Source organism: Podarcis muralis, chromosome 6 (genome assembly GCF_964188315.1).
Source record: "Podarcis muralis chromosome 6, rPodMur119.hap1.1, whole genome shotgun sequence".
NCBI lineage: Eukaryota > Metazoa > Chordata > Lepidosauria > Squamata > Lacertidae > Podarcis > Podarcis muralis.
In genome coordinates this window covers 34,404,857-35,346,081 of record NC_135660.1, presented here as the reverse complement: position 1 = coordinate 35,346,081, position 941,225 = coordinate 34,404,857, and the positions used below count along the sequence as shown (strand labels likewise).

The following is a 941,225-nucleotide window of genomic DNA, read 5'->3' as shown; positions in this document are numbered from 1 at the left end:
TCCTCCCATTTTGGTTTTATTTAAATTTGCCCAAAAATATTCAACTCCCCATTCCAATCTCCTCCTTCTGTGCTGCAGGATAGGCTGGTATTGATTTTAAAAATAAGCTTGATAAGAGGGAATGAAAATTATTTAAAATTTTCTGCTTCAGTGAATGGCCCTTTCTAAACCCACACAGCTCTGCCACACCCACTATTGTGGACAAAACACAGTGGTGTAGACACAGAAATAAAAGTTAACAACAACAACAATTTATTACTTATACCCGTCCTTGTGGCCGGGCCTCCTCAGCCACTTGGGGTGGCTTCCAACAGAATATTGAAAACACGATAAAACATCAAACATTAAAAAATTCCCTAATCAGGGCTGCCTTCAGATGTCTTCTAAAAGCCAGGTAGTTGTTTATTTCCTTGAAATCTGATGGGAGGGTGTTCCACAGGGCAGGTGCCACTACCGAGAAAGCCCTCTGCCTGGTTCCCTGTAACATAATTCCTGTTACTGTAGACTGTCAATTGCTGCTCTGCTTATAGCTTACAGTGGAAGAGCTGTGACTTAGGAGAGCTAGGAGCCCTTTGTCTGGAAACAACTTAAATTTCGAGGCTGTATGGATTTTGTTTAAGAGTAAGATACACCAGTTAAATAACTCAACATAATTTAAGTTCTGATCTCCAGGACTATTATTACATCTTGAAACACAACTGTGGGTAGAGAGAATTAATGCAGTCCTTGCTAATTAGCAATCCCAATAAATAATTCTGTGCTACATTAAGACTGAGTTTATTGCAACATAAACATTTGTCATCTGGAGTCCACCTTGTTAGATGCATGCAGTGATCTAGAATGTTGTCATCACTATATATCAGCTTTTACATTCCCAGCAAACAACATGTTTTGATTTCTCATCACATTAAGTGCTACTGCATTTGGATAAATTAAGGAACATTTAGTGTATTTCCATCCTCTCTTCCTATGCAAAACATATGACACATTATGAAGCCAGTGCAGCTGTAGCAAAGCGTATCATTTGCTTTTGGTGTTTTAGGATCTGACCAGCACATGAGACACACATAAAAATGGACAGGAAGCAAGGTTGAATCCATAAATGCAGGAGAGTCATCCACAGGTCAGCAACTCAGTGCAAGTAAAGCTCAGTTTTATACGATTCCCTGTGTTTGATGAGCAGGACACAAAATATTGTCCAATAAATTTGCCACAAAACATTTGTCAGACTTTAAGGTACCATAGGATAGTCTTACAACAAGCTATCCTGTTTCCCCTGGAATTCAAAACTAAGGCTATGTGCACACTCTCGTTTACTCTACATCCAGCACACTCCCACCACTGGTTTGTGAAACCATGTGCACATTATGTTAGCCATGACCCACATCTATCCTGTACTTCATTGAGAAATGCTGCATTTTGACATGTTTCCCCCCAAATCAGCTTTAATATGATTTGGAAACCAAAGCTATATGAAGACATCTACACACCCTTTCTTCCCACTGGTGTGGACAGACGAAGGGTGACTTGGAATCATAGAATCATAGACTTGGAAGGATCTAAGAGGGTCATCTAGTCGAACACCCAATCTTTTGCCCAATGTGGGGCTCAGACCCATGAACCTGATATTAAGAGTATCATGCTCTACCGACTGAGCTATTTGGAAACACATCCAGCTGTCCTGATATGTACAACCACAGGAGCCAACTCCTAGGGGCCAATGTCCCTTTAGCCTCCGTCTCCATAAAATATTTGAGGAGGCCAATCCCCCCCAAAAAGGTTGATGGGCATTGCCATTCAAATGGTGTGTGTTTGCCGTGCCTTGTGATCCATTGTGCAAGAGGGGCTTACCTGCCCCCTCCGATATTGTATTCAAGTGGGCACCCCTGCGTACAACGATGGGCAAGTGCAATTTGAAACACAGCAGGGGGAGACATCATTGCTGCATTTTAAACTGGTAATGTATACATAGCCTCAGGCTAGAGCTCCAGCTCAGCTATTAGTAATTAAGGCTGCAGTCCTAGACACATTCACTAAAGCTTCACTGGACTCAGTCAGATTTTATGCATGAGCTGCATATTTCTTAACAATGTTACTAATAAGCAATTAATCAAGTTCCTGATTGCACCCTTCTTACTTGTCAAATGTTCACATTCTTCCTCTGCTATGAGCTCATCCTGCCTAGCAACATTTTTCACTTTAGTGCATACATATAGTATAATTAAAGAATACCTTTTCTGGCCAGGTCTCTATCTTCTATTTACATTTGTTTGGTGTAATCCATAAATATGTTTTCGTTGGGTGGGTGGGTGGAATCTTAGATTACATACACAGACGTGTACATCATGATGAATCTTTAAGATATTTTACACCCTTCACTGGAATGCACATCAGTTTTACTGGAAAGGTTTACAAATCTTGTGTCTAATGGAAAAATGAGAGCAAAGCAAAATACCTTCAGCATTTTTGGAACATTCCCTTCCTAGTATCTGTGGATGATGCGCCTTGCTACCCATACCCGCTCCAGTAATTTGTGTTTGTGCAACTTTCAAGGCAGGGTAAGGAGAAACTGTTGCCAACGAGAGAGCTAAAAGAGAGTGGCTACTGGTGTCAAGGAAAGATAGGATTTTCTTTCTGTATGCTACAACAGCAGCAAGAGTTCTTTTAGCAAAGTATTGGAAGATGCAAGATTTACCCACGCTGGAAGAATGGCAGACGAAGGTGATTGACTACATGGGACTAGCTGAGATGACTGGCAGAATCCGAGACCAGGGGAGAGAGACGGTGGAAGAAGAGTGGAAGAAGTTTAAAGAGTATCTTAAGAATTGTTATAAAATTAATGAGTGTTAAAATGTCAAGGGTAATAACAAAAACAGAATTACAGCTGTAAACGATTGGGTAAGAGAAGAAGGATAAGAGAAGTAAATAACATGATAATTGAAGTGAGAGGTTGCTGAGAAAATTTTAACATTTGGGATGCAGAAAAGGGAGGTATGGGGAAGTCGCTGAAACGAGGTTTAAGAAAAAGAGGTTATGAAATTATACGTGTTTATATGTGTTTGTTTGTTTGTGTATTGTTAATTGTTTTGTTTTTATTCTATGTTGGAAAATCAATAAAAATTATTATATAAAAAAAGAGAGAGTGGCTACTCTGGCTTAGTAGCTTGTGCTGGCCTACACAAACATAGCTTTTCATACCACTAGATGAAAATAAAAAAAATAAGCTAAACATTTGAAGTTAACAGTTGGCCCAAGCCATTCCTTCTCAGTCTGATCTAGCTACTTCCTAGGGTCTGCCCAGGTTCCTTGGAAGTAAGACACAATTGTAGAAAATAATTGTAGCAGCGCCAACACTTTGGAACCCCCTGTCTAGTGATACCAGTCAGGCACCTTCACTGTATTCTTTTTGGCACTTGCTGAAGATATTCCTATTTAGATATGTCCAGTGGTTTTTTCTGGGGGTATGCAGGGGTACACATAAGGTAAAGGGACCCCTGACCATTAGGTCCAGTCGTGGCTGACTCTGGGGTTGCGGTGCTCATCTCACTCTATAGGCCAAGGGAGCCAGTGTACAGCTTCCAGGTCCTGTGGCCAGCATGACCAAGCTGCTTCTGGAGAATCAGAGCAGCGCACAGAAATGCCATTTACCTTCCCACGAGAGTGGAACCTATTTATCTACTTGCACTTTGACGTGCTTTCGAACTGCTAGGTTGGCAGGAGCTGGGACTGAGCAACGGGAGCTCACCCCGTCGCGGGGATTTGAACCGCCGACCTTCTGATCAGCAAGTCCTAGGCTCTGTGGTTTAACCCACAGCGCCACCTGCGTCCCCTAGGAGTACACATACTACCCCTAAACATTTTGTTAATCTTTGTACTTTTGTCCATTTACGGTGGCACCTCTGGTTACGTACTTAATCATTCTGGAGTTCCGTTCTTAACCTAAACTCTTCTTAAACTGAAGCACCTCTTTAGCTAATGGGGCCTCCAGCTGGCACCGCCCCGCCAGAGCACGATTTCTGTTCTCATCATGAAGCAAAGTTCTTAACCCGAGGTACTATTTCTGGATTAGTGGAGTCTGCAACCTGAAGCATATTTAACCTGAAGCGTATGTAACCCGAGGTACCAACGTAATGTATTTATTTTCCCCTGATTTGAACTATAAAATGGTGGTTTTCTTGAGTCAAAATGAGAATACTCCTAAACATTTTTTTCAGAAAAAAAGCACTGGATACACTTACCCAGATGTTTAGACAATTTTAATTTGCTTTAATATATTTTATTGTGGTATTAACTTTCTGCATATCAGGAATTATGGTTGTAAAGTTTTTTAGTTATAATTTTGCTGTTTAATCTTTTGTAAACCGCTTTGAGGTTTTTCCTACAATCAAGCTGCATATAATTTTTATCCTGCTCCAGGTTTTACAGTATTTAATTGATTTTAGTAGTTTTGATTTGCCTTCGGGGCTCTACCATTAGGCAGAGGCAGGCACTCGCCTCAGGTGACAGATGCTGGTTAAGGTAGTGGTATCTGGTACATGGTTGTTCACTTTGAGACCCTCTTCCTTCCCCTTTCAGATCTGTGTGTGCCCCTACCGTGTACCCCCTAAACAAGTCTGTTCTTGTCCTCAGGTGCAGCGGAGGAGGCTAACTCATTGCCAGCGCTGAAGTTAAATTCAGCTTGTCAGCTTCAGAACGTGAAGGCACCATCTTGTCCTTTGCCTGAGAGGGGAAAATGACTTTGACTGGTCTCGTTGTTGTTTGGTTTACATTTGATGTGTTTTCATATGAATTTCTATGTTGTAAGCTGGTTTGAGTTTATTTTATAAAGAAAAGGAGGATTTAAAATTCTAAATAAAAAAGCAAATTAAAAAATGCTAGTAAGTGCATTCCCTTTAAATCTGAGGGGGATGCAGGAAACGAATTTATATAGGCCATCAGCATCATTAGCTATCAGAGTCCCTTTTTGCGTATGTCACCCTCTTCCAATTGGATTTAAGTGTATGGTTCATGACAGGGATGTGGGAGAAATTTAATTCAGTTTGCATTTATGTGAACCAAGATTGAGCAATCCTTCAAAATTTGTGCTTCTTTTAATTTCGCAATGTAGTTCTCCAGCCAAGTAATGTGAACAAACATCCATATAAAGTATACACAAAAGCCACATACTTGTGAAAAGAATATACAGAAATGCATTATGTTAGGGAAAATATTAGGGAAACATTCTTTGAAAAACCGTATATTGGGCACAATTGCATACAAAAATGTTCCAGTTACAGATGGGTAGCCGTGTTGGTCTGCCATAGTCAAAACAAAAAAAATTCCTTCCAGTCGCACCTTAAAGACCAACTAAGTTAGTTCTTGGTATGAGCTTTCGTGTGCATGCACACTTCTTCAGATACACATATCAGATACACATATCTGAAGAAGTGTGCATGCACACGAAAGCTCATACCAAGAACTAACTTAGTTGGTCTTTAAGGTGCTACTGGAAGGAATTTTTTTTGTTTTATACAAAAATGTGTAATAGTCGTTCAGAAATATGAATTTTCATAATCTATATTTTTAAAATTGCAATCTGATGTGGCGATGCGGAGAGCTGATCTTAAGACTGGACTAACGAGCAACTGAGATGGAAACTTACACATTCTCCCATGCTTTTTAATCTACTGTATTAGAAGCGAATTTCATTTCACATTCATTCGAAATGTTGGTGAGGGTTTGTTAATGGTTGCAAGCTGCAAATTGTACCGAGTTTAAATCACACGAATTCATAGAGTCACTTCTCCAGCTGGCGTGGGTTAGGTCTCCTTTAATATCAATGAGCCATGTGGACTTATACCAGTTAGCCCAGTTTTTCAGGCTTGCTGGGTGGGATGATTCTGCGGTATTAGACTAGGTAGCCAGACAACCGGATGTCTCAGTTGGCTCACCTGAACGTACCAGTTTCACAATGACTATTTTAAAATAGCTTGGCACTCTATCAACTATGTAACAGGAAAACAGAAGGTTTATTCACACTTCAGTGGAATTCCTCTTGATATGCTACTCCTCCCTGCTCCAGCCCACTTTGCCTTGCCTATCTCCTCCCACCTGCAGGCATATCTTTGTGTGTGCAGCTGCATCAATGTTTGTGTCTGCTTCAGAAACAGCAGAGGAGCTTTCGGGAGGGGTTTCTTCTGTGCCACGCTTCAGCCATGGCCGCAAAGGTTGTTCACTGGAATAGCTATCTCCAGGTGATTCTGTCCCGTGAAAGCCGGAGAGTTGAGTGTTTCCAGAAAGCAGAGAACATTCTGCTTATTGTACTGGAGAGAGTCAATGCGATGGACCCCAGGTTTATAGTGGATTATTCAAGAAACCTGGAAGCCTTGGAATTTGCCCTCTCTGCTGCCGAGGATGAAGTAAGCATGGAGGTTCCCTTGTGTATCGATGCGGATGCCCTCTTGATGCAGGAGTGTTCAGGTGAACAGAGCGACTCCGAGAAGGTTACCCGTGGGAACTACCAGATGCCAGGATCTTGCTATGTAGGAGTACCTAAGGAAGGTGCTCACCCTGAAAACTGGAGCAAAGAAGATGTATTCAGTGCGGTGGGTGGTACTGAATCCAGTGGCCACGTTGTGCCGGGCAAGGTCCTTCATCTCCTGAAAGAATTGATCATTGCTGCAATTGTACATTGCAAGCACCAGTCCCTTATCAAACCAGGTATTTGTCTGAAACGGAAACAAACAAGGTGTGTCTGTGGGTGGGTGTGTAAGAGAGAGAGAAAGAGACAGGCAGAAAGAAAAAGACAGACAAGTAGGGGCTGGGAATTAATTCTTTGGAACTTCTGAGTCAACATGCATAGTATAAGACTTAACGAGAGGGAAAGGAGAGAAGATCGGAGGAATAATACAGCAGGAGACCAGATATAGGTGGTCACTCTCAGATGAGCATGTTCTTAAGCTAGAACACATACATAATATCACCCCAGTGTGACTGGGATCGAGGTGCCAGGATATGTTTATACTTGAAGGGTATTTTCACACACCTTGAATTGTACAGTATATAAGGTGGCATATAAATGTTTAAATATACTGCACACTCTCACACCCCTATGTGCAATGATGGCAATGGAAAGGAGGGAAAGCTGTAGGCATGAGAATTTCTTTCTGTACAGAGTGCATGCTGAACCCCTGTTTCAGTTCCAGTTAAGTGCACTTCTGCCCTGATGGTTTTCCCTGTTGCCTATGGCACAGCTGTTTAGTGATGGCTTTATTTGTCACTAAACATGGTAGAAGGAAGCTGATCCAGTTACAGTAAGCTAACTGTGCATCTGATTCCCAGGGAGAAACTTGTGTGCTTCTCCTCTTCCTGCTGACAGTCTGCACACTGGTTCCAGTTAGAAACTCTCCGCTCTCTCTTTTCCAAAATTCAAACTGCAGACTGCACCTCTGCCCCTTTCTCTAACTCCAAGGGTTGTCATGTGTTGAAGGCTGGTTCCCAGGCCATCAGGAAAATCCCACGCTGTCATTATCAGGACCATTATGATTCTTTGATTAATATCCCTAGCCACTCATTCACAGCCATAATGACAGTGAAGCTCACAATATATTATTCTGCAGTACCCTTTGCCCTGTCTCCGCTGCATGACAAACACCCAGCTAGCCCTGGCCTGTTTCATGTTCCAGGAAAGCCCTGCACTTGGTTTCTGTTTGCTTTTTGACAAGCGCATTTTTCTGTTGATCTGTTTGTTGATTTTTCAGTCTGTTTTGTGCATGCCGTTACACCCCATGACAGTTGTGCTTCACCGCATCGTTGCAGGTGCCTTATGTCAAACTAGGAAAGAATCCATTCTGAAAAATGAATCAGGGTTTCATGGGGTTGCCGGGTCTCAGGGCCTGACTCAGAGCCTCAGGGATCTCCGAACCTCCTACCTCTGGTTTCATGGTCCTTTCAGTAAGGTTTGGCAAGGAGGGAAGACTTGCTGGCCTGGAGCAAGAGAACTTCTTGCAAGAGGAGAATTTTCACAGAACACCCAGTAGAGGTAGCTTGACGTTGTAAATGTTATTTAGGCTGCAATTCTGTCCATGCATTCTTAGGAATGAGAATAAGTACTATTGAACTCTGTGGGACTTCTGAGTCCCACAATGCATAGGATTGCACAGTAAACTATGCTTATTGGGGAGCTGGGTAGAATAATACTCACAGCACATATTTTTTTCTGTATAAAACTGGGTATTCATGAATGGAGCCTGAAATATACTGGATTGGGGCTAAGACCCCACAGGCTGCCTGGCAATTCCATCCCCGGAGCGTTAGATCTTATTTATTATTTTTCTGTACCATACTTCAGTAAAAAAAAAATATCCATGAAATTTTCAAAAATAAATAAATAATAGAAGTGTACTAAAAAAAATCTACAAAACAGCTACTCAATCAGCAAAATACGGGCATCAATAAAAGCAGAAACATGCTAGGAAAAGGCTAAGAAAGCAATCTTCACCTGTGGCCAAAAAGACATGAAAACAGGTTCGAAGTAAACTTCCCTGGGAAGAGTTCCATACTATAGGGGGTCCAGATCATGTCCCCGCACTTCAAGCTGTGAGACTACCGCTAACCGCACACACTTTTAAAGAGATGTCTGCTTACAGATTAGCCTGCCCATGTACTGCAGTTATTTTCAGCGTCCTTTCTCTAGGTGCTACCTACAATCTGGGGTAAGGTGGGTGATGACCAGAATGAGCCTCCTCTCTCGTATCAGGGCTGTGGCTAACTCTATATTGGCTCAAGGGCCCTATTCACCCTACCCCAATCCTCAATGTAGAGGCTGCACACCCAATGTAGTGGCTGTACACCAACAATCGGGGTGGTAGCCAGAGGGTAGGTATGGTCATTCTACGCATCTGCACATGTGTGTGTGTGTGTGTGTGTGTGTGTGCGCGCACACACACACACACACACACACAAACAAACACCCATGACTATCAGCTGGGAGGGAGGTCATCACCCTTTCCTGCTCAATAAATTATTGATCTGGTAACTAGGAAGGTGTGATTCACATTCTCATCAGGATGCTGCACTGCTCTGTTTTGTTGCCACTGACAGATTTGGTGAGACCTTGAAGGACTAGAAAAATGTGCTTTTTAACCAAGCCTTTGGTTGATATGCCCTTTTAATATTTTTTATTTTATTTTTTTGGAGGGGAGTTATTGAGTTGTTGTTTTTATTTTGAAAATGCATTTCGTGGTTTATATTTTGTGTTTATTCTGTGAACCGCCCTGAGACCTGCGGGTATAGGGCGGTATATAAATTAAATAAATAAATAAGCAAGCAAGCTGCACCAGGCTTCCATACATGGCATTATCTACCTCTGGCGTATATATATACTTATATGTTGTTTTCAAGTCATTTACTTGGTTCTTCTAATCTTATCTTTAAAGTGGTGTTTTGCTTCACAGAAAGGAGCTTAGAGGTATTGTTTCTTTATTTATATTTTTTTGTTTAAGACATTTATATGCCATTTAATCATTAGCTTTTCTAAGCAGCATACATAAAAACAAACCATGCAGAAAATGAAACAATAACAAAATGATCACAAAACCGAACGTGACCTTAAAATGCCTGCTGGAATTTACCACAAGCCAGATGAGCAGAAATCCAAATTTAGGCCATATCCATTATCCCTGCTACAGAGAGACAGATGAAGGTCATTTCTTTACTGCAGAACTAAGGCGAGGAAGAGCAGAACTGGCACAGAGGCCTGATGGCTTTGAATCCATCTTTCCACTTTCCAGAATTCCTATACATAGAGAGGCTTTCTCAGCAGTTTAGATTCGGATGTGCCGGACTATTTCTGGAACCTGGTTCATTGGTATAAATGGTGGGAAGTTTTGGCATCCTAACGTTTTGGAAAATGTGACTCTTTTTATGCTTCTAACAGCAGTATCTGGAAATTCTGGCTCTTAGGGATTCCGCATGCCAGAGATTCAGAATGCTATGTTCTGTATGTAGCATACATTCAGCTTGTGCCTACAATTTATTCCACAAATAGCTTGTAGGAGGACAGCTTTGCAGTTGTCACAATAATGCTAAATGAATAGGTCAGTCAAACTTTCCTAGCAACCTGCAATAATGAGAGACAAGTGGTAACAAGAACCAATCCTAAACTCTTAATCTTACATCATACAAATTTATTTTCTCCCCTCTAATTGCATTTGTTTGATTATGATATAAGGAACTCTTTGAGGTGCAGTTTTTTTGGGGGAAAATTAAAAGAAGGGAATTCAGAAGACAACAAATATATAGAAACAGTCTTTTTTGTCTAGGAATCTAAACTGGCTACAAAAAAACGAGGTAGGATGTAACTTCTTCAGAAGTGCGTGTGCAAAATGCAGTTCGGTAGATCACTGAATGAATGTTAAATGTGTAGAGAAGTTGGACACGCACTATTTGTTAGAAATTAACTATCATGACTTCAGTCCTGGGGTTTGGCCCTAACTCATACTGAAAGCCAGTGTGGTATAATGGTTCAGAGTGTTTGAGGACTGGGACATTCTCAGGGAAATGTTTGTTTACAAAGCTATTGTACTACCAACCTTACTATATGGTGTGAAACATGGACCACTTATAAATGCCATCTCCAACTCCTCGAAAGATTCCATCAATGGTGTCTCTGAAAAATTTTACACATCACTTGGGAAGAGAGGCGAACTAATGCCAGTGTACTGGAAGAAGCAAATATCACCAGTGTCGAAGCAATGATTCTTCAATATCAACTTTGTTCGACTGGTCATGTGGTTCGGATGCCTGATTATCGTCTTCCAAAGCAACTACTCTATTCCAAACTTAAAAATGGAAAGTGTAATGCTGGTGGTCAACAAAAGAGGTTTAAAGACTCTCTCAAGGCAAATCTTTAAAAATGTAGTATAAATACTGACATTTGGGAAACACTGACCTGCGAGCGCTGCAATTGGAGAACAGCCTTTACCAAAGGTGTCATGAACTTTGGGCGCTCGAACTCAGGACAAAAGGGAGAAACGTGCTAAGAGGAAGGCACATTTGGCAAACCCTCACTATGATCAACTTCTGCTCGGAAATCTATGTCCCCACTGTGGAAGGACGTGTGGATCCAGAATTGGCCTCCACAGTCAGTTATTGTCAGGATGTTGTCAGTGGCCCCCAGGTGGTTGCCCATGAAATTATAAAGACAAGGAAAACTTTCTTATAGTCCTTTTTTATTTCAATCTTTACAGAGAGAGGCTATAGAAACCAGCCTCTTGGATAATGACGTTATCCTGAGTGAATCTCCACTTCTCCATCTCTCCCACTTCCTCATTTATCACCCTCATCATCTCCTCTATAGGTGCTGCTATGTGCCGTCTGTCTTCGAGCCCTTTGCTCTCCTACTTTTAAGGCCTGCCAGGTTCTGGGAGATGGAGGGTATGGAATGCTTTCTAACGACAATGTCTGGCTCTCCCATGATTTCACAACTTTCCCCCTCATCTGTCTCTGAGCTACGACCTCCCTTAAACCCCTGTTGTAAATCTATACTTTATTCTTCCTCCCTGGAAGGGCCAGGATGGGGAGGCAGTCTCCACCATTCCTTCTCTGCCCAGTCCCTGACACTTACAGACTCACAGTTAAGACCATGTTCATGAAAGACAATCCTACTTGGCTACGAGTGATCGCCAAAGAAGAAGAAGGTGTAGTTATTAGAGTGTTGAATTATGACCTTGGGCGAGTCACTGTATCTCAGTCTAATTTACCTTCACAGAGTTGTTGTGGAGACAGAATGGGGAGGGCAGAACCATGTATACCACCTTGAGCTCTTTGGAGGGAAAAGTGGTATATAAATGTAGTAAATTAATTTTTTAAAAGACTGAGTGAGAATATTGCCACTGATTTAATGAAGGGGGTGAGGAGTAACCTTGTAGCTAGGAACATATAGGGATTATATATGCATACTCCTTTGGCTATATATTTATACAGTGGTACCTCGGGTTAAGTACTTAATTCGTTCCGGAGGTCCATTCTTAACCTGAAACTGTTCTTAATCTGAAGCACCACTTTAGCTAATGGGGCCTCCTGCTGCAGCCGCGCCATCAGAGCACGATTTCTGTTCTCCTCCTGAAGCAAAGTTCTTAACCTGAGGTACTATTTCTGGGTTAGCGGAGTCTGTAACCTGAAGCGCCTGTGACCTGAAGCGTATGTAACCCGAGGTACCACTGTATATGCATACAGTGGGGCACAATCTAGTAATAGTTTAGTTCTAGGTTGTTCTGCTGATTTCAGTGTGGCTTACCTTAAATTTACTTTTGCTAAACCATCTCCCAAGCAAATTATTCTTTTCCACAATAGGCCTTAAAATGCTTTGCTGGTTTTTTTTTGGGGGGGGGCGGTTTAGATGAGGGTTGCTAATTGTGCCACTTCCCAGTTATACAAAGGATCTACATTGGTTCCTTTTCTGTTATTTCTGATGGGAGTATTGTTTCCAAAATAAACAAGACCACGGTGGGAGCCTGGAAAAGAGGCACTGGCGTGCATATCTCTAATTGCATTTATTCCCTTGACCCTCTCCAGGTGAACTCAGTGCTGAGAGGCTGAAGGATGATGACATGCAGCTGCCTTTGCTAGTGTCCAGTGGATGGAAAATGATCTGCTTCAATGTTGTCCCTGTAATAAGGAGAAAGCAGGATGTTCTGAAACTCAGCAACAATTGGCGAGAAAAGGGTTTCCCACAAAGCAGCATGAGCAAAGTCACTCAGGAAGCTGACTACATCCCTGCCAGTTACTATCACTGGAGGTAAAGTGCAATCCTGTATTGTTGCTATGAATGCTACCTTAGGGGAAAGGAGCATGTTTTAGAGTGTCTCAGCTGTCATGTCTTCTCTAGGATATGCATTTGGTGTAACTAGATTTCTCTTGAGTTGCGTGGAGGAGAGTGAAGGGTCAAAATCCTACACGCTTCAGAAATCATATACAATGACCAATGAACTCCATACACCTCCTTTGTCACAAAACGGTTGTGTGCCTCTCTCCAGTCATGAGGTATACAAACATCATCATCATCATTATGGTAGGAGTTAAATGAACGCCGCCAATCATTTTCCTCTCTTTTTGTGAATCTGAAGAGTTCTAAGACAAGGTAGGGCAACAAACACAAAAGTTATTTTGTCAGTACTGCCAATTAACATTATAATCAGTTCTATCTAGAGTGAAACCTTTTTTCCAGTCCAGGCTCCAGCTTAGCCTAACAAAATATTCAGGCATATTCATTCTGAAATGTGGATTTTGCTTTGGAATGGATTCATTCTTTATTTTATTATAAATATTTACATCCCATCTTTGTGTGTGAGTGTGGGTGGGTGGGTGTGTATTGCCCCTTTTTGTATCTAGCATTGTTTTTAGCTGCCTTGGGCATGATTCAAGCTAAAAGCAATGACAGATGCAACAACAAAAAGTAAAATAGCAAAAGGATGAAAACTACTAAACAAGTGACTTTAAACAGCCATTTAGGTAATATATTGGCCAATTCAGCATTGGGCCATTTTCACCAATGGAGCAAAATCCGTTTTTGCATTTCCGGTGTTTACAAAACTGAATTAAAAAGCTGTATTGGTGTACATTTAATTGGAGAACTGTGTGTGTACGCACTATGACACCCACAACCAATGCATTACAGACTAATGAACATTCTTAGCAACTTGTAATTTTTTAAAATACTGCAGCATGGAGTTTTGGCAAAATGCAAGATTTTTTCTATTTGTAGGGAAATGCCTATCCCTTCTGGGTCTGCTTCATCATGAAATGCAAGCTACATCCTATCTCCTAATTATATACATTGGATACATGTATGCCAGGATGCTTTCAGTGTAGCTTATCCTGTCTTAGAATAGAGTATGAGAGCGATAACTAATTGGCTCCATATTTCTGCAAGAACATTTTATGTCAGATGATGACTCAAGGAATATTGGACCAAACAATGTCACAGAGTCAGTGCACTATGTTTGATAGCCTCTACTTTAAAGTTGTCAGAGATTATGGCTCTGCAGCTTTCCTAGGTAACTTGTTCAGGCATGAGATTCACCAGCATTATCACCTCCTAAAATCTTTGAAGGGTGGGAAGCGAGGAGGAGGCCAGCCTGGGTAGATCATGAGTATTTTAAGAAAGGAAGCAGATGTTATTTTAAATTTTTAATTGCTGTGCTTTTCACACGGGACTGTGAAGCTAATAATTTCTGTGTGGAAAGGTATAAAACATAGTATGGGTATAAAATATAGATTTCTCTGTGGGCCACAGGTTCCCCACCCCTGGACTACAAGAAAATCCTGTATATTTCATTATAAATTATAAATGGATCCCTTTCATGCGTATTTATTTGCCTTCATCTATGCTCTAGGGCAGGGGTAGGCAACCTAGGGCCCGTGGGCTGGAGGCGGCCTAATCGCCTTCTCAATCCGGTCCGCAGACGGTCCGGGAATCAGCGTGTTTTTACATGAGTAGAATGTGCCCTTTTATTTAAAATGCATCTCTGGGTTATTTGTGGGGCATAGGAATTCGTTCATTTCCCCCAAAAAAATATAGTCCGGCCCACCACATGGTCTGAGGGACGGTGGACCAGCCCACGGCTGAAAAAGGTTGCTGACCCCTGCTCTAGGGACAGAGCATTTGAAAAATGGTTCTAGGTGCATTTATGCAGCTAAAATTGGATTTATGCTGCTGAGTACCATAAACCAGCAGTGAGATGAGCTAATGAGTCTTCAGTGGATGCACAGGCAATCCTCGTTGTTTGGGTCCTCTGATAATCTATGTGGTCCAGAGGGCAGTTGGCCCTGACTAACTGCGGGTAATTGCCCTAGGTTTCTAGAATGTTTTCGTATGTCTTCCCATATTCCCTAAGTCATGAACTCATAAACAAGCTATTTCCACCCTGGGATGACCTGTAACCAGTTTTGTCCCTGTGAAGATAAGGGCTTATTCACAATTATGTTTTGCCCTACTCTTTCCAGACACAGGTCCACACTTAGAAGCTCCATGTCCAAGCAGTTTATCTGGGTTTTTTTTGCCCTGAGTTTTCACCATGAAAACCCTCTCTTTAGCAGTCAGTTGGAGCAAACATCAATTTGGATTTTCCACGGATTACTGTTTGCTCCGATTGAGCTTTAAAGAGTGAGTTTTGCAAGGAAAGCTCAGGTTTTGCAGGGAGAGCTTTTACACACTCAGACATGGAGCTTTTCAGCATGAACTATGCTGGAAAGAGTGGAGGAAAGGTAAGTGTGAATAACCCCCAAGTCAGTTCAACTAATATGAGAATGAGACAGATCAGTGTAATCTGCCTTTGTCAGGGTCATTCTCTCTTCTAGCCTGCTCTCACTGCCTGTTTTCTTAGAATACAAAATAGCTGTTCCTTAATGATAAAGTCCCCTATTGACCAATATGGAAGGAGTAGATGGAGGAAGAAGAAGAGTTGTCTTGGCTGAAGTCAACAACTGACCCAGGAGACGTGTTGAGAATAGTTAACTACAGTATAAAGATCTAGCCGGAAGCAATTCAATGGGAAGGTTACACAGTAGGAAGGGGTCAGTTTGAAAGCATCTTTCTCCATCTTTTAGATCTGTCATGGTGGTAAACCAAATCCCAAATTAATTTTGCATACATTCACTTAATCAATGTGTGCAAATATGAGAACTGAACATTTTGCCCCTCATCGACCCTTGAGCAGCAAGTTTTGAAGCCTTTGCTTTTTTTTTGGCAGTTTAATTTAAGATGAATTATGCTGTCAGTGTTGGGCACCTTCAAACTTTACCTCACAAATCAGTATTTCTCCACAGTTCATGAAAGAGATGCATCTCCCACAGAGGTTAGAGGCAAAGCAGAAGAGCTATTTTGCCTGAACAAACTTGAAAGACTGTGGGCGGGATAGCCATGCCCAAAATCCAGACCACACATCTGTGAGGAACATGATTGCAGTATGAAGGAGAGTTATGGGTTTGGCCATCACACTTGCGACTGATTTACATGTTACATCTTTGAAGGAATTTGCAGATAAAGGAGTGGCTCAAACATCTGCATACCTAAAACCAAAATAGCATACAGGGTTGTAACACTGGGAAAAGTCAACATGTGATGGGGAAATGGTATTGAATTGTTCTGACCCAACCCCTGCTTACTATGTCTATATAGCATATACATTCACAGAATCATATGTATATTTCCTTAATAATGCACAAATGCTATCCCTCATAATTGAGGGATATTGTGCCTGCATTACTGTGCATATACGTACATATAGGACTCGTGAGTATGTTGTATGCCACAGAGACATTAGCAAATGCATGATAGCCCTGTCTATCATGACTTGACTGCCAAAGGTGATAGATAATCTTGCCTTTCGACAAATCTGTGTACTCAAGAATATGGGGATTTGGGGGGACTTGTATATGTCTGTGTAGCTGAGCTCTCTTCTGATGCTTTGCACGTTATGCTTATTTGCTGTGCTTGGAATCGATGTGTCCTTCCTTAGGGGAAAAAATGAAAGTTGGCAGTGACCAGATCACCACCTCTATTGGCCTAATAGCTTCAGTGTAGTCCTCCCCTCAAAGGGGGCTCAGCTTGGGATATTAATGTATTGACACAATCTACATCATGGATGCCAATGTGAGTTTCATGCATTCCCCTCTGGTGTATTGGTTCCCCTCTGTAGTCAATTCTACCCTGAAATCCTCAAATATTTCAACTTCTAACCATATGTTTCTCTTGTTAGATATTCCACCAACCGTCCCATCCTGAAACTCATTCAGATTGTGAGCACCCTAAAGGGGTATCGTTTGGACAGCCTCCGCCTCCTTGATCAAGTCGCCCATGAGAACTGGAGAGAGGAAGGCAAGAAATGTGGGCTTGCATTTCACCACTTGAAGGTAGGTTTTTCTGGACTGTTAATCTCAGTCCTTTTGATGTGGCTTATTTGCCTTGCAGCAAGCTGTTGCTTGTGCAATGGTAGGCAGAACAGCAGCGTATGCTCCCTGGCAAGTATGCGGGGAAAACAAGCAGCTCTGCCTCATTTGTTATTTTAAAATCCCCACACCCAGTACTAAGAAGTACCAGGGCAGGGTTCTGCTGCTGTTTTTAACACCCGAATCTGTAAACAGCCTATAATATATTATATAATGATTGCTGCCCCCTCTCTGACGCTGTTTCCTGCAGAGGTGGAAAAGCCCATAGGGCAGCATATGTGTGCCATCTAAGAAGGTGAAGGTGGGGAAGCACTGGTCCAGAGCCACAGTGAGAAGGATGCTATGACCTTTTATGTGCAAACCTGTTGGTTGCTCTCTCTGCACAGTGGCTCATATGAATGAGCTGCAGCAAAGTAGAGATTTGTCAATTACCCGCATGTATTAAAATACATTTGATTTTGGCCTCTCAGCCCTATACCCGGTTTGCAAATTGGGAATAAGGGAGATCTACATCACTTTCAGAATATCTGCTATTGAGTATTCAGTTTGCGAGGAGGTTATGCAATATTGGCTATTTATTAAGCATTAATTCTGATTTGTTTGTGGAAGTGTTACATGACGTTGGGTCAAGTAATTGTTACCCTATACATTCCAGTGCGTTTTTCAATAATTCAATAAAAGTCACATTTAGGAGGGGAGCAGGTTTTGTTGCACAAGAGATCCAAATTCACTTTAGTTAATCAACCTGAATTTTCTGGGATGTGATTGAATCCCAACCTGCAAATAGTGACCCTAATGTGAAGGCAAACAGGTTAAGTATTTAAAACTGGGAAAGTGTTATGAAACTTGACGTGGTAATAATAATAATAATAATAATAATAATAAATTTTATTTATATCCTGCCCTCCCCAGCCGAAGCCAGGCTCAAGGCGGCTAACAACACTAAAACAGTGCAACATTATAAAAACATTATAAAAATTAATTAAAATACAAATTGATGGCAACTATAAACTAAAGTTTTGTAAAGATTGCCAAAGGAGGGAGTCAGGCTGCACCCTGACCAAAGGCCTGGTGGAACAGCTCTGTCTTACAGGCCCTGCGAAAAGATGTCAAGTCCTGCAGGGCCCTTGTCTCTTGCGACAGAGCGTTCCACCAGGTTGGAGCCGCAGCCGAAAAAGCTCCGGCTCTAGTTGAGGCCAGCCTAACCTCTCTGTGGCCTGGGACCTTCAAGATGTTTTTATTTGAAGACCGTAAGTTCCTCTGTGGGGCATACCAGGAGAGGCGGTCCCGTAGGTACGAGGGTAGTCATTCTCAGATGTTTTCCTAATGAATCTAGGATCTCTCTTCCCTTCTCCTTTGTTTTACTTAATCCCAAATGCCATGGTAACATTTTGTTATTCTTGTTGTTACAATGAAGGCCAAAGTAGACATGATGTGGGAGTTTCAACTAAGCAACCGTGGTTGGGGTCAGGTGGTGTGGATTTTGTGTTTTTTTTAAAGCTCCTCTGATGGTTCTTCAGTGCAGATCCCAAGCCTCCCCCCTCCAAGCTGCTGTTAGTCATGGAGCACAAAACTTAAGTCTATATTTTCCTTTCCATTGTGAATACCTGCTTTGGTGGAAAGGCATGGAGCTAAGGGTTAAATCTCCTTTCCCCATCTACCATAGCTCTGCTCCAAATTGTGCCCCTTCTCCCCATAGCTCCTTTTTGAGAAAGAAGAAGGTTGAGGTTGAATCCTGACAAGACAGAAGTACTGTTTTGGGGGGACAGGGGGTGGGTGGGTGTGGAGGACTCCCAGCTCCTGAATGGGGTAACTGTGTCCTTGAAGGACCAGGTGTGCAGCCTGGGAGTCATTTTGTTCTCACAGCTGTCCATGGAGGTGCAAGTTAATTCTGTGTCCAGGGCAGCTGTCTACCAGCTTCTCCTGGTACGCAGGCTGAGACCCTACCTGCCCGCGGACTGTCTCGCCAGACTGGTGCATGCTCTAGTTATATCCTGCTTGGACTACTGCAATGTGCTCTACGTGGGGCTACCTTTGAAGGTGACCTGGAAACTGCAATTAATCCAGAATGTGGCAGCTAGACTGGTGACTGGGGGTGGCTGCCGGGACCACATAATACCAGTCCTGAGAGATCTGCATTGGCTCCCGGTACGTTTCCGAGCACAGTTCAAAGTGTTGGTGCTGACCTTTAAAGCCCTAAATCGCCTCAGTCCTGTATACCTGAAGGAGCGTCTCCACCCCCATCGTTCAGCCCAGACACTGAGATCCAGCGCTGAGGGTCTTCTGGCGGTTCCCTCAGTGTAAGAGGTGAAGTTACAGGGAACCAGGCAGAGGGCCTTCTCGGTAGTGGCGCCAACCCTGTGGAATGCCCTCCCACCAGATGTCAAGGAAATAAGCAGCTATCTTATTTTTAAAAGACATCTGAAGGCATTGTTTTTAACACTTGATTGGGAGCCGCCCAGAGTGGCTGGGGAAACTCAGCCAGATAGGCAGGGTATAAATATATTATTATTATTATTATTATTATTATTATTATTATTATTATTATTATTATATAAAATAATGGTGGGAGCAACATCTTTCTGCTTCACATGATTTGACTGGGAGATTATATGATGGGTGAACTGGGGTACTGCTTATGTCATTATTAGCCAACTTCACACTTTGAGAACTTTAGTTTTATAGTTCTGAAGCGCCAGTGTTAGGTTCCACATGCTGAGTTTAGGCTGTGCAGCACATTTTCTATATCATTGCAAGCAACTTCAGACTTGATGCTTTTACAGCACTGCAACATGGCGATAGCAGGACACCTACGTTGCTGTTTAGTTTGCATTTCATTTTGTGGGACGTGCTTCATCTCTCACCACTTCAGGATAGAGAACACAAAGCGGCAGAACATGTTTTACAAAATCCTGGATACATGCCATGTGGCTTACGGGCATCTTCTCAGAGTTGTTGCACTTTTTATTGTAGCTAGATGCAAGATTGTTCTAGGAACCAGGCCAATTTGAGAACAAACACATTTTAGCTTGTTTTCATTTGCTTTGTTTGCAAATTGTGTATTTAATTGTCTTGAGTTTACAAAGCTTACCTGATTGGCGTTAACTTCATGAGTTGCTTTGGTTTGATAAAAAGCTGTTTGTGCGTCTCTTAATCATTAGAATAAGTGCCTAGGAAACATTAATGCAGTAACACACTTCCCAAGCAACAAGGATAAAGTTCCAGCTCAGCTAGGCCACCAATTTGAGTGTAATTTAGGGCTGACTAAATTGGGATAAAATTTGTACTGAATAAGCAAACCCTAACCCTGCCAGCTTATTCTAGGGGTGAAGAAAGGGCCAAGATGGCAGCTACTTAGAGCACATACACATGGTGCCTCCTGCATGACGCTCTTGCCATAGGTTGAGGGCAATAAGGAAGCAGAGGCAGAACTGTCACTCAGAGGACAATGACAAAAATGTTAAGGGCACCTGAACAGGGAATTCCTGAACTTACTTGATAGATTTGGGCAATCCATGTTCTGTACTTAAGGCAATATTTTATTCTCTTGTTAATTATGCTATTTTAAATGTGCAGTTCACATTTGACTTCCTTTAGTAATGTTTTCTTTTGAAATGGCTAAGATAATGTTTTTTAGTTAGCTTTGCTAAGTTAAATGTGCATTCTGTAGTTGACCTCCTTTGTAATGTTTTATTTTGAAATCTTAAAGGTAATATTTTGATTTCTTGTTGCTTTCAATGTATACTTTATATTTGACTTTCTTCAGTCATGCTTTGTTCTGGGTTGTTTTAGTTGATGTTTTAATGTGTTGTAAAATGCTTTGAGATTTTTTAAAATTAAAAATATAAAGCGGTATAGAAATGAAATGAGTAAATACAGTGGTACCTCTGGTTACGTACTTAATTCGTTCCAGTGGTCCGTTCTTAACCTGAAACTGTTCTTAACCTGAGGTACCACTTTAGCTAATGGAGCCTCCCGCTGCCACCGCATGATTTCTGTTCTCATCCTGAGGTAAAGTTCTTAACCCGAGGTACTACTTCCGGGTTAGCGGAGTCTGTAACCCGAAGTGTTTGTAACCTGAGGTGTTTGTAACCCGAGGTACCACTGTATAATCATAAACCTTTTCCATGAGAAACAAATTTGGGAGGCCAGAAATATAGTTTACTTGGTTCTTAGATATTATTCTATTTAATTTGGCACATCTTACCTGAGAATCTTCTGCTACTCTATTCTATTTAATGCAACAAATAATTTTAGTAGCCGTGACCGTGGTTTTATTGTATGTGTGTGCCCGATGATTTTTATGGTTATTGTTTTTTTCTTGTTGTTCTCCTTCTGAATGCCATGGCCTATGGCTAATGTAATAAAAAGTTTAATTGGAATTGGAATAGATATTATTCAAGCCATTATAGTTAGCAGCACTTTAAATGATGCACAGAAGTCAAAGGCTGTGGCTTAAACAATCCATCCAGCCTCCCGTCATCTCTTATATGTGACAACACCTATTTATTGAAGCACCTATAATAAAAGTATATCTAGGCAATACACAATTTATGGTTAAAAAGAAAAAGAAAGCACAGGTCCATCCTCTAAGACTGCCACCTTTCCTTCTGGTAAATGACTTTATATGTTGTTGTTATTATTATTTTATACTATTCTAATGATTGTTGAATGTTACTTTTTTGTTGTAGGTTGCTTATTTTAAAGTTTTGTTTTATTATCACATTTTTGTATTGCTTTTTCAGCTTGTAAACCGCCTTGAGTTTTGTAAGATAGAAAGACGGTATACAAATTAAAAATGATGAAATGATGGTGATGACCCAAAGGCTGATTTTCATTCCACCCCCCCCCTCCCGCATTGCCTTTGCCTTTGACCTTTTGCTAACTGTTAATACTTCCTCCTAGATGGTGTTGCTCTGGGCCACTCACTTTTTCCCTTCCCCTGAAGACTGGATGGATCTGGAAGGGTCCGTGTATCGTCTTCTGGTGATCTTGCTTTGTTGCTTAGTGACCAAACACCTCCCCCATTTCCTGTATCCAGAGCAAAATATGTTCCAGGGTGATGATGTCCTGGAATTGAGCTCTTTGTATCCCAAAGTGGAGAGTTTTGCTATCGAACCTGAGCATTTCCTGAAGTTCAATTTTGTAAGGGAAGGCAAAACACACCAGCAGATGGACAATGGTCTCAAAGCATTACTTCACCTCCCAGCTGAGGATAAAGCCTACTGGAGCACTGCCTTCTTTGATATGCTGCTTAATAAGGTAATATACTCACAAACACAGGCTCATAGTTGAGAACCAGAGAACCAGAGAACCAGAGTCTTCTGGTCTATGAAACCTTCATGCTTACTCTTACACTCCAAATACCAACCACTAACAAAGGGATGGGGAACCTATGGCCTCCAAGATGTCGCTAGACTACAATTCCCAGATCCCTGGCCAGTGGCTATGTTGGCTGCCAGCAACATTCCTGCGTTGTAGGGGGTTGGACTAGATGGCCCTTGGGGTCTCTTCCAGCTCTATAATTCTACGATTCTATGAACATCTGGAGGGCCGCAGGTTCTTCATCCCGCTGCACTGAAGGGTGATTCAGATTTTTTAGTTTATTTGTTTTAAAAGGTTTATATGGTTCTCATCAGTGTTTTACAAGATAAAACACACAAATAAAAAAGAGTAAAAGCCTGGGAAAATCAAAAACATTTATGGCGCTAGTTCAAATGGCTGGTTATAAGTCACACAAGTAAGGGCATGATTCATTTCAAATATGATGACATGCTCATGTTGAGATACTCTACTCCAGCGCTTACTACCACCCGAAGTTACAACAAACCCCGTGATAATGACTGAGCCTTGAATCAATACTGTTTGATTCTGATAATTTTCACAATCTCAATTTTGCAAGCTTTGACTAGCATTGTGGTTAAAGTTTTTTTTTAATACATTAAAAATATTATGAAAAACAAACCCATGTCAAAACTTGGAAGCTAAAGGCGCACAACGCCTTGATAACACTTTTCGATTCAAATTATTAAAATATATCTCTGACTTAATCAACTTGGTTTAGCTTCGTCCTGGGACCTGTAATTCAAGCTTGCTCCTGAGGCTTCAGGGAAGAGCTAAGAGGGTGTCTCTTATTGATATATGGGACTGAAGAGAAAACATACACAATTAAAAGTCAGATTTAAACTAATAGCCCTTTCATGCCTCAGCAGGCAGCCTTTCCTCAAGGCTATTGCATGAAGGCTGTTTCGCTCTCTTTAGTTTGTAAAAGCAGAAGGAAACCATTTTTTTAAAAGCTATCATGACTTAAATTTATACCATAATAAATTTGTTAGCCTTTAAGCCACCACAAGGTTCTTTGATATTTTTAATAGGTATCTGTTTTATACTCTCCACTCACAGGTCTGACACGGGTAAATTACATGTTACAGTGAGCTGACTATACACAATGAACACAACACCCCCTTTACATTGGCAAAGCACCTTCAGAAGGGAATAACTCTGTACTGGAGAACGGATGAGCGGGGAATGAATGTCACAAGCTGTTCTGTAGTCTTCTTGGCCCATGTCTAACTCACAAACACATATGGGGTAAACACATCTTTGTGAGTGCTCTGGGGACAAGTAGTGGAGACAAATATTTTCCTTAAAAATATAAAGCAGTATAGAAATGAAATGAATACCGTATTGGCCTGAATATAAGCTGCACCTGAATATAAGCTGCACCTTTAAAATTCAAGGGGTGGGGTGGGAAGAAAAAAAAGACAATACCCAAATATAAGCCGCTCCTTTAAAAATCCGCAGTCCACCCGTTCCATTTTACAGTTTGTCTGTTTCAGCAGCGATATCGTAAAAGCCAGTCTTTGTAAGATTACGAATTTAAGCTGCACTTTAACTTTTCACAGTCAGAATTTGGGGCGGGGGGGGGGGGGAGTGAGGCTTATATTTAGGCCAATACAGTAATAACAATAGTAGTAGTAGTAATCATTCAGTACAAAGTTACTAATCTGAGTTCAGAAGCTGCTGGCAACTTTCTTTCTTAAAGCAGCAAATCAATTTGTATCTATGGGTTGATTTCTGAATGATTTGCAGTAGATTGGCAACGATTTCTGACTCCCAATAGTACAAAGACAGGAAAACAAAATGACTTCCATTCCTCTTGCCCTAGAAGCATGCTACTGAAATGAAGGTTTTTATGTGGAATGTCTGTGAACTCTGTTCAGTTCTTGTACTCAAAAATAAAAATAAAATCTTTCATATGAAGTGCATGTGTCTTCCAATATGCTCCATTTAGTTTTAGGTTCTCCAGGTTTTTAGCAAAATACGAATGCAAATCCTGTATGCCTGAAGTCTGCCTACCATTATGCCAAAGTGTCTACAGTTCAGAATGTTTACATTGTTTCACTTAACATCTATATTTTATTCAGTTTCAGATGTACCATATCAAAGACACACAGCGGATTTCTGCTATGTCACAACTCTTGTCTAGCATCAAGAAAATGGTGAAGAACCAGAGTTGAAAACATTACTGTGGGATCACAAGCTTTCCTGCCTGAATGGACTTCACTTTAAATTTCCTGTGATCAAAATTCCTATCTGTTGTTGTTAATGGCTTATTTTTATTTCTGGCTGTTGTGATAATTGCTTTAACAACAAGAAGAGCACACACAAAATGACAACTTGTAATTGTAACCTGGTGGAAATCACCAGACGGCAATTCCATCATTAGGAATGAGGGTCCAATTTTCTATCCACTGTTTTTTATATAAGCAGTGAATGTCCACAGTAGTGTTATTTTATGTATATAGTGCTCTGTAACAATTAAGGGGAATGAATAATATATTCACATACTATAACAACTAGGTGAAAGATTCTGAGTCTCTGCGTCTCAGCAGAACAGGGAAGCCTGTGCCTGAGGGAGATGCAAGGTTCCTCTGAAAGAAATATTTTTTATTTTATTTATTTATTGAATTTATATACCACCCTGTACCTGAAGGTCTCAGGGCGGTTCACAGAATAAAATCAAAATATAAAACCACAAAATACATAATCAGAATAAAAACAACCACCCAATACCCCCCCCCCCAAACCCCACATTTTAAAAGGGCCTAGGATGTCAATCGAATCAACCAAAGACCTGGTTAAAATGGAACATTTTTGCAATTTCAAATACTCATTTTACATCCTTAAAGTATCAGTGACTTCCCTTCTTCTCTTTCCATGGTTCATTCTGTAAAACAGAAAATATATAAATATGTTTTTGACTGGTGCCTAAAGGTGTATAATGAAGGGGAGAGCATTCCACAGACAGGGAGCCACTGCAGAGAAGGTCTGTTCTTGTGTTGCCACCCTCCGGACCTCTCGAAGAGGAGTCACACAAAGAAGGGGCTCAGAAGATCTCAGTGTCTAGGTAGGTTCATATGGAGATGCGGTCCTTGAGGTATCGTGGTCTGGAGCCATTTAAGGCTTTATAGGTCAAAACCAGCACTTTGAATTGGGCCCAGAAACTTACTGGTAGCCAGTGCAGTTGGACCATAATCAGTGTAATATGCTCAAACTGTCTTGCTCTGGTGAGCAACCTGGCCACAGAATTCTGCATTAGCTGAAGTTTCCAAACCATCTTCACACGTATAAGTAATCTAACCTTGAGGTTACCAGAGCGTGGACAATAGTAGTTAGGCTATCTCTGTCCAGACGGGGCATAGCTGGGCCACCAGCCAAAGCTGATGGAAAGCATTCCAGGCCACTGAGGCCACCTGTGACAGCAAATGATCTGCTACAAACCTGCTCCTTCAGAGGGAGTGCAATTCCATCAAGAGCAGGCAAGCTCCCACCCATCTGGTCCAGGGAACCACCCACTAACAGTACCTCAGTCTTATCTGGATTGAGTTTCAGTTTGTTGGCTCTCATCCCATCCATTACCGAAGCAAGACACTGGTCCACTGGTGGGTCTCCTATCTCACCTTTGTAAGACTCATGAAAACATGGACAACAATCTGCAAACATCTTCCGGTCCTTCATGCGTGAGAGCTCAATAAGTGAGGAGGAAATTCAAATCTAGAAGGTGGACTTGTACGAATCTACAGCTGCAGAAGGGTGTTCTGCAACTAGCCAGCTGCTCCCTGCTCTCCAGTTCTAAGCCTAGCCTGCAGCCAGTGTTGGCTCAATATAGTTTGTTGCCTGAGGCTGAGAAGCAAATAACACCTATTCCCCCACCAAGTCAAGGTGCATAGTACCCATTAAGGCCAGACAAGTTATTTTGGTACCTGGGGCAGAAAACCTAACAAGCACTTCCATCCCTCTCTCGTAGCAAAAGTACATTAATAATAAATTTTGCAATAATTTGTTGCCTTTCCACGTCTCACCAAAGCAGCTATCACACTTTGACTAATGGTAGGGCCACCCCTCTGTGCAGCGCAGCTGAGGGTACTGTACTGGCTGTAGGCTCTGCCTGTGCGTGTCTATACTTTAAAAACAGGTTTTGGATACTGAGAAGCTTTAATTCTGGAAGTTACAAAAGTGTGTAATTATTTTATTTTTCATTTAGTTGTAAAATGTGGTGCTTTGTTGCAGGCAAAGCCTTACAAAAGCCTTGCTGGACCAACCCATGTACTGTAGTCTTTGTTATTGCCACAGAATATATCTATCTTTCAGGTATATGAAGAATTCATGTAATAGGTTTAAAGTACTGTATATCTTTTTGCATATTTGTATCAAACGTTGCATGTATTTAAGAGTGCTTCCTTATAGTCCTAGTTACTTTTAAGATCCATTTAATGTATGTAAATTCTTAATTGTGGGAAAACACACAGTGCTGATATACTTCTGTATGAATTATGAGACCTGATATCTGGTCATTAAATTAATCCCTGCCTTCCAATTCCTGCCTCTAAGGTTTTACTGTAGACATGTAAAAAACACTGGTGAGATAAATTTATCAATTTTCACATCCCCCGTGATAACTAGGATTCCGGGGCAGTATGCTGCATTCATGAAGTATGTGATGTGTTTGCCACCACACCGTAAATACATCTGCAGATATGAAATAGTTAAAAATCCAGAGGTGCAGTATGTCCAGAACCACCTACCCAAATCAATCTTCTTTAGTCTTTAGCACTCAGCAAAATCCCATTTCTCTATAGCATTTCATATTGTCATCTGAGAAACTATGGAATAATCTAGTACCATGGAAACATACTCCTTGATTCTGTAAATAATAGCTCCAACTGCCATTGTGAAGTCATGTTCTGTAGATTCTGTCAAGTATCTCTCTCTTGCACATACACACACATTAAAACAAGACTGAGCCTCTATCCAAGAAACACAGGTTAGTGCACGAGTTCCTAAAGTTAATGTTGTTCAAGCTTGCCAGATCAGGAATCTATCTTTAATCCCTATTCATCCCACAAATGCTTGGCTTTAAATAGTGATTTTTTTTCCAAATGGCACATTTGGATCCTTCTTGTTTTTTAGGGCACATTTCATGGTATTATTTATCTGCGAGAACCACAGGGTATAAAACTTGTCTGAAAGGAAAGTGTGAACCTTCTCATACAAGCACAGAAAGGACTCCCAGACACCCAAGCATTGGTACATTTTATGGTAAAATAATTTGGGCCAGCATTATCCTACAAACTTCTGTACCGAATGTAGACTTTTGGTATGTCTTGCCAGCATTCATGCATGGGGAAAAGAAGTCATATTCAGACCATTTGGTCCTTCAGCACAACATAGTACAAGGGATCAAGTGTGATTTGATTCATTTATTTGGCATCTTATATACTGCTTTTCAACCACTGGTCTCAAAGCAGGTTATAAAAATAAAATCCTGATGCAATTATGGCAATAATAATAAACATTATACAAAGACAGATTAATTCAAGAGGGTTGACAATAGAACAGGATCCAATCATGAATGTTTCTGTCCGCTTAACCTGGACATCAGATGGATGCTCGGATCTAGAAGTACTCTTAAGCTCTGAAGCTGATCTTTGGGAGAAGTCCATCCAACACTCCAAAGGAATTTTATTTATTTGACCACTGATACTGATTGAGAGGACCAAAATTCATAACAATTCCAACTATATAATGACTCAGATGTGTGAGTTGACATTTGCAGCTTTAAAGACACACATGCTTCTTTAAAGAGGATACATGCGGAACACTCTTTCAAGTGAGATTAACAGGCCATAATATCCCCACAAGTCTGTAAACTGGCCTTGTTAACTGTTGTTTTACACAATGACTAACTGGGCTGTGCAAATCTGTGGTGCTGATTTCTACTATTTTATTGTGATTTATGGTCATATTGGGCTTTTGTTTAAAGGTGCTTTACATATTGGTACTGCACATTCTTTGATTTATACATTTGTGTTTGTTCCCTTGTGTGGAACCTCCTCCCTGACATGTGGCATATAAATGTATTCAATAAGTACATTAATTTAAAATAATCATATATGAATGAGACAATTCAGAATTCTCCATGTATTCCTATGGCTGTTTGGAAGGAACCAATGCATTACAATTACCATTGTCTGCTATTTTAGTAGATGCTGAGTGATTTACTGCTTTATATGACAGCATTTGTATATCACTTAATCATAAAACCCTTTATGTGTTTTAAATAAAATAATATTGGAGAGAGCATTCCACAAGTGGGAAGCCACTACAGAAAAAACCATTCTTGTCTTGCTACCCTCTGGACCTCTCAGAGAAGGCTCACAGAGAAGGGCCTCAGATGATAATTTTTTGCAGGGTCTGGATTGGTTGATATGGGGGAGGGGGAGAGGAGATCCTTGAGGTAGAAGGTGCTTGGCAAAAAAAGAGAGAGAGAGAAAGAAACAAGACTCTGGCAATCCCGCCTGCCATTTCACACAATGTGTTTTGACTATATGTGATTTTTGCTTTAGGAGCAATCCCCAGAATGCAACCACAGAGGGCTTATCCAGATGTTACTTTACTCTCTTGTCAAATGAGGGCTGGGAGAGCATTGCACAAAAGAAGTACAAAGGGATTTTTTGCAATGGTCAATAGGCACACTAAGCATACTTATTTCCAAGTAAGTCACTTTGAAATCAGTGGAACTCCCAAATGTGAGTTTAGGGTTAGATGACCTCAGTTTGGTAAATTAACATTAGTGACGCTTTCTGATCATGATTCCAGAGTGAACAAAGAGGAAGTAGGAGATGGCATCCCAAGAGAAGACGAAGGGGAAGATGAAACTGAAAATGAGGCAGAATCTGCACTTGGTTATGATGATGATGAAGAAGAAACTGAACACTGATACTGAGTAAGAGCAAGGACCAAGCCATTTTAAAGGAGAGGCTTTTCTCCGCTTTGAATAACAGCAGAACTCATAACCGTTCAAATTATATAATGACTCAGAGATGTGCGAGTTGACATTTACAGCTTTAAAGACAAACATGCTTCTTTAAAAAGGATATGTGTGGAATTCTCTTTCAAGTGAGATTGGACAGGCCGTATCCCTACAAGTCCGTAAGCAGCTCTTTTAAATGAAATTGTTAACTGTTGTTTTACATAATGACTAACCAGGCTGTAGAAATTTGTGGTTCTGATTTCTACTATTTTATTGTGATTTGTGGTCATGCTGGGCTTTTGTTTAAAGGTGCTGAATAATTTTCTGTTACTGATTGCTTTATAGAGTTTTAAATTATCTGTTTATATATTGCTACTGCATATTCTTTAACTGAGATACAGCTGAATGCATTAAAAAAGTCCTCAACCTGTTAGGGGCCAGGAGCAAATTTAGAAATCTTTCATGGGCACCACAAAATATCCATTTAACAGAAGAAATACTGGTGACCTTTGGACACACATCCAATCTCCAAAAATTAGGCAAAATATCCAAGACTCCTCAAAGTAAATAAAACACTAACAAAAAAGCAGGAACATCTCCCTCCAAAATAAGCAATGTCTCCAACAAACAACCCCGCCAAAACAAAAATTTGATAGGGGTCTTGGCAGATTCTGAGGTCAAGGAAGAGGTGGGGCAACTCTGGGCAAACCAAGGGTTCTTTGGCAGTTTGCATAGCTCCAGTACTTTGGCCACCTCATGAGAAGAGAAGACTCCCTGGAGAAGACACTGATGCTGGGAAAGATGGAGGGCACAAGGAGAAGGGGGCGACAGAGGACGAGATGGTTGGATAGTGTTTTCGAGGTTACCAGCATGAGTTTGACCAAACTGCGGGAAGTAGTGGAGGACAGAGGTGCCTGGCGTGCTCTGGTCCATGGGGTCACGAAGAGTCGGACACGACTAAACGACTAAACAACAACAACAACATAGTGATTTGTAAGCTTGTTCACAAATGGCCATTGGAATGGGCTTTAATTTTGCATCCTGACTTGCAAACATCAGAATATAGCTATGCAAGTAGCTTGCCATCTGTGACCATTTGGAAACAACCAGTGCATTCTGATGCCTCTTCTGTATCATTTGTTTTCACACATCCACAATCAGCTGAAGCATTTCCCACCTTTGATTGGCACTTCCAAGTTGGTTACTGTGATACTCCATTTTCATATACTGGCTGGACTGAAAGTTGGGAAATAGTTATTTGTATTCCAGTGCAGAAGGTGTAAATACCTTCTTGGGGGGGGGGGGGAGAACCAGCAGCTTCAGGAAATGGCTGCAGGAAGAACGGGACAGCCTTGTTGTCACTATCCTTTTTGAACAAAAAACAGAAAGACAGGATGACTTGCCTATAGATGTATGTCACAGTACAGAAACCATCTGGCAAGGTAGCTCACACAGCCTATTAGAGAGTAACAATAACATGACAAGGCTCAAATGCAATATGATGATAGCCAGCATCACAGGCAATATATCTGAATACCAGTTGCTTGGAAATCACAAGTGGCGAGCTTGCCATTACATTACTCAGTCCTGCATGTGGACTTCTCAACGGCATCTGGCTGGCCATTGTGAGAACACAAGGCTGGACTAGACTGGCCTTTGGCCTGATCTAGAGTATGGCTCTTCTTAGGTTATCAAGCAGTTACAAATGATGGCAAGCAGGAACTCCTTACATGAAGGATCATCTATCTAAAGGGGCCATATCCATTTGACTTGGGCTTTTTATGCCAAGGATTCAGAGAATGAGTTCTCTATTAGTAGACATCTTCAGTGCTTTTTTCTGGGGGGGGGGGGGGGACACAGGGGTACGCATACCCCTAAGCATTTTGTGAACCTAATGGGAGAAGAAACTACAAATTTAAATTTTTTTAGTTTCTTCTCTAGCATGCTGAATCGTTCATTCTGTTGCTACCCCCGATGACGGCCTTTCGTCCATTTACTGTATTTATTTTCCCTGATTTTAACTATAAAATGGTGATTTTCTTGAGTCAAAATGAGAGTACCCCTAAACATTTATTTATTTTTTAGGGGGGGGGGAAGCACTGGGTATCTGAAGAAGTGTGCATACACATGAAAGCTCATACCAATGACAAACTTAGTTGGTCTCTAAGGTGCTACTGGAAGGAATTTTTTATTTTGTTTCGACTGGGCATCTCTGTTATTGCTGCTGCAGAAAAGAAAAAGATGCACCCAATATTTTAAATTTCCAAATTTCAGGCTAGATCCGATTATAATTACATACCATTGTGAACGGAATGATTTTTTTTGCTAAAGGTGACACCTGATCACCAAAGAGCGGTGAAAGCAACGAAGAGGCACACATGTGCCTGTCATCCTTCATTGAACAGAATATTTTTATTCTTCTTTTGCTCACTGTTGTGAGAAACACGGGATATAGGAATACAGTATCAAAGAAGGCTTTCCTCCAGGGAAAGGAAACAGGGCGAATTGACGTGGGTTGGTGCTGGTGAGAGGGCAGGGACGTCACGTGACAATTCAACACCTGGGCAGGAAAGTCACCTCAGGGATCAAAGGGCCCGCGGCAGTTGGGCCCAAGGAGGCCGCGCCTGCGCCTGCGCCAACCCCCCTCGGTTTCTATGGGAACACGGAGGCGGCGCTGCCCAAACGGGGGAGAGGGGTTGACGGGAGTCAGTCGGCACCTGCGTAGCGGACCAGACGCGACTCGCCTTTTCCGTTGAGGGGCAGCCGCTCTCCGGCCACCGGGTGGTCTATTACGTTGCGCCCTCGGCTCTTCTGCGGATCCGGCGGGTTAAGCCAGAGCTAGAGCCTCCTCTCTCTGGGCGTCCAGGCCGAATGGAGGCTGCCGGGGGCGCCGCTGCGGCTCCTGGGTGGGTGCCCTGGCCGCCTTCGGGGGCTTCTCATAGCCGGGACTTCTGCTTGCTTGGAGGGTGGGTGGGTTGGGGTGGGGGACAAAGAGGTTTCTTGTCCTCGGGAGACCTCTGGCGGAAGCCCAGGCACGTCACAATCCCCCCGCGTGGCTGCAGGTGTGCACGCGTGGGGAAAGTTACGTGTGAACGGTGGAGCGGGGCTGCGTGTGCGAAGGCATAAACGGACACGCGGCCATTCATGCACGTGGTGGGTGGGCGCATATAGATGGGCGAAAACTGGTGGAATTTGTGAGGGTTTCCTCTTCTCTCCTACCTTGGTGTGTTTTTATTGTTTTGCTTTTAATTGTAAGCATTTAAAAATGACGCAAGTTATTGCTTTTAGCTTTCGTTAACCACTTTAGGAAAACCAAACATGAGCTTACTGTGGGGAGTGAATACCAAATAAAGACGTAATGTGGTTGGACAGGAGCAAAGGGCATAAAGGTTCCCAATGCTTTTTTTCTTCCTTTTAAAAAAATGTTTAGGGGTACTTTCATTTTGACTCAAGAAAATCACCATTTTATAGTCCAAATCTGGAAAAATAAATACAGTAAACTGACAAAAGTTCAAAGATTCACAAAATGTTTAGGGGTGTGCGTACCCCTGCATCCCCCCAGAAAAAAGCACTGTGTTTACATAGGGGGGAAAAAGCATATCTGTGTTTACATAGAATCAAAGAATTCTAGAGTTGGAAGTAAACACAAGGATCATCTAGATTCTAGTCTAATCCCCTGCAATGCAGGAATCAAGAGTGGCTGGGGAAACCCAGACTGATGGGCGAGGTATAAATAAAATAATAGTAATAATAATGAATAATTAACGTGGGGCTCAAACCCACAACCCTGAGATTAAGAGTCTCATGCTCTACCAACTGAGCGAGTATTTAAAGCTAGCAGCTTGGTGGGTGCCATAAAGTACATTGATTTACGATGGTTGCTTCCCACACTGCATAAAATGTGTCCTCAGTGTTTGTTTAGAGTCAGAATCAGGAGCATATTAATGTTGCCTATGGCAGATGAAGAATGCACCTGTGCAAGGGGCACTGAAAAGTTTTATTCAGAACTACCCCTGAGGCTTGAAGTGTGATGCTTAATGTACTGTAAACTTTTAAAAAAATTTGTGACAGGTAAAGCCAAATTCACTGGAGTGTGGTGTGCCATATACAAGCACATTGATTTATCTGTCTATCGTAATTAACAGGTTTCTCTGGCAGCCCCGGCCAATCTCTTTAGGGGAACATATTGTAGATAGATGGGGTGGGGGTGGAGAATGTTTGTGTTTGTTTCTCTGTATGGGAAATACTTGACATATTTTACGTGATTTAAGTGCCATGAAATAGTGAAGGTGGTATCGGTATGGGGAATTTTCTTCTGTGGGGTGAACTCTCTTATGTACCACTTGAGTTTGATGGGTGGCAAAGGGCAGACATGATCTTTCTATAGAGTCAGGCATCTAGATATAGTCACTAGATTCTGCATTAAGTGCTGGCTCTTTTCATTTGGTTGCTGGGGTATGGCTGTTTGTATTAAACATTCTCGTAGATATGTAAAGGCAAAGGGACCCCTGACCATTAGGTCCAGTCGTGACCGACTGGGGTTGCGGCGCTCATCTCGCTTTATTGGCCGAGGGAGCCAGCGTACAGCTTCTGGGTCATGTGGCCAGCATGATGAAGCCGCTTCTAGCGAACCAGAGCAGTGCACGGAAATGCCATTTACCTTCCCGCCAGAGCGGTACCTATTTATCTACTTGCACTTTGACGTGTTTTCGAACTGCTAGGTTGGCAGGAGCAGGGCAATGGGAGCGCACCCCGTTGCGGGGATTTGAACTGCCGACCTTCTGATCGGCAAGTCCTAGGCTTTGTGGTTTAACCCACAGTGCCACCCGCGTATTTCGTTACTAGGATGCACACTTTCTTAAAATTATCTTAACATTTCTTTTTAAAATTGTTGTAAGCCTCAGACAGACTAAAAACCTTTCAGAGGTGCAATATTGACCCTGTGTTCATCATCTGAGGCCCTCCTTTGTGTGCCTCCTTCATCATCAAGAGGTGTGCAGATGGCAACATGAGAGCGGGCCTTTTTTGCGGTGGCTCCCTGTTTGTGGAATGCTCTCTGCAGGGAGGCTGAACTGGTACCACCTTTACATATCTTTAGGCTCTGGGTGAAAACGTATCTCTTTCACCAGGTCTTTGGTTGATTAATGTTCTGTGTCCTCAGTTTGGTAATTTAACATTGGCGACTCTTTCTAATAATGATTTCAGAGTGAAACCCAAAAAAAAGAGAAGACGTGGCATGTCAAGGGATGTTGAAGTGGAAGATGAAACTGAACATGAGCCAGAATCTGCACTTGATTATGATGGTGATGAAGAAGATGAAGAAGAGGAAGAAGAAGAAGAGGCTGAAGATTATGAGGAAGAAAGCGAACCGCAATATTTATATTGTGAAGAAGACATGAACAACAACAAGATTGAAACTAAAGTTGGTGTACAAGAGTGGCCTGATGGTTCTAGCTATAGAGGAGAATTTGCATTGGATCTAAAACTTGGGTATGGAGAATTTGCGTGGGACAATGGTGAGGTAAACCGGCTTAATATTAAAATGTTGCAATGTATGTTCTTGCATCTAAAAACGTTGCTATTCTTATATATAATTATGATGATAAACAAAACTAGCCAAGGTAAGTTTTTGTATCGGAATCCTATTTGTTTAATGTTTGTTTAATAGCGTGATCTAGGCATGTTTACGTAGATGTAAATCCCATTAGTTTATGCAAGCCTTATTCTGTTTTCCTGGATGTAAGCCTCATTGGAATCAATAGGATTTATTTCTAAATATACAAGGTTAGGATTGCAGCCTAAAACATGCATGCACATTGAAAGGCAGTGTGACTTCTTTTCCATAGGAAATAACAACTTTAATAAAATCTTAATTTCTTCTTTATTACTAAAACTTGATGTTAGGTGCAACTGCAGTCTATAGTCTAACATTTTAACTGTGGTTCACAAAACGTACTATTGGAAGCAGGTTTAGTCGTGTTAGTTTCAAGTCTAAATGGTAAATGTTCAATAAATAAAATACATAGTTCAACCAGCATCTAATGCCAAGCTATGCACAGTTTGAAGATGGTTATAATTTCTTCTCAGTCTCCTCTTTTCCAGGCTAAACATACCCAGTTCCCTCTACTGTTCCTCATAAGGCTTGGTTTCCAGACCCTTTCTAATGTATTTAGATGCAGTTATCATTTTTGTGAGTAATTCATGTTTGTTTAATTAAAATACTGTATGTACTATCACAAGGCAGCACAGAAAGCACAAGGGGAAGATAGTTATTTTTTTAAAAATACAAGTCATTCTCCTGGCTTCCAGATGACCTAGCTGCTACAGTGGTTTGTTCTTGCTGCTACTTGCAACCACAAGAGTATAGCTATGGAATACAGTAGGTCCACATCTTACACGGGGGTTACGTTCCAGAGATCATGCCTACAGCCAAAATTGTGTATAGTCAAAACCCACTGGGATCAGTGGCAGATGCCAGTTCCAAAGTCATTTTTCCTGGAACCCTAACTCCTTTATGCCCCCTTCCTATTTATTTATTTATTTATTTAGCCATACGCGTAAAGCTGAATACGCACAAGTTAAATGTGTGCAAGTTGCGGTCTTCCTATAGTCACAAATGTGTAGATTAGTAAATAGTTCAGGTCTGCTGCTTTCAAATAAAATGTCATGTGTTCTGTTTATTCCTTTTGTTAAGTAGATCACTCTGACTTCCTTGTTTACACTCAGTAATGCTTGCTACGGCAAAATTTAATAAGTATATCTCTGTCATAGTTGAGTGTATACTCTTACCCAGTTTTTCTGATTTGAAATGAAAGTAATTCACCCTAATAAATCTGATACTAATGAAATTTTCCAAGACTGTAAATCCTGGATTGAACAGGGATACTAACTTTGTTTGAACTTTTATCCTCCATATATTCCATTTTTATTAAATGTTGTAATTCTCAATATGTTTCTGTGCAGTCATTTCCTCAGGACGAAGCCAAGTGGAATAAGCCTCCCTGACTTGGAAATGAATGCTACCATGCCTAAACTGTATTGAAAATATTAGTTAAATCCTTCTTTTATTTCTTTCCATAATATTCTTCATGAGAGTGCTGTGATACATACTTGCAGTCGGTTGTAACTGGCCACCGTACTTCACCTGCTCTCCCCTAACTTTCTTTCTGTTTTATTGCAGAGATATGTGGGGCAGTTTTATAAAGATCACCGTCATGGCAAAGGGGTTTACTTCTGGCCTGATGGCTCCAAATTTATAGGGTCATTTTATCTTAGCCGTAAAGAAGGCTACGGTGTCATGGAATTTAACGATGGAAGAAAATTTCAGGTAATAAAAAGTATTTCTAATTATCATAGTGCTGTTTGATAGGTATGATGTGAAGTTCAAGTAATTGCAGAAAACTTCTATGTTTGAATGTTTCAGAGTTAGTACAAATTTGCTAATGAATTAGAAAATGAATGCACTTCAAAGCTAGTTAGTGTCCTGTGCGCAACAAAAAAAGCAACGTATGACATATTGCTTCTATCTGAGAACTGTAATCAGTTTGCACAGAATTTAGAAAATGTGTAAGGAAGTGATAGATACCAGGTAATAGCAGCTGGATAAGGTGTGGATTTTGCAAACTTTTGTGTATAAAAGCAAACTAAAATGGAAAAGTATATTTCAAAAAGCGCTCTGAAGCAGTTTACTAAGGAGATGCCCCCCCCCCCCCCCCCGTGCATACTTAAGGGGTCTATGCCAGATGTACCTAGATAGAGGAGCGGATGTAGAATTTCAGCTCTTGGAATTCACTAAAAAATCTGGTGCTTGAATTCTGATTAAAGTGTGTGTTTATAACTGTTACTATACTCTTATTATATAATATATATAATCCCTTTAAGATTTTTTAGTATAAAGCAATATATGTCTAATAAATCAAATAACACAGGATTGCATGAAACCTGCGGGCAAAGGGCAGTATACAAATTCAATAAGCAATAATAATGATGATGTAAAATCAGATACAGTCTTTCTGCATCTTTTTCATGGATCCTACCTTTTTTGTTTCAAGCATTGCTTTTCAGAAAAATTCAGTGCTAATAATAAAATTAATCCAAATCCTGCTGGTAAAAGAATGGGTAAGAATGTTTTTAGGCACTTGACAGGATCATGCCGCTAGTTGTTTTTGGTGAGATTATTGCAAGTTGAATTAAACTGTGTGAATTCTGTTTGTGGTTCTCTCTTGCATCTTCTGTTCTCGTTTTTTCCTGCCGAAAGGGGCTTTACAAGGGTGATGAGCGGTTTGGACCAGGAATTGAAACCCATCCAGATGATAGTCAAGACATTGGATTGTGGCATCGAAATCATATAATTAAACTATGTACGGAAATACCTGGATATTTCACTCTTGCGGATTTCCCAGAACTTAGTGTCTATTTTGATGCTGAGACCAGCAGAGAGTATATTTCAGAGGATACGCATAAGTTTTGGGATCTGAATGAGGAGAAGGACCCATTTTTCTACCACTACAAGCGTCTTCTTTTAGATGATGATAGCTACACATTGCCTGAAAACCTGTACATATACTCAATTGATGCGGATAATCTTCCTCATACTAAGACCTTCCTGAAAGACTTTGATTGCCAGTATTTTAAGGAAAAGAAACGGCTGGCTTATGAAAAACTATGGCCTATAACCAATATAACCCCTTTCTTGGTCAGGATGCAGAAACACATCTATAGATATAGGTAAGTGGTAACGTGAAAAAAAAGACTAGATGATAGCCATACATTTGATAGTGCTGCTGAAGTCCCATTTCTTCCTGCTGTTTCTTCTTTTCAACTGGATGCAGTTCAGCTTGTGTGACTTTTTAAAATTTATACCACTTTTGCTGTAGTCATGTCAATCGTTGCTGAATTGCAACGAAGCCCCAACACATGCCAAAAGGTCCATGCAGATTCATTGTTGCATTCATTTCCTTTCCCTTGTTATTACTGGTGGCACTGCTTGTCGGGCACTACTAGTTTTTTAGGAGTGTGGGAGTTGGTTGGGGTGGCCTTGAGCCAATCTGGTCTCCCTTTTATCAAACCTTTCCCTTCCATCCCCTAATAGCCCTTTTACCATTTCCTTGGGGGGGATTGAAAGGAGGGACATGGAAAGAGACATGTGCAAGTTGGAAATCATTGGAATAACAACAACAACAAATTTTATTATTTTTACCCCACCCATCTGGCTGGCTTTTCCCAGCCACTCTAGGTGGCTTACAGTGCATATAAAAAATGGTAAAACATCAGACATTAAAAATTTCCTGATACAGGGCTGCCTTCAGATGTCTTCTAAAAGTCAGATAGTGTTTATTTCCTTGACATCTGATGGGAGGGTCTTCCACTGGGCAGGTGTCACTACCGAGAAGGCCCTTTGCATGGAATTCATGGTCTTTGTGTGGTGTGACCCTGCTTCTCTTTATCAAACTGCCTGAGGAGGAGCAGAAGCCTAGCTACTGCAGGGAGGGTTAGCCTGTGCCGGGGACATGCCACTTCAGACTAAACATGGATGCTTACATGACTGATTGCTTTTCATATAAGACAAAAAAAAAAAGCCCTCCACATAGTTTTCTGTCATATTGGGGAGAAGGCTAAATTGAAAACCCTCCTACTTGTCTAATAATAGTCACAACAGCAACCTAGTTTTGTATACAGAGGGAATATTTTTGTATGGGAGAGCATTCAGTCCTACAATACCTCACCACACATGCACATATATTTGCGGTCTGAGGTAGTACAGCCAAGATACAGGTTTATCACCTCAGTGAGAAGCTAGGCCAGTGATATGTATACACAGGTGAGGAAAGGGAAAATGTCCATCCCATCACTTCAAATAGTTTTTTGGAAGGTCAGAACTGATGAGAATAGAAATACTTAAATGGTCTATCTAGCTTTTTCATTTTTTTTTGTTCATTTTTAGGCATTACCAGAAGGACGTGGACTGGGATGTTAATTTCATTTTGGAAGGCTACCGGAATGGCTTTGGAGAGAAAGGTCCCAAAGAGCTTGCTGGTGAAGAGCTGATTAAGAAGGCAGCCGAAGGAAACTATAATAGAGTTGATGAGATTCTGATGGACAACCTGGCCTCCCCAGATATAGCAGATGTACATGGATATACTGCCCTTGCTGCTGCTGCTGTGAGACTCCATATCTTACTATGTTATACTCTGTTAAGGCAAAATAGACTTGGTTTTATTTTGTCTTCCATGCTGTGACATAATTCCTCTTTTTAAATGTACCGTAATAGCTATGAGTATCAGTTGTGAATATGAACAGAAAGTTAAGGGGAAATCCCCAATTTGGGAATATGAAACCTTACCTGTAGTATATATTTACCTCCAACAAACCCACAATGTCAAACTCAATTTTTTCAAAGTAAAAATAAGTAGGCTTCTGAAAATTGTATTAATTCTGTATGAAAATAACCTAAATAGTTTTCTTGTGCAGATGAATTACCATGATGACATCATCAACCTTCTTCTTGATAATGGGGCTGATGTGAATAAATGTAGTGATGAAGGATTATCAGCTCTTTCTATGTGTGTTATTCATTATTTCCCAGAAGAATCATTTCAGCCCAACATTGCTGAAAGGAACTTCTCTCGAAGAGAGGTCAGTCCATCATAAATCTGTAAGTCTGAAATACGGTTCAGTGAAATCCCTAATAGTTTCTTCTTCTTTTACTGTTGATCCAAATTAATTTCATTTACTAGAAATAACCTAACTACTCTCTCAAAGCTGCAAGGCAGAACGGCCTGAAGCCTTCTTTGCATTGCAGTCCAGAGATGATGAGGTGGAGTGAAATGAATTGCTCCAGGGTTGTGATCTTAAAGAAGATGTTGGGTCATGATGTGATAACTTGTATGGCATTGTGCTTCTAGAGTAGTCTATTGTAATGTGTACTATGTAGGGTTGCTCATGAAGAGGATTCAAGTACAACCAATACACATTTTGAAGTCCTGACATTTATTAACAATGATAAAAAATAAGGTTTGAAATCTCTCTTATTGGACATTTTGCCCCTCCTGTCTGTTGTGTGTATAGGAGCAAACTCATTTGTATCTGTGAAAGAGTTGAATAGCAGTCCTTGCCACTTACGACAACTAGATATATTTGTCCCTTACAAGTAGCCATTCATAATGAAATGAGTCTAAACTCTAAAACATAGTCCAAAGGCATGTAATGCAGCAGACTTGCTGAAGATAGACAGTTCTGAGTAGAGCTGGAGCATTTGTATACTACTTTGAATTTCATGGAAGAAAGTTGATGTATAAATGAAACTAATAATATGTTGTGTATTTGACAAATTCTTTCTGTAAAATTCTTTAGAACAGTAACATACGTCAACTTTTTCGCTGTTTTCTTTGACAACCTAATGGTATGAATTTGTCTGTCTGTGTATGTTAACAATGCAGTTTTTTATGTTGGGGTGCAGCAATCTGGTTTTGGAAATAATATCCCCCCCCCCCCCGCTTTTTTTTCTTTTTTTTTTTTTTGCTTGATATAGGCGATGGAAGAAATGCTAGAAGAAATATCTCCAGGATCTATGCCATTTTCGCAATCGGAGTCCTCTCAACCATCTCAGCCGAGTACAGAATTGAAAGGATCCTCTTCTGCCAGCCATGCATCACCAGAAGCACTGTCGAGCTCTGCTGAAAAGTCAGAACGTGGCACATATGTTAAGTCATCTGAGGAATCGGAGAACAGCGTTGTAGAAAAGAGCTCTGAGACAAATTGTGGCATTTACAACTTCAAGATTCAGGTTTCGGTAGAAGCCATGCAACGTGGTGCAGCTGCTCTTAGTGAACACATGTTAAAAGTGCCATACTTTGCTGACTGTGAAGGGCTCATTCAGCAGGAAGGCACTCTGGGAAGAATGGCAGCATCAATAACAGAGTAAGTGACTATAGAAGAACATAGGGCAGCCTGCTGAAGCCAATGACCACACTAATATTGCTGCTAGGGTGGTCTCAGTTGGGCTCTGCTCAGTATGGATAGCTTCTGTGTATACCTTCCGTGATTTTGCAGTGAAGAGTTTATCTGAAGGAAGGTTGGAAGGCATCATATGGTACCTCTGAAAAATGATCTGAAATGGTGCAGTTTGCTTGCTGCATTGGTATTGAGTGATGGCATACAATGGTTCCTTGGTTTACAAACTTAATCCATTCCGAAAGTCCGTTCTTAAACCAAAGCGTTCTTAAACCAACACACACTTTCCCGTAGAAAGTAATGCAAAATGGATTAATCCATTCCAGACTTTTAAAAACAACCCCTAAAACAGCAATTTAACATGAATTTTACTATCTAACGAGACCATTGATCCATAAAATGAAAGCAATAGACCAGGCTGCAATCTGTTACCCAGTATAAAGTGGGCCACAGGAAAGCAGAAAACACAAACCAAAACACAAGAAAGGCCGGGCTGGGATTCCAAAAGGTTTCCTCCTCGCGCTTCTTGCAGTTTCTTGGCTGGGAGGGAAAATGGGTGAAGGTGGCGGCGGCGGCGAGATAATCAAATTGGGAGGGTTTTTGTAGGCAAGGCATGCATCTCCCGGCGGCTTCAGCATGCTTTATGCAAACACCCTCCCTCCAAAAAACCACCACCACCACCACCAAACCCCCAACACCTTAAAACTCTACCCGGGAAAGCGATGGCTAAGCAGCGGGCGAAAGTAGAAACTGGCACAAAGCCCACCCTGGAGGAGGCAGCCCCAATTCAGAGCGGCTCTGGATTGCATTCGTATAAAATCAGGATGGGGGGGGGGTGAGGAGGAGGAAAGCAGGGAGAGGGGATCCCAGCAGAAAGGACAGACCCACCGACCGCGAGTAGCTTGCTACCTGTGCCACGAGCAGCACCAGCATCTGCTCCACGGAGTGCAGGCGGATCTGCAGCCTTGGCAGTGGCTCCCAGCCCAGAGCTGTGGCAAGAGCCGCTCCAGGCGGTGAGCACGGCCACGACACGCTGCTGCCACGGGGGAACGCGGACATTGCTCCAGAGCCGCGCAGCTCGCTCCTTGTCGGCCTTCCCTCACTCAGCGCCGGCCGCTGCAGAGAAATCTGGAAGCAGAGAAGCAGCGGCAGAGGGACCCAGTCCTGGGGGTCACCGCGCGGAGGCTCGTGGTGGCGCGAGCAGCCATCGTGCCACCACAGTCACATGTGAAGGATCCAGCTGCAAGCAGAGGATCCCGGCACCATCCGTACGGCGCTGGAGCGGCGCCGCTGGCAAACCGCTATACAGCGCATGTGCGGCATCACTACGTACGGCACATGCGTCGTATGTAGTGACACCACACCTGCGCCCTATGTAGCGACGCCTGCCATGGGTGTCACGTCACCTTCCTTCGCCCCTGCACTGAAGGACAGGTGCCAGTCCTTTAGGAGGGGCCCAGTAACACCTGTTGGTAAATGATGGTCACCAGGTGCCCTGCTCTTATATGCATTGCCACCAATAACCCACAAACTGTTCTTTTGATGAGGTTTTTATGTTCCTGATTTATGTAAAATGTCTTGCAATAATGGATCCATCCATGCAAACTCTGTTATCTAGTCTTCTTTTGGAACCTGGCTCAGATAAGGGTTCCAGAACAACATCTAGGCCCCCTTGTCCTTTTAGTGGACAAAAAAGCAGCTATAACCAGCCTCCAGTCCTGTATTGCACAGAATTCCAGAGACCTGCAGATGTTGAAGCAAGCTGCTATGTTTGTAGAGGCCCCTTCACCAGCTTCTCTGCTCATCAGTGAATGGGAAGGAAGTTCAGGTGTTTGTTCCCTCTGACAGCAAAATTATCAGGAGACAGGGGAAAGGAACGCTTGTGCTTCCTTCTTATTTACTGGAAGGCAGTGCGACTAATGATTATGTTTGGAGTTTGCAGTTTTTTATTAGTCCAATTATGGGTTGAATTAAAAAAGAAACATTAGCAGAAACAACACTGGGTGCACAGAACTTATAGGATAGCCAAACAGGTGGATTTGATTTAAATCAATTTGATTTAAATCACAGTTTAAATCACGATTTAAATCACTAGTCAGTAAGACTTGATTTAAATCATTTTTTTACAGAAAGACTCGTTCTTGCTGGTATAATATTAATATTTATAACCAGATGAAGGTTACATTTTTGGAATAATAAATTTTCAGAGTAGTTTTTACAATTATATAAAAAAATACTGATTTGGTTATACTATTAGAAATACAGATAATTATGAAATTATTGCGAGGTTTAATAAGTTAACTCTTTATATTTGGACAACTTTTCTGCTGTACTTAATTGGAAGGAGAAAAATAATCATTTCTTTAATAGCAATTTAAAGAATTTATTTAACTAAAACAATAACTTTATAGCATATGTATCCATGTTTGTTAACTGATGTGGTTAAACAGTTTTTTTTTTTTTAAAAAAAACCTTTTAAGACTGAGTTTTAGCACACATGAAAAACTTAAATCCTTATTTTCTGATGAATAGCATTTGGACTATAATGTAACTTAAATAGAAAACTATTTTCAGAAAGATTTTTCCTCCAAAAGCATTTTATTTTTAAAATCCAATTTAAAATTAAAAAATCTGATTTAAATTTTAAAAATCCGATTTAAATAAAAGCATTGATTTTTATCCACCCTGTAGCCAAAGCATACTTCAATTATCTAGTGACAAAAACATGCAACTTAGGGAGTGTTTGTCATTGTCGGGAGGGCAGTTATGCTGTGCACACTATTGCATTTATTAGCATTTTAAAAGCCTCAGCCAAATAGAAATCTGGCTATTTTGCATGGTAAGAGAAGGCCAGAGATGATGCAAGGCTGGGATAGATTACACACAGTGTTTCCCAACCTTGGGCCTCCAGCTGTTTTTGGACTACAACTCCCATCATCCCTAGCTAGCAAGACCAGTGGTAGTTTCAGAGTAGTTTTTACAATTATATAAAAAAATACTGATTTGGTTATACTATTAGAAATACAGATAATTATGAAATTATTGCGAGGTTTAATAAGTTAACTCTTTATATTTGGACAACTTTTCTGCTGTACTTAATTGGAAGGAGAAAAATAATCATTTCTTTAATAGCAATTTAAAGAATTTATTTAACTAAAACAATAACTTTATAGCATATGTATCCATGTTTGTTAACTGATGTGGTTAAACAGTTTTTTTTTTTAAAAAAAAACCTTTTAAGACTGAGTTTTAGCACACATGAAAAACTTAAATCCTTATTTTCTGATGAATAGCATTTGGACTATAATGTAACTTAAATAGAAAACTATTTTCAGAAAGATTTTTCCTCCAAAAGCATTTTATTTTTAAAATCCAATTTAAAATTAAAAAATCTGATTTAAATTTTAAAAATCCGATTTAAATAAAAGCATTGATTTTTATCCACCCTGTAGCCAAAGCATACTTCAATTATCTAGTGACAAAAACATGCAACTTAGGGAGTGTTTGTCATTGTCGGGAGGGCAGTTATGCTGTGCACACTATTGCATTTATTAGCATTTTAAAAGCCTCAGCCAAATAGAAATCTGGCTATTTTGCATGGTAAGAGAAGGCCAGAGATGATGCAAGGCTGGGATAGATTACACACAGTGTTTCCCAACCTTGGGCCTCCAGCTGTTTTTGGACTACAACTCCCATCATCCCTAGCTAGCAAGACCAGTGGTCAGGGATGATGGGAATTGTAGTTCAAAAACAGCTGGAGGCCCAAGGTTGGGAAACACTGGATTACAGCAATGATATATTTGTAGCTGTTTGCATCACTTGCAGAACAGCTACAGTTCTACCACCCTCACCTTCAGGTTTAGCAACACTGTACTTATCAAAGTTTTCAACAATTAATGGGGTTCTGTTTTCTGCTGGTTTTTAGACACGCAAAGAGACTGGCTACTATCAAGCTGCTGCTCAGGAGAGGTGCAGATCCCAATATGTGCAGAATCCCTATGTATGTCCTCTTCTTTGCTGTTAAAGCTGCAGATCCAAATGCAGTGAGATTTCTTTTAGAAGCTGGAGCAAGGACTGATATACGACTTCCGACCAGAGTAGGGAAACCTTATTTGTGTGTGATAATTCTCATTAAAGAAGAGAGATTAGAATTTAAGTTAGTGATTGGACTGATGGCATAAATCAGGCACCCCCAAACTCGGCCCTCCAGATGTTTGGGACTACAATTCCCATCATCCCTGACCACTGGTCCTGTTAGCTAGGGATGATGGGAATTGTAGTCCCAAACATCTGGAGGGCCGGAGTTTGCCTATGCCTGGCATAAATGCTCTTGTATGAGTTTTGGTGTCTTATGTAAGTGTACAGAACTTGGGACCCACCACATCAAATATAGCTCACGTGCCAGATATAAATGTCAAATCTCTGTTTCTCCAGTCGTAGGAGGTATGCCTACCCTTTTGTGTTGCAGCACACTATTCTGTTACTCTGATTCATGTGATAAATCTATTGAGCTGAAATCCTACAAGTACAGTGGGGATTACTTCAGAGTAAACTTGTATAGTAGGCCTGTGTTGTGAGTCTGTTATTCTTAATGAATGAAAGCTAATGCTAATCTTAACATTGCAGAGTGGGTGTTTTAAATCCTTTTGAGTTATCTGCTAACAGAAGAGGTGGGGAGGCGTTCACCCCCCCCATTAACCCTGTAGCCCCCTGCATCACCTTCCAGGCTGTTCTGTATTGTTCCACAACCCCCTGGAACAAATTTTCAGGGAGTTCATAGGATTGCAGCAGGAAGCGGGGAAACTGGAGAAAATTACCTCCTCTCATCTTACTTAGCAAATGCCTCTACTGGATCAGAAGATGTTCTTCAGCTTTTCTGCGAGTGGGAGAGCAGCATTGGGTTCCACCCTATAGTTTTATCAGTGTAGAAGAAAAGTATTTTTTACTGATTGTAACTAGTTTGCAACAATTCTCTCCTATCTCTAGACATTAGAATAGAGAGATTTTAGAGGAATTTAATGAATGTCGGTAATAATGGAAACTTAATAGGAATTTTGGGGTGTCTTGTATATGAGTTGATTTGGACCAAGTCTACTGTATCCTCAGTTGATCTTGGTGCTAGGATGATGCACCATCATGTTTTTTCAGAACTTCAGCACGGAACTTCCCCCCAGAAAAGGCCCAGCTAGAGGAGTGGATTTGCTGCTTTGTCGTGGGCTCTAAGGGACAGAGATATTTCCTTATGAACCCATCTTGCCTGGACTGGTTTTAAATTTCAACCATGCAGCTTAACCATTCCATCCAGTGGAGGGTGATTGTATTTCTGACTGCAGTTAGCAGTTATTTCTGACTGCACTTTGCTTCTTGATACACACTCCTCAGATATTTATGCTACCTGGGAATTAGGTGTCTTCAATTTGAGCTGAAATTTTAGCGGTGACATTGAATGCTGGAATGGCTCACTGTCATAATATGCTAAGAATACACAGTAGTGAGATGTTCTGTAACTTATGATTTAATATTAAATATAGCATTGTTTTTTTAGCTTGGAGGCACAGCTCCTCTTCATATTGCTGCTGCTCTTCCTGGTGAAGAAGGGGTTGAAATAACAAGCTCACTACTTCATTCAGCTACAGATCCTAACGTAAGGGCAGAGGATGAGAATGATATATATGGGCCTGATAGGACTTCATACAAGGTATGCCCGTTTAATTCCAACCTTGTTCTTTGTGCTGGAGAGGAGCAAGGAATTGACTTGTTTTTGGCAAAAGTGTTGTGGAAAGTAATAGCATTGTATCCTAAGAACTGTGCTATTTATCCTGAAACAGTACATTTAGAAAAAAAATCGTAGCAAATGTGGTCACAGCAACATATATTCAGGGAGTGGGGGCAGTTCCAAAATACTGTATACAGAATGCCTTGAGTCTGTCTGGCTCTACTTGTCTCTTCCTGAACTTCTTAGGCAACCTACTAACATCTGCAGCTAAAAGGACCCCAGGCAGCTGGGCTGGGAAAAATCTCAGCCCAAGACCTTCTAGGTCCACTGGTGGCATTGGGTTAGATCAGTGGTTCCCAAACTTTTTTTTGGCCATGCCCCACCTAAGCATCTAAACTCCTGATTGCCCCCCACATGACATATAATTCTTATTATTCAAAAAGTGAACTCCTATTCATGTGGAGGAAGCCTAAAAGGCCTATTAATAACTCATTCTCGAATTGCCCCCCTTAAAAATCAAAATTTCCCCCATGTGGGGCTAGATGAACCAGTGGTTTGACTCAGTAAAAGGCCTATGTTAATAAGCACTGTACAGCTCATGACTGGAAAGTATGTAGAAATGCCTTTTAACTGTGTTTTCAGAATAATTAAGAAGTGCAGATTTCTGAGAGAAGCAGTGAACTTTTCATAACAGGTTATGAACTCCCACTGGGCATAGTTTAGGGAGGATAGTTCCTGTTTCACTCTGGGGAGCAGACTGTGTGTCTCTTTAAGGTGCCTGCAGCCTTCTACATTGGTGATTTTCTTTCCCATTTCTACCTGCAGCATGAGCTTACTGAAAATATATCTATGATTAAAATGAATAATGAAATGGGACCACCCAAAAACTACTACAAAGAATGTGCCATTATCCCAGAGGAAGGTGGGAGGACTCCTCTTCATATTGCATGTGAGAGGGAAGATGATTATGAGGTGAGTAATAGCTGTGGGAATCTCTCTTCTGCAACCTGAAAGCTCTTCTTCACTAACTTGTGTAGTCTTCAGGTGTTACATTAGTAAGGAATTTATGTTTTAAAAGAAGGAATCACATATTTCCAGCTACTTCAAACATATGGAAATGAAGGGTCTGATAATAAAGCCTGAAGTCCAGTAGCTCATGCACCCCTCCTGCTGTATTAAAACTAATCCTTAGTATGTATATATGGGCAAAGATCTGCAATCGCTGTTGGCTGACCAGGAGTCTGAATTGGTTGCCCCAAAGTGAGCACATAAACCATTTACTGTCTTTTCATTAGACTTTAAAATTGTTTTAAATAACAGAAATATATCATTAAACACATTCTGAAAATACAACTCAGTATACCACTTTTTCTTTTCAAATGATAAAATACTGGTTTCATTTGTAGCATGAAACAAAACCTCACAGATCAAATAGGCTTGCTTGCATCTGCATGTTTTGAATGGTCATTACTCAGTTACAACTGTAGTGTAGTGTTGGACAAGGACCTCGGAGATCAGGGTTCAAATCCCCACTAAGCCATGGAGCTCACTGGTTGAACTTTGTCCAGCCACTGTCTCTCAGCCTAATCTACCTCACAGGGTTGTTGTGAGGATAAAATGGGGAGATGGAGAGCCATGTACCTTGAGCTCCTTAGTGGAACGGTAGGATATAAATGTGATGGTGATGATGATATGTGTTTGCGTATGTGCCTAAACACACACAAGCTGACTTAACTGAACAGCCTTAACCATTGCCTTAACCATTTTGTAACCCTTTGAAAAGTTGTTGTTGTTGTTTTAGATAGTTTTTAATCTGGATGGTCCCTTGCGGGAACACTTAATATTGAAGAGCTCAGATAGTTATTTACAAATCAAAATATGTGCTATAGACATCCCTTAGGCATTCTCATTGTTTCAAGGATCTTTTTGCTTTTTAAAAATATTTGATTTGGTTGTTTGAATGCTGCTTACTCTGTCTCCATTGCATGTCTCCCCAATTTACCCCCCCCCCCGCCGCAAAGATAAACATCAGATTGCTATTCATTCTGCTGCAATGATAGTTCTCCTACTCATTACATCGGGACAGGATATTGTGCTTTTGGCAGTGCATCAGAACTATGGTGAGGGCAACAATGGAGCAGTCACAAACTTTGACCGCTAGAGCAGTGTTTCCCAACCACTGTTCCGCGGCACACTAGTGTGCCGCGAGATGTTGCCTGGTGTGCCGTGGGGAAAATTCTAAAGATTTTTTTTTTTTTTGTAAAAGTCAAATTAGGTCCTAATCTATCCCTCGAGCACCTCTTGTCCGTTATTGTGACGCATGAAGCGTGTTCCCGCCCACTCCCCGCCCTCCCTTGCTTCTCTCTCTCTCTCTCTGTGGCATTCTCCGCTGATTCCTGCTGGGCATGCGCAGCTCGCCTCGCGCTTCCATTCCGGCCCCTCCTTCCCCCGACTACCCCGCCGCTCCATTCCTTTCTCTTTCTCGCGTGTCAGAGAGCGGCGGCGCGAGCGTGGCGGTTCCCTCAGGGCTGAAGGAGGGCTCGAGGAGGAGGAGGCAGGACGTGGAGGCGGAGAAAGCGGCGGCGGCCACCCCCCACCTCCGGCTCGAGGCCCGCGTAGAAAGCTGAGGGGGAGAGATAGATAGAGGTGGGCGGCGGCGGCGACCACGACCAACCGCCACAGTAGTTGTAGCGGTGGCGACGGCGAGCAGGGACTCCCGCTCTCTCTCCGTCGTGTCTCTCTCTCTCTCTCTCCCCCGGGCCCGTCCGTTGAGTCTCCCGCGCACCTCGGCTACAAGATGAGCATCGAGATCCCGCCGGGTCTGACTGAGCTGCTGCAGGGCTACACGGTGGAGGTGCTGCGGCACCGGCCGCCGGACCTGCTGGCCTTCGCCGCCGAGTACTTCGCCAAGCCGCGCTCTCCTTCCTGCCTCGCTTTGCTGCCTCCTCCCCCCCCACCCCCAAAGCTTGGAGGTTCCCCGGCGCCGACCCGCATGTTTGACCCCCTTCTCACACCTGTTCGCGCTCCTTGCACGGAATGGGGCGGATGGGGAGGAACGGGGCTCGACGCTGCCTCCGCTCGCCCTCCCCCCCTCCGCCGGCGGTCCCGCGATTCTTGGCTTTTTGGCGGTTGGCACAGAAGGAAGGCAAGGGGGAGGGAAAAAAATTGAATCTTACACTTTCGTGCGTCCCTCCCGGCGTGACGCTGCGCGCTGACGTCACGGGGCTGTAATGGTGGTGTGCCTCGAGATTTTTTTCATGAAACAAGTGTGCCTTTGCCCAAAAAAGGTTGGGAAACACTGCGCTAGAGGCCCTTAGCAGTTCATTAAATTAAAATGCAGCATCCCCTTTCTAGTTTGGGAAAAGTCCTGAGTACTGCTTTAAGTAAAAGTTCAACATTAAGAACCAAATAGCATTTATTTTGTAGTTTGGAAGGACCAGCACAGCTAATATGAAAGATTACTGGTTAAATTCTTATCCAGCCAGCTACAAATGGGCTGTCGTTTATAACTAGAGCCAATCTGGCAGTTCCTTTAGCTGGCTGCCTGCAGTCTAAGAACTGCTTACATAAGTGGTTTTCTTAGGAAGAAGGAGAAATACAATTTGCTCTGTTTTCACATTACACAAGAAGTTTGCATAGCAAATTTGTGAGACAATTCTGCATCTGTTGTTCCTATGTAACATGAGAGGCAATCCTAGGATTGGGCTGAAAGCATGCAACAGCTTTAGAGGTCCTTCTTGCCCTTACTCTCCTTCAAATGGTGGTCTCATTGCCTATTCTGCTGCATTGCCATACAATGACAGGACCTATGGCAGGGTTAAGCCATCTTGGAACAGAGAGTAAGTGCAAATATGATGTTGTTATAATGGAGGCATCATCTAGCTTTGGTTACAACACTTGTCTAGACTTCTGACCGCAACTGAGACGGGACCAAGCTAGATTTAACATGGAAGTTACATAAAGGTGGCTCTCCTGTGGATTTTTTTAAAAAAGTTAATAGCACTTGTGTATGTGTTTGTGGCAAATAGGTTTGACAGAGGGAGAGCAGTTAATCCTTTCCACCCAGGCTATTTTCCTAATTTAAATGAATATCTAAAACTGCTATTTGACCTACAAGGGCAAACACACTGAGGGACCTATATGTCTCCCCCATGGGGTGAACAGTTTGGGTGCAGGATGCAATTTGAACTTTTATTCAAATTTAATTTTATTTCTGCATTGCAAGGGGTTGGACTAGATGACCCTCGGAGTCTCTTTCAACTCTACAATTCTATGATTTTATGAACTAGAAAGCAGCCTGGGGGAAAGAGCTGTTTCTGCTTTCCTTCAGCACTGAAGTCCTGTTCTGGATCCCTCTTCTCTGTCACCTGGTGGTCACTGTTATGTTTGTTTGTTTGTTTGTTTTAGGAAGATCTTTGTTTTTATCCAAACCTATTGTATAGGATCTGTTGTATAACAAAAACTCTGGGGCTTATGGCCTGCTTTAATAGAATTTTCAACTTTAGAGGGCAAAATACTCCCTTTGAGATGAAAGCAAATCGAAGATCTCTCAGTTCCAGAACTGTACAGAAAGCAATTATACATTTGGGGAGAAAGCTTTTGGAAAATTTAGTTTCCAATTTTAGACCTGAATGAATGTGAATAGCTTTGACACTTCTTAAGTCTCACTCTTTTCCTCTCCATTTCCATTCCTATTTTCTGTCTGCTTTTGGAGAGCTTGAATAGAGTGGTGGTTGAAAAGAGATATGATGGGAAATCATTATCTCATTGAAATTACAATAGATAGTAAACTCTATAGGTTCAAGAGGACAAGTCCTTGTGAGTTCAGCCGGACTTATTTTCAGGTAAATGGGCATGGATTGTGACCTCAGGCCAGCTGGAAGGACAGCAGGTGATAATAGTAATGTGGTAGAAAATGGGAAATGTTAAATACATTTGAGCACCATATTTGAAGCATTTAGAGATTTCTCATTGAACAATTAAGGTTTTTATTTGTTAATTACAGTTAATGATTGAGTCTTCTGTAGATTAACAGAACTGGAAGGTCCTATTTAATCAGCTGTATTTGTGTTGTGCCCAATATGCTGTCTCATTTCGGGAGCTGATTGCTTCATTGACATAGATTTCTTACTTGGCAGTTTTGTATTACTGCCATCGGTTACGTAAATAAAAAGTCAATAACCCAACTTTCCCTCTAATTAACTATCTGTAATTGTGGGCATTCTTTGTTTATAGCAGTTTGGTCCATTTTTTCTTATGTCTATATGAGTAGGTTTAATTCTATACTGTTGGGATTCGTTGCATCAAATCCATAACTTCTGTTATGTAATTCTGAACTGAAACTTATCAGTATGCATGTTGGTAAATACCCAGTCAAATTACCGGTAGCTTAGTTTTTAACTTCAAAATTAGAGATGCAGGCATGTCTTTGTCTTAACATATTTTATTTTAAATACGTAATTTACGTTTTAAAAAGTCAATCCATTATTTAAGTTAAAAAAAGTTTCTTCTTTATTGATCATATTTAATTGTATTTTCCTCTTCCAGAATGCAAGCAGAGTTGTTCGTCTTCTTTTAGAACACAATGCAAATCCAAATGTCTTGTGGAGTGGCCACTCCCCTCTTTCTCTGGCTATAGCTAGTGGAAATGATCAGGTATGCTATCTTCCCTTCCCTCCCCTCCCTCCATATTTATTCTTTGAGAAAATCTGCAGACATTGTTGCCACATCAGATGGATGATTCCAGTTCTTATTTAAACAGTAATCAGTTGCAAGTGGACAGTTTTAATCAATCTTATTTGAAGCTTGTAAAAGGGAAAATGTGCATATTATATAACTGAGTTATATATAGTTCTAACCTTTGTCAGAATCTTACAGGGCTCTAGGAGGTTACAAATCCCTATAGCACAAACGATAAATCACTTTAATAACCTGCCCAGTTTCATAGTTTTGCTAGTATATTGATGCAGACTTCAATATTACCATTAAAAACATTATTGGATTTGGGTTGGAGGAATGAGGACAATGGTAAAGGGCTGTGACTTAAGGCCAAAGTACATTTCATTTTATTCACACAGTTTGGCCTTGTGTGGCTGATTTATTTATTTAACACATGGCTGGTACAAGCGCCCCTCCCCACAGGCCGCACATCAGGATGTGCTATGCAGGGTGGCGAGACTTTTGTTCCCACTGGGGTCCCACTCAGAATCCACCCCCCGAAAACAACATGCCTGCTATTTACAATGGGAAGAAATTCTTCAATTAGCAGAGCACCCTACTCTGATCACGCTGCGGGCAGCTGCCTCATAGAATCATATACAGTCGTACCTTGGATCCTGAATGCCTCGGTACTCGGACGTTTTGGCTCCCAAATGCCGCAAACCTGGAAGTGAGTGTTCCGGTTTGCAAACGTTCTTTGGAACTCGAATGTCCGACGGGACTTCTGCAACTTCTGAGTGGCTGCAGGAGCTTCCTGCAGCCAATTGGAAGCCGCGCTTTGGTTTCCGAATGTTTTGGAAGTCTAATGGACTTCCGGAAAGGATTCCATTCGACTTCCAAGGGTATGACTGTAATTGGAAGATGCTTAAGAAGGCATTCAGTCCAACCTCATGCTCAGTACAGCAATCCTGCAACTACAGCATCGTAGCCGATTGCCATTCAGTCTCTGCTTAAAACGCCTAGAAACACCTAGTGAAGAACGCACAACCTTCTGAGGCTCCCACTCTCTCTTACCAAGAGGTTTCTCCTAATATTGACCTGAATTCTGCTTCCCTGAAATTTCCACCCTACAGTATAGTCCTGCCCACTGGAGCAAAGAGATCAAGTCTCCATCTCTTGCATGAGAGCTCTTCAAATTTTTGTAGACCACTCTGATGCCTCCCTTTAACCTTTGCTTCTATTTAGGCTAAGCGTTCCCTTTTATTTCAACCTCTCGTCAGATTCCTCACCATCTGCTGGACACGCTCAGACCTCGACTGCTACTTTTGTTGCAGAAGGTGGTGTGGTGATGGCAATGGAGGTCTTGTTCACAAGGGGAGGGAGGAACCTGGGCAACCGGTCCTGCTTCATCCATCGAATTAGCCTTGCCCTGTTTCTTAGCCATGCTTGCACCAGCAGCGAGATTAAGACAGAATGACTGTAAATTCTGTTAAATGCTGTTCTGATTTAGCGGATCCTTGAGGTCACATTAAGTGGTAACGTGTAGATTGAGATGTTTTCCAAGATTTTTCTTTGTGCTGCATTATTCAGGCAGTGGCTGAGCTTCTGGCTGGTGGAGCTGAACCAAATCTCCCACTAGGCCAAGTAGTTGGAAGTGCCCTGTGTGCTGTCGCTAACACAACCTATGAATTTAAGAGGACGCTAGCAAGTAAGATTGCATTGGTAAGAAAAGAGTTGATACCTGCGGGTGGGGAAACAGGGAGAAAAATGGGGTAACCAGAGATGTAGGTGCAAGTAGACCTGTGGAAGTGCTGAGGGGTGCAGAGAGAGGAGTGGAGTTGTAGAGAGACATATGAGGAGGTGGAAACAGAAAAAGAGGGTCTAAAAAGTGGGGTGCAGACGTTTGATGGTGAAGAAGCGAGATGACGTGTTATGGGGTGTCCTGATATACATAGTGTGCTGTCGTGTGAAGAGAGGGAGGAGGGAGGGTTCGAAGACAGAGGTTCAGAGATCTGTAGTGTTACAGAAAGAGAAGTGTGCATACAATGTGGCTCAAAAGGAAAGAAGATTCCTGATGATGGGTGAAAATGAAAAGGTTTAGGTTGAAATTATTATTTTAAAAAATGCTTTCATGTGGTTAATGTAGTGAAGCGTGTTTTTAAGTTAGTGATAAACAAAACAAAAATAAAAGTGGCCCTCTGAATGATTTGAGTTCTGCCTTGCCACCCAAATAACTGGGCAACTACTGAGTCTAGTCACTGTATATCCGCTGTTTGTAAAGAAAGTGTTGTGACCATAACTCTTAACTCTGTTTTGGGCTGTATGTGGTACTTAAGGGAGTGGTCGCATGAGCTTCTTGATGGCCTGCATTTATTTATTTATTTTATTTTATTTCCCATGTTTCCCCAGATTAATTCTCTAATAGCAGGAGGTGCAGACATGTTGATGCCAATTACTATTGGGGATGAGACAAGAACTGCAGTGGGAACAGTGGTGGACTATGCACATTTCAGAATCTATCAGGTATCTTTTCAGTGCCTCGAACTACAAAAACATGTTAAAAATATGTGAACTTTGCTGCTATAATTGACAAAAGAAATCAGTGCCAAGTGCCACAGATTGCTCTAGCATCTGTTCTCATTTTCCTTAGAACTCAAATTTATCTTTCCATTGACCTTTTACTTCCACAAAGATTTACAGAGATTTTGATCAGACATTGCCTTTGGAAAGAAAATGAATTCACACTTGATTGCAAGGTTCCCTTTAAATTATTATTAGTAGCAATCACCTTACAAGACCAGAGGTAGTGGGTGGTAAAAAGTGATGTTCAGGACCAACCTAATGTGACATGAAGAACATGCATTAAAGAACTGTACATGTTCTTTAAAATGCAGATAACAGCTGATGGCTTGGGGGATGATAGCAGGCATGGAGGGCGAGTTTAACAGTTTTAGAGTTCCTATTTGCATTAGGAGTACCACTTATTTAGCAGAGCTGTGCTGATGGAATTGGCTACGAGGAAAACAAGTGCAACTCAAGCTGCATGTACATTTCTTTCCTATGTGTGAACACGCCTTTTGTTCTCCGTCAACATGTATATTTATCTCTCTCTCTCTCTCTCTCTGTATGTTTGTGTATTTATTTCTCAATATTTCTAATTATATAAAAAGTTATATACATTTGTCTATCTTTATAATTTGCTGTTTCTGAAACTTGCTTTGAAGTTGCATGCATGACTTGTGCAGTGTGTTTCACTGGTTATTACTGAGTTATGAGAGTAAGCATATTCCTGTGAAAAGAAGAGCCCTCATAAGTCCTTGCTCCTTTCAAATGACATAGTAAAGTAAGGGTAAGAGGAAGTGTTGGATGTTTACTTTTTTCCCCTTTTAAGTTGGCTGTTGTGTTTCCTGAGCTAGGGATTAGGGCAGGGTTGGCCATTCACCAGAAAGTGGTCGAAAGGCTAGAAGCCTCTTTTCTTCAACAAATCTGCCTGCTCTGCAAGTAATCTAGACATCACCACTGAACAATAAGGACACAGCAGTTACAGAGCCCTATGCACTTAGTGATGTCTGGCTGGGGGCTTTTAAGTTCTGTTAAGTGTGCTCCGCTTCCCAAGTGGTATGGAAGTTCCAGGAGCAGAAGCTTCTCTCAGCTTCAGTTTCTTTGGAAGGAGGGATCACAGGAGACTCCAGGATGCTTTTGTAACACTTGAGATAATTTACAAATAATAGAGTCGTAGAGTTGGAAGGTACCTTGGAGGTCATCCGGAGCAGTGCTCTGTTCAATGTATGATGCAACTTTAGCATCCCTGACAAATGGCCATCTGGTCTCTCTTCCAGTGAAGGAGAGCCCCCACCCTCCCAAGGCAGCCTCTTTCACAGTCAATCTTAAAGGTAAAGGGACCCCTGACCATTAGGCCCAGTCGTGGCTAACTCTGGGGTTGCGGCGCTCATCTCGCTTTATTGGCCGAAGGAGCCGGCATACAGCTTCTGGGTCATGTGGCCAGCATGAGTAAGCCGCTTCTGGCGAACCAGAGCAGCGCATGGAAACGCCGTTTACCTTCCCGCCGGAGCGGTACCTATTTATTTACTTGCACTTTGACGTGCTTTCGAACTGCTAGGTTGGCAGGAGCAGGGACCGAGCAATGGGAGCTCACCCCGTCGAGGGGATTCGAACCGCCAGCCTTCTAATTGGCAAGTCCCGGGCTCTGGGGTTTAACCCACAGCGCCACCTGTGTCCCACACTGTCAATCTTACAGGGTGTTCTAATGCTAATCTTACTGGCATCATAGTGGTTTTCCTGTGCAATGTTCTCGCGCATTCCCTGCAAATATAACAAGGAAGTATATTTTTGGGAAGGTACAGATCTGCTTCCTCATTGGCATCTTGTGGGTGTTTGTGTTTTGCAGGATAAGAGAATGCTCCATACACCGTACCATGCCCTATCGCCGACAGAGCGGGAAACCTTCACCAGCCGTAAAAAGTTGTTGGAGTACCTCAGTGAACGGCTTCGAGAGTGCGTCACGTCGAGAGAAAAACAGTGGGATAGAGAGGAAATTCGAAGACTCAAATACGGTGAGGCCAAGCAAAACCTTTGGAAGTATAACAATATTTTTAGGAATCCGCAGTTTGCTTGTAAGCTTTGAGTTTTCACTTTCAATCCTCCCCTCCCCCCTTTTTAATCTTTTGACACTGAGACTTAAATGCACTCCAGAATTTGGCACCCCAAGGGTGAACAAGGACATTTAAGCTAAATCAAGAGTAATTTTATTGTACTAAAAAGGAATTGGCATATTTGCTAATGATGTTAAGACAGAATCGATGAACGGCACAATAAGAATAGGTTGAATAATAGAGTCTGAAATTAATAGAATGGTTAAAACTAACTATATATGGCATTCTAAAAGCATGCCTGAAAACATGTAGAAAAACAAGGATGCAGTAAATTTGGGCAGGGAAAGTGGAGGTGGTAGGATCATAGAACTGTAGAGTTGGAAGGCACCCAATGGGTCATCTTGTCTAATCCCTGAAATTCAAGAATCACAACCAGAGTCCCAAATCTCTGCCAAAATGGCTTCAAAAATGCATCTTTATTCTGTGCAGGTGGGTTGGAGAAAAGGGATTAACATTTTTTGCTTCTTTCTGGTAGGAGACCATGGCTTAGTTATATAGGCATGGGGGAGAAGGGAAGAGTGACAGGCGATCATGTCTTGATTGGGGTCTGATTCTGTTTTGTTTAACTTTAAATTAAATTTACAAGTGATAAGAGAGAACAGCCAATATTTACAGTGAAGAAGATAGCAATCAGTGCCTTTAGTAGGAAGTGTTGCAACTCAGCTTGTCTGAGCGTGCCCTGTCTGAGTTACTGTAATGGATGTTCTCTCCTTGCCACCCCAGGCCAAAGCAGAACTTCCCTTCTCAGGTGCAGGCTGCTATTCTTAGACCCAAAGCTTGATTTCAAGGGTACTTCCTAACATTTCCTGCTATTGTTGGTGTACTCCCAACACAATAGGAGCTGCACAGTGGTCACGATCCTTATCCTCTACGCATTTTCTGTTTGGTGGTTTTTCCTGTACTCTTTTTGGCACCTGCTTAAAATATTTTTCTTTACGCAAGCCTGTCCAGATAATGCACAAGTTACATGCATTTTCTTTTTAGCTACTGTTTATTTTAATAATAAAATATCCAATAATTTTGGATATTTTGAAATAACCTGTTTTAACTGTTTTTTTAAAACAATATATATATATTAATGAACAAGTGATATAAAATTTTGGTAAGGAAATAAACAAGGAAGGAAACAATTGATGAAATGAACTCATTAAATTCCAAGATATTTGAAACATTAGTAATTGTTTTCAAGTGTATACATGCTCTGGCTTTAGGTAAAAAAATCTTTAATATCTCCTTTTGCATGTTTGTTGTTGTGCAGGAAGAAGGAAATCTGGAGCGGGAGCAATGGAAGGAGATGCACCCAAGTAAGATCAGCATATAAAAATGTAAATTCACACTGTCCGTATTAGCTTACAGAAGTCTATATGGCATGCTGTCTTGCAATGTTTCTCTCTCCCCATTGGACCCACTTGAATAAGCCTAACCACATTGGCCTGTTCTGTGGCCCTGTACATGTAGTGCTCAGTTAATTTACTATGATTACCTGTTAACAGAGTTTTGCAGGCAACTCCCAAAGTGGTGTGAAACTATCAGTTAGGGGGGAAAACATTCAGTTAACTGGAACATCGGCATTTGGGCCAGTTGCCTATAGACAGCATGTGTTGAAGAAACAGACAATTCTTCAAGACTTGCAGGTGCTTAATTGAGAGTGAGTTTGCAGCAGTGAGTCTAAGACGTTTGTGATAAGAGTAGTACTAGAAATCAAAATGTAAGTAAATAAATTCTCAACGACGCCTTTCTTAGCTACATAATTACTTACTATGTCCATCCCAACAAGGTAATTTATATATATATATATCACGGACGTTGACTTCCACATAATTTCTCTTTTGCAGAGTCTTTAAATATTGCTACCAATGTGGACGATCAGTTGGTGTGAACCTCTCAGTATGCACGCGCTGTTTTGAGATCTACACCTGCAGCAAGACTTGTAAAGTGAAGGCTTGGAATGACCGTCATAAGAGAGAATGTGTCCTAGGTAGGTTGATTTGTCTGGTTGTGTGCAAAGCAAGGTGTATTCACAACAGTAAAATCAAGAAAGTAGTAAGTATAGGAGCATCATAAGCTCTGCTGTTACCACAAAGAGCCTTACACTTATTCCCAACCTGTGCATGTGGAGTTTTGAAAAGTGAACTTTGGCATTACATTTTTGTGGGGGTTTTTTTCTAGCTTACTGATTCGGAAACACGATGCATCTCTTTACAACTTTTGTAACCGATACAATTTGTCAATAACTGTAAAGGATAATCAGACTGTACTGTTCCCTTGCGGATCTTCATTATGCACCTGCAACATGGTGTTCTTTCACTTCTAGGGTGTCATAGAACAGTAGATGTTGACTTTGCCAGATAAGTTACTGCAGAATATAGGCTCTGCAGCTCATTCTGAATTGTGTCATGAATAGGAACATAGGAAGCTATCTGATGTTGAAGCAGATTGGTTGATCCATCGCCCTCAGGACTGTCTCCACAGACTGGCAGTGGCTCTCCAGGGTCTGTGGCAGAGGACATTCCCATTCCTGCCTGGAGATGCCAGGTATCAAACCTGGGGTCTTCATCATACAAAGCAGATGCTGCACCACAGAGCTACAGCCCTTCCCAGAAATGATTGATTGATTCTGGAATGGAAGGATATGTAATTCTCTTTGAATAGGAGTGAGTTGAAACGCTGCAGAAAATAATCTGGTTTTATTCAAGTAATTTCTTTTCTTAAAAAATCAGCTTGTGTACACATCCTTGCAAGAAACAACTCTATATTTGGAAAGGCAAGTGAACAATTGCCTGGAATTGTGAACTTTTATTTGAGACACAGTGGGCAAAATACAGAGATCAGCAAGTATGAGTTTTATCTCTGCTATGAAAGAAATACCTGTGTGTGTATGTACAGGTGTGCTGATACTGGATCAAGATCAGAATCCACATTTATAAGAAAACCCCCCAGTGTTTTGGTACAGGAAAATGTAGGGACCTTCAAGAGAATGTTACAGTGTGTGTTGAAGCTGTTGAGCTCCCGTTTTGCTGTCCTACTGGAAATAACATGAAGTATTGCCAACTTTGCTGTTAAGAGGGAATTCCTTTATTTCCTATGTTTGATTCAAATGTGACTGAATTGTACTGGATTTTGGAAATTATGGTGTGCAAGAGTCTAGACTAGGACTGAAGAGAGAGACTGATAGTATGCAAAGTGACATGCCATTTTGACTGCAGTGCTGTACAAAAAGTCATGGCTACAGCACATAGGTGGTGAAGACAGATGGCTTTATCATAGCTCAACTCCTGGAACACTTGGACTTGAAAATCAAGTAGAAGACTGGTAAGTGAATGGCCACAAACGATGGTGAAGACTCATTCATTTAAACAGGAGCAAGAAGAGGATTTCTGCTGCTGCAAAGTGGACGGTATATATCTTGTGCAGTGAGGAATGCTAGAAGCAAAGAATTCTATAGATGCATATGATGTGAGTCCAACCATTGTCTAACCCCCCCCCCCCGCCGCCCATAAAGGATACCATTCAGGTCTTTTGGAATTCCATTTTTTGTTTATGTTTTGCTGATGTGATGAAAAATAAAATAAAATCCTTATTTAGGATTGAAGAGAGGCGATGCAATGAAGAGATCTGGCCTTTAAGAACTTGGCAAAGAAACTTCAGATTTGAAAGGAGCAAGCATGGCTAAGATTTTCCAAAACTACTGGAGACTGAACTCGGGATATGTCAATTTTAAACACCAGAAATTCTATGTCTATAGGTAGTGGGAAAGAAAGTCTGAGAAGATACTGACTTCCTCTTTTTCTCTACAGAAAAAATATATGCCATAGACAATACCAATAAAGGCTTCCACATGCTGGACAACACTGTGCATTCTAATACTGCTTTGCTTATGCTAAGCTTGCCAGATGGTTGCGGATCTTTTGCCCACGAAGAATTGGACCAAACTTTCATCAGACAGTTTGAAAATCAGGAATGTGATTCATATCAGATTTAGTTACATTTGAAACCACGAGCCTCAGACAGATGCAATATCAGGCCACTTAACAAAGGAAGCTGGAAAATAAATACTATTTATGAAGTGTTCCATGGGAACATTCACCACAAACACCACCTACTGTGTTACTTCTCAGTATAGGGATACAGAATGGGGCTTCCATGGCTGAGCAATTTTTGAACAGAGTTTTGCAGTGAACAGCATTTCCTCCATTGAACCAGACTGGATGGTACAGTGAGATCTGTTACACAGAACAGATCACTGATTGGATAGGACGAAAAGTTCCACTTCAGTTCTTCTAGCCAATAGGATGTGGTTTAAGTGAAGATGAATAGATCATTGGTAGTGATTTTTTTAATTGTAGCTGCTGATTTTCATTTGTAGAATTTCCAGTGATCATTGATGTCGATTGCAGAAAACCTGAGGGTACATTCACATGAAAACCATTGAACAGTATTAATTATTAGCAGCAAGGGACATCTATGCTGCTTCCACATTATCTACATGGGTACATTCCCATGTTAAATAAGTCAAGAGGTGACACCCCAGAGATCTCAATTGGCTTTGGTTTCTAGAGAGGGATGAGTCAGAAACAAACATTTCCACAAACAATTCTGGGGTGGAATTCTGCATTTCTCTTTTTGAAGAATATTCTTGCTCCTGCTTCACTTTAACTTCCTCTCAGAGAACACAGCTGGAGTTTAGATATGTTAAGGTGCATTGAACTGAACTGACTGTTCATGTGAATGTAGTCTTAAGAATACCATTTATGTAAAGAGAAAACTATGTCATTTCTGTTTGGCATGCAATGTATGTTGAAGTTATTGCTAAAGTGGAAGCATGTACACTTTAAGAATCTATGTAAATGGATCACAATCCTTTGTTATTTCTATCATTGCAATAAATTAAATCTCACCATTTATTTTTAACACTGTATAGAAGTTACTTGTAGCTAGCGCTTCCACGGAAGGCACAATTCTTTTGAGGCGTTCATAATGTTGTCTTAATGTTGAACATTCTGAAATGTCTTTGCACCTTGTTTTATTGCTGCAAAAGATGCAAACTCAGCTGATTTTTGTGAGGAAGAAGAGAGTACTCTGGAGGGTAAGTAAGCAGTCACTATTAATCTGTTATTTTGGTTCTGCTTTTGTTTTCCATGGTCAGTAATTGTAACAATCAGCTGCTGATTTTCTTTTTTGCTAAGATTCTGGGGCTGCTTATTGTAGTTTATTGGTTTAATTGTTGCAGCCTAGTTCCTGCTTGTCACTATTTTTTTTAATGGTTGATACTTAATCTATTGATTTTTTTAATAATGTAAGCTGCCATGAACATTGCTTGAATAGGTTGGGGCATACATGTATATTGTAAATATAATTTATAATATAAAATATATTATTTCCTTCTTTAGTTGGTTTTTATTGTATATTTTAACATTTTAAATTAAATGAAGGATGTTTTAATGCCCCAATAGAATTGTTCTTGTGTATTTTAACTATGTATTGATTTTATAGTTGTAAACTGCTTAGAAGCCATTTTGGCATATAAGCAGTATCTAAATATATAAATAAAATGCCATTATATCTAAAGTACATTAGAATCCTACAATCCTTCCAGTGTATTTTCTGTTGCTGCTGTTATTCATGAGCATGTATGATCTTCTTTACATTGAATTGGTGGGAATGTGAGTGTGGTCGGGTGAGGGAACTCCGCTTTCTAAATCCATACAACTCATTAGGTTAGAATGGACAATGCAAATGTCTTTTTAAAATTGGGTGGGAGGGAAGCTAGATTTTGCTAGATAGCATAAGACAGGCAAACGCTTGAGGGGGGAAAATGAACTAGGGTGTATGCTTTGTCACGATATACATTTCTAGTAGGGTGATGCCAAATGTTTGCTCGTTTCTGTGGGGGGAGGTATGTGTACAACCAGTGCTTTCAGAGGCAGTAGGAAAATTGCATGAGAAAAAACACTGCCAGTGAGACCCTTCTCCATTTTTCATGTCTGTTTTGTAGTCGTGAAACTTCTAATCAACTGCTGCTTCAGGTTCATTGTTTTATTTGCCCAGGACTTCATTCTCGTCCACTACAGGATTTCAGCCAATCAAGAATCACATAATGAACTTGTAAACACAATGTGCTGTGTGACTAGTCTGATTTTGCTATGTGTACTTATTTCTGAGGGCAAACAAAACTGAGAGTGAACATACTGCTTCCAGGAGTTGTCTCCTGGGTGATCCCAGCCAATGGGGAAGATGAGGACAATCAGACCTATTCAGGGTTTCCTGAACACTTTTGTTCCTTTACCAGCACTCTCTGAAAGATGGAGGGACACCTTTCAGTAGTGATACAAATGTTTGCAAAAACTCTTTCTTGCTGTTCAGCTCGTGTATCTGTTGCTCCTGCTTTGTCGGTATTGAAAACAGAGAAAACAGTCAAACAATGATCAGTCAATATGTCGGTGTAGTTGTTAGCAACTGTCAGTTGTTAGGCAAGAACTCATTTTCTGTGCATTGTTAGCACCTGCCTTCCCCACTGCAACACGCCTTTCCTTCCCATTTTCTGAAATTGTTTCTAGAAATGAATCCAAGGCAGGAGAAGATGTATGTGTGATGCTGTTTTGCCTTGTGCCCCAAATCCTGTTATTCTAAGCTGCTCAATTTCTGCAGAAAGGGAAGAAGGTTAGAAAAAGATGCAGATGACTAAATAGATGAACACCTTTATGGATCCTGTCTGCCCTCTTTCTCTGAAACATTTTGCCACCATGGGCAGGAGAGATAGTGACTGAAAGTGGAGAGGAACTCAAGACACAATTGTAGCAGGAATTTCACAGAGTAACCTATCTAAAAGCCCACTAGTGGGCAGTGACTAAAAACACATTGAATAATTATTTTAGTTCCACCTTTGGCAATTCACTACATTCTTGCATGGGTTTGTTATAAAATTAGTGTAACATATATATATATCTATACTTTTTTGCCAGTGCGGATAACCAAGTCTGGTCGGATTCAGAAGGGCAAAGTGGCGCCAACCAGAAAGAAGAAGGAAGGCAAAGAGGGAGAAAGTGAAAGAGCCAGACGTAGAAGAGAGGAGGAGGAGAAAAAGAAGAAGAAGCAATTGAAAGATACGACAAAACAACTGAAAGAGGCAGTGTCAAAACACCCTGAGAAGAGCAGCAGCCATGCAGATCTCCCTTATACTGGGAACTATAGTTACATTTAAATGCTTCTACCTTTTACTGGTACACCTCAGCTGTAATTTGATGTGAAAAATGCTACATAAGGGAGAATGGGGGTAAAGGACGCTAGAAGATATAATCAAAGGAACTTTGCATTCTTGTGTCAGTACTGAAACCCATTTACATTATTTAAAGTGAGGTTGGGTAATGTGGACGTATCTGTATCTTTCCAAGGTCAGTTCTTCTATACAAATATAGAACCAAAGTTTTTCACATTTAAAGAATACAAAAATATCTAAACAGTTCAAAACACTGATTTGGGATTAGCTGGTAGGCAAGAGGGCAAAAAATCTGCTTGTTTTTCAGCTAGTGCCTTGTCGTTCCAGACATCAAGGGCTTTAGTTTGTTTCTACCTGGTGGCAATAGGACTTTTGCCTGCTAATTGTGAGTACTCACTGGAAAGCAGTCTTTTCAAAGCAATTTAGGCTTCACATACCAGGGCCTTTGCCTATGGTAGTCTTTTTGTTCTAAGAACTGGCAGCAGTAGGAAATGTGTGGGATGAAATATTTTGCACATGTACAATTAGTAGGGAGATAAATACAGCTGGTCCAATAAATGAGGAAGCAAACTCAGGTTCCAGTCCTTAATCAGTGAACATTTACTGACTCAAGCTTTGGGATCTGAGGGAACAAAGTGGAAGAATCTGGCCCAGATTATCTGTTGATGTTAATAGGAGAATATAGAATTGATCCCAATACCATCAGTAGTATTAGCTGAAGTGATTGTTTTGAAATTGTGGACTCTGTTTGAGAGGTACCTCAGCAACTGTATTAGTGACCTGCACTGTTACAGATCCTATTGCAGTCAGTGGAATTTTTTTTACAGGTGGGTTGGAAGGCTCCGCAGGGGTTAGTGATTACAACCAGACATAAAAAGGTTAGCCACAGTAGAGTACAGTTATTATGCTTACTACTGATTTCACTGATTTGTGGTCCCTATACTACATTGTTAAATGCAAGAATCTGTTGACCTGATTTTTTTGTGTCTGACATAACTGGTTTTAAATATTGCACAATAAAAATAATTCTGAAATACCATCCCCCCCCTTATTTTTGTAGTTAATTTAAATGAAGGACTACAAGGCATGTTTATATCAAATGTTCTATATGCGTGCTGTTTCATGTGAAATAATTGTGTTCTAGCCCATGCTCAACCCAGCGAACACAGCGGATTGCTATGAATCAGGCTGCTTCATCTGCTTGATAGCATTCAGACAATTTAAATCCATATATATATCTTTATTTAATGGCATTACGGATTGGCAATTCATCCTCGTTTGGGTTGACAGTTTGCTAGCTGCTTGTTTATTTGTGTATATATTAGTGATGGGTATGCAATTTATATAACATGTTGCTGAGGACTTTGTGGCATGGATTGGCTGGATGTTGGGAGGTCCCCATCTGGGGAACCCCCCAGAGGAAAAAGGCTCAGAGCCAGGGGATTGGTGGTGGGATGGTGATGAGTGGTCAGAGGGAGAAAATGGGGGGGGGGGAGGTGTCAGAAGCTGAAGAGGCAACAGGACTTAGTGAGCAGGAAGAGGCTGGGGCAGAGGGAAGTTCAGACTCAGAGGCAGGAGAGGAGGGGGCCAGGAGACAGAGGGTCTGGCTGCTGAGAAATCAGGGAGTACCCCTTGGTAGCTGTGCTGGGAACAGAAGCAGGTTTTGGATGCAGGCATTTTTTCTCTGCAGGAGGCTGTTATGCCCCCGTCTACACCAGATTTATGTGCATAAACCTCTTTCCACGCTTGCATCTCTGCTGCTAGATCTGGGCAACCAAATCCAACACAGACCATCCACATAATGGACTGGGACAGGTGTACAATTTTTCCTCCAGTAGGCACTGTTTATCTAGAAGTGCCTCTTCTCTGGTTCTGTGGACCATTAAGCATGCTTTAACATTTGAACGCCAGTCCTAAATACTGTACACTGACTTGGAAAGGAGGGCTGATCAAAACAACAGCTGCTCTGCAAGGGACTACTGAAAAATGTGGGAGCTCCATGTGTTGGATGTAACGCATAAAAGGCTCTTAACTGTACTCTGGCCCATACATAGGTGGCTGCTGTCCTGGTCACACCATTCTGGATAAAAATACGTTTTGGTGTCTGTTGATTACAACATTCAGTTATATTGGTGCATCACAGTAGCTAGGTGGCTCATTGCCTTTAAGTGTTAGCATTAATGGCGCTATCCTAAATACACTTACTAAGGACTAAGGCCAATCAAACTTAAGACTTGCTTCTGAGTAAATGCATAGCAATACTAATCAAGATGTAGCTATTTTAACAGTATACAGGTATGGCAGCTCATTCTTCGTGCTATTATTATCATCAGCAAGTTGACAAATACTTTTTCATGATGCTAGTCTGGCACCTGCTGAAAATCAGTAAAAACAGAACAAATAAAGCAGCATGTTGTTGCAAGGGACATTCATATAGATTTAAGTCTCCAGCCTTTTTTTTTTATTTTATTTATACAAGGATTCAAAGAACATAGTTCAACAGTGCAAGATAGTTACAGGAACTTGGTAACCAAAAGAAATATATAAATGGCCAAGAATGCCAGTAAGTGAAATAAATCTTAATTTTGCAGATAGAACTGCATTTTTTTTAAAGCCAAGGTGTACTCTGGATATATTTGTACCATAACTCTCTAAAAAGCCCACCAGAAAATTATAGGTTGTTTGTCATTTGTAAATGATAAATATCAGTGCTCTTAAAGCCTCTATTGACCCTCAGCCCTCCACTGAAAAAGACATTATGGCACAAAAAGAAAATCCATGACAGGTTTCTGGCTGACAGCTTTGCAAAGGGTTTGGTTGTTATGTTCCTTTGCCCATCCACATACCCTATTGTAAGGTGTTTTAAACATCAAAACAGAGCAATGTCATTCATATATATGAGAGAAACTTCTTTTTTAAATCACAAAACTTCAGATCCTAAGAGCATTAGATTCGGCACTTAATCAAGAGACCGAGGCTCAAATGACAAATGAGGCTCAAAGGAGTGGCAGACTCATTTATTTAAATATGGGATGGCCCAACTGCGTATAAAAATCAGGATTGAGCAAATGGGCGCTAAAAACTTCCACCCCCTCACGGCCTGCTTCCTTGTAGCATAGCCTCTCTCCCCAATGTCAGGTTTTCCTCAATTGGGCTCTCATACGGGAAGTAAAGTTGGCTGGGAGGGAGAAGCTTTGGGGAGGGAAGTGGAAGGCGAGGACCATCAGTCCCTATTTGCACATTCCTCTTAGAAAAAATATTTTCACACAGCCAGTTTCTGTTTCAGATGTGATGTGGCAGGCCGAGTTAAAAGCAACAGAGTAAACGCACCAGGCCCTACTTCTATCATAGTTTGAGCCCAGGATTGTGTTGAGTTTACAGCTCTCCAGCAGTTTGGCAGAAGATTTTCATTCAGGGGGAAGGAAATGGCAGCTGTTTCATTTTTACCTCAATGTGTATAGCATTTCATTTCTATTTTTTACCAGCAGAAGGCTACATATATAATGCTATTTAAATGTGGCACTCCATTTTTCCTCAGGCATTTGAACTTAGCGTTCAAAGGAGGCAGGATATTTGCTTTTCGTGCCTCATTTGTATTCAGAATTATTAAGAATGGTCTAAACTGAGAACAAAAATAAATATATTAGATGGACGAGATCAATAATGAAAGTGGGGTGGTGTATTGTTCTACTTACAAGGGACTGAAAGTAATGTGTGCAAAAGCAGGTGTTCTTTGGAGCAACAAATTCGTTCTGGCGTCAGACTTCAGTAGCGTATTTTTAACATTCTGGTGATGTTTTTGGCAGCCTCCAATACCGATTGAAGTGATTAGGAAATTAATTTCTCCCAGTGTTGTAGAAAAACAAATAGGGCCGGGAATGGGAAAGATAATTCATTTGAATTAATTTGCTTGCATTAATTCATGTGCCACAATACTAGAATTGCTTCCCTGCTAACTCTGCACGTTTTATAACTGATACTGTAATTCTGCCTTTTTGAATGCTGTCGTTAAGAAATGCATTTGTCTTTGATGCAGAAGAGAAATGTTTTCGACATTTATGCAAAGCCCATATATCTATATATTAAATGTAAAAAATATGCTTTCATAATCCCTGTGTCCTAAAAGGAAAGTCATGATATAAAACAAAGTGAATTAACAGCAAAGATCGTGTCGAAGGCTTCCTATCATTCAACAACATGAATAGGACTGGCCTTTCTATGCTAGATATTTTTGAAAGGGGGGGGGAAAAGTTTATGGCTGTACCAAAAGAACCCAAAGCAGAGAACTGTGTCTCGACAGCGAAATACATACGTGAATCTGTTGGTGTAGATATGTGGTTGGACAGCCCCTCTTTCCTCCAACCCCTTCCACCTTGATATCAGACAATACTCCTGGCAAATATGTAGCAACAATCAGAAAATTAGCTGAAGTGAAGCAGTTTTACTAAACAAGGACTAGGGACCATAAGGTTAACTATGCCAATGTGAGATGAAAAAAGGTAGCAGCTGGTTGATTTGATGGCTTTGGTCTGCTTTCCATTGGTCTGCTTTCCATTGGCATAATTGGTGGTACTTTGGGCAGGTTGTAGCCATGGAAATTCCCTGGGGTATTTGATAGTATATAATTGTTCCCTGGGCCAAACAATTATGTCGCCTCCAGGCTTTGCTAACAGGATCAGTAATAATACACAAAGCAGTTTCTTTGCATCATCCCTTTGGTAAAAGTTAACTGTTGTCACTATTAATAAAGGGAAATTTTTCAGCCTCAAACTGAAAACAATGCTTCCCAGACAGAAATCTCCCCATGCATATTTCTAGCATAATGTTGCATATTACAATTCTGTATTGCATTTTATCAATTGTGAATGCTACTTTCAAAGGATCATGCAAAACTTGAATCTCACTCTAATTCATTTAGATGTAGGAGAGAAATATTAAGTGGCTTCAACCACTCATTTTAACAGAGGTATTTGCCAATTAAAGTAATTTCGTTCCAAATTCCATCATAATCCCTTTGCTAATCTGGTATACAGGAAGGACCATTTGCCACTTGCTTAATGGAAAATAATGAACTGACCCCCCTGGTTACAGCACTCGGAAGATTTTTAAATTAAAAAAGGTGTATTGTTTTAAACAATTGTAGCACATTTGCTACAGCTAAATAAGAATATGAGATACTTTTGTGTTTTATTGGAGTCAATAAAAATGATGTGGCCTTGGAGGTCATTTGTCCTTTTTACCCATTACCCATATCTGCCAAGATCTGTTGTAGGCTCCTAAGTGTCTCGTTGTGGCAAATTAATGATAAAAAGAGGTAAAGAAAGAAGGCCCCAGCATTCAAAGAAAACCAAAAAAGAAAGGGGAGGGGGAAAAGACCAGTTCTAGCACTGCCAGGTCATCACAAACAATCAAGAACGTTTTATCTCCCTCATTTTGCCAAGATGAATTAAATATAGTCCACATTTTTGGCAAAGTTAAGACCACAACCACCCACAGTCTCTTTCACGGCCGCGCAAATGAGTTACCGCCGCAGGTACTGTGCTGCAACAGCAGCCAGAGAAAGTAATAAAAGAAAGGAAGAAGGCAAAAGTATGTTGCTGCTACTTCCACCAACACCTTGTCCAGACTGCTTAGGCATCGGATGCGTCTCTGGCGGCCTGGTGCTAGCGCTCTTGGACAGTTTTTTGCCACAGATGTCGTCAATGCAACTATCGCCGCTTCCAGAGCCGCTAATGTCATCACCTAGGCAAGACAAAAGTTCAAGTAAGCATGGCAGTCCCAAAAGAGCTTGCAAATTATGCTGTTGCCATAAAGCCAGGGAAAGCAAATGAAGAATTTGGAATGCAGTGAAGCAGGGGTGTATATATATAACCTCATCCTTGTTAAATGTTGCTCACGTTTAACAAACCACCCAAAAGCTGGTGGGGAAAATGGGATGAGTGGACCAAATTCTGTGCGGAGCCTTTCAATCCACATTTTTAGCAAACTGAAGTTGGACATGTTCTCATTGTTACTGTAGTTACAAGAGGACTTGAGCCCACAGCCTCCTAAGGACTAATTACAGAAAGGAGCAATATTTTGAACTACAGTGGTACCTCGGGTTAAGAACTTAATTCGTTCTGGAGGTCCATTCTTAACCTGAAACTGTTCTTAACCTGAGGTACCACTTTAGCTAATGGGGCCTCCCGCTGCCGCCGCGCGATTTCTGTTCTCATCCTGAAGCAAAGTTCTTAACCCGAGGTACTATTTCTGGGTTAGCGGAGTCTGTAACCTGGAGCGTCTGTAACCTGAAGCGTCTGTAACCCAAGGTACCACTGTACCATCCTGAGCTACAGCATCCTCCCAAGCTTGAAGCCCCTGCTGCTGCTGCTGAACAGTAAGAGGAAAGCTGGAGTTTGTCCATTGAAATGAGGCATTAGGGACTGATAGGGAGAAGAAACCCTGGGGAGACAGTGGGTAATCTCAGGGGCACAAGTCTTGGCAATGCCTGTATAAAGGTATGGATGTAGCAGCCAAGACTCTAGAGAGGGAGGAGTAAAATCACCAAGCGTTACTAACTAGATCTCTTGCACTCCAGTTCTTGGGTGTCAGCAAATAAGGGCAATACTTGCAGCAACCAACTTGCAACTGCTTCCGTGCACTGGCTCTACATTAAGTATGGCGTAACAGAATTGTGAATTGAACCTCTTTGATATTCTGTTGCTTTCTGAACATGGAATCCTGCAGAACTCTTTATTTCAACTGCTAATCCTATAAATCATATCATATAAGTATGCATAATATAGATTGTGCCACCTCCACAGGACAACACTGTTGCCTTTTCTCGGCTCCGTACTTACTTGTATCCTGAAAATCCACGTCATTCCCATTATATGCATTGCGTAGTCGATTTGTCATAATCTTCAACTGCATGATTTGCTGGCGAATAGTCATGTCTGGTTTAGTAATGTCTACCTCAACTTCTGGGTTATTGATTTGATTGGCTAGTCCGTCTCCCATCACATCTGGAAGATACCTGCAAAGAGCCACGTGTGTTCATGCAAGAAGCCAACTTTAGGGTATCAAACATTATCACAATTGATTTAAGACGTTGACCTGGTTTGCGCATTCTGACATGGTCACAAGGAGGACCATCTGCTTCCAAAAGTTTGTTATTATGTCAGAACTAGGTAAACTTTGGTTAGTTTAAACTATGGTTTGTTTCAATAAAAGCTGGGACCAAACTGTTGTCTAGAAGAGGAAGCAGATGTTTCAAATCTCCATGGTGTCACATCAGGGGAGCAGGGAGGATGCAAGCCCAAGGTCTGCTGCTGCTCATGTGCATAATATTATTACTATTTAGTGCGACACTGGAACTAGGTCACTATCTTTAACTTGCATCTAAGCCTTTGCAACTCACCAACATTACTGCTGTCTTCAACACTCTTCTGATCATAACATCAAACCTAGAATTCTGACAACATGGTCTAGGAATTGATCTTGTGGGCACAAATTCCACTTGCCCTCTGCCTCCACCTGTTATATCTTGGCTTTATGTCTGCCTCTAACCCTGGTTAAAGGCATCCTAACATTGCTAAAGAACCCTTCTAAAAAGAAATACTGGTTCTAAAGTGGTGTTTAAAGGTAAAGGGACCCCTGACCATTAGGTCCAGTTGTGACCGACTCTGGGGTTGTGGTGCTCATCTCGCTTTATTAGCCGAGGGAGCCGGCGTTCAGTCTCCGGGTCATGTGGCCAGCATGACCAAGCCGCTTCTGGCGAACCAGAGCAGCGCGTGGAAATGCCGTTTACCTTCCCGCCAGAGCGGTACCTATTTATCTACTTGCACTTTGACGTGCTTTTGAACTGCTAGGTTGGCAGGAGCAGGGTCCGAGCAACGGGAGCTCACCCCGTCGCAGGGATTCGAACTGCCGACCTTCTGATCGGCAAGTCCTAGGCTCAGTGGTTTAACCCACAGCGCCACCCGCGTCCCTTAAAAAAGTGGTGTTTAGGGGTGCCCTTAACCAGAGATTGGGGGTGGGCGGGATGAAAGATCGCTCAGTCCTGTGACTGGCGTCTTAAACTATGGCTCAACATTACGCTTGAACCAGGTGCAGGGAATAAGAGCACCAGCAGCCATCTTTTTGCCCATGCATGTGTGTGTTTATGTGGGGCTCAGTCTAAGCAAGGAAAAGGACAGGATCCCAATGACAACTAATGTTGACTCTCTCGACGAGGCAAACTGTGCCTTTTCTCTCTTATCTACCCCATAAGGGGGCTCATATTTACAGCTTACAAAGCTTCATGAAACTGGTGTGTGGGTGTGCTTCACCCTGCTGAACTTCCGTCACATTTTGAGCAGCCTTACCCGCTTTTGGCCATTCCATTCCAGCACCTGTCCTCATTCACAGAACCAGAGGAAACCTTTTCATTGCAAAGTGTGCTTGGGAGGGCAACCCAGAAGTCCCTTATTTCTCTCAGCTTCCCTTTGGCATCTGAAACCTGCCAGATGGAGAAGAATCAAAGCTGAAGGAGGAAGGTGTTTGAAAGTGACATTTTGAATGCCAAGCTCAGTCATGATAAACTGATCCAGAGCTTATGGGTTCAAACACTGGGCAATTGTTAATCCACTTAAAACCATGCAGGACTGCTATAATTGCCATAGTTGTTTTTTAGTACACAATTCAAGACAGGCTACTTTACCAAAGCTGCTATTTTATACAGCAGAAAGCTATCAACACAACATTTATTTAAGTTCTCCCAAGAAAAATCAAGAGAAAAGCTCTCGAACCCTTATCCTGCTTGTGGGCTTTCCATTGGCATCTAGTTGGCCACTGCAAGAACAGGATGCTGGTCTAGATGGGCCTTTGGTTTAATCCAACAGGCCTCTTCCTATGTGCTTATGATGGAGAAATGGACCCAGAGCATCCAGAATGCCTGGCCTGGGAGCAGAAGCACTAAAATGGTAGAAGAGCTTGGCAAAGAAGGAGAGCAGGTGAGTAACTGTCAGGATGTAAGTTGAAGATCAACTTTCTTCAAGAAGGTGGCTAGTGGTGACTAATGACATTGACATATGCTAGTAAAAAAGGCTGGATAAACCTGTGTTGCTGGAACAAGAGTTAGAACTTCATTGACATTACTGAGAGAGGTAAAATCAAAGGGAGGGAAAGGCCACTACAGCTGTATGTCGGAAGTCGAACGGAATCCATTCCGGAAGTCCGTTTGACTTCCAAAACGTTCAGAAAACAAGGCGCGACTTCCTGCAGCCAATCGGAAGCTGCGTCAGACATTCGGGTTTCAAAGAACGTTCATAAACCAGAACACTCACTTCCAGGATTGTGGTGTTTGGAACCCAAAACGTTCGACTTGCGTTCGGGATCCAAGGTACGACTGTACTCTGAACTATCCCATTTATTTTTCATGTTAGTTTCGTAAATATCAAGTTGCAACAGCATTGCAGCGAGGCTGTATTTTCACTCAGGAGACAGACTGGGTTATACTGACGGTGCCTGTGAGTGCCTGAGTGGAAGGAGCAAAGCAGTGGCAGCCCACATTTCCTGAAATTGTTATGAGCGGAGTATCTAAAAAATGCCAATGGCATCATCGAAAGAATAATTAAACCAGGAAGATGAGCTCTCCTGGTGACGTGGTGTTGGGGTTAGGGTGTCAGACTGTGACTGGGAAGATTGGCTTTCCAACCAGCAGCCAACCTGGAAGCTCTCTGTCTGACCTTGAACCAGTGCTATTCTAAGCAACAGGCCACACAGATTGTTTCCATACAGAAGCATTTCTAAAAAAGTCAGAACTAAATTCCATACTCACAAGTTTCTCTGAACTAAGCCCTGAAGGTTTATCTTCACTGACATACTTTCCTCGCCTCTTCTTTTCCTCAGCACTGGAAGCTTTTGAGTTGAGTTTGGGATTTCCACAACCTTGAAAAGTCTGGAGAAAATAAACGAAACTTAATAGCAAAGCATTTATCTAATAAGTCACAGCTGTAAAATATGCCCCTGTTAATCATATTTCTTCCTAACTTCACATTTGCTCACACATACCAATTTTAACACAATAGTAATCCAATTTTCAGATATCGCCTTGCTTTGGGGACATAGGAAGCTGCTTCGTACTAGTTCAGACCATGGATCTGTCTAGTTTAGTAACTGGCAGCAGATCTCCACAATTTCAGGTGCATATTTCTTCCAGTCTTACCTGAAAATGCAAAGGACTGGTACATCTGCATTCAAGTCATATGTTCTGCCATTGGGGCTAGGGCCCTTCACCCAAATCAAATCTCAGTTCAGCTACAATTGAACCAGTGAATTAAGGATTCCTCTCCAACCAATCACTATGTTCTGCAGTGCATCCCACAGATACTGTTCTAAAGGGAGACCCATTCTGCATGATGTTGGAATTGGGCCTTTAGCGTTCTTACCCTTTGGAACTTCCTCCCATTATATACCTGGCAGGCACTTTCTCTACTGCCCTTCCAGCGCTTGCTAAATATGTTTCTCTTTCAAAAAACTTTCTCAATTGAAATCTTTATCCCAGGTTTTATGTATGTGCTGTTGTTTTAAACTGCTGAGATATATATATATATATAATTGGCTGTTGTTTTTACGGGAACAATAACCCCTTCACTGCTGTAACTTCCTTTTAACAACAGAAAAAAGGGATTGTAGAAGAACAACCCTTTTAAAATCTGGGGTTTTGATGCTGCCACCAATGTGGAATCTCATTTCTTTCTTTCTTTCTTTTTTTTAAAAGAATTTTAACAAGTGTCTATATGAGTTTGAAGAGTTTGGATTTGATATCCCGCCTTTCACTCCCCTTCAGCAGTCTCAAAGTGGCTAACATTCTCCTTTCCCTTCCTCCCCCACAACAAACACTCTGTGAGGTGAGTGGGGCTGAGAGACTTCAGAGAAGTGTGACTAGTCCAAGGTCACCCAGCAGTTGCATGTGGAGGAGCGGAGACTCGAACCCGGTTCCCCAGATTACGAGACTACTGCTCTTAACCACTACACCACACTGGCTCTCGTGGAATCTCATTTCTGTGTGATAATTCTGTGTGACAGCTACCAACACTCTATCTGGCTGAATGGTCAACTGGGTTTTGGGTGCTCACGCTGCAGAAGACAACAACCTGGCTAACTTGCCCTGGAGCAGAGTTTCAGATTAATTGCATCATAATGATAGACAATGTGGATGTCATTTATGGTGCACTTTGGCCCATATCTGTGGTTTACAAGGTGAGCCTACTGCCTTGCTAGCCATTTCTTTTTAATGCTTGTATATAAAATATTCCCAAATTTGTTTTATGAAAGAGACAAATGAATCCAGCTTCATCACTGTAGCTCACCCATTTATAGTTTATTACTGTGGTTATTACAAAGCAATTCTTTTAGGGGCATAAAAACATGCAAGAGCAATGAAAAATACCTTCTGGGAGGTATAGATTCATTCGTCCCCCTGTGCGCTCTCTCTCTCTCTCTCTCTCAATTGATGGCTCTATTTCTGTGTTGAATTAACACTGTATTTTGTGCAGCACTGCTGTTTCCTCCATCCCTGCTGGCCTATCAGTGACTTATCTACTTGCCAGTCAGTTCCCGATTCATTCTCCATCAGCACCTGTTAGTTACAGTTCTTAGGAATCATGGGGAAAGCAGCTGGGCTTCAGGAGCACAAATTATTCCGCTGTTAACATCTGACTCAGTTGGATAGGGAGCTGCACAGTTTTAGGACTGATGAAGGAGCGAATTCCCTCCATGCAGGGCTAATGTATCACATTCTGCTCAGAAATGCAGCTGCGAAAATCTTCTGAAATCAAGGAGGATGAAGGAGAGACAGGTGGGGTTCTCAGGGGAAGCTGGCCAGCTCCTATGGCGGAAGGGAGATAGGCTCTGGCAAAGATGTGCAAGTAAAGAAGGCAGGCAAGATAATCAGACTATCTCTGCCTGTCCAGTACTCATGAAAGGAACAACCCAGGGCCTAACACTTCTAATGTCGTTCAGCAGAAATTGTTGGAATTCTCTTCTCTGAGATGGCAGATATGAAAATGGCGGAGGCCAAAAGCTCCCAGGGCATGATCTGAAGGCTGAAGCTAAGCAGGACTGATACATGTCTTAATGACAAACTTTGTAACATGGAGGAAAGGCATGATATAAATACATACAATAAACGAAACATCGCTGTTAAGTAAACCGCATTTTCAGCTTTTGCAATCTGGCTTTTACCTTGGATTTTATAGATTCTCTGTTCTCCTGCATATTTGAAATAGCTTCTGCAATCCTGGTATGAATTGTACCAATGACTATGTCTACATTGGATGGTCCATCAAAGCGGTCAGCCACCAACAGCAGTGAATCTATCAGGGTAAATAACAGACACCATTTAAGAATGCACCATGCAAATAATGTTTCAAAAACCTATGTAATCATTATATACCAGCACTGGACATGTAGGGTATCTTAATGGGTTGTTCTATATTTTCATTTATTCCCAGGGAGACTGTGAGTCATGTGGAATTTAGCCTATAAGGAGCTAAATCTCCACATTCTTATGATTGCTGTTGTTTAGTCGTTTAGTCGTGTCCGACTCTTCGTGACCCCATGGACCAGAGCACGCCAGGCACTCCTGTCTTCCACTGCCTCCCGCAGTTTGGTCAAACTCATGTTGGTAGTTTCGAGAACACTGTCCAACCATCTCGTTCTCTGTCGTCCCCTTCTCCTTGTGCCCTCCATCTTTCCCAACATCAGGGTCTTTTCCAGGGAGTCTTCTCTTCTCATGAGGTGGCCAAAGTATTGGAGCCTCAGCTTCACGATCTGTCCTTCTAGTGAGCACTCAGGGCTGATTTCCTTAAGAATGGATAGGTTTGATCTTCTTGCAGTCCATGGGACTCTCAAGAGTCTCCTCCAGCACCATAATTCAAAAGCATCAATTCTTCAGCGATCAGCCTTCTTTATGGTCCAGGTCTCACTTCCATACATCACTACTGGGAAAACCATGGCTTTAACTATACGGACCTTTGTTGGCAAGGTGATGTCTCTGCTTTTTTCTTATAATTCTTTTTCCTGTAATTCTTATGATTACAAGTATCATATATGCACTAGGAATTTTTATTTTTATTTTTAAAAACACAGCAAACTATGGCAAGTTCTTAAAGAAATGGGAGTGCCTGATCACCTCATCTGTCTCCTGAGAAATCTCTATGTGGGACAAGAAGCTACAGTTAGAACTGGATATGGAACAACTGATTGGTTCAAAATTGGGAAAGGAGTACGACAAGGCTGTATTTTGTCTCCCTGCTTATTTAATTTATATGCAGAATACATCATGCGAAAGGCTGGGCTGGATGAATCCCAAGCTGGAATCAAGATTGCCGGAAGAAATATCAACAACCTCAGATATGCAGATGACACAACCTTGATGGCAGAAAGTGAGGAGGAATTAAAGAACCTTTTAATGAGGGTGAAAGAGGAGAGCGCAAAATATGGTCTGAAGCTCAACATCAAAAAAACGAAGATCATGGCCACTGGTCCCATCACCTCCTGGCAAATAGAAGGGGAAGAAATGGAGGCAGTGAGAGATTTTACTTTCTTGGGCTCCATGATCACTGCAGATGGTGACAGCAGCCACGAAATTAAAAGACGCCTGCTTCTTGGGAGAAGGGCAATGACAGGCCTAGACAGCATCTTGAGAAGTAGAGACGTCACCTTGCCAACAAAGGTCCGCAAGAAGATCAAACACATCCATTCTTAAGGAAATCAGCCCTGAGTGCTCACTGGAAGGACAGATCGTGAAGCTGAGGCTCCAATACTTTGGCCACCTCATGAGAAGAGAAGACTCCCTGGAGAAGACACTGATGCTGGGAAAGATGGAGGGCACAAGGAGAAGGGGGAGACAGAGGACAAGATGGTTGGATAGTGTTTTCGAGGTTACCAGCATGAGTTTGACCAAACTGCGGGAGGTAGTGGAGGACAGAGGTGCCTGGCGTGCTCTGGTCCATGGGGTCACGAAGAGTCGGACACGACTAAACGACTAAACAACAACATTCCTAGCCTCCTCCTCCTTCTTCTCATTATTATTTTACATCTATATCACCAACTTTCCTCCAAAGAGTTCAGGGTGGCAGGCATGATTCTCACCTCCAACTTTATCCTCACAACAACCCTGTGATGCAGGGTCAGGCTGGCCCAGAGTCACTCAGTGACCTTGATGGCCGAGCAGGGATTTGAACCCGGATCTCCCCAGACCTAGCCACTATAGCATGCTGGCTCTCAATACCATGTCAGCACTGCATGCAGTAGAAGCTGTACTGTGTCTATTTCTCACACAAACAACTTCATTCAGTGGGTCTCCAGAACAAGCTTAAACCAACAAAAGATGTCAAGCCCATAGGTTCAAGTATTAGGAATTAGACTCCATTTCATCCTCCTACTTGTACTAAAATTAACCGGTAATAACAATGGGGCAAACAAGGAACAGCAACTTTTAAAAGCCTTCTAAGGTCTTACAGAAAGGGTGGTGATGACTTCTGTCAATTTATTTATTTATTTATTAAATTTGTATACCGCCCTACACCCGCAGATCGCAGGGTGGTTCACAACAAAAACAAACCCACAATATAAAAAACACAAAATACATAATAAAAACAAAAACAAAGACAACCCACTAATTCCCCCGTGTGTTGAAGCACATACTTATTGCCACAGGACTCACAAGTTAATTAAGGGGGAATACTGCAAAGCTAGCCTAGTCTTCTCTCCCTTGGTGATTCCAGCAATTGTCCTGTTCATTCTGCTGATGAATGCCACTCCTTCTAAATGTTTGTATAATTGCAGATACGCACAGAGCTTTCGGGAGAAAAAAGACGTTGCTGCTCCCGATCTGTGATTCATTTTATTCAAATTTCTCAAAAGGAAATTTGTTATTTGACCAAAACATTGGTGGATTTTGAATGGCCAAATGATCACCCAATGGTCACCCAAATTTCTTTCCTAACACCATGCGCACGTATTCCAGGCTCTTTAGCCCATGCTTCTGTTTGTTCTCCTCACACTACAGAGAGAGGCAAGTTCAGGTCTGCTGAGAGCGACAGTTTGCGTAACCCAGTGCTAAATGCTGAATCTGGGATCTTCTAGAATGAAATAGCTTTTTACAAGGCCACTTTGCAATTCCATAGCAGTTAAAAGCATCCAGGCCCAGAGCATGGGAAGCCGAGATGCAGGTATGCACTTAGTCTACAGGATGAAGTGGTGCTTCAGAAACATCTACACATATCGATAGTGTTTAGAATTTAGTGCAAAGGGATTGTGAATGCTTCTATCAATTGATCTGTTTGATCTCCAAAACTGCACTCTATTGATTGGGGGACGGGAAAGGGAGGGGGGAAATTACATGCAAAAGACCAGCCAAAGTGAAATAATGTGCAGTTGCCTGCTCTTCTTACCAATCAGGTTCTTCCATTCAGGGTCCAGGTCTGCTTGATTGGCCAGGCAGCCTTTCAAGACGTTGCGGCAATAGCCGTTGCAGGGCTTTACGTTGGACATGCCCCGGCAGTGTGCACAGTACATCAGCTTCATAATAGCCCGAGTGCAATATTGGCTCAGTGGGACCTTTAAAAGAACACAGCCATTATTTCCTAAGTGCCACCAGAAAAAGAAAATGAAAGACAGAAGCAGCAGCTGTACAATATAAAATGCAGGATAAAAGAGAACAAGAGTCCTGCCTGCAGATTTACAATCTAAATAAACAAACAGACACACAAAGAAAGCAGAAGGGATTTGGGGGAAAGGGGGGGGGGGAGAAACACACACACAGCAATCTGTACAATTTGAAAACAAATCCTTGTGCTCATTAAGGAGAACAGTAAATAGTTTACTATCTGAAATTCATGGGTATGGCTAAATTTATCTCAAATTTAAGTCTATCATTAGAGCTGAGCAGAACGAAAAACCTCACAATGTTTCAAATTCTTAAATGTAGAATCTGACTAAAATGTGACCTTGAAAATTAACGTTTTGAGTCCCTTAGACCGGTCGGCCACTCTTGAGGGTTTTGCCAGGTATGAAAAAGCAAGTGTCAAAAGCTGCCGGCTACTAAATACTGTTAAGAATGACAACAATGATAAAATGTTAAATATCATTCTGGGTAATGGCTCAAACTGTCACAAAACTGTTGAACCTAAATATCAAATACTGTCAAAAGCCAAACAGTGACATAAAATATCAATGTTAAGATGCCTGCAACAAAAACAACGGAGAGCCTCGTGGGACGTTAAGGACTAACAAGAACGAGTGTAAAGTCTGAGCTGCACAAATCAAGAACACAGACAGTTGTCCACAGTTTATACCTGTGCTCAGTGCAACATGTGAATAATGGCTTTAAAAGGGGCCTGGATAAATTAGTGGAGGAGAGGCCCGTTATGGCAGCTAGATAGGGAATCTCCATGTTTAGGAATCTGCAAGCTACAGAACACCAAGGCTGGGGCAGAATCTTCATGCCCTGTTGCAGGCTCCCAAGGTCCGCGCACTGTGGCACAGTCAGGCATTCACCCAGACCACATAGGTTTCCAAATTCAGCTAGGGACACACACATGCAGTGCTCCTAGCTGAATTGGCACTGGATTGAGGCATATGAGTCTTAATGCCTGGGATTAAATTTGTCGGAATCATTTCAGTCCCCTCTGGTGATCACTGGGTGGCACTTCAGTCCTTCTGTAAATAGCAAGGCAATCAAAGGATAATAGTTTCAAAGAACAGAAATTAATCAACCAGAGAAAAACAACACACACACACACACACACAATAATCCCACCGATTAAAAAAAATCTAAAAGACCAAGACTTATTAAAAGTGTTGACATGCAAGATTTTCATTTGGCATTATTGTGATGTCAAGTTAAGGGCGCGAAACAAAAATAGTAATGATTTAAAAGTGGGGACTGTTCAGAGGAAAAGTTTACAGAGAAGGAGCTCCTTCCCTTTCCCAGCTAACCAGTCTTCTAGAAACAGGCCTGTACTCAGCTTGCCCTAATGGAGAAAAACAAAAACAAGACCCCGTTTCCAGAAGGGTAGGAACGTTAATCTCTTGCAGCAAAAACAGTTAAGAATCTCTTGGCATCCTAAAGTCTAACAAATTTATTATGGCATATGCTTTCATCGACTATGGTCCACCTCATTAGGAAGAGAACATGACCACAGGCACATGAGAAACACACAGCCCTACAGAATCACTGTGTATAAGTAGTGAAAATCATTCTGTGTGTACGACAAAAAGCAGTAGCAAGAAACTACTTGCCTTTTAGTTTGTTCCTCTTCCATGTGCCTTGCCAAACCTTATTTATGGTTTCTTAACATTGCCATGTTAACAGTTTTCAGTTATTAGTTCGCTCCCAAGAATGATTATTATGGAGATATTTTAAAAGAAAAGGCTTGGTCTTTGTGGGAACTTTAAGTCAAACTTATTTTATTTTGCCAGCATGACCTTTCATAGACAGTTCACTCTGTCATACACTTTCATTTTGTCCCTAGATGTCCATTTCAGTATCCGATGAAGCAGACTGGAGTCTACAAAAGCTCATAGAGTTAAAATAAAACAAGTTAATCTTGAAGGTGCTGCAAAGATAAAAGGCTTTTCTTTTTTAATAAACAACCAAATGCTCAAAACCCGAATTTCCTATGGAAAGAATGTTTGAAAGTATTCTAGGCATGGTTTTTGATCAGATTGACCATCACCAGGTGTGGAGACCAGCAGGCTACCCTCTGGCAGGGAAGCAACCCACACGTATTTATTGTTTATTTATTTGGGACTTTTTTTATTCCTGATGTTCAGCCAAAGGGTTTTCAGAGAGGGTAAGCAAGATTTAGAAGTAAAAACAACCGGCACAAGAGCAATAAAAAGTATATTAGTACCAGAGCAGGTTAAAACAACAATCTAAATAAACTTTAAAATTGAAAAAGGCCTACAAAACTAAAGTTTTCACCTAGCACTAAAAATACATCAAACTCAACACAGGACAAGTCTGCCTGAGGAGATCATTCTATAGTCACGAGAGTCACATGTGAAAAGGCCCTTTGTCAGGCAACCATGTGCTTTACCTCCTTTCTCGTAAGCTGGGGCAATGTTGGCATGGGGTGGAGTGTGGATATTCCATGTTGCTTCAGTGGCATGGGAATGAAATGTGCTTCAATAGCTCCCATGCCACCAGCATAATGTAAAAGCGGAGACCTGAGAGTCTAAACAGAATCATGACATGCACCGGCAGGCTACAAAACAGAACAGGGAAATGGGATTTACGTGAGTTCCCAGAATGGATTTTGGGTATATTGCATCTGAATTCCAAGAAGATTTATAATATTCTTAAAGACTGAAAGGAGAGGGGAGGGAAAGACTGACAAATACCCCCAGTGTGCAGCTGTACAAACAGCCTAAAGACCAGTTCCACCTGAAATGGATTTCTGTGTGCATGGATCACGCAGAATCATCTTCAGATCTATCCCAGATACGGAAAGGCAAGTGCTGGAATTGTTCCACGGCAGTTCTGGTTTCTAATGTAATCCAGCACTAGTGTACAGAACAGATTCCTGGAGAATATAAGCTATTTTTTCAGTTGTACATCAAAGCCCAGAACACAATGTCCAGGTCAGAGCATTCCACAGAATTATCCAGGCACTCTGAGCTGGCGCCAAAGTTTGGAGCAAGTGCATGGGAAAAAGCAGTACAATTACGAGATCAGGCTCTCAAACAAACAAAGCCACCATGGAGGTATCATGGATTAAGTGAAACTCCTGGTTCAAACTGAAGTTCCTTGAGAAGACAGATATGATACACAGTCTTTGGAAATGTGCATTAATGCTTGCTGTTAGGGTACTGTCAGGGGCTCAGGGGCTGAGCCAAAGGGGAAAGAGGAGTTGGAGAGCGAAGGGGAGGAATCTGAGGGGAGCTTAGGAGGGTATGACAGTGACCCGAGAGATTCCATGAGTCTCTCCAGCGAATCAGAAGATTCTCAGAAAGAGGCGCCTAGGGTCAGGGCAAGGGGGGCCAGCGGTGAGTCCCCAAGCGGCAGCTGGAGATCAGGGCCAGCTTCCCTGCCAGAGCGTAGCGGGGGGGAAGAAACCCACAGATCAGAACCGGCGTCCACTCTAGCAGGGAGAGAGAGAGAGCCAGAGCTGACCACGCCTCCGTCGGAGAGTGGAGGGGCGGAGCAGAGGTCATTTCCAGCCAGCCCCTCTGAAGGAGGAAGCAGTGACAGGAGCAGTGTAGCCGTTAGGAGGAAAGTGGCTGGCTGGGCGCGCGCGCCAAGTTCAAATGTGCAGGCGCGCGGGTCAGCAGAAAATCCGGATTGGGAGCCAGGTCCCAAAGCCCGCCGGAGACAGGGGGAGGAGTCAGAGGAATCCGCCTCCGAAGAGTCCAGGAGGGGTGGAACCCCAGGGGGCAGGAGGACCCAGAGGAGAAAAGAGCAGAGGAAGAGGTGGAGCAAAGCTAGGGTGTTAAACTGGTGTAGGGGAGGGGAAGAGTCAGACGGAGCTTCGACGGTCTAGAGCTACAGACGTAGGGATGCGCGCCATGGATGTAAAACCAACAATGAACTTCAATAAAGACTTCTGTATATAAAGAGACACTGGCGTTGGTCCTCTGTGAGCTGGGACCTGAGGCACCCCTGACAGGTACTTATAAACTGAATAGTTGTTGTTGTTGTTTAGTCGTTTAGTCGTGTCCGACTCTTCGTGACCCCATGGACCAGAGCACGCCAGGCACTCCTGTCTTCCACTGCCTCCCGCAGTTTGGTCAGACTCATGTTCAAGAACACTGTCCAACCATCTCGTCCTCTGTCGTCCCCTTCTCCTTGTGCCCTCCATCTTTCCCAACATCAGGGTCTTTTCCAGGGAGTCTTCTCTTCTCATGAGGTGGCCAAAGTACTGGAGCCTCAACTTCACGATCTGTCCTTCCAGTGAGCACTCAGGGCTGATTTCCTTAAGAATGGATACATTTGATCATCTTGCAGTCCATGGGACTCTCAAGAGTCTCCTCCAGCACCATAATTCAAAAGCACCAATTCTTCGGCGATCAGCCTTCTTTATGGTCCAGCTCTCACTTCCATACACTCACTTCCATACATCTCTACTGAATATACATACATCTATAACTGAATAGTTATAGTATGGCAAACCCATCAATCCGTGCAGCCTTCAGTATTCCTTAGGATTGCTGGCTCTACAATTAGACAGGGCGAGGTAACCACCTCAGGTGGCAGCAACATCAACCCCCTACAATTCCTCCTGAGCCCCCAGTCATTTTCCTCTGTTGCCACATGGGCTCCCTAAAATGACCTCATGCCTCATGTGCAGTGATGAAGGAAGGTTCAATTACCAGTCAGGATGGCATCTGTTTATGGAATGCTGGCGATTCCATCTTGTCCTTCATCTTAGGCAGCAAAATGTGTTGGGCTAGCCCTGGTAAGGATCCTAATACTTTCTTGATTTAGGTGAAATGGAGACTGTAGAGTGGAGAGCTACTATATCAACATGCATTTGTCCTAACATAAAGGGATCTCAGGCAAACAGTAATTTCATCTACTTGAATAAAGAGTCCTAATCAAGTTCCTACAATGGATGCAACCACAAAGCAAAGATTGAAATCAGGGTTTCAGGACCTTAGGGAAATATTCTGATCCTAAACCAACCACACCCCCTATCTAAGCTTTGTGGCATCATTGTTTAAGAAGTTAAGATTCATATCAGTCCATGCTTCACATGCAATGTTCCTCTGCGTAAGTCATTATTTGCTACTGGTACTGAGAAATGTTTCCAACTGCAGCCATTAGTATTCCTCAGGTAGTATTTGATAAATGCAATATAGCTCCCTCATGGTTCCTTACACAACTCTTAGTTGACTGTGCTTTCTCATACTGGACCGTTCAGTATTTCACAAGCTGTCCAGGCTGTTGTTCACTTTCCTCTATGTGCATATGTGGATAAACAAGGAAGAGGATTCCAGCAGCCTGTAGCAGCACTGTGTGAGTGGGGAAAAACAGCACATGGTGGAGTACCACTGGTTCCATTTTCAGGCACACAGTGCTTGGAGGATGACATGCTGGTCCTTGCATCCTATTGATAGGAGGCAGAGGGAGAGTCCCCAAATGGTCATAAGAACTGGGTCATGCGGATGGGTGGAAAAGATGGCATCACATTTGCTGTCTCTGTGTGGAAATGGCTTAAGTCTTTATGGATTCCACTGATTTCTCTTTTTAATTCACAAAACACATTTCCTGTGCACACCAGCTGTTGCAGCAACCCCCAGCATGCAACCACACAAGAAAGGTCATAAATGGAAGACAGGGGTTATTGGGTTGATATTTTTATTTTGATTATGTATTTTGTGGTCTTATATTTTGATTTTATTCTGTGAACTGCCCTGAGCCTCTGGGTATAGGGCGGTATATAAATTCAATCGACCAATCAATAAAAACATGGGAAACATGTCGATATGGGGTACAATTAAGTCAAAGTTGAACAGACACATCTCATTGCTTCTAATATGAGAGTTCAGCATATGCATAAGCCTTTCCTACTGCAATCAGTGGAACTGAAAAGGGCTGATTAGCTGGATCATCCTCATGACGTGCTTTGATCCAATAAATTGTTTTTAAAACATACCCTACTCCCATTCTGAATAGCTGGAATATTTCTGAAAATGCTGCTTTTCACTCAAATCATTGCCAAGTAAAATTTCTCTTGCTAATTCAAAACTGATGAAAAGTTACGTAGGCGGGAGTGGAGAGGACTATCTTAAACCAAAACACTCAATGATCAACATAACAATTATCAGATTAAAGCCTGTCATTTCTGGGTGCATGGAAATCAGAACACAAGGACTGTAGCCAAAGCAAAGGATAACAAGATTTGTTCCATTTTTAAACAGTCTGGTGCAGTGTGAATGCAGTACATGACAGCGAATGGTTTTGCCAAGCACCATCAATCCTGTTCTTGTAACCGCATCTGCTGAAATACCTGGGTGCACTCCTGTCAATGCTACTTTCATTAAGACAAGAATTTCATGAAGATCAGTTCATACCAGGTCAAATCTTCAGGATTGTGAAGGCCTTTCTAATATCACTTGACAACTCAGTGAAGAGAAACAACAATGCAATCTTTATGCAAACACAGTTCTCCTAAAGTTTCTTCCTTATGGTCTCACTCAGCAGCAGTCGCTGCAGATAAAATCTGGCAAGTGGGCATCTCTCTCACTGAGATGTGTTCCTACATGCTTTCGTTGAGCAGGTGTGGAGGAAAGCTCTGCCAGACGCTTGCAATCTGTCTTTACCTTTTAATTGAGGGGAATTAAAGAGGCATTTTCCAAGGGTCATATTAGGGAGGGATCGGTGTTAAAAAAAAAACTTGTTCAGACCTGTCTAAATTTCCTAGTGAAGAATTTCTTTGTTCGTACGCACATTAATCCTTTGGGAATGAATAAATAATTTAGATAAGTAACAGATCAAGGCAAATGTAATCTGATATGTTCTTAATATACACATTTCATTATTTTCATGCCAAGGTATTCTAACTAAGGAGTCAACCAGAGGTTTGCTGTTCATTTCAAATGCACAACAATATATTGCTTTCCTGTCCTTTTGAACAATTGACGAGGAGGGAGAAGGGAAGTTACAGGCAGTCTAACTTTGACAAAGACTCAACACACGCTCAAGGAGCATCTACCTTTTGTCACTCGCCTGTCAAACTTGATCTGCAAGCTCAGCACCATGCTGACCTGGCCAGGTGTGTAAAACTGGCATTGTGCAAGCTGCAGTTATCTATTGCCAAGAATAAATTACCATCTGGGTTAAAAATATAAACCAAAAGTATTTACTAACAGACATATATACAGTGGTACCCTGGTTCTCAAACGGCTTAGTTGTCGAACAGATCAGCTCCTGAACGACGCAAACCCGGAAGTAAGTGTTCCAGTTTGTGAACATTTTTTTGGAAGCCAAAAGTCCAACGTGGCTTCTACTTGAGTGCAAGAAGCTCAGAAGCTACGCCTTGGTTTTCGAATGGTTTTGGGAGTCGAACAGGCTCCCAGAATGGATGAAGTTTGAGAACCAAGGTGTCTGGCAAAGACAGCTGTCCGTTTCCAACTTTCTTTTACCTTTTTCTTTCACTATGTCTCACTCTGTCCTGCCTACGATTTTGAACTGCCTCTTGTTGGGCCTTTACAAATAATACTTTCCTCAATGGATAGTACTCAAGAGGAATGATGGGGAAAGGCCACAGGGGTCTCTGTCTGCAATATCTACATATACCCTATCCATCACAAGGATGGGCCATTTCACTAGTTCCTGCATTAAACAATAAATATATTATGATGGAACTCATTAAAGGATTGTTTATACCATCAAGAACACTTGTGGGTTGCCAGTTCATGCTCTGTAATGATGAAAACAGCCTCCACCGAAACAGATGAGTCAGAAATTCTTAATGACTCAAGGGTCATTTTCCTCACTTTCAAATCACTTCAGCCTTTGTTAAAACTTCACAAAAGCAAATTAGAGAACTAACTACAGTGGTGCCTCGCAAGACGAAATTAATTCGTTCCGCAATTCTCTTCGTCTTGCGAGTTTTTCGTCTTGCGATGCATGGTTTCCCATAGGAATGCATTGAAAATCAATTAATGCGTTCCTAGGGAAACCGCCTTCAGACCAGGTCCGGGGACAGTCTGTCCCCCGACCTCTTCTGAAGGCTGGGGGGGGGGGGACAAGGGCTTTTTTCCCACTGCCAGCCTTCAGAAGGCTGTTCTGAAGGCTGGCGGTGGGAAGAAAAGCCCTTCTTCCCACCTCCCGCCCTGCAAGCTCCGGGGACAGGAGGTCTTTGCTGCCGACCGCCAGCATTTTAAAAGCCCCTGCTGTCCCGGGGCGATTTTAAAATGCTGGCGGGCGGGAGCAAAGTCTCCGCTGCCCCGGGGAGATTTTAAAATGCTGGGGGTCGGCAGCGAACGCTTCGCTCCCGCCCGCCAGCATTTTAAGATCGCCCGGGGCAGCGGAGAAGTCTCCGCTGTCCCGGGAAGGCAGGCGGGGGGAGCAAAGACTTTTGCCACCGCCTGCCTTCAGAAGAGGTCCAGGACCTCGTTCCGATGCCCGGCGGCAGGGTGCGAGGTTCCCGCCCCACAGCCCCGCTTCGGAGCAGCGTTCCGAAGCGGGGCGGCTGGGGCAGGTGTTCCCTGGACCTCTTTTGAAGCAAGCGGCTGCGGAGAGAAGCGATCTCCCCGCAGCCGCTTGCTTCAAAAGGGGTCCGGGACCTCTTTTGAAAGAAGCGGCTGCGGAGAAAAGCGATCTCCCCGCAGCCGCTTGCTTCAAAAGGGGTCCGGGACCTCTTTTGAAGGAAGCGGCTGCGGAGAAAAGCGATCTCCCCGCAGCCGCTTGCTTCAAAAGAGGTCCGGGACCTCTTTTGAAGCAAGCGGCTGCGTAGAGAAGCGATCTCCCCGCAGCCGCTTGCTTCAAAAGGGGTCCGGGACCTCTTTTGAAGGAAGCGGCTGCGGAGAAAAGCGATCTCCCCGCAGCCGCTTGCTTCAAAAGGGGTCCGGGACCTCTTTTGAAGGAAGCGGCTGCGGAGAAAAGCGATCTCCCCGCAGCCGCTTGCTTCAAAAGGGGTCCGGGACCTCTTTTGAAGCAAGCGGCTGCGGAGAAAAGCGATCTCCCCGCAGCCGCTTGCTTCAAAAGGGGTCCGGGACCTCTTTTGAAAGAAGCGGCTGCGGAGAAAAGCGATCTCCCCGCAGCCGCTTGCTTCAAAAGGGGTCCGGGACCTCTTTTGAAGGAAGCGGCTGCGGAGAAAAGCGATCTCCCCGCAGCCGCTTGCTTCAAAAGAGGTCCGGGACCTCTTTTGAAGCAAGCGGCTGCGTAGAGAAGCGATCTCCCCGCAGCCGCTTGCTTCAAAAGGGGTCCGGGACCTCTTTTGAAGGAAGCGGCTGCGGAGAAAAGCGATCTCCCCGCAGCCGCTTGCTTCAAAAGAGGTCCGGGACCTCTTTTGAAGCAAGCGGCTGCGTAGAGAAGCGCAGCCGCTTGCTTCAAAAGAGGTCCAGGGGCAGCGGGAAGCGCTTCCCGCTGCCCCCAGACCTCTTTTGAAGCAAGGGGCGGTGGGGAGAAGCGATCTCCCCGCCGCCCCTTGCTTCAAAAGAGAAGACCCGCTGTCCCCGGGGCAAGCTTCGTTTTGCGAAGCAAGCCCATAGGGAAATTCGTCTTGCGAGGCAACTCGAAAACGAAAAAACCTTTCGTTTTGCGAGTTTTTCGTCTCGCGAGGCGTTCGTCTTGCGGGGTACCACTGTAGTACTCTGCATCACTTTAAACTGCTTGAAGTGACACCAAGTTGGGATGGGATTTAGACTGATGCTACAGCACATGGAGAGGGAATATTTAGCTGCCGTCATCCGGGGGGCGGGGGATCCCTCGGCATAGAAACAGTGAAACTAGTGAGAGTTGGCACCAGTGAGAGATTCCCCCCATTCCTCTATGGGGGTAGAAGGATAATTTCTTTCCAATTGTGGCAGGAGAGGTAAGGGTTAAACCTCCCCTCCTAATGGTTCTAATCTGTGGTCCTAATCTTGATCAGCCTCCCCTCTCTTGATTTTAGTTAAACACCCTGATGTCACGTCAGGCAACACATTTAAGGTGATGTGTAGGTAAGCCCCTTAAAGCTGCAATCTTATGCACACTTATGCTCAAGTATACATGCATAGGATTGCCCTGTTAGTGAATTAATGGCCTGTCAATACAAGGGGACATACACACAAGAGTACACAAAACAGAATGCGTCAGGATGTTATACTGATGTTTGATACAACATGAAGTTGATTTCAGAGGCTAATGCAACAGAAGCACACCCCTTGATACAGCACCTTGTTCGTGATAAACACTGACATTTCAAGAAGGCTGTCACCAGCCATTATTGTGCAGTTACGATCAGTACTGAGAGATGCACTCAGCATCTCTCTGAGACGTGCCTAAAAAGGTGTGTGTGTGTGCGTGTGTGTGTAAAAGAGGGAGGGAGAGATGTGGGTTTCCCCCGTTAAATACGACAAAAACTTGATTGGCTGTGTGTTTTCTTGTTGAGTGGTCAGTTGCAATTCAGGGCATTTAGAAAAATGCATGTCCCATCTAGCATGGTGGCAGAATCTTAAACTTCAGAGAACTCATGATACATCACTTAAAGGGACTAATGCTCCAAGGTTTTCTGTCTGACAGATATTATCAACGTGCAAAAAAAAGGAAAAAGCCAGCAGATATTCTATGGAAGAGAGGTGCACCTGGAGATAGCAATAACAGCAAAGCATCATAATCCTTTGCATTTGAAGAGTGATTTATTTCCCCCCACACTCCCCTGCTTTATCCAAATCAAAGATATAAAATGAACGTGCATGTGTGTGCATAGCAGAAATACATTTAGTTCTTCTTTATCGTCATCTTAAGTTTCCTGCTTTAGATGCAGTTATTTAGCTTTTTGAAAGAGCTTCTAAATATAGCCTTAAGAAGTGGCTATTATGAGACAGAGGACATACCAAAATACACCAGCATGACAATCCTAACCATAGTAAGTCATAATGAATTCAATGGGGGCTTACTCCCAGGTGTTAAGAAGTTTTATGACCTGCTCTCCCTGTGCACTGCTGGAAGAGAGCAGCACCACCCAGCTCCTTAAGCAAATAGGCAGTTCTCCCCCTGTCTGCACAGCAATGTGAAATCTATAAAATTGTGTGATAGCATCTTGTTCGCTACGTGATCTCCAATCGACTAGGATTACATAGTGAGCAAAAAATAGAAAATGATTCCAGAGGAGGTACAGTAACAGAGAATACTGTGGCTGTGAACAGCCATCCAGAAATGAGGATAATAAGGTATATGGGGATGTTCCTAAACCCAACTCCCATTATTGCTTTGGAAAAGTTACATTCGCTCAGCCCATTTACATCCTTCATTTTCTGCAAAACTGTCCTTGAATAGTCATCTATTGTGGGGAAGCAAACTTGGCCTTAGAGAACAGGACCAAGAGGCAAGACAAATGTTAAATGAAAAGATTATCACGAAGGAGAAAATGTGCAGGGCTCTCCAAGTATCACGATAGGGCTGTAGTCAAATTAGATGTGATGAGTGGAGAGGAATCTACAAAACGATTTAGTATACAAAGTCTGCAACAGACTGTAATATTTTTCTGTTAATCCGGAACATCATTTTTAAAATAGCACATATTTTCCAACAGATGCCTGGTGCTTGACCAACTCACTTCCATCCTAGACAGTTTATCACTGGGACACACACATTTTGCCTGAGCTAAAAATATGCTAGAAATGTGTCTGTGTGTGTGTGTGTGTGTGTGTGTGTGTGTGTGTGTGTGAAAGTGTGTGAAATACACAGTTCATTTCATTTGCCTATTCAGACCTTTGAAAAGGTGGCAAACTGATCTCCAGAGATCAATACACATAGAAGGCTAAGGGGAAATTATCACTCTAACCCTAAAAAAATCCAGTGTACACATAAAGGTGTGTAAATGGCTGAGGGCACCACTGCTTGCTGGGTTTTTCACTTGAAATGACTGACAAAAAATCATCTTGCCTCTTCTGTGGTATTGGCCTGTTTTACTTAATTCTGCCAAACTACAATGGCCGTTTTTGGTAGGGATAGCCTAGCCATGGTTAACCCAGCTCTGGTAATCTCCAAATTGGACAATTGTAATGTGGGGTGATGCCCCTGAAGATGACCTGGAAATAACAACTAGTGCAAAATGCTGTGGCTTGAATGCTGGAAGGGAAGCAGACCATGAGCACATTGCCTCTATCTGAAAAGAGCTGTACTGGTTACCAACTGTTTTCCAGGCCCAATTCAAGGTACTTACTCTGATGTTTACAGCCCTAAATGGCTTGGGACCCAGTTATTGGCAAGAACACTTCCCAGGGTAGTTGATCAATCAATTCCCATCAAAGGGAACTCTGGGAATTGTAGCTGTGGGAGGGGAATAGGGGTCTCCAATCAACTCCTAGCATCTTTAACAAACTACAGCTTTAAGAATTATGGGGGGGAAGTCATGACTAGTGACGTTAAATTCACAAGATAATCTTTTGGAGAATATTCTCGAGAATATTCTTGATTAATGAGTATATTAGAGAATTTTCATTTAAAATAGGAGAATATTCATTTTAATGCATTGAAAATGATATAATTTTAATGTATTGAAAATGATATTAGTTACTATACATGTTTATTCATGGGTAAACATGTTCAGATGGCAACCAAAAACTGTACAGATACTGTACAGATACAGTGAATTCACATTCTTTGATTTTTTTGCACCAAACTTGAAATTGAAAATTCAACGTGAATGATTCATGTTAGTCACTAAGCCTGCCACTAACTGTATATTTACCATCAACTTTGAATTCTAATTATGTTGTGTATGTATGAAATGTAGCTTTTAAAGTAAAAGGAATATTAAAAAAACTCAGGTCCGCTACATTACATTCTTTAATAAGCATATCTACATGGTACAGTATTTTGAGTGCAACACTAATAAAATCAATATAAAGTTTAAAATAAATGCTATTCTTTCCAGAAAATAAAACACAATGATCATTATTCAATACTTACACTGGCAATATCACAGCTTGACTTATTATTTACTAAATTTTTAAAATGTGGGTTGTAAAACTGGTTCTTAACATTAGAATTTACAGTTTGTGGAGAATATTCTCCGGAGAATTTTCTAGCAGAGAATATTCTCATTTTCTAGAATATTCTCCGGAGAATATTCTCACCTCACATCACTAGTCATGACTGTTTAAAGTGGTATCTTAGCACTTTAAATGTACGATGAGAAACTCTGCCTCACTTGCATTGTCTTTTTCAAACTGTCACTCACACTGTCACAGGCCACCAACCCAATATATTCCCCTTCTGTCAATCATTTCCCCACCCACTCTTCTGTTACAACAAATAATCAGGAAGAGTTTCAGACCCAATTATGAATGCTCCAAATCTAACATGATGCTTTTCCTTCATCAAGGATACCTTTTCCCTCCACTGACTATTAGGAGAACTAACTCTGAATGCCATTTCTGGAAAAGAGAAATTGTGGCTCTGGGCACTTTTGCGTTGCTGGGTCTCCTCCAATGTGTGATTCCTTGAGCAGCTTCTATTCACTTCTCTCTCGGCACACATGCCTTTCAATCACTGCAAGAGCTTCTGCAATATATAGAGCCTATTGAAGTGCAAATTGAAAAGGGTGATGCGGAAATGTTAGAATGATATGAGGTCCAGCAGCTGGTGGCAAGGAAAGAACTTCAACTTAGGCAAAACGTGGAGGCAGAAGTCATTAAAAACAAATACAGTGGTACCTCGGTTTAAGAACAGTCCTGTTTAAGAACGATTCGGTTTACAAACTCCGCAAAACCGGAAATAGTGTCCCGGTTTGAGAAATTTACCTTGGTCTAAGAACGGAATCTGAACAGTGGAAGGGCACTGGCAGCGGGAGGCCTCATTAAGGAAAGTGCGCCTCAGTTTAAGAACGGACTTCTGGAATGGATTAAGTTCGTAAAGCAAGGTACCACTGTAAATCACAAGAGTCCTGCTTGTCATGTGGTCACTGACATACTCCTGCTCTCCGATTATCATAGAATCATAGAGTTGGAATAGACCACAAGGGCCATCGAGTCCAACCCCCTGCCAAGCAGGAAACACCATCAGAGCACTCCTGACATATGGTTGTCAAGCCTCTGCTAAAAGACCTCCAAAGAAGGAGACTCCACCACACTCCTTGGCAGCCAATTCCACTGTCGAACTGCTCTTACTGTCAGGAAGTTCTTCCTAATGTTTAGGTGGAATCTTCTTTCTTGATTATTTACTGGCTCTCTCATATACCCTTTTACATTCAGGTAGGTAGCCGTGTTGGTCTGACGCAGTCGAAATAAAAATAAAATAAAATTGTCCAGTAGCACCTTATAGACCAACTAAGTTTGTCCTGGTATAAGCTTTCGTGTGCATGCACACTTCTTCAGATTCTTCGTGTGCATGCACACAAAAGCTTATACCAGAACAAACTTAGTCGGTCTATAAGGTGCTACTGGACAATTTATTATTATTATTTTTATACCCTTTTATGGATAGCCCATTTCCCTTCCTTTTATTTGCACTAAATTTACAGGGGAATCATCATGGCTGTAATGAGGAGGAATGGTATAGGCTGATCTCCTTGTTTGCTGGTGAAGATGCATATATGGGTCAAATTGATTTCCTGGGCTTAGACATCAAATATATTTTAGGATAAGAGACTAATAGCTAATGGCCTTGCCAACAAGACACACAGAGTGATTCTTCAACCTCCTGCATGTTATGTTTTGCCTCTTGTTTGATGACACTTTACCTCATCTGCTGGAAGCAGACTTCTTACTTCTTACTTGGTGACTTCTCCTTCTTCTTTGGAAGAAGGAGAATCTATGGAGGCAATAAAGTCTGTAACTTCTGTACCACAAGAGCAGAGAGCAAATGAGGCATGAATGCAATCCACAGTCCAGAGCCCTGCATGCTCTTTGATACATACATGGGAGTTCTTGAAAGTGCAAGCTGCTCCAATAAATGTCAATGGAAGCAGCTGTTCCATATGAGGAATGCTCCTGCAACCACTGAAATGAAAGGTGGTTGAACACCTTCAACTTTTAAGAAATCGATAGAAAGACGGGATGTCTGTAGAAGTCAAGTCATGATGCCCCCACCCCTGCTTGGGATGCCCAAACAGTGGTTCCTGGAACCCCACACCCATAATTCTCCAACAGTGGGCCTTTTAATTTATTTTATCTTCACAAATCTGACTCTAGAGGCACAGGAGAATGGAGGGAAGGAGGGGAATATAGTTAAAAGCAGTCAGATCATTTCTTCAGGCCCAGAACAAGACTACTGATATCAATTAAAAAAAACCAAATAAGCCTTTTTTTTACTTTACTTTCACTTGAATTATGTCAGTCTCCTGCTTTTTTTAATCTTAAAAAAAACCTACTTGAAGGGTCATGAGAACAGGATGTACAACCATTTTTGAACGATTTTATATCACATTTATAAATTAGAAACTTAGTCACTGTCAACTTCCCAATGTTTCCCTTGAATTTGAACTTAGAGCACCGAAGAATACTCCCTTTCTCCTAACAATTCTGTCTGATGAGATCAATTGATAAGAATAACCAACAAATGACACAGCACAGTGCATTTCTGCTCGGAAAGTGTGCAACTTTTCATAGGGAGATAAAGCAACAAAACGCCTAGTTTTATAAACTGCAGTATGTGTGTTTCAGCAACAAAAAGGAAAAAAAGAGCATGGTGCTCTCTTAGCAAATGTGTCACCTTATGGCCTTTACCAATGTTTTTAGGAGTCATTTACAGTTAAAAGGGGGCTGCACGGCAGTATAACCCTCCTGAAAACCTTAAGGAGGGAGACTATCAAGCTCAGTTTGCTGAGGGCACCCTCAAGTCTGGAGCTAGCTCTTCCAGAAGCATTTAAAAAATAAAAAATAAACTAGAAGATGACCGTTATCAACAAAGCTGTCTGTTTCATAGGTAAAGGTAAAGGAACCCCTGACAGTTAAGTCCAGTTGCAGACGACTATGGGGTTGCAGTGCTCATCTTGCTTTACAGGCCGAGGGAGCTGTCCACAGACAGTTTTTCTAGGTCATGTGGCCAGCATGACTAAGCCACTTCTGGCGAAGCCAGAGCAGTGCACAGAAACACCATTTACCTTCTCGCCGGAGCGGTACCTATTTATCTACTTGCACTGTGTGCTTTCGAACTACTAGGTTGGCAGGAGCTGGGACCGAACAAAAGGAGCTCACCCCGTCGCGGGGCCTCGAACCGCCAACCTTCCGATTGGCAAGTCCAAGCGGCACAGTGATTTAAACCAGAGCGCCACCCGTGTCCCTCTATCTGTCTCATATGAGCTGTTAAAAATAATTATCACCTGCGCTAATTAAGACAGAGCCCTGAAAATGCCTCAGGCAAGGTGACCACCCAGGAATTCTCGCCAACGACTTACCTGAGAGACCCTTCTGACAACGTCATTGCCCACACCAAGTCCCTGCACAAAGGAGCGGACTGCAATGAAGGCCCTGGTTGCCTTCAGTTTCAGGTCTCTTGGAACCTCTCCAAAGGGCTTGTGCTGCTCAGAGTGCTTCACCATGCAGTCCACATACTCATCCGGAAGGTAGTACTGAGGATTCATCAGCTTGAAGAGCCGTTCTAGCAGGCGAATCCAAAACTCATTGAGAGCCTCTTCTAGGTTGATGTTGGAACCCCGGTAATAGCGCCGCAGCTCACTATACAAGTCTTTGAAAACCTTTGAGTTCTGGGTGTATAGATCTCCGTACATACTGGGAAATGTGTCATAAAGCGCCTTCTCGGACTTATTCAACAAGTCCTGGAAATAACCTGCAAACAGAAAAAGTACGGGGAACAAATCAGTGTGAAAATCGGAAATTTCCAGAAAGATTGAAAGAGGGGCCATTCAAATAGGATGCTTCAAATTATATTTGGATTAGCCTATTACACCATTGCACATATGGTAGATATTCTCCAATGTATTTGTATTTTCTTCAGGCACTGAAAATGAAACATTAATTGTAATCTGCTCACTTATTTCCAACCCTATGTAGATGCAAATGCTCCTATCTGCAAAAGAGTATTTTCCAAAAGGCCAGTGTCCAAAATGCATTTCTACAACATTCCCGTGTGTCTGCAAATCAAAGCACCATATCTTCTCTGGGTTAAAGTACAGCTGGAAACCAGCCACAGGTCCTGGTTTGGCAAAAACTGATGGACAAATTCATCAATGTGAAATGTGATGAAACATATTTCATGGACATTTTAGGGTGGTGGCAAAAGGCACCAGTGAAATTTAAATGCAATCACACTTCTTCTGACTGTTTAATCCCTAAGGATAATATATGCAAATCACTGTGTAAATCAGTATGACAAAAGGCTGACAGGATTAAAAGATGCTAAAAGCTTCTTTTCCATGCCATTGCTCCTGAGAGGAACTCATGTGCAAAAGCTAACAATCCTATTTAAGAGAATATACAAAAAATTAACATGTGCAGGGAAATAGTCCAAACAGTTCTTAAAATCTTAATACTTGCTCTCAATTTTAAGAAGACATGAAAAAGCGCTTGACACCTTACAAAACATTCACTTTCAAGTGAAATGGCACAGCAGACATTTAACTGTTGCATTATTGCCAATCTCATAATTAACAAAAGAGAGCAAATGTTACATCTTTTCAGAGTATTTTGCTACGGTGCTGTTGACATTTAGGCTGAGGCAGTATTTCCTTTCAAAACACACTGGAATAGTGCACATTGTGGCCAGGAATAGTAAGTCATTAAAAGTCCAATGAAATGCTCTTGTTAGAAAATCACGGTGCAGTACTTCAAACATAAGAGGGAAACAACCATGCAAGAATTTGTCTAAATTCCATGTATTTCACCAGTGAAAAAGAGGGTCTTCGCCAGTTTTGGTGCCCTGATTGCACAGTGATATAAAGCCATGCCTACATTAGGACTGGGGAATATATCAATACATTGTCCAAAACCAGTTTGAAGTCCACATTGTGATATCAGTTTCATAGTTTTTGACCTGGCAATCTATTGCGAATCATGATATACGGTATGTGTTGGTGTGCTTTGCAAAAATCACATTGCGGGAAAAACTGTGAAGCCAGCAAATGCCTCTACATAGCTCCATCCTTATTTTAGACATTGTAATATATCACAAAGTTGAAAACCAGATATCACTCAGTCCTACTGTTTGCCTCTACATAGTTCCATCCTTATTTCAGACATCGTGATATACTGACATCAGTATAAACATCAGTATATCACGATGTTGATACAACGCGATGTCGAAAACTCAGATATTGCCCAGCCCTGGTCTACATGTTCATTAGTATGGAAACGTGAAGCCCTTATCCTGTTACATGGATAAATATGAAGGTGGAAGAGGAGGCAATATTTTGGTATATTACTGGCCTCCTACTATTTTTCTTTCCCTATTCCTTTCCTTCTCCTGTTTACAAGCAAGTCATAGTGTTGCAAGCCAGCTGTTTCAGAGCTTCTATGATTTTGTGCAAATATACAACCCGAGACCTGTGTAAATAACATATTTCCTAAAAGTAATGCATCAAAAGCCATTTGTGCAGAGGTGCCTATTTTATCTAGACAGGTTACAATAAAATATTCTAAACTCATTTGTGTAACTCAATCCTAGGGGCACAAGGCTAGTAGCTATCCTATATTCACTAATGGAATACACATGGTAGTTTCTGACTGGGGAAAAAATGTCCGAGTCCAGAGAACTCCAGAACCTTTTAATTAGGTCCCCAAAGTGCACCTGACTAATAGCCAAGTTAGCACAGGAAGGAAATAAAACTACCTGTAATAAAAACACGAGGAGCAAACAGAACAGGAGAAATGTGTGAAGATAATAAGCAAGAAGTCAGCAATTTGGGTTTATTCCATACTGAAAAAACCAAGAAGCACAAGCTGGTTTATTGACTAAAGGACAGAAAGATTTAAAGGGCTATTTCAAGCATGCATATCTCAGCATTCAGTGCCTTGCAGCTGAACACATGGATTATTTTTACAGGAAAGTGTTGTTTTCAGGTACATCAAGTGATTAAGAAAGTATTATGATGTTTGATTTATGGTGGTTGTTTTACATGCAGCCATTCACAAGTCATCACTTGGTATTGCAATCATCAAGCCTGAAGACACTCACAATATGCATGATGATATCAGCTTAAAACACAAGTGTGCAGATGGCATGTGTTATAAATAAGGATGGGTGGACCCAAACAAATTCGCTTTGGCATTAATCCAAAGTAACCACATTGACTTCAGAGACATCCTCTGAAATCCAGAAAACTGAATAAAATTGTGCTTGGATCAGCCTCTACTCTGGAATACAATGACATCATCAGCATCTGGTCGGGTCTAGAGGCATCAGTCCTTGCCACAGCACTCATGGGGTAGTCTCTGAAACCCCTACCTCATAACCATACTTACTGGAGGCAAGGGGAGAATGGCAGAGTGTGGGGAGATTCATTACAAGTAATGAAATTTCTAGAAGAGAATGAACCCTGCGTGGTTCAGAAATGCTTGGAGCAACGGGAATGCAAACTGCATGTTGTGTTGTAAGAAAATCAGTGGTGAGGACCCTCTTTCTGACTGTGAACATGGCAATAGGTACAACTATCTCCAGATCCTAGCAATGTCACTACCATGTGCAAGGGAATCATTACAATTCGGACCACAACCACATCTATATATCCTAAAGTCTGGTCCAGTTGATGGTAGACTTCTCAAATACAGTATGAAAATCCTGTCTTGGTGAAGCTTGCCTCCATCTTTAACAAACAAATGAAGAGAAGTAGCACAGGTGTGAGTAAGTAAAATTTACAAATTGAACTCACATTAAAAACCGTAATGTGCTTGAAGCACTTTTTACATAAATTATTTTTCTAATTCTGAAATAGCTTTGTAAGCTGCTAGGTCAGCATTAAATTTCCTCCTTTCTGAAAACATCAAGAGTTCTGGTACCTCTTGCAGTTAGATATTTATCAAAACGCCAATATTTTAAAAATGAACTTTTGTGAATGCTGACAATTTGTAATTGCTACAAAAGGGGGTGAAACCTGGGAGAGGCAAGTTCTATCTGATGATGCTGTGTACACGGAAAATGCTTATTTTGAAAAGGATAATCTTACTGAGAATCCTGGTGCTCCTTAAAACTACTTACATGTTCCATTTACATTGGAAGAAGCCGGAAAATAAGCAGTCTTACAGATGCAAGCAGGAAAACTAATTTCCAGTTGTCACCAAAGTACAGGCTGTAAATTCAGATCTCCAAGAGCGCTCTAATGTACTTCTCCTAAGCAAATTCTTCTATTAACCCAAGGGACCAATTTTAAATATGCAGATACTAATTCCTAGAGTCATATTTTCCCTCAAGCAACCTTCACAAGACCATGAACATTTCAGAGTTTACAGCGCCACTCTGAGTTAGCCGCCTTCTCCTGCTGTTAGATGATAGACTGTTTCTCTGCTTAAAGGCACTTTTCCTTTGCATCAGCTCAAGCAGAGTTGCTCAAAAAAGGTGTGCTGTGAAGCCCTTTGAGCAAAACCTTGGGATCTTTTCAACAGCACAACAAACTGACTGCTGCTTTTGATTAATTTTATTGTTCTCCTGGGCTTTACTGCTTTATAAAATACTGTGATACTGAATTCTTCCAGAGGTTTTTACAAGGAAAGGTGTCTTATAGGTATTTTAACTGAAACATTAAAAATGGTATCATATACCCCTGTATGGCAGGATAAATATGCAGCACTGTTTATCTTTCATTCTGTCCAGTAGTAAGCTACTGAATTAAAGCACCTTTTCTTAAAGTTATTTGCTAACTATTTGAATTCAGTTTTGTTTAGGTTTAGCTTTGGCGACTCTTATTCCTATTTTCCATGTGCCATAACAGGAGAAAAATGGTTGCATATTTGTACCATGCCCGGTTTGCAAGACATATTTCTGTTTACTGTTGACAGAGTTAATACTGAGCTCTTTGGACCGTTGATGTAAACTAGTATAACAATTCTCATGTTGTTATTGGGGTCTAACTACATACAATATTAACTGTGTTACTGCAATCATATCAGTGTTTTATGTTTATTTAATAGTAAGTTCTCATTTTCCTCCAGTTTTTATTGGGATTGTAGTATATGGGGAGGTGAGACCATACCCTTGCCTCCTCAACTATAATTTCCATGAAAATTACCCCCCAACTACCATTAGTGACAGGGTAAAAAAACTCCCATTTGTGCCAATATACTGTACTCCCAAATGCTGTGTTCTTACACTTCCCATCCCTGTAAACTGCAGTCCTGATCCCCCTACATGATTACTATCAAAAGTGATTGGTAGCAACATATTTAGCATCACGTGTAGCGTGGCCCTGACATTCCAAAAACTTAAATGAACTATATAAATTAAGGTTACCAGGCGTCCCCTTTTCCCAGGGACAGACCCTGGATTTACAAATCAGTCCCCATACAAAATCCATTGAAAAGTGTCTCCGGATTAATTGATAAAAATTTGGTAACCTTAATATAAATATTTATGCTAAAAAACAAAACCCAAACCCACCAGAAACTGCAGCTGGTGGGTTGCAGGGCTAGTAGCATACAATAGGGAAAACAGAATCTGAAACTGAAGCTCAAGTTAAACATGTTTTGAGCAAATTAGAATTGAACATGAAAATAAAACAGAAGCAAATTAGATGCCACCCAAAAATCTGTAGATTGCAGTGAAAAGCACTTTAGGTGGAAGTGCTTTTCAGCAGGAAAAAGAAAGTTTGTTCTACCCATTTCCTACCAATTCAGGGAAGAAAGGATATAAAAGTAGGGCAAACATAAATAGGTAGGGGCCTTGGGAACTTGGGAGTGGACAGCTAGTTCAGCTCCACCACCCATCTAGATGGATGGGTGGCTTTCCTTCTTGTTTCCCTTTGAAGTGTAAGTTTCTTAAGACCTCTATATATTAACACAAAGAAGCTATGGTAAACGCAGATGCACTGCATGTGCCGCCTGTCACCTGAAGTGAAGGGTCACCTGTGGAATCACTGGTTTCTAACTTAAGTAGAGAGGTCCAGGAGACTGGGAAGCAGCATCCAAATGGAACTTGCAAAGGAACTGACAAGGATGGATGTACAAACCGCACCCCTGCTTCTATTTCGGTCTCTAGCTCCAATGATGCTTAGAGTAGTTGTAGTACTGGGAGAATCAATGCGAGTTCTGGAATCTCTATTTAGAAATGTGTTTTTGTTAAATAATGTGGTTTGTTTTCTCCTGATGCTTATTTGCTTCTCTCTTGAAAGTGTGTGTGCACAGCCGTCTTCATAATGTCAAGAAGTCCTTGGGAATATTTGAGCCTCCTAGAAAAATACGATAGAGGGTTCTTGACAGTGAGAAAAATCAGATGCTTAAGCATTAGTGGATGCTTTAGCTGAATCTGTTGGCTTAATGAGCAATGAATGCACATGAACCACTAGTTGGTAGTTTATCCAACGACGGTTTTTCAGGCATGCCTGCTGCTATTAAATAACTCATCAACTCTTTCTCCATGGTATTCTCGGCTAGAGAGCTTGCTATGAGTGAATCTGATTGGCACCCAATCCCCATACTAAACAAAATTACTTTATTTCAAAGAACTTCCTTACAAATAACTTACACATCTGTTTCTTTGGTGTTCATGCCGTAACGTAGGCAAGGTTAACACAGAGTTCAATACTTCAACACACATTTTATTAGCCTACTGAAAACAGTACCGTTTTGCAGGTTTGAACCTTGCACAGTTCTTAGAATACGCTGGTCCAATAAAATACATCTGATTCTCTATTTTGTATTGTACACCCCTGAGACAAGTGTCCCACACAGAAAAGCTATTTCTATTTTGTTTACGTCCATTGGGAATTACAGATGCTAGCTGAAAGAACCTTTACATTGTCTATGGGTCTGAAAAATACTAAAATCAGTGTTGACTGTCAGTGGCTCTGTTAGTGTTGGGTAAGGCCTTATGGTTGGTTTGTGCATCGTGGTAAGCTGTGCAAATGGGCTGGCTCTTTGAGAGCAGCTCGTACCCACTTTGCTCCTCCATAGTCCTTTGCGTTTAGTGTGGCATGGCAGCTAAGCCACAGTTTGGCACAGCGTGTCATCTGAATTTGGGATTGTGAGTTAAGTTTTCTCTTCCTGAACCACAATCTGCAGCCAAGAAAACACAGAGAAATTTAAAATTAAATTGAAACAATGAAATAAGCCAACCAATGTCCCAATTTTGACTATGTCATAGCATATACATTAGCCAGTTCAGAAAGGTCATTATTCGCTCACTATCTAAAATAATTAGAATATTTGCATTTTTAACTAATTTTGTTATAGATGCAGTTTAGGATTACCTACTTAACAGCTTTTCGTATTTATTATGCCATGTCACGTGACACCTGCTTATACCAAGAAAAGAAAGAGTGAGAGTTAAAACATGAAATTACTGGATTTTCTGACTGGTTTATGAGGAATTAATTTGGATCAAGGAACTTACTGTAGACAAGGTTTTCAAAGCCATTTCTCAAGCTCCTCATAAAGCTGTTGTTATATTGAGCAATTCTGCTCTAAGCACATTCTATAAATGGGCAGCGCCATTCTTAAATGTTAGGAGCTTAGCAACAAATTCTGCTCTAGAAAGCTCAGCGTGGGATTTTCCAAGGCTGCTAACTCAGCAAAACAAGCCTACTTCCTTTTTACACAATGGCAGGTACTTCTCATTGCTAGATGTTACAGTCTGAATTCCATTTAATGCTATCAGCTTCTGATTTTTTGATCTTCTGTTTATATACATCACATGGTTTCATTATTGGCTTGCTGACCTTAGAGTTCACTGTTTTTGCATTCATCTGAATTGCAAAATGTCTTCTTGGTGGCAGGCAAATACCTTTAAATTGTCTCAGGCTTTTCACATCTGATGAGTTTTGATATTTTGATTGCTTTATTCTTTGCTATTTTAGTGATTGCCCTGGTTTTATTATTTTATTGCTTTTATTTTGTGAACTGCACTTCTAATTATTTATTGAAGGATACTATAAATATTTATTAAATAATAACTAAATGGAAAGTGATACCCAACAATATGATAGCCATACTCATGAGTAACACTGGATATTATCTGAATTCTGCACTTCCTGACCCCTTATAAAAATGCTATAATTGTTCATTCTGATGGCATAGATTTAAAATTGCCCAACCTTGCTTTTAACAGTTCAGTAAAATAGAAACGGTGAACTGGTAACAGTTATTTGTCAGTTTGTCTTAAGACTGTTTGTGTCAGAGTGGTCTAACTCTCTAGAGAACATCAAACTGCAAATACGATACAGAATTCAGCTCATTTCTGAAAAGAAGTGTCTACAAAGAAAAGCAGAGCAGAAAGATATCAAATGCTGTATCACTGTTTCTCAGCTCAAAATGAATGGAACTCTTTCAGAAATGGATGGATGCCAAGGAAGATTTTCTATCCAAGACTACCGCAGTGAAAGAGAAAAGAGTGAAATATACTTCACATCAGTATTGCTATCATATCTCAATAATCTTTGGTTTATAAGAATGTGAGGAGGAAGAGTAGAGTGTGAGGTGCCCTATATAATATTAACAAAGCTGAAAGAAACATGCAGCTTTTCCTTTTTTGTAGTTTTCAAAACTCCCTTGGAAAGATAGCTACATCAGCATGAAGCATATTTGAAGTCAGTGTTTATCATCTTAAATTCCAATGGCCTGTTGTGTCCAACACATTTCTCATAACAGGCTTTCATGCTACAGCAGAAGAAATTATGGAGGCAAAAGAATAAAAATAAAAAATAAATGTAAGCCTTTTGAAAATCAAATTGTGTCTTTTTTGTACATTTGTGTGGCAACCAGCCATTCACTTTTAGTGAAAATGTAACAAACCCTGCTGGATCACACCAGGACCTTATTTTCAACAACGGTCAGTCAGATGCTTCCATAAAACTCACAAGCGTTCATTTCATTTCATTTTTCAATAGCTATACCACCTTTCTATGCCACTGTATTCGAGGCATTTTACAACCCACAGTACTGCCAAAATATACAAGGATCATGTTGTCATTCTATAGCACATTAAATCTATCTATAATAATTCAAATGAAACTAAAAACAAATTTACAACATTCAAAAATCCATTTCCAGGCAGGAACTACCATTAGGCAGAATGGGACAAACACTTCATTTTAAAGCAACTCAAACTGGGTATCCCGAAAAGGCAGTGAATAGTTAATTATTTAATGTATTGTCAAGTAAGGAAGGGCACTTTGGTGATTTTCTGCTTCAGGTGTGTGAATAACCTGGCCAGCCCTGGGAACTATGCACCTTGATGGGAATGTGTGTGATGTGCAGCAAAATGTCTTGAGCTGGTCTTGTCCTTTTTACATATAGTATGATAATACTGACAAAGTACCAGCAGCAATAAAACAGAATTGCCCCATCACTTGCAACAAGTCATTACATAGTTACGAACAAACATCACCAGCAAAACTACAATAGCAAAATGCCAACGATAATACGAAAGCACAACTTAGCAGCTAGTCTCTGCTCCATGACCTGCGGAACTTGTCCACTCAAAGAGAGGCAACCACCCCACACAAGTTACTCCCATAGTGAGAACAGAGTGCTGTCTACTCCATAACTTCAGGAGCAAAATCTTGGTCTTGGTGCGAGGGCATCAACTTCCCCAGTTGTGCCACAGGACCTAAGGACGATAGCATCTGGTATTCAGTTGTCATGGCTCAAAACCTATATATTTGTCTAAAGGTAAAGGTAACCCTGACTGTTAGGTCCAGTCGCGGACAACTCTGGGGTTGCGGCGCTCATCTCGCTCTATAGGTCGAGGGAGCCAGCGTTCGTCCGCAGACAGTTTCCAGGTCATGTGGCCAGCATGACTAAGCCGCTTCTGAGAGCCAGTGTGGTGTAGTGGTTAGGAGCGGTAGTCTCGTAATCTGGTGAACCGGTTTCGCGTCTCCGCTCCTCCACCTGCAGCTGCTGGGTGACCTTGGGCTAGTCACACTTCTCTGAAGTCTCTCAGCCCCACTCACCTCACAGAGTGTTTGTTGTGGGGGACGAAGGGAAAGGATAATGTTAGCCGCTTTGAGACTCCTTCGGGTAGTGATAAAGCGGGATATCAAATCCAAACTCTTCTTCTTCTACCAACCCAGTTTGATTTCAAGCTGCATGAGCAAAAACGGGTCACCTTTTGATGTTGTTAGGAGAGGGCTCTGATATTGTGCTAGCAGCACCCTCCCCATAGAGATTGAAACCAGACCCAGTAGCAGCCGGTTTGCTGGGGCACAGAAGTGGAGCCACCCCCCTGCTTACATCAGTATTGCTACAGTTTATTGGATGGGACTAGGTGGGACAGGGTGACAGCAAGGTCAAGCAAAGCGGAGTTAAACCAGGTAAAATTTATTGTGTCAAAAAGCAACTATAATATACCAAGTACCTGGGATCATGATATTTCCAAAGAATACCAGGGATTAATCTGGAGTGTACAGGTTGCTTGGTTAACTTCAAGTTAACGGAGGGCTGGATTAAGAATTGAGGAAAATGGGGAGGAAATTCTGATGATACATTTTGTTTTGATATGGGGTGGAGGAAAGGAAACAAGACTGATTAAACAATTAGTCCAAAAAAATATATCAATGAAACTTCCCAAACTCTGTTAGAAAAGGTTTTTTAAATAGTTATCGAAACAAGAATTTCAACTAAATCAAACCAAATAAAGGTAAGAAAATAATCTGTCAAGAAAATATGAATATATTGTAGTTTCTGAGTCTGTGTTAATATTGTTAGTATTTTGATAGATGTGAGCTGCTCTACAAGACAATATTTGTTTCAATATATATAATATATAATAGTTTAATAAAATAGTTAAGCTTCTCTTCTTGGAATGTTCCATTCCCATTCTCAGAAACATTGTCCACATATGCAATTCACAACACAAGCTTAAGAGGATATGAAAATATGCTTGTCTTGATGCTTTAAGGTGGACAGAAGACACATTTTCCTTGTGCCATGAGGATTGCAAGAGAAATAAGCAGGGCCTTTAAGCAATCCAGCATCTCAAAAAGGCTAAAGAGAGATTTGTGCTGCACAGTGTCTCTGACACAGTGACTCTCCCCAGAGAGAGAAAAGGAGAGGATAAACCAGCCGCTGGAATAACATTTCAGTCACCATTCCCTGTATTATCTGTTCTTGCCATAGCCTCACACAATTTTATCTCTCTGCCCATGCTATCAAAACACACTTTCTTTCTTACTTGGAAAGAACCAGAAACTAGGATGTTTCCAGAAAGTATTATCAAAATGGCTGCCTTCACTGGATGTTCCAACTCTCTCAAAGTTTTAAAACGTGCAAAGATGATTTAGTAAGAAAACATCAAGGTCAGGTACACTGAATACGTTAAGATGACTGATGCTTCTGTGCATTCTTATGTCAAAAAATGTAGTAGCATACAGAGGGAAGCAGCCACCATAATAATTATCATGCATATCAGGAATTTTCAAACTGAGACTTCCAACTTGTAATCCAATGTCAGTTTACATGACAGAAACATCTCCTGAAACTTACCTTGAATTGCTCTATGTGGTGATTGCCCTCATAGCTGTTCATGGGCTAACTGAGCAGATACCTTCAACCACACAACGTCACCAGCCTTGCTGGTGGGGGGTGTCTCTGGGGAAGTTTGTGTTTCTATCGAGACAATTATTGATATGATTTATGGGCCAATGCAGACAACAGCTTGCCACTTGCTTTAAAGCTGATCGTAAACCAGAAACACATTTTGTTTCAATTTTGTTGTTGTTGTCAAAATGAATATATGGATTTTTTGTGTGCACTTAAAAATTTCATCTATTTTCTTCTTCTTCTTTATTCTGGCCACCTCCAACCATGCAGAAAGAGCTGCACAAAATCCACTGAAGGTTGGTTCTTCTGGCTCCCAAGAAACTGTGGATGAATCAGAACTAGCCTACGATACACAGCTCAGGCCTTGGATGTGAGTGGCTGTAGCAATCTCTTCAATATGTCTTATCAAACTGGGAGAACTGCTCCAACTGAAGTATCCTAAAGCTTAGGTGGAATATGTGCTCTCTGCATGCCCTTCATTAGCCCATGTGATTAAGAGCCACATTCACACCATACATTAAAAGTACAATGATACCACTTTAAACCGTCATGGCACTCCCTCACAGAATATGGAGTTGTAGTAAAGGGTGCTGAGAGTTGTTAGGAGTCCCCTAGTTCCCTCCCAGAGCTACAATTCCCAGAGTTCTGTGAGAAGGGGGATTGATTGTTAAACCACTCCGTAAATAGTTGCTTTCAGAGGGTAATGGGGGGTGGTCTCTCAGCACTGTTAACAAATTACAGCTCCCAGTTTTATATGGGAGAAGCATTGACTGTTTAAAGTGCTGCTTTAAATGTATGGCGTGAATGTGGCCTAGTATCACCCCCGTCCAGTTAAGTGTGCAATCACATAGAATAGCTTTTAGATAGTCTTCTTCTTTGGCGATCACTCATAGCCAAGTAAGATTGTCTTCCATAAACATGGTTTTAACAATGAGTCTGTAAATGACTATGGTGGTCAATTCTGGATCCACACGTCCTTCCACAGTGGGGACATTGGTTTCCGGGCGGGAGTTGATCACGGTGTGGATTTGCCAAGCATGCCTTCCTCTTAGCACATTTCCCCCTTGCGTCTTGAGTTTGAGTGTCTTCAAAGCCCATGACACCATTGGTAAAGGCTGTTCTCCAATTGAAGCACTCGCAGGCAAGTTTCCCAATTGCTGGTGTTTATACTACATTTTTGAAAAATTTGCCTTGAGACAGTATTTAAACCTCTTTTGTTGACCACCAGCATTATGCTTTCCATTTTTAAGTTTGGAATAGTATATAAAGGGACTCTGCCTAAGCTTTGGCTCAGCTGGATAGGAGAACATTCTCAAGTCTAGTCAGACAAGTTTAGGGATCAAACAGCACCCCAACTTCCAGCAGACAGCTGTCAAAGATTTATGGAGCCCTAGAATCACATTTACAGTTTGTATCCCATTGGCGTTTTGTATTGAAATCATAGAATAATTGGATCATTGAAATAGAGATATTATTATTATTATTTGCCATTTATTTATCAACCAGCTTCCTAGCCACTGCTGCAAGGTGATTTACACATAATATAATTAAAAATAGTTAAAAACATTAAAACATACATTTAAAACAAAACTAAAACCCTAACAAGTGGACACTTGTGGTAAAACCCCATTGATCCAACTGGGAAAGCCTGTCGAAATAAAATATATCTCCAATTGTTTCCGCAAAGTGCGGACAGTGGGTGTGTGTCATATCTCAAGAGGAGTGCTACTCCACAGAAAAGGGGCAGCCACCAGATAATGTTCACTTCTGTCCACAGGCTAACATATCCCGGCTGCCTAGCTGAGCTATTCCAGTAATCAAGAAACGTTTCTCCTCTTTCACACTGGGGATTTTCCAGTTGAAAAAATCGGAAGAGTTTTTGCTATTAGAAGCTGATAATTAAAACCATTAGTTTTCATCCTCAAAAATATCCTCCTGTTCCTCTGCATCTGCATGTGGGATGGAGGGACTTTAAGCCTTACAAGACAGGACAAGAGGCTATTCAAAAGCAGAATCATTAGGAGCTTTATTTTTCAGTATGTCTGCATGACAAAATGCTTAAATTAATCTGTTAAAAGTCTGTGCGGTGGTAAACTTTGGGGACAATTATCTGGATTTTGGTTTCCAAGCAGCTGTTTTTGCAATATAAGCATGTCACTGTATTCTACTTACAACCCACAGTGGATTTATAGTTCTTTTGTCTCTTTGAGTGCACTTGCTGCCTCCATGAACAGTATCAGGCTAAATATCCTCAGTTGTGCTCTTACTCAGAATAAAAGTCCTTTATGAAGATGACACACTACGGAAGACCACATTTTCAAAGTTAAAAATAAATGTATTGACTCAAAGTGAGTTAGATGTATATGCGGCACGTTCTTTCCCTTTAAAATGTTCTTCCCTAAATAATGTTAAGCATTTTTTGTTTTCAAAATGTAACACCCTCTTTCAAAATTAAAATTTGAAACCTATATGGGATATTGCTCACAAATATTTCACCACAAAGCTCTGGGAGCAGAGGCAGGATCACAAATTTATTTCTAAGATCAGCAACTCCATAGAAGCACAAAGCACCATTCACTAGAGTTGTTCACATTATAGTTTATACTATTTTGCCACCAAGTTAAAGACGTGAGAGCTCAGAAGGGTTACTTATTTCCCATTCCTCTACCTCTAAGCATTTGAAAGCGGAAAACAGGTACGATGATTGGCACCGTACAGAGAAGAGGCTCACAGAACGATAGTGAGTTAGTCCTTCCTTTTGTGCTGTGAATTTTGGAAGCAATAATTTCAAGATACATGTTTTGCATATATTAAAACCAGCAAGCACACGTTCACCTCAGGAAGTCATTTGTCCATTTCCACCAAGATTAAGGGCTTCAGAATTCAGTGCTTGAGAGATAAATATTATTCTGAAAACAGACGTGTATTACATGAGTCAAGTGAGCAGGTGCATGTTGACAGAAATGTGCTGGTTGAGGTAAGGTCCAGACTTTACAAAATTGAAATCAGACAAGTAAATGTGTTGGTCAAGAGATCTGGTGTTCACTGTCTCCCAACTTCTATTATGGATGATGGCCTCATTCACAGGGACCAACCAGATGACAATTGGGAACCCATAAGCAGAACCGGAGTGCAACGACACTCTTCCCACTAGCAATCCCCAGTACTTGGTATTCAGAAGTCTACTGCCTCCAGCAAACATCTGGAGGACACCAGGTTGGGGAATGCTGCTCTAAGGGGCAAGGGACAAACTACTGGTCTTGTACCATCATCTGGTCTTCCAACAAGGTTTCTTTTTTTTATTTAAAATGGCCCTGCTTGTTCCTTTAATGACATCATATGTGCTTGCCAAAAGAGAAGTGATCTGATTTTTGAACACAGTGTTTCTTGGGAGTATATCATTATCAAAACACACAGATAAAAAGAGACCGGGGGACGGGGGAAGAGGGCAGAGGCAGCTATTTGATGGTGTGATCACACTCTGAATGGCAGCTTTGTGTGAACAACTTGAGTCTACTAACTGAGGATGCTTGGCTGATGTGTGCAGCCAAGCATTTTGCATGCACAGAAGCCTTCACTGTATTTTGTGTGCTCTGCAAAGATTCCAGTTCCAATATAAACACACAGAAAATGGTTATTTCCAAGACTTGGTGTTTTTTAAAAAAATGTTTTGGTGTGCTAACTGCAATATAGGTTAAGAGCTACTCAACAGCAGGGAAGAAGAAAAAGAGAGAACGATGCAACTCAATGCCCCACTTTCTCCACAGTTGCGCCCTCCATGAATTCATACTATTTTATTCACACACAAAAAATCCAGTATACCCCAAGAATAACCAGTGCACGGAACTTGAGGGGAGTATTCCCTAAACACAAATATCGCATATTTGCCCCCTAAATATTCTTATAATATTTAATCCATCATTCTGAAACTCTTAGGAAATGCTATAGTAATGTTGGTATGCTGAGACAATGAACACCTGATAAGACAACTGTCCTTCAAAGCACACACAGATTAATATGACATGCTGTTTTGCTGATGGTGGTTTTTTCTTCTTCAAAAAAAAAAGTTGCTAGGACTCATAAGCTGTAGAGGATTTTGTGATGGAATGACCAAGACAAAGAGAAGGGGAGAAGAGAAGAGAAGAGGGAGTGTTGTATTAAGTATATTTTCAGTATTCTGCTTCTTTTATTACTATTTTAAATATGTCCAAAGGCTTCTGGGTATGATTTTAAAACATACCAAATCACTCTCAAAATATTAAAGATTATTACAACCAGGAAATTACAAGAAAACCACTGATCTGCCTTAAAAAAAAAGCTTTTAGAAACCTTTCACTGCTTGACAGTAGTGCAACATATTTACTTGAAGCCACGGAGTCCTCCTTATTCACAAAAGATGTACATTTTAGTCATAACCACACCCATACATTTAAAGCACTCTCACACCACTTTAACAGTCATGGTTATGATCTTGGGGACTGTAGTTAACCTGTCTGAGTTACAATTCTCTCCTCCCTTAGCAATCTTACAGTTCCCAGGATTCACCATGACTGTTAAAGTGGTATAATAGTGATTTAAACGGATGATGTGGATGTGAACAAAATTTAGAAAATATTCAAAGTGGTTCTCAGGGCCAAAGAAGCTAGCCCCAGCTGGCTGAAGAACTAACCTAATTTCACATATATACTAATTAGTAGTGTGATGTGGTGAAAAGATGGACAGTGTGAACAGTAGCTTTGCTTTATGTTGTGCTATCTGTGGTAAACATATTTTCTGTCTATTAAAACGATTAATCAATCAAAAGGGTGGAGGAAAGCGAAGGAAAGGAAAATAAATCACACTTCTTGATGATTTGAGATTGGCTGCTGGCTGTTCCTCTAGCCTCCCCATCCATTTTCTTTTCTGGATGAAGCACCAGAATATTATTTGGGAATAAATGAAAACTTTACCCTGCTTTTCGGTTTAAAAAATAACATCAACAACTAGCAAGCTGGTTTACAAGTTAAAAGAAATATTAAAGCAACCACAAGACAGGACTAACATTACACAAAAATAGCAAGAGCAGATACAATAATAACACCAGAAGCTAAAAATGGCAGCATAACAGCAAAGGCAATTCAGCATTTTAAGAGTCTCCCGGGAACAGCATCTGTAAGCAAGAAACCACAGCTGAAAAGACCTTTTCCCTGATCTCTCATGAACATTCATTTAAGATATATTTTCTACACATAGATGTACTTTTATGCTGGGAGGTCTACACTGAAGCTTAGCTTACATTTGTTTACCTAATGAGCAGTTTATAGCACTGCAGAGTCATCATGACATGTAGCCACAAGCTGGTGGAATTTCTCTTAGGCTTCCTTATTTATTCTCCGTATTGATACAGTACAAAGGTTGGGCGCCACCCCCAATCTATGCCAATTGGGGCAAGATTCCAGGGGGGTTCCAGGCACTCACCCAGGAATCCAGTGTTCCTTTGGGAATCAAGACACAGTGGAGAATGTAGCAGCTTTAAGAAATAGGATTTATTCACATTTCATATCACATTTACAACTGAGTTTGGATGCAGTCAAGATTTAACCGCATAGTCGTCTCAAGAGGGGCTACTTCCCCACAACAGTGCAACACTGGAGCCCCAGGCATCTCTCCCATTCTCCCTTCAGCCAGCCTGCCACAAACAGATCTCCCTTTGTTCTCCAGTCTTGTTTCCAACACACCTTGCTAAAGACACCCTTCTGGCTCCTCACATACACACACCTCATCAGCTTGGCAACCTCTGTCAGCCTGGGCCCAAGGATTCCTTTTGTCATGCTAACACCTCTATCATACCTGCCAAGTGCCTTGGAAAACAAATGGAACATCCCATTTTTCTGCATGAGATATTGGCGGCTATTTTGGGTGCTGCTCTCTCACTGCAAAAAAAGCACTTGGGGAGGGGGGGGGGAAGAGAGCACAGTGCGGGTCACATGACTTGCCCAGAGCGCATCCCAGTTTTCAATCAGAAAAAGTTAGAAGGTATGCTCTATCCCAGGTGAGGCCCTGGCTTGGAAAGCAAGCTTAGCCTGTATTTGTCCACTGCCCTGGAATCTTCCCTTTAATACCACAAGTATTAAAAAGATTCTGGCATTCATTAATTTGTTGGGTTTAGGGGGTCTTTCTATATCATCTTCCAATATGTGATTTCTTCATTTGTCTTCTTACAGGACAAAAGTCCAAAATGCTGTCCCGGCCAATGATAAAGGACAACGGGTAGAAAGGTAAAAAAAAAGTTTATTTCTAAGCTGCAGCATTAGAAGGCATCGATAGGATAATTCCAGAAATAACTGAGCCTTGAACAAAGCAGGCACAAAGCATTTATAGAATTGTAGCAAACACATAAACCACACAAACACATGATCTTGGCCAGGAAAGCGCATGGACAAAGTGCATGGACAAAGTCCGGTATTCTCTTCTTGGCTACAGGACAGTTACTTCTTGACCTCAGGCCAGGCTAGGCGCAACTGGCCTTGTAGTTGCAACTGTGGGTACATCTTGCGGCTAAGCAACTGTGGATACATTGTGCTTCTGATGGTGAGAACGCGTTTCTGTAGACTCAGCACTAAGCAGGCTGAGGTCAGCTGGGCACATGATGCGATCGCTTCAGAGTCATGGCACTTCTGAATTACAGCCCGCAGGTATGGCACTCCTGATTTATATCTCTCAGATATCAGAAACATGTACTGCGTAAGCAGAGTGACAGAGGATGTGAGCATAGGTGCATGCTGTGCTTGACATCTGCCCTAGGTCATGGCATTTACTGGGATCCCATGTCATGACAGCCAGGTATCAGTCTCACACTGTTTTGCTCCAAATTAAATAGGACCTTTTGTGAGTAATAGTAAATTTTTGAGACAACTACAGTGGACCCTCCCGATACGAATTAAATTCATTCCAGGGGTCTGTACTTAACCTGAAAAGTCAGTAACTGGAGGTGCCGCTTCTGCGCACGCACATGGCGAGTAGAATGCTTCTGTGCATGCTCGCATGGCAAAACCTGGAAGTATACACTTCCGGGTTTGCCACGATCGCAACCCAAAAGTTACGCATCCAGAGCAGTATATAACTCGAGGGTCCACTGTATTATTATTGTTTAAAGTTTAAACCTTTTCATAGTGATGCCAGCGACTTGGTTAAAATGCTTTCTGTTGTGTTACTCCATAACAGAACGACATGGCAAGCAGCACAGAAGAGAGTCCACCATTAGTGATAGCCCTCACAGGCAGTTTGACAAATGCTTCTTATTTTAGTTGATTAAAAATCTTAAAAACAATTAATCAAACCAATTAATCATTGCAGCCCTTATTGCAATTCGGAGAAGAACCTTGACTCAGAGGTAAAGCTCTTACTATAAGGATGGTCTAACTGAATCCTGCTGTTTGTACAGAACCAAACTCCTCTCTGACATCTGACCCACATAGTGATTAGCTCAACTCACAGCTAGATAACTCAAACTTCTTTTCTCCTTTCCCAAACTTACCTTGTGACTGGGGAGGCAGGGAGGAGCATGGGACAGGATGGGACCTGCTGCCATTTTCTAATTTTGACAAGGTGGGAAACTAATAGTAAGAACAGCTAGAAATATGAAATAATAATAATAATAATAATAATAATAATAATAATAATAATAATATTTATTTGTAACCCGCCCACCTAGCTGGGTTTCCCCAGACACTCTGGGCGGCTTCCAACAGAGATTAAAAATACATGAAAACATCAGTCATTAAAAACTTCCCTAAACAGGGCTGCCTGTTAAACAAGGCTCACAAGGGACCATTCACAATGAGACACGTCTTGCAAAGCAAAAGGTCCATAGCTCAGTGGTAGAGAGCATGACTGCATGCAAAACACCGCTGCCAGTTAATGCCAACAATATTGAACTGGATGGACCAATAGTCTGGCTCTGGCAGCTTCCTAGGCTTGTCATGAAAATTGCTATGGTGGTATGTTGATGCAATAATAACAGAATTGCTTTGGAGTTATGAACACAGCTATGGGTGATTGCCTTCTGTTGCAAGAAGTTCCACACTCCTGAAGGCAGGTGTTAGGCAGGTGTTTACTGGGGTATAAGGTATTTCCTGTGGTGGTTCCCAGTTTGTGGAACATGCTCCCCAGACACATCTGTGGAGCATTAACTTTATTGTCTCTTAGTCAGCAGACTTAAACAATGTTTTTTTCCTCATGCATTTGGTGGACAGTGTGCTTTCTGTTGATTTTATAGGGGTTTCTTAAGAGCTTTAAGTAGTGCTTTGGCCATTAAGTTGTTTCTAATGTCTGCAAGCAACTTTGAAGAACTGGTGGGGGGGTTTTCTTAGCAGAAAGTTTTGATAAATATCATTCAATATGCAGTATTAATAAACAAACTCATGCCCCTGAAATATATTTATTACCCTAAGGCACTGCAGCACTTAAAAATATATCAATTTACTGGCTCAGTTGGTAGAGCAGGAGTTTCTTAAATTAAGGGTCGTGGGCTTGAGCCTCATGTTGGGCAAAAGATTCCTGCACTGCAGGGGGTTGGCCTAAATGTCCTCCGTGGACCCTTCGAACTCCAAATTTCTATTATTCTGATTATGTGAAGAACAGCTGGAAGGAGGAAGAGAAATGCAAAAAGAATGTCCCTTACTCTCACCCCCAGCCATTTTATATAGTCAAGGCATGGTATGGAACCACTACTCAAGGAAATGGCGAGGGGGAATTCCAACCCAGCTCTCAGTATAATGGGAAGAGCGAATAGCAGCAGTGGGAGATAATGTAATCTCATTGTTTCTTCAAGGCTGTCTGCCCCAAGGTTTTCCATACCTCGCTCCCAGAGGCCAGAGATTAAATTCTCCCTATGGGGGCTCTTTGCCTTGCACTTTAATATGTTTTATTAGTGGAGGAGAGGGAAAGGGGAGGGGGGACGAATCTGCTACTGAATTGGATATTGACTTTTGGTGGAGCTCAGTTGCCTCTTCTGGCTCAGAAACATGTTGAATTAATTTGTGCAGAACAAATAGACAATAAAACCTAAAAGACCCAGAACATGAGAAAAGCTTATTCTACATTATTCTGTCTAAATGAAAAGAAAACAACCCTATATTTGTTTTAAACGAGTCCAGGCTCTATGAGCATGGGAAGTGCTGAGGTCAGATAGCGGCTATCCACTCCCGTAAGGATCACATGTTGTTGTTTTGACTGGGTGGGGGCAATTCCATGCTTTTCATGCAAATTCTCACAGAAACCATTTACCTTACAGGATGGCTAACACTTCCCATTACCCTATGGAATAGAACGCATAGGTATTATTTCCTTTTTAAACTTCTTTCCATTCCACTTAGAAGTATTGTCCATGTTTCATTCTACAGTAATGACATTCACGTCTTCCAACAACCACCCCACCACATAGGGGTCTTTGCAGTGCTTTCTTATCAAGTACTTCCTTGACTCACTCACCCCCAATCTTCTTTCCCAGTTGCAAAGAAAGTACAAGTATATTCTTACATTCACCTTTTTTGAAACGACTGTTTCTCCCAACCCTCCCCTCTCTCTGTTCATTTTCCACTGTCAACCTGTAGACAGTGTAAGCTCCTTGGGCTGGAAACCAATTGCTTTTGTTTATGCTGTAAAAGTGACATGCACACTAATAGTTCGATCTGGGCACATAGTGAAGCTTTCTAAAACCCATTCTACAAACATAATCAGCATTCTGAAAACAATAAGCTGGATACTGGGCATGCTCTCATGGGTCATCCATAGCTATAGAATAGAGCTGAGTTCTCTATTGTTGACTGCAGTTGAGTCTCTCTTGATATGGTTTACAATGTAAGCATTTACATTTCAAAAATAAAACCACCAATTTCTTTCTAAACTTTCTGTCAAAGTGCACATCACCCATGAAGAAGGGTCAAAGCCACATTTTAGCGTTTCAGGGTAAACAGGCATATTATTTTATTTCTTCAAATGCAGTGGTACCTCGGGTTAAGTACTTAATTCGTTCCGGAGGTCCGTTCTTAACCTGTAACTGTTCTTAACCTGAAGCACCACTTTAGCTGCCGCTGTGCCGCTGCTGCGTGATTTCTGTTCTCATCCTGAAGCAAAGTTCTTAACCCAAGGTAATATTTCTGGGTTAGTGGAATCTGTAACCTGAAGCGTATGTAACCTGAAGCATATGTAACCTGAGGTACCACTGTAACAAAAATATCAATTATCCATTGGCATGTGAAACTAACATATGAAGTGCAATTCAGAAAAACATAAAAGCATGGGTCATGTGCTGTTGAAAATTAGTGAGACATAAAAACTTCATAGTCATGATCACAACTGAGCATTTGTGTGTTGTATTCCAACTAAAGCTGTGGGGAAAACTCTTGAAATTCTCCACCTATTTGTGGGCTGCAAATTGGGGCATGAGTGAAAGAAACCATTTCACCACTGTTCTAGGGCATGGGGTGGGAACCTTTTTTCTGACCCAGGGATGCACTGCCTCATAGACAACCTTCTGGTGTGGGGGTTTGTGGGTGGGTATGATGCCAGTGATGGGCGTGGCATCACTGCCCTGAGAAAAACAGGACATCTTGGGGGTTTTCCCTGCGAGAGCACGACAGCCATTTTGGGTACTGTGCTATCTCATGATTTTGGGCCAAGATCTCACGTGTTGCCCCCAAATGTGTGTTTTGGGGCACTATGCCCCCCAAAGCACTTTTCTGGGTCCGCAATTTCATGCTGGTCACGTGATTCACACAGAATTTCTGACCCAGAAGATGGTCCCCTGGATTTGGGCCACATTGTGTTTGAGGGTATGCCATGGTCAGAGTCAAAAATGGGTGTAACAACAGGTAAAGCAGGAGACATCACATCCACATAAAGTTCAGAAGATTCTACACACACCTGTCCCATCCAGACAAGCAAGAGGTATTACCACAGTTCAAGGATGCATTCCTGACAAGCAAAATATCCAAGGAAGACACAGAGCAGGGACTTCTTTTCCTGGGGGATATTTTTCCTCAGAGAAACAATTTCAAAAATTTCTCTGATAAGTTTTGCCTCAGCTCTAATTTCAATTTACTTAAATCAATGGGACTATAGTCTGATTGATTCACTGTGCAGGGCAGGGAGTGGGTGATTGTAGCCATAGGAATGAATCGAGTATATTAAAGCAGAGATTTAGGTTGTTTTGGCTTCTACCTGACTGAGACGATGATCACTGTTCAAACAAATGCTGGAAGCTTCACGGTTGTCACTATCTGAATAGCCTAACAATGTGCCCTTTCAGCAAGAATTGACCACTGCTCTATTTATTTTAATTTAATTTAAAAAATATTTCTATGCTGCCGTTTCAAAAAGAAAAATTTCAGAGATCTATATAGCAGATATAAATACAATAAAAATAATGTCAAAGCAAAAATCGCAGATCACTGGCTAGCTGTAGCAAAAAGATTTTTTTCTTTAATGGTCTGCATAAGCCTGGAGGCATAGAAAGGCTTTTAGTGAATGTTTAAGAATTAATACAGAAAACACTGGTTAACCCTTTCTCTGTCAGTTTTTCAGCTGAAAAGAACCCTTTGCAAGTTGCTTTTTCACTAGGGAGTGATAAGCGGAAGACACAGGCATCCCATAGACTTCCACTTGCTGCCCACAAGTGAATAAGAAACTTGGGCAGGGCGGGGTTTGAACTGGAAACCATTAAAAGGAGAAAAGGGAACGCAATCTCTTTCTCTGCAGCCTTCTGCTCAAATGTCCCAGGCTGCTCAGGATTAAATTCCCTCTGCCTCAACAAAAAAAACCCCTAGCCAATAAGTAGAGAAAAGGATAATAGAATCCACATAATGTGTAATTTTGAGCTGAAAATTAAGCTATTCTATATGAAGGAGTTTTGTGTAACTGAGAAAGTTGCTTACTATTCCAATAGAATCAGTTCATTGAAAGACATTAGGGGCACATTCCAGCAAAATTAAGCACTTTTGAAGCCCACTGATTTCAATGACAGAATTAAGATCATGCTTCAAATCTCTCCAGTTTCAATCAATAGGACTTAAAAGTGTTATCATGCCCTAGGTAGCTTTTATCTTGGGCAGCACTGTGCTTCGGATAATTACTTAGAAATTGCACCACTCATAAATTAAGTCCCACTGTGTTCCACCGTGCTTACTTCCAAGTAAACATGTGCAGGATTTCAGCTGTGCCACTTCAGCCTATGCACATCACCTAAGAAATAAGTCCCATGGAGTTCAAAATATGTCTTACTCCCAAATATATATACACAGGATTGCAGTCTTAATTTCCATGTCCAATATTTATCTGAATCTGGCCAGTTTGCAACAAGATCTGTGACACTTACTTGGAACAAGCAGGGAGACATAAGCAACTACGAAACAGATGTCAAAAGAGAATATAAAACAAAGCAAAAATCAAAGCAGGGAGGTGACTATCACATTTTGGTTAAATTTGCAGTGCTGTTGTTCAGTTGCAGAAAACACAAAGACCAGAATAAATTTAAATGACAGATGAATAGCGAATTCCTGGGTAAAAGATCAAACAACCTAGCCTTAATTTGGAGCATGCAGAGGAATGCAGCCACAGTTGTCTGTTCTTTAAGAGTAAAAGGGATTATGACAGACAGCTGTCAACTGGATTGCTACAGCTGGCCTTGCTTCTTTGGTTGTGGTCCTTTTGCAAGCAACTGTGTTGGTCCTAACCTGGAGCTCTTCAAAGCTCCTTCCATCTGTTCATATCATAATAATCTAGCTTTGCATACTGACCGCAGCTGCCCAGCGCAGCTGGTCCCTCTTGGTGTTCATTCTCCCCAGCATTCAGGCAAGTGTTAAGCCTACCTCCATCAGGCCCTGTAAGGTCTGTCTACAAGGAACTGGAACTAACCCACTCACAATAAACTGAGCATTTCTGAACTAATATATTCCAACTGTGACAACCAGCACATCTGAGCCTGACTTTCTGAACTAACGTTAGCACCACAGAGAGATTAAATCTTTATTGTAACAAGATTATTATGGTTCCTAGGCAATCCAAACCATACAAACAATGGAACTAGGGAAACATCATTTAAAAGACAAATCACGTTGATTCTCTTACAGCGTACTCCCTTACACATGTCTACTCAGAGGTTAGCCTAATTGAATTCAATGAAATTTACTCCATGGTAAGTAGACTGAATGCCTGCCAACCTAGCAGTTCGAAAGCACTCCCGGGTGCAAGTAGATAAATAGGGACCGCTTACTAGCGGGAAGGTAAACAGCGTTCCGTGTGCTGCGCTGGCTCGCCAGATGCAGCTTGTCACGCTGGCCACGTGACCCGGAAGTGTCTCCGGACAGCGCTGGCCCCTGGCCTCTTGAGTGAGATGGGCGCACAACCCCAGAGTCTGTCAAGACTGGCCCGTACGGGCAGGGGTACCTTTACCTTTAAGTAGACTGAATAACATCCCTAGACTGAATAACATCTAATGTCTCAGGGGACCTTTGAGGGAAAGAGAAGAGGAAACTCAAGGAATGCTCAACCCAAATTAAACCTTCAGACTGGAAGTCTGAACAGCACAAACTTGTTAGAGAATGCCCAGCTGAAGTACCATCTCCCCACCTTTACTTTAGGTCAGGCTTCCTCGACTTCGGCCCTCCAGATGTTTTGAGACTACAATTCCCATCATCGCTGACCACTGGTCCTCCTAGCTAGGGATCATGGGAGTTGTAGGCCAAAAACATCTGGAGGTCCGAGGTTGAAGAAGCCTGCTTTAGACGAACTTGCCTTTTCTGTATAGTCTGAGGACTTGTTAGTATAGGCTGGGGAAGTGTGTGCATGTGTGCGCCATTTTATACACACACAATTATTCACACAAAGATTGTTTCAACTTCTCCAAGGGAACACACAACCCGCAGGGGTAGAGTTAGGAAAGCCACATACACTACTACTGCTTTATACTTCTACTTTATAGTATTTACAAGAAGATTTAAAATGTGATACCCGCGCTAGGATCCAGGGAAAGTCTTCAGCCTGTGGGAACAGACTTCTGCTATTTTTCTTGTACAAATGGGGGTGAGGGGGGGGGGGGAAACTACGCAGATGCACTCTACTGGACGCAAACTCCTTTTTCCTTCAAAGAAAAGTGTGCACATCATTTGAAGAAAGGCCAGCACAGCTGCATGAAAATTGTCCTCTCTTTGGAACCTGACCCTAACGTTTACTGTCTTCAAGTAACCATTTGAGTATGGGAATATCCAAAAATGAGTTTATGGGTGAATCACTTCTATATTCTACTGTGTTAGTGCTAATAGCTACTATTACTGGTGCATGCCTTCCTGTTCCATAGCATTTTTTTTATTTGCTTTTGGCACATTTAAAGCAATTTAAGAATAGTCACACTGAATTCTGCACAATGAATCTGTTCACTTTCTTTATGGGTTGCATAGATTTATATTTCATTTTGCTGGAGGGTGCGAAAGTGTCATCTTTCAATAAGGGTGTGTGCCCCTTTGCCTCTCCAGAACTGCTCCCGTCAGCTCCTGTTGGCACTGCAGACAAGACTGTCCATGGTCATTACAACTACATCTGCAAAATCACAGACTGCCAAACTGATGACAGTTCCATAATCAAAGCGTAATCAGATATATGGCCATATTCCTGTCATCTGGTTTGTGCTGGGAGATTGGACTTAGCGTGCTTTGTAACTGATGCAATGCTCCATGTCCTGACTAAAAAGTAAGGCTGAAGGAAATGGGAAAAAGAAGCAACCTAGTAGATCTCAGGCCCACCACTGACAGAAGGAATGTTTGAATATAGCTTTATATCAACTAGCAGCACACACAGTCCTTAATTGCTATTTTGATTCGCCATGCAAGTCTGATATAAACTCTCCAGAAAAATAGCCCCTTTTAATACAATAACAGCAGCGATGTCACGCTGGCCACGTGACCCGGAAGTGTCTCCGGACAGCGCTGGCCCCCGGCCTCTTGAGTGAGATGGGCGCACAACCCTAGAGTCTGTCAAGACTGGCCCGTATGGGCAGGGGTACCTTTACCTTTACCTTAATACAATAACACGGTTCAAAATATTATGAGAGAATTTTTCTTCCTTCCCTCTGAAAAACAGCTGATTGCAATGACACATCTTCTGGTACAAAACAGAGATTCGCAAACTGTGGTTCATGGACCACAAATAGTCCATCAGCTTCACTCAGGTGGTTTGTGGCATGGCTCCATTAAATATTCATATTGGTTTTTAATTGTATTTTTATTGCTTCTTTTTATTTCTTGTATTGTATTTTATTGCATTACAATTTGAACCCTGTGGGATACAAATATTTAAAGAACCAAGAAGCAATAAAAATACAATTAAAAATCATACAGAATCTAGCCAAGTGCTTCACAATTGCCACAATGGGCTGAAGAAGAATTAAGTGATTCACCAAGACCCGCAGCAAATTTCAAATGGTCCATGAAGGGAGGAAAGTTTGGGAACCACTGCTATAAAATGGAGTATTCTGACAGAAGGCATGGACAGCTGATTAACTAGAACATTCAACGCCGTACCATTTTGTTACACGTCTCACCTGCTATTTTTATATGTAAGGAGTCACTCGCCCCATATTATACATATATTTGCAGTGATCCATGCATATACAGGGAGTATAGAATTATTTCTTTATACTCAAACATCTTGGATAGCAAGATGTAGCAATTTCAGCATGCCTCTGAATGTGTGTGCATTAGGATTCTATGTGCATTACTTTAGAAACTTCATTAAAATTGCAAGCACGTATAGTGATACTAAGTGACCCGGGACACAGAAAATTGATGAAAAGACCAGCGGGGGGGCTTGGAACTCTCTTCAGATACCTTTGGCTTATATTAATGTTCAACACCTGCTGAGGAGGATTTACCAAATGCACTGACAATGAATAATCTAAGAGACATGCCAACTGGCAATGCTAGGCAAAGAAGGGCGAAGAATTACACTCCATCTGTGAAAGGCTTGGAAAAATTTATGAACATGAATTCAATTCACCCTCACCTACCACACCCCAAAGATGGTGTCTAACAGTCCAGAGCATAGAAATAAATTTCTTAAGCAGGAATGATACAGCGGCCTGCCAACAGGAAACCTGGAATCTGGCCAAAGCAATGCTGCCACACTCAGAACCAGGATTTGTCATTTTTACTTTCATTCAGCCGCCTTCTGTGGTCTTTGATGACAATGTGAAATGCTGTTGTCCCCATGTCCTTATGACTGCCTCTCCAACTCTTGAGGTTGTTGAAAGCTGCCTTTGTGAGGATAGCTGCATTTACCTAGAACTAAATGTGACTGATTACAATGGGATTTCTAGAGCAACCCTACACATGTCTACTCAGAAGTAAATCCCACAGAAAGCAATGGGGCTCACTGTCAGAAAAATGTGCATAGCATTGCAGCCTTAGGCACTGTTCACATGAGATACGGGGAACACTGGGACCTTCAGATGTTGCCAAACATCATCCATGACCACTGTTAAAACTTGCTGGAGATGATGAGACATCTTTTACTCAAAGCAAAATTTAAGTAAATATTGGAGTAGGGGTTATTTCCATCTTGTGCTTACAGCCTGCTTTATTTGACTGGTGTTCGCGAGTTCAATTTAGGCAAATTCAGCACAGATAGAAAAAAATACAGAGGAACAGAGGAATAATATACAGTATCTTGTCTAAGATTGTGGTCTTCAGTGTTATTAGATTTTGGACCCTGATCTTCAAAATGGGAGCAATGATGATTATATCTATGCATGAACATCTTTCTCCCTCTCTTAAAAAAAATTCCCTGAGAACCACTAGTACATTGTACCTTAGTTCAGGACATACATCATTAATTGATTGCTAATGGGCAATAAAACAGCCCCCCTGTATTACTGAAATGACATGCAGATGGGCAGAACATTCTTTCTAGGCAGATTATCTGATACTTGCATTGTTGCATGCCAAAGGTTATATTCAGAATATGAGTCATGGAAAGAAAATGTGTAATTGCAAGAGAAAGTAGATTAGGTAGAATAACCTTAATTAAAGTCTGGAGAATGCTGTGGGAAAATCAGGAAACTTAACTTGCTGAAGAACAGCAACAAAAAACCCGTCTTTGCCACTGTAATTCTGCAGCTTCATATACTTGGATGGCTCTAATAATTACATTTTTGTTTACAACTGAATCACACCATGCTATTGATATCTGCACACTATATGAAGCTCTTGGTTCCCCCACATCTTTCAAAGCTCCCCACTCCAAACTTTGCTTGTGTGCAACAGGTAAAAACATTCAACACTAGTGCTACAAAGAGCCAACTCAGTGAAGTTAATGGACATGACTAACTTAGGTTCACTCATTTCAATGGATCTACTATGAGCAGGACTTAGTTAAATTCAACCCACTGTGTGCTGTCCAATGTTAGTCATACTCAAAATAGACCTTCTGAAATCAATGGGTCTCCTCTGTGTTTGATTAGATGGATGTCTCCCAGTCTTGTTAAAAAAAGAAGCAGAATCCACAAAGGATTCTGGACATATACCCATGAAGTGTGTTTGACAGTCCTGGAAATGAAATCTGAATCACAATAGAATGTCAGTGTTTGGTCCCTCATACTAAGGAACCTCAAAAACACATTTCAAGTTCTGAAAGAGTGCTGAGGGCACCAGTCACAAAATGGCTGCCATTAAAGAGGTATGGCATAACATTAAATGGCTGTCATGGGGCATGGCATAGCACAAAATTAGCCCTGACAACCTTATGCTGGAACACCTGCCCAGGGGCACCACTGGATGCCTTCATGGAACCTTCTGGGTGCCAGGTTGGCAACCCCTGACCTACTGTCATTGAAGAAGTGCTTGGAATAATGTAATTGACTATGCAGTATTTGTACTTATTGGGACAAATTTAGTAAACAAGATAGAGAATACTCATTTAGATCATTCCTTCAGTCTGATGAGGAAAGCTGTACTATAAAGATGAGGATGTTTTCACGTTGTGAGATGAATTAAAGTGACATATGGATGGAAGCTATTGTAATTAAGGATTTATTTGACAGGATAAATTTTGTTCCTATAGACGATTCATGGTTTATTAGCCATTGCTTGAGAAAGTTTCCTTTGGTTTCTTATTCCATACACTTCTTGGTAATAAAGGAACACCTCATGCACTCAGTGTGTGTAAACATTACCAGGCATTTTGCAAGAAGCTCTCCTATTCTTTAGCGGGTTTGCAACAGGAAATTGCAAGGTTTTTATTCCATCTGTGTTCATGACTACAGATAGCTATACAAAACAAGGCAACAGAAGTGGTAGTCTTTGAGCCATGTCCTTAGGCAGTTACAAAACAGTACAGCTCTACTAAGCATCAAAGACACTGTGCTGTCTTGTCCCAAAGGAGGATGAGCCATCTCTGTGCACTGTAAGGCTGTACACCCCAGGAGGCTATACCTTAACAGACAACAGCTGCCTGAGGAAGAATCCAGAAGTTCTGCAAATAATTAGTTGACTTGTGCAAAATATAAATACAAATTCTCTCAATAACCTGCAGCAGAGAACAAAATCATTTCCAAACACAAGGACGTTATGTGCAAAAATCCAATTTCAAAATTAATGTGCCTGTTAAAAAATGTGTGTGTGAACTAGGATCTGATGCAGGATTAGCACCTATGCTGCCAACTTCAAGGATGTCTGCTTAAAAAATGCTTTGTTTGAAGATCTGTTAGTACAGCAAATGTCACAGGTATCTATGCTTCCTCTCATTCAAGTGTAACTAAACCAGTAGTCCCATTCCTAGATCTCTCACTCCTAGGAGAAATGGAAAGTAACACTATGTTTTCTCTGCTGTCTGAGCCAGAAGTGATTAAGCTGCTCAATTCATTGTGCCATCTCTTCTCTGAATTTCAGAGGAGGTCTGTATGTGGTGAAAGAAGTGGATGATATCTGGATGATAACTTGACTAGTCTGGATGATAACTTGACTAGTCTAGTAATGTTTGTCGCCACCTTGTTTCTTGATGCTACATGTTTGCTTTCCAATGCAGCAGATTAAGGCAAGTGGTTTTAGAAATCCTAGGGTGGCACAAAGGATCAAGTGTCTTAATCCCTACTGGCTCAGAGCCCAAAGAACTTTATTTGACTCTGGTTTTCCCAAGCTATAAACACCGGTTATTGACACCATGCCACCACAAGTGGATGATTGCAGCAATTTTTCCATACAAGTATAACAATCCAAACATCCTTTAACACATAATCTCTGCACAAGAGAAGAGTTACCAAAACATTAGAGATTTTTGCGGAACTTTTGCAATGCTTATAATTTTACACAAAATAGACAAGGCAGAAATTATGAAAAAAATACAATAAAAACACTGGTTTCTAAAGCTGAAATGTCAGTATGTGAAAATCACTATTTTTTTCTGGTTTTGAAGCTGGTCATTTATATCCCATTTCAGAGGGAGGTGCCCTTTTTTAAAAGAAACAAACAAGTATTTTCTTAAAGGGAAGCCACATCATAATATACTTCCTCTATAATTGTATAGTATTATTGGAAATAGATAGATTACGGGTATGATCTATAGGGAGTCCTACTGAAGACGTTCCACTGGAATGATAGGAATGGGAACTACATCCTGGTAGATTGTGCCTTTTCAAATATATACAGCACAGACTGTAATTGCTTTACTTGTGATTGTCCATAATGCTAGCTATTACCATCCAGACCCTGTTGACAGAAATATGAAACAGTATAGCTGCTAGGGGCCTGAATGGTCATTTATTTGCTCTAGCCCTCTGCTTAGCCATCAAATTAGGGTTGCCAACTCCTTTCCAGACTGTGGTCCCACAACCTTTAACAACTGAAATGTAGAAAGAAATTCAAGTGGTGCAGAAGGTGCTTCTTTCACATCATTGCAGCTCTGTGGTAAGGGGTGAATTTTTCCCTATTGAATTTCTCCCCATGTCATGCAGTTGTTAGGCGCAAATCTCCACTGTCAAGGAAATAGCAGGGTTTTGAATAATGCCTTTAACTCCCCACTGGTTGATGAAAAAGATTATCAGAATACAGGAACAGTCAGGTGAACCACAAGATGACAATTTTGTTATACAGCAATGCAATCTCTCCCAATTAACACAAATAATTACTAGAATAATCAGGAAACAAAGAGAGAGAGAGGATAATGTAAATTAACCAACTTTCATTTTCAACTAACAGAGTCCAAATATCGCTTTACAATCATATTTTGGAGCTTTATCTTCTCCTTATCCTATAAAGGAAATGATTGTGATTGGAGGTACACCAAGCCCACATGGAATGCTTTCCCCTGAAGTACCTTCTCTTTCAAACATAAGTGCTTTATCTTCTCAGACAAGCTACAGCCCTATGAAGGCCTGTTAAGTGAAAATGGGATAAGTTGCTCTTTTACAAGCAGCACAAAGTAATAACTCATGAATGGTGAAAGCTTTTACAGCAATTCATGCACAAAATAAGCCCAAGCCAAATGAGTGTATGGTAACAAAGTTGATGCAGCGGCAGCAAGTTTGGCTTTCCTCGTTTGGCCTCCTATTCCCATAAATATTGAATCAGTTGCTAAGGGAATTTTGCTCGACAATATGATATCACTTGGTTATTTTCAATGGTAGCTATAGATCATGCTCAGAAAACAAAGGCGTGTTGTTTAAACCCAAGTCATAATTTCTTGTCAATACAGCTGGGGTGGGATAGTCTCAGGAATCCATTTAATAAACTGCTCTCTTCAGCTGCTAATCCGGCCAATATTGGTTTGCTCAAAGGGAGAATATGATATTTCTCTAGTACAATGGGATATTCTGGAATGCATTCTAAAAGAGGGAGAGGGAAAGCAGACAATATTTTACTAGCAACATTTTTTCGCATGAAGAACAACGCATACAAAAACTGGAAGCATATTTTCTCATTCCAATCTTTTCCCACACAAAGCTGCCGAAAGCCCTTCTTCCAAGTTCCAAAAAGGACTCTCCCATGTCTAAATATGAAGTGATAAAAGCAGGAAGTGGAAGGAGCCCTGTGAAAAACTGCACGGAAAAAGAACTTATCAATACCTCTGCTCTCTAAAGCATCCTTGTTCCAAATGATCACATAAGCACACCTCTTAACTGAGGAGCACGCTCCATTTGTTTTTGTTTTTACAAATCTATACCAGCTCTCTCTCACCATTCAGCAATCACAGAACAGGTAGGATTTAGTCAGCATTTCTTATGCTGCTGTAGACTTGGATCAAGACTGAAAGACCGTGAAACTAATCAAACCAAAGGGAGCTGTGCAGCCTAAACAGTCTATCCTTAGAGAAAGTTCCAATGTATTCAGTATGTTTTACTCCCGAATAAATATGCCTAGGGTAGCCAACAGACAATTTTTTTAAAAAAATTAGTCAGGCCTTTCTGTCTTAAGTTGATCACTAAATATGTCACGACTGCTTTTAACTAGTTGCTTTTATTTATTTATATGAATGTTTTACTTGTTTTTTATTTTATTTTTAAATTTTTATATTATTGTTTCTTCACTGGTTGTTGTTGGCTTCCTTGAGCTCCTTTTGGTGAAAAGGCAGGCCACAAATGTAATAAATAAGCAGGAAAGAAGTTTTTGATTGGATATTCTTGAACAGCAGTTGCTCACCATGAAATGGCAAACTGCTTTCAAAATGGAAATGTGATTCAAAAGCAATGTAGTACAGTGGTACCTCGGGTTACAGATACTTCAGGTTACAGACTCCGCTAACCCAGAAATAGTACCTCGGGTTAAGAACTTTGCTTCAGGATGAGAACAGAAATTGTGCGGCAGCAGCGTGGCAGTGGGAAGCCCCATTAGCTAAAGTGGTACCTCAGGCTAAGAGCAGTTTCAGGTTAAGAACGGACCTCCAGAATGAATTAAGTTCTTAACCTGAGGTACCACTGTATATGGCATGAAAGTCTGCAGTTTACAGAAAAATAAGCCAAAAATTCTATTCAGCAGGCGCAGCACGGCTGAAACCAGCTAGTCATTGGAAGGGGCTCCTGTGCCCACAAAGGAGGGATGGTACAGTTGGGGGAGGACATAATATTACCTGAACATTTGACCCAATATCGGCGAGTCATTGAGGAGAAAGCAAAACAGGATAATCTTGACATTACATGGTTTCTATTCATTAGTTATATTAATAGATCTCATAGTTCCCCAGGCCACTAGCATCCCAAAGTTCTGTGGTATTCACAGTGGAATCTTCTAATGTACTTCTACGAAAAGATCAATAATGTTTCCCCAAAAAAGCGACTGCAGTCATTTCTATGTATATATCAGTACTCTACAATGATGAAAGAAAAAGACCCCTTTCCAGTTAACTAATGAGTAGATGCTGCCTCTCCAATTCTATACAGTATTGTTCTTGTGGTAGTAAAGTTTCCAACACTAATTGGTTGACTTGGTGTGATTTCACAGAAGGTTCATAAAGATACCAACTGCTCAGGGAACAAAGCTGTCAGGAGCAATAAACCCACAGTCTTTGAAGTGGTGGTCAGTGTGGCTTGGTTTCACACCTAACACAGGCCCTAAGGAAGGAGGTCATGCATGAAGAAGGCTAAGGAGGAATGCTAACTAGGAAAAAAAAAACCTAGAAAGCAGGCAACATGAAGGGCAAAGAGCCCAAATGGGCAAGGCAGACAGTGCTGTGCAATTCAGAAATTCACATGAAGGGCAGGTGGAAGAGACAAGAGTCCTGAGGAACAGGCTTGGGAGCTGTGGACTAGGAACCTGGTTGCTCAGTCCAGATTCTTTGATACCCTTGCCTTTAAGAATTGCACAAAAAGGAGAAATTCTTTGAAAAGTGACAGTGAACAGGTGAAGAAGTAATGGGGCAGGATGCTGAATTTCATATATGTAACAACTTAACCAGTCAATTCTTTGGCCACAATCTTTTAGTAACAATGAACTGAGATCTTCAAAAATAAAAGGTTGCATTATTGAAGCATTTAAATTCCTATCATCAGAGAGCAATCCTAAGCTCCCAGGAAGGTCGACTGGAAGACCTTTGTAGGATTGCCCTGCCCTTGTGTCTAATGTAAAATTCCAATCACTAACCAATTTTACTCAGTTTGGTTGTGCTTGGTATAAGGGTGCACTCAAGAATTACATTCTGGTGAGAATGCTCAACCAGAGTTCATCTCGGATTAATGACAGTTGCTCTCCCATTAGTCATGGTGAGAATATTGGCAAACAAAGTGTGCTCAGTTGTGCTTAACTGGGTGCACAGACCCCTTTCTTTTTATTTCACGAAGGAACTATCAGGAAAAGAACATTATAGGTATGACTCATTATGACTATGGGAATCAACAAAATGATATTAGATAATTTCAAAATGTTTGGTGACATTTTAACATCAAAATAAATTCACCGCACCCAAAGCAATCAGCATGTGTGTGGTCTTGTTTTAAGACCTGGCCTTAAAGAGTGTTTCCATCTCAGTGAAAGCTGCTCTGTTGTGTTTGCAATCTGCTGACTGTGGTTTTATACGAACACTGCCAACATCCAACTGAGAGCAAAAACATGCATCAGACTAGGAATTAAAGGTGTCATCCAATTTTTCTGTGGCTTGTTTCACTTCCTCTGCACCAGAGTTACAGCAGGCATTGGTCAATTATACAACATTTTTAATTCACCAAGCATTTTATAGCCTTAACTACTTGCTTCATATCACATTACACAAAAATCCAATGTACGTCATATTCAGAGTTGAATTGTGGGGTTGGAAGGGACCCTGAGGGTCATCTAGTCCAGTGTTCCCCAACCTTGGGCCTCCAGCTGTTTTTGGACTACAATTCCCATCATCCTTGACCACTGGTCTTGCTAGCGAGGGATGATGGGAGTTGTAGTCCAAAAACAGCTGGAGGCCCAAGGTTGGGGAACACTGATCTAGTCCAACTGCCTCCAATGCAGCAATCTCAACTAAAGCATCCATGACAGGTGGCCATCCAGCCTCTGCTTAAAAATGTCCAAGGAAGGTGACTCTACCACCTACCAGTGGAGCGTCTTTCTACTGTCAAACAGCTCTTACTGTCAGAAAGTTCTTCCTGATGTTTAGTGGGAATCTCCTTTCTTTTAACATGAAGCCACTGGTTTGGGTCCTACCCTTCGGAGCAGGAGAAAAACAAGCTTTCTCCATCTTTTATGTGTTATTTGAAGATGGCGATCATATCGCCTCTCAGTCGCCTCTTTTCCAGACTAAACATACTCAGCTCTCTCAAAAGGCTTGGTTTCCAGACCCTTGATCATCTTGGTCAGCTTAAAAATGGGATAAAGCTTTCAATAGCTACTAGTCATGATACACTACCTCCTGTATACCACCTCCAGAATAGGAGGCAGCATGCCTCTGCTTATCAGTCGCAATGGGAGAGGACTACTGTAGTCACGTCCTACGTGTGAGCTTCACATAAGCATCTGGTTGGCCACTGTGGGAAACAAGATGCTGGATTAGAAAAGCCTTTGGGTCCATTCCAGCAGGCCTGTCTTCCTATGTTTTTTTATGGCATGAGAATGCACTTTGCTATGTTACAATAAGCTCTTATTTGGGAGTGTTGAGAAAATTCAAGATTATGCACAGACTTATAGTTCCTTTGTTATTCCTCCTCGTTCTTTTTTTCTGGGATGGATTCCATTGGCAAAGTCTCTCACCATTCCAGCCATGGGTGGGTTCCTTGTATAAGAACAAGCAACAGCCCTGCTGAGTGCTGCCTAATCCAAGTAAGACTAAATGGGTAATCTATGATGGTAGGACTGGCTTGTATGATACTTAATTTGGCTGCAGTTATGTATAGCTCTCAGCAGTGAAGAACACATAACTGGTCAGCACAAGCCTATTTGTTCTTAATTAGCTGTCTGGAAAATATGTCATCATTTATCCTCAAAAGTCACAGCATAGAACAAGGAATATCACATTCCAGAAACAGCTGGATGTTAACAGCTGTGAGAGGTGTTATGTAGAAATATGTTTACTGAAACAAATCATGCTGCTTTCAAATATCCTTCCAACAAATATAAAAATCAATGTTTATATATTAAATATTTGTCATGATCTCCTCCACTAGTCAAACTGTTTTATGGTGTACTTTAGCAGACTGCATCCTACACTCCTCCCTTCCATATTAAATGAAAATTACGCAAAATGACAGATGCAATTAATGTTTCTGTATTTTCTGGAATATGTGTGTGTATGATTTCCTCCAGGGTAATAAAACAAAGGCAACCTAATGCTATTTAAGGTCTAAGTATATATGTTTGAACTGTGCAGCTTGGGGTACAGATGCTTGAATTTTACAAAGCTTAAGGTGTGATACCAACCAACCACTATGATGCAAAGCAGTGAGTTTGGATTAAAAGATCAAGAAGGTAAGATTCTTACTGTTGAGTCAAAACTAAGTAGAGAAAACAACATAACTCTTTTCCATGCTTGAAGGAAATGACCTTTTAAAAAAGTTAAGAGAAACAGGGCTTAGTTCTGAACAAAACATGAGTTTTTATTAGACCCTGTTAAAGTATTTGTCATATCCAAACATAAATCACTTCGATGACTTGCTAGTCTAGAATGCTGGGGTGTTGGACACAACTTTTGATCTTAATGTCAGTATGCTGATAATTTTATTTGTGCATTTAATTAAGTTATTATATTCCAAATAATCTGAGCAATTCTTCTAACACATACCACCAACCACCAAAAACATAAAATATAAATTATATCACTATATATTCTGAGCGAGTAGCTTCCTTCTGACCCATGAGGCCATTGATTCAATCCTAAACTTAACATGCATCACAATGACACCATTCTGCATGTCAGGAAAATGACCCAGAAAGGTCATCTGTTTATGTGAGTTGAGTGACTGTTTTTGTCCCAGCCTCTTGTGCACACTATGGTATCATCATGATTCATGTTACTAGGTGACGTCTGCTGGTTTGGTTATACAAAACCCACAGTGTGGCATCACCCACCCACCACGATTTGGAAAATTATAAGTTTTCTGGTTTTTCAAGAAAAGAAGCTGAATTGGAGCATCTTCCAGGGCAAATCAGGGCTGCTTAAAAACTTCTGTTGAACTTCTGTTCTAGAATTAATTGTTCACTAGGTTACAGCACATTATGTACAAATTGCAAGTTCTTACAGATATGACTTTTCATTATTATCTGCTGTATCATTGACATTAAAAGAACAGAATGTAGTCTCTACAATTCTGTGAAAACCTTCCATTAACTATGCTAATGTGAGTCTTGTGGTGCGTCCCTTAAAACCAAAAAGTTTATGTAGATGCCTGATGCAGATATAAAATGCAAACAAACAATGCTTGATGCCTTTCTTGATATCTATAGGTTGACAGTCTCTCACAGATCACATGAAAGCCTTATTTGCCAATAATACTTGCATGAACATTGTTACAAGTTCAATTAACTACATATTAGACGAGATTCAGTTCCTCCCCTTCAATGTGTACTTTTGCCTGAAGATGATGTGTACACAGTCCTTCTGGTTGTTTCGTAGACTGCCACTCTTGAAGGCCCCTTCCTTTAGTTGTGGTCTTTTGCGGGAGTGCAGTAGGTTGCTACCAGAATGGGACTCAGAAAGCACTTGTGCACAAGTGTAACATTGTATGTGTGGTACTTTGGATCCCAGAAAATGGGGCATTGCAGCACAAAAGCAAGTCACACCTTGACTGAGCTACCAACTTTCATTCATGTAGCAGTGTTGTAAAATGTTGGGTATATGGACAATCTGAGCTATATATACTTGATTTATGTATAATTAGACTACAATTTACAGATGTTACGCACTCTCAAAGGGAGCAAACTAAAGGCTTCCACACCTTCAGAACATGGGTGGGCTCTGGGGAGGGCTAAATATGAGTTCTGAGAAGTAATAAAAAATATAATTATATAAAAGTATACCAGCATAATTTAGTGACCTCTGAAATTATCACTAGGGAATTACAGGTTAAATTGCTTGGAACTCATAAACCAGAATAACACCAAATCCTACTAATACGAACATCTTGAATTTATTAGTGAAAGTATAAGAAATCTAAACTTTCAGTTTTCAAAGGAATTTAATATTTCTCCTCCTTTCTATTAATAAGAACAAGGAAAACACCCAGTTGTGCAATGCAGAGTAGACTTCTGAAGGGTTACTATTGTAAAATATTACAAAATGGTTTTACTACATTTTTTCATGCTGGTACATTTTCATAAGATGTGGTATTTCCAGTGAGCAGTTTGGAAAATTCCTGACTGAAATCCCACTGTTCCCCCTGAAACTTCACTGCTATCCTTGTTTCAGAAACCATGGCTAAGGTGACTGCAGATCCTAAAACTTCAATATTTCTTTACTCTGAGAGCTATCACTCTCAAACAAATACTCACATCTCTGTAAGAACCACCCTTTCAACAGACCTTTTACAAGAGTGATATTAACAAGCATATATTTTTTCAATACGGAAACACAAAACCTTGGTTTACTGACCCCTTATAGCTAACAGAATGACCTCAGCACCCTTTGCATCCTATAAGGCATAGGTGGGACTTGCACACAGGCCATAACTGGCTCAGCATCAGTCCACGTGACATCAGGTGTGGGGCAGCGTGAGACATGGCTGGGCTGGGCTGGCTGCATGACAGAGTTCCTCGAGGGAAATTCAATCACACAGCCAATCCATGAAGAAAGTAAGGTTTAAGGCCAAGCCCATCATGTGATGGACACCAACTTCAAGCCTTCTGAATGAGCAGCATGGTGAAGATTGGAACATGCCCCCCCTTTCTATAGAAAAAAGACAACCAAAGCTATCTCAGTGCCAAAACCAAAATAACTGAAACAAGAACTGTGAAAAAATGATGTCAACGTATGATGAGCTGAGCAGCATCAGATGTAATGCAATGCGGCACTAAATCTCTTGTTCTATCAGTGAAAAGATTTCTGTTTCCACAGTGGAACATTATCACCCTTTCCTTCCCTATCCATGCTCTCCCTAAATCTCTTCTAGGGATTGCACTAACCCTCTGGAGCAGATCTGGGGAGGCCTCAGGGCACACACAGGAGAAGCAGAGGGGTGTTCCACTGCGCAAGTGGAAATCCTTGCCCTGTTGGGACAAGATGAATCCTACCCATTGTTTATAATACTGTACAGCCATGAAACAAATCAGTTTATAGGTCAGAATGGTTGATGAATAGGTGTACTTTTAATATGCTATTTTTACTTCTTGAAATACTCGGAAATTTATCTTTCTAATACAATATTCTACCAGCTGAGGAAGACTTCTAGAGCCCTCCAGTTCCAGGCTATGCCCACAGTTTATCTGAAAGGGAAATACGTAAATAGATGCATGTGTGGTTCCCAGAAGGCATTGTGTTATACAGCTTTGTTGGGAGTGCCTAGATTTTCAGCTGGAATTCTTGGAAGGTTTGCTGAAAAAAATTATTCTGACTAAAGTGGTTCTCTTTTATGAGACCAAGAAGCTTGTTATGTATAAGCTTGTCTGTGCTCATGGCATGCACACATAGACAAATGAAATATATATGCTACAGAACATGGTATTATGCTACAAAGAGAAATTATGTTTGGATGAGATGTTTCATCCTTATGATTTTTTATGTACCCCTTTCTGCACCTCTTTGTGAAGGCTGTTGGTTTTAAGCAAACAAATTAGACCAACTACCACAACATTATATATATATATATATAAAGGGGAAGTTCCATAATTCCAAGAACCATGGATTTAGTTATGCTGCCCAAGCTATTAAAAAGGGGGTGGGTGAGGAAGGAGGTAACTTAAAGTGGAGGCCTAAATATATGAAATTAAATGGGTTTCTAAAACAAGGCTTCCCTCTCTCTCATCATCTAAAGTATCACCAAACATGTCAGACATCATATGAAAGAATAAAAATAGATTCCATTACAAATGACCACTGAAATAGTGAGCTTCTATTGTGTGGCGTTCTAAGAGTGAAACATTATGGTCAGGGTGACAAAAGTGCTCAGTAGGGAGCAAGGAACCTCAGAGACGGGTGGGTCTAAAGCGAAAGGGTGGGGTGGGGAATGAGAACATTCTTAGAAGTCTGATAAGGTCTAGGAAATTTATCTGCAGCAAGAGGCATGTGGTTTTTACAGTAAAGGGGCAGTATTCATACACAGCACAAATTAAAACCCAGAGGCAGCTCTAAAGCAACAACTAACAATTAGACCAAGGAGGTTACAGCAAATATACTGGCCAGCTCTATTTAGAGCCATTACAAGTCTTTCATTTGAAAAGTAACAATTTTCAGCTTCTCTCTAAGTCAGAGATTCACCAGGAGTAGCTCTGTTGCCTTACAACACAGTGGGTCAGTTTACATAAAAATGTTATGTTCTGGAGATAATTCTTGGTGGTAAGCAGTTCAAACGGAGACATTTAACAGGTTCTCTGCTTTTTCTAAGGTAGTTCCCAGGCAGTTCAGTGACTCTTGTGAAACAGACCAATGTCTGCATTGTTCACTTTCCCCAAACCACTGCTTTCCCATTACATACATCAGTGTGTAAGGCAGATGTGGGAAAACATTAATATCTGGGGGTTGAGGGATCCCAGGCTCCCGAGAGAAATTCTGGAAAGATCAGTGGCTGGCCAGAATGTAAGAAGAGCCTTGCTTGAACAGAACAAAAGGCCAAATTTATCCAACATCCTGTTTCCCAGAAGCAAATATAGAGGCAATGTGACTAGTAGCCTCTGATAGTCCTATCGTCCATGAATTTGTTAAATCCTCTTTCAAAGCCATCTAAGTTGGTGGTCATGCCCACATCCCATGGAAGCAAATTCTACAGCTCAACTATTTGCTGTGTGAAAAATAACTCCCCTTTGTCCTCAATTTCCCACACTTCAGCTTTATCAGATGACTCCATGTTCCAGTATTATGAAGTGGGGCAGGGGGCCTCTCTATCCATATTCTCCACATGAATGCTTTGGTATCATTTGCAAACTTGCTCACCTCACTGTTTACCCCCAAATCCAAAGCATTTATAAGCAAGTTTAAAAGCGCTGGTTTCAATTCTGACTTCTAGGGGACCCCACTTCTTACATTCCTCCACTGTGAGAACCATCAATTTATTCCTACCCTTTGCTTCCAGTTCTTTGGCTGATGCATAAGCAACCCGGACCATGTCTACTGGATCACCTTTATCCACATGCTTGTTGGCTCTAAAAGATTTCACAGACAGGATTTACCAATGCTGATTCTTCCTGAGGACGATTTGTCCTTCTATATGCTTGTTCATTTAATCTTTAATAATGGTTATAACTATTTTATCAGGAACAGATGGTAAGTGAAATGGCTTGTAATTTTTTGCATTCAACCTGTACAGCGGTACCTCGGGTTAAGAACTTAATTCATTCTGGAGGTCCTTTCTTAACCTGAAACTGTTCTTAACCTGAAGCACCACTTTAGCTAATGGGGCCTCCCGCTGCTGCACGATTTCTGTTCTCATCCTGAAGCAAAGTTCTTAACCTGAGGTACTATTTCTGGGTTAGCTGAGTCTGTAACCTGAAGTGTATGTAACCTGAAGCGTATGTAATCCAAGGTACCACTGTATTCCTTTTACAGAACTGATGTTAAACTGGCCATTTTCTTATCCTCAGGCACAGAGGCCGATTTTAGGGGTGAGGTACATGTCAGAAGATCGGCAATCTCACATTTGAGTTCTTTACGAACTCTTAGATAAGATGTCATCTGGACTTGGTGATTTGCTGGTTTTTAATTATCAATGAGGCCTATCTCTTGTCATCATTATTTGCTTCAGCTCTTTAGACTCCCTTCCTAAAAATGTCAGCCCAGGCGTGTGCATTTGCCCTCCATCATCTGCAGCGAAGAGCAATGTGTCCAGTGCATGCACAGGTCTCAATAAGTGTCAGCATTATTTTAATTTTCATCCCCCAAATTGGGACACCAGTAGGGTTGTGTCAGAGCCCCTTCTGGTGCAGCACTCTGGTGCTTGTCAGCAGGGTCATGCTAGAACTCCTTCTGGTCCAGCACTCTGTTTCAACCCTGCTGAAAATGGAACAGCATGCCTCTGAATACCAACTGCCGGAGAACAACAGTGGGAGAGGTCTATTGCTCTCATGTTCTGCTTGTGGACTTCTCACAGGCAACTCATTGGCCACTGTGGGAAATGGGATGATGAATGAGTTTGGTCTGATCCAGTAGGGCTCTTCTTATGTTTGTTCTTATTTCTTGGTGCAAAATTTGATTTTTTTTTTCAGCACAAAGGTACAGCCTGGCTATGATTTTCATCCGTTATGACTCTGCCTCACCTTCTCCTTTGCCTGATATAACCTTTTCTAAACTCAATTAGATGAAAGAGTGTGGCCTCTTGACCTTCTCAGAGCTGTTCTTCAAGTGAACTCACACATGCACCTTGGATTCCTTCTTTTGTTGGGAAGCATGTGTCTGAAAATGAGCTTTGTGGAGATCAAAACCCTGCACACCCACATCAAGGTGCCTTTCTAAAACTCAGATTTTATACCTAGTCCCCAGCATTGTATTACTAAACTCTGGAACCAAAGGAGAGAAGATGCTTCAGAGACTATGTCAAAATTCAATACCAGCTTATCAGGATTAAAAAAGACAAAGCCAATAACTTGGAAAAGTATGGGCCTGTGCACCTGAGGAAATAGAATTATAACTAAACCTCCAAACTAAGTTATACCACCCAATGTATCCTTGATCTGTACACTTGCTTGTGTTATATGACCTGTGGTCAGGAAAATAATGTGACTTTGAATGTAATCTACAGCTATTAAAAAAAAAACCCTGCAAGATGTTCAGCTTTTGCCCTGCAACACTGCTGTACACAGCTTGCAATTCTATATCATTTGTTAAAGCTCAGTAGCTGAAATTAAGAAACTAAGTTGTGAGACTAAAATTGAGGAGATTTTAGTCTTTCAGAAAGAATTTTTTTGGGGAGGGGGGGCTCAAAATATGTATCTATCACCTTACGAAGTACATTTTAATGTAACAACCTTTCACAGAACTGATCCAACATGCTTTCATTCATATCTCACAGAAACTACAGTACTTAAGAGTCATCAAAGAAAAGAAAGGAGCATATAGTCTGCAACGACAGAAATTATTTATAAAAGCATACTCCACCAAAAAAAAATTAGAGTTAAAGTTCAAAGGCCTATGAAAGCACACAACACATTATGGTACAGAAGTGTGCTATTCTATACGGAAGATATTTTTAAGTATGTTAATTTAGCTCCGCTAAACATTATTTAGTCTCTCCTGAAGACATAATCTTCAAATATATGGCAGCACATTGTTTGGAGAGATTTACAAAGGCATTTAAAATTCAGTGTGTGATCAGAACCTAACTTGTACACATCCAGTCACATTATTGGGGTTGAGAATATCTGCAAAGCATAATTCAGAAATGGTAATATTCTTAATTTCCCTCTTCTCAAAAACAGATGTGCTGGTCCGCTAGAAAATCAAAACAGGGAGAGTAATGCAATACATTTATTAAGATTAACTATAAAGCACAAAAGTAAGCTTTCAGGTTCCACAGAACATTTCATCAAGCTTGAAGAGAGGAAGAAAAAAGTATGTTCCTTGCACATGACAGTGTAGCCTGCACTATGCTACAGTCTCAAGCTACAAGTGGGGAGGGGTGAGTGGACTGTTTTTTAAAACTATAGCTGTTCTTAAATTACCAAAAATATTTTGTCATATTTCATCATTTTTTCACATTCACTTTCTCTCTCTCTCTCTCACACACACACATACTCGAAGAAAAGGCTTTAGCATTCATAATATATCAGATGAACAGTGCATCTTCTTTCTGTATTATGCTACTTTTATTTGTAATTTACAGAAACCTCTCCAATGACAACTAAACTATCAATATAAACAGAGAAAAGAACAAACAAAAAGATAGGTTGGATAGGGATGTAGCATATAAGGCATCCTCCAGCCAATGAAAGAATTCCTCAAGCATCTCAAACTCAGATTTACTTTTGTTCATGTATAAGTCTTTAATCTGTCCTTCACACAAATGAAAACCATTCCAAATTCTTGGGGAAATAAGGCACATTAATCTTCTGACTTAACAAATCTTTTAAAAAGATTTATTGTAAGTATTACAATGAAGCTACTTTTAAATGAGAATTTAATATTGTATTTTGTACTTTGATTTTTCTGTAATTAAAAATATCATTAACTATAAATAATTGCAAGTAAAACAATTTTATCACCATGCCGTTTAGCACTGTCTCTAGAAATATAAACAGCAATTACATGTAAACTTTTAGACGTATTAATTATCCTCCAAGGAACTCAGGGTAGCATACAAAGAACTTCCATATGTTATCTTCACAACAACCTTGCGACGTGAATTAAGCAAAGTGCAATTGACCTGCACGATATCACCTAGTAAGCCTCATGGTCTTTCATTAAACCAGAGGAATAGAAAAAAATGCCTATTATGTGTAAAATAAGATGGAGAATGTAGGGCTGTGATGGGAAAAAACAGCAAGCAAAAATAGCAATTTCAAACAACAGGGTGGACTAAATGTAATCCCTGGCTTCAGAAACAATACACTGGAGAAGATTATGATGATCCCAATAACAACGAAGATGGATTGTGATAGGAAAACAATACCAACAGAGTTTGGCAACAAACCTAACACCCCAGAATGCTTGTGCTGTAAAAGGGGAGCATCATCAAGAATTGTCCATTTATGGGCATTTGTGCTTGCCCTGAAATACCAACCTGGGATTTCTTGGGTGAACTAAACTTCACTTGCTTTCCTGGGGCACTTGTGAGTGGTAGGTGCACCAACCGAATATGCCTGACAGCTATAGTTCACACGGGCATTGTGGGCAAATCACAGGAAAAAAAGAGCAGCAAACATTCCCACTTGTTGGGATCCTCGTGTATCGGGTAATTTCCCCCCAACAACAGTTTTGACCAAGGGCCTGAAAACTATTTTTGTACATTTCTGAATCCATGTGGCTATGGATGTATGTATCTACATGGAAAGCAGGTCCATTCCATTCTAGAAAGGGAAAGGCTTACAAGTATTGTCATGCAAAACACATAAAAAGATGCATAGTTGTATTAGCTATAGTTTATCTAGTGTCTTGCATGTATAGCAAAGTGAGATGATGAAGCAGATGATGAACCTTTGAAGATCTCTATGCTGACCTAGCTAAAGTTAATCACAACTAAGTCTCAATGGCATAGTTCAGTGGTTTCAATGGTATTTACAATGCAATTCTATGCATGCTTACACAGAAGTAAGTCCTAATCAATTCATTGGGGATTTATTCTCCAGAGAGAGTGTTTAGGATTAGAGCCTCACCCACAACTAAATTGTGTTGGATCTGGGTCCTAGAGCAGACATGAGATCATTCCTATTTAAAATGAAACAGAAAGGAACTATGGGCAAAAGCTAACTGTGATCTGAATTTAGCATGTGAACTGACAACTAGAATTCTCATCTTGTCCAATGAGATTTCCTTCCTTCCTCATTACTGAATTTAGGATTAGAATCCAAGTGCAAATGTTCTTGTTTACATTAACATGAATCAGTCATTTAACCTATAGAAATTGAAGCAATTTGGAGAAGGTTTGTGTATATATATTCAAAAGATTTCCTATATATTTCCTAATGTACTATTGAGTTTGTAAACATTGATTTGGTCTTTGCAGGCTATTCTGGTACATTAGAATGTTAGACTCTCCTCAAGTATAAAGATCTGCAAATAAGCAATTACAAGTTCTCAGACATGAGTTCATTGGACTACTATTACAGAATAGTTTTGCTGCAAGCACACACAACAACACTTTCTCCTCAATTCCTTGAACAAATGCTGCCTAACTTTCTGCAATAAATGGTGGTTTGTGAACTACACTGTAACTGCTTTTAATTTGGGGCAAGTGATATCTGATCTGATCTGAGAAAGAAAACGAAAACAACAACAACAATTGTATACTGCTCCTCATTCATAGATCTCACTTACGTTCACAACGTAAATTTAAGGAAACTGCTTTATTTCTGGACTTGCATACTTGGTAGTTCACCATTCCAGTGAGAATCCTTTATTTCTGGACTAATTCACGGCACAAAACACTTTACAGATTTATTGTAAAATTTGTATACACTAAACTACACTGTCTGGATCGGCAAGGTTATAAATTTGCAACTGTTGGACCCAGCCTTCGCATGTGCACACACAAGAAAATATCAAACAGTCCAGTTCGAATAACAGAATGCTCAGTCCATGTGCCACAGCCAATCACTCTGCTCTGGTGAGGAAACATTTCAGCCACATTGCTCTTTGTGGTCTGCATAGATACCAACCGTTATCTTGGAACAGTTGTCCCTTTCAAATATATTGCACATGAGGGAGGCAGCCATTTTTATGACAGCACAGATTCCAATCTATTTAATCCTTCCAATGAAAATTAATCGTCTCGTCCTTTGAAAAAAAAAAAGGAAATATTGCCCACTGACATGCTGCTGTTACTCATTATTCCTTTAAATGTTTTTCACCATTTGAGACTATTTCCTCCCATCTCTCTCTAGCTGTATATCTTCATCTGTTTCAGAAATAATCAATCTGGCACGTTCTTTATATTTATTCACCGTCTGGTAGCATCTGTGTGTACAGACCAACACATCCCTAATAAAATTGCCCTGGCCTTTGAGAAAGCCCACAGAGGGTTAAAATACATATAAATTCATAGGTTCGTAGCAGATTATCCAAGAACACAGGCAGAGGAAGGGACAGGTAGCAAAGGGCTTCCACTCCCCCATCCCTCCAAAAAAGAAGGAATGAAATAAAGTTTCATTAGACTTGTTTGAACTGGTCCAGTGAGTGCCATATGTTACATATGTCCCTGTTTACCAGGGGCATTCCCATATTTTCTGGTACCCATCCAGAAAACAACAAATGTTGTTTACGTGAGTTGCTGCAGTTGCCATTGTTCTGGCTTCAGCTCCTTCCCCAGAACCTCCAGAATGTAAATCCCTGAGTTGCAAATGATGTGCAAATATATGTAAATGCATGCACGTGAACACTAAAGCACCTTGCCGTGCTCAACATGTCATTTCACACAATATAGGGGACAATAAAGGGACCCCTGGCCATTAGGTCCAGTTGTGTCCGACTCTGGGGTTGCGGCGCTCATCTCGCTTTATTGGCCGAGGGAGCTGGCGTACAGCTTCCAAGTCATGTGGCCAGCATGACTAAGCCGCTTCTGGCGAACCAGAGCAGCGCACGGAAACGCCGTTTACCTTCCCGCTGGAGCGGTACCTATTTATCTACTTGCACTCTGACGTGCTTTCGAACTGCTAGGTTGGCAGGAGCTCGGACCAAGCAACGGGAGCTCACCCCGTCACGGGGATTCGAACTGGTGACCTTCTGATTGGCAAATCCTGGGCTCTGTGGTTTAACCCACAATGCCACCCGCATCCCTTTTCAAACAATATAGGCCTAGTTTAAAGCTAGGTTTTTGCTGTTGTTTTTTTTTAAAGTCTCATTATTTCAGAAAATCAAGATGAAGGAGCATTTGGGGGCTGTGCAGTGCAATCCTATGCTTGTTTACTCAAAGGCAAGTCCCACCATATTCAATGGGGCTCATTCGTGTTGAAGATTGGAGCCTAAATGGGTGATTTGCAGCACAATCCTAGGCATGTTTACTTGGGAGAAAGTCAGATTATGTTTTGTGGGGCCTACTCCCAGGCAAGTGTGAACAATAACAGTAATTTTATTGTTTGTATCTGACTGGTTTGCAGCCTTGATATGCTGTTCTTATAATGAAGCCAAAGAGTAAGAAAATGAATGTCAAGACTAGTAAGCAATCGCTTACCACTCACCAATGGCAAGAAAGGTCAAAGATTTTATTCCATGTTTTGTTTCTGCGGCTGCATAGGCTAGAATCGTTTAAATTGTATTCCATGGTTTTCTGAACTTATTGCAAGGACATAAAACATATTTATATAGCTGACTTAATCTCTCCGTAATAAAAAAAGTAATCAACACAGAGACTCTGGTAATCAGCTGATGACCTTCTGCACATTAATTGCAAGAACATAACAATAATTGTGTATTTTAAGGCCATTAAGTGCCTACAAGAAATGACTGGACTCATATGAAACTAATATCATGCACAATGAAGCGCAGCTAGGCACATATGTGTGCATGTATGTGATGATGAAAAAGACAAGAGTTTAAGCTCAGCCAAAAGGAAACCGGGGAACTGCTGAACATTTCAGAACCACTTACCGGTCATTCATTCATTATAAATTTATTGTGCTAGCCAAAGGCCATGACAATTGCATTATAATGTACAAAATTCAAACATAATAATAATATAACAAGTACGAATAATATAAAAGAAAGAAAAATCAGAAGTACTACCAGCTAACTCTAGTTCAGATTAAGCATGAGTCTCCAAAACAATTCATAGCAATATTATCTAATTCTCTTCTTCTAATCTTTTTTTTTTGCAGCCAGTGGTAAATGAGCCACTTCTCTAAACTTTTAGAAAAAATATATGCAAAAATACAGTTTCCCCAACTGAAAGGATCAAGTTAAGAAAAAAGAAAGAAGCTATAAACTTTGTAATATGAAAAAATATCAAAAAGGTGGGTCCATTACAACCATCTTGCACTAATTGCCAAAATATCTGGGCCAAAGGGTGAAGGACAGCTCCAATATATACACGTCATGGCTCCTCCAGTAAGTCTGATACAGACTGCAGGCAGGGAACAAATCCATTCTGCCTATCATCATCTTGCCTTGACATGGAGTTAGACTAGACAAACATTGGGGTCCCTTCCGCCTCTATGATTCCATCATCAGTGCAGCATCAATGTGTATGATGCTTTATAGCAGGGCTGGAGCACTTGTGTCCCTCCAGATGTTGCTGGGCTGCAACACCCATAATTCCAGATCTGGGCTGATGAAAGTTGAAATCCAACAACCTTTGGATGGCCTCAGTTTCTCTACTCCTGCTTTACTGAGCAACAAAAGCAAAAGAAAGGGGTTCTCGCTTGGGGAGGGAGCCATGGGTCAGATGGAGAGGCTGGGCCCTCCCCCCTAAATTTGGCCACCATGCCTCTGGTCTAAAGCCTCTTTCCCTAACATGCTAATACTTGGGGTTGTTGTTTTTAACAGCGTGAGAGCATGCAAAAGTTGTATTCTAGAGAGGTACAGTCTACTCCCTTATGAGCCAAGCACATCAGGAGTTTCCCCTTCATTCTGCTTCCTGCAGCGATCCAACCTAAGGGAAGGCAACAGAGGAGGGGTGCCCCTTTTGTTGAAAACCAAGTGAAGTTAATTATTTTGGCAAGAAATGTTTTGGACGGAAGGAAGGGGAATAAGGTATGAGAAGGGTATGCCAGGAAGGAAAGGGCTGCTGTAGTCAAGCTTTTGTTCTCAAAGTCTTCTTCATTTAAACCACTCCGGCAGGGGAGGCAGAATGGCACAGAAAAAGTTGAGAACAGTGTTGATTGAAACCTATTGGCACCTGGAAATTGATGTTAGCTGGCATCATTTAAAATACTGGCATTTTGAAGTTTATTTTGAAAATGAATCACAACTTTTGCTATAGAACAAAAGGACAATGGGATAACACAGTTTGATGCCACTACTTCAGAGGTGCATGTTAACCAAACAGCAGCCCATTCCCTACAGAAGTGAATCTCAATAGCAAGTTTACCACATGCTGCAAAGCAATATGTTTATTGCCATTTATTACTCTTCAAGGACCAATTTATTCATTTTTACTGGCATTAAAACAGGGCTTTATGTTTTACAAGGAAAACACTCTGCTGTTTGAGGCCATCTTAACAGCTGAGTTGGCTCCAGCAGTTTCTACCCTGAATCCAGACACTGTAGCAAATATTTTCTAGCATCTTGCACGGTGGAGGAAATGACCTTTAGTTGTTGTTTCTTTATACTAACTTGACTGACATTCATTTTAAGGGAGATGTAAACTTGATCTAAGGGCCCTGATTCAGCAGCCATGCTATAGTGCATGGCCTGTTACCTAACAGGTACACCAGTGCTTTTTTCCCTGGGGGGATGCAGGGGTACGCATACCCCTAAACATTTTGTAAATCTAAGTTTGGCCTCATTAAGGGGCAGTATTTCAATATGAGCAGGAAAATGAGAGTACCCCTAAACATTTTTTTTAGAAAAAAAGGTCTGCATGACACTGTCATTCATATTCAGCAATCACCTGGGTGAGTAGAGAGGGAATTGGAAGAAAACCCAATCCCTTACCCATCTCCACAATGAGAGGAGAACTTAGCTATATATATAGCCCAGGTCATCAAAGACTAGAGGTGAACAAAAAGTAATAAAGAGGAACATTGCTGCTGGAGCCTTGATTGTAAAACTGAGCACGCCAAGCAGTTTCTTATGTGATGGAGTCATGAGCATTGCTTTCACAAATGTTTCAAAGGACTCTGAAAAACACAGGAAGCTATTTTACACTAGGTCACATTATTTGTCCATCTAACCCAGTACTGTCTACTCTGGGTGGCAGTGGCTCTTCAACAGAGACTTTACTCATAACTTCCTACCTCTTTTTAGCTGGAGCTGTCAGGGACTGAAATTCGGACCTTTCCATGAAAAGCATGCACACACACTCTCTCTTTCTCAGGCTACAGTATTTCCTGCACCAGTGCCATTTACTGTCTAATTTACGCAGTACCAAGAGAATATGTAGTTAGGGGAACATGTGGTTACCAATTGTTGCTTGTATCTGAGCAGTTAGGCAAAATGGTAATTAAAAAAGAAGTAGTAGTACTGTGATGGATCAGACCAAAGTCCATCTAGTCTATTATTATGTCTCTGACGGTACTGAAAAGAGTAAGTGGCTCCATTCTCTGCTTTTCCTATTTTCCCATAGCCTTTTCTGTCCAGATGTTACACTTTCACTAGGTACACAGCACCCATCACACTTGGGTACTGTATGGGCAAAAACAAGGGCATGGGAGTATTCAAAAGGAATGGTCCAGGAAACCTTCAATGTCTGCTCAGCACTCATCCAGGTTTTCTGCTAGTGATGACTTCCTCTGCTGATCAGGAATATAGATGGTATGTGACCAGTGTGGAATTGATGTAGTTCACATGGTTTAAGGTATGATGTGGGTTCCTGTACTATAACATGCTTGTACAGTAAACCCAAAGCATGAGAAATTCCTTAAAGCTGGTAAGCCTTGCAAAAATATCTTAACTTCTTCAGCCGAGGTCAACAGGCCTTTCTTCTTTTTCTTCCTCACTCTCATGAAGGAGCAAAAGAGAAAGGTGTTGAAAGACAGTAATAAAAATATCCCTACATTCCAGATTTTTTGCACCGGTTTCAGGTTGAATCTTTGCATGGAAACCAAGGATAAGGCAATGCTACATCTCTTTTGCCTTATGCCCGGAAGTCCAGAAAACAGCTAAGTCAAAGCTTTTCAATGATTAAAGACTAGGGTTGCAAGAATTAATTGATTAAGCAGTGTGATTACAGTTTAATGGCTTGTTCACATATTCAGAGTGAAGCTCTGATTAATTGGAGCAGGCCATCTGGATTCACAAGCACTCCTGGATCCTGGTCAGTTTTTCCACTACCTTTCTCCCTTGTTTGCAATTGCCTCCCATCAATTCCTGCCACCTGAAGAATCTGCCAGACTGGGAGTATATTTCCTGTATAGGTTTGGTGCTCCACCTGAAAACTGAGCCACCCTGGTTCAATTCCTGCCCCTGCCACAGGGCCATGGTTCTCAGGACAAATGCTATGACACATTCACAGGAGCGGAGGGAGGCCAAAGTGGAGGGGAAGAAAGAAGTAGGGTGAAGAATTTCTTATGGATACGGGGAAGCACTTGTGGGGACAGAGGATTTACATTTTTATTTTTAAACAGTCAGGGGCAGTAGAATGGCCAGAGCTACCTTCTTTTTAACCATTTTTGTTTCCCCTTTCTACTTTCCCAGGGAGGCAGTCATCCTTCTCTATCTTCTTCTTTGGTGATTGCTTGTAGCCGAGTAAGATTGTCTTCCATGAACACAGTCTTATCAGTGAGTCCATAAGTGATTGTGGAGGCCAATTCTCGAGCCACATATCCTTCCACAGTGGGGACACAGGTTTCTGGGTGGGAGCTGATCACGGTGAGGGTTTGCCAAACTAGTCCAACAAAGTTGATGTTGAAAAAACATTGCTTTGAAACTGGTGATCTTTGCTTCTTCCAGTACACTGGAATTAGTTCACCTGTCTTCCCAAGTGATGTGTAAAAATTTTTTGAGACACTGCTGATGGAATTTTTTGAGGAGTTGGCAATGGCATTTATAAGTGGTCCATGCTTCACAAGTATACAGTAAGGTTGGTAATACAATAGCTTTGTAAACAAGCATTTTGGTTTTCCTGTGAATGTCCTCAAACACTTAGCACTTCAATTGGGACAAAGCTGCACTAGCAGAGCTCAGGCAATGATGGATTTCGGCATCAATGTCAGCCCTTGTGGAAAGATAACTGCCCAGGTAGGAGAAGTGATCAACACTTTCCAATGTTACACCATTGAGTTGGATTTGTGGCACAGCAGAGGGGTTGTTTCGTGCTTATTGGTTCAGCACTCTGGTTTTTTGGATGTTGGGCGATAGGCCAAGCTTTTCGTAAGTTTCTGTGAAGATATTTGGGATGGTATGGAGATCATCCTCTGAGTGTGCGCACACTACATTGTCATCAGCATACTAAAGCTCTATGGCAGAAGTTACAGGAATTTTACTCTTCGCTTTCAGCCCACTCAGATTAGAGAGCTTTCCATCTGTTCGATATCTGATTTCCACTCCGGCAGGGAGTTTCACTTCAACAAAGTGTAGGATCATGGCAATGAAAATAATAAATAGAGTTGGGGCTATAACATAACCCTGTTTAACACCTGATCCCACTGTGAATTGTTCACTCTGAGAGCCATTGTTATCAGTGGTCATTTCACCACCACAATGCAGCTGAGGAAGGGCAAACTGTCAAATGGCACCTTGTTTTTTTTATTTGTAAAATGGGACACCAAACCCCCCTACAACCAACCTCTGCATAATACTATATTAACAGCAGTATTACACAATAGATAAATCACACATACACAGACCCCAGTATCAGTATTACTATAAATTATCTTGCAGCACTCATGAGGAACAACGTTTAACTGCATTACTTGGGGGCAAGGGGGTGGGGAAGAATGGTAGAAGCTGTTATCTTGGTGTTAATTACTGCTAATCAAATTCTGGTGCATCAGACCTTGGCTGGTGTAACAGGATTCTTGGAAGAAGGCTGCTGAAGGAATTTAGCTGATCCTATCTCACTTTACAGTTCTGAACTCAAGCCAGCTGGATGACTGTGACCGTATTCATCATCATGTCTCTTCAGTGGTTCATGGTAACATCACATTTTTATAATCAAAGCTGGACTGATTGATGGTATACAGGCGGTTTCAAAGGGGGTTCAGACATTAGTTCCCCTGAACATTAAAGTGAACTCCACCAATACTGTCCTCTGAAACAACTGACAGTACTTCATTAGCTTAGCGAGCTCAATCGCATATCACAGAAAAGCTTGATCTACATTTGAAGTCCCAAAACAGATGTCATCCCACTGTTTTCTGAACACCACAGATCCATCTGAGACACAACATGGTAACATCTGCTTTCCCCGCTGTGTACAGAGCTGAAGAAAAACACTTTGCTCTTCTGACCTAAATTTCAGTTATTTTAAACACAGCAGCTCATGATAGATGTCAGCTTTCTGCTCTCTGTTTTAGGTATGTTATTCCTTGTCCAGTGAACCCAGAAGCATTGTCTTCTCGTTCAGTCAGCAGACTTGAAGAAAGAGAGATTGTGCTGGTGTCATTCTTTAAAACAAACTGCTGCGCGCACGCTAAACCATGCCCGTAAGCCTACAATGGGAGCTGGCAGCTTTAATGAGAGGAGAAGGGGCTGTGTGGGGAAAGAAAACCTCCAGGTGCTCAAGCTGTTACAGGTGAATAGAAGCCCTTGCTTCCCTGAGGCAGCTCTCTGTCAGGTTTAATCTCCCCAAGTTCTGGAATGTGCTTTTGATAGACATCTCGCCCCCATGTTTAGTTAAACACTGAGAGGGAAGCTGCTGCTCACTGCATGAGAAGGAATTGCCTCTTTGCCAAGGCTTGATTCCTGTTGAAAGCGGCAGGATCAACATAAATCACTTCCTGTTGTTTGTGTTTTTCTGAAGGTAGATATCCCCACTTTCTCCACACCATAAAGACAGCAGGACTGCTCAAGGCTTCCTACCGCCTAGCTTCCAAGAGGAATAAAGGGTCTTATTTCCCTTTGTTCTGAGCCTTGTTTACTTCTCCCACATAAGGCCTCAGACTTACCAGTTTGTGGGATGACACACTGTGCTTGTCAAGTTCAAAAACAGCCAAACAGCCACAACACAAGAAAGCGGGATGAATTTACAGAACCAATTCTGGAGGCACTTTCAGTCACCGAACCAACCTATGCACACTTTGGTTAATAGGGCTTCCATGGGAGTTTCAGGCAATGAGCCACTACTCACGTAACACTTTTCTGACATAAAGCTCTCTGGAGTGTGCCTGACCCTGCGCCTCTTGGGAAGTACTGTACAAGTGCGCATTTTGACACAAATACACAGTTTGCGGAACTGCAGAGTAAGCATTCCACAAGTCACCATGCACACATTTCCCCCCTCTACACGGGGCTCATAATCTTCTAGTACAATAGCTTAAATAGAATTACTTGCGAGTATCAGATAGGCCTAGGATTTAAATATGTGATGCTGTAGAATACTATGTTAAAAGCTAAAATGAAAAGAAAGAAAGATGTTAATGGACTAAGTAAATTATAAGTGAAAATAGTTTTGGAAAACTGCTACAATGATATATATGGAAACTCAGCCAGGGGGATTTGAGGAAGTCACGCAACAATGTTAACAAAAATGGAATTATGACAGTTAGGATGTATGTATGTATGTATGTATGTATGTATGTATGTTTTTTGATGTTTTCTTTTGATGTTTGTTGACATGTGTGTTATAAATTTGGAAAATTAATAAAATTTTGGGGAAAAAACCACAAGCATGTGATGCAGCCCTAAAAGAGGGTATGACCAATTTAAGGGGTTGGTTGTGCTACTTTAGAGCTTCGGTTATGTGGTTCTTTGACCTACATTAACCCCCTACTAATCCCCAAGGCTAATGGGGGGCTGACATGGGCTATGCACAATGTGCTTGGATTGGCAAAACTTTCTACAAAGGGTATGAGGATATTTCAGAGAGCAAGTCGCTGCATTTGCTCTGTTCCCAACTGTGCTTTGCAGTGCATGGCCAGGATCACAGGAAGCTGCTGCCTACATGTGTTGTAACAGCTCCAGTTGCTGTTGTGCCAATGAGGCGGCTGCACTGTAAAACAAAGCAGAATCTGCCTCATCTATAGCAGAACAAGAAAGCCTACTGCCAGTTATTGTTCTAGTTGGGACAAGTACTGTATGTGAAATTAAGCTTCTTACTTAATGGCCCTGTTGGCCACTAGAAACTACAGTGAACAGAATTCTGCTTAAATGCACCTGTTAAAGCAGGGATGGGGAATGGAATCTGGCCGGTAGGTTGGATCCTTATCTCTATGCACACCAGTGAAGAAAGTTTGACAGGTGGGAAGCCCCGCCCACCAGTCAATCACTTGATGTTGTGATGACATCAGGTGACCCAGATATTTTGGACCAGAACTCCCACCAGTCCCAGCCAAGGATGAGAGTCATAGGTCAAAACTTCTGGACTGTATAAGGTTGGGTAAGGCTAGGCTAGACTGTGTATTTATTACACACCCATCAAATACATTATCAGGTTGGATACTACAAAATATAATGAATACATTAAAATGAGCCAAAAACAGCAGTTCTATAGCTGCTCTGTTTTACCCTTTGCTCCGGCCCTCCGATTCTCTTCTGCATGTACACTGCCTTCCTACTACTGGGATGTAGACCCTCTGCCTCCAAGATCCCATGCCTCAGATCAACTTTCTCCTTGGCTCCTTCTTTCTTTGACTTAATCTCTCCATTCCTTAGATCCCTGTTACAGCTTATTCCTTGGCTGAGCTCTGGAATAAAGGTAGTTGACCTGTGGTTCTCCCATCAGCCCCAGCCAGCATGACCAACATCTGGAGGGTCACAGGTTCTGTCCCACTTCCAAATTTCCAGCTTCCTTCTCCCACAACACACAGTTCTGGCTGGCCTTAAGATTTCTTCTGAATCTTTCTTGCTTTGTCTCCCCATCCTCTCTATAAACATTAGCAGAGTTGTTCCACTAGCAGCTGCAATATGCACACCATCTTGCCCAGTTACAGATAGGTAGCCGTGTTGGTCTGCCATAGTCAAAACAAAACAAAATTCCTTCCAGTAGCACCTTAAAGACCAACTAAGTTAGTTCTTGGTATGAGCTTTCGTGTGCATGCACACTTCTTCAGATACACTGAAACAGAAGTTGCCAGATCCTTCTATATAGTGAGAAGGTGGGGAGGGGTATTACTCAGAAGGGTGGTGGGAATGGGTGATTGGCAGATAGCTGTGATGAGCCTGTTGACGACTCTTAACGACTGCAATAGGTCTTACAGGAAAAAGCAAGGGGTGAGAAGGTGAAACAGTGTCAAAGGATTTGTGTTCACAAGCACAAAAAGCAAAATAGATGTTGTACCTATGATATGAAAGGGCAGTGACTTTGGACAATACATGAAAATATAGTGCGTAGCACAATGTGATTTTCCTGCTCATGTGCTCATTTAAAAGCAAAGAGTACTGAGTACGTAGCACTCAAAAGTAACAGGCCACTGGTGGCCGGTTTTAGCAAGTTCTATGAAGCTTGGACCAAACCAGCCTAATCTGATCCAACAGATAAGATTTCATGCACTTATCTTCTGCTTTAAATAGAAATATGTGAAAAAAATATAACCATTCTCCTATCTTCCAGTCCACTGAAATGTCAGCTCAACAGTCATTTATTTTTGCAATGATCATTTCATTCCTAAATCCTTCATGCCCACACTACTGGAATTACACTGCATCCTTCCATAAAAGGGCTACAGCAAAGAATGTAGCGTGTCCAAAATGGTATGCTAATGTAAATGAATTCCTTTTACAAAGCAGCATTTGTTTGGACTTGAAATCTGATGCAAGAGCGGCGGAAAACACTGTTAATTTATTAATAGTCAGATGGTTAGTCTTCAGTTCGTGATAACTTCCAGCATAATCTCCTTTTTAATTTCTGGAAGTAGTGATTCAGTTTTAAGAGAATATGGAACTGTCCACATAAAATGCCATAGTCATGATTTCAGACGTTCTCCTCTCCCCTCCCCTTGTTTATTAACACATTCATTCGGAACTTTAAAGCTAATAAGGCTTTTAGATGACACCAAATGACTTTGCAAACAGTGTGCTAAAAATACATAACCACATTTATTTGCAACAAAATAGCTTACAAATAAACTAAACTGTTAGTCTATAAACTATCCGGGCTTTTAAACAAAACAGGATTATTATTTTTTAAACTGCACGCTAACATTTCCTTTAAAGGACCAAATAATTTTGAAAATGAAAATGTCCTGACTCTCGGATAAAGGTCATCTGTCATATGGTCTTTGTAACTAAACTGCACCCAAGTATTTGAGAAGAGAGAAACAGTACATTATTACAACTGGAGAGAAATGGGGCGGAGGGAGGAGATTCTGAAGCTCAACAACTGAGCTTTGATTAATGTCATAACGGCAGCCTTGTTATGTTCAGCGTGGATTCCCCTGTTGTCACTTCCTGTTGACAAACTCCAAACTCCTTTTGCATTCATTGCTTTTAACCAACTACGCTACCATAGCATGTACGACAGCTCCTTGGTGTACAAGTCTTAGGGCTACTGCTGGAATAACCACAGCAGGGAAGAGCAATCCTAAACCCTGGCGGGAAGCAACAGTGCAGTCGACCAACTTCAGCACCTGAAACCCTGTTAGCTTATGTCAGCCAAGGCAGAAGGGTGGGGGTGCAGCCTGTGTGTAATTTTTTGCTATCCTAACTCAATGGTACAGTTCATCAGCTCCCTCCCAATCCGCCCCCTCCCCCTGCTGGAAAATGGATCAACTTAGGATTCCACAGAGGCCAACAGTGCCTAGTGTTATGCCCTAGCCTTATAGAGCAGGGGGTTAAGATTTTAGCCTTAGTCCTGTGGGTTATGTCCAAAGCGCCTTAAGGATTAACAGCAATGAGAAGGAACTATCTGCTGACATTAGTGCATAGCTTTCTGTGTTGATCTCAATTTTTTTACACTTCTGTGCATATGTCCTATTGTTAACTTGCTCCATTAACATTTTGGAGCAAAACCAAACTATTACAAAGTTTTATTGATGAACACGTTGCAAATATTAAGCTGTTTCAAAAACATCTTATACACAGGTGCCCAGACAAAGGTCCATATAAAACAACCCACAGTTAGGGTTACAATTCTGTGCACTCTTTTAAGGAAGCACAGTTACTTCCAAGTAACTACAGGCAAAATTAAGAATTCTGTGGCTACTGAATTGCAGATGGCACAGCTGAAGTAGTAAAGTCTGGCTAACAACCAGCAGAGGGCACACCCTATCACTTTTTGATAAGTTATAGAATCACTCTGAGAGAGAAAAAAGTGATGCTTTGCCACTTTTGGGGGGTCCAGAATACTTATGATGACTCTGTAGGGGGAACTGAGTTCAGCTGCCTGTCTACTCCATCCCAAACTGTCACACTTTTCCAATAGTCAAGACTGCCAGTCTGCGCAGCTGTTGAAGATGAGTATTCCAGGATCTGGGAGGGAATATCTACCGTCCTGGGCAGAAATACCATCGCCACAACAGCTGGGGTCCCCTCTCTACAGCACTTCCTCGTAGGAAGCCTCCTTATACTGACTCAGGCCATTGGTTTCTCTAGCTTATTTCTGAACCTAGACTTTCAGTATGCAAAGTAGATGATCTACCACTGAGCTACAGTCTTTTTATTCTTTCACCTCTTTAATGAACAGACATTTAGCAGATGACTGCCTGAAAAAGCATTGTTCTTTGAATGGCTTTTTGATGTGGTTATTTGAAGTTTAAAAGCACACACCCAGTTTTTTATATTTACAGTGGCATTCCCCCCCCCCCCCAAAGTTGGCTCCTTTTATCCTCCAAACCATTTGATTTCCTTAGATTGAGAGCCCCTTGGGGACAAAACTATTAACATTTAGAAAAACTGCTGTAAGCTGCTCGGAGCCAATGGGAAAGAGCAGGATGTAAATCAATCAAACAGAGTACTAAAAGCACTGCGAATTCCCAGTATCACTATTGCAGATAAGTTAAATATTTCAGATTGCCGGTAGAAGGTATGATTAAGATAGAACTGTGGCTAGGCAAAGAAGAAAATCAATCTAATTGGATAGCTGGAGGGTACTGAACTCTCAGTGAGGCTCTGCTCTGGCCATACCACCTGAGCAACATTTAGGATTTTAGACCAACCACAATGAGAAATGGCTAGTCCAAAAACAGGTATATCTGTAGGATTCAATCCAACCTACAATCCCACTGGCAGCCCTGCGTACTCCTGAAGATGACTGTTTGGGAACTAAAAAAGGTAAAGGTAAAGGACCCCTGGACGGTTAAGTCCAGTCAAAGGCGACTATGAGGTTGCGGCGCTCATCTCGCTTTCAGGCCGAGGAAGCCGGCGTTTGTCCACAGATAGCTTTCCGTCATGTGGCCAGCATGACTAAATTGCTTCTAGCACAACGGAACACCGTGACGGAAACCAGAGCGCAAGGAAACGCTGTTTACCTTCCTGCCACAGCAGTACCTATTTATCTACTTGCACTAGCGTGCTTTCGAACTGCTAGGTTGGCAGGAGCTGGGACAGAGCAATGGGAGCTCACTCCTTCATGGGGATCCGAACCGCCAACCTTCGGATCAGCAAGTCCAAGAGGCTCAGTGGTTGAGACCACAGCGCCACCTGTGTCCCTGCTTGGGAGGTACCAGATATATGAAAGGCCTTTAACCTTTGACTTCTTTTTTATTTATTCCCCAAGAAGCCCCAAAACTGATGCTGGCTCCTACAGTATGTACCGTATTTTTCGCTCCATAGGGCGTACCGGACCATAGGGCGCACCTAGTTTGTTTTGGGGGGGGGGAATAAAGAAAAAAAATTATTCCCTCCCCCCAGCCCCAAAGAGCAAAGTCAGCCAGCGGGATCCATCCTGTCTTGGCTTCCTCTTTAGCCACGCACAATCTCTCCAGCCAAGACAGCGAGCGGGATGGCTTCGTTTTTAGCCGCGGAGCTGGGAGCGGCGACAAGGTTGCGCCGGAGGTTGCAGGGCTGGGGGAGCACTCCGAAGGTTTGCGGATAGCTGCCTGAAGCCTGGGGAGCGCAGCGGGAGTTGGCACTGCGCTTCCCCGGGCTTCAGGCTGCAGGCTGCTATCCGCAAGCCTTCGGAGCACTCCAGATAGCTTCCTGAAGCCTGGAGAGCGAGAGGGGTCGGTGCGCACCGACGCCTTTCGCTCTCCAGGCTTCAGCGAAAGCCTGCATTTGCTCCATAGGATGGACACACATTTCCCCTTCATTTTTGGAGGGGGAAAAGTGTGTCCTATAGAGCGAAAAATACGGTATTAATGCTGGTGGCAATGAACCCTTTGAAACATCTTGTGGGATTGTGTCTCTAATGCTATCAATGATGCCATGATCCACGCAGCAAGAAATGGGGGGAAATGGAGATGTGGAACCACCTAATGGCTTCTTGGCCAATATGGCACCTTCTGTATTGGAATCACTAAACATGATCCAGTAAGTTGTTTTAAAGATGCTGCTGTGGGATTGCAAGCAAGAACCAGCTGAGCATTTTGTCCAACTATCCTTACATAAGGCTTGTTTATACAAGCAACTGTTCTGGGATGACAATGGCCTGATCCAATTTCGCCTTCCAATTTGTTTATACGTTTAAGAGTTGAATCAAAGGCCATGTGTGTGTGTGTCTATCGAGAATGAATAAATAAGTCCTAAGATGAGAGGCTCTTAATTCACCATTTTTAATCACAGCAATGTAAATGTAACCTCAACAACAAGATAAAAAACAGTTGTAGCTACATCAGAGCAAGCCACTCTGTCTGTCTCCCATGTATATAAATAGAATGGTAGCTATTTTTTCCAATTAAGAAGATACTTGCAAAGAATTTCTTTTGACACTGATTTTACTAAAGCTGCATTCATATGAGCGCACAGCAACGCTTTCTCTTGCTAGTTTTCTTCCTTGGTTCATTTACCAGACAAGTAAAAGGAGTATCAGTGAAAGAGACAAACTATGCGTATTTTTAAAGAAAGCAAATTCATGTCATGCTGTATTTTCCCATTGTGTGCCCTGTCAATTGATTTGGCAAAGTCAAATGCTGTTAAATAATATCACAATTTGGTGTTAAATTGCTTTTGGTTCTTAATTATTGCTTTAAAATTTAACCAAGAACTGATGGTTCAGACAGATTGTTCCCCCTTTGCTCCTCTTCTGAAGTAAGTAGGATAAACAGTCAGGAAGCCCTGGTTTTGCTTTATGTCCAAACAAAGGATTGTGGTTTGTTGCTGCCCAACAAACTAACCTGAAACCATGGTTTGTTGGTTTGCTGACCATGGCTTGGTAGGAAGCAATAAATTGCAGGCCCTGATTCAGGTGTGATACAAAACCAGGGCTTCTTGGTATGTTTATGCCCGTCACTCCAGGAGTGGTATGCATGGGCAGTGTCAAACCAGTCTGGCTTTTTGTTATGCATGAACACAGCCCAGATGACATGTTTGAATGTAGTGTTTAACATTAGACATTGGGAAATTCCACAGGTTATACACATGTTTGTCTGGACACCCCAGATTTCTGTTCCACAGTTTACCTAACAGTATCATCTGTTTCCTATCTGAAAGATTTAGCAAACTGAAAAGCAGAAGTACAACTTTAAACAAGTTAGTCCTAGAAAAATCAGACCATGAGTAACTTCAAAATAATCTTACTTAAATCAAATACGAAACACTAATTGCGGCACTACTTAAGGAAACTGAAAAAGATGTGATGGGAGAAGGGAACATCTTTACAAGCCTAAAGCATCCACTGAGGTTATGGCTGCCACAGAGAAGCAGAGATTTATATGTTATAGTTTGATAATGTGTTTGTTTAACTGAACACATACATTGCTTCAGGACCAAGATAAAATGCGTCCTAGAGAAATAAAAATAGTATTCCTAAACTGCTGGCAAAAACACAGATAAGTAAAACATGCAACTCCAGTCAGTAGTTTTAAGATAGAAGCAAGTATTTCATTTGGGGGTGGGGATTTAATTATCTAACCATGTACAACCCTATCAGGCGATCTCTGTTGGCTTGTCGTTTATTATATAGTAAATTCTGCTTTTAATTACATTAAAGACAAGAGACAGGCTCTGTTTGAGGGCTGTACGTTATAAATACAGGAAAAAGTCAGTTCAAGCAAATATATTGAATTAACTAGTGATTTCAGTGACTGGAGACCATTTTTCAACAAAAGATACACTTTCCAGTACTCTTTTGACATACCTGTGAAATAACAACAACAAATCAGCAGATAACAGAAAACCATGGTTTAGCACTATGCGGAGGAGCCTGTACAATCCCCAAACCAGGCTTGCAAAGCTCCTGCCTCCCACTCTGTGGATGAGAGGAATTTGTCTGGATTCAATTTTACTTAAAAACAACAACTCAGTTTAGCATTATTTTCAAAGCAGGAATCCTGGTTTAGAACAAATTCTGATGGTTTCATAATAAGCTGGTTTCAAAACCATTGAACAAGCCAGAGTCAGGACATCCAATATGAACACAGCACTAAGTGGGGATTCCTTGAAAGTGAAACTAAACTCTGGCAAAGTCCTCTGCCCAGCTGCAGGCAGGAGGCAAGGGGAAACAGGAGCAAGGAAGGGGTGTAACACTACAAAGTGATGGCACCTTGTTTTCCAAACTGGACCAGTTATGCATTACTTACCATCAAAGTTCTTGTACTGGGCTGTTAAGATTACTTGCACCGAGCGTGTGGCCTCCTTCAACATGCCTTCAAACTCATGCCGACTCTTGTTGGCAAAGTTCTCCTCCATCTCACTGGTGCAGCAAGTGTAGCCTTGTGGACAAATTCTCAAGTGTTCCCCTGAAAACGAGAGAGACAAATGTGGCTTGTTATAGCAGTTCAGGTATAAGGCATTTCTAAGTGTGAGTGTGTGAGAGAGAGGGAGGAAGGGAAGGCATGGCACAGTTATTTAACCATGGATGCTTCCAAATGGGGACTTAGCATGGCAAACAGGTCGTTCAGTTATTGCAAACGGGCTGTTGGCAACAGGCTTTTTTTTTCAATTCACCAGATTTCCCCCGGAAAGGGTAAATCTGAATTAAATGGGGTGGGGAAGAGATACAGGCAGGCATTTTTATGCCAATGGCATTGTGCTGGTGTTGCAAAAATAAAAATAAAAATGGGTTCTTGAAGAGCACCCATCCCACAATAATTGTGGAAATAATAATAATAATAATAATAATAATAATAATAATAATAATAATAATTTATTGTTTATACCCCGCCTATCTGGCTGAGTTTTCCCAGCTCCCAATCAAGTGTTAAAAACAATACAGCGTTAAATATTAAAAACTTCCCTGAACAGGGCTGCCTTCAGATGTCTTTTAAAGATAGGATAGCTGCTTATTTCCTTCACATCTGAAGGGAGGGCGTTCCACAGGGTGGGCGCCACTACCGAGAAGGCCCTCTGTCTGGTTCCCTGAAACCTCACTTCTCACAATGAGGGAACCGCCAGAAGGCCCTCGGCGCTGGACCTCAGTGTCTGGGCTGAACGATGGGGGTGGAGACGCTCCTTCAGGTATACAGGACTGAGGCCGTTTAGGGCTTTAAAGGTCAACACCAACACTTTGAATTGTGCTCGGAAACGTACTGGGAGCCAATGCAGATCTCTCAGAACCGGTGTTATGTGGTCCCAGCGGCCACTCCCAGTCACCAGTCTAGCTGGATTAATTGCAGTTTCCAGGTCAACTTCAAAGGTAGCCCCACGTAGAGCCAGATCTCAAGGATTGCTAACCCACTCCTTTCAGAGCAACCTTAAAGACATTCAGGAACCAGAGCTGTACATCTGCAAACACACCTCAGTTTCCTCCTCCTCTTCACTTGCTGGTACTGTAGGGATTCACTCAGTTAAAATAAAGGCACCCAAAACATATCTTGTCTAACCATGCGCTAAAATAATCCAATTACAAAAGTCAACACACATCATGTAATTTGGCTGTGATGGCCACAATCCTGCGGGTGCTTTTATAGAACGGCTGGGGAAATCGTGCCTCATCTTGTCTGTTTTGAAACCCAGGCAGCCCTGCAAGTGGGGAGGCTGCCATTGGAATCTGCACACGCTCCTCCAAGCGCATACTTCTCACAACCAAGTGCCTTTAGGGCTCTTTTTCTTGGAAGTGATGAATCTGCCTTGGTCTGTAACTCACTGTGTAAACTGCGGAGCTGGAGAAAATATTGCCAGTGATATTTCAGATTGGCTGGATAGATAAGCATTCAATACTTGGCAGCTACAAGGTAATAGCTTACACCTGCCTTGAATCCCTTTTCTCTGATCCACAGCAGGAAGACCAGGCTGCAAGACTCACTGGTGCATATAGTCCCTTTCGAGAGCAGCAGGCAAGCACTGGAGAGCCATAAGCTCTTGTTCTGTCCTCCCCTCCCCCCTTCCCTCCCCACAACACCAAACACAAAGCAGTAACAGTACATATTGTCCTCAGAGTCTAGATTCTCCCCTGGAATCAGAGGAAGGAGAAGCTATTTATGTAATTATAATGTACAAAACCCTTCAATGAATACTTGACAAATTCTACCCACCCTAGGTGACATCAGCAATCCAGTAAATTTAGCTACTAAACTACGCCAGGGGTTGGGGGCCCATGGCCCTCCAAATGTTGTTGGACTCCAATTCTCATCATACCATACAACTCACCATGCTGGCTGGGGCCTAAGGAAGTTCCAGTCTAACAACATATGGAAGGCTACACTGAAACAAGATATTTTTCTTGGGGAGTGGGGAATATGGATAGTGGTGATATAGGATAAAGAGTACAGGCAGTGACCATTCACACCACGCCCCATTCCACCCTCTTGCAGGTACAAAAGGACCTGCACATCAGCTAGTTGCTACTATTAACTGGATTAGCAATCAATCTACAAACTAGTATTTCCAGACAGCCTGAATCACAGCATCAACCCTTTCAAAAAATTCAATACGTATTCTACTTATTCAAGGGTATCTGTGACATTTGGTATGGCAGCATTTCAACTCGAGAGGAAAGCAAAGTTTTCATATTTTCTCTTTGCAATTCAAATTTATTGCACAATATAAGGAGGAAATTGTCTTCAAAGACATCTTTTAGTTTTTGATCTGACCCCATAATGGTGGTGGTTCCCTGTCATTTCGTAGCTGGCCGACGACATATTAACTGCGCTCTTGGTTCTGCTTTCTCAGATCATTTGGCTTTATTTTGTCATTCCTCCTTTGCTGAAAAGGCACTCTAATAAGGAAACTGGGGTGGAGGGTGGGGAGGGGGTGTCTTCCTTCGCTGCTCAGAAGCATGCAATCGCCCAGACTAGTAGCGGCTTTCACACTGGGATTGTAGCCAGAGTCTCACAATGATTAACAGTCAATGATCCTTGGGGCAGGGCAACTATTTCCATCTCCAAGGCCACAGCTGACTAAGCAAAATAGCTATGCCAATTGCAATGAAATATTTTGAGAACAGTAAAATGAAAGGATTAAAGCAAAAGGATCAGAGGAACTGGAGGGGGAGCAACCCTTTTAGCCATAGGGTTCTTCTGCCCACATAACGTAACATTTTGTTCATTTGGTTTGCATTTGGGGGCGTGAATTCAGATAGAAAAGAATCGCCTGCATTTCCCTGGAGAGCAAAGAGAATCCATCAGTAATAAGGCCACATTTTCTTCTCCAGAAGCAGATGATCTGACACATGGCATTCCAAAAGGAGCCATTAATTCAAGATGAGCTGGGACACAAATTTCTGCAAAAATCTAAGCCATGTTGTAAAGGTAGCTTATAGAAAAACTCAGACACCCGACACCCCCCAAGCTGCCTTACATTTGCCTAGTCCATCAAATTGAACAGGCACTCCTGCAAGGTAGAAAATCCCCCAGACAGCAAACTGGGCAGCCACCCAAAGCTGTACCCTCTGATTCAGCCAACTTCAGTTGGAGACTTGTAACATTCCCCCCACCCCCTCAAATGACAGACCTTTAGAGAAATTTGGCTCATTAAAGCACACAAAGGCTGAAGCAAGGCTGTACCAATTGCAGCTGAGGCTGTACTAGTCACACCTAAAAAGAAGGGAGTAGTTGGTGTATCTTGGGAAGGAAGGCTGATTTTCCACAGCATTTTTTCAGCTGGAACTCACTGGAACTCAGTTGTGATACCTCTCAGGTGGGCTTCACTGCCATCATAAGAGAACAAGGGAGGCATCCATGGTGAGTTCCAGCACCTCTTTTTCTTGAAAAATACCACAGCATTTTCAAAGAACATCTGAACTGCAGCAGCGGCTGTCCAGCTGCACTACTGCAGTTTTAGATGGGGGTGAGGAATTTGGGGCCCTCCAGATGTTGTTGGGACTACAACTTCCATCATCCTGGGCATGCTGGCAGGGGGTTATGGAGGCTTGAGTCAAACAACCACTTGAGGGCCAAAGGTTAGTCATTCCTAGTTTACATCAGGGTATCAAAGTGCAATGTTCGATTCATAGCAACTTAGTAGCTCCCCAGCGTTTTTGTGCTGTGTTTTTATGGATCATGTTCTGAGAGGTTGCTATGAATAGGAAACGTAATAGCAACCTAATTGGCTACCAATGGGCAGACCATTGGAGGAAGTGATTTGCTGTACAGGACCTGGGGGGAAATGGGCATGGATCAATGAATGCTTCTGAAAGTCTAGCTGATCATTGCTTTGGCTGCTTATAGCTGGACAAACTTCCGCACCCAAACCATCAGCACACCTAAAATCTGCATACAGTGGTACCTTGGGTTAAGAACTTAATTCATTCTGGAGGTCCGTTCTTAACCTGAAACTGTTCTTAACCTGAGATACCACTTTAGCTAATGGGGCCTCCTGCTGCCACTGCGCCACCGCTGCCCGATTTCTGTTCTCATCCTGAAGCAAAGTTCTTAACCCGAGGTACTATTTCTGGGTTAGCGGAGTCTGTGACCTGAAGCGTCTGTAACCTAAAGCGTATGTAACCGAGATACCACTGTACATGAAATTGGGGCCAGGGTTGTGTAGGAATGAAAATCACGACAGACGAGTAGCAGGTGTCATGTGAGAGGCGTCTGCCGGGGCAAGCCCCGGGAACTCTCTTTTATTGAATATTACAAACATTGCCACAGGTGTGCTTGTGGCTGATTGGTTGATACAAACACAAAGCAACTTGTTGCTGATTGGCACGACTACAACTGCAGGAAACTTCAGAACAAAGGCAAGCAAAGTACTCCCCAAGACAGAAACAGACACAAATTTTGGAAATCTCTTCTACACTGTTCATTCCTCTGACTCTTATGCAGCAAGACACATATCTTCAGTCATTGACTAGTTATTTCACTGCACGTGGGTTCATGGTGGAAGTTGGGAAGTGGCATGTCAAATTGATTTCCCAAGATATTTTCAACATGTAGGTCATACTGCTGAACTACCCCAGCATATGTAAAAGTTCCTAGACAGTGATCCCAAATCATACTAGTGTAATACCTCCATATGACCTAGGAGGCTCTCTGATGTTAAGGAACTAAATAAAATATAGGCAATTTCTGGTAGGGTTACTGTAACTACTTGATGTTTTATCTTATCCCCCTGGCAACCTTAGGTTTCCTAAATCTAAACACAGTAGGCAGGGTGGCAGGTAAGGCATTAAAGAGTAGGAAGGCTTCTCCAATAAAGGGGCACGCAACAATTTCACTATGTTCCCAAAAAGATTGTCATAGGCCAAAGCCTCTATATTGGTTTCTGCTCAGTTAGAAGCTAGTGCAGAATATATAAAACTCAAGATTACATTCCTCCCCAAAAAGAAGTTATTTTAGGAAACAGCCATTTCCAAACTTAATGAAAATGTGCTGAGTCTTAAGACAGAGCAGGAGCTAGCTATTCTGTATGGAAAAGCATCAACATATGACCAGGAAATCTTACTAGCTTTGGTCGTTTTGCAAAATTAGTGCTGGGATTCTGTGGGATCCTATATATAACTTTGACAAACAACTTGCACAATCATTTTGTGGTTAATCATAGCAGTCTGCACTGCTCCCATCAGAAAAATACTTATTGAAATCTGTGTGCCAGAAGTCAAATGAACAAAGAGAAGAAGACCACATTATAAAACATGCTCTCCAAACCATCAAACCGGGTTGGGGGGGGTGGGGAATGCACAAGTTGTAGCATGAACAGGTCTCAGTAAAATCATGTGGGGAGTAATTACAGTGTCTCTGTTCATAATACCATGTAGTTACAGAGTTAGTCAGGGTTTCCACTTAAGGACACATGGTTTTTTTTCCTCAGAAAAGTTTATAGCTCAGCCGCAAAATTACCCTCCCATGAAACTTGGCAAGAAAGGTTCTGGTGCAAGCAAGATTTTTGATTTTTATTGGTGACATATCCATTTTGCTTTAAATGCATTTCTTTAAAAAATTAAGAATCAATTCATCCTTTTTTGCCCAGCCATTACTGAGTGCTTTCAGGGTTTTAGTTTTTACAGTTCAGAGAGGCAATTTACCTTGCACAAGAGACATGTGACACCCCTCAAGGCTGAGTGGTCAGGTTCAGCTTTTTCTGGGGTTCTAAGACAGACGGACCACCTCCCACCTCAAAAGTGCCTCTATTATCCCTTTTCAAGGAGTACTCCTTCCATAGACCACAGAGTTACTGGTAAAAACTTCCTAACATCTCCCTGGTGACTTCCATCCAAAAATGTGAGAAAAGTTTTATGCTGCTTAGGTTTCATTGTTGATGAAGACAAAAATGCTATCTGGATTCCTTGTAATGTTCCATGTGATGTACTTTAGCAATACAGGAATCTGTTTTATACCAAATCAGACCATTAGGCCATCTACTTAGTGTTGTCTGGAAGCGTATCTCCAGGGTTTCAGACAAAAGTCTTTTCCAAGTCTTACATGGAGATGCCAAAGATTGAACTGGCCCCTTTTAATAGCAAAGCATGGGCTCTACTACTAAGCCTTTTCTCTTTGTAGAACAAACCAAATAGTTTGAGGGGGTGGGCGGGGTAGAGAACATAGTGAAAAGAAATGTAGTTCTGATAGTCTGCCCATAGGTTCTGGAAATAAGTAGGGACTATGAAGGAATGATCATAGGAACCCTTGTCCATTTTATGACTTTCCATGGCTTAAGTTTCAAGATTAGGCATGAAAGCAGATAGTATAATATCCTCTTTGTGTGTGTATATGTTTTTTAAAAAGCTAGCAGACCTGGAAAGCCACTTTCCATCTGACATGCATATTCCTCATGCATACTTTTTACATAGGCAAGAAAGCTTAATTTCGCAGTTTATTCCTCCTCCATTACTCTAGAAAGCACTGGCTTACATCCACATTTAGCAGTGCATCTTGCCAAACCAAAATGAGTGCTTGCAGCATCCAGACATAATTATCCATAGCTCTCCCCACAGCTGAAACACACTTTGAAAGTCTGAAGTTTCTATTTGCTAAAACGTCTACAAGCTGGTAAGTAAGACCAACTTTTCTGGAGCTTCTGTGTTTGTTGGAACTACTAGATATTGGAGCTTTAGAACATCTGTGACTACATCAACCCTTCAGCCAGTTTGGAAAGCAGGTTACGGTATAAATAACTTGAATAAATAAAACAAATACACTGTGTTTACTACATAAATGGGGAAACAGCTGAGCAAACAGCTGGAGTGTTGGTGGGGAAGGGGTTCAAGATCTTGTTTTCAATATTGAACAGGGTGTAACTCCTAAATTGCAGAGCTTAAAGGGGTAAACAAACACAGCTATCATAACAGTTATTATTCCAGCTCCTTCATTTTCATTGCATCACTCTTTTCTGTGTTTCTCATCACCAACACGAGTGCTAGTTCTGTATATTTGGACTCACTGGTGCTGCCACCATTTTGATTTCCCCACAATGCAATGCCTACAATGCGCACACAGTGGGCACTGCATTGTGGGAAATTTTCAATGGCAGCAGCAGCAGGTTTAGCTCTGCAGGCCTGGCACTGCTGTGCTGTTGCTACTACCCTTCCAGCAGTGTTAAAAGGAGTGATAAGCTCACTCACTGGGTGTACATGTTGTGGTTACTGCACTGTGGGGTAATTGAAATGGCTGTGTGAGCAAGTCCTACCCACCAGGTACAGTCAGCTAAGACTGGCACTACTGTGGAGAGGGGCCCAATGAGTGCACTATGCCCAGAGTCCCCTGAAACTTGGTGCTACCCCTGGTCTAGGTCATCATGATATATGTGCAATCTGGTGCTGAATAAGCTCAAGCCCTTGGCACGGTCCATAGTTTTCCAACTACCTAATGGTTTCGTCTTACAACGAATTTCAATTGGATTTAATTACTGCCCTGGAAAACAGTTAAACTTCACACTTCACCTTCAGCATTGCTTCCCACCTTACAAGTCAATCCCAGCCCCTCCCACCCTGCCCTCGAGGAGCTCTACATCTGTCTTGATAAGATATTTATAAATAACCAAAAAAGCTGCACTTTGATCAGCAATTGCCTTAAGCAGAAGAGATGCTGAAATTACAGACTTCTAAAGCTGCATTTGACGAGGCGAGCAAACGGGAATTTATCTGATCTCCTTTCAGAGGAGATGCTTTTTAAAAACTCCTGATCCTTTTCAACATGATGGGAAGCATTTGCTTTAATTTAAACTTGATGCTCACCTAAGGAGGGAGCCAGCTCTTGTGCAAGTCAGCGGCAAAAACCCCTGCTGGTTTCAAAAAGTGGTGGATGCAATCTCCTAGTGTTTTGTAACTTGGTTTTACAGTTAGCGACTTACACCGTGAGTCACAAACAGAACAACATTCCTCCAATTTCAGGCACATTAGAATACAATACAATAGAATACAATTTCAGGCACAGTAGAATGCAAAATCTAAGCTCATTTGGGATGACTAATTCTCAATTGCTCCCCAATGATGAAGGAAGGATGAAGTAAAGCCCCACTATCACTGTTTAATGAGTTGGCAAGGAATAATGAACTTTGCACTTTGGCTGTACATAAGGAAAAAGAAACCCTGAGCCAATCTTTTCCTTGGTAATAGTTGTACACACCCAAGCTAAGATCTGTTTCTGCAGAAATGAAGGCACAAGTCTCATTAATTTCTGCTATAAGCTCCAGAGGTTACTTTTAATTTCAGACATAGATCTGCTGGTGATGGAGATATGGAGAACCTAATATAGATTGTACCGCAGGATGGGTTCTGATGGTATCCATATTTATGTCATTCAACAGCAGTGTTAATTAGATAGCAATTTTTATCAGCACCAGTTCTGAACTCTGCTTCTATTCTATACAATTTAGGCCTGCTAAACACTTTTGCCATTATAGAAAATACTGGCTGAAACCAGGCAATTCTGAATTTAGGATACCATGTGCTTATATTTATTCTGTATCCCACCTGGCCAAATCCAGATCCAGGCAGCACATGTGATATTTTTGAAATCTGTAAAATAATCCATAGAGCCACAAAAGAACCTTGGCTTATAACCAACAGAATAATGCAATAAAGACAGGTGTACAAATTGGAGGGCATCATCATAGGAGCTCCCTCAATTCTTTGAGAGCTTCCACTTGCAAATCTCTCTCCATTCCAGGGTCCAATTTAAGCATAACACTGTCAAGCAGCTCAGTAATCTACATAAGCAACTTGGCTCATGCAAAACATGTGGCTCCTCAAAAGAACAGATACATTGAAAGCTGCCAAGAATTTGTCTGAAGACAGAATTACATGAAATGGTTCAAAACAAACAGAAATCCATCTGAAGTATCTTTCTGCTCAATCACATGGACCAGCCTTGATTTGCACAGAGTTCACATGATTTACTTCTTTTAATCCCCAGTAAATTCAACATCCCCTGCCAGCAAGCATTCAGAGAGAGGTTACGAGGGGACAGATCTCCTGCCTGAACAGAGGTACAGTACACTGTGAGAGAACCAGAAATCTGGAAATAACTTCCTTTTCCATGCCCCTCACCCCCTCCATCGCCCTTCCTAAATACATCTCTAGTGGTAAAATTTTCACTCACTACAACTAGGGTGAGGGGCAAGTTGGGCAGAGTCCTCATGGAGTGTGTATGTGTGTATGTGTGTATGTATATGTATATATATGTACCGTTTTCCCGAAACTAAGACATCCCCCGAAAATAAGACCTACTTCCAGTTTTGCCTCTCGCTGTAATATAAGGCATCCCCCCCAAAATAAGACCTCCCCGAACATAAGGCCTCCCCGGAATATGTGTACCGTATTCTTCTTCGTGGAAAAATAAGACATCCCCTGAAAATAAGACCTAGCGCATCTTTGGGAGCAAAAATTAATATAAACACTGTCTTATTTTGGGGGAAACAGGGTATGTATATGTATATATGTCAGGACAGCTAGTTTCATTTATGCCCTGCCTTTCCTCCAAGCAGCTCAAGGCAGTGTACATGGTTCCCTACCTCATTCTATCCTCACAAAAACTTTGTGAGGTTGGTGTGGCCGAGAGTGCATTACTGGCCCAAGCTCACCAGGGACTGGCTGGACAATGAGAAGGGGTGAGACACACCAGCTGGGGGATCCCCAAGGGAAACCCTAGAACAGGAAGGCTCAGAGCCAGGGGATTGGTGGTGGGACACTGAGGAGGGGTCAGAGGGAGAAGATTGGGAGGAGGGGCTGGTTGCTGAAGGAGCAACAGGGTTTAGTGAGGAGGAAGAGCTGGTGACAGGGAGCAGTTCAGACTCGGAGGCTGAAGTGGAGGAAGGGGATCAAGGAACTGTTGAAGTATCCAGGGAGTCTCCCTCTCCTGCTGTAACAAGCACACACACACACACACACACACACAGAAACACACAGAGTCTCCAAGAAAGTGCAGGATAATGAGGAGAGGGGAACAGAAGCCAGAGGTGCGGGGACACAGTTTTGCTTGGGAAACATCCAGGGGAGAAGCCTTTGGAAAGGTGGAAGGCAGGGACCTTCAGTCCTGGCAACTGCTCCATAGGAGCAAGACCTACTGGGAAGTGTTGCTGAGTTGTATGCGGTTTGCTTGAATAAAGAGTTAATTTCACTGACGAGTCTATCAGTTATGTCTGTGGTAGAGAGCAGGCGAGACACAGAATGTTAAGATGGTTAGTTGAACGCAAAAGCAAAAAAGGAAAGGAAAGGAAGGGTGAATGAGAGATCCCTGAGAGTTTGTTGTTGAATATTCTTATGGGGAGGATTATAGTTGAAGAAATGTGCGCCATGGAATTACCAAATCTCCTTCCTCATTATAAAAGGTACGATGAAGGAGAGGAAAGGAATAAGAACACCTTTTCCCTTTTCCAGTCTCCAGAACCTGTACCTAGCTGATAAACATTTTTTGCTACTGAGGAGGATGTGATTCAGTAACTTGACCTCATTCCCAGGCCCTTCTTATAAAGACTCTTTTTTTTTAATTAATGGTAGCACAGCTTAAAATTTTAAATAGTGTGTTCTTATTTCAGCTGCTCTGTAGTTTCATTTAAATATTCACTCTCTTTTTAAATGGGTATATCTTTTAATTATAAAATATAAGATAATGTTAATTTTACCCTTTATTCTAGACTTAATAGCATCATAAGGCAAGAACTAAAATAAATCATGAGAAGATGCCTGAGGGTACAGGAAAGCATTTCCTCAGCAATGAAAATGGATCACGCATTCTGACACAATTCCCATAATACTATCATGGCCCCATAAGCTTAGTTGGATTATGGTAACCTCCATACTTTCTGTTTCTGCTGTTTCTTTTCTGTTTTGTTTTTTATTAGATGAAAGATGGAAGATTGAGATAGATTTTTTATTTGTGATGGAAAAATGTATTCTGATGAAATAAGGATTGCCTCGAAGAGATGGGGGCCAAAAGGAGGAATGAATAATCAACTATGTTCAAACCCCTCATTTTAGTGTGGCAACTATGAGTCATACATAGTTTTAAGCTGTGTTCTGATGGCTGCCTTCACAAATAACCATGTGTGGCGTTCATACAGAGCCCCCAGTCGTTACACGGACTATTGACCTGTACACCACTACTTTATCCTTCCGCTGCCACCAATTTTGTGGGGAAAACCCAGGGTTCCCCGGTGAAGTATTGAGTCTCAGTCAGGTAGAGTTAACAATGAAGATTAAAGTTTATTTCAAACACAAACAAGTTTTAAAATATATTCGAAACACTGTCGCTCTATTCCCTCTCAGTCTTGTCCCTGTCTCTAACTCACTCTGACTCCTCTATCTCCCCCCCCCCCCAAAAAAAAACACACCAACCGAACTAACTGTCAAAACCTCTGGGCTGAGCCTCAAAATCAGGTAGGCTTCACCTCTGGGCTTTCTTACTGGTCAACCTATAACCCTTTCTCTCCCCCAATACAAATGTATCCCCAAAGAATGGGCAAACGCCACGCCATGGTTTGTTCCACAAATCCCAATTTATCTCACAGATGACCAAACAAGCCATGGTTTGTTTCTCCAGCTTGTTTTCCACCTGTTCTTGCCTTGTGCCTTTGTGAACATCTGGAGTTGGGTGTACAAACATACTATGACTAATCAAAGCTTTTTGGTTTAGATACAATGCCAAACCATAGTTAAAAACCAACAATGCTTCAAAAGCCAACAGTGCCTTCACACTGTGGTTTGTGGCCAGAAAACAAACCATGGTTATTCTCCTGGGCTGATTTCGGATGCTCAAACCAGCTCAGTCAGTAGAGCATGAGATTCTAAATCTCAGGGTCGTGAGTTTGAGCCTGACGTTGCGTAAAGGATTCCTGTATTGCAGGGAGTTGGACTAAATTACACTTGTGGTTCCTTCCAACTCTACAATTCTCTGAGTCTATGGCTTATGTGCAAACTAGGTCAATAACAGCAGGCAAGAATGACAACGAAAAAGACCAAAGAGTTGTAGGCAATATATCGGTACTAAAACAGAAACTCTGAAGACGATCAGAGAACACAATGACAAACTATATTCTGGTGTACGCAACAATATTAATTAATATTTTTCTACTAGTATAAAAACAGACCTTCCCCAAGTAATCAATGTACTGCTGTAAACTCAAGCAGTTTTAGAAACACCTGCCCTCTTTTGTTTTGATCCTGAGGGCAAATTCACACTTAGGGAGGCAGATGAGTCTGCAGCAAGTCTTTGTCTCAGCGCTATGAAATGTGAAGGTGAGATGCGAGTCTAAACATGAGATGGACACACATGAAGGAACTGTGTCCTATTATATTATACACATAACACTTTTGTGTCTTAGGACTAATTCAATGGGGGGGGAGGGCAAGTGTGCTTTTCACAGGTACATACTGCACTTCCTAGTGAACACTACTGCCCCCAAGTGAATGGCCCCAAGACATCAAGCAGAGCACCAACAATGTTTCCTTGAAATAATTAAATTTCACTTGAAATCTTGCTTTAAAAGGAAAGCCTCGGCATTAGATAAACCAAGAACAAACTGACCGTACTCCAGGATGTAACTGTTTCAGTATTCAGCCATCAAAACACACTTTTCTGTAGTCTTCTGGGACGTGACGATAGCATCGTTTTCTAATCGCCCTTGCTAAAGTCCTTCAGATGCCATTTAACAACTCTATTCAAGCCTACGAAGTACAATTTGGAGCTGTCTGTCATTGCTACCTACAAACACTACTTGGCTGCAACACCTTAAGATACTTTGTGACAGATGATTGAATGGTGTTTTCCTATCCCATGGTGTGTGCGCACAGGGGTGGGGGGATGCAGAGCAAGCATTTTGTTCTGCAAATTCTTACTTATCTAGCTAGTGGTCCCATTAAAAAAATATACTCTGGGTGGCTCACAAAGCAAAACATTAAAACAGGCTTCCTCAGCCTCGGCCCTCCAGATGTTTTTGGCCTACAACTCCCATGATCCCTAGCTAGGAGGACCAGTGGTCAGGGATGATGGGAATTGTAGTCTCAAAACATTTGGATGGCCGAGGTTGAGGAAGCCTGCATTAAAATATAGCATAGGATAATATAGCTGGGGAGATGTCCATGGCTTCCCCATTTGACCCATGAGGCCATTTCCCCCTTTTAATGCCCACCTGCCACACACCTGGCATCACATGTCTGGTTAGCAAAAAACAGGATAAGACTCCAACTTATCAGCTGATGAGTGGAGAATTCAATCTTCCTTGGCTCAGGTGCATTAATTCCCCACAAGGAACTTGCTGGAGCATCGAAATCCTGCAAAAAGCAGGATGAACTCACAGATCATCTAAGGCACGGGGAGTTCAATCCAGCTTGGTTGTGATCTTCCCACACCCCCATGGGCCAGTAATGACAGGTGAGTGGGACAACCCACCTGTCAGTCATGGCATCATGGCATAATTATAGAAGATTGACAGGCAGGTGGAGATAAAGATCTGGCCTGCCAAGCCAAAAACATTCCCCACCCCTTCAATAGGAGTATAACTTTAAAAATAATATATATATAAATTTATTAAAAATAAAAATAATCCTGAAAGCACAAGTAAAACACAACTGAAAACCCAGACTGTGAAACACAAGTCATCTGAAAGACCACTACTGTATACATTTTGACATGAGCTCTATTCAGTCAATAGTCAACAAAAGAAGAAAATAGATGCATGTTTCTTCCTGGACCTTTGTATGTTTAGAGTGGATGTCTGTAGTGAGGAGCCTTTTTGTATCTGCCGAAACCACCTGAGTGATTGAGTACCTCCACAGTTAAAAAATGCTCTCTGCGGCAGATGTTCACTCTAAAGATGTGAGGAGTTTGCATGACCTCAGGGGTGGGGCTAAAAGTGAGACCCCACAGCCCCACTGAACTGTTTTCTTCATTTGATGAGCAGTGACTGAATAGGGTGAGAATAATGTAACAAAAGGAGATGAAAGCTACTTGCTTCAGTTGCAATTATTTTGAACTGCAATACAACTAGCTCCTTGAACCGGGCATATCCTAGCTAGCCCACAGAAACCTTGGATTCTGCAAAGGTGAAAAGGATAAAAAATGAATGAACAATGGGCCACATAATTTCTATGATACGTAATTTCATTTCCCCAGGACAGGACCTAGTGTTCTCTCCTGGGACAGAACAGTCTTTCAAAGTGAGCCAGCTTATCTGTTTACAAACCATTGTGATAAAGCACAAGTAAAAACTCTTACATTAAAAAATTGGCAATTATTGCTAGCTCATTTCTAGAGGCCCAAATATTGCTACAGTTCTTGAATGGCATAGAAGTATTTTGGCAGCCATTGTGCTTTTTTGCTTTTGAAAATGGCCCCGAACGTACAAGATAAGCAGCATGAAATGAAAACAAAACTCTTGCGGCACCTTAAATGCTAACATACATTTATTATGGCATAAGCCTCTGTGGGCTACAGTCCACTTCAGAGAGCCACAAAGTGCTCTCTGTTGTTTGTGTGACAATAGACTGATACAACTAACCCTCCTGAAATAGTTTAAACGATTTCCAAGTGATGCTCCCATGATTCACTTGCGCCCAAAAGGTTGGCTGCTTGTTTGTTCTTGTGTAAAGAAAACACAAAGTGTAGCTAATTGGAGAATCAAAGTAAATTGTTGCACCTTATCGATGGACAGTCTAGTAATGCTGCAAGAGCTAAGTTTCCCATTTCTTATTCCTCCTGCGACATTCATTGCAGCCCAAAGTGCCATATCATGCAAACGCTGTTTAAAAACTTCTCAAACTACCACTAAGAAGAGATGAACCAAGGTCTGGGCTGTAGCACTTCAAACAGTGGATATCAGCTGACATGACTGAATCTTCCCCATACATTAAATCAATCAATCAATGCACATATAAAACTAGATGACAGGGAGAAGGGTCCTAGCTTAGCTGCTGCCATGATATGCTAGTCTTCTAAGTGGAGGGGGTTTTGTTTACAGAGAAGCGTTCAGCCATGTCACCCTCAATCTGCATTCTGAAGTCAAATAACCTGGACACATGATTACGACTGCAGCGAGAAAGAGGCCCGAGTCTCCGCAGTGCATAGTGGTGTCCTCTTATCTGCTCCTGCGCTGACAGAGTGTGGGAGATGAGTAAGTAATCTGTGCTCTGCAAGTCACAGTGTGCCATGTTCTCATAACAATGCTGCTGCTTTTGATCTCTTTCTGACAACTGGCAGTTGACAGTTTTTCTTTATCATGCTATCTGCTCTGCTGTGAGGAGGTGGCAGTTGAGAGAGCCGATTGGTCCAGGAACAGCAGTCATTAAAGTGTCTGGAGAATTGGTAGCAACTTTCTGTTATGTGCATGCAGTACAGAAGGGCAATTTTGGAACAGAAGCAACAGACACTGTCAGTTTCAAATAACTCAAATCTTGGAGGGTGTTGAGGTGCTGGAATAGCTTTATCCATTTGAACTACCAAAGATGGTTGCAAGAGGCAACATGCTTTCACTAATGATGCTATTGCTGAACATTACTTGAAGCTTTTCAAGGAGCAGAGAACTCCTTCTCGCTTACTTCAGTTCTGCTATTCCCCAGTCCTGTTCATCGTCACTTTTATTCTGATGTTCAGCTGCATTTAAAGAGCACTGTAAAGGTAGCACAAGGCTGCATTTACTTAGCAGGTCTTCATTAATGGAAGCACATATGACAGTCTAGGCCTGTACACAAGGCAGTCAGTGGAACATTCAAAACAAGCCACAGTAGGATGCAGTGTATTGGTGAGTGTTGCATGGACTGTGGCATGTGTGTGGAAGCTGTGGCCATCCAGGCTTGCAGCCCAACTCCCCATCATCGCTGACCACTGGCCAGGTTGGCTGGTGCTGATGGGAGCTTGAGTACAGCAGCATGTGGAGGGTCACAGGTCCCTCGTCCATAGACTTTGGGAAACAATTTGAACAAAAGGACGGTACAAGATGAATGCAATGGTACAAAGGTTTTGCACCAGAAGAACATTCCAAGGAAAGAACTTCAACAGCATCCACAAACAGCTGCCCTAAATAAGCACTGTTTTGCATGGTGGTTGTGTCTCCGGATTTCAAACAAATGGATATGTGTATTTAAAATTCACCAGGGCCTTTGGTAGGGATAGGAATGAAGTAAAGTTGTAATCCCAAAATTAAAGGGAACAGAAAGGGAACCTATGTTTCCCAGGTCCCAGCCCTAGAATTTCAGCTGCACAGCAATTCACCCTTTTCTATTCCCTCTCTGTAACTGACTCTGTAACTGACCAGATAATCATGGGAGTGGTAATTGAAAGGAGGGAGGGATCCAGCTTTTGAATCTCAACCCATCTTTCTGCTGCTGCATTTTGATAAAAGGGTGGTTTCTGAGTCCTGAATACTTTCATATTGCCACCTGCTGCTTGCTGTTAGGTTTGGTGATGTGGAAAGCCTTTCCACATGGGCTTGTCCAGAGAGGTTCTAGGAAAGCTGTCCTCTGTGCTTACCCCCATCCCAATTGTCCTGTAACTGGAGAACTTGCCGGGCAACAAAGGTGGAGCCAACAGTAATGTTGGGGATGGGGCAAGGAGTAGATATGGCACTGAGAGGCAAGCTGTGCAAAGCGAGGAGGAAGCCATTGCTTTAATCTTTCCCCTGCACAGGGCAATGTTTCCTGCCTTGCTACTCAGTGCGGAGAGGAGCTTACAGCAGCTACAGCAAGCCAGGGAGCCACCGGTTTAATTCTGCCCCAATGTAGTGTTGCTTCTATATGGAGGGCAATGGTGAAGGATGAAACTGGTTTGAGGTTGCTACACAGCAGCAGCAGCAGCAAAATGAGAGGGAAAAGGCCTGTTTATGTACTGAGTTGAATAGGATCCAAAATGCAACAGTTTGATTGGTCCTAGAACAATAGGATTCAGAATGCAGCAGTCTGATTGGTCTACAGGAGCCACCCAATCCAGCTCCAGGTGGAAGTGAATCCGCAACCTGATTGGCCTACAGGAGAATCCCGGAATTAGCCAATCACGTGGGGCCCATTGTGTAAATAATGTATATAAAGCAGACATTCTGGGGGAACTTCCATTCCTCCTCACCACTATGAGCTGAATAAAGAGCATGAAATCCACTCTCGACTCTGAGTATATTTCAAGGCCCCACCAGGGGTGTAGGCAGAGCACAGCGGTGTAGCTGCTGCCTGTCCAAAAGAGGCCAACATCCATCACTGCAGAAGAAATAAATGTAAAATGCAGTCAATGAATTGCCAGTCCTCTTGGTAACATGCTGGCAGTGCATGGTTAAGAAGCCAAAAGAAGACGAGAAGCAAGATTTGCTGTCTTTGGGTGTGCTCCATCTCAATCCCCTTGCGGGCAGCAGGATCATTATAAATTATGTAAAATAAATAGATGCAAATTTTCATATATCACATTTATTCAATATTGGTGCTGAAAGCATAATTGGAAAGGTGGCAGGGAGCACCAAAGAAACTGTGATAATTGTAGGACACACTGTTACCAAGCAGCCATCTGCCAAAGAGCTGCTTCTTGGTAGGAGGTCCAGAGATTTGCGAATTCCGTCACTGCCTTCACGATATCTGATCACAGCAGCCACTGTGCAGAGAGGCAAAACATGCTAATGATGTATTTAGCTCCGTCACTTAATAAGCTGGGTAAAATTCATTGATACTGATCTTGAGCGTTATGTGTTGCCTCATTTTTTAAACACTCCTATTTACAGGAGGAAACAAGCACCACTGGAAGTCAGCCAGCCCTGGGCCTCCTGGGTTAATTCTTTGCAACACCACAGCTTCGGATTATCAGCTAGCATTTTTAGCACAGATAGTCTAGAACTACAGAGACAACGGGCTAAAAATGAGAGCATGAATCCCAGCATTTAAAGAATAGCAAGCTGCTGGCGTTGTTCATTGTCCAAGGCAAACATTGGCCAGTTTCCAATCTATATTCCTTGGAAATGCTCAAGGCAAAAGGAAACCACTGCTGACAAAGCCCAACTTCTGAAACAAAAACCTTCTTTGTCAGTTCTGTACAAGGCACATAACAAAGGCCAATGACACTTAAGTGTTCTAACTGTGCAACCAAAATGAGCAGACTTGGTGGCAAGTAAAGACGATATCACCACTCTGCAGACAAATGCAGTGTTCAAGCAAATCAAGAAACTGGAAAATATTCTGTACCTTGTGAAAGTTATACTCATTGAATCCCTAGTACAGTGGTACCTCAGGTTACATATGCTTCAGGTTACATACGCTTCAGGTTACAGACTCTGCTAACCCAGAGGTGCCTGGCGTACTCTGGTCCATGGGGTCACGAAGAGTCGGACACGACTAAACGACTAAACAACAACAACAAACCCAGAAATAGTACCTCGGGTTAAGAACTTTGCTTCAGGATGAGAACAGAAATCGTGCTGCGGCGCGGCGGCAGCAGAAGGCCCCATTAGCTAAAGTGGTGCTTCAGGTTAAGAACAGTTTCAGGTTAAGAACGGAACTCCGGAACGAATTAAGTACTTAACCAGAGGTACCACTGTATTAGGTATCGGAAAAAATGGACTTGGAACAGCCCCCAACTACAAGACTGTTGTTCGTTCGTCAACAAATTTACTACTGACACTGAAGAACAACTGAAAACTAGGTAAGAATTGGTAGAGGAAATGAGCTTCAAATCACAACCCCCGATTCCCAGATTTAGAATAATCTCCTCCGTTACACCAATCACAGCCACCTTTCAATCAGATGTCAAGTTCAAAAGCACTCAATTTCACATTAGGAAAGCTGTAAAACAGGTAGAAGTGCAGTCAGGTTTGAGAATAGGGTAGAAAGCAACTTTCAGCAAATGAGGAATCTTATATTCAAAATTAAGCATCAATAGAAAGGTAAAGGTAAAGGGACCCCTGACTGTTAGGTCCACTCATGGCCGACTCTGGGGTTGCGGCGCTCATCTCGCTTTATTGGCCGAGGGAGGCAGCGTACAGCTTCCGGGTCATGTGGCCAGCATGACTAAGCCGCTTCTGGCAAACCAGAGCAGCGCACGGAAACGCCGTTTACCTTCCCACCTATTTATCTACTTGCACTTTGACGTGCTTTCGAACTGCTAGGTTGGCAGGAGCAGGGACCGAGCAACGGGAGCTCACTCCGTCGCGGGGATTCGAACTGCCGACCTTCTGATCGGCAAGTCCTAGGCTCTGTGGTTTAACCCCAAATAGAAAGGTAGCTTAAAGTTAAATGCTGTGCAGGAGGTGGGGAATGTAGTGTCTCTAGCTTAAGACATTGTTTGCTCTGCTCTTTTTGCAGAGGAAGTTCTGCAGAGCGTATTTTTCAACCCATCAAATATATGTGATACCAACAAACTTTTTTCTCTTTTAACGTGGAATATTTCTTTAGAAAGTACCAGTATATTACAAGTTCTCACCTATTCTTCAGTACAAAACCACTTACCCTAATTCCTAATTCAATGAAAAAAAATAACGAAGTAATTAAGAAATTTGAAAGAAGATTCAATAATAATATAAATATATTAATTGTGTATATTAAGTCATATTAACTATACTGTGAGCACTTTAATTAACCAGATGGAAATTTAATTTGGTGTGTGGCCCGTGGGTTCTGTGTAGATGTACTCTTGCAGCCCACTTAATCTGAGAGGTTGGACCAACCTGAATTATTCACTGCTTATGCCCTCTCCCTGTTTTTTGGTGATGTGTTCTATTCCTTTCGGTTTTTCGTGAAACAAAGCAAGCTATACAAATTCTGAGGAGGGGGAGGACTGTGTAATTTGATTCTATCTTATCAGCACATAAAATCGTCACAACAAAGTTCCATTTCCTCTGCTATTTATGAGATTCTTCTAGAAATCCAAGCTGACATTCATTGCGGTACCACTACAGTTCCAGCTCTACATTTAAGAAGTTAAAACGTCATGAAAACATTGAAAAATAGAATACACATAACACTTGTAAAGGTTTTAAGAACAGTTTCCTACATGTTCTAGTTTGTGAGCGGAGAAGGAAATAGATCTTTTATTTGCATTCCAAATCAATTTATAATGGATACATCTACAATCTGTGTACTATCGAACCCTCAGCAAAAAAACAAAAACCACTTTCCATGCAGAATAACCTGCATGTTGTAATTCTAGCTAAGCTTTGGACAGGGGGCAGCACATCTTAAAAACAAACAAACAACAGTTGAGAAAGCATCTCTTTCCAGTAAAAAGGAAAGACTATTTATACATTTCGGTCCAATTTTGGCTACATTTGTTAGTACTGATGCAAATGTACCACCACGCCAGGGAAAAAGGAAACCATAGGAGAAAGAGGGGAGAATTTTGGCAACAGAAAGGCAAAAAAAGCACACCAGATATTCCTAATTACTCAGCTATGATTAGAATATTGGGAATTTTGCATCTACACTAGACTCTAGTAGCACTGGGAGTCTAAGGATCAAACTAGACTATATGTTAAAAACATGATCACATTTATCAGCTATCAGAGAGGATTATGACATAGTGGGAGAGGAGCTGAACCCCTTTTCCCAATGCCATTTTCCCAGAAAAAATGTCACAAGAGGAAAGGTTTAAACCCACTTCCTCTAGCCCCAGTCAGGAGCACCACAGCTGCAGTTTAAAATATATGCAGAAATGTGATCATATAACTAATGTTTTCTATAGATTGCCCTTAACAGCAACCTCCCCTGAGCTTGGAACGTGCAAAAGTGTACATATCGCCTCTAGTCTGGTTGTATAATAATCTGACCTATCACTTCCAATGCTGAAAGCATCCTTACGGGTTTTAGCAAAATAAATGATGTAACAAGAAATGGGAATTACATGCCTGTTAACTAACCAGTAAGCTAAGCAGGCTGGACTCTAATTTTGATTATGAGCAACAGAAATAAACCAGGGAAATCTGGGCAAACCACAAGGGGCCACAGCATCCCAGCTAAGGGATGCAGGAGAATATGACTGATGAGCTCTTATTATAGTAGTGGGTTTTTTGCACTCCAGGACTCATGTGCACAAATCCAAGAAGAGCCATGTTCTATTCCCTCAAGCTTATGGCTCAGCAGTTTAGAAAACCAGCTGCTCTGCGTAGCAATAAGTCTGCTGCTCCTTCCTTTTTTTTAAATAAAGGTGTTTACAGTCACCTGCTTTTAACAACATCACACTGCTCCTTTAGCCAGAAATTCTAAAATTTGAAATACATTATATGTTCACTCACTTGAGTGTTGGAATTATTTGGTTATTTCCAACGAACCAGAGACCTGGATTTTGGTGCACTGAAAATAGGCTAATCGCTTACACAAAATATATTTCGAAATACAGACCAGTAATCCCAAGCACAGCTCTAACCAAGCCAGTTATGGGGGCAAATACCTCTTTAGAGGTATTTTGGGGGGAAAGGCGCAGACTTCCAGTTGAACCAATGCAATTACTTATTTCCTATTTATTTATTTACAACCCTATTTTAAAGCACACAAAAGTTAAAATACTAAAACCGATTAAAATTGGCTCAACTTTCTAAGCATCTGGGTAGGCTTGTCTAAACAGGAATGCTTTTAGCAGGTGCTGATAAGAGTACAGTGAAGGGTGCAGAGTGTACATACAACAGTAAATGAAACTTCCATTCTACAAGCATCTCACATACACAATTCAACTCTCTTTCTCTCTGATGTGGGGCAGTGTGTAGATATAACTAGTTTTCTACATTCTGTCTTGTTCTGTCAACATTCCTACTGCTGCAAGTACACTCGGTGTAATTTCATTAAACCTCTCACAGGAATCCTGAAATCATACAGTGCAATAATCTTGCACCTTTTTTAAACACAGAAAAAAGTTATTATCCATTACTAGGGCCATAGGTAAAGGTAAAGGGACCCCTGACCATTAGATATACCTCAAAAGCATCAACTTACAAGAGCCCATGATCAAGGATATATATCAGGGATAGAGAAGCAGTGTCCCCCTACCACCCGATGTGGTTAGGACTACAACTCCCATCATCCCTGCCCACTGGTCATGCTAGCTTTGGCTAATAGCAGCTTAGGTCCAACAACAACTTGAGAGCCATCCCTGCTTTATGTTTTAAGGAGTCTCCAAAGTGATTGTATGAATTCAATGTTTCCTTTGCTGCTACCACCATTTATGTACAGCCTTCTCCCTGTACTACCCTTGCTCCTTGCAGCACCTGGCTTCTTGTTAGACTTGGAGCAGCAGAGGGGAACAAAGAGTGTTTTAGCCAGGAAAAATGGGGACAGAAACGTCACTCTTCAGCTTCTAAAACTCCCAAAAATATGCTTGCAGATTCCACAACCAGAAGCTATTTGGCACTTCCGGAACATCCTGTCCCATATATCCTAGGACACAAATTCTAAGCAAAAAGGCAAGTTGTGGAAAGACAAAACTCTCAGAAATAAATTACTGGAGGGGCTGCTATGGGAGGGTGGGGAAGAGAAGGTAGGAACTTTTATACTTCCACTAGAGCTACAGTAAGTTAAGAAAGTAATGTTTCTCTCTACAGCAAACATCATGTGCGTATCTGAAGCTCTTAAATGCAGCTGGCACTTGTGCTGAAATATACCAGTCATGGTTTGCCACTGTACATTCCATGAAGATGGCATTACCCTGAACCATGTCCTCTCAGAGGGCTCTATTCAGTCAAGACTCATGCCATGTGGGTGCTGCTGGTCACTCACAGCAATTCAATTGTGCTCACTGAGCTGTTCACGATACTCACTGAACAGCAGGAAGTTGTCAACTGCAGAGTGTGGATTAGCGCTGGGCCGAACATTTCAATGGCCTCCTTTTCAGCCATTCAAAGGGGGCTGGGGGCATGTTAAAAAAGGGGGGGGAGAGAACTTTGCCAATAAAGACCACCCACCCTCTGGACAAAATTTAATTGATCATAAAAACTTTTCCAAAACCCCACATGCATCCACAGTGGTGCATGGCTCTCTGCTGCACACATGTTTTCAGCCTAGCAACACTTCCTAGTTAACATTGCTGCACCACTTGGTCACATGGATGCTCTGGGAAGTTTTAGCCGGCTGGAATCCATGTGCAGAGAACCTTCGGCCTTTGTGAAGATAAGCAGGACCTGGGGAAAAGTTTTTATAAACAATAAAAAGCATTGACCACCCCAAGAAGTTAACAAGAGAAGTACAAATAAATCCACCCCCATGCTCCTCACATCTGTACAGAGGTGCCTCACAAGACGAAAATAATCCGTTCCGCGAGTCTCTTCGTCTAGCGGTTTTTTCGTCTTGCGAAGCAACCCTATTAGCGGCTTAGCGCTATTAGCGGCTTAGCGGCTATTAAAGGCTTAGCGGCTTAGCGGCTAAAAGGCTATTAGCGGCTTAGAAAAAGGGGGGGGGGGAGCGGAAAAAATCGCAAGACTCGCAAGACGTTTTCGTCTTGCGAAGCAAGCCCATAGGGAAAATCGTCTTGCGAAGCAACTCAAAAACAGAAAACCCTTTCGTCTAGCGGGTTTTCCGTCTTGCGAGGCATTCGTCTTGCAGGGCACCACTGTAGTTTTTTAAAAAGACCTGTCCCCTCCCCAAAAAAGCACTGTAGATTTTACAGGTGACAAATGGACTCACAAAATCAGGGAGCAATTTTCAGGCCACTTGAGGTTTGCATGAAGCTTTGAGAAAACTCAAAGGTCCACTTCTCAAGGAAAGCTTCAGAATGCAGTACTTCTGTATTAAATGAACAAATGTTTCTCTTTTGCACAGGATAATTTTTATTCTTTTTGGATACTTTAAAACAAACTCGAGACATAAGAAGGTCAAGCACAAGGTACATTCGTTAAAGCGGTTTCCCTTTTAAAATCAGCAAGGAACTAAGGAGCACAGTTCATCATTAAATTATGTTCTAATGGAAAACGAATACTTTAACATTTCCCAGCAGTGCTAAAAAAGTGCAATATGCCTGCTATCCATTCCATAAAACAGTAACGTCCTCTGACCCCACAATCTTCTGGAAGGAGGAGAGTGTTACACTGCATTATAAATCCTAGTTTGTATGCGCAGCAAGTAGAGTTATGAAGCATGGTAGCAGATCTAGCACATGCCAGAAAAAAACTACAAAGGGAAGTGAATATATGTCATTAACATTTGCTCTGCAAATAAGCCAGCTTAGTAATGTGTGTGTGTGCGTGAAAGAGAGAGAGAGAGAGAGAGAGAATATGATAATGACACAGGGGTCTCAGACAGAAGCTGTCTGGAAGCTTAAAAAAACTATCTTAGATGCACTGTCTATACTGCAGGTAAATTAAGGGTCAAATGTGAATCTGAAAGTTGTTTAAGCTTTCTGAAACCTTGATAACACCAAGACGGCAGGATGTTGCATTCAACCAAACTAATAAGGTTCATGAGAAGCATTAAGCTGCTGGTGATGCTCTTGGCCTGCGACTGCAGAGCTGAGATTCTGCAGGGGGAGAAATATATACTCCCTCAATAATCACTCGACAGCTCTAATAAATTGAGGGAAAATAATATGTTGGCCATTTACTCTGTGCCCTTTGTTTACTGCACAAGGAGAACTGTTCAGCTGTACTTATTTTTAAAAAGTTTCTCCGTATAAGAACGGTTTGTCATTGTGAATAAACCGTGAAATTTGTTTCTAATGGATAGGTTAATTAAATTGTTTAATTAAGCAATAAAACAATATGGGGTGTAGCAAGATGAGACCCCCAAGGCATAACACTAGGCAGGAGCTGGACTGAATCCTGACTGCTAGACAACAGACTTGGCTTACTTGTACTGACCCTGATCTGCGTTTCCTGACCTTTGCTTGCGTGAATTTGTCCCCGGACTTTGGACATGGTGTACTGACTTGCTGCCAGGTAGGCCAGGGCTCGGGACACTTTCCCACCTAGCCTCCAAGGTTGTAAGAAGGGATAAAGTTTGAGAGTAAAGATTTTTTTGTAAATCTGAGAAGCAAAATTTTAAAGCACTTTATTAGCTCTACTTAAAAAGGGCAGAGATCAGTTTCACCAGATGAAAGTTATGTCCAGCAGCATTCTCTCCACTGTAATAAAACTGACTCTGCTTGACTGCACACACACATGAATTCTGTTAGAGAGAGGAAGAAATGCTCACTTAGAAATGCTCATTGTCTATACAGTGGTACCTCGGGTTACAGACGCCTCAGATTACAGATGCTTCAGGTTACAGACTCTGCTAACCCAGAAATAGTACCTCAGGTTAAGAACTTTGCTTCAGGATGAGAACCAAAATCAGGCGGCAGGCCCCCATTAGCTAAAGTGGTACCTCAGGTTAAGAACCGTTTCAGGTTAAGAACGGGCCTCCAGAATGAATTGAGTTCTTAACCAGAGGTACCACTGTATAGCCGGTTTCATGTGTCACTTTATGGGTCCTCCCCCTCAATGACTGTTGAAATAATGCAAATTGCCCCTCTCTGTGCCCTCCCTCTCATTTGTACCGCAACACTGCGAACCATGTTCAATATCAAACAACCACATATAGCTCTGGGGCTATCGGAAGAGCAACTCTGTGTGACTTAATTTTTCACAGTTAGATGCCTCAGGCCTATATTAGTGAAATGACTTCTGTAACTGTTTTTATTAGTATGTGCTCATAGACTATAATTAAAAGCTGAAAGGAGGAGAAGAGAGCCATCTAAATCAGTTAGCCAGACACCAATTGCTTGGGAAAGGGTGCAACGTGCATGAAATAGAGAAGAGGCCGCTGAAAAACTTAACCCTGTGAATAAGCATTCTGCTCTCTAAAAAATAATTGATTGCGGGGATGGGGGGGAGAAGCGTCCTCAGCACTGAGGAGCGTATTGGAAACCACCATATATTCAGTTTTATTCTCTTTAGCAATGAAGCCTATGGACAGTTTTGAATAAAGGGGTTTCAACAGAGGTCACAGAAAGAAGAAGAAGAAGAAGAGTTTGGATTTGATATCCCGCCTTTCACTCCCTTTAAGGAGTCTCAAAGCGGCTAACGTTCTCCTTTCCCTTCCTCCCCCACAACAAACACTCTGTGAGGTGAGTGGGGCTGAGAGACTTCAGAGAAGTGTGACTGGCCCAAGGTCACCCAGCAGCTGCATGTGGAGGAGCGGGGAAGTGAACCCGGTTCACCAGATTACGAGTCTACCACTCTTAACCACTACACCACACTGGCTCTGCAGTGTGGAAGAGCAAGGGAAGAAGAAGCAAGGGAAGAGGCAGAGATTCTCCACTCTTAAAAGATCATCTTACGTCTTATACTCTCAACGGATTGTTGTGCTCTGCAGAACTACCATATCACGAGGTCCATTCTGCTGTGTTTTCTATCGCCTACTTGGTGGCTACTGGAGGACAACCTTGCTTCTTTAACAAGCATTTTAAATACAGAACTTGATCCCAGTTTGTATTGGGTTTTAATTTGTTTTTGATTATTATAATGGTTTTACATATGAAATTGTGCAAGTGCTTTTATTGTGTAATCACTTTGAGATTTTTATGGGAAATGGAAATAAATGAATAAAGAAGCTGTTTTTCCAGAGCTCAGACCTAGACCTCTAACCTCAGTCACTCTGGGGGGAGAGGACCCACTGCTTTTCACAGACCTAGATTATATTATTCTTTGCTGGAGGTGGTAGAGAAAGGTATGTCCTCTTTTGAGACCTGTAATATCCCTAACAACCCCCCCAAAAAAAAAACCCCTGAGAGGATTCTCGCCCTGTTTTCACTTGTTTTGGTCTTCTCCACCCCACTCATAACACATTTATTTTTAGGAAACACCTTTAAAGCCATGAGTTTGGTGGAATCAGACAGCATCAACAGAGGTCTGGTCACTGCCACCAAGCCCTGTGAGGACACTAATGAATGAGTCCATACATGGTAGTCTCACAGTCAGAGGGCCTTTGCGAAAGAAGGACAACAGCAGCAGTGGCAGCCAGGTTGGCAAAAAATAGTGCCTTTAAGGAAGAGGACAAATGTTGTGGAGGATGGGGGTGATTAAAAAAATCAATCCTCCTGTCAGACTGGGAATATCCCCTCATTCACCCAGTTTAGGACATTCCACCATTCTTCAGCAGAGTTTCTCTTCTTTCAGCAAAGTAAGCGCTCATGTATATGTCAAACAAAGCTTTAATAATAAAGAAAATAACATACTATCTGAGAGAAGCCAAAACTACATCATGAGGCAAGAATGACAGTTGGTCTCTGTAACTGAACGTAACTGAACACCCAAGGGGAGGGGCTGATTCCGGGGCACAACACAAAAGTCCCGCCTACCAGATGCCAGGCATTCTACTATTCAAATTAGACCCCAGTGTTTTTCTTATCCACTGCTGTTGCCAAGTTGGCAAAAATAGTGCCTTTAAGGAAGGGTACAAAAGCCCTTTTTGGAGGGAGGGTGGTAGAAGTCCTGTCCTTCCCCACAGCAATTTTAAGTGTCCTCCTTCTGAATGGTTTCAGGCTCTGACCTGAAAAGATTTGCCTCCTCTACTTAATTACACTTGGGTGTTTTGTGCAAAATAGCTTCCTTGAAAAGAAAGGGGGGGGAGGCCTAAACTCTGAAGTGAAATGAAATAAGCCCCGCTCTAAAGAGAGTGGCCAGCATGTCTGACCATCCTTAAGCTGCTCTTCTAATTCTGGCCCCATTAACCTTTTCATGTTCAAACTCTCAGACATACAACATTACTTACAAGAAAGGGTTTCCTGGTAGAGTTCAGCCATTTTTATGCAGCTTTAACTTTCGGGGCTTGAAAAAGAATCCGTTTGCAAGGAGGCAGTAGTTTATAGTGAATAAGATGTTCGTGTATTTTTGCTTTGCTTGTTCGGTATTTTTTGTGGCCTGTTTACAGCTACATTTCCCATAGCTTACTGAGCAGTCAACCCTTTCCACTGTCATCACATGGTATCTGTTTTACATCTCTCCTTCCACAGCTGCTTTCCCCCCATGTTTCCTCTCGCAAACTGAATTACACAAGAGGCACAGGAAGACACATGGCACTGTTATAAAAGTACAGAAATCATGCACACATCATAAATCAGAAATACTATTACTACTACTAGACTGGGCAGGTGAAGGACAAGATGTCTACTGCTAGAACTGGACTAGCAGTAGAATCTTACTTCAACCCTGGTTGGGGGACAGCATCCCCCACCACATCTCAGGTGAACAGGGCAGATTGGGGCAGCCCAGGAGAGGCTGTGTGACAACAAAGGGAAATGGTTGGGGTGGAGGAGGAGTTTGGATTTGATATCCCGCTTTATCACTACCTGAAGGAGTCTCAAAGCGGCTAACATTCTCCTTTCCCTTCCTCCCCCACAACAAACACTCTGTGAGGTGAGTGGGGCTGAGAGACTTCAAAGAAGTATGGCTAGCCGAAGGTCACCCAGCATGTGGAGGAGCGGAGATGCAAACCTGGTTCACCAGATTACGAGTCTATCGCTCTTAACCACTACACCACACTGGGGGTTCAGGGGCACCCTCCTTTTTCAGCCAATTGTTACCCGAAGTGGTTGCCTCACCCACCAAATTGAATGGCTGGTCCAGGGAAGGGAACAACTCCAAGTTGTGCAGCACTTGAGGGGAAATTGTGTCACAGAACTCAGAGGCTTCATGGAGAACTGCTGTATGTGTCAACGTAAGTTTTTGAAACTGATTTAGCGAATGGTCATCTGACAACTGCTCAGTGCTCCACTCCATAGCTGCAGAACATTAGGCTAGACCAGATCTGTGGCTAAAGACTGCAAAGCACAAGCCGTTGGTTGACTGGGGCTTTTTTGCCGTTGGGCAAAAGAGAACAAAGAGTTCACTTAGGATGGCTGTAGGAGACAGAAGGCCTACCGAGCAATGGAAGCCAGACAAACCCATGGGAAGCTAAAGGAAAGGAAACACACAAAAAAGCCGCAGAAATTAGTCTTCCTGAAATGTTCCGCAAACAGTTCCATTACTGTGAATAACACCTACAGTTAAAGAAACATAAAGTAAATTGGGAAAGAAAGAAAGAGTCACATTAGGAAAGCCTGCTGACTGTTGCCAGTTCTCGTTGTGTATTCTGACCACAGGCTGTTAATAAATTGATGTGGAATAAAACGTACCTAGCATGCCTCTCAGCACATTTCCCTGGCAAATCTATTTTCTTATTCAGAAAACTCTAGCAAAGAAAACCCTAACTGTTGATTCTCGTCTCAAGAAATACAAGAGTTAGGGAGGAGACCGAAAGCAGCCAGGATGGAAACGTATATGGTTGTTAAGGTTTTAATAAGAGATGCCCTTTGACCTGAGCTTGCTTAGGAATCACCTTTTCCCTAATTAGGAAAGAACTTCCTGACAGTAAGAGCTGTTCAACAGTGGAATTTGCTGCCAAGGAGTGTGGTGCAGTCTCCTTCTTTGGAGGTCTTTAAGCAGAGGCTTGACAACCCTATGTCAGGAGTGCTCTGATGGTGTTTCCTGCTTGGCAGGGGGTTGGACTCGATGGCCCTTGTGGTCTCTTCCAACTCTATGATTCTATGATTCTATAATTCCAGATGTTGTGTCTGTGGTGATCTACTTACTGAGGAACACTCGGGGGAAGAGGTGTAGCTCTGTGGTAGAACATCTGTTTTGCATGCAAAAGGTTCCAGGTTCAAACCTTGGCATCTCCCCAGGTAGGGCTGCGACAGCTCTCTGTATGAAACTCTGGAGATCCGCTGCCAATCAGGGTAGGCAATATTGACCTGCCTCTGTATAAAGGTCTGACTCAGTATGAGGCAGCTTCCTGTGTGGCTGCTGCACATGGGCATCCAATTCATTCTCATGTTTTAGAACTACAGGTTGACAGCCAGGACAGGTTCCAGGGCCGAGTGTATCCTTTGGTCAAATTGAGTTGTAGCTCCATTGGAGGGGCCCTTGACCATTAGGGACAAAAAACCATGTCAAATGTCAGTTCTGCCTTGGCCGTTCTTTCAACATCCCATAATTATTATTAATGGATGTTGGGAAAAATTTGCATGCAAGGAAGCCTGGTCTTTGTTTATTCCTGAGAGCTGAATGCTGGAAAGAGATTTTGGCATGAAGCTGCACATTTGCTAACTCACGTCGAACTGAGTGTGTGTCACTACCTGCCAGTCAAAGGGACAAATTGCTAGTCAGACTTTTGGGAGCTGTGCCAATGCACAAAACAGGCTACATTCACGCTACCCTCCTTTCCTGAAATGAACCTCTAGGGGCATGCTGTGCTCCATGCATTGCTATGGTTCCCATGTGGTTCTGTTGTGTACATACAGGAAAGTTCATGCTGTGCTATTTCAGAAAGAGGGCCACCACAAAAACACAGTGTGCTGCAGAAAAAAATGGGCCGGGGCTGCCGGCTCCTTCAGGAAGAAAATGGGGATTTTATTCCTAGCACACCTACCTGGTGACTGTTCCAAAGCACACAACGGTGGCCAACACACACAAAATGCAGTTTGGCGTGGTCCAAGGCTCCCTCCTGTTCCCTGCTGCACATAAAACGTACGACAGCAGGGCTGACTGAGACCCACACATACCAGGTATCATCTCTTTTGCTACAACAGCCACAATTTGGGGGGGGGGGTGTTTAAGTTATTAGGCTACCTAACTTTTTATTTTAACATCTTTCATTGCTACTCATCTGCATAGCTAATTGTTACACTGATGGTAATTGATTGCTATGAACTGCCGTAGCCAAGGTTAAATTAATTAAGACTGAAAAACAAGAGAACATTAATTAGGGGCAGGTGAAACTTGTCTCATGACAACTCCTTCCATCCTTTTTAGCTTGCGAGCAAAGCTGGGAAGTCCTACAGTCGGAACAGTGGCTCTTTCCCTTCTACTCCGGTTTTCTTACTGCTGTTTTTAACCAATCCTGACAGCTTCAAACAAGCCCCACACATTAGGCTGGGTTTATTCAGAGGCACCACTAATGTGTTTGTGTAGCATGTTTCTAAGGCTACAGACCAAAACAGACCCAGGTAATAACTAAGTGCCAAAGAAATTTCCCAAGGGGCCGACTTCAGGGCTTAGCTGCTGAATGCATCTTATTCAGAGAGAAGCTGAAGCTTCTTTAATTGTTCATCAATCAATTAACTGGACTCTCAGATGTCTAATTAAGCAGACAATTGGAATTAAACAAAGGGCATCTCTGAAAGGCCAGCTTCCCATCAGCAGGCGCGCCTTGCATTCAAGTGACCACTTGATGAAGGTGTGCTTGCCTGGAAGGAGCCCTGAGGTTTGCAAGAGGACTCGGCTGCACAGATTAGCATGCCTCTCAGCCGAACATATGAGGGTGCATGCGCTGGAAATCAATCCTTCGTAATACAGTTTAACCTTCACATCCTCCAACGGGTGCTTGCGAATGACTGTGAAGTGCAAAACGAATTAGCCTCGCTTAGCATAGAGGACTGTGACACAAACATTGAGGTGCCCTCCCAGCTGCACATACTGAGGTTGAATATGTAAAAATGATGTTAGCGGCCAAGGAGATGCAGAGGCAGTAACAGAGATGATGATGGCAACAACAAGGGCCGCTGGAGAATCTCCTCTGCCTCCTTTCCATTCGTTAGGAAGCACCAGCTGCAGAGGGCCGTGTCAAACGAGAGCTTGACCCTCTTATGCACAAGGGTGCTGGCAACCCTGAAGGGGGGAAAAGGCTATCAATCAGTGACCGCAGCAACAGGAGCAAGAAGTTCAGTGGTTCAGCCGCTACTGGTCAGGATACATCAATCAAAAGTGCTGCTGGGCAGGGGTGTTTCAGAGGAGGCGGCAAAGAAAGAAATATGTCTGCTTGCATGCAGCTGGGAAGCAAATGCAGGCCGGTTGTGAAGTGAACCTTCCCAGGATGAAACCAAGGTGGTTACTTTGACAAAGAAATAACAACGGTTCTGAAATTGTTCTGACTGCTGAACTCTCATGGTCAGTGAAAAGGTTATTGTGCTTTATGGCTTCAAGAGAAAGCAATAAGCAATGACCACAGCAACCTTCCATTCTTGGGGAATGGAATCTTGAGGAATAATCAGAATATGCCAGATAAACAGCAGTGTAAGTAAAGAGGCAACAAAGCATAAGCTTTGAAGAAGACTCTCCTCACTCATCCAACATAATAGTACTTGCTGAGAAGCTGGTCAGCACCTCTCTTTAGACTGGATCAGCTTACTCAACTGTATTGATAGCAGAACGTTTCATAAATCCCTCATAATATCTAAAGGGTGAAAGCATAACATTTTCAATCTGCAGGGTGGCTTTTGGAATGATTCGTGCACATGCATTCATTAAACTTTTCAGTGGAATAAGTCGCCCATGCAACATGCTCAAGATTGGCCCACTGAAGTGGATCTAAGGCAAAGTTCTCACAGACAATGGTTCAGGCAAAAAGACTGGTTTCAGCCTGCAAGTGAGGGCTAACATGAGTGAATGCTCCTTTTCTGCAAAAATAAAATAAAGTGCTGAATGTAAAAAAACCCCTAGATGCCAGGGAAAAGAGTTCTGACCTTACCCAGGAAGATGTTTCTGATCTAGCCTTTTACTCAGGATGCTCAATCAAGTGAGGCCCACACTTGCAAGCTGTACAGCCCAGAAACAACGTTTACCATTTCTCCCCCCTTTTTTATTAAAGATTTTCTTGTTTTACAGAAGTATGTGGAATGTCTCTCGTATTTTTTCCATGTATCATTTTTAAAAATCAGCTTCATTTGTTGAGACATTAGGAAGAAAAGGGGTGGAGGGGGGGAAGATGGGTGGGGTTGGGTTGGGTTGGGGTGGGGTGGGGTGGCGATGTTTCTATTTTGCTTAATGTATGTAGGGTTTGGTGTCAGCGTTGCTTGTGCAGGTTCTCTGCTGTTCATTTGTGTTTCTTTGGTGGTGAGTGACGCTAACGTTTACCATTTCTGAGAACTACAAATCCAGCGAGATCTCCTAAGGTTTTCTTTCCATTACACTTTTAGAGCAAGTTTGAGTTTTAAAACAGAATCTGAACCCATACCGTTTAACCATATGCCCTTTCACTCCAAATGACACAGTGGCTTGGTTGCTTGTATAATCCTGTCAAGGAGCAAACAGGCTTTTACTGCACATTCCAGCACAGGTATGTGACAGTAAGTGGCAAAATGTTCATGCAAAGTATGGCATGGTTCAGGATGCTATGCAGATGATATCCCAGTCCCTTGGGAAAGAGGAAAAAGTGACTCAAGTTGCTTTTCAGTAGCCAATTTTATTCCCTGTATCCGCAAAGAGAAAAATTAATCTCTCAGAAATTAATATTATGTTGTTTGTCTTCAGGGCAGTTATCTCATTATTTTGTACATCTTTCACAGCCCCAGCAAAAATGAGTGTTGGAGTCAAGGTGGCGCTGGTGTGTGTTCTGTTGCCCTGAATGCGCATGGCACCTTTTGTTCCAATTTTTGGAACTTTGAGATATTATATCATACTGTACTTTGCATACAGTCGTCTCCTTTTGAAGGTCCTGAGCTGCTATTTTGACTTCAGGCTTAGAGCAGTGTCCTGAATTGTGTCATTTCAATAACTCGGCGCTCAATGTAGCTGTAGCATTACAACAAAACTGACAGACGGAATGCAGAATGGTTGAGTTATACCAAAGATCTCACTTTGCTTAGTCAATAAAATGGAATCAAATACTTGCTGAAGCAATATTACTGGCTGTGTTAGAATTCCAGCAAGCAAATCCAAAGCAGAGACTGAAATTTATTGACAATGCTCATGTTCACCCTGCATTTATGACACATCCCGAAAAGAAAGGAAGATACAGCTTTAATATTATTGACACCTGTCAATTTGGAATGCCTTTGCAGATTCTTGATAGTTAAAACAATGATTTCTCTTGCACAAGGGGTGGAACGAACACAAACAACATTGGGGGCTGAGGGGGCAGGCATCTAAAAGTAAGGCCTTGTGGTCAGAAGGAAAAGTGAAAAGTTCAATCCAAGCCAGGGACAAGAGAAGTAAGAAGTTGGCGTGATCAACTGCAGAAGACCAACAAGGCTAAGGCAAGTGGCACAGAAAAAGAAGGCTAATTCTCGAGAGCAGAATTAAACAATTGCCAGTAACTGCATGAGCAAGCAGAGCAAATCCATTCTGTTGGTCCTGAACATTAAAACTCCCAAGACAGCGTTTTTTAAAAAGAGACCCATGTTTATGTTCCACCATGGAAGGCTACAAGGAAAACATTCTCCCTGCTAATCCTCCTTTTAAACCACTCCACCTAGCACATTGATTAGCTTCCTACTGCTGTTCTAACAACTGCAGTACAATATGTTGCCTGTCACTGTTTAATATGAAGCACCAGTGCCAGAACACAAGTGCCTTTTCCTGGCTCACAACCAAATTCTTTATTTAAAGTGTTATTTCTGGAGCCTTTGCTTGCAGATTTGAAGTCAGTCTTCATATCTGTGGGAAGTAAGAGGAATTGCCCTCCAACCTTCTGTGTTACGTTCTCTCATATTACAAAGCCCTACTGTATCCCTTGTTGCCAAGCTCTTTGTTAACTATTTTGAATAAAGTAGATTCTTATTCCCCTACTGGAGCCAACAGCAAGATGCTGACTTGCTGGATCATATGAATTTAAGCAAATGCCCAAAGAGAACATTTAAAGGGACATAGGAAATAATAGTCTTGTGACACCTTAAAGGCTAATGACTTTTGCATAAGCCCAATTTGTCAGATGCATGAAGTGAAATCTGGCACTGAGCATTGCTGGTGGGTTAAATAAAAACAAATGGTTTTTAATCACACTACACACATTAACCAGCTTATCAATGCCAGGATATCTGTGCTATCAACAATCATCTCACCAATATACTACCATAAAAGGTATGACTTTTACATATTTTTCAAATATTTTTTCATATTTCACATATATTTAAGCTCTAATTATTACTAAGTTTTGCATCTCATTGCCATTAACGTCCACCTTACAATTTTCTGCTTTATATTCTTGCCAGCAAACATTTTATTTTATGTATCTCACATAGCAGGCTTGAATCCACAGATGCTTTAGCCATAATAAATGTGCTTCAGGGCAATCCCAACTACAGTAAAGCAACATAACTTAAGTTTTCCCTTTTCAAAACTTAGAATAGGGTGACCAAAGAAACGATGGTTTAACAAAGCTGTTGGGTTTGGACTTATCAAAGAATTCACTATAGTGCTATGGAAATCATTCCATCAGTGCAAGCATTTTAGCTTGCCAAACAGAACGATTCTTGCTTTCCATCCCGCCCCCCTGCTCTGGGGGCTCTCCTAGCCCCCAAGCAAATTTGGGGTGGGAAGCCCTGCTGTGCTAGTGGAAGTCCTTGTGCAGGAACTTTTTGACTGAATCTGGCCCAAAATGTTAAACCATACCTAAAACAAACCGTGGTTCGTAAGCCAAGAACAAACCATGGCTTCATGCTATGATTTGATGGCAGAAAACAAATTACAGTTAAGTGTTCTGGGATGAGTTCACATGTTCAAATGAGCAACACTTAGACTAAACAACCCATGGCTTAGCATTATGTGTGAAACAGGTCAGTTAAGGAAGACTACTCCTTCACTCTCTTTGGTGTCCTTCAGACTAATCAACAAACTGCATCATGGTACAATTGCTTCTTTCCAGACAGGATGGTATAAAACAGCAGAATCTAGTGTGCACACTTATGGTTACTCTATCTGGGCAATCCTGTGGAAAATGTAAGCTATTCACACCAATGAGGACAGTTAAAAATGACTTTTCTGAAAATACAAAATCATAACCCATTTGTGGGAAATGTTTCTAAAATTTCATACATGAATAAAAGCGCTCTCAAAGCTAAATCGCAAAGGACTGCCTGTCTCTTTCCTCACCATCTTGGTCCTGTCAGCTGATCTATAAAAGGGGAAGAACTAGATTTGTTGCACAATTTCCTTAATAAATGAATATCTGGATCTCCGCTAATTGAAAGATGTGACCTTTCCCACTAAACATATAGATTTTGTTTCACTGACATGAAAGGAAAGGTAAATAACGACATCTGACAAAACAGCAAGTCAACAGCAAGCAAGACAATGTATTTTATTGGATAAATTAGACTTTAAAATACTGGAGGCCACATTCTGAGTTACACAGAATTCTCCAGGCTTTAACAGTTCTGAAGCACCAAGAAACATGGTCCTATATAGGTTTACTCAAAATTAAGTCTTACTATGTGCAATCAAGTTTGCTCCCAGGTAAACTACTTCCACAAACGATCTCTTATTTATCAACAAAACATTTTAGCTGTTAATTGATTAAGCCGAAATAAACATACACAGCATCAAAACCTCAACATGGGTGCCTCTTGAGGTTATTGAACAGTAGTGTTCCTTTTGAGCAAGAGTTCATTGCTTGTGGCACAAGAGCAATCACTCACTGTTAAGTCATGAAGGCTACATTTCATAAGTTCTGTGTCATCCTTTTGGGAAATACCAACTATTCTATACATAACAAGAAACCAGAGCCAAAAGTTCAAATCCTGCTTTGTTCTGCTGGAAATCCACATTTAAGGGCTGTATTGTTCATCAGTCCAATCCCACAAGTATTGCCCTACATGCACCCACACTGGACCAGGAAATGAAGATAGGCAATGTACATGAAGTTTCCAGGGATGGGGACTTTTGGCAATCCAGCATGCAGAGGTTTTGTGTGATTCCCAATATAGGCACAACACTGTCAGCCTTGACAGTGTCCAACACTTGTAGGTAAGGGACACAGGAAGTCAATATAGGCTCACAACCCCCATCCTATATAGTAATAGTGAAATCAATCAGTTACAGTCCTTTTGTAGCCAAAATGGTGCCATCCATGTACAATAGTAAGACAGCAGCAGGCTTGGGGAAGCCTCGTGGTTTACAAATGTACTTTTAAAAAAGCATCCTAAGAGAGGAAGGAAGCCCTCCAAAACAGTCCAGTGAGGCTGAACACTGTAGAACTATGTTGGGTGTGTCTGTGTATGGAATGAAGTATCCTGGTTGGTTGGTTGGTTGGTTGGTTGGTTGGTTGGCTGGCTGGTACTCCACACAGCAACCTTTTGTCGCAGGTCCCCACTTGTCACTTTCTGTTGGGGGAGAAAGGGGAGTCTGTACTGGCAAAGCCCACGGTGCTATCTGTTGAAAAGCTGAGCCCTCACAGTCAGTCCACAGCACTAAATGCATCTCTCTGGACCAGGGCCACCAATTTCAACTGAGCGCTGTCAAACTAAAATGCCTGTGGGTTCTTACCGCTGGAGAAGGAAATCCATGTGGTTTCACCCTGAAATGTGAAATGTCTTTTTTTAGCTTTTGGTTACAAGCTGAAAGCCATCTTTAAAGATTATTTTTCATCAAATCTGGCAGAAGGAAGAGGGAGTCAGTGTGTCTGTGTGCAGTGGTGTGCTCTTCCACAGCCTCACCCATTGATCAGTGGGCAAATTCAAATTCGTGATTAAGAGTTCGGTTGGTTCAAAGCTTGCATCTCTCTCTCGTCTCTCATCTACACACATACACATACCCGTCTGAAAAAGCTCAGCCATTAAGCCTTGCAAGCGAAGACAAAATTAGAAGTCAGCAATGCTCTTTTTTTGGCAAGGCTTTCCCTCTCCATTCTCCCCCCGCCCCCCACAACTTGTTTTGTGAGAAGCCAAAGAAAAACACTGCAAGGCTGCCAACACAACTTCACACCGCTGAACACACATTGGAGCATTCAAGGCAGCCTATAGGAGGGAGCACCACATCTTGCTCTCTGCATACATAATAGCCACAGGCATGTTAGCATTGCAGATCAGCTGTATCTCATTCCTAAGATAAAGCATATGTGATAAGCACTCTGTGACTCATTGCCAGAGTTTTAGATTAGTAACATGTGTTAAAAGGTCAGCGTAGGCATAGCCAACCTCTGCATGCAAACATTCACATCCCAACACAAGACATAGCCCTGCTGTATTCCTCTACCCTCAATGATATCTTCTTCTCAAAGTGAACTAAAATTGGAAGTGTTTTGTTTTACCTAATAATGGCTTCAAGACAGGCCTTTCCATTCTTCGTTCTGCCCTCTGCCCTCCTTCCAAATAATTCAGTTCAAAATCAGAGTTGAATATGAGCTCCCCATCACACCCACCAACCTCTGAGGTTTCCCACAGAAGTCATTAATTTGCCCCAAGTGTGCCATTGGGGGGGGGGGGGTCGGAGTTATGCCACAGGACTTTGCAAAACCACAGCTCAAAATTCATTATCCTTATAATGGCACACCACCGCACATGACAGCTTTAGCAACACTTTGTTTGCTATCAACCCTTGTGAAGCAAAAGAGAGCTGGGTCCTTCCAAGTTCAACCCTCGTCCCTTTCAGCCGAGGACTTTTGGGACCCTCCAAGATGGAGAGTGCTTGAGGCTGAAGCCCTTAGAAAATGCTCTCTATTACATCAGTCACCTGACTGCAGACCCGGAAGTGGAGGCACATACCCCAGGCAGCAGGTTAGAGGGGTGGCCAAACAGCATCCTGTCCCATGGACAGCGTGGTGCAAAAGAGAGAAGAAACAGGTGAGGCATGGCCACAACACATGCTTGATTACTCCATATGTTCTAGCCAAGTTCTGCTTATGAGAAGAGTTGGGTGGCCGCGGCATGCGCCTCTCGCCATATGACGGTCAGGGACCAAGAGGGGCATAAAGGAAGAGGCCCTGACAAGGACACAGCATAGCTAGCTCCAGCCCATCCCCCCTTTTACCTTTCACCATAGTGCTGACCAGGTGTTAACTGCTGATGGGCAACTTCAAGGTCCCTGCTATCCTTTCTTAAAGCATCAATTGTTTTTGGACCAGACAGTCCAAACTGGACAGGGGATTGTCCATTGTAAAGTAGCACACATGGCCACCCATAATTTAGGAGCTGTGTTCACCACAGCACCAGATGCCTCCGTCCCGCATCATCTGCTGTTTCTCCCCTAACACACGTCTCCAGCAGCGGCGTCTGAAAAGCAGAGCCAGGAGAGCCTGCCCTTCCATCGCTAGCCCACCCGAACAGTCCACAGCCTCAAGTCTCTGAAGAAAGGCATCCCATTCAGGATCTGTATTAGGGATGAAGTGGAGAAGGTACTTTGCATCTGTCTCCTTCTTTCGAACCCAACTTTTGGGCTGGGAAGCTTTGGGTCAAAATTTTAATGAACTTTAAGGAAGCTTTGGGTCGAAACTTTAAGGAACACACTGCAATGTCCTTCATAACCCTGGGGCTGCCTTTCAAAGGTCATTTGTGTGTTCCAAAGCAGACAGAGAAAGACTCATTGACAACTTGGGAATGGATCCTGAATGCACTCAATAGGCTTCCCAATGAATCGAATAGAGAAAGAAAGAAAGAAAGAAAGAAAGAAAGAAAGAAAGAAAGAAAGAAAGAAAGAAAGAAAGAAAATGCTCTCTCTAGGGAAGGGAACAGACAAAGCTGTTCAGATTTCAGATATACCTGTTTTTAGCAGAAGGGCAGTGGCCTGTTGTATGGAGGGGGGAAAACAATCTGTCTAGGAAACCTAAAAGCTTTTCAATGAGAGATTCAGCACCAAACCTATTTGACTGTTGAATTCTCTCCCATTGAGAGACTAATAAAGTAAGTCTAGCTCCAGTCATTTCTTTGCACATTCACAATGCCATTGCAGAGCCAGTTAATGCCAGAACAAAGGGGGGAATTTAATAAAAGGCTCTCCTTTGGCAAGAAGAATCCACAGAGGGGCGGGGAGGGGGGGAACACCTTCAATTGTATTATTGGAAAAGATGTCAAAAATCTCAGTTTTCTGAAGATGAACAATACTAGAAAAGGAAAAATGTGAGACCTGAAATGCTGCCTATTGCTTTCCCCCTTCCTTTTTCCACCCTCCCTAAATGTCAGCTGGAGCCACATTTCGTAGATATGGAAGCAAATTATGTCCAATATCCAGAACGTGTCAATCATGAAGGAGGCCATTTCCATTTGCCAATTATTTTGCACTCATGAGCCTCAAATAACAAGAACAGTTGGGAGTTTGTGCAATGCAGACAACTGTCTGGATAAAAATCGATTTTGAAAACAATACTACAAACCCAACATTAGGCAGCAGGATTAACAGATTTTGGCCAGTAACAACCTGAGGCAAATTTGGCTAACACGCTGTATTTTTAACATTGCCTCAAGATTCTGATTTTCGTTGAGGACCGTATAAAATAACCCTAGGAGTTTCCAGCCCATGTTTTAGTTACTAAGCAAACACAGGGCTCAAAATTTAATCATTTTAATGTGGGTTGTTTTTGTTTTTTTTAAAAAAGCAATAACTCCTCTTTCCACTGCTCAGTCCCGCCTTGCATACAGGCACTAAACAGGAGGAGCAAGGTTAGTAAGCTTGTGAGCATGAATAAAAACACCTCCCTTCCATCGCATCCCTTCTGGAACCAGGCAGCTCTGCAAACACCAACATAGGTGGGTCCTGGACCTTCAATACTGTGCAGCAGCCCCATGTTACCTCAGAGTAAAATGGCTACTTGCATTCACTCCAAAGTCAATGGTTGTGCTGGGGAGTCAAGTTTAAATTAAAGCACAGCTAGGTAGAATTCAGAATTTTAAAACCGTCCTGGGTTGTTGTTGGAGGAGAGACAGAGAGTGGGGGAAGAATTGCAGGCGTTAACAACAGGAAAGCTGGGATAGCTCAGTCAGTAGAGCATGAGACTCTTAATCTGAGGGTTGAGGGTTCAAGACCCACGTTGGGCAAAAGATCTCTGCATTGCAGGGGGGTTGGAATAGATGACCCCTGTGGTCCCTTTCCAACTCTACAATTCCATGATTCTAAGATAAATTGGGGTGGGGGGGACTTGAATGATTTTTCGGGTGTATATTTGAAAATATGAAGGTGCAGGATTCCTTGGCTTCATAGTGATAGCTCTGCATATGTCGAGGAAGGAGTATCTGATGGCTCCGAGCTTTGTATACACCAGCCAATGTGTGCTAAAAAGAGGAGATGTAGAAAGAAACACAAAAATGGAATGAGCCTAAAATACGTCTAACTAAAAAAGCAAGCAAGCAAACAAACAAACAACAAATAGTCTATTTAGGAGGAGAAGGCTGTGGGACTAAATGAGATATGAATTCAGTCATGTGAAATGTTAAGCAATTACTGCCTCTGCATATGGAGAGGGATCATCATAGGCAAATACCACCCGATATTTGTTCAGAGAACTATCGTCCCACATGATTACAGGGTTAGGCAAGCAGCAGTGATATGCAAGTTGTGCACAACCATTAAACCTCTTGAAGTGGAAGAGATTTATTCAGGGGCAGCAGCACAAAAAGAAAGAAAGGGCTGTGTGACCTGACTTGCAATCATCTTCCATAAAAGAAGAGTCAAAAGAGAGGACAAAGGCAAGAAAAGGTTAAGATTCTCTTTAAAAGCAGCAATAAGAGTGAGGGATTTACACCTATAGCAGGGCTTCAACCCCATTATGCTAAACAGCAAACATACACAGGGAGAGTGGACATTTGCAGAATGAAGAGATTAAAGCAAACTGGAGATGAAGTCTGTATTTGACCTTGGGACTTCTCAAGAGCAGACCCATTAATTTTAAACGCCTTGCTTTAAATCAATCAGTAGACAGCTTCAGCATCAGAACCCGTTCAGAAAAGAAAGGAAGATTATAATGTATAGCTACTGCATTTTCTGCTAATACACACAGGGAGAGGGGATGAAAGGTACATTTCAGTGTCACTATAAGAAAAATCAGTATCTCTCTAAAATTCTGCCCATATGAGCTCCCCTTTCATTAGACCATCTTTTTAGGCTCCAAATACAAGAACTATGCAGGTTAGGTGGGTGGTAATTTGGGACAGGAATCTCACCTGTGGTGGCAGTCAGATTAAATGCCCTTTCCACAAATCTTCTATATTAAGCACACTCCCTTCTGTTGTTTAGGCAGCAAACAAAAATGTAGCTTGCCCAGGCAATTCAGCAACTGCAGTTTTTACGCCGCTACCTATTTGTTCTATTTTAATTTATTGTTCGATGAGCTTTTCATATGTTTTAAAAGTAAGCTCTTAAGCAGCCTTGAAATTCTGTTGCACTCAAAAGGTGAAGAAATGTTTCAAATAAAGCAAAGTACAAGAATCTCCAGCCTTGTGACAAGGCAGCCACATCCACACAGCCTTTGATGGTAACAAAGAAATAACTGCTTCCTTCACGCAGAAAATATATATATATGGTTTTCTTGAACTCATTATTAATCAGAACTAATATGAGGTGTGTGCAATTTTAGATGCTCCTGATCAGCCTTTGGCAGCTGATGGGAGATGGGGAAAACACAAATTAATGTTGCTGCTTTTTGGTTGTAATAAGATGCATCAGAGAACAGTTAGAAGATGCAGAGGAGCTCTTGCTGTAAGCACCAATAAGCTAACTGAAACTTACAGCAATTTCTGCAGAGCCAGATCCTGCACTTTTAAAAATTCCTTGCCCTTTTGTGTTGCCATGCAAGGCGACACTAAAGCGTACAGAAAATTTAAAAGCATATACCTTTTCTTCTTCTTTATTTTACCTGCAACTTGATTACCTATGTCAGGTGTAGGAAAGCTGGGCATGATTTCCCCAAATTGGCTGGGGAGGACAATCTCCAAGGTCTGGCAAATCTAATTAGACTTCTGGGTTAGAGGTTCCCCACCACCACCCGTTTAACCGAGCAGCCGAGAACTTTCAATAAGGAATCCAAGAGGAGCAGGATAATTGGATGCTATACAATATATATGGGCAATATTTTCTGCTGCCTCTTCAGAAAACAGGTATTTACCACCCGGCCTCGGGCACTTCTAGCTTACATGTCACCCATGAGAATCGCAAGAGATGGGGTGGGGTGAGATATTATGAAGAAACTCATTTGCCATAAAAGCCAGGACCAGGTCAAATTAAGGGCAATAATAAAGAAGCTGAAAAAACCCCCAAACACACACACATCCATGTGTTATATGCTGAAGGGAACTACAAAAAAAACCACCGTGAAAAGCGCACAGAAAGGAAGATGAATTAGTACATGCAACACAGCATCAAGCAAAGTTGCTGAGGTGGACCCACCGGAGCCATTTAGCAAACAATAGATGCCTCCTAGAGGAAAACCATATATTACAAAGACTAAGCACCAGTGATTAAATGGCCATTTCCCCTGTTGTTTCTACTATTTCTTATTATTTTCCAATAACCATACAGAACTGTGTGGCAAAACAGTGCCCTGAACTTTTGTCGACCTTTGAAATTTGAACTTGTGAGATGGGAGTTTACTATCCTCCTTCTGCCCGAGAAAGGTCAAGACTGAAGAGGGTTTTCGTTATTTTGTTCTGAAGAAGCTCTCCCCTTGCAACCATTGGCGATTATAATGTGATACATTATGATACTGTACAGTGGTACCTTGGGATGAGAACAGGATCCGTTCTGGAGCCCTGTTCGCATCCAGAAGCAAACGTAACTAGCGTCGGCACCTCTGTGCACACGCGCGCCACTTCTGCACATGACGTCATTTTGAGCATCTGTGCATGCGCGAGCGGCGAAACCCGAAAGTAACACGCTCCGTTACTTCCGGGTTGCCGCGAAGCGCAACTTGAACACGCTCAACATGAAGCATATTCAGCCTGAGGTATGACTATATATCATAATGTGATACAAGGGTGCATATAGCCCTTTGCAAGCTGGATGCTTGGGCATAATGGGAGGACTGTACCTCCTACAACGCATCTGGGTCAGATGTGTGATAAAATACACTTATATAGTAGAAGAAGAGGAGTTTGGATTTGATATCCCGCTTTATCACTACCCGAAGGAGTCTCAAAGCGGCTAACATTCTCCTTTCCCTTCCCTACCACACTCTGTGAGGTAAGTGGGGCTGAGAGACTTCAAAAAAGTGTAACTAGCCCAAGGTCACCCAACAGCTGAATGTGGAGGAGCGGAGACGCGAACCCGGTTCACCAGATTACAGGTCTACCGCTCTTAACCACTACACCACACTGGCTCTGTATATAGGATATACAGATGTGGCTATATATATATATATATATATATATATTGCTGGACTCTCATCAGCTCCAGTCAGCATGGTTAACAGCCAGGAATGATGGGAGCGGTAGTCCAGCAACATCTGGAGGACAGGTTTCCCATCCTATATCCCACCTTTCCCCTAAAGAGGTCCAAGTGACATAGAATCATATACGATAACTGTAGAGATGGAAGGGACCACGAGGGTCATCTAGTCCAACCCCCTGCAATGCAGGAATCTCAACAAAAGCATCCATGATAGATGGCTATCCAAACTCTGCTTAAAACCTTCAAAGGAGGAGAGTACACCACCCTCTAAGGGAGTCTGTTCCATTATCTAACAGCTCTTACCACCAGAAAGTTCTTTCAGATATTTGGTTGGAATTTCCCCACTTGTAACTTAGAATCATAGAACTGTAAAGTTGGAAGGGATCCCGGGGATCTTCTAGTACCAACCCCCTGCAAGGCAGGAAGAAGCAGCTGTCCCATACGGGGATCAGACCTTGGCGTCATCAGCCATTGGCTCAGGTACTACTCTCAGGAGCAGGAGAAAACAAGATGGCTGTCATATGTCCTCTCAGTCTCCTCTTTTCCAGGCTAAACATACCTAACTCTCTCAACCATTCCTCATAACACTTGGTTTCCAGACCCTTGATCATCTTGGCTGCCCTCCTCTGTACACATTCCAGCTTCTTCCATTGTGGTGCCCAGAACTGCACACAGTACTCCAGGTGCTGTCTGACCAAGACAGAATATGACTATTACTTCCCTTGAGCAGGATACTATACTTCTGTTGATGCAGCCTAGAATACCAGCTTCTCCGCAATATTATCATGGGGGACTTTGTCAATCTTCTCTAGGAAGGAATCTGACGGCCCTGCTTCTGTGTGACATACATGGTTTTTCCTACAACCTAATATTTTATCTTCACAACAGTGCTGAGAAATAGTGAGTTTCACATCTCAACAAGTTTCATGGCTGAGAGGGGATTTGAATCCTGGTCCCTCAGGTCCTAGTCAAACACTCTAGCCACAAGACACTGATTTCACCTTTCTACGCCTGGCTTTGCACAGCAAAAGTGATCCATATGTACAACCTGCTAAGAACACCCCTTTACTGAATAGAGAACTCAATAATACAAAGCACAGAACACTGTTCTTTCCATTCAATCCTGCTTTATCTCACCTTAAGGTGGCTTCAATCTGTTCTGCTTTATGGTGTGGTCCTTGAGTTGACTGCACTCTTTCAACTGTGAGTTGTTTTTATAACTCTTTCAGCAGGTTTCATAGGGTAGACGGCGTTGTTCCGTTAAAAAAAGTATATGAAGCTGGAAGATAGCATATTCCACCCACAGCCAGCAATCACAATGACACAGGATGCCACTACTAACCCTTCACTTCCTTAACTATTAAATTAATTATCTTGCCTTCAAGCAACTTATTACAAAGGGACAATTCTTCAAACGATTCCTTTGGAGAGAGGCTTATCTATATCCAAGGTGGGTTTCCCAAGAAAGCACTGTTTGAAGCTTAATTTAATATACTCAGCTTGTCCTAACATGTCTACATCCTAAAAACACACAAACATTTGATGACTGCTCATCTTCACTTAGCATTCTGTTTTAAAAGATAGCTGCAGGTAATATGCAATGGAAAACAGTTTCTTGGCTACAAATTGTGACTCAGGAGGAGAGAGCTAAACCACAACCCCAGGTTCAGACAACACAGTGAGGCACACTATACCTTAAAAGCACATTCAAAACACTATTTCCCTCAAAGCATTCTGGGCACTGAGGTTTACCTCTTGCAGAGCCACTGTTCCCAACAAGCCATAAATAACTGCAGTGCCCATAATTCTCTAAAAGGAAAAACGTGCTTCCAATGTATAGTGTGTTTTAGCTCAGCTGCTGAGCTGACTGAAACAACAACAGAGGAGCAAAGTGGGTGTGAGCTTCTCTCTGAGAGTCCACACACTATGCGGGCCTGGTAAGTCATGGTTTGGCTTAGCATGATGTGTGTAGAGCTGACTGTGACACTAGTTCTTATCTCCAACCAAATTCTAAACTGAAGTTGTAGCAGCAAAAGGGATGAACTTGAAGAAGAAAAAGGAATTCACATCCTAGAAGGAATCAGTCATTAAAAAAACCCTCTGGTTGTAAAAGTAGCATTCATATATTTGTATCACTACTTGATTCTGTGCAATGCAATATACATCAGTTTTGTTCAGTTAGCGAGTTAGTGTACTGCTGCTCACAATAAACTTCAGTTTATTATCAAAATACAAACCCTATCAAATTCAAGAGAGGCAAAATAATTAACTATATCAAACACATGACAAATTCAATAGATGGGCTGGGTAATAATAATAATAATAATAATAATAATAATAATAATAATAATAATAATAATAAATAAAATTTAAAAAAAATATTAGTACTTAGTGGGCAAGACTTGTTAGGACTTAAAAGGACTTATTAGGACTTAGTGGGATCAACGCTAACAGAAAAATAGCACTAACCTGCATTACATGCTGCAGTGCTTCCAAATATTGTAAAAGGAAACATGGACAATAGTTAAAAAATGATAATGACTGGCTTTTCCATGGAAACAGTATATTCTGATTCATTTGGGGTGCAGATACAGGCAGGCACTTTAATCATTTGGATGCTGCAAAAAAATTCTTGAGCAGCACTGGTCACACAATACCCCCCCTCCTCTCAGCTAGAAGCATCCTACATTTTACTGCACTCCAGGGGGGCCAGAGCAGCTCAGTTTAAACACAGTTCAGGGGCCACAAGTTCTTCTCCTACGCTAGATGCTTCACAGCTGACTCCCTTATCCCTCTCTCTGGAGGAGGGCTGCAGCAGCAAGCAGGAAGAGTTGAGGGGGCAGTGAGGGCAAGTCTTCTCCCCCAGTTTCCTTGGTGCTTCAGCTGCTGGTCTCGCTCCATTCCAGCTTTCCCTTAACTGCTCCTCCACTTCAGTCAACTCTCCATCTTATCACTATTAACCAATCCTCAACTTCTTCCATTCCCAGTTTGCTAATCTAATGCAGAATCTTAAGCCTCTAAGATAACATAATTTCAATTTTTCACAACTTCCCTTCTTAGCATACTGTGCACATTAACACTGGTTAAAGGGTAGCTATCTGCAATATTTTGTTTCCTCTCTATCAGAATTTCAGGAGTATGAAGACTTAAATGGCATGCCTTATTTCATGCTACCTGAAATGTCTTCACTTATCTAACAAAATGACACTTTAAAATGCTTAGAAGACTTCCTATTTCAACACACCTTATTCCTGTAAACAAACTGTGAAAATGCAACAGGCGATGTATTATTTGCACTCCTCAATCTCTTCATTTATCTGTGGCTATTCTTTGATTTCCTAACACATAAAGGTAGAAAAAGGTACAAACATGTACCTAACATGTACAAAGCACATAGGCACAAAAATTTATATTCTGAAAAGCAACCATCACCAGCCCTCCATTCAATCATTTCTTTATATTACTTTAAACAGGATTACACCACCCTTCATCCAATATTCCCACAGGGCAGGTAAAAGGTAAAAGGTAAAGGACCCCTGTACGCCAGCTCCCTCGGCCAACAAAGCGAGATGAGCGCTGCAACCCCAGAGTCGGTCACGACTGGACCTAATGGTCAGGGGTCCCTTTACCTTTACCTTAGAAGCAGCTTGAATTGGGCCAGGAAGCAAACAGTCAAAGGTGGCTATGGGGTGCGGCGCTCATCTTGCTTTTCAGGCCGAGAGAGCCGGCATTTGTCCACAGAAACAACGTTTGTCCACAGACAACTTTCCGGGTCATGTGGCCAGACGCTGTTTACCTTCCTGCCACAGTGGTACCTATTTATCTACTTGCACTAGTATGTTTTCGAACTGCTAGGTTGGCGGAAGCTGGGACAGAGCAACGGGAACTCACCCTGTTATATGGATTCGAACCGCCGACCTTACGATTGACAAGCCCAAGAGGCTCAGTGGTTTAGGCCACAGCGCCACCCACGTCCCACAGTGCAGAACAACATAGAAGACTAGATTACACAATAAAACAATTGGGTCTGCATGCACAGCTATAAGCGGAAGTTTACAAAGTGCTCCATCTTTGAAATCAAACTGCATGAGAAAAGGGGAACGGGTCACATGACACCACTACTGACAGGTAGCCAGTCCCACCATCCTGTCAAACTGGGCCAGCAGGCTCCAGCTCCCCATACCTGAATTAAAACATACAGTCTACTAAGGCACCACAGAGTATAAAATGTCTTAACATGGAGCCCAAAAAAGGATCATGTATGCACCAGGACGCCACCACCAAAAAGGTTCACTCCTTTGTTGTTCACACAGCATGCTTCTGATAAAGAAGGCATTTGGAGAACAGCTTCAGCAGAACATCTCAAGACACAGGCACGCTGCTTCGGGAAGAGGCATGCTTTTGGGTGTTTCACGTTCAAGTCATTTAAGCCTTTAACGAAAGCACGTCAAAGTGCAATAGATAAATTGCTCCAGCAGGAAGGTAAACGGTGTTTCCGTGCGCTGCTCTGGTTCGCCAGAAGTGGCTTAGTCATGCTGGCCACATGACCCGGAAGCTGTACGCCGGCTCCCTCGGCCAACAAAGCGAGATGAGCGCTGCAACCCCAGAGTCGGTCACGACTGGACCTAATGGTCAGGAGTCCCTTTACCTTTACCTTAGAAGCACCTTGAATTGGGCCAGGAAGCAAACAGGTGACCAGCACAGATCTTGTGTAATGTAAGCAAACCCATATGAACCAAGTCAAATTCTAATATCTGTAGCCTAGATTAGCTGGTTGCTTCCAGGCTGTCTTCAAGGGCAGCCCCACATATAATCCATTGCAATAATCCAACTGGGAGGTCACTTGAGCATGCATCACCATGGCCAAACTATCACTGCTTTTAAGGCACTTCCAAAATTTGAATGTATTACCATAATACCCCCCCCGAAAAAAAATAATGCTTAGTTAGCCTGGGGAAAGTCTTCTTTATCAACTGGAACTTGTGGAGAAGGAAGCACAAAGTATATAACAGCAAGCACAAGTTTGGCAGCTACAAACCTTTGCCATTTTCTAGGTCACGGAGCTAACATTTTCCTTATAAAAAGTGCAACAAGGCCTGCTTTGAAAAAGATTGCAGTGGAATCCCATAACCAAGATCCCTCGACAAGCTGACAATTCAGAAGGGACAACTGAGCAGCTAAGCGTAACCTTTGCTAGAGCACTCAAGAGTATTTGTGTGTGCGGAGGGGGGGTGTGTGTGTGTGTGAAGCAAAAGCTCTGCTGCAATTTCTTCAGGGCTTCCTTGATTTCTCAAGCTGTTTTGTAGCATAAAGTTCAACACCTAACACAAAAGCACTGACACAAACAAATTACAACTTAATTTAAGGGAGATCTATTTGAATCTTACTCACTCTATATTTTACAATGCACCAAATTTTCCAGTCCCTGACTTATATGTGGATTGGAACTCAACTGTCCATTGGATTACATACTTCTCTGAAATTTTCTATGTAGTTTCAGTTTTTAAAATGCACACAAGAAGCATGCTTCATGGGAAACTGCATTATAGGGGAAGTATGTGCATAACATGCATCCAGTTTAAATGCAATTTTTCATGCTTTTTATAATCTGCAAAAAAAGAAAAAAAATGCAGATTATGATAATATGTGAAAATAACACGGAATGGGGATAAGCAGATTTGTCAAAGGTCCAGATCCTGTTGGAGTGCTGAAATTCAAGGCTGCATTTATAGTAAATAAACTAGAAAACATTCTGCCCCTGAAAGGATGGCTTTCGACTGGCATGCATTAGCACATTCAGTTGAACGGCCCTCCCCCTCCCTCTTCTTTCCTTTCCCCAAAGAGAAAACTTTTCTCTGACAAAATCTCACAATGAAGCAGAGTTCTGGAAGAAAAGCACCAGGGGGTGCAGATCAAATCTGGCAACATAATGAACAAACCAGAAGTGAGCACTGTTTAAGCTTAGCCTCCAGATTTTTCATCTTCACTAGATCTGTGAGGTAAGCTGACAGCAGAATGGCTTTTCTCACAGAGGAAAAAGCTGGGCTACAGCCAGGAACAAAACCAAGATGAAAATAAAGAGTCCCCACAAACCTAATAATAGCTATAATTCAGACAGAGAATAATAACGAAAAAAAAGGTGCTGTACCTGCTATATTTGCCATGCCACTCTGGAGCTGTTTATGAACAATTCAAATTCTAAATTAGACAGCTGGGACATCATCCAGTCAAACTTAAGGGCTTTTCAGTCCCACAACTTGCTCCATTGAAAATGAATGACATTTAAACATGCTCAGCTTGGGCTAGAAGGTTGTGCCCCTGGAACTATCTTCTGCTACATTGTTGTTGTTGTTGTTGTTGTTGTTGATACGTGGGTTTCCCCAGCCACTCTGGGGAATCCACCTGATGATGATGATGATGTTATTTACATGCTGCAACACACACTAGATCAGGGGTCTGCAACCCACGGCTCCGGAGCCGCATGTGGCTCTTTTACACCTTTGCCGCGGCTCCGGGGCGGATACTAGCGAGGGGAGGAGGCGCACTGTGCGCCCCGACACTCCCCACTGTGGCGGGCGCTGTACTGGCTGTGACGTCGCATGGGGGGCGGTGCGTGCGTTAGTCACGTCCCGTCCCGACGTCACCTTCCCGCCCGCCCGCTACATTGTAAGGGGTATGTATGGTGGTCACTACTACATTGTAAGGGGCATGTACGCAGGTCACTGCATTGAAAGGGGGCATGTGCGCTGGTCACTGTTTTGAAGGGGAGTGAAGAACACACACAAAAGGTAACTTGTTAATTTAACGTTTATTTCTATGAGGAGGAGTAATTCTGAGGGGTCAAACAAAGAAATAATAAAAAAGTGACAAAAAAGTTATTTTTATAATGACAAGGATGACATTGGGCCCTCATTATTAATTATTATTTATATCAGGCACTGATTATGATTTATGGTACACTGGGGCCCTGATTAATTTTCTATGTCACAATGGTTTTGCGGCTCCCAGTTTTTTTTCCTTTGGAAACGGGTCCAAGTGGCTCTTTTTGTCTTAAAGGTTGCAGACCCCTGCACTAGATCAATCAATTTGCTAAGGTTTAGAGAGCCATTAAAACAAAAAACATCAGATCACTGCAAGCTTAAGGTGCTGGGTAATGTTGCAACAAGAGGAATAAATAATCAGAATACTCCAAATGAACAAATATCAGGTGACCAAGATGTTATTTCTATTCAATTAGTATTCAGAAGGCCAATAAAACACAGTAGTGTGAAATGATCCTAAAGATAGGTATCGTGTTTACTATTGAGTGTCTACCATGCCGGAGAGGAGTTCCATTGCCTTCCATCTTGCATACGCATTCAAAAACTGCCAGAGGATTGCTTGCTTCCCATGAAACATTTTCCAATCATAAGAGTGCTCCTGAAAGTCACTTCTCTGTCTAAATCATCATTACATGGAGAGGCTTTATATATAGTCTATGCCAGAAACACAAGGGGACCGCAAAGGCCATGGAACAGAGCAGCCTATAAATCAAATAAATGAAAGCCAGACCAGGAACATCAGCACACCTGCACTGTCCCTGCTAGTAGACAGTACAGTGGTACCTCAGGTTAAGTACTTAATTCGTTCCGGAGGTCTGTTCTTAACCTGAAACTGTTCTTAACCTGAAGCACCACTTTAGCTAATAGGGCTTCCTGCTGCCGCCGTGCCACCGGAGCACAATTTCTGTTCTCATCCTGAAGCAAAGTTCTTAACCCGAGGTACTATTTATGGGTTAGCGGAGTCTGTAACCTGAAGCGTATGTAACCTGAAGCATATGTAACCTGAGGTACCACTGTATAAGCTTTTCTTCTGCCCACATTTTAGTTTTCGTGCATGGCTCTAATTCAGAGCATCAGAGGCCCCTGTAGAACCAGCGGGTACTCTATGGCTGGCGTGGCTGGCTTCCTACTTCAGTATACTACGGGTGAAAAGATAATGTGCTCCTAGTTAGGCACTATAACATCAAATCAGAATTTCAGGAACTTTTTGTGTAGTCATGTCCTGATACATGAGTGATCTGGGACACCACTCAGCAAAATGCAGCCACAAATTTTATTTAGATTTGAAAATCAGGCATCCATTTTTTTAAGGTTCCAATATATAATCTCTCTCAACCTCCTGCAGCTTTTTCATACACACATTTTTCTTTCACAGTCGTTCAGAAATTACATAATTTGCGTTCCTTCTTTTATTGACACCTAATCGTGCATTTTCATCATTAGTTCAGAAAGTGTGTCGATGGAAATACTAACACACGGCTGCTGTGAAAAGATAACATAAAGATGCCAACTCACATAATTTGACTAGCTTATTAACCAAATATGAACAACTTACAAAATCAGTTGATTTTGAGGTGGGGAGCATGAGAATGGTTGTTGGTTAAAATACACAATATTTATTTTTTTTTAAATGACAGCAATTATGCATGCTGTAGAATAAATGTTTTGTGGCAACGACAATGCACTTGCCCCATATACTGTAAATAGTGAAATAGAACTAGTGTTATTGATCACCATATCAGCAAGTTTGAGTTAGCCAGAAAAAGAAATTAAGCTTTCATTTTGGAAGCAGACACACATTTTTGTACTAAGCAGAACACAGAAATAGTTCCTAAGATGGAAACCTCCATCTCTATAAAGCACGAGTTAACATATGGGCAGATATTTTATTTTCCTTTGTATCTGCCTTCTGCAAGCTGTTTTGTAGTCCCGATATTTTGGACTACAACTCCCATCATTCCAGACCACTGTTCATGTTGGCTGGGGATGATTGAAGTCATAGCAGAGACAGCAGGTTGGGGAAGGCTGGTTTAGAGTAATCCAATAATGCTTTTTCATTGGTGCAAGCAGGTATAGGCTGTTTTGCAGGATCCAGAACTTTCATAAATCATCTGTTAGAAAGGTTGAAAAGAAGGCCAGCAAAGTTCTCATTCTCTATTCTACGGGACCTGCGGGACTTCCTGAAAATGTTCTGATTTAGAGCAATTCAAGTGAAGAAAAAAACTTACTTAAGGAAGAGGGTATTGTCTTCTTATTAAGTAGACGGAAGTATACTATTACACACATTGCTTTCAACTAACTTGGAAGTCATTTTTTTCTTGAATACCTAGAGCCCCATACAAAAGTGATGACTGATCAGTCCATGCTCTGTCATTAATTACAAGAGCACAAGCTTTTCAAAACTTGACTACAGTGTGTGCTCAGCTGTGGTCGTGCTCAGTTGTGGTGAATGTGTGGTGCCTGCGGAAGGTTCTCCAGTTTGCAAATGTGTCCATGGTCTCAAAAGTGTTGGTGACAGCTACTTTAAGTTGCTTTTTAAGGCTGGCAACAGCTGCTTTCAGTCATGTTTTAAATAAAAACGATACATTGGATTTTTCTACAATGGTATTTTCACATCAGCAAGGCCGAGAGGTAGGTCTTCTCATCTGGGAATCCCAGTACCCCCAGACATACTGCCCTGCTTTGCACCCCAGGGAGGTCACTTCAGTGCTGTTAATGCAGCAGTTTGACTTCACCCCCAGAAGAGCACTCCATTGTCTTGAGACGGATGGATGGACATACTAGTATTTTCAACAATGGTATTGCAGTGAGAAGTTTCAAGGGTCCCAGCCCATACCTTGGGGTTGGTTCTTTGCAAGGAAGGTTTCTGGAGACTTATGGCATTTTTGTGATATAAGGTTTATTACTAGAATTAACACTTGAACAGAATTTGCTCCATCATTAATTTTCTATTGGGGCGGGGCCATCAGTGCCACAATTTTGGATTCTTCCAGAGAATTTGTATGGCCTCTGTGTCTCCTTTCAGCTTCAGTTCCAAGACTTCCAGTTTATTCTCTGTGTGGTTTTTTTAATACCTTGATGACATCACCTCCCACTCATCAGCCAGACAGGTCTTCAGCCAATTAGTTCCTGTGACAACTCACTGCCCTAAGCTTACACTACAAAACATATATTTAACTGACCTGGCTAGCTAGCAAAGAAACTGGTTTGACCATTTTAGCAGTCTCCCGTTTCTGCAAAATCTCATCTTACGATTAAAATCAAAGGCTTGGAGGGGAATCAGAAATCTCAAACACCAATTTTAGTCTGACCCCAAACTCATTACAATACAAACTCTTAAACCTTTTTATCTTAAATTTGAGAGGATTAAGGCTCTCTTGTTTCCTGGGCTTTAGAAGAGGAACACTGAAGACATCTAAAACAAGTTTGTTTTTTTAAACAACCAAACTCCGAAAGCTGTTAGACTGTGTCATGAATAAGACAGTATGAGCAGACATATAAGGTGATAGACACAGTGGATAGAGCACACAAGAGTGGCTGCTTTTCATAACGTTTTCATTACTAAGTGCAGTCTGTGTTTCTCGTACATTTTTTTTTTGGGGGGGGGGATATAATTCTTTGCTGCTTGGCTCATTCAAGCTAAACATTCCTGCGCTCATTAAAGGTAAGGGTTCCTAGGCTCTCGTATCCCTTCACTATGGCAATTGCTAACCAGTTGATGTAGATTTGCACAGTAATTAACTTCAGTGGAATCTGTAAAAGAATGGTGCATTTGCACATTCATTCACTACACAGCCGAGCCCTTCAAATCCACGAATGCCAGCGCTTCAAGCCAGTACTAGTCCACCAACTGCCCCACACTGAATACAGTACTGGTGCTGGCTGCTCATTGAATACAACATGGTATACAGTACCATGCTGTGGTATACAGTACCACTTCAGTGCTAATGAAACTGTGTGTGCAAGAGCACCTTCAGCAGGCTAAGGGCTCTTTCCCACACTGCTAATAGAAGCTATGTACACAAAATAGGTGCCATGTGTTTACAGTGTTACATGGAGTGTAAATATAAACATGACTCCTACACTCACACACACTATGCGTCACATAGGGTGCTATATGTGTGATAAGAGATGCATGGAATCCTAATAATCATATATATGTTGTTTCTAGCTTGCAATTGTGCCAGACATCTTATTGTGTAAACCCAATCCTAGGTTTCGACCTTGCTAAATAGCACTTATCTATACTAGGGCTTTTTGGGGGGGGGGGGTAATCTATTATTTTCTGCAATATTCTGATGTAAAATTCTGTAATATATGCTGATTGCTCAGCACAGCACAGTGAATTAACCAACCTATGAAACATTTTAAATTGGATTTGAATTTTCATTGGTATTATTTCCAACAATTTGAATGTTGCTTGCCTCCAAGGGCACAGTCTTCCAAAGAACATTCAGACCCTTCTTCTGGATTAAAGCTCACCAAACACTCCACGATATGATGTTTTCTGAAACTAAGTTGAACATCACCACAGCTGAGATATGTTGAGAAAGAGGGACATTTGCCCCTCTCCAAACCAAAAATACTGAAATAAAATAAAAATAATGTCAAAAACCCAAAAATACTTAATTTTAGGATTTATCGACTGTGATTCCCCCATTCAATCTCAATCTCATATAACCAACATTTATAATGCGAAAGTCATAGTTCATGGCTTAGAACAAAAAACAAACTTGTACAGAAGACCTCTTGATTGCAAGGCCAAAGTTCTTTTACGGGTGTTGATGGGTCAAATGAATTAGGGTTGCAAATGACGTGTTCATCTGATCCTGTACCCACAACACCATGCCTTTGCTGAATGGCATTGTGGCAGAGAAGGGTCAAGTAGAGTACTTTAAAAGGCGAGTGAGCAACATCAGCAGACATTATTATGAAATCTGGGAATGTGCAGCAAGAGACGTGTTCCAAAGAAAGATGCAGAGTATCTTGCAACTCTAAGAAAATTATATTGACAGCTGAGACAAGAGAAGTTTAGCTGTCAAATGACACCTCTGCACCTCTGCTTGTTTTTGCAAGCCTTCATAGAAAGAGAATCCCTGCCTAAAGGAAAGAGTGGGAATTTGCCTGCCACTGTCACTCAGCAGCTGCAGGCAGCTCCACCTGGCTGGTTTTCTACCTGCTATCATCATTCAGAATTAGCACATGAATAGCACAGTTCTGAGTGCTCTATTTGTGTTAAGTATCACAAGAGGTCATGCATGAAAGGGGGCATGTATTGGGGTGGCCTTGTTTCCCCTGCTCTGCATCGGCTCTACCCTGCATTCCATTCTACTGTCTTCCCATCGTACTCTGAAAATTTCTGTAATTAATTTCAAAAGTAAGTGGCATATTCACAATTTGCACTTGCAATCACATTAACATTCATTTTATTCTTGCTCCCATGTCTTTGAAAAGGAGAAAGTGGAAATTTACATGCCCATTATCCACCCATCACATCTGCGCCAACTAACAGGGTTCATGCATATTTTGCAACTGAGGACAAAACCTACAGGAGACGCTGCCCTCGATTTGGGGCATATCCAGTCCTTTCGGCTGGGCTTGAAGCAGTCCCTTACGCCGTCTGTGATATTTTCTACTCAGTGGGGGGAAAGTAAAACAAAAACACCCCTCTCCACTTTTCATTTGGCTCCACTGTGTGACAGTGTAATGCATCTGATGCCATCTGCAGAATTGTGACAAATTGCAGTACTTCAATGGTGTTCATCTTCCATAGATTTCCCTACATCTCATCTGCTATGTGACTGAAATAATTATGTCCTTGAATTCTCTAAGCCTGCACAGTAGACTGAGCAGGTTGGGCACAAACATAAATCCAACTCTTAGAAATGGAGAGACGCGTGCATTGCATATGTCTTTTCTATTCCGGGCCTTTTTCCCCCAACAGCTCTCTTGTGATCCTTATTCACCTTCAGCTCTGTGGAACGCACCCAACCCTTCAATTGCTTTTAATTTATAATGCTCCATAATGACTGCAATTAGTCCTAATTAAGCAAAGAAAGCATGCACAGATCATACTGCATGGAAAGGAAATAGTAGTTCTCTTCTGCTGCTTTTATATTACATTGTATTTATGAGCTGGCTGCGTCACTAAATTATTTGGCAAAAACTGAGATGTAAGCCCTTTATAGGAACCCAAATATGACTGCTTCCCTCTCTACAGTAATTAATACTGATTTATAAACATTTAGGATTAGGGAACAAATACTTAATTCTCTTTTAATCCTTCAGCCAGCAGCATTCTGTATTCGATGTACAGGAGTATAGATTAACCAGCCTGAAGTTAATAGCATTTGAAGGACAGAGCTGATCAGCCGTGCATAACACCAAGATATTGTGGTCTGCCTTTGGCACAAATTTACTGAAACCTGTGGGATTAGGACAGATTCAGCAGGCTGAATTCATATTTCTGGTTTATGCCTAATGCAATTTCCAGCTTTCACTGTAAAGCCATGTAACACGAAAATTAGAGGCATTAAGATCTCAAAATTATCAACTGAGATGATGTTTTTGCTGAGACTGGTTAGGCTAAGTTGCTAGAATGATTGGTGATATACATGGTTTCTGCTCAAAACCACTGAAATGGAAATAGATTTTTTTTATTTTAAAAAAAACCCCGTTCTACTAAGCGTCACTAAATTAAAGTTTCAAAAATAAGGATCACCATATAAGCAACATCCTTTATTTCTGAAGGGAATGGAAAGATGTGGATGATGGCACTATAACTTGAAGAGAAGTGATATTTAGCAATCTTACACTACAGCTGTGCTGCATATATGACCTTGGTATAGAGACAACTTATCTCCACATTCCAGTTTCCCATGTATCACTTCAGTTGTTGTGCCTATTTACATAACAACTATAAAGCAATTTCTCACTAAGCAGTGCTCTGTGCTAAGTACACATGGTCTTCTGGGTTATCATTTAATACAAAAGTATGTTTTGCCAATATTAACATACTCAAATGAACGAAATTCAAAATGGTGTTAATATCTGTGCAGTGGATCACAAATCTCGGCTGGCCTTGGTGCCTAGTCAAAGTTTGTGGTCATCGCAACGCACATCTTTTAACCACAGAGCCTAGGGCTTCAAATCCCCACAACAGGGTGAGCTCCTGTTACTCGGTCCCTGCTCCTGCCAGCCTAGCAGTTTGAAAGCACATCAAAGTGCAAGTAGATAAATAGGTACCGCTCTGGCAGGAAGGTAAACGGCGTTTCCATGTGCTGCTCTGGTTTGCCAGAAGCGCCTTAGTCATGCTGGCCACATGACCCGGAAGCTGTCTGTGGACAAATGCCAGCTCCCTCGGCCAATAAAGCGAGATGAGTGCCGCAACCCCAGAGTCGTCCGCAACTGGACCTAACGGTCAGGGGTCCCTTTACCTTTAAGCTGCAGAGGTGTCCAAGCAGAGGCTCACTGAAACTGCATCATGAGAGGTAGGAAGAGCACCTTCCTTCTTCCTCAACTCCAAGCTCAAAAAGAGGATTAGCCACACTCCCCATAAAATGGAGCAACACTTGCCATAGAGATTGTTTTGGATTCTACTTGGGCATATTAAACTGATATAAGAACTGATAGGAAAATCAATGCAATTTTCTCAAAGGCTGCTTCATAATACTGCTCTGGTTCCTCCCCTCCCTTTCCCTTTCATTACATGCTCTGCATTTAATGTATGCTCAGTGCTTGTCTGCCAACTAAATATCAAACTTAAAGTGAAGAGGCTTTCTATCTGAACAAATCTTTGCTTTGCTTTGTTTTAAAAGTTCGTCCATTGTATCACTTGCCACGGAAGAAAAACACAAATTCGGATCTTAGCCAAAGTGCGGGGAAAAAATGCTTCCTTAAACTGCTTTAGGTTAGGATGAACACAGCCAGGGCCAGCTGAAAAACTACAGCCAAGAAGAAAATAGAAGAAGCTTGTTCAAAGTCTGCTAGGGCAGCAGTTTCTTAATGTATTGTAAAACGAGAAGGGAGGTGTGAGAGATGAGAAGTTAAAAGAAAAAAAATAAGGTATTTCGGGGATCTACTCAAAGCTCTCTTTGTGATAACTGGGGTATTGACAGCACAATCCTGTGCATGCTTGCTCAGAAGTAAGCCTTCGTAGTGACAGAGCATCTACTTGGCAGGCATAAGGTCCCAGTGTTCAAATCATGGCATCTCCAGAATGGGCTGGGAGACACCTGTCTGAAGCCTTGGCGCCAATTAACATAGACAATACTGACATAGATTGGCCAAATGTCTGACAGAAGGCAGCTTCCTATGTCCTGAGTTCGAAATAAGTTACTCCCAGGAAAGTGTGTTCATTATTGCAGCCCAAGTGTCCTAAGCCAGTGTCCCCCAACCTTGGGCCTCCAGCTGTTTTTGGACTACAATTCCCATCATCCTTGACCACTGGTCTTGCTAGCGAGGGATGATGGGAGTTGTGGTCCAAAAACAGCTGGAGGCCCAAGGTTGGGGAACACTGTCCTAAGCAAACACAAGGCAAACTTACAAGCAAGTTAAGGTCATTTTCTTCAGCCAGTATAATGAGAAATCTATACAGCCAGTATCACAAGGAATCTACTGATATAATTAAGGAATCTACTGGTATCACACTCTCTAAAGGTTTTTATGCAAATACAGAGGGTCTTGGATGCTCTCAATGGGCTTAACATGAACTTCCTTTCTTCATTCTGGCGGGCTCAATACAGTCAGTTGGTAGCAAGCACATCCCTGGCTCCATCATGGCTCCTCATAGCAAAAGGCCACAGAGTCATTTTGCAGATTCTAAAGAGTATGAAATGAACCATTTGTACAGGGAGCACTTACCTTACTACTGAAACGTAGCCAGCTTAATGATGCACATCGGCTTTTAAATGGAAGCAAAAGACCTCCTGTAAAAAGGTGAAACCGATACCTTGAATTGCTTGCTTCTGCTCCCTGTTCCCCATTGGGCCGTGCTAATAGTTACAAAACAAGCTCTCTGGTCTCGGTCTACCTGCTGATGTCAATGTAGCCTATTCAGCAAAAAACAGCCCTGTAGTCTCATTCGGGCAGCTTGGAATCAGTTTTCCTTCCTACCCAGATGACTTGAAGCAATGCAACTTCTGCTCAGTGAATGAACTCCTTTGAGCCCGGAAATCCCCAGTGGTCTAGGATGAAGTAAACCATTCAGACACCTTTGTATTCCTCTGCCGGGAACTGCCAGACAAATAACTCCAAATTGACTTTCATTAATATGTCCAAGGCAAGTGGAATTAAACTGCAGTACCTAGGCAGAGATAAAATAGAAGCAATCCCAAAGTGAGCACTGTACTGAACAAGAGAATAGCTCATTTTTATATCAGATACACCATGCAGGATAGTCTAATGTGAAATTATGTACAACACCATTATGTTTCTAAACTGAGGTGCATCATCTAAGGTCTCCATTATAGAGTTGTGCTCAGTATAGTATTGGAGGTGGGGAGGGGATCAGAAATATACCATATTCTGAATGTACATGTGAGGGAATGGCCAATGGTACAAACTGCAGGAGGACATTGGAGGGGGTGGGCAAGCTCTCTTTCAGAATCACTTGCCATCCATTAATGATTTTTAAAACTGAGCAACCCTTATGCTTACAAGGAACTTCAGCATTTCCCAGGATATAGTCTGAAAACAACCATCACAGGCAGTCTGGATTTCCAGGCACTTTGATAAAGATAAAACTATTAATTGTGGCCAAAAAATGAGCCTGCACTGTCTTCTCTGACCATCAAATTCCTAAGCCATTCTGAGCTTTCGCTGTCTTTTAATTTAGTATCTATGGTAAAGCCACAGACTTGAGAGTGGCTTATTGGAGAAAGGGCCTTTTTGTTGGTGGCATCCTAACTGTGAACTCTCCCCAGAGTCATGTGTGCCAGGCACATTTATTATTATTAAAGTGCCTCCTCAAAAACATTTGCTGCTTTTATATTGAATTTCAACTGCTGCTCTTAGTTGCTTTTAATACTCCTTGTTCTTAATATACATCAGTGTTAGCTGCCTGAGGCTTCAGCTATAACGCAGGATAGAACTGGAGACCTATAAAACATGGCAATTGTAGACAAAAGAAATAGAGAGTATGGGTGGGCACCCTGGGGCCAAATTACATATGCCATTAATTGTGTTTTTCAGAAATATCAAGTGGAGGGAGGGTGATTCAGATCTGGACTCTTACATAAAGGATAGGTAAAGGTAAAGGGACCCCTGACCATTAGGTCCAGTCACGGACGACTCTGGGGTTGCGGCGCTCATCTCGCTTTACTGGCCAAGGGAGCCGATGTACAGAATGTGGCCAGCATGACTAAGCCGCTTCTGGCGAACCAGAGCAGCGCACGGAAATGCCGTTTACCTTCCCGCCAGAGTGGTACCTATTTATCTACTTGCACTTTGATGTGCTTTCGAACTCCTAGGTTGGCAGGAGCAGGGACTGAGCTCACCCTGTCGCGGGGATTCGAACCGTTGACTTTCTGATCGGCAATCCCTAGGCTCTGTGGTTTAGACAGTGTCATGAAGGATAAGGAGGGCTTTAATCCTTTCACCCCAGCTGCAGTTCCAATCAGTATTGAAGCCACCATGTGTGAATCTTGCATAAGGAGAAAGCCAACACTGGAGTAAAAAGGGATATTTCCCCCATGCATACTGAAGGGAATAGGGAGAAATCCAGATCAGGACCGCAGCAAGGAGCAAAGTGCTAAAAGCCATAGCCACTCCTGCAAGCCAGTATCCAGATTATACACACAGGTCCACTTGCCATTTTTGAAATGAAAGTTATGCACTCAAGTTAAACGCTGGGCAATTAATGTCACACACAGTTTGGCCCTGAATATGCTATTCAAGTCCTCAAGTCAGTGGGCTGAAACCAGGCAAGGTGTATGAAGACAAGTAGCTTAGTACTCCAATGAAAGGAAAAGAGGATGCTGTATAAGGAGGCTCTGTGACTGAAGACCAGTATTGTTCAGTCAAGGCAGAGACTCGATATGCCACTTTAGTACACTTTAGGAAAGTTACACACTCTTCTCTTTGCTGCTGCAAGGATCAATAAAAAAGTGAAGCTGTAAAGCACTTCATATTCCAAAAAGCAGCATGGAATCAATGAAGAAAGGAGGAATATATTAGCGGCAAAAAAAATCTAAAAGCAACACATGCATAAAAGTAACTATTCAATGGGTGAACATGCTGGCATTGCGTTTTCACCAGCTATAGCCTAGATTTAGCTCAGAACAGAGATTATAACCAGAAATGTCATAAGGCTAGAACAAGTAAGACACTAAGTTTCAGTTGAGTAGCAAGGACAGGTACAGTTTGCATAAATATGTGGTTTCAGCAGATACAAGTATTCCCAGTCCCTTAAAATTAATGCAAGCTGGCAGTGAACAGAAACATCTGCCAGCTCACAGTCCACTTCCTTGCTGCAGTAACCTGAGGGGTCAGGTATCTGTTGATAGAATCCCTCGCAAGTTTCCAGTCTCGTGATCATTTTGAAATAAAGTGAAAACGCACATCGCAATGTAATGGTGTCACGGAAATACGCATACCTTCTTTGGTCCCAGGAAGCTCAGGCGAGCTACTTGTACCACTTCAGCAGCATGGAAGTCCATGGAAAAGAAGAGGAAGGCCAGAGTTTAATTTCTACAAAGATGCCTTGTGCATAAAAAGTGTGGACAAGATGCATGATGGGGTAACACAACGATACCTGCCCTTTCCTACGCCACTTTTGAAAGCAAGCTGTAATGAATTATCCCTGGGATAGCTCAGTTAGTAGAGCCCCATGTTGGGCAAAAAGATTCCTGCCTTGCAGGGGACTAGATGACCCTCATGCTACTTTCCAACTCTACAAATCTATGATTCTATGAATTAGTGGGCCTATAGGTGTATACATTACAGTACTGTCAATAGCCATGTTCTGGCAAATAATTAAACTGTAGCCTGGGCATGGGAGCACATGCTGGTCCCAGCTGCAATACCCCAGGGCTGTTCTGCATTTCTTTGTGAGATTGGAGTGAACGTCTGAAGAGTTTTTATGTGTACAATATTCCAGTTAAATGCACTTCAAACTTTCCCATGAGGTGGGAGTTTCTTGGTTTCTCAAGGTTCCCAATCGTGGGGAGTTTCTCGGTGTACTCTACTTTGTTGTTGTTTAGTGGTTTAGTCATGTCCGACTCTTCGTGACCCCATGGACCAGAGCACGCCAGGCACCTCTGTCCTCCACTACTTCCCGCAGTTTGGTCAAACTCATGCTGGTAACCTCGAAAACACTATCCAACCATCTCGTCCTCTGTCGCCCCCTTCTCCTTGTGCCCTCCATCTTTCCCAGCATCAGTGTCTTCTCCAGGGAGTCTTCTCTTCTCATGAGGTGGCCAACCTACTAAACAACTCTACTAAACATGCTTAAAAATCCTCTACCGAACATTGTGCCAGTTGCTCCAAGATCTGAAGAGCAGCATGCAAGCCTGAGGCAGGGTTTGCATGTACACAACTGCTCCATCCACAATGCCCATCTTACTATCCCCATTCCCATTATTACGCATTAGCAAATGCTGGTGCATCACGCAAAATTTTATGATCGATTTCCAGCCACGAAGATTAGACAAACTTGCTGCATTCAAGCAGATCTGCCATAGCTGGCCTGCCATTGTTTAGATTTACAGTTTACTTGTCGTGAGTACAGCCGGTGGTTGTACAGTGGTACCTCTAGTTATGAACTTAATTCGTTCCGGAGGTCCGTTCTTAACCTAAAAACTGTTCTTAACTAGAGGCGTGCTTTTGCTAATGGGGCCTCTTGCTGCCGCTGTGCCACTGTTCTCATTCTGGGGCAAAGTTCTCAACTCGAGGTAACTCTTCCAGGTTAGCGGAGTTTGTAACCTGAAGCATTTGTAATTTGAGGTACCACTGTATGCCTCTTGGATAACAGTCACCAGAAACAGTAGGAGACAGCTCTTGCTCTCAGGTCCTGTTTGCAGGCTTCCCACAGGCATCAAAGTGGCCTCTGTGAGGACAGGATACTGGGCTAATGGTCTGATCCAGCAGGGCACATTTTGCCCTTCCTTTTGTTCCCTTTGAAAACCATCACTTAAAAAACTCCGAAAGGGGGTCCTATCTTAGGAAATGTCCAAAAAATTGCACCCTTTTTGGCTTCATCATTAAATATATGCCAATGATACAGCCCTTGTTTTTTCTCTCCATCCCTGCCTCCTTCACCTCTTTTGGGTGGCTTGGGGAGAACAATATGGTATCAAACAGAAATTTGAGTTTGTTCCTTAGGCTTCTATCACATAATTCTAACTTGGTGGATGCAGTGGAAAAGATCTGTTGTTAAGCTGCAGTGCAAATTGGCGCTTTTATGGATGTGGGATCAGCCTATCCCACGCTTCAGAAATATTTGATATATTACCCCTCCATCTGCAATTTTAAAGCTAGTGGAAATGAGGATTATATTCTCAGAATACGCCTCTCGTATCTGCTTTCTTTCCGCACAGATGTTATGCATGCATTTTAACTTCATTTTATTCGCAGTTCTCTGTTGCTTCCCTCCTGTTTGGGCTGCTTTGATGAGAGAGACAGTGTCTTAATCAGGTTTATTGTTTCCTGCTATCAAACGATGACATCATGGCCCAATGACAGCACACCAACTGATGTTCAAACGTTAACATATGTATGCTCTTGCAAGAACTTACCGTTTTCCTGTGGTCAACAAGGCGATTGGTAAATGATATTGTGTGCCTTTAACATTGCAGCTGATTAAAGCAAAAGAAAATGTGTGCTTACCATATTATCTGAGCCAATGCATCATATTTTGATTGCCAAAGAGAAGAGATTTCTAGGGGCTATCATTCAAAGCAAAATGACCATTCCCAAATTCATATCTTGCAATAGGTAAAGGTAAAGGTACCCTTGCCCGTACGGGCCAGTCTTGACAGACTCTAGGGTTGTGCGCCCATCTCACTTAAGAGACCGGGGGCCAGCGCTGTCCGGAGACACTTCCGGGTCACGTGGCGAGCGTGACAAAGCTGCATCTGGCGAGCCTGCGCAGCACACGGACCGCCGTTTACCTTCCCGCCAGTAAGCGGTCCCTATTTATCTACTTGCACCCGGGGGTGCTTTCGAACTGCTAGGTTGGCAGGCGCTGGGACCGAGCAACGGGAGCGCACCCTGCCGCGGGGATTCGAACAGCCGACCTTTCGATCGGCAAGCCCTAGGCGCTGAGGTTTTTACCCACAGCGCCACCCGCGTCCCTCTTGCAATAGTGGCATGCAAATAAAATTGTCAAAGAGTTTTACGCGAAACTGCTCAGACAAAATTCTCCAGATTTGGCAATGAATTGACCTTTGATTTAATGCAAAACACTGGGCTCCGCTCCACTCTCAAGTATAAAGGCAGAAGAAGTATAAAGCCATATGCAACGGTTGTCAACAGGTTTACCATACCCATTGAGCCAATCATCCATCTCCTATTACCCTCCTGAGAAAACCCCCACCCCACCCTCCCAGTAATATATAAGGGTCTGGTGACTTCTGTTTCAGTGTATCTGAAGAAGTGTGCATGCACACAAACGCTTATACCAGGAACAAACTTAGTTGGTCTCTAAGGTGCTACTGGACAGACAGACAGACACACACACACACACACACACACACACACATTCCTGGGATCAGTTTCAGTTGATGTGTTCTGGACAAGATCCTTGCAACCATGCAACCAGCAATGTGCTTCCTCAACCCTTGCATGACACTTCAAGTGATTTGGATAAGCTTTAAAAAGGTACAAGCTAGAACTGGTTAAGGGGCTAGGAGGTCAAAAAACTCATTTGTCGCTCCTCCATGGTTTAGCAGCGGATAAACTGCTATATGTTGCATAAGAGGCCACTAGCAAATTAATTCCAAACATTGTGTACTTCAAATCTAAAGAAATTAGCATTACAGGAATGGTAACCAAAATATTAAATTTACTGCCAAGGCTAAAGAGAGAGAGAGAGCAGTCTATTTTAAACAAAGTGAAACCAAGCACGTTTAACAAAGCACCTCCTTTGCAGGGAAGACTCCTCCAACTGCCAAGCCACCTATGAGCCTTTGAAGCTGCAACCATCTTGGGAGCACTTAAAAAATAAATTAGCAATGAAAGTCATTAGAAGGGTAATAATGCCAAAGAAACTCAAGTCTCAGTAGCAGGAAAATGAATGAAGAAATCATAATGGCAGGCAACTGGGCAAAGCCACAGCTTTAGCAGACTGCCTTTTTTTCTCCGAAGAGAAAAGCTAAGAGTCAAATGGCTCCTGGGACCTGGGTTGCGCGCGCCAAAACAGAATGTCTCGTCGCCATTTGGCAGGGAGGCAATTCACATAGGAGATACATTGTTGATATCACATTTTTATCAGAAATTGTTAAGACATGTTTAATTTGGTGTTTACAATAAAAAATACTGGTGCCATACTTCAGTTTTCAAAACACTCTACTCTTTATTGTTAAATAATAATAATATTATAATACTTTATTATTTATGCCCCACCCATCTGGCTGGGTTTCCCCAGCCACTCTGGGCGGCTTCCAACAAAAGATTAAAAATACATTAAAACATTGTCCCTGTGGAACCCCCTTCCACCAGATGTCAAAGAGAACAACAACTACCAGACTTTTAGAAGACATCTGAAGGCAGCCCTGTTTAGGGATGCTTTTAATGTTTGATGTATTACAGTATTTTAATATTTTTTTGGAAGCCGCCCAGAGTGGCTGGGCGGGGTATAAATAATAAATTATTATTATTATTATTAGTCATTAAAAACTTCCCTAAACTCCTTAACATATTGTCTATCTTTAACACATACTTCAAGGCTTCAAAGCACAAACATTTTGGTAATCCTTGAGCGTCAGCCAGGCGCAAAAAATGGCACCCAGACTTTTTGAGGTGCTCGCAAATGGAGAATCCTTAGATGCAAAATGTGTCTGGCGCCCTGCTAATTTCGATACCCTGGTAAAGAGGTATGGGAAGCCACAGTGTTCTGTGGTTTTGCTTTTGTCTTGTAGGCTCCTGCGGCCTTCCCCAACATGGGGTCCTCCATAAGTTTTAGACTACAACTCCCATCAGCACCAGGCACTGTGCTGAAAGGTGCCAATAGCCATGGACCTCCGCTCTGAAGCCTATGGCTCCCACTGTCAACCCAGTTCACCTGCTTCCCCTGGTACACACAACAAAATCCCCCACCACCACCACCACAATGCCAATCATTCTTAGCACGTCAGCTGCAGCCTGAGCCACCAACTGCCTCTCATCACTCACCATCATGTCAAATTGTGCATGCAGGCTCTGAAAGCAGCAGGGAAGGCAAGCAATTGCTAGCGCTACAGATATGTGCTCCTCCTCATCGCCTCTCCGCTTGTGTCCAGACTGCCCAGGAGCAGGAGAAAGCAAAGGCTGGCAAAAGGAAGCAAACACCAGGAGCTGATAGTTCTGCCATATGCACATGCCCAGTGAATTTTGACTATTTTCCCTATGGGGCTGCAGTAAGTGCTGCTGGTGCTGTCAGGCCCACCATTGGCTGACAACTCCCCAACCCAGAAAGGGGCCAGGTTAGAAGCAAAGCAGCAGCGAACACTGGGAGATGCTGTTAGTACCACAGAAACACACACACACACACACGCTCCTTCTTGCCCTACAACATATTTGAGTTTTGGTGTGACTGCAGGCAACATTAGATGTTGAGCAGGGTAGATATACAGAGGGATCTTACTCAGGTTCAGCTGAATGTAGATAGACCGCCTCACACAAGTTGGAAACCTGTTTGACAAGAGTCCAGAATTTCACACAGATGCTTTCAGGTAAGTAATCGACTAGTGTAAGTATCAAAAGTAAGCTTCAATGTAAGGTATGTCATCTGTAGTTTAGATAGTTACAAGGGGGAAATCTCACATGAAAAAGAACGACCCTGCAGCTTCCAAGAGTTCCGCACCATACAGGGCTTTAAAAAATCAAGTTACTAATGGCACAGAAGTTAAGCAAGACAACATTTTATCCAGTCATTGATAAATGAGGTGGACGTAATCTATTAGGAGGTGGACAAATGTAGCAAAACCAAAATGAAGTTCACCTGTAAAGGTGGTTAGTGTGAGATTTTAGACAAAATTTGACATCTTAACCCAGGCATAGGCAAACTCAGCCCTCCAGATGTTTTGGGACTACAATTCCCATCATCCCTGACCACTGGTCCTGTTAGCTAAGGATCATGGGAGTTGTAGTCCCAAAACGTCTGGAGGGCCGAGTTTGCCTATGCTTGTCTTAACCCAACCTCACCAACACCAACAAAAGCAGTGAAAAATTTGTGAAAAATAACTAATTCAGAGTACATTCCCAATAGGGAAGGGCAGCTTGGGCCCAATGCTGTTGTGAGTTTTCTTTATTAGGCTGATTTATTCGTAGGACCTGCCTATCTGGCCCCAGCGTGGTGGTGACATACAGGTGAACTGACACACTTCTGCAGGCCCCAGGTTCAGAATTTGCTCTTGGCCAGAGTCCTGATGCCATCTCGCCTTACACTTAACATGTTTTGTGGACCTGCATAAGCACACAGTGGACTCTCCACATTCTGCTTTCCATTGCCCAAGTGAACCACAGAGAAAGGGCTGCATGGATATATGAGGAACAAATACCTGTGACATGCCAAGTGTGCATACCAAGTAAACTCCCAGACAGGGAATCATTCGGCAATGTTTGTTTTGCTTCTGCAAATCTGTGTTGATTTACTGCTGATAAAGATTTGTTCCAGCCAAAAAAACAAATAAAAATCCTGCTGATTTATCCCTTTCGATACACATCACCATCATGCGCAGACATATAAAGTTTGCTGTGGTTTAGACAGACAGGCAAACACAGGCATATTACATCACTCCCCCCCCCCCCCCAGCTTATGCCTGCCACCCTGGACTCACCAGCTGTCCAGCAGAGCTATTTCTGCTTGAGTCACAGCAAGCTGTCTCTCATTTGTCACGAGACAAATGCGCTTCCCCGAGAATGACTAATATTCATTTGGAAGGAAGAACTGGAAATTGGAAACACTGGATGCTAGCCCTTTACTTGCACAGCTTGGCATCGCATGCCACTGTTCCCTCAACAAAACGTTTGCGTCGCAAATTGCTTTGAGCATCGATTGGACAGAAAGGCACTTTAGAACTTTTAGTACAGCTCTGGCTGAAGAACACAGGACCGGTTTTATTTCTGTGCTCCCCTTGTTACCTAGCGGGGTGGGTACCACACAGGCAAGTGATACAATTACAAGTAGATGTGCATCTTCTTTTATGTTCTATTCACTCTCGACCTGGGTGACTGCAGATGTCAATACAGCACACAATGGTCCAGACTGGTTCCCTACTTAGGGAAGTTCAAGGTTCTGGTTTTAAAGCCCTAAAAAGTCTTTAAAGTCTCTGACAGTGGAGGCATAACATTGCCATCCAGGTCAGAAGGAAGGCTCTAATCATCAAATGAATTCTTATGGAATTAATATTTGTTGTATTATTGTTTTGACAAGGGTGTGACTTTGACTTGTTTTATATTTTTATATGTGCTGTGTATTTACTATATTGACTATCCAGATAAGTTTGGTAACAGAGTTGCTTTCTTTGGGCTTCCCTTAGAACAAAAAGTGGGCTATAGGCAATAAATAGGAAGAAACGTCACAGAATGCAGCATCGTTTATACAAAACACAGAAGCCAGTTTTTCCTAAATACAAAATTTGCTTGACAACGGCCCAGAATTTGTCATTTTTGTTGAAGAACGTAACAAATCCTCCACATCCTTATGGACTTATCCAATTACTGTATTCCTAACAGAGAATACTTTATGTAACCTTTAATTAAATGTTCATTGAAGCCAGTTAGTCATTCCTGGTTGTACATAGTTGCAGATTGTCCTATAGGATGTTTCGGGAAGCCTGTAACTAAAATTTCACTGAGGAAGCAAATAAGGCAGGGACCACTGTACAAGCTTAAAAGTAATTTGAAATGGGAGTTGTGTTTAAGAAGCGCCCTATGTTCTCAGTAAAGGAGGTGGGAGGAACCTATCCGCGGGGATATGATGACTCAAAAGATTTCCAACACAACAGTCACAGATTTCTGCTTTTATACATAGCATTACAGTGGAGGCCTGTTTGCCAGCTGTGTAGAGGGAACAGGAAATTTCCCATCAGAAAGTAGTTAAACAAGAATGACACAGGCATGAAAAAGAGCTTGGCAAATCTTCTGAGAAGTATCAGCAAAACCCACTGCCTGTCAAGGGTCTGGGTGTCGGGACCCTCTGTACTGAAGGCCCTGCTCTGACTGTCAAAACTTCAAGTTAATTGCACCAGTCCCAGCTTCTGCTTTTCTGAACCTGAACATCTTGTAATAATGACATGTTTCTGGAAAAACTAAACTGTACGTCAATGCCCTGTCTGAGGTATAAAAGGATAATTGTACAAAAAGGGTCTTTCCCCCCCAAATTATATTTGTTACACATGACAAAAACTGAGACCATCTCTTGCCTTCTTAACTGAACTTTTAACTCTGCAGCACTCTGAAACCTGCTTATGCTCCTTTCTAGCAAAGAAAAGTATTAGGAACTTTATTTCTATATACTAAAAGCAAAAGAAGTAGGTATTCCAGAGACTGGCCTTCACCATGCATCAATGGGTAAATGTCTGAAACCTCTCTATACTGCAAGAATAGTCAGAAACATGCCAAACCCTGTGACAAAAGAAAGCATAAACACAGGTCTCTGCCATTCCTGTATAAAAGTTAGGCAGCCAAAGTAAAAAGAAAAGAATAAGGATATTGTAAGATGAGAACATAAAATCAGCCATGTTGGATCAGGCCAATTGCCCATATAGTCCAACATTGGGTTCTCTCAGTGGCCAACCAGATCCCTACAGAAATTCCACAAGCAGGGCCTGAATCCAATTGCCCTCTCCCCACTTGAGATTCCCAGCAGCGGGTTGTTGTTGTTTTGCACAATGCACACTGGGGCCACCTCAGTCCACATTTCCAGATACCTCCCCAAGTGGCTGGTGCTAGACAACATGGGGGGTAAAGTAAAGCCCCCATCTATAAAATTATTTTGAGCGTTCCAAACATTTCATTACAATGGCTCAGTTCACACATCATGCCAAAAAACGCTAACTAATGATTTACCATGAATGAACCAATATGGCCTGTTTTGCTCCTCCCTGCTAGAACGCAGTGGAAACAAATCACGATTCCCAGTTTTAGCATGAAGTGTAAACCGGAGATCATGGACCGTTTTGCTTAAACAAACACTGATTGGTAAGCCAAGAACAAAACTTTGCTACCGACTGTGGTTTGGTGGGAATGAAACAAAGCACAATTACCAGTTCAAATGTAAAGCTAAGCCAGGAATCACGGTTTGCTCCCATGTGCAAAATGGGCCATTGTCAGTAACTCTTAAGAATCTCCTGTTAAGTGAGATATTGTCACCATGTTGCAGATGGAGATTGGGCTGAGAGACAGTGGCTTGCCTAAGCTACATAATTAATTAATGGTGACTATGAACTTCATTCATAGCTCAAACCTTTGACAACTACTCTATACCACTGGCCTTCAGTGGGTGAGATGGGACCCACTAGACGGTTGTGGGGCACTACTATAATGCAAGTACAGTGGTACCTCAGGTTAAGAACTTAATTCATTCTGGAGGTCTCTTCTTAACCTGAAACTGTTCTTAACCTGAAGCACCACTTTTAGCTAATGGGGCCTCCTGCTGCCACTGCGCCACCGGAGCATGATTTCTGTTCTCATCCTGAAGCAAAGTCCTTAACCTGAGGTAATATTTCTGGGTTAGCAGAGACTGTAACCTGAAGCGTATGTAACCCGAGGTACCACTGTATATGGTAAAAGATTAAGGAATAGGTTCCCATACACATGTTTGGGTTAAAAGTGAGCCTTGGGCCTGAAAAGGTTGAAGATACCAGCTCTCTCCATTCATACAGCAGAAGCTAGAAATGGTATCTATTTTCATTTTGAATTACCCTCAGTTTCCTCTTTGAATTACTCTCCTTTGAAGATGCTGAGTTTAAACTCAACAATTTCAAAATGGACACCAAAACTTCTTCAGTTCTGTATCCTAACCAATATGTCCAAGTTGATCTCAAACTAATGAACAGAATGCAGACTTTTCCGGAGCTTTCATTAAGGTTCACTTCTGTGGGGGCAGGAATGAACACACTAGTTCCACCCCATCACCCTCTACAAATGGGAGTGCAACTGTCCAGTATTCAAGGAAGCCCCCGGTGCATTTTAGAACCTTGGGAAATCAGGGTTCTAAAATGTATGGAAAACCTCCATGGTGAGTACAGCACCATGCATACAGTGACCCTCCAACTCATAGGGCCTGCTTGGAACAGCAACAAAGTGTGGAGCTAACACATTCAGGATTGTACACATGTTCATTGAAGCTGTATATGAACACTTGTCTGTCCTACTGCAAAATGGTCAATGGCTTCTTCGCAGTTCTAAAATTGTTGGCGTTACAAAAATGTCTTATAACCAGAATACATTCAGCAAGATTTACGTATCCTAGCAATTTTCTTTGCAGTTTTCTTTTTCTTGCATTTATGCTTTAGATACAAGCTGTTTAATGCATAGCTTATTCCTTTTGTTGTTTATAAATTCCTCCAGTCCTCTGCCTGATAGTAGAAGGAGGTTAGCTTTATTACATTAATTACCTCTCCTAATGTTTCCAAATATATCGCTTCTACTTTATTAACTTTCCAAAACACATGAAGCATGAAGGCCAATGGGATTTGGCACTTCGAAAATAAAGATGCTTTTGCCCCTGGGTGTCTGTACACATTCTGTTTTGACAAACAACTCCTTTGCGATGTCACTGGAGCACATTTGGTAATAAGCAGCCTAGCATTATAGTTGAATGCTTTACTTGAATGCTAACTTTTAGGGCTTACCTCTTAAACTCCAACTTCTGGATAAAAAAGTGCACAATGAGCATTTTATAAAAGTATGTGTATGGAAACTTAAGGAGAATAAAGAAAGGAATTACAAAAACAAGAGAACATACACGTCTACTCAAGTATTTGACTGTAATTTTCACCACCATGGCATGCCCTAGGGCAGAGGCAGCCAACGTGGTATCTTCCAGATGTTGTTGTTCAACTCCCAGCAGCCCCAGCCACCATGGAAATATAGGAGTTGTAGTCCAGCAACTTCTGGAAGACATGTTACCTACTCCTGCCCTAAGACAAGAGAGGGACTGAGGCCAGATCAGATGCTTGTCCCAGGACATATTTTCATACATTCAGTTAATATATTGAGGAGAGCAAAATCATACCTACTGGCCCAAGCCACAGATAGAACAGGGGTGGAGAACTGGATCTGCCTGGGGGGGTTGGTGTCATTCTTTCCAGAGGAAGCAGTTTGAAATCAACAGCACTTCAGGAAGCACTCTGAATCCAAGTTGTTTCCTCCAGAACACTTGGCTGCAATATAGACTTCCCACTAGGAACTCCCCAGTGCAGCATATACCAGCTGCACAGAGCCCACAATCAGCTGATGATCCACGCTTTCTTGTAGCCCTGTACTGTGCTTTGGAGCACCAACAATCAGCTGTCAGCTGTTAGTTGCAGGTTCAAGGAATCTGCAAACCCTTTCTTGGCCCAACTGCAACTGGCAAATGGGCATGACTAGATGTAAATGGCTTGGTGGACAAAATGTGTGTGTGTGTGTGTGTGTGTGTGTGTGTGTGTGCGCGTGTGCGTGCGCGCTTGCCTATTTGGGTCCTAACTGGGTCCACAGGCTGAAGGTCCACTGCTGCCATAGAATGTAAAACGTTTGAATCCAGCTGTACACAGACCTCCTTGATTCTGCGAACCATCTTCCCTCTCAACCGCTGCCCTAGAATCTTGTAAAGCAGTCAACAAATATTTTAGATAACTGATTCGGAAGAGAGATTGAAAGATGCTGCAGGCAACTTATTCTGAATGTGATATTCTACACATGCTATGAGTTGACAGGAGGTGTGACTAAGTCAGAGGTTTGTTCCTGCTGCTTTTGCAGTAATTCTCTATTTGCGGGGGAAGCAGTTTCTGAACAGGCCCAGGGGTGTTTACTCCCCAGAGCTTTGCTTGTGTCAAGAGAGCTTCAGAATACACAATTTAAGTTCCTTCATGGGACGGGGGGCAGAATTGTCAGAAAATATCATTATCATTTCACTCCCCAAAGTTGTCTGTAATAATTAAATTCAGCTGCACTATTGAATTTTATTAAACAATCTTTTCTGTCAAGGGGGAAAAAAAAGGATAAGCTGATGGCCTAGTTCCCATAGGCTTGAAAACAGTCTTCAAATAAAGCAACGGATGTAACACAACTCCAGGCATCTTTTCAACCCATGAAAATAACTGCCAGCATGCACTGAGGCCTACAAAGAAGCTAGGTGACAGACACTCAAGGGCTAAACTCTATCCTCTGTTCCCAACTTATGTGTAGAAGGACTCAAGGGGCTTGTTCACACAACAAGTTAAAATGCTTTAAATGACTTCGAGCACTCTAGCAACAGTAAGCATTCACACCCGCATTCTTCTCTTTTCCATTTGAAAACTCCAGGCAGTTTCAACTGCACAGCCGGGGCGGCCTCACACATAACCTATTACAAGCTCACATTCTGTACCTGAGAGAACAGCAACCTTTGCAAAATGCGCACACAAACTTTCACCTTGCAAACATCGAGGCAGCTCATGCTGGGTAGCTGGAGTCAATTGCTGTTCACAGCATGTTTCTATGGCATTCCAAAAGTGACAGCTATAGGCATGTGTACCAGAGGTACCTTCTTTGATGAACACCCCCACCCAGCTCTGTGGCTTAACACCCATTAATACTGCAACATGTGAAGGGGCCCTGGAAGCTGTCCAAGGGCTTCCTTTTGCAGCAGAGCTTAATCCTGAAACCAGTATTCAATTCTAGTGCTCAGCTCAAAGACCTTAATAGAGAATAGGCAGAGATAACTTTCCTTCACCACTGAGTAACCACAGACCAACAAATGGGATTGGGATAAAAGCTTGCAGCCCAACACCTCTTCACTTAGAAGCCTTCAAAGGGGGTACAGTGGTACCTTGGGTTACAGACGCTTCAGGTTACAGACTCCGCTAACCCAGAAATAGTACCTCGGGTTAAGAACTTTGCTTCAGGATGAGAACAGAAATCGTGTGGCGGCAGCAGTGGGAGGCCCCATTAGCTAAAGTGGCACCTCAGGTTAAGAACCGTTTCGGGTTAAGAACGGACCTCCAGAACGAATTAAGTTCTTAACCCGAGGTACCACTGTATAGCAAATGTAGTCCCCTCCAGGTGTTGTTGACTACAACTCTCATCAGTCCCATCCAGCTTGTGAAGGGCACCATGCTAACTCCCCCCCACTTAGAAGATGCTGTTGTTATTTTAAACTCACCCTTTCTTGCTTGATAAAAAATTATTCTGAATTTTACACCAAGTGGCAAGGTCTGAAATTTTCTGCATCTTGAAAAAATTAGAATTCAAGAGATCTCATGGGCAAGTCAAGTACCTTTTTTTGTCTCCTCTACCATGCCAAAGCTCATTCTAACAAAATGTTAACCAAGTGAAACTTGCAGGCAGTGTTAGAAACTCAGGTATATACGCTAGGTGCCAAATGGCTTCTTAAACCAGGGTTACAGTCGCCAAAACGGAATGCCTCGTTGCCATTTTTGGGCCAAACAGCTCAAAAGTTGTATTTTTCAATACAACTTTTTGGTTCCTGAAATTCATTCTGATTGTGCAGATAGAATATAATGGATAGAATTCTATAGGATGTGTTGCTAGTGTGTGAAAAAAGTCAAGATCCAAGAATGCCCAGGCATGCACCTTCAGATGGTGGAGACATCAGGTGCCAACCTGGCACCCGGGCACACTTGGTCACAAGTGGCCAATAGTAAAGGTAAAGGTACCCCTGACCATTAGGTCCTGTCGTGGACAACTCTGGGGCTGCAGCGCTCCTCTTGCTTTATTGGCTGAGGGAGCCGGCGTACAGCTTCCAGGTCATGTGGCCAGCATGACTAAGCAGCTTCTGGCGAACTAGAGCAACACACGGAAACGCCATTTACCTTCCCACCGGAGTGGTACCTATTTATCTACTTGCATTTTGATGTGCTTTTGAACTGCTAGATTAGCAGGAGCAGGGACCAAGCAACAGGAGCTCACCCCATCGCGGGGATTCGAACCACCGACCTTCTGATCAGCAAGTCCTAGACTCAGTGGTTTAAACCACAGCGCTACCCGCGTCCTTTTCAAGTGGCCAATAGCCGGGTGCAAAATGAGCCTGGTGCCTGGCATATTTTGAATGCTTACAGGTAAAGAAACATAATGGTATCAAAATTGGATCTCTTTTAAGTGGTGTTAAGTATTTTTCAACTTTGCAACACTTTCAAATGATGTGAGCACGTGCAGAATTTATTTATCAGTTCATTAGAGCCTGTTGGGCAGGAGAGGGGAACCTGTAGCCCTTCAGATGTAGCTGGATCAAAAGTGACCCCTGGCCTTTAGGGCAGGGGCTGAAGGGAGATGGAGTTAAAATTTTCACAAGCTCCCCACTCCTGCTCTAGAGGAAAGATGAAGTTCCACATGTAGCAATCTCTGAAACACACTGAAATGCTGCCTGCCTCACAGCAAGAAAAGCTCATTAGTCACCAAATTAAACTCAGTAATTAAGTAAGTGTAATTGAGGGGAGTTAAAGAGGGGGTGGATTATAAAAGAACTTTTTTGTGTGTGTTATCCACCAAGCAAATAGTTCGGATAGCAGAGATTAGCAGTGAGCAAAACCCATCCACCTCAAATTCAGAATGAACTGGGTCTTTCCAATCATTGTCATGGAAAAAAAGAAAGTTTGGGCTTTTTCTGCCTTCTGCAAAGTCCCATTTGAACACTGGGAAGTGCATTTTAAAAAATATTAATATTTCTGTTCGATGAGCCAAGAAGAAGTAAGAAAAATGATGCGTCCCAGAGTTCACTTGCCAATGCTTCTAGCAAGCTCAGAAGTTTTCATTGGAGAGTAGGGGTTGGGAAGCTGTGGCCCGCCAGATGTGGCTTGACTACAACTCTATCATCTTTGTCCACTGACCAGGTTAGCTGGGGCTGACAGGAGATGGATAACCTTCAGAGGAACTCAGGTTAACCATCACTGCTGCAGACTGCCAAGAACTTAGGGAGGTGTCTTCATTGTGGGCTTTTCTCCTTCCCCTTGCCTTGTTATACAACAAACCTGGGAAAGTGAGAAAGGAAAGAAACTGACAGACAAGAGAGCTAGTTTCCTGGCTTAGATTAGATCCTGGTTTTGTGTGCCTACAGCAGAAGGCATCTAGGATGGACCTATCACTGTGCTGAACATCTCTGTTTGGAAGATAGCTGAACACCTAGACTCAGGAGTGTAGAACCATCACTCCTTCACATGAGGAAATGACAGACATTTCAAATCTTAGAGAAGTTACAGGTAGATACTTATATGTGAACCAATGGCATTTTTAAGATGTGAGAGTTACAATCACCAGCTCTTCACAAATGGGCAAATTGACTCCATCTCACATTTTCATGAATCCTGTTTCTGCTAGCTTTCTTGGTGAATTCTTTGCTTTTCCAGCAATTTGGGGATGGGAAGAAGAGAGCTGGCAGAAGGGAGTACATGCTGCAATGTCTTTCCTACTTCCAGAGAACCTCCCCACCTCACAACAGTAAGTTTGCTTGGGAAACTGGCAAGGATGGAAGTCTGGTCATAAGCCATGTCCGAATTCTGAAGGTGTCACCATGGGGCAGGATTTCGAAAGTGTGTGTCTGTGTGAGGGGTGGTTGTATTCCAAATCTCATACTTCTGGAATTTCTACTCACTGTGAGCAAGGAGGAGGCTGCCCAAGAACACATACATTCCTCCCTGAGGTTCTTTGAAAGTTATTAATTACAGGCAAGACAGAAAAGTTTCTGCATCCTCCAACGCTTGGCCAAAATGAGATTTTGCTCACTCCCTGCACTAGAGAGAGGACAGAGCAGTGGTTCCCTTGTCAAGTGTCCACAAGACACTGCAAAGTACAACAGTCATGGATCTTTTCACCGGAAACCTCCTATTTGTAAGACTTTCTGGCTTTATACAATCACCGTTCAATGCTTTGCCTTTTGTCCGTGCTCCTGGAAGGTAAGATTTGGGGAAGGAGAGTAGCATAAGCACAATTGGAGGCCTAGACAAAATTCAAAGGGATTTTGACTCATTGTAAAATAGTCGTTTCTGACCTTCCACCAGAATTCAGCAACATTACTGTTTATAATCAATGAATTTCATATGTCCTTAGATTCACACCAAGTTATCCTACTTTGGGTTCCTCTCTAAAGTGCTGCTTTATAAATGTTGTTTTCTACATGGAAATTGAACAGCCAATTCAAATTCAGTAAGCCAAGGTGTGGAAAGCTGCTGGCAATTGTATCATAAAGCTGGGTATCACTTCTGTGGGATACAGACACATGACTTATGTTGCAGTTATATTTAGGCATTTCAGACCTAAGTGCTCTCTTAAACATTATCAGTAACAAGAGTAAAATATTTAATTTATGACTATGACATGAGACTGCTTCACTGCAATGCAAAAAGGAATGTTACTTATAAGGATAGAATTCAACACCCTAGACAGCTGACCCAGAATTCAGTGACAAGCAATATGGTACACTGCACATTTCATTGGTAAAAAAAGAAAAAAACCTCACATTAGCAGCTTTCCATTTACTTGCAAGATAAAACACAGTAGGCTGAAATATTTGCTTCTACAGTCAGTTGTACTAATGACATATTCTAAAATATTACATATTCCCTGGAAAAAAGGTTACAGAGAAGTTTCAGGGAAGTAAACAAGAGCCATTGAAGCTAGTTTAATATGTAATAATTAGACACTTCTAAAAACAACCTGGGACGCGGGTGGCACTGTGGGTTAAACCACAGAGCCTAGGACTTGCCGATCAGAAGGTCGGTGGTTCGAATCCCAGCGACGGGGTGAGCTCCCGTTGCTCGGTTCCTGCTCCTGCCAACCCAGCAGTTTGAAAGCACATCAAAAGTGCAAGTAGATAAATAGGTACCTCTCCGGCGGGAAGGTAAACAGCGTTTCTGTGCGCTGCTCTGGTTCGCCTGAAGCGGCTTAGTCATGCTGGCCACATGACCCGGAAGCTGAACGCTGGCTCCCTCGGCCAGTAAAGCGAGATGAGCACCACAACCCCAGAGTCGTCCACAACTGGACCTAATGGTCAGGGATCCCTTTACCTAACAACAACCTACATTTTGTTAATCAATACAGAGAATACTATCTCCTTCAGGGAGAGGCAGCAGGCTGCTTTCCCTTCATTCTGCCTATTTCTACTAACATCATGTGTAAGGAGGCATATCACTTGACGGACTTTTCCCAGACTGAGAGAAGAACATGAACGTGGAAGTCTACAGGGAGCAGGCATAGGCTCAGTGCAAGCTCAGAGGTCATGTCCATATCCACTTTTGGGGTGGCATGGGCAGAAAGGGCAACAATGAGCACCTACTGTTCCCAGGAGCTCCCTAAATTGAATTAAAAAGGCCCAGAAATATAACACATAGGGAAGTGGGCTAGAAGATGTTAAGAGCCCTGGGAATGAAAAGTATCACCCATTCTTCAGAGCTTGGACATGTCATAGGGCAAGGAATGGAACATTAGGAAGTGGTTTTCGAGAGATCACAGTGAGCTGAGACCCTCATAAAAGTTTGGGCACATGTCCCAGACTTACCAGTGTTATTTCAATCAAAATGCTCAATACTTGCTGACACAGCATAGAGCAGGTTAAAATTTTGTCAGAATACTTTTTTTCTCTTGCTCACCCTCCCTGAAAAAAATTAGGGAATTGGTCCATTTAGTGGTGAATTTCAATAAGCTACACACACTCCTCTAAGAAAGCATACCAATCTCGCTTTTCTGAGGTAAAGTCTGTTCCTGAAGGATCCTTTTTGAAAATTTAATAAACTATAAATGAAACAGACATTTAATGAAAGGTAAATAGCCCTTGTTAGAGATTAAAATATTTCTAATGTCATACTTGGGAATCAGGCATTTATCATACTTTTAAATGCAAATATGTACACCTATCTTCTGTTGCCTCACTAACTCATATAGTCAACAGTGATGGCTGTTTGTGAATGGCCAAGGCTGCCTTCAGAAGTGGGGTTTATTGAATTAGTTTTAATGGTTGTAGTACAAGTGCTTCTGTCCTGATTTTTAACGTTTCTTTTACCCTGCAGTACCTGCTGCATTATGGAACTGTGTCTTTTCGACTGACACTGCCATGCTGCACTAAATTTAATTCATACCAGTGAGTGTTGTGTGGCACAACAATGAACACTTCTGCGCATGCATGTGTCTGTTCCCACATGATTCATCGTGTGGTGTGACAAAATGCCACCCAAAATTTCATTGTGTGACCTGTGGGGGCGTGATGCATGAAAACTGCAGGAAACATACCACACAAAACTGCCACAATAATCTGGGTTTCCCAGTTTGGAAATGGTTTTGTATAGAAACAATTAACCACAGAAATGAGCTCTAAACTTCTGCTAGATTTCCAGAAGCAGCCTTCACATTGTGGAAATTAACAGGTAAGGAAACACTAAGAAGACAGAATAAAGTGCTGACTGAATGCGGCCTTAATCATTCAAATTTCAACAACTTTGGATGAAATGGCTCAACAGGAAAATCCAAACGAGAAAGAAGGAAAAGTACAAGACAGAAGGTTAATACAGAACTGTTTACTTTCCCATAAGCGTGCTTCCAATGTTAATACAAGACACCATCATTCAAACCTAAACCTTTGTTCTGGATATTTATGTTAACACCACTCAAAATTCAGACGGAACATTGTTTTCAAACAACAGCAGGCAGGCTGAAGCAAGCATATGAAATGATGGCCTTCACATACCTGACCACGAAGGCTGCTGAGACTGTGCTGTATCGTTAATTACAGCGGTACATGATGAGACCAGCAGCTAACTTACATGAGTACCACTATGAAGGGAAAAGGCAATGCACACACACATCCAGCTTCTGAAATGCATGAAAGAAGCCCACAGTTACATCACTAAAACACTCAATAGGGATGAGGGGATTCTGGATTTCAGTAGCATTCTGTACTTTCAAATGGTCACCTCAAGTGGTTGAGGGGGGAAAGTTCCCCCATATACAGTCGTACCTTGGAAGTTGAACAGCTCAACTGTTCCTGAACGTTTTGGCTCCTGAATGCCGCAAACCTGAAAGTGACTTCCGGTTTGTGAACTACTTTTGGAAGCCAAACGTCTGGTGGGGCTTCCGTTTGGCTTGCAGTTTTGGAAGCTGAACAGACTTCCAGAACGGATTCCGTTCGACTTCCAAGGTACAACTGTATAACTCAATCAATACAAAGAAAATCTGTGCTGAGAGAATATACTTCTTATTAAAAAGCTACTTTACAGATGTACGGTACATTATACAGGTTGAAAGCAAAGCATCCTCTTGTTTTGGGCAGAAATGAAGTAGGCACATTTGTCCCCTTTGGGATTAAGAGCAGCAGCCTTCACCTACTGATCACTCACAAAAGTTGATTTATTTTTATTTCTAGCTTTTTCCTCTGAGAATATGAAGAATGTTCAGCAAAGCTACAACCTAACATCACTAAATGCAATATGTGAATAAAATAAAGAACTCACGATCCACTTCCTTGAATGGGGCTCTGTAAACCTATTATGCCAACGAAGTTCCTCAATTTAACCATAAACTGAATCAAGCTTAGAATGACAACTTCTCAAAGTAGCAGCCAAAATTGTTAACCGGAGGCTTCTCAACGATGGCTGGGAAGTGCTGGTTAGCAAAAACTATAGCTGTATTGTCACCATAACTGATCAGATACCTCACCCAGCAAGTAACACAGGTTATCTTGCCCAATGCTATTCCACCCATCGATCCCTACTCATAAGCCAAAAAAGGTCCTTCTTACTCCTAAGTAACCAATATGGCAGTCCACTACTCTAACTACTGGATATAGCCGAATCCCCAATCTTACTGGATGGAAGCAGAAACGACGTAAGTGTTACAGCATGCTGCTGTGATGCTGTTAAACATGGTATGCTGACATCTTCTTGGAAGCAAATCTAATGTGGATGATTTCCTTGCTGGGGTTACCTAGACAGTGAGTGGAACATGAATCTGACAGAGGGAGCGAGGGAGCATTGCAGCCTCTGCCATTCAGCTATTAAAAGATTCAAGTTAAATATGATCCGGGCATGTGGATAAGTGAAAAGGGATGATAAGTTTTATATATTTAAGAAGCTACATCCATGAATCATCAAGCACTGCAGAGTGATATGAATAGTATTAATTAATCTCACAATAAACTTCCCTGTGCTCATAAATCACTGCTTGCCTACTGCTTACACTTGCTAATGGTGTTTTGGCCTTACTAATTTTTTTTAATATTAAAAAAGCTGTCTAAGCAAGGAAATCCACTAGAAACTTATCCAAAGAGTGGGGAGGGGATCTTCACTGAAGGCATAAGGTGTGGTTTACTGAAGCAAATGCTTTTTAAACAAAAGACTTGGGTTATACAACTGTTCTTGTAACTGCATATAACCAAGCCATTACCATAAAGAGGATGGTATTGGACATTTACTGTGCTGTCAATTTTGACCACTCACTGTATTTCCCATCCATATAAATGAAAACTCTCAAACATCTATTTGGTGAGGCAGCTATCTAGAGTTGTCATCATTTGAAAGGAAAGAAGATTTAAGCCTCAATCATGTGAAATTTTCCAAAGCCAGACCTACTACTCAGCAGGTTTTGATAAGCTATTAAAAAGAGAGAGAGAGAGAGATGATAAAATAAATGCTTTTATTTTGCACCAGTGGATGAGTGATGCTTTTCAGGTTTTCTGCCTTAGGCTCCAAAGTTTTCAGAGCAATCTGTTCAATTTACAGCACGTGGTTCCAACTTCCTGCAGGGCTACATACAGAATCCATGTGATCTTGCTCCTTCTCTTCCCTCAGCACCCTGCCTGCACTGTACCTGACAAACTTTCTCTGCACAGTTTATGCAACTTGTAGTAACTTGGTAGTATCAAAGAAAAAAACCCAGTTAAAATCTCAAAGGAGGAACCAAATGCAAGACATCTCCCCCCCCCCCCCCCGGCTTGCTCATTTCTACTCAGAAGTAAGCCACAGGCTTAAAGCCTGACAGGCAGAATACTAAAAGAAAAAGGCAAAGGGGAGATAGGTAGAAAACAAACATTACAGTAGTGTTCTTTCTGGTGATGGTGGGCATGCAAGCTTCCCACAGCTGGCAAAAGGATGGGGCCAGACTGGGCACCCTCATGCTGTACAATTTTTTTATAAAGGTAGGGGTGCAAATCTCCAATTAGTCCTCCAGAACAAAATTCTTTGCCGTCTGCTTAAATTCTTTGCTGTCTGGGCAACAGGGAGGGCAGTGACAACCCTGACATTTTGCCCTTGGGCAGCATGAGGACAGAAACTGATTTCCAAATGCCCCAACTGTTCCTAACAATGAGAGGCTTTCATTAGCCCAGCAATTGAAACCTCACTTCTTCTCCCACTCCCCTCCCCAGACTGCATAGCCAGAACTACAGGATCTGATAGGGTGGACATAGGATTTCAGCCCAATGAAGCACTGCTGGTACATCATGGCAAGCCACGTCTCACGGCTTGTTGCTCCCAGCTGCAGGGAGGAGAGAGAGAGGTGTAAGCAATTCACTAGCATGTACCAACATGCCCCTAATTCATGCTAAACTCTGAATGGTCGCTCAATGACTATGCTAGACAAAGAGAAGCTCATGGGAGTGTTGTAGGGTTTCCGTTGCAAGGAAGAGGCCTTCCTAGCAGTCATTTACCAAAAAATGATCCCCTCTGAAATGTTTAACAGAATAGAATCAACAGAATAGAATTACTTCTCAACGCCCACCCTTCAAAAGCCAGTCCTCCCAGCAGTCAGTAAGTACTGAAATACTTTTTACATTACACTTGATTTTAGCCAATACACTAAGAGGTGATAATTACTTTCAGTTGGTGGGATTTCCATTCTGGCACAAATGGAGCTGGATGAGGGCGAAAATATAAAATAATGTTTTTTAAAGCATACTGACTCAATTATATAGCATAGTTTACGGTTCTATAAAATAGCGCTATTTTTGCAAGCCAACATCACTTGCCATAAAGCATCTGTGCTTTAGTCTAATAAACGGTTGATAGGGTATATAACTGCGATCAAATTGTCCCGTTGTAACTACTGTAAAATCTACTTCTAAAAAGTCAGCAGCGTTGCACTTGAAAGCATGGTTTTGTTATGCACTGCCATAGCCGAACTTTTACATGTTCTCCTTTACTCCTTAGCATATTTAAAAAAAAAAAAACCCAAGAAGGAACAAAGAAATGCATTCTATGGCCTTTGGGCAAGTAGTACAAATGAGATTAATGCACTGTCTTTTAAAAAATTTAACTGGTGCATTTTAAGTATCTTGTTATGTAAGCAGCTGCTTTATTTTAAAAGTTTATTGACTACATATTACTGAAAACTGCAGTCACTGCCCTAGCTTGCAGTTTGGTCACTCATCATGCACTGATAAGCATTTGAGTGCCTGCTCTCTAAAGAGGCATATTCCTATATGCGAAACCCATTATCCAAGTATGGATCCTTATAAAGGTATGAGAGAGGTATTGGCAGGCTTAGGAGAAGCCCAAGGTTTGCAGAAGTATTAACAAACCCAAAGGAGACCCACTGAAAACAGTCCAATGAGAACTGAGCACACCCAGTGGGCATGGAGTGCTGATGGATCTGTTGGGAGGGGGAGTGGTTGGCTGGCTGCCTGAACAGGAGCACGCCACACTGCACCAATTTGTTGCAGCTTCCACCTGTTTCTCATAATACTAAATCTGACAAAGTAACCTGACTCCATGGGAATGAAATGCTAGAGACATTATTGCATCCATCACTGACACAACGTTCTAAAAGTTTTGTTTCAGTGTAGATGAATTATAAGAAGAATGTCCCATAGGGGGAAAAGGAAGAAAATAAACCTTAATAATGTGAAAAGCTGGGCAATCTAATTGTTTCTGTATGTTTATGAATAGAATGAAATAAAGATTATGGAATTATTGTTTAACTGATTGCACTACGTTGTGACAGATGTGCAGAAACTGCAACATGCCTCAAAACGTTTACAACGCAGGACACCAAGCTGATACTTTTAAGAGCAGATTCGATGATATATTAGTAGTAACTCCTTTGACTTTGCATCAAGAAAACCAGTGACAAATTTGTTTGAGCCACAACTCGTAACACATTTGTGTATAATTAGAACACTCAAAGTATGGTGCACAGATTCAGAAAAGGGCAACTAAAATAATCATGGAACATGAAAAGAAATATTAAAGCATTTGGATCTTTTAAGTTTTTTTTGGGGGGGGGAGAAAGCAAGTATGAAGAACATGACAGAGGTGTACAAAATTAGGAATGGTGTGAAGAAATTGAACAGAAGTTTCCTTCCTCTCTCATAATACTAGAATCTGGGGTAATCCAGTGAAACTGAATGTTGAAAGGTTCAGGAAAAAACAAAAGGAAGCATTTCACGCAAGACATCATTATAATCTATGGAATTTGCACAAGCCATATTAATGGCCATAAACTTGGATAGCTTTAGGGCAGGCATAGGCAAACTCAGCCCTCCAGATGTTTTGGGACTACAACTCCCATTATCCCTGACCACTGGTCCTGTTAGCTAGGGATGATGGGAGTTGTAGTCCCAAAACATCTCAAGGGCCGAGTTTGCCTATGCCTGCTTTAGGGTTAGACAAAGCGGGTTCTCCTTCATGGAGAGCCCGTGTTGCGGTGGGAGCAACCATTACATTCCTTGTTGCTGGGCAGGTTAGTTTGGATGGCCACGGATTTGATTGGGCACCTCCAATGTTGCTGGGGAAAACTGATTGTTGCAATTTTATTTGATTGATGGGGTGCTATATAGTATATAGGTCCCCGTGTGCAGCGTCGAGCTTCTTCTTTTTGCTGCGCACATCGGATTACCCGCCCACCCTCCCTTTATTTAGGGTTTCTTTGCACTGACCTTGCTATGCCTGTCATGGGGTCGTTTGCTTTGGAGCAGGGGCCTGGTAGGAATTTTACCATTTGGCTGATTGGCTGGTGCCATTTGGGTTTTGCCTACTGCGCAGCAAAGCGTCACAACTTGTAAGTTGCGGTTAGGCATTGGTTAATTTTTTGGTTGGTGGAGGGGATGAGGTAGGCTGTGCCTGCCCCTTCAATGCTGCTGCTGCAAGGGTCTTCCGTTAAAGAAATCCAAGGGCTCGCCAGGCTTTTGTCCATATCCCTGACAAAGGGCTAGGGCATACAAGAGCCCCAGGGAGCATTTGGGGAGAGGTGTGAGACTGGCACCCAGCTTTTCCTCTCCCCAAAATTGCTTACCCTTACTGACTTCCGCACGAGTGTGGTTGTCTGTTCTGTTCCTACCTCCAAGTGGGAACAGATAGTCGCTAACCAATGCCTAAGCAACTACTCACTTACTGTAATTCAATAAAGTTGTGGCCAAAAACCAAAACAAAAATGATGTGTGAACGTGTTTTTATTCAGGGGTGTCTTGGGGGTCCTCGACACGCAATTCCATGGAGGAAAAGGCCAAAGTGGCTGTGTAGTATTGGAGACAGGATGGCCACAGCTAAGAAGAAAGGTTTCTGACTAAACTCATGATTTGAAAGCAAATAATCTTTTCATTTCTCTCTTTCTCTCCTATTTAGTAAGATTGATGCTCACTTCGCTTCAACAGCTCAGGGAGGAATTTGATCCTCACATTCTCTGTTAAAGAGCAACAGAACAAATCCTCCATTTCCCCATGTCTGCAGATGGTAAGAAGTATTGCAATATCTTCCATCTAAAACTGTGGAGGGCATTAACTGAAACCCGAGATGGGTGAGAGCTTTCTAGAGCGTATTTATTCAAAACCATTAAATAATTTTCAAAGCACAATATTCCAGGGACAGTCTGCAGCAGCAGCCAGAGACAGATCACTCTGCATGTACACCACACCTATCAGTCTGAATTCCTGCTTAGAAGCACACTTTCCAGATCCATCATCCGTGAAAGTAGTTTTCGGGGGGGGGGGGGCATATGTATGAATCATCTGCAGTATCCTATGGTATCAGGTATTTGGTTTAGCCATGCTGGGTTGAATTTGTTCTAGCAAGCATATTTTTGGTAATCTTTCCTCTGGCGGAGACAACACCTTGAAACGATAATTTAAAATGTGTAACTGAACTCTTACTTCTCCTGAGAGACTTTAAGTTTCAACTCCTTAGAAGACTGAAGGAGTGTATAAAGGCACACTTAATATAGTTCACAAAAGTTTGTTCTGAAAATAATTACAATCAGATGTTCCATAAAGGCAAAGGTAAAGGGACCCCTGACCATTAGGTCCAGTCGTGACCGACTCTAGGGTTGCGGCGCTCATCTCGCTTTATTGGCCGAGGGAGCCGGCGTACAGCTTCCGGGTCATGTGGCCAGCATGACTAAGCCACTTCTGGCAAACCAGAGCAGCACACGGAAACGTCGGTTACCTTCCCGCCAGAGCGGTACCTATTTATCTACTTGCACTTTGAGGTGCTTTCGAACTGCTAGGTTGGCAGGAGCAGGGACCGAGCAACAGGAGCTCACCCCGTTGTGGCGATTCAAACCGCCGACCTTCTGATCGGCAAGTCCTAGGCTCTGTGGTTTAACCCACAGCGCCATGGTGCCCCCAAATTCAGGTACTGCTTGGACAGCCCTAATAAGGCTTTTTAAATTGGAAGAACCTACATGCTCCCAGATTCAGGTAGGTAGTCGTGTTGGTCTGACTCATTTGAAATAATAATAATAATAATAATAATAATAATAATAATAATAATAATAATAATTTGTCCAGTGGTTGGTCTCCAAGGCACTACTGGACATTTTTTTAAACTTTTAAATTTATTTCAGCTACATGCTCCCAAACACTCTCCAGAATCTGAGAATTCCTACTGTTGTCTTCTCAGTTTTCACTGCAGCAGAACTGAGATTTTAACAATTCTCAATGCTCGATAGTATGGTTTTTTTTGTCAAAATATATGGGAATCTAACCACGAGTGTGAACAGCTGATTTAAAGGGGACTTTTCAGTTTTAACTCAATTAACATTCTTACAAAATCGACTCAAGGCTGCCAGCAGTCAATGGAGTAATACCTGAGCAAAGAGGAAAGTGTACTGTCAGCTGCATAAAGTAGAGAGCACATTTCCCCCTATGATAGGGACAAGTATATCTAATATCTGAGCTCAGTGTCAATACCATGTAGAACAAAGCAATATTGCTGCTTCATAATGGTCAGAAGCCATCACTACACATAGTCCTGCAAATCAGCAATGTCCCTCTGGCAATGATCTCGTGATGCTTCCAAACAGTTCTATCTGCTGTCTCGTATCATAATACTGCATAATATTCTCTCACATTAAAACAGAAGAGGTGTGCATCCAGATTCTTTGGTTGCTTACTGTATTCCACTGTTTTCAATAGGGTTTACTCACAGCTATGTATGCCTGAGATTGCATTCTGAATCTCAAAGTGCACAGCAATACTTGCACTTTGTAGGTGGCAATGGGGAGGGATTCAGGTGCAATGAATGCTAAAATAGAAGCTGTGTTTGAATAAGGCAAGAGAAATCTCCAAGGTGAGTAATAGAACTAGATAGAAATTCATATGATAGAACGGGCTAGGGAACCTCAGGCCTAGCGCAAACTTTAGGCCTCCAGTCCACACTATTTGGCCCACACCTCTCCACAGTCCTGTCTCCAGGCCACATCACTGGCCCTGAGAGATTTTGCCCAGTTGAAATATGTCATTGAGCTCTGATAATTCCTCTTACTTATCTGCAGGGAAGACAGAGAGGTGCATGTGTAGAAAGTAAGGTAAAGGTAAAGGGACCCTTGACCATTAGGTCCAGTCGTGACCGACTCTGGGGTTGCGGCGCTCATCTCGCTTTATTGGCCGAGGAAGCCGGTGTACAGCTTGCGGGTCATGCGGCCAGCATGACTAAGCCGCTTCTGGTGAACCAGAGCAGCGCACGGAAATGCCGTTTACCTTCCCGCCGGAGCAGTACCTATTTATCTACTTGCACTTTGACGTGCTTTTGAACTGCTAGGTTGGCAGGAGCAGGGACCGAACAACGGGAACTCACCCCACTGCGGGGATTCGAACCGCCGATCTTCTGATCGGCAAGTCCTAGGCTCTGTGGTTTAACCCACAGCGCCACCTGCGTCCCTTTTAGAAAGTAGAAAGTAGGCTTCTGTAAATGTTACCGTTGTTCCTTCACGCACTTTTGACTCTGATCCTGTCTATCATTGACATGTGGCCCTCAGAACATTCCCTAAAAAGGAACTGGCCCTCGGGCTTAAAAGGGTTCCCCACCCATGACTTAAAATCTGTGTGATTTTGTCCTTTCCACTCATTTCAGTGGGATGATTCACAAACTCTGAGGTTCTCCAACACTATCATGGCAAAACTCTGAGGGATTCATCTAGGACAAATTATTTTTTAAAACATGAAGTTAAGCAATTTGGTTGGCAACTTCCACTTTTGTTCAAAGGGGTCATGAGAAAAAGTGTTTTGAACAATTAGACTTGCAAACTCCCTACGGAAGCCAATTGCCCATGGAAGATAGAGGATGCCCAATGGCCCATAGAAAATGCAAATGGGAGGCACATAGCTAAGGGAGTTTTGTGCATGAGTTTAGCAAAATTCAAACAATATGCTTTATAAGCAAATCAATTTAAAACTTTTTGTTTTAAAAACAATCTCCCCCCTGCATAAGCATGTCTGCATTTTGTAAATTGCAACTCTGAACACTTTCAGTACTCTTCAGACTCGATCACAAAATTCATCAGTTTTTAGGACAAGTCAGCCCTTCATTGGAACCCACTGAAATGAAATTTGCAACTGTGTGAAAATACTGGGATAGCCCAGAAGATTATAATCAGGCAGGTTTAATTCAGGCAGGAATTATATACCAGCACTAGAGAATGTTTTGCCTCCCATGTAAAGCTGGTAATGATTTTTTAAAAAGAATTGTCCAAAGTCCTGGTATAAGGGTACATAGCATGTTTTCTACCTACCTCATTGAAAGAAACAGTAACATCTGGAGAAAATATACAGTGGTACCTCGGGATGTGAACGGGATCCGTTCCAGAGCCCTGTTCGCATCCTGAAGCGAATGCAACCCGCGTCCGCGCGGATCACGTTTCGCTGCTTCAGCGCATGACGTCATTTTGACCATCTGCACGCGCGACAAAACCTGGAAGTAACGCGCTCTATTACTTCCGGGTCGCCGCGGAGCACAACCGGGAAATACTTAACTTAAAGCACATTTATCCCAAGGTATCAGAAGGTCGGCAGTTCGAACCCCTGTGACGGGGTGAGCTCCTGTTGCTCAGTCCCAGCTCCTGTTGCTCAGTCCCAGCTCCTGCCAACCTAGCAGTTTGAAAGCACGTCAAAGTGCAAGTAGATAAATAGGTACCACTCCAGCGGGAAGGTAAACGGCGTTTCCATGCGCTGCTCTGGTTCGCCAGAAGCGGCTTAGTCATGCTGGCCACATGACCCGGAAGCTGTACGCCGGCTCCCTCGGCCAATAAAGCGAGATGAGCGCCACAACCCCAGAGTCGGCCACAACTGGACCTAATGGTCAGGGGTCCCTTTACCTTTATGACTGTATTGCCTAAACATTACCAGTGCAAATATAACCATTAATGGTATTAATAATAGTAATTTAAACCTCCTATACAGTCACACCTTGAGTTGAATGTTCTTCGGGTTGAGCGCGTCCGAGTTGTGCTCCGCATCTTGCGTTCCGTTCGGGATGTGAACGGGGCTCCAGAACGGATCCCGTTCGCATCCCGAGGTACCACTGTATACTAATAGGCTTCATGTGGACCTCAGCAACTGTTTGAAATATTTGTAAAACTTTCCTTTACATCTGTGATAGATTTGCACGTAGAAGATCCTAGGCTCAATTTCCTAGCATCTACAGGTGGGGCTAGGAATCACCCACAGAGTTTGATGTAGTACAAAGATAGGAAGTAACCATCTTCATACAAAAGAGTATATATAAGCAAGGAGGGCGAGATAAAAATCTTACCTCTTAAATATATTATCCTGAACAGGTTTTGCTTTAAAATCAATTAAGCAGCGTAACATCAGACCAAATATCCATCTACTCCACCATCTTGCCTGCAGTGGCAGCCAGCTACCAGTAGTTGTCAGAAGGAAGCTCATAGCAGATTGCTGCTCTGTTGTATTAGGGTGCAGCTGCCAGACCAACCCTTCCTCACTGTCCATCAGTTCCTTTGCCCAACCTCTTCCTCCGCCTAGAGTAGCAAAAGTAGCAGATAGAGAAAAGCAAGCCAAGGGACCTGTGGAAGAAGGTGGTCATAGGGACAACTTTTACAGCTCTCTTACACTATTCCATGCCAATGGAATAGCTACTATACAGCTACTATAAAGAACAAAATATGCTGGATCCCCAGCTTGTGATCTGACAGCCCTATTTGTAGCCCATCGCTATATACATGGAATCTTTGTTCAGAGGCAAAAGCCATAAAACCATGAATTTGTCCCCTTTAAAACTTTTTTTAAAAAGCAATTGTCTTCTAAAATGCAATGAAAACCATTTAAAAAAATTTCATTACTTGTTATTTTATTTTGGTGCACACAAGAGACGAAAGAATTGTGTTATTATTGTTGACTCTAAAATGCAATAAAAATCATTATAAAGGATACAACCGTCAGCACACTATTCCATGGCAATGTATACTATCTGTTGCTTACATATTCTTTTGCTTGCCTTGATCCTACATCCAGTCAATTCTGGGGTGTTCCTGAGTTCTAGCAGTTTTGAAAGAATTTCTATACACTCTCTCCACAAAGTTGGCATTAATCATAGATTCTTTTTTCGTTTCTAAATTAAAGTGACCCAATATGGCATGCATGGGATTGCTGGCTTACAAAGGGGATATATCCCATAGAAATCAAAGGGCATTACTTCTGAGAACAAGTTTTTTAAAAAAAAACAGAGAAAAGATTTTAAAGAGGAAAGTTTTTTAAGTCTATTTACATGGAAAGAGTTACAAACCCCTAATCACTTTTTCCAGCTCTATCATCTCTTTTCAAAATGTGGCAATTGTAAATAGTAGAATAAATGTGTTATATATTTAAATATGATGGTGTGCACCACTGAGACTCAAGGAGTTTTAGCTCTGTCCACTTAGGTACTAAGTGAAGCACCAGTCCAGACCAACGAAGGGAGCTGCTAACATCCATAGAGACTCCATTCCAGTCTCCAGGAAGCCAATCCACTCTATGAACAATTGTGAGGGTTGGTATCTTATATTAGGTGAGACACCTGAGCAGGGATGCTGCTGGTATACCACCCACCCCACTGCCCAGCAGCCTCCCTGACTGAGCTGATGGATATCTCAGAGATTATATTTGAAGAATCCCCTCCACTGTTGTGCTGGGTGGACTACTGTACTGTGCTCTGCGTGGGGCTGCCCTTGAAGACTATTCAGAAGCTGCAACTAGTGCAAAGCACAGGCTGCTGGCAGGCAAAACATCTGGTGGGCAATTTGGTATCATTAGCAAGTGTGATTACCTCATTGTACACTGCTGACTGCAAATCATTAATTACCACCACCTGCAATGTAAATCCTTATGGGATATCAGTGCTCAATTCTCTCCATTGTGAAAGCTCTCCATCTGGCTGGCCGCACCTTCAGCTTGCCAATAAGCAATCCATAAAATGATCTGTCCGCTTGTTCAAGGACTGCTACGTTTTCTTAGCAGCCTTAGGTTTCCTTAGAAGTTTTTCACGAACCCAACTACATCAATGCCTACTGGGCCATCACAGCAGAAAAGCAAAGCAGTGTGCAGCTTTCTGGCCAAACAAAGCATATGAAACAGGGACTGGGCTAGTTTATGAAGCATATGGAACTCTCAGACGGCTCTAAGAACAGCTCAGGAAAGTGAACAGATACAGAAATAGCTCTTGATAAGCAATGCATTTGCATATTTGCAGGCACTCTAGAGAGCCGTCTCCCCATGCCAATTCCTTCTTCAAACCGCATAGTGGGGCTGGGGGGAGCCTGGAAAAAGGGAGCTAGCAACAGCAATCTCCAAAGGGAACCTAATGTGGAGTCTCATGAGCCTAGCTCAGAGACGAAAGGAGCACTACGTCTAGAATTCAGTGATGAGAATAAAGCATTTGCAGAGACTTGATTGGGATGGGAAGAAACTGCCAATAGGTTTTGAAGGAAAGCAGAAGGTGAGTATAGAGGGGATCTGGATACGAAAAAGAGTAAAGGAGGAGGAGGCAGTGCCGTGCAGTGGGTAAAGCGATATGTTTGGAACCAGGACTGGCAGTAAAGTAGTTTACAGCTCTTCGCTTTGAGTGCAACTCTTGCATTTGGAAACGCCAACACCCCCCCCCCCATAAAATCTTCTGCATGTCAGCTCCCAGTGTCCAAATCACATGCTCTATCAAAACACACTGACTCTTATATAGCAGTCACTAGACGGATATTAGCACAACACAGATGTGACTTTCTAAATTTTTACCAATTTGAAGTGCATATGGCAACCACCAACTAGGAACATGAAGAATTCCTTTTTAAGTACACAGCTGGCAGTGCTAGAAGCAGATGGCTCATAAGACAGCACACTCTCGTTCTCTCATTTTCCACCGTGTACTTCCTCTACCAGCTTTCATAATGGTATGTATGTAACATTACTGCTCCCGCTATCAAAAGGTATATTTTAACACCTTGTCATTTACATATATATTCGTCAGACTTCACAACAGTGGTTCTTATAATTAGCCCAACCCTTTACTTCTAACTGTTCTTGATTCTAGATTCTTGGAATAAGACAATGGATTTAAGACTAGACACACGAAACCCATACCTGAGCAAAATATATTCACGGTGCGTGTAGAATCAGTTACTGCATGATCATATCCTGAAGACATAAACCTTTTATGGCAAGCAAGGTAGGTACAAACTTTAAAAGCTATGGTCTTGGGTTTTTTTTTTAAGTAAACAAGACTATATAAACACACACACACACACACACACACACAGTCGTACCTTGGAAGTCGAACAGAATGTGTTCCAGAAGTCTGTTTGACTTCCAAAACGTTCGGGAAACCAAAGTGCAGCTTCTGATTGGCTGCAAGAAGTTCCTGCAGCCAATCGGAAGCTGTTGAAGCCCCATCGGATGTTCGGGTTCCAAAGAACGTTCGCAAACCAGAACACTCACTTCCAGGTTTGCGGCATTTGGGATCAAAAACATTCGAGTACCAAGGCGTTCGGGAACGACTGTATAGGAATCACATTCTGATTTTCTAGAATTTCTGTAAGAATTTTTAAATTATATTTATTTAAAAGAAAATCTGAATATAATACAAGCATGTCAAAGACTAAAATTATAACTTCATCATAAAAATAAATCATGGCCCTTTTCTCTCACACACAACAAGTTAAGAGGCTGTTTTCTGTGTAAAAAAGAGCCAGGGGGAGAAAAATGTCTGAGGAATGCTGAGGTTAAGCATTATGAATGACACAAAAAGCCATGTATTGTATTGTGTTATTGTAGGTATACTACTGGACCCAGGCAGCCACAAGTCATCACAGGCATACAGTCTTACCAACATCATTAGCTGAAAACATATGGATAATCTTACTCCTATTTATGCTCTCTTAACTATCCAAAAGCTATAATGAGTTCAGTTCTCAAACTGTTGTTGGGAAGTGCCAACAACGTAATGTCAAGCCTCAACGCAACAGGGATGGGTTCCCCACCTAGAATTCTCCCCAGCTTCCCATTTGCTAGGTAAGGACCCTTTCCCATAATCACACTGGGTCTTTTTCAAAATTCAGCATGGGGCCACAATCAATATCCTATCCCTCTCTCTCGCAGGTGAGGGGGACAGTTGGTGTCAAACACAAATTCTGGATGGCTACCAAAGCCAAACAGAATTTAAGACTCCTGATTCATATCCTTTCATTTGTACAGAGATGGAAAAGACAGAAATCTCACTCACACTGTAATATATGTATACGCTGCTGAAGTTTGTCATTTCCCAATTTGGATTGTGTATGAACTCTGGTAGACCAAAATGCTTCTTTCAATTTGAGGGCACGCATTATGGCCCAATTTCTTCTCTGGCTGAGAGTCTAATAACCCAGTACCTTCACTCTCCCTATTAGATAAACTGATGTTGGAGATGGAGGAGATGTTGGAGATAGGGGGTCCTCAGGAGATTAGGAGTGGGATTGGTTCGCATGCTATTCCTGATGTCAATGGGTGTGTGAAATGGGTTCACTGAGATTCATAAATAGGCAAAGGATAATTTCCCTTTTGGGGGGGCGGGAGAGTAATAGTTTTGTTTAATCAGACTGAGGAGGAAGGGGCTCACAAATCACATTCAGCAGCGCAAAGGACATGTAGACACATGATCAAAGGGCTTGGATTATGCTCCTAGTTTGTATAAAGGCAGTCTATTAAATTACAAACCAATATGCTTTAAAGCAGTTGGAGTGCACGTGTGTTTAGGGCATGTACAGATTTCTAAGAGAACTGTGGTCTAAGCTACCTCAATTTAAATCCAACCACTTGGCTGCCAAGCGATTGGACACGAAACATAGTAACAAGGTACCTAAACAGTTGCATTAAATATGTACAAGTAATGGGATCCTGAATAGGTAAACTTGCACCAAATGCTGTGGTGCTGTTATTCCACTGCACCCATATAGACTTGAGATCTTCAGTTTTCTCCTAATGCTGCTGAGCTACACCTAGAAAAAGTTCCAGTCTGCATTTGGTATCATTTATATGAATAAAACTCCCTTCTGCTTTTGTTGCAGTCTGAACTAAGCCCTCTGTTTAAATCGGGGATAAGGAAGCAGTGGCCAGATGTTGTTGGATTCCAATTCTATCATTCCTGCTGGCTGAAGGAAGTCCAGCAACATCTGGAGGACCATAGGTTCCCCACCCCTGGTTCAAATGGCCAAAAAAAGGGGAAATCCCGCTTCAGCTATCTGCTTACTCTATGTGAGCAGCTGCAAATACAAGACACACAGGCCAATCCTATGCATGTTTAATTGGAAGCAAGTCTCAATGACTTCCAGAGAACTTACTCCCAAACACTATATGCACAGGATTACAGCCTTAGGGAGCAACTAATCTCACCCTGCAGAAAGTTAAAAAGCAGTATTTGTCCAAATCTTATGAACATCATGCTTGACCATCAAAGTAAAAAATATTTCATCCCTGAAGAAGCAAAGGAGCCAGGAGGAACTGTGAATAACTGCAAACTAACAAGACAACTGAAACCATTCTGTAGGGGGCATTCTTTCAAAGCTCACCATATTTCAATGAAGGAAACTATGAGCTGTATGTATCCACCATCATTCGTACTCAGATACATTGAAATTAATGGGCATGACTAACTAAGGTCCACTCATTTCTATAGGTCTACTCTGAGCAAAACTTAAAATACCAGCTGATGAAACTGCTTCCTCAACATTAATGTAAAACTATTAGGTTTGCCTGGCATACTACTGAACAGCAACCCTAACCAAACTTATCTGGAAGCAAGTTCAATTTAAACCAGTGGGATTTACATCTGAGCAAACAACAGGTTCCATCTAACCAAATTCTACTCAGAGTAGACCCACTGAAATTAATGGGCCAAAGCTACTTTTGTGCTTCAATTTATAAGGGTCTACTTTGAGCATCCCTAGTAGCGGATACAACCCACTGTCAGAAATTGACTGTAGAGCATAATTTTAATGGAATAACGCTGTGGTTTGGCTTTGATGCCTACCCTAAGATTACCTTACTGCTGTGTTGCAATGAGAAAGTTCACACAAGTCAGCTAAAATGAACTATTTCACCCAGACCTTTTGTATTTTTGCATATTTTGCATGTTTCGATACAGGTAATAAGAAAATACCTTTAAATGTATTCATTTTTTTAAAAAGGAAAGCCTCCAATACATACAGAGGAAGTAAGGAAATAATCAAACTGAATTCTGGAACGAACTTTCAGGAGTTACCGCAATCTGCATCTTCCGCTAACTTCCTTGAACAGCTGGGCATTCATGTGTCATTTTCTTTTTTAAAAATTGCCAGCTGGTCTTTAAGCCTCTTCCTTCTCAATAAGATGGAGCACACCATCTCTTCTCTTATCACCTTGTGGCATTCTCCAACTTTGAAACCAATCACAAGAGTTTTTCATTACCCACACCACACTTCTGGCTCAAATCCTCTAGACTGCATTACAGCCTTATGCTAAGGGCAGATTTATTTATTTACAAGCACAGCAAATGACCGCCCCGCCCCCCCCCCCCAATATCACATCGCCCTTAGCAGCAGAGGGTTGGAAGCAGGAGAAGAGAGAGCCCTCTACACCACAAATGAAACTCATTTTGAGGCAGCAGTGACACCGGGAATGATGTGTTTTGGTGGCGGCTACTTGGTTTTAAGAAAACGTCTCACAGAGACAGATTCTCAACCTTCCCTTCAAAAGCGGAATCCTCAGCAGATGCTGGTTTTGCAAGAACCCTCTCAGCACAAACTCAACACAAAGTTCCAGGAAATACTGCGGTGGTTAAGTTGCAGCTGACAAAAGGAAATGGAAAAATGGGAAGGTGCTGAATAGAGGGAGGTGGGGGTTGAGAAGAAAGGCAAAGCGCCTCGGGTCTTTCCCCTAAACTAGTTACATCAAAATGGTTTGTTAGATGGATGAATTACAGAAATTGCTTCAGTAAGATCTCCCCACCCCTCCACCCCCGCTACCTTTCAGAACACAAAGCAGTGTGGAGCTCAATACAGGATCTGCTGTACACAGCAGCTCTTTCCTGCGCCCGGTGCACATGTTTTAGAATGGAAAATCCTGGAGCTCAAAGCCTTCTTCAAGTCCCACCTTCGCCCCCGGAGCCCAGCACTGAGTTCGTCTGCAAATGCAATAGGAAAGGAGTGGCACTCTGCACATGCTCGGCAGTTGTCTTCTTTAGCCTCACGCGTCTCAAGGCTCAGATATGGATTACAGGGCTCAGTTAACTCCCGCGCCTCTCCGTCCTCCAAGCCTGCCCGAGTCATGCATCCCGCTGAGGATCCTGGCTACCCACATTGCTCGGAGATGTGGCAAAAGGGGCTGAAGGAGGAGCCCTGGGACAGAAAATGTGCGCTCCTGGGGCAGAAAAGCCGGTAACGGCGGCGATGGCAGAGAACTAGTCAAATGACGCATCTACTCACCCGAGATCTCCGCTTGGGGCACCCCACTCGGGCTGAATCCTTTGGCCCCATAGAGTTGCCGGAGCTCGGCGCAGCTCCTCGGCTTGTTGCCGCCGTCGCTCCGAGCCGACGAGGCGGCGACCCACAGCAGCCAAAATCCCCACGGGAAGAAACGCATCCTGCCCTCGTAGCCCGAAAAGAAAGGGAGAAGAACCTGCAGCGGGCGATCCCAAAGCGGCCTCGCTGTGCTGCTGCCGCTGCCCCTCTCTTCTCAAGACAAGGGATCCGGCGGGGTGCGGAGAGGTGAGGGAGACGCGGTCGCTCAGTCCCACCTTCCCTTGGCCATCTCCTCCCTCTGCCTGCCTTCCCAGCTCCGCTTCCAACAAGCACAAGGGGGAAACCCCCAGGGGCGGGCAAGGAACAATGCAATCCCCAGCCAAACCAAGCGGTGCAGGCGGCGGCGCAAGGTGGCCCAGAAAAGCCGCGGGGTCAAGTCGCTTCCAAGGTGGGAAGAAGAGGCCGAGGGGCTCCGGAGTTTTCACTTCAGGAAAGCGGCGGCTGGAAGGCAGCGCTCGAAAAGGAGATCCCAGGAAATTAAATCCGCGCGCCGGCTGCTGCTCTCACGGCACAGACGGAGAGGAGGATGAGGAGTGTATAAGGGGCAGGTTTGCATAGAAGACCCGATCCGGTTTCCCTCCTTTTTTGTGTGTGCGGAATATATGAAAAAAAAAATCCTCAAAACTATTGCATGGTTATTAAACGACAGGCTGCATCTCTTGACCCGAGGTGGAGAGGGAGTTGCTGGGGTGCCAAGGAGAAATGCAAACGACTGCAAGCCTCGACGGGCAAAGTTTGAAGCTGGAAAGAAAAGGAGGAGCTGCCGATTGTTCCCAGGCAGCGGCGAACAACTGCGCGAGGCACGCGCCTCGGTGCGCGTCCGATTCGGCCGGCGAGCGGTGGCTGCAAGGAGGCGGCGGCAGCAGCAGCAACAGCAGTAGCAGCGGCACCACCTGCAAAGAAAGCCAGACCCAGAAAGAGGAGGCTCCACACAGCAAGGCAGGGCTTCCCCGCCGGACGTGGCATCACGCCTCCCGACGGCCAATCAGAGTACGGTGTAGCGTCCCCCCCCCCATATGCGCTCCCTAACCTATGCTCCGCCCCCTCTTTAGCAACATACTCAGCCGTGGGATGTCTCCTTTCAGAAATCGCGGCTGCTCATTGTTTGAGTCGCAGGCGCCGGGCCCCCCCACTCCAAAAAGAAGCAACCGGCGCGTTTATGCGCAGCAGCAGCGAGATCCGAAGCAACGCTGCAACTTTCAACTGCGGGACGGGAGAAAGAAAGAAGCGCTTTCTGGAACGCTCCTTCCCCCGTCGCTTCTCTTTCCCATCGGAAAGCGTTTGGGTCTTGCCAAAGCGAATTAAGGCTCTATCGCGAGGGGGAGGGAAGGAGGCGGCGGAGGGGGGAATCGGGCGGTACAGGGCGAGAGATCCATTGTCAGGCTTGTCGGCAGCCACTCGCTCACGTGGCCGGCGCGCTTCTGCGAAAGAGTTAAGGCGGTGGGTTTCGGGCCCATGCATTGCGTGGCTGGTAGGTGAAGCGCGGTTTCCCCCCCTTCCAACTCCAGTGAGTGGTCTCCTTACGAAACCGCATTAGTGCCGGAGTTTTCTGGGGGCGCTTTTAACAGTACAGGATGAAATGCTGCCTGTTATCGGCCCTGATAGTCTCCCCGCTACGTACGCAGGAGGAGATCGATCTTGGATCTCCCCCGCTATCTAGGGATCGTGCAACGTAACTCCAAAAAGCTCTCGCTGTATAAACTGCCTCCAAATGCTCGAGGGCAGCAGCTATTGTTCCTTCGTCACCGTATCGCCTTAAGATTGTGATTGACTGGCTTACGACACGTTGATTCCGATCAGGAGCTGCTCTAAAGAACATACAGTATTCGAATTGACACAGCACTTTTATAGTCCTGGTTTCCAGACAGGGATATTCGTTCTGAGTCAGCGGGCTCTGTAGATCCAAAACAATAGGAAGGCAGGGGAGAATAAGCAAGGGCAGACATATCTAGAGTGGTCTCCCAATAGGTTCTTCGTTCCCCAAGTAAGCAAATGTGTCAATATCAGTGCTTTGCTGCAGTATCAATTGTTCAAAAAGTTATACCACCAGGAACAGAACAAGACCAGCCTGTGCCCTGCAGAGAGCACAATTTGCCACAGTGCCGTGGGAGCAGGCTGCAGCGAACCAGTGCAGTTGGGCACAAATTAGACTTCTGTGAGGTTTCTGTCAAAAAGGGAGAGAGAAAAGACATTTACTATATCTCAAAAAGGGAGAGAGAAAAGACATTTATTATATCGGGAAAGGGATGAGGGTGGCACTGTGGTTTAAACCACAGAGCCTAGGGCTTGCCGATCAGAAGGTTGGCGGTTCGAATCCCCAAGATGGAATGAGCTCCCATTGCTCGGCCCCTGCTCCTGCCCACCTAGCAGTTAGAAAGCACGTCAAGTGCAAGTAGATAAATAGGTACAGCTCCGGCGGGAAGGTAAATGGTGTTTCCGTGGGCTGCTCTGGTTTGCCGGAAGCAGCTTAGTCATGCTGGCCACATGAGCTGTCTGCGGACAAACACCGGCTCCCTCGGCCTATAGAGCAAGATGTGCGCCACAACCCCAGAGTCGGCCACGACTGGACCTATTGGTCAGGGCTCCCTTTACCTTTACCTTTATATCAGGGGAACTGCAGTGGACTCCTAGTTTACCAAGGGTTGGTTAGTTATGGTAGAAGGAGACTAGAATTATATCTGTGCCGTTGCACTTGTGCACAAACGGCTGCAATCTTACGCACACTCACCTGGGAGTCAGTCCCACTGAATATCACTTCTAAGCAAATATGCCCAGGATTGCTCAGCTAGAGGCAATGAGTTCACTGAGTCCTAGAAGCACAGCTAATTAGTGCAACTAATCCCCACAGATTCAAAATGTCAATGGCCGCTCAAAACATCTCTGCTCTGAGGCCAAGGGGCTCAAGCTCTCAAAGCAAGCCTTAGAATCTGAGCAGCATCTCAAAAACGGATAACACTCAGGGGAAGAGAAGCTGTTGGCTGCTCCAGGTTGAGGAGACCTAGTCACAGCCCTACAAGAGGAAAAGGGTAAATATAGGTAAATTACAAAACGGGAGACCAAAGAAGGAGTGGTCCCCAAAGAGTCATTTCTCTCTCTGCCAAGTCACGGATTTTACAGAAAAGTGGCATGTCTAGCAGGTTCTCCATCATTCCTGGAGGAAAGGAAGCAGGCACCTTACTGTTTCTGGTACGAAAGGCCAACAATTGCCTTTTGTTTCGTTTTGGGCTGTCATCATTGCAGCTTGGGTGTCTTGGGACTGTTATTGACCCATTCCGCTGTGAATAATCACAAAAGGGAGCAACTTCTCTGCACTGGCTCCCTTTTTACAGAACCAGCTCCCCTCTGTGCTCTGAGAAGCAGCAAAACTGAAGATGTTTTAGTGCTTCTTTAAAATATACTTAGAGGAATTAAACATCCGGGGGAAAGCTTGAGCTAGGTCAATGTGCCCTGTTGGGTTATCAGCACTTTATTTAACTGTATTGCAATTTTATTGTTTGAATTTTCCTTATATATCTATGTACCCCACCTTCAGACTTAGTGTAGGTGGTACATGAATATTTATATAAATCAAATTATAAATAAGTGCGTTCTGTTGACAAACACACATACAGGACACAATATCATGTGGCTGTCCTTGTTTATTTTTGGGTTTACAGTGGTACCTCGGGTTAAGAACTTAATTCGTTCTGGAGGTCTGTTCTTAACCTGAAACGGTTCTTAACCTGAGGTACCACTTTAGCTAATGGGGCCTCCTGCCGTGCCACCACCATGCAATTTCTGTCCTCATCCTGAAGCAAAGTTCTTAACCCGAGGTACTATTTCTGTATTAGCGGAGTCTGTACAGTGGTACCTCGGGTTACATACACTTCAGGTTACATACGCTTCAGGTTACAGACTCCGCTAACCCAGAAATAGTGCTTCAGGTTAAGAACTTTGCTTCAGGATAAGAACAGAAATCGTGCTCCGGCGGCGCGGCAGCAGCAGGAGGCCCCATTAGCTAAAGTGGTGCTTCAGGTTAAGTACAGTTTCAGGTTAAGAATGGACCTCCGGAACAAATTAAGTACTTAACCCGAGGTACCACTGTACAAGTGTTTCAAGGCATTATATTGCTCCTTCACACTGAGAAGGATGCTCATTTTTAAGAGAGCCTTTTCTGGGGGGGGGGGCACAGCGTTTTGAATAAAAGGACAGGACTGGATAATCAAGGTGAAAAAAATATAAACGTAATGGCTTGTAGATGGTAGATTTCAGCAACCTACAGTCACTTAAGTGAAACGGTAATTGTCCCTTAAGAGACCTAGAGGAGAAAAAGGGAGGGGGCAAAAGAGCACATGAAAGAAGGAGGTGTATAAAGAGAGAGAGCAACAAAGAGAAAGCCAGTGACACAGAGCGAGAGACAGAAAATCCATCCAGCCACAAAGAGCACTGCTCAGTCAGTCACTAAGGGAAAACGCTGTCTCCTGAACAGCTGATTCAGGCATTACGATGTGATGGGGTGATAAACAGGGGCCATAGCAGCACTTGGCACAAGGTAGGAGTAGGCATCACAGAAAGAACAATCTGTGGTGTCTAAAAAGCAAGGGGAACTCCGCAGCCGGGGCAGAAAAAGTAAGCATACAAAGACATGCACGAAGGGAAACGACAACATTAAGACCAAGTCTAGGTGGGGGGCAGGGAGGACTTTGGGGTGATTGCATTGTTCGAATGACTGAACAGAGCCTTCTGTACTTGGTTACTCAGAAGCAAGTCCTTCCAAGCAAAGGCATTTAGGATTGAGTATAAGGCTGTAATCCTGTAGTCATGTGCATTGGTACTGCTGAAATCATAGGGTCACTCCTAACTGGGTTTGTGGAGTTATGATGGAAGCTACCTTGATTATTAGGAGGTGGACATGCTTTCTAAAAGCTCTGCTGATCCTCCCTTAAATCATAATTAGCTGCTTGGAATAAACAAAAGAAGTATGGTTTCTATTGGGTGAGGACTCTGCAGTCCTCCAGATGTTGGAGTCCAGCTCCTGTCAGCTAATGGTCAGGGATGGTAGCCACACTTCAGCAACATCTGGAGGGCCAGAAGCTCCTTACCCTTGGCTCATATGGAAGAATGTAAAATAAACTAGTGTTTGTGTCACATTTCCACTCCCTGTCCCATAAAACGCCCTCTCGTTGCTATCAAACACAGCATGCGGATGACAACAACCCTCAATTGTCCAGTTCAGATGTCATACCAAAAAACACTGTTTAGCATTACCTAAGTTAGCATTACCACTGTTTAGCATTACCTTAGAAGACATCTGAAGGCAGCCCTGTTTAGGGAAGCTTTTAATGTTTGATGTATTACAGTATTTTAGTATTTTTTTGGAAGCTGCCCAGAGTGGCTGGGGAAGCCCAGCCAGATGGGCGGGGTAGAAATAATAAATTATTATTATTATTATTATTATTATTATTATTATTATTAGTGAACCTGCTCATGCCCTGTGAGTGCACATTACTGTACTCTGCCCCTCTCCACTTTTGATGTGACTGTGAGAAGGAAATTGGAAATATCGGCTTCCTGTTTAACACCAACCATGGTTTATTGTTACATCTGAAAAGGACATGCTGTAGTTTAGTGCAACCTATAGCTTGGTTCGCATGTCACAATATTCCAAATGATGGTTTACCAGTAAGGTGTGTCTATGTGGGCCCTTATCTCAGCGTGATACAGGAGTAGCAAAGCAGCTGTGACACAGATGCTTTGCTACTCCTGCATCATGCTGAGATAACGCAAGGTTTGGCTTTCCGGTTGTCCCAGCCTGGCTCTCTCTTTGCTAACTTCAAGCTGTAGCCAAGATTCATTCGTGTAAAGTCAATGTATTGCATTTGGTGTTGCATCCAAACCAGGTTCAACACCACCATGTTGCACCACATTGATGCAAAGGGCAGTGCAATTGTTTGCAATAACACTGACTCTCTAATGATGCCAACTTTTCATATATATGGGCTACAGCACTTGGTGCATATACCATGCGATTATTTTGATTCACTATGTGATTTGGGTACCTTTGTATTTTGAATCTAATTGACTTAATTGTGATATTTTTACCCCACTTTCCTCCAAGGGACATTCAGGGCTATCAGGATAAAATGGGATTTTGCCCCAATATATCTGACGGGTTAAACAAAACTGTGGGAAGGTACTGGAGATAGCTTTTTTTGGTTTGTTTGTTCCAATAGCCTTGGGTGCAACTTTCAGTCTGTCCAAATGGTACCGTGGTAATTATAATCAAAGCAACAAAAACAGCCTTCAGATTCTCTTGTTTATTGGATAAACTGTTGTAAGGGACAACCATGGAAATTTATATATACTTAATGCTCCTATCAAATCTTTAACGGAACAATTTCTCTGAAACCAAACTTGAGAGATCTGGGAAAGACAGCCATGATTAACTGCGTAGGAGTGTTTTTACATTTTCAAAGCAGTACCTAATTTACAAGGTATAAGAGCCAGTCACAGTGGTAAATGCTTACTAAAAATGTAGGTACATTACACAACAGTTCTAAAACCCCGAGTTAAAAGCAAAGCCTGCTGTTTTCAATGAATCTTTCAAGTCATGTATTCATGATCGGAGACGAATTTCAACAGTCTCGGTGTGATTTGGGGGGCGTGGTTTGGAATTCCCAAACACTTGTAAAAATCTAAGTGGGTTTTTGCTTATCAAACAATATATTCCATTTTCTTTCCACTGGTTTCTTTCAACCTTTGCTTTCAAAAGTGTTGGTTTTGATAGCCTAGTTCAGGGGTCTGCAACCCGCGGCTCCGGAGCCGCATGTGGCTCTTTTACACCTTTGCCGCGGCTCCGGGGCGGATACTAGCGAGGGGAGGAGGCGCATTGTGCGCCCCGACACTCCCCACTGTGGCGGGCGCTGTACTGGCTGTGATGTCGCATGGGGGCAGTGTGTGCGTTAGTCACGCACCGTCCCGACGTCACCTTCCCACCCACTGTCAGATCGGAGGGCAGCGGCGCGCATGCTTTAAATGTCGCAATGGTTTTGCGGCTCCCAGGTTTTTTTTCCTTCGGAAACGGGTCCAAGTGGCTCTTTTTGTCTTAAAGGATGCAGACCCCTGGCCTAGTTAGAGGTGGATGGCTAACGAAACACATTCAAAAAGAGGAAGCACACCACCAAGAGAGAGGAAACATCATTTATATGGATGAAAAAATTATGTGATTTATATACAGCCCTTCATCACAAGATCTCAGGGAAGTTCACAAGATAACAATGATTAGATCAAATAAGGATTTGAGACGGAATTATTGAACGAGCACAAATCTGAATCACATGCAGGAATAGCAAAGCCATAGTTTGGCTTGAGTCACATGTAATCATAATGTGTGGTGCTAAACTAAGAGCTCAGCTATACAGCTGCAAATAAAACATTTTAAGTGTGTTTTAAAGTGCAATATACAAATCTGACACTAGATGACGACAGTGAGCTATGGCAAATTCAATTTTTTTCAAAACGTTTTTTAAAAAAGCATTTTCACAGCTTTTTAAAATAGGTGTATAGATTCCACCTACGTTCCACTCAGAGTAAATTTAGAAATAATTAGTATGTTTTAAATAAATATAAGCCTTGACACAGGTGGGCAGACTGAGACTAATATATATGTTCAGTTTGCTGCCCATGTGCTAACTGCTGATAGGCAACTTCAAGGCTCCTGCATTCCCTTCTTAGGGGTCTTTCTCTTTAAACTGGGCTTGGGCCATATAGCCCTTCAAATGAGGAGTCCTCTGTTTAGTAGGACACACCGTCTCCACCAAGGAAGAGACAGGGGACTCCCCTGAGAAGGTGGCTAGTTCACCAACACAGGAGCCAGATATATGGAGAAACGTGACTCAAAGAAGTAGGAGGCCCAGGGTTCGCTCTGATTGTTTAGAAATACGCAATCGCTTTGAGGTCCTTTCCCCTAGCATGGAAGACGAAGAGCAGACTCCATTTGAGGATCTCTCCCTCATTACAGTCGATCAGGTATATGAAGACGAGGAGCAAAGGCAGTCCCCTGGGAATGTCCAGGCGACCTTGGAACCGACAGCTCACAGAAGAACCCCGACCAGACCTAAGAGGAGGCGTGTAGTGGTGATAGGGGATTCCCTACTGAGGGGAACAGAAGCAGTGATCTGTGGGCCTGACAAGATGTCTCGGGAAGTGTGCTGTCTCCCCGGGGCTAAGATCCAAGATGTAACTGAACGACTGCAAGGAATCATAAAACCCACTGACAAATACCCCTTCCTCTTGGTTCATGTGGGAACCAATGACACTGCAAGCAATAGCCTCCAGAAGATCAAAAGAGATTACGAGGCTCTGGGCAGGAAATTGAAGCAATTAAATGCACAAATTGTCATCTCATCTGTCCTCCCAGTTGAACGACGTGGCCCAGGGAGAGAGGGAAAAATAGTGGAAGTGAACAACTGGCTTCGCAAATGGTGCAAACAGGAACGGTTTGGATTCTTAGATCACGGAATGCAGTTTCTTGAAGATGGACTTCTGGCAAGCGATGGGCTGCACCTCACAACGGTTGGGAGGAATGTTTTTGCAAAAAATCTCAGAAACCTCATCAGGAGGGCTTTAAACTGACTAATGTGGGGGAGGGAGACAGTGCTCCTGAAGGTAGGAGTCTATCAATTGATGAAGATGATCATCCAAATGTCATAGACCGAATGGAGCAAAGAGCATGCAGACCTAGTGGTGGGAGGAGAAAATCCTTAAATAAGAGACACGGGGGAATGATTAATGGACTTCAATGTCTGTACACTAATGCGCAAAGCATGGGAAATAAACAAGATGAGCTTGAGCTCCTGGTACAGCAAACTAAATATGACATAATAGGAATCACTGAAACCTGGTGGGATAAATCCCACGTGTGGAATGTAATAATGGAGGGATACAATCTATTTCAAAGAAACAGACCAGACAAGAAAGGAGGAGGAGTGGCGTTATATGTCAGGGATGTGTATACCTGTGAAGAGATCCAAGATTTAGAACCTCAAAGCCAAAGTGAGAGCATTTGGGTCAAAATTAAGGGAGAGAAGAATAACAGTGACCTCATTGTGGGAGTTTACTATAGATCCCCAAGCCAAACGGAGGACATAGATGATGCCTTCCTGGAACAGATGGCCAAGCATGCAAAAGGAAGGGAGATAGTAGTAATGGGGGACTTCAATTACCCGGATATTTGTTGGATGTCAAACTCAGCCAAGAGCATAAGGTCAAACAGATTCCTCACTGCCCTTGCAGACAACTTCATTGTCCAGAAAGTGGGAGAAGCAACAAGAGGAACAGCCATTTTAGATCTGGTCCTAACCAATGTTGATGACCTGGTTAGTGGGGTAGAAGTGGAAGGATCATTAGGCGCGAGTGATCATGCTCTTCTGAAGTTTACTATACAGCGGAAAGGAGCAGCCAAGCATACTAGGACTCAATTTCTCGACTTTAAGAAAGCCGACTTCATAAAGCTTAGGGAAGTGCTGGGTGAGATCCCATGGACAGTAATACTAAAAGGAAAGGGAGTTCAAGATGGCTGGGAGATGGTTAAGAGGGAGATAGTAAAAGCACAACTTCAGGCAATACCAATGAGACGGAAACATGGAAGGTGCCTAAAGAAGCCAGGGTGGCTATCTAAAGAACTTTTAACTGAGTTAAGATTAAAAAAGGATGTGTACAAAAAATGGAAAAGGGGGGAAACCACCAAAGAGGAATTCAAACAAATAGCCAGCACGTGTAGACACAAAGTCAGAAAAGCTAAAGCACAAAATGAACTCAGGCTTGCTAGAGAGGTTAAAAGCAACAAAAAAGGCTTTTATGGGTATGTTCGTAGCAAAAGGAAGAACAAAGAAACCGTGGGGTCACTCAGAGGAGAAGATGGTGAAATGCAAACAGGGGACACAGAAAGGGCTGAACTCCTCAATGCCTTCTTTGCCTCAGTCTTCTCCGATAAAGAAAACAATGCCCGACCTGAAGAATTTGGAGCAAATGATTCAGCAGAGGAAACACAGCCCAGAATAACTAAGGAGATAGTACAAGAATACTTGGCTAGTCTAGATGTATTCAAGTCTCCAGGGCCAGATGAACTGCATCCAAGAGTATTAAAAGAACTGGCAGATGTGATTTCAGAACCACTGGCAGTCATCTTTGAGAATTCCTGGAGAACAGGCGAAGTCCCGGCAGACTGGAGGAGGGCAAATGTTGTCCCTATTTTCAAAAAAGGGAAAAGAGAGGACCCAAATAATTACCGCCCAGTCAGTCTGACATCAATACCAGGGAAGATTCTGGAGCAGATCATTAAGCAAACAGTCTGTGAGCACCTAGAAAGGAATGCTGTGATCACCAATAGTCAGCATGGATTTCTGAAAAATAAGTCATGTCAGACTAACCTGATCTCGTTTTTTGACAGAATTACAAGCCTGGTAGATGAAGGGAACGCAGTGGATGTAGTCTACCTTGATTTCAGCAAGGCATTTGACAAGGTGCCCCATGATATTCTTGTAAAGAAGCTGGTAAAATGCGGTCTTGACTATGCTACCACTCAGTGGATTTGTAACTGGCTGACTGACCGAACCCAAAGGGTGCTCATCAATGGTTCCTCTTCATCCTGGAGAAGAGTGACTAGTGGGGTGCCACAGGGTTCTGTCTTGGGCCCGGTCTTATTCAACATCTTTATCAACGACTTGGATGATGGACTCAAGGGCATCCTGATCAAATTTGCAGATGACACCAAACTGGGAGGGGTGGCTAACACCCCAGAGGACAGGATCACACTTCAAAACGACCTTGACAGATTAGAGAACTGGGCCAAAACAAACAAGATGAATTTTAACAGGGAGAAATGTAAAGTATTGCACTTGGGCAAAAAAAAATGAGAGGCACAAATACAAGATGGGTGACACCTGGCTTGAGAGCAGTACATGTGAAAAGGATCTAGGAGTCTTGGTTGACCACAAACTTGACATGAGCCAACAGTGTGACGCGGCAGCTAAAAAAGCCAATGCAATTCTGGGCCTCATCAATAGGAGTATAGCATCTAGATCAAGGGAAGTAATAGTGCCACTGTATTCTGCTCTGGTCAGACCTCACCTGGAGTACTGTGTCCAGTTCTGGGCACCACAGTTCAAGAAGGACACTGACAAACTGGAACGTGTCCAGAGGAGGGCAACCAAAATGGTCAAAGGCCTGGAAATGATGCCTTATGAGGAACGGCTAAGGGAGCTGGGCATGTTTAGCCTGGAGAAGAGGAGGTTAAGGGGTGATATGATAGCCATGTTCAAATATATAAAAGGATGTCACATAGAGGAGGGAGAAAGGTTGTTTTCTGCTGCTCCAGAGAAGCGGACACGGAGCAATGGATCCAAACTACAAGAAAGAAGATTCCACCTAAACATTAGGAAGAACTTCCTGACAGTAAGAGCTGTTCGACAGTGGAATTTGCTGCCAAGGAGTGTGGTGGAGTCTCCTTCTTTGGAGGTCTTTAAGCAGAGGCTTGACAACCATATGTCAGGAGTGCTCTGATGGTGTTTCCTGCTTGGCAGGGGGTTGGACTCGATGGCCCTTGTGGTCTCTTCCAACTCTATGATTCTATGATTCTATGATTCTATGATTCTATGATCACTACCTTAAAGCACAAGTCATAGCAAGGGATATGGTTTTATAATGGGAATCCTCAAAACTTTCTGAGGACAAGGGATGGAGCACCTATCATCCTTCTTCCAAAGGCCACCCCCTATTCATACCAAGACTATACTCTCCCCAAAATTGAGTGCCAGGCCTCAGCAGGCTCCATGTAGTTGGCTTCCAGGGCCAAGGAGATCTGACTCAGGTGCCCAGAACCTGATGCATGGTCTAAAATAGTTGGGGTTAAGTTCCAGAGCAGCAAACAAAGATCAGAGAAGCCAGAGGTGGGTGTGTAGTCAAAACCAGACACAGGACAGCTTCCGAGGCAGCAAGCAACAAAGGGGAACTGGGGCCAGTCTCCCATTGGCTAGTTAGATTGAACAAGGCAGGTGCCTGAGGCGGTGGTTTTTGGGTGTCATGCAAGGGCAGTAAATTGTTTATTTAATTTATTATTGTTGTATTTTTACTCCCAGGGGGCGGTACTGGTGCAATTTTCTGCTTCGGGTGTCAGAAATAATTTGTCCAGACTTGAGTATGATACATCTTGGCAGGGTGTGTGTATAACCATTTGCTCTTCTACCTCAGACAGCAAAACATCTTGGACTGGATCTGACTAGCATAGACAGCATATTCACACCAGAGACGAATCAGAGTTGGGTGAGATTATTGATTTACTGATTGAGCTATCTGTGTACAATTTGCCTTTACAGCATGGCTTTCCCCAAAGAATCTTGGGAAATATAGTTTTTCCAGGGTGCTGGGAATTGTAGCTCTGTGTGAGAGAGGGTATAGTTCCCAGGGAAGCAATGTGCTTCAAATGCACTTTCAATGCATAGTGTGTACACAGCCTGTGAGTCAAACTGCACATTATGCTACCCATGCTCTTTTAAAATGTGATTTTACAACTGAACTTGTCTCCGTCTCTCTCTTTTTAGCAAAACCAGATGCCAGACACCTCAGTATAGACTGGAACAGCAGTACAAGGGGAAGGTTAACGCTTCAGCCCATGTCAAACAATTGCCCCTGAAGCTGCTGTTCCATGCAAATAGCAGCTTCAGGTCAAAACAAGTAATATGGCAATTTTCAGTTGGAACATGGCATAGGGGAAAGGGTAAGAATCCCTCCTTCTGCCTCGTGGTCCCAACCCCAGTTGTTAGAGAGAGAGAACAATTGCAAAGATTCTTTTGTATGCATGCACTTGGGAGCAAGCTCTGGGGCTGATGCTGTAAGGACCTGGTAAAGAGGGGCTGCCCCCAAACATTGGAGTCAGTTAAATGAATGCTCTGACAGGTTGGCACTGCAGCCTTCAAAGTACAGCATTCAGTCTGCCAGGTTTCCAGTGAAAATCGCATGACAGTTCAGCAAAGGGTCAGGTGCTGGATCGTGACTGCTGTCAACTGCAGCTCAAGACCCCGCTGACACCTGACACGAACTCAGACATGGACCTTCATTCCTATACTCTGCCATTTCATTATTGTCATAATCCCCAGCATCTCCTGACGTGATTTAGCTTGCAATCCTAAGCGCTCTCCCTAGCCTCACTGAATACAGCACAACCTACTTTAGAGTAAACATGTATCGGGCTGTGCCACATCATAATCTCCGCATTACACGATAAGGCGAACACTCGAGAGTAATGTTGCAATCCTGTTTGTAGTTTAGCTGCTTAAATTCCATTAAAGCCAATGAGATTTAAGCAGCCTAGGGAAGTGAGACTCCATGGCTTCCTCCCAGCTTATGACACTTCAGTCCACAACAAAGTAACTAATGCAATTATCCTAGGTTCTCGTCAAATGTTTACTGTTACATATGATGAAACACGCTTCCAGCAAGTGCTTTGATTATTGTTAGTAGATGTTCTAAGTGGCTTTGATTCATCCTAATGGACTTTCACACTTATTAAACTTTGTTGACACTGGCGAAATTACCTGTTACTGACAAGAGATGTCAGCAACAAGTGCCAATAAAGCAGCGCTGAACACAGCAAACCTGCACAATTATCTACCTTCTCAGGTATTTTTTTTTTAAAAAGGAAGAACAAACAGCACTTTATTGTGTATACAGCTCCCCTTTGGCAGTTGCCTGGCAGAAACATAAGCAAGATTGTCAGCATTTCATGTAAGTTATTAGATATAATAATGCAAATTATATTAATGCTTCAAATTATGGCAGTGCACAATGGTACAGGCTATAGCACTAGCACAACTGGGAAAGCAGCATATGAATAGATGCTGAATAGTTCTACTGTTGGCTGAAAGCCATGGTGGACAAGGGCATAGCCCAGAGCTTCCAAAACTATGTGTCGCGACACATTAGTGTGTTGGCTGCAGTGTGTAGGTGTGTTGCACCAACGCTCCCCTCACTCCTCCCAAGGCTGGAGAGGGGTTAGTTTAACCTCCGGTTTGCTAGTAAAACTGAATTACTGTGTCGCGAAATGGTGCATGTCTAAAAAATGTGTCACCAACATGAAAAGTTTGGAAAGCTCTGGCATAGCTTTTCTTTTCAAAGGCACTGTATTATAGTCCACCTGGTCTTCTATTGCAGCCTGCAAGGCCCTCAATAAATCTGTGGCTGTGCTGTTTGACTTGAGCTGTCAAAATAAGGGGGCTTATAATGTACTAAGCCAGGCTGCACTGTGTGGTATGCCATGTACAGTCATAGTGGCATATAGAATTCACGTTGTACGGGTGTGGTTGGTATAATGCTACATGTCCAAGCAATAGGGATTTAGATTTATTTGCCCCACTCTATTTGTGAGAGAAGAGGCAGAAAAACTTTAATAAAGGGTGGATCTACATACAGCCCTGTTTAGGGAAGTTTTTAATGTTTGATGTTTTATTCTGTTTAATATTCTGTTGGGAGCTACTCAGAGTGGCTGGGGAAACCCAGCCAGATGGGCGGGGTATAAATTATTATTATTAATAATAATAATAATAATTACAAGGGGAAATGCTATAAATAAGTCATATATTTAATCTTTATAACAAAAGAAAAGAACACTATGTAAAATTGCATAGAAAGGTTTTGTGCTGTACAGCACCACCTGGTGATACATGTGTACAACACATTCAAAGCACTGTTTTTTGACTAATGTAGCTGAGTCCATAAAGTTGCAGTCTTGCAAAATACAGAGAAAAGGGTTAGAGAATTTTTCACAACAGCTTTTCCACACCTTGTTTTTTCTTTAGCTGGTGCAAATATGCAGTCTGAAATGGGTACATTCATATTTGGTCTGTCATACTACCCCTGTTGCAAACGGTACTGGCTTATTAGTAACATTGCCTAGTAGTCAATACTAATGCTATCTGACATCTGCTTAGCATATTTCCACTGACATTCTTCGAGAAGACACATGGAGCTTCTCTAATAAGCACTGTCCCATAATGTGTGGTCATCAAGTTGTCGCTAATTACCGTCTCGTATTTAGAGGAAGATCAATGAAACTTTTTTCACCCATAACTTGCACTTTAGAGATGTCCTGCCATAAGGGAGGGGTCTAGGGTTTTCTAGGTTGCTTTTTGGTTTGGATCTAGAAAGATGGCATGATGGGATTTGGCCTGGGCATAAGAAGAGGTAGATGCATGAAAAGCCTAACTGTGGCAAGACAGAGTGGGCAACCCTTGTCCAACTCTTATTACTGATCCTGAATTCACTTTCCATTTTGCTGGTGCCCATAGACCATTCCCCCCCACAGAGCAATAACTGCTTTCTGATGCAAATGTTCATAATGGTCAACTGACAGACTCTTAACAGGTGTCATATAATTATCCCTCCCTATGCTTGTTCCCCCTCTCCCTTCCCAAAACATGTCTCCAGCAGGACCATACATGTTTTATAAGGGTGGATTTTGCAATAGACGGAAAGATACGTGCCTCCGAGTCTTGAGATTAAAACAATTGTCGACATCCAATTCCCCTTCTGCCAAGAACAGGCATTATGAAAACAGAGAGAAACACAGGGAAGCCAGGAAAAAGAGTAGGTCGAATTTACTAGCACATCTCAAATTGTTACCTTCAGCTTTACAAGGTAGCTTTCAAGCATGGCATTAATGTTAAATTGCTTGTAATTTTTGCTCAAGGCTAGAGTTTCTCCCTCGTGGCTAAGTAGAGTTTAACATGACAGTCGCTGCTGCAGAGGATTCCAGAATATATATATATAAATATATATATAAATATTGTTTGTGTGTGTGTGTGTGTGTGTTTTACATAGAAACTTGACTATGGGGAAAATAAGACACAGTACTTTTCAAAATCCTTATTCCTGTTTTATAAAAGCTTGCCAGTCAGGTGCAGTGACTCACGCCGACTGACATTTTGGGAGAGAATGCTGTCTTTTATAATAAAGTTGATATTCCCCCATTGATGTCTCAACACGGAGCAATTTAGAAAGGAATCATGTAGTTGAAGGTCGGAAGGTCACAGGGCAGCCACAGAACTTATGAGATCACGAGACCATGAAAGAGATACAAGCTCTGGGAGGGGGGTTTGGAAAACCCTTAGAAAAAGGGCCAACTTTCTGAAAGGTGAGATATTTAATTTGAACTCTCCCCCTTGTGTACCGCTGGGCAGGAATGAAAATGGCACAGAAGGCCCAACTTTGTGATACAAGGCGAATGGGTGCAGGTAGGGATGTATCCAGAGTTTACTTTCATGGGTCATTGGCTGAATGAGCCGAGAAAAACTATATAAAATGCAGTTTTTCTCCTTTAACTTCAGATCTTGATGCTGCCAGCCACCATCTTTTTCAAAGCGCAATCTCTTCCGTATCTACAATTCCTGAACTTCCTATCGAGTGTGAAATTAAATTACGAAATATTAGACTGCTTGCAGCTGTTGAGTTCAGCTTCATCCTTTGTTTTTCCTCTTCTCTCAACTTCGTTTTGCTCCAATTTTGTTGTTGTTAAACCTGCATTAAGTCCGTGTGGAGTTGGAACAATGATGATTTGTAGCATTTCATAAACCATCTCTGTCATTCAGGGCAGGCTTCCAGGGAATACAATAATTATAACGAGTCTGTTGCAGTGATTGTTCCCTGTCTCTTAAAGTTTTGTAATTAATTCCTTCTCGTGTTCAGCTCCATACAGAGCAAATGAGGTGGTGGTGGTGGTGGTGGTGGTGGTGGTGGTGGTGTGTGTGTGTGTGTGTGAACCACCCCTGCTCTCAACCTCTGCAAGTACATGCAACTCTCAGCTTATGCTGGGGTTACTTTTCAGGGATCACGTGTGAAGCCAAAATAGTGTATAGTCAAACACATTGAGTTCAATGGCAGGTGGGACTGCCAAAGCCTTTCCCCCCAGATGCTGACCCGCTTTCTGCCCCCTTTAAATTAAAAATGAAACAAACTTTACCAAGTGTGTAAAGCTGAATGTGTGTCAGGTGTGGAGAGTCCTCCTCTCCCTTTGGTAACTTCACGGATAAGAATTAACGAGCAGTTGATATATTTACAGTCTTTTTATTACAGCATCAGGTTACAAGCAGAAATACACAGCTCTCTGCAAAGAGGGCAGTTGGCTACTCTAAACCATCCTACCGACTTCCGCAGAATTTTAGGTGCCAGCGTGAAGTCCCTCCCTCCCTCTGACTCCTTTGCTCTCTGATATGTTCGGACCTCTGAGTCCATGGTGAGGGGTCCCCCCCCCCAAACTCTCAAGTGATGTGTCAACAAGCTGCCCCCTCCCTTCTGGTTCTCTTGTCATTATCTTGTAACTGGGTAATTCCTCCCTAAGCTGTGGACTCTGTGGACAAAGGGGGGGGGCGACTCTTCCCCCTCCAGCTCTCCATCGGAGAGAAGCTGGTCTGCCATAGAATGCATTCCCCAGTCCTCATCTTCAGACCATTCCCTGACAAGTTGGGAGTTACCTGTAGACCATCCCATACAATTGGGAACCCTCATCTTGCAGAGTTGTCAATTGCCTGGAACAGGCACAGGCAAACTCAGCCCTCCAGATGTTTTGGGACTACAACTCCCATCATCCCTAGCTAAGAGGACCAGTGGTCAGGGATGATGGGAGTTATAGTCCCAAAACATCTGGAGGGCCGAGTTTGCCTATGCCAGGCCTGGAAGGATCTGCAAGCGTAGAAATCCTATTCCCATCTTTTGCCCAGTTTATGGATGCTGAGGAGAGGGGTGTGGGAGTGGGGCTACCCAACATAATCTCAGTGGTCTCTGACATGCTCCAATGTGCAGAAATCAGAATCCCACTGACAAAGAAGCTGCCTGCTGCTGCTGCTACATCTGGCCATTGTGTGAGAGTGAATGAAGCGGCATGGGATTGGGAAGCAAGGGGCAAGGCTACTTTGGCTGCTCCCATTATGTACCACTTGAGCAAGCAGTCTCAATTTGCCTAATGATGAGGTCAGTTCCAAAGGTGGCATTTTGCATTGGTTCATATACTTGCACTATAGTATCCAAGAAATTGAACTTATGTGGACTGTTTCATAATTAACAGCAGGGTTGAAATGACTGAGGTTTTTCCACAGTTTCTCTATGGATATCTTCCCATGGGTATAAATTAGGCTCAGAGGGTAGTTCTTAAGGAAACACTGGCCTGTTTTAGTTCTTGTGCTGGTCCCGGGGGGAAGGTTACTGTTACTGTAGTCAAAGTTCAGTCCTGAGTCACTAGCCTGGTAATAGTCCACAAGGTGCGAGGCGAGGTCCGAAGCAGGGAGCCGGGCGGGGACAGGGACACTCGAAGATCAGAAGCAGGAAGCCGGGCAGGGAACAGGAACGCTGGAAGGTCAGAAGCAGGAAGCCGGGCGGGGAACAGGAACACAGGACTGGATGCTGGCCGAAACAGCTCTTCAATGACGACGTTGCTCCCGCAACCTGGGACCGGGCTGACTGGCCTTTATCTTCTCTGAGGCCAGGGGCGGCCCCGGCCCCCAGGAGCCCCGCCTCTCCTGGCCTTAAGGCGAGCACTCCTCCTGGGAGAAACCAGTTCCCTTCGCCTCTCTGCCCTGAGCCTCTGCAGTTCAGGAGAGGCTGAAGGGTTACTGGGCCCAGGGGGAGACTCACCTGTAGGCACTGAGTCCTCAACCACCTCTGGAGCCAGAATGGATTAACCTGGTGCCTGCTCCTGAGGATCCGGCACAGGTGCAGGCTCCTCAGAATCAAGGCCCTGCCCCAGTTCAGCCGGCCCTGGAGGTGGGGACTCCTGTGCAGGCTGGGATTCCTCCGGTTCACTCTCTGAATCGGATTCCCAGGCCATCACAGTTCTGGTTCTACCCTCCAGAGCAAGGAGAAAACAAGCTTGCACCATCTTCCATGTGACAGACCTTAAGATATTTGAAGATTTGATTTGAGCAAACAAGGAATACTCGGTGTTACGTTGGAGGGGACGCCAGGAAATTGGGACTTACGTTCACATGTGGTGGAGGTGTAAATATGTACAATTTTTTTTTTGCAAAGGGTGTTTAAGGAGATAACAGGAATCACTGGGTTAAAGCTGACCAAAAGACCAGAGGTAGCATTATTATCCATTTATGATGGGATGGAAGGTTTGCAGGCTATGAAGGAAATGCTCACAAATTTATTGATGGCTGCACGAGTTATTATAGCTAGGAAGTGGAAGGGGCAAGGTGAATATTAAATGGAAGAATGGTATAAAGAGGTGTGGGATATAGCTATTAATGGTAAATTAATGTGCTATTAAGGTAAGACAGGGAATATGCAGGAGAAATGATTTTGAGGAGATATGGAGGGTATTTGTAGAATTTGTACTGTTAAAACGGAAAGGGGTCAAACCATCGCAAGAGGTGTTGAAATTTTGGGAGGTTGGAAAGTTGCAATGGAATGGTCTCAGGGGTAGGGTGCACATTTTTGTTTTTATTTATTATTATTACTAGCAATGGCCAGTGATCAGGAATGATGGGCACCAGGTTGAGGAAGGCTGCACTAAACCATGGTTTAGTGTTACAGCCAAATGCAGCCAGTGTTCTAATTGAAGCTATTGTAAAAGGTAAGAAATCAATCCTATTCTACCTTTTATAAAAATCAAATCATTTTAACCAATAGGCAAATATATTTGCGTCCAACTCCTAATGATGTCATTCATTTTGTAACTAAAACCTGAATGATTCCAACTATATGCATTTCAGCCAATAAGGATAATGCTAATTGTTATTTACAGTTAATGGTTATTTTAGCTGCTTTCATGGTGTGTATGTATATCACCTTGAGATACGTGTAAAAGTCAATTCATAAATAAATAATAATTTACCAACATTGTGTTAGAATTTATGTGCTAAAAGTGTTTCCTCCACCGACCTGCTGGTTCCCATGGCTTGCAACTCTCTAATTTCCTTCCAAAATGAAAAATAAGTTTCTGAACCCTGGAGCCCATGCTGCAATTTTTAAAGCAGAGCAATGGAATTTCTCCAAAATCTCTCTTTGCTAATGTTTTGTGAAATGAACTGTTCAAGACCATTCATTTGAAAAACGGAAAAATCTCTTCAAGGAATGCCATAATAAATGCATGGCTTTCCCCTCCTGGGATAAGCTGTTGCATAAGCTACAAAAACTGGCACTCTGCTTCTTGATTCAGATCTTGTGCTGAGATGCCATTACCTATTCAGTTCACGTGATCCTGACAGAACTTCTAGCTGCCTCCTTTTACTTTTAGCCTTTTAAACTGATGCTCCGAGACAAACGAGAGAAGATACAGAGGCTCTGCACCCGGGAGAACTTGTACACATGGCTTCCTCTTCTGGTCTTTCAGATTACAAGCCTTATCTGAGGATAACCATTCATGCATGTGATGAGATAGGCCCTAGTCCATTAAAACTCCTTATGCAAATTTGCTAGTGTTTAAGGAACTACAAGACCTATTGTTGTTTTTCTCGCAACAGACTAACTTGTCTACAATCCATCTCTTTTCAGACAAAATTTCACTTGAGTCAGAAATACACGAATGTGCTTCCCACCACTTTAAATTATAAAACCTTCTCTTACCGAATCGTTAAAAAGTTAACCACAATGTTCAAGTCAGTAACTCTAAAAGGCCTAGCTCCATAATCTCTCTCCCAGCTCCACTGCTTTTCATTGGTGACTTCCTCAGAAATTGAAATGTTTGTGTGTGTTGAATTTTCTGAGGTCTGAACATTTTCACCTTTGACAAATGTTGAGTCAGGCTGAATGGCTCCCTAGTAACAAATAATATATCACGAAGGTTTGATTAGATTTAAGTCTTAATTAAAGTTGGCTGCATCTACATCCTTCTTGCTTTCTTGTAATTTTGCAAAACTCTATTAATGAACTTTTAAAATAAAATCTTCATTTTTAATTGCATCTTGTGCTGAGGGTCTTGGCACACCACATAATGATTTGCCTGCCAGTTGTTTCGCTATTGTAATGCACTGTGTTAGATGCTACAGTGTTTTTGTAAAAATTAGAATCGCCACCACATATTACCTGAATGAAACTTGTGGACCACTCTCGCAAACCCCTGGCATTTGTATTGCTAAGGAGAGCCTTTTTTATACCATCAGTTATATGTGATAAAAATTCCTGAACTCAGCATTCATCCTGATTTGTTTGCAGGAAAATTAGACACCATTGTCTATTTAATAAGCAGCCATTGTGATTTGTTTACAGAGAGGTTAGACAATGTTTTGTCAAAGCAAGTATTATTCCACACTTTTCAGTACATTTTTCTGCCATTTTACTTACTACAAAAGTCGGATCTTTGGGGGAAGTGGGTTTGTTTTTACAGGACCTCCAATTATCTATAATTGTGCAACCTAAACTTGCCAGTAAATGATTGAATCTCACCAGAAGACAGTGACAGTCTGGAAGGAGCCTTAGTCCCCAACTTGCTGACTTAATCAAGGGAGCAATTAGAGGAAGAAGTGTGTTTAAAAGAGTCAGCAATCCTGGGCAAGACTTCTTTCTCTTATTCTTGGATAAGTGATTGCGTACAATGCCAGGGTTTCTATATGTGCTTGGCAGAGTGGACAGTGCCTATGGCCAGACAAGATCTATTTCAAGTAGGCATAAGTGAAATTACCTCTCATCGCAAACTCGGGCAACAAATTACTCTTCTTATGTTTATGTGAAACTTTCTGGAATGAGCCAGGTGTGTATCCTCTGATCGTGACCACTACGTAATTGTGGGTAGACGGTTTACATTCAGCTAAATATATGAGGAATAAAGATCAGGTGTGGATGAGTAAGTCCTGAGTTGTAAACAATGAGAGATGCAGTGGGCAAGAGAGAACATTCCTTAAGGATGAGCCAAAATGGGGCAGGCTTTCATAAACCTTTTCACAAGACCTTGCGAGAAGTGCTTCCCTTCTGTCAGTCTTTTGATGGGCACTACAGAAGGCGACGTGTTCACCCGTTGTGTAGGGGCATTGGGGAGAAAAAGGAGTGTGTTCCTCTTGACAAGGCAATTAGGCTGATGCTCTGTGACTCGCCTTGCTTTGCCGGCAGGTAATGAAACCATCATGGTAGAGTCATAAGACAGGTAGCGAATATATTGGCTTTAGCAATAGGGACGCATTTCCTTTTCTCCCTATTCTTAGGGAGAGCAATGTGATGATGGCTCAGTCAATTTTCTGTGCAGCTGAAAGTCCAATCCACTCTGGCGTTCCCCTGCCCACCCCAGTACAGCTGATTTTGCCTGTTTGCTATGCACATAGTACATGTTTTAACCTTTAGCGATAGCAGGACTTTTGCCTCATGGCAGAGACCTGTTCATTCAGCTGGGAAGGCTTGTCAGAACAAAAATGGCTCCAGCTGCTTCTGGAAAGTGTAGATAGTGGATGCCGAACATATCCTTGCAGGAATGCCATTCCACAGAGCAAGGCCAACCACACAGAAAGCCCTGCACTGAATTACGATGAGACCGTGAGGAGCTGTGATATCCTCACACCAGCTTTGTGATTGCTAATTGGCTGAAAACAGAAAACCTCACTTTTGTTTTTGTCCTGTTTTTTTCTTTCTTTTTTAATAGCCAACTAAAGCCTTTCTTGGCAGCTTTAATCTGGTGTAAGAAAGCTAAACTCTGTGGGAAGAGCTTGGTGAACATTTTGGACCTCTGGGGGGGGGGGGGTGGAAACCCTTTTGCACTGAAAATATTTGCTACCTGAATGTTTTGCACAACCCTTATATTAATGTACCCAGCCGCAAAACACATTCAGCACCTATTTTGGTGAGTTCACAGTTCCAGGTTCTGGGGACAGAGATGTTAGTAAGTACATAACTAATTTCTCAAAGTGCAAAACTCACAATTATTCTATTATTGAAGCTCTAAGCTGTCAAAAAGATAAGATGGGCATAATTCTGATTTCTCCTTATCTCTCTGCTCATATGCAGAGATACGCCTGATTTTTCTCTCTCCTTGCTTTGATTTAGCTCTCATACTTCATCTAGGCTTCCTCCTGCCTGATTAAAGAGCAGTGCTGGCAGTCTGTCATTGCTGCTCTTTAATGAAGTGGAGGACTGCAGCTGAATGATGCAAGGCACTCTTTTTCCTCCTCTGGCAAACTGGTCGCTCCTCCCCAGTGGACCCGCATAGTTCAGGGAGCAAGAAACCAACTAGAGCAAGTGAGCCCAGGTCAGCTAAATAACAACACAAAGCAGCGTGACAGCTGACCTTTCCATTAGCTTAGTTGGTATTCATTTTGCAATTAAATACATTTGGTCATAGTGTAGAGGAAAAATTGTTTTCAATAAGTAGTCAGAAGTAAACCAACATCCCTCTGTGTGCATTCTGGCTTAGGTCCCAGAGACAGGAATCCTGCAGCTACAAGTTTGAATTTGCACCAGGTCAATGAGGCTGCCAAGCAGATATCAAAACCCAAATGGGTTTTGTCAGCAAAAACAGAAACTGGAAGCCAGGCAAGTGTAATTACTGGGTTTCAGGTCTAAATAAGAAAAAAGATAAATAGATGGAACCAGAATATGAAATGTAGATTGCCACCCGTAATTCCATACGGTTCTACTCGGAAGAATGCCTCCCCTACTTATTAAGCAAGCATAGGATTGCATCTGGAGTAGGTGAAAGCATCCACACAATCCTTTACGTGTTTACTCAAAATTACATTTTATTCCATGGGGCTTATTCTCAGGTATGTGTGCACAGGACTGCAGCCTAAGATGGTTTAAAAGGGGAGCATAATAGTGTCCAAGGAAATGCAGGATTCAAGTGAAAGGACATGAAACTAGGAAACGGGAATGCAGAACTGGGATAGGACAATGTGAAGCTTTTGATTATCAACAAGGTATATTTTAATATGCAAAGTGTGTAAGCAAGCCATTATTATTCCCATTTTGCAGATAGTGGACAGAGGCCAAGAGATAGTGACTAACTAGCTCAGGTAAGTTAGCTGGCCTATGACTTGAGATGGGGTTTGAAACCAAGTACAGCATGGCCAATTCTACCTTATGGACAACACTGAGAATGAGGAATGTGTTTTGCTACTGTCACATCCTGTCACTTACCCTTGAGCAGTGTAGGTCAGCAATCCTAGACAAAAATGAGTATGGAGTCCTGAAGTCTCAGTGTTTGGGGCAGTAAAACAGCATTCTTGGGAGCCAAGCTGTAGCGACATTTTATGACCATTTGGATCTGCTACAAAAATAAAGGTTGAATAAAGGTTGAATAAATTCATGGTACCAGATATTCTACGCCTATCAAGTTGTTTTCCACTAGAAATGAAACCCCCTCAATTCCAAGTTTATTCTTTGGAAAACAGGGCCTTAAAATTTAAAGGGGAGAAAAGAAAAACAAGCCCACAATGTACGTGCAATAGGTGTTGTCAGTCAAGGAGTTCAAACCAGCTGATGATTAATCCTCCATAGAAAAGTTTCAGCTTTGGAACTGGTTTGAAGGATTGCCATTCATGGCATCATGGGAAATGATATACATGGCCCAGATGGAAACCAGTTCACTCATGGGAATTAATCTGTGATATTAACCAACAAGAAGGTTCATATAGTTGAAGGATACAGCATTACCATCCCAAAGGAATTCAGCAGTTCTGGCTTGATTCGACACTGCTAAGATCTCTAACGTGGTAAAAGCTCAGGGGATGTGCCTGCATATGGAGGAGGAAGGAACACAAGGCCATTGGGTCATGCAGCTTCCAGGTGGCAATTCATGTGAGCATGTTTTGATCCACTGCACTTGCACAAATTGCTGCTGGGAAGAGAGTGTGCTACCACCTCCTTGTTACTTTAAATGGCTAGAACCAGGGGGTTGCGCCCCTTGGGGGGATTTTAGCATGGATGAACTAGTTCAAAAATTGCAGCTTCTGATGAAGCCCATAGCATGCCTCAGTAGGACAGAGACAGAGGTGGTCCTTACCATGAGATGAACTGCCCAGGTAGCAAATGTGTGATGGGGCACTATTTGTAGACCCATGTAGCACAATCTACCATGGCTCAACACCCAGAAGCCTTGTTGGAAAATGACCAGGAGGTATGCACGAGAACAGCTCCTGTTAATTAACATGGAACTTATGCAGGAGAACTTCCCAGTGGCTCATGCACCATACTACTTACAGTAGTAGAAGTTGGGGTACAATTTAAGTTGTATTCCCCAGGTGTGAAATGTCTCTGGGTAGGCCTGGTCAAAGCACCCTATCAGCAAATTGAACACGTGCTGTTAAACACCCCCACCCTCTGGGCTGACAGTTGTTGTCGTTTAGTCGTGTCCAACTCTTCATGACCCCATGGACCAGAGCACGCCAGGCACTCCTGTCTTCCACTGCCTCCCACAGTTTGGTCAGACTCATGTTTGTAGCTTCGAGAACACTGTCCAACCATCTCGTCCTCTGTTGTCCCCTTCTCCTTGTGCCCTCCATCTTTCCCAACATCAGGGTCTTTTCCAGGGAGTCTTCTCTTCTCGTGAGGTGGCCAAAGTACTGGAGCCTCAGCTTCAGGATCTGTCCTTCCAGAGAGCACTCAGGGCTGATTTCCTTAAGAATGGATAGGTTTGTTCTTCTTGCATAACATGGGGCTGACAGTAGCTTGTGAAAAAGCAGCTGTCTCAAGGTATTAGTAGATTTCAATTAAATCAGCCTCTATTTAGGAGAAAATGGGGCTATTTAAAATGCCTTCCGCTGCCAACTTTTATCCACTAATAGCAGTAGTTATTTTACTAGACGTTCCTCATGCTAATCTTTGCCATCCATAAAATTAAGAGATACCAGGGCTGTGAAGTATTTTATAGTCACCTCACTGAAAACCAATCACTCGAAACAGTACTTGTTGCAGAGGAGGAAATGTTTAAATATGACAAATAATAAAATGCTCTGTTTATAAAGCTCAGACTTTCCGAAGAAACAAATGGATTCCCATTGTCAGAAGTAATACATTATGTGTATTTTCACTGATTATACAAGCGCATTCTGAACAACTGTGCACCGATAGATCTATTGGTTTCTATAGCAATCTATACCAATATGAGTAACTGGGTTTAAGCCAGAGGGTGGATGCAAACCTTCCAGTATAAATACCTTCCTTAAAAATATAGCTGGTTGCTATGTATTTACAGGGACTATTTCACTATAAATCCCAAAGCCTGCAAATGTACAGAAGCAAGATAAACGGAAGCAATGAAATTTACATTGGTAGAACTGTATCCATTCTTAATACACTATCACTGAACTCGAGTGTGATAAAAGGACAGCTGTTGCCGACAAAAGGGAGCATAAAAAAACCCTTCTGGTTTAGACAGGATCATCAGGCTCAGCATCCAATTTTATATGATGGTCAACCAGACGTTTCTGCAAATCCACCAGCAAGGGCATGAATGCAACTGATCCCCCTCGTCAAAGTTGTACCGGTGGAACACACACAAACATTGCTGGTGGGAGGAAGGATGAAAAATGGCCCGAGTCAGATTGCTGAAAAATAACTAATTTGTGTTATGTTTTACATTAACACTCCCCCTTTAATCATACTTTCCTTGAAGAACATCCCATTGATTTCAGTGGTGCTAACTTTCAACTAGGCATGCTTTGGAGTGCAACCTTATTCTTTAAACCTACAGTGGTAGCTCAGGTTACAGACGCTTCAGGTTACAGACTCTGCTAACCCAGAAATAGTACCTCGGGTTAAGAACTTTGCTTCAGGATGAGAACAGAAATCGTGCGGCGGCAGCGACGGGGCAGCAGCAGGAGGCCCCATTAGCTAAAGTGGTACCTCAGGTTAAGAACAGTTTCAGGTTAAGAACGGACCTCCAGAACAAATTAAGTTCTTAACCCGAGGTACCGCTGCAATCAGTTTATAATTCAGTTATGATTTGCATGCCTTTCCTTTAAGTAGTAACATGAAAACAGCAATTGGGGGAGGCTGGGGAATGAGATTTTCCCACCTTATTTCTGTAATTGTAAGTCTATTGCAAAATAATATTCAGTGCTGGTTTAAGATCACTGGAGGACTGTTTGTGTGGTCTCAATCTTCTTCATACTGCAAGCAACCGCTTGGCAGAGAGAAACACTCAACAAATGCAACAGGAGGAAGCGGTTGTATTATATGTGTGTGGATGCAAGGCTTGTGGAAATGGGGGAGGGTACATTGTTGATAAAAACACCCCCAAGTTACCCATTTGCTATAAATGTTTTATTAGCAACGAGGGCTAGATTAGTTGAAAAAGAGAACATTAATTATTATTTTTTTAAAAAAGGAATAACCATATTTGGTAGGGGTAAACAAAATTGTATTGATCAGGCTAAATATCACCAGTACTACAAAAACAAAGGACTTGCAATCTTGTGTTTGGGGTATATATGATCTTACAAGCCTTATTCAGCTGGTGGTCCTCAGTTTGGGGACTTAACCTTAAAGATTCTTCCTACATGACAGTAAAATACAGCTGGCAGCAGGGCAACTGTCACTGTGAAGAGTAAGTAACAATCGCTGGGGAGGTAGCCAAAAATAAAAGGGCAAAGCTCTGAAACACGGCCCATAATCTATTAGGAGTGGGTCGTTTTCAGATAATACCGGTGTCATTACTTTGTACCCAGGGAGCTGTCATCAGGGTAGATATTGAAAGGGCACCTCAGGCAGATTTGAATCCTTGTTCCCAACTTAATGACATCTTGCAGAAGAGAGAGAAGAGAGCAAGGAGTCAGGAAGATAATGGAAGGATGAAGGATTTTTATCTAGAAAAATGAAAGGTTATTTACTCTGGCACTATTATAAGATACTCCTCTTGTATTTGTTCTGGAAATGTCAGATTCCTTTGTTTCACAACAGGCGGGTATCCATTAAGGAATTTTTTTTTGGGGGGGGGAGGTGCTGCTGCTCCCCACCTCTGTAAACTACTCTGTTAGCCTGTTGCAATGAAGACCTTTGCAGTATCTTAAGGACTAGCGTTTTTTTAATGGTAGAAGCTTCCATGGACCGAAGTCAGTTTCTTCAGATGCATGAAATAATATAACTTTCAGTAATGTTTGCATTCTAAGCAAGTTCATAACAGCCACGGAAGGCAGGCTGCTTTCTGGATCCAATTGTGGTTGATAGGTTTCTCCATGGGTGAGGGAGTAGGCACTCAACAGATTTGCAAATGATGCAGTATTACACTGTCCTGTGAACATCCCAGAGGATAAGTTCAATTCAAGTTTATCAGAACAAACCAAAGATCTGGACAGATTGCACCAGGGTAAATCTCAACAAGAACAAGGTTAAAGCATTAAACCTAAGGGGAAATAACCCAAAGGGGCAGATGGAAGTTGGGGTGGGATGGGGGAGTCTCTGAGAATGCAGATACAATTCCCAGCTCTCCCAACAGTTTCTGGAATTCTTTGGCAGAAGCCATGTACTTCAAATGTATGGTGTGGATGTGACCGGAGACAGGCTCAAACTAAAACTTTGGACTCAGTTTAGATTAGATGGCACACAGACCACTTAGACGAAGGACAATGAAACAGAACAAGCACGCACTAGAGAAGGAAAAGGAGAAATCTTCACTTGTAGAACCCTTCTTTCATTTTTAGAAAGGATTCAGAATATTGCGGGGCTGGGAAAGAGTAAGCAGAATATAGAGAATCTCCCATTCTTGCAAGATACGGTCTTACATTGTACAGACTTTTTCAATCAGGCTGCATTAAACTATATTAGTATTTGGGTTTCTTAAGACAGCCAAAAATCCTGGGCATGGTATGCATTTTTCATTACTGTGAGAGCCAGATCAGCCTAGGGCTCCAGGGTCAGTAAATCACTCTGCTCGGTTGAGATGCTTCTCCCTTAAAGGCAAATGAAACTCCCCCTCCCTTTCCTCCTTAGACACAGAAGATATACTGGGACCTAGTTCTACCCTGCTGTAATTCCAGTGACTCTACCCCAGGGATAAATTTCACTGCCTGTGAATGTCACGAGTGTGTCTCTTATGATCCATCAAGTCTGCCCGAAGTAGGAGGAATTTCCATTGGGATCAGAGCAGTGTGAGAAGCAATGTGTCGGATGCAGGCTCTCAAATATGTACTTCTTATAACTAACAAAAGGTTCGGCTTTTTATGTATTCTTTGCAAACTAGTCTAGTACACGCCATGAGGTTATTATGAGTGAAATTTGCAATACTCTGCTGTCATTCCTCATTCCCACCAAATTCCCATAGCAATTTACCAAGATCATGCCACATTTGTCCCTAAGCAAATAGCTATCAGCCCCCCCTGCTATAACGGGCTGCTTTTTGTTAAATTGGTCTTCAGCAGCCCAGCTTGCATTTAACGCTGAAGCAGAACTACCAACATTTTTCAATGACATTTACTTCTTCATTCATTTTATTTGGTGCTTGTAATATCACCTCTCTGGGACTCTGCTTAGGCTGAAGCTTTCAGTAATGATTTTCATCTGCTCACTGTATTAAAAACTTAAAGTACAATACTCCCTATTTTGCTGTATGCTGCCTTTTATTATTGATTGTCTTCAGTGGTCTTTACATCCAGCTTTATGACAGGAGATTAAAGGCTGCAGATTTCTCAGCAGTGATAAAGAAGATGGGAATAGTTAGCCTTACCACTCACTACTTCTGTTTGAAAAAAAAAAAAAAAAGGTGACTTTCAATGATTTTCTTCATTACATTGATGTCTTAAATGTATTACCCCTTCTCCAAGGACCTCTGGGCATACAGTTTTCCAATGCCTTGCATGTTATCCTCATAACCCTGTGAGGTAGCTTGGGTGAGAGAAATGACTGGTCCAAGGTGAGACAGGTCTTCCCATTCTGAGTCCAACACAATAAGGTAAAGGTAAAAGGTAAAAGACTCCTGGATGGTTAAGTCCAGTCAAAGGCGACTATGGGGTTGCGGCGCTCATCTCGCTTTCAGGATGAGGGAGCTGGCGTTTGTCCACAAACAGCTTTCTGGGTTATGTGACCAGCATGACTAAACCGCTTCTGGTGCAACGGGACACAATGACGGAAACCAGAGTGCACAGTTTACCTTCCCACTGCAGTGGTACCTATTTATCTACCTGCACTGGCATGCTTTCAAACTGCTAGATTGGCAGGAGCTGGGACAGAGCAATGGGAACTCACCCCATCGCGGGGACTCAAACCGCCGACCTTCTGATCGGCAAGCCCAAGAGATGGTCAGTGGTTTAGACCACAGCACCACGTGCGCTACATCACACACACACACACACACACACACACACTCTCTCTCTCTCTCTCAAAGGAGTGTCTTTGGTAAGTAATTTCTTCATTTTGGCCCCATCTGATTAAAAATTTCCCATCCACCATATAATGTAAACACTGTTTTACTCTGCTTCCACCCTTATAGAAAGGCTTGCCTTTTAGGTCCTAATGTAGCCAAGTCATGACAGGAAATCCTGTTGACTTGTTTCAGTTTTATGCTACTATTGCCACTAATAATACAAAATCATTCAGAATAGTACAGCAAACTAAAGCAACAACAGGCCATTTAAATAGACAGTGAAACCAAACTGGTCAGAGTTAAAATGCATACAGTAGTAGTTCTTAAGAGCTTGGGAAATCATAAATATTTTTGCTTGACACCAAAATAATAATAATTTGGGTGGGACTCCTGCACCTTTAATTGTTTGTTGCTTATTTGTTAAAATAAAAGAGGGTTGTCTTCTTTTGCATCCGGCCACCAAAGGGAGTAACTGAGTGTCCAGGTCCTTGGGGAGAGCATTCAAACAGTCAGGAGCCACCACAGAAAAGGCTGGTTGGGGCACTGGGAGAAATGCCAATAAACAACAATTTCAGTGAACTGACAAGTTGATACTTGATGGCACTAGTTTAAATGGGGGGCTAAGACTGCAATTCTATGCAGACTTACTTGGGAGTAAGTCACATTTTGTTAGGTATAGAGTTGTACTGCTAGTTACAGCTGTAGCTTGATAGGGGTTTAATTGGCTGCACTTGAAAGGCTTAGTCTGAAAGGAAAATAGGTGGGCTATATTGGTCAGAAACAAATTACTATCACCTGTGGTTTGAACTCCCAAGCTTTCTTGCAGAGACTAAAGGCTGCAGAAGAATTTGTGCTAGGGATGTCTCCTTGTGGTCCCTTAAAAGATTTGTGTGTTCTCTGTGTTGTGCAAAGTAAGTAAAAATCCATTTGCTTTGTCTTTTTACATCAGACTCAATTCTGTGCTTGTGCTAATATATTTGCCTACTGGGGATGCACAGTTTACACTGGGGTGAGAAAATACTGCTGGTTAAATTAAGGGTCTTTAGTATACTGCCACCCACCCCTCCCTCCAACAACTCTAGTACTGATATTATCTTTATTTATGGGTGCAAGTTCTTTGAAATGAAATTTTAAACGAGTTGGGAAGCTAATGGAAATGATTCTAAAGATAGCCAGGTGAGGATGATCACATCTTTGGAAACCAAACTGAGCGGAATAATAACATCAAATTCCAGAATGAACAATTTCATACAAGAATTGATGGCAGGTTCTATTATTCTGCCCTTAGGCTACAGTCATCAGTTAATTTAATTAGAGGAGTACTGTGAAAATACAGTATTACACGCTGTCCTGGAATGAGTTGCCGTGGTTTATATGGTCTTTTTTGTTTGACTTCTGTCTTCTGAAGTTAAAGCTCAAAGCGAATGCTAAATTGTTTATTGTGTTGTACATGGAAGTGTGTGAATGTGATAGAATGCATGCAAAAAATATCCAGGAGTTCTGAGGCTTGGGTGTTTGTCTCAACTTGAGAATACTGTATCTGAGTGGGAGGTAGGGTTGTACATGCAACCCCGGCCCATACAGCCCTCACCCACTGGGCTTGACGCTCTTTGTGTTGAATGGGGAAGATGTGCAGGGACTATTACTTGCACTTACTTGAACACAAGTAGCACTTAAGGAATCACCTACCATTATGATAAATTTACCGCCCTTCATCTGAAGATCACAGGGTGGTATACAATATTAAAACCACAAAAATGCATACCATAATAACAACCAAAAACTGTACCCCCCCCCCCCCCAGTTTAAAAGGCCACCGACTGTGAAAATAGCCAATGGCCTGGAAGGAGAGGGATGTTTTTGCCTTGCGCCTTCAGATATGTAATGAAATACTCCACACTGCAACATTTTGTAGCAGAGACTCTTGCTTTTTCCTAATCTCTTTATAGGAACATCTCGTGTTTGAGGTTGCCCTCACACTGCAGATACCCGCATTAAGGACAAAGTATTGGAGGCATCTTCTCTCTAACTGTAGTGTAGCCAGAGACAAAACTTTTGCTGACCACAGTCATCCTGCTAATTTCCCAATATGTTTCAGAGCATCGGCTATAATTACAGCGTTTGGTACCCCCTCTGTCGCAGGATGAAAGCTCATGAAGAAAGGTGAATAACTCAATCCTAGCAATCCACAAATATACACAGTTTTGTCCTGGAGGTAAAATTTAAATCTCCCCTTGGTTGTTAAGAAAAATTAAGTACCAATCATAAATGAAAAATAAAACCCAACTCTCCAAATTCAGTCCATTTATTGGAGTAAAACTCAAAAAAACTAGAACGCGCTTTATTCAGCATGTTACTTTCTTATGTGGTCACAAAGGCAGAAAAAAAGGAGCAAAATAACAGACATTTCAAAACATCCCCAGTATGTTCCTTTAAAAAGAAAAAAGAAAAACCACAGAAAGGGCGTGGGGGAGAAGAAGCTTAACAGAGAGAGGATTGGTTTTGTAAAGAGAAGGAAGAGCCTTGATTCAATGTGTACCTCTCTAGAGAAAACGATACTGCCTTTGAGGGCCACATAATTTTCTTTCTTTCTTTCTTTGTTAAAAGCATTTATAGCACACTTGTCTGCTGAAGGTCGCATGGGAAATACACAAACAGCAAAATCAAATCAGCAAAAATAAACTAAAACAATCCAAAATGCACAATAAAATCACAAAAGCAGTGGCAAACAGGCAGCCTCCTCTCTCAACGCAACCTCCCCCATCCTGCAGGACTGTATTGGCTTCAGTTATATTTCACATGGTGTGTCTGCATTCCTTTGTCTTGTGATAGGGTTGTCTTTGTATGAAGCACAATTGCTTGGACACACCTTCTTTCTAAGTCCACAGGCAGCCCAATGAAGAAAGCTGTGTTTATGCAATAAATGTTAGAAAGGGTTTCTTAATATGTTTAGCCATTTTGAGGATCCACAGATACCGGTAGTGAATAGAGCTTGATTTCTGCAAGCACTGCCATACTTGTGATGGAGAGTTGGCCTAATAGTAAATAACATTGTGCTGGGGCCATAACCTGATTGCAAATAGGCTTTGGTCAGCCATGCTGTGGAGATAATGTGCCCTGCAGACAGGTTTATGCTTGTAGTGATAAATCGGGTGTCATTAAAGTTGAGCACAGTGAATTTCTGGTTTCTGAATCCTTTTCCTCTCTCCTAAAGGTATAACTCATTTCTTCAAGGCTATGTTATACATATATAATAGCTTTAATTAAGACCCCCCTCCCCACCCAAGCCCTTGTGCCAGTATAATCCTCAAGTCATAATAAGAATGTATATGACACATGAATTATGGAAAAGCATCATTGATTTTTAAAAGTTCAATAAATATAGTTCAGGACCTTGTGATCGCTATTGACGGTATGATTGTCCTCAATGATGTCCAAAAATAACCCTATTTTGGAACACTTCGACATAGTTGTGCTTTTCCAACTTTCAAAAAATGCTGGTATTTGACCCCATGGAAGCTTTCAAAAATGTATAAAAATATACCTAATACTTGCTGGAGATGTGGAGCAGAAATTGGTACCATGTTTCATATGTGGTGGTTATGTAAAAAAATTAAGATCTTCTGGGATGACATTTATTAACTTAAGAAAATGTTCAGGGTTTCATTTAACCCCCGCCCCCCAAAGCCTTTCTACTTGGAATTACAGGACCAGATATTCCTAAAAATGCAAAATAAGTTTTTTTATACACCACAGTCACAGAGAGGATCTTAATAACGACTAACTGGAAAAGTGATAAAATTCCTTCCAGTTCAGAATGGTTACAAAAACTAGCTGAGTATGTAGAGCTGGCCCAGCTATCTGAAAAAATGAAAGACAAGTCAAAATAAATATTTATTGCAAAATGGGAAGTTTTCAAGACATATCTTAAAAATAACTGTTGCAGTATGAACTCGGTCGCAGCCTTTGAATAACTTCTGTAGTGGTATTAAATAAGAAATAAAGACACAGAAGAGTAATACTTTATTGTAAAATGAACATATAGATTTATGCAAAAAAATTGTAAATATTGAAAGAAATATGGAGAAGATGGGAAGTTAGATATACTTTGAGAAGATTTACTGACAAAACATAAGAATTGACTTTTTTGTTTATTTTGTAATTGAGGTGGTGGATGATGTAAATGTATGGTTTTTCTTATTCCATTTTGTCAATTTGCACAATAAAGCATAAACTTAAATAAATAAACAAACAAAAACACAAACACAAACATAGTTGTGCTTTCCCCCAATATACACAGAAATAGGAATAAACCGAGGAATTAAACAACTACTGTTGTGCTGTTGTGCAGTGTGTTGATAGAGATCAATGAATCTATTTTGTTTTTTTCTGTTTCTCATTTTTGCAACCTTAAGTTCAGTTTGCCCCATTTCTGCACCAATTTGTGATCTACTTTAAAAAAGCGTGAAAATTCATATGCATTTTTGTGTGCATTTATCCTAATATATGCATTTTGGTACATACTTTTGCCTGATATACACCTATTTGCTAGTTTTCCCCACATATATAATGGTATTTTCACTACTCACCTTTTTATATGCACTTACCCCTGCCCTTTCTCCTTATATACATTTTTTTGTACTCGTTTCTGGTTGAAGAACATCACCTCAAAATGCAGAGAAGCAAACTTCAAAAAATAGCTGCATTTCAGGTTTCATCTTGGTTCGGGATGTGTGGATTTTGTAACAAACAGGACAAATTTCTCCCCCATACCTGATCCTGTCTCCATCAGATTTCATAACTGGACTCAAAAATTTGACATGAGTTGAATAACAACATATAATGGGACTGGTGCTGAAAGGGTGGGGTAGCAGGCAGGAAGTAAGTAATTTGGAGAGTTTCACTTCAGATTAGGCTAGATTCAATTTAGCCTGCGGTCCATTCACCAACTTCATACTCTGTAAAACTATTTGCCGAGGAGTTTGAATTCGTACATTTCAAAGTGTGAATGATTAGAGTCAATTATCCATCGAGCACCTTCAGTTTACATTAGCATTGTGAAAAGTCTCTTGACCCAGGCTAGAGCTGCTGGTAGATTTGGAAGAGCTAAATCTTCTAAGGCAGGTGCTTGAATAGAGAGCTTCTACTTCCTCCCAAAAGGGATGTGGGTGGCACTGTGGGTTAAACCACTGAGCCTAGGGCTTGCCGATCAGAAGGTCGACGGTTCGAATCCCCGCGACGGGGTAAGCTCCCGTTGCTCAGTCCCTGCTCCTGCCAACCTAGCAGTTCGAAAGCATGTCAAAGTGCAAGTAGATAAATAGGTACCGCTCCAGTGGGAAGGTAAACGGCGTTTCCGTGCACTGCTCTGGTTTGCCAGAAGCGGCTTAGTCATGCTGGCCACATGACCCAGAAGCTGTCTGTGGATAAACACCGGCTCCCTCGGCCTATAGAGTGAGATGAGCGCCACAACCCCAGAGTTGTCCGCAACTGGACCTAATGATCAGGGGTCCCTTTACCTTTTTACTTCCTCCAAAGTGATGAGCAAGAATGGTCATCAGAGGCAAATTTAGGGGACCACAACCAGTTCAGTTGCACTGGGTGTGGAGCCGTGGGGGTGCTGTTGAGGATGCTGCAACTGTTATTTAGAATGGAGCGTGAGAGAATGGAGAATTTTGGCATTGCACAGGGTGCTTCTGAAATTTGAGGCTCCAGAGGCATTGGGCTTCTGTTTGAGAAATGTTTTTGTAAGTAGTGTCTGCTTCTTCCAGTTCTGGGCTGCATAAGGTGGCGTCTCACAGTGCTGATCTAAAACTCCCCTATGTAGCATCACGGGATGGTTTTACATCAACTGAAAAGAAGTGTCGCTGCATCTCCCCCCACCTCCCTGCGCCCCACAAATCAACTCCATTCAGTTTTTTCCGTCTACATAGACTGGCTGTGATTGTCTAGCATTTTGAAAAGGACTTTTATTCCAGCCCTTCCTAGAGACCCCAGGGGTTGAAGCTGGGATGTTTTGCATGCATATGTCCAACCAATAACCCACAGGCTTTTCCAAATCTTGACTCTCCCAGTCTCCCCAAGCACTATATAAATACAGCAATGGCAGCAAACTCATTGCTTACAAGTTCTTTCATTCATTGCATTATTGTCTGCTTCCTATGACTACAGGACATGGTGGTCCAATATCTGCCTCTTAGTTCATCAACTTGCATACAAAACTAGCTTCTAGTACTTACTGCTTTGAGGTTAGCATGACATGTGGGTAGCAGATGCAATCCCATAGCCATTGATGCAGTTGTAGATTCACTTCCTAATAACGGTTTTGAGAGGTGCTGGTATATTGATGCCCTCATCATCTGAGAACACTGCACCTTGGGAGTCCCAGGGAAATGAACCAGGAAACATTAATGTCCCACAGGCAAAAGCAAAAACAGAAACAACCCTGGGGCACTAATACGGGGTAGGAAGCTGTTGCTATCTTTTTCAGTTCATTAGCATGGCAGTTAGTAGATTGGGAGACTTGGCAGGAGCTAGCAGCAGGCTTGGGAGGACTGCGTAAGCTATTTTGGTCATTTGTTCATTTTCTGTGCTAGGAGAAAAGAAAGTCTGTTCCAGGCTTTAGTGCTAAATTGGGAAACATGATTATTTGGGAGGAAAGAATTCATCCTAAAAATATGAGGAAATGAGGCAAAATTTCTAAAGGGATAATATCAGTGTTTGGAGAACCTTTTCATGCATTAGAAGCTATTCAATTAAAACCTGAGAACAGTTTTTGTGTGTGTGTGTGTGTTCTGAACTTGGACAGCAAAAGTGAGAAAAACTCAGTGAACAATTTCAATGAAGCCTTAGCAGTGGTGTCTTTGCTCGCATGCCTATTGTGTGCAGGCACAAAAGACAGAAATGAAAAATACCTGCTTATTCAGATTCTTTCTCACAGACAGACCATTAAAAGTGAAATCGGATCTTGAGGTGAAAACCTTGGTCACTAACACTTGTTCCCCTGCCACTTGTCAATTTCACACCACTCAGGCATGATCCCTGCGCCTCTCCTTGTCATTTCTGCTGTGCTTCTTGTCAATTCTGTGCCAAAGAATGGGGAGGAAATTGGCAACCTGTACAAAGAGATCAGAAATGGAATAATTTGACGGAGAGAGTGGCAGAAGAACTCTGCAACGTTTGTACTTCTTCACAGCAGTTGGAGGGGGGCCTTCAAGAGAGAGAGAATTTGTGAAAATTAAGACATCAGGAATGCCAAACTGTGAGAGATCAGAAATGTTACTACCATGAAAGAAGAGAAGACTATGAATTGCTTCAGCACAAAGGCAAGGCGATTATGCTAAAGTAGGGAGCAAATGGGAGGTTTCCCAGGGACCAGAAGTGTCTCATGAGAGTTCTTTTAGGCAGTCTATGCATCTAATAGCAAGGAAATGGTTGAGACTCATACAGTGGTAAGGAGCCTGCTGGAATAGTCTAAAGGAATGGTTCTCCTAGTCCAGATATCTGTGGTAAGCAGGAACCGAACACAAGAGCACCCTCCATGGTTTCCAGCAAGTGGTTTCCAGAAGCATCACTGCCTCTGCCCATGGAGACAGAGCGTAGATGGAGGGAACCCAGTGGTTCATCTAGTCTAACCCTCAAGAGAGAGTATCAGTACAAAAGGCATGCCAGATGGATTTCTTGTAAATCCTTTGGAAACTTACCAAGAAGGAGCTATCCTAACTTCCCCGTGGAGCTTATTCAATTTACTAGACTGCCATAGGAGTTCCTTATGATAAGTCTTATGGGGTCAATAGCTATTAGTGAATCAAACTTAAACCACTGTCAGAGAATCCACTCCTATCTTAGATTTGTATTTTAAGACACCTCTCCTTGCGTGGAAGTGACAGAGATAAAAAAGCAGCAACACTGCAGTTGGTGCTCTTAAGAGTCATTGCTGTTATTTAGGGCCCGTGATTCCCCTTTCTTTCATTGTTCTTCCTCAACCTGCCGCAGTTGACTTTATGCAAAGCTTGCTCCACAATCACTTCCCTGGCACAATTTATTTCCCATATTTCAAGCTGTGGGCTTTACCTTGCCAATGAAACCTACGATCTATCTACGGGTGCTTTTGTGGTTCTCCTCCCCCACAGTCAGCGAGCATCTCAATGGAGTCTGCCAAATCGCTCTCGCTACTAAATTATCTAGGATGACTGTGAAGGCTACTCAATAGGCAGTTTGCCCAGTTCGCTGTTGTAGGAGAGGCTTCTTTATATCATTTCTGTTACACAGTAAAATGAGGTACGCCGTCTGGATTTCTGGTTAGCTGATGCCTCACATTAAATTTCTAAAGGATGCTCTAGGCCTCCAGTTGATGGACTTTTGTATGACCATGAAGTCGCTGGTGCTGTGGGACCTCAGGATAACTTCTGGCAGTAGGGCAGTGACACTCTAAAAACCAATGGGATTACTTGTACATGTAGTATGGATGGTGGCAGCATGTTCAACAGAAAAATGGAGCCACAAATGTTTACTGGAACGCTTCGGGTCTTTTTAAATGACCAAGTAAGTGGCAACATTTCCAAATGTTGCAATTTCACTTAGACAATATGATTGCTGTCTGTTTTTCTTTCCCCCTCTTTTTTAAAAAATTCTGTAACTTTTATCTCTGGTCAGTGGATAGTAAATAAAGTATTGTTACAGATTTTGACAGGGGATGAAAGTCATGTAAACATTCCCACGTTTTACAGCTTTAACAAAGGATGCAAATGACCTATCTGTATGAATGTAGCTAGGGCAGGAAAAGTAGGAACTACAGAAATGTACCTATATGAAAAACAGAAAAGGGGGGAAATATGTGTATGATAGTCAGAGAGAGAGAGAGAGAGAGAGAGAGAGAGAGAGAGAGTGTGAGTGAGTTATGGTATGCTTCCTATAACAGGCTTTAAGCCTGACTCAGCCTCTTCAAATTAATGGGCTTCTTTTCAGGGGACTTAAGCCCAGTTCTCAATCATGTGAAAAGCAAACCTATACTTTGAAGTCCTGTGGCCGCATTCACCTCTGACAGAAACACCTGACACTTTGTTGAAGTTCCTGTGAGATTATGGAGGAAGCAGATTGAAGACCAAATGCCATTTAAAGTACGGTTGTACTTTCGCATGAAAATAGCAGTGCTCCCCACCTGACAAAATGATTATCGTTTTGAAAGTCTCATCCCGGGGATTCTTATTTGAGGTTAGGAAGTGCTGCCATGTGAATATGAAGATGAAGAGATTCAAGGGTGCTTCAACATCCTGGCACACGTAATTAGTAGCTTGGGTTTAGGACATTTGTGAAACCTGATAGTTTTGCTGACACTTATGCCTGGACATTCCAATGGAGAATATGGTGAGGGATTCGGGTGCAGTGCAAATGAAGCCATATTGCTATTAAAGGTTTCTCTTGGGCGCAATGTGTAACTTGATGTGTGGGGTTTGTACTGCCCTAACCCTGTCCCATCTTTACTGACACAGAGGTAGCACTGTCAAAGCAGTCAAAAGTGGTTTCACGGTGGTGGTGTCATATATCACTCTATATCTTGTCAATCTGTCCATTTCATTTATATCCATCCTTCTTCTGTATCAGCTAGAGTGACAGCTCCAGCAATTCCTGAATTCTGATAGTTTCGCCGCTGTAGTTCAGGCATTGGTAACCTCCAGATTGGATTACTGCAACCGTATGGTTGGTTTGGAATGCTACTGCGAGATGTTGATGGGTGTGCATTATTGACAGTGCATAGCACCTGGGCTGAAAGAGCTGTGTTGGCTGCCTATATGATGATGGACACATTTTAAGGTTTTGCTATTGATGTGTAAACTGATGGGTCCAGTTTACCTTCAGAATGCCTTACCATGTATATCCTTACCCAGTCACTCAGTACTTGGGAGAGACGTTCTTAGTAGTGCCACATCTTCTCAAGGTTTAACTTACATCCATTATAAAGAGGGCCTTTGGTGTGGCAGTAGCCAATCCTATCAGTATTTAGGCTCCTGCTTAAAACACGTCTGTTCACCCAGGTTTGCCCTGAGGGTGATCCAGCTACATTGATGTATTCATCTAACCTAACTGAGTTGTGAAGCATTTTACACTTGTTTTATTAATTTAATTTTACTGTTCATTTTATGCTGTTCACTACTGAATGCATGTCTTCCAAGTGCCCTGGAAAAGATGGGACATCCCTCTTTTCTTGTGAGATCTCGGTGGCCATCTTGTGTGCTCTTGTGCTGCGCTCTTGCCCCGAAAAAAACTCATTTTTTTCAGGGCAGAGCAAGGCGCGGGTCATGTGACTTGCCTGGGAGCATGACCCAGAAGATGTGTTTCCTGGTTTTGTATGGAAAAAGTTGGAAGGTATGCCATCGTGATTTCCCCCCTTAATGCTGGTGGCCTAGGAGCTTTTTTTGGCAAATAAATGAGTAATGGAACTCAAGGCAGTGTGTCCAGGGTTCCCAGGCAGTCTTTTGCCTACCTTGCACATGGCTGCTGCATCAGGCCGTCGGCCCCTGACCCATCAGGTCTACAGGTGTCAGAATATTCCATTGTGTTGCCCTTCATTCAGTTGATTAATTGCCATTGTTCACTCATCGGGCAGAACTTTAGCTCATGGCAGTGCAAACCTTCATGATGGAAATATTAGTTCCTCAGTATTAGCATAATGCTGTGAACAGTAACACAGAAGGAGTCTGGGCTCTTATTAAAGTACACAGACATCAGAACATGTTTTGCCAGCAGGGTTCATTGATGAAAAAGGATGGCACTGTGGATTTTGGCCATATCAGTCTGCTCCAACTGTTTTATGTTCAACATAATGAGGGATGACACCCTAGGAAATATATATATGCCTACTCTAGGTGGGAAGAAGGCATGAGATGGCTAATATTTGAAATGCTGGATGCAGTGATTGCTTATTGGGGATTAGTAGGAAAACATGTGAAATAAATATTTCCAAAAGTTTTCAGTGGGGTGTGGCACTGGACCCAATACAAAGAAATGGCCCGTGCTGCTGTACACTCTCACACTCTTTCTCGCTCGTTCTCCTGATCCATGGAGCCGCCTTCTCTCATAATTTGAGATAAACGATAGAAACCTTGAGACATGACAATTATTCTGAATTGGTGGCTGACCCTTTTAGACATAGCAAAATCAGGTCCATACCAGGCTCAAATGGCACATGTGCTGCCCCATAAATACCTGAAGCTACTTTTGAGAGGTTCTTTGGTTGTTTCTGTGAGCACACCATATTGACAGCTATAAGCTATGATGATTAAACAGAACCTAACATGCTACTGGTCATGAGGTACTTGAGATGAGGTGTTTGTGCGTTTGTGCATTCACGCACGCTGCTTTCATTTCCTGCTTCTGGGCTTCTCGGATGCATCTGGTATGCTAATGTGAAAAACAGCATAACAAACTAAATGGTGTGATTCTGAAAGGCTCATGTTCTTAGGATAAAAAATGAGCATGGTCAATAGGGCTGTTGCAAGACATTTTGCTTCTTGAGGAGGAGCAGCAAATTCAATCGCCACAGAAGTCAAGGTGCCTAGTTGGGGATCGATGGGAAATTCAAATCTGAAATAGCCTCAAAATTCATACTTTTGCAATGCACTTCTCCAGCCAAGTACAGTGGTACCTCGGGTTACATACGCTTCAGGTTACAGACTCCGCTAACCCAGAAATATTACCTCGGGTTAAGAACTTTGCTTCAGGATGAGAACAAAAATCGTGCTCCGGCGGCGCGTCAGCAGCGGGAGGCCCCATTAGCTGAAGTGGTGCTTCAGGTTAAGAACAGTTTCAGGTTAAGAACGGACCTCCGGAACGAATTAAGTAGTTAACCCGAGGTACCACTGTAGTGTGTACAGGGGAAAATGCATATAAATACGTATATTAGTGAGAATAACATACAAACAACAACATACAAAAAAGCATTCTATTGTGGAAAATTGCTTGCAAGAAATGTGTTACGAGAAAGCAGCACTAAAATGCTGAGCTGTTTTTCTTAAGGATTTTTTAAAATGTGCAAATTGCTGCAGAAATGTGGAGAATTAAAAATGGAAAAATAAGAAATTGAGAAAAACAAAGACCGACCAATTTGCCCATCCCACTGCATAGTATCTAACTTATGGCCAAGTTATTTTGGCACCTGAGGCAGAAAATCCCACAAATGCTTCTTCCCATTTCTGAAATAATAATGATAGCTTAAATAATCAGCAATTTGCTGCACTTTCATGACACTCCACTACCTCACTATGCCTAATACCAGGGCTGGCCCTGGGGTTCAGATTGATCCTACTGGAGTTCCAGCAGGGCAAAAAATGTGACACACAATTGTTATCTGTTGTTGAACAGTATGGTCAAGTCTTCTTTTTGCGATGACTCCACAGCTGTTCTGAATTGGCATTCTTCTCTGAAATGCAACAACCTAACATGCAAGCATCCATATTAAAGCTGTTTCTTTAGTACGCGGAAACATTCCACACTTAAGAGGCTTTTGTAGAAGCATGTTTTGAGGCATCGTTATTTGCCCTGGTTTCAAAGCAACCCATGCGTGTCCAAAATGATAAATGATTCAGGTATGCCAAATATGATCTGTGGCATTTGTTTTCAGGGTTTTCCCTCCACCACCCTCTCATATTACTGCGGAAGATATTACGGCAGCTATTCTGTCTGCCCCATATAAAAACCTAGTATTATATTGAAAACACACTTTGCCCATGACACAAAAACAGCATGGCAGCTCCTCAGTCCTGTGCACGAGGCTCCCTCTTATGACCCTTGAACACTGTGGGACATCAGCACACAAATATTTTCAGTGATGACTGCCATCTCCAAGTACGTTGTTTAGTTACCCATCCTAGTGATGGGTAAACTCTTTTTGTGCAATTTGGAATTGGTCTTTCTTGGGAATATTTGGGAATATATCATGATGTCCTCCTATGGGCATTCCAGAAAAGCTACCTGATTAGTGCCAGAGTCTATAAAGGTCTGTTCTATTCTTTTCAACATGGCAGCAAGCAGAACATTACAGCAGAGCTTAAAAGTAGTTATTCTATTTCCAAAATAATCTCTCTCCTTTTTTGTTTTGTATGTTCATTGACTGTCTCTTTAGCAGGTGAAAGCTGTATAAGGAAATTCAGCGTTTCTGAATGGCATGACTTTTGTTAATCAGTGTTTACAAGCTGCAGGCCTTCAAGAAGTTCTTGCAGGTTTCCAAATATAATCAGGAAATAGGATTATACAACCCTTCCCTTTTAATTTTTTTCCTAATCTCAAATTCTCATTAAAGAGTTAAGTGAGCTGTTTCTTTCTCCCTGTCTTTCACAGAGTATTGCTTGTGGTGTCTTCCTTTGTTCCACTTCACAAATGTGTCAACTGTGTATACATCTGAACATACATACTGGTGATTATTTTAGGGCCCAATCTACTTGTCATCATGCACAACATGTTGTGTTTGATACATATAGAGATGGGTAAGCACCTCCATTTGTATCAAAATTAACACTTGAACTGGTTTAATGGAGCTTAAATGAACCCCACAATATGGTGGTCAATTTCATTATCTACATTAGCTGTGCACACAGAATATCCAAGCTTGACCAAGATAACTCTGTTGAATTTGGGCAGCTGATAACCAAAGTTCATCATTCCAGATACTCTTGCAACATACCTGAATGATTAATTTCTTCTCTACTCAAGTACTTGAGGTAAAGACTTGCAACAACAAAGTAAATTGAGGTTTTAACATTGGATTCTTGATGTTCGCTCATGAAAACAGTACTTAGAGATTATTCTTCAACACAATTACTGTTTGTTGCTTTCTAATGGCACTGCTCTAACATTAGTGGCCCCGGCTAACGAAACAGCAAGGAGGAAAACTGCAAGGTCATATGGGTGTGCTTAACAGCAGGGTGGGTGGGCTGTGGGGGTGTGTGGGAGTTGAATGGGGGGGAGAGTTTGCCCAGTCCTTTGCCACCCTGTGTGAGGCTGCATAATTTGCTCCATGAAGAGCCAACGCCTTCCATGAATGTAAGCAGCTCCTGCTATGAATTGTCTGTGCCAGGAGCACTGAAACGCAGACACCTAATGACCAGGAGTGGGCGAGAGAAACATCCCACAATTAATATGCAGGCAAAATTCTGCTGTATTTATGAATAGCTTTGCGCAAGCAGAAGAGAAAGAACCATTATGCCAAACATCCGAAGCAAGTAGAAACACTGTTTAAAATCTGATATAAACAGTACCTTAGCTAATGATAATAATAATAATAATAATAATAATAATAATAATAATAATAATAATATTTTATTTATACCCCGCCCTTCCCTGTTCAAAAAACCGGGCTCAGGGCGGCTAACAACAAATTTAAAACACTTACCGTATTTTTTTTGCTCTATAAGACGCACCAGACCACAAGATGCACCTAGTTTTTGGAGGAGGAAAACAAGGAAAAAAAATTCTGAATCTCAGAAGCCAGAACAACAAGAGGGATCGCTGCGCAGCGAAAGCAGTGATCCCTCTTGCTGTTCTGGCTTCTGGGATAGCTGCGCAGCCTGCATTCACTCCATAAGATGCACACACATTTCCCCTTACTTTTTAGGAGGGGAAAAGTGAGTCTTATAGAGCAAAAAATACGGTAATTGATGCAACAAAAAACAGCATAAAATACAGTATAAAACGTGAATAACAATAAATTCAGAATCAATTTAGGGGGGAAATCAATCCAATAAACATTAGATGATCACCAGGGCTAGCTGGCTAAATTAGTCCTATTTGGACCAGCGAGGAGACCAGGGGAGAATTAGCTGTGGGATCCCAGAGCGGGTAATCTTCATAAAAAGGGGAAGGGAAGGAAGGGGAATAAAAGATCAGGCTATGTTCAAATTGAAAGCCAGATGGAATAGCTCTGTCTTACAGGCCCTGCAGAAGGAAGTTAAATCCTGCAGGGCCCTGGTCTCATGGGACAGAGCATTCCAACAGGTCGGAGCCATCACTGAGAAGGCCCTGGCCCTGGTGGAGGATAATCTGATGTACCCAAATGTTTCTGTAACATTGCGTTGCATTGCATTGTTGGGTGTGTGTGTGTGTGTGTGTGTGTGTGTGTAGGAGAATGTCAGGTAGAAGGAACGATCATTGTACACCACAGGGCCCAGAATGGAAAGATATTAGTGAGTGTGTTAACACATAAAGGGTACCTATGTTAAACACCCAAGGAATTGGGGAAAGGAAAGTAGTTCTCTATTGAGAAGAATTAACATAATAAAAATGAGCATACTTCCTAGGATCCTTTCCAGTCCGGCTTCCGCGCTGGTCATGGGACTGAGACAGCTCTGGTTGCCCTAACAGATGATCTTCGTAGACATCTGGATCGAGGCGGGTCGGGGCTGCTGATTCTTCTAGATCTGTCAGCAGCTTTCGACATGGTTGATCATGAACTTCTGGACCACCACCTTGCCGACGTGGGGATCCAGGGCACAGTCCTTCAATGGCTGCGCTCGTTTCTCTCTGGTCGGGGACAGAGGGTGGCGCTTGGGGGGGAATTGTCATCGCGCCACTCCTTGGTATGTGGAGTACCTCAGGGTGCGATACTCTCCCCGATGCTTTTCAACATCTTTATGCGCCCCCTTGCCCAGCTTGTTCGGAGTTTTGGGCTGGGTTGCCATCAGTATGCTGATGACACCCAACTCTATCTGTTGATGGATGGCCATCCTGACTCGGCCCCAGACACACTGACCAGATGTTTGGAAGCTGTGGCTGGATGGTTACGTGGGAGCCGGTTGAAGCTAAATCCTTCGAAGACAGAGGTCCTGTGGCTGGGACGGGGCGATATAGGATTGGGGGGGCAACTCCCATCTCTTGCGGGGGCGCAATTAGTGTCAGCACCGTCCGTTAAGAGTTTGGGTGTAATCTTCGACACCTCCCTTTCCATGGAGGCGCAGATTGCAGCTATAACAAAGGCGGCATTTTTCCATCTCCGCCAAGCTAAGCAGTTGGCTCCTTACCTCTCTCGCCCTGACCTAGCCACTGTGATCCACGCGACGGTCACCTCCAGACTGGATTATTGTAACTCGCTCTACGTGGGGCTGCCCTTGAGACTGACCCAGAAACTCCAGCGGGTGCAGAATGCTGCAGCGAGACTCCTTACGAAGTCTTCGCTGCGAGATCACATTCACCCGGTGCTATACCAGCTGCACTGGCTCCCGGTGGAGTACAGGATCAGGTTTAAGGTGCTGGTTTTAACCTTTAAAGCCCTATACGGCTTAGGACCCTCGTACCTACGGGACCGCCTCTCCTGGTATGCCCCACAGAGAAACTTACGGTCTTCAAATAAAAACATCTTGAAGGTCCCAGGCCACAGAGAAGTTAGGCTGGCCTCAACGAGAGCCAGGGCTTTTTCGGCTGTGGCTCCGATCTGGTGGAACACTCTGTCACAAGAGACCAGGGCCCTGCGGGACTTACATCTTTCTGCAGGGCCTGCAAGACAGAGCTGTTCCACCAGGCCTTTGGCAAGGGCACAGCCTGACTCCCTCCTTCGGCAATCTTCGCGGAGCTCTGGCCCAATGGCTGCCAGTGGCTTGAATTAATTAATTTTAGAATGAATGATTTTAGAGTGTTGTTTATGCTGTACTTTTGTACTGTTTTATTGTTGTTAGCCGCCCTGAGCCCGGCTAAGGCTGGGGAGGGCGGGATATAAATAAAATTTATTATTATTATTATTATTTTTATCACATAACCTCCTCGCCTCTAGATTGAATTTAGTGGGAGAAAAATGGCAAAAGATAATTGCAAATACCAAAAGCCAAGAGCATCCAGAAAGGTTGGGAAAGTAGAGGAAAATGAAAGGTGGTTGGGCACCCATGAAATAAGCCAATGATTTGATGCAGCAGGATTGTTATGGTTAATGCAATGGCAAAGTCCAAAGGATAGCTATAACAGGCCAATAGAGAAATACTAGTGAAGACCAATAATAGGAATCTATTGTGGGTAAGTGGAAAAGACAGGCAAACCATGGTCATTATGAAATTGAACCCGTTCATTGCATTCCAAATCTTGTACCCAAAGGTTTTGACTCTTCCTAGCTCTTAATTTTTTTTTTTAAAAAGCACTAGAATAGAATAAAATAAATCCCTAACCATGAAATCCTGTGTATGTGTACTTAGAATGGGACTGAAATTCTATAGTCTGGAGGGACTGGAGTTCACAGGAGCTTTCTCCTAAGTAAGAGGCTATTGGGCTACAGCTTAAATGTTTCCTAGAAAGTCGTATGTTTCTACGCACAGCATTGCTTTGCATTCCTTCTGATGGTTGTATAAATGATTAATAGGCAGAGGGTCTGCTCAGCTTGACAAGCTTCCAGTCTGAGGGGCAGCCTGATTCAATGGGGTCCTTTTGCATTAAAATGAAGCTTCCTGTGCTTGCCCTCTCTGACATCTCTCACAGGAACGTGTCAGTTTGCTGACTGAAGCTGCTGTAAGAGGGAGGGAGGGGGATCTTAAAACAAATGGATATGCCAAAATATCCCATGGTTGCATTCTTGACTGCGTGAACCATTAATAGGCGAAGAAAGAGTCATCTTGGTTTTACCTCAGTTTCGGCTTCAGGCCCACTGCCTTGTGTATGTTTTAACACCTGAATTAAAAATCCACACCAAACTTATGGAGTAGACCAGAGGTTTGCAACCTTTTTGCATCCACGGTTCCCTTGACCAACTACAGTCTTTCTGCGGCACCCCTGTGGGGCTCAGGAGCCCAGTTATGTCACCCCTTGCCTGCAGAGCTGGCAGCCTCTTACCCTTTTTTGAACACCCTTCCTTGTGGAGTGTTCCCCTAGCCTCCTCTCTTCTCCTTGGGAGTCCTCCGGGCAGCTGCTGCCACCGCCTCTGGTCTCAGAGCTGCTCACCCCCCAGCCCAAAGAGTGCCTCCTCACCCTGCCCCACAGGGGCCTGGGACTAGTCTGTCTGTTCCCAACAGCAAGGACTGGCGTAATGGCTGGCTGGGCTCCCTTGCCTGTTTGCTTGCTTGCTCTGAGGCTGCCTCAGCTCCTGGCAACCAGCACTCCCTGGCCAGCCCCAGAGGACCATTCACCTGCAGAGCTTGTAGCCAGGGCCTCTGCAACAAAGAGTTTGTTATGTACTAAAGTTCTCACCCTGGGCCAGCAGGGGGATACTGTAGATAGTTTTCACTCAGGTCCACTTATGCAAATAAGAAATTGAAAGTGACGTTCAGTGATTGGATAGTTACAGAAAATTGTTACTGTTGCGTTGTAGTGGAGCTCTATATAAGCAGGCTGGCTGAACCCTTCAGTTCAGTTCTGTTCTGGCCTGTGAATAAACAAGAGCTGTTTGAAGAATTGCTGTGTCGTCTGATATGTTCACCCACAACTTAACACAGTTGTGCAAATCTTTGCGAGGCAGAGACATGGGAGGGCATAAGAGGATGGAGGTAAGGAAGGAAAGAGGGCAGTGTTGCCCAGGGCACCCCCGACCATCCTTCAAGGTGACCCAGGATTCCACGGCACACTGGTTGGAAACCACTGGAGTAGACTGATCTTGTTTGCACTCATTACTTCCTTTACCCACTGACATATATATTAAAAAACTGCTTGGAACCCAGACTGCTTCCTTCAGCCTCCTTGGCTGCACTAGGGAGTTTCTGGTGGTGAATTCTGCATGGAGGCCAATCCAGGTGGGATTCAGCTGACAGGGAGCCCCACTTGCGAAGGATAATTGGGAGCACTGTTGAGCTTGTTCCTCTCTAGCTGCATCCCTACCTGCCCCACACTTGATGCCACAGAAATGTCAGGTGTGGGGCAGCTAGGCATAGTTTGAGAGACATGGCCTCATGGACCAAATTGGGCTCATGTGACAACTAATTAGGCCCAAGAGGCAGAGCTTCCTCACCTCTGATGTAGCAAAGAGATAAAGGATGCTTTTGCTGCAAGCTGACAGGGAGCCATTGGGAAGTGTGTGTGTGTGTGTGTGTGTGTGTGTGTGTGTGTAATTTAAATTGTCTGCTTGTACCAACACCATGCATTTAAAGCATGTGGCTTCCACCAAAGGGTCCTGGGAATTGTAGTTTATTAAGGGTGCTCGGAATTCTAGCTCTGTGAGGGGTAAGCTCCACTTCCCAGGATTCTTTGGGGAAAGCCATGTGTTTAAGATGTGCTTTCAGCGTATGGTGTGTGGATGTGACTGTGTGTGAAAACATTCTTATTTTAAAATTTATACTAAGTTACTGCAAAATCTTGTTCAACTGGGACAAGCAATATAGTCCTTTCATTGGCTCCCAAATCATAAAATATAAACCAGGATATTCTGAACTGGGAGGAAGATTTACTATTTATTATTACATTTATATCCCACCTTTCTTCCCAAGGAACTCAAGGATCTCCTCCTCCCCATTTTATTCTCAAAACAACCCCGTTAGGCTGAGAGACAGCAACTGGCCCAAGGTCATCTCATAGGCTTCATGGCTTAGTCCAGTTTTAAACTCTGTCCAGGTCCTAATCCAAGCCCTAACCACTAGATATCACTGCCTAATATCAGACATCAAACAACAGTGTCCACAAATTTTCTTTTAGTCCTGCAGTACTACGCATTATGTGGGGACTACAACCTAAAGTTTCACATCAAAAATGACTGATTTGTAGAAAGGACTTTATAATCTGAAAATATAATCTGATATACTCATATGTGCTTTTATAACCCCCCAAAATCTTAATAATTTTTTTTAAAAAATTAAAAATCTGGGGACAAGGGGAGAGTAAGAAAATGGCATAAATGGCTGGACTTCTCATGTATAATGACAGCCATTTCCTGTTGAGCCTCAGGCCCTGCTAAGGCAAAAGAAATAGGATATTGCCTATGCAGGTAAAGACTACTTTTTTGCATGTTATATTATTCACGGACAAAGCAATTTTAATGGATGTAAACATAAATATGCATCCTTTCGGTTTTTGTGGCCTTTAAAACCTAGGCTGCATTCATACCATATTTTAACACCCCCCCCCCAAATCCTGTGTAATTTGTTAAAGATGGTAGTTCTGTGAGGTGTCAGTTATATCTCCCAAGGTCCTTTGAGGGGCAGTTTTAAATGTATAGTCTGCACACAGTTTTGGGGTGTCTTATCCCCACCCCAGAATGAGCAGGATATGTTTAGCTAACAAAAACCAAAAAGGCAATGCCGGATCCATTTTGTTTGGCCTCCTCCCTGATGTCAAAGAAGACTGACAAACTATTTTACCTGTGGAATCATCAACAACAAAGCAGGGAAACATGGGGTCCTCCACATGTTGCTGAACTACAACTTTAATAATAATAATTTATTATTTATACCCCGCCTATCTGGCTGAGTTTCCCCAGCCACTCTGGGCGGCTTCCAATCAAGTGTTAAAAACAATACAGCATTAAATATTAAAAACTTCCCTGAACAGGGCTGCCTTCAGATGTCTTTTAAAGATCGGATAGCTGCTTATTTCCTTCACATCTGAAGGGAGGGTGTTCCACAGGGTGGGCGCCACTACCGAGAAGGCCCTATGTCTGGTTCCCTGTAACCTCACTTCTTGCAATGAGGGAACCGCCAGAAGGCCCTCGGCGCTGGATCTCAGTGTCCGGGCTGAATGATGGGGGTGGAGACGCTCCTTCAGCCCCAGCCAGCAGGTCCAGTTTTCAGGGCTTGTGGGACTTGGGTTTCAGCAACATCTGGAGGTTCCCCAGCCCTGCTGTATGTTCTGTCTGTTTGTACTGTTTGTAGATATGCAATGACTAGTAACAGCTTTTGATCAATGCATAAAAAGAATGAAAAATTATCAGTATTTAACAAGACTTTTCTGAAACATTTACTTGTCTCTGCAGCTGTTAAATAAAACCAGTGATCGTTACACACACCCTGCATTGCATTAAGAAGGCTATGCATACCGGAAAGGATGGTTCTGTGATGATTCTTTTAGCTGTAAACATTACAGTGCATCCTTTTTAAAAGAAGATTCTGCTGCATTTTAATTACAGGAAATGGTTCAGGAGTAAACACCCAATGGGGGTACAGTGGAATCTAGGTTGGTTAGTTCTTCAACGCACAACCTACTAAACATTTCTTGTGTACAATCCCCAAAGAAGTGAACAGCCCCAAAGAAGTGAACAGTTAATTCAATGGGGTTTGTGCAGGGAGACTTCACTTTGAGTGAATTGCACCTTTGGCTTTTAATAAATGCAGGAAGGAGGATATAGGGCATTTGATAGCTTTAATAATTCATAACCATGGAGCCTTTTCATGTGTGACACACACACACACACACACACACACACACACACACACACACTTCTGAAAAGAAAAGAGGTGTGTTGAGGGAATGACATGAAAAGCACCACTTTGATGGCAAAACCAAACAGGAAAAAAAAATCAAATATTGATCCATATTGCTCCGGCCACTTGCAGTTCAACAGCGATGGGTTTGGAAGAACACTCCTCAGCTCCTCTCTGGAAATGAATTTATGTCTTCTTCCTCTTTTTTTCTGAGCAGATGCAGCTCAGAAAGCAGGGTTTACAGCCAAGATGACTATGAGGAGCTAAATTCCCCCCCCCCACACACACACAACCCAGCAATGGATTTAATGGGCTAAAATTGAGATTTGCAAAAATGGTATTCAAGCAGTAAGTGTTCTTTCTTTTGGTAAGAAGTGTGTTTTGGCCTAGGTAAAATTCCATTGTCAGCCTGTGCTGCAAGCTCAGCCTAAAAATAAAGGAGAAGCAATGATAATTAAACTATGCAGGAGCAGGAAATATGTTTAGCACAGAGGATTAGATTACAAAGAAGCAAACTGGAGGGCTGCAGCTAATTTAAATGTTATTTTTCTACATAATTAACAGGCCCCTTTTACATCATTCTGTGTATTTCCGATTGGTTATTAAGCCCAGATCCCACCTCCTTCCCCACAAAATGTTGGGCTTTTCTAAAAATACCCTCTTGCTACGAACTCCCAACAAGCCTGAATCTTTCATAAGGATTTGCATGATCCACTCAAATGTTAACATTTCAGTGATGATATCACAATAGACAAACATGACAGGAGCCGACAGTTGTCCTGTGTTAGTTCTTAGGTAAGTCTATATATAAAATAGATGGCAGATGAAGGACCCCTCCGACTTCCTTGTACAATATTATGCATTCATGAGGATTTGTGCTCATGATAGTCTTAGGGTGGTTATACGTGATCTTGCTTTCACATGGCATTTCCAACCAGTGTTTGTTCTGTAACTTCTTGCTGAAATCCTGCAACTTTTCATGCTGCAAATGATCTAGATATTTTTCTTTTTGCCCTGCTTTTGTGGTACCCCTCCAGAAATCAATATGTTGTAATTTTGGGGAAGTGTTGCAGAACAACTAGTAAAAACAGAGTGATGTGTGGACGGTCCAATATTTCATTTATTATACTGTATTTCTATGCCGCATTTCGCTCACACGAGTCACAAAGCGGTTTACATACAATAAATAATATCATAGTAGAACATCACAATTGCAACATAAATTATATGAAATAAGGAATAAATCATCAATAGAACAACTACCTTCTATAAAACCCTATTAACAAGACGGCTGAAAAAATAAATGGCACAAGCACAAGAAAAGACGTATTATAAAATTCACAAAGTGTTAGAGCACTCATAATCCACAAAACAACACTGACAACATTAATGAACTAACAACCAAAAACAAACTTAGCACTGCTGAATTCACACAAACACTCTCCTCACCCCCATGACACACAGTCTTCTATTCAGTTCATCAAAAAGCACATTCACATAATGGCCGTGGTAGTAACTTCCTTCTGAAATCTGGCAAGCAGAGGGTCCCGTTCCCCTCCACCACTATCTAGTGAGCACTGATGAATCTTACTTACATATTCTGTTGAAAAATATCGGCTGATGAAGACCACAGTGGTACCTTGGGTTAAGAACTTAATTCGTTCTGGAGGTCCATTCTTAACCTGAAACTGTTCTTAACCTGAGGTACCACTTTAGCTAATGGGGCATCCCGCTGCTGCTGCCACGTGATTTCTGTTCTCATCCTGAAGCAAAGTTCTTAACCTGAGGTACTATTTCTGGGTTCATGGAGCCTATAACCTGAAGCGCCTGTAACTCAAGGTACCACTGTATTACGAAACAGTAGTATCATTCTGGAGACACTGTCCTTTTGAGGCTTTTGAGACGTCTTCCATTGAAACTTTTGAAAGACTATTGAGAGACTTTACTGCTGAAACTTTTGAGACGTCTTCTGTTGAAACTTTTGAAAGACTATTCTGAGACTGTCCTTAGATATCTCTTTTGAATACACGGCTTAACGGTCCTCGCTACCACTCTGTTATTTTGTACATATGAACTTTGATTGGCTTACTCCTACAATTTGAATGATTGTTGCTGTTGTTTAGTCGTTCAGTTGTGTCCGACTCTTCATGACCCCATGGACCAGAGCACGCCAGGCACTCCTGTCTTCCACTGCTTCCTGCAGTTTGGTCAAACTCATGCTGGTAGCTTCGAGGACACTGTCCAACCATCTCGTCCTCTGAATTTGAATGATATCATTATTCTATTATATATTCTCTACTAACTATTAGCTTACGTATTGTGATTGGTTCTTATTGCAACACAGGGGTTTATTTTTGGTTCCAGTTGAAAACCAGGCAGGTAGCAACTTCTGTGGAATTCCTTTATTATCATGTAGTACAAAAGCTGAAGATGGAATCATCTGAGGCACTGCATGGAGAACATTCAAGGTTTGTTCAGGGTCACAAAGGAATTTGTGGTGTAGCTGAGAATTGAATTAAAGTTGTATAGTCCTTGGCCCAGGGTTTTAACTATAAAACAACACCTACATTGCCTCCTCTGTTATGCCCTACCTTTTCAAAGCAATCAGTGACTGAAAACAAACCCAGGATAATAATGTACTTCTTCATCCTCTTTTGATTACCTGCTACTACCAATTTAGGTGGCAGTACATTACATACTTGGACCAGCAGCATTTGCAGTCCAGTAAATGAACACTAAAACATGAAAAACATCCTTTTGATTTAAGATGCTTGAGAAAGCATTCTCTGTGTAGTCAAAGTAACTCAGTACTCACATGCTCCTTTGGGTAGGAGGAAAAGAAAAGTCAATGTAATGCAATAGATGGAAGGAAATCTAATTATAATAGTAACTGAAACAGCTACAAATAAACCAGCAGAATCTTTAAAGAAAGAAAGAATTCCAGCTCACTATCTGTTTTCTTCAAATCAGCTATGGGATCCACTGTTTGACCAATCAGTCCTTTGTTGTTGTTGTTGTTGTTTAGTCGTTTAGTCGTGTCCGACTCTTCGTGACCCCATGGACCAGAGCACGCCAGGCACCTCTGTCCTCCACTACCTCCCGCAGTTTTGTCAAACTCATGCTGGGTCAGTCCTTTATGTTGGTGCAAATGTTGCTTCCAGTCTAGATTTGCAGCAAACTCATTATTCTGGTGAATGACTTGTATCAGGGAATCAATTGGGGAAGTACAACCATTTTGGACCTCTCAATAGCTTTTGATACAATTGAGCATAGTATCATTCTGGTCCATCTTGCTGAGATTGGTGGTGCTTTTGTGACCACTGTTCCATCATTCGGCTGTTGGCCTTTAGGGTGCCACAATATTCCATCTTATCTTTCATGCATTTTGAAATCTACTAGTGGAAGAAGCCACCTGGCAATTTGGGCTGCAATGTCATCACTATGCAGATTGCATTCAACTCTCTCTTTTCCTTCATCTGATCCCAGGAAAACCATAGAAGGTGTCTGGAAGCACTCTTGGGTTGTATGAGGGCAAAAGGCTGAAACAATATCCTGACATAATGGATTTCAGTAAGGCTTTTGGCAAAGTCCTCCATGATATTCTTGTGAAGAAACTGGTAAAATCTGGGCTGGACAACGTAACTGTTAGGTGGATTCATAGCTGGTTGATTGCCCAAACACGAAGAGTGCTCACTAATGATTCCTCATCATTCTGGGGGAAAATGTGACACGTGGGGTGCTGCAGGGTTCTGTCTTGGGCCTGTTGTTGTTCAACACCTTTATAAACAACTTGGATGAAGGAATTGAGGGGATGCTCATCAAATTTGCAGATGGCACCAAGGGTAGCCAATGGCTAACAAACAGGCACAAACAGGATTCAAGATTAACAGATTGGAGAACTGGGCCCAAATTAACAAAATGAATTTCAATAGGGAAAATGTCAAGTTCTGCACTTAGGCAGGAAGAACCATCTGCACAAATATAAGACAAAGGACACCTGGTCTGCCAGTAACAAAAGGATCTAGGAGTCTTAGTAGACCACAAGCTTAACGATAACGATATCAGTATCTTTATTGTCATTGTCCCATGCAGAACAATGAAATTGAAAAACTACATAAAACTACATAAAAACTGCATAAAACTACCACAAAACTACATAAAAACTACATAAAACTACTACCAAACTACAAGTCATCAGTGTGATGTTAACCTGAGTCATCAGTGTGATGTTGCAGCAAAGAAAGCTAATGCTATTCTAGGCTGCATAAACAGAAAGGAGATTCAGACTGAACATCAGGAAGAACTTTCTGGTGGTAGGAGCTGTTCAACAGTGAAATGGACTCCCTTAGAAGGTTGTGGACTCTCCTTCCTTGGAGGTTTTTCAGCAGAGTTTGGATGGCCATCTGTCACGGATGCTTTAGATGAGATTCCTGCATTGCAGGGTCTTAGAAGGGACCCTTGAGGGTCATCTAAAAAAGGTAAAGGTAAAGGTAAACGTATCCCTGACCGTTAGGTCCAGTTGCAGACGACTCTGGGGTTGCACGCTCATCTTGCTTTACTGGCCGAGGGAGCTGACGTTTGTCTGCAGACAGTTTTTCCAGGTCATGTGGCCAGCATGACTAAGCCGCTTCTGGCGAACCAGAGCAGCGCACAGAAATGCCGTTTACCTTCCTGCTGGAGCGGTACCTATTTATCTACTTGCACTTGACATGCTTTCGAACTGCTAGGTTGGCAAGAGCTTGAGGGTCATCTACAACTCTACAATTCTATGGTTCTATGATTCTAAGTCCTGTGTGTGTGATCTGGACAGAGGTGGATTACTGGTTCTGGAAAAGAAGGGCATAGCATTAAGTCCAGGGGAACTCCCAGATTATCTTTGGAGGTGTAGATTGTGTTGGTGGACTGAGTGCTTTTCAACAGCTTCAGTTGGTTTACCAGCAGAGGGCCCATTTAGAGAAAACATACAGTGGTACCTCAGGTTACATACGCTTCAGGTCACACACTCAGCTAACCTAGAAATAGTGCTTCAGGTTAAGAACTTTGCTTCAGGATAAGAACAGAAATCGGGTTCCGGCGGCGCGGCAGCAGCAGGAGGCCCCATTAGCTAAAGTGGTGCTTCAGGTTAAGAACAGTTTCAGGTTAAGTACAGACCTCCGGAATGAATTAAGTACTTAACCTGAGGTACCACTGTACTTTGGAACATAGGAAGCACATTTTAACTGAGTTGGACTATTAGTCCATCCAGCTCATGGCAGAGCACTTTGGAAGACTAAGCCACAGCTCTTTCATTATTTAGAGTAGATTATTATTATTATTATTCTTAGTGGCTTTCCTCACAGAAATGACTCAAAGTGACTTAACAAACACAATAGAAATGCTAAAAGCAATTACAGCAAACATAATCAATAAAAAAGCTAAAAGCCAAGCAAGCACATCTATACAAATAAAACTCAGGCCAAGAAGGCCACAAAACCCTTCAGATTAAGGACCAAAAGCCCAGATAAAGAGGAAAGTTTTTGCCTGGTATCTAAAACTAGACAAAGATGGTGACAGTTGAACCTCCCTGAGGAAAGGATTCCACAAGTGGGGGAGCCACGACTGAAAAGGCTGATAACTGAAAAGGTTATCATATTGTCACCCTCTGGACTTCCTGTGAGGTGGGTACCTGAGTAAGGGCCTCAAATAACATTCAGGTCAATTTATGTGGGGAGAAGTGGTCCATGAGATACTGGGATCCTGATCCTTTATAGGTCAAAACCAGTACTTTACACTGAGTTCTGAAACTAATAGGTAGCCAGCATCATCAGGTCAGGATTGGTGTTATGTGTTGAAACTGGAGACCGTCTTGCTTCAGTGACCAACCTGGCTGCTAAATTCTGCACCAACTGCAATTTCTGAACTGACCTCAAAGGCAACCCCATGTATAGCACATAGCAGTAATATAATCTAAGGATTACCAGAGCATAGACAATAGCTGTTAGCCCCTCTATACTCTTGGTCAGCAAGTACTAGGTCAGGAAAGGCTGTTCTTGGTGGATGGAAGAGTTTAGAAACCTAAAACAGTTCTTACCTGGGAGCAGAATTGCTTCAAATAAATGTAACGTGAGATAATGTTTGTAACATCCTGAGACCAACAGCATTCCAAACAACTTCACAAGCAAGCCAGGCACCTGTCCTTAAGATTTTGAGCCAACAGAATTTTCTAGTAGCACTACACATTCTGGGCTACCTCTAGCCAAACATTTTGAAAGAACTGGCTCCCAGTGGATTTCCATAGCATGTCTGCTGCTGGGTTTTTTGAACTTTTAAACTTTTGCTCTACAACATACTGTAATTACCATGTGTCCTTCTGCATCTGTGCTGCAGAATTCTCCCTTGTGCCTCTCCAAGACTGTGGCTGGCTTAGCAGATCACAATAATAGTCCCTAGATAGATATTCCATATGTCAATTAACTGTTCAGCTGCTAGCCATGTGTTCTAGAATCTCTCCAATGTGTTGATGCAGAAATCATCCGTCAGAAGGAAGCTGCCACAACAATTGTCTTGCGTGGATCAACATGGATTTTCTTATTGCCGCCCCCTCAAATTTTATGTTCGTTTAATCACCAAATCCTTCAAAATCACTAATGCACAGTGCTCTTTCCCACATATTTCTCTCCAGCCCCCTGAAGGAATGGTTCTTAATACAGGCTTGAAGAGCTTCTAATTAGCAATGAAGCAAACTGTTGGAGACTGAATGTGGACTTTGCAGAATGTTTACACCATAAAAAGTTGCAGGGTGCCCATTATCTTTGCCATTCACTAATATAATTAACTATGCATAGTGGCACAATTAGCTACATCCCAGCTTTATATTCCACAGGCATTGTGGTGGGGATCACAAGCACTCAATCTTGTTAATGGAAATGGGAAATCCTGGTGTGAGCGTCAATCTTTCATTTCCCTAGGCAGGTATTTTGAAAACAAAATACTCTCAGGACTGCTTCTTATTTCCAGTGAGTCCCTTGCAGGTATCTCTGGGAGCATGCAGCACCGTCAGACTTGTGATGGGAGGGTGGGCACATGGAACCATGGCTTATATAGACCAGCGATGGGAGCTTCAGGTATATGAACCAGATTTCAGTCCTTTAAATCAAGAGGAGTTTAAAAAGCAGTTTTGAAATATGTGGATTCTGGCAACTCCACAAACTCCATATTTCTAAGGCTGAGGAAGACCCAGAACATTTCAGATAAGCAAAGCCGTCTTCTACCAAACAGTGAAATTTGGTTTTCATTATGCATTGTGTGCTCTCTATTTATTTGGAAAATTCAGCTTCTGTACTGCTCCCATGTTTTGTAACTTTGATTACTTTTTTGTTTGTTTGCACTTATGATTTTACATTAATGAAAACTACTTTTAAAAAAAAGCAATTTGGGGGCTATTATAAGCAACAGCTGAAAGGGAAAGGGGAAGCTAGACAATGGTAGGTTGATGGCCTGGTGGAAGGCAGATGGTCCTGACAGGAAATGAAACAATTCTATGAGCAACTCGGTCTGTACCCAAAAGGCATTGCTCAGACTGAGAAGCCAAGTCAGTATCAGCAGCTTGTAAGACCAAATGGGACCCTTTTAGCTCCTAGTATCACTTGATTCTTGCTGGGTTTCAGCCGAAGAGGTGGTGCTGCACCACAGCAGAGATCTGTGCAGCAGTTCCCTATTATGCCATAGTGACAGAAGGAGTAAGGTGCCCTTGGTCCCGCTCCAGAGTGCAAACAGAGCAGCAGGAGGCACTATCCTCAGGCAGCTGCTGTAGTCCAGCACTCATGCCGACACTATCCTGAGGCCCCTTTTCTGTCATTTTGGAGAGTACTGAGGAGCAACCGCTGTAAGTGTTAGGATACTGATGTTCCGTTCCACCCTAAGAGGAACAGATATGTGGATTGTTGTATGTCACATGTCTGTTTACATTCCAGCACAGCTTGCTGGGAACTTCTGTCTGTGTATAGCTTTTGCTTAGTGCTTCCTGCTCTTGGACATGAAAGAGAGCAGACATGTTTTTCTTTGTCCTGATCTATGCTAAATAAACTGTTTGTAAATAGGCTTTTTTTGTAGGGACACGGGTGGCGCTGTGGGTTAAACCACAGAGCCTAGGACTTGCTGATCAGAAGGTCGGTGGTTCGAATCCCCAGGACGGGGTGAGCTCCCGTTGCTCGGTCCCTGCTCCTGCCAACCTAGCAGTTCCAAAGCACATCAAAGTGCAAGTAGATAAATAGGTACCGCTCCGGCGGGAAGTTAAACAGTGTTTCCGTGCACTGCTCTGGTTTGCCACATGACCCGGAAGCTGTACGCTGGCTCCCTCGGCCAGTAAAGCGAGATGAGCGCCGCAACCCCAGAGTCGGTCACGACTGAACCTAATGTTCAGGGGTCCCTTTACCTTTACCTTTTAAAATATGCTTTACATATGCCTCTGCCTGCCACTTCTGTTGCATGCTATTCACTCTGCTGATTGAGGCGTGCTCAAGCTTCTGAAGGCTTCTGAAGCTGTGTGCCACTGTTCTGATGCTGTTCCAAGGACCGGAGTTCGCCTGGCTGCCGACCAATGGGTTGGAGCCAGCTGGGGGCCTGCAAATTGCCCCCGTTCCCTTGGACACATCCCAGCAGTAAATGCCCCAAATACCCTATACAGTGGCACTATGTCAGTGTGGGCAGCCACCTGGCGATTGTCAGAGAAGCCCCCTTACCACCTCTGCCATGCTCTTCTTCCCTTTTCAGTTCCTCTGACAGTAAGCCATCTCACCTGCCCACGTGCTTGGGCAGAAATGAGGAGGAGGAGGAGGCAGCAGCAGCAGTGCTGACATGGGGAAGCACACTAGAGCTATCCATAATGAGTCCCCCCTCAAAGTTGTAGTGACCCATTTGGAACACTGGCCTGCCCTCCAAATTATAGGGGGATTCTGAAAACGTGGTGGTACTAACTGCCCAGTTGCCCTAAATTATCAGTGAGATTTCAGCAGCCAATGTCCTTGGATGTGCCTTAAAAAAAATCCGTCTCTAATTGCCCTGCAGGTTTAAATGCAATAAATTAAGCTGCCATGCTAAGAATGTTCAAGTAACATGAATATATGACTGCTTTTAATATTTGAAACAACAACAGCCTAGCTTGATGAAAGGAGTATAAAGCCTATAATAATCCTGTTATGGTTTTATGGCATTTTATATGGCTTAGGTAAACTAGCTATGAGCTGTCCCCACTTAGGTTCCTTTGATTTGCAGCAAGTCCTTTCATGTAGCAAAGTGCAACAGATTTGCCCGGAACTTGGTAAACATATGGAATGAGAAACATTGAATAGATCTGCAAGTCAGTACAGAGGCACAAATCAGGTTCTTAGTTTAGAGGCTGATCCCACAAACACACTGACAAGCAATTCTTAATGCAGCTATCCATTTTTATACAGACTTTGGCTAAGGAAATGATCCAGTAGCAACTGTTGACTTAGATTTATACAATCGGGCACTTAAGAGAACATATTCTGGAACAGAAGCATCCTTGCGCATTGTTGTTTTTGTTTCTTTACAAAGAATTTAACTCCGGAGATTTACTCGCTTTTCAACACAGTCCCTCAAAGGTATCAAGTATACATGTGTAGTTTTTCCCCTCATAAAAGCTTGAGGACACACTGGCACCACACCCAGTTCACCTTTTGAACATTTATGAGAGGAGAATTGCCTTAACACAGAGGTACTCACCAAATATTCTCCACCATTTTGTGTGTTTGTTGCTACTTCCCTACCACCCTGCCTTGGGATGATGCTTGATCCCAGGAATTGTGGAGGATGCAAAATGGTGGACAGGCACTTAACACAGCAGCTGCTGCTGCTGTCACAGGTTGGCAGTGGCGGGGGCTTTGGGAAAAAAGAAAGAAAGAAGCTGTACTACTTTGATTGGTAGTGGTGAGCCCCACCTCTTGGGAGAAATTTAACTGAAATGGTTCTCCTCACTTTGTCCCTTCCTGGGTTACTCTGTCCACAAATAGCACAGAACACGTTAAGAGCCATTTGCAATACAAACTAAGCCTTCCCTAGTAATTGAGCAAACCAGCATATAGGTCAGTTGTATGGTTTTAGTTTAGGAATGTTCAGCTATGTATTTATAATATAAATTTAGTCATGAGAGAGACACTTTAAAGAGAAAAGTACTCTCTGAGCACAAAACCTAGATTAAGGCCTAGATTGCATGTGTATTTTATTTTTTTAAAGCAATGGTTACATAGTGGCTTTACTATGCCAGTTTTGTTTGGTGAAATAATTCTAAGAAATAGCTCTCATATGAAAAATTTAAAAAGTTACTCTATTCGAGAGGGAGGAACTGTGAAAAATGACTTGATTTGAGGATACAGCTCATTTACATGCAATTATTCTGTACATGATGCCCTCAAACATTATTCTAGAACCAGACTTTGTAGGGGGTATTAAATCTACATCAATTTATTGGCTACTGTCTCACATTTGCTTATATTCCTGAGTGGTTATCACCAGCAATTTTAGAACACATTTAAAACAAAAAAACAACAACACAAAAACAAAACATGTATATGAGGTCTATGTTAAAATTAACTTTGCTACTTGGCAAGACAACCAAATTACTTGTGTTGGGATAACACAGTGCTGTGGTAAACTGGTCATCTGTTTGGATTGTTTGTCTTGCCAGGAATTAAAAAAGTATATCTTTGTAACCACCAGTTCCTAGAGCAAATGAAGATGAGACCTAAATGATTAATCATCATCAAAATGTCTTGAAGACTGCATTGTAGACACTGTCTGAAATTCAATGTCATGTCAGCAGAGACTCTATAGTTGTTAAATGCTTTTTAAGATGCAGGATGGAGATGTCATATATGCTGACATGGTATGGATTGTTTGACATTAATTCATGTGCTGTCAGTCAGAAAGATATAGCTAACAGAGTATTTTGAACTTTTTTTTCTCCCATTCAGGCTACAAACATTTATCTTTGGATTTTTCTTTGAATGAGACTTACGGCTGTTTCTGACAGTAATAGATTGTTCCATGCAGTGCTGCCCGAGAATTTCTCAGTATGCAGCCCCATCGGGGAAGAAATGGCTGAGCCGGTGTGTCCATAATAGGGCTGTACTGACCAATATTCTCTACTTTTGACCTTCTAGTTGAAAATAGTGATATTGGAGAGATTCCCCTTGCATCAAAAACTTTGTGCAACTAGTCACATTCCTCCTCCCTCCATCAAAACCAATGAAATTGTTTTCAATGGTTATTGGCTTCTTCTTCTTTCTCCTTCCTGGATATATGTCCTGCCCTTAAATATTGACATCAGGGAGGCTAGCAACCTCACTTCTCGCGGTGAGGGAACCACCAGAAAGCCCTCAGAGCCAATCAGATATGACTGGATGAGGAAGGCAATTGGGAGTCGAAAAAAAGAAGAGACAATATAAACCAGGGGTCGGCAATCTGCAGCAGTCCACGGGGGTTATTTAAATGGTCCCCGAACCACCCCTGAACCGAGCCGCTTGCTTGGCGAGTCCCCCCACGCTGCGCTAATCCAATCTGACCCATGGAGTGATCTCCACGTGAGTGAACTGGCCCAGGTGAGGTAAACCTTGCCAACCCCTGATATAAACCAATAGGTGAATCTTCTCACATGAGCTTCCAAAAATCGTGGTGAAAGGGAAGCATGTGGGGCAAATGTTTGTGTGAAATTGTGGGTGGTTTTGGCTCAAGGTTAATCCATAGACACATCTGTTTCTTCCCAGGAGGGATCAGGCAGCGCATTTTTTCAGCAACAACATTCATGCTAATTAATGCTTGGAGGAACTGTTTTGGAACCAGATATTGCATATAATGATGGCTGAGTCTGTACTCGTGGCGGCTAAAGTTCAGGCCAAGCTATTGGGAAAGGAGAAACACTGAACTGTGGTCCATGACATTCACTTGGGGGCAATGTTGCAATAGTGTAGTGGAAGAGTCCCTTCCCCGCTCCAAAAGTCGGAGAAACTGACTGGGTGCTCATGTGGAGAGTTTGGCTGAAATCGCAGCCTAAATCTGCCTGGTGCAAGAGAGGGCTTGCAGGCTTCTTTCCACCTTGCTGCTGCAATGGATCAAGCAAGAACGTATGAAGTTGTGAGTTCATCTTAGTCAACGTCATTCTTCCTTGGTGAGCAGCCTCCTTACTGCCACCTCCATTCAGTCTTATATTCACATGGGAGACTCCTGGTCTCCTGGGGCTGTGCTTTAGCACACAAGCAGAGTAGTGGGTAGCAGTAACCAAAGGATAATGATGAAAAGAAAGTCTGGAGGATGCACTATGGGGATTTTTCCATATATATTTTTACATGCTAACTTTGCTCTTTCCCCACACAGGCTCTGCAATCTGTACACAGCCCACACTTTGCTGCAACTGTATGTGGATCTGTAGTGGATCTGTGTGGGTTGTGCCATGTTTCCTCCAGGAATCAGTTGCACTGAATGAAAGCACCTCCGCATCTTAAAAAGATACACGGTGGAATGTCACTGTAACATCTTCTAGCTGAAATGATTTAGTGTTGTCCTTTGCCTAAATATATCCTCTTTGAACATTAAGGCCCAGGAGAACTGCATGCAAAGAAATATTCACTTGCACTAGAGTTTCAGTGAACCTTCTTTACTCCAGGAGTTTTGGCTAAGAAGTAGGATTTTAGAGGGTGAAATGAAATCACAGACTGAATAACAACTACCACAACCACACCAAGTTTTGAGAGAATACACCATTACAGTCACAAAATGGGATAAAATTCATTCAAGACTTGCATGATTTTATACAGGAGTCTTCTGCATGGCATAGGCACTTTTCCTAAGATGACCTAACATATGTCAGGGACGCAGGTGGTGCTGTGGGTTAAACCACAGAGCCTAGGGCTTGCTGATCAGAAGGTTGGCGGTTTGAACCCCTGCGACGGGGTGAGCTCCCATTGCTCGGTCCCTGCTCCTGCCAACCTAGCAGTTCGAAAGCATGTCAAAGTGCAAGTAGATAAATAGGAACTGCCCAGGCGGGAAGGTCAACGGTGTTTCTGTGTGCTGCTCTGGTTCGCCAGAAGCGGCTTAGTCATGCTGGCAACATGACCTGGAAGCTGTATGCCGGCTCCCTCGGCCAGTAAAGCGAGATGAGTGCTGCAATCCCAGAGTCGTCCATGACCGGACCTAATGGTCATTGGTCCCTTTACCTTTAACATATGTCAGTGTAGGATGCAGGATTAAATAACAGATCTTATACGCTGTTTGAGAATATATATAATGTTCTGGGTATGTTGGCTGCCCCTTCCATAATTCTGTGCTTAATGGTTGAATATGTAACAGATATGTTTCAGCAGTAGTCCTAAGCTTTTAGCCCAAGACCATTGGGAAAAAGAGAGATTGACTGCATTTTGCATTCTTATTCAAGCCTAGATGCTGAATTTAGCAGTTGCCTCATCTCTGTTTTTAGAGGGACAGGTTGCCTCCTGTCCTTTTTTCTCCTTGAGGAAACAGAATTCCCTGTGAGACAGTTGACAATCCTGTCTGGATCAGGCAGAGATTATTTTGTATGGTCTTTGCAGAGGCTGCCTAAGTTTCACTGTCGTTTAATACGTGTAGCCTGAATGGTGAATTCCTTTAAATCCTATCTCTTACTGAATCATGTTCCCCAAGATCCTGCCTGTGTCACTTTACTGCTGGGAGATTTGCTTATGAGTCAAACCAAGTCGGATGGGACCGCAGCTTTTTTTTTAACGAATGCCTAGCAATTAGTGACATTTACTAATTGTCCCTGAAGAGCAAACATTGTGAAAAATGTGGTGTGTTACACTTCCACTGTTAATCTTCTGCCTTTGCTACATTTGCTTCTGGTTTATAGGCCTCAGAGGAGGATAAATGATCAAGGCATGCGCTTTTATTGTTTGTCTGTGGAGCAATGCACATACTCAGCACTAAGGAAAAGTTATTTTTCACGGGGAGTACAGCTTTAAGACTTTTCAAGGTCAGAAGGCTCCAAGAAAGGGGGGTCTGCAATTGTATCTGGCTCATTACTTCTTGTTTCCCCCTTTTAACTAAGAGTGTGCTTTGAGATAGCCTGGGGTAGGGTCCTCAGCAGCTTAAGATGCCTGGAGGAAGATCTTGTATCAAAGCAGTTCTATTAGCATCTTTGGTTTCTTTAGCACAAGATGCTTCAAACTTAAAAACAGGAAGGAGAATAAACTTTCCTGTTTAGCTTCTTGGCATCTCAGATACCCGCAGTCCAAACCCCTGGTTAACTAGGCTCACTTTGTGTTGCTCACAAATCCTATGCCAACAGCTCACCTGTTTGGGAGGACTTCCTCCTTCAGTGATGATCAAACTCTCATACTGCATTGCATGTTTAGACACGCGATGGGTCAGCACCTCTGATGGTGTAAAGCTCATAACTCTTGTTCTCATTTGCACTGGAGAAAAACTGAGGAATGATGTAGGTATGCCACACCCTGAAAGCAACACTACAACCATTACAGATGTGATACCAAAGCCCCTTAAGGATAAATATACTGTGCATTAATTAGGCTAATTAATGGGCAGATATTTCCAGTGTTTGACTTCCACTGAATAAGGGCTGTTCTTCTGTGCAAGCGGGTCATGATAAACATTTTCTGAATAGTAATATAGTAATAAGGGATTCCGTGATTAGTATGCTTTTTTTGGGTCAGGCACTGTGTCTTCATTATACGTGTGTACCTTGTTTGCATAATGAAGCCTTGATTCATGGCTCTGCTCCCTCAGCAATTCCATTATACAAATAATAGCCTCCACTCTCGAAGTAGCTATGCTGCGAGTTCATTTATCAAGGTGGCTGAAAGAATGGTAAAAAAATAAAAATCAAAATAATCAGCAGTTCAGGTAGGAATTAAATGTGAATCTTGTATCTTAGGGTGCTTCCAAGCAGGGCTTTATATAGCAGATGGGGCATTCAGATATTGCAAATGTATAATTGGCTACAGGTTTGTTTATTTATTTATTTAAAAAACCTAATGGATTTTCCACAGGAAGGGTAAATGTGGGCTGAATGGGGAGAAAATCTGGACTCGGCAATTTGGTGGGGATGACACTGTGTGGATCCTGTGGAAATCTTGCATACATGAGTAGCAACGACCCCACAGTGCACCCTTCTGAGAACATGCTCTGAGGAATTCAGGGCAGTTAAACAGCATTATCCAATGCTGTGTTTGTTTGTTTGTTTGTTTCCATTTATATCCCACCATTTCCTCCAAGGAGTTCAAGGGGGCACACATGGTTTTTCCTGACACCTATTTAATCCCCACAATAACCCTGAGAGGTTGGTTAGTCCGAGAGGCAATGACTGGCCCAAGGTCACCCAGTGGGCTTCATGGCTGAGTGGGGATTTGAACCCTGCTCTCCTAAGTTCTAGTCCAACACTCTAACCACTATACCACACTGGCTCTCTTTGTGCTATCCTTGCAACCACCCTATGTGGTATCTTAAGCAGAGACTGAGAGTGATCCAATCTCGCCCTGTCCCCCCAATATTCTTAGCCACTAACACATTCCTTGCCACGCTTTGTCCACACAGAGGCTTCAAGTGGCAAAGGCCTAAAGGGAAGGTGATGCATCTGATTCACTAGGGAGAGTAATCTCCAGCTCTCTTATTCCAGCCACATTGAAATAAATAGATCTGCAAGAGCACGCCCATGGGGATTATGCTCTAGGTGCTTTAACAGAGGTTCTTTTAAAAATGAATGTATAGTTCAAAGTGGTGTGTTTGTGCGTGTGTTTTCTTTAAAGAACGTTTTGTAGAGAAATTCAGAAGTCACAGCCAAAGCAATTCTTTAAAAGGTTGAGAAAAGCTAAGAAACACTGTTGTTTGTCAAAGTTAGACAAGCCAAAATAGCAAGCATTTGTTCCTTTCAGAATTGCAGCCATCAATATTACTTTCCCCTGTTCCTAAAGCTGGGCTCCATTGGATGTAAAAAAAAAAGTATAGTTTCTTCAAGGAGGCTTGATAAGCTAATGTTTTGTTAAATGTGATCAGCAGGGCAATGTCAGTGAAAAGGAGCGATGCGTGCACATGGGGGAGCATGCTGCCAAAATAGGTAGCAGGTAGTGCCAAACATCTGGTCTCTGATTCCTCCAAACATAGCTCCATTCACTTGGAAGGTGATATCAAGTATTTATTAAAACACAGAGTGTCTCGAGAGCCCCCTCTTTTCACAGCACCTGAGCGCCCTTTGCTCCTGTGTATTCTCCTTCCTGTATTTGATTGCAAATATGCCGAGCAAAGCAAGAACAATGAAGTGCACTGGTGCCGAATTATTTGTTCAAAGCTTTCTTTCTTTCTTTCTTTCTTTCTTTCTTTCTTTCTTTCTTTCTTTCTTTCTTTCTTTCTGAAATATGATTTAAATAAAAACCTGCACGGACATGTTTAGGAAAGAATTGTCTTGCAGCTGTTGTGGATTTCAGTAATGCATTTGGTAAATGTAAATGAGCACATTGATATTATCCTTATTCTCATTGTGCTGGTTTTCTCAAAAAGAAGCAATGCATTGAAACATTTCACTGACTCCAGGCAAAAGGAAATTCTCTGATAAGCAAGTTCCTTACGTGCACATAGGTTGTATAGATCTGATTTTTACATGTGTGCTTTTCTACCTATTCATCCACACACAAATACTTTCAACCAAAATCTGTCTCAGCATTCCTGCCTTTACTATAAGTTGCTGTCTAATGAGATATATTCACCAATCAACTGTGCGCTGTTGTCGCTTTTCATTAATTAGGACATTCCCATCCTCCCTGAATTCCAGAAACCTGAGGTCTATTGTGGGTATGTTCACAGGGGGTCTTGTTGTCTAGGCAGTTCAGGACCTCCATACACGCTGCCCAGGCTTGCACCCTGGGAAGGTCACTTCGGTGCTCAGGGGTACCAGCTTGGCCCCACGATTGTGGGGTGCCTATGGCTGTAGGGGCCATGCAGTGTGCATGACCCTGGCACCAAAATGTGTGGGGGACCAGCCCCTTCATGGGGAATTTTGTGGATGCTCGGGCACCCAGGGCCCCAGCAGCTATGTTGGTGCTGCTAATATGCCAGTTTGATTTCAACCCTGGAGGCACATTCCTTTATCTCTCAAAACAGATGGATGCCAGCAACAATGTAAGGTAAGGTAAAGGGACCCCTGACCATTAGGTCCAGTCATGGCCGACTCTGGGGTTGCAGTGCTCATCTCGCTTTATTGGCCGAGGGAGCCGGCGTACAGCTTCTGGGTCATGTGGTCAGCATGACTAAGCTGCTTCTGGTAAACCAGAGCAGTGCATGGAAACGCCGCTTACCTTCCCGCTGGAGTGGTACTTATTTATCTACTTGCACTTTGATGTGCTTTCAAACTGCTAGGTTGGCAGGAGCAGGGACCGAGCAATCGGAGCTCACCCCATCGCGGGGATTCGAACTGCCGACCTAGGCTTTGTGATTTAGACCACAGCAACACCCACCACCCACAACAATGTATATTGAGATAAGAACTGGTATGTTGCCCAGAAATCCATGTGGGATGAAGAACACTATACAAATCTATTCCTGTTAGACGCTGCTTTGCTGTTAATGCTTGGGTGCAAGGTGAAGAGGTAGTAACATCTGTACTGTCCCTAACTTGATTGTAGTTATGTAATTTCCATCATTTCTTTGGAGAAACCTCCTACAGGAAATTAGGACAAACTTGCTGGGTTTCACTCCTAAATGTATTTTATTTCAGGCCATTGTCTCCTACTTCTTGTACAATATTAAGCAAGTCAATCCATTCCCCCAAGATTGTAGGCATAAGATATCTGTAGAAGGTCACTGCATCATCTCTTAGCCATGTTTATAACCACTTTTCCTCTCTTCTCTATCCTTCCAGTCACCTAATTGCTATTCTGTTCTCTCAGCTTTCTTCAATTTGTCTTCATTTCTCTGATATTGATATGTTCATAGCTGAATACAGTTGTGTGCATGGACTCCCCCGCCCCCCAAAGTTCAATGGGAAGAGGCTATCATCCACTCCATACTTTCATGATGGCATGCTTTTGCTTTGGAGGCCTTAAAATTGCATTGACCTTTGCAGTAGCATTGCAAAGTCATAGATGATTTTGTCTTCCACTATCATCTCTAACTGTTTCTTATTGTCACCACTGATTAACCATATGGGATCTTGCTTTCTTGGCCTCCTTTACAGACTGGTTTGCTTTTGGCATGAAATTCAAGCTGTAATGCTTCTGCACACTTACTGGAGAGCACTGGTTATTGGTGCCCTTTGGGAGTGGAAGGCAGAGAGACCATCATCATCATCATCATCATTAATTTTTTTTACCTGCCCATCACTCAAATGACCCAGGACGGATCAGAACAACTTAAAATGCAACATTAAAAATGTAATCGTAAGAATAGAGTGGTTTCTAAAAATATGTATCTCAAGTGTCAAAGACCAAGGGTGTATCTTCACCATACAACACAAACCTGATCGGTTGTAAGTAAGAAGGCAAGCAGGTACGTGGGGGCAGCCTGAGGTTGGTGGGGCACTGCCCCATTTGCCCTAGTAGACCAGGGAACTTTGGATGAGCAAGTGGAAGTTGGTTCCACTCACATATGGCTGCTGCTGAAAACAACCCTTTTGTTTTTCAATGATTTGATACATGAGTCTCAGCAAGAATCATTTTAGAAAGGGCATTTCCCCCTCTCTTTCAATATGGTATTTGTCAACTGCACTGGCATTTGTGTAAGTACTAGTACAGGTGGTGATCATTTCACGCAGGAGTTCCATTCCCGCCCTCCAGGTGTAAAAGGTAAAGGTAAAGGACCCCTGGATGGTTAAGTCCAATCAAAGGCAACAATGGGGTGTGGCGCTCATCTCACTTTCAGGCCAAGGGAGCCGGTGTTTGTCCACAGACAGCTTTCAAGGTCACATGGAAGTCAGAGTGCATGGAAATGCTCTTTACCTTCCCACTACAGCGGTACCTAATTATCTGCTTGCACTGGTGTGATTTCGAACTGCTAGGTTGGCAGAAGCTGGGACAAGCAATGAGAGCTCACCCCGTTGTGCAAATTTGAACCGCTGACCTTCTGATCAGCAGGCCCAAGAGGCTCAGTGGTTTAGACCACAGTGCCACCTTCGGCAGAGCATGCATAAGCAAACCCTACCCCATTCTACCCCCCCCCTCTGTTTTGTCCCATTCCACCCCCATTCTACACTCTTCCTGGCCCAGAAAGACCTACGTGTTGGTGATCATGTGTTAACTGGATGTGCCTAAAATGGTTGCCTCCTGTACTGAATTTAAAAGGAGGAAAATCTGATTTATCAGGGGAATGTGTTTAGTTGATGAAAATGCTTTAAATGGATATAAATGACTGTAATCCTATATCCACTTGTCTTGGAGTAAGTTCTATTCAACTCATTGGGATTTACTTCAGAGAAGACAGTTTTAGGGTTGCACATCCTTACTGAAAATCAGTTCCGCATCCCCTTGTCCCAGCCCTGGTCCCTTGTGCTTCACTCTGAAGTGACTTCCCCGGAGTCAGTCTGCTCATCTAGCCAAAAGTTGTTCCTACATACCCTACAGTTTCTTAAGGCAATGGTGTGCTTCTTTTATAGTGGTTATTCAAGCGTCCCCATTTCTGACTAGATCAAAACACACACAAGCTACAGCATTAGGCATATTCCAAACACATCTCAGCCTTCAGACCATCTCTCTGAAATACACATTCTGGATGCAGCTGTCCTTTTATGGTGTGATCAATTGATACCCCTGGCTTTCCTTTCCTCTGTGCATTGGGGACCAGAAGCCATCCGCCAGTCTCTCTTGCATGATTTGTGTATGAATATGAAGCCTTGAATGGCAGAGTGCAGGCTACATATGATTTATCGCTCGCTGACATATATGAATACTGTCAAAGACTGCAAGGACTGCATTTTGATTCTGATGCTGAGGTGTTTGTTTTTCCCCCCACGGAGCCTAGGATCTAGACATGTACAAATATTCAAGCAACTGGATGAAATATTAAACTTTACTGGAACATTTCTGCTAACTCCTCACTTGCATTTTCAGCGGCTGTTAGCAGTGCAGTTTCAAAAGGGAGCTTTAATTCTTCGGATGTGTTTATTGTACGTGGCATTCATTGTGTTTTGTACTAAATGGTGAATTGTACAAGTGCGTCTCTAAAATTCAGCAGGCCTGTCCACCCATGAGCTTATCTATATCCACATGTGTGAAATTGTAATGATGAATGTGAAGTAGACACAGATTTGGGAGCTGGTTAAATATAATCTATCCTTCTCATTCCCGCTGTATAACTGTATCCTCTTACAGTCTGCTCAAGGCATTTCCTCTGAACCAGAACTTACAGTTTAATGAGTGAGGCATTTCCTCTCCAAACCCTTTATACATATGCAAATAGAAATCTGTCCAAATCCTGCCCACACTACATCACACAAGCTTGTCAATGCCTCCGATGACTTATGAACTCTTCTCCCACTCACCACGTAGGAAGGGACACATCTTATACAATAAGCTCAGGCAGAATTGGAGAGTTTTCCATGATTAGTGGAGTTTTCTTGAACTTTCAAGTCGTGGGAACATCTATCTTTTCTGAAATTTAAAATATAAATTCTATGAAAATAGATGGAATTGGATCACAACACAGAAGCTGAGAGTCAAATGGTAAAGCAATTAAAAAAGGTTTTTAATTATCTATATCCACATGTGTGAAATTGCCATACAACAGATATTTGCTTGCTTATTTGTAGCTTTTTTTAGCAAGTACTAATACATATTTCAAATTCATGCAAATCCACAAGAGCCCTGACCCAAAGACCCTTATGTATATCTGTGGGCTGCTGCATGACAGGATATCCTTGCCAAACAGATGCTCATGACTTTCAGCATTGACAGCACTTATTGCCCACTGGTGGAGAGGCAGAGCCCACCCGCATCCTCATACTGGTGTCTGGACTTACAGTACCCTGATGGTATCAATTATGTGTGGTAGTCATTGCACTTGTTCTGTTAGTGCAAGGATTTATGCTTGCACAACAGAACTTCCCCCTCTCCTCCCACCACTGTTTTTCTAGTTTGTTTAGTGATATATATATATATATATGTGTGTAAAGGTAAAGGGACCCCTGACCATTAGGTCCAGTCGTGAGTGACTCTGGGGTTGTGGCACTCGTCTCGCTTTATTGGCCGAGGGAGCTGGCGTACTGCTTCCGGGTCATGTGGCCAGCATGACTAATCCGCTTCTGGCGAACCAGAGCAGTGCACAGAAACGCCGTTTACCTTCCTGCTGGAGCGGTACCTATTTATCTACTTGCACTTTGATGTGCTTTCGAACTGCTAGGTTGGCAGGAGCAGGGACCGAGCAACGGGAGCTCACCCCGTCGTGGGGATTTGAACCGCCGACCTTCTGATCGGCAAGTCCTAGGCTCTGTGGTTTAACCCTCAGCCCCACCTGCGTCCCCATATATATACCGTATTTTTCGCACCATAGGACGCACTTTTTCGATCCTAAAAAGCAAGGGGAAATGTGTGTGCGTCCTATGGAGCGAATGCAGGGGGGGAGGCAGGCAGGAAAAGCCCCCAAGAGCCGCACACAAGCTCCGTGCGCTCTTGTGGGCTTTTCCACAGGAGGGAGAAGGGACTGACTGGCTGCATCAGTCCCTTCTCCCACCTCCCAGGAAAGCCAGGAGAAGCCGTGCAGCCCTTTTAAAGTGCGCGCGGCTTCTGCCGGTTTTGTGGGAGGTGGGGGAATTCCCCCACCTCCCAGAAAAGCCAGGGGAAGCTGCGCAGCCCCTTTAAAGAGCTCACGGCTTCTGCCGGTTTTGCGGGAGGTGGGGGAATTCCCCCACCTCCCAGAAAAGCCAGGAAAGCCCTGCGCAGCGTCTCCCGGCAAGGAGAGGCTGCACGGGGCTAAAGGGGAAGGCAAAACAGTGAGCGGGATCCATCCCGCTCGCTGCCTTGCCTTCTTCCATAGCTGCGCGCAACCCCTCTGCAAGGAGAGGCTGCGCGGGGCTAAAGGGGAAGGCAAAACAGTGAGCGGGATCCATCCCGCTCGCTGCCTTGCCTTCTTCCATAGCTGCGTGCAACCCCTCCGCCAGGAGAGGCTGCGCGGGGCTATGGCTTCTTTAGCCCTGCGCAGTGTCTCCCGGCAAGGAGAGGCTGCATGGGGCTAAAGGGGAAGCCAAAACTTGGCTTGCTCCATAGCTGCGCGCAACCCCTCCAGCAGGGAGAGGTTGTGTGCACCCTGTACGCTGCTCTTTGGGGCTGGGGGGGGAAAAATATTTTTTTCTTGATTTCCCCCCCTAAAAACTGGGTGCGCCCTATGGTCCGGTGCGCCCTATGGTGCGAAAAATACGGTGTGTGTGTGTGTGTGTGTGTGTGTGTGTGTGTGTGTGTGTATATATATATATATATATATATATATATAGAGCCACTTAATTTAACAAAAAGCTCTAAGCAGCTTCCATGAAACATTCACTAAAATGTCTTAAAAATTAGATAAAAACAAAACACAACTTTATATCAGAAATAAACTGAGCAGTGTATGAAACAACTATAAACAGTTAAGAATCAGTGTTCAAGAAAGCATAGAAGCTTTTAAGAGGCATTTGAAGCCCATTTCTGTCTCTGCCACACAAATTACCTGAGGGAAGGCATTCAGGTGGGTGGGCAATATCACTGAGAAGGCCTGCTTCCGTGCTGTCACCAAGTAAAACTCCTCTGATTGTGGAGCAACCAACGGGGTCTCCTCAGAAGGTCACAAAGATAAACTTGGTCTGTAATGAGAGAGGTGGTCTACTGTTTCACTCTCTGTCAATCTCAGCATGCACTTTTAAAAGCATTAATTTGGTTTACTGTAGCTTGTCAGCATTACATATAACACATGAATTCATTTGTTTGCAATTTCTCCCTAAATTATATGTTCCTAGTAACTTTTCAGCAGTTCCTCTCTCTTTCTCTGTACCAAATTAGTGTCAGTGTCTTTAATCTCCGTGATAATTGACAGGCAGATGCTTATAAAAGTCCCAGAAAATGCTCCGTAATTGAATAGTATCTAGTTATGATACATGTCTTGCTGCACGACGATAGCTTGAAGGTGGGGATATAGAAAGAGAGCAGGGGATTTGGATATAATGCTTCTCTATGAATCACAAACCATCTTTTGCAAATAAGGGATTGGTTTTATGGCAGTCATTGACTTGGCATTTCATATCTTAAAATGTCCCATGCTGCCTCTCAGTAAAAGAAGAGGATAAGAAGGCTGACCCTTTTTCATTGGGCTGAAAGAACAGAGACATCTGAATAAGATGTGATGATCATGAGGATAAAGCAAACAAGTTTCTCCCCGCTCTGTACCAGCATGATAGTGGCTGTCCCAGAGCACTGTGGTCCCTCCTGAGGACATGAGTCCTTGGCATGGCCAGTGCCACCAACCATGCTAATAACAACAAAAATAAAAATCCTAGGTAGGGAGCATAAGCTGAGGCTACCAGTGAGTGAACTGAGGCTCTAAAAAAGGATAAGGTTATATTCTTTCTCCACTGTTGGAGGTAGTATGCCTGTGAATACCAGTTGATGGGAATTACAGATGGAGAGACTCCTCTTGCAGTCAGATTCTGTTTGGCAGCTTCCTGTGGGTATCTGGTTGGCCACAGTGAGAACACGATGCTGGACTAGATGGGCCTTTGACCTGATGCAGGAGGCTCTTCCAATGTTCTTATGTATGCAGGCTGTGTGGAAGAGCTGATGAATACAGTGGTACCTCGGGTTACAGACGCTTCAGGTTACAGATGCTTCAGGTTACAGACTCCGCTAACCCTAAAATGGTACCTCGGGTTAAGAACTTTGCTTCGGGATGAGAACAGAAATTGCGCAGCGGCAGTGGGAGGCCCCATTAGCTAAAGTGGGACCTCAGGTTAAGAACAGTTTCAGGTTAAGAACGGACCTCCAGCACAAATTAAGTTCTTAACCCAAGGTACCACTGTATATGGAGGTCCTGGGCCAGCTTGTTACCATAATTCCCCTCCCGCTCCGCCATGTGTATAGAATATTCTGTTAGTCATGCAACAAGGGCAGTTGGTGGGCTTCTTGGTGCAATTGGCTAGATTGCTGAGCTCTTTCAACTCTCACATTTCTTAATGTATTGCTGTTCCAAAGATTTTTATAAGCATATAATTACAATAATATAATTAATAATTATATTAATATTGTTAATAAGTAAGCTAATAGGATGACACCCCCAATTCACAAAGGCTCTTATTACTGGACGGCAATAGCCTTGAAGGTATCATTTCTATAATAAAGTGGATTTGGATGTGGTGCCACAGATCTGAGAGAAGAGGGTTTATTAAACACTGAGTAACTGTATGGGAGACACCCGCACTGATTGGAAAAAAATGTTAATGTATAAAAAGCACAATACCAAGTAGTTAATGTAATAATTATCAATTAAATTAGCATATGCCCTATAGAGATGGATAACAGAGTACTTAGACTAATTTATCTCCAGCCATTTACAAAATTATCTGTATGGCTATTCTCCAAGTGTGTGGAAGAAGCTACAGAAAGAAAGAAAGAAAGAAAGAAAGAAAGAAAGAAAGAAAGAAAGAAAGAAAGAAAGAAAGAAAGAAAGAAAGAAGTCTGTGGGAAATATTGAAGATTGAACATTGCATTTGTAGTGAGTGGACTTTTGTTGTCCATTCGCACAGGTCCACTAATATGAAATTGCAAATTCATTCTCTCTCTCTCTCTCTCTCTCTCTCTCTCTCTCTCTCTCTCACAGAGAATCTGATTTGCACTTTGGAAAAGCGATAGTTTAGAGAGAACCTTACTATGTTGTAGTTTTTTCCAGCTGCTTACCTATGTAAGCACCAGGAAACATAGCTGTCAATTTACAGATTTGAAAATAAGGGACCAGCAGCCAAAATAAGGGACCTGCAGCCTCACCTGTTCCAGGCACTCCAGTCTTCCTGTCCTCCTGCAGTCTGGTCAAACTCATGCTGGTAGCTTCGAGAACACTGTCGAACCAACTTTGTAACCAGAGGTTCAACTGAATAGAATCTGAATCACATGCACCACAAGGCCTATGCAGCCTCAACTTAAGATGGCTCCCTGGCCTGGCTTTGCATTGCAAAGTTTGCAGCAGCACATGCAACAAAATGGCGTCCAGCATTCAAAAAACCCCTTAGCTTGCATTAACTAGCCACACACAAGGCATGCAAGCTCCACCCCCCAGTCGTTCTTAGACTTCTTATTGGGTGAGCAACACAGCCAAGCAACACAGTTGGAGCCCCCCTCCTCCCTGGCCAGCAGGGAGGGAGGGAGAGGAGCTGCTTCCTTTGAAATTTAAGGGACATCATTTAAAGGACATTTAAGGGACATCCATCAATAAGGGACAGCAGTGGGACATGGTGCTGGAATAAGGGACTGTCCCTTCAAATAAGGGACACTTGACAGCTATGCCAGGAAAGTGTACAACTGTGGACCAGCAGTAGTAGCTGGAACAGGAATGAATGGAAATGGCATAAGCTTCAAGAGCTTGATGTAGAATTTGATTATGGGAGACCTTTATAAAGCCATCAGATAAAACTTGAGCTCCATTAAATTTTATTTGATTGTGGTCAGGGCTTTTTTCCAGCAGGAACTCACTGGAACTCAGTTCTGGCACCTCTTAAGTGGGCGCCATTGCCATTTTTATAAGAGAACAAGGGAGGCACTCCCGGTGAATTTTGACACCTATTTTTCTAGAAAAATAGCACTGAATGAGGTAGCATATAGTGTGTGTGTAAATGTATCTGTATATATCTATCTCTGCATATACGCACACCAGCCAACAACCAGAAATACTCCATTGGTACTCCATTCCCTCAATTTGCACTTAGACTAACTTAGTCATGCTTGGACTAACTTAGTCATGCTCATTAATTTCAGTGGGTTTACTTTGAGTAAAACTGAGGTCTCCTTGCTCAGTCCTACTTTAAACCATATCATTATTTTGTAAATTCAACTTAAATTAATGAAAATAAATATTGCAGATAAGTTTAATTCAGTATGCCTAAACCTAGCCATTTGAAGCTCAACATCAAAAAAACTAAAATTAAGGCCACTGGTCCCATCACCTCCTGGCAAACAGAAGGGGAAGAAATGGAGGCAGTGACAGATTTTACCTTCTTGGGCTCCATGATCACGGCAGATGTTGACAGCAGTCACGAAATTAAAACACGCCTGCTTCATGGGAGAAAAGTGATGATAAACCTAGACAGCATCTCAAAAAGCAGAGACATCACCTTGTCGACAAAGATCCATATAGTTAAAGCTATGGTTTTCCCAGTAGTGATGTATGGAAGTGAGAGCAGGACCACAAAGGAGGCTGATCACCAGAGAATTGATGCTTTTGAATTGTGGTGCTGGAGGAGACTCTTGAGAGTCCCATGGACTGCAAAAAGATCAAACGTATCCATTCTGAAGGAAATTAACCATGAGTGCTCACTGGAAGGACAGATCCTGAGGCTGAGGCTCTAATACTTTGGCCACCTCATGAGAAGAGAAGACTCTCTGGGAAAAACTCTGATGTTGGGTAAGATTGAGGGCACAAGGAGAAGGGGGCAAAAGAGGACGAGATGGTTGGATAGCGCTATAGAAGCAACCAACATGAATTTGACAAGACTCCGGGAGGCAGTGGAAGACAGGAGTGCCTGGCGTGCTCTGGTCCATGGGGTCACGAAGAGTCAGACACGACTAATCAACTAAACAACAACAAAGATAGCCATTATCCATCTACAGCCCAATATTATGGATGTTTACTTGATAGTATGGCTCACTGAATTCAGCTGTACTTACTCCCAGGTAAGAGTGGCTAGGATTGCAAGACAATCTTGGGAATATTCCTAATTGAACTCCATAGGACTTATTTCTGAGTAGACATGTACAGGATTGGGCTGTCAGTCTCAGAGGAGAGTTTGGTCAGGCACAGAATATCAACTTTAAGTAAGAAAGAAAAGAGCTTTTAATTAGAGCCTTACCTCAAGCTATTGCTGCAAGGAATGATCCACAGGTATCCCAAAATGCCCCAAGATGCTGCTGACTTTTGTTGGTACCACTTCAGTTAAGAGACACAGTTGCTGATTGGCTGATGGAACCCCAGAGGCAAAATGTTGATTATTAATTGCATTTAATGGCTTAGCAACGTGAGATTCATGCACTTGATAAAAGTTCTGCTTTAATTTTTGTGTACGCTGAAAAAATGTCCTTGGAAATGCTTTGACATTTAGTATTGTTGTTATACAGTTTTAAATAGGTGAATGACATCTCATGAAAGTATTTTCAAGAACCCAAAAACATACTTGCAGTAGGGAGAGCTACTCTTTTGACTGTTAAAATAGAGCAAATTCAATTCAATTACCATTTTCATTGTCAAATTACAGTATTGCGTGCCAATTGTCAGGAATGTAAGAGCAAAGAACTGTCAAACCCTCAGAGAACATTCACAGAGTTTGTGAGAAATTAGATATAAATGTGATTATGTTCCCCAACATAGTCAGAAGCTCTTCCTTGTTTTCTGGGAGTGGGTCATTTCAGGGATGATTAAAACATTTATTTTCCCTATATGATCTCTCCAGAATAGGGGTTATAGTATGGAAATCTCCTGTCTAATCAAGTTGCATGCCAGAAGCAACATACACAGCCATAGTATTACTTGAATCTGTAGATGAAGGGTTACATGTTTTAATGCTTCCTCACATAAAAATATTCCTTGCATGTGGAAGTCTAGAACATCAGGGAGATAGTTTGACTTAAAGCCTTATTCTTGCAATCTTACATGTGCAGGAAATCTGGAAGAGAGAGAGAGAGAGTACACACATACACATGCACATACATCTATGATACTCTCTGGGAAGGCTGCAGCATGCATTGTTTTTTTACCTTTGAATTGTCTGTTATTGTTGGTGAATGAATTAAATGCAAGATTCCTAGTTCCAGTCAGTGACAGACCTACACTGGACCCCCCGAAGTTTGAACTGTTATGGTGGCCCCTTCGCAACCAGTAATGGTAACCAGTGGGTAACCACTGTTATCTTTTTTAATGGGGTTGTTTCACAACAGATAGGGATGCAGGTGGCGCTCTGTGTTAAACCACAGACCCTAGGGCTTGCTGATCAGAAGGTTGGCAGTTCAAATCCCCGAGACGGGGTGAGCTCCCGCTGCTCGGTCCCTGCTTCTGCCAACCTAGCAGTTCAAAAGCACGTCAAAGTGCAAGTAGATAAACAGGCACCGCTCCAGCGGGAAGGTAAACGGTGTTTCCGTGCACTGCTCTGGTTTGCCAGAAGCGACTTAGTCATGCTCCCTCAGCCAATAAAGTGAGATGAGCACCGCAACCCCAGAGTCGGTCACGACTGGTCCCAATGGTCAGGAGTCCCTTTACCTTTACCCACCACAACAGATCACCAGATATCTATATATTTAATTAACCATTACATCTCAGATTTTGATTAAAATTGCCATGCTGGATTATCTCACATGTTACAGTCAATAAAGTGAATAAGAAATCCCTGCGCCTTACAGTTTTCAAGTTATGTGGGGGGATACAAAGAAGGGAAATGTTATGTACATGCATGATTCCTCATAGTATGAAGAAATCGAGTCTACTAGACCAAAGTTTTTCAAGCAAGATGGTCTAAAGTTTCTAGAGGCCATCTGGGATTAGGGACCCTAAAGCTTAAACTTCATTAGTTTCATGGGAGATCCAGCTCTGTTCCCATCAGTTTATTTTTTATTCAATCAGGGGTTTTTTCATCTGGAACTCACCAGGACTCAGTTCTGGCACCTCTCAGCTGGGCACCATTCATGGTGAATTCCAGCACCTATTTTTCTAGAAAATAGCACTGGATTTAATGCATTTCCTTTCCATTGGATTGTACCCAATAACTAAGGAAAACTCCATAAGATAGGAGGTCCCCTGCCACTAGGCATTTTGTCTGCTAGGCATTCTGAAACAACATGTTAATTTTGACTTCCGGGACAATGTGAAATACTGTGATAAAGGTGGTTGTGTGAGGAAACAGCAAATGCTGGCAGCAAAGTCAATGGGATAGTGACAAACCAAGTAATTTGTTTAATTCAAGGAGACATGCAGATAGAGTAACCTGCAATAAAAAGGCACCATGTGGCTTGGATCTATCATATAACATATTGCTTATTTATAGGATTTGTAGTTCCATCATGGCATTTTACACCAAACCGAGCTATGCCTCCAGTTCTTCATCAGTAAAATGGTATGTTGTACCATGTGTGATATAATCAGTGGCTCACCAAAAACTTCATGGTATTTTCATGAAGCTGATCTCACCAGCTTGTTGATGATACACATGTCTTCCTTCCAAACTTGATGGGAAGGACATTTCACAGTGGAAACAGGAGTCTGAATGGGGAGATGGTGTAGCTTAAGATTTCCTTAGTGACTTTAATACATATAAAAAAGCTCGTGGCAATGTTTGGCACTTCTCCCTGGGGACTGTGGTTTAGCAATAGAATCCAGGTCTTGCTTACAGCAGGTTCAGTCTCTGGCACCTCTTGCCAAAAGGATGTCAGGCAGCAATTAAACGAGTTCTGTAGAAGCAGTTCCATATCTCTGTAGATGTAATTCCTGGGCAGTCGCTTCCTAGCATAGTAACACAATTAATTTCACATATATCACAATTCCATTTCACATATATCACAATTCCATTTCACATATATCACAATTCCATTTCCAAAGCTTCTAAAGGGCAGGGATGGCAGCAGAGCACATGATTTGCACACAGAAGGGCCCAGGTTCAGTCCTTGATGCCATTGGTTAAAAGAATCCAGTAGCAAATGGTGTGAAAGATCTCTGTCTGAGATCCCAGAGAGCTGCTGGCAGTCAGTGCAGACAACATTGGTCTAGATGGATAGATCGTTTGACCTGGCATAGAGCTTATGTTGACCCTCCAAGCTGGATTCTGCACATAAGCTGGAGAATTTCTCCACCTGAAGCATCCCAAATGTCCTCAGGGATGTCGCCGCATGGAGTCATTGTATAAAGACACAGCCCAGCAGGGCAAAAACCCTACAAGAGGGTGCAAAGCAGATCCAGGAAAATGTGTAGGTGGTCTTTGGCTGGGAAGGGAACATGGCCTGAGAAGAGAAGCCTGGAGGGCTGTGTTTGGCCCCAAATCTGAGTTCCCCTCCCCTTTTAAGGTAATCATCAAGTCTCTCTTCTGTGGAAGCTCTGCGCCAGCTACTCTGTGTTGTGAGCATCATCCAGCAAAAAGTGTATACTTTTGTTATTATTCATATTCTTATTTAACCCCAATGTTTTGTCTTGTTTTGGGGAAGTTTGCAAAATATAATGGATTTCACTCAAACGCTTGATGCTGCTGCCTAGGCAAGATGCACTCAGTCACTGGACTCTGTTAGGGTAAATTGCTCTTCTTCTACTCAGGCAGTAATTACCATCACATCACGCTTGTTCTGTTTGCTCCGAAGTGTGACTCAGCTAATCATTACTGTTCTCCAGTCATGTCTCTTCCGTCACTTCTCTGGACTGACTACCTGACATCATTGATCTGATAAGTGCTCTGCTGGATCAGGGCCTAAGTATGAGAGTAACTGTAAGGGCATCATTTTACAAGCTCCTGGTGACTTCAAGTAGGCTTTGAGTCAGCCCCATTGATCTCCATGAAGCTACATGTGTGCTTAAATTTATGCACATACTTGAGTGTTTTGTTGGCTTGAAGCCATGCTATCTGCTTACTGGCACTTGAAAGGCTTTTCATTTCCAAAGGAGGATATTTCCAGGGAAATGTGTAAAGGGTATAGTGAAAACTCCGAAGCAGTTTCAGCAAAAAGTTCTAATTCTGTTTTATTTATTAATTGCATTTATATCGTGCTTTCCTCCTGTGGAGCTCAGGTGAGCGCACACCGTTTCCTTTTAGAAAAAATACAGAAAGGTAGAATAGGATCCTACAAAACGTGCCACAAAATCAATTGCTTAGTAGTAGCAACATTAATAAGCTGTGAAAGACACACACAAAATGTCATTCACGAGAAACCAGCAAACCGAAAGCTTACACCTTTTGAATTTTGAGTATACAAGAGCACAAGAAGAGATTGCTGGATGAGGCCAGGGCCCAGCGACCTCCCTGTTGAGTTGTACAAAGGCAACACTAACAGTAAGGAGGAGGAGGAGGAGGAGGAGGAAGCAGCCAGTTCACCTGCTGGGCTGTTGGTAAGGAGGAAGGCAGATAAGTGGGGTCTGGCTGAGGGCAGACTGAGGTTGGCAGTATAGCGGCCCTTTTGTCCAAATGGACCAGCCTTCACTGTCTTAATCCATTTCTTACCAATTGCCTCATTAATGAAAATGACAAATTTCTGCTCTCATTTTGGCAAATTATGTTTTTCCCATTGTAACTTGTTATGAGCATAACTAGGCACTCCAAATGGTCTAGGAAGTGAATAAATGACAACCATAAAAATATGAAAGATAACATCATTTTAATTCAATGGTAGAAATGGCATTATGAAAGCATTATGTTAACGCGGGTTCCCAATTCTTGTGATTTGTTCATGCACCGAACACCTGTATATTCCAAATCTATTGCTCAGTGGAAACTGGTAAATACGGGAGATGGCTTTTCCATTGTTGGCTGTTGGAACTGTCAAGTTTCTGCCGTATCAACAGGAATAAGCCTTTGGCTTTTGGTGATTCAGCCAAGCCCCTTCAAAGCTTTATTAGAATTTATTAGAATTGGACTGTGTACATAGGAGGACTAGAAAACTGGCAACCTAACCAATATATTAGCTATATATTTAATAAATTATAGCTCAGCAACGCTGAACAGAAATGACTTTAAACATATCGTAAAGCGCAGTGATAAAATATTAACTTTCCCATAATTTTTATATTCTTGTATTTATATTTATTGAGGGCGTGAAAATATCATTTTAATTATGTCTCCAGTGAACATTTTTCAGTGAAAATGTTAAAAGGTCTCCCTTAGTGAAAGAAAATGGACATGCTACTTAATGCACATAACTGCACATCATACCCTTTGTTTGTCCGTTTATGGTGTACATCCTTTACATCCTTTTAAAAGTTGAAAGCATTATGACCCCCAAGAGGAAACTTATTTCCTTGGCCTGGCACTAATCTAGAATACTTCAAATGGATTATTTTATTATTAAGAAGACCCCTGTGAATTGCGATGAGGAGTTTTTAGCTATTTAAAAATCGTAGACTTTTCCTAAGGTCTCTTAAGTGCTTCCGCTGCCTATGAAATATGCAGGCTTTAATGAAAAGCGAGTTTCGTTCTAGTCTCATTTCTTACAATAAAAATATATATCAAGGAGAACACTCACAAGTTCAGGCTTCTTTTCAAAGAAGGTCTTTGAAATGCACAATAAGGTGCAGCTGATTAATTGATTTTGCCACAGCCTATTGAACTCAATGGTTCTTGCTTCTAAGCACACATCTATAGGATTGCCTGCACCATTGGAGAACTAACTAGGGAGGTGTCAACCTGTTTGCGTCCGGACAAACTTTGCTGTTTTCTTTTTGGCGAGATTGTACAGTAGCAGAAAGTGAGTTTGGAGGAACTGGATTCTTTTTCTAAGACCTTTTTTTTAAGTGTCATTGTTTTTCGTACTATTGCACTCTTCTCTCAATGGCTCAGAGCAAAGGGTACTGAAAATAAAAATGCATGGAAATGTCAATTACATTTATAAGATTATGGCAAAGCTTGGGAGGGAGATACATCAATAAGGCCAGTTTGCTTTTCTTGAGTGGAAGCCTATTGTGAATAATTGACATGGCCTAGCAGGAAGCAGCTGCTATGATTTCTGCCCCAACGGAAACGATGGAAGGACTGACAGCTGTGCTTTTGAAAGCAACATTTCATAAAAGGAAAAACAGAGAGGATTTTAATTCCTACCATAGCAATTTAGTGCATATGTTAACTTAGACTCTACGAGCCTGGCTACATGTTACATTTACCATTAGGGATTAGCTCCCTGCAATATGAGACAATTCTACAGGCTCCCCCCACTAAGACGCAGAGGAAGTTGGAAGGGATAGTAAGCATGCAGCGAAAGGAAGAGTTACTGGCTACCTTTCACCATTCATTGCATATCTCCCCTTATTTATCTTCTCTTTCGGAGAAGGGATTGGTGGTGGTGGGGACCAGCAGGGAAAATTATCCACTAAGTGAAGCGATAAGGGAAGATAAACAGTGTACAGAGAAAAATAACCAGCCATTTCTTCATTGGTATAAGTAGTGATTTCTATCCCATTTGGCTTTCTGAGCCTGTTGGTGAAAGAGTCTTCCTAACTCTCACGTGGTGGGCACTGAATTGTCAGGAAGGGTATAATATGTAGCCAGGCTCTTATTTTATTGGGCTGCATCATATCATACAAATACAAAACCATTTAGGGTTGGACCAAGAAATTTTGACACCTGAGGCAGATTCCAAAATGGTGTTTCTCCCCTGCCCCCCTGAACAGGGAATAAGGGGTCAGGAAGGATCTACATCAGGAACTGGGGGGGGGGCAGGGAATATTGACATCGGGATCTTCCTCCCCAGGTGGACCCTACTGCCTGAGGTAGTCGCCTCACTTTGCCTCATGGGTGGGCCGGTCCTTAAACGATTCCATGAATCTGTTGTAGTTTTGGTGGCCAGCTCCTGCCAACCTAGCAATTCAAAAGCACGTCAAAGTGCAAGTAGATAAATAGGTACCGCTCCGGTGGGAAGGTAAACGGCGTTTCCGTGTGCTGCTCTGGTTCGCCAGAAGCAGCTTAGTCATGTTGGTCACATGACCCAGAAGCTGTACGCCGGCTCCCTCGGCCAATAAAGAGAGATGAGCACCGCAACCCCAGAGTCGTCTGCAACTGGACCTAATGGTCAGGGGTCCCTTTACCTTTACCTTTGTTGTCAAGGATTAGCTTTGCAAAATGTTGCTTGCAAACGTACTAGCTTCTTGAGCAGGCTCAGAACAGGCAGTGTCACAATAGGACCTGGTGGATTGTGGGTAGAGCCTGAAGGTGTCTGGTGGGTGAACATCAGGGCCAGCTACAGGTTTGAAGTGTCCCACATTGTGGGGCCCCTTGATGTCCTCAGTGTATGTGGGCAACCTCTCCTCTTCCTCCATGGAGTCAGGTAGATGGTTTTACCATTGCAGGAGCAGTAAGTGTCAGCACTCCTCTTATGAGCATGAGGCAATGGGATTTCCCACATAGCGTTGCTTCAGGGCATTGTGGGAAATTGAAACAATGGCTGCCTAGTGCTAATTAGAGCTCCATAAATGGGGGTCCATGGCAGTGCCACCAAGTACCAGCTCATTCTCCTCCTTAAGCTCAGCAGTGGCAGCACTGGTGGGGGAAACAAGGGCATTCCAGGATCAAATCAGAAGCCGGGATGGTTTTCATAATTCTGGGACTGTCCTTGGAAAATCAGGACACTTGGAGAGTTTGTAACCATGTCTACTGAGAAGTAAACCCCATTGAATCCAATGAGGCTGACCCCAGGTAGGTGGGTTTAGGACTGCAACTATAGTGTGCAGAGGAACTGAGGTCATATGCATACTGACCTGGGAGTAAACTCCATTGAACACAAAGGGACATCTAAGTGTAGGGTTGCATTGCCTGCCACATATTAGCCTATTATACCCTCTCATTGAGAGGAGCCTACACCAATGCGTTACTGCCAGAAACATCACATCTTCATAAAGCCTTTATGAAATGACGGGCCACAACATAAAGTCACTTCACACTAAATCTCCAGAGTAGTTAAACCACTGGCGATATACCCACTCTCTTGTTATTGCGACCACAGCTGACAGACTGTCTTGTAAACTCTGGGAAATATTCATCTGCAAGAAATAATGATTGCTTCATTTGTAAGAGTCACATTATCTATGGAATGCTATTTGTCAAATTTCTATTATCATGTTCTCTAACAGAAATGGGCAATGTAATGAATATATTGTAGTCCAGAAAGCCCCAGGCAACATAGACTTATATAAAAAAAGCTTCATAATTTTTCAGTTCAGCTTCGTAATAAGAGATAGAAATGAAAAATTATCTCATTGTTACTGGGAACTGTGTTAGTCTCCAGTTCAGACGACATCTAATGTAGGACTCCATCCTTCAGAACACAGAAATCTGAAAGTTCTCCAGAGAAGTTATGCTAGCAGGTGAAATTGCAATAGAGAAGTCCACCCTGACACTAGCAGTATCTTAACCTTTACTCACTATCTTTGAACTTTGCCAGTCAGTTACTTTTGTATTGATTCTCAGTCTATCATCTATCTATATCTGTCTGTCTGTCTACCTATAAACCTATATACTGCTTTTCTTTTCTAAATTTATAAATTCACAAAGCAATTCACGATATACATAAAACCGTTAAAATCCATAAATGGCAGGAAGGAAGGAGCTGAGTGAGGTAACAGGGAGGTCTGTGCTGTGTGGGTGCACTGGCAGAGCCAATCTGGCACTCACAATCATGTGCCCGCACAATGCTGGCTTCCCCAGTGACTTGCTGCTCCATCTCCCATTAAGCTGCAGTGATAGTGCATCTCCTAGCTGGCTGCACCTGTCAACATACAAATAATCATAAATTTCAACAGTGACAGCAACCAAACAGAGCCAGAACATAAATAACAACAGTCCTGAAATGCCAGTGCAAACAGAAAGGTCTTTAGCTTTCTGTAAAAGCACCCAGTTGTTTCCTCATCTCCATGGGGAGCTCATTCCACTAAATGGGTGCCACAACTGGAAAGGCCAGTTACTTTGCAACTATCAATGTATTTTTGATCACACCCTGTGGGTAAACCAAGCACAGACCCTTCTGAAGGACAAACTATGGTAGAAAATACTAATAATTGCTTAATTGTACATTGAAATGGGAAATGATTCTGTATGTGTATGGAAATGTCTATTGTAGCTAAGTAAGAGCTTTTAGAGTGCCTAACAGGTTGATAATTAACTGTTGATGTATCTCTGCTGCTCTCTCACGTAGTGCTTAACCTTAGATCACACAAGTAAGGTATTCAGTTGCAAATCTCCATTTTGAGGGCTTCGTCTTTGTTCTCAAGCCACCATAGAAGAAAGGTGTGCTAATGCTTTCTCTCAAGGAGAGAACAGCCTCAGGTTGGAATGCAGGCTAGTGGAGTCTGAGTGTGGAAAGAAAGATATTTGATTTTAGGTCTGTTTGAAGTAATTTAATATTACTAAGAAGATGTACCTATACTTGGACAAGGATACGATTTTATGCAACTATTTGATGTATCCTAATTGTTATAGGTCTGTCTTGGAACAAGTTCTGTTAGCAAAGCTTTGAAACCCATATTTTTGGTTTGGACCATTTTTATTCCAAAAAGAGTTAGTTTTTATTCACCCCATTGCTTCCATATGTGCAATATTAATAACCGCAATAGGAAATCCTTGAAAAGAAAGATTCCGACAGAACAGATGAGAGTAGCAATTGTGTAGAAAAATGGGCCACTAACCTACTAATAGGAAATGCCCTTTAGGTGGATGGCTTGCAGATAATTCCATATTAGTTTGCCCTGAAACACAAGGACATCCAGTGAAATAGGGGGTTTGCTCACACTATTCTCTGAGCCACTGCATTTGCCAACTGAGCGTATCCAGTCCTGGGTAAAAACAGCTTCCACAAACAACCAGATTTAAAGGACCAGCAAGCAGGCAACACTTGTCATCAACCTTCATAATGGCAATGATTATCTCATATCTTCTGAGGGGAACAGGGGAGTGAATAGTGCACTGCAACACATTGACAGATAGGCTCAGTTCACACAAACTCTTTTGATGAGGAAATTGCCAACAACAAGATGAGACTGGAAGGTGGTTAAAGTGGAGGCATTTGTTGAGTGAATGCATCGTGAGAGATTAGACTGCAGTTTTCTCTGAGCATAACAAAAAAGGTAGTAAAGTAAAAAACAGCAAAAATATCATTCATTATCATTAGTATTTGGACTCGGTGGCTACTGCACAAAGGCAGATATGAAGTGGCTATCATATGAGCTTGCCTGCACATTATGATGCTCTCCAAAGGGCATGCTCTATGTGCCCATGCCGTCTGAAATACAGCGGGAGAGCCTGGTTGGTGGTGGTGCCAATATTGTGGAAGTCCCTCTCCAGGGATGCATAACTTGCTTCCGCCTGGCTGCCCTTTCCCTGAGGCGATGGGCTCATCCAAACTTCATTTTCTAGCCAGAGGTTCAGGCTTTAAAGCTCCATGTCCAAATGCTTTTTGTTTGTGTGTGTGTCCCAGCACTTTCCCTGGGAAAACCCGCATTTTACCACTGAATTGCAGCAAATGACAATCCATGAAAAACCCAGTTGCTGTTTGCTGGGCTTCAGTGGTAAAATGTAGGGGGTTTTTTTCAGGAAAAACACCAGGACAAACAAACAAACAAACAAACAAACAAACAAACAAACAAACAAACACAAAGTTCAGACACAGAGCTTTAAAGCATAAACCTGTTCCTAGAAACATGGCAATGCACACTTGGTTATTCACTCATTATTCATTTGTGGGCATATTTGGGGCACGTTGTGTGCATGTTCAGCATAATCCTTTACTTCCAATGTGTGAATCAGATAGTTTTATAAAACAAACAGTCCTTGGATTACAAAGGGGTTTGGTAGATACACTGATTGCCCTGCGGTTTACAGTCCTGGCATGTTATTTACACAGTTTGGTGGTTTCAAATCACTGCGGCAGTTTCCCTGCCCTTCCAACATTAATAGTAGAATTGCTCTGTTTCGTCAATGCAGACTCAGAGAGGTTAGATCACAAACTTACTGAAGCACAAAATATATTTTGTGAGGCCTAGGAAAGAGGGATCAATATCTGAAGTGTCTGAAACGAAAAGCATGGCTAGCTTTTCCTAAAACATCTTTACTCATAACCAGGGAGTGCTGTGACTCAGTTGTGTGTATATATAACAAAGACCGGATACTTGTGGATGTGAATAATTGATTTTTCATTTTGGGAGAAGCAATGTCAAGTGAGGTTTATACTAACCCCGCTTGTGGCTTCAGCTTTACACATAAACATATTTCAGGAAAGGTGGAGCATAGAGAGTCTCAGACGCCTCTTGCCTTAAATCTCCCCTGTCTGTCTTCAAATAGGCTGCTGCTGCACTAAAGTCATTTTCCTGTTGGAAGGACCCAGGGTTGCTACTAGGGTGTAATTTTAAGAACACAGTTCTGCAAGGAAGAGCTCATTTGTATCCCTGTTATATTCTCCTTCATAATAATATCTCAGCACAGACCTTTTCTGGTTTTTCATTTATCTGTGTTAGTGACAATTGCTACCTCAAAGTATTAGAGAAATGCTGTGGAGAAGAAGTAAACATTGCTGCTGCTGAGCAGGGTGTGTTGTTTGCTGTTTACTCTTCCTCTGTGAAGTTTGCCACCTTTATCTGTACAAAGGAATGAGCACACATGGCACAATAGCTTTGTTCAAGCTTTGCGTTTTCACAACATAGCCCATTTTTTCTGTGAGAACAAGGAACATGCTGCAGTGTGATTTTTAGCTAGTTACAACATGCTGTCAGAGCTGGGTGGTCACATGTCCTACTTTATGGAAGACAGTCCCCTGTTTGAAGGTGTCCTCTGTTTCAGTCTGTCCAGTCTAAAAATAAAAGAAGTGAGAGCCCGGGCCATCCACAGTTAGCACCTGGGCTGAGCAGGCACACCTAGTCACAGTCTTTCCCACTATGGGGAAATGCATTATAGTTCCATTTTAATTATAGTAATTATTTCTAAATTTGCATCCAGACATATACATTAGCACATGCTAATTCGATGCAAATCAGCATCCCCTTTGTTGGCAAGACACTTCCTCCTTTGGGTGATGCGTTGACACAGCACACATTTCTTTTCCATTTCTTTATTTAATTTCTGTCCCACCCTTCCTTCCAAAAATGCCCAGGAGGCAAACAATAATCAAGAACACTTCACACATTACATATTTTATGTATGCACCCAGTGCTTTTTTTCTCTAAAAGAAATGTTTAGGGGTACTCTCAATTTCCTACTCATATTGAAATACTGCCCCTCAATGAGGTCAAACCTAAATTCACAAAACGTTTAGGGCTATGCGTTCCCCCAGAAAAAAGGCACTGTACGCACCTAAGGTTTTTAAATGCACATACAAAGTAAAGGGTAGAGCAACTGCAAAGTGGTCCCCACCCCCAATTAGTTCTCCAGTTTATGGGCAGCAGCTTTGGGCACCCTTTTTGGCAACCCTTTGGGAAGGCAATGCAATCTCTCTAGTTTTTTGCTGAGAGGGTAGTAGCATTGTCAAGCTGCAGTAGATGCCACAAATCTCTTGTATGGTTTAGTGACTAAAGAGACTGCGCTATAATTCAGGCAGTCCCTGGTTCCAGTTTCACCTCTGTCATTAACCCACTAGGCGGCATTTGGTGAACCCACTGTCTCTCAAATTCAATCCCCTAGATCTCCAATATGGGTCATCACGGTCTAAGAATACTGTTGTATCTTACAGAGTTGATGTACTAGATAATACATGATGTGGAGGGCTTTGAACGCTTGGAAGCATTGTATAAATATTGAGAATTATTATCAAATATTAAAGTAACTACAAATGGTGCCTGCACCTAATTTTTGTAGTGTGGCATGTTTATGTTCAGGGTGCCAAGACAGCCATTTCCTTCTCCAGGACACTCAGTTTTGTCCCCAATAGTTATCCATCTCCCCCCCCCCCCCCGCAAGAGTTAGCCAGCATTCATTGGGCACTGAGCATAGTTGATTCTCAGTGGACTGTTTTGGGGTCTCTCTCCCTTGAGGGTTTTTCCTAGAATAAAATTGTACTTCTGCAACCCTTGGGGTTCTTTCAAGCTTCCTAATAACTCCCTTGTAAATGTGGGTGGTGACGTTTTGGCTACACAAGGGCCAGCACATCATGACTTGAGTTTGCTCTTTGTATATATATATAGCTTCGTGTTTTGTGCTGTCACTGAGATGGCATCAGCAGAACTCTTTGAAGGCATCTGTGGGCTGGCACCCTCCATTTCTCCTTCCCCAAATATCCTGGACGCAACATAATTAAGAGACATTCTGGAGTGGAGTGGGGTGTGGAAAATGGTAGCTGTCACATACTGTATTACTCTTTATGAAGAATGCTCTGGATGTAGCATTGTTCTGGGGAATTAATCTGGAAAAAAGAATTTGTGTGGAAGGGCCATTTCCTTCCCAGAATGCTCCTTAGTGATGCTACATGCAGGCACTGGGGGAGAAAATGGTAGCCATTCATCAGCAACAGCCTTAAGTTGCTCTCTATCGCTGCTGCCTTCGTGGCAGGGAAAAGAAATTAAATAAAAAAATTAAGAGACTCTGTTACGGCTGCTGCCTTCCAATGATAACCCCCCCCCAAAAAATACTTTAAAAAATTTTTTTGCCACCCCACCTTGATTTATCAAGCTAAAAGGTCTTGTTTGAGAATTCTTGCTTAGCTGAATATATGACACAGATACATTGGACAGTGTACAGCTGTAGGTCCTTGTTGCATGCGTATTCAGTGACATACCCGGGTTTATTTTTGTATAATGTGTGAAATGGTGGCCAAACTTCTTTTAAGTGTAATTCCTATACCTAATGGAATCATTGTAACTGTTGTTCTGTACAAGATGGATAGGAATATCTAAGAAAACATTCTCTGCATTCTCACTAAAATACAATTCCTAGGGAAGCCAAGACATTACAGCCACATTTGTAATGCAGACAGACAATGGGTTGCTCCAGCCACTCTGGGCGGCTTCCAATAAATATAAAAGCATAATAAAATATCAAACACTAAAAACTTCCCTACACAGGGCTGCCTTCAGATGTCTTCTAAAAGTTGTACAGTTATTTATCTCCTTGACATCTGATGGGAGGGCATTCCACAGGGTGGGTGCCACCACCGAGAAGGCCCTCTGCCTGGTTCCTTGTAAGTTCTCTTCTCGCAGTGAGGGAATCGCTAGTGAGCGAACAATGCTCAGAATATTGGCCAGTCAGTTTAGACAACACTGAGCTAGATTGGTTGAATGGCCCAACTAGGTTTAAACTATGTTTCTGTGACAAATTAACTTTGTTAAGTGTTGGAACATCTCCCGCTCCCAAATTTCATACACAGCTGGATTTCCTTGCTACCACTATTTATTGTGCTCCGAAATGAAATGTGGAATGAAAACCTTGTCAACAAAACAAACCTCCTCCATGTCCACAAGGTCACTGTGTTTCTCTTTAATTTCCCCCCCAATGGGATGCTTAGAATCATAAAGCTGAAGTTGCTTTGGAAGTGGCTTGGAAGACTTACCATGTCCAGAAGGACTTGAGGAAAGCAGGAATGGCAAATATTCCTGGATATGTGCAATATGGGATTCATTTTATCTTCAGAATACTGAGTTTTACAAAGAGGACCATAAACCAATAGACAGGCAAACAGGCACACCCATTCACATACTATTTCAAAGTATCTGCTGTCAATCTTTAAAAGGCAAAGATCGTAAAGACAACTGGAAGCAACTACAGAACAAACAGCCACTGGTTGTATTTGGAGATAATAAAATGTATCTTTTGTTCCAGAAGTCAAGCGCACGCCTTCAGCAATCTGCACCTGGCAAATGTTATTGTTCATAGTCCTTCAGAGAGTCCTTTGAGTATAGAGCCCATTCAAAGCTAACATTTCAATTCGTTGCCCTTTGCTACATAAATGCAAGTGATTTAAGTGAAAGTCAAACCCACTGGGATTTAATACTGTTTAATTATTATAATTCTCTTAGTGGGGGCCAAATGGGACAGAACAGCACTCAGAGGAGTCTAGTATTCTCAGAGCGGTTGTACAAATGTGGATAGAAGCAAAATATCAAACCAGTAGACATCCAGCTCTGCAGAGAAATGCACAGTGATTGATGTTCTTGAGGAGAAGAAAAGTAAAGTCATCACATGCCACCCAGGAAGATATTTGTCTGTGGTTTGAATGGCTTACAGGAAAGTGGTGGGTGTTTTCTTTACTGAATTGTATATTTTGCAAAGGAAGATAGGGGTTGAGAATTGTTTAGGCAAGCATATTACTAATAAATTATGATTAAATAATCACATTTTAAGATACCCAAAAAAGTTAAATTGCTTCCTTTCCATTTTTTAAAAAGTAAAAATATACAGTCCCCTCCCACCATCTTCTATGCTGAATGTTGCATCTTTCTCCAAGTTCAGTGCTTTCTGTAGTTTCTGAAATGGTCCCACAGTTCTTGGAAGGCCACACAGTGTAGTCCAGCCCACTATAACACAGGTGCCATACCCTGATCCAAAAACGTGAGCTGCTGTGTTGATCTTTGCAGATCTGAACGTTTCCATAACTCGGAATGTGAATGCTGACAGTAAGGAACAGAAATCACACATTAGAGACAAGAGTGGCTGGGCTACATTCTGTAGTCCAGCATCGTTCTCTATGTGGCTACTTCCTTAGCAGAACCAAGAAAATTCAAAATTGCACAGATTTAAGTATCTGGCTGGCTCTGGATTGGTTCACATGGTTAAATTCCCTCACATATACATACACATAGAGCAGTACATAAAAAAAAGATAAAGGTACCCCTGCCCGTACGGGCCAGTCTTGACAGACTCTAGGGTTGTGCGCCCATCTCACTCAAGAGGCCGGGGGCCAGCGCTGTCCGGAGACACTTCTGGGTCATGTGGCCAGCGTGACATCGCTGCTCTGGTGAGCCAGAGCCGCACATGGAAACGCCGTTTACCTTCCCGCTAGTAAGCGGTCCCTATTTATCTACTTGCACCCGGGAGTGCTTTCAAACTGCTAGGTTGGCAGGCGCTGGGACCGAGAAACGGGAGCGCACCCCGCCGTGGGGATTCGAACCGCTGACCTTTCGATCGGCAAGCCCTAGGCGCTGAGGCTTTTACCCACAGCGCCACCCGCGTCCAAGAGAAGTACATACTGTATGCCAAATGGGAATTAAATGGTACACATGGGGAGAGCTTAAGTCATTGCCATGCATAGTTGATTAACGTCAAGACCACTGCCCTGAGCAATAACCTGAGGTCTGACTCTGTTCTGGAGGGAGCTGGCTGATATCTCACTACAATGGCACAGGAAGACAAGATTGGCTAGAAACACTGCAAGGTGGGAGCAACCACACTGGCTCATTTCACAGAAATTGCATAGAAGTTACCTGCACATTTTGGTTGGTAACTTTCTTTTTAGGAGGCCTGGTACATCTGTACCCCCTGTTCCCACCGCTTGGCAGCCCTGCAAGAAACTAGACAGAATAATAGCTTATATGACACTTAATGTGGCTATCTTGAAATCCAAGTTGGATGAGTTTAGGATGCTTGGCATGGAAATAATGTAGGTATAGTGGGCCTATGATTGTGATAATTTATTATTTGTAGTGAAGGTTGTGTTGTCATATGTGCCAAAGAAGGTGAGAATAGTTGAATAAATGAAACATCTAAAAATATATAGGCTTAGTCACACAGTCAGCAGTGATGGCTGATTCTCCCTCTTTCTAATTCAAAATTCATCTGTTATTCCTTCACATAAATTAATGAAACACAGATAATCTTATGAAACCGCTTGGCAATAGGTCAAGAACTAGAGAAAATAGTACTTGCTCGTGTATCACACAACACGTAATAAGCAGTGCTTTTTTCTTTAAAAATGTTTAGAGTTATTCTCATATTGACTCAAGAAAATCACCGTTTTATAGTTCAAATCAGGGGGGAAAATACAGTAAATGGACAAAAGTACAAAGATTCACAAAAGGTTTAGGGCTATGCATACCCCAGCGTCCCCCCAGAAAAAAGCACTGATAATAAGTAACATTTTTTACAACTATGCATGGAACATACCTTGTACACAATCCTTGGTGTGCTTAAACCCATTGATTTTATGTGCTTAGTAGCATGAGGCTGTTCGCTTTTCTGCAACCTAGCCTGTAGAGTCACAGAGCATGTAGCTTAGAAAAGATTTTAGGTGTGATACTCACCAAAATCATGAATGTAATTGTATCTTCAAAAATTCACCAAATCCCATGTAGTATGCCTAGTGAAGAACCATTTGCTACAAAGCATTGGTCTTCAACTGGTGGGTTGCAAGCAAAAAGTGAGTTTCCCACCAACAAGGGTGTGTTGCACCACTAACCTCACCATCATTGGGTTAAGTTAGGGGTTCCCCCTCCACCTCCAAGAAAAATGGTGATATACCAAAAAAAGAAAAGAAAAGAAGAATTACAACAGAGAAAGAAACTAAATGCAAAAGAGCAAGGAACTCATTTGGTCTTAACGGTGCAGATGCAGGGATTTCACATTACAAGCTGCACCTAGCAAAATTTCCTCTTCTGTGCAAATGTCAAAGCTACAGGAGCCCTGTTTGTCATTTTACCTAGTGAGAAAAAGATGGGCATAGAAAATGGCAAGTGGGTTCCATCTTGTAGGCTTTAATTGTCTGTGGGCCCTAGACCTGAAAAGCTTGAAAGCGTCTTTCCTTGAAGGCATAGTTAGTCGGTCCTTGGGTTCCTCTGTTTCTGTCCAGCATTTTTTCTATCTTTTACTCTATTCTCACCTCACAATCTCATTTTAGAGCTTGCTAATTAGAAAACATTCAATCCCTTTGTGTTCTACATGGCTTGACACTGCCTTACGCTACCAATTGCTCTGTGAAAGAGAAATGGGAGTGGGCGTTACTTTTCACAGGTGATAATTGAACATGTATTCGTTTCCTTCACGGTGTTAAAGATCAGATGAGTGAAGCTGGTTTCTTCTTTTTTTTTTGACTGACAGGGGTTGTTTTTGCAAAAGAATTCTCTGTGTTCTTGGTTTGGTGCTTTAGGTACAAAACAGAAATGCAGGAAGCAGCATGCAGAAGAAGGTGTCACAGAAGCTTTCGTGCATCCTTCACACAGATAAATCTCACTATGAACACTGACTCAGCAACTCTACCCATAATCCCCCCTCCCCCCGTCTGCAACATGGCTGACTTGGTGGAACAACCTGGCAAGAGTCTGGGGGAATAATTTTTTTAAACTAAACAGGCACTTTAGAGTCCCAAAAAATGTTTGTTGGGAGGCATACCCAAACAAGAGCTTCAGAGGTGGCTCATCAAAGTTTAAACATGTGAATAAGAACACTGATTATTAGCACATGGCTCTTTCAGAGTTTGTTATAAAAGCTGTATGGTTGAAAAATCCTCCAACACACTTTTTTATTATCATATGCATTCTTTCTAAATCTCAAAAAACCCATGAAATCTGTGTTCAAAGTATAATCATGAAATCTGTGTTCAAAGTATAATCATTTCTAGCCATTATAATCACCTGTAATTATCTATTACAAAATTCAGTAAACAGGAACAGTTTCTCATAAGATCTTCATCTTCCTTTTCCACATAGACCTAATTTGTGATTTTTAGTCCACATTGTTTACTGCTACATCCTGAAGTAGTCCCCACCCCCACTGAAGATCTTCTAATAGGCAGGTTCTGTCTCTCCTCAGCGGTCAGTTGATTCATTCATTTATGGCAAAAGTCACCCATCCCTACTCCATTGCAATGAATGAACAAACAACCCACTGAGGAAGATCCAAAATATTCTAACCATGTTAGAAGACCTTCAGAGTGAACAAAAGATAGCCTAAGTGTCTCTTATTTTGTCTGTTCTATGAACTAATGCTTTCCTTTTTCACTAGATGGTTTTTCACTTAGGGAGCCACTGTACTGACACCTAGTGGCAGATTACAAACATTACATGCATTGTAAGCAATTATTAATGTGTTCCATTCCAGAGATGGAACACCTAAGCCACATATAGGGAACCTTGTTCAGCTCAAGGAACAGATTACTTTCTAGACAATCTTCTGGGTGCCACATGTCAGTGTTGAGCAGAGCCAGAAACAAAAGTGGGTCTGTCTAGTGGCAAAAATGCACAGAACAAATGCGATTTTTACTTTTGTAGAGTAGGCTAGTTTTGTCACACTCTCACACCCCCTCTATAAAACCCCTGCTTGGAGGTTTTATTTACAATTAAGTAGCATACATGTTCTATTGAATAAACAAAGGGAGATAAGAAGCATTATCAGAGTCCAAGAACACATTCCAGCCAAGCAAAACTACTCAAGGAGGGTGAAAAGCAGGGCTGGTGGGGCGTGTGGTTCAGCAGGGTATATGGCTGGGAAAGAGTCCCGAAGGCCAAGCAGAGAGGCCTGGAAGGCTACAAATGACCTCCAGGCCTAAGGCTCCCCATACGTGGTTTAGACATAACTCTGTGCCCTAATACAGGTGATAACATCAGGAAAGAAACTCAGCCGTAGGAAACCATGCTCAATTTCCACATTTGTCTCTTTTTCTGACATGATGAGAGGGCTCTTGCAGTATTTTAATGTTAAAACGCATTAATGGGTTTTGCTCAGGCAGTAAGCCACTTTGATTGCACACTGAGAAGATGCTGCTGAGGTTAATGATTCAATGATTAATTGCAGGAAGCACCTTGTAGTCAAACGTGGCACAGTGACTGAAGGTACAGGAATCAACTTTTTTCTGCCTCAGTTTTGTACTTCAGCACATCATGGGGTTGACCGACATTTCTAGTACAGTGGTACCTCGGGTTACAGACACTTCAGGTTGCAGACGCTTCAGGTTACAGACTCTGCTAACACAGAAATAGTATCTTGGGTTAAGAACTTTGTTTCCGGATGAGAATAGAAATGGCGTGGTGGCAGCATGGTGGCAGCGTGGTGGCAGCAGGAGGCCCCATTAGCTAAAGTGGTACCTCAGGTTAATAACAGACCTCCAGAATGAATTAAATTCTTAACCCGCGTTACCACTGTAAAGTCATGACTTGTTGTTGAACAACTGGGTCTTTAATGCAATAAATGCCTGCTATATGTCATATCATTTTAAGAGGTAAATTAGCCAGTGTTTCAGTTACAATGAAGAGTCAACCAGCATAAGGGAAGCCATAGTATTTCAGAGGGGGATGGGCCAGAAGTACAGCACAGGGGTCGCATTCTGACGCACCACACACATTGGTGGGGTGTGTATAAGCTTGCCCCCTTCTGCTTTTTCCCCTTTTCGGGCTGAAAACTGTGTGTGTGGTCACATGTAAATGGGGAGTTACCTTTATAACCGCTAACTGAGTGAAAGTTTACTGACTTTCCATGGCACCTCAAAATGTGCCTTAGGTGGGCTGCTGCATATTGCCTAATGGCAGAGCCTATGCATAATCGCTGCTGCATTTGCTGCTTCCATGTAACCCTGTCTTCAGCACACTATGTGGCTTGGTGAGGCCTATTCCACAGTTGCCTATATTATTACTGCACTGCAGCCAGTTGCCAAATGCAGAGAAAGAGGCTGTGTAATGCTCCCATGAATGGTGATGCAAGGCCCTTTCTAATACCAATCAATACATTGATATATTAACAAACTGAATTTCGTCAGATGAAAATGGTCTGTATCATGATTTTTTGTTTATTTAATTTATATACCACTTAAGATTATTAGCAAAAAGAAAATCTTTAGTGGTTTACAAGTTTCATTAAAATGCTACAAATAAAAATTCAAATACCAGTGCCAGAATTTAGCAAGACAATGGGAGTGGGGTGAAAACTATTGAACTAATGAGTCTTTTTCACATGATCTTCCAACTGTGTAGTCGGCATGTGTGGAGGGGGAGTGAGACCACACCACTGTATTTTCTATGTTTCTTGTAGGCTGCATTTGCCATAGAGACTGTGTGCAGACAAGCTATACTCATGTAGGGATGTGCAAATCTGTCCATTCTGATTTCTCTCTGTTTCTCACTTTTCCTATATCAAATTCAGTTTGTGAACTTTAAAAAGTCATGAAAATTCAGCAGCATTTTAATGTGAATTTTTCCGAATACACACTTACGTATGCATTTATGCCTAATATACACATTTTGTAAAGCTATTTCTTCTGAAATAATGCATTTGGGGTGTTATTTTTACTAATATATTTATTTTTATGGGTATTTTATACCAGTATTTGCATTCTTGTATGGGTTTCTCAGCTGAAGAACTGCATTGCAAAATTCGGAAAAGTGTGAATTTTGCAGCATGGTTCTCCTATTATTTCAGAAAGTATTAAGTAACTGGGCTTGCTGGTAAATGGATATTGAATTGAATTAGGGCACATATGTAACACAGGTAAGTTCTTAGCAGGTAGGCATGGTCAACATGTGGAGGGGACACCAGTGCTGTCCCGCTCTCACTCCACATGGTAATCTGACATGTGAAAAGGATGTTGTGAAAAGTGCCTTGAGGGTTTCACCTGTCAGTAGGGACTAGTAATCTGACACCTGGCTTCACAGGTATTGTGCCATCTGCTGTCTGAGACCAAGCTGAGAGGTGCAATAGGAAAGCAAACAGAGTCCAATGGAAGATAGACTCGAAAGGGGGTAATCTCCAAGGCATTTAAAGATTACTGCCTATATTTTAAATCATATCATTAAAGAGGCCTTTTAAAGGCTAATCCCTTATCCCCATCATGAGCCTGCCAAGAGAACACTTGGGGTTGGGGGTGGAAGTGAATTGCTTTTAAAGAGGCTGTTAAAATATTTTGCAACCATGTTATTTAACAACATTTATAACATCTTAAACAGACTGTCTGTGGTTGCCAGCGAATAGTGCATGTTGCAAAGGAATGGTATTCTTCATGAGCCTAAAGTATCATTGATAGCTGTGTGCATACTACACACATGCACATACACAAACACAATACTACTACTACTCCTCCGAACTTAAAAATGGAAAGTGTAATGCTGGTGGTCAACAAAAGAGGTTCAAAGACTCTCTCAAGGCAAATCTAAAAAAATGTTGTACGAACACAGACAACTGGGAAACACTGGCCTTGCAAGCGCTCCAACTGGAGAACAGCCTTTACCAAAGGTGTCATGGGCTTTGAAGACCTTTGAACTCAGAACGAAAGGGAGAAACACGCTAAGAGGAAGGCATGCTTCGCAAACCCTCACCATGATAAACTCCTGCCCAGAAACCTATGTCCCCACAGTGGAAGGACCTGTGGATTCAGAAATGGCCTCCACAGTCAATTACAGACTCACTGTTAAAACCGTATTTATGGAAGACAATGTTATTCGGCTATGAGTGATCGCCAGAGAAGAAGAAGAACTACTGGTATGGGCAGAGAACCATACCCCAAAGTGGTAAAAGAGCCGAAGCTTAAATCTCCAGGAACTATCATTAAGAAAGATCTCAGGAACAATGCTGAGAAAGTGCAATCTATTTTAAAAACAACAACAACAACACCACACACACATCCAAATTGGTGGCCATTGCAACCTCTTGTGGGGACAAATGTCACAGTTTATGCAATCTGTGAAGAAGTACTTTGTCCTGAATCGTCCCACATTCAGCTTCTTTAGATGGCCCCGGTTCTAGTATTATCAATATTATCTCCACTCCATGTATAATCTCACACACCTCCCTCATCTCCCCCTCCCCTTACTTCCCTTGGTGCTACTATGTTCTGCCATTACAAACTGCATATCTCACCCAGTGGGTGTAAGGATTATACTTTTAGACAGGAAACATTAGATGAATGTGTAGTGGCAGGGACTACACATTAGTCAGGAACCATCCTCTTAAAGCTGCTGACTCAACACACTTCCCACCAAGCAAAAACCCTAATGTTTTAAATTTCAGCATTTGAAGCTTAATTTCAAGCATTCAGTTCTGGCATTGTTTGAAGTGGTGTTCCAGTTGTTGACCGCAACTATCCCACTTAAATATAAACTAGTTGGCATCCTATACACCAGTATTGGTGAGGTGGTTGGACTCAAAGTCCCAAATGTGCCAACCAGCATGGTCAAATGGTCAGGGCTGATGGGAGTTGTAGTCCAACAATATCTACAGGGCCACAGGTTCCTCACCCCTGTATAATAAGCTCATGTTTTGCAGAAGTAGAAAATATTTTTTTTTTTGGTGGGGAGACTTAAAGGGAGAAAACCCCAAAACAGTCCAGTAAGGACTGAGCATGCTTAGTGTGCACATAATGCTGTCAGACTACTGGGGTGATGGTGGAAAACTGGATGATGGTGGAGGAATGGGATTTACTGGAAAGGGCTGGAATCTTGAACATGAGCACTCCACACTGCAATGTCTTGTTGTACACCCCGCCTGTTTTCTTTAATAGCATAGCACTTAAGATGTTTGCTATTGTATTCCTGGTTTCTCATTCCAGCACTGAAATACAAATGGTCATTTGCTAAGTCTTTGCTAAAGCCATTGTCTGCATTGAGGTGGTATACTTCTAGATTAGCACAGCTCAGTGCAATAGTTCCTGATGGAATGCAGTGTCATTAAACTCTAGTCATTCTCTAGTAGTTCTGTTTGTGTGTCTGACTAGGGATAGTTAAGGGAGCCTGTAGCCCTTCTGATAACTGGTATCCTTGCAATGTCAATGACATTTTGCTAGTCTTGCTAGTCTGGGAAATTATTCCTATTGCTAATTAGTGTTCATGTGATCTAGTCTTAGACATGCATACAAATCAGCATGATAAACTAAACATCTGCATAGATAGGTGAGAGGGTCTGTTTTTCATCCTACTTTAATTAACCCATTATCTGACAAAATTACCTATACTTGCACAAAAACTTGCATTTTTGTGCTTTAAGTGAAGCAAAAATAACCTATAATATCACTCTTCTAAAGCCAAGACGATAACATTTACAGCGATCTATGGGTGGACACTGTAACCTGGTTGATGTGTGGCATGGAGGTAACCAAGAAAATGTTTTAAAAGAGAGGATACAAAGTCAGAATCAAAGGTATATTGCAGCTGACAATCTGTGTAGGAAAGAGATAAATCACTACTAATTTTGTTTAGAGAACATAAGAAGACCTGTTTCCCATACTGCAATTTTCATCAGTGGAAGTGTTTCAGCAAGCTGCTGCCACATTAAAATCTGCAATGAGTTAAGCACTGACAGCTACAGCTACTCACAATTTTGACAAGAGAATGCGAAGAATCCAGAACATTATCCAAATAATCATGCCTGAGTCCCACATTTACCCTTCTCATAATGTTTATTTGTAACCAATTGTAGCCCTGCGAGTGAGAGCAATGATGGACAGAGTCGGAGGAAGAGGCGTTGCCCCACCCTTTCACCTTTGACTGTTTTCCAGCTCAAAAATCACATATGCCCCCATGTAGACAGAGATACTTCCCTTCACATAGGGGGAAATATCTTGGTAATTCTGAGTACTCACAGAGATCAATAGCTCCTTTGTTATGCTGTGTTTTTCACCACAGGGGTGATTTGCACCACAGTGAATGGAAAGTGTAAGAAGTGGTCATAATATAGAAACATTAATATCTTGAAGAATGACTTAAGAACAAAGTCAGTCCGATTTAATGAAGAAGGGCAGGTATAAATACCTTCAGCAAGGAAATTCTTCCTTCTCTTCTCATCCATTTGTTGAAATTGAATCCACCTTGAAACTCAGTTTGTGACGGTAGCCACCAGTCACTATCCCTTAGGTTAACCTTCCCACAGGGTTGTTGCGAATGCAAAACAGGCCTCCGGTTGCTGTTTTACTCCCAACACCCATCAGCTCAGCCAATGCTCAGGGTTTATGTGAGTTGTGGTCTTGTAATATCACCTTCTGCATCTTCTTTACGGCTGCTTAAGACCTGTGTGACCCAAGGGAAGGCAGACATCAGGAGGTCCAGGCCAGGGAGCTTGTGCCATCAGCCCCCAGATGCCCTAAGAGGACTTGATCAACGTTTTATATCATTTATTTGTTTTAGTATATTGAAATTATAAACTGCTCCGGGGGCCTTGGCAGAAAGGCAGTATACAAATCCTCAGCTAATTTTAGCTTCACAACTGCCCTGTTTGGTAGGCGTTGCTGTTAAAGTGACTTGTTGAAGGTTTCTCAAATGAAATCCATCAGAGAAAACGTTCTACAGGCATTGTATTTTTCTGTCCATTACCATAACATAGCTGCTATGTCAAACTGCTAGAACTAAAACCAGGCACCTTTAGTTCTCTATGTTAGTGCCCCATTTAGGGAACTGCCAGAACTGCAACTTGGAATATCTTCCAGGGTGCAAAGCTGGGTTTTTTTTTTTGCAGGCTTCAGACTGGCACTCTCACCCAGGCAGGCTGTCCATTGGGCCCTTCTTGACAGGAATGACTGTAGATGCAGGGATTTGTAGACTAGGATCTTACATGAGCCACATGGCTTTTCTAGCTTTGGTGGTTGTTGGTTCATCTTTGACAGCTGCCTATGGCTAAGTCACAATAGGCTTCCACTTAAACTTACTATTTAAAACCTGAGATTTGTTAGATTTGCCATAATTAACAAATTTTCACATTTGAATTCAATGTTCACCATTGCAAGACACTTAGCATCCCCCAAATTCTTGCAGTTTTGATTCCCCTGTGCTATTGTGGTAGACACAGGGATCTCCAGTTTGGGGCATGAGTAGAATGGATGCACTCTGAACATTTCCAGTTTCTATTCATAACTGGGGATAGAGACCCCAAACTTTAAAGGAGGGAAAATACTACACATGTAAAACAAATGCTTCCTAATTATGTGATAGTTCAGATTAATCATTATTATACATTTGTTAGTTTATTGGAATTCCTAACCTGCTTCTCAGCTGAACAAAGTGACTTTCAAGCTACTGATCTCCTAAACTAAAAGCAAAACTGGATGATTTAGCATCCAGCCCAGCTGTGCAGAGTGGGAGCATTGAAGACTCAGATTCTGTGTGGGTTGTACACAGAAAGGGAATGTAACAGAACCTGACAAGAGATTTAGCGTTAAACAATACAAGAAGACAGGATCTGCATCCACAAGAGCTCACTGAGTCACAGAAGCATTAAAAGGAACACCTAATACAGCCTGACGTATGCAGTATCCTAATTGTTTTTGTCATTTTCTCATACTGCTTTCATGAATAGCTGGTAAGAAAGATCGGAGTTTAGAAGAAGGGAAAAATAGGAGCTAGGCCCATCAGGTACCACTGTAGTATGTAATCCATCTCAACATCCAAGATAAGTAGGGTGGTGTCTTCTAGTTTCAGATTACAATTTATTGACAATCTCCCAGAAAACCCCATCCTAATGAGGCCTTTTATGCTACCATTTGCCACAAAGATGGACTACAAGCCACTAGGAATAGCAGACCTGGCTACCAAAGTCTGCCACTTTGTAGTTCCCCACAGTTACTTCAGACATGGGTTTAACTTGCATCTGCAGATCAATGGCTCTGTCTTGAACACTTGCACATGGTTCCAAAATACGCCAACATCTTCATGGCTGACACAGAGCAATGCTTTCTCAGCTCCTGTCTCCAAAAGCCTCTCCTCAGCTTGAGATACATTGATGACATATTTATCATCTAGAGTTATGGATAGGAGATATTTGAGGAGTTTCAACAGTACAGTGGTACCTCGGGTTACATATGCTTCAGGTTACATTCATTTCAGGTTACAGACTCCGCTAACCCAGAAGTAGTACCTCAGGTTAAGAACTTTGCTTCAGAATGAGAATAGAAATCGTGCTCTGGAGGCACGGCTACAGACTCCACTAACCCAGAAATATTACCTCGGGTTAAGAACTTTGCTTCAGGATGAGAACAGAAATGGTGCTCCAGCGGCGTGGTGGCAGCGGGAGGCCCCATTAGCTAAAGTGGTGCTTCAGGTTAAGAACAGTTTCAGGTTAAGAACGGACCTCCGGAACGAATTAAGTACTTAACCCAAGGTACCACTGTACTTCAATAATTTTCACCCACCATTAACTTGAGCCTAGACCAATTCATGCAATAGGTTCACTTTCTGGACACATTGGTACAACTATATCATGAGCCATCTTATGCAGAAAAAAAACTACAGACCACTACATTTGCTGACAAGTTTCCAGTTTCCGCCCAGAACACATGACAGCTGAGACCTATGAGACATCTGCATCTGTTCAGACTTCAGATTCATTGAATAGAGGTTCACAGCTTAAAAATATAAGGCATTCCTCAGCATGCCTGGCATTCCCCAAACTACAATGCCCACCCAATGAAATGAAAGCATCAGCAACAGATAATCAGGGCTAAATTGTTATGCAGGAACAATTTACTTTAGAAGAGAAATTGACTGGCCACCACTTGTCACTTATAGCTCCTAGCTGGAACCACTCGAATATATTATCATCAATGATCTTCAGCTCAACTTTTCACAGGATTTGGGTCACAGGCCCATACTTGCTTACAGACAGTACCCCCTGCTCCCAGCCTAAAACACTCACCGGTAATAACAGACCACATAATAGAGATATGGACAAAGGAACTGGCCAACACTATTACAGGACCTAATAATGTCATCCTCTACATCAGGGATTCAGTTCACCTGCTCATCCATCAATGTGATAAATGTCATTGTCTGCCAGCAGTGCCCTTCTGCATCCTATATAGGAGAAAAAGGCCAGTCTCTACCCAAAAGAATAAATGGACATGGATCTGACATAAAAATGGCAACATCCAAAATCCAGTGGGGGGAAATTTCAACCTTCCAGGACACACTGCAAGGTATTATAAAGCTGCTACCTTAGAACAAAGGCACTTCAAAGGAAGGCTTCAGTATGAAACTGCTGTACATCAAGTGTTTCAGTGCTTTCGTGTATGGATTGAGCTGAGACAAAGAATTTTTAGGATGCTGTATGTGTTAATTGCCTCACCAGTGCCTGGATGTCTGTTTCCTCAAGAACTGTTTTGTGAATTACCACTATTCAGGATGTAATTATCACTGTACTTTTCTGCATCTAGTTTCCTTCCAACCTCACCTTCTAGACATCCCCAAATGTGTGTGTGCACCCCCCTCCCGAAAAGAAAGTTTTGAGAACACCATGCCACCTGATGAAGTAGATTACTGCTGGTCTTTAAGATACCACTAGATTCCTTGGTTTTGCTGCAAAGGACAAATACAACCACTGTTCTGGAAATTGTATGAGATAATGTAAACAGACCTGTGCTCTGGACTAGACTAGAGGCTGTCACTATGAGTGAGATACTCTGATCCAGTGTGACTAGAACGTTTGAGACCTAGGCTCAAATGTATGGGCTAGTTTGGACTAAATTCCCCATGATCATTGTTTTCTGTTCTTGGGTTCCCTGTGTTTAATACCCAGTCTGACTTGACCCAGCTTCACCATGAACGCCCTGTAGCCCTGTTCTCCTGGCTGGACTCCTGTTAAGCTTCACCAGTAGGTCTTGGCCAGGGAAGTAATGGAAGTAATTGTGCTAAGAATCTTGACACAGCATTTATTTCCATTGGGGTCCATGTGATTTAGCTTACAGCCCTAGGAGAATAAGTACGAAAACATTTCTTTTGGCCAAGTGAAATGCAGGTAAACAGTGAATCAAAGCATTGTAGTAATCTTGAATGAGAACCTGTGATTTCACAGCAGCTGGGGGCAAAAGCTACTGTAAATAAAATAAAATAAAATGAGCCATCTTTTGTTTTATAAGCTCTTCACACAGGAGCTGAAAGCAAGCTGAGCAAAAAATTACAGAGTCTAATGGAAAATCTAGATGAGTTAATATTACAATAAAATGGCTGTGATGATAGTTAAGAATCAGTGGGAAGTTCTTTCAATAATCAATCTGTAATAAAATGAGGCAGAAGGAAATAAAGAGCAAAGCTTTTATCAGCGATTGACAGGTGGAAATAAAGAGGGAGGGTTCTATAGGTTGATGGGGCCAGATGGCTCTTATGTTTTGTCATATTATATGGACACACCTATAGGAATATGCTGTGAGGATACTGCTGTCTGCTTCAGTGCACAATACCATGTTTCCTCTTTCGGATGCAACTAGTTTGCTTGAAACCGATGCTCAGGAGCACCGTGCTCTCTTTATTGTCACTGATGAAGGATGCCAAGTTCTAGTGAAATAACCGCCTGCTTCAGGGTCAGCTATTCCCCCATATTAAAATGGAAAACTAAAGAAGCAATATAATTATAAATCCAAGTAACTGATATCCATCCTTCTAACAGAAGGCGATGATTACAGTAGTACCTTGGGTTAAGAACTTAATTCATTCCGGAGGTCTGTTCTTAACCTGAAACTGTTCTTAACCTGAAGCACCACTTTAGCAAATGGGGTCTCTTGCTGCTGCCAGCACACGATTTCTGTTCTCATCCTGAAGCAAAGTTCTTAACCCGAGGTACTATTTCTGGCTTAGCGGAGTGTGTAACCTGAAGCGCCTGTAACCTGAAGCGTCTGTAACCTGAGGTACCACTGTATTTTTTCTTGTTTTCATTACTGATATTATTTACATTTTTTAAAACAAAACGTTTACCAATAAACAATAGAAACATAAAAATAAAATTACTTTCTCACAAAACAATTAAATCATGAATTCATCACATTTCACCTCATTCAAATATCATTGACAAATGTAATCAATAATAAATTGATTAATTTATTTAAATGCTCTTGCCTTCTTAGGTTTCTTAACTGAATCATTATATACTTGGATTATCCATCAGATCTGTCCCCAATACATATTTTTCGTAAACTTTTAAATTTCTAAAAGGCAGAGTTTAAATTCAGAAGGTAAACTAATACTAACACAGACCTCTGTGGGTGCCTTGGTGCCTGAGTCCAGAATTGGACACAGTATTCCAGGTGTGGTCAGACCAAGGCAGAATAAAGTGGTACTATTAATTCCCTTGATTGGGACACTATACTCAGGCTCTCTTATCTTCTGCTGTGAGGTAGAATCCTTTTTAAGCAGAGAGGCCCCAGAGCTCAGTCTGTTTTGGAGTTTGGATTGATTCCTAGTGCAGCTAATAAACTGCGCACATTCTCCTTAATTATACTCTGGCCGCTCCATTTCCTCTCATCTGTGAAAGAGATCCTTTGCAGGCCTGTGTTAGGTGCCCTGCCAGGGAGCTGTATATAACCACGTAAAATAAATCACTTATATTACAGGCATATAATAGTCAAGGTTCAACCATCAGCATGAGAGGCTTTCTCACTCATATGGAAGCCTGGCCCCCCTCACATCTCAGATATGTGGTGGGATTAGGTAGGGGGGAAGCTGTGGTTAGGCTGTGGTGAGGTAAAATCAGTTAATATATTCAGAAGCGTTCTTACTATATCATACATTCCAAGGATGCCTAGTTGCCCTTGCTAATTTGCTCCTACCACTTCATTCTCTCAAACCCCTAAAAAAAGGAGGGTTGGGGAACCTGTGGCCCTCCAGTGTTTTTGGACTTGGGATGACAAGAATTGCAGATCAACATAATGTTGGCTTAATAATAATAATAATAATAATAATAATAATAATAATAATAATACTTTATTTATACCCCGCCTATCTGACTGGGTTTCCCCAGCCACTCTGGGTGGCTTCCAACTGAATATTAAAAACAATACAGCACCAGACATTAAAAACTTCCCTAAACAGGGCCGCCTTCAGTTGTCTTTTAAAAGTAAAATAGTTGTTTATTGCCTCTGCATCTACTGGGAGGGCGTTCCACAGGGACTACCAAGAAGGCCCTCTGCCTGGTTCCCTGTAACCTCACTTCTCGCAGCGAGGGATCTGCCAGAAGGCCCTTGGCGCTGGATCTCAGTGTCCGGGCTGAATGATGGGGGTGGAGACGCTCATTCAGGTATACAGGATCGAGGCCGTTTAGGGCTTTAAACGTCAGCACCAATACTTTGAATTGTGCTCAGAATCGTACTGGGAGCCAATGAAGATCTTTCAGGACCGGTGTTATATGGTCTTGGCGGCCACTCCCAGTCACCAGTCTAGCTGCCGCATTCTGGATTAATTGCAGTTTCGAGGTCACCTTCAAAGGTAGCCCCACGTAGAGCGCATTGCAGTAGTCCAAGCGGGAGATAACTAGAGATAACCCTGGAGTAGAGTTTCTCATTGGTGAACCGATGCCAAAACTGCACTTAAAGATGTTTGACAAGAGTCACCGAATAGCTGAAATTATAACAATCACATAGATGTAAAACTGTGGAAAGTTGGAGTTGGAGTTAAATAGCAATGGATTGCAAAAAGTGCAGTCTGTGACTTCTGAGCTTCTTCTGTACTGTTTGTTGCCCTCAACCACCCCCAATCTAGGCTGAGAATAAATGTCTAGCTAAATCTGCCCCTAAAATAGTCAGTTTGTGCAGAAGCCTCAATTCCTTTCATTTTCTTGACACGCTTCCTGAAATACTCTTTAGTTAGCCTTGCTCACTCATACTATATGTAACAAAGGACCCACTAATCTTCCTCTTGCCCAGCTGATCTCAGTTAGTCCCAGAGAGCCAGTGTGGTATAGTGGTTAAGAGCGGTAGACTCCTAATCTGGGGAACCGGGTTCGCGTCTCCGCTCCTCCACATGCAGCTGCTGGGTGACCTTGGGCCAGTCACACTTCTTTGAAGTCTCTCAGCCCCACTCACCTCACAGAGTGTTTGTTGTGGGGGAGGAAGGGAAAGGAGAATGTTAGCCGCTTTGAGACTCCTTAAAGGGAGTGAAAGGCGGGATATCAAATCCAAACTCCTCCTCCTCCTCCTCTTCTTCTTCTTCTTCTTCTTCTTCTTCTTCTTCTTCTTCAGAGTAGTAGAGAGAGAAAACTGCATTATTTGGGGTTGGCTGGTCAGAAACCTGCCCTATTAACCCTTTTGGTGACAAATGTGAGATTAGCACAAAAACGTATAGGTAGGACAGTTCCTTCTCCACACTGGACTGCTTTTAAAATAAGCCTTCTAGACTTTTCTTTGCCATTGCTGGCATTCTGGCGACATATTACTACACTGGAGAAATCGTTTTGAAAGATCTCTCTGTGTGATCTCTTTTCCTAATAGACGCCATAGCTAAGGGGGTTCCCTCTTGCTAGAGTCGTGTGTGTACTTCGTGGCTCATTTGCAGTAGCTACAAAAGGGATATCCCCTTCTATTACATTTTAGGCAGCAAGAAACCACCCATTCGTTAACTGGAGAGCTGTGCTTCCTATTCTTTCATTGATCAATGAATCATCATTCATAATAGCTGCTTGTTCCAGGAACCACAGCCTTCCCATTTGCCACGAATACCCTCCATTCAGAAAGATAATGCTCACTTTCGAGTAGGTCAGAGCTTTCTTTTTTTTAACTGTACAGAAAAACACAGATTGTTTGTCAATAGCTTCATAAGGCTCAAATCTCCACCTGATTGCTGAGGCAATTGAATTTATTTCTTTTTGCCAGCGTGTGGCATGATCCTTTTGTTGTTGCTCCTAGCCACAGTTTATGCTTGATTTACAGAAGAAGGGGAGAGGCGGACAGCTTAGATATGAATCGAAACACTAATCAACAGCTATCATTGACAATATCTCCCCTCTATTATACGTTTGTTTTCCCTACAATAAAACCACTGAATACACACACACAGATATATCTCATGAGGCTCTCATCATTTTTTCTAGAAATCCAGCTGAGAAAGAAGAATATAGACACATAGAGATTGTGGAATTGTAGAATTGGAAGGAGCCATGAGGGTCACCTAGTCCAACTCCCTGCAATGCAGGCAGGAATCTTTTGCACAACATGGGGCTCGAACCCATGACTCAGAAGCTTACTGAGACTTACTCCCAGTTTGAGTACAAGACTGCCACTTTAGGAAACCAATAGACCAGGTTATCCTCCTCATCACTGGTTAAGAAGTTTATTCCTGACTGGGTAGTTCAGAGATTGCAATATGCAAGTAACAATCATATTTTACTTACTTACTTACTTACTTACTTACTTACTTACTTACTTACTTGCTTACTTACTTACTTACTTACTTACGTAGTGATGTATGGAAGTGAGAGCTGGACCATAAAGAAGGCTGATCGCCGAAGAATTGATGCTTTTGAATTATGGTGCTGAAGGAGACTCTTGAGAGTCCCATGGACTGCAAGAAGATCAAACCTATCCATTCTGAAGGAAATCAGCCCTGAGTGCTCACTGGAAGGACAGATCCTGAAGCTGAGGCTCCAATACTTTGGCCACCTCATGGGGTCACAAAGAGTCGGACATGACTAAACAACAACAACTTACTTACTTACTAATTCAATCACTCACTCACTCACTCACTCACTCACTCACTCACGTACTTACTCCTAAAAAAACCCTAATACCCTGCCTTTTCTATTTAAAAACTCACAATGTTATTAGACATTTTGTAAAATTGTGGGAGTTTCTGCTTTGAATCCACACAAACACATATGTCCTTTATGGCAGCTAGGGATGGATAAATCTATCATGTTTGGTTTTACCTAGTTTCTCATTTCCCCCATGTTATATTTATTTCACCACATTTCTACATCATTTTCTGATTTTTTAAAAGAGTGATTGGAGATCTCTTGCTGGTGTGGTGGACACAATTCCTATGACAGAAAGAGAAGGCCAGGGGAGAATCGGTAGGGAATATGCCCGGCAGTTGGCAAAGGGCAGTGTGCCCTTGCCCTGGGTATTGGAGAAATGAAACCTGCCACCTAGCTGCTGTCTCTATAAAAATAAAGGCACAAGAGGAAAGCTGACATGTTGTGGTTTTGAATGCCAGTTGTTTGGATGGTTTCATTTCTAAAGTTAACTTGAAAACTCTTGAGAGCCAATAAATGCAAATACAGCAGCAGTAGTTTTTCCTCTCAGGAAAGCAGCACCCCTGTTTCTTTGGATCCTTTGATAGGATAATAGATAATTTTTGTTTTCCAGGTCATTAAGCATGTGAGCAGTGGGTTTTCTAATGCAGCTGTTCTTAAAAAAAAAAAAATACAATTTTATTGAGTTTTATAAATAACACACACACACACACACACACACACACACACACACACACGGTATTAACTCAATAAAATGCATCACTTAGAAACTGCAGTGTTAGGTGACATATAAATTCTGGAAAGAAATACATAAAAAAGTGTCGGCTACATATTTGTGAATATACTTTTAAAGAAGCAAACTTTGTGTGAAAATATATGCTTCAACCATGAGCGGAAACTGTGTGTAGGGATGGAGTATAAGAAAAGCCCTGCTGGATGAGACCAAATGGGTCCATCTACATTCCAGTTACAAAGTGTGTGGTTGACCACGTGCATCTACCAGTAGACATGACTCACTTGTAACATCGGAAGCCAGTCAGAACCTTTTCTGTGTCTGTGCATCAGCATCACTTGGAATGCCATTATGTCTCAGGGTCCTGTTCACTTGATAGCTGCTGAATCACAATTGAACATGTGTTTTGCAGTCACAGGTTTCCAACCTCAGGAAGGTGAGGTATCTAAGCTCTTGACTTCACCCCAGGAATTGGGATCGGGAAGAAATATGGGGCACATTTCAATGTGAAATCACCTAATATCCAAACTTAGTCTTTGCCCTGCTCTTTCCAGGCAGAGGTCTGCACTGTAATGCTCTATATTGGAGCATTATTATTTTTTTGCCCTGAGTTTTCCCTGCGAAAACCCACTGCCTAAAACTGAAACAGAGCAAATGCCAATTTGGATTTTCCGCAGATTGACATTTGCTCCAACTGAGCTTTAAAGAGTGGGGTTTTGCAAGGAAAGCTCCAGACCAAAGGAAAAAAATTGAGGACTCAGACACGGAGCTTTAAATTGCGGACTGTAGGAGTGAATAAGCCCCAATCCACACTCCCAGCCATGTGAACCGAAATGCAGCTGTTTGTTTGACATTTGCACTTCCCTGAGTTTAGTGTTGCTGTTCTCCAACCAAAATAATGTGTACAAAAATTTATAGATGAGGGGGGAAAGTGTGTATGAAAATGTGTCTACCTGTGAAAATAGCATATGTAAATGTTATGTTATTGTTAGGTGAAATTGCCTGCAAAATTTATATTTTGTTGTTGTTTAGTCGTTTAGTCATGTCCGACTCTTCGTGACCCCATGGACCAGAGCACACCAGGCACTCCTGTCTTTCACTGCCTCCCACAGTTTGGTCAAACTCATGCTGGTAGCTTCGAGAACACTGTCCAACCATCTCATCCTCTGTCGTCCCCTTCTCCTTGTGCCCTCCATCTTTCCCAACATCAGGGTCTTTTCCAGGGAGTCTTCTCTTCTCATGAGGTGGCCAAAGTCTCAGCTTCACGATCTGTCCTTCCAGTGAGCACTCAGGGCTGATTTCCTTAAGAATAGATAGGTTTGATCTTCTTGCAGTCCATGGGACTCTCAGGAGTCTCCTCCAGCACCATAATTCAAAAGCATCAATTCTTCGGCCATCAGCCTTCTTTATATTATATTAGAGTAAGAAGTGTATATGTAGAGAGAAATGCATACAAAAATGTGTCTCTTGGGAAATATGCACTTTAAATGGCTGTTCAATTTTCATGAGAATTTTTTTTTTAAATAATAAAATAAAAATCCAAGTTGATGTGGAAGTGTGGCAAATTAGTCTTAAGATTGAAAAACTGGGTAAAATGGAGCTGGTCGGATTCATTCATCCCTATCTGTATCATTGTGTACACAAGGGTGCACAGTGTTTTGTCACCAGAAAGCGAAATTCAAATAAAACATGGCATCCTGCCTTTCTGCATCCTTTTAAGTGCTTACAAAGAAACAAATACCCGTAGTCAATGGGGAAAATACAGGAGCAGGCAGTGGCAGAGGCTGTGGTTGGGTGGCAGTGCTCACTTGACCTCTCAGCAGCTGAGTCCCTGCTGCTTAGAATGAAGGCGAGGGGAGTCAACTGAGAGTTTGGTGTGGTGCAAACAACCTCCCTTCCATCTTGCCACCATGTTGTCCATTACTAGGAGCGGGAGATAAAGCCCCTCCAGAGTTATTAAAATCAAGTTCCTAATGTGGAATATAAATAAATGAACCACAACTCTTCAGATAGCAAAGCAGGTGGGAATAGATCTAAGGGAATCTAAATTTCCGAGAGAAACGGTTCCAGTGATTGTGACAGCCATTTAATTAGGGGATAAATGCCGAGCCTTCAGTTTAAAAATGTCTTTCTGAAACAGCAGTTTGTAGAACAAGCATTCTTCTTCCCTCAGCAGGGGAGAAACTGTATGCCAATACATTCTGAATTAGGTCATATAATCTCTCAGGTCCAGCTAGTCCACAGAGTCTATTCTGCATAGGCAGTGAGCTGAGTGTTTTACATTTAACTAAAGATCAGCCATGTGTGTGTGTGTGTGTGTGTGTGTGTGTGTGTGTGTGTGTGTGTGTAAACCTTAGCAGTTGGATACATGTTTCAGTAATGAGGTTTATTCTAGTACCATTATTTAAAAAAACAAAAAGCTTGTGTACACACACACACACACACACACACACACAGCGAGACTCAAAGAAGAAGAATGCTAATTTATGAACACTTAGTTGATCCAAATTTTCATAAGTTTTGGGTCAAAATCTATCCAGTATATTCAATGTGGATCTTTTGGTAAAAACCGTTAAGCTGTTCTCCCAAATACAACTGTTTTTTAATAAAAGTTTCATCGGTTTCTGAAGGACCTACAAGGTAAGGTCCAATACTTGTAGGCCTGAATATCCCAGTTGTGACCCAGATACTTTATTCTTTGCTTTTTAGGTTGGGTTTTTTCATGGTTCCAGTCTGGCCCTTCCCGCTTCCTCAGTTCAAAATCAAGACCAGGTAGGCTGGAGTTTTACTATTCTTTATTTATCGGTATTGAATTTATATCCATCCCGCTTTTCCTCCAAGCGGGTCAAAGTAACATTCATGTTACTTTGCCCCATGTTATCGTCTCAGTAACCCTGTGAGGTAGGTTAGGTTGAGAGACAGTGACTCACTCAAGGTGATACTGTGGGCTTTCTGACAGGGTAAAGTGTTGAAACAGGGATGCTCCAGTCCTAGTACACAAAAGAGCCCTCCATCTTATTCCACATTCTGAAAAGAAGGCATATAAGTAGGTAATATGGGGAAGGGAAGTAATCTTTTTCCTTAGGTCTGGAAATTTATGGGAGCCCTTGTTAACAGTTTTGTGTGGCACTTTTAAGATTAACTAGTTCAAGTTGCATTCCTGTACACATTTATCAGGAAACAATCCATATGAAATTCCTTAATAAACATACAAAACCTCCAGCCGCAGATATATTTTCTGATTATTTTTTATTATTTGTTATCATACAGAAATAGGTGTAACTTACAAATATCACACTATTGCAATTTTTTTGTTGTCTCCTCCCTCGACATTGCCTATGGCAACGGCTCTTGACTGTTTTGAAAACTCAGATCCCACACGCAAAACATACCAGAAAAAGTTGATGAGTTTTATTCAGTATTACGACAATATTTGAACATGGCGATGGATTAAGAAATCCCTTTTGGTGCAAAAATAATCAGAAATTAAATTAATGTAAAAATCTTCAAAGGGCCAAATCTTCTATAAAGCATTGTTTCAAAAATCAGAAAAGCCAGGAATAATATTATACCTCTGGGCTACAATCCTGCATGTAGTTACAGGCTCTTAGTTCCACAGATCTGTATAGGAAGGGCTCAAGAGCACTGCAAGGATATAAAAGATGACTGGCTATTTTCATTTCTGACAGTAGGCCAATGAACATGAACTTATCATGGGCACTTATCTTCATAAACTGCTTTCTGAACATTGGTGTGCAACACTTTTTAGAGGTTATGTTTGCCTTTATTAACTAGTTTCAACATCAAAAAAACAAAGATCATGGCCACTGGTCCCATCACCTCCTGGCAAATAGAAGGGGAAGAAATGGAGGCAGTGAGAGATTTTATTTTCTTGGGCTCCATGATCACTGCAGATGGTGACAGCAGTCACGAAATTAAAAGACGCCTGCTCCTTGGGAGAAAGGCGATGGCAAATCTAGACAACATCTTAAAAAGTAGAGACATCACCTTACCAACAAAGGTCCGTATAGTTAAAGCCATGGTTTCCCCAGTAGTGATGTATGGAAGTGAGAGCTGGACCATAAAGAAGGCTGATCGCCGAAGAATTGATGCTTTTGAATTATGGTGCTGGAGAAGACTCTTGAGAGTCCCATGGACTGCAAGAAGATCAAACGCATCCATTCTTAAGGAAATCAGACCTGAGTGCTCACTGGAAGGACAGATAGTGAAGTTGAGGCTCCAATACTTTGGCCACCTCATGAGAAGAGAAGACTCCCTGGAAAAGACCCTGATGTTGGGAAAGATGGAGGGCACAAGGAGAAGGGGACGACAGAGGATGAGATGGATGGATAGTGTTCTCGAAGCTACAAACATGAGCCTGACCAAACTGCGGGAGGCAGTGGAAGACAGGAGTGCCTGGCGTGCTCTGGTCCATGGGGTCACGAAGAGTCGGACACGACTAAACAACTAAACAACAACAACAACTAGTTTCACAGGTGGCAGTTCAACACATTTTTTCATTGCAATCAGTGGATGTACTGGATTTTACGAAGTAAGACTTAGAATGGTCAGTCTATTCCTGCTTTATGTCCTTGAATTATACTCGTCCCCTGCATGCTGCTAGTTAATCATTCTTTCTGCCTAAGTTCTGAACAAGTCGTCTGTCACTCTCTTCCTCTAGTAAAGCAGGTGTGGTGGTAGCTGGTACTAAACCGTTGTCGAACTCCCAATCCAAACTGGTACAAAGTAGACAAGGAAAAAGCTCTTTAGAGAAGGCATTGAAACTCACCGTTTAGTGTGTGACAACCACGGACCCAAAATAAATACCACGATACAGAATGGTATGGAAGAGCACTGTGTGTGGGCTTCATGCAGGTGCAAATTTTGACACTTGCAATATGGGAAAGGCGATAGTCCTAATTGTAAAAGTAGGACAGTAAGTATGATGGACTTAAATCCAGAGGAATCCACACTGAAAGGAAAGATGCTAAGCCAGGCCAGCATAGAAATGATTAGCAAGAGCTATACTTAATGCTGCAATCCTACATAGATGTCACAGGCATTACATAAAAAAAAAGAAACCAAGTCAAAATGTTGATGAGGAGTTTCTGTATTAACCCAGCAAGAGCAATGTATGTGCAGTGATACAGATTTCTGTAGAAGAACCGCTCTTTCAGCTTGGTTCTTGCAAATAAATTTTTAAAAACCCACTGGGAAAGAAAACCATAGTCTCTCCATTCAGGCCTGAACGTTTGGTGTAGTTTTGTGATTCCATCACACGACCCTCCTCCCAGTTAGCAAGGTTTGTTCCACGGGGAGATCTTGAATGCAGCAAAGTGTGGGCAGCCCCACTGCTGTACTCATGGATCTCTGGAGCACAGAGGCACTCAGGAATGAATATAGCAGAACAAGTGGCAGTTACCCAAGCCCCAAGATGAGAAGATGGCATACCTTCCAGAACTTTAAAGCCCAAATACAGGATGCAATATTCCCGTTTTTTATCATGAGAGCATGGCTGCAGTTTCCACCCCCAAACATACTTTTTTGGGCACGGCGCCTCAAAGTTCTGCAAGATCATGGCAACCAAAAAGATCGCTGTTATCTTGCAAAAAACCGGGATGTACCTTTCTTCCCAGAATACTTCCAGAGTATGAGATAGACAATCTTAGCCTTGGAGGTTTCTGGTCTTCGCCATATATGTGTATCTCTTTCCAAAAGGCAGTGGAGCACATTGGTGAACTTAATCCTTGAAACTGGGTTTTGGGTGAAAGGTTCAGAACACAAGCAATACAGATATTGTTTGTTAGCTGTATTCAGATCTAATATCTATCAGCAGAGATTATGATGTTGACGTCAGTTAAGGCTGTGCACAGGAACATCTTTATATGTAAGATATATACAGACTTTTAAATTCAATTCAAATGGTTTTTAAAACAGTGTGGCCCAGTTTTCACAGGCTCAGCAGGAAATCCTCGATGCTTTGACACCACCACCTTTTCTGCCTCAGTGAGCAGAGAAATTGTTCAGTTCTTCATACAGGAACATTTGAAAGATAGGAGCACATCACATTACAATGTAAATGAGGTATTCTGGACTTATTGTTGACGAGAGATATCCAACACAGACCATTTCAAAAGCCTGCCAAGTGGGAACAGGATTCTAGCTGGGAAACATTTTACAAGAGTACAATTGCAAAAAAATTATAACATTAGAAACCGGTTCCTCCCCCTCGCAGTACCAAATTCAATGTTCATTACCTGGAGAGTATTTCAAAATGGCTTTAATTAGGTGCACAAAAAGGGCACAGTGGACAAATTACACATCCTCTTGTAACAGACGAAGTGAACAAATGTTAATTGCTTATACCATGCAACAAATGACTTCTCGCATGGCAGCATATATTAGGTGCAAATAGTGTAATTGCAAATTATTGTTTAACAGCACAAAAAAGGGGAGGAAAGAGGATGAAATGAAATGATAAAATATAAGCTACATCACTCTGATTGTTTCAATACATTCTGCCTGGAGACAAAATGATTGATAGCTGTTCACTAATGAAATTTTTGTGTATTTCATGACATAACTAGTGAATTTTGGTTAGATTCAGTGGGTGAAATCCCATACTGGGCATACTCAGAGTACATTAAGTTACTTAAGTCCATTGATTTCAGTGAATATACTCTGAGTATGAGTTAGCTGGCTATCACTCAGGGTGCATGTCTGAATTAAAGGGACACAGCCATGAACCAGTAGCTCTAAAATGTGTGCCGAGCCCCATTTGCTTTCCTGAACAGGGAAAATCCCAGTAAACTTTGTTTTGTATGTAAATGGAAACAGGCAGCATCAGTTTGTGGTAGAGCTTGATGCTGTGGTCATTGAAGGCCAACGCTCAGTTAAAACTACAGAAGAATATTTGCTTCAGTCCTCCAGTGTATGAATTCTATTTCCACATGAACCATCTTAATATCTTGGGGGAAGTTATTGTGCTTGTTTCAGTCTCCAAAGAATGGTGTTTACATGCGAATATATTCCTTGCATAATGCCAGTTTTCTTGTGTGAATTTGAAACAACTGTAAACTTTTGGACATAACAATAACAAATAATTCAAATTCAGTTTATTCTTTTTAAAGTCTGGAAATGAAGTATTTCTGTCCAAAATCTGATACAAGTCTCATAGAGGAGAGTGTTGATATTTGCTCTTACATGGTTCCTTTTCTCGCACGTGGTACTTAAATGCAAAAGCTTAATTGTGAGCACAGGTGTGTCTCATATAATATTTTGTTGTTGTGTGAATTACTGATTAGAATTCCGTAGTATGAACTAGGAAACTATAACAACAACTCTTGTTCTCAGCCCGTCCATGTGCTGAATATTATTAATGAAAGAGACTTAAGTTGCCCGGAGTGGCTGAAGCAATCCAGTCAGATGGGCGGCATATAAATAATAACATTATTATACTACTTTTTTTATTAAGTACATGCTTAACTCTTCCATTGACATGAATGGGACAAAGAGTGCTTGCTTTGGTTGGGACATGACCTTACATGAAGATAAGGGATCAATATGCATTTAAAACACCATTCCATGATGCAAAGGCCTTTGTATCCTCTGCATATATGGACTGTTATGCACATGAGAAATATGTGCAAAGAATGTGCCACTGACGTGAATGGGGAAGCCCCTGAAGGAAAACAATTCTGTGAGGATATCAAGCCTGCAGGGCCTGCAAGGAACAGTTATCTAGCTATGTCTTACCCTTTGACCCTAACCACATATGTTTTCAAGAATTGGTGCACTAGACTGACCATAAACAAATCAAACTGCTGAAGTAAATGTTTTTACACACATATATCACACACAAATCAAAGGCAATATTTTACATTATATCTTATAAAACTGTACATTGTAATATTCTGTGTTATGAAAACTACTATTCAGTTATGCGAACGACTGGCTTTCTTTAGTAAATATAAATCAGAGGCAAAAATGACTGTTACAATTGTTAATTCGACTCAGATTGTATTGTATAGATTTTCAATGGCACTGTAAAAAGAGTTGTCAAAAATACATGTATTTGCCCTCTCCCATCTAATGGTGGTATTGTAACATCTTGTCAAGCTGTCAAACACATCAGTTTCATTTTGTAACTGAAAAGCCCTCATTACAATAACAAAAAGAAAAAAGAAAACATGTATTAGAGAACAAGCAGAAAATAATGTATTTATTATTCTAGGTTGATGTTTCTTTCATATTTATTATTTTCTATCATAGCACAATAAAACATTAATTGTAATTAAACGGAAAACTACGGGACACACTGTTCTTCATAGCTCTGTAGAGCATCAATATCTCTTTTGAGATAAAAGGTAATAACTTTTGGTAGCTAGATGGAAACATTTGCTCCAGTTCGGCAAGAGCGACTCATGCACCAGTCCTGTGCTGGATCATGCCCCACACGAGTAAGACGATGTGGTTACCCAGAGAAGAGGGACTGAGCTCATGCACAAACCAACAAAACTGGCAGTGGTTGGCTCTGCCATCTTTAGCAATGCTGACCATCTGTTTGCGAAGGGCATTTAGGGATTGATTCCCTTCCTGCTCCCTCTAACAAAGGGGAGGGGAACCTGTCACACACTAGATGTTGCTGGGCTACAGCTCCCATCATTCCTGACCTTCGGCCATGATGGTTGGGGCTGATGACAGCTGTAGAACCATAGCATCTGTAGGGCCACAGGTTTCCCACCTCTCTTCTGATAGCTATGTAGCACCATGTGAGGATCTGTGGACTAGGGCTTTTGTTATCTCTATGGCTACACCATACAGGAACTGTAGAGGAATTTAAATAAGTGACTGTTTACGTCTCAGCAATCGAGTGCTGCTCCTCTCCTTTTCACGTTTGTCAGATATTCACAACACAGTCAAGTCTTAAGCATATGGTAATGAAGTGCATGGGCAGTGAAACACTTCTATATGTTTCAAAATAACTTGAGAAGTGTTTCTACGTGTTGCTAACAGTTAAGGCAGCTATACTGATACATTAAACACAGCATATGGTTCTTATATTGCTTTCTACATCCTAAACATTACGAAAGAAAATAAGAGATTTGAACATGCTATGATTTTCCTGACCACCTCAGAATTTCATCCAACTGGTAGATAGCACTGTATTTTGCTTATAATATATAGTGGCTGATCCCAAAAGATATACTGTGTTATGACCTGTACCTGAAAACCAGTTATGCAGTGAAACTCACAAGAAAGATCAAACAAATAGGCAGCCTGTCCATTACTCAATGAGTAAAGAAAAAAAAGGAGGGGGTGCCAACATATTAATTTACAACTTTAACATTCTTAATTGTGTATGCCACAATAACTTAATCTACTCAGGTTTCCCGTCTTCATCCTTTTATTTTTATTTTTTTTACATCTTGAGTAGATGAGATGTTATCAAGAGCCATCTCCAGATAGCGACAGCTACGGAGACGCTTGCTGTTAACCAGTCCCAGACTAATGTTTAGTACTTACACTAACATACCACATAATGCTAGAGTGCACCATTGAGAGAGCCATTAAACTTGGTTTTTACTTGGATAAGGCTGTAGGTATAAATGACAGTGAGCAGAAACTGCCCAGTTACCGCCGCATAATGCAGCTACAACAAAGAGTGCCACAAAACTGCAAGGGCTGTAATAATAAAGAGCAAGGAACTTGAAGCTCTGTTTCCCATATTGATGCCCACTTTATGTTTAGGAGATGATTTTACAGAAGCTGTGGTTGTGGTGTCCACCTTTCTCACAGTTGGCTTCGGTTCATTCCTGTCTTCTGGACCAGCTCCAAGAACATCTGAAGGAGGTAAACACAGCAGAATAAAAAAAAAAGGCAATGTTAGTTTCTTACTTGACACAAAATGTCAAATGCAAAATGAAGCCCCATGATCAATGAGTTAGAAATAAGGCATTCAGCAGAATCTTAAACGTGTGCACTGAAAAGCAAGTCTCGCTAGACTCCAGGGAATTTATTTCCTAACAAGCGTTCTTAGAATTGCATTTTTAGTGCTAGACTAGGACCTTGGAAAACAGGGTGCAAATCTCCACTCAGTCATGAAGCTCACTGGTTGACCTTGGGCCAGCCACAATCTCTTAGTCTAACCTACCTCACAGGGCTGTTGTGAGGATGAAATGGGAAAGGGAGATAACCCCCTTGAGCTCCTCAAAGGGTGGGATATAAACACAAGTAACAACAACAACAAGTCTATTAATGGCTATGTTCCACTTTCACAGTTCAGGCATCATGCCTCTGAATGGCAGTTGCTGAGAGTCTCAGGTGGAGATAGTGCGGTTCAACTCATGCCTAGGACCCACGTACCTATGGGACCACCTCTCTTGGTATGCCCCACAGAGGACCTTAAGGTCCACAAATGACAACATTTTGGAGGTCCCAGGTCGCAAGGTGGTTAGATTGGTCTCAACTAGGGCCAGGGCCTTTTCAGTACTGGCCCCGACTTGGTGGAACGCTCTGTCACAAGAGACTAGGGCCCTGCGGGACTTGACATCTTTCCGCAGGGCCTGCAAGACAGAGCTGTTCTGCCTGGCCTTTGGTTTGGACTCAGTTTGACCCTTATGTTTCCCTCTCTTTAGGGTCTTGATTTATCGGCTACCTTAAAATAATGCTTCATTTTAAATTGCATTTTAACCTGTATTTTAAACTGGTTCCCCCCTCTCTTTCCTCCCTATTATGTTTTTACTGTGATTTTATTGGTGTTAGCTGCCCTGAGCCCGGGGAGGGCAGGGTAAAAATAAAATATTATTATCATTATCATTATTATTATTATTATTATTATTATTATTATTATTATTATTATTATGCCTGCTTGTAAGAGTCTCATAGGCACTTGGTTAGTGGCTGCAGGAAGTCAAATGCTTGATTAGAAAGGCCTATGGTCTGATCTAGCACAAGTCTTCATAGGTTCTTAACGAAGGACAAACTTCTGAACAGTGCTTGGCATGAACTAGTTTGGTTAAATTCACTGAATTAGTTCAAAAGTATCTGAACAAAACTTGAAAGTATTTCCCATAATTGCCAGGCAATTGCCAGTTTCATTTTGGGGTAGAATTCTGAATAACTAGTTCATCTCAAGTTTTTACCCTTTAACCTCTTTAGGCCTTTAATTGGAAATATCACAATTGCTGGGGAAATGAATCAAACAGTTCCCATTCCACTCTGTGTGCGTGTTTATCTTTTCTTGGTCTTCTTAAGTATATTCTATACATCAGCACAGCAGCTTGTAACATTCTGAATGTTGATTTTTGTTGTTGTTGAGGATCATTTGGATGAACTTGAATTGAACTGTGAACTGAACATGAATCAAACAAGTTTGTTTTTGTAAAGGGATAAATGTGGACTGGAATTAGTTCCTTTTTGGAAATATTGAATTTTAATCAGACCTGGTTACTTTTTGAAATGAACTTTCAAAGCTCAGCTTCTGAGCTTTGTGCAAGACAAGACTGCCAGGTCTGGGATCCAAGAGCTCTATGTTCTGTCTAAGGTTATCTTGCTTGATCTGATAGCTGAAGTTCCATGGAGTGCAACCACACCCTATTAAAGCCAGAGGCAAAATATGCACTGATTTCTGGATTGTAGTCAGTCATTAAACCAGTTTTATTTCAATGAGTAAGATCGTCTAGTTAATGGAGTTGTCTGTAGGACTCAAGTCCGAAGTTGACTCATGGAAAAAAGAATAGCTAAAAACCTTACATTTGGGTGATTATTTGTCAGAGAGTATTCATCAACTGTTCAGCCAAAGCTTAATGACAATAATCTCATTTGCTAAAGTTAATAGAGCTTTTCCACACCTGTAAATATTTGAACATTCGTCTTTGACAGTTAAATCTGAATAATTTCAGAAGTTTGCTTTCAGCTAATTCAAGTGCCAATCCTCTTTAGAAGTAAGAAACCAAGCTTTCTACAAATTTGAAGCAAGTCCATGTATAACTGAAAAATCATTTGTAGTTCTGAATATCTAGATGATGCAGTTATAAATCTGACTGTCATGATTTCCAAAGTCTAAAGCCATAAATCAGCCATCTTTTAAATCAATGCCTAATAATAATAATTTGCACATTTTGCAAATATGGCAGGATGTCCAATTTACATGTGGCACTTTCGTGAAATTCAAGCTTTGCTTTGTCTGATCGTTTCATTTATTTATTTTTTAGATCAGCTCTGACAAATAAGGCAGTGGATTCTTATATGACGTTTCCTTGGTCTGAATCTGACACTTAGTTGGTGCTCCTGGGGATGAGATTTGAAATGATATGACTGACATTCAGGGAAACGTTATGTAGTGTGACAAAGTGACAGCTCTGCCACAGAGCTGGGGTCAAGCTTTGATAACCAGACAGATTTTGTCAAACAAGCCTGTGCGAAATTTTCAGTAGAAACTTAGGGTGATGATATCAGAATCCTTCAGGAAAAGCTTAAATGGAAAACCAGTTCCAATGTACAGTAAGAATCTACTACGCACACTATCATTGGATGATTTTGAAAAGCGATTCAAATATTGCCAAATCAAGTTGATAGCTGATCACCAAGGAATGTTTATTTATGTATACACGTCTTTCCCATGGTTCTTGCATATATGGCTCTTCCCTCATTTCATCCTCAAAACAGTCCTATGGCGGCAGGCTAGGCTTAGGGTTAGTGACTAACAAAGCTTGAAGAAACTGCTCTTTGCAAATTCTGAAATGAACTGACCTGATTCACCTCCTGGACTAATGTGGAACATTATTGTTGTTCACTTTATTGTTATTATTGTTCACTTCTCCAAATTTTGTGATATTATTGGGTCAAAGAAAATCAATGTGCTTACAAACGCATTTTTATTTAGATAAGTTACATTTAGAAATTCACATTTTGTGAGAAAATATGTTCAGAAATAGTATTTAAATGTATATTTTAATGCAAAGTTCTATGCAGATTTTTTGGGGTGGGGTGGGGGGAGAGAAACACAGATGTATATGAAAATGATACCAGATGGACTTAGGAATGGAACATATGTGAAAGGGACATTGGTCCAGAAATAGACTGATCCACCCATCCCCAATAGTGATTGGCCCAAGTTCACCCAGTAAGCTTCACGAATGGTATTCCTAGCCTGGTATTCTATAACCACTACACCATACTGATTCCAACACTCTGAGAAAAAAAGAACAGTTCAGCCATTATAATATTGGTACAGCTTTTACTTCCAGTTCTGTTGAAGAGTACAGATAAAGCTATTGACATCCCTATTATACAGAATGATACGTAAGTGGTGGTTCTGTATAAGCTGATTACACACTACAACAGCAAAGATGTAAAGCACAGCAAAGTGTAGTTTACACATCCTTGTTAGTTTGGTCACATACTGGACTTAATAAGACAATAAGCTAGAAGGTGTATTTCCCACAGGATATGCACTTCTAGAGAATTTTCAGTGTTAAGAGGAAAGTTCTTTTGTGCTTTAGCTGGAATGCCCATTTTATCAACATATTTTCGCTGAGCCAGAGACAAACTTTGCTTTGCGTTTGTACACAAAACACCCAGGCACCACCGCAATAATGACAACCAACAATTGCTACCTGAAACTAAACTCAAGCATAAACATGCCATTAAAAAAGAAGACGTATCAGCTCTATTATACAGCTAAAAAACCATGTCTTTGGATTTTAGAAACACAGTAGATTCCTGGAAGAACAAGCTTGTTAGGTGGCATAGATTCCAGAAATGGAAATGTAATCTGAGATCACTGTCTGCAGGCCAGTGGCGTTGGAGAACTATCAGCAAACTCTCCCTGCATCATAAGAATGAGTTGATTCTATTTGAAAACACAATCTCTCCGCAACACAAATCACGAAAGAGATGCTGTGTGTTCCCCTCAGCTTCATCATAACATCAACATTCATTTGGGGAGACTAATGGCTTTGAGAATGTACTTAAGGTTGGCTGCAGGTAATGGCTGCATAAGAGGAAAGGACAACTGCCATCCCATCGTGTCATTGTTGAAAACACAGTTCCAGATTCAGTGCCTTTTCTCTGATATCCTGTGCTGGGGTTTACACAAAGGGATGGGGGAAGCAAAAAAACAAAAAAACCAGAGTGGGCAGGAGCTATTGATGGGGAAAGAAATATGAGAACACTGAAACAGACATCCTTTTGGCTGCCCTTAAAGTAAATGAATGGAACCTGAAACAAATTACTGCAGTGTGGAGTGTACTTGCTCCCTTTTCCATCCATTTCATCCATTATGTTTCATTCTCTCTCCCCTCTGGTTTTCTCGTCCCCCAATATGTTAGTTAGCATTCTGTGACCATTGAGGATATTCAGTCCTCTTTGGACTGCTTCAGTTTGTGCTCAACATTTTTTTTGTACAGGCAACGACCAATTTGCACACACCCAATTGCTGCGTTTGCAACATGCATTGTGCTGAAGCCAGAAGTGATTTTATAAATGGCAAGAAGGGCCTAGAAAGAGCCCTGAAAGGGGGAAAAAGGCACGAAAACAGCCCCTAACAAACTCTGACCCTTGAGGCCTGTGGGGAGTTGGGAGTTTGAGGAAGTATGTCTGGAGGGAGCGATTGTGGTGGAGTTAGGCAGAGTTTGGTGTCTGGTAACTGCTACTGGTTTTTTAAAGGTTTTCTCAAGGGGTTCCAGAGGTTTAGAGGGTGTTTGCAGACTTTTTAGATGGTGTTTCAAATGTACGTGATTTCACGTAAATATGTGGTACTTTGTACTTGTGCAAACCTTGGCCTGAGGCTGTTGATTTCACCCCACCCCATGCATTTGCTGTGCCATTTTGGATACATATTGGCGCTCCTGCCTGAATATCAGTAATAGAGGGAATTATTAAGAATAAATCACGAGAAGAGGTGGTTTTCTGACAGCACCTGGGCCCTCTTTCCATCATTGTCATTCTCCCTTTCGACTGCGGTAAAGGCACAATTTCTCCATTGCCTCTTATATCATCTTGGCCTGCTGACTTCAGCTCTCTTGAGCCAGCTGATTAAATAAAGACCTCACTAAGTCAAATCTATCCCCCACTTTCACTTGGCTATATCCAGCATTGTAACTTGATTGGCCTCTATAAATTGGCCAGGTTGGAATGTATTAATTCATTTATTTTCCGTATATTGACTTAACCAAAACATCTGAGGTAAGATTGAATGCTATCAACAAAAGGGCTGTTGGCTTTTAAAAGCCTCCCCCTCAGCACTGACTGCTTAATGCACTACATAACAAGCATTAAATAATACATTAGGAAAATCTGTCTTTAACCTTTCTAAGGAAAGGACTTCAACATTAATTTTCTCGTTCACTGTGGTTTCATAGCAAAGATTGTTCCACAGGATAGTATGCATGACTATTTAGAATCGAAAAGTTAGAAGGTTAGATGTGCAAACAGGGCATTTTGTAAATTTCTCTTTAAAAATTAAATACATGGTGTTTGATAAAGTATTGTAATCAGCCAGGGCCATCCTTTCATTGGAGAAACCTCAGTACAGAGGCTGTGCAATGTTTTATTCATTCTTGATGGGAATTATCTCTGAGATGAAAGAAGAGAAGGAGCTTCCTCTTAAATATTGGACGTACCAAGAGCAAATACCTGGGAGAATGCAATACTGAATCTTAGACACTCCCCATGCGATTATACGTAACTTGTAAATGCTATCTTTGGCTATAATGCAGTCTCAGTGGCAAGAATGAATTTAGCAAATCTATGTCAATGTATGTGAGAATGTGGGGAAGAGAGAACAAGCAATAATTTCAGGCCCCACCATAGGGATGAGCAAATCTATTTATTTCTAGTTGCTCTCACTTTTACATGTCTTCACCCATAATTCCATTTCATTTATGCATTAATCTGCAATTCTAAAATATCTTCAGAAAATAGGTATTTTAAATTTAACATGTATCTTAAAAATAAATGTTTAAATGCATTTTTTTTCTGTTAAAAGACAACTTTAAATGCATACTTGGATATTAAACTAATGAGAACTGTGTAAAATCTGACTGATAGCTAAGCTCCAATATATACATTAGATTGAGTGGTGTGGATTGAGTCATTTCATGCAGGAATTGTAAAAGGTTGAAGTCTCACCTGAATACACCTACCCACCCAAATCTTATATACGATAAGATTCCTGCCCCACAGGAATCTGCTGCCTGTGTAGGCCACACTTGTCCAAAGAACTTGTCCATACCCTCATATTTCAACAACTGAAAATAATGCAGTAGCCAGGACATAGGCACAAACATCTAGCAGTATCTGGGTCACAGCATTTCTGAGCAATTTTATCCTCAAATTGCGTAGGAAATATGAGACCGTGTGCCTCCAAGGATTCTGTAATGGTTTGGACAAAAACCCTGGTTCTTTACCTGTAACTGGTGTTCTGCAGTCACACATACGTGTTTCTAATTTTGGACTTTTAACCACCCTGAGGTATGACCCAGGAAACAGGAAGACAGTTGTGGAAAGGAGGGCAACACCTGTCCTCTTGAGGGGTGTGTGACCTTCACTAAGAGGGAATCAACTGGATTTTATCTGCCTATGTACTCAGAGTTTAAGAAGCATGTTGAATTCCCTTAGGGTGCTTCTATATACCTCCCCTTTGTTGACTCATTATGATGGACCTTTTGCTAGTCAATTAATACATTTAAAAGCATTGGTAAATAATTTCAGAACAAATAAAGACATTTCCAAATAGAATTTGGTATCGCAGTCTTAGCATTTTGTAGCATACTACATAATAAAGCTCAGCATCTCCTTTATAAAGACAACTGTTTAGAGAGATATCTGGTATCAGAAAACTTTTCTGACTCAGGATTACACAAAGCATGTGGTTCTCTCATCACCTAGAGATACTGTCAAAGTACTAAGGACAGTCAAGATGTTATCTTAAGCACAGCCAATTATTAAATATATAAAGTCAAAGGAAAGACTTCATCAAAAGTTTAATATAGAGGAAACTGTGCCAAGGTTACAGAAGCTCACCTAACCACATTCAAAAGCAAATGCCTCAGGATCTAGGGATCACACGGAATTAATTCTTCCACAAATGCTGAGATTCATAAAAAACTTCAGCAGTTCCTAATCTTAAAAGTCAATCATAAAGTAAGGTGGGAATACGCTGGCTATGTGTTAAGGATGAAGAAGAACATCTGCCGCAGCTAGTGAAGAACAAACATGTAAATGATGGATAACTGAAAGATTTTACCCCTCCCCAGCGTCTAGGGATGAGAAATCTGTGGACCATAACAATAGAAATAATATAAAAGTATCCAAATTGGAATTGAGATCCTAGTATCCCAGTTCTAGAATTCACACACAGCCCAGCCCAGCTGAAAGTGACCAGCTCAAGGGTACTTCAGGTACTTCATATTATCCCATATGAATCTCCTGGGATGTTGATGTCATAACTTGAATATGATGACAAGAAACAGGGAACTGGGAGTGGCAGCAGCCTCATTGCAGAACCCCTTGCCTAAAGAGGCCCACCAAGGAAGTGTTCTCATTTTTTTTATGTAATTGGTGTCAACGTTTCATTTGATTAGCTGTCAACATGAGCATTATTTTAGCTGAATGAATGAATATTTCAGAAGGCATTTGAAGGTCTTCTCTGAAGGCTGTCTCAATCCTACTGCGATCTTTTAGTAGGTCTGTTGGTCTAGTTTTATGTATTTTATTTATCAATATGTGTTTTATGCTAACATCATAGTTCTTTATGTAATTTATAGGCTGTCTTGAGTGCTCCTTTGGGGCTAGTAGGTGGGTTAAAATACTACTAATAAATCAACAATGTAGTGTTCAGTGCAACCCAAGAGATGAGCATTGCTCACTCTAATCTTTGTTGCAGTTCAGAAACACATGTACACCCATAACCAGAGATGTTACTCGAGATGCTGATGTACATCTACCTGATGAAGATCTAGCTGCCAATTCAGTCAGGGACATACATGCACAGAAGTCTTTTCCTGCATGAACACAGGCCATGCTGGATGGCAGCAATCAAGTGTGGTCTGCCAGAGTTAACAGGAAGAATAGTTATCACTCAAGAGAAGACCTGATTTATCTTTTGCATGCCAGAATTAAAAGACTTTCTTGGAATAACATTAAAATGCTCATACAACACTTCTTTCATTGCCTGATAGTTCAACTAAGAAGGCGCAACTGCGACTAGTATCACTAAACCTTATGTTCCTAGAGAAGAAAGGTCACCATGACTTATGATCTCTATTCCTTATGCAGCATATGTGCACTTAGCTGACAACTGAGGTGTTCGTATACATAAGGAGTGATGGATCATTATGCTAGACAAACAGACTGGCCCTGTGGGGTTTGAAGAGAGAATCCAATTTTGTTTGGAATACAAGCAAGCAGAGACTAATTACAGATGCCTTGAGCCAACTCAAACATTCACTGGCTGAAGTGGTTTAGAAGGAAACAAAACACCACATCCAAGTTTTGCCTCTGAGGTTTGGACACGACACATAATTTTCATGTCGGGACACTTTCTCCCAACTGAAAACTGAGATAGCGAAGGCCTGTGTGAGCACTTCATGATTTGTGATGGGTCTGTAATTCAGCGGTAGCAGGAACACAGGCTTGCCTCTGCTATTGAGGGGGCCAATGTCAGATGACATGCATCATGTCGCGCAATGTGATGATGTAGCATGTGCCACTGACATAGTGCGTGTCACGTCACTGCTCAATACTAAGGGGGAGGGGCAAAGAGCCTCGGCCTCTCCAGCTGGCATGCCTGAGTGGTAGAGTACCTCCCTCCCTAGCAGGCAGAACATTTCAGGTGCCATCCCCAGCATCTCCAAGTAGAACTGGGAAAGACTCACTCCTGAGATCCTAGACAGTCTATTTCAGTCAGTGCAGACAATAGTGACCAAGTCAGTATAAGGCAATTTCCTATGTTCACTTGAGTAACACAAGAGAGACTGGGCAAGACTAATGGGCCAGGACATGAAGAAGTTGAGGAGAGCAGCAAAGCATAAATAGTGCATAAAAGGTAAAGGTAAAGGTAAAGGTAAAGGTACCCCTGATAGTTAAGTCCAGTCATGAATGATTCTGGGGTTGCAGCGCTCATCTTGCTTTACAGGCCAGGGGAGCCAGCGTTTGTCCGCTTCCGCAGACAGGTTTTCTAGGTCATGTGGCCAGCATGACTAAGCTGCTTCTGGCGAAGCCAGAGCAGCGCACGAAAACGTCGTTTACCTTCCGGTCAGAGTGGTACCTATTTATCTACTTTCACTGCGTCCTTTTGAACTGCTAGGTTGGCAGGAGCTGGGACCGAGCAACGGGAGCTCACCCCATCACAAGGCCTCAAACCGCCGACCTTCCGATCGGCAAGTCGAAGCGGCGCAGTGGTTTAAACATATAAGGGCACAAATATTTGAGAACTTGAAATATGCCACCTTTTCTGGTCTTAGCATCCTCATATGAATTGCAAAATGCTCAAGCCTGTTAGCGTCTTCAAATATTTCCTTCAAAAGTCACATAACTATCTGCGGTCAGAAGTCAGATATCTGGGTGATTTGCAATAGATTGGAAAGGGTTTCTTTCTGCTAATTGAGTAACAAGGGCAACAAAATGACCTTAAATTGCACCACTGAAACAGGGTGGAAGGTCTGTGGACTCAGTTCTAGCACTTGAAACAAATTTCTGAGCTGAATAGCTCAGTTGGTTAGAGCATGGTGTGATTAACACCAAGGTTGCAGGTTCAATCCCCGTAAGGAATAGCTGCATATTCCTGCATTGCAGGGGGTTGGACTAGATGATAATGATAATTATTTTTTATTTATACCCCGCCCTTCCCAGTTCAAAATACCAGGCTCAGGGCAGCTAACAACAAATTTAAAACACTTAATTGATGCAACAAAAAACAGCTTAAAATACAGTATAAAACGTGAATAACAATAAATTCAAAAATTCAAAAATCAATTTAGGGGGAAAATCCATCCAATAAACATTAGATGATCACCAGGGCTAGCTGGCTAAATTAGTCCTATTTGGGCCAGCGAGGACACCAGGGGAGAATTAGCTGTGGGATCCCAGAGCGGGTAATCTTCATAAAAAGGGGAGAGGGTGGGAAAGAAGGGGAATAAAAGATCAGGCTAAGTTCAAATTGAAAGCCGGGTGGAATAGCTCTGTCTTACAGGCCCTGCAGGGCCCTGGTCTCATTGGACAGAGCATTCCACCAGGTTGGAGCCATCACTGAGAAGGCCCTGGCCCTGGTGGAGGATAATCTGACTTCCTTAGGGCCCAGGACCTCTAAACTATGATTATTCATGGACCTTAAGGTCCTCTGCGGGGCATACCAGGAGAGGCGGTCCCTTAAATACGAGGTCCCTAAGCCACAAAGGTGGTACTCAGGGTCCCTTCCAACACTACGATTCTATTAATTCTCTAATTAATTATTTCAATCCAAATATATATGTTTCACACCTAGGTCCTATTATGGGATCTTCGACTTCTGGCTAAAAACAAAGTAGATCTCACTTGTTTAAAATCTGCCCTATCCTCAACTATATAATCACAGCTGTCACAACAATGAGTTTTAGCAGGAGATTTATGGAGTAAGTGGCTTGTGAATATGTTATTCCCAAACTTATTTCCTGGGAAACACAATGAATTGATTTCATTGTGGCTTATTTTCAACTTAAGTGCATTTAAGACTAAAGTGTAGGTCTCTAAGGCTGCAGTCTAATGCACACTTACTTGGGAGTAGGCCCACTGAATACAGTGGGGAATTACTTTCAAGTAAGCGTGCATAGGATCAGACTGCATGAGTTTGAGCTTCGGCCTTGGCAAGTTATCACAAGGAGAATAAAAAGTCATATGGCATCCATCTCGAGGAAAATGCAAGCATGTTTATAGTGATATTCAGTAAGTTGATGAGCTCTCGTCTGATCAAAGAGACTGTTTTGGTTGACAGCTTTGTGAGAAAATTAAAGAAAAGTGCAACCTGGTGGAACAGGCTCTTAAATTACAGTAGATGCTGCACTACTGTTATTACATTTTTATCACCTTTGGTATCACTAGCTGAAATTGCTTTTACATATCCAAAACAAGGAGCCCTCAAAACAAGGTAATAACCATGAAATGTGCAGTTTTCCAAGAGCACCAAACAATTTCCAAATGATGCATTATCCTGACATCATGACCAATACTAATTATTTTCAAATGTGGCTGTAGCAGACAAATGAGAGAAATGAAAGATTATGCCTCTTAGAATGAAAGTGGAAATTAGAGAACCCTCAAACTGTCATGCCTGTAGAATTCATAATGCTGATCTGGGGTCCTAATGAATTCTTTTCTGCCAAAGAACTGGTTGAGGTAGTCAATTGATATTTATTCATGCAGTAGAATGCATGATTAATAAGCCTGCTTTGGATGCTGCTTCTGCTGGTTGCCAGCACTTTTTGCCTCTGAAATTAAAAACAGGACAGTCCCAAGGCTTGCTTCTGTACTAGTTACTCATTTTTACCAACATATGGAAAGAGCAAGATATAAATATAATAAATACATAAATATGGACTGGAATGAATGAGAGCTCCCACTGCTAAAGGCAAATAAAAACTAGGGATAGATGAATCAGTTAATTTCTGCTGTGCCATTTCTACATGTGTTCACTCTGCTCCATCCTATTTCCTGATTAATATTTTTAAATAAAAAAACGTAAATAATCACACTTTTTTTAATACTACATTTCCCCTCAAAGTGCACATTTTAAAAGGCATTTGAATCCTTTCCCTTTTTTAAAAAAAGTTGAACTGCTTTGCTACATTCCAATGATCACATTAGCGCATGAGCTGCAGATTGGGTCAGTCTGCACCAGAATGTGCAAAGTCTACATTCCCCATTCCCTTGGCCCAAGGGCAAAGTTCACTGCTTGCTTATGGGCTGTCAACCTTTTGCTTATTCTTACTGGCTCAAACTCCCATCCGGATAATCCAGGAGCAGATAGCCCCTTCACATTTCTAAACATTAATGTCAAGCAAAAGTGTTCAAGTAATAAAAGGGAATATCACTCTGGATATGGCAGCTTTAGTGAACATTAATATATGGGTTAGAATTTCTTTTGTTAAATATTAGCCATGACTTTCCCCAGTTCTAGGGAGAATATTAGATTTCCCCAAAGTATAAAAAAATCGGAGTCAAAATGGTTCATTCTTCATTAACGGGAACAGAGGGCTATGCTTATTCTTTTCATTTCCCAGATTACAGCAACTGTGACGTTTCTTTAAAATCACGAAAAGAAGAGCAGCTGACTAAAAAAACCATAATCACACTTCCCTTTTAAACAAATGTTGTGTGAGCTGCAATGATGGCTCTAGATTGATAATTTTCTCACAAAGAAAATCAAGTCCTATTCTTTGGGCTCCCCTTGAAAACTATCCCAAAGCTTTGTTTCTCTAACTTTTTTTAATAAACAATTTTGTTTATTAAAAAAAATAAATCACACAATTACACCCCCAAACCGCAGCATAGTTTAAATGCCAACATTATTTTGTTGGAGGAGAAAGGGGAAATAACATTGTGTGTCGAGGTCCCCAAGCCACCCTCAAATAAAACACAATTCACACAGAATCTTAGTTTAAGGTTTTTGGCATAATTTTGACCACAACTTTATTAAAATACAAAAAATGTGAGTGGTTGCTTAGGCATTGGTTGCGACTATCTGTCCCCGCCCAGGGACAGACTGACATTCACACGCCCGCGAAAGTCAGAAAGAGAAAACAATTTGGGGAGAAAATGGAGCTGGGTGTCAGGTCCTCACCTCTCCCCAAAAGCTCCCAGGGGCTCTTGTGTGGCCCGAGCCGCTTGACAAGGCTTCGGACAAGAGCATGGCAAGCCCCTGGATTCCTTGAACAGAATACCCTTGCAGCAGCAGCATTGGAGGGGCAGGCACAGCCAACCACATCCCCTCCACCAACCAAAAATTAACCAATGCCTAACCGCAACCTTACAAGTTGTGACGATTTGCTACGCAGTTGGCAAAAACCAAATGGCAACAACCAATCAGCCAAATGGACAAAATTCCTACCAGGCCCCTGCCCCAAAAGCAGTCGACTCCATGACAGCCATAGGAAGGTCAATGCGAACAACCCTAAATATAGGGAGGGAGGGCGGGTGATCCGGTGCGAAAAGAGGAAGCTCAACGCTGAGCGCAGGGAATATAAAGCTAATAGTCTGTCAATCAGGAATAGCAACATTAAAATCTCCCCAACAACATAGAGGAGCCCAATCGCAAACGTGGCCATCTAATCTTACCCGCCCAGCAACAGAGGGATGACTTGCTAGACCCCACCACAACATGTGCTCTCCATGAAGGAGAACACGCTTTAACCTAAAAGGTATACATAAAATAAGATGGAAAGAAAATCTACAACAGGGATGACAAAAAACAGGGACAAAGCTGAGGATGAAGCAAACCGTGGACCAAAGATCAAAAATAGTGTGACCCTATGGATACTCTCATTTCCCTACTCATATTGAAATACTGCCCCTCAATGAGGCCAAACTTAGATTCACAAAATGTTTAGAGGTATGAGTACCCCTGCGTTCCCCCAGGAAAAAAGCACTGGTTCTGCCCAAACTGATTTCAGTTTGGTACAGCATCTTCAGCAACAGGAATATCCCACCCTTTGACAACTAATGATTTTGAACTTCTCTCCCTGCTCTCTTCTGATGTCACCTCCCCAATATAGCAGGAGTCGGGTCGAGGGCCCAAACTATGTTGTTCAGCCGTCTCTACCTGACTCCTGTGACTCTCCCCAGGCTACACTCTTCTCTGAGTGCTTTTGTGTGGCTGGATGGAAAAAAGTGTATGTGTGTAGAAAGAACCTCTGACTTTTGCGTGGGTGGATTACAGACTAATGTACAAGGTTGCATTTCCTGCTCTCCCTTCTTGTGCCTCTGGCCCAGCCTACCACACTGGCATGTGGCCCATCAAACAGTTATCAGTAAGAAAATGTGGCCCTCAAACTAAAAAAGGTTCTCTGCCTTTGCAATACAGTGGTACCTCTGGTTGTGAACGGGATCCATTCCGGAGGCCCGTTCGAAACATGAAAAGAGTGCAACCCGCAGCAGCGCGGGTTGTGATTTGCTGCTTCTGCGCATGCGCATGACATCATTTTGCACTTCTGCGCATGCACGAGTGGTGAAACCCAGAAGTAACCCTTTCTGGTACTTCCGGGTCGCTGCGGGACGTAACCTGAAAGAACGTAACTTGAAGCGGATGTAACATGAGGTATGACTGTACAGGGCCTCTGCTATCCCCAGTTACTGCAGTTGCTAGCTGCACAAATAAAACTACAAATACAAAAGAATGGGGTCAGTTGTCTTCAGGAAAGCAGTGTACAGAACTTATGCATCATTTACAATGCTGTATTTTCCTCTCGTTCGACATAACTGAAAGGAGTTTCATTGTATGCCTATGCTGAATATTATATCTTCTTTGAGGTGGCATTGCAAGACAGCCTGCCTGTTTTTTTTTAACGTTTTCACTGATATACAACTGCCAGAGCAAAGGATGGTGATTTTCATGAGGAACAATAAAATCCTATTGCTGGCGGGCGGGGAGGCGAGCAAAGAAAAGAAAGCAAACCAACATAGATAACTGTTGTGTGATAAAAACGCCAGTTTATTTCTTTTGGAACAAATAATTGGAAGCCACAACCAAGAGGCAGATAATATGCCAAACTAGGCATGCACGCACATACACACATTCAGAGTTTCTGTTTGTATTGTACAAAGCCTGTTTGAAGAACATCCTAAAATGAACAGGTCCAGAAGAAAGAATTCAGGCTTAGGGTGTGTTGAAACATCTGTTTTTCTGTTTATAACACAGGTTACCTAAAGTTTTGGATTTTAGGTTTGTAGAGCCTGAATGGTGTATCTTGCACAAACATAAGAGTATATATTGTAAACCAGTAGGCGTTACGGCAAAACTTGACACACAACTTGGGAGTCCTCGTAAAACCTAAAGTTTCTAGTCCCTGTAATGTAAATTTCATTGTAACCAAGGAAGCAATTAAAGATTGCAATATAAACAAACTCCCAGCATTGCTGCAATCCCTAGTTAAGGCTCAAAATGCTGTTCTTCACAAGGAAAGGCAATGACCCTAATCTAGAGTGCACTTGGCCACTCAGAAAGTCCATTAAATTTAACGAGCATTTGCGGGATGCCAGGAATGCAGGAGTGGCTTCTGTGGCTACACAGAAATGCCTGCTACTAGCTTCAAAGGCCAGGTATCCCTGCCACTCTGAGTTCTTAGAAGTGATTGCAGGCAGAGCACTGGAGACATCTGCTAAATATCACTCCACAGCTAGGAGCTGCAATTAAGAAGGAAAAATATTAGTAATAATTTAAAATGCTACGGCTGTTGACTTCATCCAGATGATCTCATTAGCTCTGGGCCAAAATAACAGGCTTCCCTTCAGCTGAAGTGGGGTGAACTATACTTGGGTGTTTGCTATGAACACATTTTCCCCTTGATTTTTTGTTGCATAATGCAATAGGTCATCTTATGGAGACGGTTTTGACTGGGGAAGACACCCTGCTTCACTCAATTTCCTCTCCTGTGTTTGTCGGTATTTGAGGGTGAGAGACCAAAATTTACATTTGATGTAAATTAATCCCTTGCAGATAATAATCGTAGAGGAAAAGAAGGGTCAGCAAGTTTAACCTCATTTATAAACTTTTCATGCTTATCATTTCAGTTAAATACAGTTCTGAAGAGACTCCAAGTGCCAATTATTTGTGAAACATATTCTGTCACTAAAAATAAACAAACTTTCAGGATCATTGAACTCTTCTAGCTTAAAAAAAGCCGCAAAGAAGCACAGAGAACATCAAATCTTGCGCATAATTGACAATGTAGGTTTTTGTGGTAAAGGATATCATAATTGCTGCTCAGTCAGGCCCAGGGTTAACTAGTTTAGTATTTTGTTTCCATATGTGGCTGGTCAGATGCTTACAATAAGCTCTGAAACAGAGCACGATCCATTGTCTTCTCCCCTGCAATTGCCTCTGAAAATTAGAACTTGGAGTCACCTTATATAATTGAATGGCACTAGATTCAAGACAGAAAAAGAGTTATTGACAGAATTCACCGCCATGTGGTATTGGCCACAAATTTAGATGGCTTTAAAGGGCAGAGAGGGGAGGCTAAGACAATTGCATACAATACGACGGCAAGAGGTCTTGGCTGGGGACAGGCATTATGAACATATTACATGGGTCCTTTGTCACTTTCACTGGCTTCCAGTTTCCTTCTGGGACCAATAAAGCCTTTTATGGCTTGGTATCTTGGTACCTGAAGGAATACCTCTTCCCATATGCACCTAGCTGTGTACAGGGATCAGGGAGAAGGAGGGATCGGTCCATTTTGATGGTTGGTTAGATTTCCAGTGTTGCCTTATCTCTTCACATGTGTAAAATGAGTTGTTTAGGACCATGTTTTACTCTATCGTTCTCCTTTGACTTTTAGTGCGAATCTGTATTAATGATAAATTTTTAAATTATTTGATTTAACTTATTGTACATCACCTAGAGAATCTATATCATGAGCGGTCAGGGACTGGATATCGGAGGAGGAATGGTGGAGGCCGCCTCCCCCTCCTGATCCTTCCCGAGGAGGACAGTATAGATTTACAAAGGTGGTTTGCAGCGGGTCACAGCTCAGAGATAGAAGAGGGGCAAATCTGGGAGATAATGGGAGAAGCAGAGCAGCTGGCTGACACGTTATCAGTAGAGAGCATTCCAGACCCCCCTTCTCCCAGGACCCGGCAAGCAGTGAATGTAGGAGAGCAGAGAGCTCAGAGGCAATTGTCCCTAAGCAGACACCGTAAGGGGGTAGGTGGGGCTGTTGACGGCTGAGAAGGGAAGGGGGGAGAAACATACTTGGAGCAACACCACTAATGAGAGGCAACGTCTCTAAGCCTCTCTCTTTGTGAACATTGAATAAAATACATTCGTAAGAACTTCTTGTCTATCTATTACTGGCAGCCGGCCATAAGGGGCGGGATCGGATTCCCTGAAGCTTGACATGAGCCAGCAAAGAAGCAAGCAAACAAAGACTGATCTGTCAATGGCCAGTAGTTCTGATGGCTAAATGGAATCACTGTCGGCCACGGGGGGGGGGGGGAGACTGGGGCGGGGGGCTGTCACCTTCATGCCTTACTGGAGGCCTTTGTGGAAGCATCTGTTCGGCCACTGTGGGAATATTATTATTATTATTATTATTATTATTATTATTATCATCATCATCATCATCATTAATAATAATAATAATTTTTATACCCCACCCTCCCTGGCCAGAGCCAGGCACAGGGCGGCTAACACCAGCAAAATTACAGTAAAAACATAATAGGGAAAAAACCAATTTAAAATACAGGTTAAAATGCAATTTAACATGCAGCCTCATTTTAAAAGTAGCCCATAGATAAAAACCATAAGGGGAGGGAAACATAAGGGTCAGACTGAGTCCAAACCAAAGGCTAGGCAGAACAGCTCTGTCTTGCAGGCCCTGTGGAAAGATGTCAAGTCCCACAGGGCCCTAGTCTCATGTGATACAGCGTTCCACCAAGTCGGGGGCAGTACTGAAAAGGCTCTGGCCTTAGTTGAGACCAATCTAACCACCTTGCGACCTGGGACCTCCAAAATGTTGTCATTTGTGGACCTTAAGGTCCTCCACGGGGCATACCAGGAGAGGCGGTCACGTAGGTATGTGGGTCCTAGGCCGCATAGGACTTTAAAGGTCAAAACCAGCACCTTAAACCTGACCCTGTACTCCACCGGGAGTCAGTGCAGTTGGTAAAGCACTGGATGAATGTGATCCCGCGGCAAGGACCCCGTAAGGAGCCTCGCCATGGCATTCTGCACCCGCTGGAGTTTCTGGGAAGAAAAATGCTAGACTGCATGGACCTTTGGTCTGATCTAGGATGGCTCTTATGTTCTTCAGCTTTCTGGACCACATTTATATTAAGGATTTACATGGGAGAAACACCACATCTGAACTCTCTATTGTATCTGTTAAATGAGATGGCAGAAATATTAACCATTAAGTCAAAATAAGAGCTTGCCTCCTAAGTATGGATTGTGGTCACCTTCAGAGAGAGGGATATGAAATGATCAAAGAAAACTTCAGGAGGATAATATTTTTGCATAAGCCATTTCAGTGCTTGAGATAAACGAGTGAAAAGAAAGCATCAAGCAGAATCGAGAAGACTCCGGCACAAGACATTTAGCTGCAGTTTTTCTCAGGCATTGGTTTGGCAAATATTCAGCGTACATCCCTCCCCCCCCCCCAATTTCACGTTGACAGGTTTATCCAGCCAACCAGAACCTTAGCTCTATCACAGTTGACAGTTATTGACGGCAGGCTTGATTAGCACCATCAGTCTGTTGAATATCTGTATTGAAAAGAGAGCATTTCATGTAGACACACCAAACTGGTTAGAAACATTATCTTATTAATAGCATGCTGTGAAACCAATGAACGCTTATCTCATCCAGCCGGATGAAGAATACCCACATCGACACAGATGTAATGGAGGTAAACAAGCAAGAATGAAAAATAAACTTTCAGAATGCTTCACAGAATAAGCATGCATGCAATACACTGCTATGTTGAACAAGTTGGTGTTCTTGAACAATGTTTAGTTGTGCCCATGACAGGTGTGTGAGGGGAAAAACTCATCTGGGGAAACACTAGAGTGTGGAGGGTAGACCAGGCCTCTGAGAAACCTATCTACCTCTCTGCTGGTTCTATGGGTGGACCTGCCATCTTTCTTCTCACCTCTGAAACCTTCAGTTGTTCTCCTGACTCCTTTCGCCTCCTCCAGCCTTTAATTAATTGCATTGCTCCTTCCATGAGCTTCACAGCCCCCTTCCTACTCCTTGTTCCAAAATGAAGCTCCCAAAAATGGCCAGGTTAACAACAGTGGACTACACTAGAATGGAAATACTCTATTCCCCTTCAGCAAAATGGGCATAGCAACACTGGGCTACTTTGTAGGGCTGCCATAACCCACATTCTCTTAACCATAGTCCTGCCCCCTACAATATGGTAAAATAATGATGGATTTTATCTGCATTGGCATTAACAGAGTAATTTTTAGTTTTTTTATGAACTCAGAAGAATCCCCCCTCCTGTGAAAGAAGACCTGAGTTATAAAGATCATGAATGTCTATCTTATGTCTACTTTTTATTTTATTTTTACGACAGTAATCCCCAATCACAGCTGCTCTAAAATCCTGACTACCTAAATTTGGGGCATCAATCACTTCATCAAGCAGAAAATAACAACAACAACAACAACAACAACAACAACAACAACAACAACAACAACAACAATTTATTATTTATACCCCGCCCATCTGGCTGGGCCTCCCCAGCCACTCTGGGCGGCTTCCATAAAAACCAAAAATACAGTAAAATATCACACGTTAAAAACTTCTCTGAGGCCTAACACCAAACCAAGAGTCTAGATAATGGTTATTTCACTTCAGCCTTCTCTTTATTTAATTGGCTAGATCTTCTCCCATGAATGTCAGTCATTGCTATGACACTGAAAGCTGGAAACAGGCTAATTTATCAGAAAAGGAACGAGAATAGTGCCTGCACATTTCCCCTCATATCTCAGGTTCTACAGCTTATGGTCCAACCAGGAGGGCAGCTTAGAATCATAGAACTGTAGAACTGGAAGGGATCCCAAGGGTCATCTAGTTCAACCCCTTGCAATGCAGAAATATCAACACACGGTCCCCCATCCAATTTGAAATCACACTGGGCCCTGCTTAGCTTTGCAAATGTGCTAGCAGACTGTCCCCCATTGCACCAGCATGCTTGCTTGTTCATGATGGTAAACCACGGTTAGCCATACTGTTATGTGTGAATGAGGCCAGTATAACAAAATTGTTGTTGGGTTGTGGCAGTGAAGACATCTTAATATTTGGGTACAAGGCTTTCTGCAATTCTATGATCATGGCTAAAGTCTTGAGGTATGACACTGACAACAGCAAATTTCCCCCCAGCTTTGTATGCAAAGGGAGATGTTGGGTGCCTAAATCCCACAGAAGCAAATCAGAGTTAGGCTTCAATCCTAAATTCAATGACCCACTTCAGGTTTGGTTTTGGTTTTGAGATTGTTTGTGGATGCAAAGTTGATGTGATTGCACCCAAAATGGTTTGTTAGGAAATGTAAGTATAGAATGATGTTTCTCCTAACATTGTTCCGAGATAGAAGATGACACTGTGCCTTTAATATCTTTAAATTCAATCAGTGATTGATTACTAATTCCCATGTATTAGATAGAGGAAAGCCATAAGGAACTTTACAAGACCTGACAATCTGCTGTGTTGGGTGTTGCCCTTGTGTTTTATTATGCACAGTGCATGAACGGACAACTCAAGACATAAATTATGCAAATATCTATTAAGAGACTTTGAAAAATGCAGATTACTCACCAAATACATGGAACAAAAAAGAAAAGTTAGCTGGCTTGTGAACTTGGGGGTAAAGTTCCATACGCTCTGAAGTCTATTCTACCCCTAGGAATGCCACATTAATACAACCCTGGAATTTATGTTGCAGAAATTAGCTGCTATGAACTGCTAAAGAGACGAATGGCATAGCTGAATTCTCCACAACATCTGCTCTAGTGAGTCTCTCATTGCCCATAAAGGCAGCCTAAAATATTTTAAAATTAATCAATTAATTAAACTTAAATAACAAGCCTGTTGTCGGGAGAAGACACTTCCCAGGAGAGGATGAGCACAAGCTCTTCTCTGTAGAGTAGGAAGTGGAACCTGTGGCCTTGCTGGACTCCAGTTCCCATCAGTCCCAACCAGCATGGCTAATGGGAGTTGCAGTCCTGCAGTGTCTAAAAGGCTGCAGGTTCCTTACCCCTGCTGTAGGGTTATGTGGAGTCATTGGGTAAATGCAAGCTCGTCCCAGAAGCACCTAGATAACTGAAAAGGCTTCTAGGTAAACTCTCATTCCCACAAGGACAACAATTCACACCCTGCTTTCTTTGCTACAACGTGGGGCTCTTTCCAGTATACTATAGAAAATAATCCCCCAAACCTGTGGTAGTCTCTTGTCTAGTGACCCACTTAAAGCTGGAGCCAGCCATGGGCAATTATATACCTTCTAAGACTTTTAAAAGAAACAGAAATGGACAAATTAGAAGTGATATTTGTGGTTGTAGCTAGCACAAGGATGTGGTTCTCTAGAAGTTGGACCACAACTCCCATCATCCCTGAGTTTTTTCTTTGCTGGTTGGGGTGGAGTTGCAACAACACATGGACAGCCACAGGTTCCCCATCTCTAGGGTCATAGAAGTATGAGCAGTAGTAGGTATGTTGTATGATTAGCAAGTCTGGAGATACTGGGTGTAGCCACCTGGAAAAAGTGTCATAAAACACATGCTTATTTTAATAGCTCACTCAAAACGAAGGAAGACATTTTATTAGTTTCATGATTCATTGAGCAAACTGGTGTTTTATTAGCCTCAGAGAAAGGTGAGGGAAGAGGCAATTTGATATCTAAGACTTTCCAAGCCTGATGAACTTTGCTGTCAAGGCTGCTCTCTTATAGGTATGCCAAGCTGTCTGGCATGATAAAAGAGATGCAGCTTTCTCAGTCCTTCCAGACTGATCGACTGATAAGGCAGGAAACCAAATTTGGCTGAGAGCAGAGCAAACTAATGAATTGTTAAGAGTGGGCCTGCATGCATTATGGATATCAGCAAATAAACTGTTGCTCAGTTACTAGGTTGATAGTAAAAGTTGTAAAAGAAAGACTTGGCCGTTTTGTTAGATCAGTCCTCACTCCCAATTTGGGGTTATCTTTGGATGTGTGATATAGCTCTAAGAAATCTTTATTTAGAGAAGCAGCTCTGTGCAAGGAAATGAAGGGAATGCTCTTCACCCACTCTGTGGATGTCAAAGCAACAGGTAAAATATCCTCATTAAGCCCACCCCATGGAATTGAGGCAGTTAGTTGCTATTATGTTAAGATTAATTCTCCTGGTATTGACAGGAAAAAAAGGAATGAAAGTTGTTTCCTTGTGCTTTATTATATGGAGAGCATCAATTGACCTCTGAAAAGACAAATTATGTCAATATCTATTAAGGGACTTTGTAAAATGTAGATTATTCATAGAAAGTACAATAAATTGTCCAGTTAGCTAGTTTTTAGACATCATAGTCAGGTTAGAAAAATTGTATGCCAGAAAAAGAATTAAGTGAGGGTGTGAACTAATCTATATGGACTAGAGATAATTGGTTTAAACTCAAATTGTTGGCTATAATAGCTACACGTTTCTTGCCATTTTCTGCATGGCATTTTGAGTTTAAAATGGAAGAGATAAGTGTTCTTGGTCCCAATCTGATTTAAGAAATGTATTATTGGGATTTAAAAACTTACTAGACCATTTCTTATATTAACAGATTTTTGGGTAGTATGGCCTTCCATTTATACTTTTAAAATGTATCCTGGGTTTACAGGAATTAAACAGTTTAGTTTAAAACTAAAAGAATAGAGACAAACCACTTAACTTTGCATTGAACTCTCCTAATTATTGGTGATAAGTTTTTAAGCTGACTCCTTCTGAGACCTCAGTAGCAATTTCTGGGGGGCTTGCACTTGCTGATTGGCCTTGAAAGTGCTTTTTGTTGTAATTTCCTGCTCTGTGTTGGGAGATTATTCATTAGCTAGGTCTTTTGATTTGGACAGTTAGGTCCTAACTAGATGTAAGAACAATTGCACACAGTGTTTGAGTTGGATGGAAAATTATAGGACTTCCTTCCCCAACCTGGTGCTCACCAATGTTGTTGGACTATAACTCCCACCAGCCGCAGCCAGCGTGGCCAAGGACCAGGGATGATGAGAATTGTAGTCCAACACCTGGAGGCACTAGGATGAGGGATGAACTAGGTCTGGCCTAAGAGGCAGAGGACAAACAGCTGATTGGACTGTCAGTTGAATCTTAATGGGAAACAGGATGCAGCCCCTGAGAGATTGTTCCTTTGCAAGTGTGGTTGCATGCCTAGGTTCCCTTACACTAGGGCAGGAAAATGCTGAATGCACTACAGAAGACTAGGCATTCTATTTGGACTCTCATATATGGCTTTGTGCATCTGTAAAAAACCCCAAAAAAACCCTAAGCAAAAAAAAGAAGTTATTTCTCACTGCTAACTGCGACTTCTATATCAGTGTGAATGACAAAGATAAAACGTTTTATACCTTCCATTTGTCTCTTATCTTCACAGCTATTGTACTAGGAACATCTTTACTGGTTCTTTAATGTGAGAAGTGAAACGTAAATGGATTAGAATGCAGCTCCTGCTTCTGGATCTTATTCATTTAAATTATTTTGTCCCAGATGAAACAAGAAGGATAATTGTGCTAGGAGTACAGGGATACCACTAATCAGTTACATCAGAGAGAATCTTACCATCAAGATAGGTGTCAGAACAAGCCAAAAAGCAAAAGCAAAAGGTGTTAGGGAAGGTATTATTACTAACAGCGGTATATGAGAATATCCCTCTGAGGCAGCACCCAGCCTGCCTAGGGAGTGGCCAGCAGCAGCACAGTCTGCAATATTGCAAAGGAAGGGCTTTAGCTCAGCAGCAGAGTACTTGCTCTCAAGGAGCACAGCCAGAAAAGACATCTTATAATGCCTAAGATGATGGCAAGCCACTGCCAGTCACGAGTAGACAACAAAGTAAGGCTATTGGGATTAATGTTTGGACACAGCACAAGGCATTATAACTGGAATGCAGAAACACAGAAAATGGCCTTCTGTCTCCATAAGGCATCTCCACCAGACCTTTCCAGCTCAGTATCGTCTACACTGCCTGGAAGTGGTTCTCCAGGGTTTCAGATACAAGTCTTTAGCAGCCATACCTGGAGATGGCTAGAGACTGAGTGGAGGTAACGCTCCGCTTTGCGAAGGCAAACCTCACACCAGACATGCAACAGTGGGTCAAGGAGCATTGCGCCTGCTCTCCCTGACCTTTTGCCTTCTTGGCTAGAAAACAGGGTTTCCCCCCTGACCGTTTGTCTTCTCACAGATTTCTTTACTAGACATAATGCTTGGCTGGAACATGACTGGGGATGCAGACGTAATCAAGTATTGGGGAACATTTTAGGGAAACACCTGCTGACATGTGTATTTGCTAATGCTAGAAATGCGCTTAGATGGAAATATATCATGTTCAGAGTGGTTTCCCTACTGTTTCCAATTGTTGACTTCTGCTAATAAAAGGAGCCTCGACAGAGCTAGCTGGCAGCTTGCTTGGAGCATGCTCGCCAGCTTGCTTCTGAACAGCTCACTTGAATCCAACCTCCTGTCTTCCTCGTTATTCCTACAGACTGAACTTGGGGTATTCTGCACGCCATAGCATTTTACCTCTGGTCAGGGAAGACTGAAGACTAGACAATAATGAAATCGAATGTATTCCATGTATATGCTCTTCTCTCTCAATTGTAGCCATGGTAGGAAGGGGCATGTAATCAGGATCAGGGTCATGATTACACAGAGAAGGATGTATTCTAACCATTTCTCCATACAATATGGACTCAATGGAAATTACCCCGCCCCCTTCTTAAACCTAGAAGTAAAGCGGTCATTTGGGGCCAGTTGTAGCCTCTCTTCCAGGGAAACAGCAACTCAGGGTGTGCATGGATGTGACTTTTACAGGACCTGCGCAGTTGAGGATATGGGTTTAATCCCTTCTTTATGCACGGCCCCAATCCTGATTACCCCTGGCAAGGCAAAATGGAAACACTGTCCAGTTACCATATTGACCCGAATATAAGCCACGCTCCCGCCCCCCAATTCTGATTGTGAAAAGTTAAATTGTGCCTTATATTTGTGACCTTACGGTATCACTGATGAAACAGCTGCCCAGGAGGGCCATTGGGGGTGGGGAACAATGGTGCGCTGCCTGCGACTCCCAAGCCTCCCCTGAGCTGTCAAAACAAAGGGGGAAGGGGGGGTAGGCCGCTGGCAAAGCCTCCGTTCAGGACGGTAGCGGTGGGAGGTGGACCGCACCCGCAAATAAGCCTTGACTTTTAAAGGTGCAGCTTATTTGCGGTTGCATCTTATATTCGGGCCAATACAGTATTTAGTTTCAGTCTTTCTACAGTGCTTTTATCTGAAATAATGTGTACAGTGGTATCTCGAGTTACAGATGCTTCAGGTTACAGACTCCGCTAACCCAGAAATAGTACCTCGGGTTAAGAACTTTGCTTCAGTATGAGAACAGAAATCACGTGGTGGCGGTGCAGCGGCAGCAGTGGGAGGCCCCATTAGCTAAAGTGGTACCTCAGGTTAAGAACAGTTTCAGAACGGACCTCCAGAACGAATTAAATTCTTAACCCGAGGTACCACTGTACTATGTTTTGGCCCTGATTTCTTATAGTATTGCTTTAAGGTGGGGGAGTTACTTTGGAATCATGCCTCTTTGTCTTCTGCATCATTGCCACTGATCACTGCTTCATTCTGTTCTACTATACATCTTCTGTGTAATGATAACCTGCAATTCGCATGCAGCTAATCATGTACAATAGCTATGGTGGAGTGTATTTTGTGGTATGGAAATGGGGTCATGGGCGGTGGTGATCTACATGTGCAGATTGTACTGTAGGGTTGCTGCTTCCATGGAAGTGCGTTCCATGTAAGGAAGTGCAATGTGTGAAGCTACTCTCAGAGAGAGGGAGAGGGAATTTGTGCTTCCAAGTCAGCTGGCCCAGAGTCTTCCAGCTCTGCGCTTCCTGAAAACTTCCCTGGGGGATGGTGCAGCCAATATCAGCTGCTCTGTATTTGCAGGAAATATTTTTCTCTTTAATCTCTGCATAACAGACTTTCTCACCTATGCATCCCCTGACGGAAAAGCTACGCAGCCGCAGCCGCTACTCGCTGACATTTCCAACGGTTAACTCGTAATAACTCAGTAACAGCAAGGAGGGAAATGTACAGAAACACCTATGCTTCTCAGTGAGGGGAATGGCATAAAATGACTAATGTTTCCACTTCTTTTATTAAACATTTTTTCCTACTTTTGGGATCCAATCTAGATTACAGTTTCCTGTATAGCCAGTGGGGTGTTGTGGATAGAGTCTAATCCCCACTCAGCCATGAAGCTCAGTGGGCAAACTTGGACCAGTCACCATTTCTCAGCCCAACTGACCTCACTGGATTGTAGTGAGGATAAAGTGGGGATAGGAAGAACTATGTACAGTGGCACCTCAGGTTAAGTACTTAATTCATTCTGGAGGTCCGTACTTAACCTGAAACTGTTCTTAACTGAAGCACCACTTTAGCTAATGGAGCCCGATTTCTGTTCTCATCCTGAAGCAAAGTTCTTAACCTGAAGCACTATTTCTGGGTTAGCGGAGTCTGTAACCTGAAGCGTATGTAACCTGAAGCATATGTAACCTGAGGTACCACTGTACACCATCTTGACCACTTTGGGAATATATAAATGTAATACATACGTAAATATGAGAGTGCCTTTTATCAAATGTAGCAGTGATGACTCTACAGGCATCATGAACTACTCCTTGCAGTAGCAGTCAATGTTTGTAAAATGCCCCACCTGCCTCCTCCAGTAAGGTATAGGTAAAGGGACCCCTCACAATTAAGTCTGGTCACGAACGACTCTGTGGTTGTAGTGCTAATCTCGCTTTACAGGCCGAGGGAGCCGGTCTTTGTCTGCTTCCACAGATGGTTTTTCCAGGTCATGTGGCCAGCATGACTAAGCCGCTTCTGGTGAAACCAGAGCAGCACACAGAAATGCAGTTTACCTTCCTGCCGGATCAGTACCTATTTATCTACTTGCACCCGGAGGTGCTTTCGAACTGCTAGGTTGGCAGGAGCAGGGACTGAGCAACGGGAGCTCACCCCGTCGCGGGGATTCGAACCGCCGACCTTTCGATCAGGAAGCCCAAGTGACACAGTGGTTTAACCCACAGCGCCACCTACGTCCTCCCCAGCTTCTAGTAGTGCTAAACAAATTTGAAAAGGTGTTATCAGAGTGTCCAATTGCTAACATTATAGTAAAATTATTATTTTTGTGGGTAGAAGTTACAACATGTCACAATCACAGGAAGTATGTGACATTTGGACCTTGTGGTGTTAGTGATTTTCTTTCTGAAGAACTCATAGAAACAGATTTGCAATGTCAGACAAGGGCATTAGTCATCTGTTGTCTTCTCAGGGGCATAAATATCTTTTCCTTTAGTCGTTTATTTTTATTTTCCTCCTTTTCTCTAGAAATTCCTTCCCCTGCTGCAGAATAACAGATGCCAGGAACGTCACTTTGAATCTAGGTTAATTTGCTAGGAGATTACTTGCTACAATTAAGCACTTTTTTCCTTGGCCAGAAAGTTTTTACCATTTACCATCAAGCCAAATTGCACTGACATGTCTCTGCCACAAGCTTGTAGGAAATATTCCCAGATTTACCCTAGGTAACGCTGAAAGGACAATTTAGTTCACAGTTCTGAAGGGAGTCTGCAAAATTAAAACAGATGGGGGGAGTTATTTTGGGTTTGCTTTTGATACCCATGAGAAAATTCCCAGACTTTGCAGGAAGTCTATATTACACGATCAGAGATGTGACTCCTTTTAACCAGGTTTGAGATGCTCTGAATAACTTTGAATGTTCCTTGAAGCCATGAGTAATTGAAAGCAAAGGTTTGCTTGTAATTCCTTTAAAAAACAATAAGCAAGAAAAGGCAGAGGTAAAAAGAGGAAGTGAGGCAATTAAGGCTGCAATGTTATACACTTAACTGGGTGTAATTTCCATTGAAGTCAATTGGTCTTCTGGGGAGGCAGGTAAAGGATAAGCGGGTGGCGCTGTGGGTTAAACCACAGAGCCTAGGATTTGCTGATCAGAAGGTTGGTGGTTCGAATCCCTGCGACGGGGTGAGCTCCTGTTGCTCAGTCCCTGCTCCTGCCAACCTAGCAGTTCGAAAGCACGTCAAAGTACAAGTAGATAAATAGGTACCGCTCTGGCGGGAAGGTAAACGACGTTTCCGTGCCCTGCTCTGGTTTGCCATAAATGGCTTAGTCATGCTGTTTGTCTGTGGACAAACGCCGGCTCCCTCGGCCAATAAAGCGAGATGAGCACCGCAACCCCAGAGTCGGTCACGACTGGACCTAATGGTCAGGGGTCCCTTTACCTTTACCTATGTACCAAGTACAAAAATGTGTTATGCTGTATACTGTCACAAATGTGCTAGTTACTTTATAGAACATAAATGTGGCATAGCTCAGAGGACTTGTGTTCCACATTAAATAGACAAATCAGGAAAGGGGGAAGCTGCCTTATACTGAGTCAGACCACTGGTCCATTTAGCTCAGTATTTTCAACACTGGCTGACAGGACCTTTCCAGAACTTCTGACAGGAGTCTCTCCCGGCCATACATGGAGCTGCTAGGGACTGAACTTGGGCCCTTCTGCATGCAAGGCAGATATCCTACTACTGAAATAGGACCAAAAGATAAATATTATCATTGACCTTAGCTCATTTAACATATGTGAAAGTGAAACAGATGATGGAACCAACACATTCCTTACAGAGTATTGAGCTCTGGGGCACAACATATTACTTGAACATTCATATATATATACAGTGGTAACTCGGGTTACATACGCTTCAGGTTGCATACACTTCAGGTTACACACTCCGCTAACCCAGAAATAGTACTTCAGGTTAAGAACTTTGCTTCAGGATGAGAACAGAAATTGTACTCCGGCGTCGCAGCAGCAGCGGGAGGCCCCATTAGCTAAAGTGGTACTTCAGGTTAAGAACAGTTTCAGGTTAAGTACGGACCTCCGGAACGAATTAAGTACTTAACCCGAGGTACTACTGTATGTGTATACACACACACACACACACACACACACACACACACACAGTCATACCTCAAGTTGAATGTGCTTCGGGTTCAGTGCATTCGAGTTGCGCTCCGCGGCAACCTGGAAGTAACGGAGCACGTTACTTCAGGGTTTCGCCACTTGCGCATGCGCAGACACTCAAAATGACATCATGCGCAGAAGCGGCGAAAAGCGATGTGTGCGTGCACAGACGTGCTGTCACTAGTTACGTTTGCTTTTAGATGGGAACAGGGCTCCGGTAAGGATCCTGTTCATATCTAGCGGTACTACTGTATATGTATATATGTGTGTGTGTGTGTGTGCACGCCATTGGAAAAAGTATAGCTAGCAACATATAACAACATGATGATATTAGCAGATTTATTTTCAAATCTTTGCCTGACAATTCATTCCTTGAAATCTCTCTCTCCCCCCCCCCCCCCACTTCTCCCTAATCTTCCTTGCAAAGGGGAGGAGGGAAATTGACATTAGGGAAGTCTGGGGACATTAAATGCCAGGCATGGTTGTCTTTTTACATTTAATGATGTGTTTTTGGCAAATGCTGTAAATAAAATCTAATGCTCTGACCTTAAACAAGCTTCAGTGCTTCCCAGGTAAGTTTGCTTAGTTTCAAGATCTACATCTAGCTGATTAAGTTAATATATATGAGCCTTAGTTTACATAAACTGCCTTTAGCATATGGATTGTTTATAATTATGTCCTGGTAACAGCATTTAAGCTGCTGCGATTAAAAATGCAAGCTTGTTTTCTAGCTACTGAAATTTATTTCTTTTAATGGTGCTTGTGTTTAGATCATTTTTTTAAAAGGCCTGTCAGAAAATAAAACCAAAGCAAGCAATAAAGTCAGAATGAAACACTGGAGAAAAATTGTGTGCCCCAGCTAGAGTCTCTAATTCTATTTGGGCACAGCAGTTAAGTAAGCTTTAGATGGAATGAGTGTTGCAGAGATTTCCCCCCCCCCCCCAAAGGTCAGTATTCACCACATCAGTTGTCACTGTAGGTTTAGGTTGGCTGTGCAAATCAATTTCCTTTTGTCTTTGTACAATCATAATATTCTTTTTTTTAACACAGTGATATTAGCACCTTGTTCCAAAGTTCCAGTCTGTTACCCTCACAATCTGACCAGGCTCCCACAAGGCACTTGTCTGGATACAGGTGCAACCAATAGAGAGTGGGAAGAAGGCCATAATCCACATCTTTGTAGGAATGCCTTTGTTTCTTAAGCCCTGCTCAAGCACGTTTAGATGACTAATCAACGCAAAGCCTGCTCAGATATGCACTGGGTCTGTTCTCCACTTATTGCTCTTGGAAGTTATTTCTGAAGAATTTAATCTTAAATGCATGAAGCACCTTTTACACGTGCCACATGATTTACAAACATAGTATAAAACAGTGAAAAATAATTTTTAAAACAGTACAAAAAATTAACTTAAGACAGGTATTTATTTTGTACAGTGGTACCTCAGGTTAAGTACTTAATTCGTTCCGGAGGTCTGTTCTTAACCTGAAACTGTTCTTAACCTGAAGCACCACTTTAGCTAATGGGGCCTCCTGCTGCTGTTGCGCCTCTGGAGCACGATTTTTGTTCTCACCCTGAAGCAAAGTTCTTAACCTGAAGCACTATTTCTGGGTTAGCGGAGTCTGTAACCTGAAGCGTCTGTAACCTGAAGCGTATGTAACCCGAGGTACCACTGTATTGGTTTTTATACCTCAGGCAGAGACTTTTTCATCAAGCTGCAAAAGCTTATTAAAACCAACGTGTCTTCAAGTTGTTTCTGGAAAGTGCAGATAGCAGAAGCCTATCATATATCGACAGGGATGTTGTTCCACAGAATGGGGCAGCCACACTGAAAACCCTGCTCTTGAGTTACTGTGGACCATGCTTCTGATATTTTAAAGTTATTTAATATGCTATCCATTTAGTTTGTTGTTGTATTTCAAGCACCAGGGAGGGGGAGAAGTGTTTGTGAGATTTTCTGCCTCAGGTGCCAACATAGCTCGTCTGGCCTTGAGAACTGCATACCTTCAACTGCGGTGAGGGCTTTTGATGCTCTACCTCAGGCAACAAAACGTCTTGGGCCCAGCCCTGTAATTAAAGAATGTGCCTGGAGGAAGGAGTCCCATTAATTTCAATTAGTATAAAAAGCACAGCAAGATCCAGCTGAAAACAATTTGTAAAACTTTATGATCCTGATTTAATGGTTGCTGTTGTTGTTTTTGTTGTTGTTAACTATAAGTCTTTAAAAGCACGGAATGGCATGCCATTTCTGTTCAGTAGCTAAGTCTAAGCTAGAACATGCTATTTTGCTCCTGCTGTCCAGGACCGAGTGAGACTGGCTATTATGCAACTACTTTTCCATGTTATTAAGCGCATGTTCCCTTTTGAACGGTATATTCAATAACAGATGGTGCCTCAAAGGCTCATTTCAGTGATGAGGCCAAGCCACAGCATCTCTCCACAAGGAGCCAAAGGAATGTACATATGGCATTGCGTCACTCTTTAGGGCAGTGGCACACCTTTTTTTCACAGCTGGTGACTGGGATTTGCATGCATAACATCCTATATGAAGCTGCCTTGTACTAAGTCAGATCATTGTCCCAGCCGCTTCCGTAGACTGGCTAGCAGTGGCTCTCTAGGGTAGGTCTTCCCTGGACATTCACGGTAGAATGTAGAACGCTCTACTGCTTGTCCTGGGCTCCATCCCATAACTGGAAGCACATGACAGAGATGTCTGCAGCCCATCAGGGAACACACAAACTGTTGGCAAATAAATTATGAATGTTCATGATAAAAACGAAACAAAACAGAAGGGACGTTAATGCAATATGTTACAGCCTGTTGCAGATCAGGAAACAATGGGCAGAGAAGTCCCTCTGAGGAACTTGTGCTGCATTGCCGACAGGGATCCATGTTATTTGGGCAACAAGGAGGTAAGATCTCCTGCCTAGAAAGTGTCATTGGATAGTTAAGATAAGCTTGGGAACCAATGGTTCCCAACCTTTTTTTGGCCATGCCCCACCTAAGCATCCCTAAAATCCTGACACCCCCCCAGTGACATACAGTGGTACCTCGGGTTACATACGCTTCAGGTTACAGACTCCACTAACCGAGAAATAGTACCTCGGGTTAAGAACTTTGCTTCAGGATGAGAACAGAAATCGTGCTCCGGCGGCGTGGCAGCAGCAGGAGGCCCCATTAGCTAAAGTAGTGCTTCAGGTTAAGAACAGTTTCAGGTTAAGAACAGACCTCCAGAACGAATTAAGTTCTTAACCCGAGGTAAAGGTAAAGGTAAAGGTAAAGGTAAAGGGACCCCTGACCATTAGGTCCAGTCATGACCGACTCTGGGGTTGTGGCGCTTATCTCGCTTTCATGGCCGAGGGAGCCAGCGTACAGCTTTCGGGTCATGTGGCCAGCATGACTAAGCTGCTTCTGGCGAACCAGAGCAACACACGGAAACGCCGTTTACCTCCCCGCCGGAGTGGTACCTATGTATCTACTTGCACTTTGACGTGCTTGGAGCTCACCCCGTCATGGGGATTCGAATCGCCGACCTTCTGATCGGCAAGTCCTAGACTCTGTGATTTAACCCACAGCGCCACCCGTGTTCTTAACCCGAGGTACCACTGTATACAGTAATTCTTAATATTCAAAAAGTGAACTCCTGTTCATGTGGAGGAAGCCTAAAAGGCCATTCACTGTTAATAACTCATTCTCGAATTGTCCCCCCTTAAAAATCAAATTGCCCCGCTGTGGGGCGTGTGCCCCATGTTGGGAACCACAGATCTAGACACCAAATAAGTGTTTCAGTCAAATGTGTTGTAAATTTTGTATGAGAAATTGTGTTGGCAAAAACAGAACTCCACAGCGCCATTTGGTGCCACAGTGTTATAATGCATGTACAACACATATACAACACATTTTCTTTACCAATTTAGCTGAGTCCATATGACAATTGTGCATTACCCTTAGCACACTCCAAGGTTGAGGTGCCATGTTGGAACAGTACAGTGTTGTAGAATCAAGCTTCTTTCTCAACTGAAATCTGGGCACTCTTTTTAAAAAAGATATTTGGCCCTTTCAACCCCATCCTTACAACAAGCATCCCAACTTAGCAGCCTCCACTGTGTCCCATGGCAACACAATCTGCATGATGCAACATAGCTGCACTGTGAGATTCCCTGCCCCCTCAGGTGCTCCCAAGGGGAGCTTGGAAACTCACAATGTGATGAAGAGAGGAGAAGTAGTCAGATCCCATAACCACTTACAGGAAATAGCACCATTTACTACTAAGGAAAGTCCTTCTTAAGAGTCCATGGGAGCCCTGCTCTGAATTTGTAAACCCTCTTTCTCACAATTAGGGGATGTTTTTGTTTGAGACTACAGTAATGATCTTAGAAGAGGCAGAGGAACCAGAGACCAAATTGCAAACATGCACTGGATTATGGAGAAAGCTAGAGAGTTCCAGAAAGACATCTACTTCTGCTTCATTGACTATGCAAAAGCCTTTGACTGTGTCGACCACAGCAAACTATGGCAAGTTCTTAAAGAAATGGGAGTGCCTTATCACCTCATCTGTCTCCTGAGAAATCTCTATGTGGGACAAGAAGCTACAGTTAGAACTGGATATGGAACAACTGATTGGTTCAAAATTGGGAAAGGAGTACGACAAGGCTGTATATTGTCCCCCTGCTTATTTAACTTATATGCAGAATTCATCATGCGAAAGGCTGGGCTGGATGAATCCCAAGCCGGAATTAAGATTGCTGGAAGAAATATCAACAACCTCAGATATGCAGATGACACAACCTTGATGGCAGAAAGTGAGGAGGAATTAAAGAACCTTTTAATGAGGGTGAAAGAGGAGAGCGCAAAATATGGTTTGAAGCTCAACATCAAAAAAACGAAGATCATGGCCACTGGTCCCATCACCTCCTGGCAAATAGAAGGGGAAGAAATGGAGGCAGTGAGAGATTTTATTTTCTTGGGCTCCATGATCACTGCAGATGGTGACAGCAGTCACGAAATTAAAAGACGCCTGCTGCTTGGGAGAAAGGTGATGGCAAATCTAGACAACATCTTAAAAAGTAGAGACATCACCTTACCAACAAAGGTCCGTATAGTTAAAGCCATGGTTTTCCCAGTAGTGATGTATGGAAGTGAGAGCTGGACCATAAAGAAGGCTGATCGCCGAAGAATTGATGCTTTTGAATTATGGTGCTGGAGGAGACTCTTGAGAGTCCCATGGACTGCAAGAAGATCAAACGCATCCATTCTTAAGGAAATCAGACCTGAGTGCTCACTGGAAGGACAGATTGTGCAGCTGAGGCTCCAATACTTTGGCTACCTCATGAGAAGAGAAGACTCCCTGGAAAAGACCCTGATGTTGGGAAAGATGGAGGGCACAAGGAGAAGGGGACGACAGGGGACGAGATGGTTGGATAGTGTTCTTGAAGCTACCAGCATGAGTTTGACCAAACTGCGGGAGGCAGTGGAAGACAGGAGTGCCTGGCGTGCTCTGGTCCATGGGGTCATGAAGAGTCGGACACGACTAAACAACTAAACAACAACAAAATGATATTACCAAGAACAGCATGACAGTGGTACAGGTGAGCTGCAAGGCCCAATGTAGCTCCCACGCGCCTAGTTTAAATTGGGACTGCCATATTTCAGCAGGGCATGTTCATACTGAAGCCCCTCCTTTCACATACTTGTCATCTCCCTTGCTCTTGTCGGGTAATGAGCCAGGCAGCCCAGGAGACAAGGCAGGATGATGTTGCTTCTGCCTGTTAGAACAAAAAGTCCCATCACTGGTCTGGGTCACATCCAAACCAAACATTTAAAGCACTATTATACCACTTTAACAGTTATGACTCCCCCCCCCCCAGGCAACAATATCCTGGGAGCTGTAGTTTGTGAAGCATGCTGAGCATTATTAGGCATTCCTCTTCCTCTTATTCCTCTTATTCCTCATAAAGCTACGATTCCCAGAGTGGTTTAAGAACCAATCCCCCTTCCCATGGAAATATGGGAACTGTAGCTCTGTGAATGGAATAGGAATCTCCTAACAACTCTCAATGTGGGACGGGGGTGGCACTGTGGTCTAAACCACTGAGCCTAGGGCTTGCCGATTGGAACGTCGGCAGTTCGAATCCCTGCGATGGGGTGAGCTCCCGTTGTTCAGTCCCAGCTCCTGCCAGTTCGAAAGCACGTCAAAGTGCAAGCAGATAAATAGGTACCACTCTGGTGGGAAGGTAAACAGCGTTTCCGTGTGCTGCTCTGGTTCACCAGAAGTGGCTTAGTCATGCTGGCCACATGACCTGTGTCTGCGGACAAACACTGTCTCCCTCGGCCAGTAAAGCGAGATGAGCACCGCAACCCCAGAGTCATCCGCGACTGGACCTAAGGGTCAGGGGTACCTTTACCTTTTGACAACTCTCAATGCCCTAAGAAATTACAATTCCCAGGAATTCTGTAGACAGATTGTTTCTCTTTAGTGTGCCTTGCCATTATAAGGGGAGGGAATGCCACACTAGTCAGCACTTTCAGTCCATTTATATTTCTCCCCCACCTATCTACACGGCTCTCAGAGGGTATTACAGAAGGGGGGATCACTATTAATAATGATTGGTCACCAGCTGATGGAATGAAACACCAGGGGCTACTGCAAATTTATATTTGATTATACAGGGACAGTTTATGTTCTTATAATGGTTAACAGTAGATCTGTTCTTTTCTATCCACATCACACATTCTTTGCTATGCTTCATGTGCATACAGTGAGATGGAATGGTACAGCACTGGAAGCAACAGGACAGAATGGGATGGAGTGGACTTACAGTGGTGCCTCGCAAGACGAAAATAATCTGTTTCGCGAGTCTCTTCGTCTAGCGGTTTTTCCGTCTTGCGAAGCAATCCTATTAGCGGATTAGCGCTATTAGCGGTTTAGCGGCTATTAAAGGCTTAGCGGCTTAGTGGCTAAAAGGCTATTAGCGGCTTAGAAAAAGGGGGGGAGCGGGGGGAAATTGCAAGACTCGCAAGACGTTTTCGTCTTGCGAAGCAAGCCCATAGGGAAAAATCGTCTTGCGAAGCAACTCAAAAACCGAAAACCCTTTCGTCTAGCGGGTTTTTCATCTTGCGAGGCATTCGTCTTGCGGGGCACCACTGTATATCTATGTATCATTGAAGCCAAACCTGGATAGAATTGGCTGCTCAGCCCAACTGTATTAATTCATCAGGTTTTATTGCTTAATATTGTTACTCCTAATGCAGGAGACCACAGATGGTCCACAAGTTTTATCCAGGTGGTCCACAGCATGCCTGTAGACATGCAATTAAAAAACATGCAGCATCTACATAGTGCTTTAAAATGGCTACAACATACAGAAAAAATATTGTGGTCCATCAAGATCCTCAGCAATTTTCAAGTGCTCCATGGGGCAAAGAGTTTGAGGACCAGTGTCCTGATGTTTTACCTGCTTCCAAAAGTACCTAATATCCCCATCAATAGTGTGGATGTCCAGTCATGTTTTGTAGCTAGAGAAAGGTTGCATCACCACCTGTATCTCCACCCAAAGAAACAGGAAGTTGAATTTCTCGTGCCTTTTGAGACTGTGATATTGCTTCTACTATATTATGCATTGTCCTGTAATTGCTGACAACGAGAACAGGCAGGTACTTGTGAATATAATTACCATTTGATAACAGGGATTATATTTTGCCCTTTATCTACAGTTTCTCTCTAGAGCAAACCAGGTTGGATGAGTAGTATTCATTTGGAATGAACTTATCTGTGTTTTGCCCCGACACCAATTGTTCCCTCTGTAGCTCCTTTTCATTTTAAACGGAACAATGATTGACATTAGAAGTAGCAATAATTCCGTCGCTACACCCTGGAGATTAAAGGGACGTGATTCGTGTTGCAGTCAGAGAACACGAGGTACACTTTGCTAATTGCCGATTACCAAAACAGCGCAGGCATGATCCGTAAACGGGAAATAGCATTAGCATCAATACTACATCAATAGAGAAAATGAAACGGCAAACAGAGCTACAGCTATAGCTGATGAGCCCCACTGTGACATTCATTATTTATTGCAGCAATGAGAGTTTGATTTTATTAAAATAGCTCAGTCGGTTCCTTTGCTTTTCTGGTATACTATATATATATATATGTATCTGGGGGGAAATGAAAGGAGCAAAATACACAGGGAATGCACCCACCATGCACATCATAACAAGGCTATTCCTTGAATAGTCCAGGCCTGCATCTCCATAAGCATGTTGGCTTAATGTCATGAGAAACAATGGAGTGCACCTCCAGGGGTTAAGGCAAACCATTGCATTGGCAACACCAAAGTGACCTACTTGGGGCACAAGCCTGGACAGTGTGTGTGGAGGTCCTGGCTGCCCAGACAACAAGTCTCTTGTTGTCAAGGAAAACAAGGAAAATCAGAGCAATACATTGGCCCTGCCCCACTTACTCAATCACAAGATGTGGCGGGTGCACGCTATTTGATGGCAATGCCCATCCACTTTGAGCTGTTGTAAAGATACTTGAATCAGGAAACTCTACCCAAAAGGAAAGCCAGGCAGTTTCTGATCCCATGAACTGGTCCTACCAGCCCATTCACATCTTATATTCCCCTCCTTATTTTCTCTTTTGTGAAGCTCATGCAAGAGGCTCACTTGTGTGAGTCATGTAATATACAACCTGGGAATTGATGTATGGCAGCAGCAATTTTCTTGATTTATTAGGCCCAGTTTGGAGCTCTCCTTATCACAGAGGCTGCCGCTGTTCGGTTGCGTTAGTTCCTGGCTGCACTGCTAACCCAAAGTGATTGCTCGCCTGAGCACTGGAACACATATAAGTGGCACAAAACCACAAAATGGCTCCCGCCAAACAGGGAAGAAGGGGTGTGTGAAGATCTACATTGGGAACAAGGAGGGGATCCAATCAACCTTAAAGGTAAAGGTAAAGGGACCCCTGACCATTAGGTCTAGTCGTGACCGACTCTGGGGTTGTGGCGCTCATCTCGCTTTATTGGCCGAGGGAGCCAGCGTACAGCTTCTGGGTCATGTGGCCAGCATGACTAAGCTGCTTCTGGTGAACCAGAGCAGCGCACGGAAATGCCATTTACCTTCCTGCTGGAGCGGTACCTATTTATCTACTTGCACTTTGACATGCTTTCAAACTGCTAGGTTGGCAGGAACAGGGACCGAGCAACGGGATCTCACCCCGTCGCGGGGATTTGAACCGCTGACCTTCTGATCGGCAAGTCCTAGGCTCTGTGGTTTAAACCACAGGGCCACCCGAAGCAAAGCCTGTTGTAGGGGGGAAAGCAGCCCACTCTGAATCATGCTGGGGGGGTGCACGACCATGTCCTCCCTGGGGTGGGAGGAGACCAGGAGAACCTCCTATTCACCGAGAAGCTGTTGTGGATGTGGCATTGGGCGAGGGCTGCTGAGGCAGCGCATCAGGCTTCCAAGGAGTGTGCCACAGCTGTTGCTGCCACCGTGGCAGCAGCAGTAGGCAATGCATTCCTTGGGGGTCAGAAATGCTGCCCCTATGGATCCTGCCACCTGAAGCGGTCACTTTCCCTTGCCTCAGTTGACCAGCCCTGATATTAATCCCTAAATAGAACATAAAAAAGGCTAAAGGACCCCTGCCAGTTAAGTCCAGTTGCAGACGACTCTGGGGTTGCGGCACTCATCTCGCTTTACAGGCTGAGGGAGCCGGCATTTGTCCGCAGACAGCTTTCCGTGTGGCCAGCATGACTAAGCCGCTTCTGGCGCAACGGAACACTGAAACCAGAGCAGCGCACAGAAACGTCGTTTACCTTCCCACCGGCGTGGTACCTATTAATCTACTTGCACTTTTTGGCGGGCTTTCGAACTGCTAGGTTGGCAGGAGCTGGGGCCGAGCAATGGGAGCTCACCCTTTCATGGGGATTTGAACCAATGACCTTTCAATCGGCAAGCCCAAGAGGCTCAGTGGTTTAGACCACAGCGCCAACCGCGTCCCAAAATAGAACATACCCTACCAAAAATACAGCTGTGTTTGTAAAACACCTGCTCCTCCAAACCCTCAAGGTATATATTAGAGATGGTAAAGAGTGTCAAAAAGCTAACTTTCTCATGATTGCCCTCCCTTTTCAGTCAAGAGAGAATGAGGTCTTTTCAAATAGGAGAGAGAGAGGTGGCATGCCATAATTTGTACTTTTCATTTGTAATCTGCTGAGCTAAATGAATGGTAATCATGATCTGAGTGTGTTGCTGTTGAAGAGTAGACTGCCCACTAGATTGCTCTGTGTGCTGCATTAGGCACAAATGGGAATTTGGAAATGAAAGCAGATTATACATGACTCCTGTTTCTGCAGAATAATGGACCAGTCCTGGATACGTGTGTAATCAAAGCCTGGATAACTTTCTAATGCTCCATCCTCTCATGGTGGGGATAAGATGTTTAAAGTGCAGACCCTGTGATTGAAGCTTTTCATTCCAGCACTGTTTGGTTATGTCTTCTCACTTTTACTATGTGTGAGTATGAGCTTGCAAGGTCAAATGAGAGAAAGAATTGGGGTTGTCTGTAGGGGCTTCTGGCCCAGGAAGTTCTGCCTTGTTGGGTTCCACCTCAACAGGCTCTGTGTGACTAGGTCCTGGAGGAGTGTCAGGGTCAGTGTCTGATGCCTCCATAACCCACACCAGGGGACCCCAGGGCTCCCTATAGCTTTGGGATGCCTTCTTTTTTAAACCTATTTCTTCATTACTGCTGAAGGTATACCCTTGTGCAACTGAGAATTTGAATAAGATCAGTAGCAGGGCCCCTGGGCATGACAACCTCTTCTTAGACTTCTGGGTGGTACCCAATATGTGTTTTGCTATTGCTATACAGCAAGCTCACAACTTATGTGGGAGTTATGTACTGGGAATCACGTCAAAAGCCAAAATCACATATAGTTAAAACCCATTGGGTTCAATGGTGAGGGGGATTGCCAATGTCATTTTCCCCAGAACACCATCCCTCCACAATGAATTAATTAGTTATTGCCACACACATAAAGTTGAATGTGCACAGGTTAAATGCATGTTAAGTTGCGGGCTTACCGTATTTACTTCGTTTAAGAATGTGCTGTTCCTATATTTAGTACACATGAGACCTGCCAGCTTAAATATCTTATCTGTCGAATAGTAATTATTGTATCAGAAACAGAGATATCTCAATAAACCAGAAGTCTCATGTATCTGACTGTTGCATAACATTTCAAAGGAGAAGTAAACATAAAGCAGTGGAGATGACTTTTGGAAATAAACTTACAGGGTTGATGGAAACAAAAAATGGTTAAACCGCTTTGGGGAAGAATGCAGAGATTCTTGCTCTTGTCTACCCACTCATTTAAATTAGCCATATTTGGCCATTATCATCTTTGTGATCGGGTCCTCTACACTCCCTGCCATCCATATGCTGGGAAAAGTAGGGAGACTTTTCTACACATATAAACTTCCCCCATGATTTAGATTCTAAAGTTTATAGAGCAGGATCCCTCTTGCAGCCCTTCTCCCAATACATGAACAGCTGTGGAACCAGCAGTGTAGATGATGGCAGGGGTGGGGTCAGCAAATACAGCACTGTTCTCTTCCTCCAAATGATTGCATGGAGGATAACACTTATGCAGCGTTATGGTCTCTTAATTAGGTACTAAACAACATTTCCCCATTTTTCACTTCAAGTTAAGCTTGCATTCTTTGCTCATCATCCACAGACACCCTTTGACAGCAGGCAGTTGTAACTTCAGATTTAAAAGGAAAAGGTAAAGGACCCCTGACAGATAAGTCCACTCACAGACAACTCTGGGGTTGTGGCGCTCATCTCACTTTACTGGCTGAGGGAGCCAGCGTTTGTCTGCAGACAGTTTTTCCAGGTCATATGGCCAGCATGACTAAGCCGCTTCTGGCGAACCACAGCAGCGCACGGAAATGCCGTTTACCTTCCCGCCAGAGCGGTACCTATTTATCTACTTGCACTTTGACGTGCTTTCGAACTGCTAGGTTGGCAGGAGCAGGGACCGAGCAACGGGAGCTCAGCCCGTGGCGGATTCAAACCACCGACCTTCCAATTGGCAAGCCCTAGGCTCAGTGGTATAGGCCACCCGCGTCCCAACTTCGGATTACAGTGTGCATATTCTCCTGGGTTCTCAAGTCAGTTTTGAGAACTACTAAACAGTCCCCTGTTTTGATATTTTAAATTGAATAATGCAAATAAACACTTCCCCTGTTTTTACTCTCTGAACATGAAAGCAGTAGCAGGGGAAGTTATCTCTTTGTAAACTTCACCAGCATTATAAACTTGGAAGAACAAATTATTGGAATGTATCATTTGTTTTGAAATTTACCGATAAGCTGGACAACATACACAGTACATGGCTCAACAGATTGCCTTTGCTATTGCTTTGGTTTTTAGAAGGCTACACACATAGCTTAAGCAGACAAGTATGCAGGGGAAGGCAGAACTATTTATGTGACCTAAATTAAAGTAGAAATACAGCCTCATTTCAAAAGGTTCTGCTGAAGACCCCAATAATCATTTCTGTATCAGTTACCTTTTGTCTAAATGTATCCTTTGACATTTAACTGCACGGCATGGCGCAAAATAATCTACAGTTACTTGAAAAGCCTTCTGATAAGGAAAAGTTATCTTGGATTCCTAGCACTGTCCTTGTCTCTAGAATTGTTAAAGGCCTATACAGCGTGTTTGTCTCATTCTGGTAAAAACACATGAGAGAATGGTTTAGTGAAGATTAATTGCATTCCTTTTGACGTGGGATTCTTCACTAAATGTGTTTGTTCCCATCATTCTGTCTTACCAAAATGACAAGTCTTCTGATAAACATGCAGACTTTGTATAATTCATCAGGAATTTAAACAAACACTGTCTCAAACTTCTAATTCCCTCCCCTTTAACCCCACAGGCATGCTCAAAAATAACAGCTTCTGACATGAAAACGCAAGGCCATTTGGGGGGACGTTGAGCTTCAATAAAGCTCTTTGGAAACATAGACATCTTTAATATGCCCAGCCGCAGAAAAGCAGAGTTCATCTGGGTTTAATGGCTGAGTCCATGACTAAAGGACAAGAGACTGTGGTTTGTATGACCTATCCATTTGCTTATCAGAATATATAACGGGCTAATTTTACAATTGTAATGGTAAGGAGGAGATGGAGATCGGGGAGGGTGAAGGTCAGCTGGAATCAAGTGAACAATGGCGGCTGAGATAGCAGCAGAGCATTAATTTAAGCACGAGACTTGCACATCACTACTGTTGAGCCTCTCTTCATTCAGAGAATGCTGAAGATTGTTTGTAGAACTGCTTGTGATTCAGATTCATCACCACCAGGATTGAGATTAAGGAGGAACATGTAGGGGAGATCTTTATGAAGCTCACAAGCCCCATCCCATCTCCCCCTATTTTTCATATCATGTTCCCCCCCCCCATATCCTTTTTAAAAAGCCATCACAAAACGTATGGGGATACCTACCTATAATGTGATGCATTCCTTCTCAGAACACAAGTACAGTATTCTAAAGCACACCCAAAACTATAATGTGAGCAGGCCTCTCCATTTAATTCAATGGAATCACTTCTATTACTCCCAACAAAAGTAATCAACCAGGGCAGCCAAGCCGGCTTTGAAACCACATTGAAAGAAGACTAAATAGTCAGTTTTCTGCAAGCATGCCTGAAGCTGGGTCCCACCCCGTTTTGAGCTCCTATACACATTTTTGCACAGTCTTCCCTAGTATAATGCATTTCTGCATGGCATTTTCACTTATATATACAGTGGTGCCTCGCAAGACGAAATTAATTCGTTCCGCAAGTTTTTTCTTCTTGCGAGTTTTTCGTCTTGCGATGCACGGTTTCCCATAGGAATGCATTGAAAATCAATCAATGCGTTCCTATGGAAACCGCCTTCAGACCAGGTCCGGGGACAGTCTGTCCCCCGACCTCTTCTGAAGGCTGGGGGGGGGGCAAGGGCTTTTCTTCCCACCCCCAGCATTTTAAAAAACCCCGGGACAGCGGAGGACTTCTCCGCTGTCCGGGGCGATCTTAAAATGCTGGCGGTCGGCATTTTAAAATCGCCCCGGGACAGCGGAGGACTTCTCCGCTGTCCGGGGCGATTTAAAAGCCCCTGGGAAGGCAGGCAGGGGGGACAAAGACTTTTGCCCCCCGCCCGCCTTCAGAAGAGGTCCAGGACCTCTTCTGAAGGCGGGCGGGGGGCGAAAGTCTTTGCCCCCCGCCGCCTGCCTTCAAAAGCCCTCCGGGACAGCGGAGAAATACGCTGCGTTTCTCCGCTCACCCGGGAAGGCAGGCAGGGGGGAGCGCGTTTCTCCGCTGTCCTGGAGGGCTTTTGAAGGCAGGCGGGGGGGAGCAAAGACTTTCGCCCCCCACCCGCCTTCAGAAGAGGTCCTGGACCTCTTCTGAAGGCTGGCGGGGGGCAAAAGTCTTTGCTCCCCCCCGCCTGCCTTCAAAAGCCGTCGGGGACAGTGGAGAAGTCCCCCGCTGTCCCGGGGTTTTTAAAAAACCTCTCCCCCCCGCCAGGCTTCGGAAGGCTGCTCCGAAGCCTGGCGGCGGGAGGAGGTCTCCGCCCCCCCGCCAGGCTTCGGAGCAGCCTTCCGAAGCCTGGCGGCGGGAGGAGGTCCGAGGACAGTGGGGAAGACGCGCTGCGCTTCCCCGCTGTCACAGAGATTTCCCTATGGGGTCTCGTCTTGCGAAGCAAGCCCATAGGGAAAATCGTCTTGCGAAGTGCCTCCAAAACGGAAAACCCTTTCGTCTAGCGGGTTTTCCGTCTTTCGAGGCGTTCGTCTTGCGGGGCACCACTGTACATTTTAATGCACACTTTCCCGTAAGATACACTTTTTTTGGTTAAAATTTCTGCATCACAAAATTTAGAGAAGTGCAGATTTCAAAGGATAGCTGTTGTTTTTTGTTGGCATACTCTTTTGGGAAGTGTAAATTGGGTAAGATAAAGGTAAAGGACCCCTGACCATTAGGTCCAGTCATGGCCGACTCTGGGGTAGCAGCACTCATCTCGCTTTATTGGCCGAGGGAGCTGCCATACAGCTTTCCGGGTCATGTGGCCAGCATGACTAAGCCGCTTCTGGCGAACCAGAGCAGCGCACGGAAATGCCGTTTACCTTCCTGCCAGAGCGGTACCTATTTATCTACTTGCACTTTGACATGCTTTCGAACTGCTAGGTTGGCAGGAGCAGGGACTGAGCAACGGGAGCTCAGCCTGTGGCGGATTCAAACCACTGACCTTCTGATCGGCAAGTCTAGGCTCTGTGGTTTAACCCACAGTGCTACCCGTGTCCCGTAAATAGGTTTGCATTAAATCTGAATCTCACTGACATTCCTATTGTCATCCTGTGATGACTGCTTTGGTAACTTGCATTATTGTTAAGGAATACTTGCTAATATTGTTTCTGGGAAATTCATACCCACAAAGATATAGCTCATTAGGCTCCTTGCAGTCTTTTTGTCTACATTTCTTGAATACTTGGTATATCATTTGAAAGCCCAGGGAATGCAGCCTTATGAACCTTAACCATTATTGTTTGCATCAAATTATTTTCAAGATCTAAAGCAGAGTAGAGGACTACTGCAATTCAGCTCACTTTACAGTCAATACCATGAAAAATGTCATTCTTGTTTTAGCAAATGGCAGCAGATATGCAATACAAGGAGCAGAAACACTAATATAGAAATCAATATCTATTACAGTTTAAATCACATTTTGGTCCTTTAGCAATCCTTTAAAAGCTATTGCTGATCCTGTTTGTATTAGAAATCATTTCAGTACCTTTCAGGATTTTAATTCTTTTACTGAAAAAATTACCACTTAAAAGCACACTCACCCACGTTATGTGATCATTCCTGATCCTCTAAACACAACACAACAAACAAATATGAAATCATTGCTTTTGCTACATTCCTAAGGTTTAGCAGATAAACCTATTGTGAGTGACCACTGGTATGCAGACCCCCACTCAAAGGTTATGATTCCACATAGTTTTTGTTAGGGTTCAGCCCTGCCCAGACCATCTCAGGTGAGCAGCAAGGTAATCAGGACTCTCCAGCAGATCTCAACACTATCAATGATCCTAAGAGCCACTGAATCTGGACATCCCCCACTGTAGAGCTGAATGTCGCCACAACAGCTGCTTGGGTTCCTGGTGGGCTCTAAGCACCATACATCTCATCCAGTTTCACAGGAGCAGAGGTGATAGCGACCCAGGCTGGAGCTTCAGAGCCAGTCTTGAAATGCTCAGTCAGCTATCTATGGGGCTGCTGGGGGAAGGATATGGAGACATTTGCTTGAATTAGAGCAGGAAGGGGCGGAGTCTCCAGCACCTATATAAGCTCCCAGTTTAATCTACTTCAATGCTAAAACAGCAGCTCTCACCTAAGCTTCAGCCTTCCTTACCAGCAGTGGCGTAGCGTGGGGGGTGCAGGGGGGCCCGGCCGCACCAGGCGCAACATCTGGGGGTTAGGGTTAGGGGACGCAAATCCACGGGTTAGGGGGCGCGAATTACTTGCCTTGCCCCGGGTGCTGACAACCCACGCTACGCCACTGCTTACCAGGAGGAAGCAGACAGTTTTATTGTCAATTAGCACAATTCCTGTTTGAAATGTCAACTGCAGACCTGATGGAAACCTAGGAGTCCAACAGGAATGTTTTCCAGTCAGCTACCACGAATATAAGACTGAATGCAATTCCTAAATTTCTAGAATGCACAGCCTCAATTGTACATCAATTTTCTGCTTTTTCTGGTATAATCCAGATTAAAAGCCAACTCTAGCACCATTTTTGAACAAACAAGCTCATATTATATGATCTAAAAATTGTGTTTGTGTTGTTGGTTTTTAGGGGCTAGTAAAATGTAGGAAACGTGTATGCTAAATTTTATCGTGAGCTTTCCAACTTGACTTCCTGAGGTTTTGACTGTACCCATTAATAAGAATGCCTTCAAGAAACATTAGCAAATAATATCCAATTAAAACAAAAAGACCGGTTAATAGATTGTATACATCAACCAGTGCAATAAACCTCTTATGATTGATTATGTGTTTTTAATTCTTATAATCTCCATGACGTTAAATTAATCATTACTATGGAAGCGTATTAATATAGGACTCTAGTGACATATCTCTGCTGTTCAGTATGCCTTGAGGAATCGTAAAAAATGATTATTAAAACAACCAGAGCTGGCTCAGATCATAAGCACACTGCGATGAAAAGAAGATGAGCTTCACATTGGGAAGAAAGATATTCTTTAAAATGCATATTAATATTTATTAGAAAATTACATTTACTTTAAGTCTGTAAGCAGTGGAAGCCAAAAATACAGCAATATGCAAATACAGTGTTGCCCTGCCATAAACAAACAGGCTAGCCCCACTTAAGTCAATCAATTGTATTTCCAAAAGAGCTCCAGAAGCAACCATTTGGTAGCTGTGCTATTTAATTTGGGTTTGATTCAGTGAAGTAGAGCCCAGCCTACCCTCTCCTGTCCTGGCAAGCCCACTCAGGAAATCAGGCGTTAAAGGTGGGCAGGAATCCTATGTGTGTTCCATTTTCTGTGGCCAAGCTAGAAGTGGCAAGCTAAATAGGCATGAGGTATAGGTGGCCTGCGCAGGCCTCCCATTCCCAGGAATGATCTGGGGTTATATCTGTGAATATACACCAAGAACTCTGTTGTGTCCTTTGGGGGATCCCTCCATGTTCAGAGGCTGAAGTTGCAGTAGACGGGCTCGATTCCTTTGTGTAGTGAAATGATACCTTTCACTAATGAATATATCCGAAATAACAAATAAATATTATCTGATGGCTCTGAGTATGTGAGCAGTTGGTGTTTGCTCTGTTTTTTATCTAACCAGAATTTGTTTACCGTTTACAAACACACTGGTGTTAAGCTAATATTAGAAATACGTGTAGGCAGCGAGCCACCTGCTGTTTTCAGGTACTGCTTCCTTCCAATTAATTACCCACAATGTCGTGGAGCTTATGAGTTACAGTGATTATGGGAAGGTCCAATGTGACAAGCTCTTTCAGAGTCTCAGGCTGGGGAGACAAGAGGGAAAGATTTGGCCAAAATTGCTTTCGTAACTTAGGGTACACATAATAGTTTTAGGAATATGGAAGCCCCCGCCTCATTTTATTCCTAGTGTTTAGACTAGTGGTTCTCAACCGGTGGTCTGCGGACCCCAGGGGCTCTGTGTAATCCACCCTGGGGATCCATGGCCCCATTCACATAACGAAAGCTACCATAGAGAGAGCAAAATTTTGCAAGTTAGGAGGTCCATGGCTTGGCTTTTGAATTAGTTAATTGGGAACCACTGGTTTAGACCATTACACAGAATTATGAAGAGCAAAATTACTCAGCAATTTCCCAATCCAGGGAATTTAACAAGAAACAACTGGTCACAAAAAGCAGCTTCCCTACCCACACTCACGATGGGGCTCTGCTCTGGACATGCTAATGATCTATTAGGAAGAGAGCATGTAGTGATGTTGCTGCTCCTATTTGTAATTACCTTGTTAGGTGATTTTTAGTGATACAGTAACACTGGGTTGTATTATGAATCATTTCCCTAAGGAGTTCTTCTCTAGGTTGGAAAGGAAAATGAGATGCAGCACATGAGACGAATGTGTGAGAAGTCCTGCCTCATCCTACCAAATGCCTATCTAGTGCAGCCTTCTGCTCCCACAGTGGCCAACCCAAAGCCTATGGGAAGTGCACAAAGCATGAGCGTGATAGACACATGCATGGGCAGAGAGAGAGGCAAAACACAGTAGCACACAGTGCTATTAGAGAAGGCAGCAGCATGTGCAGTACTAGCCTATGTCACAGTCAAGTCTGCACTAGAACTAAAATGGTTGGGAAGTGGTATTAAGGCTGATTTACAAGAGGCAATATGTAGGCTTACAATGGCTGAGGGGAAGAATATAACATTTGACTGCATCTCTAATTCCAATTCCATTCCCACTGGTTCAACTTCTGACTGATGTGACCAACCTCTCACATGGACAAAAGCTGTCATGTATAGGCTTGTCTAGGTGACAGAAAACCCTGAAGAATCATGTGCACAAAGCCTGTGAGCATGGGGCCTGTTGTCACAGTCTGCTGAATACATGTAGACTAGGTCAATGTGCTTGCTACCACAACCCAGTGCTTTTATTCTGTGCATACTCAAGGGTACGCGGTACCGGCACCTTTTTTTTATTCTAGAAGAAAAGCACTCCCACAACCCTACTCCACCCTTGCACATCCAGTAAACCCAGATTTCTTGTCTTGAAAAGGGGCTGCAAAGTCTTTGTATTTCTAGAGGCAAACTACCTTGGTGGCCAATCTGTGGCGACAGTATCTGGATTGTCTAGACCAGTAATATTCAACTCTTTCCAGGGTTGAGGAACCACTGTATCCTGTTGTGACATCCTGCAAAACCCCAACCTCCTCTTACTGTCGCCCCCTGTTGTTTATTTAACAATTATAAAATGCCACCCCTCGAACATATACAAAGTAAAAATCGTAAGGAATATTGGTAGTAAGAAATCTATTTCATCATTACAAAACTTCATGGAATCCTGGGGGAGGGGGGAGTTCACAAAACCCAAGGGTTCCATGGAGCCCTGGTTGAAAGACATTGATGGGTTGTCTTCAATGGTACCACTCTGCTGATGGAAAGGAAGTAATTGCCCATGATTCTTCCTTCTTCCACCCTAAGCCTCCCACACTCATAAATCTGCTCCAGAGGATTGGGAAACCCTTCAGAAGAAGAAGAAGAAGAAGAAGAAGAAGAAGAAGAAGAAGAAGAAGAGTTTGGATTTGATATCCCGCTTTATCACTACCCGAAGGAGTCTCAAAGTGGCTAACATTCTCCTTTCCCTTCCTCCCCCACAACAAACACTCTGTGAGGTGAGTGGGGCTGAGAGACTTCAAAGAAGTGTGACTGGCCCAAGGTCACCCAGCAGCTGCATGTGGAGGAGCGGAGACGCGAACCCGGTTCCCCAGATTACGAGACTACCGCTCTTAACCACTATATCACACTGGCTCTCAGAGTAGGTTTAGGGGAAACGGGTGGGGTGGGGCTGCAAGTGAGAGGAGGAATAACTGAAAATGGCTTATCTCCTCATTCTGATGCTTGAAGGCTTATTGCCAGGTGCCAGCTGAGTGACCTCACTGGATACAACCTTTAAAGCTAATATTCACACCAAACATGTAGGTAACTGGAGCCTACATTATCATAATAGGTCAACATCTGTTTTTGACGTCTGACTGACACTCCAATGTTCAGAAAGTCTTTAGGTAGACCTTTGTCTAGCACTGGCCCAAATACATTTTCACAGCTCCCAAGGTTTGCAGTAATGTTCAACTAGGATGGCACATGCTACTAATTTCCTGTGGGGGTGTGTGCTTATCATTATTTGTGATGAGTTAGCCAAGTGCTAATTTCCCTGCTTTCTTTTGACATTCAAACGATGGCAGAACTGCAGCCTGTGCACACTGCCCGCAATCCCATTTGCCACAGAATGGCCCAGTGGGAACCAGACCTCGCTCACCCCTTGTATCGAGCATTTCCTGTGTGCAAAATAAGCCTCCACGATCTGTTCAGCTGTGCTTTTGGGCTCTCATGCAGATTTGTCCAGGCAATCATGGCTAATGACTGAACTGTAGTATTCCTACCATCACCAAAGCTCCGTTCAGCTTTTCTGCATCCACCGAAACCTACTTGTGGAGAAAGAGACAGCAAGGCTGTTTGCTTCTGCCTCCAACCTTGTACATGATGTTAGCACTGCCCCTGGACATCTATGATTTATTTTATCTTACTTACTGAATTTATATACCGCCCTTTACCCCGGGGTCTCAGGGCAGTTCACAGGATAAAATCAAGATATAAAACCACAAAATACATAATAAAAATAAAAACAACAACCCAATAGCCCCCTCAAAAAACTTAAAAGGGTGTCAATCAGATCAACCAAATGCCTGGTTAAAAAGGAAGCTTTTTCCTGTTGACTAAAGGTGTATAACGAAGGTGAACTTCACTGGGGAGAGCATTCCACAGATGGGGAGTCACTGCAGAGAAGGCCCGTTCTTGTGTTGCCATCCTCCGGACCTCTCGAGGAGGAGGCATACGAAGAAGGGGCTCAGAAGATGATCTCAGGGTCTGGGAAGGTTCATATGGAAAGAGGCGGTCCTTGAGGTATCGTGGTCCTGAGCCGTTTAAGCCTTTATAGCTTAAAAGCAGCACTTTGAATTGGGTGTGATGCATTGGATGTCTGCAAACAGAAAGCCTTATGTGTGAGCAGCTGCTCAGATGTCAGATCTTTCCATGCAAATGTCCGTATCAAAGGAAGGATATCTGCTGGGTGGGGTGAGCTGCCTCCTTCTCCGTGAGTACGCTCTGTGCATGAAGGATGCCTATGGTAGCGATGACATTACGACAGTTCTGTTGTTCGCCATGATCACCTGAGTGAATATACTTTCAAGCGCTGCAGGCCTGATACTGACTGCTACTGCAGGCCTATTCCCCTCACAGGAAATACTGAATACAAGGGATTAGCCAGGTCACAGAACGCAGCGTGACAGGAAGTCTGATCAAGGAGACAGACACATCTGCTTAATGAGCGTGCTCTATGAGAGGAGATGCCAATACCCTGTGCAGCAGGCAACCGAGAAGAGATGTGCAGGTATTGATTGGCACCTTCAGGGGGTGAGGAGAAGCCTGATTATAGTTCTCATGAGAACATAGGCTGCATGTCGTCTTTGAATGGGCAGGAGCTGCCAATAATAACCTTCTCCTGATGCCAGCAGCACAGATTCCACCCCACCCCAGTGCAGCACTGCGAAAAGTGACAAAGGCTTTTCCACAGCATTTTGTGGTGTGCGTTTTTTTTTTAAAGCCGTGTTAAAAACGGATTATTTAAATTAAATCCCAATTCCACATTTTGTGGCAGGTGGGCCTTTGTGCAAAAGAAACAAGAAGGAAAATGCCAGGGTGACTCCTCATCGCCAGAGCTGCCTGTTAAGAAATGCAAAAGCTAACTCTTTTTGACGTCTTAAATGCCACTCAGTCACAATGTGTGATATTCCCTCCTTGCATGTGAAATAAACAGATTGAGCAGCTACAGACATTTTGTACTACACACACACACACACACACTTCAGTTCTTGAAAGAATAGGGCAGTGATTCCAAGTATGTAGGAAGGAAAGGAGGACAAAGCCCTCTTCGCACAGTAATAATAGCTTTCAAAATCAGACTTAAAATAACCACAACGTTATTTTTTGCAAGCAAAACACCACTAATGCAATACTTGTTTTATAAACAGAACTACAAGGCAGACACGCTGCATGAGCATTTCTGTATACAGCTCCCATATTCCCTCCCTCTCACCACTACTGGGTTTTCTGTGACGGTGCAGAGATCAGAAGACATTGTGGTGCCAAAGATGCAGGCACTGTCAAAGGACAGTAAGAAAGCATCCTAGAGAGGCGTCACATTAAATAAATACTAAATTAACACCGCCATCACCACCATGCTTAGGATATAGTAAAGGCTTTCCATGTTCACTCAGGTTTGAAAATGTAGGGGAATTACAGCTGTTAAGGCCACACCTTTAACAGACATATTATTAAGGCACACAATGTTGATATGGTATGATATCCTATCCTATGGTTAGTTCCAGCTTCACCAATACCTTGTGTGCGGTAGAGTGATGGAGTTCCCTGTGTACACATGGCGTCAATGCAACTGAAGCTACCACTGCACATTACAAACACAAGTCAATTTCTTATTGTAATGGTGAAATGCGAGTCAGCCACCTCACCTTTAGCAGCAGAGAGAATTGTACTTTATAATTGCTATCTAACTCCTTTAATAAGTAGTCCAAATGGTTGGAGGCGTAAGACAGGCAGAGGGCAGATTTCTAGCACGCTGGAAGTTTTCCCCAATACAGTAAAAAATAGTACTGGTGACAACAGATCATCAAGGGCAAAGGAAACCGTTTGCATCAAGACACAACACAATCTATGTAAATAATGATCAAATAAGACAAAAGGAAAATGTATTAAAAATCACCAAATAAAACATGATACAGTTGTAAACTTAATCATGCGAAGCTAATCATTTAGTTCTGAGACTGAATAAAAGAAGGTATTTTGAGAAACATGTTATTAAACCACTTTGTGAATAAACAAAATATATCACAAGTAAGGGCACATTGCACAACGAAACAAGATAAGGTAGTGGTGGAACTATTAAAGTGTTTAGCCTAGGACATTTTTCCATAAAGAGGTATGTATTGACAGGGGAAGGTTCCAGACATCTTCTTAGTTCAAAATTATATATGGAAACATTGAACCTGTATATACATATTTTACATTAATATAATCCACTATATAAATATATATATTTCACAGTATGAACTGACATTTGACATGGAGATTATTTTCTTGGGAAATGATGTAAGTGGGGTACTGATCAGTAATCTTTTATTAGCTGTAATTTCTGGCACACTTTTTTTTTTTTAAAGTAAGAGCTATTGTTGATATTTGAGTCTCCGTTGCTAACTTTTTAAAATTATACTGTTTTCACTGCTAGCATATTTACTGCACTTGTTTTAGTGTTGTGTGATTTATTTATTTATTTTTGGTAAGATGCCTTGAGTTTGAGTTTCTCTTAGAAAGCCATCATACAAATATCAAATATCAAATGAAATATCTCACTTGCTAAGCAGAAGATCAGGTTTTTCCTCCAGTGATACAGGTCAGAGCTCAGCTAGGTGTGTTTGTTGCTGTTTCATGCTACTGTGATTCCGCTTCACTTTGCCTTTGATGCCAAATGTATTTTGTTAGAAAGGAAACAATACCAGGTATGGAATATGCATGCCATACTGCAATATTTGAAATGATGAAGAAGCGACTTAAGATAAGGCGGAACAGCAGCATTTTTAATGTTAGCAATTATTTTTCCTGGATTTGACTGTAAGATAATAGAATTGCTGGGGACTTCCCAGGTGGAAGCAGCAAAAGGGCATGGGAAATACAGAAGGCATTGAAATTACAGTGGAGTAGAACAAGGATTCGGACTAATGTCTCTATACTTCAGGGACAGAGGAACACTGCCAGCAAGGGGGATAAAGGTGTTTGTGGTTTGGTGGGGTCAGAAAGAGTGCAATAATGTTCACAAGTCCTTTGACCTCCACTGGGAAGTTGAACAACAGTGGAGATGACTTAAGTTGCTAAACAACTTGAAATCCTGCTGCCATTTAATAAACCCATTTGGCAAAGCAACACAGTGGTTTCCTTAATTCATGGCAAGCTTTGTTATGGATGACTGTAACAGATAGGAAAATATGTCAGAACTTGACATATGTTTTGGGTAGGGCTGTTCCAATGATTTCAGCTGCAGGGTTTGTTTGTGTGTTTCTTTGCTATTTCCAGGGAAGAGGTGCAAAAGCAATCACCCTAAGAAGTGGAGAAGATAAACAAGATTTTCTGGTGAATTTTTAAGGTAGGGGGCAGGTCAAGCACTAACTGTAATAATTTGTGTTACAAGGTGGCCGAGGGCTGTGTGTGTTCTTGCCTTGAACTTCAAAAATAATAATATTCACATTGCTCTCTGGTCCTCTGCAGCTTTCCCTGAGAGGGTTGTTTCCTGGAATACCCCTGGGAGGTAATAATGATGTAATCTAATATACAAAGTAATGATGTAGCGTATTCCAAGAAATGAAATGGTTGGGGGAGTTGTAGATCACTAGAAAATATTATGATTTTTTTTATTAAAAAAAGAGGACTTAAAAGCAACCCCCCAGCACCCTTTAGTGATCTTATCACATTAATGTAAGTGAGCAACCTTGAATTTCAGCAAGATTATCCATTTTCCAAGAAAGAGACAGGAAAAAAAGACTGCTTCTTTCAAGGGGCAAAAATTTCAATAAAATATACAGGTGGGATTCGGAACAGGATTAGTTCAGAGAGCAAAACAAATATTAAGAATAGAGAAGAACTACCAGAAAAGGTACTTCTTGCTACAACTCTATGAACTTTAGAGGTGCTGACAGTGAGGTTGTGTCTGGAAATTGCCAGACAGAAATGTGTCAGTTGTTATGATCTACATCCATTCTTTGCAATAGGAGCAAGTTCTTCCCCTGGGTTTTTATCCCTTTTCATTTATGTTCAGTTCTCAACCAGAATTCAACTTTAAATCTCCCTATGTAACACATGCCACCTCTGCCACCACTATCTGATGTGAAAAATATGATGAAGAATCCAGCATGATATTTCATTCTTTGGAAGGCTAAGGCACAATTTTATATTTACAGAAAACCAATAATTATAAAGACACAATAAAAAGGACATTCTAAGGTATTAATAGTCACTCGGACTGTTGCCCTAAAAGAGCAAATTGAGAATGCTCACTGACGTCCTCTTTTGCATTAAGCATTATCTCTGATAGTAACCAATTTGCTAAACAGAAGCCTTAATGATTCAGTAAATTGTAACAGTTCCTATCATTACACGCTGGCATTTATGAGACACATATTGATGTATTTTTGCTTCCCAGTGTGTTAGAGATACCTGCCTGCTAATATTATTCATGCTCAAATGTGACTCATGAATAACAGTTAACAATCACAACATCACTGATTAGGGGCAATTCACAATTTGCAGCATTTGCCTTCTTTATGCCAATTAACCCAAACAAAATCATACAGTACAGCAAGACAGCTTTCCTAGCATACATGCTAAGGGGAAAAAATGTATTGAGTTCTGGGGTGGCTAACCTATGACTCTCCAGATGATGTAATCCAGACCAAATTATCCCTGGCCATTCCTGGCCATGCTGGTTGGGAATGATTGGAGTTGCAGTCCAACAACATCTGGAAGACTATGGGTTAGCCAGGTCTTGCATTTTTTACTTGTCGCTAAATATTGCAAGATGTTTGGTTCAAAAATGTTGCAAGGATACTGAAAGTATCGCACACAAAAATAAAAAACCAGCATGATAATGCAGCGAATCAAATAATAAGACCTGATGATAAGCATATGAGTCTGTACCAATTTAATATCTGGCAGATTCATGAAGTGTAATGAATTTTGTCATGCTACCAGCATTTTCAGATAAGGATTTGGCACAGCTGAAACCACAGTATTGGCCATGCATTCCATTGCTTAATTAAAATTTTATAGACAAATCTAATTTTTTCGCACACCATCTTTTGTTATGTTGTACTTGCAAATCACCATTGCTGACATTGGCTAACTGGAGACTAGTAGGTATTTAATAGGAATGAAGATGGATGAATAACTAGGAAGCATAACTATCTGAAATGACTGCATAGAAGAGCTATACCTATCTTGAAATTCAGTGACTGGGCAGTTCTTTTATTCCTAGGAAATCTCCTCTCTGGCAGAATGAATCAGCTGCTGGGAAGAACCATAAGTCTCAAACTATTGAGTTGTTCAAGTAGTGCGCAATAAACAGAGACAAAAAAATGAAAATAAAGCACATGGTATTTCCTAGAATATATTTGCCTTTTGCTCTGGATAGATTTTCATGGAAATCTTTGAAATCTGTTAAAAGCATGCCGCCTATATGAATGCTGGTGGACATATCACAATGCAAATACAGATAGATAAACCAAAGGATTTTAGGTACCTATCATGCAAACCATTCAACATGAAATACAGACAACCGCATATAGAAAGCTGCACCTTCGGTTGCTGCCTTCAAACCCTTACCAGAGACTAAAATTCCCCTAAATAGTCCTACACAACTTCAGAGTAGTCCCATAAGATTGCCAGGGACTGGCAGTCCTCTGATGAGTGCATAGCTGTCAACTTTAAGATTTGAAAATAAGTGATCAGCAGCCTTGAAAATAAGGGACCAGCAGCCTCACCTGTCCCAGGGACAGTCTACAGGATATCTAACAATCCGGGATAGCGGCGAGAAGCAGCAGGAAACGGTGCTGGAATAAGGGAATTTCCCGCAAAAAAAGGGAAGGTTGACAGTTATGGATGAGTGTGTGGGCGAGGCAGGAGACCAGGGGATAGTTCCAGAAGAGGAGGCCAGTGATTTATGGGGCTTTGTGCTGCCTGTGAGGAAGGGGCCAGGGCAGGAGGAAGTGGAATGATCAGAGCCATCAGAGACAGAGATGGATGCACAGAGCACGTTGGAGGAAGTTGTTGTTCAGGTGAGGGATGGGCCAGACTATTCCTCACCACTCCTGCCCCACTGTCTCCTACAACCAGAAGGGCCTTGAAGAGGGAAGCAGCAGCTATGGCTTCCATGTAGGAAAAGCCTCAGGTTGTGCACACACACCCATCAGATAAGGGTACATAAGCTGGAGGGGCATAGTCCCACTGTTCCACAGGGCACAGACCTGGGGCTATCAGGCGTGTGCCTCTTGTCTGGGGGTGCTTACGATAGAAATTCACTTTATTAATCTCTCATGTCTCATTATAATTTAATCTGAGTCCCAGATCATTTTTCTTTAGGATTGTTTTTCAGCATCTGCAGTGAGGGATCATTTACCTATATGACATTTCATTTCATTTTTACAATTGCAATCAGCAAACTAATGGAATTATTTTAGAGAGCATGGATTCAGGAGCACCTATAACAGAAGTAGCCCTTGGTTTGCTGACGGCATTAAAATAGGTGATTGTGTGTGATAACTGTAGCAAATTGTGGCTGAATCTTTTCCAGAACTTATTTTAGAAATTCTCCAGATTAAATTGGAAAGCCATCAGAGCCGAACATGTGACAAATAGTGAAACAGAATAGTGAAACAGAAAAGAGAGCATCCTCTAATCCCTAATTGCTAGTTACTACCAGGGATTTTGGGACATGGGTGGCGCTGTGGGTTAAACCACAGAGCCTAGGACTTGCGAATCAGAAGGTCGGCGGTTCAAATCCCCGTGATGGGGTGAGCTCCCGTTGCTCAGTCCCTGCTCCTGCCAACCTAGCAGTTCAAAAGCATGTCAAAGTGCAAGTAGATAAATAGGTACCGCTCCGGCGGGAAGGTAAACGGCGTTTCCGTGCACTGCTCTGGTTCACCAGAAGCGGCTTAGTCATGCTTGCCACATGACCCGGAAGCTGTACGCCGGCTCCCTCGGCCAATAAAGCAAGATGAGCGCCCCAACCCCAGAGTCGGCCACGACTGGACCTAATGGTCAGGGGTTCCTTTACCTTACCAGGGATTTTAAGAAGGCATGAGAGGGGTTGCAGGCCTATGTAAAGCCAGGAGACGGTTAAAAGGGTGCTGCTGTATTAGATTCAGAACCAGAAGGGTCCAGGCGATGAGTTTTCTATTCTGTCAAGACTCTAGATCCTTTAGAATGAAAATTAGGACACAAACCGTGCAGGCACTATTCAAAGCAACTGTAAGAGTTGTTAGCCAACTGAGTGACGTCACACCTGTGAATGACAACTGTCAAGAGTCATACAGACCAAAGGAAAGACCACCCCTGAAATGGTTTCAAAATGACCCAGGAGGTACCTTCTCCAGGCAACTGAGACATTTCAAGCTGGTTTCACTCTTGAGTTTTCTCTGTAAATTCATTTTGAAAGAGCTTCGTGCTTCATTTTACTTTTTTCTTTGGTCTTCCCTAGCAGGGGAGTGATCGTTGAGTGATAATTGAGAAAAGGAGGGTGTTAGTGTAGTTGTGGCTGGGTGGTAGGTTGCCCACCCAAAAGCAAAAGGTAGCTACAAAGATAAGCTCTTTACAGTGCCGGTATAATTTTATGCAAAAAATAATAATGCTATTTTTCTTCTGAGTATGTGCACATTAAGAATTAATATAACATTAACATTGTATTGCAGGGCGGCAGCCTTGTGAACGAGAAACTGCAGGTTACATCTAAGTAGTCTAGTGCTGTTATACTAACATTTGTAGGGGTGGGGACTGAGGGACAGAGAGAGGCAGAGCAGGACATGAAAACCTGTAGTGCACTCCAATATTGTCATTCAACAATTTGTAGTGTTTTGTTGCTTTTTAAGGGGGAAATTGTTGGTTGGGACTATAGGTTGGGATTATTGCAGCAATAACATGGGTGGTGGTTGGAGGAGATTAATTGCTTTCCTATCCATGGGCTAAAAATAAGGTTGTTGTTGTTGCTGTGGCTATAAATACTTAAATGGGTATATTCATTTCAAAGGCTGACATCCTTTATGTTCAAATAAAAGAAAGAGAAAAAGAAAAGGGTGGCTGTTTGACCTGTGCCAATGCCATTGCTGTAGTTATTATGAGGTATAAATAATAAATAATCACAACAAATGTTCTTAGAACGCACTGCTTGCTTTAGAAACAATTCATCCAAGCATGGATAACTAAACCTGAGTTGCTGTGAATCTTAAATCTCTTCTGACTGCTCTGCCCCTCCGCCCACCTGCCAACGCCATCTGAAATTGCGTCTTGCACTGACTATAGTATTGTCAGCCCAGGATCAATTGATGTAAGATCTATAGTGACAACACTGGTTTACAACTCATGATCTAGGGTTGGTGCTGGGGGAGACCAGGTCTGTTGTCCCTTTAAGCAGGCAGGAATTCAACTGGTTAAGCCTTTTCTAGTATAAAAATATTATTATGGGGAAACTTATTTGTTGTGATAGTCCCTCATTTACTTTTTTGGCCCTCTATCCTTCCTGCCAACGATAATAGGAATTTGAACGTGACACAAAATCTATGCAAATGCCATGCAAATTTACTTCATTTTCTGTTATATGTATGTACATGCATATAAGCCCTTCTATTGGCAAATGGTGCCTGGCTGCTGCATGGCTCATCACAGGGGGGAAAGCTATCAAGCGTTGACCCAAGATGGCCAGGAATGGAAGGATATTCAGCAACTGGCAATGAGGACTGGGGCTGGTTTGGTGGGGGTTAACCCTCCTGGTGTAGTGCCCTTCTTAAGTCATTTGACTACAACTCCCATCAGCACCATCAACTGATGAGGCAGTTGTCGCAACAGAGAGGCCCTGCCCTCAACCTTGGCTTATATATCTCCCCTACTGGAAGACAGTGGAGGAGAGGTAGGTGCAGGAGTGGAAACAGCCTCCCCAAATCTGCAGCTTCTTTGCTTCTGCCTCTTATCTCCCAGGGGTTAAAGGTTTCCCCAGTCTGGGGTGTACAAAGGGGTGTGTGGTGGGGAAGTCCGAACCGGGTGCCATCCCAGAGGGGGGGGTGACAAAATCCCCGCCCCGGGCGGATCACACTGCCACGCTGCGATCGGCCCCCTGCCAGGAGGATTGCACCGCCACACTGCAGTCCCCCCCCGATGGGATCGCACCACTGTGCTGCAGTCGGACCCCCTGGGAGGATCACACCACCTTGCCACGATCGGATAGCCCCGCTCGCCCCGTGGGTGGATTGCCCCGCCCTGCTGCTCCGGGTGCAGGAGCAGCTAGCTTTGCCACTGCCCCCAGTTCACTGCTCCTTTCCTCCAAGTCAGTCTCCAACCCCCGCTTCACCCAGTGCCCACTCATCTGTATCCAGCCACCACTCCTCAGGGTCCAGTCAGTCCCTGACAATGGCGCTGACAACAGCCAGGGATGATGGGAATTGTAGTTCAGCAACATTTGGAAGCCTTCATGCCAACTAACTCTGCAGTAGGAAAGGACGTAAGGTGAGCCTATGATGGCGCAAGGCAGACATTATTAAAGATATAAGGAAAGCCATGAAAGAAAAGGAGGAAGTGACTGGAGGAACAAAGAATACAAGGCTCTTCTAGGTACAAGGAGGACCATGAAGATCAGAGTAGGAAAGGTAAAAAAAAAGAAAAGTAGACAGCAGACAGTGATCTTCTGCAGAGTGGAGGAAACCAAAGGAGGCAAAAAGGAAGGGTAGCGGAGAATTGCAGTATGGGAGATGGAGAAGTGAAGAGCTTTAAGATCGTAGAAACTGATGTGGACCAACAGGGAGGCGATGTAAGGAGTTTGGTAAATGATCATAGCCATGGAAGAGAGAAATGACTGCGGTTGCCCTTCTAATCAGCATTTCATATGTGCTCTCACTGCCCTTGTTTGACTGGAAATAGAATTATCAGCATGGGTCTAGCATTCTTATAACCAGTCACATGAGGCAGTGGAATAATTGACTAAAAAGCTTAGCCTTTCTTTATTAGACTTCAAACAAATTAGAATTCAAGTGTCTGTGCAGGCCCATACTGGAAATATTTCTAACCCAGAGAATAATGAATTAACAGTCTAATAATTTAATTAGAAAACCCGACGAGTCATTGGAGTGAAGAGGCCTGAAAAACAGCTGGTCCTCAAATATAATGGCCTTTTCTATCTGGTTGTTCATCAGACGTCACACATGAAAGCCCTAAAGAAATCCTACACACCACACACAACTGGCCATCAGATACTTTCCCTAGTAACTCACCAAGGGTTAGAGGTTTATGGAAACGTCTGTGTGTGTGTTTGTGTGTTTGTGTGTGTGTGTGTGTGTGTGTGTGTGTAGTAGGTTTATAGGGAAACATATATGACTATAGAGGCCTACCTAGGGCTGTTTTAATTATTAAACTTCTGTTTTATACACCCTGGTTCTGAATTCTTGAAGTGAGTTGGGTCTTAGTTGGCAATAGTTTCTGTGGAACATCCCTACAGAACCACCCTCTGAATTAATTTTTGATTCAGATATAGAAGATGGAGGATGTGTTCACCAAGGAAGAAGCATATTAACATTTTTTTTCCTTGGTTAACGCTGTGGTGCAGTACTTCTCCCCTGACAAAGCCCACCTGGTCAGAATCAAACATTTTCTGAAGCTTTTCTTGCAGTGTCTTTGCCAGAATTCTGCCCACACACCTGCTGCGAGCATTAATGAAGGACACCAGCCTCACCCCTGCAGGTCTATTACGCTTGTCAGCTTTATGAATTAATTGTTACAGCGGGGATCTGGCTCGTAAAGTCTTCTAGGATCAAAGGGTCCAGCTGCTTATAGTGGCTACAGAATTTACACCAGCTCTGGTCCTTTCCAGGGGAGCTGCCCTTACTAGCTCTCTCTTAGAGAAAGCTCAGCTTCCACTTTTGTGACTGGATTATTCATGTATTTCTTTACCATCCAAGTGCAGCGGTTTGATACCGTTCATGAAGTCCCCAGTCACTGTTGGCTTACAAAGAGGATGAGACACATGGTTTTTGATGAAAGTCCATGAAAGCCTGGCTTATTTCTTTTGGAGCCTTACTTACCGTTTCCTGGGTAGAATCTTTGTATATCGAATTACAAATAAAGGAAGCAGGGCTGTTGCAGAATACTCAATTTAAGTCTTCTCTAAAGTTCCATCATATTATGGTACAGCCCAGCAATGCCAGAATAAAGGTTGCAATTTGATTATTAAATATTTTCTGAAAGCATGATGGATTTTCCTTTGAGCCTTTTTGACAGGCTCTTTCCATGTACATTTGTTACAAATGGTGAGTTCTTCATCCCCTCAACTCACTACCACTACAAAGCCTTTGATGCTCCACTGTCTGGTATTGTTTCTTCTGATTATGCAACCTACTCCACAGAGCTCACCTACTCTTGAGTCTTTTGTCTCTTCCTCTGTCCACCTTCTTCTTTCTTCCTTCTCTTTCACCCCTTGGTATCTTTCCTAGTTTTTCATCCTTGGTGTCAAGCATGCTGAAAGCTTCTTCATCCTCAATAAAGTTCCATTGAACCATATCCAGCTCTGTGAAGTTTGCACGCAACAGCTCTGCAAAGGTAAGTGCTTGCCATGCTCTTTCTCTTTTAAACTCTGCCACCACTTTCCTATCTACTGAGCAGTCTAATGCAATTCCAGTACAGTCCTGCTGCTACTCATCTGTTCCATTGTGCAGATTCTTTTAGAAAGAACACAGGAAAAGTCCACATTTAAATTCTGTGCATTTGTTATGCACTTTTGACTTTATAAACAGGTTTTTCAACATAATTGCCTGTAAAATATGGATTGGGCGGACATCTTTAATGCATGACATTTACGTTTTTGGCCCAGTATATCTGAAGGAGCGCCTCCACCCACATTGTTCAGCCCAGACACTGAGGTCCAGCTCCGAGGGCCTTGTGGTGGTTCCCTCACTGTGAGAAGCAAAGCTACAGGGAACCAGGCAGAGGGCCTTCTCGGTTGTGGCGCCTGCCCTGTGGAACGCCTTCCCATCAGATGTCAAGGAAATAAACAACTATCTGACTTTTAGAAGACATCTGAAGGCAGCCCTGTTTAGGTAAGTTTTAAATGTCTGATGTTTTATTGTATCTTTAATATTTTGTTGGAAGCCGCCCAGAGAAACCCAGCCAGATAGTCAGGGTATAAATTCTTCTTCTTCTTCTTCTTCTTCTTCTTCTTCTTCTTCTTCTTCTTCTTCTTCACTGAAACTGCATTTAAAAATCTGGTGAAGTTGCATTCCAGTCTTACTAGGCATTGTGTTCCAACCCAGAGGTACACGTGGAAGCGTAGGATTAGATCAGCTCCTGCAAAAAGCAGACCAAATTCCTTCCCCATCCTACTATCTACTCTTACCCAGAAGCCCAAACTTGCAGGAGCGTCCACTACCCCTGTCCACTGTCATCAAAAACTCCACAGGTGCCACTCTACAAGATTCAGCCCATGCTTCCCTTACCTCCCTGCTCCCAGATCAAGGGTGGGGAGCCTTTTTCAATCCATGGCCCAAATTTCCTTCTGGGCAATTTTCTAAGGGCCACCTGCTGTGGTGGGAGCTAGAGGCCAAGGTATACAGTAGCTCAGTTTCTAGACACACTCACACAACCCTCTTCATTCAGACAATCAAGAGGCTCAGGGACATATCCCAGCCTGGCAAATACAGGGTCCCTGAGGTGTCAGTGAGGGCTGTGCCTTGGGGAGAATTCCAAGGGTCAGATAAAGAGTGCTTGAATGCATATTCAGTCTCCCGGCCTGAAATTCCCTGCCACTGCTTTAGGCCAATGGATGTAGGGTAAAACAAAGCAACCTGGGCAAGTGGAAGATTACTTTTTGGGTTCTTAAAGTAGGCAGCCGATTTCTAATATCCAACCTAGAAATACTTTATTAAGTTAAAAAAAAGGAGAGAGACCAGAGAGCAATCAAACAAGGTCCAAGATAAAACATAAAGGTATTTCTACCAAGCCCATACTGAGCAACTAGCAAGCAAAGTTCCCCAAACTTTCATGCAAAACAGCAATAGTCTTCATGGGTGTCTGGAAGAGGAGAATTTCAGGGAAAAATCCAACACCACTAATTTCCATCTAATGAAACTTAGACCCTGCTGGGCTGACTACGTTCACCATGTATGCACAGAAATGACAGTTATTGTGTTTCATCTCAGGGAAAACAAAATAAAAATGTGTTAAACTGAGGGGATTCTCTTCCTTTCCTGCCAGATATAACAAAGGAAACCTCATCCTGTGGATCTGGTAAAAAGGTATGTGCACTGACAGTTTATCTAAAATTAAGAAGCTACTCTCTCAACAGGCTTAGGGATTCTTAAAGGGCAGCTCTGTTAGGTCTCCAGCTTATTCTTCACAACCTCTAACATCTCCTTCTGCTCAAGGTCCTTAATACACTCAACTGAAATCTGAAACTGCTCTCAGTAGCAGGTAAAATAGTAATACTGGCAAATTTTGGAGGAGACATGGACATGACACTTGAAACTGCTGAGGCAAAATTCTGTAGCATTCTGGAACATTTTGTTTCTCTTGTCACCAGTTAAATTTGAGTGAAAGGGAAGGAAGAGCTGTGGGTTTGGTTTCAATGGTGGAGACTGATAATAACAATACAGTTGATCAGAAGAACACCTGATAGAACAAATTATTATTTTATATAGGGAGAAGGGAAGCCTGGACTACACATGAAAATCATTCTGCAATGGTGCCTTCCCAACATGAACCAATCCAATAATTAAACTGTTTGAGAATTTATTAATGTAAGGAAAAATCCCACAACTGCTTAATTATGTAGATTATATGCACACAGAAATCTCTGTTGGAAAAGTGCCCATCATGTATTAAAAATCTAAAATATTGTTTTGCATTCTCAACATTAATACGGAGGGGCTGCCACAGTGCACAATGCCATGGGGGACAATTGTTGTGTAACGCATTCAACAACAGGATTAAATATGCTTTGAAAATTAGCATCGGGAATCAAGACTGGAATTTTGATCTTCATGTTATTTCTAGATTAAATTTCACATCTTCCCTTCAAATGGCTCCTGCAATTGTTTTGATTTGAATTATATGTACGAGTTAAATTATTCATTGCATACGCAAGTAGTAAAATGCATTCTTTTCTCCTGAATGCATATAAAGTGCATCTTTTTATGTCATTTGAAATAAATATTAGGGAACTAGATGCAATATAACAGCTGGAAAAGCTTCTTCGTTTTCAAACAACTTTTATGCTGAAAGTTTGATTTCTTTTATAACTCTTGTTGGGTCTCTCCCTGTACATGCACAATTTGAGAAACAGTCTCTGTTTAAGGAAAAATCCAAATGTGGACATGAAAAAACAATGACATCCAAGTGACGAAAGCCTTCTTATTTATATGCTGTTTGCATGGTTCCTACCCACTAACCTAGAAAAATAAATAGCACCCTAAAGCACTCAGGGAGAAGAACAGCAAAATGCCATTAACTGAAAGAAACCCTAACAGCTGCCTTGAGAGACATTCTGGTATCCATTACCTTCCTCTCATCCAGTGCATTTCTTGTTGGTTGTAATTAGGTGCACTTCAGATTTATGCAAGAGTGCTTTCCAGGACAAGAGCACATCCTCATTCTTGTGTAGATGGTGCAGCCAATATACGCACCACCAAATTAGGATGGGCCTTCTCGACCCCAGTAGATACTTTATGATTGTACAGTTCCTTGAGTAGAAAGGCAGCCATCTGGTTCCCCAGAATATCGAAAGCCAGGATGCTTTCAGCTGAGTATTTTCAGCTTCATGACGACTTAAAAACATAGAGCAAGAAACATTACTGCTGAAGCTTTGTTGAAAGGAATGAATACGAGCTGTGCAAGAGCAATGGGGCTCTTGCAGAACTTCCCAGTGGACTGCGTCCTCATTGTATTGCAGCTGTAATGTAGCCTATCCACAGAATCCAGCAATATAGTAGAGTAAGAGCCAATTATCAGGTTTGACAAAAAAAGACACACTATGATGCTACTCAGTAGTTCAGTCTTCTTGGGGAAAAATGGTTCTCTCCTCTGGAGTGCCATGAAGATTTGAGCTTCATCTTCCACAAAGACTATGGGATTCAGCTGCTGTTTGTGGAAGTGAATGGGGATGCCAAACTCATCACGATCTGTGTCTGTACCATTTTTAAATGTAACAAACTTTCAACTGGGTTATTTCCTCATAATAAGGAAGCTACATTTCATCCGGAGGCTGCGTCATAAACCAGGATGTCAGAGCTCTATTCGTAGATTTTTCTTTTATGACCTCCCAGCGTCAAATTCAGCACTAGGAGGCAACATGGTCTTGGCAACCTATGCCAAGGCAGACATAGGCTCACTATGAAAGCTTAGCAAGAGAGGTAAATTCACCTTTGTTGCTTCATAAAAGAGAATTAGATGTCAAGTTCTAATTGCCAGTTAATCAATGTGTTGCAAAATAAATGAACTATATTAATTCCACTTAGCTCCGGTACGATTTAAAATAGCATGGAAATTATATGCTCATTTTCCCCAGTGAGCTCAGCAGTTGCAGTCCATATCAAGAAGAAACGATTTGCCCAGAACGCTTTATTTCAACATAATCACAAGCCCACAGTAGACTATGAAATGGAATATAAAGAACTGAAACTGGGGGATGACTTACTTTCCCAGTGTATTGCATATTACCAGGATTCCTGAGCAATAATAGATCGCTGAAAAGATTTAATGCACACCAACTCTTTTTTTAAAGAGCTGCCCTGTTTGTTTGCTGTCACATGACCTTTTATTGCAGTTTGAACATGTAAACCTTCCATTTATACTGTGCTGTCAACTCCCTTTGATGAAGCACTGTTATATAAATGCATTTCTTTAGACTGTTGTCCTACATTATCTCAAGGACGTTTCCATTATTTTAGTAACTTTATTGTGGTTAAATTCAAATGGAGACCCCCAAGTCAACCTGTTCTTCAAAGTGCATGATTACCACACATATGACCATGTTTTGTTTCCGTATGCTGTAACACCAACTGACCCTTTCAGGTGGTACTATTGGAAAACCAGCACAAATCACAGTGAATCAGATCTCTTATAGTTAAAAAGAGAGATGGAGAGATAGATTGGTGGAACATACTCTGCATTTCTATCTTTGTTGATCACACGTGATACGACTAACTGGATAGTTAGACCCAAACCCCATGCATTTAAATGAGGGATTAATAATATAACCCACCCCTACTTATAGCAGGGGTATGTTGGCTCCCACCACCTTTCTCAAAAAGGAGTTGTGAGAGTGGCTCTTAAAGGCAGGGGCTTGAGAAGACCAAGTGCGTTCTGGTGGCCCACTGGGAGTGGGGTAGGTGTGGCTCTATAAGCCAGCTCCTTTCTGAGCTCATCCTATACGCAGTGTGGGCTTTTGCTAGTTGCCTGCTAGAAGGGGCCGAGTAGAATTTTCTCCTCATTGGCCTATTTCACATTGCTAGATAGAATTAGATTGAGAGTTGGAAGTGGTACGACTTGGTTGCTCTTCGGGCCATGAGTCTGGTCAGGTGAGGAAGTTGGGAAGAGAAACATTAGGTATACTGAGGCATTACTGGATAAAGGGGACCCATTTGGGACTTGCCAGTACATTGTGCCTGGTGGGACTGAGGCCCAACATCTGCATTTCGGGAAAACATTTGTCTCTTGAGTCTTCTTTGCATTTCTGCATATTCCATTATGCATATGTCCTGATGTGTTCAGTGTAGCTTACTCCATGGTGTACATGGTTCTACTGATGTGCAGCATACTGCTACTACTAGTGTTACTACTACTAGGATGTACCCAACAGTGTACATAAGGAAGAAGAGTAGAACTTCCTCTTCCTTTCCTTCTCTATGCACCCCTGAAATCTACTCTGGAGGGTTGAGGGACCATTTGGAACAGATTGGGGGGGGTGCAGGGAAGGAGATGAAGGGGGAAGTTCTGTTATGTGAGTGGACGCCTGTATTAGGTATGGGGGAGAAATCCAGTTCACTTGGCATTTACATGTGACTCTACGTAATTCACACTTCATGGAAGGATATGCAGCCTGAAAACTCAGCTATCCTTTGAAATTCACACTTCTCTGAATTATGCAATGCACTTCTCCAACCAAATAATGTGTATGTGATGATGTGTATGTGTGTGTATTATTGGAAAGGTGTGCTTAACAATGCATATAGGAGTGAAAACAGAGAAATTGAGAGTAACAGAATTGACAGCTTCGTCCATCCCAGCATTGGCTACAAGCCCATAATAATGATTTAAACGTTTTTTGAGCTAGAAAATTGATTTCCACAGAAAACAAAAGTAAAGTTATGCCTTCAATTTCAGAGGAACTAACTTTCCATTGCCTGAGGTGAGAAAACAGCAAGCATGCTTCCCTTAATATACATGCAGCATACATTAGCTCCAACTGCTTAAAAAAAAGGGTGGGATGGTTGTACTTTCCATGTAACACACTTTTTGCCAGCTAGGTCATGTTTGGGTGTGGTAGAAGTGACAATTGCCTCAGGCTTCTCCACTCTAGACAGTCAAATAGAGGCAGCATTTGAATGATTTAAATGAGGAGTGTGAGTTAGGTTTGCCCTTCCTGCTGTTTCATTATATTTCAGTAATAAATCATCGTTAAACTCATGTACATTCTTCCTTTTCGCTCAGCAGCTTTTACTTAGACAACTCCTTCTTTAAAAAGATAAAACCTCTACTTAAGGCAATACTGAAATATTGTGCCAGAAAAACAGTGAGAACTTGCTTTGCCTAGGATTATAAGATCAAAATTAAAGTAGAACAGGGAGGAGGAGGAGGAGGAGAAAGAGGGCACAACCCTTGAGCAGTAGCGTCTAAAATGTGTTTGAAAGTGTATGCAAACTCTGAAGCAAGCCATAATCCTTTAGGAACCTCAGAGAATTCCAGCAGTCTTTCCTTATCAGGGCAAAACCCTCCCAACAATAATTCCACAATGTAATCAGTCTGTAGGCTAATGGTTGTAATGGTTGATGCTCAGCAAAGGAGCCTTCCATCCTGTTTGTGGACTTTCTGGGGTAATCTGGATGGTTGCTGTATGAAGCGAGCTGCTGGACTAGGTGACCTTTCATCTGATCAAGGAGGATTCTTTTTTTAATTCCACGTATATGTGACATTTGCATGCTGTTCCATAACCAAGTTCTCTAATGATCTTATATTCTTGCATTTGTATGATTCTGAGAACATGACTGGGCTGGAACCACAGGGTATGTGGTACTTGTGTATCTCACCAACCCACCTTCTGCTTTGTGTGAATGTTGCGCAAGCACATTTATGCAATCTAAGAATGCACAAAGCCCCTTCCATCAGGTGTCAACATGCTGTCCAGCAGTGCAAAGGGCAGGGCAGGGCAGTAAAACACAGGAACAAGGGTTGCTTGTTTTTAAACCAGGGAAGATTGCATTCTGAGTTCCCCAATTGCAAATCTGCTCATATAACTAATTAAGTCCAAAATTAAAAGTATGAAAGACTGGAAGCCAAGAATACATCCTTGCCATCCATTCCAGAGGTAGGCAGTGGTGGACTTTGGGCTGTCAAATTTCAGTGGCACCTTGTGTAATGCTAAAATTCTGTGCCACTTGCCTCTCCTGCTCCATTTTATGGCATTGTTTCAACGTGCACTGGGCATGCCACCCTAAGACTGCCTCTGAGGTGGGTAGCTGTGTGTTAGACTGTTGCAGCAAAACTGTACCTTATAGAGAACCAACCAAATTCCGATCTGCAACATTCAGTTGCATCACAAATTGCCTCATCTTTTTACCTTGTAGTGTTTGGTCTCAGAACTCCCCTGTAACACTAAAATGGGCTGCCCTAGTAGTGTAAAGCTGGGGGTGGGCAGAAATCATCTCTCCTGCTCAGCATGCCTGATAGCACATAAATAAAACATACTCTGTGTGGGCCTTGCCCCTTGTGAATTGTCTGGTCTTCCCCCACTTAAGGCATGAATACGATGTCTTAATTTAGGCTATTGCAAATCCTCTCTGCAAAGGTCTGTAAAATGCAAATGCAAGCCCTTTAATTCAGTGGTTTTACCACTGTGAAATGGAACACTATGAATTACATCCCTTTATGAATGGAAATAATAATGAGCTGCCGCCAAAGGCCTCATTTTCATGCAAACAATGTGGAGGATAGCTTATTGAAGATATACGTGTGTGTGTGTGTATTGGCTCCAGTCCAAAGACACCCATTCATAGTAGCATGGAGTCACTGTCCAATAGACAGTTGGCCACACTTTCCACCCTATTAAAGTGGGGTGCTGCCCTCTGGTTCTGATCCATCACTCAGAAAGAGATGTGCAGTCTTGATCCCTAGATGCAGGGATCCACCTGTCAGAATTTCACTTGCAACATTGGTGTGCGCACACATGTGTGTGTGCCTGTCTGTGTATTCGTTGCAGGATCCACACTGGCTTTCTTATGCGGATTGTTCTGATTGGATCTAGGTTGATGTTTCAGTGTCTGCTTGTTCCACTGAAATAGCATCAAATTTCATAAGAGAGATCATCTTGTTAGGAGGTTTTAGAAGGGAAGCGTAGCTATAGTGCAGGGTCAGGCCTGCACAGGGCTTGTCTGAGGCCTGGGGTGGGAATCTTGTTAGAATAAAGTTATAAACAGCCAGTCCCTAGCAGCAGTCCCCTAGTTGCCTTAGCTCTCTGAAACCCGGGGCAAGTGTACCCAGCTGTAACCCGCCCCCCTCTGCACGCGCCTGTCTGAGATGGTCATCCTCTTCCATTGATCATGCATCTTTGGAAGGGATGCACAGGAAGCAGTGAGGGAAGAAGGGGGCATTCATCTAGGCAGCCAGATCAGCTGAATCATCCCAGCTGTTCAACAGAGTGAAAGATCCCTCTCACATTCTTCATAACAGAGATTATGTCAAAGAACCCTTTGGACAGACTGCCTAAGGTATAATGTGTTGGTGTAAAGCAGAGTTCCGTGCCCAGCGGAAGGATGAGGAGTACGTACTACATACTCAGTATTGCTTTATTTACAGTTCAAAGCAGATATATTACAGAAAGACATCTTGCCTCTGCCGGAGCAGAAAAAGCATCCTCTCTCCTCAACAGCTTGGAGAGAATCACACAGTGAAAAACAGGAAACCAGTGTACGTCACATCCAGTCTCCCTTTCCCGTGAGAAACTCCAACAGTACTGACTGTGGAATGTAAACACCTGTCTCGTGACAAGCCCTTTCGCTGCACAGTGAAGGAAAGCAGAAACCAACATCCTCCCCCTTTCTGTGAACATCACTGGGCAGCGTGTTCGTACAACATCAGTACAAACCCAACTTCTGCACATAGGTACAGTGTTGATCCCTTGATACAATCTTGGACAATACATCAGCAGGAATTTCATTACCTGACATATAGGACACCGTTACAAGTCCCTTCTGAATACATTCCCTAGCATGCTGCAACTTTAATTGCAAGTGCTTCGTGCTTTGCTTACAACCTTCAGACTTCAGCAAAGCCAAACATGCTTTGTTGTCCTGGTAAATCTGGATTGGACATTTGACAGGAATTTTAATATCTTTGCACAATTGTAACAACCATTCACAATCCTTAAGTGAATAAGACAGTGCATTCAGTTCAGCTTCACAAGTACTTAAGCTAACTGTTGTTTGCTTCTTGCATGACCAATCAAACAGACCCTGATTGTACATGTAGCAAACTCCAGACGTACTTTTCCTGTCTGTAGTGTCACTTCCAAAACTTGCATCTGCAAATATCTCAAGACCACCAGACTTCTGATTGTTAAATCTCAGTCTGTAATGCATAGTGCCTTTCAAATACCGCGCTATGCGTTTCAGAGCTTTCCAATCCTTGACACTAGGATTGTTGACTTGTCTACTTAGCAAATTACAGCTAACAGCAATGTCTGGTCTTGAACATCTGGCAATGAAGTTTAGCTTGCCTAGCACACTTCTGTACAGTGTAGTGTCAGAAAATGCTTCTTCAGTGTCATCTACCTGATAACCTGTTGTCATCGGTGTGTCTACAGGGTTAGCATCCATCAGGTTTAGTTTGCTTAACACATCAGCAATTTTCCGTGACTGGTGTACTAGAATGTTACCATCTTGATTTCTCTCTATTTCCAGAGATAGGTAGTTGTTTACCTCACCAAGATCTTTCATGTCAAAGTGCTCTTTCAGTTGAGCTAGGGCGTTATTGTACATTGCGACATCTTTCCAAAAGAATAATAAATCATCAACATAAAACAAACAGTACAGTTTCTTTTGCCCCTCCTCTTTAACAAATACACATGGATCAGCTTTCCCTTGCTTAAAACCTAGAGAAAACAATACTTCAGTGAGTTTTGTGTGCCAACACCGTGCACTTTGTTTGAGACCATAAAGGGATTTCTTCAGAGCACAAACAAATCCCTGTTTTACCTGTACGCCATCAGGTGGAAGCATATAAAGTGATTCATCCAGAGATCCGTACAGAAAAGCTGTATTAATATCATGGTGACTAATGTGTAGATTTTCCTCTGCAGCTAGCTTGAGCATAAGCCTAATGCTTTCATACCTCACTGTGGGTGAGTAGGTCTCGTGATAGTCTTCACCTGGTACCTGTGCAAAACCTCTGGCTACCAATCTGGCTTTGTGTCTGACTATCTTGCCATTTTGATCTGTCTTCGCTTTGAAGACCCATTTGCTTCCAAGCAGTTTCATTCCTGGAACTACTGGAACTAGTTCCCATGTTTTGTTCCTTTCCAAGGAATCAAGCTCAGCCTTCATGGCATTTAACCATGGCTCAGCTTCCTTTGAATCCAAACCCTGGATTTCTTGGAAACTTGAAGGTTCAAATACCTTCTTGGAGCTTTCAACAGCTGTTACTGCTATCGTAGCAAACTCATCAGCAAATCTCTTTGGAGGTTTGCCTTTTGTGGCTCTTTGTGACCTGCGAATTAGCCTTAAGTCTTCAACACTCTCCTCTTCCTTCTTGGGAGAAAAACGACCTATTGTGAACAATGGTTCCTCCAATTCTTCTCGATCAGAGCTTTCAGAGGGTCGCATAGAGGCTTTCGCACTCTTGAAATCCTCTGAATCACCTGATTCAGTTTCAGATTCAGACTCAGAACCTTCATCAGTGGGTGTGGGTTGTTGTGGTTGCTTTTGACTATCCTCAGTCTCATCACCGTCATCAGGATAACATTGGAAAATTCCCACATTCTCCCCCCACTTTGCATTGTACTCAACACTTCTTGTGAGCTTAATTGTCTTAGAGTCAGTCATCATTATTCTGTAAGACCCTTTCTGATAACCTAGAAAGATACCATGCAATCCACGCTTGTCTAACTTGGAGTTTTGTGGTGAATGAACCCACATGTCAGAACCAAATATTTTCATGTGTTTGATGTATGGCTTCTTGCCAAACATCTTCTCATAGGTGGTACAACCAATCGCTGAAGATAACCTGCGATTGTAACTGTAAACAAAACACGAGAGAGATTCGGCCCAATAACTCTCTGGAAGATTGGCATCATGCAGCAAGGTTTTTAACCCTTGAAGCAATGTCTGGTTTGCCCGTTCCGCAAGTCCATTCTGCCATGGCGAGCGAGGACTAGACAAATCGTGTTGAATTCCTTTCTCAGTCAGAAAAGCTTCAAACTGCTGAGAAGTGAATTCTCCCCCGCGATCACTGAAAAGAGTCTTTATCTTCTTACCATGCACATTTTCCAACCAAGCACAGAATTCCTTGAACCTAGGAAAAGCCTCTGATTTCTGCTTGAGATTGTACACAAAAATATATCTAGAAAATGCATCAATGAGAACCATGAAGTACCTATTTCTACCCAAAGAGGGCGATAGTGGTCCAACCAAATCAGCATGAACAATTTGGTATGGTTCCGTAGCTTGCCTACTAGACACCTTACCTTTCGCAGCCATTTTCACCTTGTTTGCTGCGCATGCTTTGCACTTCATGTGGTACTTGCAGGGTTTAATAGTCATACCTTCAACCAAGGCAGGCATTTTAGATACTGCCTCAAAATGCAAATGACCAAATTTTCGATGAAAATCATGAATACATTCTGCATGCAAACTTTTGTTAGAACCTGCAATGCAACAAGTGTCATCCTGCACAACATCATCATAATACAAAACAAACAAACGATCAACATATTCAGCATGCAATTCATAGTCATTTTTCTTTGTGATGATGCACTTCTTGTTCTTGAAGGACACGTCAATGTTCCGCTCATTCAGCTGTCCAACGCTGAGCAGATTATGTTTAGCGTCTGGCACGTAAAGGACATTCTGTATCGATAAGTCCAAACTGTGAAGAACAACAGTTCCGTAGCCTTTACTGGGAATAGTGTGGTCATCCGCCTGGTGAATCGCACCTTCCTGCGGTGTAAAAGACACAAACAGTCTCTTATCGTTGCACATATGGTGGGTCGCCGCCGAATCAACAACGAAGAAAGATCTAGACGTCTTCTGGACCTCTGCAACCTTTGGAGTGAAGCGTGAAACCATAGCCTTGTGCTGCGTTGTCCTAGACATCGGACCTTTGCCTTTGCCTCGGCCTTTTCCACGCGATGAGCTTTCGCTGCGCTGCTCTGTCTTGGCCTTGGGATATCTGCATTCCCTCTTCATATGGCCTAGACGTCCACACGAGTAGCATTTCACTGCCTTCAAAGCTTTGGCGCCATCTGGTGGTTCCACTGCACTATGGGATGACGTCTGTGAAGACTCCCCCTTGCCCATGCAGCTAGCACCCCGGCGATCTGCTTCATTCTGAATCACGGCAGTAACAAAGTCCACTGTCAGCTGAGCTGTTGGCTGCACAGCAATCTGGGTTGCAACAGACTCCCAACCTGAACCCAAAGATTGTAGTATCATGAATGAGTACACAGCCTCTGGAAAGTTGAGTCCTCTCTGTTGCAGCTCATGTCTCAGATTTTGCATCTCCATCAGATGTAAACGCACATCTCCACCTTCAGCAAGAGCCATATTATGCAGCTTGTTAAAGTAAAACATAGTAGATCCAGCTTCTGTCCTTAAGTGAGCCTCTCTCAAAGATTCCCAAATTTCTCTGGCTGAGGTCTTATCACGCAATAGACAGAGCTCTTCTGGGGATACTATCAATGTAAGAGTTCCCCGTGCTTTGGAATCCTTAGCTTTCCATGCATCTGTAACTGGAGCTGGGGGGGTTTCTGTAATCACCTCAAACAAACCCTCTTTCCGCAGAATTGCCTCTGCATACTGAACCCAGTCCATATAATTTTTCTTGTTGAGCTTAGGAATCCCACAAGCATCCTGAAGGGCCATCATGACTCTGGCATTAGCCTTCAGCGTTATATATGCTGCTTTAAATCTTGCTGCGTCACTGCTGCAGCTGCTTTAGTCCAAAGGCACACTTAAAAGTTACTTTCGATTTCCCCAGCATAGTAACTTGTGCCTGGGAGCCTTTTGCGTATTCCCGGCAAAACGGCTTTAAAAGTTCAAAGTCCAGCCATAAAGCCATTAACTAGAAGCTGGCAGGCTGCCCGGAGCAGTAGCACATACCTCATTCATCAATCATGTTTACGCGCAGAGCAGATTCCAATCCGATCTGTCCCTCTGCATTCCGATCCTTTGCCGGCACTCCGATTCGACTTCTGGAGCCCATAACCACGTGTTGGTGTAAAGCAGAGTTCCGTGCCCAGCGGAAGGATGAGGAGTACGTACTACATACTCAGTATTGCTTTATTTACAGTTCAAAGCAGATATATTACAGAAAGACATCTTGCCTCTGCCGGAGCAGAAAAAGCATCCTCTCTCCTCAACAGCTTGGAGAGAATCACACAGTGAAAAACAGGAAACCAGTGTACGTCACATCCAGTCTCCCTTTCCCGTGAGAAACTCCAACAGTACTGACTGTGGAATGTAAACACCTGTCTCGTGACAAGCCCTTTCGCTGCACAGTGAAGGAAAGCAGAAACCAACATAATGTAGCCTTTTGTTTGTTACAGGTACTTGTGTGATAGGGGGAAAGTGGTACTTATTCACCTAGTCATGTTTCATGCAGTAGCTAGCTAGTCTACTTCCACACTATTGTAGTCCATGACAAAATGATGTTTTACAAGTCCACACATTCGGTTAGTCCAGCCTGAGAAAGTTAGATGGATATGTAGTGTATGCAATACCCAGCACAACACAACAGTAAATGGTGAAATGTATCCCAAACTTTCTGTATATGTATTCCAGGACAGAAAACAGAGAGCCCAAGATATCCCCCAAAAGTGAAGGGTGTAAATCAATAACATGGGATGTAGCCAAGGTTCATTTTATTCAGAGTGGATCCACTGAAATTAATAGCCATGACTAACTTAGGTCCATTAATTTCATTGGGTCTACTCTTAGTTGCATGCAACTCCACATTCTTAGCTGTGACAGAGGAGGGCACCTGCCATTGGGATCAAAACTTTCTTTTATCCAAAAGCCCCTGTGGGACTTCATAGCTAAGAAGGCTGCAGCAGAATGAGGTTTACAAGGGGGGAAAAAATCACCAGTTTTATCTGTACAAGATGAGGTTTGCATATCAGATTCTCTCATCTCACACAAACATGTTCACACAAACACAACACATGCATCTGGAGTGCTCAAATCAATCCTACATGAGTTGTGGGGATGGATGAGTAACACACCTTTATGGGCTGCAAGGTTTAAAATAATATTTAAAAACACATGTACTCAAAAAACCCCAAAAGAATGTGCCAGTGTGGCCAAATGAGTATTATTTTACTTATTATAACTGCAGGTACTATAGAGGCAGTATTTTATGACATTAAATCAAACCACAATGCAACTTGAAATATACAGTAAGTACCACCTGGAAATAGTATGTTTTTGTTCACTGGAATTTTTGTTATATACATCAAGAAGCTTTTACTCTTCACTAGCTCAACCAAGGCAGCTCTTTAAAAAAAACCTGTGCACGCACAAAATGGAACAAGGCTTTTAGTGCTTTACAGCTGTCTACATGGGGGCATATCTATAATTTCTCTCACACTATGTTGCCTTCTTGGTTCTTTGCTTGTTTAAAAGCAGTATGCCTCCTAACCTGTAGATTGTAATTCCAGAGCTAAGCAACAAAAATGCTCTTGAAATACATTATCTTTGTAGGTGAGCAACCAAAGCTTTTAAATAACTCTGACATGTGTTACTTGCAAGAGAACAACACGTTTTCCCCTATACCTTCCCTGGAGCTCCTTTGGGAGAAAGGGTGGGATATAAGTTGAATAAATAATAATAATGCATATGTAAGGATCAATAGTGTTGACTGTCATGTCTTCAGGACTTCATATAGTAAAAAAAAGAAAACTAAATGAAAGCAGAGTCAGTTTCAGGAGCTACATATTATTATTATTATTATTATTATTATTATTATTATTATTATTATTTGTATACTGCCCTTCATCTGAAGATCTCAGAATGGTTCACAGCATAAAAATACAATATAAGTCATGTGAAAAGAAGGAAATTCTCATATCTATTTAATTTGAGGAACTGGAATGATGGTACCCACAGGAGCAGGCCTTGGTAATATGCCATCAACATTTGACACCTTCCCCACAGCACTCGCAGTGCCGGCTTCAGTAGGGTAAATAAGGTGCCAGACTTTGGGAAGGAGGCAGGAGGACTCTAGGACCCTGTCAGAACCCTCACACCTCCTTCCTGAAGCCAGGCAAGTGCTTACCAGGCTTTGAGAAGCTGCCCGCCTCAGTTGTGTGCCCAGTGCCCTCCCACAGCTTGCGCTGCCCTAAATCCACCTCTGGTGCCTATTCCCCATGACTACATTGTTCACATCCCTGTGAAAGTCTCTCCATTTGGTAATCTTAGCCAACCACAAACCATCTGGTCCAGAACAATCTCACAGAAGCCAGTAGCTCTAAGTAGACAGGCTGAAGAATTAATTGAAAGAACCCAAGAGACATGTGGTTTGAGAATTACACCTGAGAATAATCAGGCACTAATCAATTTTGTTCAGTAGAATTGTACGACAGATGATAAAAGTATGACCCTTGTCTTACAAGGCCTTTATCAGGATTCTAGATGCCATAGCAGTGGTAAAAATCTACATTATAGAAATACAAATGGCTTTCAAAACACAATGTAGTTATGTACTTGTTCCAAAATAATAATAATAATAATAATAATAATAATGTTATTTATATCCCGCCCTCCCCAACCGAAGCAGGGCTCAGAGCAACTAACAACAGTAAAATGATAAAACATTCTAAAATCATTTCATTATAAAATTAATTCCAATCAGATTAATGGCAATCATTGGGCTAGAGTTCTGCGAGGATTGCCAAAGGAGGGAGTCAGTCTGTGGCCTGGCCAAAGGCCCTACGGAAAGATGTCAAGTCCTGCAGGGCCCTGGTCTCTTGTGACAGAGCGTTCCATCAGATCGGAGCCACAGCCGAAAAAGCCCTGGCTCTGGTTAAGGCCAGCCTAACCTCTCTGTGGCCTGGGACCTTCAAGATGTTTTTGTTTGAAGACCGTAAGTTCCTCTGTGGGACATACCAGGAGAGGCGGTCCCGTAGGTATGAGGGTCCTAGGCCATATAGGGCTTTGAAGCTGCAATCTGTGCCTCCATGGAAAGGGAGGTGTCAAAGATTACACCCAAACTCTTAACGGACGGTGCTGGCACTAATTGTGCCCCCGCAAGAGATGGGAGTTGCCCCCCCAATCCCATATCGTCCTGACCTAGCCAAAGGACCTCTGTCTTCGAAGGATTTAGCTTCAACCGGCTCCCACGTAACCATCCAGACACAGCTTTCAAACATCTGATCAGTGTGTCTGGGGCCGAGTCAGGATGGCCATCCATCAACAGATAGAGTTGGGTGTCATCAGCATACTTATGGCAGCCCAACCCAAAACTCCGGACAAGCTGGGCGAGGGGGCGCATAAAGATGTTGAAAAGCATCGGGTATTACTTATACCCTGCCCATCTGGTCGGGTCTCCCCAGCCACTATGGGCGGCTCCCAACATAATATTAAAAACATGATGAAAGATTAATGATTAAAAACTTCCCTGAACAGGGCTGCTTTCAGAGGTCTTCTAAAAGTCAGATAGTTGTTTATTTCCTTGACATCTGATGGGAGGGTGATCCACAGGGCCGGTGCCACTACTGAGAAGGCCCTCTGCCTGGTTCCCTGTAACCTCACTTCTCGCAGTGAGGGAACAGCCCTCGGAGCTGGACCTCAGTGTCTGGGCTGAATGGTGGGGGGAGAGGCGCTCCTTCAGGTATACTAGGCCGAGGCATTCATAAGGAGCAATTTGTTTTCTCCTTTCTTCCTGCTGCTCCAGATGGTAGAATGCAAACCAATGCGTTCAAATTACATGTAAGGAGATTCCAACCAAACATTAGGAAGAACTTTCTGATGGTAAGAGTTGTTTGAGAGTGGAACAGACCACCTCAGAGGATGGTGGAGGTTTTTAAACAAAAGTTGGTTGACCATCTGTCAGTGATTCCTTAGCTGTGATTCCTGCATTGTAGGGAGTTGGACTAAGTCCCTTCCAATTCAACAATTCTAAGTTCTATTATTATATCAATGAGTAGAATGTCCAAATACAACTTATGTGGCAGTAAAGTACCATATTGTTAAGTGAGTGTGGTATGTAGCAAATACCCGATTCACACGTCAAATCATTGCAGAAAGGACAGTGGTGGCAGCCGTCATATGAATCAATTCAAAGCAGCATACATATGGCAGCCATACAATTATCTCAAACAATCCCCTGAATCAAAAGAAAAGTGCATATGCTGCATTAAACAAGGAGTAAAGCCCAAAGTAAAATATTCACAGGTGCTAAAAACATGCTCATCAAAACAGAAAAAGATAGAAATTATAGTGTCACATCCCAACCTGATTAAAAGCAGCGATCACATTTGTTTTCAGATGGATTTAGAAATTGGGTAGTTCCATTAAACAGATATTTGCATAAGCCTGTAAGGTTTTATACAAATCCTACAAAAAGAGAAGGTTTTTTTGGTTTTGTTTTTTAAAAAATAAACCTTCTTTAAAGCAAAGCCTGCAAATTATTTAGCCCCGGTTTCAAAACTGTGGTTTCAGTGAATACAAATAAAAGATGACACAACAGCAAGATACAACTGTGTCACATTATCCACAACTTTCCAGGATGTCAGCAAAATAACAATAGGAGGAACCTTCTATCAGAAGCCAGAGGTTATTTTGCTATCTAGAAACCATCTTGAAGGTTTAGGACTGGTTCTTCCCAGTGACTGAATCCATGCAGAGCGCTTGTGAACAGATATCTATTAAGAAGATGCTCACTGTGGTCCACAGGATATTTTATAATAAGCTATTTCAAAGCTGCTGTGTCAAATCCTGTTCTTGTGGCCCAGCTGATATCAAACTACCTTAAAGGTATAAATGATCTGAAGTTTGCATTCACTAGAACATTTTCCTAATATAATCTACAATGTCAAAGAAACAGAGTATTAATCTTTCCTCCTCCACGATATGCCACTTCAATGATAGCATCAGTTGGCATACCAAGTTACAGACAAGTGCAATCAAAATCTCAGGTGAGGTTAGATTTATGCTTGAATATCTATCAGGAAGGAGTGCAAACGCTTGATGTTTGTGGCTTGATTTACCTTTGCCTACACGGTGCAAGTCATTCTCAAGTTTATGACTTTATTGTTCTAGCCAAAGATCATGACAAATTTGTATTAGGCTATAGTATTAATAAAATAATACAGAACATACATCCGTAACATAAAAATCCATAATCTAAAAAAGGAAAACTTTCCCATGTTCCCTTATGCATCTCTGACAGTTCCAATTCTAATACTATTTGCCTTTAAAAAATCCAATTTGCCAACATTTATGATGTAAGAGAGAGACACCAAAGACACCAACAAACTCAAATTCAGTTTGATTTCAGATTAACCCTCTGAATCACAACCATTTATAGCAATTTTACCTAACTCAATTTTCCTGGTTGTTGTTTTGCAGCCAGTGCATAGAGGGCCACTGTGTGTACTACAAAGCTACCGGTATTATTGTCACTCAAAAGAAACCAAAGCATTTCTGCCAGGGTGTGCCTGCTTGCTTGCGTGAACAAAGGTTTTAGAAAGTGATCTCTTGGACAAGGGGCAGGCTAACAGATAATGAGTGATGTCTTCCACCTGAGGTTGGCCACAAATACCAAGTCTGTCTCTGTATGGGACCTTATTGTAGTAACCATTCAAGACTGCAGTTGGCATCACTTGGAAATGCAGCTCAATAAAGTCATTTCTTAAGGAAACTGGTGAGAGTTTGGTCAGATCAAGAGCTCTAAGATGCTTTGTTCTCAAGTGTGGATACCAAAGGAAAAGTTGGTGTTTCTAATTAGTTGTAGGTCCTTTCTGGATTCTATCAAGAAGAGTCAATCCCTTAGTTGACACTTATTCAAGGGCAACGCAGAGCTCAGTTCTGGAAAATAATAATAGTTTAATACATATTGACAAGCTGCTTTCCAGAGTTGGTTATGACCCAATTCCACATAGCACAGCAGAGGAAAAGCATCAATGGGCTTAATAGCAATTTTAAAAATATACTTTAAACTGAGCTCAGTTCACTCTTGTCTTAATTGTTGGCTACCCAGATTCTGTATGAAGAAGAGCTGCTATTCTTGATGGTAGAGACTATAGCTTCAAAAAATAAACAAATCATTCTGCAGTTTCCAAAACTTTAATGAAGTTCAAATCCCAGATTTGAACACCACAGAGCATTTGAGTAAATACTTTGCCATCTTCATGGCAGGTGCAATCAGCTGCCCTCTTTATTGTAATAGAAATTCATCAATGCCCCAATGGTTTTCTGTGTTTTGACTTTCACTGCTCCATATAATAATAATAATAATAATAATAATAATAATAATAATAATAAATTTTTTTTATTTATATCCCGCCCTCCCCAGCCGAAGCTGGGCTCAGGGCGGCTAACAACAATCAAAATAATCCAACATTCTAAAAACATTCATTATAAAATTAATTAAAATCAAATTAATGGCAACCATTAAGCAACATTCTGTGCAGATTGCCAGAGGAGGGGGTCAGGCTGTGCCCTGATCAAAGGCCTGGTGGAACAGCTCTGTCTTGCAGGCCCTGTGGAAAGATGTCAGGTCCTGCAGGGCCCTAGTCTCTTGTGACAGAGCGTTCCACCAGATTGGAGCCGCAGCCGAGAAAGCCCTGGCTCTGGTTGAGGCCAGCCTAACCTCTCTGTGGCCTGCGATCTTCAGGATGTTTTTATTTGCAGACCGTAAATTTCTCTGTGACACTATGACACTTCCAAGAGAGGGTTTCACATCTATCTAAATGAGTGAGTTTGTTCTATAGTTTGCTGATCTAAGCATCTAAGACTGTGTTTGCCAAAAATCATAATCTCAGTCTTAGAGTAATTTATAGATAGGCTTTCCTGTTTACAGTATGTGCTGAGCACCTTCAAGCAAGTCATTATCAACACTATCCATTTATTTGCATGCCAGTTTCCCACGAGATTGTGCCCAAAGCAGTTGGCAACATGTCAAATGAGCAACAAATAAATAATAATAATCAATACGTAAATGCAGAACAAAAGCATAAATCCATATAACTTTAAATAATAACTTTAAATATAACATTACAATAAACTCACGTGATGCAAAACAAAACAGGAAAGAGAAAAAAACTGAACACAGAAATAAAAGCACACAACATCCAAGTCCAAATGGATTGCCAAAATCTTTCAGAGTGTTCCATAATAATTTTATTGGCTTCCTTGCCACCTGTCAAATCTTATCATGGTTTCTTCCACTGCGTTAATCTTAAGGTATATCTTGAGGGCTTCTTTCCATACTGTTAGGGTGACAGCATACAAGTGGAGGTTTGGGAAACATGTCCAGAAAAGGAAGGGACTGAAACCCGTGTAGGTACTGCAATTATTCACAGTGTCCAACGAGGGAAGCCTCAAGGGGCCATCACAAGTGCATGGGGATTTCAGAGACTGTAGAACAGTGGTGCAGAATCTGTTGTCCACTTGCATGTTCCTGGACTCCAGCTCCCATCGGCCACAGCCAGCAAAGGTCAGGGATGATGGGAGTTATAGTCCAGCAACATTTTCTAGAGAGTCACAAGCTCCCCATCCCCACTGCAGAAATTGGTTGCACTGTGTGACTGCATCTCACCCTTGAAATAAACACTGTTATGATGCATCTGTCCCTTCAGCAGGGATTTAACTGGAAAAAGAACCAACAGTTATAGATAGGAGGCAAATGCAATGTGAGGAAGAGAGTGTAAATCTGCTCACATACACTTTATGCCTTATCTCACAAGTGACGAAAAGTTTTAAGGCAGTATTGCATATCGCACAGAAGATTATTTACCAGTAAGTAGTGCTTCATTTGGGCTGGAAATAATTTCTGTTTATTTATATAACTCATTTTTGCAGCATGCTACAATGTCAGCTTTGCAGGGACACCTGAAAGCATTGTGCTTCTTCTGTTTACCTATATGGACTTAGCAATGTAATTATGGATTGGCTGAGCATCTAATTCCATCCCAGTCTGGTCTTGCTGCTACTCAATCATAAGTCTGCTCCATCCCATTGCATAACATCACATGCCATTCCATTTCATTCAGTCCCATTGTATGCATTTCGTGCATGCTTTAAAATAATAAAAATAGGAATTTTCAGTGTATTCACCAGCAAAATACGCATTTTGCATGCATCATTTATATAAAATATGTATTTTATGTGTACTTTTATACACAAAAATGCAAAATCCAGAGAAGTGAGCCATCAGAGTAGGAGTTTCATTCTGATGTGCAAGCAGCTTTGGGAGAGTGTGGTTATGAAAAGCAGACTAAAAAACTCTCCCTCCCACCCCCAATTATAAGGCTATCTTGCTGTTCTGCAAGTGCTGATTTCCTTGCCATGTCTGTTTTCAGCCAACATCTATGCCCTTACTATGGGGCCGCCATTGCTGCCATCCACCACTTACTTGCTCAGGAGCAACTACTACTTTTTCCATCCAAGAGGACATATCGCTGATTACAAGGCTGTCCTAAACCAATCACATTGCATTATCCCATGGGAGCAAGTTACTCCACTTGTAGATCCATTTATGCCTTGAAGCACAAAGATTAATAGCCTTGGCTGACGTTAACGGTGGTGCCTGCAAGGGACATCTTTGCTTTGCTTCCATTTATTTTACCTGACAATATCGAATTTCTTATTTGTCCCAGACAGCTCATTTGAGTGGAGCCATACTTTTTTTGTGAAAGGTATTAATGCTCTCAGTAACTACATATTTCAAATCCTTCTGCCTACTTTCCAGCCTGATGTTCCAAAGAGGTGAAGGCTGTTATGATGGATTCTTTGTCTCAGAAATCTGCAGCTTAGAAGAAGGAATCTAACTTTCCGGAGGCCACACGAGATTTCCTATCATTTAATGATAAGGAGAAACTGTCTCCGATTCTGTTCCCGATTCAAGGAGAGAAGCAGCTAAGCTGGCATCATGCTAGGTCTGGACCTATGTCTGGACCAATAAGAAACAGTGATGAAGTACAGGAAGCAAGGGCATGAAACCCTAACTAGAGGACCTGCACACTTCCCAGGTGGAATGAACCTACCATCATTCCAGAATTTCCCTCTGCTTTTCTCATATACTTTGGCAAATGTTATGTTAAAAAGGTAAAGGTAAAGGACCCCTGACAGTTAAGTCCAGTCGCAGACGACTCTGGGGTTGCAGCACTCATCTCGCTTTACAGGCTGAGGGAGCGGGCGTTTGTCCACAGACAGTTTTTCCGGGTCATGTGGCCAGCATATCTAAGCCGCTTCTGGCGAAACCAGAGCAGCGCACGGAAATGCCGTTTACCTTCCCGCTGGAGAATTTATCTACTTGCACTTTGACGTGCTTTCATTATTATTATTTTTTGTAAAATATTTATTGAAATTTTTTAAGCAGTCAAATAACAAAATAACACATAAAAAACAGAAAAAGAATCAGAATAAACTTATAAAAAACAAGATAGAGATATAAAAAGATATAAAAAGAACATAAAAATAGAGTACATATATTCATAAATCCACTTTCCATCAAACTTTGGACTTCCTCACGTCACCCTTCCCTGCGTTCCCAACCAAATAGTTATGTACAGCAATTTGTTACCTTACTTCCATTTCTTATTTTATAAATCACCAATATTCAATTTCAACTTTAAAGTATGTTGGTCTTAAATTAAACTGCTTATAATGAGCATAATATTACTTCAAGTTTCAACATTACCTTAAACATCACATATTCTCATATATCTTACAATAATTTTACTGCTGCCATGTTTCTTTCATTCGTGCATTCTCCTAACATTCATACAATTTGTAGTGTTTTTGTAAATAGTCCTTAAATTTTTTCCAGTCCTCTTCCATCGTCTCTTCTCCCAGGTCTCGAATTCTGCCAGTCATTTCAGCCAGTTCCATATAGTCTATCAGTTGCATCTGCCATTCTTCCAAGGTGGGCAAATCCTGTGTCTTCCAATGCTTAGCCATGAGTATTCTTGCTGTTGTTGTTGCGTACATAAAGAAAGTTCTATCCCTTTTTAACACCCCTTGATCAACAATGCCCAGAAGGAAGGCCTCTGGTTTCTTAAGGAAGGTATACTTAAATACCATTTTTAATTCATTATAAATCATTTCCCAGAAAGCCTTAACCCTTGGGCACGTCCACCAAAGGTGAAAAACTGTTCCTTCAGCTTCTGAAAAACCTAATTTTTTATCCAAATTGAAGGTCTCCTTGATCTGGGCATAATGTAACCAGTCTCGCACTTTACCCTTTAATTTCTCAAAACTCTGCAATCTCCAATTATCACCTTCTTTTTCTATTATCTCCCAATATTTCGGCCAGTTGGCCTCCATATTGAGTCTTTTCGGGGCCTTGGCTTCCACTGATGACAGCCACCTTGGGGTCTTGTTTTCTAATAAGTCTTTGTATTTTACCCAGACATTAAACACAGCTTTTCTGACAATATGGTTTTTAAAAGCCTTATGAATTTTTACCTTGTCGTACCACAAATATGCATGCCATCCAAAAGCATTGTTGAACCCTTCCAGATCTAGGACATCAGTGTTCTCAAGGAGAAGCCAATCCTTCAACCAGCAGAAAGCTGCAGATTCATAATACAACCTCAAATCTGGCAGGGCAAAACCCCCTCTCTCTTTAGCATCAGTTAGTATTTTGAATTTTATTCGGGGCTTTTTGCCCTGCCAGACAAACTTAGAGATATCTCTCTGCCATTTTGTGAAACATTCCACTCTATCCACGATCTGTAGGGTCTGAAACAGAAATAACATCCTTGGCAATACATTCATTTTTATCACAGCAATTCGGCCCAACAAGGAGAGTTTTAGTCTCGACCAAGTTTCTAAGTCCTTCTTAATTTCTGTCCAACACTTTTCATAATTGTCCTTGAATAAATTCAAGTTTTTAAAAGTCATATTAACCCCTAGGTATTTCACCTTCTTAACAATTTTTAAATCTGTCTCTTTCTGAAACCTTTCTAATTCCTCAGTTGTCAAATTTTTTCCCAAGACCTTTGTCTTCTGTTTATTTAATTTAAAACCCGCCAATCGACCAAATTCTTGAATAAGTTCTAAAACTCTTTTCGTACTAGAGTCTGGTTCCTGCAATGTCAAAACCAGGTCATCTGCAAAAGCTTTAAGTTTGTACTGTTTGGCTCCGACCTGAATCCCTTCCACCAACCGGTCCCCTCTAATCATATTCAAGAGCACCTCCAGGACCGAAATGAATAACAAAGGGGAGATAGGGCAACCTTGTCATGTTCCTTTCTGAATCTTAAAGTCTTCTGTCACCACATTGTTGACTATTAATTTAGCTTTTTGTTCTGAATAAATTGCCCCTATACCATTTTCAAACCCCTGTCCCACTCCCATCCCTTCCAAATTTTTTTTCATAAACAACCATGATATATTGTCAAAGGCCTACTCCGCATCTATGAAAATCAACGCTGCTTTTGTATTCATATTTGTTTGTAAAAGTTCCAAAATGTCAATAATGTTTCTGGTATTCTCAAACAAATGTCTACCTGGGAGAAAGCCTGCCTGATCTTTATGGATTACTTCATTTAACACTTTCTTAAATCTGCTTGCCAAAATATCCGCAAAAATTTTGTAATCCACATTCAGGAGAGAGATGGGACGGTAGTTCTTGAGTTGTGTCTTTTCAGATTCCAATTTAGGTATCAATGTGATGAAAGCTTCTTTCCACGATTCCGGTGCCTTCTTCCCTTCCATAATCTCGTTGCAAACCTCCATTAGTGGTTGTGTCAAATAGTCTTTCAAAACCTTATAGTACTTGGAGGTAAGTCCATCTGGCCTGCACTTTGACGTGCTTTCAAACTGCTAGGTTGGCAGGAGCTGGAACCGAGCAACGGGAGCTCACCCCGTCGCGGGGATTCGAACCGTCGACCTTCTGATCGGCAAGCTCGAGGCTCAGTGGTTTAGACCACAGCACCACCCGCATCCCTATTATGTTATGTTACCAAAATGTAATTTGTAAGGCTAAACCGATGTGGCATAAGACCTTGATAGTTTGGTCCCAAGTCCCTGTCTGCAAAGTCTGGGTTTCACTGCATACATTACAGTGAATTGAAGTCATGCTACAAAGTGGCAGGATTGTGTTGGCATCCACACATACACTAGTTTATTAAGGTTGCCTTCACAGTTTTCTTTACATTCTTCCCCTACCGTCTCGCACAAGAACAGAATGGAGCATGTGCAAGTGAAACCAACAGTATCTTGACGCTGGGTGGCCCCACCTATTTCTCAGAGCCTTTTCCTCAGTGCAGCTACTCACCCACCATCCTAGGTTGATAGTGAAGGCTGAGGCAGGTGCCAAGGGGGAATTTTTTTGGTGTCCCTAAATTGGGGTGTCCCTAAATTGACCCTTTTCATTTACTACTCACTGTTGTTATTTTCGATTGTGGGTGATGTTACTTTATCTCTTTAGGGTGGGCAGTATGGGCCACAGATGTGAAGTGAAGATGATTGGGTGAACTGCTCGAGTCATTTGCGGGGTGAATGGGTGCTAACCCAGCCTCCCTCTTATTCCTGTCTGGCTTGAGAGAATGGGAGCACACTTTGGCCCAGAAAATCCATTAGTTGAATGCTGACCACAAGTTATAGATAGGGCAAACACAGATCCCTTGCCTTTATGGGAGGGTGTTTATGACAGATGTTGATCCACTCTGTTGGGTCAGTACCTTGAGTCAGATGGAGGCAAAGTAGATTAGTTCAGTAGTGGCCATACTTGTCCTTGTTTGCTATTGCCTTGCTGCAGATTCTGATTTGAATGAATAACGGGACTTATTCAAATAAGTTTCTGTGTTTTGGCATCAGTCTGGTGGGGAGGAGGGGAGATGGCATGGTAAGCAGTGCTCCATTCCCCCCAATTATTCATTTATATGTTGTACATAGCAATATTTATTCGTTACTTAGAAGGTGAAATGGTTTGAAAGATGGATGGATGTTAATTAAGGAAGCCACACTCTGGACAAATTCCAAGAGCCTTCCAATGACCAATTATGGAAATGAAATAATAAAAAAAAATCCTGCCATCTAATTTTTTCTTGTCAGAAGTTGGGTGGCTGGGCTGAAAAAGTAAGACATGATCATCCAAAGTAACTTAGCCATGCTGCCCTCCTATTGGTCATGTTGCATGAAGTAGGATGATGTTTCTTCCTCCATGAAGGAGGGGCAAAGCACTCTCCTGCACAAAAGCACACGGGGAGTCAGAATCTGATTGGCTTTGTGGTATGTGACATCATGTTCATTACATAACTGGCTGTGAGAGTTCAGGGAAGTAAAGAAGATGGGAAAATGGTGCTGAAGCACAGAGGAGAGGGAGGAAAACTACTGTGAACACTAACAAACAGAAGTTAAAAGAGGCACAGAATGATTTGGGGAGACATTTTGGAAACACAAGAGAGGCGGGACATAAGAACCCTGCTGGATCAGACTAATGGCCCAACTAATCCATCAACCTGAACTCACAGTAGCCCACCAGATACCTATGGGAAAGCCCACAAGCAACAGTGATCTCTCTACTTATGATTCCCCAGCAACTGGAATTCAGAGGCATACTGCCTCTGACAGTGGAGTCAGAATATAGCCATTTTGGCTAGTAGCCCATGATAGTCTTATCCTCCATGAATTTGTCTAATCCTCTTTCGAAGCCATCAAACTTGGTGGCTATCTCTACATCTTGTGGGACTGTATTCCAAAGTTTAACTATGTGCTGAGTGAAGAGATACTTCCGTTTGTCTTTTGTGAGCCTTCCAACAATTGCCTTCATTGAAAGTCCCTAATAGTCCCCAAAATGTTTGTGAATGAACATTTGGCACAGGTCTAGTTAAAACATTACGGGAACGGCAGTTCGCAGAGTTCACTGAATCATGGGGCACCTCCAAAATTAGGAAATTATTATGATAATTTCTTTTTCCTTCATAATTTCATTATTCAGAAGGCAATTGGAACTTAGGAATATTCCGCTTTGCTGCTTCAAAGCAAAAAAGTGCCATAAAATAGTGAAGCCTCTTCAGAGCACATAAGGTGGTAATTCAAAACAGCCTGAAGATAACACAAGGTTGGCTTGAAAAGCAATAGCACAAAAATGAAAAATGAGAAGTGAACACACTGTTTATTTCATACGTTTAACTCAAAAAACGAGGTTCACACCTTAGACTGTAAATATATGTGTATTCATGAGGGGCTTACTCTTGAAACTACAGGCCTGCAGCCGTTTTAAATTACAAAGCAGTGGCATATATTGAGGGACAGGTGAAAGAATGTGAGGTTTCAACAGAATGAACTCATTCTGCTCCACCAAAATGTCAGTGTGAATCAGTAAAGCTTCTGCAATTCTCTACTGTCATGTTCAAATCAGCTAAGGGGAAGTTAAAAAAACAGTCCACTCTCATACTAATGCAAAGAGCTGCAACACAGGCAATGTGCTAGGCCCACCACACCATCAGAAGGTCTCTTATTCTGAAACAGAATGATGCGCTGCTGTTTTTATGCTGTTGTTTTTTGACCCTCAGTGAGTCAAAGCCTTCCCTCATCAGGTGTAGAACCCAGTATATAGTCTGTTAGGGAAAGTCTCTGAGGCAGCAAGGACAAAGCACCATCCTTTCACTGCCTTGGAGAACTATCAGAAGGGTTCAGTGGGTGAAAGTGCCTTGGAAGATAAAAGAAGGCAAAAACATACCCCCTTCCTTTCCCTAGGGATTTCCCTTTAATAACATAGCAGGTATAGCACCTATCAGAAGGCAGTGAGTGCTGTGCCTATTTTGTAGATGCTTCCATCCTCGTTGGAAGAAACTGTTCTGGACTAGTTTTCTGTCCTTCTTCTTTGTCGATCACTCGTAGCCAAGTAAGATTGTCTTCCATAACAATGAGTCTGTAAGTGACTCTGGAGGCCAATTCTGGATCCACACGTCCTTCCACAGTGGGGACATTGGTTTCTGGGCAGGAGTTGATCACGGTGTGGATTTGCCAAGCGTGCCTTCCTCCTAGCACGTTTCTCCCTTGTGTCCTGAGTTCAAGTGTCTTTGAAGCCCTTTTGGTAAAGGCTGTTGTCCAACTGGAGGACTTGCAGGCCAGTGTTTCCCAGGTGTCAGTGTTAATACTACTTTTTTTTAAGATTTGTCTTGAGACAGTCTTTAAACCTCTTTTGTTGACCACCAGCATTACGCTTTCCATTTTTAAGTTCGGAATAGAGTAGTTGCTTTGGAAGACGATCATCCAGGCATCCGGACAACATGACCAGTCCAATGAAGCTGATGTTGAGGAAACATTGCTTCAACACTGGTGATCTTTTTCTGTTTTCTGTAAGGGGAAGATCTGCCTTATTCAAGCTGTTTTCCTTGGCATTCATGCTGCATGAGACATTCAAGTGCTGGAAGTGCTATCATTGCCACTGGCCAGTGCAATTGGCCATTTCCCTGCTGACATAGAGTTGAGCTCATGGGGCATTCTGTTTCAACTTAGAAGGGAACACTGCATCCTCCGTGGCAGGACATCTTCACTACCACTTGAAGTGGTGGCAAATTTTTTGTTTTCCTTGTAAAATAGAACAACTTGGCCCCCTCATCTTTAAAGCTAAGCCCATACCTGCCTGAAAATGACGAGACTTTCTCCCATCCCCTGAAAGTCCTCATATCCCCTCTTAGGTCTTTGCCAGAGCTGAAAGTACTCTGGTGTAGAGCTAAATTGGAGAGTCAAACAACAAACTGAGACGTTCAAACTGCAGATTTGGAGATCTCTGTTTTGGAAAATATTCAAAACATGACAGGGTCTCTCTCTCTCTCTCTCTCCCCACACACACTTCTACTATAGTTCAAAGTAGTGAGCTGAATACATGTGAATAGTAGCCCAGAAATATGAACGAGCACATGTTATGCTTGCAAAACATTTCCAGCTCATTCCCATTCGAAAGAAGCTCAGTTAACAAAGGTAGGGACTGAGCAGGTTCTCACTGGCATATTGGAAAGGCTCTGTCATTCCAAGTAGGCAAAACTGGGCTAGAGAGGTCAGTAGTCTGACTCAATATATGGGAACCCAGAGCCCATTTGGCATTCTGAAGTCTCTGAGAGAGTAAACATTTCCCAATCTTTCCCCTTAAAATAGTGCTTAAAAATGGAACAAACTCATCCTGTTTGGAGGTGATGCAGTAAAGCACCAATGGGTGTCAACAGTATTTGATAAAGACATGAAAGAAACGTTTATGATGTCGAGGCTGCATTCATACCTTTGCCTCTCCCAGATGTATACTCAAAGTTAGCACATCACAGTAATCTCACTGGTCCTATTCAGGCACTGTGTCTGAATATGGAATATAAACATTTGTAGGGGCTGCCAGGAAGAGATCTCAGACATGCCAACCTACCTCCAATATCCCTTCATGTGCTAGCCAAAGGGAGAATGGGCAATTCAAAGGCCACAAAATGCTTCCAATGAGTACTTTATAAAAAGTATAAAAATGCAGAGAAAACCCTGAAGCTGGTTAAGTTTCCCTGTAAGTCAAGGTGAACCAGTGCATTATTGTTCCTTTGGAAAGCTGCCCAGTTTTCCTAAAATGCAACATGGAGCCAGGAAAATGCATTGCTTTAGAAAGTGACTTCAGATACGATAAAACTTGGCACTCAGAAATGGGTATGCTGAACATAAAAGTGTCATGAAGCTGAGTTCATAGTATGTGAATAGTCACTGGGTCAGCAAGGGTATTTAAATAATGAGAACGCACTGTAAAGGGCACATATAAGACCTCTCCCTACAATCCATTCACTACATAAGAAATCTATATTTGCTTCTTTTTTGTTGTGCATCGTTGTCCATTTGCCCCTTGAGATTGCACTTCAAGATTGGATTGATGAAGAAAATTGTGTTCTGGGGTGATCACATTTTCTCAGCAAAGTATAATATGTTGTATCTTGGGAAACTGTCACACACTAGGGGTTGTAAGAGTGACCTGGCTCTGGAGGGTTCAATGTATGTGTGAAGCAATTAGTATCTGTGCAACATTTATTTAAGAAACTTTTTTTTTTCAGATGGAGTGCGCATGGTCCTTGCTGTACAACTTCAGTAAACTTCACTGAGCAAAGGCAGAAATACCACACCATTTCATGGTCCTTTTGTTTAGCAGGATCTAGGAACACAAGAAACTTCCTTAAGACAGGCCAATTGGTCAGTCTAGCTCAGTATTCTCTACAGTGGGTGGTAATGGCTCTCTGGGATGGAGTTTCTCTCAGATCTACCGAGAGATGCTAGAGCAGGCATAGGCAAACTTGGCCCTCCAGATGTTTTGGGACTACAACTCCCATCATCCCTAGCTAACAGGACCAGTGGTCAGGGATGATGGGAATTGTAGTCTCAAAACATCTGGAGGGCCAAGTTTGCCTATGCCTGTGCTAGAGATTGAGGCTGGGACCTTCTGTATGCAAAGCAGATGCTCTTCCACTGTGCAAGAGACCCACTTCTGTGAGTAGTGCAATATATAACCTGGGAATTTGTATCTGGCAGCAGCAATTTCCTTGATTTATTCGGCACAGTTTGGTGGTCCCCTTATGAAAACTGTATTGTCTACACTGCCTGGGATTTCTCCCAGCCCTACAAAGAGATGCAAGGGATTGAACCTTGAACCTCCTGCATGCAGAACATACTTTCCACTTCTGATCTATGACTCTTCCCCACATGTTCATGTGTTTTCTAGTTCCTTGGAAGGGGTTGACTTGTCTTGTCCTGTCCGTCTAGCAAGCTTAAGAGAATGTGATAAACAGAACTTTATATTCTCCCTGCTTGCCTTATGTACAGATGAGATACTATGTTATTGTCACTGGAAAATGTGAGTGACTCTACAGAGAGGCCCTAAGTTCTATTCAACCGAGAGAGCTGCCATTTTTTTGCAGCAGCAGATGTTCTGTTCTTTATTATGCTGCTATTTCGCTATCTTGCTGCCATATAAAGGAGGAAGAAAAACAGGCTCTACTTAGGGACATCTATTGTTACAACATATATGCTGCAGCAAAGGCCATTAAAAAGAGATTTGCCCCCCTAATTGAATGGGGGGGGGGGATTACAACAGGAAGGCCATAACAAAACCTTAAACACGGGGTTGTCTTTGCTCTTCCTGTTTTCTGCTTGTGATAAACTGAAAAACAAATTGGGCATTTGCTGTACTGTTTGATCAGATCCAATGTATTAAACATTTTTAAACAAGGAGCCACAAGAGGTTGCAGTGGAGTAGTGGGGGTAGCCAAGCTAGAGATTAAATTGAGTGAAAAGGAAGGAGGAGCTCCAATTAACAGTGGGTGGAAGTCCTCATTTCTTAAAGTGGCACCATGGATGATTGGAGTCATAGAGGTTTCAAGTTCCTATGATTAATCTTCCCCATAGTTAATGGAAGTGCTCTAGTGCTAAATTCATGCACCAAAGGTTTTCTAGTTTGGGTCTTATTATGGACAGACATCTGTCTGATTGGTATAGATCAGCACACTATACACCTGACTAATTTCACTCTCATCCATTAAATATTTGCAACAATTGGGTATTTCCATATCCCTTCCCCACACTTTTGGGAGGCCATTTCACTCCACTTCCATTCATCTTCATTAACTTAAATTACTACAATAAAAGGAAAGTTATAGGAAAATCTCATTTGTACTAGACAGATTAAACTTGCATCAATTTAAATTTGCTGCAATAATCAGTTCCTTATGATGGTGCTGTACTCTGGGGCCTTCGGCAGGTTTAGGAATATTGTGAGTTGGGTCAGGAGAAAATGGTGGAGTTGGAAGGAAGTGCTGCTGACTAGACAATTTGGTATGTTGCTGATCCAAGTTTGAAATAATCAAAAAGATGGAAACTCTTGAAGAGATGAAGAGGACAGCAAGAAGAGGACATCTCAGATATATTGATGACACCTGACATTTGGAAGGTAGAGCAGGAGGGTGTAAATATAGAGTTGTCTGTGGTGAAATATATTCTTTATTATTCATTTTGATCCCTAGCTTGTCCTGCCCCATCTCAACCCTGCTTTAAAGGGAAAAAATGGGCATTAGGCTGCTGTCAGCAAGAACTCAGCCCCACAGAACCTCTTGAAGCTAGATGTTAAGAGTGTCAGGTAGGGTTTCTGCTTTGTATGCTGGTATCACCTAATGCCAATCAAAGGAGTAAAGTACAATGAAACCAGCCAAACTATCAAGTGACAATCCCTGACAACAATAGTCATGTGGTACTCCATGACACCTGTGTAGACTTGCTCACACCTGTGTAGCATAAGAGAGTCCTGTTGCTCCTGTGAGAGAATACTATCACTTTGGACTCCAACTTGACAGGACAAGAGAGAGCACATCATTTACACTGCATAGATTGACAGCACAGATTGATTCAGATGTTATGCATCAGCATACTGATGGCACCATGCTCCAAAACTCCTAATGATCACTCCCAGTGGCTTCATATAGGTGTTAAATAGCATTGGAGACAAAGTCGTCCCCCTGTGTAACCCCATAGCGCAGTTGCTAGGGTGTCGAAGAGCACTCCCCTAATGCTACTTTCTTGACTTGACCATGCTGTTACACCATCAACTTTACTATTTGATCCCTGACTGGCTGAGATCACACAACTCATGCAGCCAAGCTGGTGCCAACTGTACTGTTTTGCTTTCCTTTGGACTACACCAGCAAGGCCAACAGGGGGGTCTTGTTGTCTGGGCAGTCCAGGACTTCCATATAAACTGCACCCAGGCTTGTGTCCCAGAGAGATCACTGCGGTGCTGCTAAAACAGCAAAACCAACACAGGAGCTAGCAGTTATAAGAGCAACCTGTTTGGCATAAAGTACAAGTGTTATGGTTGCCTTTGTTGGTGGCAGAGATCATTGTGTCTTCCTGGTGCCCCCAGTCAATAAGCTGCTGACCCACCACTGTCTGTCTACTTCAATGGGTGCTTGGAACTCAGAGTATCACTCGACAAGCAGACTGAACCACTGTACCAGGCAACAAAGAAAAGAAACAAATCTCCTTGTGCCTAGCAAGCTAGAATGTCAGAACCATGTCTGCTGGCTGTGAAGGTCAACAACTCATGGAAGACAGCTATCACAGAAAATATGTCTTTTTCGTATTGGTCTCTACAACCAAAGCAGTTGCCCCAACTCTCCAATGGTTCAAGTTTACAGCCAATGGCACACTCTTCCATTGTTTCTCGAGACAGACAGATGCCAGCAACAAAATACAATGAAAAATAAGTACAGAAAGCAACAACACTTGAATATTTGGACTGGGGCTACAAATTGCAACAGAAATGCTGCAAATTATTATGGGAAACCAGTTTATATAGAACACCTTAAGTATTAACAATGCACTTTCCATGATGACAGTAGCCTGAATGGCTTTTGGAAAGTTACTATTCTTTATAGTATCTAAATTCACAGGTATAAAGAGTATGTTGAAACCCAGGCTGAGCCCCCTGAAAGAAGGCTTTAAATTAACAAATGTCCAATTTCATAATAGCAATAACATCCGGGAAACCTACTAGTGTATTAAAACAGAAGGTCTTATTGACTAACGTAGAATCGATACTACATCATGAAATGGCAGATATATGTACTTTTATTAATTTTACAAAAGAAACACTATTGCCTGTTTGAATATATCTGTTCTGATTCGTAACTGTATCTCTTCAAATGTTCTAATGCACACAGGCAAACAAAAGTTCAATAAAATGTATTTTGCTACAATTTTGCTAGTTTGTACTGCTTTAATTGACATGTGTTTACATTTCTTTAAAAAGATAAAAATGGAAATATGCAAAAGTATTTATGTTGTAATCCTAAACACACTCTTATGGCAAAAAGCATCTGCGGCAATCAATGGGGCATACTTCTAAATAAATGTGTTTAGAGCTGAGGTGTCAAACCATATGTAGAAGAACTGTAATGTGCCTTTCCTAAAAGGTGCCTGCAGTACTTCAGGCTAATGAATCAATCTTTAATAATATTAATGTCAAAATGTAATTTTAGAAGCAAGGTGGGAGTGCCTCTCTGGCTCATCCATTAGTATTTTTCCTTGCTGAATATTACTTAAGAACCTAGCAGTCACACAGCTGATGTGGGGTATTTAACAGCATTAGCACTGCCAAATTTCTCTAATTTCTTTTCAGTATAAATCTCCTTAAGTGTCTACATCTTAACACTTCAGAAGACTAAAGACCTTGCATCCTGAGACTTTAATGGAAAACATTAACAGGCAGCGTGATATCTTCTGTTGTTACTGCACCTTGTACATCACCTCAAGAGTAATTATATTATTTATTAAATTTGTATATTGCCCTTCATCTGAAGATCACAGGGCAGTTTACAACATAAAAATTAAAAACGAGAACTTGAAAAACGTAACAAAAAAACAACATACCAATAACCCACAATCACATTTAAAAGTCCATAGATAATTTAATAAGCCAAAGGTCTGGTTATATAGAAACATTTTTACTTAGCACCTAAAGATATGCAATGAAGGTACCAGGCAAGCCTCCCAAAGGAGAGCATTCCACAAATAGGGAGCCACCACAGAAAAGGCCTGTTCTCATGTCACTGCCCTCCAGACTTCTCATGGAGGGGGCACATGAAGAAGGGCCTCAGATGAATGATTGCAGGGTCTGGGTCCGTTCATATGGAGAGAGGCAGCCCTTGAGGTATTGTGGTCCTGAGGCTTTATAGGTCAAAACCAGCACTTTGAATTGGGCCCAGAAACTGACTGGCAACCAGTGCAGTCAGGCCAGGATCAGAGTTATATGCTCAAACCATCTTGCCCCACTGAACAAGCTGGCCCCTAAGTGCCTCAGTCTTATCTGGAGTGAGCTTTGGTTTGTTGGCTCTCATCCAGACCATTACTGAGGCAAGACAATGTCTCATCTATTGCCACACCTGCAGATATAACGGAGAATTAGAGCTGTGTGTCATCAGCATATTGCCGACAACTTACTTCAAAACTCCAGATGGCCTCACTCAGCGCTTTCATGTAGATGTTAAACAACATAGGGGATAAAACTCAACCCTGATGAAACCCACATGGAAGGCTCCACAGGGCCAAAAATATTACTCTCTGGAAATGACTATCCAAGTAGGACTGGAACTACTGTAAAGGGGTGCAACCCAACCCCAACTTGGACTGCCAGAAGGATACGATGGTTGATGATGTTGAATGCTGCTGAGAGGCTGAGGAATGACCGCTCCCCGCTTAAAACGGGGGGCGCCCTTTGCGTGGACGCGTGCAGCCCCTAGATCTGGAGCGGCTCCAACAGCATAGGCTTGGCCTTTCCTTCCCTCAGGTGGGATACCTGGAGGTCTCCGCCTACCTTGAATGCTGCTGAGAGGCTGAGGAAAAAATTAACAGGGACACATTTCCCCTGTTTCTCTCCTGACAGAGGTCATCATACAGGGCAAACAAAGCAGATTCTGTGCCAAAACTGGGCCTAGAATATTTTATATGACAAGTTTCTATTAACTAATGTTTAGATTACCCAACCACATTGGCAGTAGCCAATTCCATGGGTTTTGCCATAGAACAGTCACCTCTTCTGTTCCTGAGGTGCTGGAACTCTGCACATGCCCTGAAACTTCATGATTCCTTTAGCTTCACTCAGGTGACTGTGAAATTAGTGTACCCTTGGTGTAAGCACAACACAGAGAGCAACTCTTGGCATATTACTACTACTACTACTGCTACTATTTATTAGATTTCTCGCTCACCCTTCACTATGAGGCCCCAGGTAGGACACAACAAATAAAAAATACAATATTTTTTAAAAATATTGAAACATATCTCAGGTGTTGAAGACCAGGCTATAGAGATGCATCTTCAGCATCTGATGATAACAGTCTTTCATTTATTGGGGGCTTAAGTTATTTAAGGTTTTAAACACTAATGTGAATTAGGCTCAGAGATCTCACAGGGTTGTTGTGAAGAGAAATGGCATATCGCTCAACCACAGCCATAAGACATGTTACAAATAGCAGCAGAACCATCCATAAGGAAATATAGTAGTCTTTTAAGCTAGCTTCTTTTACCAGCACTGCGTGGGGAATTTTTAATTTTATGATTTGCTATTTAACAAGATGCAGAGAGTTTGCACATGGTTAGCCAATAGTTTAGTACTTTACATAAATGCTTTACAAATGGTGACAGTAATTACAATTCCAGCAAATGGTTATTATCTGTCTCTTTGAAATTTTCCAGACTAAATAGAAATTTCATGCATACTGAGTACATCTGCACTAGTTCAATTCTCTCTTTCCTCCCCCCCTCAAAAATGCTTTATAAGGTAAGAATAATATTAATTTCAAATTACTATTCAAATATTATATGCACCCATTCATCACAAGTTGCATTTTAAAGGAAGTGAGGTTGCACTGTAAGCACATTCAGTGTTTGCATAATCCCTTGGAGAAATTTATCCCACCAATTTGTTATTTGCATATTTCTTACAAACCTTCATTTGATGTAATCTGTGCATTGATTTCCCCCCCCCCCCTGAAACATGTCTATGTATTCATTTGCACACATTTTAATGTTTATCTTTGCCAATAAGCACTTTTTATCGCTTGCAATATTTTTCTTTACACATTTTGCAAAATAAGTCTTGCTACCGAGCTGCAGTTTATAAAAGTAAATCGCCACGAGTACAAAGTACTACACAAGTTTTTATTGAAAAACAAAAAAATAAAAATGGCATGGCAAGTTTGCTAACCCACTTTAAAGGAATGATTGGGCTGTGAAGCTCAGATGACTGCATTCTGTGTACTAAAACACACCGACTCTTTCACTCCTATGTGAGCTGAGATGACTCATCTTTAGCATCCAATATGGCATCTCCCACTAGACCCATCTCAGTTATGCATCAAGCGCAGGACTGAAAAACAGGCATGCCTCCATTTGAGGGGGCTGCCAGGAGAGAAAATGTTGTAGTGGGGGATGCTAAGTTGTCACCATTGTGGAAGTAAGATTCAACTGCCAAATCCAGTTAGCTTTTGTGCATGGAATGTGTCAGGTGTCATCTGTCCCTTTGCCCTAGGTAGCAAAATGTCATGGGCCATGTAAGAATGGCAGAGGACAGGAAAATCTGGGCTCCCAGTTTTTTGGGTAGTTTTCTTAGCTTTGACCTTGAGAGAATGAACCAGACATCCCACAGGTCCCTGGCTGCAAGTCCCCGATTCTCATTTCCCTGCCTTGTTGTGTTGTACCTTGCCTGAACTCCCTGCGATAATGACCTTGGGCTGTTGCCTGACTTTGTCTCAGGGTCACATTTGGATCTAGACCAATTCTGTTCCTTGACCTTGGTTTGTTTGGACTGTGCTGCATCTGCCACCCTGCCCTCACCAGAGAGTATTTTTTGTGAAGGCTCACATTCTTCTGTAACTGGGATACAAGCCCCGGAGGGCTTCTCCTGGAGCATGGGCAGGAAAACTAAAAGTCTCAGCCCTTTTGCTGGGTTCTGGTTACAGATAAATTGTAGGTTCTGCCAAGGAAGTAGTGGTGTCTAGGCCAGGCGTAAAATGCCTTTGTTAGTAGGAAGGGATTTATAGATCAATGACATTTTATTTGAGAGGTGTGGGCTACTTGATTGTTTTTCCTCTTATCTGCAAGGCTGTTGTAAAAAGACACAGGCTTTGGGGTAGATTATATGAGTTTTCTATCCTCACATTCATTATTATTTTTTTACGATGTGCAATAAAAATATTCTAGCTGTTTCTGGCAACCGACCAAAACGTCGTAACAGTATAGTTTCCTGATTGTGTGCTTTTTCTGTGGCTAACAGCTCATCTTTAAACTATGTTGCAAACTCAATTTGTTTATCGTGCATGCCATAAAGAAACAGCGTAAAATGCGATACAAGTTTTTAAGGAGACCAAGGGTGGGGTCCACAAAAAACCGTGCAGGCAGGTATCTGAAACTCTGCAAAATCCAGGCATCTTGAGTTTCTGTGCAACAACTACTACTGCTACGAGCCCACAGAGCAGCTGGAGTTAGGTGCCTTTTGCGGGAGCCACAGATATGCAGCTCATTGCTGGCATGTAGACTATAATAACAGAACACTGGAGTTGGAGGGGACCCAAGGGTCATCTAGTCTAACCCCCTGCAGTGCTGGAATCTCAAGTAAAGCATCCATAACAGATGGTCATCCAACCTCTGCTTAAAAAAACTCCATCACTTCCTGAGGGAGGTGCACTTACTAGGGATGTTCCCAAAATTTTTATCATCATTAGAATGGAATGCAGGGAAAAGCAAACACGTGTTAACAATAAAGGAGTGGGATGAAGATAATCAGCTCATCCTTAAGCCTAAGATCAACTAAAATGGCAGCATTGCAACAGTGGCAGAGCTAGCTGCTCTGGCACCTGGAGTGGTGGGGGTGGGGCTAGGCACCTGTGGGGGCGGGGCTAGGCACCCATGGGGCAGGGCTATGTGCCAGTGGGGGCTAGGCACCTGTGGGGGCGGGGTTAGGTGCCCGTGGGGGCCAGGTGAGCATCCCAGGGGTGCGGCACAGTGATGTCACCCCCCTCAGGGACGACACCCCGGGTGGATCACACCCACCACACTCACCTTCCTCCGCCAGAGCATTGCAAGGAACTCAGGTATAACTGGGTTTGGTCAGAATTGAGCTGCTTTTGTTGGTGCCAAGGAAAAGAAGGGAACAGTACAGCACAACAGTTTGCAGTCAGTGTCCTAACATTCAAAGCATCAAAGATTCTGGTCTGAGGCCACATACTTCAGATAATTTCAACAGCTGTTATCTCAAGTATAAGAACATGGGGCCAGCTCAAGACATTTTACCACCTCGGGCAAAGGACCAGATGGTGATCTCCCTACTTCATGTGATTTCTAAATGACTGGGCCAACAGTGACATCTTAGTTCAACAATGCATCCTCCATTGCACCTGAGGTCCGCAGGCTACCTTACAGAGTGTAGAGCAGATACACAGCACTGTCCTCCAACACCTTGCTGCCATTTCCTCTCCCCCCCCACCAACCATTTGCTTCCTAAGATGGCCATTTCGCCTATCTATGACAGCCTTACAGATATAAGCAGCAGATCATGCTCGTAAAACAATGAACATGGACTATTATAGTATGAGGTTCATTTCACTTGCTCACACAAGAGTAATGGCTTAAAATTACCATTCATACCAATGTTTGTTATGGTGATGCCCACTAATCGCAACGCAAAGCTGAACACCACAGAAGCGTATTGAGAAGCCTGGTACTGAAATTACTGGGATAAAACATCTTTCTGTTAAAATTAAAAGCTAAATCCCCATTGACCTCATCACAGTCAGCTTTCTCACAACGTACTATGCAAAATAGACTTAAATATTCATGTACTGAAAAACAATGTGAAAACAAAACCTTACTTGGCTGGTGAAAATAAATCCGCACAATAATAGCAATTTTTGGCATGTTGATGCCATGAATCTGTAAAAAGCTAGCCTTCTGAAAAGTGATAAACAGAGCTTTACACCAAATTAGCACTTCACAGCACATGAGCCATACATATTGCTCAATAATTGATCTGCTTTGTTTGCATGTGGGGTTGGGCAGAGTATTCCCCCCTGCCTGTGATTGGTTTAGAAATTCTGATATCACAGAAGGCATAGGCAGGTCAGGGAGATCTTTTTTTTTCTGCGAAGGTGGGGGCAACCATAGAATTCTAAGGGCCATGGAAGTATTTGCTGTGGGGAAGCCATAGACTTTTTAACATTACCTCCATGTACTTTGGGTGGGTTCTCCTGGATCCATGCAGCAAACAGTTATTATCCACAGAGAAGAAACCCAAAGTTCTATTTTCAAGAGTGAAGATCCAGAACATGGAAAGCAAAATACAGGCTGTGGGTTTGGGTTTTTTTGCCTTCCTGTGAATCAATTGGCTTCAATTCGGCTACTTCCAGCTTACAAATTAAATGATTTATCAATATCTGATATAACCCTCCTTATCTGCCAACTGAGAAGAGCAATTCTGTGAAAAGGGAGCTAAACTGCTCCTTTTTTTGTGAGTGCTTAATGGTTTTTTATGGAACTAATTGGAAGGAAATTAAGGATCAATTATTACTTGTGTATGCTTCCAAGAACATCATTGCTTAACATTCATGCCACAACGTTATTTTATCACTGAAAACACCTGGACAAAACTTCAAATACATGCTTAAGATGGAAGACCTGCAAGAAATAATACCCTACACTGTTCAAAAGTTGAAATTTCTATTACATTTACAGTTCTCACAGTTGAAAGCATTCTATATTCATTTGTTTTTAAAGCCCAAATCTAGGGGTACACATTTCATTCTGCGTAGAAAAGCTAACCAGGTAATATTTGCCCCCTTCCCCCATGTGCCTTGATCAAGAAAAATATCCTTCACTTTCAGGAAGCACAACATCAGGAAACGGGAATTTATTTACCTGAAATGAAAAACAGATTGTAGACTTCAGGGATATATCCATTTGGAAGATGAACAAACTGTAGAGTTGACACTGGGCACTTGGGTATAACAAAGAAAGAATTTATCTTCAGTTTTGAGATGTAATTCAATCAAAGTGTCTTCCCTGCAGGCTTTTTTTATGTCCCCGCATGATTCCCACATGATTTCAGTTTTATTGGCCAACAGGAACAAACTCAGGAAACAGCAACAAAATAGTTCAGAGGACTGGGGCAAATGAACAGTGAAGACGCGCCGGTGTTACATGTCTCAAATCAATTACAATGGAATTGAATTCTGAAGGTCCAGTCAGATGAAAGCAGTTTCAGCTTTCGAGACTGGAGACTCATAGACCCACCCTAACTATGTTCATTGGGGAGTTTTGTTTATGACAAAGGCAGTGGTGTAGCGGTAAATATTGACACACAGGAACTTACCATGGCAGCCTCATCCCCAGAGCTACATCTCGAAGGAGATTCAAAAGATGCAAGGAGCTGTGCTATTCCACTGACATATTTTCGTATCAGCTGACAATGAGAGACTTGTAAGTTGGGGTTGTGGCCAACTTAGAGTAAACCCAATGAAAACACTTAATATTGTCTATTAACTTCAGTGGCGCAGGGAGAAGAGAACAGGTTCAATTTTCCACCCTTCGACATCTCTGATGCTCAATCAAATTGGCTAACAGAATGCCAGGGGGTTAAGACAAATGTAATTCCCCCACAGGTTTTGATTTACCTTTTGAGAATGATAGTTTTAGTTTGCCTTTTAGCTTTAAGATAAACTTGCCATGACAATGATCTTCTATGAATTTTGAACTTGACAGCCACCTAAGCAAAATTAAATCTTTCTGAATTAAAAATAACTCTGAAAAGTATGGCGGCGGCATTATTCTGAACAGTTCATTTCACTGCCGTGAAGGAATGTTGATCCAAACTGAAATGTTTCCATTTCTCAATATAGTACCAGAATTTTCATCGCAAGTTTTCATTTTCCCATGACAAACCACTGATGGCAATATTTTTCCAAGCAGAAAATAGAAGGCTTTTTGTTGCGACTTCTGCAAAATAATTCAGTGGACTCAGTGATAATTGATTCATGCCAAGAGGGAATTTGGCTGTTTATGGTTTGTTAGATTATTTTAATATTGAGTTTGAATTTCACATCTTTTGCTTATTGACTTCTATTAAATTTCTATGCCTCATTGGTACTGTTCCCTACTGTTCTATACAAAGCTCTATGAGAAAGTAACTTTTTTATTCTGTAAATGTATGTAGGCTGGCAGAGGGGTAGAATCCAGGACTCAGAAATGAGCAAGCATCCATTTATAAAGCTTACAAGCTACTGTTTTAAAATACTAAAATCACCTATCACTATAGTTATGTACCTAGTACTGTATACTGTATAACATTTGCTGCAGTGATGAAAATCTATCTTTAAAACATGTTGATTATTAATCCTCCCTATATTTCCTGCCTTTTTCTATCACAGAACCCAAGATGGTAAACATGTGTTTCTCAGACAGCAACCCATCCAGGCACTGACCAAAGCCAGAACTGCTTACTTTCAGCAAAATGGCAGCCTTGTGTTCAAGAGCCCATGTTCCACATATTCATATCTGTGTGGGCAACAGCTGCCATGGGAGATGCCACAGGACCAGCAAGGTGCCAGCAACAGTTGAAGCAACTAATACTTCTAGAGGAGGGATGGGGAACCTGTAGCATTCCAACTGTGGATGTGTCATTCATCAGCCTCAGTCAGCACTGACAATGGTCAGGGATGATAGGAGTTGTAGTCCAGTGATGGTCAAACTCAGCCCTCCAGCTGTTTTGGGACTATAATTCCCATCATCCCTGACCACTGGTCCTGTTAGCTAGGGATGATGGAAGTTGTAGTCCCAAAACAGCTGGAGGGCCAAGTGTGGCCATCACTGTTGTAGTCCAACAACATCTGGAGACATCTGCTGGTATGCACTATTACTGCAGTGTACAAGGATCAAATCATTGTATATGAACTCAGACATCTCCCACATGTGTGATGTGAGGACACCTTCCTGCAAGATGGACTCTCCACCTCATGATGCAAGCATAGTGACTCAGACCCGATAGAGCACTCTGAAGCCTGGGTGCTACCAAGTAATAGATATGTCTACTGGATTCATGTGGGATGCTGTGGTAGTAGCTGTTGCCACTGCTTGTGCTGTAACATCTACAGCAGGGGGCAGGATTGAGAAGTTAGACTGCAAGCCAGGCCCATGCAGCTTGTCTAAGGCCCGGGGTGGTAGAATCTTGTTAGAATAAGGTAAAAGGCAAGGCTAAAGGACCCCTGGATCGCTAAGTCCAGTCAAAAGCGACTATGGGGTTGTGGCGCTCATCTTGCTTTCAGGCTGAGGAAGCCAGCGTTTGTCCGCAGACAGCTTTCTGGGTCATGTGGCCAGCATGACTAAACCACTTCTGGCACAATGAAACACCGTGACAGAAACCAGAGCGCACGGAAATGCTGTTTACCTTTCCGCCACAGCGGTATCTATTTATCTACTTGCACTGGCATGCTTTCAAACTGCTAGGTTGGCAGGAGCTGGGACAGAACAATGGAAGCTCACCCTGTCGCCGGGATTCAAACTGCTGACCTTCTGATCAGTAAGCCCAAGTGCCTCAGTGGTTTAAACCATAGCGCTACCCGCATCCACTTTTTAGAATAAAGTTATAAACTCCAACAAAGAAGCAGTTTGTCCCTAGCAGCCCCCCTCCTCAACTAGCTTAGCCCTCCGAGGCCTACCGCAAGGGTATCCAGCTGCCCCCCCTCTGAATGGGCCTACTGCAAGCTGTCTATGTAGAGCCCTGCCCTGTTATGCCTGTTCAGTCAAGAAACAGAGCACATTGCGCAAGTTAGATTTTGGTATCAGCCACAATAGTGTAACATAGGTCTGGGCAAATCTGTCCATTTTGGTTCATTTCAGTTTCTCATTTTCCCAATCTCAAGTTCAATACTCCACATTCCTTCATTGTCAGAAATTTAGTGCATGATTTCTCTAAAATCCACATTTTTATTCCTCCAAATATAAAGCTATGTTGTGTACTGCTTTTGCAAATATGCACATTTTTCTTCACCCTTTCCCCCAAAATAAATATTTGTATGCATTACTTGGTTGGAGAACTACATTGCAAAATTCAGAGAAGTGTGAATTCTGAAGGATAGCTGCGTTTTAGCTCATGTATAGTTTTGTAAAGTACAAATTAGGTAGTTTCACGTTGAAAGGCTAACCAAACCAAATTTACCTCCCATCCCTAGCATGGCATCCCTTCGTTAATGCTGCAATGGACTGGGTACGATACGCGGTTTTGTCATTTTATTTCTGTCATTTCCTTCCCCGCTTTCATTTGTGCGCCATCCTCAGCAGCTCTGCTAAGCCATTTGATTTCCCATAAACTGTGAAGAAAGTCAGCCCACTGTGTTGATAATGGGTCTTGATTAAGCTGTAGCTGGGACAGACAGTAATCCTTCCATGCAAGAACCTAAGGCACCAAATAAGTTGGATGTCAAGGACGTTTTAAGCTAAAGTAGGCCATTAAGCTCTTCCTGAACAGAATGAACCATTTACAGTGGTACAACACTGAAATCATTTGTAAGGATTGTAAAGATGGAATCGGAAACAAAACACCTCATGAAACACAGGATACGGGGGGGGGGGGGGAGGCTGCACTTTCAGAATGATGTGAGATGTGAAGAATTCAAATGACAGGAGCAGTGAGGAAAAATATTGAGAAAATTCAGTAATATGGTAATCTGCTAGGAGGTGGGAGACCTGTGGAGATGAAGATCTAGTACCTCTGGCATGTTGCCAGCAGACGTTCTACCCTTGGAATATTGATGAAATAATCATCGCTTAAAAAATAATATCACCAGCTGTACAATTACATATTTAGATACATGCAAGCTTTAGCACAACCTGAGAACGCGACACATGGGGCAGGAAGACTGATTAAGATGGCAATTTATACAGCACATTGGTGTTGAGCAGCAGCATAGAAATGTTAGCAGATAAGAACATAATGAGGGCTAAAAGGTTCTTGACATGTGAAAACGGCGCCTAGTGCTCAATGAGAGAAATACATTAGTTCTGAACAGCTGTTGAGATGTGATAGAAATCAAGCAGGGAGATGTCATTAAAATATATATTAAATCATCTCCCTATCAGTGCAGAGGGGGAAAATAATATATACTTATAAGCAAGCTCTTTCTCTGATTGTAAGTCCCTCTGGAGATGAAATAGCACCACATGTATGCACAGTAAGTAAGTCAGGTGGGGGTTGCAGTAATACATTTTTTAAAAACTCTAATGGGGAAGAAAACACAAAACCACAAAGTAAGGGTTAAACATACTCAATTAGCACAGACTGCTGCAGGGACAGGACAGAAAACTGGGAAAGGGAGTGAAAGGCAATATCCTGAAAAAGGGCTTGGCCTGTAGGGTTGAATCCTGTAGAGGAGCTCTTCAAACTACACAGGTGCCACTTCTTTCCTTCTTGGCAATTACATGCATGCAAGGCAGCTTTTAATCCTTGTTTTTATTTATAGATAAAAACGATTCATCTAGTCCCCACATTTCTGACTTGTAACTATGATTTAATAAGAAAGGAGGGGAATGTGCAGAATCCCCAGAGCAAATGTCACTACACTTTTCTTTCTGACTCCCTTGAAAATCCTCAGATCTTCCACCTTGACAAAGAACTCCAAACGAACCACAACATTTCATTTTAGCAGAAACCAATGGCTGGGTTGTAAAGCATCACTAGCGGGTCCGTTTGTCTTTTGTCTAAAGTGAAGCAGCCACACAACAGGGAAAGGAAGCAGTGGCAATTGTCCTGGTAGGTAGGATTGCAGGGGCTGCTCGCTTCCCGCTAGGCCTGGCTGGCTGACCAGACTCGACAGCAGCCGCTAGGATTATGAGACCAGGCTATATGGAAAGAGGGCCTCGTATAGGCCTCCGCCTCAAGTCTTGCAAAATGTCACGTGAGGTTCCTGAGAGCTAGTGCCATCTTTGACACAGGTTCGGTGAAGTCCTGTGGGACTTGGGCGAAGCCACACAAAGCTTCTCTGCAGCATGTGCAGTTGCGTGTTGAGCTCCCCAAGCCACCCCAATAAAAACACAATTCATGCAGAATTTTTGTTTAAGGTTTTTTGGCATAATTTTGGCCACAACTATATTAAAATACAAAAAAATGTGAATGGTTGCTTAGGCATTGGTTGCGACTATCTGACCCCGCAAGGGGACAGACTTACATTTGCACGTCCAAGATAGTCAGATAGGGAAAACATTTTGGGGAGAAAGATGGAGCTGGGAACCATGCCCTCACCTCTCCCAGGGGCTCTTGCGTGGCTCCAGCCCCTTGATAGGGGTTCGGACAAAAGCATGGCAAGCCCCTGGATTCCTTTAATGGAATACCTTTGCAGCAGCAGCATTGGAGGGGCAGGCACAGCCAATCCATGCCCCTCCACCAACCAATTCATAAAACCAATGCCTAACTGCAACCTTACAAGTTGTGACGATTTGCTACGCAGTAGGCAAAAACCAAATGGCTCCAGCCAATCAGCCAAATGGTCAAAATTCCTACCAAGTCCCTGCCCCAAAAGCAGATGACCCCATGACAGGCATAGCAAGGTCAATGCGAACAACCCTAAATATAGGGAGGCTGGGTGGGTGATCCGATGCGCGCAGCGAAAAGAGGAAGCTCAACGCTGCGCGCAGGGAATATAAAGCTAATAGGCTGTCAATCACAAAATGGCAACATCAAATTCTCCCCAATGACAAGAGAAGCCCAATCGCAATGGTGGCCTACTATCTTTACCCGCCAAGCAAAAGTGGGATGTCTTGTTAGACCCCACCGCAACACGTGCTCTCCATGAAGGAAAACACACTTAAGTAGCTGGTGGAAAAGTGATGGGACTCAGGATGGCAGAATGGAGTGACAGCGGCAGCAGTTCCGCCGCTTTACCTCAGGTGGTGAAAAGAGGCACATTTCACAGAGAGCGAAAATATCCAGGAAACGGGGCCCCAGATTTGGCTCAGCAGGACTATTACCAAACATTTAAATAGCTATTTACTGCCTAGAAAGCCTGACAAATTGTGGAATACTTGAGAATGTGTTTAGCTCTGCTAGGTGGATTCGTATTGAATACGCTCATGTGGGTCTGTAGATGTAATTAAATACATTGTGCTTAAATATTTAAATGGGTTTTTTAAGAGCTAATAATAGCTTTTGCTATAAAAATGCTTATTTGCAATTATACTAAACAAAACACTGGATTATTTCTTTAAAAAAACCCAACTTTTAATGGAAGAGTTTAAGGAAAGCAGTTAATAATACATTGAAGTTTCGTGGTTTTTAGAAAAATGCTCAGTAGGTGGAGTTTGCCAGAAGCATGAACATTTGCTGACCTGTCCATTAATTTTGGAACCAGTTTGATGGTAAAACTGGATTTGTGGGCCACTGATTAAGAGGCTGTCAGTGAATCAACCTTGCTGGTCCCACTTTGACCCTGGAGATGTGAACATGAAAACAATGCCCTCGAGAATGTACCTAGTGCTTTCCATTACCATTGTGTTACTGCAGCTAGCCTTAAAACATTAGGATGCTGGGTTTCAAGGAAAATGGCTATTTCTTCCAGGTTGCACTTCTCTCCTCTCATTTCAAATGTTTATGAAGTTTCTGGTTGTGGTTCACACAAAAGATTCCTGTCACTACGGTGAATAGGAGGTCAGAGACTCTCCTGCATGTGTGTAAAATCAAGGAAGATGAAGAATGCAGTAATAAATGGTGGCTATTCAAGACACCTGAGCTCTGGCAACTGCCCAGTCCAGCCTAACTCCATGATGACATCGGCCAGGACTGTGAGAACCTTCATGGGTTGTGCTTTCCATACCAAACTAATTCCATTACAGAGTATATCTGCCTGGGTTTGCTTATTATTTTACAGTTTTGCTTGTGCGTCTTTAAGGTCTGAAAACATCTCCAGCAGTTCACTTTCTCTCTTGCTCATCCCCCCATAAAATCCGGCGCAAACTGTTGGCTAGCTCTGCCTGGGACAGGCTTGCAGCGCTGCCGTGGCCGGTGCACCACAACTGAGAAGGGCAGGCAGCAGCATTCCCACGACTCTCCTCTCTCCGCCCCAGGCTGCTCCCCGCTACACCACTGGCAACGCCAGACTTTTTGCCCTGTATTCATCCCTTTCCTTTACAGTGGTACCTCGGGTTAAGTACTTAATTCGTTCCGGAGGTCCGTTCTTAACCTGAAACTGTTCTTAACCTGAAGCACCACTTTAGCTAATGGGGCCTCCTGCTGCTGCCGCGCCGCCGGAGCACAATTTCAGTTCTTATCCTGAAGCAAAGTTCTTAACCTGAAGCACTATTTCTGGGTTAGCGGAGTGTGTAACCTGAAACGTATGTAACCTGAAGCGTATGTAACCCGAGGTACCACTGTACTCTGAAAACTTGTCAATCCATGGTGGTGTCACCATGTAGACCAATGAGGGCAGCTAAGTAGCAGAAGCATAAAAGAGATGGTAAAAAATAAATTCCAGCTACCCAAAAGGAGGTACATCTATTGTCATTCAATGTGTTCCGTTGAACGCAATGCAGTACTCATTTCTTTCTATAATATGCTTGGAACATTTGCTCATTGACTACTAAATATTTTATCCACTGTAGAGAAAGCTACACAGGATCCAAACAATGAAAGGAACTCATCTTCTTGATGCTTTAGCACACGCTTCTTTAAATACTGGCTATTATTTAAGGGGAAGTGTCTCCTATCACATTGAATTGCTTGGAGAAGCTTAATTGTAAGATACTCGAGGAATTATCACTTTCTGCTAACTGAACACAGCATATGCACGTAATGAATCGTTCTCCATTTCCTCTTCCCCTCAACATCTGGGCACTATTTACCCTGTCCCCATCCCACCCCCCAAATGAGGGGAATTTTGGAAGTGGAGGGCACACCATCTTGCCAAATCAGGTGAGACTGCTTACCTTAGGGACAGAAATGGTGACAGGTCCTCCTCTCTTTTTATCTTTGTAATGCCACTGCTTGTGAGGGGGGCAGGTAACTCCCCCCCCCCACATTCCCTTCAACTCTTAAAGTCACAGTGATTGGAGCTTTTGCACTGTGGTGCAGGTGCTTTCCTCCACTTCCAGTATCTGGAGCCATGACATTTGCTTAAAGAACCAGGAGAAGCTGGAACCAGCAGAGAGAGGAGAGGAAGCCCTCTATCACCCTCAAAGGCGCATGACTGCAAAAGCTTTTCATTCCCTGCGACTAAAATAAATGCCCCCTCCAAAACGAATCCAAGCAATTTGATTCCATCCCCCACATCTTTGTAAACAATTGACCTTCCTTTCCAGTTAACCCTATTCAGATGGCCATGGCAATTTGGGGGTGGCCAATCACGAACAAACATTCTATGTGCTAGCACTGTCGCACCAAATTCTGCATTAGATTAGGGTGGCTGCTAAGAGAGGGCAGACAGAAAGCTCAAACTGGTGCTAACAATATAAATGGAACAATTATTCTGGGTATGTCTCAAGCTGTGAAATACACACATCCACACTATGGTACCAATTTAAATAGACCAAGGTTTACGGCATTATACAAAACTGACAATGGATTGAAATTACTAGGATTCTGAAAAATCATACTACTGTAAAAGCAAAGGAGCCCTTTAATTAGATGACTCCCACTCTCTCTCTTAATTGCATCGGAATATGCAAAACAGATTTACAGCTAGCGGCCTAAACACATAACACTACTTTAGAGTTAATTACAAAATACCATTATAATTTTTTCAAGGTGGAATTGCTGCTGTTAATGCTATACATATAAAGCATGTGCAACACTTTATATGAACTATATTTTTGGAATATATGGTTTCTACCAAATAATTTCATCACTAGTTATGAAAAAACATTTTTTCTCTTTCTCACTTCCATCTGTGGCAATATCAGGGGGAGGGAGGAATGCAGATTTCACATATTGTGTAGATGAGCCAACTATTGGACAAGATTTCAATGCCTTTCATTTTACATTACTGAGTGTCTGAGAGACAATAGAGCCTTGGTAGATTCTGGCACAGCTATAGCATTTAAATAGTCTAATAGTCAATTAAAAAATACTTAGTAGCACCTGGCTGCTGTTTAATTTGCACCGCTTTGAAGAGAAAACATGTTACTTAAAGCACTTAACAAGTCTAAAATCCAGGCTGGAAAACACAGGAAGGAAAACATTGCACAGGGTTTTCTAGAATGCACATTAACGTAGAAATAATGGCTTTAAATTAGAAGTCACCACTGCAGTATGGCCTAAGGCGAAGAACCTATAATCACGGATGAAACATACCTCCTATCCTATAAAGCAGCACACTGCCTTAGGCTTAGACGTTTACTCCATCAACATTATCCATAACACATGCCCTGCCCCACAAACAAGTCACCATTCCTTTACAGAAACACCAGAGAAGACAATGAACTGTGGATGAGCAGACGGGCAATACACCTTCAGTAAAATACCATAATCAAATGGCAAAACTTTGGTTCAAGTGCTATGCTTGCTTATTTCGACTATGTTCATGTCAAAAGAACTAGCAGTTGTTATTTTAAAATTTGTGGAGCCAGAGTACTATCCAAGAAAGGCTTAAGTCACAGTGGTTGTGGTTAGACTTCACGCTGAACTATGGCTTAGTGCTACGTGAATGAGCCTAGCTTCCTCCTGGGCATGCGTGCTCACCATTCGCCTGTCCCTTTTTGAGTGCGGCTGAAAGAAGCAGTTTGGAAGCGTCATGCCTTCCTGCCGTGCCCAAACTAGTTCCAGCACGCCCGATTCACAGCCCGTGGTTTGAAGCTGGCTTGTTTTGAATCTCACAGCTAATGTTAAGCAACAAGAGCGGGCCCACACAACACAAGAAGCTGCTGAAATGGGAAGAAAAATGTTTTTGAATGCCACATAAGAAGATGGGACAGTAGTGGTGGCAGGAGGAGACTAGGTTCGTTCCCATAGCATCAAATCATTGTTTTGCGCAGAAATGGGGAGCCAGTGGCTCTCCAGATGTTGCTGCACCACACCACCCACCCATTAGTCATGTTGGAGTCTTAGCAACATCTGGAAGGCTGCAGGTTACCTATCCAAGGGTTAGTGTAGTACCTGGATGAGATAAAAGTCAAACACAGCTTAGTGAATCTATGCAAAACTATTGGACCTACCTTTCGTGAGGCTTCTCTCACCAGATCCTTGACATCCGTCCTCATCATCACATTCTCCACTGGATCCCACCTCTTCATTCATTCCATTCCCACTGCCGCCGTCCCTGATAGCCATTCTTTCCGACTTTAAGTTTGTTTTCTCAGTCGCCCCCTAAAAAATAAAATAAAATGTTGGTTGTCATTTTAATGATTTTCTACAGTTCGGTCTTCAAAGGAAAGGTGCTGGAGGCTTCCTTATTTCATTGGCCCGTTTCCCCACTGGAAGCCACGTTCTTGCAATTTCATATCAGCCCATATCAAACAGCACAGAGTCACTGAATGGAAGGTGGGAAGTTATTGAAGAGCTCATAAATGAGAACCTGGGCATTTGAGGTCCTGGAACGCACATGTGGCTGAGTGAAATCTCCTTCCCTCTCCAACGTCAATCTTTCACTTTACAGCATCTTTCACTTGCAGCTTCTCTGATGTTAGGTTGAGCAGGGGGCTGTCATTTTTCAACCACTTCCTTTCCCCACTTTCCTGAAGTCAGTAATTGCATCGGCTAGGAGCTGGAATATGACACAATGAATGTTCAGTGAAAACCCCCAGGGATAAGGCTAGCTATAGATGTGGCTCATAAGAACAGAATAAGGACCCTACTGGATCATAACAAAAACCTATCCGGTCCAGTATCCTGGTCCCATAACAGACAACCAGATTCCTATGGGAGCGGAAGAGCACTCTTCCTGCTTGCGTTCCCCAGCAACTGGTATTCAGAGACATATCACCTTGGATCCTGGAGGCAATACAACCATCACTACTAGTAGGCATTAGCAGCCTTATTCTCCATTCTTTTAAAGCCGTTCAAGTTGCTGGCCATCACATAAAAACGAATTCTGGAGTCTAAACATACACTATATGTACTTCCTTTTGGTCCTTTTTACAGGGCACACAGCTTACTGAACCACCATCTTAAAGTCAAAGACTTATGGAAAAACTGCCACAGATGTTGATTTTTACTTGTTTCCCCCAAGTAGGGATTCTGGACCCTAAAGCCTCGAAGCTCCTGAAGTGCTGCAGGATGCACCACATAAACAAAAAATCTGTTTGGGAGGAAGGGTAGTAGTAGAGGCAGGCTGACTATCAGAGTGCTGGAAGGCTACTGATGGGACCACAGTAGTCCTCTGGTTTTTTTTTTGTTCTCTCGTTTGCCGAGACCTCCCTCCTTAAGCTGGAGGCAGAGGAAATGAAGATCGGGTTGCAAAGAAAGACTTCTGGGTATTTTCCTTGGGACAGGGTGGGGAACTACTGCTGCTCCAGATATTGTTAGACTATAGTTCCCAGACAATATAGGCCAATGTTGGTGCTGATGGGAGTTGGAGTTCAACACTGACCCTTGAAGTCCCTCTCAACTCTACAATACAATCATCCAGAGGGCCACAATACAATCAACGTATTTGCAATCAGTATAACATTTTTTTTTGTTATGCAAATATCAGCCAGAGAGAAGTACAGTGGTACCTCGGGTTAAGAAGTTAATTCGTTCTGGAGGTCCGTCCTTAACCTGAAACTGTTCTTAACCTGAAGCAGCATTTTAGCTAATGGGGCCTTCTGCTGCCACTGCGCTGCTGCTGCATGATTTCTGTTCTCATCCTGAAGCAAAGTTCTTAACCCAAGGTAATATTTCTGGGTTAGCAGAGTCTGTAACCTGAAGTGTATGTAACCTGAAGCGTATATAACCCAATGTACCACTGTATTGGGACCATGGCAGGTAGGGAGGGAGAATTTAGCTCTCCCTGTGCTATAGTTCTGACAAGCCTTTCTGAAGCTGTTGTTTGCTTTACAAGGCCTCCACTAGCGCAAGTGGGATGAAAAGCATAAATATCACTGAAAACTTTGAGGGTTTTTTTTTCTATCTTTAGTCTCAAAACTTCAGCTTCCCTTTGTATGATCATTTACAAGAATAATCATTTTGCTTGGGCTGCTTTCATTTCGAATGGTTTGAAACGTCAGTATTGTATAGCTGTTCTAGTTACGGGGTGTACAGCAGGAATTAGAAAGGATTTTCAGTTTTCCCCATAACATCTCCTCCCCCTTTTTTCATCAAAAGAGACTGTGTAGTCACTAACTACTCCCCCTCCCACTGTTCATTTTTTTTTATTACTTCTGAGGTGACCCACTGGCTGTTTCCCTGAAGACTGGACAATGGTGAACACTGCAAGAAATGGACAATGGCTTTCTTATGCCTACAGCATTCAAACAATGGAGGAGGTAGGTGGTAAGACTAGACGCATACCGAGTATGTTGACATATACTTACATTACACACCATTCAGTGATTCATCACAATCTTTCATGGGAGGCAACAAAAGCATGCATCATCAACAAATGCTCCTTTCTTTTGGAGAAACACAGGGTAATTATTCAGCCCTATTGCAAAAAGTTCACGGTGCCACACTCTTTACAGATGGGCATCAGAGGCATGATTTGTGTCAACATGACAATATCCAATTGTAGTTCAATTTTATTTTTAGACAAGCAGCTTGATGTTCATCATTACTATTATTCATTATCTGAAAGCCTGATGTCATTCCGACATGGTAGAACGAGCTTGCTTTTAAAAGTCCTTTTATACATGATGAAGGATTGCTTCATTGTCTCATAGATTTCTGTTGTGTTTTGGCTGTAAGATAACTAGACACAGTCAGCTTTCTACGGCCTTCCTGTTGAATAAATGCTTATGTTTTATGGAGCCAATGTATAATTAAATACAGGCTTGTATGACTGCTTGCCACTGAAAGAAGTCATATTTACTCTCTGTGAAAGGCAGAAAATCCTGTTAAGAGTTATTCAGCACTTACGACTCATTTCTGGCCATGGCAAGAGCCTGATTCTGACTATGCTCCCTACTGAATTCAATGGGACATATTTTCATGTCATTCCACATAGTCTGGCAATTTGAATGAGCTTCACTTAGACATTTGTGTGCATCACGTAATAACTGAGCACAGCTGCTTTTCTTGTGCAATTTTTTTTACTGCGCTCTTTTCAGGAGAAGAAAACCAGTTTTGTCCCGCCTCTGCAACCTGTTTTGTAGTGCTGGTATTGCATTAATTCTAATAACCATCTCATACTGTATGGAAATGCTCCCAGCCTGCCTGTTTAGTTTGAAGAGATCAACTGTACTACCACATGCAGATTTTACCTCCCAACCTGTAACTTCCTTTTGCTCTGATCACCTTCACCTGCAGAGTTCAAAATGTTTCACTTTCTCTGCTGAGATTTCTGAAAGGTTACTGGCAAAAGGGATAAGCAAGTTAAGCTTTGCAAGAACAAAACCATTTGGTAAAAGGTTCCATGTGCTGATTCCTCTGTTGGCTCTTGATCCAACAGAGGAATCAGCATATGGAACCTTTTACCACATGGTTTTGTTCTTGTAAGTTGTAAGCGCAAATGAGATGCTAGGAAAGGCATCTAATGCAATTCTAGCCTGTGTGGTATCTTGAAGACAGGATACGTTTCCCTGTCTCAGGCCTTGCTGTGTATGACTGTGCACAGAACACAACGTACCCATCATTTAGGAGAACTCTGAGAGGGTATACCAAACAACACTGTAGGACTGGAAATGAAGAACAATGATATGGAAGAAGATCTGGGAGCTTGCCAGCATACCTTAAGGGCTAGTTTATTGTCTGTCCTTCTGAGAAAGGATACAGGATTACACCCAGAGACCACGGCTTCAGTTTCTTAACCCTACACTGTTAGAAACAGGGACCATGACAACAACCTAAGTGTGTCCAGGTTCAGTGTCTGTTTTCTAGTGTAACAAGGAGACAGAAGTGAAACTTTACTGATCAAGTCAAAATTGAGTTGATATATGGGGCTGGATAGAATGCACACAACCTGATATGCAGTAGATAAATATAAATATGAACAGAATTGTATAGCTCAGGAAAAAAACTTATCTAATTTACTCTTTCCCCCCTCATATAGTGTTAGATTTATTCTAGCAAGCCAGAAGGATACCATGTAACAACATTAATGACCCTTACAGAGAAGATTCATAGTAATAAAAGTAATCCATCATCAATTCCTGAACCCAGCTCTCCACAGCCTTGTCTGATATGCTTTCCACTATGCCACACTTGTCTTACAAGGATCCCATTCAAATAAAGCTGACTAATAGTGCGTGCTTGGAATAGAGAGGCCTGAATTCTGTATGGCAATTGCTTTCCAAAATGCCTCTTCACTTGATTGTTGTGGTAACCTTCAGCAAACCTTTGCATTCAAATCCCCCCAGTAGGCAATCACTGCAAAACAACAGAAACATCCAGAACTGTCCTGCTTCCCCCCACTTTAATCATCTACAAAGACTGAGAGTGGAATCCTGGCTCTCACTTGCTGATGCTTTCCTGAAGGCCAGAAAGCCATTTGGCATGGATCATTTACTAACCAAAAGCATGATCTTTCAGCAAGACTTTGGCAGTTAATTTCCTTTTTTAATATGCCGTAGCAAATTATGTATTGGCGTCTAATGGGATGAGCAAATGCCACTGCTGACTTTTGCACAAATGATGCAAGAAAGCGTCCTTATGCAAATGACTTAAAAGTGTGATCTTTGCTTAGAGACACATAGGAAGCAACCTTAGCCAATTTGTCTGTATCATTTGTCTATCAACCTGGTATACAGTACAGTACAGGTACTCTGACCAGCAGTGGCTGCCTGGATCTCAAGCATATCATCAGCTACCTTTTGAAAACACTGGATATGGTAGGGATTAAATCTGGGGCTTTCTATATGCCAAGTCTGTGCTCTACCACTGAGTTATACCCCCTATCCTGACATGCTAATAGTTTCTTGACATTAATTTCAATAGACTTCTAATACATTTAAATAACATTCTCTTAATACGTTTGGATTTCTTTTTTCAATTTTAAAATAAGATTGTACTTTGAATAGTTTCGGTAGTCTCAGTAAAGCTCATGGCATGAATTGTTCTAAAAACCATTCATGTCATTCCTCATCTAATTCTTTTTATCATTTCATGGTTTAAGGCTGCAATCCTAGGCATGCTTGCCAGGAAGTAAGGCCCACTGAACTCTGCAGGGACTTACATTTGAGTAAACATGCATTTGTTCTGGCTGCTAATCTTTTCATCATCTTTCGGACTTTCAAGTCTTTTACTTCACAGGTTCTGTACCTATAATGTGAAGATATTTTAGAAGCAAGGGATCAAACAAAAGAAACTTTTAGAAGCAAGGGATCAAATAAAAGCTAGTCATCTATGCTAGCTTTAGTGCCTACAGGATTCCTAAAGCTGTGTTTTAGCCTGGATTTCTATATAGCACATAGCTATTTTAAATGGATGCCTTCCTGGAATGATGGGCAATATTATCAAAATTATATTAAGAAAACTAAATATTTTCAGATATTTTTTTTTTTAGTAAACAAGTAACTGTGTAGTATCATCACCACCATCATCTTTATTATATTTTTAATTTTTATCTTTATTACTCACCCTTCACCAGCAGGTCTGGGGGGGGGGGTTGCTATCAACTCCACCTCCTCCTGCCCAGGGAAGTTGCGTGGGGCCTTTCAGAGGAGAAAAGGAGGAGATGGTAGCTTTGGGCACCAATGAATGTTTTGTGCTTGTTCACTTTGGATCAAGTAAAGATGGGATTGAAATACTAATAAATTAGTAGGGATAGAGAAGAAATTTTGTTTGTTTGGCACCTTAATGCAAATCTGCACAATTCACATTCCTGAAACAGTATAGAAACAAATCATGCACCTATCCTCTAATTCACACTTTTTCAAATTTTGTACTGCAAGAAATTATGTTCAATGATGTGAATATTATGGAGAAGTGTGCATAAAAACACCTATATTAGTGAAAAGTGTACAAAAAATATTGTTATTGTCTTCCACATAAGACTCATAGAATCATAGAGTTGGAATAGACCACAAGGGCCATCGAGTCCAACCCCCTGCCAAGCAGGAAACACCATCAGAGCACTCCTAACATATGGTTGTCAAGCCTCTGCTTAAAGACCTCCAAAGAAGGAGACTCCACCACACTCCTTGGCAGCAAATTCCACTGTCGAACAGCTCTTACTGTCAGGAAGTTCTTCCTAATGTTTAGGTGGAATCTTCTTTCTTGTAGTTTGGATCCATTGCTCTGTGTCCGCTTCTCTGGAGCAGCAGAAAACAACCTTTCTCCCTCCTCTATATGACATCCTTTTATATATTTGAACATGGCTATCATATCACCCCTTAACCTCTTCTTCTCCAGGCTAAACATGCCCAGCTCCCTTAGTCGTTCCTCATAAGGCATCGTTTCCAGGCCTTTGACCATTTTGGTTGCCCTCCTCTGGACACGTTCCAGTTTGTCAGTGTCCTTCTTGAACTGTGGTGCCCAGAACTGGACACAGTACTCCAGGTGAGGTCTGACCAGAGCAGAATACAGTGGCACTATTACAGTGGTGCCTCGCAAGATGAAAATAATCCGTTCCGCGAGTCTCTTCGTCTAGCGGTTTTTTCGTCTTGCGAAGCAACCCTATTAGCGGCTTAGCGGATTAGCGCTATTAGCGGTTTAGCGGCTATTAAAGGCTTAGCGGCTTAGCGGCTAAAAGGCTATTAGCGGCTTAGCGGCTTAGAAAAAGGGGGGGGGAGCGAAAAAAATCGCAAGACTCGCAAGACATTTTCGTCTTGCAAAGCAAGCCCATAGGGAAATTTGTCCTGCGACGCAACTCAAAAACGGAAAACCTTTTCGTTTAGCGGGTTTTTCGTCTTGCGAGACATTCGTCTTGCGGGGCACCACTGTACTTCCCTTGATCTAGATGCTATACGCCTATTAAGGTTAAGAACTCAGGGTGATATACAAAATATAATGAAACAGTTTCAAAATAGCACAAGAAATAACAGACAAGTTTAAAAAGCAATACAAAATGGACACCCATGGTAGTCCGCTAAATGCATTATGGGGAAAACCACTTGCAAAAATTCACGTATTCTGCAAAAACGCATCCCAGAATGTACATATTTGGAGAAATGCTGACAAATTTTTATACAAAAATAACAATCACCAACCAATGTTGAAATCTAGTTAACCGAACTCAAAATGGGGAAAAAAATTGTAACTGAGATACACCAGCACTGAAAGTTTTGTCCATCTGCAACAGTCAGCCAGCAGCTCACTGCCATATATATGTCCTCATTACACCTTAGAGGTGGGTTGTATTTTTTTTTCTTTTGCACTTCTGCAAATCTCATGGTTTCCTTAGGTATGCTGATACCTCCCCCTCTGGTGCACAGGTGGTATGATGTTGGCTACATAAGTGATGGTACTCTCCCTCTGAAGAATAGATACAGTGGAACAGTCTCCATGGTGACATGCAGTATATCTGTGAGTATCAGAGACTAGGGGTATACAATTGACGAAGATGGTTGCTTCCCTGCCCAGTTGTGTACTTCCTGAAAGACCTTTGGTCCGATCTAGCAGGACTGTTACTTATTTTGAAAATTTATACGTTGCTTCATCTTCGGTGACCCCGATCACAACAAATCACTGAAACAATAAACATCCAACTGCAAGCCAATAAGCTACTAATCACTTCTTATACTCTTACCAAATTCATCAGAAAACTGTTTACGCAGTGTGGTTTTCAGCAGGGCTGTGCAGATATGAGGGCAAACCCTTTCCGAGATAAATTTGTGGAATTAATGACTGATCAGCATGAACCTGTGATAGAACTGTCCTGCTTAAACATTCGCACCTGCCAGCTTTGAGGCTAGTAATAACAGGGCAAGAACATTCTGTTTGATCAGACCTAGGAAGTGTGAAATGAGACGTGTCTGCAATCCGGAAGCTTGTCTCACTCCATCAGTCCTTGAATGGCACCATTTTGAGGAAGCATGTTCTGATGGGTTAAGCGAATAAACAGTGCTCCCCCCAAATTGTCATATAGAAGAGAACAAAAACCCTTTTTTTCCTGCTTTGTACTCCAACAGCAATTACCTTGCTTGTTTGCTGAAGGAAATGTTCATGACATGCTCTAGTGCATGTTAATTCTGTTTCATGTTGTCAGATAATTATTTGTTTCCAAGCTCTGCATTAGTTTGGATTATTCTCATGACAACATGAGAAGTTTGACATTTCTCCATGAAGACTGGAGAACATTCTTGCCATTTACAACAGCAAGGTCTCAGGCAGTGTCAAATTAGTAAAATCACAAACATAGTTATATGCAAAGTTACTGAGAAAATGGATGACTTTACTTGAACCCTCCAATAGAGAGAATATAAATTAAATTTAAAGAATATGATCAAACAAATTAGCACTGAGCTAACTTCTTTGGTCTTGGTCTGAAAAAAATAAATCCCAAACTACCTAGTTTATTTGGCTACTGTAGGTTTGAGTCGCATATATACCTCAGATTACAGACGCTTCAGGTAACAGACTTCACTATCCCAGAAATAGTACCTCAGGTTAAGAACTTTGCTTCAGGATGAGAACAGAAATCGCACGGTGGCGGCGCAGCGGCAGTGGGAGGCCCCATTAGCTAAAGTGGTGCCTCAGGTTAAGAACAGTTTCAGGTTAAGAACGGACCTCCAGAACGAATTAAGTTCTTAACCCGAGGTACCACTGTATAGGTATAACTCTATCCTGTTTCTACACAATTTATCAGTGAAACAGGGTTGATGTGTACATTATGATTGGCTTTTCCCTTTCTTTTTATAGGTCATGTATGAGGAGTATAATGCAGGAACCAACAGAGCACTGCAACATCTGTCAAGGTGGTTGGAGGTCCAAGTGAACATCCCTGATAATGGAAATGGGTGTTGCAGTTGACATAACAGTGCTTGTGCTAACTGAGAAAAGAAAAAAATGAAAAACTCTTTTTTCTCTGCATGATGTGACATTAATAACCCTTCACCCCAGATAGAAACAAGATCGTCGCGTTTTTATGAATCATAGGCAGGATTTTAAGAACTATGTGGGACGGATTATAACAGGAAAGAAGACTGGAGAACGGTGAGAAAAGAGAATTTTTTTTATGACGCAGTTAAAAAATGGCGTCTCGCTAAGACAGGCTTGCCGGAGGAAGAAGGACTGGGGGAGGAGAATCAGGATTGTTCGAATGAGAAGGAATGTTGGAATGCGAGTTTGACCTGACAGAGCCCCCAGACTCATTTGATTTATTTGGTAAGCCTGATAAAAATAAAGGACAGATCGGAGATTAATTTTGTTTATGGAAGCGTTGTACAGAGGCTGTCCCTGATCGATATGATTTTTGGAAGAGTACAAAATCCACATAGAATGCCAGCTTCTAACCTGCTTGTGAAAATCATCAGAGATCGCAAAGAAAGGAATTTATGATAACAACAAGAAGAGAAAGGAAGTAATAAAGGACTATCCGGATCAAACTGGACAGAACTGTCTAATTAAAGCAGTAAGATAAGTGATGCTGTTTTGGACTCGAGCGGAGCTTGATGTATGGGTACCCCCAACAAAATTTAAGATTTGGCTGTATAATTTGGAATTAATGTGATATGGATAATGTGGTGTGATTGGCCTGTTAATAAAAATTATTTTTTTTAAAAAAAGAGAAAAGAAAAAATGAAAAGGCAACTATAACATGATTCAACAGTTGCAGAATCCCTTTTCATTCATACCTTCCTCATGCCCATGGAAGGGACAGACCACAGCTGTTGGGGCCACATCCTGCGGGCGTTGAATTCTACGTTTCTGAGCACAATTCAAAGTGTTGGTGTTGACCTTTAAAGCCTTAAATGGCCTCGGCACAGTATACCTGAAGGAGCATCTCCACCCCCATCATTCTGCCCGGACACAGACGTCCAGCGCCGAGGGCCTTCTGGTGGTTCCCTTACTGCGAGAAGCAAAGCTACAGGGAACCAGGCAGAGGTCCTTCTCGGTAGTGGCGCCCGCCCTGTGGAACGCCCTCCCATCAGATGTCAGAGAGATAAAAAACTACCTGATATTTAGAAGACATCTGAAGGCAGCCCTGTTCAGGGAAGTTTTTAATGTGTGACATTTTAATGTATTTTTAATCTTTGTTGGAAGCCACCCAGAGTGGCTGGGGAGACCCAGCCAGATACCCACTGGTATCTGTGCTTTCAGTGGGACATATGAAAAGGGGAACCTATGTGGATTCAGCTATATGTGTATAGATGCCTCTTTTCAGACATCTTGTCAGATAGAAGTGAACAAAACCCCTATTAGACACATTTTTTGCAAAGCTATTTACCCTAATAAAATGCATTCTTGTACGTTGTGTTCATAAATGCATGCATTCTTATGCACACTGCAGCCCAGTACATGCATTTTTGCACCCGTGGTTTCTCTGGAAAAGTGCACTGAGAAATATGGAGAAGTATGAAATTTGAAGGAGGGCTGGGTTTCAGTTTATGAATTGTTTCAGAAAGTGACAACTAGGTCGGTTCACCTTTAAAAGCAAACTGAATAAAATTTCTCCTCCATCCCTAATATTAGTGAGTAATACTGTTGGTCCATATAGCCAAGTACTGTGCATTATGCCTGGCAAAGGATCCAAACCATTATGCACATTCTCCCCAGCCCTGCTACCAGAGGTCCTTTAACAGCACAATCCCAACCATGGTTAATCAGAAGTAAGTAAGTGGGGTTGCAATGGTAGCCTAAAATGCTGGAGATTGAAGCTGTGCCATTATGCACACAAAGTATTCTTCCACCAGGATAGATAGATAGATGATAGATAGATATAGATAGATAGATAGATAGATAGATAGAAATATATATATATAGTATATAAAGTCTGCAACTGTAAGCACACATCTAAATTGTGCATGTTTACATATTGCCACATTTTACTGGTACTAAAAATGCCTGATTGTACAAAATTATCATGCTACATACTTAATATGTAGATGAAAGCTTAATATCTAGCTAATATGCAGAGATATATTATTGTAAGCAGAAAAATTAGTATGAGCACATTCAGTGCAGGCACAGCTATCCTGCAATTTCCCCCCAAGACAACCTTACTGTAGTAGGAACAACAACAACATGTTCAGTTCTATGAAATAGCTGTGTTTGTGGGGAAAGTATGATAGGTTGTTGTTGGAATGATTTTTTAAAATAAGCAGTTTATTAAAATGGAGAAATAATGCAGTCTTAATAATCACTGCAATTAAAACAAATTTACATTATTTATCCCATTTATTTAAATATCCGCAAATATCACATTATACGCAAACACTACAGATGGATGCACAGCTTGTATGGGAAATCACGATTATTTGTTAAAACAAAGGATCATTTATGCAAACAAGATGAAGACTTCTATACAGTTAGCTTGTCAGAAATATTAATGATCCACTTGTATGTTAGGCTGCCTTGATTTAGCCTCAGGCGATTCTCTCACAGCTACTCATTAAATACGAAGAAAGAGACGGCACACAGAGATTATGTGTTAATTTTTTAAAACCAGTACTTCATATTTCTATTGTTCTCCTGCAAGCAGGGGCGGATTTAGGTTTGATGAGGCCCTAAGCTACTGAAGGTAATGGGGCCCTTTATATGTCCAGCTGTCCTTTGTCAACAACAAATTGTCACTGTCTTTTGTGTTGAATATATGCTATGTGGTAATTTATGGACCTAATAGGTATCTAAAGCCATTTGCACATGTTGCCATGCAACCAGTCTAGGCAGAATGTAGGCACCCTATATATAAAAAGGTAAAGGTACCCCTGCCCGTACGGGCCAGTCTTGACAGACTCTAGGGTTGTGCGCCCATCGCACTCAAGAGGCCGGGGGCCAGCGCTGTCCGGAGACACTTCCGGGTCACGTGGCCAGCGTGACATCGCTGCTCTGGTGAGCCAGAGCCGCACACGGAAACACCGTTTACCTTCCCGCTAGTAAGCGGTCCCTATTTATCAACTTGCACCCGGGAGTGCTTTCGAACTGCTAGGTTGGCAGGCGCTGGGACCGAACAACGGGAGCGCATCCCGCTGCGGGGATTCGAACCGCCAACCTTTCGATCGGCAAGCCCTAGGCACTGAGGCTTTTACCCACAGCACCACCCGCGTCCCCTAGGCACCCTATATATAGAAATGAGCAAACCAGTGATATTTTAGGGAGCAGGCTAGCAGGCGGGGCCCATTACTTACATCATAGGAGCCTACACAACACAAAACACTGTTGCTGTATGTAGGTTGTATTTTATTTATTTTTTATCTTATATTTTGGAAACGTACATCCAGTTTTTTCCCCTTTAATTTTTTTTGGGCCCCCCAAGAGAGTGGGGCCCTAAGCTATAACTTGTTTAGCTTATATGTAAATCGAGCACTGCCTGCAAGTAATAGGCTTCTGTCTTTGTGGATGCCTTGTGGCTTTCCCTTGAAGCCACTTCTTCTGTGCACATGACCAATCCAGTCAATTCAGCTCCACAGGCACGTACCTCTATTCTACAACATGCTAAGAACACAGGTGTGTTAAAACATATGTGTTGCTATAGATACATGCCCGACAAGTGCAATTCTATGCGTGTTGACTCAGACACAAGTCTCACTGATTTCACTGGGACTTTCTCTCAGGTAAGGGGGCGGGTACAAGATAGCGAGTTCAAGCATTTTGGTTTCCCCTTCTCCAACTACATTGTAGGACTTGGCTTAGCTACAGGGAAATGCCACAGCGACTCGTGATTAGTTTGGGCTCCTGGGGGGAATAAATGTGTTTCACCCTCATATGTATGAAGCAAGCATTTCTGTCTTGTTTCCACCTGTTTCCCTGGGATCAGTGGAACACTGGATTTCTGGGGCCTATTATGAGATGATTTTCCCAACACAATCCAGCCTTTGCATTGACCTGCACTATGGACGGAGGCCGAGGCAGTGGGAGCAGCATGGTCATTGCATCACTGCATATGCATTGCTACTACACCGGAAACATTAAGAGTGTGTTCCATAAGGTTACTGAAGCACACAACCATTACAAAAAACCAACACTCACTGCAGATATTGTATTCTTATGCTAATTAAATGTTGTAAAAACAAACAAGGATAGGAAGGGCACTCACACATACTTTCTCTCTCATTCTTCAGGTTTAATTAAGGAACCTAGAATAATTCTTGCTGCCCTGGCTATCAAAAGAATAAAATGCATGAATGTTATTGGAATTAACTTTTAAACATTATTACATTAGCAGTAAGATTTTTATTTTTATTTTTTAAAAAGTTACCATGAAGAACAATGACTTAATCATTTTCTTCACTCTAATAATTGGTTTATTTATGGATTGCCGTTTACATTTGTCTCAAGGCTATTTACAAGGCAATCTTGGATACATTGTCAGGGCAAATGGATGCTTATTCCCCTGGACTGTTCCATGTAGTATTGAGTGAGAAATAGTTCAAACATTGAGTGAGAAGTAGTTCTACCAATCAATTGGGACGCGGGTGGCGCTGTAGGTTAAACCACAGAGCCTAGGGCTTGCCGATCAGAAGGTCGGCAGTTCGAATCCCCGCGACAGGGTGAGCTCCCGTTGCTTGGTCCCTGCTCCTGCCAACCTAGCAGTTCCAAAGCACGTCAAAGTGCAAGTAGATAAATAGGTACCGCTCCGGCGGGAAGGTAAACGGCGTTTCCATGCGTGGCTCTGGTTCGCCAGAAGTGGCTTAGTCATGCTGGCCACATGACCTGGAAGCTGTACGCTGGCTCCCTCGGCCAATAAAGCAAGATGAGTGCCACAACCCCAGAGTCGTCCGCGATTGGACCTAATGGTCAGGGGTTCCTTTACCTTTACCTTTACCAATCAATTTGTTCAAATGGTGATGGTGTGTAAACTGCCCCCCTCACCCTACACACAAGACAAACACTAGAAATACTTGTCTACCAGACAGATTCCCAGTGCATAAATTAGTTTAATCCCTATGTTAGGCCTTGCATGGATAAAATCATGTGGAGGACAATGATTACTGCCCGCTGAACCCTCTGGGCAGTTATCGAACACTTGAACCTTCAGAAGGTCTGTTTAGCATTGTCCAGTCCTATTCTCTGTTCCAGTTGGCAGCAACACACTAGACTTTGACAGGCTAAGGAATCTCCTGGTTGTACTACTATTTACATATATACCTAGGGGGAGCAAATCTAGGGATACACATAACAAAAAGGCAAAGTGTAGAACTCTCTTGGTCACATGGCCAAGAGCTCCATTTCAAAATACAGAGAAATGCAACTTTCAAAGCATGGCTGTATTCTGCTTCATGGTTTCAGAAAGTGTGAATTACGTAGGGTCACCTGAAATGGGAACTGAATCTAATTTCAAGTTAGCTCAATACCTCTCCATGCAGCACATGGATTCAGGGAGGGCCCATGCCAACATCATGAGCCTTCTTCAAGAGGTCTGCTTTGCAAACCATCAACAAATGTCGTCTTGATGCTTGGAAGCTGCCCATCCTGAAATTTTGCACCACTGTAGGCCACTTAGCATTTGAATAATTTAATTAACCTTAATGCCTAAAAATGTGACATTTGCCCTTTACGTAACATTGAATCAGACACTGCGATAAAAACAAAAGTGGCAGGCGGTGGAAGCACTGGCTTATTTAAATTGTACTGGGAGGTTATCCTACATATTTTCTACTCCATTCCTGCAAAATTGTCAGGCCTCTAGCCAAGTATGCCAACTTTCATCCTTGCCTGGTGTTCCAAGACAACCTACCGGCTTTCTGGCTCTGTCTGGTTCTTTCGCCCCACCATTTTCTTTCTTCGCGCTCTCCTCTAGCTCTTTTGAACCTACATCACACATTTGATTCAGTGAATTCAGTCAACACTGCGCCTATTTTTCTGGCTCTGGATCTGCTTGGACTTGTCTCAAGACTCAGATCTGCATATATATGCAACCTGGGTCTTAGAAGTTCTCCAAGTGAGTTCATAAACAGCAGCGGGGACTTGGAAATTATTGTGTGTGGGGGGAAATGTTTCTCTCAGCATGAGGGGCTACACTGATGGCACAGGGTTTCAAGCAAATCCTGTTTGCCTGCTTCAAGACCATATATTAAAATAAAAATGTCACTTGCTGTCATTTCCCTATTGGAGTGCTCCAGTTACTTCATCATTCAATATATGGATACATGGAGAGATAGGCAGATCAAACAGATATTACATTGTCTATACAGCAGTTAATGAATCAGTGTATGCGCAGACTAATTCTGCTCATTATGTACCTCAGGGTTTTCTTGCTGCTCTAATATGACAGCTTTTCTTCTAGAGGAATTATACTAAGATGCACACGTGCGTTATGTATTCTATTCTATTTTTATTTTTTTATTTTGCTAGGGAAGCTGATAATGTGGAACCTTAATAAAAGACCTTCTGGTGTCAAGTTTTATCATTTGGAAGGTTTGGATTAATATGAAATGCACAGCTGAGGTACCTGTGGTCTGAAGTGCTTGAGAGACTCTTTTAATTGCCACAATCTGTTGTTCCTCTCAGATCTATTTGGAAAGGTGTTCAGCAAGGCATGTGTTTTGCTGATGAGCTGCTCTACGTCTTGTAAAGCAGTAATATTTTGGCTTGTGTCAGATGTTGGCACTGCTGATACTTAAATGTTTAAGAAGAGGAAATGAAAGGATGAAGACTGAATGTTAAAGAGAGAGGCAGAGATATGTTAATGGATACTTGAAGTAATAGTATGTGATAGGTTAAGTTGTTCTTCTCTTCTGTTGTGTTCCTTACAATAATCAGAACACGGAAATCTGCCGATAGGGAAGTATCGGCGTAAACATTATTCTAGCAGAACACAGCAGTCCAAGTGAACTGCATCTCTACATCATGCCTGCTTGTATTCATTGGCAACGGTGTTTTGTTTTGCTAGACTCCCCAAAATGGCCAACTTTGGTTCAAATTAAGTACTCTTTTAAAAAATAATTGCAGTGCATTAGAAGTAAGCTGGATGCACGGTCCTTTATTGTGAAGTTATTCACCTTTGGAATTAAATGTATGTATTAATCTTTTATTACACATATTTCCCTTGTTTGAGTTGTCTGACAGCTACATGAATCAATACTGCACAAAGCTGCATTACCATTTTGATCTGTGTGTGTGTGTTTTTGTATTGTAATTGTTGCATTGATATTTTCTATTAATTCTTAAAATATAAATAAATAACTAAAACTTTCTACAGGGCCTACAGCACTTGCCTTCTGCCTGCTCAAAATTCTAGGTTTCCTTGTCAGATGTTGTTTATGAATGAGTCATGGAAACAACTCACAGGACTACCTAGTCTCAACTATTTTTTATTATTGCTATTTGACATTTATGGAGCATCTTACCATTTTAATTTTATCATATAATTTTATGCACATTGCATCACATTTACATGTAACTAAGCACACCGCATACCCATAAGCATTGTTTAATTCTGAAATAAATAATGATTGTGCAGCACTGCCCAATTGTCTTTCCCACCGTTATTAGGGATGAAAAATGTTAAAATCATATAACAACTACTGCCAAATGTTAATCCGATGGCGATCCCAGTGCAGGGTTGAATTCATTGCTCATGGACATACCCTAGGCAACACTGCTAGCTGAAGTAAAAGCTAAAAGGTAAAGGTAAAGGTACCCCTGCCCGTACGGGTCAGTCTTGACAGACTCTAGGGTTGTGCGCTCATCTCACTCTAGAGGCTGGGAGCCAGCGCTGTCCACAGACACTTCTGGGTCACGTGGCCAGCATGACGAAGCTGCTCTGGCGAACCGGCACCAGCGCAGCACACGGAAACGCCGTTTACCTTCCCGCCAGTAAGCGGTCCCTATTTATCTACTTGCACCCGAGGTGCTTTCGAACTGCTAGGTTGGCAGGCGCTGGGACCGAGCAACGGGAGCGCACCCCGCCGCAGGGATTCGAACCGCCGACCTTTCGATCGGCAAGTCCTAGGCGCTGAGGCTTTTACCCACAGCGCCACCCGTGTCCCTATGAAGTAAAAGCTACTTGCAGCCTTAAAACTAGATTCTGGAGGATCATCCATATATCATTGCCTTCACAACAAGATGTTTCAAGTTGCTAAGCTTACCTATCTTCCTGTTTCTTGACAGACATGATGGAAAGGGCAATGCAAGGTGACAGCTAATGTTCTTTTTCAAACCTGCACTGAATATTTTAAAACTTCTGATAAGTATTTAATTTAGAATACCCCATACTACCCCCCCCCCCCACTGTATTTGATTGAACTTTTGCAGCTGTTTGGCATCTGTGCTGAGACACATGGAATAGAAAGAATATAATAAAGGTCTGCTAATTTGAAAAGAAGAAGAAAAAGGATGCGGTTCTGGTAAGTATTCTGGGAAAGACATATTTAGTAACTCTAATAGAAACCTTCCACATCTCTGTTGAGATGTAATGCTGGTTTCTCACAATTACAGTTCTACTCTAATTCAGTTGTTCTTCTTATGATCTGTACACACATTTTAGCAACACTTCCAGGCATATTTTAATTCTTATTTGCAACGTTAGCTCTTCAGATTAAAATTGGACTATGCATAGAAAGAAGGACCGTTTTCAATCGGCAAACTGATGTCTCCATAAAAGAAAGCAACATGCTGTCTACAAATATACCCCTTTGTTTCATTCCAGGGATCTTGTTAACACTGTACATTTGGGCAACACATTTCCAGTGCAAGCTCAAACTCTTCATAGAACATTTTCAAACCTTTGATCACTGAAGGGTGTCATGTGGCTTCAGACCACAGGCAGTAACCTTCTTTCACTGTTCCAAACTATTTTCAGCAAGTAGTTATACAAGGCTTAAACACCAGCAGAGGAATGATGGTGCAATGCCAGTACCCCATTCCTGGTTATTAGTGAGAACAATCTTCTGCACTCACATACCTGCAAAATTGTCCTCCAAACTGGTGGTAAGGATTAAGTGGGAAGTAGGGCATGAGACAATATGATCATGTGGACAATATTAATGCCACCACAAATAAGAACATACTGCTGAGCTGAAATTTGGGGGCTATGTCCATTATATCTGAAGAAGCGTCTCCACCCCCATCATTCAACCCAGACAATGAAATCCAGTGCCAGGAGCCTTCTGGCAGTTCCCTCACTGTGAGAAGTGAGGTTACAGGGAACCAGGCAGAGGGCCTTCTTGGTAGTGGTGCCCTCCCTGTGGAACACCCTCCCGCCAGATGTCAAAGAGAACAACAACTACCAGACTTTCAGAAGACATCTGAAGGCAGCCCTGTTTAGGGAAGCTTTTAATGTTTGATGTATTACGGTATTTTAACATTTTGTTGGAAGCCGCCCAGAGTGGCTGGGGAAGAGTGGGTGGGGTATAAATAATAAATTATTATTATTATTATTATATTATTATTATTATATTATGTCCTCAGTTGTTTTTGTAAATGGCACATTTCTTGTGCAGTGAGGGCTCGTCCACACCTCAGCTTGCACCATGCCTAGAAACAGGGCCGTCTTTACCCAAGGGTGCAAGGGGTGCAGAGCACCCGGGCATTGAATTCTGGGGGGCGTCAGGTGCCCGCCGCTGAAGCCGCCTAAGCTCTTAACCGCGATTGGCTTTAAGATCCGTTCTCTTTTGCGGAAGAGCTGCAGAACCAATGTATCTGGTGCTGCCCCACAGTGGTATGTTTCATTTTCGCATGATCACAAAAACGGAGCTATTGCTGCCACTTTTATATATATATCTTCCATGTTAGTGGTTTTTGCTCTCCCCCTCCTTAAAAGCTGAACAGCTTAGACTTGCACCCCTAAAAAAAGCTGGGCGGATCTTTGCACCTCGGCGGCACATATGCTAAAGATGGCCCTGCCCAGAAATCACAGGTCCAAGAGGTTTCTTGCTTGTCCTATGTTTTTGAGGCACAGATCTGAGAAGTTTTCCATTTGCCCCGCTGCTTTTCTGGGGAAAATGCAATCTTTACTGCTGAATCGGGCATTTACACATTCACATACTCTGTCCTCCATTTGACACTCCAGCAAGGCAAAAAAGATTTGTGAGGGGTAAAAGCAGGGCCAGTGAGGGGTATAGTCTGGGGAGATGAGAGTTACCAGGGCCAGAGAGAGAAGCCTGAAGAGCTACATCTGGCCCCTGGGCTTCAGGTTCCCTACCAGTAACTACACTGATCAGGAACAGAAAATAAATTATGTTAGAATAATAATTGTTTTCAAGGTGTGGCTTAGTTTTTCTGTGGTGTTAGGAACAGTCTGAGCATTTTTTCTGCATTCAAAGAGCTCTGTTCGTGTCAGGATCTCTCCTGAAACCTGTCCATCACTTATAAATAAACAGGCAGCCCTGTTTAGGGAAGTTGTTAATATTTAATGCTGTATTGTTTTTAACACTCGATTGGGTGCCGCCCAGAGTGGCTGGGGAAACTCAGCCAGATGGGTGGGGTATAAATAATAATTTATTATTATTATTACTATTATTATTATTTAAGTCTCCACTGCTGACCTGTGTTCAAGTATATGACAAATAATGGCGAGTGGTGGCTGAAAAGGCAACTTGCACAGCAACGAAGGACACAAAATGAAATTCTCCCAGGCAACAATAAGATAGGATCAGTATTTTCCCTGTTGCTGAATGAATAATTCCACTGGCTACTAGACTTAAAAGTTTCCCTTTCCAAAAGAACCTGAAGCCAGCCCTCTAGGTTAATTAGCTTATTTGCAGCTTTTGGAAATGAGCCCCTTCAAGCAGAAAGGAGAAAAATCAATATGGCTTAGACAAATGATCAAGTGTGCCGATACAGACATAGCCAGCACCCTTTAAGTATAAGCCATTCCACCAGCACTCTGTGCCCTGGCTTTATCGCTGGAGACTGTCTTGGCAATACCTTCCACGCTCGTGTCAGAATTACGTATGCTAATGCTATGCCTTCTTTTTAACTCTTCTTTGACTTTTACATAACCTTAAACATGGTCTCATTTCATCAAGGGCACACAAAATCCACTTTCCCCAGTATTAGTGGAAGTTTATCTTGTGCTCTTAGCAGGCACAACTCAAAGCTGTATGCAAAACGTTGCTCTGCTCTGTGCAGGAGACATGACATTTTCCAAGGTGGTGATAACCAAGACATCTAAAATATCCCTGATTTAGGATTATTAAGTACATACCAGCCTCCTTGGGCCTGCCCATAAAAAGCAATTCTAGAATGAGAGGCTAGGATGGCACCCACTATTTCCAGGAACTCTTCTCGTTGTGAGAATTTTGTGGATGAGCTGAGAGTTTGTTTCGACCCTGGGTAAGAACTGGAGGCTAACAGGTAGGGTGTGTCGGAAGGAAAATCACCCGATATTGATTTTTATATATTAGTAACTTTGTATTCAGGTATTTTTTTTTAATGTAGCCATGTTTTGTTGTAACATTGTGTTTTAAATTGTCTGTTGTTGCTTCAGTTTTTCTACACTGCTTAGAGATATTTTTAATATATTAAGTGGTATAGAAATTAAATAAACGATCAATCAACTAAGTCCCCCTAAACCCAGCAGAGCTTACTGTTGGAGTAAACTTGTTTAGCTTTGCAGTGCCTATGCAAAAAAAGAGAACTACTATGGAACGAACAGGGGCTATATTTCATCCTTATTGTGGGGGAGAGCCCACCCCATACATAATCTTTCAGGCACAAAGCTTATTGAACACAGCATATCTTTCCAAAGAAAAGCAACCACCTTTTGATTTATACTAGTAATATCATGTCCTCCCTACATGAAATTCAAAGTACAAGATAATGTGCAATGCATCTCAGGAATAATGAAGGGAACCCCTGGTTAACTGGCTGTGCTTCAATAATACATGCAAGGACGAATAAAAGAAACTCAGGTGTGATTTTCCAGTTCCTCTTTTTGTACAGTTAAGTATGGGAAAGTCATCACCAGCAACTATTGTTGATTTATTTGCTTGAATCTCACCCTCTGAGTGGTTCCTCCCTTTTGTATCCACACTTACAGTGCAAATGTATGGGAAAGGGAGGGGGGAACCTTTGTGTATAAAGATTTCCTGCTCAAAGCAAATTGATTTATGCCAGAACCTTCATTTTGTTTCTATGGCATTCATCTTGGTTCCAATGTGCCCCAGATCCATTTTGCACAAACCGCCACCACCTGGTGCATTAATTCTGAATATGTTGCATCTCCATTTGGTGAGATATAAACATGAGGTGTTTCCTTAAGGCCACCAATGCTTTCCTGTTTGTGTCTCCAGGCTTTGTGAAGGAAACAAAGCAACATCTTTGAATTAAAAGCTCCAGAAGAACTGCTTACCCTCTGGTCTTCTCCAAAACAAAAGCACACTGTTAAACTTCACCAGTTACTGATATATATATATTGGCCTGATATTTATTACAACATCTAAAACTAGGTTAATGAGCCATATGACCACTTTTGCACTCTACAGAAGTTGGTAATTAAAGTGTCTTTATTCTTCACATTGTGTGAGGGTGAGTAGAAAATCAAGAAGAGTTCCCTTGGGGAAGCAAGAATGTTTTAAACAGATCATTCTCACATCCCTAACAGGGGGGAAGATGTCATAGTAAAAGAGACTTTACTCTTCTCTAAGCAACCAGAGGGGTTGACCTGGAAAGCAAGAGACTAATCAGAAAAATAATTTTTAGAAAAGCAATGTTCAAATAATTGTTCCATATGACTAATTTTGCATTGGATCTCTAACAAGATTACAGTTTCTGAGACAATGTAAAGGTAAAGGTAAAGGTACCCCTGCCCGTACGGGCCAGTCTTGACAGACTCTGGGGTTGTGCGCCCCTCTCACTCAAGAGGCCGGGGGCCAGCGCTGTCCGGAGACACTTCCGTGTCACGTGGCCAGCGTGACAAAGCTGCATCTGGCGAGCCAGCGCAGCACACGGAACGCCGTTTACCTTCCCGCTGGTAAGCTGTCCCTATTTATCTACTTGCACCCGGGAGTGCTTTCGAACTGCTAGGTTGGCAGGCGCTGGGACCGAGCAGCGGGAGCACACCCCGCCGTGGGGATTCGAACCGCCGACCTTTCGATCGGCAAGCCCTAGGCGCTGAGGCTTTTACCCACAGCGCCACCCGCGCCCCTTCTGAAACAATGAGTGCTCTACAAAAAGTAGTCCTCATATTCTGGATCACAGGCCTGGCACCAGCGATCAGGTAAGTTGAGTATTGGCTCATCATCCATATATATATATATATATATATATATATTTGCTTTCGTAGATTTTCACGGGTATAGGTATGCAGGTTTTGGTGTCCTCGGGTGTCTTCCCGTGTAAAAGTTGGGGTGTCTAGGCGACGTTTCGACGAGGTCTCACTCGTCATCTTCAGGCTGGTGCTTTCGGCTTCTTGTTACTGGAACAGAGCTCTGTTCCAGTAACAAGAAGCCGAAAGCACCAGCCTGAAGATGACGAGTGAGACCTCGTCGAAACGTCGCCTAGACACCCCAACTTTTACACGGGAAGACACCCGAGGACACCAAAACCTGCATATATATATATATATATATATATATATATATATATATAGTATTGGCTCATCATCCTGACCCAATCATTCACCACAGCAGCATGCTGCTGCTCGTTTTGAATGAGGGTAAAGTTCAGCTCTCTTCTACAGTGCACACCCTCTATCTTCATTTATCCTCAAAGCAATGTACCAGTCTATAGATATACAGGTTTTATAGATCTATGGGCTGGGACATAGCATTCTGTTTAATTTATTGGCAGGCAACCACCACAGCTGACTGTCAAGCTTGCCTCACATTCAGAAGTGTCAGCCCTGCCTGTCCACCAGTAGGGCTCATTGGAAGCACTGTGCAAGGGTCTCCTTTGAGTTTGGCACCAATCCTGCTGGCTCAGGTCCAAGTATTCCTTACACTCAGTTCAATTAGATTTGGCAGTGCTAACTACGAGCTGAGAAGAGGTAGGGAGACTGAATCCACAACCCTCCCTCTTCTTCTTTGTGGCTTAGGGTCCTCGTATCTACGGAACCACCTCTCCTGGTATGCCCCGCAGAGGACCTTAAGGTCCATGAACAACCATAGTTTAGAGTTCCCGGGCCCTAAGGAAATCAGACTATTCTCCACTAGGGCCAGAGCCTTTTCAGTGATGGCTCCGACCTGGTGGAATGCTCTGTCCCATGAGACTAGGGCCCTTCAGGATTTAACCTTCTTCCGTCGGGCCTGTAAGACAGAGCTACAGTGGTGCCCCGCAAGACGAATGCCTCGCAAGACAAAAAACTCGCTAGACGAAAGGGTTTTCCATTTTTTGAGTCGTTCCGCAAGACGAATTTCCCTATGGGCTTGCTTCGCAAGACGAAACATCTTGCGAGTTCTTGCAAGTTTGTTTCCTTTTTCTCAAAGCCGCTAAGCTGTTAATAGCAGCTAAGCCGGTAAGAGCCGCTAAGAGCCGCTAAACCGTTAATAGCCGCTAAGCCGCTAATAGCCGTGCTTCGCAAGACGAAAAAAACCGCAAGACGAAGAGACTCGCGGAACGGATTAATTTCGTCTTGCGAGGCACCACTGTATTTCGCCTGGCCTTTAATTTGAATTTTCCCTCCCCCTCCCCTTTTATGAAGATCACCCGCTCTGAGACCCCACAGCTAATTCTCCCCTGGTCTCCTCGCTGGCCCAAGTAGGACCAATTCAGCCAGCTAGCCTTGGGGATTATCTAATGCTTATTTCCCCTAAACTGATTTTTGAATTTTATTGTTATTTGTGTTTTTATACTGTATTTTATGCTGCTTTTATAATTAAGTGTTTTAAATTTGTTGTTAGCTGCCCTGAGCCCGGTTTTTGAACCAAGAAGGGCAGGGTATAAATATTTATTATTATTATTATTATTATTATTATTATTATTATTCAACCTCCTCACACTCCAAGCAGGGCCAGTCCAAGAGAGTTTGCTGTCTGAGGCAAAGGACAAGATTCCACAAACAGATTCCCCATTCCACAAACAGAAGCCATCTGGACTGAACTGTGGTGATGGGATAGTGCAGCAGGTTGGTTACGGGTGAAAGGAGAGACTGTGTGGCAACAGAAGGGAATGGCAAGGTGGGCTCAGTAGGACTAGCAGGGGGGGTGTTGTTGCTGTCCCTTAGCATCTGCCTCCTGATGGGTTGTCCCCCCTGTCTAATGGTAGGGCTAGCCCTGCCCCCAGCCATTGGTGCTATCCACCATGACTGTCAATTATATGTTTGGCAAGCAAAGGCACAGAGACTGTTGCACATAGCAGCATGTGTGCAGCCCTCTGCTGCTGCTGAAGGTTTTGAGCGTGTGCCCACAGCCATAATATGAAGTTATTTAGCAAGCTGCCGAGGGTCTCTAAATATTAAACATGCTTTACAGCGAGATATTTCACCAGCTGCCATACAGCTCTAAGTTTTAAATATTTCAAGAGCTTCCCCGCATAGCTGTTGAATGCCTACGTTTTAACTCTTTGTGAGGTTTTCCCTGAGCAAACTTCATCAGAACTCAGGGCGCAGTTGGAATAAAGCAAAAAATTCATTATGGCTTGCACATCGCAGCCTGCTCGGCTGGTATAATGAAGCAATGTCTAATAAGATGAGGAACAAAAGGCATTTTGAAGGGCAGGCAGTGGACAAGTCAGATAAACACAATAAAAGTCTTTTTTGGAAACAGTGATCAATTACTTATAAAAAAACATTCCTAACTTATAAATCATAAAAATAATAGCTTCTTTTTTTTTAGTGTTGGCATGTTACAATCTACATTCATTTTTATGTGCCCTGATTGATAGAACTCAACAATATTAAGAGTCGTTCACATAAACTGGTATATTATGTAGAATCTTGCTTATTTCTGTTCCTCTTAGGGAGGAGCTGAAGTCTCTCACACCCAACATGAAACCCATTAATGTTTTTTATTTACTCACAAGATGCTGGAGGGAGAGACAGAAACATTGCCCTCAGTCTAATTTGCCTCTATGACAATGTCACATAGACATGATTAAGTTATCCTTTGATGATGTCTGAAGCCAACCAAGAGTTTGGGGTGTGGGAAGGCTACCTCTGAAGATGGTTCAGAAACACTAGCTGGTGCAGAATTGAACAAACAGGTTGCTCACTGGGCCAAGAGAGTTTGAGCATATAATGCTAATCCTGAACGGATTGCACTGGCTGTCAATTAGTTTCTGGGCCCAATTCAAAGTGCTGGTTTTGACCTATAAAGCCTGAAATGCTTGAGGACTACAATACCTGAAGGACCACCTCTCCCCATATGAACCAACTTGGACACTGCAATCATCATCTGAGGCCCTCCTTCTTGTGCCTCCTCTATGAGAGGTCCAGAGATAAATAGATAGATGATGATTGATAGATAGATAGATAGATGATAGATAGATAGATAGATAGATGATAGATAAATGATAGACAGATAGAGCAATGCTACTTGCCCTCACTCTGTAGTCTCAAGGGTAAAAAGTCACCAGCAGGACTGAAAAGTGAGATCACTGTCACTACCATGACAAGCACCTAAGAAGTGGCAAAGTGGATTAGCTGAGAAGGAGGGGCAACCACCATTGCTGACTGAAGGAAAGGGAAAAGAGGAGAATTTGTGGGGAGCGGGTACTGGTGAGGAAGGTTTTCTGGTAATTTCTGAGTTAATCTCAGGTGAATTTCAGGTATCTCACCCATCTCTAATAAAGGATGTTGGTTTTGTAGTTTTTTTGGTCAATGCAGACATGCACATTGATAATGAACTGAAGGAACTGAAATCTGTAGAGAGAAAAATATTATAATGGATGGTTTCTAACACATTAATTAAATCAGGTCCCATCTGCACTGTACATTTAAAGCAGGACAGTGGTACCTTGGGTTAGGAACTTAATTCGTTCTGGAGGTCCGTTCTTAACCTGAAACTGTTCTTAACCTGAGGTACCACTTTAGCAAATGGGGCCTCCTGCTGCCGCCGCGCCGCCGGAGCACAATTTCTGTTCTCATCCTGAAGCAAAGTTCTTAACCCAAGTACTATTTCTGGGTTAGCAAAGTCTGTAACCTGAAGCTTCTGTAACCCGAGGTACCACTGTATCATACCACTTTAAAGAGCCCTGGCTCCCCCAAGGAATCCTGGGAAATGTGGTTTGTTGCTGTGAATGATTAGGAGACCCCCTAATCCCCTCAGAGAGCTACAATTTCCAGATTAACCTGCAAAGAAGTTTTTGATGGTCAAAAACATTCTGAATTGTAGCTCTCTGAGGGGAATGGGGTCTCCTAAACATATACTGCAAATGGGGCCTGATACAGAACTCCACTATCAAGAGAGAAATTTTGTTGAGGGGAATTTTGGAAGCATCCCTAATGCATGCACGTTATGGTTCTGTTCACTTGAAGTGATTGACTGCATGTAGGACAGGAGTGGAGACAGTGGATTTAATCCTTCTCCCTGTTACACACATCCAGCCCACACCATTCTCACTATATGAAAAGGTCTCTTGTAGAAGCCCTACATGGATCTTAAGGCATAACTAGGAGAGAATCTGTTGCTTCGATTCTCCCAACATCCCTCGTGAAAGGCACTTACAAATATCTGCCTACAGAGGACTGGGCTGTGAGTCTCACAATCCTAGGATATTTTCACCACCACTTTCCCATCATCCCTTCTGCTTAATTCCATTTCAGGGCTTATGCACTGGTTGGTTAGTCATGCTATATCAGCCTATTATCAAGACATAGAAATTTCTGCAAAGAGGAAGAAAAATCAAATCAATGTTGCCGACTTGAGAAATAAGACTCTCTGCAGCAGGCGCAGATCTTCCCTCAAGTAATTCAAATATATAAAAACCAATTTATGCTTATGAAGTATAGTAGCAATACTAAAATATTGGCAAACGGATCAAGGAAAGACTCTGTCATTGTTAAAAATATATATTTATATGGTACTATAAAGGAGACGTTATTTGCCAGTGCAGATATCACCCGTCTCTCTCTTATGGAACAGTTTAGGGAAATGGGTTATAGATATCTGTTTTTCTCCTTTTTTCACTTTTGGCATCCTGCTTGTGCTAAAGGAAGAGGCAATATTATTACATTGCTTCATGCGGTCTGTTTATTCATTTCCATGCTGAGGAACAGGGGAATATGATAGGCAAGAAATATATTTCTTTCTCTGCCCAATAATCCTGTGGGATCCATCTTGCCTCTCTTTGAAATAAGCATTTGGCCAGGTCTAATATGGCTGGAAAAGGCCCAGTTAGAGTCTAGATTCAAGGTCAGACAAAGACAAAGAGACACACACACACACACACACGCGCACACACACACACACACACACAGAGAGAGAGAGAGAGAGGGAGAAGAGGTATGCACAATGGGAGTCCAAGGTGGAAAATGCTTATATGAGGACCATATGATTTTTCAGTCCCCAGGGGAATGACTGTATGTGTCACAGAAAACCCCCTGAAAATTCATAAATTTTAGATTGCATGGGAAGAGTACCCAGGATGCAATCAGAAACATTATCAGCACCCAGCCACCGAATGGGAGCTTCATCCAGTAGGCTTAGCCAGTGGCGCCTGAGAGCTTTTGTATGGAGCCAAGTACTTGACCAGGTCAAACCTGCCACCATTTTAAGTTTTCCATGACAGGATGTCATGGAGTATTGAACATTAGGTGCTCAAGGTAATCCATGTTGAAAAACTTATACTTCACCAAACCTTTATTAGGCATCACAAGTACAGGCCATCATAAAACATCCATATATAACATTTTAAAATATATACAAATAAACAGCCATGTAAACTATGTAATAACTGGGATTTCCATTAGCTTCTTTCAGCTAAATAGTGCTATTCACCACTCTAAGAGATACTATTGACAAAAACTCAGCCACCCTTGCAGTTACTTCCAGGTTAATGCCAGACTGATAGAACCTGATATTTCCATTGTGCATGTTGAGAAACTAATACTGGTGGATTCAGTTCCTCACTCCTGTATTACACACTACCTGAGACTAAGGACCATTGAACCCAACAGGAATTACTTGTTTTAGTGGATATGGATAGGAATGTACAGAAGTGCAGCCCTAAAGTAAACTTGTTTAGGATTCAGCTGTAAATGTAATTTAGTACCTTTCTTCTTTTACAGCTTTTTACTTGTTTTTACTATAGATCGTAATTCATTGGAAAGATTTTTTGGTGGGTAGAGGTGCTGGAATCCCTTCCTAGAAGATATTCCATTTCAATAAAAGAAATATTGCTGCAAAGCACATTGCAATTTCACAGCAATAAAGATGGGTCAATTGGAGTCATTTAGATTTGCAGCATCCACTGTTTCAATACCTTACAAGAGAATGTATTGGCTTAGAAAACGGCAGTCTTCCTTAATTTAGCATTCACAGTAGAAGCTAAATTACAGAATGTCAACTTGAAAGTACAAAACAAAGCGTTTGCCATTCTTGGGAGTAAAAAATGCCATGTTTGACATCAAAATTTCAAAAGCAGTAATGACATTTTCCACAAATATGACAACTTTTTAAAAAAAGGTTTTGAAAAACATGCATTAACGCCTGTACTTATTAATAAGTGATGCAGTTCTAAGCTCACAAAATTTGGCAGAGAGCGCAGAGTGGGGCAATAACTTGCCATTCATATTTATTGCCACGGGCCTGTGTCTCATTCTGAAAGCAGTGGGAAAGGAATTCACAAAAGCTTTTTATTTGTTCCTCACAATCCATGTGTGCCTAAATGAGAGGTGAGTCATGCTGTCAGGAGCCAGAATCAGGGGAAGGTCAGCAATAAAAACCCCCACTGGTGTCAGTGAAGTTAACTCATTATTCAAAGAAACCAAAACAGTGCAGGCATAGTGAACCTAGCAACTCTTCCTAGTAGGAATGAAGCAGCTGTACCTTCCAACCATAGCTGTCAACGTTTCCCTTTTTTAAAGGAAAATTCCCTTATTCTGAATAGGATTCCTTGCAAGAAAAGGGAAAAGTTGACAGTTATGCTTCCAACAGCGGCCCAAGTCCCCTCCTCTCCAGATTTTCCCCACAAGCAATCAGAGACTGTGTCTGTGTGCAACCAACCTTTCCTCTGTTCTTTTCATTTCTCTCTGTGTTCTAGGAGACCAGGGGAAAGGGAAGTTGGTCACAGCAGGAGGGGAGGACTCCCTGGATTTTTCAGTAACACGACTCCTCTCTGTCTCCTGCCCCCCCCCCGAATGAGGACTGCTCTCTGCCCCATCTTCTTCCTGCTCACAAATCCCTGTCACCTCTTCAGCTTTCAACACCTCCTCCTCCACCACGTCTGCCCCCTCTTCTCCCTCTGACCACTCATCGCCATCCCACCACCAGTCCCCTGGCTCTGAGCCTTCTTCCCCTGGAGGTTCTCTTGGGAGTTCCTCAGCTGGTGCCTCCCACCACTCCTTTCCATTCAGCCAGTGCTTCATCAGCAGAGCTTTGCCTTCATTTTGCACATAGGGAAACAAGATGCTTCTGCGTCTTCAAGATTTGTGAATATATTACTTCAAGGATGGCCAACCTTTCAACATTAGGGCTAGCATTGTTTAGACAAGGAAAGCTTAGGGTTAGTGTGGCATGCAACAGTCTTTCTGGAGTGAAAACTAGTGAAAGACCTAGCCCAGATTCAAAGAAGCTGTTGTACACACAGTGGGACAAGGAGTGGTTTGCTGAGTTTTGCTTGTGAAAGGAAATATTTGAAACTAGTGGATTGGTGCTCACTCCCCCAAATGAGCATTTGTACTCATTAATTGAAAATGGGGTCCTAGATAAAATAGGTTCATCACCATTAATGAATCAGATCACTTGAAATTCATAAAAGCAAATAGGGCACACACTTTATTGTGCCATTATGAGTAATGGAACAAAGCACATATATGCTGATGCCATCCATTTCCTCAATATCTTTATTCAAGACATTTCAAATTGGTTGTGCCATTTCAAAATTGGGCTTTGCCAGGCCCTTCCAAGCTTGCAATGAAACTATCTTTTCTGCAGTTATTAGGAGAAAGGAAGAGAAAAAGGAAATGGAAACAAGTAAGAATTCTTATGCCCCCTAATTTTAACACATAACCTATGAGGATTGGACAAAAAGGAGTTAACGAGTGTGGGGATTTAGCTAATCAATATTTTACAAGTATTTGGAAGTGGCTTGAGGTAGGGATTGTGAAAAGCCACCAAAGTAAGCCTATGAAAATTCCATTATTGTATTTAAAAAGTGTGATTTGAAACTACCTACCTAACCATCAGACAGGCCAGGAAGGTGAGAATTTAAAGCTGACACCACTGCTAGGCAGATTGATCAAAAACTGGAAAAAATCTCCAAGACCAAATTAGAACACTTAATGAGGATTAGGCAGTGAATAGAAATTGGAGTGAGGGGGTGGATGATGGGCTTTGCACTTTAAGCAACAGAAAACTGGAATCCATAAAAGATATAGACTAGAGTTACTGACTCCTCAAAATGGAATGTTGCCCTCTGTAAACCAGACACTAGTTATGTCAAACGGGCCAATATAAGCCTGGGATTGCATGGGCTTCGTTGTGTGAACCTAGTACAAGGCTGGAGTTGCAGGAGCAGGTTGGTACACAGGTGTCAGAGACTGCCAGGGCTCAGAGGCCAACCCAGGAGAGAGGGCCAGCAATTTATGAGGTTATGTGCCACCTGCAATGCAGAAGTCAGGTGTCACAGACTGGTTGGACGCAGAGGAATGGTGGGAGGAACCAGCTGGGGAACCCCTAAGGCAGTGATGGCCAAACTTGGTCCTCCAGCTATTTTAGGACTACAACTCCCATCATACCTAGCTAGCATGACCAGTGGTCAGGGATGATGGGAATTGTACTCCCAAGTTTGGCCATCACAGCCCAAAGGGAAGAGGGCTCAGTGCTAGGGGATTGGAGGCGAGACAATGATGAGTGGTCAGAGGGAGAAGGGGGCGGGTATCAGAAGCTGAAGAGGCAACAGGGCTTAGTGAGCAGGGGGAGTCTGTTGCAGAGAGAAGTCCAGAATCAGGAACAGAAACTGAAGCAGGAGAGGAGGGAGGCAGAGATGAGTCCAACTGGTGAACAGGCATTGCTTTCTCCCCCTCCTGCTATAACAATTAAACTACTAGATGACTCTCAGGGTCCCTTCCAAGCCTACAATTCTATGATTCCACTGGCCGTTTGCCCTCCTTGGGGGACAAAGCTAACAATAAATATATTGGATTTCAGAGGTTAATATGTCATCTCTTGCAGCAGGTGCTAGTCTTGGTTTTGTTCCTGGCAGCATTTAGCTTTATAGTCAATATATCTTCTTGTTCTTCTCAATGTGAGTCAATATCTTCTTAATATTTCATGATATAGCTAACTGTTGAGCACCAAATAAATTTGCTTCTTGAGGCTCAGAGAAGCTAATAGGTGGTAATACAAACTACCTGTGAAAATATAGGGCACAGCACATATTTCCATTGTATCCCAAATTATATCTTGGCACATTATAAATAGGGAGCTATGCCCTAAATTCTATGTCTTCAGGAAATTATCTATGCACAAAGTCAGCTATGCAACAATAAATGTCTCTATGATCATGACCTGAACTTGCTAAAAGTCCGTTATTTATGCATGTAATATTGTACTTCCAATTTATTCTAGGAAGTTAATATTCCTTTGACCTTGAGTTCTTTGATTAATTTCTACTGGCCAGACAAATGATGAAGCTCAAATTAAACAGAACCACTGTACTAAAGTGGTTAATAACTTACGTTGGGATATATATATATATATATATATATATATATATATATATATATATATATATATATTCTCTCCAGAAAAACCACTAACATCATTTAGCAAAAGTTGGGGTACACCACATATTCCGAAATCAATTCAAAGTAAAAATTTTGGAGCTCAAAGATCTTGAGGTAAGACTAAGGAAAGTTCTTAAGGTAGTGGGTTGTGAATCCCTTAAAAAGCACAGCAGAGAATTATGAATGAAATGGCTATGTTGCAGCATTGTTTACTATGGCTGTAGCTTTCTGAGAAAACTTCCTTCAAGCCTATGATTCTCTGCAAGTAGCCTCTGGTAAACACCCAGAGAAGGGAGGACTTCTTAGATCATGTCTTTTCCTCCAAATTTGGCCACTCACCTCCTAATACTTAACAAACTATCCCTAGGGTAAGCTTTGGAAAACAAGCATCTGGGGCAAGGGCATTTAAGAGCAGGAGTAACAGAGAGGAAAGTCTTGAATGGTATGTAGTATTGAAAATATCCCTGTTTTTCCCCAGGGGCAGCAGCATCTATTGCTTAATGAGTCCCATTACAAAAAATTATGCCTTAGTATTGGGCTGAAGGTACTTTGATTATGAAAGTACAGACAAAGCAGTACAGAGATAAATTGCCTTAGCATGTTACTAAATGGATGTGTTATGTTTTGTGCATCTGGTTTTGAGGGACAAGATCTTTGACAAAGCAGCAAATTAAAAGCAAAACTGTGCAATATTGTCAGCTCCTTTAAAAAAAAGTCTGCAGGCAGCAGATTGATATATCCCAGATTGAGTATTCATTTTGCAGGTACATGAAACTGTGATGTATTGAGGAAGAAATTATCTATGCACAAAGTCCTTAAAGTTCTTAACCCGAGGTAATATTTCTGGGTTAACGGAGTCTGTAACCTGAATCGTATGTAACCCGAGGTACCACTGTACTGGGGATGGTTGAATTATTAGTCTATTTCCAAACTGTGTCAGTTTCACGTGTGTTCACACTTAAATTTGTTTCATCCTATTTTAGCATTGAGGGACGCGGGTGGCGCTGTGGGTAAAACCTCAGTGCCTAGGACTTGCTGATCGTAAGGTCAGTGGTTCGAATCCCCGCGGCAGGGTGAGCTCCCGTCGTTCGGTCCCAGCTCCTGCCCACCTAGCAGTTCGAAAGCACCCTAAGTGCAAGTAGATAAATAGGTACTGCTTTATAGCGGGAAGGTAAACGGCGTTTCCGTGTGCGGCACTGGTGCTGGCTCGCCAGTTGCAGCTTCGTCACGCTGGCCACGTGACCCGGAAGTGGCTTCGGATGGTGCCGGCTCCCGGCCTCTTGAGCGAGATGAGCGTGCAACCCTAGAGTCGGTCACGACTGGCCCATACGGGCAGGGGTACCTTTACCTTTATTTTAGCATTTGCAAATTCCTTTTTTTAAAAAATCTACACAAATATTCACTTTTAAATACTTAACAATGTATTTTCTCTTAAAAAACGGATGGTTGTTGTTTTTTTGAGCCAAGAACTATGTTGGCACATTTGGGAAGTACAAAAGCAATTAGATGACTTAGGTTCCGACCCACACAGATCAGTTAGTACTTGAATTCATGACTACTAAATTACCCAAGCAGGGCTACTAGGCTTCCAACTCCAGTACAGTGGTACCTTGGATCTTGAGCTACTTGCAAGACGAATGTTTCGGGTCCCAAACGCTGCAAACCCAAAAGTGATTGTTCTGGTTTGTGAATGTTCTTTGGAACCCAAACATCCGTCACAACTTCCACAGCTTCCGATTGACTGCAGGAGCTTCCTGCAGCCAATCGGAAGTCGCTCCTTGGTTTCCGAACCATTTTGGAAGTCGAAGGGACTTCTGGAATGGATTCTGTTTGACTTCCAAGGTACCACTGTATTTAAAAGAGAAACAAGGCCCATTGTTATCATGAACACAAATGTCAAAGTTCTTAAATCTGAGGGTTGAGGGAAAATTAGTAAATGCAATTGCCAAGGTCGGGGCGGAGAGGACATTACCTTTCCCTAAACTGGTACACTCCAGTTGTTTTGGACTATAATTCCCACAAATCCTAACCAACATGGGAGTTTAGTCGAAAACATCTGGAGGGCACCAGGCAGGGGAAGGTTGAATTACACAACCTGAGAAGACAGATTATAACAGCATCCATAGAAACACTGTATGAGGTAAAACTATTGCGCCAGAATTAGGACATAAACTTAAAAGTGATGTCCATTATTAAGGATTCATTCATATACCCTCATAAATATGGAGAAGGAATGAACAGAATCTTAACCTTACCCTTCCCATTTCATTCTCATGCGCCATTGTTTCCCCCCTTTTCAACTGGGCACTTATTTCCCCTATAGTGTATAGAGATCTCCATTAAGTGGAAAGCTGCAGAATTTTAATGAATTGCAAAATATAGCTAATTATGAGGGGGGAAAGCATCCTTTGCACTTTCTCATGCAAATTAGATAAATTAATTGGTGTTCAGGGACTCTCTCTCCCTCTCTCTTTTTTAATGCATTAAGACCTTGGGGGGAACAGTGTGGGTGTGGGTAGGGGGTTGACATTTCAGGATCATGTTCGCAGTAAGTAAATAAATACAAACAGAAAAGGACATTTTTAATATGTTAGACAATTCTTATTTAGACCCCTGGGAAGCTTATTTGTTCTTAAAACAAACAAACCCAATTCATTCCATTTACAAATTGCTCATGTTGACAGATAAGGGCCTAGACACCCTCCCTCACAACAGAAGAAGAAGAAGAAGAAGAAGAAGAAGAAGAAGAAGAAGAAGAAGAAGAAGAAGAATTTGATATCCCGCTTTATCACTACCCAAAGGAGTTTCAAAGCGGCTAACATTCTCCTTTCCCTTCCTCCCCCACAACAAACACTCTGTGAGGTGAATGGGGCTGAGAGACTTCAAAGAAGTGTGACTAGCCCAAGGTCACCCAGCAGCTACATATGGAAGAGCGGAGACGCGAACCCGGTTCACCAGATTATGAGACTACCGCTCTTAACCACCACACCACACTGGCTCACCACAGAAGACAGCTGCTGACCCCCTGCCAATGTTGTCAGGGCTACCAGCTGCTGAAAGGTGGTCAGCAGGTCCACGCCCAAAACAAATTTTTTTTTAAAGGTTCATTCTAAAAATGGGTAGCAGGGTAAACATCAGATGTGGGAGGGAACACCAGGGAGCTCTTTGCTTTGGGACCACCTCTACGCCGTATCCATTTGCATTTACAGGTGAGGTGAAAAGCAGAGTCACAGGTGAGAAAATTGAGCATTGTATCAACAATCACGGGCTTCTCTTCTCAACCTTTGTGCAAGCAATGGAACCAATCTGTGGTTACATGCATGCCATACATTTAAAGAACTCTTGAACAGTCATGACTTCCCCCAAAGATTCATGGGAACTGTAGTCTGTTAAGACTGATGTCACAGACCTACACTTCCCAGCCTCCTTAAACTACAGTTTCCAGGACTGTTGAAGTGGCATAAGAGTAGGAACATGGTTGATGCGTCTTCTGTTCAAGAACTCATCTCAGCATCTAAAGAATGCTGGAGGCTGGTTAATATATTACCCACAAATATATTAGCATTTAATGGCCCAGATACTAGGTGTAAGAGTACCGTGAATGCATTATTATTATTTAACTATATGACTTTTAGAAGACATCTGAAGGCAGACCATACAGGGAAGTTTTTAGTGGTTGATGTTTTATTGTGTTTTTAATGTTTTGTTGGGAGCTGCTCAGAGTGGCTGGGGCAACATACAAATAATAAAATTATTCTTATTCTTATTCTTATTCTTATCATCATCATCCACCATACCAAACACTCTTCTTATGCTGTGATCCAAAATTATTTTCTTTTACCTCTCCACATATACCTATGCAGCTTAGCACAGTTAAGAGGGTGCTTAACTACAATGTGATTTGGCGTCCTTTAATCAAGTTCAGAAAGTGGGGCCCATTTATTTGCATGTTGCTAGATGAAATCTTATACATTGTATCTGTCCCTTTCTCTTGAGGAATTCTATAATCAATGACAGCAAGGACTCAAGCGTCCCATGGGTAATGCTCTTATTTGCATTCAGGAAAACAGTAGCTTCTTTATATCTTAGCAGGAGAGCAGTGTGGGAAACGGCGCAAGAGCTGTGACTCCTTGTGATTCAAAAGAGAGAAGAACAAGCCCACTAGCAATAAAGGCCTCTGTACTGTATTTCTTTCCATACATATAACTGTGAGGAGTCAAGGCTGAGGAGCTCAGAATCACATATGAAAGCACACCCCTTGTTTCATATGGCTTATGAGAGGGTTGAAATCTGGGCCAACCAAGTGTGTGAGATCAGAATAAGGACTTTATGCTTTCCAGATGCTATTCTGATTAACTAATTCACTAATTAATCTTCACAGCATCCCCCACAAGGCAAGCACTGGAGGGGCCTTTTTCACATCTTAGGGAATAAGGAGAGCAAACTGTCAAGATGTCACAAAAAAAAAAGTCCAACATTTAAGGGAAAGAAAACCTTAAAATGAAAAATGAACATGAAAGTGATGGAAGAATGATAAATGCTACATTTTTATCAAGGTAACACAGTTCAAAGCAATGCAAACCACTGATGATATTAACTGAAGAGAAGAGAGAACGCCCTACGGATATTACAGCTGGCTTCAAAAAACTGATTGATTTGAAAGGTGCATTTAAAAGAAAAACCACACAAAATTGACTGACATGGAGGAGGTGTCCCCCCCCCCTCAAATGACAAACTGTGAATCATGAGTAGGTTGCATTGTGGTAATGACAAGGAAAAACTAAAGGAATGATGGTGCAACTCTGATGGAAACCATTAGCTAGCATACTGAGCCCATGAATATACTTGCAAACCAGGCACCCTGACCTAGAGGGTACTTACACTCTTGCAAGCTTGAATAATGTCATTAACTACTAAGATCTAAGCTACCACATCCTTGACAGTGAACCAGAGTTCTGGTGCATATACGGGACTGGGTGCAGAAAATTCATGAAAATTCACCTGCACTTTACAGTTTATATGCAGTTTTGACTAATGTACACATTTTTACAATAATTTTTCCTAATACACTACATTTCTGTATTTTATTCTCACCAAAACATTCATTTTTACACATACTTTTTCCTAATAAGTAATTTTGGTCATTGAACTGCATAGCAAAATCTGGGTAAATGCAAATTTCCAAGCAAAGCTGTGTTTCGGTTTGGATTTTGTTTTGGAAATTCAAATTTGATAGATTCACCTTTCAGAGAAACCTGGATCAAATTTCTTGCTCATCCCTATCCAAGAGCTGAGTGATATTGTACAGCAACAATGTTTGGGAGCAGCGGGTCTAAACCACTGAGGCTCTTGGGCTTGCTGATCAGAAGGTCGGCAGTTCGAATCCCACAATGGGGTGAGCTCCCGTTGCTCGGTCCCAGCTCCTGCCAACCTAGCAGTTTGAAAGCACGCCAAAAAAAAGTGTAAGTAGATAAATAGGTACTGCTCCGGCGGGAAGGTAAACGGCATTTCTATGCGCTGCTCTGGTTTCGCCAGAAGCGGCTTAGTCATGCTGGCTACATGACCCAGAAAAACTGCGGACAAACGCTGGCTCCCTCGGCCTGTAAAGCGAGATGAGTGCTGCAACCCCAGAGTCATCTGCGACTGGACTTAACTGTCAGGGGTCCTTTACCTTCACCTTTTTATCGGCTTAAAACAACAAGTAAGAACATAGTCCGCCAAAAGAGCATGCTTCTGTTTGACACATGTAGAGGCAGAAAATACATCATATTTAAATAGTACTACCTTCCTCAAGATTGAGGTTTTCAATAATGTCACTGACAGGCCCAGCTGAAGACATTTTACTGCCTGGGGCAAAAGCCAGGATGGCGCCTCTTCTCCCAGTTCGACATAGGGAAGCCAACAATGAATCTTTAACACTGGCAATCCATCCCCCACAACACCTGAGGACAGCAAGCTAGTTTAGAGTGTAGGTCAGAGGAACAGGCAGCTCGGTCTGCTTCATGCCCAACAGCATCTTACACCTGAGGTGGCTGCCTCATTCTGCCTAAAAGTAAGGCCGTCCCCAGTTCTTGACCTCCAAATACCATAGCACCAAATAGCTATCCAGGATTGCTTCTCTCTGTGTGTTTCTTTAAGTGTGCACATCTCTAATCTTCAGTGATTTGGTTATAGATGGCCTTACTTTAACTGAAGGGCGAGTGCCACCCTTTGCACAGAACACGTCAATCTTAAATGCCAGGCAAGCTTCCCTCGGCTATAATCAATCATAATGCTGTTGATTAAAAAGGTGCGTTGTTTCAGACCTCAGGCATACACTACTGGGGTCAGTGTCATTGACTATAGTGGAAGCAGGATCAGTCCATCAGAGAAAATTAAACCATCCCAGGAATGATTATCACAAAGCTGATGTTGATTAAAGGAAACACCACAAAATCGCTTAGGTTTTGAATTTAAAATCATAACCTCTGGGGGAGCATATGAATGTCAAACAGATTATCCCGCAAGATGGGAATTTATGACAAATGTAATTCTCTCACTCAAAGTGTGCCCTCTTTGCAGGAAAAAAATAATTCCAAGCCTTTTTGACTGTTAACAGAAAAGCTGCTCTGGAATCCAATGTGCTCCAGAGCAGGCCTCGAGTCATTTAAGCACCGTGGCAACATCCTAGAGAAAGCTAATTGGTATCTGCTGTTCATTGTTACTCCTCTGAAGAGGATTCTTGCTGTAGCACAGAAAGTGGGTTGATGCCCAACAGCATATCTACCTCATACTGCTGTTGTGCGGATTATAAAATTAATCACTGCAAAGTGCTTTGAACATGCAAAGCACTCTATAAATGGCAAGTTATAATCTTCTCCAACGAGAAAAAAGCCCAGGAGGTGAGAATTTTAAGCCTAGACAAAAATGTTGCAACTAATTAATGTTCCCAGACAAAGTTTATTGAGCACTGCATACTTTTGGCTAGACAGAAGATCAGTGTCCACCCCCTACCATCACAGCATTTGCTAAAATGAAATGTTAAAAGTCCTGACTTTCACTCCTTCAAGTGAGGCAAATGGATTTACTGCTACCACCAAGACAGTGGGCCTACGCAAATGTCTTGATCAAAAGCTCCATGGGACTCTGGAGTTACGCGCCTCCTCGTACAAGCAACAGCTTCATGTCCCCTTCAGTGAAAGGAAGAGTACAATAGGAATGATCGTGTGCAGCCGTCCTCAACAATAAAATGAGGAACTCTGCTTTGTATGCATGACAGATTATGAGAGTTCCTGGACTTGAGCAATAATAGGATTTGGGGTTTGCTTGCTTTTGGTACAGTGCTATATAATCAGTGAACCAATTCAGGAAACTCCCCTTGGTGTTGCAATATATAGACTGGCTTCCAACATTTCTCCATTTTCCTATTTTATGCCAACCTTTTCCTCCTGAACCCCAGGCCTACCTGGCATTCAGCATGTCAACTCCCCAGGCCAGGGTCAATTCACATGTCCAAAGTCCAAACCGAAGCACAGCACAGTCCTACAGAGTTCCTGGAGCATCCAGGCTGAGGTTCATCAACATGGGCACTTGAGCAGACATAGCACCTGTGTTCTGCTGCCCTTTTATACTTTGCATGCTGATTGCTGCATCTGGGCTTGACGAGGCAAGTGACCCTCACCTGTCCCAAGCTTACTTCAGCTGAGGAATCACACCCTTCCTCCTAGAGATAGCAAGCCCCACCTGGCCAGCAAGGGAGCTGGGTTGTGGGCCCTAGCCTGCCTTAGCCTCCTGGAGCACTCTGCCCGCAGTGTCAGGAGTTCAGCCTACACTCAAGTAGGACTCTGGCAGAGACACATGCCCAACTGGCATGTTCCTTCCCTCCTGGTCGATTGTTCAGGAGCTTCATAAGCATTCTTCAGCCCGAACATCACAGCGACCGATGCCAACCGACACCGGCACACTTAGGGACCTGCAGAGTTTGCGCATCATGCATGACAGACCTCAGCAGCTCAGCATTTTGGCTAATCTACTTTATTTACATATAAACACACATGGAGCACTGCAACATGGTTCCCTCTCTCTCTAGCATCAGACAGCAAAGAGAGAAAGACAAAGGACAATAGTCCCACTTCACGGAACACAGTAACACAAACATCCTGTCTCCGTCACATCCTACTCTGTGGAGTCAAAACATATACAGTCATGTGAAAGACAAAAATCCCATGACTGCAATCATGGATCAGGAATTCTAACATGCAGTTCCCTATGCCTCAGAGCCCGCCATGTTCATGGAGGCAGGGCCCCCTCTGGATCTGGTGATGGGTCCTGCTGCTCTGGTTCCTGTGCACTGAACCCCGTCACCTCAACATCCTACATCACCCTGTGAGTACTTCCTACACCAACCTCTCCTTCCCCATCCCCAGCTTGCCCCAGTGTGTCTCAGTCCCAGCTACACCCCTCGCTGGGATCAACTTCCTCCTCTTCCCATTGTGCTGCCAGCAGTTCATGACACTTTTCAGCAGGGCTGGCTCAGGAGGGAGAGGGCTTTGGCTGGATCTTAAGCCCATTCAACATGGTCACATCACCTGGGAACCCAGAAAAAATTAAGCCATCCAAAGGGTGGTATAACTCAAACTTTGCTTTAAAGGATCATTTCCCCTCTGCCAGGCTAATGTCTATTCAGCTAGCAGTAGCCTCACTCCTAAATGGTCTTTGGATCTGGGGTACTTCATGCTGGCATAATTTAAATGCTAGCTTCCCATACTTAGTATTGCTTCCTTAGTGTCTCACCCAAGAGGACTAGTTTTAGCTTTTTGTTTATAGTTTTCTTCTACGTTTCAGTACAATGCAACTGAGTGTTCAGAAGTATAACGGGGGGAGGAAGGAACAGATGGGGCTCAATCTTTTGTGGTGCCTCCATAGCTGCTGTTTTTTGAAGGCTATGGTGGAAGGAAGATTTGGTTAAAATTGGAAGGAGGAAAGAGGCTGCCTGGCTATGTGTCAGGGATCCTGTAGTTTTGAATCCTGCATTAACAGGACTTAGACTAGATGATGCTGGAATCTCTTACAACTCTACAGTTCTATGAAGATGTGGGGCTTGGGGATCTCATCTTTTCTCCAATAGGTCAAGCCTTTCCCAATGGTGTCATCTGTGACTCAGTGGAAGTGTTCAAGCCCTGGCCATGCTACACAAAATGTCCCATTCTCACTGTTTGCTTGACATGTACCACTTTCGAGACATGCCATCTCTCCCAGGGAACAGCAACAACAACCTGGCACTACTCTTGAAATTTTCATATCCCTTTGTTACTGTAAGAACACATCACTCAAGAGAATTTATCCCCATAGATAATCGAGATCCTCAAGTTGATCCTCATTACACTTAAAATGAAAGATGTATATAATCTGGTATGCCTGTCCCAGTACAATAATTATTTCCAAGCCTCAAAACAGACATCTCTTTTGAAGGTTTGCAATAATCTGAATGCTTCTTGTTTTTTCATTTACTGTATGCACCTGACTCATATTGTTACCTGGCCCACGTCCAGGAGCTGAAACAGAAGCAGAGGTGCCAAAGCGCCAAAGAAGTGCTTGTTCTCACATGATAGCTATCATAATTTTGTAGATTCAAAAGAGAGAAAGCAATCAGATGCACACACCCCAAAGGTGCTTGCTTGTTTTCCTAGAGTCATGGGAATTTACAAGTCCATTAATCACAGCTGAAGGCAGAAAAGAACTACAGGCTTCCCTCATTCTGCCATGGCTCACTTTCATTTGCCTGATTATAAGATTTTCCCCTCAATCTTTTTTATGACTTTCATTTTGTCTTTAGTCACAAGGACTCTAATTATAAGCAGACTTTAGCAACCCCCTACCCACCCATTCATATATAGTTGTGGTGATAGTTTTCACTAAAATCGTTAAAACTGTCAGTTTCATGTTTCAAAGTGTGTGTGTGCCTGTAAATCCTGGGAGACCTGCTCTCTGCCCTGCAGACATTTTCCCACCTGGCCTGGGAGGGCGGAGCCCTGACTTGACTCCAGCTACAAAAGCCGAGGCTGCGGAACCAACTTGGGGGTAGGGTGTTTCAGCTTTTTCATTGGGTGGGTGTTGTTTTTGTTGGTTATTTGTGTCTTTGTTTTAGGTTTTGTTGTGATTTATATGCAAATTGTTCAGTTTGGTTGTGTATTCTTTAATACTTTAGTGCTTACGGCTACTTTTGTTATGTTGTAGTTATGTATTTTTTCATGTTTTTTGGTGTGCTCTGGTCCATGGGGTCATGAAGAGTCGGACACGACTAAATGACTAAACAACAACAACAACAACAACAACAACAACAACAACAACAACAACAAAGCTGTCTTGAGCATGGTTTGAACAGTGGAAAGGCAGCATACAAATAAATTTATGTATGAATGTTTAGGTATAGCAGCTTTTGCAGTTTCTATATCTAATAAGTGTGCATGGCTAAACTTTGTGACATGGGTAACAAGGATAATCACATTTCTACATAGTTTTAGATGTGCAATTGTATATGGATGCCATTTGTACATGATTGCTGTCATGTACACTGAAAAGCTTTGGACACAGAGGCAAGTGGTGCCCCCCCAAACATGCCAGCCCTTCCAGTCCACAGCCCTTGCCCATGATCTGAACACAGATTCTTCCTTTGCTCTATGTCCACTTCCTGCCACCTCCCCTATGTGAATGAAAGCAGACGGTGCCTTTTCACAAGTGCTCCGCCTGCTTCCAAAGCCCATCTAACGCTAGTAAGAAAGCATACCTAATATTTAAATTTACACATGCCAGTTATCATATCTGCCCCTCCAAACGCTTTAGGGACAAAGCCAAAGAAAGAGAGGTGAAATGGTAGGAAGCCAGTTCTAGCTAAGTGTTTGTTTTTTAAATATAATAATGTGTGCACACGGTCAGAGCTGTGATTGCTGAATAAGGCATTAACTTCTGAAAAGAAAGGTTAAACCAATTCTCAAGGCAAAAAGTGGAGCAGAAAGCCAGAGGTGCAATCAACCCTTGGATATTATTTAAGTATATACCACATTTGTATCCTGGTCTTTCTTCAAGGAGCTCAGGGCTATGCACCAATTTATTTTGTTCTCATTATATTGTTATACAGCACCATAAGAACATAAGAGTGCTGCTGGATCCAAGCAAAGCACTGTTTTCACAGTGGCTAACCAGTTGCGTTTGGGAAACTCGCAAGCAGGACATGAGTGCAATAGCATCTGCCTGCTCATGAACCCCTGTGACTGATATTCAAGGCATACTGCTCCTTGTAGCACAGAACTAATATAGTACAGAGGTAAGCACAACTGGCAGCCATGGAAAGCCTGGCCCGCCATGAATGGGTCTAATCTCAAGTTGAAACCAACCAAGTTGGTGGCCATCACTAATCTTGTGGCAGCAACTTCTATTGTTTGAGTTGTGTGAAAGCAGTGCTTCATTTTGGCAGTCCTGAATCTCCCAACCAGCTGAACTGGATAGCCACCATCGGTGTACGTGAGACACAAAGGCAGGATGAACCAACCCTTGTCCCCTAGAGGAAGGGAAGAAGTGAGAATATGAAGATAAAGGGGATAAACCATATGGGCCATGGATAAAAGGTGGGTTTTGAGGAGGGACTTGAAGGAAGGGGAGAGGTGGCAATACATACATATTCATGGAGGCAGTTCCCCAATTAGGAGGCAGCAGAATGGTTAGAGTCATTTAAGGAAGCAGGATATCATTGGTCAAGTGAGGGTAATGGGGGAGTCACAGGTGGAGATAGAACAAGAATCAAAATATAGGGCACAACACCACCAAGAGATTGATTAGGCTGGAGACAGACTAGCTGGGCTACCGCTGCTCCCTGATTTTCAATCAGCACAAAATTAAAGTCAGATATCCTCCAAAATGTTTGCTGTGGCAACTTCTTCTTTTTTTAAAGTCATGGGGTGGGGAAATAAAAGCACGCATCCTTCTAAAGTAGTTTACAGTTTGTAGGATGACTAAGTGGACAAGTACTCTTTCTACTCTGATTGGCACTGGTCTGTTATGGTAGCCATAGTCATGGGAAGAGGCACCTAATAAATGCTACAGCAGGAAAAGAACAGCATAGAACAGAATCAAAGCTTTACCTGTGTCAGTGTACAGGCATCACAGTTCCTCCATAAATCCCCCAAACATTTAAAGAATTCCAATGATAAACAAGCTGAGAGCTTCTTTGCTCTATTACTGAACCTCAATAGAGTCCTCATTTACCCCTTAAAAATGGTGCACACTAGCAAGACTACTCCCTTCATCGACAGAACCTTTCTCCAACCTGCTCCCCTCTAGATGTTTTGTACTATAACAGCCTCAGCTGGCATTGGTTAGTGACAATTGTATTTATAGTCCCAAACACCAGAAGATGTGGAAGACTGCACTACACCAATGGCTGACAACTTTCTGAAGGATGTGGGTTCTCCATCGCTAAAACCCACTTACCCCCTGATTCTTTGAAAGTAGCAAACTAGAGTGTAGGTGTCTTTTCCCTGGAGACATAAGTGGAGAAATAATATCATAATACAATCCTAGTGATGTTTCACTGGTGCTAATGAATATATGCAGTATATATGCAGAACATTTACCATCTGGGAATGCCTAACAGATTATTGCACGCCACCCACAGGAAGAAGGCAAAGGAGTGGTATTTCATGCTGTATTGAATCAGGGTGGCTGGATTCTGCAATTCCTTCAGCCCCGCTCCCAACAATTTCCGCATGGCAACCTAATGACAGATATGAAGATATCAAAGAGAGAGACTAAAAATTAGGAGGTGAAATACAAATGAAGTTGAGCCCTACTCTGAAAACAGCTTTTGCAAATTTAATTTGGGTAATAAAAATCAATCTGATGTAACCTACAGTATCAGGGAGTATAACAGGTTGTGGCATAAAATCTTAACATTTTTAATTTTTCTGCTTGTGGCCTTCTTTAATTCTGGGGCTTTCTAGTACTGTAATATTAATAGAGACTATGCACAGTTGTTAGCTGTGATAATGTTTTTAAATTGTTCCTGAAAGAACAATTGTCTTATGAGGTTGATAGAGGGGGCTCTAATGGGATAAAATGCCTTTCATATATGAGGAATGATTAATTCTGAATGATCACATCCAAATAGACAATATGCAATAGACAGATGTCAACTCTGTGATTCAACCCTCAATTATACAATTTTACAGTTTATAATTTAATGATGTGTTCGGTAATAAAGTGAATTGTGCAAGATTAAATTAATGTTGAATATGACATCTGATATAAATGACACTCCTGAGCTCTTAATTTATACTCACCAGAAACCCTGAATATCTGTAATTTGTAGCACAGCAAGGCTTATGGCATCATCTTCTAGAAACTAGTCAGTAAACAGGGGATGGTTCACAACTTCAGGGCTGGCAGATGGGCACATTCCATTAGTGCACCGTGTCTCCTTTCCCAGAAATTGATTCTTGCAGTGTTTCATATAAAGATGAAGCTACCATAAATCTTAATGTTTCGCACAATACATCTGATACAAATTCTGGCAGAGTCAAAATAAATAGCCCATCGGTAAAGAGAATTGGCCTTGACTGTGTTGGACACAAAGTAGTCTGGTTATACCTAGTAAGAAAATAAAAAATGAACTCAAGTTTGGTTTTATGGCATCGTTGTCCTGAAAGCAAACCTCTGCCAACATACTAGGGCACAGAAGGGTTTATATAAAGCCAGAGAGTGAGAGAGGGAGAAATACAGATATGCCAAGTTGATTCTGATATGCTTTGGATTATTTAACATCCACCTCACTCTCCCTTCCAAGAGACATTGTTCCCAGGTGGACTCGTCTCAGCCAGCCAGCCTACTGGGCCAAAGCTGATTAACTTCAGAAGTACAACTGCATCACTTATCTTCACTCAATTCTCTGGACCAATTTACAAGGTAAGAAACCCTGAGCTATTAAATTTTGGTATTTACTTTGGTTCGGTATTTACAGCTCTATCACGATAGCAGATATTAAAGGAGGATACACAGTGAGCCCTTTAGTTCATTATGTGAAATTTACAACACCATATATTAATCAGTTTTATGGCTGGCTGATGAATTGCCTGGTGTTGATGCCTTCATTCACACCCACAGTTTTCAGGCTAATATTTAATGCATCATAGAGGGGATCAGCCTTGGTACCACTAAAATCTACAGTCCCAGGCTATCTGCAGTATTCTAGCTATATTTCTTGGACTCCTTCACTCTTTGATAAATTTACTATTCATGGAGCCCTAAAAGTATGGCGTTGGATGGCTTTTCTTATTCTTCAAAGTTGCACTAGAGATTCCACATAAATGTTTTTGATCACTTCTCTTAGTTTAAAGCATACCCTCTGTTTTAAAGAAATATATACATTCACTATTTAGTAGCCATAGTTTATTTATAATTTTTCAGTAAATGGATCCATTATAGTTCCTGAATGTTGTTGTTATCTACTGCCCTATACCTGGGGGTCTGTTTGGTAGGTTTTCAGTTTACTACACAATGGACAATTATTGTCAAATCCAAATACAGAAAAATACCCTTATAACTCCTAACAGATGTATTCTAACCAAAAATCAAGCCATATGAGAAGTAAACTATTTCACATTTCAAAACAAGCCATGAAAAGGGTTTTACAATAAAACACCAGTTACAACTATTTTATTATGCTATGCAAGTTTTAAAAATGAAATTGAAATTAATATTTCATTGACCAAAATCCATTAATATTAGCATTCTTAGATGTTTGTGGAGTATTCTATTGCTTCAAAAATTGCTGGTTCAGTAGAAGGAAGACTTTTTAAAGTGTTCTCTTTTGTTAAGATTCAGTCCTCAGCACCATGGACAGAGATGCAGGTTTCATGTTTTCAAAGCCTTCTTGAGGTACACTCAGAAGAAACTTTTAAAACTGCAGTCAGAAGTTCAGACCACCATTTATACTCAGAAATTCAGACCACCAAGTCAAAGATTTGGCAACCACCCATCCTGCAACCACACAAAACAAGCAAGATCCTCTTTCGCTCTTCTAAGCCACTTCAGACTATAAATTGGCATCATTCTCTAGAACAGAGTGAGTGTGTGCCTGACCCCCATGTGATCTCCATATGTAAAATCACACATATGTACACTTCAGTCACAAAGTCAACACCCGCCCCCCACAAGTATGCAGGAATCACCCATACTGGATATTTCATATATAAGCCACCTTTGAATGTGCCATTTCATTCTGCTCCATGGAGAAGATGAAGGGGATAATCTTTTATTATTCCAATTTATTATTCCCCTCACTAAAATTTAACAATTTCCTCCTGTTCCCCCAAATAACAACAGAAAATGACCCTCATCTCCATGCTTTGTGAATGGGGCTGTGCACGGGATATTTTCAATTTGGCTTTTGTGATGATTGCTTTTAAGCACTCTTCATGCATCCTGCTAGCCCTGACCTTGCTTGCTTAACATTTGACCTTGCTGCTTTCACTTTGCTGCTCCTAAGACCTCGACCCTTCCATGTCTTTTGCTTGGGAAAGCAGGGCTGGGGGGAGGCAGGGTTTGCTAGCAGCAGAAGCAGGGTTTGTAGGAACACCATAAGGCATCAAGCCTTGAAGGGATCTGGACCCTAATCTAATTGGGACCATGCTTTTTGAACAAGGTTGAACTTCAACCATCATTTACTCCAAACTCTTGCACCATCACTGCAAAAACATAGCAAGCAGCCTTATACTGAGTCATACCATTGGTCCATCTAGCTCAGTACTGTCTACACTGCCAGTCGGTGACATTCCAGGTTTTTGGGCAGAAGTCTTTCCCAGCCCCTGGAGATGCCAAGGATTGAATCTGGACCCTTCTGCAGGCAAGCAGATGCTCTACCATTGAGAAGAAGAAGAGGAGTTTGGATTTGATATCCTGCTTTATCACTACCCAAAGGAGTCTCAAAGTGGCTAACAATCTCCTTTCCCTTCCTCCCCCACAACAAACACTCTGTGAGGTGAGTGAGGCTGAGAGACTTCAGAGAAGTGTGACTGGCCCAAGGTCACCCAGCAGCTGCATGTGGAGGAGTGGGGAATCGAACCTGGTTCACCAGATTACGAGTCAACTGCTCTTAACCACTACACCACACTGGCTCTCCATTGAGCCAATGGAGCTACGGTAGGATTGCGGTGGGAGGGCTTGGTGGGGCTGAGAGCAGCAGGTGGTAACTGTACACAGAAAAGCAAAACTGGTCCGTATCCCAAACTGATGAAGCAACATTTCCCCTCTTATTGTTTTTCCGATATTCAGGTGGACTATAAATTTGGGAGGCAGAAGGCAGGACTGTTCTATCTGAATTCAGATGCATTCAATAAAGTGTGCAAATCTGCTAGTATGTGAGCTGCTCAAATGATGCCAAAAGCACACGTGACACAACTTGATAAGCATCTTAACGTGGTGTCCACGGAAGGTGATATTTTGCAATAATAAAGAGATTTGGTCCCCTGTTTGTAATTACCATACCTTCAAAAAGAGGCTCAAGCCCCACAGAGAAGCAAACTACATGTTTAGGACTTCATCCATGAACAATTCCACCATCAAGGCCAAATTCTGCTACTTACCATTTATCATTCGCTTTGATTAGGTTATCTTTCTCAAATGTCACATCAAATACAGCGTTACTGCAGTGAAGCACAAATCATGCTTTTCGATATTATCCAATTATTACCTTGCTTGTCTGTCAGATCACTCCCATAAATATGCCTTTTTGACAAATTCCACTGAGGAACGTTTCACATATAAAAGACCAAACAAATTAGGGTAACAGAATACCAAAATGACATTGAATACACTCTTATAGCAGAATGCTTCAGATTCATGGAAATGTCTTGATAATATTAAATTGTTATAAAACAAAAGGCCAACGATACTTCTGGATACGCAGGATCCATCAGCCGCCGCCTCCATCAACTGTGCACAACAGAGTCTATTTTGCGTCCCCCCCCAGTCTTTATCATCCAGGAGGACAGGAGAAGGACAGGACTCGAGGCAGGTTAAATAAACTGTTATGTGACCCGCATGGCATACCTCGCCTATTCCTGCTAAGCATGGTGCATACTAATCTGATTTAACTGATTTTTATAGAAGATGGTGTTTATTTATAAAAGTATTTATACACTGCCCTCCCACAAAACATCAGGTGCACAGATATATATATATATGCACACACACACACACACAGACACACACACACACACACTGGTACCTCGGGTTACATACGCTTCAGGTTACATACGCTTCAGGTTACAGACTCTGCTAACCCAAAATAGTACCTCGGGTTAAGAACTTTGCTTCAGGATGAGAACAGAAATCGTGCTCCGGCGGCGCGGCAGCAGCAGGAGGCCCCATTAGCTAAAGTGGTACCTCAAGTTAAGACGAGTTTCAGGTTAAGAACAGACCTCCAGAACAAATTAAGTATGTAACCAGAGGTACACTGTATATGCATGCAATTACATGCAATTACAGATCATTAAAATGGTTGGATGCTCAAGGAAAATTTTAAACGGCTGCATAGGCATGTCGGCATAAAAAAAAAGTATTCAAGTGCCACATGAAAGTCATGAGTGATGATCCTTGCAGAATCTCTGCTACAAGAGCGTTCTACAGCATAGCACTGGCAACACTGAATGCCCAACCTCTGACTGAGGCCAGCCTCTGTAGCTTTTAAACATCCAATTTGTTTCCAGGTCTAATTCAAGGTGCTCAACATTACTGTTTATAGCCCCAGACAACTTGGCCCATCCCTGCCAGGTAGGATTGGTATGGAGTCCCCTTCTTTGTCTTCTCTTTTTTTACATGATGGCGTATGTGCTGCAAGGTGAGCTGATGACCAAGGCTGCAGGGTCCGGAATTATTCTAAGGAAATGGAGATGGTGAGTGACTGCAGCCTGGCCAGCACTTCACAGCATACCCACCATTGAGTGAGAAGAAAAGGTGAGTGCTGACCTCGTTGCGATTGGCATCTGCCCTCCTGGGCCCCGGCATTTGCCTGACCGTGATGGATGTAAACGCTGGACCAGTTCAAAACTTATTTCAATAATGCACATTTTCAATCTTTCATCGGGGACGTCAGCTAGAGCCATTTCTGTGTCATGAAATCCTATTTTAACCTTGGCTAAAATTGGGGAGGGTGGCAGCAGAAAGTAAACAAGACTTAAAAAAGCAAGCATAGCTACTTTAAGATGCAGTTTTGGGTATCACCAACTACAAGGGGGGGAAATTTCAAGCAAGAGCAAACTCTATCACCAGCCATGCCCACAGCAGGTGTTGATGCTACCAGGAAAGTGGGAACACCTGCATGTTAATTTGGGGGCCTGGATGAGCTCCTGCAGTGTTCTGTAACCTGGCAGATGAAGCTGATGTATGTGACTTCAGGATTCCCAGGGTAAAATAAACCTGCATTTTCCAGGAGCGAAGCCGGGCTCAGGGCGGCTAACAACAATAAAACAGTACAAAAGTACAGCATAAACAACATTCTAAAATCATTCATTATAAAATTAATTAATTCAAGCCACTGGCAACCATTGGGCCAGAGCTCCGTGAAGATTGCCGAGGGAGGGAGTCAGGCTGTGCCCTGGCCAAAGACCTGGTGGAACAGCTCTGTCTTGCAGGCCCTGCGGAAAGATGTCAAGTCCCGCAGGGCCCTGGTCTCTTGTGACAGAGTGTTCCACCAGATCGGAGCCACAGCCGAAAAAGCCCTGGCTCTAGTTGAGGCCAGCCTAACTTCTCTGTGGCCTGGGACCTTCAAGATGTTTTTATTTGAAGTTTCTCTGTGGGGCATACCAGGAGAGGCGGTCCCGTATGTGGCCTCAAGAGTTGCTTTCGCTGCTGCAATTGACATAGCAGCTTCTCCACCTCCGTATTTCAGACCACATGCAAGTAGGATTACCTGGACATCTCACTTGCCCTACACACAGCTTCCTTGTTATTAACCATTATGTGCTCCTTTGCACTAGATACAGATATCGAAGTACTTTTGCTTGAAAAACAAGCTGATTGTAGATTGAATATGTTGTTGCAGTTAGTATGCAGAAATATATGCTTTTAAAATACTTTTGTCTCGCTTCTGGATTAGCAATGAGCTGAAATGGGGAGCATTTTCCATGAGCACTTTCAGCAACAGCTAAAAAATGGCCCTCCTTTCTTCAGGAATGTGGAAAGGGGCAAAAGTGTGTGTGCTCATTTGGAGTGAGGGCAATGCTCTGTAAGCAGCATTGATCTCACTCTCAGCTGGCTGTTCTTCCCCTGCCTGGCATTTTCACACAGCCAGATCTGATTGGCTATCATTTTATATTGGCTGAGATCATTCTAGGAAGGAGAGGAAGCCCCCAAATAAAAGACACTGTTTGCGGAGAAGGGAAGCTGGGTGAAAACAGTCAAGAAGGTACATTTAGTAGTGTAAACGTTTACAGCAGCCTTTCTCAACCTGTGGGTCCCCAGATGTTGTTGAACTACCACTCCCATCACCCCTAGCTAGCAAGGCCAGAGCTCAGGGATGATGGGAGTTGTGGTCCAACAACATCTGGAGACCCACAGGTTGAGAACTGCTGGTTTAGAGGAACTCCAGAACTAAAACAGGTCAATATTTAAGATCTGAAATGCTGCTTCTGCCTGACCTACTTAGGATGCATTCAAAGGGTTAGAGTAACCAAGATATCCACCCTCTGTTTTCCTTAAAAGATAAGCCGTCCTTTCTTAAGGAAGTATGCAAAGCTCATCCTTGACTGACACTCTCTCTCTCTCTCTCTCTCTCTCTCTCTCTCTCTCTCTCTCTCTCTCTCTTCATGGTCAGGTCTTTCAAACATAATCTAAAGATGAGGCAAGGAGCTTTGATGGAAGGAATCTGATCAATTATTCCTCTGATGCCTGCTCTTCTGACCTTTTTTCCCTCCTTTAGAGACTGTGCTATAAAAGCCAGGGAGCTTGTCTGACCTTTCTTTGCACTTACATCATAGTCATTCCCCCCTAAAAAGAATACATGATTTATTACATGCATATAAATGGCATCTCACTGCTTCACAGCTTCCAGTATCTTTGTACAATGCAATTACAGTTAGCATAATTCTTCAAGAATAGCTGAATGGACAAAGCATGAGGACCAATTTTATTTGAAACAGTCACAAAAGCGATAGGGCTGAATATAGCTAAATATTTGGCTATCCTGACATGGTCCACAAAAATAATCTGGCTAACAAAGGAGGACCATATTTCCAAAAGCTGAACCACTGGGCATGAAAGTGAGCAACTACAGAGGCTTGTATATAGCTGTTTGATAGGTCGTGCCCACTGCCTGATTGGATGGTAAGGACCCTGGTTTGGTAAGGACCTATTACATCCCTGTCAGGCTTTTGCCCAGACAATGGTTCTGTGCTTTGTTGTCAACCTGTTTGAAGTCCTGGACTGTATCAGCTTTTTGCAACCTGGTGCCCTGCAGATGTTTTGAACTTCAGCTCCCACCATTCTTGCCTTGTGGCCTTGTTGGGTGGAGCTGATGGGAGTTGGAGTCCAAAATCATTTGAATAGCCACAGGTTCCCCATCCCTCGGCAATATAGAATGACCTTCATGACCTTCAGCTTTATTTCTGCACCTTATGTAGGGGTTTTGTTCTTGGCCCCAGCACGCATTGGCGGAGCATGTATAAGCACCTTGCCCCATTTATTTTGCCCCAACCCCATTATGCACTCCAAAAGGATCTGCGTATCGGCAATCACACATCAACTGGACCCATCTAAAATGCTCACCACCTGTATATGCATGTGTGTGTGTGTGTGTGTGTGTGTGTGGAGAGAGAGAGAGAGAGAGAGAGAGAGAGAGAGAGAGAGAGACTTCTAATGGAAAACAATAGCACTCTTTTTCCAATTTGGCTCATGTTGTTACTATGACTCAATATATGATTCTGATTTATTAAGATTAATTTTCCCTAATGAAAACAAAACAAAACATATATAACGGCCCATCTGGGTAAATAATTCTTGAAAGTGCTTGGAAGAGAAATGGCACCTGCATATCCAGAGACACAGCACATGAATCATAACCAGGCCTTTTAGGGTTATATATGTGGCAGCACGAAAAAATAAGAGACGTACAATTTACATAGTGATTCAGAACTTTTGTTTCAGAATGTTACATTCGTGTTTAATTATTTTACATGATCTATGTCTTTGGCAGAAACTCTCCTGCTGTTTTTAATGCTGAAGCACATTAGTAATCCTTAGTTTAATTATATCCGAAGTTGCTATACTTTCCTACAAACCAAACGGAACATCTGTAATTCTCAGGTACGTAAAATTCCACTGACTGCTCTAGAAGGTGTAGACATTAAATACATTTTAGACCAGCTGTTAAATTTAGAGTCTAAAGAGCTTTTAGATAATGCTTCCATGGAAAAGAAACATGCATGTTTGTCAATGGATTCATCTCCCTGTTGATGACAAATCTGTCTGGTATCGCAAAATATTATAAGATGTACATCTTTATCCCAAGTGGTTAGGTGACCCTTTGTGGGATGTTGCAGTTTGGCAGGGAGCAAGCCAAGAAATAATAAATGAACTGAAAGTGGCAGCTTTACCCCACCTGATGGTTGGACCAAGCCTGTCACAGCTCTTCCATTTACCCAACATGTCCCTGGGGAAAAACACACTCCAATGGGGCAATAACAAAGGGAGGCACACCAGTTTTGTTTGAAAAGGAAAAAGCAAGTGCAAACACTGCTCCGCCCTCCCTTCTGTCTTGTTCCTGTGTACCCAACAGGTCTTGGGGCATTCTGGAGTCTCTGCCCTAGATTGTCTCCTCCATGGGGATCTACCAGTAGGGTTGCTCAGCCTTGCTCCAATTCATGTACATTTTAGACGGTCCCAGTGAGCCAATTGATGGATCTTCATCCATGGGAATAAAAATCTCAGCTACATAACAGCCCTGATTTCTTTATCGTTTTTATGATGCACAATATATATGTGCAGATTCAGAGAGATGTGATTCATTTTGTAATAACGCTTCTAAATACACGTCATATCCTTGCATACAAATCAAATGACTTCATTCCTGTACTGGCAATAATCCCCCTGGTTACAATTAGTGCTAAAATGTTCACGGGGAACCTTCCTAGAAGGCAGACACACAAATTATTTCCCATTTCATAGTAATTAACATAGAGATTGAAGACGAGATGACTTTAAACTACATAGCTTCAATTTTCTAAGAAATAGTGGAGGCTTATAGTAAAAGGACAATATGATAAATTATAGGTGTGGGACCATATTGAAGAAGGGGCAGGAAAAGGGGCAAGAAAAGCAAAGTGTAGCTACTCATGATTTATTGAAGTTTCTGTATAAATACAGGATCAGACCTCTAACTCCACCTGCTCTTTCCTGGCAGCACAACCACAATTTCCCAGTTGGTGCATCCCTTCAGCCCTCTTTTCCAAGGCTTCAGAGCTTGAGGAGTGAAAGATCCAGGTCTTATGATACCCTGGGGCCACTCCCAATAGCCAGGTCCTCCCAAATCCTAGTCCAATAGAGTTGGGAAAACCAGATAGGTACTTCTTAGGAGTCCCTCTGCCTCCCAACAGATAGGGGGAGAAGGTCCTGTAGAAGTGCCAAGAGGTGTTCTTTGCTCCTCTATCTCCAGGAAGCCCCTTTCCACACCTATCATGTTTATGCTTCTGAACCCTTCATTAGGCCTTGGGCTGGTGGTAGCAGCTGCTCCCTGCCTTGCTTCTTCCTGTACTGACTGAGCAGCAGCAGTCTTGGCTCCTGGATAGGTGAACTGCGGCCGCCTTGAAAGGAAAGTCACAGCAAAAGCTGTTCTACTCAAGACAGTGCCCGGCAAATCCTCACAACAGTCAGATTATCCAGATAAACACATCTAGTTGGACAGAATAAAGCTTTAGTTTTAGCTTCTTGCTACCAACTGAAGATGTGTATACAACTAGTTTTGTTTAAGAAGCAGTATTTTGTCTTTAAGGAGCAGTATTTTGAACTGATGTCCAACAGGACAACTTCCTATGACAGGGAGGGAGGACCTGGGACCTTTGGTGTGTTCTTAGACTCCAGCTCTTATCATCCCTGACTGCTGGTCTTGCCATATCAGGCTGATGGGAGGGGGACTCCAACAACATCTGGACACTCACAGGTTCCTATCCCAGACTTTGGACTTATCTTCACACTAGGGATGAAATGATTAGTCTATTTCTGCTGTGTCAATTTCACACGTTCATTTGTAACACATGCCACTCTATCCCACTTCCACACTAATCTGCCTTTTAAAAAATCTGCATGAAAATTCATATTCAAATAAGCATTTTAATGCATTTTCTCACAAATAGGATCTATAAATTCATTTTCTTCCAAAAAATGTACAGTGAAGTAAACATTTCTCAATATATTGTGAAACAATGCATTTGCACCCTTTTTTTTTTTTTTTAGTTGAGAACTGCACAGTAAAATGTAGAGAAATGCAAAATCTGAATAATATTGACATTTTGGCCTACACATTAGTTTGAGAGGGAGGGATCAGGTGACTTCACAGTGGAATTTGCCATGTTCAGATTCCTCAAGCATCCTTCCTCCACATGCAAGTTCTCCTGTATTTTAAACCTTAGTAAAATGAACCCCAGGCTGCCTAGCTAGGGAATGCAATGGTGGTCTAGGAACACATGACTATCTTAGAAGGCACGACTGAAAGTGAGAATGGCTGTGTTATTTATTCTAAATTAAAATAAACTGGCTCAGAATGTACACACACAGCTTGGCGTGATTTCTCCAGTATAGTTTATACATCATTCTTAAGGAACCAAAATATAATAAAACAAGATGCAGGGAAACCCAAATGTAAGCTTGGTCTCTGAAGATTTTTTAAATGAGTCACTTCAGTTGAAGCAGCACATGATCATAACAAGAACCAAAGTGATCTCAGGACTGATGGCATTGAAGCCTGCAGGGCACGTTAGGAGAGAGACTGCCTACAGATCTAATTAAAATGCACCCAGGAATAAAGTAAGAGGAGGAATCTTTTCTGCCTAATTGGTAAGAGAGGAACTTACTCTGCTAAACTGCTGATGTAATTGGAAATGCCACATACTGGTTTAGCTGGACACAGTGATCAATCAGACATTATTCTTTCCAGCGGCCGTGGAAATGGCTGTGTCACTTGTGGGGGTTAACGAAAGCGCAATCCTGAATGCAAACTTCTTCAAGTCATGAAACAAAGGCAACTGCTTTGTGCGTGGCAAAGCACACTTCTGACAGGGACTGGCACGAACATGACTTATTTACCTTGCACTGCTTTCATATAGCCTTGTTTTAGTGGTCTGTAATGGCCCATGCCTTGCAGAAGTAATTGTTCCTCAAGGGTCCTCCACAGTTCTTGGAGAAGTGATTGTTGAAGGTGATGGGGTGATTTAGGTAGGAAAACCTCTGGTCAAATTAAATCCTTAAATATAGGGTCCCCAATTATGCCATCTTACTGTAAATAACAAAACAGGTTCAATTTCATGGGCTGCTCTAGAGAAAGAGAGCAGGAGGTATGGGTGATTCCTGAATTCAGTGCCTAGAGGTAACAATGGGCTGGATGAAGGCCAATAAAATGCAGCCTAAGCCAGACAAGACAGAAGTGCTTCAACTTTAGGAGAGCAGCCAGCCTATTTTGAATAGGGTTTCCTTGAAGAAAGATTCAGAGCCTAGGAGCACTCCAGGGTCCAAATAGCAGCTAAGGAGCCCCCTACTTGAATACATAGTAATTTTATCAGCCAGTAAATAGCATTGCAACTTTGCTTTCATAATACTAATGTTGATAACAACAAAAAATGTATAGTGCTTTCACGTGTTCAAAGTGCTTCACATGGATTTTCTAATTATAGCCCTGTAAAGTTAAGTCAGGGACGCGGGTGGCGCTGTGGGTAAAACCCAGCGCCTAGGACTTGCCGATCGCATGGTCGGCAGTTCGAATCCCCACGGCGGGGTGCGCTCCCGTCGTTCGGTCCCAGCGCCTGCTAACCTAGCAGTCCGAAAGCACCCCCGGGTACAAGTAGATAAATAGGGACCGCTTACCAGTGGGAAGGTAAACGGCGTTCTGTGTGCTGCACTGGCTCGCCAGATGCAGCTTGTCACGCTGGCCACGTGACCTGGAAGTGTCTGCGGACAGTGCTGACTCCCGGCCTATAGAGTGAGATGAGCGCACAACCCTAGTGTCTGGCAAGACTGGCCCATACGGGCAGGGGTACCTTTACCTTTACCTTTAAAGTTAAGTCAGTATTATCTCTCATTCTGCAGATGGGGGTGGGGACTGAGGCAGAGAGACAGAGAAAGCAGCTCACTTTAATCCAGCTAGTGAGTTCATGGCAGAAGTGAGATTTGAACCACAGACTTCAGGGTTTGTACCTGAATCTCTTAGCATGCTATGCTACACCAATGCCACATTCAACCATTAACCACAAGAAAGGGGAATATATTGTTCTTCCAAAACTGTTGAACTATCTTCAAAAACCGGGGGTATATGGCAGTATATGTCAAGTGTTTAATGGGGCTTCCTTCCCAGGTAAATGTGTATAAGGGTTGCAGCCATAATCATCTTCTGAGTGTTAGCTTTTTATTCATAAATTAATCCAGTCTTAGATAAACACCCTAAGAAAACGGCAACACATGTTTGATGTTATGCTGAAAGCGTTAAAGAGAAATTTAACAACTTCTTTGATGCTTTGATCTCTGAAGAAATCTCACTAAAATTATGATCAAAGTAATTTATATTACTTAACAACAAATCATCTTAAGGCAATAATAAGCATTCTGTTTAATCCACGCAGTCAATTACCCACTACAAATCTCCATCTGTTGGGGGGCAGGACTTCACTTAAGGATCATTTTCTCTTAAAGGTCAACAGAAAGTCACAGAAAGAATCTCCCCTACAAGGAGGTAACAAGTCTTGGCAGCCATGATATATTGCACAGGATGTCATGTCATTTGTGGAATTTTTGTTTTGCGAAGAGAAGGTGCAGTTTTTAGTATACTAGTGCTGAAGAGACGAAATCCAAAGAGTTACACAAGGGTCACTCAATGGCTTGGACCCAATGGGATGTCTGACGTTTTCCCACTCGTACGACAGGTCCTATGTCATACTACAAGCAATCTTGGAAACTCCACTCATTATTATTATTTTTTTAAAAAGGTTTACTGTGTGGCGTGAGGTGGTTGTTGGTGCTTTGCCCACACTCCCCTGGCCATACAAAATTAATCATGTTGTTCTTTGTCATCACGAAGAACTCATAGATGACCCTGTCTTACATCTCACAACTGGAAGAAAAAGTAGCTAATTTGAGCCATGGTTTTGCATGATATACACTATTCCTTTCCACACTAATCAGCGCAATCAATATTACAGCCAGTAGCAGTTGTCAAAAGTTATACCTATTCTCTAATGGTGAGTGATTAGGGAGGAGATGCTACTCTGTCATTACAAACTCTGCAGATGCCATTATCCACATTTCCTCAAATTGGACAAGAAAATATGCTTACATTAAATGAAAATCGATTGCTGTTAAATGTGGTAGGTAGCTCTGGCTAATTTGGATTGACACCATCTATGCGACTTGCAAAGCAGTGGATTGAAGGAAGAGTATTATGTAGCCATAATATATTCAGCACTGACTAGCTGAAGTTCTGTGTAGACAGCCATGCATAACCCACAGAGCTCAAGTGAATCACTTAAGCAGGCACCCATTCATCATGCTTTTGGCATACCTACTGGCAGACCATCTTTTTCTTCTGGATCGGGAAAATTAAGAATCACTTTCAGCAAAACTTTACTGGCTACTTGTAGTGCCACAGGTTCCAATGTGGCCCCACTGTAGTTCATGCAAGGTATTTCAGGTTTTTTTAGGGCAATGAGCCTTTATAAACTTAGTGCAATTTTATAGAAACATACTCAGAAGATAGAGAGTGATAAATGCAAAACTATTGGAATTATGAGTCATAAGCAACTGTGGGAATTTGCCATGGCTGGATGCAGCCTTCCCTGGTCAGCTGACATACACCATGACATATTTAATTCTTTGCAGAATCCTGGTTTGTCAATATGTTCAAGCTTCATATAATTACTACAAATTTGTGTTTCAATTCCATATTTCCTTTTAGGTTGAATGTGAAACTTGAGTACTTACCTGATTAAATTGTTGCAGTTTAGCAATTAAGTTGCTGACGTGTGGGTCCATTCCTCTGACTTTCAATTCTGGGTTATTAATTTGTGCCTTCATCCCATTGGTAACCACTCTGCTTGTATAACTGCAATAGAAAAGGAAAGGAAGGCTTAACATTCAGGTAAATGTCCTTTACTTTTTAGATTCAGTAAACGCTTTGGAAGAGTCTACCAAGCTAAATACATATAACTCCAGGAGAGTCATGGTGAATATCCTGATTTTGTGTGTGTGTGAAATACAGACTTAAGAAGGTGCAGCACAGTTTCTGTAATCAGGTAAGCAGCACCCTGAACCTGCATTTATCTAAAGACCCCTTCCCTGCAAAAACAAAACAAAACGAGACAAAACATCAACAACCCAGAATATACACTAGGACAATGCTTTTATTACAACTAAAAAGAGTGAGCAAGCTTTTTAGTTCTTCAGAATCCTGTCAGACTGAAGATTTCAGAAGAACCTGAAAATTTGCCACCATTTTGTTACCTTTTGATTGCCCTACTTCTTTATTTGGATTTTTTTATATAGAGCTGAATACTGGAACAGTGTTTCCCAACCGGTGTTCCGCGGCACACTAGTGTGCCGCGAGACGTTGCCTGGTGTGCCGTGGGAGGGAGGCGGGCGAGTCGGGCGGCGAGAGGCGGGGTGGCGGCGGCGAGGAGAGGCCGCCCAGCGCGGGGCTCTCGCCGTCTGCCTGCCTGGCTGCCTGCGTGGCGCTGACGTCACGGGGCTGTAACGTGCCCCACATAGGCACACGCGGGGCGGCGAGCGAGCTCCCTCCCACATCCCATCACCGGCTCTGCACCAGGCGGTAGAGCTCGGCGAAGTCGCCGCGCTGGAAGGCCAGCAGCGTGCGCGCCTTGGCCAGGCTCTCGCCCGCCTGCGCCTCCAGGCACGGCGCCTCGGCGTCGGGTGGCAGCGAGCCCAGGAAGCGGCCCAGCCAGCCGGGGTCGCCCGCCTGCAGCAGCGCCTCGCACCCGCACGAGACCTGCTCCGCCGAGAAGCGCGGCGAGCGCGGAGGATCGGGCGCGGCGGAGGCCAGCCCCGCGCTTGGAGAGGACGCAGCAGCCGTCGCCAAACCCGATCCTCCTCCTCCTGCTCCGCCGCCGTCCTCTGGCTCTCGGCCGGGAGGAGCCTGCGGCGACGGGGCGGGCGCCGAAGTTGGCAGAAGTTGGCGCGCCTCCTCGGCAGCGCCTTCGTCCTCCTCCTCCTGCCTCTGCTCTCCTCCGGCGGCGGGGGCGCGCCGCCCTCCCCGGCTGGGGGGCTCGGCGGGGCCCGCGGGGAAGGAGGCCATGTTCGCGGCGCGCGGGATTGCGGCCCTCTTGCCCGCCTCCAACCCGCTCCCCTCCCCCTGCGCGCTGCCCTAGCCGTGCGGGTCTCGTCCCCCTGCGCCGCCGTCCCCTTTCCACATCCTAGGAGCCGCGGTCCGCCTACCGCCCCCGGGCCGCGGCGCGGCTCCCAGCCCGGGCTGGCCTCCGCCTCCTGGGACGCGCGCCCACCCCCACGGCCCCCCAAACTTCGGAGCAACTCTCCAGACGCTTCTCCCCCGCCTCGGTCTCCCTCCTTTCCACTTCTCTTCCCCCCTTCCTTCCCTCTTTCTTTCTCTTTCTCTCCCACCCGCCTTTCCTTCTATTAACTTTCCTTTCCCCTCCCTTCGTCCTTCCTACTTTTACTCCTGGGCTCCTCCCCCCTTTGCGCAGCCACAAATCAATCTCTCTCTCTTTTTTCCCCTCTCTCTCTTCTTTGCTCAGACGCAAAAAAGCGCCGCTTTTTGGAAATCCGGACTGCTGTCCCCGCTGAAACGATACTTTAAAAAAGGAAGAACCCACTGGCTCTTATTTCTGTTTAAAGCAGTAGATCCCGAACTCTTTTGGCCCACTGCCCCCTTGGTTCCACATCCCCCAGTGTCCCCTATGCTTACTCTATAGAAAGCATTACAGGGGTTAACGCGGCTCGCTAAGGAAGATATTAATAGAATTCTGCATTTGGGGGGAGACCCTAACAGTCATCTACCATTACCTTCTATGCTGTTACTATTTTTTTTTTACATAAGTAAAAAGTGACCTTTCCCCATCTGGCATGGTGTGTGCCTCGAGATTTTTTTCATGAAACAAGTGTGCCTTTGCCCAAAAAAGGTTGGGAAACACTGTACTGGAATACCCAGTATAGGCAAAAGGAGGTACTTCTTCACCTAGTGCATTGTCAAACTTGCACTGCAACTTGGATGGCTTTGAACGTAGGCTAAAGAAGTTTATTGAGACTAAAGCTATCAATGGCTACTGGTCATGATGGCTGTGTACAACCTCCAATAATGTCAAAAACAAAGCAGAAAATTGCATGATTATTTACATATTATTGACCAAAAAACCAGCAATAGTAATTACTGCTCATATGCACTTGTGTGAGTTTCATTCTTGACATGAAAATTGTGGCGATTTCGACTCCTATTTCCATTTATGACAGAATTCTCTAACATCCCCAGTTAGAAGACAATTTGCAGACTCATATATATATAAATAGAGAGAGAGAGAGAAAATTCAAATCATCCGTAAACCCTCAGCTCAGAAATTCTCTCATTGATGCACACTATAAATTGCTTTGATTGTTAATTATAGTCTTCCATTAAATGAACTCATTTGATAAGATTCATCAGGTGGTTGTGATCCTGTTCGCCACATGCAGTGACCAACCCTTTTGCTAATTATGACCAAATACCTGAGACAGGTATTGTGTGTCCTTAATATCTGTGACACCAGGGAGAGAAAAATGGTAAGAAATAGAAAAGGAAATAATGACCCAATTAACAAGATATAAATTTCAGCTTATTTGGTGAACAAATGGTTGAAAGCGTGGCCTGCACACAGTCAGCCTTGCCCATATGCCAGAAACACAGCAGCCATTAATTCAACAGATAACAGAGCACACCAAAAATGCTTGGCATGCCGGCTCCCTTTAATTCATGGAGAATAAATAGGTTTTAATCCAGGGAGGGCTGCAAATCATAATATTTGTTGGGCATTGATCATCATAACTCATCATTTTCTAGCACACATTGGAGAGCAGGCTTCTGTGAAGTTTAACAGCGCAACCTGCTCAAAAATAAATCTGACTGGGGCTCCTAAAGAATTGCAGTCTAAATAAAATAACTGCCTGGCTCTTTGGAATTACCTTGGCTGCAATCCTGACTGTCCTGGGCACAGAATGCAGGGTGCAGAGTAATTTTATTAAAAGCCAGTATAGCTCACCTTTCTCTCACCATATACCTTGGCACCCGAACACGAGTGGCTCTCCACAAAGCCCGGATGTTCATTTCAAGGAAAGATCCTCCACCTTGCACTTGATTTATTTATTTATCACACTTAAATCCCACCTTTCTTCCATATATCGCAAGGAGGCGCACATGGGATTCTCAAGCCTGCTTAGTTTCAACGAGGGCCACAGGCCTTCAGGTCATAGCCCAGATACCACACCTCCTTCTCAAGGTCCCAACACTCAGGCTACTCTCAGTGGAAGAAGCACAAAGTCATATTAAGGTGTTAAGGAGGAGCTGCTTGCCGAATGTGAGCCACAGAGGTCTTCCTGAAACGACTGCTTGGGCCATAACTGAGCACACACTGAAAAAAGCTGGTGCTAAGTGCTCAGGTGGAGGAGGAGGAGGAGGAGGAGGAGGAGGAGGAGGAGAAGAAGAAGAAGAGGAGGAGGAGGAGGAGGAGGAGGAGGAGGAGGAGTTTGGATTTGATATCCCACTTTATAACTACCCTAAGGAGTCTCAAAGCGGCTAACATTCTCCTTTCCCTTCCTCCCCCACAACAAACACTCTGTGAGGTGAGTGGGGGTGAGAGACTTCAAAGAAGTGTGACTAGTCCAAGGTCACCCAGCAGCTGCATGTGGAGGAGCAGAGACGCGAACCCGGTTAACCAGATTACGAATGTACTGCTCTTAACCACTACACCACACTGGCACCAAGAGCAGCAAGAGAGGACTGCACAGATCTTTAATGCAGGGACAGGGAACTCTTTTTTCTCCCATTTAAGGCTACATTTCCGCAGGGGTAATCTGTTGGGGGCCGGGTAGATTCAGAAACAAACATGGGTGGGGCCAGAGCCAAAGGTAGGTGGAGCTGACAGCATCACACCAGCCCATCTCCCTCTGTTGGTGCCTTCCTCCCCCTCCATCCATTCTGCCCCACTTGTCCATCGCCATTAATACAAGTCAGTCCTGACTGCTTGCAGGGGGCTTTCCACCTTCCTTCCATTGCTCCACCAACTTCCATCCCTTGGACGCTACTTCTCTCCCCCACCCCACAGTTCACAGCAAGCCTTTCCCCTGCAATGAAGAAGAAGAGTTAGGATTTGATATCCCGCTTTATCACTACCCTACGGAGTCTCAAAGCAGCTAATAACCTCCTTTCCCTTCCTCCCCCACAACAAACACTCTGTGAGGTGAGTGGGGCTGCGAGACTTCAAAGAAGTGTGACTAGCCCAAGGTCACCCAGCAGCTGCATGTGGAGGAGCGAGGAAGCGAACGCGGTTCACCAGAGTACGAGTCCACTGCTCTTAACCACTACACCACATTTTAGCAGCCACATCTCTGTCTCTCCTCAGAGGGAGGCCTGGAGAACAAGAGTGGACCTGGAGTATCCAGAGGGCAGCATGAGGAAGCCACAGGTTCCCCAAGGCTGCCTTAACGAGCCAACCTGCATCATGTGCACAGAACCACCAGGGCTGCAGTCATAGTATGCAGCGCTGGGTTGTGACCCTGCCCAGGCCTAAGAACATGTGACTGAAACAGCCTTCTTTCCTTGCTTACCCCTTCACCTCCTTTCTCGCCCTTTTGTTTCCCCTGTGTCTAACTGTAGATTGTATATGGGTATTTCCTTAAAACTGCTGCAATGCAAACGAGTCCTTTTTTATCACCCCTTCCAAATGTTCTCACAATATTTAATGGGTTAAGTAATCTATCTGAGCATCATATTCATAAAACAGAATCACAGGCTTTTTCTTTTTATCTTTTTAAGCACAACTAAATAAGAGGCAATGTCCTTAAGTGCCTATTGAAGAGGATTCGCTAATTTTCCAAATCAATGAACCTGTGAGGGATTTTCAGTATTCGACGGTACAAATCTCACCCTAATTTAATTATGTAACTTTTGCTAGATCAGCACCACCTTTTGCAAAATACTTAGGTTATGCCATATTGAATGTCTTCATATAAATTACTTGTGGTTGGCTGAGCCAAAATCTGAAAGGAAGAAAGAAAAATCGAGTGCTTTTTCTTTGTTTTGTAGGGGTCATTCCTAACGTTTGTTATTCCTGCTTGGTGTTAAAGAAGTAAAGAAGAGTATTCAATGCTTTTTATGCTTTAAAAAGGGGAGAGTGAGAAGCAGCTGGCTAAGGTGAAATATTAGAGAACCTAAGGGGGAGTTTGTCATGACAAACCTAGACAGCATCTTAAAAAGCAGAGACATCACCTTGCCAACAAAGGTCCGTATAGTTAAAGCCATGGTTTTCCCAGTAGTGATGTATGGAAGTGAGAGCTGGACCATAAAGAAGGCTGATTGCCGAAGAATTGATGCTTTTGAATTATGGTGCTGGAGGAGACTCTTGAGAGTCCCATGGACTGCAAGAAGATCAAACCTATCCATTCTGAAGGAAATCAGCCCTGAGTGCTCACTGGAAGGACAGATCCTGAAGCTGAGACTCCAATACTTTGGCAACCTCATGAGAAGAGAAGGCTCCCTGGAAAAGACCCTGATGTTGGGAAAGATGGAAGGCACAAGGAGAAGGGGACAACAGAAGACGAGATGGTTGGACAGTGTTCTTGAAGCTACCAACATGAGTTTGACCAAACTGCGGGAGTAGTGGAAGACAGGAGTGCCTGGCGTGCTCTGGTCCATGGGGTCACGAAGAGTGGGACATGACTAAACAACTAAACAACAAGAAAGGGGGAGTTTATTTGTCAGACACTTGTACTTTGAGGAGATGAACTACAATTTAGCAATGTAAAAGGGAAGAGTCATTCTCAGACAATTAATTTGGCATACTGATACAGCAATGATTAAAGTTGGTTATCAAAACCATTTCATAATATGCATTCCAGGGAGGGTTGCACTCTTTGTTTCTCTCTGACACACACACCCCTTAAAAAATCTGATTGCCACTGCTCCTTCCATTATCATTGTAATTATTTATGATGCCTAATATGCATGCACAAGTTGGTGAATTTGATAAGTTGGTTCCTTCAATCATCTGTGACCATCTGTTCATAATTGTATGCAATATACAGTGGTACCTCTGGTTACGTACTTAATTCGTTCTGGAGGTCCATTCTTAACCTGAAACTGTTCTTAACCTGAAGCACCACTTTAGCTAATGGGGCCTCCCGCTGCTGCCGCACAATTTCTGTTCTCATCCTGAAGCAAAGTTCTTAACCCGAGGTATTATTTCTGGGTTAGCGGAGTCTGTAACCTGAAGCATATGTAACCTGAAGCGTATGTAACCCGAGGTACCACTGTACAAGATTTTTAAACATAGTTTTAGGAAAGGGTAAGCTGTGTACAGCTGAAGGGAAAGTGGAAATTTTTGCAAAGAAAGGGAAAGGGCAAATCCCGTGTACAGAAGTGTGTGTATGGGAGATGGCGGATGCTGCATAATATTTTTTCTCTGGTGACATTGGTTGCTTGTCCTTATTACAACACAGCAGCGAACATTTAAAGAACATAAAGAGCACAAACTACTGGATCAGACCAAGCAAGCCTGTAATCCTGTTTCCTACAGTGGCCAACCAGATGCCTAGAGGAATCCCTTAAGCAACAGGACTCTTCCAACTGTGTTCCCCCACAACTGGTATAAAATGCAGTATAACATTAAGCATTGCTAACAAATTTCTGAACCACTGGATTTAGAAAGTATGACTTGCTCAGGTTCTGAGATTTTTTATGTCTCATTTTAGTTATTTAGGGCACAATCCAACCACATGCCCATCTACATGTGAAAGGGGATCCACATAGGGATCAATGGAGCCTCTTTCCACTCCCTCAGCCTTTGCCATGGGCCTTTGGACAGACACTCACACATGCCAACATAATCGCCATTATCAGCTACAGGAAGCCTGTACATTTCTCCTGTATATATTATATATTCCATGTATATTGACCGGGAAATGCATACAATTTTCTCTTCATGAAAGAAGGATGTGCACATTCTCCATGAGGCCTGGTGAATGCGTACAATGGCTGGTTATTGTGCACATTAACTGTACAACTTCCATTCCTCTTCACATATACACCTCGTGTCTCCAGTCCTCCAGAGGGCAGCATGTGTGAGGGGAGAGATCATGCCCACTTTAACCTTGAAGGTCCAGGAGTGCTAATGTCAAATATATATTTAATCTAAATTAGAATAAAATACACAGATTTCATCTTTTTTCTTTGTATGTGTATTTTTAAATGATTCCATCGGCAGAGGAGACATATACAAAGCAGAACTAAGCAAGGTCAAGGCACAATACACTTCTCACATTTGGGATGGAACATGCCAATTGCAAGTGGAAGCATCAAATACCCATATGCTCCTGTGTATACAGCACAGATTAACCCTACTGGATCCCTATCAATCAAAATGGAAAACTACATTATACGAAAAGCTAAAAAGCTTGGGGTTTTTGCCACAGGCACTGATAGCCGCAGGTTATGGGAAAGCCAGAGCAACAATTCACCAACGAATCTGGGACGTAGAATTTCAGTGTCACGTGAGTGAGATGAATAAGCACCCAGCAATCAAAGACAATGGGAGAGGTTTTACCCCAGCAATATATCTGTCAAAATTACAAATATCTAAATATAGATGGTCATTCACCCTCGCTAGATTCAATGTGCTGCCATCTGCCTTATTGCAGGGCAGATATGTGGGTAAACCGTATGCGGAGCAAATCTGCCCCTGTGGCCTGATAGAGGTGGAAACCATCTCTCATGTCTTGCTACGATGTCATTTTTATGAGGATATACGCTCAGTCTTTATCACCCCTGTTATACAGAAAATTCCAAGTGGGTCTGAACCTCAATGCTTAAAATCCCTCATAGAGGATGGGGATCCAGAGATCACGCTAAGGGTGGCCAAATTTTGCGCGGCTGCCAAAAAACTCAGAGAACAAACTGTGCTATTACAAAGACTAAGGCCTCTAGATAATATTTTAGAGACTAAGACCTAAACCACATTTCTAATGGCTGCCATATTCCTATTGTTTATTGTCATATTCGATTGTTAATTCAAACATAATTCTATTGTGTTTTATGTTCACTTAGTACGGTATGTGAATCTGGTCTGGGACCATAATAAATTTCATTCATATACAGCAGAGCAAAATCCTAACTTTGTCTTCTCAGAAGTAAATCCTGTTGAATTCAGTGGGACTTATTCCCAGGTAATTGGGGTTAGAGTTGTAGCCCAAGAGACTTGAAATTAGCCCCAGTTCCCTACCACATGAAATACATGTGTAAAAGAGCCTCCAATCACTGCCCTTTAAGTAGGCTATTATATCAACCCTTACTCCACAAATAGCCTGACTACTTACTTCCAAGAAATGAATTTTAAGATTTGCATCATAAAAGCTTTTGATTAGTTTTATTAAGTCTCTTGATTATTTGCCTCAGTGCCATTTCTTTAAAAAGCAACAACTAAGCCTACGAACAGAGCAATTTGAGGCATAGCTATATTTCAACATGAACTCCAAGTATGTGGTTTTGTTTGAATCAGGATCATCTAGAGCAGGGGGCAGCAAACTTTTTCAGCAGGGGGCCAGTCCACTTTCCCTCAGACCCTGTGGGGGGCCAGACTATATTTTGGGGGGGAAAGAAGAAAAAAAAGAATGAATTCCTATGCCCCACAAATAACCCAGAGATGCATTTTAAACAAAAGAACACATTCAACTTATGTAAAAACACACTGATTCCCGGACTGTCCATGGGTGGATTTAGAAGGCGATTGGGCCGGATCTGGCCCCCGGGCCTTAGTTTGCCTACCCATGATCTTGAGAGCAGCATAATTTCTTTCAAGCTGCCTGCTCTTTGAAAAGGTACTGAAAAAGACTACTCATCCTTTTCCCTACACATATGCAGATTCACCTACTTAAATCCCCTTTTTGTGTGTGGAGGCACCGCTATTGACTGGAGAGGGAGAGACTGCTCTGGAATCAGTAATTTGAAAACTGCTATCCTGCGATATGTATAATTAGGGATCTAAGATAACAGCACTGAAGTATGCATAGGAAAAAGCTGAAGTGAAGCAGTACAGTATCAAAATGCAAATATAAAATGGTGGCTTTATATATACATATAAAATATTGAGCAAAACTCAATGAAGCGACACAACTAATTTTCAGATAAATATAAGACAAAGGGGAAAGGGAAGGCAAAAAACACACACACCTTTAAAACCACATATTTGGCATCACAGCTGACAGAAATATTCCAATATTTGAGTGTACGCAATTCAAATGTGGAACTGACTTCAGAGTTTTAACAATAAAATTTGATTGCAATATTCTAAATGCTCACCCAACACATACAGCCAAACATGCTATAAAGTTTCTCGAAGCTACTCAAAAGGGTATCATTGTGTGGTGCTTAAATTCTGCTTAGCTTTATGACACATAAATGTCTGCATCTGATGAAGTGACTGTCAAAGCATTTGCTGGTTTGTTTGTTTTTTAAGACGTTAAGGTGTTCTGTTGGTTTTTTCTGCATTTGATGTTCTGTTGATTTTTCTGCAATTGACCAGCCTGGCTTCCCCTCTAGATGAAAATGTTTGAGCAATTAAGCATGGAATGCTCAGACAGAGAGATACTAGTGGGGCAGATTTTATAGCTCTTATGAGAAAATGAAGATCCCATTACAGCAGGTTGATAGGACAAGCATAAAGGATGTTCAAGGGTTTCATTTGGTCCACATTTTAAAGCTAACTAGCTTGATTCACACTTTCTGGACTAACATGTAGTCCAGACAGTTATCGTTTGGTTTAGGGCATCTTTGAATCTGGGATACAGTTTTTGGCTTTTTTTAAAAAAAGAACCAAAATATGCATAAGAATGTATACACAAATGCATATTTTAGGATAAAATGCATAGAAGAAGGCACTGTTTTTACAGTAAAAGGCATACTGAAACTCCATAAATTTAAATACAGTTTAAAAATAATACAGTGGTACCTCAGGTTAAGAACTTAATTCGTTCTGGAGGTCCGTTCTTAACCTGAAACTGTTCTTAACCTGAAGCACCACTTTAGCTAATGGGGCCTCCCACTGCCGCCACGCTGCTGGAGCACGATTTCTGTTCTCATCCTGAAGCAAAGTTCTTAACCTGAGGTACTATTTCTGGGTTAGCGGAGTCTGTAACCTGAGGCGTCTGTAACCTGAAGTGTCTGTAACCCGAGGTACCACTGTAATCGCAAGAGGTTGCAGAAATGGAGCAAAAATAGACCGATCTACCTAACCCCAGTAGACACAAGGGGAACAGGTTCATTTTATATATTAAAAAACCTGCCGGATAAATGTTGAAATTACACACTACAGATAACGTATAATATACCGTTATACATTCAGTCCTTTTAGGAAAGGACTGTAAGCTTAGTGACAGAGGTAAAAGGTAAAAAGGTCACATGCTTTGCATGCAAAAGGTCCCAGGTTCAATTCCTGGCATCTCCAGGCAGGGCTTGATATCATGGAGAGCTCAACCAGTCAGTGTTGTCAGTACAGTGGTACCTTGGTTGTCAAACGGCTTGGCTCCCAAATGCTACAAACCTGGAAGTGAGTGTTCTGGTCTGCGAATGTTTTTCAGAAGCCGAATGTCTGATGCAGCTTCCATGGCAGGAAGCTCCTGAAGCCAATCGGAATACGCATCTTGGTTTTTGAACTGTTTCGGAGGTCGAACGGACTCTCGGAACGGATTAAATTTGAGAACCAAGGTACCACTGTGCTGGATTAGACAGAACACTAGTTGGACACAGTATAAGGCAGCTTTGTATGTTATCCTGCTCCCATGAACTGCCTGTGCATCTATTTGGCCACTCTTGGATGTGCTCAGCTGGCTGGACGTCTGCTTGATCAGCAAGACAATCCTGACGCAGGCAGGTCAAGCTGCAATCAGCAGAAATAACAGATTTCATTGGAGATCCCTAAGTAGCCAGAGGTCAGCTTTTAAGTTCACCTACTGGGAATGCAGAGCATGCAGAGCGGCATCATTATTCTTCAGGTCATTTCTCATTAAGGAGCAGGAATTCCATCCTGTCCATCCATTAGAGGTTTCTGTGTTGGCTTTTGCCCTGGCCATGAATGTAATTATTATAAAAAATTAATAGGCTCCAGGTACACATGGACAATCAGCAATGCAAGGGCCTGTAATCTTATTTCTCCAAAGAATTCTGGAAACCCTTAATGAAAGCTCATGAAGTAAATACAAGAAACTGCTTGTAGTGTGTGGGGTGGGGGCGCGTGGAAACAAATGTAATCAATGTTTTGATGAGTGTCCATTTTGAAAAGAGCAGTGTGCTGCCCACATCCAAAGAGAAAGTGAAGAACAATGAGAAAACTGGAGATAGTTATATGAGCTCTGTGTCAAACTTAAACATCGTAGGGGATCAAAGTTGTGTGGCAAAGTGATGTGTGTGCTCCGTCTACACAGGGAAGGACAGGCAAGTTCAAACCTGACTCCTGTATAAATGGAATAAAGCAAATATATCTGAGACGTAGAGGCTGTGCTTTGTTAATACTGCACTGAAACACTTCTCTTGACAATCAGGCATCTATCAAGATGTTAACTGTGTTATAGCCAATGAGAAATAGGTTTCCATCATCGCCATCAGCCAGCCAAATCACCGATGTGCTTCAAGCACAGGACTCAGGAGTCTGCAATCTGATCTCTGCAGCACCTGTGCGGAGCCTCACTGCCTTTATGAAATTTCATAAAAGTGTAAGTAACGTCTGCAACAAGGCTAAGCACTGTAATGCCATACGCTCCCCCCTCTCCATAATTCAGCCCCCTCTCTCTAAGTTTAGAAATATTTGGGCACCATTATCTACAGAATCAGGAGATGTGCAAATATGGCAAACTGGATCAAGCAAGGTGAAATTTCAGCTGAACAGCAGCTGAGCTTTCGCTCTCTTTATCCAGTGGGAAAACCTTTACCAATCCAGTAATTTCTAGGGCTCCTCCTGTTTATTGAACATTTATCCAGATTTGATTGCTCAAAGCTTATGTGAAAGTCACCGAGCATCCATTCCAATTTGTTTGTGGGGAGGTTGTAAGACTATGAGCATTCATCCTCTTTTGTTTGCTTAGGGGTTATATGTCTTCCCATCCATCTACCATTATCCCGTACTTTTCCCCATCACTTTCCTAGTCACAAAAAAGTTATGCTAGAGGGATAGAGTACTTCAATCCACTTTAATTGCACAAACTTACATTTATAATATATAACTGGATCCTTCCTGTAAAATACTGACAGTCTGGAGGCAAACCAAGACATAACACACCTAATCATAGAATTGCAGAGTTGAAGGAATCTCCAAGGGTCATCTAGTCCAGCCCCCTGCAATGCAGGAATCTCAGCTAAAGATGTCAGAACTGTGGGATGGAAAGCCAGCTGGCTTGGCCCCAGCCAGAGCATCTCCCTTCTCAGCCTTGCCGCTGCGGCAATCCATCAGTCACCCTCTTCCGACATGCGTCCACGACTCATGCTGCTGAGCATTCAAGAGCACACATTACTCAGCAGAGTAAACACACAACAGATCAGGCTTGAGGCATGGATACTATACTAAACTACGCGTTTATTATACATAAATCAGGACAAAGAAAAACATGGCCTCTCTCCTTGTCGATTGTCTTGGAGAGAGAGAAAACAAACGCAATACAGAGTGGATGTTCTGCTCACGGGACTCTAGCAATCTGTGCTGGAATGTAAACAGACATGTGACATGTAACAATCCCACATATCTGCAGCAAGGGTGGAATGGAATTTCCAACAAAAGCATCCAAGACAGATGGCCATCCAACCTCTGCTTAAAAACCTCCAAGAAAGGAGAGTCCACAACCTCCTGGGGGAGCCCGTTCCACTGTCCAACAGCTCTTACTGTTAGAAAGTTCTTCCTGATGTTTAGCTGAAATTTCCTTTCTTGCAACTCGAAGCCATTGGTTCGAGTCCTACCCTCACGAGCAGGAGAAAACAAGCTTGTTCCCTCTGACGATCCTTCAGGATATTTGAACTGGGACTGATCCTAAGACTTCCTTTATGCAAAGCATGTGCTCTGCCACTGAGCCATCGTCCCATAACAAAAGAGATTCTGACCTTTGGTTCAATCCATTTGTGGCGTTTCATGTCTTCATTCTGCAATGCAGGAGCAAAGCAGCTTATCTGTGAACCTTGCAGCTGCTTTCACATAGTATACAGCAGCAAATCAGGAAACCGCAGGCAATCCAAGTCGCCTCATGTGCTTGTGCCCTTCATGCACAGCACTGCAAAACATGCATTTGTCCAGTGGACCTAGCACATCTTTAAAGGTGCGCATCAATCTTTGAATATCTAATCTTAAAAAAAAGGAAAGATAATGTGTAAAGCAGCCCTGGGTGGCAGGGCAAAGACAGGAATTCCTAATGGTTCCCCCTTTGCTAGGGTGAATCTTGCCAACAAAAGAGAATTCATTCAGGACTTCCTTCTGTTCGATTGTTCTCACTAAGGACTCAAGACTCAAAGTGCCCTCTCTCTGATAAGCAGCAGTAATTAATCTCCCAGCTGTACAGTAAAAGAGTGGAAATGAAAAGTCTTTTATTGGCATTCTCATTATTTAATGATAATTAGGCCCTGGAGTGCCATAACTGCCCCCAATTTTTATTTTACAAATAGCAGTCAGAGTCATTGCTCTTCCTACAGCTGTCTTAAAAATCTGTTGCCAACCCCCAATTGAATAGGATATAATAATAAAAAATAGGCAAGGGCACAGCAGTGGTTCATGCTATGCAGAAACACGCATGATCCAGGGACACACAAACATTTTACTATTTTCAGTTAAATTCTCTTCCCTGCAGATCTCATAGTTTCACTTGCAGAGGACAGTTCAAAACTCCTATATGGTGTCATGGGCCCCACTGCCAGCACTGAGCTAATATCTGAGCATCAAAGGATGGAAAATGATCAAGATGACATAAATGACTTCATGTCACCACCCTAACACATTCTGAGTCCTCCAACAAGAGATCGACAATTATTTAAATGCACAGTGAGGGCAAAACTCTGAAGTCCTCCCTATACTGGTTCTTCCTGTCCCGGAGTTAAGTCAATCCCTTTTACCTGGACAATATCAGAACTCTGCATCAGGCTGAATGATGGCGGAAAGGTTAGTTACAGAAAGTAATACATACCAAGGCGCCACAACAGTATTAATCCTCAGAATCTGCTCTTGGAAAAAAACTGGCTTCTGCTTCTACACTGGTCCTCTTCTAAAATTACCTTGTGCGTTCAGAGCATAAAGAGAAAGGGGCAAATGGAACCACAGAAATGAAGATATGGTATGTTATTTAGCAAAAGGGAACCAGTCCCAGGGTGGAGGAGCAGAAGGAGAAGAAACCATAGTGAATGCTTTCTGAGCATGCATGGAGTAATTCATGACAGTCAGGAGCAAACCCAAATCCTTGCATGGTGGCTGGTGATGGCGGATGCAGGGCTTTTTCTCAACTGGAACTCAGCAGAACTAGGTTCTCTAAGGTGGACTCCATTGCCATTCTAAGAGAACGAGGGAGGCGTTCATGGTGAGTTCCAGCACCTCCTTTTCCAGAAAAATATCACTGAGTGGGATGGGTAATCAGGACAGCATGGTTTGGTTGTGCTCAAAGAGCTAAAGCGGGCAAAGGCAAACTCGACCCTACAGATGTTTTGAGACTACAATTCCCATCATCCCTGACCACTGGTCCTGCTAGCTAGGGATGATGGGAGTTGTAGACCGGAAATATCTGGAGGGCCGAGTTTGCCTATGCCTATGCCTGGGCTGAAAGTGAGAGCTGGACCATAAAGACGGCTGATCGCCAAAGAATTGATGCTTTTGAATTATGGTGCTGGAGGAGACTCTTGAGAGTCCCATGGCCTGCAAGAAGATCAAACCTCTCCATTCTTAAGGAAATCAGCCCTGAGTGCTCACTGGAAGGAGAGATCCTGAAGCTGAGGCTCCAATACTTTGGCCACCTCATGAGAAGAGAAGACTTCCTGGAAAAGACCCTGATGTTGGGAAAGATGGAGGGCAGAAGGAGAAGGGGAGAGAAGAGAAGAGAAGAGAAGGGGACAACAGAGAACGAGATGGTTGGACAGTGTTCTTGAAGCTACCAGCATGAGTTTGACCAAACTGTGGGAGGCAGTGGAAGACAGGAGTGCCTGGCGTGCTCTGGTCCATGGGGTCACAAAGAGTCGGACACAACTAAATGACTAAACATCAACAATGCCTGAGCTAAAGCAAAACAAAACCTCCACCCTGCAATAAAGATGAGCAAGTTTACTTCTGCTCGCTTTCAACTGGTTTATTCATTCCGATTTGTTTTCAGGGAGATTCGATGGTGTAGCATCAAAGCAAGTGCTATTTCACACTTTCCAGTACATTTTCCTGTCACTTTCCTTAAAGGAAATGGTTTCTTCTGCAAGACTTCCTAAACAACTGTAATGCAAAATCTGAATCTGCCAGTCTGTAATTAAATCCCACCTCAATATAATCTGGAGACAGAAACAGTTAAAAAAAAAAATGAAACCAGTATTGTCACCCTAAAATAACTCACTTTCATTTTCTGAGTTGATCTGAGATGCGGAAAATAAACCCAGCCTTTCCTCCCCCAAACAGTATTTCTCCTTTTCCTTAAAGCCTTACCTTGATGAGAAAGAGTGGCAGGTACATAGCAGTGGCATTCAGGACCACATAGTAAAGCAATACTTTGAGAGCAACAGTATTTGGGTGAGCTATTTCCTCTGACCATTTGCTTTCGATTTATTTTATTTTAATTTTTTTTAAACATTACTTTATGGTCAGTCCTGTTCTTAAAAGCAAGGGAACGTGCCTCTTGATAGAACGGGCGCAGAGGCTAAGTGGCTCTCCCAGAAGTGTCCTCATAGCAAAAGCGGAGCTGTATTCAGCAAATAAGCCTTTATTGGACTAGCAATTGTCAGGCCAGCATCCAGCGAACATCAGTTTAGCACACCTAGGCCCTAACTAGGATGCCAAAGCAAGCCTTTGCTTCATATATTTCTGTCATTGCTGGAACAGCTCTATTATCACGATCCTTTGACCTTTTGCCAATAAATTGGTATTTCTACTAAATGACATACTTTTTTAAAAATGTAGAAAAGGGATAAACAATGGCTTTTTATTTCCATTGTAAAAGAACATGAAATAATTTCCTGCCATTTCTATGCACTCTTTGGCATACCAATCACAAAGGGGGTTCATTCACATCTCAGTTTTCCTACAATTTCTGTAATGGTGCAGCCATTGTTAAGAGCACAATTAACAGCAAACCACCATTAGGAGATAAGTGGTACAGTTCCAAAGTGCATCCAAGGCAAAACGTTTTTCTAATCTCTCTCACTCATTTGTGTAAAAAATATAGAAGGATTTCTTCTTGGTCTCCTCATTCTGAGATGATACTTTCAATACGATCATGTTACTGTATTTTGAATTGACTTTTTTTAAAAAGCTTTTATATGTCCATTAATATAACTGAATTGTAAGACATCTGACTGTAGAAATCTAAACAGATATCTGGGGGCGTTTCTGGGAAGGCACCAAAAAAGTCCAGTTGTTGCAGTCTGAAAAACAATAATAAAACTATATATCTATTTAAAGTACCTGATTCTAATCGAGGGGTGGTAGACAGAAATCTCCTTGCATAATGGAGTCTAATGCACCAGTTTAAACAAACAATATTTGTTGAATAAATTGCTCTTCTGTTAAACGCTGCTGTGAATATTTAGAATTATGCTGAACCTCGGGCTCCCCCTAGTGCTGAATAGCTTAATAACCATTATGACCACTACATTTTCTTTCACAGAAGAGACTGTGTGATCAACAGTCTCTTTTCATAGGGGACATTCTTTTTGATGCGTGGCTGGAAACAGAAAGGAGCGTGAATAGTTGCATGGGGTTAGTCACATTAGAGAGCATGGAGAAAGCTAAGTGGGCATCAATAAACCTGCAGTCAATCTTAGTCACAGCTAGAAGTGGGACGGGAGAAGGACTACTGAACAGGTAAAACAAGAGAAGAAAACCTTTCCTTGCATGCTGAGGCAGCGGTAGATAACCTGGTGCCATCACAGTGTTGCTGGACTTCAACTACCGTCATTCCCAGCCAACATGGCCAATGGTCAGTAGGTCAACAACATCTGGAAGGGAGCTCAAAGCCTACCCCTGAGTAGAGGAATGGAAGTGGCGCTGTGGTCTAAACTACTGAGCCTCTTGGGCTTGCTGATCAGAAGGTCAGTGGTTCGAATCCGCATAATGGGGTAAGCTACTGTTGCTCTGTCCCAGCTCCTGCCTACCTAGCAGTTCAAGAGCATACCAGTGCAAGTAGATAAATAGGTACTGCTGTGGCAGGAAGGTAAATTGTGTTTCTGTGCACTCTGGCTTCTGTCACAGTGTTCCGTTGCGCCAGTAGTAGTCATGCTGGCGACACGGCCCAGAAAGCTGTCTGTGGACAAACGCCGGCTCCCTCGGCCTGAAAGCGAGATGAGCGCTGCAACCCCATAGTCGCATTTGACTGGACTTAACAGTCCAGGGGTCCTTTACCTTTTTTTTTTTTTTAAAAGAGGAATGCATTCAAATCTTAACTCTCCACATCTTTCCATAGACATGCCCACACCCAAACCATTTTCTTTTCAGTGGTAATTCAGTCTGAAGGACAGAGGCAAGTAAACAGTTATATTCCACATGCAAGAATTCAACTAGTGATTAATTTCACAGTTAATTTTCACTAGTGTGGTACCTCCAATGTCTATTTCAATACAGCACATGTCTTCTCAAGAAATTGCCATTCACTGATAGGTCAGACAGGGCCTCTCAAATGTCTACCCCCCCCCATTGAAGAGAAATACTGCCTGTGCCTTTTGGATGTTAGCCTCCCCAAAACAAAGACAAGCAAATGTAATTCAGCTAGCAAAATATCCAGTGACTTTTTCTTTAAACAGATAGAAGAAATTATTTTTCTTTAAACAGATAGAAGAAGCAATGCTAAGGCTGTAATGCTGATGCACTATGGAAGCAAATATGGCCAAAGAATCTGTATTTTCTTCTCAGGAAATGAGGACTTTTCAGCGGGGAAAAAAGAAAGATAACTTGTATTTGGTGGAGATGGTAACACTGGGTTTTTGCTGATGGCAATACAAATGCAGGCATTCTATATTCTAGTTCTTTGAAGCAAGCAGATTTCTGACTGTCCAGCTACAATTTGTGTACAGGCGTACCTTGGAAGTCAAACGGAATCTGTTCCGGAAGTCCATTTGACTTCCAAAACGTTTGGAAACCAAAGTGCGGCTTCTGATTGGCTGCAGGAAGCCACGGAAGACTGGTTGGATGTTCAGCTTCCAAAAATAGTTTGAAAACCAGAACATTCACTTCCAGGTTTTGATCGTTTGGGAGCCAATTTGTTCGGGAGCCAAGGTGTTTGAGATCCAAGGTACAACTGTAATGTGTAAATATTTGTACAATTTTAATACTATAGCAGGAGTGGGAATATCCGCCCTTCAATGTACAGTGGTACCTCGGGTTAAGTACTTAATTCGTTCTGGAGGTCTGTACTTAACCTGAAACTGTTCTTAACCTGAAGCACCACTTTAGCTAATGGGGCCTCCTGCTGCTGCTGCGCCGCCGGAGCACAATTTCTGTTCTCATCCTGAAGCAAAGTTCTTAACCTGAAGCACTATTTCTGGGTTAGCGGAGTCTGTAACCTGAAGCATATGTAACCTGAAGCGTATGTAAGCCAAGGTACCACTGTACTTTAGTGTTGCATTCCCATGGGGAAAATCTCTCAAGGATTATACAGCAGTGGTGGGTGGAGTCAGACTTACATGGTCATGCCAAAAACCAGACTCCCACCTCAGACCTCAGATAAACTGCCCTAGAGCATGGAATCATGTGGGCTGGATGTGTCCTCCTGATTCAAGCTTCGACTGCATAGCAAGGCAGTCAGTCAATACCTTAATTTATCAGTTTGATAGTTAGCATGTGGTGAAGGTGGGAAAAGACGTCTGACAAACTCAGCTGCATGTTGGCCTGTGAGCAGAGAAAGTGATGATCAGTCACTGCCAAGTTGGCTAGCAAGGTTAAGGATTCCTTCAAGCCACAGAATGACGTTCCTGTGAGCATACAAGCTCCTGAGACAAAGTTTTAACTACTGCTGGAAGATGAGTATTTGCCAATACTTTGGGAAGAAAGAGGCAGTTTTTCATTACAGGGTGGGGTGGGGAAATATAGCGAGGAAGCCACCACAAAGCAAATCCCAGTGGTTTCTCCCTGCTCCATTTGGCCCCTGACTCAAGCGTTCAGTACAGAGTGGGTGGATCGGGGGCGGCGGCGGGGAGACACTATTGATTATTTGCTATGGGGATATATGAGAGTAAAGCAAAGAGGGGAAAAATTATCTGAACAACTATGGTACTTGTCAACCACATGATTAAATTGACAGGTCTGTGCAGATGGAGGGAAAGAGTTGGTTTGTTAAGGACTAGAAATGAGAATTTATTAAGTGCATGTAGACAATTCCTTGGTATACTCATTAAGGGTCAGATGAAGCTCCCTTAATGCCTTGATGGAGGGTGCTAGGCTATTTCTAATCTGAAGAAACGCCATACAAAAGAGATGATAACCTGAAAAAGATTTGCCACTGTTCCTCTTATTTAGCATTCTCTCTTATTGTCTCCTTCAGTTATGAGCTTTGCTCTGCTAACAATTGCAGGCCGTGATAAGGTGGAGGCCTGCTACCAACTGATCCGTTGGCTCATAATGCAATCTCACTCATGAACAATCCCTAAAAGACAATCCATCAAAGGGAGAGTAAGCATTCCCCTCCTTTCCTGAGGGCACAGCCAAGGTTTTATTAAAAATGGAGGAGGGGAGATACTGGTAGAATTTGCTTTGGAGAGGCTTCCTCACTGTTTTCTGTAGCAATTGAAAGAAAATCCTTCCTCTCCCCCACCCACTTCACTCCAGGAAAGTGGGAAATACTCAGAGTAGACCCACTAAAGTCAACCGACACAACCAACTTAAGTTTATACATTTCTGTGCCTACTAAGACTTAGCTGCATACAACCCTTTGAAAGGTGATGCATCATAATGAGGATGTCACTATTGGTACACATGTTGCATTTCATTCCACAATGCAAACACAGCAGTGCAGCATCCCATCAAAAGCATCTTGAAGATGCCATTCCCAGAGATTCTCATCCAGGTGATTTTTTCAGTGCAACCAAGTCCCACTTTTTTATGAACCAATTTACTCTCTGCCAGCCTTGCGCCTCTTCCTAGCTCCACAGCTGGAGACAGAAATTATTGTAGTTTAATGTTGTGTAGCATCTGTATAACTATGAATTAATCATTGTCAGAAAAGAATAAAGATAATTAGTTTCATCCTCTGTGGCTTTTTTACTTGGTAATTGTCCAAGCAGGGACCTGTGCCTTTCATAGAGTCAGCAGATCCACAGTGTTGAAATGTCATTATTCAGTTTCTCTCTTGCGCACAGAAAATAATATTTAAAAATTTTGGTAAGATGTGTGAGCAGGCTTGGAAATTAATTGAATCATCCACATTTTATTAGTTTAGCTGAATGATATTCTGTGGCAACAGTCAGATTATTTAAATGCTATGTGGTAAACACAAGAAACATTCAAACTTCAAGGTAAGTCCTGGCGAATTCTTGACTCCAATAATAAAAAAGCCACTAACAATCCATGTTTGGCTGCAAGAAATAAACCCATGACAAAAGGAAGACTATATCCATGTACTCCACAGACCTGGTGCCTGTCATGAACTGGCAGAACAAGAAAAACCTAACATTGGCTGAAAAAGAGAAGTTTCAGAGTGAAACAGGTTTAGTGATAACGAAAAAAGTGAAGTAACTGGGGGTAAACTTAACATCTAAGAATGTGAACTTATTTAAGGACAACTATGACAAATGTTGGACAGAAGTAAAGAAAGATCTAGAAATATGGTCAAGGTTGAGACTCTCCTTGTTAGGCCGAATTGCTGTCATCAAGATGAATGTATTGCCTAGAATGTTGTTTTTATTCCAGACGTTGCAGATTTTGGACAAGATGGACTGTTTCAAGAAGTGGCAGAAAGACATACAGTGGTGCCTCGCAAGACGAAATTAATTCGTTCCGCAAGTTTTTTCTTCTTGCGAGTTTTTCGTCTTGCGATGCACGGTTTCCCATAGGAATGCATTGAAAATAAATTAATGCATTCCTATGGAAACCGACTTCAGACCAGGTCCGGGGACAATCTGTTCCCCAACCTCTTCTGAAGGCTGGGGGGGGCGAATGTCTTTGCTCCCCTCCCCAACGGCAGCATTTTAAAATCGCCCCGGACAGCGGAGTACTTCTCCGCTGTCCGGGGCAATTTAAAAGCCCTCCCGGGAAGGCAGCCAGGGGGGACAAAGATTTTCGCCCCCCGCCAGCCTTCAGAAGAGGTCCAGGACCTCTTCTGAAGGCTGGCGGGGGGCAAAAATCTTTGTCCCCCCTGCCTGCCTGCCTTTAAAAGCCCTCCCGGGAGAGCGGAGAAACCCACGCGTTTCTCCGCTACCCCGGGAGGGCTTTTAAAGGCAGGCAGGCAGGCAGGCAGGCAGGCAGGGGGGACAAAGATTTTCGCCCCCCGCCAGCCTTCAGAAGGCTGGGGGGGGGCGAAAGTCTTTGCTCCCCCCCCCACGGCAGCATTTTAAAATCGCCCCGGACAGCGGAGGACTTCTCCGCTGTCCGGGGCGATTTAAAAGCCCTCCCGGGAAGGCAGCCAGGGGGGACAAAGATTTTCGCCCCCCGCCAGCCTTCCCCTCTTTTGAAGCAAGGGGCGGCAATGGGGAGAAGATCGCTTCTCCCCGTTGCCACCCCTTGCTTCAAAAAGGGTCCGGGGGGAGAGAGAGGAAGGCGCGCGCCGTTCCCTCTGTCCCCTCTTTTGAAGCAAGGGGCGGCAACGGGGAGAAGATCGCTTCTCCCCGTTGCCACCCCTTGCTTCAAAAAGGGTCCGGGGGGAGAGAGAGGAAGGCGCGCGCCGTTCCCTCTGTCCCCTCTTTTGAAGCAAGGGGCGGCAATGGGGAGAAGATCGCTTCTCCCCGTTGCCACCCCTTGCTTCAAAAGGGGTCCGGGGGGAGAGAGAGGAAGGCGCGCGCTGTCCGGGGCGATTTTAAAATGCTGCCGGGCGGCAGCGCTGCCGCCCAGCAGCATTTAAAAAAACCCCGGGACAGCAGGGGACTTCTCCTTTGTCCCAAGGTTTTTTAAAATGCTGGCGGGCGGCAGCGAAGGCTTCGCTGCCACACGCCAGCATTTTAAATTCGCCCCGGACAGCGGAGAAGTCCCCCGCTGTCCCGAGGTTTTTTAAAATGCTGGCGTCTTCCCCTTTCTCCCCGGACCTCTTTTGAAGCAAGGGGCGGCAAAGGGGAGAAGCGATCTTCTCCCCGTTGCCGCCCCCTGCTTCAAAAGAGGGGACAGAGGGAACGGCGCGCGCCTTCCTCTCTCTCCCCCCGGACCCCTTTTGAAGCAAGGGGTGGCAACGGGGAGAAAGGGGAAGACGCCAGCATTTTAAAAAACCTCGGGACAGCGGGGGACTTCTCCGCTGTCCGGGGCGAATTTAAAATGTTGGCGTGTGGCAGCGAAGCCTTCGCTGCCGCCCGCCAGCATTTTAAAAAACCTTGGGACAAAGGAGAAGTCCCCTGCTGTCCCGGGGTTTTTTTAAATGCTGCTGGGCGGCAGCGCTGCCGCCCGGCAGCATTTTAAAATCGCCCCGGACAGCGGAGAAGTCCTCCGCTGTCCCGGGGTTTTTAAAAAACCTCTCCGCCCCCCGCCAGGCTTCGGAGCAGCCTTCCGAAGCCTGGCGGCGGGAGGAGGTCCGAGGACAGTGGGCAAGACGCCCTGTCCCGGAGATTTCCCTATGGGCTTTCGTCTTGCGAAGGAAGCCCATAGGGAAATTCGTTTTGCGAAGCATCTCCAAAACGGAAAAACCTTTCGTCTAGCGGGTTTTCCGTCTTGCGAGGCGTTCGTCTTGCGGGGTACCACTGTATCTAAATTTGTCTGGCAGGGCAAAAAGCCCAGAATAAAATTTAAGATTTTAACTGATGCAAAAGATAGAGGGGGGTTTGCCCTGCCGGACTTAAGACTCTACTATGAATCGGCAGCTTTTTGCTGGTTGAAACATTGGCTGCTTCTCGAGAATACAGACATTTTGGATCTGGAAGGGTTTGATAATAGATTTGGCTGGCATGCATATATATGGTATGACAAGGTAAAATTGCATAAAGGTTTCAAAAACCATATTGTTAGGAAAGCATTATACAATGTTTGGATGTGGTATAAAGATTTATTGGAAAGTAAAACTCCCAGGTGGTTGTCACCAATGGAAGCTAAAGAGGTGAAAAAACTTAATATGGAGTCTAAATGGCCAAAATACTGTGAAATTTTAGAACAAGATGGTGAAAAAGTCAAATTACAGAGTTATGAGAAATTAAAGTCCAAGGTACGAGACTGGTTGCATTACCTTCAGATAAATGAGATATTTAAACAGGACAGGAAAATAGGCTTCCAGATGGAGAGGTCAAAATTAGAAACAGAACTGTTAGAACCCAATACTAAGAACTTATCTAGAATGTATAATTTGCTGTTGAAATGGAATACACAGGATGAAACGGTGAAATCAGCTATGATTAAATGGGCACAATATATTGGTCATGACATTATGTTTGCTGACTGGGAACAGTTATGGACTACCGGTGTTAAGTTTACGGCATGTAATGCCTTAAGAGAAAACATAATGAAAATGATTTACAGGTGGTACATGACCCCAGTCAAGCTTGCAAAAATTTACCATTCGCCCAATAATAAATGCTGGAAATGTAATGAGACTGAAGGTACTTTTTATCACCTTTGGTGGACCTGCCCGAAGATTAAAGCCTTTTGGGAAATGATCTATAATGAAATCAAGAAAGTCCTTAAGTGGACCTTTCCTAAGAAACCTGAGGCTTTTCTCTTGGGCATGGTTGGCCAATTGGTGTCAAGGAAGGATAGGACGTTTTTCATGTATGCCACTACAGCAGCAAGAATTCTTCTGGCAAAGTATTGGAAGACACAAGAACTACCCACTCTGGAAGAATGGCAAGCGAAGGTGATCGACTACATGGGACTGGCAGAGATGACCGGCAGAATCCGTGACCAGGGGAGAGAGACAGTGGAAGAAGACTGGAAGAAATTTAAAATATATCTTAAAAATTGCTGTAAAATTGAGGAGTGTTAAGATGTTAAGGAATTAAGAAATAGAGAATTGCAGCTGTAATCAATAAGTTAAAGAAAAAAGAATCTAATGAAAGTGATTTAAATAATTAATTAATTGGAGGAGTTGCTGAAGAAATGTAAAACAAGGATGCAGAAAAGGGGAGGTATGGGGAAGTCCGGGAAGTAAGGTGTATGAAAATAAGATTATGAAATTATACATGTTTATATGTTTGTATGTTTTTGTTTTGTGTATGGTTTGTTTTTATTATGTGTTTGGAAAATCAATAAAAATTTATTTTAAAAAAAATGAACTGGCAGAACAACGGGGAAGAGCAAGAGGATACCGGCGAGAGGTATAGCCGGGACTGGGACACACCAGGGCAAACAGGGCATAGGGAAAGAAATAATCACAGGGTGAAGGAGGAGGAGGAAGGGACGGGGTGCAGTGCACAGGAACCAGGGCAGTAGGACCCATCACCAGAGGGGGCCCTGAACCCACAAACACAGCAGGCTCTGAGGCCATGGGAGCAGTGGGAATGGCACTCTGGGAGGCTCAGGCAGGCAAAGGCCCACAGGTAGGGTTCACTAGCTCTGGGAGGAGGGGTGTGATTCTTCAGCTGGAGTAGGCTTGGGACAGGTGAGGGTCGTGTGCCTTGTCAAGCCCAGATGCCGTAATTAGCATGCAAAGTATAAAAGGGCAGCAGAGCTCAAATGGCCATGTTGATGGACCATGGCTTGGATGTTCCTGTGCCTCTACAGGACTGTCTTTTTGGTTTGACTTTGGACTGTATTCTGACTGCTGGACTTCTGACTTGGCTACTCAGATTGACCCTGAACTGTGTTTCCTGACCTCTGTATTTTGCTCTTTACTGGTATGGCTTGACCCCTAGACCTGGACTTTGGATTTAACATAATGACTTGCTGCCAGGCAGGCCATGGGTTTGGTACAGTGCCCTTTAGATGTTGGTGGATTCCAATCCCACCAGCCTCAGACTTCTGTATGGCGAACGATAAGGGAATATGGCACTTGTAGGCCAGAACTTGTAGGCCAGGTTTGCTTGGAACACCACTGCTGGCATGTTGTTCCTAGAGAGTTGACCACAAGGAAATACAGCCCTTGAGGTGAAAAGCATTCCCCACCCCTGACGTTAGCTAAGCCATTCTAATTTATATGTAACAATATAATGGTGCATTTCCTCTATACAGTAAATGCAAATTGGAACTTAAAATGTGAGACCAAGTTTTGCAATGCTGTTTTTCCAGTTGGAAGAAAGGAGAAACATACCCATGAAATTTCTTTTTTACTTTTTACTTTTCTATGATTACACCCCCCCCCTTATTACCCAACTTACACCTATTCAGGCATTACAGAACCCACATAGAGCAACAGCAGAGAAGGTGCAGAGACCACATGAAATAGCTACTCCCCATGGTTTCAGGGCCTATGGCGCCAACTTCTTCAGGGTGACAGCACTAGCAGGAAGGATTCCATGCAATCCAGCACTCCAATGGTGCAGGGTTCCAGTTCGTATGGAAGCCACCTCCCTGCAGATGTTCATGCTGTGTGCCCAGGCCCAGAGGGCAGGGCTGGTCAAGGCATTTGACACCAGAAATGTAGCTTCTTTATTTGACCTTGCTCTATTGCAGGACTACATGGGATCTGTTTGGGATACAAATTTGGCGGTGGGGATTATTTCAGTTCCAAACTTTGTTTGTTCTGCCTTTTTCTGTTTCAGCACTCTTCACAAATTCAGCAATACTTGAGAGAGGAAACAAATGGGGGAGAAAATGAGATTCTGTAGCAGTGATTTCAATGGCATGTTTTTGTAGGTCCCTGTTGTATACTCCCAGTTACAGCTCCCTTCCTCTAATTGAAAAGCAGTGTCTTAACTTATAGTAATAACAACCAGACAAATTTATGTTGTCCATGTTTAAACAGGCTCTTTGAAACTATTTTATTCTGGTCATCAGCTTTTTCTAGTCAAAACCACTGATGCTAATGATATATATTTTATATTGTTCATTCGTACTTTGTTTTTCCTCTCTAAGTTTTAGAGGGTATGTGTGGGGCTGGAGAATAGAACAGAGAAACCAGAAGCTCTACTGTGCAATCTGATTTCCACTGTACAATTGGATGGACATCATTAGTGTTGGTCACAAATATTATCTAATAGAGTATATGCAACTATAAGAATAAACAAACTATACTACTACTAATACTAATACTAATAATGCAGACAATAACATCTGCAGATAGCTATAAAATTATGAGAAAAAAATTGCTTCTTTACTAAAAATGGGAGCTTCCCACAAGCTGAGGAAGTAGCTCCACATGCTGTATTCTCCCTTCTATAATGTATAGATCAACATTTTTACTTCTTTACCTGACTAACTTAATTGACTCCAGATGAATGAATCCTGATTTACAATGGAACGAATGAAGAAAGAATTGGGCCACAGGCCATTGCACAATCAGTAATAAAGATAAGGCTGATCATAATGTGTTCTTTTCCGGCTTATTGGTTCTACTTACTATTAACACATTTAATTGAGAATTGCTGATAGAAGATTAATGGCCGTGCTTTGATCTAGAATGAATCCATGCACCCACAGTACTCAGGAATTGGTGGTCATGGCTGTATTCTAGAAATAAAAAACACAATTTAAGTTAATTTAAAAGCCTGGTGCTAAACAGGCAATTTGTATGAAGGTGTCGTGAGTAAAGGTAGAATCACTTGGCTGAGCAGAAAATACAAAGATGAGGTACAACTGGCATTGGTTTGGCATCCAGGCCTCTCTTCTCTATTCAAATCTCCTTCATGTGTCAGTTTCTCTAAATAGAAGTATGCGTATATGAAGGAAATAGTGCAAAGGTGTCATGGCTAACTCTCTGGGTAGCAAGTTCATGCCCTGAGGTTGGTAGGAAGCTGAACAAACCACCAAAGGCACCTGATGGTCTTTATTAGCTCCTTAGACTTCAATGGCACTTTTAACCTTGGGACCAGTTTACTTGAAGAAGCACTGCATCCCATGTATGCTGATTTAATGCTTCAGTCTGTGGAACTTTTGCAAGTGCCACATAATGCTTCTTCCATTAGGAAGGCATTGATTCTTCAGACTGGCAGCAGACTAAAGTATCCTGACCACTTATATTACTAAGACATTTTCACTATATTGTTTTTGTGACTTCTATTTTAGACAAGTCTACCCAAATGGGCATAGGATGCGGGTGGTGCTGTGGTCTAAACCAAAGAGCCTAGGGCTTGCCAATCAGAAGGTTGGTGGTTCACATCAAAGTGCAAGTAGATGAATAGGTACCGCTCCAGCAGGAAGGTAAACGGCGTTTCCATGTGCTGCTCTGGTTCGCCAGAAGCGGCTTAGTCATGCTGGCCACATGACCTGGAAGCTGTACGCCGGCTCCCTCGGCCAATAAAGCAAGATGAGCGCCGCAGCCCCAGAGTTGTCCGCGACAGGACCTAATGGTCAGGGGTCCCTTTACCTTTACCTTTACCCAGATGTGCAATGTTAACATTTTATTATTATTAACTACTGCTGGTGCACTTTTGCCCATAGTACTCCTACGTATAGATGTCCCAAGGATGTCAGCTCTTTCCAGAATGCCCACATGTGGCTAAGCAATTTCTGGCAAAATACCTCAGTACCTGTCCCTGACACACGAGAGATCTATTTTAGGACCCCCTCTACTCTCTTGAATGGAAATGTCTTAACTGGTTTGAATATTGCATTTTTAAGTTGTTGCAACCCAACCTGGATCCGTATGGGAAAGGGTAGGTAACAAACAATTAATCACCATCATCTTCAGATTTATCCAAGGCCTGCTGGCAGGCTGAGGGTCAGTTACATTAGCAGCATCTCCTACATTACTCAGTATATTGAAGGAAAACGCTACACGGTCAATGGAATTCCAGGCAAAGCCTTGTTTATAAAGTTGCCTTCCTTGAGAAGTTTTCTGTTACCAAGTCAGATTGTTTGTCCACTGACTGGCAGTTTCTTTGCAGGTAGAGGTCCTTCCTATAACTTGCTGTTGAGAGCCTGCTAAATGGAGTTGCGTGTCAAGGTCCCCAGGGCCACCCCAATAACTCACACATCACACCGAATTTTTGTTTAAGGTTTTTGGCATAATTTTGGCCACAACTTTATTAAAATACAAAAATGTGAGTAGTTGCTTAGGCATTGGTTGTGACTATCTGCCCCCACCATGAGGGACAGACTGACATTCCGCACGATGCGAAAGTCAGAAAAGGGGAATGCACTTGGGGGTAGCGACGGAGCAGGGAACCTGCCCTCAGCCCTCCCCAAATGCAACCAGGAGCTCATTGCTATGGCCCAAGCCCCCTTGACAGAGTGGACAAGCAATAGTTAGCCCCTGGACTCCTTTAATGGAATACCCTTGCAGCAGCGGCACTGGAGGGGCAGACACAGCCAATCCATGCCCCTCAACCAACCAAACCATAAACCAATGCTTAACCACAACCTTACAAGTTGTGACGATTCGCTACGCAGTAGGCAAAAACCAAATGGCCCCAGCCAAGAAGCCAGATGGACAAAGTTCCTACCGGGCCCCTGCCCCAAGAGCAGACGACTCCATGACAGGCATAGCAAGGTCAAAACGAACAACCCTAATTCTAGGGAGGGGGGATGGGCAATCCGATGCACAGGCGAAAAGAGGAAGCCCTAGCCTCGTGCAAGGAGTTTTAGCATTTCTGGCTGTCAATCAACAAATGGCAACATTAACTTCTTCCTAACAACAAGGGAAGCCCCAATCGCATCAGTGGCCAATAATTAATTAGCCCGCCCCCAAATTTGGAGTGTCCTGGTGGCCCCCACCGCAACACGTGCTCTCCATGAAGGAGAACACGCTATACTGGGAGTTGTACTTGGAGGTTTCTGCAGGCAGTGCTTATGCTCTGCCATGGAGTTACAACCAGTGGTTTTTTCCCCTGGGGATACTCAAGAGTAAGCAGTACCAGCACCTTTTTTTCTAGAAGAAAAGCGCTGGTTACAACCCCTTGTGAAGTTTTCATGCATAATGCCTCACCTTCAAATAACCTCACTTTATTTTTCACTTAGGAATCTCCCAATGCGAACTTTGCCAAGCATACACCGCAAAGGAACTGATGGTCTTTCTCTGGTCATTGCACTTCCTAACATTTGAAAACCTTCCCCTATCTGAGATCCCATCCAAATCCAATAATTATAGCAAACTTTAACTAATCAAGCGTTCAAGGGGAAAAATAGTAGAAGATTATAATTATTCTTCAGACAGGCACTTAATCTACTCTCCCTCTCAGTGGGCTGCCAGAGCTCTTGAAGAAACAATAATCGACAAAGATGAACTGCCTTCACGCTCCGAGCCAGGATTCTGCCAGGGAGACGAGAGTTATTTGCTTGGCTCATGGGCTTCCTGGGACCATCTGGTTAGTCGCTGTGCAAAATAGCAGGCAGAACTCAATGTCCCTTTGGTCTGATCTAGGAAGGCTCTTCTTCTGTTCTTGTAGGACAAGAGTGGCTCAACTGTGGCCCTCCAAATACTGTTAGGCTCCCATCAGCTCCAGCCAACATGGCCAGTAAGAGCATAAGCTGAGCCTCCTGGATCAGGCTAATGGCCCATCTAGTCTAGCATCTTGTTCTCACAGAGGCTAACTAGAGGACCATGAGAAGCCTGTAAGTAGGACAGGAATGCAATAGCACTCTGCTCACCTGGGATTCCTAGAATCTGGTATGCAGAGGTATGGTGCCTCTGATAGCAGAGGCAGAATATAGCCAAAGTAATTAGTAGCTTATCCTCCATGAATTTGTCTAATCCTCTTCTAAAGCCATCCAAGAACCAGTTCTGAAGGCCTTCTGGTGGTTCCCTCACTGCGAGAAGTGAGGTCACAGGGAACCAGGCAGAGGGCCTTCTCAGTAGTGGCACCCATCCTGTAGAATGAGCTCCCATCAGATGTCAAGGAAATAAAGAGCTATACAACTTTTAGAAGATATCTGAAAGCAGCTCTGTAAACAGAAATTTTTAATGTCTGATATTTTACTGTGTTTGTTTTAATTAATTTTTATAATGAAATGTTTTTAGAATGTTGGATTATTTGATTGTTTGATTATTTGATTGTTGTTAGCCGCCCTGAGCCCGGCTTTGGCTGGGGAGGGCGGGATATAAATAAAATTTATTATTATTATTATTATTATTATTATTATTATTATTATTATTATTAATTTGTTGGCTGAGATAACCCAGAGTGGCTGGGATAACCCAGTCAGATGGGTAGCAAATAACTAATTGATGATGATGATGATGGCCATCACTGCCTACTGTGGGAGCATATGCCATAGTTTAAATGTGTGCTGCATCAGTAAGCACTTTTTTACCCATCCTAAATCTTCCAACATTCCACTTCATTAGTTGCTCACAAGTTCTAGTGTTAGAACTTTCACCATGCTATGCATAATTTTATCAACTTCTCAGGCAGCCCTGTTTAGGGAAGTTTTTAATGTTTGATGTTTTATTGTGTTTTTAATATCCTGTTGGAAGCTGCCCAGAGTGACTGGGGAGGCCTGGCCAGATGGGTGGGGTATAAAGAATAAATTATTTTATTTTATTTTATTTTATTTATAAGAGCCTTTTCTGTAAACTAAAAAGTCCCAAATGCTGTACCCTTTCCTCATGATCAAGGGTGATGGGAGCTGAAGTGCACTAACATCTGGAGAGTCACAGGTTAGCCACCCCAGAGGTAGGAGATACATCTAACTCTCTGCTACAGAAAAAGAGCTTCCTTTTCGTACTCTCAGCCTTAAGACTCTTACCAGATACAGATCCAGATGGGTTGACCAACAACTGTTTTCCCCCTCTCCTCCTCATCTATGCACTTTTAATTATCTAATCTGATGGGAAACTCAAAAGCTTGTACCCTAATTTGTGACATTTTAAAGTCCAATAAAGGTATGGCCCTAATGTGGATTTGTTTTTCCTTTCTGGGCCAATGTTTTATGTAAGCTGCCTAGTTATGTAAACAAAACAAGGGTGCTTTAATTTTCTGAGAGATTTTATTTTATATTTTTTTCATAGAAAACCGCAAATGCTTGACAACAAAATTGTATCTAAGTCCCAAACACTGCCAAAACAAACTTGAGACCCGAGGATACTCATTCATGTTTAGCAGCAATGTGTGCATTTGAAAGCATTTTAAAACTTACAATTGAGGATTTCCTCATACTTCAAAGAGAACAGCCAAACCAATGAGTTGTGTTTGGAATTAAATGTCTCCAAAAGAAATCTGATGATTGGCAAAGAGAGGGGTGAAGCTGACAGCCAAAAAAATTCTGGGATTGTTTCAAAGTCGTCATATAGCACTTGGATTAAGAGTCCCTCTCAGGAATGGCTCTGTCACTGTTGATTAGCTTCTCAGTATGATCCCTTTTATTACAGAAAAAGCCTAGTTAAACCTTGCTTTTGGTACATTTTCTTCTTAGTGCTTCCAGGATTTTAACTCCACTACTAGACTCTGATCATCTCCACATTGCACAATTATTATTCTACAGTACATGAAAATATGGAACACCACAAAAAGTCATTTGTCCAGTTTATCTCATGCATCCAGATTATCTATGGGGTTTCTTTTTCTTTTTTAGCAACATTAAATCATAGCTGTTCTGCTTTAAACTGGGAGTAGAATAGTAGCTTCCAGACTGCTAAGAAACCCCAATAATCTTCTGTATTTAGTTCCACATACGATAATCTTTATTGTCATTGTCCCATACAGAACAACGAAATTGAAAATCTACATCAGACATTCAGAAACCGACAAGCCTGCTATCCCAGCTATCCCAGTCTGGTTAGCACCCTAAAAAAACTCTGATACCCCATAATTAAATACAATTAAATTCCTCAGCCCCACAGTTGTTGTTGTTGCTGGAGGGGTTATTGGGACCATTGTGTGGGGGCAAAGGGTTAAATCCCTTCCCTCTCACTAAACTCCTGATCAGGGGAAGAGGTAGACTCAATTCCTCAAGAAGAGAGAATGATTTATATAGGCAGTGTTGTTGGTTTTTTCCTGGGGTAGGCAGTACCAGAACCCTTTTTTCTGGAAGAAAAGTACTGGTTAAAAATATGGAACTTACTGTAACAACTTCATGGTGAGTACTGGCACCTTTCTAGAAGAAAAGCACTGAGAATAGATGAGTGATAGATCATGGACACTGTCTAAAAAAATGAAAGATGCATTTTCTGAGCTCTGAATCTGACCAATGAAAAGAGGGTTTATGTGAGGTTAATTTCTGCCAGGCTCAGCTCACGGGCTGGACCATTGCTGAGCCAGGATGGGGGATTATCAGCACATCTTCAGCTAAACTGAGGTTGGGGATTTATGTCAGCCGAACCAGAGATCTGCCACATCCTAATTCACTCATCCCTACAGATCTAGAATTAGGATTGCACCCTAAATCAGGATCTACAATGAGACTTAGTTGAATACAACTCACTAGTGTGTGAAAGCAAACAAGTTTAAGCGAAAAGAACATTTCACACTTGTTGAACCTGCAAGTTTGTCATTTCTGGTTTTAACATGTTCAGTTATTCAGGAATAGGAATGATGACTCATGCAAGATAAACCAGGGTTTCCACATGATGGTCTCATACAAATGAGTAAAGCAATAAACTGTACCAAAAAATATCTCTTCTGATTTGTTTTTTTCAACAAGCTTTTAAACATGTATATCATTAAGCACTGGTTTTTTTAGTGTAATTGAACTAAATCGTATTCCAAATATAGTTGGATATGGACCATAAGCAAAAAGTTAATTATCTAATAATTAAGAAATGTACCTCTAACAAAAATGTAGCAACTAAACTACAGATATGGTAAATTACATATTTAGATAAATATGTAGCAACCAAGTCTGTTTATTTTTCATGTCACTAAGAAAAGAAATACAAACAAGGCATGCAACAGCTAAATTTAAAAGTAAATAATGAAATCAGCATGTGTACTGGCTGCTGTAACCTACTAGAGTGCACCCTCCCGAAGAAAAATATGGGGAAGGGGCGCACATTAAGGAAATGATAGTCAACCCAACCTATGAAGAGCTTTCAAGTATCGAGCCATTTTTAGAGTGGTATAATCCAGTATAAAAATTTCACAATACGTTTTCCATACTAAACATATATGCATTGACTTGCCTAATTGTGATTTGCTGTTGTACCCATGGACATTATGAAATGAGGCACAGGGCTTCAACATTTCTCTTTGCAGAAATCAATAGGCCTATGTACTTGAGGGATACCCATGTAGAAGCAGACTTCCTTCCACCCCATCTTCACTATTTGGTCCAGACTTCCCTTAATATCCCACAAAGAATCTGCTGCTACCATCCACAGAGAATTTGTTGTTTAGTCGTTTTGTCGTGTCCGACTCTTCGCTCTCTCCTTCTATTTACTCAGCTGTGTATCTTAGAATATTGACCCCCCCCCCGCCTTCTAACTAACAGAACTCCTGGCCTGCCCCCCCCCATCTCATTCACACACACTCTCTCTCAACTGGATCGTTCTCTCTGCTTTTCTCAACCAACTCTTTCTGTCTGACTCCACCAACAAGTCCGTCGCACCCCGCTGCTGTCAATCATCCTTCTATGCATTTTTATGTTCTATCAGGTCATTTGTGCTTGCCTTACATCACAGCAGTCATTGAAGACTGCAATGTGCTGCTCAGCAGAGCTGAGGCTCTGTATCTCAGCCACTTGCCTGCCCCTCAGAGCTGGTGCATCACATGAGGCTGGTCCTTGATGGCAGCAGCCTTTCTTCCTGCTCACCCACTCTCCAGCAGCTGCTATGAGCTGCCTAAGGGAGAGCCCATGGAGAGGTGAGGGGATGCTCCCTTCCTGATACCATTGCTTGGGACAAGCACCGCCTCATCCTCCTCCCTGAGCTTGACAGCAGCAGCACAGGGACATTCCAGGATCAAATCAGAAGCCAGGGTGGTTTTTCATAATCCCAGGACTGTCCCTGTAAAATCGGGATACTTGGTGTAAAAACACCAGGCAGGTTCCACAAATAACCCAGAGATGCATTTTAAATAAAAGGACACATTCTACTCATGTAAAAACATGCTGATTCCCAGACTGTCCGCAGGCCGGATTGAGAAGGCAATTGGGTCGCATCTGGCCCCCAAGCCTTAGTTTGCCTACCCATGCCTTAGAGGAAAGAGTGGAATGCATCTGAATGAAGAAAAACAGAGATTTCTTCCAAGTCTGCCAAACAGAAGCTCTGCTTGGAAGGCATCTCCCTTTCCTAACATACCAGAGGCCTAGAATGCCAGCTTCGCTGTTTAATGAAGTAGATGTTCAAATGAGGTCTGCCTGTGAATTCTGAAGCAAGTTGCTGCTGCTAAGGAATACGCAATGAGCTCTAACCCCTGGTGGAACAATTTCTAGACTACATATTTCCTTTTACAGGAAATGACAGTCAAGAGAAGACTTTATATATGAAGGGGAAACAGGTCAGTGATAATTTCAAGAGGGAGCTGAAGGCTATAGGACATGACTCTTGCACACGAGAGATGGAGAGTTAATTATATTTAATCAATGATCACTCCAAACATACAAATGGATTTGAAAGATAAGGACCTGAGTAATTTGAGGAGTCTGAAACAATTCATGTTGCAAGAGGAAATTAAAAAGCCAGGGTGACACATTATTTTAAAATGTTAAACCCAATCTACATTCCTACAGAGAGAATCTGCACATTCAAAATAGAGTTCAGGGCATGTATCTCAAAGTGCACATTTCTGTAGCAGGATATTTGCCAGGCAAAATACAATAAACAAACATACATATCTCAGCAATTTTTGACAGGAAAAGATATAATGACGGGGCATCTTGTTTCTTACTGAAATGAATGTGGGCATAAAGGGCTTTGGATACAAAATTAATGGATGGGTAACACAGGATCATAGGAAGCAAGCCAGTGCTTGTCCATCATTTCACAAAGAATCAAATGTAATACTTTTCACTGTGTTGCTAAAACTGCCCTACTGTAGCCATGATCACACATACAACATAAACACCACTATGGAAGCTATTATTATGTGTTTTACAAAGGTGTAACATTCACTTCCTTGTCCAGAGAAAAAATTGTGGGCAGAGAAGGTGAAAATTACTTTGAAACCCACAAGTCGTAATGTCACTCCTTGCAGCGAAAGCATTTTTCCTTCTGCAATGCTTGCATCAAGCTGCTAATTCTTGCTGCCCGAGTCCAAAAATTATTTTGCACATCCAATTTTACTTGTTTGTTTACAGTATCCAGCATTATTGAGCATTATCGCTTTTGTTTGACAGGGATTATATGTGCACTGGGACTCAGGAGAGTAAAGAAGAAAGAAGTCCTTCTTCTCACCAGAATATAATCCCAGCTACCCATCCCTTCCACAAATCTGGAATGAGAGACTAGGATTTCAATGAGGGGCAAGTGCTCCTATTATCTCTAAGAAGCAAACACGAGCAAAGTTTTTGTAGGGACTCAGTCAGCTCCAACCCCTGGATGTGCCTACCCTTAAGCCCACTTGCCATTGGTCAGTCAGAAGTCCAATAACACCAGGAGGGAGTCGCACTGGCTATTTTTACTCTGGCAGGTTACACTACATTGGTTCTACAGAATTTAGAGTTCATAAAGCCCATGTCATAATGTCATGAATAGAGCAGACGGGCAAACCCTGATTACCTTGAACTACAACAGACACTGTGTCTCCGAGCTTTTCCAGAGAATTTGCAGACAGTGGTCAAGAAAAGCTCAGCCATTTCCTGAGAGAGCTCACTCAGTTAAAAAATGATTCTACAACATTAAGGATTAAGCCATTAAAAATCAAGGAGAAAAAAGCCTTTTTATGCAAGGTAAACATAAGTTCTGCCCGTCTCCACAGCTATCCTCTTGTGCACCTGTTTTTAATTTTTTTTAATTATAGCAAAATTCTGGAACTGGTGAGCTTATTAAACTCTCAGTGGTGCTGTCAATCATTAGAGAAGATGCCAATACAAACAGTCAGAAGAATAACAAAATTATCTCAAGATGCATTTCAGTTTTACTACCTAATAAAATGAGACAGGGGGATGAGGTTTGGCTGAAAATCACAGGTTTTATGTGAAAATGAGAAAATGCATTCCAATTCAGAACATGTACTGGAATGTTGAACTGCAAAGGCGGCAATTTTGATGCACATAAAAATGGACTAAGCTTGTTTCTCCTACTATGAAGGGTAGGACCCAAAGCAATGGATTCAAGTTACAAGAGAGCATATACAGCTACTGGTGCAATGGGACACCGTGATGAGTGCCAGAGCGCATAGAAACGCCATTTACTTTCCTGCCATAGTGGTACCTATTTATCTACTTGCATTGGTGTGCTTTCGAACTGCTAGGTTGGCAGAAGCTGGGACAGAGCAGAGGAGAGACTTTTAATTTTGTTCTGTGTGTATCGCGATGTTTTTTGTTGCTATGGCCGACGGTTGATGCAAACAAAGTTTCATTCATTCACTCATTCTTTTGGGACACAGCAATGGGAACTCACTCTGTCGCACAGATTCACACTGCCGACCTTCCGATTGGCAAGCTCAAGAGGCTCAGTGGTTTAGACCACAGTGCCACCCATGTCCCAAATACTGGGAATATGCATATGCAAGTTTGAATGAACACAGTATCTTTTCTATATCCATATTCACAGAAACTGAGTTTGGCCACTCCTATGCTGTTAGGAAGCTGTAAGAAAACACCTATACACAACACACAAACATGCACACATAGGTTTTCCCTGAGGGGTGATCCAGTTATGTTAATGTGTTAAGTTGATCTACTGATTGGTGATGTATTTTATACTTGTCTTATGAATGTAATTGTATTGTTGGTGTTATTTTTACAGTATTTTTCACAATGTTAGTAGTACAGACATTTCTGCAAATCAATAATCAATAAATGTGTGTGCATAAAACTTACTTTCACATACAGTGGTACCTCGGGTTATATATGCTTCAGGTTACAGACGCTTCAGGTTACAGACTCCGCTAACCCAGAAATAGTACCTCGGGTTAAGAACTTTGCTTCAGGATGAGAACAGAAATCATGCTGCAGCGGCAGCAGGAGGCCCCATTAGCTAAAGTGGTGCTTCAGGTTAAGAACAGTTTCAGCTTAAGAACAGACCTCCAGAATGAATTAAGTACTTAACCCGAGGTACCACTGTACTAAGCATATGGAAACCACAACAAAATGAAAAGCAAAACAGGTTTCCATGTACACCTGATGCAGTCACCCTAAAGAACTGCAGATGCCGAAGTGAAAAAGAAGAAATGATGCAGCACATTTTAAGTACTCAAAGCACTTAATCCCCAGTATTCCTTACACTACTACTACCACCCCCATACTGCCGGAAGGAAAGGCAGAAGCCAAGAGAATACCGGCTTCCTTAAGGTGTCCTAGTGAGTTTATATCACGGCTGACATAAGACTGGAAGCAGAACTTCATTTACATACAGTCTTGTAGCCTCTCAAGATATCAGTGCAGACCCATTTTCTTGTGCAAAATTTGTGCATTCTATAAAACCATTTAAGCAAAATGTTCCAATTGCTTTCAGTTTTGTATAAGAACTGTAAGCAAACAGCACAGTTTAGCTTCAGCAACAAGGAAAAGTATGTTCAGGGGGGTTTTTGTGTGTGTGTGAGAAAGTGTATTTTTGTGAAAAACAATTTTTCACTTTTCCTGTTTTTGTGCTTGTCAAATCTGTCCCTGCAGTTGTACCTCAGATTGTGTGTCATTATCAGTTTGGAAACTTCATTTCCCCATGTAGCCAGAATATCTGAAGGGAGTTCTCATTAGTAGCATGAGGCTTGCTGATTTCTCCCCTTGTCAGATCTCACTCGCTTCCTTCTTAGAGTTACAGAAATTACTTTTCTTTTGGGAACCGGCACATTATTAGCAACATATCATGCATAAAAGATTTTTTGATGAAATGGGATATTGCCTGCAGCATCCTTTTATTAAAAGGCTTAACCCTGCAGTATTCAGGTGTGTTAATAAAATACTACCCCGTAATTACACACACACACACACACACACACACACACACACACACATTTAAGACTTCGCAGTGTCTTTAATCTGCTGTAACGGCAAACAATTTCCACTGACTAGAAGTATCTAAAATCTGAAAAGTATCCCATCTGTTGCTCTATAAAAGTTATTTACAGCAAAACCACATTTTTATTTATTTATTTATTTATTTATTTTTGCTTTAAAAAATGGACACTGAGGGAAAAAAGTGTTTTTGCTGAATTTTAAAGGAGGGGAGAGATTTTATCATTCAGAAGAAAATAAAGGAAATTGTAATCTAGTATAGAATGAAAGAAAAGCTATTCTTGTGATAGTGGCAGTGTCCCACCAAATGTCTCAGAGTCCAGTTTCTCTTACAGATGGCCCAGTGCCAAGAACTCATGAATGTTAGCCAGATGTCTTCAACAAATGGTTTTAATGACAAAGCTCATATGACTATCACTTGACAAATTCCCACTGGGCATGCCTCACATTACACCCATGATGTAAATACCGTTAAGTCACATTTTACAGACATAGGGAAGGGAGGGGATGCAGAATAGCAAATTTCAGTGATTTAAGGCAAGATGATGCAGCAGAGGGCCAAACCAGGTGAGACATGAAAGGTACAATGTAAATTACGTCAGCCTGAGTTAAGCTGTCATAAAATATTCCAGCTCCAAATGCTGTTCAGGAGCAGGGCTACTGCTGGTTGGGTTGGCCTAAACCTGTTGGTGTTCTCTGCTCTTTCACATGAGTGTTTAACCTTAGGCCACATGTTTAAGGTATTCAATTGCAAATCACCATTTTGAGGGGAGTTGCTTTTGTCTTTTGTTCCCAACTATTTGGATACATCACTGATTTGTTTTGTTTTGAAGACGTTCTAGTTAGTAAAGCTTTGAATAATATTTATGATTCTGGACATTTTTTATTTCAAAAGGAGTCAGTTATTATGCTCCAATTGCTTCAGGCTGTGCAATATTAATATCCACACTACGCATCCAGTTGGCCATGGTGAGAACAGGATTCTGGACTAGATAGGCCACTTCTGATCCAGTAGGATATGCGTAAAGAAAGAAAAGTATTGTGCCTTTTAATGCAACACTGTTTCCCTGAAAGGATCCATTTTTTTGTAGTTAGTGCCAAGAGCAGTGATTCATGCCTTCCTGTAAGAAAAGGTGTGAACTGGGTTGCTGGCTGATGAAGACAGATCAACAAAAAGGTTGGTGAGATTGCAATGCCATTTTTACCCAGCAATATATCATGGGTGGGGCTTGCCTGACGGCTGGCAGCTCACCTTCCGTCTCTGGCCAAGTGGATGAGCTGTCTCCTCCCTCCATGTGCTGGACGCCTGAGGTTGCGGAAACAGTCGCAGCTTCACCCTGCGGCCTCACAGGGCTGGGGCTCCTCCCTCCATGCACTGGGTGCTGGCAGCAGCTTCACCCCGTTGCTCCTTCCTTTTCAACATTGTGACGTATATATCGCAAGATTTAGCTGGTGATACATCACAATGTTGAAAACCTAGTCCTAGGTAAAGGTAAAGGGACCCCTGACCATTAGGTCCAGTCGTGGCCGACTCTGGGGTTGCGGCGCTCATCTCGCTTTATTGGCTGAGGCAGCCGGCGTACAGCTTCCGGGTCATGTGGCCAGCATGACTAAGTCACTTCTGGCGAACCAGAGCAGTGCACGGAAACGCTGTTTACCTTCCTGCCGGATCAGTACCTATTTATCTACTTGCACTTTGACGTGCTTTCAAACTGCTAGCACATTTGAATAAAATCTATGCCATTGTTTTGTGATCTGCATACCGCATCTAAATTTGTAGTAAACACCGTGTTCGGGGAAGGGCGAGGTTGAATTCTTAATGCACAAGGTGGGATTTTCCACAGTTTCTGCCCCCCAAAAATCCTAAGTGCTTGTTCTTTTATCCCATGATTCACTGAATTATAAGCTACATCTCCCTCACAGGTGTCACTGTTAAATAAAAAATAATGGAAATGTTTGCAAGGCCTCTTTGAGCGAAGCGATCTATTACAAATCGACAGAGATGAGATGGAACAGAATGGCAAACATCTGTGCTGTTCTTGTGTCGCTGGGTGCAGTGCAGCTTAATTACTCTGTGCCTGGCTTCCTCCTTGCCATCAGCATTTATAGAGTAGGAAAGGACCAGCAGGGTTCCTAAAAAAAAATCACTCAGCAGAATCCCAGCTGGAACTCCTAATACCCCTGCCTTTGAGAATGTGATTCTGCTAGCCAACAATTTAACAATAGAATTATGGTGTTCTTTTCTTATGTGTTAGCACAAAGGGGGTTTTCAGATGTGAGGCAAAGAGCTATCAGGCAGCATATTCTCAGCTTCAGGACAGTCACAAACATCGATGAAAGAAACTGAGCTAAGGATGCTTTTAAAATCCAAAGTGCATTCAAGCAAACAGATGCATCAAACCCCGTCATCACTTCCCTAAGCTACTAGCTTGCGCCTTTGAAATCCGAGCATTTAGCAGATAACAATTCTGCCATTTATACAAGTCCTCTGCTATAATGTCCATTGTCCATTGCTGCACAAAAGGAAGAACAGAACGGCTTTGCCGGATCAGACCAAAGGTCTGTCTAGGGACTCGCAAGCGCTCGGGAAGTGATTCAGAAAGTTCCTTTAAGCAAATATGCATCGTGATTTCCTCTCCAGGAGACACGTTGCTTTTGAAACTTTCAGAAGCAGCTTGTTCAAAGAGAAGGGGGGTGGACAGAAACCGTTCGCTCTCAGACTTTGCTCCTAAGCTCCCTATATAAGACCAGCCAGTGTCTCTTACAAGGCATTTTATCTGTACAAGCCGGTATACTCTGACCCAGCTGCAGCCAAAATGGGCAGCTCCAAAGATGCAAAATCTTCCTACTTTCTGTATGTACGAGTCATGCACTGGATGTCACTGGGCATGGGTATGCTGACTGAGATGCACAGGCACTGATGTGGTTCTCCAGAGGTGCCTGTGTGTGGCCATACAGAGGACTTTTCCCAAATATTGCATCCAACAAGCACAATACAGTCCTTAGCATCCATGCGCATCATAAATTTACGGACACTCTCCCACTCATATCTAACTGAAGGTGGGAATGTTTACAGGGGTCAGCAAACTTTTTCAGCAGGGGGCCAGTCCACTGTCCCTCAGACCTTGTGGGGGGCCGGACTATATTTTTTAAAAAAATGAACGAATTCCTATGCCCCACAAATAACCCAGAGATGCATTTTAAATAAAAGGACACATTCTACTCATGTAAAAACATGCTGATTCCCGGACCGTCCACGGGCCGGATTGAGAAGGCAATTGGGCCGGATCCAGCCCCAGAGCCTTAGTTTGCCTACGCCTGGTACATACCCTAACTGGTTCCACTGCGAGTGGTTTTCTACAAAGGCAGCATCACTCAAGAGCACATCATCTTGTTGCACATCACTTTGGGTGAATGAGTATCTCTAAATTGGAGCCATCATTTCTACTGCTGCTGTGCTGAAAATTTACCTGCACCCCCCCCAAGCATCTGCACCCCCCCAAACATTAATGGCAGGCCCCACCAATTGCATTTGTCAAAAGGGAAAGCATTCAGTGCAATTCTTAGGGGAAGGATGCAGGTTCTTCTGCTCTGCTTCCTACATTTGAGGTGACCAAGGGGTGCATTGGAGTGCCCTTTCTTTCATACTGCAAATCATCTCTCAAATGGTCTGCCCTCTGCCTGTGTCTCCTGAAAACTCTGTTCCATCCTAGAGTGTACTTTGCAGGAAGTGCAGGCAGGCAGGGAGGCTACTTCATATCTGATAGCTGCTTGTTATTATTTCTTTAAGTTAAGCCTCTTTACTTATAAAGAGATCATTGCAGAAAACAAAGTGAGCGCACCAATCTTCGATCGTCAATAGCTGAACTACTACCAGCATCCCATGCGTCAGCTGAAACCCAGGGAACAAAATCATGTGGCTACTCCTCCCATGAAGACTCTTCAGAGCAGGATGCTCAAGAAGTTAGGGAGGCAGCAGAGCTTGAAGATAAATTTAAAGGAAAGGAAAGCACTCACCATCTGACAACTACTTTGCACTGATAATTCTGCACTCACTGGAATTACAGAGACATTCTACAGTGCCCTGAAGATGAGGCAGAAAAATGGAAACCTCTTTCACAAGTGAAGAAAACTTTCAGAAACTGGAGGGCAGGTTATTTTGCCTATTGTTGTTCCTCCCTTTTTATAGTATCAGTTCAATTTAGTGTAAACCCTGTGGATGAGGATTCCATGTTAGAAGATCGTCTCCTTGTTTACCATCAATAAAAGAAACCCAAAAAGTGCTATAACCTCACACAATGACAGAATTATTGCAGTTAGCCCTCACATTCCTTTTGGGCTTTTACTTCTGTCTTTCATTTTTCAAGCTGTGGCCTGCAGTCACTGGACACTTTATTAAGACTGAACCTGTTCTCCTCAAAAATTCAAGAACAAAACTCTAAGTGTCAATGCAGTTACATTGGTATCAGTTGCCTTTATTCCATCGACAAATATTCAGAAAGGCAGTATGAAATGCAGCAAAGATAGTTCGCACTTTATGGAAATAATATTATACATGCTTCAACTGCAACATGCACCTGTTGGGTGGAACATATGAAGAGATTTATGTTCAGCTTGCCATAACTTATGAAGGAATGAGGCTGGAAAGGGAATACTCTTCTGCTAAGAAACTTGATCTGTCCCAGATCAGATTCCAGTAATGAATGAAGTTTTAGTCAATTTAATGGTCTATTACTTTTGAATTTCTCATGTTCAAACAGGACTTTTCTTACAGTTGATTGAAGGAATGAAATAAAAACATAATATGTCATTATTATTTTCCCTTTCTAATAAGCTGGTGAACTAATTCAGTTGGAACATGCTGATTCCAGCTACACAAAACTTCATTTTAGTAACCAAATGAGATGTGTAATCCTTAATAAGGGCTAAGATAATTGCATTACAACTGTTGGCACAGTTCAAAAATGGGGATTAGGGGAGAGAGAGAGAGAGAGAGAGAGAGAGAGAGAGAGAGAGAGAGAGAAACATTTTGCCATCTGGAGCAGTGACTTCCAGTGTCTAGAAATTCGAGTCACTCAAAATCAGTTATGTCTCCATTTAAAACAATATAATACAGGATGAAGTAGAGTATAAAATGTAGGATGCAGAATATTTTAAATATTTTAATGGATGATGCATTTAAAAATATCAGTCACTAGCAGCCCTGTTTCCCTTCACTGCTTGAGAATTCTAATGTTTTTTTTTTAAAAAAATAACCCTAGTCCAATAATTCATTTTAACAGAGGAGTACATCTATACACATAACCCTTTTTGAGCGCAGGTAGCTCTCTCCACCGAAACAAAGCAGTATAATTGTATTTGCTGAGAACTTTGTGTGTGCATCAAGATCACACAGAACTCTGAACCAGGGTGAATGATTATTCCTACTTCTATAGGGATAACTGAATTACAATTATGAAGATGGGAGCAGAAAACATCTTTTGAAAGTCCATGGGAAGGAGCCCATACACAATGAGACTTAACTGTGGTCAACTCTGGCTGGACCAGGTCCAAAGGACGTTTGCTTATTTATCCAGTGCATTTTTAGGCTGACCTTTCAGCATTCTCTACACAAATAAAACAGAGCAGTAAGATATGCAATGAATGAAATGAAACCAGAGGATAAAACTAGCAGCAAAGATCTCATCACAATTAAAAGTTTTAAAAAATGGAAAAGTAAAAGAAGAAGAAGAGGAAGCTTTGCTCTGGGCTGGAAAGGCCGCAAAGTCAAAGTCAGGTGATCCTCCCTGGAGATTTCTGCATTTCCTTTCCTTCTGATGTTACTGCTTACAATTCTCTCTCCCATACCAGGCAGGTCACTCTTAAGGTTTACATTGTTCCTCTCCCTGCAGTATGCTGCTCTGCTCACTGGGGAACAGCTGAGAGGTGAAAAGGCGTCTGGAAGAAAATCAACCTTTCATCTGGACTCCTCTTTTTCCTGCTGCTTAGTTGATCAGTGAGAGGGGATACCGTGGTTCGTGTAAGATTAGACAGTGGGCCAAAAGCAGCTCAGGGAGCACAAATTGCACACGTCTGAACAAGAAATGGGGTGGGGGAAGCATGTTTCTTGGAGACTGTGCATACCGACTATAGAATGTAGAAAAATCAGCCAAATATGATGACTGGAGAAAGTACAAAATTCAGTTGATATATGCACATTTCACAAGGTCTGTTAGATTGTGCATAATGGCCATAGAATGTGCAAAATTTAGTCAAGAGACTTTATACATTTCTCAGAGACTTTAATTTCTGTAACAAGCAATTGTAACAAATGATATCAATATGCATAAACAAATCAGATCTACAAAATCCTGTCCTCTCATCTGGCACTATAGCGAGGTAAAAATAACCCAGTCCCAAAACTTGGTATTCAGAGAAGTCCCACGGCTGCTGACAATGCCTGCACATTTCCTATCCATTAAAAAAAAAGGAACAATTTATGGGTCTGAAATAATTCAGTGATCAGGTATTTGCATGGTATTTCCATTATGCTGGACCTGGAATACTTTGCTCTATCACCTTAAAATATAGCTCTCTGAAGAATTCAAAGTGAGACATAGCAGACTCACTGTAAGGAAAAAGGGATAGGGATCAGAAGGAAACCATAGACGACCAACTTAGGATCAGAACAGACATGCTCTTTTAAAATGACTTAAGCCACTCAGGGACATATCTGTCAATAGAACCACATACACACTCGTGTAGCCATCTGCTATCAATTTTTCAGGAATGCTTACAGCTGTACCAAGGAACAGGACTTACTATATATGCTTCCCACTGCCTGCATGATATTGCAACATCTAATTTATCCTAAGAGACCTACATATCTCTGTCCATGTCAGACTGCAGTCACAAATGCATAGTTTATAGCCCACTACTGGAGCAGTGTATTAACCAAATTAAGCCTTTCCCTTAGAATCTCTCTGGCTATTCCAGGCAGACGATGCTCAAAGATGGGACCTACAGTCATTGCTGAGCCCAGAGTGGCTTGTGCTACCTCGCACAAAACTATACCATCTTCCTTAGCAAGCATGTTCTGCAATGCTGTCTTCAGGTATACTGTACTTTTCCGTCTATAAGCCCTGCCCCCCGATTTTTAAGAAAATGAGGGGAGATGGCCCAAAGTTGTTAAGCTTCTCCCCCCACGCGGCTGCGGCCAGGAAATACTCCCTAGATCATCTCCTGCATGCCGCAGCATCGGGGGAAGTTGTATTCCCGCCAGCCAGCTGGTTGGTGGAGCGCAACTTCCCCCAATGCCACTGTGTGCAGGAAACAATCTAGGGAGTTTGCCATGCGCAGCGGCATTGGGAAAAGCCAGCAGCTGGTTGGCTGGAGCGCAACTTATCCCAATGCTGCTGTGTGCAGGATAAGATCTAGCGAGTGTTTCCCGCGTACAGTGGCATCGGGGGAAGTTGCGCTCCAGCCAGCCAGCTGGCTGGTGGTGTGCAGCTTCTCCCCGCCCCCCACCTGCGGGGAGAAAATACTCCCTAGGTTGTTTCCCGCTTGCTGGAGCATCAGGGGAAGTTGCGCTGCCACCAACCAGCTGGCTACCCATGTATTGGACGACTTTAGTTTTTTGACATGATTTTTTAGTCAAAAACCTCATCTAATACACAGAAAAATACGGTACTTGGTGCCAGAAGATTTTATACATCTATAAGAGTAATTCTCAGTAGCAGATTGCTCTCCCTTCACTTACACAGAAGCTACAAGGTACAAGAACATTACCAGGTTACAACCTTTGCCAATTTACTTGTCACCGGAGAGGCAAGGATAGGTATCTTATTGCACTCAAATGCACTACAGACTAGCTCCGTCAGTTTCCAGGGATTTCCTTGCGGTGGGGGCACCATTCCCACTGCCCGTTCTAGATCCTTAAATATGCGGTGCAGTGCATGAGTAGCCAGGATACAGTATTCTGTTCAGCAGTGGAGACAGCAAGGCTAAGAGTAAGAGATCTGCATGTTCATTAACCCTCCTGACCACTGAAGCCCACAGGAGTTGAACTATCCATTCATTCAACAGAACTTGTAGGCTACTTTTCAACCATAATGGATATCCAAATAAGTTCTCAGTTATAACAGATTCATAGGAGGACAGTATTGTCCTCCTTTTCTTCTCTGTCTTTGGAAAACCAGATGCATATTGCTCTTCCCCTCAAAGGAAGTGATAGCAAAGCAAGTTCCGGGGGGAGAGATGTTCTTCAAAGTCCTCTTTCCAGTTCACCAAGTGTCCAAGCTGTAGATGCAATGTTGCTGCTGCCCTAGGCAGGGGATATCAACAGCTCCCACCCCTTACAACTTTATGTGGCTATTGGGAGCACTTGAGGGCCTGTGATGTAAAGCATTTTCTGACACACCCTGCTGTTCCCTCACCAGGTCTTCAGCGGTGGCCAACAAGCGGATTCAAGAAGGATGTCTAAACAAACAGCCCAAAAGAGCTTTTTCAGGTTCCAGAGCCCAGTGGGAAAGTGCAGTGTCACTACTGCAAGCTGGTGGGCAAGAAGATGTGAAGCTCTTGGGCCTATCAGAGAATCAGCTATGAGAAGCTTCCTAACCCAGTCAATAGCACAGGCCGGGCTTTGATTACAGGCTCTATGAGTGATCATTCTCAGTTATTCCCCCCCTCCATACACCTCATTCTTCAATGCTAATGATTATTTTATACAATGAAAACTGTTATGAAACTGCCAAAGTCTGCCAATTCAGATGGAACAACCAACTATGGTTTGACCAAACTTAGGAACTGACTGAACTGGAGTGCATGGGGAAGGAGGAGGCAGAGAGGACATTACCATAACACTCAGCCATGGTTTCATTTTATATATGACCCATCTCCGTGTTAGATGAAACATCGAAGGTCTTTCCCAAAACAAATGGCTCTGTTTAATACAAACTGACTGTGAAGCCACAAACAAACACCTAAATTGCATGCTAACAAGAAAATATTAAGCATGTCTCCAAGTAGACTGTGGTAAATATGTCAATAACAGCAATTATGCGCACAGTGGAATGGCTAAGCTGATCGGATAAATGCTTTACCAAGTACATGAAAAGCACAGAATAATTTGGATGAGTAGTTTATTTCATTTCAGTTCTCATACTGTTATACTGAAGTCAGAAATTATTTCCAAACGGAGTTGAAATAACTACCTATGAGCTGGTATGTAGAGCAGACCCACCATTGTAAAAATATCCGAGGAATTTTGATGTGCCATTGATCTTTGTTAGTTCACGTCTACTAACTGACATGCTTTCCTCCTTTTGGGTTTATTTTTAAAATGCCAGTACTGAAATTCCTTTGAAATTCAAATTCATTTGTCCATTTGGATTTGGATTTACACAACAATACATCTTTCAAAGTAGATGTGTGTGAGGGGGGAGGAAGACAAGACAAATAGGGGTTTATCCCCACACAAGGAAGCAATGTCAAGTAGACTGAAACCATGGTAACCGTCAATTTAAACAATTTAAAGGAAAATGAATTGGTGCAACAGTCTCTCAACCATTTATGTCTTATCACCATTGTAAATAACATCATATTTTAATGTGAGTTTCATTTCAGTGAAGGAAGCCACTGTCTATTATTTTAACCAGATATTCATGATCTACACTCAACAGTTCCCACAGGAAGTAAATTTATGCGAGAAGGGGAGTAAAAAGTGGAAATGTAGAGTTGAAGAATTTCTCTTCCAATAATACAGGCCAAACGTTGCCAGCAAGAGCAAATATTTTGGGTCCCTTTTTTAGAATAAAAATCAACTATAGATTTGCATGGCAGGAGGAATGACAGAAATATTGTGCTCCATTGTCATTTGAGCAACTGGAGCCTAATTAAACGCAGCAAAACTCTGAAAAGTAGGTTTGCCAAAGAAAATAACTTCCAAAAGTTTTAGAGTGGACTGTTAAGATGTACATCTGCAGCTATACAAGTTCCAATGTGGGGAGAGCAGCGAAAGATCACATTATGTGTTACAATGTTGGTGGAATAAGTCAGACTTCCCTAGAGATTCAAAGGAAATAAATTAGTGACAGTTAAAAATGCATTTGTATTCGAAGATCTAATATCCGCAGAAATTAACTATAACAGTAAAAGTGGAAACAGCTCTTTACACCAGCCATTAATCTTTGCCTTTAATCATTTTCTATGGGCTATCTTGCTCATCAAAGGCATTTCTGCAATCACGTACTTCTAAGTGCCAAACTGCACATGACATCAATCGTATGAATGCAAGAGGCGTTCCAAAGAGTGCATAGAAATGGCTGGAAATCATTGCACATTCTTCGAACATAGGCTTAAAAATTCGTAGTTTCTCTTTTTCCTACATAAAAAAGAAAGGCGTATAGGAGAAATATTATCAACGTCTCAAGTGACCCACCAATTTGTTGCCAGAAGCTCAAGTGTCCTTACAATGGCCAGGGCCATTCTGGCAATGACAGAAGCGTATGAAACAAAGGTTAAGAATGCCTGTCGGCTTGGAATCAGAGTTAGGGCCTAGGTATGCTAAGCTGACAAAAGACCTTCAGGTAGTGGCAACAGGTTATGGGAAAGGCATTTGCATGCTAAGTGTTCCAGGTTCAATTCCTGGCATCTCTAGGTAGGGCTGAGAAGGACTCCCTGTCTGAAACCCTGAGAAGATGTTGCAAGTTACTGTTGACAAAGTCATTTCCCTTCCCCAAGGAAATGAAGTTGCTGGCTGGTCATGAGCCCGCCCCATGCGCGGGGGGCGTGGCTGGCTTCTGCGTCATAGGGAGTCCCTGGCTGTGTCACTCCTGAAGGAACATCTCCACCCCCATCGTTCTACACTGAGGTCCAGCACTGAGGGCCTTCTGGTGGTTCCCTCACTGTGAGAGGCCAAGTTACAGGGAACCAGGCAGAGGGCCTTCTTGGCAGTGGCACTTGCTCTGTGGAACGCCCTCCCACCAGATGTCAAAGAGAAAAACAACTACCAGACTTTTAGAAGACATCTGAAGGCAGCCCTGTTTAGGGAAGCTTTTAATGTTTGATAGATTACTGTATTTAAATGTTTTGTTGGAAGCCGCCCAGAGTGGCTGGGGAAGCCCAGACAGATGGGCATGGTATAAATAATAAATTATTATTATTGGGCCAATCAATCCGCCATTCAAACTGCTCGTGGCGGAAACTCGGCCCCTTTTGGTTCCTCCTCGCACAGTTCTACTACCCTCCCTCCCTATAATTAGGCTCTTAATCCTTTGACCTAACTATGGACCTCAGGATCTGAGCCTTTTGAGGGGAGATCATCCAGTGGCTCCATCACCCTGAAGCCCCCGTCGCCCTACAGCCACAGTGCCACCCTGCATCCTCCTACCATGTATTAAAACATCAGCGGTGGTCCTCATGTAACGGTTGCCAGGAGTCCGCTCATTGGTTGACAGAAGTGGACTGCCACACCACCATGGGCTTCCTACACAGGTAGTGTTTCTTTTAACCATCCGTGTATAAGATGACCCTCAATTTTTGAAAACAAAAATCATCATCTTATACACGGAAAAATACGGTAATAGTCCGGAAGAAGTTTCTGATGGTAAGAGCTATTTTTGCAGAAGGTTGAGGACTCTCATTCATTAGACGTATTTAAGCAGATGTTGTGATTGCCACCTGTCAATGATGCTTAAGTTGAGATTCCTGCATTGAAATTTTGGACCAGATGACCCCTGGGGTCCCTTCAAACTCTATAATTCTATTATTCTACTACAAAACAAAATATGCTGTTCATATTATAAGTTCTGAATGTACATCTTAATATCTGGATGAAATAATGTTTTTAACTGTAACTCTTTTTAAAATGTTTCAACTCTTCTAGATTTATTTATTTTTTAATTGTGGATGTGTCTGCCACTCTGGGCTCTTTCGGGAAGAAGAGTATAATAATAGTAATAATCAATAATCTTGTAATTAAAATCAGGGCTTTTTTCTAGCCAGAACTCGCCAGGACTCAGTTCTAGCACCTCTCAGGTGGATGCTATTGCTATTATAAGAGAGCAAGGAAGGCGTTCCTGTGAGTTCCGGCACCTCCTTTTCTAGAAAAATAGCACTGCTTAAAATTAACAAAAGATTTAAACGGTTTCCAATCATTATAACAAATTTTTATCCAGACATTCTTTACTCAAATTTCTGTTACTGTGTATTACTAGATGGTGAAGTCATACAGCAGATGTTTAAATTAGGCATTTTGATTTAGACAAGTCTAAAATAGCATCTTTCAAATGCAACATAATGCAGGAAAAAAGAAAAGTCCTTTGTACTCAAGAATTCAGGAAAGCTTTGTATTGTGAAGTTGCTGGAAAGATGTGCCTGACAAGTCATTTTCTTTTTTCTTTATTTCTTTCTTTTTGTAATGAATTGCTGTTCTATATTTAACAGCAATTTTGCAAATAAATTGCTATTCTTTCAGTTCATGGTGAAGATAGATTGCCAGAAACAAACAGATTCTTAAACCGGCCTACTAATAAATCCTATATTTAGTATTGCTGCAGATATTGCTCTCAAGATTTGGATACCAGGAAACATGGCTTACCTGTGGTCAGTTTTCCACATCCTGATGTAATGTTTAGAGGCTCTTCTTGTCTGGAACAGCCTCATTGTGTTGCAAGCAACCATGACTTCATCCGTGGCCAGTAGGAGCATTGTGTGAGGTCATGGCCACTTACGATGTGATGAGGCTGATCTGTGTAAATAGGAACCCCTGCACTTTATAGCTTCAAATGGGGAGTGGGGGGGGAGGTAGAAAAGTCATCATAAATATGTCAATTTGCACAGCACTGCCATGGTCAGGCCAAGTTGCACTGAATTCTGAACTCAGTTGCAGTTTCCATGTGTATTTTGGCTTCAGATGCCTTGCAAAGACGTCTGAAGAATAATACAGCTAATTCAAAACAAAATCGGCTACACTTTCTTCATAGGCATTTGACTGTGCAGCTGAGCACTGCGCTGAGTGCTGCTTTAAGGGATCAGTGTCCTGCTAGTGTCCTGAAATCCAGCAATCCTTTCAAGGCACATAACTGACATACGTCCCTAATTCCTCCTTTGAATGAACATTTCAGCACCGCATTTGCAGCTAACCATAAATCTTTGCATATTTAATATGAATTTCACACACACCTGACATTGGAAAGGCACACAGCTGGAAGTCTACGAAGAAACTCAGGCAGTGGAGTAATAAAACTTGGACCAAGGATGCCATTGGTTTTATTAAGTTAGTTACAGATTCTTAATCACCCTTCATCCATTTGTACAAAACAAACCTTGAGGATCACTCATAGTGGCTGGCTTATGCTAGTATTCTTGAGCGTCTCACTAGGGTTTCTTTATGCATTTGATATTTATTTACCGTATTTTTCACACCATAGGACGCACTTTTTCCCTCCCAAAAAGCAAGGGAAAATGTGTGTGCGTCCTATGGAGCGAATGCAGGCTTTCGCTGAAGCCTGGAGAGTGAGAGGGGTCGGTGCGCACCGACCCCTCTCGCTCTCCAGGCTTCAGGAAGCTATCCGCTAGCCGTGGGAGACCCAGCTCTCCCACGGCTAGCGGACCGCTGCGCTAATCCAGAAGCTTGGGGCGTGCGGAGCACAGCGCGCCCCAAGCTTCTGGGTGCCGGCAAGGTCTCGCTAGCCCTGGGAGAGCCCCGCGACGTTGCGTGGCTCTCCCAGGGCTAGCGAAGCGCCGTGCTAATCCCGAAGCTTGGGGCTTCGGGATTAGCGCTCCGCTCAGCCTGCTTCCCGGAGCGCCAGGCGCCCTGAAAGCAGAGCTCCAGGCGCTTCGGGAACACATCCGCAGCATGGGGAGCCTTGCAGGAATTCCCCACAGGGCTCCCCATGCTGCGGATAGCAGCCTGCTGCCTGGCGGGTGGGGCGCCCTGAAGCAGAGCGCCCCTCGCGCCAGGCATACATCCGCAGAGTGGGGAGCCTTGCAGGAGTTCCCGACAAGGCTCCCCACGCTGCGGATAGCAGCCTGCTGCCTGGCGGGTGGGGCGCCCTGAAGCAGAGCGCCCCTCGCGCCAGGCAGACATCCGCAGAGTGGGGAGGCTTGCAGGAGTTCCCGACAAGGCTCCCCACGCTGCGGATAGCAGCCTGCTGCCTGGCGGGTGGGGCGCCCTGAAGCAGAGCGCCCCTCGCGCCAGGCAGACATCCGCAGAGTGGGGAGCCTTGCAGGAGTTCCCGACAAGGCTCCCCACGCTGCGGATAGCAGCCTGCTGCCTGGCGGGTGGGGCGCCCTGAAGCAGAGCGCCCCTCGCGCCAGGCAGACATCCGCAGAGTGGGGAGGCTTGCAGGAGTTCCCGACAAGGCTCCCCACGCTGCGGATAGCAGCCTGCTGCTTGGCGGGTGGGGCGCCCTGAAGCAGAGTGCCCCTCGCGCCAGGCAGACATCCGCAGAGTGGGGAGGCTTGCAGGAGTTCCCGACAAGGCTCCCCACGCTGCGGATAGCAGCCTGCTGCCTGGCGGGTGGGGCGCCCTGAAGCAGAGCGCCCCTCGCGCCAGGCATACATCCGCAGAGTGGGGAACCTTGCAGGAGTTCCCCACAGGGCTCCCCACGCTGCGGATAGCAGCCTGCTGCCTGGCGGGTGGGGCGCCCTGAAGCAGAGCTCCCCGCCCGCCAGACAGACATCGGCCAGCCCCACAAGCTTGGGGGACAGCAGGGAGGCGCAGCGCCACTATCCCGCTGTTCCTCGACCTGGTTCGGTTTCCCTGACCTGCTTTTGGGGGGGAAATAAAGGGGAATTTTTTTTCCTTTATTTCCCCCCAAAAAAACTAGGTGCGTCCTATGGTGGGTGCGTCCAATCGTGCGAAAAATACGGTATTTCTCACCCACGGTCCGCCACTGCCTATGGCTTCCCTTTTCCACCCCTGCCACATGGCAATTAGGTTTAGGGGGGAAATCTCACATTCATGAGATTAGGACTGTTTCTACCCCTTGCTCCTAATTTTTGTGCAGAAGTGATTGGGGGGCAGCTGGACATAGAAGCGTTAACCCTCCTCATATGCAGTGACCCCCAGATTCACACACACACACACACACACACACACACACACACACAGTAGTTATTTTTTGGAGGGGAAAGGTCCCATTCCTAAAAACCTCTGGATTCAGATATGGTAGAAACCTTTTTTTAAAAAAATGCCCTTTTTATTTTACATTTGAATAGATTTCAAACTAAACTCATTGTCAATAATAAAAAGTAGGCATACAGACCTACGAAATAATTCACATCAGCCTATGAGGAGGTGATAGGAAAATTGCATCTATAAGATAGACATCTCTTTGTACCTTCCACAAGTCTGTTTTCAATCATTTGCCTCTGCAGGCGATAAGAAAGTTTTGGGTCTTTTGCCAAATCACAATGTGTGGCCACCATATGAAACAAGCTAATGCAGCCTGCTTGGAAATTAAGAGGATGCCTGGTTTAAAGTTGGAAGGGGAAGTATGTATGTACTTGCCTGATATTGAAAAAAGTATTTTTTAAACAAAAAAACACACCACCACCTTATATTCTCACTAAAGTCCTGGGAGGCAAGAATCCATCTTACACTCTGTCAATTGCATTTCTACTTATGAAAGAAGAAACTAGCAACATACAAGGGACTAGGGCTCTGAATCATATATAGAAGTTGGTGGTATTTTAGCTGGTATTTCAACATATGAGACTGCATCCTGGACTGCTAAAACACACAGTACTTAACTGCATGGTTGTAGCTAGGGCCAGCACAGGCCAAGTGTAGCTAAGGGCCTAGTGTCCCAGCAGAGTCTGCTGCTGACGCTGGACCAGTACCACTCAAGGTGGGCAGCTGGATCTGTCAGGCAGCTGTTAGAATGTTTTTCGTTTCTTGCTGCAGGGTTAATTGTTATTCCTAACATACCGTATTTTTCCCTCTATAACACGCAGATTTTTTTCTCCTAAAAAGGAAGGGGAAATGTCTGTGCGTGTTATAGAGCGAATGTGTGGTCCCTGGAGCCAAAAAATCAAGCAAAAGTCAAATCGCGAGTCACGGAGAAGGGAAACCTGAAAAGAGTTTCAGGTTTCCCTTCTCCGTGACTGCTTTCCTGCATTCTGCCTCAGGGTCTTACTGCCCACCCTCCTCTGTTTCGTTGCTGTGATTGCTGAAACGGAACAAAGAGCAGGGAAAGCCCCTCCCCTCCAGGCAAGCAGAGTGTCGTTCTTTCTAATTCCTCTCTGTGCTCCGGTGCTGCTAGGGGAGAGGGAGAGAGAGTGGGGGAGGGAGGGAGAGAGAGAGAGAGAGAGAGAGAGAGAGAGAGAGAGAGAGAGAGATATGGCTGGCTTGGGGGGGAACTTTTGCCTTTCTTTCCTCCCACCCGTTAAATCCCTCTCCAGCATTCTTAGCCAGCTGCTTCTCTGCACACCCCTCTCATGTCCCTTCTTTGTTTTTCCTTCGCTCCCCACTTAAAATGTGGTTACAAAGCATAGATCAACATGGATCCTCAGGATCTTTGCATTGGGTCACCCCAAATTCACCATCAGATCACATAGCATGTCCATGGCTACAGCCTGCCCCCCCCCAAAATCACGCACCCATTGTTGCCTGGGGCTGCAATGGTGCAAAACGTGGTTAAAAAGCATGGATCCACAGGGATTCTCAGGATCTTTGCATTGGGTCACCCCAAATTCACCATCAGATCACATAGCATGTCCATGGCTACAGCCTGCACCCAAAAAATCACGCACCCACTGTTGCCTGGGGCTGCAATGGTGCAAAAACGTGGTTAAAAAGCATGGATCCACATGGATCCTCAGGATCTTTGCATTGGGTCACCCCAAATTCACCATCAGATCACATAGCATGTCCATGGCTACAGCCTGCACCAAAAAAAGCACACACCCACTGTTGCCTGGGGCTGCAATGGTGCAAAAATGTGGTTACAAAGCATGGATCCACAGGGATTCTCAGGATCTTTGCATTGGGTCACCCCAAATTCACCATCAGATCACATGTCTGTGGCCACAGCATGAAGCACAAAAATGATACATCCACTGTTTCATTCAGAATGTTTTTTCCCTTGTTTTCCTCCTCTAAAACCGATGTGCGTGTTATGGTCAGGTGCGTGTTATAGAGCGAAAAATACGGTATACAATCACTTTGAATTTTGATATTTTGATATTTTATATATATTTTTATTCATTTATCCTATTTTTACTACATGTTTCTTTTGTATTAGAAGTGTTGTTTTTATTTGTTAATGCTTTGTTATCAAAGAAGACTGCATGCCCCTCTTCGGAATTCCTCATGCCAGATTTGGTGATGATCTCTCAAGAGGAGACCAAACTCATGCCAAAAAACCTGGCAAAGTCATGCCAAAGTCACATTTCAGTCTGCCATCTTGATTCAAAATGGTGTCTGGCATCCAAATATTGGCAAAGACCACTGGTCCCACCTCAGGAACCTTCATGCTAAGTTTGGTGCTGATATTTTGAGAGGAGGCTAAACTTAACACCAAAAAAAAAAAAAAAAAAAAAAAAAAAAAAGGACAAAGGCATGCTGAAGTCATATTCCAGCCCACCATTTTGATTCAAAATGGCACCTGGTGTCCAAATGGTGACAAAGCCTGCTGCCCCACCTCAGGAATCCTTGTGCCACATTTATTTCAAGAGGCAGCTGAACCCATGTCAGAAAACAGGTGAAGTCAATCCAGTCACATTTTGTCCACCATCTTGATTCAGAATGGCAGCCTGTGTTCACATGTCAATGAAGAGCTCCTTACTCCACACACTTTGGTTACCCTCACGGCAAGTTTGGTGATGATATCTTGAGAGGTGTCCAAATGTAGACAGAACAAGCTACTTCTCAAAATACTGAACCGCCGATGAACCATTTGTGTTTTGTATCTATGACTTACACTTTAAACAAATGACAAACATGAACGGTATTAACCGGTTTGCATTCTTACAGCAGAGAAGAAATGGTTTTTATATTCCATGAAATATATTTGTAGATGCACAGCCATCAAGTTGATGTTTGAAAAATGCAAGCTTATTCATGTTCATTACCTCCTCCAGCCACGTCTGCACAGAGGGAATATTTTCTTTCCTTTGCTCTCTCGGAGCAAGAACAGATTCCTGAAACCTGACAGGGCCATATTTATCTAAAAGTGGCTTTTAATTTTAGCTGCAATCAGATATTCAGACTCTAGCACCAGCATAAAGCTCCTAGGAATATGCATGGCTTGTACCACTGGGGTACCATTGGGAGTGGGAATGAAGGAGTCACTAAAGCACAAGGCATACCATGAGCCAACGTCTCATAGCACCTTGATAATGTTTTGCCGTGTTGTAGTAATTTTCAGATATCTCAGAGGGAGCGCCTTTAAATTTAAATGTCAAGGAGCACACAAACTTTCACCCCACAACCCCTGTGGACTGCAAAAGATATTGTTGTTGCTGTTGTTATTTGAATTTATATACAGCCTTATACCCCGGGGGGGGGGGTTAATGTCTCAGGGCGGTTCACAGAATTAAACCAAGATGTAAAACCACAAAATGCCTAATAAAAATAAAAACAACAACCCAATAGCCTCCCCCAAAAACACATTTTAAAAGGGCATAGGATATAAATCAGATCAATCAAAGGCCTGGTTAAAAAGGAACTTTTTGCCTAGCACCTAAAGGTATATAATGAAGGTGCAAGGCAAACTTCCCAGAGGAGAGCATTCCACAGATGGGGGGCCACTGCAGAGAAGGCCTGTTCTCATGTTGCCACCCTCCGGACCTCTCAATAGGAACACGTGAAGCCGTCATATACTGAGTCGGAGCATTGGTCCAAAAAATTCATCATTCATACACTGACTGGTAGCTGCTGTCCGGGGGTTTCACTCACAGCCCTAGCTGGAGATGCCAGAGATCACACCTGAAACCTTTTGCATGTTCTACCACTGAGCTCAAGCCACCATTTCCCTTATTAGACCTCACTGGAAACCATCTATGGCTTTTTAAACTGGGGAGCACTGCTTTTACTTGTTATTATGGGATGTATTTCTGTGATTTTAGATTGCAAACTGTCCTGTGATCTTTGGATGAAGGTTGGCATAGAAATTTAATAAAGAATAATCCTCAAGGAATCCGTATAATCTCCTTCTAACACCACCTAACCTGATGGCCATCACATCCATGGGTAAACTGTGTGAGGTGTGAAGAAATCCTTCCTTTTGTCTGTCCTGAACTCCCTGTAATTCAGCTATGAAATCAAAAGTTAGTCCTTTTTAGGCATGCAGCCAGGAAACAAGTATTGAATACTATCTAAGAGAGCTTTGCTAGGAGGTGGTCGGGAAAGAAGAGTTTGTTTCTGGGCTGATGAAGCTTGAATAATCAAAACCTTGCCATAAAGTGCCATTGTGCATTATCCTTTCTAACAACTCTTTTGAAAGATGTACAATGCTAAGATGATGGATGGAAGAGGGAAGAAGTGCTTATTTCCCCCTTCTGCTGATTTCCTGCTAAAAAGGCCACCTTCTTTTACCCCTGCTGGGAAGAAGACACAGGCACCCATATCTTTTCAGCAGTGACAGTCAAAACAGATGGAAAGGGAGGATATTTTAAGCAGAAAAACAGTGTGGGGGAGAGAGAGGCTTAGAAGCCCCTCTGCATGCACCTCCCAGGCCTTCCTTTTAAATTTTAATTTCTCCGGTGCTCAACAGCACACAAAAATGAAAAGATTTGCAGAAGAATTCAAAATGTGCAGTTCCACTCTGAGAGCAGGTCCTTGGAAACGCTGAACTCCCTCTAACAGCTGCACATTACAGGGCAATTGCGGTAATAATTGACAAACTGTCTTCCAGGGAAGTTTGTCTGCTATTTCTGCTCTCATTGAGAAACCCTTGATAAGCCTCCAAGGAACCCTAGGAGCACACTTGGAAAAACACTGCCTGACTGAAATGTGCAACCATTCCCCCCCCCCCAAAGCATCGAAGTTTAAAGCTGGCTCTTTTTAAAAGCACCTGTCAATGCTTCTGGAAGAGGTTAAGTACTGTGATTATCTCTCTCCGACTTCCCCGTGCCAGCAATAACATAACACCAGCACCAGCGCAATGTCTGAAGAGGGTGGGGGCAGCAGAACACTCAAAATATCACCCCAGCAGTACAGGAAAAGCATGCAGGCATTAGAAAACAGGCCTCCAAAAATAGATCAATTGGTTTCAAGTATCAAAAATGTTTTCTTTTATGCCAGATGTGTATCTGAATTATTTGCAAACAGACAAAGCCTTTTCTCTTCTAGGAAGCTTCCTCAAGTTGCTGAGCTGCTAAGACCTTTTCATTTAATCAAACTCATCGGGGTTTTTTTTTTTTTAATACTGAAATGCTTTATCTTGCTCTTGGTTTTGATATATGGATTATTATTATTATTATTATTGTAATCTGAACTATTTTTATTGCAACCTGAATTGTCTCTTTGCATGTCTCTTTGTATGAAGTTGCTTTGAGAATTATTTATAGAGAAAAGTGATGTATGCTTCCCCACCCCAGCTCCCAAAAATAAATGTCATGTACAGCTCACAGCCCAGCACAAGAAATATTCAGAGAAACTTTCACCATCTATTTCTTTCACACTTTCTTTCTTTCACTTTCTTTCACACTTTCACTTTCACAACTATTTGTGATAAATAGTGCAAAGGTCTTGCTGCACCCCAAATGTCTGCAAGTCTCAGTGCAATGTGTTTCTTTAAAATCTGATCACTTTTCAAATGTTACGGCTGGTAATAAAGGCAAAATGCTAGGTGGGCATATGAGGAGAGGCCATAGCTTAGCTACACAAATTCTACATGCAGAAGTTCCTGGAATCTACAGTTCAAAGAATCAGGCAGAAAGTGATAGGAAAAGCATCTGCCCGACACAATATTGAGCTAGATGAACACATTTCCTAAGTTTTTTTAAATGCAAGCATGAAGGTAACATATCTTCCCAGTGTTTATGTTCAGCAGTAGACGAGCAAAATTTCCCAAAAGAGATTGCCATTTAATACAATGCAAAGAGAATCACAAATAAGATGCAAACAGAATCACAAATAACCATTTTGAACCAAACGAAATGTGAATATAGGTGCTTATAACAATACAAAGGGAGGCGGGATTCAACAAATATTCTCAAAGACAAAAAGTTTCAGGCAAAATACAAGTGCCGAAAGAAGGCCAACCACAGGCAGATCGCACAGCTGTTAAATTGCGATCAGCAACACTTGAGCAGCTTGCTCATCCAAAGCAATTTCCTTGTGGGCTAGTAACAACATCACAACTGGCAACACAACTGGCTCAAAGGAGAGATGAGACTGAAGGGGAGGGGAGGGAAAGAGAATTATGCATCATCGCAGAGCCCAGGTGGCAAAGCTGACAGAAAAATAGCTCTAAAGACTTGGGGATATCCATGCCGGATGCAGTGCTTTCCCCCCCTGTGGATACTCAGGGGTACACGGAACAGGCACCTCCCCCCTCAAAAAAGTTAAAAGTGTGGCACTTATTGTAACAAATTCATGGCAAGTACTTGCACCTGGGAACCAACAACCCACACTATGCCACTGTGTGGCAGTACCCTCGCATATACCATTTCCACCATTTAAAATTAGCCACAGTTCCAGGGCTAGATTAAGACCTTGAGAGGCCCTAAGCACTTATTGGGTGCCCCCATATATATCTAATTCAAAATATAGACAATAATAAACTGTGAAAACATTATTTTTTGAAATGAAATGAAACCTACAGTACGATGGAAAATGTTGATTTTTTCATACTTCCACTTTATTAATATTTGATTTTTAAAATCCTTTTTCTAATTTCTGTGGCGCCCCCCTTCCCGCCAGCCGTGCGCAGGTCCACGTATCCAGAAGGTGGCAGCCATGCATCCTTGATGAAACAGTCAACTGTGGAGGCGCCTGGTTGCACCACTCTCAGAATTTTGCACCCGGGGCCATTGCCCCTCTGGCCCTGCCATGCTACACCATGGCTGCCACAAATTCCATTGCACAAAGCTGCAATGCAAAAGTCCCGCAATTTACCAAGTTAACAGGACTGCAAACAGATCCAACCCCTCCCCCCCCAAATAACATGGAAATGAGACCAAACTGTGAAAGATCACATAAATTGCAAAAATTCACAGGTAAGGAAATGTCAGGAAGACAGAATGAAGTACCATCTGAATGCAACCTTTAACTATCTTGACAGGTACAGTGGTACCTCGCAAGACGAATGCCTCGCAAGACGGAAAACTCGCAAGACGAAAGGGTTTTTTTTGTTTTTTGAGCTGCTTCGCAAGACGATTTTCCCTATGGGCTTGCTTTGCAAGACGGAAACGTCTTGCAAGTTTGTTTCCTTTTTCTTAACACCGTTAATACAGTTGCGACTTGACTTCGAGGAGCAACTCATAGCACGGGGTGTGGTAGCCTTTTTTGAGGTTTTTGAAGACTTTGGTGATTTTTGAAGCTTTTCCAAAACTTTTCCGACACCGTGCTTCGCAAGACGAAAAAAATCGCAAGACGAAAAAACTCACGGAACGAATTAATTTCGTCTTGCGAAGCACCACTGTACTCAGATTCCTGTACCCAAATTCAGTAAAGCAGATTGGGAACCTCTGCACATTTACTCATAGTCTGAAAGTCAGTTTCCCACACACAGATGAGTCTCTGAGATGATCCTCCTTCTCTTTGCACCAGGTATGGAGGGTCCTTGGCAAAGCGCCCTTGGGTTGGACCTCCTCCTCCATTGCTGGGCCTTGATGGCAACTTCCTGTCAGTGGTGGGTGGAAGCAGCTGCGAGCCACCATTTAAATTTCCCACAATGCCCTGGAACACATTGCATCAGGAGCATTTGGCAGGAATGAAAATGCTGTCTCCCAGACTCAGCTGTTGAGGGTATTTTTTAAGGGACACCCAGGGAAGGCATCAGATGAGGTCCCTGGCAGCTGCCTAAGGAGTACCAGCACACTGATGTGGAGCTTATTTGCACATCAAGGCAACAGCATTTTAACAGCAGGCTGCATGAAGAACACAGCCATTTCAGACTGTGAATGTCATGCATATCACATCCTTACACATACAACTCCCAGTGGCTTGGCAACTGCACTTGTGGATTAAGAATGAACAGGAGGCATCACTGCCAGGGTTTACATGCCCTCGTAGCATACAGCTGACTGAGCCCCAGATAGCTGAATAATCCACAGAAGCTGCTAGGTGGCATTGCACTACAGCAAAGGAAAGGATCAGCAGGCTGCTGTTCTCCCCATATCCTCTACAGAGTGATGATTAAAGAACAAACCTCTTCTTTTGTTCTTTCATCCTTTGCAGGGTTTATTTGGAATTAAACATCTTGTTGGCATTGGCCCTGTTTCCTTCAATTCATTGCTGTTTCATTCAATTCACCAATGCCGGTCACCAGGGTAGCTTTCTCATTTCATTGAGCCGAGATAAGTCTAGTGCTGTTGTTTGGGTTGTGAAGGCACAAAATGTAACTGTAGTCAGGTTTTTAATTTGGATCTGGGTGCCCTTTCAACAGCTAAAGCCATTCCTTGGCTTCAATTAGCTAATGAGGCTTTTGCCATCATGAATCAGCTTCTGAGCTACAGCAGGCAATTGGCAGAAATAGCAAAGGTGGGTTGTACCTGCCCACATTCATCCTGTAAAAGAGCCATTAAGGGGGAAAATGGGATGCAGTGCAGGGAAATTGTTCTTAGGATCTTCTGTGGGGAGCTGGAATTAGGAGTACAGGGGGAAGACCTGTATCTGTTATTAAATCACATGGCAAACACACTTGAATTTCTCCCCATTCATTCCACCATTTATAACTTGATATTTTGCTCCATACAGCAGGAACCCTTAAACCTGGCTAAGGTTCTGTGCTGATATATGTGACAAAAACCCAGCCCCAGAGCAGTCACGCCCTTCTTATATTTGCTTTGGATGGTACAGATGGGTTCTGCATAAGCATAAATGTCTGCATGGTGCCAGAAACAGACTACCTCACAGCACAATAATTTATTAGATTTACATCCTGCCTTCCAATGTGACATATGGAGTAAACATTTTCCTGCACAAAAAGAACTCATGATGCAGATTTAAGTGCCCAGACAGCTTTCTTTTTGAAACCCCAAAAGAGTCTGGGACAAAACAATATCCCAATCAATGTATCCATTTTTTGTCACTGGGGTGCTTTTCGTCCCAGTCAATGTTAACGTATTCCATTAGGTTTTATATTTTATTTCTTTAAAGGGGGGAATTCTCTGCATTTGTGTGCCTTCTTTGGAAGATATTCGGTAGCTGTGCAAATTTTGCTTTTCAGATGACCAATAACTATTTGTAAGAGAGGAAGACTATAGGATGCATTTTAAAATTGATTCACCCCAGCAAGATTGTGCTTGGTTTTTAGTGTGTTGTTTACTTTGAAAACATTTTGATGACCGTGGCAAACTAGAAACATTCAAAATACATTCCATGTTCCTCTCCCCCCCCCCCCTTACAATCCACTGTGACTTGGTTTCTGAGGTAATGTATGCTGTAGGCTCAAGGAAACCACACTAATTCCTACAGCTGCGCTCCTCCCTTTGATTTTGACATCAAACTTAATCAGCTCTTAAAAAAATAAAATCTCACAAACCCAAGCTATTGTTTTCATGTTATTCAAAAGTAGTTCTAAGATGATTCAGCTCCTAAGCATTCGAGTACCCTTCCCATGTAAAGTATGGGCCATGCAAAAGCAATTGGGCATCTCTATTGTGCTGTCATCAAAGTTCATTCAAAAATATTTGCCAGTGTCTGTATTGCACTGACTGACTGGACCTGGGAAGCTATCCACCCCCTAAGTGCCTCTTCCTAGCACATCTGGAGGTCATATACAACAGAGGAAAACTCAGAAGAGGGAACCCAACCATGCACTGAACACGGGTTGAGTTTATGGTGAAAATAAGATTTAAATCAAAGCCTACTCTAAGCCACAACACTACATTAAGCTCTCCTGCTTAAGGTAACAAGATCTAAACATTTAGAGTGGAAAAGGTTGAAATACAAACGTTCCTTCCCATAAACTCTGTATTTTTCTTTTAAATTATTACTATTATTATGGCTTCAAAACCAGTCTCCCAGCTGCTTCTTTCACAGTTGCAGCTGCCACTCCTGATTTAATACAAAATTCTAATTCAATACACGAATTTGTTCTGCAAAACTCAAACCACCCTATTTAATGACTGACATATTTTTATTATTTATAAATATTCTATCGTAATATTTAATGTCATGTTTATGTGGTGCATTATTTATAAAGTCTACATTTGTTTTTCCTAAAGAGCTAAGTATCAATTAGTGGATGCCATAAATAAATATTACTCACCTTGCAGACAACTTCTTGAAATGCAAGAAGGGGTAGGGAAATTAAAACCAGGACCCTTGCCAGTGTGTATGCTTGAGGAATCTCAGGGCTGAGTTCACAAGCAACTCATCCAACCGCATTAACATGAATGATCTACTTTCTGATTCACTACAGTGGTACCTCGGGTTACAAATGCTTCAGGTTACAGACTCCCCTAACCCAGAAATAGTACCTCAGGTTAAGAACTTTGCTTCAGGGTGAGAAGAGAAATTGCGCGGCAGCAGCGGGAGGCCCCATTAGCTAAAGTGGTACCTCAGGTTAAGAACAGTTTCAGGTTAAGAACGGACCTCTAGAACGAATTAAGTTCTTAACCAGAGGTACCACTGTATTGGATTCCGAATTACATCTACCAAATGCTACCAAACCCTCCACAGAGAATACAGAAAACTGGTGTTTTTTTAAGGGAGCAAAGGGTCCTCACACTGCAAGCTTTGATTAAGCACTCAGTGTGCAGAACAGGTTCTAAAAGATGCCAAATCCCTCTAGTTCTCAGGTTAGGGCCCCAATCCAGATCAGTAGCTCAGTGCTGCTAATTTGTGAAAATAAGACCCTGCACTCAAATGCAGTACTACATAGCTAAGGGCACGCAGAGCTTGGCCTAGACTGGACATTATTGGAGGAAGAATGGTGGACTAGATACCCCTTGGGTCAGATTCAATCTATATGGGCTCTTTATACAGTCCTATCCCCCTCATATTTTTTTTTTCATTTTTGGCTTTGCCTGAAACATGCTGAGCTATATTGTTTTCAGTGCTTTTTCACTAGGTGTCACTTTAGTGCTACTTGGATAGCTGACAGCACTAAAGCAGTGGTACTTGAAAACCTTGAACCCTAAAAGCAACTCTTCACAGATCCTCTAGCAGCACTCCCTCCAGATGTTTCACAGGAGATAATGGGCTGATCCAGGATAATTTAGAGCACAACCGTGTAATTTATTGTACAATCCTGTTATCCAGTCAGCATCTTTACAGCAGAGGTGAGAAACCCCAAGTCTGGGGGCCAATTCTGTCATCAAACCCTTACTATCTGGCTCATGGGCAGCAGCATAGCATTGTTTGCTGGTGCCCGGGGTGTTTGTCTGGCAGGGCAGGGTGTGGAGAGTGAACAGAACCCACTGTACTAGCTTAGCCCTTGCCACCCACGCTGCTGGGCAAATGCATACAGAGGGTTCATGGGGCCTGCTGTGCCTGCCCAGCCCTCCCCACAAGAGCCAAATGGGGCCATGCTGTGCCGCCTGCCCACCCACCCATGAGAGGAGCCTGGCTGGCCACCGCAGCCCATGGCGGCTGAATCTCCTCAACACTGGTTGGGTGGACATTCAGCAAGGGGGTCAGGGCCATGGCAGCATGGCCAGGCCAGGCTCTGGGGCCCAGAGACCCCTGACAGCAGGCAGGGTGGAATGTGGATCCCTGCATTTGTACCCCCTCAAAATTGTGCACCCTGGGCTGTGCCCCTGGGCCCCCCACTACACCCCTCCTCGTAGGACTCTCCCCGTGCCATACCCCATCTCCCTAGGCTACAACTCACAAGCCCTGCTCTGCACCATCCTTGAGAGCTTTTGTTCAGACAGAACAGGTCCTTGGACTCTCCCTTGCCTGGAAGGAGGTATATGTTTTTGCATAAACCTCTGACTTTTGCATGGCTGGAATGTAGCTTACTGTACAAAAGATAAGAATCAATTGTGCCACCTTTAATCCTTTGTTTTTAATCAAAATGCCTCAGCGAAATGCATCCCATCTCACTCTCCCCCAGCCAAATCACCTTTCATGAAAGAGACTTTTCTCTTGGCGAGATGCAGCTTCCTGCTAAGGTGAAAAGAACAATAAACGAATCTGAAGCAAACAAGCCTGCAAAGAATTCCTTAAGGATCTGTAAACAGAACACACAGCAAGAAAGCACACATAGAGAGTGCCAAGTACTAAGACTCAAAAGCTTTCCCCGCTGCGATGCCATCAGGGACAGAGATGATCTTTGCAAAAGTTGTGAAGGTCGCACAGTGTTTGCTACATTTGTGTGGCTTATTTTATTGTGTTGGTGCAGATTTGGAATCACACCAAGTCAAGAACAGATTCAGCATGAACTTTCAAGACACAGTAATCATCCAGGTTGTTTTGTCCTACCCAGTGCCAGTATAGACACAGCATGACCTCTCAACTAGGAATAAGGAATGGGGTATCATGCCTGCTTTCCCAGAAGAGCACCAAGCATCTGAGTGAGCAGCTGGTTGAGGCCCTGTCACTCAGCAGGGTCCATCTGCCCTGGGTTCTTGCTTTAAAAATAAATAAATCAGGGCTGACCCTACATTGGGGAAGTGCAGGAAATGAGAATGTTGCTGACATTCAACCACCCAATTCTGTGTAGATCACTTGGAAAGCTGGCATTGCCGCCAGTGAATCTGTCAAGACCCACTGATAGGAGAGGGAACCCAATCCTCCTTTGCTTCAATTTCCCTACCCTTCTGCTTCTGGATTTAACCAAAGTTAAGAGTTAGATCTGCTTTAACTTTAATTATGGTCAATATTAATCTGGTTCTCTTTTCATTTGCTAGTCAATTGTGGCTTCAAATAATGGTCCATCAATAGCCACAGTTAAGGGATAGGCCATGTTGCACTTTATTGTTTCCTAGATGGTCTCTGCCGATGAACAATTTAAAGGGACATGTTTGCAGTCACTGACCCCTCTTCAGAACTATGGTTGACTGATTTGAGCCAGATGTAATTGTTGCTTATTTCTAGTAACATATATATGTAGATATTCAAACATTTGTGAACTACAAGGGTCCAATACCTATCACCACTTTGTTGTTGTTTAGTCGTGTCCGACTCTTCGTGACCCCATGGACCAGAGCATGCCAGGCACTCCTGTCTTCCACTGCCTCCTGCAGTTTGGTAAAACTCATGCTGGTAGCTTTGAGAACACTGTCCAACCATCTTGTCCTCTGTCGTCACCTTCTCCTTGTGCCCTCCATCTTTCCCAACATCAGGTTCTTTTCCAGGGAGTCTTCTCTTCTAATGAGGTGGCCAAAGTATTGGAGCCTCAGCTTCAGGATCTGTCCTTCCAGTGAGCACTCACCACTTTACTTACGGTTTAACACTTCTGTTATAGCATTTTTTTTAAAAAAAATATGCTGAATGTAGCCAAGAATCCAGGGCTGTAAAACCAATTGTGAATATTCAAGTCTACACAGAAATCACTACCATCACCATATGGAAGGGAATTACTAAAACCACCAGCTGATCCTTCTTATCTACTCTGTTCCTAAGCATTTTTGCTCTATCTCTACCAATTGAACAAGAGGAAACTGAAAACAACTCTTCCAGTGGGATTCACCTAACAAGGCCTGTCTGTGGAATCCCTGTGCAAGGACTACTACTTGTACAATGGGATTGTCTCCCCTCCACTCCCCCCATCCTTGAAATTAGCTGGAGAACTCTCTAAACAGTGCACATGTGGAGGAGATGGGGCATCAACACTTGCACAGATGAAAAGATTGGAAGAGTGCAGCATTCAATTCCACCCCTTGTCAGAATTGCAAAACAATGTGCAAAGTAGCAATGGTAGAATGGATTAAAAAGATCAGAGTGGCAAGGAACCACAGTCAAATGTTTGCCTCTCCACCAGCAATAATCAACACAGAGAGTGACCTCCACATGCAGGTAAAATGTTCTTTCTAGCTCCAGTGCTATGATCCAAAAGGACTGGTAATGGCATGGAATCCAATACTACATATTTAATCAACTTTCAGAAGTTATCTTGCACCTCTGTAAGGCAGTACAAACTAGGCAGGAATTAAGTGTCACCTACCCAAGCCAGAAAGGCCTGGTGACAGACTCGGAATGACAAGTGTATGTAAGTGCTTTTGCCCAGTCCTCAACACACCGGTTGAAAGAAACTGACCTATATAAAGGGTTTTGTCCCAGTCCAGTAAGAAACAATCAGTATGCAGAAACAAATTCCCTCCATTGTGTCCACTCAGAGAGAGAACACCCCTCTCACAGTTACCTTTCTACAACATCCTCTCCATTCCAGCAAGTCGAACTGTCTTTCATCACAAGATCACCATCACAGAGTCTTTCAGTTAAAGAGGCATAGAGTGTTCTGGATCGTTTCATGTAGTTGATGAATTCCCTAAAAATGAAAAACATAACGTTTGCAATGCAACACCAACAGGAGCACATTTAACATTCTAGGCAACTTCGTAATCTTAATCCGATGTTCATTCTGAAACTTCTGCCCAGCTCTGTCTAACTATTCTACTGAGATAGCAATACATGAGCAAACGCATGTACTGAAATCCCAAAGGGTCATTCTTGTATGAATAGCATCTTGGTATGTGTGTCAAAGAGAGAAGTGGCAAAGCAGAGGAGATGGTGATGCCTTCCCTTCCCTTCCACTTTCCCCATTGAAAAAGTTCCTGCTTCAAGTCAATTTCCTCAGTCACCAAGTTCCAAACCAAACCTTCCCCATTTTCAAGTGTGTTCTGGAGAACACAGAAAAGACCCAGGTGGTGGTTACAGCAAGTTTTTTGCCTTTGGAATGGATAATATTTCTGCTGAAGAGCCATCCAATGAAATTCTAAGAGTAGAGTCTAGTCTAGATTTGCATAAGATAAAAAGGTAAAGGGACCCCTGACCATTAGGTCCAGTCGTGGCCGACTCTGGGGTTGCGGTGCTCATCTTGCTTTACTGGCCAAGGGAGCCGGCATAGAACTTCCGGGTCATGTGGCCAGCATGGTGAACCAGAGCAGCGCACGGAAACGCCGTTTACCGTCCCGCCGGAGCGGTACCTATTTATCTACTTGCACTTTGACATGCTTTCGAACTGCTAGGTGGGCAGGAGCAGGGACCGAGCAACGGGAGCTCACCCCCTCATTGCGGGGATTCGAACCGCCGACCTTCTGATCGGCAAGCCCTAGGCTCTGTGGTTTAACCCACAGCGCCACCCGTGTATAAGATACCACCTATCAAAAATCCAGGCATCCTAGTACTTCCTTCATTTAAATTATGGTGTCCCAAACTTGGATCTCCAGCTGTTTTGGGATTACATCTCCCACCATCCCTAGCTAGCAGGACCAGCGGTCAAGGATGATGGGGATTGTAGTCCAAAAACAGTTGGAGACCCAAGTTTGAGAAATCCTGATTTTAATTCTAACATCAAGGAGAGAAACAACTGGATAACAGTTGCTGGAAACTTCAGGAGGAAAGAGTCCTTTTGGCCACTGTGAGAACAGGATGCCGGAATAAATGGGCCATTGACCTGGTGTCATGGAGCCAGCAGGGAAGGCTCCGGAGTTGGAGGAGGGGGAGAGCAGGGAGCCGGTAGAAGAGGCAGGACTGAGAGAGGGTGGAGCGGAAGGGGAGGCCACTCAGGCGGAGGCAAGTCTCCCTGATGTTAGAGAACAGCAGCACCCCTCTACCAGCTCAGACACGGAGGGAGAGGGAACACCAGTTCCGTCAGCCCAGGACAGGAGGGGGTTAAAACGCAGAGAACAATGTAGACGCCCAAGCTGCTTTGCTAGAGGAGGAGCAGGAAGTTCCGGGATCTGCTACGGACAATTCAGACGCTTGAAGCGATGCTCTGTACCTTGTAAATAGTGTACAATAAAAACAATAAAACTGTAAATACAACTCTGATGGAGCAGGGGGATTTATTGCGAAGGGCTTACCAAACCTAGCAGTGTTTTTTTTATATTCTTATGTAACTGACTATTTCCAGAACACAAAGTCCTAGGTATTTTCCAGACGCCTAGCCCTTACCATGAAGACAATCGCATTCTTAGCATACAGAGGATGATCCAGTCTCTGTGTGCATCAATCTCACCATAGCTGCAAGAGGATTTCCATACCACTGACCTCATCCTGAGCCACTCTTCCTCCCTACAGGTCCAGGTGCAAGAACTACTGGACATGTAGGAGGAGGAGTTGGATCATGCACACAAGTGCAATTATTGCCATTTTCTCCAGATACAGATAAAAGGCAAATTCTAGCTTAGGAGTGGCAGGCAAAAGTGAGATTTTAGTAGTGAAAAGTCTGCATGTTAGGATAGGAATGTACAAACTCCCTTTTAATACTGAACACAAAATTGAAATGCATACTTAGTTTTGAAGAGTGATATATGAATTTTTAGTATAGAAACAAAAAGCCTTGATTGAAAAATATGATTGAAACTTCAGATTGGAGCTAAGAAATATTCAAATTTCATTGTCTATGTTACCCATTGTCTATAAAATAGAGCAAGGAGAACATTTTCTGGTATGTCTTTAAACAGTAGACACCTTATTTTAAAATGATATCTGAGCCAAAAGTTTCAGTATTTCCCCCCTCTTAATAACATGGTTCTTCTAGATGGTTGCATTTGAGTTAAGAAATTAATATTAGAGGCATTTTATGGTAATGCTGAACAAAACCTTGTACTCTTAAAATGAAAGCAAGAGCCTTGAGGTTTGGACAGCTCATTTAAAATGAAGAGACAAAAACATGTCAGCTTCTTTTCATTCTTACCGGGCCATTTTTTTCAAACTTCTGGATTTGTCATTCTTTGAAGCTTTCAGAGGCAGAGAACTGGAGTGGGCCAGGGAGAATAGTCAGAAGGCGGGGAGGAGGAGTGGGGAAGCAGGAATTCAGGCAAAGAAAGAAAAAGAAATGAGAAACAAAAAGTAATAAATTATTTGAAAGAAAAGATAATCAAGAACATGCACAGGATTAAACCAGAGAAGCACAAATGCAAATAAAAAAATATGCTCCAGCAAATAAAATATGCTCCAACCTATATATTAAAATATAATAATAAAGGCACAGTCCAACCACAGTTTAGTTCTGGGTAGATTGTGCTCTGTGCTTGAGGATTTGAACTTTACTCTAAAACATGTTAAAAGAAATTTATCCCTTTTTTTTTTTAATGGATACCATTACAAAATGAAGGTTCAAAATGCTGAAAATAAATCTCCTGAATTTATCTCCAAATGTCACATTAAGAAAAGTTATTGCATACATGTGAGAACAGAGCAGGACAAATGATTTGTAGATGAGAAGAAGCACATGTGAAAGTGCTTGAGAGGGAAAAGCATTCCTTCTCAGGGGAACAAAACACTTATTTCCACAGGGAAAAGAAACAAAGAAAAGATCATTGCCCCTTCAGGGATATTGGAAGGGTAGGGTTAAGTGAGTAAATAAATCCATATCTGCTTGTTTTAGTTTACATCCTTTGCGAAGTGATGTAGCTCAGTGGAAGAGAACCTGCTTTGTATGCAAAAGGTCCCAGGTTCATTCCCAGGTGTATCCAGGTGAATTTTTGGAGAAAATATCTCTGTCTGAAACCTTGGAGAACCCCTACCCATCTTTGTAGACAATACTGAAGCAGATGGACCAATGTTTGTATATGTTACTTATATTCCTATGAAATCCCTATAAAGGAGTTTGGATTTGATATCCTGCTTTATCACTACCCGAAGGAGTCTCAAAGCGGCTAACATTCTCCTTTCCCTTCCTCCCTCACAACAAACACTCTGTGAGGTGAGTGAGGCTGAGAGACTTCGGAGAAGTGTGATGGCCCAAGGTCACCCAGCAGCTGCATGTGGAGGAGCGGGGAAGCGAACCCAGTTCACTAGATTACGAGTCTACCGCTCTTAACCACTACACCACACTGGCTCTTGAGGGCTTCATTTGAGTTACAAGAACCTTCCTGAAACTTTAGATCACTGACATATTTTAACTCAGAAGGTCCTATGGGAAATCTTATGAAATGTGGGTGTTTGTAATGGTCTAGTGCATGTCCTTATATTGTTTAAGTTTAAAATAGAGCACCACAGGTAGTAGAAATACAGTAAAATCTTGACATCGTATTACCTCAGCTGTTTCCTTCTCCAATTAAAGTGCCAACCGCTCTGCTTTTAAACAAAGTGCATATACAGACTATGTTTAGTAGCAGAATTTATTAATGTGGATCCCAGATAGGATAGCCAATACCATCTATATGTAGGCTCCTTGTATGAGTGACTGCTCCTGCGATTCTAAAATGTTTCAGTACTGCTCATTTTGAGACTTCCAAGTTTAAACGGCTAGGAAATGAGTTTGAAACCCTGGATAGGGTAAAGAAAAGAGGTGTGGTACTGTATATTAGTAGTAAAATAGAAGCTAAAACAATGTTCAAAGATGAGGAAGGGAGGATGATAGGGGTCAATATCAACTGGCAAGGAGAAAAGATGCTGGTAGTAGGGATCTATGCCCCGAATGGTAGTAAAAATGAATTTTTTAAAAGATTAGAAGAAAAACTAATGGAGTATGTCGATCAAAAAATAATCCTAATGGGGGATATGAATGCAGTCGTCTCGCCTGATATGGATAGACTTAGAGACGGAACAAACAGAGAGGGGAAACTACCAAAATCTTTTTTCGCCTTAGCGGAAAACTGCAGTTTAGTGGACATCTGGCGCCTCAGACACCCACTCGAGAAACAATTCACTTTCTATTCAGAACCTAACCAATCACTCTCACGAATAGACCAGATTTGGATCTCAAAAGATCTATGTCCAAGAGTTAAACTTATAGAAATAAGACCAAAAGTAATATCAGATCACAATCCATTAGAGATAGAACTAGAAAGCTTAGAGAAGAGACCCTTTAGATGGAGATTAAAGGACTATTTGTTAGATGATCAGAAAGTGGTGGAAACGGCAAAGGAAAAATTGACAGAGTACTTTAAGGATAACTGTGATAAAGGAACAAAAGAGAGCGTAATTTGGGATGCAAGTAAGGCAGTAATAAGAGGGTACTTCATACAACAGAATGCAATTAAAAATAGAAATAGAGAGAAAAATAAAGAAGAGATCCTCAGACAGATAATGGCAAATGAACAAAAGTTAGTCCAGAAGCCTAACTGCCCAAAGACAAAATAAAAAATAAAAATACTGCAAACCCAGTTTGCCACAACAATAAACAGAGAGGTAGAGTGGAACATTAAAAGATTTAGACAAAGAAACTTTGAATTTGCGAACAAACCAGGGAAATGGCTTGCCTGGCAAATCAAAAAAAGGAAAGAGCAAGGGACAATCAATAAAATAATAACAGACGGGGAAGAAAGAACTGATCCCAGAGGAATAAGGAGTGAGTTTCTTAATTATTATAGAAATTTGTATAAAGATCAAGAGAGAGTTGCCCCAAGGAAGATAGAAAGATTCTTAAAGGAAAAAGGGGGACAAAAAATTCCAGCAGAAGGGAAACAAAGACTGAATACCCCAATTGAAAATGAGGAAATAGAGGAGGTAATTAGAGACCTAAAGAGGGGCAAAGCACCAGGCCCTGACGGATTTACTGCAGGATATTACAAAGAAATGAAATCTATTTTGGTGGGACCTTTGAAAAAGACTATGAACATCATCTTAAAGGAAGGAGAAATCCCAGAGACCTGGAAGGAAGCATACATCACGTTCCTCCCCAAACAAGACGCGGATTTAACCCAGGTTAAAAACTATAGACCAATCTCACTGCTGAACACGGATTATAAGATATTCGCAGGAATCCTGGCAAAAAGGTTAAAAAATGTGTTAGTAGATATTATTCATACGGACCAGGCAGGATTCCTGCCAGGTCGGCAGATGAGGGATAATACAAGACATATTATTGATATGTTAGAATTTTTGTCTGTTAGGATTGATAAGCAAGTCACAATGATGTTTATTGACGCCGAAAAGGCGTTTGATAATGTGATATGGAACTTTATGTTGAGAAATCTAGAATATATGGATGTAGGTAACAACTTCTTCAACGGGGTAAGGGCAATATATACTGAACAAAAGGCCAAACTGATTGTAAATGGTACGGTTACGGAAGAGATAAAAATAAGGAAGGGCACAAGACAGGGCTGTCCGCTCTCCCCGTTACTATTTATAACAGTGTTAGAAGTACTCTTAAACTCGATAAGACAAAATGGAAATATAAAAGGAGTAACGTTAGGAAAGAATGTGTATAAAACTAAGGCCTTTGCCGATGATTTGATAGTGATGACAGAAGACCCTATAACCTCAGTAGAAGAAATCTTGAAGGAAATAGAATCATTCGGAGAAGTGGCTGGGTTTAAACTAAATAAGAAAAAAACAAAAATGATATATAAAAACATAGATTCAAGGACAATAGAGGCAATCCAACAGCAATCACAGATAGAGACGGTCAAAAAGGTCAAGTACCTCGGCATCTGGCTAACACCTAAAAATATAGACCTATATAAAAATAACTACGAGCCGATGTGGAGGGAAGTAAAGAGAGACTTAGAAAAATGGGGACGGTTAAAATTGTCAATGTGGGGAAGGATGAATATGATCAAGATGAATGTTTTATCAAGACTAATGTTCCTATTCCAGTCTATCCCTATAATAAAAGGGTGCAGGATTTTCAAAGAATGGCAAAGGACAATTTCGAGGTTTATATGGCAGGGCAAAAAACCCAGGATTCAATTTAAATTACTAACAGATGTAAAGGAAAGGGGGGGCTTTGCCCTGCCAGACCTGAAATTATACTATGAGGCATCTTGCCTAAGTTGGTTAAAAGATTGGGTTAAATTGGAAAATACGGAGCTCCTCAATCTGGAGGGCTTCGATAACTACTTTGGATGGCATGCCTATTTATGGAAGAACAAAATGAAAGCACATAAGGGGTTTGGTAATCATATATTTAGAGGACCGCTAATCGAAGTGTGGGAAAGATATAAAAATGTGTTAGAACCGAAAACACCACACTGGTTATCACCCCTTGAAATAACAAGCATAAAAACGATCAATATGAGAAGCAACTGGGCAACATATAACCAGTTAGTTATCAAAGTGGATGGGAAATGGAGAATAAAACCTTATGAACAGATAAAAGAGTATGTTTACGATTGGCTTCATCACCAACAGATTAACCAGATGCTTAGCAGAGACATCAAGGAAAGAGGCTATGCGGACAATGACTCGAAATTTCAGACGGAAATAATAAATAATAAAGTGAAAAACATATCCAAGTTGTATAGGATGCTGCTAGACTGGAATTTAGCAGACGAGGAAGTTAAATCAGTGATGATCCGCTGGGCAAAAGATATAGGGCATAGTATACAATTCGAGGACTGGGAAAGATTATGGAGAGACGGGTTGAATTTTACGGCGTGTACTGTGATAAAGGAAAATGTCATGAAGATGGTTTACAGGTGGCACCTGACACCCATGAAACTTTCAAAGATGTATAAGGTGGATAATAAGTGCTGGAGGTGTAAAGATGCAGTGGGCTCCTTTTACCACATGTGGTGGGAGTGTGGAAGGGTAAAGCTGTTTTGGGAGAAGGTTTATACCGAATTAAAAAAGATACTAAAGTACACGTTTGTAAAGAAACCAGAAATTTTCTTATTAGGGATGCTAAGACAAGAAATAAAAAAGGAGGATCGCAGATTGGTATACTATGCGGTAACAGCAGCAAGGGTTTTAATAGCTCAGAGGTGGAAACAGCAGGAAATCCCAACAACGGAGGAGTGGAGATCTAAACTATCGGAGTATGCAGAACTCGATAAATTAACAGGGAAAATTAGATATATAAAAGACCAAGTGTTCATTAAGGATTGGGGAAAGTACGCAGATTATCTGGAAGGTATTAGTGATGGACAAATAACGCTAAAGGAATTTAAAGATGCACTGTGATAGACTACGGGTTATTGGGTAAGGAAAAGAGAGAACAAAATTGGAGACAATGACAATAACAATATAGAAGATGAAACGTGTAACTTTATTTATTGCTTCGAACGACTTGCGGCCAAGCTGAAGGAAGTCCTGAAAGAAACAGCTATGTTATAGGAGATTGTAAAAACAATAATTATGTGTACCTTTTACTTGTTTCTTTTGTTTTTTCTGTATGTTCTTTCTTTTTTGTGTTGTTGTCTTTGTTATATGTGTGTTATCTTTGTTTTTCTTTTTATGGAATAATCAATAAAAAAAAATTAAAAAAAAAAATGAGACTTCCAAGTTTAAAGAAAATTGTATTTCCAGGGTCCGTTCATTTCTGAGTTGTGTTTGGTAAAGAAAAACAAAAGAATACCACTAACATCTGCTGAATAGGCATAGCATCGCATGTACATGCAGAGATAAGAAGAACTGAAATACCATGCAGTTTCTGAGCAAGCTTTAGTCATGCCAGTGTCATCCACAGAGAAACAAGTTTCACAAAGTTCAAAAGATATGGGAAGAGGAAAATAAATTTAGATGGCGATAAAACAGAACACCATTACTTTGAGCAAACATCAGCTACAGGAAACAGAGTGGGGGGGGGAATGGGGTGGAAGGAAGAAATGCTTACCAATCTGGAACAGATTACATCACAATCTTGGTAGAAAAAGAAGGCTGTTCTAATATTTTATTCTGTAGCTGTATGCTGGTCACCAGTTAGTCATTAGGACTTCCTACAGTGTCGGCTGACTTCAGCCCCAACTGGAATTTGTAGCTGCTCAACTACTTTATGTTACTCTAGATCTTGAATTTGCAAATGCGCATTCATAAGAGTTCCTTGCATCAAAAGGGAACTGCCTACAGGAACTTTGCAATAAAGGACATCATGTTGCTTGTTAAGGTATCTGAAGTTGGTTGGAGTGTATTGGTCTAATAAGCTACAAATTAACACCTGAATTTCTGCACGAACTCATTATCATTTTAGATGGGTCTGATTCAGAGTTAGAATGAAGTAAGGCTGCTCACATGGGCTTTAACTGGTATACTGGCAATGGATATATTATTTCCTCCAAACAGCTGAAGAACAATTTATTGTGTATTCAGGTATTCCTATAGCTAATTGAACGCTAGAGACAAATAAGGCGTTTTGGTGCAGATTATATTGCTCTGCTCAGAAAATTCATATGAATACTTCTGGATTCTCTTATGGGTTAAATTAACCTGTTATGGAATAACAAAAAAACATAACAGGGGACCAGAGAATCTGCCTTATGTCTCAATTAATCAACGCTTTCCATTAGTGGAGAAGGGAGCAGAACTCAGCTCTAGGAATCATTGGATCCATCCCAACAATGCCATATGGGTAAATGCTTCTTGTTCACCAGCTATGGTGTTAAAATTTGGCCATATACCGCTGCAGGGCAAAACATAACCTGCTCTTTCTCTTCAGTTAGGTTGTAACAGTAAGCAAGTACACAAGGTAAATGTAAAGGGACCCCTGACCGTTAAGTCCAGTCGTGGACGACTCTGGGGTTGCAGCGCTCATCTCCCTTTACTGGCTGAGGGAGCTGGTGTTTGTCCGTGGTCATGTGCCAAGCATGACTAAGTCACTTCTGGCGAACCAGAGCAGTGCACGGAAACGCCGTTTACCTTCACGCCGGAGCGGTACCTATTTATCTACTTGCATTTTGACGTGCTTTCAAATTACTAGGTTGGCAGGGACTAGGCAGAGCAATGGGAGCCCACCCCATCACAGGGATTCGAACCACCGACCTTGTGATCAGCAAGCCTTAGGCTCAGTGGTTTAGACCACCGCGCCACCCGCATGCAAAGTACATAATATTTGCTAATACCAGGAGTGTGGAACCTATAGCTCTCCAGAAGTTGTTCGCCTCCAATTTCCATCAGTCGCAGTCAGTATGGTCCATGGTTAGGGATGATGGGAATTGTAGCCCTCCATATGTTTTGAACTACAAATTCCCCATGTGTAACTTGAAGCATTTAATCTAGATTTCTAAATAGGACCAGTTTCATATAAACATGCTTAGTGAATATGTAATGGAAGTGAGTACTGAAAAGCCCAATTCTGGTTTCAGAAGTTTTTTTCATATTTTTAAAATGGTGCATTTTGGGGAAACTCCAGTTTCAAATTTATGAGAAAAAATTGTTGCATCGGGGTTACCTCCTTTTACTGCTTAGAGTATTTGAGTGTGTCATTGTCAGAGCCTGTGTCTCAGTTACTTCCTTTGCTTGAACTATGTTGTCTGGTAAAGGTCTCACTTCTTTTTCTTCAGGCTGTCCACACACTTTATCTACCTGCAATAAAACGGAGGGAGAGAAAATGATTACATGGTAAGAACTAGCATGCGTGCTTAGCATCAAAGCTCCAACTGTGGATAATCTACATGAGAAGGACCATGGGATGGAGATGGAGTATCAGGCTAGCCATGCATTTATTCAATTGTGTATTTATATGCATTATCTCTATGTGTCATCCATATGAGAACACACATCCACCAGTGGTTTGTCTGCAACAAAAAAACAAGCACTTGCATGGGGCATGTGCAATGTAGGAATTGCAAGAGGCAATGCATGCATTTCCATCAGATTGCGCAACGCATGTATCAGAGAGGGGTTTGTGTGAGTTGTAGGACCAGCTCCTGCATGTAGCCATGGTGTGAAATGACCCTAAAGCAGGCACAGGCAAACTCGGCCCTCCAGATGTTTTGAGACTACAATTCCCATCATCCCAGACCACTGGTCCTGTTAGCTAGGGATGATGGGAGTTGTAGTCCCAAAACATCTGGAGGGCCAAGTTTGCCTATGCCTGCCCCAAAGGGCTGAATGCAGATAGTACAGCAGTGATGAAATTATTCCAATTCACTGTAAAGGAGCATGCTTATATTTCCAGAATACTTCTGAAACTTAATAAGCTATTAAAATTTAGTATCAAAATAGAAAGTTGAAGTAGAGCAATATTATAACAAACCATATAATAATAATAATAATAATAATAATAATAATAATAATATATTATTTATATCACACCCATCTGGCTGGGTTTCCCCAGCTACTCTGGGCAGCTTCCACAAAAACATTAAAATACAATAATTCATCAAATATTAAAAACTTCCCTAAACAGGGCTGCCTTCAAATGTATTCTAAAAGTCAGACAGTTGCTTATTTCCTTGACATCTGATGGGAGGTCAGGCACCACTACCGAGAAGGCCCTCTGCTTGGTTCCCTGTAACCTCACTTCTCGCAATGAAGGAACCACCAGAAGGCCCTCGCAGCTGGACCTCACCGTCCGGGCAGAATGATGGGGGTGGAGACGCTCCTTCAGGTATACTGGGCGAAGGCCATTTAGGGCTTTAAAGGTCAACACCAACACTTTGAATTGTGCCCAGAATTGTACTGGGAGCCAATGTAGGTCTCTCAAGACCGGTGTTATGTGGTCTTGGCGGCCGCTCCCAGTCACCAGTCTAGCTGCCGCATTCTGGATTAGTTGTAGTTTCCGGGTCACCTTCAAAGGTAGCCCCACGTTGATCGTTATGTGCTGGCTTGCAAGAGCAATCTTTTCATATCTATCACCTAGGGTTTTGAGATATCAGCCATGTAGGCTGGGGGAGGTCCTCTTTTTTAAAAAATGGTTTTGATGTTGCAGTGGCACGCCTTTAGAAGCCCTGCCAGTTGTGCTAAGAATGAAAATGGATAAACATCATCATATATACCATGTATCAAAAACCAGGAATTTCAGGGGACCCCCTTCAGTACTTTGAAGAAGTACTGAAAAAACTGCTTGGAGAGAAATGGAAAATTGTGTGGGAGGCAAAACAAAAGTATTCAATGCCTGCAATGATTATATCTAGCTGAAAGGATGGAAGGCACCTGCAATTCAGTTAAAATTAAAAACAAAAAAAAGCAATAAACAATGCAGCAATTCCAAAACTAAAGGCCAGTGACAACCCCAATGAATACATTGCACAACATGAACTGAATGGAAATGATCAGTAACACAAATGATTACAATTAAAGCTTAGCCAAGCCCTATTGCTACATACTAATTTGTTTACTTCTGCTTTTTTAGTTGAATTGCATGTGATTCCTTGAAACACACATGACTAGTCCATAAATTATTTATTATAAACACTTCAGTGTGCTGTTTTCTTCTTCTTATAACTTTCACAATAATAATGGTAATGTTATAAGGAGATATGAAGCAGAAAGATCCCACTGTCCCAAAAGAAATACTCAATAATTTCATAGAGATTATGGTGATGGACATCTCTCACCATCCCTGGCAACTGACCAGGCCTGATCTGGAAGGCCATAGGTTCCCTATTCCTCTGCCTTATCGTCCAAAAAACACATAATTAAGAGTTGCAGAAGCATTAGCTGAAACAAACAGAATGAGAGTTTCAGCTGGCCGACCTATTAATTAAAGCTTGCAGCTGTACATTTTGCAGTGTGTTACTGAAATGATATTTTTCAGTGTAAATAATTTTTTTGTGTAATAATGATCAATAATTTGGCACCCATAGAGATGTGAATTCTAGAGTTGTGCATACACACCCCATCTGATTTAGCTCCTCAGATATGGGACCTGATTTAACATCTCGCATTGGACCCAATCTGACCTGGGATGACCTGAACCAATCCTGACCCCAACTTGAATTTGGGACCTTGCAAAGCACTCTAATTTTTAACCTTAAAACTGGCATGGGGTGGGGCAAAAAGGAGGCAAAGACAGCAACTCCCATCTGCATTGTTTCCTTCTCTCCCCTCCAGACTGCATGTTTTTAATCAACGTTTTAAACACTAATTAAACATGTGGTCAGCAGTGGGTGGGGGGAAGTCACCAACTATGTATTTCTTTAGGGTTTAAAACCATGATTAAAGAGGTCCCTCCCCCAATTTAAATGAATAATGGTATGGAAATATTTCAAATAAATAAAGTGAATGCAATGTATCAATAATAAAAGTGATAAGTAATGGTGAAGTCTAAAGGTGAATGCAGCATTAATTCCTATCATGGAATATTGTTCTACAGCACCATATATTTTCCTTGGATATTTTGTTTTCCATACCAATAGCTGGTTGATAACTGGTAAGTGTAGCCTATCAGTCCCAGTGGTACGCCTGTCTTTCTTAATTCAAGAAGTTTACATACATGAAGCATTGTGCAATTATTACAAATGATCACCATTTCAACAGCTTCACACCAAAAAGGAGAAAAAATATCCCCTCATTTGTCCTTTGAATTCTCTCAGCTTGAGAGACCCAATAGATTCAGATCATATTTAATATGTCTATAATCAAATACAGAGGGGGAAAAATAATCTCCTTCTAAAACTGGAAATCTCTTATCTCCCTAAATCTTCAGATCCTTTACTCTCTGTTCAGAGACATCTCCGATTTCTGAAAGGGAGACATTTTTCAGGGGCGTATCTAGCTTGCAGAGAGTTGAAAAGGTATTTTAAATTATTGCAGACATTTTGCAAATACTCAATGTAATTCCAGGCGTGGTGTATTAAAAAAATAAATAAATCCCAGCAGTGTGGCAAGATGATCTTTTGAACTGACTCACTGCTTCATGTGACCTGAAGACGCTTAAAAGGATAATGGCTATCTGCGCAAAGATACCCTTAAGATCAAGTACTAATCATTCTTGACTGTCAACTCCTACCTTGTTAGCGGTGACGTTTGGCTTTGGATATTGACAATCAGCAAAGGTTTGTGCCTAAGGGTATAATTACCATAGTCCAGTAAATAAAAGGGGAATCTATTGGGAATCAATCCAATAAATCCTTTTAAAAGCTCTCAAAAATATTAGGTAACTCTTTAGAAAGATAGCATAAGAAGAAATCAATTTAAAAGATTTCCATTTTAATTCAATTTCCATTCTGGAAATTAATTATATTAGGCTAGAGATGTGCTGGGAGCTCATGTTCTCTTAGCTGGAATAAAAAAAAAAAATATTATCAAAGTATGGCTGAAGCTTTTTTCTTTCTTTCTAAGTCATGTCCTCTTGTAAAGAAACATGAGAACAGTCTTCACAATACTGAGTAAAATAGTAATTAATCTAAACATGGCTAATAGAAAGCATGCACAACCAAAGCTCTTTAATTTAAAAAGGTTTTAAAAATCTATAGCTTTTCCCTATACAGGGAGAAGTCAGCCAAAACATTTTTATTTTTATTTTTTGGCAGGCATTTGTGGGTATTGTTTTCCAAATGGGATTTTGATCCCTACAGTCTGATTTAACTTTTTTAAATGATGTTTTAATGTGACTGTGATTATTTTTGTTTCCTTATTATAAAAATGTACAAATGTATGTTTGCTGCTTGAAGATTTTAACGGAAGGCTGGGTTAAGAATACTGAAATTAATACATCCCACATATTTTACTTGGCACATTCTTCTGTGAATCATTTAATTTTGCAACACGGTATTTTGAAGCTGTGAAGTTGGATAAGAGATAAATAAAATATTAGCCTATGTTGGTATTATGACTCTGTCTGGTTGTGCACTATTCCATCCCACATAACAAGATTTTTTTGCCTTACTCACTGCCTCATCACTTCCCACAGCAGACATAGACCAATTTACAAGGTCAGTTGAGCTGAGTTTCTCTCTCATGACTTTGAGCCAGAATACGAAACCAGGATCAAAACTGGTTTTCGTATCCTGGTTTGTAAACCAAGATTAAACCACAGCTTCCCAGTTCAGTTGCTATGGAAAGCAATGGCTTTGCAAATCGTAGAAGTTGTCTGTTATGGCATACAAGAGGAGGGAGGGGTTGTGGAAGCACAATGCTTGCATTAGACCAAAATAGTTATGCCTGAACTAACTCAGTATCTCTCTGTTACTTGATAGCTTGCCTAAATTGGCAGGTACCTCATTCAAACAACAGGAAAGCTTAATTGGCCAGCCAAGAAATCACATGCTAGCTATACTTATCAGTCCTCAACATGTCAGCAAATGGCTTATTCCCAATTTGCCCATTTGAAAACCTAAACATCTAAGCGTGTAATTTGCCTATGACTCACACCCATTGTCATAAGGCTGCTTCAGAAGCAGACAATGATAATATTATTTTTACCTTAACTCTAATTCAAATGCATTTTTATTCATATGCACCTATTTTTATTGTGTTTTATTATTTTATAACAATATTTTATTATCTTTGGCATGGGTGAAGATGAAAATACTCCCTTAGTATTAAGTCCTTATCTTCACAAGACACCGACCTATCCCTTGAGTAAACTACAGCCCAATTTAGAAAAATCTCAGACATTTTAACTGCATTTATGTATACATTAGGTGCTCAGTTGATGACATATATGGTATTCAGTAGCAGTGTGCCTGTCTGTGTTAACTGCAATAACTTATTGATTTGACCCAAAGGTCAGCATTTAGGAAACAAGAAAGATGACACCTTCTCTTTTCTTCTGAGGAACTTGTGGACTATGAATGCAGGCAATCTGTCCCTTCCTGTCATCATGCCATAAAATGTCATCCCTCCCTCCCCACTCTCTAAATATGCATGCAAACAAAACCATCACAAGTCATCACATAAAGCTTTTAAACACCATTCAATTCCCATGTGAATTGAAAACTACTTCATTTTGATTGAATTTCCCACAGTCAATGCAACTTATATTCTGAAACTATAGACTTCTTACTATTTCTGAAATACATATACCCTTTGAAACCTTCTGCTGTCCACACCTTTCAACTCTGTCCCCTGTCACTCTCTACTGGAAGGCTGATTAGTACTAATAGGAATATTTTAGGTAGCATTTCTGCTGTTGCAGATGAAAATCTCCATTTTTTTTCAATAATTAAATTATCTTATGGTAGATTTCAGCCTCCAATGACTTGTGAAAGTACTCTCCACTTTTTAAATACTTCAAGCAAGAGTCAAGTAATGATTTGGCATGACAACTTTTTTAAAATAAAAAAAGGTACTTTCCCCACTAGGAACAAGCCAGTCATCACACAGACTATTAAATATGGCTATGCAAAGATGCCCCTGGAGTGTCTGCCCAGCTCTGAACCTGCTGTTGCCTTCCCCATTTGTGACAGCAGTGCTGCTGCTGCTGGTTATTGCCATGATAATAATATTATAATAATTTATTATTTATACCCCCCAAAAAAATCTGGCTGGGTTTCCCCAGCCACTCTGGGCAGCTTCCAACAAAAGATTAAAAATACATTAAAACATCAGTCATTAGAAACTTCCCTAAACAGGGCTGCCTTCAGATGTCTTCTAAAGGTCAGATAGTTGTTTATTTCTTTGACATCTGATGGAAGGGCATTCCACAGGGCGGGCACCACTACCAAGAAGGCATCATGCCTGGTTCCCTGTAACCTCACTTCTCACAGTGAGGGAACCACCAGAAGGCCCTCGGCACTGGATCTCAGTGTCCATGTTGAACAATGGGGGTGGAGATGCTCCTTCAGGTATACTGGGCCCAGGCCGTTTAGGGCTTTAAAGGTCAGCACTAGCACTTTGAATTGTGCTCACACCTGCCTCTGCCTCACTGTGTGAGCCGCTGCTGTGTCAGTGTGAGGCCTCAGTGGCATGAATTAGGAAGTGTGAGGGTTCAGCCACTATGCTTGTGCTGCTGGCACACCACCTGGAGCTAAGCCATGGCTTGGCTTAGTGCTGCATCCAAACTCAGAAAGGAGTCAAACTCTTCTCAACATTCTGTGTACAGGGTTGGCATATTATGTGCTGATGCAGAACAGGCTTTCTCTGTTGTGGCATGTAGAAATGTTCTCTTCTTGGAGGTCTAGCTGGTACCAACTGTGGCATCTTTATGGCAGCAGCTTGAAGCCCATTTATTTTCCCAAGCTTTCTGTGACTGAAATAATTTTATGGAACCATCCCACAGCATTCAGTTTTTATCTGGATTATATTACTGGTGTCTATCTGCTCGGTGTTTAGCATATTATTGAGACATGCTTTGCATATTTGATTTCATATGTTTGTAACCCACATTGGGGTTGGCAAAAAAGAGGGGTGAAGTAGACATTTCCTAAATAAATATATAATATATTTAGAAACTGGTCTTACCTGTTCCTGACTCCCTAACCCCCCCCCCACCTTCAGTTGCTTCTATAGATTACTCTATGTATGCAAAGAGTCTCAACTAGCATAAATTCCAGGATAATTTAATTTTTTTACCAGCTGGAAATACTGGCTCTTTGCTTGAATTAATACTAAAAAGCAATATACCACTAAAATGAATCATTCATCCCTATGCTGATGCACTTACACAAATGCACAAGCATAATATGCTGTTATCTGAATTACATTACTATAATATAGTTCACTATATAAATTAACTTAACAAGAACCAAGAGTGATTAGATCATGAATCTTAAATATTCTCATTCCGCAATAGCAGCACTAAGAGAAGATTGTCTCCATTCTGATCCTTTACTGATCTGTGGTCTTCACTTTCCAGCTTCCATATAGCCTTAGACAGGCATGTTTCTCCTAGTGGGATGAGAAGGAGAACAAGGATATCCCAGCTAGCTCTCTCTGCACTGTCCACCCCCACTACCTTCCATGAACTGGAAGGCAACCTTCCGCAGTGGGGAGAATGTTGTACTCATGGAGGCAGCACCACATGGTTTAAAGCTCTGTGTGATATCAGCTCTATATGGTGTGGAGAGCCTCTACAAGTATACAGGCTTCTTGCTCCAGACGTTTGCCCTCCCATGTGTGAAAGGCAAAGTTGGGAGGGCACAAATCCAGCAAGCAGTCTGGAACAAAAAGGGAAGGACAGGTAAGAAACAGCCAGCCAGGGTTTTATCAAGATTAGGATGACAGGAGACAAGGGAGTTTGGTAGTGGGTCTTTCAGGACTCTGGACAGAGCCCAGGAAGCGGACAACAACTTGTTTCGACTAGTGCTACTTCTCAACTGAGCTGTTTTATAGTCCCTAAGCCTGACCACATGTCAACGGCTCCACCCACTTGCTGAGCAGCGTGGAGACCTACATTTTTGGTCTTGAGTCTAGAATGAGCTTGTGCTGGGCAAGCTGCCTGTGTTTGTGTCTCAGTTCCATGGAGTGTGAGCCTCTTAGAGGCGAATATGCTTGACTCTTGCTGGCTCAGGCCCAGTGCCTCCTCAATCAGTACCTCAGCCTCTGTGTTCAAGTTACTGCTGGACTCTGAGGTCATGACCAAAGGCAGTAGGACCAAGCAACAGGGGAACAACAGAAGTGGTAGAGATGGGTAGTGTGTCTCTGGTTTCCCTCATGTGATTCTATGGACATGGGAAGAACAGCTAGGATTTCTAGTTTCAAACGAATTTCTAAAACAAGAACTCAGCACAGCTTCCAGTTGCTTAACGTTATTTGAATCTGTTTCCTATCCAAATTATTAGAGCACATGTGTATTAATTTTTAAGTGTTTGTTATCATTGTGCTTATTATTCTATCAAGCTTCTTTGTGTGAGGTGTTCTACTGACGCATCCCTGCACTACTACAGGTTGGTAAAACAATACCAAAATCTAAAATAAAATATTGATGCAACCATATGTACAAACCACAAGATTTGTTTTCTGTGGTTTTCTTATCTATACACACAACTGCGCATGTGAATCAATAAAATGCTTCACAAAAAGTATTGTTATGCAAACATATATATGGCTGAAATGAAAGCAGCAACAAAAGGAACATGAACAAAAATTGGATTTTTATTGTTTTAAAGTAAATAATCAAGATTTCTAATGCATTTGACTCCACTTTAGAAATAAGGCCAGGTAATTCAGAACTCCAAACTTGAGGGAGGAAAATGTGATTTGGATAATGTCAGAACATCCCTCAAAAGGATTCCATGGAATTTTCTTTCCAAGACTCAAGGAATTATTGATTACTTGAAACTGAACAAAATCACAACTCATGTGAAAGTTCTAGAGATGAATAGATATTTAACTACCCATATTTTATATGCCCATCACACAGTCTTAAAACCCCCAGCATTACAACCTACCTAAGTTGATAGGTTGTAGGTTTGTCGTGTCCTGTTATCTAGTGCCTCTGATACATATGTATTAAGAATATTCCTGGAAACTTTCCTACTGCAAATAAATGATATGCATATTCATTTCATGCCCACAATAAGAGACCGATGCATTTTAAGAGTGTCACAACAATCTGTAGCCTGTTGGATCTATGAAGATGTCTGACCTTCCAGAAATGGGCATGGAATTCTTGGCTTGTTCAGGAAGTAGACAGTGTGGCTGTGACATTTTCAACTACTGCAGTCCATTTCTGTTTGTCATGAGATAATCACAAGTTATCATCTCATGCCCAGGGTGGGTGAGACTGTTGTGTGACTGCATATAATATAGGAGTTTGCAGAAATCACATAAAATAACTTTACTTTCATTTTGGCATGAGAGGAGCAGCTCTGTCCAACAAATGACATTTCCTTTTCTTTGAGCTGCAGAACGGTGCCTTTTCTTTTCTTTTTTTAAAAAAACGATAGCAAGAGTATGAATATTGTGTTACAATCCTTTGTACGCTGCCCGCCTTCCAACATGAAACCTTTAAAGCAAAGTGTAAGCATCTAGAAGTTATCCCACAATATGGGGACTGAAGAAACCACAGGATTTTATGAGTTAAATTTGTTTTCAGAGAGCTTCAGGTCATCCTTTCTGACAATATTAACTTTCAGTGGAATGTTTTTCAGTGTATACCTTCCACCACTGCCACAAAGAGAGTTATCTGCTTTAAAAAATGAATAAGGGAGAGTGACAGAGACAGGGTAGAGTAGTTCTGAATCTAAAGCTCTTCAACAAAGCTTTTAGCTAGTTCATTGACCTGAAGTGAGATACCAGCAATGAGCAGTTGTAGAACATTTGGGTACAAGTGTCAACTTACACTATCTTACACTATCTGTTTTGGCTATTCCACATCAAACAGAAAGCAACTCTGATTTGTCTTCACAGGACATTATTATGTTTCTCATTTTCCTACAGACCCACAAAAAACCGACATAAAAATGAAGTGCAGATAAGCAAAACTGTGTCATATGGGACCCAGTTGCACATGGGCCTGCCTTTAAAAATGGTTTGCACTTAGTTCAGAAACTTTGCCCAACTTTGCCCACCACCCCCAAAACCCTTTTGTATCCGGATTTTCACTTTTTTGAAATATGGCAATCCTACATACTATGCCAGAACGTTAGCTCCACTGGCTCAAAGTCTGTTGCTGCATAAAAAATAAAGTGCTCGTTTTAAGCTAGAAGGGAAACATTAACAGCTTAGGACCAGGCTACAAGGAGCATCATCTGGTTTCCTATTGTGCTCCCTGAACACATAAGATTCTCTTTCGAGCTGCTGTTGAAGGTGCTTCTGCAAAGTAAAGTGAGATGGGTGTCTGCCAAAGCAGATCTTCCTCAATTGGCTGAAAACCTTTTTACTCACCCTGATTTTTCAAATCTGATTTGTTTTTATGCTTTCTCTGTTATAAGAAAATTCTGTCTTTTATTGTTTGTCTTAATTGTTTTAATTATTATATATTGTATATTTTAACACTGTTTCATTTTCAGGTCACCCAGGGAATATTCCTTGATGGCAGCTGTATCATTTTTTATTATTATTTCGTTCATTCATTGAATTTATGTACCGCCCTATACATAAAGATCTCAAGGCAGTTCACAGAACAAAATCAAAATATAAAACCACAAAATAGATAATCAAAATAAAAACAACAACCCAATAACCTCCCCCCAACCCCCTCCCCATTTTAAAAGGGCCTAGGATGTCAATCAAATCAACCAAAGGCTTGGTTGAAAAGGAACGTTTTTGCTTGGCATCTGAAGGTGTATAATGAAGGTGCCAAGTGAACTTCCCTGGGGAGAGCATTCCACAGACGGGGAGCCACGGCAGAGAAGGCCCATTCTCGTGTTGCCACCCTCCGGACCTCTTGAGGAGGAGGCACACGAAGGAGGGCCTCAGAAGATGATTGCCGTGTCCACGTTGGTTCACAAGGGAAGAGCTGGTCCTTGAGGTATTATGTTTTTTTTATAAGATATTTATTAGCGTTTTACAAAAAACATAGGTTTACAAAATAAAAGAAGTTAAAACAGAAATTAACATACTAAAGAGAAAACATAGAAGAGAAAGGAAAAAAAAGGTATTATGGTCCCTTTAAAAAGAATCACTGAAAGTTTTAAACACAGGTAAAAAGACTTTCAAATGTGGTTGGACTGCAACTCCCATTATCCATTACCATTGGTCATGCTGGCTGGGCCTGATGTAAGCTGAAAACGTCTGAAAAAGCCACAAATTCTTTCAGACCAGGTTTAAAAGGAGCATAATGTCCAATGGCACTGGTAAAAGGCAGCCATACACCCTGATCTTGGCCATATTTACTCAAAATAAGTTTTGATGAGTTTCCATGAACTTACTCCCAGCCCATGTAAGTATGCTTGGGTTGCAGTCATAGGTGCCAAAATGTAAGGGCTCTTGGGTAGGCAAAGTATATTTTTCCTCAGCATATATATTGCAATGGTAGCAATATTTTTTAAAACCCTAAGAAATATTTTAATATAGAATCCTTGTAATAATTGAAAAGAAGAGTAAATGTAAAACATGCCAAGCCTTGCTATTTTTTAAGTCTGACTTGCCTTTGGGGTAGCAAATGAAAACTCAGAAATGTAAAATATGAAAGTAATAAAACACACAATTGCTCAGAACTTGATAATGATCTTTTTTGGGGGGAAATCTGTGGATTTCTGGTGACCTTTGATGATGAATCTGAGCGTTGCATTTAGTTGAATGTATTTGAAATGAAACCTAAAATAAAAACAGCTGTTGGAAGAACATGCATGATAAACCTTTTCATTGGGAAAAAATGCTGCTTTGGAGCTATTTTGTTTTGGCTTATTCTAACTAGACTGGCATTCAGCGAATTTGATTCAATACCAGACCATTTACAGTAGCTGTTAGTGGCATCCAGTAAAGCCAACTGGATTGTCAAACATCTCAAAATGACATTGTCAGAGCCAATTCCACCCAAGCAAGACTTATATTGCCCAATAAGTTTGGAGTACATTTTTTAAAATGCCATTTAGCTGTGTTGGCTCCCTAAAATGCCATTTAGCTTTGTTGGAGCCTAGGAGTTATGCAGTGGTTATAGACAGACAGTGTTTTCACCAATAACAATCCTTGCTATTCAAAAAGCAGAGGCAACTCTGAGCCACTAAAGCTCTCTTCAGAAATTACAGTGGTACCTCGGGTTACATAGGCTTCAGGTTACAGACTCCGCTAACCCAGAAATAGTACCTCAGGTTAAGAACTTTGCTTCAGGATGAGAACAGAAATTGCACGGCGGTGGCGCAGCCGCAGCGGGAGGCCCCATTAGCTAAAGTGGTACCTCAGGTTAAGAACAGTTTCAGGTTAAGAACGGACCTCCAGAACGAATTAAGTTCTTAACCCGAGGTACCACTGTAATTCAAAGAATGCGCAGAGGGAAAGCAGGGCTGTGCAAGTTGGCCCCACCCCCCTCAGTCTTCTGGCTCCACCTCCAGACCTTCACACAGTGAGCAGAAGTTCTGAGGAGGGAACTGAACCACATTCAGCTAGACATATGCAGGTTGTCTCTTTAGACCAAGAATGGGATAGTGCTATGTAGAAGTGGGCTCCAGGTGAAGCTTGGAAGATGTGAGCAAGCTTTGAAGAAGGAGAGAGTTGACTTTATTAGATTCAGAGATGAGGAAGATGCTTACAATTGATTTCCAATGCTGGAAATATCTAAATAACATGACTGACTGGAATGTGCTCTGACATCCTATAATTAGGGAGGGTCAGAGAATCCCAACAAAAATGGAAAAGGAAGCAGAAATTGCTGTGGTCTGGAACAGAAATCAGTCAAATGACTATGACTGGTCTTCATTCATATCACTGCCTTTTCAGTCAACAATTGATACCTACTGAATTTTTTCCACATTATCTTGACATTTCTTTTACACCGAAATGAATGAAAAATACATAAGTTATGCAAATGGTGGCACATGTGACGTAACTTATGTTAAATAGTGGACAGCAAGCTAAATGTCATGGTATTTGGCAGAAACCAAACTGCAGCAGAGCAGAAGCAGCACTGATTGGAAAGAATACAGATCAGACTAGAAAATGCTGCCTCCTTGCACCCCCAGCTCAATATTTTAACGGGGGGTGGGATGGGGGGAGATCAGCAGCATAATGTGCCCTTTTGAAAACAAAACAAGTTTCTTTTCTGCAACCTTTTCATTTTCAACAAAAACCTGAAACATCTGAGTGGTACATTTATAGTTTCTTGGATGACAGCTCCAAATTTAAACATTCCTTTCTTCAGTGCCTGTACAGAATCTTCCTTCAGCCCATATATCACTACCCCATTTCAGGAATTTATGGCACACGAAGATAGACTGTAGGGATTGCACAAATTACCTGAAATGCTTCCTTATGAGAACAATGAAAGAAAACTGCTATAAGGCCAAATCTTAAAGCAGGCACAATGGAGCAGTTGAATAATTGTGCCAGCGTTATTTTAACAACAGTAGTTACACTTTTTTATTCAATATTTGCCCTGAAATGGACATTTCTGCATTGCTCAATAGCTGACTCAAATTCCTGACCCCACAGTTGGCCTATAGTCAAGAGCCCCTGGAAATCTCCTCCCTCCACAGTTACTGATAGTAAAAAAAGAGCTTCCCCGGGTGCCTGCAATTGCTGTAAGTGGAGAATCGGCTGGGTTTAAAGATGGATTAAAATTCTACTCTCCACACAGGCTGTAGTCCCAATCCAGATCATGCCAGGATGCTTCCTTTTGCCTATGAAAAAGACATATATAGCTACAGGCTATGAATTAAACTGAATGTGTTTGACACTGAATGTGTTTGACACTGAAGGCTCATTCACAATTGCATTTGTCTCTCTGCTTCCCCCAGGAAAAACTGCTCTTTACCACTGAATCAAACCAAACGTCAAGTCGGGCTTTCCACACATTTACATTTGCTACGATCCAGCAGTAAAGAGCAGGTTTTCCCAGGGAAAGTGGCAAGGCAAGTGGGAAACATCCAGTGGCTAGAAAGTACGGGACAAGCAGAAAACTCTTCAACCCGCGCTTTCTAGACAAGCGAAATGTGGATGAGCCCCAGGCCAGTGGGATTGTTCCTGTTTCACTAGGATTGACAAGCTGGCTCTTTCAAGTATCAGAACATGACTGCCCAAATCAGGTCTCCTGAAGGTATGTGGAACGCCCTCCCATCAGATGTCAAAGCGATAAACAACTACCTGACATTCAGAAGACATCTGAAGGCAGCCCTGTTCAGGGAAGTTTTTAATATGTGACATTTTAGTGTATTTTTTATCTTTGTTGGAAGCCGCCCAGAGTGGCTGGGGAAACCCAGCCAGATGGGCGGGGTACAAATAATAAATTATTATTATTATTATTATTATTATTTCTAAGAGATTGGGCTTCTCCATTGGGATTTTGGACTTTTTTTCTAGTTGTGCAATTGTTTGAATCTAGGCATGAACTTTTTTTCAAACCTATCGTATTTTTCCATGTATAACACACCCCCATGTATAAGACACAACCCTATTTTTGGGAATTCAAACTTAAGAAAATGGGGGGAGATTGCCCAGAGTTGTTCCGCGTTTTTTGTGAGGGATGGTTGAGCTTTTTTAAGGGGGGATATTGCCAAAAATTGCTCACCCTTCTAACCTGCGCTACCACGCACGCGCCAAAAAATCCACCTATCAGCTGTTCCCTCACCGCCATAAGCCGCTAATCACCCACCCCATTGATGCAGCAACAGCAAATAGACACCAGCCCTTGTCACAGCCACCAATAACACCACTGAACCAACCAATCCCACATCACCAATATGCACTGACCATTTTTTAAACATTATTTTTTTGGGGGGGAAACATCGTCTAATACACAGAAAAGTACAGTATCTTCTGATCCCTCAGATATGGGCTCCCATTTCCTCCTTCATAACAGTCACAGCAGCCCTTGCCTGACACATACACTGGAACTGGAACAGGAATGTTTTTGAATGCAGAAATTTCTCGAGCAAACAAGGAGGTTGTAGCATTTTATTATCAAATTCACTGGACCATGTTTTCCTATTTGTTTCACTCAGTGTTGGCAAGCATCTTTCCAAGAAGTTAACACGGGATGTTCCTCATTTTCTGCTTTTCAGTTTAGCTGAGCATCTGAATATCTGGGAACCTCACCACAGCCCAGCGGAGAGCAAGACAAAGACTTGTCATTAACACAACAACAGCGGGAGGCATACATCAAAGACTTGCAAAATATGGCCACTCATTTCCATCCACCTTGGCCCCAAAACAAAATGCTAAAGCAGTTCCAAATGTTTGAACCTTCTCTCTAGCGTGGAAAGCAAAACAACAACCAAGAAGAGTCTTCCTCTTGCTACAGTCTAAACACTGCCCATTTCTGACTAGACTGTGCACTGTGTTGCCTTTGCAGGCTTATCAGATCCAAATGGCACATGCTAGTGGCAAATATGCAAAAACCATCTCAAGAAAATCTTCACTGTTATGCATCTTGGATTTATGAGCTCCCAATTGTAGATCAAGTGAGGTCATAAATCCCGCATGTTTATAAATAAAGTAATGGTACCCTTTAGTGAGCTATGTTTTTGAATTTACAAGCTTCAGTTTCTCCCTTAGGTCCCATCGCAATTTCTGTCCAGGAGTGTAATCCTGATTACAGATGGGCATCACGCTTCTATAAACTTGATGCTGGCAAAAGTATTCTCTTGGCAGACCTCGGCGCCTTGTTCTGATCCAGCCATAAAGCTTTATGAAGAACATTGTGTTAAAATGGAATGGTGTGATGACAACTTGCATTCTCAGGGGGTGGGGAATGGATGTAGAAGAGTAATATAAAAAATATAGGAAAATACTACATGTCTTCCCCTAAAAGAATCCTGAAAACCATTCCACTAAGAGAACAAGAAATGTGTTAGAGATGTCCAGGCTTCTTAGGGTCACCTGATGAGCATGAATGATCATTATAGCTTTTTAAATTTTGGAATATCTGTGCTTTTGGATTGTGAAGCCCTTTGGGTGATAAAGCTGACAAGATTGTTGCCATCTGTCCTGAGCACATGAGACAGGGCATAGCAATACATAATGAAATGTTTAGTGGAATGCTAAAACCCAAAGTAAATATTCTACCATTGTTGCTAAACAAAACCTAATATTGCACTGAGAAATAAGAATTATCATTTTCTATAGCTTAGAAAAAATGCTGAGATGGGTAAAGCCTTGGGAATAAAAATATTTTGAAGGCTGGTTATGTGACTTTCCACCTTTCTTTGCTACATTACACAACTATCCAAGATAATGTACAGTGGTACCTCGGGTTAAGTACTTAATTCGTTCCGGAGGTCCGTTCTTAACCTGAAACTGTTCTTAACCTGAAGCACCATTTTAGCTAATGGGGCCTCCTGCTGCCGCCACACCGCCAGAACACGATTTCTGTTCTCATCCTGAAGCAAAGTTCTTAATCTGAAGCACTGTTTCTGGGTTAGCGGAGTCTGTAACCTGAAGTGTATGTAACCCGAGGTACCACTGTATATATAAATCAGAGATGAGCCAAAATTTCTCAGAAGATTTTTTTTCTGAAAAAAGTTCTGAGATTTTTCTTTTTTCTCACCTCCCCAAAAGAAGGTCATTATGCCTAATTTTTTTCTAATATTCTCTATCATTATTATTTATTTATTTTTGCAGCAGCCACCATTTCTTCCTCTTTACACACACACGGGGGGGGGGGGGGAGGGAGTACCCTGGAATGGCACTAGGCCTGGGGTACTGGAGGATGCAAAATTGTGGTCAGGTTGCAGGCATCAGTGCACCAGCAAAAGCCCTCAAACAAAACACCACCTAGGGGAGGGGAGGGGAAGAAAGAAGCTGTCTACTACCATTGCTGCTGGTGAGTCTCGTCCCTGATAAACTGCTGGAGAAGTTCTCCTCCCCATGGAGAAATCTGGTGTCCTCACAGAAGTGTGAAGGACCTTGAGGGACAACCTGTGCACCACTCTAATATAAATAGACCTAGCAAACTTGAAAGTGCAAACAGAAAGGAAACAAGGCCTGTTTTGGAAAATTTAGCAAAAGTGTCTTAAGTGTGAAATAAACAAGCTCATATCTCCTCAGAGGCACGACGTATTCAAGGAACTCGTTTTTCAAGCACTTAGTTTGAGTTTCTTCAAAAAGCACCTTGACTTGGGTATGTGGTGTGGGTGGTAGGCTTCCTTTCAGATATTTTGCCAGCTTTTGTCATCTTAAAACATTTCCAAAACAATATGCTTCTGTACATCTGGAGCCTAATGTGCAAATCAAAGAACACAAATACTAGTGTAAGAGTCAATGGGACTACAACAGCACAGTCAATGAAGTCAATAAAGCTACATCACTGAGCGTTTTTTCTTAGTTTCATTTAGGTAATTCACCTCAATTGTTTCAGTGGGAGTGGATGATTCATCAATTTATAGAAGGTCACTCAGGGCAAACTAGCTTCTCACATTACCTTTTTGGGGGGCACAATTCATGATATCCATTATACTCATGGTGACATACTGGATTGGCTCATCGAAAGCACTGGGGTGGAAGGGGGTGAGACTATCGTGTTAAATGGCCGTGTGTGTGTGTGTATTCAACAGCAGCAGCAGCAACAACAGTAGTCTTATGTTTATCAGACCTACATGTATAAAAAGTCCCAAGCAAGTGAAAACAAAGCATGAATATTGCAAGCTATCTGACAGATTCCTGCTCATGAGCAGGAACACAGCCAAAGGCAATACCAAGAGAACGAGCCTATGAAATGTCAGTAATTAATAGCAGCAGAAGGACCTGGGAAGGAATGCAGAGCATGGCTGAAAAACTATCAGTAGCAAATTTTTCTCTGCAAGCCCCATCAGAATGAGTGGGAGTTGTGGAAGACACAGTTGAGTTTGTGCGGCACTCCTACCCAAGCAGGGGGCCTTCTCAGTAGTCGCACCCGCCCTGTGGAACGCCCTCCCATCAGATGTGAAGGAAATAAACAACTATCTGACTTTTTGGAGACATCTGAAGGCAGCCCTGTTTAGGGAAGTTTTTAAAGTTTGATGATTTATCATGTTTTTAATATTTTGTTGGGGGCCACCCAGAGTGGCTGAGGAAACCTAGCCAGATGGGCGGGGTATAAATAATAGATTATGATGATGATGATGATGATTCCCATGTCAATAAGGTCTTATCCACACTTAACTTTCCTCCCCGCTTTTGAAGCAGTCTGCTCCAAGGGAGTCCATTCCACTGTCGAACAGCTCCTACTGTAAGAAAGTTTTTCGTAGTGTTTAATGGGAATCTCCTTTATTTTAACTTGAAGTCATTGGGTTTGGGTCCTACCCTTCGGAGCAGGATAAAACAAGCTCCATCTTCTATATGATATTTGATATGATATATGGTATTTGACAGCTTTCATGCATCCCTTGTTAGCTGTTTACGCCTTCTTTTCCCTCCCTCCACAGTAGGGAGTTCCTCACACTTTCAAAATAACAGGTATGGAGGTTTATAAATAAATCCCGAAACTGAGTTTTAAAAGAAGCTAAAGAGAATAAAGGCAGCTTTGGAAATCCTGCATGGGCAATAAATTCCCCAATGTCGTAAATGAATCCAAGGTCCCAGAAGACATAATCCTAAGAAACAATGGATTTCTCACGTCCAAATGAGTAAGCAGACTGTTCAAATTTTAGAAGCAGCAAGGGACATACGCAACAGTATTTCTATATAGATCGTATATCTTTGGGTCTTTGGGGGCCTCTATTCTACTAAAGACCCTTATCGTACTAAGGCAGGAGTGTTTCAGGTAGTCTAGTACGTGAAATATCATACTGCCTGAATGAAGTATTCATAGAATTGTTTTTCTTAAATAGAGAATTACACTTTAGGGCCAAACTAGAGGGTACATGGGAGGTGCATGAATCAGTCTCCGTGTGTGTGTGTGTGTGTGTGTGTTTTAAAAATAAAAAGCAGCTGTGGAGGTTGCAGTCAGAAAGATTAGGAGGCAGGATACTTCACCCTCTCTGCCATTTGCCTGCCCAAATTCCCCCCTTCCACGCCCTCGAACTACTTGGTGGTGAAAATGGCAAGACCCCTATAGCTTTCCCCATGTAGCTGGGGAAGTAGTTCAGGCGAGGCAATTCTGAACCTGCCCACCATCCTTTCTCCACTTCTGACTGCTGCCTCAGAATCTGCTTTTTCATTTAAAAAAAAAAAAAAACCTGAGGAACAATTCACATATTCCCCCATGTACTGTCTAGTTTCACCCTTAATCCAACACTCAAAATATTATTCTAAAAAAGGTGAAAAGGCAGGGAATGCAGTGGTGGGCTGGATGAGAGCTAATAAACTCAGAGCTGTTAGAAGACCTGTCACAGAGCTACATTTCCCAAACCCTTAGCAAACTATAATTTCCAGGATTTCTTGAAAGAAGCCATGACTCTTAAAGTGGTATAAGAGTGATTTAAATGTGCAATGTGAATAAGACCACTTTATTAAAACTATATTAAAACTTTGCCACCTGTCTCCTAATTTTTTCAGGATGAACTGGTATGCTGAATTTTGAAGCTCCCTAGTTATCCCATTAGTAGCATAATATTCAAGCCCTAAGGAAGAAGCAAATGTGACAAAAGAAAGCAAGACCTGATGGATACAGGCATTCATCAGAAATGGATACTGCAGGGCCAACAGAAAAGAATGACTAAAAATAAAAAAAGCTCTTGGGAGAATGAACATCTATACTTTGTCAAATCTGGAAAAGATATTTGTCATAAGAATCTCTTCAAAAATATACTCCATTTCCACTGCTGCCATAGCAGGTCATCATGCTGGAGCTGTAGATGTTCACAAGTACCAATCTGTACACGATGTCATTATAATAATTTTTAGGTCTTATATATATATAATAAATGTTCACAAATGTACCAAGCAAACACACATATAAATATATAAACCACATGTCCAAAACCCACAGGAAAAGTTCTAAAGCCATTTTGACTCTTTCAGTCACCTCAAGTTTTTCTCTACAAGGTCCCCATTGTCCCCGTCCTCACAAATCCTACCTTAAGGGCACATTTAAGGTATGAATAGGGTGAGCCTGTGACCTGGCTCAGGAATTAAGTATTATCATTACAAAAGAATGGCCAGGCTCCCCAGGTAATCTGGCAGACAGCGTAAAAACAACACACTCAGATTTCTGTTGTAGACCGCCTTTTCTGTGATGTAGGTGTGATGTATCGGGGGGGCGTCTTGGGTTACACCCCTTCTGTGATGTATGCATGATGTTTTTGGGGGTGGTCTTGGACTCCAGAGAGGGGAAATTTAAAATGTCTATATAAGGGCTTGTACACATGGCTCGGGGCCTTCCTCCTCTCTCCTACGTGTGGGGGAGCACCCTGTTGCAACAGTTAATAAAGATCAGGCTTACTAGCTGCTTTGCTTCTCAATATTCTCTGGTTGGTCTCTGTTATTTTCTCCTACTGATAGAGAAGCTACAAAAGGACTCTGTATGGGCTCTTGGGTACCCCATAAGGGGAAAGGAGCAGGTTTTTGTTTTTGTTTTACTTATATCAATGGTTTTTTGTTTGTTTGTTTACAATTTGCACTGATGAACACTAGCTTCGTATGGAAGTCTTGCCTTCCTATTGCACAAATGGGGCGGGAGTAGCCAACGTGATGTTCTCTAGATGTCGCTGGAATACAATTCCCAGCAGCCCCAACATAGATGGCCAATGATCAGGGATGATGGGAGTTGCACACTCCCCCAAGAGGAACAAGACCTTTGCCAGGGGCATTAGCCTTGCACAGGCCACTTGTTTTGCACCTCTGCTGCCATGGGGAAAGTCTGCGGCTGAGAGACACAGCAACAGCAGGTCCGGGGGGGGGGCTCTCGTTCGTGGGCCCACTTCTGACATGCGGGTCCTTGGTAGGTGCCTGACCATGCTGCCCCTTGGTGCTGGCTATAATGGTAGAGCTTGTAACTTGTTGACACTCCCTTAGTATCAAGGACTTGGCAATATGAGGACTTGCCCTGGGTAGCTCCTTAGTCCTTTAATTTCAGGGTCTTGGATGCTCTTTCTATCAAACAATTCCTCATTCCTGGTACCTATTCTTGGACCCAGAAACATTACACTGGCCCTCCTTGTTTGCACTTTGTTTACAGCACTTGACTGGTATAGTCACAAAAGGAAAGATGGGCTGTGTACACAGCATACATTTAAAGTAACCCCCTCTCCCCAAGAATCCTGGAAACTGCAATTTCCCACTCGCAGAGATAAAGTTCTCAGCACCCTTAATAGACTACAATTCTCAGGATTCGTGCTGGGAAGGGATGTGTTTTGCATGTGTTTTCAATGTATGATAGGTACACAGCCATAGGAAACTCCAGCTCAGTAAAGTGCTAATTTAGGACTAAAGGACACAACTAATTCATAAGTGTTAAAGTCATGATTGAAAACTAATTGCTGCACCACAAGTGTGATAAAATCTGAGTTTTTCTAGGTAGACCTTTAAAAGGCTGTACAAATATAGAACAGCAGAATTCAAATCAGGAAGAGGAAAGCAGCACATTAAAAAAAACAACCTCACTGTGACAGAGGAACAAAAATAACTGGCACCTCTAGTGATATTTTTCATATATCCCCTGCTCTTCTTTGTGCACATGGAACAAGTCAGAAACCATTATATAGTTTTGTTTGAACTCTATACAAATACTGAAGAGAATAGGGAAAATTTCTGACTCAGAAATTGGATAGTCACAGCTTGAAATGTATATAAGTTACAAAAAATGTTTTTCATGGAGAACATTGCAGATAGTAGCTTGAAACTCAAATGAATTAAATATATATATAGAAATGTATTTCAAAATTGTCTAAGGGTTTGGAGTAGTTTCATTATTGATCTGTATCTTTCTAAAGCTTCTTGATAGACCATGAAGCATGTTTGAAATTCTTTGTGTGAACAAATACATTTTGTTGTCTATTCATAGACTGTTTCGATTGAGATTCCCAATCATAGCTCCCTGCCCTTAAGATCTGAAACAAGATGAAAGCTAAACCTTGAGCTGACATTATCCACGCAACTTGAGGACAGATTTACTGCACTTTCTCCCTATATATAGTGGTGGCTGATAAGAGATTTAAATGGACCTCTGCCATTTAAGAGGCTTCATACATTACACAACATCGAGAAACTGTGAGTGGCTCACAAGTCCAATAGTCATACTTCCTGTGTGACTGCAAATGGCACCACAACAAGGTAGGGAAAATACACACATACACAATGAAAATTGGCAATGGTATAGGTCCATTTGTGCTTCCAACACCTTGAGTCTATAGACAACAGAGGTTTTAGAAGTGGGCTGTATTCCGGTGAAGTGAATTAACTCTGCATTTCCATCAAAGGAAGCCCAATCTCCAGCGTTCTACTTTATTTTTCCCCTTAAATTAAAAGCAGCGCTGCCACAGCACTGTAAATTCCCTCCTCGCAGAGATGCATCTAGCAACTTCGTTATGCCGTTTTCAATGAATGCTGAAGATGCACCTTTTAGCCCTGGCTTTTGAAACCTGAGATGTATATTTTTAGGACCCACACTATTTTTGTGATTGTAAGTTGTTTCACACTGTTTTTAACATTGTGTGCTAATTGCCCTATGTAATAAATTAGTACAAGCAGGAGGAGGATGAGCAGGAGCATGAACCAAACCTAATTTTTCCCACCCCTAGGACAGGCCCAGGAGCTGAGCAATTCCAGGCCAAAGATATCCTTAAACAGCAGTGGCTATAAAATATGGGTGTTATAGGGATGTTATACAGGGTTTGTCACACACTCTGGATGTAATCAGAAAACAAGGAGGTGACAGAGAGGAGGCGATGAGGTGATGGAATTGTCAGCAGGTGCGGTGAAAGGTTGAAGAGGCAGGTGAAAGAGGTCAGATGGGAAAAGATAAGCAGAGATAATAAGAAAACAAATACGGGGTGCAGAAGATGGTTCATGTACAGAAACCTTTATCAAGAGTGACAGAGAACTCTATTATCTTGCATAATAGCTTCTCCAGGGAAGTGCCAGGAGACCACTTCTCGAAATGTTTAAAGCTACACAGGACGCAGCAGAAACAGAAATGACTCGCTTTAGAAACCTATCAATGGTTTTTAAATGACAAGACGGTATCTGCATAATGAAGGAGACAAATCGCTTTCTTCAATTATCTCCACTTCTATTATCTGCCTATGATATCCGGAATAACATAGTGTTATGCGTTTCTTGCTTCCCAACTGGTGAGAGGTTCCAGGGGCAGCACTACAAAGTTGTTTCCTTTGGATGAGAGAACATGGGATCTCTTGATTGTAACAATTTGCTACATTGGAAGCCGTTTGACCAGGAGTAGGCAACCTAAGGCCCGTGGGCCGGATGTGGCCCAATCGCCTTCTAAATCTGGCCCACGGTCGGTCGGAATCAACATGTTTTTACATGAGTAGAATGTGTGGTTTTATTTAAAATGCATCTCTGGGTTATTTGTGGGGCATAGGAATTCGTTCTCCCCCCCCCCCAAAAAAAAATAGTCCGGCCCACCACATGGTCTGAGGGGCGGTGGACTGGCCCATGGCTGAAAAAGGTTGCTGACCCTTGCATTTGACATTCCCATGGCAGGTAGCAAACTGAAATGAATTAGGCTCATTCGCTTAGTTTCCGATTTAGTTCTAAAACGAGCACACACTCCTCGTACACATAAAAATTACTCCACGTTACATTGGTGCTAGAATGGGGGAGGTGAACATGATGCCTTCCAGATGTTTTGGACTATACATTGGTACCTCGGGTTAAGTACTTAATTCGTTCCAGAGGTCCGTTCTTAACCTGAAACTGTTCTTAACCTGAAGCACCACTTTAGCTAATGGGGCCTCCTGCTGCCACCGGGCCACCGGGCCACAATTTCTGTTCTCATCCTGAAGCAAAGTTCTTAACCTGAGGTAATATTTCTGGCTTAGCGGAGTCTGTAACCTGAAGTGTATGTAACCCGAGGTACCACTGTGGCTCCTTTCAGCCCCATCCTCAATCCATTGACCGAGGATGATGGGAGTTGTAGTCCAAAACATGTGGAGAAATCAGTGCTGGTTACCACCGTGCTAGAAGCACAGAATAAGGGAGACTGCACCGACAGAAATATCATTCAGGGAGGTCAGCTTTAAAACCAGTTTTGCTTCATTTGACAAGTTAATTTAAGTGTGCTCCACAATATAACCAACAACATATTTGGTATATTGAGCAGCAAATATAAACATTGGCAACCAAGGAGTTAAGAAGGTCCAAAAGCAGCAAGAGAATTAGCTGTTGCTAAAACAATTTTATGGTCTTTTCCACTTGACTGGAGGTAGTTTGTATGGCTGACTAGAATCTATTCAATGCTGTCAAACATCTAACACTCCCATAGCTAGGCGCCTTACAATGAATAACAAGCAGTCTAGCTGCCAATATGCTGGGGCTGCATTTTTCATCAGGGACTGGACCCTAACCCAGCAACACTCTAAATTCATTGTTTGATGCCTTGTTAATTTATGAGACCAACAATTTGCTGCAACAGACAGAAGTGCCAACTGAAATTCACTGGCTTACAGCCAACTAGGCCATACTCAGAGTAGACCTACTAAAAATAATGGTCCATTGATTTCAATGGGTCTACTCCAAGTAGAACAAACACTGGTGTGTGTTATTTATATTATTTCCTTCTATTTTTGAGCCCACCATTCATTGTAAACAAGCCCAGCATTGGTTATAATGTAAAATCAACAGAAAACAAATTAACGAGACAAAATACATTCTCTAAATAGAATCAAAACACTTTTAAACATCAGATAAAAATTTACTCAGACATAATTATGCAGCAGCTGGGAGACGCTATAGCAAGCCACAGCAAAAATCCCCAACGCAGAATCCATTAGATACTCTAAACTTTCTGTTCACATTTCGTTTGCCACTTGGCAGGCTGGAAAGGGATGGGGGGAAGGGACATCTCACAAACAGTGCACTACATGTTCCTGGGAAACCTGGTGCTAAATCATCAGGTAAGAGCACCAGGAAGGAAGCACTCAGCCACCCATGTGATACAGGCCTTTTTTGTTTTGGGGAATATTTATTTTGACAATCAAGTGACTTAAGGTCCAAGGGCAACGCTGCTTCCTGTGTCCTGAATGGAGCCGGAAGGTAATAGTTTACCAGCCAAGACGATTTCCAGTGCATGCTGGGAATCCCCATCAGCAGGAGGAAAAGTATCTTTAATGGACTGGCCCTGCAGCAAGCCTTCGACCAACATCCCTGGATTTTCTCAGCGCAGGGCTAGCCAAGAGAAAAAATGGCACATGGCCAAAGAATGCAACTGAAACACTCCAAGGAGAATGCATGCTGGAGTTCCATTGCTAGCATATAATTCATTAAAACTATTATTTTCTCTAGCTGCAAATTCATGACGGATTGCGCTATTTTATTTGTAGCACCTCAAGAGTGATTGGCTACTACACTACTTGCTGACAGCACATGGTGATTATCTGAACTGTGTGAGCTTCGGGGAAAGAAGCGACTAAGCTTTGTTCTCAGCGTTCTCCCAAAGTGTCCAGGAGTACTTTACAACGCTGTTCGGCCCACTTAATAAAGCTGTTCATTACCAGCTGGCAAGTACTGTGAATTCACTCTAAACAAAGTTACGTTCGTCACAGGGTGGCTATTTCCGTTTCAGATTTGGAAGATTTGCTGCACATTAGTCTAAGGTTGTATGACCTGTCTGAAATTTCCAAGTTCTCGAGCTATTCACCTCGGGATGTAGCAACTGACAATGCAATTTTGCTCTTGGAATTGCATCTTCGATTCTAGGTGCTCTCAAGAAACCACCTGAATTACCATCCTAGTCAGAATTGAGACTCTGAAAAACTCAGATTACCTTGTTTCTGGGAAAGATGTGCAGGACAGTGGACAGGGTCCTGGATTCACATGGAGGAAAACCTGGTTACATCCTTGCTTGGCCATAAATCAGGCAAGTCCAAAGTCTGTTTCAGGGGCCTAATGCGGCCCACCGGTCAGTTTAATCCAGCCCCTGTGGCAGTTTATTTCTTGGGGTAAAATCCTAAAAAACCCCTCAACAACTTCAATCCTTTGGTCGGCCCTTCACTTCATCAAATCTGGCCCTCTTTGAAAAAAGTTTGGACACCACTGGCATAAACCATTTTTTGGTGGTCTTGGGCAAATAAATGTTAGCCAAATCTATATCATAGGGTTGTTGTGTAGATGCCCATGCATCTTTAAAAGGGGGTGACCAACCTGTAGCTCTTCAGACATTGCTGGACCACAACTCTTATTATCCTAATTAATTGTCATAATGGCCACGCTGGCTGGGGCTGATGGGAGTTGGAGCTGAACAACACCTGGAATGCCACGGGTTACCTACCTCTGTGCTAAATAAATAAAGCTGAACTACTGATCAGTCTCAAACAAGTTTGGTGGATATCTATATTTGTCAAGCTCAAGCTTAAGACTTAGGCTGGGTCTCAAGCACATTCAGCTCAGTCACGTGACCCAGCAACCCAGTGTAAGTTAAGGCGGCAAAAAGGGTGGTAAAACATTTATTCTAAAGGCTGTTTTCCTTCAGCCAGGCTTAGGCTGGTTCAGACAGCTGTAACCCTCCTCCTGAATGGAGTTTGGATCTGGAATAATTTACGCTAACTGGAATAATTTATGCTGGCTTCCCCTATTTAGGATTGTTGATGTATAATTTTTAAAAAATGCTGATAGATGCCTGACCAACATTTCTTGGCACACCTGAAAAGAAGGCAACCTTCTGAAGCAGCTCCTTTGAAAGGGAAAGGAAAGAAGAACCTAGAAAAGGGATGGGACCTCTTATTCTCCAGATGTTGTGTATCAGGACTGATAGTAATGACCCAATGCCACCTGGAAGAACAAAAGGTCCACATCCCTGACATAAGGAGTTCAGAATCATGGCAGAGGTGAGATTGCTCCTGCTGACTCACAAAACTGCACCAGGCCTCCTAATGCTGACCATCCCTACATTCATTTGGTTATGCAAGCATTTTGTTCTCACATCCAGTTATTTTCATTGGTGGCAATGGTAGGACTTGGGAGAAGGCCTTGTTATGGTCTTGACTTGATTCCCGCAGTCCTCTTCTGCTGTCTGCTAATGCTGCTGTCAGGTATGAAGAACATTAGAGGATAAAGATAGGGAGAAATATTATCATCTGTGCTTTTTTTGTGATTGTAGTCTTTCTTTTCTTTCCATGGTAGCCATTTTGTGCTGGCACCCATGACACTTTTATCAAGATATGAATACCAGCAGCTGAGTTTTTATCAAGAAAAATGCGCTGATTTATAATAGTATAATATTTCATTAAAAAAGATACTCTGCATCGCCATAATAAATATCATCTATCTTACTTAATATCTTACTTAATTTTGAGCACTGTATCTCCTTAAGCTTCAAGAAATCCAAGCAAAGAATTACTATTCATACCACTTCTTAAAATTAACATATTTTAATAAAATGACTGAAAAGTCCATCTACTATATTATTTCTCCCTGCTGTAATTGGATGCAATATATTATTGATAATTTTGAATTGCTAGCCTGTCAGGTGCCAAAGTATAGCAGACGTCTCCAGTGCAATTAATTTTTATTTTGTATATTTGTCAAGATCAATACTTATGGCTTGGCTTTCATTCTCGCAAAGTCATCTTAATCCCACTCTGCAAGGGTGTAATTTACTTTCTCTCCAGAGCTGATCGGAAGAGCCAAGCTATAATGAAGCCTCTGAACAAATGAACAAGGAAATCTTGAAGGGATAATGGGACTTTCTTGGAGGCTAGTCTTTCAGTGAATTCATGGAGGGAGGGAATTCGAATGTCCTGCTCTCAGACTTCATGCATTTATCTGAAGGGCTGAGATGCATTCAACTATATAAGCATAACATGTGTGGTGCCTGTAAGGATCACTGAGGACTTTGCTTTTTGCGGGGCCTCCTATATACGGCTATAACCTCTGCATATACACCATACAACTTGTATGAGTATAGGCTCCATTCAGATCTTTGGCTGGACTAATTAGAGCTGAGCTAAAATTACCTGGAAGACAATTTTCTGAGAATCTTACTTAGATTTTTCTCACCTCACCATAGAAAATGCTACTTTGTAAATTCTTCTCCAAATATTGTCCAACTTTTGGGGGAGCGGCGGCAGAAGCCGCCATTTCCCAACTAGAGGATTGTGGGAAATTGTGGCCAGTCCACCAACACAGTTTCAGCCACTTGTGGGTGGGAATGGTGGGAGCTTAGGAAAGAAAGAAAGAGCAACTGCCATTCCTAATAGTGAGGCCCAGCCCTGAGAAACTGTGGGGAGAATTTCTACTCCTCCTGGAGAAATGTAATGAAAAGTCACAAGCACCCCAAATTCTTTCAAATAGGGTGGATTTTGATAGGCCATTTCAGCACACCTCTAGAACATATGGAAGTTATGAGCTGGGCAAGAGATAGGGATGCTTGAAGAACTTTATCTTTGCAATTCTAAGTGAGGTCATCCTTACCTCCCAGACTAATGCACAGATTGTATCTCCCCAAAAACTTATAAATAAATCAAAAGACACTTTGAAAAGTGTATTTTGACAGAAAGTATTTTAATCATATATAATTGAACAGCGCTTTTCTGCAGTCGTGAGGATTTAACACACTGGGAGACAGAGTGTGAAAATGGACAGAATGCATGTAACATGTGCAAAAGTGACATAGAGTGGAAAGAAGAACCTAAGAAGAGACTACTGGATTGGGCCAATGGTCCACCTAGTTTAGCATCCTGTTCCCACAGTGGCCAACCAGATGTCTGTGGAAGACCAGGAAGCCAAATGCAAGCCCAAGAGCACTCTACCCTCCAGTGGCTTTGAGAAGCTGATATTCAGGAACATTACAGGCTCCAACAGTGGAGGCAGAGCATAGCCACCATGGCTAGTAGCCATTGATAACCTCATTCCCCATGAATATACTGATTTGCCAATCTCTCGTCCAAGATAATGAGTGTAATCCCAGACAGTTCCCCCTCAGTGTGATTTCTGAATATCTTAAAGCGCTGGTTAGGTACACATATCCTTAACATCAATAACCCCAAATCAAATGAATATACAGAATTTTATGTTTAATGTCAGAAATCCTAGTTAGTTTTAGTGACAGTTCATTTAGATGATTAAAAGCATTGTCTTAAATTAGTGGGGAAATCATTCTGATGAATCTTTAATATGCTGAAGTATTCCGAATTTTGACATATCTTGAACAACTACTTCTGAAACTTAGCAGACCATTTGAATCACTAATTTTGGTCCCTGACTGGATAAGTGAAAAGTTCATAAAATGGGGGGGGGGGGGGAATACTGATGCAAAGTTTTTGCAAATCAGCTCTTTTAAAGTTTCAGGAAAACACAAGTTACAAACATTATTGCAGCTAAAATACATCATTTTAGGAAGCCACAACCTAAATGAAAGCCTCAAAAATGCAATTTCATTATTCTGAGACAATTCAACAAAATGCACAAAGGCAATTTAGGATCCCTTTCCAGTATTTTCCCATCTCTAGGAATGGCTCCCCACCGTCCCTTCTGAAGCCTGCAAGTTAGCCAAATGCCTCTTTGGAAAGTATGGAATAGAAGGCACATGGGGGCAGAGGCAAGACATGGACGGGTGGTCAGGCAAATAAGAAGCAAAAGGCCATTCCCCTGGCAGAAAAGTACATGACAGCAGTGGAGGGTTGAAGAGAGCGGAAGCAGAAGTGAAATCAAAGGCAAGTAGGGTCATGATCCAAGGCAGCCATTAGTAAAAAGAGGCAAGAGTCCTCATGTTCAAGACAAGTTGCTTGGACTAATAAACTGACTTTCCCTTAAGGGCATTATAGGGCCAAGTGTATCTTGATAGGTGTGGGGAGTCAGGTGATGTTATGCAGACAAGTAGATGAGTTAACTTATTTCCAGCTGGAACCAGAAGGGCTTTGTGTTTCCTGAAACCAAGTCTACCTGACCTCCTGAGGCTCTAGCATGAAGACTTTCTCTAGCCTGGTCCTTTTCCTTGACCACTGCTTTAGATGTTCACTTTGGGCTGCCTTAGACTACATACCTGCTACTGGATCTCCTGCCCTTTTGTTGCTGCCTTGAATCTAGACTTCTGCCTTACTTTGGCTACACACCCTTATCTGACCCCAGTGGTCCTTTTTTGCTGCTCTAGAGCTTGACTTTGAACTACACCCCTCCTTCTCACCAGATTCCAAGGTCCTGACATCTGATTGCCTAGAAAGCTTTGCCCCACTGAGGTCCGGCATGTTCAGAGGCAGTGAAACATCACCTTTTATTGGAGCAAATGTATTGGACATTCATGAGTTTCTTATTGAGACTCAGATGTTCTGACTAGGACAGCCCCACCCAGCCACAGCAAGCTGACCCAATCTAATGCACATCCCTAATTCTGACCAGTGACAACCATTCTAGCGTTTTAGAAATGCCATGATAAAATAAATGCAATTCTATTATTCATCTGCTTTGTGTGAGAGAAATAAACATCCCATTGTATGATGGTACTTTACTCAAAGGTCTGCAGTTGGTTTCCTCTCAGTTACTTCCATCCCTACTTTACGTCTGCTATTGTTTTAAAACACTACTTTCCCCTTCTCAGTGTCCCTCTCTTCTTACTCCCATGCCATAAACGTTTCTCCATTTTCTCTCCCCTACCTCACCCTTACTTTATGCAGTTCTGGGATTGTGATGTGGCACTGCAAATCATCCAGGAGTGATGACAGCCTTGCATTTTTATGTACATAAAAAGAAGATTATGATGCAGATAGGACAGAACATGTCTTGATTCTTTTACACCAATTATACATATAATTTACACGTGTATAATTTTGATGACAGTGCATGATTGCCTCAGACATAAGTGAGTGTTTAATTTAAAAAACTCAAGTGCGAGCGAAGCTCAATTCAATTAGAACTGTCAAATTCCATGTATAATTCCATTTAAAATGGACTCTTCTTCCCTCCCTAGACAGGGAAGAGAACAATAAAAAAAATCAAAAAATAAAACCAGATGGAGAATATTACATCAGTGCTCCAGCATCTGTAAGCTCTCTTGTCTTCCATGCAGAATTGAAAGTTTTGACTTTAAAGCCCCAAAAGTTTTAAGATTAACATGCAATGTAGATCAAATGCTTCTATGTGTCCTGTCATAATCTCCAAAAATCCAGGGCCAAGATCATCAAGAATACCCTCTGAATGATACCTTTGAATGATATTGAGCTAACTTTGGGGAGTTTGAGTTAGGCCTGATGAGCTGTTGGAGATCCCCCCCTTTTAATCCGATTTATTTTTATTCCGTGTAAATGTAGTCTCTAAGCAGGACCTGGAGTGAACCTGGAGTGAACCAGCATGGATTTAAGGTGTATAGGCAAAGTCACTGAGAGAGACTGCATGCTAGCTTGACTCAGGAGCAGAATACTCTTAAGTGGAGCTACCACTCACTCTCCTCCACAGCCATCTCCTTTTAGTTTTGCTCTACACAGTTCAAAAGCTTTACAACTGACTCTGTCCAATGCTGAAGAATGTTTATACATCTACTGGGAATAGAGCAGCTAGATTGCTGAGGCTGATGACATAATTATGTCAACCACAAAGAATTCTGGGATTACAGCTGTAAAGAAATGGGTCTGAAACCCTTTCTGAGAACATTCAATTTGGATGGGTGGAAGAACTAATGACTCCATTAAAACAGAAGTAATGCCGTCTATATATAAACTTGCTTATGCAGGATTTAAGGAAGCAAACAAACAATGCTGTTATTTGGAGTCAGTGTTTCGTGACCATCAGCTAGGCTGGAAAACTCGTCTCCAAGTCTGTCAACACAAAAATGTTAACAGCAGTAAATTTACCACTTGAAAAGCAAAGCAAAAGAAATGCCAAGGAATGATAACATAGCATCTATATCTAGGGAAGTTCTGCTTTTTGGAAAAAGTGGATCACTGGAATTCCTACAGTGGGCCCCACCAGTACTGTGTTCATTTTGTCCATTCAGCTCCTACTTTGCTTTCCTTCTTAATCCCGTCTCTAGTGGTTTTAACCTGTAAAATACCTGTCAATCTTCATTCAAACTCTGTGAGCTAAATCATTGTTATTATAGACTGAAGTGAAGCAATGAATTGCCAATGGCGGCCCAGTGAACTAGAGGCTGAGCAGGGATATGAAGCCCATCAACAGACACAAACTCTGTCTCATGAACTACACTCTCGCTGATTCTTTCCTTGTTCCTCTGCCTAGAAACTAGTCACTCTCTCGTGACTGAATCAGGAGAGGCAAACACTGCCTTTCTTGCTGGACCCTTATCCATAGCTGTCAACTTTCAGATTCGAAAATAAGGGATCAGCAGCCTCGAAAATAAGGGATCAGCATCCTCACCTGTCCCGGGGACAGTCTATGGGATATCTAACAATCCAGGATAGCAGTGGGAAGCAGCGGGGAACAGCGCTGGTATAAGGGAATTTCCCGCAAAAAAAGGGAAGGTTGACAGCTATGCCCATATCTGCCATGCTTTACTCAGGTGTTCATAATCTTGAGGTCAGGCCACTGTCAGACACTGTAGACAAAGCTGTCCCTGAAGACTGAACTAGCATGCAACATCCCAGCTAGTTGTTGGTATTCCCAAAATGTAACCCCATACAGCCTTCTTTGTACAAACCAAGGTGCAGCAGCTTCATCCATAGCTTCATCCTTAAGATCAACAAAGCCCTCTAGGCTACCCTACTTGGCCCTCAAGACTCTCCTTAGGTGGCAACTCTCCTGCTCCATGCCCTCTCTGAGAACTTTTGCTTGGCTGGAATGTGTCCTTGAACTGTGATAAGGCCTGGATGGAGAGGGGTGTGTGGAGAAATGTCTGATTCTCAGGAGGCTGCAATGTAGAAAGGTAAGAGTTTCCTCTGTTGCCCCACCTAATTTTACCTCTGGCCGCACCCACTACTGCCATATGGCCCTGAAAACATTGCCTGTTCTTCATAGCCCATCGCAGAATTCCAAGATTGTTTTGGATTATCATTGTTTGCCTGGTTAAAGCAATCATTTCAAGAACATCTCCTATTAGCTGGTTGAGAAACCTGAAGCCAGCTCCTGATCATTTGCTACACTCTTTCCTCTGGGCCTGTGACTCCCTATTTTCTATTTCAAAGTGAATGCCTCTCTCCTTTCCACTGCAACAACTTGTCTAAAGGGATCGAGGCTTCTTACATTCCCTCATCTCATACTTTGTTTGTCTGTCCTCAGATCCCTCCACCCCAAACAGCTGGTCGTTCCACACACTTTATGGGAGTGCAGCTTGCTGTTCAACTAAAAGGCAGCTGGAAATATTTTATATAGTGGGTGTTGTTTGTGGTGGAGGGGGGTGGAGAGTGATAGAGAGATTCTTGTTCTTCAGACATTGCCTTGATTTGTGCTTAAATCAGTCAATAATGCGAACTGGTCAGAAGACACGAACTAGGTTTTGTTTTCTAAATTATTTCCCACACTATCAACACATGCCACAGCTTACATGAGAAGGGCTCAAATGCACTTTGAAATGCGAAAACGGTCTTATTAGTTTGGTGAAAAAAAATTGACATCCTGGTATGCTCCACAGAGGAACCTACGGTCTGCAAATAAAAACATCCTGAAGGTCCCAGGCCTCAGAGAGGTTAGGCTGGCCTCAACTAGAGCCAGGGCTTTCTCGGCTGCGGCTCCAATCTGGTGTAACGCTCTGTCACAAAGAGACTAGGGCCCTGCGGAACCTGACATCTTTCCGCAGGGCCTGCAAGACAGAGTTGTTCCACCAGGCCTTTGGTCAGGGTGCAGCCTGACTCCCTCCTCTGGCAACCTGCACAGAATTTCGCTTAACGGTTGCCATTAATTTGATTTTAATTAATTTTTATAATGAAATGTTTTTAGAATGTTGGATTATTTGATTGTTTGATTATCTGATTGTTGTTAGCCGCCCTAAGCCCGGCTTCGGCTGGGGAGGGCGGGATATAAATAAAATTTATTATTATTATTATTATTATTATTATTATTATTATTATTATTCCTGAGCATTTGGGAAAGGACAAGATAATAAAACAGAAAAAGAATAGAACAAATGAAAACAAAGGTGGACTAAGGTGTGTACTGCCGCAGAATAAAAAACGAGGTGAGACACTATAACTTCATAGCACAGAGGAAGAGAAGCAAAAGTCTCAAAAAGTGATGGCAAGGGTCAACAAGCTAAGTCAACCTATCTGGCACCACAGAGCATGGGGGATTTCTTCCAGTAGGACACACAAATTAAGATTCTAGCCGACGAAACATAAAATAACGGCTGTGATTGCTGAGGCTGCAGACTGTAGAGGACCTACATTAGCTGAAGTAGTTGGGTAGAAGCCAGCGTCATTGAACAAATGGCACGGCACAATAAAGAGAAATGTACTGAGCCCAAGAGTGGTTTAATATCTTAATGGCAACCTTTCACACATACCACAAGCAGGTATTAAAACAATCTCCCTTGACTTCAATGGGAAAGATATTTCTGCAGTTCAACATAAAGCGCGTCTCCCCTTTCCCCCCCTTTGCCTGCAAGTGTGGTGAGCACTTCTGCTAAGTACAGTAAATGCTTTACTTAACCTTTTCCCCAACAAAGTAAAAATAGCCAACTTTCCATTATTCACTGCCAAGTTCTCAATTAGCAAAAAAGGAATTCTTTATGTTAATGCATAGCCTTTGCCTAGCTATTTCAAAAATGTTAACCGTTTCCTAAAAAGTGAGCACGGCTGTTAATGAAAGCTGCCTCAGGGTAAATGAAAGCTACCAGCCTGGGTTGTTTTCTTTATTTGAAGATGTTTTCCATAACTACCATATTTCTCGTTGAATTATACCAGGTGCACAGTTGGTTGCAAAAGTGGATTTCATGGAAGAAAGGCACACAATTCCTGAAGCAGGAATGGAAATATATTAAAATACTTCTGAAAGATAATATATTTTAAAATGTAAAACTGAATAGAATGGAATTATGTGTAAAGACATGGCGAAATGGCTTAAATGGACAGATCTGTTCAACTCTTAATTTAACTTAAATGTTAAACCAGCTATTCTAGTCTGTGAGTACCAGTTTTTCAAAACTCCAGCAAACCAGACAGATTATGAATTTAGCTCTTGGATTCTGCCAGCTAAAAGCTGTAAAATTATTTGGTCACAGTGACGAGCTGTTCAAGGCATACTCTCCAAGCCATGGCATAGGGAAAAGGCTGCCTCTCCTTGCTCCTGTGAGCTCTCGGAATGTGACAAGCTTCTTGGCTAGCTAGATGCAGCCACCATCATGAGCTGAATTTAGCTTTTGACTCATCACTGCAAAGCAGCCTCGGTTAGAAATGAATTGCCGATTTATAGAATTGTAGAATTGAAAGGGACCAAAAGGGTCATCTAGTCCAACACCCTGCAAAGCTTGAACTCACGACCCTGAGATTACGAGTCTCATGCTCTATTATCTGTGCTCTTCCAGGCTAATGGTTTTCTAAAATATTACTTCAGAGACTTCCGGAGGCGGCGCAAAATGGTAATGGCGGTCCTCTTCAGTCTCTGAAGAGGGGCTCCGCAGAAAAGGGTCGTACGCTGCGGCATAGCGACGACCCATCAAGAAAAACCACGGGCAGAGCGAGCCCGTGGCCGTGGGACTCGGCGGGCACCTAAAGCCCCCCCAGAAACGAAGAAGGAACCCCGTAAGGGGCTCCGGAACGTAGAAGGGGGAGCGGTGCTGTGAGTTCATCGCTCTTTCTGCGGAAGCGAAGCCGCGCGGCTGTTACTGATGAGCGCCAACCTTTCTTTCTGAAACATCTGGCTACAAGCAACATACCCGTGAGTAAGGGGCATTAAGATTTGAGACCAAATTGCTAAATTCGGCAGAAAACGGGAGACGAGAAACAGGAAGTCAGTCTTCCGGTTTTGTTTATAAGATCAAAGCAAAGACACTGAGAAGCGGGAAGCGCTTTAAAAGAAATTGTAAAAAGTCGGAACTATCGTGCATTTACCTAACTGGTCTTTTAAAGAAAAAGAGGAATTTTTCTAAATCTGGGGGATTTTTAAGTTGGAGTTATCCCCCCGACTGTGGGTTTTAAAGATCAAAGGAACCAAATCGGTGAGCTGCCAGACGTAAGAGACTTGTCAAACTGCGGGAACTGATACATGAGCTTAATACTGTTACTGTTGAGCACTACTGATTGGATACTGTTGCAGGCACCTTTCTGGAGACTTTGTTTAATCTAAAGAAGAGCTCTGGAGGTTCTTCCTTTTGTATTGGAATTATAGGAGCTTTGCTTGAAATTGCAGGAACTTTAATGGCGGAAAAGGTTCCTTCTTTCTGTTAAACTTTTGTGGCACTCCCCCTAGAGGAGCTTGGACTTACAAGGGCTTGGGAACTACATTTTATTTTGACTTCTCGGTATTGGATTGTTTATACTTTGGACTTGTCTCTCCCATGGAACAATAGACAATTTGAGCTTGAACGAGGCTGGTGTGGAATGAGTGACACAGGGAAAACAAGAGCAGCTAAAGCAGCAAAGGCGGCCAAAGCAAAACAAACCACACAACTTGTCCAAACAACGTTGACCCAAGCACGTAGATCATCTGTCCCAGCTGTGCTGGTAGCACAGGAGGTGGAAGCTGAACAATCTGCAGCAGAGGATATGGCAGTAGGAGGATCTGAAGCAGTCTTGAAACAAATTTTGGAGCAACTGTCAATCTTAAACCAAAAGGTGGATGATCAATCAACAAAAATTGACCAATCTATATCCTCGATTGGCAAATTGACTGACCAGGTTTCCCAGCACACTCAAGCAATAGAAAACTTGCAAGGAGCCACGACTGAAAATCACAAATTAGCTGTGGAAGCTATTCAAAAAGCCGACTTAGCAAATAAGAAGGTCGAGGAGATTAAGGGCGAAGTTAAACCCCTGCATAAACAGGTTAGTGAACAACAAGCCTACCTGTCAATGGTGGAATTGAAAAATCGGGAAAATAACCTCAGACTGAGAGCTATTCCAGAACTTGAACAAGGAGATCTGATTGGCTACTTGACAACAGAATTTTCCAAGTTCTGGGGCATAGAAGAAGAAAAGGATTTTAAAATTGTATCGGCATTCAGACTGGGAAGAGTGGTACGGAAAGACAGATCCAGAGACTGCCTGCTAATTCTGAGATCAAGGGAAGAGAGAGACAAGATATTGGGCCTACACTTCAAAAAATCACTTGAAATACAAGATAAAAAGGCTGAAATCTACAGAGACATACCGAAACAGTTATTGGACCTAAGAGCCACTTATACAGAACTAGCAAAATTGTTGAGACACAACGAAATTCCCTATAGGTGGGAGTTCCTACAAGGATTATCCTTTACCCATAAAGGAAAGAAGGTTAAAATCAAATCAACAGAAGACCAGCAAAAGTTCCTGCACGAATACGGTGAAGACCTCCAAAAAGGAGTAGCAGCATCTTGGCCACCACCACTACCTGGATCAACACCGCCTGGAGCGGGACCAACGCCTGCACCCTCGGGATCAGAAGAAAAGGAAGAGACCCCACTATAAGAATAACAAACTAGTCCAGGATGTCTCTGCAGCTACTTAGTTGGAATATAAACGATGGAAATTCCCCGGAAAAAAGAAGGAAAATATTTCACATTTTGAAAAAAGAACATTTGGACATTATTTGTTTACAAGAAACCCATGTGACTAGGCTCCACAGGAAGGTGTTAGTTAATAAAAGATTAGGCCAAGAATTTATTTCATCAGACAAAGTTAAGAAAAGAGGAGTGGTGTTTTATGCAAAGGAGAGCCTGTCACCGAAATTCTTATTTAAAGATGATCAAGGAAGAATTTTGGCGATTGAAATTCAACCATGTATGATACCGTGACTTCCTTGGAAGGAAGGTAGGATAATAATACACTAAATAAACACATATTGGTAGTATCTGTAGTATACTTTTTGCAAACTACAGTGAGGGTTTTTTATGAAAAGAAACAATGAAGGAGTATAAATATTATTAAATAAATATGCTCTCTCTCAGAACTAGAAAATAGTTACATTGGACATGTCAGGTGGTGTAATAGTCACTGTGACTGGCTGTTAACCAGAAGGTTGGTGGTTTGAGTATTGCCAGAGCAGGATTCTTGCATTGCAGTGGGTTGGACTAGATGACCCTCGGGGTCCCTTCCAACTCTATGATTCTCTTACTTCTATCGTTGTTCTTTCAGCTGCAAGTCTATAGTAGAATATCATCCAGGTAGACCAACGGCAGTTTCCATCTTAATTTCTTTCTCTATCCCTTTGAGTCTTTTCCATACCCCAAACCAACAGAATAACCAAAGTTATGCAATGAAATTACCCTGTCCAAAGCCATGTGATTTGTTTTTCTTTGCATTCTTCCAGATTAGCCTAATCCTTGTTTTGAGTCCAGTTGCCATGTTGCTATGTTGACAGTCATGCTGCGCTTCATGTAAGAATAGCCAGCTGCCTCATTAGTAATTCCTATAATTTCTGACCTATACTTCAATCTTTCATATAGGAATTTTCAGTTTATGGGCTCGTGTATTATATATTGGCAATGTGGTTTTAAAAACAACAACAGCATGGTGGGAAAAAAATGAACATTGCACTGGAACAGTCTTATTCCTCAGGTAAAAATATTCCATAGAGTAAAAGTACATTTTCTATTTTGAGCGCTATTCTCATTTCCAAAACTGAGTTTCTGAAATCTTGATAGCTGGAACTAAAAGAAAGTGTTTCACCTAAAAAAACTTTGTGCAAATGTCTTAAATGGTGGGGGGAGGGGGAGGTGAATCATGTAACAATCCCTCAGTGTGCCAATGGAAAGTTCTGGAAGTAAAGAGCTGAATCTAACAAATTTATCCTGTTAGTGCAAGGGCTTCTGCTTCTGCGAAGGAACTTCCCCCCTCTCTCCTCCCTTCACATACCCCAAATCTGTTCAGGGTTTTCCAAAACAGTCTGGAGCAGATTTGGGCAGAGCACAGAGGATGCACAGGAAGAGGAGAGATGAGAGAACACCTTGGATGTAACCCAAGGTATCTACTTTAAGTAAAGTAGTAACTGGTGCTAAATATGGGTTTCTATTAGAGCCATCAGCACACATTTTAGCTATTCATCTGTCATAAAAACAATTTAGCAAATAAATAACTTAGTATATTGCATGTTTTTATATTGTAAACCGCCCTGTGAACTTTGGATGAAGAGTGTTATATTACCAATATCTCAATGTAGGTGTCTTTTTACATATACTGAAGGAAATGCAAAATAGTTTAACATTTAATAAACAGAAGCTACTACTAAATGCTAGAAGAAATATTATTGCATTTGTCATTCTCCATTACAGTGAAACACTAGAAGCAAAAGAGAGAGCTCGACAATTACATAGTCATGCACTTAACATGCAGTTCATTGATTAACATCCTGCTGCTCATGGTCACTTGATATTTTACTATTCACTTTATTGTTTATGGTTGGCTTTTTCTTAAACTATTGTTCATGTGGTCATTAGGATGTGATTATGGGGGGGTTAATGTTTTTGTTTGCTATTATGCTTATTATGTTTGTGTTTTTAATACTGTAAAGTATATTTTTATATTTGTGTATGTGTGTGTGTAGTGTGTGTGTGGTATTTCTTTTGTAAATGAAAAGTGGTATTAGAAATACAGTATATATGATCCATCAATCAAATCTAGGCCTTCCCTGATTATCTCACTGAACTCCAGTTTTTTTCTGTGGAACCATAATGACTACTAACATTCTGATTTACACATACTCCTCCTCAATAAGTCTCTTCATTTCCTTTTGAAAGATTCCTCCGTGTGAGCTTTTTACCAATTGCCTAATATAGATAGGCATGTGAGAAAGAAAAAAGGAAGAAGGCACCATCAACAACTGATATTTGCCTAAGCAGTAATAAACAATAGTTAGAGGCAATGCACACACCAAAGGTTAAAAGTAGCAGCAAGAAGTTGAAAACAAATCTGAACACAATACTTACAGTTGCAGACAGGTGGGGTCCATTCAGCTGGGCATGCAAGATGGCGTCATTGATTGAATTCCGGATACCCAAAAGTGCCGCTTCTAGATCATGCGATCCAGCCATTTCGTTAGTGAGATACTCCAGGGTATAGATATATTCCCTCCACTGAGAGTCCAGTTCAGATATGCTGGCAAAACAGCCCCTCATGACATTAAGACAATATCCTTCACAGGGTCTGATCAGAGTCAGACCTTGGCAATGTGGGCAATACTGCATCTTCACTAGGGCTCTGCTGCATTCCTTTGTCAACGTGGCGTGTTCAGTAGCATTCAGTACTTCAATGCCTATACCCAGGGCCTGATTGAATGTCCTGCTTGCCCAAAGAGACTTTTCCAACTTTGCAACTGCTTCTTTAGAACAGAGTCCAAATGGATTTATATCTTGCCGCGTTAGCCGCAGGCACTCTGTATACTCCTCGGACAGACTCGCCATGCCTGGGTTGATTAGGCGGCTGTAAACCAAAGGGAAGAGGCTGTCGAAGAACCGGAAAAGGACACTTTCCACTGTGGTCTGAGCGCCCAAGAGGTAGAGAGAGATGTCTGTAAAGAGCTCTTTTACAGGCTCTGCTGCTTCCTTTGACATGGATCTGTAGACAGTCTCAAACAGAGAAGTTGTATGGTTCTCAGCAAAGCGAAGCAAGGACTCAAAGGCCGCTGCAGGAAGAAGAAAAAAGAAACCTTAAAAAGGTGAAGAGAAAAATTGGCTCTTCCTTATCCCAGATCAAAAACATGGATTATAAAATTATGCACTTAGTATATTATTACTCGAGTGGTTTCACATAATTGCACTCAAAGGCAGAGATCCCAATGTCCCAATGATTTCAACTGGTTTTTCAAGATGGTTCAACAGTTGCTTGATGCACCCTACTCATGTGTCATTCATGTGCAAGGGATAAGCATGTGGATCAGGGGAGTGCTTTTAGCCCTTCCCCAACACCTTGTCTTCTTTCATGTGGTTGTGTGCAAAAGAAAGCCCAGTGTATGAGCTCCAAACTCATCAGTAAGGTATAGGACACACACACAGCTCAGGCCGTGAGCCTTCCTAACACACAACCAGGCACAACATGTGGTTATTGTAAGAAGCTGAAAGGCTGAAAGCGCAGTCACCATGCCACATGCTTCTAAAACAAATAACAGAAGATCAGGCAGTGAAATCTATGAATGGCTAGAAAGGCTCCCTTGCAAGTGGAATACTGGGAGCATACCTTTAAGCCAGCACGATTCAAGACACTTACCACAATGGTAGAGTGCATGCTTCTCATGCAAACAGTCCCAGCTTCAATCCCTGTCATCTCCAGGTCAGTCTGGGAAAGACTCCTAGGAAACCCTGATGTGCTGCTGCCAGTCAGTGTAGACAATATCAAACTAGTTGGACCCATGGTCTGACTTGAAATAAGGCAGCTTTCTATGTTCCTGATCGTGTTCTTTCCCTAGACATTTTCAGAACCGGGGACTTCCGGGTTAGCGCGATCGGGAAATGGTGGATTCCCTCCGAGCTCCGGAGGGAATCGTCTCCACCGAGGAGGGGTCTTGCCGCGGCGGCGACGCGGAGACCCGTAGAAACCGCAGGCGCTGAAGCCTGCGGACTGAGGACTCAGTGGGCGCCTTAAGCGCCCCCCCCCCCGACGAAGAGCCTTTTTAAAGGCTGCGGAGTGGGCATGGAGGGTGGCGTGGCGCTGTGAGTCGATCGCTACCTCGGTGGAGTGAAGCCGCGAACCATGAACGGAGAGCGCTGACTTTTTCCCCTAAATTCGGACTGGAAAAGAAACAACCCGTGAGTAGAATGGAATTTGGACTTTAAAATTTCTTTACCTTTGAATTCGGCACGACCGGGGGATGTGCTAAAGGGAAGTCCGCACCCCCCCTTTTCCCACAGACGATCCAAAGCAAGAACCGGAGAACTAAGGTGGAGAGACCACCCTTCTTGGGGTGAGATAAAAAGAATTTAACTTCCAAGATTTGATAAAAGAAGCTTTTATAGTGCTGGAGTGTGAGAGTGAAACTTTAGAAGTTTTTTGTGTAACCCCCCCCCCAACCCGGGAGCGTCCTGCGTTTGAGCCGGCTGAAGAAGTAAAGGGAGTTTGACAGCTGTCAAAACTGTCAAACGGGCAATTGAAGGCCAGGGGGAGAAAAATTGACATTTAATATCCCTCTTGACTATATGTGTTACAATTGAACTAAAATTGTTGGAAACAAAGAAGAAATAAATAACGAGGTAAAAGACTGTTGGAAAAAAGTTATTAAATAACCAGAATCCCTCTAGGGGGAATCTTGTGACATTACAATGGCTGCAGATGGAAAACTACAGGCAGAGATTGAAAGGATGTTTTTTCTCGTGGGAATTTTGCAAGAACAGACTTCAGCTATGAATAAACAACTTACGACCTTGACCTACGGAACAAGCAGCTCTGCTGAATGCACTAAGGATTTGACTGTGGAAAAATCTGCAGCGGAATTAGAAGAGACATCTCAAGAACTGGAGGAAAACAAGGAAGGAATGGAGAAAACACAAATGGCAAGTACCAACCAGAAGCCTTTACCAGGGGATTATAAGGATGAAGATCTTTGGACTACATGGATTACAAATCTGCAAAAAACGCGAAAGATGAATGAGGGGGCCCCTGGAGTATTTGAAATACAGGAACTTAAAAGCAACAAAAAATATGATTGGGGCTCCCACTTTGAAGATGAAGGACTGGTGGATTTTTTGCAGCAGCTGTCCTCAAGTACTCTGATGGGAAGAAAGTACGGCGTGATAGTGACAGAATTCCTTCGAGATTCGATGACCAACACAGAAGATTTCCAACAAATCCGACAGAGAGGGACTGAAAAGGACTTGAAGGCCTCGGACGTGAGGAACCCAGGCTAAGAACTGCTATAATGGACATGTGTTTGGGAAGGGATTGAAACCGGGGAATGGGTGGAGGGGAAAAAGAATCTTAAAAATGTTTATGATTTTTGGGTTTAGATAGGATGATCTATATTTAATAGAAGATTGGGAAATTTGTGGAAGAAAAATTGAGGCCAACCTTAGGAAATAACTTAATTGATATAAGAGAGGTGGAAAAGGGAATTTGACTAACTATAAAGAGCCAAGTTAAAAAATAATATTAATATAGTAAGAAGGAGAAACAAGAACTTGCTGACTGAATTTTGGGAATAAGGATGTAGGATGGGGGGTGGGGGGAAGTCGGGGAATAAGGTTATGAAAGTAAGGATCTGAAATTGTACATGTTTCTTGTCTTTGTCTTTTTATGTGTGTGTGATGTCTTTATAAAAATGTGAAAACCCAATAAAAATTTAATTAAAAAAAAAAAAAAGACATTTTCAGAACCGTCAATGGCAGGCTATTCCAAGAATAAAATGTCATACATCTGACAGAGATTCACATTGCCTGGGGGGAAATATCTATATAGACCCAAAAGTAACTTCTGAAATAGTCCTCAGTCACATGTCTATGTGGGTTCTGGAGCAGTTAATTGATCAAGTGGGAAAATGGCTGCTTTCTCCATCACTTTGGGCATTGTTTTTTCAAAACACAGGCATGAGCACAAGGCTGACACTTGGCAACTCTACTGCCGCCCATGCAAACATCTCTAATACAGAAAACAATAGATATCTCAGTGATTCCAATGAAGTCACCTTGCAACATGCACCACATATTTACAATTAAAGCCCCTCTACACATAACAGAAGTTAAGAGAAGGGAAAAGCGGCGCAAGGGCAGAGGGAATGGATGAGCAGAAACATGGCTGCTTTGTTTCCTGCTGAATTATGGGATTTAAAGTTATAGGTACCAAGTGTTCAGCTGGCAGTGTGGCATGCTATACCATTGATGAGAACAACCACAAATAATGAACGTCACAGCATGCCAAGTCTGTCAGCTGAAGCAGACTTAATATTCTTACAAAACTTCAAAGCAGCACTAACCATTGATACTTTCATAACCCTTATGAGACTATAGTAATTTACAACGCTGAATGGTACCAAAATCCAAAGAGTTCTACCAAAAAAAACCCCAAGAACCTCCAGAAAAACACAGATTCAGAAAACTCCATTCCCACACAGAGCTTTGGCTCGCCCATTTTCAACTTCAGACAGGCTTTTACAACCAAGCTGTAAAATTCTGAAAATGGGGTTTATAATGGAAAGACTGACACTGTGATAACTGTAATATCGTTAACAACACCGCTCTGCTCCAATAAAACAGTTGGTATTTGCCAAGACATCTCTATTTAATTTTTTTCCAAGTCTAAGTGAAGTCTAAAAACGTTTTATTTGACAGGGGAGGAAAGCAAGCTAATCATTTAAGGCAAATATGTCAATAAAATAAAAATAAAATTCACCAAAGTCTGAGCACTCCATCATATATACCCATCACATTCATCTTCCAGCTGTCATTTTCAAATATACTTAATAGAGACATGGGTTTGTTTGTTTTTTGACAGATACAAAGAAAGCATCACATTCTATGTTACAACTAATTCTGCACCTTCAGACTGTCAACACCAGGCATTATTTCAACCCACAGAACTTAAATAAGGATGATCCTAAATAAAGAATTGGTCAGGAACACCTTACATGTGGAAGAAATGAGAGGATACCAGGGCAACAAATGGTTTACACATGTATGTAGGTGAATCACTTTATGACTGTATGTGTGAACTGTCACAGAAAGACTTGGAGTGATAGTTACCATGTCTCTACAGCACCCAGAGTCAGTGAGAGAGAAAGGTATGCCTCTGCTCAAATATTTCTATTTATTTGTTTTCCCCGACGATCTGTATACCACATAATTACAGTTTCTCTAAGTAGTGTACAGGAAGGCTCACTTCAATGGAGCTAAAAATGAGTGGACTGCATTAAATCAGAAATCAATTTTCTAGCTATTTAGCTAGTTATCTCCTTAACAAAAGAGTGCCAGGACCATTGAAAGGGTTCTCCAACAGTACTTCTGATTCTATGAATTCTCTCTTGTAAAATCTCCCCATCTTACAACTATATTTGTGTGGAAGGTGAAAAACGAAAAGTGCTCAGTGTGGCAAAGCTCATATGCAGCAGTGATGAGGCAGTGAATTAATTTAATGCAAATATTGTTTGCATTAAGTTAGAATTAATACAAACAACATTCATAGGCCCGTTATTAATATTTGGGACATATAAAGGTAAAGGTAAAGGTACCCCTGCCTGTACGGGCCAGTCTTGACAGACTCTGGGGTTGTGCGCACATCTCACTCAAGAGGCCGGGGGCCAGCGCTGTCCGCAGACACTTCCGGGTCACGTGGCCAGCGTGACAAAGCTGCATCTGGCGAGCCAGCGCAGCACACGGAACGCCGTTTACCTTCCCGCTGGTAAGCGGTCCCTATTTATCTACTTGCACCCGAGGGTGCTTTCGAACTGCTAGGTTGGCAGGCGCTGGGACCGAGCAGCGGGAGCGCACCCCGCCGCGGGGATTCGAACCGCCGACCTTTCGATCGGCAAGCCCTAGGCGCTGAGGCTTTTACCCACAGCGCCACCCGCGTCCCACTATTTGGGACATATAGGTTGGTCCAATTAAAGGTATTTATTTTCTAAGTAAGGATTATTCTCTGAGGATCTTTGTTGCTATCTGTGGGAACCTCCCACCACATACTTCTTTCTCCTATAAAAAGATTATTATCACCATTATTATTTTATTTATTAAATTTGTATACCACCCTTCATCCAAAGATCACATTATGAGGCAAAAGTGAAAGGAAAATATCAACAAGCAGAAATTTTCAGCCATGTTACATATTGCTTGGGCCATCAGAGGAAATAGTTTCTATTCTTCTAACTATAAATTGAGGGAACTGAAATGAAATTGCAACATGTTTTGGAGAAGACAAGATTTACTCTTAAGCATGTGTACATACTTCAGAAAGCACTCCCTATTTGTTTGTAATAAGAAAAATGAGAACAGCCACATATTCACCATCTGTAGTCCTAAAGGCATATTGTTTTTTCCATAGTTACAAGGCACCAAGAAATAGTTTCAGACAATCAAATTACTGGAATGATATTTCCATCCCTCTAATTAGGTATAATGGTGCTATGTGCAGATGAATAACTTCTGTCACACACAAAAGAATTCCGCTCTGATTTGTACAAAGGAGGCAACTTGCCAACTTGTTTTGGAGTTTTATTAATGATGCACTTTCAATATACCTCCCAGAAACCTTGATAAGCAATTTATCAAACCAACAATCAACCTTGTTAGAAACAGAGGGTGTCAGCTTTCATTGGTGAATGTAGAAACCTTTACAGCCATTGAAGAACGGCAAAATCACATGTATAAAATGAGTAAACTGTGCACTTCTTTTAAATGGAAGGCCCTAAGATGTGCCCCCTGGACTTTTAATTATTAGACAGACTGTGCCCCATGGCCGACTCAAAATGTACACATTCCAACAACTGATAGTGCCAGCTTCTCTCAGTGCAGCACCTTAGTCATAGCGAGGGATGAGTGAACATGTTGATTTTGGTTTCTCTCAGTTTCTTCAATCTTAAATTCAGTTCTCAACATCAGCTTGTGGTTTGTCTTTTTTAGCTGGAGAACTGCACTGTGAAATTCAGAGAAGTGTGAATGGTTATGCTTGGTTTGTGAATTGTTATGAAAAGTGCAGATTCAGTAAATTTGCCTTCAAATGTGAACTGAATCAGATTTCTTCTTCAGCCTTAGACAGAAGATTATATGATGTGATGAAACAAGAAGTCTCAGATTAAAATCTCGCTTCTGTCACCAAATGGCTAAGCAATGATTGAGATCTTTTGGTCTCAATCCCCCATCTACACTATTGAGATAATAAGGCTGATGCTGAGATAATGCTTAGATAATGTAAATGATTTTATAAGGATTACTAATATTTCTTTTGAGCGGTCAAAATAAGCTACATAAATTTTATTCTGCATGTGTGTGTGTCTTTCCTACTGCTGTTGGCTAAGTTATGTATAAACGACACACTGGAAATCAAACAGCTCTTCTGGAAATACACTTTTCCATGAAAGGAATCTTATCTCTACAGCAAATGACTTTCCTCACCACAAGAAAGGTGGATTGCAGCCAAGTACTGTAGCTATAACAACATGAAACCCACTTGGTGTTCTTCAAAAACAAAAGGAAACCAAAGGCAAAACCCTGCCCACAGACACATAGTTTAGGTAAGAAGAAAGAAAGTTGGAATGGAAGGGAAGAAAATGTGAATTGTCAACTTTTGAGCTATGAAAAGAGAATCAAGAAACAATGAATAACCAAGAGGAATTTTTAGAAGAGTCTTGGGGGGGGGGGAGAGAAAATCAATTATTTTATTTATTATTTATTAAATTTATATCGTGTCCTCCTTCCCAAAGGAGCCCAGGCTGGAAAACACACAAGCAATAAAAGAATATTAATCTAAAAACCACTGCAGTGCAGATGCGGACTGGGAAGGATCTCAACTTAAAAGGCTGGTTCAGTAGGTGCCGAAACGACAACAGAGATTGCATGTGTCTGATATTCAGGGGGAGGGGATTCCAAAGGGCAGGGACCACAACATAAAATGCTCAATTCCTATATTGTGTGGAAAGGACTTCCTGATAAGATGGTATCTTCAGGAGGCCCCCAATTGCAGAGTGCAATGATCGACTGCGTATATAAGGGGTGAGACATTCTTTTAGGTATCACAGTATCAAGCTGTACAGGGGGGGGGGGGTTATGCACCCAAACCAGCACCGTGAACTTAGCCTAACAGCTAATTGACTGCCAGTGGACAAATATTAGGCAGGAGATAATGCCATGCATATGAGACGCCCAGTGCCTACATGGTCTGTTGTGCTTTGTTTCCAGTTCTTTAGTATCTAACTTGTCACTGAAGTTCCCTTGAGTACACTCCCAAATTAATTTTGCTCAAACTCTTTGTACATGATACATACATAATGCAGCCAGGTGATCTTCCCTCCAGGCACTGACCGCCAAACCCAGCAAGTTTGATCTATCCTATGCCATCAGACTATGCTATTTTATAGATATTATCTTGCAACTGTTTCCACTGGAGTAAATGCTAATATTTTCTGTGCTAATACAAATAAATGAGTTTGACCAAACTGCGGGAGGTAGTGGAGGACAGAGGTGCCTGGCGTGCTCTGGTCCATGGGGTCACGAAGAGTCGGACACGACTAAACAACTAAACAACAACAACAATACAAATAAAATGTTTTGCAACACATCAGAGATCCACTCACAACAAAATACAACAAATTTTGGGAGGCTTTTGGACCTTGAGTCTAATTTGTTTTCATTTGAATCATTTGGCTGTCTCTTTAACTTAAAACAGCTCAGGGCCACAGTACCTCAATGATCACCTCTCTCCATATGAGCCAACCTGGACCCTGAAATCTAAGGCCCTTTTTCATATGCCCCCTCCATGAAAGGGTGGCAACACGAGAATAGGCCTTTTCTGCAGTGGCTCCCCGTTTGTGGAATGCTCTCCCCAGGGAAGCTCGCCTGGCACCATCATTATACAGTGGTACCTCGGGTTAAGTACTTAATTCGTTCTGGAGGTCCGTTCTTAACCTGAAACTGTTCTTAACCTGAAGCACCACTTTAGCTAATGAGGCTGCTGCCGCGCCACCAGAGCATGATTTCTGTTCTTATCCTGAAGCAAATTTCTTAACCTGAGGTACTATTTCTGGGTTAGCGGAGTCTGTAACCTGAAGCGTCTGTAACCTGAAGCGTATCTAACCCGAGGTACCACTGTATATCTGTAGGCACCAGGCAAAACCATCTGTGGCCTTTTAATAGTGAGTGGGGTGTTTTTAATGTATTCCCCCACCCTGCTTGTTTTTAATTTATCTAGTGGGTTTTTGTTTGGTTGATTGTAAGTTGCTTCAGGTTGCCTTGGGCAAACAAAATGTTTAAATAATAATAATAATAATAATAATAATAATAATAATAATAATACAGTCATACCTCGGGTTACAGATGCTTCAGGTTGCGTTTTTTCGGGTTACAGACTGCCGAAACCCAGAAGTACCAGAACGGATTACTTCTGGATTTCGGGAGTCGCACATATGCAGAAACGCTAAATTTGCGCATGCGCAGTAGTGCCAAATCGCAACCCGCGCATGCGCAGACGTGCAGCTGCGGGTTGCGAACGTGCATCCCGCACGGATCACGTTCGCAACCCGAGCGTCCACTGTAATAATAATAATAATAATGGGAGAAATTAGCAGAGGTGCACAACTTTTTCCTTTTGGAATGTAATATAAATATAAGCGGCTTTAAAGCCTTAGCCAAGCCTTTGAATTTTTAAAATATACATTCACACTGCTGAATATTTCATGAAAACAGGTCAAAGTCATCCTCCAAGGAGAGAATCCTGTTTAAACATTTTATCATGTGCTCACAGCATGCTTGACATCGCAGCTGATGTTGCGTCTGTGATGCCCAAACACAGCTGATCAAACACAGCTCACCTCTGGAAACTTCATGTCTCAACTGCTGGTCTTTTAAAATGAGCTTCTGGAGATGAGCCAAGTCATTACAAGATTCCACACTCTCTTTGACTATGCATTGGAGGTAGAGGGAACCTCCATGCTGAGCAGATAATGAGTTTGTACCTTGGGGAGCTCAGCTGACTTCCAACATTAGCAGACAATAAAACTGAAACAATGCCTAATGCATGACGCAGAAAAGATTACCCCCAAATTACATACTTGTCTCCCACATAGCATGCTTATTCAGATTATTCAGAATACTTTAGCACAAAACATCACATTCTCAAGGGACGGAGTCATGATGATAGAATGGGAAGGGGGAGCCTCTGCGTCAGAGTCCTTGCCTCAGCTAGGATGTAAATGGATTGAAGTGAGATTTATTTTGCCCTAAAAGGGGATAAAACTAGGCGTGTGTTTTGATTTTAGGTTTTCCGTTACCTAACTCCACTTGCTTTACACCTGTGCAAACCAGAACCAGATGTCCAGCGTTTCGGAAACCCAACTTTATAATATCCACAGCCCTGGGAAAGTGTAGTGGAAGATAAGAGAAAGGGCCCCTGGGTCAGGAAGAAAGTGTTATCATAAAGTCTACATATGACTTCCATATGATGTATGCAAAGAAAAGGGAAAACCATGCTTCAGTGGAGAAAGTAGATCTTGGCTCTGTTTGCACCAGGGGTTGGGAGCATGTCACATCCCAGATGCTGCTGGAACATAACTCTCAGCATCCTTGACCGTGGCCCGTGATGGCTAAGTCTGACAGAAGTTGAAGTCCAACAACACCTGGAGGGAAACAGATTCCCCACCCCTGGTCTGCGTGAAAAGAGTAGCTTCATGATACAAAGTCTGTAGGAAGATGTAGCTTTTTAGATGCGGGGTGGGTTTTCCCAAGCATGCTGAGTGAAAAGTATTTTCCAAGAATACAACGGCATATAACATGGGTAATCACGGTAGCCAGGAAACTCAATATCTGCTGAAGGAAAGGGAACTGCAGTGATATGTGCAGCCACATAGAAAAAGAGACCCACATTAGCTGTCTATGTTTTCTCAGACTTAAAAAGGAGAGGGGGTAACAGTGATAAAGAAACCTAAACCTGTCTACCTAGGTAAGTGGGCACAGGATTGCAACTTAAAGTACAGTATGCTAAAAGAAGAAGAAAACACTTTGTATTTAAGGAACGTCCTCTGAAGTGGGAAGTGGTGGTTTTAATTAGGTTGCTACCTTTGAATTTCAGAAATACAGGTGTCTTGGATTATGGGAGGGCAGGTGAAGAGACAGAATACTCAATGTCAGGCGCAACTCAGCACCTGTAGTTTACTGTCTTTTCAGACCCTGAAACTGGTATCTGATACAATACCGTCTTCCTAGCTGGACCAGTAATATACTTTCTGGTTAGCAGCACTAACAATGTTAGAGACTGTGAAAACAAACATGTGCTCTTTGTTTCTTCAGTGGCCTTTTTCTTAGAGAGAATGTGAGCATGTGAATATGCATCTCTATGTTCTTACAGAGAAGGAAAATGTGTGTGTGTGTGTGTGTGTGTGTGTGTGTGTGTGTGTATACACACTGTGCATGAGTTTAAATATGTGCATGTTATTATATACTTCTCATGCTGGTAATATGAAAATTAGCATGTTATTCTTCAATCTTTAAATTTAGCTATAGAAAGAACAAATATGTCCCAAATGTAAAAGCAGTATCAGGGCAAAAAAAGAAAACAGAGCAAGCACCCTGATATTTTAAATCTCAGACTACACAGTGACTTTGAAAGAAGATGCAATGCCCAAAGACTATATTAATTACCGAAAAGAAAACAGAAAAAGAAAAGAAATAAGCAAGAACATTGATGTATTTGTTAAACATTTTCATTTCCCATAAAACCTCAAGACTACATTCTTTCCAGCTTTGTGACTGCTGACAGCAACAGATTTAAAACAAAACAGGATTTTATTTTCACAATCCTCTCTTGTTATTATAGCTTACTATTATAATACCCTTTAACATTAGCAGACCCTACTGTATGGTGCAGTTGCATGGAACTAGCTGGCAGCACAAGGTTGTTTTAAAGAACTGGGCAGAACGGCTTGAATGAAAATGCTCAGAACTAGGTGTCTTTCCAAACTCTTGGTCTACCAGAGTGGTTCACCAGAAAAAATTAGAGATCTGAGCTTGGCAAAGTAGGACCATTAAAGAAACACTTGGCACTGTCGACATTTTGATTTAGTGGCAGTATGGTACTTCATGGTACTTCACACACTATTGAATGAAATATGTTATGGAATTACAACTGCACTTGCCTTGTTTTTGCTTTTGTTTAATGAGAGAAACACAGTTGGTTGGTGTGTGTCCTTCTGTTTATTTCAAGAGACACTCTGGCTATAGTTGTCCATGCTCTGGTTGTGCTCACAGGATACCGCAGGAAGTAGGGGACGCAAGAATCTCTCAAACACTGGGAATGGGTTTAAATGACTTCACCTTTATGAGCATTCACAGTTCAGCATGGCTTAGGGCAGGAAAGGTACAATGGACAACCTAACTATGTGGCCACTCAGCTCATATGCTGGAAGGCAAGCTTGGGCCCAATACCATCATCAACCTGGGAGAGTTGAGGGCATGCTAGCCTCCAAGCTAGGCATAATGCATTTTTGAACATTGTTTTCACTAACATCCATGGTGTCAGGCATACTTCCTCCTAACATATGTTTTTTCTTTCTCTTTTTACACATACTTATTTGCAGAACCACATCACAAAATTTGGAGAACTGCAAGTTTGGAAAGACAGCTATCTTTCGGTTAGCATGAAAAACTGACCTGAAGAAATCTCTCCCCTATTCCTATTTGAAAAGTAATGTGGGTAGCAGCCTCTTCTGTGGTGCTTCCCTACACAGGTAACACTTTCTTCTCCAGAAAGGTTTGCTACTTTAGAAAGGTGGTGGATTAAAGCAATTCTTTTCTCCTGAACTTTTAAACTAAAAGAACAAGGATGATGTTTTATAACCACATCAAAGTTTTTTTATGTTGTTGGATTTTATTGCTGCTTTATCTTGTTTCATCTTGTTTGGCGTGTTTTATAATTCTGCTATTGCATTTTATAGCTCTTCCTTTTTGTATTCTACTTTACTTTTCTCTGTATCCTTGCCTTCTGAATTTATACTACTAAAATTGAAGGGTGGGGTGTTTATTTATCCAAACAAATATCACATAAAAACAAAGAATGAAATACATAAAGTATGTTTTCTCATGGAAGATGAGCAGTGTTTGGAAATGGTACCTAAAGACCATGGAGTCCTTAGGAAGTCCAGTCCTCTGTGTATTTACTTGAAGACAAGGCCCCGGGCCTTGAGTGGGACATATTCCCAACTGAGCATATAGAACCACAAATTAAAGAAACAAATTGTCTTACCAACTTGATGTGTTTCCATGCACTCTCCGTAGCAGTCTCTCTGTACAGCCTTTTATAATTGTGGTGGCCACTTGCAAATGTGTAGTGAGACTGCAATATTAATAATCTATGACGAGAAGGCTGGGGTTTCCCATAACAGGTTTGATTTAGTGATTTTAGCCTTACTTTGTGCCTCTCTATCCCCAGTGTCATTACCAAAACCATACTTCTCAGACCTTTATCAGCTGAATGAATCCAGGACTAGTATAAAATATTTCCCATTTGATGAAGCCAATTTTGTGTCTAATTCCAGCCTGCTGCTGCATCAAAGTCAATTGACCGCGTAAGTGTCAGGAATCTAAATCTAGTGTTGGCACCGAGGCAATGAGATTTGTGGTTCAGCAGAGATGTGAATGAGTGTGGACTCGTCCATGTCAAAACATTCTCAGGCATAGTAATGCCAGGGAACAAAAAGGTCAGTGAAACTTGTGACCGGCTGACTTGGACTTCCAGGAGTGTGTGGGACTATGATTCTCCACCATGTGCCTCTTTTGGCACCCTTCAAATACCTGAACCATCGTGCATCTGTAAGTAAACAGTTGTATTACAAAGTCACTGCAAGTCTCCATTAGTCTCTTTCAGGAAGGAAATTGACCCTGCAAAATTGCTGTGGGAGTGTCCTAAGGCAGGAGGGGAGAAGCAAGCAATTGCCAGAGAACTAGCCCCACTCCTTCCTCCTAGTCCAGTGCTGAAATTTTCTCCCATTTTTTCCAGGCCATTTTCAATTCATGGAATAAGAAACTGCATTACAATTACCAAAAGAAATTTGTTTGGTGAAATGGTAACGGTTGGGGTGTGGAGTTGTTATTGTCCTTACATACTTTCAAGATGTGCAAAGTGTATCTGCAAGTAATACTTATTGGGTGCCTGTCCTCCAAAACCTTGGATATCCTTGGCTGGATTATCCTGTAAGTACACTTTGGTGGAGGGACGCGGGCGGCGCTGTGGTCTAAACCACTGAGCCTAGGGCCTGCCAATCAGAAGGTCGGCGGTTCAAATCCCCACGATGGGGTGAGCTCCCGTTGCTCGGTCCCAGCTCCTGCCAACCTAGAAGTTCGAAAGCACGCCAAAAGTGCAAGTAGATAAATAGGTACCGCTCTGGCGGGAAGGTAAACGGCGTTTCTGTGCACTGCTCTGGTTCGGCAGAAGCAACGTAGTCATGCTGGCCACATGACCCAGAAAAACTGTCTGCGGACAAACGTCAGCTCCCTCAGCCAGTAAAGCGAGATGAGCACGGCAACCCCAGAGTCGTTCATGACTGGACTTAACTGTCAGGGGTCCTTTACCATTACCTTTTTACACTTTGGTGGGGAAGCTATCTCTTCTTCTTTGGCGATCACTCGTGGCTGAGTAAGATTGTATTTCATGAACGACATGTTCTGCTGAGAGCCTGAGGGCCCTGCTCCTGCTTCTCTCCACCTGGCCCAGGGTGTGGCCTGACAGGTTTCATACGGACTGCTTCTGCTGCCCAGCAAGGGCCACCCTGCTGAGAGCCTGAGGGCCCTGCTCCTGCCTGTATCTACCTGGCACAGGGCAGCGCCTGACAGGCTTCATAAGGACTGCTGCCATACCCTCCAACATTTCTCCAATGAAAACAGAGACATCCTAAGGAAAGCAGGACATACTGGGATCAAATCAGAAACCAGGACAACTTCTCTAAATCAGAGCCATCCTTGGAAAATAGGGACACTTGGAGGTTCTGCGCTGCTGCTGCCCAGCAAGAATCTCCCTGCTGAAAGCCTGAGGGCCCTGCCACTGCCTCTGTCCACCTGGCACAGGGCAGGGGGTGATGTCTTTAACCTACATCCTATGCCCTTTTAAAATGTGTTGGGGGGATTATTGGGTTGTTGGTGTTCTTATTTGATTATGTATTTTGTGGTTGTATATTCTGATTTTATCCTGTGAACTGCCCTGAGACCTGCGGGTATAGGGCAGTATAGAAGTTCAAATAAGAATAAGAATGTCCATAGGTAACTGTGGAGGCCAATTCTGGATCCACCCGTCCTTCCACAGTGGGGACTACTCTGCACCTGGCAGGTGGTCATTTGTATTTCTTTTAAGTGAAGTTTTTAAAAAAGAAATTATTGCACAAGGCTTTTTCTTTTTAAGGCAAAAGGAATAAAAAGTCAGCAAGTACACAAATCAAGGACTTTCTGTAGCCAGCCACCCTAGCTTTCTAAGTAAAAATCAGGGAAGATGTCACAAAGGAACTTCTCTAAATTTCTCATTTTTCTCAATATTAAGTATGTATGGTGTGATGGGAATCACCTCAGCACAAAAAAATTGTCTATACACACGCCCACATGTTCAAAGAACCATTAATTTGGGCAGTGCTTTTCTTTCTAAAAAATTTTTTAGGGGTACTCTATTCTCATTTTCCTACTCATATTGAAATACTGCCCCTCAATAAAGCCAAACTTAGATTCACAAAATATTTAGGGGTAGGCGTACCCCTGCACCCCCCCCCAGAAAAAAGCACTGAATTTGGGGGTCTTTGCTGCAGACGATTGAATGCCGCAGACATTTTTGCAAATGATAGGATTACCTGAGAGAGTTGCTGTATATTATCTGTTCTGGAAAATTTAGCAGGGTATTAAACATTTAAAATAATTTCAACAATTAAGACAGTGGAAAAACTGAATTCACATTTTCTAGAGATAAAAAAATATTGAGCAGAATGGTTTTTAAAGTTAAGTACCATATTTTTCGCCCTATAGGACACACTTTTTCCCCTCCAAAAATGAAGGGGGAATGTGTGTGCGTCCTATGAGGCGAATGCAGGCTTTCGCTGAAGCCTGGAGAGCGAGAGGGGTCGGTGCACACCAACCCCTCTCGCTCTCCAGGCTTCAGGAAGCTATCCGCAACACTCGGGAGACCGGCGCCACTTCGCGCCGGTCTCCCGAGAGTTGCGCAGAGCTGCCTGCAGTCCCGGGTTGAGCACAGCTCTGCGCAGCCATCGGGAGCTGCCTGCAGTCCCGGGCTCAGCGCACTTCTCCCCATCGCCAGCCCCACAAGCTCGGGGGATAGCGGGGAGGCGGAGCGCACCTTCCCGCTGTTCCCCGACCTGGTTTGGAGGCTGGCGGTGGGGAAAGCAGCGCTTCTCCCCATCGCCAGCCCCACAAGCTCGGGGGACAGCGGGGAGGTGGAGCGCGCCTTCCCGCTGTTCCCCGACCTGGTTCTTCCAGCCCCGTACCTGGGGGGGGGGGGAATATTTTTTTTCTTTATTTCCCCCCCAAAAAACTAGGTGCATCCTATGGGCTGGTGTGTCCTATGGGGCGCAAAATATGGTAATAGCCTGCATATATAAAATAGAAAGACTTGCACCAAAGAAATAATCAAGCACCATTGGTTTTTATTTATCTATAGTTAAATTTATATCCTGCTTTCCCCCTCTGGTGGAGATGCTCAGAGCAGCCAACAAAACATATTTTAAAAAACCTGTAATATCTATTTTAAAAACAACAGCACCGCAACACTAAAGATAGCATGAAGAAATACTAAAACCAGCATTTAAAAACCCCACTAAAACCAGTGTTAAAAACATTTTAAACAGCATTTAAAACCAAGAGAGCCAGGACTAGCACTTAATCTACAGAGCAGTAAAATGACTTGCTTAAAAAGTAATGCCTTCAAAATGCTGGCAGTACCCGGTTTCAGGCCTCGGGAGCCCTTGGCAAACAGCTTCCCTCTCCTGCATGCCCTGCCAGTGTGCCAGTGTGGTGTAGTGGTTAAGAGCGGTAGACTCCTAATCTGGTGAACCGGGTTCGCGTCTCCGCTCCTCCACATGCAGCTGCTGGGTGACATTGGGCTAGTCACACTTCTCTGAAGTCTCTCAGCCCCACTCACCTCACTGAGTGTTTGTTGTGGGGGAGGAAGGGAAAGGAGAATGTTAGTCGCTTTGAGACTCCTTAAAGGGAGTGAAAGGCGGGATATCAAATCCAAACTCTTCTTCTGCCATGAGGGCTTGATCTCAATGTGATTTGTTGGTTTCCTGGTTTGTTAATGTACATTTAAGGTAGATCTACCCAGATCAGCTGTAACTGGGAACTCAGTACAAGGTGGATCCTTATGCCCAAGCCAGCAAGCAGTGAGCCAAGAGGAGGGAAAAGAGTTCCCAGCTGTGGCGGACCTTGAGGTCTCAAATTTCAGCAATGCCATCTGCAACACCAAAATTCACTGCCCCCTACCTCTTCCATTCTACATCATAGTTGTGGTGCCCCCTACAATGCCCCTGAGACTCCGTGCCCAGTGCAACTGAACAATTCATGCTCCCCTAAATCCGCCTATGCTCCTAGTCCTGATGCCCACTCCTGTTGTTTTAAACAGTGGTTTATGAATCCTCAAACAATTACCTGAACCAGGCCATCAACTTAGAAGTACTCTATGTGTTTAAAAACCAAACCACTTGGAATAGCCTCATAAATGACTGGCTGCCCCACATTTCAGAAAACTCTCAGCAGATGGAAAACTAGCCTGTCATGGAGAAAACACTGAGCTTTCAGTGTGCACTTGGGTGAAACCTGAATTTAGTTACTAAATTGAACATATACTGGTGGTTTAGAAAATTATTTGTTTCTGTTCTACTTTTATCTTCCAGTGTTTCTGCAGCTACATATGCTGGCTATGGTAGGTTATATAAACAAATAACTGATTCTGTTTATTATTCTCTATACTGTGTTTCAGCATAATTGTATATTATTTCATATAGTGTAATTGGATAGCAGTGTTTATTCTTGTAAAAGTGAGCAGCTTAGAGTAAAGCAAATTTGTAGGAGCAGAGAAAAGGCTGGAGTCCAGATGTGGCTCAATCTATGGCATGCAAGGTTTCTTCTATTGATGGGAGAGAGAGAGAGAGAGAGAGAGAGAGAGAGAGAGAGAGAGAGAGAAAGAAAGAAAGAAAGAAAGAAAGAAAGAAAGAAAGAAAGAAAGAAGAAAAGTGATGTTAGTGCAGCGATTGCTAACTGGCTGTGGTTCCAAGTGCAGGCCGGGGCTGATGGGAGTTGTAAGAACATCTTTAGGGCACCAAGTTGGCAAAGGCTGTGTTAGTATGTAACTTCTGTAACAGGCAGAAACTTCTCTCCTAGAGGGAGTGCGAATGTAGACTGAATTCGAAGGTTCAGGAAATGAAATTTCCATGCATCCAGATGACCCTGCTGTGCATAAAATTCTTAGAGGTAGGACAGTATTTTCAGCTGATTTGGGTTTTGGACATTGATGGAGGAGTGAAAAACAAATGTATTTAAAGATTAAGGAACAGCAGGGCAAATTTTCACCGAAGGGGATTCAGCTGGAACTCACTGGAGCTCAGTTCTAGCACCTCTCATCTGGTCGCCATTGCCATTCTACGAGAATGAGGGAGGTGTTCATGGTGAGTACCGGTAGCTCTTTCTCTAGAAAAATAGCACCCCCCTTCAGAGGGGCCAACCATGCCTGCAAATTGTATCCAATTCTGTGAAAAAATTTAAAAGTTAGAAAAGTATGTCAAGGTTCCCTGCACCAAATAAATCCTACAGTTTGGCTGGCCCTAGAAGAGCTCTGTTGCCTTCAAATTTCATCCATTTCTGTTTTCTGATTTCCTGCTATAGTCAATAGGAGGTGAGAAACAGGCCTTGGGATTTAAGAGATATAATGCGGTCCTGAATAACAAGCCCAATCAGAAAGACAGTGGATCCCAAACAGCTCAAGTTGTTTTGTAGCGCTACAGATACAATGTGAATCCTGTGAGTGGTGCACACCACTAGGAAGCCAGCAGTGCATAAGGGAAACAGGAAGGGGATGAAACAGAAGGGGCAGCCTGGCAAAAATATAATGGAGCAGCCTGATTAACAGATCTGCTGGATCTTAAACCCACTAATTCCAGAAGATCTAACCTTAGGACTGTTCCCTAAGGAGGTGGGGACAAATGAGTGAATTTCACCCCACTCTTTCGCAAAGGGGGCTTGGCTGGCATCCACTTCATCATCTTTTAGCCATCAAATTAAGACCTTCTTTAAAATCCCCTTAGGAATTTTATTGATTTCTTACTTTGAAATAGTATTGGGAGAATCCTATGTCTTAAAACAATAGAAGGAAAGTTCTTGCTTTGCTGCTTCAACTGCATTTAAAAACAAAACCAAAAACCGTGCCAAATGCTGTTGCTTATAATTTTTAATTGGTTTACTGCGTCGATTGTTATTGTTTTGTTTTCAGTTACATTGTAAATGGTGGTGGGGTAAATATTCTGAAGGGCACCATAAATAGAAATTAAAAAATAATTCATTAGTTCTGTGCACACCAAACACTTGTCCCACTATGAGTACAGGATAGCCAGCAGGATCTTATGCATTTAGCTATCTATTGTATTAATCAGTCACTTTTACAGTAAATAAAAACCCCATCAAAGCTACTTGACCCCTCCCCCAAAAAACATATAAAAACAATTTAAAACCAGAGAAAATGTAAAACACTCATTTCTCAAAACCCTTCCCTCTGCGGAAGCATCATAGACACATACAGATGTGTGGGTAAATGTTCCACACTGCATTGTGTGCCCAAAGAATGATGGGCCACTATAGAAAACATGTTTGAAGTTAAAATGGGTTGCTGTATTATCAAACCTTGCTTTGGTTCCCAGCATCTACTGGCATCCATTCATATAAACATACCTCCCTGCGAGTGAACCTTCAGACAATTTTAACATTGAGACTGTAGAGAGCACAGTCTAACTGCAACAATGCACTTTTAAGAACATTTCAGAAATGCTGCCAAAAAGCTCAGCAAGGAATTTCAAGTTGGCAGCGCTGGGTTTTAGCATGTTAAGGGAGTTAAAACATTAATGCTGCTCTTGCTATAATACAACATGTAAAAACAATGAGATATAAATATGGCATCATCACTGGGATACGCTACAAAACAATTGCCTCATTTGCTGTATGTTACTATGACAATTCTTCACCAGCAAGCAGAGGCTGCCATAAATGTCAGCATGGCAAGGTGTCAGTGATGCTAATGTACCTCGATCCCTCATTAACCACCGAGAAATCTGGATCTTTCGGGACACACACAAGTTTTACAAGTAGTTACTTTAGAATACATGATGACAGCATGCAGCGTTCCAGTGTTTAACAGTATACAGGAAACTGGGTATTTGCATGCAGTTAAAGAAAGAAAGAAAGAAAGAAAGAAAGAAAGAACCCATTTCAGAAAGGAGTGTGTGCATGTTTAACTCTAATGTGCACATTGCTATAGAAAATTGTAGTATCATGTTTGCAACGTCTACATGATGTGGAAAGGTTGCAGCATTTGGGGTCATTTAGTTTAGAGAGAAGTCAAGTAAGAGGTGACCTGATAGGTAAAGGTAAAGGGACCCCTGACCATTAGGTCCAGTCGTGGCAGACTCTGGGGTTGCGGCGCTCATCTCGCTTTATTGGCTGAGGGAGCCGGCGTACAGCTTCTGGGTCATGTGGCCAGCATGACTAAGCCGCTTCTGGAGAAGTCAGAGCAGCTCACGAAAACACAGTTTACTTTCCCGCCAGAGCGGTACCTATTTATCTACTTCCACTTTGACGTGCTTTTGAACTGCTAGGTTGGCAGGAGCAGGGACCGAGCAGCGGGAGCTCACCCCGTCGTGGGGATTCGAACTCCCGACCTTCTGATCGGCAAGTCCTAGGCTCTGTGGTTTAACCCACAGCGCCACCCTCATCCCAGGTGACCTGATAGAAGTGTATAAAATAATGCATGACATGGAGAAAGTGGATAGAGAAAAGTTTTCTCCATCTTTCATAGCGCTAGAACACATGGATATCCCATGAAGCCGAATTCATTGGACAGATAAAAGAAAGCCAGTCTTACATAGTGTAAGGTTAAACTATGGAACTTGCTCTCAACAGGAGGCAGTGATGGTCACCAACTTGGATGGCTTTAGAAGAGGATTAGACAAATTCCTAGAGGATAAGGCTATTGAACTGAAGGACGGGAGAGGGCTCTCGCACTCAGGTCCTGCTTGCAGGCTTCCTATGGGCACAGGACACTGAACTCTAGGCTGATCCAGCAGGCTGTTCTTAGGTTCTGATTTCAAAATACAACACTCCAGCCTGCTTTATAAATGGCGCCTGTACATGAATGTGTGAGGTTGGGATGGGGGAAACAGTCATCTTGTGGTCCGTGTCACTTTTACATCGTTCCATTTCAGCATTAATCTGTGACTGTGGACATTAATTTCAAAAGGTCTAAGTAAAGGTTAGTTGAATGCACAACTCCTTACTTTGCCTTTCTGTTTTATTGTTCTGTTTGCTAACTCAACATTTCCCCCCTAGTTCCTTGTTTCCATCAGTGTCATCTGAATGAAACTGCCTCTCTTACTAGTCTTGTTCCACAGCAGTCAAATGTTGCATCCTGACCATCTTACTACAAGAAACATAACCCTGTGAAGCATTAGATACTTTTCTTCTCCCTCTGAAAAGCCCCTACCCAACAAAGGGACACAGCTCATAGAGTGCATGAAATGGATGTTCACACAAGCACAGACTCTGCCCATGCAAATATGACCATACCTTTATTGGCAGGGATTGATCACATGACCATAAGGCCTATGCTTGTGTGCTCTACATGTGGTGGGGCACTGGCATAAATAAAACTGAACTATGTTTATTACATTTCCTTCTTACATATATGGGTGACACCAGAACTGTGAGTGAAATGACCCTGACTTTTACTATGTCCAAATTTTACAGGGTTTTTTTGCATTTACAGTAAATATGGATCACACAGTATAGTGGTACCTTGGTTTACGAACTTAATCCGTTCCGGAAGTCCGTTCTTAAACCAGAGCATTCTTAAACCAAGGCATGCTTTTCCATAGCAACGGGGGACTCAATTTACAAATGGAACACACTCAACAGGAAGCGAAACCTTATTCCAAGGCAAAGTTCACAAACCAAAACACCTACTTCCGGGTTTGCAGCGTTCTTAATCCAAGTTGTTCATAAACTAAGCTGTTCTTAAACCAAGGTACCACTGTATGTAAAACTCAAAAATGGCATAAGTAAGTAAGTCTCTGAGTTCAATGGGACTTACTCTCAGGTAAGTGGACACAGCATCTTACTCTCAGGATCTAACCCTATGCCCACTTGTCTTGAAGTAAGTCTAGATAGATAGATGATAGATAGATGATAGATAGATGATAGATAGATAGATAGATAGATAGATAGATAGATAGATATAGTTTTATATATACAAACAGCTTCCAAACCACTAATATATGATGAAAGATCTTCAGGATTTTCCCTACAACAATGCCTGTTTTCCCGTGAGTATGTTAGCAACTCTCCCAACAATTTCCTGTGTATTAAAGCTTACATGCATAATGCATATTGCAGATTTCAGACTTTAAAAAATCCAAACATTTATTTAAAATGACATATAATTGCACACTCCAGGAGACTTGAGGATAACAAATTCTCAGTGCTAATGAATGTTCATCCCTCTTCTAGACAGAGTGAGAATGGAGATACGAGCACATTTCAATATTGCACATGGCATGGTGTACTTTGTATAGAGAACAAATTGGGAAAAATGACATTTTGCAAATCTTCCTGCTTTCCTAGAGAACCATTCCCCCTTAATTTTGAATGAGAATCCTGATAAGTGGAAGTTTGAAGGAATAAATGAACCTATATTTATTATTATTTATTATATTTGGAGACCACCCTTCAGCAAGAGTTCTCCAGGCAGTGAACCCTTGAGAATAAAATACAAAATATGCAATATATTAATGCATCCATGTACACAGAATCTCAATCAATCAAGATGGCATTGTAAATTGATCAAGGTGGCATTTTTTGAGTAAAGGCGGTTTATCATAATTGGATACCCCTCCCTCCCCAATGCATATTTACTGTAATCCCAGATTATTAAGATTTAATAAGGTATAAGTGATGGCAGGATTTCACCAACACAGTATACAAGCTTTATTGAGCCATTTCTGGATATAAGCAAGTACAGTTTTAACTGTGTCTTCAGAAAACAGGAGAGGAGATTGATTTGACTCAGCTATTTGTGGGCAAATGACACAGGCAACACATGAATGAACTACAACACATTCACTCCACCGTGAACAAATATCATGTTGGGAAATACTCCAAGTACCCAAAGCAAAAAATCCCAGATGCCAAAAATTTGCTTGTGCTACCTTCAGGCAACTAAAAGCTGTGGATAAAGGAAAAGAAAGAAAGAAAGAAAGAAAGAAAGAAAGAAAGAAAGAAAGAAAGAAAGAAAGACAACTACACATGCTGCCAGATATTAATAGCAGTGTGGAACAGATGCCACTGTTGTGCAGGGGGCATTTAATGTTGGCAGAATGTTGCAGCTCAAAACAGATTGCAGGTCACACACATTTGAGCTAGGAGAGAGATCATTGGGTTTTCCAGATGCACTACAAACTGCTCTCTGCTGCCCACTTCACAGAATGGCAATAACGATGGATGCAGAGGGCTATGTTTCGTTACAGTTGCATGTGGGTAACAGGAGCAACAGGGATGAAGTATGCTTCTCCAATGCAGTGCCATAGGACTGCCTAATTCGTGCCAAGCTGGACTCTGTCATGAATCTGCATTACATATTCATATTATTTTCTGGCAGAGTGACATTCTCCAGTTGGCAGTAACTTTGGGGCAATGTATTCTATTTACATGTCTCAAGTGGGTTACAAGCTATTGGGAAAGGGGAAAGGCATGGGTTGAGTTTGAAAAAGGAATTATTTTATTCTCTCTCTCTCTCCCCCACCCACCAGTCCCATCAAGATATAGCAATAGAGGAATATGATCTTGCGGAGATGCAAGGCTTTCTAAAGACTTCTGGGAACCTTTTCATTAACAGAGCAGCAAGCAGATGAAAGTCTCTGGAGACACACTGCTTGACCCTTTGATTATAGAGTTCAACTGGCAGTAAGGAAAGTAATAAGCTTGTTCCAGGAGGTCATGAACCATTTCATGATTTCCAGCTGAATTGGTTAGGTGGTCCATCACTGACCCGTTCCCAAACTCTAAGAGGAAAAGTAATAACAAAAGAAGGCTCTGAACTTAATAAGGCCTCCCTCTCTGCACTCTGTTTATTTTGTCAATGCACAATATCCAGATACTTTTGAAATCTGTCTGAGAATTGGAGGGCGGGGAAAACAAATGTGGCCGAGGACAACAGTTATTCTTTTTTCTATAAAACTCTCAACAGCTTATAAAAAAGGGGAGTAAGTGCACATTTATCAACAAGCAAAATCTGAAGAATCCCATCTTTTCTGTAGAGAGCAGCAATAAGGCAATTCTGTGGGGCCCCCCCAGAATTGAGAGCCGTCTAACTCAGGACTGCCAGCTGGCTTGGAAAGCAAAACACCAAGTGCCCCGTATGCCAAGATTCCAGCTCCCAACTTCATGGAGAGGGAAAGGATCATCACTCACTGTGTCAGCCAAGTACTGAATGGGGCAATTTCCACAGTCGCTATGTTTCTAATTTCATCAAAATAGTAGGTCAAAAAGGCTCAGTGTTGTCTCTTGTGGTTCTGAGTGGGCTAATAGGAACTGTATTCCTGACACTTTCAAGGCCACTACAGTCCTACCTTGGAAGTCAAATGGAATCCGTTCCGGAAGTCCGTTCGACTTCCAAAACGTTCAGAAACCGAAGTGTGGCTTCTGATTAGCTGCAGGAGCTTTTGAGACCCAAGGTACGACTGTAGTTTCAACATACCACCCTTTCCTTCCCAGTGCTTGCTTTGTAGCAGGCCAAACCAACACCATTAAAAGATTCCCAGCAACACCAGGGATTTGTTCATTCTGTTTCCATTGTTTTTTATTCCAAGCAAGGCCCTGACCCAACCACTGATATAAGAGAATGGAAACCTCAACACGAATGGGAGATTTTTTAAATCTGGGTTACAGTGCACTTGAGAAAATGTGCTGTTTAGGTTAAAAGCAAGCATAACATTTGCAAATCTAATCAAATTGTTACAAAAATGAGAATAGGTCAAACAGTTGTGCCAAATAGCATGCTGCCATCTATGTCTAACCTGTGCTTTCTGATACCTGTTCTTGTTAAGGCAAACTCAAGGATCCGCTGTCAAAATTGGGCTCAGGAACTGACTGGGAGCCACTGTGCACTGTGCACTGTACTGACATTATTTGCTCAGTCCCAGCCACTACTCTTGCAGCCATACTGTGCTTTAACTGCCATTTCCAGACTGTTTTCAAAGGCAGCCTCATATGCAATGCCATAAATGGGAGTCTACAAGGGTAAGAATCACCTAGTGTGCACAACTATAAAGGCAAGTGCATGGAAAATACTTCACATACTGCAGGTATGAATTGTTTTGATGAATTGTTGTGCACCAGCAGAACGTTACTGGGTAAGAGAACGCAGAAGCAGATTGCTAGTAGATTGCATGGTCTGCTACATGATGAGTTTTGTCTACTTGTAACCATTGTGTTGTATTTCTCTGTTGTGCAACATTGAAACACACCCTCAGACAAAGAATGTTGGATACAGTCCAGGGAGATTTGAGAACTACCTAGGAATGGGTAGGGAAACTGTTACTGGTCACAGCAATCACACAAAAGAGAAGCACACACAAGTCTTCTAGTTCTAAATCAATCAAAAATATATGTTCTTCATTATTTCCTGCTTTAACTTGCTAAGGATTATAATACTGTGATTCAGAGAAGTTTCTAAGTCTCCAGCACTTGCAGGTGGAGCCAGCATTGAGACTCCTTTTTTTCACCTGAAGCAGCAGCAGCAGTAGTCAAAATGGCACCGTGTCCATTATCTCACCCTTCACTCTGGACTGGATTTCATTTTTACATATGCCACACAGAGGCAGACACCCAAGGCGGGAAAATGGTTTGATCATTATACACTGCTCCAGCTTTGTTCATCATCAGGTCGGTTCTGAATATAGGCTTTATAGAAAACCCTTAATCAAAAGAGTAGCACACTTTCTGAAAAGCCACTGTAATCACCAGCCTAGAAGGATCACACCCACTGGTCTCACTCTACAAACTGATCTAGACGGGCCCCAGCACATTGATTGGGGCTTTCACGTGAGGTCTATGAATATACAAACATTTTGCAGGGTAGAAACAGCGCAAAGAGGGAGAGAGAGAGAGAGAGCACACACACAGGTGAACTCAGATTGTAGGCATGTAAACTGTGCGTAAGGTTCAGTCAAGGGGTGGGGTTGAGAGCAAAACCATCAGGCATGATCCTGTTCTCTCCTTCATGCACTGACTATCCCTACCTTCATGCTCTTGACAGGAGTTATGATGAATGGGCAGTGATTCAATGGGCTTAAATACATCTGGCATCTCTAAAATCTCTAAAAAGATCAGGCTTGTTTAACAAGAAAACAACAACACACTATTTTGATTAATTTCCATTAAAGATACATGTCAACAAGTACACGTACTTGAAACAAAGCAGGGAAATGGGCTGAATAAACAAATGAGCCAAAGAAACAAGGGCAATTATACCAGAATACAGGTATGTAGCTGCAGGAAAACAGAGGTAGAAGTCTCTCTGATCAGCAGTGTGTTAGTGTTCATTAAAGCATTAATCACTCTCAGTCAACATCCACTGTTGTCCTCCTTATTGAAGCTTGACCCTTCAGTGCAGATGTGCAGTGCATGCCAAACTAGAGGAGGCCAGCAAACTTATGCCAGGGTAAACGATCCTGGTTTAGCTTATCACCAAACTCCATTACTGTAGAGACAGACTACTGCCAACTGAACCTTTCCAAGTCTGGCAGAGGGAAAACAGCAGAAGACTCAGCCAGAAGCCTGCCTCTTCCAAACTCCACTCATCCCAGTGGCTTTGGATTGCTCCCTTAATGCATTTACAGATATTGCTTCAATATACACTTTTGCTGTCTAACCCTTGTGACTACGAGAAGGTGGGAACCTCCAGCTTCAAACACTTTAATAGTCCAGTTGACTTCTACATTTGTAACACTTGGTGTATTTAGTTGGAAGCACGTTCCATTGGGATAAGTGAATAAACAGTAAAGATAAGTGACTTGGGAAAACACTGGCAAAAAAACCATTAATTTGCCTTAATTAATTTGGTTCTAGAGTGGATCAGCATTTTTAAAAGCTTCACAAAATGTGCGTGTCTGGTTTTCTCCATTATTTTCAGCACAATGTTCATGCTGGTATAATATCATCCAAAATTCCTCATCCCAACAGATATTTAACGAGACAGCCCTGCTACGCTCCATTTGGATGTTGTAATGCATATAACTGGAACACACCTGAGAAAGCAAACCCAGACCTGCCAACATTACTCTCTGGGTATATTCCATAGCTGTGGCAAGTCTGCTCTGCTTGTGCAAGTTCAGGGTCAAGTGCATATAACACTGCATTACAAACCCAGCAGTGGAGAAGAGTCGTATTCAGATGATGAATAACCTAAAACTTGCTAGACTGACCATTTCTATTTACCCCCAAAAGCCTTGCAAAGCAGATTCAGCTGAAGGATAGTACGTTCCTCAGGTTTGTTCAATAATCTTCATAACTATGAATCAGAGTGTCACAGTATCCATACATTGTTTTTCAGAAGCCAGAATGTTGGGAAAGAACATCATATTCCCTTTAATTAAATAAATGAGATCGATAATGTTAAGAAAAGTTAATAAATTTGATTATAATTAGAATATTGTTTTTGAATAATGATATTGGAAAACTGCTACATCCAATTACAAGGAAATTCAGATGGGGAGGATTAGAGGAAGTCAAGCAATATGTTTATGATGTTGGAAGTTTAACTCATTAATCAATTCGTATTGTTTATATTTCTTTGTTGTTATTTGTTGTATTTGTTTTATTTCTTGCTCTTTTTTATTTTTGTTTCATTTGTTTTACATTATGTGTTATATGTGTAAGAAACTCAATAAACATTATTGGGGGGGGGGAGAACATCATATTCCCTCACATATGCCACCCTATAACATAGAGAACCTTTTCAGTAGTGGCACCTTAGCTATGAAATACCCTCCTCAGAAAGCCTTGCCTGACAGTTAAGGTTTTTTCAGCGCCATCCTGGGCTTTTAATTCTTGTTTTCCATATAAGCGATAAACTGTTTTATGTCATCTCTGAGGCAAAAAAGTCCCTGCCCTGTCTTTACAAATTTTTATTTGTTTTAATGATTATTTATTGTGTTTTACTATTGACTTGTTTGTAGGGTTGGGAGCTAAATTTGACTCAGTTCACATTTAAAGACAAATCTACCTAATTCACAGTTTCCAAGACCATCTGCAAACAGACACCGCCATCCTTTAATATTCACACTTCTCTGAATCTGGCAATGCAGTTCTCCAACCAAGTCATGTATGCAAAAATGCATATTCTGGGATAAATTATGCATACAAACACATTTATTACTAAAAGTGATATACAAAAATGCATGATATTAGGGGAAATTATTTGCAAAAATGTGTTTAATAGGGAATATTGTAGACAAGAATATGCATATTAAGAAAACTTCACACTTAAAAGACTTGTCCCTGCTGCAGTATCAGCAAATATGCTGATATGGAAGTGTGGAGAAGCAGATTTATATAGGGGGGAAATAAGAAACTGAAAGAAACCAAAATTAATTGATTCACCCATCCCTACGTATTTGTAGGTTGCACAGGAAATACTGATGGGCTGCTTATATACATTAAACAATAAATAAATAAGAGGCTATTCGGTTCAAGAAATTTGTGTCTTTGCATTGTACCAGCAAAATGTGAATGAATGGGGAAAGTTTGGATAGCTCCCTTGATAGCAAAAACTAATAATCTGAAAACTAAAAGGAGGGAAGAGAACAACAAGATACCTTTGTGGCAAATTGGAACTCTTTTTATTGAGGGCAGTAGAAAGAACTTATTACTCCCACAAACAAAAGCTGGGTTTTCAATGTTTTGAGACAGAAAGATAGTGTTATAATGACGGATATGTAATATGAATAGGTAATTTGATGATTGTATCTAGGTGAAGGGTATGAAAAAATGTTCTTTGTTTGTTATATATTGTATGTGGCAAGAAATAATTTCTTTTTAATTTAGTAGCTGCTCTTCTTTTGCATGAAAACTGCAGCAGGGAGGAGAAGACAGGTAAATTCTGTTGCACAAGCCAAAGTCTGCTATGCCAGTAGAACAGCAGTGCTGGATCTATCCCAGGTTAGTTTCAGCTGCAAGAAGTGGCATGAACCAGGCAGAGGGCCTTCTCGGTAGTGGCGCCCGCCCTGTGGAACGTCCTCCCATCAGATGTCAAGGAAATAAACAACTACCTGACTTTTAGAAGACACCTGAAGGCAGCCCTGTTTAGGGAAGTTTTTAATGTTTGACATTTTTTGTGCTTTTAATTTTCTGTTAGGAGACACCCAGAGGGGCTGGGGAAACCCAGCTAGATGGATGAGGTATAAATAATAAATTATCATTGTGATTATGATCATAATTCACCTTCATTATAGTCTTGGAGATATATTTAAGAATACAACAATGTTGGAAGCATAGGAGCCACTTCCTGGAGGCCGAGGTCTCTTTGCCTTCCCAAGAAAACATTTGAGCCCCCCCCCCCCCGCAAAGTTTATGTACATTGCCATTCAAATGTTGTGTGTGCACCGCATCTTGTGATTGATTATATGGGGCTGAGCTTACCTGCCTCCTCCAATATTTTATTCAAGTTGGCACCCCTGGTTGGGAGTCTGTGGCAGCATCTACCCCACAGGAAACATTAATTAATGCCTAAATTAATGTGCTGATACTTGTAACAAAAATAGGGAATTTGTTGATTAATCTGTCCCCAAACTTACATTAGAAGAGTCAGGAGGGTTGGCATAGGTCTCGCTTATATTAATGGGGGGAGGGGGTTGCATGGGGGGGGGGGAGAAGCTGATATATGCTTGGCTGGGTTGAGCCGCCATGAGTTGTTCTGTTCCATTCCATTGTCTGTGAGCGTGTTTCATGTACAAATGCACACTTTTTAATTCATTCTCCAGCAAAAGCACATTCATGTGCATCTTTTATATAAATGGTGCAGACGTTGTGCGGTGCACCAAAAATGCAGAGAACTGGGTATCACATCTACCAGGGTATCAGTTTGGGTCAGCCCACCGTGAAAAGTGGACCAAATGAATTCCGCTCCCAATCCCATATATGTTCCCTGCATAAAAGGTAAAGGTAAAGGGACCCCTGACCATTAGGTCCAGTTGCGGACGACTCTGGGGTTGCGGCGCTCATCTCGCTTTATTGTCCCAGGGAGCCGGCGCACAGCTTCCGGGTCATGTGGCCAGCATGACTAAGCCGCTTCTGTCAAACCAGAGCAGCGCATGGAAATGCCATTTACCTTCCCACCAGAGTGGTACCTATTTATTTACTTGCACTTTGGCATGCTTTTGAACTGCTAGGTTGGCAGGAGCAGGGACTGAGCAACGGGAGCTCACCCCATCGTGGGAATTCGAACTGCCAACCTTCTGATCGGCAAGCCTTAGGCTCTGCGGTTTAAACCACAGCGCCACCCACATCCCTGCATAGTTATATCTACATAACAAAGAATGTTCTGGATAGTTCTAAATTGCTATTGAAAAGCTACTCAGCTGGTAATGAACTACCTGCTTTTCAATTACTTTAGCCCAGTCTGTAAAAAACCCTAACTCTCCCAATACTTCATTTTATTTTAAATGTGTTTAGGCTGCCTTTATGAGCAACACTCAGGACGACTTACATGACAACAGTTCCAAAAATAATAAAAATAGAATACAAACCCTCCCATTCAACTCACAAATCAGCAATACGAACACATCTAGTATAAAGATGAAACACAATATTCTTCTTTGATGTTGTGTGCTATGGAGTCGACTCCTATGATAGTGTTTTATGGCACCACTTGGCTGAGAAGAGTATGGATACCTCTTCCCAATTCTTTTTTGGGTGGGGGTTAGGGTATGTCAACCATGCCCTATCCAAATTGCAAGGGTTACAGTCTTGTTCCTTGCTCATAGGGATATATTTATACCAAGTTGCTAGCACGATTCCACCTTCTTCAAATAGCTTAAAGCAGCCCACAAATAACAAAATTAGCTCCACGGTGCAGCAGCTAAGTGTCTGCATGTATACTGCACAAAGATAGGGAGCAGAAGGATTGTGCATAGAAGGTTTGAGGTTGAACATTGTAATTGGGTCGGGGGGGGGGAATAACTTCAACTGCTTAGTTATTTAGAAATCAAGAGGCTTTGAGACCCTGTAGCTATTCACTGCACACTTTGTGATGGGGCTATTCTGTGTCACTACCTTTTGAATTCTAGAGAGGCCCTTAGCACACTTGAGCATGTGAACATGATATTGAGCTCCAATACGGAATTCCTACATGACAGCCACATGCATATGCTATTGAAATGTGGGAGTGGGGAGGGAGGGGGAAATAACAGGCACTTTTTCACTGCTCACTATAAGCTTTTACAAGCACTCACACTAAACAATCACAAAGCCATTAACCCTTTGCATGTGGTTTGCAACAGGTCTGCAACAGGTCTGTATTTCTTGGGAAGAAGCAATAGGAAGTTTTAAAATCACTTATACACACAGAAAATTTGCATGAATGCACACACACACACACACACACGTACGTTATATTGTACAGGTGGGAACTACTGTGTCATTTCCTGCATGTAAGTGAGCTCTGTGTATAAATGAGGATGTCCTCAGGCTGTGAAAGATTCCACCAATGCTGCATATAATTAAGAGCTGCCACTTTTAAAATACATATATATGCTATTTTAACGTAGCTGGAAAGAAAAATTTTGGGATTCATAGATTTCCTTACTCTCTTTTACTAACAAAGAATAATCTACTATACCCATAAAGTACTAACCTAGAAAGAATCAGGTTATCTGGACCAAAATGCAGTTACCGATCCTCCATGGCACTCAGTACCAGAGGCTTTCTGAAGAAGTCAATGGATTATCCCTACAGTTGATCTTGTCAGAAGAAAATATCAGTATATCCTGTTCCTTGTTTTCAGAGGCCTCTCTGGGCCTGTCTCAGCCAAGCTCAGAATCAATCTGGTCTTGTATTTCAGTCCAGTCCTCATGCTACTCCACCTCCTAGATTCTTCCTGTTGCTTTGCCTTGCCTATTTCATCGCTCATGTCATCAAGGTCTAGAGCAATCTCTACTACAAAAATTATGTCTCTCCATCCCCCCCCCCCTTTAATGGCCAATATTTTCAATTAAAACACAATCCTGTAATGAGTAACTCTTCACCATTTTCTTTTCAGAGATGACTGGGGAGATACGGCTTGACTATCAGACTCCTATTGAAATACAACAGATCTACTGTAGGTAAAAGAGATGTGAAGGGTTTTCATAATTTTATAGGAAGAAAAAGAGCGGCAGTTATACTAAGCTGCAACACTTACCACTCCAGAGGGCAATCCTTAGTTGCAACATAAGGCAAAAGAACAAAAGCAAAAGCTGCAACATAAGGCAACATAAGGCATGTTATACACTTTATTAGTAAAAGAAAACAATAATCCCAGCAGTAAGTGTTTAAGGGGGAATCTACATAACAACAGCTTGATACTTCATTTTCACTACAATCATATTCAAGCTAGCAAAGGCACACAGAGATAAACACAGAGCAAAGCTTCATGGTTAAATCTAGCACCCAATTTTCCTTCACTCATTTATTCTCATCAACAACCATTCACATCACCTCTGAAAATCAAATACTCTTGTAACCTAGCAATGTTTGCTTAATAAAAGCCACTTACATCAATCTCTTCTAAATAAAGGTGTGTAAGAAAGATGCTGATTTTCTTATGCCAGTGGTGTCTGGTCCTTCAGTCCTGAATTATTACCTCAGGTGTAGGATCCATTTATTTCAATGGAAATTACTTTCCAGTAAGCATGCTTAGGATTACAGCACAGTTAGCCTTTATCCTTCAACAGCACAGATCAGCCTCTATGTGTCAATAACACAAATTAAACATGAATTTGGGAGCCATGCCACAATGCCACAACAGGCAAGAAAGCAAAGCGAAGTGCTTTCTAACCTCAGTTAGAAAAACACTGAAATTGTGGACTTCACAAGAGGCAATTATTTCAAGTCCTTCTGTATATAAAAAGGAGGATTCAAATTGCTTTATTTGATACAATCTAAAAAAGCATCTTTTTTACATCTAAAAAAGTAAAAAGTAGCATCTTAAAAAGTAGAGACATCACCTTGCCAACAAAGGTCCGTATAGTAAAAGCTATGGTTTTCCCAGTAGTGATGTATGGAAGTGAGAGCTGGACCATAAAGAAGGCCAATCGCCAAAGAATTGATGCTTTTTGAATTATGGTGCTGGAGGAGACTCTTGAGAGTCCCATGGACTGCAAGAAGATCAAACCTCCCCATTCTTAAGGAAATCAGCCCTGAGTGCTCACTGGAAGGACAGATTCTGAAGCTGAGGCTACAATACTTTGGCCACCTCAAGAGAAGAGAAGACTCCCTGGAAAAGACCCTGATGTTGGGAAAGATGGAGGGCACAAGGAGAAGGGGACGACAGAGGACGAAATGGTTGGATAGTGTTCTCGAAGCTACCAGCATGAGTTTGACCAAACTGCGGGAGGTAGTGGAGGACAGAGGTGCCTGGCGTGCTCTGGTCCATGGGGTCACAAAGAGTCGGACACGACTAAATGACTAAACAACAGCAACAACAAAAAAGCACCCATACATGTTGGAAGCACTTCTCTGATACAGGAAAATCTACAGTGGGGAGAATATTCCACAGGGCAAGGGCTGCTTTGCTGTGGTATAAACCACTGAGCCTCTTGGGCTTGCCGATTGGAAGGTCGGTGGTTCAAGTCCATAGCTGTCAACTTTTCCCTTTTCTTGCAAGGAATCCTATTCGGAATAAGTGAATTTCCCTTTTAAAAAGGGAAACGTTGACAGCTATGTTCAAGTCCCCACAACGGGGTGAGTTCCTGTTGCTCTGTCCCTGCTCCTGCCAACCTAGCATTTTGAAAGCATGCCAGTGCAAGTAGATAAATAGGTACCGCTGTGGCAGGAAAGTAAACGGCGTTTCTGTGCATTCTGGCATTCGTCACAGTGTCCTGTTGTGCCAGAAGCTGTTCAGTCATGCTGGCCACATGACCTGGAAAGCTGTCTGTGGACAAACACTGGCTCTCTTGGCCTGAAATGAGATGAGCGTCGCAACCCATAGTCAGGTTTGACTGGACTTAACCACCCAGGGGTCCTTTACACCTAGTCCAAACAACTTCCGAACAAACCTCTAGCACATGTGGCACCACAAAGTGTGTCAATAATAATAATAATTTATTATTTGTACCCCACCCATCTGACTGGGTTGCCCCAGCCACTCTGGGCAGCTTCCAGCATATATAAAAACATAGTAAAATATTAAACCTTAAAAAGCTTGTCTATACAGGGCTGCCTCAGATATTTCCTAAATGTTATATAATTACTCATCTCCTTAACATCTGATGGAAGGGCATTCCACAGGGCAGGTGCCACTACTGAGAAGGCCCTCTGCCTAGTTCCCTGTAACCTCACATCTTGCAGTGAGGGAACCGCCAAAAGGCCCTCGGTGCTGAACTTCAGTGTCTGGGTTGAACAATGGAGGTGGAGATGCTCCTTCAGGTATACAGGGCTGAGACCTTTTAGGGCCTTAAAGGTCAGCACCAACATTTTGAATTGTGCTTGGAAACATACTGGAAGCCAATGTAGAAGACCACAGTGAATGGGCAAAAATATAGAGAAGGAGAAGTCAATCCTGCAAATATCCTAGTCTGAAGGAAAGATGGGAAAGAAATTCAGTTCAGTTCACATTCAATGTATGCAGCACTCATCCTGTTTTGCTGCAATCCTGTTCTGCTGCAAATTTCATAAATTATGCTGCCATTATCCTCTTCCATCTCATTAATTTCAATACAAAGGAAACATTATGCCAAGAACAGGGAAAATGTAATCAATTACATATCATTTGCAAAATCGACAACAACTGCAAATACCAATGGTATTCACAGGATTGATTTTCATTCCAGACATGGGACCAATAACAAACACTGGCAATTTCCACTCCCTTTTCTATTTTTGACAGAATTCTCCAGGATCTCTACTGGGAAGTCATATACACTTCCTTGGGCTCTTTGGAGTAAGGGTGGAACAAAATAATGTAACACATAAATGTTATGCCCTTACCAGAAATTTTCTCATCTCCATATAAATATGACAAGTGCTCTGAACTTTTTTTTCTTGCAGTCCTATTCCCTTAAGGCAAGTTCTTCAACATATGGGAATAAAAGACGATGTGTGTTCTTTTTACCATTAAGCTTAGCAATTAACCTGCTGCCCTAAAAAAGGAGGAATAATGCAATAAAATGAGGACTAAAACAATAAAGTGTGAAGCATGAAAGATTCATCATAGGTGTCAAGGAAAATAATTTGTAATCCCAGTGTTTTCTCTAGCTTTGGTGTTTCTCAAACATATTTCAGCCTTTATCCGTTCTTTTTGTGATTGAGAAGAAAAAGGGTAATATGAATGCAAAAAACACTTTGAAATGGAAAGTGCTATGTTTAGTTTTATATACCATCTAAAATAAACACAGCCAACCGTGATTTATGACTCAGATTGAAATTTCATTCAGAATATATAACATACCATCTCATCCCTCAGCTCTTTGAACATGGACATAATATTTCTTGTAATACCTCCAAGTTGTTGTTGTTGGTGTGTGTGTGTGTGTGTGTGTGTGTGTGTGTGTGTTTGTTTGTTTAAAAAGCTCAAGCTCCCAATACATTTCCAAGCACAATTCAAAGTGTTGGTGCTGACCTTTAAAGCCCTAAATGGCCTCGGCCCAGTATACCTGAAGGAGTGTCTCCACCCCCATCGTTCAGCCCGGACACTTTGTTGGGCGCTGCCCAGAGTGGCTGGGGTAGAAATAAATTAATTATTATTATTATTATTATTATTATTATTATTATTATTATTAGAGAAGCACCTTTATTATTTCTGTAGAAGCAATATAAAACCATATTTATGTCCCTCTTGAATGCTTTGTTCCAGTTCTCCCACCTACCACTTCAACCCTCTATAGACAAGCAGCATAACCTACTCAACATGCCAGAGGCCACATCCTGGAAACCCAAGAGACCCCATGTGATGGCTTCACATCAAACAGCAAGGGCTAAACGCCATATGCTGATGCAGTTGAAAGCAGTAGGTGGGACACTGAGCCCACCTCACAGCTGAAATGGGGGCACCACCCTTGCGGTGGACAAAATGCTATTAAGCAATGGAAGGCAATGTCTTGTGTGGTCCCAAGACAGACAGGAAAGCAAGAGGGTGGTGCCTTTTCAGAAGAAACCTCAGCCGATTTTACAACATTAGGCAAAATCTTGCCTGTGAACTAGCTATTCACAGCTCTATATATCTCAGCATGCTGCCATCCCAGAGTCTCTGGACAATTCCCACTGACATTAACTGACACTAAGAGCTTCATAGGTACAGAACACACCTGCTCGGACTATATTATATGACCAGTGGAGGGGACGGAACTAAGGAACGAAGCTAATTACAGTGGTACCTCGGGTTACAGACGCTTCAGGTTACAGACGCTTCAGGTTACAGACTCCGCTAACCCAGAAATAGTACCTCAGGTTAAGAACTTTGCTTCAGGATGAGAACAGAAATCATGCGGCAGTGGCACAGTGGCAGTGGGAGGCCCCATTAGCTAAAGTGGTACCTCAGGTTAAGAACAGTTTCAGGTTAAGAATGGACCTCCAGAATGAATTAAGTTCTTAACCTGAGGTACCACTGTACTGAAAGATCTTGCAGTAATCGATTGGCAGTGCTTCTATGCCTTGCATGAGATAGCAGTGTAATAAACTATATCTGAAATGCATACAAAGTGTTCATTTCTTCTTTTCCTCACAAGTAAACTTTAAGCTTCCCTAAATTAATAAAACCTCTCACAGAGAAACTAAAGATTATCATCTTCAATACTGCTTCCAAAATAAAATAATAAAAACAGGAAGACAATGGTAACTCTCCCTATATTGTGACAAATTAAACCCAAATGTCTCTTAGAAATGTGAAAAAAGTTGGCAGAGATGTAGAAGATAGACTTCTGGGTAGGGAGGAAACATCTCCAAGTCCCAAACAGAGAAGCACAAAAGGCTTAAGGTTAATTTGTCTGCATGCTGCAAATCTCCATCAAAGAGAAATGCAGGGAGGGTTTATGGGATGCATTAAACAGCTCCTTAGAAGTAGTTGTGTAGCAAAGCAGCTAAAAGACATGTATTAATTAGAGTACGAGTTACAATGTACTCAATACTTCTAAAAGTGCAAATAAAGCAGAGTGTATTACAGACATCAAGGTCTTTTTCTAACTCATGCAGGTTTCATCCTCAGCCCAAGGTCTTATCAGTACGTTAAATTATTCCGAGCATGCTCACATCTGCCAGCACATAGATCACACACCTCACCATCCCCCCCCCCATACACTACAGCACTCCTTGCCTCTTAAGGCATTAAAGATGAAACCCAATCATAAAAAGCACATGTGTCAGATTTTACTATCATTCACTTGATTTTAATACTAATCACTCAGATCTCTACATTGAGTTGTGGATGAATTTTTTATGACTCCATTTGGCTTTCAGAACACAGTTGTTCACTAATCTTAATCCCCTGCCTGTGAAAGAAACCATCATTCAGCTAGGCCCCAGTAATGGGATGATGTAACACTTCATTTTCTTACTTATCTGCTTCTACGCTGCTCTTCACCACCTGGTTAAGTGTGCAACATATTAAAATACACAAATATACACTTCTAAAACCCATTAAAATGTCAGTACAAAAGGAGCTCAGCATAAACTAAAATGACAGAGAATAGCATAAAACACCAATGGCTACCATTACAATTATGACACAGTGACCACATTCACACCATAGAGTAAAAGCAATGTGATCCCACTTCAAACAGTCATGGCTTCCTCCAAAGTATTCTGGCAGCTGTAGTTTGTTAAGGGCGCTGTGAGTTGTTCGGAGACCTCTAGGTTGCTCCCAGAGCTACAATTCCTGGAGTGGTCTAACAATCAATCCCTCTTCATGGAGAACTCTGGCATTTGTGGCTCCGTGAGGCACATAGGGAGTGGGACCTCTCAACAACTCCCAGTGCCCTTAACAAACTACAGCTCCCAGAAATATTTGTGGAAACCATGACTGTTTAAGGTGGCATTGTTATGCTTCAGGTGTATGGTGTGGATTGGCTCTGCTGAGTTACCATAGGGGCATACAAAGTTGCCTTGCAGGAGGCTGGAATATTTTCCCAGTCTCACACAGTCTCGTACACAGAATGGCAGCTGCCCTCTGGGATCTCCAGTAAAGGTCTCTCACATTAGCTGCTTCTTTTAACAGGAGAGGACAGGGAGTGAAGCTTCTGCATGCCAAGTCTGGCTATTTTCAGGCTCCACTCCAAGTGTGTGGCAGGTCCGTTTCCCCTTATCAATGAGTCCCCTTATATCCCCGCAGCCCAGAGTGGCCGGGTCAACCCAGTCAGATGGGTGGATTCAAAAGCATCTTCTTCTTCATTCTCATCATCCCAAACCAAAGAATAAAACCATCTGTAGCAGCAGTTCTCAACCTGTAGGTCCCCATATGTTGTTGGACTACAACTCCCACCATCCCTGACCTCTGGCCTTGCTAGCTAGGGATGATGGGAGTTGTAGTCCAACAACATCTGGGGACCCACAGGTTGAGAAAGGTTGAATTCTGGAGGTTTCAGAAGCCCAAATGGATTCACCTAGAAGTTGAGCATTTAACATTGCTCATCCCATGCTGTGGAATATTCGTCCACCAGAGATTCAGCAGGCATCCTTGCTATGAATTTCAGGCATCTCTTGGTGACTTTTTTTTTATCCTGCCAGGCCTAGGTAGTTTTTAAAACTATTCCCAAAATGAGCCCATCATCTTTATGGTTATTCTGCACTGTTTGCATGATATTTCATGTTTTATTGTACTTGAAAATTTGTTGGACACCGCCTTGCAAACCCGCAGTCTATAAATATTTTTTATAAAGGAACACATAAGCAATGTCAGTACACGTGCACTTGGGATTAGGCAGCAGGGCTCCCAGCAGGAGAAGAAGTGGTCAAAGTTGACAAAAGCAACCAGCTTAGACATTGTTTGGTCTAAGCTGGGGGCATAATCTTTTCTATTAATTATTAGAACAGACTGGATTAACCAAGCAAGCTGGGCTACACCATTCACAAATGCAGCGAAAGATGCTATAATATCAGCACCTCTTTTAATTTTGACAGTGACAGGTTGACTAAATGAGTGGGCCTGCTTCATAAATATATACTGCATAAAACAGACAGCGTTTTAACATCATTCACACAGCACTACAGACCTCTTAGACTGCAGGAGTTCTATAGACATCAGTAATTCACCTTACAGTACTTGCTGTGCAACTCCACAGGAGCATATGGATTGCTCAAATCTGGGAAATCTTTCACCCTAAAAAACCTGAAGTGTGTGTGTATGTGTGCATGTGTGTGTGTGTGTGTGTGTGTGTGTGTGTGTGTGTGTGTGTGTCCCCTTTCTTCTATGGATTATTTTGTTCAACTGTTTGCACTAAGTGAATACAGACCTGGGACGACACCCTCAAAATATATACTGCAAGGGGCTTTGAAACTCAGTTTCCTTTTCATTTAATTCTTGCTGGGTTTGGCTGAGTGCATGGCAACTCAGGAGGGGAGGATCAGATCAAAAATCTAATCAAAGGTACAAGAGGTACAAGAAACCATATTAGTCTGTAGTACCAGGAAAAAAAGGTCAGTGTAATCCAGGGACCAATTCATGGTAAGACAAGAGGCAGGTTAAATAAAAGTGTCCATTAGACTACATAGAGCTACATACAGGGAGCATTTTCCCATACCAAAGACTCTCATCAAGCCCCCATACCTATTACAAATTAGTAAAGGCTCTTAATATAAGAGCCATTCTGTGAATGTCAGACCAATAGTCTAGCATCCTCGTTCCCAACATGGCTAGTATACACCACACATTCAACCTCTTGCCTCACTGCTTATTCCCCTTCCTGGAAATGCCAGTTTTTGCCATGTCACATGATGACTCTAGAGTAAAAGATTGGATGTGTTTATTGGGTGTAGCCATTGACAGGCTTACCCTTCACAAACATGTCTAGTTCCCTTTGTCTGTCATATTCTGTATTTGTGTTATCAACAGCTCAAAGGGATCCTCACCAGCATGTGGAATGACAGGAACCTTCACATTCATGCTTCTATACTAGAAATAAAATCCGTCTACTCACCAAACATAGAGATTTAGCTTCTAGAGACCTTGAGGAGCCAATTGAAAACCAGAAAAATGAACGGCAATGCTGCTAACAACTCAGAATAATAAAATGCTAGCATGACGCCTTGGGCTCCTTCAGAAGGAAGGGCAAGATAGAAATTCAATAAATTCCTATGAGGAAGCAAATAGGAATTGGAATTGAACAGCACTTTGTTTGTTTTGAGAATCTACCACTTATCTTTTTCTTCTTTTTCTAAATGCTGCTTCAAAACTTGGCCTGTTGTGAATATATTGCAGTAAATCAGACAGGCTCAGAGAAGACGTCAAAATATATAATTGATTCAAGAAATGAGGGGGAAGAAGCAAGCAAAACCACCAGACTAAACCGAAAATCACTGAAGACAAAAATCTGTGAACAGCTACAAGGACAGAATTTTTTACATAAAAAAGATAAGGATGATAAAGGGCTGGAACATATTGAAGATCTTGAAGAAACTCTATAGATTCAGTAATATCTACTACTGGGGCCTAGAGCACAAAGCCACACAGTTCCAATGCATTCTTATGTCTTCATACCCTTTAACATTTTCCCAAGACTTTTTCCTGCTGTTCTGATCATTTCCATGTCGTGCCTCTACTCAGAAATGAAATATCGAGCATGTAACACTACGCCCTTTCATAAAGGGAGAAAACGCTATTTTTCCTACTGTTCAAATACTTGAACTGCACTTTTGGAAAACTACCATATGAAATGCATGCTAAACGGTGATGCTAATTCAATGTTTGTGAAGAGAGCCAGTGCAATTATATGGCAAGCCACGGAGTGCAGGATTAAGTTGTGCAAATGTTGTAGCATTAGCATTAAATCATTTCTTGTTTGATCCTACACATAATTTCTTGGAAACTGAAGTTCTGTTCCTTTAAGTTGGTGGTTCACGGTTCCTATGTGAATCAGGCTAGCCTCTAGCTTATTGGAAATCAGAGACAAAGTCCCACAGATCTGTGTGTCTGCGTGTATGTAGACATACTTCATAAAAGATCAGACACAAGGTGTGTGAACTCTGGAGAAAGTCTGCAGCGCTTTGACAGATGTGTGCCTCACACCTGAACTTTAAGTTGTTGTTACACACCTGTGTGCCCCAGGCCATTTTGGGGCTAACTGCCAGAAAACAGGAGTATGGAACTGTAACTTCCAAAGGAGACATAGGCTGCAAAAGAATTCAGAAAGAATTATGAGGCATCTAAGTCTGCGCTGAATTCTGTGTCAGCTGAAACCTACCAAGAGAAGCTCACATTGCTGGAGATAATTGGTCTGCCCCATGAGCCCAAAGCCAGTGTAGCGGTCTGGATCTAGGAGACCAAGGTTCAAATCCTCCCTCAGCCATTAAGCTCACTGGATGACTTGGACTAGTTGTGGTCTTTCATATCTGTAGCAGATTATGCACAGACCCTCTTAGTGTCCCTATTTTCCAGGGATAGTCCTGGATTTACAGAAGTCATCCCAGTTTCTGATTTGATCCCAGAATGGCCCGCTTTTCCTTAGGACGTCCCTATTTTCATCGAAAAAATGTTGGAGGATATGGAGTTATGCGGCCCTCGAGCCAAGTATACAACCTTTTTGAAGTCATCTGAAGGCAGCCCTGTATAGGGAAATTTGTTAATGTTTAATGTTTTATCCTGTTTTTATACATGTTGGAAGCTACCCAGAGTGGCTAGGGCAACCCAGTCAGATGGGTGGGGCAATAATAATAATAATAATAATAATAATAATAATTGAATAAAGGTAAAGGTAAAGGGACCCCTGACCATTAGGTCCAGTCGTGGCCGACTCTGGGGTTGCGGTGCTCATCTCACTTTATTGGCCAAGGGAGTCAGTGTACAGCTTCCAGGTCATGTAGCCAGCATGACTAAGCCGCTTCTGGCGAAGCAGAGCAGCGCACGGAAAAGTCGTTTACCTTCCCGCCGGAGCGGTACCTATTTATCTACTTGCACTTTGATGTGCTTTCGAACTGCTAGGTTGGCAGGAGCAGGGACCGAGCAACGGGAGCTCACCCCGTCGCGGGGATTCGAACCGCCAACCTTCTGATCAGCAAGTCCTAGGCTCTGTGATTTAACCCACAGGGCCACCTGCGTCCCTTATTATTGAATAGAACATCCCTATTTTCATTGGAGAAATGTTGGAGGGTATGTATACATCATACCAGGTGTGAGGCCCTCTTCCTGGTCCTTTAGGACTCTCCCCACACAGAGAACTGAACCCCCTGTTTCCACCTTGCACTTTCCTTGAGGTGTTTTTGTTTTGTTTTGTTTTTTTGCCTAACTGGAATGTGACCTGGAACTCTAATAATGCCTTGTGCATACTTACATACAGAATAGAGAAAGAACTGACAGGAAATTAGCCTCCTGTTAGCAACATCTGTTGCTTTTACCTCTGGCCCCTCCCACCACTGGCATGCGGTCCCCAGAGGATTGCCCAGAACAGAATGCATCGCTCAAGCAAAAAAATAGGTTCCCCACACCCCCTATGTTGGATTTTCAATGAATGTCATCTCTGCTAATTCTGAAAAGAGAATACACAGGTGAGAAATGGCAGCTGCGTTTAAAATGAGTGATTAATGAACTGTTCGTTATGGCTCTTTTGCAACCGGAACAAGTTGAGAAAAGCTGTTAAACACAGTCAGTCTCGAACCATGAAAAATGCATGCCAAGTCTTGCTATCTAAAAATGTTCATGTCTGCATGAGGAACGGATGTTTCCTTCTCGTGCCCGGATCGATAAAATAAGTGACAACGGTAGAAGCCATCATTTTAATGACAGTGCCCTTCCCAAATTCAATTGTACACGGTGGCTGATAATCTCTGCTAAGCCTCAGACACCTTTCCACATAAGGAGCAGCCCATTAATCTAGCAGTACTTGCTCCCATTTGAGAAGTAGCACATGCAGGAAGAACTGACAGAGCCTGTTTATCAACGTCTTTAAACAATTCATCTATAATTACTGATTTGCTGACCCATAACTTAATCAAGTTGGAAGCCATGAATCTCTCACAGCCAAGCATGACTTGCTAGTCCCACAGCTCTGAGAGTTATGAAACTTGGGCTGCATTTAATCACACCTACGGTTTTGCTTAGGGATCACAGCAGATATGCCCTCTCCCTCACTGTAACTTTTTATAATGTAAAGCTTTTTGTTATTATGACAATGAGCCATATGGGTCATTAAGACTTGAACGTGTATGTATTTCCCGTACACCAGCTTCAATAATTTAGAGCCCTGGTCTTCACTATAGGTTTGCTGTTCTCAGAAAGCGCAACATCTCTGTGGATGCAATCGCATACCCACTTACCTGAGCCAAGTCTACTTAATTCAGCAGATACGCTGCAAGGGTAGTATTCAGGTTTTGCTCAAGAGTAGGCCCACTTATATTAATGGACATTACTAAGTTAGATTCCTGTTGTCTTTGTCCATGGAGTTTGTCCATGGACGAAGGGGACGACAGGGGACGAGATGGTTGGACAGTGTTCTCGAAGCTACCAGCATGAGTTTGACCAAACTGCGGGAGGCAGTGGAAGACAGGAGTGCCTGGTGTGCTCTGGTCCACGGGGTCACGAAGAGTCGGACATGACTAAACGACTAAACAACAACAACAAACAAATCACTCAGGCCACTCAGGCAATGTAGAGAATTGTTATCATTTTTCAAGTGTTCATAAGAATTCATCGGCATTTTAGTGCAAATTTCTCCTAATACACATTTCTGCCTATGATAGACATTTTTAAAAAGCAATGTTCCCTAATATAATGCATTTTAATGCTTTTTTTCATTAATCAATTTGGTCTGGACTAGGGGTAGGCAACCCAAAGCCCGGGGGCCGGATCTGGCCCAATCGCCTTCTCAATCCGGCTCATGGATGGTCCGAGAATCAGCGTGTTTTTACATGAGCAGAATGTGTGTTTTTATTTTAAATGCATCTCTGGGTTATTTGTGGGGCATAGGAATTTGTTCATCCCCCCCCCAAATATAGTCTGGCCCACCACATGATCTGAGGAACGGTGGACCAGCCCCCTGCTGAAAAAGGTTGCTGACCCCTGGTCTGGACCAATGCTACAACAGGGATGGGACTAATGGCAGGTCTCTGCAAGCCTGGTACTCCTCTCAGAGCTGGAGAAAAATTAGAATAAAGGAAACACAGCCATGGCTGACAGAAGTCAGTGGTGATGAGGCCCTGGAATCCCAGGAGTGTCCTGATCACATCTAGCATTAACAGTGGATGACATCAACATACAGCTGATCTGCCATTTGGACAGCATCACAAAGCCAAATAAAAGAAATGAAGCTTTGGCCACACCTAAATATGCTTCTTCGCAACCCTACCTAGCCAATAAAGATTTACCTATATGAAGATGTCACAAAGCCAGTTCAGGGTAAGGGCAATGCTACCTACCCTCACTCTGAATGGGAGTCATTAATTGGATGAATACTTAACAGGGCAGGTAGTGGAGCATTTTTTTCTACAACTAAGTGAAAAAACATTTCTGAATGTGGTATTTTAATAAGCTATAACTCCTTAGTGCAAGCACCACACACACACACACACACACACACACACACACTTTCTTTCACCCGCAATATTATTAGTACTAGGATAAAGATTCTAAAGTAAGGTATGTGGCTAATTAGCCTTGTCACATTTTTTTCTTTTTGCATTCCAATATATATTAAGTTTTCTGTTTTACTGCACATCAAATTCGCTGAACCAAACAATAAACTTAAAATAAACTGTAAAATCTTTTTATGTCACCATAAATGAAATCTGTTTCATGTCACATATGAGGGATCTGTCCTCCATCCCTACTTGTCTTTCTGTGTGTGGTATTCTATAACTTTTTACTGTCTGGTTGTTGCTTAAACGCTCCCCATGCGAGACCAGAGAGCCAACTCTATGGCTTAAAAAAGAAAAAAGTTTTCCTATGTATATTCCATGGGCTGTTTTTAATCTTATTTTATCTGTAATTCGACTTGGCACTGCATTTGGAAAAGCAGTGCAGAAATTCTGAATGAATAGTGAGCCACGTGCTCCCCTTTCTCCTGAAACCGTGTGGAAATGCAGGGAAGCCAAGGCTACAGTCGTGCCCAGTTCATGTGAAACTGCAGGGCTGGCTTTTAGAACTGATGAGGGCATTTTTAAGCATTCACTGCAAAGCAACTGCCCATGTCATTCCATGCTATCTCATTCTGTGTTTTAAATACAAATTTAATTAAGACGGACCTGCTTAAATACACTGAGGGCTATGCTACATTTTGCACTAAGGATTCAGTTAGCAATTATGCATCCCCCCCCCCTTCACAAATAAATTGTGTGGGCCATTGATCAGAACCAGTATCATTGGGGAGGGTGGAATTTAACCCTTTGCTCTCCACAGTCCTGGTCTGCATCTCTCCCCTCCTGCAGCTGCTATTTGACTCCAGGAACAGAACTGCCAGTGGTGCCTACAGCTCCACTCATCTGCCTTTAATAACAGACCAGGCATGCAGAAATCAAGCAAGCCGAAGGTTTTTCCACCTGTTTATCATGCCAGAGAAAGCTTCACTTTCTAAATTTTTGGGAAGTGGTGTAAGAGATATTCACTACAGAACAATGGCAATGGAGTCAGAGTAAATTGAAGTCTCTAATATGAATGGGCTTAAATAAGTAATAAGACTGGTCAGAAAATTAGTAATTAGGGTTTCGTATCTACAAATGGCATCCCCTTAAAATGAGAACTTCCGTAACTTCTGACATTTTAACATTTGGATTGTGAAGGTGCATTAAAATATGCAGTTGCATGTTGTATTTATCTTGGTAATGAGCTGCTAAATGATATTTGCCTCTCATTACTGTAAAGGATAATGAACTTTCAAGTTCCAAACTGCAACGAGACACTGATTTCCTCCTGAGTGCTGCCAGCAATGACCTAGCTAGATTCTTTAATTATATTAATCTGTAATTCTGGCATAATAATGGAAACCTTTCAAACTGAGATATTACTGCAGCAAGTGTTGCTCTCCATAGAGGGGGGAAACAGAATGATTTTAGCAGGAAATAAAAGGGTTCGAGAGGAGAGTTCAGTGAATCCAATACTGGTTCAAGGGCAGTTGAACAGAAGGGGAGAAAACCTCCCTGGTCAGTTCCTCTGATTTTCATATAGTAGCCTGAAGGCTTTAATGGCAAGGATAGAGATAAGGCTAATCACCCCTTAGTGAGTACAGCTCAATCTACAGTTAAGGCTAATCACCCCTTAGTGAGTACAGATCAATCTACAGTTAAAGACCAAGAACTTTTACCATAGGCTGTTAAAGACAGTACCAACTCTACCAATTCATATCAAAGCAAAAGTAAAAAAAGAAAGAAAAAGGATGTCCAACAGTTCTGAACAATTACTTAGAGAAAGGCTGAAGTTCTTGAAAAATGCACTATTAAGTCCTATTCTAAAAACTGGTGCATGGAACATACTGATGAACTTAAGAAGTTTAAAGGGAGAGCTGTTACATGGTAATCACTTATAAATACACTGTGTACTTTTAACATTACCACTTAAAGAGATTTTAAGTGGTCTACAGTAACTTTTAAATAAGCAAAAGCACATTTATTCCATACAAGTCACAATTTGAAAAACAAAAAAAATCATTAAATTACTAGTTATGAAATACTTAATGGTGTGTACAAGTGTAACTGTTGCAACCAAGAAGTTGATAAAATGGATCTAGACAAATCTAGTGACAGGAGCCAAGATGACAAATGTTCAGTATTGGATGAAACTTTTAATAACAGCAAAACCAATAAAGATAATGATGTTTGCAGGACTTTCTAGTGTTCAAAGTGCTTTATATGCATAATCTAGTTATAATCCTTACAGCTCTGTAAGGTACAGTCAAATTATCTCCCATATTGCAGGCAGGAGGACTGAGTCAGAGAAAGAGGAGCTTGCCTAAGGCCTCCTATTAAGTTTATGGCAGGGGAAAGATTTAACTCTTCCTTTACAGCTTCTAAGCCACTAAAGGTAAAGGTAAAGGACCCTTGACAGCAGTGGCGTAGCGTGGGTTGTCAGCACCCGGGGCAAGGCAAGTAATTTGCGCCCCCTAACCCGTGGATTTGTGCCCCCTAACCCGTGGATTTGCCCTAACCCCCAGATGTTGCGCCCGGTGCGGCCGGCCCCCCATGCACCCCCCACGCTACGCCACTGCCTGACAGTTAAGTCCAGTTGCAGACAACTCTGGGGTTGTGGCGCTCATCTCACTTTACTGTCCGAGGGAGCCAACGTTTGTCCGCAGACAGTTTTTCTGGGTCATGTGGCCAGCATGACTAAGCCACTTCTGGCGAAACCAGAGCAGTGCACGGAAACACAGTTTACCTTCCCGCCGGAGCGGTACCTATTAATCTACTTGCACTATGACGTGCTTTCGAACTGCCAGGTTGGCAGGAGCTGAGACCGAGCAACAGGAGCTCACCCCATCGCAGGGATTCAAACCACCGACTTTCTGATTGGCAAGCCCAAGAAGCTCAGTGGTTTAGACCACAGCGCCACTCACGTCCCTTAGTGTGTTACTCTAGTTTATTCTATTTTTATTATTGTACACGGTCCGGGAACCCATTTAGATGAAGAGTGGTTTATTTTTTTAAAAAATAATAATAACAGCAACCATTGCTATACCAAATCTCTTCCTGCTTCCAACCCTTTCCTCTACATCCTGATACCTTACAAGATGGCTGAGGTTGTTGCTTTCTTTTTGTAGCTACAAAAAAGCCTTGCCGTTCCTTGACATGGCAGCAGAACTGCTCCAGATGCTCTCCTGGACTGTATGCTCCTGAGAAAAATGCTATGTCATCAAGTATCATCATTTCCACAGGCATTTGGGGGGGGGGGGGGAGATGTCCACCTCCACAGGCCACATTTTCTTCTATATATACCCTTTTTGTCATGGTGTTGATATGCTTTGTTAAAGAATTCTTTCAGTCTGGTGAGATGATAAAACGTGCCGTGTCTTTAATAACTGAATTATAGGCAAACATTCCAAAGCACTGAATATTCTTCCTGGAGAAAGCTGTGCCAGTTGCAATGTTAAAGGCCTATGTTTAAAGGCAAGGAGCAAGGGGGAAAGCTGGGAAGAAAGGCAACTTAAGATACTAGTACTGCCAGGTTCCAAACTGGCTTTCTCTCTAGGGAAAGTTAATTCACATCAATCGCAGATATATTGAGCAAGGATTTTTTTAAAAGGGTTTGAGCAGCCATATAAAGCTACCTGTTGCTCATTTTGATTACACCTCCGCAGTGAGCACAGGGAGGAAACCTGCATGACTCCCTCCAAATGCTAGAAATCTGCATTCTATGCAAAAAGGTCAGAATCAGTATTCCGGCAGGGTCCTTGACATTTGCAGTGTAAGACACAAACATTTAAGCAAATACAGATATAATTTCATTAGCAAGAGCACAGATCAGTAGCCACACTCTAGATTTTAAGTCATAACCAAGATAAACCATGTGCAAATAACGGCAAAAGGTTTTCACGCAAAAAGCCCGGAAAGGCCATTTCTGAAACTTAATTTCAATCATCGGGCATGTGGATAAGAGAAAATGAATGTGGCAAAGATGAAGTTCATGACAAGGGCTGGAGCAGCATCACTGCCTTCTGAGACTAGCTGCTTGCCAAAATAATCCCAATGGTTATTCCCTCCTAGGGCTGAAAGTAATTTCAGAGGGACTTTTATCAGGACTGTAATGGGGTGAAAGAGCTGCTCCTCCCCACTTCCTGGCACAACATAGACCTGATCATCCTTTTCAAGGTGCTCACAGACCAACTGTTTAATTATCTGTTGTAGGACCTTTCTGGTACAGATGTCAAGCTGACCAGTCAATAGATACCTGGGACATTGTTTCCCCACTTTTTGAAGATGGGAACAACATTTGCAGACCTCCAGTCCACAGGACCTCATCTGTTCTCTAAGAATTCTCAAAGATTATAGTTTTCTACAATTTGGCTGTAGATGAACCATTGCCTTGGGACTAAAACCATTTGAAAAGAAGCAACTTTGAAGTATCTGGCTTGGTAGTGGATTAAAGTACCTTGACTGTGAGTCCTGGAAGACCTGCTTCCTGCCTTGCAGGCCTTTTCCACCTGGCCTGGAAGGGTGGGGCTCTGACTGACTCCAGCTACAAAAGATGGAGCTGTCAAATGGACTCTTGGGCAGGGGGTATGGGGGGAGGCTTTGTTGTGGTTTTTGCTGTAGGTTTCTAGTATCTTTATTTTAGATCTTGCAATTTATGTGGAAATTCTTCAGTTTGGTTGTGTATTTTAAATGTCTTATTTATTGCCTATGACTACTTATGCTGTAGTTATTTATTTTCTTCATGCATTAAGCCACCTTGAGCATGATTTGAACTGTGGAAAAGCGGCATAAAAATAAAATTATTAAGTATGTAGTAACTGGACTGGTGAGGATATTAACTACTTTTCTCTGAGTTCAGACACTATAGCAGTTAATGTCTTAAATTAGTTTCTTATGCATTTCTCTCTTCTGTGGACTGCTGCACTGTTTTGAATAATTATCATTGCAACTAAAGTAAACTTGCTCATTAATATTTGTAAGTGTAATCCCACCTAAGCTGCCACAGAGGTAGAGGCAGCACTGCATAATGACTCAGTATTTGTTCACTTTCCTTTCTTCCAAGGAGCTCAAGGTGGCCTGAGTGATTTGTTTGTTGTTGTTATTTAGTCGTTTAGTCGTGTCCGACTCTTTGTGACCCCATGGACCAGAGCATGCCAGGCACTTCTGTCTTCCACTGCCTCCCGCACTTTGGTCAAACTCATGCTGGTAGCTTCGAGAACACTATCCAGCCATCTCGCCCTCTGTCGTCCCCTTCTCCTTGTGCCCTCCATCTTTCCCAACATCAGGGTCTTTTCCAGGGAGTCTTCTCTTCTCATGAGGTGGCCAAAGTATTGGAGCCTCAGCTTCAGGATCTGTCCTTCCAGTGAGCACTCAGGGCTGATTTCCTTCAGAATGGATGGGTTTGATCTTCTTGCAGTCCATGGGACTCTCAAGAGTCTCCTCCAGCACCATAATTCAAAAGCATCACTTCTTTGGCGATCGGCCTTCTTTATGGTCCAGCTCTCACTTCCATACATCACTACTGGGAAAATCATAGCTTTAACTATACGGGCTTTTTAAGATGCTGTCTAGGTTTGTCATCGCTTTTCTCCCAAAATTAATTTTTTACCCACCCTCATTTGATCCTTTATAGTCACACATAAACCCTGTGGACTAGGTCAGGCTGAAAGATGAGGAATTGCAACCTGAGGACTCAGCTATATTAGTAAAGAAAATGCATTTTTTATGTGTTATAAAACTGTGACACCAGGTGACACTGTGGAGCTCTGTCTTTTGCCAACATAATTTCCCACTTTGAGGTTTACCATGCATTTTCCTGAGACACTTCTTTGATGTGTCTAGATCCAGCCAGTGTCTCTTGGATCCTGGTCTAACCCAGGGTCGGCAAACTATGACCTGTGGGCCGGATAAGGCCTGAGGGGGTCGTTAAACGCCTGTGTGGTGTAGTGCTTAAGAGCGGTAGTCTCGTAATCTGGGGAACCGGGTTCGCTTCCCCGCTCCTCCACATGCAACTGCTGGGTGACCTTGGACTAGTCACACTTCTTTGAAGTCTCTCAGCCCCACTCACCTCACAGAGTGTTTGTTGTGGGGGAGGAAGGGAAAGGAGAACGTTAGCCGCTTTGAGACTCCTGAAGGGGAGTGAAAGGCGGGATATCAAATCCAACTCTTCTTCTTCTTCTGCTCAGTCAGTCCCTGAGCAGAGCTAAACTGGCGCGGCATTTCAGTTTAGCTCTGTGTTTCAGTTTAGCTCTGTGTGGGGATTGACTTCCGGGCCGCAGCCACAGCTTCCTACTGGCTGCAGGAAGCTCCTGCAGGAAGCCACAGCCACCTCCTCCCCCCCCCCCCATGGCTCCAAAAGCCAGCAGGGAAAGAGTGGCGGGTGTGTGTGCATGCGCCCATGTGCTCTAGCGCAAATGTTTGCAGACCCCTGCTCTAACCACTAGACCTGTATCTCTTAGCGCATGGCATATTGGCCCGACCAAACCATTACCATTTAAGTATTTAAAAAATACAAAACAGGATTGAAAATGAATGCAAATGAAAAGGCATAAAGCTTTAGAACAAACTTTTTCTTTAAAACCCACAGAAGAGCATTCTGATAAACTGTATGGCCCGAGGACTATTTTGTTCAGACAGATTATAAAGTTAGATAAAACCATCTACTGCTACAAGTGACGGCAAGGAAATTAACAGGTTTAGCTACAGCTAGGAGTCTTAAGATAAGATTTATGTCAGCCTTCCAGGAATAAATTATTATCTGCTTCACTCTTCTCTAACTTCCATGAGGTGTAACTCCATAAAACTTAATCAAAATGCTCCCAATTCACAACAAAGTATAATAATCTACTCTACTAAAAAATGATGGGTTTTAGGAACAACCCTTGCAATTTCTGACTTCTTTCAAGTCTACCCATTTCTAAAACTCTTTTATCTTTGACATTCACTACCTAATTTTGAACTGATAACTATCATCAGACTCAGATAAGTAGTTTCTCCTTTCTTTTCTTTATAGGTTGGAATTCTTTTTGAAAGAAAATGGAAAACCTTTTTACTGAAAAAATAACACCAGCAGATGAAGGTTTATTGCAGCAGATAACCATCATGCTGATCTTCTGACCACGGAATATCATCTGTACCTGATATTAAGACACAGGAGTGAGAAGAAAAAAAGAAGAGAAGAAAAGAAGTATAAAGTTGGCATTCCCAAACTAATTTAAAGTTGCTTTTGTTTAATTTTTCTTAACATTTTATATTCATTACTAAATAAAATGTAACAAGCACTGACACATTGTGATTTCCCATTACCAGGGCAAGTATGTGGTGCAATGACAAGGGATAGGGCTTTCTCAGTGGTGGCCCCATACTTTTGGAAGAACCACCTTTATGAGATGCATCTGACACCAACATTGTTCACCTATTGCTACCAACTGAAAGTCCTTTGGTCAATGTTCAGAAATGCCTATATATATATATATATATATATATATGCTTTCGTAGATTTTCACGGGTATAGGTATGCAGGTTTTGGTGTCCTCGGGTGTCTTCCCGTGTAAAAGTTGGGGTGTCTAGGCGACGTTTCGACGAGGTCTCACTCGTCATCTTCAGGCTGGTGCTTTCGGCTTCTTGTTACTGGAACAGAGCAGGATCTCAGTGTTTGAGTTCCTATAAATACTGTTGAGGGGTGTGGTGTATAGCCTCCAATGTTCTGGGCCGAGAGGAAGTTCCCAGGCTAGTGTGCCTTTTCTTCTTCAGGCACACTAGCCTGGGAACTTCCTCTTGGCCCAGAACATTGGAGGCTATACACCACACCCTGAGATCCTGGGACACCAAAACCTGCATATATATATATATATATATGCAGGTTTTGGTGTCCTCGGGTGTCTTCCCGTGTAAAAGTTGGGGTGTCTAGGCGACGTTTCGACGAGGTCTCACTCGTCATCTTCAGGCTGGTGCTTTCGGCTTCTTGTTACTGGAACAGAGCAGGATCTCAGTGTTTGAGTTCCTATAAATACTGTTGAGGGGTGTGGTGTATAGCCTCCAATGTTCTGGGCCGAGAGGAAGTTCCCAGGCTAGTGTGCCTTTTCTTCTTTTGTTCCTTAGTTGCTTGAGGGATATCTTGAGTGATTTCTTGAGTGATATCCTGAGTACCACTTAGGTGGGTCATTAGGTGTGGATTAGTTGCTAAAGCCTTTGTGTCTTGACCTCTTGAACTTTGTGAAGAGTTTTTCTGAGAAGATGGCTGTAGTTGTGCTCTGGCTTGGCTTCGTGTATAGGGGCGAGCTGTGGTTTTGTGGCCTGTGCCAGCCAGATCTGTGTAGGGATTGCAGGGGGGTGCAGCATCCGGAGGTGCCATCATGGTTTGGCTACTGGATGGTGTCTGTAATTTATCTGTGGAGAGGGTCTGGGTTTGGGTCTGGTGTGGTTGATTGGTGATGGCGTTCTGTGTGCCTCTGGATCTGGTGTCAGTTTTTGTGGGGAGGGCTAATTTCCAGATGTCTGGCAAGCGGGATGTGTCGTCACGCTTGTTCATGTTGTGAGGGTGTTTCTCTATCTCGATGGCTTCCATGATTATTCTCTTGTGGTGATGTTCCATGTTAGAGAGCAATTTGGAATCTGCAAAATTAATTTCGTGTCCTGTTTCTTTCATGTGTTGGAAAAGAGAGGAAGTTTTTTCTTCTTTGCAGCTATACATTTCTATTTTGGGGAATGTTTACGGTAATCTGACTTTTCATATTTTTACATTGAGTTGATTTCATGTGTAACCTACCCCCCTGGAATTGTGTGATGAATGCTGCACTTGTAAAGAAAATAAATAAATAAATAAATAAATAAATAAAGTCTTTAGTTCCTCAAAATTCTACCTGTGCAAGCGCTCCAGGTTAAGATTACATTAACCGAACACAGTGTTCCCATGAAATCATTTGTTAGGCCAGCCTTTGCATAATGGGCGGATGATTTCCATGATTTCCTATGCTTTCTTTCTCCATGCTTTCTGCCTGAAACGGGATCAGCCAAACAGCAAAATCCAAACATATGAAAAACCAATTCATTCAATCTCCCTCCCTCCATGGTTTCTGCCCGAAATAGCTGTTGCCAACCAGCAAAACATAAACAAGGAAGAAAGTGGGCAAACTCCAGCTGTTCAGATATTTGAATCAGACGTTTGTGTAGTGAGGTTTAGGTATAATTCTTTGTGTTCAGATAAGTGAGATTTCAAATAACGAGCATTCCAGTAGCGGGACCTGCATGTATGAACCTCAGTAGGCAGAACATGTTGATCTATAGAGTATCAATGGCCATATATATGTAAATAATGTACTAGACATATAATAGATGTATCCTCTAAAGAATTTGGTAAACTCAAACACAGGTGTTGTATATCAGGGATGTCCAACAGGTTGATCGCGATCTACCGGTCAATCTTGGGGTGTCCCTGGTCGATCACAGGACCCTGATGTCCCCCCCCCAAAAAAAAACCCCTCAACAACTTTGGCTCATCCTCCCCCCAAAAAAGCTCAACAACTCTGGTCAATCCAATGAGTAGATCACTGCCAGATTTTTTTATAGTGGGAGTAGATCGCAGTCTCTTGGAAGTTGGACGTGCCTGTTGTATATGATACCCAGAATAAAAGTTGCAAACACTTTGACTATTTGCCAGAGACATGGGAGTGCTAGGGATACATTTGCTCACATATAGTGGGGTGGTAGGTATGTTAAGGATTATTGAAGAGATATTTAACTATGTGCTAAATATCTTATAGGATATGAAATTCAAGTCAATCCTCTAACTATACTCTTGGGGATGTTTGAAAGAAAAAGTAAGAAGAGACCATATGGTGAGAGGGTCTTGTATCATATGCTAACAGCAGCTTGGATTTCGTTGTTGGAAGTATGGAGAGCCTCTCAACTTCCATCATTATATACTAGTAGTGTCACAATATGGCCAAAGACATCAAAAATTAACATAACAAATTTACCTATTATAATTATCTTTGTGCTGGTAACATTTAGACAAAGCAGAGTTTCGTAGATTCTGTTTATACCATGACCCATTTCGCATATAATATAAACCAAACTGTAGCTTTGTGCAAATGTGAGTTGCCTTGGTCCTACTGCTTCTGCATTATTTGGGCTAAACCCAGGTTCATTGTTCATCTCGCCCAAAGCACAATGAATAAACAAAGAAAAAACCTTGGATACAGCTTGTAGTTTGTCTGAAGCAAGACAAACCATGAGCTCAGGTTTGGCTATACAGTGGTACCTCAGGTTACAGACGCTTCAGGTTACAGACTCCACTAACCCAGAAATAGTACCTCAGGTTAAGAACTTTGCTTCAGGATGAGAACAAAAATCGTGCTCCGGCGGTGCGGCAGCAGCGGGAAACCCCATTAGCTAAAGTGGTGCTTCATTTTAAGAAGAGTTTCAGGTTAAGAATGGACCTCCGGAACGAATTAAGTACTTAACCCGAGGTACCACTGTAATGCTAGGCTAAACCATGGCATAGCTCTGCAGAATGCTGAAGCAGCAGGAAAGGAGTGCAGCAGCTGCAACCTTCACTTTAAGAAGCTGCACCATTTCTTATCTGCACAAAGCCATGGTTGGGATCAGCAGTATGTGTGAGCTGGGTCAATACTGGAAACTGACAAGATCAAGAGAAATTGTTACTCAACGTTTGTTAGTTGTGATGTAAAATGAAAGGGTAAACTAAAGTAAGGTAAAAGTAAAGGGACTCCTGGGGTTGCGGCGCTCATCTTGCTTTATTGGCCGAGGGAGCCGGCGTACAGCTTCCAAGTCATGTGGCCAGCATGACTAAGCCACTTCTGGTAAACCAGAGCAGCGTACGGAAACGCCCTTTACCTTCCCACCGGAGCAGTACCTATTTATCTACTTGCACTTTGATGTGCTTTTGAACTGGTAGGTGGGCAGGAGCTGGGACCGAGCAACGGGAGCTCACTCCGTCGCGGGGATTCAAACCACCAACCTTCTGATCGGCAAGACCTAGGCTCTGTGGTTTAACCCACAGCGCCACCCACATCCCAAAGTAAAGTAGATAGCATCAAAAACTCAGACTGACTGATCCAGTCTGGCTCAAGTTGTTGTTTTTACAGTGGTACCTCCGTTTACGAACTTAATCCATTCCAAAAGTCCAATCTTAAACCAAAACCCTTCATAAACCGAGGCACGCTTCTCCTAATAAGACCACCCGCCGCCGGTGCCCTTCCACTGTTTGGATTCCATTCTTGGACCAAGGTAAAGTTCTCAAACCAAGACACAATTTCCGGTTTTGCGGTGTTTGTAAACCAAACTGTTCTTAAACCGGACTGTTCTTAAACCAAGGCACCACTGTATTTTTGCTTCTGTCATCTGCTTTTGATATTTTTATGTAAATAAAAATTTGTAAACTTACAAAGGAAGTATGGATGAATTTAAAATAGGCAGTAAATTATGCTGCATTTGCCATTTAACGTCAATGTGCCTTTAATTTCTTCAGCCCCCATGTCTGGGGAAATAATCCTCCTTGGGAATCTAGGTTTTGTGGGCAAAATGGCAAATTGCCAGGAAGAGGCTTCTCCAGCATATTGTCATATTTGGAGTTGAACTAACTGTGATTCACACACTTGACATTTAGCATCTTGTTCCATTTGGCAGCCCAAAGATGCATCGTTTAAAAAAGAAAGGCCAAACCAGTAGACGTTCAAAAAGTTCTACCTCAAATTTCTTAAAGTTATTTTGTAATGCTGGGGAGCGGGGAATCACTGGTCCCTCTGGTCTAGTGCTTGATTACCTAATTCCTTGCAAGGTGAGGGGAAGTGGGCGTGGCTCAGCCTGGAAGGACAGCTTACTCTATGGCAGTGTTCCCCAACCTTGGGCCTCCAGCTGTTTTTGGACTACAATTCCCATCATCCTTGACCACTGGTCTTGCTAGCGAGGGATGATGGGAGTTGTAGTCCAAAAACAGCTGGAGGCCCAAGGTTGGGGAACACTGCTCTATGGCAATAACCCCTTCAAGAATTAATTAGACTTAAGTATGCTGGTTATGTGAAGCTGGTTATCCCAAACATTCATGAAGATGGTTCCCACTGCAGAGTCTATGCTCAACACAGTGATGGCAACAATGGTGGTGGAGGGGGCAGGTGGAGGAGGGTATCTTTAGGAATTGCCACAGAGACCAGTTACAGTCCAAAACAGGGTCAAGAACAGTTAGCCTCACTTACTTCAGTTGATATACACTGATTTAAGTCTTACCACTGTGTAAGGCCTAATGAAGCCTGGACATTGTTAACAGAAAGTACTATGATTGCTACAATGGAGAAAACTGCCACTGAAAAAATTGTTGCAGACCCATGTTTCATCATTCAAGCACATATCTTGAATTGCTCATATAGAGGAGACACCGTATGTTGAAAGCACATTTAAAAGCACATGACTTCACCTGAACAATCCTAGGAACCATAGTTTGTTAAGGGTGCTGGGAATTGTAGCCCTTGAAGGGCAAGCTACAGTTTGCAGGATTCTTCACTGGAAGTTCTGTGCTTTAAAGGTATGGTATGTATACAGCCCAAGCATCTGTAGCTTAAATGTGTGAATCAAATATCAGAATAATGAAACCTCTTAACGGGTAAGATTGTCAGAACAGTTGCAGCCTGCCCCCTATTTTTAATGTGCAGGATAAACAAGATACAGACAATGTGAAGTACTTCTTCCCTTTGTCCCAAGGAAAGACAAATACCTGTTTCCCCTTATTGTCAATCCACACCCAGACCAGGGCTTGCAGTTTTGATCTGCTTTATTCAACAAGATATATGCCCTATTAATTTATTTCCAAACTACAGTCCAAAATGGGAACTTGTTAGGCTTTCTGATTTTAAACATTTATTATACTTTGAGTTCATGGCAATGTTTTTATAGGTTCCATCAGTGCTAAAATAATTGCCCTCATCAGAGATGAAAAGCACATTAAACAACAGCCTTCAAAGCTGCTTTGCTGTCTGTTATCTATCTGTCTTCTGTTGGTTTCATTATTTGCTTCAATTGGAGCCATTAAGGGTTCCAAAACCACGAAGAGAAGCAGAGCAAGAAGCATCATTCTACTGATGTTCATGTCAACTTATATGAGAAAGGAAGCATCCAACTCTATGCAAAGCACCAGCAGTACCAGAAAGAATAAGATTTTCTGAAAATGCTGAAGTTTCTGCACCAGGTTCATTAACGTGTACGCCCGGCATTTTGGATCCCCTTCAAACTGATACCAAAGTTTTCTGCTTGTTTTATGATGTGAATGCCGCATTTTGTGTCACACCCCAAACTGAATAATTCACACAGCAAACTGGAGTTACAAGTTAACACCCCAAAAGCCAACATTGTCTGATCCCCTATGAACAGATGCCAATGTTTTGTGCTTGTTTTGTGCCATTTTGTTCAGATGCAGAAACAACACCCAGAAAATGCTTACATGCATGCAAACACCTATCCTCCTGTGCAAAACAATATAGAAGGTGAATTGGTGAATGTATAAATCAAAGCCTTAACATTTTTTAATTTTTTTATGAAGGAGGAAGAAGAAGAAGAAGTTCATAATACCTGTCCCCAGCCAAGATCTCTTGCTTTTATATTGTATGCAATTGTCTTACCCTCCCCCCTCTTCCCTTTAAAGCCATCTAAATTAGTGGCTAATAATAATAATAATAATAATAATAATAATAATAATAATAATAATGATGATGATGATTTATTTATGTCCTGCCACTCTGGGCAGCTCCCAACAGAATATTATTAATAACAATAAAGCGATAAAACATTAAAAACTTCCCTAAACAGGGCTGCCTTCAGATGTTTTCTAAAAGTCAGGTAGTTGCTTATTTCTTTGACATCTGATGGGAGGGCATTCCACAGGGCGGGTGCCACTACCGAGAAGGCCCTCTGCCTGGCTCCTTGTAACCTCACTTTTCACAGGGAGGGAACCGCCAGAAGGCCCTCGGAGGGTTTTTATCACTGTGTAAGAAGGTTTACTGTTTGAGGCGTTTCTTTGTTACTGTTTGAGGAGGTTTTCCTATTCTGTTCAAATAAAAATATACTTTCCCTCATATATTGAATACCAAAGAGCCTTTAAAGAACTTGTAGTGTTAATTGGCAAAAGAGAAGTATTAACAAAACTATTTTAGAATTTCTTGAAATATCACAGCCTGTACTTATTTGTATATTAAATACTTCTGTCCAGAATGCATTTTTAATGAATACAAAAGATATTGTTTTTATTATTTATTAAATATGTATACTGCCCTTCATATGGCAAAAGCAGGGTGGTTCACAACATAAAATATGTATTAAATCTGCACTAATTCTGTTGCACTTCCAACAATGTACATTCCAGCCCCAAAAATCAACTAATGTAGAGTTAAGTGCCACTGGAGTATTGTTTTAAGGTAATTCTCTTTCAGGTTCACACTAATAAACATTTTGTTTTGTCTTATCACTGATCTTTATAAGCCTCTCTCGAAACCTCCTTTGGCTGAAGAGCAAGGTAAGAGTGCTTTAAACGAAAACATGGAATTATACTCAGACACTTTTGTCTAAATATGTAATCAAATAAATTGAAGCAGTACGATTCATTAACTTAAAGCTCTTCTAGCTTATTGTTAGGAAGTATATAAAAGAATCTTATTATTTGGCAGGGGTGCCATTTAACTATAGCTGGGTGAAGCCACGGATGTCCCTGCAGTAATTATTGCTAAAAAATTTTAATGTGATGCAAGAAACAAAGCTTTCTGCTAACCTTTTTTTAAAAGGTTATGATTTAAATATCAACATTTTGAACATTCCTATAGTCATTATGAGCTATAACCCACCCACCCCCCACAACAAATGTTCTTATTTATTTTTCAACTTAATATTGAATATGTTCAAGGCTTTGAGTTTTTCTAGGAATCTTGCTCACTCCATGGTATTCCTGTCCCAAATTAAGCTTTATATCTCGTGGACTGCAAGAAGTTCAAACCTATCCATTCTGAAGGAAATCAGCCCTGAGTGCTCACTGGAAGGACAGATCCTGAAGCTGAGGCTCCAGTACTTTGGCCACCTCATGAGAAGAGAAGACTCCCTGGAAAAGACCCTGATGCTGGGAAAGATGGAGGGCACAAGGAGAAGGGGACAACAGAGGGCGAGATGGTTGGACAGTGTTCTCGAAGCTACCAGCATGAGTTTGACCAAACTGCGGGAGGCAGTGGAAGACAGGAGTGCCTGGCGTGCTCTGGTCCATGGGGTCACGAAGAGTCAGACACGACTAAATGACCAAACAACAACAAAAATGCCACTTTCTTTCTCATCAGTTCTTACACCAGCTGCAGCCAAGGAAGTAATCCTGCCAACAAAGTAACTGCCTAGCTCTTGGACGTCCTCCACCAAGTAACAGACAGTTAAAGATCTATGGTCCTTCATCCTCCAGAAAGGCTCGAAGCAATGGCTAAAATCTGAAATGGGGAACCTCTTCTCTTTGGGGATATTCCCCATATGATTTAGAACAGATGTGGGGAACCTTTGGCCCTCCCAAAGGTTGATGAACTACAACACCTATCAGCTCTAGCAAGCACACTATGGGATGTTGGGAGTTGTAGTACAGCAACTTCTAGAGGACCAAAGGTCCCCCCCCCCCAGCCCTGATTTAGAAGCAGGGTTTCGCAGGACTCTACGAGGAGCCATGCTCCAGGCTTCGCCCTCCAACTTATGGAGGGTGGCAGGGACTGAAACACAGGAGGGTGAAGCTTGCTACACTTGTTCCCCCTGATCCACTCATGAGGAGCACAGTTGAATAGGGCTAATGGGGATTTAGAAAACAGGATAATCTCAAGAGGTTTTATTATTCTCCAAAATGTTCAACTCAGTTCTTTGCCTGCTAACACAGGAAGAAGCTTCGCTGACATTACACACCTTACTTCTGGACATTTGGATTGTTTTATCAGTAGCCATTATGTTAAATTTTTTGGTTATGCATTTCCGTGCACTGCTCTGGTTTCTGCTGAGTCATGCTGGCCACATGACCTGGAAGCTGTACGCCGGCTCCCTTGGCCAATAAAGAGAGATGAGCGCCGCAACCCCAGAGTCGTCCACGACTGGACCTAACGGTCAGGGATCCCTTTACCTTTTCCTATGCAAAACGCAACTTGTAATGTTGCAGTGTAGCCACTAAACTGTTCCACATATCTTAAGACTCACTGCATAGTAATAATTGGAAGTTTATAAGGGCTGCCCTTACATCAGGGACAGAAAACCTCTGGTTCTCCAGCTGTTTCTCCAGATGTTGTTGGACTATAGCAAGCCTGGTCAAATGACCAGTGGTGATGGGAGCTGCAACCCAGCAGCATCTTGAGGCCTCAGGTACCCACTCCTGCAGAACATCTCTCTGCCTTATTACATAACCTGGCAGATTGAATAATGGCCGGTCTCCAACAATGGTTTCCTGCAATTCCGTGAAATAAAAGTTTGGAGAATGAGACATTGCTGGATGAGCAGCATGTGAGCATCATCATAGAAGAGGTGTTTGTAGGTCTAATGTGAATGGATGCTGCATGTGGCTTAAGTAATCGTGTTACACTTATAGTACTGAATTGTGGTTTTTGTATGTTACAGTATTATATTTTTGTTTTGTAATGTCATTATGAACTTATTATGTTATTGTTTTGCAATGTTATGAAACTGTTTTAGTAGTGTTTGAAATGTTGCAAACCTCTTTCAGCAGTGTGTGTGTGTGTGTTTGTAAACATTTCCACTTTTTTTTAAAATGAAACAAAGAAAATGTATGAATGAGAATATGAAAGCATCTGAGGTGTCCATAGATGATATACTCATTTAACAGCCATAAAAGGTAAAGGTAAAGGTACCCCTGCCCGTACGGGCCAGTCTTGACAGACTCTAGGGTTGTGCGCCCATCTCACTCAAGAGGCCGGGGGCCAGCGCTGTCCGGAGACACTTCCGGGTCACGTGGCCAGCGTGACAAAGCTGCATCTGGCGAGCCAGCGCAGCACACGGAAACACCGTTTACCTTCCCGCCAGTAAGCCGGGGGTGCTTTCCAACTGCTAGGTTGGCAGGCGCTGGGACCGAGCAGCGGGAGCGCACCCCGCTGCGGGGATTCGAACCGCCGACCTTTCGATCAGCAAGCCCTAGGCGCTGAGGCTTTTACTCACAGCGCCACCCGCCATAGCTTCCCCCAAAGAAACTTGGGAACTGCAGTTTATTAAGGGTATTGAGAGTTGTTAGAAGAATGCACACAGATATAGTGGTGAGAGAGGATTTTGCAGTTTCTGTTTCTGTTTCTTCTTTCTTTAGTTTCTTGCTTTATTTCTTGTAGATTAGTTTGTGCTTTTTATTGTATTGTGATGAACTACAACACCCTCACAGAGAACCTTCAGAGAGTGAGAATCCCTAGCACCCTTAAACTATGGTCCCCAGGATTCCTTGGGGGAGAGCTATGCCTTTTAAAGTGGCATAACATGCTTTAAATATGTGATGTGGATGTGACCTATGTCAGTTATTTCACAGCTGGAAGGCAAGCAAAACCTGTGCTTTTCTTTTGTGTCCAATATTTCCAGTGAAATATTTTCTATTCCCCATTTAGCTTAAAGAAACCCCACAACTTTGTGTCTGTAAAGCAGAGATGGAAAGATAATCAAATTCTCTGCTTAATTTTCCAAAAAAGAAGTATTAAAAGAAAGTATTTTTCTTGCATTTTTAAAATAAAAAAAACCTCAAGCTTCTACATTAGAACTGATGTAGCTAAATGTGAGGGGGGGGGGAGGTTGTAAAGGCCTGACAAACACATTCATCTATTTATTTTGCAACATATTAAATTGTGTCAGTGAAGTGAGAAGTAATGGCATCCACCCACACCAGCCCTTCAATGCTTAGTTCATTACCTATGGCTACTTTTATTGAGCTAGCCAACAACAATAATAATCTTCTGCTGATATATTAAATGGTGCATCTAGAAATGGCCGGAGGGGACAGGCTGCAGTTTCATGAAAATAATAAAGTCCTAACCAAATTTACCAATTATCCATCTTTCTGTTGGATGTGGAGACAAGGTCAATAATACACTTGAGGGTATACCTTAAGTGTACTTTATCTATTTTTACAAATGCCATATATTTTATAAAGTCTTGTTTCTATTGTGCCTCTTCCCCCCCCCCCCCTCCTTTTGCTGAGGTACCAATATCTGTTAAAAGAAATATGAAATCTTCCTTTGTGGAAAATATACTAAGCTTAAGTGGCTGAAGGAGCCCATGGCTTCAAATGCTGCAGACAAGCCACCATTTTTCATGGTGGGTTCATGCATCCCTTAATTGCCATAGCAAGTTTCACCTAAATCAATTTTTGAAGCAAATTTGGATGTTCTAACGTGGACAAACAATCCGAGAAATTTTAAGAGAAACAAAATGGGTTTCAGAAATCAGTAAAAATGGAGGAGGGTGGAGGGAGAGAGAAATTCGGGAAGGTTGAAAACTTTCAAGATGCCTTTAAAAAAAGCTCATTGGTCATCTAGCTCACAATTGTCAACAGAGCTCTCCAGGGTTTCATCCAAAAGGAATTTCTTCCAGCCCTATCTGGAGTGCTGGGGAACTTGAGATCTACTGCTGAGCTATGGCCCGTTAGTATTGGGCTACTGCGTCTGAAGAAAACTTACTGCCTAAAGAGCACTCTCTTATTTTTACTGTACATAAATTCTTTTTATTTTTGTGGTAAGGAAGACTCAACTAAAAAATCGCTCTTTAGAATTCTGCCAGTCAGCCAAACTAGGTAGTTTGACAAGTTAAGTGATGCAACTCAACCACAGATGAAATGGACTGGCCAGCAGGCAGCTTGCAGTGAACTACGTAACTGGGAAATAATGGGATGGCATCCACAGAGCTATAAGCAATTAGATGAATGCAATTATGATTTAATGAGGTATTCTTTCACATTTAAGAATCCATATTAGGTTTACAATGTGGTCACTTAGGAAAGCCAATGATCATGTAATGCCCCCTTTGAGCATGATTTATGACACGTATCTGCTTCACAAAATTGTGGAAGTCGGGCTTTCATCTCTAGGATGTTGTTTAGCATCTTAAAGATGATAAAGTCCCTGGAGTATAAAATGTGTCTACAATTATGTGAATATTTGGGCTGCCTCTTCAGTTGTTTTTTATTTTAAAAACACAAAAATCTAGGAACAGAACACTGTTAAGGGAGAAGCATGTTGTAATGGACCCATTTTTGTGAAATCAAACTGAATACTGCCATAATCAGATTTAATTGTTTGAATCCATTACATATGTTTGTACTGTATGAAGGATAGGGATAGCAACTCATCTTAGTGGCCTTCTTTTCCATCAATTTCTACATTGGCAGTGCTGTTCCCATCCATTTTTTTTGAGCCAAGTCCATGACACTGCAGATAATGCAATGAGTATGAACCCTGGGAGCAACTGAGTGCCTTTGAAAAACTGGGAAGCTGGAATGCACAACTGGTAACAGATGACCCACTGGGGAAACACTGGCATATGCTCATGAAGGATCATGCAATAAAGACTCTCCTCCTGCATAAGAGGGGAGTGGTTGTGGGCGGGAGCCGGTTCCTGCCTCAAGCAGGGGGCGTTAGCCCCCTTGCCTCCTCTCACCTGGCTGGCGCACCACGCCCACGGGCAGGCACCCAACCAGGTGCCTCCGAAGGGTCGTGGATGGCAGCGTAAATCGCTGCTGCGCCAGCCACACGGCCCTCACTCTTCGTCGACCTGTCGCGAGTCAACAGGTCTACCCTCCTTGCTGTCCGCAGAAGCCAGGGAAGTATTTTGCAAGGCTTAGAGTGGGGGGGCTGTTTATTGCTATCGGAGCTAATTCCTTGTGATTGGAGTACTGGGAGAGTTTTGGATCTTTGCGGCGAGCCTTTTGGGCTCGGGTGGCGGTTAGGCATTGGAATAATGTGTTGTGTGTGGAAGGGCTAGGTGTGGCCATCGCCTGCGCCTTCAATTTTTGGGTATTCCGTTAAAGGAATCCGGCGGTCGTGTAGTCTGTCCGATGCCTGCGTGGCGGGAGGGCATGGCACGACCTTAGGTGACATCAGGGGAGAGCTTATAGTTGGATTAGCATCGACAGGCTCCACCTACTGGTGAATAAACCCCCCTCTCTAGACTCAGCCCTCTCCGAGTGGGTGGAGTCAGCTGACGTAATCCAATGCCTAAGCCAATACCTTTTCACTTGCTGTAATCAATAAAGTTGTGGCCTTTTCTTGCCCATTAACCTTATATCACGTGTCCGTGTGTTTTCATTCCACTATGCGGGGATCGGGTCCTCGAACCACAACTAACCTTGGGGTTTCAGATTTCTGTGACACCAAAATTTGACGCACACACCTCTTGCCTTCCATTCGACACAATAGTTATGGCACCTCCAAGACTCCATGCCCAGTGCAACCAAACCGGTCGTGCCACCCTAAATCTGCCACTGAACTAACCATCCTGCTACATTTTGTTTCTGTGTTGCTGCACCAACCTGCAAAGCTATTTTACTCATTGCCCACTATTTTGTGCAAATCAATACCTTAAATCATAGTGCATTGTGTGATTCAAGTATATGAGGAAATTTTCTTTCTTTCTTTCTCTTTCTTTCTTTCTTTCTTTCTTTCTTTCTTTCTTTCCTTCTTGTCCACTGCAGTAACCTCTGTGACACACAATGGTCTCCAGTAAAGTTCCCCGAAGGGTCAGTTCTTTGAACACACGTAAAATATTAGTTCATGAGTACATGTGTAGCGAAGCTGGTAACAGGAGAGGGTGATTTAAATCAGGAAAATGGCAGGAAAGGCAGGAAATGACAGGAAAGGGTTGAACCTACTCTCCCAGTGTTACCAGCCTCATCTGAGCCACAGGACTATTTGATTTTTTCTCAAAACAAACAAAAACATGCAGGAATGTCTGTTCAAAGATACCGTATCTTGCCTTAAGGTGTAATTAGATGATCAGTTTATATTTACATGTCTGCAACTTCTGCACTCAAAACATGGTGTGATTTCCATGGTGCTATAAGCTCTGAAGATTCTGTGGCTTCCATGGCCAACATACTCTCAGTAATCTATCTTGCAGTAATCTACCTTACTCAAAGTATAGGCAGCTCTAGCTCTTAATTTGTGTATTTTGTTTTAGAGACTGATTGTAAAATGATACAATATTAACAACAGGAAATTGTCGTGAAATTGAAGTCCATGCTTTTGATAGGCCTGTGACCACAAGAACATTTTGCAATTACAAAGTGCTACCATCAACAGAGCTAAATCTGTTATTTCTGCATCTTAAAACTACTGCTCCCCCTCCCCTCTAATCCCTTGTATAGGAACTTGGGGAAACACCCACAGTGAGCTCAGGAGAGCAATATGAAGAGATGAAGCATGCTGCTTGACTTTTGGATCAAGGATTTCTATCCTGATTAATATGGAAAGGTCAGTCTTAATTTAAACCTCGCCAAACTGCACATGAGCCTTCTGTCAATGAACTGCATTTCATAGCAACCCCAAAATAATCTTATTTGCATAGCCAGGAGGATAGCTGATATCATTTTAGGCGTTCCGAGGTCAAGTGTGCTCAGGTTGCAGACTGAAGCAGAAGCTTAACAGGCCATTTGTTCATAAAGGAATACTAACATTTACTAATGCTGCCTGGCGTATCTTAAGAATTCTCTTTATTTCTACATGTTGAAGATATTAAAGAGGTCAGAACTTCAGGAAAAGCTAGACAAAAAAACCCAATTTGATAGGCAGCTGAAGTAAAGGGTTTAATTTACAGAGATAGATCAAGCTTGTTCCATCAAAATACAGAGTTTAGGGAATACTAGCAAAGCATAAGTGTCCAAATACATTGTTTGGAGTTATACCAACAAGGATTTATAGCAGGGATGATGAGATCATGAAACTAAAACAATCAGATTTTTTTTTAAAAAATCTAATGCGAGTGGGGAGTACTGTAATAAGAGATGAAGTTTTTTATTTTATTTTAAGCCAATTCAGTTTACTGCTCCTTTAAAAGCTTGGGCACAACTAAGCCAAAGTTAGGCAGTTCAAAAATGGATTGCAGTGGCAGAATTAAGCATGCACAGACCAGTGAATGAGAGTTTAAAGTGGCTAGTTTTGCCTGGATGGTGTCTTTTATTCTCATCAGAGTTTGATTTTTTATATAAATTTCCTATGTATTATGCACATCCATAAAAATATGCAGGAGCCGACAAACAAGCAAATATAAACAAAAAAGCAAAATGATAGACTTCAGTCTAAGATTCCACAGAAACTGATTTATTGCAAGATCCCTCCACTCTTCTTTCCCTTGAGTGATACTGCCCAGTGTATCAGAATTACATTATTTCCTACCGTGATTCATTAAACTGATGTATTAGTTCACTGCAATGAAGTTTTAGTATATCCTAGATATCCTTCCCACATAACCAAACTTTAACCCTCTCCATCCCAGAGTAGAGTAAGAAAGAGATGGATGAAAAAGAAGCAGCAGACAAGACAATTCTTCCCTGGGTCATGCTCCTCAGGTGGAAAGACAAATCATCTTGGAAGCTTCTTCACCCTTTGCCTGCTCCCCAGTCTCCAGGTGCTAGCTGAACCCACCGGAGTCTTTTCCAATATTGGAAAGAGATAAAAGGTAAAGGTACCCCTGCCCGTACGGGCCAGTCTTGACAGACTCTGGGGTTGTGCGCCCATCTCACTCAAGAGGCCGGGGGCCAGCGCTGTCCGCAGACACTTCCGGGTCACGTGGCCAGTGTGACAAAGCTGCATCTGGCGAGCCACTGCAGCACACGGAACGCCGTTTACCTTCTTGCTGGTAAGCGGTCCCTATTTATCTACTTGCACCCGGGGGTGCTTTCGAACTGCTAGGTTGGCAGGCGCTGGGACCGAGCAACGGGAGCGCACCCCGCCGCGGGGATTCGAACCGCCGACCTTTCGATCGGCAAGCCCTAGGCGCTGAGGTGTTTACCCACAGCGCCACCCGCGTCCGTGGAAAGAGATACTGGAGGGTATAATAAAGTAAAAGGAGAACTGAATGCAGCAATGGGACAGCTTAGATGCTTGGTTTAAAAAGAGATACTGGAGGGTATAATAAAGTAAAAGGAGAACTGAATGCAGCAATGGGACAGCTTAGATGCTTGGTTTAAAATTAGATACCTAAAAAAACAAAACATTTTTAGTAAGTTGCTGACAAGTAATTCACTAATTAATTTTTTTTATCTTCAAGCATAGTATCTAACACAACTGCAGAAATACGCATAGGCTGCCAACATTTTTGCTCCTGGATTCCACACCTGCAAGCACCCTTAGGGCACAAGCACAGTCTTTCTAGAAGCCTGCTGATCACACTGAGTTTCCAAGTCAGATCTAAGTCCATTTTCAACACCTACTTCAGAACGTCACAACACAGCTCAACCCACCTCGTTCAAGTGTGGCTCATTTATAATAATCTTCTGCACTCCAGTTTCAATATTTCAGGGAAACAAAAGTTCAAAATAAAGATCCAGGCAACACTTGAAGATATTTACTAGTCTTTTCCCACATTTAATATATTAATGACTTCTCCTTTTGGGGTCAATACAGTGGTACCTCTGGTTATGAACTTAATTCGATCTGGAGGTCCGTTCTTAACCTGTTCTTAACCTGAGGTACCACTTTAGCTAATGGGGCCTCCCGCTGCCGTGCGATTTCTGTTCTCATCCTGAGGTAAAGTTCTTTACCCGAGGTACTACTTCCGGGTTAGCAGAGTCTGTAACCCAAGGTGTTTGTAACCTGAGGTACCACTGTACTTTCAATTAGAAACAGGAAGTTGCTTTATACAGAGCCATACCAGTTGTCCACCTACCTTGGTACTGTTTGCATCAGGAGTAATGGAAACAATTCACTTCTAATGTTGTTGGGACCACCATTCCTAAATATTATCAATGTTGGCTGGGGCTGAAGGGGGTTCAGCAAAATCTGAAGGGTGCCCCATTGGCCACACCTGGTTTACACTGTTTTGCAGCAACTCTCCAGAGTTTCAGACAGGAGTCCAGCACTGTCTAGAGCAGTGTTTCCCAACCGGTGTTCCGCGGCACACTAGTGTGCCGCGAGACGTTGCCTGGTGTGCCGCGGGAAAAATTGGCGGGGGGGGGAATAAAGGGGGGGAAAAGTTATTCCCCCACCGCCAGGCGTGGGGCTGGGGCGGGGGAAGCCCGAGCTTCCCCCTCCCCCAGAACGGGACCCAGAGCCATGCCGAAGCTGCGCGCAGCTTTGGCATCGCTCTGGGAGCTTGCGGGGCTGGGGGAGGAGGAAGCCCTCCGCCAGCCTCCAAACCATGTCGGGAGACAGCGGGATGGCGCGCTGCGCCTCTCCCGCTGTCCCCCGAGTTTGCAGGGCTGGCGATGGGGAGGAGCAGGCTTCTCCCCCCGCCAGCCTTCCAGCCAAGTCGGGGGGCAGCGGCAAGGGCGCGCTGCGCCTCTCCCGCTGTCCCCCGAGTTTGCGGGGCTGGCGATGGGGAGGAGCAGGCTTCTCCCCCCGCCAGCCTTCCAGCCAAGTCGGGGGGGAGCGGCAAGGGCACGCTGCGCCTCTCCCGCTGTCCCCCGAGTTTGCAGGGCTGGCGATGGGGAGGAGCAGGCTTCTCCCCCCGCCAGCCTTCCAGCCAAGTCGGGGGGCAGCGGCAAGGGCGCGCTGCGCCTCTCCCGCTGTCCCCCGAGTTTGCGGGGCTGGCGATGGGGAGGAGCAGGCTTCTCCCCCCGCCAGCCTTCCAGCCAAGTCGGGGGGCAGCGGCAAGGGCACGCTGCGCCTCTCCCGCTGTCCCCCGAGTTTGCGGGGCTGGCGATGGGGAGGAGCAGGCTTCTCCCCCCGCCAGCCTTCCAGCCAAGTCGGGGGGCAGCGGCAAGGGCGCGCTGCGCCTCTCCCGCTGTCCCCCGAGTTTGCGGGGCTGGCGATGGGGAGGAGCAGGCTTCTCCCCCCGCCAGCCTTCCAGCCAAGTCAGGGGGCAGCGGCAAGGGCGCGCTGCGCCTCTCCCGCTGTCCCCCGAGTTTGCGGGGCTGGCGATGGGGAGGAGCAGGCTTCTCCCCCCGCCAGCCTTCCAGCCAAGTCGGGGGGCAGCGGCAAGGGCGCGCTGCGCCTCTCCCGCTGTCCCCCGAGTTTGCGGGGCTGGCGATGGGGAGGAGCAGGCTTCTCCCCCCGCCAGCCTTCCAGCCAAGTCGGGGGGCAGCGGCAAGGGCGCGCTGCGCCTCTCCCGCTGTCCCCCGAGTTTGCGGGGCTGGCGATGGGGAGGAGCAGGCTTCTCCCCCCGCCAGCCTTCCAGCCAAGTCGGGGGGCAGCGGCAAGGGCGCGCTGCGCCTCTCCCGCTGTCCCCCGAGTTTGCGGGGCTGGCGATGGGGAGGAGCAGGCTTCTCCCCCCGCCAGCCTTCCAGCCAAGTCGGGGGGCAGCGGCAAGGGCGCGCTGCGCCTCTCCCGCTGTCCCCCGAGTTTGCGGGGCTGGCGATGGGGAGGAGCAGGCTTCTCCCCCCGCCAGCCTTCCAGCCAAGTCGGGGGGCAGCGGCAAGGGCACGCTGCGCCTCTCCCGCTGTCCCCCGAGTTTGCGGGGCTGGCGATGGGGAGGAGCAGGCTTCTCCCCCCGCCAGCCTTCCAGCCAAGTCAGGGGGCAGCGGCAAGGGCGCGCTGCGTTTCTCCGCTGTCCCGGACGGCTTTCAAAAGCCTGCCTTCAAAAGCCGTCCGGGACAGCGGAGAAAAGCGCTGCCTTTCTCCGCTCTCCCGGGAAGGCAGGCAGGGGGGAGCAAAGGCTTTCGCCCCCGCCCGCCTTCAGAAGAGGTCAAGGACCTTCAAAAGCCATCCGGGACAGCGGAGAAACGCGCTGCCTTTCTCCGCTCTCCCGGGAAGGCAGGCAGGGGGGAGCAAAGACTTTCGCCCCCGCCCACCTTCAGAAGAGGTCCAGGACCTCTTCTGAAGGCGGGCGGGGGGCGAAAATCTTTGTCCCCCCTGCCTGCCTTCCCAGGGGCTTTTAAATCGCCCCGGACAGCGGAGAAGTCCTCCGCTGTCCCGGGCGATTTTAAAATGCCGCCCGCCAGCATTTTAAGATTGCCCCGGACAGCGGAGAAGTCCTCCGCTGTCCCGGGGTTTTTTAAAATGCTGGGGGTGGGAAGAAAAGCCCTTGTCCCCCCCCCCCCAGCCTTCAGAAGAGGTCGGGGGACAGACTGTCCCCGGACCTGGTCTGAAGGCGGTTTCCCTAGGAACGCATTAATTGATTTTCAATGCATTCCTATGGGAAACCGTGCATCGCAAGACGAAAAACTCGCAAGACGAAGAGACTTGCGGAACGAATTAATTTCGTCTTGCGAGGCACCACTGTATCCGGAGAGGCGGCCTTCAGGCGAGTTTTAATTTTAATTTTCCTTCTCCCACTTAATGCCCCACGCTCGCCCGAGCAGCTTGCAGTCCTCGGTAACCACGGCGACCCGAGGGAGGGGAGGGAACAGGGAAGTCGAGGGCGGCGGCGAGCCGCGATGACGTCAGTGGGTCGCGCCGCCTCGCCCTGGCACGGTGTGAGAGCCCCAGCTAGTGGTGCGAGCTTCAGAATAAGTGGGATCCGTGTGCGCGAGACCGAGATCGCGGGTAAGGAGCTCAGCCCTGGGCAGGAGGAAGCGGGGCCGCGCGTGCGGGCCACATCCCCACAGAGAGCGAGCCTCCCCCGGCCCACCACTCCGGGCAGGTCCACTCGCATGAGGGGGCGGCGATGGCGACGGCCGGCAGCTTGCCTGCAATGCCATCCCTCGAGCAGGCGAGGAGCCCGGAGGCTACCAGATGCGAGTCCTCTTTCCCACCCTGCTCGGGAGTCCAGAGCACTTGGTCGCATTCAGGATCTAGAGTGGGGAAGCGGGGCTTGTGTCTGGGCTGGACACATTGGGCTGCCTGTGCCGCTCGACCTGCGGGGAGAAATCAGGGTGGGAGTCACGACCGTGAGGCAGGGCTGCCAAGTGTGGCAGAAGAGGACACGGCCGTCGCACCTGTCCTTAGGTAGGAGCTTCTTCCGTGTCGACCTGCTGCCCTAAAGTCTTGGCTTTTTTCTTGGCTTTTTGGCGGTTGGCACAGAAGGAAGGCAAGGGGGAGGGGAAAAAATTGAAACTTACACTTTCGTGCGTCCCTCCCGGCGTGACGCTGCGCGCTGACGTCACGGGGCTATAATGGTGGTGTGCCTCGAGATTTTTTTCATGAAACAAGTGTGCCTTTGCCCAAAAAAGGTTGGGAAACACTGGTCTAGAGATAGCAGAGATTGAACTGGAGACGGTCGGCATGCAAATCATCTGCTTTGGGACTGAGCAATGGGCCTTCCAAGGAAAAAACAGTCTTGCATAGGATTTTGTGGCAGTTGTCCCCCACCCATATCTCAAGCTTTGTCTGTTCCAATGTGGTTTTTTTTTACTTTGGAAGAGGAGTGGCAGTTGAATTTCCAAGCCTCACCACAAAGGTGGCACAAGGGCCAATAAAGTAAGACACATCTGTGAACAAGTATCAACTTTAAAGGACACTCAACTTTTCCATAAATGCTCCCTGAGAAAATTTATAGGGACCAAGCTAATTCAAAATTAAGCTGGAGAGGGCTCAGCAATTGCAATCTCTATGTGAGGAAGCATTTGTGCCAAAGGCCACAGGCCAGACTTATGCTCAATAAGTCAATATGGAGAAGAGCTATACTTAGTAGGATTACACATGCGAAAAGGCAAGCTGTAACCAATTCTCTGAGCAAGAGACCTAGCATTTAGGAATCATGACAACCTATTTTGAAACTGCAGTTTTACCTCTCAATCATCACACAGCAAGTAATAGAAACCACAGCTGAGATCTCTCGGCTTTTAAATAGCTCATTGATTTTGGATTGAATCCATTCACAGCACTGTGCTTGAACCTCATTTTGTAATTAACTACAAACCGGGATGGATACTTTCAATCAAAGCCTGTGTGGCTTTCAGCACGTCACTGCAAATCAGCATTGCTAATCAAACCTTCCCCTGTGTATCCCAGACATTTTTCTGAAGTTGTTTGTATGAGCATAATCGGGATGAGGTTACCTGCCCCTGTATAAACCTGTAAGATCACTTAGATTATCTGACAACATTCTACTCATGGAACTGCACCCTACAGAATATCACAGGATGGTGATATCACAAGATGGACATTTTCTGCTTTTGCTCCTTTATTATGGAATGCTCTCCTCCCTGCTATATGTAAACCAGCTTCAGATGTATTGTAAAAACTTATTTTGTCCAGGCTTTCCTGGACAATGTCTGAATCCCCTTGATCCTTTTCACATGTAGTGCTAGTAAGCCAGGTGTCCCCCCAACTTATATTTGTGCATCTGGTTCTTCCTGCCTAAGTGTAGTATCTTACATTTGTCCCCATTGAAATTCATGTTGTTAGTTTGGGCCCAGTTCTCCAATGTGTTAAGGTCATCTTGAATCATGATTCTGTCTTCTCTGGCATTAGTAATCCCTCCCAGTTTAGTGTCATCTGCAGTTCTGATGACCATCCCCTCAATTCCTTCATCCAAGTCGTTTATAAAAACACTGAATAACAATGGGGCCAGAACAGAACCCTTTGGCACCCCACTTGTCCATTTTCCCCAGGATGATGAGAAACCATTAGTTTTTCCCCAAATAATTCTGGGAAACATTTGTTAAGGGTGTTGAGCTTTGATAGGAGACCCCTATTTCCCTCACAGAGCTACAATTCCCTGAGGTCTCTGTGAAAAGGGCTTGATTGTTAAACCACAGTGCTATGAACGTGTGGTCAATGGAAAAGCCACTTAGCTAGACCATGCCTGGGGAAGCAGAAATAGTGTTGACAAAATTGGTTTTAAAACTAAGAAACATTCAGCAGTTATAATGTTTGTGGTAAGGGACAGCCGTCATATGCTGTGGGCTCACGATATCAGTACGTGGCAATTCTAGTAGAAGGATATTGTGTGGGGTGTAATACAATGTGATCTACTGAAGAGGCAGCAGGGAATCTCTGGTTACTCATACTTTTGCTTTTTTTATATATTGATTTATTTTCCTACCTGACAAGTCTGTTTATGCCGTGAACTACAACATCTCAGCCTTCTGAATAGAGGGACGCCTGTTTGCTGGCACTCATTTGAAGTCATGGCTGGCCAATGACAGACTAGGATACTGTCAGGAATCATTCACCAGTGGAATTCCTTCAATTGTTAGAATGAAGTGTGCATTCACACACAGACACACACTCCATCTGTTCCTCTTGGTGCAATCTGGAGGACTGTGTGGAAGAATCAGAACAATATGAAGCACTAGCAAGCAGTGCCAACAATTCATTTCCTTGCTTGTCAGAGAAATGACAAGGATTCTGTGACAGGGCTACATCGCTCTTTACTCCACCAAATAGGGAAGAAGAAAAATCCAGAATTATAAGTAGGGTCTGGCTTAGGCTTGCAAGAAGCTCAGAAAGTGTTTCAGGCATTGTGTGTTTCATACCACACCAGTTCAATCATCATCACTAGGAAGCTTATAATTCCTCTGTCCTTTAAGAACAAATGAACCAGAAGAGAAATGCTCCAAATCAAATCAAAATCCAATTTGTCTCAAACAGTTGAGTTTAAAACAAACCATTTCTTCACATCCCCTAATACCTGTTAATTCACCAACTGAAGCCTGGGATAGGTTTCAAAGAACCATGTCCTGCATATCCCTAGAGAAAACGGCAGCAGAATGAATAAATTACCAGTATTTGGATTCTCATTACCTTAAATTACCCTCAGCGTAAAAATGACAGGAGTAGAGCCAGCTCTCTCTCACTCTCTCTCTCTCGTTTTGCACGCAGCACCTGTTACCACTTCATTCAAAGTGTTTGGAGGGGAGACTTCTCTTTAGTTTCTGTGAGCGGCAAAGCTTTACTCTCACACATACACCCTTGATATTTCTTCCCATCGAAATTGTTTGTCTCCACATGTGTGCCACTTGAACCCATCAAGAATAAATAGAAATTTACTTTGTTCTTGGGAATTTCCCTCAGGAGGGAAGACAGCAAGTGGGACGTTCGGCTTCCAAAATGTTCAGAAAACAAAGCATGGCTTCTGATTGGCTGCAGGAAGCTCCTGCAGCCAATCGGAAGCCCCGTCAGACATTCAGGTTCCAAAGAACATTCACAAACCAGAACACTCACTTCCAGGTTTGCGGGAGCCAAAACGTCCGAGGACCAAGGTGTCTGGGATCCAAGATATGACTGTACAAGAAAAGCCGCATTCATTCTACACAGCTAAGGCACAATTGCTCTTAAAGGAGCAGAAGGCTTTTTCAGCTGAAGAGGAGGGAGAAAGAGCAGTTCATAAATGCCCTGTGTCAAACAAGTAGTGGCAAATAAATAATAATAATAATAATAATAATAATAATAATAATAATAATAATAATAATAAACAACCACAAATTATTATAAGGAAGAGTCCTCCCCTTCATAAATCTTCCTATCCAAGGCAACCAGGCAAGTGAGTGGAAACTAGAGGGGACTGCCAAACTGAATAAATGAAATAACATCCCTTAAGCAAAAAGGAATACAGGTTCATCTTTTGACCCAAGTTCTGACAATATTCACATGCACCTCTGGCATTGTGAAGCGGTGCCACTTTCAGAAGCAGGACTTCCCAGTTAAAATCGATGTTTCCCATTAAAGACTTTAAAGAAACTTGGAATCAGAGTTTTCGTTTTACACAGCACCACTTGTCACATTTCAGATCTTCCCTTGACAGTCAAGCCACCCGGTCTGCTCCTGCCTCTTCATTGCAGATGAGAAGCATCGGAATTTAGGACAAATTTCACCAGCCTTTCCTGCTGCTGTTCCCACCCCACCCCCCTCCTTTGTGACTTGGTGACTGGAAGGGAAGAAGGGGAGGGAAACTGGGAGCAGAGAAGGATGGAGGGCTGGCAATGAGCCATCGCAAGCTGAGCTGAAAGCTGAAAGCTCACAGGGTGGTTTTGCTCACCTTGCAATGACTTGGAGTTTCTGAACTGGGGGAATACTGTATTTTTTTATTATTAAGAAAAAACCTGCAAGATAGGCTGCCGTTGCTAGTAATATACAACTGCTGTTTTGAAGATATTGATAATGAACCCAAATAGATGGGAGGAATGTTGTTGCTGGCATAAGCCCTCTTCCCTGTATCAAGAGGTGTACATCAGTGAGCAGCGTACCCTTCACTGTTAAAGGCAGTTGACACAGCAACTAGTAAAAGCAAGTCAAAACTAAAAATATTTTTAGAATGCAACTGATTTATTAAGTGTGTGTCCCAGCAATGGTTTGCTAATATTGCAAATCTTTTTATTAAAACAGAGAATTCGGCGGCAGCACTAAGCCTAACCACATGTATGAAATGGGCAGGATGCCAAGAACAACAATATCTATGTGCAGATGTGATGAATTTAATGTAGCCTTATATACTAATCATTCTATGCGAATCTGGCAGCTGTTAAAATTATCCCATTTCAGCCCTAATGGCAAGACTATTGAAATAACCTCCAAAATATAGCTTAAAAACTAAGTCCTTATAGGTGAAAGTATTAAAAAAGGTGTTTGTAAGTCCGCGTTTTTCTAAGAAAAGTATTATGTCAAACTATTTTAATAAAGGTCGGCTGGCGATTGCACTTTCCTTTAAGGTTTTTAAGCCGGTACCCAAGTCTTTCAATTAACACTCTTACAGCACAGTCCTTAGAGCACTACCTTTCGTTCACTTCAGCAGGACAGAAAAGCATTGCAAGGATCAACCTATTGGTCCACCGTGATTAATTACACAGGATTGAGCCATCCCACAGAGAGAAGGATATCCATTTCTTTGTTTATTTAAAATGGAATTCTCAAGATGCTGAGCACAGAGCTCAGATTGGATTCAAAAGCAGCAGCCAAATTAAGCCAAGGTTATGCACCAGTGGAAATCCCAATGTCAAATTAATGCTTGCCTTCAGAATTCTGTAATCTTGGGCAATGTTTCAGCTTTATTTTTGAATGCACAGCGTGCAGGCTTAGCTATCTTACACAAGGCAGATTGTTTTGACCATTTAACCCATTGAGAGATTTCATTATTTGGCTCTTTAGCCAGCTCATTTAATCTCCTTGCGCTTGGGCCGCATACACACAATACATTTAAAGCACAAAGGATCCTGGGAACTGTAGCTCACCCTTAAGAAACTATAGTTCCTGTTCTCCTTTGGGAGAAGTCACATGCTTTAAATGTATGGTGTGTACACAGCCCAAGGAAGTTAATAACAACATGCACCGAGGACACAAAACACAAGTTGCCAAGAGCACACAGTTCATCACTAAAGGAATTGTCACTTTCCAAATCATTAAAAAAATAAATCAAGGAGCTGCCTCTGTCCAAAGATATTCTGGCCTTGGACTGACATCAAATGGGTGGGAATTATCCACTGAAACTATCATATTGCCCTTGGCACCCAGTGGTTGTGTCTTCCTGTTTCAGATCTCTTGTCACGTCTTTGGATGAGCAAGACCCATTGCCTGAATATCAAAGGGAGGGACACTCTCGCTTGACCATACCAGACCAGGCTTGCCTGGTGGACAACAGGGCTTTGTTGGTGCTTGTATTTAAATTCACAGTCATGCTTTTTAAGATGGTCTTTGGGGTACTATGATTATTTGAGTTTTTAAGGCAGGGTTAGAGAACCACTATCCACAGGCCAAATTCTGCCTGCCAGGCCTCTCCACTCCAGCCCACAAGGCCATTTCCCCTAAACCACAAAATCATCCGTGGCATCGGGTATGGGGCAGGTACTGAGCTCCTGGCTGCATTTTAAGAAATGGTGATATTTAATTCTTGAATGGTGCGCTGGGTGGGACAGAAAATCTCTATATAAAGAAATAAATCTACCAGGCTGCATTTTTTAAAGTGATATATTATCCAACTGAAGACCATAAAACAACACTGAACAAATTTGGCAGGTTTTGTTTTGTTTTTAAAAAGTGCTGCAGTAGGACATTACTTTTAATGAGAATATTTGTATCTATAGAATGTTAGAAGCCCAAAAGAAAAGAAAGAAATCAAAGAGTGGCTCATTTGTTGCTGAAAATATTGCATATTGTTCAGATTTTGAATTGACTGATTTGATATTCAGCCCATTCTTCAATGGTTCCAAGCAGCAGAAGTCTAATGAAAAAAGTGAATGAAGCTTATGTCCTCTGACCAGTCTGAGGCATGCAGCCTTTAATGTTTTATAATGATACCATGCAACAATAAACCAAACTCAATGCAGGGAAAACTATTTCAGGATAAAAAAATCCAAAAGGCGCCCTGCTTGAGCAACAGAATGTTTATACAGTGTCATCTGAAGAAAAGATTTAGAGAGCCTTTTGAAACCTCACACAAACCAAAACGAACAAATGAGCCTTTGAGGCTTTTAAGAGGCCAAAGCTGAAAATTCTGGCGTGTTCTCACCTAAGGTGGACAAAGCAAGTTTATAACCACTCACAATACAATAATTTAGGTAGCCATTTCTGGAAAACGCTTGTAAATCCAAGCTACTTTGAAATGTCTAATGACTGATTTCACTCAGTCAAGCAATAAAGCGGCTTGGCTGACCTCAGGGCCTGACAGGTTAATCTATTCTGACCTTTGCTTTATTCTATAATGATGCTGAAAGATCACTTGAATAACTCACTGTCATTCAACAATGGCTCCATATTTCCCCTTCGGCACAGCAGAGGGCTCAAATGTGACTTGGTGCCAGATTTTCAAAACTGTGTGGGATACTAAGGCCTTTCCCTTCAAGACTGTGAAATAGAACAAATTGCTCCCCCACCCTTTCTCCTGTCACAGTATCCAACAGCAAAAGCACATTTCTGCCATCCAAATAGAAATTCTATCACAAAATATACTATTAACGCTGGAGAAAAACAGGACAGAGGGAGCTGTTGCCTCAGTCATGTCCGTCTTGCCTTACATAGCTTCACACCAGCATTTCTTGATTTCCAGTATTGGTAAGGAAATATTAGAACACATATTTGCGCAAATCGGGCCAGGGGGTGGGGGTGAACAATGCTGCACTATTAGTTTATGTAGAAAAAGAGGTGTACAAATCCATTTTTATTTTTTAATGTCTAAAAGGCACACACAAAAATATATATAAAACCATCATTAAAAACCAAGCTAACACAAACAAAACATTTAAAAACAAAATACTTAAAACTATTATCATGCGTCTGGATAGGCTTGATGAAACAGGCATTATTTTAGCTCATCAGGTACCCAAAACAGTAAAGTGAAGGTGTGTACCTAATGTCAATAGGCAATGAGTACAAGAGCACATTAAAAGGAATGACTCCTTGAAAATGGTTCTCTAACATCCTGCTTCCCACGCCTCCTGTTTTGGGCATATTGGTGCAGCTCATCTCTGGATGCACTTCTGTCCAAAAATCAACAGTCTGGCATGCATCATAATACCAGCGCTTGCAATAAAATGGTTTGGTTTAGTGAAGTTAACTGAAGCAGTTGATAAATCTTGGAACTACACCTGAAAAAAGTTTCCATAACTGCCAGGTAAACTGAATGGGAATTAAGTTCCTGGCACCACCCTCCTATTCACCACAACTTTCCTCTACCACCTTCTCTTTCTATAAGGTATACTGCCCTGAGCCAGGTTTCTGGTAGATATTTCTATACTCCCATTGGTTCTGCTGCCACTACAGATACTATGTACCTGAATATCTTCCCACCTCAGTTGTAGCCAGCCAGGAGGCATGTGTGCATGGTATAACATTACTATATTATATTATTATATTATATTATATTATATTATATTATATTATATTATATTATATTATATTATATTATATTATTTTATTTTATTTTATTTTATATTATATTAATACATTACATGAACAGAAATAATAAAAGGTTTTACAGTGGTACCTTGGTTCTCAAACGCCAAAAACCTGGAAGTAAGTGTTTCAGTTTTCGAATGTTTTTCAGAAGCTAAATGCCTGATGTGGCTGTCGACTATTGTTTCCAGGGCACCTGCACCAATCAGAAGCTGCGCCTTGGTTTGGTGCTTTTTGTTTTTGCTACTTATTTCACATTTTTGAGGCTTTTTGGGTTAATTTGTTTTTGTGACTGTGTGGAACCCAGTTCAGCTACTGATTGATTGATTGATTGTGTGACTGTGAAAATGGATAAAAGCCCCCCATCCAAACAATGACTATCATCAGTGCAGGTAAGGAAAAAAACTAATTTTAATTTTTATCATCTACAATACTGTCTTATTTATTTTATAGTACAGTACATTGACTATTGCTTCCATTTTATGGATCAATGGTCTCGTTAGATACTAAAATTCATGTTAAATTGCTCTTTTAGGGGTTGTTTTTAAAAGTCTGGAACGGATTAATCCATTTTGCATTACTTTCTATGGGAAAGTGTGCCTTGGTTTTGGAACGCTTTGGTTTTAGAACAGACTTCCGGAACAGATTAAGTTTGAGAACCAAGGTACCACTGTATTATCACTCAGAGTACAGAAACATATGGGTTTAATTTTGAACTTTCTTCTTAGTTACTTTAGTTCATATATACAATGACTAAGAACAATGCTGACCCTACTCTATCCAAATAACCCTGCCACCGTCCAAACACACTCTTTCCCCAACCCCAATGGCTCATAACTCTCGACTGATCCTCTCAACTGTCTACCACCAATATTCAAACTCCTTTTCAAAATTTTACCCAATCGCCACTCATGTCTACCATCCCAAGTACACACACTCTTCCCAACCACTTACCCCAATTCACATACCTTGGTTCTCGAATTTTGCAAGAATGTTTTGGAAGTCCGTTCAACTTCCGAAACATTTGAAAACCAAGGCACGGCTTCCGATTGGCTGCAGGAGCTTCCTGCACTCAAGCGGAAGCCGCGTCGGACATTCGGTTTCCGAAAAACGTTCAAAAACCGGAACACTTCCGGGTTTTTGGCGTTCGGGAGCCAAAACATATGAGTACCAACGCGTTCGAGAACCAAGCCTTGACTGTATTATACTTACCTACATTTAACACATATTACTCTAATGTTATTACATATACACAGCATCACAGTGTTGCTTTCATACGCTGATTGTAAGCTTCCTAGAAGCATGTGGCTGGCTGTGGCTGGAACGTGGCTGCCTGACTAGATGGTCCATCGGTCGAGCCAGCAAGCATGTTCTTATCAGTGGCGTAGTGTGGGGGGTGCAAGGGGGGCCAGCTGCACCGGGCGCAACATCTGGGGGTTAGGGTTAGGGGGCGCAAATCCACGGGTTAGGGGGTGCAAATTACTTGCCTTGCCCCGGGTGCTGACAACCCACGCTACGCCACTGGTTCTTATGCATTTATTGGCACAGGGAAGAAGTTGCTTCACAGTTTTCTTAATATTCCTACCTTGAAAAGCTGTGATGTGACCGACAATCATATATTTCAGTTCAAAATTTAGAGTCTGGATGTTCTCCATCCTTTCTCTCCGAACTGCTGCTTGATAGCTTTCTTCCATCTTTCTAGTGCAACATGTTTGCACTTTGTGCTGGCAGATCTGTAAGTTGGAATCTGTTGCAAGAAAAGAATAAATTAAAAACAAACATCCTCAGTGAGAGCATCAACAAACAGCGCCAAAGATATTTCTAACAAGCAAAGTGATGCAGCTCGTAAGAAGTAAAATGTCCAGCCTTTCTGTACACTTCAAGGGCTCAGCGTCTGACTGCATTTATGACTGCATCAACTAAATTAAGGAAACGCCATCATATCCAGGATTACATGTACTGCAGCCTCTGTTCAAAAAGGAGCCCAATTCAGGCACATCATTTGTGGGAGCATCCCGACAACCTGTTGATCGAGCATCCACCCTGCTTTGCTTGCAGTAAGATTAGATTACTTTGGCAATTTAATGAGCTTCATTGTAGTTTGCTTGGAGGTGAGGAGGCTAGATGATGCTGTATCAAGGAAGCGTTATTCCACACTTTGTTGGGATGCTACTGAATCCCTCCTGAAAATAGAAAGCATCCTGTGTCCTCTTTACTATCAAGGAAAAAGCAACAGTCCTTTGAGTTGTGTATTCAATTGGTCTGCAACGTGTGTTGAGAGTGTGCATGTGAGTTGTACACATAATTTCAGGCCTCTGTTGACTTTAGTATGCATTGAAATTAAGCCAATTTCCATGGCTTCTGGAATGACTTTGAAGATACAGGAGTTGTGAGCTGGCCTACAGAAGGGGTGAAGGGACAGAATGAACCATCTGCCCCTTAGTACAGAGGCACAATAATCTCCACACAGCCAAAATGTGCTACAGTCAAGTCAAGGACTGCCACTTTTGCAGAAACACCAGAGGCCGCATCTGCATTTTTGAGAAGAATGGGGTCAGCTCACCAGTTTCACCTGAATACTTAGCACCACATCTTACAAAGCGTGTTCTCCATAATAGAGAGCACGTGTTGCGGTGGGGGCCAAAAAAGCCACCCCACTGTTGTTGGGCAAATTGGCCACATGCTGTGATTGGGTAAGGAGTGTTGCTGGGGAGAATGTTATGTTGCTAAAGTGTGGGAGGGGTCAGAGGTCTTAAATACAGGGCTCGCAACCTGGGGCCTTCTCTTGGGCTGCGTGACCAGATCACCCGCCCACCCTCCCTAATGGGGGGGGGGTTCATTGTCCTCTGACCTTGCTATGCCTGTCATGGGGTCGTCTGCCTTGGGGCAGGGGCCTGGTAGGAATTTTGTCCATTTGGCTGATTGGCTGTTACCATTTGGTTTTTGCCTACTGCGTAGCAAATCGTCACAACTTGTAAGGTTGGCGGTTAGGCATTGGTTCAAATTGGTTTCCTTTCCACACCACCTACCCCTCCAATGGTGGTGCGGAAAGGGAATTCCGTTAAAGGAATCCAGGGGCTTGCCATTCTTTTCGTCCTTGTCCCTGGCATCGGACTTGGGCCATGCAAGCCACCAGGAGCATGAGGGTGAGAAGTGAGGGACTGAGGCCCAGCTTCATTTTCTCCCCAATAATTGTTTCCCTCACTGGCTACCGCTGGAATCCGGAAGTCAGTGCCGTCCCCCCTGACTGGCTTCCACTGGAATCCGGAAGTCAGTTCTGTCCCTGGGGCAAGGACAGATAGTCGTAACCAATGCCTAAGCAACCACTCACGTGTGTGTATTTAAATAAAGTTGTGGCCAAATTCATGCCAAAAACCTTAAACAAAAATTGATGTGTGAAGTGTGAATTATTGGGGTGGTCTAGGGGACCTTGACGCACAAATAGGTATACCTGGGAGCTGTTCAGTCTGTTCGTTCTTCTTCAAAACAGAAGCCTAGGAAGAAATCCTACCAACAATTGCTGCAGTTTAGTGCTTAGTTCTTTTTCTGTCCAGTGGCACCAACTTGAATAAAATAGGGGGGGGGGACATATAAGCCCCACTCTGCATAATTGATCACAAGGCACGATGCACACACACCATTTGAATGGCAACGCCCATGAACCTTTTTTGGGGGGGTCAATTATTTTATTGGGGGGCCAAAGGGACCTCAGCAACTAGGAGCTGGCTATCTATCTATGTTACTTCTTTTGTAAGTGCCAATACAGGCCTATTTCTGCCACAGAATCTTACATCCATATCCACATATGATATGAGCAGAGTTAATGATATATATTTTTATTTTCCTGCTTCAGAAATCACTATATGTCCCCGGTTAAAAGCTTATATTCGAACCCCCTGTCTATGCCCATTCTATAATTTTGGCTTGGGATTTCTGCAGGTGTTATTACCTACAAATCATACACTGGGTTTGATGAAAATATTTATCTTCAGGGAAATGATTCATCTTCATAGCAAAACAGAAGAAACAGCCACAGAGACCTTAGCAGCCATTGGTGGCCAAGATTCTTTGCCCCATTAGTTTTCTGAACAAACAGACAGACGGTTGAAGAGAATGTCTGCAGATCCAGGGCCAAAAAGCTGCGAAGATTGTTCCTAAACAGAAACAGCACAAATCCTCTGAAAGCCAAAAGAACACCATGCAGAAAAACAAAGTATTTAAAGCAAAACATAAAGCAAGTCGCAGTCTCACTAGGAAGCCTTTATGTTGGTATGAGCATCATACTGTGAACTCAGAAATTTCATTTTTCTCAATACTAGCTTTGGGATGGAATCTTTAATTACGAAAAAAGAAACCCACACCACCCTAATCTAGGTTTTGGTACTCAACTTTGGCTGCTGAGAATAGTTAATGCAGCTTTGTACAATCCCAAAATCTTAAATAACTCTAAAGAGAGCATTAAAAAAAATTCACGCTAGCTGATCTTAATGCAAAGCATACCCCCATCAAATAGGCATGGGGAGGGGGAGTAAGAGCTCAGACAGTGTGGCAACTTAAGGGCACACTGCATTGCAGCACCAGAGAATGCATACCAGATTTCAGAGGGTGCATCTGCATGCCAGCTTCCCAGGCTGATGGGTCAGTGCCATTAATGACCCACCTTCTTGCAGATGCCCCCTTTATGGGGCCCAATGAAACTATCCAAACAGCAGTCCTGCTAACCTGAAGAAGAAACTTGACAATAGTAATCTTCCCTCAGGCAGACACTCATTTCATGAGGCAACGGATTCCACACAGAATCTCAAAACACACAATGATGCTGAAGTCAGATAACCAAAGTCAGCCACAGCTGGGATGCAAAGCCACTCAATATGGAACTTGTTTGAATTTTTTTTTTAAAAAAAACACCAACCTAATGCATACAGTATTTTTTTAAAAAATAATAATACAGTTTTATTGGAAATACCACTGAAAAATGATATTACAATCTTTGAGTCACACCACATAAAAAATCATAGTGGAACTTCAGAGTTATAAATAATTCTATTCCCCAATAGTCGCAGATCAGACAGACAACAAGAATTCCCCAGGAAATCAAGTTAAAGTTTACTGGTTAATTATAAGCACACATGGTGGAGCCTTATGCCCTGTAACAGAAAAAGAACCAAGGCCTCATGGCCCTTTCAAAGAGGAGGAAGAACACAGGAAAGTGTGTAAATGAAACCAAAATCATTTAAGCGGTGCTTTTCCCCCATAAAAAATGTTTAGGGATACTCTCATTTTCCTACTCATATTGAAATACTGCCCCTCGATGAGGCCAAACTTAGATTAACAAAATGTTTAGGGGTATGCGTACCCCTGAGTCTCCCCCCCCCCCGAAAAAAGCACTGCATTTAAACTAGGGCAGTATTCTCTGTGCTGACTGGTTACAGCTCTCTATGGTTTCAGTCAAGATCCTTTATCAGCTCTTCCTAGGCATGGTGGGATAATGGTAAGCAATGGTGACTTCGCTCCTTCCCAACTGGGACCTACTGTATCCAGGACCTAGGAGAAGCAGCAGGAAGGGGAACCATGGAGCAGGAGAACCATTTCAGCAGTTCAGGAATGGGTTGAGGAGGCTGCCACTAGGAATGCACACTCAGAAAAATGTTGGGCCTCCTTTAACAACTCCCTCCGCTCAGCTGCAATGGTACAGTGGTACCTCGGGTTACATACGCTTCAGGTTACATACTCCGCTAACCCAAAAATAGTACCTCGGGTTAAGAACAAGTAAAAATATATCTGGTGTTAACTGGTTTGTAAATTAAGTGAGTATATAGAATTGGCAAAGTTAACTTCAATTATAAGCTATCAATCAAATCAAAAGTTAATGGAGTGGAAGTATTTCGAAGATTATACATCAAAATATTGTTCTAAAAATGACATGCTAATAGGCTTAGAATAAAAAATGTAAGCAATAACAAAACCAATAAAGAAGGAAAAATCAGAATTTAACAAAAATAATTTATCATAGAATGCAAGGGGGGGAAAGGTAGAAAGAAATATAAAGAAGTCAAATTGCTGTGGATGGAATAGAGGATGGGTATGGGTTTTAAAATTAAGTGTATAATTATGTGGCTGTTGGAATTTAGATATTATATTTTATATGAGGGAATCATTGGGAATTTTGGTTATGATGTTTATATGTTAAGTTTCAATAAAGATCTTTGAAAAAAGAAAAGAAAGAAAAAAGAAATATATATCTGGGTATACTGTAGCATTCCCTATAAGTGTTTGGGAAATTCTAATGGATAGTAAACTGAACATGAGTCAACAATATGATGTCATGGCCCAAGGCCAAGTTTCAACTGTAGCCACAGTTAACATTACATAAGTAAGACTTTGAAAGATCACTCAGTGCTACTGGTATGCATTTATTTTTATTTCCAACTTACATCCTTCTCAAACTCCAATAGAAAGGATTCAGTTGGAAAGTTACAGAGTTGCTAAAAGTTCGACAGCAAATCACACAGAGAAAGAATGTAGGAGGTGGATATGCTTAGCCTAGAAAGAGTTGAATGAAGGGGAATATGTTAACATTGTAAGAATTAAAAGGTTAGAAAGAAGAGCGAAGGGTTTTTTTCCTTCTCCTTGAGTACTTTCTTCTTCTTCTTTCTTTGGTGATCACTCGTAGCCGAGTAAGATTGTCTTCCATAAACACGGTTTTAACAATGAGTCCGTAAGTGACTGTGGAGGCCAATTCTGGATCCACACGTCCTTCCACAGTGGAGACATAGGTTTCCGGGTGGGAGTTGATCACGGTGTGGCTTTGCCAAGTGCGCCTTCCTCTTAGCACATTTCTCCCTTGCGTCCTGAGTTTGAGTGTCTTCAAAGCCCATGACAACAAGCAATGATACAAGGAGATACTGTAAATATTTACACAACTAAGTTCCATGTGCATTGAGACGTTCAGAAAATACTGTGAGAGAGACAGATCTCTGCTCCAATCATCTTACTGTCTAAATTTTGCATGAGTGGGTACATGGAAGAGTAAATGTTAACAGGAGGGTTGGAGATTCACCACTCCTGCCTTATGCCAGCAATCACGAAATTAGAAGACACCTGCTTCTGTGGAGAAAAGCAATGACAGTGGCAGTGGAAGACTGGTGTGCTGTGGTCCATGAGGTCATGAAGAGTCGGACAAGACTAAACGACTAAACAACAACATTGTGGCTTTCTACCATCTTAGGCAGAAGCCTTTCCCAACACTGCCATGCAATATAATATTTCTAACTGAAGATGCCAGCGGTAGAACAATATATGCACCTGAGAGGGCCAGATGCACAATTCTGCCCCAGAGGAATTCCATCAAGCGGCTGGGGATTGAGCCTGGCTCTATCGCATTTGGAGGCTACAAAATTTACAAACAAATTAAGGTTTCAGTTGTGCCATATGCTCAGCCATCCGTATAGACTAGCTCCATATCTTTCCTGCCATCCAGAAATTCCACAGTATGTTGTTCCAGAATCAAGTATGTTTCCCCCCTCTGGGGAGATGAAACTGAATCCCATTGCTTTAGGGCTGCCCTTAAAAATTATCAAGGATGGAGATTTATTATGCTTCCATGGGAAATGCAGGCGGTTCTGCTTCTCTTGAGTCACATTTTTGTCTGATTTAGCAAGAAGCTAGGCTGGAATTTGACACTTCCATTGATTTGTCAATATTCTTGTTGCCGTCTTGTTGTAGTCCCTGTAGTACTAGTTGTGCCAAGCAAATTAAAGAAACAATATTTGAATGCTGCAAAAACACAGTTGTTTCCTTTGTCAACAACAGAGATTTTGCTTGGGTTTCTTGTACAGTTTTGCCTACAACATGATTCCTTTTCAGTATTTAAGAGCTAATTTGTGTGATACATTTTGTCTGCATAGGATGCTCCCAGTGTTTTCCCAGAGACACATTTATTAATAAGGATTTTGTGGGCTATCAAGCCTCATATAACCAACATGCTTAACCCTAATTAAAGCATGAAGGGGTTAAGACCATAGAGTAAACTGTCCTGCCAGGCTTAGCTAGGTCACTCCTCTTCACCTTGGAAGAAAGGGTCACCAGATTCTTTGTTCTCCATGTGAACCCTACCAGTAAGGAAGTCTCAGCTGGATGTCCAGACTTAGACCACATGGCTTAAGCAAGCCATCTTTGTGTTTCTATACGAATCATTCAGAAAAAAATACCATTTTGGAACCTAAATTATACTGCCAGACTTTTCTTGCTGCTGTATGGAAAAGCACATGAATCTGATCTTTGAAGAGTTTGAAAGTAAGCCATTTTTTAACATACTAAACATGTGGGGGTTTTTTCTATACTTTAACTGGTTACATAGCTGTCAACTTTTCCCTTTTCTTGTGAGGAATCCTATTCGGAATAAGGGAATTTCCCTTTAAAAAAAGGAAACACTGACAGCTATGACTGGTTAGTGTTTGAAATAAATATATACATTTTCTATGCTAAGGGAAACAGGGAACTTTGGAAGCAAGAGGGTATAGGTCTAACAGCCTATATTTCCATGTTTTACTTTGCTGCATATTTTGTGATTTTAAATCTCTGCTGGAGTTCTGTCACCAAAGAGTGCTTGCCCCAAAGCTGGATCTAGGTATCCAGGGAATTATCCTATTTTACCAGAACCTAAAATTTCCCTCTTTTGAATGTCAACTGGTTTCTACTGCTCACAGTGGTAAGTTCAGGCTACTACAGGGAATTGCCCTGGGACACAACAGCTGTACTCACGGAGAAGTGGCCTCATTTAAGCCTTAAAATGGTTTCAGCCTAAGCTGTTTGATGGACCCTCTGCACCCATATCAGCCTGTCTGCACACTGGGATATGCAACAAAAGGCCTCCTTATTTGTCCAGCTCCTAGATCAGTGAGATTGGTGGCTGCAAGGGAGGAGATGGACCTACTGTGATGACTTCAGGTAAAGGAAAAGGTAAAGAATTCCCTCCCAGCAGATCTGCAGCAGGCTGCCATGCTTTTCAGAAAGCTTTAAAGGCATTTCCTACGAGCCTATTATTGATTCACGTCCTCTGGCTTTGGCTGCAGGTTGCTCATGGTGTGAAAAGTGATTTATCTGGCTGGCTGAGTTAAGTTTATTGGTTTTTACCTTAGCAGGAGAATTAAGGTTTCAGGGTTATTTTGTTCCATTGATATTTTGTAAATACAACACTAAAACACCGTGGATGGCCAAGCACTCTTCAGAAAGGTGGGCTGAAAATATTTTAAAATAAAGAAATGAAAATGGTATTTAATGAATTGAACTAAAATCAATCCAGTCCTACATCGTGTTTCCAGCTATGAAAACTGCCCATTGCCATCCACAGATTAGTTGTAATGACAAAGAAAGCTATAAATTTCACTCAGGGATTAGCCCAAGAAGTATCCCTGGATACTATGTCTCAGTTGCAGAACATATTGCCTTCAGGACTGAGTAGCTATAGCCCTATTTGTAAGATCTTCGCAGAGTGTGGATGAGCGTGTGAAGTTCTGCCCACTGCATCCCTATCCAATTCACGGAGGGTGACTATGTAAAATGGGGGCCACCTTTATAATAAATAATAATAATAATAAATTTTATTTATATCCCGCCCTCCCCAGCCAAAGCTGGGCTCAGGGCAGCTAACAACAATCGAAATAGTCCAACATTCTAAAAACATTCATTATAAAATTAATTAAATCAAATTAAAATCAAATTAATGGCAACCATCAAGCAAAATTCTGTGCAGATTGCCAGAGGAGGGGGTCAGGCTGCGCCCTGACCAAAGGCCTGGTGGAACAGCTCTGTCTTGCAGGCCCTGCGGAAGGATGTCAGGTCCTGCAGGGCCCTAGTCTCTTGTGACAGAGCGTTCCACCAGATTGGAGCCGCGGCCGAGAAAGCCCTGGCTCTAGTTGAGGCCAGCCTAACCTCTTTGTTGCCTGGGATCTTTAGGATGTTTTTATTTGCAGACCGTAAATTTCTCTGTGGGACATACCAGGAGAGGCGGTCCCGTAGGTGCGAGGGTCCTAGGCCGTATAGGGCTTTAAAGGTTAAAACCAGCACCTTAAACCTGATCCTGTACTCCACCGGGAGCCAGTGCAGCTGGTATAATACCGGATGGATATGATCTTGCAGCGAAGACCCCATAAGGAGTCTCGCCGCGGCATTCTGCACCCGCTGGAGTTTCTGGGTCAGTCTCAAGGGCAGCCCCACGTAGAGCGAGTTACAATAATCCAGTCTGGAGGTGACCGTTGCGTGGATCACAGTGGCTAGGTCAGGGCAAGAGAGATAAGGAGCCAACTGCTTAGCTTGGCGGAGATGAAAAAATGCCGCCTTTGTTATAGCTGTAATCTGCGCCTCCATAGAGAGGGAGGTATCGAAGATTACACCCAAACTCTTAACGGACGATGCTGGCACTAATTGCACCCCCGCAAGAGATGGGAGTTGCCCCCTCAATCCCATATCGTCCCGTCCCAGCCAGAGGACCTCTGTCTTCGAAGGATTTAACTTCAACCGGCTCCCACGTAACCATCCAGCCACAGCTTCCAGACATCTGGTCAGTGTATCTGGGGCCGAGTCAGGCCGCTTTACTCATGAAAGCGCCCCTACTGTAAACCCGGCGTAATTTGGGTTCTAAATAAAATTGTTGTCCTTCACAAGTAGGTACCCTGCTTCACACAGCCTCTTTCCAGGTCAAAGCGAGTGATGGAGAAGGCAGGAGTAGGAAAAGAGAGAAGAGATTAGCACACTCAACCCTGCTTGCTGCTGCTGTGTAGCTTTATAGTCTCACAGCAAGTGTTTAAGCTATTGAGGTCTTCAGCAGCTTCCAAGCAGGACTGATCATGTTCTCATTGACTTGGTTTCCCCTGCACAAAAGAAGTGCCTTGTTTTATTCATGGCTAAGGAGGCTAAAAATGAAGATTGTTATGATGCCCTTCATAGAAATCTATTCTGTATAGGAATGAGGTCACACTCTCAGTTGATTTTTAAGTTAGCTCTTTGTTGAAATTTATATTATATTGAATAAAAGGATGCATTGGAAAGGCCTTGACTGGCTCTGTGTGTCTACGTACACGTAATGGATCGCTCAATGGAGCTCCTGACTTCAGTGGGCCTTGGGAATGCACCTTACGGCACCTCATTTTGAATACACATACCCTACAAGCGTCCTGGGGAAAAACGGGACATCCTGTTACTCACGCAAGAGCACAGTGGCCATTTTGGGCGCCATGATTTCATGCTGAGATCTTGCCCCCCAAAAGTGCTTTCCATCCTGAAAAAAGTACTTTTGGAGGGCAGTGATCTCATGCAGTGCCCAAAATTCATGGTTTCTGGGTGCTATGCAAGCACAGCCCAGAAAAAGCACATGTTTAGGGCTCAGAGATCTCACGTAGGTCACATGACCCACACAAGAGGGAAGACTCATGTCCCGGTTTTTAGGACCCTAAAAATTGGTGGGTATGGAGACGTACTCAATTGGAGGAGGTCAGATTGAAGGTTTATCCACACTTACCTTTCACCCCACTGTTTCCAAGCATGAGTCCGAGCTCAAAAGCGAGCATGTTGTTTTTACTCTGGATCTTTCCCCATGAAAACCTGTTCCTTAGCACTCAGTTGAAGCAAATTTGTGTTTCCACAGATTTCTGTTTGCTTTCATTGAGCTTTAAAGAGCGGGTTTCTGTGGGGAAAGCTCCAGAGCAAAAAAAAAGGAGGGCTCTCAGATTTAAAGCATGGACTGTGCCAGAAGTGAGGATAAGCCCCAAGTAATTACACCCCCCAAAAACAACAACAACAAACCCAGCTTGCATTTCACACAGATACTTGCACATCCTGCGTCAAGTTTACAGAAAACAAAAAGGAAGGGCTATTCACAGGGCAAACCCAACTGGAAGGTACTTGGAAGGGTGGCAAAGATAAGAAAAGAATCAGCCCTTTCAGCAGCAAAATAACCCTGTCAAGGCCCCTGTGCATTTTTGTATGAGGATGGATGATTTGAGAGAAAACTAAATGATATCAACAAAACTGCTGGCCTTGGATAGTGTCATAGCACTTTATCTTCTGAAATGCGCAAGATTCCTAGGCAAACACTATTTCTTTTCTAACCTTTACAACAGAGGCAGGCCATAAATCCCATGAAGGTCTACAAAGTCATGACATCAGTGCTGAAGAGTTCCATAACCTGGCTGTATTTTGGCACATGCAAGCACCAGCCTTTAAATTGTCCCTGTGTTCGTGGTCTATAAAACAGTCAGTACTCTAGTATCTGAATTTAGACCTAACGCATAACAACTTTACACTTTTATATGCAATACCTCTGTGCAATATATAGATAGGAATGCTTCTAAACTTCTAGTTTTCCACTGGAGAAATTGGAGGGTTGGGGTTAAGTAAGTTGGACTGACAAACTTAAATGGACACTGTTGTACTTTCTTGGTGGCTGCTGTTCCCCAGAATGCATGTGGATGTAGCCTCACCCTGGAAGCATTCTGGGGGGAAGGAGAGGTTACTAATGTTTTCCCCAGAATGCCCCAAAATGATGCTATGACTGGGACATTCAACAGGGAGAGTAATGACAGCTAATGAGAGCAGATCCATTGACTATACAAAGTATGCTGCACCACCACCCACTCAGATACTCTCCCTAATCTTCTCAACCAATTTGACTGTTCCCCCAAGTCACCACCTGGTTTGAGCCGCCCCCACCCCTTTTGCCCTGCCCACCTATTTCAAGCCAAAATCTCAAGCTGTTAATGGTTTAGTTTTGCTAGAATGTATAGTTTCTTCATCTGTGTCCTCCCTCACCTCTATACACTATGATGCCCCCCCCCCCCCAAATAAATAGCCCAGTTTTGATGAAATAATACAGTGGTGCCTCAGGTTACATACGCTTCAGGTTACATATACTTCAGGTTACAGACTCCGCTAACCCAGAAATAGTGCTTCAGGTTAAGAACTTTGCTTCAGGATGAGAACAGAAATTGTACTCCGGCGGCGCGGCAGCAGCAGGAGGCCCCATTAGCTAAAGTAGTGCTTCAGGTTAAGAACAGTTTCAGGTTAAGAATGGACCTCCGGAACGAATTAAGTACTTAACCCGAGGTACCACTGTATTTTAATACCAGGATTACACACACACAAACACTAGTCTGACGTGAGGTGGGCTAATTGGTCAGATGTCAAATTTCTCATTTTCCCAGTCTTAAGCTCAGTACTGCACACCTCTGCATCAGTTTGCAATTTTAAAAGTCCTCATGAAAATGTGTTAGTGTTTCAGTGTAAATTTCTCCTAAAATTAGCATTTTTGGAAGCAATTTTCCCTAATATAACGCATTTTATATTTTCTCCAACATATGCCTTTTTAAGCACCTTACCCCCTAATATTTTTGCATGTTGTTTGGTTGTAAAATTGCAGCACAAAACCTGGAGAAGTGTCAATTTCTAAGAATATCTGTTTTTTTAAATTTGTTTATTGTGTCAGAAAGTGCAAACCAGCTAGGCATTAAAATCCTAACCAAACCAAATTTCTTTCCATCCCTACGTCTGACTCAGCAGGGCTTTGCTTATGTGCTTGTGGTGAGATCTTGTTCCCAGCTCCATCCTACAGGGAATGAGCATCATCTGGATATCAGCCTTAGGATGAATTACCTCCCCCGTAGTTATCTAAAGCACAGAGAATGTTCTTTCTATTTTGTTGTCGTAGTAAATACATCCACACCAGCAACTGGGCTAAGGCTGGCCTATGTAGATGCTCCAGGTGAAGAGGAATTAAACATATATGCAGTGGTAAGTTTCATCACACAAACAGCATTTGCAGCAGTTTTCACCATGAAGCCAGAAATATGTTTGCTAGCTCTATACTGAGTGCTCACTGGGAGGACAGATCGTTAAGCTGAGGCTCCAATACTTTGGCCACCTCATGAGAAGAGAAGACTCCCTGGAAAAGACCCTGATGTTGGGAAAGATGGAGGGCACAAGGAGAAGGGGACGACAGAGGACGAGATGGTTGGACAGTGTTCTCGAAGCTACCAGCATGAATCTGACCAAACTGCAGGAGGCAGTGGAAGACAGGAGTGCCTGGTGTGCTCTGGTCCATGGGGTCACAAAGAGTCGGACACGACTAAACGATTAAACAACAACAACAACTCTTCACAACACAGGGAAGGGGCAGCACCTATAGATATCATATCTGAATTGAGCAATACCAATCTGGAATGGTATGTTTAAAGGTTGACAGTACAATGCTATTGTTAGCATAGCTTGTGTGATTGGATAACCTCCAGCCTCCTAAATCCTAAAAATACACAAATTCCTGAAGGGAGTGGGATGTTGAAAAGGAATGGGATGTTCAGTCATATTGAAATGTTTTGACTGCCACAGCCAATAGCTCTGTTTATGCAGGTCAAAATTTATCATGCATCACCATTTGCTCCCATGGAAATGGACTAAAAATAAGGAAATTCGATCAGCATCTTGGGTGGACTTTAGAAAGTGCACTTAGTGCAAACATGGGTGTGTAAACACAAGCTTTCTTCTTGCTTTGGTATGCACACTTAGCCCCCACCGGCATTAATGGGAATTATGCATGCATAATGAATGGGGAGACTAGACCCTGCATGAATAGGGCTCTTGTTAGTATAATGAATACATTTAACCACTAATGTTTAGAGATATGCTGAACTATCCGGCTTAAGTCATTTTCTGAACAAAGCTACCATGACCAACCAATACGGTCCAATTTAGAAATTATCTCTTACTTTCTTTCAGGACTTTGATAGATTCTGGACTCCAAGGAAAGACTTTTACTTGTATTCTCCCAAAAGAATAAGCAAAATGGATTCTCAAAATACATTTGTGGAACAAAATTGTACAAAAGGAGTTGGGACAGGAGCCGGGGGGGGGGGGAGTTAATAAAAGACCAAAACCAAAGTCTGACCCATCCTTTAGGCAGGTGTCTGACTGAGGCATTACTGAAGTAACCAAAGTACATCGCATGTATATCCGAAAATCTTAAATTAGAATTTGGAAAAATAATTCTACCACTGTCATCTGCAAAGAGAAGAGACATGGCATATCACTGTTTGTAGCTTTACCACAAGTCTGGCTGGGTAATCTGCTCTGTGAATTTTCCACAGGAAAAACAAAGAAACATCTTTATATAAGACTAAATAGAATTGATTTGGCACCACCACTGAAAAGTGATCTCTTCCCAGAAGCAGCAAAATAGATGCCATTTTTATTTAACTTAGATGTGCCAGATGGGAAGCACTTGTGCTACATATAAACCAAGTTTGCAGTGTTGCTGTTTCGCCAGATATTATTTGATAAATGCTCACTCGCTGGTTGGTGTTATACAACACAAAGGTTAATGGCATGTGATGTCCTCAAAGAACTCCTGCGTATACCACAAAACTAAACCAGGCTCTTTTGCATTTCAGTAAAACGTGTGAGAGTTTGACTGGTCGCACACGTGACTTCTAATAAGTTGACACCTCTTTAAATGAATAAAAACTACTGTTGTGGAAACCTGGTGTTACTTCTCAGAGTCATATTACCACTATAACCCACAATAAAACTGACTGGCAGAAGATACAGGACCAACAGAAGGAAGTACACAGCACATAGCTAACTTGTGGTATTTACTGCGACAAGTTGCAGTGACAGCCACTAGTTTAGATGGCTTTACAATGGGATTACAGTCATGGAGAGTAAGTAGATCAATGGCTACTAGTCATTATGGATACATGCTATCTCCAGGATCAGAAACAACATGTCTCTGAATACCAATCACCAGGGAATAACAGCAGGAGAGGGTTATTGTCTTCATGCCTTGCTTATGAGGCTTCCTAGAGACATCTGGTTGGGCATCGTGGAAAACAAAGGTGAGTTAGACAGGCAGGGCTCGAAGGGATGGTAGCAAAAGCTGTTCACCTCCATCCAGAGTTGGAATGACTATAAAATTAACTTGTCCTGCCTTTCTTTTCCCTCATGCTTTAACAACCAAAGCTAGCAAACTCTTGCAGCTTCTAAAGAGAACCAGCAAAGGCTTACAGCAGAACAATTCCATGTGACGTGCTACCTAGGCAGCCAAAGCCATCCAAGAGGAAGTCACAAAGGTCCTATTTCTAATCCTTGGCACCATTTGAAGCTACATAGCTTCACCCACAAATAGAATGAAAGACTGAGATGAGGAGAGGGTGGGCTGTAATATCTGGGTTAGCACTGTGCGGGTGTGGAGTTTCGTAGCTGACCATTCGCTTCAATGCATGGAGAGAACATCGGGATTCCTTTTGGAAGCTGTCCAAACAATGTTAAAGATAGACAGTGATTAGAACATGTCGTCACTTTCACCTTGAAGAATCTGTGCTTTACTTTGTTGCCTGATGCCAGAAGGGGTGACATCAGCATCCAGGTGTTAAGATGTACTTGAACAAGGAGCTTCTTATGCCTTTGTTTTGGGATCTTTTTATTATTATTTATTTATTTGCTTTTCTATTACACGTTCTCTGCTGATAAACTACGTACATAATACCTTCTACTACTACTACCACTACTACTACTACTAAATTTTTATTTTTATTTATATCCCACCCTTCCCGGTTCAAAAACTGGGCTCAGGGCGGCTAACAACAAATTTAAAACACTTACCGTATTTTGCGCCCCATAGGACGCACCGGCCCATAAGGCGCACCTAGTTTTTTGGGGGGGAAATAAAGGGGAAAAAAATTATTCCCCCCCCCCAGGCGCGGGGCTGGGGCGGGGGAAGCCCGAGCTTCCCCCGACCCCAGCCCCCAGGAAAGGCTGCTCTGCGCAAGCTGACCCCAGCCCCCAGAACAGGCTGCTCTGCCCAGCGCGCCGGGGCTTCGGGATAAGAGGCAGCTCTGCGCAAGCCAGGGGAGGGCTCCCGCAGCTTGTGCGGAGCTACCCGAAGCCCCGGCGTGACTGCTGAGCGTGCCGGGGCTTCGGGATAAGAGGCGGCTCTGCGCAAGCTGCGGGAGCCCTTCCGCGGCTTGCGCGGAGCTACCCGAAGCCATGGCGCGACTGCTCAGCACGCCGGGGCTTCCGGATAAGAGTTTCCTGAAGCCTGGAGAGCAAGAGGGGTCGGTGCGCACTAATCCCTCTCACTCTCCAGGCTTCAGCGAAAGCCTGCATTCACCCCATAGGACTCACACACATTTCCCCTTCATTTTTTGAGTGGGAAAAGTGCGTCCTATAGGGCGAAAAATACGGTAATTGTAAAAGCAGCATAAAATACAGTATAAAAACATGAATAACAATAAAATTCAAAGATCAGAAATCAATTTAGGGGAAATCCATCTAATAAGCATTGGATTATCACCAGGGCTGGCTGGCTGAATTAGTCCTACTTGGGCCAGCAAGGAGGCCAGGGGAGAATTAGCTGTGGCGTCTCAGAACAGGTATACTAATACAATCGAAACAAAACAAATAAATCTGCTTATGTACTTCCTTTCGACTCCATCCATGGTTTCTGATCTAATCCCTTCCTAACCGCATCTTCTTGTTTCTCTAATTTTTTCCATTCTTCCTCTCTTTACCTCTTGTTATAACTTAAACTGCTGAACTGCTCACATACTGCTAGGTTAATTATCTTGTTATGATTTTTCATATATTCTATATATAATTTCCATTCTCCCTTAAGCTTTCTGTCATCTCTATTTCTTTTTCTATTAGTCATAGCCGCTAATTCCACATATTCCAACAATTTATGATGCTGCTCATCTTTTGTTGAAACAGCATCCGTTTTCCACTTTTGTACCAGTAAAATCTGAGCAGCGGTAGTGGCATTCAGGAGGAATATCTCTGGGCTTTTAGGGAAAGATCTTTTAAACTTTTTTTAAGCTCATTATAAATTGTTTCCCAATACAGTGGGATCTTGAGTGAAGAACTTAATTTGTTCCAGAGGTTCGTTCTTAACCTGAAACTGTTCTTAACCTGAGGTACCACTTTAGCTAATGGGGCCTCCCACTGCCTCCGCGCCACCGCTGCACGCTTTCTGCTCTCATCCTGAAGCAAAGTTCTTAACCCAAGGTACTACTTCCAGGTTAGCGGAGTCTGTAACCTGAAGCGTCTGTAACCCGAGGTACCACTGCATTCTTTAATCACACTGCAGGACCACCACATATGGTAAAATGTTCCTACTGTGGTTTTTTTCACACTTCCAGCATTTATCACTCTGCGATTTCAACATCTTTGCCAATGTATTTGGTGTTGAGTACCACCTGTGAACCATCTTCAGATGATTTTCCTTTAAAGTATAGCATGCCATGAATTTCAGGGGGTTCGTCCATAGCTGTTCCCATTAAGTTTAAATCAATATTATGTCCCACATCTGTAGCCCACCTTGCTTTGGGATCTTAAGCACTTAGGACCAGGGGAAAGTTGTGAAGAGGCAGGAGTGGTTTGATATGGGAATATTCCACATCAGTACGGTTCCTTGGGAGGTGTGGAGTTTGCTATTCCTTCTAGTGCCATGAGGAGATCCTTTGAAAATCAATTCTTGGGAGAGAAATATGGAATGAACGTAGGTCCATGTTCTGGGAATTAAATGGTTTGAAAGAGAATATGCAGTCTTTGAGACCTGGACCAGTTGCAGATCACCAAAGAGGAAACACAATAATTACTATAATTTAAATAGAAATACAATACATCTCATCATAGTGGAGGAGGGCCGTGGCCAGGATTTGCTCAGTCCCCTGTCCAGGTGCTGTTGATGGGAAATGTCACTTCAGTTACAGGACTGGGCTCCATAACGTGTGACACATATCCACCCTGTGCTCTACACAGGGTTGCTTCATGCATTCTATCTTTTATAACAGGGCTGGCAACTGTGTATGATAAGTTAGCATTTCAATCAACCCACCCCACACGGTTAATTCCCATTAGATATGACTAGTTCAACATGGGAAGCAGCTTCCATGCTGCTTGAAGGCAGTCAAACTGGTCCCGTGATATAGTCCCTGTCCATAATCTTGGATGCAGGACAGAGATAAGGTCTGAACTCACATTCCTTAGATCAAAATTCAGTTTTCCATAACTGAACTTGAGCAGGAAAGCAGACCACTATCACACAGAAACAGAAGGGCTGAGGAATTGGGCACAAATTCTTTTTACCACCAGAGATTAGGCTGTTGACAAGTCAATTTTAATTTTGTTTTCCCCTATAAATCGGCACACTAGGCTGAAAACTGATATAATAAATGTACCAAAGCATTAACCACCACATAGGTCTTTATCAGGAGCAGCAGGGTGAGTGTGGTTCTTGGAGTGTGGCCCAAGAACCACACTCACCCTAGGCCATCCTCCACGCTGGTGGTAGGTGTGGCCACCCCATATTTTCTCAGGCACCTGCAAACACACACACACACACACACACACACACACACACACGAAGGGCACAGCTCCCCTCTCTTGGTTGATCCATACAAATCAGCTGAGAAGACTTCTCATCCCTTCTCCACTCATCAGATTCGTCTGGTGGCCAGAGAGGGCACTATTTGCATCTCCGTCAGGGTCTGGGCTCTACTGAATCCAGTAGCCTGTCTATTCCCCCTCACCCATTTTGTCATCATCACCGAAACTGGTGGGATTTTGGGGGGGGGGGTGAGGGGGAATCAGGACTTCATCTGAAAATTAGCCTCCTCTGCTCTCTTTCATACATTCATGAAATTAGAGCAACCAGATAAAACTGAATTCTGTATATTTGTTCATAACAAATCTTGTAAAGGATCATTTTCAAAAATAAAGCATTGATACATTTTACCTGTGGCTTTGCACCACCATGATCTATGCCCGTTCTAAATGATTAATAAAAAAGCTCCTACTAATTTCAATTAACTTTACTAATTTACAGTGCAACCATCATAGCAATGCCTTATTAGCACTGACTTTGAATAAAAATCCATTACGTTAGCAAAGAGCCAAAGAGTCTTGTTGTACCACTGCAAGCGGAAAGGAGAAGATAGGAATTTCTGGATAAATAGCATTTCCAGTTATGTTCGACAGATGTATGTTTATCCATGAAGCACAACTGTAGGAAAATAAATCCAGGAAGGAAGACTAAAAACAGCATGCAAAATCCGTATCATTCTATCACTAAGATCTTCAGTAAAACAACATTCATAGCCAATACAGCAGGGGTGGGAAATGTGTGGTACTCCAGATGTTTCTCCAACTCCCATCAGCCCCAGCCAGAATGGCCAATTGTCAGTGAAGATGGGCCAGCAACACCTGGAATGCACACAGGTTCCCCATTCCAGCAAAACATGATCAGAACCATTGGATCTTATTGTGACAATGATATTGTTTATCCCAAAACTTTGTTGTGGAGTCCAGTTGCCTCCCCTGTATTGGACAGAAGTGCTTAGCTTTTCTTCTTTTTTAAAAGGTGCATAACCCTTTGGATTGCTTCCCTGATATACAACTTAAAAATAGTTCTAAGGATCCATCTCTTCAAAGCTGCCCTTTATCATCTGGAACAAAGCACTGTAATCTTATCTTTGCAACCTGCCACAATCACAGGTTTTCCAGATAAGTGGTCTAGTAATAGGCAACAAAATGCCTACTTGATCTGAGCCTAAGATCACCAGTTGCTGCTAGATGAGAGAGTTACTGGTTTTTCTCTTCTGCAACTTGTTTTATTTTAATCTTAGACTAGATTAATACATATCTCATACAACAAACTACAGCAAATAAAAAAGGCTGAATATGATCATTATACTAGTCCCAAAACATCACTAAAAAAAACCCTTCTCATTTATTCAGAATTCTGTTTGACATATTTAGTTGCACTCTCCTATATATAGTACAGCGTCCAGGGCTCCAGAATGGATCCCGGACGCTCAATGAGGTACAACTGTATGTTAATTTGACCACAGTGACAATAGACCAAGTTTTTTCAATCCATTCCAAACAAGCAGGGGCTATATTCTTCTTCCATGTGTTCTCTATAACTTGGAAGGAAGCTTCTGTATCAACGGTACTCCATCTATCCAATTGAATATATTTTGACAGGTGCTCTTCTAACGGTGTCACAAAACTATCTCTCCTGATCCCCTCTAGAAGCCCTCATAATTGCAAATTATTCTTTCTTAGTTCATGGGTTATTTCCTCATACTTAGCTGTATTCATTTCTACATCTATCTCTAATACTCTATTCCTTGTTTATGATTCTCTAGGTATATTTTCTAATTCTGTTTGTGCTTTTTCCATATTTGCCATTTTATTAATTTATGTTTCCATTCTATTATCAATTATTCCACCTTTTTCTCCCACCCTAAAGTTTTATTAGCCATCACTTCTAATTGTTCTTATATTTTAATATGATGATTTCCCTTTTTAAATCCAATTCAGATATAAAAACATTCTGAGTTTTATCTAACAGCAATCCAAATTTCTAATTTTCTGTCCTTTAAATTTTGTCCTTCTTATACTCTTTTTTCCAGAAGGGTCACTTCTTTTGTGTACAGCTTATGATTATTGTCTATTATGACCCCATTTGTCTCTAGTGACGACATTTGGAACTTCTCTTTCTTGCCCTTTAGCGTTCCAAGGACCTATATTCTGTTATTTTAATTCGTTTTCCCTGATACTCCATTCACATTTAGGAGCTTCATACATATCATATATGTGCGTGTTATTATTGTAAGCACTTTTCTCTTATAAACCAGGTGTATTTTTCTTATTAGGACACTTTCATCCTCAGTATTTATCTCTACCTTATGCTTGAACTTTTGCTACCACTATCTCAATTAATTCTCAAATATCTCATAGTCATTAAATTTTCTGCATCATATGCATTTATTAGATAGTTCATCCTTCAAATCCACCCACCATCCATTTCAGTTCAATCCAATTATAATTTGTATCCCCATCAACATAATTTATTCCAATCATAGTTCTTACAAGTCATTACATTGCCAAAATTCATTAGGTAAATCAACTTATGTATTTCTTCAATAATCACGATTTAATTCTTCACTTGATTCAGTTTTGAATTAGTTTCACGATAATTGGTTCAGTTGCCAAATTAAGGCAAGCAATCCTGCCTGTGTGTTCTTATCATAAACATATTACTATATATGGCTCAACTCATTTAGCTACCTAGTGCTCAAACTGTGTTGCAATTTGTCTTTTTTTCTTAATTTTCCTTACAGAGTGCAGTTGCTCCTTCCATCCTCTTAGCTAAGCCGAGTCACTACTTTGCTGCTTGTCAAAGGGGCCTGCCAAAGTTCCTCTAGTGGTGGCGACAGAGGTCTCTGCACCTTGGGGGCTCCTCAACTTTTATAGGCGGGGTCCTGATATATCTTGCCCACATTTGGGTCAAAATCTCACTCCTCGTCCCTCAAATTTGTGGAGCCAGGGAAACTTCCACAGTGGCAGAAGACTACTCAGAGTAGTTGGGCAGGAGTTGCTGGTGTGAACCTAGTTGTCCTCCCTTTCCCTCCATTCCCAGCTTCTCCTGGCAGCTGTTCAGCTGTTGATATGCCCACCAGGTCTCAGCGTATCTCGCCTATGTCTTGTTCAAAACCTCAGCCCTCCTCCCTCAGGCCTCTTCCACAATTTATTAATTCATTGGCAACTGCTTAAGATGAGGGCTTAAGGTGTGGTGACATTGATATTTATCAATTATTTTCAACTGAATGTAATGCAAACCCACTCTCTCAGGTTCGTAATTATAATGTTAATCTACTAGTAAATATTTGCATTCTTCATTTTTCACATAAGATGCTTTTGTTGGTCTAAGTAGTAAAAGAAAATGCTTCGTTCTGGTTTACTTTGTTTCATTTCCGCTTCTATTTAAAATTCTGAGCAGAATCTGCTCCTACTCAACTGCCCCATCCATTGCTCGTGAATCACTGGGCCCTGCATCAGTTTGCTGAAACATGAAGACAGGGACCTGGAGGTCTCCATCTGTTGGTGGTAATTCTATCCATGCAAATGTATAAAAATGGACAGCACACAAGAGAAGCCATTAAAGTAGACAGATAGTCCCAGGTTGGAGACTTATGTTCAGAAGACGACGGAGGAGAAATCTCCCCACTAGGAATAAGTCCTATATACTTTCCTCCAGTATGGAGGAAAAACCAGAGTGAATACTTTGATTCTAAGAATGTTGTAGTCAAAAGACCAGAGAAAGACTAGGGAAGGCAAATCCTGATAGACAGCAATGAAAGGTAGGGTTGCTTAAACAGGAATTTAGCAGCACCTGTACTTTACGGTGCAGATTTGGTAATGCAGGCTGTCTACGCACCAAACACTGAAAGCACATTCCTCCTCTCAAATATACCCGGAAGCTGTAGTTTACATCCTACAATTCCCAGCATCCTTAACAAAATACACTTCCCCAAGTTTTGGGGGGGATACTTTCGATGTGCTTTAAATGTATGGTTCGTATGCAGCCCAGTCAAGTGTTGTAATGATGATCAAGTGCTGGGCTGCTGCTATACAGATTCTCTAAACATCTGGTGCTAAGATAGCATCATGTCTTTCCGGACACTCAGAGCCAAAACTGACTTGTGAGGTGAGGGATCTGTGATCAGGTTTCCTAAAGGTTAAAAAGCAAAACATAAAAAGTAGCCACCAAGGACTAATTTTGATCAAAGAAATGGCACTAGGAAACAGAATTTATTTTTCCCCCCAAGGCAATTTTCCAGATCTAAATACTCCTCTATGTATATGTGTATATATGTATGTGTGTGTGTATACACACACACACACACACACACACACACACACCTCAAAGCTACTATTCTGGGAGCAGAAAACAATGGCATGTATTAAAATTCACTTAGTAAGTATCTCTAAATTCCTCCATTCCCTTGACTTTGCCAGGCCATCCTCGTAACCTTCCATCATCATGTGAGTCCTTCCTGTGGTGGCTTTGTAGAAAGTAGCCACATTTGCATAAGACAAGAACTTTAGCTTAGTAAACCATATCATGCATGAACTGTGTACTAATGCACGTTGTGCTACTGCTCCAGCTCTGCTACTCCCATGATCTGAACTGGTAAACAAGACAGGAAGAGGATATCTTAGCATTGCTTCTGAACACAGAGTTGCCATTTGTTTTGCCCTAACAAACCAGGATGTGTAAACCAACAACAAGCCATAGTTTAAGGCTGGCTAGTGAGCCTGGCTTGCTAGAGAGAAGCAAAACATGATCATAGGTTGAGATGTAACAGTAAGGGCTCCTCCAGATATTCTATTTACTGAGCCTTCATCTGCATTTGCTTGCACAAAGCTTACATGGAAGATAGATTATATCCTGCCTTTGTTGAGCATTTGTTTCTATTTGTTTGTGGAGCCATTATATGACAAAAAGCGTTCATCCTGCTTTGCTTGTCTAGTGTCCCATTAATCATTCACTCATCCCACACTTTTCAATATATTTCCCAGTCCCTTTCCAAACCACAAGAAGTCTGATCCTTTCTTAAAATAGATTTGTTATACTAAGGTGACAGAGAGCTTTAATCCACTTGAATTGTACAAACCTAAATTTACAGTATGCACTTGACTCTTATGCTATCCCCTTCCTGGTTTGCTTACCTGCTCGTGCCAGGGGAGGAGCAGAGCGGAAGTGATTGCTTATTAAAGCAAAAGAGTCTATTGACTCTTAACCCCGACTTAAAAATTAGCACACCAAGAAGAGATTGACAAATTTCCTTAAGGTTTCACAGAACTTGAGAATCAAATTACGTTTTAAAAAAGGATAATAACTATAGAGTGCTTTACAGAATGATCTAATTAGGATGATTATTGTTGCCACTTACAGTGGTACCTTGGTTCTCAAACAGCTTGGCTCCCGAACAAATCAGCTCCCAAACACCGCAAACCCGGAAAAAAGTGAGTAAGTGTTCCGGTTTGCGAATGTTTTTTGGAAGCCGAACGTCCAACATGGCTTCCACTTGACTGCAGGAAGCTCCTGCAGCCAATCAGAAGCAGTGCCTTGGTTTTCGAACAGTTTCAGGAGTCGAACGGACTCCCGGAATGGATTAAGTTCAAGAACCACGGTACCATTGTACTATAAAAACATTCCTTGTAACCTCATAGGTAAACAGTTGACTTTCATGAAATTTTGGTGACAGTCTAGCAGCCTTTGGAGGATTTGTTTTCAAGTGAAAGAATCAATCATCAGCCAATGAAAATGAGAAGGCCATCAGTAAAACCTATCAGTGAGTTCACTGTCTCCACACCATGCATAAAGGTAAAGGTACCCCTGCCCGTACAGGCCAGTCATGTCCGACTCTAGGGTTGTGCGCCCATCTCACTTAAGAGGCCGGGGGCCAGCGCTGTCCGGAAACACTTCCGGGTCACGTGACCAGCGTGACGAAGCTGCTCTGGCGAGCCAGCACCAGCGCAGCACACAGAAACGCTGTTTACCTTCCCGCTATAAAGCGGTACCTATTTATCTACTTGCACTTAAGAGTGCTTTCGAACTGCTAGGTGGGCAGGAGCTGGGACCGAACGACGGGAGCTCACCCCGCCGTGGGGATTCGAACACCATAGTTTAGTCCTAAAAACCCAAAACCCTTCCATCAGTTCCAGAGCAAGGTGTTGGATCCAGATTAGCTGAATTGAATCTCATAGAAATTAATGAGGCTAGTTTTCTTAATTTCCATGGGAACTAAACGCAACTAACTTTACCTTGATCCCAGTCATAAAGTTCAGGCTTTCCCCACAAATCTTAATCCTTGGCAAATATATCCCAGTATACAATGTTGTTGTAGGTAAGTCAGTCCCTGCACCTTCAGAATACAGTGGTACCTCTGGTTACATACGCTTCAGGTTACATACGCTGCTAACCCAGAAATAGTGCTTCAGGATGAGAACAGAAATCGGGCTCTGGCGGTGCGGCAGCAGCAGGAGGCCCCATTAGCTTAAATGGTGCTTCAGGTTAAGAACAGTTTCAGGTTAAGTACGGACCTCAAGAACGAATTAAGTACTTAACCTGAGGTACCACTGCAACTCTGTTTCATGGTGATGTTCTGAAGAGTAGCTGTCAAGAATTGGGCCATTTATCTACCAAAGGCCAGTTATTGCTGAGGAACATCCAAGCAGTGTTAATCGATCAGATATCCCATTACCCAAGACTCACCTGGTAAGTATAGCAGATTCAATGAATTTTTCAATCAAGAGATTTGGGGCAACTAGACTTACATTATACACTCATGACATAAGCCTGAATTCCAAGGCCCTTGCCTTATCGATGAGCAATCGAGATTAAATGTCAGAGACACCTGAATTTAAATCATAGTTGAGAAGATAAAAGTTTTAATCGCTTGTCCTGATGGAATAAAGGTTTTTCCAGAGATAGCAAAAGTAAGTGCACAGCACATCTGGCCTATGACAGAATTATAACTTTGACAGAATGCTGCTGTGCAGAGAAAGTGCCTCATCTCTATAAAATATACTTTTCATTTTTAAAAAGAGCTAAGTAGGACAATCAAGCATATGAAACGTTCTATAGAAATAAGAAGATGTGATAGATAAACCACAGAGAGTCTTCTCAGCCAAAATCCAGCGCAGCTCAGAGATAATACAAGCAGGAAGTTGCAATAGGGGAGATGACGATGAATATTAGATAAATTGAAATTTAGGATGATCAGTTACCATAATTCAAGGTATCTTAATTCAAAAGGCTTTGTGTACTATGCTATGGATACATGTGCTGTGGAGGGGGGTAGTTGATTTTTAAAATAAAAGTAAGTCATAATTTACAAGCTTTCTAAGTGACTGAAAAAAAATGGTGCCATTTCTTTGAAGATTGACTTAAAAATTTATCATGCTATCCTTCCAGAATTCCTGCTGTTGTCTCTTGCTGTATCTGCAAGTGCTACCCTGAGGCCTTCTTTTTAAAAGTCTTTATCAAGCCTTTATAGCATCTGAGTAAATAATCTCACCCACCAAGTATTGTGTCCAGGCTCTGGGCATATCAATAAAATCCATGTCACCCCAGCATATCAATATTTCTACATGTTAATTACACCTTCCCTGCAAAAACCAATTATCACTCACCATATTCGTATTAGTGCATTACCGGGGTGGGGTGGGGATTACAAACATACAGCCCACAAGAACTTCTGCACCAACAGAACAGAACAAATAGGACACCCAGCTTCCCAAGACAAAAGACTTCCCTTCTCCACATGAGTTTTCAGTTAAGCTCAGGCAACAGTATGAGCCATTCAATTTCTGAATCCAACAGGGAAAAATCTATAAATAAGAAATAGCATCATAATATAAAATATACCCTATTGTTTATTAATGACCTCAGTTTACGTAACTAAATCATCAGATCTGAACTATCTGTGGTGCACAGACTGCAATTAACTCACACCCTCATTTATCAGCCAGCGAAGTTAGATTTGCAAATGTGCTGTCCAGATGTTAATGCAAGGCACCTACATTAAAAAAAACTGATAAAAAAATGAACTTTCTAACATATCGGTTGGAAAAATATTGCTCACTTGGTACAATGTGTTCAACACAAAGGTAAGCATTCTGAACTGAGCATTTATTTCCTCCCAACAGCCATTTTAGCCTCATAAATATCCTGTGAGGCACATCACCCAAGAGCCTTATTTAAGTATATTGTATTTAATTATGGGATATCAGAGTTTTTAGGGGGTTAACCAAGCTGGGATAGCTGGGATAGCAGGCTTGTTGGTTTTTGAATGTATGATGTAGATTTTTTTTCAATTTCGTTGTTCTGTATGGGACAATGACAATAAAGATTATTGTATCGTATTGTATCATAAATCAACACCACCCAGAGAGTTTCAGAGTGGAGCAGGCATTTTGAACCTGTAATCCTGAAAACACAGGGATTTTAAACCCGTGGTTCCTGAATTGTGATGGAGTTGCTTGACCAGAATGCTTCTGAGCCCAAGCCTGAGGAAGACAAGATGGCTCCCCCTCTTCATTCCACATACAGAAGGTGACTGGACTGGCAATTGGATTCTGTGGACAGAATCGTGTTCTCCAGCAGCTGGAGGGAAGCTGGTAAGCTTAAGGGCCACATTGCACACATTTCTTGAGGTGGTTGTCTCACTCTGCCTAATAGCTTGGGCCAGGCTGCTCCGAATGCTCAGACCCCAAGATACAGTAAACAGAGTGTTGTACCCAGTGGTTGCCCTTCCCCTGGAGAAAGATAGACACTGGATAATATCCAGTCTGAAAGCTAAGGCATGTTATGTCGTGGAACCAGAGGGTGGAGACTGGGAGAAGGGAGCAGAGTGGCACTGGCCAATCAGAAAAACATGCTGACTGTGCTTGGTGCCCTGATGAACATTCATAGAGTGAATGGCAAAGCCCATCTCCTTGATTCATGCTCTTCAACTCGAGATTTTACTCGGGAGCAGAGGCAGTCTTGGGTTTGTGTGACCTGTTTGGCTGCCCTGGGTGCTGGCACCACAGGGGGCACCACAACAATGGTATTGAATGGAGCTCAAGAGGCAGGGGTGCCAATTGTAAAGTCACGCAGGGTACCATGGAAATTTGAGAGCCCAAAATCCGCCACTACCTGGGGGTTCCAAGAATGCGACTAAACCCCAAAACTTCAAGCCAGTTCCCGAGATCTGGAAATCTTAATGTTAAACTAACCTTCCTTTTAATTCACATCAAAGGCATTTGGAATACATAACATTCGTTTGCCCAGACACCCTTGAAAACAGCTGCCATTTGCATCCTCACCAGCTTCTAGCCCAGAGCCACACGCCCTAGGCACATTTTGAGAGATAGGCAATTCTGTAGCTCCATAGGATCGAGATCACATGGGACCATTTGGACCTATCAGGGAGGGGAACCTGTGGCCCTCCAGATGTTATTGGATTGCTACTCCAATCGCCCACAACCACTGGCAATGCTGACTGGGACTGAGTTGGAGTTCAACAACATCTGAAAGGCCACAGGTTCCTTCACATTTGCTTTTATATAGATGAATATGCATCTTATTAAGAATGTTATCAATAAGAACAGAACATTTCCAAATAAATGGACTTGAAGCATTTCACATTCTGGCAACCCTTCTCCAAGCATCAAAATACAGTAGGTGCATTACATCATACAGTCCAATATCCTCATCTCTCCACAGGAAAGAATGTGGAGGTTATTAGACAATTACTTAGGCAGACATAATTGGCTTATTCCAGCTGAAGATCTGGCTCCTGACTCTACTCAGCTTTAAGATATTAAAAAATAATTTAAAAACAAAAAAAGATTAGCAGGAGACAAGTTCCAGGCAGGCCTGCAAATATGCATATCAGATTTTTCCAAGGCAGTGCTCTATTTTCTGCAGATTCCCTGATTCTTATAACATCATTTCACCCCCTACTGAGCACCTTCATTCGTCATAAGATTTATTCCCTTTTACTTCTCTGCTATTCCCCACCCCCACCCGCATTGCTGTGGGTGGGAAGAACTGTGCGTACTGTTTTCTATTTTACCCACCCTCAATTTCTCCTCGCAACAAGCTTCTTGCTGCGTGAGCATATTAATGTTGCCATATTTGCAGGAAAATGTTTACAGCATGAGCTTTCAGTTTGAAAACAATGGGCCCCGTTTAAACTCTTGTGAAATCAATAGGAAGTTTGTGTACCACATTTGTTGCTAAGTTAATGGTGTGGCCTTGTCATTATGTCCTTCAGTTGTCTTCCCATCATTTCTTGACTGAGGGCCAACCTAAATGTTACAAGGCAGATGTGTGCCAGTCATCCCACATGCATCTTTTAAAAAAAAAAAAAAAAAAAAGCTGCCGCCGACGGCTTCTATTGGCAATGGTGGAACTGCTTAGCCCTTCTTCTCCCCACAGACATAATCCCACATCCACCCCACAAATGAAAAAGCTTACAGGCACCTATTGCATTGCACCTTTAATAAATCCGTAGGTGCAGTTAGGAACATGCAGGTGCTTTCATGTTTTAATCAATATATACTTTTGATTTCTTTATGCAGCCCATCAAGATAAAATTCATATATACTCCTGAAGACTCCTATTGGGATTTGAGAAACTGCTTAAAAATGTAAGGAAGACCCTGTTAGATCAGGTCAAAGGCAGGGAAGTTTCCATTAGTTTCTTGATGTGGTCTCTCAATATAAGATTCATACATGCTTCATAGCAAGGGGGAAACCCCACTACCACCACCAAATTAAGAACTTACAGAAAGGGTTTCAGACTCAATTAAGAAGGCATAGGATAAAAGGCACGGCTGCCTAACAAATATTAAGAGCATGAGAAACACTTAATGTGCAGCGCTGAGGATCAATATCACCTTTTTGTACATTCCTTCCTATCCTTAATTAAAGAGCATGTCAGCCAAAGTTTAAAAGCATATTAACTTTTCACATCTGTAGCTATTTGTTGTTTTCTGGGAAAGAAGCTTGTTATTTTCAAGGGAGCTAGCATGCCTCTAATGAGGCAGGAAGAAAACAAGATTCCTCTGGAAAGCCTCAACATTTGTATACCATGGAAGACTGGCCAACCATAACTGTTGAAAAGGTTCACGGATAGGTTCCGCTTGCACCACGGCTGTACCCAGAAAAGGGTGGAAGATCAAATACCCGCAGAGCAGAATCGGGGTTTTGTGTGCAAAAAGGTGAACAAAGAACAGTAGCTTGTGAACCAGATAAGTTGTGCAGAAGAGGAAATCCGAGCACGTCTAGCTTGTCATGCCAGCTATGCCTGATGGCATTCCTTCTTCGACACAGCTATTAAAGGTGCATATATTTGACCTGCTTTTTCACCTGGCTACCCTAATTCAGCCCATGGTTCACAGCACAAACTTCACAGAGCACTAATCCAGCCACCATCACACATAACCCTCAAACAGGTTCCAAATTCCATCACAGCCATAAAGGCTGACCACTGTGGTACAAAGCGGACCCAGCCATAAGCGCATCCATAATAAGGAACAATGCCTGATGATGATGATGATGATTAAAAAATAGAGTTAGGAAGACCAGGATAAAGGAGGCTTAGCAAGCACACTCCCAGCTCTGCCTTCAGAACACAGCCCTTATTTTCCAGTGTTTGGTCTACAATATTTGGAGCAGTGCAGCAAAACAGAAACAAATGGATTCTCCCCTCTCCACCTCCAATAACCTACTAAGAGTTCCTTTATTTCTGTAACCACAAGAAAAACGTGACACTCTATAGTGGTTTTTAAAAGCCTAACGTAATTCAGAGTTCTGCTGTCTCTCCAGCTTCTGCAAAGCAGAAGGCCACAGTAGGTGGGTCCTTTCATACTGGGGGGTCTGGAGCATATGGGGACTTCTTATTTCAGGAGCGCCATCCAAAAGAATTGTGAAGTGGCAGACAGGAAGAGAAGCGAGTAGGAAAGCTGGCTCCTGCCTGATATTCATCTGCCAAAGGAAGCAGCGCACATCTTGGTCTCCATTTGGAAAAAGAAAGAAAGACTTCTTTTTGCACATTAATTTTTGGAGACTGAAAACAGCAACTGTGATCATCACCATCAATTCATGTAGTGCCATCAAAAGGCATGGGTGATTTACAGAGTACAAGAGGACATGTTTCTGCCCAAAAGACTATAATGTGACACAGGGGAGGCAAAAAGAGGGATGGGGATGGGGATGGGGGGTGTTGAGAGTAAATAGGGAAGCCACATTTGCTGTCTATGCATTTGCACAGGTGTAAGTACATATTGGAGGCACTATGTCATTTTGGACTCACAGCTGTCCATGGAGGCACAGGTTAATTCTGTGTCCAGGGCGGCTGTCTACCAGCTCCATCTGGTACGCAGGCTAAAACCCTACCTGTCTGGGGACTGTCTTGCCAGAGTGGTGCATGCTCTAGTTATCTCCCGCTTGGACTACTGCAATGCGCTCTACATGGGGCTACTTTTGAAGGTGACCCGGAAACTGCAATTAATCCAGAATACGGCAGCTAGACTGGTGACTGGGAGTGGCCGCCAGGACCACATAACACCAGTCCTGAGAGATCTGCATTGGCTCCCAGTACGTTTCCGAGCACAATTCAAAGTGTTGATGCTGACCTTTCAAGCCCTAAATCGCCTTGGTCCAGTATACCTGAAGGAGCGTCTCCACCCCCATCGTTCAGCCCGGACACAGATCCAGCGCCGAGGGCCTTCTGGCGGTTCCCTCATTGCGAGAAGTGAGGTTACAAGGAACCAGAAAGAAGGCCTTCTCCATAGTGGTGCCCGCCCTGTGGAATGCCCTCCCTTCAGATGTGAAAGAAATAAGCAGCTATCTTCTCTTTAAAAGACATCTAAAGGCAGCCCTGTTTAGGGAAGTTTTTAATATTTAATGCTGTAATTTTTTTAACACTTGATTGGAAGCCGCCCAGAGTGGCTGGGGAAACACAGCCAGATGGGCGGGGTATAAATAATAAATTATTTATTATTATTATTATTATTATTATTATTATTATTATTATTATTATTTTAGGGTGGCTCTCCTCTAGTCCTCCAGATGTTACTGGACTCATCGGAAGGAGTACAGGACTCTGTCTTACATCTGGAGGCACTAAGGATTCAATTTGGTACTTATTGCCCCTGAAGCACATACCCTATGGCCCTTCCCCCAGCCAGCATGGTCAATAGCCAGAGATGGTAGGAGTTACAGTCCAGCAACATCTGCAGGGTCCCAGTGAGTCACCTCTGGACAACAAAAGGCTCCATGGAAAATGTGGGTTTTAAAGAGGGATTGGAAGCACGTAAGACAAACGGCATTAGGCAAGTGTGTGTGTGTGTGTGTGTGTGTGTGTGTGTGTGTTTTCTAGAGGGTAGACCCAAGCCAAAGGAGCCGCAAAAGGTCAGAGTCCTTTGGACAGCTTTGGGGGGGGGGGGGAAGAGCTGAGTGGAGGTCAGCAGAGAGATGTACTGGGATATGACAGCAGATAAATATGACATGGTTTCAGAGGCCTTTGAAAAGAAGGACGAGGAGTGCAGGATGCATTAGGAGATGAGAATAGAGATTTAAAGAGGGGTGTCATATGGTCAGAGTTATCAGAGAGGTGGATGGTTTTGACAGCAGAAAGCTAGAGAAAGATGGGGGGGGCATCACGCAGTAGTCAGGGCAAGAGATGAAGAGGGCATGAACCAGAGTTTTTGCAGAGAGGAAAGGCTGTGTATTTGTTGTGCGGCAAAGTTAAGGAGAAGCAAAATGGGCTTGGCAACAGAAGTAGATAATGGAATCAAGGGCAGTTATCATGTTTTGAGGGACAAACGGCCAACTTCTTAAGTCAGGGAGCAGTGGGAGGTAGAGAGAAGTATATGCTTTTAACTGCCGGTATTTGTCAGCAGTGTATTTATAAACTTAGCATTTGTATGTCGATCAATACACCTGAAGCAAATCTGAAGCGGCCTCTTTAATCTTGAGTTATAAAGTAGCTTTTCCTGTAAAGTTTCCTGTAAGGTCGACAAAGTGTAAAACCTCCTAATCCCAGTAGTTATTGCAGGGCAAACAGAAAAGCACTCTGCATATGCTCAAAGGCATTGTGTCATTTTCCCATCCCGTATTCCCGGGCTGAGACATGATTGGCATCATAAAAGGGCTAATATATAAAATAAATGCCTACAACAATGCTGCCAGAAACAAAACAAAAAAAAAAGTGGGGGGAAAGGAAAAATAACTCAAGACATACTATAAAAGCAGCATTCTAGCCCGGCATACTTTTTATTACAGGATTTAAGAATCCCTCTGAGACACTTTGACAAAACACTAAAAGTGCAATCCTGTGAATGTCTGCTCAGAAGTAAGCCCACTCAGTTCAATGGAGGTTTGCTATGTACATATTAGTAGCTTAAAATGCAATGAGAAATTGGTCAGGTAGCCTCAGGGGCCAGAAGTGCCTTTTACCAACTGTGACTGGTTTGGCAAATATGCCCATTCCTGGACCGGGAAAGCTTGGTCTGTGTTGGTTACTTTGAGACTGGATTACTGCAATGAACTCAATGCAGGGCTTCCTTTGTACTTGATCCGGAAGCTGCACTTAGCGCAGAATGCTGCAGCATGATTGCTGACAGTGTGAGGCCTTGTCAGCATATAACACCTGTGCTTAGAGGTCTGCCCTGGTTGTCGATTTGCCACTGGGCCAGGTTCAAGGTGTTACTATTTGTATATAAAGCCCTTAACAACTGGGGACCAGTTCACGGGATCACTTTACCCCACCATGTGCTCACTTGACCGCTTTGATTGGCAGAATTGGCGCTACTTCAGCTGCCGCATCAGATGGTGACAGCAGCCACGAAATTAAAAGACGCTTGCTTCTTGGGAGAAGGGCAATGACAGGCCTAGACAGCATCTTGAGAAGTAGAGACGTCACCTTTCCAACAAAGGTCCGTATAGTTAGAGCTATGGTTTTCCCAGTAGTGATGTATGGAAGTGAGAGCTGGACCATAAAGAAGGCTGATCGCCGAAGAATTGATGCTTTTGAATTATGGTGCTGGAGGAGACTCTTGAGAGTCCCATGGACTGCAAGAAGATCAAACACATCCATTCTTAAGGAAATTAGCCCTGAGTGCTCACTGGAAGGACAGATCGTGAAGCTGAGGCTCCAGTACTTTGGCCACCTCATGAGAAGAGAAGACTCCCTGGAGAAGACACTGATGCTGGGAAAGATGGAGGGCACAAGGAGAAGGGGGTGACAGAGGACGAGATAGTTGGATAGTGTTTTCGAGGTTACCAGCATGAGTTTGACCAAACTGCGGGAGGTAGTGGAGGACAGAGGTGCCTGGCGTGCTCTGGTCCATGGGGTCACGAAGAGTCGGACACGACTAAACGACTAAACAACAACAACAGCTGCTGCATAATACCCATTCTGGCATCTGAAAGAAATTGGTCATTTAGCGTGGCAGTACCTACACTTTGGAACTCCCTGCCTATGGAGCTCAAGGTGGCACTTTCACTTTACTCTTCAGCGCCCGTTAAAAGCATTATTGTTTAGACGAGCCTACCCAGATGCTTAGAAAGTTGGGATAATTTTAATCTGTTTTAGTATTTTATATTTTGTATGTTTTAAGGTAGGGTTGTAAAATTCCTCTTCATTTTATTGTGCTATATTTTTGTAAACTGTTTTGAAGTGTGTTCTTTGTTTTTTACAATCAAGCAGTGTATACATTTTATGAAAGAAAAAAAAAGAAAACAACAGTGCCAAGACTTTGGGTGGAAAGAAGCAGAAGTCCCAGCAAAGTAACAATGGATACAAAAACTTATGGCGTATGCAGAAACGGCAAAACTTACCAAAAGAATAAGAAATCAAGATAACAAACTTTTTATAAAAGAATGGAAATGGCTTATTGAATATATACAGATAAATTGCAAACAGATAAAAACATTGGCAGGATTATTGTAATAACCTGCAATTTCATAAGAGTATATATTTAAAGTACATAATGAAATGACCAAATTAATGAATTGGGATATGCAGAAGATATTAAAAATAAATTGAAGGAACCACAAAAAGAGGGGGAAGGAAGTCAAACTTTGAAATGTTAAATTGATTGTAAAATTAATGAACTGTATAAACTTGAAATGTGTAAATAAAACCTTTTTTTTAAAAAAAAAATAAGACTTTGGGTGGTGACACTTGTTGTTCAACATAGACGAGCACAAAACAAACAACATGCAGATGGAAGACCAATATATCACAATGAAAGAGGTTGCATTAGGGAACAAAAAAGACTATAACATTAATTGGTTTGTGGGGCTCTCACTGGCATCTTGTCCAGCTAGATCAACAAAAGGAAAAAGGATGTACAAAGCCACAATTTTTGTATTTACTGGAGAGATGGAGGCGGAATGAGAGGTCAAGGATATGCATTAGCACTCCCCTCAAGATGTCCACCTCATGTTTCCAGCACTGTGCTTAATGTATCTTATTCTCTCCAAGGAGCACAAAGCGCTATTTCAGCCTTTTAAAGGAAAAGACCAAAATTACACGGGAGAGACACAACTGGATCTTGCAATGTCTTTTGTTAAAAAAAACAACTTTGAAGGTTCTTCTATTGATGAGAGCAGTAGCGCTGGAGGAGGAAGGCTTAACCCAGGGATTGGCAAACTAAGGGCCATGGGCCGGATCAGGCCCAATGGCCTTCAGGATCTGCCCTGTGGACTGTCCATCGATCGGTGTGGGGATTCTGTTCATTCAGGCTGCATCTTTTTCTCCCCTGGGCCATTCCTTTCGTCCCCCTCCCTCACACACACTGCGGCGGCACCTCCTCCCTCCCTCCTCCTGGCTTCTCCCTGCCCTGCCTAGAGGAGGAAGGGGGCTGGGCTGAGCTGGCTAAGCGCCATTTTAAGCAGCCCCTCTCCGGAGCCAGCCCTTTTGCGCCTCTCATCTTCCCTCCACCGCCGCTGCCACCACTGCTCCTGTGGGCCAGAGAGCGGAGCAGACAAGCTCGTTCTGCCTACCCACGAGAAGCAGCAGCAGCAGTGGTGGCGGCGGCGGCAACCCCAGGGAAGGTAAGCGCAGCAGCTGGGGCTGGGGAGGAGGACTACTTGCCCCCCTCACCTCTTCTTCCAGCTCCCCACACCCCCCCAGTGCCGCTTCTCCAGCCTGACACAAGGTCTGAGGGACAGTGGACTGGCCTGCGGCAAAAAAAAAATTGCCGACCCCTGTCTTAACCCTTTGCTCCCTGTACCATTTACCTTCAGTTCTCATTGTTGTCAGGAGGCCCATGCAGGGCTACAGGTACCTTTATTTCCCCACCATCCAGGGGTCAAATAGCAGCCAGGGAGGGTACAATTTTGTTCAGGAATACTGCAAGGAAGGAAAGCTTAAAACAATCCCCTGCCCCCACCACTACCACCACTCCCTGAATACAAATACTTCAATCCAACTTGAAGCCTCCTGTCATGACTGCTTTAAAGTGAAAAACTTGAAACGTGGAGAAATCTAGTCATTGATCACTTGTATCATTTGGCATGAGGGTTAGACTCAGAGATAATGATTCACACAAGTCCAGCAAGCAAACTTGATATTGGATATCAGAACATCAACTTCCTGCAAGCCAAAGTAGAAGTCTTATTACTGTACCACTGCGTGCTGGTTGACATTATCCAAGGCACAGGCGCACAGGCGCTGATCAGAATAAGAGTCTCAGCACACATAACATTAACTGCAACAGATTGCAAATTTGCCCCTTTGCTCTGGTTGCCTCCCCCTCAGCATGCTTGAGAAGGCAGAAACGTTTCCACAATTCCATCAGAATAAATCTCTAATTGTCACTAAATCTCAAGGCTCTTAGGTAAGAAGTTGCCACAGAAGACAAATGTTCTGCTCAAGTCAATATATCCAGCCCAAGACAATAGCAGGCAACAGATGCTTCAGAGTAGAAGAGGCAAAGTGAGTATTTTAATCATGTGTCAAACACCTTTATGCTTTCCTGAACTAGAGCAATTTGGGTGGGGTGGAGAACACCTCTTATGAGCGTTCAGACAATAACATTTTGAGAAAAGGCAGCCTTCCATGACCCCACTAGTGTGCACAGCATAAAAAGTTAGTTGCAAGAGTGTCACAGGTACCTATTGGCTAGTACCTGTGACATCTCAGTGAAGAGCATTCCCCTTCCCTCTAGTCACTATCAGACCATTTAAAAGATTTTGAGCACTGCACAGAAGTACTCGAGCATGAAGGGCTTATGCAATCCTACAAAACAAAAAGGATATGACAGTAGGGCTGCAATCCTATACTCACTCACCTGGGAGAAAGCTTAATTGAAAACAATGGAACTTGGGTGGCATACATAGCTTTACCGTGCAGTCCTATTCTCTCACTCTGGCAACGATGTCCCACCATTCTGTGAGGGACTGTGCATGCATGTGTGAGAGTGAGTGTGCCCTGCACACATGTTTAGAAGCTATCTCCATCCCCCTCGCTTCTGCACTGGGCTGCATCTAGTCCAGTTCATGCTTTCTGCACCATATTTATGCGAGAGTGACCCCAAAACTACCATCTCCCGTCCAGGAACAGAGCAATCCTACAGTAAGTTGACTACCCCTTTGCATTGGTGGAATAAAGTACAACATATTGTCCAGTCTCTGCTGAAGAAAGCAACACCTGCTAAATGAAGGGGGCCAGGGGAGGGAAGCAAAACTTCCCCAGGGGTCACTGTTAATTGAATTCTTAAAAAGTTCTTTCATATAAGAAACTTTGGGGTGGAATGGGGAAGGCCATTCCTGTCTTCAGATTCCACTCCCATAAAATAAATTTAAGGAGAGAGGGAATAATACACTAATGAATAGTACATGACGCAGTATCAATTTCAGCAAAAGCTGTGTTTGATATATGTACAGACAATTACTGTAGTGAAAGGCAGAGCTGCTACTTTTAATTACAAGAAAAGTTTCCTTTTGACTTCCCTGCAAAATGTGCTTTATTGTGGTCCACCTGTGACCGAACTAAAACTGATGCTATAAAAATTTTTCCACTTTGCATGAGTCTTGCAACAAAGTGGTCTGGGTTAAATTCTTTCTTGGCGTAGCTCCAAGAACTTGGTAGGCTTGCACCTAGAGATCTTTTGCATCTGCCTGGTGAAGAGATTTGCTAACAACCTGGCTCTGGGCACAGAGACTGACCAGCGCAGTGCTTGGCTACAATAGGAGCTATATTAAGTTCCTAGGAAGTACAGAACAGGGAGCAGACAGACGGGGTACATATTCAGTTAGACTGCTATTGTGCCTCTGGCTTGAGTCACCCTCCCTTCCATTAACCTGATTTACAGGAAGACTATTTTTCATTTCTGTGAGTTCTGGACAATACTCAAATTATTGGAGGGAAGGGGGGGAGCGGGCTTTAATGAAATCAGCATGCCCTACAACACAGCATGCCCTACAACATCCTCCGCCCAACACACACATTCTAGCCAAATTGTGCTCCCTGGTAGCCTTATACAACACAGCAGCTAAGGGGGTTGGGGGTTTCCTGCCTAATTCTTGCCTACATTCCCATAGGGCCAAATACAGGGAAGCCCTGTGTTGTTGTTGTACATTTAGAACTCAATACAACAGCAAGCCAGCATTTCCAGGGTGCTGCTCCGAGCAGGCCGCGTTCATAGAATTGTAGAGCTGGAAGGGACCCGAGAGTCATCTAGTCCAACCCCCTTGTGATGCAGGAATCTCAGCTGAAGCATCGATGAAGGCTTTGATGGCCTGCACATTTGTGGCAGCGGCCCATGGCACAGAGCCACAGAAGGGGCCACTGGATGGACCAGCTGGTGCTGAAAGCTAGCAGCCCCCAAAAGCTTTGGCAGGGTCCGCTCTGTGCCACACAAACCGTCCCATCTCACTCAGACTTAAAAGGAAAGTAGTGCAATGGAACTGTCACTCCTCTGTGGGGACGCCAAAGTGGACAAAAGTGAGTGGTGGCTGCAAGGAGCGTTCACTCACCAACTAACTTTGGAAGCTCTGCCACCCTGGTCAGGAAATGCAGGTGAGCCAGAAGTAGTGGCACTGGGCCCAGCCTTGGCCCACTTACCCTCTCTCTTCCAGGATCCATGGTGGGGAGGTGTAGGCCTTGCAGGAGCAGCTACTGTCTCCACTCACTTCTCTGGGTAGGGCTGGACTGATACATTGCTGGGGAGTTGAGTTAAATGACCCTTTGGGCTCCTTCCAATTCTATGAAAAGCTTCACGTCTGCTGGGTCACCCTCTAAGGTGGCCCAGGCAGGCCTAACCCCCGCCCACCTGCCACAGCACCAGGCAAGAGAGTGTAGGTGAGCAAGCGAGAACTTGGGTCCTCATGCAAGAAACATCTGCCTGGTTCTCCTGTCCACTCACCAGTGCACAACCTTCCTTAGCAGGCTGCCACTAACAAGGGAGCAGGTAAGAGATTTCCAGAGAGGGAGGCAGGTGGCAATTAGTTCTTGAAGCCATTGCTGGCCTCATCCAACCATGCAGGAGCAGCACAGTGGAGAAGACAGGGCAAATGATGGTTGCAAAGAGCAGCAATGCACTACTTCTTTTCACTAGCCCGCTGTCTCCCTCTGAGGCTCACTTAGAACTCTCTGTCTCCTCAGGCAACAGGGTGGGAAGGATTGAGCCTAGCAGGGTCATCCTAAGTGAGTGAGTCACTGCCTCCACTTGGTAGCACAGTGGTGAGGACTCAACTTGCTGTACCCAAACCCCACAGCTGCACACAAACACCCAGAAGTAAACAAGCAAAAAATGAGGCACCTTGCACAAATTCCCTGCTTTTACTCTCTTGTACAGATGTGGGTGGTGCTGTGGTCTAAACCACTGAGCCTAGGGCTTGCCGATCAGAAGGTCGGCGGTTTAAATCCCCGCGACGGAGTGAGTTCCCGTTGCTCGGTCCCTGCTCCTGCCAACCTAGCAGTTCGTAAGCACGTCAAAGTGCAAGTAGATAAATAGATACCACTCCAGCGGGAAGGTAAACGGCATTTCCGAGTGATGCTCTGGTTTCGCCAGAAGTGGCTTAGTCATGCTGGCCACATGACCCGGGGAAACTGTCTGTGGACAAATGTTGGCTCCCTCGGCCAGTAAAGCGAGATGAGTGCCGCAACCCCAGAGTCGTTCGTGACTGGCCTTAACTGTCAGGGGTCCTTTACCTTTACACCTGGGTTGTGTGCATACCCTACATTTAAAGCACATCCCACCCACCCATCCAAAAATCATGGTAACTGTAGCTGACCCCCCCCAAACTGTACTATAATTCCCAACACCCATACAAACTATAGTTTCCAAGGTTCTTGGGGACAGACATCTGCACTCTCTCTCTGAGGTGCCACAGCTCTCAATCCTGCCCCTCCCTTGTTCCTCCCACCAGCAATCAGCCAGCCACCTCTGCCCACCTGCTTGCCCTCATGTTCTTATCAGTACGAGGATTGTGTTGGAGGGGTGTGCGCCCAACAGACGGGTCACCAAGAGCCCCCAGTCCCCACCACCCACAACCTCCAGGGTCAAAGTGGGGGGATTCAGAAGAATTTCCAGGGAATTGTTACGACCTCCTCTCTAAGCGATGGGTCCGGGCAACAGCTCAGCAAACCAAGTTGCAGCAGACGCTCGGAGCAGCCCCGGGGGCCATACTGCCCATGGCCCATTGACCGCTCCTTCAGCTGCCGCCGCGTCCATTTCAACTCCCTCGGCTTCCCCCACCCGCTCTAGCACCTCTTCCCGAGCCGCCCTGCTCTGTCAAAAGGCGGCTCTTGTAACCATTCCCAGGTGCCCTAAGCAGGGCAAGGAACCGGGGTTAAGCGCGTCACCACCCCCACGGGGAAGCCTTGGGAGACCGCTGGTCTAAACGGGAAGAGAAGGGGGTGCATGTGTAGGTACTGACCGGCTGTGGGAACATCGGGCACCAGCTTGAGGGGGCCGATCTGGCGGATCTGAAACGCCGTCCTCACTTCGTGGCAGCTGGGATTCTTGACTCCGGAGACCCCGCCGCACAGTCCGGCCGCCGCCAGCAGCAGGAGCCCGAAGCGTCGCCGGCACAAGAAGACCCCAGGGCTCCTGTCACCGGCCATTTCCACATTCCCTACCAGGGACGGAGATAAGCCAGGGACGCCCAGCACGTCCCCAGAAAAAGTCAATCAGAACCAACACTGGGTGGACGCGCGCGGGGTGGGGAGAAAAGGAATCGGGTGGAAATGGGTGGCACCGCCGCCGCCGAGCAAGCTATGAGCAAAGTTGCACTGGGCAAAGTTGCGAGTTGAGGAAGGCGGGGGGGGGGGGCGGTGGAGTGAGATTTAAAAGGAAGGAGCCCCGCTGGAGACGGTGCGCTGCACGCTGCCTGCAGAACGCGGAGAGCGGCAACGTTCCAGCCTCCGAACGCTGAGAGCCTGCGATCGTGGGGGTTTCCCTTTCCTTTCCCCACTCGGCGTTCGAACCGTGGAACGCTCGCAAAGGCGGTCCAGCCCGGGGAAAACGCTAGCGTTCGAAACGTGCCCTCCTCCTCCTCTTCGTCCTCCAAGCGGCTCTACCGCCAATGAACGCGTCTGGCGGGAGGTGGTCGTGGTCCTGGCGGCCCAGCCCTCCTCGCACAGTAGGGTATGTCTGTGAAAAGGGGGAGAGGCAGATCTCGCTCATTGGCTTGTTGCTATAATTAGGCTCCTTAAGTTTAAATAAATAAATAATCCCCACTTTAAGGAGAGAGAGGGGGGGAAAAAAACCTTGAGGAAATCTCCTTTAAAGCCGCACACTGACGCAGCAAGATCCCGTGCGTGCAAAGTCGCCGAGGAACAACACTCTGCTGTAACGCAGGGGGTGGGGTGCGGGGGGGGGAGGTTTATATAGTTGGGTGCCAGGGAACTTTTCCAAGGACTGCGGGACAGCCTTTGCTTGGCACTAGCTGTGAGCCGTAGCCCGTGAACGGAAGTCCCAGCATCAGATTATATACTGCGGGGGATCCGATTTTTGAAAAGTGCGACCCAGTTAGGTGCACATGCGTGACTTTCCGAAGAAAAGAGCTAAATCGCGCCGTGGGAGGTTGCGTCAAGTTTGTGCACGTGTGCCGTCTTCGGCTTTGAAACGGCTTGGGTGTCACACCGGCTTCTGTGGGTTGTAACCAGTGGCGTAGCGTGGGTTGTCAGCACCCGGGGCAAGGCAAGTAATTTGCACCCCCTAACCCGTGGATTTGCGCCCCCTAACCCGTGGATTTGCGCCCCCTAACCCTAACCCCCAGATGTTGCACCCGGTGCGGCTGCCCCCCCCTGCACCCCCCACGCTACGCCACTGGTTGTAACAGCAGCTTGATTTGCAAAAGAGATCCTTTCTCTCCGTGCCTGGAAAAGCTCCAGTGATGTCAATATATATATAGGGAAAGCTGTTGTCAAAGTAAGCAAGAAATCCTAAAGAATGAAAACAAACCTGGCCGTCCTAGATTATTAAGTCTACAAGACACGTTCTTCAGGGAGACATCGCTGAAGAAAGCAAATGCTTCCATGCAACTGCACTTCCGAACAGAATAATTGACAGGGCAGCTAGATCAGACCAACGCCCTATTTAATCCAGAATCGCGTTTCCCTTGGTGATAAGCCTATGGGAAGCCCACAACAGGACAGGAGAGCAAAAGTTTCTCCCCTCCGCATTGTTCTCCAGTTACTGGTATTCAGAAGCATGCTAACTCTGATCATAAGTAGTAGCTTCATCTTCCATGTTGCAAGATTCATGCACTGAGCAGGGAGCTGGACAAGGTCCCTTCTAACTCTGAAAAATCCTACAATTCCATGCTTACTCAGAAACATGACTCACTGTGTTCTCTGGGATTTACCCCGACACCAGCAGGCGTAATATTGCTGCCTTATGCACGCACCCAAACACACCATTAGGGTTGCCACCTTTTTATTTTTAGCAAAGATCATGTGCCTTTTAACAGCTGCTCAAGAGGCGTAATTCAACAGGTGTATCTTTTCCTGAGCTGAAGTAGTGATGAAAAAAGCCTCACATGTTGAATTTCTGCCATAGTGCAGCTATTAAAACTTGGGGGCTCTGCCAAGGGCAGGGGGCGGGATGGAGGAAGAAAAAACTTCAGTGCATGCCAATCATATGCAGAGCTTAATCTGAAGCAGGGCTCAGCTCCTGTCATTATTTTCGGTACAGTACCAGAAAGCAGCAAAACTGCTGCTTTTTAACAATGAAGCAGCCACCACCAACCTGGTGCCCCTCAGATGCCGTTGGACTACAACTCCCATCAGCCCCAGCCAGCACAGCATCTGACCCTGAAGAAATTATGCTAGAATTGTTCAGAATCAGAAATAGTCCTAAGAAAGAGCAATTTCCATGGTCTTTCTTGAACTTAACCATGCCATGGTCTACAGATAATAAACAAAAAGCACAGGCTGTCATGCTAGTCCATTTATTGGGTGGAGGAAGAGCTTCAAAATCAAGAATAAGGTGATGCCCTTACTAAGACCAACGAAAAAGCTCCAGAATACTGGAGGGTAGGATGCATCCTACATCTGGTAGGATGTAAAACCACAAGGTGGGGGAGAACAGACAAGAAACAGGGAGTGGGGCAGTTCCTTCCCAAGTCTGCAGTTTATAACGATCTTGTGCTGGAATGCAGGAGGAGCTTTGCAAACATAATTGGATTAGCTGCTCATGTGTAAAACAGGTTGTAAAATGTATCTAGGGCAAAACGGACCAAAAAGGTATTAAAAGGAGGGGGGGGATCTCATCAATAATTTTAGAATATATACAATATACTCTTTTTTCTTTTTTTTAGAATGTAAACAAGAATGTAGCAGAGAATAATAGAACTGTAGAATTGGAAGGGACCCACTTATAAACCATTGGTTGCAACCAGTCGGGGGAGACAAGCAGGGCCAACCCAATGCATTTCACTGCCTGAGGTGAAAGGGAGAATGGCACCCCCTCCCATTCCACATACAAAAAGCCAGACAGGCTTGCCTATTACTGTTACTTTAACACTGGCGATGGGAACTGGCTGGCGAAAGTGGGGGTGGGGGGAGCGTTCGACCCCGGGTGCCATCTCTAGGAGGGTGACAACCCCCCCCCCGTGCGGATCTTCACAGCGGGCATCTCGTGCACCCCCGGGCAAGTGTTGTGTGCACCCACTGATCCCACTTCCTTCCTCTCCCCTTCCATCCCCCCTCCATTATTTATTCGTCTGCCTCCTTTCTGTCCTCTCCCCTGCTTGCCTTGCCTGCAAGTGTCCTGGTGGTGCGCCACCAGTGGCAAGCCTCCCGGGACACTCGCAGGCAGGCAGGCAGGCAGGCAGGCAAGAGGATGGGAAGGAGGCAGGCGAGTAAATAATGGAGGGGGAAGGGAAGAGGAGAGGAAGGAAGCGGGATCGGTGGGTGCGCGTGGCTCCCTCCATGCCCCACACCCCCGCTCCCTTCAGCAGTGTGCCCACCCTGGGCAGCGCGGGCATATGCTCCACCACTGGTGATGGGACAGCATTCTTCAAGGACATCAAGCTAGTTTAGGTGGCATGGGACAGCTTGAATAACACACACAGCTCTGTTTCTGATAACTCACCACCCCTCCCAGCATTTGCCACCTGAGGCAGCCAACTCACTCCACCCAACTGTAGAGCCGCCCTGGAAATGACGCATGATCAGGTCAATTTTCACCTCCAGACTCGAAGAATCCATTGCATGCCCTAATTTCAGCATGCTGCTGCAAGACTATGGGAACACAGCTTTATAAGCCGTGGTGATGTTCTGATTTTTGAACAATTCTATCTCTGGCTGTCTGTCTATGCTCCCCAGCTTGCCTATGTATACTCAGCTGTGATTGAAAACTCTTTGTATAAATGCAAATGTGCCTCAGGGAAGCAGTACTGATAAGCAGAGAATAGGTTTGACTGTCTCTCTTGTTGCCCTGGACATGAGAAGGCCACGTAGTGAGCATGTTCTGGGATTTCATAATAGAACTATTGGCTAGGTAATTCCAGTGTTCAAAGGGCTCGGCTGCTATTTCTTGGTTCAAACTCTGAGAGGTGAAAAATAAGCAAACACTAAGTCTCTGTATGAAGCCATGCTACTGCTGGTGTTGGAGCTGTGAGAGGCTTCTGGAAAGATATCTGAGAGAAGAAACAGAAAGACAAGCAAAACAGCTCATATCGAAAGTCCAGTGTGCACGGCAAACTCCTGTAGAAACAGCCTTATCTGATCTGTCTCTCATCCCAGTAATGTTTACTGATGCTTAGCCCCAGGGTATTTGCCATCAGTGGAAGATTTTTTGCCCTCCCACCAGAAACAGTTGGTAAGGGCCAAAATTCCTCCAGAGTTTTCTGAGAATTTTTTTTTTACTCTATTTATTTATTTGTTCAACTTTGCAACCACCTTTCATCAAATCAAAATCCCAGGATAGTTTACCTTCCCCGACCCACAAAAGGGAGAACCACGTGGCCAAATATTACCCACCATTGTTTTGTGGTGGCTGCCACAGTGTCTCAGAATGACTGCGACATTGTGAAGGACGCAAAATGATGGCCGGTTCCACTTCCTGTGGCAACAAGAGCAGCAAAGTGGGGAGGGAAGGACATGTACCACTGCTATTACAAATGAGCCCTGCCACAAGAAACACCTCCCTCTGGATAATATTTAGTGGGTAGAGGTGATAAATGCTGTATTGCAGAACATCTGGGGAAGGCTCAAGGAGAGGATTCCTTCAAATACAGGGCTGCCCACTCTCAAGTAAGATACATGACCACCCTTTCTTGGCCCATGTTGATACATCTGCCCATTAGATGCCTTCAGCTTCTCGAAACACACAGGCCAATCAATTTCCTGGCAAAACATCAACAGTGTAAGATGACTTCTTTTATATATATATTAAAAAATCCATTGTCTCCAAGAAATAACTACCACCTGTAGTAGCAAAGGAATATTAGTAATGTCAGTTCCTCTCAGTCATGTAAACCTTGCAGTGCATTTATTGTCAGTTCTCACCAAGTGAAGCATCATAATTAAGTCCTGCTGGCCATGAAATCTATTTCTGTACCGGTTGTAGTGTGAGGTTGTCTATAAGCCTCTAGTTATAAAACACAGTCCTGCGCCTAAAATGATACACCAATAAAGCACATGATTGAGTGACTCCTATTTATAGTCATTAACACCACCAGTCAAGTATTTACAGTGGCCAAGTAAGTTATCTGCACTTTTATTAAGCCTTCATGATTCAGCTGGCTTTACATTCTTAACATTTTGCAAAAAAACCCCGAGTAGTTAACTGTTATTTAAATGTGGCCCTCAATAAGCTCAGAGCTGCTAATCATACTTTAAAAAGGATGCCATATACAATTATCTAGAGAGGGCACTGAAAGTGGCTTTAATGGTACAGTCCTGGGCATGACTACTCACAGACACTCCAAGTGTCCCTATTTTCCAGGGACATCCCTGATTTAGAGAAGCTTTCCTGCTTTCTGATTTGATCCTGGAATGTCCCAGTTTTCCTTAGGATGTCCCTATTTTCACTGGAGAAATGTTGGAGGGTATGGAGTTATCCGACCCACAAGCCGTCTGAAGGCAATCTTGCATAGGGAAGGTTTTTTAAAAAAATGTTTAATGTTTTCTTATGTTTTTATATATGTTGGAAGCTGCCCAGAGTGGTTGGGGAAACCTAGTAAGATGTGTGGGGTATAAATAGTAAAATTATCATTATGGAATGAGACGTCCCTATTTTCATTGGAGAAATGTTGGAGGGTATGTACTCAGCAGTAAGTCCCATAGAGTTCACTGCAAACTACTCCCTGGTACACATATAGGATTTTAACCTAAAAGTGCTACATGATATATATTATTGGTACTTGGTAATTTCTTCTTCTGTTAGTTATTAGAATAGCCAGGTGGAAGGGGAAGACAGAACTCCTGCATCTCTAATAGCATAGGCCAGGCTTCCTCGACCTCGGCCCTCCAGATGTTTTTGGCCTACAACTCCCATGATCCCTAGCTAGTAGGACCAGTGGTCAGGGATGCTGGGAATTGTAGTCTCAAAACATCTGGAGGGCCGAGGTTGAGGAAGCCTGGCATAGGCTGTCATGCTAGTCAATTTAGTGGGTGGGGAGAAGGAAGAGCTCCAAAATCCAGAATAAAGTGATGCCCTTACTAAGACAAATGAAAATGTTCCAGAATACTGATCCAGCTTCTAACATCTGGTAGTATGTAAAACAAAAAGGTGGGGGAGAAGAGACAAGAAACAGGGAGTGGGGCAGTTCCTTCCCAAGTCTGCAGTTTATAACCATCTTGTGCTGGAATATAGGAGGAGTTTTGCAAACATAATTGGATTAGCTGCTCAAGTGTAAAACAGGTTGTAAAATGTATCTAGGGCTAAATGTACAAGAAAAGTAATAAAAGGCTTGTCACCAATATTTTTAGAATATATACAGTATATACACATTTTTGGAATATAAACAAAAATAGGGGATTTTTTTCAACAGGTGTAGCTTGTGAGGTGAGCCACACCTGTTGAAAAAATTCCTCTTCTAACTGTTAAAGGGGAAGGAGCGCTGCCTTCTACTTGGCACCCTATTTTTTCTAGTTATTGTTTGAACTTTGTAACCTTCTATAGAACTTTAATAAATAGACATTTGAAAATATTATCTGAAAATGAGGACAAAACAAGTTAGTACATAGAACCAGTCTATATCTAATGACAGATATAGTAGACCTGGGGTGTGGACCACCAGTGGTCTGTGAGCTTCATTCAAATGATCCACAGCATATCTGCGGGTTTGTGGTTGAAAACGGGAGCTGGCACATCCATCCTATTAAATGTTTGTGTTGACTTTTAATTGCATTTTTATTGCTTCTTCTAATACTTAATTTGTATTGCATTGTATGACAATATTGTATGGGGCATAACAGGGCAGCGTAATTTAATTTCAATGAGACGTTAACAAGCCTTGCATTGAGTTTCATCTATTGGCTGCCTGTCATCAATGGAGGTATTTGTACGAGTGATATGAAAAGATTTTGAGATTTTATATTTTGAAAATGCAGTGGGTTGGTGGGTTGGAAATGGGTGTGTGCCATGTTTAGCATGCACCAAGAAGGGCCCTCTGCTGGTTGCCCCCCTCCTTGTGGGATTTCACAAAATAGGCCTTCCTCAAGCACAATCATGGCCTAGGATTTTTAGTGTCAGCTGGTTACAAGAGAGCAGTGGTGTTCATGGGTGAGGGTAGAAAGAAGGAAAGGAACTTAGCAAACAGAGAGAACAAAAAACCAGAAATGTAGCTCTCTACAGCATTAGGTGGTTTTCTGCATTTGTTGAAATAGCTCTTTTGAAGAAACCAAAGCAACAGTACAACAGAGACTAGGTTTTATGGAGTCCTGCATACTTGTGGTCTTAAAAAAGAAAAGAAAAGAAAAGACACCTGGCTTTGTCAATTTCATCTGTCATTAGATCTGATTTTTAAAACGTTTAAGATTCAATATGTTCCTCAAACAGCAATGAAGTGCCCACCTGCAGCCAATTTTACCTTTGAAAATCCCCATAACTGCAATCAAAAGTATCTGCATTTTTTCTTTAAAGACTAGCAGTAAAATATATATATGGAAGTACTATTTAAGTACCATGCTTATGTTAAAATTTTAGTCTTCTTTTTACTCATTTTAGTCAGGTAAAACAAAATCTGGGTAGGGAAGAAAGTACTTTAGTTCTTTGCTTTCATGAAAACAGCTATGTTAGAAAAACAAGTAGATGAATATTGGATTCAGAGCACTATTGGTTTTATTTTTAAGGTATTTGTGCCTTGGCAGCAAGGCGATGCCCCTCTGCCACACCCCTCAGGTTCCAGGGTGTCAAATGGAAGGTCAGTCTGTCCACATCCCAGCATATACCCAACTGCTTCTCCTTTTTAAATCAACTTTTCAGCTGCTTTTATATATGCTGCTCACTTTCCAAAATGTGGAACTGGGACTTCCAGTGCTAATTCTTAAACTCCAAAATCCACTGATCAAATACAAACCTGACAACATCTGGGATCTATTTGTTATTGTTGCACCAATAAGTCTAACAACTGTGAATGTATTGATGGGTTGAAAACTTTTGAATTCAAAATCCCAACATTTGCACAGAATCTGGGATCGATCCACACTTTGGCAAGAGTGAAGATCTTTATTCCTGCAGCTGATTCTGACAGACAGGGTGGGCCAAGGTTGTGTTTGTATTCACAGCAGGGAGATATCTGTAAACCTAGCATTACCAACCAAGTGTTGGTGATTGTTTGACATAGTCATGTTCCTGAAATAGTTGCTTTTGTTTGCAGGCTAAAGGTTTAAGTGATCATCTGCCAGATGCCTCAGTTTTAACCACGGTTAATATTAACCATGGCTTAGAGTTATGTGCAAATCAGGCCACTGAAACACTACAGGGAATACAAAAGGTGAACAGGGGAGTATAAAGAATTATTGTGACATTTAACATAACAAGCAGTGATCACACCACGCCAGCTTGCAGGGAATTGGACTAGATGACCCTCATGGTCTCTTCCAATTGTACATTTCTATGAACTGCAGGGCAAGGGAGGAGCAGGGACAGAGCAGGGGGAAGGGAAGTAGAGCCAATTCTGAATTAGGACAAATAGGATGGAGCAAACTATACATTACAAATAGATGCATAGTAGTATAAGAAAGAAAGAAAGAAAGAAAGAAAGAAAGAAAGAAAGAAAGAAAGAAAGAAAGAAAGAAAGAGACAAACCTCAGTGGGTTATAATCCAGTTTATAAAGCAGGGGAAACTGAGATTCTTTTCTTTTTTAAATTATGTTTTATTATGTTTTCTATTATAGCCTGGTCACAGAAGATGCAACAAATACATCAATAACAAAGAGAGGGGGGTCAGCCTCCTTTTTTCTGACCCTTTCTTTGCCATTTGTCTATTCAAAGTCATCCTCTCCCCCAAGGGAGAGTTGCATGTGATTTCTACCCTACAGAGAAAAACAGCTAGAAGTAGTTGAATTTGAGATACAGTGCTACCTCGGGTTAAGTACTTAATTCGTTTCGGAGGTCCGTTCTTAACCTGAAACTGTTCTTAACCTGAAGCACCACTTTAGCTAATGGGGCCTCCTGCTGCTGCCGTGCTGCCGGAGCACGATTTCTGTTCTCATCCTGAAGCAAAGTTCTTAATCCGAGGTATTATTTCTGGGTTAGCGGAGTCTGTAACCTGAAACGTATGTAACCCGAGGTACCACTGTAGTAGTAGTAGTAGTAGTAGTAGTAGTAGTAGTAGTAGTAGTAGCAGCAGTAGTAGTAGTAGTAGTAATTATTATGGAAAGTATAAGGGGGGCATTGTCCACTCATTCACCACTGATCACAACCTTTAAAAGGGTGGAAATGTTAAGCATATGCTGCCTGTAACTCCCAGTTTGGCTCAATTACACTGAGTACAAGCCAAATTAGAGCTCTTATTTGCAACATGTACACAGTAACTTCATTGGGAATACTTCCCATTCCTACATACTTTATTCAGACAGTGTGCACTAATTTCAATTGGAATTCTGTCAGAGGAGAGCTAGCAGGATGCATGGGTCTGCTGAATAATTCACTTAATGAATAATGACTTGCTTTAAAGGGTACTTTATTCTGGAAACACCATTCAGCTAGTTATCGTTAATAGTCAATGGCCGGTTCTCTTATTTAATTTAGTGAGCCTTTTGCTTCTTGCGTTGCTTCATTCACTATATGTCCACAAACACATGTTTGCCATACAAAAAGCAGGCATGTCTACACATCTTAGCTGGCCAGTCCGTGTTCCTATAACATAGGGGTGGAGATGTGGTCAGATTACACCACCAATCCACCTAACCATTAGCAATGCTTGCCGATGCGAGTTGCGTAAGGTCCCAGGGCAGGTTACAATAATTAAAAACACAGTATTATAAGGAGTTTAAAACAAAATCCAGGCTACTTCTGCTCTAAGGCACACTTGACTGGAGACACATATTTGTCACATCAACATCATTATGCGTTTCAGGCATCTGAAAGCCAGAGTTTCTGACAAAATGGCATGCAAAGGGTTAACCTCTGGAACATGCCCAAGTACCTTGCTATGCTATCACCATCTCTGAAGGTAAATACAGTTTTAAATTGCATTGGTCTGGAAATTGATTTCTCACACTGCAGTCAATTTGAAATGTTGGCAGTGTATACTTGAAGGGCTAGAGCTTTTTTTTTGCATTTTTGTCTGAACGGAAAACTGGAACATTTTTGCTTTTACCAGGAAACAGAAAAATCCACAGTTTTAATTTGGGATGGGCTGTGCATCATCTTCATTGATTGTCTCTAAAAGTGCCTGAAGTGCACTAGTGCAGTAGATCTGTGCATGAGTACCACAATGTAGCCAAAATGCCTCATGCGCCAGAAAGCCCATCACATATGCTGTGGCTTCTAAAGGACAAAAATCCAGTTTAGATCTATTGCTGGCAGAAATTATAGCTCTGTCAACTAGTTTGTTTGGATTCAACAACCCCAATATTCACAACAGAGGCTAAAGTGTTCCTAGCAAGCTGCATATACCTCATCCATTCCTCCTGCTACTAGCTTGATAATCACCTTTGAAGTTTATTCATTTGCTACATCTGCAGTGTTTTCTCCAAGTCCATTAATATATCACAATTCACCAGTGATGCTCACAACCTCCAATTAACATTTCCAGCCATCTCAGCAGCTGCACTGTTTTCAGGCTTGCCCCCTCCATCTGATGTGCAACCATCCACTCCCTGAAATGACCAAAATCCACAGCCACTTGCTATCTTAAACAGGAGGCGATTCATACTCATTTGCAACACTTTCAATAGAATAGAGTGTGTAGCATATGGTTACCAGACATCCCTGTTTCCCGGGGACAGTCCCGGGATTTACAAATTTGTTCCTGGACAAAATCCGTCCCTGGAATGTCCCTGAATTTCATGTAATGTCCCTGGATTTATATTTTAAGTGTTGTAGATTTATTAGTAGGGAAATAATGTTGCGTGATTGGCTCAGCGGCATAAGATACATCATATGGGGACGTCCGGCGAGGCAAAATGGCAGGCACCACAGCAGTGAGCAGCTCCTGAAGCCAGCCAGAGCCATTTGTGCTACCAGGCTGGCTCGAGGCTGCTGAGAATGCCGCTGCCACTGCCAAGGGGGGAACGGGGATGCCCGGCGCATCAACTGAGGGAACCACTGACACACAAACCCCACCACAACCCAAATTGAGCCGGGAGCAAGAGCACCTGGCCAACTGCCCAGCGGTGCTCTGGGACCAGGAAAACCCCAGAGCTGATGCAGGGAGAAGGAGGAGAAGAGAAGGAAGAGAGAGAAAGAGGAAGGAGAGAAAAAAGGGGAGCCCCGACCTTGCTGCACCACTGCCACTGCGAAGGAGACGTAGGAGAGCACCAGGAGGGCAAGGACACTTGGCTGAGCCCAGGCCCAGCCCGAGCCTACTCCATGGCAGCTAGCACTCCAAGAGAGCAGGCCGGGGCCCAGAGGAAGGCTGCGCAACAGAGGAGACCACAGAAGAGACTACTTCTTAATAACAACTTTTTCTCTTTTTTTTTTAAAAAAAGAGTCCCTGGATTCTTTGAAAAACATCTGGTAACTTTAAAGGTAAAGGGGTAAAGGGACCCCTGACCATTAGGTCCAGTCGTGACCGACTCTGGGGTTGCAGCGCTCATCTCGCTTTACTGGCTGAGGGAGCCGGCGTACAGTTTCCGGGTCATGTGGCCAGCATGACTAAGCCGCTTCTGGCAAAACCAGAGCAGCACACGGAAACGCCGTTTACCTTTCCGCTGGAGCAGTACTTATTTAACTACTCGCACTTTGACATGCTTTCGAACTGCTAGGTTGGCAGGAGCAGGGACCGAGCAATGGGAGCTCACCCCGTCGTGGGGAATCGAACCACCGACCTTCTGATCAGCAAGTCCTAGGCTCTGTGGTTTAACCAACAGCGCCACCCGCGACTGGTAACCTTAAAAGGTAAAGGTAAAGGTACCCCTGCCCGTATGGGCCAGTCTTGACAGACTCTGGGGTTGTGCGCCCATCTCACTCAAGAGGCCGGGGGCCAGCGCTGTCCGGAGACACTTCCGGGTCACGTGGCCAGCGTGACATCGCTGCTCTGGCAAGCCAGAGCCGCACACGGAAACGCCGTTTACCTTCCCGCTAGTAAGCTGTCCCTATTTATCTACTTGCACCCGGGGGTGCTTTCGAACTGCTAGGTTGGCAGGCGCTGGGACCGAGCAGCGGGAGCGCACCCCACCGCGGGGATTCGAACCGCCGACCTTTTGATCGGCAAGCCCTAGGCGCTGAGGTTTTACCCACAGCGCCACCCGTGTCCCTGTCTGGTAACCTTAGTGTAGCATTAAAACAAAGTTCCTCAGTATCGAACATGGTGGAGGCACCTCATTGTGTCTGATATGCAGGAGTGTGGGGAGGCAGCAGATGGAGGAAGCTAAGGGGTGGTGGAGCTGCCACTGCTTGGCTCTGAGATCTGTTCATAGCCTAGCCTTGGCCTTCCATCAATTGACTTGTTGCTGGCTGGCTACTAACAAGGCAACCAGGAAAGCATATTGGAGTGAAGACTGCTCATCTGTGGTCCACATCTGGGCTACAGAAAATGGCATATTCCAAGTGTTGGTTCTTCTTTCCTTTCTCACCACCCCTGCAGTTCTGTTTTTTGTTGGTTTGTAGCTTTGCTGCGGATTTTGGGCTCGTCCATGGTTAATACGGATGGAGTTGGCTTAATTTTTCTCTCTCTCTCAGCAAATGACCCAGTATGGACATGATTCACCTAACATGACATGCCTGAAGAAACCCCACATAGAGGTCCCCCCCCCCACAAAAAAACCCCAGGTTTGTAGGGACAGGAGAATCTCTAGAACAGCACATGGTGAGAGGGGAACCATTCTGTCTAGAAAGCCGATACGTTTGTGCAGACAATGTTTGCAACAGTGCAACTTTGAATTCTAACCTATATTTTCTGATTGGGGGGGGGGGGAGAGAACCCTTGAACTTTTAGAACAGCACAGTAAATTCACCTTTATGAAAAAAGCAACTAATATAAATAGTAGCAATAGTAATAACAATATTTTAAAAACATACCTGGTAATGCAGTATAATAACTGTCTCAGGTGCTTGGCATCAGGGAGAGGTCTTTGGAGATAGAGGCCGGCTTGCTATCATAGTTCCTCTCTCTGCTTTGTTACAGGCAACCAGAGCTGCACTTGCGATCTGCTTTCTTCAGTCGTTTCCCATGCAGGCACCTGCAGCTGAGTTAACACAGAAGTCCCTGCTCATTAGGTGACAAGCTAAACCTGCTGAAATGACTTCTTCTGCACCACTGTTAAAGGTGCAGGAAACCTTCCTCTTTTTCACCAGGCTACCCTATTGCCTATGTAGGAAGTAATAAAGTTCTGACCTGTCTCTAACCCAGGCCTGGTCCTTCCTCTTAGGGCAGCCATATGTCCCGCTTTACAACCTGATTTAAAGATAAAGAACCCTAAAAAAGGAAGAGTTGGCAAAACTGGAGAAATAAGAGGAGGAACCTTGAAGTTGCAAATCAACACAAGCCAGCTTGTGAGAAGCAGTGCATTGCTATTTAAATTATAGAAATTATTTGAACCTACATGTTTAGCCCATGCAACTTTTATGCAAATCAGTTTCCTGTTTTGACTTCAATTTTTGTAATGTGTTTCCTCTTTTTTGGTGATATGGTCAGCTCAATTGGAGAACAGAGCTGGGTGTGGCCAATGTTGCCCACCCCTAAGCTAGCTGACTATATTAAAGTTTAATATACATAAAATGTTGTGTTTGAATGCGCTGTATTTATAATTCTTGTAAAAAGAAGTTTACATGAAACAGGAGCTTTTACTATAACTAATACAGTAAACCCAAGCAGCTATCGTCAGCAGGAAGCTGATACCTGAGAAATCCACATCTCTGTGTTCTGGGAACCCAGCAGAGAGTTCACCAGCTCAGCATGTTGGGAGAAGGAGCTCCCAGCATGAGAGAGAGAGAGGGGGGGGGGGTTCCAGACTGCGTTAAATGACTTAAAGAAATGGACCACACTGCCTGCTACATGAGTGTGATGTGTTACTTTGTTATTTCATAATTTAGTAATGTTTATATGTAACTAGTTTTAAGATTCTTCCGCAGTGAAGCTTTGAAACTCATTGTTGGGGTTGAAACCTCATTCATTTCCACACAAGGTCAAAATCAGGGATTCTGCTGAACAACTTTAACTTTCCCGGGTGAAGGACACTGTCCCTTTAGCAACATGGAAGAAAAAACCAGTTGATAACATTTGCAGGACAACATCTTTCTTCATGACTCACAAGTGGCTTCTCTACTTCCTTCTTTCCCTGCTACTGGCACATATCAATCTCCACCAGGGTTTCCCAAACTTGGATCTCCAGCTGTTTTGGACTACAATTCCCATCACCTCTGAACACTGGTCCTGTTAGCTAGGGATGATGGGAGTTGTAGTCCAAAAACAGCTGGAGATCCAAGCTTGGGAAACCCTGGTTTACACACACACTCTCTTCTCCAACTGATACATTCTTCTCCTTTTTGCATACTGAGCTCCTTTCTTCAGCTGAGCCTGGAAGACTGTTAATGAAGCATCTGGCTAAGGACCTCCACCAAATGTCTCACCTGGTTCTTGAATCACTTCAAGAGTTTTCCCCAACTGCCCATTAGTTTGTATTAAGTGAAATGCAGTACCAAGAGGTGTAAAGAGTGCTGGTTTTGGAAGCTGCCTTTTCTCTCAGCTTGTCATCATTTCCAGACTTCCCATTAATCTTTTCCAATATTAAATAAGCATCTTCAAGCTGTTGAATGGAAATTGGTCAGTCATCTTAAATATTAAATAAATCCCTGGCAGATTTCCCATTAAATATGGGAATGTCTTTGTAATGAATTGGCTAGCCATTTCTTACACGAAACTTGAATATTGTCTATCTAACATCTCTAAAATTGTCTGAATATCAGCTGTATTTAAAATTGTTTTGCCAGACTGAGGCTGTGTACACATTATGCACAATACATTTAAACTACATTATTCCTCCCAAATAATTCTGAGAACAATGGTTTACCCCTCACAGAGCTACAATTTCAGGCATCCTTAAAAAAAAACAAGAGTTCCCAGGATTCTTTGGGAGAAGTCAAGTGCTTTAAATGTGTGTTTACACAGTCTAAGAACAGTTTCCTGGAAGTAAGTACCATGCAACACATTAGGACTTATTTCTGAGTAAATATGCATAGTATGGCATTAGAAAGTTACACTTCTGCATACAGTTACCTGGAAATAATGGCTATTAAACTCAGTAGGGCTTTCTTCTGAGTAGCATGCATAAGACTGTATTGTAAAAGTAACTTTCAACATTCTATTTGGTTGTTTGATATATTCCTTGCCACATACAGAGAGACACATAAGCAAAGGTTTTGGGTTTTTTAAGCACACACACATTTAGCACCAGTGAAATCCTAAGTGCAGGAAGGCATACTATCATAAATAGACATGGTATGCTTCTTCATAGATGCTGTTTTCAGATATAGGTGGGGGAGGAATTAATTTGGTCCACTTTTCACAGCAGACCAACCCAATCCAACACTCTTGAACCTGCTTGCAGAGCAGAACCCAACTCTCAATCAGATTGTATACTTCTATGGATTTTTCAGTGTAGTTCTGGTGGGCAGAACATGCAAATCAATGAACATATTTTACAGAAAAGGTGTGCACATAATGTGTATTTCATGGATGAATGTGTTGAAAAACACTTTAAAAGTGTGTGCAATTTGAATGTGGATTTTTCATGCTTCTCTTCCTCCCCCCTCCCCCCACCCTCCAGCCATCCACTCATAAAGGAATGGAATTGACCTCTGACTCAGTGCCAGTAAGACTGAAATGGGACAGAATTGGGCTCTTTGCTCCATCAGTATTTTCTTTAGTAGTGGAAAGTCAGGGAGAACTTTGATAAGTGTGAAGCCCAAAACAGCATGTGGGAAGTCACTCTTGGTGTTATTTCCCCCCCAACTCACTCTTGCCTTTGCCCTTAACAGTAACTTGATCTCCAAAGATTAGCAGGTGATGATGTCTTATCTGTGGGCTGTGACTAGCTTCCCCTGCCAATTCCTCCATATCAACTAGCTGTAAAATGAATAGCTAGTGTTGGTGAGAAGACAGCTGAAGACAGGCGAACTAATATCAGTGTACTAGATGAAGCAAAGATCACCAGTGTTGAAGCAATGATTCTTCAACATCAACTTCGTTGGACTGGTCATGTTGTGCGGATGCCTGATGATCGCCTTCCAAAGCAACTACTCTGTTACGAACTTAAAAATGGGAAGCGTAATGCTGGTGGTCAACAAAACAGGTTTAAAGACTGTCTCAAGGCAAATCTTTAAAAATGTAGTATAAACACCAGCAATTGGGAAACACTGACCTGCGAGTGCTCCAGTTGGAGAACAGCCTTTACCAAAGGTGTCATGGGCTTTGAAAACAATCAAACTCAGGACGTGAGGGAGAAATGTGCTAAGAGGAAGGCACGCTTGGCAAATCCACACTGTGGTCAACTCCCACCCGGGAACCAATGTCCCCACTGTGGAAGGACGTGGGGGTCCAGAATTGACCTCCATAGTCACTAACAGACTCATTGTTAAAACCGTGTTTATGGAAGACAATCTTACTCGGCTACAGGTGATCGCCAAAGAAGAAGAAGAAGAAGAAGAAGAAGAAGAAGAAGAAGAAGAAGAAGAAGAAGAAGAAGAAGAAAGCTGAAATATAGATGGTGTTAAAGGTAAAGAGACCCCTGACCATTAGGTCCAGTCGCGGACGACTCTGGGGTTGCAGCACTCATCTTGCTTTACTGGCCAAGGGAGCCGGTGTACAGCTTCTGGGTCATGTGGCCAGCATGACATGGTGAACCAGAGCAGCACACGGAAATGCTGTTTACCTTCCCGCCGGAGCGGTACCTATTTATCTATTTATCACTTTGACGTCCTTTCGAACTGCTAGGTTGGCAGGAGCAGGAACTGAGCAACAGGAGCTAACCCCGTCGCGGGGGTTTGAACCGCCAACCTTCTGATCAGCAAGCCCTAGGCTCTGTGGTTTAACCCACAGTGCCACCCGCATCCCTATAGATGGTGATACTCAGTGGCAATTGTCTTTTTGATCCAGGAGCTTCTGTATGGCCTTCCAGATTCTCTGCACAGAAATGCAAGGCAGGTCTTCCACTTCTTCCAGTGCATTCAAGGAGAAAAGAAAACATATCCAACACTTGTTGAAGATTTTTGCTGCCCTACCCACAGATATTAGGGTTGAATCAGGAAGCATGCTCTCTACCACAAAGCTAAAGGCCCTCCCTTTAAATGCGTAAATGATTACTGTTCTATACGGTCTGAGATAGTGCTTTGAAGTGCATATTTTTGCAAGAGTGATCATTCCCCCCCACCCCCCTCCACCCAAAAAATACCTCGTCTGTGTATGTTTACAAAGATGAAATGAGACAGGTTTGGCTTGTAATTTTGTTTGAGGGAATATTTTATGCTAGTGTAATGTCTGCTGCATTAAAAAAAAAATCCACACATTCAAATTATTTTTGTGGGTTGTTGTTTACAAAGGCAGTTTAAGAGTTGTGGCAAGAACCGTCTCATTGTTTTTTGGTTGGCAGAACAAAATGATCTATTTTTTGTTTTTTGTTTATGGGGGCACTGAAAAAGAAGGATTTTAAAACCATGTGTCAGAATTTGAACTTAATTAAAACTAATTGCCTGCTGTACTTCTAAGTGATGCTACTGGATTTTCAAATAGCTCTTGTTACCGTGGGATGGTTTATGTTAATGTCATTCTCCCACATGATGAATCCTGGTTTTGTCTTAATTATACTGTCTCAGTTGTTTATCATTCCTCCTTAGCTTGCAGTGTTAGTCAGAAGGTCAACAGCTTTACAGAGGTCATAGGTGAGGATTAGCAGTTTATTACTGCAGTACAAAATGTATCTGTGGGGTTCAAGATTTGTTGTGAAAAACCCACACATTGAAATTTGAATATTATTAATGGGAAAAAATGTTTTTTCCCCTCACCATTGTCACAGTTTATTTGTGTCCACTTTTTCCTTGGGAAACCAGCCTCGAAAAGGCATACAATATCAGAAGAATTTATGCAATAAAACATATTTTTTCTAGATTAAATGAATTTGGGGGGTGGGGAAGAGATCCTAAGCGATTATTTAGATCAATCCTTTCCCCAAACTCTGAGTGAAATATTCACTCTGGTTCTATGGGGGGCGGGGAGGGGAGAGGATAAGAACAATGTAGTACTGTTTTTGATTGGATAGAGAAAATAAAAGCAAAATTCACTGTCTCTGTATGTGTGTGCTCACCCCCCACCCACCCAAGTAAAGGCACACACATGTAACCAAAAGCCTTTCCATAAAGCCAGCCAAGGAAAGTCACAGCTGCATTCTCCGCCTTTTCATGATACTCCCTTAAGTCTCCTTTTAGCACAATATTGCATCTGTGCATAACAGAGAGGGCAATTAGCCTTGGTGTGTGGGATAGCTCTGCTGCTGCTTGTCCACTCACTTTTTAAATAAATAAATCTGTGTGTATGTGTTTCAGGCTGGGAGAAGGAAAATACTCAGCTTCCAAATAATGCTAATCCAGAAGGACCCTTAGAGCTACTTGCCAAATTCTTCCTCTGCTCAAATCAAGTCTTTACCATATCAAAGGTGCAAAAATATATAAAATAAAACAGAAACCCTTCTCTGCTGCTAGTCTGTTCATAATTATGCATAGCAGCGCCCCTGTATCGCATATACAGCCCAACGAGACAACGGCAAGAATCCGCCAACAGCACACGAATCAAGATGGCTAACCTGATTCAAAAACACCCACCCGCCCCACTCACACATGAAAACAAAGTTCACCACAGCCAATCACAAACAGACAACCACACCCTAGGCCAACCCCAACCTCTCTCATCACCAAAGGGACACAAGCGAATAGTAAAGAGAACCCGCACAAGCGACACTGACACAAAACCCCACACATACATTAAGTAGAATAGAAGAATTGCCACCCAACCCCACCCCCACAGCCCCCTCCACCTCTTTCCCCCTTTTCTTCCTAAGGTAACACTAATGTCTCAACAAATGAAACTGATCTGTAGAAAAATGTAACTTGAAAAAAGAGACATTGCACATTTGTAAACCAAGAAATCTTTAATAAAAAATATGTTTTAAAAAATAATCATCATGCATAGCAAACCTGTATGGACAGAATAAGGAACTACCGTATTTTCCCGTCTATAAGACGCCCCCATTTATAAGACACACCTTATTTCTGGGGACTCAGATTTAAGAAAATGGGGGTGCATAAGACACCCCCTAATTTTTGACATTATTTTTTAGGAAAGAAACCTAGTCTTATACAAGGAAAAATACGGTAGTTGATAATTTCTGTATCTAATTATTTTTGCTGATAAGGGTTAAGGAGTCTGAGGAGAGAGTAGGCACTGACCCTATAAGCAGCTGGGTAGCAGGCAGGGCAGGCAGTGTTTAGTTAATAGAATTATCGAATTGTAGAGTTGGGAGGGATCACAAGGGTCATCCAGTCCAACCCCCCGCAGTGGAAGAATCTTTTGCCCAATATGGGGCTCCAACCCACAACCCTGAGATTAAAAGTCTCATGCTCTACCGACTGACAGTAAGAGCTGTTTGACAGTGGAATTTGCTGCCAAGGAGTGTGGTGGAGTCTCCTTCTTTGGAGGTCTTTAAGCAGAGGCTTGACAGCCATATGTCAGGAGTGCTCTGATGGTGTTTCCTGCTTGGCAGGGGCTTGGACTCAATGGCCCTTGTGGTCTATTCCAACTCTATGATTCTATGATTCTATGACTGAGATCAAACTGTTCAATGTTTCTTTCAGATTCAGGTTCTATTTGAAAAAAACTTAGAAGATTTGTATACAGCTGAAAAATTACAAGACTGGTACGTCAAATGCACAGATGTTTTTGAAATATAATGTTATGGGGGAAATTAGCATTTTTGACAAATGGCAGAGACAGAGAACAAACCAGTCAAAAATATTAGACCAGGGATGTCCAACAGGTCGATCGCAATCTACTGGCAGATCATGGTGGGTCCTTGGTCGATTGCACCCAATCGTGGGATCCTCTCCCCACCTCAGAAAAGCTCAACAACTGTGGCTCCCTCATAAAAGCTCAATAACTTTGGTAGATCACTGCCATTTTTTAAATAGTGGAAGTAGATCGCAGTCTGTAGTTGGGTATGCCTGTATTTGACCAATCAGGACTAGTATTACCCCAAAAGCAGCTGAACACCATCTCAAATCTGTTGTGGTCCTTTCTCATGCTCTCTTCATATGGGAATCTGCTGTAGAAGGGAATCAGAAGCTATGGTGGCCATGTTCAGAATGGTGTATGGCCTTGTGCCATGCTTAATGGCCTGTCATGTCACAAGGCAAAGTCAGGCAGGTAGACAACTCCAGATTAACAGTTTGGTCCAACAAGTTCTGGAGCTTATATGAAGCCTTATCCCTCTGGTACCAAACTCTTCTTCTCAGGCCAAGAAGAGGAATATGAAGTAACTTGGGTGGGATCTTCCCTCCATATGTAACAGATAAGGGAGAAGTTTGAAATGGTTTAAGGTGTGGTTGTTGATTTTAAAAATGTTGGGTTGGCATTGGGTATTTCTACTGGGAGTATGTTGATCTTGCTATCCTGCACTTAGTGTGCATGTTTAAATTCTGAAAACAATGCTGTATATGTTTTGGATTTTGCTATTAACTCACACTGAGCTTTCATGCTAGGATCGGGTACAAACACAACACATTATATCACAATGCAGTGCAATGAGAGACAGACTGACAGACTGGCAGACTATCAGTGTTGGGTTTTAAGAGAACTCTTAAGACATTTTAAGTTTTAATCCAATTTTGAGGATTTGATGTGCTTTGACTAATTGTTATTGCACAATTTAAGGGGGCACAGTGTAGTTTTAATTGGGTGATTGTTGGGTTTATCTTGTTATCGTCTGTATCATGGGTTTTGTGCCCAGAAGGGCAGTTTTTGTTTTGTAAAAGTAAGTAAAATGAAATTAAACTATTCACCACTAATGTGTGAGGCTCTCTGGCGCTGTGTTAGAACACCAACAAACTTAACTTAGAATTTGTTTGCACTGAAATAAATTAACATCTAGTATCTTGGTTGTATGGATGTGGATTTGCCAAGTGTGCCTTCCTCTTAGCACATTTCTCCCTCACATCCTGAGTTTGATTGTTTTCAAAGCCCATGACACCTTTGGTAAAGGCTGTTCTACAACTGGAGCACTCGCAGGCCAGTGTTTCCCAGTTGTTGGTGTTTATACTACATTTTTTAAGATTTGCCTTTAAAGCCCTGGATGGTTAAGTCCAGTCGAATTCGACTATGGGGTGCAGCGCTCGTCTCCGCTTACAGGCCAAGGAAGCCGGTGTTTGTCCACAGACAGTTTTTCCTGGTCATGTGGCCAGCATGACTAAACTGCCGGAAGCCAGAGCGGATGGAAACACCATTTACCTTCCCACTGCAGTGGTACCTATTTACCTGCTTGCGCTTTTGAATTGCTAGGTTGGCAGGAGCTGGGGCAGAGCAACGGGAGATCACCCCATCGCGGGGATTTGAACTGCTGACCTTACGATCGGCAAGCCCAAGAGGCCCGGTGGTTTAGACCACAGTGCCACCCACGTCCCTCTCTTGGTTGTGTAAAAGGCATGCAAGTATGGATATCCTGGGACACAGATCAGTGTCTTTCAGCACTGCAGATGGGCTAAGTAACAGGGAACAACTTTCCTCCGATAGTTGAATGAAGAGTAAAAATTGGAGCTGTGGCACGTTGACATTTTTTTTAAAAAAAGAGTATTGGCCCTGCTTTGTTGATATGCAAGATGGTCATTTGTTATGGTCTCCAACATTAACCTGACACAATTTCATTATAATCCCGAAGACAATAGAAGTTATTTCCTGAAACCGCAGCTACAAAGGGGAACTTGCCTTTTCCTCCCCTTGCCATTTGGAAAGAGCAGTAACATATTTCTTATATAGACATCTCAATTCCTGTTCAATTGCCTGGTATATCCCATTGCCTGCATGTCTCTTTCTTTGACAGAATTTATGAATATAACTTTACTTCAAGAACACTGGGGAAAATGCACTGCAGTTAGCCATATTTTTCTGGCAATGGAAAGAAAGTTGATATACTTAAAAAGGATGACTCATACATGCTTCTGAATTTCATTCATCTGAAGGAAAAGAGGTTGCTGATTCTTTATCAAAGGCTAAGATTCTGGATAGTCCTACCTATGATACATCTAGCCATTATCTAAGACCATTCTCTCTCTCATGCACTTTCACAACCCCTGCCAATGTCAGGTCCCTACCTACCCCTGGCTCACATATAGCCAAGCGTAGACATTATGCCACTTGGGGGGGAAACCAGCCACAGAAACAATTGGAGTTTTATCCTCTTATATTTTACATATTCTGGAAAAATAATAAATTTGCCACGGGGGCGGGGCAGGTATAGCACATGTCTGCATGCACAAACATGCAGATTGGAAAACTGAAAGGAAGGAAATGACACCTGCCTTTTTTGTTTGTAGGTGATAGCCTGGGGAGAGGGGACACCAAGAAATTTGCCCATGTTCATATCAAAGATCGTGTATGAATAGCAAAGAGCCATGCAGTGAAACAAACTGCAATTTCAAACCCTGAAGCCACTAAGGTGTATTTCGAACTATTGATAAAGTATTGTAAAACAGTTTTGTAAGTAAATATTTTAGTTAAAAGAACCATACACACAAATATACACTTGCGTCCCAAGACCACGTCGCTATCATGGCTTCCAGGGGCCAGGAGCACCGAGAAATGTAGCAAATTGGGTAAGAGAGGGAAAGGTTTGGAGCTCTGACATATGGGGAGGCTCAGACCCCCTCGTAGTGTAACCACACCATGGGTGTGGGGAACAGGATCCAGTTTGGCTAGGAACAAAACAAACCTCAGTTTTTTATTACTTTGAAGGGACCCTTCAATGCCCCGTTAAGAGCATTGTCGTCATCTTCTGTGAAAGGAGATTTGTTATTTTCCTTTCCAAATACTGCATCAACTGCAGGTTTACTTTTACTGATTAGCAGTTGGGGTGGGTGGGGGACGACGACGACTATGGGTAGAATTCAACGGCAGGCTTTTCCAATTATTCAATCTACACAAGCTTTTCAGCTTGCCAGATGGAACGATCCATCTTCTCTCTCCCCCCCTCCATGCTGTTCTGTGGGTTCACCCGCCCTCCCCCGGGCAATTAAAGGAGGGGGGAGTCCCGCTGCACAAATAGAAGTCCTTGTGCAAGGATTTAGCTGGTGCACCCCACATTAAGTGAATACCACCTTCTAAATGGGAGATTCTCCTAAAATTATGCTCTTCCCGGCAAAGACATAAGTGCAGCCAATGTAGAGAGGATGATTAACTGTAATCCCAGGGTCTGTCTGAAAGTATTTGTTCATCTTTTTGATTGAAGGCTGTATTAAAGTGCCTATCAATGGGGACTAGATACCAAATAATATTTTCTCTATTAAACATATGCAGTTTTCCCAAGCAGACAATGATCATAAAAAATATATTCTGAGGGTTCTCTATAAAAGTAATTGTTTATGCTGACAGCGGGATAATGCAACACCCCCATTAAGTCTACATGTAATTGTTTCATGAAAATGAAGAATCCTTATGAAATAAATGTTTAATAAACAAGTCAATTAATTAAGGGAATATGTTTAGAATACCTTAGTGGATTGTCCAGGCCATAAACTAGACAGGGTGGGGAGGGAGGGTATCCGTATTATTTCCCCAGTCTTTCAATCTGTTTTAAATCTGCAGTGCCAACATTTAAATAAAAATGATCGAGTTGTTTTATGCTCCTTTCATGCTACCATTTCAGTGATTTAATTTTTGTGTTTCTATTCTGGAAGCCATCTTTGGCGGCCTTTGTGGAGGACTGAAAAGTGGGGTGGAAATTTTCTTTAAATTATTAAGCATTTCAGCAATGTTGAATGGACCCTAAAAATGTATTTTTAAAGGAATAACCACTGGCAGAGAGGAGAAACAGGTGTTGGACTTTGACTTCTATCAGCCAGCATGACCAATGGGGTCAAGGATGATGGGAGAGGGAATCAAAAATATCTGGAGAAGTCTGCACCACTATATGTGCCACATTATCTCTCCTACTATAGAACACATAACAACCACAGCAAAATGAATATGCCATAGGTACACATTTACCTTACACTTAAGATGTCACCAGGACATACATAGCAGTGCCTATTAGGCACCAACTGGTAGTAAGTTTCAGTTTAGCCTCCTCTGCTTCCTGGCATATTTCACGTCAAGAGATGTATCTCCTTCCCTGCCCCCAAGCCCTAGTGAAAAAAAATATTAAATATTGTCTTACGAGTACAATTTTGATACCTCTTATTTTAAATCATATCTTACCTTTCAAATATTATCACTGTCTTGATTCATGGGGGAAACTAATGACTCTAATATATTAAACAGAAATATTAATCAAATACACACCACAGAGATTTCACTGGTGGACTACAATTTAAAAGGGTTTCTGCATTGATTCTATAATGTATGACTTTTTGGACTCCTATAGATATTGCTGACGGTTATTTATGGGGTTGCCACATGATTTCTCATCGGGAAAGTCTTATGCTTACACAGTACTCGTGATCCGGGATCGTATGCTGAACCAGACACATGCTGGGGATCCAGGAAATGTCTACCATAATATGAATTTAGGAGAGTCATAGAATTGTAGATTTGGATGGGATCCCAAAAATCATCTAGTCCAACTCCCTGCAATGCAGGAATTGTGCCAGCATAGGGGGCAATTTATTTCTTCTCCTCTTCTTCTTTAGCAATCACCTGTAGCCGAGTAAGATTGTCTTCCATAAACACGGTTTTAACAGTGAGTCTGTAAGTGACTGTGGAGGCCAATTCTGGATCCACACATGCTTTCACAGTAGGGACAGAGGTTTCTGGGTGGGAGTTGATGATGGTGAGGATTTGCCAAGTGTGCCTTCCTCTTAGCACTTCCTCTTCCTCTTTTGTCCTGGGTTCAAGCTTCTTCAAAGTCCATCAGACCCTTGGTAAAGGCAGTTTTCCAGTTGGAGCACTCGCAGGCCAGTGTTTCCCAGTTGTTGGTGTTTATACTACGTTTTTAAAGATTTGCCTTGTCTTTAAACCTCTTTTGTTGACTGCCAACATTACGCTTTCCATTTCTACGTTTGGAATAGAGTAGTTGTTTTGGAAGACGATTAGCCCACTTCATTAAAATAAATCCCAGAGAAGGGATAGACATCAAAGCAAATCACGAACCTGGTGAATAATAGTACAGTAAATATAAATCAAATCACAAAGCAGTTCAGCGAGGGTTTTGCAAATATTAGCATGTACAAACACAGAGATTCATCATGCTGAAGGGGGTGTGGGCAGGGCAAGTGTGTCCCTCTGCCCAGCGCAGCCTGACTGTTGGCTTTGACTGGAGAAGCTCCACCATCAGCAGAGAAGCAAAGAAGTATCCCCACTTAAGCTTCTAGAGCAGCCTTTCTCAACCTGTGGGTCCCCAGATGTTGTTGAACTACAACTCCCATCACCCTTAGCTAGCAAGGCCAGAGCTGAGGGATGATGGGAGTTGTAGTCCAACAACATCTGGGGATCCACAGAACCGCTGCTCTAGAGCATAGTAGAAACCCCATCAGAGGAAGATGCATCCAGCCTCTGCTTTATTCTGTCAATCATTCTCTGAATTCCTTTATGCCAATCTGTCACAAACAGGAAAGCCTCATTATAACCTCATTCGCTTGCCACAGAAAGGAAAGTCAATCAATCATCCTGGCATTTAGGCAGATGAAATCATCACTCCTGCTGGGGGGGGGTGTCCAGGAGCTGTACATTCAACTTCTACTATACACCACTGGCTGGAGATAAAACTTTTTGGAGAAAGGGGCTGTGGGGATTCAGGAGAGCTCTGCTTTCCTTACCTGCAGAACACCTTTTGCTTATTATTATTATTAGTCTTTCCACATGTTTATTCATTTTAACAAAATTTATATACTGCTTGATCGTATGAAAACCTCTAAGCGGTTTGCAAAAGCATAAAACGAAACCTTTAAATGATCAAAACCAATTACAACTTGATTGGGACAGCTTATGTTTAAACTGTCAATGTCTCATGCAGGTGGGCCCTTGCCATAGTGGAAAATGGGTTTCTCCTCTTCTACTGCTCTTACCTACGGGAGAAATTTCTTGTTCCCAAAGGTGGGACCTTCAGGGCATGGGGATAACACTGGCAATGGTTCCTGGAAGAGCATGCCATTTGGGGGCAGGCAAGCATTGTTTCCCTCTGAGCACATGTGTGCTATTTGTCATCTTCCCTTTGCAGCCTTCATTTCCACTTTTGAACCAAACAGGCAAAATCACAAAGGAACAAATAGGCAAAGGCATTGCAAGGAGTGGAGACGAAGAGCGGTGAATGAGCAGCAGAGACTAGTCTGGGGCATTGCCTCGAGAAATGCCAGGAACTCTGTTTCTCATCTCCTCGTATCTGCCACCTGCATGCTAATCCACATTTTCCGAACCCTGCCTTGCTCTTAGCGGTTAACCAAATAGATCTGGAAAGGGTTTTTTACACTTTCCAACAGGTGTACAATATTATATGCACAGCTGGATTGGGCTGTTACTGAGATTTGGGAGAAAAATAATAATGTGCAGATTCATAAATCACACCAAGTCTGGAGACACTTGCATTTCAGATATTACTGAATATTCAGAATGGTATCTTTCTGGGTCGGATTCTTGTAAGGATACTTCTTCCTTTCCCCTCGACTGTCTTTTGCCCGTGTCTCAGTGTCATTTACTATGACTAAAGAAATATATTGTGCAGTACTTCGCTTAATGATTTACAGCTATGCTTAACAGTACCATATTTTGGCTCAGGGAGGAAAAATCTGTGCCCCATCCTGTTCCCTTTGTTCCCAGCTTTCCATGCCAGGACTAACATCTCCAGCCCTGAAACCCTATGCAGGGTGTAATGAGATGCAAGTCTTCTCTGCATCCATGGTTACTATTTACTAACAAAACTGATGATGTCAGAAATTTAATTAGGTTGTTTCTTGCAAAGGGATCTTAAACCATGAAATCATTATAGTGTCTAATCTTTTCTTTGTTTAATTTCTATTCCTACTCCCCTCCCTTTAAAAAGAAAGAGAGAGAGAACCCTAAAACACCATTATCTTCTAAGAGAAAAGCAAGAATTCTCAGTGTTTTGCCAGGCATAATATACTAACTGGTTTAAGAGTAATTAACATACACTGTCCCATATACAGCTATTTTTTCATTTTCTAAGCGGCATCAGCCTATGCTGGCAATGTTGTACTTGAGGGGCGTGTCACTGTTTTCATTATAAATCCTTTCTTTGAGGATTTAAATCTTGTCTCTTAAAAAAGATTGGCTTCCGGCTACAAAATTTGACATATGGACTTGAGCCAAAGTTGTTAACTGAATTTTCAACAGGAATGCAAAAGAGCCAAAGGATTTTTGGGTTAGATTGTTCTTTTTGTTCTTTTTTACTTGAAACATGTGAAAGACACCTGTGTCTCTTACATGAAGTAGTCATTTTCTGTTTTGAAGTAATCACTCAGGATAGCAAACAGACCCTTGCATGTGTAAGCCTTTCACTGCGGAGCATATTGGAAACAGAAAGAAGGCACCAATTGCAAAAAGAAAAGTAACAAATAGCCATTGGATCAACCTACTGAGGAAGATGGTGGATTATTCACCTAAAAAGAACAATCTACGGGACCGCCTCTCCTGGTATGTCCCATGGAGGACTTTACGGTCTTCAAATAAAAAGGTCTTGGAGATCCTGGGCCACAGGGAGGTTAGGCTGGCCTCAACCAGAGCTAGGGCTTTTTCGGCCATGGCCCCGATCTGGTGGAACGCTCTGTCACAAGAGACTAGGGTCCTGTGGGACTTGACATCTTTCCACAGGGCCTGCAAGACAGAGCTGTTCCACCAGGCCTTTGACCAAGACACAGTCTAACCCCCTCCTCCTGTAATCCTCATAGCACTCTAGCCCAATGGTTGCCATTAATTTGATTTTGAATTGGTTTTAGAATGAATTGATTTTAGAATGTATTTCAATTAATTGTTTGTAATTTTATGTAAATTGTGTTATTTTACTGTTGTTAGATGCTCTGAGCCCGGCTTCAGCTGGGGAGAGCGGGATATAAATAAAATTTTATTGTTATTATTATGAACATGCATGTATCACAGTTAGGCAGCTTATAGAAACAAGCTTCTCACCAACAATCTCTCCATCCCAATAAATTCCAACAAAAGTGGTGGGTAAAACCACAACAAATTATATAGATTGTTATAAAGGAAAGAAACTTTCAGATATTCCCTCCGCTTGAATATTAGACAGGCGCCATCACCTTCCTCTTTCCACAAACCTTTTAAGTTGAGATCTTTCCCAGTCTGCATCTGTATTGAAATTGTTTTTAAGATGTTTTTATTGTTTTATCACTTGTGCATCACCTGGACTCCTCTGTGAGGAAGGGTGTGATATAAATCTGATAAATAAATAAAGATAGGGCAGTATGAACGCCCTATAGTATGGAGTTCTACAAGTGATTGCTGCAACGAAGGAACTTTCATGTGTTTGCACCAATAACATATTTCAGATGACCTTAGAACCAGGATACCGGAAGAATAATCTTCTATATCCGATGCCACCAGGAATCAGTCATTTAGGGAGTGAAAGGCAATAACCCTCACTTTGAATCACATCTGGGAATGTGCCAATAGCCAGTAAAATTGATGGAATTGATGGAAAGGAGAAGCATGCTCTAGAAACCTAGCCTCGGCCAGCAGCTTAGCTACATCATTCTACACTAGCAACAGTTTCTGGATGGTTTTAAGATGTAGAGCACGATACAGTAATTCAATCCAGTTTCAGATTCAGCCTTGTGAAATAATACACCAGGAATCTGAGCAGATATTTTAATGTACAGTGGGATTTGCTTGGGAACAGGGGATCCTTGTGGAAAATCAAATTAACTGGGCTTCCAGGGAAAAGGCAATAAAGAGGTGAGCACCAACAGCTGGGAATAAATAGGCCACAATTTTTTATTAGAGGAGCAGGGCATAACATGCAAGCTTTTAAGACCAGTGCAGTTGAAAGGGTAGCTAGAATGCTACGAAGAACCTAAGCAGAGCTTTCTAGATCAGGCTGGTGGCCCACCTAATTCAGCATCCTGTTCTCGCCATGGCCAACCAGATGCCCATGGGAAACTCACAAGCACAAGAACACTCTCCCATCCCATAGTTTCCAGCAACTGGTGTTCACATGCATTGCTATCCCTGACCATGGAGGCAGAACATAGCCCTCATGAGAGCCAGTGTGGTGTAGTGGTTAAGAGCGGTAGTCTCGTAATCTGGGGAACCGGGTTCGCGTCTCCGCTCCTCCACATGCAGCTGCTGGGTGACCTTGGACTAGTCACACTTCTCTGAAGTCTCTCAGCCCCACTCACCTCACAGAGTGTTTATTGTGGGGGAGGAAGGGAAAGGAGAATGTTAGCCGCTTTGAGACTCCTTAAAGGGAGTGAAAGGCGGGATATCAAATCCAAACTCTTCTTCTTCTTCATGGCTAGTAACCACCAATATCTGCATGAATCTGTCCAATCCTCTTTTTAAGCCAGTGTTTTGTGTTTTTCTCAAGCTGGTGAGCACCACTGGCCCCTGTGGGAGCGAGTTCCACAGTTTAACCATGTTCTGCACAAAGAAGTACTTTCTTTTATGCATCCCGCATCTCCCAGCATTCAGTCCATCCGGGATGTCCACGAGTCCTAGTGTTACTGAGATTCCCAGGGACACTGGCATGAGCAGCCCACCCTGACATAAACTGGCTCACATGGAGCAGTACCTCACAAAGCGTTCATTTTCCTGGCAGGCAGCGACAGAGCAAGCCGAACAGGCGTCTGGGGTGGTGCGCGTGCCCTGCGCCCAGGGGCGGGGCCAGCTGCCTGCAGGGCAGGGCAAGTCAGAGCAGGACGTTCTGCTGGGCCTCCGAGGAATCTGCCTGCCTCCTCCCACTCAGCTGCCCTACAGCTGAGGGGGAGAAGGCGGGTAGACTGTTTGCGGCAGCGAGGAGCCTGTGGGTGCCCAAGCCACCGCATCACTCCCAGGAGAGACACGTGGCTCGGGCACACTGCAGGCCCTGCGGTGAGTGCCGCCAGGCATTTTGTCACACCCCTCAGTGGTGACACCTGGGGCAGACTGCCCCCACAGCCCCCTTTCTCCGCCCCTGCTGGCAGGTGCATGTATGTGTGATACAGTGGACGCTCGGGTTGTGAACGTGATCCATGCGGGATGCACGTTCGCAACCTGTAGCATTCACAACCACGGGTTGTGCTTCGGCGGTTTGGTGCATGCACGACTGGCAAAACCCAGAAGTAACCCATTCTGGGTTTCGGCAGTCCGTAACCAAAAAAACGCAACCTGAAGCGTCTGTAACCCGAGGTATGACTGTACTGTGATAGGGTGGCTCTCGTTTGGAGCAAAGTGTTCATTCCAAGGGTGATTGCTCAATAAGCAAGTGCTTTGCTCTAGGGGTTTTACCCCCGGTTTGAGTGAGGTGTGTGTGTGTGTGTGTGTGTGTGTGTGTGTGTGTGTGTGTGTTTTAGTTCTGGGAAGGAACTTCTTAAACCTAACAGTTCCAGTAGCCTCCTCTTTGTTCTCAGGGGAAGAGGAGGGGGAAAGAGAGAACATCTGATGAATGAGATGTTTAAAATTCTAATTGATAGGGATATGATCAGACATAAAATTTCTTCCCTAGAGGAGGCAAATCAAAGAAATAACTTCAAAGTTAAATAAGGTAGAAAGCAAACCCAAGAGAGCAAATTGACACGGAGCAACCAGGGGATCCAAAGAATAATTTTTCAGAGAAAAAGACTTTGAATGTAAAACTGATAAAAGGCATCTTGGCAGAAGACCAGAACAGGCAAATCTTTAAAAGCTAAGCAAGGGTAGTTCAGTTATAGGTTCCCACCACCATCCCCAAAACAGAATGTTGCACATGTGCAGATAAGTCCCATCAGCAGAGCATGACAATGTTACAGATAAATCTGTTTAAAAAAAAAAAAGCAGAGTACTTCTTTGAATTACAACAATAAAACAGACCTTGAGACCTTAAGACCAATGAGTAATTTGTGAAAGTTTTGAGTTCACTTCTAGGTGAACTTCATGAAAAGAATACCTCCAGGATCCAAAGAGCCACGAACTTCTTACTTACCATATTTTTCAGTGTATAACATGCCCCAATGTATAAGACGCACCTTGTTTTGGGGGACTCAAAATTAAGAAGGTTGGGGGGGGAGATTGCCCATAGTTGTTCAGCTTTTGGGGGGGAGGATTACCCATAGTTGATGAACTTTGGGGGGGTGGGGGTGGCCCAGAGTTGCTGAGCTTGGGGGGGGGGTTTGCTGAAAATTGCTCACAATCAAGACTGTCCCCTCACCGACAAAAACCGCAAATCGTACGCCCAATTGCCGCAGCGACAGCCAATCAACACCAGCCCTTGCCACAGCCAACAATATCCAACTCACGGCAGCAACCAATCCCACGTCCCCACAATGGGGACGACCCCCAATTTTTAACATGATTTTCGACTAAAAGAAACTAGTCTTATACACGGAAAAGTACAGTCATGCATGAACCCAGTAGGGTTTGGACTCTCCCTTCTCCACCCATTGAACAGCAGTCTGCCAAAATGAGCCCAGCTTTCTTGGGGCTTTCTCAGTCCTCACCAGATGACAAGACACCTTTTTGTTTTGTTTTTTTTAAAAAAGATATTTATTAAAGTTTTGAACAGTAAAACAAACTTCACAGTCGAAACAAGAAAAGAAAAAAAAGAAAAACACCATCACAGTCAAGCAAAAAACAAAAAAATACAATAGAACACACACAAAAAAATAAAAAAGACATAGAAAAAAAAGATAAAAAGAAGCAATTTCTTACTTATTGTTCTCTTAACCCTCCTTCCAGACTCCCTCACGTCTCCCTTTTCTGTGTTCCCTTTTACACAATCTTATTCCGCAGTACCTCCCCCTCTTTCAAATCTTATTTTATATTATACATTTCAACTATTATGTCTCCAATTTTTCCCTTTATATCAATTTGTTTAAATTTGACATAATATTTATTCTAACTTCACCCTTGGTCTTATGAAACATTTTTTACATATTCCTTTCAACTATGTCACTAATGTCATATTATCTTTATATCCTGCATCATTTTAACATTCATACATTCTGCAATGCTTTTGCAGGTAGTCTTTAAATTTCTTCCAGTCCTCCTCCACTAACTCTTCTCCCAGGTCTCGGATTCTGCCAGTCATTTCTGCCAATTCCATGTAGTCTATCACTTGCATCTGCCATTCTTCCAGAGTGGGCAAATCTTGTGTCTTCCAATGTTTTGCGATGAGTATTCTTGCTGCTGTTGTAGCGTACATAAAGAAAGTTCTGTCCTTCTTTGGCACCATTTGGCCAACAATGCCCAAAAGGAAGGCCTCTGGTTTCTTAGGGAAGGTATATTTAAATACCTTTTTCAGTTCATTATAGATCATTTCCCAGAAAGCCTTGACCTTTGGGCACGTCCACCAAAGGTGAAAGAATGTTCCCTCAGTTTCTTTACATTTCCAACACTTATTATCTGGCAAATGGTATATTTTTGCAAGCTGACAAGACACCTTTTTGTAAAGGATAGTGGTGTGGTGGAGATGGGTAGGTTATTACTGCTACACCTGAACTCCTAGCTTCAGGTCTTGTGGAAGGGGAATGCATACATACATAAGGTCCCTGCTAGATCAAACCAAATGTCCAGGTATTCCTGCATCCTGTTTTCCAGAGTGGTCAGCCAGATGAATCTGGGAAGCCCACAAGCAGAGTGGAAGGTAAATAGTCCTTCTAGTTGTTGCTCTCTAGCAGCTAGGAATCAGAAGTCGAAATTGGAGGGGGAATGGTTGCTTTGCTTCAGATTTTAATGCAAAAACCCCTAATTCGCGCAAATGATACAGGAACCAAAACGCAGCTATTCTGCAAAATTTGCACTTCTGGAATTTCACGGTGCTGTTTCCCAACCAAAAAGTGTGTGTGTTTGGGGGAAGCATGTGTTGAAATGTATATATTAGCAAGAATAAGATAATGAACAAAAATGCCTTTTACTGGGGAAAATTGCTTGCAAAATATTAGGAAAATAGCATAAAATGTATATATTAAGAGAAATTCTCATTAAAATGCTGGTGGGTTTTCATGAGAAAGAAAAGTGGAGGAATGAGAAACTGAAATTGACATGCTGCCTCTGAAACTGTAGGTATATGTGTGTTACTATTAAGTATGTTGCTTCCTGGCACACATCCATGCATGCTCATAGACAACTCTACATAGTATAAGAAATAAACATCCTTCTGTTGTGTTGCTTTCTAAGATAGCAACAGTTGTTTGGGAGTTTAACAGGATTTGACATGCTGCCTGGGCTTGTTACTCCCAAACAGATGCATAAGTGACCACAGCACAGCTGTAAAAGACTCAGATTGCATAGATGCTATACCTTTAAAGCACATTTTGCCCCTCAAAGAATTCTGGGCAGTGTAGTTTAGCCCTCACAGAGTTACAGTTCCCAGAAACCCTTAATAAACTTCAGTGCCCAGAATTCTTTGAGCGATGGAAAATGAATCTGTGCTAAAGGTACCCCAAGGTGGTTAAAAAAAGAAGACAACAAAGGTAAAGGACTCCTGGATGGTTAAGTCCAGTCAAAGGTGACTATGGGGTTGCGGCACTCATCTTGCTTTTCTGGCCAAGGGAGTCAGTGTTTGTCCACAGACAGTTTCCTGGGTCATGTGGCCAGCATGACTAAACCGCTACTGGCACATGGAGGACTGTGATGAGTGCCAGAGCACACGAAAACGCCATTTATCTTCCCACTGTAGTGGTACCTATTCATCTTCTTGCACTGGTGGTGCAAATAGATAAATACCCAGGGTGGTATTCAAAGTAAGTCCTATGTTGAGAAGAACTATTGAAGTTAATAGGCATGACTAACTTAAGTTCATTAATTTCAATGGGTCTACTCTGCATAGGATGCAGATGAATTCCACCCTTGTGTCAGCTCTTTGTTGCGTTCACATTTTGGTTGAACGACTTGCATTCTGTCAAATCATAGAACTCTAAGGAATACTAATGGCGAACGGCTCCGCAGCTCCTGTCCTGTGAACAGTATCCTCTACCTGCAGATATCAAGAGCAATTTACTGGGTGGGGCAGAGCCACTACTACACTAGCTCTCCATCAGTTGGGTCACTGTTGCTAAGCATCCTCCTGCTATAGCCAGGAGGACCCTTGGCCTTATAGCAAGTCCCGAGTCAGGTTCAGTCTGGGGGCAATGAATTGGGATCCTGTGATGGAGCTGAGGAGGGCCCCTCCACACGCAGAGCGAGTCCAGTCTCTGGTATGAGACCAAATGGGTCCCAAACATGAGGGGAAGGCAGAACTTTAAATGCCAGATGGAAATCCAATTCACCAGTATTTCAGTCTGCAATTCAACAAGAGCAAGTGTTGAATAGTGGTCAGAGTTCCGGATTTAGACTGGGGATAGAAAAGTAAAGGGACCCCTGACCATTAGGTCCAGTCGTGACTGACTCTGGGGTTGCGGCGCTCATCTCGCTTTATTGGCCGAGGGAGCCAGCATACAGCTTCCGGGTCATGTGGCCAGCATGACTAAGCCGCTTCTGGCGAACCAGAGCAGCGCACGGAAACACCATTTACCTTCTCGCTGGAGCGCTACCTATTTATCTACTTGCACTTTGACATGCTTTCGAACTGCTAGGTTGACAGAAGCAGGGACCAAGCAATGGGAGCTCACCCCGTCATGGGGATTTGAACCGCCGACCTTCTGATCAGCAAGTTCTAGGCTCTATGGTTTAACCCACAGCACCACCCCCGTCCCTTGGACTGGGGAAATCCAGGTTCAAATCCCCATCCAGCCTTGAAACTCACCAGGTAAGCTTAGGCAAACCCCTCCACCTCAGAGAGTTGTTATGTGGATAAAATATGTGTATGTCTGTGTTTGGGCAAGGGGGAACCATGCATTTGACCTTGAGATCCTCAGAAGGATATAAACGCAATAAATAAATATGCCTAGTGCTTTGACACAGAGGGCAATTGTTGTATAGCTTAACTGCATAAAGTTCCAATTTCCATCCACTATTTATGGACAATGTCTCACTAGCATATTCTTGAAGTTCCACATGCTTCGCTGGCATGAATGGACTGACTGACTGTGCAGAATGGAGCTTGTGCCAGCAAAAGAACGAGAAAAGCTCCTGGGTTTGAAGGCACACATCTGATATTTATTGGCAAGAGGAACACTTACATCAGCTTCCACAGTGCCCACTGAAGACTCTTGTCTTCCAACAATTCTTTAAAGGATACACCTTTCCCAGTCTGCATCTGTACTGGAAATGTTTTCAGTACAGTGGTACCTCTGGTTGCAAAAGGGATCCGTTCCGGAGGCCCGTTTGCAACATGAAAAGCCCACAACCTGAAGTGTCATATCTGCGCAGGTGCGCAGCACGATTTGGCACTTGTGCACATACATGAAGCGTGATTTAGCGCTTCTGCGCATGCGCGAGCAGTGAAACCCGAAAGTAACCCTTTTCGGTACTATTGGGTCACCGCGGGACGCAACCTGAAAAAATGTATCATGAAGCAAACGTAACATGAGGTATGACTATGTTTTTGTTGTTTTTTTCACTCATTGTTTGCTTTTCCTTTGCATTGAAATGACTGGGTGGAATGATGGAATGACTAGCTTACTTAAGTTATGTAATTAATTACATACGTTATGCAATTTCAGCACAGCAGAAAGCAAGACGAACAACATAGCTTTTGGCAGAAGATGAACTGCGTTGGAATAGAAACAATGCAGCATGTGACACGTAAGACAATGGAATGGGAAACAATCTCTTTTTGCATCTGTAGTCAACAACCGGTCCTCTGCCTCGTGCAGCAAACTACTTTGTGCTGCTCCCAGTTGTTATTACAATGAAGGGGCGCCAGCTCCTAGGGGCTGAACCCTTTTAGCCCCCCCCCCACCATGGGGGGGGGGGATAGAGCTGAGTCCCTACAATGTCCTAAAAGCATGGAGGTGAAGCATGGAGCCAAGCATGGTGCGGTCTAGTGGCCAGCTCCTTCTCTTCTTCTTGCTACTGTGGAGGGGAAGAAGAGTCAAAGCAGCTTCTTGCCGGTGGTGGTGCCAGGAGGAGGAGAAGCGATCAGCCATTGAAGCTGTACAGCTGCCACGTTGGGCTCCACCCCAGTTCCTCCTGATTTCTGACATTTTTGCGGCCATGATGTAATGTGCACAACTTTCCCCCTCATCAGCCTCGCAAGCTGGCGCCTCTGTAACAACATTGCATGACAATGGCTCATGTTGTATTTTAGTCATTTCCTTGCTTACCACATCTCTCTTCTCCCAGATATTTAAGGACACAATCCTGTACACACGTACCTGGGAATAAATCCAATTGAATTCAGTGAAGTTTACTGCTGAGGAGGCATGTATCGGACTGCTATTCAAAGTATGTTATTTTATTGAGCTACAGGGTGTAAATTCATGCAGAGCTATTTCTTGCAAAGCTAAACTAGCCATCCTTGGCTCTTTGCCGCTGTGATTTTGCTTGTTTTCTCCTTGATGGAAAACACTTCTTTGCTTGGCAAAAAATAAAATAAAAAATGACTTTGTCACAACAGGGGAGGGAAAGAGTGTACGGGTTTCAGGTCAAAGATTACATTCTACTCCCCATGAATATATTTTTATAGGCCGGTTGTCACCCATGTGATCAGCTGACCCAAGACTTGCCATGTGGCACACAGCTCAAAGGGACTGAAAGAGAGAACCTTCTCCCAAACTCCAGGTGGTGGTGGGGAAATGAACAAAATTCCTTCGACTTTGTTTTTATTTTGTTGGCAAAAGAATATTTGAAAGATGTTGAAGGAGGGGCAGTCAAAGAGACCTGGAGCAAAGGTCTAAGACGGCAGCGGTGTGGTTTATTGTCCTTTCTTGCCCCTATGAAATTCCATTCTGTACTAGGATGGGTAAATAAACACAGAACGAGGCAGAGGAGTTAGGAGGGAAGACTGTGAGATCATGCAGAGAAACAAGCGAGAAAGAGAGAGAGAGAGAGAGAGAGAAAGTTGGCAGGTGGAAAAGAACAGATAGGCAGTTTCAGGCACAAGAGACCACAATCCTGTAACCACACTGTTCTGGCACAGGACTAGCAAATGTGTTGCCCTCCAGATATTATTGGATTCCAATCCCATCATCCCTGACCATCATCTATGCTTGCTGGCACTGATGGGAACTGGAGTGCAGCAACATTTGGAGGGAATCACATTGGCTAGCTCTGTTCTGGGGTCTATTTGTGCTCCTTCCTTGTCCCTGGATGAAATCAGGGCTAATCTCATTAGTACCCCACATTTAGACATATTCATTTTTTTATTAGCCCAGATTGCACTGATGGACAATGACCAGCTTTTCCAAGCTGGATATTTACAACCATAAATTGCCATTTTACTTGCCAAAGCTCAACCCACCTTGCAGATCTTTGAAACAGAAAGTAAAATAATGTTTATTGCACAGGACTGCTGGATTTTGGATTTAATTGATTAATTAATTAAAATAGCCCTGACTTAATCAATGTCTGGTGCTGGTATGACCCAAGATAGAAAGAAACATGGAAGCAAAATAAAAATTAGGGAATGCACAGCAAGTGGGGAAAGCCATCTAGCTGTGAGTTCTGCAAGATCTGGGTTCATGCTTCTCTGTCTGGTTCATTTCAGTCTGGTCTGAGGGGACAGAGCCCTTCCTGGGAAGAATTGGTGGTGTAGGTTTTGGGATTATCTGATGAGAGGGAGAGGAATCTAGCATGGAGGATGTCCTAGGCAGGGATGCCAACTTAAGGAAAAGTATTGGGTGGGGGCAGGTAAGCCCCACCCTGCATAATCGCATGACATAGCACATGCACACCATTTGAATGGCAATGCCCATCAACTTGGGGGAGGCAGCTCCCTCAAATATTTTAGGGGGGCTGAAGGAACCTCGGCTTCTAGGAGTTGGGTCCTATGGTCCTAGGTGAGAGACTGTAAAGTGCATGAGCTTACTAATGTGAAGTAATATACATTAGCTATCAAAAGATAAATGCTTCTCTTGTACTTATTATATATTGGAAATTTGCTAACTTTTCTTGTGAACTGATTTGAACATACAGTAATGTGGTATATAAACCAGTTTGCTGAGGACGCCCCATTTAATGTAAATTGTTTTTATTTGGCATTGTATCCATAGATATGCCAGCAGAGTTCCACTGGCCCAATGGAATTTCTCATTCCTCTCCTCTTGTGCCTCCCCCCAAAATCTGCTTGGGAGGCTCCCCCAACTCTCTGGAGCTCATTTTGAGGATGTGCAGGGAAGTGGGGTAAAGGGGACAGAACTGCATTGTCTGCACAGAAGCCTATTGCACCAGCATTGGATACAGGCCTTTATAGCATACTTGATTAATGTAGGGAAAGTGAAAAGAACAAGCCACTTATATTTTGAAATAAGAGTCCTATTTTGCAAGACTCATTAGTCCCCGGTCAGACTGTAATTTCATGGCTAATAAGCTCAGATAGAAACGTAGGTATAGTTCTGTGTTATTTGGACCCTTTCTGCAAAAAATATCTGAGCATTAAGATATTCTGAGTTAATGAGATTTGGGCTTTTTAAAAAACTGGTGTGTCTCAGTAAGTAGTATGCAAAATGGTTTAATCTGTGTGCAAGTACCATTCTGCATGCACTGGTGATACATTTGGATACACAAAATATTGCCTTGCACTATTAGGGAAAATCACTCAGATCTTCTTGTCTCTTTGTAGCTAAACCATTTCAACGATGCTTTTCAGCAACTCATTTATCTCTAGCTCAAACTAGTGCAGGAGCAAGCATAGTGTCTGAAGCAATAACTATTTGTTGTTGTTGGGTCTCTGCTTCACACTATTACTGGCTTTTTCATTAGGAGAAAGCAACCTTATTGGTATTCCAAACCTGACCACCACCAATTAGTGTCTTTTTAGAAAGGGGGTAAACCTTTTTCACTGCCTTGTATTCTCACAGCTCATTTCTCCTCTAAATACCCACAACTTGCAACACGAAAGTTCCTTTAAATAAAGGCAGGAGTTTGGGCAAACAGAATAATGTTTATAAAACTTCCCTTGCTTTATTTTGCTCAGGGTTCTTCGTTTGCTTAGATTTTAGCACTTAAATGGTTGGATTAATTTGGTTCCCTCTTCTGAGCGGTTGTGAGAGATTGCATCCTGAATACCCCTGCTGCCATATTAATTTTTGTGTGCATGCACTAAACATAGGCACAAAAGTATTAAATCTCTTTTTTAAAAAAATTAAAGTGGTCCGTTTTGAAGGGTGGTACTCCACAAGCGACTCTTTCAGGATGAATAAATCTTTCCCTTCGCTCTACGGTACATTAAGCTGTCAGTGCAGCAGGTGGTAAACTGCCAGATTTTGGCTTTCATTTAACTGAGGACCAAAGCAGAAATATGGAGAAGGTGACGAGAAAATGTCACTGTGTGCAGCAGAAAGAGAGACCCCTTTCAAGCCATTTGCCAGACCTCTTGGTTACCAATGAAACTTCATTTCATGGCTAATAAGCTCATATAGAAATGTGTTTCATTTGAATCCTTGCAGTTTTCACTGTGGAGAACCAAGGTATTTGAGGTTGTTCTTTTGGCTATTGGGTTCTGAAGTCATTGTTGTATAACACTCCCTGCTCCAAATGCTCAAGCATTGCACTCAGGAAGTACATGTGATATACACCTCTTGGGTCACATTTTCTTGTTATGCTGAGGTGAATTGCCTTGGAGTGCTGCCTTCGTACTCCCTAGATTGCAAGCTATCCAGTGTGGGAATCTTCAAGTTGATTTAAGAGGCTATTATCCAAGCTCAGACCTGATTACCCGGCTAAACAGAATGCAGAGTTTCCTAGCTGAGATGGAGGACATGTCTGTCAGGAATAGGGACGCTGGAGAAGAGGGAACGGAAATTGCCAATGTTTGCTTATTTGTTCCATGTCCCAAATGGAAACCAATCCAGTGAATATGATCAGTGTTCACTATTGCTTTCAGTCCACAAACAACAAGTAATTGATTACATTTCCCCCCATCCCATCTGCATTGAAGTGAGTGGGGTGGAATAACGTAATGACAACAGAATTTACAGAATTTCCCCACAGTGGACAGCGAGATGCACAACATAGGTTTTGGCAAAAGATTAACTGTAGCTGAATGGTGCACTGCTGCATGCAATGAATACAGGTTGGAAGAGGAAATGGCGCCTTCTTCTATCTTTAGTCAAGAAATCCGAAGCTTAAGAACAGAAGAAGAGTTGTGCTGGATCCAACTAAGCATTCATCTAGTCCAGACCTTGTTTCCAGTGCAGACCACCTGGAGGCTTCTGGGAAATCAAGAAGCAGGGCATGCAGGCTCAGTTTGTCCCTCAGCAACAGGAATTCAGAGGTACAACACCTCTGTACCTGGAAGTTTCTGATCATGACTGTCAGAGCTGGCTCCAGGTCCCAGCTCACAGAGGACCCACGCTAGCCGGTAGTAATGTACAAAAGTCTTTATTGAAGTACAGTTTCCATTTCCAAGCCGCAGCGCCCCTGCTCTACGTCTTAGAGGCTAGACCGGCGAAGCTCCATCTGAGTCTCCACCCCCTGTACACCAGCTTAAGACTCTAACCTTACTCCACCTCTTCCGTCTCTCCTTTCTCCTCTGGGTCCTTCTGCCCCCCGGGGTCTCCTCCTTTCTGGACTCTTCTGATGCTGACCCCCCTGACTCCTCCCCCTCCTTTCGGTGGGCTTTGGGACCTGGCTCCCTATCCGGGCTGCCAACTGCGCCGCCCTCCTGTACATTTGAACTTGGCGCGCGCACCCAGCCTTCCACCTTCCTCTTGACCGTTTCCTCGCTCTCCGATGGAGGCGTGGCCAATCCTGACTCCTCTCCTCCCGCTGGCGGTGAGCCTCCTGGTCCCGATACCTGGGACTCCTCCCCCCTACTGCGCTCTGGTGGGGAAGCTGGTCCTGATTTCCAACTGCTGCTCTCTGAGTCCCCTCTGGCCCCTTCTTCCTGGGGTGTCCCCCTAGGCACCCCCCTTGCTCTGACCATGGGAGCCCCTTTCTGTGAATCTTCCGATTCGCTGGAAAGACTCAGAGACCTCGGACCGCTGTCATCGCTAACATTTCCTTCGGATTCCTCCCCCTCGCTCTCTATTTCCTCCCTTTCCTGTGCCTCTGCTCCTGAGCCCCTGACAATGACTAATATGAAATCCATGATTTTATGTGCTCCAGCGATGGAGAACCTGTAGCCTTCAAGGTGTTTGAACTCCCAGCTTGCACCATCCCTGACCATTGGTAATGCTAGTTGCAGTTGGTGGCAGTTGGAGTGCCACAAATTTAAGATCCCCAATCTAATCCCCTTCTAAAGCCATCCAGTCCAGCAACTACCTCTATATTTCGTGGCAGCAAATCCCATCAATTAATTGTGCATTGTGTGATGCTATTGCACAGATTTTGTTTGTTTGCTTCTTGCTTCTCTGGGTCAGCCCACCGAGGACTGTGCTTTTCCTTAGTTCAACTGTCTGCACATTTACTTGCATTTCCACATGCAAGCAATTTACCTTCGGTGCCCGATGGCCGCAGCACTGGTGCATCTAAGCATCCTACAAAGGGAGGACCATTAAGGACATGGTTGGGTAGAGATGGAAACAGAGCCAATGGACTGTTGCTGCCTCTTCTTTCTCTCCTTCTGTCTTCCTTCCTTTTTTGCTTCCTTGGGCTGAGCTTAAAGTCATTTTTCTCTTTCATTCTCTCTGCATTAGATCACCATACAATGTTTATAGTTGTGATGAGCTGAACTTCGTTTAGGAACAAGTTCTGTGGGTGGAGGCAAATCAATAATTAGAATCCTCCTCATTGTGGATGTGGATCTGTGCTTTTGTTCAACAATTCCCCCCCCCCCCCATGTAATTCTTTGGGACTCTCCAGGTATAGGCAATTCAATCCCTTCACTCCAACTTTATCTGTTATGCCTTGGCTTTAAGGAATTTAAGACTGTAGCAATTTGGCTCAAAGCCCTCCAGGTTACAAAATGTGAAATGTGCAAACTTTGGCCCTGGATATAGTTCAATAACTTTTGAACTGGGAGCCATACGGAGTTTGATCAATTAGTTAAAGGCAGCTAGATTAATATAGTGGAGTGCTAAAACCCAGGCAATGGGCAATCCCTTGTGGGATTTGAGTGTAATCAACTATGCAAATACTGCTAAATTAAAAATAGTGGAATGTTCTGACTATGGGCAATAATTTTTGAATAACTAATTTCTTTAAGACACTGTGCAATCTATCACATCAGAGTGCTTGGTCTTTGACTTCAAGTACTATAAAATATATTTTGGGTATGAAATATCCCTGGAACTGAATGTAATTTATTGTGCTAATGCTGCTAAATTAATGTAGTTGAGTGTTGGGTGATATTTAATTTTAGAGGGAGAAACTCTTTAGAGACAAGATGTGATGTGTCCAATGCTTGGTTATATAGCTTGGCATCAGCTATGCTTATATGTGGAAATTTTACAGATAATATTTTACACATAAAGTGTTATTCTCTAAGCATTGGTGTATGTGCTTCCTTTGCATCTAACACACATCTCTCTTGCAGAGGTATAGATCCCAGGGGATCACAATAATGAGATGCTATTAATAGGTTTAATATTGTTGTTTTTAGGATTTTATGTTGTTTTACAAAACTAATTTTAAATGTTTATAAACCACACTAAGAGGTGCCTTTCCACCAGATGGGCAAGAAAGAAAACTCTGAATGAAACAAAATAATAAATCAAATTATAAAAGAGGAAAATTGAGAGAAACACCAAAATTTGAAAATATGTTAAGAGGAAAGAATTAAGCAATTATTGCCTGATACAAACATTGGCTGTACCATATATGATACATTAAGGGAACATAAGTAAAAGAAGAAGAGATTATTGAGGAGGATGCATATCTTGAAAAGAGAATTGACTACCAGTATACTTTTGAGAGACAAAACTGCTTGAAAGTTGGGTGAGACTGGGGTGTGTGTGTAGCAAATAGTACACTGGAAGCTATAATCTGGAACTAATAGCGCAACCATATGTTTACCTAGAAGCAAGTCACACCCGCCCCAGTTTGCAGCACTGTTAAAGGTAAAGGTAAAGGGACCCCTGACCTTTAGGTCCAGTCATGACCGGCTCTGGGGTTGCGGCGCTCATCTCGCTTTACTGGCTAAGGGAGCCGGCATACAGCTTCCAGGTCATGTGGCCAGCATGACTAAGCCGCTTCTGGCGAACCAGAGCAGCGCACGGAAACGCTGTTTACCTTCCTGCCGGAGTGGTACCTATTTATCTACTTGCACTTTGACATGCTTTTGAACTGCTAGGTTGGCAGGAAATTGGCACTGTTAATCTTCTGCAAAAATGAGCAGACTGACATTTTCGGATACTTTCAGGAAGTAGACATAAAGACTGGGGCTAGTATTCAACTACATTTTACTCAAAGTAGACCCACTGAAATTAATGGGTATGACTAAGTTAGCACTATTAATTTCAATAGGTCTACTGTGAGTGAAACTTAGTTGTCTACCACCCTTGGCCTAGACAGGGCCTGTAATGCCAAATATGAGGCTCTGCTACCCTGCCATTGTGCGATACTCTGCCACTCAAGTAACACATGAAGAGGGCTATTGTCTTAGTTCTTTTGCAACCAGAAGTGTCTGTGTCTATTGCAATTACTTATAAGATCAATCTAGATAAGACTGAGTGGTTTGGTATTTACAGTGGGAAACTAATAGCTAAACTATGCAATATCTCAGAGGAGTCACTGAAATGTGCAAACCTTCTGTTTGACTTATTCATTATCTAGACAAAATGGTAGAAATAAAAAGAATTTTTTTAAAAAGAAAATTAGCCAGTTGAAGCTAAGATCCTATAGATTCTTATCACACCACATATTATGCACCACCTCCTCTTAAGAAATGCATTTGGTTCCACAGCTGGGATGTTCTTAAAAGTTCAACACTAGCTCCTATGTTAGTTCATTTATTTCAATGTGATATTTACTTCAATATATACAAGCCAAAGTTATGGACTGAGCTTTCCCTGTATACATTGTACCATTATAACGAACACAAGACAATTGGGGGGGGAGGGGTTGACGGAAACATTTGTTTTGCTGGGCAGGTTGGGTCCCCAAGTGTTTTTCTTTCTCTTTTTCCCTGCCAGTAAACCGTTAACGAATGGCAGCCTCTGATTGGCTGGGGTTTCAGGAGAGGATTTGGAGAGACAGTTTTGTAGGTTGGGATAGAGGTTGGGAGATAGGGAGTGAGAGGAGAGAGAGTTAGTTCTGGGTAGAAACATCCACTCTGAGGAATATATCAAAAGCTAGAGAAAGAAGTCTCTGAGCTTAGTGTGAAGGACAGTGTGGTGTCTTGTAAGAGTAAGAGGTCAGGAATTAACTGGGAGGCTGAGGCTTAGCCAGGAGAAGTAGAAACTGTAGGATACAGTCTACTTAGATCTCATTCCAGTCAGGAGGGGAGAGATTATTCTACAAAAAAAGACTCCCAAGCCAGTTAAGAGGGGTGTGGTGATCCCTTGGGTCCGTTACTTGGAGTACCCCAGGAGTAGGGTTGTCAAAGGGGTGTGTAACTGATAGGAACTACCACCTTGTTTAAGAACCAAAGTATTAAGCAGCAACAGCTGTGCAACAACTGAGAAAGAACTGAAGTGAAATAATCTGAAGCATTTTATGTTTTACCCACTTTGTGTCATAAACTTCCTTTATTTAATAAAATCATTCTTGTTCATTTGATCAAATCCTGCCTGAGACTCCAAACTATTAAGTTTTCCCTCACACAAGTCCCCCAACAAGATCATCTGGGATAGTTTGTAGGAATTCATGGAATTTGTGTTCTGTGAGGTGGCTATACTGTATTTAAATGACGGCGGGCCAAACAGCACCAGGGGTGAAAGTGCTGTTGCGCCGTCGCAGGGGGTTTAAGGAGATACCAGGAATTTGAGAGGACAATGGAATAGTTCATTGAAAGCTCCATCAATCAAAATCATTTCCAGCGCAATCCTATACTTCTCCCCCCCCCCCCAAGGAAATCTCTTTCTGGTGTACAGAGCTTGCCCAGTTGTGTGTGTGTACACAGGAGAGCAGCTTACACTTATCAGCTGGTCAAGGACAGAGAAAATGAGACAAGGGTTGTATCCACACCATACATTGAAAGGGCATGTGTCGCAGTTTCGTGCTGAGCAACAGTGCGCAGAGCTTAGTGGAGTGGAAGACCAGCCAACCAGAAGAATCTCTAAGGTGCACTTGCCTGGAGGCAGAGGCAGTATCCAAAGTCAGATCCAGTCCTAGGGTCAGGCAAACAGCAATCCACATGGTCCGATGGTCCAGGGGTCAGGGAATCCGATGATCATGGGATCAAGACGAACAGGAAGCAGGAAGGTAGGGCCAAGAACTACAGGCATTGTTACCAGTACCCGACAGCTGCTGGAAGCTCTGCTTAAGAAGGCTGAAGCCAGCTGGTTCTCATCAGTGTCTTCTCCTCATCTGTGTCCTTGCAGGCTAATCAGCTGCAGGTGGAGTCACTCCGCCTTCTCCCTCTTCAGGCTGCTGTTCAGCAGGTGAAGCTGACTCCTGGCCCAAGACAACATGAATTCCCTCAAAGAATCCTGAGAACTGTAATTTGGTAAGGGTGCTGGGAGTTGTATCTGTGTAAGGGGTAATCTTGTGTTGTCCTGGAATGAAAATGTGGCCCTGTTAGAGATCCAACTAATTTTTACCACTTGGATTGGGCTTACATATCAGCCCCTCCAAGTGTCCCTATTTTCCAGGGACGTCCCTGATTTAGAGAAGCTGTCCTGGTTTCTGATTTGATCCCAGAATGTCCCGCTTTTTCTTTAGGATGTCCCTATTTTAATTGGAGAAATGTTGGAGGATATGCAATTATCCAACCCCCAAGCCATCTGAAAGCAATCCTGTATAGGAAAGTTTTCTTTAATGTTTATTTATGTTTTTATATATGTTGGAAGCTGTCCAGAGTGCTGAGGCAACCCAATAAGATGGGTGGGGTATAAATAGTAAAATTTTCATTATGGAATGGAACGTGCCTATTTTCATCAGAGAAATGTTGGAGGGTATGACATAGAAATGGTTGGTTTGCAATGTTAAGTATGCAGGTATTGTAGGCCAAAGCCAGGCTGTATTCATGCCATTGCAGGCCTAGGCCTTAATGCCTCTTGGAGCTCTGGAGCTTCATCTGTATAACAAAAGACAGAGAAGATTCCAAAAACCCTCCAATGATATTTGCAGGTAGCTGGCAGGCAGCCAATCCCTGCTGTGATAGGGCCAGTGTTCTGATTCGCTAATTGCAGCATTAGGCAACCTGTCACAGGCATAGGGGTGTTGCCTGGGCCAGCTTAAGGTGTATATATACTGGGCTGAGTGCCTTTGTTTTCCATTCTTGTTCTTATTGTTCCAGTAAATCCTCTTGAGCTGAATCTTGGTCTTGGGTTATGCCTGAACCTGCCTACACTTCATTGTAAAATACATACAGAGCTTGCTGGTCTTCTGTGGGTAGGGGAGCATCCAAAGCCCCCATCCCTCCTCTTCCTTTGCACAAATAACTGCAGCACCCAATTGTTCAGTTCACAGTTGTTTATTAAGGACAAGTTGTTAAATCATACTCTCTCCCCCCTCCCCACTGAATACAATCTAGCAGGTCCTTGTTGGGGCACTTCGTGGGTCTTATCAGGGGCCTCATCCCTTACCCTGTGGACTGTGCCTTCCCTACATCTTCTCACTGGGCCTCCCCTCTGCCCCATCCCTTCCTCATCTGTTCAAAGGATCTCTGAAGCCTCACTGTCAATAGTAGTGTCCCTCCCCAGCTGTTCCTTATCTCTTTGTGCAGTCCATACTGTTGGTAGGAGAAATGGCATGTCCTGTCTGGTTGCAGTTGCCTCCCTGCCACTCTCCACCAGAAAGCTCTGATGACTGGGACCCGGATTCTGCATCTGCACAGACAGGAAACACAAGGGGCAGTGGTGTGGTGCTTCAAGGCCCACAAACGTTTTTTCTGGTTTGTGTGTGTCTGTTTGTATTGCATTATATACACTGGGCATCCCTACTTGATTATAATATGAAGCTGTTATTAAACACAGAGTATTGAGTACTGAAAATACGTTTTTTAAGATGTTATGAAAGACTGGAAGGTGGAAAATTGGGTCGTTTTTGCTCCACTTCTATTGCCCTCTACGCCTTCGCCTAGGAATGGTTCCAGCACAATACGCACAGCCTGCCTGCTCTTTGCTTTTGAATTAATTGAAGGACAAAGTTGTCAGGCCTCGCGTGAGGTTTTGCAAAGTGTTGACAAGGAATTGAGTGGGCTAAGTTTCCAGCCTATAATGCAGACCTGTTGTTGCCTGTCTCGCTGCAAGAGATAAAGTTAATTAGCTGCTGACAGCACAAGCAGGCCTTCGAGAGATTACATTCAATTCCGTTTATTTTAAAAATGTGGAACTCACAGTAGCATATTGAGAAAACTGCATGCAGTGAACAAAAGATACCGCAGTAGCAGATGCTGGCTCTTTTTTTCTAGTAGGATCTTATTGATTGCGCCCCTTCCTGATTTGAAGAACAAACGCAAGTAAAGTAAAGAGCAGCATCTGCAATGTGGTTGGATGTGCTCCCCTCTGCCGCCATTTCCCCCACTGGCACAGCAACTTAGCACTCGTCCTCACCTCCTTTCATCCTGTGTTTTTTCCCATTCATCCCAATTGATGTCTGTTCCGATTTGGTGGTAAGCGGCAGGTTTTCCAGAGGAAAGTTGCAGAATGAAAGAAAAACCTCTTGGATCTGTGCCTAGAAATCACAGGAGAAACAGAAGTGTGGATGGGCTCTTAGACCATGCAAGGCTAAGTTCAGCCCAAGCTGAGGAGAGGGGAAAGAGCCTGCATTGGCACTGCCAACATTTCCATTTCCACTACAAAGTGCCCAGTGTTATTATGCTGCATGTAGATGTCATGCATAGCCCTGACCTGATGCCAGACTATTGAGTCCTCAGAAAATGAACCAGAACCCTACAGGTTGGGGATCTTGGGGAGCAGGCAGAGCCCCCTGGGTTCAGTACTAGGGTTTTACTACTATTACTATTACTACTACTACTAATTAATTTATACCCCGTCCATCTGGCTGGGTTTCCCCAGCCACTCTGGGCAGCTTCCAACCAGATATTAAAAACAATACAGCATTAAACATTAAAAAAACTTCCCTAAACAGGGCTGCCTTTAAAGGTAAAGGTAAAGGGACCCCTGACCATTAGGTCCAGTTGTGACTGACTCTGGGGTTGTGGCGCTCATCTCACTTTATTGGCTGAGGGAGCCGGCATACAGCTTCTGGGTCATGTGGCCAGCATGACTAAGCCGCTTCTGGAGAACCAGAGCAATACACGGAAACGCCGTTTACCTTCCCGCCGGAGCAGTACCTATTTATCTACTTGCACTTTGAGGTGCTTTCGAAAAAAGTAAGATAGTTGCTTATTGCCTTGACATCTGTTGGGAGGGCATTCCACAGGGTGGGTGCCACTACTGAGAAGGCCCTTTGACTGGTTCCCTGTAACCTCACTTCTCACAGTGAGGTAACTGCCAGAAGGCCCTTGGCACTGGATCTCAGTGTCTGGGCTTAACGATGGGGGTGGAGATGCTCCTTCAGATATACCGGACCGAGGCCGTTTAGGGCTTTAAAGGTCATCACCAACACTTTAAATTGTGCTTGGAAATGTACTTGAGGGGTCCTCTGGGTTGATACCTGATGGACGGCCTGTGATGCTGTGAGAGGGTTGGGGTAAAGCTGCCACTGGTCCTCAGGAGTGTCAGCACAAAAGCTTTGGGTCTAGGCCCAAAAGAGATGACATAGTATGCATCTCTAAACCTGGAGTTATTGGTCTACTTGTGAGTGGGGAGGTTGCATGTGAGTTGGCAGTCCCTGGTGCTCCTTCACTGCCAGCCAGTGCCCTCCCAATGAGAATGTCAGACATTTAAAAAAAATATCTCCTCTCAGAGCCACGCACCCTTTCCTATCCCCTCTCCCCTTTTATGCTTCTATGAATTTACAGAGGCTTGAGGAGGGATTTCTGACAAACTCTTGTTCTCTGGGCAGCCGGGTCTCTGCACCACTCAGTCTATCCTAATCTAAACTATAGCTATGGCAAAGTCTTTCCTATGTGTCTCTGAGCAGGAAAACAGCAACACATGACTGACACGTTAATATTTATTATCCTGTTTCTCAGCCCCTGTTTTGTTCCTCTTCCATTTTGTGAGGTGAGCTTTCTGCTTCTGCTGTTGCCAGTCACCTGGCTTCAGTATCTGGGCTGTAGTGGTGATGTTCCTTTAAATGGTCCTCCGGCATTGTGTTCAATAGCACAGAGCTTTGGGATGACAGGGTATACTTTATTAAAAGTGCCAGCATTTCCAATAGAATGGAAATCTTCAGGAGCAGAGTGGCAACAAATAAACCTGTTAAGGGTGGTTTTGACATACGTTGGAAATCCTCTCTAACCTAGTAGAAAAACATTTGCTTTTTCAGTTCCCTTGGAGTCTTCATTGTGGGAGCTCTCATCTTCATTCAGTGAAAACCTGGACTTTCACTGCCCATGGCCAAAGGCTCAGTCTATGGGCCATCCATCATTTTCTAATAGCACTGTAAAAAAAAAAAAAAATCAGTTCGGATGTGTCTAGCAGAACCAATCCTACCAGGGAATCAAAACTTGATCAGCTAAAAGTCGCATAGGGACATAACACACATAATCTCACTTGGGAGAATCTCATTTGGAATGAAGTTATCTGTCTTCTTGCAAGACAGGTAGCCATGGCCTTTCACCCCTGATAAACTGGGTGCTGGATAGATGCAGTAGTCTGCCCCTGGTATATAATTCTGTGAATCTCTGAGATAGTAACGTAGTGGGACATTTTGAAGAACAGGATTTCTCCATGACAGCCCCTTTAGCCACGCTCCCAAAGAGTCCAAAAATGCAGGCAGCTGTTTTGATCCATTAATATAGGAGCTCCTATAGCTAAGGTGATGAGGGTGGCACTGTGGATTGAACCACAGAGCCTAGGACTTGCCGATCAGAAGGTTGGCGGTTCAAATCCCCGCGACGGGGTGAGCTCCTGTTGCTTGGTCCCAGCTCCTGCCAACCTAGCAGTTCGAAAGCACGTCAAAGTGCAAGTAGATAAATAGGTACTGCTCCGGCAGGAAGGTAAACGGCGTTTCCGTGCGCTGCTCTGGTTTGCCAGAAGCGGCTTAGTCATGCTGGCCACATGACCTGGAAGCTGTACACTGGCTCCCTCAGCCAATAAAGCAAGATGAGCGCCGCAACCCCAGAGTCGGTCACGACTGGACCTAATGGTCAGGGGTCCCCTTTAGCTAAGGTGAGGAGCAAAAAAAACCAAGTTCTGACTTTAGGGAGCCTCAAACAGCATTTGTTTGGCTAATAACTGTAAACATGGCATGCGGGACTTGCCTGATGAGATTTCTTGAAGTTTCAAACCTATCTGGAACAACTGTTGACAAGACACGGCAAGTTAAAGTGCTGTAAACTGTAAGCTACAAACAGGTATGGGGCAACCCACAGAAGAATATCTCTAGCAAGGAAGACTCAGATACTTCATAAGGCAATATAGGACTAGGGCAACGTGGACCATCTCTGCTGGTTCCGGGTACTATTATCCTCACCATCTGGATTTGGGCCTGATTCTCCTGAAAGAACAGTGAGGGGCCCATAAGTTGTAGGCAAGCACAGTTTGTGACATTGCACAACATCCTGGTGCAACATGCTTTACATCTGGTAAAGCATTAGCCTAACCTTCAAATTTGGAAGCTTTGTGGCATTTGATCCAACATGACCCTTAATTCTGAGCTTAAACTGGCAGGGGTTTTTTGCTCATTGAATGTATATGATGCAATAGTACATCTTAACACCAGTTTCATAGATCAACTAACAGTCATAGAATAATGAACTGGCGAAGGGTGGTGTTGTGGTTAACCATTTTGGAATCTGGCTTGCGTGAAGATGAATGTTGCGTGTTGAGGCATGCTTGTTCTTAATTGCTGTTGGAGGCACCCAACTGTTGGTGTCCACCTGATCTCCAGAAGGAAATCATTCCACAAGGTAGGCACCATCTCAAAGAAAGCCTTTGTCTGTACCACTGTGAGGTGGGTATCTGCAAGCTATGGTATAGTTACCAGGTCCCCTTTGCAGATGGTTATCACCTCATTCACTTGCCAGAGTGAAGAGAACCCACATACTTTCATGCTCTGGCATACTACATCAATTTTCCTTACTCTGAAAACTGCTGCTGTGTGCCCCCCCAAAAAAACTAACTCTGGCTCTACTACACCACTACTCAGAGCAAGTTATGACTGATGCACCAAATGAGAAGTGCGTATTCTTTGCAGAGGCATAGGTTGCCTCCAGACAGTCAACATTCAAGCACATATCAGAAAAGTTGGTTTGAGTGCTTAAAGTAGATTGAAGTGCTCTGTCACCCTGGCACACAAAGTCCACTTTATTATTATTTTAATTTTTTGAAGTACATTTTGCAGTTAAGAAACTGATAGGAAAATGTGAGATGAAGAAAGGATAACTATTCAGTGAAGTTTGGACATGGTTGAACCTCAACATAAGCTTTGTGCAAGCAAACCAGGATGATTGTCCGATAAACAGATCGTACGGAGGAGCCTAAAGAAAACTATGGAAAAGCAGCATATCTTAGCATATATTAACTGGTTTTGAGTTCATTTGTCTTCTGCTTGTAAATCATGTTACTTCTAAGCTGTACAGCTAATGTAGACTTCAGTAAAGTTTTGATGGTGCATATTAATAGAATTCCAACTCATGTAGCATTGCATTTGGCAAACTATGTTCTTATGGGAAAGAATGAATGTGTGCTGAATGTGTTGAAAAGTTTGGGAACTTCTGGTAATGGAAATGTTGATACCTCAAGTCAGCAGGCTACAGGGAAGAGTTTGCTGGAGAAGAAAGTGAAATTAGAGACACCAGTATCCCAGTCCTAAATATATTTACTTAAAAATCCCAATGCTTTAAGACAAAGTTTCTACAAGAGAAATATGCATAGGAATGTAGCATTAATTCAGTAACACTGAACTCACAGCATTGCATCCATTTGTGATTCACTACCCACAGAAATCTCTTTGGTCCAGCAGAGGCTCATAGGAATGGAAAAGAGTGGGAGGCATTTTTGAAATTTCCCCTTTCTCCTGAAGTCCCTGCTTCCCTTTACTATTCCAAAGGGTCCTTCAACCCTTTGAAGCAGACTGGTGGAAGGGCATAGAGGGCTACAGATGGAATAAGAAGTCAAGGAAAATCTCCCCCTTTCCATTAACAGAATTATCTCCTGGATCAAAGAGTTTTCCATGAGCAGAGGAGAACCGTTGGATACAACACCGTGGAATTAAATGAATGTGTTGAGGATTGGGTTATTGGTAACACTTTTTCTTAGATACTGAAGGGAATAATTTAAAGGAATTTCTCTGCCTGACGTAAAATCTAATGATAAGTATTTCTGCCCTGGATTAATTGATAAATAACATTTCAAGGGGAAGGGGAAACCTCGCAAGTCTACTGTCCTATGAGCATACTACCGCCAAAGGCAAACATGCATTTCTGTCTATTCTACCAATCCATAAAAGTTGTTTGATGGGCTGTATTTGCATTGTAATGGGGTGCAGGGGGTGGGGTGGGGTGGGGGAGTAGTCTGAAGGACCTCTCAACCATGTGATTCTGATTGTAAAAAGAGACAGGGTCAAACTGGCAGGACAAGCTTGGCATGTTCCCCTTTGCTGGGAAGATCATTTAAAGAAAATGGATGCTGGGTACACATTGCACTTCTGGAGTGTTCACCACTGGGAGAACTGGTGAGATGGGAAAGACAGAGGAGGGTAGATTAACTGGAGAAAGGTCAAAATGGCTGCCATTAAATCTAGGTAGCCTGTTCCTGCCATCTGCTTCAGGGATCGGGAACATTTTACAGCCCAAGGGCCACATTTCCATCTGGAAACCTTCCAGGGGCCACATGCCAGTAGTAGACAGGGCCAGAGACAAAAGTGGGTGGAACAATGAATGCAGATGTTAACTTTGTACAGTTGGATACTTTATACATACACTTGCATGTCCTCCATCCAGACAAACGAGGCATTAACAAAATCAGCCAGGTTAAAAAAAAAAAAAAAGAGTGGAGAAAGGCCAATGAGGGGTGTGGCCTGAGAGCAGAGGGCATGGCTTGGGAAGAATTCTGAGGCCAAGAGAGAGAGGGCTTGAGGGCTGCATTTGGGCCCTAGGCCTGAGGTTCCCTACCCCTGATCAGCCAAGGCTGATAAAAATATACAAAATTGTCTTCCAGATTTGTTCCCATAAGTGAAGTCTTGGTACACTTAATGTTGGAGCACCGCTGAGTAGAAAGGGTTTAAAACGAGAAGAGAATGTTAATGCTGGATGATCCCCACCCTTCCTTTCCTTACTGTATTGTCTCCTTGCTGACACACAGACATCAAGAAGAAATATTCAAGATGAGATCATGTCATAACAATCTCCATCTGACTGTTACCATATGGTATTGGCGGTTTCGTTGGCTCCCACACTAGAAGCAGATTGAATTTCCCAGAAGCTCAGTGGCTCAATTTAAGAATATGAAGCAAAACAAAAAACATTCAAAGTTCAAAGCAGAGGACCTAATTAATTCATATTTTGACATCAGTATAACCAATGGAATGAAACATAAAAAAATGAAATTGGGCGTGTGTGTGAAGGGGGAGAGGAGGTAACTATCCTTGTTCAGTATGAATACAATTCCATACTCAGAGAAGAAGAACATTGACCTCTAAACCCCATACAATCTATCTAATGTTCCCCAACCTGGTGCCCTCCAACTGCTTTGGACTAAAACTCCCCATCTACCCAGTCATCATTCTGGCTTGGGCTCTGTAGTCCGAAACAGCTGAGGAACCTTCTGTACTTGGGTATATTTAGGCCTGAGTATATTTAGGTAGCAGGTGAACCGAGCGAGGTAGTAATCCCATGATTCAGAGGCTGGGGCAAATGGCAGTAGAGGCACGAGTAAAGCCATGGTTCCGATGTGATGGATGGAACACAGTGCTCTAGCCAGTATGGTCAGCTCTGAATTGGGTTCTGTTCAGTAATTCCCCTCAATGAGTGTCCAAATCTGGCTGTGCTCTGATGTCCATCCGTTCCCATCGCAGGCCGGAGGCCGGAGGCCTTTCAAATATCATTAAGGTTCTAATTCTATGGGGAGCCTGCTTGAGTATAGCCTGTTCCCTGTTCCACAAGTTCAACCCCAATATGTGACGGACAAGATGCTAGAACAGCAACAAGATCTTGATGAAAGAATGAGGGTAAGAGGCTCATCCCCCCCCCGCGTCTTTCCCTCATATGAGGGTAGTCACAAGAAGGGAGGGGGGGGAGTTTCCATTTCTATAGGAACTGGAGCATGCTCTGATTGCACTAATTATTTACTTTGAAAAAATGACTAGAATTCCTTACCCACTATAAGTTTATGCTCCCAACCCATATACTGATTTGTTGTTTGAGATGTGAAAGGAAGCAGTTGAACTGACAGTGAGGAAAACTCTATCAGTATTGTGTGGGAGGTATTCAGTTACATAGTGGAATTTTAGGTTTGCACAATTAAAGTGGATTAAAGCACTCTGGAACTACAAATACACTTTAAAAACATGACTTCTTGGGTTAGGAAAGTGACAGAGAAATGGACTAAATATTTTTGGAATAAATTATTGATTAGTGGGATCACTGATTGAAACTGCTACCTCCCAATCTAGCTAAGAGCCCTGAATTAGGCCACATCTGCACTCATTATTATACCACGTTAACAGTCACGGGCAGGTATTTAACTAAGCTTTCCTCAGAGCAGACCCATTGAAATTAATTAATATGACTAGGTTAGGTCCATGATTTCAATAAGCCTACTCTGAGAAAAACTTAGTTGAGTATCACCAGTGGCTTCTCCCAATAAATCCTGGGAACTCCCAATAAATCCTGGGACTCCTAAGGGTCATTAGGAGACCTCTATTCTTTTCACAGAGCCACAGTTCTCAGAGTTTGAGAATCATAGCCCTGTGAGGGGAATAGGCGTTTCCTTACAACTCTCAGCACCCTTAACAAATAAAAGTTCTCAGGTTTCTCTGAGGGAAGCCATGACTTAAAATGGTATAAGAGTGCTTTAAATGCAACAGGCAGATCTAGCATCAGTGTAACCCATATCTGCTAAGTGTAAGCCCAAATCTTTGCTGTTCATTTCACTATCCCTTCCCTCGCTCCCTGAGCTTGGGTGGCTGATCATCAATATTTGTACTATTGCAGGGTTTTAAAAGCACACCATGGTTTATGTTATGTGTTGTCAAAGATATATTTGTCATTCATAAAACAAGCACTTGTGTATAATGTTAACTCCTATCTAAATGAGATCGACAATGATTGAGGCATAGACTAAATGTGTGTCAATTCCAGTTCTCATTTATTCAATGCACACATTAAATCTCCTTGCCGCTACACTGCTGTCCCTAGCTTATTAAAAGTCTTCTGCTGATCCTTCTGTTACTATGTTATGTGAGTGGAGAAAGATCTTATACAGGATGACAAATAATAGCCTTCCACCTGCAAATTGGGAAACCATGGATTTTATATTTCCTCTCTATGGTGTCCTGTGTCTCTATGAAAAAGGTAATGCCATATGCACCCTTGAGCCTGCAGCAGAGGAAATGCTTCTCTCTTCATTGGGATGGGGGGAGAGTATGTGTGTGCTTTTGATTTAGCTCCAGTGGTGGTAGAAGGGGGGAGGCTGTGCGTACTCATCAGGGGGCTTCTTCATATAGCTAAGAGCCACTGAAATCCAGTATTCTTTGGCCATAGAAATACAGAAACTCCGGGGTGTATTTTGTTTGCTTTGCGGCTTGTATTTCTTTCTCCACTTCGCCAGTCTTGGATGCAAAGTGGTCCAGCCGAGGGTTTATATCCGCCTGAAATTATTCAGGCTTCTGTTCTCCCCTTTTTGAAGTGTTTGCGAAATGGAGAAGCAACATTCTTTCTGGTTAAATGTTCCCCAAATGCAGAAAACAAACAAAAGCAGAACAGCTTAGATGCTGAACATGGTGTTCAGTGAAAAGGAAGACTCTTGGGGAAGTGCATGAAAGACAAGTAGGAATTCATCCCTTAAAAAAGAAAGGCAAGGGGTGTGGGAAGAATGCAAGAGCTCTCACTTTGACAGAAAGCTGGCTTCTTTGTAACTGTAAATTGGACAGTGACCTGCCAAAAACATTGGCCCAGAGTCTCATTTACAATCTCCTGGCTTTATGGAGGCTTCTCTCCCCTCTGCCCACAATATCAAACTTCTTCATAACAATTTTTTTTTGCATAACTACACCACAGAACAGTTCAGAAAAAGAGCCTCTATTTGCATCCGGAACCTGGATTCCAAGTAAGTTAGATGAAGGTTCTTCTTGCAATCCTATCATACGGGCTGCAACAGACTTACTACATGTGCAAGAACACAATTTGTGTACCATTTTCCAGCGTCACTATTCATCAGCTGCATTTATACAACTGTCTCTGTTTAATAGGCAGAGATATCAACAAGGTTTTTGCCCATGCATGTAGACCCTTCTGTCTTTGTGGCATAAGCCATCAAACCAGTAAGCTTCTAAACATAGCTTCTCGTTTCATCTGAACCCAGAAACTATGGTTAATGGCTTTTGGAACAAGCCAGGATCTTAAACCAACTTCAGACCGTAGCTTAAGAATCTGGCTTGTTCCAAATCCACTAACCATAGTTTCTGGGTTCAGGTGAAAGGAGAAGCTATGGTTAATGAGAGACTTCAAAATGTCGTTCCAGCACACAGTGAAGTGAGCACAGAAAGGGTTAATAAATTGTTCTCAACTCAGTTTATTAAGTCAAAGTATGATCATCCAAACTTAGCCATTGTGTTCTCTTCTCTATTCAAGAGAAGATGGCCAAAGGCACCTGGAAAAATGTAATTAAAACTGAATTACTTAGAGATTTCAAATGTTTGCATTTTAATCTTATGCTTGGGTGCAGTATTAATTAGGCAACAAACACCACCTTTATGCAGGCTTAGCTTTCCCCCCAAAATACAAAAAAAGCGCAACATTATAAGCCCTAAGCATCCCTTGTAGGCAGGGAGCTAATGGAGGTTAACAAAGCTCTGCCAGATTTTCAGCAGGCCAGCAGAACGGAATAAATCAAGATGAAAGGCCTCCTAATCCTTCCACACATGTGACAGTAAATCAGGGACAATTCCATAAAAGTAAGATGAGGTTTTTCTCCCGTGATGTATGCTTCATCACCTGCTCTTTCAGGATAAGTATGTGAGACAACATCAGCACCATTAAGAAGACTCTCATCAGCTACTGACTAGCAATTCATGTTTAAGTCTCATTTTCTGAAAAGCTTAACACTATAGGACATTAAGCTTAACCTCTCTGAACACTAAAGAGAGATAGAGATAGCAAACCTGAGGGTTGCCACCTGCTCTCCAATAGATCCTGCTCCCCAATAGATCCTGCTCCCCAACAGATCCTACCAGTGCTTTCTTTCTGGGGGTACGCATACCCCTATACATTTTGTGAATCTAACAGGAGAAGAAACTAAAATAAATAAATAAATAAATAAATAAATAAATAAATAAATAAATAAAGTAGCTTCTTTTCTAGCACAGTGAATTGTCAGTTCCATTGAACAGCACAGTGAATCGTCAATTCCATTGCTATCTCCAATGGCGGCCTCATTTACTGTCATGGTGTTTCCTGAGTCTCAAACGGACTGAGAGTACCCCTAAACATTTATTTTTTTTAGGAAAAAAGCACTGGGTCCTACCACTGTCATGACTCTCATGATGGGGGCTAATGGGCCACTTCAAACAGTCGTGCCGGCCTGATCTGGACTACAGGTTCACCACTCCTAGTACAGACATACTGAGCTAGGGCTCATCCAGATGTCCTTACATTCATCCTGCTTTGCTTGCTGGCACAAAGCTTACATGGAGGTTAGATACTATCTCATCTTCAAAGAGCATTCACTCTGTTTTGTTTGTGGGGAGGATGAATGCTCATTGCTGTGTAACTCCCCACAAACAAAACAGAGTGAATGCTCTTTGAAGATGAGATAGTATCTAACCTATTAGAATATATTCTAATGCTTCTACATTTCAGAGTAGTGGAAACAAAATAAAAAAATTCCTTCCAGTAGCACCTTAGAGACCAACTAAGTTTGTTATTGGTATGAGCTTTTGTGTGCATACACACTTCTTCAGATACCAGATACTTCTTCAGATTCAGGTATCTGAAGAAGTGTGCATGTACACGAAAGCTCATACCAATGACAAACTTAGTTGGTCTCTAAGGTGCTACTGGAAGGATTTTTTTAATTTTGTTTTGACTACAGCAGACCAACAAGACTACCTACCTATTTCAGAGTAGGCAAGTCTTGCCTTACATAAGACAATTGACCTCTGTGTCCACTCTTCCTTATCCCAAGGTAATTCCAGTTTAGTTGCTCACTGGAAACTTTGCCTTCTACCCAGGAGCTTCCCAGTCTAAATCCTGGCTAGTTCCTAGAGATGGAAGCTCCTCATTCAATTTCTCTCATTGATAGCTAGCAGCTTGGTCTTTCCCCCTCACTTGCTCCCACCTTTACCCATGTTTCTTGGTGCCTCTGCTCTGGTGCACATGACTTTATGCTTTATCTTTATGTATCCTCCCACCTCATCTTTATTTCTTCAACCACCCACCTCCCACAGCAATCTAATTTCCCATTTTGCCCCTTATCTTGTGGGAAGCCTACTAGAGTTAGTCCAGCTTAGCCATGGGACCCCCCCCCCCCCAAAAAAAAGGATGCCCTCAACCTTTTCTTGTTCACATTCTGAAAAACTGAATGAAAGGTAGGCTTTAAAATAGTCTTTTGGAAAGCTGGTCTTTAGCATTGCATTTCAAAACATTAATATTAGGAGCAGGAGAGTGAATGCCATCATCGTAATGAAACCAGGCGAGCTAAAAAATTGAGCTTTCTTTGCCTGAGCCCTTGCCTGACCCATTGGAACACTCCCTGGGATGTCATCATACTCTGGTGAAAGAACTATTTGCCTGCAATTGTAATTCATAGATTATGTTTAAGTAGATGAACCACAGACTAATCCAACAATCATCTTCCTGCCAAGAAGAGTAAGGCTTTCCTACATACTCTGTAAATCAAATTGAATATTGGCTCCTGTTACTGATGTTTGTTTAATTACGAATATCGTCGGAACGCATGTGGAATATCTCAAAAATCTCTAAGATGCAAGGGGCAGATCACAGTTAATGGGCTGCTGTAGGGGAAGGCTCCAAGTGGTGGATCAGTGACAGCACGAGGTCCAATTGGTGTTATTAAAAGAACACAAAACTAAATGGGTTCCAGATTAAAACCTTGGGGATTTTTCTAAGTGTGCTTAGGATCAGAAAATGTAAGGCAATGGCACATTCCAAAAGAACTGTGGCCTAAGGATGCAGTCCACAAACCACATCCTTTGGGATAATGCTGTATACTTTAATGAAAGTATTCCGCAGTAAAACTTGGTTGATTGCAAGTCTTCCAGATGTTTTATAAAGGAATTTAGGAACTGTTGTCTTTGTTCCAAACATACTTTTCTCTCTCTGCCTCTACCTATTACTCCTGGTAGTCACCTCCTGCCCTTTAGCTCTTTGTTTCCACTGTATTCAGCCCCAACCCAGACACTTAAGAAGACTTCTGGTTTCACATATAAATTCAACATAAGAACATAAGAAGAGCCTGCTGGATCAGATAAATGGCACATTTAATCCAGGATCCTGTCCTCACAGTGACCAACTGGGTGCCTGCAGGCTTCCAATTGTTCTTCTTCTTCTGTTGTTGTTGTTTATGCAGCTGCTCAACATCAAAAAAACCAAGTTCATGGCCACTGGTCCCATCACCTCCTGGCAAATAGAAGGGGAAGAAATGGAGGCAGTGAGAGATTTTATGTTCTTGGGCTCCATGATCACTGCAGATGGTGACAGCAGTCACGAAATTAAAAGACGCCTGCTCCTTGGGAGAAAGGCGATGGCAAATCTAGACAACATCTTAAAAAGTAGAGACATCACCTTACCAACAAAGGTCCGTATAGTTAAAGCCATGGTTTTCCCAGTAGTGATGTATGGAAGTGAGAGCTGGACCATAAAGAATTGATGCTTTTGAATTATGGTGCTGGAGGAGACTCTTGAGAGTCCCATGGACTGCAAGAAGATCAAACGCATCCATTCTTAAGGAAATCAGACCTGAGTGCTCACTGGAAGGACAGATCGTGAAGTTGAGGCTCCAGTACTTTGGCCACCTCATGAGAAGAGAAGACTCCCTGGAAAAGACCCTGATGTTGGGAAAGATGGAGGGCACAAGGAGAAGGGGACGACAGAGGATGAGATGGTTGGATAGTGTCCTCGAAGCTACAAACATGAGCCTGACCAAACTGCGGGAGGCGGTGGAAGACAGGAGTGCCTGGCGTGCTCTGGTCCATGGGGTCACGAAGAGTCGGACACGACTAAACGACTAAACAACAAAACAAACATGCAGCTGCTGGAATTCCTTTGTTCTACTCAGTTATTGTCATAATGGAGCTTCTTGCCATTTTGCATTGGATAACACCTTTTCCTTTCAGTGCCAGAATTCTCCTTTTGCATATTTCGAAAACTAATCAAGCAAAATCCAAATGGTGGCAGTGTTAGGGGGATTCTCCACCATAGATCCTCTAGGTCCCTATCCATCAGCTGTTGACCATTCCTTGTTTTAACCAATTCTGTTGTGACTTTGCTGGGTTGAGTTGGAAAGGGCCATCATCAGCCAGGAATCAGCAGCTTCAACTCAAAAAGTATCAATCTCATTTTCTGAAAACAGTGGAGTTACAGAATACTTGGAGACCTTGAGGTTTTCTGGAGCTATGGATACATAATTGTGGCGAAATGGTGAAGGATGACCAGGTCTCTGAACCAAGCATGTTGTAACTTAAGAAATGTAGCCATTGGAAAGAAAATATTTCAAGAGGAGTTTTCTATAAATGCCCTTTTACTGCAGCCCTCTACATCTCCCCTCACCTCCTGCCCCAACCCAGCCCCATACATGCAGGGAAAAATTACTTCTGCGATATAACTGTAGCTACAACAGCATTGAAATATGCCAGCATGTTATCCAAATTTATTCCATTCTCCCCTCCACCTTCATAGTTTGCATTTTTTGCTTCACAGATAATCCTGTTCACAGGATAACCCCCCTAGCATTGTCCCAGAAGTCTTTAACCAAATACAAACTGGGCCCCTTTTGGAGCATTCCACATGATCCATCAGCTAGAAACATGAGTGCATACAATCCAGTTTATTACTATTCAAGCATTGCGTCTTTGGATTCTGCATCAGAGCAGAGCAGCTGGGCAAACGAAAGGTCCAATGTTGCCCTTTTAACTTAAATCCCACTTGGTGTACTCCGTTATCACGAGGCTATTAGCATTTTTAATAAAATAGTATATGCCATTAAAAATCTTGACATTTACCAGAACTATCCATTAAATTAATAGCACATTGCATCCCTTACATACTGCCAACCTGGCAGGGAAGATCAATAGAATGATTTAGGAAATGTCAACATTTGAATAGGGAATGGTTGCAGGCACCTTTTGATAATTTGTGGATGGGAAGCCATGAGAAAACCAGGCTAATTCATAGGGTGCTCAGCGGAAGAACAAACTTTGACTTTATTTACACATGATGATTTGGGATGTGATGGCCCATGTTTATGATACCACTTGAGATGACCACTGACATTTGAACACCAAGGAGTGGGGGAGCTATTAATTCCCAGTCCTGTCTGCAGAGCTTTTACTACCAACAATCTTGTTGTTCCAGTCTCAGGGACATCATAAGTGATAGAAATGAATAAGCCTCGTTGATGGATAACTTTCTGTGTGAATGCAACATTTCTTTGCAAGAAGCCATTCCAGGCACCAGACCTTTTGTCTTGCTTCTTCTACTCAGTAGTGCTAAGAATCTTGCATCATTCCATGATGTGTTTGTGTTTTCCCCTTACATCATTTCCCTTCCAGCTGCCTGATTCAGGCTGCAGCCCTATATCTACTTAGCTAGGAGTAAGTCCCATTGTGTCTGAATAGACCTGAATACATGAGTGGTATCCAATGCTGTCATTCCACTTGCACAACAGACTAGAGAAGATTTTGGGGGGTGTCTGGGGACACTTGGACACTCTCTCTCATGAGTTAAAGTCCTTGTACCATGCAGCTTTGGGTAGATCCAATTGTTTTGATTTTGTTTTCGAACTGTTTTGTTTGAAATTATTTAATTACATTGTTGTCACCCACCATGGGACTAAATGCTGAAGAGCAGGGATTAAATTCTCTAAATAAATAAATGTGGCTGATCTGTAATTGTTGTTGTTGTTTAGTCATTCTAGTCGTGTCCGACTCTTCGTGACCCCATGAACCAGAGCACGCCAGGCATGCCTGTCTTCCACTGCCTCCCGCAGTTTGGTCAAACTCATGTTCATAGCTTTGAGAACACTATCCACTATCTCATCTTCTGTTGTCCCCTTCTCCTTGTGCCCTCCATCTTTCCCAACATCAGGGTCTTTTCCAGGGAGTCTTCTCTTCTCATGAGGTGGCCAAAGTATTGGAGCCTCAGCTTCAGGATCTGTCCTTCCAGTGAGCACTCAGGGCTGATTTCCTTAAGAATGGAGAGGTTTGATCTTCTTGCAGTCCATGGGACTCTCAAGAGTCTTCTCCAGCACCATAATTCAAAAGCATCAATTCTTCGGCGATCAGCCTTCTTTATGGTCCAGCTTTCACTTCCATACATCACTACCTGGAAAACCATAGCTTTTACTATACGGACCTTTGTTGGCAAGGTGATGTCTCTACTTTTTAAGATGCTGATCTGCAATTATCCTACTTTAAATGTTCCTGGAGCTACAGCTCTAGCATGCTTGTCATTCAGAAGCCGTCTATTTCCTCATGTCTGTCACAAGCACAACGGGAATGGAGATGCACCCATTACTCTTAGGTTATGGAAGTACATAGGAAGTTGCCTTACACAGATTCAGACCATTGGTCCAACTAGCTCGCTATTCTCTACACTGACTGGCCATGATTCTCCAAGATTTCAGACAGGACTCTTCCTACCCTGCCAGGAGATGCTGAGGATTCAACCTAGGACCTCTTGCATTCAAAGGAGATGCTCTACCACTGAGCTGCCATTCCCGCACAAGGCAACTTCAGGAGAACTAGCTCACCCACAATTCTTTTGCTCCTGATAAAGCAATCCAGAATGGACAAGGTGCCCTAACCTAGTAATTCTAGTCGATTTGCACCTTATCTCATGTTCTTCATTGTAGAAGAAAGGCTTCTGCAGATGAATTGCAGATGTGAGCGACATCTTCCAAGTTGCTTTTGTTCCAGATACCATGAAATATACAGTGTTGCATAGACATGAGTTGGAATGCCACATATTAATAACTAGCTATGCTTATGTACTTGTAGGAGGAGGGAAAATTCTTTTCTTCCAAGATGCATACTTTTGACATCCACTATTTCAAAGCAATTGAAGAAGACAGTAGGGTTTTTCCAAACTCTTTTTAGCTTGTTCTGTTCAGTGGCAAATTGAGGCTCCAATCCAATTCACACATCCCTGGAAGCAAGCTTCATTGAACTTGATGAAACATGCTCAAGATTGTGCTAGGAATCAAAGCCATCAGTACATATACAGTAGCTATTGTTGCCTCTTCTTCATAATGGTGCACTTAGAAAGGGGTGTGTGGATCCCCAGTGCCTTTACAGTGGTACCTTGGGTTACAGTCGCTTCAGGTTACAGACACTTCAGGTTTCAGACTCCGCTAACCCAGAATTAGTACCTTGGGTTAAGAACTTTGCTTCAGGATGAGAACAGAAATCATGCAGCAGCAGCGCGGCGGCAGCGGGAGGCCCCATTAGCGAAAGTGGTACCTCAGGTTAAGAACAGTTTCAGGTTAAGAACGGACCTCCAGAACAAATTAAGTTCTTAACCTGAGGTACCACTGTATGCAGAAGTTCTTATAAAATAATTCTGTAACAAGTCTGATCTTCTGATACATCAGTCAAAAGTGTTTATAGAGAGGAAGCAAGCAGCTTAATACAAACACTGTTTGATGGAGCAGCCCAGCATACATTTGCAAGCATGGTAGACTTCAAAGGTCTCACACCCTTTATTTGTCTAACCTGATAATTTCTAGACTAAGTAAATAATCAACATCAATTTCCACATTTGACATGTCTGTGCTGATCTCTGTGACCTTAATGATGGAGCACCTTGCAATGTTGTTATTCCCTAAGGAACACTGGTGATATTTTTGTAGCAAAAACAATACTGGAAACCTCTTTATCTCTTGGCCATTGGAAGCTACTGTGGAACAATATCTTTCTTTCCCATTATTTTAGAAGCATGGGACTGGATGTCAGCATTCATGTACCTTGAAATGGAGTGCCTGCAGAATATTTAACACAAAAAGCGGCAGATGCTGAATCCCCAATGCCAGATAGGGATAGTAAAGCCAGGTTATTTGCACACTTTCTTGGTCCCTGAAGCCCATTTCAGCTACCTATATTTCACAGGTAACCACCTGGAAGCACGGACCAAAGACAAACTTCAAAGAACTCTTTTGTGATAAAACAGCAAGACTCATCTTAGCTCTCTCAGAGACCTTCAGCTGCCGAGGTTAAGCAGATACAGTTGCATTCAGATCTGAAGAATGGGAAGTTGAAACGTATGCAGAGTTTTGCCATTTCCCCCCTCGTCTTCAGATTGGGAATGGACGGCCTTTCTCCCAAGCCCCCTGCCCTGGTCATGCAAAGTTATGTACAAGTTACTTTGGCTAAAAGCCAACTTAAATATTTGGTGCCTAAGATTGCAAACCTGGCCACAATTATTTGTAAGCACATTCCACTATCTGTACGCATGACCCAGCTGGGCATAGTAGACTTTCATGGCGGCTGCCTCTTCAGCTCCTATGAATCAGAAACTCCAAAGGAATCTTGCAGAAACTTTAGCCCAGCATCAAGTGGACCAGACTGGATGATTCTTCCACCCACAGCAGGCCTTTCATGTGGAGGAGAGCTCTCCCTATCCGCTACATGCACAGGTTTTACCTCCTCTGGCCCCAATTGTCCCAAGCAGAAATGGCACATCCCAATGTTTATTATATATTTATTATTTACAAGAGTATTTATAAACCTCAAACTCATTTAAAAAAAATCAAGGTGTTGCGCAATAAAACTGTTAAAAAAATCATGAAACCACAAAATCAAAAAATGTGGCACAAACATGACTTACGTACATAAAATCCCAATCACGTTGGGCAAAATTGTGTAACTGATCCCTTGAAAATAATATGCCAGGTATAAATGATCTTAAAGAAACCCTGTTAACTTTGTTAATCAGATAGACCATTGCTCAGTGAATGGGTGGATTATCAATTATCTGTTTAAAATTCTGCTGTTTGCCTAGAAACTAATAATAAGTGACTCTGTCCAATGTTTAAAAATTAAATCGAACTTTGCTAAACTGCAGGTTAATTGGATTGCAATGTAAACAGGAATATCAGAAATGGGATTCAAGCTCAACAGTGTAAAATGTGAGGTTAAGTAGATGAGTGTATTTAATATTTCACAAGTTCTCCTGAATTCAGCTGAAAGTGACTGATGTGGGAAGAGGCATGATGGTTTCAGTTGGCCATAATGACTAAAAACTACCCACAAAGCAACTCTTTGAAAGGGAAAAACAAAGTGCATATGATGGAGTATTGGACCAGAAAAGTATTTTAAAATCATATAACTCCCATATCCTCTAACCCAGAAAGCTATGCTTAGTTAGCTCCCCTGTGTGACTTCCACTTGGGGGGATGGGGATGGAAAGAGAACTAATCAAGGAAGGATGATTTCAAGAACGAACCATTTTTATGTAACTTGATGGCCCTAGAAAGACCTGCAAAAATTAGGAGTGAGGTGACATATATAAATAGTGTATCAAGAGTGGATACAGGTGAGGAGGAAGAGGCTAACAGAGCTGCCCAAACTATAGAAAGCCTGCAGAATTTACTCTGGGGTAAATTATGCTGGTGTAACTTGCCCCACAATTCCACACTCCTGCCAGGAGTGGGGCTGCTATTGGCTGAGCCTGAGGAAAAATAAGCTTTTAAAATACAGCCTGACTCATGTCGCTCTTTCTGCCAGTATATCTTCTGTTGGGTTACTAGGTTGTGTGAGTTTGGAAAAGCCTAAGTCTCCTCTTGCCCTGTCCCTACCCCACTCCTACCCCCAGAATGGTATAGCCTCAGCCTAGTGCAGGCTCAGCCATCTCAGCTACACAGCAGCTTCTTCCAAACCCTGCTCATCCCTGCAGATCTTGGGTGTGGAATAATCTCTAACTAAAAGAAAATGTGGGATGTGGGTGGCACTGTAGGTTAAACCACAGAGCCTAGGGCTTGCCAACCAGAAGGTCAGCGGTTCGAATCCCCACGACGGGGTGAGCTCCCGTTGCTCGGTCCCAGCTCCTGCTAACCTAGCAGTTCGAAAGCACGTCAAAGTGCAAGTAGATAAATAGATACCGCTCCGGCGGGAAGGTAAATGGCGTTTCCATGCGCTGCTCTGGTTCACCAGAAGTGGCTTAGTCATGCTGGCCACATGACCCGGAAGCTGTATGCTGGCTCCCTCGGCCAATAAAGTGAGATGAGCGCCACAACCCCAGAGTCGTCCTAATGGTCAGGGGTCCCTTTACCTTTAAAAGAAAATATAGACACAATAAAATGGCCTTCCGTGTGAGAGACCGAACCAGATAAAACTCTTAAAAGAATCTCTCAGTTTTGTGGGGAGAATTCTTCCATTATCATGACATTCTTCCTGGCATGTGTGTGTGTGTGTGTCAGAGATGCACACATACACCTTCCAGTATGTTTTTAATGAAGAAAATAGCTTAAGAGAACAGTGGGAAATGAAACTAGGGTATATGGCTGGTTGCCAAAATGTTAGATTTTGAGGCAAAAACTAAGATAATATAGCAACAGCCATATGATAACGAGCAATAGCAATTTCACATGTTCAAGATGTCTGCAATTATTATGCGAATAACTCAATGTATGATCTCACCCCTGAGTCAATTCCCAGGATTTGGCATAGCTTATAGATGTTTTTTTCTGCCTAGACATGAATCTCACATACCCTTTCATGATCTGTGCCTTAATGTTAACACTGTCATGTCCTCAGACTATAGACAGGATTTCAGTCAGGTATGAAGTTTAAACCAATTTTCCCTGGTAATAAAAGCCTGACAGAAATGGATTCCCTGGTAAATATTCATTATGCAGGAAAAAGAGAAGCCCGCATTTCCTAATGCACCTGGTTTTTACACGGCAGGTGGCCAGCTGCATCCCATTCTGCCAATTTCATCCTGGGGAGTAGTTTATCTCTGAAATCCTGTGTCTTATATGTCGAGGGAAAGCACAGCAAAGCTGCACAAAAATGGGCTTTCTGGCTTTACATATAATTCCACCCAATGAAACCTTTGACCCTTAGCAAATGCATGCCCAAAATTGTATATTTCCAGTTCTAGTCATTTTGCTACGCTTTAACAATTGCTTTCTTTGGTATTGTCAGGATGAATTAACTTCATTCTGTTCTCAGCTTTCCTTCTTGACAATGAGCATTCCCTGGGTTATATCTAAGTTAGGGTAGACCCACTGAAATTCAGAACCCACAAGTAGTCGTGTTCATTCATTTCAGTGGGTCTAATTCAACTATGACCAGTGCTATTTTTCTAGAAAAAGAGATGCCAGAACTCACCACGAACAGCTCCCTTGTTCTCTTAGAATGGCAATAGCGCCCACCTGAGAGGTGCTGGAACTGAGTTGGGAAAAAACCCTTGATTATGACTAATGTTGAATATAACTTCAAGTCCCAGAAGTGGTTTTCATTTGCATTTGATGTTCAGGGGTCATAGGAACTACAGATAGAACCATTGATGACCCTTGTCCTTGATTCTGTTCTGCTGCTCAAGTCCCTGCTGGCTTTCCAATAATGGCCACTGATTCGACTGATTCCTTGATTCTCACCAAATGACAACAGGCAAACAATTTTTTAATTTTTTTAAAAAGAGCTGCTATCATTTCCTGTCCGCTCTGCATTTAGCTTCATAAGATTATGCACATTTGTGGTGCAAATGCACCAGCTGAGCCAATCTGGTGGTTCTCCTGCCAATGTATTTTACGATGCTGTCAGGGGCTCAGGAGCAGAGTCAGCGTCTCCTCCGGCAAGCAGCGACAGGAGCAGTATAACGGTCAGAAGGAAGGTGGCAGGCTGGGCGCGCGCGCCAAGTTAAAATGTACAGGCGCGCGGGACAGCAGAAAGCCCGGATTGGGAACCAGGACCTAAAGCCTGCCGGAGGGAGGGGGAAGACTCGGGGGACTCAGCGTCAGAAGAGTCTAGAAAGGGGAAAACCCCGGCGGACAGGCGGACCCAGAGGAAGAGGGAGCAGAGGAAGAGGTGGAGCAAGGCTAGGGTCTTAAACTGGTGTCTGGGGGGAGGAGACTCAGACGGAGCTTCGGCGGTCTAGGGTTAAAGACGTAGAGCTGCGCGCCGTGGCTGTAAATGAGAAACTGAACTTCAATAAAGACTATTTAACATAACAACGGACTGGCGTTGGTCCTCTGTGAGCTGGGACCTGGGGCAGCTCTGACAGATGCGGTAATCTTTATTGTCATTGTCCCATACAGAACAACTATCCCAGCCTGGTTAGCCCCTAAAAACTCTGATACCCCATAACTTAATACAATATACAGTGGTACCTCGGGTTACAGACGCTTCAGGTTACATACGCTTCAGGTTACAGACTCCGCTAACCCAGAAATAGTACCTCGGGTTAAGAACTTTGATTCAGGATGAGAACAGATATCGTGCTCCGGTGGCACAGCGGCAGCGGGAGGCCCCATTAGCTAAAGTGGTGCTTCAGGTTAAGAACGGTTTCAGGTTAAGAACGGACCTCCGGAACGAATTAAGTTCTTAACCCCAGGTACCACTGTATTTGAAAATAAGCAGATCAGTGCAAAAGTCACCAAAGTCTCCAGTACTCTCCTCCAAAGGTAATCTTTCTTATTGAGACAAATTAAGTTCTTAACCTGAGGTACCACTGTACTCACATAGAAACTACCTTACACTGCGTTTAAAACCAAAATCGCATTTGGATAAAAACTGTTTCTTGGGTGGCTTGTCCTAGTCTTTATAACCCTGTACCTTCTTCCAGAAGCTGAAAGAGATCATTTCTGGGGTGCGCACTATCCTGCACTATCTCTGCAGCGTTGCACCACTGCCGCATCCCTCTCCCTTCCAGGAAGCAGCAATACACCTGCTGAGAGGTCAGTTAAGTGCCTCCACTCCACAACGTCATCTGCTATGGAGGTGATGTTCATAATATTTCCCCAATATCTCCCCAAAAAGTTTAATAAAAGTAGTGTAAAGGGTGGCTTGCATGTACCTAGGCAGTAAATGATAGATATATAGAAAGACAGTCTAATAGAAAGATAGCTAGATAGAGATGAAGAGCAATGTTTGCTCTTCCTGGAAGATGAAATAGGCTACAATCAATACCATACATTTAAAGCAGTCTTATATCACTTTAAGAATCATGGCTTCCTCCAAAGAATCCTGGGAACTGTAGGGTGCTGAGAATGATCAGGAGAGCTTCTCACGGAGCTACAATTCCCAGCGCCCTTCATTACCAACTGGGCGCTGAGCTTCACAGCTGGAGCCAAAGTCCAAAGATACTTCCATTCACTTACAGTAGGCAGCAATATGTGCATTGCAGAACAGGTGACTACTAAGTGGAATATCGCAGTATTAATCCGGCAGCTGCTTTTCGAAAATCCCTTGGCTGGTTTCAGAGCACTCTGGCAGCTCTGGAAGCTGGGGCATCTGAGCTTCTTTCAGAGCTTGCGGACCACCCAGCTACCATTCTGAAAGTTAGCCCTTTTTAAGGCATCATTTCAAGCTCTTCCAAGTGCTCCAGTTCAAAACCATTCCGCAGGACCACTCAATCCTTTCTCAAAGGGCTCTAGAACCAGTTGTGGGTGGTTTTTCATTCTAAGCCTCTTCACTTGAAGAACTGCACATGGACAGTTGTTATTTTTTTAAAAAATCCACTCTGAAAAGGCAAAGAATAAATTTAGGGTGGATGCTGCATGTCCAGCTCTTAGTTTATGAGCACATTCCAAGTTCAATATCAATATCCAAGTTCAATAGCTCAGTCGGTAGAGCATAAGACTCTTAAACTCATGGTCATGGGTTCATGTTGGGCCGAAAATTCCTGCATTGCAGGAGGCTGGGCTACATGATCCTTGTGGTCCCTTTCAATTCTGTGATTCTGCTTCAAGGTGCTGCTCACACACATTTTATGTGTAGGGACCATCTCTTTCCAGGCAAATTTGCCCATCTGTCACGATCAAATGATGTAAACTCCAGGTGAATATGCCTTTATCTTCTCAGGTACCTTTGGTGGCAATGTGTGAGAGCATTTTCTCTAGTGACATCCTGGCCCCCCAAGTTAACTTCATGTTTATTTATATTCCATCTGTGTTGAAGGCTTTTCTTTTTCGTCTTTTGGTTCTGTTACTGTTTTATGATGCATTCTGTATCTCTGGACTCTTTAAAGTTTTCATCTCTTAAGTGGACATCTGTTTTCTTTTCCCTGAGTTTTAATTGTTTTCAATATTTTTATATTGGTCTGATGTATCCTGAGCTGCTTTGTGAAGGTCTTGCCCTTGAGGAGTAGCATGGAAGTATCTGTACAAAATAAAATAAAATAAAACGTCCCCTTTAAAATGCAGCCTCATTTTAAAAAATGCAGCCTAATCCAATGGTGATGGCAGAAACCAGCCATCATGGTTAGTAGTAACTGAGAGACTCATCCTCCACAAATCTGTCAAATCCTCTTTTAAAGGCACCCAGGTTGGTGGCCATGATAACCTCATCCCATCCCATAGTTTAACAATGTGCTGTGTGAATAAGTACCTTCTTTTGCCTCTCCCAAAACCTTACAGCATTTGGCTTCACCGAATGATCCCAAGTTCTAGTTTTATGACAGGGAGAAAAACCACTCCCTCCTTTGGAGACAGTCCCATGACCTCCTTTGAAGTGAAAACTTGCATAAGATTGGTCTGTACATCTGTTGATGCAAGACTGGCTAAATCTCCAGTGAATTTTGCTGCACATTTTTGCCTTGGTTTCATTTTAAACCCCTCCTTCTTGAACATGGGCAACCTAAAGTGGGCTAGAGCATTCCAGACAAAACCTCTTAAAATAATATTTGAACTTTTCTTATCTGTGCTCGAAATAAATGGCCCGATTCATCCATGGGTTACATTGCAGTATAGCTGAATAAGTGTTATTTTTGTAAAGGCAGTTCAAAGGTAGAAATGTATGTGTCAAAACTGCTGAAAGCAAGAACTCAACTTTCCTTGTAATGTTCATGTATGTTTGCCTTTTTCTCCCTAGTTATTAGATATGTCTGCTAGCAGAAAGAAAGAAAGAAAGAAAGAAAGAAAGAAAGAAAGAAAGAAAGAAAGAAAGAAAGAAAGAAAGAAAGAGTGCTTGTTTTCCAAAACCACCTTTCCTACGGACTGGAAAGCATAACCATTGTGTACAGCCTTGCTGTCTGTTGCCATGGAAGTGTGGTCAATGTCAGCCTTATGACCTCACTCTAGGATAGACAGCAGGATACAGGAAACAAGCCCCTAGTTTAAATAAATATGACTTGATTAATAATTAGGGAATATTAAGAAGGACTCGCTATGAGACAATCTGGCAGTGGATTTGACATCTCCTAGGGTTCGTCGTTATCCCGTGTAGCTTTGGTTCGTTGGGTAGATTTTTCTGAGGACCGTATATTTGTTTAGTTTTCAGCTTTAGTCTTACTTTTTCAACAGCCTGAAAGCCCAGGTTGTTAGGATCAGAGACAGTATTTCATTGCGGATGGGAATGGCAAAGAGTCAGACCTACTGTACGCAATGCATCCTGCATGAACACTCCCTGCTTCTATTCTTATCGGTTTGCACTGGAAGAACTGTAGGTGTCATGCAAAGCACAGTAGGTTTCCCGTCCCTAAAAGTAGTAACCAACATTTGAGCAAAGGTATTGGGTGTCAGTAATGATGATGAGAAAATTTGGCCGGGAAAGAGTCAGATATTGTTGGACACATGTTACCAGCAGTGCTAGTGTGGAAATGAAAGACCCAGACATATGCTTTCTAAAATTATCCGTGAAACTAAAACCAAGGGCAACATACTTAAAATATTATTAGAGCCTGCGGGCAGCCTGCAACAGGCCAGCAAAATGCTCTTCCACTGTATCACTGCCTGGAATCTGCCTTTGATATGAAGACTGTATAACTACTGGATTTTGACACCACCTTACCCTCTCTCCCTTTACCGTAATCACGCCTGCCTCCCCTGCATTTTTAACATTGTTGTTGCGATGCTGCTTGACGTGATTTTGGTGGATCGCTTTACAGAGAGAGCGAGAGAGAGTCTATCGTTTATTGGTAGGTGAGCAGGGGCGTCTTACCCATAGACGTTAGCGGTGCAGGGCACCAGGGCGCCAGATTTTGGAGGGCGCCACAGGCTGAGTGTCTGGGAAGGAGAGTCAGGGCGTGCTCCTTTCCCCACTCTGAGGCAGCCCACTCCTCTCCTCTCAGCCACCCATCGGAGTGCTCTGCGTCCGGCTCAGGGAAGCCCCTTTACGTCCCCTCCTGCCAGGGCTGCCTGGGCGCCTGGCAGGTGCAATCGGGGGCAGGCGTGGGACAGGGTGGGAGTGTCTCTTCCACCTCTCTCTGGCCACGTCACTGCCTCTGTGCCTCTATGCCTCGTGCAGAGTCTGCGAGCGGAGTAGGGAAGTGCCCTGTGCAATCTCAGCACCATGCAAGGATGGGACAGCCAGCGAGCCACTTGATCTGCTTGCTGGCCCTCCTGTCGTGCGGACTTCCCCGGACAGGGGCAGGTAAGGGGTGCCAGGCGCTTAGAGGGAAGCTGCGCGGGAGGCCATCTGGGCTCCATCCGGGTGCCTCTTATGTGCAGCGCTGAGCGCGTGTCAGACCATGCAATGTAAATGAGCCGGACCAAAGTCCACCACCCTACCCCCTGCTTAAGAAAGGTTGACAACTCTGGGAACCAAGGGGGGGGGACGCCGGAGAGATATTTGCACCACGGTGCCGGATATGCTTAAGACGGCCCTGTAGCTGAGGATAACTCTTGGAATATCTGCAGTATACTTTTTAGTGATGGTCCTAATAAAATGGCCTGGAAACTTCAGCTGGTTCCAAATGTGACCGCCAGAGTCTTGATTTTGGGGCAAGGTAGCTGGGCACGGTAACACCATTATTCCCAGTTGCACTGGCTGCTGGTGCATCTCTGAGCCCAATTTCAGAGTTCTGGATTTAACTTTTTAGGGTGCCCTAAAATAGGTTTGCCATACATCAGGAAAATTCCTGACATGTCCTGGTTTTCAGGTATAAAAATGGCATCAGGGGAGATTTTTGCTGAATCGGCAAAATGCCAGGGGGAACCCAGCTGTATGGCAATGCGATGGAAAAAGCAGTGGAAACAACTCCAAAATCACTATTTTGGGGGGAGGTTTCCCCAAAATAGCTCAACAATTTTGGTGGGTCTTCCTTAAGAAAGCTCAACAAGTTTGCAGGCCATTTTGAAATATGGTAACCCTACCTAACAGGCGCCAGCTGCCCCACTTGCCCTCCGGGAAGCGTGCACAGGACTGCAACCCAAGGCCCTGAGACCTCTGGGTATAGGACGGTATATAAATTCAATAAATAATAAAATAATAATAAAACCTGTACCTGGGAGTAAGTCCTGCCCAACACAAAGAAACTTGCTTCTGGAGAGGGTTGTATAGGATTGGACTGTAATCCTGGCAGATCTGTTGGTTTCCCCAAAAAATACACACAAGAAGAACCGTGTGCAAAGCTGCAGGAGGCATCTTTAATAACAAAATATCATTTAACCCAACCCCAAGCAGCCTTTGTATATATTTTGCATAAAATTGTTTCAATAAAGGTCTATAACATGGTTGCGCACTGCCCCAGTCTCTGAGCTGTTCGAGATTCCAGGAGATGTCTTCTAAAAGCCTGTTGTTTATTTCCTTGAGGGCGTTCCACAGGGTGGGCGCCACTACCGAGAAGGCCCTCTGTCTAGTTCCCTGTAACCTCACAGTGAGGGAACCCCCAGAAGGCTCTCGGAGCTGGACCTCAGTGTCTGGGCTGAACGATGGGGGTGGAGGAGCTCCTTCAGGTATACTGGGCTGAGGCCATTTAGGGCTTTAAAGGTCAGCACCAACACTTTGTATTGTGCTCGGAAACGTGCTCAGAAACTTTGTCTTTCTAAGTACCTGCGAGTTGAGGGATGGAGCCCCCACCCATTTGCTGTCTCACACTGAGCTCCTTCCTTTGTTACTTTGATGGTCCATTACCTCACCAGGAAGCTAGCCTGGCTATTCCGTGAATTTGAATCCTTGATTTTAACATCTGCTGGATCCACAGATTAGAAGGGTCTTAGCACACAGCCAACCCCTGCCCCAACTCAACTATATAGAGCAAGTATTCCCAACCTGGTGCCCTACAGGCCTGCAACTCCCCTCATCCCTGAAAAGTGGCCATGCTGTTTGGGGCTGATGGGAGTTGTAGCTCAGAACATCTGGAAGGCACAAGGTTAGGAAAACCTGACATAGTGCAAAGGAGCTCTAAGGACTCTAAGGAAAGATTTAAGCCTGATACTGATATGCTGCTACATGGTAAATATGGCCTGGGGAGTATGATGCTATGGCCTATGCTCCAGGCAGTAGTCGCTGATCCAGCCAGATGTGCAGGGAGAAGAATTGGAATTGAGGAGGTCTTGCGGTAATCGTTGCATTTGTGGCCATTATGACAAAGCTTGAGCTTCAAATTGTTAAATGCAAATATTTGCAGGACTGCTTCCTGCTTTGGGAAGAAGAGACCTCAATGAGTTAGTGGGTTGTCTTTGGTGAACCTCACACAGCCTTAAAAATCACAATAAACCATATAAGAATTGAACAGTTAAATGCAAATATTTGCTAGACTACATCCTGCTTTGGGAAGAGGAGAATTCAGCAAGTTAATGGGCTGGATTTGGTGAGTCTAACAGAGCTTTTAAAAGTCATAATAAGCCATTAAGTATTAGATGGGTGTGAGGTCCTCTGGGAAACCAGGAGCCAGGCTGTCTCTCTGAATGCTGTTGGATAAGACTTGGGTAAAGAATTCATGTCCAGAGGTAAAGTGGTCACTTCCCTTGTGGTTCTGTATGTATCAGCTCACCATAGTGTCATTGACGGAGGACACTGGAAGCCAGAGAGAAATTTGGACAAGAACTGCAGCAATTCTACAAGTTGTTTGAGCTGACTACAGCTCTCTTCTTATGTCAATCAAGTGGACTTGTAAAGACATGATGTCATATTTGGAGGAAAGGATTAAAGAGTGCAGGCTGCCTTCTCTTCACGGCGTTGTCATGGTGCCCCTGCTGTGCCATTATGTCATGTGAAACTGAGATGTGGTTCTCTCTCTAGGCCAGGGGTGCACAACCTGTGGCCCAAGGCCTGTGTGTGGCCCTTGGCTTAATTTCATGCAGGTGGGGGAATCTGGGAGGGGTGGGAGAGAGAGGAGAGGGAGGTGGGGAACATTGGAGATAATTCTGAAACAGATAGAGCAAAGGAGGGAGGTGGGGGAGCCCGCTGCAAGTGATCAGTTCCAACTTTTGGCAAGAGCTATGTGTCTCTCCCTTGGCAATCTGTTGTGTAGAAAGGAAGGGAGAAGGAGAGAAAGGAACTGGCCCCATGCACTGCGGACTCTAGACTGCACCCACTGGACGGTATCTGATGAAACTGTTGCATTAGACAAGGAGTTTTAGCTACAAAATGGAACACCCTCTCCTCTCCCTTTGTGACCCCTAAATCTGTTCTGTGGGTAACCCCAATCCTCTGGAGCAGATTTGCAGGGCGTGCAGGGAACGTGCAGGGAGAGGAGAGGGTGAGGAAGTTCCACTGCGCAGCTAAAACACCTAATGCTAGCAGAACCATTTCATTGGACATTGCCCACTGCTGATGTGTGGCCCTCGACAAATCACTTTGAAGGCTTCAGAAAGAAAAATGGTTCCCCACTGTGCTTTAGGCTTTGCCACAGCCTGGAGGCAAAGAGGGAATAGATGGCAATGGGTAACCAGTGTAGTCAGATAGCCTCAACAGACTTGGATGGTCATGGCAACCTAATAGGCTTAAACTAGTTTTGTCTGGGGCCAATCCAGTTTTTGTTGTTGTTATCTGGTATTGTCATTTCCTCCCCCCTTGCAATGCTCCCAGTTCTCCCCCTAATTCTGATCCTGTATTCCAGGATTTCTCAGACTAGTTTCATGCCAACTTTTTGGAGTTATAGTTGCATGCCAACTTTTTGGAGTTATTGTGTTCTGCTATGACTGCCCATGACACATGTACCAGCAGCATGGTTTTATTTTGGTGGGAACAGTAAAAAAACATACTACTTTTTGCATTTTCCAGAGGCATCCAGTATGGACTATAAGCAAGGGACTTATTTGTGTGGTATTCTGTACAATATGCCCCATGGGCAGCAATTGCATTTGTGGCAAATTCCAGTAGAATGCTGCCTCGCAAACGCAAGGGGCTGCAATATGGACCCAGCAGGGTCTGCTAGACAGCATGGAGAGTTGAAAATTAGTATCTGGAGTTTGTTGAGCTAAGAGCTGGCTTGGATATTGGGTGCTGGTTCTGAACTAATACTGCTGTGGTAACTGGAATAAGGTCCCCAGTGTTTTTGGACCTTTGTGACACCTGCTTCATCTATTTACAGTGCTACCTCGGGTTACATATGCTTCAGGTTACATACACTTCAGGTTACAGACTCCGCTAACCCAGAAATATTACATCGGGTTAAGAGGATGAGAACAGAAATCGTGCTCTGGTGGTGCAGCAGCAGCCGGAGGCCCCATTAGCTAAAGTGGTGCTTCAGGTTAAGAACAGTTTCAGGTTAAGAACGGACCTCCGGAACGAATTAAGTTCTTAACCCCAGGTACCACTGTATTTGAAAATAAGCAGATCAGTGCAAAAGTCACCAAAGTCTCCAGTACTCTCCTCCAAAGGTAATCTTTCTTATTGAGACTTTCCTGGACATCTTGCTTCCTGACAAAGAGGTAGGATGAAATGTGAGTGGTTTCCTTGACAAGCCACTTAACCCGTCTGAACCCAAACTCAGATCTGATCTAATAAAACCCTGATTGAAAAATTGAGCCAAATGATATTTACTAGACACTGATATTAGACAGAACTTTTGCATTCAATGCTATTTTTACTTACTTTAGTTTTTATTTATAGCATTTACAATTCCTACCTTCCTGCTTAGCTGCATATTTTTAATTTATGGTTCCAGTTGCAAGATTCCTAAACAAACTGCACATCTTTGGCTTTCAGCAGGTGCGCTGTGCAATGTTTCATACGACTTAAGAGCTAAGAATCCTTTATATTACTTACAGACTACAGAATCCATAGGTGATGCTTCCAGACTTAGTTGGACATTTGCAGAGATTGCATCTCATCTAAAGTCATAGTAACACATTGGGCTGAAGAATTCAGTCTTCCAAAAGCTAACGTTTGTTCCCCTGCAAGTGTGGAGGGGAACTTGCCTTGTGACTAAGCACTGAAATATGTGGGAAGATAATGGATCCTCAAATTCTCTGTGATTGTAGTGATAGCTTGAAATAATTGCATTATGGTATATTGTGAGTGAACTCCTGCAAGGGTCCCAACCTAGATTGTAGCCATAGTTTTTCACAGAAAAGCAAAATATATATTTGAGTATGTGAAAGAAAGTTAAAGGATATGGCGTTACCAATGCATTTTTGAAATACCGAGATTTATTCAGGGATAACAGAACTCGGTATAACTCAGTCTAAGAAAACTGGCCATTGATTCCTGTTCTGAATATTTTGGTTCTCTCACATGAACCCCCCCCCCCCCAAGGAATCTCCCATGTATGTAGGGATGGGTGAATTGGTCAGTTACAGTTTCTCTCAGTTTTTCATTTCTCCAGCCTTAAGTTCAGTCCTTCACATTTCCACGTCAGTGTGAGAATTTTTCAGTCCTCGCAAAAATTCATCAGCATTTTAATGCAAAATTCACCAGATATACACATTTTAGTATTTGATTTTGCCGAATATACACAACTTTGCAAAGCAAATTTCCCCCAACATAATGCATTTTATTTATTTATTTATTTATTTATTTATTTATTTATTTATGTTATTTTTACAAATGTATGGATTGTTAGGCACACTTTGTCTTAGTATACAGTATGCACTTTTCTCAATGTTACAGGGCTGGAAAAGGTCATTGCAAAATTCAGGGAAGTGCGATTTTCAATAGCTGAAACAAAAAAAATTCCTTCCAGTAGCACCTTAAAGACCAACTAAGTTAGTTCTTGGTATGAGCTTTCCTTAACAAGATTGTTAAGGAGCTACCCCCACACATCCAAGAACAGATCCTCACCAACACACCAACAGAACCTAGACCAGGAACCTTCTATCTTCTACCTAAAATACACAAACCAGGAAATCCAGGACGCCCCATCATTTCAGGTATTGGCACTATTACAGTGGGTGTCTCCGGTTATATGGACACTGTTCTGAAACCATATGCCATCAGTGCTCCCAGCTATGTACGTGACACCACAGATTTTCTGAGGAAAATACAATCTTTAAATAATCTTCCCAACAATACTATACTAGCTACTATGGATGTGGAATCTCTGTATACCAACATCCCACACAACGATGGTTTACAAGCTATAAGGAACACCATTTCAGATAAAACCACAGCGGACTTTGCCACCAAACTCTGCCAATTTGTCCTTACCCACAACAACTTCAAATTCGGTGATGACCTGTTCCTTCAGATCAGCGGCACAGCAATGGGCACCTGCATGGCCCCACAGTATGCCAACATCTTCATGGCAGATTTAGAACAACGTTTCCTAAACTCCTACCCACTCAAACCTCTCTTGTACCTGTGATACATTGACGATATTTTTATCATCTGGACACATGGTCAACAGACCCTGGACATTCAAAGATTTTCACCCCACAATCAACCTAACAATGAATCAATCTATGCAAGAAATACATTTTTTGGACACTACTATAAAAATACAGGATGGGCGCATAGACACCACCTTATACCGTAAACCAACTGACCGACAAACATATCTACATGCCTCTAGCTACCATCCCAAACATACCAAACAGTCCATTGTATATAGCCAGGCACTACGTTACAGCCGTATCTGTTCCAATTCTACAGACAGAGACTCTCACCTAAGAGATCTACAGCAAACCTTTTTAGAACTAAAATACCCAGCAGATGAAGTTAGACAACAGATCAACAGAGCCAGACTGATACCCAGAGAGAACTTGCTGCAAGACAGACCCAAAAAAGAAAATAACAGAACACCTCTAATCATCACATACAGCTCCCAAGTTAAAACAGTACAACGCATCATCAGAGATCTACAACCTCTCCTGGACAATGACAGTTCTCTTTCTCAAGCTCTGGGAGGAAGACCTTTCATTGCCTACAGACAGCCACCCAATCTTAAACAACTCCTAACCCACAATAATACTACAACCAGACTTAACACGGACACTGGCACTAGAGCCTGCAATAAACCCAGATGCCAACTTTGCTGCCACATACACCTGGACAACACCATTACTGGCCCCAACAACATCACACATACCATCTCGGGACTATTTAATTGCTCATCGTCTAACATTGTGTATGCCATCAAATGCCAACAGTGTCCTTCAGCTCTCTATATTGGACAAACAGGCCAAACCTTACGCCAAAGAATAAACGGACATAAATCTGACATCAAGAATCACAAGACAGAGAAACCAGTAGGAGAACACTTCAATCTCCCAGGACATTCTATACAAGATCTCAAAGTAGCTGTTTTACTACAAAGGAATTTCAGAAATAGACTGGAAAGAGAAGCTGCTGAATTGCAACTCATTACCAAACTTAAAACCATGGAGAGACCTGGTCTGAACAAAGACATTGGATTCTTATCTCATTATACATGACAAAGCCATTTTTCACCTTCTCACCCCTTGCTTTTTCCTGTAAGACCTATTAATTGATTGATTGATTGATTGATTGATCTTTATTACGGCCATTGGCCCGTTACTTGTAAGACCTATTGCAGTCGTTAAGAGTCGTCAACAGGCTCATCACAGCTATCTGCCAATCACCCATTCCCACCACCCTCCTGAGTAATACCCCTCCCCACCTTCTCACTATATAGAAGGATCTGGCAACTTCTGTTTCAGTGTATCTGAAGAAGTGTGCATGCACACGAAAGCTCATACCAAGAACTAACTTAGTTGGTCTTTAAGGTGCTACTGGAAGGAATTTTTTTTGTTTTGACTATGGCAGACCAACACGGCTACCTATCTGTAACTTTCAATAGCTGAGTTTCAGTTCCCATACAGTTTCAGAAAATGTGACCTAGACATGTTCATCAAGCCCCTGAATGGAACTAGATGCTTATTGGGTAGGGTAGGGGGTGCTGTGCTGGGCTGTAGTTGGTGAGCACGCTGTGCCACATGGATGAGGTAAAACTTTGCTTTTTCCATGATATTTGGGTAGATTAGCAGCTCAGGGACTTCTGGTGTCCTACAGCCATATGCAGTAGTCCCTTCAAACATGTCTTCTCTTTCAGTTTCTAAGATGTAGCTGGTTGAGACCACAACCCCCAATGAAATCTGAGGCAATCCTCTTCCCAACATGTGCCCCCTTTGGGTGGGGCAGGTGCACACAGTTCTGTGTTCTTGAATTCTGATAAGAATTATCTGTTTCCTTAGAACATGGCATTTAGCTTATTCCTTGCTCACACGTGTGTGGTTCATTTTTTTCCCTATGGATATATACATTTTGTTTTCACCCAAGTGTGGTTGTTCAAGGCCATAGGATACTCTCAGAAAGCAAGACAAATGACACCATGTTTGTGCCTGACACTACTCTTTGGTGCCCTCTTCTGGAATGTTCCCTGCAGCACTATCTCAGAGTATGCATTTATGCTTCCACTTTCTAAGATCCAAATTATGGGTGATATTCAAGTTATTCTCAGAAAAAGACCCATTAAAATAATGGGTGTGTGTGTGTGCGCACACATACACACACACACATCTGGACTGCATGATACAAGGTAACAGGAACAGAGTGAACTGAGTTGAAATGGTTGAATATCCTTTGGGGAGGTAGGTCAGAGGTGGATGACCACTTTACATAGAGAAGTCCCAGTTTCAATCCCTGGCAACTCCAGATAGGACTGGGAATGTCTGCCATCTGATACCCCAGAGAACCACTGGAAATCATTGTAGATGATGGACTGACAGGGCTAGATGGACCAGTGCTCTGACTCAACACAAAGTAGCTTCTTATGTTCCCATGTAATATGATTATAAATTAAGTGAAGAAGAAACAAGTTTAGATACTCTGGGATTGGAGGAACAAGCTGAGCCAGGGTGGTGGAATATGATTAGCAATTAAACACTGGAATCCTAAACACACTTGCTAGCCTAGTTCAGTTGATTGAGGCTTGTCTCCATGTAAACTAATTTAGGAAAGTCAAACAAAAATAATTTTAGACACCCTAGGTCTCAACTGTGCGACATCAGATAACCTGAAAAAGAAATCTGCTTAACTTTGGCCTGATCTGTTTTCATGATTAAGCTCATAATAAAGCCCTATGTTGTTGAACAAACACATATATCTCGTCTTCCCTCCAAAGTAGTGTACATGGTTCTCGCCCTCCACTTTTTCTGTTCACAACAATCCTGTAAGGAAGGTTGGGCTGAGAGATTGTGACAGTGCCAAGGTCATCTTCATGGAGAAGTGGAGATTTGAACCCTGGTCTCCCAGGGCCTAGGACAACACTAACTAACCACTACACCAAATCTTTGGAAACAAGCATTCTTAGACCTATAGCTACAAACACCTTGGACCAGTGTTAGGCGAGTCAATGTTGTTTGGTGGTCAGTATATTGGATTAGGAGCAAAAAGATCCTGGTTCAAATCATTTATCTATGCAGCTCAACTATGTGACCTTGGGCCAATCACTGTCTCTCAGCCCAACCTACTCCATTGTGTATAAGGATAACACAGGAGTTGGATAGAAATGTAACTAACTGCATATTGAATTTCAAGGTGGGGATCCTGAATTCATCTCTTAAGCCAGGGATATGGAATTTGTGGCCCTCCAGATGTTTTTGGACTCCAAATCCCATCATCTCTAGCCAAGTATGGCCAATAATTAGGGATAATGGGAATTGTGGTCTGGCAACATCTGGACAGCCAAAGGTCCCACACTCCTGTTTAAAACTCATGAGGCAGCTTTGGGTAGAACATTGTCTTATTTCCCCCCTCCATAAGGTGGATCTCAGCTAGCAAGTCTGGCCAGCTACCACCAAATTAATTGCACATGTTCAAGGGTAAAGCTGAGGGTACCATGTACATTGACAACACATCTTTGTTCATATATTTCCCCAACAGACTTTGCTTCCTGTTATTATTAGACTATATGAGAAAAGCTGGCTTGAATGTTAGTGCTGTCATTCATGAGCTACAGTGGGTAGCTGGCACTCTCTGCAAGTTCTGATTTTTGAAAAACCAGATTCTTTTCACACATGTAGTAGTTTTACTCTTGCAGTAGTATCATTGCTGATGTATTGGCGGTGCAATTGTTACTGTGCATTGTAATGACTGAAGCTGCCATCCTTGAAATATTTGTTCTTGAGGCCGTATCGCTGAAGTAACAGGGGTGTTACAAGAATAAATAGTTTGAATGTTTCCCACATATCGGGGCAGTATGTTGCAATTACCACTAGCGTGGAAAAGCACTAGTATGTTCTCACAGTAATTCAGCATTAAAATACTTTTTTTACTATTTAGAACACTGTCATCGACAACTCAATCATTCTTAATGCTTTCTAAGTCGCTTATGCACAGTGCAATGGGATATTCAATGCAGCTGTGAAAGAGGCAAAGTCAGCATCAATACGTGTGTGGAACATTAATAAGTGGATCTCTGTGGAGTTCTATGTGTGGAGTGCCATTTATATGTTCCAACAAGAAAGTCCATATTCTAGGCCAAGAACAGAGACATTCCACACTCAGAATATATTACTGAATTGGAAATTTGCTGTTTCAGAATAACATGCTTTGTTTCCACAGATTTGGGTGCTCATTTGTTTTCTTCGCCACGGAATGGTGTGGTAACGGAATTGATGTGGGGGACGGGGAAGGTTGTGCACACATTACAAGCTTAAAATATAGCAAGGTTGTTGTTTTTCTCTCAATTCAGATCAAAACTGGTTTGCTTGTAGAGATGGTGATTGAGATGACCAGTTAAGATAGGTCAAAAATCCCTCTACAACTTTCTTAGCACTTGGCTTTCATTCCGGGATCTAGACACATCAAAAAAGGTTGGCAAAAGACAGGACTCCACAGCGTCATCTGGTATCACAGTGTTATAACACATATAAAACATTTTTTTTCTTTACTAATGTAGCTAAGTCCTAAGATGTTAGAAGAAAAGTCTTCCTCAGTATCAATGTGTTGCTTTATTTTATTTTTTTAGCCTGATGGGAATGCCTCCCTTTTCTAAATCACTGCGAGAAGCCAAGTTACAGGGAACCAGGCAGAGGGCCTTCTCGGTAGTGGCGCCCTCCCTGTGGAACGCCCTCCCACCAGATGTCAAAGAGAACAACAACTACCAGACTTTTAGAAGACATCTGAAGGCAGCCCTGTTCAGGGAAGCTTTTAATGTTTGATGTATTAGAGTATTTTAATATTATTATTTTTTGGAAGCCGCCCAGAGTGGCTGGGGAAGCCCAGCCAGATGGGTGGGGTACAAATAATAAATTATTATATTATTATTATTACTAAATAGGTCTGTTTGCTTTTGCCTCACCTTAATTCATGATTTGTTCTGTAAGTTTTTTCCATGTCCCACCTGCCTAATGTCCTTTTGTTAAGTATCCAACTATTTGCTGTTGTTGCTTCACTGCTGGTTTCAGCATCGTGTTCATTCCCTCTATGTCCAATGTTCAGAGTGTGAGTGACAATGCTTATACAGTGGTAGCTTGGTTTAAGAGCAGTTTAGTTCATGAACAACTTGGATTAAGAACATTGCAAACCCGGAAGTAAGTGTTTTGGTTTGTGAACTTTGCCTTGGAATAAGAACAAGTTTTGCTTCCTGTTGAGTGTGTTCTATTTGTAAATTGAGTCCCCCGCTGCTAAGGGAAAGGACGCCTTGGTTTAAGAACGCTTTGGTTTAAGAACGGACTTCCGGAATGGATTAAGTTCATAAACCAAGGTACCGCTGTATAGCCAAAATGGCACCACCATGAGAGGAAAGGAGCGGCAGACTTATAGGAACTTCCAAGGTTTGCCGAAATACCAAAGGAGGGCTTGTGGGGCTTTGTGGGTTGGGGGGAGGAAGGGCATTGTATAAATAATAAAATTCTTATTAAATTCTTATTAAACAGAAAACAAGGGGAGGGCGAATGGAAGAGAGTAACTGGAATCCTGAACAGGAACATTCCACAGTAGAACCTTTTTCATTGCAAATCCCACTTGTTACTGAAAGGACATTATTTTCCTTATGCGAAGATATCCTTGTTTCCATGCAAATAAACATGAAAGAAAGAAAAACAACGTCCAGCTCCTTAGAGCCCTTCACACTCAACATTCTTGCTTCATAAAGTCTTCCGTTCCTTTCAGAAGAACAGTTGAGAGTCTTGGGAAGAAAGCCTTATAAAAAGTAATCTGGCCCATTTGGTGCAAGCTGCTCACATTCTCTCCTCCTGCTGCTGCAGTAAACTTTCCTAGTTATGCAAGGAAGGCCCACAGAGACAGTTGAACAGCTAAGGGTGTGTGTTTCAGGCAGGGGTGAAATCAAAGCCCGTTACAGAAGTTCACGCGCACACAGTAAGCTGAGAGTGGATTGTTTCCCCCAAATGCCTATTTAATACATTAAAAAGAAAGGAGGCAGGACTTGCATCTAGATAGCAACAGGGTAAGGATGAGGAGTCAAGTTTTAGGAGTAGAAATGGGTCTAAAGTTTCAGACAAGGGAGGAAAATAGTTGAACAGAGTCTACTGTTAATTTTAACCATCCTTTGAATTTTTTAAAAATACCTTTTTTAACAGGCTTTTATGGAGAATTTTGATGTTTTGTTTTATGATTTTGTAAACCTAGGTTTTCTTACAGTCAAGCAGTATATCAATTTTGTTAAATAAATAAATAAATACATAATTAAAAAACAAATTGAGGTTTTTTCTATCACTATTATCAAGATATTATTTGGGGGCTGAAATCTGGCACAATTAGTTTTATTTCAAAATGGAGCAGCGTACACTTTTTAACTAAGAATTCTTCTGAGTAGTTAATCCACAGTAGTAGACAACTGAAAGGTTGGTGCCACACACAACAGCAACTTATTAGTATCAAGTGCCCATGTAGATGTTGTTCCCCTCCAGATGTTGTTGGACTTCTTTGCTCCCACCATCCCTAACCATTGCCCATGTTTGCTGGGGCTGATGGGTGGGAGGGTCACAGATTCTCGCATCTCTAGCATAGAGCGCCTCATGTTGCAGAACCTTCTTTATTGCCAAATTCTGTCTTGTAAAATGGCTGGCATCCCAACTGTCACGTCCCTGAGATTTAAAATGCTTGTTCCTGCTTTCCTTTTTTATATCACAAACCGCTTTTGGAACTCCTCGCAGGTTCAAAAGTACCGTATTTTTCGCTCCATATGACGCACTTTTTTCCTCCTAAAAAGTAAGGGGAAATGTCTGTGCATCTTATGGAGCAAATGTGTGGTCAATCACTGGCTCCCTTTCTGGCCCTGCCCCCTTGCCCAGGCCTCCATTGTTGAATGTCCTGCAGACAGAGGCTGTTTGTTTCCCCAGTGACATGTGACTGGCTGGTTAGATTATCTGTCTGGAAACTGTAGAAATGGCTCCCTTTCCTTTCCTAAAGAAATGGGGCTTTACCCCTTTGCAAAAGAAGCTGCACAACTTTGAGCTGATCCTCAAAAAATCGGGGCTTTCCCCTTTGCAAAAGAAGCTGCACAACTGTGAACTGATCCCCCTCAAAATTGGGCTTTCCTCCTTTCCTCCTCTAAAAACTAGGTGCGTCTTATGGAGCAAAAAATATGGTAGTTTGCAATGCAGTGTAGGGATGCTATGTGGATAATGTCACTATATTAAATCACAAGATGGAGCCAGAAGTTTCCTGTTACTGTTCTGCTCTTGTCTGATAGTGAGCATCTTTGTGGCCAATGGCTTGTGGACCAGCACCAGTCCATTGACCACCACTTTGAGTAGCACTGCTCTAAAGCTTCCATGATAGACCTGCTATCCAAGAAACACAAGCCCATAGCCGCCTTAGGTGTGTGGATCTAGTCATGCATTTATTTGGGCCCTTGCTAATATATTTATATATAGTATGAAACAGATGTGTTTAAATTACCAACATTTAAAGCCATCACATGCCAACCCTTCCCTTCCTGAATTCTGCAAGGATTTGGACAGACCAGAGTTGAGCAGTAGTACTGAATTTGAACAGCCACATGCTTGCATGATTTTGAGCTTCAAAATGCTTATCCCACTATCAATCATTGGATTGAAGGCAGGTTCTAATATTAAAATAATTGAGATTTGATGCGCAGCACATCAAGCGAGGACTGCTAGTCAGAGTCATATTCAAATACAATCTGTAGTTGATTGAAACCAGCAGATGAGAAATCGTTAAGTTGCACAATACAGCATTCAGGACTGAAGCAGGGGAACCTGGAGTCAGTGGCAAGACAATCTGTTTTCTATTTTCTTAGATGCAAACCCACAGCACACACCTTGAAATTCTTTCAGATCCTATCAAGGCCACCCTTGTTGAGCGATGGAGAGGGGATTATGTGTTAAGAGTTTGCTAGGGGATATGGTGAGTGCACTGAAACTTTTGTTTTTATTTTTTGCATTGGGATCTGAGGGAAAAAAACGTAATGCCAGACCTCCCATGTTTAATGCAGGTCTTTACAATGTGAATTGCTCTCAGTCTCCAGTGAAAAATATTTGCCTGTATACTTTGTTCCTCACAGTTAAAATCACAGGGAGCCGACTCCCATACGACATCCCCAGGACATTTCAGTCACGTTGGAATTTGAGTGGGTGGTACAGGAGTTTTTTATTTAAACATTTTAATGTCCAAGCAAAAAGGCACCTAGGGCAGTGACAAAATCATTTGAAATTATTTAGTGACTGAAATATAATTGGAAACATTTTTCTTTATCATTTGAAAAATATTTCCCAAGGCATTTGTTTGTTTTTAAATGACTGCTTCCCAAGGCTAAAATATATATTAACTCCCTCCCCCAATCCTTTAACAATTAACTTCCACCAGTTATGTCCATTATTGTTGTTGTTTTAAAAAATGCTACTATGCAGTTACTTGTAGTCACTTTCTTAAGCTTATTTATTTCTTGCATTTATATCCCACCCATTTCTCCAAGGAGCACAAGGTGATGTGCATTTCATCCTCACAAGAACCCTGTGAGGTAGGTTAGGCTGTGAGGCAGTGACTGGCCCAAGGTCACCCAGTCAGCTTCAAGGATAGTTGGGGATTCAAACCCTGGTCTCCCAGGTTCTAGCCTGACACTGCAACCGTTTCACCAGACTACAGCCCTCCATCAACACATATTTGTTCCCAAGCTGGCTTGAAAACACTAGAAAATATTAAAATGCATTATGTTGGATTGTACTCAGTGAAGTTGTCTTGTCTGCACAAAGACTTTCACATGCACAATGGAACTTCCCACGCCCTTATTTATTAATTTTTCTCTCTGTGCTCCCTGTAACCCCCCAGGGCAAACGCTGAAGCAAGAAAATGTTTGATATATAAAGCCAGAATATGCTCTGGGGAGTTGGGGGGTGGGGGGGCTCAGAACAGAACTAAAGGGCATGCCGGCTGAGGAGAGAGAGGGGAGAATTTTTGTTGCACAAGCCAAAATCATTATGCAAATAGGTTGACTTTGCTGGATATATAGCCCATGATATTTAAAATCAATATAACATTTATAATCAATCAACCGGCAATAAGTAATAATGTCTGGGTAAGCTTATCTAAACAGAACGTTTTGAGTTCGGAGAATAGATGCTGCCACGCTAAAAGATCGATTTTTCACAGTGGCAGGACAAATATTATGTGGCACTGGTAAAAGTGTTGCTCCACAGATCAAAGCATTGGAGTGGGCATATAGGGGTTAAGGTGATACTGTTGAGATATAGATCTTGGGTTTGGGATTTGCCATGCGTATGGCTTCTTCCTGACAACCTGTACAATGGGCTGGTGCACCCTTCAATTTTCATCATGGGTGAGGAGTATCTCAATCAAAGGGCATGGAAGCCTGGACACAGAAACCATACACTCGTATTGCAGCACAACCCTAAAGCAGCTCAGTTGGTGGAAACAATAAAAGTGTAGTAAGATGGAAAATATATGTAACAATATTGTAGCAGAAGTGTTGTTTGGGCTGCAGAACTGGGTTTGGCAGAACCCTCCATAACAAATAAATCAACTAGGTGTCCTTTTTTTGTTCAGGAACATTCTCCTATAATACGAATCCTAAGATTGCCACATTAAATTATCATGAACACAGTGAAAATCATTAGACAATTAAATTCTACTTCTACAGTGTTCAGTTGAGATGAATTAAAATTAAAGACTTAGGTCACCAGTGTTCAGAAATGTTCCCTATATGATGACTCCTTCGATTACTGCATTGAAGTTTCATAAATATAATAGAAATCATTAGGCAATTAAATTCTGGTTCCATGGTGATTTTTTCCAGAGGTTATTGGCCACATAGCTCCTTTTACACCATTAAATGTAGATAGTCAATATTGTTAAGTGCACAGTCACTAGGTTTCAAGGGAATTGGTTTGATTTTGTAATCATACTAACAGCCACTTGAATCAATTTCTACTCTAGAGGACAATTATGCACAGAAAACAAAACATTTTATGTTGTGGCCTCATGGTGATGTTGTAGAGAATTATAAGCAGTAGGTGGAACTATCACATCGATTCTGGTGACCTTCTCAATAATTCAGATGGGCAGTATAATAATATAAGAGAGAAAATGTAGGCAAAAATCTGAGGAGGTTTATTCATCCTTTGTTGCTTCCAGAGAGCCACTGAGATGCAATGGCCTGGTTTGCACATCACAGTAAGCTATAGTCTGGTATAAACTGTAGTTTATTGACAATTTGCAGGGTGCTGGTAGATACTATTCAGTCATGCCTGTCTTGCTCCTCCATTTGCTTAGCCACAAAACAAACCACAGAGTGCCTGGCTTAGCATTTTGTGTGAACCAGGGCTGGTGGTTTATCTCCCAAACAACCCACAAGCAGAATCCAACGTTCTTGGCTAACTACTTGTGGTTTGGTTGAGGGAAGCAAACCATGACTGCTGGTTTATGCATAATTCTAAGCCAGCCTGGCAGCAGGTGCAATGGAACAGCACGCACCGGCACACTGCTTGTTGTGGTAAACCATAATTTATACAGAGTGACTATGGCTTGCCATAACATGCAAACAAGGCCATAAGATATGTAAAAGATAAAATGGTCACTCACCACTAGTTCAGATCCCACAAGTGTGCGAAATTAAGATACATATATATTTGTACCAACTTGCATTTCTTTATTCTGTAATTGGGGGGGGGGGGGACAGTTCTCCTCAGTTGCTCTCCTCCCAGAAACATCTTTCGTCCCTCAATAAAAACAGCAGCAGCAACAACAACAACAAACCCACACCAATTAAAAACAGTTTACCCCTAGCCCAAAATTCTGTTCAGCTGCCTCAGCTTTTTGTACTTGGAGTCAGTCAGGGCCCTGTCCTCCCAGGCCAGGTAGGAAAATACCAGCAAGGCTGGGAGCAGGTCTCCCAGGACTCTCTTTAAAGCACTCTTATACCACTTTAACGGTTGTGGGAAATCCTGAGAATTTTAGTGCGTTAAGGATGCTAGGAACTGTGGCTCTGTGAGGTCGGCACCCTTAAACTACAGTTCCCGTGATTCTTTTGGGAAAGGCATGACTGGTAAAGTAGTATAAGAGTGAAAATTTTGTGCAGATGTGAGCTCAATTTTCTGTGTGCACTGATCATATTCGGTCCTCACTGGGGTGTTTTTGAGAGCCTCTGCTCTTTTAGATTCCACCCCTTGAAGATGTCCCCCCCCCTTTACATCTGCAAACCTTGGGGCTCACATGAATATGCCATTGCTGTATCTCTTTCTTGTTTTTCAATAGTCCCATTTTGGTGAAATAGCCTTCAAAACTCAGCATTTGTTTAGAAAATGGGGAGGGGGGTAACTTCAGCTGATCCATGCCCCTGAACTATGGGCTAGCCCCCCTCCCAGTTTATATGATGGTTGTGAGGTTGGATAGTAATTCCATGGTCTGTTAGTTTCAGGAATGGAGATCCTTCCATCAGCATGACATTCATCACTGTGCTGTGTGGCTGTTGCCTAGCCAGCTGAAATACTGGCTTTTCCTCAGAGTAAAGCAGGCAGCCTCAAGTGCTTCATGAAACTAGTAAAATGCTATATTTGCTTCATTGGCATTCCATAACATTTTTGGTTCTTAAGAATTTTTCTTGTTATTGCGGTGGCAAATCCCATAGCCTGAAGATGGGGGTCCTATATATATACATGATAAAATGTCATCTCATAAGGTTTTTGATAGAAGCAGACAGAAGGTCATCGGAAGAGGACTGCTGATTCTTGCGTACAATTGGCTTCAAAATTGGTTCTTTTCCCTGGTTGATTATTTTGTGTTGTTTCAGTGGAACTATTCTCATGGCCAAGAATTCCTCTGCTCTAAAAGCACTCCTGTTTATATTTGTGTTTCCAACCTCAATCCTTCCAGTTCCCTGTGGCCTTTAGCATAAGCTACAATTATCTTTCCTCTAGTCAAACAATACAGCTTGTCTAAAGTTTGACTCAGATATCTCCATGTCAGCAGAAGAGAAAGTTGTTCCTATTTGTACATCAGTGCCGTCTCGTGGGATCTTCACTGTCCCCTTGGGATGTGCCAGGGCTGGGCTGCTGGCACCAGTCTGCGGTGAGCCTGGAGCCATGAGGCAAGCCAGGACTGAAGAGCAAATCAGGTCCAAAGGGCAAACCAGGAAGGAGGACCAGCGAAAAGTCAAGAGTGAAAAATATATATCTATATTATAATACCTTGGCTTCTTTCACAAGGCAGTTTATTCTGTTTCCCCAACATTTCCCTGTTAATTTTCGCATTATATTTTAGCTTTCACACAACATAAAAGCCACTTCTGGGATTCTAGTGTAATCTAGTTGAAATTTAGCTCTCGTTTCAATGTGAATCACACATTGGGGGGGGGGGGGAGGATCAGCCTGGAACTCTTTTAACCCAGAAAATTGTGGGAGTTAAAGTGATGGTTCTTGGACATGGTGATTGTGTGTAATGTACTAACTACTGTACAGCACTTCCTTGAAATATTTAATTCCAACTTTTTCGGGGCAAAGACTGAAGTGAGAAAATATTTGGTACATAAAATCAGAATCAACTACTTCTCAGAAGAAACAGCTGTATGAATGTCAGAAGAGCCTGCTAAATCAGGACAAAAAACATGTAGCCCAACATTCTGTTGTTACCGTTGGCTAACCAGATGCCTATGGGAAGCCAGCAAGCGAGATGGGTGCAAAAGCACTCTATCTGTGATTCCCAGCAACTGGAATTCAGAGGCTGACAGCCTCTGACAGTGGAGGTAGAACATCACTGTCATGGCTAGTAGTCATTGATCAATGTACCCCAGGCCTGAAATTTCATCCCAAATGGCAAGAAAGGGGTTGAGTCTGACTACCCTTTCTCCAAAAAGAGCTCACACCTAAATCAATGGAATTGCAATTGGATAAAACTGTCATGTGTGTCTGCACTGGAGGAATTGCCATGAGGCATGAGCTCCCATGTTTATATGTGCTACTTAGTGATGGACAAACTCACCTCATCTCAGTCAGGAATCAGCATGGTATATTATAAGCTTCCTTGGTGAGCTTTCGGGAACAATTCATTTGCTTTGTGAGAATGTCTCCCGATTCATAATGATGGATCAGGTCTTTTAATTGGTCACGGTTTTTTTGGCAATAAGCAACTCCATTTTCCAGTGAATTTTCAATTGCCTCTCAAAGTTCCGTCCAGTTTTCACCTTTTACGAAGGTAATCATAGACCTGCCTGAGCTGTAATTTGTGTCCACGACTTGGATAAAAATGAATGAAAGTTTGAGCCGTAGCTGACAACTCACTGATTGTTCCTGCTCAGGATCTCATTTTACATAAGAATTTGGCTTAAACCAGGTCAAATCATTGGCCCATCGAGCTCAGTTCTACACCAGCCTTTCCCAACATGGTACCTTCCAGATGTTTTGGACTACTACAGCATGGCTAATTCTAAGAGATGATGGGAGTTGTAGTCTAAAACATCTGGAGAGCACCATGTTGGGGAAAGCTGAATTGCACTGTCAGTGTTTCTTCAGAATTTCAGACAGAGAGAGAGGTTTTTCCGAATACTAACTAGAGATGCCAAAACAAAAAAATTCCTTCCAGTAGCACCTTAGAAACCAGCTAAGTTTGTTATTGGTATGAGCTTTCGCGTGCATGTACACTTCTTCAGATACACTGAAACAGAAGTCACCAGACCCTTATATATAGTGAGAGGGTGGGGAGGGGTATTACTCAGAAGGGTGGTGGGAATGGGTGATTGGCTGATAGGTGTGGTAAACCTGTTGATGACTGTTAATGACTGCAATTGGTCTTACAGGAAAAAGCAAGGGGTGAGATAGCTAAAGATGGCTAAAGAGATGCCAGTGATTGAAGCAGGAATCTTCTGGGTCTTCTCCACACAAAGCATGTGCTCCACCATGAACCTCCACCATGAATCTACGATTCTGACTCCAAGCCAGAGAAGAACTTGTGTGGGAAATCTGCAATTCGCACTGCAGATGCACATTTCAAATTTGCATGTCGATCCAAGGTAATTTTGAGCTTCAGTAACATCTCTAAGTTTTTAGCAACAAGAGAGTAGGGGGCAGGAAGACAATTTTTCAATTGTCCTTAACCAAAAATGGTTTTATGACTATCATAGAAAGGCTGAAAACAAACACTGATGTTACATGATACGGAATTCAACTTAGGTCATTGTTGTCCAAACCAAATGCAAAGAATCAGACAGTGACTTTTATCATATGTGGTGGACTTGTGATACAGTAAAAACATTTTGGGAATTGATCTATAATGAACTGAAAAAGATGTTTAGATACACCTTCCCCCAAAAACCAGAAGCATTTTTGCTAGGTTTGATGGGTGAAGAAATTGCGAAGATAGACCAAAGACTATGTATGTATGCCACAGTGGCAGCGAGAACTTTATGGGCCCAAAAGTGGAAGTTACAGGAGGTACCTACCATTGCAGAGTGGCAGGCAAAGATGATGGACTTTGCAGAACTGGCCAGACTGACTTGCAGGATTCAAGACCAGGACAATCAGAAATTCCAAAGGGACTGGAGTAAATTTATTGTATATTTGAATAATAATTGCAAAAAGTTGAAGACACTAGCAGGATTGAAATAAATCCTACAATGTGGACAATAGGTTGAAGATTTAAATTGCGCAATTGGATTTGAAATGGAAAACCTGCTGAAAGGAAGGAGGGAAGTCATATGCTTGGCAGAGCAGAGAGTTTTTGTGCTTGGTATTGTAATGCTATAATGCTGAAAATGTTGTTCAAGAAGGAAAATAATAAAAATATATTTAAATGAATACTCCTTTACCAAAAGTGAAAACCTTCCTAAGTGATGGACTGCAACTGACCGTTTTTTGAACATGGACAGTAATTATCAACTCCAAGCACAGCTGTTCAGCATTATGCTGCTACAGAATTTCTACTTTTCTCTCCATCGCATCCCATCTGAGTTCAATAAATGACAGATTTGGAGGCTAGAGAGCATCATACATATATATTAACATGCTATTGAGCTTCTTCAATGAATAGCATTTAACCATCTGGAAAACCCTTTAAATTACCGATCCATGACAAAAAAACGGGCTGATCAAAAATGAAGAAAGGGAAGATTGAATACCTGCAGAGACAGAAAGACATCTTAGGAGGGGGGGGGGGAACCACTTTGGTGAATGGGGAAACATATTCAGATCTCAGGGATGGGGTACAATAAACATTGCAAAGCCTGCCGAGCAAATTTTAGGTTTGAAACAAGAACAAATTTATTTAAGAAAATAAAAATAATGAGGAGCATCTCAGAAGATAAATTATACTGCCCTTGATGCAACCAGGGCTGGCCGGCTGGCTGTCCCTGAAGCAATTTTGTTCTGGATCTTGGCAATGCTTCCCAATTTTAATCACAGTGGTATAAAAAGTTTGATGGCACTTTCACTCATAAGGAAAATAAAGCTGTTTTCAAAAATTGTAAAAGATTTATCTACATGTGTGACTTGCAGCATATCATTGCAGGGCACCCTAAACCCCCTAATATGATTGGTCCTTGTCATCATGTGCAGGGCTTCTGCTGATGGGATTTGTTAGGCGAACCCTGCCCTTAATAGTTATGCAGGTGCCTAGAGAGGAGAAAGGCAAAAGGCAACCACATCCTCTGTGCAAATAAGTGTGCAGGTGTGTACACATTTAAAAGCATAAGAGAGCCTGCTGGTCAGGGCCCCTAATTGTGGTTTCCAGCAGCTGATATTCGGAAGCATTACTGCCTCTGACTATTTACATGGGTTAAAAAACCAACAATGTGTGACCTTTCAAACATCACCCATTCCCCATATAATTATAACTAATTGCAGTGAAGTGTTGCAGAGTTGCATGCTAAAGAAATAGAGCATGGCCTTTGAGCAACAGCAGCTGCATTTGTGAAAAATACCAGTGCAGAGATGCCTCGCAGATGAAAGGGATTGCACCGCAAACACTTGTGTGCTTCTAACAGGCATCTATAGCCCAACTGGGGTTTTTAGGCACATGCATACAGCTTTTAAAAGGACGCGGGTGGTGCTGTGGTCTAAACCACAGAGCCTAGGGCTTGCTGATCAGAAGGTCGGCGGTTCAAATCCCCATGACGGGGTGAGCTCCCATTGCTTGGTCCCTGCTTCTGTCAACCTAGCAGTTCGAAAGCATGTCAAAGTGCAAGTAGATAAATAGGTACCGCTCTGGCAGGAAGGTAAACAGCGTTTCCGTGCGCTGCTCTGGTTCACCAGAAGCAGCTTAGTCATGCTGGCCACATGACCCGGAAGCTGTCTGAGGACAAACGCCAGCTCCCTCAGCTGGTAAAGCAAGATGAGCACTGCAACCCTAGAGTCGTCCGCGACTGGACTTAACGGCCAGGGGTCCCTTTACCTTTTATACAGCTTTTAAGGGTGTTGTTTCTCACAACGATATGAACACCATTTTGAATTATCATATCTTAGTCTTATAACCAAAGTTATAAACAAAGCTTTTGTCCACATTTTAAATACAGCCACTTCACTCCTCCCTTTACATGTTGTTGTTGTTGTTTAGTCGTTTAGTCATGTCCGACTCTTCGTGACCCCATGGACCAGCGCACGCCAGGGACTCCTGTCTTCCACTGCCTCCCGCACCTTGGTCAAACTCATGTTCATAGCTTCGAGAACACTGTCTAACCATCTTGTCTTCTGTCATCCCCTTCTTCTTGTGCCCTCAATCGTTCCCGGGGAGCTAAATAAGGAAGGCTTCCATTAATTATAGTTTCCCATTTCATCAGAACCAGGAAACTATGGTTAAAAGCTTTAGAGCAAGCCAGGTCATTAAACTTGTGGTCTGAAGTTGGTTTAATATGATCCTAACTTGTTCCAAAGCCATTAACTGTAGCTTCCCAGCTCAGACTATATGGGAAGCTATAATTAATGGAAGACTTCCTGGTTTGCTTGTTGAATAAGGCAAAGAGGCTTATTGCATGCAGTCCAAAGGCTTGTTGATATTTTTCCAAATTCTCCGAAAATGTTGCGTACACCACATATTTAAACCACACACACACACAAGAATCCTGATAACTCTACCCCTCATGAACTATTATTCCTAGAACACTTGACAAACTACAGTTCCCAGGATTCCATGTACTTTAAACATATGGTGTGTAGCAGCCAGATGAACAGCAAGGAATAGGATGTGCAGGAACAATCAGGTCTGTGTCTGATGTTCCTTAAAATTTCTAAAGACTGTAGCCACATTCGTGCCATGCATTTAAAGCACTCTGAAACCACTTTCAGCAGGCATGGCTTCCCCCAAAGAATTCTGGGAGCTGTAGTTTGTTAAGTGTGCAGAGAGCTGTTAGGAGACCCCTATGCCCCTCACAGAGCTACAGTTCCCAGAGCAGTTCAATAATATGCACAGTGTGCATGTAGCCTGTGTTACCGCTCAAGAACCACAGAGAAGAATCCCCATACTACTTACTTCTTTCTTTCAAACTGAAAACCATTTCCCTCCCCCTGTGAAGATACTTTAGCCTCAGGGCCTGACCTTTGATAGTTGATCCCGTCTCTCATCTTTTCCTGGTTAACGGCGGTGGGAAGGGAAGAATGATGTGTTTTGTAGTGTGTGCTTTCAAGCCATGTGGTCACAGTTTCTCCTCTGTAGCCAGTCCTAGTCTGGGCCCAAGTCCTGGAAATCAGGGTCAGACCTTTGAAGGCTTTCCCACCCTCCATGTTTACACTGGTAAGCGTCTCCCAGCTCGGTATTCTGAGAGATACCCGGATTGTTTTCCCCATGTTTATTTATCTAAGCTGATTGACATGACACAGCATAAGAGTAAGTTATGAAATGGTTATGAGGCAATTGCAGGGCACCTCAGCAGGGATCTTGGCCTCATTAGGATTCCCATCCATGTTCCTGCACAGGGGGCAATTTGTCATTGCTGCAAGAAGTTATTGAATCTTTTTTTAACAAATGCAAGCTTTTCTCCTGAGCTAATTCGGGCAGCTAATTGACATTACCTGGGTAATGAGCTTAGGTAATTGTATATTAATCATTCATTATTATTGTTATGACTGTCAATTGATTCGATGTTCGGTATAACTTTTTGAGTTAAATAACTCTGATTTTAATTGTAATGTTTGATCAGCAAGTCACCAGCTATTCAACTAATAAATGCTTCTTGGCTGTTGCATAATGCCTGGTATCAATCAGGGCTATTTAGCTCTTTTTTAATGCAAACAAATATGTTCATTAAGTGAGAGCAAAATGAAAATCCTGGAAGATCTGGCTGTAAAAATGAGTTATTAGGTTGCGCTCCATTTCCACCCCTCCCCCCACACCGGTCCAGGTGAACAAGGAAGTTTACACACTGGGTAAGTTGTACTCAGAGTAGACTCATTAAAGTTAATGTGCATAAGTTCAAGGCCACTGATTTCAGTAGGTCTAAAGGTAAAGGGACGCCTGACCATTAAGTCCAGTCATGGCCGACTCTGGGGTTGCGCGCTCATCTCGCTTTATTGGCCAAGGGAGCTGGCGTATAGCTTCCGGGTCATGTGGCCAGCATGACTAAGCCACTTCTAGCAAACTAGAGCAGCACACGGAAACGTCGCTTACCTTCCCGCCGGAGCGGTACCTATTTATCTACTTGCAGTTTGAGGTGCTTTCGAACTGCTAGGTTGGCAGGAGCAGGGACCGAGCAATGGGAGCTCACCCTGTTGCGGGGATTCGAACCACCAACCTTCTGATTGGCAAGTCTTAGGCTCTGTGGTTTAACCCACAGCACCACCCGCGTCCCTCCTTCAGTAGGTCTGCTCTGATTTAAATGGATACAATCAAAAACAGCCTTAGGGTCAAACAATACATGATGGTAAATGTGTCGCTAGACACACACACACCATGGCAACCACACATCTAGTTCCTCCGTTCCATTCCATTCCAGCATACACTGTTATTGTGATGTCACAATGTCCTGCATCTCCCCATCTCCACTGATGCAGAGCAGGGGTAAATAAACACAGGACATGGTGGCGCCATAGCATCACACTGCAAGATCCCATGCTTTGCATGCAAAAGGTCCCAGGCTCAATCCCTGGCCTGGAAGGTCGTTTGCCTGGAAAGTTGCCACCTGTCCGTGCAGACAGTATTGAGCTGGATAGATCAATGGGCCAACAGTCTTAATTCAATATAAGTCAATTTCCTTTATGCTCCTCAATGTGATGGAAGTTATATATTTGCCCTTATGTCTAATTTAGCCATGATTGACTTATTGAGCGTGATTCAGCTGGTTGTACCGAATGCGCTTTTGCTTTCCAGCTGTTCCCTGTCCCAAGACCAAGCTGCATACACCGCATAAGTCTTGCGTGTGCTTTTAAAAGGCAGTTTGGCAGAAGTCAAGCATTCTATAGGACTATTGGTTAGGTTTAGGTTTGCTAAATGTATGTATCACTTCTTACTAAGAAAGCAAATTACAATCCAATAGTAATAATATCCACTGTTTCTGGCAAAATAACTGGGAAAACAACCTCTGCTTGGCACTGAAACAATGACAAGGGCAGTACCAGGTGAGCTTTCCTGGGAAGAATGTTCTGGAAACGGTGCTATTTTTTTTTTTTTAAAATTCTTTTTTATTGATTATTCCATAAAAAGAAAAACAAAGATAACACACATATAACAAAGACAACAACACAAAAAAGAAAGAACATACAGAAAAAACAAAAGAAACAAGTAAAAGGTACACATAATTATTGTTTTTACAATCTCCTATAACATAGCTGTTTCTTTCAGGACTTCCTTCAGCTTGGCCGCAAGTCGTTCGAAGCAATAAATAAAGTTACACGTTTCATCTTCTATATTGTTATTGTCATTGTCTCCAATTTTGTTCTCTCTTTTCCTTACCCAATAACCCGTAGTCTATCACAGTGCATCTTTAAATCCCTTTAGCGTTATTTGTCCATCACTAATACCTTCCAGATAATCTGCGTACTTTCCCCAATCCTTAATGAACACTTGGTCTTTTATATATCTAATTTTCCCCGTTAATTTATCGAGTTCTGCATACTCCGATAGTTTAGATCTCCACTCCTCCGTTGTTGGGATTTCCTGCTGTTTCCACCTCTGAGCTATTAAAACCCTTGCTGCTGTTACCGCATAGTATACCAATCTGCGATCCTCCTTTTTTATTTCTTGTCTTAGCATCCCTAATAAGAAAATTTCTGGTTTCTTTACAAACGTGTACTTTAGTATCTTTTTTAATTCGGTATAAACCTTCTCCCAAAACAGCTTTACCCTTCCACACTCCCACCACATGTGGTAAAAGGAGCCCACTGCATCTTTACACCTCCAGCACTTATTATCCACCTTATACATCTTTGAAAGTTTCATGGGTGTCAGGTGCCACCTGTAAACCATCTTCATGACATTTTCCTTTATCACAGTACACGCCGTAAAATTCAACCCGTCTCTCCATAATCTTTCCCAGTCCTCGAATTGTATACTATGCCCTATATCTTTTGCCCAGCGGATCATCACTGATTTAACTTCCTCGTCTGCTAAATTCCAGTCTAGCAGCATCCTATACAACTTGGATATGTTTTTCACTTTATTATTTATTATTTCCGTCTGAAATTTCGAGTCATTGTCCGCATAGCCTCTTTCCTTGATGTCTCTGCTAAGCATCTGGTTAATCTGTTGGTGATGAAGCCAATCGTAAACATACTCTTTTATCTGTTCATAAGGTTTTGTTCTCCATTTCCCATCCACTTTGATAACTAACTGGTTATATGTTGCCCAGTTGCTTCTCATATTGATCGTTTTTATGCTTGTTATTTCAAGGGGTGATAACCAGTGTGGTGTTTTCGGTTCTAACACATTTTTATATCTTTCCCACACTTCGATTAGCGGTCCTCTAAATATATGATTACCAAACCCCTTATGTGCTTTCATTTTGTTCTTCCATAAATAGGCATGCCATCCAAAGTAGTTATCGAAGCCCTCCAGATCGAGGAGCTCCGTATTTTCCAATTTAACCCAATCTTTTAACCAACTTAGGCAAGATGCCTCATAGTATAATTTCAGGTCTGGCAGGGCAAAGCCCCCCCTTTCCTTTACATCTGTTAGTAATTTAAATTGAATCCTGGGTTTTTTGCCCTGCCATATAAACCTCGAAATTGTCCTTTGCCATTCTTTGAAAATCCTGCACCCTTTTATTATAGGGATAGACTGGAATAGGAACATTAGTCTTGATAAAACATTCATCTTGATCATATTCATCCTTCCCCACATTGACAATTTTAACCGTCCCCATTTTTCTAAGTCTCTCTTTACTTCCCTCCACATCGGCTCGTAGTTATTTTTATATAGGTCTCTATTTTTAGGTGTTAGCCAGATGCCGAGGTACTTGACCTTTTTGACCGTCTCTATCTGTGATTGCTGTTGGATTGCCTCTATTGTCCTTGAATCTACGTTTTTATATATCATTTTTGTTTTTTTCTTATTTAGTTTAAACCCAGCCACTTCTCCGAATGATTCTATTTCCTTCAAGATTTCTTCTACTGAGGTTATAGGGTCTTCTGTCATCACTATCAAATCATCGGCAAAGGCCTTAGTTTTATACACATTCTTTCCTAACGTTACTCCTTTTATATTTCCATTTTGTCTTATCGAGTTTAAGAGTACTTCTAACACTGTTATAAATAGTAACGGGGAGAGCGGACAGCCCTGTCTTGTGCCCTTCCTTATTTTTATCTCTTCCGTAACCGTACCATTTACAATCAGTTTGGCCTTTTGTTCAGTATATATTGCCCTTACCCCGTTGAAGAAGTTGTTACCTACATCCATATATTCTAGATTTCTCAACATAAAGTTCCATATCACATTATCAAACGCCTTTTCGGCGTCAATAAACATCATTGTGACTTGCTTATCAATCCTAACAGACAAAAATTCTAACATATCAATAATATGTCTTGTATTATCCCTCATCTGCCGACCTGGCAGGAATCCTGCCTGGTCCGTATGAATAATATCTACTAACACATTTTTTAACCTTTTTGCCAGGATTCCTGCGAATATCTTATAATCCGTGTTCAGCAGTGAGATTGGTCTATAGTTTTTAACCTGGGTTAAATCCGCGTCTTGTTTGGGGAGGAACGTGATGTATGCTTCCTTCCAGGTCTCTGGGATTTCTCCTTCCTTTAAGATGATGTTCATAGTCTTTTTCAAAGGTCCCACCAAAATAGATTTCATTTCTTTGTAATATCCTGCAGTAAATCCGTCAGGGCCTGGTGCTTTGCCCCTCTTTAGGTCTCTAATTACCTCCTCTATTTCCTCATTTTCAATTGGGGTATTCAGTCTTTGTTTCCCTTCTGCTGGAATTTTTTGTCCCCCTTTTTCCTTTAAGAATCTTTCTATCTTCCTTGGGGCAACTCTCTCTTGATCTTTATACAAATTTCTATAATAATTAAGAAACTCACTCCTTATTCCTCTGGGATCAGTTCTTTCTTCCCCGTCTGTTATTATTTTATTGATTGTCCCTTGCTCTTTCCTTTTTTTGATTTGCCAGGCAAGCCATTTCCCTGGTTTGTTCGCAAATTCAAAGTTTCTTTGTCTAAATCTTTTAATGTTCCACTCTACCTCTCTGTTTATTATTGTGGCAAACTGGGTTTGCAGTATTTTTATTTTTTCTTTTGTCTTTGGGCAGTTAGGCTTCTGGACTAACTTTTGTTCATTTGCCATTATCTGTCTGAGGATCTCTTCTTTATTTTTCTCTCTATTTCTATTTTTAATTGCATTCTGTTGTATGAAGTACCCTCTTATTACTGCCTTACTTGCATCCCAGATTACGCTCTCTTTTGTTCCTTTATCACAGTTATCCTTAAAGTACACTGTCAATTTTTCCTTTGCCGTTTCCACCACTTTCTGATCATCTAACAAATAGTCCTTTAATCTCCATCTAAAGGGTCTCTTCTCTAAGCTTTCTAGTTCTATCTCTAATGGATTGTGATCTGATATTACTTTCGGTCTTATTTCTATAAGTTTAACTCTTGGACATAGATCTTTTGAGATCCAAATCTGGTCTATTCGTGAGAGTGATTGGTTAGGTTCTGAATAGAAAGTGAATTGTTTCTCGAGTGGGTGTCTGAGGCGCCAGATGTCCACTAAACTGCAGTTTTCCGCTAAGGCGAAAAAAGATTTTGGTAGTTTCCCCTCTCTGTTTGTTCCGTCTCTAAGTCTATCCATATCAGGCGAGACGACTGCATTCATATCCCCCATTAGGATTATTTTTTGATCGACATACTCCATTAGTTTTTCTTCTAATCTTTTAAAAAATTCATTTTTACTACCATTCGGGGCATAGATCCCTACTACCAGCATCTTTTCTCCTTGCCAGTTGATATTGACCCCTATCATCCTCCCTTCCTCATCTTTGAACATTGTTTTAGCTTCTATTTTACTACTAATATACAGTACCACACCTCTTTTCTTTACCCTATCCAGGGTTTCAAACTCATTTCCTAGCCGTTTATTAATCAACACCTTTCTATGCTTTCTGGCCACATGCGTCTCCTGAAGACAGATAATGTCCAAATTTTTCCTTTTCAAACATTGTTCAATTTTATTTCTCTTTTTTTTGTCGTTCATCCCATTTATGTTCCAATTCCAAATTTTTAATCCCATAATGCTTAGCTTTTCCTTTCGTTACTCTTTAGAATCTTCCTATCAGTTATATATTCTCAGAATCTTCCACTTCCTCTTCTTCTTCCTCTCCCGACCCACTCCCCTCCTCTTCTCCCTCCTCTAGCACTCTTGGTTCTCCTGATGGGGCCCTCTCTCCTCTCCCTAATTCTTGCTCCTCCGTTTTTAGCTCCTTGTATTTCCTAAGGAATTTCCCAGTTTCTTCTTGGTTTATAAGCTTATGTCTTTTACCTCTGTATGTAAATGATATCCCTTCCGGGAATTCCCACCTGAACTCAATCTTATTTTTCCTCAATGTCTGCACCAGGGGTTTATAAGAGTCTCTCTTTTTAAGTAATCTAATTGGGATATCTTTAAACAAAATTATGTAATTCCCGTCTATATTCAATCTCTTTTCTCTGTTCCTTTGAAGGATCCTGTCTCTCATTTCTTTATTTTTGAAAGTGATCAAACAGTCACCTGTGAATCTCTTTGCTTTTGTTGCATTGACCCGCATTCTAAATGCGTTCAGTACACTATTGGCCATTTCTTCCACTGATATACCCATCCATTCCGCTAGCTCCTTCGTCAATCTTTCTTTAACATTTTCATTCTGTGTCTCTGAGACCGCTCTCAGCCTCAGGTTCACCCCCCTCTGCCTTAGTTCATTCATCGCTATAATATCTTTTATCTCTTCCTGTGTCCTACTTAACTCCATTACATCTGATTTGATCTTTTCCTTATCCCTCTTAATATCTCTTATCTCCCCCTTTGTCCTTTTTAATCCTTCTTCTGTGAGCTGCGTCCTCCTAGATATTTCTTTTACTTGGCCCTTTAGTTCATTCACAGTTTCCTCCATTTTTTTATCTAATATCCCAATTCTTTTGTCCACCAATTCTAACTTATGCTCTACGTTAGCTTGGCTTTGCTTAATTTCTGCAAACATTTTCAGAATATCCGACTTAAAATCCACCTCCTGTTTCGAGCCCCTCCTCTCTCCTGGGGTTCCCCCATTCGTTCCTTTCTTCCCTGTATGAGACATCTTACCCCTTTATACCTTTATACCCCTCCCTCTCTCCCACCCTCTCTTAGTACCTCCCACTGTTTCTTTATTTTCACTTTTCACTTTCCTTCCTTGCTGGGATTTACATTTACTATCTCTATGTACTCCCCACAAAAAAACACAAATCCATAATCAGTAAAACCATATGCAAAAATCAGGGGCAGAACAGTTGATCCGTAATAGTACGTCGTGTGTCTTCACTATCTCAATCGTAATCTCACTTATCGGCCAGTACTTGGTTCCTGTTGTGAGGATATTTCCTTTAAGTATGTGATGGTCCCAGAAACACACGCTTCTTCTCCTCTCCCGACCCAACTAGTCCTCTATTAGTTAATCCAAGAGCTAGGAAGGCTTCAAAAAGCTCAATAGCAAGGAGGCATTTAAACCTAAAGAAATGAGTGCTGGGTGGTCAGGTAGGGGGGAGGGAGAGAGGGAGGGAGAATGAGTGGGGGGGATTAGTCACGACTCACACCATCTCCTCCATCTTATTTTCAAAAGTTCGTCAAGTCAGCACACGATCTCGCTGGTTCTTAAAGTAACCTTAGTCTCTTAAAAATTTAGCGTTTTCTAACCTCAAACCTCCGTCTTCAGATTTAACAGAGGGAATGTGGCTCTACCCAAGCAGTTCCCGATGCAAGCTAGCAAATATCAAAGAACACTGTCCTCTTTTTTCCCTCTTCCCACAAACTTCTCTCTCAGGTTCCAAATGGCGTCTGGTGCTTCTCTTCCAAGATTTCCACTCACATATATAGCATTAAAGCACAAAAGAAGAGAGCGTCCTTTTTCCTACTTTTAACCTCCTGTTCATCAAGGACGCCAGCCCTCTCTTTTCCTGGACCCTTTCCGAGCTCCTCCACTCCTCCACGGTTGTAAATCTTCCTTTGTGTTTTAACGTTTGTTTCTCCGGAGGGGGAGATAGGGCTTAAAAGGGAACCACGTTACCGCCCGGGCAGATTACTCACTCTCTTTAGCACTGGTTTCTCGCCGCGTTTAAATTGACTTCGGCTATCGACTGAACTCCGTTTTCCTCTCTCTGTTCCCCAAGACTTCCTTGTTGCTGCTCTTAGCTACAAAGTTGCAGGTATCGGGTTTCTTTTTCTTTGAGAGCAAGCCGCTCTCCCTGCAAGCGCAGGGCTTCGCTATTTGAAGGCTAGAAAATGGCTCCTCTAGACCCGCTGGATCTCTCCGCTACACTCTTCGCCTTTCTCGGGTACCTGGTAGCCGGTTTGATCCTTCTTTCGGTCGTACCGAGGACTAGACTCCTTGAACACCCTTCAAAGGAGTTTTGGGGGTCTCCGCGCCCTGGAGACACCCCTATCCCTCAAAATAGCTCGGGTTCTCACCTCACGGTGTAAAACCCTGCTTGCGCTGGGATCGCAGCTGACCGGAAGCCCGGAAACGGTGCTATTGAAGTCCATTTAGGGTTTCTCTTGATCATATCTCCTATATAGAAGCACTTGGTTTTGTTTCCTTGTAGTGCAGTTAGGACCAGGGCATGGCATACTAAAACTACAGTACAATGACTTCAAATAAATTTCAGAGTGAGGATTTGTTCACCCCCACCACATGCCATTTCGAAATGGCTTTGAAATAACAAACAATGCTGAATTCCCCCCCCCCAACAGACTTGAGCCTTCCTTTCTATACAGCTGCACAACCCTGCTCCATTTGACGACTGGCATTGTATCTGGGTTGGCATTTCCCATTCCAAAGCAACTGCGAGATGGTCAATCTGCTCCTGAGACTAAACCAAATAATGAAAAGCAGATAGTCTTCCCATTGTGAGGGTTTTTCATAAGTCTGCCTTTAAGTCACTTACGTCAGACTCAATAGACTGAGCCACACTTATATCTCATGGCTGGTAGGTTCACTCTCCTTGTATTTCCCCCTTAATTTCCCTGCTTTTAGAATCTTTCCCAGTAAATTCCTTGTTTGGTTTTTTTATAGGTCTTTTGATCATATTTCTTAGAAGATAATTCTTCTGGGTTGTCATAAAGGCTGAGGAGAGTTATTATAGCTGACAAGATGTTCCGCTGGGGACAAATGTTCTTCATTAAGCTGAAGTTCAATTTTCTGCTTATAAACACAACCTTCCTGCAGACTGTGCTTACATGGAAACAACCTTATTTTCATATAGGGGTACCTTTACATGAGAAGCCCACAGGGTGCTTGGGTGATTTGGCAGTTTTCTCATAAGTGTTTCATTTTTCATATCCTTTTATAATTTTAGAAATATCCCTTCTTCAAATGTTTTCTTTGTTCCTAGTCCTAAACTCTCACATTTCCTTCCATTGAAACCATCCCTGTGGAGGCATGACCAGGCATGAATAGCAGCACCGGACAAAAGAGGAAGAGGGAGTTGCAGAGATGAGTAATAGTGCAGATTTATACAAACAATATCCATAGGTATTTATTTACTTATTCAGTAGCAAATGATAGGTTGGGGAGCTGGCACTCACCTGACCTCAGGTTGCCTGCACTGCTGCTGCATTCAAGGGAGGCACAAGGTGGTATTGAGGTAGGCAAACACGCTGGTGGAAGCACCAGATTGGCTCCAGCAGATTGGATCAGCTGGCATTTGGGAAGCACCACACAATGCGCTTTGCAAGACCTGTGCACTTCCCTATCACCAGGCATAGGGCTAGCAAAGCTGCTTTCTGCAAGGATCAGCTGTGCAAGCAAGTTCCGCCGAGGGGCCTTGGTCATGCAGCTAATCCAGCAGGTACCACTTATCAGCTGATGGGTGGTGCCATCAACCCTTCTTTCTGAAGGGAGCTGTGATGTTAACATATGAGAGTGCTGGAGGTGAAATAGTTAAACAGATTACCCAATCAGAACCCAGGGGGTGGAGTCAGAGGGACTATAAAACCAGCTCTGGGAGGGGCGAAGAGGAAGAGTTTGTTGGGAGGTTGGTTGGTTGGAGTGGGAGTGAATTAGGATAGAGTCTGAGTTAGTGTAGCAAAATAAGCTGAGTCAGGAACAGTTAGGAGCTAGGAAGACAAGTAAATATCTGAGAGGTGTTTTAGTGAGTAAGAGCAGGTAGCAGAAGTTATAGGTCTGGATAGGCACCCCATGATTGTAATTGACTGAGACCGTTTATGAAACCACACGCTTGTTAAACTGCAATAAATAAACAGAAGTTTATGTTCCTATTTAACCCTGACTGGACGCAGTATTTTCCCAAGTAGGGCTCTGGGTGGTGGCAGCGAGAAATAAAGTGGTGGCACAGGGATCAATAGATGGTGAAACATCCGGGTCCCCTGTGTGATCGCCACAGGAGTGGCTGTTCAGTTGAACTCCCCACAGGGCATCTGGTGTGAGGTGGCTGTGGTTTGGGGGAAATAGCCTCACAGTCCTAACTGGGACCTGTGTTGTGCCAAATTAGTCTGGAGGTTCCTTATTTGTTCATCTTTAAGATGCCACGAGACTCTTCATTGCTCTTGCATGGATTTGCAAATTTAACGTTACCATGCAGGGGTCTACAAAAGGGTCCGTGTTCTGTGTGTCATTTTATATTGACAGTTTCTAGTGTAGGGGATGCCAAAGCTCCAGAAACAGTATCTATGCACAATTGACTTTGGAGTATCTTCCGGGGAATCACTGTTAGAAGCAAACCTTCCAAATATAGCTCTAAAAGAAAGCAGGTTATGCGATGAAAGGTTCTTTGAGAGAACGTACAGTGGTACCTCGGGTTACATATGCTTCAGGTTACATGCGCTTCAGGTTACAGACGCCGCTAACCCAGAAATAGTACCTCTGCTTAAGAACTTTGCTTCAGGATGAGAACAGAAATCGTGCTCCTGTGGCACGGCAGCTGCAGGAGGCCCCATTAGCTAAAGTGGTGCTTCAGGTTAAGAACAGTTTCAGGTTAAGAACGGACCTCCGGAACAAATTAAGTACTTAACCCGAGGTACCACTGTAATGCATTTTCTCATTCTTTCCATTCAAGGAGTAGCCTGTGGGGTCAAACAAGAGATGCTGCTGGGCCATTGCAGCAGGGTTGGAGGGCAAGGAAGAGGGAGATGAGTGGGTGGCCCAAGCAGGCAGTTGGCACAAGTGGGCGGCATAGGCAGCCCAAGTGAATGGCGTGAGCAACCCAGGTAAAGCGACACAGGTGGGTAACCCAGGTGAGCTGCGTTGGAATGGTCATGACACACCAGGACAGCTTTTCAGCAGCTATCTTGCTCTGCCGCCATCACTTTTCTCCTCCTTGCCCTCCACTATCAAGGCAGAAGTGGCATCATCAGAGACAGGCAGGCCATATGAATAGGGATGGGAAGGAATGTGGGACAGTTTGGGTGAGCTGTAAGAGGAGGGGATGACAAGGTCTTAAGGGGGTTAAGGGTGGCAAGTAGAGCCAGCAGGAGGGCAGTTGCTAGTTCTAAATATTCTGTGTTTTGGCAAACCTTGGGTTTCTCATAAGCTTGCTGATGCCTGCCTGCCTCTCTCTCTCTCTCTCTCCCTCTCTCTCTCTCTCTCTCTCTCTCTGTGTGTGTGTGTGTGTGTGTGTGTGTTACTATTTTGACTACATGAGCAATGGCACTCAGAGCCTGGTCATCAGCAGTAGAGGAAATTATTATTTCTCCACAGGTTGGGAGGACTTGTCTGTTAATTCTTAATACAAATATACACCAGATGCTTAAGCACAGGATATAAATGCAGCAGCTGTGATCACTTGAGGCTTCAAGAAAGCAATTGAAGTATTTTCGAGAAGTATCCCTGTCTACCTTGGATAAATATTAGCAATTGCAGTCATCCATCTGATTTTCTCATGGTTGTAAAGATGACCATAAGTATGTGAACAATGAGTCAGGGGATGGAAAAGGAGGAAGTTCCTCCATTAGTAAAATAATAGATAAATTACAGGAACTGTCTGCAAAGAAATATTTCTGGTTATAATTGAGCAGTGGGAACAAATGGAATAGACTAACTTTCACCAACCTGGAGCTCTCCAGATAATGAACTACAACTCCCACCATCCCTCACCATTGGCTGTGCTGGCTGGGGCTGATGGGAGTTGTAATCCTAAACATCTAAGGGGCACCAAGTTGGCAAAGTCTGGTTTAGACTGGTCTGACTTGATAAGCGGCAGTTTCCTGTGGCCATGAATAGGACAAAATTGTACCAGGAGCTACCTCCTAGAAAGAAACCACATAGCTGCAGCGGTAAAAGAGACCCTACACTTGCCAAACCATTCATTTTTAGTAGATACTTTGGTATGAAATGAAATTGCCCATTCCCCAAATTACCCCCAGTCTCCACATTAATGGGCCAAACACTTTTTCATCCAGGGCTCGAATGGCAGGCCCTACATGATTTGGATGAAGGTTTGTATAAAGGAATAGCTAATTAAAACAACCACCAAGGATAAACATGATGGAATAGGACTATATTGGGTCACCATCTATTTAAAGCATGGTACTATCAATATTTGATAGCCTACTTCTTGGGAGAAAAGCAATGACAAACCTAGACAGCATCTTAAAAAGTAGAGACATCACCTTGCCAACAAAGGTCCGTATAGTAAAAGCTATGGTTTTCCCAGTAGTGATGTATGGAAGTGAAAGCTGGACCATAAAGAAGGCTGATTGCCGAAGAATTGATGCTTTTGAATTATGGTGCTGGAGGAGACTCTTGAGAGTCCCATGGACTGCAAGAAGATCAAACCTATCCATTCTGAAGGAAATCAGCCCTGAGTGCTCACTGGAAGGACAGATCGTGAAGCTGAGGCTCCAATACTTTGGCCACCTCATGAGAAGAGAAGACTCCCTGGAAAAAACCCAGATGTTGGGAAAAATGGAGGGCACAAGGCGAAGGGGACGACAGAGGACGAGATGGTTGGACAGTGTTCTCGAAGCTACAAACGTGAGTCTGACCAAACTGCGGGAGGCAGTGGAAGACAGGAGTGCCTGGCGTGCTCTGGTCCATGGGGTCACGAAGAGTCGGACACGACTAAACGACTAAACAACAACAACAACTATCAATATTTACAAGTCTATCATTAAGATCAGTCCAATTCTTTCTAAAACAATTCTTAACAGACCACCAGCAGATATGAGAGCTTGATAACAAGCAGGACAACAAGATGCAAATTAGTATTTAATGAGGGGAAGGGCTGCAGCTCATTTGAGGAGCACATGCTTTGGATGCAGAAGGTCCCAGGTTCAATCTCAGGTTAGGGCTGGAAATGTCCTCTGTCCAAAACTCTGGAGAGCCACTGCCTGTCACTGTCGACAGTACTGGGCTAGATGGACCCAATGGTATAGCAGTATAAGGCTGCTTCAGCTGTCAGTGGTGTCAGAGCAGGCAAAGGGACGAGTGCCTGATGGTCTCTAGGAGGACCTGGTCTGCTCTGCAGTCAGCTGGAAGCTCTAACTAGCTTCCTGTCTCAGAATTTTCTCACCCTGCAGGAAAGCTGTCACACCTTCAGCTGCAGTTTCCAGCCCAGCAACCCCATGGCCTATTTATTTCAATGAGCTTGTTAACCAGAAAGCGATCTGAAGAACCATGGAGATCTGGAAACGGTTAGGCTTTCAGATGACGCTGTTGGGAATTTAATATAGAAGGAGAGATGCTGGAAATCAAAAAACCTCAAAGCATAGCCAATTTCACTGTGTGAAGGCTAAAAGCAGATGAAAAAATTGCTGGCACAAAAAAATACGGAATGATATCATGACAGATGAGGAACTGAGGTAACTGCCAGTGTGTTGCCATGGACTGGCTGGATACAGAGGGGTGTTGGGAGGTTCTAGCCGAGGAACCCCCAAGGGAGGAAGACTTAGAGCCAGGGGATTGGTGGTGGGACAGTGAGGAGTGGCTGGAGCGGGAAAAGGGAGCAGAATAGGAGGAGGAGGTGTTGGAAGAAGTAACAGGGTGTAGTGAGGCTATGCAGAGGGCTGTCTAGAATACAAGGCAGAACTGGAGGCTGGAGAGATAGGGGACCAAGAGGCAGAGTGGAGGCAGGCTGTGGAAGAAGCCAGGGACTCTCCCCTTCCTGCTGTGACCAGCTTCCCTCTCCAGAAGAGGAATGAAGAGGGTGGAGCAGAGACAGACAAAGCGGAGAAATCTCAGGTTGCTTGGGAAAGACCCGGGAGAGGAGAAGACTTAGGGAGCTGTGGGAAGGTGGGGATCTTCAGTCCTCACTAGGCAAGACCTGCTGGGAAGAGTTTGTGGAAAGAGCTGTTTTGCTTCTTTGAATAGAGAGTTAACTTCACTGACACCCTGTGAAGTATTGCTGACTTGCTCCTGACTCCCGCCTTGACATCTGTCTAGTGACTATCCTTTTAGATGTTTTGCCATGCAGTTCAGGGTAGAAGGAAAACACAAGCAGTAACGAAAATCTCAGGGTACTGGTAGAATCTGATGGTTGCAATACTTGTATAAGGACTAAAACATCCCATCTTCCTTTGCAGCTTATAACACATTTCTATGCTGAGGTGGGCAACCTTTTTTTCTGTTGGGGGCCACATACAAGCAGTGGATGGAATTCAGAACCAACAATAGGTGGGACATCTTTCTCCCTCTCTCTATCGCCTGATTTTTCTTTTCTTGCCACCTGCACAATATTAGGCTGAGGGCTGCAAATTGCCCAACCCTGGTCTACACTGGTCTATATATTTCTATACTGCCCTATACCTGAAGGTCTCAGGGCGGTTCACATAAAATATCAAATACATAAAATCAAAACAAAAACAACCCAATAAAAAAACCCCAAAGAGCCAGCATTTTTAAAAGAGTATAGGATGGAGATCAAGACAGGCAAAGGCCTGTTTAAAAAGGAACGTTTTTGTCTGGTGCCTAAAGGTGTATAGTGAAGGCACCAGGCAAACTTCCCTGGGGAGAGCATTCCACAGACAGGGAGCCACAGCAGAGAAGGCCTGTTCTCATGTTGGTCTATGGGCTGGATCCAGAGTAAATTAGTTGAACTTAGTTCTCCTTGAATGTAATGGGATGTAAGGTAAATCATCAAGAAGACTAACTTGTCACACCCATTTCAATAAGGTCTGTGTTCAAGTAACTTAGACAGGACCCAACCCAATATTCCTACTCAGATGGACAACATGGAGAGGGAAGAGGACCACGCTCACTGTCTCCATTCCTCACTACATGTTGATTGGGTCTCCATTCTCAAGAGTAGTATTGGACTTGCTTCTGTGTGGCTACATCCCATCCTGCTCGAGTGATGGTGACTTCCAGATGGGAAGGAACCAGGTTATTTACTCACACCATGTGATCCTTTAGATGCTACAGGTGCAGGCTGTTGTCCATCTGCCATAGTGCTCTGGGAACTTAGCAGTGGGTTCTCAGTCCCTAATCGTAACATTTCTCATAAAAACTTGGTGTTAACCAGCTTTGTTTACTAGCAATGTCTGCTCAGGCTTACTGGAGGGAAATTCAACACTATCAAGCCTTTTCCACTTTCTGTTATGTACCAAGAACTCTATGACTGGGTACCGTGGAGGGTATAATAATATGTTAATCAAAAACGGTATGCTATCTCTCTAAACCAATGATGGATTTCTTTTGTCAGACATCCAGGTACTTTCCAGGGAGTTATTAGAGATATTTAAGCAGATTTGTTATGGTTTTAAGGTAAAGAGAATTGCTGCAATGAAACAGCAATTTGAAGCAAGGATTTACAAGCTGAAGGGAGTGCAGTCTTGATTTACAGGAAGGATGATCACAATCTGCTAGCGGTGCAGGCAAAATTTAAGACAAGAAACCTGCCATTGGTTTACGGAAAGCTACTTTTCCCAGAGCAAGAATACAGTACTCACATTGTTTTTAGCACTTTTTAATCCTCCTATTGTCCCCTGAATGCCAAAGAGCAACAGGCAAAATAGATCAGGCATCACAGATGCTTCAGGCTCAACCAGGTAGGCTCTGTTTGGAGCTAACACTGACAAGTCTGCTAGGATGTGGCAATAGCATGTTCAAATGGCTATTTATAGCCGCCGCCATCATGGTGGTTCAATTTGAAGATGAAGCAGAGTGAAAGTATGTAAGGAGTGGGGGTAGTATGGTGGCTGGGTGTACAATACTTCTTTGGAGATACAGTGGTACCTCGGGTTAAGAACTTAATTCGTTCTGGAGGTCTGTACTTAACCTGAAACTGTTCTTAACCTGAAGCACCACTTTAGCTAATGGGGCCTCCTGCTGCTGCCACGGAGCACAATTTCTGTTCTCATCCTGAAGCAAAGTTCTTAACCTGAAGCACTATTTCTGGGCTAGTGGAGTCTGTAACCTGAAGCGTATGTAACCTGAAGCGTATGTAACCCGAGGTACCACTGTACAATAGGATGTTGGTCACACAGCACAAAACAGAACTTGAGCCAAAGTGCCATCAGGGTTACAGCAGCCTTCCGCCAAGTTCATAGCCATTCCTTTCACAAGTTATGCAGTAGGTGGCGCTTGCAGACAGCATAAAACATATGACCATCTCTTGCCCTACAAAAGTGGTGATTTTTTTAAATAGGCATCAATCTGCTTCAGACGTCATGATCATTCTGCAGGGAAAACACTGATGGGCAGGGGAAAGACATAAAACTCATGTGCTGAGACATTTCGAAACAAAATACGGCATGCACCACCAAAGTACTTTCCATGTAGGAAGAATCACAAACATCTAAAGCAGCAGCATTGGATTTTTCAGATGATGAGTTGCTTGGATTTATCTTGAGGGCTGCGATTACACTTCTAGCTCCAGATCAGGTTGCCACATCAAAATAGTAACAATCAGCAATCAGCTGGGCTTGGCTCAGCTGCTGGATCCCAGTTGAGATGAGGAAGGAGAGATACATCAGTGTATCTCAGGCTGAACTGAGCCTGGTGGATTTTAGGCTGATGAAAGCCCTGAAAAGGGGGGCATTCTGGGGGTGTGGCAGGACTAGAGAGTGGGGAACCCAGGCTGAATCCTTAGCCAGTTCAGTTTTGGTGCGTGATGCAGCAACCCAGCATAAATTAACCTGGCAGAAAGGGTGGTGTAACAACTATTTAAAAAGCTTGTTTTCCCTCTGCCAGGCTTCGGGCCAGGCTAGCTCAGACAGCAGTAGCTCTGCTTCTGAACAGAATCTGGATCTGGTGTAACTTCACCTGGGATTAATTTACACTGTCCTGCTTTACACCAGCTGCTTGTATATAGAGTTGCTCCCTGATTCTGGATGTGCAGGATTATGTGGATCAATTAGCTTGTACAGATGATTAAGCAATGCTTGCCAACCCTATTTTCCCAACACATTTAAGAATATTTATTTAGTTACTTCCTTGCTGTTTTTAAAAAAGGGGGGGTTATGGGCCCATACACTCATCAATAAATTCTAGGGCATGTCCCAGCTTCAGCCATATTGGAAAATTATCAATAGGATAATATAAAACAATAAAAAAAATTAAAAATCAAACAATTGCGCAATGAATTGAGCAACGAATTGCTCAATTCTCAGGTGCCAAAATAACTCAGCTGTGGATGCCATATCCCTTGAGCGGTGTTGGTGAGGGGCGGGGAGGAATCCCTTGCTCCATCTTTGGCAGCAAAATGTGTTGGGCTGACCCTCTATCCTCCATTCTCTTCCCTTTCCCTATTCCAGCTGTCAACTCACAAATACTACCATCCTGACTGTCATCCCAGGCTCCCATCACCTAGCCTCAACATTCTACATGTGGCTGGGGAGTGGCTGGGGAAACCCAGCCAGATGGGTGGGGTATAATTAATACATTATTATTATTATTATTATTATTATTATTATTATTATTATTATTACTACTACTACTACTACTACTATTACATACCGATCCACCTTCTCCCTGCCCCAAAGCCCAGACCCAAACCCAAACATGGCTCATTACAAAAGAACTGATTTTAGCAATTTTCAGATTATATTGATCATGTTGATGCATGTTGATCATGTTGTGTTGCAGTTATTTTATAAGTGGTTTGGAATTTCTCTCCTTCTCTCTCTCTCTCTCAGACACACACACATGAAGAAAAGATAAACTGCTGCCTTCTCTGAGCCATTTGAAAGGATGGGCTCACAATCTAATCAGAATAAGACATCTCCCAAGGGCTTCATTGGTGAAAATATCGCTCCTGTTCTCCTGTGCGATTGCAATGTCGTCTCTGTTTTTTTACTCTGCTTTTACAAATTTGCAACTGCAGAACTGAGCCCAGTTCATTGCATCGTGCAGATTAATGTGCTTCTCAGCTAATGGAGCTGAAATATTTATAAGTAAACTTTTAAACAAAGAAACTGCTTTGTAGGTGATACCAGGAGGGGGAATACTAAGTTCTTTCAGCAGATGCTGTGCTATTGAATGCTTCAGTGTCTGCATGAGACTGTGATCGCTGCATTGCCCGGCTTGCATTTCCCTGGAATTTCTTATCCTTACTGGGTCGTGGGACAATACACATTGTGAAATAGGGACATTGTCCACTGTATGGATTGTGAGCAAGACACCTCACCACTGTTGCTTTCTCCAGATGATCCTTGGGAGCGTGTGTGCTTTCAGCATATTAAAAGTGCTAGAGGGTACAGGAAAGTACAGAAGGTACTGTCTGGACAGGCTCCAGCCAGTGTGGAATTTGATTTGGCATGCCTAGTGAGGAATTTACATATATCCTTGCCAAGCAAGCAAAATGCCGAGTTGAAACTTCTGCTCAAGAGGTTCAGAATGAAGAAGCAAAATAAAACTGATCAATTGTTCTATGCAAGAGGCATTTTTCACTCATCCCTTGTCTCCTGCTTTTGTTGTGGTTTGCGTTTACCTATACAACTTTATTTATAACTTCTGGGACTCTAATTAGGTAAAGCCTGTCAATCGTATGTAGGCTACTAATACACTTTTCTGAACTGCAACTGATGTGTGCATTCATGAACACTATACAGTGGTACCTGGGGTTGCATACGCTTCAGGTTACAGACTCCGCTAACCCAGAAATAGTGCTTCAGGTTAAGAACTTTGCTTCAGGATGAGAACAGAAATTGTGCTCCGGCAGCGTGGCGGCAGCAGGAGGCCCCATTAGCTGAAGTGGTGCTTCAGGTGAAGAACAGTTTCAGGTTAAGAACGGACCTCAGGAACGAATTAAGTACTTAACCCGAGGTACCACTGTACATGATGAAGCTGAAATATAAAATCAAGACAATAGAAAAAGTATAATGAAAACGATTGGAAGTTTTTCATAGAAGACTTTATTGGATAAGACATGATGTTGTATAAATATTTGGTTTTCTTTTTCAATTGACATTTTCTTGCTACTGTTAAATTCTTTTTTGTCCTTCTTTTCTTTTTTCTTCTTTTTTCTTTTTTGTGCTTAACTCTGTTGTACTTACCTTTATTGTATGATTGTCTTTTAAATTGTATTTTAAATTAATAAAGATGATAAAAAAGAAGAAGAAGCTGAATCTCCCCTCTTTTATATTCAACTATACCACTTCACGGATGCACAGGCCCTGAAACAATTGTTCTACTACAAAAAGAAAAGGAAGGAAAAGATTGCACCCAACAGCTCCTTCATTATATGGGAACCAACGTGGAGCCAGATGTTTTGGCAGATGGGGAGCAATCACCTAGCATCAGCCTCATGTCTCCACCTTCCCCTTTCCCTGTCACATCTAGAGTTACTCTGCAGGTGATGTCATTGTGCTATTCCACCCATGTTCCGGTTCCACTGGGACTGGAAAACTCGGTCTGAAATTGGAGCATGCATTGAGTAACCCTCCTTGACAAAGAAAGGGCAAAGAATAAGTCAAGAGGCTGTTGATTGTCACATCCCATTTAAAGCAAATTGTTTCTACCAAATAATCCTGGGAACTATAGTTTGCTTCTCACAGAGTTAGAATTTCCAGCACCCATAACAAACTACCTTTCCCAGGATTGTGGAAGGCGTTTTGCTACAGTCCTGACAGCCAACAAACAAAGGCAGCAGAATCCACTGTAAACAGCCCCAGTTGTAAACTGCCTTGAATCTGCTCAATGTGCAACCACAACACAGTGGGTTTTTTCCTGTGTAGATAGTAACCATTCACCTGTTACATAGTTGGCTGTTGTAACAGACGTATCTCAAAGCAGATAGGCAAGCAATGCCAAATAATGCGAGATAAAACTTAAAGATCCAGACACTTTCCACATCACAGTTTCTTGCCACCACTGCATACTGATGTAAAATATCTGAAAAATAAATTATAGTGTGGATTACAGAACTATTTCATGCATCCAGAATCATTTATACACAATATTAAGTACTTCACTTTAGTTGTCACTAAAAAAGTTAATTGTGGGGAGCATTACTAAATTGCATTTGTGTCATACTTTCAGTGATGTTATGTTTGTGGGGAGCGGGGAGAACCTTTCCCTTAGATGGCAAATAGGTGGGTGGCAAATATAAAATTAAGTGATACACCTTGGTGCTTGACTAGCTCCTGTGTCCTACACTGCTGGGAATTCATTCTGGGATATGCTGGTTAATGAGAACTACAGACAACAATGCTAATTCAGTCCCAGTGTTCCCTAGCAGGTGCCTCAGTTCCCGATGCTTTTTGTCAGGCTGCTTGAATTGTTTAAAAAAGTGAAGGGAAAATTACTTAGGGCTGCATGTTGTGTTTAAACTTGGTCAGCAATCATTGATACAGGGCTCAGAGGGAGGCATATTTTCTTTCAGCTTATGAAAATGAACAACCATGGCTTGCTCTAATGCCTGGGACAAAAGTGGTGGCTACTATAAATCTCTCAGGATTATAGGATGCAGTTCTAATCAAACCTCAGGAGGCAATTTTCTTCCTTAGTTAAGAAGGAGTGTAAGGAAGGTATGAAGAGCTGTGAGGAACAATTCTGCTGTATATCTTGAGCTTTACATGACAGCTTCCATGGAACGGGCAGTACAGTGGTACCTCGGGTTACAGACGCTTCAGGTTACAGACTCCGCTAACCCAGAAATAGTACCTCAGGTTAAGAACTTCGCTTCAGGATGAGAACAGAAATCCTGTGGTGGCGGCGCAGCAGCAGCCGGAGGCCCCATTAACTAAAGTTGTACCTCAGGTTAAGAACAGTTTCAGGTTAAGAACGAACCTCCAGAACGAATTAAGTTCTTAACCCGGGGTACCACTGGACAGAGCTGCTATTGGCTTTGAAGGTCCTTGGAAGGTTTAACAAACCACGGCAGATAATGGCCTACTGGTGTAATGGGCTCTTAGTGACCTGCATCTTTAAGACACAAACTGCTGCCTAAATCAGGAGCAGAGAACCTTTTTCAGTCTGGGGGTTGCTGCGGCAAAAGTAGGCAGGATCAGTAGCATTTGCACCATGCTGACTTTTGGCATCGTCCATCAGCTTGATTTGCCATTCTTCTTTGGTCGGAGTTTCCTCTTCCTTCCGTCTCTGGGCTAGTAGCATCCGAGCGGCCATTGTAGCATATGTGACCAGCTTCCTCTGATCTTTGGGATCACGGTACCTATAATTCCTAATAAAAAAGGTTATTTTTAACATTTTTTTCATTTCATTATATTTCCCAGAATTTTTTTGTTACATTACAATTCCATTTACCTTCTTTTCCTTTACATTTCCAACATATATTGGTACTTGTTCTATACATTTTTGCTAATTTTACTGGGGTTAAGTAGGTCCTCTGCATCTTTCAATGGTATCATCGTGAAGCGAACCAACAAATCTGCAGCACTTTCTGAGCTGTCTTTGTAGAAGCAGTGAAATACCTCAGAATTCAATTTTCCTCCTAGCTTTTTTTTGCTGTAGACTGAAATCCACATGAGGCACCTTTAGCTGCTAAAACAGCACAGAACAGCATGTTCCAACTGTTCCCCCACTCCTGAAATAGTGGTGAAAAAATGAAAGTTATAATCACTTAACTCAAAAGCAATTCCTGCTGCCAGTATCATCATCATCATCATCATCATCATTAAAGCCTTCTGGTTGAAAAGATCTACTCTTACAGAGAATAAACTGGAATGTCAGGCAATCCAATCCAAAACACCATTAAATACTGCTAGGATTTAAGATTATTTATGACTTATCTCAGACAACCAAGGCAGACATGCTACCACAGGAGTTTAAGATTAGGGCATTAACCTTACGTGCTTCAGTAGGAACAAACTGCTTTAAATTCAAGTACTATAACTGAAACTGAATTATCTGGGTGTCCTAAAAATTAACTCTGAGATTTTCTGTTCACTCAGCAGAGCCATACACACAGCACTTAACATCAGGTATGGTACACTAGATTACGCAACAATATATTAAAGATGACTGAAGTTGGATCCTGGATTCCATACAAGTGAAATGGCAAAAAATAAAAGACTTCCAAGATTTGCAGTTTTGCACCACTGATATTCTACCACCCCATTCATATTAGCAGCACACTGTAAACATCTCAAGATTAGGATGAAAGAGTCAGATTGGTGTGCTGTGTGAGTGACGTTCCTTCCCTTACAAACACTCCTCCAGCCTCTTCAAAACAGTACTGCTATTTTGCAGCAATAGAAGCTCATTCAGGATTTTGCGGCTGACTCAAAGCTACAAACGTCAGCTGATTTAAAAGAAAGAAGGGAAGGTAATTTCTGAAGTTAAAACCAAACCCAATAGTAAGTGGTTTCCAAGGCATCAAATTTCATGCAAAATGTAGATGTTTGCAGGGGGCTAAACAAAAGAGCATCATTGTACTTTGTAAAAAAAAAGTTTTGCAATTAGTAATGTAATGGGTTGTGTACTGTTCACAAGACAAAAAGGTGTGTTTTATGCAGAAAGAAAATGTGTAGATTTAGCTTTTCTATATTTTGATATCATCATCATCATCATTCTTTATACAGGCTAAACTTCAGACAGAAATATTCCTTGCAGGAAAGATGAAGTTAACCTTTGCGGTCATAGTTTGCTTCTGCGTTTTGGTGAACACACAAACAGGTATCTTTATTGCAATAGATATATATTGTTTCACCCCACCCCACCCCCGGTCAGTTACTTTCTTCATTGCAATATGCTTGGAATATGATACAGCATTCAAATATAATGAATGTTTAATTTCCCGATGTGTAGTGAGAGTTGAAACATACTATTCTTTTATTACAGTATTTTGAAAACCAGAAACTTAGCTGCTTATTAGTTTTGTGGTGACGGAGCAGCAGCTCTTTGTAAAACTGTGACTTTTCACCAAGTGGCTGATGATGAATTTCTTCCCTAATTACAGGTGCCAGACCGATCGAGGATGAAGAAGGTAAAGGGATTTTGTATGTTTGTGGTTGTCTCGCTCAATCCCATCTCTAGTTTATCTAAAAATGGGAATTCTTGCAAATGTGAAGTTTGATCCAATGTCAGAGGAGATTTGAAAGTAACTGAGCCAAATCAGACACCCCCGAGAAACCATCAATTCAACATTTAGTAGGAACAGGAACTAAAACCTGCAATTGCCAAAATTACAAACACACATAAAGGTTTTCCTTTTAAAGAAACTGTTCGCAAGGCAGAATGTAAATCACCATATGAAATAGCACAATCTGCAATGATACTGAATTAATAACATTTAGGATGGCTGCACCACTCCTGAATCAGGAGTTGCAGATGGGAAACAGTGCTGCCTCCATCTAGTTTCTGAAGCTAGAACTTTGCATCTCGGAATAGGGTCTCCATGGAACCAGTTGAAGTCAGACAGATGGCCATTGATTCCCCTGGCCAGAGCACATTAATCAAATTGGCAGCACAATGTTGATTAAAGCTAAATTATATGGCCACATCCAGCTGAACTTGAAATTTAAGTATTATGTAGCACTATTCACTTTCCTGGGGTAATTTGGATTTATATACCATGTTTTAAAGACCCACCATGGATTCTATGACTTCATATTTCAATGTTTCGGGGTCTGGTTGCTTTTTCTTTCATTCTTCCCAAACATTTGCAGCAATCAGGAGGAGAAAACCAGCATTCAACACAATGAGAAGTATATTCATGTAGCAGAAACACTCCCTCCACCCCAAGCTGGTGTGTATAAAACTGGAGTGTGGCCTCTGGTAGCACTTTTATACATAGAGAAGCTGTGATTTAAGAGACCTTGGAAACTGCATGGAATTTCCATTTACTTCATAGTTTTGGTAAAAGGATCACCCAACGTTCTCAACAGGTGGTGCTAGTTGCCTGGTGAGAAAAAAACACTAGAGGTTCCACGTTCTCTTTAAATTGTAAAAAGAACTGGATGGTGCCAGAGATTTAGGGCCTTTTTTATTCCTCTTAAAGATATCTGTGGCCGATATTCGAAGGCAGCTAATCTTTGAACCAATATGGTAGTGAGCCTTGAAGACCTTCCTTCATCTCCATGGCTACCTTTAACGGATGCCACATATAGCTTGTGATGTCAGAGCAACTTCTCATACTAACTAATCAGCACATCCGTTCTGCAGCAACTGTTTTCCTGTTGTACCTTCTCTCTCACTCGCTTCACGAGGGTGTAGCTCTAAACAGCAGCTTAAAATACTTTGAATAACTATGTTGGGAAACAGATGTAAGCAGCATACTGTTTATTAAGGTGACTGTGCTAAAGCGTAGCACCAGCCCCATTCAGGGAATGCGACTAAAAGGTACTTGTTTAGGTAGTGTGAGTCTTCAATCCCAAATGTCTTGGTTATTGGGGGGGAAAGAACCTCATGAATATTTTGTTTCAGACCCCTACAGACAGCCTGCAAACATGCCCTATTGGCCTTTCACGGCCAACGATTTCTGGGCATATGTGGAATACTTCCGGATCTTGGGAGCATACCATAGAATCAATGAGATGGCCAGGACCTTCTTTGCTCATCAACCTCTTGGAAGCACTCTTGGATATCATGTCCCAGATCATGAGCACTAACTCACTTGGCGATTCCCAACAATTACCAATACCAACGGATCACCAGAATTGCTTTTCTAACAACTGTGTTATTTCATTGCTTCTTTTATATCAAATACGTAACTTCTGTTCCTGGTACTTCTAATGTTAATCATAGTGTGGCTTCTTTTTAAAGACTATATATATTTACTATTTACCTTTTTTTGCAAGCAGAATAAAGAATTATTTGATTCTACTGCTGTTTTCTCTAGAGCCCCATGTATCCATAGTTCTATAAATCTGTGTGATGACATTGCATGCGTCTATGATTAGGAACACAGTATGGTTCTAAACCAGTGTTTCCCAACCTTTTTTGGGCAAAGGCACACTTGTTTCATGAAAAAAATCTCGAGGCACACCACCATGCCAGATGGGGAAAGGTCACTTTTTACTTATGTAAAAAAAAAAAAAAAAAAATAGTAACAGCATAGAAGGTAATGGTTAGGCTAGCATCCCTCTTCCAAATATGCTAGGTTTTTATTTGCAGGGACTGTTCTACATGGGAAAGCATTCAGCACTGTCATTCTCCCATCTGCCATCTGAATTGGTACTATTCTGGGTCAACTTACTCTGCTGCATGTGTAGATGAAAATGGCACCAAGTGTGGGGGAGGGGGCAGAACAGGTTTCAGATACAGGATATTAAGCATACACGTACTTCAGATTGAACTGGTTGCTTGCTTTGCAAGTTTTCATTTCCCAAATGACTGCCTTGGCAAGCGCAATACCTACCAGGCTCAACGCCGGTCTCGCGCTGCCGCTTCCCGCGCTCTCAAGGACCCGGGAGGAGGAAGGCGTGAAGGGAATCCCGAAGGCGCGAAAACCTCGCGCATGCGCAGGCCTTCCGCCTGCGACAGCCCAGTAGGCCGGCCGAAGCGAGCGGCGATGGGATGTGGGAGGGAGCTCGCTCGCCGCCCCGCGTGTGCCTATGTGGGGCACGTTACAGCCCCGTGACGTCAGCGCCACGCAGGCAGCCAGGCAGGCAGACGGTGAGAGCCCCGCGCTGGGCGGCCTCTCCTCGCCGCCGCCGCCCCGCCTCTCGCCGCCCGACTCGCCCGCCTCCCTCCAGGCAACATCTCGCGGCACACCAGGCAACGTCTCGCGGCACACTAGTGTGCCGCGGAACACCGGTTGGGAAACACTGTTCTAAACCACTGAGCCCAGGGCTTGCCAATCAGAAGGTTGGCAGTTCGAATCCCCGCGACAGGGTGAGCTCCTGTTGTTTGGTCCCAGCTCCTGCCCACCTAGCAGTTCAAAAGCATACCAAGTGCAGGCAGATAAATAGGTACCGCTCTGGCAGGAAGGTAAACGGTGTTTCCGTGTACTGCTCTGGTTCACCAGAAGCAGCTTAGTCATGCTGGCCACATGACCCGGAAGCTGTCTGCAGACATACTCTGGCTCCCTCGGGCTATAGAGCACGTAACCTCAGAGTCGTCCGTGACTGGACCTAATGGTCAGGGGTACCTTTTTACCTATGGTTCGGGAAACAGCATCTCAAAAAGGATGTTGTAGAGTTTGAAAAGAGCAACCAAGATTAGTGTTATGAGAAACTGAATCCTTTTAGTTTAGGGGGAAAAGGTGGGGGTGGACATGACAGAAGAATATAAAATGATGCATATGCAGTGGAAGTTTTTCTCCTTTTCAAATAATGCTAGATCCAGGCGTCATCCAATGAAGTCGGAGATTTAGGACAGATAAAAAAAATTGGTTGTCACACAGTGAACGGTTAAAGTATAGAAGCTGCTACGACAAGACATGACGGCTAAAACTGTTTTTAAAGGAGGTTAGACTAATTTGTAGAGGATAAGTCTGTCCATGGCTACTAGTTTTGATGACTACATACTGCTTCCAGGATCAGAAAGACTTGGCTCAGTGGTGGAGCACGTTTTGCCTCCCACAACCTCCCATGACTTTGGTACGGCTGGGAAGGCCTCATTCTTAAAACCCTTGAGATCCACTGCCAGGCAGTGTGGACAGTACTGAGCTAGATGAACCAATGGTCTGATTTCAGAATAATAATAATAATAATAATAATAATAATAATAATAATAATTTGTTATTTGTACCCCACCCATGTGGCTGGGTTTCCCCAGCCACTCTGGGTGGCTTCCACAGAAACCAAAAATACACTAAAATGTCACATATTAAAAACTTCCCTGAAGTTTTAAGATGTCTTCTGAATGTCAGGTAGTTGTTTATCGCTTTGACATCTGATGGGAGGGAGTTCCACAGGGAGGGCGCCACTACCGAGAAGGCCCTCTGCCTGGTTCCCTGTAGCTTTGTTTCTCACAATGAGGGAACCGCCAGAAGGCCCTCGGTGCTGGACCTCAGTGTCCGGGCAGAACGATGGGGGTGGAGACGCTCCTTCAGGTATACTGGACCGAAGCCATTTAGGGCTTTAAAGGTCAACACCAACACTTCGAATTGTGCTCGGAAACGTATTGGGAGCCAATGTAGGTCTTTCAAGACCGGTGTTATGTGGTCTCGGCAGCCGCCCCCAGTCACCAGTCTAGCTGCCGCATTCTGGATTAGTTGTAGTTTCCGGGTATAAAGCAGCTTCTCAGGAATAGCAGTAGGCAGTGATGCTTCCAGGTCTGAGGTGCCCTGGACAAAATGGCACCTGGGAACCCCATGCCATCCTGTTCAATCCCCCTGACTCCCTGCTTCTCTGTTCCCCACACGGTGGGCTGAGTGGTTTATTTTTATTTTTTAAAGCAACCACACTGGCATTTTTTCACGCCTTTTGTCTACCTCCTTGGAATCTTTTTAACAGTAAAATTCTAAAACCCTCTGGATAGCTCAGTTGGAGGAGAATGGGCCTCTTATTAATCTCAGGGTCGTGAGTTCGAGCCCAGCTTTAGGGGTGGGGGCAAGAGTTCTGCATTGCAGGGGGTCAGAATGGATGACCCTCGTGGTCCCTCCCAATTCTGATTCTTTTTAATAATAATTTTTATTAGTTTTCAATTACATTCCAATAATAGCCTCATTATAACAATACCAATTCATAATACAATTACTAATATCAGTGCTTTTTATCTGGGGGTACGCATACCCCTAAACATTTTGTGAATCTAAGTTTGGCCTCATCGAGGGGCAGTACTTCAATATGAGTAGGAAAATGGAAGTACAGTGGGTGCTCGGGTTGCAAACGTGATCCATGCGGGATGCACATTCGCAACCTGCAGCGTTCGCAACCCGCAGCACCACGTCTGTGCACACGCGGTTTGCGATCCAACGCTTTTGCACATGTGCAAAGCGCGATTTAACACTTCTGCGCATGCACGACCGCCGAAACCCAGAAGTAACCCGTTCCAGTACTTCCGGTTTTTGGTGCGTCCATAAGCCGAAAAAACACAACCTGCAGCGTCAGGTATGGCTGTACTCCTAAACATTTTTTAAAGGAAAAAAAGCACTAATACCAATAATTCAAAAATCAAATTATATAATTTAGGTCCGTCCCCGTCCCCCCGCGTTCTAGAATTGATGGTTTGATGATTTTCTTTATTTCTGCCTTCCAAAATCTTATTAATTTCAATTCTGATTCAAGCCCCGCTGAGTCCAATGGGACGTATTCCCAGGTAAGCTTTAACAACAGCCCAATTCGTAAAAGTTATCCCTCCGGATAAATTGAGAGCTGATCCTCCGGATAAATTGAGAGCTGAGATGGGGAGAAGCGGCGTTGCTGTCGCTCCCCTTTCTTCCCAAGCGGTGCCTGGATCTCCTCCCGCCGCGCCGCGCCGAGGGAGCAAGAAACGCCGCCGCCGCCGCCGCCCGCAGAGAGGAGCGCCAGCCCCCTTCCAAAGGAGCCCGGCGCGGAACGCCTTAGAGACGGCGCTCCTCCGCGCGCCTAGAGAGACCGGAAGCTGCTTCACACTCCGACCGGATGTTGGAGGGTAGCCGGAAAGTTTTGCAGAGGGTCGTAGACATGAAGCCGGCGGTGGACGAGATGTTCCCTGAGGGCGCGGGGCCTTACGTGGACCTCGACGAGGTGAGCGGTCGAGCCCCGGGTGCAAAAGGCCTGGGTCTCGCGCGGGGCTGTCGATTGCTTAAAAAGCCCGCGCGGCCTGGGCTCTTTCTCTGGTTCTTTCCCCTCCTCGGGTGTAAAGGGAGAGGTGCTGAGTGAGCAGGGGGGTGGGGGGGCGCCTCTCAAGGGTCTTCTAGGTGGGCCTTTGGCCTGATCCAGCAAGGACCTCGTTTCTAAGGCTGGCGGGAGGCGGGTGTATGTGTGTTTAATTATTTTGTGCCACGCCTTTCCCCCCCTGACAGGGACTCGAGGCGGCTTACAGATCAAAAATATGAACAGATTAAAAGCGATGGGGGGGGGGGAACCCCACAATTAAATATCTTTAGAATATAACAGACATAAAAATGCGCCGGTAGTATGTGTGAAGCTGCGATAGGATTATTTTTTAAATATTTTTTTGCCAACCTTCAGCCCCCCCCCCCCCCGTTCTGCTCCCCACCTCCCATGCTTGCACTTTGGTTCCACAGGCAACGCTCGAGCTTCCTGTATAATACTGAGGTTTTGAAAAAGGCAGAGAGGAATATCTCACAAAAAAAATGCTGGGAGGCAAAAATAACTTCAGCCTTTTGTTGCTAATTTCCCCCCCTAGCAACTTGATCCAGTTGTCTGTGAGTCTTATGAGGAAGAGAAAATGAAAGTACGGATGCATTGACAAGAAGTGAGCATTGCATCCTCTCTATTTATTTCCAGTAGTATTTGCTGTCCTAAAACTAAGTTTTCAGGATGCCTTATGGAAAAGTTGCAATCTAAAAATCCATGCAGTAAAACAGAATGGCAGTTAAGCATATATAGGCAGTGTATCAACATCTGCCACCGGCATTGTTCTTCAGAAACAGTTGGAAGGCATTTTTAGTATGATGTTTAATCATCATCATCAGTGTTTAAATCAGAGTTTTAATAATGAGACTTCCTCGCATTATGCTTTTACTCTTTAAAAAAACCAAATAAGTTGTTATTACTTTTCCAATATTATTCCAATAATAGCCGCATTATAACAATGCTTTTTTCCTGCATTCCAAAATCTTGTTAATTTCAGTTACATTCCAGTTAAATTTATAAACCTTTATAGAACAGCTGCATTCTTGATGATTTCTATTCGTGTTGTTACATTAAGTAATTAATAAAACTTCAAGTGAGGAACTCTGTTATCATTATTCTTTCCTATGTGTGACAATTATTTCGTCCATAATGTTTTTTCCTACCCACGTATGGTGTGTCCTCCTTTCCTCTGATTGTTGCTGTTACCTATCATGACTTGGGTGTGTTGTACATAGCCCTGAGCTCCTTTTGAGGAAGGGTGATTTATAAATATTTAAAATACATAAACACACAGCAGAAACAAAAGAAATTAGAGTTAAAAGATGGGGGAAATAAAAAAAGATCTTTGCCTGGTACCAAAATGGCACCAGCCAGGCAAGTAGCTTTTCCCAGTCAGCTATTTATCGGGTCAACTTTGAAAATTTTGCATCTGACATAATCCAAGGTCCATTTGGGTTTGCTTCTATTCCATTGCTGTTCTGCAGATCTCCCCAGCAGGGCATCTCCTGGTGCACTGATGGATTTCTGCGCAATTCATTTTCCATTATTATTTCTGGGCAGGTGCTTTCCCATTATTGCTATTATTTACCCAGCACTTTTAGCCAAAGGAGCCTAGGGCATGAAAATATTTGTATCCTTTCACTTGAAAGGGACAAAATGAGGGTCAAGCCTGATTAAACTACTATACTGCAGTAAGGGCTGCAGAAGATGAAAGTGTGTAGTGGCATAGGTAGAAAATCATAGGCAGTCAGATTTGGAAGTTTGAGATCCAAGATGAAAGGGTATATGAAACAGTGCAATAATGATTCTCTGTATATTGCTTTTATAGTTGATTAAATACTATTCTTTCTCAGGCTGGTGGAAGTACAGGTTTGTTGATGGATTTAGCTGCCAATGAAAAGGCAGTACATGCAGACTTCTTTAATAGTAAGTATTAGTTACATTTTTAAATTCTTAAACCCATCATGTTTATTTTAGCCACTGTCCAGCAGATTGTAAATTGATTTTCTAACCAGTACTTAGAAAAAAGCTTCCATTTAGAAATTAAAGTATGTATGGCTTGTGGCCCTCCAGAATTGTTGGACTCCTAACTCCCAACTCCCATCATCTCCAGCCAGCATGGCTAATGGCCAGGGATGGCAGAAGTGGGAGGTCAGCAGTATCTGGAGGATCATAGGGTCTTCTTCCCTTAATTAAAGCCAAAAACCTGTCTGAGGAACAAAGTTTCCATAGCAGGAGGGGAGGGTTAAGCCATAGATGGAGACTTTAAAAAAATTTATCTGTTAAACTCAAAACACATGTGCCAGGGCAATTGTGTATCTTGGGGATTTTTGGGGGTGGGGGGAGTTTTTATTATTAAATGGGTTCCAGCTAAATAGAAACTACTGTGAAATGCTTCTGCATGGTGATAGTAACACGTGGAGAATGTATGCTGATCCCTCAAATTGCATTTATTTATAGCTGTTTATTCCAGAAATGCCCAGAGCTTTTGTGATGAGACTGTAATTTGGGGTCCATGTGGTGAATACCCACTCCTTTGTATCCAGTGTTGGTCATACTCAAGAGTAAACCTATTGAAATGAATGGGCATGATTACCTTAGGTCCATTCGTTTCAGTGGGCCAACACAGAGTGTTGGACTAGGACCTGGGAGACCAGGCTTCAAATCCTCACTTGGTCATGAAGCTCACTGGGTGACTGGGCCAGTCACTGCTTCTTACCCTAAACTACCTCACAGAGTTATTTAGGGGGTTAAATGAGATGGGGTAGAACCATGAGCGTCACCTTGAGCTCCTTGGAGAAAAAGGTGGGATATAAATAAATAAATAACACTTAGTTGAATACAACCCAGGGGTACTTAGTAAATGTGACTTGGTGGGTTCCATATGGTAACCATTTTAGTATATTGTTTTTGGTGACTTTCAGTAGCCCTTATAATGAACATGCGGGGCAAGCTTCCACAAATCCACTTTCTGGGGAAGTGCCCTTAAGTCCGCTGACAAGCAGCACACAGTTTCCTTCCTTTGGCTTTCCATGATTGGGGGCATAGGGGAGGTTTTCTGTAGTGTTGCACTGAGCTTTGGTGTTTCCTTTGCCTGCTTCAAAGTGCATCACCTGCAAAGGCAGTTAAGGAATGGAAGCTATATGCACAAATAATAGCTACAGAGAGGGCAAAACAACTATGGTAAGGAAACCAGAAGTGATTGTGGCTGAGAGAGTGGTATGAATTCATACTTGTGGGAACCTGAATCTCTAAAACAGGGTGGGATGGAGAAAGCCATTTTAAGAAACTGGCCATTAGATATCAAGGCTTACAACATAACTGACTGGGTTGTATCCAGAGAATCATGCTCATGCAGGGAGGCTTTCCCATAAATAATAACCTCCTTCCTGGTTTCAGTTGAATCTATTGTACAGTTTGATAATTGGATTCAGGTCTCTCACTTTACTGGGAAATTTGCATTGTTGCTTAGCTCTTCAGAATTGTTTTTAAAAATCAGAATAATTAATATGCATGATGTTAATTCACTGCCTTGTTTTTGTTAGATTTTGAAGATATGTTTGATGATGACGATATCCAGTGAAATTCAACTTCCTGCTGTGCTAAATACCTAAGTTTCTTGTAGAAGCAGACTATATTCCAAACAAAAGATAGGAAAATGTGAATATTGTCTCCAAGCCATGAAAGAGCACTTCAAAATGGCCAAAGGTGGTTGAAGAGAATTGTGGAGTTATTTTCCTCTTATAATGTTTGGATGCAGTTGTGCAGGCTTGCTTCAATAAAATCTGAACAAAACCTCTCATGTCTGATTATTCAGTTGACTACTGGTTGTTGCCCATGGAAATATGGCTTTTTCTTAATGTTATTTGGAATGTTGTATGCATAGGATGTAGCATTTTTAGTAAATTCCCCAACAATAAAATTAGAAGCAAGTGGGAGGTTTTAACACCTCAATCCTAAATCCATTTACTTGTGAGTGGCATGTTGAAAGATCATTGGGACTATACTTCCAAGTGTGTGCTTTCCTCACTCCCAGTTTAGCCAGGGAGCCCAGCATATTTGGCCAATGAAAATATTCTTGTAGAATATGAGTAAATCTTGTATTAGAGCTCATTTGGCTTCTTGCCATTGTATGGTTCTTTATTTTGTAACTTATTCTAACTACTGGTGGTTTGTGACAAGACTTTTCCATAAATACTAAAGAGTCTTTATGGTGCATTCAGAATATTTCCTCCAAAATAGAGCAGAGTTTTTAGATGAATATCTCAATTGTGCTCGCGTTGCTTCCTCAGTCTGTGGGGAAGCTGGCTATTTTCTTTGACACATTCTAAAGCCACATGCAGCACATCAAAACACAAGCTCCAGTACAATGGTGCTTGGTTTTCTTTGTGTATATTAATCTGAGCTCTCAGCAAAGTGGAACGAAGTATTATTACCAAAATCAGAAAAGCAGTGGTGAATCTGAAAATGAGGTCTCCGGTGGAAGAATAAAAAAATGCTTTTACATTGAGTTATCTGCCCACTTTCATTATCTGCATCTAATATAATAAACTTCACATAGTAGAATGAGAATGTTGCAAGAGTTTCATCTTTATATTTTAACAAAGTCTTGCTCCTCTCTGGTTTTTCACATTTACCCAGTGGGAAATGCTGTAACAAGTTTGAGGACAGGGCTCCTACAAGGGTAGTATACTTAAACCTGACACACGTACTCCAGATTAAGACCAAATCTGACATAAACCATTAAAAGTATTCTCACACTCCCCAAACTGAATAAAACAGATTGGATGGAACCAATTTGCAATGTTCTGCATGCAGCAAAGACAGTGGCAATACAGCTAATGGCTGATACTCCAGTCCAAACCTTTGTGCTGGCTTTGAAAAGATGTTGGACTGGGAGGAGGTGTCCCGCTGTTTCTTGTACCTACAGAGTAACACCAGCAGCACTCCCCTGGCACAGAGCTCTGCATTCTGCCTGCTGAATATGAACAACACTCCAAATCCCAGACCTCCACATGTGAACAGCTGGGACAGTGAAAGCTGCAAGATAAACTATGTAATAAAGGGCACATGAGGGGGGATGGGGTAACACTGTGAGCGGATGAATTTTGCCTCCACAGAATCACTGGGTAGTAATTCTGGACTCAAATAGTAATTTAGTACTGGAAGCATACTATCTCATCTATGACCAAAATCCTGAAGGTAATCTTGAAAGGGAGAAGGACATTTGGAAGAAAAAGTGTAGCAAGTAGTGACTTCAGTTACTCTCACTTAAGGTAAACACCTGATGGATGGATGGAAAAAAGGAAGAAGACACTCAAAAGATCTGCATTGGGATAGATTATTATTTTTTAACTTGTTCATTCATTATCTGGAAGTAGAGAGGGTTGAGCAGTGAGATGGCCCAGTTTGCTCATGACGACAAATGGCTCAGAGATGGAAACCAAAGCAGATATTGAAGAGCTCCCCAAAGGTATCTCCCAATGTGATTGAAAGGGGCTACAAAATGACACATGGGGTGCAACGTATGTACCTGTAAATGATGCACAGAGGCAAAAATATCGCACTGAAGTATAACAGGGTTTTTAAAATAATAAAAATAACGAATACATACAGGGGCCTCAGTCTATTCCTTCAGATAAGCCTTTCCATTTTATGTCTTCCTCCTTAATGAGGCATTCACAGAAGTTAACTATGAAGAGACATAAAACTGGAGGAACAAAAACTGTTCATAGAAAATCTCAGCAATAGTGACCTCACTAGTGGCAAATATTGACCGATGGGAAACATCCCAAAAGGGTTTATTAGGATTCCAAAAATGCTTGGAAGTTGGTTTTGTTATTTAAAGACTCCTTTCATGCCACCCCTTGAAGACCAAAGAGCAATTTTCTTTCAGCAAGTATTGGGGATGCTCCTAGGAAGAAAGAAAAAAAACACATTTAGAGGCCTATATAATTGAACAAGGACAATCGGGGCTCCTAATTGCTAGGAAGAGCTGCAGGTAAATATAGCAGCAGGTGTTTGGATCCCTTTTCCAGTGATGCTGAATGTGTGGTCAGCAGATAGTTCAGTTGGTAGAGTATGAGTCTCTTAATCTTAGGGTCATGGGTTTGAGCATCGCTTTGGGCAAAAGATTCCTGCATGCATGGAGTTGGACTAGATGACACACCTGCTCCCTTCCAACTCTACAATTCTAAGAAAAGGTGTGATTCTGTTTCTTCTACCTGCATTCACTAGATGGAGGTGGCGCAAATGAATGACTGTTAAGACAGTAGCTTAAAAAAATGGCTTTTATTCTCATTTCAGCTTCATCATGACCTGGGTATCTTTCAGCAATTTACATTTCGTCTATGTCTGCATGCACTGCTTACTCACTGGTTTGTTTAAGCAAATATAAAATTCTCAAAATTTAGTAAGCTTGGGGCTTTCCCATCAGGTAGGGAATCACCCTATGTAACCCCCACCCCACCCCACCCCAGTTCTGCTTTCATTAGCAGAAGCAAGTTAAGTCTGTGACTCTGCAAAAAATATATGCACATACTTAATTTTAAGTCAAGAGAGAGCAGTCAATAGGATTCGAGAGTTTGTGTAGACCTTTAAAGAAACAGGAACTTCCACAGCCTCTGATAACTTTTCCGCTTACTTAATGTGAATGGATGTAACAAAACAACTGCAGACGAATTGTTAAGTGCTCAGTGGCGGTTATGACAATGAATAGCACAAATGATCTGCCCTGGTTGTAATTTGTAATGAGATTGATTTATTTTAAAAAGAAGCGGGTTGGTATAAGAATCGAAACAACAAAACGAAACATTTCTGGGCAATGAAAGAAGGCACCCATTGCCTTGGGCCCAATAACCTGTATTACGCCATCTGCTGGCTCTTTGTTTTATTTATTTAATTAAGACAATATTCTATATGCTGCTTGATTGTCATAGATAACGAATCATAAGAGAGCCTGTAAACTGTTTGCAAGAGTATATATTAAAATGTTAAAATTCTTATTGAAAAAGCAGGTATTTAAAAACAAAAGACGATTAAAATCAGCAGTAGCTAAAAAGAGATAAAATGCGTGTAACTTCTGCATGTCTGAATAGGCTTGCCTAAACAAGGCCCCTTTTTAAGCAGGCACAGAAAAGAGTACAGTACAGTAGAAGCGCCTGCCTGGTGTCAATAGGCTGGGAGTTGCACAGTGTAGATGCTGCCACACTGCAAGATATATACAGGGCACAACTTCACTTCTAGGAAGAAGAGAAGCAAAGGGACAGGGTGTAACTGTGGAAAAGAAGGAATCTGAACTGGTAGTGTTTGTTGTATGTACTTAAATGTAACAACAGCAAAAAAACAAAAACCCTTCATAAAGGTAGAAAATTCCACTAATCTTTTGCATCCAGCTGCCCTGCTCACCTGTCTTTTTATTGCCCTGAATTGTGTCCCTTTGCAGCACAGATAATATTTATGTCCCTTTGCTTTTTTAACTTTGCTGTAGAAAAAAGGATCGCTGCTTTCTTGTCTTGATGAGAGACCAGAGGCCATCTTGGGAGTTTTAAAGAAATTTGGTGCAAGGAATAGGAGGGTCACACTTTCACAAGGGACAGTTCTAAATAGTTGGCTTGCAACATGCACTTAGAACTGGCTGAGTTCCTGTTCCACAGAGTTATTAGCATGACAGTTTAGCCTTGTCCAATAAAATTTGCATAAAAGAGGTTCAAACTCTGAAGGGACTTCTATATCTTTAAAGATACAGATATGAAAAACATCACTTGTTGTGTCTTTGCCCATCACAGTGCTCATAGCTGTCAACTTTTTCTTTTTTTAAAGGGAAATTCCCTTATTCCAAATAGGATTCCTCACAAGGAAAGGGGAAAGTTGACAGCTATGACAGTGCTGCAATGGCTCTATCAGATGCACTGAAGTGTTATCCTGAGTTACATGTGGTTAGGGATGCAAATCTGCAAAACAGTCTTTAAGATGCATTACATTAAGATACCGCAAGAGTCTTTGTTGTGTTTATTGTGTGTGTTGTGTAAAAAGTAAAAGAAATGACCATTTTCCTCTCTGCTAGCCAGTTAAATCTTTCAGCTGAACTTTTAACATCGGAGAGGTGACAGAAAAAGGCGCACAATTCAAAAAAGCACCAACTTTTCGTGACGTAGGAAGAATCGGCAGTGTGCTCCTTATCCTTTTAGACATTTCCAGCCCCAGACATCATATACATTAGACCTGGGAAAGGTGGGCGTGCTGCTTTGAGGTTCCTCGCCGCTCTTATAAAGCAACATGAATGTTTTTGGATTTGAATTGCAGAAAAAACAAGGGTTCCCACCGTCAGACAAGATACAGCTACGGCGAAAGCTGCTAGGGAGGAACTCGCCCCACGATACTTCCCTCTCTGTCAAAAGCACTGTGACAGACAAGTCTTTCCTCCTTGCTGTTAATATGATTGCGGGACCTTTTCGGCGGTTCTGTCAAGCTATTGATTGCAGTGCGCTGTGCAAGCTGCTCTGAAAGGGACGAGCCCAGCGGGTCACCAGAGCAGCTCTCTGAAGCAGAACTGCATCATGCAGTCATTAAGAGGGAGACCCCCCATTGCAGGGAGGAATTGGGGGCAGCAATTAGGACATTCTTTTCAGGGTCCCCACAGAGAGATGATTAAAAGCGCTGCGGCTGGTATTGCTGAAAGACAGGTAGGTCACAGTTCAGGCCGTGCAGAGGAAGGCCCAAACACCACGGGTTTCCTTTTCATTTCGGTGGGGAAAGCACGAGAAAGAGGTCTTTCACCTCAGCCAGATGGATCTAATCTGCTTTTCATTGATCAGTGATCCAGGCACTGATAGTAATGGGGAATATTCCTCGAGACAAGAATGCCATGGGAGCACACTGGAGGCTAAGTTCGCTATTAGTATTCCACATGATGTCAGCACTTAACTACAAGTGTGTGTGTGGTGCTGCCTTGTTTAATGGGTTCAGTACCAAGGATCAGGGAAATGTAAGAAAAACTCAGATTTTTGAAATCGCCAGTGCCTTGGGTTATTTTTGCCCTCTGCCTTGCACTGAGGCGTGGCCAGAATATTGTAAACACCAGGAAGACTGAACTGCATGCATGCGATTTTGTAGAATAAAATCAATGTATTTTTTATATATAAAAAATAGCAATGCAATTGTCTGAAATTCTGGGGATTTTTAAATGGAATTTGCTGCCATTCTCTTGTGCTTTTAGCAGTATCCTTAGATGCATAAATTATACAGCAAATGGTTTTATTGCCCTGCCAGGCAAAGCAGCAGTTCCTAATTTTTTTGTGCCTGGGCAGCTGTTAAAGGCTCAGAAGCGGGGCCAGCAAGAAAGATGGCAATCCTACTCAGGAATCTTTTGAATAAGGGATCTTGATATCCTTTTAGAAACATCCACCGCTCTGTTTAGGTCTCATCTGCTTGGGGCATTAGCATGAGCATTTTTTGTTACTTCCACCTTCGATGGAACTGATTGTTTAATTCACCCCTCAGGTCTTCTGCAAAAGTAAGGGATCACTGAGCAGGAAAGAGAAATGTGGGGTGTTTTCTGGTGAAGCTGTGAGATGGGTTAGGGAAGGTGGATGAGCTAACTTTAAAGTTGCAAAGTTTCCTGGGTAACAGAAGGAAGGCTCAGGGTGCTTACAACCAGCGGCTTAACTTGCAAATGGATCATTGTGATCTCACAGCTTGGACATTGACAACGGGTTTTTGATTCATGCAAAGGGCAGTGGGATGAGTAGGCTTTGGGAAGACCCTAGGTTTGCAGTGCAAAGAAAAATGGAGGATGGGAACCCCTAAAGGTGGAGGGAACACCTAAAAAACAACTCAGTGGGACTGAGCATGCTCAGCAGGCACAGAATGCTGACTGGCAGGTGCGGGGGAGGGGGATGGAAAACCCTGGGTGACAGGAAGTGAAATTGACTGTCTTGGAAGGAGGGCATGGCCCCTCTTGAGATGTAAGGCTCTGAACTCTCTCCAAAGTGGACCCAGGTGTAAATATCTGTACCAGAAACCACATTTCTTCAAGACGCTAGTCTCCACTGCGCTTTGATTTAATACAACTCTGGGTGAGCGTTTGAAAACCCTGGTATCTTGTCCAGCCGTTCAGCAGAAACTTGGGTGGTACGTAACAGTATTTTAAAGCATTAACAGTGTGCTAATCCCATCTGCCAACCTAGCAGTTCGAAAGCACGTCAAAGTGCAAGTAGATAAATAGGTACCACTCCTGTGGGGTGGTAAACGGCGTTTCCGTGCGCTGCTCTGGTTCGCCAGAAGTGGCTTAGTCATGCTGGCCACATGAGCTGTACGCCGGCTCCCTCGGCCAATAAAGCAAGATGAGCGCCACAACCCCAGAGTCTTTCGCGACTGGACCTAATGGTCAGCCTCCCCCCACCTTTACCTTTTTAATCCCATCTATATGGAAGAAGAGCCATTGGGTCATAAACAGAGAGCTCCTAATTTATAATTCCTTTGGGTGCCATAGAAGCTCCCAATGCCTCAGGGATGCAGATGGTGTTTTTACAATGCACTAAAACGTCGCAAAGGAACACCTGAGCAATGTTTCTTAAGGCAATAACCTGGGATGCAACGGTTGGGCATATTTAATAGACATATGGGAAACGTGGCAAATAGAGAGTCACCTAGGCTGAAATGGTAAAACCAGGATAAGCTAAATGGAATTTTGATTTTTTTTTGGGGGGGGGGAGATAAATTGAGTTTCAGCTACCTCCGTGCATTGCTTGTTGATTGTCTAGCAAACAAGCGTTTGAGTATTTGTACAAAGGGATGATATCTTTGCACCATCTTGTGGACTCTTGCAGTGACTGCATCATATCCCCATTTCTCTCAATTTTTGAGCAGTTTAAATGAGCTAAAGCAAGGGATCCTTTAGATTTCAGTTGTTCGCTGGAAAATATTCAGCAAGATCCAAGGGATCACTTGTGGGTACAGACCGGCTTGAACTGTGAAAAGGCAATGTAGTAAGAGTAATTTCTTATGGTTGTTTTAAACACTGTACAGTAATTCTACCTGTGCTCTTCAAAAAGGTCAATGATCTTTTAACAATTTCAGAGGTTTTGATTTAAAAATTTACAGGCAATCCTAACTGTGTGGAGTATGTGGAGCAGTCAGTTCTCTACTACTGTCCACGGCAGAAGATATTTTTCTCCTATTTTGCTTCACCAACTCCAAGCGTGCAAATCAGAGACATGAATCAGATCCTGCTCCAGGAACTAAACTGACTTATGATCCATCACTAGCCCTGCTCCATCCTGCTCCAGAATTGGTTTCTTTAGGGGCCTTATACCCTTTCAGTGGATGCAACTGCGGAGGGCAGAGCCTGTGCAAGGAGAACCCCACTGACTAAACATTAGGAATAATTTTCTGACAATAATTGCTGTTCAACAGTGGAATGGACTAAGTTGAAAGATGGTGGACTCTCCTTCATTGGAGGTTTTTAAATAGACGTTGGATAGTCATCTGTCAAGTATTCTTTAGTTAATAATAATAATAATAATAATAATAATAATAATAATAATAATATATTATTTATACCCCGCCCATCTGGCTGGGCTTCCCTAGCCACTCTGGGCGGCTTCCAAAAAAATATAAAAATACTGTAATACATCAAACATTAAAAGCTTCCCTAAACAGGGCTGCCTTCAGATGTCTTCTAAAAGTCTGGTAGTTGTTGTTCTCTTTGACATCTGATGGGTGGGCGTTCCACAGGGAGGGTGCCACTACCGAGAAGGCCCTCTGCCTGGTTCCCTGTAACTTGGCTTCTTGCAGGGAGGGAACCGCCAGAAGGCCCTCGGTGCTGGACCTCAGCGTCCGGGCAGAATGATGGGGGTGGAGACGCTCCTTCAGGTATACTGGACTGAGGCCATTTAGGGCTTTAAAGGTCAGCACCAACACTTTGAATTGTGCTCAGAAACGTACTGGGAGCCAATGTAGGTCTTTCAAGACCGGTGTTATATGGTTGTGATTCTTGCATTGCACAGGGTTGGAATAGATGACCTTTGGTGTCCCTTCCAGCTCTACGATTCTATGGTATAAAAATTATTTAACTAAATAAATAACAAATGTTTCAAAGTCATTATTCTAGTCCCTTTTTCATATCCTTAGTCCTGTGTTTCATTGTGGTTGTTTCTTCCTGCTCTTTACATTAATATGCCCAGTGGGGCTTCCTGACTTCTCTGCATTCGGTATTATTAAAGGAAATGTTTAACATTGCTAAATTGGAAGTTGACATTTTTCTCTTTAAATTTTGTGGCTGTTAAGTAACTCTCTCCCTGCAAGGGCATTTCTGATGGATTCAGATATGCGGTTAGCTTTGGGCAAACTGTGCTGAAAATGAAACTTTCCACAAGCTTTTCTTATTATCACAAAAGAAGACGGTCAGGCAAGTAGCTAACCAGAAGGCTCTGTGTGTGGCGCAGAGAGAGAGAGAGAGAGAGAGAGAGAGAGAGAGAGAGAGAGAGAAGGTATGTGAATGTATCACAGAAAACTGAAACCACATGGGCAACACATAGGTATTCTCTTAAAAGAATGGTTATGTCCGTAAGGTGGGGAAAGACTGAGAAAGAATGGTAAGGAAGCTGATGACCAAAAACCAACCAGATATTTTGAATCATTAACAACCAGGATAAATGTTCTTTAAAGGAATAATAGCAAGCATGTATCATTGATTTCACTGTGAATATTGTATAGTTCATAGTACTTTAGATTATGGGTCAGCAAACTAAGGTCCGCGGGCCAGATCAGGCCCAATAACCTTCTAGATCCGGCCCGTGGATGGTCCGGAAATCCAAGCAGCCAGCATAGCACGCGTGTGTGGTGATTTTTGTGACTCAGCCAGGCTTGGGGGTCAAAAGTGAGGTGGGCGGCTGCTTGAGACAAGTCCCTTCTCCGTCCGTCACACGCGCGCAGCAATCTTTTCTTCTGGGGTGGGGGAAGAGGGAAAAGGAGCCACAGATCGGATTTCCACCAGGACCTTAGGAAGGGCAGTTGCGGCATCAGGGGCTTGGAGGTGCCTCAGGAGAGACACCCACCAGTGTCTGTGGCAGCAGTGCTCCCCGCCAAAGGAAGCGGGGAGCGCCTGAGCGGCTGCACTCCAAAACAGTTCTGCGCTCTGGTGGGGAGGCCACTCGTTAGCTACACAGTGCAAGCCATGGAAAGGTAAATAGCCACCACCACCTCATCTTAACTCATGCGGGAAAAAGAACATTTTTGCTTGAGCGGCGCCGGCCTGACTTAGTGTGGCCAATGGCTTTTCCCTTCACCCACACATGAGCACACGCTCTCCAGGGCTGACAGGAATGGCGCACTTACCTCAGCCCCCCACCCCACCTTACAAGAGAAATAACAACTATCAATGCCTAAAACACAAAGGAAGCAGCATGGGTGTATGAGGAAACACACCCCTCCCCCCAGAAAATCACATTTGGGCAATGTTGGGGTTGGTTCCAATAAGGTTTTTTGCCAAAAATGCAGGCAATCATAATCATGGCAACATATAGACCAGCCCCCCACAAGGTCTGAGGGACAGTGGACCGGCCCCCTGCTGAAAAAGTTTGCTGACCCCTGCTTTAGATTGTTTGATCAGAATATATATACGCCATCTAATTTCAGCACAAAAGAAATTAAAAAATAGAACTGTGGGTGAGCAGTATTTTTATTTTTAATTCAGTAACATTTTTGTTGCTCCAAATATTCTGTTGCAAACCTTCATTTTTATTTAAGTGCTAATGACATCCTGTGCATATGCTAAGGTGCAGAAGCCACACGTAACTCATTCAAGAAACAGGAAAATGTATTAAAATATATCTGAGAAAGCAATGCAGATCTAATGAGAAATCACTCTGAAAGCCACATCATGATAATATTGTCAAGCATTAGTTGCTTCTATTTGTACAGAACAATGCTTATATGGCTGCACCTCATTACAGAATCTCTATTGCTTTAGGCTCCTCTCTTTGAAGCTTATTGTTTGCTCTATTTGTCAGTATAAATGTAAGTAAATAACACCCATTTCTAAAGGAAGAGGTTTGGGCAAGTGTCTTTGATGAGTACAGGCAGATTCCGGAATCACACGTGCATGTACATCACTTGCTTTCTCTATATTTTATTAGCATGCTCTTGATGTTGAACAGCTGAATGTGTGAACTGACTCTATTGAAACGCACTGTGGTGAAGAAGGGATATCAGTGGGTTGTATCTGTGATGGCTCATTCATATGGACAAGTCACCACTGGATGTTCAAGCAGTGGACATGCATGTGTGAACCGCCCTTGAACCTATCTAAATTCAATTTGCTGAGTTTCCTTGCGTTGACAAGTAGAGTACAAGGAAAATCCAAAACAATTATTGGCTATTTCCCCCCTCTCTCCCACCCGTGATATTCTATTGTCCATTATCCAAGTTTGGGTAGAGCAAGAATCCCATGAAAGTAGAATCATTAACATTATCAGCATAGATACCATTGTCTGTTTCATCCCCATATACTTGGAGCCAGACTTCATCCCCATATTCCAGACGGAGCAAGACCGAACCAGATGCTTGGTCCACGTCGTCCTTCTGGTACTTGTCATAAGTGATGATGACCGCCGTGTCCTTCTTGAACAAGCTAACTTTGACATCTGCCACGTACACGGTGAGATGATATGCAAAATAGTAGACTCCGGGAAGGATGCACCGGAATTTCCCTGTCGTTACGTCATAGTGATTTTGCTCATTGTAGAATATCTTCGTAAACCTGATGGGAAGATTGGTATAAGGGACTCTGGCTGTTAGACCAACACTGAAGGCAGACTGATACCTGGAGGCAGTTTCACCCTTTTCCCCTTTCAGTCCTGGGCTTCCTGGTGCCCCTTGAGGGCCTGCAACACCAGCTGATCCTAAAATTCCACTGTCCCCTTTGAGGCCTGGTGCACCTATCAAGAAAAGGGATTTTTTATTAGAGTGGAGCATCCCCAGAAGGTTTCACCCAAACAACCTCAGCTGAAAAGATTATTTCAGCCTCACTTTCCTTCACAAGAACAAAATTCTGAGTCAGCTTATTTGTGTGGGCAGCTCATGTCTACGAAAGTAATTCCCAGCTTTATTAGGTCTGCTTTCGTTCTAGTAAACTCCAGAGCTGCTCAGGAATCTGAAGACTGCAGTTTCAGTGTCCTAAGAGTACTTTTGATTCTTTGGGAAATGCCCTGGAAACATGTGGAAGGACATTAGGGTATAAATATTGATGTAAGTAAACCCAGGGCTTTTTCCCCCCAGCTGGAACTCACCGGAACTCAGTTCTGGCACCTCTCAGGTGGGTGGCTATTCTAAGAGAATGTGGGAGGCGCTCAGGGTGAGTTACAGCACCTTTTTCTAGAAAAATAGCACATTCTTCTTTATGCAGTGGCATAACTACCATATTTTTCTGTGTATAACATGCCCCCGTGTATAAGGCACCCCCTATTTTTGGGGACTCAAAATTAAGAAAATGGGGGGATTTCCCAGAGTTGTTGAGATTGGGGGGGGGGAGTTAACGAAAATCACTCACACACCTAACAATGCTACCAATCGCACGCGTCACAGTAGCCAAAAATCCTCTGCCCGCTCGCCACCAGCAGCTGCCAATCACCCACCCAGTTGCCGCAGCAACAGCCAATCGACAGCACAATCATCGCTGACAATCAGCTGCTCGCAGCAGCAACCAATCCCCTCCCCCACTCTGCACTATCCATGTATAAGACGACCCCCACTTTTTGAGATTATTTTCTCAGAAACAAACCTCGTCTTATACACGGAAAAGTACGGTATTTAAATCCATTAAAAATCCAGGTGGCAATTGAACAAAGTGTGGCCTCACAAGACCCTCAAACATTCTTTCAGTGCCCTAACCCTAATCATTGTCAGCTAATAAACGTGGCCCATGGTCAAAGGTGAGATGGAGCCTCATGTACCCACTTCTGTCTGCAGATGAGATCCGTGGCTCAGCTAGCCATAAACAAGTATTTCATAAAATTTATATACCACAATTTTTTTTAAAAAAAACAACCCCACCAACACCTCAAACCCTTTATTATCATTTACAGTAATGTTTATTATATATAATAATAAAAATATAAAACAAAAGGTTGCTCCTGTCTGCCCTTACTGGTGCTAACAGCAGCTGGGGTGGGTTTACAATGGGGGAAAGGATTTGGGAGGAAAGTGTAAAGACTCTCTCCCAGAGCACCATGTCCTTCATTTTCAAGTGCCCCCCCCCTTAGGCTAATTATTAAAAAAGGGGGAGGGAAATTCTAATCACAGATCCCCTAACTCACTGCTACTTTGGCCCTGAATATGTCCATGGGTGCTTATTGGTTACAGATTCTTCTGCTTTGCTCTTTTTATGCTTTGGTAGTGTTGGTTGTTATTCTGTTCGGTAGTTTTATCTACTGTTATCTACAGCATTTATTTTAAAAATGCACCTTTGGTGTCCTGAAGAGGATTGAAAGGCACAACATCATGTTTAAAAATAAATGACGGAATAAATAAAGGGAAGGAAACGCAATCATCACATTATGTCTGCAGTGACATGTTTTTTCTTTCTTCCTCTTGTACTTTCATGTGTCATCTGGCCTGCATGGTGATGTGTGAACCTTTGATCTCAGTCCTGCCAATTGATTAGATTTAAACCCATTAAAGCTCGTGGGGCCCTTGTGGGAATTGCTAGCTTGAATAGAACAGAGGGCTGAAAGCACTCACCTTGATCTCCTTTCTCTCCCTTTTCCCCGTCCTTTCCATCCCTTCCATCTCTCCCTGGAGTTCCGTGGTGGCCTGGGTAGCCTGGTGATCCTGACATCCAATTGGCACAGACTCCCCTGGGTGGCTGTTGAGGGTCTTCTTCAGCAACCACTTCAAGGTAACAGCAAAGTTTCAGCAGAAGCACCAGCGAGAAAAAGAGGAAGCTTGATCCTTGCTTCATGTTGCACCTGGAAATAATGAGGAACTGCCTAAGGAACAGGAGTAGAAATAAGGAACAGTAGGAGACCTGCAACTAATGGGGATCACAGTCCTAGGCACTCCAGTGGCTCCTCTTACTTCAAAGTTTACCACTCCATCACTGGGTGTAAGGACCTGGGGTGGGGTGAGTTTACACTGGGGAAAAGTGGGCAACTGCACATCGCTGTGGAAGAGGAAAATCTGGGACCAAAAGGCTTATGTGAGTAGCTGCCTGACCTTTCAATCCACAGGGAAAACACTGGAGTCAGACAAGGGACAAACTAAAGACAAAACCAGCTTGGCTATCTTCCAAGACAATAATGCCCACTTACACCACAAAGAACTCATAACCCACCTACTTTCAGCAGCCAGAAGCATCATAGCCAGACACTGGAGAGACCTGTCAGGAGTAAGCATGGACCAATGGCACCAAATAGTATGGGAACCAGCCCTACTAGAAAAATTAACCAATAAACTGAAACTGACATTGGGACAAATAGAAGCAGACACCTTCACCCCGGTATGGCTCCCCTTTATCACATACACAGCCCAACAAGACAACAAGAAGAACCCGCCAACAGCATACGAATCAATCTGGCTACCCTGATCCAAAAACACACACTCACACACCCCACTCACACATAAAAACAAATTTCACTACAGTCAATCAAAGACAACCAGCCACACCCTAGGCCAACCCCAACTTCTCTCATCAACAAAGGAACACAAGTGAACAGCAAAGAACCTGCACAAGCAACGCTGACACCAAACCCTACATATAGTAAGTAAAATAGAAACATCGCCACTCGACCCCACCCCCATCTCTTTCCCCCTTTTCTTTCCAATGTCTCAACAAATGAAACTGATTTGTAAAAATGTTACATTGGGGGGGGGGGATATACAAGAGAGAAACATTGCACACACTTTTGTAAATCAAGAAACTCTTTAATTAAAAAAACAAACCAAAAACCAAAAAACCAGCTTGGCTCACACAGGGCAATCACGATGACTGAGTCTCAGAGATAGCATGAGATTTATGTGTCCACCCACCAAATGTAAGTTATATAATTTAGGGTGCAATCCTGCACTTGAGATCTGCCTGAGGAGGGGCCACCGGATTTGGCAGAAGTCCATTATCAGCTGACAAAATGCCAGGTTCATCACCACTAAGACAGATATGCTGGTGGAATACTAAATATAAACTGGTGGAACATAACACTGGAGTGCCAGAGAGTACAAGATAAGTCAGATGGGGAGAATGAGGAGCATCTAGGCCTGCTGGACCTGGGATGCTGGACCTGGGATGCTACCAAGCAGAGCAGGGGTGGGAAATCTTTTTAATCTGGCAGACCTTTTTATTATCTCCCCCACACCCTTGAGCCAACTTTGACAGGTGAGTTGTCTCACTCAGCTGCTGAAGTTGGTCTGCAGGGGTGAGGAAAAGCAATGCTCAAGCCGACCTTGAAAACACACACATCCTGTCACATACTTCAACTGGTGCATAGGGAATTCAGCCCTGCTTTATGCAGGGTTTTACGGCACTGGTATGCCCAAACCAAGCAGGATTGAACTCCCTGCACATTAGCAGGAACTGGCGGGCATGGTTGAATAAATCAGTCAGGTGGGAAAGAGGTTGATCCTGCTTTTCACAGGGTGCAGGCGAACCAGCCAGTTTTCAGCATCTGAACCAAGGAGGGATGAACTCATGAGCTGCTGCATGTGTGTGTGATTTCAATCCTGCTTTCTGCAGTTTTCAGACTTGCCATCCAGTCCCACTTGGGAACTTGCTGCCATGCTGGGACAAAGCAGAATTGGACCCCTTTGGCCTCAGCTAGACAGAAGTGGGTTATTCCCACCCAGTTCCTTCTCCTATATACAGGCTTTCTTTTTGATCAGGGAGCTCCATCCTTGCGAGTCTCCTGCTTTTTGTGCCTGTCCTGCCTGAGCCTCTTCTTCCCTGTGAGGAAGCCCCTCTCAACCACAATGGAGTGACCACTCTGGAGAAGCCAAACTCCCTGCTTCCTCTGCTGCAGAGCTGCTGCTTTTGCTTCTGCTGTCGCCATCTCTCTTCCTAATCCTCCCTGCTGTCAGGGACCCTGCTCCTGCCTCAGAGAGCTTTGGCCGCGTTTGCCTTCTGCTCCTCCACAAAATGCAGAAGAAAGTCACACGAAATGAAGATCACCGAACCAGAAGATCAAGCACCAGTTCTGTAACTGCAATCAGCAGAAGACTCAAGGCACAGTTTGAAGCTGTAGCGTTAAGGGAGATCCTCCACAAACAGAAGCATCTAAGGCTAGGCAGAGGGAGGCAGCTGGTTTGGGGTATCATGAAAGCTGTTAGTTGTTTTCTCATTTTTATTGGCAGGGTGGGGGAGAGGCGCTTGTGGGATTTCCTGCTGCCAGTTCAAAAAAAACCCTAACTGGTCACTTGCATATTATCTACCTTGACTTGGGATGCAAGGTGCATTTGCTGTTCTGCCCCCAGAGAGCAAAATGCCCTCAGGAGACCCTGGGAACTCTATTCTAACTCAATTCTGCCCCGTTCATGTTTTCTCAGAAGTTCCACTTTGATAAATGGCACTTACTTCCAGGTAAGTGTGTATAGAGTTGCATCTTGACTGATATATGCTTCTGTGCTGTTTTTGCAGACAGGGGCCAAAGTGACTGGATGATTGGATTTGAGGAACGTATGTTTTATAACCTAAAGAGGCATTCTGTGAATCACACTATGACAAGCCAATAGTTCTGGACGAGGATGAAACAATGAAATGACCTCTAGATTCCAGAAACATTATCTTCAAAGTATGTGTGGCAGAGAAAACTTGGCAGATAGTGGGGTACATATCTGGGCATGTCGTGCTTGTACCACTTCAGTGTCCTTATCGCTACATAACTCAGGAAAAGACATTTAGGTTCCAGCACTCAGAACAGACATATCTTGTTTGTAGTTGCTATATTTCCTAACTACCACCCTGTATGATTTTGACGCTGCTTTTAATGTACGCCTCTATTGCGAAATGCAATGCAATTCAATAACATTTTGCATCTCAAACTGCTTGACATTTTGCTGAGCTGCTGTGGAGAAAGTTCTTGCACTCAGCCATGTGATCAACATGGAAGGACACTCCACCCACCATTTCAATACCTCTTTGTAAAAACAAACAAACAAACAAACAAACAATAAACACTACACCAAAATGGGATTTTGGTACCCATAAAATTAAATGCATTTGTAGAATGCTCCTGGTCATATACAGCAGTCCCAAAACCAGCTCCTATACATCTAAATAATTCTGATAAAGGAAACTTGTAAATGCCCACTTTTCCTGGCAGGAAGGCAAAATGCAAAACAATATCAAAATATTGAAGAGGAACTGAAGACCTACTTATGTGTAAAAATGCATAGGATTGGATTGATGGCTGCATTTCTATGCTCACTTACCTGGGAGTAAACTCAATGAATTATATTGTTATCTAACTAAATATGCATAGGCTTAGGCTGTATAGAAAATTTGCAGAGTGAGTGCAACATAACTGTGGGTTTGAAGTCTACTTTAAAGTACTACATTAGTTGCATTAGTGCTGCTGTATAATAGTGTGGATTATATACTGTAGTATTTATCTTGATCTTCCAGGACAAAAACAAGCCTGATCTTTGAAAATTAATATTCCTACATTTCTGGACTTTTGAATTATCATTGGCACTAGCCTAAAATAATGTATTCTGTTCCGAAACAATATTATGGAGCTGTGGAATGACGAGGCTGCAATCTTAAAGCCACTTTGTGCAAAAGAAAGATCTATTATGTCTGAATATTCTTTTAAAAATTGCCATCTTCATTTAGATTATTCAGTGTGACACAATAATTGTGCTGGACTGTCTGCAGAACTAGAATGTATTAGTATAGTGAAATCTAAAGTGCTCAGGTAAGTGATCTATGCATTGTACACTCCTTAGAATGGCTAAAAACTCTCATCAGGCATTCTCACCTGAGGCACTCCAAATTTGTTAATTAGTTAGCATAACATATGTCACCTGTTTGGCTCAATATTGTAGTCTACCAAGAAAGGCAGGTAACTCTAATTAAGCATCGTGCTTATATAATATACAGTATCTCTTTCTCCTTTTCCTTCTCTAGATAATACCCTATAATGTAAGTCCCACTGAACTCAATCAGACTTGAATAAACTTGCATAGGGATTGTACTGTTAACTACACTGGCAGACAATCATGAAGAATCTATGTTAGTAACCAGTAGAAGGCAGAAAGATTTCAAATTTCTTGCTACAATAATTTTCTTCTCAAGAGTTTTTCTCATTTCTGCACTAATTTTGAATCCATTCTTGACTGCTAATTCAAGCACTCATGGGACATGGAACAATGCTGTTAAACTGTGAGCGAGCAATTTTGTAGATAACTTTGCTAAATAATTGGTTCCTAAATAAAAATACAAGCGTGCAGTTTCTTAAAAAAATGAATTATCTATTTGAATGGTGTAGTATAATGCTCTAACAAGAAATGGCTCTTACCAGTTGTTCTTTGTATGATGTCCTAAGTTGCTTGCAGTCACTTCAGAAATGCAGCGGAAAGAATGGCTGGGTCTCTCAATCACTTATCACAAAGAGACATGTGGAGCTGTCAGTTATGATGCTGCCCTTTCTATTTGCTACCGAGCATGCTAATTTAATTCTATGCACTTTCTATCATTTTCCTGTTTCATTTTTAATTTGGGATAATTTTAATTGTGTTCTATTTTTAGAGAGACATATTTTAAAAGGAACCAGATGGCTTGCTCGAGAATTGTCAAACCAATGATAATTAGATTTTGTGTTACCAGAGGAATATACAGCACACACACACACACACACACACACACACACACACACAGAGAGAGAGAGAGAGAGAGAGAGAGAGAGAGAGAGAGACACAGAGAGAGAGAGAGAGAGAGAGAGAGAGACACACACACACACGAGAGAGAGAGAGAGAGAGAGAGAGAGAGAGAGAGAGCGCCTTCAAATTATAAGCTGTAGTCTTTTACTCAATTTCCTTGGGGATAGTCCCATTGAATTCAAAGGGAGTTTCTTTTGACTCTGAGCAGTCATGTTTTGCTATCAAATAAGTGGTTTAACAGTGCAATCCTATATACCGTATTTTTCGCACCATAGGACGCACTTTTTCCCTCCCAAAAAGCAAGGGAAAATGTGTGTGTGTCCTATGGAGCGAATGCAGGCTTTCGCTGAAGCCTGGAGAGTGAGAGGGGTCGGTGTGCACCGACCCCTCTCGCTCTCCAGGCTTCAGGAAGCTATCCGCTAGCCGTGGGAGACCCAGCTCTCCCACGGCTAGCGGACCGCTGCGCTAATCCAGAAGCTTGGGGCGTGCGGAGCACAGCGCGCCCCAAGCTTCTGGGTGCCGGCAAGGTCTCGCTAGCCCTGGGAGAGCCCCGCGACGTTGCGTGGCTCTCCCAGGGCTAGCGAAGCGCCGCGCTAATCCCGAAGCTTGGGGCGCGCGGAGCTCAGCGCGCCCCAAGCTTCTGGGTGCCGGCAAGGTCTCGCTAGCCCTGGGAGAGCCCCGCGACGTTGCGTGGCTCTCCCAGGGCTAGCGAAGCGCCGCGCTAATCCCGAAGCTTGGGGCTTCGGGATTAGCGCTCCGCTCAGCCTGCTTCCCGGAGCGCCAGGCGCCCTGAAAGCAGAGCTCCAGGCGCTTCAGGAACACATCCGCAGCATGGGGAGCCTTGCAGGAATTCCCCACAGGGCTCCCCACGCTGCGGATAGCAGCCTGCTGCCTGGCGGGTGGGGCGCCCTGAAGCAGAGCGCCCCTCGCGCCAGGCAGACATCCGCAGAGTGGGGAGGCTTGCAGGAGTTGCCGACAAGGCTCCCCACGCTGCGGATAGCAGCCTGCTGCCGGGCGGGTGGGGCGCCCTGAAGCAGAGCGCCCCTCGCGCCAGGCAGACATCCGCAGAGTGGGGAACCTTGCAGGAGTTCCCGACAAGGCTCCCCACGCTGCGGATAGCAGCCTGCTGCCTGGCGGGTGGGGCGCCCTGAAGCAGAGCGCCCCTCGCGCCAGGCAGACATCCACAGAGTGGGGAGGCTTGCAGGAGTTCCCGACAAGGCTCCCCACGCTGCGGATAGCAGCCTGCTGCCTGGCGGGTGGGGCGCCCTGAAGCAGAGCGCCCCTCGCGCCAGGCATACATCCGCAGAGTGGGGAACCTTGCAGGAGTTCCCCACAGGGCTCCCCACGCTGCGGATAGCAGCCTGCTGCCTGGCGGGTGGGGCGCCCTGAAGCAGAGCTCCCCGCCCGCCAGACAGACATCGGCCAGCCCCACAAGCTTGGGGGACAGCAGGGAGGCGCAGCGCCACTATCCCGCTGTTCCTCGACCTGGTTCGGTTTCCCTGACCTGCTTTTGGGGGGGAAATAAAGGGGAAATTTTTTTCCTTTATTTCCCCCCCAAAAAACTAGGTGCGTCCTATGGTCCGGTGCGTCCAATCGTGCGAAAAATACGGTAAGTCTAATCAGAATTTGGTCCC

General features: G+C 42.6%; 7 protein-coding genes and 1 long non-coding RNA gene across 11 annotated transcripts; 5 read left to right on the top strand and 3 right to left on the bottom strand.

Moving 5' to 3' along the window:
* Positions 1–6,111: 6,111 nt before the first annotated feature.
* MAB21L4 (mab-21 like 4) lies at positions 6,112–26,809 on the top strand. The gene is made up of 5 exons (XM_028728476.2): positions 6,112–6,699; positions 12,556–12,778; positions 16,740–16,893; positions 21,835–22,191; positions 24,357–26,809. The coding sequence occupies exons 1-5, from the start codon at positions 6,195–6,197 to the stop codon at positions 24,447–24,449; spliced, it is 1,332 nt and encodes a 443-aa protein (XP_028584309.2). The 5' UTR covers positions 6,112–6,194; the 3' UTR covers positions 24,450–26,809.
* A 5,118-nt stretch (positions 26,810–31,927) lies between these two features.
* ANKMY1 (ankyrin repeat and MYND domain containing 1) lies at positions 31,928–65,750 on the top strand. Of its 2 annotated transcripts, XM_077929955.1 has the most exons (17): positions 31,928–32,151; positions 34,451–34,766; positions 36,426–36,572; positions 37,503–37,972; positions 39,189–39,405; positions 39,716–39,880; positions 40,776–41,164; positions 45,123–45,294; positions 46,743–46,895; positions 47,739–47,885; positions 52,461–52,568; positions 54,162–54,293; positions 54,981–55,094; positions 56,980–57,145; positions 58,503–58,548; positions 59,080–59,222; positions 64,207–65,748. In XM_077929955.1, the coding sequence occupies exons 1-17, from the start codon at positions 32,117–32,119 to the stop codon at positions 64,443–64,445; spliced, it is 3,159 nt and encodes a 1,052-aa protein (XP_077786081.1). In that variant the 5' UTR covers positions 31,928–32,116; the 3' UTR covers positions 64,446–65,748. The 2 variants fall into 2 exon arrangements, with proteins under 2 accessions (XP_077786081.1, XP_077786082.1); XM_077929956.1 differs by lacking the exon at positions 31,928–32,151 and having other exon boundaries at positions 34,596–34,761; positions 64,207–65,750.
* Positions 65,751–66,894: 1,144 nt separating this feature from the next.
* Positions 66,895–259,289, bottom strand: GPC1 (glypican 1). Its single transcript, XM_028730983.2, has 9 exons — positions 258,317–259,289; positions 159,824–159,982; positions 96,485–96,876; positions 79,883–80,048; positions 76,668–76,798; positions 74,260–74,379; positions 72,806–72,939; positions 71,300–71,475; positions 66,895–70,202 (listed from the first exon to the last, which is right to left on the bottom strand). Exons 1-9 carry the CDS (start codon positions 258,471–258,473, stop codon positions 69,982–69,984), a joined length of 1,656 nt encoding a protein of 551 aa, XP_028586816.2. The 5' UTR covers positions 258,474–259,289; the 3' UTR covers positions 66,895–69,981.
* Positions 259,290–259,472: 183 nt separating this feature from the next.
* Positions 259,473–424,081, top strand: LOC114597757 (uncharacterized). The gene is made up of 3 exons (XR_013393159.1): positions 259,473–259,883; positions 373,594–373,656; positions 422,814–424,081. It is a non-coding gene; the product is annotated as an uncharacterized LOC114597757 (long non-coding RNA).
* On the bottom strand, positions 375,367–791,995 carry LOC114597755 (glypican-5-like). 2 transcript variants are annotated; one of them, XM_028730984.2, is made up of 9 exons: positions 791,296–791,995; positions 751,595–751,756; positions 670,211–670,905; positions 630,203–630,336; positions 622,841–622,900; positions 620,342–620,467; positions 552,295–552,415; positions 493,364–493,514; positions 375,367–380,727 (listed from the first exon to the last, which is right to left on the bottom strand). In XM_028730984.2, the coding sequence occupies exons 1-9, from the start codon at positions 791,480–791,482 to the stop codon at positions 380,537–380,539; spliced, it is 1,827 nt and encodes a 608-aa protein (XP_028586817.2). In that variant the 5' UTR covers positions 791,483–791,995; the 3' UTR covers positions 375,367–380,536. The 2 variants fall into 2 exon arrangements, with proteins under 2 accessions (XP_028586817.2, XP_028586818.2); XM_028730985.2 differs by lacking the exon at positions 622,841–622,900 and having other exon boundaries at positions 791,296–791,994.
* Positions 791,996–911,347: 119,352 nt separating this feature from the next.
* Positions 911,348–913,803, top strand: OTOS (otospiralin). Its single transcript, XM_028730987.2, has 4 exons — positions 911,348–911,391; positions 911,617–911,710; positions 911,994–912,020; positions 913,460–913,803. Exons 2-4 carry the CDS (start codon positions 911,653–911,655, stop codon positions 913,642–913,644), a joined length of 270 nt encoding a protein of 89 aa, XP_028586820.2. The 5' UTR covers positions 911,348–911,391; positions 911,617–911,652; the 3' UTR covers positions 913,645–913,803.
* Positions 913,804–917,492: 3,689 nt separating this feature from the next.
* On the top strand, positions 917,493–921,519 carry COPS9 (COP9 signalosome subunit 9). The gene is made up of 3 exons (XM_028730989.2): positions 917,493–917,649; positions 919,578–919,650; positions 921,270–921,519. The coding sequence occupies exons 1-3, from the start codon at positions 917,545–917,547 to the stop codon at positions 921,305–921,307; spliced, it is 216 nt and encodes a 71-aa protein (XP_028586822.2). The 5' UTR covers positions 917,493–917,544; the 3' UTR covers positions 921,308–921,519.
* Positions 921,520–931,387: 9,868 nt separating this feature from the next.
* LOC114597761 (adiponectin) lies at positions 931,388–939,493 on the bottom strand. 2 transcript variants are annotated; one of them, XM_028730993.2, is made up of 3 exons: positions 939,231–939,493; positions 934,465–934,712; positions 931,388–932,663 (listed from the first exon to the last, which is right to left on the bottom strand). In XM_028730993.2, exons 2-3 carry the CDS (start codon positions 934,682–934,684, stop codon positions 932,134–932,136), a joined length of 750 nt encoding a protein of 249 aa, XP_028586826.2. In that variant the 5' UTR covers positions 934,685–934,712; positions 939,231–939,493; the 3' UTR covers positions 931,388–932,133. The 2 variants fall into 2 exon arrangements, with proteins under 2 accessions (XP_028586826.2, XP_028586823.2); XM_028730990.2 differs by having other exon boundaries at positions 934,465–934,691; positions 939,231–939,490.
* Between the last annotated feature and the right edge of the window lie 1,732 nt (positions 939,494–941,225).

Bases quoted from the DNA above. Each gene is read 5' to 3' on its own strand.
- OTOS (XM_028730987.2), top strand. From the start codon at position 911,653: ATGAAGTTAACCTTTGCGGTCATAGTTTGCTTCTGCGTTTTGGTGAAC. The intron at 911,711-911,993 runs GTATCTTTATTG...CCCTAATTACAG, and splicing joins TTTGGTGAACACACAAACAG to GTGCCAGACCGATCGAGGAT. The intron at 912,021-913,459 runs GTAAAGGGATTT...ATTTTGTTTCAG, and splicing joins ACCGATCGAGGATGAAGAAG to ACCCCTACAGACAGCCTGCA.
- COPS9 (XM_028730989.2), top strand. From the start codon at position 917,545: ATGTTGGAGGGTAGCCGGAAAGTTTTGCAGAGGGTCGTAGACATGAAG. The intron at 917,650-919,577 runs GTGAGCGGTCGA...ATTCTTTCTCAG, and splicing joins CTTACGTGGACCTCGACGAG to GCTGGTGGAAGTACAGGTTT. The intron at 919,651-921,269 runs GTAAGTATTAGT...TGTTTTTGTTAG, and splicing joins ACATGCAGACTTCTTTAATA to ATTTTGAAGATATGTTTGAT.
- MAB21L4 (XM_028728476.2), top strand. From the start codon at position 6,195: ATGGCCGCAAAGGTTGTTCACTGGAATAGCTATCTCCAGGTGATTCTG. The intron at 12,779-16,739 runs GTAAAGTGCAAT...TTCTCTTGTTAG, and splicing joins GCCAGTTACTATCACTGGAG to ATATTCCACCAACCGTCCCA. The intron at 22,192-24,356 runs GTAATATACTCA...TATTTTATTCAG, and splicing joins TTGATATGCTGCTTAATAAG to TTTCAGATGTACCATATCAA.
- ANKMY1 (XM_077929955.1), top strand. From the start codon at position 32,117: ATGGAGGCTGCCGGGGGCGCCGCTGCGGCTCCTGG. The intron at 37,973-39,188 runs GTAAGTGGTAAC...GTTCATTTTTAG, and splicing joins AAACACATCTATAGATATAG to GCATTACCAGAAGGACGTGG. The intron at 39,406-39,715 runs GTGAGACTCCAT...TTTCTTGTGCAG, and splicing joins CTGCCCTTGCTGCTGCTGCT to ATGAATTACCATGATGACAT.
- LOC114597761 (XM_028730993.2), bottom strand. From the start codon at position 934,684: ATGAAGCAAGGATCAAGCTTCCTCTTTTTCTCGCTGGTGCTTCTGCTG. The intron at 932,664-934,464 runs GTGAGTGCTTTC...TTTTCTTGATAG, and splicing joins GGGAGAGAAAGGAGATCAAG to GTGCACCAGGCCTCAAAGGG.
- LOC114597755 (XM_028730984.2), bottom strand. From the start codon at position 791,482: ATGGCCGGTGACAGGAGCCCTGGGGTCTTCTTGTGCCGGCGACGCTTC. The intron at 622,901-630,202 runs GTAACCCCGATG...GGCCCACTCCAG, and splicing joins ACTCTAAGCAGTAAAAGGAG to TTCTCTGCCTCTGAAAGCTT. The intron at 620,468-622,840 runs GTAAGAATGAAA...TTTCATTTTTAG, and splicing joins AGTTTGAAAAAAATGGCCCG to GGAATTCATCAACTACATGA.
- GPC1 (XM_028730983.2), bottom strand. From the start codon at position 258,473: ATGCGTTTCTTCCCGTGGGGATTTTGGCTGCTGTGGGTCGCCGCCTCG. The intron at 96,877-159,823 runs GTAAGTAATGCA...TTCTGTTTGCAG, and splicing joins CCAGTACAAGAACTTTGATG to GTTATTTCCAGGACTTGTTG. The intron at 70,203-71,299 runs GTAAGTACGGAG...TGTCTTGCCTAG, and splicing joins CGTGGATTTTCAGGATACAA to GTGATGACATTAGCGGCTCT.